The sequence below is a fragment of the Choloepus didactylus genome, chromosome 2 (assembly GCF_015220235.1).
Source record: "Choloepus didactylus isolate mChoDid1 chromosome 2, mChoDid1.pri, whole genome shotgun sequence".
NCBI lineage: Eukaryota > Metazoa > Chordata > Mammalia > Pilosa > Megalonychidae > Choloepus > Choloepus didactylus.
Genome location: NC_051308.1, coordinates 126187517 through 127270978, shown reverse-complemented (window position 1 = coordinate 127270978; position 1083462 = coordinate 126187517). Strand labels below are relative to the sequence as shown.

General features: G+C 38.2%; 11 protein-coding genes, 1 non-coding gene and 4 pseudogenes across 34 annotated transcripts; 7 read left to right on the top strand and 9 right to left on the bottom strand.

Annotated features, from left to right (window-relative positions):
- The first annotated feature begins 67549 nt into the window (after window positions 1-67549).
- Window positions 67550-125814, top strand: LRIG2 (leucine rich repeats and immunoglobulin like domains 2). Of its 4 annotated transcripts, XM_037826344.1 has the most exons (19): window positions 67953-67991; window positions 84275-84394; window positions 90774-90839; window positions 92593-92667; window positions 92829-92963; window positions 93505-93648; window positions 93769-93912; window positions 94966-95109; window positions 95293-95436; window positions 101648-101728; window positions 102545-102616; window positions 102743-102811; window positions 107882-108045; window positions 108159-108479; window positions 114011-114292; window positions 116400-116849; window positions 117456-117605; window positions 118712-119002; window positions 120427-125814. In XM_037826344.1, coding segments are annotated over exons 2-19 (2958 nt in total). In that variant the 5' UTR covers window positions 67953-67991; window positions 84275-84392; the 3' UTR covers window positions 120651-125814. The 4 variants fall into 4 exon arrangements, with proteins under 4 accessions (XP_037682271.1, XP_037682270.1, XP_037682272.1 ...); XM_037826343.1 differs by lacking the exon at window positions 84275-84394 and having other exon boundaries at window positions 67550-67991; window positions 117477-117605; XM_037826342.1 differs by lacking the exon at window positions 84275-84394 and having other exon boundaries at window positions 67550-67991.
- Window positions 125815-237216: 111402 nt separating this feature from the next.
- Window positions 237217-238227, bottom strand: LOC119518157 (heterogeneous nuclear ribonucleoproteins A2/B1-like). Its single transcript, XM_037815214.1, has one exon. It carries the CDS (start codon window positions 238225-238227, stop codon window positions 237217-237219), a length of 1011 nt encoding a protein of 336 aa, XP_037671142.1.
- A 49574-nt stretch (window positions 238228-287801) lies between these two features.
- Window positions 287802-288472, bottom strand: LOC119518148 (protein kish-A-like). Its single transcript, XM_037815204.1, has one exon. The coding sequence runs from the start codon at window positions 288402-288404 to the stop codon at window positions 288186-288188; it is 219 nt and encodes a 72-aa protein (XP_037671132.1). The 5' UTR covers window positions 288405-288472; the 3' UTR covers window positions 287802-288185.
- Window positions 288473-348955: 60483 nt separating this feature from the next.
- On the top strand, window positions 348956-642970 carry MAGI3 (membrane associated guanylate kinase, WW and PDZ domain containing 3). 4 transcript variants are annotated; one of them, XM_037826335.1, is made up of 22 exons: window positions 348956-349820; window positions 529984-530100; window positions 549013-549132; window positions 557261-557470; window positions 568751-568925; window positions 571845-571924; window positions 586612-586669; window positions 592660-592754; window positions 595124-595312; window positions 597435-598040; window positions 599254-599285; window positions 602563-602719; window positions 604424-604515; window positions 610395-610587; window positions 613972-614160; window positions 619314-619499; window positions 625872-625974; window positions 626758-626884; window positions 627444-627587; window positions 637920-638058; window positions 638943-639032; window positions 639674-639796. In XM_037826335.1, the coding sequence occupies exons 1-21, from the start codon at window positions 349505-349507 to the stop codon at window positions 638990-638992; spliced, it is 3378 nt and encodes a 1125-aa protein (XP_037682263.1). In that variant the 5' UTR covers window positions 348956-349504; the 3' UTR covers window positions 638993-639032; window positions 639674-639796. The 4 variants fall into 4 exon arrangements, with proteins under 4 accessions (XP_037682263.1, XP_037682262.1, XP_037682261.1 ...); XM_037826334.1 differs by having other exon boundaries at window positions 568748-568925; XM_037826333.1 differs by lacking the exon at window positions 638943-639032 and having other exon boundaries at window positions 639674-642970.
- PHTF1 (putative homeodomain transcription factor 1) lies at window positions 632403-774543 on the bottom strand. 7 transcript variants are annotated; one of them, XM_037826336.1, is made up of 19 exons: window positions 774053-774543; window positions 773701-773772; window positions 772900-772958; window positions 717774-717843; window positions 717113-717271; window positions 701225-701381; window positions 699795-699932; window positions 697738-697897; window positions 696531-696704; window positions 696332-696421; window positions 695096-695317; window positions 687505-687633; window positions 686846-687118; window positions 685966-686097; window positions 685363-685449; window positions 666213-666368; window positions 665122-665217; window positions 664614-664739; window positions 632403-632566 (listed from the first exon to the last, which is right to left on the bottom strand). In XM_037826336.1, exons 4-19 carry the CDS (start codon window positions 717817-717819, stop codon window positions 632504-632506), a joined length of 2208 nt encoding a protein of 735 aa, XP_037682264.1. In that variant the 5' UTR covers window positions 717820-717843; window positions 772900-772958; window positions 773701-773772; window positions 774053-774543; the 3' UTR covers window positions 632403-632503. The 7 variants fall into 7 exon arrangements, 6 of the variants coding, with proteins under 6 accessions (XP_037682264.1, XP_037682265.1, XP_037682266.1 ...); XM_037826338.1 differs by lacking the exon at window positions 632403-632566 and adding an exon at window positions 663920-664113; XM_037826337.1 differs by lacking the exons at window positions 773701-773772; window positions 774053-774543 and adding an exon at window positions 724128-724268.
- LOC119528151 lies at window positions 660281-661962 on the bottom strand (annotated as a pseudogene).
- On the top strand, window positions 722509-724342 carry LOC119513242 (annotated as a pseudogene).
- Window positions 774544-776553: 2010 nt separating the features above from the next.
- RSBN1 (round spermatid basic protein 1) lies at window positions 776554-828474 on the bottom strand. The gene is given in 11 exon segments (XM_037826331.1): window positions 776554-780724; window positions 780727-780793; window positions 780795-780866; window positions 780868-780930; window positions 780932-781132; window positions 781782-781886; window positions 782549-782720; window positions 806245-806387; window positions 806699-806836; window positions 816952-817625; window positions 827889-828474. Coding segments are annotated over 11 exon segments (2313 nt in total). The 5' UTR covers window positions 828451-828474; the 3' UTR covers window positions 776554-780608.
- A 1998-nt stretch (window positions 828475-830472) lies between these two features.
- PTPN22 (protein tyrosine phosphatase non-receptor type 22) lies at window positions 830473-902923 on the bottom strand. 5 transcript variants are annotated; one of them, XM_037826329.1, is made up of 22 exons: window positions 902404-902822; window positions 902039-902126; window positions 874906-875014; window positions 874578-874654; window positions 874357-874452; window positions 873871-873909; window positions 872612-872683; window positions 872451-872510; window positions 871754-871896; window positions 871191-871257; window positions 869645-869722; window positions 867141-867227; window positions 853810-853886; window positions 852836-853659; window positions 851247-851330; window positions 851044-851090; window positions 849843-849870; window positions 841205-841288; window positions 840845-840960; window positions 837335-837365; window positions 833395-833472; window positions 830473-830718 (listed from the first exon to the last, which is right to left on the bottom strand). In XM_037826329.1, the coding sequence occupies exons 1-22, from the start codon at window positions 902409-902411 to the stop codon at window positions 830654-830656; spliced, it is 2358 nt and encodes a 785-aa protein (XP_037682257.1). In that variant the 5' UTR covers window positions 902412-902822; the 3' UTR covers window positions 830473-830653. The 5 variants fall into 5 exon arrangements, 4 of the variants coding, with proteins under 4 accessions (XP_037682257.1, XP_037682256.1, XP_037682255.1 ...); XM_037826328.1 differs by lacking the exon at window positions 851247-851330 and having other exon boundaries at window positions 850960-851090; window positions 902404-902422; XM_037826327.1 differs by lacking the exon at window positions 902404-902822 and having other exon boundaries at window positions 850960-851090; window positions 902039-902227.
- On the top strand, window positions 842715-843811 carry LOC119526852 (annotated as a pseudogene).
- A 5205-nt stretch (window positions 902924-908128) lies between the features above and the next one.
- Window positions 908129-928532, bottom strand: BCL2L15 (BCL2 like 15). Its single transcript, XM_037826326.1, has 5 exons — window positions 928407-928532; window positions 920113-920350; window positions 919676-919797; window positions 913450-913674; window positions 908129-912816 (listed from the first exon to the last, which is right to left on the bottom strand). The coding sequence occupies exons 2-5, from the start codon at window positions 920237-920239 to the stop codon at window positions 912799-912801; spliced, it is 492 nt and encodes a 163-aa protein (XP_037682254.1). The 5' UTR covers window positions 920240-920350; window positions 928407-928532; the 3' UTR covers window positions 908129-912798.
- On the top strand, window positions 920599-920705 carry LOC119528431. Its single transcript, XR_005215728.1, has one exon. It is a non-coding gene; the product is annotated as a U6 spliceosomal RNA (small nuclear RNA).
- On the bottom strand, window positions 925218-936067 carry AP4B1 (adaptor related protein complex 4 subunit beta 1). 3 transcript variants are annotated; one of them, XM_037826322.1, is made up of 11 exons: window positions 935994-936067; window positions 935460-935649; window positions 933948-934172; window positions 933360-933490; window positions 932837-932984; window positions 931810-932306; window positions 930609-930692; window positions 929763-929866; window positions 928407-928614; window positions 927910-928191; window positions 925218-927644 (listed from the first exon to the last, which is right to left on the bottom strand). In XM_037826322.1, exons 2-11 carry the CDS (start codon window positions 935570-935572, stop codon window positions 927217-927219), a joined length of 2220 nt encoding a protein of 739 aa, XP_037682250.1. In that variant the 5' UTR covers window positions 935573-935649; window positions 935994-936067; the 3' UTR covers window positions 925218-927216. The 3 variants fall into 3 exon arrangements, with proteins under 3 accessions (XP_037682250.1, XP_037682249.1, XP_037682251.1); XM_037826321.1 differs by lacking the exon at window positions 935994-936067 and adding an exon at window positions 935803-935948; XM_037826323.1 differs by lacking the exon at window positions 935994-936067 and adding an exon at window positions 935843-935919.
- On the top strand, window positions 935832-1003785 carry DCLRE1B (DNA cross-link repair 1B). 3 transcript variants are annotated; one of them, XR_005215267.1, is made up of 5 exons: window positions 935832-936621; window positions 937301-937466; window positions 937816-937998; window positions 941393-943170; window positions 1003593-1003785. XR_005215267.1 is itself a non-coding variant. In XM_037826324.1 (4 exons), the coding sequence occupies exons 1-4, from the start codon at window positions 936433-936435 to the stop codon at window positions 942490-942492; spliced, it is 1638 nt and encodes a 545-aa protein (XP_037682252.1). In that variant the 5' UTR covers window positions 935832-936432; the 3' UTR covers window positions 942493-943997. The 3 variants fall into 3 exon arrangements, 2 of the variants coding, with proteins under 2 accessions (XP_037682252.1, XP_037682253.1); XM_037826324.1 differs by lacking the exon at window positions 1003593-1003785 and having other exon boundaries at window positions 941393-943997; XM_037826325.1 differs by lacking the exons at window positions 937301-937466; window positions 1003593-1003785 and having other exon boundaries at window positions 936519-936621; window positions 941393-943997.
- On the bottom strand, window positions 959091-963181 carry LOC119526847 (annotated as a pseudogene).
- Window positions 1003786-1008513: 4728 nt separating the features above from the next.
- Window positions 1008514-1083244, top strand: HIPK1 (homeodomain interacting protein kinase 1). 3 transcript variants are annotated; one of them, XM_037826320.1, is made up of 16 exons: window positions 1008514-1008675; window positions 1023475-1024552; window positions 1043968-1044091; window positions 1060669-1060788; window positions 1061574-1061660; window positions 1062259-1062443; window positions 1062776-1062938; window positions 1064551-1064776; window positions 1068635-1068756; window positions 1069677-1069811; window positions 1072429-1072568; window positions 1072981-1073163; window positions 1073682-1073888; window positions 1075422-1075663; window positions 1077306-1077436; window positions 1078486-1083244. In XM_037826320.1, the coding sequence occupies exons 2-16, from the start codon at window positions 1023477-1023479 to the stop codon at window positions 1078972-1078974; spliced, it is 3630 nt and encodes a 1209-aa protein (XP_037682248.1). In that variant the 5' UTR covers window positions 1008514-1008675; window positions 1023475-1023476; the 3' UTR covers window positions 1078975-1083244. The 3 variants fall into 3 exon arrangements, with proteins under 3 accessions (XP_037682248.1, XP_037682246.1, XP_037682247.1); XM_037826318.1 differs by having other exon boundaries at window positions 1008515-1008675; window positions 1072426-1072568; XM_037826319.1 differs by lacking the exon at window positions 1008514-1008675 and adding an exon at window positions 1008718-1009030 and having other exon boundaries at window positions 1072426-1072568.
- Window positions 1083245-1083462: the final 218 nt, after the last annotated feature.

Genomic DNA, 1083462 nt, shown 5'->3' with positions numbered 1-1083462 from the left:
AGATTTCTGCCTTGGGAAAGTTTCATCTCATCTCTTTACTTCTAATTCTGTATATTAAAGCCTGTACTCTTGTTGATTTTTTTTTTTTTTTTTTAAGTTTTCTAAATCTGGGAACCATGAACTGGTACCAAGCTAAAATGATACTATTCATATTGTCAGAGACTTTCTCTCTTCTTCTAGGATGTTGGGCTAGAATGTGTGATTTCTACTCATCCCCATCTTTCTGCCTGTAATATGATCTTCTTGGAACAGCCCTTTCTTCTGAAATGAAAAGACTTTGTCAAAAGCAGTGCAATTGCTACTGCCTCCTGTTCCTTCCCTCATTTTCCCTGTTCTCTCCCTACCCTCTCTCCCTTGGTGACATCATCTGTTTCCCTCTGAGAATGAATGTCATCCCATTCCAAGTCTTCAATCAATATGTTCTAAAAGGAGAGAAAGCCTAAGAGCATGAGTCAACTTTATTCCTGGTACTGAACCCTGTTTGCTCTTTTGTTAGTTGCCTTAAGGAACAGGGAAGGGAGGTGCAACTCCTGTTTCTCTTGCTATTAAAAAGAAGTGATAGCAGTCAGCCTAGTTCATTAATTTAAAAGATCCATTTAAAAGAAAGCTCCTGTTATATGCACAGGGTATTGCTTTGTAATTACTTTGTTAGTACTTAAAGTGTTACAATTGCCTTTATTCTCCTTGGTGTTGTCTCCTTATGAAAACTGAATCAGACTATTTCAGGAGATCAATTAGGAGAAAACACTCTTCTTCAACTTTTTTTTTTTTTAAATCTTCATTTTATTGAGATATATTCACATACCACACAGTCATACAAAACAAATCGTACATTTGATTGTTCACAGTACCATTACATAGTTATACATTCATCACCTAAACCAATCCCTGACACTTTCATTAGCACACAATAACAAGAATAATAATTAAAGTGAAAAAGAGCAATTAAAGTAAAAAAGAACACTTTGTCTTTTTTACTTTAAAAAAAGCCTTTGTCTGTTTGTTTGTTTGTTTCCTTCCCCTATTTTTCTACTCATCCATCCATAAACTAGACAAAGGGGAGTGTGGTCCTTATGGCTTTCCCAATCCCATTGTCACCCCTCATAAGCTACATTTTTATACAATTGTCTTCGAGATTCATGGGTTCTGGGTTGTAGTTTGATAGTTTCAGGTATCCACCACCAGCTACCCCAATTCATTAGAACCTAAAAAGGGTTGTCTAAATTGTGCGTAAGAGTGCCCACCAGAGTGACCTCTTGGCTCCTTTTGGAATCTCTCTGCCACTGAAGCTCATTTCATTTCCTTTCACATCCCCCTTTTGGTCAAGAAGATGTTCTCCATCCCACGATGCCAGGTCTACATTCCTCCCTGGGAGTCATATTCCACATTTCCAGGGAGATTCACTCCCCTGGGTGTTTGATCCCACGTAGAGGGGAGGGCAGTGATTTCACCTTTCATCTTCTTCAACTTTTCCAGGTGCAGAGAGAGTGTAATTGTGGTCTGCCCTCCTTCCATACCCACCTTGTATTACAGTGACTTATGTGTGCACCCTATTCCTCCATTGGAATGCAGATTCCTTATGGGGAGGATCCGGTCCTTATTCATCTTTGTTCCCCTTCACATCGTCAAGTGGTGTGTTGCACATGTCAATGTTCAACAAATATCTTTGAATCAATTAAGCCTTGCTGAAGTGGTAACCTGTTTTTACAGTTGGCTGGCTCTGTGGAAGACTTTCAATTCTGTGTCCCAGCTTTCTATGTCTTAAAAATGACAATACAACAACAACAACAACAACAACAATAATATTGGGTACATGTGGCAACCAGGAAAGGCAACTCCCCTGAGAGCTTATGACAGCAAGAGAAGGGGCAAGGAGCCATGTTGGGATCATAGTCATCCAGATCCTAGCTCAGACAGACCCATGGAACATCTCAGAAATTACATCCAGGACAGAGCTTCTGGGGAGCTCCCACATTCAACAACAGTATCTGCCTTTCAGCACCCAGTAGACAGCCTCAGAGAGACCTTGGTCTGTGTCTCACCCTGTTCTCATGCAGTGAGTGAGGAAGGAGAGACGCTGTTTGGCCCCAGCCTGTAACCCTGAGAGGTTGTCTGACATGAGGATTGCTGAGAGACTGAGCAGATGCAATAGGAATGCCTGTGCTCTTCCCTGACTGCCTATTTTGGCCATCTCCCTGCTTTTAGCTTCAGCATTGGTGGGGTCAGAAGCTTGAGCCAAATCAAAGATACAGGAGAAAGATCTGGAGTCTGCCTCCATGAGTAGGGCCAATTAAGACAAGAGGGGAGTGCCCAGAAAGGAATGTTCAGAAAACAAACCTCTTGCAAGAATCTGGAGTCATAAAGTAAAGGGGCCAAGCCTTCTTACCTGATTAACCCTTGAACACCAGTGGGAGCTTTACTTTAATGTGGGAGTATTGGTAGGATATGGTAAGATGGTGAAAAAGTGGTATTGGCAGTCTAGTCCCCTGGTTGGCCCCCTGTGAAGAGAATCAATAACTAGCTTCACTTCCCTGATCAGCCCTGCCTCTCTCTCCCAGAGACCTAGATATCACCTGGGAGAGTTTATGGATATAACCAAGTCTAACCAGTGTTCTTTGTCCAGGCACTGGGAGCTCTGGGTCTACCTAAGGCTCTTTCCGTCCTGCAGAAAGGAGTTGGGAAGAATAAGCCTGGAACAGCAGGGCTGCAGTTCTCATTGTGCCTTCCCAAAATGGCAGCCCAATAATGGAAAATTCTGCTCCTCCAGGACTATCCTCCTTTTCCCTGGACCTTGAAAATGTGTAAACCCATCACCTGCAGAGGGAGAGAAGTTTGTCCATGCTATTCTTTCCCTGCAATCTTCTGCGCATGGCTATCATGTAGCACATATGGGCAGTGAGGCATCCTTTCCTTTCCTTTAAGCTCTGCAATTACCCTGGGTCCAAAATTCTGGGGCAAAATGCCCTCCTTTAAGTCTTGGCTGCTCTATCTGGTAGGTCTTCCAAACTTCTCTTTCTCTAGTTCCAAGCATTCCATGTTATCAGCAGGAGATGCCCAGGTATTCTGGAAGCTCTGCATAGGAGTAGGAACTGCTGCTGCTGCTGTAGCTGCCTGGATCCACGGCAAAGGGCCAAAAAACAAAAAATTGCTTCACACTGTGTACACCAACTCTCCCAGAGCTGACATAGCCAGGGTGTCTGCAGAACCATGTAAATCTTCCTCCAAGCAGTTTGTCTCTTTGGTAGCTACAAAAACATTGTTTATTATCTTTTAGTTTTCAGCAGATGGGTGAAAATCTGATGGCCACTGTCTCTGAAACTGGAAATTCATCAGCAAAAGCTTCAGAAAGGAGAAGGCAGCTTCCGTCAGAGAGGTCCTGTCTCTTATTGCTGTTGTCAGTACTTTGGAGCCTCAATAAAAAGTCTCCCCACCATGAACCTGGAACTAAGGCTGCTCTTTTAGATTTAAACCTTAAAATCTTATATCTTAAAATCAATGCATAACAGATTATAGTTATTCAAAGTCCTAGTAAAGAGGAAGAGTGACTCTCTTGCCATCAAGATTATGCTGTAACCTGAAAAAACAATTAAATCCTAAATTAAAGAAACAACATGTCAATCAGAAGCAGAACTGGTCAGCCAGCCTCAAAAGCATAGGAAGAAGGAGAGTCTCAGAGTCAAATGCTGGTGGTGTTTATCCAAGTGTTTTTAGGTGAAAGTTTGAACTGGCCTCTCCAGTTCCAGGGGAGGTAAATTGCTGTTTTGGAGTTGAATGTGTTTGATTCTATCATGGCCTATAAACATACATGACATAAAACAGATTCCCTTGTTTCTGTTTCCACACTCTGCAAGCAACCTACTCTTAACCGTCTGACTTCCAAGTGCTGGTCACAGGACACGAAATGAAAGTTTTGGCCATTGGCTATTATATTTCTTTCTATTTCTATTCCTAATTTTCATCAGGAATAAATTGTTATTCTGGTTTTGAATACTAGTCTCTGGGAGCTTGAATCTGCTCAGGGACATGAAGCCATATTCCATGTGTTAACAGATTGAATTTCTCAGCCTATAAGGCTGAGGGCCAGAATTTAACCCTAGTGAATCTCCAAGGTAAGAACAGGCCATGGGGGACTTTTGGGGTCTCTAGAAACTCTCTGACATTGCTGGTGGTCAATATCCTTCCTACTCAGGTTTCTAAAGCTATCAGACCTGGTGAGGGTTCAGTCTGTATTAGTGAACTGGCAGGATAGAATTGTGTTTGGAGCCTGGTCTAGAGTCAGATAGACTTAGTGTATATCCTTTCTTCCATTTTTACCTGGAGAAAATTGCTTAATCCTTCTGTGCCTTGATTTATTCATCTGTAAACTGGGGATAATAAAAGTATCTATTACATAGAATTGTTAGGGAAAAATGAGACAAAGCATGTTAAGCACTTCATGTAATGGCTATCTTAAATAGGTGCTCAATAAATAGTAGTTACTTTTCCTTTTAGAGCTCTCACTAGATGCCGACCAAGTGCAAATATTTGCCCAGAATCCAACAGCTGGCAAGTGATTAAACGTGGAGTTGAACCAGGTCTCAAGCCAAAGCTGATGTATTTGACTACTAGGTTAAACTGTCTTTGATGATTTAACAAACACGGCAAAACTTGCATTTCCAAAAAAGTGTTGTCCCCTTTAAAGGAATATTTTTGGAAGACTGTGTACTTATTCCTAAGCCTATTAAGATCTCCTCTTTTGGACTTACCTGAGAAATCTGTGATATATTTTTGAACATCCTTAATGATAGGGTAAATCTTTTTTTCTTTTGAGGAGAGAAGATTGATCTTCCTTACTAGCTGAAACACACTCAATGCCAAGCCCAGTAGATAAGGTGGAGAATTGCACCGGACAATGCCATCTTTGGTTGGAAAATATGTGGCCTAGAAAGTAATTCCCTAGTCTTACAGAAATAGCAAATACTTTGTCATCACAAGGCAATTTCTATTGTTGCTGACTTCACTTTCCTATCATCGTAGCCTCATGTTGGATGAAGTAAAGAAATATGAATAGTTATTAGTAAATCATGTTAAGGAGAAACTGGTTAAATTACTGTAAATTAAAGACTAATTAGTGGATTAATATAAGCATAAGGAAAGATTATCAATGAAGGCCTTGTCCTTTTAACAATTCTATCATTGAGTTGAATGAAGACCTAGAAAGTATGTTCCTCACACCTATGAATCAAACATTGTTGGGAGTCAATGATTTTAAAAAAAGAAGAAGAATTGAAAACTAGGTTTAGCAGAGTTAAATGTAAGATTTCTAGGCACTTATAATCCTATTATATTAATGTAATTTATATAATTTATAATCATCACCATCATCCAAAAGCAACCTTAAAGCATCTGTATGTTCTGTGAAGCTGTGGGGACCAATCATCCCAATTGGCTAAGGACTGAGGGGTTTTTCAGGGAAATTGGGAATGTCCAAACAAACTGGGATAAATTAATCACTATGTGAAACCAGGGAGTTTTAAGTAAAATGAGTCCTTTAAAGCATAACTGGGACAAACATAAAAGATATGCAGACAAGCAAACCTTCATTGAACCAACACATGAATAAATGAAGGTGCTGCCTCTTCACTTCCATATGAATGAAATTTCCAGATAATCGAGGCTCACTCTTTAAATTACAATAAATGTGCACATATTAGATTTAAATATCCTAAAATATATTACATAGTTCCCTATTCCCCTTATCAGGCCATATGGAAAATAGATTTGTCTTTTTTTGATAATATATCAGGAAATAGTTGGAATTGGAATATAGGACAATAAAGCAAAATAGTTAAGACATAAGTTTAGAAATCTAATAGAGGTGGGTTTGCTAACTTCTCCAAGTTACTACATGTGTGAACTTTGGCAAGTTACTTGATCTTTCTGTGTTTCCATTTTCTCAACTGTAAATTGGGGATAATGTTTGTACTTACTCCATAGTACAGTGCCCAGTAGACCCTAGTAAGCATTCAATAAATGGTACATATTTTATCATTGTGGTTAAGGACCTCCAGAGTTACTGTCTGGGCTAAACGGCTCCAGCCTGTTGCACTGTCCTCTTCTGCATCATCTGAACAGACTACTGTCAGCCTTCATTTCTCTGTCCTACCAGCATCTCTGGTTTCATAGACCTGAATCCTTTAAGTTACACATGTCTGTCTAAATGGCTGTGTGAGGTCTCCTTAACCTCTTGAGGGGCAAAGTACATGTGCTTTATGGGAGCTATTTACTCAGTTAGATCCACATCTTGGACTGTGTTCCAAATACTTGGGAATTCTAGAAACATTACCTACATGTTGGTGTGTCATTACAAAAATCAGTCAATTTTACCATTAGTTTGAAGTTAAAGTAATCAATTTCAAACACGATTTTACAGAGACACTTCTTTTTGTTCTACCATCCATTTCATTCAAAATATTTTTCTTTTCTTATGGTCCCCAAAATACTGAAGTATTACTTGGACAAAATGTAGTTTTGTTTTCTTTATTTTCTCAGGGACGCCCAGGAGATGAATCTTCTTAGCACACAAGAAAGACACTTTTAAGACAGTACTTATTTTTCCTTTATGACCTTACCCTAGATCCCACACTGAAAAAGCAGTAAATAAACAGGCATGCAAGACCCGCGGAAGGCTCTGTGTGAATAAAGGGACAGGAAGGCACGTTTAAGACGCTGCACTGGCTTTCCCTACCAGCTCCCTCCTCCCACCTGCAGACCCAACCATCCCAACCCAAATCTGTCAGTCAGCACCCAGTCAGCTGCGCTCCTCACTCCAGGACCAGACAAAGATTTCCTATTAAACCTGTTCTCGTAAGCACATAGCTTTCTCCTGAGATGTACCCTGGGAGAGAGGAAATACTTCTGAAGATCAGATAACGTCAAGCATACAGGCATCATTCACATGTCTATTTGAAAGTTGTGTTTGTCTAAAAATCTCTTCAGTCCAAAGTTTACCTGTTTGAAACGAACCACTGTGAGTTGGCCTCCTGTCTAAGTAAACAACCTAAAAAAGAAAAACATGTTAAGACCTTGTTTTTGATCAGACTGTTCAAAGAAAGTCTTTTGTGGGTAAAAGTTCACTAGGCTAAACAATAGACACATTCGAGAGTGGAATATGGACTTCACTCTTAAAGCAAAGCGTCTTCATTCACTTTTGCTAGTCTCTTTCAGAGGAGGGAACACGGACACAACTTGGCTCACCTCTCAGAATATTTGGCAAGTTGATCTTTGATATTAGGAAAGTCAATTAGAAGATAATATGTTCAGCAATTAGGTATTTACCTAGATCTCAGAAAAGCTGGAACGAATGTCAGGAGGGCTGGTCTTCACTTGGGAAAAAAACTGAAATATCTTTAATGACTAAAAAGGAAAAGGAAAAGAGTAGCAGGAACTTTGCTCACTCCCAAGGCTCTGTATTCATCCTACTATTGATTACAATAAAACCCTTCAGAACCAAAAAAGAAAAGATAGCCAATCTGATTCATCCTCTGATTTAAACCTTACTTTTTAACCTTTACTCTAAGAGGTATAAAAATGAACTTAATTCTTCATTATTGAACCTCTAAGTTGGGAGAGGCCAAAATTAATTACTATTTCAAGAGTATAAATGTAATTAGATACCTATGAACTTGTGTATGTGTTCTGGTTATGGCAACTGAATGTTCCTAATTACCTGTAAAGATCCACATTTCACATATTTTATCTCCAAGGTGCTTTACTCTTTAGATCATGAACTTCAGAAAACTTTCAGTTTGGAAGCTATGATTACCTTAGTTATAGCCTCATAAGCTCTTAATGATAATATCAATAATCAAGTGTAAATCTGTTTCAGGATTCAGGAAAGCTGTTGAAAAGCAAATAGTCATTGTTTACCCCCTTATGACATCTTACTAACATACTAATAAAACTCGCTGACCTTCTCATTCCTGTATTGTAAGTCAGGAAAGATGAAGGAGTATTGGTTCGTGTCCTTTCTGAATTGTCCCCCTAGTAGTTGGACATTGCTGCTCTGCCCTGGTGCCCGTTGCATCATACCCTCTTCCCCAGCCATCAGCTCCATCATGGTCACCACTCAATTGCAATTACTTCCCCAAATTCCTGGTCACAGTTCTCTTGTGGGATGTTGTTCCCTGTAATGTGTGTAGGGGGGTACATTGCTCTTTACAATTCCAGTCCCTTATCCCCCACACCTCTGCCACTACCACACAAGGTATATTAGACCTAGTGAATGAATAGTTGAAATAACTAAAGGAAATCACAGGGTAGGGAGAGAAAAAGTTTACTCGTCTCACAGGGCGTTTGATAGGTAGGAGCTCTGTTTAAGCTGCCTTCTTGGAAGTTCCAATACTTCCACTTCATCTCATTAATTAAACCTTACTCTCATGACCTCATAGACCTGGTGCTTCAAGAGTGGAATCCATATTCCACTCTCAAATCTCTCTTGTCACTATTGTTTCAGCCTACTAAACTTTCACCCACAAAAGAATCCACAAGGGAGGCCAGTAAAATCAACTTCACCAACTCATCAGAGGAAGTCAGGAGTGGAGGAACAAAATGTGAAGAATTATACTAATTGAATATATATATAGAGAGAGAGGATAATTCATAATCCAAGTTTTAGTGTATCAGTGGCAGTCCTGCTACATGATTTTTCCCATTGTCCCAGGTAAGATAAGAAGATATTACACCCTTCCCAGGAGGTTGCCTTCTAGGTTACCCAGTTTATAATCTTCCTATCCCACTTTCAGGTCTGAGAGCCTTGCCTTTTCCTAACCTCTGCTGTGGGGAAAGCTCAAGTTATTACTAATGGAGTTGGTCTCATCATGTCTCTTGTTGTGCCCAACAGTTCACTCTTTGAGTCTGAGTTATTCAGTCACAAACAAACAAAGAAACAAAAATAAAACACAAAACCTCCTGCGGCTCCCACAGACCCGTCCTGGTGGCCTTTGGTGCTTCAGTCCCACAGAACAGTCCAGGTGTCCTCTAAGTGCAATCCCTGGTCAGGTGTCCTCACCACTGAGAGGCAAACGTGCCTCTCTATTAAAATTGTCCAGCCCATAACTGTTGAATACACTGACACAGATGCACACACACAAATGCCTTTCAAGGGCAAACATCAATTCACTGAAATGATATACAATCTAAATCTGGAGCCCTCAAGCTAGCTGCCTGTGAGGTGACTTCAGCTCACAGCCATGTCTGTTTGAGCTGCATGGTGTTTTCTTGCCATTGTTGCTGTTCTTAACATGTTTTAATGTCTTTATAAGGGTTACACAATTCTCATTTCCCTCCAGTCTCCACTCTCCCTGTTTGTTACATCCAACTGCTTCACCCATGTGTAGTACCAGCCTGCTCTCTAAAAGCATTTGAATCTGACATCCCTGAACTGAAACCATAAGGGGGCAAGGTACATTTTCCCAATTACCCTATAATGTGTGAACACTTTTCCTTCTTTCCCCTTCAGTTTTTAAATTTTGGCCCTGAGGCCACTCCCTTAGTAACACATAAACCACACAGAACTTTATTAAAGTGTTCAGTTAAGGGTCTAGGTAAATTCTTAGTAAGCCTTATCTTCCTCCCCAGCTTTTGAACTACTGGAGACAGGTGGGGTAGTTTGATTCTTTGGGCCACATTTTAGTAGTAATCATTTCCAAGTTCTTCCTAAGCAGTGTCACTCCCTAATACTGTTTTGAATATTGATAAGGCAATAAGTCTTTCAGGATCTAGTTAATGATTTTAATTTCTTCCTACATGTCACCAAACATTTTAATTTGTTTACCAAATATTTCTTAAGTACCTACTACGTGCCAGACATATATTCTATATACTGAGAATAGAGCAATGAACAAAACAAAGCTCTTGACTTCACGAACTTACACTCTAGTAAAGGAAAGAATTCAGCATCCACAGTAGAGAAACTGTTATCAATGTTTGTAATATTGATGATTCAATATCCTCTGGCTTTGATTCAGAAATTTCTGAGATCTTGATATCTACTCTGTAATCAGGAGATTTTATCTCAAGTAAAGTAGTTGCATATTACTAAATATCCATTCAGTAGCAAAAGGTTAAAATGTAACTAGTCTGTGATTAGTTAGCTCTATAGTGTATGGAAGGGTGATAATGACATCAAGGCCATTACGTCTTGGGCTTATTCTATGTGATTAGTTAGTACCCTTCAGTCTCATAGCCATAGTCTACTTTGCTAACACTGGCCAGTCCTCCTCCAGATGCATGCATTTGGAAACAAGAGAAGGCATCTATTAGCAGTATTGAAAAAACAACTTAAAATCCACATCCTGCTGATTGGTGTTTAAGAGGCATCCCAGACAATAGTGTCATTGTGATCAAATGTGGCTCAGGGCAATCTTCAAACTGAAAGCTCTTCAGGCTCCCTTCTGTCACTGCCAGCTAGGAGGATCATAAAGGAGTTCTTTTCCTTGGATCAGATCCTGGGGATGGGATTGCAGTACTTTTATTTCTGTGCTTCTGTGTAGAGTCCTCTGATTCCAAGCGGGTTTCTGAATTAAAAATTAATATAAATAATTTAAGAGAATAACAAGAGTAGCAGGAGTGTTTTGAGAATCCAAGCTGAAATACTCTGGGATCCTGACATACCTGGAGCAACTGCCTGCCAAGTTCCATGTATGTGAAGGAATGATTCTAGGCATAGGCCAGATTCATATCTGAATCCTAGGGAGAGGGAGCTAAAATGAAAGGCAGGAATGAACTAAAAGAGTAGTTTTTGTAACATCTGTGTGAGACATCAGGACCTTAAACAGCCCTTCCACATTTCCTGTGTCACTATGTGGAGCAAAGTTGGTAGGAAAGTGTACTTTTGTCAGTTGGAATTTCTACTGCAAGCACAACAAGCTGAAACAGCCAACACTGGGACCCCAAAGGAAGCAGGGGAGCGCCACCCCTTAGTGAGTGTGGGTGATGTAGCACAGACATCACTGGCTTCAGGGGCTTTTGGCCTTGGCATCGATGTGTGTATAAAGTTGACCTCAGGGCGACAGGAGACTGTGTGAAGTGAATCAGATAGGAAAGAAGGCATTTTTAGAGGTGGTTAAGTGTAATAGCCAAGAGCATAGTTCCACAGATTTCTCACTATTTGAAAAAGGAGCTACAGATACAGAAAGGGAAGAGGCTAGAAATGAAAACTGCTGTGCTGGATTAGAACTGGAAATATCAATATTAGCTCATGATTCTATAAGAGTGTGAGTGTGTGTATGTGAGTGTAACATAGCCTATCCTTTGAGAGAGCCTATAAGCCATGGCACTGCAGTATAGATCAGCACACCTAGAACCTAGATCTTGGTTTCTAAACACCATTCTCCACTAAAGGAACCAGAGCTTCTTAAAGAAATGACTGATTCCAGATTCATGCTGGGAAATACAAGATAAGCCTGGATTTTCTTATTGTGCCATCAGGTTAGGAAGCTCACAGAATTTGAGGAGAGGGGGGGCATGTCAAAAGGACAGTTTGAAAGAGCTCCACTGTTCAAATCAGAGACAATTTGAGGCATCATAATAAATAAAGACAATAACAGATTATGACCCATTAAATCAAACAGGCATCTATGAGTCCACACTGAAATAAATAGCCAGACAAATCTGGGAGAAGAGAAAGGTTTTTCTTACAGTAGAATGTCAATTAAAAAATGTAGAAGGAATAATGGAATTATTAAAATCACCATTTGGCAGCCATCATAGTAATAATTGACTCAGGCAAGAACCATCAATGGATGTTAAAACTTGTGGGTAAGTTTGATGGGAAGCAGGGTATTTATGTAGTCTTAAAGTATCTTTCCACAAGGTATTTCAATTATAAAGGGAAAAAATAGTAGCTTTAAAGTGGAGAACCATTACTCGAAGGCAGATACCACCTTAATCAAGTGATCAAAGTTAACTTTAACAATAAAGGAACACATCAATATTATGTGCCTCCTGATATGATGTACTGAGAAGATCACAACATCACTTCTGTGGTATTCCTGCAAAGAAAACATAATCTGAATCTAATCATGAGGAAACAACAGACAACCCAAATTAAGGCTCATGCTACGAAACAACTGGCCTATAACTCTTCAATGTGTCAAGGCCACATTTTGTCAAAGGACAAAACATAAGGAATTATTCCAGATTAAAGGAGACTAAAGATACTTGACAACTGAATGCAGTGCATAATCTAGAATTTTCTTTTACTATGAAGGACGTTATTGGGACAACTGGGCAAAATTCAAGTGAGGTCTGTAAATTAGATAGTATTATGAGAAAGAATGTCCTTGCTTTTAGGAAATACACACTGAAGTATTTAGGGGAAAGTGGTATCATACCTACAACTTAATCTCAAACAAAAAAAGGTCAGAAAAATTGTAAACAAATAAATACACACTCACATACAGAGAAAGAGAGCATGACTCTTGAATGAATGCTGTCTGTTCGAGATACCTATAGAACACTTTTCTAGCCCAAAGTCAACTCAACTCATCTTAACTTCCGTTCCACAAGCTCCTCTATCAAAAGTTATTTGAGTTTTAAACATTCATCTTGTCTTTGCAATCATAAATTGCATACAACTCTACTGCTTGAACAATAACATAATCCATTTTTGATGAACAGATTTAATCCAAATCAATTCCAAAATGTTTAATAGGGATGAAACATTTTGGACTTCAAACTCAAAGCTCCTTAAGAACCAACAGGGGCCACAGATTGAACCAAGAACAACCTCTCATAGCTCTATTATTTTTTTCTCTCCTTGCTCTATTATTCCTGTATCACTTGGCAGGAAGTAGCCATATTGAAATCCAAATTTTACTTGTTTCTTTTAAAAAAAGAAAACAAATAGATGGTTTATTCTAGGAATGTACAGGAACTTACAGGCTAAACGTCCATAAATACATATTCTAGGGGCTCTTATCACCTCTGAACCCTACTACAACTTCTCTTTAATCTTTTTAAACATCCTGTTACCTAAATTGCAGCTGCATCTATAGCAGGAAGAATAATAAGATAATTGATCAAACATCAAAAGCATCTGGGTGGGTCTTACATAGGCCTTTAGTCCCCTCTCCCACAAACACCATGTTCTTAGATTTTTTTTTCCCCAAACTACATTAACATATTGTTTGTTTATTTCTTCTTTTTCCATTCTCCCAAGTCAGTACTATGAATTTTTGCCAGGTCAGGAATTTTTCCCAGGAAGAGACTTCAAGTTATAAAAAAAAATCATACAAACAGTACCTGAGGATAAGATGTAAACTGTCTGCAGACCTGTCCCTTCCTTTCATTTCTTTCTCCGTATTGAGTGGGATTAATTGTTGGAATTGCGTATCCTATGTTTTGTGTGAGGGAGAGGTCACTTACCTGACCTACACTGAGAATTTCCTACAAACCTTCAGGGGATGAAGTTGAAACTGTCCTCACCACCCAATAGTTACTAAGAATAACACAAGCTGTCATATGTAAGCTGTGAATCTAATATATGTGTACATCCAGCACGTATTTCTTGATCATAAAATATTAGAATTAGGAGGAGTTTTAGAGGTCATTTAGCTTGGCCTTTTTTCTAACACAGGAATTTCTTCCATGAATTTTCTGACAAACAGTTGCCAGCCAAAACTCGGCTATTTGTTCAAGGAGGATCTCCCCATGGTGTCAGGCAGTCCATCCCATTACTGGACAGCTCTCATTGTAACCCTTGTTTCCTGCTGCAGTTCTTTGGAGTTTCCTGGAATGTCTACTCCTCTTTCACATAACAACTCTACACATTTAGGGGCTGCTAATTTGTTCCAACTAAACTATCACCAGGTCTCACCATGATTTTTCAGAACACATTGAGTAAATGCAGAAATACTCAAAATTTAACAGTAGTTAACTCTGAAAGGCAGGATTACAGTTATGTTTTATTTTTTTGCTTCTATATAAATTCTAATTTTCACAATAAATATTTGTTTTAATAACAATGACAACAATCATTATTTTTATTTATCTTCATCTAGGTGTCAGTTCCTGGCATGCATATCTAATTCATCCTACAATAACCTGAGGATTAGGAAATATAATTATTCCCATTGTACAGATGAAGAAACCAAGGCATAGAAGATTAAGTAACTTGCCCAAGATCATACAGCTAAGTAAGTTGGTATATTAGAATAGAAAGAGGGAAATACCTGAAATCTCTGAATTGTAATCCAGCTGCCTTGATCTCTGACAATGATTCTACAATGATATAGCTTTTATCTTGTGTTTGTGAAAACCTTGTGACTGACCCTCACGTATACCCTCTTATCCTGTTTTTCAACTTGAGAGTCTTATGATCACTAAAGACAGCCCCTAACGTTTATTAGTAAAGGGCTTTGTATCAGCCCAGAACTAGCCCACTCCCAATTCCAAGGCCATCTTGATAAATGAAGCTGGATCTAACCCAAATGGGCCCACCTAACATGCACAGTAGCTTAATCTTTACTAAGCATGTAATCAGTCTACATATGCTCAATAATTAGATCATCTCTAACCTCTTCATCTTGAGCCATTGTGCTCATTATCCTAAACCTGCTCATCTCTTGAAACTATAAAACAATCAGAATTACTGCAGTTTGGGGAGACAGATTTTTAGGCTGATAGGCTGTCTGCTCTCCCGTTTCGCACCTTTGAAACCCCAGTGTCTCAGGAATTGGTCATTTGAGCACATTGGGCCTAGAACCCACTGCTTTTGATTGGTATCAGTCCATCCCAAGCATTTTGGTCAATTGCCTTCTGAAAACAAATTTAATCTGTCTATTGTATTTTTTTTTAATCTACCTGTCTAGTAATCATTTAAGAAAAGGAAAAAAAAAAAAAAAAAGGAATGGCATTAGTAGTTATCTCAGTGGTCTTGTCCTTGCACTTTCCCTCCTGTTTACTGGTTCAGCTGCTTCAGCTTTTTCTCCTTTCCTCTAGCCTGCCAAGCTTTTTCACCAGGGGTTTTCGGATTTCTCTCTGTAGCACTCCCCACACTTTGCTTACCTAAATTCTATTCATCCCTCAGGGCTTAGCTTAAATGCTGCTTTGGAACAGATATTTTCTCTAGCACTGCCTCCTCTCCCAATGAGGCTAGTTTCTCTAACTTGCGCTCAAGTAGAGCCCTGTGTTTTCTTTCGTAGCACTTATTGCAGACTGTAATTTTGCTGTAATTTTTGTTAGTTTTTGCCTTCTTCACTAGAGTTCCACAAAGGGCAGGAACATGCCTGTCCCTTTTATTTTCTGTTTCATCCCTAATGCCTTGCACAATAATTAGAGCCCAATAAATATTTGTTGAATGAATGAACTTGTCCTTAGTGGACCCATGCTGGCTCCTAGGGTCAATTCCTTTCTTTCTAAGGGCTCATAAACCATCTTTTAATAATCCATGCCAAAAATCTTTAATGGATCATTGAAGATTTTCAGACTCTAGATTTTAGAATCTCATATTTTCCTCACAAAAATCTTTTTTGTAAAAGTTTAATTACTGTACTATATGGATATGATTTTAAAGTAGCATCAAATATTTATAATGAAAAATAAATAACCATACTCTACTCCTCAGTCTTGATCTCTAGATAGGCAACTACTCTAAACAGATTTGGTTAATTCTCTATCTTGAAAATCAAGATGTTTCACCTTTTCCCACTGGCAGTAATTTTTATAATATTTTCATTTGTGGTTTGCAACCCCATTGACAACTTCTTTCAGTATCTTTCAATATTTGAGGCTAGAAATCTTAATTTGTTAAAAGTGGCAGAATTGCTCATAGTATCTCACCTTAATGGTGTCTTAAATTTCCTATGTTTGTTCTTCCTCTTCCAGTATGAAAATTATCTTTATTATCATTGAGATATAATTCACATGCCATAAAAGTCACCCTTTAAAAAAGTTATCTTTTTTTTTTTACCTTTGCTTTTTTTTTTTTTTTTTTTTTTTTATTTTTATTGAGATTGTTCAGATACCATACAATTATCCAAAGATCCAAAGTGTATAATCACTTGCCCCTGGGTACCCTCATACAGCTGTGCATCCATCACACTTAATTTTTGTTCAATTTTTAGAAACTTTTCATTACTCCAGACAAGAAATAAAGTGAAAGATGAAAAAAGAAAAAAAGGAAACTCTAAACCTCCCCTATCCCTAACCAAACCCCCTCAATTGTTGACTCCTAGTATTGATATAGTACGTTTGTTACTGTTTATGAAAAAATGTTGAAATAGTTCTTCCCTATATGCCCCTTTATTATTAACTTCTAATTGTATTGTCGTACATTTGTTCTGGTTCATGAAGTGATTTCTAGTATTTGTTGATCATGGACATTGCCCACCATAGGATTCAGTTTTATACATTTCCATCTTTTGACCTCCAACTTTCCTTCTGGTGACATATATGACTCTGAGCTTCTCCTTTCCACCTCATTCACACACCATTCGGCACTGTTAGTTATTCTCACATCTTGCTACTAACACCCCTGTTCATTTCCAAACATTTAAGTTCATCCTAATTGAACATTCTGCTCATACTAAGCAAGAGCATCTACATTTCTTCCACAAGGCAGGAGGAAGAGTCAAAGAAGGTAGAGAGGCAAAAGAAAGAGGAAACAAAAAAATGACAGCTAGGAAGCAGCAAAAGGAAAAATAACCTTAAATCAAAGTAGAATAAAGAATCAGACAACACCACCAATGTCAAGTGTCTAACATGCCTCCCCTATCCCCCCCTCTTATCTGCATTCACCTTGGTATATCACCTTTTTTACATTAAAGGAAGCATAATACAATGATTCTATTAGTTACAGTCTCTAGTTTATGCTGATTGCATCCCTCCCCCAATGCCTCCCCATTTTTAACACCTTGCAAGGTTGACATTTGCTTGTTCTCCCTCGTAAAAGAACATATTTGTACATTTTATCACAATTGTTGAATACTCTAGATTTCACCAAGTTACACAGTCCCAGTTGTTATCTTTCCTCCTTTCTTGTGGTGTCCCACATGCTCCCCATCTTCCTCTCTCAACCGTATTCATAGTTACCTTTGTTCAGTGTACTTACATTGTTGTGCTACCATCTCCCAAAATTGTGTTCCAAACCACAGACTCCTGTCTTCTATCACTCTGTAGTGCTCCCTTTAGTATTTCCTGTAGGGCAGGTGTCTTGTTCACAAAGTCTCTCATTGTCCGTTTGTCAGAAAATATTTTGAGCTCTCCCTCATATTTGAAGGACAGCTTTGCTGGATATAGGATTCTTGGTTGGTGGTTTTTCTCTTTCAGTATCTTAAATATATCACACCACTTCCTTCTTGCCTCCATGGTTTCTGCTGAGAGATCCGCACAAAGTCTTATTAAGCTTCCTTTGTATGTAATGGATCACTTTTCTCTTGCTGCTTTCAGGATTCTCTCTTTGTCTTTGACATTTGATAATCTGATTATTAAGTGTCTTGGTGTAGGCCTATTCAGATCTCTTCTGTTTGGCGTACGCTGCGCTTCTTGGATCTGTAATTTTATGTCTTTCATAAGAGATGGGAAATTTTCATTAATTATTTCCTCTATTATTGCTTCTGCCCCCTTTCTCTTCTCTTCTCCTTCTGGGACACCAATGATACGTACATTATTGTACTTTGTTTCATCCTTGATTTCCCGGAGATGTTGCTCATATTTTTTCATTCTTTTCTCCATCTGCTCCTTTGCGTGTAGGCTTTCAGGTATTTTGTTCTCCAGTTCCTTAGTGTTTTCTTCTGCCTCTTGAGATCTGCTGTTGTATGTTTCCATTGTGTCTTTCATCTCTTGTGTTGTGCCTTTCATTTCCATAGATTCTACTAGTAGGTTTTTTGAACTTTTGATTTCTGCCGTATACATGTCCAGTGCTTCCTTTACAGCCTCTATCTCTTTTGCAATATCTTCTCTAAACTTTTTGAATTGATTTAGCATTAGTTGTTTAAATTCCTGTATCTCTGTTGAAGTGTACGTTTGTTCCTTTGACTGGGCCATAACTTTGTTTTTCTTAGTGTAGGTTGTAATTTTCTGTTGTCTAGGCATGGTTTCCTTGGTTATCCAAATCAGGTTTTCCCAGACCAGAACAGGCTCAGGTCCCAGAGGGAAGAAATATTCAGTATCTGGTTTCCCTGTGGGTGTGTCTTAGAAAATTGCTCCACCCTTTGATGCCTCGGGTCACTGTGCTTTTCTGCCCAGCAGGTGGCGCCTGTTAGCCTATAATTCTTGACTGGTGTGAGGAGGTGTGGCCGTGTTCCCCCAGGCTCTGGGGTCTGGTTCTGAATGGAAAGGGCCCCACCCCTTTCCTCCTAGAGAAGACAGACCCCTCAGGTGGAGGTCATTAGCATTTCAATGGTCTCGCTCTCTGCTTGTGGTGTCTCCACCCTTCCCAGAGTCACAGCCCTGGAAACTGAAAATGGCTGGGGCTTTCTCCACTGAGCCAAAAAAGAAACAGATAGTTCCCTTCAGACCCAGTCCAAGGCAACCCTCTGGCTCTCCCAGGTCAGTCGTCACCCAAAGCCTCTGTCTGTTATTTGGGGCTGCGTACCTGTAGTGAGCAGTTCACACTCGCTACTTAAAACCCCAGTTGGAGCTCAGCTGAGCTATATTCACTTGCTGGGAGAGAGCTTCTCTGTGGCACCACGCGGCTCTGCAGCTCGGGCTATGGGGGAGGGGGTCTCCCGACCTGGTTCCGCAGCTTTTACTTACAGATTTTATGCTGTGTTCTCGGGCATTCCTCCCAATTCAGGTTGGTGTATGATGAATGGATGGTCTCGTTTGTCCCCCCGCAGTTATTCTGGATTATTTACTAGTTGTTTCTGGTTTTTTGTAGTTGTTCCAGGAGGACTACTTAGCTTCCACTCCTCTCTATGCCGCCATCTTGCCCGAGTCTGTTCAAAAGTTATCTTTCTTGATAAAGAAGATGGAAAGAAAAACTTTACATGGATTACCAGCAGACATGATTCTGCTTTCTAGAAGCAGTGGTCTCTCACCCTTCTTGAAGGGTGGCTTGGGTTCCAAAGTCAAGATAAGGAAGGAGAGCAATCCTGAGAGCAGAGAGGCAGAGGCAGGAAAATGCAAGGGAAAGGAGTAGTGAATTCCTTTGAACAATTTCTTCTCATAACTGGTTTGTCATTACTTATTCACATCAAATGGTCTCTTTTCAAGTATCACAGTCAGAATTAGATACAAGTTTATTTTTTATATAGTCTAGAGTTTATGCTACACAGGTCCATATAAACAGCCTCTTGTGCTCTGGGCATTGTTACCTTGGCAAATCCTTTGTAATAACCTATGTACATACTAAAATATAACCACATCCCAAATCAAGTATCCTTCTTTGCTGTAAAATTTTGACAAACTTTCGTATGATTTTCTTTTGAAATTATTATTTGAACTATGAATAAATAATGTTTAATTTATTTCTCAAAATTATCATACAATCTTGAGAATTTATGTTAAGCGAAACAAAATCCAACCTTCAAATAATTTTTAAGTGTAATACAGGTAAACTTTTTTGGAATGTCAATTTCATAATTAATGAACTTCAGTTAGTACATATAGCCATTTAATTAGAAGTTTAATTTGTTCCAAAAAATCAATCATGAACAAACATAACTGTTTAAAATGTTAGCATTTTAAAATTTAAGTACTTGCAAGTGGTAAGCCAATTCAGGATAGTATAAATAGAAGAGTAAAATCCTTTTTCCCATCCCCATTTTCATTCTCTAGAGTCTAGAAACAACTACTGTTGACAGTATCTTGTGTATCCTTCCAGAAAATTTGCATACATATCCCATTTTATATATCTATAAAAATACACAAATGGTATTGCATTATGCATATTATTATGCATCTTGCTATTTTTACTTTATATTTTATCACAGGAGATTTTTTTCTTACCTATAGATTTATATCATTGTTTTCAAGTGTTGTGAAACATTCCACTGGGTGAGCTATAATGTACTTACCTAATGCCCTATAAACATAACTTTTAAAAATGTTTACCTTTTTGAGGGTAGTGGCACTGTTGGTGACTTTTTCTGCTTTTCATTTAAGAGTTATATTAATGTTGCTGTTCTGCTTGTGTATGATTAATGTATTTTTAAATTAAAACAAAAGAAAAGAATAATCACCCCTAGAGGAGTGGTTCATAGTAGCAAATTTAATAGAGAAGTCTGGGAGTCAGAAAAGATTGAGAAGGGACATTTGATTCTGGCTGTTCAGGAGTGGATAATGGCCCCTAATTACATTTTCAATAGAGACAAAAACCAAATTTTTCAAAGTTAAGAGATGAAGATAACTCTGACTGTAGATAATTTGTTAGAGACTTTTGCCAAAGAAAAGGAAGAAACAGAACAGAATCTTTAGAGAGAAGCAAAGTTGGGCAAGAGTTTTGTTCAGGGTTGGAAGTACATGGACAAAATAGGTATAGGCTCTGTCTCCTTGACTATTTCAATTGTAAAGCTAAGGAAGACCTAACAGTGGAGAGCTGGTAGAACCCTAAGAGAGCCTGGATGGAAGGGGAGGGTGAAAGTTCTCATAAGTTGTGCCCTTAAAGTATCAGTGACAGGGCATGGGGAAGGAGAGGAAGCCACTTGACTATAAATTCTTCGTGTTTACCCACAGAACAAAATCTAGTTTGTGTTGGGCTGGCTCTTCTGGAAATGTGAGGCTTGTGGGGAAAATACATCACATTTAAAATCTTGAAATCAGATCAGTCTTAGTGAGGGTCCCTTAGAAACTTTCCAGATGGATGTATGTTTTGAGAGAGAGGAGAGAATAAAAACTACCAGAGAAAATAATGATCAGGTTGATGAACAGAAATGTGCTTAGGTGAAATTACTGAGTTTGACAATTACGCTTTTCCTGTGTATTCTGGAAGTAATGTCCTCATCATTATTTAGACTTAAGGATTACCCCTCACTGGGGGAATTTCCTGTTAGGAAGAAGGAAAGGGTGGTACTGGACCAGCAGACATATATTTTGGACAAAGCATAGGATCTTTCCACATTTCTCAAATCACATCATGTAAAAAGCTGCCTCTTCTTATACCCAGAACTGTCTCTGTTAGGCAGAATCAAGGTCTCTGGAAGTACTCTACAGTAGACAGGGTGGGCAGGAGTCAGAGGAAGAGGACAGAGTGACTTTTCATGGTATATTTTTGTACCTTTTGAATTTTGTATTATGAACATGTAACATCTATTTAAAAAAAAAAAAAAGTTGTTTTAAAGACTAGATTAAGACCAAGAGTAGAAAAGTAAGATTTTACTTCTCTGGTCAACATAACTTCCTGGATTTTCTCACACCCAACTTGTTCATTTGATTTGTGATTTTATACCACGAAGTTTTAGTTAGGGACCTCTCCCTGCAAATTGCTCCCCCCAATACAAGTTATCTAATCCAATCTAAACAGATGAGTTTATGTGTGACTTCTCATTTTATTCCACTCCACTTTTTGTTTCCCACCAAGAAACAAAGCATCTTGTTAAACAGAGACTATCCAACTCAAGCTTGAGATCAGACTACACCTTTGTTATATACTAGCTACGTGACCTTCTGCAGGGAGTTGGTTTCCTCATGTAGGATTGTGGCAGGTGCTTTCATGAGAGCAGAGGTCAAAGGATGTGGATTGAACTTCAGGCTCTGCCACTTTGTTGCTGTATGATCTTGGACATGCTGCTTAGCTTGTGAGCTTTAGTTTCTGTAAACTGGGGATGATACTTCCAGGGAGGTTGTGAAAGGGAGATAAGAGATGCAAGATACCTAATATCTAAAACATGTGGACGTCCAAGCCATGTAGTGTCCTTTCCTTCCTCTTCACCTTCTTCTTCCCGTTTTTCACTTTGGAAAATGGGAATGGTGAACTTCACAAAATCTGCCTGTTTTTGAGATCCCATCCCTTTCATAGTGCTTTATAAAGTGTAAAGCTGAAAGCAGAATGTGTGATTGTTTTGGCACCAGGCAGACACACAGCCCCAGGCTATGAATATCTCTGGCCTCTCTAAATTGTGCTTGAATTCCAGAAGAGAGCTCTGTTTTTCTAGGTGGAAATTGGGCAAGCTTTCCCTGAAGCTTGGCCCAAGCAGCAGGCTGGGGGAGGGGACTTCCTTCTGAAAGACCTTCTCCTCCCTGGCTTTGGTTAGACCGAGGGACTCAACATCACGATGTCACCTGGGGAGCCAAGTTTGGCTATGGCTTTTGGAGCCACCTGGATGTTAGCTGGCTCCCTCAGGACAAGAGAAGCTGCTCAGGCCGTTTACACAACATTGAAAGCTCACTCACACTTACCCGGAAGCCAAACCTGAAGAGGATGATGATGCAACAATAAAAATAAAAATAAACCACAACTGGTGTTCACACACTGCACTCTGGGAGAGGTCAAGAGCTTCAGCCAAGCACTTACTGTAATTTTGAAAGCTTTTATTGCATTTCTATCTCCTTTGAAGTTTTGCTCCTGCAGATACATCTAGGTGTAAAACAAAAGTTCTTAACTAGCCACAGTAAGAGAAGGGGAGAGAGGAGATTTTTAACCTAAAAATTAGTAATCTTAGTCACTTTAATTACTTTAGAAATGAGCCATTGAATTTGTAGCCTTTAGTGTACAAATAACCCTCCCTGGGCCTCAGTTTCCTTGCTTTAAGATGAGGAGATTTGGTAAGATAATATCTAACAGACTTCTAGTTCTAACTTGTCAGGACCAGATGCTGACAAATTTAAATTCTGCTGCGTCAACTCTATCCCCTCTCTTGGCAAGGGGGAGGAGAGAAAGTGTATTAACTTTTATAAAGCAACTAGCATATGTCAGGCATGTGCAAGAGATGTTATATAATAATTGGGTACAGTAAAAACCTAACACAGCATTATTCTGTTAATTTGACTAGTGATCTTCAAAGGGGAGAGGAATGTACATTCACCTCAAGGGTGCCATCACTAGTTCTCTTATTTCTATTTTATCAAGAAAATAAGAAAGTAATCGATAGAAATGGATAGACAGAAGAATATATTGTAATTATATTACTATAAATGATTTATACATATATAAATTCTATGCATGATGCATAATTTTAAAAATAAGTGTTAGGGTGTGTACCGGTTTGTATATATTTTGTCCCCCAGAAAAAGCCATGTTCTTTGATGCAGTCTTGGGGGGGGCAGACATATTAGTAGGGATTAAGTTGGAACTTTGGATTAGGTTGTTTCCATGGAAATGCGCCCCACCCAATTGTGGGTGATAACTCTAATTGGATAGTTTCCATGGAGGTGTGGCCCCACCCATTCAGCATGGGCCTTGATTAGTTTACTAGAGCACTATATAAGCTCAGACAGAAGGAGCAAGCTTGATACAGCCAAGAGGGACACTTTGAGAAATGCACAAAAGCTGAGTAGCTGCAAATGAGAGGCAGTTTGAAGACGGCTGTTGAAAGCAGACTCTTGCTCCAGAGAAGCTAAGAGAGGACAAACACCCCAAGAGCAACTGAGAGTGACATTTTTGAGGAAATGCAGCCTAGAGAGGAACATCCTTGCAGAAAGCCATTTCGAAACCAGAAATTTGGAGCAGATGCCAGCCATGTGCCTTCCCAGTTAACAGAGGTTTTCTGGACACCATTGGCCATCCTCCAGTAAAGGTACCTGATTGTTGATGCGTTACCTTGGACACTTTATGGCCTTAAGACTGTAACTGTGTAACCAAATAAACCCCTTTTATAAAAGCCAATCCATGTCTGGTATTTTGCATCCTGGCAGCATTAGCAAACTAGAGCAGGGTGCATAATGAAAAAAAAGGAGAGGGGAGCTGAAGCGGTTTACTTACCAAACTCGAGTTCAGAAGGTGTGCCAGTTTGAATGTATTATGTCCCCCAAAATGCCATTATCTTTGATGTAATCTCATGTGGGCAGACTTATCAGTGCTGATTACACTATAATTCTTTGAGTGTTTTCCTGGAGATGTGCCCCACGTAACTGTGGGCAATGACTCTGATTGGATAATTTCCTTGGAGGTGTTACCCCACCCATTCAGGGTGGGTCTAAATTAAATCACTGGAGCCATATAAATGAGCTGACAAACAGAAGGAACTCAGTGCAGCTGTAAGTGACATTTTGAAGTGCATCTGAGAGTGACATTTTGAAGAGGAGCTACAGCCAAGAGGTACACTTTGAAGAATGCACAGGAGCTGAGAAGAGAGAATAGCTGCAGATGAGAGACAGTTTGAAGACAGCTGTTCAAAGCAGACTTTTGCTCCAGAGAAGCTAAGAGAGGACAAATGCCCCAAGAGCAACTAAGAGTGACATTTTTGAGGAAGTGCAGCCTAGAGAGGAACATCCTGGGAGAAAACCATTTTGAAACCAGAACTTGGAGCAGACACTGGCCACATGCCTTCCCAGCTAACAGAGGTTTTCCAGATGCCAATGGCCATCTTCCAGCAAAGGTACCCGATTGTTGATGTGTTACCTTGGACACTTTATGGCCTTAAGACTGTAACTGTGTAACCAAATAAACCCCCTTTTATAAAAGCCAGTCCATTTCTGGTGTTTTGCATTCTGGCAGCATTAGCAAACTAGAACAGAGGGGGATCCTAAAGCTGAAAGGCGTCACAGAGCATGGCATGACCAAGCAGAAGAAGAAGGACAAAGACAGTGAAATCCCTGATGTGATGAGAATGAGCAAAAAGAACAAGGGGGAGAAATGATGTGGCCTGGATAAGGCGACCCTTGTCTAGGCAGTAAATGGAAAGTAACCTGAAGAAAGCATCAAAAACCCGCAAGCAGAGAGTGGAGGACTTTAGCAGACACCTAGATTACAACTCACGGAGCATTGCAACATTCCCAGTCAGCTGGATGAAGTAGTCTCCCAGCCCTGGGTGTGGAACAGCATCAAGGGGGATGGGAAGACAAAGTTGGGGTTGTGTTGCATCCTTTTGCATTTTCTAGAAACATTATTTTACACACACCCTTGTAATTTCTGCTGAAACAGTGCTTTCTGAAGCTGTGCACCCTCCTTCCAGAACCTGATTAAAATAAGTCTGTCCTTTCACTCAGTTTTGGTTTCTCAGTAGCACAGAGAAGACAAACCTTCTTAGTGTTACTGGAAACTTTTAAAGTTTATCCAGAGGTTAAGGTTGTTTTGTGTAAGTACCTGTACCATGTAAAAATTCCTTTCTCCTGCTCCCCCCACCCCTTTCCCTTGAGTTGCATTAACCCTCTGAGGACAGCCAGCCATCTTTTTCACCTGGATAAAATTGACTCCAGAGGATAAGGAGCTAATAACAGCATGACCTGCAACATGCAGACCCCCATGGCACCCTGCATGGGCTGCCCTTTGAAGTTCCCTTTAGCTTGGGGCTTATGCTATTCCCTCCAGAATCTGGGGAATCTACTCAAAGCTTCATGGCCTTCAGACTGCCTCCTCAGCCATCTTGCCAGTGAGACAGCTACAGGCTGGGAAGCAGAGAACCACCGCCTGAGGCAAGGATGGAACGCACTGCTTTGTTCTTTTATTTATTTATTTTTTTTCTTTTTACTGATCCAGACAATTTTTTAATTCATTTTTATTGAGATATATTCACATACCATGCAGTCATACAAAGCGTACATTCAGTTGTTCACAGTACCATTATATAGTTATGAATTCATCACCAAAATTAATTTTTGAACATTTTCATTACCACACACAAAAATAAGAATAAAAATTAAAGTGGAAAAGAACAATTAAAGTAAAAAAGAACACTGGGCGTTTTTTTTGTTTTGTTTTTTTTGCCCTCATTTTTCTACTCATCCATCCATATAGTGGACAAAGGGGAGTGTGGTCCATATGGCTTTCCCAATCACATTGTCACCCCTCAAAAGCTACATTTGTATACAATCGTTTTCAAGATTCATGGGTTCTGGGTTGTAATTTGATAGTTTCAGGTATTTACTGCTAGCTATTCCAATTCATTAGATTTGTTCCTTTCTGAGACAAGCAGGCAGCCCCTCCTCCAACCAGACACTTCTAATACGTGTTGCCATGGCACCCATGGCAGACATTGCTAATCAATTTTGGGGCTCCTTGCCATGGAACCCAGACTTAGCCAGACTCTCAACCTTCAACCCAGGGCTCCTAGCAGCCCGTCATGTTTATTCAGAATTGGCACATGACATGGAGCCTGGCTGGTATTACTGGCCTAAGGATACCTCCTTAGGGTGACAAGTCTGGGCAGAGTCCCAGCTCAAACAGACAAAGGCACAGTCAAATGGGAGGGCCCAGAGACTGGAGAATGAGGAGCTTGAGGGCCTATATTTATTGGATAAGGATCAAACTGCATACATTGTTGGGGAGAAGAGTTTCTGTTGACATAGATACCGAAAGAGTAACAAAGCGAGAAAAGCCAGGTGTAAGGCTCCAGGCTGTAGTGTGTGAACTGCAGAATAAAGCAAAGACCAGTAATTAAAAAAAGTGGGAGGGGAGGTGAGACATGGTACTAGACAGCAGAAATGAGATAATCACAGTAAATCTTCCAAACATATTTCACTTGGGGTAATTGAGGGTATATAATATGTTTAAATCAAGCTTCGTGGATATGGATAATAATCATGGGTAAACTGTTTCTCAATTCATTAGTTTCTTCCTGCCTTCCTCCCGTCCTTCCATCGTTCCTTCCTTCTTTCCCTACTTAAAAAAAAAATTACATCTGTAATTCTTCAAGTCATTTTCAATGTAAAAATTTCAAAGTCTTCCTCAGTTTTTCTCCACTCTGCCCTCCTCCTAGCCCCCACCCTGCCCAGTCCCCTCACCAGAGTTAACCACAATTATTTTGATGTATCTTCCAGACCATTTTCTTTTTTTTTAATAATTCAATTTTATTGAGATATATTCACATACAATACAGTCATACAAAGCGTACAATCAATTGTTCACAATACCACCATATAGTTGTGCGTCCATCACCAAAATTAATTTTTGAACATTTTCATTACCACACACACACAAAAGTAATAAGAATAAAAATTAAAGTGAAAAAGGACAATTAAAGTAAAAAAGATCACTGGGTGCTTTTTTTTTTTTTTTGTCCCCGTTTTTCTACTCATCCATCCATACACTGGACAAAGGGGAGTGTGGTCCATATGGCTTTCGCAATCACACTGTCACCCCTCATAAGCTACACTTTTATACAATCGTCTTCAAGATTCAAAGGTTCTGGGTTGTAGTTTGATAGTTTCAGGTATTTACTGCTAGCTATTCCAATTCATTAGAATCTAAAAAGGGTTATCTATATTGTGTATAAGAGTGCCCACCAGAGTGACCTCTTGGCTCCTTTTGTAATCTGTCAGCCACTGAACCTTATTTCATTTCCTTTCACATCCCCCTTTTGGTCAAGAAGATGTTCTCCATCCCACGATCCAGCCCATTTTCAAATTAAAGTTTCATTATTGCTATTCTTAAATTACTGCCTTGAGAAAAGAGAGACTCTGGCAAGACTTTGGAGAAAGTGAGATTTAGGAACCTACCAATATTTTAAGCCAGGACACTCATCAAAATACAACAGGCAGAACTGGAAGTTAAAATGGAGGGCTGTTCTAAGCACAGGGCATCTAGCCACCTACACCATGATAAATGTTGATTGACTGGCTCTGGCTCTGCCCTGTCTGCCAGAGACAGACAGCCAAACACAGGAAACCTGCTGAATTACTAGCATCCTTTGCTTCTTTATTTTTATTCTAGGGAATCCTCAGTGTCCCTGTGTCCTGATTATGGCAGGGAATAGGAGTTTCTCTTAAACACAATAGCAGAAACACACTTTCTCTCCTTCTCTTTCCTTTCTAAAGGACAATGTCAAGGACATATCCAGTCCAGGTCAGAGAATGTTACATCAGAAATGCCGCTGCTATATTTATCACCCACTTGCCTTTCAAGCGAAGCAATTTATAAGATGAAAAACAACAGAGACAAACTGTCCTCAGTCTCTTCAGAGAAGAAAAACATTGAATTCAAAAAGTGTGCATGATTTTACCTTGCTGTAAGTTTCTCTGGGGGCTAAGTTCCCTGTTTCTTTTTCTTCTCAATTTTCTTTTAAATTCGCTCTGAGGAGATAGTTAAAGAGACATTACCCCAGCCCAGGCCAGAGAACTGCTGTGGCTATTCAGGGTAGCTCATTCCAGGCTGTCACCATAGTCTTCCAGAGGAAAGAAACTAAACAGACGCAAGAATGACAAACAGAATCTTCGCTCTATTGTGGAATTGTCTTTGCTCTGAAATTCTCCATGCTGGACTCATTCTGATTCTCCAGACCTCAGTTTCCTGCTCCTTAAAATAGAAAGAATCAATTCCGTTTCGTCTGGAGAGATATTGTTAGGAAAATAACGTGATAGATGTTGATCAAAGGCTTGGGGGAAAAAAGCTCATTCAGCTGGGATTCTATTCAACAACGTACAACCAGGCTTTGAGTACATGTCAAGTGCTGCTAGAGGTCATCATCCAGAGTAATGCCTTGTCCCTGCCCTTAAGGTAAGAGGCAAATTCAAGCCAAGAGCTAACTGTAACCCCAGACAACAAATGATAAAAGCCTGGAGATTGAGAGGTGGGGATGCTGAGGGAATTACGGGAGATTAGTGGGGAGCTTCAAAGGGACGAATGGCCTCTGAGATGGGAGAGGGTAAGAGGACATTCCAGGCAGAAAGAATAAAGAAAGGCATAGAGGAGCAGTAGCTCATGGTGTGTTCAGTGGACAACTGAGTACAGCAATCTGGCACAAGTCACGGAGCAATAAGAGATAAACTGGGTTTACGTTGGTGAGACTAAGAAATCTGTGCTTAATTCCACGGGTAATGGAGTGTCACATATTTTTACTTGAGAAGTGACATGATCAAAGCAGTGCTTTAGGGCAATTAATATGGCAGCTATTGGGGGTGTGTGTGTGTGTGTGCACGCGTGCACACACACTTCAACGAAGGCGATAGCAGAGCATCACAAAGTCTTCCTTAACCTGTCACCTGTAAGAAATCTCTGCTTCAAAGGTAGATCTTCTCTCCTAGCACTTACATATGTAATATCTATAGGCTTCTGGCTGGCACCCTATTTGAGGGTGAGCTTCCTGAGAACAGGGACTTTATCTGTCCTTTCCCTATTCCTTGAACCCTTGGTGCCAGCAGCCCAAACGCCCCACACTGGGCCCAGCTGGCAGCAGCCCTTCTCCGCAGACTGGCACACACCATGTGTTGGGCACTTGACCGTATGTTGGGCTCAGCCTGCATTTTCCCTCTGCTTTTGTGTCAGGTATTTTTCAAGATCTTCTAAAACATTCAATTAATTTACAGGGTGAAAAAATGGGATTAATTTGTTAACAGGTAGGGGAGAAGGAGATGTACCTGTGTCATAGTGAAGGAAAAACTTTGGTTACAGACCTTTAAAAAAAATTTAAGACCACATTTGTTGAGCAGTTATTATATGCCCATCACCTTGCATTTCAAGTGCATTATCTTATTGCACCCACGTAGCAGTCTTATGAGACAGTTACTATGAAACAGGTGCAGAAAAGTTCAATAATTTGCTCAGTAGCCCATAGCAAGTGAGAGTCAGGGTTTGAGCTATGTCTCTCTACTGTCAGAGTCCATTAGCTTTAACCACTGCATTCTATTGGCTCTGCATTAGAGGCCTGGATATCAGGGTCAAGGTATCTTCAACCCCTTAGTCCATGCCTTCACCTGCAACACAATGACTGTTGTTGTCTGAACGTTTACTGAAAGGGTTTATGCCTTTGGGTTTAAGACTTGACTCCCAGAAAGAAAATGCAAATCCCTAAACTTTTCACTACTAAGTAGCTCACAGGAACAGATCTCAATGTGTGGAAAGATTTTAGCCTGCCAGACAAATATCATTTTTTAATTAACAATTATTCATAAGATAATCAGTGCTACCTCACTGAGTTGATAGGACTCCAGCCAAAAGCAAAGGAATTTGAAATTACAATTCATTTGGGTAGCCTAAAAGTAATTGACAATGTCTATTAGGCTCTGTGATGGTTAGGTCATGTGTCAACTTGGCCAGGTGATGGTACCCAGGTGTCTGGTCAAGCAAGCACTGGTCTAACCATTACTGCAAGGACGTTTGTGGCTGGTTAATAAACCAGAAGGCTGGTTTAGTAAATCATCAGTCAATTGGCTGCAGCTGTGACTGATTACATCAACGAAGGGTGTGTCTTCCACAGTGAGAGAATGCAATCAGCTGGATTTGATCCAATCAGTTGAAGACTTTTAAGCGAGACAGACAGAGAATCTTCACTTCTTCGGCTGACCAGCAAAGCATTTCCTGAGGAGTTCATTGAGGTTGCCAGTTCATTGCCTGAGGAGTTCATTGTACACATTCATCGGAGTTCCCAGTTTGCTGCCTGAGGAGTTCTTCAAACATCTTCATCGGAGTTGCCAGTCTGCTGCCTGCCCTATGGAATTTGGACTTGCGCCTACCCACAGTTGCATGAGACACTTTTATAAATCTTATATTTATAGATATCTCTTGTTGATTCTGTTTCCTTAGAGGACCCTAACTAATACAGTCTCCTTTGCTCTCAGGCTTTCATTAAGACCTCCCTGGAGCTTTCAGGGTGGTGGGATGGAGGATAGGGAAGGTCCAGGACTCCAATTGGAAATCCCTGTTTGAACATTTTGTGGTTGCTTGTTAGAATGCTTGAGTGTCTGTGGTTTTCTTGAGAGCTAGATTTGATGGGAAGGAAACTCAGAAAGGAAAGGAGCAGGACACCTGAGGAACAAGGGAGAAAAGAAGGGATGGTGAGAAGGACAGAAGGAGAGAAGGAGAGAGAGGGGGAGAGAGTCCCGTTGGTAATTCCTATCTTAAGAATGATGCTGTATGTATGATACCAGAGGGAAGGATGGGCGATAAAGACTGGGACTGTATAACTTAGTGAAATCTAGAGTGGTCAGTGATGGTGACTAAATACACAAATGTAAAAATGTTTTTTTACATGTGGGAGAACAAATGAATGTTAAACTTGCAAGATGTTGAAGAAGGGAGGGTACTAGGGAAAACATATAATCAATGCCACTGGAGTCTAGGGTTAACAGTAACATTGTAATATGCTTCCATTAAATGTAACAAACGCAATATACCAAAGCTAAATGTCTGAGGGGGAGGGTGTGAGGGAGGGGTACAGGATTCTTGGTTGTGGTGGTGTTGACTGACCTTATTGCTGTATTTTATTTTATTTTAACTTTTCCTTTTATCCTTCTTATTATTCTCTTGTTTCAGTTCTTTTTTGAGTAATGAATATGTGTAAGTGCTAATTGTGGTGACAAATGCACAACTATACGATGATACTGTAAATGATTGTACACTGTGGATGATTGTATGGTATTTGAATGTATCCCTATAAAGTTGCAGGGAAAAAAATAAACAGAGGGACACAAGTGCTGGAGAGAACTTGGAGAGAGAGAGATGTGTGTATTTACTGTTGGTGGGGAAGTAGAATTGTGTAGCCTAATCTGGAAGACAGTGTGGTGGTTCCACAAGAAGCTAGGTATGTGGGGGTCACAGAGTCCTGCAACCTCATTATGGGGTATATACTTGGACAATCGGAGAGCAGAGACGTGGTACATATGGTGGCAGGATTCACAATTTGCAATGGATGGAGGTGGCCTAAGAGTACATTGACTGATGAATAGAATAGTGAACTGTGGTATATGCATACAATGGAATATTAAGCAGCTACAAGAAGGAATGAAGCTGTGAGACATGCAACTAGGTGAACAGATCTTGAGTACAGCATTTTGAGTGAAGCATGCCAGAAATGAGAGGGCAAACATTATAATGCCTCACTAGTATGGACTAACTATAATGTGTAAACTCTGAAAACTGAATCTTAGGGCACAGCTTATCAGGGGAATGCTTATTGTAATGGTCCCTTACAGCAGTCACATCTATTCCTGAGTTGTAATGATTATCTCTAAATCCTAAGATGCTGAGCAACTTGTGTACAACCTGGTCGGTCTCTGGAACTTTGGGTATCTGTGTGACACATGGGACTCGGAGCTAGAGTTTGGCAACTATGAATGTCAGTATTACTCCATACGGCAACTGATGAAAGAGCTGAAAAAGAATTCAGAATTCAATTAGAGATATGAACGAAGTAGATTTGCTTAGGACTAAGGCAAATCAGGCCCAAGGGTAAAGGATGATACTGACTGGGTTTTAAAACTACAACTTTTGTGTGCAACCAAGGGAGGAGATGCTTATCTGGTGCAGGATCTATATTTTCTGTAGCACACTAGATAATTTAACTTGTACAATCAGTTTGTTTGAACACCACAGGTGCATAGAGCTGTGAATGGGAAGTGGAATTTGGTGAGTTTGTACAGGCTGGGGTGAAATCCCGATACATCCCAGAGCAATATGGGCAGAGAGTAAAAGTGTATTTGCGGCTCTTCTCTCCCTGCTGAGGAACTGGGGAGAAATTTGGAAATGTTGGACTTCCCCACTTAGGTTATTGCTGATTTTCCCGCAAACATTGAGGACTGCCAATTTAGTGGGCCGAGCCCACGATCTGGGGGCTTTCCCCTATGAGGCTAGTTGCTGCAAGGGAGAGGCTAAGCCCACTTATATTTGTACATTTAGTCACAATTGTTGACCACTCCAGTTTTGCTAAGTTAAACAGTCCCAGTCTTTATCTTCTATCTTTAACTCAGGTGTCATACATGCCCCTAGCCCACCTCTTTCAGCTTTACTCACAGACATCTTTGTTCAGTGTGCTTACAATATTGTGCTACCATCACACAGTGTTATATTATCTATTTCTGGATCTATTTCAATCCTGCTGAACAGTCTGTAGCCTTTCAGCATCAAATGCCTGATCTTTACCCTCTTTCCATCTGCTGATAACGTGTGTTCTCAGCTTGTAACTCTCAAAGTTTGCTCATTAATGTTAGTTCATATTAGTGAGACCATATAGTATTTGTCCTTTTGTTTCTGGCTAACTTCGCTCAACGTAATATCCTCAAGATACATCCATGTTATTATATGTTCTGTGTCTTTGTTCTGTCTTACAGCTGCATAATATTCCATCGTGTGTATGTACCACAGTTTGTTTATCCACTCGTCCATTGATGGACATTTGGGCTGTTTCCATCTTTTGGCTATCATGAATAATGCTGCAATAAACATTGGTTTACAAATGTCCGTTCATGTCTTAGCTTTCAGTTCCTCTTAGTATGTACCTAGTAATGGAATAGCTGGGTCATATACAACTCTATACTTAGCTTCCTGAGGAACCACCACACTGTCTTCCACAGTGGTTGCACCATTCTACATTCTCACCAACAGTGAATAAGTGTGCCTCTTTCTCCACATCCTCTCCAGCACTTGTAATTTTTTGTTTTTTGGATAATGGCCATTCTGGTAGGTGTGAGATGATATCTTATTGTGCTTTTAGTTTGCATTTCCCTAATAGCCAGTGAAGTTGAGCATTTTTGCATATGTTTTTGAGCCATTTGTATTTCCTCTTCAGAAAACTGTCTGTCCGTGTCTTTTGCCCATTTTTAAATCGGGTTATTTGTCTTTCTGTTGTTGAGTTGTAGGATTGCTTTATATATTCAGGATAGCAAACCCTTATCTGATATGTGGTTTCCAAATATTGTCTCCCATTGCATAAGCTGCCTTTTTACCTTTCTGCCAAGGTCCTTTGATGTACAAAATGTTTAATTTTGAGGAGATCCCATTTGTCTATTTGTTCTTTGATTGCTCATGCTATGGGTGTAAGGTCTAGGAAACTACCTCCTATCACAAGAGCATTAAGATATTTCCCTACATTTTCTTCTAAGAGTCTTACGGTCTTAGCATTAATGTTTAGGTCTTTGATCCATTTTGAGTTAATTTTTGTATAAGGTGTGAGATAGGAGTCCTCTTTCATTCTTAGGAAATGGATATCTAGTTCCCAAAACACCATTTATTGTAGAGAAAGCCCATTTTTAATTCTGCCTAGGAGTACCCCTCCCCACTGAGCCTCTTTGTTGCTCAGATGTGCCCCCCCCCCTCTAAGCTCACTCAGCAGGTGAACTCGCTACCTTCCGGCCCACACGGGACATGACAACCAGGGGTGTGAATCTCCCTGGCAAAGTGAGGAAATGACTCCTGGGAATGAGCCTGGACCCAGCACTGTGGGACTGAGAGGATCTTCTTGACCAAAAGGGGGAAGAGAGATGAAATAAAATAAGGCTCCAGTGGCTGAGAGATTTCAAATGGAGTCGAGAGGTCGCTCTGGAGGGTATTCTTATGTGCTATATAGATAGCACCTTTTAGTCTTTAGTGTGTTGGAATGGCTAGAGGTAAATACCTGAAGCTGTCAAACTGCAACCCAGCGACCTTGATTCTTGAAGACGATTGTATAACTAAGTAGCTTGCACAGTGTGACTGTGTGATTGTAAAAACCTTGGGGCATGCATTCCCTTTATCCAGTGTATGGACAGATGAGTGGGAAAATGGGGACAAAAATTAGATGAAGAATAGGGTGGGATGGAAGGGATGGAAAGATTTAAGTGTTCTTTTTTTTGCTTCTATTTTTATTTTGGAGTAAGGAAAAGGTTCAAAAATTGATTCTGGTGATGAACACACAAATGTTTGATGGTGCTGTGAATAATTGACTGTACACTGTGTATGATTGCATGGTGTGTGAATATATCTCAATTAAACTGTATTTTAAAAAGTAAATGAACAATGCGGGGAAGGGATTGGGATGTTTTGGATGTTCCATTTTATTTTAATCTTTATTTTATTTTTTGGAGTAATGAAAATGTTCACAGTTTGATTGTGGTGATGAATGCACAACTATATGACTATACTGTGAACAACTGATTGTACACTTTGAATGATTGTATGTTCTGTGATTATATCTTAATAAAATTGCATTTAAAAAAAAGAATGATGCTGTAGCTTTTAACTAATTAACTAGATAAAGCCTGCTTTAGCTCATCTAAGAAGAAGGCATTATGGTAGGACAGAAAGATCATGAACTCTGCAGAGAAGCACATTTGGGTTTCAGTTCCTGCTGCTGCTTCTCTCTACCCATGTAACTTCTGAATCTCAACTTCTTACATGTACAAATGAAATAAAAGACTAATTTTTTAGGACACATAAAACTTTCCTGATAAAATAGGCATTGAATAAAGTTCACTTTTAAAGTATACAGACTGCTATTTTGTATTGATTTAAGAAGCCTCAGAATTAGAAGGCTTGCATAATTCACACTGTTCTTATGAAATTCAAACCTGTTATCTCTGAGAAGAGATGGCCCTAAATAAACCTTAAAGACCTCAGATATTTTCAGTTGATAATAGGAGTCAGCCAAACAAAAGAACATGGCCTTGATGAGTTTGCTGATCCTCAGGGAAGACAGGCTGCTGATAAAACCACCAAATTTTCTGTCAGAATTTTTCATTTGCTTTTTTTTAACACCATCTCCATCAGATTTAGACTGGGAAGTAACTATTTTCAACATAAAGATCACCAAAGATGAACTGAATGGCAATATTTCAAGCTAGATCTTGAGACATAATTTTTGTTTATTTCTTCTTTTAGACTCCTCATTCCGAGATCTGCTGGGTTGGATGCCTGATATTTCAGGGGTCCAGTTTTAGCTTCCATGCTGCTGCAGGCTTCTCCGGTTTGTTTTCTTGCCTGAGGCCATACGCTGAGCCTCAGCACTGGGGTCCCTATCTCTCCAATCTCCCCTGGCGATGTGTGGATGATTAGGAAGAAAGTGGACTAGCATTACTGTAAATGCTGCGTAAGCAAGGCCACTGGGTGGCTGGGTTTTTGTTTTGTGTTTTTTAAACCATCCCCAAGTAGCAACAGGGTTTGCACACTCAATTGGATATTCTTGCTGGTTTCTGAGTTCCTTAATTTCAAAGAGTGCAAAATAAATAGAGGGACTGTCAAGAATTGAAGAGAGAGAGATGAATTAGAATAGCACAAGGCAGGAAGAGAACCACAGAACCAGAGGGACTGAGAGAAGGGCACCAGAAGGGTAGAAAATAGAAATTGTTCAGTTTGGCCCAGCCCCACCTTCCTGGTCTTAAATCTCTGACTGGTTCTTTGCCTTATTCCTCTCAGAGTTCCAAAGAAATTGGCCTATTGGGGTTGCTGCTCCCTCTAGCTCCACCCCCACCCTTCTACTCCTCTGGCTCAATATAGCTTTTGTGCTCTTCCTGCCCCTTTGCAACTCCCATACCACCCGGAGTTGCAGGCCCTGGGCTGATTTGGTGTCTGGCCCACGCCTCTTTGGTGGTCTGTAGTACCTAACCCTCAAACTCTTGGAGTCAAGAAGTGTGTGTCTGAAATGTGGGGTCTCTAAAAGGTGGGAGGAACTGGGGCAGATTGTAGATAAAGTCTACAGCAGTGTCTCTCTGGGGAAGCCCAAATCTTCCCTGGGAGACAGATCAGAATCTCCATGAGGAGGAAAGTTTGCAAACACATATTCTAATCAGAAATCATGATTTCAAATCACTTTAAAGAAAACTATAAGGCTTTGTTATTTGTTGTTATTAATTATTATTATTATTATCATATTAAAAGGGAGCAAGAATTTTAAAAGTTTGGGAATCACTCATCGATTGAGTCATTAGTGCCTCCTGCTAACCACTCCCCTCATCCCTGCCCTAATCACTGGTCTTTGTTTCAGGCTGAGGAGGCCTTCAAGAGTTGGAAATAAGTCTCTGAACCCTGCTGCTGAATGGCTGCCACGAAGGGTTTGGGTCTCAAAGTAAGGATTTCTAAAATCCCTTCTAGTTATCAGATTCTTAAAAATTAAGATTTTAGCATTTAATGAACAAACTAGAAATGACAGGCAATTTTAGCAGGTGTCTACTCTGATCTGTTAAGGGGAAGCCCAGCTTTGGGGTAAGGAGAAGAGACCTGAATGTGTAAATCTAGGCCCCCTAGCCTGGCCATGGATGCTTCTAGACAGTGCTTAGCAGAAACCCATTAAAGAATGGACAACTCCCAAGGCCTGTGGAAGAAAAGACATAACAGGCCATCACTCCTTCTCCCCTACCAGGAAATCTAGAAGTGGATGGGCTAAATGCCAGGATTCTAGTATTTCGGTCTTTTGCAAATGACCAAATGAACTTTGACATCTGGCTTGACCTCTCTGTTTCTCATCTTCCTTTTTTGTTAAATGGATATTCAAGTAAACAACAATGGCTTCCATTGCCAGGCACTTTTTAAGGCTGTTTACATAAATTAAAAAGAAAAAGTAGTAGCAAAGGAAGTAGTAGATAGTATCAGCATTTTATAAATTAGAAAATTGAGGCACGGAAAGGTTAAGTGCCTTGCCCAAGGGTACCCAGGTATTTGCCTACGTGTCTGAGTCAGACAATTACCTGACGCTGTGTAGGTGAGTAACCTGTGCTGGTGGCTGGGAGCAGGGGCGCAAAGTGGCTGGAGAGACAGCTGAACACTGGTCGGGTCCTGCCCTGGAAGAGTTGTGGCATGATGCTAAGTGGGAAAAGCAAGTCCCGCCCTTCTTTGGGTCTTGGTTTCCACCTCAGGAAATGACAGGATTGACAAATGAACAGTGGTCTTCAAACATTTTTGCACCTGAATCTTCTAAAAGAGTTTCTGAAAACCATGTACGTCCTTGCACATTTTAAAGTTGCCATCTGACATTTTCACATTTTCACATTTCTCATCATGGGATTAAAGTGTTGTAAAACATAATTATTGGCCTCTTGTAAATGTTAACATAATAAAATTATTTAATCACTCTCAAATAAGTCCACAGGAATAGAATACCATAGTAATTTGATACCACCATCACCCATTTAGAAAATTCATGACTAGATTCTATGTTGGAAATTTTACATTGCCCTTTTTTTTCTTTTGAAATCATATTTCCATTCCATTTCTGTGTAATTTTGTCTTAATATAATTTTGTGATTGAAAGTATTTTATTGCTCAACCTGTTATTTATACATACCTTTCTGCAACAAAATTACATAAATTGAAATTCATTACTTAAAACCTTCCAATGACCCAAAGGCTCTAATTATTTAAAACACATTACTGTTAGTAGTGTTTATTAGCACAATAGACATTACAATTTTTTCCAATTAGTAAATATTAAGAAATGAAGTTTTACTGGAAATGTGTTTCTTAATGTGAGTGAAAGAGTGGGGTGGTGTTTAGGGTTCCTTGATGGAAAGAACTGTGGAGCTGTCCCTTTGGTGCTCCAGAGGTTTGTACACCCCCAGAAAATGCATCCTGTAGTAGGACTGGGGAAGGGTGAAAGGCAAACTTCTTTTGTAAAGTGGGAAGGGCGCAAGTGTGAAAAAGAGTTGAGAAAAAAGAACAGGGTTGCAGACATTCTGTGAGGGACATCTGTAGGGAAGAACTCAAATGGAAATTGAGGATCTGGACATTCATTCTTTCGAAACTACTCATGGCCCCATACCCCTTGGAAAGTACTCACGCACTCCATCCGGTGGCCCGGAAGAGTTCTAGGGTCCCTTACAGCCCTGACAGTCTCCAGACTGTTTCACATGGCCGTAACAGCCCAGGAGGAGAAACTGGGATCTTAGTAACAGTAACCAAGCAATACCCCTTGTTGCGTACCCCGCTATGTGTGCTATGTGCACACAACCTCCAGCCCCTTCAAGGACCTCCTGAGTCATTCTGGAGTTTCTGTGAGTGGCTTTTTTGTACTCACAAACTAGTCTTGGCCCCTTTGTGATTTCTGTAGCTAGGTTTCTTATGCAGCTAAGCACAACAGAGCTGCTGATCCCTTAGCCTCCATAGCCAAGTAGACAGTTTCACATGAGGAAACTAACCTTCAGACCCTTGGGGCTCTTCTGGCTCAAAATGTAACCCTCCAGAAGGAAAATGTCTCCCACCCCATGCTGTTACCTGGGATAAGGATTTAGCAAGTGGGGGGGCACCTCCTGCTGGCACTTTTTACAGCGGTTTCTGAAACAAATCTTCCCACCTGGTCTCCCTTTTCTTTAAGTGGTGAGAAACGCTCAAGTAGGCTTAAGTACCAGGTAATATGAAAGTACACGGAAGGGGCCCCTAATCCCAGGCTGCATTTTCTATTTCAGCATTACCTCAATTTTCTTCACACCAACCCAAGATTCAAATGGCTCTCTCTCTTGGGCTTGCCCTTTTGTCTCTTGGGACACTCATATTCACCCTTCAAATCTCAGTTCTTTTCAGGATATCTTCCCTGTTCCTTCCTTAGCCACAGTCTTTCTGCTATTTTCATGCTCTTACTAAATTTTGGAATTTATTTATTAGTCTCTCTCTCCAATTAGACCAAGGGCTCCATGGGGATTAATTAGGACTAGGTTCATCAGAGACTCTGCAACCTCAGGTGCCAGAACAGAGTAGCTGCCCAAAGGATGTTTTTTTATTTGAATGTCAAGTCGACTGGAGAGAGAGAGAGCAAAAAGAAAATACAATTATCCTGCTGATTCTGGTTTATGTCATAAGAGGGATGAGGAGAGGATCAGAAGTATCCATTGACACTCTTCTGTCATGTGACCTCTTGGTGCATAAACAGAAGGAATTGGCTCTTCTCTCCTGAGGACAACCAGCTCTTTCTGTTCATCAGCCTCTGCGACTCTGGAGGTTCTGGGGTCTGGAGGATGACAGGGAGGGACAGAGTCCCCTGGGCACAGTCTACTGAACACAGCAAGGTCACGAAGAATTCGTTTTTATGTAAGTAGAGTCTTAGCTCCTACCCAGAGGGAAAGGAGGGGCCTACTGGGATTCTCCTGCCAATGGGATGAAAGAAACAGTCAAGGAAGAACCAGCCTATTATCTGAACTCAGCCCCCTACAAACAATGCTCTGGTTGATAAATTCTCTGCTCTCTTTCCAAGGGGAGGGAACAGAACAGTCACGGGCTGATCTAGGAAACCCATCTTCTGGCCTGGAATTAGAGAGATTTGCACTGACTGCTCCGGGGAAGGTCATCTCATCAGGATTCTATCCAAGAGCCCCTGACACAGATCTATACAGGAATTCACTGCATTTGCTATACAGTGGTGCTACTCAAAACGTCATCCGCAGACTGAAAGCATCAGAATCGCTTGGGAGTGTTAGGAATGCAAATTATTGGGCCCCACCCCAGACCTATTAAATCAGAATTCCTGGGTGAGGCCCAGGAAACTATCTCTCCAGGTGGTTTTAATGTATGCTAAAATTTGAAAAGTACTCTCTCTCTCACACACATAAACTCACGCACACACACACAGTTGCCTACAATTCCTGCAGCTGTTAATGCCACTTGGTCATTTCCCTGTGGTGTCCCCCAGCAGGGCCCTCGGACTTGTTTTTCTCCACTGTGGACCTTGTTCATTTCCTGCTGCTTCGAAGAGGTTGGAAGAGGAAGGAGAGTAAGAACGGAGGCAGGAGGGAGGGGGAAGGGGTTAGCTAAGGCAGCGGAGCTTTCAAGAATGAAAAGGAAAATGCTTAGTGACAATGTTCTTTTGTGAAGAGTTCAGCTTTATGTTGATGGTGCAGCAAGTCATTAGCAGTCTGGGCACACGGCAGGAGTTGACCGGGTCATTCTCCGGGGTCAGATCGCCCTCTGCTGCCGATTTATAAATAACACTTTGGACTCTGGAGCTGCCAAGGAAAAGACAGAAAGAGTCTCTAGGGTCGGGGTGGGAGAGAGGACATGACTAAGGCCAAGAAGTCACAAAGTCACCACTTCACGGCTGTAGAAGAAATTAAGTTTTGTTTGCAGGGAAGGAAGAAGCAGCCAATTCAATGGGTGTTTCCAGGATTCATCCAACAAACAGCGGGCTTCTGCCGAGACCTCCACTGGCTCCCATGATTCCAAGCTTCCAGCTTGATTTGGCTCTGCTGTCCCTCTTTCCCCCCAATTGTTCTCCCTTGCACCCAAAAAAAAAGGAAGAGAGATTCAAAAAAAAAACAAAAACAAAACGACGGAAATGTTCAGTGTGGAGACATTTAGGGGCAATTAGTCAAGGCTCAGACTTTTTTTTTTTTTAATCTCATTTTCTCAGAGTCCCTTTATTTCTTTTGTCTCCATGAAAGCACCCTGTCTTTCAGTCTTTCTTTTCCTGCCAGGGGACTCTTACCCTGCAGCTGTGGAGTCAGCCTTTCTCTCCAGCTTAATTGCCCCACTTTATAGCTGTTGGGAATGACAGTTCATGTGGGTCACTGGTGGAGAGAGCAAAGATTTGTTCCCAGCGTAAAAGTTCAGGCGCAGCAGTTGCTCCTGCCAACTACAGGCAGTGGCCCATTTCTTCCAGTTTCCCGCCTTTGCCCCTTTACCCCTCCCCCCTCCCCTCCACCCTTAGGACTTATGCAGAGTGCCGGCCTCTTGCTGGGGAGACATCTTTGAAGCTGTCTCTGGAAAACTATTTGAACCGCCCTAAAGGGACTGGGGTGGATGGGGGATATGCGGGTGCTGGTGAAGAAGAGATGAAAGCAGCAGCCAAATTCTTTAAAACACAGCACTCTGCTCTCATTGTGAGTAGGGTTGCATCTCTGGAGCAATTTTGCGCCTGGAGTTGGACCAAAACTCCAAGTAGAAGTTGGACCAAAACTCCATAGAAACCTACAAATGCCAGGATCATGTTGGCTTTCTTCAAGGATTCCCACCATAACCCAAAAAACTAACAAACTAAAAAGAATAGCTTCTCATATTCCAAAGGAAGAGGACTTGGAGTCATTGAAATGTGTGTATTACAAAAAGTGTGACCTGATTCTGTAGTCTTGGGCAAATGAGGGCTTGAGACACTTTTAATTGCACAATCAGGTGTAACTGGTATGACATGCTTCATAGCTTGGGATATAAATATAGTCTCATCTCTTATTTTTCCATTAATCACTTGAGCCCCTAATTGTCCTTAGTGGCAGAAAGTCCTTTATCTTCCTGGAGAAACTTCTCACCATCCCTCTGAACTGTCCAGCAGGGGACTTCTGCATGTCTGGCAGGCCATTGTTTGGGAGGATAAGCAGCAGCTAAGGGTAGCTTGGAGAGTGGAGGAGATGTCCTGCTGTTAACTGAGGCATAGAAGGCAGCACTGCTGAAGTTCTACTTTATTTCCTTCTCTTTCAAGGCCGAATCAGTGCCGCTTTTGTAAGGTAAATGAGAACCAACTACGTCTTTCCCGACTTCTATCTAAGAATTAGGAAACCCTGATTAGTATTCAGATCCTCACTTTTCATAGACATCAAGCATTAAAATATCAAAACCTATGCCACACACTGTTAAGTAAAATAAAATGGCTTCCTGCCCTGGACGTTGCCATTGCTGGGAGGGACCGGTTTCCAAGAAAGGATATTCCAGAAGACATAAACAATTGCCCTGCAATTGCTTTCTGCAGGGGCTTTCTGAGAAAATGGAACAATGAAATACACCCTACAGAATTGCAGATAAGCAACACCTGATGAAACCAGTTTTGGTTCAGGAGAAACAGCTTTTTGGAATGGACAAGCATACCATACTAATCAATGTATATCTGCTCCCCATTTCGTAAGATGCCCCCCTCCATGTAAAATGGAAACTTAACATCAGCCAATCAGAGCATCTCCTCACTTGCTGTCACATTTACCCTGTATGAGCTTTTGCTTTTCACCCCCATCACTCTGCTCCTTTCCATGTGCAGTTTGGATGCTGCTCAATTTATGAATTGTAAACTGCTCAAATAAACCCCCATAAATAATATCTTGTCTATAAATAATATCTTTTTAACACTGATGAAATATTAAGGAAAATATATTTAAGTATAAGATATATTTTTAACATGTTTATGTTACAATAATTAGAATTGCCATTTAAGACAAAAATTGATTGTTGCTGCACTTCCTTCTAAGGGAAGTAGTAAAATGTATCTATTGGTGGGGAAATAAGTCTCTGTCTTGGTCCTTTCTCCTCCTAGAGGCGATTGGAGGAGGGGAAAGGAAAAGACAGATTCCACAGTTTTATTGCTCTTCCAACCCTGAGGGGTTAGGATCTGAAGAAAGGGCTCCGAGGTTAGCAAAGCACATATACAAGTCTTTAACTTTTCAGGTAAGGTCTGGAGCTGTGTAGGGGTGGGGAGATCAGTTTTGTCTAACAGAGCGAGAGGAATCAAGTTTCCAGGGGCCCAGAGAAGGAGGGTCTGAAAATTGGATAAGCAAATGAAACTTTGGAGAGAGAGGGTGGTCAAGCAACAAGTATGATGGCTGTACGTTTTCTGAAGGATTCAGATGTCTAAAATACAGTTTTGAATTGTTTATGTTTCTGCAGTTAATCTCCTACCCTCTCCCCAAATCTTCACTGAAGTCTGCTACACAAACAAATGCCTTGGACCAACGATTAGTAAAGCACACACTTATATAGCACTTGCTATGTGTCATCCACTATTCTAAGTACTTTACATACATGAATTTATTTAATCTTCATAATAATCTTATGGAGTTGATGCTATTATTATTCTGTTTTTATGGATGAAGAAACTGAGGCACAGAGAGGCTAAGTAATTTGCCTAAAGTCACATGTGGTTAATAAAGTTTTTGAAATCTCACCAGATACTAACATGCTCTTATTTATTTAAATGCCAATAATCCAATTGGGTTGAAAAATTATACATCAAATACCTGACAAATGAATTTAAATAATTAAAGTTAGAGTTAATGGAGAGAGAGAGCAAGGAGGAATGTGGACCAGGAGGGCTTTGTGTTTGTTTTTGCCCCCCTCTCCCCCTAAAAGAGCAGTGAGGAGAAAACTCTTCATGCTGCAGACACTCCCAGTTAGAAAGGGATCAGCAGGCAGAGGGCACAGCAAGTGTGAAGACACAAAGTGCAATGCTGAGAAGAAATTGAAATCTACGAGTAAAGAGATGGTAAATGAATTTTTTAAAAGTCCTCATTGAAATCTCTGGGCACTGAGAATTATATTCCATATTAGTGAAATAATTTGTAGATGGGGTCATGGAATTATCAGCCATTATCTTTGTGCACAAGTTATGCATATCTTAACTAAAAAATCCTTTAGACATTGTGGGAAAAGGGAAGGGTGTCAGAAGACTGGAGACAGGAAAACATCATAAACACTGTAAATGAGAAAAGGGTGGATTCCAGAATCTCACACCAGGAAGTAGGATACTGATCTCAGGAAAATCCTGGAACAGTGTATTAAATAGTTTTGTGAGCACTTTACAAGGAAAGTTGCTGACCCTTGAAATGAATATGAGTTTCCCAGGAATATTTCATGTTAAAATATCTATATTTTATTTATAATAAAGTTACTAGAGATGTAAATTAGGGCAATGAAATAGTGATGTTATACCTTGATTTTAGCAATACATTAACAAATTCTCTTGCTATCATTATGAAAATGATAAGAAAATGTGGCAGGATTCTAATATTGTTAGCTGCCTTAGTTTGAGTTAAACAATTTGTAAATGTGAACTGATTCCAGGACTTTCTTTGATCCTGCCTTGCTCAGTGTTTTTATCAAAGACTAAACAAAGCATTTTTATTAATTTGTAGATGATAAATTTGGGAGCAATGCTTAATGAAATAGATAACATAGTCAAAATTCAACAGTCTTTTTATTTTGGAATAATTTCCCCAAACCAATAAGAATATTATTGTAACAGAGAGTCCTGCAATTAAGTATAGAAACTAATGGCACAAGTATGAGTCTGTGGATGACTGATTACTATGAATTTCTGGGGGAGGAGGGTGTCATAATTGGTTTTCATATAATTGCTCCAAACAGACAAACAAAAAGTAAAAGGTAAATCTTCCCAGTGGGCCACATCAGGAGCACATATATGGTTTTCTGTGCCCTAATTTAGGACAAATCTTTAAAAACTGGAAGATAATTAATAATAGCAACTGTGTAAGGGGCTTTGTATACATCTTCTCATTTAATTCTTAAAACACTCTTGTAAGATAGCTATTACTATCCTCCTTTCACAAATGAAGAACCTGGGGCATAACAAGATTTAGTATCTGCTCCAAATCATACAGCCATGGTCAGGTTTGAACACAGAATTGGCAGACTTTCCCACTCTCATGCTTAGCCACTATGCCCACATTTTTCAGAAGAAAGACCAGGTCAATAATGGCCCTAAGTGAAAGTGTGTTTTAAGACAAATGGTTAAAGAGCTTAGTTCTATTTAACTCAAAGAAACAAAATAGTTGCAGCTCTTTTCAAGTATTTTAGAAGTTTCATGTGGTAAATGTGGCTCTAGAGGGCAAAATTAGGACATAAAGGTAGATCATTGTCTGCTCAATATAAGGAAATACTGTGTAATCATTAGAACTATCCAAAAAATGGGATGAGCTGCTTAGAAAAAGATATTTTTGTCTTTGGGCACACCACCAACCCAGGCACATAGGTGTTGGGATCCTGCAGTATGCAAAGTTCCTGCTCTCAGGAAGCTTTTTGCCAATGATTCCAAGGTGTTCAAGGAAAAGATGGCTGGAGATGTTCTGTGGATTCCTCCTAGAAGTGAAGACATTTGAGTAGGTGGGGACTTGAACTGGTGATATCTATGTTTGCAATTAATGCAATGATTCCTACTTGCAAATAACTGGATAATTGGATGTTTAAAACTTTACACAAATGTTAGCTATACATAAACTGAAAAAGAAATAGCTCACATGCTGCCACCATCACTCTGCTGATATCCCTTCCTCATTCATTCACGGCTGCTGCTGTTGTTTTATCCGTTATTTAAATAAGGCTGCTTTATGGCCATACAGAGGCTTGTACATGAACATTCAAAGTAGTTTTATTTGTAATAGACAAAAACTGGAAATGACTCAAATGTCCATTAGCAAATGAATGGATAAACTAATTGTGGATTATCCGCACAATGGAGTATTACTCAGCAATCAAATGGAATGAGCTATGAACTTTGATGTTAAGTAAAATAAGCCAGATGCAAAAGGACAAATATTGTATGATCTTACTGATATGAAATAACTAGAATATACAAATTCACAGAGTAAGAAATTAGAATATCGGTTACTGGAGTCAGGCATTGGGATAGGGCATGGGGAATTAATGCTTAATTGGTAGTGAGTTTCTGTTTGGGGTGCTGGAAAAAATTTGATGATTGTGAATGTGATTAACACCACTGAATTGTATACTTGAAAGTGGTTAAATGGGAAATTCAATGAAGTATATATGTTGGCACAATAAAAATTAACCCACCACCCCCCAAAAAAGGAACAAACTATTGATATATGTGCAACATGGATGAATCTCAAAATAATTACGTTGAATGGAAGAAGCCAGACCAAAAAAGGGTACATACTGGTTATTTCATTTACATAAAATTCTAGAATATGTAAACTAATCTATAGTGACAGAAAGCAGATCAGTGGTCTCCAGCAGACAGGGTTGGAAATGGGGTAGGGGGATGGGTTATAAAGAAATATGAAGGAAGTTTGTAGGGTGGCAGTTCGTTATCTTGATTGTGGTTATGGTATCACAGGGATATACATTTACCCAAACTCATCAAATTATACACTTTAAATATAGAAAGTTTATGTATGTCAGTTATAAATTAATAAAGCTGAAATTTTAAAAAATGTAAAAAGAAATACAGGAAAATGTAAGCAGTAATTGTCTCTGAAGTTAGGACTGGGGAAGGGATAATTTAAATTTCCCTTTTTATGCTGTTTGAATTTTTATGAAAAAAATCATAAAGAAGTAAAAAATATTTTTAAGATAAAACTATTCACTCGGAAAAAACAGCCTACTTTGAGCCAAGAAGTTAATGGAATTGGAAAACTTTTTCAAAATGGTTGCAAGTAGAACAAAAAGGGCTATCCTTAGGAGGAATGTTCAGAGGTGGCCTAATTACTGAGAACTGCAAAGACTGAGCTGTAAGTCCTCTGGAAGGTTTCCTCACGTTCCTCTTTCCTTGGAGTCAAAGTCTTTTGGACTCAGGAGTAACCAGAGAATACCAGTCTGCCTCTCTGGGATTAAAATAGAGGTCCTTAGCTTAAGAAATCTGGTCACAAGTTTTGATAATGGATGTGGTGATGGTGGTACAACATTGTGAATGTAATTAAAGTCACTGAATTGTATGTATTTGAAAGTGGTTAAAGTGGGAAAATACATTAAATATATGTTACCACAATAGAAATTAATAAAAACACACCAATAGAACTGTATATAACAAAGAGTTAACCCTAAAATAAACTGTGGACTTTAGTTCATAATATAATTCTAATAATATTGGTTCATCAATTGTAACAAATTACTACATCAATGCAAAATGTTAATAATAGTGAAAACTCTGTGCATGTATGTGGGGGGCATATGGGAATCTGTACTGTATTATGCGTAATTTTTCTGTGAAGCTGCTACAGCTCTAAAAAATAAAGCCTATTTAAAAAAAGAAATCTGATCATTGTTCACTATCAAGAACATGTACTTAGCAATTAGAACACTAAGGCACTAGGGTGGGTACAAATGGTCCTCACTGTTATCGTTGTTGTCATTGTCATCCACAATGTTGTTGTCAGTGTCCAAGTCATCATCATCATCCGCATCATAGCTAACTTGTGCAAAGCACTGTGATAGAGGACTTTAGATGCAATATCTTATTTTTTTTAGACTTTAGATGCATTATCCTAATTGTCATGATATGGTTATTATTTTAAAGCATTTATTATTGTGAACCTTAACATATATACATAACAGTGATAATTTTCAAAGTACGATTTAACAAGAAGTTAGAGAGCAAACTGTGGGTTACAGATCCACAATTTCAGTTATTTCCATTGTTGCAAAATATGTATGCAGAAAGGTGTTAACTTTCAAAGTACAGGTCAACAGGCAGTTACATAGGTAATTTCAAAAAATGTTATGGTTTACAGTTCCACAGCTTCAGTTCTTTCCTTATTGTGAAATATAGGATAAGTACAGAAAGGTGAAAACTTTAAGCACAGTTCAATGAATAGCTATAGAGTAAATTTCAAAGAATGTTATAGGTTACAGTTCCACCATTTCAGTTATTTCTTTCTAGCTATTCTAATACCCTAGCATCTACAAATATATATATGTATTTTCATAAAGTTTCATTATTTGTAATCCTTTGTTAAGTCCTGTCTTGTCTGTTGCTACCCCTTCCTCTTGTTTAATCACTTTCTCGATCTTCAGGGGGGTTTAGGCAGTGACCACCCTAACTTGTTCATATTGAAAAGGGGGTGTTGACAGTATGGGGAAGGGAGCTACATATGATTGTTGTTCTTAAAGAGGCTATTGCCTCTGGGTTTAAGGACTTGTCTGGCATAGGAACACTCTGGTGGATTTAAGTTTCTGAGAGATAAAACTTAGTGAGTGAATCTTTATAGAATCTCAGATAGGGACCTAAGTGTTTCAGGACTACTGTTGGTAAGGGCATGGCATACTGTAGCCGTTTGGGATGTCTAGCTGAAGTTTGCATAAGAGAAACCTCCAGGAGAGCTTCGATTCTATTCGAGATCTCTTAGCCACTGTAACCTTATTTCGTTACCTTTCCTTTTCCCCCTTTTGGTCAAGTAGGCATTTTCAATTCCTCACTGCCAGGGCCAGGCTCATTCCTGGGAGTTGTGTCTCACATCACCAGGAAGATTTATTCCTCTGGCAGTCATGTCCCACATGGAGGGCAAGGGGGGAGGTTAATGAATTTATTTGCCAAATTAGGCTTAGAGAGAGAAAGGCCACGTCTGAGCAAAAACAGAGGTTCTTTGGAGGAGCCTCTTAGGCATAATTATAGGAAGGCTCAGCTTCCCTTTTACAGCCCTAAGTTTCAGAAGAGCAAGCCTCAAGACTGAGGGCCTGATATATTAAGTAGTGGGTTCCTAATTTCACATAACATATATTGTGTCCCAAGATAAACAGTTTCTCACATTATCTTCACTTAGTTGTACAATCATCACTCTCAATTTTAAACAATTTTCATCACATAAAATATCTCAGAGCTCTTCTCAGTTGCTGATTATTCATCCTTAGTATTAGTGTAGTGCTGGTAAGATACTCCTATTAAATATAATCTATAATATATAATGGGAAGTTTTTCCATATACCACTCTGTTGTTAATTCTTTGTACCAGTGTCAAACCTTATAAGTATATCATGCTAAAACTTATTTAATATTTGTAGTGCTACACTTTGGGTTACGTGCCTTTAAACAACCACTTTCGAACATGGTCGCCATCAATGCAGCACTGATACTTATAATCCCATTAATGAACCATAATTACACCTGTCCATTCCCATACCATTAAGTTCACCCTCATTATCATATCTATACATATTAGATTATCTTTCCCCCTTCACTAGCTTCTGTCTATCTGTAGGTCCCCTATATTCTACATTATAAGACAATTATTTTACATTTTTCATAGAGTTCACATTAGTGGTAACATACAATATCTCTCCTTTTGTGTCTAGCTTATCTCACTCAGCATTATGTCTTCAAGGTTGTTGTCATATGTTTCAAGACCTTGTTCCTTCTTACTGCTGTGTAGTATTCCATCATATGTGTATACCACATTTTTTTAATCTACTCATCTGTTGAAGGACACTTGGACTGTTTCCATCTCTTGACAATTGTGAACAATGCCACTATGAACATCGGTGTGCAAATATCTGTTTGTGTCACTGCTTTCAGACCTTCTGGGTATATACCGAGAAGTGAAATTGCTGGATCGTAGGGTAACTTAATATCTAGTTTTCTGAGGAACTGCCAAACTGTCTTCCAGAGTGGCTGTACCATTATATAGTCCCACCAGCAACGAATAAGATTTCCAATTTCTCCACATCCTCTCCAGCATTTGTAGTTTCCTGTTTGTTTAATGGCAGCCATTCTTACTGGTGTGAGATGGTATCTCATTGTGGTCTTGATTTGCATTTCCGTAACAGCTAGTGAAAATGAACATTTTTTCTTGTGTTTTTTAGCCATTTGTATTTCCTCTTCAGAGAAATGTCTTTTCATATCTTTTGCCCATTTTATAATTGGGCTGTTTGTACTATTGTTGTTGAGTTGTAGGAGTCTTTATATATGCAAGATATCAGTCTTTTGTCAGATACATGATTTCTGAATATTTTCTCCCATTGTGTTGGCTGCCTCTTCACCTTTTCAACAAATTCCTTTGAGGTACAGAAGCTTTTGATTTTGAGGAGTTCCCATTTATCTATTTTTTCTTTTATTGTTTGTGACTTGGTGTAAGGTCTAAGAAGCTACCCCCCAATACTAGGTCTTGAAGATGTTTCCCTACATTATCTTTTAGGAGTTTTATGGTACTGTCTCTAATGTTGAGGTCTTTGACCCACTTTGAGTTAATTTTTGTATAGAGTGTGAAGTAGAGGTTGCCTTTCATCCTTTTAGGTATAGATATCTAGTTCTCCCAAGCCCCATTTGTTGAAGAGACTGTTCTGTCCTTCTTCAGTGGAATGGGACTTATCAAAAATCAGTCGACCATAGGTCTAGGGGTCTATTTCCAAACTCTCGATTCAATTCCATTCATCAATATGTCTAACTTTGTGCCAATATCATGCTGTTTTCACTGCTGTGGCTATATAGTAGGTTTCAAGGTCAGGAAATGTAAGACCTCCCACTTTGTTTTTCTTTTTAAGAATGTTTTTAGCAATTTGAGGCATCTTTCCCTTCCAAATAAATTTGATAACTAGCTTTTCCAAGGCTGCAAAGTAGGTTGTTGGAATTTTGACTGGAATTGCATTGAATCTGTAGATCAGTTTGGGCAGGACTGACATCTTAATGACATTTAGCCTTCCTATCCATGAACACAGAATATCTTTCCATCTCTTTAGGTCCCCTTTTATTTCTTTTAGTAAAGTTATGTAATTTTCTGTTTAGAGGTCTTTTAAAGTTTATTCCTAGGTACTTGATTTCTTTAGGTGCTATTCTGAATGGAATTTTTTTCTTGAGTGGCTCTTCAGTTATGTAATTTCTAGCATACAGGAACTTCCCTGACTTTTGCGCATTAATCTTGTATCCTGCCACTTTGTTGAATTTATTAGCTCAAGTAGCTTTGTTGTCGATTTCTCAGGATTTTCCAAATATGAGATCATATCATCTACAAATAATAACAGTTTTACTTCTTCTTTCCAATTTGGGTGCCTTTTATTTCTTTGTCTTCCCTGATTGCCCTGGCTAGAACTTCTAACACAATGTTGAATAACAGTGGTGACAGCGGGCATCCTTTTCTCATTCCCGATCTTAGGGGGAAGGCTTTCAGTCCCTCACCTTTGAGTACTATGCTGGCTGTGGGTTTTTCATATACTGAAGAAGTTTCCTTCAATTCTTACCTTTTGAAGTGTTTTTATCAAAAAAGGATGCTGAATTTTGTCAAATGCTTTTTCAGCATCTATTGAGATGATCATTTGATTTTCCTCTTTTGATTTGTTAATGTATTGTATTACATTGATTTTCTTATGTTGAACCACCCTTGCATGACTGGGATGAACCCCACTTCGTCATGGTATAAGATTTTTTTAATGTGTCTTTGGATTCAATTTGCAGGTATTTTGTTGAGAATTTTTGCATCTATATTCATTAGGGAGATTAGCCTGTAGTTTTCCTTTCTTATAGCATCTTTATCTGGTTTTGGTATTAAAGTGATGTCAGCTTCATAAAATGAGTTGGGTAGTGTTCCATTTCTTCAATTTTTTGAAAGATTTTGAGCAGGAATGGTGTCGGTTCTTTTTGGAAAGTTTGGTAAAATTCCCCTGTGAAGCCATCTGGCCCTGGGCTTTTGTTTGTAGGAAGCTTTTGTGATGACTGATTGGATCTCTTTACTTGTGATTGGTTTGTTGAGGTCTTCTATTTCTTCTCTGGTCAGTCTAGGCTGTTCCTGTGTTTCCAGGAAATCATCCATTTCCTCTAAATTGTCTAGTTTGTTGGCATACAATTGTTTAGAGTATCCACTTAATTTTTAAAATTTCTTTGATATCCACAATTATGTCTCCTCTTTCATTTATGATTTTGTTTATCATAAATGGTCTTCTCAAAGAAACAACTTTTGGTTTTATTTATCCTCTCTATTTTTTTTGTTCTCCATGTCATTTATTTTCACTTTAATCCTTGTTTTCTTTTCTTCTACCTGTTTTAGGGTTAGTTTTCTCCTCATTCTCTAGCTGCTTCAATTGTTCCATTAGTTCTTTGATTTTAGCTCATTCTTTCTTTTTAATGTATGCATTTAGAGCTAGTTATAAATTTCTCCTTCAGCATCACCTTTATTACATCCCATAGGTACTGATATGTTGTGTTCTTGTTTTCATTTTTCTCTAGATATTTAGCAATTTCTCTTGCAATTTCTTCTTTGACCCACTGATTGTTTAGGAGTGTGTTGTTTTACCTCCACATATTTTTGAATATTCTGGTTCTTTGATGATTATTGACTACTAATTGCATTTCACTGTGGTCAGAGAATGTGCTTTGAATAATTTCAATCTTTTTCAATTTATTGAGGCTTGTTTTATGCCCCAGCATATGCTCTATCCTAGAGAATTGCACTAGAGAAGAATGTATATCCTGGTAATTTGGGATGTAATGCTTTATATATGTCTGTTAAATCTAACTTGTTTATCGCCTTGTCCAGGTTCTCAATTTCTTTACTGGTCCTCTGCCTGGTTGTTCTATCTATAGGACAGAGTGGTATATTGAAATTTCCCACAATTATTGTAGAAACATCTATTGCTTTCTTCAGTTTTGCCAATGTTTGTTTCATGTACTTTGGAGCACCTTGATTGGGTGCATAAACATTTATGATTGTCGTTTCTTCTTGGTGAATTGTCCCTTTCATGAGTATATAGTGTCTTTCTTTGTCTCTTATGACATCTTTACATTTAAAGTCTATTTTATCTGAAATTGATATTGCTACCCCTGCTTTCTTTTGGCTGTAACTTGCATGGAATATTTTTTTCCATCCTTTCACTTTCAATCTCTTTGTGTTGCTGGGTCTAAGATGAGTCTCTTGTAAACAGCACATTGATAGTTCATATTTTTTAATTCATTCTACCAATCTATATCTTTTAATTGGGGAGTTTAATCCATTCACATTCAATGTTATTACTGTGAAGGCAGTTTTGAATCAGGTATCTTACCTTTTAGTTTTTAGTTATCAGATCTATTTTCCTTCTCTCTCTTTATTTCCTTTACTTATACTCTTCAGTTCTGTGCCCTTCTACAGCCCTCTCTCTCCTTTCTTTTTTTCTCATCTGGTAGAGCTCCCTTTAGTATTTCTTGCAGGGCAGGTCTCTTAAGAAATTCTCTTAGCATTTGTTTGTCTGTGAAAATTTTAAACTCTCTCTCAATTTTGAAGGAGAGCTTTGCTGGATAAAGAAGTCTTGACAAGCAATTTTTCTCTTCAGCATTTTAAATATGTCATAACTCTCCCTTCTCACCTCCGTGGTGGCCCGCTGAGTAGTCACTGCTTAGTCTTATGTTGTTTCCCTTGTATGTGGCAAATCGCTTCTCTCTTGCTGTTTTCACAACTTTCTCCTTCTCTTCAGCATTTCACAGTCTGATCAGAATATGTCTCAGAGTGGGTTTATTTGGATTTATTCTATTTGCAGTTCATTGGGCATCTTTGACTTGCATATTTATTTCATTTAGAATGGCTGGGAAGTTTTCTGCAATGCCTTTGAATACTCTTCTTAGCCCTTTACTATTCTCTTCACCTTCTGGAACACCAATGTTTCTCATATTTGTGTGCTTCATGTTGGCCATCATTTTCCTGAGATCCATTTCAAATTTTTCGATTTTTTTTTTTACCATATGTTCTTCAAAGCTGCTGTTGTGTGTCTCAAGTATATTTTCAATTTGATCAACAGTATCTTTTCTTTCCATAAGTTTTGCTGTTTTTTATTTGCTCTTTCAAATTCTTCTTTATGCTCTTCTAGGTTCTTCTTGATGTCCTTTATGTCCTTAGCCATCACACTGAAGTTGTTTTGGAGATTTGTGTATGCTTCTTTGATTAATTACTCCAAGTTCTGCATCTCCTCTGGCTTTTTAGTTTGGCCATTTGGGTTGTCCATATCTTCTGGTTTATTCATATGTTTTATAATTTTCTGTTGTTTTTGGCTTTGTGGCATTTGCTTATCTTGATAGGGTTATTTTAGGGTATGCAGAATTATTTGAAAATTTATCTATAATTTGGCAGAGCTACAGCTTGGTGGAGTGCAATTTCCCTGTCCTACCAGCAGATGGTGCTCTTGAGCCATCTCTTACCCTCATGACAGTTCTCCCCCAACTTTGTCTATGCACTGAGCAGAGTCCAAGCCAGGTGGAAATCCAATCAGCATATCAATTTTCTGTGTGCACTGGGGACTGCCTGCCCTGTGGGAGGGGAGCGGATCCTGCACAGTTTGACATGGAGTCTGCTCCAGGGCACAGTGGTCCAGGAGTTCCCAGGGCTATGGGTTGACTACTCTTGGGCAGTGGTGCTGCACATTTCAACTTCCAGCTCAAATGCCCCACAGTCCCTGTCCACTGTGCATCCATGAGTCCCTGGTGTTGAGGAGGGACTCCTGGCACTTCCATGTAGTGCCCTTGCCTCTTTGCCATGCACATCACAGACTTCCATAGACAAAAAGTGCTTTCGGTCACAAGACCACTGAATCCTGAGTTCCCTCATGGAGCTCTTGGCTGTGGGGCTGTGAAGGGTTGTCTCCCCAGCCAACTATTGAGATGGGTGCATGGGGCATGGAAAGCTTCCCCCTTCCATGCTCATCTGCCAGCTCTAACTGCCAGTCCAGGGGCTCTTGGCCATGGGACTATGAAGGGTTACCACCCCAGCCAACTGCTGAGAAGGGTGCATGGGGTGTAGAAGGCTGATTCTTTCTGTGCTCATCAGCCAGCTCCAACCGCCCACCCCTGGTGGTGTTCCAGGCCAAGCATTCACCCATCCTAAATGCAGTCTCTCAGCCTCTCCACCTATGTCCTCACTATGTGTTGTAGAAGTCCCTGCCTGACCAGTGGCACCCTGGAACTTTAGATTCATTTTTAATCCCCATTTTACCAATGGGGAAATTGAGGCAAAGAGAAGTCAAGTATGTTACCCAAAGTTACAGAACTAGTAAGCAGTAGAACTGGGATTTTCATCTAGGCAAACTTCCTCCAGAACCAGTTTGCTTAGCCATCACTCTATACTGCCTCTCTAGGGATTCTAAAATTAAAAAAAGATAGAAGACCTGCTCTTGAGATGCTCAGTGTCTAGTGGGAGAGACTAGCACATAAACACATTGACAGTACCATGTGTTAATCACCATAATGAATGTGTATACATAGCACCATGGAAGGGCCAAGGAAGGTCCCCCAGCCCCATTTGGGGAAAATGGAGAAAAAGACATTTGAGCTGGATCTTGAAAGATAGATGGGATTTGCCACATAGAAAGGTCATAAAGGGTATTCCAGGCAAAAGGGAGTGCATGTGCCAAAGACACTGAACAAGAAAACATGAGGGCATGTCCAATTTGGGGAAGAACAAATAGTTTGAAGAGAGAATAGAGTTACAGTGAGAGATGAGGCTGGAGTCAGATTGTGAGAGGTCCTAATGGGTGCATGGGAGCCATGGAAGGTTTGTGAGCAGAGGAGTGATGGGGTCAAAGCTACAGTTATGATGCTGGAGTGACTCCATCTCAAAAATTTAGCAGGGAGAATCTATGAATTTTTTTTAAATACAGTATCTATAGGGTTTTATTTTGGCATCTTGTGAGAACTGGAATTTTGCCTCAAGTTTGAAGAGACCCTGACCTCAAATTGGTTATTACTTTGAAAGAAAAGTAGTACTGCTTTAGCTTTACGATTGTATTTTTTTTGTTTATTTGTTGTTAATTTGTTTTTTGCATAGGGACGTCAACCTTGAGTTCTTTCTAGTAAGGGCAGGAAGAGGTTCTGGCAAATATTTGGTATTTTCCAATAAGATAGAAAGAAACACCAGGCATGACTTGCTGTCCGTTGTTCTTGGTACCAGCATAAGGGATGTTACTCTATTGAGATGCTTTCAGTAGCAACTAACAGAAAAATAGGCTCAAATAAAGAATTTATTAGCTTATGATGCTGCAAAGTCCAGAGGCAGCTAGCTTTAGATAATGTTTGACCTAGTATACACAAGCTGACTTCCTTTGGGGTTCCAAGATGGCTAAAAACAGTACCCAAGGTTACCTGCTTTCTCACTGATGCTCAGCAGGAAAGACAGCCTCTTTGCCACAGTGTCCAAAGTATAGTGCTCAGACTGCCCTGATTGCAAAAGCTTTAGGACACATGCACATCTTAAACCAATCACAGTACAGTGGATAAAATGCAATTTATCAAAGGCTTCAGGGGTCTCCTCCTTGACTTCCCCAGAGTTATATGTATCTCCAAAAGTAAAGCAAGACTATTCTGAAAGTGAAAAGGAGTCAACCCACAACCATCTTCTACAGGCATGTATCAGAGATTCAGAGGATTTGCTCAATTGAAATCCTGATTTTCACATAACCTCATTCTTTGATCCTTAGCAGTTCCCAAAACCTTATATTCATGGTAACCTCTCTTTAATCCAGTGATTCTCAGCACCTCCAGAGATTCTGATTTCATTGGCCTAGACATCTGTATTGTGTTTTCATCTCTCCAGGTGATTCTAATGAGTAGTCAGAGTTGAGAACTACTGCTTTAATCCTCCATTATTGCCACTTCCCAGTCACATGCTTAGCATTATGTACAGTTAAACTATGTTGAATTAAATGAATAAGAAGATTTAGGCAAACATAAAATAAAATAAAATAACTAACACTTATTGAGACTTACTATGTTCCAGACACATTGCAAGGTGTTCTACATGCATTATCTCATTTCATCCACTCAAGAATCTTATGAGATAGAGAATATTATCTCTGTTTCACAGAGGAGAAGACCAAAGCTCAGAGAACTGAACTTAGTTATCCAAGTTCTAGTCCAAGCACCTAGAATTTTGCTGAGACAAGACTTGAACCCTTGTGTTTTACTCCAAAGCTCCAGGCTCTTAACCTTTGTTACACATTGTTCATTAAGTTCAATGTAATTCAACATTTCCCAACCCTTTTCAGTCCCTGACACACCTGTGTATTTGTCAGGATCTGCCAGGTCACGTTCAGGTGAGGTTTGGTTTTTAAAACACGTCCTTGTCCCTCCTGCACAATCTGCCTCATTTTATTTATGTTTTCTTTTATAGACGCAGAGATTACGCCCATTTGATAGCTGTATGTATAAAATGGGTGTGATATAAATATGTGTTCACAAATTGCACATTATATACCTAGAAATTATATTTATGTATCCACACCTATACTTCATACACAAATAAAAGTTATGGATGTAATGGAGGAGAGAAAACACTGACTTAAGAGTTCCCTTTTTTTTCCTTCAAAGAATAAAACTTTTTTATTAATTTTACAGTTTTCTGTGGTAGTCTTCCCAGCCCACCAATAAAGATTTCTCAAGCCTTTTCTATTTAATATCCTCTTCTTCCACTGGCCCTATTTCTTTTTTTCAAGCAGGCTCCTTTTTTTGTTTGTTCATTTATTTACCATAGTTATATATATATATACACGTGTGTGTGTGTGTGTGTGTGTGTGTGTGTGTGTGTATAACATAATATTTGCCATTCTAACCATTTGTAAGTGTACCATTCAGTGGCTTTATTACATTTACAATGTTGTACTACCATCTCCACGTATGCTACCAAAACTTTTTCATCACCCAAGACAGAAATTCTGTGCCCATTAAAGAACAATTCCTCATTCCTCCTCCACCCAGCCCCTGATAACCTCTAATTTACTTTCTGACCCTGTGAATTAGCTTATTTTAGATATGTCATCTAAGGAGAATTATACAATATTTGTCCTTTTGTGGCTGGCTTGTTTCACTTAGCATAGTGTCTTCAGGTTTCATCCATGCCATAGCATAAATCAGAACTTCATTCCTTTTTATGGCTGAATAATAGAGTTCCACTTTTGACTACCTTTGTGACCTTAGGCAAATCATCCAAATTTGCTGAGCCTCTATTTAATCATATGCAAAAAATGGGAGACAATGCTTGCTCTTTCTAACTGTACTGTTTATTATCTGAGGATCAAATGAGATCCCATACCTAACAAGAAATGTTGCCCACACATTTTTTTTGCTAGCTGGTGAGTTGTACGTAAAAGCTCTTATAAACATATATGTTATCCTGGCCTCACCTTTTATAGAGTAATCTTGCATCTCTGTGTTATCTCCACTGATAAGCAACAAACTTCCTCTACCCTGGTTTTCTCCTTGTCATGCATTGACAAAGCTTTGAAATTCTGTGTAATGTGCATGCGTCAGAGGTTACAAACAATGCAAAGTAGGGGAAAGGACAGATGGAAATGGAAAGTATGTGAGAGGCATTTTTTCATTTACGTTTATCATTTACTAACATAGTTTTATTATAAAACTAGTCTCTGTTGTTGGCTAAGGTGAGAGGAAACGGGCATTTTCATAACACTATTGGTGGGAGCATACATTGGTTCAAAATTTTAGAGAGCCATTTGTCTAATTATCAACATATCAACATATGAATCCCAATTTTTTATTAGAGAATAAAAAATAAAAAATTTAATCTTTATACCAAGATTTACATGCAAAAAGATATGAAAAGATAGACAGCAAATTGTTAATAGGGATTATCCCTGGGGGATGGGAGTACCTGGGAGGGGGATTTCACTGTTCACTTTATATTCTTCTGTATGGTTTGAATTTGCCTATAAACATCTATTATTTTTTACAAAAATGAAATACACACATCAGCTTTGCTGCCGAGTCTTAATTTGCAGCTCCTCTCTGCAAGGCCGGCCTAGACTCCCAACTTGGAGGGCACTGACCCCTAATTGCCGGTCTTCCTCGTGCTGTTTTGCAGTCCATTATCAGCTGCTTAAGCAGCAGGTTCCCAGTGGTTGGTCAGCTGGAACTGCTTCAGCAGGACAAACAGGATGGACACAGCTGCCAGCACAGATTAGCCCATGGCGGCCTCATCAAGAGGAGAAAATCTTCAAACCTTAATATGTTGAGGAAAACATCATGCTACTAGTAACTTCCTAAACAATCCCTAAAGGGTTCCTTGCAGTTGCATGCGTTACAGCCTCCAGCCCCACATCCTGGCACCCCCCTCCACCCTCACCACCCACCCACCCCTACCATGCACACACTCACACACTTGGTTAGGGGCACAACTCCACAGGCTAAATCCCATAGCAATTCTGATCTCCTATGTCAAACTCCCTCTACTGAAAGGTAAAATGACTCCTGCGGTTAGCCTTCTCTTAAGCAAGGCATCTCCCAGATCTCAGAAGAAAGAGATTCCTGATAAGAGAGGCAATGAAATGAGTAAGAAGAACTCTGGAGACAGGAAGATGGACATCAAATCCCTCCTCTGACACTTCCTAGTGTGGTCTTAGCCAACGTACTTCACCTTCCTGAGTCTGTTTCCTCATCTGTAAAATGGGGAAATTAACATACCTGTCCCATAGGGTTGGAGGGATTAAATGTACTACTACCTATAAATAAAGGGCTTAGTAGTCTCTGCCTGACAAAGGGTAGTACTTAATAAATGCTGCATTATTCTTTGATCCTCATTACCGTATGATAAAACAATCCCACTTCTTGTTACATGCCCAAAAGAATTGAAAGCAGGGACTCAAACAGTATTTGTACACCAATGTTCATGGCCAAAATGTAGAAACACCCAAGTGTCCGTCAACAGATGAATGGACAAACAAAATGTGGTATATACACGGAATGGAATATTATTCAGTCATAAAGAGGAATGAAGCTCTGATATCTGCTACAACATGGATGAACCTTGAAGACATCATGTTGAATGAAATAGGGCAGACACAAAAAGAAAGATATTGTATGATCTCATGTATATAAAATACCAGAATAAGCAAATTCACAGAGACAGAGAGAAGATTTTAGGGTATCAGGTGTGGAGGTGGGAATAGAGAATGGGGAGCTATACTTAATGGGTACAGAGTTTCTTTTTGGGATGATGGAAAATTTTGGGTAATGGATGTTGGTGAGAGTAGCACACTATTGTGAATGTAATTAATGCCAATGAACTGTATACTTGAAAGTGGTTAAAAAGGGAAATTTTGGGTTGCATATGTTACTACAATAAAAAGTAAAAAAGAGAAAAAAAGAATATAAGGATTCCCATATAGTATGGATGTTAATGAAGATTCACTGAGATAATGCACGTGAAACAGTAAAGTGCCTCAAACACAGGCATTCAAGAAATGGGCTGTAATCATTTGCTGATTAAAAATTTAGCATCTTTCCTGTACAGAATATGAGCTTTGTAAAACCGCCTTCCAAAAGCCTCCTTGCTGGCTCCCCAAATGCTGAGAAAGTGAACTACTGGTTCCAATCTGAAAACTAGTGCTTTTTTCCTGTACTATAGGACATTCCTGTTTTTGTCTCTTTCCTTCTCATTCTTCCAACTTCTCTTTCTTTCCCTGCCTAGGCCTCTCATTAGTCCAATTAATAAGCTGTTGCCGTCATTGCAATTCAGCTCCAGAAGCAGGGTCCCTTGGGGATAGGAGCTGGGGAAGTGAGGGTGGTGACGGAGCTTCAGGGTCATGCTTATTTCCACAGAGAACTAGGGTTGGCAGCAGATAGACCTCCCTGGACCCAGTCTCCTGGGACATCATCAGGATAATCAGTGAGACCTTTATTATGCAGAGTAGGAGTCTGATTCTTTGGCAGAGCACCAAGGTCCCATTCGAGGACAGGAAGGTTCTGGCCTGGAGATAATCACCAGCCTGAGACCTCTGGACTTCTTCCGTCCACTGGCTTTCTGCTCCTGCTTGGACACGCACACAGACATGTGCATGCAGGCACACACGAACGCAAGTTCTCTGGGCTTTCAATCAGCTAAAGGATTTGTGGGTACATTCCTGGGCTCAAAGATTGGTGAACAGGGTGAACTCAGAGTGCCCAGAAATGCATGCCTGCACTGAGAGATCACCGGGAATAATCAAACCCTGAGGTTCCCAAGAGCCAGATAAACAATCACAAGTTCTTCATCCAGAGAAAGAGCTGGTTCCCTCCCAAGTTGGGAAGAATAAAGGAGCAGGCCTGTGGAGCGGCCTAGCCAGCTGAAAACAAGCAAATGGGACCTTGCTCAAGTTATCTCAGAAGCTCAAGCAGCTACTCAGGGGACAGTTTGGTTTGTTGGGTACAGGATGGAGGTCAGCACTTGCAACCCTCTCCTCCCCACGCACTGAAGGGTGAAACTAGGGAGGAGAAAGATGGGAGGGAATGGAATGGGGGCAGGGTTTGGTGGGAAGTAAGCCCAGTTACTTCCTCAACCAGATACATAGACCATACCTCTTTGGCCGTATATTTAGAGAAAAGGGGGTCCATATCACCCTAGTTCTGCAGACACCTGGCTCCTACCTGCTGCATTGTCAGCACTCTTATTTATCACCTGGAATGATGAGCTTCCATGCTGGCCTCAGCCCATGAGAATACCCACACATTTTCTTTCGCTGCTTTGTCCCTTAATTCCCTGTAACCACAGAAATACATGTTTGTGTATAATAGACTTTATTGTAGTTCTCATAGCGTGGTTTTCAGAGTGTGATGCATGGACCAACAGCATTGGTATCTCCTGGGAACTTGTTAGAAATGTAAATTCTCGGCTCCTACCCCAGACTTGCTGAATCAGAGACTCTGGGCACCAGCCCAACAGTGTGTATTGACAAAGCTCCTCGGAGACGCTGACACTCACTGAAATTTACTGTATGTATGTTTTTTTTTTTAATTAGAGAACTTGTGGGTTTATAGAATAATCATGCTTAAAATACAGGATTCCCACATACCACCCTACTATTGACAACCTGCATTGATGTGGTACATTTGTTACATTTGTTGAAAACACATTTTTATAATTGTACTATTAATATAGTCCACAGTTTAATTTAGGTTCATTCTTTGTGTCATTCAGTTCCACGGATTTTAAAAAAATGTTTTATTCTGGTATAAATAAACAACCTAACATTTCCCCTTTTAACCACATTCAAATACAAAATTCAGTGTTATTAACTACATTCACAATGTTGGGCTACCATCACCAACTTCCATTACCAAAACTTTTCCACCATCCCAAATAGAAACTGTACATTTTAAGCCTTAACTCCCTATTCATGCAGATAGTTCAAAATTCCCACATACCCGCCCCTAACCACAATTTTCCCTATTATTAACATTTTACATTAGTGTAGTACATATGTTACAATTGATGAATGATATTATTATAATTAGACTATTAACTATAGTCCATCATTTACATTAGGGTTCACTCTTTCTATTGTACAGTTCTATTCTGGTAAAATATATACAACGTAAAACTAATTATTTTAGCCACTTTCAAGAACATAATTCAGTGGTTTAAATACATTCATGATGCTGTGGTACCATCACCACCATCCATTATCAAAACTTCTCCATCACCTCAAACAATAATTCTGTAGCAATTAAGCATTAACTCCTCATTCCCTATCCCCACCCTGACCCCTGGTAACCTGTATTCTAATTTCTGACTCTATGAATCTGCTTATTCTAGTATTTCACATAAGTGAGACCATACATTATCTGTCCTTTTGTGTTTGCCTTATTTCACTCAACATGATGTTTTCAAGGTTCATCCATGTTGTAATATGTATCAGAACTTCATTCCTTTTTATTATTAAATAACATTCCATTGTGTGTATACTCCACCTCTTATTTATCCATTCATCTGTTGATGGACACTTGGGTTGCTTCTACCTTGTGGCTTTTGAGAATACTGCTGCTATGAACATCGGTGTGCAAATATTTGTTGGAGTCTTTGTTTTCAATTCTTTTGGGTGTATATGTAAAAGTGGAATTGCAGGGTCATCTCATAATTCTATATTTAATTATCTGAGGAACTGCCAAACTGTTTTCCATAACAGCCACACCATTTTACATTCCCCCCAACAATGTATGAAAGTTTGTATTTCTCCACAGTCTTGTCAGCACTTGTTATTTTCAGTTTTTTTGTTTTGTTTTGTTTTGTTTTGTTTTAAATAGTAGACATTCTAATGGTTTGAAATGGTATCTCACTGTGGGTTTGTTTGTTTTTTTCATTTTTTTTACATATTTTATTGTGAAAGATAACATATGTACAAAAAGGTGATAACTTTCGAAGTACGATTTAGCAAGTAGCTATAGAGCAAATTTCAGGGTGTTGTGGGTTACACTTCCACCATTTCAGTTATTTCCTTCTGGCCATTCTAATACCTAGAAACTAAAAAAAAAAAAAATTATATGTAGATTCAATATTCGTAATCCTTTGTCAAATCCTATCTTGCCTATTGCTACCCCTCCTTCTTGTTTGATCATTGTCTCAATCTTCAGGGGTATCTGGGCAGTGAACACCCTAAATTGTTCATATTGAAAAGTGGTGTCAACATTATGGGAAAGGGGGATGTATCTGTTTGACGTTCTTGAAGAGGCTGCTGCTTCTGGGGTTTGGGACTTATCTGGCATAGGAATATTCTGGAGATTTTAAGTTTCTGAAAAACAAACTTAGTGAGTGAAACTTTTATAGGGACCTAGGTATTTTTTAGTATTTTCAGAACTACTATTGATTTGGGCTTGGTATACTGTGGGCCTTTGGAATATCTTAGCTGAAGCTTGCATAAGAGTAACCTCCAGGATAGCCTGTCAACTCTATTTGAAATCTCTAAGCCATGCATTGTGGTTTTGATTTTCATTTTCCTAATGGCTAATGATGGTGAGCATCTTTTCCTGTGCTTATTGACCATTTTTATATCTTTTTTGGAGAACTGTCTATTCAAGTCCTTTGCCTATTTTTTTTTTTCAGAAAAGCATCTTATAAGTTTACTGTATATTGAAAAAAAATCTCATTTAAAAGTAACCCTTTTGATGAATGTACAACTATGTAATGGTACTGTAAACAATCGAAAGTACGATTTGTTTTGTATGACTGCGTGGTATGTGAATATATCTCAATAAAATGAAGATTAAAAAAATAAAAATAAATAAATAAATAAATAAAAATAAATAAATAAAAGTAACCCTTTAAGATAAATATTAAATTCACTGTTCTTTTTCTAGCTTCATGAGTTAAATTCTTAGCTTATTTACAGTCTTTCTTGTTTTCTATTGTAAATGTAAATGTTTAAAGCTCTAAATTTCCCTGTAAGTACTTCTTTTGTAAATAGTTTTATTGAGATATATTCACATACCCTACAATCATCCACAGTGTACAATCAGTTATTCACAGTACCATCATATAGTTGTGCATTCATCACCACAATCAATTTTTGAACATTTTCCTTACTTCAAAATAAATAAATAAATAAAATAAAAGTAAAAAAAAAAAAAACACCTAAAACATTCGACCCCCCTATCCAATCCTATCTTTTCTTTTAGTTTTTGTTCCCATTTTTCTATTCATCTGTCCATACACTGGATAAAGGGAGTGTGAGCCACAAGGTTTTCACAATCACACAGTCACACCATGTAAGCTCATAGTTATGCAATTGTCTTCAAGAATCAAGGCTACTGGGTTGCAGTTTGACAGTTTCAGGTATTTCCTTCTAGCTATTCCAATACACTAAAAACTAAAAAGGGATATCTATATCTCACATAAGAATGCTCTCCAGAGTGACCTCTCAACTCCATTTGAAATCTCTCAGCCACTGAAAATTTATTTTGTTTCTTTTCGCTTCCCTCTTTTGGTCAAGAAGATTTTCTCAATCCCATGATGCCAGGTCCACTTTGCCTATTTTTTAACTGGGTGATTTGTCTTTTTGTTGTTTATGTACAGGAGATCTTTATATATTCTGGATATGAAATCCTTATCAGATATATGATTTCTAAATATTTTCTTCCATTGTGTAGGTAGTCTTTTCACTTTCTTGATAATGTCCTTTGATGCACAAAAGTTTTAAATTTTGATGAAATACCATTTATCTATTTTTTTCTTTTGTTGCTTGCCCATGCATGTTTTTAAACTTTTACTTTACTTTTACATCATATATGTCCACAAACAATATATAGTATTTTTTGTGTATTTTAAGTTTTGTATATTTTGGATATATTGTACATATTTGTTGGAAGTTTGCTTTTTTCTATTTGTCATTAAGTTTTTGCAATTCATCTTGGATGCTATTACATCTATCTACTTTCTTGTTGATGGACATTTAGATTGCTTCCAATTTTCAACTATTATAAATAATGCTACATTTAACACTCTTGTATGTCCCTCTGCACCAATGTATGAGAATTTCTGTAGGAGACATACCTAGGAATGGAATTGCTGGGTCATAGGTATCAACTTTACTAGATAATGCCAAATTATTCTTCACAGTGGCTTGTTAATTCAAGCTTTCACAAAAACAGGGTACAGAGAGTTCCTATTACTAACATTTGGTAGGGTTAGATTTTAATATTTTTGCTAATTTTGCCATTTTTTTGGATTTGAATGGTCTTTTATTGTGATTTTAATTTGCATTTATGTCATTACTGTTAAATTGGAACATTTTTCAAATGTTTATTTGCCATTCTGGTTTCTTTTTCTGTGATTTCATATTTATTTCTTTTTGTCTATTTTTCTTTTGGGTTGCTTATCTTTTTATTTGAGGATACATACACACACACACTGGATGTGCATTATAAATATCTTCTTTCAGTCTGTGGCTTGTATTTTCACATTATTTACGGTGTTTTGGGGGTACATTTCAATATAGTGATAGTTGTCAACATTTTCCCTTGGAGTTTGTGCTCTTTGAAACATGGTTACAAAATATTTTTGGGTTAGTGAAGACTGATATGCTTTAACAAAGAGACCTCAAAAATGCCATGGTTTAAAGAACAGAGACATTTATTTCTCGCTCACACAATAATTCTGAGATAAGTAGTCTAAGCTACATTCAGAGATCCACGTTCATGCGATCTTTTGGTTCCACCAACCCCTTGGGCATATCATCATGCACACTCAAAGCTGGGTCACTGCTATATTCAGATTCCACCCAGCAGGAGGAGTTAAGAGCTGGGAGAGACTGGAGTGATGTGCACCACTTATTGGGGAGGACACAGGGTAGAGAGCATGGCTTTCTAATTGGCCCATTTGGCAGAGTTTCATAGGGAAGCTCTGAAATCATAATGCAGAGTTACTAAGATGCCCCATTTAGTGGGATCCTGCCAATGTCCAATTTCTTATCGGAAGTTGTTAGGAGTGCTATCTTGGTTTTAAAATTTTGGTTTGGATTGGAGCCTTAGATATAGCCTTGATTCCAAGAATTATTTCAATATTTTAAAAACAGAAAAAGGTGTTTAAAAACATAATTATGACTCCAAACCTTCCATGGGAAAGATTGATTTCTGTAGGACAACCTTATGACCTAGGCATTATCATTCTTTTTAACCTGCTCGGGTTTTTAATCTCAAAAAAGTCAGAAAACCCGTGTATGTGGATGCCGGCCTTGCCCCTGCCTCCAGGTAACTTGGTTTAACCTCTCCGGATTTGTTTCCTCATCAGCAATAACCGTCTTACCAATTTTGCAGTCATTAAGCAACCAAACAAGTTAACAAACGCAAATATTCTGAAGAGTTTTAAACTGCTACATAAAAGTGAACCATCAACATTACTCTCAAAATCTTAATCATGATCTTGAATATAATACATTTCCGAGTGAGCATACGGTGGTCGAACATCACTGTTTCTAGTAAGTTTTCTGGAGCCTCTGCTTCAAGATAAATACATTTCCTCACATCCAGCCTTCACTTTGTTGATTGCTTACACCTTTTATCTGCGTGCCCCACTTGCTCTTCTCAAAGTATGTATCTAGGACAGTGTCCTCCAAAACAGAGCAAGTTAAAAGGGGTATTTTCCTTAGAGATATGCCTGCAGGTTCGGTCCCATCCACATTTACTGAACTCCAAGATAGAATAGAAGCTGGAGATGCACAGCATTAACAGCGCCTCTGCCTTCAGGACTTTACAGGCTCATCAAGAGATAATGGTAACATGTTTTGTATTAGGAGAGTGGGAGTTGCCGCCAACCTGCAGAACTGCACCACAAGCAGTAGAGGGCAGAAGAGTCCCTAGGTCGGCTCTGGAGGCCAACCCAGCCAAAGCCAGGATGGAAGCGCCCATCGCCCCATTCGCGTCTCAGGCTTAGAAGGCAGCCCTTCTGCTATTCCCCGTTCCTGGGGCCCAGAGAAAATAAAAACTCCTTTCTTACTACTATAGTAGAGATACAAACTCGCCGTCCCAACTTGGGACTCACAGCACTTGGTCCCACCGCTCCGCCTTAAGGAGCCATTGCGCCCTCTAGCGGCAGGAAATAGGCAAAGCCCTAGAGTAGAGAGGTTACGACACGTTCCATTCCACCTCTTTAAGGAGCATTACAGTCTCCGGTCCCGCCCCCTCACGGAAACCCGCCCCTAACGCAGCTTAGTTCTTTGGCACGGATTGGCTGGCTCCTGTGCGTGAGGACGTTGCGTCGCGGGGCGGGTCGGAGGAGCGGTGTCCGTAGGGCCTTTCAGCAGTGTGTCCCTGGCCGCCGCCCCCGCTGCCTTTTGGCATCCGCCAGTCCCATTCCTTTAGAGGGTACAGGCGACAGCCGGGGCTTTGGGTAGTAACGCAGCTGGCAAACGTCTCTGCCGAGCCGTCTCTTTTAACTCGCGGCTCTTCTCGACCTGGTTCAGGTCGGGGGCGGAAAATGGCGCCAGCGCCCCAAGGCGTCCGGGAGGAGCCGCTGGTGGGGTCTGGGTGCGGACGATTTTCCCGGCTCTTCCTCTTCGCTGAGGCTGCCCTGCTCCTGTTGCCGGTCTCCTGGGCAGGCCTCTGTCCCGCGCCCTGCTCCTGCCATCTCCCTCTGCTGGACTGCAGCCGCAGGAAATTGCCCGCGCCGAGCTGGAAGGTGCTGTCGGGCCCGTTGCCCTCCTACACTTTCAACCTGTGAGTAGTTGGGCGGGGCGGGGGGGATCAAAGGAAAGGAGAGCCCACCCCCCGAAGGGGACATGAGGGAGGCAGGCCCTGATCGGAGAGGTAGTAGGGAGCCCAAGTTTTGAAGGAAACTGCCATTACGTTGTAGTGAACTTTGTTTTGGGTGGTGGGAGCTTGAAAAGGCCCTTAGCAAGGTTTCTGGAGACTTGTATGAAGAACAGGGTTAAGAGTCCATGATCCTAGGTCTGGGATGGGGATATTTTAAGGGTTCACGAGTTCTGGGTTTCGGGATTAACTCTCAGGTTGATTGTGGGGTGATGCGAACATGGAGCGAAGCTCCTCGCCCACTTTGGGCTGCATCATTTGGGGTGTACTTCAGTTTGAGTGGTCCCCAGACACATGATTTTATCACCACGATCGCCAAAGATAAATGAACTGTCTTTTATCCCTAGTTCACATTATGGCTCATTTTGTGCTGCAGTTTTGATGCTTATCAGGGCTGGTAACACCATGTATCAGGAGACCAGTACTATTTAGAACAAATATCTTTTTAATTAGCATTCTCGATCCAATTTAGGATTTCTTTAAAGAAGGGACGGTATATTCTTTCCAAAATCGTGTGATGCTTTAATCGTTTTCAGTGCATGTCCTCGTGGCAAGGAGCCTAGATATCAGAGCTCTTTGTTTATGTACGAGAAGCAAGTACAGTGGTTGGATGAATTCTTCTGGAGTCTCTGCTGCTGAATGCTCATCTTGATAGGCCTGTATTAGACAGTGGCACCTGGAGAGATCATTAGCCTGAGTCAGCCTGGTGACATTAGAACAGTAGGTATTCAATGCTGCAATTATGGGGCTCCTTAACTCAACCACTAACATACAGTTACTTCTTTACCGCTAACTGAGCTACACATTTATTAATTGACAGACTTCTGATAGAGTTGTCCTACACCAAAAAGGATAGCCTGAGGTGCAATTAAAATATGAAGGACTGTTTGGATTTTCACTGGAAATAAACCACTGCTAGGAGTAAAAGGCTTCTCTATGTTTCAGAGGGTAAGAAGTATTTATATATTCATAACAAGGTTAGGGGAAAGAAAGCTACCTTATATATTCATTGAGGAAGTTAAGGTAATTTAAATAACCAAATGTTGCATAAGTAAACATAGAACTACAATATAATAAGGTGCTTTCTGTTGTTTTATGATAGTGCACTTCTAGCTAATTCTGGTTCTGAGTCAAATTAAATTGAAAAATTCGTATCAGTGTGCAACATACTCTGGATTAAACTCAGCACAGCATCTTTGTTATGCAGTTAAGTGCCTTTTTCTGAGAAATTCTTGGAGCAGCTGCTTGATAATGACAGAAGAAATCTAGTACAGGTTTAAAAACAACACAGCTTCAGTTAGCTGTGATTGAAATAAAGGTGGCCTACCTTAAAGATCCTCCATTGGTATGTAAATGGTAATTAGAAATAGGTTTATGTAACATTTATTTTGTGTCTAGTTTGATTTTTGTTTAATCAACACAAATTGCCTAAAGCCAAATGACATTCAAAAATTTTAACTATCCTGAAATGAAATTGACATTTTTAATTGAGGTGAAATGCGTTGGAGAGCAATTCTATTGTAGAAGTGTAATTGGATGCAGTTCTTACATTAGCCGAAGAACACTTAGAATATCAAAAGATAGGACTGTGCTGTTTTAAATTGAGAAATGTAACATTCTTCAGCAGTTGCCTTCAGATATAAAACCCACACATGGGTTCTTGCGGCAGTTTTGAATTTTTAAAACACATGCAATGCTTTAAATGTATTAATGATTCAAATTTAAATGCTCAAACTTGTGGCCATCATCAGAAGGTTGTGGATAAAATTCATTTATTCTGGTTTTTGGAAAACCAAAAATGCTTCTCTGTATCAGAAACTGTCATTTTTTTAAATGCAATTTTATTGCAATATAGTCACATCAGATAATCATCCAAAGTGTACAATCAGTGGTTCACAGTTTCATTATATAGTTGTGCATTCATCACCACAATCAATTTTTGAACATTTTCAGAAACTTTTAACTTTTATGATTTTTAAATGCAGTTTTATTGAGATATATTCACACACCATGCAGTCATCCAGAGTTTGCAATCAGTTGTTCACCGTATAATCAAATAATTGTGCATTCATTACCACAATCAATTTTTGAACATTTTCATTACTCCAAAAAATAAAACAAAAAATGAGAATAAAAATAAAAGTAAAAAAGAACACCCAAAACATCTCATACTCCTTTTTCTCCCTATTATTCATTTACTTATTGTCCTCTTTTCTACTCATCTGTCCATACACTGAATAAAGGGAGCGTGGGCCACAAGGTTTTCACAATCACACAGTCACACTATATAAGCTATATAATTATACAATTGTCTTCAAGAATCAATGCTACTGGATTACAGTTCAACAGTTTCAGGTATTTCCTTCTAGCTATTCTAATATACTAAAACTAAAAAGGGTTATCTACATGATGCATAAGAATAACCTCCGAAATGACCTCTCAACTCCATTTGAAATCTCTCAAGCCACTGGAACTTTATTTTGTGTAATTTCTCTTCCCCTTTTTGGTCAGGAAGGCTTTCTCAATCCCATGATGCCAAGCCCAGGCACATCCCTGGTAGTCATGTCCCATTTTGCCAGGGAGATTTACACCCCTGGGAGTCATGTCCCATGTAGGGGGAGGGCAATGAGTTTACCTACTTGAGTGGGCTTAGAGAGAGACAGGCCATATTTGAGCAGAGGTTCTCTGGGGTTGACTCTTAGGCACAATTATAAGTAGGCTTAGCCTCTCCTTTGCAGTAACAGGCCTCATAAGGACAAGCCCCAAGATTGAGGACTTGGCCTATTACAATGGTAGTCCCCAATGCTTGCGAGAATATCAGGAATTCCCAGATGGGGAATTTTAATGTTTCCGCTTTTTTCCACAGGCCCTCAAGGGGGCTTTGCAAATACTTTTTATTCTTTGCCCAAATTACTCTTGGATGTATCGGGATTTCACATTAACCCGTACAAACCAACCAGATCTCACCCCCTATTTAAGGTTCCATGTAATTATGGTGTTTGAATAAACTGTTCAAGTTAACTTACATAGCGTGCTACAGAAAATATAGATTTTGCACCAAATAAACAACTCTTCCTTTGGTCTTGCACAGAAGTTGAGGTTTTAAAACACAGTCAATATCATCCTTTTCCCTTTAGTCTGGTTTACCTTAGTTCTAAACAAGTCTGCTTTGTTCATATTGCTAATTGAGGTCTGATCTCTTTTTCAGCTTCTTTACCATTTGCTGTATGGGGTAATGCTGACATTTATAGCTGCTGAACTCTGGTTCAGAGTCTCAGGTGTCACACAAATACCTGAAGTTCCAGGGTCCAATCAGGTTATACACAAACAACTCAGCATCTCAGAATTTAGAGACAGCCATTACAACTCATGAATAGATGTGACTGCTATAAGAGCTTACAATCAAGAAATCTTTACAATAAACCTTCCCCTGGTAACCTATGCTCTCACATTCAATTCTCAGTTTGCACATTGTAGTTAGTCCATATTGGTGAGGCGTTACAATGTTTGTCTTTTCAGTTCTGGCTTGTTTCACTCAACATACTGTCCTCAAGGTCCATTCACCTAGGTGCATACCTCACAACTTCATTTCTTCTTGCCGCTGCTCAGGATTCCCTTATAGGTATATACCATAGTTCACGATTCCGTTTATTGGTTGATGTACCCTTAGGCCACCTCCATCCATTGCAAATTGTGAATTTTGCTGCTGTAACCACCAATGTGCAATGTCCACTCGTGTCCCTGCTCTCAGTTCTTCCAAGTATATACCCAGTAATGGGGTTGCAGGACCATATGGCAACCCCATAGTTAGCTTCCTGTGGAATGACCACACTGCCCTCCAGGTGGGCTGTGCCATTCTACCTCCCTGCCAACAGGGAATAGGTGCCTTGATGTCTCCACATTTTCTCCAGCACTTGTATCCCTCTATTTTTTTAACGGTTTTATTCACACACCATACAATCCACCTTAAGTAAACAATCAGTGATTCCTAGTATAATCACAAAATTATGTGTTCACCACCACAGTCTATCTGAGGACATTTCCATTTCTTCCCCAGAGAAAGAGGAAAGGAGAAAAAAAAAATGAATAAGAATACAAAAGATGGAAGAAAAATAAAATACAATGAAAAGTTCAGACAACACCACCACCAAGAATCCCATATCACTCCTTATCTCCCCTCTTATAGACATTTAGCTTTGCTGTATTGCCTTTTTTACAATTACTGGAAGCATGTTACAATGTTACTGTTAACTATAGATTCTAGTTTGCATTGATTGTATTTTCCCCCTATATCATCCAATGTTCAACACCTTGCAATGTTAGCATTAATTTGTTCTCCCTCATTTAAAAACATTCTTATATTTGTACATTTAATCACCATCATTCACCATTCTAGGTTTTGCTAAGTAATACAGTCCCAGTCTTGTCTTCTATTATACAGTCCCAGTCTTTATCGTCTATCTTTCTTTCTGGTATCATACATGCCCATAGCCTTCCTCTTTCAACTGTACTCACACTCATGTTTGTTCAGAGTACTTACAATGTTGTATTACTATCACACAGTATTATGCTATCCATTCAATTTCTGATCTATATCTTTAATTTCTGGATCTACAGAATCAATCCTATTGAACCTTCTGTACTTCTCCAGCATCAAATGCCTGATCTCTAACCTCTTTCTGTCTTCTGATAACCTGTGTTCTCAACTCTCAAATTTTGCTCATCAGTGTTAGTCCATATTAGTGAGATCACAAGTATCCTTACTGATAGTCTTCATTTCTACACTCTTCTCCAGACCTCTCTCTCCTGTCTTTTCCTGTCTGCCTGTAGTGCTCCTGTGCCAGTTTGAATGTATTATGTCACCCTAAATGCCATTATCTTTGATGCAATCTTGTGTGGGCAGAAGTATTATTATTGATTAGATTGTAATTCTTTGAGTGTTTCCACGGAGATGTTACCCACCCAACTGTAGGTGATAACTCTGGATAATTTCCATGGAGGTGTGGCCCCGCCCATTCAGTGTGGGCCTTGATTAGTTTACTGGAGCCCTATAAAAGCTCAGACAGAAGGAGCAAGCTTGCTATAGCCAAGAGAGACACTTTGAAGAATGCACAGGAGCTGAGAGAGGAGCTGCAGAAAAGAGACAGTTTGAAAGCAACCATTAAAAGTGGACTTTTGCTCCAGAGAAGCTAAGAGAGGAAAAGCACCCCAAGAGCAACTAAGAGTGACATTTTTGAGGAACTGCAGCCTAGAGAGGAACACCCTGGGAGAAAGCCATTTTGAAATGAGAACTCTGGAGCAGACACCAGCCACGTACTTTCCCAGCTAACACAGGTTTTCCAGACACCATTGGCCATCCTCCAGTGAAGGTACCCAATTGTTGATGACTTACCTTGGACACTGTAACTTTGTAACCAAATAAACCTCCTTTATGAAAGCCTATCCATTTCTGGTGTTTTGCGAAAAGGCAGCATTAGCAAACTGGAACAGCTCCCTGTAGTATTTCTTGTGGAGCAGTTATCTTGTTCACAAACTCTCTCAGTATCTGTTTGTTTGAAAATATTTCAAACTCTCCCTCATTTTTGAAGGGCAGTTTTGCCGGATATAGAATTCTTGGTTGGCAGTTTTTTCCTCTTTCAGTATCTTAAATATATCACACCACTGCCTTCTCACCTCCATGGTTTCTACTGAGAAATCCGCACATAGCCTTATTGAGCTTTCTTTATATGTGATGGATTGCTTTTCTCTTGCTGCTTTCAGAATTCTCTTTTTGTCTTTAACATTTGATAATCTGATTATTAGGTGTTTTGAAGTCGGTCTAATCAGATCTGTTCTGTTTGGCGTATGTTGTACTTCTTGGATCTTTAATTGTATATATTTCATAAGAGATGGGAAATTTTCAGTGATGATTGCCTCCATTATTGTTTCAGCCCCTTTTGCTTTCCCTTCTCCTTCTGGGACATCCATGACACATATGTTTGTAAACTTCATGTTGTCATTCAGTTCCCTGAGATCATGCTCATATTTTTCCATTCTTTTCCCCATCTGTTCTTTTGTTGTAGTATTTCAAATGTCCTGTCCTGTAGCTCCTGAATCCTTTCTTCTCCCTCTTCAAATCTGCTGTTGTATGTCTCCATTGTGTTTTTCATCTCTTCTATTGTGCCTTTCATTTCCATAAGTTCTGCCAATTGTTTCTTTAAACTTTCACTTTCTTCCTTAGGTTTGCCAAATATCTTCTTTATATCCTTCATCTTTTTTGTCATATCTTCCCTCAATTTGTTAATTTGATTTTTGAAATGATGTAGCATATGTGTTTGAAGATATTAATTAGTTGTTTCAACTCGTGTATATCATTTGAAGTGTAAGTTTGTTCCTTTGACTGGGCGATATCTTCGTTTTTCCTAATGTGATTCATAATTTTTTGTTGCCCAGGCGTCTGGTTCTCTTGATCATCCCAGTTAGATTTTCCAAGACTAGAGGGGCCCAGGTCTCAGGAGGAGGCTGTATTCAGTATCAGGTTTCCCTGAGGGTGAGACCTAGCAGATTGTCAGGCCTCTAGACTCTGTGCTTTTCCTGTCCTGCCCAGCAGGTGACGCCTGTCACCACAGCTCCCCACCAGCGTAAAGAGGTGCAGTGCATTTAATTCTCGATGGGCCCTGTCCCAGCCAGGGACTGAGGATGTCAGAAGCCAAGCTTAAGCTGTTTCTGTGTTTTTTCCCCCCCAGGCCCTGGTCTCTAAGTTCTCTGAGGGAGGGCTGCCATTTGAGCCCCCCCCCCCCCTTTTTCTTAGGGAAGATAAGCCCTTTAGGGAATTATCTTCTACTTTTGAGTTTTTCCTTTGACTCTCTGACTGGGTTATCTCTACCTTTGTCTGGGTTGGTGCTAACAACTGAAAATGCCTGAGGCTTTCTCTAATGAGCTACTTAGAATGAGAGGAAAAAAATAGTAAAAAAGTGCTCCCCTTTTCAGAGCCAGTCCTGAGCTCTTCAGTTCACCAGGCAAGAACTGGAATTGGTATCCAGTTCTGTGTACCCCTTTTCTTGGGACACAGCCCTTTTCCAGGATCCTAAGCTCAGCAGATTCCAAAAGCCTGTTTTTATTTATTTGTGTATTTTTTTTCCCATCAGTCCCCCCACCTCTCTGCCTTAAGAAAACTCCAGGTTCCTTTTCTGCTTGCTCTGGGTTTATCTGTGCTCATAGCACGTATCCAGTAGTCCAAATTTGTTAATTAAAACCGCAGTTGGAACTTGGTTGGGCTACATTCCCTTGCTCCTGGCAGGGACTGCTTCTTTTTCTCACAGTGAAGGTTTCCAACTTAGCCTTCTCTGCTGGTTGGGGAGGGGTGCCAGCTCCACAGTTTGGGAAGCTTTACTTACAGTTCTATGCTGGGATCTCAGCCATTCCACCCATTCCAGACTGGTGTACAATGTGTGTTCAGTCACAGATGTCCCCCCATCAGTTCCAGACTATTTTCTAGTTAGTCCTGGCTATTTTCTAGTTGATCTGGGGGACTAACTAAATTCCACACCTTCCTATGTCGCCATCTTGCCCCACCTCCTCTTAACCTTTATTTTCTTATTCAAAATTTGATTGGATTTTCCATGGTTGAAGAGCTCTGTATCACATTGTTGTGGATTTCACACACATGCACATACACATACGCAAACATACACACACAATTGCAGGGCCAGGTAGTTTCATCAACTTCTTTTTTTGAGGGTAAGGATGTTAGAACCCCTTTCCCCTGACATTTATCTTGATCATTTCATGATAGCACCAACAAATTAGGGAATACTTAATTTTAGAATTAAGGACAGTTTTATAGAGTAAATAAATTCAGCTTTATAAAAGACTTGTAACCTTGTCCTTACTATTTTCATTTCATTGTGGCTGTTTAAAACTTCATCATGGATCAGTATTTGAGAACCACTGCTGTACTAGATTAATTTTATTGAATTAAATGTGTATTTAGTTACTTATAGTTCTTAGTCCCTTCTGTTTTCATTATAATAACTGTTTAAGATTTGCTTGTGTTTTATTCCTTTAGAGTAGTTGTGAATAAGTCAGTTCTTTAGTATACAAAAAGGACATTAGCTTATGTTGAATAAATCTAGGGAAGTCTTTCCAGATTTATAATCACTTGTAACTTGAGCTTCAACTGCTTTAGCTATTGCTCTGTATAAGTGACATTGATGAAGTGTTTTCACCATTAACATATGGATCCTATCTTCAAAGGTCCTGATCCTTATTACCAGTGACTTGTGTGATGTCAAGCAAAAACTGTGTCGCTTTACCTATTCTTTATATTTTCTTCTTAAAGGGGCAGATAATTTGTAGTATCCTTCCTTTCTATATTTGTAGGTACACTGTGAGGATTTAGTTACTCTTTGGAAAACATTCTTAGGTTTTAGAAGAGTGATGTGGCAGGAAAGTTGTTTGAGGGCCTTTTAAATTCATTCGTTTTTTTTTCTTTTTTTCCTGAAAATGAACTCTTTCAACTTTCTATTGCATGTAGAAGATAAAGTTTAGGAAGGAAACTCTAAGAGGCAGAAACATCTTGGATATAATGCTTGTCAGTCACATAATCTAGCTGGAATGTGGAAAGGTATAGCCACTTGAAAATGAGTCCTTTTTATATATATATAAATATGTATATAAAAAGGTACAGATTAGCTTTTCTTTCTATTAAGGTCCCTCACATTAACCTCATCTTTTACTGTCTACGTTTCTTTTCCACTTCCTCCTTCCATTTTGGGTCCATGATATTTTTCATGATGCTTGTCACAGAGAAGTGAGATTGACTATGGGGCTGAGCATATGGTGGATTTAGAAACCTGGTTTACTTACTGCAATCAATTCCAGGTGGGTCTTCCCCTCTCCTGGCCTCTAGGTTTTTATAGGCAGGAATCAAAAAGAAACACTTCTTGCTCAGGATAATATCGCCCCTTTCCAGGCTTACACTCCTGAGTGAAGAGAACTGTGCTTGTTCCTGGAAAGATTCCCCATGCTTTTCTTCTCCTCAACGCTCACAGCCTCACCACCGACCAGTATATACCTTGAAACCCTCAGGACCAATTTCATTATGCCCTTTATTCTTATTTATGTCAGTCTCCACAAGAGACCCAGGACTTTGAGGTTATCCCTCTCCCAGAGGCAAACCTCCCTCGCCACTCTACTCCCTGCCCTTGAGCCCCTTCTTGGCTTTATTTTTGTCTGTAGTAGGTGTTGTCATCTGATATGCTGCATATTTACTTTGTTTTCCTTCCAGTAGAATGTAAATGCCATGAGGGCAGGGATTTTTGTCTGTTTTGTCCATTGCTGTGGATGAGCAGTGGCCAGCAGTATGTATTAAAAAATACTTACTGAGTGAATACAGTGAATAATTGACTTAAATAAAATGTTGGTTATACCTTTTGAGGGAGATCAGGAGAAACTCTCAAGGAAATTAAAGCAATCCTTTCTCATTTGCTTCTCTAGTGTCTTAAGTATTTTAGGAAATAGTTTCTTTTCAAGGTACCACATTCTCCATAATAAACATTGTGACTGAATCGGGATTATTTTAGCCAATTGTTTGTGTTTCAAGATCATCTTAAAAAAATTTTTTTTCAAATATGGGCACATTACATTACTACTAATTCTAGGTCCTATCTCTTTCTGTGTTGGAGATGTTTTGTCTCATTGCACCAAAATTGAGAAAAACTTTCCCATTTCCCACACACAAATAGTCTTTTGTTTATTCTGATCATTTTTGTTTTTACAGGGCTTTGCAGCATCTATTAGATATTTACTAAATAATCTGTTGCAGGTAGGTTGTTATTAGAGCTTGCAGCTGTAGTTTGAAGAGTTTTTAATAATCTGTAACTCCTTCTAACCTGTATATTTCTTAGGTTGGGATTCTTCAAGGGCATAATGGATTTCTCTCACATACCCCACCTTACTAGGCACTCAACAGGAACACCAGATTTATTCTCTGAAAGAAAACAGACCTACTGTAAATCCCTAAATCATATTTTGGAGGGGGTAGGATGTTTGGATATAAGCTACTATAGTGTTCCCAGAATTCAATATACATTGTCTTTGTTTCTTACTGTTATAATGAACTGTTTCTCTTTTGGCAGTCATTTAAAAGCATATAAGATATGCTTTCTTCCACTATATTTAAAGTTTTTAACATATTTTATCTTCTTTGTCATGTTCTATCTGGGGAAGTGGTAAACGGAAGATGTAAGCCAATGAAACTGTTGTCATCTTCAAGGCATTTTTGTTAGTTCTGAATATTCCTGAACAAAAAAGCCTGCAGTAAAATGAGAGCCTTAAGAAATCTGATCTGATACAGAATTGATACATCATTTAGGGTTGGTTGTTACACAAGTCCATTCTGAATTATTTTGTGATTGTAGATTGAGCCCAGTATAATACAACAATTGAAACTCCTGCAGAACTGTGAGGGAACCATTTTATCGCACTTTCCTTAATACTGATTATCATCATTTAATTTTTTTTCAAATTTGGTAGGGAAAAATTATATCATTTTAATTGCTTTTCTTTGCACAATCTGTTTCTCTTAATGTTTGATATTAACATTGCCTCCACTGCTTCCCTGATCTAAATGACACCTAATTTTAGATGTCATTACTGTATATCTGGAAGGATTTTGACCTTCAGCTTTTGCCGTTTTTGGTACGATTTTGTTGGGCATTGGAACAATAGCTAAGGGATTAGGGAGGGCAAAAAGGCTACTCCAGGAAAGAGGTAAAGAAACCTGGGATCATTAACCTTGCTGTCTACTCCAGTACACAAACTCAAATCCTGACCCTCCTCCCCAGAGAAATACATAGCTGAGGATCTATCCAAGAATCTATAGGTATGTCTTGCTGCATTTATCTAGATTTTCTTTTCTTTCTTCCTTTCTTTTTTTTTTTAAAGCAGGAAATCTTTTTATTATATTGTACTTGACAAAAAGGTTGGTAATATCAATGGTAGAAAAATATAGAAATAAGTAAGGGTGAGAAAACAAGTTTTATTTGGAGATGCTAATGGGAGAATGAAAAGAAATCTTTGGAAATTGTCACCAGCAGATATAGCTTCACAGGGGTAGGTAACACCCATGATGAAAATTGTCTTATTTTCTAGATTCTTCTATGGTTTATCTTTCAGCTTCTTCATTACGTTTGATGCCTCACAGTGACCAGGAACTTATTTCCACCAAATATTCATTCCTTGTGAAGCTTGGTCAGTCTTCTCAAATTGTCTTCTGTTGACAACAACTATTCTGGAGGTCGTTTTTTATTCTGTCAAGCTGTTGATGATAAACTTGCTATCCGTTCCAATGATGAGTTTATCTATGTGTTGGCTTTTTGCTTGTTCAACTGCTCTGCGAGTTGCCTGCAGTTCTGCTATTTGGTTTGTCTCCTGTCCAGAAATGCTCTCATACATATTTAGAAGATCATTAGGTCTCCAGTAAACTCCAAATCCTGTTTGTGCACCATCTCCCATTATTTTTTGCAACCACCATCTACAGAAACTGTTGGAGTGTATTCTCAACCCCTGCCAGAACCCTGTCTGCATCAGTCCTGGGAGTTCCTGTCAGTCTTTTCCAATAGGATTGTTAGGCATCGTTCCAAGTATCCAGTTCGAGGGGTGAGGAGAGGGGGATGTCTTCAATCTCCTAGGAATTCATTTTTTAAATCTTTTTAAAACACATGCTTTAAAAAAATTGTGAAAGGATATATACATGCTCATTGTTTAAAAAAACAAGCAAAACAAATGTGTTAAGCAGGCATAAAAGCATTCCTTCTATCCCACCCTCTTGTGGTACAAATAGGAATTCATTTTATAGTAATTTCATCTTGATAGTAAATATCACTTGGTGACGTTCCGGGCCTCAGTGAAGACTTCATTTAAGGTGATCTTATAACCCCAAGAGGGATAAAAATGTTTATTTTGTTTACTGCTGCTTGGTGCAGTGCATGGCATAGGGTAGGGTAGGTGTGAAATCTTTGTTGACCAGACAAAGGTGAGGAAAGGAAGAATTGAAGAAATCAGAGTAGAGCATCCTCTGGCCATCATAGATCGGGCTTTGGGATAGATATTAGATTTCTGGACTAGTGTAATGGTTCTCAGCTTTAGCTGCATATTAGATTTTCACTTGGGGAGCTTTTACAAAATGTCAATGCTTGAGCCTCACTCTCTACCTCCCCCACCCCCATCCCCCCAGTGATTCTGATAGTTGGTCTGAGGTGAGACCCTAGTATTAGTGTTTTAAAATCTTCCCTGTTGGTGCTATTGTGCAGCATTGGTTAAGAACCATTGAACTATAAACAGTTTTTGCTTAGTGAATGTTAACTGAGGGAATCTGTGCTTTGCATAATTCTTTAATATTCCTTTATGCTTTTGGAGGACATATATATTTTTATAAAGATTATTCTAATAATTTTTCATTATATTTAAAAGGATTTTGCATCCTTTATATATCCTTTATATATCCATATAACATATAATCAACATATAAGTAATCAAATATATTTTTAAAATTTTATTGTGGTAAAATATATCTAACATGAAATCTGCCATTTTATCTATTGTTAAGTATATAATTCTGTTCTGGTTTGCTAATGTTGCCGGAATGCAAAACACCAGAGATGGATTGGCTTTTATAAAAGGGGGTTTATTTGGTTACACAGTTATGGCCTTAAGGCCATACAGTGTCCAAGGTAACACATCAACAATTGGGTACCTTCAATGGAGGATGGCCGATGGTATCCGGAAGACATCTGTTAGCTGCGAAGGCACTTGGCTGGAGTCTGCTTCAGAGTTCTGGTTTCAAAATGGCTTTCTCCCAGCATGTTCCTCTCTAGGCTTCAGCTTCTCTCCAAAATGTCACTCTCAGTTGCTCTTGGGGTGTTTTTCCTCTCTTAGCTTCTCTGGAACAAACGTCTGCTTTCAGTAGTCATCTTCAAGCTGTCTCTCATCTGTAGCTCCTCTTTGAACTCCTTTGTGTTCTTCAAAGTGACCATTTTGGCTGTGGCAAGCTTGCTCCTTCTGTCTGAACTTACATAGTACTCCAGTAATTTAATTCAGACCCACCCTGAATGGGCAGGGCTACACCTCCATGGAAATTATCCAGCCAAAGGTCTTGTCCACAGTTGATTGAATCACATCTCCATGGAAACACCCAAAGGATTCCAAAATCTAATCAACACTAATCTGTCTGCCCAAACAAGATTGCATCAAAGATAATGACATTTTGGGGGACATAATACATCGAAACCAGCACAAATTCATTGGCATTAATTGCATTCACATTGTTGTGCAACCATAATCACTCTCCATTTCCAAAACTTTTTCATCACCCCAAATGGAAACTCTATACTCATTAAACATAATGTCCCATTCCATCCTCTCCCCAGCCCTTGGTAACCTCTAATCTAATTTCTGTTTCTATGAATTCGCCTATTCTAGATTTTTCATATACATGGAATCATATAGTATTTGTCCTTTTGTGTCTGGCTTATTTTACTTAGAATAATGTTTTCAGAATTCATCCATGTTGTAGCATGTATCAGAACTTCATTCCTTTTTATGGCTGAATAATGTTTCACTGTATGTATATACTACATTTTGTTTATCCATTCATCTGTTGATGGACACTTGGGTTGTTTCCACCTTTGGGCTGCATGAATAATGCTGCTCTGAACATTGGTGTACAAGTATCTGATAGAGTCCCTGTTTTCAATTTTTGGGGGTGTATACCTAGGAGTGGAATTGCTGGCTCATTTGGTAATTCTGTGTTTAACTCTTTGAGAAACAGCCAAACTGTTTGCACAGGGGAAATGTGTTTTCCACATTTTACATTCTCGCCAGCAATGTACAAGGGTTCTAGGTTCTCCTCATCCTTGTCAACACTTGTTATTTTCCATCTTTTTTAATAGCTGTCCTAGTGCATATGAAGTAGTGTCTCATTGTGGTTTTGATTTGCATTTTCCTAATGGCTAATGATGTTGATCATCTTTTCATATGCCTGTTGGTCATTTACATATCTTCTTTGGAGAATGTCTTTTCAAGTCCTTTGCCTATTTTGAAAAGATGGGGTTGTTTGTCTTTTTGTTGTTGAATTATAGAAAGATTTTTTTGGGGGGTGGTGGGTTATGAAGGTAATCTCTTAGTTTGCTAGATGCTAGAAAATGTATTTCCTCCAACTTAGATTCATGGCATTTTATATGCTTATACTTTATTTTTTAATGGTCATTCAATCCTAATGGAAAACTGGTATTTAAGCAGTGGGGGAAAAATCACATCATATTAAGAGCTTAGCAGAAATGTTATAAAAATATTCTGAAGGGGTTCTTATGCCATATTTTCTTTTCTACGCCAAAGTAAATGACTCAGCTCATCATCTTATTCTGTATTATTCTAAAAATGTTAATATGTTCAGTCGATGTGAATAAAAATTAAAAGCAATTTAAGTAATTTCATCCAAATTATTCATTTCTATTTGGAACAAAAACTAGAAGAAAGGAATAGTTAATGCAAACTTGACTTTGCTATGGATCAAGTTTTTTTTTAAGTGTGTCCTTTACCTCTCCTTCCTTTGCCCTTCTTCAACCTTTCCCCCCAAAAAAGAGACTGTCATTATATTTGCAACCAGTGTAACTAGCAGAAAAACTAGTGGTGATTAGTAGTTTTAAAGTTAAACCATAAACAGTGCAGCAGTAGTGAAGTATGGTATAAATACATTTGTGTGTAAATACTTCTTAACTTTGGGTTTCTCTTACATATTTTTATTTTTTATGTATCTATTTTTAAATCAGTATGACAGTTTACTTACATACTCAAATTAAAATCTTGGCAGGTTGCAGCCGGAAAAGCATAGCCAACCCTGAGCATAAGTGTGCTTATTTGAGGAGGTATTAGAATGGGGCAGGTTAAACTATATGGACATTAAGGAATGATGGGTTTACATTAATAATGAGAAATCCAGCTAATGCTTGATTTTGATGACATCTTCTTGGTCAACAATATAAGTGATAAGACGACTTGTTTTAATATCCATTGTTTTAGTTTGCTAATGCTGTCAGAATGCAAAACAGCAGAGATGGATTGGCTTTTATAAAAGGGGGTTTATTTGGTTACACAGTTAGTCTTAAGGCCATAAAGTGTCCAAGATAAACACATCAGCAATCGGCTACTGTCACTGGAGGATGGCCAGTGGTGTCCCGAAAACCTCTGTTAGCTGGGAAGGCACGTGGCTGGCATCTGCTCTCAAGTTCTGGTTTCAAAATGGCTTTCTCCCAGGACATTCCTCTCTAGGCTGCAGTTCCTCAAAAATGTCACTCTTAGTTGCACTTGGGATATTTGTCCTCTCTTAGCTTCTCTGGAGCAAGAGTCTGCTTTCAATGACCATCTTCACAATGTCTCTTATCTGCAGCTTCTGTGCTTCCTTCAAAGTGTCCCTCTTGGCTGTAGCAGCTTCCTCCTTCTGTCTGATCTTATATAGTGCTCCAGTAATTTAATTCAGACCCACCCAATGGGCGGACCAACAGCTCCATGGAAATTATCCAATCAGAGTCATCACCCACAGCTGGGTGAGGCACATCTCCATGGAAACACTCAAAGAATTACAATCTAATTAACACTGATAGGTCCACCCACACAAAATTACATCAAAGATAACGGCGTTTGGGGGGACATAATACATTCAAATTGGTACATCCATTTACTCCTAAAAATCTACAATAACTTAATAATTACAATAAAATTGGTTTTATGCAAAGGCATGAACCTAGTTGATACCCAGAAAATGCTCACTAATAATGATGGAAAATGCCATAGCTTTCTGTATATACTCATGTATAATCAGCAGTCTTTGTTCCATTTTTGCTGAACTGTTATTTTAATCTAAATGGAAAAAAAAGATGGATATTAAAAACATGGGCGTAATATTCCATGGTTTTGTATTGCTTGCTAAAAATCCAACTCTGTTAAATGGCTTCCATTTTGAAGGCCAGATACTGGGATCTAAAATGGAATTTACTGTTTTATAGAACAGTTCATATCTAAGTCTAGTATGTTTGCATTTTTCACCATTTTTCTGAGGTACTTTGCTAATTAGGAAGATAAGAGGACATCTAGGTTTTAGGTTTTTCTTTTTCCTTTTCCAGTATTATAATTAATGTGATTTACTTTTTCAGGTCAACTTATGGCTTTATTCTGAAAACATTCTGTTGGAAGAATTCTAACCTCTTAGGAAAGTGACAGCATTAAAATCTTCTTTCCCAGTCACATTCTGGGTTAAAGATAGATGATTTTATGTGAGTTGTTTTTTTTTTTTTTTTTTTTTTTTTAATTAATACTTTCCCATGGTAAACTATTAAAACAGTACCAAAGACTATAAAGTGGTACAAGTTCCTTTATTCCACTTAAGGAGAACCCATTGTTAAGAGTTTCTTGGGTATTGGTCTAGAATTTTTATACATATATCTGTGTTTTTCCTTTTCTTTAGAAAAAGTGACAAATGAGGTCATGTGTACTTTATATAAATATCTATATTAGTCATTTTACTGGCTGCAGTAAAATGGAATCATTGTATGGAAGTAGAAGTTATTTAACTGATCCCATTTTGCTAGGCACTTAGGTTTCTTTTTATTTTATGATTTGGCTATTACAGTAACGTCCTGGTAGATATCTTTTCATAATTATGTGAGTATATTTGCAAAGTAGATTCTTAGAAGTGATGTTACTGGGTTATTCTGAAATCTCAAATCTTGTGCTACGGGTTTATGCACCCCAATAATTTGACCAAATCTTTGGTGGCTGTTTTGTCATTGGCATCTTCCTCATGAAATTGGAACTCAGAATTAATATTCAGATTACTACTTTAATAAGTTAATGTAATGTAAGTTAGTTGCAATTAATTAAGGTTTTACCTTGGGAAATGGATTATACCTGCATATCCAATAGATAAAATATAAAGAAAAGGAGATAGAGCTGAACCATCATCCTATTTCAAATCTAGTATTATATCATAACTTACTATTCACACACTAACATATGTGCTAAGCATTTTACTTTAATTATTTTAATTGTCCCAGTAATCTAATAAGGTTGATACTAGTATTCTTATTTTACTGTAGAGGAAACAACAGTTTGGAGAGGTTAAATAAGTTGCCCAAGGTCCCAAAACTGGGCATGCAAAGACTGTATTCTTAAATGTATCTGTACAATTCATATTTCCTGTTTGGTTGTTGTATTCCCCAGTGAAACAGTATTTTCAATCATTAAGAACCCAGGAGGAGATAAAGGAAGAAAATAAAACATGTCTGTATTCTTGAAATAAATGCTACCTTCCACCCACTTCCAGCTTTTTGGATCAATACAAAAAAGTCTTATACAAATAAGTAGTACAAATACAGATGCAGAAGGATAGAAAGTTTAATTGGGAATAAATAGCATTATTCTCATGATATAAAAAAATCCTGTTTATCCTGAAGATGTTTACCCAGTATCTCCTCCTATCTCCAGTTCAACCAAAAAACAAAACTGCTTCCAAGAAGCTAAAAAAAGTGGAGCTTTTTTCTTAAAGGAACCTCTTAGACTCTCATCCAGATCTCATTTAGTCTTATTTCAGACAGGTCTAACAGGTTTCCTAGCCTGTGGCAGTTGATTAGAAGCAACCAATTAGAAAAAAGTAGCAGTGTTAACAGAAGGCTGACAGTTCCAAGAAGTTACAACTTTTAGTGGTAAAAGAAAAGCAAGCCCGTAAAAGCAGACAGAATGTTGAGTTGTCTTGGAATTCCTGTGTTCAGTATACCCCAGGCATAGTAAAGTTCCCCAGCATGGTAAGTCATAGGCACTGTAGTTGATCACGATGGTAACTCTAAGTATTATTTTTAAAAGTAAATTATTTTAGACTGTAGGGAAGAGAGACGGATTTATAAACCCCCGAGCGAGGTTCTGCTTGCCCGAGGTCGCTGCTGTGCGGAGACCCCAAGGTGAAGCCACTATCACCATGTCTGACCAGGGAGAAAGGGTCCATAGCGTTCATCAGGAGAACATGATCCTTCAAAAAGATTAAGGACCATCCTTTAGAACCAGTGACAAATCTGATTCTGTGCCCTCCTTTAGTCTAATCTCATCTCGCAACAAAGCAAAACAAAGCTTAATACCAAAAGGGAGGTGAGGCCTTCAACTGAGGACTTGGGGGATAAGAAAGAAGGTGAGTACATTAAACTGAAAGTCATTGGACGGGATAGCAGTGAAATTCACTTCAAGGTGAAAAGGACAACACATCTCAAGAACTCAAAGAACCATACTGTCAGAGACAGGAAGTTCCAATGAATTCACTCAGGTTTCTCTTGGAAGGTCAGAGAATTGCTGATAATCACACTCCAAAAGAACTGGGTATAGAGGAAGAAGATGTGATTGAAGTATGTCAGGAACAGATGGGGTCATTCAACGGTTTAGATACTCTTTAAATTTTTTGCTTTTCCCTTAATCCTTTTTTATTTTTAAAAATAGTTCTTTTATAATGTGGTGTTCAAAATGGAATTGAAAACTGGCACCCTATCTCTTTAAAACATCTGCTGTTTTGAATTATAGTGCTCAGTTATCATTGTTTGTTTTCATTGTGCTAATTTTGGTGATCAAGACTCGGCCCCCTTCGTATAGCCCTCTCCTTTTAAAAAATTACTTCTGTGCACAGAGAGGTCACCTTTTCCAGGACTGCATTTTCGGGCTTGTGGTAATAAATAAGATCGACCAATGTGAGAGTGTTCATAATAACTTTCCAGTTGGCCCTGAGGTTCTAGCATGTGATTGCTTCACTCCTGGACTGTGACTTTCAGTGGGAGATGGAAGTTTTTCAGAGAACTGAACTGTGGAAAAATGACCTCTCCTTAACTTGAAGCTACTTTTAAAATCTGAGGGTCTGGACCAAAAGAAGAGGAATATCCGGTTGGTATCAAGATGACAAATATGGTGTGAGTAATGACTAACTCCAAAAATGGCTTCACTGAAGAGACAAAGCATTTTAAGAATAAAAACAATCTTGTCAGAAGATCCCTTCTAATTTTCGTTAACAGTTAATGAAGTTATTCATGCAGAAGTGTGTATGACAGAACACTGCTCTTTTTTGTTTTATTTGTACTTTTTTGGCCTGGGATATGGGTTTTAAATGGACATTGTCTGTACCAGCTTCACTAAAATAAACAAATATTTGTAAAAAAACAATAAATAAATAAATTATTTTAGATATACTGTAATTGACAAGACAGGCATTTCTGTTCACAAAAGAAAGGGCAAAGTATTCTGGATAAATGGAGCATTATCCTATTATACCCAAAATATTGGATATAATACGCTCTTTTACTTTAACTTTTGCAGAGCACCCCTTTATTAAAGGTTGCAGAAATTCAGTTTGTCCTGTTAATGCTGCAGAATACTCTAAAACAGAAAAGGTTGGTAGTGACTTGAAAGTGTACATGTGTGACTGTGTAGAACATCCCTGTATCTTCATTGCTGCAGGACTTTTTTCAGTTAGCTTCCAGGACTTGATTCTCTTCCTCACACTGTTGTGATTGTTTGGTACATCCTATAAATTATTTACACCCTGATAGTACTAAATGACTACATTAATGGCACCTCTGGCTCCACATGATATCAAGAATTTTAATAATTCATTATTTATTACAGCCATATCCCTGTAGGTTAGCATAAGTGAGAGCTGGATTTACAACATTTAGAATAAGGCCTTTTTGAGACTTTACCTTTCAGTCACCATTATCCATAAATATTCCAATATCAGTGGTGTTAGAAGATAAAGGAGAGATTATTCACTACCAAAAAACTAGACTTTGTAGGCTATATTTATCAAGTGTTGGATTACTTCAAATCCTTAAGTACCTTTTAGGGATATTTCAAGGGGAAAAACTTTGAAAAAGTTCTCTGTTTCAGGATTCTTGCTTTTTTAATAAACATTTTTAAACTGTCATTAGTTTGTGCAAACTAAATGGAGTTAATGATTGGCCATTGGGAAGAATAGTGAAAGATTTTTATTAAAAAAAAAAATTACCCAAATTCTTAATCTGATATTTGAAGTCTACAAATTTTAGTCATCTTCAGCCTTTTTGGAGTACTTTAAAAAAAGAAATAGGAAAGCCATGCTTATGGGTAACAAGAATGTGTCTGTGTACTCTCATATGCATAGTGATTTAATTCCACAGTGAAATTTAGGAGTAAAAGAAAGTTAATTTGGCCATTTCCAGGAAAGAGGAATAGTCAAGTTGATGTTGGGTTTATATTTACAGTTTTGGACCACTACAAACATTACTTTCAAAAAAGAACAAACATTACTTTCAAAAAAGAAAAAAAAGGCCTTTGTAAATCTAGCATTTATAGCACAGAGCCTGGCACATGGTTCAGTAAATATTTATTGTATGGTTACCTGATGATCATATTAATCCATATAATTCTATTTAGACACATACTATTACAGCTATACTGACATATATTAATTGCTTTTTATGATAGTACTACTTCGGGAGTGTTCACTGTGCTTTTTAAATCCAGTTCAATATGGATTTGTTGCAGAAGGGTCCATAGAGTCTCATTATATGGGTTTTTGACCTGGAAGGCTGTTTCAAAGCATGTATCTTGGAGACAACATTATCTTGTAGAGAGGTTCCAAAGTATTTCAAGTGTCCTTTGGGTTCCATTGAAAACCCTTTAGGTTCTTTAAACATAATGAGAAGATTACTCTTTTCCCAACAGAAACACTGGACAAATTTTACTTGTACTGAATATAAAGTGGCTTATATTGTGTAAATTGAGTTTAATTTTATTGCTTTAGATTTCTTTAGTAATGATTTTCTTTAAAAAAAAGAAATGATTATCTGGTCTTCATTGATATCCATGGGAGGATATAGGGGATGAGATACTTTAATCTTTACGAGTACAGTCAAGAGTTATACTGCCAGGGAGATTCAAGGTTATAAAAATGAAAGCCCTGTTCTGGGGGGAAAGAAGTTAAATGTCAGCAAGCATGAGATGTAGAATTAAATTATACTGTGCTAGCCTGCTACACGAATGATAGTAACTCTCATTTGTCAGACCAGCCACGTTGGGGTAGAATATAGAATATTTAACTTAAATTAGAATAGTTGTTTAATTTCCACTTCAGTTGAAACTCCACAGAATTAAAAGCATCTTTTTCCTTGTATGCAATTTTGCTTTTGTTGTTTAATAGCAAGTGTAAGTTGTATAAAAGTATTGAATCAGTTCATATTTTTATCTCTTACATTTCTCAACATATCTGTCAATTTATGAGCTGATACCTGGTGCCAGACATCTTGGAATAAAGGCTTTAGAACTGTTGTGGAAAAGTTATGGTTTGATGTGCTCTTACTTGTGTTGTTAATTAAGGCTTTTAATAAAGTAAAAGTGGCTAGGTTTTACAGATAGGCAAGCATGAATCTAACTGAGAACAAATTGTTCTACTGCGATGGAGGCATTGTTCAGACCTGCATATGCATCTGTCAGCTGCCTGTGTGGCACAGTGAGATAAAGTGTTCTGTAATGTTTCTCTAGTGTGTTTCTTTTGCTATCCGTATTGTAATATATAGTACATCTCTTGTGCAGATGGCTTGTGTGGGCTGGAATCCACCTTGGCCTTGTAAAGATGCCAGGAAGCATCAAGGTGAATTTTTTAAGCCTACTTAAATTTTTCAGTAGAGATTCAGTGAAATCTCTACTATAACTAATAAATTACTTACTAGAAGTGAGAAGGAATTTAGAGTTTATTTTTTATGGCTCCCCCACTTATTAGCTGCATGACCTTGGATTGACAAATTATTCATCTCTCTCTGTTTCCTTATCAGGGAAATGAGGATTGTAAAAATATTTGCTTTATAATGTTGTTATTTAGAGTTAGCAAGTTAATATGTATAAAGTGCATAGAAGAGTGCCTTAAAAAATGTTAGCCACCACCAGTATCATCATCATTAATATAACTTGGGGGTGAATTGAATTTCCCTCCCCTGAAGCTAGATTGCCCTTTTTAAGAAGACCACATCCCTATCAAGGATGTGGTCAGCCCCAACTCTAGTATAGAAGCTCACCATCTTGACTTGTAAAATCTATCTTCAGATTTATTTATGGCTAAAGTATAGTAGTCACTAAAGGGGATGAAGAAACTCTTTAGGTACTACTGTGCAAAAATCTATAAGATGTACTAAGTGAAAAAAGCAAGAGACAAAACAGTGTGTAAATTCTATTTGTATAAAAATTTGGTGGTATATGCATGAAATATCTGGAAAGCTACACAAGCAATGATACATTTTCATTTGTTGCTTTTGTGGTGGAAAATTGAGTGACCAGAGAATTGGTTGGGAGACTTTTTACTGTATACCTTTTTATATTTTTTGATGGTTGAACCATGTGAATGTATTCCGTATTTAACCTAAAAAAAAAAAAAAACTGAAAAACTAAAAACAAAAAAAAACTTAAAAGTAAAATAGCTATTTGAAATCTAGAGAAGTTTTTATTCTTCCTTTATAAATATTTCTTCTTTTTGTCTCGTTATATAATTCAAATACACATTTGACTGAACTTTTAGTATTCCTGTTTTAGATTTTTTTTTTTTCCCTTTAAGTCTACTTTCTAACACCAAACTACAAATGACATTTTGTCCTTCAGGGATTTGAGTCATAATCGGTTGTCTGACTGGAATATCAGCTTGGAATGGCAAACATTACAGGAAGTGTAAGTTATTTTTATTGTATTTAAAGTTATGTAAAGTCTTTGAGGTGATTTAATGAACTGTGAATTCGGGGCTGTTCAATCCAGAAATGCTGTCAAAAATATTGAAGAAAACTTAAATTAAAAGAAATTGTTTAAAAACATGAACAGTTGTCTTTGGCTTTGCTATTATCGTATTCTCTCTGGGCACTGTGCCATTGGGTTGGTGATTCCAGTTTGCAAGTAGTGTAGGAATATTGTACTTCCTTGGGGCCCAAAGTGGGATTTCTCCCTCTTTGGAGTAAACACCATTTGTTTGTTTGCCAAGGTTTCAGCCAGTGAAACTTCCTATTGTGTACACTTTTTTGTGTTATGACATGTCTAAGATGGAAGCATCATTAGCTTCATATGAAATACAATATTTTTGATACCATTTAGCAATGTGGTAGTCGATATAATTCAATTTCCAAGTTAACTAAAGTCTGTCCTTTGAAACTGAGATGATTTAGTTGGTACATTTAGAGGGAATTTTCCTTTAAAAAATTGTTAGTTTATCAGTTATCACAATTTATCAGTTATTGTTATGTTCCCAGGAACACAACTGTTGAAGTCTGTAGGACTGATTGCCTATTTATTAAATACCCACTGAACCCCCAGATTTATTTTTCTTTTTAATCCTTGCTGACAGGGACCAAATCTTGTATTCTTATGGTCCCCTACATTCTCTCTTCTCACCCCAAATATACAGCTTGTAATCTACTGTGGACTGAGTAAACAGTTGACAAACATATTAGCTGAAAGAATAGACCCCGAGGAAGGTCTAAAAACGCTTCATTGGAAAGAGCATAAGCTTTATGGACTTTGTAACTTGGGTTGGTTTCCAGGAGACCTTTTACTTTTGAAGGTTCTTTGTTGTATTCTAGATCGTTGAGGTTGTTCAGTGATTGAATATGTTAATGAGATGTAATTGCATTAGATTTGCTGCTGAAACATTTGAGATAATCTTTTCAAAGGGCCACTAGGATCAAATGGTAACATGTCATGTCACCTTTAAAATCATTCATAGGTTACACCTGGGTGAGCAAATTAATTTCATCTGTATCTCAAACAATAATCCCTAACTGAATAGCTTTATATATATATATATACACGAGAAGAAGATATGGATGGGTTATTTATTCCATCTTCGTTTTAGAAGAACCCAAATTAACTGTCACAAGTGTAACTATTCAAAGAACATTGCTGTAATTACAAATATTTAACATGCGAAATATTTCCTAATTGAGAGATAGAATGATACAGCAAATATGGCACAATGTTAAAATTGGTGGAACCACGTATCCGGGGAGTTTAGGAGGTATATTGGAGTTCTCTCTGTGGGGTCTGTATTATTTTTGCAACTGTCCATAAGTTTGAAATCATTTCAAAATTAAAAATTAAAAAAAAACTCCAAATTTTCCTAGCCTTTCTAAGCTTGATATCAATCATAGATCTATACCCTGAAAAAATATTTCTTATTAAAATCTAATTTCTCAGTGTAATATTTTTTTAATTCTGTTTTAGTGAGATATAGTCACATACCATACAATCATCCATGGTGTATAATCAATCCACTGTTCACATACCATCATATAATTATATTTTTATCTTATTCTAACTCATTCTTAGTCATAAGCTTTGACACCCATCCTAAAAAATATATATTAGCCAGAAACCAGAACTCAACAGGTAAACATTTCCCTCACAAAACATTTAAATCTATTTTCTCCCTGCCTAGGAAAATGAATTACAATGAACTAACAGAAATCCCTTATTTTGGAGAACCAACCTCTAATATTACTCTACTCTCATTGTAAGTAAATAATACTTCAGATCTTTTATTTAAATTGTGAATAGTGTATGGTTTTTTTTGGATTTTCTCAAGTACTCATATTATTTACCCTAATTACTTAACATCCTTATGGCCTGGGGTGGAACACTGGCAATAGCTTCAATATAATCTTTATTTTGTAGAGTACATAATATAATTCCAGAAATAAATGCAGAGGCACTCCAGTTTTACCCTGCTCTGGAGAATTTAGATCTCAGCTCAAATGTAATATCAGAAATCAAGACATCGTCATTTCCTCGAATGCAGCTTAAATACCTGTAAGTAAAATAGAATTTAAGCTAGGTTTACTGTAAAATACGTGTTTATTCATTGAGATCTGTTTCTCAGAAATTTCTGCATTTTATTGTGGTTTCCAAATATTAGGGGCAGTTTTTTGTTTTGTATTGCTTTTAACTCAAAGAAGGAAAGCACTATTGTCAGAAAATACTGGTAGGTATCCAGAGCAATTTTGGGGCTTTAATTCTGGATTATTTTTTACTAACAGTTTTCTTGAAGATAAGTAAGAAGTGGTTTGTTAAACAGTGGCTTACCTTATATAATGGTGACGATAATTAGCATGTGTACCAGTGTTTTAGATTTTACAAAACATATTCACACATACCGTTTCATAACAATCTAAATGAAGTAGATACTGTTATTTTATAGATGAGAAAACAAAGTGATTAAATAATTTATAGAGTTGTATGTATATATTTGATAAGTGGCAGAGCTGTGGCTCAATCCTAGACTTTGAGTAGCTTTCCAGTAGTAGAATTTTTATCTTACTAAATATTTTTTCTTGTTTCTTGCCCATTTTAGGAATTTAAGTAATAATAGGATAACCACCTTGGAGGCTGGTTGCTTCGATAATTTATCAAGTTCCTTATTAGTGGTAAAGTTAAACCGTAATAGAATTAGCATGATTCCACCCAAGATCTTCAAGCTGCCTCACCTCCAGTTCTTGTGAGTAACTAAATAGAAGGATTATAAGATAGTTTCTTCTTAGAGTGTCATTTTCTTTTTTATTATTGTTACAACAAATCAGCAAATCAGTTTTCTGACTGTGAACTGTTTTTGTTAAAGGGAACTTAAAAGAAACAGGATTAAAATTGTGGAAGGTCTAACATTCCAAGGGCTTGACTCCTTAAGATCTTTGAAAATGCAGCGGAATGGAATTAACAAACTTAAGGATGGAGCATTTTTTGGCTTGGATAACATGGAAGAACTGTAAGTACCAGGATCTAAAGTAAGGGATTATTAGGAGGTGTCTGACTGGGACTTTTTAGTGCCACACAGCCAGGGTAGTTGCTTTAATTGTACAAAGACACATTTGTTTATTCCCCATTCTTTGTTGTGAAATTAATGTACCCACAACCCTTTTTTTCTCTTCTAAGCTGTTTTATTGAGATATATTCACACATCATAGAGTCCATCCAAAGTATACAGTCATTGGTTCACAGTATCATCACATAATTGTGGGTTTATCACCACAATAAATTTTAGAACATTTTCATTGCAAAAAAAAAAGAAAAAAATACCTATACTCCTTATCCCCCATTATTGTTTTTGTTTTTTTTTTTTTAAAGTTTTACTCATATACCATACCGTCCATCCTAAATGTACACCAGTGGCTCCTTGTATAATCACATAGTTATGCATTCACCACAATCTGTATGAGAACATTCCCATTTCTTTCAGAGGGGGGGAAAAAAAAAAACCCCGTGCCCCTCCTTATGTCCCCCTATTATTGACATTTAGCTTTGGTATAGTGCCTTTGTTACAATTAATGAAAGAATATTACAATGTTACTGTTAACTATAGACTTTAGTTTGTGTTAATTATATTTTTTCCCATATACCACCCCATTATTAACACTTTGTAATAATGACATACATTTGTTCTAGTTTGTGTAAACTTTCTTCCATTGCACAAAAATTTTTAAGCTCTGTTAGCTAAGTGATATTTTGTCATCATGCTTAAAAGCATCTCATCTAAAAGGTTTGCATTCCCTCAGTGTTTTGTCTGATCGAAATTATCAGAATACTAGAACAGGTTTACTATACCTCTTGGCATGTTACATTTTGTTGATCTGATATTTTAGATAGTTTTATTGCCTTTTAGCAGGAAATTTTAAGTTAGGTATAAATACTTATTGAATAGAATTTGTCAGCTCACTTGGGTTGAGTGAAGCTTTATGTCTTCCTGAGCAAGATTTGATGAAGATTTAAGACTGTGCTTTTCTTTGAAACTTATTTTTCCTCATTTTCTGTAATTCTGCAGAGAACTGGAACACAATAACCTTACAGAAGTGAACAAGGGGTGGTTGTATGGCTTGCGAATGTTACAACAGCTCTATGTGAGCCAGAATGCTATTGAGAAAATCAGCCCTGATGCATGGGAGTTCTGCCAAAGACTATCTGAACTGTAAGTGTTGGATGGCTGTCAGTAGAGGCTCTGAGACTAGAGCAGGTTGGGATAAATCATGCCCATTGCCTGTAGTAATAACTTAATATCCCAATTGACTAGAAGTTTACTGAAAGCTCTTAATTTAGCATATAAACAGAGTAAGAATTTGAATTCCTTACCTTCCATGTTTCCTATTTTTAGTGATTTGTCTTATAACCAGTTGACCCGCCTGGATGAATCTGCCTTTGTGGGTTTAAGTTTACTGGAGAGATTGAATTTAGGGGACAACAGAGTCACTCACATTGCTGATGGTGTATTCAGGTTTCTTTCCAATCTTCGCACACTGTAAGTACATCCATCCTTTTTTGTTTCCCCCTGCTAATTTTTTTTAGACAGCAAAGCAAGCAATTTAAATAACTAATCCATCTGCAGATGTATGTATACTTGGTATTTTGCAATTCTTCTATGCTTGCCTTGATGCTTGCCTTTGGGCAAGACAAACGTTTATGTTTCTATGTCTATAAATATTATTTATCTCTAGCCCTTAGTAGGCAATTCAATTTGTACTTTAATTCTGAGTTAAGCAACTAAACCACAAAGCATCTTTTATTGTGACACATTTCGGGCATCAAGACTGCACATTCATTTTCTTGCTTGTCTGACTTCGACAGCACACCAGAACTACTGGTTCTTATTCAGAGGGACACAGTGCGTAGTAGGAGCAGCTCTGGTAGCAGATCTACTCACTGTTACTGGTTTGCTGCATGGCTTTGTACAGAAGAGGAAACTAACATTTATTAAGCACCTGATATGTGCCAGGTGCTTTCAGATATTTTAACATTAGGATTGTGTTGCTCTTTTCCATATTAGGAGCTGAGGTTCAGAGAGATGAAAATGGTTTGCTCGCCTTCACATAGCTTGTAAATGGTTGAGTCAGGTTAGAACCCAGATCTGTTTGATACCAAAGCTCATGTCCTTTTTACCGTACCACCAAGTGAACAAAAGGCACTTAACCTTTCCTTGGCATCATTTTCTTTGTCTTTGTCAGATGAAGGAAGGGCATAGGATTAGATGCTTGCTAAAGACTCTTCCAAATCTAAAATTCTCTGGTTCTGTAAGTGGAATGTTTTACCCTTTTGGATATAATTTTATTGAATTGGAGAGGTATTTTAATGAAGTATAGTAATTCCAAACAGAGCAGAGTAAGAAAGAACAAGGAGTAATTAGTAGATACTTAAGGTTTCTTAATAGGGGACTTGGTGATCATCAGGTTTGGACTTGTTAAATGCTCTCAGAAAAGAGGCAGGTTCCCAGTTTTGGGACCTTACCATCAGTGGGAAAGAAAAGCATGATAATTTTGTGAAGAAGTATGTATACATGCACAAGTATGTGTTTGATTTTTTTTTTTTTTTTTAACTTTATGAGGTAGTCTTTCTTCAGGTTTGACCTTTATCTTAGTTTCACAGCTACTATCACAAATACCACACAGTAGGTTGGCTTAACAATGAGAATTTATTGTCTCTTGGTTTTGGAGGCTAGAAGGCTTGCTCCACCCTCCCAGGGGAGTAGTGTTCTGGTGGGCTTGCAATCCTTGGGGTTTCTTGGCTTTCCCGTCACGTGTCAGTGTCCTCTTCTTTCTCTCCTGGGCCCCATTGTCTTCCTTCTTCCAGCTTCTCTTTCACTTGGCTTTCTCTTCATAAGGCCTCCAGCAGTAGGATTAAGGCCGAGCTTCATTCGGTTGGGCCATGCCTTAACTAAAAATAACACCTTCAAAATGTCCTATTTACAGTGGTTCATACCCACAGGAATGGATTTAGATTAAGAACATGTTTTTGTTTTTTTTCTTATATACGTAATTGAAGTCACCAAACCTTGAAAAATTAAGTGATTTTTTACTTTTTTTATATTATCAGAGATGAAATTAGATTATTGCAAAAATCAGAATTTTTATATCAGATGCAGCTGCATACTTTTGGCAACTCAAGCAATGGCAAGCAGGGGACCTAGGTAGTAGTAAACTTAGGTTCTTTTCAGTATACCACAAACTACTACTTTTGTATTAAAATTTAGGAAAATAATTGCAAAAGTAAATGATTGTCTAATGCCACAGATGCATTTCTGTTAAGACAGAATCAGGAACAGATCTTAGAAATTCTGACTTTAGCTCAGTGCTCTTACCATATGTATCTCTTACTTGGTTTGGTGAATTCTATTTATGCTGTATTATGGAGGAGGGGGATAAGTCCTGAAGAGTTGAGCCATTCCTTATTTCAGTGTATTTGTTAGTAAAATAAGGTGAGCTTAGTTAGCTTTTCACTTCAAATAAGTGGCAAGAATGATTTCCTTCTTATTGTTCATCACACAACTTTACGCATACTTTGTAAAACAAGGAGTGAGAACCTAAGATGGCAGCTAGGTGAGACAGGGCAAAAGAAACACCTACATGAAAAATACTAGATAAAGCCAGAAAGTGACCCAGAACACCAGTTCCAGCGATGCATTAGCTGGACAAGGTCTGCTAAATCCACAGCGACCATGCATTTGGTGAAACCAGGAGTCTGCATTCTGAAACGAGTGAGTAAGCCGGCTGAAAGTCCAGAGGCTGCGCTGCGGTGTGGGGAAACCGCAGGTTGGCGTTTGGAGACGGACTTGTTCTTTTTTTTTAAAAAAAAGAAACAAAAAACCCGGAAGTGGCTGCAGATATGGCAGTGAGAACCGCGCAGTGAAGCATGGCAGGAGCGGGCTGTAGCCAACACCTCGGTGTCTGGCATGGAGGATAGCCCTTCCCACACCCGCTGCTGATTGTCTTGGGTCCAGGGGGACAGAGGGGAGCCAAAAGGAGAAAGAAACCGCGCCCCTTAAAGCCATTTCCCCGGCGAGCTGGAGATACTCCTGCCCAGGGACGGAGCCATAGCCCAGAGCTGCACCAAGAGTGTTTCCCACAGCATCATGCACATGCCACAATTTCAGCAGTGAACAGTGGCCTTTAGTGCACCCACAGCTAATTGTCCCAGAGCTGTGCGAAAAGGGAGAAATTAACACGCCCCATTCAACCTTCTTTAAAGCAGGCTGGGAGCGCCCCTGCACAGCCCAGTGGCCCAGGGCTTCCCTGGAGGCCAGCACGCACTTGTGACATGGCACAGCCTTCCCTCAGCAGAAGTCCTGGAAGAACACAGCTGGGAAGGAGGACCCGCTCAGAAATCCCAGGGACCCTACACCAATACCAAGGACTTGTGGGTCAGTGGCAGAGATAATCTGTGGCAAGACTGAAATCTTGCAACAGCCTTAAATCTCTGCGAACACCTGGGAGGTTTGATTATTAAAGCTGCCCTGCCTCCCTAACCACCCAGACACATGCCCCACATTCAGGGCGGGCAGCACCAACAACACACCCAAACTTAGTGCACTAATTGAACCCCACAAGAAGCAGATCCCCACACACCACAAAGACAAAGTTGCGGAGAACTGACTTGAGGGGAATATGTGACTCGTAAACGCTATCTACTGGCCAGTTAGAGAAAGTATACTCCACCAAGCTGTAGATCTGAAAAATTAGAGATCGGTATTTTTTATATCCAGAAAGAACCCTATCAAGTAAAGCAAATGCCAAGAGGCCCAAAACAACAGAAAATCTTAAAGCATACGATAAAACTAGACGATATGGAGAACCCAAACCCAAACACCCAAATCAAAAGATCAGAAGAGACACAGTACTTGACGCAATTAATCAAAGACCTAAAATCAAACAGTGAGAGCATGGCACAGGACGTAAAGGACATGAAGAAGAGCATGGCACAGGATATAAAGGACATGAAGAAGAACATGGCACAGGATATAAAGGACATAAAGAAGACCCTAGAAGAGCATAAAGAAGAAATTGCAAGAGTAAATAAAAAAATAGAAGATCTTATGGAAATAAAAAAAAAAAAATGTTGGCCAAATTAAAAAGACTCTGGATACTCATAATACAAGATTAGAGGAAGACGAACAATGACTTGGCGTCCTCGACAACCACAGAATGGAAAATGAAAGAACAAAAGAAAGAATGGGGAAAAAGAATTGAAATGGATCTCAGGGATATGATAGATAAAATAAAACGTCCAAATATAAGACTCATTGGTGTCCCAGAAGGGGAAAAGAAGGGTAAAGGTCTAGAAAGAGTATTCAAAGAAATTGTTGGGGAAAACTTCCCAAACCTTCTACACAATATAAATACACAAAGCATAAATGCCCAGCGAGCTCCAAATAGAATAAATCCAAATAAACCCACTCCAAGACATGTTCTGATCAGACTGTCAAATACTGAAGAGAAGGAGCAAGTTCTGGAAGCAGCAAGAGAAAAGCAATTCACCACATACAAAGGAAACAACATAAGACTAAGTAGTGACTACTCAGTGGCCACCATGGAGGCGAGAAGGCAGTGGCATGACATATTTAAAATTCTGAGAGAGAAAAATTTCCAACCAAGAATACATTATCCAGCAAAACTCTCCTTCAAATTTGAGGGTGAGCTTAAATTTTTCACAAACAAATGCTGAGAGATTTTGCTAATAAAAGACCTGCCCTATTTCAGATACTAAAGGAAGCCCTACTGACATAGAAACAAAGAAAGGAGAGAGAGAGACAGAAAAATTTAACAGACATATATAGAACCTTACATCCCAAATCACCAGGACACACATTCTTCTCTAGTGATCATGGCTCTTTCTTCAGAATAGACCATATGCTGGGACATAAAACAAGCCTCAATGAATTAAAAAAAAAAAAAAATTGAATGTACTCAAAGCACATTCTCTGACCACAAAGGAATGCAAATAGAAGTCAATAATTTTTTATTTGTAGCTCCACTATTTACTTCCTACAGGATATAAAATACGTAAATTCTGATGACAAATCAGTGGTTTTGCACTCAATGTAAAATATGTAATTTTTGACAACAACTACATAAAGGTGGGGGAATGGAGGAGTATAGGAACATAGTTTACGTGTCCTATTGAAGTTAAGTTGGTATCAAAGAAAAACAAGATTGTTATAGATTTAAGAGGTTAAATTTAAGCCCTACGGTAAACACAAAGAAATTATCAGAGGATATGACCGTAGAGATGAAAAGTAGAGTATGGGTTACGAGAAGTGGGGGAAGGGGCAATGGGGAGTTAAGAAATGAGTGTAGGGTTGCTGTTTGGGGTGAAGGGAAATTTCTAGTAATGGATGGTGGGAAGGTGATAGCATTACAACATTTTAAATGTGATTAATCCCACTAATGGAATGCTGGGGAGGGGTTGGAATGGGAAGATTTAGGTTGTATATATGTTTCCACAATTGAAAAAAAAAAAAAAAGACAGTCTAAATAGGCAATGACAATTAAATGCCAACGATGATCCTGGATGGGATCTGAGGATGAAGGAGAGGGGGCTCAGTGGGACACAGTTGGGACATAAGGAAATATAGAATGTAAGCTTTGAATCAATGTTGAATTTCTTGAACTTCTTAGCTGCGCTTAATAGGATTGCATAAAAGAATGTTCTTGTTCATGGGGATTGTATATATGAATTATATTGTTTGTTCAAGGATGTGTGCAGCTTGCTCCCATATGTTCAGAAGACAGAGCAATAGATGATGGATGATAGATGAGGGAGGGAAAGAAAAAAAATGGTATGACAGCATGTTAAAGTTGGTGGATTGGGGTATGGGGGAGGGGGTCAGGGTATGCGGGAGTTCTGTGTATGGGTTTTGTGTTGTTTTTGCAACTGTTCTGTAAGTTTGAATTTATTTCAAAATAAAATTAAAAAATTAATGGACATCAGGAATCCATAAAAAATATCAAAAAAAAAAAAAAACAAAAACAAAAACAAAGAGCACTAAACTTTATTATCAGAAGGTTTAAGGAAGCAGAAGTGATTAAATATTTTAACTGGCATTTCTTCTGTCAGCACATGGTGTGGTACAATTGCATTTCTTCTGAGAGTGAAACAGTGGATTTTAAAAGATCCATACTTTCCTTTTCAAGAAAACATAGCAAGCACTCTAACACATGAGCGTATCATTCTTGCTTCCCAGGGGGCATGTTTAATTGCTGTGGAGCTGTGAAGCTCTGTATTGATACTACTCTGTCAGCCATTTTAAGTTTAAGGGCCCAGGAGATGGCTTGGGTCACCCAGAAATCCATTAGTCTGAAATCAGATTTGTAAGCCATATGCCCTGCATCTTGAAATCCTCTTGCTTTTTCAGGACTCTATCTATAATCTGTTAATATGCCAACACAATTAGGGGCTGTTAGCTAGGGAGGTTAATACTCTTAGCAGGTTGCTTAATTTATTTATCAAGGCCACCTTAATGTAATCTCTTGAGTTGATGCAAATCATTTCTTACATGTTTATCTTTTTAGGTGGGCCCAGATATTCCTTTAAAAGCAGAAATGGATCTTCATCATAAATAATTGTTAAAATAAAGATCAGAATTAGCATGTGCACCTTGACAGAGCCATATCCGATGCTGTCTAATGATGTGATGGCTGAGTTGACTAATGTAACCTTGTTTTTTCCTGACATTCTTGCAGAGACTTAAGAAACAATGAAATTTCATGGGCCATTGAAGACACTAGTGAAGCCTTTTCTGGACTCACGAGTCTCACTAAATTGTATGTATTTATAATATTTGTGTAAGTCTATAAAGGTGTTATTTTCAAGAACCAATTGTAAATGTGATTGAATTGTATCTGTTTGATATGGCCAGGAAGTCTAAGCCTTCTGTCCTGTCCACTAAAGGAAGAAGCTTTGTTGTTGTTTATTAAGTAGTGTTTTTGTTGTGTTTTTTTTTTTTTTTTTGGTGGTGGTGGTGGTGGTGGTAGGGCTTCTGTTGAAAAGCGTTCCTAAGGGCATATAAAGAGGGGTTATTTATGGAGCTAGAACTTCTACTCAAATAAAAGAGATGTACTGAGAAACCAGAGTTGAACTAGTAATTTGTTTACTCATGTTTAATTTATGGATAATTTATCTAGCAGAAGGAAAGGATTTTCTCAAGTAAGACACTTTAGATCTTCTCCCATGAGAAGAATTTCTCCACAGGTTCATACTTGTTTGACTTTCTTTGACCTGATGATCTTTTGCTAAGAAGGGAGAAATGGGGAATATAATCCAGTTTAGCACAGGAAACTCTCTTTGTATCGGTGGCCAGGTTGGTTGTTCAAAGGCACCTCATTTGGCCCCAACATCTTTTTATTTTTTTTTAATGTAATTTTATTGAGATACATTCACATAACGTACAATCCTTCAAAGTCCAACATCTAAATAGAAGCCTTCATGCTGTGTTTCAAACTGGTTAATAACAAGGATTTGATGCTTTCTTAAAAATGAATTTTAAGTATATTTGTGCCTGTTATAGGTGAATGTCTAACATAATGAAATTAATTTTATTTAGTGGAGAGCTTTATTAGAAAAATTTGTTTCTATTTCAGAATATTACAAGGAAACCAGATTAAGTCAGTTACAAAGAAAGCATTCATTGGTCTTGAATCCCTTGAGCATATGTAAGTATTTTACATACATTTTGTTCACTATATAAATAATCTTTGTTATTAGCAGAGGTTTTTGTGACCATTTAAAGTGTTTATGTAACTTAATTGTATTAATGGTAATGTTTCATTTCTCTTCAGAGATTTGAACAACAATGCTATAATATCTATCCAAGAAAATGCTTTTTCTCAGACTTGCTTGAAAGAACTGTAAGTAATTTCAGTCTTTTATTGTCACCAGTTAACTCATTATCCATGTTTGTTGTGCCTAAAGTGTGGTGAACGCAACCCAAATGTTTTCAGAAGAACACAGTTCAGGCAGGAAAAAAGTAAACATTAATCTTTTAGTGATGGATGTAATTTTAAAATAACCCAACATTGAAAAGCCGGAGTGTGAGGCCCTACTTCTGTTTTGCCTGTGCAGCTGATGTTTGTAGTTAGGAGAGTATAGCATGGTTCCTTGTACTTTATGTATACCCTGCTGTTGTTTTGTTTTGTTGTTTTTTTTTTTTTTTGACTATCAGAAACATGTGTTTCTAATTCTTATCCCTTACAATTAAGATAAATAATTTTATTCCTCAGTTTCTAAGCTCATTAGTACTTTCAGTTTAATGGTCAGAGAGGCTATCTCTAGACTGTGGTTCAAATAACTAAAATGTTTAAAAACTGTTAAATAGTTGGAAGAGAAAAGTTGTATCATTTTATACCCTTTATCCATTCATGATTTTTAAAAATTGCCCTTAGTGGTTTAGAGGTTTCTCTGGGGGAAGTGAGGTTAGGGCATTGGTATTTTTCTTTGAACTCTGATGATTCTAATATGCAGCCAGGGGTGAGAACCCCTGGACTATAACAATTTATCATGCCTTGCCTGGAAGCTACTCAAAGGACGGTCTGTGGATCAGAACCAGTCCATGACAGGATAAGAAGGGTTATTGAGAGGAAGCACTTAGAAACTTCTAGAACAATTTGATATTACTGTGAAACTTTTGTTGTAGTTTATAAAGGTATTGATCTGCCATAGATTAGAAATTATATTACTGATTCTTTACCACAGATAGTTTTTATAAAAGCACTTGGAAGTCTGTGAGTTCAAGCTGTTTAGCCTCATTCTCAGTTTCCCTTCTCAAAATGGGAGTAGTACTCTAGCACCACCTACCTTAGGGTTATGTGAGGATAAAGTGAGATAATTCATTTATTCAACAAGTATTTATTGGCCATCTACTATCTTAAAGTACTGTTCTAGATGCTGAAAACACAACAGTGAAAAAGACAAGAGTCTCTGTCCTCATAGCGTAGTACAATAACTTCTAGTAAAGAAGAGAAATAATAAACAAGTAGATATATAATATCAGTAATAAATAAGTGCTCCAAAGAAAAATAAAGCTGGGTCAAAGATATGGAGAGTGACAGGGGTTACTATTTTAGATATGGCAGTCAAAGAAGGCTTTTCTGAAGATACAGCATTTGAGCCAAGACCTTAAAGAAATGAGGAAGCAAACCATGGGAATAGTGGGTGAAGGACATTTCAGACAGATCGAAGAGCAAATGAAAAGGCCCTGAGGTGGGAGCTTGCTTGTCAGAGCTTGCCTGTTGTGCTTGAGAAATAGTGAAGACACTGGTGGAAGCAAGAGGAAGAGTGGTAGGGGATGAGGTCAGAGAGTTAAGCAGGAACCAGATCATGTAGGGCCTAAGATTTTTTTTTTTTCCTAAATGCATAAGGAAACCTTGGGAGATTTTGAGAAAATGCTTAGCACAGAGCTTGGCATATAGTAAAAATTGGTTAATATTAATAACAAAGAAAAAACTATAAAGGTTGTTACTATTTTCTGCCAGATTTTTAAAGTGGCTTTCTTTTGATCTCTTGAGATATTGTCACTTATTTCTCTTAGTTAACTTTGTAAGAGCACAGTTTACTGCAAATCATTATTACCTTTTTTTTTTCCCACTAATAATCTGAGGCCCAGCAAGAAAGTATTTTAATTATTCTATTGAGAATCCAGTTTAAACTATTCTTTAGAAAGTAGGTAAAAGCAAATAATGTTTCATTCTTCTGAGAGTTATTTAGTAATTTGGTAGTTGGTTTGAACATACTCAATGCAGGAACTCAAATTCAGTTTTTTTAGTGAAAAGTTTTTGGTTTCTTTTGGTTATACTTTAAATCTAAATCTTATTTACAATACTTTTTAATCAACATTTATTAAAATCTCTCTTTATAATTTTTGGTGTTCCTCACAGTGCTTTGCATAAATATTGGGGGCGGATGTGGAAGAGTTGCTTAAAATTTTAAAAATATTTTACATTGAAAATTATATAATCATGGTAGAAAAAACCATGGGTGCAGGGCAGGGAAGACCCCCAAATTCCCACTACTCAGTGACACCCACTGTTAACATTTTGGTCTCTATCTACCTGCATGTTTGCTGAAAGAATACATTGTACTTTGTTAGACACTTGTGAGCTGGGTTGGTTAGCATGTGAAGGATGGAAAGATACAAAAGAAATAGAAATGAAGTAACTAACATGAATTAACTGATGGCTATGGCCAGGCACTGTGCTAAATGCTTTATTTAAAATTTCTTTTGAGGTAGCCATTCTCAGTCCCATTTTCCAGGAATGGAAACAGATTTTTCATTGTCTTGCTTAAGGTAAGTAGTACAGTTAGGATATGAATCCAGGTCTCTTCCCTTAAGATTATATTAGACCAAGAAAATGTAAATCAGACCATGTCACTTCTCTCTTCTTAACTTTCTGATGGCTTCTCATTACTCTTAGGAAAAAAAAAGTCTCAAGTCCTTTGCTTAGTTTATAAGGTGCCTGCATATCTTTGTCCTTCCTTCCTAGCTCTCTGACTTCATTCCTGTCACTACCCCCACTGTGCTATAGCCTCACTGGCCTCCTTGTTTTTCCTCAAGTGTGCTAAGCATCTTTCTCAGTGCCTTTATACTGCAGTTTCCTTTGCCCGGTATGCTCTTAGCACAGGTCTTCACACGATGTGCTCTCTCACTTCTTTCAGGACTGTGCAAAGAAGAGACTTTCCCTTACCCCTTTATCTAGACTAACAGCTGCTGTCTCTCTCCGTGTCTTTGTTTAGCTTTATTTTTCTTCATAGCACTTAACCACTTTCTGACATTGTATTTTGCATTTATTTGTGTGTTGCTTGGCTCTAAATATATAAGCTCCATGAGGACTATAGCCCCACAGCCTAGAATAGTGCCTCGCATATGGTAGTCTCTCAAGTATTTCTCTGTAAGTGAATGAAAATGACATAAGAATTCTCAATTGCAAAAGGTAACTTTTCATCTGTTTAGTTAAAATTATACTATTGTATAATTTTGTATAATTACACTTTTGTAAAAATACAGCTTTTGAAAAACTTCTTAAAGACTAAGCTTCTTTGGAGTTGATCTTGGATATGTTATACCAAACTTTAAAACTTGATGGAGACTGGTGGTTTGATGGGTTGAGCCCTCTACCACAGGTTTTACCCTTGGGAAGACGGTTGCTGCAAAGGAGAGGCTAGGCCTCCCTATGGTTGTGCCTAAGAGCCTCCTTCCGAATGCCTCTTTGTTGCTCAGATGTGGCCCTGTCTCTCTAGCTAAGCCAACTTGAAAGGTGAAATCACTGCCCTCCCCCCTACGTGGGATCGGACACCCAGGGGAGTGAATCTCCCTGGCAACATGGAATATGACTCCCGGGGAGGAATGTAGACCTGGCATCGTGGGACGGAGAACATCTTCTTGACCAAAAGGGGGATGTGAAAGGAAATGAAATAAGCTTCAGTGGCAGAGAGAATCCAAAAGGAGCCGAGAGGTCACTCTGGTGGGCACTCTTACGCACACTTTAGACAACCCTTTTTAGGTTCTAAAGAATTGGGGTAGCTGGTGGTGGATACCTGAAACTATCAAACTACAACCCAGAACCCATGAATCTCGAAGACAGTTGTATAAAAATGTAGCTTATGAGGGGTGACAAGGGGATTGGGAAAGCCATAAGGACCACACTCCACTTTGTCTAGTTTATGGATGGATGAGTAGAAAAATAGGGGAAGGAAACAAACAGACAAAGGTACCCAGTGTTCTTTTTTACTTCAATTGCTCTTTTTCACTCTAATTATTATTCTTGTTATTCTTGTGTGTGTGCTAATGAAGGTGTCAGGGATTGATTTGGGTGATGAATGTACAACTATGTAATGGTACTGTGAACAATCGAAAGTACGATTTGTTTTGTATGACTGCGTGGTATATGAATATATCTCAATAAAATGAAGATTAAAAAAAAAAGACATAATGCTGAGCAAAATAAAAAAAAAAAACTTGATGGAGATTTTGATAATGTGCACAAAGCAAACTATAACATTCCTAAAATCATTTGCTTTCCCTGCTTCCAAGTGGATCAGACAGTTAAGGAGTGGTTAAGAGAAAACATAGATTTTTTTCCAAATATATTTCATAGGTCTATTATAGACCACAGATGTTTTTTCAGTGGTTCTTTAAGTTGCAGTATATACTGCCACATGGCTGAAGAGTTTTTAGTCTTGATGAAATAATCTGAACACAATTATACTCTTTCTATAACTAAGAGGTCTCAGTGTTCCAATCTCATATAGTAACCTTTTCCGTACGCTTTTCTGGGAAGAATTTTAAACCTGAAAAATTTAGAAGAAGGTACAGTGACTATCTATATACACTTTACCTAGATTCACCAATTGTTAACATTTTCCCAAAATTATTTCTCTCCCTCCCTCTCCACACCCCATATACGTATATACATACAGTGTTTTTTGCTGAGCCATTTGAAAGTAAGTTGAAAACGTCATGACACTTCACCTCTAAATATCAGCATGAATTTACTAAGAACAGTGACAGTTTCTTACATAACCACACCATTATCCCACTCAAGGAAATTAAGATCGATGAAATATTATCTAATATGCAGTCTATACTCAAATATTCCCATTGTCAAAAATGTCCTTTGTAGCTGTTGTCCCCCCACCCCCACCCCACTCACCCCCTAGTCTAGTATCCAGACAAGGATCCTGCATTGCATTTGGTTATAATGGCACTTTAGTATTCTTTAAACAGGTTCTTTGCTCTTGCCCTTAAAAAAAAAAACTTTTCACGACATTAGCATATTTGCAGAATTGAGCCTGGTAGTGTGAATTTGTTTTCTCATGATTAGAATCAGGTTAAATTCTTTTGGCAAGAAAAATTTATAGGTGTGTAGTAAGCTAATGTTGAAGAAGTAAAACAGGAGCACACTTCTTTTCCTCTGTTTCTACAGGATTCTGAACACAAGCAGTTTGCTCTGTGACTGCCATTTGAAGTGGTTATTTCAATGGCTGGTTGATAATAATTTTCAACATTCTGTGAATGTAATCTGTGCACACCCTGAATGGCTAGCAGGGCAAAGCATCCTGAATGTGGATCTGAAAGATTTTGTCTGTGGTTTGTATTTTGTTTTTTTGTTTGTTTGTTTCATTATTTGTTTTAAAATTGAGTCTATAGAAGCAAAATTAAATAACTGACTTGGTTTTTGCTGCCTTCTTTTTACCCCTTAGATGATTTTCTCAAGCCACAGATAAGGATGCATCCTGAAACCACAGTTGCTTTAAGAGGCATGAATGTGACTCTGACATGCACTGCAGTGAGCAGCAGCGATTCACCCATGTCCACTATGTGGCGCAAAGACAGTGAAATCCTGTATGATGTGGATATTGAGAATTTTGTTCGTTATCAGCAGCAAGCTGGAGAAGCCCTGGAGTATATTAGTGTCTTACATCTTTTCAATGTGAATTTCACAGATGAAGGAAAATACCAGTGTATTGCCACTAATCACTTTGGTTCCAATTATTCTCATAAAGCCAAACTGACTGTGAATGGTAAGGAATTATGCTACCTGATGTTTTTGTATTTAGAAAGATTTTTCATGTTCAATTTTTGAACCATTGTGTCAAGAAAATTTGGCTAATCCTTACATTTTCAGGGGGATCTTACTGTTTTTTCCTTAGGCCTGTTAAATAAATGATATTGCCAGGAGCCATCCTTTTCTAAGAAATGGCAAAGACTTTTCAGATGATAAAAATTGACTACAAGTATGGGACTTTATGAGAAAGCAGAACATTCCTAATAAACTTGCAATTTGAATAGTATTTAGTGATAACCTAGCCTTGTTTCAGTTGGGATAGCCTATTAGAAATGGACAGGTAGACCATACTAGCCAATGTATATCTGCTCCCTGTTTTTTAAGACCTTCCTATGTAAGGAAGAACTTAACTGTCAACAAGTCATTGTAACTTCCTACTTGGAAATTCCCTAAATGCCTTTATAAGCACCTGTGACAGGTAACTATTGAGATTTGCACTCCACTTTTGATTTGAGATCTCCCTGCTCATAAACAGTCTTTCTCTCAACAAACGCCTTAATCTATATTGTACATTGTTTTTCCTTTTAACAGTTTTTGGTGTCAGAAATGGGATCTGGGGAAGACTGCCCCCCCCCCCACCCCCACTGCTCCTGCGGCTGGTGAGTGATCAGGTGCTAATAGCCACAGGACCGATTGTGTCCGCTGCTCTCTCGCCGCCCCCTGAGCACTGGGGTAAGTTTCCCCGGATCCGAGCTCCGCTCTCTTTGTGTTTGAGCTGTTTGGGTTTATTATTAGATTTAAAACTTTCCCCTAGACAAATCTGGTTCCCATCTTGGTGAGTAAGATCCTTGCCTATCTGAGGGAGATACGTAAATTCTGGTACCTTAAGTCATCTGTTTGTTGGGACCTCTACTAGTCTTCTGGGTGAACATGGACTCCTCTCAATCTAAATTTCTCTCTTCCTCCTGCCAAAACTCCTACTGCTTGAATGTTTTCTCACTACAGGCCCAGTTCTTGGCCTGTTTCTGAACCCATGGGTAAATCTCACCAAGAATGATTTGAGTCTGTAGTGGCCACTTTGGCGGACATTTCATTTAGATAAAATCATACATCTGAGATGTGCCTTGGGAAAGAAAGGATCCAAAACTTCCCCCAAATAGTGGGGCACATTCTGTGGTATTCAGATGCTTCTAAAAGATACAATGATTCTAAAATAGGTTCTTTAAAGGATCCTTTGAAGCATGCTGAGAAAAAGAAATCTACACATCCTTTAATCAATCCTTCTGCCCTCAACATACCCAGGCTTCATCTTATTCCCCCGATCTGAATCTGGTAGTCCTGTTATTGCCTGATCCATCACCACCTATTACCCAGTTGCCCAATAAGACCATCCACTAAACCCAAAACTCCAGCAACAGCTGAATTTAAGCCCTAGACTGGCCCTAGCCAATAGGGCAAAGAAAATCTTAAAGATCTCCTCCACAAATTTGTTAGGGAAGCTTTTGCCTCCATAATCAAGCAGGTAACCATACCTTGTCCCTTCTGCCAGGAATACAGACAATGCTGATGAAAAATATAAAGTAGGACAAAGATAAAAAGCCAACTCTTTTATATAAGCCATTGAGCTTTGTATTTCTGTGTCTGTGTCTGACTCATGGCTAAAAATTTAAAAATCAAAGCAATGAACTTTCTGTTTGTGTCTGCCTATATATCTGTGTATGTATATATGTTGTTTTTCTTCTCCAGATGATATCACCAAATTAACTTATAAAATCTCTTAAAGGAGCTACTCCCCAAATCCCAGGAATCAAAGAAATATTTCCAGTGTTTTAAAAAAAGTGTTTTTTATAAAAACCCCCAAATATTTTAAAAATTCAAGTTCACATAATTTAAGTAAATCTTTGGCAAATGAAGCTATATTGTCAGTTTAATAAAAATAGCTATGTCTTCTGAGTTGTCAGTGTTAGGTACAATACAACCATACGTTTTTATTCTACTTGGATATGTTGTTCTTGGACTTAATATAGGTTTACTGGTCAAATGAGATAGCATTACATCTACTAGATGTTTAAGATTATTAAAAAAATATAAGTTTACATTTAGCCAGATTAGTCATTACTCTGAGAAAGTTGTGTTTTGTAGGATGTCATCTTAAGGATAGATTCCAAGATTTTTTGATAGTCTAAAGCCTTAGATTTATGCTAAGTCATTTATGTAAGATATGCAGGATATGTTTTTGTTAGGAAGAAAAGAGAGTAATTTTGTTCTAAAGTAAAATGACAGATTGTTGCAGAATGAAAAAGAGGGAAATAAGGACAAAACCTGAATGGATATAGAATGTTGCAGGTTTGCGGAAAAGGAATTTTTCTCATGGTCAAAGCTGAGTAAGATTTGATGGGTTTTTGGATAAGATTTTTTTTTTTTTTTAAATTCAGTTTTATTGAAATATATTCACGTACCATACAATCATCCATGGTATACAATCAGCTGTTCACAGTACGATCATGTAGTTTTGCATTCATCACCACAATCTATTTCTGAACATTTTCCTCACATCAGAAAGAATCAGAATAAGAATAAAAAATAAAAGTAAAAAAGAACACCCAAACCATCCCCCCATCCCACCCTATGTGTCATTTAGTTTTTATCCCCATTTTTCTACTCATCCATCCATACACTAGATAAAGGGAGTGTGATCCACAAGGCTTTCCAATCACACTGTCACCCCTTGTAATCTACATTATTATGTAATCGTCTTCAAGAGTCCAGAGTACTAGTGGGTTGGAGTTTGGTAGTTTCAGGTATTTACTTCTAGTTATTCCAATACATTAAAACCTAAGAGGTATTATCTATATAGTGCATAAGAATGTCCACCAGAGTGACCTCTCAACTCCATTTGAAATCTCTCAGCCACTGAAACTATTTCGGCTCATTTTGCATCCCCCTTTTGGTCAAGAAGATATTTTCAATCCCACGATGCTGGGTCCAGATTCATCCACGGGAGTCATATCCTGCATTGCCAGGGAGATTTACTCCCCTGGGAGTCGGGTCCCACGTAGGGGGGAGGGCAGTGAGTTCACCTGCCGAGGTGGCTCAGTTAGAGAGAGAGAGGGCCACATCTGAGCAACAAAGAGGTACTCGGGTTGGATAAGATTTTTAAGAGCCTCAGTATCAAATAGTATACTGATACAAAACTAGAATTTGGTTTTCTCTCTTAAAATAACAGAATTTTCTTGGATTATTGATCTACTCTTAGAGTTTGTAAGAGGTGTTTTTGTTTTTGCTTTTTACCTTTTGAATGCTCAATGGTAAAGGCAGATATCTTTTCAGAATAATTTCCTATACTTTATGACTTAATGTTGATTTTCATGGCTTTGATTATTTAAGGGAATCAAGTCTTCTCACTTTTAAAAGAACTAAGGCTTTTTAACAATCAAGTTATCTTCTATAATTACTTTTAAAATATTTTATTGTTGCCTCAGTTAAATAGAGATCCACATTTTGATTCACAATGACTTATGATCCTATTTAACCATATGTTCAAACATGATAATTTTTGACATTATGCCTTCTGAAAATTAAACCTTGAATAATATTTTTAAATTTCAGACTGTATTTGGGATTTTCTGGAGGGCCCTTGGAAGATCATAAAAGATTTGTTCTTTCACCATGTAAAAAGAAAGATGCTAGAAATAGCTAGCTTTATTTGATGTTATGAATTACATGAAAAGTGTTGTCAAATTGAAAGAAATGCCTAGCCTTTGCTGGGTAAAATTTATATCGGTAAAATGTAATTAATGTAAATATTTCAGAAATTGTATCAAGTTCGTAGGTATTTGTCCCAATGTCCTCACTGTCCATGGTATGTCCTGGTACTGCTTTCCCTGTTATTAGGCAACAACAGTATATTGTTACTGGTTTTAGTTTCATTTATTCTTAAAAATATTATATGCCACGAAAACAACCAAATTTCTGTGTTGGTTACAGTGAAGGTTCTCTAACCGTCCGGCTTATAAGCCTCCAAGTGATCACCCGGACCAAATCCAGCCAATTGCATTCTCTCACTGTGGAAGCACGCCCCTTGATGAGTCATCAGTCAGCTGCAGTCAGTTGACTGATAATCTGACAAACCAGCCCGTTGGTTTATTAACCAGCCTCAGATATCCTCACAGCAATCGTCAGGCTAGTGCCCGCTTGACCAGACAGCTAGGCCATCTAGCCAAGTTGACACATGAACCCAACCATCAGAGTTACCTTGTTTTGCTCTCGTGCTTCCCTGAAAGTGCTTACAGTTGGTTATAGGCCAGAGCTTTGTCTTCAACAAAAAAAGGGATTTTAAGTGAGAAGGAAGGAAATATATATAGATGATGTTTCATCTGCCAGTTATAACCCTGATAGAACTTTAAAGGTGGGACAGGATCAAATACCTTGACTTACAGGGCCCTTTGAACATCTTCAAATGGACTTTATACAGCTACCCCCTCTGTGGGATAAAAATATGTCCTTGTTGTCATATGTCTAGAGGCTTTTCCTTCTTATAAGTTTACTGTCCTCAGTAGCTAAAAAACTATTAGACTTTGTTTTCCCCACTCAGGGAATTCCTGCTATTCTCTAAGTGATGGAGGCACCCATTTTACTGGCTTGTGATAATGTATAGAGTGGGAGAATTTTTGGATTAGCCAGTCTGCCCACTTACTATCCGTGTTTGATTTTTGACTGAGGCATAAGGGTGAATTCTATAGCCCTGGAAATGGGCTACTTTCACTGCTATTTATACTGTGAAAAAATTCTTTTGTAATTGTCCATTTTCTTTCCAAAACCGTAAGTCTGTTCTGAAAACTATGACATTTATTCCTAGCACTGTTCACAGGGCCTTCCAATAACTGCAAGTATTCAGGACATTGTGGGAGAAATGATTATGATCATTTTCATACAAAATCATTTTTTTCTTTTTTTCAGAGTCATTTTTGAAATTAATGTTCTTCACTGTGGCTGCAAAAAAACTTCTTCCAAACAGCTCATCTCTCTTCCATTAGATTGAATAACTACAATATTTTCTAGCCCATGATGTTTTATGCAACCAAGAGATGTGCTTGTATCTTGCTTCCATGTTTTATGAGATTTTTGAAGGCATAAAATTTTTTATCAGCCTTGACAGCTGAGTAGACGTTAGTTTGGAAAGCACTCTTTGGACTCTTAAGTAACGGAATTGTAATAAATATCAGGTTCTGAAATATGGAGTTCAGTAAGGTTTGTGGCCTTCTGCTTTCCCCACTCCCATCAGGGAAATCTGGTAGGTCATGCATCCTAGAAGATGCTGTGTTGTCACTGTGCCCCAAATACTCTGAGGCTCTGAGAAAAAAGATGGCCTATAAAGCTGTATTCACTAAAAATCCAGACAGCCTATCTTCACAAGGAAATGGAGCACTAGGACTGTTGGTATTTTGCTTGCCACATTGTCTCTTGTGTTTGTGGGTGTGTATGCATACACACACACAACTTTATGTACTTTTTTCCCCTTTCTCTTGGTGATCTTTCTTGGCACAGAGATGCCATCTTTTCTGAAAACTCCAATGGATCTCACTATTCGCACTGGTGCCATGGCCAGATTAGAATGTGCTGCAGAAGGACACCCTGCACCACAGATTTCCTGGCAGAAGGATGGTGGTACTGACTTTCCTGCAGCTCGAGAAAGACGCATGCACGTCATGCCTGAGGATGATGTATTCTTCATTGCAAATGTGAAAATAGAAGACATGGGAATCTATAGCTGCATGGCACAAAATATAGCAGGAGGCCTTTCAGCAAATGCCTCACTAACAGTGTTAGGTAAGTTTGCTGCTCCATGGGTCCCTGCTTGTTTGGGGAACCTTTTGATTTGAGATCTACTCTTGGTCTTAATGGACAAAAAATCTAAGTTTGCAATTTAAGACTTTTGTTCAGGTAGAGAGGTCAAGCGATTGTGATTCTTAAATCTTTGTTACCTCTTTCTGCCATGTTATGCAGGGCTAGATCAGCCTAGGATGTTAGTGGGTTATTTAACTAAAATCTGAGGAAAAGATGAGGGCAGAGTTAGGGATCTTTGTCACATGAATTGAAAATTAAAGTCCCTTTATCTGTTTATCTTTTTATGCCATCCTCTGTAAGATTTCTACTTCATAAAAATGCTGGGTTTGGTATTCAGTGGGTTTGCATTGAGAGTTCCACTATTTTAGAAGTGTCTAAGCCTTTTGATAATTCCTCACAGAGAACTTGAGTCATATAATTGCTTTCCCCCCTTTACCTAATTTCATTTTTTAAAAAATCTAATTAAAAAAAGGACGTGTTTTCCTAGTTAGGTTTCCTGTTTTCCCTCCAGGGTGATCCTCTTAATCCTTTGCTCTGGTTCAATGTCTTTTTCCTAAAAATTTCCCCTGATTAGGCTGTTTTTTGCTTAGAGAAATACTTTTCTTCATGGAATTCAAATTCAAGAAATACTTTTCTTCATAGAACTCAAATTCAAGGCAAACTCTTATTTTCTAATTCCCTGTTCTCCTAGGTGAGGGTTTTTTTTTTTCTTTTTTAAAAAGCAATTTTATTGAGATATATTCACATACCATACATCCCATCCAAAGTGTACTATCAGTGGCTTTTAGTATAATGACTTAGTTGTGCATTCATCGTAACAGTCAATTTTAGAATATTTTCATTACTCCAAAAAAGAAAAGCTTCATATCCATTAGCAGTCACCTCTTAATCCCGCTATCCTTCTTTTAGCCCATTACATAACAACTAATCTATTTCTGTCTCTGTAGATTTATTTATAATTACATTTCATATAAATGGAATCATATAATCTTTAATACTTTGTGTTTGGTTTCTTTCACTTAGCATAATGTTTTTTTTTTAATTTTTTTTTTTTTAATTAGAGAAGTTGTAGGTTTACTGAAATGTCCTACAAAAACTACAGAGTTCCCATATATCCCTGTTGTTGACACTTTGCATTAATGTGGTACCTTTGTTACAATTGTAAAATAGTACTATTAATTCTAAATTGATGAAAGAATATTAAAATAGTACTGTTAACTCTAGTCTATAGTTTATATTAGGTGTATCCCCCCATATACCACCCTATTATTAATACCACATAACAGTGTTATAAATGTGTTGTAGTTCATGAAAGAACATTCTTATACTTGTAACCACAGTCCATCATCCACAACATTCTTCACTGTGTTAGACAGTCTCATATTTTATCTTCTAACTTTTTTCTGGTAACATACAATACCCACAACTTCCCCCTGTAAGCCACATTCACATATATAATTCAGCGCTGTTAATTACACTTGTATTAATGTGCTGCCATCACCACCATCTATTTCCAAACCTTTACAATAAACCTAAATAGAAATTCTGTACAAATTAAACATCAGCTCCCCATTCTGTTTGTTTATTATATTGTTTACTTTTATAACCAGAGAAAAATAAGTTTATCATTTTAAAAATTTAAAATATAGAGAAATACAGAAAAACAGGAAAGTCACTCAAATTGTGTTAAAAATTTTGGCATGTTCTAGGCTTTTTCTTTAGTCATTTTTATGTAGATTATGTATACCTACTTTTTTCCAAGTCTTCATAAAATATCATGTGCCTGTACTATAATTTACTTAATCATTTTCCTGTTAGATTTTTATATTTTAAAATTAGAACTAATTTTGTAATAAACATTTTTGTGTATAAATCTTTGAATTTTTTGCTTATGATAGATTGCCCAGGGTGGAATTAATATTGGGAAAAGATGTAGGTGTTTTGAGGCTTTTGCTTTCTGCGACATTAACTTCTAATGCCCCCAGTGGTATATGAAAATACTTATTTCATCATAACCTCATTAACTAATTCTGTAGGTTTTAGGGAATGAAATTACCTGACTTGATTTTTTTTGAAATCTTCCTGTTAGAGACACCCTCATTTATTAGACCCCTGGAGGACAAGACAGTAACCCGAGGTGAAACCGCAGTATTACAGTGCATAGCTGGAGGGAGTCCTACGCCTCGCCTCAACTGGACCAAAGATGATGGGCCACTGCTGGTGACAGAACGGCACTTCTTTGCTGCAGCCAATCAGCTTCTCATCATTGTAGATGCGGGGCTAGAAGATGCTGGGAAATACACCTGCATTATGTCTAACACCCTTGGGACGGAACGTGGTCACATTTACCTAAATGTCATTTCATCCCCCAATTGTGATTCTTCACAGACTAGCTTTGGGCATGAGGATGATGGCTGGACCACAGTTGGCATTGTCATCATTGTTGTGGTCTGCTGTGTTGTGGGCACCTCTTTGATCTGGGTCATTGTCATTTATCACATGCGAAGGAAAAATGAAGACTATAGTATCACGAACACAGGTGAGTGGAACCCAGATGACACCTATGGATTGTACTTCAGTCAGGAATGCAGTATAGAATTTATTGTAAAATGTAAAAAACCCAAAGAGCTTTGCTATTTTACCTGATGTATATGGTAGACAGAGAGTTCTTCTGATATCACAGAACCTCTCTGATGAATACATTTTAAGAATTTATAAACATTCTCCCCAAATTTTGCTCTTATAACCACACTACAGGTACATCTACTTTCTTTAATACTTAAGTCTCATTTCCATCCTAATTTCCCCGCAAGGAAAAATGGAGCCATCATGACCGAGATCAGTCTCTTACACATCCCACCCTGAAATCCTGGGAGAAAAGAGGTCTAGCCAAATAGATTTTGAAAGTGTGGATATGAATAAGATTTCAGCCTTTAGGTTTTGCTTCCTTTTGTAATGCTTTTAAAATGAAGCTTTGGGAAGAATTCTAGTGAGAAATAATTTTAGGGGAGTACTAAGAGCTGTCAGGATCCTAGGTAGATACCTTTTTCCTGACCAGTAGTTCAAAGTGGAACATATTTGCAAAATAGTTTAGTGTTGTACACTGCCTAACTTTATTTGAAAGTTACAGATGTCTCTTTTACAGAGGAGCTTAATCTGCCTGCAGACATTCCCAGCTACTTGTCTTCCCAAGGAACATTGTCTGAGCCACAGGAAGGCTACAGTAACTCTGAGGCAGGCAGTCACCAGCAACTTATGCCTCCTGCCAATGGATACATACACAAAGGCACTGACGGTAATAACTCTTTGTTGTTTATGGTTATAATTTCAGCCTATCCTATTGAGTTTATTCTTCTGTGTATAGTTTTCCCCATTAACTTGAAGAAACAGTTTAAAGTAAGATACTCAAGAAAAACATTTGGCCCTGTGCAAAATAGAATGAAAATTGAAGTCTTAACAGAGAAGAAAATCATCTGACAGAAAGGAGCATCTTTTAATCAAGGAATTGGAGTACACAGCGGAGGTTGCCAAACCAAAGTATTATTATAGGAAGGAGATGCTCTGGAAACTCTGTCCAGGTGTCTCTTATTCTTTTCATGCCTGGGTATTCTTCATGCCACATCCAAGGGAGATTTGTTTCTCCTCTAATAGGGTAGATATTCAAAAAAAGTTTGAGGGGCAATGATGATTTCTCTGCATATACTGGAGAATATCAGAGATGTCCCTTTCCATATCCTAACTCCCACAATGAGTAACAGACATAGGGAGAAGAATTACGGGATGGAAGAATTGGGTTTGATTTCTTGTTCTTCCTCTTTCCAGTTCTGTGAGCATGAATTTACTTAAGACCTGAGCTTAGTTTCCTCATTTTTAAAATAAACAATACTTCATAAATCACTTTCCTCCAAGATTCTCATAGGAGTCTGTCGACAAATCTGTATGGTACCACCAAGTACCATACACATGAAAGGTTTATTTCATTTCCTTATAGAGATTTTTAGATGGTCAACAGAACTTCTCTATCTAACTGATAAATTGGTTTTATTTGGCTTTTCACGGGAAAATTATCCAGGCAGAGCAGAGATAGTTTAGTGTAGTATTAAGAGAGTGCCTGGGTTCAAATTTTAGCTTTCTACTCTTGCAGTGTGACTTTTGGCAAGTTTCTCTGTGCTGTAGTTACCCAATCTGTAAAATGGGGATAATGATAGGACCTCTGAGGGATGTGTGAGGATTAAATGAGTTAATTCACAGAAAAATCTTGAAGCGTCACCTGGTTTTTAAGTAGGTGTTCAGCAAATGCTACCTGTGATGTTGACAACTGTTGAAGAAACTTGATGATTGCAAAGCTTTGCAATTCCTTCACTGGAGAATGTTTGGGTTCTTTCCCATTGTTGTCATTAGGTGGCACTGGTACCCGGGTTATCTGCTCAGATTGCTATGACAATGCCCACATCTACTCCAGGACCCGAGAATACTGTCCATATGTCTATATCGCTGAGGAGGATGTTCTGGATCAGACATTGTCCAGCCTCATGGTCCAGATGCCAAAAGAGACATATTTGGCACATCCTCCCCAAGATGCCGTTGCCGTGGAGAGTCTGATGTCATCAGCAAACAGAGAGATGTCTGCCTTTCCCACCAACCATGAAACGATAAATGAAAAGAAACTTTCTTCCATACAGATGAGCAGTGGTAAGGAGTGCAATGTTTTTTTGTTTATTTTGTTTTGTTTTCACTTTCACTTAATTGGTTTTTCCCACTGTCATAAAGATAGCACTCTTATTTGGCAAGAAGCAAAACAAGTTGATCTAATGGAGAAATTGGCAACTGTTAACTGGTAAAAAACTAGAGCCAGAGATTTTTAGATATTAGAGTTGCAAAGAAATCTGCTTTAGAAAGTTGGAAATAGCTTTTGTGGTAGTAAAATCAGAGGCCATACAGAAGAATCTTTTTAAAAGTTTCATATAGATGTTAATAGTTTTTCTCCCATGTTTACTTAAATAATGGAAATCTTAAATGATAGGAACATAATTTGGACATAATTTGGTGAAGTATTTTTCTGAAGAGATTATAAAATGTTTTATTTGGTTGCAGGTCTGTTAGGTAAATATTGAATGGTCATTGTCACTTGGGAGGTGTTTGCTTTCTCCTATGAAGTATGATCAGGGCCACGAGTGGGAAAGCAATTTTGGGACAGTGCCCTTTGTCCCACATGGTCCAGGAAAAGAAATAAATTATATTACATGAATTGTATCATACAGATTAGACATTTGATAACAGCCCAATCAGTAAAACAAAACAGAACTCTTTAGAGGCCTTGAAGAATACTACTGACCATGTCTTCCTGACCCTCCAGGCTTTTCATTAGCTGTTACCCTTCTGTCAGCCTGAAATGGAAGAACACTGGAAGTGGGGTAGGGGGTGAGAACTGCAGTTTTATAACAGAAGTCCTAGTGTATAGTGGCACTTACAGGGATGGGTCTGGCAAGTGTAAATGATCTAACATGGGACTTAAGATGTCCCTGTTCTTAATTCAAGAGACTAGTTCTAAAGATTTCCAAAGAGAATACAGGTCAGAAAAGTACTGTTGTTGAAATTAGTCTCTTATCTTTACATTCAGTGTCTGTAAAAGAAGAACCTCAACACTTAATCCATTTTCAGTAGTTACACTAATAAAAGGCTTTAAGTAGAACCAAAAATGCATTGCATCTTTTTTCTAATCCTTATTTAAATCTGTAGGTGAGGAAATCAGCAAGTGTGAGTTCTTTGGCACATTGCTCATTCCTTATCTAAGGTTTTTTGAATTTTTGTAGCCACAGAACCACTAAAATAATAGGTGAAAGTACATGACATATAGCATGACATCAGTAAGTAGTTGGATATTTGTTGAGTAGAAGGATTTGAAAGACAGTGGTTCCAGGTTTTTCTTTTTTCTTTCTTTTTTTTTTTTTAATTGTGACTAAGAAGATGGAAAGTATATGTTTGATATCAAAGTTTTTATTCAGGAATCTAGAACATGTGTTTCTTTGAGGATTTGGTTAAAAGAAAATTATGTCTTAGAAAATTAAGTTTGGAATGTTCAGTTGCCACCAATGATTCTTGTCTTTCATTCTCAGAAACACTGCAGCAGCCTCTGTGGAACATAAAGAAAGAATTCGGCCTCCCTCATCCTCCCTTTTCCCAGCAGCCAGTCCACGAGTCACCACACCTCGGAAGTGAGGGCCTGGCAGAGAGTGATCCAGACTGTTCCGCTTCCCCCATGCCCTGTCACAGGTTGCACGACCACACTTTTGATTTTAGGAGGACTCAGAACATTCAAGATGGTAGTGAGGGCACATGAAACTCACTTCAGGGTGAAATCTGGGCAGAGACTCAAATCAATTAATTTTGTATTTACTACCTCAAGAGTTCAGAAGACACCCCAAAGTTAGCATTTGCTTTGCTCTGTTTACATTATATCTCACCATACCAAGGTAGGCCAGGCATTTGTTAAGAGTTTATACCTGACAAAGAAAGGATCACAGCTGACAGAAATGGGTATATTTAACCAAAAATGTGGCACTGCAGAGGAAGATACTGGCAATCATGCTTCCTGATGGTTCCACAGGGATGTATCCAGTTGTGCGTTGCCTATCAGGAGGAGTCTCGTTGCTGCTAAACAAGCTGGATTGTCTCAGTCCTCGAAATGATTCTGAGAAAACATCACTGTTTGACTTTGCTTTCCAAGGAGTGAAAATAACTGGAGCCTTCTGGGAAGTGTGCTTGGGATTCTTCAGCGGTTTGAAGCATATAGTTGAGACGGGGGCTTTGATATTCAAGGTCTTTGGCAAGAATCCCAGGCTTGCCCAACTGGTACAGGTCATAGGGTTTTGTATTCTTGTGATTCTTTTTATTTCCCCCCTTATCACCCAGGGATCTCATTGTAAATATATTTGCATTTATAAATAAGTTTTGTATTCATTGACTGTATTTGTTGGCTGCCATGTAAATATTTTTTGATATGCCAAAATTATATATAATATATCCAGTTATGACATTGACCTGCTTCTCAGATCAGAGATTTTGTATGACTTGGTTTAGTGACATCTAAAGACTTTGTGACAAAGTACATGTATAGAGGCAGGGTACCTGGTGATTGGGTACACACAAACACGGTCTTGCTGTAATTAACGACTTTCTTCATTCTGAAAAGTTCAGACATCAAATCATTTGTCATCTGTTTACAAGTGCCAGGTGATATTACCTTCCCAGTGTACAAGACTTGCTCTTTCATAGGACTGGCAGTCCTGTCACAGCCATATGCACGTAGATATAGGAAAAATTGTTTGTGGAAAATCTTCTTTCAACAAAGTACTTAGTTGACAAGGAAACCAAAGCCTGCTTCTTTTCTGTATTTAATTTTTAATGTCTCTTTTACCAGTGCACAGTATATCTTATAGAGAGAGAGGCTGGGCAGAAATTCCTATACTACAAAGTTTTGGGGGTGGTCCTTGTTTTGTACAAGCGATTAAGCCAAAAATTTTTTCTTTGATTTCTGGTGGCAAAAAGCTTTATGTAAACAAAGGACTTAACACTAATGGATCTTAATGGACTAAAGTTCTTCTCTCTTTATGCTTTCAGATTTCCTCACACAGGCTGTCAGATTGTATCTTCTAAATCTAGTAAGTACTAGTTACTTATTAGAAACTTGAGTCACTTTAATAAAAAGTTCTGAGTTATTGTGCACTTCAAGTGTTGTAAATTCATGTGTAATTTCTTAGCTTTCTGCCAGAACGTTCAGCTGAATTTCATACTAGTTTTCAATCCTAAATTTCTCTCCAATAGGCAGCAGCACTTATTTAGCCGTTTACTACCACCACACCCTTTTCTTCTTCCTTTTCAAACTGTCAGCCCCTGTAAATTTTCACTTTGAACTTCTTTAATTTCACTTGCAGTGTCTCTTTCCTCTCTCTTCAACTGTGATCCCTCTTACTGGGTTATAATATAATCAGTACTGGACTTGCTTGGAGTAAAGAGAACTGGTTCAGTTTCTGGCTTTGCTACTTACTAGTTGTGTGGTCAAGGGAAAGTACCTTTACTTCTCTAGACCTCAATTTTCTTTATGAAATGAGAGCATTTTACTCTATGCTCTTAAAGCCCTTTGCAGCTGTGTAACATTCTGTGACTCTGTGCTCTCTCCAGGAACCAAGGAGGATTATGCTACTCTAATAAGCAGCTGCTTTCATAAAATGTTTGGTAGAGTAGAACAGTAATGATGCTGTCTGCTCTGACTAGATTTCTTTCCTTTATAGTAGGACTAATGGTGTAGGAGGAGAAAAAAAAATATTCTGCTTCTAAACAGTATCAGTAAACATAAAAGTATCTTGACTCAATTGAAAGCCACCCATTGTCCTCTAGAACAGCAGATCTGAATGCTAGGATTATAGCACACCAGTGTATCAGAATCAGTTGAGAAAGTTAATTACTATCAGAACTTTGTGTTGAACTTTGTGATTCACTTACCTTTCTCTAATACATTTAAGATTATCCCTGTGATTACAGTAATAGTACTCAAATTCTGATAGAGTTTCTTGAGTTAAAAGAGGTAGAGTTAGGGCTGGGTTTTTGCTGTCTGTGTGAGGAGACAGAAAGGCTGCAACCAGTGCTCTGGAAAATTATAATATACAAGTGCTCTGTGCTCAGCAGTGGCTCTTCTGCCAGGGCTGTCAGAGCCTGGTCTTTTGAAGGGCCAGGTTGTTTCTGGCCTGTCAACTCAAATGGTTGAGACATCCTCCTAGATATTCCCAGCTTCCCTAAAATAACTTGTCAGTTATCTGTTTAAATGTGAATAGCCTACCCCTCATCTTTAGAAAAAAATCAATTTAGTACATTCTAAGCCTGGGAGAAGGAATTGCTGAAACTTGTCATTATTGCATTTATTTTTGACCAAGCAGTGACTTAACTGTGATATAAACTGGATTAGTAATTTTTTCCTAGCAGTGTAATGTCTGTCTAATGTCAACTAGGGATGTTGCAAAAGCAAAGTAAATTGAAATGCTGAGAGAAATACCTCTTGCCGGCTACCCAATTACTAATTCATTTCAGTAGGGATACATAAATTCTCTTAATTTGTTTGTGCCTCTCTCAGACTGATCCTCCAAGTCTACCTGGAAGAAGAAATAGTATTTTCTTTGAGCTCCAAGACTTACTGGCACAGGGTCTATGCCCATGATATTGGCTTTCTGTCACTCAGCAGTTTCTAAAGTGCTTTCCCTAGTATGCAGGCTACTTTCTAGTATAAGAAATATCAAACCCAGCCCAACATGCAGTTGCCCCTAGAGTGCCACCTCAGAATGCTTTAAATGTATATTTTTCTGTAAGTTAACTTTCATGCTTAAAAGCAGTTGTCTTCTGTGAGTTGTTTTGGACATTCTGGCTACAGCTGAATGAAGTCACATGGTGTTTCCCTTTTGTTACCTCATTCTTCTGAAACATCCCCTTTCCTTCACCTAGACCCACCTTACTTGACCCTAAAAACCTTGTTATGTTGGTGATGGACAAAGGGGAGAAATTGACCGTCTATGGTTTTCTTTCACACCCTGAGTCCACAGCAGCTTCTGGCTCTCATAATTTCCACGCCTTCAAGGTTCCTCCTCAAATTTTGTATCCCATAAACTGAGTGGGGTGTTCTGAATCTTACTTTGATTGAATATCCCCATTAATAAAAGAAACAGTGTTGATTAACAACAACAACAAAAAAGCAATTGTCTTCACATTGCCCTTAGGGAAGTTATAAAAGAAACATTAAGATGTCAAGTACTTTAGGCCCCATTATCCGTTTTTCCTAAGAAAAGGAAGATATGATAGAAGTCCTTACTTAAAAGGTTGGCCCATGAAATAAGGATTAGATACACTGTTTTTATTCCAGAGGACAGGGCTCAAATCAGTGGGGTAAAAGCTGCAGGGGGACACAGTAGACACTTTCTAATCATTTTCAAGAGAAGCTTATTTAGATTTGCCTGACAGTTGAGAAATAATCTGCCTTGAAAAGGAGTGAGCTCCCCATCACAGGAAATATACATGTGGAAGCTAAATAACCATCTGTTAACAGCATTGAAGAAACTTCCACATTGAGACAAAATATGGGCAAAATGACTTTTAAGATCTCAGTGTTTTCATTAAGATCTCAGTGTTTTCATTGGAAATCCCCAGAAACAATCTGAGACTCTTAAGAACTTTGTCCTTCAAAATCCTTTTAGTCTGAATAGAGCACTTCAGAATTTTTTTTTTTTTAACTGAAGAATTTTGGTCTTTGGTTCACAAAAGGGGCCTGACCTGTGTTAATTGCCAAAAACATGAAACTAAGCTTATTCTTTCTAGGGAAATTTATAACTAGTTACCAATGCAAATGGTATTGTCATAAAAAACATTTTAAAGCCTCTATGTGTTATAACTCTCCCTTTTACTCTTTGATTAATTTTTATTCCTGTTCTTAGTGGAACCCCATTTGGAGAGGGGTAATAGTTGTAGTGTTCAGATTTATACTTAGATTTTTTTTTCCCAAGTGTGTTGTGGCTTTTCCTAATAAAAATCCACAGAAATGCCAGAAAGGTTAACGGAGAAACAGAGGTAGATTTGCTGTCATTTTATGCTACATCCTCCATTTCTTATTTTGCTTCTTGATGGCAAATTATAGAGGTAATTGTGAAGCAGTTGGACCTTAGAAGATTGAGCTGAGAGTTTTTGGCAGCTTGTAAGTAATGTTTCATTTTTCTGTTACATGTTCTCTTTCCCACTACAGTTTGGCAGATGTTTTTTACCTCCTACTACTTCTACCTTAAAACTTTCTTTTTAGTACAACCTAAACCAACATCGTTTTCTTTCTCTTTTGGATAGCTACGTGGTTTGCTGACAAAAATAACAAGTTCTGAATTAAGATACAAGCCACTCTTAACAACATCAGAAAACGCATGAACCCTCTGAAGGTTTTGTGGGTGGTAAGGTGTGTGTGCACATGCATGCATGCATTTTAAGAGTAAGATTTGGACCTGCTCCCTCAAGGTTTTGCGTTGAGTATGTCTTAGCAGTCCTAATCCCCACCAAGGGATGATGGTGAACAAACAGCCTGGCTTGTGCCTGTTTTCAGATGGAAAGAAGTGAAGTAATCTTTTACCAATTTTAACTGTCTTGAAAGAAATTTATCATCAGGTAGTGAAGTGCTCTTGGATTATTTCTTCGCTCTTTAATTTGGCCTCTTGATCCATAAGGAGATTTATTTCTGAACCTTATGCTTTTCCCCTGTTGTCTCTTCTTTTTTCCCCTATCCAAGGATGTCAGTCTGAGCAGCCCTGGTACTAGATGCACCTAAAGAGAGTTATAAGCCAAATCATTGGTCACTGTGTTCAGATACTTCCTAGTATCTGTTTATATTTTCTCAAACATAAGAATGTATATTTTATAGGCATGTGTTTGTCTATTTGATTGTCTACTGTAAATGTGTTCAATAAAGCTAAAATACATTCTGATTTTCTGGTTTTCTCTTGCCTCAAGTACAAGATTGAAATGGTGCATTTTTAAGTTTCTGGTCTTTCTGGTCCTGTTGAGGGATTCTTCAAGTAGCTGTACAGGTTAAACAGGGAGGATTTCCTCTCTCTATCAAGTTTAAGAGTCATGTATTCCTCAAGCCTGCCTCTGTCTGGACCCCACAGTGAAGTGCTCAAGGACAGAGAGTGTGTGGCTCCCTGCTTCCTCCCTTAGTGTCCACACATGCCAGTGCAGAAGGCAAAGAAAATAAGAATGCTTTCCATAGGAAAGCATTAGAAGAGTACATTGTCTAATTTGGTAAATCTTCTATTAATAGAATATTTGAGGAATATTAGTTAATATTTTCATCACTGCACCATCTTAGGGACCATTTCCTTTGAGACTGCCAGCCCTTGAAGCTGGGCTCATATTGCATTCTTCCGATGCACTTTATTGTTTATGGGGCACTTTCCACATACATTATCTCATTTGAACTCTCAACACAGGTCCTTTTAATCTGCGTTTTTTGTAGTTTAAGGAAACTGGCTCGGTGAGACCAACGTCAAAAAGCTTTTAGACAATAAAGCCAGGGTTTGAATCCAGAATTTTCTGACTCTGATTCAGGGTTTTTTCCACTCTGATACCTCCCAGTTCTGAGCAAGTATCTTGTCTGTAGTCTTTGCAAACATTTGAATAAAGCTCCCTGGGCATTGATCCCTGTCCAGTGTGGTGAAAGTCTGGATTGGAATGTACCCGGGAAGCTGATTTTTTTTTTTCTGGAAGGAAAACAGACTATCATTTTCTTATAAAGTGGAATGCAGAAAAATGCCACATTTTATTCTAATTGTTTTGCAGTTTATTGTATTTTTTGTTTGTTTTGGAGTGAGACTTGTTAGGGCTTAAGTAGCAGTATTCTGCTGAGTTATGAAAGGCAACTTGTTCATGTTCATAGATATGTAGAATCTTGTAATCCAACGCTTAAGCTATCTGTGATGCAAGATTCGTTTCCACAGACCAATGCTTTTGTAAAATACAATAAGAAATAATTTCTGGAAGAAAATAATATACACAAAATACAAGTACAAAATTTTTATAGATTCAACAGACATAAAATTACTCTATCAAACTGCTACTAAATTTCTAAATACTCCCAATTTCTGTACTTAATTGTCATGGACCAATAGCAAATAGTTTGTGGATTGGCACAGGTCTGCAGAACACTTTTGGAGTAATACTCCTGTCGTGTGTCATGACAGGGATTAGGGTTTTACTTATTTCTGGGGGTTCCTTTTTTTTTTTTTTTTATTTGCTCTATTTTAATAGTGATGAATTTTAGACTTAGGCTCCAGGCTACATTTCAGGGGTATCTGATTATTTTATTCCTAACCCTTACCCCATGGGTTTTTTGTTTTTGTTTTAATTCAGTTTTATTGAGATATAGTCACATACCATACAGTCATCCATGGTGTACAATCAGCTGTTCACAGTACCATCTTATAGTTGTGCATTCATCACCCCAATCTATTTTTGAACATTTTCCTTACACCAGAAAGAATAAGAATAAAAAATAAAAATAAAAAAAGAGCACCTAAATCACTCCCCCCTCACCCCCCCAATCCCACCCTATTTTTCATTTAGGTTTTGTCCCTATTTTTCTACTCATCCATCCATACACTGGATAAAGGGAGTGTGATCCACAAGATTTTCACAATCATGCTGCCACCCCTTATAAGCTACATGGTTACACAATCATCTTCAAGAGTCAAGGCTACTGGGTTGGAGTTTGGTAGTTTCAGGTATTTACCCCTAGCCATTCCAATGTATTAAAACCTAAAAAGTGTTATCTGTATGGTGCATAAGAATGTCCACCAGAGGGACCTCCATTTGAAATCTCTCAGACACTGAAGCTTTGTTCCATTTCATTTCTCATTGGGGGTTCCTTTTAATCTTGCTGGTATGCAATGGCGCAAACTGAGGATTGGGCTTTTGTCCAGAGGTCTCCCTGACTAGAAGCAACAATTAAAACACCTTTTTATTTCAGCCACCTCCCTGTGCCCTGCAGCTCCTCACTTGCTGGGTAGAGTCCTTTGTAGCATGTCTTTGTTTTCCAGTCTTGCTGTTCTTCTTGGGATGGGCTGCCTGGGGCTTTTGTTACAAGGGAGACCCTGTCACATGAGAGATTTTATGGCCCAGGGTAGAGGAAGTGCCTAGTTGGTCATGTTGGGTGGGAGACGGTCTGATGGTATGGGGTCTGATGTAGACTTGTGGATAATCACTAGTTAGGTTCCTTTTAGCTGTTCCATCTGCCACCTCTACTGCTATCTTTGTTCAGCCCATCAAGAAATGTTTCTTGAAATCTCTAGGATACAGTCACTTTGTTCATTTAGTTCCTAGGCCATCATCAGTTGCCAAAGCACTTTGACAAAAGAAAGTAAAGTAAATAGGAAAGTATCATTCACAAGCTGGGAAGAAATAATGCAGTAATAGCAAATATATTCTGCCTACCCCCTTCCAGATACTGTTAAGCTCTTCACATACCTAGCATTTTATCCTCACAAGATTCCCTTTCAAGGAAGATATTCTTGTCCCCATTTTACAGATGATGAAACAGGTCAAGTAATTTGCCCAAATTCACACAATTAGCGAGCAATAGAACCAGCATAATTGAGATTGTCTTTATGATTTCAAAGCACAAGTTCTTAATGTATGCCACAGAAAGGAAACAAGTGAAATTTTATTAAGCCTCTACTTTGTCATTTGGTCTTGTAAGAAAGGGATAAGTTTAGTTTTCAGATAGAGACAGCATGGAATAGGGAAAATGGAGGCAGAACCAGCTTAAACAAGCCCTGTGGTAAAGGGAAGAGAGAGAGAATCTGCGCCAGCTCCTTACATGGGAAAGTAACCACGGTTACTGGAATGTAAAGAGATATGAGGTAAAATCAGAGGCGGGAACTTTCCCAGCAGAAAATTTAAACTGAATGAACTCTCTCAGATAGGCTGATCAATTCAAAATCTCAATAATGAGCTAGTTGGCTCTCTCGGATAGGCTGTACAGATTAAAGTCTCAAAGATGGGCTAGTTAGTTCTCTTGGATAGGCTGTAACCTCTGTAGTACCCAGCCAATGGGGAAACGGGAGGGACTTGCACATTAGGAATAGGAGATTAAAAGATCGCCATTCTCTTCCTCTGGCGCGCCAGCCTACCACGTTTTTGGCTGTGTGCCCTTTCTTGCAAGATTGTAAATAAATTCTTTTCTCCTCCAGAACCGGGTGACCATTTTTTGTATAATGCTTGTTTCTAACAGTCTTCAACAACCCAGCCAAGTTGATAGAATTTTCTTCTAATTTTGAAAATAAGGAAACTGACTCAGGTTAAGTGACTTGCCTAAGGTCACATGCTCCTAAACCCTTGCTCTTTCTACTGAATCATACTGTTCTCTGACCCCTGGTGGTTCTTTATATACTGAAAAGCACTGTAGAGATATACTATTCTTATAGACACCCTGAAGAGAAATTGGAAATGGAACCAATGAACACACCGGCTGGCATGCCCCCAGCCTTACAGAAGTTCAAACAAAAGGCATCCACAGCACTAAAAGATAACTTGCCAAAAAGCAAGAAACTGACATGTCTTTCCAGCATGATTGTAAACTGTGTCTGGGAAAAAAGAAGCAAGTTATTTGGAATATTCAGGAATAAATGCTTTTAAGCTCCTATTTTATTCCCTTCCAACGAGAAACCAGGTATTTAAATCAACATGTAGAATCCCATATGTGGAATGATTGGCTGGGCTCTTGAGTTATATGCAAGATCAAGTAGTTTAATTTTGTCTGCTTTATAAAAGCTCCATCAAAGCCAATGTGAATTTCTCTGTCTGGAAAACGATAGGTATGTAGCCAAGGTCAGCAGTGATAGAGGCTAGCTTAAATTATTTATACTTTGGGGCAAGCTCCAGAGACAAGTGCACTAGTATATATTCCATGCCAGAAACAGCTAGCACAGAGAATACAATTATTGTCAATCAGTGAATTACTGATGTGGCCATGGCTTTGTTTTTTATACTTGTAACCCAGGGGTGGCTCAGGGACTACACGAATAAGCTCTTAATAAAAAAGAATCTAAGGTTAGGATTCCAGTGTGTGATGTTGAGAACTTTTGACTTTTGGAGAAGCACAAAATCATAATAAATTGCAGATTTGGGGGAAAAGCAATGCATCATGTTGGCAGGGGGTCTGCCTCCTGGGCCCTGCTGCTCCGCAAGTTCCAGCTCTCTCTCACACTTTTTCTAGCCCTCGGTCACTTGTCTTGCATCATTTCCTGAAGGTCCCTTGAGTGTGAAAGACTTAATACCCAGGGAGGTAAGAACGGTAAAAACTACCTCCATGATGTCCTCTGTTAAAGTCTCGGTAATCTTAACCTTTGGGCAGCTTTAGTTGAGAGAAGATCCTATACGAGCTGACTCTGCCTTTCACTCTTTCTTGAGCCGGATAGGGATTTTGTAAAGAGAAAACCCAATTTACAGAAATAACCAATGTATTTAGCCTGAAAATCCTTACCTGTGTCTAATTTAAGTTCCATCTGATGCAAGACTTGTTAGTGAAATGGTTACTGAGGGTGGTGGAAGAATTTAAGAAGAGCAAAGAATTTCTTCTGTGCTGTTGAGGGCAGGGTGTGGCTTTCAGAATACCTTTGGTTAAGAAAACAAACCTGTTTTTTTTGTCTCTCTACTAAGCCTCTATTCCTTAATGCTTCCTTTCTCATTGCTCTTCCTACACTCCCTCATCCCCCCAATAAAAGAGTTTGGGCAGAAGAAGCAAGGAGCTAACTTCCAAGTTTCCAATTTGCCATCCACGGCAGTAGTCCCTCTTCTGGCTGGGCAGCAGCTGCCAGTTTCCTGCGGGGACACCTGACTACGTATGTAAGGCATCCCCGTGGTCACTGTCAAAGTTTAATTTGGGTTTTCCTGAGCCATGTATTTACCATATGGTTTTAAAAAGTCGAGTGGCTCAGAGTACTGCCTTTGATGTGGGACAGAGCTGGATTCCAGTCGTCCCTCATTTGTGGGACCTGAAGCCAGTTCCTTAGGTGTTTTGTGTCTCATTTTCCTTATGGGTAAAATGTAAATAATCATGCCTCCCTGATATGAGTCTTGAGAGGATAAGCTAAGCTAAGGTACTAAGCACAGTGCTCAGCCCGGTGCTTATGAAATTTTGGCTGCTTTTAGCTGTTGCTCTGGGCACTCAGAATGGGGCTCTCCTCCTTCCCTTCCCTTCCCTATCCCAAGTGGCTCAAGGTGGAAAAAGGAGAATGTCAATGGCTTCTCCCAAGTCATTTCAGGGGTAGCCCTGCAGATTGGGGTTCCTAGCTAGATTTTATTTACAAACAAGGCACAATCTCTAGAAACTATGATTAAATGAAAAGTAGATTCAGCTAGAAGTCAATTGGACTGAGATTTCAACAAGGTTGGCCATACACTGACCTACGATCTTGGAGAGTCACTTGACTGCTGGGTCTTGGTGTCCATCTGCCAAGGGAGTATTGGGACTGTCATCAGATGCTCTTGGATACCCCTTTCAGCTCTGAAATATTATGCTTTGAAGCACAGTGGGCCATCCTCCCTACCCCATCCCACTGTGTATATATTTTTTTTCCAACTGTTGTATAGTGGTTCTTCTTAACTCTCCCAAGAGGGGACTCACTTTATCAAGGGAACAATAATTACAAACACTTGTATGGGATTTTATAGGGGACTGTCATGGCCCAAGAGGGCTTTTGTAGCCAAAGGACTAAAGAAAGCACGAGACACATTCTGAGACTTGAGCGTTTATTATAGGGCTTACCTACAGGGTGGGGAAGTCAAGTTACGTTGCCCTGAAATCAGGAGCTTCTCTGAATGGATTCAGGAGCTGCTCTGAATGGTGGCGTGTTCAGAGCACAATGTGGAAATAGTCTGCCCTTTGGGGGGCTGAATAAGCTGGTTATAAGGGCTCGACATTCCAATGGGTATGAGAGCATAAGGTGGGAAGCGGGGTCCTGCAACATAGGGAGGGGTTGATTGTAATCAACGGGGAGGAGGAGAGGATTATAGAGATAACAGTATCCCAGGGAGTCTCAGGGAGGAGGTAGTTTTGGGTATAGATTACATTTAGTACCTGATATTACAAGGAGAATAGGTCAACCCTCAGCTGTCCTAGGTCAAGCAAACTGCTGTGTACAGTTTTCAAGACACTTGGGGGCCAGGGGCTCGCACAGGGACAAAGAGCCTGTCTGGTTTAAATGAAAGGAATGAAGTAGGAAACAAAATCAGGAGGAATCTTTTTGCTTAGCTAAGAAACTTGGGGCCTCCCGGAAAGTATATTGTGTGAACTGACCTCCAATAAGCATTGTTCATGAATGAGGGTCATTCTTGGCCCACAAATTCCACCTTTTAGTGTGGTTTCAATGATTGTGTAAGAATTCATACAACAATCTGACAAACTGAATTGCGTCTCTGAATATTCTCTTCTGTATTTAATGTGTTGGCTTCATACCAAGAGGGATGGTGGCATTGGGAAAACTGAAAGTCCTCAGAAGCCAGAACACTTGAATTCAAATCTTGGGTGCTCCACTTACAGGCAAATTACTTCATTTCTTTTAGCCTCTGTTTCCTTATCTGCAAAACGGGACTGATGATAATACTCATCTCACAAGATCGCTGCCAGCACCCAATGGGATCGTTTCCACTGGGGAAAAGCAAACACTTCACACAAACCTATTTTGGTGATGAGAAAAGGAATGGCACCCTCACTTCCTCTGGTCCCTTTGGCCAGTCAGTAGACTGCACTTTATCCCTGGGGAACATCTGCAGCTTTCGCCAAAATTGGCTTTTTAACAGATTCAGACAACACTGGTTTTCCCAAGTCTCCTAAGGGTTTGCTCTAAAGAGATCCCCTTGTTTGAATTGTTGGTCTGAAGAGGGACAGTAGCTGCATGCATGCAGGGATGTATGGTACCTCATTCCAGTCCAGTGGACTGGACACTGCACACAGCTGCTGCCCCATGCACTGTGAACTGGGATGCTTTAATGAACAATGACAGCTTGAATATTTTATGTATCTTTATTTCCAGTTTTTCTTAAAAATGCAGTAATCCCAGTACTAGAAAGCTAAATCGCAAGGGATGAACAGAAAAACCTAAAGAAAAAAACTCCTTGCTCAGTTTGGGAGCCTGGCTTATTTTTCTTGATATTCTGCTACCATCTGGCTTAGATTTTCTTCAGGCTAAAATAACTTGATGCTGATTTCGAACTACAGGCTTGTCTTTGATGCTTTTGTAGACTCATCCAGCTACTTCTGAATAAATGACCCAGGATAAATGTGTGTTCATGCTCAGTGTAGGACAGCTGATTCCAGGAATGTAAGCAGAATCAGCAAACCTTGCAGTAACCACGGCAAACCGTTTTCCCCAGAGCTTTGGGAGAGGACAGCAGCAGCAGGTGGGTTGCAGTCTGAGCTTCAGGGCAAATTGGAGGGTCTTGGCATGTTTGCTCTTCGAATGGAGAATGTGTAAGAAACATTCGCACAATGGCTTCAAGCCATGGAGGAAATCGGTCCCAGTGATGGTCAGAAGCACAGACCTGGAGAAGCTGAGACCTTTTAGCCCTTGAATATCTCATCAGCACACTACAGAGGGGGTGGTGAAGGGACTGACGGGGTTCTCTCACGGGTCTTCTATTTTCTTGCCTTTTTGTCGTTTGAGCATCTCCTTTCCTTTTGTTTCCCTGTTCCGAGGCAAATTTTTAAAATCCTGCACCTTTCATTTGACCTAGAACTGGCCTCTAGATGGCGCATCGGCACAGAAAATGGCAGTTGCCGGCCTCACCTCCGGCTATTTCTCTGGGACACCATTATGTAAGGCGATTCATGCGAAATCGGGTTTCTCCGGCTGCACAATAGAGAGAAGCTCTTTGTCACTGTTCAAGCTGGGACCCTGTAGAGGTCGGGGGCGGGGCGGGGGCCGAAATCGCCAAGTACCAAGCAACATAAGGCAGGTTTAGGTCCTTTCGCGACACAGCCCAGCGTGGCTTGGCAAGGTCGGCAAGATTTGGGCTTGGCCTGGCGGGAGAGCAAGCCCAGAGCTTCGGGCTTTGTACCCTTGCGGCCGGGAGGCCTCGCCCAGGTTCACAGCCCCAGACCGAGCGAGCACCTTGCTTGGGGCTGCCCAAGGTGTCCCAGATAAGGCCGTCAGCTCCCAGGTTGTAGTCCTTCCCCCACCCCTCCCTTCTCCCCACACACCGTATTCTCACCTTCCGCTGTTTACAAAGCACTTTCCCCTGTGTGATCTCATTTGCTGCTCTCAACCCTCAGGCAGGAGGAACAGGGTGGGGCCGTCGCTCTGCTCCCGGGAGCACTGAGCAGACAGCGCTTCATAATGATCCCTTTCTGGGTCTGTCTCTACTACCAAATAGTGAGTTCTTTGGAGAAAGTATTGTATTCAGCTTGATGGTTTTAGAGCTTAGCATGTGGTGCTTGGCACTGAGGAGGTACTCAAAATTATTCACCTGATGAAAAACTATTTACAAATTAAAAGACGGAACCAAAAGACAGTAGGTAATAGAGTCCAGTCTAGAAGTCAGGGCTTTACATGGTTTTCCAGTCAAAAATACAGATTGCTACTTCATAAAGGGACCTGTGCAGATCTGTCTCCACATCCTGCATTCAAGAACTGAAAACTGTGCAATGGGTCAGGCACTGGGGCACTCTTCTCTTGTCTGTCACAGGGACCTAGGAAATGGGGGTGGTGCTGGAGGAGTGATTGGCCTTGATGGTGCCTTCCTAAAAAGTATGAGGGATGGTGGGACCCTGAGCACATCCAGCTTCTATCAAAACCGTTCTATCATTAACTGGTGTAGTCTCTGGGGTAAAACCTACATCCAGTTCTCCATTCCTCCTCACTCCCATCCATGAATCAGCACTTTTTTGTTTGTCTAAATGTACATATTTCAGGCAGTTTAGGATTAGGACTCTGAAAGGAAACCACGTAGGTTCAAATCCCAGCTCCACCACTTCATAGCTGCTGTATCCTTGGGCAAATCACTTAACCTCTTTGCACCTCTGTTTCTCATCTTTTAAATGATGATGACAAGAGTATTTTGATGATAAAAATATTTAACTCATAGCATTGTTAAGGGGATTTAGTGAGTTAATGTTTGTAAAACAATTAGAATAATAGCTAGATAAGGATTCAGCTGCCCTCTCTATGTAGTATCCTGGATTTGGAAACCTATTGTAATCCTATGGGAGATTTTGTAGACCTCATTTAAACTTTCCTGGAATTCCCTTATTTTAGCTACCAGGCTCACAACTTTCTCCCACTCAGTTACAGCTCTCTTCAGGTCTAAAGGAGAGGGGAAGAGACTTGAAATGCATTTTTCTGCTGGTGGGGGCAGTGACATTATCTTTGTTTCATATACGGCCTTTCTGGTGCTTCAGGCAGATCAAGGGCTTTCTTCTCTACAATAGTGCTTACCACATAGCACATAGTAGGTGTTTAATAAATGCTGATGTAGGTAGGGAGGAACGAAGATACTGTACAGAGGACAAGATTAGTACAGAGTAGTTTATATGGACACAGTCCCTATGGAATACACAGTTGTCCCCTAAGATCTACTGACTAAGCATGAAAATCACCAAGGAAATGTGATCAGCTTGGAGGAGAAGGAGGGGGAGGAGGAGAGAGAAGAAATGGGAGCGGCTTGTTATCTGACCAAAGATAGTCTTTCCATTACACATGGTTCCATCCACTCAGGCCAAGTTGAAAACCTTGCCACTGCTTGGGGATGTCGAAGGCATCTCCAATTGCTGTTTGCCCCAGAGATTCATCCTGCTAAGGGTAGTTTGTCATTTGTTCTGAAGCCTCTCAGTTGTTCTCCTTTTATAGCTAGAGATCAGCCAGCTCAACAGATACGTCTGCAGGTTTTGGCACAAGAAAGAGATGGGAGGTAGAGAATACTCCAGGACAGTTCTTAGTGGAAGCTTTTCTGACCTTAGCAGTCCTCTTCCAATTCTTATGTCAAATTAGACTTCTAATAGGTCCTCACCCACAACCTAGATCCTTCTTGCCTGAAAGGCTTGGAGTAGACCTAATGTAACTAGAGACTACTTTAGTTTAAGTTTCCATAAGAGGGTTGAAATTGAACCCACAGAGCTTTTCTAGTAAACACATTAGTTATTTAATCAGGTAGGTAGGTCATGGGTGGTAAATAGGACTGTCTCAACTGACATGCCAACTCTGACTGATTGATAATATCTGCCTGGGGAATTGTGTTGAGAAGGATTCTGAGTCTATGTCATCACATCTGGGGCTTAGTGGGAAGTGCTGAGATAACCAACAATGGCTATCACAGGCTTACAGACACAGGAATGGGGAATGGCCCCAGGAGAGGTAGGTGTTTGCCTGCTTGAGTTGCTAAGGAGAAGAGGAAGGGTGGTTTGTTTATTTGATGGCTGGGAGAACAAAGGTAGTTGAATGGGCAAGTAGTTAAATCAGGACAGACCTTGGGCAATTCAACTATCAAAAAAGATATGGTACTGGCTCAGGAAGGAAGGCAAAGAAAGAAAAAGCATGCGGACAGAGGAATGTTCTGATTCCCTATCTCTGTTGAGCTTTGTCAGTATTCAAGAAAAGTTAGATCCAGGGACAGTAGATATGATGACCTTAGATGGTTGTTCTGAGTTGGAGTTCAATACCTGGGCAGGCCCTAGAACACAGTCAAGCCTTTGACAACTAGATGAAAGACCATGGAGAGTAACTTGAGCAGTGTTTCCCAAACTGAGGTCCATGAATTACTAATGTTCTGGTTTGCTAGTGCTGCCATTATACAAAATACCAGAAATGGATTGACTTTTATAAAAGAGGTTTATTTGGTTACAAATTTACAGTTCTGAGGCCATAAAAAGTGTCCAGACTAAGGCATCAACACAAGGATTTTTTCACTGAAGAACAGTCAATAGCTTCCAGAATACCTCTGTTAGCTGGGAAGGCACATGACTACCATCTGCTAGAACTTTCTCCAAAATGTCTCTGGGCTTCTGTCTTTTCTCCTCTCTCTCAGCTTGTGTGTTGTTACTTCTTTCTCCCAAGGCATTTCTCTTTAAGCATCTGGGGACCCTCTCTTAGCTTCTCCGGAGCAAACTCTGGGCTTCATCTCTTAGCTTAGCATCTCCAAATGTCCTTCTGACTGCATCTCCAAGTGTCATTATCTGTGTGGGCTCTTGAGCTCTCTTAAGTACACCAGTGAACTAATCAAGACCCACCCTGAATGGGCAGGTTCACATCTCCATGGAAATAATTTAATCAAAGGTCTCACCCACATCTCCATGGAAACACTCAATCAAAAGGTTATACCCTAATCAAAAGATTAGTCTGCCCCCACAGGATTGCATTAAAGAACATGGCTTTTGTGGAGGACATAACAGATTCAAACCAGAACAACTAGCATCCATGAAATGCTATAGGCATTTTCCCCCCAGGTAGTGAGTGGTGAGGAGTGTGGGTTGGTTCCATGGTCATTCTAGTTTGGAAAGCCCTCAGTTAAAATAAATATTCAACAAGGTTAATTGTAGCTCAAGGTGGCTACTTGGTCAGAGGGAGTTAGGGAAGAGAAATGTAGTAGGCAATGAAACAATTGTAGGCTGAATCAGACTCTGAACAGCCTTGAATGACAGGCTGAGGAGCTTGGATTTGATTCTGAGGCTTCGAGGATTTGTGGGCAGGGGAAGCCATTTGTGCGATCCGAGCTGGGATTAGGAAAATAACTGCCAATGCCATGAAGAAAAGATTGAAGGGAGGAGAGACCTGAGATCTGAAGATTGGTTTAGGAAGTTGTTAATATGACCTCATCAAGTGGTATTAACAGCCTAAACTAGGGCAGTTGCCATGGGAATGGGAAGAAAGGGTCAAAGTCAAGAGACAGCTCAGAGGTAGTGTCATCAGGATTAGCGTGACTTCAAGCAGCACTCAAGTACGTGAAGGTTTGTACTGAGGAGGTGCTGACCAGCTCTTCTCCACCACCCTGAGAACAAAGGCAGCAGAGTGGGAGGCAAGTTGCAGAGATGCAGCATGTGATTAGATAGAAAGTATAGCTTCCCATCTCTAGAGATGGTTAAATCCTGGGAGAGCTACCAAGGGCACTAGCCCAGCTCTTCTCGTGGAGATCTTCCACAGACAACTGGCCATCTGCCTGGCTTGCTAAGACACATGACCACTCAAAGCCCCTTTCTGCTCTATGACTCTATAATTAGTTTATCCTGGAAGTGAAATATTGGAGAGGGCCTTACAGCTTACCTTGTCAGTGGTTTTCAGACCAGGTTGAACATCAAGATCCTCCAAAAGCTCATTAAAATGCAGATTTCCAGGTCCCATTTCCAGAAACTTAGATGCAATTGGCAGAGCCTCAGAATCTGCATTTTATAATGTCTTTGAGTGATTCTGATGTATGGTCCAATTTAGGAATCATTTTGTGTGATCACTTTATCTTCTAGGCAAGTAAACTTTGGCCCAAAGAGGAGCAGGGACTTGCCCAAAATCACAAGGACAAGGGTACCAGTTTGTGTCAGAGTCGGGACTAGAACCCCATGCTTTGGACTCCTTCAGTAGATCCTGAACTTGTGCTTGGCCCCATGGCTCGTCTCTAGGTTGTGGGTTACACCGTAATTAAAAGATTCAGAAGAACTTTTTCTATCACCCCCTGCACTGTGAGCCCATCAAGGAGATGTATTGAGTACAGGATGTCCACAGAAGAGTGCCAAGGACAAAAAGAATAGTTAATAGTTACTGTGTGCTAGGCATTGCTCTAAGCACTTTACATGTATAAACTTTTAATCCTCCCAATAACTCCATGTGATCAATATTATCCTTATTTTAGAGAAGAGAAGCTGAGGCACAGCAAGGTTAAGAGGTCAGGGAGCTGCTGCTTCTTCCAGAGGTCATGCTCTGGTGGCTGCTTTTGTTTGCCTCAGGGAAACTCTGTGTCTCCCTTCTGTAATCACTTCCTCTATTACACAACCAAGAGCCAGCCCCTTCCCCTCCCTCCTTCCCTGCAGAGCCATTCAGAACAGAGCCATGAGGGAGTGTTGGCTCCAGAGTCTCCCCCAGTGCCAAGCCCCCCTGGGGATGCCCCTTTACCGTGGGGCTGCAGCCAGAGAGTGGACCCAGCAGGATGGTGTAGCTGGTTGGCAGCGAGTGCTGGCAACCTGCTCTGCCAGGTAGCCTGGAGTGGGGCCTGCAGGTCAGCCAGGACAGTCAGAGGATGGGCTGCTTCTCCCTCCAGCCCCACCTGGCTGCTGCAGGGCAGGCCTTTTCAGGGAATTCGTTCTTGGGTGATGGTGAATGTACCCCTTCAAGGCTCATTCTGGGCTAGAGCAGAGGTGCCAGGTGGTGATTTAAAACAGCTATTAGCACAGGTGGATGTAAGTTAGACCCATATTACATCACCTTCAGAACTGTTTTTTGAAACATTGTCCATTCTGTTACTCAGGGCTTTTATATTAGGACTCACTTGACAAAGATTCCTCTTAGATTTAGTGCCACTGAAAAAAAGTTGCTCTCTCCTGGTGGTTTTGGCAGTGAGTTCTCTTAGCTGTGTTTTTATTTTTTCATTGGCTGCTAGGAAGCTCGGGATTCTGTTTGATGCTTAAGTGAATGTGTCATCTTATTTTGGATTCTTGATAAAATTAACTCCCTCTCTCCATATTTTCCTCTAAATGGTTATTAATCTTAATCAATTTTAAATTTTCCAATGCTATATGCACTTTTTATTTTAAGCTACCTCAAATAGTTTGCCAGAAATAAGCAGGGCAGAAAATGAATGAATTAAATTTCCTGTTTTTAATACTACAAAGAGTATGTATGGAGCAGTCTTTTTTACCATCAACTTTATCTGCATTTGATTTCTGTGGTAATAACAATAGCTAATATTTATTGAGTGCTTATTTTATTCTAAATACTTTACGTGTGTTAATTCATTTCACTTTCATGACAACTCTGTGAGGTGGGTCATATTATTATCTTCATTTTATAGACAAGGAAACTGAGGCACAGTTAGTTAAATAGACAGCCTGTGCGCAACAGCTAGCAAGTGGTAGAGCCAGGATTCAAACTCAGAGCCTGTACACCAGTGGTTCTGAAACTGGGGGTGAGTTTACTCCCTAGGGGGCATTTGGAAATGTCTGGAGACATTTTTGGTTACCACAACGAAGGGGAGAGCATGCTACTGGCCTTTACTGGTTTGTGGCCAGGGATGCTATTAAATATCCCACAATGCATAAGACAGACTTCCACAGCCAGCAGATATCTGGCCCAAAGTGTCAGTAGTGGTGAGGTTGAGAAACCCTGTTGTACCTCAACTATCATGTTATCTCCTTACGCTTCCTGAAAGCTCTTCAGCCTTGTTCCCCATCTTTGTTCTGCCCATAGAACTAAATGCCTCAGTCATGCCCTCAGTGGCCACTCATTGCAAAGGAGCATGGGCATTTCAGTGGACACTCCTAGTGCTTCCGTAGTCTGAAGCGCAGGACTCTAATGGGGAAAGATTGTTGAAGACAGGAAGCAAAAAGCAGAAAGCTTTCATATCCATTGCTATTGCTAGTCCAAAGAAGGGTAGGGGCTGCAGAAGGGGCTTGTGGGCCGGTTACCTCAGGTACAAGGACCCCATCTGTTCTAGTTTGCTAATGCTTCCAGAATGCAAAACACCAGAGATGGTTTGGTTTTTATAAAAGGGGGTTTATTTGGTTACACAGTTACAGTCTTAAGGCCATAAAGTGTCCAAGGTAACACATGAGCAATCGGGTACCTTCACTGGAGGATGGCCAATGGTGTCCGGAAAACTTCTGTTAGCTGGGAAGGCACGTGGCTGTGTCTTCTCCAAAGTTCTGGTTTCAAAATGGCTTTCTCTCAGGACGTTCCTCTCTGGGCTTCAGCTTCTCTCCAAAATGTCACTCTCAGTTTCTCTTGGGGCGTTTGTCCTCTCTTAGCTTCTCCAGAGCAAGAGTCTGCTTTCAATGGCTGTCTTCAAACTGTCTCTCATCTGCAGCTCCTGTGCTTTCTTCAAAGTGTCCCTCTTGGCTGTAGCTCCTCTTCAAAACATCACTCACAGCTGCACTGAGTTCCCTCTGTCCATCAGCTCATTTATATGGCTCCAGTGGCTCAAATTAGACCCACCCCGAATAGGCAGAGCAACACCTCCATGGAAATTATCCAATCAGATTCATCACCCACAGTTGGGTGGGGCGCATTCCAAAGAAACATTCAAAGAATTACAATCTAATCAACACTGATAACATCTGCCCACACAAGATTACATCAAAGATAATGGCATTTTGGGGGACATAATACATTCAAACTGGCACACCATCCGATGACAAGAACCATCCAGAAAGCCCCCAGCTTACCGAAGCCCCATATCCAGCAACTCATCTGCTCACACACTGCTCCTCCCTCCTTCTGCCCTTGGTGCCCCATTTTCCAGCCTCCCAGGCAGTTTACCCCACATCCGGCCTGCTCTATGACTCTGAGGGCACATCCCTCTTTTCCCCTGCCTCTCACCTAGAAAGACACCTAGACACAGACACCACTGGGAGCCCCCCAGGGTGGGAAGGAGTCTTGTTGCCATCATGCCTAGCACTGTGCATGCTGCAGGCCCCTATGTGTAGCCAGGCTCCTACTGCACCACTGCCAGGAGAATCCTCCTACAGCACTGCTCTGCCTGGCAGCGAGGGCATCACATTTGGAAGGCAGTGCTGTTGTAGAAAGAACACTGCACAGGGAATTGGCAGGCCTGGGCTGGTGGATCTGTGCACTTAGGAGCCTGGCATGGGGCTCACTGCAGGCCTGAGTTACATTTCTCTCCTCCACAGTGCCTGGCACAGGGCTTTGCACAGGGCTGGCTGTCAACAGTTATTTGTTGGATGGAATAAATGCTCTGGTAACCTATCTGGACAGATAGAAACCACCCCCATACCTGGACCCAGTTGACAGCAGCCTGCTCCATGGCAGAGGATGTGGGATGCATGTCCATCAGCTGGCTAAAGGGCTTACCAGTCTTTCCCACCCCTTGTAGTGGGGGTCTGTGGGCTTGTCTCAGCCTGTTCCATTGCACCCCTGTGGTCTTTTGGAGGCTGTATGTTCCTCAGAAAGGATCATGTTCTTTTACTCCATTCCTGTGGGTGCAGACCTATTGTAGGTGGGACCTTTTGATTACATTATTTCAGTTGAGGCTGCCCCGGGGTGGATCTTAATCCCTTTCCTGGAGTCCTTTAAAAGAGATGAAATTAAGAGAAGCTCATACTGAAAAGCCCCTGGAAAAGCTAAGAGTGGACCCACAGATGCTAAGAGAGGAAACTGCTGGAACCAGAAGCTGAAAGCAATGAAACCTGGGAGAGAAGGACGAGCAGATGTGAGCCGTGTGCCTTCCCTGAGACAGGGGTGTCCCAGATGCCAGCAGCCTGTCTTCAGAGCCAGGTATTGTCCTGTTGATGCCTTGAGTTTGGCATTTTCATGGCCTAAGAACTGTAAATTGTAAGTAATAAATCCTCATTGTAACAGCCAATCCATTTCTGGTATATTGCATTCTGGCGGCTTTAGCAAACCAAAACAATCCCCAACCACCCTGGATCCTGGAGGCAAGGGGCTATTAGTTAATTAAACTGAAATTCATTAGGGACATACTATATGTGACACACCAGGCTAGATGTTCCACACAGCAATTGGTAAGAAAGGCATGGTCCCTGACTAGTGTGGAATAGAGGCTTTGAACCAGTAGCTACAAGTGGGATGTGTGTAATGAAAGCGGTACAAGGGAATGTGTTACTTTTATTACTGGTTGTAATGGTTTGAAGCTGTGTGTACCACAGAAAAGATCATGTTCTTTTAATCCATTCCTGAGGGTGGAGACCTATTGTAGGTGGGGCCTCTTGATTAGGTTATTTCAATTGAGATGTGACCCACCTTGAATGACTGGTCTTACTTAATTCTCTTACTGGAGTCCCTTATAAGAGGATAAAAGACAGAAAAAACCCCAGAGAAATTTAGAGAAAAGCCCCACAAAAGGTAAGAGAAACAGAAGCTAAAAGAGGGAAACACACAGAAGCTCAGAGAGGAAGCCACTGAAATCAGAAGATGAAAGCATTGAAACCCAGGAGAGAAGGACCAGCAGACATCACCATGTCCCTGGCCATGTGACAGAGGAGCAGAGGATCTCTGGTAGCCAGTCTTTGGGGAGAAGGTATCATCCTGTTGATGTCTTAATTTGGACATCTTTCACTGCCTCAGAACTATAAACTTGCAAGTTAATAAATCCCCATTGTAAAAGCCAACTCATTTTGTTATCTTTAGCAAACCAAAACACTGGCAAAGAAATGCTAGAAATTCAATGGATACAAGTGTGCCAGTTTGAATGTATTGTGTCCCCCAAACGCCATTATCTTTGATGTAGTCTTGTGGGGCAGACGTTTTGGTGCTAGTTAGATTTGCTTGGAACGTGCCCCGCCCCAGCTGTGGGTGATGACTCTGATGAGATATTCCCATGGAGGCATGGCCCCACCCATTCAGGGTGGGCCTTGATCAGTGGAGCCATATAAATGAGCTGACTCAAAGAGAAGGAACTCAGTGCAGCTGTGAGTGACATTTTGAAGAGGAGCAAGCTTGCTAGAGAGGAACGTCCTGGGAGAAAGCCATTTTGAAACCAGAACTTTGGAGCAGACGCCAGCCACATGCCTTCCCAGCTAACAGAGGTTTTCTGGACACCACTGGCCATCCTCCAGTGAAGGTACCCGATTACTGATGTGTTACCTTGGACACTTTATGGCCTTAAGACTGTAACTGTGTAGCCAAATAACCCCCCTTTTTATAAAAGCCCATCCATCTCTGGTGTTTTGCATTCTGCAGCATTAGCAAACTAGAACAACAAGTTTCATCATAGACACCATACTTGTGTCCCATTCTTGATGCTGTTAGTACCCACTGGCAAAGGTGGCAGCTATGTGCATGGCCTGATTTGATGAAGACCACAAATACATACTCCCCCAAATGTCCAACCACATGGCCTATTATGATGTAGTTGAAAGAGCTCTAGACTTGTCAGAAGATCTGGTTTTGAATTCTGTCTGCTGCTTACTATCCGCTCCCTCTTTGGTAGGTTTTTAAATGTTTCTAAAATAATTTATGCTCTGTATAATTAGAATAATAATAACCATTACCAGCATTCCAGGAGGCAATCATCGAGTTTCTAAATTTAATTGGCCCTGTGACAACCCTCCTCTTCTACCACATGAGAAATTCTCACAACCAAAGCTGGGTTAGACCCCAAGAACCTGTAATTAAAATGTCCCTGTCAGTTGAGGGAGGAGCAATGGAGGACCCTTGTCCTCTCTCCTATAGATTGTAGGGCTAGTTTGTAGAGTGGGGCCTTGGAGACTCCCCAGCCCTGAGGTCCCAAACCGTAGAAGTAATACTTGTGACACGGGGGGTTAATGGGCATTTTTAATATTACTATCAAGTGCTGGTTTTAATATTTGTTGGGAAAATACAACCAGCACAGCAACCCATGATTTTATGGATATTTTTGTTTAGAATGATGCTAGGCTTAAAAAGAAGGGGGGGGGGGGAGTTAAAGAAAAAACCAGGTAAATAATCATTCAGTTGATACAAACATCATGTCCCAAAAATCATGAAGGTGGCTACGAATAACTGAAGTTTGGGAAACGTTGATCTAATAAACCTCCTCATGTTACAGATGAAGACACTGAGGTCCAGAAGGGTGAAGTTTAAGGTTGGCAGGTGACAGACCTGGGATTAGAACTAGGACCTCGGGAACTCCAGGTGACATTCTTCCCGGCACCCCAGGCTGCCTCCTCCGTTGAGCTCCCTGCACTGGAAGGTATGCCGATTAGGGAACATTTATTTTTATTATTATTTTTTTAATATATTTTTATTGTGAAATTTAACATATATACAGAATAGTTATAACTTTCAAAGTATGATTTAACAAGTAGTTAGTGAGCAAATTTCAAAGAATGTTATGGGTTACAGTTTCACAATTTCGGTTATTTCCTTATTGTGATATGTAATATATATATAGAAAGGCAATAACTTTCAAAGTATGATTTAACAAGTAGTTATACAGGTTATCAAAGAATGTTATGCATTACAGTTCCTTAGTTTCATTTATTTCCTTATTGTGAAATATAAGATGTATACAGAAGGGTGATAACTTTCAAAGTACAATTTAACGAGTAGCTGTAGAGTACATTTATTTTTTAATAGCAGCCTTATTGAGATATAATTGACATACCATAAAATTCACCCATTTTAAGATGTACAATTCAGTGGGTTTTTAGTACATTCACAGGATTGTGAAAACATAACCATAATCAATTTTAGAACGTTTTTATCATCCCCAAAGAAACCTCATACCCATCAGCAGTCACTCCCTCCTTGACAACCCCTGGCAGCAACTAACCTACCTTCTCCCTCTATGGATTTACTATTCTGGACATTTCATATAGATGGAATCATACAATACGTGATCTTTGTGACTGGCTTCTTTCAGTTAGCATAATGTTTTCAGGGTTCATCCATGTTGTAGCATGTGTCAGTACTCCATTCCCTTAGATGGCTGAACAGTATTCCATTATATGGATATACCATGCATTATTTATCCATTTATCAGTTGATGGGCATCAGGAGTTTCTACCTCTTGACTACAATGAAGAATGCTGGTATGAATATGCACAAGTTTCTGTGTGGACATATACTATCATTTCTCTTGGGTATATACCTAGGAGTAGAATTTCTGGGTCATGTGGTATTATTATTCTTGATGCAAGCACCAGAAACGGACTCTGGTCCTATTGAACAAAGAGGAAATTTACTGGCAGGATAATGGAGGCTTCCAGAATCCATAAGGAGAGGCTGAAAGGTTGGGCCTGCAAAATGGGGCAGGAGCTACAGGCAGGTCAGTGGCTGGGCAATGGAGTGACAGCCAGGCTCATCCTCAGAACTGTTGCTGCCTGCCCTTCTGGCTCTCACCCAAGATTCAAAGTCTAGAAGAACCTCCAACTGGCCAAGCCTGTGTATCCACTTCCTCCCTCTCAATGGCTCTGGGGCAGGGAGAAGTTTGATCTGACCACTGTGGCCCCCATAGCACAAAGAGGGTTCTACACAATGCACAATTTCCCCAAAGGGCAATTTCCTATCAAGGCACCATATGAAGTTGGAGTTGGAAGGAATGCTAGACACCCAGAAAAGGGACAAAATCTACAAAATCTACTATGGCAGGGTCAGATTGTGAGGGGAAACCAGGCCCAACAGAGTAGCAGAACCTAGCACTCCTGGGACAGGAAGGGTGGGTCAAATGAGAGGCAGAGGCAGGAGAAGGCAGAGAGAGCAGGTGAGAGCTCAGCTATAGGACAGCATCTGGCTGGGTCCCAGACTAGTTCTGAAGGAAGGTAGGAGCTTCCTGCCCCTCCACTTCTCCCCATCTACCTTTCCTCCTTTCTTTCCCTACTCCTTTTCTACTTCTTTTGGCAAGATTTGAAAGACACAGAAAAGAGATATATAGCTACACTGGAAGAATCCACTAGGATATAAGATCCATAGAACAAAGGGTCAAATCTGCCTTCCTTACCACGGTTATCCTCAGTGCCTAGAACTTTGTCTGGCATGTAGTAGAAACTCAATAAATACTTGTTACAATCATGAATGAATGTGGGCAAAAAGTAGTTGGGAAAAAAGAATCCCACATTTAGTAGATTGGATTATTGTTCCCAATGTTTACTCCCTCCCTCCGATATCCATACACTTTGCCATTGGACATTTTAGTATGTCTCATCAGAGTAGTTGAAGAATATTATCTTGTTCCATTGATGTGGGCTTGGCCATATGATTTGCTTTGGCCAATTAGTGGACATAATACAAGCAAAAGCTTCAATTCTCTTGTGTGATTTGACTTGGCTCCATCAGCTTTTGCCACTTGCCTTGAGACGAATACACCCTGGGTAGCTGCTGGTCCAAGAGAAGAGAGGGGGCTCAAGGAGCAGATGTGAACCCAACCTACAGCTGGAGCCAAGCCCAGGGATCCCTGCAGAGCCACAGCTGATCTACAGACCTGTGAATGAGAAGGATGAATGTTTGTTGTTTTAAGACAATGAGATTTTGAGGTTGTAACACAGCAAAAATTCACTATCACACCCACGTAACTCAAAGTATTAACCTAACATAAAGGCAAGGATATTAAAATGTGCATTTAGAGGAGTTTCTATATATTTTTTGCTTTTAATAAAAGAATGTATTACATAATAGAAAAGAGCTCAGACTTTGGGATTCCAGTTTATTAATTCTGTTGCTTGTTACTTAATGCCCAAGTGTCTTGCACATCTGTAAAATGGGGGTAACGCCACCCTTATAGAGTGTGAGGGTGAAAGGAAACCAAGTATATAACGTGTTAGCCACAGAAGCTCTCACACAGCAGGGCTTGGGAGACAACGGTCGCTGCCTCTGAGGCGTCCATTCTCCCTGTCTCATACAATCCCGATTTCTATATAGGTTTCCCACATGTCCCCATGTGGTTTTTGGGAAACTGACCCCACCCTGAATTTCAGAGATGGTCTTGATGGTTGAAGGGGAATCCCACATCTCTCGCCACCTTTACTGGCTGAGGAACTCAGGTCTACAGGGGTCAGCAGAAGGCATGCCTCCAGCCGCATCTCTGTGCACAGGAGCAGCCGTGTCAATCAGTCAAGGTTCTTAACTGCAATAACAGACGCTGAGTCTGGATGACTCAGCACTTCAAAAGTTTATTAGAGGACAATGAGTGGCTCCTAAGATCATCGGGAGGGCTGGAGAGCCAGGCTCCAGGCCAAGCTGGCCCAAACCATTCCCCAGGCAGGTCTGATGAGAAAACTGTGGCCACTACTAAGCACTGGATGCAGGTGCTGCAGATTGCACCCCAGCAGTTTCTGTACCAGGAGCTTGACTTTACTGCAATCATTAATGCCTTCACTGTGAGGCAAATATATATAAATATATACACATGTATATATATATGTGTGTATATATATATCTATATATGCCTACACTTATGTATATATGCCTACACACACACACATATATATGCCTACATGTATATACATATATGCCTATACATATAGATATAGAGAGAGAGGGAGAGGGAGAGAGGAAGCAAGAAGGAGAAGGGGAAAAAGGAGGTAGAAAAGGAGGGAGGGGAGGAGAAGGAAGAGGTGGAGAAGAAAAAATAGTAGCAGCATGCTCTGAGTTTTTCTTCTTGGATCACCAACTCTTGAGAACAAGTTCCACGTCTGTGTTTTGGCTGCAATGGAAGCTGGGAGAGCAAAATCTGACTTCCACTTTGGGGAGGTAGTTTTAAGGCCATGAAAATGTTCAAATTAAGGCATCAACAAGAAGATACTTTCACTGAAGAAAGGCTGATGGCATCCGGAACACCTCTGTCAGCTGGAAAGTCATGTGGTTGGCATTTGCTGGTCCTTTGTTTCCAGGTTCTGGTTTCAAAATGGCTTTCTCCAAAATGTCTCTGGGCTTCTGTTTCTCTTAGCTTCTCTCTCTCAGCTCCTGTGCATCCCAGGGCATTTCTCTCTAAGGGTCTGGGGGTCCTCTCTTAGCTTCTCCCAGGCTTCAACTCTTAAATTAGCATCTCCGAACATCTTTCTGCCTGCATCTCCAAGCGTCTGGGTCTGTGTTGGTTCTTAGCTTCTCCTGGGGGATAATTCTGGATTACATACCTTAGCTTCTCTCCAAAATGTCTCTCTCAGCTTCTCTGAGCTACTTCTCTCCGGGAGCTCCCTTAAAGGACTCCAGTAAAGTAATCCAGACCCACCCTGAATGGATGGGGTCACATCTCCATGGAAACAACCTAATCAAAAGATCCCACCCATAATAACTCTGCCCTCACAAGATTGCATTGAAGAACATAGTGTTTCCTGGGGTACATAACAGTTTCAAACTGGTACACTTCGGGATAGGGAAGAGAGCAAAACTTGTTTCTTACTGTTGGGCCTTTTCCTTTTAAAATGTTGCACTATATGCATGTATTATCTATTCAAAAAATTAAAAACAAAACTAAATGATTTTTGATGTTTATATCTTGGGTCCACTCTTTCCCAACAGTGACCTGGACAAGTCACCCATTAAATGCTTTCTCATCAGTAAAATGGAGGTGACAATGCCCGCCCCTACGGCCTGCTGAGAAGATGACAGCACATAATGCACATGAAAGGGATTGGTACTTAGCTCAATAAATAAAAGCTATTCTTCCAAACTGCAGAGTGCTAACCACTTGAAAACTACAGTCAATAAGTCATTGTAACCAGTCCTCCAGGGAATTTATACACATCATTCTGGAATATTTTAATTTTCAACCTGTACTACTTCTTGGGCCTATCATAAGTTTGGTAGGTCCACCATGAGAGTAAGCCATATTTTAGAGGAAAGAACATAGGTGGGGAGTCAGACAAATCTGGCTTCAAATCCTAAGTCTGTGCAACTGTGAGCAAGGCACTCAATCTCTCTGCGCTTCAGCTCTCTTGTAGTCCAAGTCTGATTAGATCTCCATAGGCAGTCTCTGTTCCTCGCTGCTACCCACCTCCCGAACGGATCCAACTCCATAACATATTAACTAGAAAGACTTTTTTAGGAAATGAGGAAGAAGATACACATCACATATCACACAGTAGAAACTAAATCAATCTCCAGCCACACTTCTCTTGTTTACCTCTTCCCCCAAATTCTTTCCTGTCAATCGTTTCCTCTCTCCCCATCTGTTCACCTCTACAACTTCTTAAAACTCCCTCTGTTGTCCAGAGCAGTTCACCTCTACCCTCAGTGTTAGGCCAAGAAGAAGCCGCCTTCCTGGATCCTTGAGTGTGTCTCTTTGGAGGTGGGCAGGGGGTGGCCACAACCCATCTGGCCTCATAAACTGGGGTAATAGTTCTTACCTTGCAAGGCTGTTGTGAGGATGAGCCAAGCTGGAATTCAGGTCCAAGTTTTCTGACCTCAAGTTCCATGTCTCTTCCAATATACCACAGCTACCTCAGGACAAGAGCTATTATAGAATCTTGATTACTAGCAACTCACCCTAGCCTGAATCCTCAATTTAACTGTATTTTTTGTTATACTCAACTTTTAGAGGAAAGAGACAAAGAATTAGTCAAAACTGTGACAAAAAATTTTCAATTTCCAGGGTCTGCTCTGGGGTCAGTAAAAATTCATCCCAACATCTTATTCTTTCTGTGTCTGTGATACCAGCCAGTGAGACTGGAATACAGAATGGTGACCCCTGAGCAGGGCGACATCCTCCATCATCAAAGGGTGATCTTATTATGTTCACTGACCTCTGCTTAGGCAAGAATGTGGAATGAGATGTTTCAAAAAATCATCTGCAAGACGTGAGATGTGACGAGGTCTTCTACTTAGCCTGCCTTCGCAGTTCCTAAGCCTTCTGGCAAGTTGGAGTTTCCCTGTAAATAACCTTCTAGGATGGAAAGGGAGTCAGGGTGACTGAGCCAATGAACTGGGTTGGAAAAGGAGGTTGAGCCGGCGAGGCAGTCGGCAGCAGGGCTGGGGTTGGTGTGCTCTTTCCACCTTCCAAGTTTGTCAGTAGAAGGCATCCGCTGAAATGACTTGCCAGCTAAGACACAGCTCACAGTGATTGAAGGGAGGAAGGTGGGGTGAACTTGTGGGGTGGCAACTTCCACTTTTCGAAAATGTCAACCCAATCCTTAATCTTCCCCCTTGCCACCTTGTCCCCCGCAGAGGCAGATTTTCACAACTCTCTGAAGTGCAAGATACTTTGCCAGATTTAACCTGACCCATAGCTTAGAAATCAATGCTGGGGGCCCATTCATCATTTATCAGGTGCAGTTTCACGTGGTGGTTAGTGCCCCCTTCCAAGATAGACGTGTATGTGATTCATCCCAGGATTTAAGAGATCTCCCAGAATTGTCAAATAGTCCCCCAGAATTGCTTCTGATGCTGATTCAGGCCTGGCAGGCAGAGTTTCCACAGGCACTGAGCTCTGGCATCGATCTGTGACTTACCAGCAGGAGAACCTCAGGGCTGGAAGCCCACAAGGCCTGATTGCCCTCTTGGATTAATATTTAATAGGATGACTGCCCCCACCCAGCCTGCCACCCTGGATCGGTGCCACAAGCCAAGGCTCAGCATTGCTGTGCTCAGGGGCTGCAAGGAAGACTTGGCAGAATTTTAATTAACTGAAGATAAACATGCATAGGGAGCATGGGTCCATTAATTGGCACCACCACCCAGAGAGAAAAGGCCTCACTAATCACATGTCACAGCAGGTGAAATGACCTGCAGACCGGCTGTGTCCATTTGCTTTCAAATTAAAAAAACATATTTTCAAAATAAATTTGTGTGGAGTCCCTGTTTGTCATGTTGTTTCTCCTGGAAAGCCGGAAAGCTGGGATGTTAATGAGCAACTGTTTTCAATTTTTCAGCTTAGGAAAACACAAGTACAGCAAAACAAGGCTGGAATTGCCTTTCCCTTTGAGGAGGGAGGGAAGTTGTTCAGGAAGCAAAGCAAAGGTAATCAGAAATCAAGGACCTGTTCCCAGGGAAGGATGCAGATAACACAGTCAGCCTGGGCTGGAGCAACTGAATCTAGAAGTGGGTGGAAACTCAGGTGTGGCAGAGCTATGGTGCTTGCTCAGGGTCAAGGAGTCAGCAAGGTTAGATCTTAGAATAGGTCTACAATCCAACCAACCTACATTTGGGTTGCAAGACGGCTATGTGATATAACCGGAGCTTGAATTAACAAAATTCGAGAAGGGAGATTTTATACTATTTTGGAACCTGGTCAGAAAGTAGGTACTTTGTTCATTCATTAAAATACATATTTAGCACATAAAGTTTCTGTTCTCATGAAACTTGCATTCTAGTCAGGGGAGATGGACAACAAACAGGCAAGAAAGTATCAGGTGGTGGTTTTTAAATGCAGAGACCTGACACATAGTGTTAGGTCATGCACACAGTAGTTGGGTGAATATATGGCCACAAGCAGGTTCCCAAAGGGGGTTCTTTTCATGTGGGACAGAGGGTCAGGGAAAACGGGAGACAAGGGGAGGTCTGTTGTTAAGTCTTGAGGGCACCTGTAATGGTGTGATGGGCCAGCCTCCAATATGACCTCCAATGATCTTTGCCTCCTTGTGTAGTCTCCTCTTACATTGACTTAGAGCTGGCCGTGTGTGTCCAATAGAGTAGGTAGAAGTGAAAGTGTGTGAATTTCAAGCCTAGGTAATAAAAGTCACTGCAGTATCTGGTTTGGTCTTTTGGATCTCTTACTCTGGGGGAAGCCAGCTGCCGTGCCATGAGGATGCTCAAGCAGCAACATGGAGAGGCCCACATGGAAGGGAACTGAGACCTCAGCCAACAGCCAGCAACCAACTTGCTGGTCATGCAAGTTAGCCACCTTGGAAGATCCTCCTACCCCTGTCAAACCTTCAGATGACTGTAGCTGCAAACTCATGAAAGATCCTGAGCCAGAAATGCATAATCAAGCCCTTCTCAAATTTCTCACCAACAGAAACTGTGAGAAGTAATAAATGATTTTTATTTTAAGCCATTAAATTTTGGGTGATTTGTTTTGCAGCACTAGATAGTCAGAACACATAGTATTAGATCATGCACACAGTATTGGGTGAATACATGGCCACAAGGAGGTTCCCAAAGGGGGCTCTTTTCCTGTGGGACAGAGGGTCAGGGAACACAGGATATAAGGGGAGGTCTGTTGTTAAGCCTTGAGGGCACCTGTGATGGTTTGAAGCTCTATGTACCCCAAGAAGATCATGTTCTTAAAACTAACCCATCCCTGTGGGTGTGGACCTATTGTGGGTGGGCCCTTTTGATTAGGTTATTTCAATTGAGGCATGCCCGAGGTAGGCCTTAATCCTCTTACTGGAGTCCTTTATAATAGAAAGGCACAAAGAAAATGACACAGAAGCACAGAAAGAAAGCCACAGAAGCTGAGAGAGAACATCACAGAAACAGATAAAAAGCCTCAGAAGCCAGAAGATGAAAGTAATGGAGCCCAAAAGAGAAGGGAGGGACCAGCAGATGCCGCCAGTTCCTGGCCATCTGACAGAGGGGTCCAAGTACCATCTTGTTGATGCCTTGACTTGGACATTTTCATGGCCTCAGAACTATAAGCTTGCCAGTTAATAAATCCCCATTGTATAAGCCAACCCAGTTCTGGTATATTGCATTTCAGCAGCTTTAGCAAACTAAAACAGTCAGGTCCAGGAGAAGAGACCACTGAGGAGCCTCACCTTTAAAAATAAATGTGGAAGGCAGAACTTCTCCCGTGAAGGAGGCAAAGGCCAGGAGATTCGGCCGAACTTTATTTGCAAGAATCTAGGACCCTAACTTTCCCCAATTTGTTGTTTTTATCGCTTTTGTTTAGTATTCTGGAATGAAAAGTGCTTGAATGTTTGTTTAGGGTAACAAAGAAGAGAGGGACAGGGACTGGAGGAGAAACATCGTCTAACTCCAAAGCTACTTGGGCTGACAGAATTCCAGGAGATAGTGAAGGGGGGTCAGGGGCAGGGGTTGGAAAGCAGGCTAAGGCCCTGGGATCTGCCACAGGACTCAAGTTGAAGACAGAGAGTCTGGCTGGACCTCAGTCAGGCCCCAGGGGCTTGATAGTTGAAAGTCAACTGTACATGGGTGTTGAATGAAGTGAGAATGTTCCAGTAATTTCCTGGGGCTGTATGCACAGCTGCCTTCCAAATCCATCCTCTTCCCGAGAGTCTTTTCTTCCTTTGTCAGTATTGGCCCTTCATGGGTGAAAACGTGAAGCCATGTCAATTAGCTGTATGAGAGGTATGCCCAACAAATTATTTATCCTCAAACAACCCCCTCCTGACACATTTGTCTGGCTACTTTCACCTGTAATTAATTGATATTGTTCAATTGAGGCCTGTTGAATTCTTGTTTCAGAATAATTTTTATCTGAAACGCCCATATACTAAACCAATAAAATCAGCACTGCCCAGTTTAGGTGGAAATGGAGGAGTGAACTGAGCCCTGCTTCCCCTCAGCTTCCCCTGCCCCTACCTGCCCAATGTCCCCGGGGCTTGGAAAAAGCATTGATTAAGGGTATTCTGGCATCTGATACATAGTTGTATAATGACCTGCCATTTGTGCCACTGTTTTCCTTCACTACTGCAAATAAATAGATCGATCTTCCTTGGACATTGTTTTAACCCCTCCAGTAGGATCCTGCTTCTCAGAAGATAAAGTCAGAACTTCTTTCCCCTCAACCTTGTCTCTGCTCGCCCAGACATTAACCTCCCTCTCCACTCAGTGTCCCTCCTCACTCTGCATTTCCTCCTCGTGGAGTAACCCTCTCCTCGCCCTCCCCCAACCCCCCAACCCCCCCACCTGCTCCATATTCTCTAAGGCTTAGCTTACACCCCACTTCCTGTGAGACTTCTCCCTCAGTTTCAGAGACTTTTTCTCATCAGCAGCCCCATTGACATTTCTATCTCTACCAGTCATTTGACCCTTAAAATTACTCTGTTCCCAAAGTCACAGAAACATGAGGGTTTGAGGGGACTGGGGGATGGTCTAGTTTGAGCCCTTATTTCACAGATGAGGGGACCAAAGCCTGAGAACTGAAGTGACTTGCCAAAGGTCACACAGCCAATTTGTGCCAAAGTCAAGATTAGGCTGGGTTAACTACTCTGTGAGCTTCTTGAAAGCAGAGACTGTGTTCTATATTTCTTTGAGTTCCCTACATACACTAGGTGTGGCAGTTAATATTTGCTGAGTCATTGTTTGGTGGTTGAGAACCAGTAGTAACTTCCCCTTCGCTTTTGAGGTTGATTGAAAGCTAGAACTGAGAATGAAGGCTGAGAGGCAGACGCTGTGAAAGAAAGTGTTTGTTCCCAAACTACGAGTGCCGGAGAGCTGCCACAGCCCAAATCCTGCCTCTGGAGGGCACACAGAAAAGGAGGACCAAGAAGTATCCCTCCACCCTGAAGTTGTGTTTCTGAGAGTCAGCTTGTAAAAGAATCTTTGAAAACAGGCAGGTCTGGATTTGGTATTTACAGCTGTGTGACTCTGGGCAAGTCACTTAGCCTCTCTGAGTGTTAACATTATGATCTGTCAAATCAGGAGAATACGAGGACTGGGGAAATGTTTATAAAACATCTGGCACATTCTAGGCACCCAACAAATGGTTGCTATTTTTTTTTTTAATCATATCACTCTCATTTTTTCTATCTTATTGTGAAAAATTTTAAACACACAGCAAAATAGAAAGAATTTTGTAGGGAACAGCTGTATACTAACTGCTTAGATTCTACCATTAACATTTTACTAAAATCACTTTTTCACACATCTATTCATTTTTCTACCCCTCTACCTACGAATCTCTCTTATTTTAAATGACGTATTTCAAAGTAAGTTGCAGACTTAAGTATACTTGCTCCTAAATACTTCAGCATGCATATCATTCACTGGAGCTCAATATTTGTTTTCATTTGATGTAAAACTTAGATACAATGACATGCACAAATCTTAAGCATACGTTTGCTGAGTTTTGACAAATGCAAACACCTGTGTAATCCAAACTTTCATCAAGAACATTCCATAGCAGAAAGTTCCATCATACCCCTTCCCAGTCCATCTCTGCCTCTATCCCAGTTGGCAACCACTGTTCGGTTTTTTTTTTCCACTATAGAATACCTATTACAGAACATTTCATATATGGAATCAAACAGTATGTGCTCTTTTATATGAGGCTCCCTTCATTCAGCATTGTGCTATTGAAACTCATCCATGCTGTTGCATGATCAATGGTCCATTCTTTTCATAGCTGAGTAGTAGTCCATTGTATGAATATACAACTGTTTATCTGTTATCCTCCTATTACTTTTTTTATTCATTTTATTGAGATATATTCACATACCATGCAGTCATAGAAAACAAATCGTACATTTGATTGTTCACAGTACCATTACATAGTTGTACATTCATTACCAAAATCAATCCCTGACACCCTCATTACCACAAACACAAAAATAACCAGAATAATAATTAAAGTGAAAAAGAGCAACTAAAGTAAAAAAGAACACTGGGAGCCCTTATCTGTTTGCTTGTTTGTTTCCTTCCCCCACCTTTCCACTCATCCATCCACAAACTAGACAAACAGGAGTGTGATCCCTATGCCCCCCCCCCCCAATCCCACTGTCCCCTCTCATAAGCCACATTTTTATACAACTGTCTTCAAGATTCATGGGTTCTGGGTTGTAGTTTGATAGTTTCAGGTATCCACCACCAGCTACCCCAATTCTTTAGAACCTAAAAAGGGTTGTCTATATTGTGCGTAAGAGTGCCCACCAGAGTGACCTCTCGGCTCCTTTTGGAATCTCTCTGCCACTGAGGCTTATTTCATTTCCTTTCATATCCCCCTTTTGGTCAAGAAGATGTTCTCCATCCCACGACGCTGGGTCTACATTCCTCCCCAGGAGTCATATTCCATGTTGCCAGGGAGATTCACTACCCTGGGTGTCTGATCCCACGTAGGGGGGAGAGCTACTTTTTAATAATAAATGTTAGTCCCTTTTCTCCTTTCCTTATGGTGGATTGTGCTGGTTTGAAGCTGTTATGTACCCCAGAAAAGATCACGTTCTTTTAAACCATTCTTATGGGGGCAGATCCATTGTGGGTGGGACCTTTTGGTTAGGCTATTTCAATTGAGATATGACCCAGCTCATTCAAGGTGGGTCTTAATCCTTTACTGGGGTCCTTTGTGAAGAGGATAAAAGACAGTAAAAGCCTAGAGAGCTGAGAGAGAAATCCCCCCAGAAGAAATAAGCAAGGACCCACAGGAGCTGAGAGAGAAAGCCACTGAAACAAGAACCCAGGAGAGAAGGACCAGCAGACATTGCCATGTGCCTTCCCATGTGACAGAGGAACCCCAGATGCCAGCAGCCTTTCCTCAGAGCAGGTATCTTCCTCTTGATGCCTTAATTTGGACATTTTCATGACTTAAGAACTGTAAATATGTAACCTAATAAATTCCCATCAAAAAAGCTAACCCATTACTGGTATATAGTATTCCGGAAGATTTAGCAAATCAAAACATGGATCATCATCAATAACATCAAACTCAACTAAAAGGAAATTGGAATTTCTGAGATAGGAAAAGCCCTGGGCTAGTGGGAGAAGATGTTCCTCACAGCAGGTCTTCAGCCAGCTCTTTCCTGGCTTCAACCAGTGCATAGGTATAGAATCATTTTGATAGAAGATTAGATTTTGATTTCCTCCAGGGAGATCCTTTACCCTGTCTTATTCTTATTCAGTGCACTTCCATCAGCTCCCTTCACCATGAAATGACTTGGAGCCAATTAAGAGCCTTCTGCTTCCTCATCAGTGATATTTATGACTCTGGAAATATTTATGATGCATGGAGAGGGCCGGAGTCAGAGAGGAGACTGAGCTTTTGCTGTCCTTCTAAATGGGATCTGTCTCCTGCTTGTTTTTGCCAGGGTTATAAAAAGGAAGAGTGCACATCGTATAGTTTAGGGCTGTTTTTTTTTTTTTTTTTTTTTCCTTCATCTAACCTTTGCATTCAGGCAGTGATAAGTACTCTTTTATTGCCGACCTTGGGGCTTGGAATGAAGGAGGCATTTTGGTTTTCTGGACACTTCAGTAGCGATGCCTCCTTTCTCTGAGCATGCCCTCAAATGCCCTGTCCAGGTTAGAGCCTAGGGGAAGGCATTTTTTAATCTAATGACAGAAATTTCTGCTTTCTGTAAGAGGCTCAAGAGCGACTGGAATCCACCTAAATGCCTCTGCATAAATAAGGAAGGGCCAGAGTCATTTAATATTTCTGGCAAAATTGCCAGGGAAGCAATCCTTTCCCCTCAGAATATCTGTTTTTCTTCACCCTCCCTGCATGCCTCCATTACAATCTCCAAGGAATGTCCTTCTTCCTTACCAAGTCCAAGGCTTCACCTGGACTTTGGATCCCATCCTCTCCTACCCAGACCTGGCTTGTGTCTGCCTTTAAATGCTCTACTGTAAATGGTTCTTCCTACTCTGTCCACAAACAATGCTTAGATCTCTCATAATATCCACATGTGATGTACTTACATAAACACTTGTTTTATTTCTATATAATCATTTATTAAATCTATTAAATGATTTATATTTATTAAATATATTTATTAAATATACTGACATAAGTAAATGTGTTTATTGAATACATTTAAATAAATATATTTATTTATAAAAATAGATGTATGGGTTGACAGGTTTATGTAAAGAGATATATTTATGGAACACCTCCTCTGTGCCAAGCTGCTCTTTCATCTGACTGCTCTCTTTTCCCTTCCCTTTTGAAATTCCTAAAAACTTCACTCTCTGCCTTTGTTTTCTTCCTCCTCAGCCCCTTGCAGCATTGTCCATCCTCAACCACCATACTGTGAGGGTCCTGAGGGCCACCATCTACTTCTCAGCTGACAGATGGAGCAAGCTCTCCTTATCCCGCCTCCTTCTGCAAGCAGGGAAGTCCCCACGACCAGTCCTCTCCCTGTCAACTTCTGTGACTCAGCAACATTCCCGTCACCCTTTTCCTTTGTTGGATTCTCTTTTTCCTCTCATGTCTTAAAGGAGGTCATCCCTCAAAGCTGTGTGTTTGGACCAGTGGCATACCTCCCTCTCCATAATTCTGGCTATCCCTGTGGGCAGCAGCCTCCCAAGTCTTATGTCTGACCTCCCTTGTGGTCTTTAGACCTGCATTTCCTGGACCAACCACTCTTCCTGATGACTGGCAGGCATCACAAACTTACCTCTAAAACCCACCTTGTCTTCTCCCCCGAGCAAAGAGGTATAAAACATGGTTTTCTGCCCTCTGGGAGCTTATTATTTAGTTAGAAAAACACATATGCAGATTTTGAGATGTTCTATAACAAACCCTGAGAGTTAATTAATATCAAAGGAGATGTTATTATGAGATTCATACCACATGGCAAAATTTTCAATGAGGTGTGCAAAATACCGTTGCTTGCTCAGAGCAGGGAGAAGCTGTGGGCTGTAAAGTGCAGAGATGTTGGGGAACATGGGCAGGAAGTTCAGCAGGGAGGAACAGAAAGGGAGCATCTATTCCAGCCATATGGAACAGGATAGGTAGGACATTCGAAGAACCTTCTTTCAACCTACATTTAATCACACAGGTCATGATGCTTCTTCACCTGAGAAAGTACTGCTTCCTAGGGAGATTTTGGAGGCATTTTGGTTTTGGTTGTTCAGTGACTGATTTGAGTGTGTTGTTAGTTAGCATTTGGCACTGGGAACTCAGAATTGATACATGCCCTGCAATGAGTAGGATAATCCCATGCAAAGTATTGTCCCACCAGTAGCACCTAGGTTGAAAAGCACCACGTGCAGGGACAATAGGAAATTGACTCCCTTGACACTTCCATTCCCCCAAGAACTTGAAAAAAAAAGTTCACAACCCCTCCCAATCCTGTCAAGTGAAACTAGTAAAATCCACACAAAATGAACAGAATTACCCTTACATCAAGGTAGCTAGTGCCCAGTAGGCAGACTAAGCATGAGCTTGGGACACCAGCAAAATTAGGTCACAGACACACATACAAACAGAGAGAAACAAGGACAGGTTCAGCTGTGATGAGATTATTCACAACCTTGCAGGCAGAAAGTCTAGACAACTGATTTTTTAAATTATAGCATAAACTTAAGCTTTTTGTTAGATCAAAAAATAACATTTTTTTTTTAAATTTCATGTGACATTCGTCCCTGTAAACTCATCAAATGCTTAGGGCCAATGAAGACATTAATAGGACCCTGGGAGTATCCAAAAAAATCACTATAAATGTTTGACTGAGGAGTTACTGGAAATATTTGTGATGTCTAAGAACCTCATTTGAGGGAGGCAAGAGTGAAAAGGGTTGTAATGAAGAAATCTGAAGCCTAATCAATGATGCAGCATCTTGGCTGAAGGAAGACTGTAAACAGTGGTGGAAGTCTGTTGGTCGACAAATGCGTGTCTAGTAACTACTACTTCCCATCCTCCTATATGTCCTACATGTTGGTTTATTTGATGTCTTTCTCCTCCGACCCAGATGGGAAGGGGCCAGGTCTGTTGCATCTGCCGCTGTATGGCCGTCCCTAGCTCGGGGCCCAGCACACAGTGGGCACGGAACACACAGGAGGAGAGGGGAGGGAGGCAGCAGGGTTCTTCTGTTAGACCACGACAAGGAATAGAGAACTGTCCGTTCCAGGGGCAAAGCCAGGTTTTGTGGGGCCTGAAGCTTAGATGATTTGGAGGGCCCTCTTTAAGAAAAATATAAAATTACAAAAAAAAAAAAAAAAAAAGTATGAAAGTGAACCTTTAATTAGATTGAGAAAAGAAATGTCAACAAATTGTAAAACTTTTCAAGCTGAAAAATTCCAAATATTATAAAATACAGAAACATAACAAATTTGTATTAATTAACGAACACTGCCATGCTACTTTTTTCTTTACATTTTTTGTCTGCATATTCTTTTATTGCCTCTTCATAGGACAACAATGTTGTAATATTTTCTAGACAGAGAAAGGAAAGAGAATTAAGTTTTTCTTCTGGCCTAATACAGATTATATTTATTATTGATGGTTGGGATGCATAAAACATGTGACTTCTCAACCAGACATACTTGCTATTTGTAGAACAAACACAGGAATTCTGATAAATCCTATTTGGCATAATGCCCATCAGAAAAGAAAAGAAAAGAAAAAAAGTAGTATGTTATAGAGTTGTATTGCTGCATTACTGAATATATTGCTGGTACATATGAAGAGACACTGGTGAGAACTGAATCCTGCACTTAGAATTTTTCACAGCTGATGATTGGAAGAATTGTCCACAGACTAGCTTTTAATTCTGTATAATTCAGCTCTTGTTTCTCCTCCACCACCCACATATTTCCAGTGCTGGGTTGCATAGGACACCCTCAAATCTGCTATGACCTTGGCCCTGCACCCCAGTGTCACGATGCCATGTGAGTCAGCGCCGTGGGCAGTAACAGTGTTCCTGGAAGCCATTTCTGCACTGAGATAGCTAGCAAAACCTTAATTCTACACAAAAGTGACTGCAAACCACATCAATATATCCTAAAATAACCAAACCCAAATGTATCTCCAACTCTACTTCCTCTCATCCATATCCCCAAAACGCCTGCAACGGCTTCAGTGCCACTCAACCCGAGGGAGGTGCGACAGAGGGAAAGAGACAGCAGTCTTAACTGAGTGTGATTAAAATATCTTACTTTTGCAAATTTTCCAGAAACATGCCCACATGAAGATATTGTTGGGGTCCCTCTCAGAACTTGGGCTAACAAGAGGCCTTAAAGCTTCAAGCTTCATTAGTTTCATGTTAAATTTGTCCCCTGCCTACATCTTGTTCATTATTACATGATGCCTCTGGCACCACGCCTGGCACATAGTAGGTGCTTAATAAATATATGCTCAGGGAAGGGAAGTGTTACTTGGCCTCATTACCCAGGAGATAGTCTCTTTCCCCAATTGATCTCATTGCCTTGATTTGAATGGATACTCTCAGAATAGTTGAGTAGAGTTGTTTGAGGCAATGGGAGGGGGGAAGAGGAGGATCGCCGGGCAGGGTTAGCTTTCCTGTCCCTTCATCTCTGGGCACATGTGCCAACACCAGCCTGTCAGCTGCCCTCATTAGCACCAGTGCTGCCCTAGTTGCCCTCTCCAGGTAATTTTAATTGGCTCCAATCAGGGAGAGCCAGGTCTGGGCTTTATTAACAGTGACAGCAGCTCCACTATTAGAAGAGCAGGTAGAAAGGTCACATTGGAAACATCATTTCCAAGCACGGAGTAATTACAGACAGAACTCATTCTGGCTGTCTCAGCTATGCCAAGGAATCTTTATTGATCCAGCCTGTTGCTGGTGGCCTTCTGGTTTCCCCCTTCCATTTTCTTCCTGTTGTGAGAGGAGTTGGCCCTTGTTGTGAGAGGTGCACACACATGTTTCTTGATGGCATTGGACCCAGCAAACAGAAAATGCCTGGCTTCTGAAGGGGCTATAGGGACCTCCAGTGCGGAGGAATTAGTGTCTAAAGTTGCAGGGAAAAGAGAGTGGGCAGTCTTTCTAGACAGGAGGGAGTCATTGAAGGCCAGAGGTTTAAATATCCTGGTGAATGAGAACCAAGGACACTTCAGACTTTCTTACAACCACTTAGCATGTCCAGCTCGTGTGTTGCACTCTCAGTGAAACCTTCCCTGACCCCTCAGGTAGTGACTCACTCGTCTCTTTGTGCTCCATAGCTTTTGGCTCATATCTCTATTACAGGCATATTGCACTATATTTTATTTACTTGCTTAGCCATCTGCCTTCCAAGATGCACTGTCACCTTCTTGAGGGCACTGATCAAGTCTTATTTTTATTTACATTCTCGGTTTACTCCCTAGCACAGAGTCTAGCACTTAATAAATATTTATTGACTGATTCTCCAAATGAAGGGAGTTGGGAGATATTGGTAATAAGATGAACCAATGTAGGCATAGAGTGTTACAGTAGAAATAGCATGCCAAAGTGGTTAAGTTTGGCCTTTGTATTCAAACTGGTTCAAATTCCAGCTCCACCACTATGTTAATTAGGATTAAGTTTGGCTATAAATGATAGAAAAGCCAAAACAATAGTGGCTTAAACAAGTTAGCTGTTTATTTCTCTTTCACATAAAAAATCTAAGGCTAGTCACCTCAGAACTGAGACTTGGCTCTGCTCCATGGGGTCCTTGGGGACCCAGGGGTCTTCCACCATGTGGCTTGCAGTTTGTGGCCTTTGTGATGTCATGGCTCAAAATAGCACCCCTCCAGCTCCAGCCAGTATATCCACATTCCACCAGCAGGAAGGAGGAAAGGAGAGAAGGCCTACACTTCCAGGAATTTGCACATACCATTTTGTTTATGTCCTATCACCCACAATTTAGTCCCATAGACATACTTAGCTTCAACAAAAGCTGGGAAATTTAGTCTTAATTCTAGAGGCCATGTGCTCAGCTAAAAAATGAGGGTCTATTAATATATAAGAAGAAGAAATTGGATTTTAAAAGAAAATAGTCTCTGCCATACACACTACCTACATGACTACGGGGAAGTGAATTAAACTCTCTGATTCTCAATTTCCTCATTCAAAAGCCAGAGGAATGCAAGCAAATGCCTTAGTAAAGTGCTTGGCATTTACTTAGGGTTCAACTATTATTATTACTGTGGGTGGGTCTTGGCTGACAGGAGAAGGTGTTCCTAGCAGGGAGCTTGTGCACTTGAGTCAGGCTGCCTGAATTGAGTCCTAGCTCTGCCACTTATAAGCTCTGTGACCTGGGGTTTGCTACTTGACCTATCTGAGACTTTGTTTTCTCATCTATAGAATGGAGGTAATGATAATCGTTTCTTCATAGGATTCTGGTGAGGATTATTTGAAATATTGTATGAAAAGCATTTGGCATAGTGTCTAGCAATAAATACTCAGTAAGTGTTGGCATCTTCTATTATTAACGGTCAAGACAAGGACTGAGTGACCTTGAGAGGGACCATGGAGCAGATGATGGAGAAGGTTCCATAAGATTCTGCGTGGGCGCCAGTCTCCAAGCCACAACTCATTCTAAGGGGCAGGACTGATGCAGTAACAAAGTGGCAATAAATTAATTTGGCCCACAGTGGCTGCATCACTACCTGTGAATTTTGAGTTCTCTACAAATGGAGCTGACCTTAAGTGCAACGGGAACATCTTCCACCTTCCTGCTTGATTTCACTTCCCAAAGCTGTCAGCAATTTTCATCTACAGGGTGCTTTTCCCAAAGGGATCAGGCAAGAAGCTTTCAGGACAAGGAGTCCCAAGAGCCAGCGGGAATTTCTGACCCTGGCAGGAGCTGGGGGGTTGTGCCCAGGCTGCTGTTGGGCTGGGATTGTCTGTCCCTTCAAGGCAGAAGGAGCAGGGGAGCAGAAGATATGCCAGGATCAGGTCAACCCCACTGCAGCATGATAAAAGGAGCAAAACATGCCATTTCTCATCTGCTTGGGTCTCCTGGGATTAGCAGTTGGTCCCCATAGTAGAGTCTCCCAGACATTTATTCTCAAGAGGCCAAAGGCTCTGAGGAATGTGAAGAATTGGAGGCACTTGTTATTGGTTCTCCTTTTCGTCGGAGCCAAATCGGGACCCTCTGCCAATTACGCTCAGGTGTTCACTGGCTGCTTTCCACCTCAGCGCTAGCTAAGCACCTGCCAGGGGTCCCGGAGAGACAGGAAAGCCTGGGTGGGAAAATGGATGATCGCCGCGGGGCCTACTGGGACTGAGATCCCTTTGGCTCTTGCTCGCTGGCTCCCAGGGCCCCTTCCCCACACAGCCTTTCTGCAGTGCTGACTCCTCCGTCAGTTACCGTGGCCACAGGGCAACTCCTGGCAACCCACCTGTAAACGGAGCCACTGTTTGATACCAGAAAACTCCTGGCTAAATTAAGAATCTGCTGCTTTTCAGCATCTGCAAGGGAATGTGCCACTTGAAGCAAAAAATTGGAAACAACCCAATGGCTAACGAAAGAAGAATCGTTGTGCAAATGATGTTTCATCACCTGAACTGATTTTATACAGCCATTAAAAATCATAAAGATTATGTGGTGACTTGGAAAAATGCTTATGCTCTGATGTTGAGTGAAAATTTAAAATGTCTTCTTTGCCATAAGTATAACTTGTAAAAATTATGTATACATCGGGCCAGGAAGGAACACCAAAAAACGGGGTGGTAAGATTGTGGATACAATTTCCCTTATATTCTGTTCCTGCCATTGTGCACCAAAGAAGAAAAACATTTTAAAATCCTGCTCACTACCCTATCATCCAACCCTACCCCGTCAAAAAAAGGGGAAGAACCCAAGCTACTGGAATTGGCTAGTCTGGTTTCTTTGCTTATTTTGATGTCAACTTTTCTGGCACTATTCTCAGGAAAAGACATGACTATTTTAAATTGAAAGCCAACCCCAGATGAGCTCGGTTGCCTGGTCAATTTTCCTCCCGGTAGGTGGTGACTGATGAAAGCAGCTCCTTAAGGGCCAAATCAATCCCGCCCCCTGCACATAGGTCTGTAAACAGCACAGAATCCTTCAGGTGCTCAGTGTCTGAATTCCAGGAGCACCCACAAGGCAGGCTCGCCCGAGGCAGGCATTAGAAGTGGGGCGGGTTCCCGATCCATACCAGGAACAAAGCCGCCTGAAAGCTCTTGACTCTTTTGGATTTGGCTAATGAGTGAGAGAAATATGAAATAATCACTTAACACTGACCCAGAATTTCAGGAGCCACTTTAGTACCATTCCTGCCACCAACTCATTGTGTGACCCTGAGCAAATCACTCAGCCACTCTCCAGATTAAAGACACCTGCTTCTAAATGCCTGGTGGACAGAAAAACAATGAAAACAATGGAGCTGAGCATTTTGCAATTAGGAAGCAGAGTCTATTGGAAAGAGCCTGGGATCTGGAATCAGAGTCTGGACTCAAACCAAAGCTCTGCCACTCACAGCCAGTGTGACTTTAGGCTAATAGCTTCATAGTCTCAGTTTCCTGCTCAGTGAAATGGGGATAATACTATCTATCAGCTGGATAGTTGTGTAAATTAAGTGAGCTCAGGTAGGTGAGCAAACTTTGTATATTGTAAAACACAAGATAAATATTTTTCTGGACTTATTCAGGACTGCCTGTGATGGGCATTTAGAACACAGTAGGAATCAGCCTTGCTGACAGTTTTCCGTTTCCATTATGGTAAAAGACAGCAGGGAGATAGATACCTGCCAAAACTCAGAGCTTATTGCTTGCTGCTGCAGGGCAGGAATCTGAAGCTGTGCTGCCATTTGCTGTAGCTCCATTTCTTGTTCAGCAAATAAATGAGCCATTTTCCCTTTGGGTTTGGAATGATTTGGGGGGTGGGGTGGAAGAGAGGGAGGTGTGTATGTGCTGGGCTGTGTGTGTCTATATGTCTTTGGTTACATGTGGGAATGCTTTCTTGAACACCCCATCCAGACATTATAAGGAGCTCTCACCAGCTACAGGATAAACTACCAAAAGAGGGCAGTTTATTTTTCCTCCAAGTTCTTCCCAAAGCATTTTCTTTCACCTGTTGGGAAAGGGCCTCATCAAACATTTATCAAGGATCTCCTCTATACCTGGGGCTGTGCTAAAGACTGAAAGGAATGTGCTGCTTCACGGGCCCTGTTTAGTAAACACGGATATTGCCTGATCCAGGAGAAGACGAGAGAGCCTGAGGCATCTCTCGGGAGCTGGGAATGTACTTCTGTGGAAGCTGCAGGTAGAGAGAGGAGTGCCCTCCACCATCTGGAAGTCAGGCTGCCTGTGCCTGGTATGCTCTTTTGGCTTTTTGTGGTGGTAAGGAAGAGATATGCCCAGGATACCTACAGAACTTCCCTGAGTGACACACAAGTCCATTCTCTCACCCTGCAGTTACCCTGGGGGCCGGTGCTTCTAACGTGGTAGGAGCGGGGAAGGTCTCTGCAGTCTTCATGGAAATCCGGATTACAAAAGGTTTGCCCTCTTTCCAAATATCTGGAATTCATTCTAGCAGAGAGAGGATGTGGCTGTATCAATTTGCCCTCCTCCAGATTGAAGCTCTCCAGTTGGCCAGATGTTGAGGGCATTTGTTGGTTTTGCTTGCTCTGTTTACCTCCCTGCTTCTCCAGGAAATAAAACCCCACTTGCCTTTGGGGAAGACATTCCATATGGTTACAGTGAAGCTGACTCTATTTTCCTCAGCACAGGTTGGGTACCTGTCATTAGTCTGACCAATGAGCATGCCCTCTGGTCCTTGACACCTTGATCGGCACAGAGCTGGGCACGTGCCTCCAGCAAAGCCAATTAGAATCTGCTTCGGCATTGATATGGGAGCCAGAGAAAGCAGCTCTGCCTTATTCCAAGAAAGTGAGCTTTAAGGATGATTTTGGAGCTATTTGCAGCCAACTTCTTCAGTGGTACAGAGGCACAGAGGGAGCTATCTGTGAAGCTAATGTGCAAAGAGAAGCAGAGCTGGGAGATGGAAAACTAAAGGAAGCCTTAAAGACAATGTTTGAGCCCCTGGATCCATCTCTTCACAGGAGCTAATAAATTCCCCTTTTGTGCTTAAACTGCTCTGAGCTGGGTTTCTTGCTATGTGAAGAATCTTTGTTTCAGCAGGGTTTGCACCAAACTTCCTTGTAGAGAGTGTGCCTTCCTTATACTCAGCCCACCATGTTTACCCTTGGTTGGAACCATGATTCTTGCAAAACAATTATGGGCAGAGTCTGGGGATTAAATTTACTCTCAGATCAGAACACAAGGCATTGCAACTTTGTGGAGAAATTACTGCTCAAGACTGCTTTCCTTGGAAACGAACTATAGACATGAGAGTCACTTAGCACTTGAACCCTACCCTCTGTGCCTTTGGCCTTTAAATGCTGACTTCTCTTCCTTGCTTTCTAAGTATGTATTTTCAAATCAATCCTTGGAGCCTGAAGAGTATCCCAGGCACTATACCAAAGGCGGGCAGCCAATATTTGCCCCAAAATATTTACTGTGAATTATATGGGTTCCTATGACTCTTTGAGCTGCAGAGAAGTACTGCACTGCTCTCATAGGGATGAATGGTGTGGGGAGGTAGAAAGAGGCTCTCTAGGTTCAGGGCAGTGTAACCTGTCTCCTTAACTCTGGCCATCTGGGTTCCCCTGCCTAAATTATTACCAATCTGGCCCCATCCTTCCCAATTACTCTGTGATCTGCTGGCCATTTCTTATGCATACCATTGCAGCCTCCAACACACAAGCCCTGTTTCCCTAATGTCTCCATGTCTACTTGCATCTAAACCTGAGGGAGTCTACTGGATTACCTTGCCAGTGACAGTGACAGTTTACATTTGGAATTGGAGCTCAAGATCCACTGAGGAGAATGGCTTCTCTGCCAATTTTCACTTTTGTTTAGGCTTGCAAAATGAGAGCTTATTCTGACTCCAAGGCCTTAATGAAGCTTTCCTAACTCAATTTTCAGAGGTAATAACAAAGTCACCCCCTGAACATTTGATCGGCAGTATCCTCTATCTCCTTTCACATGAAATACTTGAATTGTTTCCCCGCCGCTATGTAAGCCCTGGAGCTTGGGTTTCTCTCCCTGCTATGTGACACAGGGCGAGGGTTTGGACAGGAGCCCGGCTATTATTCTTTCTTTAATGTTTTTGTTTGTGTTGCTGTCAGATCGCGTCTTCTTAAAGGCTGCTTCCTGTCCTTTCTTAGGAACAGATTTTAAAAAAAAAAGTGACCATGTGTCTTATGCCCTATCTGTATAAAATGCTTTTCATTATTGATGAAGATATACTATTCCAGGATACTCACCTGCTTATCCAGGTCAAGAGCTGGGAACCTCTCTCCAGGCTGTGTTCAGCCTCGAGCCACACAATGATATGAATACAAAGCAGTTTTCATCACAGGTGTCATTCAGTACTGGGCCATAACCCAAGCACAGTGTGTGGCATTTAGCAAGAAGAGGTTCACTTTCTGGATGTCTTCTGGGATTCTAGCTAACCCAAAGAAGGAGCACCAAGGAGAGGGCCTAGACTAGTAACCCCTATACTATTCCCTTTTGTTTTTCCTAAGATTAATAACCACCGTAATTTATTGAGGGTTTATTAATGAGCCAGATTCTTTAAGTAAGTGCTTGACGTATGTTATCTAATCTAAACCTAAAAACAAAAACAAAAACAAAAAAAAAACAATCTTACAGGGTAGAGAGTATCCCTGTTTTATAAATGAATATACTCAGAGATGTTGAGAGAATGCCTGAAGGAAATCCAAAGACCATTCCCCTCCCGAAGCTAGAGGCGACCCTGAGCTTTTGATGGCTGGCAGGTGGTCAGCACGGAAGTGGGAGCTTCTAGGTGGCCCACAGACCCACAAAAGTTAGCAAACAGAGATACTGGTATAGGTGGGTGTAACCCTTCCTATTCCCCAAACCATACATATTACCCAGTGGGGCTAGAGTTAAGAGAATATATCACTTTCCTGAAACAGCTGCTGAATAAATGTTAGCTTTTGTAGTTTTTGCATATTACATTTGTTAATATAATTTTATGCTCATAGGATTTAGGAGATGTGGGTCTGAGGTAAAACTCACATGTGGTTTATTATAATAGTTATCCCAAGGCATTGCACATACTAAGCAAAGCAAAATATTTATAAAATTCTTAATCTGAGCCCTTTGGGCCAGTAAACAGAGATGACAATCCTTCCTTAGCCCCATTGGTAAGTTAAATTCTTAAATCATTCTGAGTTATCAACATGTCAATAAAATGTCAGCCAGCGGGGTGAGACGTATGTTGCAGTATTGACTCTTAGATCCTAAAGCAACAATCCTTTTTAACTGTTTTACAAAGTAGAGAGCAGCCAGGGAGCAGGGGCCAGGCATGGGAGGGCTAGGGAGTGCCGCTCTGCTCTTTTGTTTTTTAGCTTTGAGAGTCTTGCAGCATTACAGAATCCTTTTCCCACGTTCTCCATCCACCATGCTGCTGAATTTCATATCAGAGTCAGAAACAGGAATGTGCAAAGAGAAATATCCAAGAAAACACCATAGTTCCAGGCTTACCTGGAAGGTATGCTGGTAGAGTGGGGCCAACGCCCAGGTGCAATCGTTTGCCAGTGTAAATATATGTGAGTGACGCGGTGATGATATTTAAACATGGGAGGAGGGGTTGGCACTGCCGTTACCTCGGTAAGCATTTGCTTTATCTGATTAGACTTTCCAGTTGCAACATGGCTAGGAACGAGGCCCGTGGCAGCCAGAGTGCAACAGAGTGATCTGTTCACCTGGGTGTGGCATGTGTTCTTGAAAATCCTTTTGTCTTTCCCCATGGAGCAACATGGTTACCCTTTCTCTTTGATTTTAGCTCACAAGTGTGTCTGGGGAGTCAGGCTCTTTTTCTCCTGGGGGTCACACTTGGGCAAGGATTAGAACACACATCTGACCTTGGGGGCTTTTACATTCTAATGACCCTATTGCCCTTTGTCCTCAGCCTTGTTTTTCTCTCCTTCTTCTTTCATTATACTTTTAATTCTCATCCTGGGTTGTTGGTGCAAACTAGAAAATGAAGCCCCCTCTGGACAGGTATAGCCTGTGTTGGGCTCCATGGCTTGGTAAGCAGATAATGGGCTGAATTTTGGTCCCCATGTGCCCCTGAGTGGGTGCTCTTGTACAGTGAACACCCTGCACAACTGCATATGGTGGCCCTGCCAATGCTTGCTGTTTTCTTACATGGTATATGCTTTTGTGAGCTGCAGAAACCCTTTCCAGAGCAAGACTAACTGTAACACAAATGAATGAATGTGACATAGCCTGCACAGGCCATTCCCCTGTGCTAAGTTGAAAGGAACACGTGGTCCTGGTAAAGGAACATGTGGAGGAGGGAAGGGCGAGCAGTCATGGTGGAGGCTGCTTTAGAAATCAAACATGCTGAGCAGGGGTAGACTGAAACGCAACTGCAGGTCAGGCCACAGGAGTGAGGGTGAGCCCAGGCCTGGGCAGGAATTCAGCATGGATTTTGAGAGGCCAGGGAGGTGATGATTTTGGAGCAGGCACAGTGATGTGATTTGATGCTGCCAGATGGCAGCTGAAATAGATAGCAAAAGCTGTCATTAACTGACCACAGCCAGAGTCTTAGGAAAGGCAGGGGGAGAGGTAAGCAAAGGAAATAAGAGAGGAGAGGAGAGGAGGGGAGAGCTGAAGGAAGGTGAGGAGAGGAGAGGAAGAAGGAAAGGAGAGGAGGGAGGGAAGAAAGATAAAAGAAAGGAGAAGAGGGAGAGGAGAGAAGGAGGATAAATAAAGATACATTTCCCAAGGTCTGGGGGATTCAATTTTATCCAAGCTCATTTTATTAAAATCTGTTTCCTCCTTCATTCAGTAAACATTTATTGAGCTTCTCCCATGTGCCATGCACTATGATACAGAGGGAAGCACACAGTCCAGTGGAGGCCATGAACATGCAAAGCAACAATTACTGCTTGTTGTACTCTGATAGATGGTGTTAGGCAGCACCGAGTGGATTTGGGAAGTAATAACAAGGAAAGCTGAGGGATGGCACCATATTTCTGTTTTAAGCAAGTGCATGGATCCAAGAATGTTCTTTGCTAGGACATGGGACACCGGGGCCACAAACTGAGGTGAAGAATCAGTAGAAACAAGTTTGATCAATATGAGAACATGAGTTCAACATTGGGCATATTGCATTTGAGGTGAGACAGCAAGTGATGGGCAGTAGACACCACTAGAAGACAAGCTTCAAGACGGCAGAGCTTTCTGCCTTCTTTGCCCAACTCTGAATCCCCAGTACCTATAAGAGCACCTAGCACCTATGAGGTGCTCAGTAAATGTGAAATGGGTGTGTAACTCAGAGATGGGGGTGCCCCATGGCACGCTTGGTTGTTGCCTCACATACACCTTGACTCTCTACTTAGATACTTTATTGAACCTCCCCGCCCCAAACAGGACATTAACGAATTGTGCCTTTTACGTAGCAAGTGCTCCACAAATGTTTATTAATGCTAAATGATATTTTGGCAGAGATTTCAAGGGGAGTTGGGGAACAATAATGACATGGCCCACCCAATAGCAGAAACCTAAATATTGCTTCCCTCCTGCCAACCACCTCATCTGTCCTCTTTCTCTTTTCCCACACAACCTCTACACTCTCCCCTTAACTGAGCTGTTCATCTTTGGCTTGCAGCCTGCATACCCCACTGAGCATAACAAAAGCCTGGTAGTTCGCCCAGCATTGACAGTCTTTTTATTGGTCTTCAAGCCTTCTCTTTGTGGGGCTCAGTTCATCCTGCCATAAATGGCTCTGAAGCTCAGGCAGGATCTGGGTCAGAAATATAGATTTGGGAGTCATGGGAGTGAAGGAGAGGTAGAGAATGAGAGAAAGAGGCTGACGTAGAGACCCCGGAAATACTGAAGATTAAAGAGGAGGAGAAAGGAACCCCTGAAGAAGTCAGAGAGCTTATGTATCCAGCTTCAGTTGGCTCCCCTTTCCAGCTTCATGGACTGTGTGTGTCTGGTCCATCACTAAAGTCTCAGCTCGTAGCATAGTATCAGGAATAAAGTATGTACTCAAGAGATAATTTTTGAATGCCACTCTCACCAAAATGGACCCTCTGCTCTAGTAATTCCAAAATAACTTCAGATCCCAGAACATGCCACGTACTTCTTTATCTGTTTTCATCCATACATCCATCCACCCATTTACTCACTCAACAATATATATTAAGTAGTTTTTATATTCCAGGTCCTGGTCAAGGTCCCTGGGATATAAGAGTGAATAAAACAGAGGGTTTCTGGCCACATGGAGCATACAGACTAGTGGGGGAAACCCTAGCCAAGGGCTCCTCAGTCTCTCAGCAGTCTGTTCTTTTTGCCTTGAATATTCTTTTCTTTTGTGACCTCTTGGTGACTGATTGACTATTCGTCTTTCAAGATCCCAGCTCAACTGCCACATCTTTCTGAAAGCTCTCCCAACCCCTCTGAACTGAATTAAGCACTTCTCTCTCAGTGTTCCCATAGCCCCTGTTCTAGTTTGCTAATGCTGCCAGGATGCAAAACACCAGAGATGGATTGGCCTTTATAAAAGGGGGTTCATTTGGTTACACAGTTACAGTCTTAAGGCCATAAAGTGTCCAAGGTAACACATCAGCAATCAGGTACCTTCGCTGGAGGATGGTCAATGGTGTCCAGCAAACCTCTGTTAGCTGGGAGGGCACATGGCTGGCGTCTGCTCGAAAGTTCTGGTTTCAAAATGGCTTTCTCCCAGGACGTTCCTCTCTAGGCTGCAGTTCCTCAAAAATGTCACTGTTAGTTGCACTTGGGATATTTGTCCTCTCTTAGCTTCTCCAGAGCATGAGTCTGCTTCCAACAGCCATCTTCAAAATGTCTCTCATCTGTAGCTCCTGTGCTTTCTTCAAAGTGTCCCTCTTGGCTGTAGCTCCTCTTCAAAAGTTCACTCTCAGCTGCACTGAGGTCCCTCTGTCTGTCAGCTCATTTATATGGCTCCAGTGACTCAACTTAGACCCACCCTGAATGGGCGGAACAACACCTCCATGGAAATTATCCAATCAAAGTCATCACCCACAACCGGGTGGGCATATCTCCAAAGAAACACTCAAAGAATTACAATCTAATCAACACTGATAACATCTGCCCACACAAGATTACATCAACGAAAATGGCTTTTGGGGGACACAATATATTCAAACTGGCACAGCTCCTCACTCATTATCCTATGATACCACGTATTCACTGTGGTAATTATTTGTTGACATGGCTATACTGTGCTTTGTATCAGTTATTTATTGCTGTGTAAGAAATACACCAAACTTAGCAATTTAAAAGAACAAGATTCTGCAATGTCATTAGCTGTTAGAGGAATGCAAATCAAAACTACAATGAAATACCATTTCACATCCAGTAGAATGGCTGCTGTTAAATTAATAACAAACAGAAAATAAGTGTTGGAGAGGATGTGGTGAAATAGGAAGGCTCGTTTATTGTTGATGGGAATGTAAAATGGTACAGCTGCTGTGAAAATCAGTTTGATAGTTCCTCAGAAAGTTAGGTACAGGAATCATAAAACCTGGCAATCCCACATCTAGGGATATACACAAAATAACTGAAAGCAAGAACTTGAACAGATATTTGCACACTGATATTCATAGAGGCATAATTCACAATTGCAAAAAGTGGAAGTAACCCAAGTTTCTATTAACTGATGAATAGTTAAACAAAATGTGATATAAACATACAGTGGAATATCACTCAGCTGTAAAAAGGAATGACGTTCTTATACATGGGACAACATGGATGAACTGTGAAGATATCATGTTGAGTGAAATAAGCCAGACACAAAAGGCAAATATTGAAGGATCTCACTGATAAGTAATAATTAGAATAAGCAAATTCATAGGATCAGAAACTAGAATACAGGTTAACAGGGGTCAGGATGTGTGCTGGTTTGTATATATTACGTCCCCCAGAAAAAGTCATATCCTTTAATGCAATCTTGTAGGGGCAGACGTATTAGTGTTAAGTTGCAACCTTTGGATTAGGTTGTTTCTGTGGAGACATGACCCACCCAACTGTAGGTGATAACTCTGATTAGATAATTTCCATGGAGGTATGGCCCCACCCATTCAGCCTGGGCCTTAAAAGCTCAGACAGAGGGAGCTCATTGATAGCTGCAGCTGAGAGACACATTATAAAGATGGCTGTTGGAAGCTGACACTGACGTTTTGGAGAGATACATTTTGAAACCAGAACTCTGGAGCAGATGCCAGCCACATGCCTTCTCAGCTAACAGAGGTTTTCTGGATGCCTTTGGCCATCCTTTAGTGAAGATACCCTTTTGTTGATGACTTACCTTTGATACTTTATGGCCTTAAGAGTGTAACTTTGTAAGCAAATAAACCCCCTTTATAAAAGCCAATCCATTTCTGGTGTTTTGCATTCTGGCACATTAGCAAACTGGAACAGGGTGGGAGTAAGTAATGGGGAGTTATTACAGAATTATTTTTTGAGGTGATGGAAAAGTTTTGGTAATGGAAGGTGGTGATGGTAGCACAACATTGTGAATGTAACTAACAGCACTGAATTATGTATTTGAATGTGGTTAAAGGGGAAAATTTTAGATTATCTATATGTTATTGGAATAAACATTTTAAAAAAACATAGGACCATACAACACAGTGAACCCTAGTGTAAATTATACACTGCAGTTAGCAGTACAGTAAGGATAACATTCTTTTATTAATTGTAACACAGGTACCATACTAATGCAAAGTGTTAATGGTAGGGAAAACTGCATTTGTGTGTGTGGGAGAGGGTGGGGGGAGGGGAGGGTATATGGGGACTCTTTATTTTTTTTTTTGCATGATTTTCCTATAAACTTACAACTTCTCTAATAAAAATTACTTTAAGAAAAAGAACAAGCATTTATTATCTAACAATTTCTGAGGGTCAGGAATCCAGGAGAAGCTTCACTGTTCCTAGTCTCTCATGAGATTTCAGATAAGATGTCAGCTGGGTTGCAGACATCTGAAGGGTTGACTGCGGTTGGAGGATCCAGTTCCAAGAGGTCTCACTCAGATGGCTATTGGCAAGCGGTCCCAGTTCCTTGCTGGATGTGGGCAGGAGGTCTCAGTTCCTTTCTATGTGGTCTTCTCCATAAGGCAGCTCGAGTATCCTCACAACATGGCAGTTCTCTTCACCCAGAACTAGCGATGATTGAAGAGAGAGAATGAGGAAGCAGCAGGCCTTTAATGAACTAGCTTGGGAAGTCATACACTGTTTCTTCTAGTATATTGTATTCATTAGAAACAAGTCACCAAGTTCTGCCTACACTCAAGGGAAGAGGAATTAAACTCCATCTCTTGGAGGGAAGAGTACCAAAGAATTTGTGGACATATTTTAAAACCACCACAGTCTGCCCTCTGGTCACAAATTGTGGTCAGTCTTCCCACATGTAAAATACATGCGTTCCCTCTTAAGGACCACCCTGCCCCCCACCAATCTCATTCTATTACAGCATTATGTGCAGTTGAGGATCCTTGAGTGTAGTTCCTTAAGTACAGTTTCTCAAGTATAGTTCCTCTAAATCTGAAAATCGGTAAACTAAAAAGATGAGTTATTCCCACTCACCCCCCATCCCCTACACCCAACATGCTGCAATAAACAATCCTGTTCAAAAAAGAGGGAAATGGGAGATACACAGGGGCCCATGGTCCATAGCAGTTCTGAAATCCAGCTGGGCGAATATTGACAGTTCTTTGATTGAGACTCAGTCTTACTCATGCTGAGGAGTGATTCTCAGCTTTTGGCTCTGCCTTCTGGGTTCTTAGTTCCTCCCTCTGAGTCATCCTACTTTTCATGAAAGATAGTCCATGTTTGAAGCTGTGCAGTTTTTCAACAGCTTCCTGAAACAGTAAAATTTTGGGGGTCTGAAGTGCTCTTTTCTTTTTGTATTGTCTTGTTCCTTTCAGGCCAAGCTGGCTGTTTTTCTACCAATGTAATTCTTTAAAAACTTTGTGGGTTTCCTGAGAATCTGATAGGGGATTCACTCCACAGATAAAAGCCACACCCACAATCTGTTTGAGACAAGCCCTTTTATCCTTTGTGTTTCAGCTGAAGGATAACACCCTTAAGTTTCTTAAAAGCTCTATTGTTTCACGGAACAGTTCTCCTAAACATTGCCTTGATCTCTCTAGTATCATAACAAAGGATCTTAGTGACACATTCTCAGCTTCATCTTTATACCATGCTTTCCTGAGAGTGCCCTGCATTTGATCTTTGCCCAGAAACCATTTCTTAATTTTGGCATCATTTGCCATCTGAAGAGTCTAGGAATTTTGAAAACTAGTAAGTCCTGGCTTCTTTTTGTTGAACAGTCCCTTAGTTTCTCTCTCTCTCTTCTTGCATGTTATATAAGGGTTAAGGAGAAAACAGGTAGTGCTTTCTTCACCCTGCCTGGAATTCTCAACAACGCAAGAGGAAGCATGTAAAAGGATCCACCTTGTCAGTTGTAGGTGACAGAAAGAATCATGCAGACAGATTGCATTTTCCAAAAATGGCTTCCACACGGTCTCCTGTCTCAGTGCTTGTCTTGCAATGTGACTGACACCCATCCAAAAGGGGGATCTGTGTGTCTTCTGTCTTTGAAATTGGATGGGGCTTTTGTGACTGTTTCAAAAACTACGGTTCACAAAAGGGATGATTTGTGACTTCCAAAGCTAGGTCCGAAAAGGTGATATAGTTTCTGCTTTGTTTCCTGAAATGCTCATCTTGAAGCCGTCAGCTGCCTTGAGGCTGAAATGCCATGAGGAAGCACAAGGAAGCCCGTGTGAAGTGACCACTCAGAGAGGCCCTGACACTAGAGCAACCATCCAAATTCAACCACGTGAGGGACCTTGCAACAGAACCATCCAGCAGAGCCACACCTGAATTCTTTAATCATAGAAATTGTGAGAGATAATACAATGATTGTTTTAAAGAACTAAGTTCTGTGACTTAGAGTCCGTAACAGATAATTGAAACAGATACCAGAAAGAATCCATAGACCCACAGAACTGTAGCTTTCTAAGTGGCACTGGCCATGTCATACTCAGTGTATTAGTTTCCTAATGTATTTGTTTCCTGGCTGCTAAAACAAATACCATACAATGGGTAGGCTTAAGCAATGGGAATTTATTGGCTCATGGTTTTGAGGCTAGGAGAAGTCCAAAATCAAGGTGTCCAGCAAAAGGTGATGCTTCCTCCCTGTACACTGTGGCCTTCTGAGGCTGGCTGCCAGCTATCTTTGGTCCTTGGCTTTTCGGTCACATGGCAATGCACGTGGCGGCATCTTCTCCTTTCTCTTCCAGGTTCTACTGACTTCCAGCTTCTGGCTGCTCCCCAAGGCTCCTCCTTCTGTGTCCAAATTCCTTTGCTTATAATGACACCAGCTATATCGGATTAAGGCCCACTCTCATTCAGTTTGGGCACACCTTAACTAATGACATCTTCAAAGGTCCTATTTGCAATTGGGTTCACACCCACAGGACCAGGGGTTGGGACCTGAACATACCTTTTGTGGCAGATATGATTGAATTCCTAATACTCAGTTTCTGTTACTGGCTTCCAGCCTTGGTTTCCCTCATTTGATTTCTAGCCTTTGTTCTGAGCCATGGGGCCTGACTGTGACCAAATTCTTGCCAGCCTGCTATCCTCAGGGGCCAGTCTCTGACACCCAGAAGGCCTGGGGTGCTCCTCCACCCAGTTGAGTCTCTTGGCCCCCCCATCCACCCAGTGCAGAAAACTATTGGATTATAGCCACTGCCAGGAGAGTCCAACACCTGTGCCCTACCCACCAGACCAAATGGGCCATGGTGAAGCAACAGTCCACCCCATCCCCTCTGACACTGACCCGGGGAACGTTAGTGACCCAGCTTAGGGGACCAGCTGTTCCAGGTCCCACCACTCCTCCCACTGGCCTCTGTCTTGTTCTGAAGGCCCCACATCCTGCCCAAGACACAACCATTATAGGCCTCTGCCAGTTCATCTGATGCCCCTTTTACCCTGGTATCATGATACATCTGCAGACAACTTAATAGCCAATTCAGCAGCTAAAGAAGAGTCACCACTGAAGGGAGGCAAAGATCAGAAACAAAGAGGAAAATAACAGTTTCATGCAAACCCTGCAGGGAATTTAAAAGGACACAGGAAAGGGTTCCAGGGAAGACTGGTCCAGGGTTACAGAACCAAGTCCCAGGATTCCCATCTGGACATGGCCTTTTTAAAGGGCTCATTTCACTTTTGGCAACTATCCACCAAATGCAATTTTAGGAGCTTCACAGGGAAGGTGTCCCTTCCATTCCCCTACTTTCATATCTTACCTCAGATTACTTAACCCATCACTTCCAAAGGGTTCCACAATTAGAAATTCATTCCTTAGGCTTAAAACTCATTTGGCTTCATGAAAATATAAATATCTCTGGGAGGAGAACACTCTAGGCCTTATCAGAATCAGGGAGAATTAGCCTATAAAGTCCTCTGCTGGGGGTAGGTTTACATGAGGAAAAAAAAGGAAGCCACATGAGGGGTCTGGAGGAGAGGGTAGAAAAGAAGATACCTAGAAGAGAACAGCAGCACCAAGGAGCAGAAAGCCTGGAATTTGGGGATTTCAGAAAAGCAGATGTCTTGTCCTTCAAATTCTGTGGGATTCTGGCTGAGCCCTGCTGCCTGCTCTGGAGCTTCTTGACATTTACTTGGCCTTTTGGTGGGTTTACTATCAGCAGAGCAATGGGGTATTCCACCTACTCATTGAATGGTGGCTGGGTCATGCGGCACCAGGGCATGGACACACAGACAGACCCAGATGAAAGGGCAAACATCTGTCACTCCACAGACCCAGGTCAGGTTTGAAGTTGCCCTCCTCCTAGGCTGCCTGACAGATTGGAAAGTGCACAGGCTTTAGATGAGTTCAAATCTGGTCCTAGTCCTCACTAGCTGTGTGAGCTTGGTCAAGCTGATTACCCTCTCTGAACCATAGCATCCCCGTTTGTAAAGTGAGGCTCATCATATCTCATCCAGAGGGTAGCAGTGAGAATAAGTGAGAAAAGGGCCATAATATGTAGGGGCTGGGCCAGTTGTACTCTACCCCTTTCCCTCTTGGCTCTCTCTTCTTGGTCCCTATGGTTTTCCTAGAACAACCCTGCCAGTGAACCATTTGCTACTGAAAATCCTTAAGGAGGGGTAAAAACGTGTAATGAGGAATTTCTAAGGACATGAAAGTCCTATCACTTTTGTATGCTCATGTGTGACAATCAATCAGTTTTGGTGGAAAGCAGACTTAAATGGCTGAGCAGACACCACTGGCTTTAGTCTGCTTCTTTCAGATAGGAATTATTTTATTAAGAGCAGAACAATGAACCTGATTTTCCTCATTGGGTACTAAAGGAGACAAATTAGCCAAAAGGAAATTCTGCTAAAACTGTGTTTAGTACTTGAGGTCCAGGCCCAAAGATGGAGCCTTCTGTGTGACCTTGAGGAGCTGAGCACACACCTGACGTGATCATGGCTGTGTCAGCGGCACAGGATTCCAAAGCCAGCCTGGGGCTGGTCATCAGGGCAGTAGAGCAGCACATGCCTCCATTCCTGTGCAGCTCGTGCTGCTTGGGGACCCACTGCCACAACTGGTTATGAGGACTGTGTGAACCCAAGGTCCCCCACACTGGACAGGTTCAAGTCGACAGCCAGGCCTTGAGAGCCTACTGTGTGCTGGGCAGTGTTAGACGTGGAGAGAACACAGGAGATGGCCTGTGCGGTCTCTGTCCTCCAGAATCACAGAACATAATCAAGATCAGGGATTCGTAATCTCATCGGTGCCTTCAGAAATCAGGGGAAGTATGGGCCTCTTCTAAGGGTAGTGTTTGCAAATGTGTAAAATGAAATATCAGGGAAACCAATCAGACTGAAATGTATGGGGTATCATGCATATGTGGAGGACTGTATTATTGCTAAAACGGAGGTAAAAATGGATCATAATGGTGGCCGGGGTGTTAGGGGTGCCTGGAAACTTTGTGAAGGTGGGGTTACGGACTTCCACAGGCAGAGATGGGGAAAGGCACCCCATGCGGAGGGAACAGCATGAGTTAATGCTTGGTAACAAGGGACTGCAGGTATGTTCAGAAACTGAGTAACTGGGCAAAGCTGCAGCTTGGTGGAAAACCCTGAACTCTGAACTCCTCCCTTAGTCTCCTGACCTAGCTGGTAAAGGACGTGGGCTGAATTGCCAGTGAATGATGCATCCTTGTCTCAGTCAGGCCACTGGCAATGGGAAAGTGAGCCCTGCTGCCTTAGCAGCAATCTGCTAAGAAGTTCGGGAAAGCAGATGGGGCGAGGGAGCCAGAAGGACCCTGGGAAGAGGGTGCCTCACGGCAGCTCCGTGTCCCCCCAGGAGTTCAGCCACGCTGGAAGTTCCAACGTGCAGAGGGAGGAGCCGTCCACCATCCGGCAGCTGACAACTGCCCTGCATGCTGGTCATTTATCAGCCAGCCGTTCTATTGCTCTGTTGGAAGAAGTTTCTGGCAGAACTAACTGTCAGAAGGGAACAATTTAATTCAACACTGATTCCATGAGCATGTCAGCCCCGTGTGATTGTAGTTTTTCAGGAGAGCCAGGCCTATTGCCAGATTAGATTTGGACTTAAATTGGGGTCACTCTAGAATTGAGGTGAGCCTAGGAGGACTCCGGGGCTAGCGGGAGGGTGGGCTTGCCAGGGCTTAAGGAGCTGCCTGGGGAAAAATCTCAAAGGCAGGAGTCAAGTCCTCGAGTTTGGTTCAGACACATGGCCTCATCGTCAGCAGGAAAGGGTGACTTTGAGGTTTGCCATTAGGCAGGCCTCGGAGACTAGACTGAGGGGCTGCAATAAAAAGAGTGGGTGATGGCAATGACAACAGCTCACATTTGTAAAGCACTTATCCAGGCACTGTACGAAGCACTTTTCATGCATTCTTGCATTAAATTCAAAGCACTGTCAGGCATGCACTATTAAAAACTTCCTTTTTCAGGTGAAGAACCAGGCTGAGTTGAAGGCCAGCTTAAGTCGCTTGTGCAAGCCAGACTTCTCTGGGCATTAGACATAAATACTGGGAAATACAGCAAAAGAACCCAAATAGAAAACACAAGTACCATCGAAGCCAGTGGCTTCTAGGGGTCAGTTTCTGCAGCGGAGGCCTTCCTGGCAGTTCTGCAGTCCTGGAAGACTCCAGAGGCCTTGGCCAAGGCAGAAGATGACCACTCTGGACACGCATCAGCAGCAGTGACCAGAGACCACTCCCCAGTGAGCCTGAGCATGGAAAGTGGAAAGGATAGGTGATTCAAAGCAGCTGGGAGCAAGCCTTTGTAGTCTGCAGCCCATCTGACACCCCACTAAAGGATTCCCAGGACCAGGTAGGAAGCTTAATGCTGTACGAGTTCTCTTATATAATAGAAGATATATGTGTTGGAGAAAGATTGTGGGTGTAGGGGAAAGGTTAGGCATGAGTGCTTGAATCAGCATATCATTTGATCTCTGAGTTTGTTCTCTCACCTATAAAATGAGGAGGTTAATGCTGACCTCACCTGCTGGTTATGAGGATTAAACGAGATAACATAAATAAAACAGCCCAATACAGGACTTGACCAGCCAGAGGCGCTCCATAAATGCACATTTTTCTCCTTTCTTCTCCTTCAGAAGAGTTTTCAGAGGCCAAATAGATTTTTTGAAGCTTTATGTAAATTTATGTGAAGAGACATTCAATGAAATCCCTCATCTGTATGATCCCTTTAATTCTACCCACAGCTTCAGTAAAATTGAAATTTAAATCATACATTTTATTTAATGGAACAACTTAGATGTCAGGGAAAAAAAGGAAAGAGAAAAATGCCTGTATTAGGAAGAAAAGATCTTGACACTAAAAATAACTATTTGAAGGGTATAGAGCTTTGGTTAAATGGACTCTTATCCTTTAAAAAAAGACCAAATTTTAATCCCAAGATTTTGATTCAGGGTTTGAAAGACCAAATGACCTCAGTGTGGGTTCTGCCATTCCATACCAAAATCATTTCTCTTATGATCTTTTTCCACTATATTTTGTGTATCTTATTTTTTTCAGTTGGTCTTTTGCTTACTATAAGAATAGATTGAAAGCTATGCACAATGATAAAGATTATAAATCAGAACCTTTGGACAATCCAGGAAGAATTCATTTGGGCTTTAGATCTAAGTACTAAAAGAAAAAGTTGCCCATCTACATTTAAAAAAAAAGGGTATATCAATTTTTTTCAAACAACAATGGGTTTAATGTGTTAAAAATATTTTCTGTAAAAAAATTAAAAATTCAGAAAGCTGTAAGAGAAAAGTAAAAATTGCCCCACATCTCACCCCCCCAATGATAACTAAGTTTTATTGATTTGTAAAATTTCTTGTATATGGAGGATATTAACCTTATACAGGTTGTATTATGTTTTCATAATTTGTCCTCTATCATTCAGTCTTTAAAGGAGTATGTTTCTTTTTGGTGAGATTTTAATTTTTATATTGCTAAATCGACCAATACTTTCTATGCTGAATTTTTTAATGTTACATTTATAAAGGTCCTTCCATCTCCAAATTATGAAAAATTTCACCTTTCATAATTTTCTATTTTTATGGTTTCATTTTTATATTAACTTTTGATGATATTTCTGGATTTTATTTTAATATAAAAAAAATGAGGTTTACACCAGGCTTACTTTTTCCAAATAGCTAGCCAGTGTTTTTCAGCACCATTTATTGAATAATCTGTCTTTTCTCTATTGATTTGAAATGCTACTTTAATAAGTTCTTAATTCCCATATGTATTTGGAACTATATATGGGTTTTATAGTCTTTCTCATGATCTATCTATCTAATCTCATTGTTTAAATGACTGGAACTTTTAAAGACACTTTTGTATCTGAAAGTCAGTTTTGCATACTATTTTTTTAAAAAAACATGTAGAATCAATGTCTTCCAGGTACAAAGCACTTTACAAAACAATATTTAAAAATCAAATGCTGTGTATAAGAAGGAAGAAAGTAAGGAAGGAAAGAAGGAAGAGAGGATGAAGAGAGGGAGGAAAGAAGTGAGGGAAAAGAGAGGAAGAGAAGAAAAAGAGAGAAGAAAAAGAGTAGGAAAGGGAAAGAAAATTTTTCTATGATTATAGCAATTTGTGTTAAAAGGATTGCCTTTAGCTATTCTATATTAGAACGACTAACTGAAACTGGCTTGAAGCAAAATCAAAACAAAAATAAGGACAAATGGCCTTTAGGTTGCAATATGACATTGAAAAATTAGAACAATTCCTCCTTGGAGAAAATTGCCCCTCTGAAAATGGAGGAGCTAAGGTCTATGTAAGAGTGGAAAAAACAAAAACAAAAACAAAAACAAAAACAAACAAACCAAAGAACCCGAAGAAACAGAATTTTACCCCATAAGAGAGTCATTTAGGAGGTCAGTCTCTTCCCAGGGGCAGTGTACCTGGAAATCTCTGGAACCATTGCAGTTCCATTACTCTTCACCCAGCTTCGAGTGTTTGGATGGAAATATCCTTCTGCATGCAACTGGCCTTGCAGAGCCTCACTGCACTGCAGGGCACCTCACCTCCAGCAGACATCATGGAGATACACGCTTGCCCCAGCTCCTGGAAGCTCTGGTCTCCGTGAGCTGGGCATTGTGGGAACAATGGCCTAACAGAACTGACCTCTAAGTGTGAATAATTTACCCAGCAAACACCCTCACAAGTCACTCCCTGAACATTGTTTTATCTTCGGAAATAATGAATGACAATCCCTCCTCTTTAACTCATAAATGTCAAAACTGAACTTGGCATTTTCCCTCAGTGTAAAACAGCTTCATGGGGGAGCTGGTCCTAGTTAAGCTGTGCTTTGATGGAAAGAGCCCCCAATTTGGGGTCAAATGACCTGGGTTTGAGATTCAGCAAAGCTGCTTAACAGCTGTGACCATGGGCAAGTCCTGTATGATTTCTGAGTCTGTTGTTTTGTGAAGCAGGTATCATAGAAACTGTCCTGCCTGCTTCACAGGTCAGAGTGAGAATCATTCATTCCACAAGTTTTTATCGGTGCCAGTTGCACGCCAGGCACAGTGCTAGACCTGGGGTTACGAGAGTTAGACAGGATGGATGGGGTCTAGGGCCTCATGGAGCTTACAGTCTGGCAGGGGAGACAAAAGTAAAATCAGCAACTAGAGAGAAATTGAAAAGTACTATGGAAGTAGAGAGTGCTGTAACGTAAACAGTTTTATATAAATTGAAAGTGTGCAAAGGTTAAAGCATTGTGGAAGAATATGTATCAAACTTAACAATTTATCTACTAGTTGGGATAACAAAAGACTTTAACTTTGTAACTTATATATTTATGTAATATTTGAATGTTTTACAAAGTTATATTACTTTTGTACTTATAAAACAATAAACACTTTAAATATCAAATTGGTGAAAGAGAAAAGTACTTAAATGTTCTAAGAAGATGAAAGTACTTAATTTTGGATCTGGGCTTTTATGATGCAATTTATTTTTTGCTATGGTGACTTGGGGAAGGTAAAGAGTGAAGCATTTCAACAGAAACCAGGAAGGGCTGCCCTTGGCTTAACATCTGCTGGTATGTGACAGCAAACGTAAATGTTCCCTCGGGCAGCAAGGCTAGCCCCCAAAATTGAATGGCAGCGCTCTCTGAAAACTAAAGGCCATCTTTGCATGATAGTCCTGAACCAACATCGGTGGGGCAACAGAAATAATAACTCATTAAATGTAACTGGTAAAGGGGATGGCAAGAATGATAATGGTAGCAGAGCACAAATCAAAGGGCCGTTTTCCCTAGAACTGACATGGACCCAGAGAGGCTGGCCTGGGGCCTTCTCTGTTTGTTAAGCTTCTTGTCATTATTGGTGGCAAAGTCTGCAAGGTCACCACGCAAGAGGCAGAACTCCTCACGCCCTGTGTTTCCAGTCAGCGCTCACTGCCTGTGGTCAGCCTTTGTCAAAGGCGTGGTGTTAGCAAGCCACAGCTCTTTGTTTTAAAATGACTAAGCCAGGGCTTTCCCCTCCTTCATTTTCTTTTTCTGGCTCTGAATAGGTCTGTGCGTATACAGCAGATGGCTTTCTGAGAGGCCCAAATTCACCCAGTCTTGGGGAAAAAAACTACAGCAAGAAGGGCTGTTATTCCAGTCTGATAAGGTTTTCTATTTTCAGCTAGAAAAATGAGTGTCTGTAAGTTGAAAAGGAAAAAAAAAAAAAAACCCAAACAAAACATAATAGGAAAGTGAAAGGAACAAAACCAGTCAGCACTTCACCAGAGATGGCTCTGCGGAGTTTTCAGTTATGTAGGTGATCTCCACCTCCAGGGACCACACTCACGCTCACGCAGGGCTGAGAAGCCACCAGGAAAGACAAACAACTTCAGGACAGTGGTTACCTTTGAGGAGGTGGGAAGGGAACAGAACCGGGAAGGGTTAAAAAGGGGGCCCCAACTCTATCGATAACGAATTTTTTTCTTTTAAAAGTAGATTTTTTTTTCTTGACAAAATTAATGTAGGTAGTGGGTACTTCGGTGTTGCATTTTTGGATAGCTAAGAGCAAGGACTATAGAACCAAACTGCTAGGGTTAGGGTCCCAGCTCTGCCCCTTATAAGCCGTGTAATCTAAACGAATTACCCATTGCTCTGCATCTCAGTTTCCTTATCTTTAAAATGGGAACAATAATCTTGGATATCTTACAGGGTGGTGGTGAAGATTAAATGAGTTCACTTGTTTATTTAACAAATATATATTGAGGGCCTACTGTGTGTCAGCTACTGTTCTAGAGCTGGTGATACAGCATGGATCAAAGCACACAAAAATCTATAGCCTTAGGGAGTATACATTTTAGAGAGAGAGAAAGAAGTGAGATGAATAATGAAAAATGTAGTATGCTAGATAGAGATAAGCACTGAGGAGAAAAAATAAAGTGAAAGAGAGAGGAAGGGCCAAGGGGTTGACATTTTAAATAGGTAGGCAGGGAGGCCTCACCAAGAAGGTAGATGTGTCTATATGTGAAGTTCTTAGATGAGTGCCTGGCTCTCTGTAAATGTTAGCTATTTTAAAAATTATCTATATTTAAAATATATCTCATTTTTAATGTTAATAATAAAAAAAATTAATGGCCAAGAAGAAGGGGGCTATATGGACATATAGAAATGACTGGAATAAATAGCAGAATCTTTGTAGCATTTGGAAACTTTAGCCAAGGAATGCTTAGTTGGATCAAGAAACCTTGCCACCAGGCAATACTGATCCACAGAGAGAAAGAAAATTCAGCCAAGAGACAAGTAGTTCAAAAGCAATTTGTATTTTAAAGAGAAAGACATAAAAAGACTTCACTTATCTTCCTTAAAAATTGGGAACAGAAAACTATTAAATACATAGAAACTGGGAATGGACGACTATCCAATATACAGAGCAAAAATGTAAAATCATAGAATTCTATATTATAACGTGTTAAAGAAGAGGGAAAGATGGGTACTATAGGGTAAAATAAGGAGAGAGAAAAATGAAAAGGAGAAAGAAATAGATATGCAGAGTGAACAATAGAAATAGACCAGCTGACACACATCCAAAAATAGGTAGACAAAGAAAATAAGGAAGATAGAAATAGAAAAAGATACAGCAAGAAAAAGGCATAGAGAGAATTTTATGGAGTCTAATCACCATCTTTTGTCTTTTGTGATGTTATCATTAAAAACTGAAATTAGTGCTGTGTTTTTGTGACTTTGGGCATTGGTGGATGCAGAATTAGTGGTGCTTTTTTTATTGCAAGGATAAATGGAAGGAAAGGCCAAAGAGCCCCTGACCCTGTGGAAAACTCTTGGGCCCTTATTGAGGTCAAGAGTGTGCTAGAAATGTCCTCAGGGGCTTCTCATGCTGTCTGGACTAGCAGAAGGCAAGCCCAACCTATACTGAATAAGCCCAAAGACCTCTTCCCCATCCCCCAAATATACTCAAGCCAATAAATTTTGACAGTGAAAAATTTAGCAGCTTGAAAAATATGAGCATTTTATCCTGCAAATTTCTAATGAGAGAAAATAAATCGATAAACAGAATTTTAGTCTTTAAGCAAGTTCCCTCTTTACCTAAAGAAGATCAACAAAATTATATGCAGATTTAATCATGCAGTTGCTTAAGAGATTCTGAGATGTAAACCCATAAGACTAAGACACAAAAATTCATTCTACCAACAGATGAGCAGAGAAAATATCACAGCATAAGCTGCAAAGGTAATGAGGCTGAATGCAAAGGACCAAAATCCTGATGAAGCTTCCTATTCAGAAGAGCCAAAATGGAAATTCAGCCCAAATGCAGTGCAAAATGCAAAACATTATTGGAAGGGAGCCCTGAAATGCGTTTCAGGAGTACATTCTGATCCTGGTTAGGTGAGCTCAGAGCAAGCAGCCGATTCCCTGAGGCCCTGGGGAGCTGTGTAGGGAACAGCAGCCAAACAGTAGTAAAATCAAACAGAATTGAGGACCACTCTTCAAGGAGAGAGGATCTAAAGAGAAAGTGGAGCGGCATGGGGAGAGGAAGAGAGCACTACTGTAAACCTCGGGTGGAATATAAAATGGATGAACTTTCAAAGTGTGGAAGCACCTGAAGAACCTTTAAATTGTTCATACCCTTAGGTCCAGCAAGTCCACACTTACTTCCTTATTTCTTAAGGAAACAAATAGCATAGGTGAAAATGTACCTTTAAGGTTAAATAAATTGTGAAACAACTATATGCAAGAGTTATTATGCAGTCATTAAAAATATTTTAAGTATTTAAAACACTATGTGGGCATTCCTAGTTAAAGATGGCAAGTTGAATACCTATATTTCTCTCCATTTGGAAGAACTTACAAAATGACATTAAAAGGATCAAAAAGGCAAATACTTATAAAGCTAAAGAACAGGAGAGAAGAAAACAGGAGATTAGGTATATCAATACAACTTTAGAAACTTGAAAGCAAGCACATGAGCATCAAGTGACTTGAAAGACTGAAAAAGATGACTGTCAGGGGTGGGGTTGGGGGGGCAGTGGGGGAACTAAGAAGCAAGTCAGGTTGCTCCATAGAACCCCAGGAAGTCTCCAGAAGGTTGGGGCAGGTGTGGGTGAGGCTGAAATTTAAAAAGTGAATTGGTTTTAAAAATCGTTTAGAACTCAAAATACCTTTCCCCATCCATGGGTCCCTGAACCCCTCCTCTCTCTGGTCCTACCGAAGGGTCCTCCCTGGGGGTGCTGTGCAGAGTCTACAAAGAAGCCCATGGCTCCCCAGGTGCAGCAAAGGGTGGGAACGACTTTTGAGTTTTCCCTTTGCATTTTTCTCTATTTGACAAATTATCTAAATAAACATGCAGTACTTTTAATCTGAGGAAAAAATTTATTATAAAAGTAACATATGCTTAAGGTAAAATTTTAGTAGAACTGAAGGGAGCAAATTTTGTAAGTTCCCCTCTTGCCCACTCAGACTTCTACATTCCAGAGATAACCACTATTTACCATTATGTGGATCCTTATAGAAAAAAAAGTTCTTTTAAAAAATAAAATGAAAGCAAAACAGAAAAAGAAGAGTGACCAGAAGATATTAGTTGAAGTAAAACTCAGAAAAAGAAGCAGAGATTAACCCTTTCCTGGAGAGTCCAAGGGGGTCCTGAGCTTGGAGGAAAAGAAAGAGGGGAAAAGAGAGTGGAAACGAATTCTGCATTGTCTTTAAAGATGTTGACTAAGGTTAGAAGGCCTAAGGTCTCCTGAACTAGCAACATTGTTCCATCATTAAAGAGACAACCTCTGGCCACAAAAATAAACAAATAATGAAGAGCTCATCTCCTCCCTATGATTCATACATCATCCATAAGGCTCTGACTTCTGGAATTTTTAATAAAAATTCTGAATTGTTTTTTTCATTAACAATTTATCTATGCAAGTAGTTAAATGTTATTACAAAAAGAAGAGAGAGAGAAAAGATCCTAGTACACAGACTCTACAAATTTTTAACTTATGATTAAAAGATTTACTCTGTCTCTGTCTCTAATATTTAGATTTTGAAGTTATATGCAGCCCATTTCTGCCTCCACAGTAAAATTGCAGCTCTTCTTGCCCTCTGCAGATACATAGATCTGCTTTCATCTGTTTCTGCTGGCTATCTGCACAGGGATATCTTGCCAAGGTGTACAATTTTGATTAAATTGAGAATTTCCAAGGTCTTTTAAGCAATTAAGAAAAATATACCAGATATTAAGTGGGGATTTGATATGTCTTCTATATTGGCTACAAAGGCTATTTCTTAAATCAAATTAACAAATTCAAAACACTTTGTGCCAAGGGATTCCCAGGGACTACAGTAGTTTGAATCATGACATTTTGTTAAGAAGAATTATGGGATGAACATAGAAAAAAAAATCCTATTATATGGTGAGCTGTACTTTAGAAGATTGTTTTTCTTATAATGTTCCTGGGAAGTATTTTTAATATACTCAAAAACCTTGAGAGATTATAGAAGATAGAGAATGTGAGACTTATCTAAAAATAACATTAATGACTTTGCTCTTGAATGTAAAACAAATCCAGCCAGGGGAATTTGGGGGCCTGTTAAACAGGTTTTTCTTTTATCAGAAGGCAGCAAATCCACTCCCAAAAAATCTGCAACAGAAAATGACTGAGATTGCTCTGTGGTTTGGTGGTGTTTGCCTCAGAATTTCTGAGGTTACAAGGCTTATTTCCACTGACATGCTGAATTTCAAACTCTTTTTTTTAGGATTTGTTGCATATACACATGCTTCCAAGATTACACACACACCTACCTACATGAGTGTGCAAGGAGTGAGCAAGTATCCTCAAGGTGAAATTGGGGGGGTCACTTCATCCACTCCTCTGAACCCCAGAAAGGGTGTTTTGCAGATCACACTTTGAGACATGTGGTGCCCTGCAAAGCCCATGGTTACATGTGTGAGAGACCTCCTCCCTTTCACCCCCAAACATTTCTTTTTTCCTCCCTTTTACCCAAGTTTGGCAAAAATCTCCTTTCCTCATTTTTTTTTTTTTTTTTTTGGCACCTAAGAGAAGGTCACGTTCCATAAAATAATCCAACTCTGGGAAGGAGATAAGGCATGAGAAAAGCAGAATGAGACTAAATTTAGCAATGAGAAAGTTTTGCTCGTCTTTTAGGTACTCCTAAATCTGTTCAAGGGCTTCTCCCTAACTTTTTCCAGCTTTGGGATCTGAAGCTCCATTGCAACCCTCTCCCCATAGAGCCACAGGATTAAAACTTGCTAAAAATGACCAATAACTCGTGCTAAAGCCTGGATACAAGAGGAGACAGAGCTTCAAGGGTTGGAGAGAGAAATAAGGGGGTTAAACATGTCCAAGGAGCTTGGAGGAGGGAAATGAGAGGGTGGGAATGAGAGGAATTTGGCAGGAAGTGGGGTGGTTTCCACGAATGAAGGGTGGTCTAATGGTGCCTGTCAAGGAGAGGGTTACAATGAAGATGCAGACAAGCCACTCTTCAACCCTCCTTACCTTCCTGAAGATACTGTGTCCATTGGAGGAGTACAGTCCTGATTGAATATTCCGTGGGATTCCACAAGTGTGCTCAAGCAGTTAAAAGTAAGACTTTTTTTTCCTGGACCATAGCCCCCACCCATCCTCCCTTTTTCCATGACAAGGGATATAATGATGGCATAACACAAGTAATGCAAGTTACTTTCAGCAAAACTAGAGAATATAGGTAAATAAAAAGAAAAAATAAATTACATCTCTGAAATCTCATCACCCTGTGAAAATCACAACTGAAGACTTTGGAATGTAGACTTCCAGCTATTTTCCTGTGTAATGGGTGGAGAATCAGCCTAGAGAGCAACAAATCTGGATTGAAGCTGGGGGCAGAGCATTCCAGGAGGGATGTCATTGAGAAAAAATAGAACTAGTGTGTTTCTTAACATATTTGATCATATTGAGGTGAGGGGGGATTTTACAGTTCTGATACAGTTTGGGAAGGATTCGTACGATGCACGTAGCAAAGCCTAGTAAACAAAATGGTCAATTTTTAACTCTAGGGGAAAAAATTTCACATGAGAAAGGAAATGAAATTGTAGTACACTATGTGGCCCAGCTATGAACTATATTTAGACTTTATAATGTAAATATTAATTTTTAATTTTTATTTTGAAATAATTATAGACTAATAAGAATTTAAAAAGATAGTAGAGGGCCTGTGGACCATCACTCCATTTCCCCCAATGTTTTATATCATACAAAAATATAGTACAATATCAGCCAGGAAATTGACATTTTATCACACATTGAGATACAGAAGTTTCTACCACCACAAAGTCTCTCCTGGACCACCCGTTTATAGTCACATCCATGCCTCCCACCATCCCTAACTCCTGGCAACCACTTTTTCATTCTCCATATTTATAACTTTGCCATTTAAAGAATGTTACATAATATGTTATATAAATGGAATCATACAGTGTGGTCTTTTAAGATTGGCTTTTTGCACTCAGTGTAATGCCCTGAGGTCCATTCAAGAGTTTGTTTCTTTTTATTGCTGAGTAATATTCCAAATAAATTAATTAATAATAATTTAAAATAAAAACACTGTGATATAACACCTGGCCAGCCAGGACCAGCATCTAGTAATAACAATAATAATGATAATAGCTAACAGTCCTTGAGTCCTTAAAATTTGCCAGGCACTGTTCAGTGCTTTACCTGCATTACCTCATTGAATCCTCACGACAATCCCTTGCAGTAGGTACCTTTATTAGCACATTTAGCAGAAAAGGAAACAGGTTCAGAGAGGTAAAGTAGCTTTCTGAGGGTTAAGCAGCTGATAAGTGTTTGGTCTGACCTGGAGCCCAAGCTTTTAACCCTAGCATATACTAAGGAAACGGTACAGCACTTCATTCCCCAGCCTCAAAGGGAGAAAAGCTATAGGCTGTGCCCCTCATGAATACTGACCCTCTACAGACCTCACTAACTGCCCCAGTTCCCACCGTCCCGCCCCCCCCCCCCCAATAAAGGCTGGAAAACACAGACTTTTTATAAAAACTCAGAAACTCAACTACAAGAAGACTTGCCTTTACAACAGAACTGGATTGACTTACCAACAGCTTCTTATTTTTATAACTTCTACCCAAGACTCCAGGATCCTCCGCTAAGTGGAGACTATTCAGAGGAAGTAAGTGGCAATTTAAAGATTTAGTATCCACAGAAATACAGAAATCAAACTCAGAGTGAATTTTGAGATCAATGTCTTTAGGCCCTAAATATGCCCGAGTTATTTTTACCAATCCTGATAAAATTGTTATCATTGTAAATAAGCAATCAACTGTTCTGACAATAGGATTAAATTAATTTACTATTGTCAAAAGCAGAGGAAGAGTAAATATATATGCAGTGGGGTGGCTCTCCTCCTTGGGAACGACTCTACTGTTGGCTGCGGTAAGCTTGTGGTAAGAACAGTTGATAAAAAGCCAAAATCTTCAGAACCATTGTGAGGTGTTCTCTTGGCATTGGTTTGGGAATTTTCATCTAACAACAAAAATAAGGACAGTAGTTTGCATCCACGAAATGCTTACATGTCAGGAACATTACGTGTATAATTTCCTTTAATCTTACAACCATTCTAAGAGTTAGGCAATATGGTCATCCCTATTTTATAGATGGGAAAACAAGTTCAGAGGGATTCAATGACTTGCCCACGGTTGCATAGCTAGCAGGTAATGTTGCTGGGTTGAACAGGGTAGGCTGACTCTTATGTGAACTGTACCAAATAGCTGAAGAAAGAAGTTTCCCCTTACAGAAATGTCACAACTAGTAAATGAAAGAGGCATAATTAGAATATCACCATTTGCAACTCTTGACTGAATTAATGGAATTAATCACTAGGCAGTGATCATCAATGGTTTCTAACATTATAGAAAGACCCAACCAAACATTACATATTTCCAGCGCCACCTATAAAGTCTTGACAACAAGTGGAAACTGAATCTGATCAAACATCCAGATCTAATTACCAATTTACAGGAAATACAAGGTATGGAATAGCATGCTAAAGAATTCATAGGATGTAATATCCAGATGGCAGAAATTCTGTAGAATAAATCTAGTGTTTTCAATAGAAAAATTATAAGAAAAAGAAAAATGACTTGGAGGGAGGATCTATAAATTAAGACATTTAAGAGACATATTAGGCAATAGTAATGTATGAATCTTGTTTAGATCCTGATTTAAATAAATAAACCTTTTATTTTTTTAATAAAAGAATATGTAACAATTGGGGAAATGTGAACACTGATTAGATTTTTGATGATATTAAGAAGTTGATTTTTACAGTGTGATTGATAGAATTGAGGTTATGATTTTTTTTAAAGAGTCATTAGAGATGCACATTGAAATACAGTTGATATATGACTGGGATTGACTTCAAAATAATCTGCAGGGAACAGAAAAGTGAGTGGGGGACTAGGGCAAACAAGATAGACCACAAATTGGTCATTGTTGAAGTTTGATGACAGGCACATGGGGTTTCATTGCAGTATTCTCTCTACTTTTATACATTTTTAATATGTAAATATTAAGAGATTTATTATAGGAATTGGCTCATGCAACTGTAGGGATTGAGAAGTCCAAATTCCACAGGGTAGACCGCAACTTGGGAACTCTGATGAAGATGACGTATACCCCAGAAAAAGCTGGCTGGCTGAAGTACAGATAGAAACTCTTATTTCTGACTGCTGAAATCATCAGTTCTCCCTGTAAGGCCTTCAACTGATTGGACAAGACTTCTCTCATTGCTATTGAAGACAGTCTCCTTTGTTGATTGTAGATGTAATCAGTCATAGATGCAATCAACTGACTAATGATTTAAATCAAGAAAATACCCTCTTGGTAACCATCAGGCCAGGGTGTGCTTGACAAAACAACTGGACACCATAACTTCGATTGTCTTGGCCAATAGCAGTGTGTGAGGAAAGTCATACTTGCACACTTCATTGGCCACAGTGTTTACTACTAATGGCAGCCACCACTTGTGTAGGTCACAGCTTTCTATCAGACGGGCAAATATTTAATAAGCTGCGTGTTCTCTAGTGCCAACAAGGGTTTGAGAAAATGTGTCCTTCCACACATTGGCTGTGATATAAGCTGAACAAGCCCTTCTGGTATTCAACCAGGCTAGTCCATTTCTGGAAATTCATGCTCTCGGTGCTTTGTGGATGCCTCAGATGCCTCTGCACAGTTCCAGGGCCCCCAGGCCTCCTTCTCCTCCCTAGATCAGGCCTCCATGCTGCCACCTCAGGACTGGCTTCTGGTCTGTTGCGTGCTCCCCCGCCACAGTCCATCCATGTCCATTAAAAAAAAAGGCTCAGAGAGAGCAGCCAGGAATGAAGGCAGAGGAGAAAAAAGCAGGCAAGTGTAATACTTCGAGATCTAAGAAAAGAAATGCTCCAAGGAGGGCGAGAAGAGCTGGGACAGATGCTTCTGATGCATCTGGTGAACGAGGACTGAGGACGACCCTAGGAGTCTCTGGGAAAGGAGCCCTCACACCTCTGTCCTCTCTCACTTTGGGGTGAGTTCCCTGCCACCCAGGACACTGTCTAAGGGGCAGGAGTTGCCCTTGTTCTTCTCACTTCCAGGCCTCACCCTGTTTTATCCAGAACACTTAAGTGTCCTCCTGCAAACCAGGCTCTGAGAGTCCCTGAGGCAGGTATGTAGATTATGTAGTCTCCCTCTTCAATTTATGCCAGGCTTAAGGTTTAGTTTTAAAATATCTTGTTGGTTCAGGGTTCAGTGGGGAATTAGTGAAGCCACCATGATCAGTGCAAATTTACTCTCTTGAATCTAGACCAAAGGTTGCTGACTTTGTAATTCTGATCTTATGAAACACCCTTATTTGTTTCATGAAGATTACTCAATAATTTTCTAGTTTTGGGTAGTGATTTTGTTTTGTTATTAGAAGGACAGGAGTTTTCTGGGGGAAGATATTAGCTGCTTGGGCCACATTTTGTCAATTGTAATTGTGCTCTCTTTAATGGCCCTCTTTCCCTTTCCATCCCTCTGTCTTTTCCCATCTTTGTCTCCCCTGCCCCGTCTACCTCTTCTTTTTTTCCTTCCTCTTTTGTCTCATCTCCTCTAATTACCTTCTGTAGGCAGAGTTCATGGTGTCTGGAATTTCTCGGTTTTCAGCCCATGCCCACCCTGGCTCCTTTCGGTGAGCAAAGGTGGCAGCCTCCCAGCATTTACCTTTCTGTTTTTCAGGTACAGACCTGAAGAGTTTGACCCTGGATACCTGGCTCTTTCATGTGTGGTTCTCACCTCTCCTAGCCATCAGTCTTCCTCTTCATTTCTGCTTATCATCTTCTTCAGCTCTTCTGACTTGATTCGTTCTCTTTTTGAGTTCCCATTGATGACCTTGGCTTATTTTCAGCCTGGCTTCTGCCTTCATGTTCTAGCAACACCCTGGGATAACTGGCCATCACCTGGAGGGACAGCAGCCCCACCTGCCTCTCCCAGCCTTGTGCTCGAGACTAGGATGATCGCTGAGAAATTCCTGGAGGTCAGAGATGATGAGTGTGCCAGTTTGGATGTATTATATCCCCCAAAACGACATGATCTTTGATGCAGTCTTGTGGGGGCAGATGTATTAGTGTTGATTAGATTGGAATTTTTTGATTGAGTGTTTCCATGGAGATGTGACTCAGTCAACTGTGAGTGAAACATTTGATTGGATAATTTCCATGGAGGTGTTACTCTGCCCATTCAAGGTGGGTGTTAATTGGATCACTGGAGTTGTATAAAGGAGTTCATGGACAGAAGGACCTCAGAGCAACTGAGAGTGACATTTTGAAGAGGAGCTGCAACTGAGAGAGGACAAAATGCCTCAAGAGCAACATTTTGGAGAATGCCATTTTGAAACACAATCTAGGAGCAAGCAGATGCCAGCCACATGCCTTCCCAGCTAACAGAGATTTTCTGGATGCCATTGGCCATCCTCCAGTGAAGGTACCCTATTGTTGATGCCTTACCTTGGACACTTTATGGACTTTAGACTGTAACTTTGTAACCAGATAAACTCCTTTTATAAAAGCCAATCCATTTCTGGTGTTTTGCAAAATGGCAGCATCAGCAAACCAGAACAATGAGTAATGTGTGATGCACAGGAAAGAGTGTGACCACCCTTTTCTGACCTTACGTTGACACCCTAAAGGATAAGAACAGTGTTCAGAGAACCTCCAGTGGGCCATGTTAACAAAGCATCAATTGTGTGCTACATTCTCCAGAGCCATCAAGAATGGGTGAAAGATGAGTCTTGGCCTCTTGTTTGGCTTATTTCTGTAGCTTTCTGCTTCTAAGCTGCTTTCTGCCTGGTAGGGCTCCCATGGGAGCAACTGCCTAGCTATGCTTCTTTACACAGCTTGCTGCAGGACCTCCTGGGAATACTCACCTCCCTCCCTGAGCCCAGCGTGATGCTCCCCTTACGCACACACACATAGGTATCCAGGAGTTGTAAGCAGGTTTTAATTGCTTAATTACAAAAGAACAGTAGCAGGACTCAAGGGCTTTCTTCTGATTGTTCTACATTTTCATTGTATAGATTCTTAATCTTTGCTTCCATGTTGATGGATTGATATTCAAGCTATAATAAGATGCTGGTTCTGTGTTTTGGCATAACTGTTATCTAGTGCCTTTTTCTTCATACACGCTTGTCTTTTGTGTTAATTCTGACTTTAAGTGTCTCCATTTCAAATTCTGTTATTTCTCTTGTACAGTTAAGTTGCTTCTGTTTTTATGCTTGCACAGAGTCCAGAAAATATAAGAAGTTATCTAGCAACTTAGCTCTCAAGAAATTCATTTTTATAGTTAGCTTCTTTTGGGTGGGAGTTACAGAACCACTCAAGTTGCCTTAGGAAAATTGGTATTTGGAGTAAAGATATACGTGGACAGAATCTCACCATTCTCTCACTCAGCCTGCAGAGCCTCTCCACCTCTCTCCATGCATTGACTTCCTTCTCCTCCTTCTTCCAATGGGCTTTCTTAGTGTTTCTGCTGCTTCATCACTTCAGATGGTCCATGATACATGGTGGCTTTGTGGGCCATGATTCTAACCCATAAACTTTCTGTTTCAAATCTTGCCCCTAACCAACTTGCCTCAATTTATTTTTCCCAATTCATATTCTCCAGAGTTAGATAAGCTAAGCTCAATTTATCGTTTTATCATGATCATTGGCCAGTCTGTGGTCTGCTTGCCCATGGGTCAGATACTCCACTTATCCAATCACATGTAGTGGGTGTAATGTGGGGGAATCGTGGTTAAATAGGGCAAAACATAGCCCCTAAGAAGCAGGGGCTGAGGTAGGTGGGACAGTTTCTCTTAAAGTGGGATGTGGTCAGGTAGGTACTAGTGGATGGTGCTGGTACATTAGCTAATTATTGACCCAGAAAATTAGGAAATAAAATGGATATTATAAATCCATTCAGTAAAATCCATGTTCCCTACTGACAAGAAAGCCCCTCAGACATTCAAAGAGTATTTACTGTTGTTTCAGACAAAATATGCCTAAATATCTGGATTTCACAAACACCACAAGTTAGAAGTAGCAAACTAAGAGGATGAAGAAAGACTAATATAGAAGATGATACTAATAGCATTGAAAGTCAATAACACAAGAGCCTGACAGCATGGCATAAAATTTATGAAAAGCAGATGCAGGAACTCAAGTAGCACCATAGTCTGGGACCACTTAACACGTAGGTTAAAAACAGCCCTATGTATTGTACTTCAACCATCCCTGAGGCATTGCTGTATTACAGCCTAGTTAACTGTAGCTAATGTTCACAGTGGTGAACCTTGAGCATATAAGGAAAGGTTAAAGGCTAAATTATGTTGAGAATATCCATCTTAAGGAGGCAAGAAATTGCATAATACACTTAAGAAAAATTTCCAGGCACACTAAAAAATTGATGTTTAGACAACAAAACCTGCAACTATCCAAAGCAAATCATTTTCTAAGGGTTCCAGAAAAGCCACAGTCATAACCATGTGCTGTTTTTAATGTTGGATATCAGGAACAGGATGGTAAAATGTCCTTGCTCCTTCAAGCTGCTCATGAAACATCATCCTGTTAAATCCCTCAAAGCCAAGATGTGTAACAGGAGGCAGCTTTGCATTCAAGTCAATCTGGGTTTCAGTCCTGGGACCGTAGGAAATTCTCGTGATGTTCCTAAGCCTCCATTTCCATATCAGGAAAATGAACACAATAATATAAATCTCACAGGGTTGTGAGAATTTAATGTCCATAGACACTATTTTTTGTCTTTTTTGGAATTTACACTTTTTATATAGTCTTCTAAATAAATAAAACAATGAAATCCACTTGCTTTTCATTTATGTGGTTCTCATATATGTTTCTTCCATGGAACCATGGCTTTTAATAGGAAAACATTACAATAACTTCTCAGCTTGTAGCAGTTTATCAGATTAGCCAAGGTGTCACCTAGTTTCTCTAGTGGGCTGGGGCAGAGAATGAGAATTCCTGAAATGGACTGAGAGGAAAAGGATGGCTCCAGTATCCAAGTAGAAACATGAAGACACAGGGTTTTTGTTTGTTAGTTTTTGCTGGTGGTGGGTCTTTTCTTTTTCTTTTCTTTTTTCTTTTTTTCTTTTTGGCGGGGAAAAGGAGTAGAACAAGAGTAGTGGGTGGTGTCTGAGAGAGAAGGAGAAACAGGAAAGCAGCCAAGAGAGTCACAGAAGACAATTTTTAATTATTTCAAATATATTCCTAGGGTTATGGCTTTAGTTAAATTACGATTTTTAAAATGTTCTCAAAAGGATAATTAGAGAATTTCAGTCACTATGACTTTTACTTTCTTTTCCCACCATGAAAGAACAGATGACAGTGATGTCTCCAGCATCCTTGGAATCTTGGGTTAAAAAGTACCTCAGCCATATGGTCTGCCCGCCTGCCCAAGAATTCAATCACCTCAGTCATTTTCTTCAAATAACCATTATTGTATTTCTTTAAAAAATAAACAACTTCAGTCTTCTCAGAATCCCTCATAGATGAGAAAGAAATTTAGCTGTCAGTCCTAAGGTGAAGACATCAAATTCGCAACAGAAAATTGAAAAGCATATTCACTTCATGCTTTTCCCTAGACCTGTCATAATAATGTGCACTGAACAAACATCAAAGTAATACCTGTACCAGTGGCCCTTTTCACCATGTGCTTGTCTCATCAAACTAATATGTAAGATTCCACCTCTGAACTATTCCATAAAGTTGACAATCTTCAGTCACTGACTAGAACCATGGGTCCATCTCATCATATTAGTCTTTTTTCATTTTGGGGGGATTCTTTCACCGATTTTTTTTTCCTAAGGGGTTAAACTTTTTTCTGATATTCCAGGGATTTGGGTTTGTGTTTTTAATAAAAGTCGTTTTTAGCATCAATAGATTGCCATTGTTGTTTTATGGCCAAACTCTCAAACTCATGATAAAAAGGATGCCTACCATATTCATCAACTAAGCCAATATAACAGGAGTTTTGCAAACAGATACTGAAAAGTCTTATATCCTTTTGTGTTCACCTGACTAAACAATAGGTAAGTCCTTCTGTCTTAGGATAAACTCGTAGAAAGACTTAACTCTTACCCAGAAACTGGGGGTGGCAAGGAGGCTTCACATTGTGTGCCCGCTCTGATCCAGTTGGTTGTTGATATGCTTTGTTGAGAAGTATCTTAAAGCTGGATCCCTGCTCATCAAGAAAGAGTTCTATGATTAATAAGTGATATCTGCCTTAGGCACAAAGAGAGTGATAGCATGTTTGCCACATATTTGCCATTTTGGAAGGTTTTTACTTTTGAAAATTTAGGATTTGTGGTTTTGATCACTTACCAGCTTTCCCAACAGTGCATGATGTATAGTGATTTATACCCTTTATTGCAGGATGAAGTATATATATATATATATTTGAGTGAGAGTCACTCTTCCACTTAAATATCTTGCTGCATGATGAATTGCTCCAAAAATTTTGTGGTTTAAAGCAACAACTTTATTATGTGTGTGGATTCGGTGGGTCAGGATATCAAAATATGCATAATGAAGACAGCTTGTCACTGCACTACAAAGTCCGGCCTTTGTTGGGGAGATTCAGACTGAGAGTGACTCCATGGCTGAAAGCAGAAAACACCTAAAGTCTTTCTCACTCACATGGATGTCAGCTGGGACCTTAAATCCTCTACTGGGACTGTTGGCCCAAACACCTACAGGTAGCCTCCCCAGGTGGCTGCTTGTGCTTCCTCAAAGCCTGGGTTCCAACAGAAACAAGAGGAAGCTCTATTGCCTTTTATGACCTAGTCTCAGAAATCACATGGTGTCACTTTTGCCAAAGTCATAAGCCCCCCCAAATTCAACACGAGGGATCATAGGCCCCTACCTTTCAATGGGAGATGTGCCGAAGTCACATTGTAAAGAGCATGTGGGATGGGAGATCCGTTGCAGTCGCCTTGGGAAAATACAATCTGCCCAGTCACTTGGTGAATGAACTAGCTATATCATCTCAACACACTTTGTGGTAATTGTTCCACAATAATTGCTTGATTATAAATAATAACTGGATAATAAATCATGATTTAGTTGTGAAAATTGGTTAACAGCAAGAGATCAACCTTTAGGTAAAAGCTTAAAATTTTTAAACTTTGGTATGAAAATGTGTCCAGTTAATCAGTGATTGTATAAGGAAATAAAATTCAAAAGAAAGTCAGTCAACTTTATATACATTTTAATCTTTGCAAATAGGTTTTCTGATGGTCTCTGGATGTTTCCCTAGAGAATGTCAAGAGTCTTCACTCCCTACTTATGTCCATGACAGACCAGATATATCCATCTAACTCGGGGTTTCTCAACCTTGGCACTGTCAACATTTGGGGTCAGATAATTCTTTGTTGCAAGGATGTGTGCAGGGGTGTGTGTGGCTGTCCTGTGCTTTGAAGGTTGTTTAGCACCATGTCTGGCCTCTGTCTGCTAGGTGCCAGTAATGCAATCCCCAATCCCCAAGTCATGACAACCAAAAATGTCTCCAAACATTTGCCAAATGTCCCCTGGGGGGCAAAATTATCCCCAACCAGGAACCACTGTTCTAACTCTAATACACAAGGCTGCAAAAGATTCTCCCCAAATCCTTTCCCAGTCTACTCTTAAAAGTTTTGCATAACCTGATGCTGTAGGAACCTCTACAGTTTGCACATTCAGTTCATTCAAAATATTTAATCTCTAGTAAACAGTCTTTTCCCTGTTAATGTTTCTGAAGGGCAGAAACCCCTCATCTACCACTAAAACTAGAGGGTTTAAATCAGGTGGAATAATTTAACTGAAAGGAAGGAAGAGGATGTTAATGTATTGGCTCATCCTAGTTGAGAACAAGTAGGTGTGCGGTGAGGGAGGGGCGCTGTGAGCACAGCTGTACACGCTCTTCCCCATCACCTACCCTTCACAACCTGCCCCTCCCACTTTCCAGCAAGAGGGTGTGAGAGGAAAATGAGTCCTCAGAAACAGTGTAGTGATTGCTCTTGCATCCACATTCTCAATTTACTGGGAGCTGAGAATGTACATTGAGAAGGAGGTGTGAAAGCAAGGAATGGTTTCTGCCCCTGGGGTGTTACGGCGCCTCAGCTACAAGGTGCAGGATCGAGTACAGAATCACCACCTGCACCTTGGGTGAGGGGAGATGACGGAATAGGTGGGAACTAAACCCTTTCCCATATACTCGCCAGTATACGGACACACTTGAATTTAGGGGATAAGTGGCCATGGGGGTGACGTTCATTGTACAGGCAATTCTCCATTTACAAATAAGTTGATTCTGAAAGTAGAGGATTTGAAATATATAATACATTTCCCATAGGAAAATTCTGTTATGTATGCTGGTCAGTTGACAAAAGCCTGCTTAACTCCTTTGGTGCCATGCTGCAGCACTAAAGAATATAATCACTGTGTTTAAAGGCACTTCTGGGGGAAAGCTGCTTTCAGAATTCCAACATGGCACGCCAGAGACAAGTCTCTTATGGCAGGCCAGGCAGCAGGCTCTCCCTCCAGCTCCTCTGCAGTTCAGCAAATTTTCCCTGGGCACCCACTCTGTGCCAGGCAGGATGTAGGTGCTGGGTTCAAAGAAAATGGGGTCCCTGCTTTTGAAGAGCTTATCTTCCAGTCTGCACCACTGCAACCTACTGTACCTACCCTGTACACATCTGGAGAGCAAAGACCCCATTTCCACCTGGAGGTGACCTTCACCATGACCTGCGGTTGGGGCTCCCCTAGGAGGAGGTGGGGATGGATCTGGGGGCATCTGCTTATAGTTTCTGTCTCCCTCAGATTCTCTGACTAGGATTCCCTTCCTTTCTAATAACCAACTACTGCAGAACAGGAGGAAATTTCACAGTTTCTCCCTAGTCCTATCATCTCTGAAAAACACAGCCAAATATTTATGGAAAGTTGTTTTAAGTAGAAGACAGAAAGCCATCAATCCAGTGAAGGGTAGAAGGGTGTCGTTCCTCATTGCCTCCGTTCCCACTCCCACTGCCTACAGAGAATAGGAATGTGATGGAACCTAAGCTGCAGAAAAGTGTCCTTGAAGGCTGCTGTCAGGTCTTTGGGCCATGTCATGTAGGAAATTATCTTGATGCAATGGTGCCCACCAAATACACTGCCAGGTAAGCTATCCTAGTCACAGAAGAGGAAGGCTCACAAAGCAAATTAAGATACTCCAATAATACAGTTTATGAAATCCATTTAAAATTACAGCAATAAGCAACTCAGTCTTTTCCCTGTTAACATTTATTCTGAAGGGCAGAAACCCCTCCTTTACCACTAAAACATGCAGTAGGTTAGCACACTTAGGGTGGGAGGCAAGTAGGATGGAAGGACCAGACTACTTGGTTCCTGTGTTGTACAAAGTTAATATGCTCTGTCTTTTTGTCTGTTGCATCAGCCCTGCCTGCTGATGAGGAGGCTATGAGAACCAGAGTTGAGGTTGAACATGGGGTTCAACAGATGGAGGGGCTTGGAGCCAACACACAGATGCTCTAGGACACCTGGCCAATAGCTGTGGCTCGCTGATTAGCCCGTGGCATGACTGTGGGCTTTATCTGTGTTTCTGCAGCAGAGCACACAAGGCCAAAGTGGGACCAAAATGGAGGTCTTCCAATTGACTGATTTGGGGATGATTTAGCTGTCAGCCCAGAGGTGGCATGATTCATACCTTATGAGTTACTCCTATCTACAAGGAACACTCGTCTTCAATCCATGTCTAACAGGTTACTAGCTTATCTGTTTTTAACACATCTGAGGAGCTTTGTTCATAACTCATAAGCTATTTGCTTTCTAGCTCTACTTAAGACTTCTTGTGAAATTCATCTATCCCGTCTGTTTTTCTTATCTTCTACAGCAGAATTGAATGTTATCACATAATGCAGCAAAGTGTATTTTGACTCCTGTAGACTTAGAGGCACCTAGGAGCCAGGTTCAGGAGTGGGGACAGCACACAGCGTGGACACTGCTCAGTCTGGTAATTGCTGCATCCATTGTGGGCAGGAGTCTGGGCAGATTATGTTGCATTTAGAGCAATAGTTGTCTCCCTTAATGTGGATCTAAACTATTTCTGAAAAATACATCCACCTTCAGGGAAAGTATTGCCAGGAATTACGGTGTCCTTCTGGGGAGAGGAGGTAGGGAAAGGAGCTCCCCCAAGGGGGAGGGCTGCATATTTGCCCTTGGAGCCACTTACTGGAGGAGGAAGTCACTGAGAAGAGGAGAGCAAGAGGAGAAAGTCACAAGTCCATGTGGGGCTTCCCTAGGCAGGGCCAAACTCCTTTGATGATTTACTCTTGAATTAGAAAGGGAATTGTATGAAATGGTCAGTTTAAATTTTTTCCATCTCATGTTGCAATTCTTCCTACTTATTCCACCCTTCAGGTAAACCTGATACATCAGGGCGGGTTGTGTGGCCATGGAGGTGGCATGGGGCACTGAGGGACGGGACAGCGCAGGGAAGGGCCACCTGCCTTGCAGTTACCCCCTGGGCCTGCCCATGGGGAGGGAGGAAGGACCCATGTCCCAAAGGGGCCTCTGCCTGGGAAATCCAGAGACAGATGTCAGCAGAGGTGTGGGTGGAGGAGGAGGCATCTGTCAGGGGAATGACTCGTGGGCTCAAGGGGGACATAGGTCTTCGTTCTCAGATTCAGTGTGTCTTGATCATATTAACAACACTTTCCCAGTTTCTCCTTAGGCTGGTTCTTTTTCCCTCTGTAGTGGTTGGGAGTTGTATGTAATCCAGAATAAACTTCATCTACACTGCGGGTGTGAACCCATTGTAAGTAGGACTTTTGGACAAGGTTACTTCAGTTAAGATGTGGCCTGCCTCAATCAGGATGGTTTTAATCCTGTCACTGGAGTCCTTTATAAGTAGAATGAAATTCATACAGAGAGAGGGAAAGCCACAGAGGGGGTGGCTGGAAACTGAACACCAACGGAACCCAGAAGAGAAGGGAGAGAACAGGAGACGCCCCCATGTGCCTGTCATATGACAAGCTAAGGACCAAGGACGCCTGGCAGCCAGCCCCAGAATGACATTCTTCAGGAAGAAAGCATTGGCTTGATGACACTTTGATTTGGATTTCTGTCTTAGACTCAAAATTATGAGCTAATAAATTCCCATTGATTAAGCTATCTGTTTGCATGCTATTTACTTAAGCAATCCGGAAAACTAAAACACCTTCCACCTCCTGGAACTTAGAAGGAACAGGAAAAACAAAAATAAAAACATGTAAAAGCCAATAGTGGTTGGTTTTAGAACATAGAGAGGGCTAAAGTGAGATTCTTCTAGAGATTAAAGGAAGGCTAAACTCAGTGGAGCTACCGCCTGGGGCCTCACCTTGGTGGCCCTTCCCCTCCACTCTGCTGTCATTAGTCCCATCTCAGATGATGCAAGTCTTGTCTAGATCCCCTCCTCCTTCCTTCATTGCCCCCTGTAATTGCTGGTTACTCATCCGTCTCTCCCACTGCATTCTGGTTTACCTGAGATCAAGGGGCAGGACCTACCACCTAGCACAGGACTGAGCACATAGTCCTCAAAGAAATATTTATTGAATTAACAAATAAATGACTGTACTGGAATGAGGTAAGAAGCAGGACCTAAGGCTGGGAGCCATAGGCAGAGTGAAAATCTGCTGCAGGATAAAGAACAAAGGAAAAATATCCCTGTTGGAGATAGCTGAGACCACACGATGAGGCCAGTGAATGTAACAGGCATGTATTTTGAGTAGGGGGCTATCTCAATTAGGAAATAAAAATTTCTACCTCATCTGTGGAGAGGCAGACAATCTTACTACACAACCAAATGTCAGATCTCAAATATTTACACATTATCTTGCCAGGGAACATGTCTTTCCACCAGGGAAACCAGTGAAACGCCGTTCTACCCTGCACACCGTTGCCAGAGCAATATTCCCAAAAGCCAGAGCAATATTCCTAAAAGCCTCAAACGGTGTCTGTTTACTCTATTGTGGTCATGTTTTTGGGAATCTGATGAAAGCAATGGTCTTCTTCCCAGAAAAACATACCAGCCACTTTGCATACAGTCATGGGGTGATGGTTGTAACTCACTCTACTTTGGTGGTCTCCCAGTGTGGCTGATAAAATCCATCCCCTCAGCTGGCCTTCCAGCCCCCCACCCTCTGCCCCTCTGCCTCTCTAACATGACACAGCTCCAGTCATTCTAATCTCTTTCCCACGCCCCAAACACACCCCCTGCTTTCCCACCTTTGAACCTGGACTGAGGTCCTGAAGTTCCTTTAAGGTGCCCTGGGGACAGGAGCTGCCTCCACCCCCTCCTCGGCCCACGCATAGCAGGCCAATAAATGGTGACAGCTACAACCTGTTCTGCAGCAAAGCCTGGCCCCACCCGCCTGCGGGTGATTTCTGACCTGGCGGTGTCTCCTGGCTACCCTGACTCTGTTCTGTCCCTGTATTTGTATGTTCTGCTGCTCCTGACCCCTAATGGCTCTGACTCAGAGTGTGCTTACCCTTTTCTTCTCTACCTATTCATTGCATTAAAAAATAATAATAAATCAGCATCTACTCTGGCACCGAGTGCTTGGGTAGGCTGTACGCTAACCCAGTTCTAGCCTCTGGGAGTTCAGTTTTAGGAGGCGTCAGGCAATTGCACATGGAAATGCCTCCACAGGGGAAATCAAGGGCACCCTGGAGCCACAGAGAGAGAGAACCCACCCTGGAGTTTGTCTAGGCGTGGACCTTGAGACTGACACCTAAAGGACAAGGTGTGATGGAGAGAAAGACTTTCTCTCAGGAGAGAAAGTCTGCGCAACATTCGAGGCCAGGGAGAGCGAGCAGGGTGAGGGTCTGAGAACTGCAAGTGATTCAGGATGTCTGGACTCTGGACTCCCTGCAGGGAGTGACAAGAAATGAGACTGGAGAGATAAGGAAGGCCTGGGCAATGAAGGGCCTGCAAGCCAGGTTAAGGAGTTCCAGCTCTAGCCTATGGGCCAAAGTCACTGAAGGTTAGGAGCAGGTGGGATCCAGCAGCCTCTTCCCAGGAGCAGCCCACCTTTCCTTTGCCACAGTCGTCTTGTCCAAGGCCACCACCTCTCACTTTCTCCCTTGGGGCTTTTGGCCCTCACAGCGTTGACAAATTGGGCACAGCCCTCCCATCTCCTGGCTGCTCCTGAAGACAAACACACAAGCCTCTATTGTTTAAAGAGTTGGCATTTATTTTTTTTAACTGCTAACCCCTAAAAGGAGCTAGAGAAAGGGTAATAACCTGAGGTATGGGTGGATTTACAAAGGTTCCAGTATTTTCCACTCACAGTTCCTACCCTTATTCTTTTTTTTTTCCTTAAACCTTTTACTTTGAAACAATTTCAAACTTACAGGACAGTTACAAAACAATACAAAACCCATAGAGAGAAATCCTACATAACCACACACCCCTGATCCCCAGATCCACCAATTTTAACATTTTGCCACATTTGTAAAATCATCTATCATCTATCTATCTATCTATCTATCTATCTATCTATCTATCATCTTCTTAACATTTGAGAATAGGTTGTATATATCATCCTCCTTGAACACTTAATACTGCCGTGTGTATTTCCTAAGAACAAGAGTATCCACTTATGTAACCACCTGTTCTGGTTTGCTAATGCTGCCATTACACAAAATACCAGAAATGGATTAGCTTTTATAGAGGGGGTTTATTTGGTTACAAATTTACAGTCTGAAGGCTATGAAAATGTCCAAATTAAGGCATCAACACAAGTATAACTTCAGCTAAGGAAGGCCAATGGCATCTGGAAAAACCTCTGTTAGCTGGAGAGGCATGTGGCTGGCATCTGCTGATCCCAGGTTGTGTTCCAGCTCCTCTCTCAGCTCCTGTGCTTTCTTCAAAATGTTGCTCTTGGGGAATTTTGTCCTCTCTTTAGCTTCTTGGGAGCAAACACTGGACTAGCATCCCCAAAGTGTCAGCAAAAGTCAGCAAAAGTGTCTCCAAAATCTCTCTCTGAGCTGCTCTCCAAAATGTCACTCTCAGCTGCTCTGAGTTCCTTCTGTTTGTGAGCTCTTTTATAGGGCTCCAGTGATTAAATCAAGACCTATCCTGAATGGGCAGGATCCATATCTCCATGGAAATAATTTAATAAAATGGTTCACCCACAATTGATTGAGTCACATCTCCATGGAAACAGGATTCCAACCTAATCAACACTAATACATCTGCCCCCACAAGATTGCATCAAAGAACATGGTGTTTGGGGGGACATAATACATCCAAACCAGCACACCACCTTATGTGCAGTTATCAAGTTCAAGAAATTTAACAAGTATGTAAAGCTTACAGTCTATATTCCAATTTTTTTCATATGTCCCAAGAATGTTCTTTTGAGCCTTTTCCCCTCTCTCGTTAGATCTTGTCCAGCATTATATATTGCATTTAGTTGTCATTGTCTCTTTAGTTGCTCTTTTTTTTTTAAATTATAGAAACATATAAACAACATAAACTTTCCCATTTCAACCACTCCTAAGCATATAATTCAATGGGATTAATCACATTCACAGTGTTGCACTACCCTCACCACCATCTATTAGCAGAACTTTCCCATCACCCCAAACAGAAACCGTGTATCCATTGTGCTTAAATTTCTCATTCTCCTTCTCCCCACTCCTGATAACCTGTATTCTACTTTCTGTCTCTATGCATTTGCATAGTTTAGCTATTTCATCTAAGTAGAATCATACGATATCTGTTCCTTTGTGTCTTATTTCACTCAACATGATATCTTCAAGGTTCATCTGTGTAGTGTCATGTATCAGAATTTTCCATTGTATGTATAGACCACATTTTTTTTATCCATTCATGTGCTGATGGACATTGGGTTGCTTCCGTCTTTTGGCTTTTGTGAGTAATGCTGCTATGAACATTGTTTACAAACATCTGTCTGAGTCCCTGCTTTGAAATCTTTTAGGTATATATCTAGAAGTGGTATTGCTGGGTCATGTGGTAGTTCTATGTATAGCTTTTTGAGGAACTGCCAAACTGTTCTCCTCAGCAGCTGCATTTTACTTTCCCTCCAACCCTGCCATTATTATTGACTCCCTTGGTCAAAAAGCTATCCCTTTTATTTCATTCCTTGGTGTGAGCTTAAAGAAAACCCTTACTTCCCAACCTCACTCTCCCATACACTTTAGACTAGTGGCTGACAAATATTTTTGACCACTAACCATAGAAAGAAACACATTTTACAGCATGGCCCAGTAGACACAGCAACAACAATACACACACACACACACACACACACACACACACGTACACACAAGCAAAACAAATTTCCCAAAACTACACTACCCTTTCTACAAATGATGCCCTCTGATATTTTCTATTCTAGTTCAATCTATATCTCTTTTTAAAAATGCTGGTTAGAATCCACTAAATTGATTTCAGTATCTACTAATTGGTTGCAATGTGCAGTTTGAAAAACACTGCTTACCAGAAGGACATGCTGAGACCTTCTCTAGAAGCATCTGTTTCCAGCCAAGTCTATCCCAAAGAAGCCGAAAGTGCCCCTTGCTTAAAGGGTTCTTTTGAGTTCTGAGGACACCAGATCTGGGCCTCAGCCAGCTTAGAAATGTTCTCCTTTGGTCACTGCTTCAAACTCTATGGGATCCTAGAAAGGTGTTAGGTCTGGTGTCATTCCACCCACAATCTGCTGGTGAGTGAGAATGGCACAGGAAACATGAGCAGGCAGTATCATTAACACAAAATACAATGACAATCATAATGCCCACATCAACTGAGGTTGACCAGATATCCTCTGTGCTGGGATTTAAGTACTTTGTCTCACTCAATCCTCACCACCACCTGTGAGTTTGACATTACCCCATTGTACAGAGGGTACAAGAGAGGCACAGATGACCTGTTAAGAAGATAGTGCTGGTAAGTGGCCAAGCCTGGATTAGCCTAGGTCTGCTGGACCCCTGAGCCTGGGTTTTGACAAACCTGGGTGGGCCCACTCATCTAAAGAGGCTGGGGGTCCCATTGTTTTTAATTTTGTGTAGAGGGTGGTATATTCAACATACTGCCTTGTCTATGGGATTAGGGTCCGTTTTTGGTTCTCAGAGGGTTCACGAGGCCTTGAAGTGGTGAAACCAGATTTCCAATGTGTGCTTTTCCCACTAACTTCTGGAAGCTGCCCTTGACCCACTGGCACATCTGGCTGAGCTAAAGGATCTGAATGTAAATACATTTGCTTGGCCATGATAAATTCAAGCTTGTGCTCAGAACAATAAGGGAGATTTTTGTAGATCCCTGCAGGACAGGAAGTTCATGTGGGAAGAAGACGCAGGCAACTGAAGGGAGTGGGAGCTGGGGAAGTGCCTGCTCAGAAAAGAGGGTGGCAGCTGGGCAGAAGAGCTCCCCCATCGACCAATGAGGGATTGTGCTAGACTGGATGCCTCAGAGCCCTGCAGAGTTCTCACAGAGGCCTTGAGGCCCTTCTTCCCTCCCCAGGTCTTTAGCCAGTGCTGTTTCCTCCTTTTGTTTGGGGATAAAGGAGACCTTGCCAGCTGCTTAGAAAAAGGGGTGGGAAGGACACCAGACAAATCCCAACTGAGGGACATTTTACAAAACACCTGACTAGCACTCTTCAAAACTGTCAAGGCCATCTTAAACAAGGGAAATCTTAGAAATGGTCACAGTCTAGAGGAGCCAAAACAGACATGACAACCAAATGTAATGTGGTATCTTGGATGGGATCCTGGGATGGAGAAAGTTCTAAGGTCATGTGAAAAAAAGTAAGGACTTTGATAATAATAACATATCAATATTGGTTGATTAATTGTGACAAATATATCTTACTAATATAAGATGCTAATAAGAGGGGAAAACAGGTGTAGGGTATTTGGAAACTCTCTGTACTGCCTTTGCAACTTTTATGTAAATCTAAATCTATTCTAAAATTAAAAGTTTATTTTAAAGAGGGAGGAGGGATATTGCTGACTAGCTGATCTCTAAGATCCTTCCCAGCCCTATGATTTCTTGAGCAGTTTGTGAAATTGGCCTGGGCTGGGGGCGCCAGGGCGATGCATGAATTTGCAGAGGTTCTGAGCATGGAATCGAGGAGTATGAGCAGCTCCTGAGTGCCAAGGAGCTGCAGTGGAATATGATTTCAACTTGAACTTGGGGGCCTTCCCTTGGTATCTAACCAGGAAGGAAAGCATGCTCAATAACAGAGGCTGAGCATGACAGAGCCATAGATGTGCTACACCCTGTCATAGTTTCCTGGCTGCTATGACAAATGTCACACAGTGTTTTGACTTGATGACAGGAATTGATTGGATCACAGTTTGGGAGACTAGAAGTCCAAAATCAAGGCCTCAGTCAGGCTTGCTTTCTTCCTGAAGTCTTTAGCATTCTGGTGCTGACTTGCTGCAGTCCTTGGTTTTTTTGGCTTGCATTTCTGCCTCCTGTCACATCACAGTGTCCTTCACTCCTTGTGTCTGCTCTTCCAGTTTTCTAGGACTTCCAGCTTCTCCCTGTGGCTTCCTCTGACTTCCTGTGTCCACATTTCTTCTGTTTAGAAAAGCCTCCAGTGATACAGAATATGGCCCACCCTGATTCACTTGGGCCACACTTAAGTGGAGCTTAGAAGATCCTATTTACAAATAAGTCCACACCTTAACTGACAGTACATCTTCAAAGGGTACTATTTACAATGAGTTCACACCCACAGGAATGTGGATTAAGATTAAGGACATGCCTTTTGTTGGGGTTACAAAATTCAATCTAACACACACACTTCGAACTCTTTCTTCTCTGTTGCCACTGAACATCAACAGCACCTCAAAAACAACTTGTCCAAAACTGAGCTCAGGGCTCATCCCAGCCCCTCACCCCCATACCATGCCACTCTCTCTGTGTCCTGATAATAATAATAATCCAGACCAGAGATGATGGTAAAAGCAGAAATGGAGAAAAGTGGAAGGATAATGAATATACTTTGCAGATAGAACTGTTGGAACTCACTTCTAAGTTGGATGTAGGGAGGAGGGGAAAGGCAAGAATCAAGAATGACCATGAGGGTTTTGGCTTGAGCAACCAGCTGTCCCATTCTACTTAATGGAGAACTCAGGGAGAATCAAATCAGGGAGGGCAGGGATCAAGATACAGATTAGGGGGTCATCAGCATAGAGATGATACTTAAAGCCAGGGCCATGGACTTGGTCACCAAGGGAGAGAGTTGGAGAGAGAAGATGAGGGCCCTGGGCTAAGCTAGGGCAGGAAGGGGGTGGTGGTGGTGGGGTTTTTCAGCACTGCTGAGGCTGTGAGAAGAGCCAGCAGAGGAAACTGGAAAAAGAGGGCTGGGAAGTGGGAGGAGAAGTCCAGAGACAGGAATAGTTGAGCACGAATGGTCAACGGTGCCAATGCTCCTGAGAGGCAGAGTAAGATGAGGGCAGATAAGGTCCAGTGGTCACCAACAGGCTTAATTAAATACATATATTTCTAAATTTCATTATTTTGTGCACATAGCTATGTAAGGGAAACCCCAAGGACAATTCGCACACAGTACTGAATTGATTCAAACATGCCTTCAGCCCTTCATACGATTTTCTGTAGGCGAGAAGTGTGTTTTTCTCCTACATGCCTCCTCCTCAAAGGAAAGTCTTCTGGATTCGTCTCTAGGTCAATGGTTCACAACATATTTGTAGCTGTGACGCACTGTGTTCAGTTTGATTTTGCTATCGCCTCAGCTTGACTCACAGAGCTATAAATACAACAGTTTCCACACACATTGGACTCATTCTATGTGTAAAGCACCGTGAAGAGATATGGAGTTCACAGAGAGGAGCATTATTACCCCGTTCCTGCCCTGAAGGTTCATTTAGAAAATTAAACTGAATTTAAATTACCTTCATTTAGGCAGTTGCATGACACACCCTTTGAGATAACATTTACAAATAACATTGGGAATCCTTGCTGTGAGATGTCAAAACATTTGCTGGCAGGGGCTCAAGGTATGCACACAGGATACCAGGGCCCAGGAAAACAGCCTGGCCTGTAACTGGGTGGCATTCGAGCTTCAAGTTTCTGCCTCTGGGATTTATGTTTGGCCGAGAAAGTGGTAAGAGCCTCCTTTCAGCCAAGCTCATTTAGTCGTTGCAATTTCAACAAGCCCTCCCTTTCTTAAACAACCAAGATGATTTTCAACAAAGGTAATTTTCTGCTTCTCTGGTTCAATTCAATTCATCTTTTTAAAAGCAATTAGTATCCCTTTAGAGTTCTTTTATGCCCGACTAATTGCACCTTAGTTCAGGAGTTAAAGCTTCTCTCTATCCATTTAGGCAGCCACAGTAATATCTAATTAAAGTCCAGGACAGACAAAAATGTGCACTTTGGATAACATAGTCTCCTTAGCTTCCTAAGTATTAAAATTTCCACCAGTGGAAGAAGAGAAGGAGAATCCATTTTTATTTTAAGGCATTCTGAAGTCGGGTATATTTCCCATTAACTGAGCATGAGAGGAATTGGAAACTAGTACAGCTAGAAGACTTAAATATGCATTAAGAGAAATTCCACTACTATTTGAAACCACTTGGTAAGCCCATAAGTATCAGAAACACCACGGAGCTTGTAGTTTTCCTTTGTAAACCAATCCTGCTTGTTTACTTAAGCCCAGTAAGGCAATCTGGCTGGACCAACAGATTGACCATACAGGAGAGGTCTTTTTAACATGGCAGAGGGCTTTAGAGAAGTTCTAGGTATTATGGAAACACAGCTGGCCTTGGTGTAGCTCTTTGTTTCCAGGAGGGAGACTGGTTGAAAGAAAATCATAGAATTTAAGAGCACAAATCATCTTAGAAGAGAGTCACCCATGATTTTATAAACCAATAAGCTCACGAATGGCAAATAAAGGATTTGAAAAGTCACTAATTTTATTCCCAGTCCATAGGTCTTTCCATTCGTGCAGTGGTTCTTGATCTCGAGGTACATTGGCATTACCTGGGGAGTTTCTTTTTTTTTTCTTTTTTTTTTTAAATCTTTCCCCGGAGTTACACATTGAATTGGTCTGAAGAAAGACCTAAGTGTAGGGATTTTAAGATACTCCTTTTCCCCTCTTTGGGTAGTGGAGGGAGGGAAAAAATAACTGAGTTGCAAGGTACATACTACTTATTTGCAACATATTTATTTTAATCCATTTGATCTCACCTATCATTGGCATGAATTCCTAACTTGAAAGAGACTCTTATTGAAACTCAAGCCCCAGACTTCCTTTTTGGTTACAACATATAACATTCTTTTCTTCTTTCAGGAGAGAGGCCTGGAACAGATTTCTACTTGGCTCCCAGATCGGTGTATTCATTTGGTAAACAGAGAATAGCCTTGCAGAAATGTAGATGCTGTGGGAGCCAAAAGAATAATCTCATCTCCTAGGAAACAATTAGGATTCCTGAGTGGAAAACTCCCATTTAAAAAAAAAAGTTATGCAGCACTCTGAAGAGGCACACTCTACTTCTCAGAGTTAGCCTGGAACTTTCCACGGAACAGGTAAGGGAGGTAGACTCTGAGCCGTTTTGTCAGGAAGTTGGGCAGTAGTTTGATGCTAAGCAATGAGGATAGAAGAGGCAACCACCAAAACCCAACACCAAGATGCAACCTGCTACAGACAGACACAAAAACAAACATGATATATTGATTTTGACAATGGTTCCCCACTACTTTTAAGCCAGAAGCCAGCCAAATTGAAAAACTATTGGTGGCCTATCTCTAAAGTTGAACTGAGAGCTAGTGGCACCAGCAAGCCTCTTGCTCAATTCTGTCACCTTGTCGTCTGTTTGGGGGTCTAGCTCCTAGACAAAAAGATGGTAGAACCATAAAACCTAAGCCTAGCTTCCTCATCTTTCTCAACATTTCCAAGTAAACCACTTACCTAAAGAAGTTGAAAGTTTCCTCTGTTCAACCAAGTGGTGAAAAATAAAAAGAAACTCCATGAACCTGCTCAACTGGTTCTAAGACTTGAAACTTGTCCAGCACCACCTTTATATAATATATAATCTGGGACACAAGTTCCAGCTCCACTTGACTGTTCACAGCAACATCCCCAAATCCCACAACACATGTCATCTTCCCAGATAGACTTGCCTGTCTTTATCAAATCCTAAGAATTTTTAGCATTGCACATTTGCCTTCAGGATCTTTAGGGAAGCAAATAATTTTAAGAGAAGGATTTTATAGTAACAAAGAATAGGGAAGAGTGCCTAAATGAATGACAATCACAGAAACAGCCAATTAACTGGTAAATCCCTGTTGTCTGCAAGTTGAACCAGGAAAAAGTATGGATGGAGGAAAAGCAGCTGCAGCCCAATTAAACTCAGTAGCACAGGTGCCCCGGGAGGATTCTCACTTCTGGTTTACCTGAACAGAAATGTTTTCCTGGAGATCTTTGGGGACTTCTATACAGAAGCATAGGCTTTGATGATTTTCTACTTTATTACCACTGGCAACTGAGCTAAAATATGGATATATGCAAACTGAGAGGATGGAAGGGCCACAAGCTTCAGAAAATATGCTTTACTTGGCACCTGGGTAGAAGAGAAAAGGAGACAGCCTGACCCTGCAACAAACAAGACTAAAGAAACTATGTACTTGCATAGGCTGGCAGCTCGAAGAAAGAAAATTAAAGAATTGGCACCCACTTAGGAAGCCTTTGAGAATCCAAAGGATACTTCAGTTAATGAGTTTGGAGAATCCAGAATACCCTGTTAAGAAATGAGCTCTAACAGAAATGACATTATGCAACCCTAGGAGCTGGGCATGCTGGTCAGACCCATAAAATACATCTCTTTTCCTATTCTGATCACACTTGCTCTTTCCCATATAGAAAGAATTTGCCAAATTCAATTCCTGATTGATATACAGTCTCCATTTTAAGTCAACAAATACATATTAAGGGCTTGCTCCCTACTTAGAGAGCAGATTCTCTTCATCTATGGTCCTCGACTATCTGAGTCAGAATCACCAGGGCTGGTTGCTTGTTTAGAAGGTCTCTTTCACCCTCATCCCCAATCCAGAATCAAAATCTCCATGGTGCTCAAAAAACTTTATATATATTTCTTTTATCATAAATACACTTAAACAAGCACAGCATTGGAAAGAATATTGTAATAGATCTCCAGGTACCCACCCATCATTCAGCTTTAGTAACTATCAATATTGTTATTCTTGTTATTCTTGTTTCAATTCTCCCCATTTACACCACTTTTTTGAAGAAGGGTAGGCTAGAATATTTTAAAGTGAACCCCAGACATCTTATCCTTGCACCCATTGGTTCTTTAGTATGTTTCTATAACAGATAAGGATTTTTAAAAGTTTTTTTAAAACATAACTATAATCTCATAGTCATATCCAACAACTTTAACAATAGCTTCTTAATATTATTGAATTCTCAGTCCACATACAATTCTCCATAGTAGTCTCTTTTTGCATTTGGTTTGTTCAAATCAGGATCCAAAAAGATCCTCACATTGTACTTGGTTGGTGTATTAGTTAGGGTTCTCTAGGGAAACAGAATCAACAAGAGATATCTAAATAAAAGATTTTATAAAAGTGTTTCACGCAACTGTGGGGATGCACTAGGCCAAATTCTGTAGGGCAGACAGCAAACTGGCAATTCCAATGGTGGTGTTCGATGAACTCCTCAGGAAACGCTTTGCTGGCTAGCAGAAGAAGTGAAGGTCCTCTATCTGTCTCACTTAAAAGTCCTCAACTGATTGGATTAAATCCAGCTGATTGTATTCTCTCATTGTGGAAGACACGCCCTTTGTTGATGTAATCAGTCACAGCTGCAGTCAATTGACTGATTATTTAATAAACCAGCCTTCTGGTTTATTAACCAGCCACAACTGTCCTTGCAGTAACGGTTAGGCCAGTGCTTGCTTAACCAGATACCTGGGTACCATCACCTGGCCAAGTTAACACATGAACCTAACCATCACAGTTGGTATGTATCTTTTTTTTTTTAAATTCAGTTTTACTGAGATATATTCACATACCGTATAATCATCCATGGTGTACAATCAACTGTTCACAGTACCATCATATAGTTGTGCATTCATCACCCCAATCTATTTTTGAACATTTTCCTTATACCAGAAAGAAACACCGAAATCACCCCCCCATCCCACCCTATTTTTCATTTAGGTTTTGTCCCCATTTTTCTACTCATCCATTCATACATTGGATAAAGGTAGTGCAATCCACAAGGTTTTCACAGTTGTACTGTCACCCCTTTTAAGCTACATTGTTTTACAGTTGTCTTCAGGAGTCAAGGCTACTGGGTTGGAGTTTGGTAGTTTCAAGTATTTACTTCTAGCTGTTCCACTATATTAAAACCTAAAAAGTGTTATCTATATGGTGCGTAAGAATGTCCACCAGAGTGACCTCTAGACTCCATTTGAAATCTCTCAGCCACTGAAGTTTTGTTTCATTTCATTTCACATCCCCTTTTGGTCAAGAAGATGTTCTCAATCCCGGTATGTGTCTTTTAATTGATGATTGTCTCACTCTGTTATTGTAATGCTATTTATTTGCTGAGGAAACTGTATCATTTGTCCTATAGAAATTCCTGCATTCTGGATTTGATGATTGTGTCCTGATTGCTTTGGTTTCTTAAAGCTGCTGGAATGCAATAAACTCAAAATGGGTTGGCTTTTTGAATGGGGTTATATTAGGTTGCAAATTTACAATTCTAAGGTCATGAAAATGTCCAAATTGAGGCATCAAGAGGAAGACACCTTCTCTGAAGAAAGGCTGCTGGCATCCGGGGTTCCTCCGTCACATGGGAAGGCACATGGCGATGTCTGCTGGTCCTTCTCTCCTGGCTTCTGGTTTCAATGGCTGTCTCCAAATGTCTCTGGGCATTTCTCATCTCTCCGCTTTCTGGGCTTCCACTGTCTTTTATCCTCTTCACAAAGGACTCCAGCAGAGGATTAAGACCCAGCTGGAATGGGCTGGGTCATATCTCAATTGAAATAGCCTAACCAAAAGGTCCCACTCACAACAAATAGGTCTGCACCCAGAAGAATGGATTAGAAGGACATGGCGTTTTCTGGGGTACAGAACAGCTTCAGACCACTACACTCACAGTGCTAATTAACATGTTCCTTTATTCCTCTTATTTTCTGTAAGCTGATAGAAGCTTGATTAGTTTCAGATCCAATATTTTTTTGGCAAGAATATTCCATAGGTGGAGGAACATTATGTCTGGCTGTTCCAGTTTTAGTTAAGATTGAGCAGTGGGTTCAACCATTGTCACCCTGATCCATCCTTTAAAAAGTTCTCCATCAACATTTTATTTAATGGTTTTAGCAGCCAATTATGAACATTGCTCAGGTTCTACTCTTTCATTAGGGGTTACAAAATGACAGTTTTCAGGTTCTGTCTTTCCTCCTGTATTTAATAGCTGTGGTTCTTCTGTATAGAAGAAATTTCCTTCATAACTGGTTGTTTACCAATAAATGCTGTCTGAACAGGAAAGGGAAAATAAAATCTTTATTCTTTACCTTTATTTATCATTTTTATATTTATCAGAATGATTGATAACCTAGTATCCCCTAAAGGTGACCAGTGAAGTTTTCTCTTTTTGGATGAAAGGGAAATTATGGGTTCATGGATTTCTATATATTTGCTGTGTTTTAATCCATTGCAGTTGTCACTTTTTCACATTCAAATTATCCCATCTTTGACCAATGGACACCCCTTCAATTTGGCTACTGTGTCCTTTCAACATAAACCCCAGTACTCTCATTATCATTTCCATGCTTTCTGGCATGACAAGATGTTCCAAGCTTATTTACCCCAGACCTATAATTAGACACTGCTCCAGAGAACCTTCATTCCTTTTATAGGAGATGGTAATTAGAGATTAAAATCTGGGCTCTAGAGGTACTCATTACTACTAGGTATCATCGATTTGGACAGTTTCAGTGGACAGAGCTAGGAAATGGGTGCTTTTTTAGAAAGAGAAAAAGTAAATTAGGAGTTTATACTGATATTCCAATTCAAATAAAAATTATAGTTTTTAATTTAATTTCCTTGGTTTTATATTTGGATCTCATTTCTCCTGTGCTGAAAAGTGTGTTTTCTAATAACATTAATATAATCATGAATTTGTTCTTTCTCTCTTGAGATATATATATATACCCAATACCAAATTATATCTAGCAATAATACTATTGAAGGCAATTTAAGATTTCTTTGTGTATGTATGGTTGTCTTCAGGAAATGTCCTAAAGTCACTTAAAATAATTATAGAATAAACTTGATATGCAGTTTGGTTGGTATGTTTTAGTATTTTTTAAATAAACTTTTTATTTTAAAATAGTGTTAGATTTATAGAAAAATTGTGATGATAGTGCAAAGAGTACCCATAGACCCCACACCCAGTATCCCTTATTATTAACATCTTACATTAGCACAATACATTTGTCACAATTGATGAACCAATATTTACACCATATTATGAACTAAAGTCCATGCTTTATTCATATTTCCTTAGTTTTTTTCCTACTGTCCTTTTGTGTTCCAGGATTCTGTCCACGTTTCCACATTTCATTTAGATATCATGTCTCCTTAGACTCTTCTTGTCTGTGACAGTTTTTCAGACTTCCCTAGTTTTTAATGACCTTAACAGTTTTTTGTATTACCGGTAGATATTTTGTAGAATGGGTTTTGTCCGATGTTTTTCTGTTTCTCATGATTAGACCAGGCTTATTTGTTTTGGGGACAAAGACCACAGAGGTAAAGTGCCATTGTCATTGTATCATATCCATGGTACATACCATCAACATGAGATCATTGTTGATCACTGGATCATTTGGCTGAAGTTGTATTTGTCAGGTTTCTCAACTGTAATGTTACTCTTTTATCTCCCTTCCCATATTGTACTCTTTGGAAGGAAGTCACTATGTGCAGCCCACACTTAAAGAGTGGGGAGTTATGCCCCTCCTCCTCGAGGGTGGAGTACCAATATAAATCATTCAGAGTTGTTTTGCTTTGGAGATTTGTCTGTTCTCCTCATTTATTTACTTAATAATCAATTTTTTACCAGTATGGACTCAAGGAAATTTATTTTATGCTTTGGATTATAATCCAATTCTACTTTATTTTGTTGCTCAAGATTGTTCCATCTTTGGCCATTGGGAGGTCTTCAATTGGCCCCTATGTCCCTTTGATATACACACACCCATTTCCCCACCCCCGTCTTTGGAGTACTTTCTGAATTTCTGAGCTCCAGGCTCATCTTGTATATTTCCTGCCCAGTCCCAGAATCAGTCATTTTTGAAAGGATCTCTGGATCCTTTTGTTGGAGAATGGTATTAAAAACCAAGATCTGTGTGCTAGGTGTGCTCCTTGCTACTGGGGTCTCATTGCTTCTAGGCCCTCTCAGCTGACAGAGCAAGAAAATATATGTATGTATACTAACCCACATATGTATACTTATCTGTAAATATTTCTACATGTAACCATCTGTATCTATATTAAGCTAAACAAGAACTTATACTTATGTCTACACCTTTAATCTATTACTACATGGATCATTCTGGCCTCCTCCCCTTGCTTATCTGTAACCTCTCTTTCTAACAGCGAGAAGTTTTTTAAAAAACCTTTTTTTTTTTTGATTAAAGAAGTTGTAGGCTTACAGAAAAATCATGCAGAAAATCCAGTGTGAGAAGCCCTTTATTTAACTGTTCAATTCCACATTCACATACAGCTGTTTTAGTTTGCTTTTAATATTTTCTTTTGGTTTAATTTTGTTTTGAACTCTATAAAATACAGGTTCCAAAGTTAAAACTAAAAAGAAAACATTCAGGGAGGTCTATCTTCATGCCAGTTTCCTCTCTCCATTGTTTTCTCCCTTCCCCTATAGATACTCATTTTTATTAGTTTGTTCTTCCATTGTTTTCTTTTGAAAACCTAAACAAATATGTATAAATAGTTATTCCACCCCCCTTTCTTGCGTAAATGGTAGCATACCATACACATTCCTCTTCACCTTGCTTTGTTCACTTAATAATAGATCCTGGAGATCATCCAAAGAAGTCAGCAGTGATCTTTCCTCCTTCCTGCACAGTACTCTTTTATGTGGATATCCCATAATTATTCAACCAGGCCTCTATCGACTGATATTGGTTTTTTTTTTTTTTTTTCAATCTCTTGCTTTTACAAATGGTGCTGCCAAGAATAACTTTGAACATTTGGCATTGGATTTTTGCCAGTGTATCTTTGGGATAGATTCCTGGAAGTGAGATTACTGGGTCAAAAGGAATGTACATGTAATATTGCTAGGCACTGCCAAATTCCCTTCTATAAGAGTTGCATTATTTTGTATTCCCACCAGCAAATCATGAGGGGGCCTCTTTACAGACTTATCGTTAGAATGTGTTGTCAAATTTTTGAATTTTTGCCTATCTGACAGGTGATGTAATTTTACTTCATATTTCTCTTATTATAGTGAGATCCAACATCTTTCCACATGCTTACACATTATTTACATTTCTTATTCTATGAACTGTCTATGTCTTTCCGCACTAAAGTTTGAGAGCCACTGCCAGGGAGAATTCAAAAAGAGCATTGGACGCGGCCCTTGTCCACAAAGGAACTTGCAGGAGCTTACCCAAATGGCATGCCCAAAATGACAGTAGAGAACCAAACAGCACAAGGGCAAGTTTTAAAGTCCTTGGCATGGATGAAATGCTTTTGGAGTTCAGATAACAGAGATAGTGTGAAGTAGTTAGGAAAAGGCTTCGCAGAGCAGGAGGAGTTTGAGCTGAGATTTGAGGGATTTCTGGAATGACATAAGTAAAAGAGAGGAGGGCAGGGGATATGCCAAAAGTAGGTGAACGCAAAGAACATGTGATGTAGAGAGAGGATGTTTAGCTGTTAGGATTGTGGGCTCTGGAGTCAGACTGCCTGGGGAACAGCCACAGTGTCACCATGTATTACATGGTTTCAGATTCCTCATCTGTAACATGGGAGTGATATAATACCTAACTCAAAAGGTTGCTGTGAGATTAAATGATATAAATGACCAATAAGTATTAGCTGTTATTACAGCGCACAGAGGACCACCTGATGAAGTCAAATGTTCTATTTGGAATAGTGGGAGGCCCTGTTGAAAAATATAGATAAGAGCAGGAATAGAAGAAATCCAACTCTGTACTAGGAGGTTTGATATAATCTAAAAAGCTAAAGAGAGGCATCGAAAGGAGCTCTCAAAGCAAGAGCATGACAAAGTGAAAATTGCTTTCGTCTGTATACAACAAGAATGTTGAACAAACAGGACTCTTGGGATATAATCAGAAAGAGACTTTATTTTGGTCTTCTACTGGTTTGGTTTCCTAACTGCTAAAACAAATACCATGCAGTGGGTTGGCTTAAACAATGGGAATTTATTGGCTCATGGTTTTGAGGCTAAAAGAAATCCCAAATAGAGGTGCTGGCAAGGCAATGCTTTCTCCCCCCAAACTGTGGTGTTCTGAAGCTGACTGCTGGTGACCGTGGTCCTTGGTTTTTCTATCACATGGCAATGCTCAGGGTGGGGTCTTCTCCTTTCTCTTCCAGGTTCCATTGAATTCCAGCTTCTGCCTTGTCCCCACAGCTTCTCATTCCAGGTCTATTTCCTTTGCTTATGGAGACTTCAGCCATATTGGATTAAGGCCCATCTCATTCAGTTTGGACACACCTGAACTAATAACATCTCCAAAGTCCTATTTACAAATGAGTTTACATGCCCAGAACCAGGATTTGGGACTTGAACATACGTTTGGTGGAGGGCAAGATTTAATCCCCAATATCCACTATCCCTTCAAAATTGGGCAAGTTCTTCCCCTGCTCATTCCTAGTGTCTCTTTAAGTCTTAATCACCGTTTTAATTCAATGACCATTATTACATAGGATCATGTAATAATCATAATTTTAAAGTTAAAACCTTATTCCTTTATTCCAACTAGGTCCTTCTGCAGCTGGGAAGGAGGAGGGGTGTGGTTTCTCTTCAGCTCACCTACTGCTTCCACCTCTTTTCGCCCATCTAGCTAATGGTGATTTCTGGCCTCTTTATGGTTGAAGGGTCATGGGGGATGAGAGACAAAGGAAGGAGGGAAGTTCTTACTTAATTAGCACTATCGTAAGATGATTTCATGCTTTGGAGACCTGTTTTAAAGCTGACTTTACCCCGAGATTTTTTTTGGTGAGTTCTTGGGAGGCTCTTTAGGGAACATTCAATAGCATTTCCTGTGATACAGGTGATGCAATTCCCTCTTAATGACTCCCTATTTAGCCCCAGTTTCTAGCAGCCCCACCACACAGAGCTCCAGGGGGTTCTCTTGGGTAGAACTTAAAATGGCTCCAAGCCAGCCCTCACCATAGCATGACCCATACTACTTCCATGAGAAATACCCCCATATTCTCTGCTCCCACAAACTTTGTGTGTGCAGGCTGCCCAAGGCAGCCGCTGCTCCTTCAGTCGGGCCATTAGAACAACTAGCCAGTCCTTCTATGCCTTTTAGATATTCCAGGCAGGAGTCAGACATTAGTCTGTGAAACCCTCCTAACTGATGCAAGCCGTTCAAATGATCCCGCTTGTCTTGATGTGAAGGGGCAAGTGCCCTTACCTTTCCCCCTCGGAAGAAATGGGGTTCACAGCCAGGTCACACATAGCACAAATCTCTCCATCTCGGTTCTCAGCTCTTTTTTATTATAGAGGTGAATGCAAGGTTTAAGGATCTTCTTGGCTGCTGACTTGGAAATTTTTGCATGGTAGTGTTTTTTTAAATGTGGCACCTGTTATCTTTTTGTTTTAGCAAAAAAGAAAGAAGAATCTAACTTCAGCACCCTATTACATAATATTTCCCTTGCACGGTGTCTACTCCCTGGTGATTAACGATTGTTCTATTAAGAAGATTGATCTAGCTGAAATCTACATGATGGACTGGTATGTGGGTGAGAGGTTGGAGGCAGGCAGACCAGATTGGAGTCTGTGTGGTACTATGGAAATAAGAAAAAACTTGAGTAAATTAGGGATATTTAGCTCAAAGAAGAGAAAACTTCAAGGGACATAATAATTCTCCTCAACATAGTTAAAGATAAGGACTATCAGTAGGAAAGAGGACAGACATAGTTCATTTCATTTAAAGGGAAGAACCAGCATGAATTGGTAAAAGTTGCAGAGAAACAGATTTGAACTCAATACAAAACTTTTCTAATATCAGCAGCATGACAGCCTCTCCTTATAATGAGTGCCCTGTCATTATGACTGTGTAAGCAGATTTGATTTTCTCTACCCCCAACCAATCCCCAACCCCTCACTTCCATACCTCAGGAAATAACATTATTGTCTACCTATTGCTCAAGTCAAAACTGAGGATTCATTCTTGGTTCCTTCTTTTCCTTTATTCCCATATCCCATTCATCAACAAATCCTATAATTTCCACTCCCAAAACTGTTTTAACATATGTCTGTCCACTTGTCACCATCTACACTGCACTCACTCACCCCAAGCCATCATCATCTCTCAGCCAGACTATGCCAACCACCTCATAATTTCTCTCCTTGCATCTATTCTTGAAACTCTCAATCTATTCTCCATACACTAGCTAGAGTGATCTTATAAAAATGCAAAACAAATCACATCACTGCTCTGTTTAAAACCTTCCTGTGTAGCACAATACTGTTAGTACACAGAACAAAGATGAGTGTGAGCACTGTTGAAAGAGGAACGCTAGAGGCATATATGACACCAGAAGGAAAGAAAGAAGATAAAGACTGGGACTGTATAACTTTGCAAAACCTAGAGCAGTCAGTGATGGTGATTAAATGTACAAATATAAGAATGTTTTTACATAAGAGAGAACAAATGAACGTCAACATTGCAAGGTGTTGAAAATGAGATGGAATAGGGGAAAAAATACAATCAAGGCAAACTAGAGTCTATAGTTAACAATAACGTTGTAAGATGCTTCCATTAATTGTAACAAAGGCAATATAGCAAAGCTAAATGTCAATAAGAAGGGGCTATAAGGGAGGTGTATGGGACTCTTGGTGTTGTCATTGTTGTCTGACTTTTTTATTGTATTTTATTTTTATTTTTTATTTAAAAAATTTTTTTATTTTTCATTTATTTTTCTCCTCTTCTTTCTTTGCAGAAGAAATGGAAATGTCCTCTTATAGATTATGGTGATGAATGCATAATTATTTGATTATACTGGGAACCATTGATTGTTTAATTACAATGGATTGTATGGTGTGTGAATAAAACCGTTTAAAAAATAAACCAAGGGATACAAGTACTGGAGAAAATGTGGAGAGAGGGATGTACCTATTCACTGTTGGTGGGGAAGCAGAATGGTGCAACCCATCTGGGAGGCAGTGTGGTGGATCCACAGGAAGCGAAGTATGGGGTTGCCATGTGGTCCTGCAACCCCATTGCTGGGTATATACTTCGAAGAACTGAAAAGAGGGACACAAATGGACATTTGCCCACTGGTGTTTATGGCAACAGTATTCATGAGTTGCAATGGATGGAGGTGGCCTAAGGGTAATCGATTGTTGAATTGAAGACCAAACTGTGGTGTATGCATACAATGGGATAATGAGCAGCTGCAAGAAGGAATGAAGTTGTGAGGCACAGCAACTAGGTGAATGGACCCTGAGGACAGTATGTTGAGACAAATAAGCCAGAAATGAAAAGACAAACATTATAAGAACTTACTGTGGACAAACTATAATATGCAAACTCTGAGAATTGAATCTGAAAGCATAGGTTATCTTGGGAAGGCTTATTGTAAATTTTCCTAAATTGTAAGCTCTTGTATACAGCAGTCACATCTATTCCTGAGTTGTAATGGTTATTTCTAAATTCTGAGATGCTGAGTTGTTTGTGTATAACCAGGTTGGTCCCTGAAACTTCAGGTGCCTGTGTGGCATCTGAGATTCAGAGCCAGAGTCCGGCAGCTATGAGTGTCAGCATTACCCCATACAGCAGCTGTTAAAGAGGCTGAAAAAGAGATCAGACTTCAATTAGAGAGACAAATGAAATGGACTTGGTTAGGACTAAAGTAAGTCAGACTAAAGGGTAAAGGATGATATTGTTTGTGTTTTAAAACCTCAACTTCTGTGTGGGACCAAAGGAAGAGATGTTTATTTGGTGCAAATTCTATGTTTTCTGTAGCATGCTATATAATTTAACTTGTATGGTCAGTTTATTCAAACACCATAATTACATGGAACCTAGAATAGGGAGTGAGATCTGGTTGGTTTGTACAGGTTAGTGTGAAGCCCCTACACATCTCACAGTAATTTGGGCAGAGAATAAAGAAAGTATTTGCAACGCACCCTTGACGGGCTAGGGAAAAATGTAGAAATAGTAAATTTCTCCACCTGGGGATTCCTGATATTCTCGCAAGCTCTGAGGACTACCAATTTAGAAGGCTGAGCTCTTGATCTTGGAGTTTTCCCTTCTGAAGCTTGTTACTGCAAAGGAGAGGCTAAGCCTACTTATAATTGTGCCTAAGAGTCACCCCCAGAGAACCTCTTTTGTTGCTCAGATGTGGCCTCTCTCTAAGCCAATTAAGCAGGTAAACTCACTGCCCTCCCCCCTACGTGGGAAATGACTCCCAGGGGTGTAAGCTCCCTGGCAACATGGAACATGACGCCTGGGGATGAGCCTGGACCTGGAATTGTGGGATTGAGGAAGGCTTCTTGACCAAAAAGGGGAAAAGAAATGAAAGAAAATAAAGTTTCAGTGGCTGAGAGGTTTCAAATGGAGTTGAGAGGTCATTTCTGGAGGTTATTCTTATGCATTATAAAGATATCTCTTTTTGGTTTTTAATATATTGTAATAGCTAAAAGGAAATACCTGAAGCTATTGAACTGCAACCAAGTAACCTTGATTCTTCAAGACAATCATATAACTATATAGATTATATGGCGTGAGTGTGTGATTGTGAAAACCTTGTGGCTCATACTCCTTTATCCAGTGTTGGATAGATGAGTAGAAAAATGGGAACCTAAAAAGTAAATGAATAATGGGGGGGGGGATGGGGAATATGGGATGTTTTGGGTGTTCTTTTTTACTTTTGTTTTTATTCTTATTCTTATTTTTATTTTTTTGGAGTAAATAAATTGTTCAAAAATTGATTGTGGTGATATATGCACAAGTATATGATGATACTGTGAACAATTGATTGTGCACTTTGGATAATTATATGGTATGTGAATATATCTCAATAAAATTGCATTAAAAAACAAACAAACAAACAAAAAAACACCTTCCAATGCCTTCTTCTTGAGCTTAGACTGAAGCTCCAACTCTTCATCTAGCCTAAAAAGCCCCATATGGTCTGGCCATGACTGCTTCTCCAAACTAATTTTTTTATGGTTTTTCTCAGTTCACTGCATTCAAGCCACACCAGTGTTTTTTGGTTTCCCAAACAAACCAGGTTCATTCCCACATAAAGGTCTTTGCACCAGCTCTCCTCTTCCTGGATTGCCCACTGAGAGCAGCATGACTTCCGGTCTTCAAGTTTGAATTGAAATGTCACTTTCTCAGAAAGTTCTCCTCTGACCGCTCAGTTTAAAGAATTCCATCCTACACCTTCCACCATCACTTTCTACTACATTACTGTGTGTTGTGATTGAATGATCTTGGCTGGGGATGTCTCAGGAAGAAGGTGAGGTAAGACCTCTGAGGTCACTTCAAAGTCTGAGTCTTAGGTGGATGTGTCAATAGAAACGAAGAAGTCATCTTAGACATGTTTGGATGGCAAAATTAACAAGACACATAATGTGCGGTGGATGAGGGTAGGGACAGTGAAAACCATCTCCACAGCTGGGAGCATCATGGTCTCAAGAATGGAAATTACCATTAGAAGTTTGGGAACTGAAAAGGGATTTTTGCAGAAAAATTTTTGAGCTTATTTCTGGACATGTTGATTTTAGGTTGGAAGTATGATGAGCGTGAGAGAAAATGTGGCCTACCCATATGATGTGGGAATCATAAACTGAGAGCTATTATCAAGCTGGAGACAACATTAACATTAGGGCACATTACTTTGATGGCAGGAAAGTAGATAAGTTCCCTGAGGATTGTGACAACTTGAGCCCCAGTCAGTATCCATGATGAGGGACCAAGAGAAGTAGAAAGAGCTAGAGCTGAAGACAAAATGATCAAAGAGATAGAAAAAGAATGATGGGCAAATTAAGAACAAGAGTTTCACATGAGAGGTAAAGGCAAAATAAGGACAAAATAAGAAAGATTGCACACCCACAATCTTCAGCAACACAGATAGGGCAGAAATCATGGGTGAACTTTAAAGGAAATTTCAATAACATGAGGGAATAAAGAACATATGGCAAGAGAGTAAGAAAGGAATAAATAGTGAGAATATGGAACAGTAAGAAAGCCACACATTTGCATATAGGAGGAGAAGAGATGTGGGAAAACCGACTGCAACAGCTGCATCGCAGGGCATTTTGTGGTTTAAGGACAGTAGGAAGGAAAGTGGTTTCAGTATGAGAGATTCTTTAGGAAATGGTAGTGGATGAGGTCCAGAACTTAGGTGAGGAAGTTACTTTCAGAAAAAAGGAGAAGGGTTTCCCACCAGAACCCATCCATTTGTCCTGCCAAAATCCTTCTCTGTTCTTGTCTTAAGGCAGCTGTCTTTCCTGTTCCACTGAAAGATATTCCAAACCTTCCCTTTTCTCCTCAGATACCCTTCCCCAGCCACCTCTCATTGGCAGCAGATGGCTTAGCATCGCACTTCATGGAGGGAAATGAAAGCCATGGGCTTCCCCGTAATTCACTCCCTCCCAGCTCCACACACACCCGGGCTCACCCCTCACATCACTTGAGCTCACATCACTCCTGACTCTTCCCCTTTTTCAGGACTGATGCTCATGACTCTGTCACTGCCTTCATTTGGGGCCACCTATCCCCCTTAGCAACAAGATGGTAAATGAATGAGTTAGTACATAAATAAGATAGAAATAAGACAAATCTCACCACCCCCCCCCCAAAAAAATACTAAGCCTTAAAAAAATATAAATCAGATCATATCATTCTGCTACAGCTTCCATCTAGGCTGGGAGCTGGCCTCTTTATCACGACCTAGAAAGCCCTGCTCAATCTGGCCCCTGGCTACATCTCCAGCCTCATCTCCCACTGGTCTCCCCACACTCCAGCCACACCAGCCTTCCTGCTGTTCTGCCAACATGTCAAGCTTGTTCCAGCCTGAGGGCCTTAGCACACAATGTTTCCTCTGCTTCGTGTGCTGACACCCACATCTTCCCTCTATTCAGGTCTCTGCTCAAATATCACCTCCTCAGAGGGGGCAGGGCCAGCTACATAATTTGCAGGATGCAGTGCAAAATGAAAATGTAAGGACCCTTTTTCAAAAAGCAGGGGGGACAAAAGACATTTTTCTTTCTTCAACTCCCATGAAGCCAGCCCTGCAAAGGGGACTTTCTTGATCACTGTCTCCAAAAAGCTTCTTCTGTCTTTCTCTATTACTTAATCCCCTTTGTTTTCTCATAACACTTACCAGTACCTAAAATTATATGTTTATTATCTGTCTCTTCCACTAGAAGCCAAACTTCATGAGAACAGGGACCTTGTCCACCCTCCTCACTGCTGTATGGCTGGCATGTAGTAGATGCTCAATAAATATTTGCTGAACGAATGAATGAAAAATACACACACTTGATATGCACCTTTGACCTACTTTCAGTCACTTGTCATGTCACCTCATAAAACCATCATGCTTTTTTTATAACATTCTCCATGCCATATTTTGCTGCATTTGAGCCAAAGGAAGGAAATTTTTACATTTTCAGATCTAAAATACGTTGCATCTTTGCCAATTCCTCATTTTCATCTTTCAAAAGATAGATTAAAAACTGAAATACTTATCCAAGTGAGGAAGGAATAACAAGGATGATCATATTATTTTCTGTTTATTGAACATCAACAATATTTCAGCAGACAAGCCAAGACGAACAATTCTCCTTCTTGTTCTTGCTCTGTGGTGTCAGCTTGCTTGATTTTGCTGGTTCCCACACTGTGTCCAGGGGTTTAGGGTCAGGCTCATGAAGGCTCACTCTGCTGGATCCTGCTCATAATCCGGAGCACACTGCACCTCCGTTATAGCACTTACCAGTCTATCTAGGACCAGTACTACTTATTCATGTTTCTGGCTCCCAGCTGTAGCCACCTCACACCCTCATCCCGCCTGCTCCTCACCCTTCCCTCACTTAGTTAACTTCTATTTATCCTTTGGTTTTGGGTTTAAACATCACTTCCTCAGGGAAGCCTTTCCCAAATGCCCAGACCAGACCATTGTCATACATTCTCACAGCACCCGTGCATCTCCAACAACTTCCACAATTTCAGTGAATTACTTAATTGTGTAATTATTTGTTTAATGACTGTCTCCCCCACCAGGCTGTAAGTGCTATGAAGGAAGGGATTTGTCAGACTCATCGCTGTATCCCCAGAACCTAGTCTATGCCTGACAAAGGGCTGATGCTCATAAATATTTGATAAATGGACATGTATCCCCCAGGGCCTGGTGGTGGTGTTTGATAGAAATGCAATGAATGTTTGCTGAATTATTTCACCAGTCATGAGTTGGTTTTCCTTGTTACAAAAATAAAAGACAGTTTTGGATAATTAAGCCACTTCCCAAAGACTGGTCTTTCTAACTGGAAGGCCAAGTTGTTATACCATCTGGAGGTAATAAACGAGCAACTCCTTGGAAACACACAAAGCTCAAGAGCTAGTTCAGTGAGGACGTTTCACCTTCTGTTATTTGTACCGTCATAGACCCTGCTTTCTCTGTTTCCTGGCGCAACTGATTGTGCACTGTTTTCAAACCTGTTACCTAAGGCCAAGCTTTGAATCCCTTAAAATCATTATGTACCAGCTTTAAGAGCCATTGATACTAGAAGTAATTATAGGCAGAGTTTGGAGACAAAAATCTAATTCCTTTATGGTTTCTCCTATCAGAATAAAGACTCTAGAGGTAAGGATTCAAATGAGGCTGAGGCTTGCAAATTGTATTGTGAGGGAGGATAAATCATTCTCTGTTAGGGCAGTGGAGCTCTTCCTCTCTCACAGGCAAAAATCAATAGTAACAAATGGCAAGGCCGGAAACAAATACTTCGCTCCAGTGGCCAGGTTTGTGGTAACTCTGAACGGAAGATTTACCTTTATTTGGTGATTGTTATTTCTGCAGGGCTTCAATGTTTTAATCTATCTACTTGCTGTTTAGTAATAACAGAACACAGCACTGATAAATAATATATGTCAACAAGAATATCAAGGAGAGAGGTTAATGCTTTCCTGAAGGGTAGGGTGGTTTAAAAAATAAGCCACACAGGTGTTGTCCACCAGTTATGAAGTCTGAGGGCCCTGGACACTCAGGCGAGCACCGGGGAAGCTGCTTTTGTCACATTCCTGCACCCTGTATGCTGTCCCCCTTTCCTTGTCCTCACCTTCGTCATGCCTTCCCTGATGTGACATTAATCGTAGCACATCTTGCCAAGTGGCTCTGTAGAGAAACCACAGTCTATGAAATGTAATTTACAGCCTAAATACCGTCCACTGCAATGCAACCTTTACATTATAACAACTGATTAGGCAGTGGTCATAATGCAATTATATATATAAAAATACGTTTTTAAGAATAGGACAACTTATTCTATTTGGCTTCCCACTTTATTGAAGTAAAATGAATCACCACCCTCATCAAATGCAGTCTTTTTTCTAAGACACAGAACCGAGTTTACTTCCCTCTACAAGGTCCCTTTAATAGTTTTCCTCTGACTCAGTATCTGGATATGGGAGTCAGAGCTGAAAGGTTCAAGGACCTTGGAGGGGGTGGTTGGTGATGAGAGAGATGGACTCTGAGCTCAAATCATCCTGTTATGAGAACCGAAAGACTTCAGTAAACATCATTAGCCTGGTTTCGGCTGCTCCCTGAAGGTGACAGCAGAGTCGGTTGACAATGACAATGTAATACAATTTGGGCTGGAACAGGATCCTAAATGAAAAGCCCAGTTGTGAAAACAGGTGATGCTAAGTCCTTTTTAGGAATGAAGTTCAGGCTTAAAGAACTCTCCTCCCCATTCTATCAGATTTAGGCTGCAGCATGTGCTGGAAGACCCAGCCCAGACCCCACTTCAGTGGTGCAGAGAACAGTTGGAGCCTCCGATATTATACAGCCCTTTATTAGTACTTACCATCTAAAGATGTACTTTTTTATTTTTACAATCTCTGTGCCCCCACTAGCCTTCAAACTCTGCGATGGCACTCAGAAGGGTGTACTTTAGTGACGTGTTGAAAAGCACTCAGAAGGGTCTACTTTTTTATTTTTACAATCTCTGTGCCCCCACTAGCCTTCAAACTCTGCGATGGCACAGCCTCTGTGTGACGGTATTTTGAAAGCCTAGCACAGGGCCTGGTACACAAAGGCTTAGACATAAGCCACACATTTTAGTGACGTGTTGATAAGCACTCAGAAGGGTTTCTGGGAGATCCAGCCTTCCTTTTTATTTTGTTCTCTTTTTAAAAAAAAACTTTTCATTGAAGAGAATTTTGAAAATACAGAAAAATAGATAGAATATCACAATGAACACCAATTTACAGAACCCCCTTGGCTAAGCCCCTTCCTCTATCGTTTTGAAACAACACAGATTCCATAGAACTTCAACTTTAGATACATGCTTTGAATATCTAAATGCTTGTCTCATCAATGGGATTGGGAAAGCCATAAGGACCACACTCCACTTTGTCTAGTTTATGGATGGATGAGTAGAAAAATAGGGGAAGGAAACAAACAGACAAAGGTACCCAGTGTTCTTTTTTACTTCAATTGCTCTTTTTCACTCTAATTATTATTCTTGTTATTTTTGTGTGTGTGCTAATGAAGGTGTCAGGGATTGATTTGGGTGATGAATGTACCACTATGTAATGGTACTGTAAACAATCGAAAGTACGATTTGTTTTGTATGACTGCGTGGTATGTGAATATATCTCAAAAAAATGAAGATTAAAAAAAAAAAAAGCTTGTCTCATTTTTAAAAAACAGAACCACAATAACCATTATGATATCTAAAAAAATTAACAATAATTCCTTCACATCCCCAACTCTCCAGCCAGTGTTCACATATCTAGTATCTTACAAATGTCAATTTTTTTAATAGCTTGAAACTTGAGCCAAATAAGACTCACACATTTGCAATTAGTAGATAATTGTCTTGAGTCTCTTTTAATCTATAGGTTTCTGTCGATCTCTTTTTTTTTTTATTTTTTAACTTTTTATTTTGAAATAATTGTAGATTTAAATGCAGTTGTAAAAAATAACATGGAGAGATCCCTATAAGCCTTCACTGTTTTTCCCAATGGTAACATTTTGCACAACTATAATACAGTGTCACAGCCAGGAAATTGACATAGGTACAATCCACCAACCTTATTCAGTTTTCACTAGATTTACATGTACTCATGTATGTTTATTTAGTTCTATGGATTTTTATCACATGTGTAGATTCAGGTGATCATTGTAACAGTCAAGATACAGAGTAGATCCATCACAAGATTCCTGGTGACCCTTTTACAGACACAGTCACCTCCCTCTCTCCTCCCTTCCCTAATCCATGGCAACCACTAATCTCTTCTCCATCACTATAATTTTGTCTTTTTAATAATGTTCTATACATGGAATCATACAGTATGTAACTTTTGAGATTGGCTTTTTTCACTTAGCAAATTTCCCTTGAGATCAGTCCAAACTGTTGCATATATCAAAAGTTCGTTCCCTTTTATTGCTAAGTAGTGTTCTGTGGAATGTATGCACCACATTTTATTTGACCATTCACCCACTGAAAGACATCTGGGTTGTTTCCAGGTTGGAGTTATTATGAATAAACCTGATGTGATCATTTGTGCACAGGTTTTTGCATGAATATAGGTTATCATTCCTTTGTGGAGTAAATGCCCAAGAGGGCAGTTGCTGGGTCATATGATCAGTGAATGTTTTGTAAGAAACTGCCATGCTCTTTTTTCAGAATTGCTGTACCATTTTACATTCCCACCAGCAATATATGAATGATCAGTTTTCCTGAATACTTGCCAGGGTTTGATATTACCACTTTTTAAAAATTTTAGCCATTTTGATAGGTGTATAGTGATATCTCATTGTGGTTCTTTAGAAATGTTTACTCCTAGTATAAAAACTTGGTTATTGTCCTAGTATAGAAGCTCAATATGAAAAACAAGGAAAACACAAATGGTTACAAAATAATAAAAAGGAAAATAAAAATCACCCATTATCTCTCTATTCAGATATAACCACTGTTAACATGTTTATATACATATCCTTCTAGTATTTTACCTTTATAAGTATCTGTCTATATATCTCTATTTTACAAAGTTGGAAATATATGACTGATACAATTTTGCATCCTACTCTTTCTTATAACGGTATATTAGAAATATTTTCCTAAGTAATATATGAAATATTCTTTATGGCTGTAAGATATTCCATTAAATGGAGTTAATTTTTAACTATCATTTTTGACATGTTATTCCCAGTTTCTTTATATTATAAATATTTGAATGTCATCCTTATACATACATTTTTAGTACAATTCTAGTTATTTCTTTATGAAAGATTCCTAGAACTTGGATTACTATAAATACTTTTAAGATTTTTAGTACATACATACATATATACAAAGTGATTTCCAGAAAGACTATATTTTTTTACTCACCAGAGTGCCTATTTCACCAGACCCTCAATGACACTGAACAGTATGTTTTTATCTTTGCCAAATTGCCAGGGAAAAACATGTTATCTCATTGTTTTAATTTGCAACCCTTTGATAATAAACAAGGTTGAAATACGTTCCCAAGTTTTATTAGCTATTTGTATTTCTTCTTTAATTAATTGTCAATGTTTGCCCTTTGCTTGCTCTCCTATTGGCATGTTCATATTTTTCTTACTGATTTGAAAAATGCCTTTATACAAAATGGATAGTGTGCCAGTTTGGATATATTATGTCCCCCCCAAAGAGCCATGATCTTTTAACCCAATCTTGTTGGGTGGAAACTTTTGATTGGGTTTTTCCTTGGAGATGTAGCTCACCCAACTGTTGGTAATATCTTTGATTAGATTATTTCCATGGAGGTGTTACCTCACCCATTCAGTGTGGGTCTTAATTAAATCCCTGGAGCCCTATAAGAGCTCACAGGCAGAAGGAGCTCAGTGCTGCAGCTGAGAGAGACTTTTGGAGAGACTCTTGGGAGCTGACTGCTTTGGAGATGCTTGGAGACATTTGCAGATGCTTAGCTAAGAGATGCTAGCCCAGTTTGCTCTAGAGAAGCTAAGAGAGACAAGCCCAGAGACATTTTGAAGAAGCCCATTTTGAAACCAGAACCCTGGAGCAGACGCCAGCCATGTGCCTTTCCAGCTAACTGAGGTTTTCCAGATGCCATCGGTCATTCATCAGTGAAGGTATCAGAAGATGCCTTAATTTGGACACTTTTATGACCTTAGAACTGTAAATTTGTAACCTAATAAACTCCCTTTATAAAAGCCAATCCATTTCTGGTGTTTTGCATAATGGCAGCATTAGCAAACTGGAACAGATAGTAATCATTTCTTTCTTGTATTTGTTGAAAATAGTTTTCTCAAATTCTCAGTTCCCTTTTCATTTTGGCTATGGGATTTTTCATTCATTTCTTCATTCTGTAAATATTTATGGGATATATTTTATATTCTGGAGTGTGTGCTAGTAATGGGAAGTTTTTTTTAAAAATTGAATACCAAAGTCCACATCTTCAGAGAATACGGAATTTAGTGGGAAACACACATGTAAACATTTGTCCTATGCCAGTACATTAAGGATATAGTTGAGGACAAGAGTGTACCTAAAGGCACAGAATCATGGCAATGCACTGTGTTTGCAGAGTGTCATGGTGGGACAGTGTCACTAGAGCACAGACGGGAAGTGAGATGATGAAAAACTCACCTTGTTTCTGAAAATACAGAAGCTAAGGAAATTAGGAAAACACAATAAATATATAGTTAGGGTCTGTGTTTTTCAGCTTTCATGTAACAAGTCCAAGGGGGACATCATCTGAGAACAACCTCACTCCTGCACTTACCCCCATACTCCACCTTGGCCAAGGAGGATTGAAAACTGAAGGGCCCCAGGAGATCATGCTAAAATCACAGCAATGGGCTCAGCTGCATAGCTTTCTGTCTCTCTTACATGGTCGAGGGATTAGGGGCAGCCTGGAAGATGGAGAGTGGGAAAGTGAAAAGGAATCTGGCTATGGGTCTTTTTTCTCTAATGTCCCTACTCTTGGCTATGGACTTGCATTTAAGTAAGGCCGAGGAACCCAAGAGACCACTGATCTTCACAGAAGCAATGACTGGTAGGCATCCCCTTTCCCTGGTGACAGGGAGGTGACAAGGAACTGAGCTGTCTTGACCCTCATTCCATGGAAAAGCATTCTGGGAAAGGATAGGGCATTTGAAGTGTGTGGTATTGTAGAACCTCTCTTGCTTGCTTGTCATCTCTCTCCTGCTTGAGCCTTGTAGCTCAAACAGGTAGCCTGGTACTGAGCACATTGGTATTCCCTCTTCACTCTAAAATTAATTCCTTTACAAGTCAAACTGTAGCAGATTCACAATTGTTTTTGTTTTTTGTTTTAAAGTCCCAAACGTTGTTATTCTTTATGGCCAAATACTAAGGGTATATTCAAAGTATAAAATGTATACAGTATTTATCTCACATCTTTGTCCTCTGTACTCAGAGATACTATTGCTGATGGCATGGCCTCTAATATGAATAAAGAGAGCCCAGAGGAAGAGGGGAGACCAGTAGTTCCACACTGATTCCTTATGAGCAACTCTCAACAATCCAGGGATTGCAGACTATAATCCTTCCCTGGCACACCTTGTTCCCGTCCATCCTTTTTGAACCTCCAGGATTCACCCAAGTCACTCTCCCCAGTTTGAAGCTTAATTTTTTTCCCTTTAGAATTATTTTATTAAATCATAAATGTACAACAGTTTCCTAACTCTACACAAGCACTTACATTTTTTCTAAGGAAAACATTATGTCTTATTACAGCATGTTCCTGGCTAATAGCTTTTCAAAACTTTGAGAAAAATCTTTAAAAAGTTTCACATGTCACCTGAAACTTACAAATTTAACATTATCAAAGAAGGAATGCTTCTATACTCTTACAAAGACCACTAGAAAGAAACAACAATTAAAAAGCTAAGAAACTGTCTCAAAGGCATTTTTTTTACAATCCTTCCTCCACAGTAAGGTAATAATCCAATCCATTCACAAAATGGCTCTCTGCATCTGCTCTGGTGTCTTCTGCCATATCACTGTATACTTATGCATGACTGAGATAAGAGTTTCCTTAACAGTGTTATTTCAATAACCTGAAGCTCTTCTGTTGCTTCTGGGCACTCATCCTTTCCTATTTATACAGTGAAACCCATGGCAAGCAGGAAGAAGCTCAATATTGGCTCCTCCCTCCATAACCCCCACTTCCTCCATTGCCTTCTGGACCATGGTTTACTCCACCATATGGTCCCCCCATGTTCCTGCTACCACCAAAGTTTCCACTCTTCATTGGACCATAGTTAGAAGGTTGCTGGTTATAATTTCCAAAATCATTGCAATTTCCACTTCCATAATTTCCTCCTCCATAGTTGTCATAACCATCTCCATAGCCCTCCACATCCAGTCCTCCACCACCATATCCTCCTCTTCCTCCTCCAAAACCACTACCTCCAAAATTGCCACCTCCAGGTCCTCCTCCATACCCGTTATAACCATATCCAAATCCAGGGCCACTTCCATATCCATCAGAACCTCCTCTAAAGTTACTTCCTGGTCCTGGTCCAAAATTTCCACTGCCACCAGGTGAATCTCCAAATCCAAAGTTCCCTCCTCTTCCACTCCTAGAACTTTGGACTTCCTGCATTTCTTGTTGAGACAAAGCCTTTCTCACTTCAGCTTTATGACCATTGATGGTATGATACTTCCATAATACAATTTTATCAACAGGATCGTGGTCATCAAAAGTAACAAAGTCAAAGCCTCTTTTCTTTCCAGACTGCCTGTCAGTAAGTATCTCAATGGTATCAATTTTTCCATATTCCTCAAAGAAATCTTTCAGGTGAAGTTCCTCAGTATTTTCTTTAATTCCACCAACAAACAACTTCTTCGCGGTTACATGAGCCCCGGGTTTTCCACAGTCCTCTCTTGCTACAGCACGTTTTGGCTCAACCACTCTCCCATCAATTGATTGAGGTCTTGCAGCCACTGCAGCATCAACCTGAGCCATAGATGAAAAAGTTACAAAACCAAATCCTCTTGATCTTTTACTTGCAGGATCTCTCATCACCACACAGTCTGTAAGTTCTCCCCATTGCTCATAGTAGTTCCTCAAACTTCCTTCTGTTGTTTCAAAACTTAGGCTACCAATAAAGAGTTTACGGAATTGTTCCTTTTCTCTCTGCATGGCGGACTCAGTCGCTTCAACCCGATTTCCCGCAGCCGAGCAAGATGAGGGAGATCTCCGCGGACTCTTCCTGGCGCTGTAGTTAGAACTGTCGCTGCTCAGGAAACAGCGCCGCTAGGAAGACCTCCGCACGGGCCCCAGCGCTGCTGCTACTAATGAAGCTTAATTTTTAAAGTTACTCTTCACGTTGCTTTTTGTACATCCCGGTAGCTGTCACTGTACATCCTGGTAATTTTTTCTATAGCCGTGGTCACATGTTGATAGATTGGCTCATGAATGGGTAGAGAGGAGAGTGATAATAACCCGCCCAGTGGATGATTCTGACGTATTTTGTATGTAGATCTCTTGGGAGCCTGAAACTCAGTTTCCCCATAGTGAAATGGGGGATGGGGGTGGAGGAGGACAATTTCATGATCTCTAACCACCCCCCACCCTCATGCCCAGCTCTAACCATCCTAGGAATCTGTGGATCTCAGTGGGGACATTTGGTTGGAATTTGTTGGGAACATGATGTTATCTCACAAACTACCCTCCCCCACCCACTCCCCAGGGAGGCTATTTGGGCTCCTTTACTTCAAATGGGACCGAGAATGCCTTGGTCATTTTGATAATAGACACATATGAAAGCACACGCCCTGCAGTCCCAGGCTATTTCCTTTATAGTGGGCTTTGTTTTCAGAGAGCTTTCATTCTCAGGAATTCAATATCAGAAAGTCAGTGGCAAGAAGAGAGACGTAGCTATGTTAAAATCTGGGATTTGAAAAAGAATCTGGGGTCTTGTTATGTGTGTGTGACTTGAGTTTCCCCCTTAAGCAACCTTGGCTGAAAACAGAGCCTCTGCCCCTGAAATGCTGTTTCATATTGGGAATGGACATTTATGATTCTCCAGTGAAAACTTGGGAAACAGATGGGACAGCTCCAACAGCCTGTTATTGAAAACAATGATCCATTGCATTTGTATTTCAGAAGCTTCAGAGAAAAAAAAATCTGGTCTAAAAGAAGAAGAAAAATGGAATGAAAATAATTGTAAAATGTAGGGGAGAGACTACATGTCAGGCACGTCACACCAATTTTTTCAGTTTCTCTCAGCAAGCTAGGAGGCAGGGATTGTCCCCATTTCACAGAGGAAGAAACCAAGGTTCCAGGAGGTTAAATAACTTACTCAGCGTGACACAGCTAGAAAGTCTGGAACCAAATCAAACTAACACCCACAGCCTCCTTCCCCTGCTGTCCATAATCTGTTTAACACCACCACACACAAATCTCCGATTTGAGAAAAATTTTAGGTACATATGGCTGGGAAAGGTCCAGCTCCTCTCTCTCTAGCCTTACTTTGAGTTCATAGCCAAATTATCCTGCAGGGTGTGTAAATGGGGGGAGGGTGGGTTCTATAAATGCCTGATTCTGTTTTCATTACTCTTTAGATTTCCTGATTTTCTTATTCTGAAGGAGACAAACTATTTCCTCTCTGTTCCTCTTAACAATATCCCTAAAGAGCTCAAGAAAAGAGCCCTGTCATTTCCCCTCCAATTGCAATATCCTAGGTAAAGCTATCTGTCAAAGCTAAGCCAACTTCATTTGCCCCAAGGTATTTTGGGAACAATGTGATTTGTTGAACCTTAATTTCAACCTGTATTTCTTAAAAGAGGTCTTAACTGTGTATACTTATAATCTTCTTTTCATCTTCAAAGCCCTTTACAGTATTAACTAACTAAACCTCAGCAACACCTTGATTAACTCCTGTTTATAGATGTGGGAGAAGAGGCAAGGAAATAATTTTTTTCATGGCTGAGGGAAGCAGCATTCCAAAATAGGATTAGAATTCAAAATTTCCTGTCTCTGCCTTTTATGATAAAACCAGCAGACCAGTCTCCTGCCTTGATGTCTTGGTGGAAGGATATGCTGTGTCCATCTCATTCCTTACTTTCTTTTAATAGTACAGCTTTCTCAAAAGTGCCTATAATCTATTCATTCTGTACAACATTATGCTATAACTTTATTGAATTCTCAAATCAAAGGAATTATCAGAAAAAGCGAACAAAATGTTTAATACTTTTGGTTCCATTTGACTCTCTTGCATTTCCCCTTGGAGTCTATTCTTAGACATACCCTCTGTTCAGGAATCCAAGGTAAGCCAGCCTTATCTGGCAATGTCCCCAAAGATTCTTCTTTCCATCTGTCCAGACAGAAAGCTAAGCAGTAATTCAAAGACAGAAAGGGGTCAGCAATAACCATTTTCACAGCTATCAGGCAGAAACTCATTGTCAATTTCATCTTCAATACAATTTCCCAATCTTTTTAGTGTTGGAGGAATACTTCAAATGTGAGATTTATGGGCAGCTGTTCCAGCAGGGTGAGAGTCTTGCTGACAGACATCAGACTGTTATTAGCATCCTGTGTTCTAAATTAGAGGTGAAGACCTATCTCTAAATGCCTTCCTGGGTCTTGGGAGGCTGACAAAGTGAGAGGCGAGGGGAGTAGGGAGGAGTATATCATTGGTGTGCCTAAGCTGAAGAAACACTTGGCAGAGACTAAATAACCTTTAAGGACCCCCTTCTCTAAGAATTCATTGTTCTTTGGGGGCTTGATAGCTTTGGTATATTTCAAGTAGAATTTGGTGGTGCTCAGAGGTTGCATGACTTACCCCTGTCCTATACCCCCATCCCCACCCCAACATACACAGAGCTAATCCTCTGCCTCCACCTGTCTTCCAAACCCAGAGTCAGCAGATTTGGTAGTATAGCATAGAATTTGTCATAGAAAACCTGGGTTTGAGTTTTGGCTCTGTTACCTACTGGTCATGTGATCAATTAACCTTGCTGAGGGTGTGGTTTTCTCATTCCAGAATGGGATGATAATAATACCTGCCTTACATAATTGTTGGGAGAATAAAATGAAATTATTTTCTGTATTTTAAAGAATCTCACTAATTTTAGTTATTAATGATAATGGCCAATGTTTATTGAGCCCTTACCATGTGCTAAACACTGTATGTGTGTATATGTGTAGGGGTTGCTTTGATGTACAGTATCTCATTAACTTCCCAATAACCCTATGAGATAAGTTCTATTATTATGTCCCTCTTACAATGAGGAAATTGAGGCCAAAAGTCATCTAGCTAGTAATTGGTGCAATGAGGATGCAGACCCAGTTTGGTTAAACATGTCCTCGACCACCAAAATACTGCCTTTCATCCCCAATTGCCTGACGGACATTTCCTTTCAGATACCCCAAAATGTAACAAATCTCAAAAACAAAATTCATTATCTACCCTCAAATTATAGTCTTGCCATTAACTTTCCTATTTTTTCTCCCTGGCTTGAAATCTCTGGTTCACCTGTGACTCTCCCTTTTTAGCTGAGGAGTCACCCTGACCATTCAATTCCATCCTCAAGATAGCTCTCCACCCTTTCCTTCTAATTCCCTTTTTCACTAATGTGGATGAGACCCTTGTCCCCTCACACCTGGATTGTGCAATAGCTTCCTAACTGGTTTTCCTAACTTTAGTCTATCCTGCATACCACCTCCAAACTATAATTTTCAAAAGTTTCTCCCTTAGTCAAAAACGTTCAGTGGTCTTCAGTACCTATGGGAGAGAGTTCAAGCTCTTGAGCTTGGAGTCCCAGCCCTCCATAGTCTGCCTGACTCCACCTTCCAGAGTTATCACCTCTCCAGCCTTGAATATGCCCTGTACTTTCTCACTTTCTACTTTAGCTCACAATGCTTCTCTTTCCCATTATGTTCTTCCTCTTTCTCCCATCTACTGAACTACAACTCTCCAAAACCCAAATCAAATACTTCCTTGATGTCACCAGCCCCAAAAAACATACCTCTCTTCTCAGATCAGTCAGATTATACCCTTCACTGGTCTCTGCTTACTATCACACATTGCTAATTATTTTTTTCACAAATAATGTGCATATCTTATCTCACCTTTTTGACCAGAGGTGGGGAGAGAGGAGCAGGTGGATGCGAAAGAAACGTGCCTTATGTTTCTCTGCCTCTCCCACTACACTGTGTACCTACAGTAAGCCACGCACTGTGCTGCACACTGGGAACACTGAGATGAACAAACTACATTAAAGAGCTCATGGCTGGTGGTGGAGATCAACATGTAAAAAATCAACACACTCTGGTATAAAGACAGTTAGAGTCAAATATGCTCTAAGGATTCTGGGAGTCTTGCAAAGAGAACTATTAGCTCTCTGGAGAAATCAGGGAAGGCCCCACCAAGGAAGTGACCTTTGAGCAACCTCTTGAAGGATGAAATACAAGCTCTCTAAGCAGAGAAATTAGAGAAGGGCTTTTGAGGAACAGAAAATAGCATGTTCAAAGGCCCAGAGGCATGCATGGTATGTGTGAGGCAAGGTGAGGTAAGAGAGCAAAATATGTGCAGAGAGGAACACCAGGAAAGAAGGCTGGAAAAGCAGGCAGCATCCATATTACAAGATCCTGCAAAGAAGACTTGGTCCTACAAGGTAGGTGGGAATCCATGGGAGGTCTGTAACTGGGGAAGTGACGTGTTCAGATTGCTATTTCAGATAATTAACTGTTTAGTTGTGACTGAATAAATTGTAGTTGGGACACACTTGAAGGAGAGATAGCAAAAGATTTTGGGTGCCTGAACAAAGGCTAGGATAATGGGGGAAAAGAGAGGTCTGTTGATTTGAGGTATGTTAAGGAGGAAAATACATAGCCCTGGGTGGAACATTGGATGTGGTGAGTGAGGGAGGCAATGAGGAACTAAGGATAACTGAGGGGTTTACCTTGAGCAAGTAGAGTAAAGGTGACCCTATTTAGCAACATAGAGAATACAGAGGTGAAAAAGAAAGTTGTTTTTGGGCATTGCTGCTGCTGCTGTCATTTCTGTTGTTTGGACAGGGTTAGTTAATGAGATTAGCAGCAGACGTTTTAAGTTAAAGGCACTTGTAGGACATCAATGAGATGTTGTGTAGCAGGTAAAAAACAACAACAACAACAACAACAACAACAACAAAATATATATATATATATAGAGAGAGAGAGAGAGAGAGTAGCAGCCATGCCATTTTTGAATGGGCTAAATCCCCAAGTAAAACCTTGCTCTTATTTCCAGTAATGAAGAATACCACATATACTGTTGCTTTTAGTGATGAGAAATTGCACAAGAGACAACTGAGGGTCCTGGAGTCATTTGGTGCAGTGGTGTGGTTGGCATGGGCACTCCCCCTTCTCTGACGGGCATCTCCTGGGAGACAGCATGGACGGGGAGCCTCAGTGCAGTTCTCTGATGTGACACTGATGTATGACCTGCACAGACATTGCATGTGGCTTGTACAGTTTCCCTCAAAGACACTGAAAACCAGGGATTTCAAGGCCAATAAATGTTGACTTTACATGAATATTTCAAATGAGACACAGGTATTTGGTGCATTTGGTTCTTTTACCTAAGAAATATGAAATACATCATGACAAATCATAACCTATTCCATATGTATAAACTTTTCCTGATCTCTTGTAAATAACATTCTCAATCCCAGGAAGCTGGGGATAAGGTAGGGAAAAGGGATGAGGGAGGGAGAAAAGTGAAAGAGAGAGAGACAAAAGCCCAACAGAGAGACTTGATAAGTGGGCTGAGCCAACAAGCACGTCAAGGCCTCTCAGCTAAAGTCAGCAAAAATGGGTGATGCTATGGGACATGGAATTTTTTTTCTTTTATTTTTTTATGCAATTTTATTGAGATATATTCACATACCAGATAATCATCCAAAGTGTACAATCAGTAGTTCACGTATCATCATATAGTTTTACATTCATCACCACAATCAATTTTTGAACATTTTCATTACTCCAAAAAGTAAAAACTAAAAATAAGAGTAAAAACAAAAAAGAACATCCAAAACATCCTATGCCCCTTACCCCCTTCCTCTATTATTTATTTATTTTTGTCTTTATTTTCTTACTCATCTGTCCATACACTAGATAAAGGGAAGTGTCAGTCGCAAAGTTTTCACAAAGTGGGACATGGAATTTCAAATACTGGGGGACATATTTCAGTAGTACAGCACAAAGGCCATTAATTTCTTGGCATTTTTGGCACTTTGTTGCTGTTAAGCATTCCCAGAATGTTCAAGTTAATAGAAAATTTGCAAGCCAAGGATATTTTATGCCTGCATAACTCTAGTTAAAAACACAATATTAGGCAATATTATAGAAGGTTTAGACTCCATTCACACAGGTACAAATGCTATTTAAGATTTTTCTCACCTTAATTTTTTTTTTCTGCTACTAGATTCTAATCACTCTAGCAATAGCATGCTCAAGGCCATTCTTCTATCCATGATGTAAATGGTGTTCAACATGATTACATACATTTTCTTTCCATGCAGAAAGGAAGAAATAACACGTGCTTAAAGCACGGTGAGCACTCAATAAATCTTGTTGAACTGATTATAAGCCTAGAAGGCAGTTTATCTGGAAATATCTGTTTTGCTTCAGTATATAAGGCTCCTCCTCCCCCATTTTTTTAAAAACAATTATAGTGGGCAGATCGATGTTACTTATCTACTGGCATAATTCCCTCATTTTATCCGCGAGAAATCCGATAAGGGATGCAGCTTTATTACTCTCTTGGTAGGAAGTGACAGAAAACCTAATATAAATCAACGTCATCAAAAATGTAATGCATTGGCTTATGCAACTGAAACGTCCAAGGGACCGGCGTCGTTTCAGATGTTGCTGGATTCCGAGCTCAGACCATGTTTCACCATGGGTTTTTCTGGTTTCCATACCACGTTCTATGTGCGCATGGCCGCAAAATGGCAGATGCAGCCCTAAGCTTTCAGGCAAGCAGGAAAAGTGCCTGCCTCAATCCAGAAGCCTCATGGCATTTCATTGGCTCCGGTAGGGTCACATGTCCATCCTAGAGCCAATCACTGTGGCCAAGTAGCTAAAAGGTCTCCTCGGTTTAGAGCTAGTTCACCGTGAGTGGGTGGGTCGGAGAACCCGGATGGTCAAGGCAAGGTAAGGCGGGTCAGCACAGGAGCCAGCGGTAAGGTCACTTTCACTTAAAGCCCATGAGTTGTGGAGAGGAGTAGCTACGTCAAGTCACTGCGGAATTGAGGTACGCAGCCATAAAAAGGTAGAGTGAATCCTGGGGTGGGGGTGGGGGTGGGGTGGGGGGAATAGCAAATGGCCTTGCTACCTTATGTAGTATTCAAATTCGAATTAAATGTTTAAAAAACAGTCTTTAGACTTCCCCCACCCACCCCCCCACCCACAGTAAAATCTTTGCTCTGCTCGAGGAGTCCTCAATAGGAAAAAAAAAATTATACTTTGCGATCGCTTGAGGAAAGCTGAGTGAAGCCTGTGTGTTTTCCTCATTTGTTTCTCGTGCTCCTGCCTTCCATTCCCCTTTGTTACCTTCAGCATCAACTCCAATCCCCCCAGTCTCTTCTCCTACAGAGCAAAAATTTAACAGATATTTCTTTCCAATTCCCGTGAGGATGTTAATAGAATCTCAGAGCCCCCGGTGAATTTTGTTTACACCTCCCATTTGCCCACCCCCACCCCCACCCCAATCCTGACAATTTTGGTGTCTCTTTAATCTAAGGAACACAACCTCTCCGTGTCTGCTTGCCTTTTTGTCCCGCCCCCGTCTCCTTCTCTCTCTCTCTCTGTCTCTCTCTGTCTCTGTCTCTGTCTCTGGCGCTCTCTCTCTCTCTCCCTCTCTCTCTCTCTCTGTGTGTGTGTGTGTGTGTGTGTGTGTGTGTGTGTGTGTGTGTGTGCGCGCGCCCGCGCGCCCGCAAGCAGGGGGTCACTTTTGAGGATTTTGGCGTTTGTTTATTTTTATCATGGAAGCTGGACCAGAACAACATGGAAGTCAGATGCTTTAGCTGATCTCTCTGCTCTGAATACATCCGTTCTTTTGTTTCTCCTCATTATTTTGAGTGCTTCAGACTTTTTCAGAGGAATTCCCCTTCACCTCCTTGTCATAAATATAGTTTATGTGGCCATATTCTTCAGCTGTGTCCCCCAGATTGTACTTGACCACTTGGCTGCCTCCATTTGCCAGATGAAAATCTATGTTCTTCAAAAACTGCTGAAAATGCCTGTGTAATCATGCATGCTAATTGTCCAGAGGAAGAAATGGTGCTGCAACACACAATGTGATGTCAGGAAGTTATTCCCAGGAGTACAATATGTCCTTGCTGCCAGCAAATCTCTCTCCTGCCATTCAGAAATTCTCATTTTGTTAAGGTGAGGATTCTGGTTGCCACACTTTTTGAAAAACGCACAGACTCCACTTCTATTCTTAATAATCTGAAATAGCCAATATGAATAAATGGACTTTTTGGATTTGCCAGTAATGATCCACTCTCCCTTTTCATGTAGTAAAATGCATTATGCTGTCTTGCCTCTGCTGAAACCCAGAAAAGAGGACAAAAATGTCTACCACTATATGTATAAATTTTAATTATCAGTTATCTGTTGCTGTAACGAACTACCCCAGCACTTAGTGGTTTAAAACAACCACCATTTTATTTGTTCATTATTCCATGGGTGTGCCATTAGGGATGGGCTCAGCTGTCTCTGCTGGGTCTCTCCTGGGGCTGGTTTCACCTGGGGCCATTCATGTGACTGCAGTCATCTGACAACTCAGAGGGTTCAGGTGGTCTAAGATGGCCTGACTTACATGTGTGGGGTTGGTGCTGGCTGTGGACTAAGTCTTTGTTTCCGGCAGGTTGGCTTGGGTTTCTTCACATAGTGGCATAGAGTTCCCAGCAGTGAGAGAGCGCTCAAGCCCCAGTGTGCAATCATGTTTCAAGCCTCTGCTTGTGTCAAATTTGCTAATGTGTCATTGGCCAAAGAAAGTGACTTGGTGAAGGTCAACATGGGAGGGTACCACACAAAACCGAGAACGCAGGAGGCAGAATACATTAAAGGCCATTGCTGAAAGGTCTGCCACATGAGTTAAAAGTCTGCATTGTTTCCTTGACTGGAAAATGAGACTTGCCTGGGAAGGTGTCAGAGCAAAACCATTACCAGGAAGAATATCATGTGAGACATTTATAGATACAGAGCAGAGACATAAACCATTTGTAGATCTGTTAGCACAAAGGAGCACAAAGGCCTATGAATGGAGGCATTATCCCAAATATAAAACCAAACCCACTTCAAAAATGGGAGGCTCGTCCTATACATGGCCCTGCCTCTCTCTCTCTCTCTCTCTCTCTCTCTCTCTCTCTCTCATCTCTCTCTCTCTCTCTCATCTCTCTCTCTCTTTCTATATATATATAATTTAATTGGCATGTTCTCTTTAGCCTCTTTTATTATTTTTTTTATTGTGAACTTTAACATATATGCATAGCAGTGATAACATTCAATTTATGATTTCACAAGTAGCTACAGACCTGCCTAGGTATTTAATATACAACTGAACCTATGGCTCTTCCATAGGGGCTCTATATAGGGAAAAATGAGGCATTTATTGGGTTAAATAAAAAGTTAGCCACCCCAGTCCTGGTAAGTAGGGAGAGAAGACAGCTTTGACAGTAACTAGCATTTCTTGAGTGCTTATTCTCAGGTACTGTGCATGGCTTATTTCCTTTAAGCCTTGTGCAACTCTGGGAGGTGTATACTGATATGATCTCCACTTTACAAATGAGGAAACTGAGGTTTTGAAAGGTTAACTTACCCAAACTCACATGCTGAAATAGAAAGGCTGGGACTTGACTGCTGTCTTCCTCTCCATCCTCAGTTCTTACCCACTACGTCACGCTGTTGATGCCATCACATGGGATAAATGGATGGGGTTCATGACATGATGTTTCTCCCAGGCTCAGCACTTCAAAGGTACAGTCCTGTCACATGTTGCTCCTGCTGGTGTGATCCCCGACTTCAAAGCCATAAGCAGTTACTCCAAGAGGGCCCGTGGCAGGGGTCTGTCGTCCATAGTTCTTACAGCATGAGAAGTGTTGATGATGGGGTTGACTGCTTCCTAATTGAGGTCTGGGACCCTTTCCCAGTTAAATTACTCCTGCCAAACACGTTCAGATGGCTGCAACTATTTGCATGAGAGAAGTCAAACCTATTTCTGCCTTCATCCAGCTCTAAGGCAGTGTCCCTTCTGTTTCTCGGCAGGGTAGCTGCTGAGCCCAGCATATCTGGGCTTAAGTGTAAATAATCCTCTGTTTATGCCAGCACCTTCCCATCACAGCATAGTTGAAGCTAAGAGATTTAGAATGACTGCCTTCCACCACATCTTAACAATATCAGTAGGACAGATGATTATTAGAATGTGATAAGGGATAAGAAATGCTATTTGGTAATTAAAAATCTATTTCTCCCATAAACATTAAAGTTAAAAAACAAAGTCTCAGCAATATAAATAAATTTAGTCCCTCTACTTCTGTGTTTTATTTTCAAGCCCTCCATTCTTTAATCTTTTCTTCCACACATCTTGGGCATCAGCTAGATGTTAAATTAGGTTTTTTATGAAATGAGACCCCACAAATTTTTTGCCGTTGTGCAGTCATACACTTTTTTCCCCCAAAGAGTTGCTAATAAGCACATCAGTTGTTTTTATACTTGACTTTGCAGGGGCATTGATTCAGCAGAAGGCAACATTCAGCTAATTTTGAAGAAAGATAAATGAATTAGATGGTATTCAGTGAGTTGTATAGCATATAAATTATATAGAGTTGTAATGCAGAGAACTCGGAGTTTTCTAGTGGTGAATGGGTCAAATTTATAGCTATTTCTAGAGAATAAAACATTCTGAAACAATAACTAGATGGTTTACCTTCCATCTGATAATTTGTAGAAAGCACAAAATAGCCTCCCCCCCCCTTTTAAAGTAATCCTCTTGACTAATAAATTGTGATTTAAAACACAATGCATTTTTTTGGTAAATTCTGCACTGAAGATGTATGCATATCATCTGCCTCAATTTCTAAGTTCATATTTATGTATTTATAAAATTTGCTGTCCTCCAAAGTGTAAGATATCCTAGAAAAATTAGTTATTAAGTGACTTTCAGTATTTAGATTTGTGGTTGTTTGCTTAAAAACAGGATATAAATTTGAAGGCACATTTAGAATTTAACCATAGCTTTATACAAATTGGTGTCACATGGACAGTATGCAGTCAGATGAAAAAGGGATGAAAACAATGTCTTAAAAGAAGATAGGACAGAGAATATGTTTTACCATGAAGCTTGTTGTTTTGACTCAGTGACATAATGAAGGGACACAGCAGGAAGAAGGCCTAGATTCTAAACTCAAGACCAGCCTTTTAAGGGCCCCTTGAAAGAAGAAGTGGGGAAGAGGGTATCAACTAGAATGGATATCAAATATGTACATCCATATGGGCATCAAATATGTACAAGATACTCTCAGAATATGTAGATGAAACAGACACAGAACTTGGCCTGAAGAAATGAACCTTCTAGTTTGGTAGATAAACATGCGCTCAGCTCATCAAAATACGAGGCAAAAAGTTTGGAACTTGATAAAAGTGGTGGTTGCACAACATTGTGAATGTACTAAATGCCACTAAATTGTACACTTAAAATGGTTAATTTTATGTTACATGAATTTCACCTCAGGTTAAAAAAAAAGTGCTACGAGAGGTACAAGGGGAGAAAAGAGGAACCCCATCTTCTTGGGAATCTTTGCCCAACATCTCTGAAGGAAAAAAGGCTAACTCGTGGGAAAGAAGGGGCATTCGGAGGCTTGAAGTACCTGAGTGAGTGTCTCAGTTTCCCTTTTGTACTCTGGAAAAATATTTGCCTGCCTGGTGAGTGTGGGGCCTACAAAAGACTTGCCTGACCAAAATACCAGTGTAGGAGGGATGGGAAAGAACATTGAATTAAATAACCAGCTCTGCCCCTACACCTGTATGGCCTTGGCAGTTAATTAACCTCCCTGAAATTCTCTTTCCTCACTCGCAAATTGGGGGGTCATAAAAAACTCCCTCACATGGTTTTGGAGAAGATTAATACCCATATGCAAAGTGTCTGGGACAGAGGAGACAATAAATGTTAACAGCCTCCCCTCCTTTCCCATCTCCCAGCCCCCTTACCTCACCCCTCTGACTTGACCAGAAGTTCTCATCATAGAAGTCATTTCCTCTGGGGCAGCAACAAAGTTGGCCTGAGAAATTATCTTCATTAGGTTACAGTTATAATGGCATATTACTCCAGAGGGAAATGGAAGTCTGGGCACCTGTGGGCAGAAAGCAGTGAAGAGAACCTCCTACTCTAGACCTCTTTCCTTAACATTTTGAGGATTCTGGGAGCATGATCACAGAATCAAAAACTGTCCAAATTGGCTCTTAAAGAACATTTAATCCTACCCCCTCAGTTTTATAAATGTGGGAACTGAGGCTCTGAGAAGAAAGGCTAGTACTGTTAATCATACCTCTTTATCATTCCTCTGGTTGGTTCCTGTTAGGAAATGTGTTGGATGTTCTCCATTGGCCTTATTAGATATACTCTCAGTCCTTTTCCACCCTCCTCCCTGGCCTGGGAGGCTGACCTATATGGATTACATCAAAGGCTTTCTTGCTGTCTGGTTTCTAGTTGGGTTTGGCTATTGGAAGCACCAGCAACAGATCGACAGGCAGAAGTGGTATGAGGTGAGATATTTATCTCCTGGGCTCCCTCCCTGCCAAGTCACCTCAGGTCATCTGTGTCCCTCTTCCAAATGGCCATAGCTTCTGATGGGTAGCCCTCTCCAGTACAGCTCTTCTCTTTGGGTTCTGGTACATGCTCCCTCCCCTTGTCGCTTCTCCATGCCTAGGGTTGGAAATGTTGCCACCTATGGGATACTGCACCATCTCTTGTAAGTTTCCTATACCCTGACCATACCTTTGTAAACAATCCCAATTTAAAGTTTTCCTCAGGTATACAGTTTGAATATGTCATCTGCTGAAACCCTGACTAATAAAGACGAATTCCCTTCTCCTGTCTTCATCTTTTTTTTTTTTTTTTTTTTGGAAGGGCTTCACCAGAGCAGGGGCTGGCAAACTGCAACCCCCAGGCCAAATCCAACCCACTACCTTTTTTTGTATAGCCAGGGAGCTAAGAATAGTTTTTATGTTTTTTAAATGGCTGAAAATAAAACAAAAGAAGAAGATTTTGTGACACGTGAAAATTCAAATTGTATTGTCCATAAGTGAAGTTGTATTGAAACACAGCCACATCCATTTGTTTATGTATTGACTGTGACTGCTTTTGCACTACAACAGCCGAATATAGTAGTTGCAGCAAAGACTGTGGCCCACCCAGCCTAAACTGTGGCCCTTGGCAGAAAAAGTTTGTGACTCTTGCACTAGAGTAACATTCCTGGCCTTTTCCTCCACCCTTAACTCACTCTTTGTTGGTAGCGGCATTTCTTGATCCATATAGCTTGATGGATGGAGCCAATCTGTTGAAGACTATAAGTACTGGGTTTTTATCCCCTTTTCTTTTGTCTCTGTCCTAGTGAAGCAGTGACCTTAAGTGACCATATGAGTAACCTCTGTGGACCCCGACTTGCCCTCAGAGGGGTTGTCCCAAGGCCTGGACTCAGGGTGGGGGAATAGAAGGGTACAAAGAGTTTGAGAAACTTCTCCTGGAAACAGATTGAAATCCACATTCTCTGATTGGCTCTGTATATTTATTCCATGTATCCATCTGTCAAATGGTTCTGAACTCAGGAGAGAAGAGGATATGATTTACTGACTCTGTAGAACTCCAGCAATCTTTCTCCCCAGTCCTAGTCCTTTGACTGATCCCTCATCGTCTCTCAGTTGGATCATGAAAACAGCCTCCTACCTGGCCTCCCTGCTTTCAGCATGATCTCCCTCCAATCCAGAGTGGCCAATGTGATCTTTCTAAATCACAATTCGACCTTGTTTCTTCTCTACTGTGAGGAATGACTGCATTAATGGCCCAATCTTTCATACCTTTCTGTACCCACATCCCTGAGTAGTGCCCTCCCATATTGATTCTGGGCTTGGGCATGTGATTTGCTTTTGGCCGGTGTGATAATAGCAAACTTGACATAAGCAGAGGTGTCAACAAGCACTTGCATGTTTCCTCCCCTCTTGGCCTCAAGAGAGTGCCTAGGCTAGCCTGCTAAAGGGACATGAGAGCCATGTGGAAGACAACCATGTTGTCCCTGTCAGGGCCATCCTAGATGAGCCAGTCCCCAGCCAACCCACCAACTGCTTGCAAATGAACGAGTGAGCCCAACCCAGATCAGCTTACCCAACCGATAGACTTGTGAGAAAAAATGAAGGGTTGTCTTAAGTCACTAAGGTTTGGAGTTTTGTTAAGCAGCAATAGCTAACGGATACATCCACTTAAAACTCTTCAGTGGCTCCCGATTACCTCTGCAACAAAATTCAAACTCCTTAATAATATATAAGGTCCTTCATCATCTTTCTGTGCTCTGTAGCTTTAGCCTAACCAGCTCACTCTGGTGATATGCAGCTATGACTGTAAAAACAGTTTCCAAAAACCTTGCCTGTTTCGCTGACTATATCCTAAACTTTGTGCCTTGCTGTGATGGTTAGGTTCATGTGTCGGCTTGGCCAGGTGATAATGCCCAGCTGTCTGGTCAAGCAAACACTGGCCTAACAATTGCTGTGAGGACATTTGAGGCTGGTTAATAAACCAACAGGCTGGTTTATTAAATCATCAGTCAATTGACTGCAGCTGTGACTGATGACTCACCAAAGGGCGTGTCTTCCACAGTGAGAGAATGCAATTGGCTGGATTTAATCCAGTTAATCAGCTGAAGACTTATAAGCGAGACAGATAGAGGACCTTCATTTCTTCTTTGGCTGCCCAGTGAAGTGTCAAAGTTGCCGGTTCATTTCCTAAGGAGTTCATTGGACATCTTCCTTGGAGTTGACAGTTTACTGATTGCTCTACAGAATTTGGACTTGTGCATACCCACGGTTGTGTGAGTCACTTTTACAAATTTGATTCAGAGACACCTCTCGTTGATTCTGTTTCCCTAGAGAACCCTAACTAATACGCTTGCTCTCTCTTTTCTGATCAGTTCTTGGTTTCCTCTGCTCTTCATTCTGTTCTGTCAAACTGAGTTGACCCTGGCTTTCTACTTTAACTGTAATTTTTACTCACCTTTTAGATCAGTGCCTCCCCCTGCTCCCTGCCCCAAATTCCATCTCCATTTACACGTCATAGTTTACAATATGTCAAAGCTTAAGAGCATTCTTTTTAAAACTTAATTTCTATTTCCCATGTTTTCACTAGAGAATCGTGTGTTCCTACATGCTCCCATATTCCCTTTGCATGTAGCTGTCATAACCTTTAGCAAGAACTGAATTATAATTTGTTGAATTTGTGTGTATATTTTCCATATCAGTTGGGAGCTCCCTGAAGTTAAGGACTGGGTCCTGTTTACCTAGATCAATACATGCATTTCAGATCAAGTTGAAATTGTCACCTTGCATATTTTGGAAAGCACAGATGACCTATGGCAATGAGATACAGGGCCATTTGGTCTCAGTGGGAAGATGATGGCCTGAGAAAAACGGATTGAAGAGAGCAAGCTCCAGTGCTGGAGCTCATTCAGAGGAAAAGGGTGAGACAGCAGCACAGGCCCACTTAGCCTCTTAGTCATTTGACCAGCCATGTTCCTGAGCTCTTGAAAAACAGAGTGAAACAGAGAAGCCCAAACTTACACAATGTAAAGAAGCAGGCAGACCCTACACAGCCTCTTCCTGAGGGTTTTTATGTGCTGCAACACAGGAGATGAATAAAGGAGCTCAAAAAAAGTAATCAAAAAGGCACAGAAACCTCAGAGCTCAGAAAGGGTGGGACCATTTACAGACTGCAAAGAGGTAGAAAGAAGGTAAGAGCGAAAGCTGAGACTGACATGGAGATTGGTGCGAGGAGCCCTGACAAATCAGAACAACATTTCTCGTAGATTATATAAAGGAACCAGAAGTGAACAGGGAAATAAGGAGCTCCAGAGAGACCAGGGGGGATAATTTACTTGCACAAAAAGTACACTCTATGGAGAACTCAAATGAATTCTTCTCTCCACGCTGCTCTCACACAGCTACTGTTGTGGGAGTTTTCCATGCACCGCTTGTCCCAGAAACCAGGTTTCCAATAAAGGGCTCTGTTGTAGCCATCATTAATTAATTAAAGTTACAATTAATGGTTGCTGAGTACAAAATTGAGAAAGTTAGTATGGGAGACTTTGAAGATTTGACCCTAAGTTATACAGGTCACAAAAGGGGAATTAATTTACCCTTGGGTATTTATAAACAATTCTAGTACCTAGTACAGTGCCTGGCCCTGGAAGGAGGGAACAGCTGATGAGGAGTCAGTGAATCATTTTATAGTTCTTTTCCCCTTTCTAAAACAACCTAACTATTTTTGCTCCGAAAAAATACTAGTTCCCAAAATCTCCACAATGTCTTTAGAAGGCTCTACTTAAATATAACAACAAGGGGCAGAGGATGGAAAGTGGGGAGGGAAAGGAAGAAAGAAGGGAGAGAAGGAGAAAAACTTCATTTCACTTTCAGGCCATATAAGCTAATTTCAAGGAGAAAAGTTCCCATATGAAGGTATAACACAACCAACTCACACAATCAGAGTCAAAGGAAAATAAAGGAGGCAGGTGAAACCCAGAGCCAGGAAGAGTGGAAGTGATTTTAGACTTAGAGTTTGTGAGAGCAGTCAAAAAGAACATGAAATCGCTGTCAGTTTCTTGTGGCAGAGCCAAATTCCAGCTTTTTAAAATGATTTGTACCATCATCTTGTGAAGTGCGAGGATTTGAACCAGTTGATCAATCAATTCCCTCAATAGGATAAAATGCCTTAATTCCACAAATGTATTAGGAAGTAGGAATGACAACAAGATGTTGTCAGGTGTCTTCCACAAAGTAGTTTGGGCAAACCCCATGGTCTGGTCTCCTAGACAGGGTCCAGGCCTACAAGCTATTTCTGCCCCCCACCCCAGCCAGTAGTTTGTCCTGCAGGTTGCTGTGCTGGTCACAGGGTGGAAACACTATTTCACCCAGGAATAAACTAAGCAGCTAAGAATAAGAAAAGAGATAGTGGGAAGAAGAGTGAAAGAAGGAAAGGAAGGGAGTCACTCAGGTAAGCAGAGGTTAGACAAGGCAACCCAGAATATAAAAGGAAGGAAGGAACAGAACTAAGAAATTTGATTATAGATAATTGAGGCTTCTACCTAGATGGACTGCAGGAAAAAAAAATTCATCTTACTTGAGTCATAATTATTGACTGTTGCCTTCAAAAGTGGTTCATACTATCCCCAGTCAACCCCTAGAAATAAAGCTCTCAAGCAATTCAAGCATCTAAAAAAAAGAACGCAAATACTGCAGGACAATAATTTTTAAATTAAAAAGCATCAACACAGAAAGAAGAGATCTTTAGATTCTGAGTCAGAATGTTTGTACATTTAACACAGCTTGATGTATAAAAATAATATACTGAAATTACATACGTATGTATGGTATATACAAGGCATTCTGCAGGCCCTGCCCTGGTTCCTAACTCTGCTGCCTAGATTTGTGCAGAGACAGGCCATTTAGATCCCTAACTACCAGTAAGTTCTCACTTTCATTGCCATGACCAGTCCTGACCTCAGACAGGAAGGATTTTGGGAGCCACAACCCAGCCCTCTGGAGCTAACCATCAGGTCACTCAACTATAAGTTCAGTCCTGGCTTGTGCTCCCACTGGATAACTGGCTTTCTGTATTATTTACAACACTGTGTCATCTTACTGTTCCCCAGGATGGCTGATGAGTTTTGTTCTAGCTTGCTAATGCTGCCAGAATGCAAAACACCAGAGATGGATAGGCTTTTATAAAGGGGGTTTATTTGGTTACACAGTTATAGTCTTAAGGCCATAAAGTGTCCAAGGTAACACATCAGCAATTGGGTACCTTCCCTGGAGAATGGCCAATGGTGTCCGGAAAACCTCTGTTAGCTGGGAAGGCATGTGGCTGGCGTCTGCTCCAAAGTTCTGGTTTCAAAATGGCTTTCTCTCAGGACATTCCTCTCTAGGCTGTAGTTCCTCAAAAATGTCACTCTTAGTTGCACTTGGGATATTTGTCCTCTCTCAGCTTCTCTGGAGCAAGAGTCTGCTTTCAACAGTCGTCTTCGAACTCTCTCATCTGCAGCTCCCGTGCTTTCTTCAAAGTGTCCCTCTTGACTGTAGCTTCTCTTCAAAATGTCACTCTCAGCTGCACTGAGTTCCTTCTGTCTCAGCTTATATACTGCTCTAGCAATCAAGGCCCACACTGAATGGGTGGGGCCACACCTCCATGGAAATCATCTCTCATCACCTACAGTTGGGTGGGGCACATCTCCATGGAAACACTCAAAGAATTCCAATCCAATCACCACTAAAATGTCTGCCCCACAAGATTACATCAAAGAATATGGCTTTTTCTGGGAAACAATACTTTCAAACCGGCACAGGTTTCTACCTCAGGGACCCTCTGCCTGAGATCTTTAGATAACCTGCCTACTACTCCAACTTTTCTAGGACTTGGGTCTAACAAGCCCCACTCACTCCATTCTATCCAAACCCCAAACAGGCATGGAATGCAACACATTATGGTCCTGAGCAACAAGGGACAGAACCAGTAGGGAAGAAGGGCCAAGAAACAGTTACCAGATGCTCCCTTCCCTGGGTGAGAAGGGGCTGGGAAAGAAAGCAAGGGATGAGTCTGTAGAGGGAAACAGAGTGGCCAAACAGAATGTCTCAGGTCACATTCCAGAAGTCACAAGGGAAAGTAAAAGGGCAACTTACAGATGCAGAAAATAGTTTTGCAAACCACATATCAGACAAGGGTTTAATATCCAGAATAAATTTTAAAAAACCTTTACAGTGCAACAACAAAAAGACAAAAAAATTTTTCAACAGGCCAAAGGACTTGAATAGAAATTTCTCCAAAAAAAAAACATAAAAACGGCTAATAAACACATGAAAAGATGTTCAACATTATTAGCCATTAGGGAAATGTAAATCAAATCCACAATGAGATACTACTTCACACCCCCAAGGATGGCTATTATGTAAAAAATGGACAATACCAAGTTTTGAAGAGGATGTAGAGAAATTGAAACTCTAGTGTATTGTTAGTGGGGATGTAAAATGGTGCCAGTACTGTAGAAAGCAATATGGGGGTTCCTCAGAAGTTAACTGGAAGTGACCTGACAAAAGCTGTGTTTCAGAAAATCAGATCTGAATATGCAGCGCAGGTTTGACTGGAAAAGGGAAAGATTGGGGTCAGGGAAAAGTCTGAGGCTATTGTCCCTTACCTGACCTTAAAGTTCTAGTTAATGTCTGTCTTCTCTGTGAGACATTTCCTGATCTTACAGATCTTAGTGCTTAGTTGCCTTGCCCAAGATTTTAGCTCCTCTTCCTAGGACAAGAACCTCATTGTCGACACTTTATATAGCTTCTGCCAGACACATTTCTCTGGGAGTGGATCCTGCCTCTGAGACTCCAGCCCACTAGAGCATGTGAATAAATCTTCCAAGAATGGCTACCCCTCTACTCTTCTCCCTTCTATTTCTCTCCCACCTGCATTCCCTGTGACTTTCTCTTCCTTCCTCCCTCCCCCCTTTCCTCCTTCCTTCCTTCCTTCCTTCCTTCTCTTCCTTTACTTCCAGCCTTCCTTCCTCCCTCCCTCTCTTCCTTCCTTCCCTCCTTCCTTCCAATTTTGGCAAATACTTAATTTTTGTATTGTCAACTAACAACAAAATTCAGGGCAGTAACATTATTTTTGTTTGCCATGTACAATATATATTGCCATTCTTAAAAATGTTTTTATTGAGTATCTTGTTTTTAAATTTTAATTTTCCTAATGACTGATGATGTTCTGTATCATTTTATGTACTTCTTTCCATCTGTTTACCTTTTTGGTGAAGTGCCAATTCAAATATTTTGCTCCTGTTTTTAAATTGAGTTATTTTCTTCTTATTGATTTTTGAGTTATTTATACTTATGTATTCTGGATAAAAGGCCTTTGTCAGATATGAATATTGGTCAAATTCTTGCTGAAAAGCAGATTTTTGTGTCTTCAGCAAACCTACCTGGTAGCCAACACAATCGTCCTGGACAGGAGAGTGTTGTGTTTTTGAGGCCAAGGACAGGAGATATACTGTAGAGAGGTTTAAGAATTGAGAATTAAAAATAAGTTTTTGGATTTTGTGCCTGGGAGGCTGTTGGAGGTTTTTAAGTGGGGCGTTTTTATTGTAGTTTTGAGAGTGAATCACAGATTATGAGGCATTTATGGAAAGAAGGTAATAGGAACTGGGTTTTTCATCAGCTGAAGTAAAAAAAAAATCTAATGCTTAGTGCTTGGTAAAGTTACATGTGATTAATGTGTTTTTTTCCACACCCTCATTTCTCTGCCCAATATTCATTCATTCATTCCACACATATTTGTTGAGAACCTACGAGATGCTGGGCACTGTACTAGGTAGAGAGGATACAATGGTGAACAAGATACACCTGGCTCTGCCTTCAGGCAATTACAAAAGAATGATGAGTGTGATGAGAGGGGAAGTATCAGCATATTACAGAAACTCACAGGAAGGACATAAAACCTTGACTTCGGGATCCCCCTAGGTCTCAACTGTTAATATTCTCTCTAGCCTGGTTGGTTTCCTCCCATTCCCCTGCATATGACTTGTGTATTCCTGACTTTGGGTCTAGGATTGCATTTTTGCCCTGCATAGTAGGACATACTAATTTTTAAAGCGTATCTCAAGTCCCATATTCCTAATGAAGAGACTTCTAATGATGATGGCATTGGAAATTCACACTTTCAGGTCCACCCCTGTTCCTGGGTTCCAAACACATAATAATGGTTTCTTTAAAGTTTTTTTAAAGTTTTTAAAAAGAAATCTATTCATCAAAATTAAAACCTTTTGTGCATCAAAGGATTTCATTATGAAAGTAAAAAGACAGCCTACAGAATGGGGGAAAATATTTGGAAACCACATATCTGATAAGGTTTAATATCCAGAATTTATAAAGAAATCCTACAACTCAACAACAAAAAGACAAACAACCTAATAAAAAACTGGGCAAAAGACTGGAATAGACATTTCTCCAAAGAAGGTATACAAATGGTTGGAGAGCCCATGAAAAGATGCTCAACATCATTATCTATTAGGGAAATGAAAACAAAAACCACAATAAGATACCACTAACACACCCACTGGAATTGCTACTATTTAAAAAATGGAAAATAACAACTGTTGGAGAGAATGTGAAGAAACAGGAAGACTTATTCATTCTGCAGATGCTATGGGAAACAGTTTGGCAGTTCCTCAGAAAGTTAAGTATAGAATTACCATATGACCTGGCAATCCCACATCTAGGTATATATGCAAAAGAAGTGCAAGCAAGGACTTAAATAAATGCCCGTACACTAAAGTTATAGCAGCTTTATTCACAATGGCCAAAACCTGGAAGCAACCCACACAACCTTCAATAGATGAATGGATAAGCAAAATGTGTCAAATATATACAATGGAATATTCTTCAGCCATGAAAAGGAACGAAGTTCTGATACATGTGATGACATGGATGAACCTTGAAGACATCATGTTGAGTGCAATAAGCCAGTCACAAAAGGACAAATATCATGTGATTTCATTGATAGGAAATAATTAAAATAAGCAAATTCATAGAGTCAGAAACTAGAATACAGGTTACCAGTGGCTGAGGTAGAGGTAGGGAATGGGGAGTTAATGCTTAATTGGTACAGAGTCTCCTTTGGGGTGATAGAAAAGTTTTGGTAATGGATGGTGGTGATGGTAACACAATACTGTGAATGTGATTAACACCACTGAAGTATATATCTGAGTGTTAATTAAAGTGGAAATTTTAGATCAAAAAGAATATGTTACTACACTTATTTTTAGATTACTAGAATACTTCTAGATATTTAGGTTACTGGAATATGTATTTTTAGGTTACTAGAATAAAAATTATTTAAAAAAAAAACAACCATAGGACTCTATAACACAAACAGCAAACCCTAATGTAATCTCTAGATATGGTTAATAGTATTATTATAATAATATTCTTTTATCATTTGTAACAAAGGTACCACAATAATTCAAAAGGTTAATAATGGGGGCAGGTATATGAGAACTCTGTATTTTCTGCATGATTTTTCTGTAAACCTACAACTTCTCTAATAATAATACTAATAAAGAAATCTAAACACAAATAGCCGTGCTCAAAAATAATATAGATCTCCTTAAGAACCAGTAACAAAACAAAAGCCCAATACCATAAGCGAGTCTGAAAGCAGGCACAGGCTGTGAGATGTTAATATACTGTGTGGTAACAGTGACCAAACTTGTCCTACAGGAGGCAGGGGACAGAGAGCCTGTTTCACTGAGTGAAACCAGTACTGCTTCATGCTCCCTCATCCATGAAAATGATGAAAATGGTTGTGGTGGACCTATGCCTGGGGCGTGGGAGTACGTTAAGCTGAGTACCTTAAAAGGAGGGACGTAATGGATCTCACCTTGAAGCATGAACTTGGGTCAAACAGCCCACTGGGTTGGTAACTGGATCAAACCAAAATTACAAAAGAATTTGGAAGAACACTAAGTTAGACAAAAGATATACATATAAAATTAGGAGATAGATTTACTCCAGATAGAATGAAAAGAATAAATTATATGAAAATGTCTTTAAAATAGGCATGATTAGGATCCTCACAGAGATAAAGGACAGAAAAGCACTCATACTCATACTCAATAACACTTATAAAAAAAAGAAGAAATTCTGAAATAAAGTAGATGAAACAAGACAGGTGGCTGTAAAGAACAGCTAATTAGAAGTCCTGAGAGTTAAAAAATACAATCATCAAAACAAAAATCATAATAAATGGGATATACTCTAGGCTAGACATATTTGAACAGATAATTAAATAATTGGAAAATGTTACTGAGAAGCTCACCTAGAATGCAGCACAGAATGATAAAGAGATTACAACTATGAAATGTCGGTCAGGAAACATGGACAGTAGATCAAATGACTCCAGCATAGTTCTTTTTTTTTTTTTTAATTTTTATTTTGAAATAAATTCAAAGTTATAGGAACAGTTGCAAAAACAATACTAATCCCATACACAGAATTCCATCATACCCTGACCCCCCTTCCCGGATAGCCCAATCCACCAACCTTAACATGCTGTCACATCACTATTTCTTTCCCTCCCTCCCTATCTATCATCCATCATCTATTGCTCTGTCTTCTGAACATGAGAGCTAGCTGCACACATCCTTGAACATATGCTATAATTCACATATACACTTCCCATGAACAAGAACATTCTTTTATGCAATCCCATTAAGCGCAGCTAAGAAGTACAGGAGATTCAACAATGATACAAAGCTTACATTCTATATTTCCTTTTCCTTATGTCTCAACTGTGTCCCTTTGAGCCTCCTGTCCTCCATCCTCCAATCCCATCCAAGTTCATCCTTGGCATTCAATTGTCATCTATTTAGACTGTCTTTTTTTTTTTTTTTTCAGTTGTGGAAACATATATACAGCCTAAATCTTCCCATTCCACCCCCTCCCTATCCTTCCATTAGTGGGATTAATCACATTTAGAATGTTGTAATGCTCTTCGCCACTATCCATTACTAGAAATTTCCCTTCACCTCAAACAGCAACCCTACACTCATTTCTTAACTCCCCATTGCCCCTTCCCCCATTTCTCTTAACCGATACTCTTCTTTTCATCTCTATGGTTATATTCTCTGATAATTTCTTTGTGTTTACTGTGGGGCTTAAAATTAACCTCTTAAATCCATAACAATCTTGTTTGATACCACCTCCACTTCAATAGGACACATAAACTATGTTCCTATACTCCTCCATTCCCCGACCTTTATATAGTTGTCTAAAATTACATATTTTACATTGAGTTCAAAACCACTGATTTGTCATTAGAGTTTGTGTATTTTATATTGTGTAGGAAGTAAATAGTGGAGTTACAGTTCAAAAATTACTGACTTCTATTTGTAATCCATTGCAGTTGGAGAATGTGCTTTGAGTATATTCAATTTTTTTTTTTTTTTAATTTATTGAGGCTTGTTTATGTCCCAGCTTATGGTCCCTTTTGGAGAAAGATCCGTGATCACTAGAGAAAAATGAGTGTCCTGGTGATTTGGGATGTAAGGTACTATATATGTCTGTTAAAATTCTCTATATCTCTTTCTCCTTTCTTTGTTTCTCTGTTGGTAGGGCTCCCTTTAGAATCTGAAGTAGGGCAGGTCTTTTATTGGCAAACTCTCTCAGCATTTGTTTGTCTATTAAAAATTTAAGCTCTCCCTCAAATTTGAAGGAGAGTTTTGCTGGATAAAGTATTTTGGGTTGGAAATTTTTCTCTCTCAGAATTTTAAATATGTCATGCCAGTGCCTTCTCATCTCCATGGTGGCCGCTGAGTAGTCACAACTTAGTCTTGTGTTGTTTCCTTTGTATGTGGTGAATTGCCTTTCTCTTGCTGCTTTCAGAACTTGCTCCTTCTCTTCAGTATGTGAGAGTCTGATCAGAATATGTCTCGGAGTGGGTTTATTTGGATTTATTCTATTTGGAGTTCACTGGGCATTTATGCTTTGTGTATTTATGTTGTGTATAAGGTTGGGGAATTTTTCCCCAACAATTTCTTTGAATACTCTTTCTAGACCTTTACCCTTCTCTTCCTCTTCTGGGACACCAATGAGTCTTAAGTTTGGATGTTTTATTTTATCTATCGTATCCCTGAGATCCATTTCGATTTTTTCGATTTTTTTCTCCATTCTTTTTTTTGTTCTTTCATTTTCTCTTCTGTGGACTTCTAGGACACTGCGACTTTGTTCAGCTTCCTCTAATCTTGTATTGTGAATATCCAGAGTCTTTTTAATTTGGCCAACAGTTTCTTTTATTTCCATAAGATCTTCTATTTTTTTATTTACTCTTGCAATGTCTTCTTTATGCTCTTCTAGGGTCTTCTTTATGTCGCTTATATCCTGGGCCATGGTCTTCTTGATGTCCTTTAAATCCTTTGCCATGTTTTCGTTCCTTGATTGTAGTTCTTTGATTAATTGTGGCAGGTACTGTGTCTTTTCTGATATCTTGATTTGTGTGTTTGGAGTTGGATTCTCCATATCGTCTGGTTTTATCATATGCATTAAGATTTTCTGTTGTTTTTGGCCTCTTGGCATTTGCTTTGCTTGATAGGGTTCTTTCAAGTTGTAAAAAAAAAAAAGATACCAATCTAATTTTTCAGAAACACAGGTTGGTGGCGTACACTTTCTCTAACTAACCAGCAGATGGCATCTGTGAGTCACCTATACCCCTCAGGTCAGTTCTCCACCTTGTCCCTGTGGTGTGTGGGGAAATGATTCTTGTGGGGTTCAGTTGGAGAACTCAGTTTGGGTGTGTTGCTGGAGCCGTCCGCCCTGACAGTGGGGCATGTGTACGGGTGGCCAGGGAGGAAGGGCAGCTTTAATATTGAAATCCCCCAGGTTCCCAGCGATTCAAGGCCGCTGCAAGAGTCTAAGCCTTCATTTCATTTCAGCTCCAGACCCTCTCTCTCGTTGTCCCACAAACCACCGGACTTGGCATAGTGTCCCTGGGTTCTCCAAGCGGGTCCCCCTGCCCAGCCGCAATCCTCCAGGACCTCTGCCAAGAGAATGCTGTGCTACGTCACCAGTGTGCGCCTTCCCTTAAGGGAAGCCCCAGGCCACCGGGCCATGCAGGGGTGCTCTCAGCCTGATTCAAAGATGGCTGAATGGGGCGTCTCAACCCCCCCACACACACACGGTTCCTCCTTCCCAGCTCTGAGACAACTGGCAGGGCTCTGGGCTGTGGGCACGGCCCCGGGCAGGAGTTTATCCAGCCCTCCGGGGAGCCAGCTGCTAGCCGTGGGGTTTCTTTCTGCTTCTGGCTCTCCCCTCCATTCCCCGGCCCCGAGGGTCTCTGCAGCGGGCTATCTTCCAGGCCAGAAACTGAAAGGCTGGCCCAGCCGCCTCTTGCTGTGTTTTACTGCGTGGTTCCCACTATCGCTACTACAGCCGCTCCTGGGTTTTTCCCTTTTTTTTTTTTTTTTTTTAAAAGAGCCAGCCGGTCTCCAAACACCAACCCCTGGCTTCCCCAGACCGCCGTGTGGCTGCGGGTCTTCCAGCCAGCTTACTCACTCATTTCAGAATGCAGACTCCCGGTTTCACCAAGTATATGGCCCCTGTGGAACTAGCAGACCTCATCCAGCTGGCGCATCACTGTAACCGGTATTCTGGGTCACTTTCTCGTTTTTATCTAGTGTTTTTCATGGAGGTGTTTTTTTGCCCTGTCTCACCTAGCTGCCATCTTAGTTTCTTCTCTAGCATGGTTCTAGTAGGAATTCCTGAAAAAGAGAATAGAGAGAATGGCAGATAAGACATATTTGTAGAGTTGATGGCTGAGAATGTTCTGGACTTGAAGACAGATAAAAGTGCACAACTAATGCTGAACAAAATGAGTAAAGATAAACGTTCTGTATGTCCTGTCTCCTTCCTGCTTCCCTGATTTCATCTCTTATTGCTTTTTTCCCTCACTCACTGCTTAATCTTTGCTGATCTTTAAACAAAATAAGCCCGGTCTTACCTCAGGGCCTTTGTACTTGCTGTTCCTCTGTTTAAAACGGTTTTCCCCAAAATAATCTGTGTGGCTATATAATACATTACACTTTCTTTAGGTTTCTCCTCTAATACTGCCTTACTAGTGAAACCTTACCTGGCCACCAATTGTACCCCACAGCACTCCCTAAAAGAGAGTCTACTAACTGTCCCCCAGTGTTTATTCCTCCTTCTTTCTTTCCTACTCCCTTCTATTCCACCCTCAAAATTTAGTTAACCATGTGTTCCCAGTTACAGACTATATTTTCCAGCCTCCCTTGAAGATAGGTATAGCCATGTGACTAAGTTAGGGATGTGAATGGCAGCAATCTGTGGGTCATCTCCTTAAAGACACCTACCTTGCATTCTCTTTATCCTACTTCTCTCAGGCTGGTAAATGATGATACCTTCAGCAGCCACCATAGTCCCAGAGTTGGAAGCCATGCATTGAAGAAGGCAGAACCAACCCACCAGCCTAAGTTCCCGGAGGACTTTGTGGGGCAGAGTTGTCTACCCATCTAGACTGCATGTCATCCTTTGGATTATTATGTCCACTGTATTTTGTGATCTCTTTGCTAGAGAAACTTATGCCCTAATGTATACTCTGTCTATCCTTCCTGCCACATTTATTTATATATGTTTTTCAATAATTGACTTATTATATATTTTACTAGTTTATTTATCTAGAATGTAGTTCCCTAAGTGCCAGAGGGTTTCATTGTTCTGCTACTGCTATATCCTCAAAACTAAATCAGTGCTTGTTACATGGTAGGCCAACTAAATATTTGTTGAATGAATGAATGAATGAATGCACATCTAGACACATTGTAGTGAAACTGCAGACTATCAGGGACAAAGAAATCGTTTTAAAAGCCAGGTAGGAATTACTATTACACTAAGAGCAAACTCAGATGATAAAGTACTGTTTAAAAGTTTGGAGGAAAAAACAACAATCAATTTAGTATTCTATACTTAGCTAATCTATTCAAGTTTGAAGGTGAAATAAAGATATTTTATGACAAACACTAACAAAATTTATCACTCATAGACTCTTACTGAAAGAACTACCAAAGGATGTATTTAGACAAGAAGAAAGGTAAACATAGAAGGAAGAAGTAGGATATAAGAATTAATTGTAAGTAAAGAAACTGCTAAAAATATGTCAGTATAGTGCAAAACTATTGAATGGGAAAAAAACTCATGTATTAAAAAGTAGAAATAAAATTCTACCCAAAAATAATAAGGAAATTCAGGAGAGGTTGGTTTTTCAGTGAGTAGTTAAAACATTACTAAATTCATTATCTTATTCAAGAAGAGGAAAAGATAAGTGTACTGAATAATTTTGTACTATGTTAAAATTTTGTAAGTAAGTGTGTATATTAAGATGTTAAGGATAATAAATGAGAGACTAAAAATAAAATCTCTAATTTTCAAATGAGCAGAAGATTAAAAAGGAAATAATAAAAACTTTATCAATGCAAAAGAAGTAGAAAAGGAGAAAAAAGTAAATAGAAAATGCAAAATAGTACGGTCAAAATAAGCCCAAATATGTCGTTAAAACAACAAATATAAAACAATTAAATTTGTTCATTAAAACACAAAGAATATCAATTCATATGTATATAAAGGTACACACACAAACAGGCAGTAATTTGCTTATGAGACATACCTAAAACAAAATGAAATGCCACTAAATTAGAAAATTAAAAAGAAAAAAAAAAAACTAAGGACATATTAAGCAAAAGAAAGTTAATGTAGCTGTATTCAAAGCAAACAAAATAGAATATAATTACAAAGTTTTAACAAGGATAAAGAAAGTGATAAATGCAACAATCCACCAAAAAGATATAACACATGATCTCATGCAATATGTTTAACAAAACTGACAGACTTACAAAGAAGACATGAACAAATACGTAATTCGAAATGTGAATGCACTTCCATTAAAACTCAGATCGATCAGACATAAAATTTAGAAATATAGATTTGAACAACCCCAATCAGTAAGTTTGATCTAATTGATATCAAATCCTTAACCCCACAAATAAAGAATATAATTCTTCTCAAGTGCACATATGACATTTGTAAAAACTGGCACTAGATCACCAAAGAATTCTCAAAAATTGCAGCAAAAAAAACCCCCACAAAATCCCACATCATTATAGACCCTGTTCTAGACCACAAAACAGTTTAATTTAAAATCAACAACAAAGAAGATAGCCAGTTTCCCCCATAAAATCTTCTTTAATAATTTCAGCTACCGTTGATCTATTCCGTTTGTTAATCTATAGACACACCGTACCCTTGTAAAGGTACTTCATTTAAAATTATTTAGCACTTTACCACTTGCTCCATTGTGTTGTTTTATTATTTGTTCCAGATATGAACAAGCATCATCTCAGAAATGTAAATTCCTTGAGGGTATGAACCTCTGTGCTTCCAAGGACTGTATGTATACTTTTACCATAATACTCCCAACACGGCACTTAAATTGGTCTGCTTGTCTGTCTGTCCCACTAGAATAGCAATAACTGACGTCTATACAGCGCTTTTATGTACCAGACATTGTTCAAAGCACGTTGAAAGCACTCTACATATATCAACTCCTTTTAATTTAAAGGATGAAGCACCCATTGTGTGGAGGAGTCACTGAGAAGTTAAATTGCTTACCCAAGGTCACACAGCTGTTAAGTCTGGGCCCAGCCTGAAGAAGTCTGGATTCAGAGTCTGTGTTATGAACCACTACACTTCCTGCTCTAAGGGTCGGGTCAGGTGTCTGTGTATCCACAGCCCCTAACACAGAACCTGGCACAGGAGTGGAGCTCAATAAATGTTAGCTTAGGAAATGAATGCTTGAATGGGTGGATGGATGAATGCTATCCTTTCTCCATTTTTCTCTCTTCCCCACCTGTACATACATGGTACCTAGTACAGGATTGGGAACATGCATAAATGTCCAATTTAGCTTAATAAATCCATGGAAATCCCTGTATATGCCTAAGAGCTGCAAACATTATGTGTGCATATGAATTAATATTTGCTGGCAGATGTGCTCAATCTATTTTCCCTAAAAGTATATCACTCTTTATAATAGAATGATTAAATCATGCATTATAAAGTTAAAAGTGAAAAGTTAAAATCATTCAATTCAACCCCCATATTTTACATTTGAAAAAACGGAAGCCAAGAGAGGTGAGGTGGACATAGCCAGGGTGTTTATAAGATCCAGGACTAGAAATAAGTGTCTTGTCTCTGAGTGCAGTGTTCTTTTTACCATACTATCTATTGTCTTTATCCTGCTGGTGCTCAGAGAAATCAGTTCATAAATAATTCTTTTCCCCCAGTGAAAACCTTCTTAACCTATATACATGTGTATTGTTTCTAGGTAACAATAGATTACCCCTACTTGCTTTTTAGAAACTGGGGCTTCCAGGTCCCTCTGCATTAAAAATGGAATTTTAACGTGTTTTTATTTCCATGGCTTCTTGTCATTAAGAGCCTATAATTAAAATAATTAGAAGAAGAATCTTGCCTGTTAATCAGTCTACATTTCAATAAAACATTTTAAAATTCACAGTCCAAAGCTGTTACCTTATTATTTAAGCATGAGTTCTATTATATAAATTGACACCACAGCACTGCCAACTGTTATTTATAGAAAAAAATCTGTTAGCTTTTCCTTGGTAAACCAATGTCACTCCATTCTGAGGTTATTGAAGAAATTACAGGGAGATGGAAGATGGGTGGATTTATATCCACTCAGTGTAACTGGACTCTGGAAGACTGCCAAAGCCTCTTTTGGATGCAGTGTACATCAAGAAGCTTGAGAAGGAACACAGTTTGGCAGCAGCAGTGAGAACTCATGGTGCTAAATTTTGGATGTCATACATGCATATATATATATACACACACAGACATATGTATGTGGTAATGGTGATGAAAAGATTTTTTAAGCTGCTATAATTCAGGCAGGCTATATTCCAATGGTACAAGAGAGTTTGAGGCACTAAAAAGCAATGAAAATTATAACCCCTGTGACTGATCTCTCATTGCACATATGCTGTTCTTCATTTGCTGTAAGCCTGCATCTTTGGTTCTCCAAAAACCTTGTACTAGACCGCCTCTGTAGAATTTCTCGGTTTGCATTTCTCACAGAGATTGTTTCTGAGTGACCCAGGAGAGTCTGGGCTCGAAGACTGCTAGAGCTCATTCACAGGGTTATAATGATGCCCTGTATTTATTCATGATCTTGCTAACCCCTCTAAATGCACACTTCCCTGGGGTCCTGTAAGCAATGAGCTTACTTCCAGGAGCAAGGTGATGATACAACTAACAAGCAGTAATGCTTAAGCCTTAAGAAACAATAAATTACAATATTTTAGAAAAACTAGTTGGGATTTAAAACAACAACAATAAAATTAGAAACCTTTCTCTGGTCCTGGACAATGAACTTTATAACAAAGTTTGTAGAGCTGGTAGAAATATAAAAGAAAAACATGAAACACATAAGTCCTTGTGGCAGATAGAGTCTAAGATGGCCCCCCAATTTCACACCTTTTATTACCACATCCTTATGTAATCCCCTCCCTTCCAGTGTAGGCAAGACCTGTGACTTGCTTCTAAGGAATAGGATACTTCAAAAGTGGTGGAATGTCACCATTGTAACGACATACAATTGTTAGCAAACTCTCTCTGTTGAGCCTCTCCCTTGCTGACTTTGATAAAGTAACGCACCATATGGAGAGGCCCACATAGCAAGGAACTGAGGGAGGCTTTCTGGCTGTCAGTCAGCTGGGAGCTGAGGTCCTCAATCCGACAACCCACAGGACCTGAAAGCTGCCTACGATATGTGAACTCGGAAGCAGATCCCTCCCCAGTCAAGCCTCAGATGAGACGCAGCCCTGGCTGACAGCTTGATTGTAACCTGTGAGAGACCCTGAAGCAGGTGACCTGGCTAAGCTGTTCCCAGACTCCTGATCTGTAGAGTCTGAGAGGAGATAAATATGTGCAGTTTTAAACTGCTAGGTTTGTGATCATTCATTATGTAGGCAGCTAATACACTTCTCAGTTATATAAGTGGAGTTATGTTCTAAACAAAGAAGGAGAGGTTGTAGGAAATTGAAAAAAGCATGGGCTTAGATACCAGAGAGCCTGGGTCTGGGTCCCCACTATGCCATTTAGTATCTGTGTGACCTGGGGCTCGTTCCATACTTTCTTCAAACCTGTTTCCTCATATCTAATATAAAGATAATATTTTCTATCTCATGGTGCTGTTTGGAAGAGTAAATGAGATGCAGTGTTTAGCCGCATGTGTGGCAGATATGAAGCATTTAATAAATGGTGTTCATTGTTGTTATATTGCATAGACTCCACCTACTGGAGCAGTTATGACTCCCACTCAGGGGCGTTTTAGTGTGATACAGCTAGCCAGGTTGGTTTTACTAGGTTTTTTTTATTCCCTCCGGTCAGGATGTTATGTTTCAGGGAGACTGAGTGACCTTCCATTCAGTCCTGTAAAGATTTTACTTTCATAGGTATTATAAAGGTTCTTTTCTTGGTATGTGACAAGATTATCTAGTTCTTTTTGTCTGAAGCAAAAGTAGGGAATTGTGGGAGTGATGAGTTATTAGAAATCCTTTTTCAAATAAGGGAACAGATGAAATTCCCTCAGTGACAAGAATCTATGACCTGAGCCTTGGTACATGAGGTGGCTCTGCATGTAGGAGAGACTTCATTCCCTGGCTGAGGAGAACACTGAGCTGTCGGTCACAAATTCCCGGTAGCCTTTTGTGTTCTTTGTTGAAATTAATGCACTGGAAATCGTGAAATTTTTAATCCTCCACTCAGATGGTGTGAGTAAAGGCAGTAGTAAAACACTTCAGTCTATGATACAAAGGTATCTTAGACTCCAGTCAGGCTACACCTACAGTTTTAAAAAAGTCTATAATTTTGTTTTGAGTGCTCTGCCTTTACGATTCAAAAGCAGGGGAACTCTATATTTAAAAGTAGTCAAGTTTGGAAACTCAGGGAAAAGGGGATCTGTTTTGTGGTCATGTGATGAGTATCTGCAGGACAGGAGGGCTAGGTTGACCTTTTCTTAAAGGAGAGCCCATCCTTTTCCTTCATGGATAATTACAAGAAGGTTCCCTTTTCCATTTCTCCTCTCCTCTACTCCAAGTTGACTTAACATTTCTTCAAAAAACAAAACAAAGTCATATTCTTGCCATCACTTTGGCAGTCAAAAACCTGGGTTCAAATTTTGGCTCTGCTGCTTAGTGTCTTGGCACTCTTCGGCAAATCACTTTACCTCTCAGGGTCTGGTTCCTCATCTCTAAAATAATGAGAATAATAACAACTTCAAAGGGTAGGTATTAAGATGCAATTAGTTATGTGAAAAGGCCAAACTCAGTAATTTTATTCTCCATACATATATTAAGATATAGAATAAATTTCAGGAAAAAAAGTTTAATGCTTCTGTTTTTCTATATATGCTAAATGTTTCTCATGTCTGAGTGATTAACTAGTACACTGTTCAGAGATGTCTATTCTGTCTTTTTTTTTTTTTAATTTTATTGAGATTGTTCAGATACCGTACAATTATCCAAAGATCCAAAGTGTATAATCAGTTGCCCCCGGTACCCTCATACAGCTGTACATCCATCACTACAATTAATTTTTGTTCAATTTTTAGAACATTTTCATTACTCCAAGAAATATAGGCAAAGAAGAGGAGAAAAAAAAAAGAAAAGGAAACTCAAATCCTCCCATATCCCTAACCACCCCCCCTCCATTGTTGACTCATAGTATTGGTATAGTACATTTGTTACTGTTTATGAAAGAACGTTGAAATACTACTAACTGTAGTATATAGTTTGCAATAGGTATATATTTTCTCCCTATATGCCCCTCTATTATTAACTTCTAGTTGTAGTGTCATACATTTGTTCTGGTTCATGAAAGAGATTTCTAATATTTGTACAGTTAATCACAGACATTGCCCACCATGGATTCAGTTTTATACATTCCCATCTTTTGACCTCCAACTTTCCTTCTGGTGACATACATGACTCTGAGCTTCCCCTTTCCACCACATTCACACACCATTCAGCAATGTTCATTATTCTCACAACGTGCTACCATCACCTCTGTTCATTTCCAGACATTTAAGTTCATCCTATTTGAACATTCTGCTCATGCTGAACAACTGCTCCCCATTCTTTAACCTTATTCTATATCTTGGTAACTTATATTTCATGTCTATGAATTTACATAGTATAATTGGTTCCTATCAGTGAGACCCTGCAATATTTGTCCTTATGTGTTTGGCTTGTTTCACTCGGTATATTTCCCTCAAGGTTTGGTCATCAACCCATTTTTATTTTGAGATGGTTTTGTTCACATGCCATACATTCCATCCTAAGTAAACAATTGAGGGTTCCCTGTATATTCACATATTTATGTGTTCACCACCCTCACCATTATCTATATAAGGACATCTGCATTTCTTCCACAAAGCAGGAGGAAGAGTCAAAGAAGGTAGAGAGGCAAAAGAAAAAGAAAAAAAAAAAAAGAGGAAAAAAACAAAACATGGCAGCTAGGAAGCAACAAAAGGAAAGATAACCTTAAATCAAAGTAGCGTGAAGAGTCAGACACCACCACCAATGCCAAGTGTCTCACACCCCTTCCCTATTCCCCCCTCTTATCTGCATTTACCTTGGTATATTACCTTTGTTACTTTAAAGGAAGAATAATACAATGATTCTGTTAATTATAGTCTCTAGTTTACGTTGATTGTATTTTTCCCCCAGTGCTTCCCTATTTTTCACACCTTGCAAGGTTGACATTCGTTTGTTCTCCCTCATGAAAAAACTTATTTGTACGTTTTATCACAACTTTTGAACACTCTAGGTTTCACTGAGTTACACAGTCCCAGTCTTTATCTTTCCTCTTTTCTTCTGGTGTCCCACATGCTCCTAACCTTCCTCTTTCAACAATATTCATAGTTATCTTTGTTCAGTGTACTTGCATTGCTGTGCTACTGTTCTAGTTTGCTAATGCTGCAGAATGCAAAACACCAGAGATGGATAGGCTTTTATAAAATGGGGGTTTATTTCACTACACAGTTACAGTCTTAAGGCCACAAAACGTCCAAGGTAACACATCAGTAATCGGGTACCTTCACTGGAGATGGCCAATGGCATCCGGAAAACCTCTGTTAGCTGGGAAGGCACATGGCTGGCGTCTGCTCCAAGTTCTGGTTTCAAAATGGCTTTCTCCCGGGATGTTCCTCTCTAGCAAGCTTGCTCCTCTTAAAAATGTCACTCATAGCTGCACTCCGTTCAGTCTCTTTGAGTCAGCACATTTATATGGCTCCACTGATCAAGACCCACCCCGAATGGGCGGGGCCACACCTCCGTGGAAATATCCCATCAGTTATCATCTACAGTTGGGTGGGGCGTATCTCCGAATCCAAATATTCCAACTTAATCCCCACTATTACGTCTGCCCCACAAGATTGCATCAAAGAATATGGCTTTTTCTGGGGGACATAATACATTCAAACCGGCACAGCTACCATCACCCAACATTGTGTTTCATACCTCTCACTCCTATCTTCTATCAGTCTGTAGTGCTCCCTTTAGTATTTCCTGTAGGGCAGGAGTCTTGTTCACAAAATCTCTCATTGTCTGTTTGTCAGAGAATATTTTGAACTCTCCCTCATATTTGAAGGACAGTTTTTCTGGATATAGGATTCTTGGTTGGTGGTTTTTCTCTTTCAGTATCTTAAATATATCACACCACTTCTACTTGCCTCCATGGTTTCTGCTGAGAGATCCACACATAGTCTTATTAAGCTTCCTTTGTATGTGATGGATCACTTTTCTCTTGCTGCTTTCAGGATTCTCTTTGTCTTTGACGTTTAATAATCTGATCATTAAGTTTCTTGGTGTAGGCCTATTCAGATCTATTCTGTTTGGAGTATGCTGCACTTTGTGAATGTGTAATTTTATGTCTTTCATAAGAGATGGGAAATTTTCATTGATTATTTCCTCTATTATTGCTTCTGCCCCTTTTCCCTTCTCTTTTCTTTCTGGGACACCAATGATATTTAACATTCTTGTATTTTGTTTTGTCTTTAAGTTCCCGGAGATGTTGCCCATATTTTCCCTTTTTTTCTCTAGCTGTTCTTTTGTGTTTAGGCTTTCAGGTGTTTTGTGCTCCAGTTCCTAGTGTTTTCTTCTGCCTCTTGAGATCTGCTGTTGTATGTTTCCATTGTATCTTTTGTCTCTTGTGTTGTGCCTTTCATTTCCACAGATTCTGCCAGTTGTTTTTTTGAACTTGGGATTTCTGCCTGATGTATGCCCAGTGTTTTCTTTATAGCCTTTATCTCTTTTGCCATATCTTCTCTAAATTTTTAAAATTGATTTAGCATTAGTTGTTTCAGTTTCTGTATCTCAGGTGAAGTGTAAGTTTGTTCCTTTGACTGGGCCATAATTTCATTTTTCTTAGTGTAGGTTGTAGTTTTCTGTAGTCTAAGCATCTTCTACTCTGTCTTAAGGTATATTTTGAGTAAAAAAAATTTGCTTATGATTCTTTTTAATGGAAATATCTAGCATTTTTTTTTGAGCAAGTGCTTCACATTCACTCATTTAATCCTCATAGCAGCTCCATGAATACATTGAGGCACAGAGAGTTAAATAGTCTGCTAAGGGCATGCAGCCTGATGGAGTTAGGAATTGAACCCAGTTAACTGAATTCAGAGCCCATACTACAGCTGCCCTTGAAACACCATCATGCCCCCGATGCAAGTGTTCCTTTCTTGGAAACTAAACCTTTGAACCAGCAGAACCAAGGAAATGGGAAGCAAAAATTTTGCAGGTTGGTCATTAGATGTAACTGTGGAAGGTGCTGCCAACACTTCCACACTTTGGTTCCCGGAGACAAATATGCTGGCTTTGGAAGAAAGAGCCCCGTGCATGGTCCCTGGTTAACACATACAGCAAGATGGCACTTGCAGGAAACATAATAGTGAGCTCTTTGATTTTGCAGACTAACTGAACCCTTCAGAGATGAGTGGGTTGTTAGTAGAAAGGGATAACTTTAACTACTGCTTATTATAAACATATTCTTATAAGAAAAATAATTATCAATTCTAAAAGAAACTGTTTAAATGGAATTGCCACTGAATAGTTTTACCTCCACCGGCCACTGACAAATCACATAACCCATTTGAGCAGCACTATAAATAAACAGCTTCATCTACTTTTGTTATTTTTATTTTCCTTTAGGATCACTGTGATCCATGAGCCTTTCAAAGCCTATCCTATCCAAAGCATCAGTAATAAAACATAAATATTTATAGCATTTAATCATGAGACAGCCAAAGGACTAAAGAAGTGTTATATTATTCAGCAACTCATTAAGCACCCAGCATGCCTATAATCCAATGGTGAGGTCTGTGAATGGTTTCTTCTGTCTTCCCCCTATTCTATAGGGGGAAAAATGCATTAATGTTTGCATATGCTTAAGTTGTAGCAGATGTGGACCAAAATCAATTAGACAACACCATCCCTGAAGTCCTAGAAATTTATAATTTAATAGAACAACAAAATGTGTCATCCTTTGCCATCCCATTACAGAGGAAAGAAGGGAAAGATGGAAGTGGTAGGGGCAGGGAGTGGGGGAGAGGGAGAGAGACAATTACTGAGCCCTCCTGTGAACTAGGCAATAAGAGTTGAACATCCCATTTACATTATTAATGACTGTATTTTGTTTCCATTCCAGTATTCCCTTTGTCTTATTATTTCTGAAAGGAAAATATCAGATATGTTGCTCAGTATACAGGAAGAACTGACAATAAGATCCATTAAAACATGAAATGGGGGCTCCCTTAAGAGGTAAGAGTCTTACCACTGGCAGTGCTCAAGCAGAGGTGAGAAGCCCCTTTTTATTGGGTCTGAAGAGAGAATTTCCAATTGGAAAAGAAAACCAGGATCACTTCTTTAGCAGACAGACACAAACCTCCTTTTCCTTCTTTACACTATGGATTTAAAGGCTAAAATACCCACCTTCCCAGAGGCAGTTGCCAATGAGATCTTAGCAGAAGTCTTTGGGGAGAGTGTGGTGGAGGCTTTTGAGATAATATTTTAAAAGAAACAGACTCATTGGAACTCTCATATACTGCTGATGGGAATGTGAAATAGCGTGGCACTTTGGAAACAATTTGGCATTTCCTCAAAAAGTTAAAAAATGAAGTTACCATATGACCCAGCAATTCCACTCTTAGGTATATACCCCAGACAATTGAAAACATTTGTTCACATAAAAACTCATACCTGAATGTTGATAGCAGCATTATTCATAATGACCCTAAAGTGGAAACATCCCAAATGTCCATCAACTGATGAAGGGCTTCAACAAAATATTGTATATCCATACAATGGAATATTATTCAACCATAAAAAGGAATGAAGTACTGATAATGCTACAGCGTGGATGAGACTTGAAAACAGTTTGCTAATTGAAAGAAGCCAGACACAAAAGGCCACATAGTATATGGTTCCATTTATATGAAATGTTCAGAATAGGCAAATCCATAGATTGAGAAGGTAGATTAGTGGTTGCCAGAGAATGGGGGTGGGGGGAATGGGGAGTGACTGCTAATGGGTACAGGATTTCTTATTGGGGTGATGAAAATGTTCTGGAATTAGACAGTGGTGGTGGTTGCCCAACTCTGTGAATATACTAAAACTCACTGAGTTGTATACTTTAAAGGGGTGAATTTTATGGTATGTGAATTACATCTCAAGAAACAAATCAGACTCAGTTGGCCTGCCATTAGGGCTTCTTGGCCCTCACCATCCACCTATCCCTTCTCTATCTTCCTGGGAATGCGGATGGGAGATCTGAAGTGCAGAAGTTGTGTTGTGGTCATGAAGACAAAGGCCATGGCTAAGGAGGATGAACAGAAGTTGTTGGGACCTGGTTTGCCTCTTAACTTGTTTAAGCGGCTATTTGTCAAGTTTTCTGCAGCTCTTGGCTGAATGCAATCCTAACTAAAATGCCTTCCTACTTTTAAGAAAAGCCAATTACTGTTAACATGGAAAAGAACGAGTTATGAAATGTGATACCTAGAGAGGTGTAGGAAAAATAGTTCTCCAGAAAGTACAATTTAAAGAGGATTTCTCATTTTATAGAGATATTTAGGAGTTTGCCATAAAAAGGAGTGATTTGATTTTTAAGTTTATGATGCATTGTGCTGCATTATAGCACAGAGTAATGAAATGGGAAATAGGTATTTTAAGGCATCATTAAGGAAAATTCAATAAATATGAATAATTACCATTATAACTATTCCATCAAGTCATGCTATGCAGTCAAAAATGAAGTCTATTTTTGGATTGTCTCCAAAATGCTTGAAAGGAAAACTGGTAATGGCAGAGCCTGGTAACATCTCTAGATAAGAGCTGAAGTCATTTAAAAATTACAATTTGTTAAGTAATAAATAGCCATAATTTGAATATAAAGGGAGCCATTATAAGTGAAGACAGTATGAAATATGCTGACATTTATAGTCTTCTCTGAGATATTAGCATGTTTCAGTGCCATTTTTAACCAAACTTTCTGAAATCTATACTCATAAATTCTCCATCTAGTGTCACATGTTTTTATTTAATGGATAGCTATTGTAACATCCTTCCATTACTAATTTTCTTCCTACCCCAATGTTATAAATTCTAGGATTTTGAATTTTAAAATTGTTGGCCAAATGAATGTATGGTGGTTAGATTTAACTAGGTTGGCTCTATCTAGCAAGTTGAAATAAAGTTTGATTCCTGTACGTGCTCATTCTCAGAAATAATTCATGTGAAGGGAGGGGTGGTCCCAATATCTTTCATCATCAGGCATTTTAAACTACCAAAGCTTTTCAGTTCAAAGACTGAAAAATCAAATTAACTACATATGTGAGCAGATGTGAATAAATGACAATTTTATGATGATTCAAACAGTGCAGATGAATTAAACAACATAAATTCAAATAACCCAGACAGGCCAACGCATCCTTTTTTTCCTTAATAAAATTATTATGAAGAGATAGAGAGAATATGAAAATATGGTTAATTTTCACAAAATCTCTTCTTCGTTTTGCTCTGGAAGACCTGATTTTACAGTTTTTATTGTAGTGCAGAAGACTCACAATTTGGAAAACTGGGCTTCTTCATAAGTTTCATGTTGGGCAATATGCTTTCCAGTGATTTCCACTTGGTTTTGAATTCACTTGGTGTATCACCCTCAGTTCCACAAGGAGCAAACAAGAATGTATGTGTGAAAGCCCTTTGAAAAGAATAGAGATTGTAGGAATTTAAAGATTTATTATTATTAACGTTAAAAATGATATTTTATATCTAATTTCATGCTGTTAATCTTTCATTCTTCCTACACTGTGGGTGTGTGAGCTCCAGCAATCACTCTCTTTTGTAGCTGTTTTGGACAAATGCTTAGTAAATGGGCCACATTTGATATAAAATTGTAAAACTGTAGATGTTAACTTTTCAGGGGCTAAAGATATATTTTTTAAAAACTGAAAGTTTCTGCACTTCCTTCTACTGAAATGAAGTGTCAGCTCATTACATTAAACTCTATCTTAATGGTCATAGGCTGTGTACACAGTCAAATGACTTTGAGGACAGTGGTCCTTTAAAGGTCTGGTGAGGATATTGTCAGTTCAGGTACTGACTGTTTTCATTAAGTTCCAACTGGCTTTCTAGAGCAGATAGTGGGAAGAAAGGTGGTTCACCATTTATGGAACCATAAGAGAGCACATTTCCTAAGTATAGGTAGAAGACATATGGAATTCCTGCAAGGATTGAAATAGTCTTTAGGGAAGAAAAGAGAAAATAAATAAGTTCAGCTCTAAAGGAGCTGCTGATGATGAAAATAATGACAATAATTAGTCATTGCATCAAAAATGTTTTGTTGCGAGTTGCTCAGCTGGAACAATTACGATTTTCCACCCTATCGACCTTTAAAGAAACTTCCATTTTGTAGTTAAATTCTATGTTCATCCCCCATGCCATCACCTCAACCGCTTTCAAGGGATCAGTTGTGACACATGTTTCTTTGCTGTGATAAGATTATAAATACACACAGATGTGATAACAGGAAAGTCATTAGTTTCCCATCCACAGGCTGTAGCTACCTTAAAATAGCCATGCGTTTCTATCACCTACTCTTTGATGAGTGTGATGGACTTTTATTTATTTATTTTCCTTTTGGGCATAGTTTGCTTTTAGCTTTTCTAAGAAGCATGGATGCCGTGAAGAATGCTTCTGCAGGCCCACAGTATGTATGCTGCATCAGCATCTGGAAAGCCAATAACTCCCGGTGCATCATGGGAGCTGGGATCTGATGCCTGGGCAATATGAGAGCAGAACACTGTCTTCTCACCTTTGTGTCCTTCAGGCCTAACTCAGCTTAATCACCGAGTCAACCTGAATGATCCCAAAAAGGAAGTAAAAGACAGACTGCGCCTACCAAGGACTTCATGTTCCTCAGACTTAAAGGTCACTAAAGTAATAGTAACAAAATCAAGGGTGATAATGGCTGCTTTAATGACAAGTGGGATTTTAATATTTTAAATAAATTACCCTAATATTAAGATTAGTAAAATGTCAGTTCACAGTAAGGGAACAAAACTGTGTTATGAACTTCTAAGGGGAACTGAATCTTTAGAAAAAAGATCACCTTTGGCAAATGCCATGTGACTTCCATGTTCTTTTTTTATTGGTTATGGGATATTATTATTAATGTGTTCATCATGAAAAAAATTATTTTTCTTCCTCTTTGTTAAATACTAAAGAATTAGTGAACTCTTCCACCATCACAGAGCTGTTAGGAAACATCTAAAGCCTACAGTGGTGTGACTGGGAAAGTGATTTTCTGATATGCTAACTTCAAAGGAACTTTGAAATCTCAAAATGTCAGATCCAGCCTGTTGTTAATCTACCAAAGCACCACTCAGTGGCCTGTTTGGGTTTTGTTTTGATAGGCCTTTAATAAGAAGTTAAGTGCCAAAGGTAGCATCCTGAGAAACACATTCCTCTATGCTATCGCTCTAATCTCTCTCTCTATGAAGTTGTCATGTTTTATAACACCAGGATCCCAGTGAACCTACTATTTTCATCTATACTGCCAGCATATTTTAGTTCACTTTGCTCCTACTTTAGGATCACAGCATGGAGATTCAGATCTTTCCCGCAGGCCCAGAAGTACTCAACTCCTGAACCTTGCCTGGTGAAAGAGATACTGTGAGCACCTTTCTCCCCTACGGTTTATTCTTCCTTACTCCTGGATGGAAGAAAGAATGGAAGAACAGGCAGCAAAATGAAACAGCTGCTACAACTCCTGCTTTCAATGTGTAGGCTGCTGGGACAGAAAGCATGGTTATGCCAGCTTCAGAGAGAGTACACCTTTTATTACCACGCCAGAGAGCCCCAAGTAATGACGGAATCGTGGTTTCTCTACGGCCTACAAACCCATCTGATCTACACACCCTTTGGAGGTGTGAGTGCATGGATAAGTACATAGGTACATGCATGAGTATGGGTGTAAGAGAGAAAAAGATTCCAATTCTGCCTGGAAGAGTATTGCTCTAACATTTCAGCTCTCCAACATATGTAAAGTCTCCTGACTGGAATATATCATCAATCAAAGTGCTCAAGGTCTTTTATACAAAGACTTCTGTGACAAGTTATTTCAGATCTCAGAGTCAGAAAAGGTTTGTCTCTCCCGAATAATTGTCTCCTTGCTTCTACTGGAAAAAAATTTACGTTATGTAAATCATATTTTCCTTTTTGCCTTGGTTACTAGGAAGCCCAATTTTGCATGCAAGAACTATAACTTTATTCCTTCATGTTTGCCTAAAACTTAATTTTCACCTCTCTGTCCCCTCCCCTCTTTTACTCCTACTAAATCTGATATGCCTGGATGTTATAAAAAACAAAATTTGCAAAGTTTATGACAAATCAGCCCAGAATAACAGTAACCATTCACATGACATGTCGTGTAACATTTAATCTGTATAGTTTGCAGTACAGATTTCTTATCCTTTCCATAATTCTTGCCCTGTTTTCACCCACCTCCCACTTCAGCCCACTTTTTAAAACTACAGCAAACCAGACGGGGAAGAAATGCCTCCATTGGACCATGGATTTAGCAGTGTTCTTGGAAGGAAATTCTGAGACCCACTTGATAAGAGGGTGTTTGCTATACTCCCTCTTCTTCTCATTTTAACTTACTAGATAGCATGCCAATTTGCCTCATTCAAATTTATGTGTTTTCACTAATAACCAAGTTACAGATCTTTTTTCTGCATTTGAAGTTGAAATCTACTTCTCAAATTTGGGCATTTGTGGGCCATCAGAAGTATTGTGTCCATAAATCCTCAATTATTTTGGACTTTCTAGGTTTCAAATATTCTGATTTTTTTTCCATAACAAAATGTCCCAGAAATTCTAATAATTTAGTGTTCACAATATATTTCACAAATGGTCTCTTACATTTGATCACAGGACAAAACTCCCAAGTCTTTCCTGGTTTAGGGTTTAGAAAATGTGGCCACCAGAACCTCAACTTAATTTTAAAAGGGACAATAAATAGCAGAGTTCAGAGAATGTAAACTGTTGTTATGACCTGCTGCAGGGTCTCCTATATTAGTAGTAGAATTTTGGTATTCATAATTATTTACTTCTAATATTTTCAGACCAAGATCATTACTGAGTAATAAGCACATTCTTCCCTAGACAAAGAATTGTTCTAAGGAAAGCTGGGATCCAATGTAAGGTAAGGTATTCTATAATGATAATAATCCTCTTTGTGCTTTCCATTCATAATCAATCAATTCACAATCATGATCTCAAAATAATTTGATCTAATAGCCAACACATGCACACACACATACACAGACACACATGTCAGCTTTTGAAGAGAGTACACCTTTTATCAGCATGTTGAAGAGCCATGAGTAATGATGTAATTACTGTGGAATTGTTTTGAAAAATGGACTATGCCTGTTTTGTAGATGGAAGAGTGGAAGCTCAGAAATGTCCAGGGGCATGCCCCAGATCATTTGGTGAAGAGTTACAACACCTTTTGCCGGCACTCTGTCTCACTTGCTATGCAGCCTGTGAAGGTTAGAGAGAGTAATCTGCCTTAAGTGATTCAGAAGTACTGAGTAAACACGGGTGTGTATACATAAATGAACAGTTACATACGAAGGAGCCATTAGCCTAGATATGTTTGAAGAAGGGTACCCTTGGAAGAATTTTAAAAGCTAGGCTCCAGAAGTAAAGGTTTTTATGCAACAGCCCTATTAATATTCTGCCAAACTGTTTAAAATTGATTCAGTCTCTATAACATATCATTGAAAATATAGAGGGAAATACAGGCGATTTTGTAGTGATTGCTACTGCCCAGCTGAAGGGCCCAGGCCACTTTGAGGCAACAGTGAACCATTTTAGGATTTCCATATATTCACTAATAACATCTACACAAAGAATGCAAAATAGAAAGGAGATAAATTGTTTGGTAGATATGATGGTTAGGGAAAATAAAGACCTTCATAAGTAACAAGTTTAAATAGTCTGAATAATTGTCTCTAAGATACTTTTTTGTATGTCTATAAGATAGACGGAAAGTTGAAAAATGATTTAGAGAATTTGAATTTCTAAAAAAAAATCCATTCCTCATAATTGGTCATAATAATATCATTTTGCAAAATAGAAGTCCATCTGATATGTTTGTTAGTAGAAGCAAAGGAGAGGGGAAAACCCACTTTCTGGAAAGACAGCAGCATCAGCATTAGCTTACCATAAGTTTCAGTGATGTGTACTGACCACTCCTGGTCCCCTTTTCTCTGCTCTCACCATTTTCAGGATCTTGAATCTATTTTACCACACACACTCCCACACCATCCCCATTTTTGTTTTCTAGTCGCCAAAACAAATGGTATGCAGTGGGTTGACTTAAACAATGAAAATTTATCGTTTCATGGTTTTGAGGCTAGGCGAAGTCCAAAATCAAGGCATTATCAAGGCAGTTTTCTCCTAGAAGACTGAGTCATTCTGAAATCGGCTGCCGGTGATCCTTGGTCCTTGGCTTTTCTGTCACATGGCAGTGTACACGGCAGCCTCTCCTGGTTCCTTCTTTTTCTTCCAGTTCTGTTGACTTTCAGCTTCTGGCTGCTTTTTCTGACCCCCCCCCCCCCAATTCTGACTTTCACTCTGCTTATAAAAGACTCCAGTAATCTAGATTAAAATCGAACCTGATTCATATGGGCCACACGTTAACTGAAGTTACATCTTGAAGAGATTTTATTTACAATGGGTCCACCCTCACAAGAATGGATTAAAGTTTAAGTACATGCTTTTCTGGGGTACATAGCTCCAAGCCACCAAATCCCCTGTTTTACCTGTTTTAGTTTTCTAGGCTGCTCAAGCAAATATCATGCAATAAACTGGCTTAAACAATGGGAATCTAATGGCTCATGGTTTTGAGGTTAGGAAAAAGATCAAATCCAGGCATTATCATGGCAATGCTTTCTCCTTGAAGACTGTTGTATTCTGGGGCTAGCTGCTAGCTATCCTTGGACCTTAGCTTGTCACATGGTAAGGCAAATGGCAGTGTCTTCTGGTCTCTGTCTTCTCTTGTGGATTCCATTGATGTTTAGTTTGTTGCTACTCCCTCTATGCTTTCTCTTGCTCTGTTGGAATTTAATTCTGCTTATAAAGGACTCTAGTAATAAGATTAAAAGCTATCCTAATTGAGTTGGGCCACACCTTATCTGAAGTAACCTCATCAAAAGGTCCTATTTACAATGGATTCACACCCACAGAAATGGATTAAGTTTAAGAACATGTTTTTCTGGAGTGCATAGTTCCAAGCCACCACACCCCCTTTCTTGGGGTTCCCGTGAAGAACATCTGCTTTTGCTCAGCCCCTTTGGTTCTTTCAATGCTATATTCTTCATATGAGAAAATGAGAAAATGAGGATTGTTTGCATTTTGAAGATGAATTTCTGGCTGGCTTTTTCTGAATAATTAAGATTGGTTTAGATTTTGTACAAACATTCTTCTTCTTCATTACAAAAAAAATAATTAGCTGTTTAGGCATGGAATTCCTTCTGTTCTCCAATGTATGACCCATTTGCATTTATGGAAGACATCAGAGAGCTGGATCTGCCTCTGGCTGATATGGTACTGGTTTCCATTACCCTTGGCCTAGGTATATTGCCAGGATCAAGTGCTTCATCTTTAGACTTCAAACATTTGATCCTTAATCGTACATATCATTTCTAAAAATTATTGATATGACTTCACTAAGCAACCACTGAGCTACATCATGGATATTGTCAATGGCATAGACTTTGTCTAGAGGAAAATGTTTGCTAGTAGTACACTTGGGACTTGGAAAATCTTTTTTATTCCACAAAGTGAGGATGACTGCTATACTTCACCTCCCAAAGAAGAGTATATTTTAACGAAACTGCTGGGAGTTTGTAATTAGGCACTAAAAAGAGGTATTTGAGAAGTAGAAGACAAGTTTAGACCCATGAGGAGTTTATTAACTAGAAGGGACAAAGACAACATTAAAATCACATGAACAATTACATGGAATTATAGATAGATACTCTGTAATGTAGGAGGGAACTGTGGAGTCCTTTGGCTAGGGATCAACAAACTTTTTTTGTAAAAGGTCAGACAATAAATATTTTAGGCTCTGTAGATCATATACTCTTTGTTGCAGCTACTCAGCTCTGCCTTTGTAAAGAAGAGCAGTCACAGACAAATTGGAAGTAAATGAGCGTGGTTGTGTTCCAATAAAACTTTATTTGTAAAAAGAGACAATCAGAGATTTGGACTGTGGGCCGTAATTTCCTAGACCTATTCTAAACCAAATTTCCTCCAATGCAGAAACCTCTCCTGTAGCACTCAGACCATTCTGTACATGCACAGCTACAATGCCTGGAGATTTTCTTTAGATGAAGCCACAACTTGTCTGAAACTTACCTGTTACCACCATCTCCAACCTGGACCATGACAGTGTCCTCCTAAATGGTCTCCCTTGCTCTACCTTTGCCCTCCCTGCAATTTGTCCTCCACACAGCCATAAGATAAATAATTCTTATAAAATGTAAGCCAGTCATTTCACTCTCCTGCTCAAGGTCCTGTTACAGTTTCCAAAACATTTAGAATAAATCAAAATGTTTTACCAAGGCTATAAGGTCCTAACGATCTGATTCATGACTGCATATCCAACTTCATTTCTTATTACTCACTGCTCTCTGACAACACTGGCATCTTGGTGTTTGTGCTGGTTTGAATCTATTATGTCCTCCACAAAAGTCATGTTTTTTAATGCAATCTTGTGGGGGCAGACTTATTAGTCTTTTGATTAGGGTGGGACATTTGATTATGCTGTTTCCATGGAGATGTGACCCACCTAACTATAGGTGAAACCATTTATTTAGATCATTTCCATGGAGGTGTGACCCTGCCCATTCTGGGTGGGTCTTAATTAGATCACTGGACTCCTTTAAAGAGAGATCACACAGAGAGCAGAGAAGTCAAAATGCCCCAAGAGATGCTGAGAGAGACATTTTAGAGAGAACCTAAGATATGTAATCTAGAGTTTGCCCTGGGAGAACAAGCAAAGATGCATAAGAGCTAAGAGATGAAGCCCAGAGTTTGCTCCAGAGAAGCTAACAAAGGACTCCCCAGATGCTTAAATTGGAATATAGTCTCTAAGCTTTATATCAGTGTTAAATTGCTTGAACTTGATAATTTCACTTAAGGTGGTCACGTAAGTGAATATCCTTGTAATTAGGAAATGTACATGGGGATATTAAGTGTTCAAGGGGCATGATGTATATAATGTACACTCAACTGTTCGGAAGAGGGATCCACAAATAGACATACAACAGACAGATAGATGGATGGGTAGATATATAGAAAGAATGTTATATGTGGCAAAAAGTCAAAATTGGTGGATCTGGGTATCTAGGGGTAGGGGTGGTGGGTAGGGGTATACTGGAGTTTTCTGTGTGGGGTTTGTTTTATTTTTGTAACTATCCTGTAAGTTTGAACATATTTTAAGATCAAAAGGAAGAAAAAAAGAAAACATTTTAAAAATGTTATTAACTGATAGCAGAACTTATTCCTACCCTATTTTTTTACTTTTTCCAAATTTTCAATAACATGCAGTTATTATTTAATAATGGAAAAATAACTTCTGTAAAGAAGGAAATTAGGCAGATTTGGTAGTTTTTTCAGAGTCATCCTTTTCACACTCTTAAGTTGATCTACCGCTTCAATGTCTAATGCTCACTCACCATTTCAGATAATTTGCTACAGCATTTTGCCAACGATTAATCATCAAATTTGTCAGTTTTTATTATCCAACAACACTAAGTACTGTCATCATCAAGTGCCACCAATTTTGCCTTCTAAATATCTGTTGATACTAACCCCTCCTTTCCACCTTCAATATTGACCCTGGTAAAGGCCTTTATCCTGATCATGCTCTCAGTATCTATTCTTGTTTCTCTCCATTTCATCTTTTTACTCAGATCTACCACATTGTTTATTTGTGTACAGCCCTCCATGGCTCCTAGGCTCCAGAGTACAGTTCAAGCTCCTTGTTGAGCCTACAAGGGCCTCTTGAGCTGATCCCTGTCTGCACCTCCAGCCATGTCACTCCCCACCTCACTTTCTTCTTTTAGAATACAGAAGGGCTTCTAGTTCTCTGAGCTCACCCTGCCACTTCTCCTCCTTGACTTTGCTCATGCCATTCCTTCAGCCAGGAACCTTGTTCACCTGCTAACTCTGCCTTCCTCAGGACTCAGCTCCAGCATTAGCTCCTCTGGGGAGACTTCTATGACCCACCAGTTGGAGTGAGGCTCCTCTGGGTAACTATATTTCACTAACATCACTAGACAGTTTCAAATTTCTTCCCCCAAAGTGAAAAAATTAATGCCATTTGTCACATTTTCAAAGTGGTTCTTACATAATGGCACATCTGTCCTCATTATAATCCTGTAAATAGGCAAGAAAGACTAATTTTTCACTATATGGACAAGGAATACAAGGTTCAAAGACAATACACTTGAATGCAGTCACGTGGCTCATCATAATGGAGCTGGCACTGGTACCTGGGTGTTCTGACCACAGGGCAATGCTTTTTCTTCTTCCACTATTGCTTCCTGTGAGCAGAACCTGGAAAGGTTGGCAAATTGGTAGGGAGAAGGGGAGTCTAGTTGATGGGTGTGCCAGTTTGAATGTATTATGTCCCCCAAATGCCATTACCTTTGATGTAGTCTTGTGTGGGCAGATGTTATCAGTGTTGATTAAACTAGATTTAAAGTTCTGTATTAAAAAAAACAAAACAAAAGTACAGTTTGCATTATGGGGCAATTAAAATAACTGTTCCATTTTTGAAGACCTGACATTAAAAATAATGAAAACTATGTAAGAGATTATTCTGTAATTGTTCTGTTTTGCTCTTCTCATTCTAAGAATGTAGTATTTTTCAGAGACAAACAGCAAGCTAGTCAAGTTTATGCTTAAGACATTTACCTATACTTGGCCAGAAGTTTCAGAGGCTTCTTTCGGTGTAAACTCTCATGTTAAATATGAACATTTTCCCAATAATACTCTTAAGTCGCATCTCACTTATCTCCCTTAAGAACTGCACAGGCTTATTTTATATACTTAGAAAATCTGTAGTAAACTACAGAGTTTACTAAGAGTAGAGTTACTCTGGTTAATGTTCAAAATGGTGTGGCCAGAGGAAAAGCAAGCAATATTAAAGAAGAACGCAATCCTTACCAACACAAATTGAAACCCCCTTTTCCCCAATAAAAAAGATAGCCCCCAAAAAGATCTCATTCTATAAAGATTTATCATTTCCAAATCACAGTGTAAGGAACTTGAGTAATTTACCAATTTTGTTTTCTACTCTGTGCCTTAGAAATACCTCACTAAAAACTGGTATCTGACACAACAGAAGACATTTGCAGACTATAATATTGTAGTGACAGTACTGAGGTTGATTGTTTGGTTACATCTTAATTATTTATATAGAACATTGGTCCAATAACTTAAAAATAAAGAACAGCAGCTGGAAATTTATCTCAGTCAATGTTCAGAGATAAAAGGGGTAACCACTCTTTCCATTATTTTCTGCATATAAGTCCTTTTTCATTTTGAAATCTGATGGCAATTAAATTCTGGCATTGTTCCAAGCTATTGCATGAACAGGATACTGAAGGCCATCACTATACAGCACACTACAACATAAGGACTCTTTCGTTCACCAATTCTGGCACACTTCCAAAATATGCCCAACAATCCAGTTTTATTTCTGTCCAGGAGGCTGGGTGCCAAGGATCGGATATAAGCACAGGTACATATAAGCAGCAAGATTACAGTCAACAAACTCTGAAAATTGAAAATGGCAGACATAGTGAGGCCCGCGAAGCCCCAGCCACATCACCCTTCCGGGCCCAGAGCGGAAGAGGCGTGCTCACTCCTCCTGCCCTTCTTGAGCTCTCTCATCAGTGTTGATTAGATTGTAATTCTTTGAGGGTTTCTTTGGAATGCACCCCACCCAACTGTAGGTGACGACTCTGATTAGATATTTCCATGGAGGCATGGCCCCACCCATTCAGGGTGGGCCTTGATCAGTGGAGCTATATAAATGAGCTGACAGGCAGAGGGAACTCAGTGCAGCTGTGAGCGACGTTTTGAAGAGGAGCTACAGCCAACAGGGACACTTTGAAGAAAGCACAGGAGCTGCAGATGAAAGACATTTTGAAGATGGCCATTGAAAGCAGACTCTTGCTCTGGAGAAGCTAAGAGAGGACAAATACCCCAAGTGCAACTTAGAGTGACATTTTTGAGGAACTGCAGCCTAGAGAGGAATGTCCTGGGAGAAAGCCATTTTGAAACCAGAACTTTGGAGCAGACACCAGCCACGTGCCTTCCCAGCTAACGGAGGTTTTCCAGACACCATTGGCCATCCTCCAGTGAAGGTACTCAATTGCTATGTGTTACCTTGGACACTTTATGGCCTTAAGACTGTAACTGTGTAACCAAATAAACCCCTTTTTATCAAAGCCAATCCATCTCTGGTGTTTTGCATTCTGGCAGCATTAGCAAACTAGAACAATGGGGAATCATGAGATCTAGTCTATGGAGTTATTTTGGCTATTTAACCACCATTTATTGTGTGCCCAGTGTGTTTCAGATTGGTGCTAGACACTTACTGAAAATTACCTTGCATAGTAATAAAGAGCCAGACTCTAGAGCCAGATGCCTGGTTTGAATCTCAGCTCTACTATTCAATGTGAGCCTTCGGGCAACCCCTCCATGTTGCAGTTTCTTGTCCAGAAAATGAAAATAATAAGGCATCTCCTTCGTGAGGTGGTGGTTGATACTCAGGCAGCCTAGAATAGTGTCTGGCACCTAGTACAAACTCAATCCATGTTAAATATTTTTATCATTATTACATCACTCAAGCCTCACAACATTCACATTTTACATATGAAAAAACCAAGGCTCATAGAGGTTCAGTTTTGCCCAAGGTCACTGTGTCAATTTGAAGCTGTTATGGACCCCAGAAGAGCCATGTTCTTTAATGCAATCTTGTGGGGGCAGACTTATTAGTCTTTTGAGTAGGATGGAAAATTTGATTGGGTTGTTTCCATGGAGATGTGACCCAGGCAACTGTAGATGAGACCTTTTGATAAGATCATTTGCATAGAGGTGTGACCGCACCCATTCCAGCTGGGTCATTATTAGATCACTGGAGTCGTTTAAGAGAGCTCATGGAGAGAAGGCGCTCAGAGAAGCTGTGAGAGACATTTGGAGAGAAGCTAAAATATGTAATCCAGAGTTTGCCCCTGGAAGAAAGTAGGAGCCGACACAGAACCAAATGCTTGGAGATGCTGGGAGATGCAGACAGGAAGATGTCTGGAGATGCAAAGCTAAGAGATGAAGCCCAGTTTGCCCTAGAGAAGCTAAGAGAGGACCCCCGGATGATTAGAGAGTAACATCCTAGGGAAACAAGCAAGGCTACACAGGAGCTGAGAGAGAGAAACTAAGGCAGAAGCGCAGAGACAGTTTGGAGAAAGTCATTTTGAAAAAAGAACCCAGAAGCAGAGGACCAGCAGACACCAGCCACATTCCTTGCTAGCTGACAGAGGTGTTCCAGACACCATTGGTCTTCTTCAGTGAAGGTATTCTCTTGTTGATGCCTTAGTTTAGACACTGTTATGGTTTCAGAACTGTATATATATAACCTAATAAATCCCCTTTATGAAAGCCAATCCATTTCTGATATTTTGCATAACGGCAGCTTTAGCAAACCACAACAGCCACTTAAGTAGTAAGTAACAGAGACAGTTCAAGCCCCAGCCTGTCTGATGCTGAAGCCTGTGCTCTTTCTGCTCTGCAGAAATGCCCAAGGATTATGAGGGGAGGTTGGGCTTTGGCAACATAAAGTCATTTTGCAACACTTTCTGGTAGTGAGATCTCGAGCAGGTTGCGTCACCTCCTCAGTCATTGTTTCTGCATCGCAAAATGATAGAACCAACCTACCTCCTACCACTGTTGTGCAGATAAAGAGGTACCATACCTGGCACATAGGAAGCAGCCACATATGGTGATTACTTTTATTATGCCATTGACTTGCTGAAGCTTTGAATAATGTAATGAAAAGGGTGTTTGTGAAAGATTTTTGGGCAGTTATGTGGAAGATGACTTGGGGTGTTGCAGGGAAGAAGCTGTTGCAATAACCTAGATGTTGAAAATAATACAAACCCCAAGCGGAGAACTCCAACATACCCCTACTCCCCCTGCCCCTACCCCCATCTCCTCCAGATACCTGGCCTGGGATGCTCACTGCAGCAAGAATGCAGGGAGAGAAGAAAAACTGTGAACTCACAGAAGAATGGGTAGAAATTAAGAATGTGGCTGCTAGAAGCTTTAGAGTTATGTATATTCTATGTCATATATTATATGGCATAATATATTTTATCAATTATATATTTCTTTAGAGTTACATATATTTCATCAAGCACTTTAGCACTGTAATTTTAAAATATAATTCTGTAAATGTCAATAATGACAGTAAGTTTTACTAATTATATTTCATGTTCCAGGCCTTTAAGTTTTAATCCATGTTACTGATGAAATCAGTGTGATTGGTGGATATTTTCTAACTTCAGTGGAGAAGACAGGATCTCTTACTAATTCAGTTAAGACTTTAAAACACATCAAATACCATTATAACAACCATCAACCAGAAATCCATGTTGTGTCAAGTGGAATCATGGTGTAATCAAAACTCTTTTGGACACGACATTCTTAGTCTACAAGACCCAAGCATGGGAAAAATGATATCCCATTATTTGTTAAGAACTGATGGCTAAAAAGCATTATATCCCAAATATACCCTGGTCTCCACCAGCTTTCCTCCTTGAAGGTCAGTAATCATTTCAAAAAAGTTTAGATGAAACTGCAGTTTAGATGTTTTCATTGAAGGGGAATGAGAACTGCTAAGGGCTTGTCTTAAATCAAATTGTTTTCCTCTCCTAAAATGCAAACTCTCAAATGAATCGGCTAATAAGACCTCTTCGATGAGACTATGTAAGCAGAACATTATCTGGTACATTTAGTATGAAAATTGATGGTTATGTAGACTGGGAGGGAAGAAAATATTTTATGTAGGGATTGTTTGAAATAGAGAATTTGTTGTAATCAAATCAACAAAGCCCTGTTATTTTGGGGAATCTTGAGAACATGAAATAATGGCAAGACTGGATTTTAGTAGTATCAGCATAGAATACTTTACTTTTGATACTAGTTGCAATTGTGGATTATATAAGCAAAGCTACAGTCTATGTCCAAATGACTGTTAGCATGGAGCAGCGCAAGTACAGGGAAGGTGTAAACAAGGAAGGTAGAATTTGGATAAAAAGTAGCCACATGGGAAGAGGTATTAGATATAGGATTTCTCTTTTTCCCTTGGGAGCAAGTTGCATATGCATTAATATTTGTTATGAAAGGGACATTATCATTGAAATGTTTCCTGCTTTTCATCCTTCCTCTACCTCTTTTGGGTCCTGGTGCTGCCTTCCTTTCTCTAGCCAGCTTGATATGAGCCTACTGCTTAGGGCAAAGCAAACCTGTTTTTCTTCATATACTTCACTAGGCAGTGGGACTGGCTACATGATTTGTGGGACCCAGTGCAAAATGAAAATGCAGAGCCTCTTGTTAAAAAAATTATTAGGAACATCTTGACAGTGACAGCAAAACATTACAACAAGCGCCAGGCCTTCTGAGTGCAGGGCTCCAGGTGACCACACAGGTAGCACAGCCTTGAAGCCAGTCTGCCAGGCCAAAAGGTAAACACGTTTTAGGAAACATCTCTCCACTTCCTTTGTTTCATTTTCTTTTTACTTTGCTAAGGGGATAATCAGCGCTTCCCCCCACCCCCAAATTTTTTTTCTATCCTTTTCATAAAAGTAAAACAAAAAGATGATGAGCAGAATTTTTTCCTGAACTTTCTTCCCCAGTTGTGCCCAGTTTGTAATTTGGAGGAGGAAATATTCTGCCTCTACACTCTCTCTGGTCTTCACCAACTGTACTTTATCAACTCGGAGACCTGAGATGCTAAAAACTAAGCACCTGGGACCATCCAATAGGCTTTTCCAGGAGGCTGGAAGTCTGCGTAAAAGCAAGGCTAATGTGTTTTTGGAAAGAACAGAAATCTGTCAGTGAAAGATGAAAATTAAATACTGGAAATTTGTAAACTGGGTTAAATGAATCATTAGTTAGTCTGTTATTTGCTAAAAGATAATAAAAATACACATTGAATAGCAAGTGGCCATGAATATTTAACCGCCACAGATTCCTTTTTATGTACAGTGTTTTGCAGCTGTTTTAACGTACAACAAAGAAGGAACAGCGGGAAAGCACTGCAGGCGAAAGGGGATTCTTTTTCTCTTTTTATTGTAAAGAGTCAGCTGCTTTTTAATTAGAAAAAAATGAACCTTTTTTTGTCCTGTGGCTTCAAAATACCAATCTTCAGCAAGATGATATCTGTAAACATTATGAGACTACAAAAATCCATTATTCATCCTCTTTTAGAAAATTATTAGCATAAAGTTTAGGGTAGATAATATAGAAGACCTGAAATGTTTTTAGAATAGGATTTATAACTAGGACTATATTCTATAAAACTGCACTGAAAATTACATAACATAAAACTTGAGCATCCTTAAACTCCAACATGAATTTTTTTTTAGCATCACAAACCTTGGAATTCATGAAGCTGTGAACTTCTAAAGAAGTTAGGATACTTTAGTACTTATTTTACCTTTGTTTTGGATCTCAGACAATGACAGACTAATGTCAGGTCTGGCTACATCTTCATTCAGTTGCATACTCATGCAGTCATTCCTTCAGTCACCTGCTAGGACCGTTCAATCCAGTGTGCACGCCACTTTCATCAATCAAGTTCCCTGTAATTTCCTTCCCCCTTTCCTCTACCTTCATGCTTTAGAAACACTTATCTACCAAAACCCATACTAAGTATAGTCTTAAAAATAGGAAACTATTGTTTCCATTAGATTTTATGAAATCATTAAAATAATCATAAATTTTCTTCACAATAATAATATTGAAGATGAACAACAAAAACAACTAAGATTTATGGTGACAGGCACTGTTTTAATCACATTGTACGTATCATCTCCTCTTAGACCTCATAATAAGCCTATGAGCCCCACGTTTGCCGATGAGGAAACTGAGCTTTAGAGGGGGTGAGTAACCTGCTCAAGGTCACACAGCTCTTACCCATTTGACCCTGCATAAACTAGTTGGTGCCAAGCCAGGACTGGAACACACATCTGGATTCCAGTTCTGTGGTGTTTCCTGCCCAGATATTTATCAAGTATAACTATGTGCAAGACCTTGTGCTGGATTCCCAGGGAACACAAAGGCCTTCCTTACAATGATTTCCAAAACAATTCTCACTTGGTCCTCCTATCCATACTGCACACTGACACACCATGAAAATAATTTTCTTAAGGTATATTTTGACTCAAAGTATTTTCAGTTGTTCTTCATTTCCTAGAACCAACTTCAAGTCCATCTGCAAGGCATTTTATGTAATGTGGTATGGTGGAAAGAGCAAGGATGTGCAGACAGACATGGATTTGAATCCTGGCACTGTTACCAACTAGCCTTATGACCTTGGGCAAATTACATAACTTGTCTGAGACTTACTTTCTCATCTGTAGAGCTGGGAAGTAATAAGGTTGTTGTATTGATTCGATAAGGTAAATAAAGGGCCTGGCAGTTAGAGGGTGCCGATAAATGTCAGTTGCCTTCACTGTCCCTCTCCATCCCCAAATCTAATTCCAATCTAATTTTCCATGACATGGACCCTCTGCTTTAGCCAGGTTGTCTGCTTATTCACCATATCCTAAACAGTGTTATGCAATCCTGCCTTTTCTTAAATGTTTTCCTCAGTCTGCAGTGCCCTCCTTGGCCCTCTCCATCTAGTTAAATAAATCCTACTCTTCCTGAAGACCCATCTCAAGCCTCCCTGCTTGTATACAGCCCCCCCAAGACTCCTTGCATTCCTGAGGCACTATTGTGGTCTTATGGATTCAGTAATCCAGGTATTAAACTTTTCATGCTTATCTCCCCAAAGGTGCTATATACTGCTCAGGGGCAAGGATGGGGCCTTCTTTTCCTTCATATTCCCCACAGAGATGATTGCAGTATGATACTCATGACAAGTGCTCAAAAATTACATGCTGAATGAATGAATGAGGGCTGCATCATATTGCATTTTTTAAAATTATAGGTATACACCTGGAGGCTGAAATGTGAGAAAATGACACTGCTATTTCTCCTCCTGATGCAGATTGCTTTTTAAAATATTATCTGTCCAACCTTTTTTTTTTGCATATGGTATTTCTTCTCCATTATTTCAATACACCGCTTATGATCTGACCTGAAAAAAAAAAGTTAAAGCATGCATGTGTTTCAAATGGAAAACAAAAAAAAAAGCTGCTATGAGTAATGTCTTCAATTTATAGTATATCCAATTTGGAGAAGACCATGCTTTTTCATAAGGTTGCATAACTGCTAACAAAAACATTTTCTGCCACAGGATCTGTTTAGGAGAATTTAGCCCTTCATTAGACTAGGAAAAATGTAAAAACCAAAGGCACAGATTTCCTTGATACACATCTTACCCTACATAGGGAATGCACTCAAATATTTATCATATTGTGAGTAGAAAAATGGGGACACAAACTAAATGAAAAATAGGGTGGGAAGGAGGGGGAATGGAATGTTTTAGGTGTTCTTTTTTACTTTATTTATTTATTTATTTTTGGGGTAAGAAAAAAATGTTCAGAAGTTCATTCTGGTGATGAATGCCCAACTATGTGATGGTACTATGAATAGTTGATTGTACACTGTGGATGATTATAGGGTATGTGAATATATCTCAGTAAAACTGCATTAAAAAATTTAAATGGGATGATTAAAAAAAAAAATGAGGCAAGCGCTTAACATTTTACCTCCATCTTAACTTCACAGTAATTGTCCCAACATGGTAGCAGAGCAGTATCAATGTACAGTGTGATAAAGATCCTCATTTTTTCACTTTCAAATGGAAAAGGTCCCGGCTGATTCAAATGGATTTGGCTTTAGATCTGAAAACAACTGTTTCCTTTGCAGACGACCAAACAGATATGTGTCTACTTTACTGGAAGTGCTACCTAGCCCAGGAAAACACTATTCCATCACATCTAGTTCTAAACTGCCAAACTAGTGAATTCTATCGTTGATATGGATTTTAATATGGGTTTTTATGCACTTACATATTTAGCTAATTCATGCAGATTTAGGATTAGATTTATTTTCTGCATGCTGAAACCTCTGTATTATCTGTAGATAATCCTAAAAGGAGAAACATTTGAACTTTGCCAATATCTGGACTTGTAACATTTTTTTTTTTTTGTCTTCTTAATATATGATAAGCATGCATTTTGGGTTAATGCAGTACTCTGATAGATAATACTGTTACGTAGCATATGCAAGTATTATTGAATTCTGAATAATTAGAATGTGATTAACTGTACTCACAGAAAAAATATTTATCATATTGAATGTTCTCTCCTCACAGAATGTGTGATGGTGGGCAGAAAGTAGACTGGTGCATTCTCCATAAAAATGGCTCACTCTAATACTAGGTACTGTGTCCCTGTGTCACTGTGTAGGTATTGCCAACTATTGGGTATCAGCATCAACAATGCTTAAGGGGAATGAGTGGGAGATGATGTGAATTTCTATGGCTACATGTTCTGGATTAAATAATCAGAGAGGCCTGCATATGTCCCATTTCCTCATACTTGTTGCAACCCTTCAGAGACAGAATAATTGTGAATAATCTTCCTAATGAACCATGAATACTAGAACTCCAGTTAACAGCTTGACTGCAGGCTTGCTAGGAAGAAAGACTCAAAGATGAATAATGTTACACTGAGGAATACCTGAAGTTTACACTGTCTTTTCTATTCTCTTGTATCAGAGTGTAAAGTCTGGGCTAGAACCTAGATGTTCTGTGAGTCTGACTTAAGAATGAACTGACTTGGAGAAATGGCTGATTCTAGGACTGGAGCAAAAAATACAAAAGATGGGCCTGGAGCATCTTTGTAGTGCCGTAAAGTAAGGAAGTGCTGAAAAAAAAAACCAAAAATCTGAATAACGACACAAAAAATGGGAGTTATGTCAAAGGGGCACACAGTGGCCACCTGAAAGCACTCCCAATGGCCAAAGCTGGAACAATTTGAGCAATAAATTAAATAAAGTAGTATTGGATTATAACCCAAAATATACAATAAATATCCATGTGTCCCTACTAGTATAAATAAATGACTAAATATGTCAATAAATGGGGGAGAAGAGAAAAATCTCCTGTGCAGATGAATTTCAAATAATTTATGTAGATACCCTCAAGTAGTTGGAGTATAACCCCCTACTCCTTAAGTATCAGCTACACATAGTGACATCCTCCAAAAAAAGTGAATTGAACACAATCTCCTTAAAATATATGTACAAAAATTCAAGAACTATAAGTTACCAATAGTTCAATCAACAAGTTTGAAATCTTAGTTGCTCAACAATTCAAATTGTTATTTTTAAGTGTGCCAAAAAAAAAAAAAAAAATTAAAGCGACATCTGACTCTGTTGTTTCCATGAAGCTCAAAGGAACAGATTTTAAATTCCAAACCCTTGTTTTGTTCCTTACCTTGAGGATTTGTTTTTGCAGCTGAAGTAGAAGATGTGATGGTTAAGATCTATATAACAGAGTTTGATATCAATCATCAGAAGCAAAAATTGTTTTCAAAGATATGAGTGAATTCTGACATTTTAATTACAAGCTCAGTGGAAAGTTTGGTAGTGGAATATGAGCTCAGAAAATTATTATTATATTGTCATTATGAATTAATGGTATAAAAGAAATCAGTTTTGAGTGGTAACGGTAAATTATAAAGAAAAACTTATGGAACTCCTTTCTATTTCCTGATATATCAAGAGTATTGATCATAATTTATTTGATTTAAAAATCCCAAGAAGTAGAAAAATAGAGACAAAGATTTTTTACTGGTATTATATAAATACAAGCCATTTTTTTGCTAGCAATTCAGAAGGTTTTCATGATAACACCATTTGTAATAGCAAAAACTAGAAGTACTCTAAAAGTTCAACAATACAGAAATAAATCAGTAAATTATAGTACATTCAATTGGTGGGTTGCACAATTATTAAAAATTATAAAGAATTATAAATATAAGGATTATGTCATAAATTGAAAAACATAAATGAAGTTTTAAATTTTATATATGCATACATTTATGCATTATGTTTACTACAACCATGTAAACGTATGTGAAGAGAAAGTAATGGAATGGAATGTCCAAAAATGATTACAGAATTTATATTTATGTGTTGAAATTATGAATCTTTTTCTTTTCTTTCCAAAGCTCATGTAATTTTTTAAATTCTATTTATAATTGAAAAAAATAATGTCTATTTTTAAAGACCTATCATTTGTTGGGTTATATTCATTAGTTTAAACTGTATGAAATTGCCAATTTTCAATTATTTTTGATCTACAAAAATTGCAAAACTTATGGTTCAACCTAATACTGTAGCATTGCTATTGTCCATGTAACCAAAAGAATAGTTTTTGGAATAAAAGTTATGAGCTCTTATTCTAGAATGTTCTTTAAGCTTAAAAATGTGTCTATCATTTTGAAATTTATCAGTGAGATAAATTACTTGAAAATCACATTTGAAAACTGTAACTCAAAAATAATCGAGACCCAATGGTGGCTTTTGATTTTTGAGAAAATGAACTCAGTTTAAACTGTTACTGAGTTGATGCAAAGCTACTGATATTCCTTCTTTTTAATTCATTTTTGAAATTATCATGTTCATTTTTAATTATCCGATGGCCAGTATAAAGTAAAACATTCATAATTTAATAAGTAAATTTGCTTCTGACCTGTGCTGGGGATGACATTTAAATTGCATTGTACTCTCTGATTACTCAGGGATAATTAGTCCTCTAAATATTACTGTAATGAAAACCATGGGTTTAATGAATCATACAAATGCAAACCAAACAGAATTTTTACTGGATATTTAAGTTCAGCATAAAAATCGCTTAATGATTGGTTAGAAGTTGAAAAAATTGTTTAGGGCAAGTCAGGTCATAAAACTGTGAAATGAAATTAAATGTATTCATAAGAATTTTGTAATAGCAGTCCTAGGGAAAAGAAGCTGATCAGACTGGGTTTGAAACAAAATATACTTCACCTTTGTTAAACAATTTCTATTGTAATTATTTGACATTAAGGATTGGTGTTTCTGGATTTCAGTTAAGCCTTTTACATCTTTTATGATGTATTTGTTAATAAAGTACAGAAATATGGACTTCTGAAAGGAAGAGACAGTAGAGTATGTGTGTGTGTTCATTTTTCTATCACCAGCACCAAGCACCAAACACAAGGCCTGGCACCTGGGAGATAACCCAAAAAAAACTTAATGAAGAACACCTGGGTTGGTTGATGATGTATTAAAAACAAAAGGACAGATAAAAGCTTGAGAAGAAGTCATTGTGGACTTCAACCTTGGTTAAGTCCTGTTTTCAGTGACTTAGAGATATGTAAGACATATTTAACAAATATTTCAGGTAATACAAAGTTGGCGGGACTAGTCAATGACAACAAGATGCTAAGTCATATTAAACTTGGAACAATGAGTTGAAGCCTGGATGATGAAATTCTACAGCAATAAACACAAAGTCCTCCATTTAAGGTTTTTTAAAAACTCATTTTCACAGGTAAAGGATGGCAGAGACTGGACTTGGTGGTATTTGTCCTAAAGAAGGAACTAATACAATTGCTGGTCTGCTTACCAAATCGGGCATTAGTTAGAGTTATTACAGAAAATCCAAAATAAGAAATGCCACTCCTTTTTTCCCTGGGACATTTTTAGAAAGTAGACCAAAATTCTGAGTTGTTCAAAATTCCTATGAAGCAGTGGTGTTTTTCTGTATGTAACTGTCTAGAGAACAAACCAGAGGAGCAGCAGCTTGGTATTTTATCAAATTTAACACTGAAGGAAACCTAAGTTAGTTATGTCCTATTAGGAATTGGGAACCTTAAAAGGCAGTTCAAAGTCAGGGTTGTTTTTATCTACTCCTATGTACCCTGCTTTGTACCAACAGTTACTGGTAAATTATTTTCGGGGGGGTTATGCTTGGCAATGTATGCTTAAAGATCCTCTTCATTTATTAGTTCTAGTAGCCTTCTTGTAAATTCTTTGGGATTTTCTATAAATAGGATCATGTCATCTGCAAATAGAGATAGTTTTCTGTCTTCCTTTCCAATGTGGATGCTTTTGTTTCTTTATCTTGCTTAATTACTCTGGCCAGAGCTTCCTGTCAATGCTGAATAGCAGTAGTGAAAGCAGATATCCTTCTCTTATGCCTGTTCTTAAGGGGAAAGCTTTTAGTCTTTCACCACTGAGTCTGATGTTAGCTGTGGGTTTTTCATAAATGTCCTTTGTTTAGAGAAGTTCCCTTTTATTCCTAGTTTTCTGAGTGTTTTTTATCAAGAAAGTGTTCTGGATTTTGTCAAATTCCTTTCCTGCATCAATTAAGATGATCATGTGGGTTTTTTCCTTCATTGTATCAATGCAGTGTATTACATTGATTGATTTTCTTATGTTGAACCAACCTTGCATTCCTGGGATAAATCCTACTTAGTCATGGTGTTTAATCAATGTGTTGCTGGTTTCAGTTTGCTAATATATTGTTGAGGATTTTTGCATCTATATTCATAATAGATATTGGTCTATAATTTGCTTTTCTTGAGATATCTTTATCTGGCTTTGGTTTTCTAACTCATAGAATAAGTTAGAAAATGGTTTTCAGAAGAATTTCAGAAGGATTGGTGTTAATTCCTCTTTGTATATTTGATAAAATTCACTATTGAAGCCATTTGGTTCTGGACTTTTCTTGTTAGGAGGTTTTTGATTACTGATTGAAAGCCTTTCCTTTTTATCAGTCTGTTGAAATCTTCTGTTTTTTTCTTGAGACAGTTTAGGTACTTTGTGTATTTCTAGGAATTTTACCGTTTCATCTAGATTAACTAATTTGTTGGTATACAATTGTTCATAGTATCATCCCTTTGATTTGTATGAGATCAGTAGTAATGCTCCCCATTTCATTTCTGATTTTTATGATTTTTATTCTCTCTGTTTTTTCCTTTGTTAGTCTAGCTAAAAGTTTCTCAATTTTACTGATCTTTTCAAAGAACCAACTTTGGTTTCATTGCTTCTCTCTGTTGTTTTCCTATTCTCTATTTCATTTATCTTCACTCTAACATTTTTATTTCCTTCCTTCTTCTCACTTTGGATTTAGTTTGCTCTTCTTTTTCTAGTTCCTTCAGGTGTGAGGTTAGGTTACTGATTTGAGATCATTCTTCTTCTTTAATGTAAGAATTTATAGCTCTAGATTTCCCTCTGAACACTGCCTTTGCTGCATCCCAAAAGTTCTGGTATGTTGTGTTTTCATTTTCATTTGTCTCAAGATATTTCCTGATTTCCCTTGTGATTTCTTCTTTGACCCATGGGTTGTTTAAGAATGTATTGTTTAATTTCCATATGTTTGTAAATTTTCCATTTATCCTTATTGATTTCTAATTTCATTCCCTTGTACTTTGTATGATTCAATCTTTTAAAATTTGTTGAGACTTGCTTGTGATCTAACATACAGTCTATTCTAGAGAATGATCCATGTGCACATGAGATGAATGTGTATTCTGCTTCTGTTGTAGGAAGTGTATTTCTATGCATGTCTATTAGACCTCGTTGGTTTATAGTATTTTTCAAGTTCTTTATTTCCTTCTTGACCTTCTGCTTAAATGTTATCCAAGGCCTTTATGGAAATGTTCATAACAGCATTATTCACAATTGTCAAAAAGTAGAAATAATATGTCATCAATTGGTGAATGAATTTTTAAAATGTGATATAACCATACAATGGAATACTTTTTGCCAATAAAAAGGAACAAAGTAGTGATATGTGCTCCAATATGGATGAACCTTACAACATGGATATATCTCAAAAACATCATGTTCAATGAAAGAAACCAGACACAAAAGAACACACATTGTAGGATTCTGTTTATATGATGTATTCCAGTAAAGCAAATCTGTAGAAACAGAAAGTAGTTTAGTGGTTGCCTAGGGCTGAGGGTATGAATGGGAAGTGGCTGTAAATGGTCAGGAGATTTCTTTTGGGGGTGATGGAAATGATCTAAAATTAGACTGTGGTGATTGTTGCGCAACTATGTAAAAATGACTAAAAGTCATTTAATTGTAAATTTAAAATGGGAGAATTTTACGGTATGTAAATTATACCTCAGTAAAGCTGCTAATAAGAATAATAATTTTTAAAAGCTGGTTGGAAATGGAAAGGACCTAAAGAACACCTACTCTGCCACCCTCAGTTTATAGTGAAGTAAATGAGGTGCAAATAGCTGTGGTGCCACACCTGAAGTCATCAAGCCAGTAGTATTGGCCAAGAAGGATCTAGAACCTGGGCCTTTGGACATTAGCATATTCACCAAGTCTCTTTCTTGGGTATGCATTCCTTGACCACCCCAACCTGGGAAGGGTCTCCTTTTGGGATGTTCTCACAGTGCTGAATACATTTCTTTCATGGCCTTTAATATAGATTATCATTGCCCTTTGTCTCTGACTAGACAGCTGGCTCTAGAGGATGGTGGTCCTTATCCATTTTTGCTCACCATTGTATCCTTAGTGCCTGGCACAGAGTGGGTGCTCAATAAATATTTGATAAATGAATAAATAAATGAACGTGCAGACTGACTTGAAGCCCACATGTCCCCAATAGTCACTGTGAAGAAATGCCCCAAGTAGAATCTTCCCCTGGCAAAGACTGGGTAGCACCCTGCATAGAGGTCTTAAGAGATGCCCATTACCCATTTTTAGCAAGGGGAACGTGAATATTTTACTGGATTTTATAAAAAGAATGAATAGCATCTTGAGATTGGAAGGAGGGCTTATCACAGCAGAAAAGGCCCACTTGGCTTTGGCTTTACACTAAGGAAAGAAGACAAGAACTTCTGGTAAGGCTCTCCCCTAAGAAAACAAGTCTATCAAAAGCTATAGATGAAGTACAGCTAACTTAAGAACTTCATAGGCCTTGCAACTACCCAGTGTTGGTTACTTTTGTTCCCTCTGAATGTGTGCTTGGGGATGGAATATTAGAGTATGGGGAAGCCAGGGGGCAGAGGTGGGGGGAATTTATTAGGCAGTTTCCCAAGGGTCAAACACTTTTAAATGTTTTTTTAATTGCCCCAACATTTTTAAGTAGCATGAAGATGACCTAAAAAATGGGTGAACATAGGAATTCCTATTACAAGTATAAGATCATGACTGATTTCTGTTCCTAACAAAATAACTTTTTGTTATTTTGGTCACTGTATTGGAAAAATGTTGTTAGTGTGGCCACAATTCCTGTTCCCAGAGAGTATATGACATTATGGGAAGAAAGACAAGTAAACTGTGAATTACGGTACAGAATGACTAGTGCTGAATCCATTCAGTTTCTCAGGGTGCAAGCAACAGTTGCTAATCTGCTGTCTCAGGCAAAAAAAAAAAAAAATTGTGGAAGGATATGAGGCAGCTCACAAAATTGAAGGAAAAGATAAAGAACCAGGCCCTCAAAACAACAGGAACTTGAGTAGCTCTGAGAATCTAGAGAATAGAAAAGAATAAAGAGCCTGTTCAAGGTTCCACAAGCTGCCTTGGACTAAGGCAGCTCCATCATTTCTCAACATTGTGTTACTCTCATGCAATTCAAATTCCCAGAAGAATCTGACTGGTTGTGCTTGTTTGAATCTGTTATGCACCACATAAAAGACTATGTTCTTTAATCCAATCTTGTGGGGGCAGACCTATTGTGGGTGGGACCTTTTGATTAGATTATTTCCATGGAGATGTGACCCCACCCATTCAAGGTGAGTGTTAATTAGTTTATTGGCATCCTCTATGAGAGGATAAAATACAGAGACATTTTGAAGAGAGCTCAGAGACACTTAGAGAGAAAACACCCAGAGACATTTTGGAGACAGCCATTGGAACCAGAACCAGGAGAGAAGCTAAGAGATGAAATCCAGAGGTTTCCCTGAAGAAGCTAAGAGAGGACCCCCAGACACTTAGAGAGAAATGTCCTAGGAAAACAAAGCAAGGACACACAGGAGCTAAGAGAGGGAAACTAAAACAGAAGCCCAGAGACACTTTGGAGAAAGCAACAGAAACCAGAAGCTAACCCCAGGGGAAGCCCAGCAGACTCCAGCCATGTGCCTTTCCATGTGACAGGGGAACCCCAGATGCCATTGGCCTTTTTCAGAGAAGGTGTCATCCTATTGATGCCTCACTTGGGACATTTTCATGGCCTTAGAACTGTAAATTTGTGAACTAATAAACCCACATTTTAAAAGCCAATCCATTTCTGGTATTTTGCATTCTGGCAGCTTTAGCAAACTGGAATACTGTCAAGGTGGGTCACATGCCCATCCCTCGGCCAGGTAGTGCAGGGCAGCTTCATAGAGATGGGGGAATGTGCAACGAGGAGGGGTCATTCCCCAGAGGAAAAGTGAATTCTTATTATCAGAATAAGTGCAGGCAAAAGCTACAGACACCCTCATGAGTATTAAACAGAGGATCTGTGCAGCCCAGGCATTATGAGAGCATGGCCCTAAACTAGTGGTGGAGAGTTTAAGTTTCTAGGGAAAGTAGCATTTAAATAGTTATTCCATGAGAGATTTTTGCAGAATTCTTCCTATCCCATCTAGAAACAAGCGTAATTAGCTTATCAATTTCTGAAGGTTCAACTTTTGTTCTCTTAAATAAATTCTAAATCTTGGGGTGGTCAGGGAAGAGAACAGAAATTCTTAAATAAATAAATATTTGATAATAATAACAATAGCCAGGCTACCTTTTATTATGTGCTATTTTGCACAAGACACCATGCTTATAGAATTTCATTTTGACAAGAATGGTGAGGCTATGCTAGACCCTATCACGAAGAAGCTCCAGTTTCTCTTACAAATTAGAAAGTGTAGGCTTGGAGTGGTCAAGAAACTTGCTACAATGCCCTCAGTAGGTGGTATGTCAGGATTTAAGCGCAGGCTGGTCTGACCCCAAAGGCAATGTTATAACAAATATGCACTAACCCTGCTAACATTTTTGCTCTAAAAAATCAATGATAACATTCTTTTGTTAGTTTTGGTGGTGGTGGTCTAAGTTCAAACTGGTTTAAGTTGGCTTATTTCAATTTCAATGGTAATATTGTAAAGGCTATAAAAAAGATTTAAAGTAAAAAATTCCAGACTTAAAAATCAATCTTCGGCCATTTTATTTTCCAAGAAGCATACATTTTCAAATGTTATTATCAAAGAAACCAATGCATCATCATAGATTACTCCCTTGGTATTGCCTCAAGGTGAAATGAATAACAGAAATAAAAGTTATATGATGTGTGACACTTGAAGCTTTGGGGAGAATTGTGTACCAGGTCTGAAATGACCTACTTAGAAGGAGCGGTCATGCATAGTCAGTACCATATTAGTGAATAGAACAACCAACTTTAGAATGGTCAAATATTATGATTTTATCTGAAATGTATCTGAACGCACAGTTGCAATTTGCTTTCCTTTTTAGGTACAGGTATAATAAAAATGTCTCTTTAGTTTCAACTGAGAGTTCAGAGATTTTTTTTCTCTACATCCTTAAAGAATACCATTTTAGATACTAGGGTATTCTTTTTTAAGAAGCTTAAAACTTCACAAAGCTTGAAAGAGGAACTTCTTCACTGTTTGGTAACTACACTTCAGCATTTGAATCATTTGCAGCTCTCTTTACCTCAGTTTAATTGCAAACACCTTCAACAGAGTGCTAGCAAACTAATTAGCAATTCCTTTTCCTTAAAAAAAAATACTCCTAATCAAGGAAGATAATCATTTTTGATTAAACAACAACCAGAGTTATCAAATGTAAATTTACAATTGATTACAGAAAAAGTATAGTGTGTGCTTTCCTTCTTAATAACAGTAAGCATTATTTCTTTTCCACTCAGTTATATTTAGTTTCTCAGATTAATTTAGGCTGATCCATCTTTTTGATGGTGTATCACTAGGAATGCTTGTATTATTTCCCAGAAGAATAATTTCTGTGCAAATGAAAAATCAAGATGCAAAGTATGCATATGGTAAATGAAATCTGGCAGTTACCCAAATTTGGGTGCTTTTAAACTACTGGAATTCAGTCTTTTAAATCCTTCAAGGAATACCAAAGTCATGGGGAATAATATTTAGATTTAAAACATACAAAGCTGACTATCTATAATGAGTGTCTCATCTTAGAAAAGAGTTCATTCTTTCATCCATGTATTCATTTATCCATTAAAAATGTAATAAGCATTTACTGTTTTCCAAATACTATCCAAGTTCATGAGAATCTAACAGTGGACAAGACATAGTTCAATCCTTGCCTTCAGGGAGTTTACAGGCTGAATGAGAAGACAGGTAAGTTAACAAGCAATTGCAAATCAGTAAGACATGTGCTACCAAACAGAAAAATGCAGAGTAGACATAAAAGGGCCCTGACATTGTTTGGGGGAGTTAGGGAGCCAAAAAGGGGGTGCCAACTGCGTTTAGCCCTGAAGGACCAGTAGGCGTTAGGCAGGTAAAGGAAATGAGGATCAGCAAGTGTAGAGTCTCAGTGGAGAGAAAGAGCATGTCTTTTGAGAAAACCTATTGTTCTAGTTTGCTAGTGCTGCCTGTGCCGGTTTGAATGTATTGTGTCCCCCAAATGCCATTATTTTTGTGGTCTTGTTGGGCAGACGTTTTTGGTGCTGGTTAGATTTGCTTGGAATGTGCCCCACTCAGCTGTGGGTAATAATTTTGATGAGCTGCTCCCATGGAGGTGTGGCCCCGCCCATTCGGGGTGGGCCTTGATCGGTGGAGCCATATAAATGAACTGACTGAGAGAGCGAGAACTCAGTGAGTGCAGCTGGGAGTGATGTTTTGAAGAGGAGCAAGCTTGCTAGAGAGGAGCGTCCTGGGAGAAAGTCGTTTTGAGGCTGGAGCTTTGGAGCAGACGCCGGCTGCCTTCCCAGCTAGCAGAGATTTTCCGGACGCCATTGGCCATTCTCCGGTGAAGGTGCCCGGTTGCTGATGTGTTGCCTTGGATGCTTTGTGGCCTTAAGACTGTAACTGTGTAGTGAAATAAACCCCCGTTTTATAAAAGCCTATCCATCTCTGGTGTTTTGCATTCTGCAGCATTAGCAAACTAGAACACTGCCTGAATGCAAAACACCAGAGATGTATTGGCTTTTATAAAAGGGGGCTTATTTGGTTACACAGTTACAGTCTTAAGGCCATAAAGTATCCAAGGTAACACATCAGCAATCGGGTACCTTCACTGGAGGGTGGCCAATGGTATCCAGAAAACCTGTTAGCTGGGAAGGCACGTGGCTGGTGTCTGCTCCAAAGTTCTGGTTTCAAAATGGCTTTCTCCCAGGATGTTCCTCTCTAGGCTGTAGTTCCTCTAAAATGTCACTCTCAGTTGCTCTTGGGGTGTTTGTCCTCTCTTAGCTTCTCTGGAGCAAAGTCTGCTTTCAATGGCCACCTTCAAACAGTCTCTCATCTGCAGCTACTCTCTCAGCTTCTGTGCATTCTTCAGTGTCCCTCTTGGCTGTAGCTCCTCTTCAAAATGTCATTCTCAGTTTGCACTGAGTTCCTTCTGTTTGTCAGCCCATTTATATGGCTCCAGTGATTTAATTCATACCCACCCTAAGTGGGTGGGTAACACCTCCATGGAAATTATCCAATCAGAGTCATCACCCACAGTTGGGTGAGTCGAATCTCCACGGAAACACTCAAAGAATTACAATCTAATCAACATTGATATGTCTGCCCACACAAGATTACATCAAAGATAATGGCATTTTGGGGGACATAATACATTCAAACCGGCACACCTATAAGAAGCTCAGCATATCTGGAATAGAAATGAGATGGAGAAATAATGAGAAAAGAGGCTGGTGTGGTAAAGACCATTTTATGAAGAACTGCAGGAACCTTTTAAAGAAATGTGAATGCTATTTTGAAAGCAGTGGAAAGCTACTGAAAGATCTTTTCTAATAGATTTCTTATCAGACATACAGATTAAATTTGTCCTTTCCCTCCCATATTCCCTATATTGAATGGCAAACCAGATCCATCTCTGCTTCAGAGCAAAGAGGGGACATTCAGGCAGTTAAATATTATTCTTCATCCTCTAAATTACATTTAACTTCGGTATTGAATAGAAGATACAAGAGTGATGACAGCAAGGTAACCCCAGACTGGAAGTTGTCTTCTTGAAGATGTAATAGGAGAAGCTGACAAATAATATCAGCTGCTTGTATTAACCCTTAACAGGTAGAATCTAACTCATAGTTAAGAGAGATTCCTCTTTGACAAATAGTCACATCAAAAACCAAACAAGGAAAAGAACAAAGAGCCCCCATCATAAATTTCCAGAGGGGCACTAAACTGTTTTAGGAAAACACAAATTCTAATCCTAGTGGACAGAGCTTATTGTCAAAACAGCATGACTGTATTTGTAGTCAACATAATAGCTCTACATTTATTTATTTATTTATTTATTTAAGATACAGTGTAGCAGACTGGTTAAGAACTATGTCGTTTGCATCAAACACACCAAGATTTAAATCCTGTTTCTGCCTCTTACTGTCCCTCTCACCTTTCATTTCTTTTCCTGATTTTCCCCCAGTGCTCTTGAGTAAGAAACAACTGCCTTCACAACAGATTTTAGAAGCAGTGGAACTTAAAAAAAAAAAAGCAGCTGAGGACATGAATCCTTAGATTATACATACATAAACTGTTTATTGTTCTAGTTAGACAAAAAATTCATTAGTATAGAGCATCTTTTTACACAAACAACCATAAAAATGAGGTTCCAATAACTCAATAACAAGACAAACAACCCAGTTATAAAATAGGCCAAGCCTCTCTCTCTAGCTAAGCCAACTGGGCAGGTGAAATCTCTGCCCTCCCCCGTACGTGGGACCAGACACCCAGGGGAGTGAATCTCCCTGGCAACGTGGAATATGACTCCCAGGGAGGAATGTAGACCCGGCATCGTGGGATGGAGAACATCTTCTTGACCAAAAGGGGGATGTGAAAGGAAATGAAATAAGCTTCAGTGGCAGAGAGATTCTAAAAGGAGCCAAGAGGTCACTCTGGTGGGCACTCTTATGCACAATATAGACAACCCTTTTTAGGTTCTAAAGAATTGGGGTAGCTGGTGGTGGATACCTGAAACTATCAAACTACAACCCAGAACCCATGAATCTCAAAGACAATTGTATTAAAATGTAGCTTATGAGGGGTGACAGTGGGATTGGGAAAGCCATAAGGACCACACTCCACTTTGTCTAGTTTATGGATGGATGAGTAGAAAAATAGGGGAAGGAAACAAACAAACAAACAGACAAAGGTACCCAGTGTTCTTTTTCACTTCAATTGCTCTTTTTCACTTTAATTATTATTATTGTTATTTTTGTGTGTGTGCTAATGAAGGTGTCAGGGATTGATTTAGGTGATGAATGTACTACTATGTAATGGTACTGTGAACAATCGAATGTACGATTTGTTTTGTATGACTGCGTGGTATGTGAATATATCTCAATAAAATGAAGATTTATTTAAAAAAAAGTTGCTAAATTAACATTGACTGAAAAAATTATTAAATGCATTGAGAGAATAAAAAAAATAATAAAAATAAAAATTAAATAAATAAATAAAATAGGCCAAGGACTCAAATAGACGTTATTCCAAAGAAAATATACAAATGACCGATAAGCACATGAAACGATGCTCAACATCATTAGCCAGTAAGGAAATGCAAATCAAAACCAAAATGAGAAAGGCATATATCCCACAGATCAGCACTACAAATGTAGATAGGTGCTTGCATGATATACTTCTAAGGTATGACACTGGTACCGAGAGTTGACAACTGAAGGATAAATGGAAATAATCTACCTATAGCATAGTGGGGATCACAATTAATAGGAATACCATAGTAGTACCACACAAATACCAGGGAAAAATAATTAAGGGCTGAAAAGAGCCATGAGGTGTTTTGGGTCATGAGAATTGTTTAGAATGGAGAGTGATGAGGATTGTACAACTAAGTGATGATAATGGGATGAATTGGGTGTTCTTTTTAACTTTTATTTTTTATTATTTTTATTCTTTCTGGTTTAAGGAAAATATTCAAAAAATTGATTGTGATAAATGCACAATTATATGATGATACAGTGAAAAATTGTACACTTTGGATGATTGTATCGTATGTGAATATATGTCAACAAGCTCACATTTAAAAAAAAGTAGGGGAAGGAGAGACTGTCATCAGGATGACTAGTTGGAATGCCAAAGAAAAAAAAAAAACAGTTTGGGCAAAGGTAAAGGGTCTTTGGGTGTTTGCGGCAGCAGTGGGAAAGGACTGAGAGGGTGGATATGAGATATAGAGGTATAATCCATAACTCAACAGAGAAAAGGAGTTGCTTTCGAATCCTTGAAATATTGAGCATGGTGGGGCCATTAATGGAAGTTTGGAGGCACAAGTCAGAGGTGCACTGGTCTAGGAAGTGCTGTGGAGAGTAGAGAACACTGATCCCCTCTTCTCAGCCCAGCGAGTCAGCAGGAGCTGGAAAGGGAGCATATCCACCAAAGAGAATTACAAGAGAGGCCCTATAATATAAGGTCAAGTAGATTTTTCCACAAAATAATGTTGGTTGCAAACAAAACAAAACAAAAAATAGTGAAAGGTAATGGGGGCAAGGGTAAGGTGAGGTAGGTTGGGGTGGGGTGGGGGGTAAGGGGATACTGGACAGGGACAGTGCTGAACTGGAAATGGATGAAGTGGGAGGAGTTAACAGCAGGGAGGGTTATGCTCCTAAAGCATAAACATCAAAATGGAGAAGATTATTGAAGGTATAAGTTAGAACTAGGCAAAGGGTACAGTTAATGTATTGGAATTTGGCCAATGGAGAAATTTGTGACTAACCAGTTTTAAGGTTCCAGCCACCATCTTTGTATCTATAAAAGTCCTTCCTCTGGAGATGGATGCTGGACATGACTTGATGGTTGATTCTCAATTTAAGCTAATTGGGATCCTACATTTGCTGAATCTCTTTGCTAGTTTCCACTAGTCTCTTCCTTTCAACTCTCTAAAAACTGCTATCGGTTTTCTAAGTTGTTCTACTTCTGTAAATGAGGTCAGATATAGAAGCAACTAAACACCTCAACAACATGAGAAGATAGAAAAGAAGTAGCTCCCAGAAAAATGGGTCAGTGGATAACAGACACCAAGAGGTAATAGATATTTGCTGTAGAATCAGGTCATTTGCGAGAACTCATGTCAAGCCAACAGAAAAAAAAAAGAAACTCAAGAAGTTTCCTCAGAAAGCCCCAGAACATACTAATGATGCAATAAACTGACACCGCAGAATTTTCCAAAATGTGTACCCTGCATTTCAGTGCATACTGTAGGGAAACACATCAGTAAAAAGAAAAGGAGAAGAAAATAATTTTTCTACAATTTAATTAACAGGAAATGAAACTGTAATGTTATATGTCCAGCACTGTGCTATGCTCTGGAGATACAAATACCAATAAGTAAGAAGTCCCCATTCTTAGTACCTTCCATTCTGGTGGGCTTTCTTGGCAAACGCTTATTCAGGGCAGAAAAAAAGCAGCAGAATCAAGTATAGGCAAAGTTACCTATAAAAGCAAGAGAAAGAAGACTACTGAAAAATACCAAACTCATGAGCATCCAGTTGTTGCATCAAATACTGATCAAGCAATACTTAATTCATAGTGAAGCAAAGCTGCCTTCTTAGAAGCAGAGATGTTTTTAATGTAAGGGAAGCTATCCACATAGAAAGCTGCTTTTTAAGTGACACAAATGTTTTTAAATGTAGGGAAAATCATGCACATTTTGTTGGAGACAGCAGCTATTTGGAATTTCAGGAACTGGAACATTGGACAGTATGAAGTTCTTTCCTTTCATACTGCAACAATGCAAATATTGCAATTCCCTGTATTAAATACGGTGGGTGTTCTAGTGTTAGTCCCAAAGAGCAGAGCATCAATACCAATGAGTTCGTTTCTTTGGGGTAAACCTGGTGCAGCTCTGGCCTTATTCCAGGTGGTAGGAGAGATGGGGAGGAAAATGTAAGAAGGATGAGCCACCTTCCTCTCATCCTGTTCTTCAGAAATTGTCTTTCCCTTCTGCTGAGACATCATTATGTTTGTGAACCCAGGAAGCTGTCTGGGTAGAAAGGCTTGGGAAATCAAATACAGCCGCGGTCTTTCTGTACCATCCCCTCATCCAGGTTCAGGCTCCATCAAATCCTGACATTATGACAGTTTGTACTCCTTTCTCATTGTTGCTGTTCTTCCTGTTCCAAGGGTTGACTTAGCTTCATTCTGTCTCTACACTTAATCGCGTAACATTTGCTACAGGAATCTGCAGGAAAATAAGTTTTGCTATGCAACATTTTACCTAATTGCAAATTCTACTAGAACACAAGAGTTTTCAAATTACACAGTGATGAAGGAATCTTTCATAATGGATTTGATACAAAGAAATTCATCTAGACACACAAGCAGAAAATGAAGCAGTTATTGAAATTTTCCCTTTGGAAGGAAAATACAGGTTAATCATCGATGTTGGTGTTTGTCATGTGTGACAAGGGTTGAAATCTATTAAGGGTAGTGGTAAAAGGTAAGCTGGTAAAACTGAGAAAATCTTGCTTATAGGATTCAGATTAATCAAAAAGAAATTTTACAGTGAATATGAACTAGCTTCCCAAAGGCAGTAATAAAATCATGTTATTGTAAATATTCACGAATAGCTAGACATAGTCATGGTGAATATTCAGCAGGGGGAATCTGCCACTGAGGAGCTTGCTGTGACCTGGTCCCCTTGTCCTCAGTTTTAGGTTTATATCAATTTTTAAATGCCATCTCCCTTTGTTCATATTTAAAAGTTGTCAGAAGCCAAATTCTCCTTTTTTGAAAGAACTTGGAATGTTCAGATATTCTCCCAGAGGGTGCACATAGGCTGCAACCTCATTACACACAATCCAACAAGACATAGCTCTCCCCAGAGGGTAATAGCAGCTTAGAACTCTACGCTGCGATAACAGAAGGACAGTGCCTTGCCTGAGAAAAGCATAAACAGAGAGATTAATTGCATTTGAATGGACTCATAATACAGTGGAAGTGAATTTCTATTTCCTTGGCTCTTTTATGGCTGTCTATGAAAAATAAGATACGTTCTTAGAAAAGAATTTAATATTATACTTTGTCTCCAAAGCTCTTGGTTTTCTTTAAGCATTCCCATGTCCTCTCTTTAAACTGCTTTCTCCTATACATGTTCTGGTCCATTTCACTGAATGGACCAGTGCCCTTGGAATGACAATATAGATTTAGATGGCAGTGGCATACAGTGTGCATGTCAGAGAGAGAAAAATGAAGGTTTTTCCCTGTTAAGTAAAGTTTTTATTTTGTAATAATTTTAGATTGATAGCAAAGTTGCAGAGATACTACGGAGAGTTCCCCTACACCTATTGTAAATATCTTACATTATTTTGGTACCTTTTTTTTCAAACCAAGAACCCAACATTGGCACATTATTATTAACCAAACTCCAGACTTTATTTGGATTTCACCAATTTTTCCATTAATGCCCTCATTCTGACTCAGGATCCCATCCAGGATGTCCCATTGCCTTGAGTTATCATGACTCTGTAGTCTCTTCTAGTCTGAGACAGTTTCCCAGACTTCACTTGTTATATAACCTTGACAGTTTTGAGGACTGGTTAGATATTTTGCAGAACAGTCCTCAAATACCCCAGTTTGGGTGTGTCTGATGTTTTTCTCACGATTAGACTGGGTTTTTGAAAAGAATCCTGCAGAGGTGAAGTGCCCTTCTCAGCACATCGAATCAGGATGTATGTGAAAGCCACATAGCATCACTGGTGATGCTAATCTTCATCACTTGGCTAACGTGCTGATTGCCAGGTTTCTTCACTGTTGAGTTACTATTTTTCCCTTTCCATAACTCTATTCTTTGGAAGCAAGCCACTAAGTCTAGCTCACAGGGAAAGGGAGGAGGAAGGTGGTTTGTTTTTTTCAATACTGTCAATGGAAAAATTTGAGCATACTGTATATAATAAAGCTCCTATATTTCATTCAAATTCAGTTGAATAGACTTTTAGGATAGCATGAAGAGAAATATTTTGGAAATTTATGCAGTAACAATTGTAATCCCTAGAAGTAGCTATGTATGGATTTACCATTGTATGGAAAAACACAAACCTTAATCCTCGTAATGATTATAGAAAGTTAGAGTTGGTTATCTTTACCTTACCTGGGTTGTTATTAAAATGATTGCTTATTTTTCTAAACTCTTTTTAAAGTCTGATGCCCTGGCAACGTAGAATATGACTCCCGGGGAGGAATGTAGACCCGGCATCGTGGGACGGAGAACATCTTCTTGACCAAAAGGGGGATGTGAAAGGAAATGAAATAAGCTTCAGTGGCAGAGAGATTCCAAAACGAGCCGAGAGGTCACTCTGGTGGGCACTCTTACGCACACTTTAGACAACCCTTTTTAGGTTCTAAAGAATTGGGGTAACTGGTGGTGGATACCTGAAACTATCAAACTACAACCCAGAACCCATGAATCTCGAAGACAGTTGTATAAAAATGTAGCTTATGAGGGGTGACAAGGGGATTGGGAAAGCCATAAGGACCACACTCCACTTTGTCTAGTTTATGGATGGATGAGTAGAAAAATAGGGGAAGGAAACAAACAGACAAAGGTACCCAGTGTTCTTTTTTACTTCAATTGCTCTTTTTCACTCTAATTATTATTCTTGTTATTCTTGTGTGTGTGCTAATGAAGGTGTCAGGGATTGATTTGGGTGATGAATGTACAACTATGTAATGGTACTGTGAACAATTGAAAGTACGATTTGTTTTGTATGACTGCGTGGTATATGAATATATCTCAATAAAATGAAGATTAAAAAAAAAAAAAAAAAAAAGACATAATGCTGAGCAAAATAAGCCAGGCACAAAAAGAGAGATATTGTATGTTACCACTAATGTGAATTCTGTGAAAAATGTACAATGTTTTATACTGTAGAATGCAGGGGACCTAGAGATACCAATTAGTGGAGGGGGAATGATAATCTAATAAGAACAGATAAACTATGGAGGGTAATCTCAATGTTATGGGAATGCTCAGGAATGATTATGGTTTGTAAACTTTCTTGGATATAGTAAGATCATGTTGGAAGCAATAGAGTTATTTTAGGTTTTTTTTTTCTCTTATTCCTTTGTTTTCTTAGGGGTTGTTAATTTTCTTGGGGTATGGTAGGAACATGTTGGAAGCAATGTAGTTATTTTAGATTATTTGTTTTTCTTACTCCTCTGTTTGGACATGGTTTATCAATTTTCTTGGGGTATGGTAGGAACATATTGGAAGCAAAGTAGTTATTTTAGGTTATTTGTTTTCCTTAATCCATTGCTTTGTTTGAAATGTTGTGGGGTTTTTTTGGTTGTTGTTTGCCTGTTTGTTTTTAATTTTTTGATAAACAAAGTTAAAAAATTGAAAAAAAATCAGTAGAAAAATGGGAGTAAAAACTAAATGACAAATAGGGTGGGATAGGGGGATGGTTTGGGTATTCTCTTTTCACTTTTATTTTTTATTCTTATTCTGATTCTTTCTGATGTAAGGAAAATGTTCAGAAATAGATTGTGGTGATGAACGCATAACTATATGATCATACTGTGAACAGTTGATTGTATACCATGGATGACTGTATGGTTTGTGAATATATTTCAATAAAACTGAATTAAAAAAAAAAATGTAGCTTATGAGGGGTGACAATGGGATTGGGAAAGCCATAAGGATCACACTCCACTTTGTCTAGTTTATGGATGGATGAGTAGAAAAATAGGGGAAGGAAACAAACAGACAAAGGTACCCAGTGTTCTTTTTTACTTCAATTGCTCTTTTTCACTCTAATTATTATTCTTGTTATTTTTGTGTGTGTGCTAATGAAGGTGTCAGGGATTGATTTAGGTGATAATGTACAACTATGTAATGGTACTGTAAACAATCGAAAGTACGATTTGTTTTGTATGACTGCGTGGTATGTGAATATATCTCAATAAAATGATGATAAAAAAAAAAAAAAAGTCTGATGAAATCCCTGGATGATTTTCCTCTGAGTCTCCACATGCTACAATGCAAATTTTACACAAGCTAAAAATTCATCTTCATATAATTGTACTCTGGGGTAACACAACATTTAAATGCACATTGCCAAGAATGCTGTTTGTCTGCAGAATCATAAATGCACAAATGAATTACTCTTTCAGTGGTCATGTATTTATAAATTTTTTCAAGGGCATCCAGCTTACTAAATACTTTGCTACCTTACAAGTAAAGCATTCCAGTTTGTCATGTTCATTAGAATCTGTAGTGCCATGGTATCTCTTAATGTTTTTATTTTCAATTACTGTTTTTTTTCCCCATTCTACTAGCTTTCATTAACCTTTTATTGATATTTTAGTTGACACAACTTACATAGCCATAAGCATGAAAATGTGTTCTTTTCAATCTAAAGGAATTATCTTGACTATCTTAGAAATCTATAATTAAATCCCAAGTGAGTTACATTTTACTAATTTGGTGATCTCTCTTTGTCCTGATCAAATTATGTCATCCTAAAGTTCGTTGTAGTTAGAAATGCATATCACCAAGGACAGTATTTTCTTCTAAGGTTTCTAATGTGTTATGCATTCTCTGTTTGCATAGTCATTTACTTATTTATTTCTTCTTTCAACATGTATTGATACCTTAATTCAATGTGTTAGATGCTGTGGGGGAAACAATACAAAGAGCTTACTTTCTAGTAGAGAAGCTCAAACATGTAGAAAATGTATACAAAAAAAGCTCAAATGTATACAAATTTCATCATAATATAAGGTAGAAAGCATTAAGTGGCATAAAAGAGGTACAAATGAAACATACAACATGTCTGGAGATGTACTTTTAGAAAACTTAATTCAGTAGCACTGAACTGAATGAATTATGCTAGTAGAAAAGAAAGGAAGGAGGATGGAGGCCAGAAAGACTAGGGGCAAGGAAATGAATAGGAAACTATAGCATTAAAGAGGTCATGTAAACTAGAGTATTGGCAGTAGAATAGTGGAAGATTTGGATTCAAGAAATACTGCAAAGGTGGAACCAATAGGTCATGGCTACTAATTGAATATGGGGAATGAGGGATGTAAAAGTATCAAATAAAACTTTGATTCCTCAAGAAAGGAATACAATAAAAATAAAATGTAGGAGGAGTATTTTTAATTTTTGTGTATTTACATTTCCCTGCAACATTTTTTTACAATGTATTCTATATGCACTGAAAGCTAGGCCACTACATTAGATTTTGTTATCATTGTGTTTCTCTTATGATTCACTCATTGTAGAAGCTCCTATTCCTTTCTTGAATAAGTTGCAGTATAAATAATTGAATATGCATTCATTAGGCTTGATTATGTAATTGTACTTCCAGCTCAGCAAATGTCTTAAGTTAGTAATGTATTGGCTTCTGTTCATAACTAAAAGTCTAGGGACTTTTTTTAAAGGGATATTTTTGAGCTATATTGTGTGTATCATACATTTCATAACATCTACAATATTTCTTAGCAATAAATAAAGCATTCTACAGGAAGGACCTTTCTCATTTTAACTTTCGATAAGGTAAATTAATAACTATTTCAGTTTCTCTTAAATAGGCATTAATGACATTTCAGTAACCAAATTGTTGTTAATACTTATCTCTTAAGATTCAAATTGCTTCTTGTTTTGTGTAAATATTATAAGACCTTTTCAATAATAATTATAAAAGCAAAGCAACCACAACTAATACTTCCTGAGCATTAATTATGTTCAAAGCATCACACTAAGTACCCTGTTGGGGATTGAATCATGTCCCCCACAAAAAAGCATGTTCCCAACCCGGGCTCCTCTGAGTGTGGACCCAGTGTAAATAAGATCTCTTCAAGATGTGACTTCAGTTAAGGTGTAGCCCAACTGAGTCAGGATGGGCTTTAATCTAGATTACTGGAGTCCTTTATAAGCAGAACCAAAGTCAGGCAGAGAGAGAAGCCATGGGGAGCGGTCAGAAGCTGTAAGTCAATGGAACCTTGAAGAGAAAGGAGAAGACAGCACCATGTGTACATTGCCATGTGATGGAAAAAGCAAGGAGCACTGAAGAATGCCAGCCACTCAGGAGATACTGACTCAGGGAGGAAGCAAGCCTTCTAGCCTCTGAAACAGTGAGCCAATAAATTCCTGTTGTTAAACCAACTCAGTGTATGATATTTGTTTTCGCAGAAAGGAAACTAAAACACCTACATACAATTCTCAGAATAATCCTTAGAAGTAGGTACTTTACGAATCCTATTGTGCAGAAGAGACTCAGATAAGTTAAGTAATTTGCAGAAGATCAAATAGCTAGTAAGTGTAGGAACTAGATTTGAACCCAGTTAGATTGCTCCAGAGTCCAAGTACTTGATAGATGTGCCCTCCATGTGTAAGATGGTCAAGTTAGTCTAGTCTTATACTTACTGTGGCACATCTCTCTATCACATACTCTATCTCGAATTTTCCTGAGGTTGGGTCTATTTTAATAAATATAGAGAAAACAAAACAATCCTGCAATGCCCAGTGGCATTCTCAGAAGTTTTAAGCATCAAGAATCTGCAAAAACGTAATTCCCTATACATCAAGACATTTCTTTTGGTAATTTTAAAATACTCATTTCTTGTGGATAACTGCAGGAAAGAAGAGTTCTTTATTTGTATTTAAACTGAAAGTAGTAAAGAGAGGGAGGGAAAATACATAAAGTTGAATTGATTTTCCGTCAATGAAGCATGTTCAAGAATTAGAAAGGCAAATCAGAGGTCTGAGTTTGATGACAATAGTGAAGTAGAATTCAGGAATGATATCAGTCCATCTCTTGGAATAAGGAACTGGAGAGCTGAAGAAGATTTGTGGGAGAAATTGATCTTAGTAAGGTTTTTCAAGATGAAATGTTGACAGCTCTCCTCATGGATGCCTGTAAGAAACATAGATCTTTTATTTAATTCAAAAGTATGAAAGGATTGAATTATTTCTGAAGATACTGTAGTCTAGAAGTACATTTCATCAGGAACTCATTCACCAAATGCCTTTATGGAAAATATCTTCATAGATCATATACACTGAAAAGATTACCTAACATATCTCAAATATTCATCAAGTAAATGGGCCCCAAATCATGACATTTTCATCCTTCATGCTATTTGCTTACTTTGCATGCTTTGCTGTTTGGACAGTAAAATCAAGCAAGTCTAACATACACATGCACACACACATACATACACAAATACACACACACTGCAGAGTTCATCTTTTTGTTTCTTGGGCAGTATTAGGGAACCTAAAGACAAGATGATTTTCCCAGAGGAGCAGTACCAGATTAAGATTTTTAAATCCTATTTTTTTAAATTTCATTTTAACAAATCCCTCCATAATAAATGTGATATGTCTGGTACTTTTTCCTCCAAGGCTCATCAAAACTGAAGTATGATGGCTAACATACTATACAACTTCAGTGCAAATTATATTTTATTGTATACATTTATACACTCATACACACGCCCTTATAATTGAACAAAAATGAGTTGCTCACATTTCATAAATGTCGTCACAATTTTTGCTGAGGGAATTAAGTGCATCTACTGTGACTCCACTGGGACTCCTGGAAGCTTGAACCTGGTTTCCCTATATTTTGCCCAATGTACCTTTTCCCTTTGCTGACTTTGCTTTGTATCCTTTCACTGTAATAACCATAGCCAAGAGTATAAATATTTAAAAAAATTTCCCCACCTTTTAAATCTTAAAGCAGCATGGGCAAAAAAAAAAAAAAAAGTGAAATATTGCTTTTGCTATATCTCATGTATGATCAGTACTACTTGAAAACTTCTAATATTTTGGAGTTTTGTGCAAAAGTTGCATTATTTTGAAAGAAAGAGATTCTCTGTCTAAAGCTACTGAAGTCATAGAAGGATTTTACCTCAAGATGAGTTTTCTCCAGGTCCACAAATCTGCTATTTTCTGCAATTCTCAAAGAGGGGGCTTTGGAGGGATGGCAGAATAGAAGCATGTATTTTTTGGAAATTGCCTCAAAAGTGGTGAAATCAAGAAGAATTAAATTAAATAACCAGTAAAGTGTTCCAGAGTCTTGTCCTAAGGCAATCAGTGGATTTCAAAAGCTGGTTCCTGCATCACCAGAGAGCTCATTAGAAATGAAAATTCTTGGACCTCATCCTAGACCTGAATCAGAAACTCTAGGGGTGGAGCCCAACAGTCTGTGGCTTATCAACCCCTCCATGTGATTCTGATGCATGCTTAAGGTTTAGAACCATGGGCTGGAATCACCTATACCAGGATCACCTGGGGTGCTTGTTAAAAAATTCAGATTAATGGGACCTATCCCACTCCAAAATCTCTAAGACAAGACCCAGGAATCTACAATTTCAACAAGGTTTTCAGGTGATTCTTGTACACACTCAAGTTTGAAGGTCACTGGACCAGTGGATGAATCAATTGATCAATTTATGATGGAAAAAACAGTCTCACACAGCTTTCTCTGGGGGCAGCTTCAATCGGCAGGAAGAGCACGGACTTCAACATCATTCTGGCCTGGTCTGAATTCCAGCTGTGATCTTTAATCAGGTTGCAAAGGCTCCTAGCTTCGGCTTTCTTATCTATAAAATGGGCATAATATTATCTACCTTACTCCATCTGGAGAGGATTAAATAAGATTATACCTATGTTCTACATAGTGCCTACTTCACTTTCTTTTCTATGCATTCCTCCTTTGAAGATGTTTTTGCCCATTCTTGTCACAGTGCCTAGCACCTTACTCGGTAAGTATTTGCCAAATAAACACAGGCTCCAAAGCAGAATTTGGTGCTTAGAGACCTAGTTCCATCATTTAGTAGCTAGGAGACCATGAGTGAGTTATTTGGCTCTTCCGGGCTTCAGTTTCATCATCGTTAAAACATTTACTTCATGGGGTTATAATGAGGATTAACTAAGTTAATACATGTAAGGCACTTAAAAACAGTATCTGGAGCATTACAATCCTCAATAAACGTTACTGAAGGAGAAAAATATCCTCACAAAGGTGCTTCTAAACTTCAGAAGATTTTAAGTCTCAAAGAAATACACGCAACTTATTCATTATTTCTTCTACAAATATTTGTTGATTGTTTGTGGTGGTGCAGGCTCTGTGTGAGGCCTTGAGTCTGCAGAGTCCCTGTTCTCATGAAGCACATAGCCTAGTGGGAGAGGTAGACATTAATCACATGAGTATGTCATGACAAAAATGAGAAACGGGAACTGAGGGAAAGGATAGCCTGTGTGGCAGGAGCTCAGAGAGCAAAGGGCAGAGAGGTGAAGTGAGGTAAGACATGGTGCGAGAGAGGTGGCAGGAGGCCAGACCAAGCCCTCGTGCATTTTGGTCTGCTTCCCAAGAGCAATGCAAAGCCTTTGAAGAGTTTAAGCCAGAAGGTGATATGTTCAGATTTGGGGTTCAGAAAGGTCCTTGTGGTGGCATCATGGAGACAAGATTGGAGAAAGCCCAGATTAGATACAGGGAAGACCTGTTAGGAGACTCTTACAGGAGTCAAGGGGGGAGATCAAAGTTGCCATGACTAGAGTTGAGGCGATGGAAATGGAACTATTTAGAATCTGAGAGAAATAGGTAGGATTCAGTGATGAATTGGTAAAGGGATGCAAGGAAATGGAGGTATCCAGAATGGCTACTCTGATTCTGATGGGTTCAACTGGAGCAACAGAACTGGATTGAGGGGAGAAGATTGTGCATGTGTGTTCTGGTTTGTTAAAGCTTCCAAAAATGCAATATACCAGAAATGGATTGGCTTTTACAATGGGGGTTTATTAGTTCACAAATTTACCGTTCTAAGGCTGTGAAAATATCCAAATTAAGGCATCAAGAGGTAGATTTTGATGGTGTCTGGAACACCTCTGTCAGCTGGGAAGACACATGACTGGTGACTGCCAGTCATTTGCTCCTGGGTTGCATTGCTTTCAGCTCCTGATTCCAGTGGCTTTCTCTTTAAGCGGCCGTGAGTTCTCACTTAGCTTCTCTGGGGCAAACTCCAGGCTTCATCTCTTAGCTTAGCATCTCCAAACGTCTTTCTGTCTGTATCTTGAAGCATCTAGGTCTGTGTCGGCTCTTAGCTCTCTTTCTCTCCCTGAGCTCTCTTAAGGACTCCAGTAAACTAATTAAGACCCACTTTGAATGGGCGGAGTCATGTCTCCATGGAAACAACCTGATCAAAAGATCCCAGTCACAATAAGTCTGCACCCACAAGATTAGATTAAAAGAATATGGCTTTTCTGGGGTACATATTCAAACCAGCACAGTGTGGCATTGGGTATATTAGTATGATGTCGCTGAGAGATGTCCCAATGGAGGTATTGAACAGTTGCACATATTGCTGTGAGGATCAGTCTAGAGGTTGGAATAGGGATGCAATTCTGGGAGTCATAGATTTATGGATGGTAATTATAGCTGACGGAGTGAATAAGATCGCCTGAGCAAAAAAGTGGAGGAGGCCCTGGAACCCAGCCTTGGGATGATCAGGGGGAGGAAGATGAGTCTACAAAAGAAGGTGACATGGCAAGGTACTCTATTGAAATACTATTTTTGTTTTCTTTCATTCTTATTTTCCCCTTTCCTCCCATTTTAAGCTGATGGCCTGGACTTACTATTCCTGGCTTCAGGGATCTTGGCAGGGTCTAAAGTAAAAGGGTCCTGAAGTTAAAGCCTCTTGCAATTTTTGGTAAAACTCCAAAAGACAACACGAAGCTATGAGGCAGTGGGAGAAAGGCCAGGAGGGTTTTCAACTGCCCACACAGGCTCATGCTCCCAACCTGAGCAAAGATTGTAGGGCCTTTTAAGACCTTGGATGCAGCAGAACTGCTGGGCTTGAAGGCCCCAGGTAGACTTGGGCACTGTGTGTCCCAGCAGTACTGAGAATGGATGACCAAGACCAGAGGATTCTCCCCAGGGGCCTGGTAATATCCACAGCTCCCAGATCTTTGCCCGAGTTGAGGATGGGAAGCACCAAACATGTCTGAGGTTAAATTTCTTACGAGGCTGGTGGAATGGTAGCAAAAAGTTGGAACTTTGGTTTCAAAAATAGAATACAATGTGATATCGCTTGAAAGTTCCATGATGTGCAATACTGGAGCCTGAGGCAAAAGGAAACATGTACTCTTAGCTTTAATGGAAACAAACTAATCAATAATATTTTCAAAATCTACTTCTTTCTTTATGCCATTTTTGATGGAGAGAATCACCATGCTTTAAAATTTCTCTTATGATTATCTTAATATAATGATATCTTTATAATTTTTAATTAACTTAAATTAGTAGTAAAATCATAATAAATTGTGTTTTGATATAAATAAAATATAATTGAACTTAAAATAATATGTTAATACACCTACTTTTCAATTTTTCAATTTTTTTTTTTGAGCTACTTTAATGTTCAGGAAACAAATTAACTATTTAAAATGCATAAAAAGATGTATATAGAAGCATATATTTTTCCTTTTACCTCAGGCTCCAATGTGAATCAGCATGACACTGGTGTTCATTTTAAATTTTGCTATTTTGTTCAACATGATTTTTTTTTGCATTAATTGAAGTTTTTAAGAATGTTGCATTAAAATATTTATCTTGATTACTGAGTGCTTTAGCACTCCCTTAAATTTTGCACCCAAGACAAGTGCCTCAATCATGTCTTTTTTCTTTCTTTTCTTTATTATTATTATTATTATTATTATTTACTATTTAGGATTTTCATGTAAAAATACAGAGTTCACCCACAGTCTTACCTATTATTAACCCTTGACATTAGTGTGGTACCTTTGTTACAATTGATGAAACAATATTATTGTACTTATATTATTAACTATAGTCTGTATTTTACATTAGGGACACAGTTTACATATGCTGTTTGTGTCATATAGTCCAATGTCTTTTTAAAATTTTTATTCTGATAACATATATACCACCTAAAATTTTCCATTTTAACAACACTTTCAGATATTCAATTCAGTGATGTTAATTACATTCACAGTGTGCTACCATCACCACCAACCACTGCCAACTTTTCCAACATCCCAAACAAAACCTCTGTCCCAATTAAGCATTTACTTCCCATTCTCCACCACCACTCTGGCTCCTGGTAACCTATATTCTAGTTCCTGACTCTATGAATTTGCTTATCCTAACTATTTCATATCAGCGAGATCATACAATGTTTGTCCTTTTGTGATTGACTTATTATGCTCAATGTAATGTCTTCAGAGTTCATGCTTATTGTCGTACCTATCAGAACTTGATTCCTGTTTACAGCTGAAGAATATTCTGTTGTATGTATTTACCAAATTTTGATTATTCATTCATCTGTTGATGGACACTTGGATTGCTTCCAACTTTTGGCAATTGTGAATAATGCTGCTATGAACATCAATGTACAAATATTTGTTCAAGTCTTTGCTTTCAGTTCTTTTGGGTACATACCTACAAGTGGAATTTCTGAATCATATGGTAAGTCTATATTTAACTTTCTGAGGAATTGCTAGTTTTCCACAGTGGCTATACAATTTTACATTATCACCAACAATGAACAAGTTTTCCTCTCTCCACATCCTCTCCAGCACTTGTTATTTTCCCTTTTTTTTTTTTTAAATAGCCACCATTCTAGTGGGTGTGTAATGGTATCTCATTGTGTTTTTTATTTAACATTTCCCTAATGGCTAATGGCTAATGATGTTCAGCATCTTTTCATGTGATTTCTGGCCATTTGTATATCTTCTTTGGAGAGAGGTCTATTCAAGTCCTTAGCCCATTTTTAAATTGGCTAAAGTTGAGTTGTAAGATTTCTTTATATATTCTAGATGTTAAACTCTTATCAGATTATATATAATTTCCAAATATTTTCTCCCATTTTGTAGGTTGTCTTTTTACTTTCATAATGAAGTCCTTTGATGCACAAAATTAAAATTTTTTTAAATCCCATTTTTCTATTTTTCAGGCCCTGTTTCTTAAACACCTCACTGTGGACTAAGAATCATTCCGACTGTATGGAGAAGATGTAGAGATACAAGAGGAAATCTAGGAGACTCCAGTGTCATCAAATAGAGCATTTTCAAAAGGGAGAAATGGTAAACTGCTTCTGAGAAGTCAATTGACTAAGACTGAATGGGCATTTGTTCAGTGACCTGTAGGTCATTGGCAACTTAGTGTGAAAAGCCTGGGTGGAGTCATGGGTGTGGAATTGGTCTGAAATGGATTGAGGATTGGGCAGCAAGCAAGGAAGTCAAAACTTTGACTGTGAATAACTCCTCCAAGACATTTGGCTCTGAAGAAGATAAGTACAATATGAGAGTAGTTGGAGACAGAGAAGAATCAAGGAGGATTGTTGTATATTTATATGATCTAGTTGTGAGAGAAAAGTTTAATCTACAAGAGAGGAACTAGGGCCAATAATAGTGTAGGGTCCTGAGAAGGCTGAAAGAAGATGAAAACGTTCTGATTTGCCAGAGCTGCTATGACAAATATCACATAACGGGTGTTCCAGTTTGCTGATGCTGCCTTTTCGCAAAACACCAGAAATGGATCGGCTTTTAAAAAGAGCATTTATTTAGTTACAAAGTCACAGTCTTAAGGCCATAAAGTGTCCAAGGTAATGCATCGACAATTGGGTACCTTCACTGGAGGATGGCCAATGCTGTCTGGAAAACCTCTTTTAGCTGGGACGTGGCTGGTGTCTGCTTGCTCCCAGGTCGCATTTCAAAATGGCGTTCTCCAAAATGTCTGCATCAGCTTCCAACGGCAGTCTTCAAAATGTCCGTCTCAGATTTCAAATGGAGTCGAGAGGTCACTCTGGTGGGCATTCTTATGCACTATATAGATAACACCTCTTAGGTTTTAATGTATTGGAATAGCTAGAAGTAAATACCTGAAACTACCAAACTCCAACCCAGCAGTCTGGACTCCTGAAGACAATTATATAATAATGTAGATTACAAGGGGTGACAGTGAGATTGTGAAGACCTTGTGGATCACACCCCCTTTATCTAGTGTATGGATGAGTAGAAAAATGGGGATAAAAACTAAAGGACGAATGGGGTGGGATGGGGGGATGATTTGGGTGTTCTTTTTTCACTTTTATTTTTTATTCTTGTTCTGGTTCTTTCTGATGTAAGGAAAATGTTCAGAGATAGATTGTGGTGATGAACGCATAACTATGTTATCAAACTGTGGATAGTGGATTGTATACCATGGATTATTGTATGGCGTGTGAATGTATTTCAATAAAACTGAATTATAAAAAAAAAAAAATGTCCGTCTCAGCTCCAGCTCGCTGTAAGCTCATTCTCTCTGAGCTTTTATAGAGCTTCAGTGAACCAATCAAGGCCCATGCTGAATGGGCAGGGCCACATCTCCATGAAAAGTATCTAATCAGAGTTAACACCTACAGTTGTGTTGGTCACATCTCCATGGACACAACCTAATCCACACTAATACATCTGCCCCTACAAGAATGTATTAGAGAATATAGCTTTTTCTGGGGGACGTATTATATACAAACCAGCACAATGGGTTTAAACAATAAGAATTAATTGACTCACAGTTTGGAAGCTAGAAGTCCAAAATCAAGATGTCAGCCAGGCCATGGTTTTTCCTGAACTTGGTAGCATTTTGATGATGGCAGTCCTCCATCAAATGGCAATGTCCTTCGTTTCTTCCCGTGGCTTTCTCTGGCTTCTGGCTTCTCTGAAGGCATCCACATTTCCTCTCTTTATAAGACACCAGTAATACAGATTAAGGCCCATTCCTAAATAGGTTTCGCCAAGCCTGAATAGGATCTTGGAAAATCTACAAATGAGTCTACAGCCCTACTCACCTTATTCAAAGATACTATTTACAAATGGGTTCAGACCTAAAGGAATGCAGATTAAGACTTGAACATATCTTTTATTAGGTACATGATTCAACCCCAACAGGAGCCAAACCAGAGATGAAAAGATTGACAGACAGGAAGAGAAAAGTCTCCTGTTTTGCAGCCTGAGGGAAGAAGACAGGAGGTGCAGATGAAGGTGGGTTTTCATATTTGATAGCAGGAAGTTGAGGAGAACTCCTTCTGAAGCCTTCATTTTTCTCTGTGAAGAGGAAGACAGGCCCTCCACTGAAGAAAAGTGCATGGTAATGTGGCACTGGACGTTTGCAGAGAGGGTGAAAAGTTTGAGAACTGTAATTAGGCACCCGTAGTTGGTAGACAACGTTCATCAAAGCTCCTCTACTGTTTGTTTAAGTAAACAATGTTTCCTTCCCTCCGTGGAATTCTATGTGGTTGTAAAAAAAAATGAGGAAATGCTTTAGATAGGATGATGCAGTAATTTCTAGGATATACTGTTAAGTGGAAAAACAAAACAAGGTACCGGATATCTGCACCTTTTGTGCAGAAAAGGGTTAATTCAGGTCTGGATTGCTCAAATCCTGCATATTCCCAAGAAAGCCCTTTGTTTAGACTGGTCCTTGGCTGGCTGCTGGGAGGGGAGCTCTCAGCCATTGAAATATTCTGACCGATTAGATTACTTTTTATGCCTGGGGCCTTGGACCATGAAGTGCCAGTTTGATCAGTTTATACTAATGATGTCATTTGTGGTGAATGCCTGTTTTTTCTCTAGAGGGCTAGGGTCTGAGTAACTGAGGTCGGTTATGTGGTTGTTTCATGCCTACCTGACTGACCCCCCAAAAAACCCTGCACACCAAGTCTCAGATGATCTTCCCTGGTTAACAACATGTGCATGTATTGTTACACACTGTTGCTGAGAGAGTTAAGTATGCCTGTGCAACTCCACTGGGAGAAGATATTTGGAAGCTTGCACCTGGTTTCTCCTGGATGTTGCCCCATGAGACTTTTCCTTTTGCTAATTTTAATCTCCATCCCTTTGCTGTAATAAACCATAAACATGAGTATAAGAGCTTATCATAGTCTCAGGACCTGGACACACATTTTGTGTAAAAATGAGGGAAAATAAAAATATATAGTCATATTAGCTTGTAGTTTCATAAAGAATCAAGGAAAGAATAGACAGGCCATTAATAAAAGTGGTATTGTAGAAAGCAGGGTACAGGTAACAAAGTGAATGGGGAGAAATGTAGGAGAAAGACTCTCAATGTATCCCTTTTAAATATTTTTATATTTTAAGATTTTTAAATCATGTGAATGTATTCCCTATTAAAAATTAAAATTACAAAATTTGAAAGGTGAAGTTGTTATGCCAATAGGTGTGCATTATGAACTCAGACTCCCTTTAGAAGCCAAGTCCAAGTTGTTACTCACTCTGATGATATTTTTAAAATTACTGCCCTGTCAATAGGAAAATTACACTTCCACATGTTTCTGGAAGGATGTTGTTAAAAAAGCATCAGGGTCACAAGAAAAAAGAGACCCTACAATTATTGTACTTTAACTCTCCGAAGTGGTACTCATTCTCTCACTGCCTGCAGTACGTTGAGGTCCCCTGAGGTTCTGTCCTTGATACTCTTTTTCTCACCTACTCCCCCTCTGTCAGCAACCTGACGAACCGGCATCTATAATTTATAATCTGGGTTCTATAATGTACATCTCCAACCCTAATCTCTCTTCCAAATTCTAGACCAGAAGTCCCAATGACCAGATCATCAACATGGTGCATCATTGCCCTGGAGTGAACAACAGGAAACAGATGGCACATTTAAATTAGGATAATTCCTGGAGGGTTTATATACAAAGAGACTATTTATAAAGGTTTGGGTGTAGGGCACCCACCAGGGACTGTGCAGTACCCTGGGGCTAGTGGGAGATGGGCTGTTACCACCCTAAAACCAAAGGGATGAGGGAAGGGAGAGGTTACCAGAACCGAGGAGAGAGTTGTGGAGAGCAAGGTGCCTTGAGACGAGTGTGATCTTCTATGAAAGAACAAAGCCAGCCTGGGAGGAAGACAGGGAAATAAATACCCCATTCTCACTCTCCTCCTTCTTTCCTATCTCCTGCTGGGCCCCCCATTGACCAAACAGAAGCAGAGGATACAGGAGTAGGTGGATGTAGTCCTTCAGATCAGTAGTCCCTGGAGCCCAGGGCAGAGTGGATAAGGATGGAGAGCAGATCTAGAGGGGCAAGCTGAAGATATGTGGCAAGTATGGTTCCACTGATGTACTGCTGGCACCTCAAACTCAACATTTCTCAGACCAACCACATCGTCCTTCCTTTGTTAGCCCCCTGGGTTCCTTGGTTGATGGTACCACCATCCTTCAGTGCCATCCTCCGCTCCACCAACCCTGACCTGCTTGTGACCTCAGGCACATACATACCATGAGTGCTTTTCTTCCACTAGATTGTGGACTTGATTGTGCGCTTGTTGTAGAGAGGCACTGACCAGATCAGAGAATGAGTATTCAGAACAAATGGTATAAGATTGGGGAGGATGGGGGGAGGATGGACCTAGATTTTGGAGAGTCTTAAAATTGTTGGAGCTGTTGGGCCTCCCCATAGAAGAAAATGAAAGTGATGTTTCAGGAAGATTAATTTACCTTTTATGAAGTTATGTAGGATGGATTGAAAGTGGAGGATCATGTGCTGCTGGAAGAGCCAGTTGGAAAGTTGCTTTAATGGTCCACAAATGAATAAGTAAAGTCTGAACTAGAGTGAGGCAATGACAATGAGGAACTGACGTTGGACACAAGAAACATTTCAAAGCAAAAAAAGTCCACAGCACCTGGGGAGTGATTACTATGCGAATGAAAGAGGCCTGGACTTCCATCAAAATGACTTCAGTTTCTACCTTTGCCAGGGGTCTTGTCACTGACCAGGAATATGGAGTTGCAAAGGAGAGAAAGGAGAAGATAAGGTCAGCTTCAGATATATTGAGTTTGATATGAGGGCCAAATTAACCTCTTAGTCACTCCCAATCTTGCCAATTTAGAGATCTAGTCTTGCTATACTAAAACAGGCAAGAATTATGGGTCATATATTGTGCCAGTTTGGATGTTTTATGCCCCAAAAATGCCATGTTCTTTGATGCAATCTTGTGGGGACAGATGTATTAGTGTTGATTAGGTTGGAACCTATAGATTGTTTCCATGGAGATGTGACTAAATCAACTGTGGGCAAGACCTTTGATTGGATAATTTCCATGGAGGTGTTACCCCACCCATTCAGGGTGGGTCTAAATTAAATCACTGGAGCCAGACATAAGAGCTGACAAACAGAAGGAACTCAGAGCAGCTAAGAGTAACATTTTGGAGAGCAACTGAGAGTGACATTTTGGAGCTGCAGCACAGAGAGGAACATCGTGGGAGAAAGCCATTTTGAAACCAGAACACTGGAGCAGATGCCAGCCAGGTACCTTTTGAGCTAACAGAGGTTTTCCAGATCCCATTGGCCATCCTCCAGTGAAGGTACCCAATTGTTGATGCCTTACCTTGGACACTTTATGACCTTAAAACTGTAACTTTGTAACCAAATAAACCCCCTTTTATAAAAGCCAATCCATTTCTGGTGTTTTGCATTCTGGCAGCATTAGCAAACTGGAATGTATATTAACCTTTTATTTCTGTTATAGTTTTCCAGATTTTTATTTTATGTGAAACTTTTGTTTTCTTAACTTTTTGCCTTTTCCATTTTTCTCTCTAATAATTCTCAGGACACATCTATCCTCCATACACTTCCATTCCTGCTGTGATGTGTGTGCTGGGGCGGGGAGCTGGGCGAGCTTCGGGTATCATAACACACCAGGGTATTGAAGCCCTGTGATTCAGGACGAACATACTGCGGCTCTAATTGATAATATTTTCTGCTTCACAGTAGCTGAGCTGAATTGCACAGACTTGGAGGAGTAAATGAAACAAGTGTTTTATGGAACAACAGGCAAACCATTTAAATCTATAACCACTATGCTTATGTTTCCTGCTTCCTTGTCTACAAAGGAACGTAAGTGGTGTCTGTGAGCCACACACAGTCGTTTCCTTTTATTTTTGCAAATAACACTGCAAATGATATTCTATCCTTGATCTAGCTCATAGGAGACTTCAGAGGCTGAGTTGGCAAAACAGAAAAGCTAAAACATTTGTAAGGATGGAAACAAGCAGATTTTCACCCATACCACTATCCCCTAAATGCTAGAATATGAGAGGAGTTCATAGAAATAATAAATGCTGATCTTCTGGTCAACAGAAGCAAAGATTGAAAGATCAAACACTTTTTATTTCAATAGAAAGAAAACATACATTTCTGAATTGCCTACCAAGTTTTACCACCCCTAAATATGTATGTTATCCCAAAGTTTGAGAAAAACTTAAAAATTGAAATAAAGTACGAACATGTTCTTAGAGTTTGACTGAAAATAACACATTGTTATTATGAAATATAAGATATATGGCATAGAATTTATAGTTTATTTTAAAATTTCAACGGAGAACGAAGACTAAATGTATAGGCAGGTATCTGCAGACATTTATGTTGTTTAGAATAGAACGGCAGCATAAATAAAGGCCTTCAAAGGAAACGTTTCACTAATGGAACTTAAAACAGGTAAAGAGGAAGTCGCTGCAGGTCTGCCTGACCAATTTATACATATAAAATAACATTTATTCCTCTAAAATATAGTACGGTAACACCTTCATAAATTACCTTGCCTTGGGACTCAGTTGTTTTGGTTAGTTGTGGTTTAGGCAGTAAAACTGCTCAAGTAAGAAGGGTTTGTTGTTCTGGAATATTTAGTAATTAATGCCCTTTTCACTTAAAAAATGTCCTGATTTAGACAAAGTATTATGACCTGTAGATAGGTATAGTGGTGTAATATGTATTTAAAAAAAAAACAAAAAACCAACCCAGAGCTCTTTTTCAACTTTAGTTCATTCAAAAAATATTTGTTATGTAATATTTACCTCTTATGTGCCAGGAATGAATTGTTTGAGATACAAAAATGACGATACTGTTCCTGCTCCTATGATGCTTACATAATACAATGTGTTATGTGCCCCATAATGATGGATAAAGGTGCAATAAAGACATTTTTTATTCTTTCCCAAGTAATAACTATAGAATTGTCAACTGAGCATGTTATTATTGGGTCAGCCAGAACAATGAAATGGAGATAGTGGGCATCTTGCTTTCTTGCCTTTTTAAAGGGAAGGACTCTACTATTTCACCATTAAACTGAGTAATTTATCCCCAGCTGTGGTTTTGTGATTTGGGAGTTATTTTTTTTTATTTTTGTTTATTTTGGCGAGGGTGTGTGGATAGTGGAACCCTGAGTGTATCTGTTGCCAGATTGCCTGAGTGGTTTGGGGCTCTTATTCCCCTTTATTCCTTGGTTTTCTCATCTATAAAAAGGCAGGCAATCAGTGCCTACTTCAAAGGGTTGTTGACAGGATTAAGAGACTTAATGCCTGTAAAGAATTGAGAATGGTGCCTGGCACATGGTAAACATTCCTTACGTTCAGCTATTATTATTTAAATATATATATATATATATATATGTATTTTTAATGTGTGTTCAGTTCGGGTCCCTTAAATGGGTGTTTCTTAACTGAGAGACCTACGGGTACTCTCCCTCTCCCCAATATTAGTATCTCTGGGACTGAGTTTTCAAACTGTGGACACCTCCTTCCTCATTCTGATTTTCCCCTAACAGAGCATGCACTACACTTTTTCTCCATGTTCTGAAAATCCTGTAGTTGAAAATCACTGTAACCCATGGGCTTCTAGGATTCCTTACTTGTGAGGAGAAAAAAGGTAAGAATCACTGCCATAAAGATTTAAAGAAACTTTGCTCCACAGTTGTTGATGGAGCAGGGGGATGTTATCTGTTTTGCCTAGAAAAGAGAATCAAAACCCCCTAAAGCAGAAACAAGAAGGCGTTAAGATGTTACTTAACATTTTCCTAAGATTTATGAAAATGAAATGAGGATGCTAATGTAAAAGATGCTAAATTCTATCTAGTAAGAGCTGGCTTGGAAACTTTATTTATAAGATCACAAAGAAGTTGAATATTGCCTCAACTGAAAAAGGCAACTCAGGAGAAGGGTTACCTACTGGAGCTAATTTTTAATATTGACAAATCTGTTTTGATTTGAAAGCAGATTCATTTTAGAACATTTACTTATTGTTGTTTATCTAATGGTATTTTTATTATTGTCTCCATAACTCTCAGGACGGTAACACCGACAATTGTCCAGGGATCACTACTGTATAAAACTGCTGTTAGTTTTTGCCTTTGTTTCATAAAACAATTTTTAACCTATTGAAAGGAAACAGTGAACCTTGAAGAACTGCTGGTATTAGGCCTGGGGCAGAAACTGAAGAGGAGTCTGGGACATCTTGCTGTGCTGGAATGCAAGAAAGCTATGGAGAAGCTATCAAGGTCATGCCAGAAGGACATGGATCAATAAGAAGGGCAAGGCATTAGTAAAGGAGTGAAAAGAAAGAGAGAAAAAAGGGAGAGATGGAGAAAATATGGCAAAATCTTGATAGCTGTTTAATCTGGATGATGGATGTATGGGGGTCCATTTTACTATTCTACTTTTCTATTTGTTTGCATTTTTCATTACAAAATAAACATTTGCCTAATTTAGACGTTCTTATTGCAAAGCAGCACATATGCATTCTCAATAAAATTAGACAACACAGATGGAAAACAAGAACACCGATAATCCTATCACTCAGAGATAATCACCGAACTACTGTTAACTTGTTCTGCTTTCCTGGCATTCTTCTCTACATATGCAAATTTTAAAAAACGAATTTCTTCTTCAATTTCTCATATTCTCCATCATCTAAAAGCACACCTCTGATTATGTTATTACCCTGTTTTATAATCCACCAGGGCTTTCCATACTCACCAAATATAGTCTGGGCTCCTTGACATTCAAGGTCTTCTAACATCCTTTCCAGAATTCTCTCTACTACCTTCCATTCTCCACATACCCCTATGCTCCACTGAGTCAATCCAGATGGATTTCTGTATATGTGTCAATTTAAACTCTGAATGAACATTTAAGACCTTTAAAATTATAATTTTAGGATTTCAAAGATTAGGACTCTTGATGCCACTAGCAACTTGGCCCAGCACAGAGCCTAATTTTTATGAAAAGGCCAGGTTCTTACATAGGCATTTTGCCACAATCCATGAAAAGAAATCAAGAGAATGCATTTAAGCCTGTAAGGGATAGCTTGAAACCAGAAAAAAAGGTGGGAGACTCTGCCTCCACAGGTCACAATGATTCTGCAATATTTGTTTCTGCTCTCGGGGTGAAGGAAGCAGCTCTACCATGCTTCTTGTTTCACAGAGTTCCGGGAACACGAGCTTCCCCAAAGCTCCTAGGCATCACACGCTACCAGGACTGGGCACAGCAGTACATCTTTTGGCCCCTCGGAAAAACTTGTCCCTTGTTCAATCATGGTGCATTCATGACACTCCATTTCTGCAACTATGAAAGATTGTAATTTTGGTTATAAAAATATATCTCCATTGTTGTTTCTACACTTCAACGACTGTATGTCAATCATTTTGATAATCAGATATTTCTACAACTAGAAAGAATCTTACTCATCATAAGTGAGGCTTGGCCTGGTTTTTTTTTTTTTTTTTAACCAAATCTCTAAACATTGGCCAATTTGATACGAATACATTCAAAACTGAATTTGTGAGAATTTTCCAAGTTTTACTGCCTGTTTACTTTAGCTTTTGCTTTATTAATAGTCCATAAAACCTTGTTTAAATTGACTTTAAAATACCTTCCTTTAGGTACAGATTAACCTCTTAAATCAAAACAAACATGGGCTAGAACTTTCTGCAAGCCACCCAAAATGAATAAGTCACCTGGAACCAAAATCTCTCCAAAAATTAACATAAATGAAATTTCTGCTAACTGGTCTTGTCTTGGTAATTTCTAGCACATTCATCTTTAGCTTTAGACAGGTAACATGCTAGTTTGGTGGAGTAGTGTTTTTCCAAAATGTTGATTTACCCTTCCAGGTCTAAAAGATAGTAAGCATTAGGTTAACTTAATTTACATACTAACATAGACTGCTCCAAGAACTAGAAAATTCCCTGGCCTGAGCATCTCAGGCCCCAAGTTGTCTGGTTTAATATGGATAATCCAAGTTGTAACTGGTGCTTGTATGAAATTCAGGGCTGGGAGAGTAGATTTGGGAGTTTTATGTTGAATACTCTCTGTAAAATCCTGGGCTAGGCAATGTGGGTATGCAGAAGTGAAGGTCATGATTATATTTCTTTCTCCTCCTTCAACTAGTATTTTAATTTTTATCATTTTTAAATTAATAAATATACTTGGTAAAAAATAATTCACAGTGCAAAAGCGTATTTAGTGAAAAACATTTCTCCCTTCCAGTTACATTGCCCAGAAACAACTATAGCCATCTGTTTCTAGTATATCCTTCCAGAGGTATACAAGCATAACTGTGTGTATGGAAATATCCATCATCCTCCTTTTTAAATCCAAATAGGAGCAAACTGTTCTGTACTTTTAAAAATTTATCCTGGGTATCTCTCTACTTCATTTTGTATGGCATTCTACTAAATGTATATATCATAATTCATTCAACCAGTCTCTGTTTTAGACATTTTCTATTACATGCAATACTGCAATGCACTAGCTAGTACATAAGTCTTTGCAAATTCCTAGCAGTGAAACTGCATCAAAATTTTTAAAAGTTTGATGCTTGGCATGTTGACTGCCAAAGAAGTATACCGATTAATAGTTCCACCCAAAGCATGTCAACTTATACTCCAATCCAAACTTTTTGATCCTTGCCAATCTTAGGTGAAAGATGAAGTTTTATTGTTTGAAAAAATGAAATTTTATCTTACTATGTTTAAAGTCAGCTTATGCTTTTTTTTTTTTTTTACCATCTTTTCTTCTAGTATTCTTATGGATTTTATCCATTTAACTATTTGATGATCTGAAATTTGTTTTCATGTAAGGAATGTGGTAGGGATAAAAACTTACTTATTTTTTAGAGGGCCAGTCGGTTGCTCTGTAACTATTTATTGAATAATCCATTGTTTCTTTATTGATAAAAATAAATTTCATTGGTATATAACGTACATAGTAAAGTGTATTAATCTTACATGTACAGCTAGATTAATTTTTACACATATTTATACCTTCTAAAGCCTTACTCAGGTCAAGACCTAGAACACTGCCAGCACCCCAAAGGCCCATCAGGCCCCCTTCAGTCAATACCCTCTAAACAGAAATCACTACTCTGACCTATCCCCATATATTAGTTTTGCCTGTTTTTGAAATTCCTATCAATGGGTTCACATGTGTTATTATATCTGTCTTTTTTTTGCATAATATTATGGATGTGAATTTCATCTATTATGTTGTATAAGGTTAATTTGTTTCCATTTTTCATTGTTATGTGGTATTCTATTTTAAGACTATCAAAATATATTTTACCTTTCTAAACTTAATGGACAGTTAGGGTTGTTTCCAGTTTGGGGCTATTCTGAATAATTATTTCTCTTGGGTATACTACCAGAAGTAAAATTGACAGATCATAGGGAATACATATGCTACCTTTAGTAGAAACTGCCGGTGTGCCAAAATGGTTGAACCAATTTACATTCCCATTAGCAGTGTATAAGAGTTCCCATATTCCATGTTTTTTGATAACACTTAATAGGGTCAGTTCTGTTTTTAACCATTCTGATGGGTTGTCTTGGTTACTATTTCTTAATCTGAATATTTTCTTCCGTTCTGAAACTGTCTTAGAATGACCATTATATCATAGGAAAAGAGGCTACAGTTGGAGAAAAGATCTGAATTCAAGTTTTGCCTGACACTCAATGTTGAGAAACTCATGGGTGACTACTCTAACTTTTCTGACCTGCTAACAAGGAGGAATAATGATGACAGCCACCTCACAGGATTTTTATAAAGATTAAAATTATTTTAAAAACATTATGATGATTAAATTACCTAATATAGCTAATATGTTTGAAAGAACTTTTAAGGGAAAGCACTTGAGCAAACAATAAATCAGTGAATGAAACAAAGATTCCTGGCCTCTTGGAACTTACCTACTAGGGTAGAGATAGATGAAAAGAAATACACATAGTAAGTAACTTGTATGGAATATTAGAAAGTGATGAATTCCATGGACAAACAAAAGAAAAGGCAGAGCAGGGTAAACAGGGTTAGGAGTTGGGAGGATGATGCATTTTTAAATAGGACCGCCAGAGTAGAGCCCTCTGAGAAGTGGCATTTGAGCAAAGACTTTAAGCAAGGGAATGAGCTATGCAGATATCTGGGGAAAAGCACTCCAAAGAGAGGGTAGAGCTTAGGCAAAGAGTATGTCTGGCATGTTGGAAAAATTGCAAGGAGGCTGGTATAGTTGGAATGGAGTCTAGTGTGTGCGAGAGACAGTAACAAACGAGGTCAGAGACGTCACTGAGTGGTGGTGGTCGGAGGTGAGGACCGTTCATATCACGTCGGGTTACTGGCCTTTACAGGAACGATGGCTTTTTCTCCGGGTGACATAAGGAGACAATGCAGAATGTTGAGCAAGGACATGGTCTCACTGATTTTTTAGAAGGATCGCTCTGACTGCTTGCAACTTGAAATTTTCAATTTCTTAAACATTCTCGAATGCACAACAAGGCTGACAAGATAAACTTGAAAATTTGTAAACTAAACAGGTGGTGTTTGTATTAATGATTCTGAAGACCTGCTCTTGATATATTTAGTTGCTCCCTTTGTCCTAGTGGTGACTATCAAATTGCGAGTTATTATGTATTTAAATGGGCCAAGATTAATTTACAGTTCTAAGGACAGAAGTACCTCCTGAGAACCCAGATTACATAGAATGTTGCCCTGCCTGTGGACTGAAAGTCAGTTCCTTTCCTCCCTCACCCCAAATCCAAAAAATCGCTCTCCATATTAGAATGAAGAAAAATATAGACGTTGCTTTGATAACTTTGAAAGCATAAGAAAGGCCACGGTACACATCTTTGAATGAGGTGTTTACTTAGTTAAGCGCATGTGGTGTGTTTCCAATCATTTTTATTGTGAAATTTGGGGGTGTGTTTTGGAAACACTTCACCTAAGCTTGGCCAAGTAAATGAGAATTTTCCTTCTGTTGAAGAAAGGAAACTTTACATTGTGTTTTACATTGGAATCTCCTGTAAGGCACGGTTTATTTCCAATCTGCAGTGAGAAAACAAAGCTCATAGGTCTGAAGTTTTCTAACTAGCCAAAGAGCCCAGAATAGTGGTACAGCTCTTTTTAAACAAGGCTTGTGATTCCTTTATAATATAGGAAATAAATTCCACTACTTGCAACAACACATTCCATAGATTGAAAGAATATATGTTGTTTCACAAACTTTAAGTTCACTATATGCTTTGATATTGGATGTTACTTTCCTAAGAGATTAAACAAAAACCTTGGAATTAACATTACCTATCTTTGGAAGCTCCTTTTCAATAAACATAATAAAAGAAGGAACCTGTTTAAATTTAAATTTAATTAAGAACTTTGCTCCACTCTTTGTTTTCCAACCTCCTCCTCCTTATTTTACTGTGAAGGGACATTTCAACAAGGCAATTATATTCCACGAAGCTTCTTATTAAATACAATTGTAACTTATGTTTCTATAAATATGATCAGTCCAGGAAATTAAAACTATAATTTCTGATTTCTACAGTGCATTCAACAAATTTTATCTCCATTGCTTCTACTCTGGCCTATGCCACTGTTATCTCTCACTGGATTCTTGTACTAGGTTTTTTTTACCTGGTTTCCCTGCTCCTTTCTACTCTTGTGCCTTTCTTCAATACAGCAATCAGAAAGATCAACCTAAAATGTAATTCACATTATGCCACTCTTCTCAGTAAAACTCATTGTACTCCAAATAAAATCCAAATCCTTTGATCTAAAAGGCTACAGTGATCTGGCTTCCTGCTCACTTCTCTGACTTCATTTCCTACCACTTTCCCCTTCATAACCATACTCCAGCCACAGGGGCAGTCTTTACGTCCCTGGAATTTGCAGAGACACACGCCTACCTAAGTTACCCAAGTTGGTCTGGACTACTCTGGTCTTGGGCCTTCCCATAGTTTGCTCTTCCTTGTCAGTCAGGTCTCAGCTCATATGTCACATTCTCAAAGAGGCACTCTAAGCCCTCCATCTAACGTAGCCCGTCCCTGGCTAATCACCCCATCGCTTCATTCTGTTTCATCTTGTATTTTATTTTAGTATTTATTACTACTGAGATATTTTGATCATTTACTTGTTTCAGGTTTACTGTCTTCTCCCTCATGAAAGGAGGTACTTTGTAGGTCTGTTCACTGCTGTAAATCAGCACTTAAAACAATGCCTGTTCATAACAGGTTTTCTCTCTGTATTTGTTCAATGAATGAAGGAATGGATGAATGGATGAATGAATGAACGAATGCTTATTTGTACCAAAGACGTAGCACCCAGCCCTATGGGGGATACACAAATAAATCGGAAAGGGACTCTGCCCTCAAGAATCATGGGGTCTACTGGAAAAGATAAAACATACATAGACAACATGCTATTGATTCTTCAGAAGGAAGAGATGATATCTAGCTGTAGGAAATCAAGGCTGGCCTTGAGTAAGGGGTTGGAATTAGCTGAAAGATGAAAGATGGAGATTTTGGTACTTTCTGTTTCATTAATGTTTCTTTGTCCTGCTTTGTTAGATGAACTTGACAAGTGACTGCTGAACTAACCCCCTTTCCAAATGGTTGGCACTGCAGTTGGTTTCGAATGTTCTTATTATTCTGTGAATCTGGGTTGGATTCATTTGGTCATTTGCAGGTAAGTGCACCTATGGGTAAAAATGCATGTTTATGGATGAAACATAGTGATACATATTTTAAACAATAAATAAGTTTGTTTAACTGAAATAAAAATTTTCATGTTACTGCATATTGTAATTGAGCATTCTTTAGAATTCACATACAAATTAGCCCATAGGTCTAGGCAAATAAAAATGCTAATAAAATGTAAAGATACAATAGAACATTAATACTGAATTTGGTTAGGCTATTGATGTTGTACTACATTACATACATCATTTCCAAGATACAGATAAATATGAACATATTCTAAGCCAGTGAAAGATTTTGTGAATCAGAATTTTAAAAATTCAAGCCAATTTTATAATAATCCATGGAAATAAAAACAGGAAAAATTTCTTGTATTCTGTATAGTAGGCAAGTATTTGTCCTATCCATTCACTTCTCAATGCTTGAGAATTACTTCAGCTAAATAAGGATGGTTTGATTTACTGTTACTAGAGATTCAGGTTTCCATGAAAGAAACCATTGAGACTATAAAAATAAATGAAATCTAACAACTCCCCCTACACTTGCCTTGCTTTGGCACAGGGCCACCTTGTCTGGCTATGCAGGTTGTATACTATACAACTCCACAGGCACCCCTCACATAAAGTCCAATGTGATTGATGCCCTCAGAATTGACTAGTGCACAAATTGCACCACCACACAAGGCATCCATGATTGTACGAGGACCAGAAGTAACTAAGCATGGGTCATTTCAGAAAAACTGGAAATTTATACTTTCTATTCTGAAGTTTTCTACTGGGGGTAGGTGGGTTTATTTAGCTCTCATTAGGAACACTTGACACAATATTGTAAAAATAAAACAAACTTCCCACTCTGCAAAAAAAAAAAAAAATTAGAAGCAAATCAATACAGTGAATTTGTGGCAGACACTGTGGGTTGCTTATCCAAAAGCCAACCTCCCCTGTTTGTATTTATTGAGACCCCCATTTTTTTTTTTATTAAATTCAGTTTTATTGAAATACATTCACACACCATAAAATCTTCTATGGTATACAATCCACTCTCCACAGTATGATAACATAGTTATGTGTTCATCACCACAATCTATCTCTGAACATTTTCTTTACATCAGAAAGAACCAGAACAAGAATAAAAAATAAAAGTGAAAAAAGAACACCCAAATCATCCCCCCATCTCACCCCCATTTGTCCTTTAGTTTTTATCCCCATTTTTCTACTCATCCATACACTAGATAAAGGGGGTGTGATCCACAAGGTCTTCACAATCACACTGTCACCCCTTGTAATCTACATTATTATATAATTGTCTTCAGGAGTCCAGACTGCTGGGTTGGAGTTTGGTAGTTTCAGGTATTTACTTCTAGCTATTCCAATACATTAAAACCTAAGAGGTGTTATCTATATAGTGCATAAGAATGTCCACCAGAGTGACCTCTCGACTCCATTTGAAATCTCTCAGCCACTGAAACTATTTCGTCTCATTTTGCATCCCCCTTTTGGTCAAGAAGATACTCTCAGTCCCATGATGCCGGGTCCACATTCATCCCCGGGAGTCATATTCTGCATTGCCAGGGAGATTTACACCCCTGGGAGTCGGGTCCCATGTAGGGGGGAGGGCAGCGAGTTCACCTATCGAGATAGCTCAGTTAGAGAGAGAGAGGGCCACATCTGAGCAACAAAGAGGTACTAAGGAGGAGACTCTTGGGTACAATTACATGCAAGTTTAGACTCTCCTTTGCAGTAACAAGCTTCATAAGGGCAAGTCCCATGATCGAGGGCTCAGCACATCAAACCGCCAGTCCCAATGTTTGTGACAACCTCAATACCAGCCCAGGTGAGGATGTCCAACACATCTGCACCTTCCCCCAGATCCTCGGGGCTGGGGAGGGGGAGGCTGTAAATATATTTTTTATTATCTGCCCAAATTACTCTGGGATGTGTCACTATTTCACTCCAGCCTATACTAACTACCGTATCTCATTTCCTATTCAAAGTTCCATGCCATTGTGGTGTTTGAACAAATCGACTGTAGAGTTGTACCATTTAGAAAATTTAGATCCTGTACCAAATAGATATCTCTTCCCTTGGTCTCATATGGAAGTTGAAGTTTTAAAACACAGTCAGTTTCAACCTTTACCCTTTGGCCTGGCTTGCCCTGGTCTTAACCAGACCTGCTTCATTCATATCACTAATTGAAGTCTGGGCTCTTTTTCAGCTTTTTTTTTTTTGACAGTGGCTGTATGCACTAATACTGACATTCATATCTGCTGAGATCTAGCTCTGAGTTTCAGGTGAAGAGACCCCTATTTTTTTTTTTTTTTTTAATCTTCATTTTATTGAGATATATTCATATACCACGCAGTCATACAAAACAAATCGTACTTTCGATTGTTTACAGTACCATTACATAGTTGTACATTCATCACCTAAATCAATCCCTGACACCTTCATTAGCACACACACAAAAATAACAAGAATAATAATTAGAGTGAAAAAGAGCAATTGAAGTAAAAAAGAACACTGGGTACCTTTGTCTGTTTGTTTCCTTCCCCTATTTTTCTACTCATCCATCCATAAACTAGACAAAGTGGAGTGTGGTCCTTATGGCTTTCCCAATCCCCTTGTCACCCCTCATAAGCTACATTTTTATACAACTGTCTTCGAGATTCATGGGTTCTGGGTTGTAGTTTGATAGTTTCAGTTATCCACCACCAGTTACCCCAATTCTTTAGAACTTAAAAAGGGTTGTCTAAAGTGTGCGTAAGAGTGCCCACCAGAGTGACCTCTCGGCTCCTTTTGGATTCTCTCTGCCACTGAAGCTTATTTCATTTCCTTTCACATCCCCCTTTTGGTCAAGATGTTCTCTGTCCCACGATGCCAGGTCTACATTCCTCCCCGGGAGTCGTATTCCACATTGCCAGGGAGATTCACTCCCCTGGGTGTCTGATCCCACGTAGGGGGGAGGGCAGTGATTTCACCTTTCAAGTTGGCTAAGCTAGAGAGACAGGGCCACATCTGAGCAACAAAGAGGCATTCGGGAGGAGGCTCTTAGGCACAACCATAGGGAGGCCTAGCCTCTCCTTTGCAGCAACCGTCTTCCCAAGGGTAAAACCTGTGGTAGAGGACTCAACCCATCAAACCACCAGTCCCCTATGTCTGTGGTCATGTTAGCAACCATGGAGGTGGGGTAGGTGAATACCCCTGCATTCTCCACAGGCTCCTCAAGGGGGCACTACATCTTTTTTTTTCCTTGTTTTTTTTTTTTAACTTTCCCTTCTTTTTTAAATCAACTGTATGAAAAAAAAGTTAAAAAGAAAACAAACATACAATAAAAGAACATTTCAAAGAGACCATAACAAGGGAGTAAGAAAAAGACAACTAACCTAAGATAACTGCTTAACTTCCAACATGTTCCTACTTTACCCCAAGAAAGTTACCTAATAAAGCAACATTTCTGTGAACTTGCTCCTACTATATCCATCAGAAACTAACAGACCATAGTCATTCCTGGGCATCCCCAGAACGTTAAATAGCTTATCTGTTCTTCTTGGATTATTGTTCCCCCTTCCTTAATTGCTCTCTATTGCTAGTTCCCCTACATTCTACATTATAAACCATTTGTTTTACATTTTTCAAAGTTCACATTAGTGGTAGCATATAATATTTCTCTTTTTGTGCCTGGCTTATTTCGCTTAGCATTATGTCCTCAAGGTTCATCCATGTTGTCATATGTTTCACGAGATCGTTCCTTCTTACTGCCGCGTAGTATTCCATCGTGTGTATATACCACATTTTATTTATCCACTCATCTGTTGAAGGACATTTGGGTTGTTTCCATCTTTTGGCAATTGTGAATAATTCTGCTATGAACATTGGCGTGCAGATATCTGTTCGTGTCACTGCTTTCCGATCTTCCGGGTATATACCGAGAAGTGCAATCAGTGGATCGAATGGTAACTCTATATCTAGTTTTCTAAGGAACTGCCAGACTGACTTCCAGAGTGGCTGTACCATTATACAGTCCCACCAACAGTGAATAAGAGTTCCAATTTCTCCACATCCCCTCCAGCATTTGTAGTTTCCTGTTTGTTTAATGGCAGCCATTCTAACCGGTGTTAGATGGTATCTCATTGTGGAGACCCCTATTTTTAAAAAATTCAGTTTTATTGAGATATACTCACATATCATACAGTCATCTGTGGTGTACAATCAACTGTTCACAGTACCATCATATAGTTGTGCATTCATTATCCCAATCTATTTTTTGAACATTTTCCTTACACCAGAAAAAGTAAAAACAAGAATAAAAAATAAAAGGAAAAAAAGAACACCCAAATCATCCCCCCCATCCCACCCTATTTTTCATTTTGTTTTTGTTCCCATATTTCTACTCATCCATCCATACACTGGCTAAAGGGAGCGTGATCCACAAGGCTTTCACAATCACACTGTCACCCCTTGTAAGCTACATTGTTATACAAGCATCTTCAAGAGTCAAGGCTACTGGGTTGCAGTTTGATAGTTTCAGGTATTTACTTCTAGCTATTCCAATGCATTAAAACCTAAAAAGGATTATCTATATAGTGCATAAGAATGTCCACCAGAGTGACCTCTTGACTCCATTTGGAATCTCTCAGCCACTGAAACTTGATTTTGTTTCATTTCACATTCCCCTTCTGGTCAAGAAGATGTTCTGAATCCCATGATGTCAGGTCCAGATTCATCCTCGGGAGTCATATCCTGTGTTGCCAGGGAGATTTACATCTCTGGGGGTCAGGTCCCATGTAGGGGGGAGGGCAGTGAGTTCACCCGCCAAGTTGGGTTAGCTAGAGAGAGAGAAGGCCACATCTGAGCAACAAAGAGGCACTCACGGGGAGACTCTTAGGCACAATTTAAGCAGGTTTAGCCTCTCCTTTGCAGTAATGAGTTCCATAAGGGCAAGTGCCAAGATAGAAGGCTCAGCACACCAAACTGCCAGTCCTCAATGTTCGTGAGAAAATCAGCAACAATCCAGGTGAGGAAGCCCAACACTTTCACATTTTCCCACGGCTCCTCAGGGGGCTCCTGCATATATATTTTTATTCTCTGTCCAAATTACTTTGGGATGTGTTGCTATATCACACTGACCTGTACAAACCTACCAGGTCTCACTTCCTATTCAAAGTGCCATGTAATTATGGTATTTGAACAAACTGTACAAGTTAAATTGTTTAGGAAATACAGATCCTGCACCAAATAAACATCTCTTCCCTTGGTCTCACATGGAAGTTGAAGTTTTAAAACACAGTCAGTATTGTCCTTTACCCTTTGGCCTGATTTGCCCTAGTCTTAACTAGATCTTCTTCATTCATATCTCTAATTGAAGTCTGGACTCTTTTTCAGCCTTTTTAACAGTTGCTGTATGCGCTATCACTGACATTCATATCTGCCGAGCAGTGGCTCTGAGTTTCAGGTGTCACACAGATACCCAAAGTTCCAGGGATCGATCAGGTCATACACAAAGGGATCAGCATCTGAGAATCTGGAGATAGCCGTTACAATTCAGGAATAGATGTGACTGCTGTAAGAGCTTAAAATCTAGGGACCATTACAATAAGCATTCCCCTGATAAGCTGTGCTTTAAGATTCAATTATGAGTTTACACATGGTAGTTAGTCCATATTGGTGAGGCATTATAGTGTCTGCCTTTGTTTCTGGTGTAGTGGCCCGCCTTTTGAGCCTGTAAAGTGCATCTGAATTAGCAACTGTGATATTTCATTAGCCTTAGCAAAGATTGGTTTAGGAAAGGGCATTTGGACAATTCTGGCCAATGAGCTGGAGGGTAAGTCTTACTGGGAGCTGATGGGGAAAGGTTTCCTTGATCTATAAAAAGGAAAGGAGGAAAGGAGACACCCTTTTTTCTTCTTCCAGTCTTTTAACATATTTGCCTGAGGATGTGATACTTGGAGCCACTGCAGCCATCTTGGGACCTAACTTTGGTGATAATCATACTGGAATATATCTATCCCTATGTCCATAGTTTATCATGTTTAACTGTCTCATTTATTTTTCTTAAACCAGGTTGTACATTGTTTGGCTTATTAATATCCCACAACAGAAATCAACAGCTATTTAGTCAAGTATTAGGTTTGGAAAGTAGTGATAAACATGGATACAATCTGATTGTTTGATTAAGGTGCTATTTTTTGAGCCAGAAGCTTATAATGTGACCCCTTTAACTATGCAGTAATTTCCAGAATAGTATCATACCAGAATTAATTTATTGGGGTGAGCAGTTTGTTTCTAGAATATTGTTTTTAACTGAACCTAAGATTACTAAAATGGATGAATTTAATATTTAGAGAATTGTAAAGATGATTAGCAGTGCTTTTAGCCGTATCAGAAATATAACTATTTCATTAGCACAAACTAAAAATAATAATTTACCAAGTATTTGCTGTTTGCCAGGCCTTATGTTAAGTGCTTGACCCAAATAACTTCATTCAGTTCTCACAACGCAGTTAGGTAAGCACAGTTATCACACCCATTTTGTGGAAATTGAGATTAGGTGAGTTTAAATAGCTTGTCCAAGGTCACAGAGCTAATAAATAGAAAGTCTGGAATTTGCAGTCTAACTCCAGAGCTCAAGTTTTTAATCAGTACAGTTTTCTGCCCAAGAGTCAACATAACTTAATAATTCTTGTTGGAGCACGTGACAGACCTTTTGGATGTCTACTCAACAACTATTCACCCTTCCTCTTATATTTTGTTTGGGAGTGGCTCATGATCAATTTAATAAATGGTGGCAATCCCATTTCCTTTTGCCAGTGACTGGTCTGCAGTGAGCATGTGAACAGTTTCTGGCCAATAAGATTCTACTGGGAGGCAGTTATGAGCAAGATTCCTCTCCTTCATAAAATGGGAGCAGCAACTCCTTTTCTCCTTCCCTTCTATTATTGGACAATGACTTGAGGATGTGATACCTGGAGCTGTGGCAGCCATATTGCAGTTAAGAGGTGAAAAACTGGGAGACAAAAGCCAACATGTATATGATGGTAAAGGGCAAACACAAAAAGAGCTGGGGTCCTGATGACATGATTGTGCTGCTGAACTAACTCTGAGACTATCTATATCTGAACTTTATGTTAAAGCTGTTATAAATGTCCTTATGCTTTAAGCTACTGCTATATTCTGTTCCTTGTAGCAAAGGCATTTTAATGGAATCAGTCTAGGCAGGGAAATATGTTTTTCCAGAGTTGCAGCAAAGAAGATTATGTGCAGGTTATTGAGATTTCATCCAGGAATCTGATTGTGTAGATAGTAGTTGAGAAAAACAAAATACTCCAACTTTGTCTCTGATCTGGATAAATCTGAATAATCCACATGATGTCTGGGCTGGATATTTTCCCTTTGTTCCTCCAGATGCTCTGTTTCCTCTTCTCCATGAAACTGATACGGCCTGCATTAAAGGGCTCCCTTGCTCTCTGGCATCTGATTGGATTTGGTCATTAGGATGCACCAGCAAGAGTGCAAGAGACTGAAGAAGGGAGGTAAGTGAACTATAAATCCTCCAACTTCCTCCTTGGATGATTACTTAGGCTGACTACATTTCTTGACTGAAGGTCATAGGCTCCTGCGAGACAGCTCTCTCTGTATCTGAGTTTTGGTGACTGTTCCCTCCCCTTGACTCTACAGGTCTAGGAGCTTGTAGTCCCAGGTTCCGCACTTCCCTTGTGGTTTCCCACACCCTGCCCACAACTTTGTAAGGTGCCATTTGTTTCCTGCTACTACCCGACTGATGCAATGTTGTGAATGAAATCACTGCAGCTGCTGAAGTGTGGTCCAGTCTGAGATAGGGTGAGATTTTTGTAAAGTTATTAGTAGTTTAAATATGAGCTTGTCCCTACTATTAAAGGGAAGCAGGAGACTACATAAATAAGAGGCATGCTTCAACGTGAAACAAAGTATTATAGCTTAGAGAAAACACTTTCCACTTCAGGACAAGAAATCAGAGAAGGCTACATGAAAGAGATGGCATTTGAGAAGAGGATGGGATAGGATTTTTAAATGAGATGGGGGAAGTTGTTCCAGAGCCAAGGAAGAGTGTGAGTAAAGCCAGGAAGGAGAGAAAGTTCAAGTGGAGTTTCTGAAAAATTAGTGCTGGAAGGGACTTAAGACATTCTTTATTCAATGTTAGTCCTTCCTCTGTCTCCTACCCCCAACTCCACCTCAGGCAGTCTGCTCGTCAGTCTCTCCTGCTAGACTATAATCTCCTTGAGAAAAAAGCCCCTGTTTTGTTCATCCTTGTACCCTGGTACCTAGCACAATTTCTATCTACCCAAAGTCGTTGCCATCGTCGTCATCATCCTCTTAGCTACCAAATTGCTAGAAGCATCCACCTTATGACAGGCAGTATGCAGATTTTTTTTATGTATATCATGAAATAATCTTCACAACAATTTGGAGGGATAGGTATCATTATCTCCACTTTTCAATCAAGGATGCTTCAGCTCAGAGAAGTTGCCTAACTTGCCCCAGGTCACACAGCAGTTAAGTGCAGGATTGTATTTTACTTTCCATCAACCAGACTCCGAGTCTGTGCCTCTTTGGGTGTTCAATAACATTTGTTGAATGAATGAACGCACAAGAAACATCAACTCAATCTAAGTGATCGGCTGTAACAAGTCATTCTGGAGGCCCAGTCACCCCGTCACAGACACTGCACGTCGGCTACCCAACACAGTACGCTAGGCTCCTCTCTGCGCCCCAGGAAGGCTCCGAGGCTCCGCCTCCGACTTGGTCCATCTCGTCAGCCACGCCTCTACTTCGAGGAGTTTGGTCGCCCTTGGTATCCGATTTTCCTTTTGCTCCAGCCACCGCGCGGAGGGCCTCTCCCGGCCCTGCGACCTGAAACCCACTCCACTCCCCTGCCCCTCCTTTACGCCCTCCTTTACTCCGCAAACTTCTTTTTTCCACCCTCTCTAAACTTCAGTCATTCTAGTGCCCGCCTCCTCCACTCCCACCGACCAACCGGCGGTCTTCATTTTCACTGAGGGTCCGCCTCCTGCCCACCGGAGGCCAATCCCCGGCGTGAAAGCCGAGAGCCGGGGCTCGCCCCCAAGCGCCTGGCCGGTGACGGCAGCGCGCTGGGCGCCGCGCGGCGGGAGGGGGCGGGGCTCTGGGTGAGCGATGGGCGAGGGCGGGGGGAGGGACGAGGGAGGAGGAGAAGGTTGCGGCGGGTTTGAAAGCGGCAGTTTCCTGGCAGCTTGGGCAGGCGTTGGTCTTCGCGCTCCAGCTCCGCAGCGGCCACGATCGATTCAGCGACGGGTGTACGCGCGCTTCTGCGCGCCCCCGACGGATTTTTCACGTTCCGGCTCTTCTCCTCTCACCTCCCCGCCCCCCGCCTCAGCCTTCCCGCCGCTCGGGCGGGGAGCCCGGGGGCCAGCCGTCGGCAGTGACCCCGCCCGAAACCCCTTCTGGAGCCGCCCGGGGACAATTCTCTTCTCCTTTCTTCAGCCTAATCCGGGGTGGCCCTTGCGGAGCCGGGTCAGCCCCGGGGAGCGCAGCCGGGAGAGGCGTCCGAGGGGCGTCTCGGGGCTTGGAGCGGCCGGGCCCCCAGCGGGCTGTGGTCACGGGTGGCCGGAGCGGCGAGGCCCCCCCCCCTCGCCGGGCTACGCGGGCCGCCCGGGGCCCCCAGGCTGAGAGGGGCCCGGAGCGGCGCCCTAGCCGCCCGCGCGGAGTCTCCCCTATGGTGCAGCGGGGTTCGGGATGTCGAAGACGCTGAAGAAGAAGAAGCACTGGCTCAGCAAGGTGCAGGAGTGCGCCGTGTCCTGGGCCGGGCCTCCGGGCGAGTTCGGCGCCGAGATCCGGGGCGGTGCGGAGCGCGGCGAGTTCCCCTACCTGGGGCGGCTCCGCGAGGAGCCCAGCGGGGGCACCTGCTGCGTCGTCTCGGGCAAGGCTCCCAGTCCCGGGGATGTGCTGCTGGAGGTGAACGGGACGCCTGTCAGCGGGCTCACCAACCGGGACACCCTGGCTGTCATCCGCCACTTCCGCGAGCCCATCCGTCTCAAAACTGTGAAGCCAGGTACACCTGCCCTGCCTTTCTGTCGCGGGGAGGGGGTGCGGCTGCGGGGTGGGCGTCCGGGGAGCGGCGCACCGCCCCACTGCTTTCTTGTCTCTTGTAATCTTAGACCTTTTGGGTGTGCCTGACTCTCTGACTAGGGGGCTGGGTAGTGGTGGTGGTGATTCCCATTTTGCCGGTAGGAAAACTGAGCTCTGACTTGGCAGAGCTGCTCCTCAGGCTGTCACAAGAATTGCGACCAGAAGCTAGGTTTTCTAAATGTTTAGCTCCGTCTCCCCACCTCAGAGTTTTTGACTAGAGAAAGCCAGTCCTTTTCTGCTCTCCTTTGTGGAAAAGGTTCTCATGATTGTAGCATTTTCTTTGGAAGTCTTAGGAATCTTCTAACAGGGAACAAGGTTCTTAGTATTGAGGCACTTGCTTCCAAGGTTACCACCTAGTGTACTTGCGAGGGCTTTGCTGCTTCAGTGTTTCTTGTAGCATCTCGGAGCTAGACATCTCTGAGCTCAGGTGTGTGGGTACCGATGAATGTACAGTACGTGATGTGTGACGGAGAGATGTGTTCTTGCAGGAAGCTGTTGAATAGAGTCTGGGTTTTGAAGGAAGACATAGATGCCTAGCTGAGTAGAAGCCTTTGTAAATCTGTTGATTTTACTGAATTTTGTTGAAAGGGAGGGTTAAAAGAGCCTATTTTGCCTTTACCTCTTTTATGCTAGTAAAATCTGCTGCAAAGCCGATTACGTTTATGGCATACTTGCCAATTTCAGAGCATTGATCAGATTGCGTACAGTGATTGATATCTGATAGTATGTAGTAGTCTTATGTGTTTTGTTATTGACAACATTGTTGTCATTTCTTCACTGGTAGAATGAGGTGTTTGTAGGAGAGACAATTATGATTACAGCGTTATTACAAAGTATTTTTTTTTGCTGAATGTGCTCTACTGAATATACATATGGTGTATCAAAATAGAAGAGGCTGCTTAATTGTGACGTGCTAGAAATCAATCCATCCCTTCACCACATAATGCTAGAAAAATTTAATATGTTATCTCCCTATTTTTTTTTTTTTTCTTCTTTCTCAGCAGCCCACTCTGGAAATATTTGATAGTCCTTAGGCTTATTTGGAACTGATGGTTTGTGGTACAATAATTCATCTGTGTGTGTGTTGTGGGTATACACACACACACACACACACACACACACACACTTAGCCCTATAATCTTACACTAATATTTTCCTAATATAATCTATTCCATCATATTCATTTTAAGTTTATAGTAGGTTTATGTGAGATTTAAAAAAATTGTTAATTTTTAAAACTATGGCAGATTTTAGGCATCCTTTTTTGTATTGTTTTGTGAATTCCAAAATTATTTTTTTAACTTGAACTTTATAGAACCTTATGTAAAGGGTAGAGGAAAGTCTTTGGAGGCTATAATTTAACCGATCAGGCATTCTCTGTAAAATAAAAAATACTATATATATATATCATTTACTAGTGTAGATGCCATTTAGTTCAAATCCCATGAGTAAGGGAATAATGAGAATATCTGCATCACATCACTGCTTTGTGTTTTGTTTTGATTAGTTGGAGGCATAGATAAGGGTATAACAGTTATTTTCAAAAATAATTTTAAAGTTGATAGATTGATGAGGAAGCTGATGTGTTCTCAAATTACTGATTCCTTTAGAATACTGGGGAGATGTATCTTTAACAGTCTGGTCTGTATGTTAAAAAATTTTTCCAACCTTTATATCAAATTTAAGAAAATAATTCAGGGTGTAGAGTGTGTTTAGTAATATTAATTAATTGTGATGAATAAACATCTGATGCCCTAGCATGTAGTTGACATTTTTATAATACAATTTTGCCCTCTTGATAACCACAGATACTATTTTAACTGTTTAACCAAAATAAAGGGAATAGTTTATATTAATGGGTACATCACATTTTGTTATCATTAATGATAAAAGTTCTGAGCACTACACTTATTTTTTAAAGGATAAATTCTGCTTCAATAATTTCAAAAGGATGCCACTATGTCTGTGTCATCCGAGATTAATACTCTTGTTTCTAGGCAAGTTGTAATTTAAAGATTTCTATCTCTTTTTAAAAGTCTTCTTAGTTTCTTAATAGCATCATGTTAGGCATTACTTTAAATGGCTTTGCTTAGAGGCAGCATTTATTATAGAATAGCAACTTTTTTGCATATTAAACATAACTCTTTATTTGTAGAACTTTGGGAGTGACTAAAAACAGCATAAATATTATCTCTACGGGAGACAAAGATATTCTATACTGTTGTGATTGATTTTGAAAATGATGAAAATACAGAGTAAGGGAATTTAAAAGGGAACTTGCCTTGCACGTTGTTTTTTCCTTTTGTATAAAATTTGAGATAAATGGATTTTTCAATTTAATAAAGTATTGTAAAGTATACTTAGCACTGTTTCTTTTCTTGACTAGTAACTGGAACTATATTCATAACATATAATTTAAAGACTAGCACAGTACAAGAGTAAAATTTAACCATTCTGTGAGATGTAGTATTAGTGGGGAATGATCTCATATTGTCTTCTGACAAAGTCCATGGTGGAAGGATGAGCTGGATTGTAGGATATGGCTGCTGCAGACCTGATCCTTCGTAGCTTTCTCCTTTTCAACTAGTAGATGCTAAGAGAAGCCTAGACAAAGCCAGCACCAGTGACTAGATGACTTAATGAAGGTTCTTTCTGGCAGTGTCTGTCTTTAGCTTAATTGAAAGTAATGCTTTAAAATAAGTTTCCTAATCCTAGGCTTTTCCTGAGAGAGTTATGGTATTTCTTATTGCTGTGGTGTTAATGTAACACTTAGCAGTCAGTACTTTTCCTGTTTCTAGGAGCATCTTAGGTTCTACCCATTGCTTGGCCCAACTTATCAGCTGCTTCTTAATTATCACATTGTCATTTATTTTTCTGCATAGGGAAGGGTTGTCACTTGAATTCCCAGGAATGAAGAAAGTTGAACTTTGGACCTTTGGTGAAATTGTTTCATAATATAGTCCTGCCACCAGGATTGGTTTCTTTGATGTTAGTTACTTCAAAGTGTATTCTTAAACAATTTCTATTCTAATGAATGATACAAGTGGTTAATTTTGTTCTAAAATTCCCCAAACTATGAATGTGTAGGATCTTATGGAGGGATATAAACATTCACTTCTTCATGTGCCTTTAAACACATATTTCAGTGGTGGTCAATTAAGTGGATTTTATTCCAGAGATTGTTAAATACTGATACAATGTATGTGAAATCATTGTCCACTGCATTATTATGCACATAGTTGTATTCAGCTACCCTAGGTCTAGGGATGAAAAACATAAACAACAGTGTTACAGTTTGCTTAAAAAAAAAACTAACTTGAAGCTGATTTTATGTAATAACTAATTAAATGTAGGGAAAAGTCTTCATCACAGACTCTTTGGGACATCAGTTTGTAGGGGAATCTTGTTAAAACCAGTACATTCTTAGAAATACATTCCCTGTTTGTAATGAAACATTGCTGGATGCTTTAAGTAAGGAGCCTTTATGTTATGCAAATAATGAATAACTGCACCTTTCTACTCTCAACTCTTGGATTTTTTTTGTTGTTTTGGTTTAGTGGGTAATTTGGGACTTTCGGTGAGTTTTGTTTAGGTGGTTTTAATATTTTAAGAAGGGAAGGATGGGGGGAAATTAGAGTGAATTGCTAGCTTCCTAGGTTTGTAGTGCAATAAATTCCTCCTTACCTTTTTTTTAAACAAGAGGAACTAGAGATTTGGTGAGGCAGCCTCCTTGTTAAGGAAAATAGCATCAAATTGTGGTAAACTTTAAATTGGAAACTTTCTTGCTTTTTCAAATTTTGGTATCATTTTTCTTGTTCTAAAGTTCTTTTCTCAAGAGTTCAGTTCCTGCACTCGACTCGTTAACACCTTTCTTTCATGTGAATAATAGGCTTATACCTCCAATTTCCTTAGATTTGGTGACACCTACTATGTCATTTACAGCATTTTATTCCCCCCATCCATCATTTTGTAGGAGTACTATATCCAAACACTTCAGAGATGTTTAATTTTGTTCACCTTTCTAGGATATCACTCTGGTTGCTTTCTTGATCCTGCCTTTACCATTTCTTGAAGTTTATAATTTATTCTGTAAAATTTAATTTCTTAGGTTGAGGTTTTTAAAAAATCACTTTATTTCTTGTTATTTTAGTGGTCAAACACACACTTAACATTTGGTCTTTTCAATTTCAGATCAACTTTTATTTTATTCAGTTTATTGCCAGAACTGATTTTCATGAGCATATGCTGTATTCCTAAGGAATATAAATTTTTTTTCCTCTAGGATCCTGGGGTGGGTTATACTCTATAAAACCTCTTGTTATGAGAGGCAAATTTCAGGGTTTTTTTCCTGGTTTTTAATTTATCTAAATTGATGGTAAAACAAATCTCCTAAATTTGTTCAAGTATGTGACTTATCAAACCATTGCATAATTTTTTCAGGTGATTTGTTTCATATAGTTTCTTTACCATATAACTGCTAAGGACTTTGTAAATTTTGTGGGCACGTAGTGTTTGGGAGTGTGTTGTAGGAGAATTAACATCTTTATGAACCACTTCAATTTTATGTACCAATTTCATACTCTACCAATTTCAAGTCAATTTTTGGTTGTGATTTGACAAAGGTCAAGCATTTTGGTAATGGAGAATATAATTGTGTCATCTTTAATTAATTGTTTTTTGTTTCTTTTCTGAAACTTTGAGAAATAATTTCCTTGAAATACCACATTTTGGTAGAAAGAATGAATGCCCTTAATTAAACTGTTGCAAAGGGTTTAAAGGTTGCAAAGTAGTTTGGAATGGTGGTGTTGTGAGAGACTTATTTGTGGGGGAAGAGATGCTCTTCTCATTGGATGGAGAACAAACATTATTCAGAATGTTTTCCAAGAAAAGGTGATTTTACTTTATAAAGAGAAAATTAAAAAGTTCTATTACTCATACTTTAGCTGGCACACATTCATTGCCTCAACACACATTTAATGGTGCACTCACCATTGCCAGCCCTGAGCTAGCATTTTGAGATACAAAAATGAGTTAGAAATGGTGTCTGCCTTCAAGAAGCTCACAGTTCAGTGGGAGCTTAGTGATTCCTTGGTAAGCATTTCCTGGTACAAGGGTTTTACCTTTTTCACTTTTCTCCAAATATCTAAAACTGTTTAGGTAAGTTTGAGTATGAATTTTGGTGAAAACTAGACTAATTAATTGGTTACATGGCATGCTGTTCTAAAAAGTGATTGTGGAGTTGTATAGGAGCGATTTAGGTTCTCAAAGTCAGTACAAAAAGGGGAAAATCAAATATAAACAAAAATATCTTTTAAAAAGCTCTTATCTTGCCCATAAAATATGGTATTATACCATTTTTAAGATAAGTCCCATGTGCCACTTTTCCATCCATGTTGGAACCAATTGCTGTTGTTTGGTTTAACCCCAGTTGAAGTAGCTTGCTTGTATTAAAGAGTATGTTTTGCAAAAAAAGACATATCTTTTAATTCTAAGACATTATCTTCATCTGGATGTGCATAGTGAATTGGCAGAAATTAAATGTGTGCATGAGATGAAAGAAAAGTTTTTTTGTTTTTTTTTTTTATGTCTCGCTAGGGCCCTCGCCACTTGCCCTTATTTTCTCGCTTGGTTAGTTAGGGAGGGAATTGTGAAGAATTTTGAACTTTAGTCCGGTTTTGAAAGATCGACAGATTTTTGTTGAGTAGTAGGCAAGATTTTGTTTCAGTAGTAGGCAAGAAGTATAGGAGGAGAAAAACAAAGGGCAAGAGTGTTCAATACAGAAAGGTTCTAGAGTGTAGTTCAGCTCAATGTTTTTTCTCCCCCCCCCTTTTTTTGGTATAAATACTATATATTGTATAAAAGCATGAAATCCATAGTACTACAGAATAATTGGAAAATGGAGGGAAAATCTTATCAATTGTTTAAATATTTAGGTAGTTCCATTATGAATTGTTTCCTATAATTTTTTTTTTAATTGGAGCTTGAAATGTATTTTCTCCTAAAAATGATGCTGTTAAAGTGCTTAGATGCTGTTTCTGCCTTCAGCCTTATTCAATTCATAATGTAATTCAATGAGTATTTTTATTTAGCCCATAATGTAGCTGAAATATTGCCATTAATTCTGTGTTTTATGGGCTTTCTTCAGTTGCTTGGAAGTCTACCCAATTTTATGGGAAAATGGAACCCTGGCTCTTCATTTGTTATAGTGGCAGCTGATTGGCTTTCAGTGAAAAGGGATGAGATGACACCATTCTAGCTCCATTTTTCCTGTAACTCCAGCAATTAGATTCTGATGGAACTGCATCACAGAGGTTCTGAGGAGCAATTTCCACCCCTCTATTTCATCATCTTAGCATGGCTGGTGATGCATGGGCTTTGAAGATCATAGTTAGATCTGTGGCATATCTAAATATCTTCCGAGAGAGGACAGACTGTGCTTATAGATTTTAGGGTACTTTGTTTTATTAACACTTATACTAGAGATGTTGTTTTAGAGACTCATAAGGGATATAAAGGGTTAAACTTTCTGCCATAATTTATTTGAGTTTTGGGTTTTTTATATTATGGAATGGGAATAGGAAAGAAATTTTGCTTCAAATTTATTAATAATTAGGATCTTTTCTATTTAGAATCTTCCTTTATCATCTTAGATATGTAATATGAACTGTTACTGACTACTTAATGAAAGCTTTCTGGCATCTAAGCCTCTCTGCTATTTCTTGCAGAGAACTTTAAACATCCATAAGTATTTTTCTTGTTTCAGAGAAGTTTGTGAGAGGCTACCTTGTATCTCATTGTTGTTCTGATTGGGAGTTGTGTATGACTGTGAAAATGGGATTTTACTATGTATGATGACATTTAACAGAAGCAGTTTTATGAAATGAAAATACCAAAAAGGGAGAAAAACTTTAATACTTTATTTTTGGAACTAAATCAAATAGAATTAAAATAAATTGACTTTGTTCACCTGTGCCCCCCCCCAATAAAATAACTTATAAAAATCCACTTTAATAGAATGGTGCTAGAAAACTATTATTCTTTGAATATGTTATCCAGTTTGCAACAGATATTTTGTGATGTACAACCTAGATCTCAGCAGGAAAGAAAAAGAAATCCTGATTCACCTGTCAGATTCTGCATTTATAAGGATACTTTCTGTAGCAAGTGACAGATACTTTACGGAGATTTCGTTTTGACTAAGAAGAAATTTATTGGTTTATATGCATGAAACTCCAGGCATGGGTCAGCTTAATTCACATTCTTCAGTGATGGTCATTGGGACTATTGGCTGGATTTTCCTCCTGGTTGGCTTCCTTCTTAGCTAGGCTCTCTCACTGTAGCAGAAAGGGTGGCTCTGTTCCTCCCTTTGCCCCCTCAAATCATAGAGCCCTAAGGTTTCTCATCTGTTTCCTGGAGTCCAGTATCAAATATCATGCAAGGACTTTGGCCCTGTGTCTTTATCTTGAACCACTTACTGTGGGGAGAGGACAGTGGGGTACCATGATTGGCCAGGCCTGGATGAAATGTCTACTTGTGTGATTAATAAATGTGTCAGAAGTATCAGAACTCCAGGAGATAAGGGCGGGGCAGTTCCTCAAAGGATGGGATGCTGGGGATACAACACTATAGGAAATGTTCTCTTTTAAAACATTTAATCTCTATTGCTTTGAAGCCCAAAGCAGTACACAATTGTCATAAAACTATTTTTTTTTGTAGCCCCAAACTGAATAATTTTCTTCAATTTTTTTGAAATTTTTACATCAAATAAAATTCTTTGAATCACTGCTGCTTGTTCTCAGGGAGATGGAATACTTTGTAGAATCATTTAATTATCTTTATCATTAAGAAAATGATTATTAGTCTAGTTAAACAGTGTACTTTTTAAGGCTTAATATTATTTTACCATTTTGAAAATGAAATTCTATACTAATTGCTTTCCAAGGTTTGTTTTTAAATCAATGGTCCTTAAACATAAATTGAGTTAGCATCATTACTGTATTATTTCTAAGGACTCCCTAATAATACCTTTTAACTATGATCTCTTAGAATTTATGCATAAAGGAATTATTTCTCTCTTTAACTTTGAAACACTACTTAAGTGTGTAACATGGTATCTTTTTTATCACCAAAATAATTATTTGGCAGACATTGTAAAATAAAATCTGACCACCTTTGTTAAGTTTTTTGCTGCCTCCAGTGGGGGAACAGAGGGATTTGCAGTACACGTGGACAGTTGAAAGAGAGGGGAGGGTGCTCTGAATATCATTTCACACTATTTTTATATTCTGATCATTGTATTGATGTTTTTAGCTTTATTGCCATAAAAAACAATAATTTCAATATCAACCTTCACTTTATGTATGACATTCAATAAAGTTTTACAGTTTTGCCAAGTGTTGTCTGGTAGTTGGATCTTTAGTGACTTAAGTGTTGGTTGGCTATTGGTAAATGCACCTACTTCATATAAAAATGAATATACTTGGAATTGGGTATGATTTGCCATTAAGAATCACAGCAAGGACTTTTTATTTTTGGATTAGTTTATGCTTCCTTGGGAGGTCTTTAGACTATAGTTGGAAAATTGCTCCTTCCAGAAGCCTGGAATTCTCCAATATTAATTCAATATATTGAATAATTCAGCCATTAAATATATTAAAATAATATAGTCTTCCTTACCTCTGCTTACAGAACTATGTCTTAACTCATGTGAGTAGCTTTTGACAGAAGAACACTTGGTCAAAATATTATTAGTTTTAGCTAATGATTTTATTCAGTAACTTCAGTGTTTAATTTAAGTTGGAGTGCGCATGCTAATGAAAAATTTAATTTCCTTTGAATAGTGTTAGATTTGCTAACTAGAGCTCCATCACAGTGTAATTCTGATGAGTGAAATGACACTTCAGCCTCCCTTTGGTGGCAATCTTAAATTGCAACAGCCTTGCTCTAAGTCTAATAGGAATATTGCTGGTTTGGGGACTTGTCGTGATAGTACTAGCTGACATTTACTGAGTAACAGCGGGTGCCAGGGCACTGTACACCCATCTCATTTGGTTTATAATGATATGTGCCTATATGTTGGCATAAATATCTTCCTGTAAAGAAATCTACATATTGTTTTTAGTCAGGTATTATTATCTTCCTTTTACACATGGGAATACAGAGGTTCAGAGAGAAGAACATGTTGAAGGACACATAAACTCACAGGGCTATGAACCAACTTTGAGTTCCCCTTTACTGTCTAGGTAGAATATTAATTCATATATCTAAAATTTATCTGTCTTAATTCTTTCTCTATTAAGAGGAAAAACCTCATAATTCTGAATTGAGTGAGTGTTAAATGCAATAAAGAATTGGGCAAATACTTAAAAGCTTCATTGCTTGCTTCTGTTTTCAAACAAAATTCGTGGCAGTGCAGTTAAGAATTACTAATCATATAGAAAGTCAGCTTTAATTCTTGCTCCATTTGTAGGATATTTTTAGCAGTTATGTATAGACTATTTTTAGCAGTTATGTATATGAATACACTTGTGAAAATTGTATGTTACATACTAGAAATACCTTGTGTTTCCTATCCGCTTGCTCTATAATTCACTCACCAGGAAGGTATTTGTAATCTGTGTTAACATAATTTATCTTAAGACAGGTAGCTGAAAAAATTTTTTGGTGAAAATAGAAATGGATGTATTTTTTTTTTTTTTTTATTAAATTCAGTTTTATTGAAATACATTCACACACCATACAATCATCCATGATATACAATCCACTGTCTACAGTATGATAACATAGTTATGTGTTCATCACCACAGTCTTATCTCTGAACATTTTCCTTACATCAGAAAGAACCAGAACAAGAATAAAAAATAAAAGTGAAAAAAGACACCCAAATCATCCCCCCATCCCACCCCATTTGTCCTTTAGTTTTTATCCCCATTCTTCCACTCATCCATACACTAGATAAAGGGGGTGTGATCCACAAGGTCTTCACAATCACACTGTCACCCCTTGTAATCTACATTATTATATAATTGTCTTCAGGAGTCCAGACTGCTGGGTTGGATTTTGGTAGTTTCAGGTCTTTACTTCTAGCTATTCCAATACATTAAAGCCTAAGAGGTGTTATCTATATAGTGCATAAGAATGTCCACCAGAGTGACCTCTCGACTCCATTTGGAATCTCTCAGCCACTGAAACTATTTCGTCTCATTTTGCATCCCCCTTTTGGTCAAGAAGATACTCTCAGTCCCACGATGCCGGGTCCACATTCATCCCCGGGAGTCATACTCTGCGTTGCCAGGGAGATTTACAACCCTGGGAGTTGGGTCCCACGTAGGGGAGAGGGCAGCGAGTTCACCTGTCGAGATGGCTCAGTTAGAGAGAGAGAGGGCCACATCTGAGCAACAAAGAGGTACTCAGGGGGAGACTCTTAGGCACCATTACATACAACTTTAGACTTTCCTTTGTGGTAATGAGCTTCATAAGGGCAAGTCCCATGCTTGAGGGCTCAGCACATCAAACTGCCAGTCCCAATGTTTGTGACAACATACGCTAGGGGATCCGCATCTTAAAGTTTAGAGACAGGCCTTACAATTCAGGGATAGAGTTAACTGCTGTAAGAGCTTACAATCTAGGTACTATTACAATTATTGTGTCCACGTTAGGCTATGTTCTAAGATTCAATTCTGAGTTTACACATTGTAGTTAGTCCATATTAGTGAGGCATCATCCCTCTCACCATGTTTTCTCCAACACTTTTACTCCTATATATATATTTTCCTACAATTTTATAGAGTTATATTCACATACCATACATTTATCCACAGTATACAATCAGTTGTTCATGGTATCATCATAAAGTTGTACATTTATCACCACAATCAGCATTTGAACATACTGATTGCTACAAGAAAAATTGTTTTTTTTTTTTTTTTAGCAATAAGAAAAAATGATAAAAAGAAAAATAACATGTCATACAATACAATATACTACTAAGGACAGCAAATAACACCACTACCAAGAATCCCATATTACTCCCCTGTATCCCCTTCTCATATACATTTAGCATTGGCGTATTGCCTTTGTTACATTTAATGGAGGTATATTACAATGTTACTGTTGACCATAGACTCCAGTTTGCTTTGATTATGTTTTTTCCTGAATACCATCCCTTTTTCAAATTTCTACATGGTTGACATTCATTTGCTTTCCCACATGCAAAAACATTTTTATATTTGTATATTTAGTAACAGTCATTGGCCACTCCAGTTTTTGCCACGTTATACAGTCCCAGTCTTTATCATCTATCTTTACCTTTGGTGTCATACATTCTCCTATCCCACCTCTTTCAGCTTTACTCACAGACATCTTTGTTCAGTGTACTTACAATACTGTGCTACCATCACACAGTATTATGCTATCTATTTCTGGATGTATGCAATCAATCCTAAACATTCTGTAGTCCTTCAGCATCAAATGGCTGATCTCCGCCCTCTTTCTATCTCCTGGTCGCCTGTGTTGTCAGCTTTTAACTCCCAAAGTTTGTTCATTAATGTCTGTTCATATTAGTGAGACCATACAGAATCTGTCCTTTTGTTTCTGGCTAACTTCACTCAACATAATGTCCTCAAGGTTCATCCACATTATTGCATGATCCATGTCTTTGTTCTGTCTTACAGCTGCATAATAATCCATCATGTGTATATACCACAGTTTGTTTATCCACTCGTCCTTTGATGGACATTTGGGCTGTTTCCATCTCTTGGCAATTGTGAATAATGCTGCAATAAACATTGGTTTATGAATGTCTGTTTGTGTCTTAAGTTTCAGTTCCTCTGAGTATATACCCAGCAATGGAATAGCTGGGTCATATGGCAAATCTATATTTAGCTTCCTGAGGAACCTCCATACTGTCTTCCAGAGTGGTTGCACCATTCTACATTCCCACCAACAATGAATAAATGTGCCTCTTTCTCCACATCCTCTCCAGCACTTGTCATTTTCTGTTTTTTGGATAATGGCCATTCTGGTAGGTGTGAGATGATATCTCATTGTGGTTTTGATTTGCATTTCCTTAATAGCCAGTGAAGTTGAGCATTTTTTCATATGCTTTTGAGCCATTTGTATTTCCTCTTCAGAAAAATGTCTGTTCATGTCCTTTGCCCATTTTTTAATTGGATTGTTTGTCTTTCTGTTATTGAGATGCAGGATTCCTTTATATATTCGGGATATTAAACCCTTATCTGATATGTGGTTTCCAAATATCATCTCCCATTGTGTAGGTTGCCTTTTGACTTTTCTGACAAAGTCCTTGGATGTACAAAAATGTTTAATTTTGAGGAGATCCCATTTGTCTATTTGTTCTTTGGTTGCTCATGCCTTGGGTGTGAGGTCTAAGAAACCACCACCTTTCACAAGATCTTTAAGATATTGCCCTACATTTTCTTCTAAGAGTTTTATGGTCTTGGTGCTAATGTTTAGGTCTTTGATCCATTTTGAGTTAATTTTGGTATAAGGTGTGAGATGGACATCCTCTTTCATTCTTTTGGAAATGGATATCCAGTTCTCCAAACACCATTTATTGAACAGGCTGCTCTTTCCCAGTTGCTTCGGCTTCACTGCCTTATCAAAGATCAGTTGTCCATAGATGTGAGGGTCTACTTCTGAACACTCAATTCGATTCCATTGATCAGTATATCTGTCCTTATGCCAGTACCATGCTGTTTTGAGCACTGTAGCTTTGTAATATGCTTCAAAGTCAGGTAGTGTGAGACCTCCCACTTCACTCCTCTTTCTCAAGACATTTTTGGCTATTCGGGGCATCTTACCCTTCCAAATAAATTTAGTTATTGGTTTTTCTATTTCTGTAAAGTAAGTTATTGGGATTTGAATTGGTATTGCATTGAATCTGTACATCAGTTTAGGTAAAATTGCCATCTTAACTATATTTAGTCTTCCAATCCATGAACATGGTATGTTCTTCCATTTTTTCAGGTCTTGTTCAATTTCTTTTAGCAGTTTCTTATAGTTTTCTATGTAAAGGTCTTTTGTGTCCTTGGTTAAGTTTATTCCTAAATACTTGATTCTTTTGGTTGCTATTGTAAATGGGATTTTTTTCTTGATTTCCTCCTCTTGTTGCACATTACTTGTGTATAGGAACACTACAGATTTTTGCGTGTTGATCTTGTAGCCTGCTACTTTGCTGTATTCATTGACTAGTTCTAGTAGCTTTGCTGTAGATTTTTCTGGATTTCCTACATATAGAATCATGTCATCTGCAAATAGTGAAAGTTTTACTTCTTCCTCTCCAATTTGGATGCCTTTTATTTCTTTTTCTTGCCTAATTGCTCTAGCTAGAACTTCCAGCACAATGTTGAATAGCAATGGTGATAGTGGGCATCCCTGTCTTGTTCCTGATCTTAGAGGAAAAGCTTTCAGTCTCTCCCCATTGAGTGTGATGTTAGCTGTGGGTTTTTCATATATTGCCTTTATCATATTGAAAAAGTTCCCTTCTATTCCTATCCTTTGAAGTGTTTTCATCAGGAAAGGATGTTGAATTTTGTCAAATGCCTTTCTGCATCAATCGAGATGATCATGTGGTTCTTCTGCTTTGATTTATTGATGTGGTGTATTACATTAATTGATTTTCTTGTGTTGAACCAGCCTTGCATACCTGGAATAAATCCCACCTGGTTGTGGTGTATAATTCTTTTAATGTGCTGCTGGATTCGATTTGCGAGTATTTTGTTGAGGATTTTTGCATCTATATTCATTAAAGAAATTGGTCTATAATTTTCTTTTTTTGTAGTATCTTTGCCTGGTTTTGGTATTAGGGTGATGATGGCTTCATAGAAAGAGTTAGGTAGCTTTCCCTCTTCTTCAATTTTTTTGAAGAGATTGAGCAGGATTGGTACTAATTCGTTCTTGAATGCTTGGTAGAATTCACATGTGAAACCATCTGGTCCTGGGCTTTTCCTTTTTGGGAGCTTTTTGATGACTGACTCAGTCTCTTTACTTGTGATTGGTTTGTTGAGGTCATCTATTTCTTCTTGAGTTAATGTTGGTTGTTTATGCTTTTCTAGGAAGTTGTCCATTTCATCTAAGTTGTCTAGTTTATTAGCATATAGTTGCTCATAGTATCTTCTCATTATCTCCTTAATTTCTGCAGGGTCGGTAGTTATATTTCCTTTCCCATTTCTGATTGCATTTATTTGCATCTGCTTTCTCTTTTTTTTTGTTAGCCTAGCCAGTGGTCCATCGATTTTATTGATTTTCTCAAAGAACCAACTTCTGGTTTTGTTGATTCTCTCTATTGTTTTCCTGTTCTCAGTTGCATTTATTTCTGCTCTTATCTTTGTTATTTCTTCCCTTCTGCTTGCTTTGGGGTTAGTTTGCTGTTCTTTCTCTAATTCCTCCAGGTGAGCAGTTAACTCTTCAATTTCTGCTCTCTCTTCTCTTTTAATATAGGCATTTAGGGCAATAAATTTCCCTCTCAGCACCGCCTTTGCTGCATCCCATAAGTTTTGATAAGTTGTGTTTTCATTGTCATTTGCCTCGAGGTATTTACTAATTTCTCTTGTAATTTCTTCCTTTACCCACTGGTTTTCTAAGAGGATGTTGTTTAGCCTCCATATGTTTGTGAATTTTATGACCTTCTGCCTTTTATTTATTTCCAACTTCATTCCATTGTGGTCTGAGAAAGTGTTTTGTATAATATCAATATTTTTAAATTTGTTGAGACTTGCTTTGTGACCCAACATGTGGTCTATCCTAGAGAATGTTCCATGAGCACTTGAGAAAAAAGTGTATCCTGCTGTTGTTGGATGTAGTGTTCTATAAATGTCTGTCAAGTCTAGTTCATTTATCATACAATTCAACATCTCTGTTTCTTTAGTGATCCTCTGTCTAGGTGTTCTGTCCATTGATGAGAGTGGTGTATTGAAGTCTCCAACTATTATTGTAGAGGTATCTATTTCTCCTTTCAGTGATCGCAGTGTTTGCCTCATGAATTTTGGGGCATTCTGGTTTGGTGCATAAATATTTATGACTGTTATGTTTTCTTGATGAATTGACCCTTTTATTAATATATGGTGTCCTTCTTTGTCTCTTTTAATTGTTTTGCTTTTGAAGTCTAACTTGTCTGATATTAATATAGCTACTCCCGCTTTTTTCTGGTTGTTGTTTGCATGAAATATCTTTTTCCAACCTTTCACTTTCAGTCTATGTTTGTCCTTGTGTCTAAAGTGAGTTTCTTGTAGACAGCATATAGATGGGTCCTGTTTTTTAATCCATTCTGCCAGTCTGTGTCTTTTTATTGGGGAGTTTAATCCATTTACATTTAGTGTTATTACTGTAAGGGCAGTACTTTCTACTACCATTTTGTTTTTTGGAATTTATATGTCATATCTTATTTTTTCCTCTCCTTTTACCTTTCCTGATAATCTTCATTTCTGCACTCTTCTCCAACTCTCTCTCTCCTGTCTTTTCCTATCAGCCTGTAGCACTCCCTTTAGTATTTCTTGTAGTGCCGGTCTCTTATTCACAAACTCTCTCAGTGTCTGTTTGTCTGAAAATGTTTTAATCTCTCCCTCATTTTTGAAGGAAAGTTTTGCTGGATATAGAATTCTTGGTTGGCAGTTTTTCTCTTTCAGTATCTTAAATATATCATGCCACTGTCTTCTTGCCTCCATGGTTTCTGCAGAGAAATCTGCACATAGGCTTATTGACTTTCCCTTGTACGTGATGGATTGCTTTTCTCTTGCTGCTTTCAGAATCCTCTCTTTGTCTTTGACATTGGACAATCTGACCAGTAAGTGTCTTGGAGTAGGTCTGTTGGGATCTATTCTATTTGGGGTACGTTGTACTTCTTGAATCTCTAATTTTCTGTCTTTTATAAGAGTTGGGAAATTTTCAGTGAATATGTCTTCTGTTACTCTTTCTGCCCGTTTTCCCCTCTCTTCTCCTTCTGGGATACCCATAACACGTATATTTGTGCGTTTCATGTTGTCACTCAGCTCCCTAAGACCCTGCTCATATTTTTCCATTTTTTTCACCATGTGTTCTTTTGTGTGTATGAATTCGAATGACCTGTCTTCCAGTTCACTGATCCTTTCTTCTGCCTGTTCAAATCTACTGTTGTGTCCCTCCATTGTGTTTTTCATCTCCTCCATTGTGGCCTTCATTCCCATGAGTTCTGCCATTTTTTTTTTAAGTTTATGAATTATTCTTTATGATCGGCCAGTGTCTTCTCTATACCCTTCAGCTCTTTTGCTATATCTTCCTTCATTTCATCAAATTTATTTAGCATTAGTTGCCTCCACTCCTGTGTCTCAGCTGAGCTATTAGTTTGTTCCTTTGGCTGGTCCATGTTTTCGTGTTTCCTGGTATGGCTTGTTATCTTAAGTTGTCTAGGCATCTGATTCTCTTGTTTAGTTTATTTTGGAGCTTGTTTTCTGTCTTTTACTTAGTGGTTTTCTTGTTGGTTGGCTTTGTTTTCTGGCCTCTGTTATTCAGTTCAACTTATTCTAGACCTCTAACTTAGGTTCTATTTAGTTGATCACAATTTTTCCCCTCTTGTTTTTTCTGTTTCTTGCTCTGCCTCTATGTAACCTTTTTGTGAGTGGGTCTCCTCAGATATGGTCGACCCTAGTCAGATTTTCCCAGTCTAGTGAGGCCCAGGTCTCATTGGGAGGGTATAGAGTTTTCCTGAGAATGAGACCCTCCTATGAGGCCTTTAGAATTGGTGCTTTTCCTCTCCTGTGCAGCAGGTGGCATTGGCCAGCCCGCAGCTCCCCCACCAGTGTAAGGAGGTATGGAGCCTTTAGTTCTCCTGGTGACTCTGATCCTGTCAGGGGCGTGGCTGACTGAAGCTGGAATCTGAATTCCAGCCCCTGGGGTCTGAATTCCCAGAAGGAGGACTGCCAGTTGAGCTGGGCCTCCCTCCACTCTCCCAATCCTCAGAATTCCAGTTGTCTCTCAGGGGCACTATTCCCTTCTCTCTCCTCTTTGGGGCCTCTCCAGGTAGATTCCTTGGTCAGCCTGAGTTGCCAATTAAAGACGGGGGTGGAGGCCTTCAGTAGTGAATACAGAACTCAAAGACACTGTGGGTACTCTGTCTCCCCCAAGCCCAGCCTAGTCCCTCAACCTGGGCTTTCCGATAGAAAATAACCACATATATTACTCTTAGATTTAAAAAAAAAAAAAAAAAAAAAAAAAAAAGTCTCTTTTAAACGTTTTTCCCCAGCCTGGAAGTTTTGTCAGTGTCAGAATAGAGCATTTAAAGATATGCTTTGGGCTATTGTCTGATAATTACTGTCCAACCGCTTCAGTTCCATCCCTGCCGGGGGTTATTGAAATGCAAAAAGATAAGGGATCAGCGAGAAGCCAGAAGGGACAAAATGTAAGGGAAAAAAAAAATGGCTTTTTTGGAGTCTGGGAATGGGTGCCCGCTTTTACGTGCCCCCACTTCTTGGAGCCCAGCCCTTCTTTAGCACCCCAGCTCCCAAAGTTAGTTAATTAATTTGTTAATTAATTCTGCAGTTGAGGCTGGTTTGAGCCTCCCTTCTTGCCCTCAGCAGATTGCTGTTTTTTGGTCCCTCCCCCCCCCCCCTTTCGGGGAGCCGGCAGCAAGACTGTCTGTGAGGTCTGGGTGGGGAGGGGCACCAGACCCCTGGTCCGGGAAACTTACAATGTTCGCTGCGATCTCAGCTTTTCCTCCAATTCCAAACTTGTGTCCAATGTGTGACTGGTTACTGGAGACCCCGAAAACACTGTTTCATCTAAATGGATATATTTTGCAGTTAGGGGTATTTTATAAGTATGCAGACTTTTTTCAAAGTCTACTTCGTTTAAATAAAATTTATCCAAGCTAGATAGAAGAATAACTGTTTTCAAGTAGGCTTCTCTTCTTCTAGGCTTCGAGTACTGCACAGTAAGGTGGCTCCTTTGCAGAGGAAGTTAAAGCAAGTTGTAGGGTATTGGTGCCACTTAATTATTCTTTAAGGGTTTTTGCTGTTACATTTTCTATTTGAGCTTAGAATCTGTCACTCACCTGAGTGGGACAATAGCAATCCAACCAATCCCTTTAGTCTACAGGTAAGTCGAGGTTTTGCAAGGGCAGGAGACATAGCAGGAACATGGCAGAGCTGGGACTGCAATCTGGGTCATCTAGTTCTTTTTATTGTTTTGGTTTCTGGCATAAAAATTTATGTAGAAAACTAACGAAAAAAAGAATTAACCTGTTAAATGTATTCTGTCTCTATGAAATCTGCATTCTTTTGGAATTAAGGGTAATGTGCTGGACTCAGTTTGTTAGGCTGTTGGCAGGCATGAATGTGGTTAGAGGTAGCTGTAACCCAGAAGTTGGAGCACAAGAATGCATTTTAATATTATATGCCACAGATTTTCAGGGTGCTTTTAGCCTTACATAATGGTGGAGCTAATGGTTAAGATTTAAATAGCCATAGAATTGTTAGCCAGTATAACATTTGGATATTTAAATATCTGTTCTTATTCCTTGTTTGACTTTGAAAAATTATTTTTCCTATCAAAAAAACTTCTTCACAATTTTTATTTCAGTAAAATCCTTCTGAAGAGTTGCTGCTATGTGGTAGACTGTGACTGCTGTTTCTTGTCCCTCTCTGTGTGGGTGATGCTATGGGTTTGAATTAGAGCCAGCTATTCTTTTAATATTTTTCCCTCCTGACTGACTAGGGGACTCAATGGGGCAAGATTAGTTTTAGAACTAGGGAAGGTCAGGGGTGTGGTAGATGAACTGTCAAGGGCACTTTTGATTTGAGGGTTCCTGAGCTTGTCTGGTTAAATGAGTGTTGACAAAACTGACATAAGTGAAAAGCAGGTATATGTCTCTGGCAGAGACCACCTGGAGCTGGCTGCAGCAGAGAAGGTTTTGTCTGGGTGAAACAAAACTAAGAAAGGGGATTGAAGGGTAGTTTCTAGGGGACTGTATATTGATTAGGTAAGACTAATGGGTATGGTGGGGGCCTCGCTTGGGTTCTTTGTGTGTCTGTGAAAGAACAGCATGACTGCAGACATGAAAAATCTTTCTACAATCAATCTTTCTTGTACTCCTTTGCAGTATCAGCCAGGGTTCAGTGCAGGAAACAGGCAAGAGATACAATATGGGGAATTCGTTGCTTAGGGAACCTTTGGTAGGGCTGGAGGATGGGCTTGAGGTTGGGCTCCAGGCTGAGCCTCTGCAGTGATTTCTGGAACACCTTGGAACAACCTGCCCTGGGAGCTGCCACCTCTGCCACAGTCAGGAAGTGGGAATCAGAAGCATGCCATTGAAACCATGGAGTTCGAGAAAGTACCACTGTAGTCGTGATCATGGGGGCCAAAGGGAACACAACAGCCACTGTTGTTGCCACTGTAACTGCTTGCAGTCTGAAGTGTGGCATCTGGCCACTGCTGTGACACCTTATCCTTGATGCCCATGAGTTAGTGACTAGACCCTGGTATGCTGAATTTGGCCACTGATGTTCCTGCTGTTGTCTTTCAACATCCTTGAAGCCAGAGGCTGGACACTGATATGTCCATAAACTTGTTTGCTAGCTGGGCACAGCTAAATGCTGTAGGCCAGTGGGGCTCTGTTTCACTTCTGCCTTCCAGATTTTGTGCTCTGTATCTTCACAGTAGAGCCAAATTTTCATCCAGAATACTAGCTGTAAGGGATTCTGGAAAATAAACTTTTTTGTTTTCCAGTCTCTGCATGTCAGGGAGGCATTATACACGGAGGTGGATGCCGAGTGCCAGCTGACCCTTTCCTGCGTTTACATCTTCTTGAGTATAGTATTCTAAATACAATTTAACCCATTCTTGATAACTTATTGTCATTAGGGTAAGGGTCTCCTTTTGTAAAGGCCTGTAGCTGGAATGATCATAGGGCTGATGGATTTTAACTTCTGCGGTGACTTTGTACTAGGTTAGCTTGGGTGTCTGTTGCTTACGGCTTGTGCTGCCAAGGCATGGATGTTTTATCATTTCATCTCACCCACCCCTATAAGCCACAGGCATCCAGGGCAGGGAGGGTATCTCAACCAAAGGAACCCATTCATAGGCTGGTCAGCCACCTATGATTTCTGTGACTCAGAAAGAAGAGTGGAGCCAAAGGGGTCTTTCCTTAGGATTTGAATTAAGAAAAAAAGGAAAGAATTTCCAATTAGGGGTCAGAGCTTCAGCTGAAAGGATTTGCAGCAATGCACTGGAGCTAGATTGTATTCATTTGCAGGACAGATTAAGTATTCAGGAATTTTGCAAGTCAGTTGTTAAACACAGCCATTATTGAAAACTAAGTTGCATAAAATTATAATTAAATTATATTAAAAGCAAAGATAATAAGTTCTCAAAATTAATCACTTAATTCATTTTCTAAATTTTGCTACTATCTGTGCTACTGAATTTCCTTATGTCTAATATATATGTATGGTGGAAATATCATATAATGGTGTGTTTACTGCACATCTCTTCCTGTGATATCGGTGATATGGGCGGCTCCAGTGGGAGTTGTTACCGCTTACCAGCTGGCTGTGGGGGTGGGGAGGGAGTCAAGCTTGGAGAGGTTGTGATACGCCACGTGCAAACTAAAATTGTGGGAGAAGAAACTATGAGTAAGTAGGAAAAACCAACTCATGATGTAGAGCTGAGGGTTGTTAATAGAGCACAGGGGGGAAGGGTCATAGACTTCTCTTCGAAGATCCAAGAGAACGGTCTTGAGTCAGTCTATAATCATCCTACAGCTTTAGTCTCCAAGAGGTTCAGTCCTATTGTATCCCTGGTTTTTGGAAGTATGTGAAATTGTAAGGTTCTTTGTGTTATCAGCCTTAATAGAACACTGAAATTCTTCCCTCCCTCCCTGAGTTTTTGTGTCATGAAGAGGAGGCAGTATGGTCAGGAGTTAAAATTTGGGTTTAGACTTTCTCTGTTAGAGATGGGAATAAAGAAGGTAAAGAAGGGAGGGAGAAGTGTGATTGATATATGAGAATTTCTGGGGATGGTGGTGGGGATTGGTAGTTTGTAGTCTGTGGTACACATCTACTCTCTCCAACACACTGTATATTAGAATAGAATTGAAATCTCTTTTGAAGAATACCTCTATAAATATATTTTTTTTATTCTGTGGTATTTTTCATGTATAAATATTGCATGTGCTGATTGTACATAGGGTAGTTTGTTACTGTACAAATGCCCTAAGCTTCATGGCCAATATTGGAGCGTAGGTGATGCCTGTCTCTTTACTGTAGCTCCTGCCTCTGACTTTGGGAACTGTTAGGGTGCAGACTGTAGGGCTGGACTGTCTATAGCTTGCAGCCTCAGTCTCCTCTGCTGCCTTTGATCAGCTGTTCTCTGTCTGCTCATCTCTCTAGTTCTGTTTTCTCTTTATTCTGATTGTTTCTCCCACGCTTCTCTGTTTTCCAAAGAAAAAACCAACCTTGAATAGTTCCTGCCAGCCAATTGCAGTGCTCCTCAACCTCTCCATTGTGGATTGTCCAATCTCAGGGGGTCTGGTGTAGTATTAGGGGGATACTATTCTCTTTTCAGTTGTTTGTCCTTGCTTAGATACCCAGGCGCTGCTCTTTACCCCCAGAACATGTGCGTGTATGTTTTTTCTATTTCTGTATTTGGAAATATTCCAGAAGCCTGGTCTCAAGATAAACAGTGTTTTACTGTTTATTAGGTATCTTTGTTTCAGAGGGCCAAACTGGATTGCATTTAGTTAACCATCTCTATCTTTTTAAAAGTCATGTTAAAAATAAATCATGATTGGCAATGGATCAACACTCTCTTAGGATAATTTCTTAATAAATGAAATAATTTAAAAAAATTTCATATATATTTAGGCATATTAATTTACTGTAAAAAGTGTTAAAATGCAGATGAGAATTTCATCAGGACTTTTAATGTTTTGAGGAACCACTTATTTTAAGTAAGCAATATAGAAATATTTTATCATTATAAATGATAAATGGAAATAGGTACAATTGTCTTATCAGCTGCAATAATAAACTTTTCACCTCCTAAGATACTGTTTTTCTCTTTTACTAGCAGTGGTGGTGATTGAAAAAGGATCTATGCAAACTATTAAAAGCTCACAGCTCTTCTGTAGTCATTTTCCAACTCTTGAGACCTGACTAGGTGAGGGGAAATAATCTGAATTTCTTTGTGCTTTTGTGGAGTCTCCTCTCTTTAAGTGTTGGTATAACCTCACTGAGCTATTCATAAGTTTACCACTACAAACCATAATTCCCAAAAAGACCATTTGTGCTAGGGTACTATAGTGCTCACGTATCATTTGGCCAAGTCCCTTTCTTGCCTAGGGGTCCCTTGGCTGCCCAAAGCTTTTACCTCAAGTTGTTGTAGGAGTCTTTGTTCTGGAGGGAGAAAGGGGAGAGAGGAAACCTCTTTTTTTTTTTTTTTTTTTTTTTTTTAAATAATGTAACTTAATGGAAACACAGGATTTGATACATGTAATATATCTTGTATATCACATTCTAGAACTAATTCTCTTTTTTATGTGAATAGAGTTAAATTGATCACCTTCAACCTGTCTTTGCCCACTTAAAAAATAGATTTTGTTTAGTAAAGTTTAATGGAGTTTTACATAAGGATGGCATAGCTGTGTGACTTAAAATGTGGACTTTGGATTCAGACCAATCTGTGGTGTAATCTCAGTTCTGCCACTTGTTATCTCTGTGACCTTGGACAAATTGCTTAATCTTGCTAAGCCTCATATTCCTCATCTATAAAGTGAGTATAATTCTGCATATTTCATAGGGTTGCTGAGATAAATTTTGTCAGATGGAGTTAGGTGGAGTGTTTTTTCCCAGTGCTTTGAAATGGGCCCAAGAAATCATCATTTTATTGCGTGAAACTTGTTTACAACAGGCTTAAAATATTTATTGCTTTAGATCACTGGTCTAATAATACTTCTCATAGTTACAAAGCTGCTAATTCACCCTTAGAGATTAACACAGGCCTAGAGAACTGGGACTAATAATGAGCAAGGCCTCCTTATTTAAGTATCATGTTAGAAGTGAACCTTAAAGATTAGAAGAATTTGGAGGAGTTGAAAACTTATAACTTCAGGTAATAATGCAATATATAACTAGGTATATATTTTACAATAATAAATATATCCATGTTGTTTACTTACTTAAGAAATACCCCAGTACATTCAAATTATCACTTACTTTATAAAATATTAAATTAGATTAATATTCTATAGATAGTTATACTTTTTTATTCTTTCAACAATTAATGTGATGGATGACAAAATCTTATTACCATATAAATTCTGTAAGCCTCAAGGAACATTATAGTGGCCTCCCCTCCCCCATCACTCCAATTTAACTTGTGCCTTTAGTGCAGGGGATTGTGTGACCTTATTCAGACTGAAGAGGTAGGTATGTTAAAGGTAGTGGATTTGTCATTCCTTAAACCAGCCCTTCTTGAATCATCTCTTTTAATTCTTGCTAAATATTCTAGGAAAGATATGTGATGTATATAGATGATATACTTTTAGTATGAATTGAGCAAGTGAGAGCTAAACCTATTTCTTAATGCTTTAGCTAAGGTAGAAAAGGAAGGGAGGCAGATTTGTTTTGAACCCCACTCTATTATTTTTAAACCATTACTGGTTATTTTTTCAAATGAGAGCATTTTAAAAAATCGTGAATTTAGAAATTAATGTAATCTTTAAGAGGTGTATTTATTTGCTTCCTCACTTAATTTCTTTTAAATAACTACTGAAACTTAAGCAGGAAAGAAGACTACATTGTAGTGTGTGGTCAGATTGGGTGGTCAGGAGTGCCTCTCTGAGAGGTGGCATGTAAACTGCAAGTTGAATGACTAGAGGGAAGAAGCCTGCCGTTTGAAAAATTTGAGCTAAAACATTCTAGACAAAGGGAATTTTAAGATATCAAGGCCAGCGAATGCCTACTGAATGGGGGGGGACAGCGTCATAGGCATGAGATCGAAGAAGTAGATGTGTCGAAGGTTCTGCAAGCCATGGTTAGAGGTGGGATTCTTTTTGCTCTGAGTGCCACTGGAAAGTGGAAAGTGGGGGAATGATTGTCTGATAATACCTTTCAAACAGTCATTGTGGTTTGGGAGGGGAGCAAGAGCAGAAGAAGGGAAATCCTTTAGTCCAGGTGAAGGTTAATGATGGCTTGGATTAGTATAGGAGTAGTGATGCAAGAATGAAGTGGATAGGTTGAAATATATGTTTTGAAAGAGATACTAATAGGACTTGCTGACTGTGGGTGAAGGACAGAGAGGAATCCAGGATAACTTCTGGTGGGGGGTGGGGGGTTCTCTATTAGTCAGGGTTCTCCAGAGAAAGTGAACTGAAATATATAAAGATATGTTAAATATTAAGAGATGTCTTATAGGAATTGGCTCACACAATCATGGGGATTGGCAAATCTGAATTAAGTTGAGCAGGCTGCAGTTTGGGAGCTCTGATGAGGGTTTTGATGACTTCCCCAGAAGAAACTGACTGGCTGGGGTAGAGAGAGAAATTTTTTATTTCTGACTGCTGAAATCATCAGTTCTCCCTTTATGGCCTTGTACTGATTGGATGAGATTTCTCTCATTGCTGAAGGCAGTCTACTTTGTTGATTGTATTTGTAATCAGCCATAGATGCAATCGACAGACTGATGATTTAAGTCAATGAAATACCTCACAGTAACAATCAGGCCAGTGCTTGCTAGACCAAACAAGTGGGCACTATAACGTAGCCAAGTTGACACATGAAGTTAATTGTCACGGTCCATACCTTATCAACTGGGCACCCATTCGTATCTCCTTAAACCTTACCTAATCTCTAAATAAAAACAATAACAGTCATACTTTCACCTGTCATAATTCAACTGTCCTGTGTACAACTGTAAACACTAATTCTTTTCCTAGAGGAAGATGCAAGTCCTTGGGTAATATTCAGTCTTAAAACCTCTAACTTATATATCTTAAACTTTATATCCTGTAACTTTAATCTATGACATAAATTAATTAACTTATGTATAGATAAGGGGATATGAAGGGAAGAAAACAGAAGTATTTGCTTTATGTGTACATACAAACATATTCATAATAAAACTAGGAAGAAATACTCAAAACCATTACAGTCCTCATTTCTGTAACTGGTCATGTTTAACTGATATTTAAACTCCTTTTTCTACTACCCATTCCATATTCCTTTACCCTTAGTAAGTACCTCAGCAGATTGTGATTCTTTGCCTGGGAGGGGTGACACAAACTTTCATTCTGAAGGTTCTGGGTCATTAGATGTCCTATTGACCCTTGATAATCAGAATCAGTCACCTTAGTTAATATAGTAACTCCTTCCTTTGCCTGTTGATTCAAAGGCATGAGGAGCCCAAAGTCGCAGGGTGGCAATCTTAACTTCCAGTTCAACAGAATCATTCTTGTGCCTGCTGGTGGAAGCCCACCTCCTTTTGGAAGTAAGAGCTGTAAACAGTAGAGTATACAGTCACAGAGACAGGAAGTAAAAATTTCTCTGATGGATCACTAGGGATTATAGTGTGTGGTACCACTTCCATTTCCATTCCTTGATTCCTGGACCCATGGATCCGTGAATCCCGGCTATAGGAATGACAGCACCATAGATTGCCTGCTGATTCAGAGCATATGCAGCCTCCTGGAGAAAATTGTCCCAGCCTTACAAGGTTTTGCCACCTAGTTGGCACTGTAATTGAGCCTTCAAAAGGCTATTCCACCATTATATCAATCCAGCTGCTTCAGGAAGATGGAGAAGGTACTAAGACCAATGAATGAGCATGTACTCATTCCTTGAGCAGGTGCCCATTCCTGCACTTCATTTGCTGTGAAGTGGGTTCCTTGAGCAAAAGCAATGCTGTGTTGAATACTGTGCCGGTTTGAGTGTATTGTGTCCCCTAAATGCCATTATCTTTGTAGTCTTGTGTGGGGCAGAAGTTTTGGTGCTGGTTAGATTTGCTTGGAGTGTGCCCCACCCAGCTGTGGGAGATAATTTTGATGAGATGTTCCCATGGAGGTGTGGCCCCACCCATTCGGGGTGGGCCTTGATCAGTGGAGCTATATAAATGAGCTGACTCAAAGAGAGAAAAGAGAATGCAGCTGGGAGTGATGTTTTGAAGAGAAGCAAGCTTGCTAGAAAGGAACGTCCTGGGAGAAAGCCGTTTTGAGGCCGGAGCTTTGGAGCAGATGCCAGCTGCCTTCCTAGCTAACAGAGGTTTTCCGGAGGCCATTGGCCATCCTCCGGTGAAGGTGCCCGGTTGCTGATGTGTTGCCTTGGACGCTTTGTGGCCTTAAGACTGTAACTGTGTAGCGAAATAAACCCCCATTTTATAAAAGCCTATCCATCTCTGGTGTTTTGCATTCTGCAGCATTAGCAAACTAGAACAAATACCATGGTGGTAGAAAAGATATTTTCGAAGTCCACTGATGGTAGTTTTGGCAAAAGCATTGTGTGCAGGGAAGGCAAATCTGTATCCAAAGTATGTATCTATTCCAGTAAGAATAAAATGCTGCTCCTTATATAATGGAAGTGGTCCAATATAATCAACCTGTCACCAGGTAGCAGGCTGATCATCATGGAGAATGGTACCTTATTGGGGACTGCCCATTAGTTTCTGCTGCTGGCATGCTAGGCACTCAGCAGTGGCTATAGCCAGGTCGGCCTTGGTGAGTGGAAGTCCATGTTGCGGAGTCCATGCATAACCTGCTTCCCTACCACCATGGCCACTTTGTTCATGAGCTCATTGGACAATGACAGGACAGGAGTGGCTGGGGAAAGAGACTAGTATTCACAGAATAGGTTTTTCTATCACTTGAATATTAAAATCCTCTTCTGCTTAAGTTACCTTCCGGTGAAGGTACAAATATCTTCGTGTTTTTCACCCATTCAGAAAGGTCTATCCACATACCTCACATACTTCTCTCCCAGACCTCTTTGTCACTAATTTCCCAATCATGTTCCTTACAAGTCCCTGACTATCCAGCCAAACCATTGATGACAGACCATGAATCAGTATACAGATACTTCCCTGGCCATTTCTCCTTCCAAGCGAAATGAACAACCAGCTTCACTGCTCAAAGTTCTGCACACTGGGTGGATTTCCCTTCATTACTGTTCTTTGTGAATGTCCCAGAAAGGGGTTGTAGTATTGTAGCTGTCCCCTTTAGGGTGGTGTCTGTGTACTGTACAGAACCCTCTACACCAGGCCCAAGTTTTCTCTTCCTCAGTCAGTTAATTCTAGGGGACTTCACAAGGGGCCATAGCTGTGGGGTGGGGAAGAGAAAGTATTGTGGCAGGAGTGGGGGCCATGGGCATTTGGGCCACTTTCTTATGTAACTTACTTGTACCTTCAGGGCCTGCTTGAGCCCAAATACCACTTCCATTTGATGTACACACCCAACTTTATGGCTTGGTGGGTCAGACAACACCCAGTTCATGATGGGTAACTCCAGTCAGAATCAACATCTGAGTCTGGGGCTTTAATTTGAATATATTTTAACTTACAAGTGAGAATTTTGGAAACTGTGCAAGTTTTGCTGGTAACTGGCTCATGTGCTAAAATTTGGACCCAAATTTTAAAGGCAGAAACACAAAAGCTATAGTACTACTGCTGCATTTGATTGGATTACAAAGTCAACATGGTGCTTGGGATTTGTTATTGGAAAGTGTATTAGGATTGAGAACATTTTCAGGTATTTGATTAGGAATGTAGGTTGGGATTCTCCTAAGCATTAGTCCTCTTTCAATTTGTTAGTAAAGCCTTTGCATTTAATCAGCAAATGTTCCTTGCGTGGCTTCTATGCCCTCAGCCTCATGATGGCTCAGAGATACAAAGGGGAAAGATTCATGCTTCTTATGTTCAAGGAATTCAGCCTTTGACTTTTGTTTCAATTTTTAAAAATCTCTCTCCATCTTTTGCTGTATGTTTGTTTAAGTACATAATAAAACCTGAAGTTAAAAAAAATGGAAAAGTTTATTCACACTAGGTAAAACTCCAGCCTCTGTAGCAAAGTTATAGGCATATGGGTATGGGTAAAAATTGAGTAGGCACAAGAGAACATAAATACAGTTTGGAAAAAGTAAATTAGGCAAAATTTTAAAAATTTGAGTTATCTTTACAAATATTTTTTGAAGGTAGTAATCATGAAGCAAGCATCTGAAGTAACATAGTTTAATCAAGATTAATTAGGCAAATTTTTATGTGGTGAATTTGAGTGGTAACTGTGTGATGGCTCTTAAAGCTACTGTTCTATCGAGACGTTGGCAACTGTAATACATTTCTTTGGCTAAAGCAAGTCACATGGCCATACGTTATGCAGTGGGCAGGTGCAGTGGTAAAGTATACTTTACCACATGGAGATATTGCAGATCACTTGACAACAGGCAGGGATACATTATCCTCTTGTAGGATTTAAGTTGCATGGAAATATAAAGCCTATTTATATCTTTTAAAGTCAATCTAGTTTTTTTATATTAATGTTATTTTTTATGCTTTCTTATTAGATAAATATTTTCACTATTTATTGACTTTTGATAATTTGGATTTTAAGGACTTTAACCCAATAGAACATTGTGTTCTTTCCTTCCTGTGGTTATTCTTTGTTCCGACTAACATTAAATATCTACTAACACCTCTCTCAACTATCTTCCCAAACTCATTTATCATATGATAAATATGGGTACTTTATTATAGCCAAACGATTTTTCAAAACCCAGCCCTATACTTATTTTTTTCAGAGAACTTTCCAAGATTAATCTATTAAAAATTTTATTTCTACACTTTGTAACCACAGGACATGTAAATATTTCTGCCCTTTGCCATTATACATTACATACATGTGGATGAAAAAAGGGATCTTCTTTTTTTCAATTCCCTCTCTCATATTTGATGAGGAAAAAGAGAAATGAGTGGAATTTAGTTCCTGTTAGGAGGAATTGAAAAAGTTTGGAGGGGAAGGAGCTAATGATATATATGTTTTAACTAGGAATTGACTTTTAAAAATGTTATCTTTTTAATTCATTAATTAATTTTATTGGAGAAGTAGGTTTACAGAAAAGTCATGGATGAAATACCTTTTTATGAATACCTTGCATTAGTATGGTATGTTTGTTACATTTCATGAAAGAACATTTTTATAATTGTACTATTAACTATAGTCTGTGGTTTCCACTAGAGTTTGCTGTTTGTGTTGTACAGACCTTTTTTTTGCGGGGGAGGAGGTTGTGAGAGCAAGATATTTCTCATTTACAGTTTTTATTTAAGCCTGTATATGTTAATACTCGCAAATCTGCTCACCTTGAATCGTGTCCCTTATAAAAAACCAGACTGATTTTTAAAAAAAATTTTTAGTCTAGTAACATATATATAACCTAAATTTTCCCCTTTTAACCACATTCAGTATATAATTCAGTGTTGTTAATTACATTCACAATGTTGTGCTACCATCACCACACCCATTTCCAAAACTTTGCAATCAACCTAAATAGAAATTCTGTGCTAATTAAACATTAGCTTCCCATTCTTTACCCCTAACCCTGGTAGCCTGTACTCCAGATTCTGACTGTATGAGTTTGCTTATTCTAATTATTTCATATCATTGAGATCATACAATATTTGCATCTGGCTTATTTCATTCAATGTGATGTCTTCAAGGTTCATCCATGTTGTCATGTGTTAATCAAAACTTCATCTCTTTTAATGGAATAATATTCCATTGTATGTATATACTACATATTATTTATCCATTCATTGGTTGACAGATAATTGGGTTGCCTCCATCTTTTGATAATTACGAATAATGCTGCTATGAACGTCGGTTTGCAAATATGAGTCCTCCTTTCACTTCTTTTGGGTATATAGCTAGAAGTGAGATTGCTGGGTCATACAGTATTTAATACTTAACTTTCTGAGGGAGTGCCACTTTATACATTTCTTTGTACATTCTGGATATTAAAACCTTATTGGATATGTGGCTTCCACTGTGGCTGCACCATTTTATATTCCCACCAGCAATAATGAGTGTTCCTGTCTTTCTATGTCCTCTCCATCCATCACTTGTAATTTTCTGTTGTTTTTTTTTTTAATAGTAGCCATTCTAGTGGGTGTGAAATGGTATCTCAATGTGGTTTTGATTTGCATTTTCCTTATAGGTTTTCATGTTCTTTTTGGCAATTTGTTTATCTTCTTTGGAGAAATGTCTATTGAAGTTTTTTGCCTACTTGGGTTGTTTCTCTTTTTTTGGTTGAGTTGTAGGATTTCTTTATACATTCTGGATATTACACCCTTATTGGATGTGTGGCTTCCAAATATTTTCTCCCATTGTGTAAGTTGTCATTTTACTTTCATAATAAAGTCCTTTAATGCACCAAAGTTTTTAATTTTGATGAGATCCCATTTATCTATTTTTTTCTTTTGTTGTTTGTGCTTTTGGTGTAAAGTCTAAGAAACCATTGCCTAACACAAGATCCTGCAGATGCTTCCCTACATTTTCTTCTAGAGGCTTTATAGTCCTAGATCTTATATTTAGATCTTTGATCCATTTTGAGTTAATTTTTGTATATGGTGTGAGGGTCCCTTTCATTCTTTTGCATATGGATATCCAGTTCTCCCAGCAGCATTTGTTGAAGAGAATATTATTCTTAATTGAGTGGACTTGTCAACCTTGTCAAAAATCAATTGACCATAGATGTGAGGGTCTATTTCTGAACTCTCAATTTGATTCCATTGGTCTGTATATCTGTCCTTGTGCCAGTACCATGCTGTTTTGACCACAGTGGCTTTGTAATATGTTTTATTTAATTTTTTAATTAAAAATTTTTTTATTTATTGAAATTGTTCACATACCATACAATTATCCAGAGATCCAAAGTATACAATCAAACAGTCAGTTGCCCCCGGTACCATCATACAGCTGTGCATCCATCACCACAATTAATTTTTTTTTCAATTTTTAGAACATTTTCATTATTCCAGAAAAGAAATACAGACAAAAAAAAAAAAAAAGAAAACTCAAATCCTCTCGTACCCCTAACTACCCCCCCTCCATTGTAGACTCATAGTATTGATATAGTACATTTGTTACTGTTGATGAAAGAATGTTAAAATACTACTAACTGTAATTAGCTTGCAATAGGTATAGTTTTCCCTATATGCCCCTCTATTAATTTTTTTTAAAGTTTCAGAATAGTATTTAATTTTCAGATATTTATAGTCATCTTATTTGATATCACAAAATAGTGGCCGTGTTATAAATTTTACAGATGGGGATATTGTTGCAGTATTCTCACCATACATAGGTTGCAGAGTAAATCTGAATACAGATCAATACTTCCCCTTCTTCCTCCTTTGTACATTTACAAACATGCCTATGCATATCCCTGGCTATTCAGATTATTTTTATCTGAACCAAGGAACTAAATTCTTTGAGATAATTTTGTTTTGTATAGGAATTCTCACTGTAAACTATACAAGCTTAGGGATCAGAGAGTAAATAGATTTTTTTTTTTTTTTTTTTTTGCCAAACCCTCTATCTGAACTCAAAAGCTAAAATGATTCAGTATTTTCCATTAACTATGCAATAAATAGCAAATCTTGGGTCCACAATTAATGTTGTTTTGTTTCAGTGTATGAAATAGAAGTTAATAATTGCCACTTAAATTTAGTGGTTCAGTGACTACTGTAACAGGTATCTCTCCACATATGAATAGACATTTTCACCAACATGCTCCCTATATGCCTTTGCTCTATATATCCCATGCCTATCTCCAGACAATGGCATCTAATCTACACCAACCAATAAAACATAATTGAGAATACACATTTTTCAATGCTCTCAAAAAATATGAGTATTCCTTTTGATTTTTAAAAGAAGTCTGTATTTTCAGACTTAAATTTAATGGTTTTTAATTATTTTTAGTCTAATTCCTGTTATATCAATTAGGAAGCTAAGAGTCATCTTGTAAGTTAAGTGAGATGACCACATTTACAATCAGCAAGTCAGAAAAGGGAGGCAAGTATCTTCATCTTCTGACTTCTAGTGTTTCAGAAAGAATGTCTTTATATCCTGTGCCATGCTCTTCTTCATGTCCTTTATGTCCTGTGCCATGGTCTCGTTGTTTGTCTTTAGTTCTTTGATTAATTGCTTCAAGTACTGATCTTTAGATTTGGGTGTTTGGGTTTGGGTTATCCATATCCATTTGAAATAGAGTGAAAGAAATGGTAGCATGGAATAGGATGTGATACCAAGTATGTTTTCTCCTTCATAATGTCACCATTCTGCAATGTCTGTTTATTCCTCTCTGAAATACAGAATTAAAAATAATTTAATATAGGGTTGTGTCTTATGATGACTATGATGATAATAAAGCCAAACTTATATTCAGTGGTCATTATATGGCTTAAAAAATGCATCTTCATCTAATATTACGGAACCTTTCTCCATATCTCTCCTGTCTTTGTTTCTCTGTTGGTAGGGCTCTTTTTAGTATCTCAAGTAGGGCAGGTCTTTTATTAGCAAAATCTCTCAGCATTTGTTTGTCTGTGAAAAATTTAAGCTCTCCCTCAGATTTGAAGGAGAGCTTTGCTGGATAAAGAATTCTTGGTTGGCAATTTTTCTCTCTCAGAATTTTAAATATGTCATGCCACTGCCTTCTCGCCTCCATGGTGGCTGCAGAGTAGTCACTAGTTAGTTTTATGGTTTTTCCTTTGTATGTGGTGAATTGCTTTTCTCTTGCTGCTTTCAGAACTTGCTCCTTCTCTTCAGTATTTGACAATCTGATCAGAATGTGTCTCGAAGTGGGTTTATTTGGATTTATTTTATTTGGAGTTTGCTGGGCATTTATGCTTTGTGTATTTATGTTGTGTAGAAGGTTTGGGAAATTTTCCCCAACAATTTCTTTGAATACTCTTTCTAGACTTTTACCCTTCTCTTCCCCTTCTGGGATGCCAATGAGTCTTATATTTGGATGTTTTATTTTATCTATCATATCCCTGAGATCCATTTCAATTTTTTCAATTTTTTTTCCCCATTCTTTCTTTGTTCTTTCATTTTCCTTTTTGTCATACTCCAGGTTGCTGATTCATTGTTTAGCTTCCTCTCATCTTGTACTTGTACCAGAATCTTTTTAATTTGTTCAACAGTTTCTTTTATTTCCGTAAGATCATCTGTTTTTTTTTATTTACTCTTGCAATTTCTGCATTATGCTCTTCTGGGCTCTTCTTCTTGTCTTTTATATCCTGTGCCATCCTCTTCTTCATGTCCTTTATATCCTGTGCCATGGTCTTGTTGTTTGTCTTTAGTTCTTTGATTAATTGCTCCAAGTACTGCATCACCTCTAATTTTTTGATTTGGGTGTTTGGGTTTTTGGGTTATCCATATCATCTGGTTTTTTCATATGCTTTAAAATTTTCTGTTGTTTTTGGCCTCTTGGCATTTGCTTAACTTGATAGGGTTCTTTTAGGATATGTATGCTAATTCAAAGACTTCTCTCCAATTTGTCAGATCTACAGCTTGGTGGCATATACTTTCTCTAACTAACCAGCAGGTGGCATCGTGAGTCCCCTATTCCCTTCAAGCCAGTTCTCCCCAACTTTGTCTTTTTGCTGTGTGGGGGTCTGATTCTTGTGGGGTCCAATTGGTGCACCAGTTTTGTGTGTGTAGTTGGTGCTGTCCGCCCTGAATATGGGGTGTGTGTCTGAGCGGTTAGGGAGCGAGGGTGGCTTTAACAATCAAACCTCCCAGGTGTTCCTGGAGATTTAAAGCTGTTCCAAGAGTCTAAACCTTCAATTCGGTCTCGCCACAGATTGTCTCTGCCACTGACCCACAAGTCCTTGGTTTTGGCGTGTGGTCCCTGGGATTTCCGATTGGGTCCCTCTTCCAAGCTGTGCCCTTCTAGGGCCTCTGCTGAGTGAAGGCTGTGCTACATCACAAGTGCGTGCCGACCTTCAAGGGAAGTTCTGGGCTGCCAGGCCGTGTAGGGGTGTTCCCAGCCTGCTGAAGGGATGGCTGAACGGGGCGTGTTAATTTCCACCTTTTCGCACCACTCTGCCTTCCTAGCTCCGGGACTATTATCTGTAGGTTCACGAAAGGCTATTGTCCACGCCAGATATTGTAGCATGTGTGCACATTGCTGGAAACACTTCCCGTCACACTGGGTTTTTTGGTGCAGCTCTGGGCTGTGGCACCAGTGCCAGGCAGGAGCGTTCCTAGCCCGCTGGGAAGGTGGCTATAAGGGGCGTGGTTTTTTCCCCTTTTGGCAACCCTCTGCCTGCCTCGCTGCGAGACAATTAGCAGTGGGTGTGCAAAAGGCTATCGTCCACGCCATATACTGAGGCGTACTCGCAGGTTGTGAAGACGCCGTTCCTGCTGCACTTCCCTGTGAGGTTCTTGCTGCCGTATCTGCAGCTGCTTTTGGGTTTTTAAAAAAGAACTAGTCCAACTGCAAACGCCAACCCACGGTTTCCCCACACTGCAGCATGGCTGCCGGACATTCGGCCAGCTTACTCACTTGCTTCAGAACGCAGACTCCCGGTTTCACCAAGTGCACGGTCCATGTGGATTTCGCAGACCTTGTCCAGCTGGTGCATCGCTGGAATTGGTGTTCTGGGTCACTTTCTGGCTTTTATCTAGTATTTTTCAAGGCAGTGTTTTTTTGCCCTGTCTCTCCTAACTGCCATCTTCTGGAGGTCTGGATCCACAGTTTTTACTTACAGATTCTATGCTGTGATCTCGGGCATTCCTCCCAATTCAGGTTGGTGTATGATGAGTGGACGGTCACGTTTGTCCCCCCGCAGTTATTCTGGCTTATTTACTAGTTGTTTCTGTTTTTTTTTTTTTTTTTAGTTGTTCCAGCAAGACTACTTGGCTTCCACAACTCTTTATGCCATCATCTTAGATCCTCCTCCTGTAATATGTTTTAAAGTTAGAAAGTGTGAATCCTCCAACTGTGTTCTTCTTTTTCAAGATGGTTTTGGCTATTTGGGGCCCCTTACACTTCCAAATAAATATGATGATTGGCTTTTCCATTTCAGCAAAGAAGGCTGTTGGAATTTTGATTGGGATTGCATTGAATCCGTAAATTATTTTGGGTAGAGTTGACATATTAACAATATTTAGTCTTCTAATCCATGAGCATGGAATGTCCTTCCATTTATTTAGTTCTTTCATTTCTTTTAGCAAAATAAAAGTCTTATCTTTTTAAAAACATAACACAAATAGAAAATGACTTTACTTAGTTGAAATAAGCAACACTTCTGGTACTTTTTAAAACTTCAGCTTTTGAAACAAAGTCCAGGAAGGGAGAGAAAAGTGACATTGTTTTTTATGTAGTTCCCCATAATGTGGACATGTATGTAGTTTTATAGAGCATAAAATTATCATATATTAATTTTTTCTTTGACAGCCTTGACATCTGTGTGAATATCCCTGAAATTTTTACACTCAACACAGGGAGGCTGGCTTGTTTGGTTAGAATCAGTACTATTTTGGTTGGAATTAAGTAGCATGTCTGGGGTAAAACTTAAATGATAGCATCATTGACATTAGGGAAGGTTAGGACTTGGGGTAGACAGGTAAAATAGTAAAGTGAAATTAGTATTTGAGACTTCCCTGCTTTCTTTTCTCCTATCCTGTCCTCATTTTCTAGTCTCAAAACCCTCACCCTCATTGGCACTCCCCACCACTTGGCATTTCCCATCATATGATATGGAGGTATCAGGAAAGGAATCTGATGATCCCATTCTGTACCGAGTTATACTAAACTGATGTGCAAAAATATCACTGCTAACTAAGCCTACTCGGGGATATTTTCCTTTTAACCTCTGATATGACTCAAAAGGATGGAATTTCATGCAATGCTTTAAGAATTTTTTATCAAATCACACCACTGAATCTCTTCTGCCTACTATAACTGATATTGGAAGGTATAAAAGAAAGGTATCTGAGGTTCCTAGTCCCGCTTTTATCATCATTTTTCTTTAGGCAACTCCACTTCTTTTCCTGAGGGTTACCTGTGTCTCTTTGTCTTCCTACCAGATTCCTTTCTTTAACAGTATTTTGTGGTTCGAAATAAATGAATTAAGGGTAGGCCCTGTATTTTGAGATTTTTTGTAAGGACTGAAATATGTCAGCTTCATCTTTTCTGAATAATAATTCTTTTGGGGGGTGGGGAAGTCTCTCCTTATATTATAAGGAGGTCTAGAGCCCGGATTTTAGTTATTCATCTTGAATCTGAATCCTAGCCCTGCCACAATTCTTTATTCACTTTTTAAAAAATTTTTTTCTATTGTCAGAATACAAGCCCTGAAGTTCTGTAGAGTATAAAGAATCAGGACAAAAAAATGACTACTAATCATTTATCACCCAGAAGGAATCATAACAATTACTATTTTTCTTTTAATTTAAAAAATTATTTTGACTCTCATATTCCTGGGCATGGGATGACTTGACTAAAATATATGAACATTTTGGGTGATCTTTCTGTTATTTGCATCTTTTTGGCTCTGAAGATCACACTTATTGTCTCACATCTTTGGGGCTTTATTCTTCTTCTTATGTTTAAACAATGTCAGATCTTTTACTCCAAAAAAGATTCTTTCTCTTTTTGGTTCCAAAGGCCATCCCTTTATTTTGAATTATTGCTAAATTGTTAACTATTCAGCAAACTTCTGGCCCTCGCCTCACTGCAATAACTGCTGTCATGCTGATAAATGACTGTGATGTCCCAGGTTGTTAACCCTGCCTATGTGATTAAGTAGCATAGTAAGGATGCCTGGTACCCATTGTTGATTGGCTGTATTCTGTCTGTACATCTGAAATTTTGCCATGGGTAACTGCTTTGATCAAGACAGGATTTGGCCCTTTTATTCTATATGTAGACATCTTCTCTGATTTGGATCTCTGAAACTTAACTCCTTATTTCCCATTGTCTGCCCTTCTTTAGACAGCCAACTGGATCTTGTATAAAAGCAGAAATGATCTTCGGTATACAACCACAGCCAACCACAGCTGTGGATTTTTCTGTTTTTAAAAATTGTATCCATCTTAAGTTTGGGTCAGTAAGTCAAATTCAAATTAAAAACCTAGACCAAACCCTAACCTGGGGTAAATTACCAATAAATTGTCAGTCTTTTAAAACATGAACTCGACAAATGTAAAACACTAACATATAACTTATTCTCCTAATAGCCTCTTTGTTGAGTGGCAATTGTTCAATATTAAAGCTGAGCTGTTTGGACACATTGATCTCAATCCAGTGGAAAGGACTAGGCTTTTAAATTGGCACGTGCAGAAACTCCATTTTAATATCCATAAAGTGTCTTATTTTTTCCTATTGTTTTAAAACATAATGTTTTTGCTACCTACTTCTGATAGTATAATTACGCATTACTATTGTATCTTTTGTCAGAAGGCTGATTTATAAATTAAGGCAAGTTTTCATGTGTATCGTGATACACTGGAAATTGCTGCCTTTGATTACCTTCCAGATAATCCACTCCAACATCAAATAAGAATATGAAAGTGGTATGCTTTAACTCACAATGATTTTTAAGAAATTGCTGAATTAAATGAACTATAAATTTGTTATGAATTAAAGAAAATTGGCTTCTTTGAAGAGACTTGATTTATTACTTGATTTCCTTTCTTAATCTTGAGTAGAAATTAATTCAAGAATGAAGTTGAATTTCTTATTCTATTTAATATCTGTATAAAAATAAAAGATTGTATTTGCCATGTAGTGATAGACACAATTCTAGGAATTAATTTATTTCAATCCAAGTTAACATGTATTACTAAAGCAGATTTAAGTAAAGTAAAAACATGACACTTTGTGTAAGAGACTGCTAGGTTATAATTAAGATCTAAGAGTTTCTTTCATACTTGTACCACTGATTGCAATTGTTATGTGAAATTTGGTATATTACTTTCTTAATGAAATGACAGTATTATTATTAATGTTTCACAATATTTATTTAAAAGTTTGAACTAATTTATGGTTTATCTAAAAGTAATATATGGATTCTTGGATTAATGCATATGACATACCAGGTAGTGAAGGCAGGCTTTGGTGTAACATTTTGAAAAACATATACTGAAGATTGTTATCTAATAAGTGAAGCAAATAATTGTCCATTTCTGGATGCAAATGATATGTGTTGTATTATATTGCTTCTAGGTTTAAGTACATTGAGAGAGATACGTGTGTGTGTGTGTGTGTGTGTGTGTGTGTGTGTGTGTGTATGAAATATTTAGCTGGCAACTTTTGGTATGAGTAACAACTGTAGAATAGAAACCCAATACATACAATAAAGACATAACTTCATGGTAGTAGTAACTGTAGACCTAATGATTTTTACCATGATTTTCCTTTTTTATTTGTGAGTATAACTTCAGAACTTACCACAGGGTCTAGCCCAAAGGAGATATTTAGGAAACATTCAATTTATAGGGATTATGTAGTGCTTTATAATTTGCAAAAATGATTTTATTTACAATTTAATTTGAGTCTTATGTCAGGGTACGTTTGCAGGACTAGTTCTCTTAGACCCATTTTCACATGAAGAAGCTGAGGTTCAGAAAGGGTAAATGAATTGCTTTGTTAGTGTTTGAGTAGCATTTGCTCCTTATAGTTTTCTGTTCAGTTTTTTTTAATTTACAAGACTTGACCAAGATTTATTTTCTGTGAAGTGTTAATTTTGAGGCAAACTGCAAAATGCCCCATTATTCCCTGCCATGTCCCATGCAGTTATCCTTAGGTTTTTAAACTGAACTAAAAACACAGAAATAGATATTTAACATTACTTTGTGGATTCGTGTTTTTTTTTTTTTTTTTTGTCAGTCATTAGGATTACAGATTGGTACAAACAAAACAAAACAAAACAAAAAACAGCACATCTAGGGATCCCTGGGTGAGCCAAGATGCAGAGAAAGGCCTTGCCTTGTATAAATGTATTACTAGGCCCAATGATGAAAATCTGAAGCAAATCTTTGCATTTTCAGATATTAGAACAGTGGATTTTTAATACCAGATCCTTCTCCCCATCATGTTTTTGGCCTCTTTCATCTAATGCAAGCTAGTAGTCACTTCAGGACACAAGTAATGCGAATTACCACAGTAAGCAATTATAATTCAAGGAGTCTTTCTACCAAAAGTTCATTAAAATTTAAATGAAATTATTCAAGTACTGTGTGGGTGAGTTTTTTAACCACTCCTGACTCCCTGTTCCACACCCCCCCCCCCCCACACCTGATCAGACACCGAACACTGTCTGATTGGTTATTTTGGGGGGTTTTTATACCCCAGCAATTGCTGACAATGAATGGTTTCTCTTTGTTTTCTAGTTTTCCGATTTTTTTTATTGCCCATTCAGATCCTTATCACTTTATGTCTTGACTATTTACAATGGCTGTGACCACCCCCACCCCCACTTCTATTTCCTGTTTTGCCCCTCCACCAGTACATCCTATACTCCAATTCCAGGATAATTTTTCTTGAGCATGGTTTTTGTTATATCATTCCTATGTTTAAAGAATCCATGATGATATCTCCTGTTGCCTACTAAAATCCTCACTTTGCATGCAGGTTTTATAAGTGTGGACCCAGCCTACTTTTCCAGCCTTACCTCTCATTAGTCCCTCCTGTACCAATGAAATTGCTCTATTCCTTATTCCAGAATACGTCTTGTACTTTTTTAAACTTTTAGTATTTTATCTCCTTACCCGCTTCCCTATGTCTTCCCCTTCTATTGTTTTTAAGTCAATTCATTTCATTTGTCTAAAATTGTGTATATAGGATTAGGTCACGTTATGGAGGATTTGAAAGCTTAGCCAGAGAAGTCTACATTTTATCCTAAGACCAGTGAGAACAGCAAAATGTTTTTGAGCAGGGGTATATATGATTAGTAAGAGGACATATGATTTATCGGGCTCTGGTATGTAGAATAGATTAGAGGGGGTAGAGATAAGCATGGAAACCTTTAAAGGAAGAGGCAGATTTCCCAGGTTAGGTAGAATTGATATGAAGGGTGAGGAAGACAGCAGGTGCCAACGATAACAAATCTTGAGATACAGAGGATGACAGAAAGAAGATTACAAAGGAGAGATGGTTGAAGGAAGAATATGATTTAGATTTTAATGGGCTGATGTAGGATAATGATAGGATATGAATTGGGACCTCAGGAGAAACACTGAGTCTGATCATTAAGACTTGCTTCTTGAATTTAGGATGAATGCTAAAAGTTTCATTCAAATAAAAATTATGAGATGGCATATATTATTAAGAAAGTTTATGTTATTGGTGATGTGGTTATAAATGGAGTACTTTAAATAGATACTAAAGGTGATATTGGCATATCCTTTGTTGGATAGCAATTAGTAAGTCATTGGTGAACTTTCTGTTTTAATGTCTATTTTATTAAGGTATAATTTACATACAGTAAAATTCACCCTGTTTAGGTATACAGTTCTGTGGATTTTGATCAGTGTGTAGAGTCATGTAATCACAACCAAGATATAGAATGTTTCCATCACCCACAAAGTGCCTTGGTGCCCCTTTGGTGACTGGTGATCTTTTAAGTGCAATTTCACCTAGTAATATAGGTCATCAAAATAAAAGTTTTGGGTTACAAACAATGAAATTATTATAGAATTGAGTTAATAGCTGGGTGTTAAGTTGGGGACCATATTTATTGATTTCTGATAGCTTAACTTGAATCCCTTATATTTAACTAATTTAAGAAAGGGACTTTGTATGTGTACTATCACTTTTCTACTTCCTGTTCCTTCCTCCCCTATTTCCCATTCAATTTCTGTCCTAAAATCAGTTTCCCCTCCTGATTTCAATTCTGGGTTGCTCTTCCTATTATGCCTTACTTTTATTTTTCATGGTGTTTATTAGCTGTTAAAACTGGTATTTACTTGTCCATGTCCTGTTAGTCTGTAAGCCTCTCTGAGGTAGTTCATCATCTTGGTCATTATCTTATTCTACCACCTAACTCAGTGACTGGGATAATAGGCACTCAATAAATATTTTCTGAATGAGATTCCCTTGTCACCCAGACTTTAAAATAATATTGGACTTTTTAAACCTCTCTCCTGTATGAAAGAAAAACCACCATTTACCAGGTTTTGTCAGTTCTTTGTTTGTAATATATCTTATATCTTCATCCATTCATTTTCATCTTCTTACCCACTTCTTAGTTTGGGCTCCCACCTCAGTCCTTTGTTTTTGTCTTTTATCTTAAATTCTACTGCCATTTCCATTTTATGTAAGTCATTGTCTTTTTCAGAAACCTGAGTGGTTTCATCTTGTTTACCTGAGGAAGTATAAGCCTTTTTGTCTAGCATTCAAGTTCTTTATTTACAGTTTGTTTAACAAGTTTGAGTGTCTGATGCTCATAAAACCCTATGGTGGGTGATTTGTTAGGCTCTGCGATTTGTTCTAACTCCCTTTTCTTTTCTTTTTTTTTTTTTTAATTTTTTTTTATTAAATTCAGTTTTATTGAAATACATTCACACACCGTACAATCATCCATGATATACAATCCACTGTCCACAGTATGATAACATAGTTATGCGTTCATCACCACAATCTATCTCTGAACATTTTCCTTACATCAGAAAGAACCAGAACAAGAATAAAAAATATAAGTGAAAAAAGGACACCCAAATCATCCCCCCATCCCACCCCATTTGTCCTTTAGTTTTTATCCCCATTCCTCCACTCATCCATACACTAGATAAAGGGGGTGTGATCCACAAGGTCTTCACAATCACACTGACACCCCTTGTAATCTACATTATTATATAATTGTCTTCAGGAGTCCAGACTGCTGGGTTGGAGTTTGGTAGTTTCAGGTATTTACTTCTAGCTATTCCAATACATTAAAGCCTAAGAGGTGTTATCTATATAGTGCATAAGAATGTCCACCAGAGTGACCTCTCGACTCCATTTGGAATCTCTCAGCCACTGAAACTATTTTGTCTCATTTTGCATCCCCCTTTTGGTCAAGAAGATACTCTCAGTCCCATGATGCCGGGTCCACATTCATCCCCGGGAGTCATACTCTGCGTTGCCAGGGAGATTTACACCCCTGGGAGTCGGGTCCCACGTAGAGGGGAGGGCAGCGTAACTCCCTTTTCTTGACATCTTTTTCTACTTCCTTATATAAGACTCTCCACAACGTTTAATTTTTTTGCTTAACTGTTCTCCAAATATGCCTTTTGTTTTCCTGCTTTACTTGTGCTATTTTAATAGTCTGGTATGCCCTTCTTTTCTATTTCTTTCTGAGACCTACCCAGGTCAAGTCCCACCTTCACCCCCTTTAACCTTCCTATTTCATGGAGCCCCCTCTTTTTTAAACTCTTTTACAGATCTTAACTGTCTGTGTTACTCATTTGTTATATTGTCTTGGCTTCTTCCTCTTCTTATTTATAAATATATCATCTCCTACAAAAATGAAGGCAAGTGAGGTTGGTGACTGTGTCTTATATGCACTTGAATTTCCCACTTTCATGTAGGCCTTGTGCTTAGTAGTCCTCAGTTAATATATATTTGGTTAGAATATGTAGATGCCTGCTTGCTCTAGTGCATAGAAGCTCATAGAGAGAGTATTATAGTGAATCTTTTTATATCTAATAAAATTATAAAATCTTATGATCGGTGCACAAAACAGAAGTGAGTATGAAACCTTTAAGATTTTAAAATGAATTGTACTACAGATAGGATGTATACTACTATTGTATATAATATGTATGTTGTATATGGCAATTGTACTAATCACTAAATCCAGTGCATTTGTCAAACACTGTTCTTTTTTTTTTTCCTTCACCACCTTTTGGCTGGAAGAAATTAATGTTGGCAGATAATGCTAAGATATAACCATTTAAAATGTTTTGTAAAAACCTTTCTTTGGTTTAATTAATGCTGTACTTTGTTGAATTGATTTTTTAACAAATTCTCCACTTTGTATGATAATTAAGAATTGATGTAGAATTTTGGGGACCCAGTATTAGGAAATGTAAATCGTATATACAATATAGGGAGCTTTTACTTTTATCTTCAGTTTCCACAGTGGCTTCATTAATCAAGGAATCATAGGACTGAAAGTCTCAATTGAGAAGTCATCTATCTAGTCTTCATTCTGGACCTTAAATCATTATAAATGGGGTGAAACTTGAGGACCCTAAAGGCAAAATTAGATTATTACTGTTCAGCTTGGAAGGAGAGGAAGAATAAGGCCTTTTAATCCTTTAGAAAATCACAACTGTTCAGGGTTCTGAATAGTTGTTTCATTTCGACTTAATATTTATTTATTGAGCAGTTACTACTCTGAAAATGTGTTTAGTATGTATAAGGCTTTAGACATCATTGCTGGAGAGAAAGTCTACGAAGCCATTTTGAGACAGAAAAGTAGGGTGCAGGGCTAGGAGGAAGGGAAGATCTGGGATTTGGAGTAAAGGAAGATTGGAAATATCCTAAGGGTGAGACTTGAATCTGTGTGTGTCGGCTATCAGAAAACCTCTATCAGTTCAACTGCACAGCTCTGACACCAGCTGTTACCAGTATCAGAAACTTCAATCAGTAACTGCACATAGCTGTCGAATCAGTCAATCCAATTCAGTTCTGACTATCCAGAGTTAGGCCATACTCCACAGGGTAAGGGCAATTCTCTACAAAATTGTCCCTCAGGCTCTAGTTGCAAGTTTGGGGGCCCAGGCTGCCCGCACTGCTGACCAACTGGCTACAAATTTGTGGGTTCCCATCACCCCCTTGAGTTTTTTTTTTTTAAATTCAGTTTTACTGAAATATATTCACATACCATACAGTCATCCATGATATACAATCACCCGTTCACAGTACGATCATATAGTTATGCATTCATCACCACAATCTATTTCTGAACATTTTCCTTACATCAGAAAGAATCAGAATAAAAATAAAAAATAAAAGTAAAAAAAGAACACCCAAGCCATCCCTACCGTCCCACCCTATTTGTCATTTAGTTTTTAATCCCCATTTTTCTACTCATCCATCCATACGCTAGATAAAGAGAGTGTGTTCCACAAGGTTTTCACAATCACACTGTCACTCCTTGTAAGCTACATTATTATATAATCGTCTTCAGGAGTCCAGACTGCTGGGTTGGAGTTTGGTAGTTTCAGGTATTTACTTCTAGCTATTCCAATACATTAAAACCTAAGACGTGTTATCTATATAGTGCATAAGAATGTCCACCAGAGTGACTCCATTTGAAATCTCTCAGCCACTGAAAGTATTTTGTCTCATTTTGCATCCCCCTTTTGGTCAAGAAGATATTCTCAATCCCACGATGCCGGGTCCAGATTCATCCCCGGGAGTCATACCCTGCGTTGCCAGGGAGATTTACACCCCTGGGAGTCGGGTCCCACGTAGAGGGGAGAGCAGTGAGTTCACATGTCGAGATGGCTCAGTTAGAGAGAGAGAGGGCCACATCTGAGCAACAAAGAGGTACTAAGGGGGAGACTCCTAGGCACAATTATATGCAAGTTTAGCCTCTCCTTTGCAGTAACGAGCTTCATAAGGGCAAGTCTCACGATCGAGGGCTCATCACCCCCTTGAGTTTGATAATTTGCTGGAACAGCTCACGGGACTCACTGAAAGTGCTATACTTAGGATTATAGTTTTGTTATAGCAAAAAGATACAATTAAGAAGAAGCTAAAAGAAGAGTCTCATAGGGCGAGATCTGGAAGGGTCTCAAACTTAATCTTCCTTGTCCTCTCCAGGTGGAGTTAGAATGTATCACCTTCTGGCACAGCAGCGATGTGTTTTCTCTCATGGAAGTTCATAGAGCTTCAAGTGTCCTGAGTTTATATAGGGTCTGATAAGTAGGCATAATGGATAGAATCACTGCCCACGTGGTGAGCTCAATCTGTAAACCTCTTCCCCTCCCAGAGTTCGGAGAGGTGGGGCTGATATGATGAGCTCTAAGCAGCAACCCCCTAATCACATGGTTGGTCTCTCTGGAGGGCCAGTTGCCACCCTAAGACTGCAGGTATGGTTGGGCCCTCCCTGTCTTCTCTTTAGCATGCCATTCAAATATGGTCCTGGGCCCACCATGAAATTCCAGAGATTCAGAGGTTGCTTCCCCAGAAACTGAGAGCAAAAACAAGTCAAGTTTTTCAGTATACTGCACTGTGACATTTGAAGAATGGTTGGAGAAATCTTTTAGTTCAGAAAGAGTTGGAAAGAGAGCACTTGCTTAGTTTCTTATGGCTTAAACCTATTCCTATTTCTAAAATTAGCAGCTTAAAACAATGCAGATTTACTGTCTAATTGTTCTGGAGATCAGAAGTTGAAATGGCTCTGCAGGACTTTGTCCCGTCTGGAGGCTCCAGGGAAGAGTTTGTTTTTTAGCTTCTAGAGGCAGCCTGCACTCCTTGGCTCCTGGCCCCTTTCTCCATCTTTGAAGTGCATCACTTCGACCTCTGCTTATAACACCTCCTTCTCTAACTTTTACTCTCCTAACGCCTCCTTCTCTAACTTTTACTCTCCTATGCCCTCTTATAAGGACTCTGCGATTTCACTGGGCCCATCAGGATAATCCAAACTAATTTAATCATCTCAAGACCCTTAATATAATCACAGTTGCAAAGTCTCTTGCCATGTAAGGTAATATATGCACAGGTTCCTGGGATTAGGATGTGGACATCTTTGGCAGGGGGTGGAGGGGCCTTATTCACCCCATTACAAGGCTCATGGAAGACTTGATAGTTATCTTAAACTATTTGAGGGGCTGACATGTGGAAGTCAGAAAAGGATTAGACTTTTTCTGTGTGGTCCTAAGGGATAGAATTAGAACCTGTGGGTGGAAATTATAGAGACAGATTTGTACTCCTCTAAAGGAGAACTTTGTAACAGGCTGCCTGAGGATGGAGTGGGCAGTCTCAGAAAGCAGCAGCATGTCCCAGACACTAGCTCTGTTGAACAGAGGATGAAAGACCTTTTAATGCAGTTGTCAAAGATGGGATCTAAATGTTGACTGGGTGTAGATGAGCCTTAGACCCTTGCGAATCCTGACATCAAGTGGTTCTCTATGGACAGATCATTGCTGAGAGTGTTTCGGAGGGAAACACAGCCCTTGCCTTAAGGAATTCGGCTTTGACTCCTTTCATTGCTCTACTGCATTATTGTTTGCCCCTCAACACTTAAGCAAACGTAAAGCCTAAAAGAGACTAAAAACAAGGGCTGCAGATTTAAGAGCTCAGTGATAAGAGAATGACCCAGTTCTGCTTTGTACAGTTCTTATGGGATAAATAATTTTCACTTATTACTAGTTTTCTGCTTAACAAAATATGATTTTTATTTTCTCATGTAATTAGACTTTTTTTTTTTTTAAATTAGAGAAATTATAGGTTTACAGAAAAAGCATGTAAAAAAATACAGCTTTCTCATATACTCCCTATTGTTAACTTTGCATGAGTGTGGTACCTTTGTTACAATTGGTGAAAGAATATTAAAATTGTATTATGAAGTATAATCCATAATTTACATTAGGGTGTATTTTCCCCCACATACCAGCCTGTTATTAACAGCTTGCTTTAGTGTGGTACATTTGTTAGAACTCATGAAAGAACATTTTTATAGTTGTACTATTAACTGTATATAGTCCATGGTTTACATTAGGGTTCACTATGTTGTATAGTCCTATGTTTTATCATTTATTTTTATTCTAGTAACATATATACAACCTAAATCTTCCCTGTTTAACCACATTCACATATATAATTCAGTGCTGTTAATTACATTCACAGTGTTGTGCTTTCATCACCAACATCCATTTCCAAAACTTTGCAATCAACCTAAATAAAATTCTGCACAAATTAAGCATTAGCTCCCCGTTCCTTACCCCCAACCCAGTCCCTGGTAACCTATATTCTAGATTCTAACTCTTATGAGTTTGCTTATTCTAATTATTTCATATCAGTGAGATCATGCAATATTTGTCCTTTTGTGTCTGGCTTATTTCACTCAATATAATGTCCTTGAGGTTTATCCATGTTGTCATGTATATCAGGACTTCATTCCTTTATATGGCTGAATAATATTCTGTTTTATATATCACATTTTGTGTGTGCATTTATCGGTTGATGGACACTTGGGTTGCTTCCATCTTTTGGCAATTGGAATAATGCTGCTATGAATCAGTGTGAAAATATCTGTTTGAGTCCCTGCTTTGAATTCTGTTGGCTATATACCTAGTAGAGGGATTGCTGGGTCATATGGTAACTTTATACTTGGCTTTCTGAGGAACTGCCCCAAAGTGTCTTCCACAGTGGCTGCACCATTTTACATTCCCACCAGCAATGAGTGAGTGTTCCTGTTTCTCCACATCTTCTCTACTTGTACTTTAATGTTTTGTTTGTTTGTTTTTTAATAGTAGCCTAGTGGGTGTGAAATTGTTTTCACTTATTTTAATGACTCAAATTCTTTCACTGAGGTGGAAAAAAATCAGTTTCCCTTCCCTTTTACAGAATAGATGGCATTCCTAAAAAGTTCTGTGGAAAGGAATTTGAATATTAATCCTATAGTTTTTCAAATACATAAATTTCTCTGGAATTCAGTCAGCGGGATGTGTAGACTTTAGTGAAGGATGAAGTCAGAGTCTCAGTTCATCTACAGGCATACCTTGCTTTATTGCACTCTGCAGATATTGCGTTTTTTACAATTGAAGGTTTGTGGCAACCCTGTGTCAAGCAAGTCTGTTTGCACCATTTTTCCAACAGCATCTGCTCATTTCATGTCTCCGTGTCATGTTTTGGAAATTCTCACAATATTTCAGATTTTTTCATTATTGTATGCATTATGGGGACCTGTGATCTTTGATATTACTATTGTAATTGTTTTGGGTTGCCAAAAACCATGCCCATATAAGATGGCAAAGTTAATAAATGTTGGGCATGGTTCTGGCTGCTCCACTGACTGCCATTCTCTCATCTCTCTCTTTCTCTCTGGCCTCCCTATTCCTTGAGATACAACAATATTGAAATTAGGCAATTAATAACCTTACAATGACCTTTAAGTGTATAAGTGAAGGAGGAGTTACATGTCTCTCATTTTAAATCAAAAACTAGAAACGATTAAGCTTAGTGAGGAAGGCATGTCAAAAGCCGAGACAGGCAGAAAGCTAGGCCTCTTGTGCCAAACAGTCAAGTTGTGAATGCAAAGGAAAGGTTCTTGAAGGAAATTAAAAGTCCTACTCCAGTGGACATATGAATGATAAGAAAGTGAAACAGCCTTATTGCTGATATGGAGAAAGTTTTAGGTGGTCTGGATAGAAGATCAACCAGCCCCAACATTCCTTTAAGCCAAAACCTAATCTAGAGCAAAGCTCCAAATCTCTTCAATTCTTTGAAGGCTGAGAGAAGTGAGAAGCTAGCAGAGATTGGTTCATGAGGCTTAAGGAAAGAAGCTGTCTCCATAACATAAAAGTGCAAGGTGAAGCAGCAAGTGCTGATGTAGAAGCTGCAGCAAGTTATCCAGAAGATCTAGGTAAGATAATTGATGAAGGGGGCTACACTAAACAGCAGATTTCCAGTATAAATGAAATAGCTTTATACTGGAAGAAGATGCTATCTAGGACTTTTCTAGGTAGAGAAGAGAAGTCAATAACTGGCTTCGAACTTCAAAGGACAGGGTGACTCACTTGTTAGGGACTAATGCATTTTCATGACTTTAAGTTGAAGCCAGTGCTCATTTATCATTCTGAAAATCCTAGGTCCCTTAAGAATTATGCTAAATCTTCTCTGCTTGTGCTCTGTAAATGGAAGAACAAAGCCTGGATGAAAGTACTTTTCTTTACAACATGGTTTACTGAATATTTTTAGCCCACTGTTGAGACCTTCTACTCAGAAAAAAAGATTCCTTTCAAAATATTACTCATTGAGAATGCATCCAGAGTGCTGATGGAGACATATGACAAGATTCATATTGTTTTCATGCTTGCTAACACAATGTCCATTCTGCAGCCCATGGATCAAGGAGTAATTTTGACTTTCAAGTCTCATTATTGAAAAAATACATTTTGTAAAGCTATAGCTGCCATAGATAGTGATTTCTCTGATGGATCTGGGCCAAGTAAATTAAAAACCTTCTGGAAAGGAGTCACCATTCTAGATGCCATTAAGAACATTCATGGGTTGGTTCCAACCCTCATGGATGACTTTGAGGGGTTCAAGACTTAAGTGGAGGAATAAAATGCAGATGTGGTGGAAATAGCAAGAGGTCTAGAATTAGAAGTAGAGCCTGAAGATGTGACTGAACTGGTAAAATGTCATGATAAAACTTGAATAGATGAGGAGTTGCTTCTTATGGATGAGCAAAGAAAGTGGTTTCTTGAGATGGAATCTATGCCTGATGTTCTGGTTTGCTGATGCTGCCATTTTGCAAAACACCAGAAATGGATTGGCTTTTATAAAGGGGATTTATTTGGTTACAAAGTTATGGTCTTAAGGCCATAAAGTGTCCAAGATAAGGCGTCAACTATAGGGTACCTTCATTGGAGAAAGGCCCTTGGCATCTGGAAAACCTCTGTTAGCTGGGAAGGCACCTGCTTGCTCCCAGGTTGTGTTTCAAAACGGCTTCTTCAAAATGTCAGCGTCAGAGAGATGGAAGAAGATGGCGGCATAGAGAGGAGTGGAAGCTAGTCAGTCCCCCTGGAACAACTAATAAACAACCAGGAACAAACAGTAAATAATCTGGAATAATTGCAGGGGGACAAACATGACTGTCCACTCATCATACACCAGCCTGAATTGGGAGGAATGCCTGAGATCACAGCATAAAATCTGTAAGTAAAAACTGCAGATCCAAGCCGGGAGCCCCTCCCCCAGTGGTCCAAACTGCAAAGCCTCTCAGTGCTAGAGAACAGCACTCTCCCAAACTGCAGAGCCTCACTGTGCTAGAGAGCAGCACTCTCCGAGCAAGTGAATATAGCTCAGCTGAGCTCCAACTGGGGTTTTAATTAGCAAACAGGGACTGTTCAATACAAGCTACGAATCCCCAACAAGCCGACAGAGGCTTTTGGTGATGACTGACCTTGAGAGCCAGAGGACCTCTGGGAGGGAGGGGGAGCCCAGAGGACTGGGTGCCGTCTCTGTCCGATGGGTAAAACTGAGGGGGGCCTCAGACTGACCCTGAAGGGGGTCTTTCTTTCCCTTTTTTGGCTCAGTGGAGAAAGCCTTAGCCTTTTTCAATTTCTAGTGCTCAGACCCAGAAAAGGGTGGAGATAGCAGAGTCAGAGACTATTCAGATGTAAATGACCTCTCCCCAGGGGGTATATCTTCCCTAAGAAGAAAGAAGTGGTGCCAAGCTCTACTACCCACCTTCCATTCAGAACCAGACCCCAGAGCCTGGGGGAAAACAGCCATGGCCTACACCTCCTTACACCAGTCTGGAGCTACAGGCTGACAGGCGCCACCTACTGGGCAGAAAAACACAGTGACTTGAGGCCTCACAGGGTGTACCAGTCTTCTAAAACACAACCTCAGGGAGACATGAAACTATTGCCCCCTTCCAAGACCTGAAACCATTTTGGTCTAGGAAAACCTGATTGGAGTAACCAGGGAAATCAGATGCCTAGACAACAGAAAACTGCAACCTACACTAGGAGGGGCGAAGTTATGGCCCATTCAAAGGAACAAACTTACACTTCAGCTGAGATACAGGAATTTAATCAACTAGTCCTGGATTAATTCAGAAAGTTTTGGGAAGATATGGCAAGAGAAGCGTATAATGAAAACATTGGGCATACATAAGGTAGAAATTGAAAGTTCGAAAAAACTGACAGTCTATGGAAATGAAAGGCACAACACACGAGATGAAGGAGGACACAATGGAGACATACAACAGCACATCTCAAGAGGCAGAGGAAAACACTCAGGAACTGGATAACAAGGCACCTGAAAGCCTACACACACAAGAACAGATAGAGAAAAGAATGGAAAAATATGAGCAATGTCTCTGGGAACTTAAGGACAAAACAAAATGCAGGAATTTATGTCATTGGTGTCCCAAAAGGAAAAGAGAAGGGGAAAGGGGCAGAAGCAATAATAGAGGAAATAATCAATGAAAATTTCCCATCTCTTACAAAAGACATAAAATTATGGATCTAAGAAGCGCAGCATACCCCACAGAATAGATCTGAATAGGCATACGCCAAGATACTTAATAATCAGATTATCAAACATCAAAGATAAAAAGAGAATCCTGAAAGCAGCAAGAGAAAAGTGATTCATCACATACAAAGGAAGCTTGATAAGACTATATGCGGATTTCTCAATAGAAACCATGGAGGCAAGAAGGAAGTGGGGTGATATATTTAAGATGCTGAAAGAGAAAAACCACCAACCAAGAATCCTATATCCAGCAAAACTGTCCTTCAAATATAAGGGATAGCTTAAAATATTTTCTGACAAACATACAATGACAGAGTTTGTGAATAAGATACCTGCTCTACAGGAAACACTAGAGGGAGCTCTATAGACAGAAAGGGAAAGACAAGAGTGAGAGGTTTGCAACACAATTTTGGAAGATAGTAGCACAGCAATGTAAGTACACTGAACAAAGATGACTGTGAGTATGGTTGAAAGAAGGTTAGGAGTATGTGGGACACCAAAAGGAAAGAGGAAAGATAAAGATTGGGACTCTCTAACTCAGTGAAACCTAGGTGCTCAATGATTGCGATAAAAGGTACAAATATGTTTTCACGTGAGATAAAACAAATGAATATCAACATTGCAAGGTGTTAAAAATTGGGTGGGATTGGGGGGAAATACAATCAATGCAAACTAGAGACTATAGTTAACAGAAACATTGTATTATGCTTCCTTTAATGTAACATAGGCAATATAGCAAAGCTGAATGCATATGGGGGGAACATAGGGGAAGGGTTTGGGACTCTTAGCATTGGTGATGTTGTCTGACTCTTTATTCTACTGTAGTTTAATTCTGTCTTTCCTTTTGTTGCTTCCTAGCTGTCATGTTTTTTGTTTTTTTTTGTTTAATCTCTTTTCTTTTTTTCTTTTTCTCCTGTCTCTCTACCTTCTTTGACTCTTCCTCCTCCTTGGTGGAAGAAATGGAGATGTCCTTATACAGATAGTGGTGATGGTGGTGAATACATAAATACGTGACTCTACAGGGAACCATCAATTGTTTACTTAGGACGGAATGTATGGTGTGTGAACAAAATCATCTTAAAAAAAATGGGTTGATGGAGAAACCTTGAGGGCACTATATTGAGTGAAATAAGACACATAAGGACAAATATTGCAGGGTCTCACTGATATGAACTAATTATAATATGGAAACTCATAGACATGAAATGTAAGTTATCAGGATATAGAATGAGGCTAAAGAATGGGGAGCGGTTGCTTAGTATTAGCAGAATGTTCAACTAGGTTGAACTTAAACATTTGGAAATGGGCAGAGATGATGGTAGCACACTGTGAGAATAACTAACAGTGCTGAATGGTGTGTGAAGGTGGTGGAAAGGGTAAGCTCAGAGTCACATATGTCACCAGAAGGAAAGTTGGAGGTTAAAAGATGGGAATGTATAAAACAGTGAATCTTATGGTAGACAATGTCCATGATTAACCGTACAAATATTAGAAATCTCTCTTATGAACTAGAACAAATATATGACACTAAAACTAGAAGTTAATAATAGAGGGGAATATGGGAAAAAATATATACCTATTGCAAACTGTATACTACAGTTAGTAGTATTTTAACATTCTTTTGTCAAAAGCAGTAAATGTACTATACCAATACTATGAATCAGTAATGGAGGGGGCTGTATTTAGGGGTATGGGAGGATTTGAGTTTCATTTTTTGCATGTGTCTTTATTTCTTTTCTGGAGTAATGAAAATGTTTTAAAAATTGAAAAAAAATTTGTCGTGATGGATGCACAGCTGTATGATGGTACCATGGGCAATTGATTTGGTATGTGAATAATCTCAGTAAAACAAAATAAATAAGCTAAGCATAATTGGCAAAAAAAAAACAAAAAAAAAAGGCAGCGTCAGCTTTCAATGGTCGTGTTCAAAATGTCTCTCTAAATTGCAGCTAACATCAGGGGGCTGCAACTCCAAACATGTCTAAGCATCAGTGTCAGCAAGCATCTGGGCCTGTGTGGCTCTCTTTTAAAGTACTCCAGTAATTAAATCAAGACCCACGTTGAATGGGTGGGGCCACACCTCCATGGAAATAATCTAATCAAAGGTATTACCCACAGTTGGGTGGGTCACATCTCCATGGAAACAACCTAATCCAAAGATTTTAACCTAATCAATACCAATACACCTGCCCCCACAAGACTGCATTAAAGAACATGGCATTTTGGGGGACATTATACATCCAAACCATGGTGAAGATTCCATGAACATTGTTGAAATGACAACAAAGGATTCAGAATAGTACATCAACTTAGTTGATAAATCAATGTCAGGGTTTGGAGAGGATTGACTCCAATTGTGAAAGAAGTTCTACTGTAGGTAAAATGCTATCAAACAGCATCACACACTACAGAGAAATCTTTCATGAAAGGAAGAGTCAGTCCATGTGGCAAACTTCATTGTTGGCTTATTTTAAGAAATTGCCATGCCAAACTTCAGCAGCCACCACCCGATCAGTTAGCAGCCATCAACATTCAGGCAAGACCCCACCAGCACAAAGGTTATGACTCATGGAAGGCTCAGATGATGGTTAGCATTTTTTAGCAGTAAAGTATTTTTAAATTAAGCTATTATTTATATTGCTTTTTAGACATAATGCTATTTCACACTTAACAGACTACAATATAGTGTAAACATAAGTTTTAGAAGTACCGGGAAACCAAAAAATTCACCAGACTCACTTTATTGCGGTGGACTGGAACCAAACCTGCAATATCTCTGAGATATGCCTGTATGTATGCCATATTTAATGGTTTTAATCATAATATCTAGTCCCTAGTAGTAGTTCATTTTCAGACATGTCCTGAGAACGATCTTGCTCTCAGGAAGGCTAAGACAAGTCTGTACAGTATGCATTTGTACTGGTAGTCAATGAAGATTGTGTTGGGAGATCTGAAAAAACCTCTCATTAATATATTGTGTATTATATTTGTTTCCTCCATATATTTGTGATTAGTTTTTATAGATTAAAACTTTTTTTTTGTTTGTTTGTGGAGAAGGCTGTTTTGAGAAGTATTTTTCTGAAGTGGAGCTTAATCACTAAATTGAGCATACTTTTTAACCCGCCTGGCATAGTGCAGCATCATGGTATTTACCTTTTTTTCCTGAGGCAATATTTTGTACTTAATGATCTGTGCCATTAAATTTAAATTTGACAGTGAAAGAGAGCTATGTAGTTCCCTCAAAGGGTTTCATCAGGACGTAAATCATTAAATAGCAGCATTTGAAAGAACATTGAGAAATTTTATCTACTTCTCACATGCTGTCTTAATAAATTTTCTACCTTTTTTACTCTAAAAGAACATGGGAAAAGAGGAGAATAAACACTTCATCCCCCCCGCCCCCCAAAATGTAACCAACCTTAAAACAGATAGGGAACTGTATTACTATGTATTATAATAATGGATGGCACTAATTATTGTTGTAGTTATATCTCAGAGCAATGTGATTATTTTAGGAAGACTCTCAGAGGTGGACTATATCTAAATGTCATAGCCAGCTATAAGGGGCTACGGCTCTGTAATTACTTCTGTATTTGTTTTGAGGTGTAATCCTGGGCTATTCCTTTCTTAGTTTCTTATTATACTCTATTGCTTTATTTATTTACTTTTAACCTATGTGTGTTTAATTTGGTTTTGCTTACTGATTGTCTGACATAGAGTTTGGTGACCTGGATGCTGAATTGCCTGCTTTCTTAGATTTCATGTTGTTTTTGGAATTTCCCCTCTCATCATTAGTGTAAACTGACTTTACAGCTGTAGTTATGAAGTGCTCACTTTACTGAGTCTCTCTCTACCCTTTTTACTGGTGAGCTTAGATAGCATTTGTGTTTCTTTTTAATTGAAAATGTGATAACTGTGGATTCACATGTGGTTGTAGGAAATAATGTGGAGAAATCCACTGACCCTTTCACCACTTTCCCCCAACGGTATCATCTTGCAAAACTATAGTACAATATAGTGCAGTAATCACAATCAGGATACTGACATTGATACAATCACCAGTCTTACAGATTTCCCTAGTTTTACTTGTACTCATTTGTTCATGTGTATATTTAATTTTATAGTATGTATAGGTTTATCTAGCAGCACAGACAAGGTGCAGAACAATTCCATCACCAAAAGTATCCCTCATGTTGACCTACCTCCTTCCCATCCCTCTCTCTTCCTACTACTCCTGGCAATCACTAATGTGTTCTCCATTTCTAAAATTTTGTCATTTCAGAAATGTTATACAAATGAGTTCATACAAGATGTAACCTTTTGGGATTGGCTTTTTTTCACTCAGTATAATTTCTTGGAGATTCTTCCAAGTTGTATGTATCAATAATGGCTTTATTGTTTTGACTTTCCATTTAGGTATACAGTATATCTGTAATTTATTTTTTTTTTATTATTTTTATTTTTTTTTTAATTCAGTTTTATTGAAATATATTCACAAACCATACAGTCATCCATGGTATACAATCAACTGTTCACAGTATGATCATATAGTTATGCGTTCATCACCACAATCTATTTCTGAACATTTTCCTTACATCAGAAAGAATCAGAATAAGAATAAAAAATAAAAGTGAAAAGAGAATACCCAAACCATCCCCCCATCCCACCCTATTTGTCATTTAGTTTTTACTCCCATTTTTCTACTGATTTTTTTTCAATTTTTTAACTTTGTTTATCAAAAAATTAAAAACAAACAGGCAAACAACAACCAAAAAAACCCCACAACATTTCAAACAAAGCAATAGATTAAGGAAAACAAATAACCTAAAATAACTACTTTGCTTCCAATATGTTCCTACCATACCCCAAGAAAATTGATAAACCATGTCCAAACAGAGGAGTAAGAAAAACAAATAATCTAAAATAACTACATTGCTTCCAACATGTTCCTACCATACCCCAAGAAAATTAACAACCCCTAAGAAAACAAAGGAATAAGAGAAAAAAAAAACTAAAATAACTCTATTGCTTCCAACATGATCTTACTATATCCAAGAAAGTTTAAAAACCATAATCATTCCTGAGCATTCCCATAACATTGAGATTACCCTCCGTAGTTTATCTGTTCTTATTAGATTATCATTCCCCCTCCACTAATTGGTATCTCTAGGTCCCCTACATTCTACAGTATAAAACATTGTACATTTTTCACAGAATTCACATTAGTGGTAACATACAATATCTCTCTTTTGTGCCTGGCTTATTTTGCTCAGCATTATGTCTTTTTTTTTTTTTTTTTTTTTTTTAATCTTCATTTTATTGAGATATATTCATATACCACGCAGTCATACAAAACAAATCGTACTTTCAGTCGTTCACAGTACCATTACATAGTTGTACATTCATCACCCAAATCAATCCCTGACACCTTCATTAGCACACACACAAGAATAACAAGAATAATAATTAGAGTGAAAAAGAGCAATTGAAGTAAAAAAGAACACTGGGTACCTTTGTCTGTTTGTTTCCTTCCCCTATTTTTCTACTCATCCATCCATAAACTAGACAAAGTGGAGTGTGGTCCTTATGGCTTTCCCAATCCCCTTGTCACCCCTCATAAGCTACATTTTTATACAACTGTCTTCGAGATTCATGGGTTCTGGGTTGTAGTTTGATAGTTTCAGGTATCCACCACCAGCTACCCCGATTCTTTAGAACCTAAAAAGGGTTATCTAAAGTGTGCGTAAGAGTGCCCACCAGAGTGACCTCTCGGCTCCTTTTGGATTCTCTCTGCCACTGGAGCTTATTTCATTTCCTTTCACATCCCCCTTTTGGTCAAGAAGATGTTCTCCGTCCCACGATGCCAGGTCTACATTCCTCCCCGGGAGTCATATTCCACGTTGCCAGGGAGATTCACTCCCCTGGGTGTCTGATCCCACGTAGGGGGGAGAGCAGTGATTTCACCTTTCAAGTTGGCTTAGCTAGAGAGACAGGGCCACATCTGAGCAACAAAGAGGCATTCGGGAGGAGGCTCTTAGGCACAACCATAGGGAGGCCTAGCCTCTCCTTTGCAGCAACCGTCTTCCCAAGGGTAAAACCTGTGGTAGAGGGCTCAACCCATCAAACCACCAGTCCCCTATGTCTGTGGTCATGTTAGCAACCATGGAGGTGGGGTAGGCGAATACCCCTGCATTCTCCACAGGCTCCTCAAGGGGGCACTACATCGTTTTTTTTTCCTTGTTTTTTTTTTTTTTTTTAACTTTCCCTTCTTTTTTAAATCAACTGTATGAAAAAAAAGTTAAAAAGAAAACAAACATACAATAAAAGAACATTTCAAAGAGACCATAACAAGGGAGTAAGAAAAAGACAACTAACCTAAGATAACTGCTTAACTTCCAACATGTTCCTACTTTATCCCAAGAAAGGTACCTAATATAGCAACATTTCTGTGAACTTGCTCCTACTATATCCATCAGAAATTAACAGACCATAGTCATTCCTGGGCATCCCCAGAACGTTAAATAGCTTATCTGTTCTTCTTGGATTATTGTTCCCCCTTCCTTAATTGCTCTCTATTGCTAGTTCCCCTACATTCTACATTATAAACCATTTGTTTTACATTTTTCAAAGTTCACATTAGTGGTAGCATATAATATTTCTCTTTTTGTGCCTGGCTTATTTCGCTTAGCATTATGTCTTCAAGGTTCATCCATGTTGTCATATGTTTCACGAGATCGTTCCTTCTTACTGCCGTGTAGTATTCCATTGTGTGTATATACCACATTTTATTTATCCACTCATCTGTTGAAGGACATTTGGGTTGTTTCCATCTTTTGGCAATTGTGAATAATGCTGCTATGAACATTGGCGTGCAGATATCTGTTGGTGTCACTGCTTTCCGATCTTCCGGGTATATACCGAGAAGTACAATCGCTGGATCGAATGGTAACTCTATATCTAGTTTTCTAAGGAACTGCCAGACTGACTTCCAGAGTGGCTGAACCATTATACAGTCCCACCAACAGTGAATAAGAGTCCCAATTTCTCCACATCCCCTCCAGCATTTGTAGTTTCCTGTTTGATTAATGGCAGCCATTCTAACCGGTGTTAGATGGTATCTCATTGTGGTCTTAATTTGCATCTCTCTAATAGCTAGTGAAGCTGAACATTTTTTCATGTGTTTCTTGGCCATTTGTATTTCCTCTTCAGAGAACTGTCTTTTCATATCTTTTGCCCATTTTATACTTGGGCCGACTGTACTATTGTCATTGAGTTGTAGGATTTCTTTATATATGCAAGATATCAGTCTTTTGTCAGATACATGGTTTCCAAAAATTTTTTCCCATTGAGTTGGCTGCCTCTTTACCTTTTTGAGAAATTCCTTTGAGGTGCAGAAACTTCTAAGCTTGAGGAGTTCCCATTTATCTATTTTCTCTTTTGTTGCTTGTGCTTTGGGTGTAAAGTCTAGGAAGTGGCCGCCTAATACAAGGTCTTGAAGATGTTTTCCTACATTATCTTCTAGGAGTTTTATGGTACTTTCTTTTATATTGAGATCTTTGGTCCATTTTGAGTTAATTTTTGTGTAGTGGGTGAGGTAGGGGTCCTCTTTCATTCTTTTGGATATGGATATCCAACTCTCCCAGCCCCATTTGTTGAAAAGACCATTATGGCTCAGTTCGGTGACTTTGGGGGCCTTATCAAAGATCAGTCGGCCATAGATCTGAGGGTCTATCTCCGAATTCTCAATTCGATTCCATTGATCTATATGTCTATCTTTGTGCCAGTACCATGCTGTTTTGGCAACTGTGGCTTTATAATAAGTTTCAAAGTCAGGGAGTGTAAGTCCTCCCACTTCGTTTTTCTTTTTTTGGAGTGTCTTTAGCAATTCGAGGCATCTTCCCTTTCCAGATAAATTTGATAACTAGCTTTTCCAAGTCTGCAGAGTAGGTTGTTGGAATTTTGATTGGGATTGCATTGAATCTGTAGATGAGTTTGGGTAGAATTGACATCTTAATGACATTTAGCCTTCCTATCCATGAACATGGAATATTTTTTCCATCTTTTAAGGTCCCCTTCTATTTCTTTTAGTAGAGTTATGTAGTTTTCTTTGTATAGGTCTTTTCCATCTTTGGTTAAGTTTATTCCTAGGTACTTGATTTTTTTAGTTGCTAGTGAAAATGGTATCTTTTTCTTGAGTGTCTCTTCAGTTTGTTCATTTCTAGCATATAGAAACATTACTGACTTATGTGCATTAACCTTGTATCCCGCTACTTTGCTAAATTTATTAGCTCTAGTAGCTGTTTCGTCGATTTCTCAGGGTTTTCTAGATATAAGATCATATCATCTGCAAACAATGACAGTTTTACTTCTTCTTTTCCAATTTGGATGCCTTTTATTTCTTTGTCTTGCCGGATTGCCCTGGCTAGCACTTCCAGCACAATGTTGAATAGCAGTGGTGACAGCGGGCATCCTTGTCTTGTTCCTGATCTTAGAGGGAAGGCTTTCAGTCTCTCACCATTGAGTACTATGCTGGCTGTGGGTTTTTCATATATGCTCTTTATCATGTTGAGGAAGTTTCCTTCAATTCCTACCTTTTGAAGTGTTTTTATCAAAAAGGGATGTTGGATTTTGTCAAATGCTTTTTCAACATCTATTGAGATGATCAATTGATTTTTCCCTTTTGACTTGTTAATGTGTTGTAATACATTGATTGATTTTCTTATGTTGAACCATCCTTGCATGCCTGGAATGAACCCCACTTGGTCATGGTGTATGATTTTTTTAATGTGTCTTTGGATTCGATTTGCAAGTATTTTGTTGAGGATTTTTGCATCTATATTCATTAGGGAGATTGGCCGGTAGTTTTCCTTTTTTGTAACATCTTTGCCTGGTTTTGGTATTAGATTGATGTTAGCTTCATAGAATGAGTTAGGTTGTGTTCCATTTTCTTCAATGTTTTGAAAGAGTTTGAGTAAGATTGGTGTCAGTTCTTTCTGGAAAGTTTGGTAGAATTCCCCTGTGAAGCCATCTGGCCCTGGGCATTTATTTGTGGGAAGATTTTTGATGACTGATTGGATCTCTTTGCTTGTGATGGGTTGGTTGAGGTCTTCTATTTCTTCTCTGGTCAGTCTAGGTTGTTCATATGTTTCCAGGAAATTGTCCATTTCCTCTACATTCTCCAGTTTGTTGCCATACAGTTGTTCATAATATCCTCTTATAATTTTTTTAATTTCTTCAGGATCTGCAGTTATGTCACCTTTTTCATTCATTATTTTGTTTATATGGGTCTTCTCTCTTTTTGATTTTGTCAGTCTAGCTAGGGGCTTGTCAATCTTGTTGATCTTCTCAAAGAACCAACTTTTGGTGATATTTATCCTCTCTATTGTTTTTTTGTTCTCTGTGTCATTTATTTCTGCTTTAATCCTTGTTATTTCTTTTCTTGTACTTGGTTTAGGATTGGTTTGCTGTTCATTTTCTAGCTTCTTCAGTTGATCCGTTAGTACTTTGATTTTGGCTCTTTCTTCCTTTTTAATATATGCGTTTAGTGCTATAAATTTCCCCCTTAGCACTGCTTTTGCTGCATCCCATAGGTTTTGGTATGTTGTGTTGTCATTTTCATTCGTCTCTATATATTTAGCAATTTCTCTTGCTATTTCTTCTTTAACCCACTGATTGTTTAGGAGTGTGTTGTTTAACCTCCAGGTATTTGTGAATTTTCTAAGTCTCTGATGGTTATTGACTTCTAATTGTATTCCATTGTGGTCAGAGAATGTGCTTTGAATAATTTCAATCTTTTTAAATTTATTGAGGCTTGTTTTATGTCCCAGCATATGATCTATTCTGGAGAAAGTTCCATGAGCACTAGAAAAGTATGTGTATCCTGGTGATCTGGGATGTAATGTCCTGTATATGTCTGTTAAATCTAACTCATTTATCAGATTGTTTAGGTTTTCAATTTCCTTATTGGTCTTCTGTCTGGTTGATCTATCTATAGGAGAGAGTGATGTGTTGAAGTCTCCCACAATTATTGTGGAAACATCAATTGCTTCCTTTAGTTTTGCCAGTGTTTCTCTCATGTATTTTGTGGCACCTTGGTTGGGTGCATAGACATTTACGATTGTTATTTCTTCTTGCTGAATTGCCCCTTTTATTAGTATGTAGTGGCCTTCTTTGTCTCTCAAAACATCCCTGCATTTGAAGTCTATTTTATCTGAGATTAATATTGCTACACCTGCTTTCTTTTGGCTGTAGCTTGCATGAAATATTTTTTTCCATCCTTTCACTTTCAGTTTCTTTGTGTCCCTGTGTCTAAGATGGGTCTCTTGTATGCAACATATTGATGGTTCATTTTTTTTGATCCATTCTGCGAATCTATATCTTTTAATTGGGGAGTTTAATCCATTTACATTCAACGTTATAACCGTGAAGGCATTTCTTGAATCAGCCATCTTATCCTTTGGTTTATGTTTGTCATATTTTTCCTCTCTGTCTATTAATATCCTTTATTGTACCCATACTGAATCTCTTTAGTACTGAACCTTTCTCCAAGTCTCTCTGTCCTTTGTTTGTTTCTCTGTCTGTAGGGCTCCCTTGAGTATCTCCAGTAGGGCAGGTCTCTTGTTAGCAAATTCTCTCAGCATTTGTTTGTCTGCGAAAAATTTAAGCTCTCCCTCAAATTTGAAGGAGAGCTTTGCTGGATAAAGTATTCTTGGCTGGAAATTTTTCTCACTCAGAATTTTAAATATATCGTGCCACTGCCTTCTTGCCTACATGGTGGCTGCTGAGTAGTCACTACTTAGTCTTATGCTGTTTCCTCTGTATGTGGTGAATTGCTTTTCTCTTGCTGCTTTCAGAACTTGCTCCTTCTCTTCTGTGTTTGATAGTGTGATCACTATATGTCTCGGAGTGGGTTTATTTGGATTTATTCTATTTGGAGTTCGCTGAGCATTTATGATTTGTGTATTTATTTGTTTAGAAGATTTTGGAAGTTTTCCCCAAGAATTTCTTTGAATACTCTTCCTAGACCTTTACCCTTTTCTTCCCCTTCTGGGACACCAATGAGTCTTACATTTGGACGTTTCATATTATCTATCATATCCCTGAGGTCCATTTCGATTTTTTCAATTTTTTTCCCCATTCTTTCTTTTATGCTTTCATTTTCCATTCTGTCATCTTCGAGGTCACTGATTCGTTGTTCAACTTCCTCCAGTCTTGTACTATGAGTGTCCAGAATCTTTTTAATTTGGTCAACAGTTTCTTTAATTTCCATAAGATCATCCATTTTTTTATTTAGTGTTGCAGTGTCTTCTTTATGCTCTTCTAGGGTCGTCTTGATTTCCTTTATCTCCCGTACTGTGGTCTCATTGTTCATCTTTAGTTCTTTGAGTAGCTGCTCTAGGTGCTGTGTCTCTTCTGTTCTTTTGATTTGGGTGCTTGGGCTTGGGTTATCCATATCGTCTGTTTTTTTCATATGCTTTATAATTTTCTGTTGTTTTTGGCTTCGTGGCATTTGCTGAACTTGATAGGGTTCTTTTAGGATTTGTAGACCGATTGAAGTCCTTATCTCTAATTTATCAGATCTACAGCTTCGTGGAGTACACTTTCTCTAACTAACCAGCAGGTGGCGTCCACGAGCCACCTGTTCTCCACAAGCCAGTTCTCCCCTGCTTAGCCTTTTTGGTGAGTGGGGGAGTGAGTCTTGTGGGGTCCAATTGGTGTACCAAGCTTGCGTGTGTAGTTGGTGTTGCCTGCCCTGTATATGGGGCGTGTTTCTGGGCAGTCAGGGAGGGAGGGTGTGGCTCTAACAATCAAATCTCCCTGGTGATCCTAGAGTTTTAAAGCTGCTGCAATAGTCTAATCCTTCAGTTCAGTCCTGCCACAGTTTGTCTCTGCCACTGACCCACAAGTCCTTGGTATTGGCGTATGGCTCCTGAGACTTGCAAGTGGGTCCCTCTTCCAGGCCGTGCACCCCAGGTCCTCTGTTGAGGGATGACTGTGCTATGTCACAGGTGAGTGCCATCCTCCCAGGGCAGTTCTGGGCTGCTGGGCTGTGTAGGGAGGCTCCCAGTCTGAGATTTCGCTGATCTCAGCAGTTCCACGTTTTCATGAGTGTTGTATGAAGTATGCCCAAAGTCAGATTGCTCTGTGGTGTCCAGTCCACGCAGTTCCTGGCTTTCTACCTACTTTCCTGGAGGAGTAAGTAAAACATACAGCTCACCAGTCTGCCATCTTTGTAATTTATTTTTATGTAGCATTTAAGGGCTTAAGATTCGTTTTTTTTCCCCACCCCCCCATATGCATATTAAATTCATTCAGGTCCATTCATTGAAAAGGCCATCCTTTCCCTAGCATACTTGCAGTTTGTTATAAATCAGGTATATATGTGTGAGTCTGTTTCTAGGCTGATTATACCAGCACCGTCAGATAGAAATATAATGCAGGCCACAAATGTGAGCCATATGTGTAACTTGGAATCTTCCAGTAGCCACATTAAAAAAGTGAAATAAATGTGAAATCAATTTTAATAATATATTTTATTCAACTCAGTATATAAAACGTATTACCTTAACATGCATTCAGTATAAAATTATGAATGAGATCTTTTACATTTTTTTGTACTAAGTCTTAGGAAATGTGTGTGTAATTTACATTTTTAGCACATCTCCTTTTCAATGCAAAATTTTCATCATAAATACTTGATCTGTATTTAGACTCCATTAAATTTACTGCTGAAAAGTAGATTCATATTCCTGAGTTTCTCCGAACATACTTAAAAGTTTTCTAATAACTGAATGGATCACTTCTTAAATTAAATTAATTAAAATAAAATAAAAAATTCATTTCCTAAGTTGTACTAGGCACATTTCAGGTGCTCAGTAGTCACACGTGGCTAGGGGCTTTTGTATTGGACAGCATAGCTCTATTCTGTTGTATTGGTCTATTTGTCTATTCTTGATCCATTAACAAACTGTCTTAATGATCATAGCTTTATAATAATACTGATATTACTGATGTTTGGTCATATAAGTCCTCAAACTTTCTTCTTGGCTGTTATTGATCCCTTAAATTTCCCAAATAAATTAGAATCACTTGGACAACTTCCACTAGCATTTTTTCCTCACAGTTTACTTATGTTTACAATGTTAGCTGTATATGACAAGGAGAAAAACAGATATATTTAGGTATGGAGGTTGGCTATTTGGCTTGGTCCTTTTCCTCACTAAGCAAATGGTTCTGAAACACCAACGTCATAGTTTCTGCCATTCGTTATTTTCACCACTGCAAAATTATAAAATATACACATTAGCATAGAGTATTTTGAGTCACTATGAATATCAATAACTCAGGTTACAGATGTAGACCACAGAACAGACAGGATTTTAAAAATATAATATAGTAGTAGGAAAAGAAGTGAATCAAAACATTTCCTTATCTCCTCTTTTTTTTTTTTTTTTTTTTTTTAATCAGAATGCTAAGCCTAGAAAGATGTTAGGATCAGAGAAGAGGCTATAGTAGTACAACTTTTCTGTACTATTTCTAGTAGTTAGTAGTGAGTCTGGCACATAGTAGACATTCAAATATTTGAGTAAATAAATGGAGGTAATATACTTAGCAGAGCTGTTTACTCCGATGTGGAGCCATTGTACTTTTTTGCTAAAATGGCTGAGTAATATGCAAAGTAATATATGGCATTTTGACTTTGTGACATTTCTTTAAAATATGAAAAGAGGTGTTTGGGGACATAATTACAACAGAATTGCTATGTAATTTGGTATAACTCACAATGCATGGTATATGACTAAAAGCGAATTGTCTTAGTTGACCAGAATGCTATTAATGTGAATCATCTCATGTTTTTAAAATAGTCCCAAATTGTATTCGCAGTAGATTAGATCCGGTTAATTGTTCTAATATAAACATTGCTACATTTAAATAGCGTTGATTCCATCACCGCCCAAATGAATTGACTTATTAAATTCTTTTTCTAAAGTAATTTTCCTATTAAAATAGACTTATCTTAAAGTAACTGCTGCACAGTTCTTCTAAGCTAGAAAAAGTTCTAAAAATAGATATGGTTTATGGCATTAGGTTGAGCTGTCAAAAAAAGCATTCATTAGATTTTTTTGTCAATATGGCTGCCTAATCTTTCAGTTATGAAACATTCGAAATATGCTTAATTAAAAACTAAAAGAAGCATAACAAGAAAAGTTCATTTTGAACGAACAGGTGAATCTTCAAAAAAGAACAAACAGGACACCAGGGAAGTGAAATAATTTTGAAGGGACTGTATACCCTGGGGACATATTTAGATCTAGGTGGTCTGTAACTTGGGAACATAGAGGGGCTGGGGACCAAGATGTGGGCTTTCCCAGGTTGGGGAGCCAGAATGGAGACTATTTAAGGAAAGTGTACAAGGTGAACAAAACAAAACACTTACCTTACAGAAGCAGGCAAAGAAAATTTTCTCTAGCCTTGGCACTGGATAGAAAAAACATTCTCCCATGCATTTGGGACTTAAATTAATACTGTTTGCATGATCTGAAAAAGCCTAAGCAAAGAGTTAGAATTTAACATGGACTGGATCTTTAGTCGCCTGGTGCCTGCCAGAACCAAATTCAAATTCTTCCTGGAGGAAAACATCTTCAACCAGGCTGCAGAGAATTGCCACAGAATTACATAAAATAGGAGCACACAACCCCAAGCTACAAAACTGTGATAATGAGCCACCATGAGTGAGAGCAATTAGGAGCAGCATACTAAAGAATCCAACCCAAAAGACTTCAGTTATTGGAATATAGATGCAGATTATGAAATGAATGTGTTTAATATGGTCAAAGGAATAAAAGAAGAAATTAAAACATGAGTAAGGAGCAAGTGATTATGAAATTGACCAGACAGTTTTGAAAACTAACCAAATAGAAATCATAGAATTGCAAAACAAAAAAAATTCAAAAAGTTAATGGAAAGGTTAAATAGCAGATTAGACACAGCAGAGTAGAAAAACAACTGGAAGTTAGATCTGAAGATACTACACAGAAGGCAGCACAGAGGCAAAGGGGTAGAAATTATGATCAGAAGGATAAGAGAGGTCGGGAATACATTTCAGAAGATGATAAATGGAGAATGAGGAGGACACAATATTCAAAGTAATGATGGTTGAAATTTTCTAGAAGAAAGATCAGAATTTTAAATTTTGGAAGCTCAACAAATAAATAAAAAGAAATCCATATCTAGACACGTGAACTCATTGTAGTAAAATGCAGAACAGCAAAGGCAGAGATCTTAAAAGATAAACCTGAAGGCGGTGGAATAATCAAAGTACTAAGAGGAAATACTGTCAAGCTTGAATTGTACTCTCATTGAAATGGTCTTTCAAACATGAAGGCAAAATAAAGGTATTTTCAGAAACAGGGGGTTTACCACTGTAAGACTCCTCCTTCCTCCAAATAACTTTAATATCATAGGAGGAAGGTTTGGATGTAAGAAGGAACATAACTAAAGAACATGGTAAATATAGGGGTAAATCTAAACAAATACTGATCATGTAAAACAAAAACAATGCTGAATTTGTGGAGTTAGGACAGCAACCACCACCCAGTTTCTTCAGGATAGTGCTAAAATACTGTAAGTAGGATATGATGTAAGCAGGATGGAGATAAATTGATTTAAAGTCTTTTAAGGCCCTTGTATTATTTGGGAAGAAGCTAAAAAAAATTGGATTTTAGTAAATATAAATATAAAAAATTGAAGTTCAAGAGGAGCGGCAAGATGGCAGCAGAGAGAGGTGTGCCATTGAACAACTAGTAAATAATCTGGAACAACTGCTGGGGGAAAACTGCGTCTATCCACACATCGTACACCAGCCTGGTATGGGTGGAATGGCTAAAATCACAGCATAAAAGCTGTAAGTAAAAACTGTGGAATGGCACCAGGAGCACCCTCCCCCCATAGCAGGCTGAGCTGTAAGACCTCGCTGTAGAAGAAAACAGCAGTCCCTGAGCAAGCGACTATAGCATGACCTAGCTCCATCTGTGGTTTTAATTAACAACCATGGACTGCTGAATACAAACTACGAGCATAGACAAACCACTAACAAGCAGCAAAGTACCCTGAGGTCTCTCCCAGTGGAGAGGAGGTGGGGCTGATGGAAAAAATTAATGAAAAAAAAGAAGAAGGAAAAATACAGAGGCTTTTGAAGATGACTGACCTTAGAGAGCCATAAAATGCCTATGCCCTGGGAAAGGGAGCCCAGAAGACCAGGTACTCTCTCTGACTGACGGGTGAAACTGGGGGGCTGTGGACTGGCTCTGAAAGGGGGCTTTCTTTCCCTTTTTCTCTCTCTCAACCTGAGTGGCTCAGTGGAGAGAGCCCCAGATATTTTCAGTTCACAGTACTCTGACCCAGACAGGGGTGGAGTTAACAGAGTCAGAGAGACAAAGGTATAATTCAAATGCAGAAGATAGATCCCAGGGGGTGTATCTTCCCTAAGAGGAAGGAGGTGGGGCCCAGCTCTAGGGCTGGCCCCCCTTCAGAACTCAGACCCCAGGGCCAGGGGGAAAACAGTCAAAACAGAAACAACCTAAGCGGAGAATTAAAGGGGCCACGCTTCTTAACACCAGTCGGGAGCAACAGGCTGACAGGTGCCAACTGCTGGGCGGGTTAGGAAAAGCAAAGCTGCTAGAGACTCCTCAGGGAAACTTGACACTGAATATAGCCCCATTCTGAGACCTGAATCTGTTCTGGTATGGGAAAATCTGATCGGGGTAACCAAGGAAACCAGATGCCTAGACAACAGAAAACTACAAATTACACTAGGAAAAACGAAGGTATGGCCCAGTCAGAGGAACAAACTTACACCTCAGTTAAGATACAGTTGAGATATTGTTTCACTTTAATGAAATAATCAATTAAAGATTTTAAAAGAAATATGCTAAATCAATTAGAAAACTAAGACAATGAGTTCAGGGAAGATATGACAAAAGAAATGCATTTTAAAATGTTTTCTAACTTACAGGACAATTACAAAAATAATATGGAGAACTCCAACCTTCTTCAACTTTTCTCCAATATACAGATCCACCAGTTTTAACATTTTTCCACATTTGCCATATTATTCTTGCTATCTATCTGTCTATCTATCTATCTATCTATCTGCTTTCTGAACACTTGAATGTAGGTTGTATGCCTCATGCTCCTTGCACACTTTGATATTGCCATGTACATTTCCTAAGAACAAGGATATTCAACTTATGTGAACACCTTAAGTGCAGTTATCAACTTTAAGAAATTTAACATTGATATAAAGCTTATAGTTTACATTCCAATTTTTTCATGTGTCCCTTTGAGCCTCTTCTCCCTTTTCAGTCCCATCCAGTATCATGCATTGTAATTTATAGTCATTGTCTTGTTAGCTCCTTTCTCTCCCTCTTTTTTTAAATTGTGGGAACATATATACAACATAAACTTTCCCATCTGAACAACTCCCAAGCATACCATTTGTTCCAGTTTTGTAATGCTGCCATTATGCAAAACACCAGAAATGGATTGGCTTTTATAAAAGGGGGTTTATTTGGTTACACAGTTACAATCTTAAGGCCATAAAGTATCCAAGGTAAGAGCGTCAACAATCGGGTACCTTCACTGGAGGATGGCCAATGGCATCCGGAAAACCTCTGTTAGCTGGGAAGGCACGTGGCTGGCATCTGCTCCAGAGTTCTGGTTTTAAAATGGGTTTCTCCCAGGACTTTCCTCTCTAGGCTGCAGCTTCTCTCTAAAATGTCACTCTCAGTTGCTCTTGGGATGTTTGTCCTTTCTTAGCTTCTCTGGAGGAAAAGTCTGCTTTCAAAGGCCATCTCCAAAATGTCTCTGTTAACTGCAGCTCCTCTCTCAGCTCCTGTGCTTTCCTCAAAGTGTCCCTCTTGGCTGTGGCAAGCTCGCTCCTTCTGTCTGAGCTTATATAGGGCTCTAGTAAACTAATCAGGGCACACACTGAATGGCAGGGGCACACCTCCATGGAAATTATCTAATCAGAGTTATCACCTACAGTTGGGTGGGTCACATCTCCGTGGAAGCAATCAAAGACTTACAATCTAATCAACACTAATATGTCTGCCCACACAAGACTGCATCCAAGATAATGGCATTTTGGGGGACATAATACATCCAAACCGGCACACCATTGAATGGGATTAATCACATTCACAATATTGTGGTACTGTCACTAACTTCCATTTCTAAAATTTTCCTATCTTTCCAAACAGAAACTATGCCAGTTGATTAGATTGTAATTCTTTAAGTATTTCCATGTAGATGCGACCCACACAACTGTGATAACTCTGATTAGATAATTTCCATGGAGGTGTGCCCTGGCCCATTCAGTGTGGGTCTTGATTAGTTTACTAGAGCACTATATAAACTCAGACAGAAGGAGTGAGCTTGCTACAGCCAAGAGGGACACTTTGAAGAATGCACAGGAGCTAAGAGAGAAGCTGCAGCTTACAGAGGCATTTTGGAGATGGCCTTTGTAAGCAGACTTTTGCTCTGGAGAAGCTAAGAGAGGACAAACACCCCAAGAGCAACTGAGAGTGACATTTTTGAGGAGCTGCAGCCTAGAGAGGAACATTCTGGGAGAAAGCCATTTTGAAACCAGAACTCCGGAGCAGATGCCTGCCATGTGCCTTCCCAGCTAATAGAGGTTTTCCGGATGCCATTGGCCATCCTCCAGTGAAGGTACCTAATTGTTGATGCCTTGTGTTGGACATTAATGGCCTTAAGACTGTAACTGTGTAACCAAGTAACCCCCTTTTATAAAAGCAAATCCATTTCTGGTGTTTTGCCTAATGGCAGCATTAGCAAACTGGAACAGAAGCCCTATACTCATTATGTATTGTCTCCCCATTTGAATCTCCTACCCCGTACCGCTGGAAACCTGTATTCTTACTTCTGTCTCTGTGAGCTTGCATATTTTCTGATATTTTCTTTATAGTTACTATGGGGCTTACATTTAGCATCCTAAATCTGTAAAAATCTCATTTGCTTTGATACCAACTTAACTTGAATAGTATACAGAAACCATGTTCTTATACCCTTCTGTCCCCCCACTTTTATGTAATTCTTGGCACCAGTTACATATTTATGCATTATGAGTCAAAAACCACTGATTTATCATTACATTTTTTGCATTTGCCTTGTAGCTCCTGTAGGAAGTAAAAAGTGGAGTTCCAAACTAAAGATACAGTACTGACATTTTTATTCACCCATCATTACCCTCGTTGGCAATCTTTATTTCTACTATCTGTTGTCTATTTTTCTTCCCTTTCAATGTGCAGAACTCTCCTTAGCATTTTTTAATAGGGCTGTCTAGTGGTGACAAGCTCCCTCATCTTTTTTTTTTTTTTTTTTAAATCTGTGATTGTCTTAATCTCTCATTTTTGAAAGGCAGTTTTTCTGGATATAGAATTCTTGGTTAGCAGCTTTTTGCTTTTAGCACTTTAAATATGTCATGGCTGTACCTCCTTGCCTCCATGGTTTCTGATAAGAAATCAGCACTTAATCTTATTGAGGTTCCCTTGTATGTGACACATTGCTTCTCTCTTGTGGCTTCCAGAATTCTCTCTTTATCTTTGACATTGGGCAGTTTGATTATGGTATGCTATGGTTTAGTTCTATTTGGGTTTATACTATTTGGAGTTCATGGAGCATCTTAGATGTGTATATTCATGTCTTTCATTAAATTTTGGAGGTTTTCAGACATTTGTTTCATTGAATATTCTCTTTGGCCCTTTCTCTCTTCTCCTTCTGGGACCTCCACAATGCATATATTGATAAGCTTGTTGGTGTCGCACAGGTTCCTCAGGCTCTGTTCACTTTTCTTCATTCTTTCTTATTTTTGCTCCTCAGATTGAATGATTTCAATTGTCTTTTTTTTTTCAGGTTCACTGATTCTTTATTCTTTCAGGTCCAATCTGCTGTTGAACCCCCTCTAGGGAAATTTTAATTTCTGATACTCTGGTCTTCAATTCTGTTTGGTTCTTTCTAATAATTTCCATCTCTCTATTGATATTCTCTTTGTATTCATCTCTTACTTTCATCATTTCATTTAATTCTTTGTCCATGTTTACCTTTGGCCCTTTTGAGCATATTTTGAACCATTTAAAAAAAAAATCTTTACTGTGTCCCAGGTCTGGTCCTCCTTATGGATGGTCTTTAATGCTTTAATCTTCTCCTTTGCCTGGGCCATTGCTTCCCATTTCTTTGTATGTTTTGTAGTATTTTGTTGAAATCTGGGCATTCTGATATTTTAATGTCTTTTTGCTGGAATTGCAACTCTGAGATGATGTTTCTTAAGCTTGTGTCCAGCTAGTATAATAACACAGCTTTCCTTGGATGCCAGAAACTGCCCCCCACCCCCCAAAAAAAAACAGAAGGAAAAGAAGAAAACACCTTCCCAGTTTTTGCAGATTTACAGATGCAAGCATGTTCCTTCATGACTTATCCATACAATGAGTTTAGAGAATAGCTCCAGGCCAAAGTGTAGGGAGCCTCCCTGATCCTATCTGCACAAGCATCTTGTCTTGGCATGCAGTTGTGGCCCAGTTATGAATGTCCCCTCTTCCCTAGGAAATAGTTTCCTCATGGTCCTAGTCATTGCACTGTATGACTTATAGCCAGTAGTTCCTTGCCCCAGGCAGGATGTCTTGACTGCTCTTTGACAGTTTTATTCTGTAGGAGAGTTCTGTGACCTGCATCTACATGCAGGGTAAGTTTTGGGATAGTGAATTCCTCAGGCGACCACCAAAAAGATTGGGCAAGGCATACATACCCTAAGTTTGTGTGTGAGGGTTACTCTGCTCTCTCCAGAACTGGGACTAGGGATCTGTACTGGGAGCACGGTCTGGCTCCCTACTGAGCGGGTGAGGGCTGGTGAAGGAACCGTCTAGTGTGCCAGGAGATCCTACTGCTTTTAAGAAGTCTCCTTTTGATTTGGTGATTGCCCTGTTACTGCAGTCCTTTAACCATTTTCTGGAGCTTTGGGAGATATTTTAGCTAGTTCTTGCTGGTTGTTCAAAGCTTCTTGTGGTAGGATGAAACCCTGAAGCATCTCACTCTGCCATCTTGATCGGGGTGCATCACTGCTTCTATTTATATTGGAAATATAAATAACTTATAAATATATAATTAGTTACAAATGATACATTATTGAAAACATATTTTCAATTGGAAATTCTAGCCAGCCTGATGAGGCAAACAAAGTTGTGAAAAGTATAAGAACTGGAAAGGAGGAAACAAAATGGTCATTGTTTGTAAATAGCCTTGTCTACTTAGAAAATGCCAAAGAATCTACAGAAAGATTATTCATTTAGTGTAGCAGCTGGATGTAAGATAATGACTAAGAATGAGTAGCATTTAAATAAACCAGAAAGCAAAAAATTTAAAGATAACACTTATAATTCCACAAAATATAATTAGATGTAAGTGTAAGCAGAAATATAAAGCCTTGATAGAGAAGATTATGAGTTTATTAAAAGAAAATAAAAATTCTGAAACAGAAATAATGACCATGTTCATGGATAGGGAGACTGAATCTCATAAATACGTCAGTTCCTTACAAATTGATTTGTAAACACATGCAGTTTCATTCAAAATTTCAAAAGCTTTTAAAGATGCAATTTGAAAACCTAATCAAAAAATTTCAAAGGGCAGGTTATCCTGGAAACTTGAGCAAGAACAAGTTGGTGGGGGGCTTGCTCTATCCTAAATGCTATAATAATTATAGTGATGAATATGATGTAAGTATGGTAGCACAGAGATACATAAATTAGAGCAATAAAGCAGTATAGAGGCACATAAACAGAGCTTTATGGAAACTTAATGTATGTTGGAGTGACACTGTACTTTTGTGGGAAAAGGATAAACTATTCCCTCCATATTGCTGGGACAATTAGTTATCTGTTTGGAAAAAAATGAAATGGGATCTCTATGTTACATCCTACACAAAAGTCCATTTCAGGCACCTTGAAGACTTAATAAAAACAGCTAACACTTAAGTAGTCCTTATTATATACTTGGCATTATTCTAGCCCTTTACATGAATTTATTCCTTTAATCATTGCAATGAACTTTAATGGTAGGAATGATTATGTTCTCCTTTTTCAGATGAGGAAACTGATGCAGGCACAGAGACTCATGTAATTTGTTTTGCCCCGGGTAGGTAATTTGGCTCCAGTATCTGTGTACTTAATGATTGTGCTCTACAGCTCCTTCACTTAAAGGGACATCTCTTCCTGGTTCTGGCGTGTTTTCCTCTAAAACAGAACTGTAAATTTTTAAAAGACTCTAGAGGGGTATCTGTTTATGACCTGAATAGGAAATATATACATATATAATTATTATAACATAATATATCCCAGAGCTGTTATCAGCTGCTAATTATTCATCCCTAGTATTAGTGTAGTGTTGATAAGATATTCTTATTAAATATAGTCTTTAATATGTAATGGGTAGTTTTTCCATATATCACTCTGTTGTTAACCCTTTGCAGCAGTGTCATATCTTACATCATGCTAACACTTATTTGGGTTTGTTGTGCTACTCTGTGGGTTGCATGCCTTTAAGCAACCATTTATGAACATGTTCACCTTCAGTGCATCACTGATACTTATAATCCCATTAATGAACCATAGTCACACCTGAGCATTCCCATACCATTAAGTTCACCCTCATTATCATTTCTGTTCATATTAGATTATCAGTCCTACTTCACTACCTGCTGTCTATCTCTAGGTCCCCTATATTCTACCTTATGAGACACTTGTTTTACATTTTTCACAGAGTTCACATTAGTGGTTATGTACCATATCTCTCCTTTTGTGACTGGCTTATTTCACTCAGCAGTATGTCTTCAGGGTTCATCCATGTCACTGTATGTTTCACGACCTTGTGCCTTCTTACTGCTGCATAGTATTCCATTGTTTGTATATACCACATTTTGTTTATCCACTCATCTGTTGAAGGACATGTGGATTGTTTCCATCTCTTGGCAATTGTGAACAATGCCGCTTTGAACATTGGTGTGCAAATATCTGTTCGTGTCACTGCTTTCAGATCTTCTGGGTATATACCAAGAAGTAAAATTGCTGGATTGTAGGATAACTTGATATCTAGTTGTTCCGGTTTGTTAATGCTGTCAGAATGCAAAATACCAGAAATAGATTGGCTTTTATAAAAGGGGCATTTTTTGGTTATATAGTTACAGTCTTAAGGCCATAAAGTGTCCAAGGTAACACATTAACAATCGAGTACCTTCACTGGAGGATGGCCAATGGTGTCCAGAAAACCTCTGCTGGGAAGACACGTGGCTGGCATCTGCTTCAGAGTTCTGATTTCAACACAGCTTTCTCCCAGGATGTTCCTCTCTAGGCTTCAGCTCCCCAAAAATGTCACTCTTAGTTGCGCTTGGGGGCGTTTGTCCTCTCCTAGCTTCTCCAGAGCAAAAGTCTGCTTTCAAAGGCTGTCTCCAAAATGTCTCTGTAAACTGAAGCTCCTCTCTCGACTCCTGTGGGTTCTTGGCTGTAGCAAGATCGCGCCTTCTGTCTGAGCTTTTATAGGGCTCCAGTGAACTAATCAAGGCCCATGCTGAATGGGTAGGGTCACACCTCCATGGAAATTATCAGAGTTATCACCTACAGTTGGGTGGGTCACATCTCCATGGAAACATCCAATCAAAAGGTCACACCCTAATCAAAAAGATTAATCCATCTGCCCCACAAGATTGCATCAAAATAGTGGTGTTTGGGGGGACATAATACATCCAAACTGGCACACTAGTTTTCTGAGGAACCACCAAACTGTCCTCCAGAGTGGCTATACCATTATACAGTTCTACCAGCAATGAATAAGAGTTCTAATTTCTCCACATCCTCTCCAGTTTTTGTAGTTTTTTGTTTGATGGCAGCCATTCTTATTGGTGTGAGATGATATCTGATTGTGGTCTTGATTGTCATCTCCCTAATAGCTAGTGAAGATGAACATTTTTTTCACTTGTTTTTTCACCATTTGTATTTCCTCCTCAGAGAAATGTGTTTTCATATATTTTGCCCATGTTATAATTGGGCTGTTTGTACTATTGTCGTTGAGTTGTAGGATTTCTTTATATATGCAAGATATCAGTCTCTTATCAGATACATTTTTTACAAATATTTTCTCCCAGTGAATGTCTCATGTACTTTTGGAACACCTTGATTGGGTGCATGTAAATTTATTTCTTCTTGGTGGATTGTCCCTTTTATTAGTATGTAGTGTCCTTCTTTGTCTCTTATGACGTCCTTGCATTTAAAGTCTATTTTATCTGAAATTAGTATTGCTACCACTGCTTTCTTTTGGCTTTGGCTTGCATGGAATATTTTTTTCCATCTTTTCACTTGCAATCATTTTGTGTCGCTGGGTCTGAGATGAGTCTCTTGTAAACAGCATGTTGATGGTTCATATTCTTTAATCCATTCTGCCAATCTGTACTTTTAATTAGGGAGTTTAATCCATTCACATTCAATTTTATTACTGTGAAGGCAGTTCTTGAATCAGTCATCTTATCCTTTGGTTTTTATTTGTCAGATCTATTTTTTCCGTCTGTCTTTTTTGTTTCCTGTAAGTTACCCTTACTAATATTCTTCAGTTCTGTGACCTTCTCCAGGCCTCTATCTCCTGTCTTTTTTTCTCAGCCAGTAGAACTCCCTTTAGTATTTCATGTAGGGGAGGTCTCTTGTTAACAGATTGTTTCAGCATTTGTTTGTCTGTGAAAATTTTAAGCTCTCCCTCAATTTTGAAGAAGAGCTTTGCTGGATAAATAATTCTTGGCTTGCAGTTTTTCTCTTTCAGAATTTTAAATATATCCTACTACTGCCTTCTCGCCTCCATGGTGCCTGCTGAGTAATCACCACTTAGTCTTATGTTGTTTCCCTTGTATGTGGTGAATCCTTCTCTCTTGCTGCTTTCAGAACTTTCTCCTTCTCTTCAGCATTTGACAATCTGATCAGAATATGTCTCAGAGTGGGTTTATTTTATTTGGAATTTGTTGGGCATATTTGATTTGCATATTTATGTTTAGAAGGGTTGGGAAGTTTTCCCCAACAATGTCTTCGAATACTCTTCTTAGCCCTTTACTATTCTCTTCACCTTCTTGAACACAAATGATTCTTTTATTTGTGTGCCTCATGTTGTCCATCATTTCCCTGTGTTCCATTTCAAATTTTTCAGTTTTTTTCACCACTCATTCTTTTGTGCTTTCACAGTCCATCATCCTGTCCTTGAGTTTGCTAGTTTGTTTGTCTGCCTCTTTAAATCTTCTGTTATGTGTCTCCAGAATATTTTAAATTTGATCAACAGTATCTTTTATTTCCATAAGATCTGCTGTTTTTTCTTATTTGCTTTTGCAAATTCTTCTTTATGCTCTTCTAGGGTCTTCTTCATGTCCTTTCTGTCCTGAGTCTGACATTGATGTTTGTGTACTTCTTTGATTAATTGCTCCAAGTTCTGTGTCTCTTCTGGTTTTTTAATTTGGACATTTGGGTTATCTGTATCTTCTGGTTTCTTCATATGCTTTGTAATTTTCTGTTGTTTTTGGCCTCTAGGCATTTGCTTATCTTGATAGAGTTCTTTTAGGATATGCAGGCTTATTTGAACATTTATTATAATTTTACAGAGCTATAGCTTGATGGAGTTCACTTTCTCTGACCTACCAGCAGATGGCATTCTTGAGCCACCTGTTACCCTCAAGCCAGTTCTCCCCGTAACTTCGTCTGTGCACTGAGTGGGGTCCAAACCATGTGGAAGTCCAATCAGTGCACCAATTTTCCATGTGCACTGGAGACTGCCAGTCCTATGGGTGGGGAGCATGCCCTGCACAATTTGTTAGAGAGTCCGCTCCAGGATACGGTGGTCCTGGCTGTTCCTGAAGCTGTAGGTGGAGTACTCTGGGGCTGCAGAGCTGCACATCTCATGTTCCTACTCAGATGCCCCACAGTACTTGTCTGCCATGTGCCTGCGAGTCTCTGGGATTGGGGGAAGGCTCCTGGCACTTCCCTGTAGTGTCCTTGCCTCTAGGCTGTGCACACCGTGGCCTTCCATGGAGGAAGAGTGGATGCCATTACAAGCCTACCAAATCCCGAATTCCCTCAAGGAAAGGTCATCTCCCAAGCAAGCTGCAAAGATGTCTTCATGGGGCATGGAAAGCTGCCTCCTTCCATGCTTGTTTGCCTGCTCCAACCATGAGTCCCTGGCACAGGGGCTCTTGGCAGCAGGTCTGCAAAGGGTTTTCACCTGAGCCAGCTGCTGAAGTCGGTGCCTGATGCATGGAAGGCTGCTCCTTTCTGTCCTCGTCAGCCAGCTCCAACCACCCATTCCCCTGCCATGTACGAGGCCAAACACTCACTGGTCTTAAATGCAGTCTCTCAGCTTCTCCACATACACACTCTCTATGGGTATAGAAGTCCCTGCCCAGCTGGTGGATCCCTGGAACTGCTGTTTTGGAGTGCTTTCTGTCCTTTATCTAGTGTTTTTCACATGCATTTTGCTATTTCTCTCCTAATCTGCTGTCTTACCAGAAGCCTATGCACATTTATTTGACATCTTCACCCAGATCTCTAATAATATCTCAAACTCAATATGCCCCTAAATGAATTTCTGATCTCTGTTGCCCCTTCTCCCTACCTTCTTAATTGTAGCCTTTGCATTTCATTTGATGTCAGTTACTGTAGGCTAAAAACTTTAGTCAAGTCTGACTTACTTGTTTCTCTCAACCCTTACATAAATCCATCAGGAAGTCCTGTTGGCTCTACCTGTATGATTTATTCAGAATCTGACCTTTTCTCACTATCTCCACGGTTGTCATCATTATCTCTTGCCCGGTTTACTGCAAGGAGCCTCCTAACTGTTCTCCCAGCTTATACTCGTGTGCCTACAATCTTCTTCCTGATTACAGTGGCCTGAGTGACCCTTTTTTGTCAGTTAGAGAAATCATTCTTTCCTTGGGAGCCCCAGAGTGACTCCTGCATGTCTTCAAGGTTCATCCATGTTGTAGCATGCATCAGAACTTCCTTTTTACAACTGAATTATATTCTATTGTATGCAAATAGCATATTTTGTTTATCCATTTATCTGTTGATGACACTTGTGTTGCTGCCACCTTTTGGTACTTATAAATAATGCTACTGTGAACATTGGTGTGCAAGTATCTATTTGAAGCCCTGCTTTCACTTCTTTTGGGTATATACGCAGAAGTGGGATTGCTGGGTCAATAGTAATTCTATACTTAACTTTCTGAGGAATGGCCAAACTCTTTTCCACAGTGGCTGTGCCATTTTATATTCCCACCAACAATGAACAAGTGATCCTATTTCTCCATATCATTTCCAACACTTGTTATTTTCCATTTTTTTTAATAGTAGCCATTATAGTGGATGTGTAATGGTATCTCATTGTGGTTTTGATTTGCATTTCCCTAATGGCTAATAATGTTGAGCATCTCTTCATGTGCTTTTTGACCATTTGCACATCTTCTTGTAGAAATGTCTGCTCAAGAGTTTTGCCCATTTTTTAATGAGGTTGTCTTTTTGTTGAGTTGTAGAAGTTCTTTCTATATTCTGGATATTAAACCCTTATAACATGCACATTTTCCAAATATTTCCTCCCATTCTGTAGGTTGTCTTTTTGCTTTCTTGATAATGTCCTTTGATACATGAAAGCTTTTAATTTTGATGAGGTCCTGTTTATCTGTTTTTTTTTTTTTTTTGCTTTTTTTGCTCATGCTTTTGGTGTAAAGCCTAACACAAGGTCCTGAAAAAGTTCCCCTGTTTTCTTCTAGGAGTTTTATAGTTTTCTTTCCTATATTTAGCATCTTTGATACATTATGAGTTAAGTTTTTGTATATAGTGCAAGGTAGTGGTCTATTTTCATTCTTAGGCATATGGATATGCAGTTTTCTCAGCACCATTTGTTGAAGAAACTGTTCTTTCCCCATTGTGTGTACTCAGCACCCTTGTTAAAAATCGATTGGCCATCGACATGAAGGTTTGTTTCTGAACTCTAAATTCAATTCCACTGGTGTATATTTTTGTCCTTGTGCCAATACCACACTGTTTTGATTAATGTAGCTTTTTCATAAGTTCTAAAATCAGGAAGTGTGAGTCCTCTAACTTTGTTCTTTTTCAAGATGGTTTTGGCTATTTTGGGCCCCTTACCCTTCAAAGTAAATTTGATGATTGGCTTTTCCATTTCTGCAAAGAAGGCTGGTGGAATTTTGATTGGGTAGAATTGACATCTTAACAATATTTAGTCTGCCAAATTCTTAACAGAGAATGTCTTTCCATTTCATTTAGGTCTCTTTTAATTTCTTTCAAGAGTGTTTGTAGTTTCCATGTACAAATCCTTGACATCTTGATTAAATTTATCCCTAGATATTCGATTCTTTTAGTTGCCATTGCAAATGGAATTGTTTTCTTGATTTCCTTTTTATATTGTTCACTGTTGGTATATAGAAACAGCATTGATTTTTGCATGTTATCATGTACCCCTGTACTGTACTGAATATGTTTATTGTCATCTTTGGATTTTTTGTGGATTTTTCAGGATTTTCTACATGTAGGATCATGTCATCTGCAAATAGGAAAAGTTTTACTTATTCCTTTCCAATTCATATGCCTTTTATTTCTTTTTCTTGCCTAATTGCTCTGGCTAGAACTTCTAGTGCAATATTGAATAGCAGTGGCAACAGTGCCTTTGCCCATTTTTTTTTTAAATTAAATTCAGTTTTATTGAGATACATTCACATACCATACACCATCCATGGTGTACGATCAACTGTTCACAATACCATCATATAGTTATGCATTCATCACCCCGATCTATTTTTGAACATTGTGCTCACACCTGAAAGAATCAGAATAAGAATAAAAAATAAAAGTAAAAAGAACACCCAAATCATCCCTCCCCATCCCACTCTATTTTTCATTTAGTTTTTGTCCCCATTTTTCTACTCACCCATCCATACATTGTATAAAGGGAGTGCAATACACAAGGTTTTTACAGTCACACAGTCACCCTTTGTAAGCTACATTGTTACACACTCATCTTCAAGAGTGAAGTACTGGGTTGGAGTTTGATAGTTTCAGGTATTTACTTCTAGCTATTCCAATAAATTAAAACCTAAAGAGGGTCATCTATATAGTGCATAAGAATGTCCACCAGAGTGACCTCTTGACTCCATTTGAAATCTCGCAGCCACTGAAGCTTCATTTCATTGCATCTTGCATCTCCCTTTTGGTCAAGAAGGTGTTCTCAATCCCATGATGCCAGGATCAGACTTATCCCCAAGAGTCATATCCTGTGTTGTCAGGGAGATTTCCACCCCTGGGAGTCAGGTCCCACACCGGGGAGAGATTTGCCTGTTTTTTTAATTAAGTTATTTGCCTTTTTATTATTGTAATAATAATAAGTTGTAAGAGTTTTCTATATATTCTGGATATAGTCTCTTATAAGATACATGATTTGTGAATATTTTCTCTTAGATTGAGAGTTCATTTTTCATTTTCTTTCTTTTATGGTATGATTTATATAACAGAATTTTCTCCTTTAAGGTGCTCAATATAGTGGTTTTTTGTTTTTTTTTTCTGTGTAGTCACAAAGTTTGCAGTCATCACTACTATGCAATTCTCTAACATTTCGTCACCCCGTAATGCAATCCCATTCCCATTAGCAGGCCGTCCACATTCTCCTCTCTCCCTGTACCTACTTTCTATCTCCAAGGATTTGCTTATTCTCCCTTTACACTTTCTTCATGGTGTCTTTTGAAGTACAAAAGTTTTGAATTTTGATTAAATCCAGTTTATCAGTTTTTTTCTTTTATGGCTTGTACTTTTGGGAAAATGGTTGCCTAACGCAAGATCATAAAGATTTGCTCCCATATTTTCTTTCATTTTTATAATTTTAGCTCTTACATTTTAGTTTTATAATTTTAGCTCTTACATTTAAGTCTATGATCATTTTGAATTAACTTTTGTGTGGTGTGAGATAGGGATATAAATTCATCTTTTTGTATGTGAATATCCAATTGTCCCAGCACCATTTATTGAAAAGTATTTTATATGACTATAAAGTGTGTCACTTATAGACAGAATATGGTTGGATCCTGAATTTTTATCCAGTTTGACAATCCCTGCATAAATCCTGCTGATTCTGTCTTAGATACTGTAGTTTTGTTCTTTGTTTTCTGTTCGTGCTCCCACTGCCTTTGTCCTTGCTTGGATATTCAGTGACTGATCAGGTATTTTCCTAGTCTCCTGGTGTGGACCCCCTTCTACAGTTTCCAAATTTATTCTCTGTCCTTCCCATTTCAGTCAATTAAATTTTCCTGGCCCCTGTGTACCTTGGAGTTTGCAAACCCTGGCATAAAATGCCATGTCCAGGCTTCTGTGATTCTTCCTACTCATTGTTTTATTCAATAAATATTTAGTGAGTGCATACTAAGTACCAGGCACTGTTGTAGGCATTGGAGATAGTGTATCAGGAGGTTTTTTTTTTAATTCAATTTTATTGAGATATATTCACATACCATGTAATCATCCAAAGTGTACAATCAGTTGTTCACAGTACCATCATATAGTTGTGCATTCATCACCCCAATCTATTTTTTGAATGTTTTCCTTTTACAGAAAAAGTGAAAATAAGAATAAAAAATAAAAGTAAAAAAGAACACCCAAATCATCCCCCATCCCACCCTATTTTCATTTAGTTTTTGTCCCCATTTTTCTACTCATCCATCCATACACTGGATAAAGGGAGTGCAATCCACAAGGCTTTCACAATCACACTGTTAACCACTTGTAAGCTACATTACTATACAATCGTCTTCAAGGGTCAAAGCTACTGGGTTGCAGTTTGATAGTTTCAGGTATTTGCTTCTAGCTATTTCAATGCATTAAAACCTAAAAAGGGTATATAGTGCGTAAGAATGCCCACCAGAGTGACCTCTCAACTCTATTTGGAATCTCTCAGCCACTGAAACTTTATTTTGTTTCATTCTGCTTCCCCCTTTTGGTCAAGAAGATGTTCTCAGTCCCATGATGTCAGGTCCAGATTCATCTCCAAGAGTCATGTCCCACGTTGCCAGGGAGATTTATACCCCTGGGAGTCAGATCCCACATAGGGGAGGAAGGCAGTGAGTTGGCTTAGCTAGAGAGAAAGGCCACATCTGAGCAACGAAGAGGTACTCAGGGAGAGATTCTTAGGCACAATTATAAGCAGGTTTAGTCTCTCCTTTCCAGTAATGAACTTCATAAGGGCAAGTCCTGTGATAGAGGGCTCGGCACATCAAACCACCAGTCCTCAATGTTTGTGAGAACATCAGCAACAATCCAGGCAAGGAAGCCCAACACTTCTGCATTTTCCCCCAGCTCCTCAGGGGGGCCCTGCATATATATTTTTATTTTCTGTACAAATTACTTTGGGATGTGTCACTATTTCACACCAACCTATGCAAACTTACCAGGTCTCACTTCCTATTAAAAGTTCCATGTAATTATGGTATTTGAACAAACTGTATGAGTTAAGTTGTTTAGGAAATATAGATCTTGCACGAGCTAAACATTTCTTCCCTTGATCTCACATGGAATTGAAGTTTTAATATGCAGTCAGTATTGTCCTTTACCCTTTCACCCGACTTGCCCTAGTCCTAACCACATCTGCTTCATTTATATCTCTAATTGAAATCTGGACTCTTTCAGCTTTTTTTAACAGTTGCCGTATGTGCTAATACTGACATTCATATCTGCCAAGTTCTAGCTCTGAGTTTCAGATGTCACACAGATACCCAAAGTTCCAGGGGTCGATTAGGTTATACACAAAGGGATCAGCATTTTGGAATCTGGAGATAGCCGTTACAATTCAGGAATAGATGTGGCTGCTGTAAGAGCTTAGAATCTAGGGACTGTTAGAATAAGCATTCCTCTGATAAGCTGTCCTCTAAGGTTCAGTTCTGAGTTTACACATTGTAGTTAGTCCCTGTTGGTGAGGGTTTGTAGTGTTTGCCTTTGTTGCTGGCATAGTTCACTCAAAATGCTGTCTACAGGTTCCGTTCACCTCGTTGTGTGTCTCACAGCTTCACTCCTTGCGGTTGCTCAGTATTCCATTATATGCACATACAACAGTTCACCATTCTATTCCTCAGTCGATGTACTCTTAGGCCATCTCAACCTATTGCAAATCATGCATACTGTCTCCATAAACACCAGTGTGCAAATGCCATTCATGTCCCTTTTCTCAGATCCTCCAAGTAAGTGCCCCCTGATGAGGTTGCAGGACCTTATGGCCCCCACATACTTAGCTTCCTGTGGAACCACCCCACTGTCCTCCAGAAAGGCTATACCATTCTGCCTCCTAACCAGCAGTAAATACATACCTCCCTCTCTATGTTTTCTCCAGCACTTTTATCCCTATTTACATTTTTCATACAGTTTTATAGAGCTATTTTCATATACCATATAATTATCCACAGTGTACAATCACTTGTTCATGGTATCATCATACAGTTGTGCAATTATCACCACAGTCAGCACTTGAACATATTGATTACTATGAAAAAAAATTTGTTTTTTTAACGAATAATAAAAAAGATAATAAGAAAAATAAAATATACAAAAAAATATAATAGTAGGGTCAGACAACACCACCACTACCAGGAATCCCATATCCCTCCCTTATATCCCCCTCTCATAGTGTATCAGAAATGTTTTGATGATTAACTCACCACCCGAAAATGTAGTGGCTAAAAACATCCACCATTTATTCAGTTCATGATTCTGCAGGTTGACCTTTTGGATCAGGTTCAGTGGGAAGTTCTTCTGGTCTTTGCGGGGCTCATTTATGCATTTACAGTCAGCTGCCTTTCTGCTAGGGAGTTTTGCTTCCAGGGTGTTGGTTGGCCATTGTCTAGGGCAGGGGTTGGCAAACTGTGGCCTCTGTGTTTGTACAGTCCCCAAGGTAAAAATGCTGTTTTGTTTTTAAAGAATTTAAAAAAAACAAACGGGTATGTAGGCGATCACATATGGCTCTCAAAACCTAAAATTTTTTCTGCCTGGCCCTTTACAGAAAAAATTTGCTGATTCTTAGTCTAGGGTGATGGGAGTTGACTGGGCTGCATGTCTTTCACATCCAATGGCTAGAATGGGCTTGCTCACATGGCAGAAGCAGGTTTCTGAGGGAGAATGAAATCATGCAAGACCTTTGAGGCTCAGATTTGGAACTGGCACAGTGTTGTTTCTGCTGGTGTTCTGTTGGGAAAGCAAGCCACAAGGCCAGCCGAAATTCAAGACTCCGTTTCTTAGTGGGCGAAGCTATAAAATCACATTTCAATGGGCGTGGATACGGGGAAGGGACAAATTGTCATTTTTGCAGTCTACCACAAGTAGTAGAAAATAGACACACAAAAAGCCTGCTATTGTTGAGTTTACATGCTGGTGATAACAATAAATTCTCATGTTTAATTTTACCCCAAAATATGCCCTTTAATTCAGCTGCACTTCTCTACTTGAATGTCCCTGAATAGTGCTCTGATTTTTGATTTCCCTGTACTTTTAGTCATGCTCTATAAATTTTTGAGTAAATGAATGATATGACTTTCTTTCCTCATTTGCTTGGATAACTGTATTCTCTTTCAAGTCATTGCACACCTTTTGGGGCATTTCTGGGCATTCTCCTCTGTACTTTGTACTTCTTTGAACTCTGTAAAATAACTTTGTTATAGCACTGATTAATGCTGAATCATGGTTAGTAATTTCTTATATCTTAGTAAGGTGTTTGAAGGCAAGGGCCTGTATCTTATTCTTCTATTTCCATTTCCATTCAACAAATATTTATTGTATATACCTATTGTGTGCCAGGCACTATGCTGAGTGTTAGAAGTGAAAAAAAAGCAATGTTTTTTTTTTTTTTTTTAACCTTTGGACTTTTTTTAAATGCAATTTTATTGAGATATATTGACATACCAGATAATCATCCAAAGTACACAATCCATGGTTCATGGTATCATCATATAGTTGTGCATTCATCATCACAATAATTTTTGAACATTTTCATTACTCCAAAAGAGCAATAAGAATAAAAATAAAAAAGAACACCCCAAACATCCCATAACCTTTTCCCTCCTATTATTTATTTACTTTTTGTCTTTATTTTCTTACTCATCTGACCATACACTGGATAAGAGATTTTTAATACTTTTTGGCAAGATTAGTGTATTAGGTTTTGATTTTTCATTATGGACTTAAACTTTTTTTCATCTGTGTATCTTCTCTTTTAATGTTCTATTCTTGTGACGTTTTATCTTTGTGCATTTTCTATATGACTTTTGAATTTTATAGTTACATCTTTGGTTATGCAACAGGCGTGTTTGGAAAACTAAGTATACTAAGTCTTTATTGAAATTAATATACCTATTTTGCTTAGTAGTTAACTCTTTTCTTGGTTACTCACTTTTATTTTCTTGGTACTCAGTCTCCAGTAACAGTGTGTCTTATGCATTTTAGAACACAAGTTCTAAATTATTATTCCTCAAGGAAAATTAGATTTTAATGGTTAGTATAGTGCCAAATACATAGTGGGTACTTAGTAAGCATTTGTTCATAGTATTAGCCCCTTTGGTTTTCTGTTTCATTGCACTTCACTCGAGATGATTACTTGACTGACTGTTAAATGGCTAAATGAGTTCATGACCCTAAGTATAATAATTTTGATTAATTTTTTTTCATTATGAACCCCAAAGATACCTGCTTTCTCTCTCCCTGCTCTATTTTACTCTTAAAACTTTTAGCATGTAAATTTGGAAATGGCTTTATTTCACAATTGCTAACTTACTTAAAGCATTTTGAAAATGTGCACATGAATTTTATAAATTGGCACCTGCAAAAATGAAATTAAGGACAATTTAGAGAAGTGATTTATTACTTTAGAAGAGTTAATAGTGTGGTTCTCCTTAACATGTTATTAGATAGTCACACTGTTTATTTACTCATTCATTCTTTCTTGGCTCAGTCATTTAGTAAATGTTTTTTGAGTGCTTACTATGTATATGTCAGTCACTGTGTAAGGTACTGGTGTTTCAAAGAGGAATTAAACATGGTTAATGTGTGAGGGAGGTCTTTATTTTAGATTTAAATATCTGTGTAAGTTATAAAATATTACAGAAGCTAGAATATAAACACTCATCAGCTGAAAAAAGGGAGAGCAAAGAAGAACTGCATGGCATTTTAACCCTTGCTAGTATTCCACTTGAAAGTTCTGTAAATTTGTAGCAAATGGCATTCTGATATTTTGTATTGAAGGCAAGAGGCTCTAGATCTTTCATGATTGAAGGATTTTTGGAAGTGCTGGTGGTATCTGGTTATTACTAAAGGTAAATCATTGTGTCACATTTGCTGCAGAGTTTGAGTATTGGATTCAGTGTTTGGAAAATGGTTGTCGAAAAACTTATACAAGCATATGTGCATCTTATGAAATCCAATGTCAGATGAATTATTTCATTATCTCTGAGCAATTAAAAATGATAAATAATTATTAGAATTCTTGTAGAATAATATAAATTATTTTGATTGTCGTCTAGGGAAATTATGGTTCTATAACAGGAAAGGGGTAAATCAAATCATTCTCCCCTCTCACTAACTTCTTTACAATTCTAATGAGTTGCATTAGAATTATAATTTTATATAAGTGAAAGCATGTAATTGTCTTGTATATTACATTTTAATGTGTAGAAGGCCAGATTAAGTATGAAAACATTAATGAGTTAAAAAGAGAAGATTTCTCTGTTGGTCAGTTAAACTTGATTTGTAAGGATCATGAAGAGCTACCCAGTAGCTCGTATGTGTACAAGCCTAAGTGATTTTTATTGTGATGTTCTTATTTAAGCATGGCTAATAAAATAATCTGTAGGTCACAAAGGAGGTTTAAAGTATTCAAGAATTAAAAGCTGGGTCATTTGAGGGGATTTAATTTTTTTCAGTTCCTTAAAATGGAAAGGATATTATTTAACCATTGAGCTGGGTAATGTTAGTGGTTCATGGGGGCTGTGAAATGGTACTTTTTTTTTTCACCCTATGGTGCTCCTTTACTTAATAAATAAACATACCACTTTTTGTCTTGTTGAAACACTTTGGGGAATGAAATTGTAGCTGCGCAAGTCATATTAACATTAAAATTATGATATTTTAAAAAAGCCATATTAACAAAGTCATTTAAAAGTTTCATCTCCATTTTGCACTTCAGGCATTCTTAGACTCAGAACTCTTTGTTGGAAAGAAAATAATTATGTATTATTCTGTTTATTTACTTTGACTAGATGAATTAGATATGATTCAGTCTGTACTCCAAGGGTTAAATGCCTTATATATGCATATCTGCATGGTTCCTCTTTTAACCCCCTAAGCATTTGAACTTTTATAAAGATGCACATTCATCTAGAGAGTTATTGGAATATAACATTACAGAGAAGATGTCAAATAAGAATAAAATCCAATGTACCACATACTTAAAGTCCTTTATAAAATGAGGTAATGGAAAGTAACAATCTTAGAAAAGATTTTTTTTGTCTTCCTTTATTCCTTTATCTTTCTCCCTCCCATGCTTAGCCTATTTTTTTTTATCTTCGATTTATTGAGATATATTCACATACCATGCAGTCATACAAAACAAATCGTACATTCGATTGTTCACAGTACCATTACATAGTTGTACATTCATCACCTAAATCAATCCCTGACACCTTTATTAGCGCACACACAAAAATAACAAGAATAGTAATTAAAGTGAAAAAGAACAATTGAAGTAAAAAAGAACACTGGGTATCTTTGTCTGTTTCCTTCCTTCCCCTATTTTTCTACTCATCCATCCATAAACTAGACAAAGTGGAGTGTGGTCCTTATGGCTTTCCCAATCCCATTGTCACCCCTCATAAGCTACATTTTTATACATCTGTCTTCGAGATTCATGGGTTCTGGGTTATAGTTTGATAGTTTCAGGTATCCACCACCAGCTACCCCAATTCTTTAGAACCTAAAAAGGGTTGTCTAAAGTGTGCGTAAGAGTGCCCACCAGAGTGACCTCTCGGCTCCTTTTGGAATCTCTCTGCCACTGAAGCTTATTTCATTTCCTTATTTTTTTTTGCATAAAAATTGTTTAACATTAATTTTGTTTAAATTTCAATGTTCCTTTTTAGTCTTTTCCTCTTGCACCCCTTACTCCAAACAGGTTTGGAACCAAACTGGTCCTTACCTATCAATGTTTAATGAGAATAATAAAATTAGTGTTTTAGTTTCCTCACTGCCAAAACAAATATCATGTGATAGGTTGGCTTAAACAATAGGAATTTATTGGCTCACAGTTTTCAGGCTAGGAGAAGTCCAAAATCAAGGCATCAGCAAGGCAGTAATTCTCCCTGAAGGTGGTGGCGTTCCTCGACTGGCTACTGGTGATCCTTAGTCCTTGGCTTTTTGTCACATGGCAATGCACATGACAACATCTTTTCACTTTTATTTCCTATCTTAGTGAATGGCACCAAAGTACATTCAGTGGCTTTGGCGGAAATCTGGGGAGTCACCCTAAACTCCTCCTTCTCTCACACCATCCGTATTGTATTCATCTCTAAGTCCTATAATTCTACCCTATAAATATCTCTTGAATTATTCTCTCCTTATTCCTACCACCTAAGTTTAGACTGTTAGCTTTTGCATTAGTGTAATAGCTTAACCGGTCTTCTTGCCACAGTCTTGCCATTATCCAAGCTTTCATCCTCCAAACGGCCCTGGATGAATTTTTTTTTTTTTTTTAAAATAAAGAAAAAAGTGTGATCATGTTACTGTTTGTTTACGATCCTTTTCCAACTTACCCCCTCATCCCCACTAGGAATCACGTATTTTACATAAGGATTTTTATAATCTATTCTTTGTCTGAATCTTCAGCCCCTTCTCTTTCCAGTTATTTCCAGGAGTCGGCTCTTGGCACCTCCTCCTCTTCTGTACTCTCACAGCCTCTAAGATGGCCATATTGTATTTTGTTTGTCACCTGACTTGTCTCTGAGTTCTGTGAGAAACTAATGGAATCTTTGATTGTTCTTGCTTTCTTTGTGCTTTGCTTAGAACATGAAGTGTTAGAATGGAAGAGGAAAGGAAACTAAAGTTTGAGTATCTCTTACATGCCATAAAATATGCTTCAATATCTTAGACACAATTGAATGAATTAAATTGTGACAGTGATTTTGCAAGAACATATTATTATCCCCATTTTTTAGTTCAGAAAACTGAAGTTAAGTAACTTGCCCAGTGATACAGTTATTAGATAGTGAGCCAGCACTTGAACCCAGACCTGATTTGACTCCAAAGTCTCTTTTTCATATTACCATGATGCTTTCCCAACCATACATGTGTAATGAATGATGATGGGAGATAGTATAACATAGTGTAAAGAACATGGACTTGGACAATTGGACAGATTTGAATTCTAGTTTGCCATTTAACTAACTGTTAGCAAGTTCCTGAACCTTTATGTATCTGGTTTTTTTTTTTTTTTCATTTTTAAAGTGTCTTTAATAGCATTGTCTACATCAAAGAATTCTTGGAGAATTAAATGAATAATGTATGTAGAAGGTTTTGTGCCATGCTAGGCACATGCTATATGCTTTATAGATCTAGTTTATTACATAAGAATATATATGGCTACAAGTAACAGAAAAACTAACAGGGCTTTAAGCAAAAAAAAGAAAAAAAAAAGATTTATAATGACTTAATAAAAAGTCTGGAGGTAGTCTGTAATGACTCAGATGATCTCAGGTTACCTGCTGAAGTTACAGGTGTCATATCCAAAGCTGGAAGAAGTGAGAAGGAAGAGATGGTATCAGCCATGTCCATATCTTCTATTAGAAAAGCAAAAGCCTTTCCGTCTCTCTGACTGGAACTGGTTACGTGGACTACTGTAATTGCTTAACGGCCCTCCTTACATGATCTTGCTATAAGAAAGACTGGGAAAATGAATTACAGGATTGTTATGAGTAGAACAACAATCATTCTTCACCTAGGGATGAGCATATGGTTGCCTTATTTAAAATTAGGGAAGAAGTGTCTTCCACAGTGGTGGAGGTGGTGGTGAGGACAAGGATGATACGTGATGAACTAGCACTGAGTACTTTCATAAGGTATGCTTATCGCTTCATCAGTCTGAAGCAGTTAACAAGTAAGCATTGTGTATTGTTTAATCTCTATCAAATAAAAGCCATGTTCTTATATGATAGTTTAGGTGCTAACACTTTGCAAAATTGGTGTTTCAAGCATTTCCCTGTTACGTTGACTTGAGAATGCTAAAAAATAAAACTGCTGATGCTCCTTTTGACTCCTGTCTCTTCACATCAAACAACAACAACCAGAAAGACAGCAACAACTACCAAATAGACAACAACAAAACCATTTTTTGTTTGTTTGTTTGTTTGTTTTTTACTTTAGATCTACAACTTCAGCTTCAGTTACCCAGATGATGATGTTCTTAAAACCACTAATTCTTCCCTAATATCTCTTCCCCTGCCAACCTCATCAGACTTGAAAACAGTTTTGGCTGGATCATCCATAGTTTTACCCCCCACCACTAATTTTCAGTTGTGGAACCTTCCACAATTATTAGACCTCCTTCTGCTTCCTCATTCTGTTGACTTTTGGCTGATTAAGAGGGAAATGACAAACTGAACTGTGGAGCTCTTGCTTCTTTGCCTGTAATTACAATGGTGTTACTCAAATGCTCATTCAGATCTTGGAATGAACTTTGCCATAGAAACAATGGTATAAAGGATGTTGGGGTTGTGTACTATTAGTAGTTCTCTAGTTCAGCTACATTTTGACTATCGAGGACTAGCTTGAGATCTAATCTTACACATTATTCTTATAGGGTAATACTTTATGACTTCCAACCAACCAATTTGAAAACAAACATTCATTTGTTTTGAACATGAGTTGAATGCCCTGTGTTTGGGTTTCACCTTCTGTACCTTGGTAGTGTGCTGGACTAACATTTAATCATCCAAAGTTAAAAATCAGAAGGAGAAGCTAAGGACAAGGCTTATTCATGGACTGGATAATTAGTCCCTATGTAATAAAACATTAAGTACACAGAAAATCTGTGTCTTGGCTCAGTATGTATGGGTACTTTATACATTTTTCTCTTTTTAATATTCACATTTTGAAGTTTCAATTATTTTTATTAGGTCTTCACTTAGAGAAGTTAGAGATATCTGTATAAAGAATAACATCTGAATATTACATGACTGTTACTGAGTTTCATCCTTTGATTCAACTATTTGTTTTATAAGTTGATGTTAATGCCAGGTTTTCTAGATCCTTAGATTTACTAGATGGTTGTTTTTAGTCATTCAGAAACCACTAACAATTTAGTACAGTAATAGTGAACATAGCAATCATTTTCAAGATCAGCTTCCAAATATCGAGAGGGAGCATATATGCTTATTGGGACAACTTTTAGAAACTGTTTTGAGATAGATGAAATAAAGACAGAAGATATGTTGAGAAGCAGATGTTGTATGACTAAAGTACCCAGCTGTGTACTAACAAAATGAATCTCATACCGATCAGTTAACAATTCTTTGGCAGTCAGAGACATATGTAAAGCAACAAACATAGCATGGGGAAACAAAAAAAAATTAAAAGCATTTTCCAAGCTTAAAGCATTGGCAGCGTCTAGTCTACCATCTGTGTTATTGAAAAGTTGATTTTGTTGTGGGTAAGTCATACCAAAGACACCTCCAAAAAAAAAAATTTGGTTAACCATTAGAGTCTTGATTCTCAAATATTAGTACCATACATACTCCTGGCACCCTGATTTACTGCAAAATGTTATCTCAGTAAAATAAATTCTACTTGGTATATATAAATCTAAATATTTTTATATTAGCACTTTAAATAAAAGTGGGATATGATTTTGTTTGTTTTGTTCAAGCCTCCTTTGAAGTCTTTCAGGTCAAATCTACCAATTATTTTAAAAATTTCTATTGAAATGATTCTTTTCCAGATATAGATGTATGGCCATTTAACTACAAAGTATAATGCTCTTGATCCTTATTGTTTTGGTCTTCTGTCACATGGGGCAAGGCCTCCTCATCCTAAAATCTTTCCTTCTTTGATTGAATAGATAGTAAAGCCTCAATGGAAAGCCTACCTAGACTAAAAGTTTACTCTGAAGTCCTTAAGATAAACTTTCATCTCACCTTGCCTTATAGGATGAAAATTGAAAAGTGTATTATCAATAGATTAGTTTCTATATACTACGTCAACTCTTTGCAGTTAATTTCTTTTGGTTAAGCAGTTTTTTACTCAGTATTTGGAGATATTGCAAACCACAACCTGGGATTTTTTAGAGATATAATGAAATACCTCAAAACTTTATAGAAATCAAGACTAATATAATTTGTTAGAAAATGAAAACTGAAAGTATAGGTAAGCATTTATTAATGTGTGGAAGTGATTAAGTTGGGCTGCATAAAAACTGATAAGCTTCAGTGTTCATTACTCCTGTAATAATTTGCAATAAATAGAAAACATGCTTTTACTTTGATTCAACTGCTAAAGATAGATGTTCTTACAGTACTATGGATCAGGAAAGAGATTTCTTTCATAAGAGCATTCAAATTTCTTTATACATAACTTGTATTTCTGAGGGCTTTGGCAACCCACCTAGTTTATATTATCATTCTGGTTATGATGTTTGCAAAATTTTTGGCTCATTAGCTGGTCTTGTTTTTGCTTGTATAGCTTTTCTTCTGATTTGAGCTGAAAATATTTCATGCACAGATTATAGGAATGTCTGCCTTGTTGAGGACTGGGAGAGAAACTTTCAGCTAAGCACCAGTCTGATAACACCTTGTGAATCTTAAATAGGAAATGGACAGAGAGAACTGCATGCAGTGAAATGAATGAATTAGGAAAAGAAAAAGGAAAAAGTGAGAGGAAAAGTAGGAAAAAGTGAAAGGTAAAGTTTTTTTTCATTTAGAGACTTACTACAGGGCCTTCTAGATAACTCCATTAATCCATGCATTATTTTTGTGAACTATGGTCTTACAGAGGCTTATAAAGAAGAAGCTTTGCATATTTATTGTTCCTGTGATTATATTCATTTCCCACATTAGGAAAAAACAAATGTTAATTGAATTTCTGTAACAAAATGGTTCAGGAAATGAATTTACTTGATTAAAAACATAATAATTAAAAAATTACCATTAAAGACAATTTTTCGTGTTTAAAATCTATCATATCAGTAGAAGAGGCAACTCTAGCACATGGAGGCACTTGTTTTCATAAATTCTATAGTTTACTTTTCAAAGAAAAGTTTTAATAATATTTGTTGAAAACCCATATTCCAACTTTCACCACTAGATTGCATCAAATCCTCACAATTTTATCCCAGTAATTTAAAATTTGCCGTTGTCTTAAGGATGAAGGTAGAAGGAAGTTAACTTAGGGGTTTGTTAAGCAAATGAATACGAATAATATTTAACTTATTAATGAGCTCATACTATTGTATAATAACCCTGTGTAATGTGACTTTTGAGATGTCTCTTCATTCTGTGGTTCTTAGTTTCCTCATCTAGGAAACAGTTACAATATAATAGATGAGCTCTAAACTCAGTTTTTAGGAGGCTGTATGTTTGTTTATTAGTACAAATCTTATGATATTCAATGCCCACAAATTTTTAAAATTTATTTCTTATGCAATTTCACGTTATTGTGCTCTTCATCATTCTCCAAATTTACAATTCTGTCTATAGACCTCAAGTGGAAGTACTTAGCTAATATCTTACCCTTCTCTGCAATTCCTCCTGAATTTCTTATCATGGTCAGTGGTACACTTGTCATCCTATCCAAAAAAATGGGAATTATCCTAGATTTTTTTTCATGTTCTCCAACCTTCACTCATATAGTAATAATATTGAAAATGAAAGTGACAGTAATAGTAGCTACCGTTTATTGTGTTTACTATGTATCAAGCATTATGTTCTTCACATGCATGCTACTCTAATTCAGTTTTCTTAACAATACTATGAAATGTAGGCACTACTGTTACCCCCATTTTACAGAGGAAATGGAAACCTAGAGAGATGAAGTCATTGCCTAACATACGCAACTGACATGAATCACAACCAAACTGCTAAGCCAGGATGTTTGTTTTCAAAGCCCATGCAAACCTTAATCATTAGGTGATAGTGCTTCCTCTATATGCAGTCACTAAGTCCTGTTGATTCTGCTTTCTAAGTAAATCTTTAAAGTCATCCCTCATTAAACCTTCCCCTGCTATTATCTTAGTGTAATTCTTCATCATCCCTTATACAGACTATTGTGTTAGTTTCCCAGCTGGTCTCCCTGTGTTCAGTTTTGTCTTGACACAGGAGGTGGTTCAGATCCTTTAATGATTCCCTCATTGCCTGTATAGTTAAATGTAACATCCTCACCATTTATGATCTGTCCCTAGTCTACATTACCTGCTCACTTCCATCCTGTATTATACTGTTACTTGAGTATGGGAGCCATATCTTTGTTTTCCTCACAGTGTTGTGGACATAGTAACTACTCAGCAAATAGTTTTTGATTTAATGAAGTAGACCTGAGCAGTTTCTTGGCTTGGCAATTCAGTATAATTTGCTAGAATTAAAATGAATTACTCAGTGTAACAGGAATAATAAAATTATTCTAATGTATTAATAACTGACACATTATTATTTTAATATAGTAATTCATATGGTCTTATGTTTCTATTAATTTGAATTAATAAGATTGTATGCTATTACATGCAGTTGTTCCGCTTTCTGGGGGAATTGCTTTCTTTCCAGAAGGGAATTAATAGGATTGAGACATAGCAACAGCACAAACACTATTTTTTTTTTTATGTAAAATAGCATTAATTTTTTTTTGAGCCCCTACCAAAAAATATCTTTTCTAATCTTCCCAATTTTGGAAACACAGTTTTATTGAGATATATTCATATACCCTACAGTCATCCACAGTGTACAGTTGTTTACAGTACCATCATATAGTTGTGTATTTATCACCTGAATCAATTTTTGAACATTTTCCTTACTCCAACATAAATAAATAAATAAAAGTAAAAAAGAACATCTAAAACGTTCCATCTCTCCATCTTCCCCTATTTTTCATTTAATTTTTGTTCCCTTTTTCTACTCATCTGTCCATACACTGAATATAGGGAGTGTGAGCCACAAGGTTTTCACAATCACACAGTCACACCAGAAATACCAGGTTTTGAACATTTATTGTCGCAAAAAGTAAAAATTAGTAGTCACTGACTCCTTGTCTAAAGTTTATAATCTTTACCTTGTGTAAATAAGTCTATAATCAGGATTGTTTATGATGCTTAAAATGTACCAGTGATTCATGACCTACCCTAAGGGAAGTGGGTGAATACCGGTATAATCCTATACTTGGGTTTGTTTTAATTTGAAACTTTTCTTTTCTTGTGTATGGGCAAGTGATCATTTCACTTCATTATACATTCCATTCTCAGTTAGTCTCTAAAGTTCCCATGGAACACAATTTTGATTTTTAATCACCCTGCCCAGTAATTGCATGAAGTGGGCATTTATGAATGGCATTTATGAACAAAAGGACTCTGCTTTACATTAAACCATGATTATATGAGATAGTGAATTATTTATAATAGTGTTGTCTTGATGCATGAAACTAACTCTTACTTCCTTAGTTACCATTACTCGATACCATATTTTTTATTTATTCTCAGATTTTTTTTCATCAGTTGTGCCTATTAAAAAAACCTTATATCTTGCTGTTCTCTCATTTGGTTTGGCATGTTTACGTATATATTTTAGTAGAGAAGTTGTCGATTTACAGAAAAATCATGCATAAAATATACAGATCCCATATATCACCCCAATATTAACACCTTGCATTAGTGTGGTGCCTTTGTTACAATTCATGAAAGAACATTTTTGTGATTGTACTGTTAACTATAGTCCATCATTTACAATAGGATTCACTGTTTGTGTTGTACAATTCTATTTGTTGTAATTTTCTTTTAGTAAAATATATACAACCTAAAATTTCCTGCTTTAACCACATTCAAATACATAATTCAGTGTTGTTAATTATGATCATAATATTGTGCCACATCACCACTATCCATTGCCAAAACTTTTCTATTAACCCAAGTTGAAACTTTGTACAATTTAAGCATTAGTTCCCTGTTCCCTACTCTCATGCTGGCCCCTGGTAACCAATATATTAGTTTCTGAATCTATGAATTTGCTTATTCTAATTATTTCGTATCAGTGAGATCGTACAGTATTTGTCCTCTTCTATTGGGCTTACTGCAATCAATATGATATCTTCAAGGTTTATCCATGTTGTCACGTATCAGAACTTCATTCCTTTTTACGACTGGATAACATTCTACTGTCTGTGGAATATTATTATATATATATAATATAATATATATACACACATATACACGCATATATATACACATACAGTGGAATGTTATGTATTATAACACACACCACATTTTGATTACATTGAAAGTTGGTAAAAGTTATTAGTTACAAGTTGTGATATATTTTAATAAAAATGCGTACATCATAAAAACAAGTTTCTTAAAAGATGTTTAGATGGATAAGGTTTCATGATAAATGAACTGTTAAAATAATCTTCATTTCATGTCTTAGTGAGTTTTACTAACTGCATTTTTTGTGCATTTATCCATTCATTTATTCAAATTGAGATATAATTCACGTACATTAAAATATACCCTTTTTAAAGTGTACAATTTGATGGCTTTTAGTATATTCACAGAATTGTGTAAGCAATACCACTGTCTAATTCTAAAACATTGCTACCCCAAAAAGAAACCTGACTATTAGCATTCACATCCCTTCCCCTTGCTTCTTCCAATCCCTGGTAGCCATTAATCTGCTTTCTGTCTCTGGATTTGGCTATTCTGGACATTTCCTATAAACAGTCATACAATATGTGGCCTTTTGCATCTGGCTTCTTTCAGTTAGCATAATGTTTTCAAGGTTCATCCATGTTGTAGAATGTATCAGTATTTCTTTCATTTTTGTAGAGGAGTAATATTCCATTGTACCAGTGTGTTCATCCACTCATCAGTCGGTGGGTTGTTTTCTACTTTTTGGCTGTTGTGATAATGCTACTGTGCACATTTCTCCTTCTCCTCCTCCTTCCTCCTCCTCCTCCTCCTCTTTTGTTATAAAAAAAGGAATTTACTAGAAATATATTGGGTAGCTCAGGGATTTTCCAGAGATTTGGAGACCAGAACCAGTGCCCAAAACTTTGCCGCAGTACTGGTCTGGTAAGGAATCCTGTTCTAGTTTGCTAATGCTGCCAGAATGCAGAACACAGAGATGGATTGGCTTTTATAAAAGGGTTTATTTGGTTACACAGTTACAGTCTTAAGACCATAAAGTGTCAGCAATTGGGTACCTTCACTGGAAGATGGCCAATGGTGTCTGGAAAACCTCTGTTAGCTGGGAAGGCATGTGGCTGGCGTCTGCTCCAAAGTTCTGGTTTCAAAATGGCTTTCTCCCAGAACGTTCCTCTCTAGGCTGCTCTTCCTCAAAAATGTCACTCTTAGTTCCTCTTAGGGTGTTTGTCCTCTCTTAGCTTCTCTGGAACAAGAGTCTGCTTTCAGTGGCCGTCTTCAAGCTACTCTCTCAGCTTCTGTGCATTCTTCAAAGTGTCCCTCTTGGCTGTAGCTCCTCTTCAAAATGTCACTCTCAGCTGCACTGAGTTCCTTCTGTTTGTCAGCTCGTTTATATGGCTCCAGTGATTTAATTTAGACCCACCCTGAATGGGTGGGGTAACACCTCCATAGAAATTATCCAATCAGAGTCATCACCCACAGTTGGGTGGGGAGCATCTCCTTGGAAACACTCAAAGAATTACAATCTAATCAACACTGAAACGTCTGCCCACACAAGATTACATCAAAGATGATGGCATTTTGGGGGACATAATACATTCAAACCAGCGCAAAGCCCCTGTAGTTACTGTTGCCTCCAGTGGACTTGAGGTGTGGGAGCCCCCACTGCTGCCACCACTTTCTCTGGATGTGGGGTTCTGCTGGTAACCTCTTGCCCTGGAACTTGATCGTGCTGTTCAGAGTGGTTGCTTCTGATTGTGCTATGCACATTTGTATACAAGTTTTTATTTGAACATGTTTTTACTATGTATGTTTTCACTTCACTTGTGTATATGTATATATTGAAGAGTGGAATTGCTAGGTAATATGGTAACTCTATGTTTAACCATTTTAGGAATTGCTGACTGTTTTCTGAAGTGACTGCACCATTTTACATTTCCACCAGCAGTGTTTGAGGGGTACGGTTTATCCACACCCTTACCAACACTTGTTATTGTCTGTTTTTTTTTTGTTGTTGTTGTTGTTGTTTACTATAGCCAGTCTAGTGGGTGAGAAATTGTCCCTAAGATAAATGAGTTTCTTTGTAACATAGTATTCATTTGGATAAGTTAATAATTATTTTCCAGTTTGCAGAAAAGTAAATTAAGTTTTTCTTCCATAACTATTATTAAGTTATAGAAACCTAATGTTACTTACTTGTAATAGCTCTAGCTACATTAAATTTTATATTTAGTTCTCTCTACACATATAAATGTTTCATAATTGTTTTTGGTACTCTCCATCATCTAGATAAATTTGAGAACTACTATTTTTATATATTTGAGGCATAAGTCGTCCTTATACTTTTCAAACATTGGTTTTTCTTTTACTGTCTGTGTTGATTATGAGAGAATAATTCTCTAGTCTGTATATTCACATTGATTCTAATAGGGTTATGACTGTAGTTTAAGCAGTATTTTTAATCTTTCCTTTTAAAAATGGACAAATGTTGCATTTTAATAGGATCATATAAATAGATGGTGGAAGTTTGAATGACTAAAAATGAAAACTGAAGCTATAATGGAAATGTCTTTTTCTAATTTGGTACTAGTCATTGTATTTAAGTAGATAGGTACTGTAGAATGAGCAAATAATGGTTTTAATAATTTTCTTCATTTGGATTAAGTTAGCACCAAAAACTACTTTCAAGGCAGTAGTGCATAGAGAAGGATACTCGAGTTCCTTGAATGACTCTAGGCTGAAAGCCACACCTGTTTTTTTGTTTGTTTTTGTTGTTGTTATTGTTGATTTTCTATGAGCATATACAGTTAATTTGACAAATTTTCTCAAATATTTCTTGAGGGTGTTATTAGAATGAGGATTAAGTTTTAATATTAGAATAGACCTTCCCTTGTGTGTAGGATAATGGAATTACCCTAGTAAAGGTCCTTTGTTTACTCAACCTACTCCTTGGGAGTTGAAGTAACTGGGAGATGGCAGCCTAGTCTCCTTTAACATTATTTATCACTGGTGTTCATGAGGCTGTGTATGAGCACAGTTGTTAAATATTTTTTTATATAATGGGTAGAGAAAGCTGTTTTGATTGATAAATAATTCAGGAATTGGCAATGCATCTATATTCTTTGCTTGTCTGTCACTAGGCACAATGTCCTGTGAACTAATCATAGCCCTTTGGTTCCTGTGAGTAGGAGAAATTCCTGCTCAGAATAATAGTGATGTTTCTTTATATAGGAAACCCTGATTCTTTAAAAAGAAATGATTTGTGGTATTATGATTTCACTTTTTTTTATGTTACATCATTTGCTTAAAAGAAAAACCTTTTGCAACAATGATGTGTGATATACTGGATGGTGAAGGATCAGTGATGACATAGATACCCAGTTAGGACAAAATGGATAGGAAGGTGCTGATTATAATTGATGATGAGTGTGACATCACAGTGGCATGCAGATAATACATGAGTCATGAATTCCCTCATTCAGTCTTATTTCGGGGCAGGAAATAAATCCTTAGTATTGTATTACATTTGTTGGGTGTGTGTGTGTGTGTGTGTGTGTGTGTGTGGTGTTCTAGTTTGCTAATGCTGCTGGAATGCAAAACACCAGAAATGGACTGGCTTTTATAAAAGGAGGTTTATTTGATTACACAGTTAGAGTCAAGACCATAAAGTGTCCAAGGTAAGGCATCAACAATTGGGTACTTTCACTGGAGGATGGCCAATGGAGTCCAGAAAACCTCTGTTAGCTGGGAAGGCATGTGGCTGGCATCTGCTCCAGAGTTCTGGTTTCAAAATGGCTTTCTCCCAGGACGTTCCTCTCTAGGCTGCAGTTCCTCAAAAATGTCACTCTCAGTTGCTCTTGGGGTGTTTGTCCTCTCTTAGCTTCTCCTGAGCAAGAAGCTGCTTTCAACGGCCGTCTTCAAACTGTCTCTCATCTGCAGCGACTCTCTTGGCTTCTGTGCGCTCTTCAGAGCATCCCTCTTGGCTGTAGCTCCTCTTCAAAATGTCACTCTCAGTTGCTCTTCAAATGTCACTCACAGCTGCACTGAGTTCCTTCTGTTTGTCAGTTCATTTAGATGGCTCCAGTGATTTAATTTAGACCCACCCTGAATGGGTGGGGTAACACCTCCATGGAAATTATCCAATCAGAGTCATTACTCACAGTTGGGTGGGGAGCATCTCCTTGGAAACACTCAAAGAATTACAATCTAATCAACACTGAAATGTCTGCCCACACAAGATTACATCAAAGATAATGGCATTTTGGGGGACATAATTCATTCAAACTGGCACATGTGTTGTTAGGTTCCAGTCCTTAAGTCATATAAAGGTTAAGAAAAAACAAGATAACTCACCTCGAAGATTTGGGGGCTGGATATCTCTCTCTCTCTCTCTCTCTCTCTTTTTTTCTTCTCTATCTTTGTAACATTTTGTAGTTGTAATTTCTAAACAATTGGTAATGATGTCCATTGAGAACAGAGTAAATCCTGGAAATTCTAATAAACTACCTGCAATTGTATTATTATTTTCAATAGATCTATTTCAATATCAGCATTCAATTTGCTGACTTTTTAAAATAAAATTTGAAATGTATCTGCATAAATGAAATTGGTTTCACATTTACGTGAGGGGAGGCTATCCTTACGCAATTTCATCAGGATAATGTTAGCCTTGTAGAATAAGCTGATAAATGTTTCATAAGGATTATATGTTATTTTAGGCTTTAATTTCTAAAAATAATCTTGGTTTTAGTGACAGTGAAAGTATATGGATAATTGACTAATTATCAAACTTCAATTTTGAGGTTTTTTAAAGATATTTTTCATTTTCATGGATTATTTTTGGTAATTTATATTTTTCTGGAAAATAATTAAATCTCTGGAGGTTTTTAATTCTTTAACATATATTGTACATGTATTAAATAGTTTTTAAAAATCTCCTCCACATGTGTAGTTATATCACCCTTCTCATTATGATGCTCCAGAAGGCTCACTTTTTTAATGCAATTTTATTGAGATATATTCACATACCATGCAGTCATCTGAAGTGTACAATCAGTTGTTCACAATATTATCATATCATTGTGCATTTATCACCGCAATAAATTTTTCAACATTTTCATTGCTCTAAAAAATAAAAATAAAGGTAATAAAAAAAAAAGTAAAAAAAAGAACACTCAAAACATCTCATACTTCCCCTCCCCCCTATTACTCATTTACTTTTTGTCCCTATTTTTCTATTCATCTGTCCTTACACTGGATAAAGGGAGTGTGAGCCACTAGATTTTCGCAATCACATGGTCATATGTGTAAGCTCTATAGTTATATGATCATCTTCAAGAATCGAGGATACTGGGTTACAGTTCAACAGTTTCAGGTATGGAAATTTCTAGCTATTATAATACACTAAAAACTAAAAATGGATATCTGTATAATGCATAAGAATAACCTTCAGAATGACCTCTTGACTCCATTTGAATCAGCCACTGAAACTTTATTTTGTTTCATTTGTCTTCCCCTTGGTCCAAGAAGGCTTTCTCAATCCCATGATGCCAGGGCCAGGCTTATCCCCAGGAGTCATGTCCCACATTGCCAGGGAGATTTACACCCCTGAGAATCATGTCCCACATAGAGGCGGGGGGAGTGAATTTACCTGCAGAGTTAGCTTAGAGAGAGAGGCCACATCTGAGCAACAAAAGAGGTTCTCTGGGGGTGACTCTTAGACGCAGTTATAAGTAGGCTTAGCCTCTCCTTTGCAGTAAAAAGCTTCATGAGGGCAAACCCCAAGATCAAGGGCTCAGCCTACTAAACTGATAGTCCCCACTGCTTGAGAGAATACCATGAATTCCCCAGGTGAGGATGTTTAATATTTCCACATTTTCCCCCAGTCCCTCAAAGGGGGCTTTGCAAATATTTATTTATTCTCTGCCCAAATTACTCTGGGATGTATTGGGGCATCAGACTAACCTGTACAAACCAACCAGAACTCACCGCCTATTCAAGGTTCCATGTAATTATGGTGTTTGAATATAGTGACCATACAAGTTAAATTATATATTGTGCTACAGAAAATACAGACTTTTTCCCCAAATAAACACCTCTTCCTTCGGTCTCACATAGAAGTTGAAGTTTTATAACACAGTCAATATCATTCTTTACCCTTTAGTGTGATTTACCTTAGTCCTAACCAATTCCATTTTGTTCATATCTCTAACTGAAGCCTGATCTCTTTTTCAGGTTCTTTAACAATTATTGTATGGGATAATGCTGACAGTCATAGCACTGAACTCTGACTCTGAGTCTCAGGTGTCATACAGATACCCGAAGTTCCAGGGACTGACCAGGTTATACACAAACAGCTCAACATCTCATAATTTAGAGAGGTCAATCCTCAAAACAAATTTCAGATTAAAATTTAGCAAATAAAAATAAAGATAAGAAAAAAAATAAAAGTGAAGAAAGAACACTCAAAACATCTCATACCGTTCTCACACTTCCAGACACCGTGCACATGAATAGATTTGACAGCTGGTAAGAGCTTACAATCTAGAAAACTTTACAATAAGCCTTCCCCTGATAACCTATGCTCTCAGGTTTGATTCTCAGAGTTTGCACATTATAGTTAGTTCATATTAGTGAGACGTTATAATGTTTATTTTCGATTCTGGGTTATTGCACTCAACATACTGTCCTCAACGTCCATTCACCTAGTTGCATACCTCACAACTTCATTCCTTCTTGCAAGGTTCACTTTTTAATATCAGACATTTCTGAAGATGTCATAATGAAGGAGATCACTGCCAAGAACCCCTTGTAATAGTTAAGATTTTGGTTCCTCAAAAAGAAATGGACATTAATTAAAGAGGCTTTTTTGGAGATGGAGGTTGGGAATATGGTCAGGCAGATATATTCCCTTGGGGTATATTGGCATGACCAGTAGAAAACAATCCCAAATTCTAATTGCTCTTTCCTCCTTATGGTGAGGTTGCAGGTGGCTTTTATTCCCTAGCATTTTCTTCTATTTTTGTACATGTTTTTTACAGAGAAAATAAATGTGCCATGGAAATAAACCTGATCTTAATTGCCATGGTAGTTATGTCTGTACACATTAGATTTTTTTCTCTGCCCACTCACCTCCTATTGCCAATCCCCCAACTGGTTAGGCATAATGAGGCTGATGGATAATAAATGTTTCCTCATGATTACTTCCTTAGCTCTCAACAGGAGTTCTGAACTATTCATTATAAGAATTAGCCAGTTACAGACATGCTTAAATGACTGTTGTTTGCTCTTGAGGGGTAGTCTTTGCTTATAAAGAAAAGAAAGAGATCACAGCAACAGAAGTATACACTTGTTGATTCCTCTTTTTCCTGAAAAGATGGCACCTCTTTACTTCCTCCAGCTTCTTTCAGGAACGGGAAGAAATGAGAGATAACAGAAAGTGAATAGAGTATAGTTAATACTAAAGGCAGTATTTCCACCCTGAAGATCTAGTATAGTTTTAAGAAAGGATTTCTACTTGAGAATTAAGGTGGCGAAAGCCATTCAGCATTAATTCATTTATTGGAGCTTTCAGAGTGTGATGCCTAGTTGCTAAATTTTAATCTGAAATTTGTGTTGAAGATTGACCTTTCTAAAGGATATCTCTGTAACTGTTCCATTAGGACATCAGCCTTAAGCAAGGATCGTTGTGTTGATTCTATTGGATTAGTGTCTGTGTGTGTACAATGAAATCTTATTGTTTTCTGAAAGTTTTATTTTTTAATTATTTGACCTTTTTTCATAAACTATTAAGGAAAGTAATGATGAAAATGCAATTCTGTTGGCTAGGACTGACTTTACAAAGGTATCTCCCTGCCCCCCCCCCCCACCTCCCCTCTTTGAGATTATACCAAAGACTTAACCCTAACCCTATGCAGTGACTTGGGATTCAGGACAGTCCCTTAGAAGGAACTACTGTAATAATATTTTATAGCAAGAAAAGAATAGTCACAACAGTAGTTGTTTTGTTTATTTTTCTCTGTTGATTTGAGTAGAAACACTATAGAGTGATCTGCCTATTCAGCAAAAACGGCAAAGAGAAAAAGTAAGGAGGTTGAAGTAAGATGAGGGAGAAACAAGAGAAACAGGCAAAGGAACACACAAGATTAGGTATGCAAGATTCAGTGAAGAAATTTTACTCGAGAAAATAAAGAAAACAGGTTTTATTCCTTACTCCCCCCACACCCCCACAAAAATGGCAGAACTCTGCTTTGATTTGATTACATTATCAAGCAGGTGAAAGTGAAATCAGTAGATAGTTGCTAATTGGTACATTTTGCCTTTAGTGCAAAGATCAGGGCCTTATGTAGTCAGTTGAATGTTATACATTATAAGTATGTGTAAATTATAAATTCCTTATGGGGAGGCAGCCCAGCCAAACCTAGTCTCTCCTATATGTATAGGTTATGAGTGGAGCTGACAGTTGATTGATTAATTGAAAATTTTAGTTAAGGTGGGAAATTTCCTAAAAGTTGCTAAATACATTCTATAAATATTTGATTTTAATTTAAAGCATATATTATACATTGATTAGAAAGCTTTTGATGCAGAGACCAGTTCTTTTTATTGAGAGTGGGTCCATTGACTGGACTGCCATCATCTTTCTTGCATAAACTACTTGTATTGCTTATCTACTGTTTCCAATTCCAGTGTCTGTAAAGTAGAACAAGAACTTGGACATTTGCAAAGCAAAAGAAGTATGGAATTCTACTTAATTTTTATGTTTTTATAGTAATTTCTCATATCTAATTTTTAAGGGATTTACCTTTCCAAAGCTTTCAGTGTTTTCCCAAAACATTTATCTTAGTTGTCATAGAAACACCTGTTTTTGTACTCACATTTCATAATATTTAATTAAATATTAAGTTATGTTATCATCAACTGACATAAAAGGAATGAAAATGAACATAACCATATATTTTAACTTGGGAAAACACGATGTGAAGGCATACTGCTGATAGAGTGGCCTTTTTGACTCAAGCACTTAGCATACAGTTGAATGGTTTAAGGGCATATAGAGCTGGCCCATAGAGACAGTGGAGACCAGACCATTTGGGGAGTTTCTGCTGCATTTAATTTAGCCAATGCCTGTATTCTTCTTTAGTGACAATTAAGTATGATAGGCCCTGTGGTTTAGACCTTTCAAAGTAATGTTTGGTGAGATAAGGTGTTAAAGAGCTGAATATACACACATTAGTATGAGAAGAAAGTAACAGGGAATCTGATTTAAGATCTTGTGTTCTTAACCACTTGTGTTCTACAGCTTCCACTTTTGGGAAGTGTTGGCATGCCGCTCCATGTCCATGATACAGGAAGTAGATAAGAAAGAATTGATGCATAGAAAGCAATATGATGCTGACTTAGTCTCTGTATTAAATGTACTCCAAAAACAGAGACTTTACCTTCTTTTCAAATATTTCTAGAACAATTCTCAAAACTGAGCTTCTATTGGGATACTAGTATGTAAATAAATTAGAACAGAAATTATGTAAATCACATGTGCAGACAAAAATCCAGGTAGAATTAGAAATTAATAACAAAACTAAGAAAAAAAATACCACTCGAGTGATAATTGTTATTTGGGAGGCTTATTTTGCTTTTTAAAAAATTAGGCATCACAGTCTTCCTCATGGGAGCAGGTCAGCGCAGCCTTTAGCCTGACTCAGTACCTTAAGAAAAGGGGGGTGGGTGACTTTTATCCAGGAGCAGTACAGCTTAGGCTCTAAAGGCTGATGAACAAGTCCAGCCCACATGCTTGTATTTTACTTAGTAGCTGTGTGACTTCAGGCAAGTTACCTACCCTCTCTTGTCTTGGTTACCTATTTATAAAATAAGGATTACAGTAGTATCTGTCTCAGAATTTATATGAGGATAAAATAAGTTAATTCCTATTAAGTTCTTGGAATAGTACCTGGCATATATATAGTAATTACTCAACAAATGTTAGCCATCACCATCATCAGTTTTCAAAAAGAGGAATAGTGAGGTTGTTGTTGAAAATGTGTCCATAGAGATGAACCTGAGGTATGCAATATTGGAGATTAGGTACAGAAATAAAGAAGGAGTAGAAGAACCAGGAAAAGCACAAGTAAGAATTAATATGTGATCCAAAGTAGTCATCATTAAAAGATAAATACAGGTCAAGGTGGAAATAAAAAATAAGCTGAAGAAAGGAAATAAAAACAAAACAGAAATTTATAATTTAGAGAGCAGAAATACAATGGGAGATGAAAAATGAACTTTTTGAAAAGTTCCAGTAGAGAAACCTGTAGCAAATCTAATCAAGAAGAAGAGAAAGGAAGAAAATGAGTTTAAAAGCTAAAGATATATCTTACAAATTGGGAAGATACATTAAAAATTATTACAGGAAACTGCTTTGCAGGATTTTCTGGTAATATATTTGGAAGTCTTGATGAAATGTAAAATTTCCTAGCAAATATCAATTATAAAAATCAACTAGAGAAGAATCATCTGATTATGCCACTCCTCTGTTTGAAATACCCTTAAATAGCTTCCCATTGTTATTAGGATAAAGATTAAAAACTTCCAATTTGCTTCAAATCCTGTGTGACCCGAATCTCTACCTACCTCTCCAGCTTTGTGTTCTTTTCCCTTTGGCTCCTGCATTCCAGCTATACTCATCTTCTGTCTGTCTAACAGTCACTGCTCTCTTTCACAGCTCGACCTTTGCACATCCTGTTTGTTTTGCCTGGAATACTGTTATCCCTGCTTTGAATAGCTAATTTCTGTTTATCCTTAGATTTCAACTCAAGTTTCATGTCCATGAGGAAACTGTCCCTTAAATTTCACAGATTAGGGGACATTATCTGTGCCGTATGTTCTCTCTATACCTTCTTATTTAACACATTAACAATTATTTCTCATTATTTATCACCCACCCCCCAACTAGACTTTAGTCTATTTGAGGGTAGCATTGATGGCTAAATGAATAAATACTTGCATGGTCAAATAACTTCTTCTCTTTCTTCTTTAATTCTGAGACTTAGAAAGCCATTAACTTTCTCTCTTCCTCCACCCCAAAAAAAGACCTAAATGGTTTTATGGACACATTCTTTCAAACTTTCTTAGCTACAATTTTCTATATTAAACTGTTTCATAGCATAAACTTATATACATATGGAAAGCTATTGAGCATTTGGTCTCAATCTCAGATTTGACAAAGCACCAAAAAGTGGTATTATAGACATAATTCAGTCATGAATGTGGATGGGAAAAGCCAGTATAAAATTCTAGCAAATTCAGATTCAACAGTATATTAAAAGAACAATATGTCATAAGCAATAAAATTTATCCATTGAATTTTAAAAATGTATGGCTATTAGGTCAAATGTGAAAAATCACATGGTGATCTCAACTGATGGCAGAAAAGAATTTGGTAAAATTCATTGCTCTTTCTCTATTAAGCCTTAACTAGTTAGGATGAAGACTACTTTCATTAAAAAGGTAGAAAAGAAAAAGAAAGAAAGCAAGAAAAAGAATTTCATCTCATCCAATAGCCAATATCATGCTATATGATGAAATGCTAGAGACATCTCTGTGAAAATAGAATAAAACAAAAGGCTTACTAATGTGACCGTTAATTCTGCATAGCACAGTAAACATAATGAAAATTAGAAACAAGACTTTTGTGAAGAGATACCATTCCCATTATTTGAAGGCAGAATGGTTATGCCTAGAAACCAAAGAGAAAATGAAAAACTATTAGAATTAATTAGAAAAGTATGAATTAATACAGATGTTAAGAGGTTGAATAAAAGATAAAGTTAGACTTTTCTATAACAATAAATTAGAAAATGTGGGAAAATGTACCATTATACTATGTCATTTATTATACCACTAAGGAACACCTTAAAGAAAAAAATGATGGCAACTAAATGAAGAAAATTATAAAATTCTACCGAGAGATATAAAGGAAACTTTAAATGAAATGTCATACTATGTTCCTGGATGGGCTGATTGAATAAAGGTGTGAGTTCTTCCAAAACTGGTTAATAGTTTCACTGTGCCAAAGTCCCAAAATGTTTCTTTTGAAATTTGACCAGAAATTTTAAGATTATTTGGAAGAATAAATGAAGGACAAAAAGTAAGACAAACTTTTCAGTGAAAGGTAATTAGGAGGAAAAGCCATGATGTGTAAAACAATAATTTAAACAGTATGATGCTCGTTAGAAAATAGACAAACACAGCAGAATAAGCTCATGTGATAAATTTAATTCATGCTAAAAAGAAACTTAAAAATCAGGCTGTTAGCTTCACAAACCAAAATAGATATGAATGGCCGATAAGCACATGAAATGATGATCAGTATAATTAGTTATCAGGGAAATGCAAATTAAAATGACGATGAGATATATTACTGTCCATATACCCATTAGAATGGCTACAGTTGAAAAGCCTGACCATACCAAATGATTGCAAGGGTGTGGAACCCTCATACACTGCTGATGGGAATGTAATATGTTACAACCACTTTGGCAATTTCTTTTAAAAAATTAAAAGAACATAAATCTGCCATATACTCTAGCCATTCCATTCCAAGGTATTTACCCAAGAGAAATAAAAACATAGATTACTCAAAGTCTTGTCCAAAAATGTACCCAAATGTCCATCAGGTGAATGGATAAAAAAGTGGTGTATCTGTAGAAGGGAATAATGTTTAGCAACAGGCGGGAATGATCTACTGATACATGTAACAAACTGAATGAATCTCAAAATCATTATGTTGAATGAAAGATGCCAGGCACAAAAGACGTCATACTGTAAGATTCCATTTATATAAAACTCCAGAAACTGCAAACTATCTAGAGTGAGAGTTGGCAGCAGATCAGTACTTAGCTGGGGCCTTAAAAGGGGTATGAGAGGTCTTTTTGGGGTGCAGTGTGAAGGAACTTTTCTGGGTCTCGATTGTGGCTGGGGCTCTCTACCTCATGTTCTCCGACTGCATTCTCTTCCTTGCTTTCTTGAACGTGCCAGGCAGGCCCGTATGTCAGGGCCTTTGACCTCACTCTTGCCTTTCTCTGGAATATTTTTCCTTCAGATATCCACATGGCTTGTTCCCTTTTCTCCCTCACATCTTTACTTACCTGTTACTTTCTCAGAGGGTCCTTCCCTGACTACCATATTTAAAATTACCACCCAGCCCCATCCTTCCCTGGCTTATTTTTCTCCATAGCACTCACTCACTACCAGCTAGCATACTGTGTTTTACTTATTTCCTTATTTCGTTTTTTAGTATGTTAAGTTCAGTGAGGGCAGAGAATTTTGTATGTCCTCTCCACCCCAGCTGGTTTCACACTGCCTGGCACATAATAGGTACTCAACATATATTTGTGGAATGAATGAAATGCTTTGACTTGTGCTGCATGTAAATCAAGCTCACTGAATATGTGGAGACTGTGATAAGTTTCTGAAAATAGGTCATTCTGTTCTTTGTGTGGTAGTGAGTATTTTTCATCTAAAATAAGGAATGTTAAGGAATTGATAAATTAGGGAATTAATTTGGTATGTAATATTTTCTGTTAAAGGTAAGTAAACTGAATGATCCCTAAAGTTCCTTTTTATTTTCACAGTCTTTAACCCCTTTGAACCTGACCTCTTCTGCTTTTGAGATCTGAGAAGCTTTCCTTTCGTTTCCCTAATAAATAGAACTATTAATGCCTTTATTTCCTTTGGTCCTCATTCCTTTTCTAGAAATCCCTATAATACTGGAACCTAGAGATTGGCAAGAAAGAGGTTAATAAAAGGAAAAGAGGTAGTAATTCCAGGGTCCAGGTAATCACAGCAGCTGGGTTGGGAGGGGAAAACAGTTTCACATGACTAAGAATGGCCAGGATGTAACCTGAGTGTGGAATTCTGGACATACTTTTCTTTTGTCCACTAGTGGAGGGACTTTAATGAAGGTCATGCCCCAGAAATTGGTTTCAAATTGTGAATGTTAGGAGAGAAAGTTGAATTTGTATACTATGTTTTGTAGCTAGCAATGACTTTGTTCAGTATATAGATATATAGATGGATTAAAAAAAATTTAATGGGATTAAAAAACGAGATGCAGGTGATGCAGCTTTTGTATCTTTGGGCCCCATCATACTTAGAAAAAGTCTGCTTTTACTGAAAAGTGAGGAGGAGAGGTAAATTGTTTTCATCATTATCTGAAATGCAGTTTTCTTTTTTATGGCTAAATTTCAAAGTAGTATGGATAGTTGTGTTAGAGATGTTAAGTTTCACCTACCTTTGCTTTTAAAGATGTAACTGCTTTTATTTGCTTGTACTTAAATCAGTTCTTGTTTCACTGCTTTTGGAAAATGTAAAATTCTGGTGTCATTGATAGCTTTTGCTTAACTATCACTTTTTTTTTTGTTATGCATTGTAGGATTATTGTTTAGCCTTGCTTTTCTAAAAAGGATTCAAAAGAAGAAATGTCTTGAATATTTTCAGTATACTGTACTAATTTTTGTTAAAGTGCCTAGTATTTTTAATAGCTAATATAGTTGAAAATTTAAAGACTAAAAATGACAGAATCACTTATTTACAGTCAGTGGAGCATATATACTAGGTTGTATTTCCAGTAATACAGATGTTTTTGAGCGGAATCATCCAGTCTTTTCTAAGCCCCATTGCATTTATCGGGTTGTATTTGCTGGAAGTTGGCTGGGTGGTATGCATTCATGGGTCAGAGGAAAAAAAGACCCTGAGTAGCCCCTTCATTGTTTTTAGCCATATTTCTTCTTTTCAATGGAACTAACCCAACATGAATGTTGAAAGAAATTAAACTTTGGCAGCTTTTAATTTGCTTGATATTTGTAAACAGGGTTTTCTTCAGGATAAGGAATTTGGAGGAGGGTAGAGGTGTCACTCTTTTTTTTAAACATCTGCAATTTCCCTTTTGACTCTTACATATTAAACATATTAATATTGATAGTCTATTTGAGTCTGAGACTACCTGAGAAAAATGGATTGATACACAAACACTTCTATTCCTTACTCAGTAAGGAATACTGAGTAAGTATGTGGGACTGGAGATCATGTGCTGTCTATTTTGTCCTAATACAAGGAGTGTATAATAAATTTCACGGATTCCATATTGTCAGTTAAATAACCAATATTTATTGGGTTCCTATTAAGTGCTAGGCCCTGTTCTTGGTGGTAAGAATGCAGTGGTAAACAAGATAGTTTCTACCATTAAAAATATTGCATTGTAGAGGGGATCGGTAGGTAATAAATATGCACACAAAATAAGATAATTTTAATTACTAATTAAGTGCTATGGAGAAGATAAAATAGATATTGGTAGATTGTAAAGGGTATGGAGTGTGGTGAGAGTTATTTAGTTAGGGTCCGAGGACGCTCCGATGAAGAGGTGATATTTGAATTGAGATTTGAAGGAGGAGGAGAGGAAACTTACACGGGACTTGTAAGAGCATTCCCAATAGAAAGAACTGCAAGGTGGCAATAAGCTTGGGGTGTTCAAGGGCTGAAAGGAGGCCAGTGAGGCTTGCACAACAGTGAGTAAAGAGGAGAGTGATTAGCAAAGAAGTTGGAGAAGTAGCCAGAGGCCAAATCACATAGCCACTTGTGGGCCATGCGAAGGAGTTTGGGTTCTTAAGAATGAGATGGAAAACCTTTGGAGGGATTTTGGGAGTAAGAGGTTTATTATCTGATTTAGCCTAGCGACTGGGTGGAAGACAGACAACGTGGAAGCAGGAAGACCCAGTAGGACATGGATGCTGTAATTCAGGGGAGGAGTGATGGTGGATCAATTCAAAGTGGTGGCACTGGAGGTTCAGGGTGTATTTTCCTGGTGAAGCTGATAGAACCTGACTAATAGATTGTAGTGGTATGAAAGAAAGAGAGGAGGCAAGGATGATCCTAAGCTTTTTGGCCTGAATAATTAATTGCATAATGATACCATTTGCTGAAATGAACAAGTCTTGAACTTTGGAGGTGGAGGTGTGGGTTGAGAATCAATTATTCTGTTTTGGCCATATTAACAGTATAATAAGAAAATAGTTGTCATCATTTACCATCTGGATCCATTGTACCCCTTTTAATTTTTATATTTTTAAGTTATCTTATAAATAATTTATAGAAGCAAATATATAAGGATAGTGAAACAGACTTTATTAGAAATTTTAATAAGAATTTAAACTAGCAAACCCAAATTTTATTCTTTATCTTCCTGGTTTTGAATATATGTGTATATATATGTATATATATATTTAAAATGGGATGCAGCACTCTAAGCTTTGGAAGTCTGGTGAAGGGAAAAGACACTGAAAAAGTGCAACTAAAGAGGTGTAGGTATCTGTGATGTCACTTAAATAAAGAAGAATATTTTAAGGAGGGAGTAGTCACTTGGGTCATATGATGCTGAGAGATTTTTTTTAGAAAGCAGTAATGTCAGTGAGTTTTGACTATTGGCTTTTTAAAAAATGGAGATCATTGATGATTCTGAGAAAAACTGTTTCATTGAAGTGGTGGAGCCAAAGCCTGTTTGCAGTGGGCTGAAGTGAAGAAGTAGCAAAAACCAATAGAGGCAACGTTTTAAAGGGATTTTGCTTAGGAAGGGGCGTAGAGAAATGGTGGTTGGTAGTGGTTTCTTTTTTTTTTTTTAATGCAATTTTATTGAGATATAGTCACATGCTAGATAATAATCCAAAGTGTACAATAGGTGGTTCACAGTGTCATCATATATTTGGGCATTCATCACCACATTCTATTTTTTACCATTTTCATTACTCCAAAAAAAAAAAAAGAATAAAAATAAAAAAGAACACCCAAAACATCCCGTACCCCTTATCATCCCCTATTATTTATTTATTTATTGTCTTTATTTTCTTATGCACCTGTCCACACACTGGATAAAGGGAGTGTTACACAGTCACACTGTAAAAGCTATATAGTTTCACAATCATCTTAAAGAATCAGTGCTAGTGGATTACAGTTCAACAGTTTCAGGTATTTCCTTCTAGCTATTCTAATACACCAAAAACTGAAAAGGGATATCTATATAACGTACAAGAATAACCTCCAGAATGACCTCTCAACTCTATTTGAAATCTCTTAGGCACTGAAACTTTATTTTGCTTCATTTCTTTTCCCCCTCTTTATCCAAGAAGGTTTTCTCAATCCCAGGATGCTAGGGCCAGGCTCCTCCTTGGGAGTCAGGTCCCATATTGCCAAGGAGATTTACACCCCTGGGAGTCATGTCCCATGTAGGCGGGAGGGCAGTGAGTTTACCTGCAAGAGTCAGCTTAGAGAGAGTGGGGTGGCGGTTTCTTTTATTTCACTTTAAGGGATTGAAAGGAATTGGTAGGGTACCTGGAATTGGAGGTGTCAGCCAGGGAGATAGTGGTACCTTAAATTAACATAATAAAGCTGTTTACTCTCTGGGAAGAAAACAGCAGCCCCTGCTCAATCCCTTCCTCCCTGCCTCCTGCCCTTCCCCTCTCTCTTTCTCTCCCTCCCTCCCTCCTTCCCTCCCTCCCTCCCTTCCTTCCTTCCAACTTTATGTTAAAAAAATTCTGCTAGGATTTTTACTTGCTTTCTGCCTGAGTCATAAAACACTGAGTACTGAACTGTCCATCTGATTTTATGATGAAAGTCAGTGGGGAAAAAATGAAGTCTTTGTTAAGCAGATCCAAATTTTGTGGGATGCATTTAATCCTTTAAGTGAACTAGACCTGCTAGCTAGATTTCTTTAGCCTTACAGGGCTTCATTGTATAAATTGTAATAATGATTGACATCTAAATGATAAGATGAATTAAAATAGCATTTAATTTAGACAAGTCTAAATTTTTACTTTAGCATATTGTTTTCTCATGTGAATGTTGTTTATGATTATGAAGAACAAAGGTTCTGAAGGATATTTTATATATGTTGAGATATAAATAATTAAAATGGAGGAAAAGTCTTGAGAATCTTTACTGTAGAAATTAATTTACCAGACATCAATTCAGTAGGCCAGTTTGAAGCAGTCAGAACTTGATTGTACATAAAACACTATTTTGGGTACTATTCTTTGTTTCCTTAAAAAAAGAGTATGTTTCTCCAGAGAGTTTAAGGGTTATTGCCAGTGAGGTTCACTCTGATCACTTCTGAAGGTTTTCATATTTATCTACTTTAGGTTTAGAATATCATTTTTAAAAAATATTTCATTGTTTGGGATATGTAGTTGTGCCATTAATTTCTTCATTATTTTATGATTTAAGGGAACTGAAATATTTTCTTTAGACCTTTTCATCTTTATTCTTTGTTTTACTTATTTTGCGTTAAGCTCTTTATACTTCTGCTTAGACAGTAAGACTTTCTGAAACAATTCTACGTTATATTCCCAGAACTTTATGGCAGCTAAACAATACAGACACCTTTTGGCTCTGACATTTTCATGGTTGGTTTTCATGAAATGAAAAGTTGGAAATTATTTTGCATCATTGTCCAGAGTCCCTCCAGACTAATTTCTGAATCAAGTTTCTAAAACTCTCCAGAGAAACAAGATCTCAAATTTCCTTAAAGTTGGCTATTAAAAATAAAAGTTCTTTGTTGTTGACGTTGGCAAATAGTTAAACTTATCTGAAGTAAAGTTTGGCAGACTATTATTTTACGTATCTGTGCTCATATATTTTGTATTTGAAATTTTATTTAGCCTCTTGGACTGAAGATATAGCTTGTTTGATTTTCCACACATCCTCTACTTCAACATTTACTTCTTCCTCCCTTAGTTTTGCTACAAGTTTAGGGAGAATAAGGCTTCTTCAATAAATCTCTAGTATCCTGAAATAGTATATCATGGGCTATAAAACTTTTTAGGATTTGATCCCTGCCCAAGACCTGGCCAGCTTCATGTCTCTAGTAATCCTGAGCTTTTTATAGCTTTCCTAATAAATCTACTGATGCTCCCAGGACTTTTCTCATGGTTTTGTTCCTTTTACTTGTGACACTGCCTTCCAAGTTGTCTCCCGGGCAAATTCCCTCTTGTTTAAATTTCTGCTGAAAGATCACTTCCTTTGTATAGGTTTCCCTGAGGTGGACTTTGGTGCTACATTATTCATGTTGTTGCTATACTTTACAGGTAGTTCCATTACAGAAATTGTGTAAATGTAGTTGTTGTATATTTGTCTTCTCTTTAGACCTGCACTGTCCAATATGGTAGCCACTAGCCACAAATCACTGTTGAGCACTGAAAATGTGGCTAGTGTGACAGAGGAACTGAAATTTAAATTTTATTTAATATAAATTAATATAAATATAAGTAGCCACATGTGGCTGGTGGACATCATGTTGGACAGTGCAGTTCTCAGCTTTTGTAGTGTCCAGTAGGTGAGGAAGGGAAGAAATGGTTAAAGATCAGTATTTCAGATGAAAATTTAGCATCTGAATTGAATGTGCTGTATGTGCAAAATACATATTTAATTTTGAAGACTCAGTACAAAAAAAAAGTAAACTTGTCATTAATATTTTTTTATCATTTTTAATTGTAGAATATAACATATACAAAGAAGTGACAACCTTCCAAGTGCAATTTAATAAATAGTTAGAGAGCAAATTTCAAAGAATGCTATGGGTTACAGCTCCACAGCTTCACTTATTTTTCTATTGTGAAATATAACATATTTGCTTATGTTACAAAAAGGTAATATCTTTCAAAGTACAATTCAACAAGCAGTTATATAGAAAATCTCCAAAAATGTTGTGAGTTACAGCACCAAAGCTCAATTTTTTCCCCATTGTGAAATAAAACATACAGACACAAAAAGGGACAACTTTCAAAATACAGTCCAACAAGCAGCTATAGAACAAACTTCAAAGGGTGCCATGGGTTACAGCTCCACATTTCATTCCTCTCCCTCTAGCTATTCTAATACCCCAGCAACCAAGAAAAAGAAAATTATATAGAGATTCCATATTCATAATCCTTTTAATGTTGATAACTTGTTGAAATGATAATAATTTGGACAGATTTGGTTAAATAAAATATATTTTTATTAAAAATAATTTCACCTGTTTCTTTTTACTTTTTTATGTAGTCACTAGAAAATTTAAAGTTGTACATATGGCTCACATTGAGGCTTACATTGTATTTTATTGGACAGAGCTGCTTTAGACCACAAGCTCCTTGTGGACAAAGACTTTATCTTTTCATTTTGATATCGCAAATATTATTGTGTTTTCCACATAGTAGGTACTTAGTAACCAGTTGTCGAATGAGTGAAATAAGTAGTCTCTAGAAAATGTAACCACAAGCCTTTTGAATAATTGGGGCTTTAAATTAAAGCAAGTGACTTTGCAGGACTTCAGGTGTGTCTTTATTTCATTGTGTATTTCAATATATGACTGATAATACATAAATAAATATCCATATCTACACATAGAGGAAAAACCTAAAAGACCTGGGAAGACAAAAATAATAGCACTTGTTTTAAGCACATATAATTGATTCATTAAGTCCTCATAACAGCCTCTATTAATAATTACCATTTTATGGATGAAAAAATTAAGGCAGAGAGATAAAGTAACTTGCCTTAAGACACAAAAATGTTAAGTGGTGATTTGAATTCAGGCAGCCGGACTTTATGGTTCATACTTTTAACCACAGTGCTAAGGAGATATAAATTAATATAATTTTGCTCATCCATAATTATTTAATTACCCACAAGGTGTGAAAGAATTTGTATGAATGAATCTTGGACAACATTGGACTTAGAGGACTTTATGGTGTTTAGCCTCCTTTGCTTCCCTGTGATGAAGAAAGTTTTCTTAGGACTTGTGTAGTATCATGAAAATCTTGGCCGGTCTTTGCCCCAGTTCCTGGGGAAGCAAACTGAATCTTTGGAATGTCTTAGGATAGGAATATCTTTTGTTTTTCATGGTGTGCCCAGAAACATGCATAATAGTTCAGGGGCAGGGGCAGTCACACCTGCAGCCTTAGGGTGGGAGCCTGCCCCACCAGAAAGACCAACCAAGTGATTAGAGGTTTGGGGCTTTGAGCCATGTCTTGTCAGCACACACCCCTGACCTTTGGGAGGGAGGTGGGAGTTGCAGATTGGATTCAACCACATTGGCATTGATTCCTGAAAGTATACCTAGGTGATAAACCTGAAAACACTTGAAGCCATGGATTGACAGGATCCACCTCTGTGCAGAGGTTGACACAGTCTAACTCCACCTAGAGCAGAAACAGAAGCTTGAGTTTGAGACCCTCCCACACTTGGCCTATCCATCTCTTCTTTTGGCTTTTTATTTGTATAATAAAGTTATAATCATAAAAATAGCTCTTTCAGTGAGTTCTGTGAGTTGTTCTAGTGAATTATTAAATCCACAGGGGTGGTGGGAACCCCCGAGTTTGTAGCCAGCAAGTGGCCTGGGCCACTGAATTTGAGACTGGTGCTTAAAATGCAATCTTGTAGAGAAGTGCCCTTAACCTGTGGAGTCCGGCCCAACTCTGGGTAGAGTTGTAATTGAATTGGATTATGTTACTGCAGTATTTGCAATTGGTGTCGAAGCTGGAGTTGTAAAAATTTTTGATAACCTGAACAACTTGCAATCTGTTTTTAATTGCTTTTGGATTTATTTAAAGTTCAGGAAAGTTGTGGGAAATTGAATTATGTACCCTAGTTTAGACACGTTTTTAATCTTAATCCACATACTCTTGGATATGAACCCATTGTAAATAGGGCCTTTTTAAGGTGTTATTTTCAGTTAAGGGGTGGTGAATTAAACCAGGGTGGGGCTTAATCCCAATTACCAGGGGCCTTGTGAAGATAAACTAGAAAGGAGAGGTATTGCTGTGTGACCAGAGGCAGAATTACAAGCTAAGGAACCCCAAGAATTGCTGGCAGCCAGCATGAGAAGGCTACAGATTTTGAGGAGAAAGCCAGCCTTGCTGATATCTTGAGTTTGGCCTACTTCTAGCCTCAAAATCATGAGCCAATAAATTCCTGTTGTTTAAGCCTGCTGATTGTGTGGTATTTGTCATAGCAGCCTGGCAAACTAAGACAAAAGTTCTTGTTTTGGTCCATTCACTATAAGCTTTTATGCTATTAGTAACATTTTTTTCCAGCTCACTAAACAGTGTTTCACTTGTAGGGTATAAGTGGAGATTATCAGTTTGCTTCTGGGAAAACAGGAAGATGAAGTGGTTGCTTATACACTGGTCCCAGGAATAAACTTCCCTCTTGTGCTAATATGGGAGATTTCTGCTTAGTGACAGACATTCAATACTTTATTTTGGGGGGTGAAGCAGAAGGCAAAAATACAATATTTTCCCTCAGCCTTTCTGTTAATGTTTCCCACTGAAAGTTGTAGTTCATATTTAATTGAAAATTCAGTATGCTGTTACTCTGAATAAGTCTTATCAAATGAATAGTCAGGAAGCAACAGGGTAATGTTCAAGGGAAAAGATAATCTTTTTTCAATTTTAACATGCTGCCACAAATTCCCATATATGCCAAGTTTATTTTTTTCTGTTCATATGATTCTTTTCAGTAGTGACATACCTTTTGAGAATTCCTACATTATAAGGCTATTCTGGAAGACTAGCTTGAAAAATGTGCCTTAAAATGGTACAGATGGATTATAGGTAGTGAAATGAAATTACTTGTAAGTAACAAATGGATAAGTTTCACAAATTACTTAATTCAATTTTGTTAGCAATTAAGTTCACTTTATATAACTTGTATTTTGACCTGATGAGGATTGTATTTTTTAGCTTTAGGTTTTGAAAAAGAGAAACAAACTTCAGTCTTATCTTTAATTATTTAATTTAGTGCAATTGAAGCTGGCAGCATGCATTTTGTTATTGTTTGTTATTGTTTGTTTTCATTTCCTAGCTGCCAGGCCAAATACCATTCAATAGGTTGGCTTAAACAATGGGAATTTATTGGCTCATGGTTTGAGGCTGGGAGAAGTCCAAAATCAAGGTGTCATCAAGGTGATGTTTTTTCCCAGAAGACTGGCATTCTGGGAGTGGCTGGCGGTGATCCTTTTTCCTTGGCTTTTCTGTCACCTGCCAATGCACATGGTGACTTCTTTCTTCTCTTTCAGGTTCCGTTGATGTTCAGTTTGTGGCTGCTCCTTCTGGCTTTTCTCTTTCTCTCTGTGGCCTTCCCTATAAGGCTTTCAGTAATAGGATTAAGACCCATCCATCCTGAGTCAGTTGGACCACACCCTAACTGAAGTAACCCCATCAGAAGGTCCTATTTACAATGGGTTCACACCCACAGGAATGGATTAAGTTTAAGAACATGTTTTTCTGGGGTACTATAGCTCTAAGTCACCACATTGTTGATATTGGCAAATTCCTTAATCTTATGCTATAACCCAAATCCTTCATGCCTGTTTTTTTTCTTTTTCCTGAGTAAACCCAATATTTACGACAGAATCTTGTTAATGACCTGTACAATAAACATAATTCTGTATTTGTATTAGTTTTCAATCATTGCTGTAACAAATTATCAAAAATTTAGCGTCTTAATGCAAATTTATCCTCTCACAGTTCTGTAGATGAGAAGTCTGAGAAGGATCTCACGGGCTGAAATTAAGGTGTCATCATGGCTGCGTTACTCTCTGGAGGCTGTAGTGGAGAATCCATTTCTTTGCTCATTTTTGTTGTTGGCAAAATTCATTTCCTTGAGGTTGTGGACTGAGATCCCGTTTTCTTACTGGATGCCAGCTGCAGGGCGTTCCCAGCTTCTAGAGGCCATGTATATTCCCTGGCTCATGGCCCCCATTAGGTCAGATCCCTTAACACTTTGAATCCTTCCTTCTTCAGTCTCTTCTCTCTGTGACCCTGCTGGGAAAGGTTCTCTGTTTTTATGGACTCACTGGGTAATCTAGAGTTATCTCACTATCTCAAGGTTCATACCTTTAATCAGATCTGTAAAATCCCTTTTGTTCTGTAAAGTAACATTTTCACAGGTTTGGGGATTGGGACATGGACCTTTTGCGGTGGGAGCATTGTTCTGCTTACCACAGTATTTTTATTATTTTTGTATTTCTAAATAGAAGAGAAAGTACAATTTTGGGTTAAACAACAACAAAGAATTTAGAAAAGATCTCATTCCTCTCTCTCTCTCTCTCTCTATTGCTTTTCTCATCTCTTTCAATATGCCTGCAGTCTCATGAAACTTAGTTTAGAATTTGGAAAGAGACAAAGTTAATCTAGTGTGACAGTGACTAATATAACTAGTTTAATCCAAGTCACAATATTCCAGATCTTTATTTATTTATTTAATTTTGATGCTGAGGAGACAGCAGAGAAAGGCTATATTAATGGTGACTAGCTATATGATCTTAAACCTTTGAGAAATCTGTTTCCTTTTCATCCACATGAAAGCTCTTTTTTAGTCTTTTGAAAATTATTAAGTTTGAGAGCTTCACATTTCATTCAACCCATTTTTTTTAACTACAACTAAAGATCTATTTTCTGACTGAATCTTATAATTTATATGGGAAAGAAAACACATTTGTGAATTGACTAGCATGTTCTAGTAGATTGAACTGTGTACCCCATTTTGGACATGTTCTTGGTCTTGGTCCTCATTTTAGCAGGTGTGGACTCATTATAAATAAGATCTTCTCAAGATGTTTCTTGGTTAGGGCATAGCTCAACTAATCAGGCTTTAATCTGGATTACTGGAGTCCTTTATACATAGAGTGAAAGTCAGATGTAGTGAGAATCCAGAGGGAGAAGTCAGAAGCTGGAAGTCAATGGAGCCTGGAGAGACAGGAGGAGACATTACCATGTACATTGGCATGAGACAGAAAAGCCAAGGAACCCTAAAGATGGCAGCCAGAAGACTCCAGGAGTAAGCTAGACTTCTAGCCTCTGAAACTCTGAGCCAGTGAATTCCTGTTGTTAAGGTAACTCATATGGTATTTGTTTTAGCATCAAGGACACATGGTGATAACCTTGAAGCCCTTTCTGAACTGCTTTGTCAGTATCAGAAACAAGAATATCTAGGTTCTTCTTCTAATACTTTCCTTACCTTTTAAAAGATTATTGGAAAATTAAAATGTGCCTCATATATTGCCATGTTGATATGAAAGTAAGCTGGCATTAATATTTGCATATGTGCTCTAACCCTGGTAACTGACTTCTGATGCTATTTCTTCTCAAGGATATTTAGATAAATTGTATTATGTCACTAAATAAAAGTACTGATGCCTCAAAGCTCTGTTATTTGAAGAATATGTAAGGCATGAAATGTAAATTGATGGGGAGGAGATTGAATTTATTTATTTTCCCCCAGCTTTTTACTTTGAAATCTTTCAAGTCTTCAGAATAGTTGCAAGAATGGTACGGTAAACACCCATATACCCTTCACCTAGATTGACTGATAATTAATATTTTGCTACATTTGCTTTGTCTCTCTCTCTCTCTCTAATGCATGAAAATGTGTTTGTGTATGTGTGTGTGTATATATATGTGTGTGTGTATATATGTATATATGTGCATGTGTGTGTTTGTATACACACTTTTTTTTTATCCTTTTGAGATCTTGTTGCAGACATTTCATCTCCAAATATTTCAGCATGTATCCCACTCAGGAAACTTAACATTGATGCTATTATGTATTATGTAGTCCACATTCAAATTTTCCCAGTTGTTTGAATATTGTCCTTTATAAATACATATTTTCTAATCCAAGATCGAATCAGAAATCATGCTTTGCATTTAATTGCCAGTATTTTAGTGTCTTTTAGTCTTTTTAGTTTCCTTTGATGTAGTCAGCTCCCTTGCTTTTTTTTTTTCTTGTCTTTCATGCAATGATATTTTTGAAGTGTCAGACCCATTGTTTGGCAGAATGCCCCTCAAGTTTTGCATTTGTTTGCTTCTTCCCTTATTATTAAATTTAGATTGAATGTTTTTGCCAAGAATATTACATAGGTGATGTTGCATCTTCGGTGAATCTTCTCAGTAGGCACACAATAATCAATTTGTTCTATTATTGGAGATTTTAAATTTGATAATTTGGCTAATGGTGTCCGCCATGGTTCTCTGTTGAAATTAATAAGTCTTCTGTGGAGTGATACTTTGAGACTGTGTTAATATCGTGTTACCAGTAATTTTTCACTAGGGTTTGAATTGAAAACAATAGTATTTGAAACCTTTTTCTTCCCCTTTGGTGGTAAAAGAACATTTCTATTTAATTATTTTGATTATATGTTTTTCTAGGTTGTGGTTTAAGTTTCAGAATATTGAGGAAAGTACTATTAATAATAGTTCTGTGCTGTTATATTGATGGATTTAGTTTTCAGATTTGGAAATAAGAAGGGATTTTAAAAGGCCATATATTTCTTTGAAAATTTGAAAATTTTTGAAAATTGCTTTGAAAATTGCTTTGAAAAATCTGTGATTTTAAAGATTTATCATGTGAGAAACCGTGACAAATTCTAAATGAATGCCCTGAAGTACATTTCTATGCTGGAAAGAATTCCAGCTGTACATTTTCAGTATAATTTGGGCATCAAAACTATCTGTAAATGGTGTGAGATCCTAAACTCTTCATACTATTGGTGTTTTCTTTTAATTTACATACTTCCTTGTGAAAATAAAAACAGGGGGTCTCAAATCTTGAGATAGGAGTTAGGAGATGATTTCCTGTCAAGATCTCTCTCCCTCTCTCTCTCTCTCTCTCTCTCTTCTTTAACTTTTTATTCTGAAATGATGTAAAAAATAATACAAACCCCATACAGAGAAGTCCAACATATTTCCACCCAGATACCTAGATCCACCAACTTTTAAGGTTTTGTCACACTTGCCCTATGTATCCATCTCTCTCTCTATTTATTATTTTTTTAAACATTTAAGAGTAGGTTGTATTATCCTGCCCCTTAGACACTTACTACTTCCATGTATATTTCCTAAGAACAAGGATATTCATCTATGTAACCACCTTAAGAAATTTAATGTTGGTACAAAGCTTACAGTCTATACTCCAAATTTTTCATATGACCCAATAATGTTCTTTTGGAGATTCTTTCCTCCATTGTTAGATCCAGTCTGGTATCATGTATTGCCTTTAGTTGCTACTGTCTCTTTAATATCTCTCTCTCTCTCTCTCTCAATCTCTCTCTTTCTCTCTTTTAAAATTGTGGCAACATATTACAACATGATCAAGTTCTCTTTTAACTTTAAATTTCTATGGTTTTCAATAATTTAACAGATATTTACTATCTTTTAAATATAGCATGCTGGGTGCTCTAGGAAATGTGAAGATAATCCTTGATCTCTAAGAATTCAGGGGAAGTAAGAAGTACATAAATAAATGAATGGAAATATACTTTATATGAAGAACTGTAATAAATTCATTAAAGTGCAATGAAAATTGAAAGTAGAAACTAGCTGGTTGGTAAGAGGGGAACAGATAGGCTTCATTGTTATAAATATTTAGTAATAGAAATCAAAGTCTCTATTATAATTTTCCTGTTTATGTAAGAATTTTCACTGGAATTAGCTGTGTGTAAGCACCAGGCATATGTAACTCATTTAGATTAACTGATCTAAAATAGGAGGAAACTTATGTAAGTAATATATTGCAAACAAAAATAACCATTACAATTTTAATGAAAAGAATAATTTATAATAAATTTGTTGTGTCAAAAAATAGAAATTAAAAAATAAAATATCATCTGTAACCACCTCATTGAAAAGATAATACCTGTTGACATTTCAGTGTATTTTCTTTCCATCCTTTTTTCTATCTTTTCTGTGTGTTTGTATTTGATCTTGGCAAATATAAATCATTATATTCTGCTTTGTGTTATAAAGTGATTTTTTTTTTCATTTTAATACCACGTATTTGTAAATGTTTTTAATGGCTATGTAGTATTATTACATTGAGGGGTTGTGGCTAATTTACTAAAACATTCTCCTATTGTTGAATAAAATAATAAAGATATGATTAAGAGAAAACATTCTTTTTTCCTTGAAAGGATGGATGTGTCTTAATTTTTTCAGCCCTCTCAAAGATTTTATTAAATTGTTTTTGTCTTCCACTTTCTGTTGAGAAGTGGGAGCCAAATTTGCTTCTTTGAAGATAATATTCTGCTTCTTTTAAGAGTTTCTTCTTGTCTTGTTTAGCAGTCTTACTATGATGTTTTTGGTATTTTTTAATCCTTCTTGGCATCCATTTTGCTTCTTCATCTGTGGCTTGATGTCTAAGATCAGTTTTGGGAAATTCTTGGCCATTGTATCTTCATATAATGCTTCTTCTCCAACCTCTCTCTTCTTCTTCTGAGCTTCCAGTGACATCCATGTTAAGACCATTTCACCATGTCTCATATGCTCATAGTTCATTATCATATTTTCTAACCTTTTTTCTCTCTCTGTTTTAGTCTGGATATTTTTTTCTGACATTTTCCAGTTCACTAATTTTCTCCCCTGTTCTGTCCATTCTGCTGGTGAACCCAATCCATTAAGTTATTAATTTTAGTTATTGTTACAGTTTGCTATGACAGATACCACACAGTGGGTTGACTGAACAACAGGAATTTATTGCTTCACAGTCTGGAGGGCTAGAAGTCCAAAATCAGGGTGTTAGCAGGGCTCACTTTCTCCCCAAAGTCTGTAGTGTTTTGTTCTGGCATGCTGTAATCCTTGGTGTTCCTTGGCTTGCATCTCTGCCTCCTGTCTCTTCCTCCAGTTTCTACTGACTTATGGCCTCTCGCTGTGGCCTCCTTTGATTGGGTCAGAATTTCTTCTGCTTATAAAGTTCTCCATTAAAATGGATTAAGGTCCACCTGATTCAGTTTGGCCATACCTTAACTGAAAATAACATCTTCAAAAGGTCCTATTTATAAATGGGTACCCACCCACAGGAACACAGATTAAGAGTAAAAACATGTATTTTGAGGGGATATAAAGTTCAATTTACCACATTGTCTTTCTCCATTCTAGAATTTTCATTATTGGCCCCCCGAGTTTTTATTGTGAAAACTTTTCAAATTTCCAATTGTAAAGACGAGAACAGTGAACTCTGGTGTGATGGTTTGAATCTGTATTTACCCAAGAAAGGTATGTTCTTAAAGTTAATCCATTCCTGTGGGTGTGGATCCATTGTAAGTTGGAACTGTTGGTGAGTAGGATCTTAAGTTTAGATGTGACCCACCTCATTCAGGGTGAGTCTTAATGCTCTTACTGGAGTTCTTTATAAGAGGGTGAAATTCAGACAAAGAGAGAGAAAGCCATGGAAGCAAGAAGCTGGAAGCAGTGAGGCAGAGGAGAAGGGAGACACCAGCATACCTCAGTGTGTGCCTTGTCATGTAATAGAGGAGTCCAGGATCACCAGCAGCCAGTCTTCAGGAAGAAGGTATCATCTTGATGATGCCTTGATTTGGATATTTTCATGGCTTCAGAACTGTACGCTTGTGAGCTAATATATTCCCATTACTAAAGGCCAGCCCATTTTATGGTAACTGCTTTTGGCTGCCTGGCAAACTAGAACAACTGGTATACCTAGATTTACCAGTTGAATACTCTTTGCCCCATTGCTTTATCTCTCTGTATAAAAATTCTTATTTTCCTGATCATTTGAGAATAAATTACAGACATTGTGGCTCTTCTTTCCTATATACTTCATGACTCTTATTCCCTAAATACTGTATCATGTATTTCCCAAGATCAAGGACTTCTGCTATGTAAACATAATTGTCAGACTCAAGAATTTAATATTATTTATTTTATTAAAAATTTTTAAATTTTTTAATAAAGTTTAAAGGAAAATGGCAGAAAATATAGTTTATGTATCACCCCACACCCCCCATTATTAACATCTTGCATTAGTGTGGTACATTTCTTACAACTGATGAAAGAATATTATTATAATTGTATTGTTAGCTATAGTTAATATTTTAAATGTAATTTTAATTAGCTTAAATTTAAATAGCCATGTGTGACTAATGGCATGGCTACTGTATTTTACAGCATAGTTTTAGAATATACTAAGAAGTAAACACTGATGTAGTAAAAATGATTATATCTAATATAAGAAACAGTATACAGGAAGGGACAAAAGATTTATTCTTATCCTTAATTCTATTCAGTAATTTCCAAGTTTTAAAATCATTTGCATGTATTTTTTTTGTTGCAGTAGTATTTTACAAATCAAGCATATAGGTATTAAGCATCTCCCAGACTAGGAACTTTTCACATTTTATCTTCTTGATCATGAAAGTGATATGTACTATTTTATTGTTACTCCCATTTAATACAGAAATAGTCCCAGAGTGCTTAATACTTTCAGTTTCAGGAAGGCTCTAGATAGTGAAATACCTGGCATATTTGAAATTATTTGAAAAATGAACATGAGTGAATGAATGATGTGTGGATATAAAGAAGTTTGCATTTTGGTGGTAAAATTATGTAAATTTGCATTACAGTCTATAAATATACCTTCATCTCCTTTTGAAAATATGTAACATGCTTTTTCTTTTATTAATTCGTCTCCTCCTATAGTGAAAAAAAAATCAGGTGCCCATTCTTGGGGCAAGATAATTAGCCCCTTTTACACACATTCTCCTTGATTGTAAAATGGAGATGGGATTATAAAATTGCAAGTTTGAGATGAGGAGGAGACGTAAATTGAAAGAGCCTCAAATGATACCTATGGCATAGGGGCGGCACAGTGAATTGCAATAGCTGGCATTATTATTTTTCCTTCCATTAATTCAGGATTTGAAATACTGTTAACTGTCATTTGGAGCATGGATATTTCCTGGGAAGGTGCCTTTGCATCAGGGGAAGAAAAGGAATTTAGTATAATATAACACTTTATCTCATTTAAAGTCCTTACTCAGATTTTCCCAAATGTACCAATAAAATCTTTCATAGCTGATCCACCCCTGATCAAGGATCACACGTTGCTTCTAGTTGTCATTTCTCTTTGGTCTCCTTTAAACTGGAATAGTTTCCCAGCCTTTTTTGGGAGGTTGGGTGGGGGGAGGGGGGTCCTTGGCATTGACATTTTTAGATTCTAGGCCACTTGTTTTGCAGAACGTTCCTCAATTTGGATTCGTCTAATAATTTCTTCATGATTAGTTTTGGTTTAAACATCTTTGGGAAGAATATATCAAGAAGTCGTGTAGTCAGTTTGTCTCATTATTGATGATGTTAAGTTTGATTATTTGATGATGGTGAAAATGGCCATAAAAATTGCAATCTCTAAATTAGTAATTGTTCATACATGTTAAATGATGTGTCAGTGTATCTCTTTCTTTAAAATATAAAACTATGCAGAAACTCAAATCATTTTCTGGTATTAGAGTATTTCAAAGGGAAGGTTTCATAAGTCCTCTTCACATTTTATCAGTGGGTTGCTGACAACTCAGTTAACGTGTCCACAAACAATTCTGTTTTAATTAGAGGACTTTTTCCTTTTGAATTTTGATTGTCCAGGCAGAAGTTTGTTAGTCAGAGCCAGTGTGAGTACTTTTATATACTTAATTGCCCATCACAACACTTGACACACAGCAGATATTCAGTAAACGTTTACTGAATGACTTGTTGGAGAGACCAGGTTCTCTTTGTAACATGGTCTTGTTTTCATGTACTCAAGAAGGGTTTGCTCTATAGGACAGGGGAAAATGGCTGCTGTCTGTCCCAGTTTAGCCACCCCCAGTGGAAAGAGAGCCTCTATCTCCTAGTAATCACATATCAGCCTCAGAGAAGAACTAAGGCACTTTTAGGGTCATATGTCCACCATTTGGACTAGTCATTACTGCCAGAGGATAAGATATTATCACTGGCCACTCTTGGGTCAAGTTTCTCCTTCTAAAGGCCAAGGAGGCAGATTGCATTACTAGGAGGAAAAGTATGGGGCACTTGAGCAAACATAAATGGCAGCCACAGTTGCCCACCACCCAAATTAATTGGAATATAGATTTCCAGACAAGTTTCTCTTTTAACCCGTGCTAAAGTATGAAAAAGTACAAGTTCTAAAGGAAAGAAATATGGATTGTAGACATGGGAAATGTTCATCTTAGTATTTTTGTTAAGGGGAAAGAGACAGAAACTCTCTGAAACTTCTGAAAGATGGAAATCTTAAGGGTAAGCACCTCTCTTTTCAAATTTCCATATAGGGCTCTTAATCTCTCTGGTTATAGGGCTGGAATCCAGATTGTTTCTGCAGGTGGGGCTTATTTTTCCACTCTTGTTACAGTTTGAAGATCCATTGAAGTGGTAAATAAATACACATTAAAGCTATCACAGTGTACCTTGTTAAGCTGAAATTGCTTAAGGGTGGTTACCAGAGTTTTCTAGTTAGCCAAGTTTGTTTCTGATAAGTATGGGGAGGTGTGAGAAAGACAGAAAGGAATTGGATAGAGAACCATTTGGGAAATTGGAAAGGTTTGAGTGCTGATATGCTTTTCCCTCCCTTCATCATTCTTTGTCCCTTTAAATGTACCTATATCACATTTTGTTGTATGCAGAAAGTATTCCCTAATGGAAGAATGGAGTCAGAGCAAAAGGAAACATCTAAGCTTTATTGATCTCTCCTTATCCTACATCACCCCTCCCTGTTGTGAAAATGATTGATGTTTTAAATAACCTTCAGTAGCTTTTGTTGGATGTTGTGATTGCTGTTTCGAAATAGTAAAATAATTATGCTTAAATTGTGTACGGAAAATATTTTTCTTGAGTTTTTTCCTTACAAAAATGAGTGGGAGGAAATTACACAAAGTGATAAATTATGGTATTATTTAGAAACACTTCCATTTTCACTTAGGCCAACCCTAGGATTAAGCAAGAGGGTCTTTGTAAGGGATTTGTTGTTATGTTGTTTGCATATTCACTGAAACACCTTTGATATAAGGCATTTTTTGTTCATAAATTACCATTTTGAGATCTAGACATTTTTTCCCAAGCCAAAACAACAAAACCATAGGCACATTAAAAAAAAGAAAAAACTCAAACACTAATATTTAAAAAGAAAATACTGTTTCTCAACCCTAAAGTGATGATTCTGTAGTTATTTTTACCTTATTATTATGAATTCCCTTAGTTGAAGTTAGGATAAAGGTTCAACTTAAGCCATCACTAATGAATGCTACTCAGTTATTTTTTCATATGAATTATGTCGCTGTTGCACACATGCAATTTCTGTGGCATGAGAATGAGTGTGCCACCATAAAAATAATTCTTTAAGATTATCTGTGAATAGTATATTCTATAACAGAATTATAATCACTGTTTTTTCTCAATATGAGAAAAACGCAATTACCCAGGTTTTTTTAACCAAACATCCATAAATCATAGCCCTCTGCAAATTGTTCATATTGTGTCTGCTATTTAGGTGGCAGATACTTAATAAACATTTGATATAAGATGCTTTTAAACATCATACATCAGAACAATAAGCTTCTAGGATAAATGGATGAAAAATAAACTTAATCCTTGGCCTTGACTAAATTGTTTTCTTTTACATTTAGGATAATAGTATCTGTGTCTATGAAGTCTCAAGTGGCTTTATTTTTGTAAATATGTACATAATTCAAATCACCAAATATCCATTTTGCCTTTTCAGTACTTCTTGAATCTATGTCTTCTGCCAATCACTTCATCTTTCATTAGGACTAAACATAAACGTTTAATTGGGATCCCTCCCTGAAATTTTTCATACTTAGACTCTTTCCCTTTCACAGTTATAATTTACCTGATTAAAAAAATATTTAATACTGAGTTCAATAAATATTTCTGCAAGAGTGATCTTATGGTAACATAGTCGGGAAAGAATGAAGGGGTAGTCATTTTTTAATAGTGCTGACTCTTAAATTATAACAGAAGCTGTTTGTCTAAGTTATTTATCTGTTTTTTTTCCTTAAATAAAAGTACTTGTCAATTCAGAGTACCAAGTGTGGGTTACTTGGCAGTTTGTCAGTCAAAGCAGCTGAATTGAGTATGTCCATATTTAAAGTGAAAAAAATCAAGTTTTACTCTATCATTTAGTTCATTGTTTTCCTTCTTTCAGTCAGCACTGAAGTATACACATCAGTTTCAAATTTAAACACAACTATGACTGAACTCGAGTATTTGCTATGTAAAAGTATAGGTGTGTACTTTTCATTTTATGTCTCTAGGTGATTAGTTTAGAAGATTTTGATTCATCAAAGAGCAGGTGCTTCTCTGCCTCCACAAGGCAATTACAGGTTGATTTCAATTTTTATGTTCTGCTAGCTGTATAAAAATAGTTTGGTATCCATAAATGGTGGCATATCACTACATGAATAAATGCATTCATTCATGGGGCAAATACTGCTTCTAACCATCTACCTCTCCACAAAAAAGGCCAAAACCTCTTCAGATAGATATAATCAAGTTAAATTGAATGAACAGTCGTGAACAGTCATGAACAATCATGAGGAATAAAGAAGTCACCACAGCATGCGACCTGAAGGGTTTTTGTTAGAGCTGGGACGGATAGCTCTGCCTTTTACCATGGCAATGAGAGCTAGTTGTCTAGCTATCACAGGGCCTGGCAAAGATTAGGCACTCAATATCTGTTCAAATAAATGGATGAGTGAGAGTTTAGATTATTTAAGTAACAGCAGAGGTGCTACCATTCCCACTTACCATATGCCTAGTTTATGCTAAACTATAGGGATATTCTCTTACCTAAAGTCAAGTTAGGGTAGTTGTTTTGGTTTGTTGTTTGTGCTAAATATTTTCTTTTTAGTTTTTGGCCTCTATTATTAGAAGTTATAATTGTAATAGGTAGTGAGGGAAATGGAATGAGAATGATTTTGTAAGAAAATAATATATTTACTCTCTAGGCAGTCTCAGTTTCTTTGTGCAAGTAGAGGATTGAACTATATAAACTGAAATGTTTCTTTTCAGATATTTATCAGTGGCTAGGAAGATAGTAGTTTTATAAAATTTAATTTATAAGAAAAGATATTCAATGAAAAATATACTGGGTGTATTTGTTTTTTAGGGCTGCTGTAACAAACTGCCACGGATCGGCTGACTTAAAACAACAGGATTTTTTCTTTCGCAGTTCTGGAGGCTAGAAGTCAGAAATGTGTTGGCAGGGCCATGCCCTTTCCAAAGGCTTTAAGGAGGAACCCTTCTTGCCTCTTCCAGTTTTTGGCGGCCCGAGGCATTTCTTGGCTTGTGGCAGCATGACGGCAGTCTCTGCTTTTGTCTGCACATAGCTGTTGTCCCTCTGTGTCTGTGCCTCCTCTCTTCTTATAAGGATACAGTTGTATTGTATTGGTGCCCACCCTAATTCAGTATGACTTTATAGTAAATTGATTACATCTGCAAAGACATTATTTCCAAACAAGGTCACATTAAAGAGTACCAGTGGTTAGGAGTTTGCCATATCTTTTTAGAGGACACAGTTCAACCCATAATACTGGACTGTAACATAAATGGTTTTGATTCAATGGAAATTGAATAAACTGAGGAAAAAGTCAGCCTTTCAGGAACATCGGTCTAGGAGGCAGCAAATTGGAGCTGTAAAAGTAACAAGATCATAGTGAAGCATAAACTAATGAATATGGAAGAAGATTTAATTAGTTGAAATGTATTGAAGGAGTTAAGATATATGGGGAAAATATGACTTTAAAATTATAGTGCATCATTGCAGTTATCATCTGCTTTATACCATCCTCCAATTCCCTCTTATAATCTTAGGAGAGGCTGAATTTTCTGGCTCAAGTTTCCTGGTCTTGTTTTGTATGGGTGATAAATTTAAATTAATATTTCAAACTTTCTCCTTTAGATTTCCTTATTTCTCTTTAAATTTGGAGGTCATTTAGTACTTTAAGGGGGGAACGACATTTAGTAACTTTAATTTGAAAGCACTAAGGCGGCCAAAAAAAAAAAATCCCACATTTAAATTCAATAAAATATTCTTAGGATGAGGCAGAAAGGGTAAAAATGATTTGTATACATGGCGGACTAAGGGAGTCATCATAAAGAAAATGTGTTCCTATATATCAAGTACTAGATTTTTAAATCAAAGTCATACTTTGTAGATGTTTAAGCATATGAATCTTCTATTCTGAAAAGTAACTAAAAGGCTTAAAAATGAAATAAGATCTCCTTTTTCTCAAGTTGGCTTTAATTGTAAATTGCAGGCCTTGAAAAAAGCATAATTAACTTTATTACCGCAGTAAACACTTAAAGATCTGAATAATTTTGAATGCTCTATTTGAAAATTAAGGAGAGAACTACTCTCTGAAGCTATCCAGACCTCTGTGTTCTCTTTTTTATTTTGTCTTCTCAGAAAATTATGTTTGTTACATTTGTAAAGAAGAGGAATGAAAATGTGCTTTTGGGGGTATAATCTTTAAGATTTTTAAAGCCTGTTCTTTTCATTCTGTCCTCTTCAGAGTGGTCTGCTTAATGGTGATGTGAAACACTTGCAGTATTGTAGTTTTCTTAGACCAGAAATTCAAACTCCAAACGTAAAATATACCTCCAGGGCATGAAAGATGGTAAAGAATAATGCTAAAATGTAAAATTTGGAGTACAAGAAAGTATTAGAAGAATATTTATACTTAATAAATTCTGACATCTAGTAGTAATTCTGAGTCAGTGTCCTAATTGCCAACTTTTGATATTTTAGAACATATATTATGCATCTTTATATGCAAATTTGATATGGATACAAGATAGCTTTTCAGATAGACTTTGATTTTGGACTCTGACTAAAAATTTCTCTTCTGTAGAACTTCACAGTGCCAAAATTAAGACAGGGGAAGGAGAAAACGATATCTTGTGTAAAAATGGCAAAAAAAATTGTGATCTTATTGCAAAAAACTCCTAAGAGCCATTGATTTTGTTGTGATAATTGACTGATAGAAGGGTAATGTTTGGGATTATTCAGTTTTTATTTGATATGGTTACATTTGTTGTAATAGAATCTGAACTGTAAAGTAGTGAGGCATGGCTTGATATAGAGTTTTGATTAAAAAGAATAAGAGAAATGAAGACCAGGAAATGAATATTTTCTATCTCTTCTCAAATTTATTTGTCTAAAATTAGTCAAGAACTGTATAACATTAAAAACAATTAAATTTTGCAGCTAATCAAGTTGGTTTTTATTTATATATTATCTCCAAAATTGGTCTGCATTGTTCTGAAGGCTTACTCTATGCCAGTCACTGTGCCAAACTTTTACATGATTATTTCATTCTCTCATTTAATTCTTAAACACCCTATGGAATAAATAGTATATTCATTTACAGAGAAGGAGAGTTAGGTACAAAGAGTTAAGTAAGTTGCTCAAGACCACTTACCTAAATTGATTGTGGTGATGAATAACAACTATGTGATGATACTGTAAACAGATTGTACAGTTTGGATGATTGTATGGTATGTAAACTATATCTCAATAAACTTGAAGAGGGGAAAGAAAAAGACCACTCACTTAGCTAGTAAATAAGTGACATAGGCAGGTTTCAAAATCAAACAGTTTTTAAGGGAGAGAAATTTGTAAGGTTCAAGTCATCAATTTTTTTAGTTAAAAAGACAATATAAAAATAAAAATAAAGAAAATTTAAATCACTTATAATTCTCTACTCCTAACATCACCACTTTCAGTTTTTTGTATTCTCTTCCATATATTTGTTTATATTTTATGAAATTGCAATATTATATATGCCACTTTTTATTCTTCCAGTTTAACTTATAATAAACATCTCCACTATGTTTATATCCAATTTTCATATATGTAGTGATTATATGATAATGTAGCATGATGATCTGTGGTACTGATTATTTAAATCATTCCAAAGAGGTGGATGTGTGTGGGTTGTTTATGAGTTGCGCTATTATAGGTAAGGTAATTATTTCCCAAACTTGGCCCTACTGACATTTTCGACTGGATAAATTATTTGTTGCGGAGGAGTGACCTGTGCAATGTAGGATTTTACCATCCTCCCTGGCCTTAACCCACTAGATGCCAATAGCAATCTCCAGTTGTGACAATGAAAAGTATTTTAACATCAGTATGAACCCTTGTTTAGCTTAATATAGATCCAGATGGTTACATATAAACATATTTATAGTTATGTGCTATATATACTGGCTAGTGTATATACACATATATCTCCTTGCTCTATCAGCTGGGAGGGCCTAGATGCAGAGACACCCCAGTAGCAGCAAGTACACCTAGCTCCAGGTCTTGGTTTCTAATACCATTCTCCAACAGAAGGAACCATGGTTCCTTGGAGAAATGGCTCACTAGGGCAGGAAAAATACACGATGAGCCTGGAGCATTTTGTAGTGCCAGTAAGTAAGGAAATAGTAAAAAATAAAAGAAAAACCCACAATGACGAGTTTTACCAAAGGGACAGAGGAGCTAACTGAAGAGCTTCCAGTGGCCAAAGTTGAAAAAATTTGAGCAACGAAATAAAGATAGTAGTATTTTATACCCAAAGTATAAGATAAATATCCATGAGTCTATTCTGATATAAATAAATGATTGATTAACTAGACAAATATCTTTTGCAGAAGAATTCCCAATAATTTGTGTAGCTGCTCACTCTGGAAGAGGTGTGGGGCATGACTGCCCCTCAAGTGTGGGCTGCACATAGCGACTTCCTTCCAGGGGTGCAGTACAGAAAGGGGGTTTAGAGTGGAGAAACCTGACACACACTGCCTCAGCCAGTTAATCAGGGTCAGCATCAACAGTGGTAAGTCATATTGATAGTATGTGTCCTTTATATGAAATGATGAGAAGGCACTTTACCTCAGTAGTTTTCCTCCCCCAAAATGCATAACCTCTAGTCCTATCATGAGGAAAAAGCATCAGGCAAATCCCAATTGAGGAACGTTATACAAAATACCTGACCAGTACTCCTCAAAAAATTCAAGGTCATCAATAATAAGAGACAGCTAAGAAACTGTCACAGCTAAGAGCAGCTTAAGGAGACAGGACAACAGAATGTAATGTGGTATCCTAGATGGAATCCTGGAACAGAAGAAAGACATGAAGTAAAAACTAAGGAAATCTGAAAAAGTTTGGACTTTAATAATAATGTACCAATATTAGTTCATTAATTGTGATAAATGTACCACAGCAACTTAAGATGTTAACAATAGAGGGAGTTGGGTGTGGTGTATGGGAACTCTGTATTATCGTTGCAGTTTCTCTGTAAATCTAAAATTATTTTTTTGACTTTATTTTTAAAAAATGTCTTCAAATATTGCCAAATATCTCCTGGAGGCAAAATTGCCCCCAGTTGAGAACCACTGTTATAGATAATACCACAGAGGAAAAAAAAATTGTGTATTTCTTTTTCCATCTCTTATATGTCCCTAGTGAAGAAATAACTTCAATGGAAATGCCAAAGTCACCTAGCTGGTGCAAAGTAAATGTTTGCTTACCTCTTCTAATCTCTCCTTCTTCCCTCCTTAAAATTTTGGCATTCATTAGGGTCTATTCTTTTCACTTTTCCTCTCATTCCATTAACTGTCCCTGAATTACCTCACCCATGCCTACAGCTTCTATCATGTGTATGTTGACACTACCAATTCAGAATCTTTAGGCTGCTCTTGGTGAGCATGAGGCATATATGTCTGGCTGCAGAGTGTGCATCTGTACCTGTGTGTCCTATGGCATATCGAGCTCACCAAGTGTTAAACCGTTCAGTGGTGAAATCTAATCTTCCCTATGTTCTCTGTCTTGTTCCCCCCAGCTGATCTGTGGGGGTCATCCTAGATTCTTTCTACCATATAGCCTGGTTTATTGCACCCCCCCCCAGCCCCCACCGACCCGTTCCGGTTTGCTAATTCTGCCGTTATGCAAAATACCAGAAATGGATTGGCTTTTATAGAGGGGGTTTATTTAGTTACAGAGTTACAGTTTGAAGGCCATGAAAATGTCCAAATGAAGGCGTCAACACAAGTATACTGGCACCGAAGGACGGCCAGTGGCATCTGGAAAACCTCTTTTAGGTGGGAAGGCATGATGTGGCTGGTGTCTGCTGATCCCAGGTTGTGTTCCAGCTCCACTCTCAGCTCCTGTACGTTCTTCAAAGTGTCTCTCTTGGCTGCAGCCAGTGTCAGGGGTCCACAACTCCAAGCATCTCTGAGCTAAGCCAGCTAGTGTCTGGGTCTGCACCAGCGTTTTTAAAGGACTCCAGTGATTAAATCAAGACCCACACTGAATGGATGGGCCACACCTCCATGGAAATAATTCAGTCAGAGTTGTCACTTACAGTTGACTGGGTCATATCTCCATGGAAACAACTTAATCCAAAGATTCCAACCTAATCAACACTAATACTTCTGCCCACACAAGATTGCATCAAAGAATATGGTGTTTTGTGGGACATAATACATTCAAACCAGCCACCCCCTTCTTCCTGGTGTATCTTATACATTACTGCCAAGGCTGGGTCTAAAACAGAAATTTGATCCTCTAACACCCTTTATTTTAACCCTTTAATGGTTCTTCATTGCCTGCAAGGAAAATTTTCTCCTACTGTCATATCCTTCAGTTTCTCTAAAATTGACCATTTCTTCTACATATCCCTAAATCTTACTGGCTGCTGTAATAACACCAATAACCTACCACAACATTGCTGATCTGTCTCCCCTACTGTGATGGTTAGGTTTTGGTATCAGCTTGGCCCAGTGATGTTGTCCAGGTGTCTGATCAAGGAAGCACTGTCTTAACAATTACTGCAAGGACATTTGTGGCTGGTTAATAAACCAGAAGGCTTGTTTATTAAATCATCAGTCAGTTGACTGAACCTGTGACTGATTACATAAATGAAGGGTGTGTTTTCCACAATGAGAGAATTGAGTCAGCTGGATTTAATCCTATCAGTTGAAGACTTTTAAGGAAGAGAGAGAGAGGACCTTCACTACTTCTTCGGCTAGACAGTGAAGGGTTTCCTGAGGAGTTCATCGAAACTGCTTCATCAGAGTTGCCAGTTCACTGCCTGAGTCATTCATCGAACACCTTCATTGGAGTTGCCAGTTTGCTGCCTGCTGTACGGAATTTGGACTTGTGCTTACCTACAGTTGCGTGATTCACTTTTATAAAATCTTATATTTACAGATATCTCTTGTTGATTCTGTTTCCCTAGAGAACCCTAACTAATACACCTACTATTCTACTGTAAGCTCCTAGCGTACAAAGACCGTATCTTTCTATCTTTGAGAGTTCGTTCATGTTGACTGAATAAGTGAGTGAATGAAGTTTTAGATTTAAGCCTTTTAGTTTTTATTCACTGTATTCAATTTGACTGGCTTCCTGTGTTTTGATATTTCTTAGTGTATGGCTTTTTTAATTCAATAGTAGTAACCAGATATTTTTTATGTATATGAGCAGTGGGTTTCCATTGAACATTATAATTGGCCTCAGATTTAATTCTGGTTTAGTAGTTGGGAAAAGCATAGTAGTTAAAAATCATATCTCAAAGAAGTTTTGCTATGTTTTTTCTTATATGTCCATATATAGTACAATAAAAGTGCAATTATTGTATCCTAAAACTTGTTTGTTTAATTAGATATTGAAGTGTTTCTGCTATAATTAGAATAGTAAATCTCCTATCCTCATCCCCTTCTCATTTATTAGTTGCCTAGTTTCATATTGTGGCTTAAAGTTTTTGCAATGCACTGAATCTTTCCGTAGCTAGCAGAATTGTTCCAAAGTAAAATTGCTATGAAGCTTGTTAGGTTTGATACATTTTCCAGTGATGGATACAAATATGTACTGTATATTGTCTATAAAGGGATCTGAAAACTAACAAGCTTAATAAAAAGTAGCTGTATTTATTTAGAATGTTTATTTAATATTTTGGTATAAAGTGTGCTTATTTGAAGAGAATGGATGTCTAAGAATTCTTGTAGTGCTTATTTATAAATAGAAATATGTAATTCAGGAAGCAGCTAAGCAGTTTTTGGATATATACTGTCTCCACGTTTTATTTCTTTGGAGGAATGAATAACAATTTGTTTCCTCCATTACCATCAGCTACACATCATTTTAGGAACAAAAAATGGGCATTGATGCTTTCTGACATTAGCCTAATCTTTTCTATGCAGATGGAAACAAAAGCCTCAGGAATTTTGGTTTTCAAAATATAATCTTTGAGTTCTGAAAACCTCTTCTAGAGGTATGTCTCTTGGGGTTTATATGAACTCTTTTGGAGAGGGAAGGAGATAAGAGTTCTTACGAATAATCCCATTGCTTTGGAGGCTGAGACTTGGTTCAGAGCTTAAAAAGTATGATTGAATTTCTCATAATTATCTTTTTGCTTCCTTATCCCATGAGAGAAGCCTGTGTTAACTGTTGGATAGAAGTAATTATTGTAAAACACAGTCCAAAGTAAAAAATCTTAATGGCTCCTATTAAATTGCTTTTTGACCTGACTCTTTGTGGAAATGTGTTAAATGTTTGATAATTTTCATTATGCTAAGACAGTGGGACTGTTATCTGATAGAGCATTGTTGTCTTGGCAGTCCCCAAGCCCACTTCCAGTTCTCTGACCATTTGCTAGGAAGAGTCACAGGACTCAGTATGTATTTGTACTCATGATTATGATTTATTACAGTGAAAGGATATAAAGTAAAATCAGCAAGGGAAAGGATGCATGGGGCAAACCAGGCCCTAGCTCCAAATAGAGTCACACAGGACACCCTTAACCCCTGCAGCAGTGAGTTGTGACACCACCTGTGAAATGTTGTCTAGGATGGAAGCTCATTAGAGACTCAGTGTCCAGGGTTTTTATGGGAAGTGGTTACATAGACACCCTTTGCCCAGCTCGAACCAAGAGCCTCAGGGGGAAAGCAGGTTATTAGCATAAACCAAATTGTTTGCGCCAATAGTTTAGGCACAGTGAACCATTCTTATCAGGGAATGGTGGGAATCCTCCCAAAATCCAGGTTTCCAGGTGCCAGTCAAGGGCTGACCTTGCAAGCAGGCCTTTCTAAGGATTTTAGTCTCAGCTCTGCTGTGCTAACTCTTTTCTGCACACTTGGAATATTACTTGAATGATTATGGATGAAGTTTGTATATTGTAAAATACAGTAGCTTTGGAAGATGTTAATGAATTCACGCTTATTTTATGATGGCTAATGTCTATGGTTTGAAATAAATATAACTGTATTTAAAAATGTTAACTTTTGGAACTGATGCTTTTACAGAAATAAAAAAATCACAAATTACAAGATGATTACAATAGGAATGAATATATTAAGGGTTTAGTTTCCTAAGTTCTTTACATGTTAGTTCAACAAAGATGTATAAGTTCAGCAAACATTTGAGTGTGTACTGTATACCTGTCTCTGTATTAGATTCTAAGGATATAGAAATGAACCAGGTATGGTTCCTGCCCTGAAGAAGCCCATATTTTAGCAAAAGTGATAAAAATGTAAACAAATAAATGTTGATAAATTAACAAAGAGAACATTATTCTGTTTATCAAATTGTATTTTATGAGGTCTTAAAATACATCTCCTTATGTTACTGTTTATGTGTCTGTGTGTACTCTGTGGATACTATTATGTAATCTTAAGGCTTTTGCTTCTTTGAATTCCTTTTATATTGTGTTTTCTTCAGATTTCAGGCTTTTTGTCCTAGAGAAGGAAGAGTGTGTTTAGTTAAATCTTGACTGCAGTAAACCATGTACTGGAACCTATTCATCCTTTAGCCAGCTTTAACCTGCTTACATCCATCACAAACATTTTAGTAATTGGCTTACATTTCTTGAGTATGAAAATTATCTAATATACAGATTATGTATTAGTACATAGTCTAATTATCTAATATATAGACTAGTACCTAAATAAGAATTATATTTGCTTTTCGTAGTCCAGGTTCTTCATTCTCTTTTAATTTAGACCAGTTTTCCTGTTTTTTTCTTTTTATGACATGGATATTTTTTGAGTCTAAGGCAGTGTTTTTTTTAAACTGCATGTAGAGATTAAAAGATAGCATACTTTTATTTCCTGTCTATGGTCTTCACTTAACTATTAAAATTCAAAGTTTAGGAAGGTAAATGAATAATAAAGATAATTTGGGTAATGTGGAAGATCGTTAAAAACAAAATAAACCTTTTGAGTAGAATACTCTAGAAGCTAAGATTTATTAGAGTTTCAAAGAAGGGGTGTGTGTGTGCGCGCGTGTGTGTGCTGTGTGCTTAGACCAAGAAGGTTGCTTAATTTGACCAAGGCTTTAAGTTTTTCTGTTGCATTTTATTAGTTCTTCAATATTTATTGAGCTTTTGCTTAGTTACAGACAAGTAACTAAGGAGTTATATAGTGCAGGGTGATAAGACAGGTGAGTATATGTGATAAGAGGATTACAGGGTGCTTGAGGGGGGCAAATAAGAGGAGCAGCCAACTTAAAATTGGGAGATCAGGGAGGTTTCCTCAAAGAAATGACATCCATGAATGGACCTGAAGGTTGTATAAGATATAGCCAAACCAGGGGATGGAGGTAGAGTGTTCCAGAGAGAAGTGCCTTCACGTTCAAAGCCGTAGGACCAAGACAAAGCCTAACGCTTAAGAAATGTGAGAATTACAGTGGGTATGGAGTATAAGAGGGAACTACAGAGTGGCAGGAGATGAGGCGGAAGAGGAGAGCTTTTAAATCACATTAAGGGGTTTGAACGCTATTCTGAGTTCAACAGGAAGCCATTGGAAGGTTTTCCAAAAGCAGAGGTACGATGTGATTTGTTCTTTAGGAAATCACCCTAGCTACATTAGAGAACAAGGCTGGTGGAAAACATGCCAGTTAGGAAGCTGTTGGCGTAATCAGACAGAAGGTGATAGTAACCTGAATTAAGGTAGTGGCAGTTGAAATAGAGAAAAGTGAATGAGTTTGAGAAATATTTAGGAGATAAAAATCAACAGTACTTGGTGATTGAGGAGGAGAAATAATATAGTAGTTAAAGAAAACAGACTCTGTAGCCAAAACAGCTGGATTCAAATCCTAACTTTGCCACTTAGTTTGCTTTGTGAACTCTGGCAAATTACTGAACCTTGCTATGCCTCGTTTTCCTCATCTGTAAAATGGAGAGAGAACAGTTCTTGTCTCATAGGATTGTTGTGAGGATTAAATGAATTAATATATACTTAGAGTTTAGGAGACTGCAAGGTATGTATTACCATATGTGTTAGCTATGATAATTATTATTGGAATTTATTGGTATTATTTTTGACTTGATTTGTCAATGAGGGAGATAGAAGAGCCAAGGTTGACTCCTAGGCTTCTGCTTTGGGCAGCTGAGGCAAACTGTGGTTCCATGCGCTGAGGGACAGAACAATGATGGAAAAACGGATTTTTTTTTTTTTTTTTTTTTGTTTTGTTGTGGGAGAGGAGGAGGGGTGATGAAGTCACATTTGGACTCGTTAAGTTTGGTGGAAACACTCAGTAGGTAGAAGAGTTTGGAGGTAGGGAGAATGATACAAGTTGAGGATAACGTTTTGGGAATTATTAGAATATAGATAATAGTTAAAGTTATGAGAGTAGATATCATCCAAATGAAGAATGAAGGGCATGTAAAATGTGATAAAGGGAGCCTAGATCACCAGAGCCACGTCCCACCCCATATTCTCTCTTTATCATACAACTGATCACATTTATTGTCATTACTTATTTACTGTTTGTCTTTCTGCTAGACTGTAAACTTTGGTAATGCACACGCCATGGCTACTTTGTTCATCATTCTCTCTCAAGCACTTTTTACACTATGGGGACTAATAAGTATTTGATGGATGCATGAATGAATGATGGACGAATGAACTAATTAATGAATTAATGAGACAGGTAGACAAAAAAGATACTGAGAAATGAATTACTACTTACTCCGATTAGTGACAGAAATTGAACATTTTGTGGTTGATAAAATTTATGCTAATAAATAAAAAGCCCATTTATTAGCATGCATGTGACTGGGAATATATTGACTCCCTTATCATGGGAAAATTTATAAGAAATAGATGATTTAGCCTGGCACAAATACTGTATTTATGGAGAAGTTGCTTTGATTTTTGTGTTAAAGGCAGTTACTATTTAAAAATTTTTTATCTTAGTAGTGTGTGTGTGTGTGTGTGTGTGTGTATAACTCAGAATTTCCCATTTTAACTACTTTCAAGTGTCCAATTCAGTAGCATTAATTACATTCACAATATTGTGCTATCACCATCTGTTACCCCAAGTTTTTCATTACTTCGAACAGAAACTCCACATCCATTAAATAATGATACATAGCCCATCCCCATTCCTGTAATGTATCTGAGTAAGAAATTTGCTTATTCTTGATGTTTCAGATAAGTGATATCATATAATACTTGTCTTTTTGTGTCTGGCTTATTTCACTTAACATAATGTCTTCAAGTTTCATCTGTGTTGAAGCACGTTTCAAAACTTCATTCCTTTTATGACTGAATAATATTCCATTGTGTGTATATACCACATTTTATTTATCTATTCATTGATGGACACTTGGGTTGCTTCCATCTTTCGGTATTGTGAGTAATGCTGATATGAGCATAAGTGTGCAAATAACTGTTAGAGTCCCTGCTTGCAATTCTTTTGGGTATATACATAGAGTGGGATTGCCGGGTCATATAGTAATTCTGTACTTAAGTTTCTGAGGAACCAGAAGGCAGTTATTTTTTGTTTGTCTGTTTGTTTTAAAATGCTGTTAAATAGGGAAGGAGGGGTATAAAAGTTGTGTTGCCTTTAAAATGTGTTGTTCAGTTCAAAAGTCAAGGTATAAAACTTGGTGCTAAGTGGAAAGTTTAGAAGACTTTCAGCATTCAGTACAATTAATTTACATTAGCATGGGCTTCTGAGTAGCTTAGGTAAAGTGGGTAATCAGGTGGAAGAAAATTGTTCTTTTAATTAGGAAAGCTAGAAATGCAGAGCAGTCACCTTGCTACTATAGGGAAGATGTTGCTGACAACTTTCCCCTGTTTTGATTCTGACTGAGGGAAATAATAGATGTAGGATTGATACCTAATTGGCAGAATGGCAATGAGTATAGAATGAGTTGAGTTCTTAAGTCTTTTGGTAAATTATGTATCCTATTTAAGTACATATTATTAGGATTAGTTAATAGGGCATTTCTAAAGAATTCTATGTTTTTTCCACTTATTATGAAAACTTTCAAACATACAGAAAACTTGAAAGGACAGTGAATATGCATAAAATCACCACCTAGATTCCACACTTACATGTGAGTGTATGTGTGTGTGTGTGTATAGTCAACCCATTTCAAGGTAAATTGCAAATTTCATGTGACTTCATCCCTAAATATTTTACCACGTATTTCCTGTTATTCCTTAGAATAAATTTATCACACCTAAGAAATTTAGCAACATTTCTTAATATCATCTATCCAGTCCACATTCAGATTTCCCCAGTTATCTCAAAAATGTGTCTTAAAGATTTTTTCTTCCTAAACAGGACCCAACCAAGGTTCAAATTTTGCCTTTGGGTATACCTCTTTAGTCTCTTTTATTCTGGAACATCTTCACACCATTGGGGAGTGGGGTGGGCATTAACCTTTTAAGAGATGTGAATGTGCTAAATTTGTCTGTTTCCTCATGGTATCATTTATTTTGTTCCTTCATCCCTTGTAGTTCCAGTAAACTGGAACATAAATCTGAAGACTTGATTCTATTGGATTAAACGTTTTTGGCAAGATTACTTCATAGGTGATATTATGTACTTCATAATGTATCACATCAGGAGGTTGTACAGTTGTCCCAGTATTAGTAATACTAACTTTGATCTTTTCTGTGCAATAACATACTTTTCCCCTTTGAAATTAGCAAGTAATCTGTGGGGTAATAATTTGGTACCTGGGAATATGCTGTTCCCCATCCAATTTTCACCAAATGGTTTAGCATCCATTGATGATTCTTGCCTGAATTGATTATTTATTGGGGATAGTTAGTTCAATCATTTCTTCCACATTTGTTAGCTGGCTTTCTTAGGTACAGAACTTTTCTTCTTCAGCTGGAGATGAACAACAGTTCTTTCCCCAAAAGGCAGGGTAAATACCTAATTCTTTTCCTTTAATTAGAAATTTTGAGAACAGGGAGTTTGGTGTTATAGTCACCTTCAGTAGTTCACCTTACACTTTTACTGCCCCAGACCTGGAATTAGTAATTTCTCCAAAGAGTCCTGGTTCCTTTTAGTGGCGAAGGATATTTTAGAAAGCAATATCTGGGCATTAAGGGCTCACTGCTACTGAGGTATATAATTAGTATGTGTAAACTAGGTTCAAAAATACAAAAACCAATACTGATAACACAACTATTATGTGAAGTTTAAGATATCTTTTCAGTTTTTGTTGTGCTTAGAATATGTCCTAATAAGAATAGAGGTCAGAGTGCTGTGTTCAAAAGTCACTTGAAATATTTTTTATCTTCATGTGATTACATTCCAATTTGATATGCAATTAATTTCATTTATTTATGGTTGTTTTTGGTGTTAAGACTTGCTTATATAGTTTTGTTATTTAATTTTATTCTCTTGAATATATAAACCATTTGTGTGGTTCAGAAGTCAAACTATATAAAAATGTATACTTAGAGAAGTTTTGTTTCTGTTTTCTATCTCTACACTCTGCCTCATTCCTTTGTTACCACCATCACTATCTCACCCCTACCTGCCATAGGTAACCATTTTTGTTAATGTCTAATTTATCCTTCCACTATTTCTGTTTGTTATTAACTCTTCTTATTTTTCTAACTTTAACTCTTCTTATTTTTCTTCTATACTGGTTTATTATTTTGTACTTCCCAGTGACATAACTAGTGTATATGATGCCTGGAACAGATAATTTTGTAATATATCTGTTTTCTATTTATTTTCAGTAATAATTACTAAATAGGAAATTTAGCAATAGGTAGAAAATAAATGTAAACATGAAATGTTTTCTTTTACTGGATTTTGAATATATAATCATGACAGTAAAAATAAACTTAAAAATTAAATATATAAAGCAAAAAATATGAATTAATATACTTTAAAATTATATAATTTCATTTCTGAAAAAAGGAGAAACTCCTATACCTACATATTGATCTGTTGCTGTTAATAATAATAATATACTATCTCTTTTTGAGCTATAAGTTTTGTAATTTTGTCAATGACTTCATCAGAATTTCCTTATGGAGATTGTTCAGTTGACTGTATAGCTAGAGTTATTCCATCTTCCCTTGTAGTTGATTAAAGGATACTTTTTATTCATTTTAATTTCAAAAACTTTTTTTCACATGGAGCAACAGATAGACAAATAGGAATTAGAACAAGTCTTAAATATGGATAAATTTGGCAGAGATTATAAAAATCCTAATTTATAATTAATTACAGAAGTTGCAATATTGTCAATGTCTTTGTTTCTTCAGGATCAATTCTAGAGGCTTTAAAATGTGTCTGCAATCAGAAAATTTTCACTAAAATATCATCACCAGAAAATTCATCTTAAGTTTCTATTATATTTTGTTTTTAAAAATTCTGAAGTTTTTCTTCATCTTCAAAATCCAGAGTAAATGGCTGCATAATAGTGAATATTGATGTTATTTGCTCCACTAGTTTATAACTGTGCATTTAAATAAACATTGCCCTTTTGGTTTCTTCTGGCAATGTAAGAAAAGCATCTTTTGTTGTCTCTCCCGACATTCTTCAAAATTTGATTATTTTTTCTATGAAAATGTCCATTTCCTTAGATTTTATTGTTGTATAGTTAATGACCTTAAGTATAGTTTCCATGCATAGTTCTTTAATCATTTTAAAGTTTTGTGTTTTACTGTTCATTGTTTAAGGCTAATTCCGGCTGTCTGCGAATATTTTTGTGTCTGATAACCTTATCTATAATTTCCTACCAGGAAAAAAAATTTCAGAAAAGAGAAATGGCATATGGCTGTCATTGCTTGTTTTGAATCTATTGTTTAAATGCCGGAATGCGTAGTATCACAGGGCTGAGAAACACAAATTGAGCTTGAATGATTTCAAAATATTACAAACTTAACTGCTGAAGTAAATGTGTGTGGCTGAGTCCATGTGTATCAGCAGCCAAACTGGGAGTTCTCCAAGTAAACATCCATATGGAAATAGTGTTTATTAAGAAATAAGTAATGAAAATGTGCTGATTTGAAGGTTACATATATGTTATTAAAACTCAACAGTAAACCACAACAATTTTTTAGAATTTGGACAAAATTGGGAAGATTTTATCGCTGGCATTGTTTAGAATTGCTGGGACAGGATGATAAAAAGCAGATCAACTTTTAGTCAGTTTTATTATGGTTCCTATTTTAAATTCTCTATGGGCAAAGCACCCCCTTATCGAGGGCACCAAAGGTTTGCTGCTGCTGCTTCCCACCCTTGGCACATCACTGTACCCAACAGCAGTGTATAGAAGTATCTGTTTCTCACAGCCTCACCGACAGTGTTGTTTAGTGTTTGGATGTTTGTCAATCTGATGAATGTGAAGTGATGTCTCAGTGTTGTTTCAGTTAGCATTCATCTTATAAGAAACGTGGAGTATCTTAAGTTTAAAGGTCATTGCTTTTCTTTTTCTGTGAACTGTATTCATTTCTTTTGTCTTTTTTTTTTTCTAGTGGCCTTTTCCCTTTTCTTTTTGATTATAAAAGAAGAGATCTGTATTTAAAAAGAAGTTCCATGGCTTATGGGAAGCCTTTACACACTCATGGTATTAACAGAAATCATTCTTTCCCCCTTTAAGGCAAGTTAAGCATATTGCAGTCATACTGAAGAAACAAAACAACCTCATGTGTATTAGATTAGCCTGGTAAACCCATAACTGATTAAGCAGTGATTTTCAAATTGGACTCTAGTTTTATCTATATTTGTACACTGGAATTCCTCATAAAATTTCTTTGAAGATGTAATTCTGTTACTGATTTTTTTAAAAAAATCACTGCTAAAAACTGAGAGGAAACAGTGGTGCTCTGGTTTGCTAATGCTGCTGCTATGCAAAATACCAGAAATGGATTGGCTTTTATAAAGGGGGTTTATTTGGTTCCAAAGTTACAATCTGAAGGCCATGAAAGTGTCCAAGGTAAGGCATCAACAATAGAGTACCTTCACTGGAGAAAGGCCGTTGGCGTCTGGAAAACCTCTTTTAGCTGTGGAGGCATGTGGCTAGCATCTGCTTGCTCCCAGGTTGCGTTTCAAAATGGAGTTCTCCAAAGCATCAGCTTCAATGGCCATCTTCAAAGTGCCTCTCTTGGTTGCAGCAGCTCTCAGTTCCTTCTGTCTGAGCTCTTCTAGGGCTCGGGTAAACAAATCCAGACCCACACTGAATGGGCAGGGCCACACCTCCATGGAAATCATCCAATCAAAGGTCTCTCCCACAGTTGATTGAGTCACATTTCCATGGAAACACTCAAAGGATTCCAACCTAATCAACACTAATACGTCAGCCCCCACAAGATTGCATCAAAGAACATGGCATTTTGGGGGACATAATAAATCCAAACCAGCACAAGTGGTTATTTTTAATTTTGTAATATGCTGTTGTATAATAACAGATACATAATAATGACCAAAACAATTAGAAAGCATTAACATAACCAATCAAATCAGTTAATTTGGTTTCTTCACTGAATTGACTAGGTAATTTAATTAATGCAGCATTACATAAATTCAGCTTTATGCTTAAAGATAATTCATACTTAGATAAGTAAAAGGGCATAATATTTTTATATCCCTGACTTTCATTGAATTTTTATATTACAAATGTAAGCAGTTTCAAGAAACAGAACTGAGCAGAATTGGCAGATGTCTGCCAATCCCCTCACAGTTAGCATTAATGTATATGGCTTTGTCTTTAGAGTCATCAGTAAATAAAGTATATCTACATGTTTGTGTTTGGGCTTTATCTAGTTCTTTTTTTTTTTTTTAATTGCAAAAATAGTAACAATATTTAAAACAAAAACTTAAAGACAAGGCACAGTCACCCATAACCTTATCACCACCAACTATTTAATTTTTTGTCAATTTGTAGTATTTTTAAGGTCTTTTAAAAATCATCACATCTGACTAAAAATTCTTGATAACTAAGAATAATTGTGTCTTTAGAGGTGATTTTTGTCTGCTAGTCCCTCTTTTAAATAACAGTATTCTTCCAAGGCAACAAAAGTGGACTTGGTTTTAATTTTTGATTTAAAATGAAAGTACTTCAAGTTTACTGATGGTAAGGTACAAATGAATCATATTTCTTGGAGAGTTCAGAAACATGAATTCCAACACTGTGTATTGTAAAATTTTCTCATAATGTCAATAACAAGGTGATAGAACATACAATATGTGAAAGTATATGTTTTTGAGGAATTACAAAGAAGAATTGATGTTAGTTTTTACTGGAACTTACCAAAGACTTTTCCTAATCTAATTATGATCAATTTATGTCTTTCTGTAAAGCAGTAACTTTTGACTTCCTACCATGTAAACTAAGGTGGTTTGTGGATTCTGCCTATTCCCTTTATGTACCGGTCTTGTTACCCTGCCTCTGTCTCTTGTTTTTTTCTCATATCACCTGTTTGTTTTTTCATCAAGGAAGCAATATAACATAGCATTTGCTTACAGCTGCTCTAAATTGTAGGGTTTCTATTCAGGCGTAAAATTTTGGATTACTCCTTTGTTCTGTGAAGAAAAGGTATTAGATAAAAAAAAGTTTACCACCTCAACTCTGGAAACCATTTGTTGCCAAGCAAATGTAATACAGATAATATATCATGTCTTTCATTATGGAATTGTCATTTTAATTTCTCCTGATTTTGACTCTTTAAATAATACCTATTCTTTCTCTTGGGAAGCTTAGAGATTCACCACCACCTCCCTCCCTCCAAAACTAATGAATTTAAATTTGAGTCTTTATGATGCTGCTGTTATTTTCCCTTTACTTAGGACACAGTGAGCCTTTCCATTTCCAGGCTCATTCTTTTAAATTTTTCTAAGTTTTCTTCAGCTATACTGCTTGGTTATTAATTGTTTAGTTTGTCCTCTTTTCATCTTCAGGGTCACCTGTAATTTGGAGTTTGAATCATAGTATTCCCTCTACAAATTTTTGAGCACTCATTTCATGTCTCGGTTAATTTCTTATGTTCCGTGTATGCTTCTTGAATCTGCCTCCTATTCACCAATCCAATTTTCTGCTGCAGTGATTCTTCTATTACTGCTTCTACTCCCAGTTTTAATTGGTTTGTAGCTAAATTTATCCTGGGCTGGTCTTAGCGCCCTCCAACTGTTCTTCTTATCTCCATAGTCCACATTGTTGCCAGAATGAGTCATCTAAGACACAAGTCTGGTTATGCTATTCTCCTGATGTAATCTTCAGTGACTTCTTTACTTCAGAGTGTTGTTCTAACCCATTAGAGTCATGTGCAAAGCCTTCTGTGATCTGAGTTTCCTGCCTCTTACTCTACTCTTACAACCTCTTGCCACTCTGATTTTTACCCCCAAACATTTGGATTTCACTCCCCACCTAGAATGCCCACTGTATTTCCTACCCTCTACCTCCCCATCCACACTCCCCACCTAGATTAACTGGCTTTTCCCACAGACACAGTTATTTATTCTCTTTTGGGTATATACTTACGTGCACCTCATACTTGCTTTTAACTGGGTTTTGTAGTTATTTGTTTACACCTGGCTATGCCATCATAAACTTCCCAAGGGCAGGTACTACTTTTAAGATTTTTGTATCTCCAACACCTAGCACATATTTGGTATTTTGTTTCATTAACTTTTTTTGCGGAGTGGGGGTGGTGGTGCTCATTTACTTTAAGGGAGAGGTTGACCTCTCATATGGCCTGTTCTGATTTGCTAATGCTGCCATTATGCAAAATATCAGAAATGAATTGGCTTTTATAAAGGGGGTTTATTAGTTTACAAATTTTTACTTCAGAAGGCCATAGAAGTATCCAAACCAAGGCATCAACAATAGGATACCTTCACCGAAGGAAAGCTGATGGCATCTGAAACACCTCTGTCAGCTGGAAAGGCACATATGTGGCTGGTGTCTGCTGGTCCTTTGCTCCTGGGTTGTGTTTCAAAATGGTGTTCTCCAAACATCCTTCTCTCCGCAACTCCAAGCATCTCTTAAGTGTCAGCAAGCATCTGAGTCTGTGTCAGCTCTTTTTAAAGGACTCCAGCAAACTAATCAAGACCCACCCTGAATGGGCGGGGCCCCATCTCCATGGAAATAAAGTATCCCCTACAGTTAGGTGAGTCACATCTCCATGGAAACAACCTAATCCAAATTGGATAAAACATGGGGGAACATAATATATCCAAAATGCCACATGGTCTTTCTATTTTCCTTTTTTTTTAATGGGAAATATTTGTATCAGAGTCAGGTTATTTAATTGTTTTTCTCCTGTGTTTTCTTATGCATAATTGGCTAATTCTTGTGATCTGGTCTTGCAGTAACTTGTCCTAAATCACAATGTAGTACTTGTTTTAGTTTCTTGCCTGCTAAAACAAAAACCATACAATGGGTTTGCTTAACAACAGGGATTTATTGGCTCACGGTTTCAGAGGGTAGAAGGCTTGCTACCTCTTGGCATTGGTAAGTGTATTCTCCCTTCTTTTATGGCTTCCAGTTTCTGGCTGCTCCCTGTGGCTTCTCTCTTGGTGGCCTTCCCTTTAAAGCCCCCAGTAATAGGATTAAGAACCCATCCTGATTCAGTTGAGCCACACTTTAACTGAAATGTTCCTCTCCAAAAGGTCCTATTTACAGTGGTTTCACACTCACAGGAATAGATTAAAATTAAGAACATATTTTTCCGGGGTACATAACTCCAAGCCACCACAGTACTCAATCTGTGGGTCAGGGTTCCGGAGCCAATTCTGTTAGTGACTTGTTAAATGCTCAGTCACTAGTCATTTTGTTAATCAAATTACATGCTTAGGTCAACCATTGCTGACTTCTCTAACCTAATTATTTGGTCTCAAGCATAGGGTGATTGGTGCTCAGCTTTGACAATGTATTCCCAGTTATGCAATTATGAGATTTGAAAGCTAGTTTAACTCATCCAGGGTGGTCTTTCCTCTTTTTATTGCTTACCTTTAGATTAAATTGTGCTCTAATTCTTAAACTCTTAAGAAAAGGGAAAAAAAAAAAGCTTAATAAATTTCTAAAAAAAAAAAGTATGCTTTTTTTTTAAAAAAAGAACTGAACAATAAAGAAAACTACAAAGATGAAAGTCATCTTGCAACTCAGATAACCACATTTTAGAATAGATTTTTGCATAAATATGCTTAAGAAACGTGTACCCATTTCATAAATGGCATTGTGCAATAAATGCTGTTTTGCAGCTCATTCTTTTTAACTTAACAATGTGTTTTAGATGCCATTATGCATCAGTAATTGAAGGTGTTTCATCATTTTAATGGCTGTGTTTCATTGTATATACTTATAATTTACTTACTAGTTCTCTATAGGTTGGACATTTAAATTCCTTATAAATAGTGCTGTGATGAACATTCATTTTTTTTATATCTTTTTACATTTGCATGTAAATATTACCTTAGTGGAGCTTTTCTATCTGAAGATTTGATGGTTATTTGATAGATAGTGTCAGAATGCCTTTCAGAAAGGTTTGTTCCATTTTACACCCTTGTCAACAGTGCATGAAAGTATCCATTGCCCCACATCTCTACCAAAGCTGGGTTTTTGTCAGTTACTCCCTATGAGTTAACGATTCCCAATTTTCAATTCTAAATTCAGATCTTTTCTCTGAATTCCAGGGACTTTTATCCAACCACCTTACTTCATATTTTCACATGGTATCTGTTTCACTGGCATCTCATACAACATGCCCCAAACTATAGCCTGATTTGCTGCCTCAATTCCCAAACTTGTTTCTTCCCCTTTATATTTCTTTTCTTTAAATTTATATTCACCTTTGTGGTAGTCTGTAGCTGCTTTGTACCCCAGAAAAGGCCATGATCTTTCAGTCTTTTCTTGTGGATGCAGACCTATTGCAGGTATGACCTTTTGATTAGATTATTTCAATTGAGATGTGACCCACCTAATTCAAGGTGAGTCTTAATCCTCTTACTAGAGTTCTATATAAGAGGTTAAACCCATCCAGAAGCTCAAAGATGAAATTAAAAGAAGCTCACAGCAAAAGCCCCCTGAAAAAGCTAAGAGAGGACCCACAGAAAACAGAGAGGAAGCCACTGAAGCCAGAAGCTGAAAGCAATGCAACCCGAAAGAGAAGGACCAGCAGATGCTGGCCATGTGCCATCCCATGTGACGGAAGTGTCCTGGATGCCAGCAGCCTGTCTTCAGAGTCCAGGTATCATCCTGTTGATGCCTCAAGTTGGACAATTTCACAGCCTAAGAACTGTAAACTGTAAGTTAATAAATCCCTATTGTAAAATCCAACCCATCTCTGGTGTATTGGATTCCCACAGCTTTAGCAAACTAAAACAACCCTCTTTCCCTGTATATTTTCCATACATATTTACCTTTTTAATAGGCCAGTTTAATCTTGTCACTTCTTTGTTTAAATGTGGGTTCTCATCAACCTAAATGGTGGCATAAGACACTTGGGTGCTGTTCTCCCAGAGAGTGTTTGAACAACCAGCAGAAACTGCCAGAGCCATCTTCCTCAAAACTCTGGAAAACAGCTAAAGGGTTTGCAGTAACTGGCCTAGTGCCAAATCAAGAAAACACAGTAGGAGAAGCTTGTGGTGCCCTTGCTGGCCCTCCATCATCCTCTCCACAGTGGAGTGTGGCGTTAACATGCACCCCCATTGCAGGTCCCTGGCCCTGTTCTGGAGGGCGCAGGGTAACCCCGATGTGCACACTAGAGTACCTATATGTCAGAGCCAGTCTAGTGTCAGGGGCTGGGAGAGAGAGCAGCCTGAAAGACTGAACCATGAAACTTTTTTCTAGCTTGCCCTCTTCTTACTTGCCCTATAGCAGAAACAGCTTGCAGCCAGCTAAAGCAGTGTAAGAAATAATCACATCAAGTGGCCTGGGACAAAGAATTACCTACTTTATGTCATACAGTAAAACACTGGGAGGGGGAGAAAGTTTATTTCATAGGGAGATTGAGGGGCATTCAAATTCCTGTGAATGGGGGAATTCATAAGTTCATATGGCCATAAGTGAGCACAAGCTCAGGAAAAGAAGCAGGCCCAGAAAAGATGGAAAGCATCCTGCACTTTACTTTTGTCTCAGACTGATCTTCATAGGAGTGGTAAATTCTGAAGGAGAGCACCAGCCAATGCAGAACCAATTAGCAAACATAGTGAAAGGTGTTTTCTACCTTGGTTTGTTTGTTTTGTAGCTCCTGGCACTCAAGTAAATGCCTGATATATCATGAATTGGATACAAACTTGAAAAGCAGTGAGCTAAATCCCAGAGTTAACACTTAAAATATTTAAATGTACAGATTGCAACAAAAGATTTTAGGACAGACAGAAAAACAGGAAATGATGGCCCATTCAAGAGAACAAGGTAAAAATCCAGAAACTATCAATGAAGAAGACCAGACTTTGGACATACCAGAAAAGACTTCTAAAAAATGATCCTCAATATGCTCAAGGAGAGAAAAGAAAACACAGAGAAATAACTAAAGAATGTCAAGAAAATGATGAATGAACAGTATGAGAATCTCAATAAAGGGTAGAAATTTTTAAGAGGAACCAAAAAGAACTGCTGGAGTTGAAGACCACAATAACTGAAATGAACAATTCCCTAGAGGTTTTCAAATGATTAAGGCTGAGGAGCAGAAAGAAAAAAGAATGAAAAAAGTGAACAAAGCCTGAGAGACTTGTAGGACACCATGTGGTGTCCTATGTATTATGGAAGCTGCAGAAGGAGAAAAAGGAGAGTAAGGGGCAGGAGAAATATTCAAAGGAATAATGGCAGAAAATTTCCCAAATTTAATGAAAGATATGAATATACACATTTGAGAAGCCCAGCGAACCCTAAACAGGATAGACTAAAGGCTTTAGAAATACCTTTTTTTTTAAAAAAAGTACTAAATCTACATAATCTCATCACATAAAAGCCTTGGAAAGCAAAGGACCTACTTTTGATTGTTTATTTTTTTTTTCTTCCCACTCTGGTCTGCTAGCAAGGGTCCATCTTACTTTGGTCTTCCTGTTATGTGACCTTTTAAGGGAAAATTATCATTTTGTTGAATCTTTTTCTAGAGTGATGATTTTTACCTTGTTTTTCAAATACAGATTTTAGTTCTATAGCTTGTTTATCAATTGACTGAATGCTTCAGTTAAAAGCAAGATGGGTGCAATTTAACCTAGAAATGGTGAAAATAATACTTATTTTGAAGACAAATGATTAAAGGAAAGCCTACACGAATATTCTTAGCTATTTTATGCAAGTTTTTAGTCATAATTATGTCCACAAGCTCAGGCTTCCTTTTCTGCTAATTACCTTTGAAGGGAGGGCACTGGTTTTCGAAAAATATGGCTTCCTTTTAGTTTGTAAAAGCTTTTTTCTCATTATAGTAATAGATTTTCACTGTAGAAAATTTGAAACTACAAAAACTATGAAGAAAAAGGTTTATAAAGAAAAACATTTCTAAAATTATGTGATAATTATACACTGTAATAATACTTTTAAGTATTACTAAGTATTCAAATATGTCTTACGTATATCTTTTACATTTTAAAAATTTGCATGTCCTTATTTATGTTTCAGAGTGGAGTCACACTGGATATTTTGTTGTGTTGCCTGCTGTTTTTTTTTTTTTTCACTTAAAATATGTCATGAGCATTCGACCACATCATGATATATCAGAACATAACTTTTAATGGTGCTGCTTAATGAGTAGATTTCTCTGTCTTTGAGGACTTCATTATAATTATTTTTCAAGATGAATTCAATTAAAAACTCTATCAGGGAGACTGTTGCTGCACGGGAGAGGCTAGGACTGCTTATAATTGTGCCTAAGTGTCTCCCCCTGAATGCCTCTTTGTTGCTCAGATGTGGTGCTTTCTCTCTAGCTAAGCCAACTTGGCAGACGAAATAACTGCCCTCCTGCCTACGTGGGATCTGACACCCAGGGGTGTAAATACCCCTAGCAATGAGGAATATGGCTCCTGGGGAGGAAACTGGACCCGGCATCGTGGGGCGGAGAACATCTTCTTGACCAAAAGGGCGATGTGAAATGAAATGAAATAAGTTTCAGTGGCTGAGAGATTCCAAAAGGAGCCGAGAGGTCACTCTGGTGGGCACTCTTATGCATAATATAGATAACGCTTTTTTGGTTCTAATGAATTGGAATATCTAGCAGTAAATACCTGAAACTATCAAACTACAACCCAGAGCCCTTAAATCTTGAAGATGATTGTATAGCAATGTAGCTTATGAGGGTTGACAAAGTGATTGGGAAAGTCATATGGACCACACTCCCCTTTGTCCAGTGTATGGATGGATGAGTAGAAAAATGGGGGGTGGGGGGGGTGGGGGGTGGAAGCACCCAGTGATCTTTTTTACTTTAATTGTTCTTTTTCACTTTATTTTTTATTCTTATTACTTTTGTGTGTGTGGTAATTAAAATGTTCAAAAATTAATTTTTGTGATGGACACACAACTATATGGTAGTACTGTGAACAATTCATTGTACGCTTTGTATGACTGTATGGTATGTGAATATATCTCAATAAAAAAAAAAAGAAATGAGGAGGGGACAGATAAATGGGAGAAGACCAGCGCAGCAGAAATACAAATTCAAAAATCTTAATTTATTGTAGACTCCTCTCACTTGTGCTGTCAGTCCAGTGTTTCGAGCATTAATACATATTCATTTGTTAAAAAAAAAAGAAAAAAAAAAAAAAGAGACAAACCTCCAGGATAGCCTCTCCACTGTGTTTGGGATCTTTTAGCCACTGTGACCTCAGCTTGTTACCTTTCTTTTTTCCCCCTTTTGGTTAAATAGGCATTTTGAATCCTTCGCTGCCAGGGCCAGGCTCACTCCTGGGACTCATGTCCCACATTGCAAGGGAGATTCATTTCCCTGGGAGTCATGTCCCTCGTGGTGGGGAGAGGTTAACGAATTTATTTGCCGAGTTGGCAAGCCCACTTTTAATAGTCTCTGCCTTGGAAAGGGAAGTGGGATACATGGGGCGTAAATCTGCTACTCCTACAGGAGTATGATATATACTCCTATACATGTGATATATCATACCTTTCTTATATTTCAAGAATTCTGTCTGTGGCTATTCTTTACTGTTCTGTGAAGGATTCCACTCAGGCTGTATTAGACATGTGGGTGAAGCTCCTTTGTACCTGATTTTAGGACAAACCTGAAGATAGAATCAGTACTCAGATCAGAATCCTCAGCATGCAGGCTTTGAGCTCTAATCTGTACTTTATCTGGAAACTGGGAGTGGTACCGAGTGCTGTTATTCTCATACCGATCTTAGGGATAAAAAAGTATGATCAAACTATATGCTGTCTACAATAGACTCAGTTTAGACCTAAAGACACAAATAGGTTGAAAGTGAAAAGTTGAAAAAGATATTCCATGCAAACGGTAAGCAAAAAAGAGCTGGGATAGCTACACTAATACCAGACAAAATAGCAAAAGTGTTATAAGAGACAAAAAGGGACACTATATATTAATAAAATGGGCAATCCACCAAGAAGAAATAACAATCATAAATATTTATGCACCTAGCCATGGTGCTCCAAAATGCATGAAGCAAACACTGGCAAAACTGAAGGGAGAAATAGACGCCTCTACGATAATAGTTGGAGACTTCAATAGACCAGACCACTCTCATCAATAGATAGAACATCTAGACAGAAGATCAGTACGGAAACAGAGAACTTGAATAATGTGATAAATGAACTAGACCTAACAGACATACACAGAGCATTGCACCCAAAAACAGCAGGATATACATTATTCTCAAGTGCACGTGGATCGTTCTCCAGGATAGGACACATGTTAAGTCACAAAACAAGTTTCAATAAACTTAAAAAGATTGAAATTATACAAAGTATTTTCTCTGACCATAGTGGAATTAACCTGGAAATCAATAACAGCCAGAAAATTGGAAAATTCACAAATAGGTGGATGTTAAAGAGCACACTCTTAAACAATCATTGGGTCAAAGAAGAAACTGCAAGAAAAATCAGTAAATATCTCAAGACAATTCAAAATGAGAACACAACAAATCAAAATGTATGGGATACAGTGAAGGCAGTGCTGAGAGGGAAATTTATAGACCTAAATGCATACCTGGAAAAACTAGAGAAAGAACAGCAAACTAACCCCAAAGCAAGTAGAAGGAAAGATATAACAAAGATTAGAGCAGATATAAATGAAATTGAGAATAAAAAACAATAAGAAGAATTAACAGAAACAAAGTTGGTTTGTTGAGAAGATCAATAAAATTGACAAACCCTAAGCTAGACTGACAAAGAAAAAAGAGAGAAGATGAAAATAATAAAATCAGAAATGAAGGTAGGACATTGCTACTGACTCCACAGAAATAAAAATGATCTTAAGAACCACTATATGTCAACAAATTAGACAATTTAGATGAAATGGACAAATTCCTAGAAACACACAAAAAATCTACACTGACTCTAGAAGAAATAGAAGACCTCGACAGACCGACTACAAGTAAAGAGATTGAATCAGTATTCTGGTTTGCTAGAGCTGCCAGGATGCAAAATACCAGAAATGGATTGGCTTTTAAAGTGGGGTTTATTAGTTCACAAATTTACAGTTCTAAGGCCGTGAAAATGTCCCAATTAAGGAATCAATTGGACGATGCCTTCTCTGAAGAAAGGCCGATGGCCTCTGGGGTTCCTCTTCACATGGGAAGGCACATGGCCTGAGTCTGCTAGGCTTTTCCCAGGGTTAGCTTCTGGTTTCTGTTGCATTCTACAGAATGTCTGTGGGCTTCTGTCTTAGCTTCTTTCTCTCAGCTTGTTTCTCCCAGGGTGTTTCTCTCTAAGCATCTGGGGGTGCTCTCTTAGGTTCTCTGGGGCAAACTTTGGATTTCATCACTTAGCTTCTCTCTTGGCTCTGGTTTCAACGTTTGTCTCCAAAATGTCTGGGCACTTTCTCTCTAAGCATCTCTGAACTCTCTTCAAAATGTCTCTGCCTTTTATCCTCTCATAGAGGATGCCAGTAAGCAAATTAAGACATACCTTGAATGGGTGGGGTTACATCTCCATGGAAATAATCTAATCAAAAGGCTCCACCTATAATAGGTCTGCCCCCATGAGATTGGATTAAAAGAACATAGTCTTTCCTGGGATACATCAAAGATTCAAACCAGCACTATCAGTCATCAAAAATGTCCCATCAGAAAAAGCCCAGGACCAGATGGCTTCACAGTTGAATTCTACCAATCATTCCAAGAATAATTAACAGCAATCCTGCTCACCTCTTCCAAAAAATTGAAGAGGCAGGAACACTACCTGTTCTGGTTTGCTAATGCTGCCATTATACAAAATATCAGAAGTGGATTGGCTTTTATGAAGGGGGTTTATTTGGTTACAAATTTACAGTCTGAAGGCCATGAAAATGTCCAAATTAAGACATCAACACGAGTATACCTTCACTGAAGGAAGGCCAGTGGTGTCCGGAAAACCTCTGTAGCTGGCATCTGCTGATCCCGGGTTGTGTTCCAGCTCCTCTCTCAGCTCCTGTGCTTTCTTCAAAATGTTGCTCTTGGGGCGTTTTGTCCTCTCTTAGCTTCTTGGGAGCAACACTGGGCTAGCATCCCCAAAAGTGTCAGCAAAAGTCTGCTTTCAGCGGCTATCTCCAAAATGTCTTTCTGAGTGCTCTGCTCTGAGGTCTTTCTGTTTGTGAGCTCTTTTATAGGACTCCAGTGATTAAATCAAGACCCACCCTGAATGGATGGGTTCCATATCTCCATGGAAATAATTTAATCAAACGTGTCACCCACAGTTGATTGAGTCACATCTCCTTGGAAATAATCAAAGGCTTCCAACCTAGTCAACACTAATACAGCTGCCCCCATGAGATTGCATCAAAGAACGTGGCATTTTGGGGGACATAGTACATCCAAACCAGCACACTACCTAACTCATTCTGTGATGCCAACATCACTCTAATACCAAAGCTTATGAAGATACTACAAGAAAGAAAATTACAGATCAATTTCTCTAATGAATATAGATGCAGAAATTCTCAAGAAATTACTTGCAAGTCGAATCCAACAGAATATTAAAAGAACCATAATCAAGTGGGTTTTATTGTAGGTAGGCAAGGATGGCTCAACACAAGAAAACCAATGTCATACACCACATGAACAAATGGAAGAAAAAAAAAACCACATGGTCATCTCAATTGATGCAAAAAAGTCATTTGATAAAATCCAGCATCCTTTCTTGATAAAAGCACTTCGATAGATAGGAATAGAATAAACTCCCTCAACGTGATAAAGATCATGTAAGGAAAATCCAGAGCCACCATTGTACTCAACGTTGAAAGACTGAAAGCTTTCCCTCTAAGTTATGGAACAAGACAAGGGTGCCCAGTGTCACTGTAGTTATTCAACATTCTGCTAGAAATTCTAGCCAAGCTAGAACTAATTATGGAAGAAAAAGAAATAAAAGGCATCTGAATTGGAAAGGAAGAAGTAAAATTTTCATGATTTTCAGGTTGCATGATCCTATATATAGAAATCCTGAAAAATCTTCAACAAAGCTACTAGAGCTGATAAACAAGTTCAGCAAAGGGACTGAATCAACATGCAAAAATCGGTAGTGTTCTATACACTGGTAATGAGCAATATGAAGAGGAAAGCAAGAAAAAAAATCATTTACAATAGCAACTAAAGAATCAAGTATCTAGGAATAACTTAACCAAGGATGTAAAGAACTTGTACACAGAAAACTACAAAACGTTGCTGAAAGAAATCAAAGAAAAACCTAAATAAATGGAAAGACATTCTGTGTTCATGGATTGGAAGACTAAATGTCATTCAAATGTCAGTTCTACCCAAATTGATCTACAGATTCAATACAATACCAATCAAAATTCCAACAGACTACTCTGCAGAAATGGGAAAGCTAACTATCAATTTTATTTTGAAGGGTAAGAGGCCTCAAATAGCCAAAACCATCTTGATAAAGAAAAATGAAATGGGAGGACTCCCACTTCCTGACTTTAACGCATATTACAAAGCTACAGTGGTCAAAACAGTGTGACATTGGTTCAAGATAAATACATTGAACAGTGGAATCAAATTGAGAGTTCAGAAATATACCCTCACATCTATGATCAATAGATTTTTGATAAGGTTCCCAAGCCCACTCAGCTGGGACAGAATAGTCTCTTCAAAAAATGGTGTTGGGAGAACTGGATATCCATAACCAAAGGAATGAAAGAGGACCCCTATCTCACAACCTATACAAAAGTTAACTCAAAATTGATCAAAGACTTAAATATAAGAACCAGTACCATGAAACTCCTAGAAGAAAATGTAAGGAATCATCTCCAAGGTCTAGTGATAGGTAGTAGTTTCTTAGACTTTACACCCAAAGTACAAGCAATGAAAGAAAAAATAAATTGGAACTCCTCAAAACTGAATACTTCAGTATTTCAAAGGACTTGTGGAAACGTGACAAACTCAATGGGAGAAAATATTTAGAAATCACATATCTGATAAGGGTCGGATGTCCAGCATATATAAAGAAATCCTGCAGTTCAACAATAAAAAGACAAACTAATTTAAAAATGGGCAAAAGACATGAATAGACATTTTTCCAAAGAAGAAATAGATTTTCCAAAAAAAGCACATTGAAAGATGCTCAGCTTCACTAGCTATTAGGGAAATGCAAATCAAAACCTCAATGAGATACCATCTCACACCTACCAGAATGGCTGCTATCAAGCAAACAGGAAACTACAAGTGTAGGAGAAGATGTGGAGAAATTGGAACACTTATTCACTGCTGGTGGGAATGTAAAATGGTACATCTGCTGTGGAGGATGGTTTGGTAGTTCCTCAGGAAGCTAAGTGTAGAGATGGTTTATGACCTGGCAATCCCCTGCTACTTGGGATACGCCAGAAGATTGGAAAGCAGGGACGTGAACAGGCATTTGCACATCAATGTTCATAGTGGCATTATTCACAATTGCCAAAAGATGAATGGATAAACAAAATGTGGTATATACATACAATGGAATGTTATTCAGCAGTAAGAAGCAATGAAGTCCTGAAGCATGCAACTACATGGCTGAACCTTGAGGACATTAGGTTAAATGAAATAAGTCAGACACAAAGGGACAAATATTGTATGAGCTCACTAATATGAGCTAATTATAATATGTAAACTAAACTCAGACATGAAATATAGAGTATAGGTTACCAGGATATAGAATGAGGCTAAAGAATGAGGAACACTTGCTTAATATGTGGAGAATGTTTAATTAGGTTGAACTTAAATATTTGGAAAGGGACAGAGTTGATTTTAGCATATTATTGTGAGAATAATTAACAGTGCTGAATGGTGTGTAAATGTGGTAGAAGGGGGAAGTTTAGAGTCATGTATGTCACCGGAAGGAAAGTTGAAGATTGAAACATGGGAATGAATTACACAGTGAATCTACTGGTGGACAATGTAGTGATTAACTGTACAAATATAAAAAAGTTCTTTCATGAATTAGAGCAAATGTATGACACTATTACAAGAAGTTAATAACGGAGGGGTATATGGGGGAAAATGTACCTATTGCAAGCTATGGACTATAGTTAAACAGTAATATTTTAATACTCTTTCATCAACAGCAATAAATGTACCACACCAATACTGTGGATGAATAATGGAGGGGGGAGGGTAGTGATAAAGGGCATTGGAGGATTTTTTTTTTTTTTTCTTTTCTGGAGTAATGAAAATGTTTTAAATTTGATCATTTGAATGTATACACAACTATGTGATGACATGTGAGACAAGGAGTAATCTTAACACTTAAAGACTGGTTAGATAAGAATGCTAACATTATGAAGAATCTTTACTCTTGTTTAAGAACAACTATATTATCCTCAGGTATATGTTTTTCATACCTTTGAAATGTCAACTTCTTATGACACTATCCCTAAACAAAGGCATAAGTTTATATACAACTTGATAATACAGGTATACTTAGCATTGTCTTTTTTTAAAATTAATTTTTATTTACAAATATTCTGTACCCACTGTTCTCATTTGCTAATGCTGCTGTTATGCAAAATACCAGAAATGGATTGGCTTTTATAAAAGGGGATTTAGTAGGTTACAGATTTAGAGGTCTAAGGCCATAAAGGTGTCCAAACTAAGGCATCAACAAGAGGATACCTTCACTGAAGAAAGAAAGGCTGACGGCATCTGGAACACCTCTGTCAGCTGGGAAGGCAAATGGCTGGTGTCTGCTGGTCCCAGGTTGCATTTCACCTCCTCTTTCTCAGCTCCCTCCTGTGCATCATTGCTTCTTTCTCCAAGGGTGTTTCTCTCTAAGCATCTGGGGGTCCTCTCTTAGCTTCTCCAGGGCAAACTCTGGGCTTCATCTCTTAGCTTAGCATCTCCAGGCATCCCTAAGCATCTCCAAGTGTCTGCAAGCATCAAGATCTGCGTTGATTCTTAGCTTCTCTCTTAAATACTCCAGTGAACTAATCAAAACCCACCCTGAATGGGTGGGGCCACACCTCCATGGAAATAATCTGATCAAAAGTATCACCCACAGTTGGGTGGGTCACATGTCTGTGGAAATACTCAATTGAAAGTTTCCACCCTAATAAAAAAGACTAGTAAATCTGCCCCCACTAGATTGCATTAAAGAACATGGCTTTTTGCCAGGCATAAGATATCCAAACTGGTACACCCTCCAATCAAAAACTCCCCTTTCGGGGCAAGATGGCGGAGTGGTGAGGAGCAGAATTTCGTCTCTCCCCTAGAGCAGCTGGCAGTTACCCAAGAACTATATTAAACAGTGTTTTCGGGGTCTCCAGTGACCAGTCGCACATTGGACTCAAGTTTGGAATTGGAGGAAAAGCTGAGATCGCAGCGAACATTGTAAGTTCCCCGGACCAGGGGTCTGGCGCCCCTCCCCACCCAGACCTCACAGACTGTCTTGCTGCTGGCTCCCTGAAAGGGGGGGAAAAAAAAACAAAAAACAGCAATCTGCTGAGGGCAAGAAGGGAGGCTCAACCCAGCCTCAACTGCAGAACTAATTAACAAATTAATTAACTAACTTTGGGAGCTGGGGTGCTAAATAAGGGCTGGGCTCCGAGAAGTGGGGGCACGTAAAAGCTTGCACCCATTCCCAGACTCCAAAAAAGCCATTTTTTTTTCCCTTACATTTTGTCCCTTCTGGCTTCTCACTGATCCCTTATCTTTTTACATTTCAATAGCCCCCAGCAAGGGTGGAACTGAAGCAGTTGGAGAGTAATTATCAGACAATAGCCCAAAGCATATCTTTAAATGCTCTATTCTGACATTGACAAAACTTCCAGGCTCGGGAAAGACATTTAAAAGAGACTTTTTTTTTTTTTTTCCTTTTTTCTTTTTCTTGATTTCTTTTCTATTTTTTTTTTTTTTTAATCTAAAAGTAATATATGTGGTTATTTTCTTTTGGAAAGCCCAGGTTGAGGGACTAGGCTGGGCTTGGGGGAGACAGAGTACCCACAGAGTCTTTGAATTCCGTATTCACTACTGAAGGCCTCCAGCCCCGTCTTTAATTGGCAACTCAGGCTGACCAAGGAATCTACCTGGAGAGGCCCCAAAGAGGAGAGAGGAGAAGGGAATAGTGCCCCTGAGAGACAACTGGAGGTCTGAGGATTGGGAGAGTGGAGGGAGGCCCAGCTCAACTGGCAGTCCTCCTTCTGGGAATTCAAACCCCAGGGGCTGGAATTCAGATTCCAGCTTCAGTCAGCCACGCCCCCGACAGGATCAGAGTCACCAGGAGAACTAAAGTCTCCACACCTCCTTACACTGGTGGGGGAGCTGCGGGCTGGCCAGCGCCACCTGCTGGACAGGAGAGGAAAAGCACCAATTCTAAATGCCTCATAGGAGGCTCTCATTCTCAGGAAAACTCAATACCCTCCCAATGAGACCTGGGCTTCACTAGACTGGGAAAATCTGACTAGGGTCGACCATATCTGAGGAGACCCACTCACAAAAAGGTTACATAGAGGCAGAGCAAGAAACAGAAAAAAAAACAAGAGGGGAACAATTCTGATCAACTAAATAGAACCTAAATTAGAGGTCTAGAATAAGTTGAACTGAATAACAGAGACCAGAAAACAAAGCCAACCAACAAGAAAACCACTAGGTAAAAGACAGAAAACAAGCTCCAAAATAAACTAATCAAGACAATCAGATGCCTAGACAACTTAAGATAACAAGCCATACCAGGAAACATGAAAACATGGACCAGCCAAAGGAACAAACTAATAGCTCAGCTGAGACACAGGAGTGGAGGCAACTAATGCTAAATAAATTTGATGAAATGAAGGAAGATATAGCAAAAGAGCTGAAGGATATAAAGAAGACACTGGCTGACCATAAAGAAGAATTCATAAACTTAAAAAAACAAATGGCAGAACTCATGGGAATGAAGGCCACAATGGAGGAGATGAAAAACACAATGGAGGAACACAACAGTAGATTTGAACAGGCAGAAGAAAGGATCAGTGAACTGGAAGACAGGTCATTCGAATTCATACACACAAAAGAACAGATGGTGAAAAAAATGGAAAAATATGAGCAGGGTCTTAGGGAGCTGAGTGACAACATGAAACACACAAATATACGTGTTATGGGTATCCCAGAAGGAGAAGAGAAGGGAAAAGGGGCAGAAAGAGTAATAGAAGATATATTCACTGAAAATTTCCCAACTCTTATAAAAGACAGAAAATTAGAGATTCAAGAAGTACAACGTACCCCAAATAGAATAGATCCCAATAGACCTACTCCAAGACACTTACTGGTCAGATTGTCCAATGTCAAAGACAAAGAGAGGATTCTGAAAGCAGCAAGAGAAAAGCAATCCATCACATACAAGGGAAAGTCAATAAGACTATGTACAGATTTCTCTGCAGAAACCATGTAGGCAAGAAGACAGTGGCATGATATATTTAAGATACTGAAAGAGAATAACTGCCAACCAAGAATTCTAAATCCAGCAAAACTTTCCTTCAAAAATGAGGGAGAGATTAAAACATTTTCAGACAAACAGACACTGAGAGAGTTTGTGAATAAGAGACCGGCACTAGAAGAAATACTAAAGGGAGTGCTACAGGCTGATAGGAAAAGACAGGAGAGAGAGAGTTGGAGAAGAGTGCAGAAATGAAGATTATCAGGAAAGGTAAAAGGAGAGGGAAAAAATAAGATATGACATATAAATTCCAAAAAACAAAATGGTAGTAGAAAGTACTGCCTTTACAGTAATAACACTAAATGTAAATGGATTAAACTCCCCAATAAAAAGACACAGACTGGCAGAATGGATTAAAAAACAGGATCCATCTATATGCTGTCTACAAGAAACTCACTTTAGACACAAGGACAAACATAGACTGAAAGTGAAAGGTTGGAAAAAGATATTTCATGGAAACAACAACCAGAAAAAAGCGGGAGTAGCTATATTAATATCAGACAAGTTAGACTTCAAAAGGGAAACAATTAAAAGAGACAAAGAAGGACATTATATATTAATAAAAGGGTCAATTCATCAAGAAAACATAACAGTCATAAATATTTATGCACCAAACCAGAATGCCCCAAAATTCATGAGGCAAACACTGCGATCACTGAAAGGAGAAATAGATACCTCTACAATAATAGTTGGAGACTTCAATACACCACTCTCATCAATGGATAGAACATCTAGACAGAGGATCACTAAAGAAACAGAGATGTTGAATTGTATGATAAATGAACTAGACTTGACAGACATTTATAGAATACTACATCCAACAACAGCAGGATACACTTTTTTCTCAAGTGCTCATGGAACATTCTCTAGGATAGACCACATGTTGGGTCACAAAGCAAGTCTCAACAAATTTAAAAATATTGATATTATACAAAACACTTTCTCAGACCACAATGGAATGAAGTTGGAAATAAATAAAAGGCAGAAGGTCATAAAATTCACAAGCATATGGAGGCTAAACAACATCCTCTTAGAAAACCAGTGGGTAAAGGAAGAAATTACAAGAGAAATTAGTAAATACCTCGAGGCAAATGACAATGAAAACACAACTTATCAAAACTTATGGGATGCAGCAAAGGCGGTGCTGAGAGGGAAATTTATTGCCCTAAATGCCCATATTAAAAGAGAAGAGAGGGCAAAAATTGAAGAGTTAACTGCTCACCTGGAGGAATTAGAGAAAGAACAGCAAACTAACCCCAAAGCAAGCAGAAGGGAAGAAATAACAAAGATTAGAGCAGAAATAAATGCAATTGAGAACAGGAAAACAATAGAGAGAATCAACAAAACCAGAAGTTGGTTCTTTGAGAAAATCAATAAAATCGATGGACCACTGGCTAGGCTAACAAAAAAAAAGGGAAAGCAGATGCAAATAAATGCAATCAGAAATGGGAAAGGAAATATAACTACCGACCCTGCAGAAATTAAGGAGATAATGAGAAGATACTATGAGCAACTATATGCTAATAAACTAGACAACTTAGATGAAATGGACAACTTCCTAGAAAAGCATAAACAACCAACATTAACTCAAGAAGAAATAGATGACCTCAACAAACCAATCACAAGTAAAGAGATTGAGTCAGTCATCAAAAAGTTCCCAAAAAGGAAAAGCCCAGGACCAGATGGTTTCACATGTGAATTCTACCAAGCATTCAAGAACGAATTAGCACCAATCCTGCTCAATCTCTTCAAAAAAATTGAAGAAGAGGGAAAGCTACCTAACTCTTTCTATGAAGCCAACATCACCCTAATACCAAAACCAGGCAAAGATACTACAAAAAAAGAAAATTATAGACCAATTTCTTTAATGAATATAGACGCAAAAATCCTCAACAAAATACTCGCAAATCGAATCCAGCAGCACATTAAAAGAATTATACACCACAACCAGGTGGGATTTATTCCAGGTATGCAAGGCTGGTTCAACACAAGAAAATCAATTAATGTAATACACCACATCAATAAATCAAAGCAGAAGAACCACATGATCATCTCGATTGATGCAGAAAAGGCATTTGACAAAATTCAACATCCTTTCCTGATGAAAACACTTCAAAGGATAGAAATAGAAGGGAACTTTTTCAATATGATAAAGGCAATATATGAAAAACCCACAGCTAACATCACACTCAATGGGGAGAGACTGAAAGCTTTTCCTCTAAGATCAGGAACAAGACAGGGATGCCCACTATCACCATTGCTATTCAACATTGTGCTGGAAGTTCTAGCTAGAGCAATTAGGCAAGAAAAAGAAATAAAAGGCATCCAAATTGGAGAGGAAGAAGTAAAACTTTCACTATTTGCAGATGACATGATTCTATATGTAGGAAATCCAGACAAATCTACAGCAAAGCTACTAGAACTAGTCAGTGAATACAGCAAAGTAGCAGGCTACGAGATCAACACGCAAAAATCTGTAGTGTTCCTATACACAAGTAATGTGCAACAAGAGGAGGAAATCAAGAAAAAAATCCCATTTACAATAGCAACCAAAAGAATCAAGTATTTAGGAATAAACTTAACCAAGGACACAAAAGACCTTTATATAGAAAACTATAAGAAACTGCTAAAAGAAATTGAACAAGACCTGAAAAAATGGAAGAACATACCATGTTCATGGATTGGAAGGCTAAATATAGTTAAGATGGCAATTTTACCTAAACTGATTTACAGATTCAATGCAATACCAATTCAAATCCCAACAACTTACTATACAGAAATAGAAAAACCAATAACTAAATTTATTTGAAAGGGTAAGTTGCCCCGAATAGCCAAAAATGTCTTGAGAAAGAGGAGTGAAGTGGGAGGTCTCACACTACCTGACTTTGAAGCATATTACAAAGCTACAGTGCTCAAAACAGCATGGTACTGGCATAAGGACAGATATACGGATCAATGGAATCGAATTGAGTGTTCAGAAGTAGACCCTCACATCTATGGACAACTGATCTTTGATAAGGCAGTGAAGCTGAAGCAACTGGGAAAGAGCAGCCTGTTCAATAAATGGTGTTTGGAGAACTGGATATCCATTTCCAAAAGAACGAAAGAGGATGTCCATCTCACACCTTATTCCAAAATTAACTGAAAGTGGATCAAAGACCTAAACATTAGCACCAAGACCATAAAACTCTTAGAAGAAAATGTAGGGCAGTATCTTAGAGATCTTGTGAAAGGAGGTGGTTTCTTAGACCTCACACCCAAGGCACGAGCAACCAAAGAACAAATAGACAAATGGGGTCTCCTCAAAATTAAACACGTTTGTACATCAAAGGACTTTGTCAGAAAAGTCAAAAGGCAACCTACACAATGGGAGATGATATTTGGAAACCACATATCAGATTAGGGTTTAATATCCCGAATATATAAAGCAATCCTGCATCTCAATAACAGAAAGACAAACAATCCAATTAAAAAATGGGCAAAACACATGAACAGACATTTTTCTGAAGAGGAAATACAAATGGCTCAAAAGCATATGAAAAAATGCTCAACTTCACTGGCTATTAAGGAAATGCAAATCAAAACCACAATGAGATACCATCTCACACCTACCAGAATGGCCATTATCCAAAAAACATAAAATGACAAGTGCTGGAGAGGATGTGGAGAAAGAGGCACGCTTATTCATTGTTGGTGGGAATGTAGAATGGTGCAACCACTCTGGAAGACAGTATGGAGGTTCCTCAGGAAGCTAAATATAGATTTGCCATATGACCCAGCTATTCCATTGCTGGGTATATACTCAGAGGAACTGAAACTTAAGACACAAACAGACATTTGTAAACCAATGTTTATTGCAGCATTATTCACAATCGCCAAGAGATGGAAACAGCCCAAATGTCCATCAAAGGACGAGTGGATAAACAAACTGTGGTATATACACATGATGGAATGTTATGCAGCTGTAAGACAGAACAAAGACATGGATCATGTAATAATGTGGATGAACCTTGAGGACATTATGTTGAGTGAAGTTAGCCAGAAACAAAAGGACAGATTCTGTATGGTCTCACTAATATGAACAGACATTAATGAACAAACTTTGGGAGTTAAAAGCTGACAAACAGGCGACCAGGAGATAGAAAGAGGGCAGAGATCAGCCATTTGATGCTGAAGGACTACAGAATGTTTAGGATTGACTGCATAGATCCAGAAATAGATAGCATAATACTGTGTGATGGTAGCACGGTATTGTAAGTACACTGAACAAAGATGTCTGTGAGTAAAGCTGAAAGAGGTGGGATAGGAGAATGTATGACACCAGAGGTAAAGATAGATGATAAAGACTGGGACTGTATAACGTGGCAAAAACTGGAGTGGCCAATGACTGTTACTAAATATACAAATATAAAAATGTTTTTGCATGTGGGAAAGCAAATGAATGTCAACCATGTAGAAATTTGAATAAGGGATGGTATTCAGGAAAAAACATAATCAAAGCAAACTGGAGTCTATGGTCAACAGTAACATTGTAATATACCTCCATTAAATGTAACAAAGGCAATACGCCAATGCTAAATGTATATGAGAGGGGGATATAGGGGAGTAATGTGGGATTCTTGGTAGTGGTGTTGTTTTCTGTCCTTGATAGTGTATTGTATTGTATGACATGTTGTTTTTCTTTTTAACATTTTTTCTTATTGCTGAAAAGAAAGAAAACAATTTTTCTTGTAGTAATCAGTACATTCGGATGCTGATTGTGGTGATAAATGTACAACTTTATGATGATACCATGAACAACTGATTGTACACTATGGATAAATGTATGGTATGTGAATATAACTCTATAAAATTGTAGGAAAAAATATATATAGGAGTAAAAGTGTTGGAGAAAGCATGGTGAGAAGGATGATGCCTCACCAATATGGACTAACTACAATGTGTAAACTCAGAATTGAATCTTAGAACGTAGCCTAACGTGGACACAATAATTGTAATAGTCCCTAGATTGTAAGCTCTTACAGCAGTTAACTCTATCCCTGAATTGTAAGGCCTATCTCTAAACTTTGAGATGCTGATCCCCTAGCATATGTTGTTAGAAACATTGGGACTGGTGGTTTGATGTGCTGAGCCCTTGAGTATGGGACTTGCCCTTATGAAGCTCACTACCACAAAGGAGAGTCTAAAGTTGTATGTAATGGTGCCTAAGAGTCTCCCCCTGAGTACCTCTTTGTTGCTCAGATGTGGCCCTCTCTCTCTCTAACTGAGCCATCTCGACAGGTGAACTCGCTGCCCTCCCCCCTACGTGGGACCCGACTCCCAGGGGTGTAAATCTCCCTGGCAACGCAGATTATGACTCCCGGTGATGAATGTGGACCCGGCATCGTGGGACTGAGAGTATCTTCTTGACCAAAAGGGGGATGCAAAATGAGACGAAATAGTTTCAGTGGCTGAGAGATTCCAAATGGAGTCGAGAGGTCACTCTGGTGGACATTCTTATGCACTATATAGATAACACCTCTTAGGCTTTAATGTATTGGAATAGCCAGAAGTAAATACCTGAAGCTACCGAACTCCAACCCAGCAGTCTGGACTCCTGAAGACAATTATATAATAATGTAGAGTACAAGGGGTGACAGTGTGATTGTGAAGACCTTGTGGATCACACCCCCTTTATCTAGTGTATGGATGAGTGGAGGAATGGGGACAAAAACTAAAGGACAAATGGGGTGGGATGGGGGGATGATTTGGGTGTTTTTTTTTCACTTTTATTTTTTATTCTTGTTGTGGTTCTTTCTGATGTAAGGAAAATGTTCAGAGATAGATTGTGGTGATGAACGCATAACTATGTTATCATACTGTGGACAGTGGATTGTATATCATGGATGATTGTATGGTGTGTCAATGTATTTCAATAAAACTGAAGTTAATTAAAAAAAAAAAAAAAAAACTCCCCTTTCACTCCTCCTCCCCTCCCCTTGTAATCTGTAATCTACTTTCTGTTCTGCAAATTTGCTATTCATAGTGTGAGAAACAAGCACTATTCCTAAATGGAATAAATGCTTACCCAATTGTGGAGAAGAAAAGAATTTATTCACGATCTTGCAAGAACGGGTACCCAACCAAAATGTGAGGGGTGGCGCGCAGGACAATAGACCCAGCAGTATTTATTTCCTACATCTAACCGCAAGTCCCTCTCCTGTCTCTCCATTGGCTGGATACTTTAGAGGTTACATTTTATTCGACAAGCCTAACTAACCTGCCCAAATTTGAAACATGCAGCCCGCCCAAATTGGAAACATTTGAAAAAAAGTCTCCTGTGCAAACTTGGAACGTTTGAAAGAAGTCTCCACCCCTCTTTCCTTTGTTCTTGAGCTGCAGAGCCAGTCTGAGCTCGTTTGGTAACAACTTATGAAGCTGTTTAAGGAAACTCTACCCCGAGTCTCCACCTTGCAAGGACAGTAGATAGTGGGCGGATAAGCAGGGGGACTGACTGTGGATTACAGTTTGTCTTCTCCCACCCTGTGTGAAAGCTAAACTTAATCTAATTCTCACAATAGATATCTCATATAAGTGACATGATACAGTATTTGTCCTTGATTATTTCATTGAGTATAATGCTTTCAAGATTCATCCAAATTGCACTATGTCTCTAGGACTTTATTCCTTCTTATGGCCAATTATTATTACATTGTGTATATGTATCACATTTTGTTTACCATTCATTTGTTGATGTGTTCTTTCTGCCTTTTGGCTATTGTGAATAATGCTGCTATGAACATTGGTTTAAAAGTATCTAAAACAATGTTTTCACCTTCTTTGGCTATATATCTAGTAGTGAAGTTGCTGGATCTTATGGTAATTTTATGTTTACATTTTTGAGGAACCACCATATTGCTTTCTATGGCGGTTGCACCATTATACATTTCTACCAACAATTTCTCTACATCCTCTCTGACACTTGTTATTTTCTATTTTGTTTTTTAATAATAGCCAGCATTATGGGTGTAAAGTGTTATCTCATGATTTTGGTTTGCATTTTTCTAATGGCTAATGATGTTGAGCATCTTTTCGTATGTTTATTGGTCATTTGTATATCTTCTTTGGAAAACATTAAGTCCTTATCATATGTATTTGCAACTATTTTCTCTCATTCTGTAGGTTGTCTTTTCATTTTCTTGATAATTTCCTTTGCATAAAAAGTTTTAAATTTTGATGAAATTGAATTTATTATTTCCTTTGTTCCCTGTGCTGTTGGTGTCATATTTCAGAATCCATTCTGAATCCTAGGTCATTAATATTTGTTCCTATGTTATCTTGTAGGAATCCTGTGGTTTTAGTTCTTACATTTAGGTCCTTAATCCATTTTGAGTTAATTTTTGTACTTGTTTTGAGGTAGGGGTCCAACTTCATTCTTTCATGTGTGGGTATCTAGTTTTCCCAACACCTTTTATGGAAGAGACTATTTCTTTCCCATTGTATGTACCTGGCACCCTTGTTGAAAATCAGTTGGCCATGAATCTGTAGATTAATTTGGGTAGTATTGACATCTTAACAATATTAACTCTTGCAATCCATAAACATGGGATGTCTTGCCATTTATTTAGGCCTTTCTTTAATTTCTTACAACAGTGTTTTGTAGTTTTCAGTGTACAGGTCTTAACACATCTTTAAGTTAAATTTATTCCTAGTTATTTTACTCTTTTAGATGCAGTTGTAAGTGGGATTGTTTTCTTAGTTTCCTCATCAAATTGTTCTTCATTGCTAGTGTGTAGAAACACTACTGATTTTTACGTGTTGATGTTGTTCCCTGCCACTTTGCTGAATTCATTTTATTAGCTCCAGTAGTTTTCTTGTGGATTCCTTTGGATTTTCTAAATATAAGGTCATGTTATCTGCAAAGAAGATAGTTTTACTTTTTCCTTTACAATTTGGCTGCCTTTTATTTCTTTTTCTTGGCTCATTGCTCTGGCTAGAACTTCACTACAGTATTAAATAGCAATGTTGAAAGTGGGACTCCTTGTCTTGTTCCTGATCTTAGGTGGAAAGCTATTAGTCTTTGAGTCTGATGTTAGCTGTGGGTTTTTCATATATGCCCTTTATTGTATTAAAGAAGTTCCATTCTATTCCTAGTGTTTAAGTGTTTTTATCAAATAAGGATGCTAAATTTTGTTAATGCCTTTTCTGCACCTATTGAGATAGTCATATTTTTTTTTCCCTTTGTTCTATTTATGTGGTATATTACATTGCTTGATTTTCTTATGTTGAATCACCCTTGAATTCTGGGATTAATCACACTTGGTCATGGTTTTTAATCTTTTAAATATGTTGTTGGATTTGTTTTGCTAGTATTTGTTGAAGATATTTGCATTTATATTCCTAAGGTATACTGGTATGTAATTTGCTTTTCTTGTGATTTGTTTGTAGGATTTGGTATCAGGGTGATGCTGAAGATGAATTAGGGAGTGTTCCCTCCACTTGAGAGGGAGACTTTTGGAAAAGTTTGAGAAGGATTGGTGTTCTTTTTAAAATATTTGTTAGAATTCACCAGTGATGCTATTTGGTTCTGGACTTTTCTTTGGTGGGAGTTTTTTCATTATTGATTTAATCTTAGTACATGTTATAGGTTGATGTTTTCTCTTTCTTCCTGAGTCAGTTTAGATAATTTGTGTGTTTTTAGGAATTTTTTCTATTTCATTTAGATTATCTAAAATTTGTTGGCATATAATTGTTCATGACATTCTATTATAGTCCTTTTTACTTCTGTAATGCTGTAGTGAGGTCACCATTTTCATTTTGGATTTTGGTTACTTGTGTCTTTTTTTTTCTTTGTCCATCTTGCTAAAGGTTTGCCAATTTTATTGATTTTTTCAAAGAACCATCTTTGTTGATTCTCTCATTTGTTTCTGAACTCTTTATTTCACTTATCTTCACTCTAATCTTCTTTCCTTCTGCTAAATTTTTACTTTGCTCTTCTTTTTCTAGTTCCTCAAGGTAAGTTATTGATTTGAAATCTTTCTTCTTTTTTAATACAAGTATTCAATAGCTATACATTCTTCTCTACTAAGAATTCATCTCTAATTTCCCTTGTGATTTCTTCTTTAGCCCTTTGATAGTTTAAGGGTATGTTTTTAAATTTCCACATATTTGTAAATTTTCCAGTTTTTTTTCTGTTATTGATTTCTAGCTTCATTGCTTTGTGGTCTGAGAAGTTACTTTATATGATTTCAATATTTTAAAATTTATTGAGACTTATGCTCTAATATATGGTTTATCCTCGAAAATTATCCATGTACACTCGAAAAGAATGTACATTCTTCTGTTGCTGGGTAAAGTGTTCTGTATATGTCTTTTAGATCTAGTGCTTTATAGTGTTGTTCGAGTCCTCTGTTTCCTTACTGATCTTCTGTTTAGATATTCTGTCCGATGTTGAAAATGAAAATGAAAGTGGAGTGGTGTCTTGAACTCTCCAGTTATTACTGTAGAACTCTTTTTCCATTCAATTCAGTGTTTGCTTCATATCTTTTGGGGGCCCTGTTGTGCATATATGTTTATAATTGTTATGTCTTCTTGTTGAATTGACTCTTTTATCAATATAAATATCCTTTTCTGTCTCTTGTAATAGTTTTTGACTTAAAGTCTGTTTTGTCTAATATTAATATAGCCACTCCAGCTCTCTTTTGGTTGCTATTTTCTTGTAATAATTTTTCCATCCTTTCACTTTCAGTCTATTTGTGTCTTTGAATTAAAGATGTTTCTCTTGAAAACAGCCTGTGGTTGGTTCATGCTTCTTTATCTATTCTGCCAATCTCTGCCTTTTGTGGAGAGTTTAAGCCATTTGTATTTAAGGTGGTTACTGATAAGGAAAGACTTACTGTGCCGTTCTACTAATTGTTTTTTGTGTATCTTATACTTTCTTTGGCACTCCTTTCCTCTATTACTGTCTTCCTTTATGTTTATATGATCTATTATAATGAGTTGTTTTGTATCCCTTCTCAATTCTTTTTGTGTATATTTTTTAGATTGAATTTTTAGTTATTGTATTTTTCAACTCCAGAATTTCTGTTTGGTTCCTCTTTATAATTTCTATCTCATTATTGAAATTTTTGTTTTGTACATATATGGATTTCCTAATTTCCTTTCCTTCTTTGTCTATGTTTTTTTTAGTTTCATTGATCTTATTTCAGAGAGTTAATCTAAGATTTCTTATCAGTAATTCCAGCAATTGGGCTTCCTCCAGGATAGTGTCTGTTGAATTCTTTTTTTCCTGTGACTGGGTCATATTTTCCTATCTCCTTGTATATTTTGTAATTTTTTGTTGAGAATTGGGCATTGTGAGTACTATGTTGTGGTCCCTCAGTCCATCGGACCAAAGAGGTGAGGGTAGAAAAAGACAAGACAAGAAAAAAGTCTACCAAACAAACAGCCCCGTTCCCCCCCAAAAAGGTGCAGTGTCTCTGCAAGTCTCTTGATAGGTGTCAGTGGGAAGCTGAAAGCTGTTGTTGTCAAGGCTGAAACCGAGGCCAGCACTGGCTCTCATATCTCAGGTATCTGTCAGACCAAGAAGGACACACACACACAGAAAAGAAAAACAAAACTAAAGAAAACTAACCCAAACGTCTTGGTAGATACTGATAGGAGGCCAGAACCCTTGGGTAGATGCTGATGGAATGGCGGGCCCTTGGGTAGATGATGGTGGGAGGCGGGAGCCATTGCTGCTGAGAGGGCTGAAACTGAGGCTAACATCTGTACTGGTCCCTCAAGGAACACCAGGTCAAAAAACACAAGAAAGAAAAAGAAAGAAAATCAACCAGAAAAAAATAGTGCACTGACTTTTTATGTCCCAGTAAATGCTTATGTGAGGCCAGAAACAGCTGCTTTGTCTAGAGGACTGATACTGGGGCTGGAATCCTTACTGTATTCTCAAGGATCCCCCAGACGTAGAAACACCCTACATGAAGCAAACCAACAACAAAAAAGGTGCACTGTCTCTGGACCTCCTGGTGGATGCCGGTGGGACGATAGAAGCTGCTGTTGCAGGGAGCAGAAACTGAGCTAGAATCTACGCTGGTCCCACCCCGTACCCCCCACACTGACCTCAACTTCCAGCCCAACATTGAGAGATGAGGGTTCCTTGTCTGACTTGGCCCCAGCCAACCACTCCCAGAATACTGGCCTCCCTTCTGCAGCTGCTGTTGTTTCCATGGCCAGGGCTTCAGGCTGAAGAATGGGTCCTGATTACTGGTTAGTGCTCACCTTCACTTACAAGAGCTGAAATCTCAGCAGCTTCTCCCTTCGTCTGGTTCTTCTGTGGTGGTTGTAAATGTCCAATCTAATTCCAAGGTTACCACTTAGTTAATTCAATCTCTTTTGCCAGCTCACTCATTTTTCTGGTGGAGGGAGCAATCTGTAAAACTTACTATCCTGCCAATTTGCATCTGTTATACTCCCAGCAGAATCTTTTTTCAGTTAATGTTTTTGTTGGCCTTCTAATAATCCCACAAATCAGCTACCTGTTCAGGATATTTGTACTTTTTTTTTTTTTAAACAAATTCCCTAGAATTTTATCTCTGAGGGAACCATAATACTATGTTTCTTTAAGAAAGTTTTTTGGTTTCTTAAAACAAGGAAGTGTACGCTATAACTACTATATCTGCTATATTTTATTATTAATTGTATATCTTGAAGAATGCCAACCCATATAGTTAATTTATTAAATTTTCATAATTAATATTTCATTGATGAAAAGTATGATAACTTTTTTGAATAGTTTCACATTTTAAAATAAAATGTCGTATTTATGAAATTGTCTCTCACTGTTCATCTCATTATTACATCCAGAATCTCAATAGAAAGTGAGGGTGAAAATGGAGTGCAATTCTAGCCCTGATAATTATAGATAGTATTCTTTAAATCTACCTCTTTCTGCTTTAACTGTCCTTTCAGTCTCAAGAGCTCCTGGAATCTTAAAATAGGAATTGAATTGTTTTAATTCCATTTCCCCTTAAGAGACATCTCATGATGTAATTTGTGATCCATGATTTTATTTAGCTTTGTCCTTTAATTACATCTGATTTAATGGTTCTGTTATTTTGTAGATTAAAATCCAATCTGGGTTCCTAACATTTTCCAGTTATCTCTCTGTTATACCATATCTTATAGTAAAGATTCAAATTAAAAAAAAAGAAAGAAAGAAAGAAATCTTGAGTTAAAAAAAAAGTATTGATTCAGATGGGCTTTTTAAATTATAAGGGTATTATTATTTATCTAAATTAAATCTTGAAAACATGTTAGCAGATTTTTAGATACTGGAGAAGGTGTTACATGGGAAAAAACTGTTGAATTCCCATTCAAAACCCTAACCAAATTTTTTCAAATATCACTAAAATACTTTTAAACACCTATATAACAATCCATCATGGCTTTTGTATAATATTTATTAGAATGCATTCAAAACAACTATTACCTAATTTTAAAAATACTTAATAAATTGATTATTGAGTATGTTTTTATTCAATAAACAATGTGACAGTCCAGTATTGATTAAGAATTAGTTTTTTCTTCTACCCAGCAATGAGCAAGTACTGTATTATAAATTTAAAAATGAAATAATATGATTTCATCTAAACTGGACTAATATGTAGGGCCTCTAAATGCCTGGCAGAAGCAACCTCTGGGACTAGGGCTTTTTTTTTATGTTCATCCCTGCAAATATATTTTAGTTTTGCTTCTTTCAATCACAAAGGTTGCCTCATTTCTTCAGCATCTATTTTTGGCAAAGCCAAATAGGAACTTTTTTTGGTTTATGTTTATTAGTTTAGGATCTGAATGTTATCTCTGAGCTTAAGAAACACCCTGAATTTCCTGCTTATATTAACACCCTTTCATATAGGCTATGTTTATTTATATATGTAAGAAAAGACCAAAAGTGGGAGTTACTAATGTAGTATTATGGAATAATAGTTAAAAGAATGAACTGATCCATTGTACTTTTCAATTTATCCAACCATGTTGTCATAACTCTTCTTTCCTAAATAAAATAGAGGATATTTTAAGCAACTAGCCATTTCTTATTCAATAAGGTAATTTACTTTGCGTTAGCAGTCGTCTTTCCTAATTATTTGAAGATAATGTTTGAACTGCTTTTACTTTCATTTTAAGTCCAACTCTTACTATCAGATTTCTGTAGTCCTCTACCTTTCTGCTTAATATTTCTTTGAGACCTCCAGTATTCCTCAATTTATCTTCTACTTTCCCCACAAACAGGAGAAAATCTTTCCTGCTCTTATTTATTTGCATTGGATCTAGGAGTCAAGCAAGTGGACAGAAAATGCCTACTCAACCTAGAGACAGGCAGAGGGCCTGAGATATGGCCCAGTTTGGATTTTCCAGGGATAACCAGAAAGATGACCAGCATGGATGGATTATGGTTTGAGAGGGGGAAAAGTGAACAAGTTTGGGACAGAAATGTCCAGAGCCAGAATATGTAGGACCTTCTAGGCCTTGTTCAGGAATTTGGATTTTATTTCAAGTGCAATGAGAAGTCACTGGGCAGGTCTAAATGGATTGATGTTTTTTTAAATCTCTTTCTGCTGTGTAAAGGTTGGGGATGGGAGAAGCAAGAATAGATGTAGGGACACCAATCAGAAGGAGATTGAAAGATTCCTGATGAGAAATGATGGTGGCTTAGTTCAGGGTGGTGGCAATGGTGGACAGTACGGGATATGCTTTGGAGGTATAGTTGACAGAAACTGCTAACAGGTTGAATCTGAGGGATAGAATAAAAAGGATAAATCAAGGATGACCTCTAGGTTTGGGTAGATGATGTTATTATTTACCAAAATGGGGAAAATTGGGGGAGAGGAAAACATTGGGGAATGTGGAATTAAGAGTTGTTTTGAGGTGTTTATTTGATTTCCAAATATATCTTGAATATATATGAATGAATTCAATGAGTTTGGAGCTGGTAGAGAGAGGTCAGGGATGGAGACATGATACGAATTTGGAAATGAGCAGTATATAGGTAGTATTTAAAGCCATAGTACTAAATGAAATTACCTCTTATATCTGTCATATTCTCTGTCCTATCTCTTCTCCCTCCCCTTCTATGTAAAAATATGCGCTTGTTATATTACAGGTACATATTTTAGTTATGTACCTATACTCAGCATCAATTACCTCCTTTTTACTTAAATATTATGATTTCTTTTTCCTGATAACAGCTAAATGGTTCAATCACTAGCTTCTGTATTTAGCTGGAGATCTAACAGTTCCATATTTTTTTTGTTTTTATTTTGTAGGCAAAGTCATTAATAAAGATTTGCGACACTACCTGAGTCTTCAGTTCCAGAAAGGATCAATCGACCACAAATTGCAACAAGTGATCAGAGATAATCTCTACTTGAGAACGATTCCATGTAAGTATGTGATGGAATAAAACAAACAAAGCAGAAATATCCTTGATTAATTAATCAAACATCTAGAAATAATTCAGTAGAGTATGTATCTCATATGAAATTATAAAGACTAATTTGGGACAAAAGATTGAATAAAATTTGGATAAGGAGAGAAATTTTCAGAGAACGTTAGATTTCTTTTTTTTTTTTTACAATTAGAAAAACTAGAAGATTTTATATTGTAACTAAAAATGATTGCTAGAATTTTAAAATGTGTTTACATGTTGCTAACTAGACTTTATTCCTGTAAATCAATTTCTAAAAACTATGCAGTAAGAAGACTTTTTTACTTTCAATGCCTTATACACTAAGAAAAAATACTTCTCTATGAATTATTAGGATATTACTAGTCTTAAAATCTGCCCTCTCCCCAAAGAATAAAGGAAGAAAAGGAAGATGTATGCAGTGCCTTTTTTGTGGTAATCCATCTTAAATTTTTATCTGTATTGGTGGATCTTTTCCAGTCTAGGACCTGGTTGTTTTGTAATGGTGTTTTTTTTTGTTTGTTTTTGTTTTAAACACATAATAATAAATCACATATGCTTAGGTTTTGATTTTACTTAGTGCAAGTTCAGGGAAGAATAAAAATTAATAACCAATATATTTGTAACTCCTTGGGGATATTGGCTTTTATAATGATTCCAGGTGTCTTGATTCCCTTTTGTTGTTTAATCTACACAATGTCCAGTCTCTCACTAAGCCTTCCTAATTTTGCTTTAAGTATCTATCCCTCAGCCACTGCCTTAAAAAAACAAACAAACAAAAAACAACAAACAGTATTATGTAGTGGAAAAGAACGGGGTAATACTGAGTTCAAAATCCTGATACTAGCATCTTACCAGCTGTTTCACTTGGGCAAGAGGCTTAATTTTCCTGAGCTTCAAACACCTGCCACATATAAGATGAGAATAATAAAATATACCTAATAAAGTTAGTAGGATTAAAATGAGAGCATGTATGTAAACCACTTGGCCTAGAGTAGATACTCAACCGATGTTTTTCTCTTACCCCTATTTTAACTGGATCCCTTGCCTCCCATTTATTTGGGTTGTCTTGAATTTCTTTTAGCAATGTTTTGTAGGTTTTTGTGTACAAAGTCCTTTACATCCCTGGTTAAATTTATTCCTAGATATTTGATTATTTCAGTTGCTATTGTAAATGGATTTCCTCCTCAGATTGCTCCTAGAAACACTACTGATTTTTGCATGTTGAACTTGTATCTCACCACTTTGCTGAATGTGTTTATTAGCTCTGGTAGCTTTGTTGTAGATTTTTCTGAACTTTCTATATATAGAATAATATAATCCACAAATAGTGAAAGTTTTATTTCTTCATTTCCAATTTAGATGCCTTTTGAATTTCTTTTTCTTGCCTAACCATTCTGGCAAGAACTTCCAGTACAATGTTTAATAACAATGATGACAGTGGGCATCCTTGTCTTGTTCTAGATCTCAGAGGGAAAGCTTTCAGTCTTTCACCACTGAGTATGATGTTAGCTGTGGGGTTTTCATATATGTTCTTTATCATGTTGAGGAAGTTTCCTTTTATTCCTGTTTTTCTTCTAAGCGTTTCAAGAAAGAGTGTTGGATTTTGTCAAATCCCTTTTCTGCGTCATTAGAGATGATCATGTAGTTTTTTCCCTTTGTTTTGTTAATGTGGTGTATTTACATCATTTATTCTTTATTCTATGGATAAATACATATTTAATTTAAGCCACCGATTCTTTTTTTATTTTTTCCCCTTAATAATTGTGGTTGTCTAAAGCTTTTTCTTTGCTAGATTCCCCAGGAAGGACTCATGGGATCGCCTTAGCAGTTTGTCTGTGGCTTCAATACTTTAAAGTTTGTTTGGATGGATATAAAATATTTGATTCATGTTTTCTTTCCTTGATTATCTTAAATATATTAGTCAGTTGTTTTCTGGCATGAAGCATTGGCTCTTAAAAGTTTGATAACAATCTAATGTTTATTCCCTTATAAGTAATTTGGTATTCTGCCTGCATGGGGAGTCTCAGGATAGCATTTTTAGTTTCATGACTCTAGAGCCCCCTCTTCCTTTTTGTATACAAAGTAATAAGAAGGTGTACTTGTACTTTCTAAGACCTGCCCCATTGCTACCCTTTGCCATATTTACTTGGATCTTCTTTTAATCTGTTTCTACTGACACAGATCTTCAGTTTCTCCTGTGTAGGGTTTAGTCTTAGAAAGGAGCTGCGTTTTGTATAGTTTCAGTTTATAAGATCCAAATAGCCTTAGCCCTTTGAGGTCATAATAGGACCTCTTACTCAGTCACAAACTGAAATATCCAGGAACCTAGAAGCAATGACATGTCAGTAGCAGTTAGCACACCTAGGGGTAATATCTGGTCTCTATCATTCTTCACTAAAGGACACCTTGCCTCCTTGGAGAAAATTCTGATTCCAGTTGTGAGGCAGGGAAAGTACAAGATGAACCTGGAACATCTAATGGCACTAGAAAGTATGCAAATGCTTTAAAAATTATGAGACTATATTAAAAAGACTCAAGAGCCCACTGACAAAATATGAGACAATTTGAGCAGCAAAACTAAATAAGAAGAGAGATACTTCATCTGCCATGAAGAACTAACTGATACTGGATACTATCACAAATAGCTAGAAATTGAACAAAATATCTGAAACAACTGTTTTCAGGCACTGGACTACAGGAACAACAGGACAATGGTCCCTGAGAGAAGCAGAAAAGAGACTAGAAATGAAGGAACTCTGTGATTTCCTTAACATTCTTCCTGGAGGCACTTTCTGGATCAAGCACAGGGAAGGGGAGCCAAGGTAGAGTACAGCGGTCTCTGAGTTCCAAAGACAAAAATCTGACTTCAAGAAGTCTGACGTTTCTGGAGTTTGCAGGACAGCATATCAGAGAAGAGGGAGTGATGAAGAAAAAAGAGCTTAAATAATCTATACAGGGGTCTCCTTGAGTCTACTGCTAAATACTAAGCTGAAAACATGTAGGATAAAACTCCCATGAAGTCCATCAGAGAGCTGTCTGAGAGCTGTAAGGTTAGCAATTCCCAGAGCTTACACAGGGCTTGAGAGACATTTGAATTCTAATCAACCTGAGAGGAAAGACCCTGTGGAATACCCTGGGATTCAGTAGTGACCCTGTCTTAGTTTGCTAATGCTGGAGAATGCAAAACACCAGAGATGGATAGGCTTTTATAAAACGGGGGTTTATTTCACTACACAGTTACAGTCTTAAGGCCACAAAGCGTCCAAGGTAACACATCAGCAATCGGGTACCCTCACCGGAGGATGGCCAATGGCCTCCGGAAAACCTCTGTTAGCTAGGAAGGCAGCTGGCGTCTGCTCCAAAGCTCCGGCCTCAAAACGGCTTTCTCCCAGGACATTCCTTTCTAGCAAGCTTGCTTCTCTTCAAAACATCACTCCCAGCTGCACTCTCTTTCCTCTTTGAGTCAGCTCATTTATATAGCTCCACCGATCAAGGCCCACCCCGAATGGGTGGGGCCACGCCTCCATGGGAACATCTCATCAAAATTATCACCGACAGCTGGGTGGGGCACACTCCAAGCAAATCCAACCAGCACCAAAACTTCTGCCCCACACACGACTACAAAGATAATGGCATTTGGGGGACACAATACACTCAAACTGGCACATTCCACCCTGTGGAATACCCTGGGATTCAGTAGTGACCCCATCAGTGCCACGCCTTAGTGTAGTCTAAAATAGCCATAGATTTAAGGCTCCTTTAGACCCATTTTAACAAAGCTTAATTAAGCAAGCCCCAAAAGGATCAAGGTGATACACTTGTGACTTAAGTGCTAGTGACAACAAAAATCAACACTCTTTAAAGGAAGACAACAAAATCCACATACTGAATATTCAGTATGTCCAGCATCTAATAAAAAATTACTTGATGTTCAAAAAAGCAGTAAAAATGTTAATCATAGCCAGAAGAAGTGTCAGCTATTAGGGAAAATTAAAAACAAAACAAAACAAAACAAAAAAAACCCACCACAGGTGATGGTATTACCACACCAGGAATTTAAGTTATTTATAATATGCTCAAGGACTTAAAGGAAAAATTGAACATAATGAAGAGAATATTGAATGTATTAAATAATTGATCTTCAAATATTCACTGGATGAGCTTAACAGCAGATTAGGAACTGCAGAAGAAAAGATCAGTAAACTTCAAGACAGCAATATAAAGTAAGTAAACCGTGGCCTGTAGAAGAAAAGACTGAGAAAAAAAACCTCTTTTTTTTTTTGAACAATAGCAAAACAACAGAGAGACTTCTGCTGCTGCTGTGAAGAACTAATTGTTAATGGATTTTCTCACCTATCGTAACAATTAGAAGTTGGACAAGATATTTGAAACAACTGTTTCAGACTTTGGACCATTAGCAGAACAAGACCATTTTCTGTTCATATTGACCCATGGGGAAATATCAAGCCAAAATGGGGAAAGCAGAAAAAGTATGTGAAGAAATAGTGGCTGACATTTTTACAAATTTAGTGAAAACTATAAACCAACAGATATAAAATGCTCTACAAACTCAAGCAAAACAAACATAAAGTAAACCACACCAAACACATCATAGTCTAAATGCTGAAAGTACATGATAAAGAAGAAAAATATGAAAGACAGCCAAAGGAAAAAAAAATACATTACATGGAAGGGAACAAAGAATGCAGATTAATCAACAGAAGCAGTAAAAGCCAGAAAACAATCAAATGATGTCTTTAACATGCTGAAAGAAAAAAGTGCCTATCTGGATTTCTACATAGAGCAAGATTATCCTACAAAAATAAAAGAGTAATAGAGGACTCTTCAGACGAAAAAGGTGAGGGCATTTTTCACCAGCAGACCTGCACTGTAAGAAATATTAAAGGAAATTCTTCAGGTGGAAGGGAAATGATACCAGATGAAAATTTGGAACTGCACAAAGAAATAAAAGAATGTAAAATATGGTAAATTGGTGAGGAAAGATAGAAGATGTTTTTCACTCATTAAAAATTTTTTCTTTTTAAATAATTGTTTAAAATAAAAGATAAAAATGTATTTGGGAGGACATCATCAACATGATAATGTAAGACAACTTTTGAAAACCTCTCCCCAGAGATTCAGCAAAAAAAGGGAAAAATCTCACTTGTCCGGAACTCTGGAGGAAGGTAAAGACTGGAGCGGGATCCCACAGAGACTGAATTGAAAAAAGAGAAAAATATCAGGTAGGAAACTTCTGTCCTGGACTGGCCGGTCCTCTCCCCTCTCCCTCACTCAGTCCCATACAGCTGGAGAAATGCCCAGAGGCAGCAGCTGGGATCCCTTCTACCTCCCACTGCAGACACAGACTTATAAAGTCTCTCAGAGCAGTGAGACAGATCCCCACCTATGTCCAGACACAAAGACCCAAGTCCCCAGCGACCCACGGCAGGACTTAAGTCACTGGGGAGGGCAGAATACAAAAGGGCAGCAAGGAAGAGCTTCCAAGAGGATCAAGGAGGGAGCCACCAAATGTAGTTCTTTCCCCAAAGCAGCAAGTAGCCAAGTAGAAACTGTCCAAATCAACTGTTTGGGGACCCAGCGGACAGGGTAGTACATTCCAAGGCCCAAGTCAGTGAGGGACAAAGAGTCTGAGAAAACGTGAACAGTGACTGTAATTCCAGCCATGGGTCTTGGTGCCCATCCCCTACCTTTGAGAAAAAGAGCAGCGGGTGGGCTGATTCTTGCCTGGGGGATGGCTGTGGACTGGGGCAGCTCAGGGAGTCCTCCGCACAAGTATAGAGGGGACACAGCCCAACACTGTGCCAGATTTGGGCTATGTGAAGTGAGGGCACAGGAACCCTGCAGTTTTAGCCCTGCCCAGGCAGATGATGTGTGGCTCCAGGAGGTAAGCAGCTTCTGAGGACGATTAAGTCTCTGAACAGCACCATCTGCTGGACAGGCAGGAAAGTACAGGGGAAAACACCAGGGCTTTTCAGAGCCTCTCCAGACCCTATCCCAAGCACATCAGAGCTGTTCTATACCCCATGCATGGGTACCCGGCCCTGTTTTGGCTAAGAAATACTAAAAACCCAAATGTCAAAGCAGTGCTCTAATACAAAGCCAGGCAACAACTAAATCCTAGACAAGAGAGAGAAACCAGCAGCAGAATAGACACATAAAGATAATCAGATGACTAGGTATTAGCAAAAAATCACAAGGCACACTAAAATTCAAGAAGTGATGGTATAGTCAGAGGAACAAATCAGAAAGTCAGAGGAGACCCAGAATCTGCAACAACTAATCAAAGATGTTCAAACAAATATTCTGAATCATTTCAAGGAAATGAAGGAAAATGTGTACCAAGAGATAAAGGATATTAGGAAGACACCAGAAGAACATGAAGAAGAATTTGAAAGAATACATAGAAAAATAACAGACATTATGGAAATAAAAGACACTGTTGATGGAATTAAAAATATGCTGGAGACACACAACAGCAGATTTGAACAGGCAGAAGAAAGAATCAGCAAGCTAGAAGACAGATCAAGCAAATTCAAACAGACAAAAGAACAAATGGAGAAAAAAAATGGGGGGCTGTTACTTAATATGTGTAGAATGTTTACCTAGGTTGAACATAAGCGTTTGGAAAAGGACAGAGGTGATGGTAGCATGTTATTGTGAGAATAACTAACAGTGCTGGATGGTGTGTGAGTGGGATGGAAAGGGAAAGTTTAGGATTACATATGTCACCAGAAGGAAAGTTGGAGATTAAAACATGGGAATGTATCACACAGTGAATCTTATGGTGGACAATGTCCATGATTAATTATACAAATAACAAAAAAGTTCTTTCATGAACTAGAACGAATGTATGACACTATAACAAGGAGTTAATAATAGAGGGATATCTGGGAAAAAATGTACCTATTGAAAAGTATGGACTATAGTTAACGGTAATATTTTAATCATCTTTCATCAGCAGTAACAAATTTACACCAATACCGTGGATCGATAATGGGGGGTGTTCTAGTTTGCTAATGCTGCTGGAATGCAAAACACCGGAAATGGATTGGCTTTTATAAAGGGGGTTTATTTGGTTATAAAGTTACAGTCTTAAGGCCACAAAGTGTCCATCAACAAAGGGTACCTTCACTGGAGGACAGCCAATGGTGTCTGGAAAATCTCTGTTAGCTGTAAGGCACCTGGCTGGTGTCTGCTCCGAAGTTCTGGTTTCAAAATGGCTTTCTCCCAGGATGTTCCTCTCTAGGCTGCATTTCCTCAAAAATATCACTCTCAGTTGTTCTTGGGGTGTTTTGTCCTCTCTTAGCTTCTCCAGAATAAGAGTCTGCTTTCAACGGCTGTCTTCAAACAGTCTCTTATCTGCAGCTACTCTCTCAGCTTCTGTGCATTCTTCAAAGTGTCCCTTTTGGCTGTACTGCCTCTTCAAAATGTCACTCTCAGCTGCACTTCAAAATGTCACTCACAGCTGCACTGAGTTCCTTCTGTTTGTCAGCTCATTTATATGGCTCCAGTGATTTAATTTAGACCCACCCTGAACAGGTGGGGTAACACCTCCATGGAAATTAATCCAATCAGAGTCATCACCCACAGTTGGGCGGGGCGAATCTCCATGGAAACAAAGAATTACAATCTAATTAACACTGATACATCTGCCCACACAAGATTACATCAAAGAACATGGCTTTTTCTGGGAGACATAGGAAATACAAACTGGTATGGGGGAGTAAGGGGTATGGGAGTGTTTGGGTTTTTTTAAAAATTCTTTATTTCTTTTCTGGAGATATGAAAATGTTCTAAAATTGATCATGGGGTTTTATGCACAACTATGTGATGATACTGTGAGACACTGTATACTTCAGATAGTTTGTGTGGTGTATGAATATATCTCAGTAAAACTGCATTAAGAGAAAAAAACACAGCATGGTACTGGCATAAGGACAGACATATAGACCAATGTAATTGAGTTGAGAGCTCAGAAATCAGTCCTCCCATTATGGCCAACAGATTTTTGACAAGGTGCAAAGTCCACTCAACTGGGAAAGATCAGTTTCTTCAAAAGAAGGTGCTGGGAAAACTTGATCTGCATTTGGTAAAAAAAAAAAGGAGGACCCCTACTTTACACATACACAAAAATCAACTAAAAATGGATCAAAGACCCAAACATATGATCTAGAACTATCAAACTGCTAGAAAAAAATTGTAGGAAACATCTTCAGGACCTTGTGTTAGGCAATGGTTTCTTAGACTTTACACCAAAAGCATAAGCAACAACAACAAAAATAGATAAATGGGACCTCATCAAAATTAAAAACTTTTGCACCTCAAAGGTCTTTCTCATGAAAGTAAAATGACAACCTCCACAACGGGAGAAAATACTTTGAAACCACATATCCAGAATATATAAAGAAATCCTTTACCTTAACAACAAAAACACAACTATCCCAATTTAAAAATGGACTAAAGACTTTAGTAGACCTCTCTCCAAAGAAGATATACAAATGGCCAAAAAGCCCATGAAAAGATGCCGAACATCATTAGCCATTAGGGAATTGCAAATCAAAACCATAACAAGATACCATTTTACACCCATTAGAATGGCTGCTATTAAAAAATATGGAAAATAACAAATGTTAGAGAGGGTACAGAGAAATAGGAGCACTCATTCATTACTGGTGGGAATATAAAATGGTGCAGCCACTGTGGAAGACATTTTGTTCCTTGGAAAGCTAAGGATAGGACTACCATGTGACCCTGCAATCCCACTCCTTGGTATATGCCCCAAAGAATTGAAAGCAGGGACTCAGATATTTGCATACTGATGTTCATAGCAGCATCTTTCACAATTGCCAAAAAGTAGAAGCAACCCAAGTTTACATCAACTGATGAATATATGGACAAAATGTGGTATACATTTTGAATATGTTGGAGTTTTTTTCAGCTGTAAAATGATTTAAGTAATGATGCATGCTACAACGTGGATGAACCTTGAAGACATCCTATTGTGTGAAATAAGCCAGACACAAAAACACAGATATTGTATGATCTCACTTATATGAAATAATTAGAATATGCAAACTCATACAGGCAGAAATAAGAATACAGGTTATAAGAGGTGAGGGTGGTGAGAGGGTTGTTAATGCTTAATTAGTACAGAGTTTCGGTGGTGGAAAAATTTTGGTAATGGATGGTAGTGTTGTAGTACAACATTGTGAATTTAATTAATACCACTGAATTGTATACTTGAAAGTGATAAAATGGGAAATTTTAGGTTGTGTATATGTTTTCAGAAACAAAATAAAACAACAACAACCATTGAACCCTAATCTAAACTATGGACTTTTGTTAATAAATTATAAATAATTTTAAAAACATTGGTTCATCTATTGTAACAAAGGTACCATATTAATACAAAATGTTAATATCAGGGAAAAGTATTTGTGGGGGAATGGTGATTTGGGAATTCTGTACTTTCTCTATGATTTTTCTGTAAATCTATAACCTCTAATTTACAAAGAAAAAATGATCAACCAAAAAAAAAAAAATTAGACCCAAATCTTTCATGAACCTATACTCAAAAATCCTGAAAAACATTTTAGTAAATGGATATTTAGCAATATTTTAAAAGAATAATGCATTATTGTTAAGTGGAGTTTGTTCCAGGAATGCAATATTGGTGTAACAATAAAAAAATTAATATAAAAACAGACTAGAAAAGAACAACATATCTCAGTAGATGCGGAAAGAATGTTTGACTGAATTCAACTCCCATTTATGATAGAATCTCTCACAAAATGAGTCTGCCGGTTATTACTTTCTTGCCTCTCAATTTCAGAACCCTTTCGTAAGATCTGGAACGCTTCTCTGTTGCCTGACTGGCATAATATTAAGCCTTGTCAGTAGAGGGCACAGGAAGGACACTAGAGAATGAAGTGGCTTCTCTTCGTAGTCCCAGTGTACCTTTTTTTGATGCTCCTACCATGTAAAAAGACTTCAAACAAGTTTCAACAGTACCCTAGCAGACAGCTTCCCAGCAGCAAGTTTAGCAGTGCCCTTGCAGTGCTTTTTCTAATTCCACCAGTGCACCAGCTGGCTTCCCAGCAGGGGGTTCAGTGGCAAGTCTCTGTGCTGCTTCTAGACAAGATCCTCAGTTGCCTCAGTTGACTTCCTCTTGGTTTCCTGGTGAGTTTTATGGGCACCCCAGCCAACTCCAGATTTCAGCAACATCCTTTGCAAGCCATTTCCTAGTGGCATTCCACTGAGTCCAGCCAGTTTCCCAACTAGTTTTCTAGTAAATTCAAAGCAACCCCACACCCTCACAATGGGCAAATTTCATAGGTATCCCAGCCGACAGTTCCTTGTCTGCTGGTGAACCCAAGGCTGTGAGCCTGCTGTGTCCCCAGGCAACCCAGCAAATTTCACTCCCACACCCTATCCAATGAGGTCTGAATCCTAGACATTGGGAGAGTCTCTCCCTTCCAAGTTTGTTCCTTACTTGGGTGTTCTCTCTCAATATACTAGGGTGGTATTCTTTCGAGTTCTCTCTTATTCACTCAGTTAATTCCATGTAAATAATTAATAATTCTTTGTACTAAACCTTCCCTGTTCAATTTACTAAAAAATTGGTACTGGGAGTAGTCCCAGGAGACAAACCTTGAAAGGAAGGATTTGAGGATTAGTTTTGGTTGTGTTCTTGGGTTGTGTGCAGTCCTGAGTGCCAGTGGAACATACGTTGCTGGTAATTCATGACAAGCAGTGGCATCACAATTTAATCACAATACCTCTGAGAGATTGTGATGAGGTGTCAACTGAAGTTAAGTACCTTGGGAGTCCAAATGACTGATGCATTTGATTGTTGTTCCAGCCTTAATGATGGCTATAAGCATTATGATGTGAGATGGATTCTCCTAAGTGCTACAGATAGAAAATGGCAACATATAATTAAATGGTTTATTATTATTATTATTTTTAAGAACCAATATATTTAAATGATCTCTACCTGATACATACATTTGATAATTAAAAAAAAAATCAAAAGAAGGGGATTTAATACAAAATAAATGCCAAATAAAAATCATTTAAGAATTTGAAGGATTATACCACACATATTTAATATTTGAGATTGCCTTTCCTAAAAGGAAATTTTAAAGCACACAAAGCATCAATTGCATAGTCTTGATCTTTGGTGACAAATATTTCAGACATTGAAAAATTTCTTTCATTTTGCATTGACATTCATCAGATTGTTAAAGAGTATATCCAAATATTCTTCACATTCGGCATTAGGATATATGTTGCTTTTATAAGTTTGTTTCCTTTTTTAATGATGAAAATGTTTTGTCTCCTTGCCCTGATTTTGGTTTTGCCATTTAAATTATATTGCTTTTACTTCATATTTTAAATCAGTTTCTAATTTCATGTTGGAGTGTTCCACCACCATTCATTTCTTTTCTTTGCATTTCTCCTGCTACAGTATTTACAAAGCACTGAAGCTTGTAGCAGATACTCAAACAGTAGAATATGCCAACAAACATTATTGGGTATTATTCAACTACTGTAACATTCACATCTCCCAGCAAAGTTAACAGCATTACACAGAATCACTTGTCTAAGTTGCCAATTTAAGGATTTATTTAGCCTCCAAAACATGTTATTTCTTGAAACACCATTCACAGGATTTATATAAAGTATAATATGCATATAATCTCATTAATATTTTATTTGCAAGAAAGACTCAATTTTGGCAGCAGACAGCTACGAGCAAGCAAGACTGTCTGCTTAGATTGCGGCTTCTGCTTTCCCACGTGCTTCTGTCCTGATTCCCAGAAATGTCAACTTGAACATTTGACTCTCCTTTTCAGTGTTTCCTGCTCTTGTTTTCAATTGATATCAGTCAGTTCCTTTGAACCAGTAACATCTCTGTGTTGATTTGTTAAGCTTTAATTATCACAGGAACATTATCCTTTTTTCAGGTTTTCCCAGTCTATCAACTGATTTTTCCTGAAATTTAGAAAAATTAAATTTTTGAGAAACTCCAGGAAAAAATTCCTGCATGGAAACACTAATGTAGGTCAGTTGTGGCTCTCATTTATTGCTAGTGAAATGCAAAGTATATCTGCTTGGGAAAATAATTTGACAGTTTCATGTAAAGTGAAGCATAACTTACCACATGGCCCAGTGATTCCGTTTCTAGGTATTAACTCAACAGGAATTTAAATATAGTCTATACAAAGATTTGTAAGTTCATAGCAGCTTCATTATATAATAAGCCAAAATCTGGAAACAATTTAAATGTCCATCAGTGGTGAATAGATAATCAAATTTTAGTAAATCCATCCAATGGAATACCACTCAGTAATACAAGGAATTTAACAGCACATGAATGAATCGCACAAGTGTTATGCTAAGTGAAAGAAGCCAGACACAAACCACTACTGGAACCACAGGGTGAGACTGCCAAGGGGCACAAGGGAACTTTTAGGGGTTATGGTTGCCAAAACTCACAGAATTGTATGTTTAGAATTATTGAGCTTTATTGTAGGTAAATTACACCCCAATAAAGTGACCAAAAAAACAAAAACAAAACCCTCAAAACCCACAGTTGTATTCCTTTATAAAAAGAAATAAAAATTTATAAGAAGATATTTATAATAGTATTAAAAATATGAAATATCCAAAATTAATCTTAAAGGAAGTGCAAGACCTCTATAGGATACAATTAAGGGACACTAAAGAAGATCTAAATGTATCAACAGAGATTTCTTGTTCATGGATTAAAGACTCAATACTGTGAAGATAACAGTTCTAAGATTGATTAAAAGATTCAATCTAATCCCATAAAAATACCAGCATTTTTAGCCTGTTAATCTGGTTTCAGAATATATGTGGAAAGGCTAAGAATAAAGACTCTCTTGTAGAACAAGATAGGTAGACTTGCTCTGTAAAAGTCAATATTTATTATGAAAATAAAATAATTACATCTCTGTGATAATGGTTTAGAATGGTCAGTAAAAAAATGGAATGTAATAGAAAGGACACTAACAAACACGCAGTCTTATATAGATGTTTCTGTGACATAAATGCCATGATGGCTCTGAGGGAAAAATAATGGAATTTTCCATAAGTTGTATTGAGTAGCCCTTTGTGGTAGGGGTGGGGGATTGGATTTCTACTTCCCAACTGAAAGAAAAAAAGTCTTTTTACCAATGGATAAAAGTCCTAGGTGTGAAAGGCAAAGCTGTCGTGCTTTTTAAAAAGAATATAGAATATCTCCATGACCTTGGGAAGGATTTCTTCAAGACACAAAAAGCATTAGCTATAAAGGAAAGCACAGACACATTTGACTATATTAAAATAAAAAATTTCTGTCATCAAAAGATCATTAAAAAAAAGTGAAAAGAAAATCACAGAATGGGAGCAGGCACCACCTGTTTTGCTACATTTGCTTCCGTGATGCAAGAGTTCAGTAGGTAGGAGAATGATATCAATTTAATATTGAAGTTTTGTTGGTTCTTATGCCGTTTTTCTCAGCAAGCTAATGTTTTGTGTCATTGAGTAGCAGCAAGTAAATACAAAATATACCAACACAGCTGAATGTTGCAGTTAAGGAAGAATATGGTGTAATATACATGATACCCATTTACCTCAATCTGGCTTCTTTTCTCAGTTTGACTGTGTGCCTTGTCTTGTTTTTTGCACATTTTTCCCGTCTCCATTATTCGGTAACCTGAACCCTTCCTTATATCCCTTTCTGTTAAGCTGTCTTCTTCATTTTTTTTTGTTTTTTAAGACAAAGTGCTTTATTGACTCTAGTATTTTCTATTAGGAATTTAACATGTCTTTTTAATTGTGCTAATATTTTAAGTTAGGATTGTTATTGATTTTGTTGGTATCCTGGTTACAAAGTTGCAATAGGTTATTTTTTAGTACAGGATTTTCTGGAAGCACAGCTTTTTGAGAAAATGTTATTTCACATATTAGCAGAAATATCCTATTTGCAACTACATTCAGTATTTCATCAATACTATTCATAATTATTTCATACTTTAACATCTCTATAATTGGGATGTATCATATCTTACAATACATGTAATCTTTCACTTAAAATTCTCAGTTTTTTTTTTTTTTTTTCCCCTTTTTGGGGATAAAATAATGGTACATTTTGGAAGTAGTTGGTTACTTATATTTGATTAAGTACTGTAGTATCCAGGATATAAAGAAATAGAAATCAATTTTCAACAGACAGCCCAGTGGAGAAATGGCAAAAGACTTGAACCACAACAGAGGAAATATATATGGCCAGTAAATATATGAAAAAGAATGTTTAATAATAAGGTAGTTATGCATTAAATACACAGTGAGATGTCTTTACACATTTGGCATATTGGCAAACATTTTAAACCCTGATAACAAGTATTGGTGTGGACACAGAAGTGTGTGTATGCTATGATTCCATTCATTTGAAGTTAAAAATGGGCAAAACTAAGCTATGTTGCTTAGGAATGCATACTTAGGTTGTAAAACCATAAAGAAAAGAAAGGAAATAATCATCAAATGTCAAGAAGTGGGTTACCTCTGGAGGTGGAGGGAAGGTAAAGTTTATGATCAGAAATGCCCAAAGGGTTTGGAGATCTGGTAATACTCTGTTTCTTGACCCAGATGGATTTGCTTTATTACTTATTAAACTTTACATATGTGTTTTATGTGCTTTTCTGTATGTATGTCATAATTCAGAATAAACCAAAAAAGGGGGAAATGACCAGTTAGGCTAAATGCTATTGGTAGGTCAAGTAATATGAGGATGGAGACTTGACCATTGGGTTAAGCAGAGTGGAGACTACTGGTCAATACAGCCAAATGTCTCAGGAGAGTAGTTGGGACAACAGTCTGGTTGGAATAGGTTCAAGGAAGAATGGGAGGAGAGGAGTTGTAGACAGTAAGTACACAGAACTCTGAAGGAATAGAAACATTTTTGTAAAAAGGAGAAAGGGGGTAGCAACTGGAGGAGATTATAGAAAGCTTTGCATAAAATAATGTAGTTTCAGGAGAATATAAAGAAATTTTCTGCAATGCTGAAGGCAATAAGGTAGTGGAAGGAAGAGAACATTTTATATGTGCAGGTATGACTTTTTGGGGGAAGGAAGTAAAAAATTACAATACATTTGTAAAAAGAATTAAAATTAAAGCTATTTAGTCTTAGAAATGTGTTAGAATCACACATAATATTTCATATTTATTAATGAAAAGAATTGTGGACACTGTCTTGTCCAATACCACTTTGCTGAAGGAGAACGAACCCCAGAGAGGATAAGTGCTTGCTCAAAATTGCCCCACTAATAATAATCTGAAACTAAAACATAGATTTCCTCCTGCCCCTTGGATTAGAACTCTTCTCGTAGTACCGTCTACAATATGGTTTGCTCTTAAATTGGGTATTATAAATGCATCATATTTTGTAGAATGTATTTGGATAATATTTCAGTTAGCCTTTGCTGTGTAATAAACTACCCAAAGGTTAGTGGCTTAAAACAATCATGTTTTATTTCTCTTGATTCTGTGAGTTGCCTGGCCTCAGCAGGGGCCGCTCAAGCAGCGGTAGTCATTGGTGGCTCCACTAGGGCTGGTTGGTCTCAGTCATGGATCTGGGTGGGGGGCGTTGGTGCTGTTTGCTGACAGGGCTTTCTGTTGATGGTTTTATTCATTAGTCTAGCCTGGGCTTCCTTACATGGTGGTGGGGGCATTCCAAGAGGATGAAGGTAGAAGTCTAGACTCCTGAACTTGCATAACATATACTTCTTCCACATTCAGCTGATCAAAGCCAAGTCATAAGGCCAGCTCAGATTCAAGAGGTGGGGCAATAGGCACCACGCAAAATATTGTGGCCATGTTTTCCACAGGTAATTATAAATTACAAATGTAGTAATTGAATTTACGTTCTAATGTTACTTTTTATTTCATATGGACTAAAAGCTGTTAATTTGGGGAAATCTAGCAATGTAATTTTGTCAGTGTATAAGAAGCATATAAAATTTGACAGTGAAAAAATGTATTATTTTAAGAAAAAAAGGAAATTATGTTTTCCATATTTTGTATTTTCTGTTATGTAAAACAGAAAGAACTGCTAGTTTTTAGAAAAAGTTGGATAAAAAATGAGGGTGAAATTCATTGAATACAGTCTTTGCTGCTTAGGATGTTGGCTTATCATTATTTTCTGAGATCATTACCATTAATGTTTTATCACTATCTTTCTGGATTCTTTTTCACATGCTGCGGAATGTAATAGAACACAATGCAACTAAAAAGTAGAAGTAATTAAGAGTTGCCTGTGAATTAATTTATAATAATAGTATATTGCCAGGTACTGTACTGATAATGCTTGTATATTATTTTGTTTAATTTAGCAAACAGTTGTCTATTTTAAGTCTCTACTGTGATCCTTGCACTGTGCCAAAACTTGGGAATATTTCTGTGAACCTGAAAGACATCATCCAGCATAAAGCCATATCCTAGGTGGAAATCAGGGAAGCATCTCTAAAAAAACTTTGTAAGCCAGAACTTGAAGGATGAGTAGAAGCTAGCTGAGAGAAGAGTGGGAAACAGAGTAGGAAGTTTTCCATGGAAAGGAAATGGCTTGGTCAAAGATCTTGTAAGCAGTGTAAGGAACATTCAAAGAATTGGAAAAAAAAATCTACTTTGAAGCCTAGAATGTGAAAAGAGTACAAGGCAAGATTAAAGGTGGAGAGGTAGCTAGGGGCCAGATTGTGACCAGCCTTGTAAACTCTTGTTGTTATAGGTTCTGGATTTTATCCTGAGGGTGATGGGTTTAGAGAGGTTTTGTTTCTGTTTTTGTTTTTTTTTAACTCAGATTGTTCTTTTAGAAAAGTCACTGGCTACAGTTTGGTTGGGGGAGGAGCAGAAGAGAGTTAAGGGTTACCCAGAGGAGACCAACAATACAGGCCCTAGAGAATGACCTGAAGTAGGTGAGTGTGAGAATGTAGAGAAGTATGTAAATTTTTTAGGCACTGTAAGAGTCTCCCCCCGAGTACCTCTTTGTTGCTCAGATGTGGCCCTCTCTCTCTCTCTCTCTAACTGAGCCACCTTGGCAGGTGAACTCGCTGCCCTCCCCCCTACGTGGCACCTTACTCCCAGGGGTGTAAATCTCCCTGGCAATGCAGGATATGACTCTCGGGGATGAATCTGGACCTGGCATTGTGGGATTGAGAACATCTTCTTGACCAAAAGGGGGATGCAAAATGAGACGAAATAGTTTCAGTGGCTGAGAGATTTCAAATGGAGTCGAGAGGTCACTCTGGTGAACATTCTTATGTACTATATAGATAACACCTCTTAGGTTTTAATGTATTGAAATAGCTAGAAGTAAATACCTGAAACTATCAAACTCCAACCTAGTAGTCTGGACTCCTGAAGACGATTGTATAATAATGTAGATTACCAGGTGTGACAGTGTGATTGTGAAAGCCTTGTGGATCACACTCCCTTTATCCATTGTATGGATGGATGAGTAGAAAAATGAGGACAAAAACTAAATGACAAATAGGGTGGGATGAGGGGGATGGTTTGGGTGTTCTTTTTTACTTTTATTTTTTATTCTTATTCTGATTCTTTCTGATGTAAGGAAAATGTTCAGAAATAGATTGTGGTGATGAATGCATAACTATATGATCGTACTGTCAACAGTTGATTGTATACCATGGATGATTATATGGTATATAAATATATTTCAATAAAACTCAATTTCATTTTAAAAAAAATTCTTTAGCACCTAGGAAATGGAATCAACTGGACTAGGTGACTAGATATGGAGTAGAGGAAGGAGCTCAAGAGGACTGACTCAGGTTTCTGGCTTGGAGTGCCATTACTAAATAGGGAACAGAAGTGGAGGAACAGGTTTGGGAGGGCATCCTTGCACAGGGCTTGCTACCGTATTTTTATAGGGATATGCACCACTGATTCCCAGACCAAACTCCTGTATCTTTTTTGTACACTGCAGTATGTAAAATGATATTTTTAATATCACTTCATGAAAGTGATTGATCCTTGTTTAGTAAATTCAGTCAAATCAGGTTATGCTGCCATAACCTGAATTTATGACTTGCATCTGAAAGATTATAATTTAGCATGAATTCCTTAATATAGAAAAATTTAGTGATCTTTTGCTACAGTTAACTTTATAAAACAGTCTACTTACTGCTTAATTTTTTGAAATTATTTGTATAATGGCTAAGAAACAATATGTAAATACCTATCTTAGATCTTTTATTCATTAGTCTAAAAATAATTTCATAATCAATATATGACCAAGTTTCTAAAAATAAAGTTCACTAAAAGAACTTTTTTTGGGTATGTGCAAAATAAGTATAAGGAAGGATGAAAAAAAGCCACAAAATAAAGTCAACTAGTAGGTACAGAAAAGAGAGGAGAAGAAAAGAATATATAGGATAGTTACGTAAAAATGAAGTCTGACATTGGTGGATTTATTTCTCCTTCCTGCTGTTAAGTGATAATGATAAGAGAAGAATTAGCTGTTGTTATCTCTTGGGGAGTTAAACCTCCTTTTGCACTAAAGTTCTTTCAGAGCCTTTGTAGTTTTGAATACATAAATTCATGGCTGTCTCTAGATTTTATTAAGGTATATTTACTTATCCTGCATTATTTATTGTCATTCTTCACCTAGTATTGTTTACATGCTTAAAATTATCTGATCCTTATTCTAGCAGGTACATTATATTCAATAGTCTTTTTCTCCCTTGTGTTCTATATAGACTGAATTTTCTATTACTCTGAGTATTTGTAAGTTTAAAAGTACTTTACAACCTATTTTTTTTCTTTTTTTTTTTTTTTTCCTTAGGCACTACAAGGGCTCCCAGGGATGGGGAAGTACCAGGGGTGGACTATAATTTCATTTCTGTTGAACAATTCAAAGCACTGGAAGAGAGTGGAGCATTGTTAGAAAGTGGAACATATGATGGTATGTCCCCAAATATCGCCGACAAAACAAAACAAAACAAAAACCAAAAAACCCAGAAAACTATCTGAATGACTGGAATTATTTCAGAGAAGATTTGATCAGTAAAGTACCATGGTTTTTATTATTTTTTTAAATGTTTTTTTCTGTCAGCCTTTGGGAAAATTTTCTTTTGATTAGGAGATTCATAATTTTCTAATGTAAGAGGGGTTTAGACAATAAGCAAAAGCATTCCATTATATAATAAAGTTAATTTTAAACAATCTACTAAAAATTCAAGCTGATGAGTTTGCATATTTATAGTAATTAACATTCGTCATATGAACTCAGCAAGTATTTGTTGGCAGCTTCTGTTTGTTCAGCAGTGTGATGGGCCCCTGTAAGATAAAAAAGCAGTTTACTTCTCTTACCAGTAAAATATCATTTCTGTATATGTGTGTGTTTTTAAAGTGAGGTGGACAGGACATGTTTTCTATTGGCAACAGTTAATAACTTACTTTCCTGAATCTCAATCTCAGTTTGGTCATAAAATGTGAGACTACTAAAAGGGATTAGAAATATTGTTTTAAAAAAACTGAATTTCCTGGAATTGCTAGTTATTGTTGCATTCTAAAGATTATGGTCATTCTGAAATGGAGCCATAGTTGCTCTGTAGATTGGGAAACAATGAAGACATTTTAATGCAGTTGGGAATCCAAAATTTGTATACTTTAAAAAAATCTATATGTACCTTGACTGTTTTGACAAAAAGATAATTTAGATGGGGGGGGCAACAAAATAAAAAAAAAAATAGAATATTTGGTTTTCTTTTCATATTTATGATTCATCTACCTACTTGATTTCAGGAAATAAAGATTTGGAATCAACTTCAATTTTTAAATGATTCTATGTCAAATTCTTTTTTTTTTCTTATCTCATATACTCCACTGGCAAGTTCGTCAACTCCTATAGCATCCTATACTTCTTCATCATTGCCTTATCATAGTATTATAATTGCCTGATTATAGGTTCTGTGAAGGCAGTGATCATGTCATTCTTTTTTTTTCTTTTTTTTCATTTTTATTGAGATTGTTCAGATACCATACAATTATCCAAAGATCCAAAGTGTACAATCACTTGCCCCTGGGTACCCTCATACAGCTGTGCATCCATCACACTTAATTTTTGTTCAATTTTTAAAAACTTTTCATTACTCCAGACAAGAAATAAAGTGAAAGATGAAAAAAAGGAAAGGAAACTAATCCTCCCCTATCCCTAACCAACCCCCCTCAATTGTTGACTCGTAGTGTTGGTATAGTACATTTGTTACTGTTTATGAAAAAATGTTGAAATACTACTAACTGTAGTATATAGTTTGTAATAGGTATATAGTTCTTCCCTATATGCCCCTCTATTATTAACTTCTAATTGTATTGTCATACATTTGTTCTGGTTCATGGAAGCGATTTCTAGTATTTGTACAGCTAACTATGGACATTGCTCACCATAGGATTCAGTTTTATACATCCCCGTCTTTTGACCTCCAACTTTCCTTCTGGTGACATATATGACTCTGAGCTTCCCCTTTCCACCTCATTCACACACCATTCGGCGCTGTTAGTTATTCTCACATCTTGCTACCAACACCCCTGTTCATTTCTAAACATTTAAGTTCATCCTAATTGAACATTCTGCTCATACTAAGCAACCACTCCCCATTCTTAAGCCTCGTCCTGTATCTTGGTACCTTATATTTCATGTCTATGAGTTTACATATTATAATTAGTTCTATCAGTGAGACCCTGCAATAATTGTCCTTATGTGTCTGGCTTATTTCACTCAGTATATTGCCCTCAAGGTTTTGTCATCAACCCATTTTTTTTTAAATATGGTTTTGTTCACTCACCATACATTCCATCCCAAGTAAATAATCGATGGTTCTCTGCATGGTCATACATTTATGTGTTCACCACCTTCACCACTATCTATATAAGGGCATCTACATTTCTTCCACAAGGCAGGAGGGAGAGTCAAAGAAGGTAGAGAGGCAAAAGAAAGAGGAAAAAAAAATGACAGCTAGGAAGCAGCAAAAGGAAAAATAACCTTAAATCAAAGTAGAATAAAGAATCAGACAATACCACCAATGTCAAGTGTCTAACATGTCTCCCCTATCCCCCCCTCTTATCTGCATTTACCTTGGTATATCACCTTTGTTACATTAAAGGAAGCATAATACAATGATTCTATTAGTTACAGTCTCCAGTTTATGCTGATTGCATCCCTCCCCCAATGCCTCCCCATTTTTAACACCTTGCAAGGTTGACGTTTGCTTGTTCTCCCTCGTAAAAGAACATATTTGTACATTTCATCACAATTGTTGAATACTCTAGATTTCACCAAGTTACACAGTCCCAGTCTTTATCTTTCCTCCTTTCTTGTGGTGTCTCACATGCTCCCCACCTTCCTCTCTCAACCGTATTCATAGTTACCTTTGTTCAGTGTACTTACATTGTTGTGCTACCATCTCCCAAAATTGTGTTCCAAACCACGCACTCCTGTCTTCTGTCACCCTGTAGTGCTCCCTTTAGTATTTCCTGTAGGGCAGGTGTCTTGTTCACAAAGTCTCTCATTGTCTGTCTGTCAGAAAATATTTTGAGCTCTCCCTCATATTTGAAGGACAGCTTTGCTGGATATAGGATTCTTGGTTGGCGGTTTTTCTCTTTCAGTATCTTAAATATATCACACCACTTCCTTCTTGCCTCCATGGTTTCTGCTGAGAGACCTGCACATAGTCTTATTAAGCTTCCTTTGTATGTAATGGATCGCTTTTCTCTTGCTGCTTTCAGGATTCTCTCTTTGTCTTTGACATTTGATAATCTGATTATTAAGTGTCTTGGCGTATGCCTATTCATATCTCTTCTGTTTGGAGTACGCTGCGCTTCTTGGATCTGTGATTTTATGTCTTTCATAAGAGATGGGAAATTTTCATTAATTATTTCCTGTATTATTGCTTCTGCCCCCTTTCCCTTCTCTTCTCCTTCTGGGACACCAATGATACATACATTATTGTACTTTGTTTCATCCTTGAGTTCCCGGAGACGTTGCTCATATTTTTTCATTTTTTTCTCCCTCTGCTCCTTTGCGTGTAGGCTTTCAGGTGTTTTGTTCTCCAGTTCCTGAGTGTTTTCTTCTGCCTCTTGAGATCTGCTGTTGTATGTTTCCATTGTGTCTTTCATCTCTTGTGTTGTGCCTTTCATTTCTATAGATTTTACTAGTTGTTTTTTTGAACTTTTGATTTCTGCTGTATATATGCCCAGTGTTTCCTTTACAGCCTCTGTCTCTTTTGCTATATCTTCTCTAAACTTTTTGAATTGATTTAGCATTAGTTGTTTAAATTCCTGTATCTCAGTTGAAGTGTAAGTTTGTTCCTTTGACTGGGCCATGCCTTTGTTTTTCTTAGTGTAGGTTGTAATTTTCTGTTGTCTAGGCATGGTTTCCTTGGTTATCCAAATCAGGTTGTCCCAGACCAGAACAGGCTCAGGTCCCAGAGGGAAGAAATATTCAGTATCTGGTTTCCCTGCCGGTGTCATGTCATTCTTCTTTGATATTATCTTTAGTGCCTGGGTTTTAGTAAATATTTAACTTTGTTTTAGCATATCCAGATACTTATTTGTGTCCTATCCAAAGAGTAATTCTGTATCTTTTCTCTCTTTAGTGGCACCACGAGCTCAAAAAAGTCATTTACTTCCTCTTTTTTCTCACGGTCCCATTCAGCTACCATGTCTAGTCATTTCTTCTTTTGTAGGAGCTTTCACAATGCCCTTCTTTGCACTTTTGCCACCTCACTGTAGGCCCCCTGCACAAGCTCTTGCAGTTGATTTCATTTGTTCTAATTTCTTCCCTCCATCCAATCCACCCTGCCCATTGCTACCATGTTAGTGTTTTTCAAGTGCAGCTCTGAACATCTGATCATGTCCCTCTCCTATTCAGAATCTTAAGTGATTTCCTTTTTCCTACAGACTTTGACTGAACTACCCTTTTTGGGCTTAGCTCCCACTACTCATTAATTAATTAATTAATTAATTTGATCCTTTTTTCATTCATTCAACAACCATTTATTAAGTACCTGCTATGCTCAAGTCAGTAAAAGAGAAACTAAGGAGACTGTGATGAGAAAGATTGATATGATCCTGCCTTCATAACTCTAACATTTTAATGGTGGAGACAGTAAACAAACAAACAAAACTACAAATAGAGATAAATGTTATGAAAGAAACAAAACCAAGGAATTTAAAGAAAATAGTAGGAAGATCTTCTTTCGATATGATAGCCACTGAAGACTTCTCAAAGAATAGTTGACAAGAAATGATAGCTACTTGTATTTGATTTTATGTTTATGCAAAAACCTACTCTCATTCACCTCCTTGCATAGGCAACCATTCTGATGTATTCAATGTGTATCTTTTTGTTTGTATGTGTTCTTATAAAATGAGTATTGTGTATTGTGTTGCCGATGTTTATTTGCATTTTTACTGTGTTCTATATGTCATTCGGTTTTTTACTGTTTTCATTTGTTCATCCATGTTACTGTATTGTATTTACATGTATTGTGTTTAATTGCTGCTCAGTACTCCATGTGGTGAATCCACTACATTTTCCTTATCCATCTTTCTGGGGATGGACACCTAGACTATCTCCAATTCCCCAACACTACTGATAAAGCTGCAACAAACATTTTTGTGTATGTTGTCTTATAGACCTATGTGAGAATTTCCATGGAAAATATATTCAACAGCAGAACTGTTCGGTCTTAGGGTATACATGTCCTTAATCTGCTGAAGCAGTGTTAGATAGCTCTTCATTCTACATTCCCACCAGCAGTGCATGAGGGTTTCTGTAGTGGCTATAATATGGCCCCATATCCTCATCAACACTTTTCATTATCTGGCATTATAATTTTGCCAATATAATAGTTGTAGAAGTGTTATCTCATTTTAATTTTAGTTTCTCTGATTGCCAGAGAATTTGAGTATCTTTTTCTATGTTTGTTAGTCTTTTGGACTTATACAAATTCTCTATCCATATCCTTCACCTTTTTAAAAATAGGATTTCTGTCTATTCTGGTTTGCAAATGTTCCATAGATACTTAGGTATTTATTAAGATATTAATCCCTTATTAGATGTAAACTTTTCAGATATTTTCTCCCATTCTACCACCTAATAACCTTGCTCTGTGTTTCTTCATTGAACAGAAAACCTTAACTTTTTATTTATCAAATTTCTCACTATTTTCCTTAAGATTTGTGCTTTTGAAGTTTTGTTTAAGAAGTCCTTCTCTGCCCTTAGATCACTAAGATATTCCCCTACATTTTCTCCTAATAAGTATAAGAGCTTGGTATATGACAAAGTGGCATATTGCATATATGAATTACTGTGTGTTAAACTTCAGTCATTATCATGGAAATATAAATTAAAACAGCAATAATATACCATTTCACATCCATCAGATTGACAAGAATTTAAAAGTCTCGTAATTGTGTGAAATGGAAACTCCCATATGCTTCTGGTGAGAGTTAAAAATGATACAACCCCTTTGGAGAGCATTTTTGCATTAACTAGTAAACTTGCAGGTGCACATAACTCTCTGACCCAGCAGTTCCCTCTCTAACTATTTACTCTAGAGAAACCCTTGCCCATGTGCATTTGTGGACATGTACAGAATATTCATTACAGTGCTGTTTGAGACAGTAAGAGAATGGAAATAACTCTCCTTTAGTAGAGGAATGAATAAAATACATTTTGATTTGTTCATTAAAAACGGACTATTATATAGCAGTTGAATGAACTAGATCTACATGTTTCAAAATGAATAAGACATAAATATAATTATGTAAAATGCAAGTTGCAAAAGGATATGTACAGGATGATACTGTTTATGAAAGATATATGAAATGTTATGAAGTCACTTTATGAAGCCTTTATGAAAACAATGGTGCAATATGTTATGGATGCATATAGATGTTTACAACGTACAGGAGAATGACCACCACCTTCAGGGTAGTGGTCATTTCAGGGAGGGAGTGGGAAGGATAGGGATGAGGAGATAGGCTTTAATTTTGTATGTGAACATATATGTATGTCCTTTTTAAAAAAAAAAAAATAAGATCTGAAAGAAATCTGGCAAAAGTTAGTATCTTAAGGATTTGTATATAAATCAATATTTCTAATATTATCGCCTGTAAATTTGTATATGTTTAAAATATTTAATAATTGGTAGTTCTGTGAAAATTAAAAAGCCTTCAGAAAAGAAAAAATCTCCAAAATAGTTCCAAATAGATGAAAAATGTTTTTTTTTATTTGTTTTTGTTTTTTGTTTGTTTTTTATTTTTTTATAATAAGTGTAGTCAAGGTTTATAAACCTTGGAATATTGTACCTTGCTGTATCTGAGAGCTTGACATTTATCAACAACTCAAGAAAAGTAGATCTAATTTATTTATAGAGAATGCTTCTTTTCTTTCTTAATATAAGCCCAATTTTTTTTTCATAAAATTTAAAATTTTGCCAGAATTTATTAGGAAGTCCTAAAATCTTATTGATGGTTATAGATGATTAAGAATTCCCATAAATTATATTTCTAGTGTATCTAGTAATACTATTACCTGTCTCTTAAAAGTGGACCTTTAATTACTATCATGGTAAACCAGATTCTTTTGATTGTGTGATTATTGGGCATAATGTATAAAAAATTGAGATCCTAGAACATCCTGTTCACCAACCAAACCTCTATTTGAAGTATTTTTGTGCCCTCTGCCCCAGAGAAGTAACTGAGTTTTTCATTGGTTCCTTTTTTTTCTTACATACCAGAAAGTTTGCAGAGATTCTCTTAGTCTGTTTTAATAAGAATTTTGCATCCATTTGAAAGGAATAACTCCATTTCAAACATGGCTTTGGAAGCAAGGGAGAAGTTGAGTTGGGAAAGGCAGAATGTAGTTATAAACATTGTCTTGTCTTAATAGTTTAATGACAATTACTGCTGAAAGTCAAATTTCTAAATAATAATATTAACCTTAATGCTTTCTCCTCAAAGCATGCATAGTTATTTCTAGATTTGCCTCAGAGTTATGATGAACAACTTTTTATCACCTAGGAAAAAAATCTGTTATCAACCTCAATAATTTACCTTATGTGAATGAGCATCCTAATCTCTTTTTAGTAATTTGATTTGAAGATATGATTTTTAAAAAATAGATCATGATTATTTTACTCCTGAACCATATTTATCTTTCTGTAACATTAGAGTAATGATTGATACAAGATCAAAACTAGCCGGAGCTACCAGTGGTTAATATCGCTAGATATGTTGAGCATTTTTCCATTGTATTTGGCTGCCTAATATGACCTATTAGACAAATTGAAATATTCATTTTTGTTCTTTTTTGGATCATTTATTTTTACTGCAAAAACTACTGATTCTCAAGACTTAATATATTAAAATATTTCTTGTTTACTTGACAGTAAACAAATATTGAATTATGCTAGTAATGGCTGTTTAATAAATTGTCAGATCAAATAATATAATGGGAATGTGCAGAAAAAACTTTTCAAAATCACTTTTACAATAAACAGCCTATATTTCAGCACAGACTAGTTAGTTCTTAGCTTTATCCTGCCTGCATATTTCCTCATTTTACCAAAATAGTTCATGATGCTACACTTTAGAAAAAATTAAGTTAATTTTCTCCTTTACTCCCACCTTTTATGCCAGTTAGTCTTACTTGAGAGCATTGATGCATTTAAATTCCCATAAAGGAAACAAATTAGGCCTTGGTTCAGATGTAAAGTAAGCTGTGTAGGAATAAATAGTCTGCATACATTTGGTCAACTTCCTGATTTTAGTACAAATAGTATTAAGATGTTAGATAATGTTGGATAATGTATGGGGACGGGCACTTGAATAATTAGTTCTTGCCTCTTTTTCTGCTTCCCACCCTGCCTTCCTTTAAGAAGTAATGTTTCCTTTTGGCCAGTCATGGATGTTCAACAACTTCAGTGTAAGAAATCAGGGTGAGGAGATATGCTTGGTAAAGGGAATGTTGCTTTGACCCAACTCCTCCTTAGTTCTTTCAGCTGCTGCTATTTTATCCACTTCAGGAAACTTCTATGGAACTCCCAAGCCTCCAGCAGAACCCAGCCCTTTCCAGCCAGATCCTGTTGATCAAGTCCTCTTTGATAATGAGTTTGACACAGAATCCCAAAGAAAACGAACTACGTCTGTCAGCAAGATGGAAAGAATGGACAGTTCTCTTCCCGAAGAGGAAGAAGAGGAGGACAAGGAAGCTGTCAATGGCAGTGGAAATGCAGGTTTGTAAATAAATGAACGACTTCTAATTGATATTTTTCTAGGTTGACTTTACCATGATATTGAATTAGAAGTAGTAAATTTTTTCATAAGGCATGTAAAGAGCAAGTGATGGGATTCTAATTTTGTCAGAGAGTTGTAAGTGGAACAAAGACCATCCTATTAGCTAAAGTGAGTTGCCCAAATTGGCAATTTTGATAAATAAGTAACTAGCTACTATTAGTAATAACATAATATGTCATTACCTTGCTGCCTGAAAGATATTTGAGATTCGTTTCTGATCCTGAGCTATGAGAATCTTGTTAGCCCAACTCCTACCTTACAGGATATGAGGAAAGTTTGAATGTTTTAGGATATAGCCTTCAACCAAAACAAAGCACAGAGGGTTTAGAAAAATGCCAGTAAAAATTATCTGAGAGCTTTGTTGAAAATATTTTGAATTTAAATTCTGAGTCCACTCAAAGAAAATTTCCAAATTTGAGCCCTGTATTTTTCACTAAATGTAAAACGAACTGAATTTTGGTGTTGGAGAATCTTTTGCTTTTGAGTACCCCTAAATAATGTGATTCCTTAGGAGATTCTTACACATGTAACTGAGAATATAAGTATAAGAAACCTTAGAATCACAGCAGAACTAATTTCAGTGCCTTTTATTGTTATAATTCCATTCAAAACACTAGAATGTAAGCTTCATAAGGGCTGCACTTTTGCTAGTTTTTTTCATTGCTGTATCCCTAGCACCAAAAAGAGTGCCTGACACATGGTAGGAACTAAAAAATTATTTTGTTGGTGTCCAATAAATGAATTCAATCATATCCCCAAATTTGCAGAATCTGTTACCTTATAATTTTCCCAAAGCACCCTTCTCTTTTCTTTCATCAGTTATTAAAATATGTTACATGTATTTTATTTGTTGGTTTATTGTTTGTGACCCTTCTCCAGACTTTGAGTTCTATTTTATAATCTTCACACTTCGCATAGTCTTGCCACATAGTGTGTTAAACATAATTTAAATGAATTACCCTAATATGTTTGAATGTAAAGATTGAAAATAGGTTTTAAAAGGGTTTGATTAACTCACAGCTTGTTCTTTAGGGATTATTAAGGGAAATCATGTCTTGAAGCCTTTTGATGCTAATGACAGCTTTGCTGTTAAGTCTGTTAACATTTTAAAATGCAGAAAACTGGGATTAGAGATCATGAATCTTTCTTAATATGGGAGTTTATATTGTCTTAATTTGAAGGAAAAGAAAATGTTCTTTTTAAATTTTCTAATGCAAAGTCTTTCAATGGTCACTGTTCCCTTAGAGATAAACCTGCCTGTAATCCTTATATTTTATGTTTGTGATGTAAGCCAGTTGCTCAACCAAAAGTATTCCACACTTTTTTTTTTTTTAATACACAGTAGTGGTTTTATTGATAAGGGAAAACATGAAGAACAGGAAGTTACTTTACTCACTGTTAAGTGACTAAGACTTTCATAAATTTTGATAACCATTTTGGTGGAATATTTGTATATTCACCTATCAAACACCTTAAGCAAACTGTTAGCATTTTGACAAGTCCAATTCTAAGAAGCTCTTCTTAAAAAATCAAACATGAATGCAAAGATTTGTCTATGAGAATATGTGGCATAAAATTGTCTATGGAATCAGAAAAAATAGGAAAAAAGTTTTATGTCTAATAATGGGTGATTAGTTCAATAAATAGTAGGTCACACATTCAACAGAATATAATGTGAGTATTAAAGTAATGCTATAAAACTAATATTTAACAACATAAGGAGAGGCTCATTATATGCTGTTAGAAAAACCAAGTTATGAAATAATGTAAGAATAAAATCCCACTTTGAATATTTATCTCTGAAGGATATTCACCAATAAAAGGTATTTGGTAGTAAAGGCTATATACCAATGTGGCAACAATAGATATTTCTAAGTGTATCAAATAGCTCTTTTTTACTCTTCACTTATCTATAGTTTCTACTTTTTCTTGAAAGAAAAAAATCTTGCTTTTGTTTGTTTATTTTTTAAATGCAATTTTGTTGAGATATATTCATCTACCAGATCATCATTCAAAGTGTACAATCAGGAGTTCACAGTATCATCATATAGTTTTGCATTTATCACCACAGTCAATTTTTGAACATTTTCGTTACTCCAAAAAATAAAAATAAAAAGGAACACCCAAAACATCCCATACACCTTATCTCTCCCTATTATTTATTTATTTTTTGTCTTTATTTTCTTACTCATTTGTTCATACACTGGATAAAGGGAGTGTCAGCCACAAGGTTTTTATAATTACAGAGTCACACTGTAAAAACAATACAGTTATACAATCATCTTCAAGAATCAGGGCTACTGGATTACAGTTCAACAGTTTCGGATACTTTCTTCTAGCTATTCTAATACACTAAAAACTAAAAAGAGATATCTATATAGCATAAGAATAACCTCCAGAATGACCTCTTATCTCTATTTGAAATCTCTCAGCCACTGAAACTTTATTTTGTTAATTTCCCTTCCCCCTTTTGGTCCAAGAAAGCTTTCTCAACCCCATGATGCCAGGGTCAGACTCATCCCCTGGAGTCACGTCCCATGTTGCCAGGGAGATTTATACCCCTGGGAGTCATGGCCCATGTAGTGGGGAGGGCAATGACTTGGGAATAAGTGATGTTTATATTCCACATATCACTGCAGAATTGGCTTAGAGAGAGAGGCCACATCTGAGTGACAAAAGAGATTCTCTGGGGATGACTCTTAGGCATAATTACAAGTAGGCTTAGCTTCTCCTTTTCAGGAATAAGTTTCATAAGGGCAAGCCCCAAGATTGAGGGCTTGGCCTATTAAATTGGTAGTCCCCAATGCTTGCAAGAATATCAGGAATTCCCCAGGTAGGGAAGTTTAATATTTCCATATTTTCCCCCAGTTCCTCAAGGGGGCTTTGCAAATACTTATTTATTCTCTGCCCACATCACTCTGGGATGTATTGGGGCATCACACTAACCTGTACAAACCAACCAGAACTCACTCCCTATTCAAGGTTCCATGTAATAATGTTGTTTGAATAAACTGATGATACAAGTTAAATTAGATAATGTGCTACAGAAAATATAAATTTTGCATCAAGTATCATCTCTTCCTTTGGTTTCACACAGAAGTTGAAATTTTAAAACACCGTCAATATCATCCTTTACCCTTTAATCTGATCTGCCTTAGTCCTAACCATGTCAGCTTCATTTATATCTCTAATTGGAGCCTGGTCTCTTTTTCAGCTTTTTAAACAGTTGCTCTATGGGGTAATGCTGACTTTCATAGCTACAGAACTCTAGCTCTGAGTTTCAGGTGTCACACAGATACCTGAAGTTCCAGGGAATGACCAGGTTGTACACAAAGAGCTCAGCTTTTCAGAATTTAGGAATAGCCATAACAACTCAGGAATAGATGTAACTGCTGTATTTTTTCCAAGAGATGATGGTATATAAACACTACTTATTCCCAAGTCATTGGCCATTAAGCAATGGCTCTTTTTCTCCATTACTTGCAACAATATAAGAAAAATGTTATTGCTTTTCCCCTACATACGTATTTCCCAAGAAGGTAACTCCCTTCCAGATTGACTTGCACTTTGGGTGCCTTTTCACTTCTTTTATTTTTTCTGTATAGAAATATATTTTATTGATTGAGTTCATTTAATTATGTTTATTCTTTAACTTCAGAAAGTTATTTCTCTACATTTATTTGAGAAAAAGTAAGAATAGAAAGATGTTGAATGTTTTTCTTCATCGTTATCCAAAGAAATATGAAAAGCTCCCTTATTCCCCATCCCTGTTCTACTTTCCATATTTTTTCCTCTAACTTTACCTAGTTGCCTGAGTTTGGCAGCAATCTTTTACATGAGTGTTGGCATTGATGCTACTGCATCTTATCTGTGGAACACAAAATAGTGGTGTAGAAATGGAACCATCTGTCTATAAAGTATTCCAGAGAAACAAAGTCACTATTCACCTCATGGCAAAGCAGGTATGCAGAAAGTTATTCTACCATTGTTATGATGCAGGTTCTATGTGAGTAAGGAATAAGCTCATTCTCCATTATGCGAGTGAGGAAAAATTGAGTTCAGTAAACCAAATTGGAATAGTAATTAATGAATTTATATTTTTGGTGAATAATACCATAAGGTATTATTATACAAGGAAGGGTGCTAATTCATTACTCTTTTCCTCAAATTTATTCTATCCTAGCCTATCTTATTCATTGCCTACCTATAATATATAGTAAATTCCTTCAAACCTTTCATCTCTCAACATAAAACTGATATATGTTAAATGCATGGAAAACTCAGAAGAGAAAAGAAAAAAAGACATCCATAATCTTACCACTCAGATATAATGACTTGGCTGTCTTGTCTTATATTTAAGGTAATATGTGGTCTAATCTTTTCTTAATTCTGATTATGAAAAAGAATACATGTTCAATGTAAAATATATAGAAAAGTCAGGAAGGCACCTGTGCCTGTTTGAATGTATTATGTCCCCCAGAAAAAGCCATGTTCTTTGATGCAATCTTGTGGGGCAGACATAATAGTGTCCTAAGGGCCTTTCTGGCAGCCCTTTCCTCTGCTTTTGCTGCTGAGTTTGCAAATACCAAACATGTTGGAACGGCTTTTTAAATGGATAAGGGGAAGATTCTGGAAGAATTGTGAGGAGCTTGATAGAAAAGGCCAAAACTGCTTTAAAGAGACTCTTTATGGAAATATGGACTCTAAAGATACTTCTGATGAGGACTTGAGCAGAAATGATGAATGTGTCGTTGCAAACTGGAAGAAAGGCGACCTTGTTTTAAAGTGGCAGAGAATTTGGCAAAATTGAATACTCGTGTCAGATGGAAGGAAGAATTTGAAAGTGACAACCTGGAATACTTAGCTGAGGAGATCTCCAGACTGCATGTGGAGGAGGTACCCTGGCTTCTTCTTTGCAGCTTATAGTAAAATGCGAGCAGAGAGAGAGAAACTTAGAACTGAACTCTTGGGTTCAAAGAAACCAGAAGCTGATGGCTTGGAAAATTATGAGCTTCCAGGGGGTGGAATCCCAGAAGCTACAGCCCAATGTGAGGATATAACCAAACATGGAACCCAGCCGCCATTTCACTACAAGCCAAGATTGGACATGGAATTATCCCGAAAGGATTTGTGGAAAGTCGTATTGTCTGATGGCTTTGACCCCTGCATCCTTCATGCGAAGCCAACAGAATTTTTGTGAGATCTTTACAGACAGAGCCGTTGCCATTCTGGACTGGAGGAGACAGACAAGGAACAAACTGAAGGAAAAATTTCTTCAAAGACAGAGCCATGGAGGTTGAGGTCTGGAGTCAAGAGGTCTCGGGCTGGGAGAGCAGAGCAGCCCACACACATGGAAAGGGTGAGTCTGCCCTGGAGGTCGAGGGCGGGCCTTCCACCTCGATGCTCTGGAAAAGTTTTGCCACCTCAGGTCCCAAAGAGAGTGGAGCACATTTCCAGGGAATTGGGGAGAGCCTGGCTGCCACCACACTGTTCTGAAGGGGTTGAGCATGTGTCCCGGAGATGGAAAGGAATCCGGGAGCTGCCCCGATGTTTGAGGAGGGTGGGGCCGAGAAGGTGGTCTCCCCATTGTGTGGATATGTTGGAGCATTCACCTAAGCATTTGGAGAGGAAAGGGCTGCCAGAAAGGCCCTCAGGAAGGGTTAGACTCCCATTCTCTCAAGCCCCAAGGTTGTTCTGTAAATGACTCTCAGACTTTGAAATCTAATGGAGTTTGTCCTGCAGGTTTTAGGAACTGTTTTGGTCCTGTTAACCCTGTTTTCCTTACTGTTTCTCCTTATGGCAGTGGGAATGTTTATCCTATGAATGTCTCTCCTTTGTATATTGGGAGCACATAATTTGTTCTAAGTTCACAGATCTACAGCTAAAGGAAAATTATGCCTTAGGACTGGCCACGCCTATATTTGATTTTGATGGGATCTTGTACTTAACTATTGTTACTGAAATGATTTAAGTTTTTGTGATATTGTGATGGAATGAATGTATTTTGTATTTGGAAAGAATATGTTTTTCTCGGGTCCAGGGGGTGGAATGTGCCGGTTTGAATGTATTATGTCCCCCAGAAAAAGCCATATTCTTTGATGCAATCTTGTGGGGCAGACATAATAGTGGGGATTAAGTTGGAACGTTTGGATTAGGTTGTTTGCATGGAGATGCGCCCCACCCAACTGTAGATGATAACTGATGGGATATTTCCATGGAGGCGTGGCCCCACCCATTCAGGGTGGGCCTTGATCAGTGGAGCCATATAAATGAGCTGACTCAAAGAGAAGGAACTCAGTGCAGCTGTGAGTGACATTTTTGAAGAGGAGCAAGCTTGCTAGAGAGGAATGTCCTGGGAGAAAGCCATTTTGAAACCAGAACTTTGGAGCAGACGCCAGCCACATGCCTTCCCAGCTAAAAGAGGTTTTCCGGACGCCATTGGCCATCCTCCAGTGAAGGTACCTGATTACTGATGTGTTACCTTGGACACTTTATGGCCTTAAGACTGTAACTGTGTAGCCAAATAACCCCCCTTTTTATAAAAGCCAATCCATCTCTGGTGTTTTGCATTCTGCGGCATTAGCAAACTAGAACAGCACCCAACACCTTCAGCTAGTCAATATCTTGGCCCAGTGTACAGAAATGTGTATGTTGATACAAACTAAACATAGGTAAAGATGTTACATAAATTTTGAAACCTGTTTTTTCCCTATTGCCCATTATCAAATTTTTTTCTATGTTATTTCTAATGATTACATGGTATTCTCCCATATTGTTTTGACAAGATTTATTTAACCATTCCTTGATCATTGGCTGTTTAGACTACTTAGGATGCTGCCTTTTTTTTTTTGACTATCATGAACAACTCTCCAATATCCTTGTAAATAATTCATCAGTATTTCCTTGGGAAATTATAAATTCATTTACAAATTCCCAAAAGTAGAATGACTGGTCAAAGGTATTTACATTTTAGGGCTTTTGATAAGCTTTTCTTCAAAAAGGTTATACAAATTATGGCTTCTATTTATAATCATCTGAAGGATTATGAATGTATCTGAGGTAAATATTTTTCTTACGTTTTTACTCAAAGATCAGGCCTTTTTGAACAGTCTTAACTCTTTTGTGCATGTATTTATTTCTTTTCTTTTTATTATGGAAAATTTCAAGCACATACTAAAGAAGAGAAAATAGTAGAATGAACCTTCATGTAGCATCATATAAGTTTAATAACCATTGGTTACCTGCCATTCTTGTTTTTACTATTGTCTTACAGGCAATCCTTTTTTTTTTTTTTTTAATTAATGAAGTTGTGGATTTACAGAACCATCATGCATTAAATACAGGATTCCCATATACTACCCTATTAGTAACACCTTGCATTGGTGTGGAATATTTGTTACAATTGATGAAAGCAAATTTTTATAATTCTATTAATTATAGTCCATGGTTTAACATGGTTCACTGTTCGTATTGTGCAGTTCTATGGATTTTTTCTTTTTAATTTTTACTCTATTACCAGATATACAACCTAACATTTTCCTATTTAATGACATTCAGATATATATTTCAGTGCTGTTAATTATACTCATAATGTTGTGCTAACAACCCTTCTTTTTTTTGTGGAGTTTTAAAAACAAATTCCAGACATCATCATACCATTTACATATGTCTCTAAAATTCTTCAAAATTGTTAGAATCTTCATTGTGTACTTATGGCTCAATAGAACATAGACCATTTTAAGTTATTTATTTAATTACTTTTCTGCTTAGAGAAAGTAAGAGTTAGTATTTATAAGTATTTACCAAAAGAGTCTGAGAGACAGTGTGGTGAAGAACTGAAAAGTCTGAGCAGGTAGATTAATAGGGAAGAAGTATACATTTCTATATGTTTCTATCACAATAATAACTTGAGTATTTGTTGAATAAATGAATAAATTTGGAGTGCTATTTGTGAAGCCCTAGAATATTAAATATAACTGTATGTAAATGCAAGTACAATAACATTCCAAATAAAAATACCGTTTTTGAGTTATTCCTTCCCATTAGCCATTTGGATTACTGCTTTCCATTAACAAAGGTAATCTAGTATTGATTATATTTGAAATTATTTTAAAAATTCAAGTATTTCATTCATTTATTCATTCAAGAGATATTTATTCAGCACTTGCTAAACTTCTTAGGACTAGGAATTGTTCCAGGTGCTGGGAATACAGCAGTGAACAAAGCAAACAAAAAACCCTGTCCTTATGGAACTTGCCTTCTAGTGGGAGAAATAGAAACTATCTATATAAGTAAATAATATATATGTTATTTATTTGTATGTTAAATGGTGCTAAAGAGAAAAATAAAGCAGAAGAGGAGAATAAGAAGTGGTGATGGCCAAGGCAGTTGGGTGGTTTGCATTTTAGATAGAGTGACAGAGAAGTCCTCACTGAGAAGATGTCTCTGAAAGAAGTTAGGGAGTAAATCCATAATATCTGGGGAAAGACATTCCTGCCAGTGGGAACTATAAAAACAAATAAATGCCTTGATGTGGGAGCATGCCTGGAATATTAAAAACAAAAAAACAAAAACAAACAAAACACACAAATAAACAAAAAACAGCTAGGAAACCAGAATGGTTGGTGCAGAGTGATGGAAGGGGATTGCAATATTAACTAATGAGGTCAGTCAGATAATGATGGATGTGTATGTATTATATAGGCTCTTAAAGGTTATTGAAGAATTTTGGTTTTTATTCTGAGATGGGAAGCCATATAAGGTTTTGTGTAGAAGAATAACATGATATGACATGTTTTGATAGGCTCATTCTGGCTACTGTATAAAGGCTAGACAGTAGGAGTGTATAGGCATAAACAGGGATACCAGTTAGGAAGCTGTCCCGATAATTTAACTGAGAAATGATGGTTTGGACCAGATGGGGAGGGGAGGTAGTAATAAGTGGCCTGAGCCAATAATGTTTGCTGACTGATTGGATATAAGGTGTAAGAGAGCAGAATCAAAGATGTCTCCACGGGTTTTGACTCGAGTAAATGGAAGAAGGGCTTGTATTTACTGAGATAAGAAAGAATGCTAGAGAAGAGTTGAGTTGGGAGGAGGAAGGATATTAGGAACTCACCTTGGGACTTTTAAGTTTGAGATGCCTATTAGCCATCCAAATTAAAATTTTGTGTTTGAAGTTGGCTTTAAAAGTCAAAGTTCTGGTCTGAAGATACATATTTGGACATTGTCAGCCTATAGCTTATATAGCAATGAGTCTGGATGGGATCACCATGAGACTGAGTACAGAAAGAGAAGAGAAAAGGTCCAAGACTGAACCCCAAGAAGGCATGTGATATGGGAGAGTGTAGTGTTCTGGAAACCAGGGGAAGAATTTCAAGGAAGAGAGTGATTAACTATGTCAAAAGCTGCTGATAGCTCAAGTAAGATGGAGTCTGAGAATTAATCATTGAATTTAGCAGTGTGGAAGTCATTGATGACCTTGATAAGAACTGTTTTATTGATGGGAAGCTAAAAGCCTTATTGGAGTAGGTTCCAGAGAGAATTGAAAGAGTGGAAGGTAGAAGCAGAGGTGGCAAGAATAGGCTCCTTCAAGGAGGTTTTGGTGTAAAAAGCAGAAGGATCGGGTGGCTGCTAGAGGGAAAAGAGAATTATTTGGTTTCTTTTTAAGAAACAGAGAAGTAACATATTTGAATGTGAAAATACATGGAAATAATCTAGATAGGGAAGATTGGTGATGCAGGAGAGAGAGTGGGAGAATTGCTGTACGCCAGAGGGAATGAGATATAATTTATAATTTTATAAATTATAAAATATATAATTTATAATGGGGTTGGCCTTAGCTAGGAGCACAGTTCTTCCACAGTAACAGAAAGTGAAGAGAGTGGGCACAGTCGCTGTGTAGATGCAATAGTGGGAGCTCGTGGATATTCCCTTCTGCTTGCTCTGTCTTCCCAGGGAAATTGGAAACAAGGTTATCAAATGAGAATGGGTATAAAGAAGTAGTAGTAGTAGATATGAGGAGAAGGAGGGTGTGAAATAGTTTATCTAGGAGAGTGTGAGCGTGAATGGACTAAAGAAATGCATTATTTACCATATATCATTAAATGCTCTCTTGAGGTTACTGATCATAAATTTGAAGTGAGACCAGTTAGTGTTGTTCATGTTCAGCTGCTTGGGTGCTAGTATGGAGTAGGTGGAGGGTGGGATCTAAGCAGACTAGTGTGATGAAGTGAGGGTGGGTCAAGGGAATCAAGGATTCTTGCCTGGGAGTGATTATAATGGTTGATCATGGAACTTAAGTTGGGTAAGCAAGGTAATGAGGATATGGCTAGGGGATGACAGAGGGGAAACAGTGAAAGGTAGAAAGTAGTAGTACTAATGGATTTTAAGACTTGGTTGGGCAAAGGATAGTTGGAGTTGAAGTACTACACATAATGAAATCTAATGATATCTAGGATCTCTTCTAAGATTCTCTGATTATGAGGCATTGCCTGCAGTTTGGAGTTGTTATAACGAAATAATGTAGCAACTGTCAGGTTCTAGAAATAGTTTCAAGTGCACAGATTGGGAACTCCTTATACAGTAGCCAAATTTTAGTGTTCTTACCTACATTATGGGCTTTGGGAATCTAAAAGGACTTTTAACAGCACCAAAAAGAGATATTAGTTATGTTTAACTACAGGAAGTCTATTAAATATATGTTTTTAAAATTATTATTCTTTAAAGGCCTGTGTAAGTGTGTATAAGGAAGCTTGGTATAGCAGAGCACTTAGAATTCTGGCATTGCTGTTCATTAGCTGTATAACCTTGGATAAGTTAATTTAACCCCTCTATTCCTTAGTTTCCTCATCTATAAAGTAGGGATGATAATAATATATACTCAAGGAGTTGTTGTGAGGATTATATGAGATTATGTAAGTGAAACGCTTAAAATAGAGCCACATAGATAAAAAAAACTATGTAAATACTGCTATTGCTGCTGTTAGTAGTATGTTTTGAATTGGTTCTTGAGCCTTTTTTCCCTTTCACTTAACAAATTAAGAAAATCAGTTATGTTTATTTTGTATTTCAAAGATTATAGCAGAATATGGACATAACAGGCAAGGAAGTTTGCAATAAGTATTTGTCACTTTGTTTAAAATAAAGGCAAGGGGACTGGTTGAAGAAGATAGTAACTTTATGCACTTTTCATGCTGTTTTGTTTTGAACAATAGCAGAAAACAGAGAGAGGCATTCTGAATCATCTGACTGGATGAAGACTGTTCCAAGTTACAGCCAAACAAATAGTTCCATGGACTTTAGAAATTATATGATGAGAGATGAGAATCTGGAACCACTGCCCCAAAACTGGGAAATGGCCTATACTGACACGGGGATGATCTACTTCATTGAGTAAGCAAATGTCTGTGTCTCTTCTAATGTGCCCTGACACCAGGAGGTTTGTCTTTTTTGTTGTGTTGTTAACCTTTTTTTGGGACTATGCCTATTTTGCACGGCTTCCATTTCTTTTCTTTCCTTAAAAATATTTTTTCATACAAATTACAGTTGATTCTTAATGATTATTTTCTTGCATGCCATTTTATTATTATTTGACTTAGATAAAGGAATAGTGTATTTGGCCTCTGATTTTATAAAAGCAGGAAGATTAAAAACAAGTTTATCACTATAATGAAAAATGTAAGGAATAAAGGATGTTTTGCTTTGCCTTTTTTTTTTTTTTTTTTTTAACTTTTTTGGTAGATTGTCCAGTTTAATGAACATGTTCAAGATTACGGTTGTTTGGGAGAGGCATATATTTATTATCTGAACTAAATTTTTTTCAATCCTAAAGTTTGTGTTTGATGTATTGAATCAATATAGTTAATAATACATGAGGAATATCTTTGATACTTAGAGTGATTGGTGTGATAAAAATTCACATACACATACACACACAAAACTATTTTTATGGAAGAGCACTATTAATACAAGATTTATAGAGATACTGATTACCACATGTGTTAGATGAGCGTAAAATTGTGTGTTGTTTGCACCAAAGAATAATATTATATAAATAATTTATTGGAAGTTTCAGTTTGAAGAATTTGTGTATTCTTATGTAGCCGTTATTCTCATCTTAAAATAATTTTCTCAGAGGTAGAATATTAATATAATCAAGTTACAGAATATAGCAATAATTAATCATTAAAATAGAATTGGGCACTACACTCAAAGAACATGGACTCAGAAATGAGTTAGGAGATTTAAATCTGTTACCTCAATTGGTCCTAATTCCATGTTTCTCATAGAGTGAGCATCTTACTGTACCAAGTGGGAACCTAGTGTTTAAAAGACATAGATAGTCATGTATATGATATTCTTTTTATCATATATGGTCATTATTCATTGCATTGTACATTTCCATAAACAGTAATGACCAGACCATATACAACAGACAAAACCAGGTATTTTCTTCTTTGTGCACAATTTGAGGAATTTTTCAAGGGTAATTTTGATATAAAACTTCACTTTCATGCTGACTTTAGAACTGAATCCCTAAGTAAGTTGTAGAGTCACTAGAAGTGACTAGAATATCTTTAAAAATGGCCTTATGAGACACTGAATCTGACAGCACTTTACCTTGCAAAAAGGAAAAGTTAGTCAATTATAGGGGGATAAAGGATTTACAAAAGAGCTGTCATTATAGTTGAATATTATTTGCTGCTAGATAAAGCTTTTGTGTTTGCTATAGCTAAACATGATTGCTCTGTGTTTCTGCTGCTTTTAAAACATGCAGTTGTAAGGATAGAATATTAATATAGTTCAATAGTCTTTAGCTATTATGTTTTGCATATAGCCCCTATGGATTTCTTTACCTTGAGAAATATTGAGTAAAATCTCAGAGGATTGTCCGCATCTGCTAATTTAGGAATAAAATTTTGGATCATTGAAATCAAAGTTAATCTTTCCTCAAGTTGGAATTTTGAGTTTCATTTAGCAAAATATTTCCATGATTTTGTTTTACTGACAATCTAATTGCTCCTAGGCATCTTTGGAGTCCTGATCCTTTTCATTTTGTTAAAATTGATATAACTGGTGTTAGCTTGGAGAGTTTAAATGCAGACTTTCTGGAAACAATTTTAATTTCTCCTACAGTGATTAGCCATTAGCGTACAAAAAAGTATTTCTACCATTGTATCTGGCAATGTGTAAGAAGTGATTGTGTAGCTGTATAAGTAGCTCAGGGGTTAGAAAAAGCATAGAAGATATGTTTAATTCTCTGAAGCCATTAACTTCATTACCTAGAGTAGTCAAGGTAGAGATTAGTAAATTCATCTCAAATTAAAGGCAGCAAGGAAACTTAACTTGTTCACATTGTTTTTCTCACACTACATGGATAATAACTTTATTTTTTGTTGCCTTCCTGTATATGTTCTTTCATGTTGTTTTCTTTAATACCCTCATATTTTCAACTAACACTGTCTAGTCAACAGTGTGACAGTTTTGTTTTAACATTGTATCTATTTCATGATGACCTGGTCTGAAGTTAGCTGACCATGACCTGTAATTAATTAAACAGACATTGCTTTCTGAAAGCATCTTTGGCTTACTTCATAAAAAACGGGGTGTGGAGGTAGAGGATGTTTAATTCTCTTTGTTCTACTGGTTTGTTTTTTTTTTTCCTATAAAATATATGGTCCATGCTGATGAGACCTTAGTGTTGTAGAGTCAAAGTTAATTATACCCATCATTTTTGTTTGCATGTTGCAGAAACAGCCACTTTAAAACTTTTTGTTTTATCCTATTTTATTTTGAAGTGATTTCTTTAAAATAATGTTCTGTGAGGGCGGGGGCTCTATCTAATTTTTCATGTCTCTATCACTGGCCCTCACCAGAGTGCCTGTACATTAAAGTCACTCGAAAACTACAGTATCTTTTGAAAAGAGAGAGGAAGGAATCCAGCAAGCAAAGCAAGCAAGGTTTTCAATGCAGCTTTTTCAGCTGGTTAGTACACAGTGTGTGGTTATGTGCCTACCCTTTGAAACATTTTGACTGCTTAAATAAGTGTCTGTTATTCTGTACTTGGCATTTTATCCCTTCTTTAGAGCCTTCATTTCAAATTAGTGCCTCTAGCGTTACCTTTCCTTTATGGCAGTTTTGAAGTAACAGAACTGAGAACAATAGGATTATTGAATCTGAGGTACACAAATGGAGCCTGTAGAAGATGAATGTTCAAACATGTATACCTTCTAGTCACTTGTAATCTTTGCTTTTGAAATACTTTTCTCCCTCTTTATTTTGCCGTTTCTAATTGATATCTTTATTCTACAGTCATAATACCAAGACAACCACCTGGTTGGATCCTCGTCTTTGTAAGAAAGCCAAAGCTCCCGAAGACTGTGAAGACGGAGGTGGGAATTCAGGACCCTTTTATACCATACTTATTCTCTTAATTCCTTCTTACTCTTCATGCTTAGATAACAAGTTTTCCAAACCCCAAATAAGCCATAACATACATTAGCACATAAGCAGTGGGTGATTATCATTATCAACTGACTATGGCAATTATATCTTTGCATCTAATTGTGTAAGACAGATTTCATTGCTCTCCTTTTATAGATTATACAATTAAATTCAACTTTTTAAAAAGCCATCTTAATAAAAATAAATGTGCCCATTCTTTGACATATGTTCTAAAAACAAATTTTTAGAATTCTAAATAAATGTTTTAATAAATTGGGCACATTTTCAATCACAGGATAGCTCTTTAAATCTTTTGAACCTTCAAAAATATATTTAATTCAGTATACATTAGGATAGGTATGCTGGTATCTATAATCAATCCTTAACTATTTGGCACTACAGCAGAAATTAAGTGAAAGTCTGTAACATAACCCCACACAAAATTTTTGCTTGGTGGAAAAATGATTTCTTTAAGGATTGTCAGTTAATAAGCTTGTCTGTCTTATATACTACAGGTTCTTCTTAATATTATATCTTGCAAATAAGTATAGAATTTACTTCACCCCAAACACTTTGTTGTGCCTTCTTGAACATGGGGTACTGGTGAATAAAATTTGCATGTATTTTGATTCACCTGTCAAAAACTGTTTACTTCGGTTTAAAAAAAAAAAAAAAGAGTGGCTTAGAGTGAGGTTCAAGATACTCCTTCTTGTAATGAATTCCAGTTTATTAGTAAAAGTTAAGCAGTATTAAGACAAACAGCCCAATTTAAAAATGGGTATACGACTTGGATAGACATTTCTCCAAAGAAGATATGCAGGTGGCCAATAAAGTGCACGTAAAGATGCCTAACATCATTAGCCACTAGGGAAATGCAAATCAAAACCACAATGAGATACTATTACACATCCACTGGAATGGTTTCTATTAAAAAAAAAAACAAACGGGAACTAATGTTGACAAGGATGTGAAGAAATAACACTCGTTTGTTGTTAGTGGGAATGCAAAATGGTGCAGCTGCTGCGGAAACAGTTTGGCAGTTCCTCAGAAAGTTGAATATAGAATTATATGACCCAGTGTCACAGCCTGAGGGGGCTTTGCCAGTCAAAAGACCAAGAAGACGCCGAGCATTTTCTGAAACATGAACTTTATTTGGGGCTTACTCACAGGGAGGCAGAAATCAAACAGCTTTTTTCTCACCAGGCGGGTACCACTTTCTCAGGGAAGTTGGCTGTGCGATTGAAAGAGGACAGCAACCAGTTGTAAGGGTTTAAGACAAAGACATTCCTAAGGGTAGAAGAGCATCCTGTGACATGGGGGTGGTGCGGGAAGGAAAGAATTATAGGATGGGGCTTTGTAAATAACTGGAAGAGTGATAATGCTTGGGGACCCGGAAGCAGGTAGACTGCTTCTTGCTCTTTCATGAGACCAAGAGTTTCTCACTTCCTGCTTACTTCCCTTTTAAAATTATTTACAATTTACCCTTTCTCTCTTAACTGGCTTATAAAGATGGTAGGTTAAACATTAGCTGCCTAGGTCACGCAGACTGCTGGGCACCAAGGTCCGCAGGCCTGTTTTGTTCAGGCTGGGGCCTGCCACACCCAGAAATTCCACTTCTAGGAATAAACCCAAAAGAATTGAAAGCAGGGACTTGAACAGGTATTTGCACACTGATGTTCATTACGGCATTATTTACAATTGCCAAAAGGTGGAAGCAACCCAAGTGTCCATCGACAAATGAATGGATAAACAAAATGTGGTATGTATACATACAATGGAATATTATTCTGTCATAAAAAGGAATCAAGTTTTGGCACATGCTACATAAGTGAATCTTGAAGACATCTTGTTGCATGGAATAAGCCAGATACAAAAGGACAATATTGTATAATCTCACTGATATGAAATAATTAGAATATGCTAATTAATAGAGTCAGAATCGAGTACAGCTTACCAGGGACTGGGTTGCGGGTAGGAAATAGGGAGTTAATACTTAATTGGTACAGAGTTTCTGTTTGGGGTGATGAAAAAGTTTTAGTAATGGATGGTGGTGATGGTAGCACAACATTGTGAATGTAATTAATAACACTGAATTATGTATTTAAAAATGGTTAAAAGCGGGAAATTGCAGGCTGTATACATGTTACTAGAATAAAAATTTTTAAAAATACATAGGACTATACAACACAAACAGTGGACTCTAATGTAAACTATAGACTTGTTAATCATTTAATTATAATAATATTGTTTCATCATTTGTAACGAAGGTAACACTAATGCAAACTTTCAATAATAGGGCAAATTGTGTGTGAGAAGCAAGGTATATGGGAACTCTGTTTTCTGCATGATTTTTCTATAAACCTATAACTTCTTTAATAAAAAATAACAGGATTTTTGTGTGTGTATATATAATCAGCATGATCATAATAGTAAGACTTTTTCTAGCAAGAAAAAATAGGAAAATGGAAATTTTTTTAACTAGTAACTTTTATTTTTAGAGCAGTGTTAGGTTTAAAGAAAATTGCAGATACCACAGAGTTCCCAGATAACCCTTGGATTCATGTGGTATCTCTGTTGTAATTGATGAACCAATGTTACTGCATTATTATTAACTAAAATCCGTAGTTTACATTAGGGTTTACTCTGTATCCTGTAGTTCTGTGGGTTTTGACAAGTGCGTCATGTCATGTATCCACTGTTACAGTATCATACAGATAGTTTCACTGCCCTAAAATTTCCCTGTGTCCACCTATTCATCCCTTCTCCTCTCCTCCAAACCCCTGATCTGATCTTTTCACTTTCTCTCCAGTTTTGCCTTTTCCAGAATGTCTTATAGTTGGAATCATACAGTATGTAGCTTTTACAGACTGGCTTCTTTCACTAAGCAATATGCATTTAATGTTTCTTTGTGTCTTTTCATGGCTTGAAGCTCATTTCTTTTTATCATTGAATAATATTCCATTGCATGGAGGTAACAGTTTATCTGTATACTTACTGCAGTGCATCTTGGTTGATTCTGGGTGTTGGCAATTAGGAATAAAGCTGCTACTAACATTCATGTGTAGGTTTTTGTGTAGACATAGTTTTCAACTCATTTGGGTAAATAAATACCTAGGAGCAAATTGCTGGGTCACATGATAAGATTATGTTTAGCTTTGTAAGGAACTGCTAAAGTGCCTGTACCATTTTGCAGTCCCACCAGCAATGAATGAGGATTCCTGTTTCCCATCTTCACCAGCATTTTTTTGTTTTTGTTTTTGTTGTTTTTTTTTTTTTTTAACTTTAGCCATTGTAATAGGTGTGTAGTGGCATCTCATTGTTGTTTTAATTTGCAATTCCCTAATAGCATGTGATGTCATATGAAAGCATCTTTTCATATACACTTATTTGCCATCTATGTATCTTCTTCAGTGAGGTGTCTGTTCGGGTCTTTTGCCCATGTTTTCATTGCATTGTTTGTTTTATCGTTGAATTTTAAGAGTTCTTTTTTTATTTTGTATCTTAAGTCCTTTATGTTTCTTCCAATCTGTGGCTTGTCTTTTCATCCTTTTAAAAGTATCTTTTGGAGGACAGAAGTTTTAAATTTTAATGAAATTCAAGTTTTATGGTTTTGCATTTTACTATTAGGTCTGTGATCCATGTTCAGTTAATTTTTGTGGAAGGTTAGAATTTATATTTTTGTGTGTGGCTGTTCATTTGTTTTAGCACCATTTGTTGAAAAGGCTGTCCTTCCTCTGTTTAATTGCCTTTGTGCCTTTGTCAGAGATCAGTTGCCTATATTTATTTGGGTCTGTTTTTGGCACCCTACTCTGTTCCAGTGATCTATTTGTATATTCTTTAGCCAATACCACTGTCTTGATTATTTTGGCTTTATAGTAAGTCTTGAAGTCTGGTAGTGTCAGTCCCCTGACTTTGTTCTTCTTCAGTTTTGTGTTGGCTATTCTGGATTTTTTGCCTTTCCATATAGAATTTAGAATCAGTTTTCAATATCCATAGTTTGGCAGATTCTTAAAAAGTTAAATGTACATTTACCATATGAAATAGCAATTCCACCCCTAGGTATCTGCCCAAGAAGAATGAAGACATATATCCACACAAAGACTGGCATGCAAATATTCATAGCAGCACTATTCATAATAGCCCAAAGTGGAAACAACCCAGATGTTCATCAATAAATTGTGATAATTGAAATCTGGCAACCATACAATAGAATATTATTCAGCAATAAAAAGGAATGAAATCATGATACATGCTATAATACACTTGAACCTCAAAAATATGCTAAATGAGAGAAGCCAGACACAAAAGACTAGACATTATAGGCAAATCTATAAAGACAGAAAGTGAATTAGAGTGGGAACAGGTATTAATTGTAAGCATCACTAGGGACCTTATTTGGGCAATGGAAATTTTCTAAAGCTGTATTACGGTGATGGTTGCACAGCTCAGTGAATTACTAAAAATCGTTAAACTGTACAGTTAAAACAGTTGAATTTTATGGTATATAAATTATACCTCAATAAAGTTGTTTTACAAAAATGGCCAACAGAATTGAACAGCACTCCACAAAAGCAGATGAAAGAATAGCCAATAAAAACATGAAAAGTGCTTGTCATTATTTGTTGTTAGAGAAATTACTTGATACAGTGAGATGCCATCCACATCCACTGGAAGGGCTAAAATCAAATACACTGACAATACCAAAGACTGATGAGATTGTAGAGCAACTGGAACTGTTATTTATTGCTAATGGGATGTAAAATTATATGAATATTTTGGAAAACTTTTGGAAGGTTCTTACAAAGTATTGACTCAAGAATAATGAAGACATGTGTCCCCTCTTGTACACATGTCTAATGAAGACTTGTACAAGATGTCCAAGGCAACCTTATTCATAAAGCTCAAGCCTGGAAACATCCCAAAGATCCATCAACAGGAAAATAGATAAACGATTTGTGGTACAGTCATGCAATGAAGTACTACTCAGTAATAAAAAGAAAAAACTGTTGATAACACATGACATGGATGAATCTCAGAAACATGTTGAGTAAAAGAAGTCAGACACAAAAGAATATATGCTCTATTTTTCTACTATTTAAAGCCCCCCAAAAAGCAAAACTCATCTATGGTGAAAGAAATGAGAAAATGAGATGCGGGTAGGGAGGGCCTGAGAAGGAAAGGGAGCTAATGGAAAAGAATCACAGGCTAATTCTCTGGAATGATGGATGTATTCTCCATCTTGTCTGTGGTGGGGCTCATGGGGGTATGTGCAATTGCCAAAAGTCATTGAAAGGAGCACTTAAAGTTGTGCATTTTATTGTATGTAAACTATACCTCAAGAAATGATTCTTGAAATATTTTTATAGCATACTTCCCTTGTCTTTAAGGATGCAGCACAAGTTCCTCCTTATGGTGAAATCAGCCATTGTGAAGGCAAATTAGAATATATAATTCTACAGTATTTGACTTTCTCAAAGGTTGTGAATATAGTATTAATTTTCTTGGGTGTGTCTCTTGCTAGTCTCTACTACTTTCTCTGCCCTCTAATTGTTTGGATTGGATCCTTTGCCTTTTCCTGTTTTCCCCTGTACATGTGTTTTTTTTTCTCATAGCTTCAACTATCATTTTACTGCCTCTGGCTCCTTATCTATATCTCTAGTATTGTTCTTTGTTCTGAATTCTATTTCTCTGTTTCCTACTGCATTCAGGCATTTCCTACTAGTACTACAAATAAACATTTATAGCTAAAGTTAACATCCATCTCTTAAAGCCACCCCTTTTCCTCCTTCTGTTCTAAGTACCGTCCTCCCAATCATCTGGGCCCCAAATCCTTAAAATCATGTTTGCCTCTTCCTCTCTTGCTCTATTTCTTATATAGTTTCCAAGCCCTGTTGCCTTTTCTTTTTTCTATTTTTGCTGCTATCTTATTATGAAAATTTTCAGAAATTTAGAAAAATGGCAAGAATTCTACAGTGAATAACCATATGCCCACCACCAAGATACTATATTAATTGTAATTTGCTCTATTTGCTTCTTCACATAGCTATCTGTCCCTCTATTTTCTATCTATCCCTGCTTTTTCTTTTATTTTGTATCTTCTGCTCCATTCCTCTTAATTACCATGTGCCTGAATTTTTCTTGATCTTTCCCCTTCCAGTTACTTCCCCCCTTCTAATATATCCTTTAGGCCAATGATCTTCAAAATGGGGTGCTCAAACTGTATGTTGCCATATAGGGAGAAAATATTAGAACTTACTTTTCATAATGTTATTATTGAAAAAATAGATAAATTAATCTTCACTGCTATTTTATAGACTGGCACTGGCATTCTTTTTGTTCATTCCACAGGTCATATTATCACATACACAAGCCAGTGTGGCACAGGAAGAATGAGTATGGCAACATTACTCTTTTGTCAAGAACACTGTAAAATTTGCAGTTTATTTGCATCCTGTTAAGTGGATATATAGACCATTTTATGTCATTTCTAAACTAACTCACGTAAAATGTAAATGTGATTTAAACAGATCTCTACAAAGATACTGACAATTGAAAAAAACACAAATATGAACTCACAAGCTAATGAATGGTGAGAAAATGGCAGAGTTTGACACTTTTCATATACCTCATATGAACTTTTTCAACCATGTTTAGGTAAAACAGTGATAATTGTTTAGTCTTTATCATCTCCTTTTAAAATTTCTATTTTTGTGTACTCTCTATTACATACATAATATATTAGTAGAGTAGTACATACATATTTAAAAATAAATATATCTATCTTGGGGGTACATGTTCAAAGTTTTTTATTAATAAAGCTACATGATCAAAAAAAATTTTGGAGACATTGCCCAATACCCCTAAATTAATCTTGCCTAACTCTCCCTTTCTCAGATATCTCTATTAGTTCCCTCCTGTCAGCAGAATAAAATCCAGACTCCTTGGTGAGGTAGTGAAGATTTGTATTAATTTAACCATACTCTATTTCTTTTTCAAATATTCTCATTTCTCTAAATTGGACTCATTTTCTCCCGCCTTTGCCTTATGCCCATGTCTTCTGACAGGAACCTGCCTCTTCCCTGTGACCACGTGGCTTATGCCTACTTATCCTTCTAAGTTCACATCTGAAGTATAATTTCTAATGGACTCTTCTGTACTCTTCTCTAGTTCAGAATTAGGAACTCTCTCCTCTGTGCTCCGTAGCCAACAGCAAATCTCCACTGTATCCCTTACTATGTTGCATTACAACTAGACACCTTACTCCTTTAGAGCAATGATTTTGCTTGTTCATCTGTATATGCCTTCAGGGGAGACTTAAATGTTTTAAAGATGAGTGAATGACTGATTAGAGGCTGCTTTATTCCCCAGTTTATTTTGGTCACCCTTATTGGATGTAGTTTTAATCTATATGAGGTTTGTTGGGGGGGGGGTATGTTAAATAATAAGACTGTCTTCATTCACTAGTTTGGAGTGAATAGAGAAATAAGACACAAGAGGCAGACACATGAGTTCACAATGCCAGCTGATGAGTGACCATGCCTTGAGCTCTGCCTCTGTACGTGCTTGCTGATATTTTACCCCTACAGAGGACAGATTGAAGCACTCAGTCTCTAACTGCCTTTCCACACAAGGCAGGCATGGTGGAGAACAGACCAGGATGCATCTTCTCTGCAGGTAGGTTGGCAGATCCAAAACAGAGAGAGAATCCAAGAGTCCCTGAGCCAAGCCTATCGAGTTCATTATCTAAACTCACCAGTCAGAAAACATTCTGTCTCCTTCCAGGAAGAAACCAAGGGGACTCAGAGGAGCTGGAAATGTTTCTCCCATTCTTTCTCCTTTATGGAAACTTGAGAAATGGGAAATGGTGTGTCTCTCTTATGTGCTTTACATTAAGGGTGACAATATGTCTTGGTTTGCCTGGTATTCCTGTTATCCCAGCATAATTATTAATAGTGTCCTTTTTTACTCTTAAAAGTAGGCAATACATTATATAGTCATCCTAATTATATCTTTCTTAAAATAGAGTGAGCAAAATTGCATTCAGTGTTCTAAGAATGTTCACAGTCTTTTTATCTAAGGGCTACTCTTCTGTCCCCACAATTGGGTTGGTCTTTTTAACATTGTCTGTACTTATGTGGTGGGGAGACCACAATTTAAAACCTTAACCTATTTGTTTTATGCTCAGCTGATCTTTACCACTTTCACTGTACATTTTTTGTCCTCCTCCCTACTACCCTCAACCAGGATGCTTTCAGGAGAGTTATGTCCAACACATACAGGTACTCTCCACAGTGTTTTGCACAGAGTGATGTTCAAAAGGAGCTAACAATATATTTTAAAAAATTTTTAGTGCTGTTGTAGGTTTACAGAAAAATGATGCAGAAAGTACAGAGTTCCCAACCCCTCCCCTCCCACACACAACACATAGTTTTCCCTATTATTAACATTTTATATTAGTATGGTACCTTAGTTAGAATTGATGAAACAATATTTTAATAATTATATTATTAACTAGTCTACAGTTTACATTAGAGTTCACTTTTTGTTCTGTATAGTTCTAGAATTTTAAAAAAATTTTTATTCTGGTAACATAAATATAACCTAAAATTAATCATTTTAGCCACTTTCAAGTATACACTTTAGTGGGGTTAGATACATTCACAATGTTGTGCTGTCATCACCACCATCTATTACCAAAATGTTTCCATCGTCCAAAGGGAAACTCTGAACTAGTTAAACATTAACTCCCATTTCCCACTCCTACCCCAGCCCCTGGTAATTTGTATTCTAGTTTCTGGCTCTATGAATTTGCATATTCTAATTATTTCATATCAGTGAGATCATATAGTATTTGTGCTTTTGTGTCTGGCTTATTTCACTCAACAGGATTTTGTCAAGATTCATTCATGTAGATGTGTCAAAACTTGATTCCTTTTTTATGACACCATAATATTCCATTATGTGTATATATGACATTTTGTTCATCCATTCATCAGCTGATGGACACTTGGGTTGCTTTCACCTTTTGGCAATTGTGAAAATACCTCAATGAACATGGGTGTGCAAATTTCTGTTCAAGTCCCTGCTTTCAGTTCTTTTGGGTGTATACCTAGAAGTGGGATTGCTGGACCATATGGCAATTTTATACTTAACTTTCTGTGGAAAACAGTGGCTGCATCACTTTGCATTCCCACCAACAATGTACGAGGGTTCCTGTTTCTCCACATCTTCGCCAACACTTATTTTCCATTTTTCTGAGCACATTCACTCATTGTGGTTTTGATTTGCATTTCTCTAATGTCTAATGATGTTGAGCATCTTTTCATGTGCTTCTTGGTCATTTGTATATCTTCTTTGGAGATATGTGTTTTCAGCCCTTGGCCCATTTTTTAAATTGGGTTTCTTGCCTTTTTGTTGTTGAGTTGTAGGATTTCTTTATATGTTCTGGATATTAAACCCTCATCAGATATATGGTTTCCAAATAAATTCTCTCATTCTGTAGTTGCCTTTTAATAATATTTTTAAAGGTTTTTATAGGTGAGAATATTATTTGCATTATGTTGCATCTTTAAGCTCTTCTAGATTGGCCTTAAAATTTCTAAAACTTGCCCTTTCCTCCCCAATGTTCTGATACGGAGAACTCAGCTGTGTCTCTACACTGTATCTGATGGCTTAATTAATGTACTTATCTTCCATTCAAATAAAATAGTGTTTTCATTAAATAGTTACCTTAAAATATGACATCAGAAATCCATTTTACTGAAAGAAAGATTAAATTTTTACTAAAGGCAGCTTAAAATGTATTGAATGTTGATGTCATTTGGAACTTAGAGAATGATAAAAGAAAATTATCAACTGAATAGAGCGCCGCAATAAGAAAGCAATTGTAATTCATCCATGTAAATAAGAAAAATCTCATTTTGGGAAAAGGAAAGAAAGAAGGATAAATTCAAGGATTTTAGAACTAACTAGCTGCTTGAATATGCCAGAAATAGTTTTGCCTTTGAATCACCTTTTTAGAGGAGTGCTTTGGCTGCTAACAAAAGAAAAGATGGTTAAGTCTTTTCTGTCTTAACAGTAAATAAACAAATATTTTTTGCATTTTCCCATAATGCTCACTCTATTTCACAGCCATGTTTTAAAAAAATAGTCATCCCTTCTTAAGGACTCTAGTTCTTCACCCGCTAATTTCTTCCTTTCTAGTGAAACTGCTTTTCTTAATGTCACCAACGACCTCCTGTTTGCCACAGCCAGTGGACTCCTTTTAGCCCTTACTTTTAATTCTGACTGCCTTGAGCACCTGATAGTGCTTTCCTCTTTTGTCTCCTTTGACGCCATTTCCCCGACTGTTCACACTTTCTCCACCTGCTCCTTAAATGTTAGTGCTCCTAGGATTCTCCTCTCTACCTTCTATTCACAATTTATCTAGGTGATCTTGTCCACTGCCATGGCTTTAACTACAACCTTGTGTTAATGTCTCCCATATCTTTATCATCTTCACACATTTCTCTGTTGAGTACCAAATCCTTATTTGTAAGAGCTTATTAGATATCTCTACCAGGTTGTTCCACAGGACCCTCAACTGTAACACTTCCCAAACTTCACTAAGTCTTGTCTGCTTGCCTTTCCTGCTTTTAACAATTGCATTGCATCCTCCCAGTTGCTTGAGCCAAACACTGGTTATCATCCTCAGCTTTTTCCTCACGCTCACCTCTTAATTGCAGTTAACTGCCAAGTTCTATCAATTAAAAATTTTTAAAACCTACCATTGATACTAGGCACTATACTAAGTACTCTGCACATAGAGTCTGTCTCCTAAATTCTTCTAAAGCCAGATTAATTCCTCCTTTCTGTTTCCACTGCAATTTTCATAATAAGTATTCAGTAAATGTTTGATAATATATTCTTTTTATGCTAGAAGAGCCAGAAACCTGGGAATTGTCTTAGTCTCCTCCTCTCCTTTCCCCCTTCAATACACGTTAATCATTAAGTCCTATTACTTTACTTTCTTGTCTATATTTTCCACCTTTTCTCTCCATTTCCACTACCACTGCCTTAGTTCCGGTCTTCATATTCTTACCTAGTTTCTTCACATGTTTTTCATATTTGTGTGCCTTTATTATCACTCCATCTATTTCGTTCTCTGTTACTGTTGCGTATAATTTTTCTCAAGTATAAATTTAATCGTGTAGCAACCCCACTTAATTAGTCCCATCATCATCAAAATAAAAGGTCAAACTCCTTAACATTGCCCTCCAGACATGTGATTTGGTGTGTGGAATTTTTACTTACAAAGTTGATATATCATAACATACTAAATTAGTGTCCTTTCATATTTTCTAAGCCTATTTGCTGTACATACTTCATTTGTGTTTATGTCTGCTTGTGCATTTCAACCTAGCAGAAAAACACTGTCTAAAAGAAATTGAAAATGAGAATGTGGACCATGATAGTATACAATTGTGGATTTTTAAAAATTATTTCTTGCTGGGCTTGTATTAACAACCAGAAGCATTAGAATCACTTACTAGAAAACATTCCTGCCAACTTAATTCATGTCTCACTAATAAGATGGTTCTTCAGGAATCTTAACTTTACAAGAAAAGCAGACAAAAAGGGAGGGAAAGAGGATTCTTTCTTGGCAGGATCTGCTTATGTGAGAAAGAGTAGCTTTTTTTTTTCTTTTAAAAACCATCAGAAATTCAACTACCTTCAGTTTTTCTGGGTTTATTTTACTGGTCAGTTACTTGGAATAAACAATATTAAATAATGCTACTTAAGACATTTCTTTGCTACTGTCTACAAATACAGATTTATACATGGCACTGTGGTAGTTGAGTAAATTTCCCTTCAGATTCTCAGATCAAGTTTCTTAGGTTTTAAGCAAATCTAAATTGCCCACTTGGAATGACAAAAATCTGAGGCTGGACTTTCCTTTGGGGAGAAGTGGTTCAGAGTGTAATAACAGAAATAGTTGACAAGTCTTTTGTATAATAGTGAAAAAATTAACAAGAGTTTCTTCTGGTATTTGACTGAAGGGGAAGTTTGCCTCATTTCAACTTTATCATGTGAGAATTAGATTAAGTTTAGCTTTCACACATGGTAGGGGCAGCTCAGGGGAATGGCAGAGTGTCAAGAAGCCAAGGTGTAATCAGTGGCCGGTCCTCCTGTTTATCCGCCCACTATCCTTGCAAGGTGGAGACTCAAGGGTAGAGGTTCCTAAAATAGCTTCGTAAATTGTTACCAAACTAGCTGAGATGGCTCTGCAGTTAAAGAACAAAGGAAAGAGGGGTGGAGACTTGTTTCAAATGTTCCTTGTTTCAAATGCTTCAAGTTAGCATGGGAGACTTTTTTCAAATGTTTCCAATTTGCAGGGGCTAGTTAGGCCTGTGAAATAGAATGTAACCTCTGAAGTATTCAGCCACTGGAGAAACAGGGGAGGGACTTGCGAGTTAGGCATAGGAAATAAATAGTGCTGGGTCTATTGTTCTGGGCACCACCCCCCACATCATGATTGTGTGCCCATTCTTGCAAGATCATGAATAAATTCTTTTCTTCTCCACAATCGGGTGGGTGTTTATTCCTTTTTAGGAATAGTTCTTGTTTCTCACAATTTCTTGGTGGCTCGTCCAGGACCTGAAGCATCAAGGGGTCCCCCGGGGTGGAAGAAGGGAAGGCGCACCCCGCCGTTTGAGCAGTCTTGGACTGTGTCATTGGGGGCCCGCCTCTGACTGCTGGTGAGACCCATGATCAGACACTTAGGTCTGCTGATTGTGGATAGGAAAGGGGGGAGGAAAAATGCACCTCACAGCAACCAGGTAACTCTATGCATAAACCAAGGTAAGGAAAAAAAAAAGGAATATTAAGTAGTACCTTGGTGGTTGCAACATTCTGATGATTCTGAGGTTAATCCTAAGGGAAAAACGCCCAGACAAGACTCAGAATGGGGACATTCTGATGAGTCTGAAGCTGATCCTAAGGGAAAGACGCCCAGGCAAGATTCAGAATGGGGAATAGAGGCAGTCAGCCGGCTGGGAATAAAGGGAAGGGGGGTACCTTTAAGGTCCCCCAGGAACATTCCTCTAAATAGTCCATTGGGAACATGTTGAAACATTGGGCCAAAAGTGATCGGACCAAGGGAAAGGCTAAAAAGAAAATGATTAAATATTGTTGTTACTTTTGGACAAAGAAAGCATTTTGCCTCCTGATGTATTCTGGCCAAAATACAGGGCAGATGAGGAATGGCTTTGTGCCAACCTCATGCATTATGTTAATAAAAAGAAACCTTTTTCCAAGGAGGAATCTGACTACGCCATGCACTGGCTGCAGGGAAAAGAGACCAGTTGTTATCCCATGAAAGTTAAGAACCCAGATTCAGAGACTGAATGTTTAGAAACTAAAACCTGGGATCCTTTGTTAAGTATTTCCCTGCCTTATGTTTCCCCTCCCCCAGTGGGGCAGGAACTGTTGAACCAGAGATTCAATGGAACCAGTCCATGCCCCTGGCCAGTCGGAGGGGCAATTAGTGCCAACTCCTCCACCGGTTACAACCCACTCACGGGGTGGTTGGAAAATTGGTTCGGGAAGTGGAAAGGAATTGCAATGTCTGTTTTAACTTCCCTTATCATTTCAGCCAGACTGTTCACAGTGGCTGGGTGTTACATCATCCTGTGTGCCCAGGGGTCAGCTCAGAGACTCAATGAAACTGCCCTAATCAAGAATATCAGCAGAACAATCTATACCCCCCTTAAGGAGGAGGATCCCTATGATGAGGAATGTGAAAAACCTCTTAGCAAATTTGAGAAACTAAAATATGAAAACTAAAAAGGTTTAAAAAAAGAAAGAGGAGGGAATCTGTAAGAAAGGGCTAAGTTTAGCTTTCACATAAAGACCACATGGAATAGAGAAAATGCAGATTGGATGAAAGAGCTGGCTTAAACTAGCCCCATGGTGAGGGGAAGGAAAAAGAGAGAAAATGCCATGAGGTAAGTCTAGAATCAGCTCCAGTTCCTTATGTGGGAAAGATAACCAGGGTTACTGGAATGTAAAAGAATGTGGGGGTATGGTCAAAGGCAGGAACTCTCAGCGGGAAATTTAAACTGGATGAGCTCTCTCGGATAGGCTGTAACCTCTGGAGTACCCAGCCAGTGGGGAAACAGAGGAGGGACATGCGTATAAGGAATAGGATGTAACTATCACCATGTTCTTTTTTTGGTGTGTCTGCCATGTTTCTGGTTGTGCATCCGTTCTTGCAAGATCGTGAATAAATTCTTTTCTCCTCCACAACTGGGTGAGCATTTTTAAGGTATAATGCTTGTTTCTAACAATCAGACTTTTTAAATGAAAGAAATATACCAGATGATTTTTTATATATTAGCATTTTTATGGCTTGTGATTCAGATAAAGACCTTTGCGTTTAATGTCATCTTTTGTTCTTATTACTTGTTGTGACACTTACTGGCTATTGAATAAGCCATTCAGACTTAAACTGTATTTGTTCTCTGAAAATGAGCTCTCATCTATCTCCCAAGTATTGGTATAATGAAATCAAAACTACTTCAGTTCAACCGATGATAAATTCTTTTCTGTCTGTTTTGAATCTGGCATTTCACTCAATCTTTTTCTTTATTTACAGAACTTCCTTATGGCTGGGAGAAAATAGAGGACCCTCAGTATGGGACATATTATGTTGAGTAAGTTTGTTACCTCCCAAATGTTTCCTTTCAGCTTGCAGTTTTAGGGAGTACTGGGTAAAGGATTTGCTGCTTCTGCAGTCTAGCTTTCAAGTGTTTCAACTGGGGGAATGAGAAGGTAGGGGCAGTGACCATTTGCTTCACAAACCCTGGTTTCCCAGAGTTGCCTTTGATATAAATACAGAGAGTTAGAGGGAAGTTGCCCAGAGGAAGGTAGAGATGGAGACTGTAATGAGGGCACTGGACTAGATGAACTAGTAAGGTACACTGCCTACACTACAACTCCTTGGTTCTGAAAGCAGTAAAAAGACTATAAGGGCATTGTACCATAGTGATCCAAAGTTTTGAAGTATATGATTAAATGTGTTCTCTCTTTTAAGGAGTGAATCAGAGAAAACTTAGGGTTCCTTTGGGGAATGAAAGTTGCTTATCTAACTTACAGTTAAATTTAAACACAAATATATGTCAAAGTGGACCACCAAACATTAGAGATATAGCTTCATCACAAGTAGTTTTCAAACAGAGAAATTAGGCTAATATCAACATCTAGTTTTTCTTTCACTTTTCTTCATTTATCTAATTGCTACATCTTTATGACTATTGGGATTACTTTCTTTCCAGATGCTACAGATAGAATTTTGACCTCAGGCTGTAGGTCTCAGGTGCCTACTACCAGGCAAATAACTGCATCAGAAACATTACCATTTACCTGTAAGCTAGGGGTCTGAAGCTACTTCTAGGTAGCAAAGGCAAATGATGTTATTACCTAGAAAAAAAATAGCGGGCACATGAGAATCTTGTAGTTCTATGATTAATTTTTGATCACTTATTGGCATAAACCAAGGTCATTTCCTAATAATTATCCCTAATATAAGTATCTCAGACTCCTGTAACTCTAATCTTGATTCTAATATGTAGGTTGTTACTTGAGTCACTGTGGTTAGAGAGATTTTTGGAATGACTTCTAAAAATCTGACTCGTACTCTTAAGCATATAACTTCACAGTTGCAATATTTTGGGTCCTTTGAAAGGCTATGCTAATGTTTATTTCCTTTGTATTATTTAATACCATCCTGATACTGTGACATGAAAGTGTATGGCAGCTCTTTTTGTTTTGTTTTGTTTTCCTAAAGCAAAGTTTAGTGAAAATAAAGTAAGAAACAGCCATTTTTCAAGTCAAAGGAATATTTGAAGTCCAACTGAAAAGGTTTTGTGGGTTGTTGTATTCTTTCCTTTGCTACTAGTTTAGCCTATTTAAATCGGGCTTCAATCACCTATTATTTGCCAGTGACCCTGCTGAACATTTCTGAGATAATGATTCTCATTCTTTTATTATCCATTCCAAGAGAATTTGAATACATGGTCAAGAGGTGAAAGTCATTTGCCTTTTATAAGATCATGGGCTGAATGATCTAGTTCCCATTAAGCAAGGATATAATATTGAAGCAAGTTTAGGGCAAATCCTGAAGTGACCCGCTCCCAGTTGTCAAAGAAGTGCATGACACAGCCTGAATTAGAAGCAGCAACTGCAGCAGTAACATGATTTTGTATGATTGTTCCCAGAAAGAGCTCATTTTACAGAAGGGTAATTTATTAGATTAAGAAAGAGCGGGCTGTACTCAAGGTGCACATTAGCATGGAGTCAGCTGAGCTACAGAATGTGGCTTGATTCCCAGATTAGTAAGGTTTTGAGTCGCAACCACAATTATCTGCAGTGAGTTTATTGATGGAGATAAAAAGCTATTCCTTGAATTGGCTACTCTTTGGAGCTCTTAATTTGTCAAACCAGATGGCACAATGATTGCTCTTGGCAGGAGCTTTGTAGTAGTAACACCAACTGCAATGGCAGTTTTTATTTGTATTTTTCTCAGAACATGAGATTCTGAAACAGATAAACTTATTTTTGAAAATAAAATTATTCAAAAAGTTATGTTAGGCCTTTCATAAAAATGCTTGTATGTTGGGAAATGTTTTCTTCATTGTATTGCATCAGCTGCCTTGATACACTTAGGTGAAGAAGTCTCAGTACGTATTTGCGTTAATATCTCAAACTCGTCATGACAGAATAATTATGTTATTTGTTGAGGCAAATTTTTAAAATCCAGATATTATACGCAAAATTTTAATAAAGATGACATTCCAAATTATGTATTATGTTTGCATGAATTTCTAAAATTCATGCGTATTTGCTACTCCTGTTTAATTTTTCTCATAGGTAATTCATAGTATTCTTTTCTACTGGCTATGTTCCCATAGCTAGTTATATCTAAGACAAAATCTGTTATACCCTTAGTAACATTGTGGGTATAAGTAATTAAAGGAAAAGGAGAGTGTCTACTTCTTTGGTATTTTGGGGGCTGGTAAGGGGTGACCTTTGAATCTAGGTAATCTAAGGTAACAGATTCAATTACTGTCTTCACTAAAAACTTGTATTCTTTCACCAAAGAATTTTCAGAAAAGGGATTACTCATTTTCATATTTCTATTCTCTTCTCCCACACATTACAAAGCGTATAAATACAAATTACTACTTTTTGTGTTCTAATGTCTGGGTGGTAAAGTGAGTCATTCTAGCTGGTGATGTCACAGTGAGCCAATGTTCTTTCTAAATATGTTTATTCTTTTCTGAGTTTCAAGTTCCTAGTTCCTTTTTTTTTAAGAATAATGTAATGACAGTATCTAGTAAATTTTTAAAAGTGGTACCTAATTTAGCACTGAAGCTTTTCATTTTCACAGAGGGTTATATAGTTAACTCAGTGGATAAGGGGCTCCCTTATAGTAAGAAACAGAAATGTATTTGAGTTCTAGTGAAACCAGAACCCAAAGAATGTCAAATAGAACTTCCGTATTTGGAGCTCTGAAACCAAATAACCACATCTGTTGTAGAATTAATATGCACTAGAAACATAAACAACAAAGAAAGTGAACATTCCTTCTTGTGAGGGTTTGTTGTTGTTTTTGGTCCCTGCTGCCCCTCCTCCACTACCACCTTTAATGTTCACGAACTGAAAAGTTAATATCTGAATTGTATGACTATTTTGTGCAGATTTTGGTAATATTCAGCCTAGTGAAAGACAGTCCTATTCTGAAATTCTCATGATTTGATGTTTAATTGTTGGTATTCATTTGTATCACTTCTCGTTAAAATGGATTTCACTGGAAATCACATCTCATTTAGCTGAAATACATTTGTTCAATGGAAGTGCTAGAATATGGTTCCCATTGCTTCTGCATTAGGTCTGTCCATGGTCTTAAGCGTCTTCTGTATAACAGTTCATTCTTATCTAGCTTCCACTCAGCTGGCAAGCTGGAGTAACCAACGCTGTGTTCCCCTGTAGAATGTACAACTGCCCGTAGCATGCTGAGTGTTGTTGGCTGGTCAGCGGCCCCTGGTTTCCCCACGCGTTTCTGCCTCTCCTCACAGAGATGCATGTTTTCCAATCGTCAGTTGTGATTGTTCCCAAATCATAAATGCCAGTTGAGCTTATGTTGTAATTACATAATTTATTTGTTATGTAATTATGAATAAATTTGAGTGTAAAAGAGTTGTTCTGTGATACAATTGATAAAAGCAGGTCACTCAGCCCAATTATAAAATGGGCAAAAGATATGAAAAGACAGTTCTCTAAGGAGGAAATACAAATGGCCAAGAAACACAAGAAAAAAATATTCAGCTTCACTAGATGCAAATTAAGACCACAATGAGATACCATCTAACACCAGTTAGAATGGCTGCCATTAAACAAACAAGAAACTACAAATGCTAGAGAGGATGTGGAGAAATTGGAACTCTTATTCATTGTTGGTGGGACTGTATAATGGTTCAGACACTCTGGAAGTCAGTCTGGCACTTCCTTAGAAAACTAGAAATAGAGTTACCCTTCCATCCAGCGATTGCACTTCTTGGTATATACCCAGAAGATCTGAAAGCAGTTACACGAACAGATATCTGCATGCCAGTGTTCATAGCAGCATTATTCACAATTGCCAAGAGATAGAAACAACCCAAATGTCCTTCAACAGATGAGTGGATAAATGAAATGTGGAACACTACGTGGCTGTCAGAAGGAACGGTGTCGTGAAACGTATGACAACATGGATGAATCTTCAGGACATAATGCTGAGCAAAATAAACCAGGCACAGAAAGAGAAATATAGGCTACCACTAATGTGAACATTGAAAAATGTAAAACAAATGGTTTATAATGTAGAATGTAGGGGAACTAGCAATAGAGAGCAATTAAGGAAGGGGGAATGATAACCCAGTAAGAACAGATAAGCTATCGTGGGTAAATTTAACATTCTGGGAATGCCCAGGAATGACTAAGGTCTGTTAATTTCTGATGGGTATAGTAGGAACAAGTTCACAGAAATGTTGCTATATTAGGTTATTTTCTTGGGGGAGAGTAGGAACATGTTGGAAGTAAAGTAGTTATCTTAGATTAGTTGTCTTTTTCTTACTCCCTTGTTATGGTTTGTTTGAAATGTTTTTTTTTATTGTATGTTTTTTTAAATTTTTTTTTCATATAGTCGATATAAAAAAGAGTTAATTAAAAAAAAAACAACAATGAAAAAAATATGCAGAGCCCCCTTGAGGAGCTGGTGGAGAATGCAGGGGTGTTGGGCTTCCCCACCTCGATGGTTGCTGATGTGCTCACAGACATAGGGGACTGGTGGTTTGATGGTCTGAGCCCTCTACCACAGGACTTGCCCTTGGGAAGACTGTTGCTGCAAAAGAGAGGCTAGGCCTCCCTATAATTGTGCCTAAGAGCCTCCTCCCAAATGCCTTTTTGTTGCTCAGATGTGGCCCCCTCTCTCTAGCTAAGCCAACTTGGCAGGTGAAATCACTGCCCTCTCCTCTACGTGGGATCTGATACCCAGGGGAGTGAATCTCCCTGGCAACGTGGAATATGACTTCCGGGGAGGAATCTAGACCTGGCATCATGGGATGGAGAACAACTTGACCAAAAGGGGGATGTGAAAGGAAATGAAATAAGCTTCAGTGGCAGAGAGATTCCAAAAGGAGCTGAGAGGTCACTCTGGTGGGCACTCTTACGCACAATATAGACAAACCTTTTTAGGTTCTAATGAATTGGAGTAGCTAGCAGTAAATACCTGAAACTATCAAACTACAACCCAGAACCCCTGAATCTTGAAAATGATTGTATAAAAATATAGCTTTTGAGGGGTGACAGTGTGATTGGGAAAGCCATGTGGACCACCCTCCCCTTTGTCCAGTGTATGGATGGATGAGTAGAAAAATGGGGGCAAAAAAAAAAAAGCACCCAGTGTTCTTTTTTACTTTAATTGTTCTTTTTCACTTTAATTTTTATTCTTATTATTTTTGTATGTGTGGTAATGAAAATGTCAAAAATTAATTTTGGTGATGAATGCACAACTATATAATGGTATGGTAAACAATTGAATGTACGCTTTGTTTTGTATGACTGCATGGTATGGGAAAATATCTCAATAAAAATGAATTATAAAAAAAAAAGGTCACTAAAAAAGTTCTGCTGAATTGGTGTATCAGTCAGAAAACAATAGAGAAATTCTAGAAGGGTTCTGTACTTAAAAGTATCTTTACAGTCTTGCCTCATTTTGGAGAAATTTAAATTAAAAATTTCCCATTTTTAACTGACTTTTTAAAAAACTGGCTGACCAATTATCACCAGTTCTGATTGCATCATATAAAAGGGCTTCTACTATAGTTTTGAAAACTGTTATTGGCTCTAATGAGTAGGTTTACAATGAAGAAATAGTAAATATAATACCATAAGCTTCAGCACATTTTACTTTTAGGCATCTTCTGTGGGTTTTTGACAAAAAACTCATGGAAGTTCCATTATGACCCGTCAGGTTCTCTGTATTTCATAGCCTAAAGATACATAATTGTTCTTTATTGTGGTGATGGAATGGTGTGGTCATACATTTTTTAAAGTATGATTCTTTCATCTTAAATTGAAATGCATATTTTTCTACATTTTGCAGTCACCTTAATCAGAAAACTCAATTTGAGAATCCTGTGGAGGAAGCCAAAAGGAAAAAGCAGTTAGGACAGGCTGATACTGGGTCTTCAAAACCAGGTAGAACTTTTTCTCAATCTTTTCTTCTACAAATAACTTGTGAAATTTATATGCTAAAATCATAAAAGTGAGTTTGATTGGATTTTTATTGTTGGGGCTTTGAAATTCAACAATGAATGCCTGATATTTTGTCACTGTAAAGATACAAATAATCTTGATAAAACATCTGAACATTTTGAGCATACTGAGATTTTTCTCATGCTGCTTATATAGAAAATATGAAATTGTTAGAAGAAGGGATTGGGTAGCTTTTTTATGGGGTTGAAGAAGTTATTTTGGTTGTGAAGACTGGATTATTTCCACATATTTAAGGACAGGCCAGTATTAGATCTCTAATTCATTATGCACTTCTCCTAAGTTAATTGCTTATATCTAATGTCTGTATATGAGGGGTTCTTTTTTGGGGGAAGAAAATGGTATAAAATTAGATAGTGGTAGTGGTTGTACAATTCTGTGAGTATACGAAGAAATACATAATTGTACACTTTAAATGGTATGTGAATTGTATCTCAATAAAGCTGTTAAAATAGATTTGACTTATATACAAAAAGATGATAACTTTCAAATTACAATTTAACAAGTAGCTGTATAGCAAATTTCAAACAATGTTATGGATTACATTTCTACCATTTCAGTTCTTTCCTTCTCGCTATTCTAATACCCTAGCAACTAAGAAAAAGAAAATTAAATAGGGATTCAGTATTCATAATCCCTTGTTAAATTCTATCTTGTCTGTTGCTATCCCTTCCTCTAGTTTAATCACTTTCCTGATCTTCAGGGATGTCTAGGCAGTGACCACCCTAACTTGTTCATGTTGCAAAGGGGTATCGACATTATGGGAAAAGGGGACGCAAATGGTTAACTGAAACTATGGCACTGTAACTCATAACATTTTTGGAAATTTCCTATATAACTACTTGTTAAATTGTACTTTGAAAGTTATCACCTTTTTGCATATATGTTACATTTCACAATAAGGAAATAACTGAAACTCTGGGGACTGTAACCCATAATGTTCTTTGAAATTTGCTGTCTAACTACTTATTCAGTTGTATTTGGAAGTTTATCACTTCTATGTAAATATGTTATATTCCAAAATTTAAAAAATAGATTTGACAGAAAATTTTAAACCATCTAAAAACATTATGTTAAACAGTGTTTTATAAATTTTAACTCTATAGAATTTGATCCTCTCATATTTTCCATAATTGCCCTAATGGTAGCCATGGTGGGAGAGGGGAGGAGAAAAGTTTTGGGGAAGGAAAGAGAATTGTTATTTGCAAATATGGATCACTTTTAATTCTAAGATCATCCATGGGACCTTTAGAGGCTTTTCAAAGGAATTATGTTTTTTTCTTCCTGAAGTATTCACTAACCATGAGTGAAAGGGAAGGAAACTTGAAGCTATGTACTGATAGGACAAGGACTCACTCTTTCCATCAGATGTAAATTAAAGGCTGCGAAAAGCCTGAGTTGCGAATTATAAAAAGTTCTCAATATACTCTCTTTCCTAAGTTGGTGACAGTTGCCTTAATGTTCCTAGTATGGTGCTTTCCACATAGAAAGAGCTCAGTGGATGCTTATTCCAATGAAAGCTGTAGCTGAATGACTGTCCAAGACTTTCAGGAATGTAGTAATAAAGGTTCTCCCTCAGATACCTCATTTAAAAATTTTTTTCTTTTAAAAGGAGTTGTAGATTTTCAGAAAAATCACACAGAAAATGCAGAGTTCCTATATAACCCTCGCCAGACACACACACACACACACACAGTTTTCCATATTTACTAACATTTTGTATTAATGTGGTACCTTTGTTACAATTGATGAAACAATATTACTATAATTATATTATTAACTATGGTCCATGGTTTACATTAGGGTTCATGCTGTGTTGTATAGTTCTATGGTTTTTATTTTTATTTTTATTTTTATTCTGGTAACATCTATACAACCTAGAATTTCCCATTTTTAACCACTTAAAAATATACAATTCGGGGGTGTCAAATACATTTACAATGTTGTGCTACCATCACCCAAGTGCATCATTTTTTACTTCTTAAAAGGACTCTGGGGGATGAGGAAAAGTAAGCATAAAAAAAGCAATGAGGAGATGAAGTAGGTGCTCTTATCTTTCACATTACGCAGTTGAGTCTTATAAAGGAGAAATAATTCATTAGCTAAGATTTTTTTTCTTCAGTGATTTCACTACAAGTTTACATTCTAACTTCTAAATGTTAGATTCTCTCTAATTTTCTTTTCTTTATAGTTTATTAAATTTAAGTTTTGTAGACTATCTTGAAGATTGCCTTTGAGGGCTATATTCATTTTAATAATTTTTGTTCTCAAACCCCTTTATCATTTTGGCACAGATGTGGAAAAATCACAGTTTACTCGTGATCCATCCCAGCTTAAAGGTGTCCTTGTTCGAGCAGCGCTGAAAAAAAGCACCATGGGATTTGGCTTCACCATTATTGGTGGAGATAGGCCTGATGAGTTCCTGCAAGTGAAAAATGTGCTGAATGATGGTCCTGCAGCTCAGGGTGGGAAAATTGCACCAGGTAACACGTTTTTCAGAATTACTGGTAGTGTATGATACTATGATAAAGATTATAGTGAAGAAGTTTATACACACAGACACACAGTAAAAACACGTGTGTGCGCACGCGCGCGCGCACACACACACACACACACACACACACACACACATTAAATTATATAACTGGAGAGGGAGATTCCCATGTTAAAATGGTTTACTCTCTAAATTAAGTGCAAACTAGTTTTGAGAGAGCACCATTTTTACAAATAATTGGAAACTGTTAGAGGAAACATTAAATTTGTCAATTTTTTTAATAGTTTGCATAATTTTGAGATAATCCTTTGGCTGTACTAAATTAATGATTTTATTAACCATCCTAGAACATTATTTGTTTTATTTTCTTCCAGTATCTAGGATACTTTTGGAGCGATCTAACATGATCTATTGAAAAATGTTATCAAATTAAGTTGCTGCATCCAGTGGTTTTTCCCCCAGATTTTTTTGCTTCTTTCGTCTTACTGGTTGTTAGTAAAATTGAACTTCTGTGTTAAGAATTACACATATAAGTATTACCGTTTTTCCAGAGCTGTGTAAACTTGTTTTTATATCATGTTCCCAAAGTCTCTACTTGGTAATTGTTATATATTTTACTATGGTTGACAGTGCTTGTGGCTGAGGAAGTTGGAGGAGGGTCAAGATTAGTTACTAATTGTGGGGGAGGTTTAAGCACTTTTCTCCCAGAAGATTTTTAGTATTGCACTGAGGTTGGGTTGTTTCTTACAGCGTTTGCCAGACTTTTCTAATCCTCTGTTATTTCACATACTCTGTAAATATGGCACCACATTCAGATGCTTCAGTTGTCATATTACTTTTTTATGACAGATATCAAGTTTTTTTCCCTTGGGATGTGGGAATCTATTATGTTATACTTTTCCACTGAGCGGATATAAACTTAAAACCAGAAAATTTTAAATAATTGAAAGTTATATTTATGAACAAAATTATTTTTTAGCTCATCTTTATTACTTTATAAAGTTCACAAACTCTGGATATTAATATTAATAGTAAGATTTTTAAAGTTCTCAATCTTGTCTTTTTCCACATTTTGCCTGTGGAACACATCTCTTAGTTGTTCTCTCTCCTTTCAGGATTTCATTTCACAATATTGATTCAGATTTGTCTAAAACTGTTATAATGTAAATTGCATAGTAATATAATACTTCCATGAAATTTCTGGGAGCTTTTGCCAGGGGAGAAAAAGTCAGAACTTTGTTTTTAATTAGTCTAATTTTATGTATTTTCTCAGCTCATGAAACAAATTTCCACAGACTAACATTTGTTTTTAACACAATTTGTGTTGATTTTTCAAAGCCTACATGTAATCAGAACAAATTAAAGCATCTTTATTTGGAAGTAACCTTTTAAGTAATTATATTCAAATAAAAGTAGCAAATGGATGAGACAACAGAGGACAAATTTTAAAAGTCAAGGCTGCATTAAAAAAATACCCAACTAATGACTGTCAAGTGGTAATGATTCTGCAACCACAGTGGTCTTAATAACATAAAATCAGGAAAGCAAAATCAACTTTTATAAGGATTAATTTAGCTGACTTTTCAGTGTCTTAAATAATATGCATTCACTTTGTTTCTGTTTTTTTTTTTCTTATTTCTCTTTTTGAAATCTGGTTTACATTAATTTGAAATGTCTACAAAAGGAAGGAGACTAAAATATATTCATAAGTTAATATTATTCTAATCCTCAGCTCTTCATTTCTCAAACAAGAATGAATTTTAAGTACGTTTTAATCTATGGCTTTTTAAAATCAAGAAATAGGTGATATCTAAAGATAGCCAATGGAATCATTGGCATAGTATGATCCTCTTCTGCATATTGAATAACTGCTATAATGTGCCTAGCTTTGTATGTCCACTTAGGAATGACTCAGAGGAAGGATATTCTAACAATGGCAATGTGAATTACACTTATTTTTTTTTAATGATTAACTTGAGCTTGAGATCACTCTTTTCTAAGATAATGAAGATTTTAGACATTTATATATGCTTTTAAAAGAGGAGCCATAAAAGGGAGAAGGGCATGTCTATGTTGGAAATCTGTTTTTCAACATGATTATGTTTTACCAGGTGATGTTATTGTAGACATCAATGGGAGCTGTGTCCTTGGTCACACCCATGCAGATGTTGTTCAGATGTTTCAGTTGGTACCTGTCAGTCAGTATGTAAACCTCACACTGTGTCGTGGTTACCCACTGCCTGATGACAATGAAGATCCCATCATGGACATTGTTGCTGCTACGCCTATTGTCAATGGACAGTCATTAACCAAGGGAGAGACTTGCATGAATACTCAGGATTTTAAGCCAGGAGCAATGGTTCTGGACCAGAATGGAAAATCAGGACATACCCTGGCCAGCGATCGTCTCAATGGACTGTCAGATCCAAGCGAGCAGAGAGCATCCATGGCATCATCAGGCAGCTCCCAGCCAGAACTAGTGACTATCCCTCTGATCAAGGGCCCTAAAGGCTTTGGGTTTGCAATTGCTGACAGCCCAACTGGACAGAAGGTGAAAATGATATTGGATAGCCAGTGGTGTCAAGGCCTTCAGAAAGGCGATATAATTAAGGAAATTTACCATCAAAATGTACAGAATTTAACACATCTCCAAGTAGTGGAGGTGCTAAAGCAATTTCCAGTAGGTGCAGATGTACCACTGCTTATTTTAAGAGGAGGTGAGTAAAATCACAAGGAAAAAAATCTTCAGTGTTCATATATTTATGTCTATTAATTGTCCTTCCTTTAAGGTCAATTTAAGTTTTCCCAGCAGACTTAACTGGTTCTGTCTGTAAGCTTCCAGAAGCATGGCTCTTTTCAGCAGTTTATGGTTTTTGTTATTGTTCTTAGTGATTTCATCTGTATTCACTTTGCATTTCTTTCCCTCTATATTCTTTTTAAAATCTGATTTAATAATTAGAGAAACAGCATTGCACTACTTCAAATGAAATATATCCTCTTTAATATCATTTTCTCTGTTGATGACAATAACAGAAATTGACTATTTCAGCCAGTGGTGCTTCATTTGGACCTCTGTCATTCACCAAAAGTGTTTTTAAAGAGCAAACATCTCTGCAGATAAGTAAAATGTTGGATGGCATGTTAATCTCTTCTGCAGGAGCAATCATGATAGCTTGTGATTATAAAGCTTTTATCTTAAGCTCTAGTATCTGCCTGTAAATGTTAATTAAGCCCCATAGTGTTCATGTGAGAGAAATATGATTCTTATTTTCCAAGGTCATCAGCTGACATGAACTACTCCCAGACATTGTAAATCCAGTCCTAAGGACTAATCACGAAGTTTCATTTTAATGGATGTTCTTAAATCCTCACCTATAGATGACTAATATTTTAAAGAATAAAATTAACCATTCACTCTTTAACTCTCTGGCTTTTATTTTTTATTTTTGAGACAAACAAGCATTTGGCTTCAGTGGGGAGTTTTTCCTTAGTCTCTTTTCTGTGAACCTTGGGTTTCTTCTCTGGGTGACGTCACAGAATATGCTCAGAATATGGTCAAAACCTCTTTGTGAATGCTGTAAAGTGATCCAGGGTTCCAACAAATAATAACAGAGGCCAGGGTTTGATGGCAGACAGGTTTAATGTCAAGTTCCTGCCTTGCTCCTAACTCTATCGTGTAGGTGAGTATGTTGATCAATTTGTGCCTGAATTTTACCTTTTCTATAAGATGGTTAACATTTATGCCTCAGGATGGTCATAAGTATTAAAGGAGATAAATGTATTTTGTCTGGCACATAGGAGGCCTTGGACTAGAATTTACTAGTGTACTGAAAGTTAAAGCTAGTTTTGTCATAAACAGTAAATAGTATTTGTGATCTAGGAATGCTTCCTTTGTTTCTAAAATTTGACTCTTTTTTTTATTTTTTTAAGGTCCTTCTTCACCAACTAAAACTGCCAAAATGGTGAGTATATGTGGTCTTCTTCACAGACCTGGACATGCCACCTTCCACTCAGTTAGAGCAGCTCACTGTGGTGGTGATTATTGACTGGGAGAAATTGGGAGCTGTGCTGCCCTGGGCTTGTATCAGAAACTCTAGGGAAGAGAGTGAGTTAGAAAAAGGAAAGAGCCCCCTAGTTAGGAGGCGTGCTCTCCTGGTTAATTATTTCTTTTGGAGAATTACCAGAGCAGAAATCTTATCCCCTCAGTGGTGAAATGTGGATGTGTTGAAGAGCCTACTCAGGACTCTTTTTACTCTTTGTGTTTCAGAGGTGCAAGGGTAAGACATAGCTAGAGGAATGCCCCTCCAGAAACCCCTTCAAATATTAGAGTAAATGATAAACTGCTACCTCTTTTATTTGATACCCAGAGAAAAGATGTGATTGTTTTACATAGTTTCAAGGGAACTATAAATAATCCACATTTAGATAATCTTCTTACATTTAGGACTAAAGGGACTGTGTAGAGTAATTGTGGCCTTCTGTACTCAATTCGCTTGTTATCGAAGTGGTGGGCTGTCAGACCTGAGGCAGTATCTTTGGCATTCTTCTGACTTAAGGGCCTATATAGAGAATAAGAACTGAAAAATGGCACAAAACAGTGCTCTGGTGAAGGAAACTGTGCTAGGAGCACATGTGTGACCACTTAAGCTCCACAATTGTATGAATATAGAACATAAAGACAATTATATGTAAAATCCTCATTTAGTTCTGGTTTCCTTGCTTTGGAGTCTTTCACCTCAATCGAAAGATGGTCTCCTGTAAACATAAACCATAAACTATTTAAGGAAAAGACCAGCAGATGTTAAATCAATTATTTTTAGCTAATTAAGTAGGAATACTCTACACATTTGCTGTTTTAGGGATCAAAGGGAAAGAACTAGACATTTGGCTACTGCCCTTTTATAGATTTAGTTGTACCACTTAGGTTCAGTGTGAACAGAAATTCTTTTTCCCCCATTCAGTTACAGTTGCACTGGATTTTTCTACATTTCTCTCTTCCCCTAGTAATAACTTTTTAAGTCCTGTGCCACCATATCTGTTTCATAATGGATGGTAGTGTAGCCATGGTGACCCAATGCTTTATAATTAATGGATGGCTCAGTTAACCTCTAACTGCTTCTGCCAAATCCTAGGGAAAAGGAAAGGAGGCTACTCTTACTTTCTCTGCCACCTGACAGGGTTTGGGGAAGAGAAGGGTCACTTGGCACAATGCTTTATAGTGACTGACTCCTCGCTGCTCTCTGACAAGCTGCTGCTTCCACCTTCTAGTCCGTGTTAATTATTTTATCACAAATGGCTGTCATCTCCCTTTCTTAACAGTAATTGGGGATGATAAGCTGTTCTCAAAAATATATTTTGAGAAAGGAAGAGGAGAGGCCAAGTTACCATGATTTATTTTCTTAGGGCTAATTATTGAATTTATTTATTTTTAATGCATTTTTTTATTGTGACCTTTATCATATATACATAACAACGATAACTTTCAAAGTATGATTTAACAAGTAATTACCAGATTTCAAAGAATGTTATGGCTTACAGTTCCACCATTTCAGTTATTTTCGTTATTGTGAAATATCTTCAGAAAGGTGTTAACTTTCAAAGTACAGCTCAACAAGAAGTTATATAGGTAATTTCAAAAAATATTATGGGTTACAGTTCCACAGTTTCAGTTCTTTCCTTACTGTGAAATATAGGATATATACAGAAAGGTGCTAACTTTCAAAGCACAATTCAGCAAATAGCTATAGAGCAAATTTCAAAGAATGTTATAGTTTACTGTTCCATCATTTCAGTTATTTCCTTTTAGCTGTTCTAATACCCTAGCATCTAAAAAAAAGGTATCTTTATATAACATTTCATATTCATAATCCTTTGTTAAATCCTATCTTGTCTGTTGCTACTACCCCTTCCTCTCATTTAATCGTTTTCTCGATCTTCGGGTATCTAGGCAGTGACCACCCTAACTTGTTCATATTGAAAGAGGGTATATTAGTTAGGGTTCTCTAGGGAAACAGAATCAACAAGAGATATCTATAAATACAAGATTTATAAAAGTGTTTCACGCAACTGTGGGTAGGCACGAGTCCAAATTCCATACGGCAGGCAGCAAATTGGCAACTCCGACGAAGATGTTCGAAGAACTCCTCAGGCAGCAAACTGGGAACTCCGATGAATGTGTACAGTGAACTCCTCAGGCAATGAACTGACAACTTCAATGAACTCCTCAGGAAACGCTTTGCTAGTCAGCCGAAGAAGTGAAGATTCTCTGTCTGTCTGGCTTAAAAGTCTTCAACTGATTGGATCAAATCCAGCTGATTGCATTCTTTCATTGTGGAAGACACGCCCTTCGTTGATGTCATCAGTCACAGCTGCAGCCAATTGACTGATGATTTACTAAACCAGCCTTCTGGTTTATTAACCAGCCACAAATGTCCTCGCAGTAATGGTTAGACCAGTGCTTGCTTGACCAGACACCTGGGTACCATCACCTGGCCAAGTTGACACATGAACCTAACCATCACAGTGGGTGTCGACAGTGTGGGGAAAGTGGCCACATCTGATTGTTGTTCTTGAATTTATTTTATTTTTAAATTTTTATTAAAGGGTTATTTTATTAAGCTGCTATCTTGGGAAATTTATGAGGTGAATAAGAAAAATCGCAAAATATGCTATGCTGCTTTCTCTTATCTGATTGCCTAGCATTTTCCCTTAAAAGATTTTAATTGGCCAAGCAAGATTTTCACAGTATCATCTTTATCAACTAAATTAGAGTTAACACTTCCTATTCCGTTTTCTTAGAATGAATATTATTTTAAATGTCTTCACTGGAAGTTAAATCCAGCATGTAGGGAGGTGGGGCTTATTGAGAATTTTATGAAGGTATTATCTCCTCTCAGTCTTCCTCTTGCATTTCTTAGAAGTGCTGGCTTGTGTTGCATCCCTATTAATCTCACAGTCAATTTGTGTCTTGGTGTTGGAGAAAAAGATAAGATTGTTTAAATACTGGACTAATTAATGGTCCCTTCAATTGACATCATTATGAACTTTTTTTCTAATTTAAGTTAAATATTTCAACCAAATACACGTGGGTATGGAAATGAATTCCTACAAGATTGCAAATTGCTGTGGCTTTACCCTGCCACCTATACAACTGTAATAGGTTGACATACCTGGTTCAGACAACAGTTTTTAATCAACCATCCAATTTTTTAAAAATACTAAGGCCCTTTTCCCTTTCAGAAAACAGATAAAAAGGAAAATTCAGGAAGTTTGGAGGCCATAAATGAGCCCATTCCCCAGCCTATGCCTTTTCCACCCAGCATTATCAGGTCAGGATCCCCAAAATTGGATCCTTCTGAGGTCTACCTGAAATCTAAGACTTTATATGAAGATAAACGTAAGTAGTTGTGGACTATTTTAGGAGAGCATGCAACAAGATAAATTTGTTTTTTGTTTTTTGTTGTTTTTAACTGGGATCTTCCCATCTTTCAAAACAGAAGGAACAGCATTTGCACATTGGCCTTGCATGGCATGGGTTCTGCAAGTAGTTCAGTTTGGCTGGGTATGATTGGAACAGAAAGCCAGAAGGGGAGCAGGAGTAGATAATAATCAGTGGAGGGTTGATAATGCCAGTCCATGGAAGTTGGAGTTGGTCATATAAATGATGGTGAGCCACTGAATGGTTTCATCTGTAGGGAAAATATTACTGGACTTGGGTTTTAGAAAGATTTTCCTAGCAGCAGTAGGGAGGATGAATCAGAGGGATGTGCAGTTTTATGCAAGGAGACCAAAGGATGGACTCTAGAGAAATCCAGCTGAGAGAAGATGAGAAGAGAGCATACATAAGGCAGAAATGCATTTTCTTACTAATTTACTTACTAATGATACATCTCTTCCAAAATAAAATTGCAGATTTAAGTAGGTTTGATTGTTTTTTATTACTAATTATTTGTGTTAAAGAGATAGATCTAAATCTACCTTGGAAAAGATGTATACAGGTGGAAATATTATATATAATCAACTTCATGCTTATTTAACCTGATGTTCCCAGACCATATTTAGAAAGGTGGAAATCAGGTGTAAGCATAGCAAAGCAGTAATTTAAATTAGTATAACCTATGGAGAATCCTTTTCTTCAAACTTCCATTCTTAGCCTGATGCATTCTTAGTATTAGCATTGGTATAGACTGTGTAATCCCTTTGGGCCTCACCCATAAAATAAGTGAGTTGGACTCTTGAGTCCTTTCATTGCTAAAATTCTGTGATTCTAATTGGAAGCATATATCAAAAGAGATTCCTGATAAAGAACATTATCAGGAATTTACCGTGTTTGTAAACTTTTAACTTAATCACTTTGTTTTTATATAGTTCCCTGATATTTCTCCCTTTTCTCTTTCTAGCTAAATACTTCTTACTTGTAATTAACATTAATATTTTCCCAGAGATAAAATTTTTGTCATGAGGTTTAATTTCTGCTTTACTATTCTGATGACTGCAACTTGCCCTTTAGGGACAGGATAGTGTGGGTTAAAACCCTGGCCCCTGGAAGTCAAGCTGGGATTAATCTCAGCTCCTCCACTAACTTGTAGTGTGACACTGGGCAAGTTAATTAAACTCTCAGTTTTCTCAGCTGGCAAATAGGGCTAATAATAGCTGTTAGCTATTTTGAGGCAAAGATATTAGTGTGAGATTAGAATTAAGGATTTAAAATACCTTGCCCAATTGTTAACTTAGATAACTGTGTCTATCAGTTATCAAACTTAAATCGGGTAATTCTGAAGTTATTAATATTGTAATATTCATTTGAAAGCATTTGAAGATAATGGCATAGTAATACTGACTGCATGGAAATGGCAGTAAATGTTCCTAAGTAGTCTTTGTAGAAAGTTTTGTTTAGAGCTCAAAACAAAGATTGACAGTTTCTTTTATGATTTTGTAGTGTTTTGCTTTAGTATAAACTTTATCATATCAACAAAGTTTTGATACTATAATTTATTGAATTAGTCTATAATATTATCCAACTAAATATTGAACTTCATTTTATTTTAATCCTCTTAAAATAAATCTAAATGTTTGTTTTATATTTTCTGGTTTTACTTAGCACCAAACACCAAAGATTTGGATGTTTTTCTGCGGAAACAGGAATCAGGGTTTGGCTTCAGGGTCCTAGGAGGAGATGGACCTGATCAGTCTGTAAGTACATACTTTGGAATTTGGCTGTTCCTGTTAATACTTTTGAGTGGTGATTTGGTGGGATATGGTGGGGTTTTATTTTTGTTTTCTTTTTTTGAGATTATCTTTTTCTATAACAATCTCATCAATATGAGGAAGAATTATACTTCTGTTAGTATCATTGTCCCTCATTTGACTTGGGGTAGGTAAAAGCTAAATATTTCAGCTGTATGTTGGACAGTGATCAATTTCTTTTGTTCTCTGTGTGCCAGAATCTTATTTTAAGTTCTTTATTTCCTTTTGCCCTCATTGAAAAGATTCTAAGGCATTTCCTTCTCTAAGGTTTCTTAGATAATCTGAAGTCCTGTTTACCACAATTACTCTGTCTTCTCAGTGGTCCATAAACAGTTGGCATGAGCCTGTGCATACTGTCACCAAATCTTATTAATGGGCTGGCATTTTCATGTCCAGTACTTAGCATGTCATTTATCTGTTATCTGTGAAACTGGAGGAATATAAATAATTATTTCTGTCCAGAAAGCAATAAGGATTATGTTTTCAAAGCATATAAAATCTAGAATTTTGTTTATACATGACTCACACATACTTAGGTTAGAGAACAAATGTAAGTTGGCTTTGTTTTTAAAATTGTGACCTTAGTTTGAAGGACAAAGAAGTAATGTATTTTTAGAATTTCAGAACATACTTACATTTTCTTTTGTATATTATCAAAAACAGTACAGCAGAGAACCTAAGATGGCGGCTAGGTGAGACAGGGCAAAAAAACACCTCTGTGAAAAATACTAGATAAAAACCAGAAAGCGACCCAGAACACCACTTCCAGCAATGCACCAGCTGGACAAGGTCTGCTAAATCCACAGGGAATGTGCATTTGGTGAAACCGGGAGTCTGCATTCTGAAACGAGTGAGTAAGCTGGCTGAAAGTCCTGCAGCCGTGCTGTGGTGTGAGGAAACTGTGGGTTGGCGTTTGGAGACAGACAAGTTCTTTAAAAAAAAAAAAACCTGGGAGCGGCTGCAGATACGGCAGTGAGAACCGCGCGGTGAGGAACAGGTTATTCATTGAAAAGGACACTTAGGAGTAATTAGGGAAATTAAAACATGCACACTTATCAGGTATGGACAGAATCGTCTCTCCTGCTCTGAAAGCTCCAAGCCCAGGATTCTCCCCACACCCAGGCCCTTCCTCTGAGCGCCAGGCACCTCCAGGACTGGACTCAGCGGCCACCTGCCAAATCGGGAATGACCACAGGCAGGAGCCTGCAACGATAGAATTACCAAGCTACTTGGCAAATCCATTCTACATATATACCCCAAACAATTCAAAGCAGGGATTCAAATAGATATTTGCACACCAAAGTTCACAGAAGCATTGTTTACAATAGCCAAACATTATTGTAAAAGCAACCTAGGAGGTGGGGCAAGATGGCAGCATAGGGAGGAGTGAAAATTAATTAGTCCACTGGGACAACTAGCACATATCCAGGAACAACTAGTAAATAGTCTGGAACAACATTTGGGGGACATCTGTGATCAGACAAACATTGAACACCAGTCTGGAATAGGTGGGAAGGCTGAGATCACAGCATAGGAAGTCTGGGGAAGAGGTATGTGGATAGACCTTTCTAAGTGGGCCAAAAACATGAAAATATTTGTGTCCCATGTGAATGCTCACCAGAGGGTGACCTCAGAACTGCAGGAGCGGGCTGTAGCCAACGCCTTGGTGTCTGCCATGGAGGATAGCCCTTCCCACACCCGCTGCTGATTGTCCTGGGGCCAGAGGGACAGAGGGGAGAGCCAAAAGGAGAAAGAAGCCACACCCCTTGCAGCCAGCTTCCCGGCGTGCTGGCGACACTCCTGCCTGGGCCGGACCCACAGCCCAGAGCCGCGCCAGGAAACCCAGCCAGACAGGGAGTGTATCCCATGGCACCACGCACATGCCCCAATATCGGCCGTGGACAGTGGCCTTGGGTGCACCCACAGCTAGTTGCCCCGGAGCTGGGAAGGCGGAGCTGTGCGAAAAGTGGGGGGGTTGAGATGCCCCATTCAGCCATTTTTGCATCAGGCTGGGAGCGCCCCTGCACGGTCCGGCGACCCGGGGCTTCCCTTGAGGGACGGCGCGCACTTGTGACGTAGCACAGCCTTCCCTCAGCAGACATCCTAGAAGATTGCAGCTATCAAGCAAAGCAAATGCCAAGAGGCCAAAAACAACAGAAAATCTTAAAGCATTTGATAAAACCAGACAATATGGAGAACCCAATCCCAAACACCCAAATCAAACAATCGGAAGAGACACAGTACTTGGCGCAATTAATCAAAGGACTACAGTCACAGAATGAGAGCATGGCACAGGATATAAAGGACATGAAGAAGAACATGGCACAGGATATAAAGGACATAAAGAAGACCCTAGAAGAGCATAAAGAAGAAATTACAAGAGTAAATAAAAAAATAGAAGATCTTACGTGTGATGGTTAGGTTCATGTGTCAACTTGGCCAGGTGACCCAGCTATCTGGTCAAGCAAACATTGGCCTAACAATTGCTGTGAGGACGTTTGAGGCTGCTTAATAAACCAACAGGCTGGTTTATTAAATCATCAATCAGTTGACTGCACCTGTGACTGATGACTCACCAAAGGGCGTGCCTTCCACAATAAGAGAATGCAATTAGCTGGATTTAATCCAATTAATCAGTTGAAGACTTATAAGCAAGACAGATAGAGGACCTTCACTTCTTCGTCTGCCCAGTGAAGCATTTCCTGAGGAGTTTGTCGAAGTTGCTGGTTCATTTCCTGAGGAGTTCATCGAACACGTTCGTCAAAGATCCCAGTTCATTTCCTGAGGAGTCTGTCGAAGTTGCCGGTTCATTTCCTGAGGAGTTCATTGGACATCTTCCTTGGAGTTGACAGTTTGTTGATGGCGCTACAGAATTTGGACTCGTGCATACCCACAGTTGCGTGAGTCACTTTTACAATTTGATAATCAGAGACACCTCTCATTGATTCTATTTCCCTAGAGAACCCTAACTAATACATTATGGAAATAAAAGAAACTGTTGGCCAAATTAAAAAGATGCTGGATACTCATAATACAAGATTAGAGGAAGTTGAACAGTGACTCAGTGTCCTAGATGACCACAGAACAGAAAATGAAAGAACAAAAGAAAGAATGGAGAAAAAAATCGAAAAAATTGAAATGGATCTCAAGGATATGATAGATAAAATAAAACGTCCAAATTTAAGACTCATTGGTGTCCCAGAAGGGGAAGAGAAGGGTAAAGGTCTAGAAAGAGTATTCAAAGAAATTGTTGGGGAAAACTTCTCCAACCTTCTACACAATATAAATACACAAAGCATAAATGCCCAGCAAACTCCAAATAGAATAAATCCAAATAAACCCACTCCGAGACATATTCTGATCACACTGTCAAATACTGAAGAGACGGAGCAAGTTCTGAAAGCAGCAAGAGAAAAGCAATTCACCACATACAAAGGAAACAACACAAGACTAAGTTGTGACTACTCAGCGGCCACCATGGAGGCGAGAAGGCATATTTAAAACCCTGAGAGAGAAAAATTTCCAACCAAGAATACTTTATACAGCAAAACTCTCCTTCAGATTTGAGGGAGAGCTTAAATTTTTCACAAACAAATGCTGAGAGATTTTGCCAATAAAAGACCTGCCCTACTTCAGATACTAAAGGGAGCCCTACTGACAGAGAAACAAAGAAAGGAGAGAGAGATATAGAGAATTTTAACAGACATATGTAGAACCTTACATCCCAAATCACCAGGACACACATTTTTCTCTAGTGATCACGGATCTTTCTCCAGAATAGACCATATGGTGGGACATAAAACAAGCCTCAATAAATTAAAAAAAAAAAAAAAATTGGATATATTCAAAGCACATTCTCCGACCACAATGGAATACAAATAGAAGTCAATAATTTTTGAATTGTAACTCCACTATTTACTTCCTACAGGATATAAAATACATAAACTCTAATGACAAACCTGTGGTTTTGGACTCAGTGTAAAATATGTAATTTTTGACAAGAACTATATAAAGGCGGGGGAATGGAAGAATATAGGAACATAGTTTATGTGTCCTATTGGAGTTAAGTTGGTATGAAAGAAAACCAAGATTGTTATGGATTTAAGATGTTAAATTTAAGCCCCACAGTAAACACAAAGAAATTATCAGAGAATATGACCACAGAGATGAAAAGTAGAGTATGGGTTATGAGAAGTGGGGGAAGGGGCAATGGGGAGTTAAGAAATGAGTGTAGGGTTGCTGTTTGAGGTGAAGGGAAATTTCTAGTAATGGATGGTGGGAAGGTGATAGCATTACAACATTCTAAATGTGATTAATCCCACTAATGGGAGGCTAGGGAGGGGGTGGAATGGGAAGATTTAGGCTGTATATATGTTTCCACAATTGAAAAAAAAAAAAAAGACAGTCTAAATAGATGACAATTGAATGCCAAGGATGATCCTGGATGGGATCTGAGGATGGAGGACAGGAGGCTCAAAGGGACACAGTTGGGACATAAGAAAAAAAAAAAAGGAAGTATAGAATGTAAGCTTTGTATCAATGTTGAATTTCTGGAACTTCTTAGCTGTGCTTAGTGGGATTGCATAAAAGAATGTTCTTGTTCATGGGAATTGTATATATGAATTATAGTGTTTGTTCAAGGATGTGTGCAGCTAGCTCTCATATGTTCAGAGGACAGAGCAATAGATGATGGATGATAGGGAGGGAGGGAGGGAGGGAAAGAAATGGTGGTGTGACAGCATGTTCAAGTTGGTGGATCGGGGTATCGGGGGAGGGGGGCCAGGGTATGCTGTGTATGGGGTTTGTATTGTTTTTGCAACAGTTCCTGTAACTTTGAATTTATTTCAAAATAAAATTAAAAAAAAAATAAAAAGCAACAAACATAGAAACCACTACAGTATTATCATGCTTGGAAAATGAGGTGAATAACAATATTCTTTAAAAAGTGGCAGGCTTCTTTTTATTCCTGAATAGAACATTTGATTTGTATAAGATAGATGTGGTCTAGTTAGTCATATTGGTTATAATTACAACAATCATCCAAGACAAATAAAGCTTAAGGCAGGTTGCCTCTGTGTAGGGCAACTATAAGACATGTTGATTGTTCTTGGTGATGTATCTATTTTTATTTTATTGCCTCCTATTCAGTTGATATTAGTGTTCACTTAGACAATTTAAGAATTTTTTCTCTAGCAGCTCTGAAACTAGTCCAAACATTCAGGATTGCCTGATTATAGGATTCTAATTGCTGGTATACAGAATGTAATTAGATCTGGGCACCTAGATGCACTGGACCCTAGGCCACTCTGTTCCCTTAAAATATTTACTGCTTTGAGATTTAGGTATAAGAAATGTTTCTCACCATTGTATATACTGAACTTGCAATGATAGCCATATGTGAGGGGAGGTTCATAGGAATTATCCCAGCTGCGGTGAACAGTGCGGGGAACATTTTTCCCAATAACATGGAACAGACTTCTCATTTTTATTATCTATTCCACAGAATTGCATTTTTCTGCATTTAATGTTTTTGTTTTGTCATGGTGGAGTACGTGATGGTGGTGCTTTTTATGTGATTGAACAACTGTATTTTTTGTCTTCTTGCTACTCAATCCATCCTGAAGGGATGTCATAGAATGGTGTCATTATTTGAAATGCCATTTTGGAGAATGGTCACTTTCTATAATATCACTTTCTAAAATATGCCTTTTTCGTAGTTGAACTACAAAAAGCTGCTGGTGTGCGCAGCAGAGTCAGAAAGTCCTTAACTCTCAGCAGATCTTAGTAGACTATGCAGATCAATCTACACTTTGTTATCTTATCAGATATATATTGGGGCCATCATTCCTCTGGGTGCAGCTGAGAAAGATGGCCGGCTCCGTGCTGCAGACGAACTGATGTGCATTGATGGAATTCCTGTTAAAGGGAAATCACACAAACAAGTCTTGGACCTAATGACAACTGCTGCTCGAAATGGCCATGTGTTATTAACAGTCCGAAGAAAGATCTTCTATGGTGGTATGTGAACCTGTTCCTTCTTCAACAAATTAAAAAAGCAACAAAGACACTTAGTTCACTTTCTTTGCAGTTTTGCAGGTTATTTTATTTTGCTTAGTGGTGTTTGAGATAACCCATTTGGTGTGATCCAGGCCTCCTTGTGGAAGGTCAAAAGGATCCAGAAATGATAGTACTACCAAAAAAGAGAAATGAATTTTAGGCCTGTATTCTAAAATTATATTGATATATGTATAAATTTTCCAATGTGGTGTTGTAAATGAGGGTATTGGGTTAAGTCTAATTTTTTAAAATGACAAATACAATTATTCAGTCGCACCAAGATATCTCCCAAATAGTTTGGATCCCGGTGAAATCCCAGATCTTCAAAGAAAATGGAATGTTTCCACTTGAGAAGTTTTAGTATAATGTAACATTTATTGAGTGCTCTATATGTCCAAGACACATGGATTACTTCATTCAGTCTTCACAACACTACAATGTAAATACTTTCATTATCTAGTTTTACAGTTACTTACAGAAAGGTTGAGGGACATACCCGGTAAGCAGTAGGGCTGGGATAAAAACTGTGGCAGTTTAATTACAGAGCCCAAGCTCTAGCCATTACACTATGATATGAATATCTCTTGCAGTTTTCTCTTCAATAGCATTGTGAATATTAAATAGTAATCTTTACAGGTAAATTCTTGCCACTTTAAAATTGAAAAAAGACTCCCCTGTAGTACTAGAATGTAAGCTTCATGAAGGCAAGGATGTTAATCTTTTAGTTCCCCAGCACAGAGTGGGCATCAATACACGTTTGTTGACTTGATGAGTATTTGCATCACTCTTAAAAGGGAGGCACTGTGTTTTTTGTGTTTTTCTGTTATTTTTTTTTAAATTCAGTTTTACTGAGATATATTCACCTACCATACAGTCATCCATAGTGTACAGTCAACTGTTCACAGTACCATCATAGTGTTGTGCATTCATCACCACAATAGATTTTTGAACATTTTCCTTACACCAAAAAGAATAAAAATAAAAATAAAAAATAAAGGTAAAAAAGAACACCCAAATCATCCCTCCCAATCCCACCCTATTTTTCATTGAGTTTTTGTCCTCATTTTTCTACTCAGCCATCCATACACTGGTAAAGGGAGTGTGATACACAAGGTTTTTACCATCAGACTGTCACCCCTTGTAAGCTACATAATTATACAGTCGTCTTCAAGAGTCAGGGCCACTGGGTTGGAGTTTGATAGTTTCAGGTGTTTACTTCTAGCTATTCCAATTCACTAAAACCTAAAAAGGGTTATCTATATAGTACATAAGAATGTCCACCAGAGTGACCTCTCAACTCCATTTGAAATCTCTCAGCCATTGGAACTTTATTTTGTTTCATTCTGCTTCCCCCTTTTGGTCAAGAAAATGTTCTCAATCCCACGATGCCAGAGAGATTTACACCCCTGGGAGTCATATCTCACGTAAGGGGGAGGGCAGTGAGTTCACCTGGGGGGCACTGTGTTTTTGTTTGTTTTGTTTGGTTTGTTTTGTTTTAGTTTCATCAGCAATATTTGTTGCTTACAAATATGCAAGTACTAATCTATGGACTTAATTTCACTTCATATTATTTCTTTCAAAATTCATCATTCAGTTTAATACCAATGATACTTCATAGTTGTACACTTTATCCTGTGTAATTTCAGTAGTAATTCTTGTTCAAAATTCTTGACTCCTTGCTGAATTGAGTGCTAAAGGGTCCATATAAAGTATTTTATGTAACACTATGAATTTTCTAATGTGAAATCCAGCCGAAGATTTTCCTAAATTGTCTTTAGGATTATTATTATTTTTTTGCATAAGAATATTAATGCTAAGGAATTAGTGATCACTGATACATTCCTTCATTCATGACACCAATAAAGAGTTTTATACAGATTCACACTTGCCCTACAGGTGTTGCTATATGAATAAATGATTTTGTGTAATTTTTCATAACATCTCCAGCATGCATTAATCTGGTACTCTCTCAGGGGCTTCATCCTCTTGTAAAGACTTGCCTCTCTCTCAAGTAGAGGGGTGGATGTAGACTCTTCCACTTTCATTACATGTATATTTTGAATTCTCCCATGTTGTATATCTCAGACCATGCATTAAAGGCTTTTTGAAGCACTGTTTTTTATAACAACATCCAAAGTAAAGACATGTTTCTTAGTAAACACCAGGCATTTAAGATGCATACAGATGCTAATGTGGTGTTGTCTCAGTTTTATTGTGCTGGAGTTAGAACATGACTAACTCATGTATGTGTATATATATATATATATATATATATAGTATATAGTAAAAATGGATAAGCCTACTTGTTGCTTGTCCCCTGGGAAGCATCATGAAGTTTCACAGCAGTTTCATATTACTGGAGGCATTCTAGCTAATTCATTCTAACAATGTATGAGAAATCCTTCATTTTCCATTAATGATTGGATGTTGCTGTCATTTTGTTTAGATCTTAAAATATCTTCTTATATAAAAAAATCTTCTTAGGATCATATAAATTTTGATCTAGAAGAGACCTTACAAATTCATATTCCTCAACTTCAGTATGTTGTGGTTGTTGTTAATGATGGGTTATTCCAAATTAAGGCAAAAATATGCCTTTTCTTACTTTTTTATCAATGTAACTGTGTCATTCTTTCTTAAATTCTGATGTCACTCTTGAAGAGAGACAAAGGTGTAGGTTAACTGCATACTTGCTGGGGATTCTGTATGACCCAGGAGAGTTGACTGCTTATGTGGACAACTTACGTGCCCCACCAGGGGGAACAAAAAAAAAAGCCAAGAACTGCTAATAATCAGCTCATCCGTTATCTTCAATTAGGAAACTGCAGTGGTAAAACACATCATATAAGACAAATCCTTTGCAGGTGGCACATTGTTCCCAACCTATATAATGGAGAGATCTCTGCCCTGATGCAGTGACTTCTTGGATACCAGTGAATGTCAGTGACTGCAATAAATCACATTCACCGTGTTGTTCCTCATTACCTACTTTTGTAAAAATTACTGGTTTAAGGTTAAAAACCTTGATGGAACTAAATAATTTCAAGAAGAATTTTTTACTATCAAACCTCATAGAAGCTTTGAAAAACTTCTCTTAAAGTGGGATAACATTAGATTATATGTATTGTTCCAATAATAGACTAAGAGTTGTGAGGAAGTCAGAGGGACAGCTGGTCTCCACATCTGTCCTCAGATGGCATCCGGAAGTCACAAGGCAGGGACTGCTTTTCTATTCTTTATGTTATTAGAAACTAAAATTTCTTGTGAGAGGTTTAACACAAAAGCACTGTAGCTACCAAAACCTATGGTGTTTTAGAAATAACAAACTGACCACGTTTATTGTAGAGAAACAACCTGAGGACGTCAGCTCTCCAGCCTTCATTTCAGCACAGAATGGCTCGCCCCGCCTGAACCGAGGTGAAGTCCCAGTCAGGCCTGCTCCCCAGGAGCCCTATGATGTTGTCTTGCAACGAAAAGAAAATGAGGGATTTGGGTTTGTCATACTCACATCTAAAAATAAACCACCTCCAGGAGGTAAGGCGGCTGTATCCTGTTGTTTCTCCGTGCAAGTCGTTTTCTAAGCCTCCCACCAGGGCTTATGAAACTAATTAGGAATTATGTGTAAATTGCCTTGGGGACTTACCTTTTTAAGAATGGTGAATATTTTTCTTATTTTTGAAATTACATAATCTGAACCAAACCTTTCCAGGCTTTAGGGTCATCTGTCATCTCATATTTCATAAAATAAGTCTCAGTAACTGAGTGTCAAGATTATACTGTAGCAGTACTGTGTTTATCAGGGAAGTGACATAATAGATTTAGTAGAAGGTACAAGTCTGAATTTTCTTAAAGATGGGAACATGGTTGTTTTTTTTTAATTAGGAGAAATTGTGTATGGATAAATGAATTAAATGTTAGAATCAATTGAGAGAGTAATAGATTCAATAAGAATTGAATAAGAAACATTCCTACCTTTCATATATGCTTCATTCAAAGGTAAAAAAAATTTCAAAACCTTTGAAAATTAATCTAAATATACTGAACTGAGTTTAACAAAATGTCCTCATCTAGAAAAGATGAATGTGTAGATTAATTCCCCCAACAGAGGAGGAATTACCTCTGCTATGTTCAGGGCAGATTCAACAAATTAAATATCTGTCTTGTCTTGATGTTTCTAAGAAATCTTTAAAAATAATTTTAAAATCCAAAGGAATACATAATGAGAACCATCAAACTGATATTTATGTATTATGCTTGTCTGGTAACATTTTTTCCCCAAAATCAAATGATAAAAAATCTTTGACAACATGAAAGTGTGTTGTTGCCTCTGCCAATGGATTTGATTCTCTCTTGGGTAATGAGATCCTTTTAGATTGGATGGTCTAAAACCACAGTAAAAAAAAGAAAACACTTTCAGGAAAGTGTGAGCCAAAACAATTTGCAAAGAATCTTGCTAAAATTAATGCAAGTGTGTAAAGGAAGAAGATTCTATGACATGGATGAATTATTACTATAGTATCAGGTCACTGCTCACTGATACTGGTTTCCATTTTCCAAAAGCAGTTGCTATGGTAACACTTGGAACTGGAACTGTCACTGATGCTGTGAGGATGATTATGTGGCCTATGTCAGAAAAATGGAAAAAAAAAAAAAAAAAGCAGCTTTTGGATGGTTTCATGTTGTATCATTGAAGATCAGTATTTCCAAAGAAAAATAATCATTTCGGATAACCTTATTGTCATTCTCATACTATACTATAATCCCAGGCTTTCAGATTAACAAAAATGAAAGATTGTAAGTGTGAAAGATGCTGTCTTTGCTAACATTTAAAAAAATAGGGGAGAGTCTGGTGTTCACCGTAAAACTAAGCAATATAGAAGAATTCAGTAAAATAATTAAGTAATTTACATTACTTGAATATGTTTCAATAGTTTTTATATTTATTTATTTAGATAGTTTCTATTTGATGGTTTACCTACTATTCTGGTTTGCTAATGCTGCTGTTTTGCAAAACACCAGAAATGTATTGGCTTTTATAAAGGGGGTTTATTTGGTTACACAGCTACAGTCTTAAGACCTAAAGTGTCCAAGATAAGGCATCAACAATCAGGGACCTTCACTGGAGGATGGCTGATGGTGTCCAGAAAACCTCTGTTAGCTTGGAAGGCATGTGGCTGGCGTCTGATTGCTCCTAGGTTGCGTTTCAGCTCCTCTCTCAGCTCCTGTGCATTCTTCAAAGGGTCCCTTGTGGCTGCAGCATCTCTTCAAAATGTCACTCTCAGTTGCTCTGCATCTGGGCCTGTGTGACTCTTTTATGTGTCTCCAGTGATTTAATTCAGACCCACCCTGAATGTTTGGGGTAACACCTCCATGGAAATTATCCAGTCAAAGTCATCACCCAGTTGGGTGGGTCATATCTCCATGGAAACATCCAATCAAAAGCTTCCAACCCAATCAACACTAATACATTGGCCCCCACAAGATTACATCAAAGATAATGGCATTTTGAGGAACATAACATCCAAACTGGCACACCTACCATGAAATAGGATTAGATACAGTACTATTTTAATACTGCAGATACTACTTGATCTCTGTATAAGCGAGTGTCATGAAGTGTTGAGCTTTGTAATCAGACAAACTTGGATTCAAGCCCCAAATATGTCTTTAATAGCTCTCTGATCTTGTGCAAATCATTAACCCTCCAGAAGCTCCAGTTTCCTCTGTAAAATGGGGACACTAATAACAGTCCTTGTCTCATAGGAAGATTGTAAGAAATGATGCATGTGAAGCCCCTAGCCCGGATCTTCAATAAATGTTAGCTGCCATTGCTTGCTGTAGCTGCTGCAGCCATTGTTATCATCATCATTATTTAGAAAATTGTTTGCCACTGTCTTTTGACTTTTTTTGTCTTAAGAAACTTTTAGAAATTTATCAATACTTGAGAAATGAGATGGGAAAGAAAGCCCATTCAAAATGTAAGATTGAGTCAGCAGCTAATGTTTGGCAGGAAATCAGTGTTTGCAGCTCATTAATTATCAGCCTGAATGGTAAATTAGAAGAATTTTATATAAAGTACTTGAGATTTTCAGTCACAGCACAAAACCAGAATTGATAATTTCACTGAAGTGCTAGTCAATAATCTCACTAAATGCTAAGCCCTGCAAACATTCTTCTTGGAACTCCACCCCTCTCATAGTTAGAAGAATCCTGGAGTGAGCTTGGACGAGCAACTTTCACTCACAAAGACTGAGCAATATGCTGCAAACTGCAAAACAGAGGTTTAGTTTGGAAAAGAGTTAACACAAGCAAAAAAGGCAGGAAACTTGTCAGACAGAAAAGATCATTCTTTATGGATCTTGTCTGTGAACTCTGCTCAGTATTGTTTTTTTTTTCTTCTGTTTAAATTGTATTTCCCAGTAATATCTGTCATAAGGAGAGTTCCCGGTAGCATCTCTGGTACCAGTTACAACATTCTGAGAGGCTCTACTGTTGACTTTTGCAAAGACCAGGGATCCAGGTCCAACATCCTCACTCCCTGGACCCAGTATGCCTGAGTGCTGAATGAATGGAGTTCTTTAAGACGAAAAAGACTCGACTAGTGTTTGCTTTGCCAGTACTTCAGAGCTTTTAGTTTCGCTCTTTCTTATCATATACTTTTCAGTTCTGGTTGCAACAGGATTTCTTTGAGAAGAGGACATTTCCAGTTACTGTATTCTTTTTCCCCCCCTGAAAAGAAGTGCTCTAAGAGCACTAAAGTGATCTCAGCAGCTGTATAAGCCAGGCCGTGAGGCAGATTTAGGCCAAAGGTGAATGAAGATGAGTAAGTTGTCTTTATGGCAAATGGCTATTGACTTTTGTACCAACAAAATAAAGCAGGACTTCAGTTTTTCCTTAGGTATATGTATTCCATGGGTTACCTAGTTCATTCAGAACATGTTCATAAGTCCTATTTTAAACTAATTTGGTGGTACTCCTATGAAGCCAAGACAGTAGCAATCTGACTACCTTTACCTGCCCTCACCCAGCTTCAGGAAGTTCTTTACCAAGATTTGCCAGTCTGATGTGATTTGCTGATGTGATGAGAAAAAGGGACCATTAAGACTTCAGGATTACTTCTGTTTGATGCTTTCCCAAGTCTGAATAAAGCCCTTTGAGTGTGCCAACAAGCGGAATAATTTTCTTCTCAAGGGATGTAGAATGAACATTACATTTGAGTAAAAATTTTCTAAGGAGAATAACAAAGATACTGATTTACAAGGTCACCACGGGGCCACCATGTGATTCACCATGTGCCACCCACTGGACTATCAATGAATCAACTTGTAATACCTGGCACAGGACACAGTCCATACTGCACTGGCATTTTCCTAATTACTTTGTTTTAAGGAAAATGGTATAATAACTGCTTGATATAATTCAGAGTTAAATGGCACTCATTTCCAACACTGACTTCTATAATTTAAGATATAATTTCCCACTGCATAATCCCAAAAGAGCCAAGGAATGGCACTGTCTATAGACACTTAAATCATGACAAGAGTAACTTTGCCAAATGAAGGCTTATTAAAATGTCCCTAACATACACCTAGAAATGATTCAGAAATTCTGGTAAGGAGCCCATCTTACTTTGGAAATTAAACACCTTTCACAGTGCCACTAAAAAAAATATGGATTATCCCTATTCATAACAGTCAGCAGTCAGCTGGAGCCATGTGCCTGATCTAGGCTGGCCGATTCTCAGAGGAGATGGGAGGAACATTTGTTTTTTAATACAGATGCCCCTTGTGGCATGGTAGAAGATATTTTGATAAGATATCCTGAAAATCCGAGAAGAAATTTTAAACAATAGTAAAAGCAAAGTGTCTTAATCAGTTGTCTGGGGAAGCCTTAGCATTATGAGCTAGAGATACACTAGTACTGCACCAAGTGACTTCAAATGTGTTAGACTCCGCTTTGTGCATTCAGGGTAGGATTTTATCCATGAGCCAAAGAGTTTAATGTTAAACATTCAACATTCCAATTCCACTTGCTTTCCTAATTAAAAAATATCAAAATGCTTAAATAAAATAGGAACTAATTTTTATGTAGAACTAAGTATTCATTTTAATGGTCAGTCATTTCACTGTATATGGACTTCAGTAACTGAGGAGTTGTAAACTTGAGTTTGAACTGCATTTATTTACAAGGTTCCTTGTGGGAGTAAGTGCCCCTTCAAAAGTCAAGCAGGCATTTATACTGAGGAAATAATTTAATAGAACCAGAGATGTCTCACTGTAGCAATTTCTAAAATAGCTAAAAACTTAATGCAACCTAAATGGTCAAAAAATAAATAATGATACATCAGATCAGTGAGATATTATCAGTATCAGTGAGATCAAGTAGCCCTTAAAAGGATAATTAGGATGACAGTATAAAAATTGGAAATTGAGACGTGAAAAACCACAAAGTATGTATGTTATGATTGTAATTATGTAAAGAGAATATATGCAAGTAGACAGAAGTGCAAAGTAATATGAAAATAGTTGCATTCAGATAGAATGATCACATTTGGAGCTTTTTTGGGTGTATTTTTAAAGCATTTTCTTTGATGTTATTATGTTGAAGTTTTAAACAAGGATGATGATGATAAATCCAACACTAGCAGATATCGTAAATAATTGAAAAAACCTGGGTTTTTCCCATAGTTATTCCTCATAAAATTGGCCGAATCATAGAAGGAAGTCCAGCTGATCACTGTGGAAAACTGAAAATTGGAGATCATATCTCAGCGGTGAATGGGCAGTCCATAATTGAGCTCTCTCATGATAACATTGTCCAGCTGATTAAAGATGCCGGTGTCACCGTCACATTGACCGTCGTTGCTGAAGAAGGTAGGAACTGGTAGACTGGCCTTCCCCAAGTTGATCCAAGAGGCACAGAGTGTACAGAAGGTAGTGACTTCCTCCAAGAATCACTGCTGTGATTGAACTGTTTATAAACCATAGAATCTCCTTCTTTGCCTTCTCCATTTAATGAAGTTAAAGAACAGTTTATTATAAAGTTGTCAGCAGCTCAAGAAAAATAATCCAGCTGGTGAGTGGTGGCCGTTTGTTTATGTGCTGGAGTTTAGAAGCAGACACCCAGAAGTGAAAGAGATTGGCAATAATTTTCAGGTCTTATTTTCTTAAAATAATGTCTTAAGTCTCTGCTTGAGTGAGAGAAAATCCCCTAAACAGTTCAAAGGAAGTCACTATTGATATCAAGCCTTTCATGTCAGGCTCATGCCATAGTGTGCCTTTCCTTGGGGGCCGGGCTTTGTTCTGGACAGCTGCTTTATCAATAAAGAGTATATACAAATCGCCAGCAAATAGGGCATAAAACCCATCCTGGCAGCTTTGGAGTTTTGCAAACGAGTTTAGTGTCTTGCCTTGCTTTCAGGCTGCCTTTCATTAAGAATTTCTAATTAGGAACCATTTTGAATAGCATCAGTCCATGGTCTTTGTTTATGAATTACAAGGCAATGTTTACATAATGCTCATCTCATTTTTCCTTATTTTGCAAAACTAATGAGGAGAAGCGAAAAATGGCAGACTGATGAAGGGTCAGTCTTTGGTGATACAATTCCTGGTATATAATGTCATTCTATGTCCCATTTTCCCCCATGACCCTCTAATCTAGCCAGTTTCTAGGTCTTTTATACTTCCTCTTTTTTCTTCCTTTCTTTTCTGTTCCTCCTGTGCTATGCTCATAAATTTATATCTAAAAATTTTTAAAAAATTGCAGTAATCTCCTTTCTGTCCAGTAGCGGGTATTTCTGCATGACCTGGAGTTAACCTTTCTCCCAGGCCATTTTGGTTCTCACTAGGACCTGGTGATGCCGTGGTATCTCTGCCCCTGTGTTCTCTGTTCTCCAGTCTGTCCTAGACTCAGTCCCAGACTCGGCTGACTCTTCTTTCTAAAATCCTCGGATATGTTTCTCTATATAGGCCTCCAATGCTTCCTTACTCTCTGCCAGAGTGTTTTGAGATTTTTCACCCCCCTATTAAATGTACCTCCCTATGTTCTCTGTAAACCCTCTGCTTGAGCTAGGTTTGTTTCCTCATTGGTCTCTGAGCACACAGGCTTCCTCTCTTAACTCCCATAGCACCTCCTGTCTCTGCAGTTCACTTAGCTGTATTCTTGTATAATTATCTTCCCATCTAAATGGTTTGCTCTTTTAAGACAAAGATTGTCCTCATATCCTCACATACTTTATACTTTAGTAGAGACTTAAAAAATATCCATTGCCTGCCTGTGATGATACTTAGTAGGTGCTCAGGAAATATATATTTTGAATAAAGGAATGAGTAAATGAATGAATGAACAAACAAATGAAGTACAAGTAAGGATATTTTCGTTCTGAGAACTTCTGTGCCATTATCTACCAGAGGCAAGATAAGCCCAATAGAGGAAGTAAGTCTTTTGAGAGACAGACAAGGGTTCAAATCCTGATACCAACACCTCTTAGGTAGCTGTATTACCTTAAACAAGCTATGTAACCTTTGTAAGCCTCAGTTTTGTTTTGTTTTTTTTTTTACCTGTTTCAGGGTCACTGTGAAGAATAAGGTGAAAATGTAAATAATCTGCATAAATATCCTAAGGTGCTCATCTAATGATGGCTGTCATTATTTTCCCACATTTTTGCTTGGTTGGCTCTCTCATTCAAGTCTGCTTAAGTCTCACCTCCTAAGGAAATTACAATACTTAGTAAGCACTTACTAAGTGGCAGGCACTATCCGAAGTACTTTATGTATATTAACTAATTTAATACTTAACATAATGTTATGGGATATGCACTATTCTTTTCCCATTCTATAGATAAGAAAACTGAGAATGTTGGTTAAATCTACTCATGGTCATAAAGTTAGTAAGTGGCAAACCAGGATTTGAATTAGGCAGTCTGGCTCTGGCCTGTGCTTTTAGGTGCTATGCCTTCCCTCACCCATAGAATCTAAAATAAACCTCCCCCTGCTTGCACCATTCCTCATTTAATCCCTCTCCCTGCTTTGCTTTTCTTCATTGCACTTAGCTCTGTCTGAAATTATTTTAATTACTTGCTTACTTGTTTATTGCCCATCTTTCTCACTAGAATGTAAGGTCATAAGATCCATGAAGTTAGAAATTTTGTCATGTTCAATGCTAAATCCCAAGTGCCCATATACTTGGACTGATGTCAAATATATATATTTTGTGGTATGTTCTAATATTTTGTGGTATGTCCTAATATTTGCTAGGAAAGTCTTTTTCTTTCTCTTGCTCTTTTTTCAAATCAACTAAATATTCATGGAACTTTTCCATATAAAATTTTAGAGAAGCTTATTAAGCTCTTCAAAAAAAAATCCAACTGGAATTATAAAAATTAGAATATATTGAATGTATATTTACTTTGGGAGGATTTGTATCTTTATTTTCATCCCATCTAAGAGCATGGAATATCTCTCTAATTATTCAGATCATCTTTTATGTTTTTTGGTTTAGAGTTTTAGAAAGTTCTCTCATAGGGTTCTTATTTGTTCTTGGTAAAGATGATTCCCAATACATTATAATGTTTGTTATTATAGTTTAGTGGGATTTTGTGTTTTTATTCTAATAGACTCTTTAATAGTACGTACACACAGAAACTAGTAAAAACTTTCTTAGTGAAGGAGAGCTATAAGTAGCCCATTACTTCCCTATTTGAGGAATTTTCAGTTAAAATTCAGAGAAGACATAAGCTTGTTTGATGTCATAAATATTTAACTTTATAACAGTTTATAAAGCTTGTAGCAGTTTATAACACAGAAATAAATTGGAGAAGCCATGTAGCATGGGTTGGAGAACTAAAAATGAAAAGAATACCAATGATAGAAAGTTTTACTCAACCTTAAACAGGACAATGAAAAGACACATACCTAAAAAGGCCGCACCAATTTGTAGTGCATGTTGCCTAGCAGTGACATCTCTCATCATGAGAAGTAGAGGTGAACTTGAAATTGATCACTTATTTATACTCTTCTACTCTCATGTTATACACCCATTGCTCTAGCCAAGCTACTAAAGCCAAAAAAATGATTTAAATTGGCCACATAAAAGGTATAAGTGACTCCCAGTCATCTTAATTGATCCCATTTTTTCACATTAGTTTCCATTCCCTTAATAGTAGTCATGAGTTTACAATGACAAAAGAGAATTCAGCTCCATAAGGGGTGCTCAAATTTGGAGACAGGTAACTTGAAATTGGCAAACCCAGTAAGCAAAGGTGGAAGGACTTGTGGGCATTTCCGGTGAGTATGGGGAATATAAAGAGAAATGAGGTTCCCAGTGCCCTAGTGTGTACGTACCCTTATATGGGTATCCTAGAGTATACGTATATGTGTGCTTCTCTGTTCAAACTCTGATCGATAGGAATAAATGAATGAATGAATGAATGAATGAATAAGGGAGAAGGGAAATCTTTACTTTTAGTAAAAATATCAATGCATTTTCCCACAAACTACTTCATTGTTTATTAACTAATGAGCCTAAAATCCATATTTAATTAACTTTACAGTGAAGAAGACTGGCAGAGACCATATTAACCAAATAATAAAATATATAAAATTTAACACTGTCACTAATGGGACAAATCAGCATTGTCTACCTTGTGATATGACAGAATGAGAAAAGTATAGTATCACTTTTGAGGTAATCCTACTGAAATGGATGGGGAAGAAAAAAAGAGAGAGAAAAATGAGGTATGATTCCTGTAATCAAGGAGTTCACAGTCTAGCAGGAGAACAGGTATTCAGCTGACCCGAAGTGATAAATGCCATGAAAATGTGATCGTGGTGTCCTTAAAGAGCCAGGTAAGATTTCACTGAGTAAGTGACATTCTGAGAACAGAGGGTAAAGTGGGCAGGCAGGTATGCCCAGATGAGAAGTTTGGATAGTATCCTGTGAGCATCAGTCACCATAGAATTTTAATCTGGGCAGTGGCATGTTTCAATCTACATTAGAACCAGAATCCTGGAAGCAGAATGAAGGAGAGATTGTGGCAAGGAGACCAGTTAGGAGGCCAACATAGGTAATTTGTAAAGCTAATTAGGAAAATAAAATTCATAATAGCAATATAAAAGAGCAGCACATATCTAGATTACCAAAAAAAAGAAAAAAAAAAAAAAGAATTCATGCCCCACCCCAGCCTCCCTTTTTTTTTTTTATTAAATTCAGTTTTATTGAAATACATTCACACACCATACAATCATCCATGATATACAATCCACTGTCCACAGTATGATAACAGTTATGCGTTCATCACCACAATCTATCTCTGAACATTTTCCTTACATCAGAAAGAACCAGAACAAGAATAAAAAATAAAAGTGAAAAAAGAACACCCAAATCATCCCCCCATCCCACCCCATTTGTCCTTTAGTTTTTATCCCCATTCCTCCACTCATCCATACACTAGATAAAGGGGGTGTGATCCACAAGGTCTTCATAATCACACTGTCACCCCTTGTAATCCACATTATTATATAATTGTCTTCAGGAGTCCAGACTGCCCAGCCTCCCTTTTAGAAGACTTAATTTTAATTTTAAAGAGGAAATACAACCCTCTAGATAAGTCCTGAAAAAGTTGGCCCCACATCTCTCTGTTTGGTACACACCGTTCAAATCCACATAGACACACAAACCCAGCAACCAGAATCAGCTCTGGAGATGCCCTGGGGGCCACCACGGCTTGGCTGTAGACTATCACTCTTACTTCATGGCACTTTTTACCAACTATTGCCTGTGTTTCCAAGGCATTCTCTAGCTTCCATTTGCAAGAAATTCTTAAATAAAAATAAGAATTTATCTGTGTCTTTAGTTCCAAAGAACTTTCAAGAGGAGCAATTTAATCTAAGCCATAAAATAATGATGCATAGAGTATAGCCTGCAGTTTAGCTTTCTCAATAGAAATTGCTTCTTAAACTTGTTGTGTGTCTCTTATCTTTTACATCACTCTTTCTCTGTTCCCATTATATTCCAAGAGTCATTTTATATCAGTTTTCACATGTTGTCTAACCTAAAAATGGCATCTACATTGAATGTTTTTGCTAAACGAGGTAAATATTTTAGATTACAGACATTAAGAGAAATGCAACCACTAATAAGAGATACCATTTTGATGATGATGACAACAATGATAGTAATTATAATAGCAGATATTTGTATAGTGAATTTTATGTGCCAAGCACTGTTCTGAGCATATACATTTATAACTTATTTAATAAAATAACCCCATAAGTTTAAATGTGTTTCCCATTTTATAGATGAGGAAACTAGACACACGGAGAATTTAAGTAAGTTGCTCAGCTAATGATGATGGAGTCAGGCTTTAAACTCCATCAGTCTTGTTCCAGAGGTCATGTTGTTAATCACTAAGCTATGCTCCCTCTCTTTGATATTTTAAATATCCCATGCTTTGGTTTTTAGACAGATTAAAATATTCAAACTTTTCAGCTTCTAAAATATGAATTCTGGCAGACTTAAGTACCTCTTTTAACTATCGTCTCCCTCAACTAGTTCTAGATGCAGGCAGTTACTATCCTTAGCTATGACATCTGCCTTCAAGGACAAGCAGGAGATCCAGAGCTGTTGGCAATGATACAGAAACAATGTTACTTTTTTCACCTATATTTATGTTCTTAGGATATAGAAGCAATAAAATCTTTATAAACCTTTGTCAACACTCAAGATGATTTTATACATTTGTCTTTCGTACTCAGTGTCAGGCAAAATAACTACTCCAGTATTAAAGATGCAAGTTCAGAGATATGTATGTACTTTGCAGACTAGCCTCTGTGTTCCACTATTTCCCAAGACCTATCTTTGTTGCCTGGAGTGGTTTACCAATTATGAGGAATGTGTTCTGTAAACCTATAGAGCAGGTTATAAGATAGTTCCTGGAGCTCTGTCTCCTAGGAAAACATTATCAAGTATGATCATCTCTGATTATCATGTTGTATAGTGATCAAAACAAAGATGGAGAGGAAATGTGTGCAGTAGGAATCTGACTCCTCTTGAAACATAAACATTAATCAAAAGCCAAAAGATGTTAATGTTCTGATTCCAAAGTGCTGACAACAGTGATGTTCATGCCAAAGTTGCTAAGTTGGTAAAGTAGTAACCATTTGTTATCGTCTCCCTTTCATAGATCCACTTGGCCTTCATACTTCTATGTACAGATCCTTATTTCTGTTGTTTTCTCATTTAAACAGAGCATCATGGTCCACCATCAGGAACAAACTCAGCCAGGCAAAGCCCAGCCCTGCAGCACAGGCCCATGGGACACTCACAGACCAACCACATACCTGGGGACAGGTGGGGCTGTTCTTCTTAGGTTTTGTTTTTCATCTTCCCTCATCTCCCCGCCCTCCATCCCCACCCCTTCACCCCCTCACCCCCAAGCAGTTATGCAGAAGCCAGCCGGTGAGGTCAAAATGAGAAATCTTGCATATTCCACCCTCAAATTCCTTCCCTGTTTCCCTGCAATTCCTTCACTCTCCTTCCCAGCTCCTGCCCTGGGGCACAATATAATTATCTAGTCATGCATGACAAGTGGGGATTAGAGAGAAGTGACAGTAGCATCTGGCTCTGCCACTCAGACTCCTCTTAGCTTTAGTAGAAAAGCCTCAAACCCACATGGATTTCCGTCTTCTCAGACTACCTGAAAAGGGCATAATAGTATGTGTACATGTCTCTTTTCTGTTTTGTTGAAGATATTAGCCATGAAACATAAAATAGATTTCCAGAAATTCAGCATCTTCCCGTGTATTGGTGCTGTGTGAGAGCCATTTTTCACTTTTGACAATGTCAACTTATCTGTCCTCTGATTCAGTTACTTGAGTGCGGTTTTCTTTGATGTAAACTGCCCTAAGACGTCCTTAAAAAAACCATGGAGATGTTGACTCTAAGTGGTGCTAGAGTTAATGCCCAAGGTTTTGCCTAGCATTTCTCTGGTTCTACAAATGTTCTGTCATTTTTGCACTTGGTCAGAGGGAGAATGGTGAGGTTCAGTTTTTATAATAAAACAGGGTTAATCTGGCTTTACTTGTAGACTCATTTGCTCATTGCAGAGAGTAACTTGATTTCTTTCTCTTGTAGAAGTGTCCTAGAAGGTGAAATTGGAAAAGATGTCTCCACTTCTTACAGACATTCGTGGTCTGACCACAAGCACCTGGCACAGCCTGACACTGCAGTGATTTCAGTTGTAGGTGGTCGGCACAACCAGGTAAACAAAAATCCCCCCAGATATGGACTGATATTTGGAGTCACAGAACCACTGACATTGGTAACTATTTATTCCTAATACAGTTCAGGTAGATTTATTTCCAAAATTAATAATTCTTGAGAAATTATGTTCAGCATTCTATTAATTTTCATGAAGAAATGTAGAGTAAAAGAAATGCTTACCCTATAGTTGGAGAAATTTGAGCCTTTACTAGCAGTGTTTTAGGTAATCAAAGTAGAGTTTTGATTATTTTTCCCCAGGGAAAGGAGTCACAATCTACTCAAAGGAAGCACTTTCCAAAAATCTGTTCTCTGATTGTTCCATTGTACATTGACCAACTAGTAGAGAAGACATGTAATCTTCGGGTTAATTTAGGCTGCATCTTTAAAAATTAAGGAGCCCTTCAACAAAAAACTTATATTCCTTCCTTATGATACAGACCTACCTAGAAACATATATTGAGAGTATAAATCATTTCTTCTGGCTATAAAAGTAGTCTTTCTTCAAAACATAAATAAAGCAATCTGTGAAGACTTGTTTTTCTTCTCTCTCTCTCTAGAGCTTTGGTTGTTATCCAGTGGAGCTGGAGAGGGGCCCCCGGGGCTTTGGATTCAGCCTCCGAGGGGGAAAGGAGTACAACATGGGGCTGTTCATCCTCCGTCTTGCTGAGGATGGTCCTGCCATTAAAGATGGCAGAATTCACGTGAGTTGACTACTGTCTGCAGCCTTGGGTTCTGTCTCCAAAAAGGAAACTTCTGAAAATAGTAGATTCAAGGGAATGCAGAAACTCCCTGAATCTAAGAAGCAGGATTTCCTATCACCAGAACCGGAAAGGCAAATGCTCGTAGTTTTGCTTTTTCAAATCCCCTGTGTGTTATACTATATTGCAATTATGCTACTTTTGCCTTTTTGACCTTGGTCAAAAGACATATCATTTTTTTACTTTCATAGTCAACATTTGAGGGCAAATAGATTAAATAAAACATACTCAACTTATGAAAATTCTTGGAAAAGCCAAGATAAAACAGAATCTTCAGCTTCTTCCAAGAAACTATAGGCTCAGGATTTTTTTTTCCATTTTGTTCACCAGAGGTTAAAGGGACTCACGAAACCTTTATTATGATTTGAAGGACTAGAATTCACATCACTAGTGTTCCATCATAGGTATTCTCAATTCTGGAACACTGTACCTTTGTACATGGCATTGAAGACCAGGTTGTTTATGAACCTGCATAAGATTATTTTCCCTCCTTCTCTGACATTACTGAAAGAAGAATCTTATATAAAAGACATTGGCTGTCTTCAATTTTTAAAAGAGTTCATTTGTTGGTATTCAGTTAGGTTATTCACTAAAATTAAAAAAAAATTTTTTTTTTTGTACTTTTGACTAAGTGAACTAAGTAGAAAGGAAAATGATGTTTACAAATTTTTAGATGGTATGATCTAAGAATGATTAGAAAAGGCTTTTCTGAGTGAATGCAGTTATGAATTTTCCACATTACTACTTCACTCCCATTACTAGACAGTGGGAAGCCATAGAAGGCTTTTGAGCCAGGAGTTACCCCTCAGAGCAGTACAATGATAAAATCAGTCTATTAGTGGTGTGCAGGATGGAAGAGGGAATAGAGGCAGCTATACTACCTATAGCTATAATTTAGGCATAAAATGGTAGTCTAGGTGGGAGTGTAATTTGAGTGGTAATACTTTGGATAGATGATAAAAGATATATGAGATCAACTGTTAATGAATGAAGGACCTATCTAGATGACTGATAAGTATTTGTTAAATGAGTGAGGGATGAAGGAAACGTAAGAGTAAAGGATGACTCAGAGGCTTTGCCCTGCCTGGACTACAACAAAACATTAGGGAGGTCAAGAAAGGATTAGACAAAGACTGATGATATAGTAAGTTTTAATCATGTTGAGAGAGAGGCACCAGCTGGCTGATCAGGTGTAAATGTTTAGCAGGCAATTAGAACTATTACAGAGCCCCAGATTGTGACATTACCCAGATAAAGGTAAAGGTGATGATGAAATCACTAGAGCAGAAGATTTAGAGAGTAGTGGGCCAAGGACAGAACTCCCAGTAAAACCGGTTAATTAGCATGCCAGAGAAGGTAGAGAAAATGGGACCGGGGTTGGGGGTTGAGGAAGGGGATGCAGAGCCACAGAATCGGAACTCAAGAGTGTTTATGACGAGGAGAGGGACTAATGGCCAAATGCCTTTGGTACAGCTAATCAAGAGCTGCTAATCATGTTCTTGTAGAGACAGTTTAATAGAATGGAAAGAACATGGGTTGAAAATCAGCCAGAACAAGGATCAAAACTCAGTTCTGCCACCTTATAGCTATGTACCCTCAAGTAACTTCTCTGAACCTCAGTTTCCTCATGTGCAAATGCAGATACTATATGTAAACTTCATGGTCCAGAATAGTCACTGAATAATGACTTCTCTTTCTTTTCAGCCAAGTAAAGTTTTAATAAGAGCAATTTGAGGCACTGTTTATAGGGCATGGCATATTTACTCCCAGTCTTCTTAAGCCTTTTCCTTTTTTTTTTTTTTTTAATATGTTTGGATATTTTAAATCAGTTTTTTAAAAAATCTCCCATTGAATAGAGTGTCACAAAAATCCAATTAAACCAAAAACTAGGACATAACTGTAAAATAAGTATTGGTTCCAAACAAATAAAAGGCAAACAGACCTTAGAGCAGACAAAGAACACTTTTAAAATGTGACATTCTTTATAAATGAGCAGAAAATTTACAATCCCATGATTAAATAAACTTTTATTTTTAAAATAAATTGAAGTTTGAAAAAAAAGCAAATAAACTGTTACTGCTATATGCAGGTCTACTCTAAACTGTAGGAAAAATAAACCAGCTTTTCAGAGAAAAGTGATTTTCCAGCTACTAAATTATCAAAATCTTTGGCTTGGCAAGGATCATGGGAGCTTTAGGTATAAGTGGTGCTCAATAAAAATTTGTTGTGACAGCCTACTCTGGTGGCCACGGCCCAAATGGTAAGAGTAGTTTATCTCCAGCTAACGCTTGCACCATTGCAGCCACCTGAGCACCTCTATCTGCCTCCCCCTCTGGCCTGTCCTGTCCTCTCTTGCTTTCTCTGTTAGTCAACAGCTGTATTTTGGGTCCTATTATTTCAGTATCTTCAGCACCAATATAGTTCTTTGAACATTCATAGTAGGTGCTCCATTGTCAAAAGAGTAGAATTGGTAGATAATACTTCTTGATACTGAGAGAATTTTTTTTTAAATATGTGACATTAGCTCACCACACTTTAACATTGGGGAGACAGGATTTGGGACATATGCAGTCTTTAGCAAGCAATAGAATAGTGTAATTCAGTAAAACAAGAAAATGTTAACCTGTAATATAAATGGAAAGGTGTTGAGAGGCATTGAGAGGACCTATAAATTTGGTGAGTCTTGGGCCAGTCCTTAAATCTGGTTAAGATTTAGAGTATCAAAGAGGAGAAAATAAGGTGTTCTAGGCAAGAGAAATCAGCTGAATGGAAAGCCTTGTATTAGGGAATAGTGTCGATTTACAAAATACTAAGAATCTGCTGTCTGCCCTGCAACAGGTGTTTTCACTTATAGTAGTTTTAGTGTGACAAAAACTTTGTGAGACAGGCAACAATATCCCCCTTACAGAGTCAAGACTGAGCCTCTGGGAGGCTAAGTAACTTGTCAGGGTCACCCAGCCGGTGACGGCCATATCGTGTCCCAGGTGTGTCATCCTCCAAGTCCTGGCCCTGTGTTTTCTACTACACAGGCCACGGTTTGTGTCAGTTTGGATTTGATTCCATTGGGAGGCAAATAGATTCTGAAAAGGCTATAAGATAATGGTAGCAATGTGTTAGAAATATTCATTTGTAATAGTCATACATTTTTACTGGGTTTTTTTTTTTAATAGAAGACTGGTTAAAAAGAATAGTGACTTAAAAAAAACAAGAACAATTTTTCTCTATCCTTTCTTCCTACTTCTTTTGGTTCTCTTATTCTCATTTTTTCTCCCTTCCATTTTTCCCTTCTTTTCTCTCTGCTCTCCTTTGCCCCATAATTTTTTCTTTAATACAAAGCTGAACTTGAATTGTATTTGTCGTATTCATCACAAGAAGTATTCCCCTTTATTCTTAATCACATTTTTAATTTTTAAAGTAACTTAAAATTTTAGAAGAATGTTTACATTTCCCTCTTAAAGTTGCCAATTTTTTAAGTCTTGTTTTGTGTAGTCCAGTATAGAATGTTTCTCTCCTTATGAGGGCTGTCTACCAAAAATCTAAAAGCTGCTGTTCCCTTCCCCCAAATTAAAAGTTAAATGAAAGTGACACCTGGTGGCAAATATGTTCAATTACAAGTTTTATTGACAGTTACTTGTTTACTAAAAGAATAAAAAATGTGCAGGTTTGGACAGTGGATTTAGATTTAGACCAAAACGTGTGATTGAAATTAACTATAACCTTAATTATGTTTTACAAGATATACCCAATGCATGCTCCAAATACTATCTACTTTTTCATTTGTCTAATTATCAGCAGGATTGTTTGTGCTAATTTAGCCTAGTTCCTCATAAAAATGATTCTTCAATCACTTATCAAGGAAAATCTGGTATTGACTTTTGTTTCACCTTTATATTTTAGACAGTAAGTTTTTTTATTATGTTTTCCCCTTCTCCTTTTTTTTTTAACATTTTATGTCATTTTCTATATTACACCTACCTTTTTTCTGATCTTCCATTTCTTCAAAACCAAGACCTATATTTTTTCTTTTATAAATATGCAGAGCTAACATTTGTTCATACTTGGTTCATACTCACAGTTTTATCTCATTAAATCCAACAACCTTCTCTAAAGTAGGTACTAACATTATCCTCATTTAACAAATGAGGAAGATGAGGCCACTTGGCTTGGAAGAGGTGGAGCCAGCATGTGAACCACTCTATTATCACTGCAAGCCCAGCTTCCTAACCACTGTGCTGTGCTGCATCTACAGATAGAGTTGTCCAACCAACCTTTGTTGAATAAAGTTGAGTCTCCTTCTGTTGTGTTACTTCTGGACTGTTTTAATAAGCTCATAAATATTTGAATTGCTTTGGGGAATTTCCATAGTATTCTATTGTTCATTTTTTCCAGTTTTTTTAATCCAACACCCTTCAGTTGCTTGTCACCTTAAAATATATTTTAAAATCTGGAAGGATGTCACTACTGTTATTATCATTTATCAGGTCCTTTGCAAAAGTTATACTTTGCCTTTTCATATTTTTCCTTTTTTCTTTTAGAATAACTACAGACAACATTTCTAGTAAGCAATAATGTTACTGAGGCATATTATTCTGATTCCTAGTGTTATTTGTTTGTTTTTTAAGGAAATGATTTCACACTAAAATCATTATATAAAGCCAGTTTTAAATATTCATATTTTTAAATGAAGCTTGAATATATTCTCTAAGCTTCATTTGTTAGTTTTAATCTATAAATATTTAATTTTATCTAATGCCTTGTAGAAGTTAGCTTAGACTAAGTTATATAACACAAGATCTGCAAATCTTGGTTTACAATAACAAACATTTATTTCTCACTTCCGTTTTGACTGCAGATCAACTTCATCTCTTCTCCAAGTTTCCTTCATTCTGGGCCCTGGCTGAAGGAGTAGCTCTTATCTCAGTCTGCAGGCAGAGAGAAAAGAGCAATGGTGGCACTCAAAGCTCAGAAGTGATATCTATCACTTGTGCTCACATTTCATTAGACAAAGTAGCTCTCTTGGCTGACCCTGAAGTCAGTAAGGTTGGAAGGTTAATCCTATCTCTTCTCTCCGGTAAATCTACCCTGTGTGGAAACAAACCTCAAGTTTCCCTAAAGAACATCATCACATCCCCACATTGTTCTCTAGAACTAAAGATGCTATACAGCTGTACCTGAATCTGCCCCTTGTTATCTCCTATTATTTCCTCCACCTCAACCATAGGAGAGAACTGGCTCCAATAGTGGTTTCTGTTCAGTTTCACTTACTAAGTCTCATGTTACCTTGATTTCTTTGATTTTCCCCCGACCCTGCATAGGATGGTCCTGTTTACATGTTCTCTTGTCCCTCCTAGAGGAAACACAATAGGACTGCTCTTCACAAAGGAAAGTTGTCAGTCAGTGCATACAGCCATCTGAAGCTGAGCCTAAATGTAGAAGAAATGTCCATTTTGAGGTCCTGTTTCCCAGACTTATTCAGACATCCGTGAGGATGTGCTATAACTGACAGAGCCATGACTCTCATCTCCTTACCCTTGATCCTGGAAAGGCCTCACCTTATTCATGTCATGTGCCCACAGCCTCTGGCTATCAAATATTAGCATTTATGCTACAGGCTGGCAATTTGCAGAAATACTTTGTTCGCCCAGTGCCATGTTATAAACATTTTTTAATTTGAATGACTTCAAGTTACAAATGCTGTATTGTGTTAGTAGCCTTGAATTTATAGGCGTGTGACTTTGGACTCCTGCCCTAGAGATATACATTTTCCTCTTAGTACTTTTTGGCAGCATCAGCTTTGATACATTGTAGATACATTTTCATTGTTTTAAAAACATCATTATTGTGTGTTGGACTTCCCTGTGTTGGAGGTGATAACTCACTTCCTTTTACTTTGTTATTTCTTATTGTATTGCCTGTGAATGTGATGTGCAGAATTTGTGCTTTTTCATATTTCTTAAACATCCATTCATAAAAATTATATTGTGAAAGACTTCAGTACACTTTAGTAGGAAATGCATTCCCTCTTTTATTTAATGTTATAATTGATTAGTTTGGACTGTCATTCATCTCTAAATGTTGTCATTATTCTCTTTTTGTTTACATGGCTTTTTAATAATACATTAAACTCTTATTTCCTTTTAAATTAAACTGGAAGATAATTGTAACTAATAATTTTTTGTAATTGTTACTATCAATTTCTACAACTAATCATGAAAACCTTGAACCTTCTTTGATGGCAATGGCATGAGAAGTACAGGGAATTTGCTTCTTGGGCTTTATTGTCCTCATCCATTTGGCCTTTATCATGCCATAGAAGTCTGCAACAATATTGGAAATTGGTGATTTCATTCTTACTTTATTAATGTTTAAGAATATCTTTTCTTTCAATCTACTATAATCTCTTCCAGATTTTTAAACTTTGAAGTCTCTCTTAAAAATCCTAAATTGGGATATATGAAATTGCCATTTTTTGTAGGTCAAAAAAAATTGACTATTAGCAATATTGTATGGGTCAACTCAAATAAAAATCAGTTTGGTCAAGTCCCAAGTGATAGTGGTAACTCCTTTTTGAGAATTCCCAAAATCCTACCCAAACCTTTCAGTCCTAGCCAAAGAATAAAATCAAATAATATAACTGATTTTAAAGCCTTTTCTTCAAGCTCTTAATAGTTTTGGAAGTTCTTTTTACATAAAGCTTCACTACTAACAAGTGTGCATGTAGGTATTTTAGGGATATCTCTTTGGTGAATACTTGAAAGTAAGACTCTGATTTTCCATTCCAAGGCTATTTTTCATTGAAGTTTATTTACCTGTTCATGGCTTCAATGGTTGAGGCTTTTTTTTTTTTTTTTTTTTTGCCTCTTTTGAAACTCAAATTCGTAGCAATCTGGTTCTTTGTTTTCTACACCTTTCAGTGTTTCTTGAATTTTCATCATTGTAGTGGTTTAAGGTACACCAGAAAAATGTGTTCTTAAACCGAATCAATTCCTGTGGATGTGAACCCATCCTAAGTAGGACCTCTTGATGAGGTCACTTCAGTTAAGGTGTGGTCCACCTCAATCAGGATGGGTCTTAATCCTATTACTGAAGTTCTTTATGAGCAGAATGAAACTCAGACACATAGAGAGACAGCCAGAGGGAGCAGCCGGAAGCTGAACATTAACAGAACCTGGAAGAAAAGGGAGAGGCCAGGAGACACCACTGTGTGCCTTGCTACATGACAAGAAGCCAGTCCCAGAACACCACAGTCTTTGGGAAGAAAGCATCATCTTGATGACAAGTGAATTTGGACTTGTTCCCAGCTACAAACTGTGAGCAAATAAACTCCCATTATTTAAGCCAAACCATTTTTTGGCATTTGCTTGAGCAGCCAAGGAAACTAAAACAGATTTTGGTACCACGAGACTGGCGTGCTGCTATTGCAAATACCAAAAAAAACAAAAAAAAAAAAAGTGGCAACAGCTTTGGAATTGGGTAATGGGTGGAGGCTGGAAAAATTGTGCAGTGCTTGATAGAAAAGCCTATATTGCTTTGGAAACTGTTGGTAGAAATATGGATGCTAAAGGTACTTCCAATGAGGCCTCAGAAAGAAATGATGAATGTGTTCTTGGAAACTGGAGGAAAGATGATCCTTGTTTTACAGTGGCAGAAAACTTTGCAAAATTTAGTTCAGATATCAGATGGAAGACAGAACTCGAAAGTGATGAACTTGAATATTTAGCTAACAAGATTTTGAAACTAAGTGTGGAAACTGCAACCTAATTTCTCCTTGCAGGTTATACTGAAATAAGAAAGGAAAGGGATAAGCTGAGAACTGAACACCAGGGTACAAAGAAACCAAAAATTGATGGTTTAGAAAATTCTGAACTTCCAGAAATTGAGTCCCAGAGAATAGTGCTCCATGTGAGGATTTAACTGAACATGGAACCAGTCAGCCATTTCAGTGGAAGTCAGGATTAGAAATGCAGTTATGCAGGAAAGATCTGTGGAAGTTTCTATTTATTGTCTGATGGTTTGGACCCCTGTGAACTACACACAAAACCAAGAAGATTTTTGTGAAATTTGTGTAAACGGAACCACTGCCAGCCTGGCCTGAAAGAGACAGAGAAAGGACAGATTGAAGGAAGAATGACTTTCAGGGCAGAACCATAGAAGGTGAGATCTAGGCTGAAGACATCTCCTCAGGCCAAGAGAGCAGGTTCACCCAGGTGTGTGGAAAGGGCTGGTCTGCCCCTGTGCTTTGAAGGGGAAGGCCTTCTGCCTTGTTGTTCAGGGAGAGTGCTGCCATCTCAGTGCTCAGTGTGGGCAGGGCCCTTGCCCTGGGGTTTGAGGAAAGTCTGGCCACCATTCTGATGCCTGGAGAGGGTGGAGCCTTCATTCCAGCATTTGGGGAAAGCATGGCAACTGCACAAGCACTCAGAAGGGGTGGGGCTACCACTCCATGAGGCCCAGAGAACAAGACGTGCAGCTATAGATAACTCGCAGACCTTGAAATCTAATGGAGCTTGCCCTGCTGGGTTTCAGAATTGTTTGGGACCTGTGACACATTTTCCTTCCAGTTTCTCCCTTCTGGAATGGAAATGTTTATTCTATGCCTGTCCCTGCATTGTATATTGGAAACAGATAACTTGTTCTCTAGATTTCACAGACCACCACCGATAGAGGGGAATTGTCCTCCAGTACAGACCACACCCATAACCGATTGTGACTGATTGTTGCATTGTAACTGAAATGATTTAAGGCTTTTGGAATATTATGATGGAATGAATATATTTTGCATGTGGTAAGAATATGTCTTTTTGTGGTCCAGAAGGTGGAATGTGGTGTTTTGAGGTGTATGTACACCAGAAAAACATGTTCTTAAACCTAATCCATTCCTGTGGGTGTGAACTCATTGTGATGAGGCCACTTCAGTTAAGGTGTGACCCACCTCAATCAGGATGGGTTTAATTCTATTACTGCCAGAGGGAGCAGCCAGAAGCTGAACATTAAGGGAACCGGAAGAGAAGGGAGAGACCAGGAGACACCACCATGTGCCTTGCCATGTGACAAGCTAAGGAATAAGGACCACCAGCAGCCAACCCCAGAACACCAGTCTTTGGGAGGAAAGCATGCCCCTGATTTGGACTTTTTCCCCAGCCCCAAACCGTGAACCAATACATCCCCACTATTTAAGCTGAACCACTTTTGGCATTTGCTTGAGCAGCCAAGGAAACTAAAAATCATCTATTATTAAACAATTTTTTTTGTTTTGTTTTGCTTTTGGTAAGAATATCTTCAGCATCCTCTATTCTGTAATCTAATTAAGCCGTTCTGCATTTTGCACCACTATATATATTTCTAGTTCCTCACAATTTTTTCAGAATTTCTTTTTCATATTAGCTCATTTAGTCCCTTAGACTTCTTCAGTTCATGTTACTTCTTTTGCCTCCAGACATCTTTTCCACATTCCTTTAGACTTACTCTCCTTGTTATTATTTTGAATAAAAGCTAACTTGTTAAAGATTTTTAGATCTGCCCACTGAATGTTGATGTTTTCTTCATGTTTTTGCTTTTATTTTAAAGAGGATAAATTTTTTTAAATGAGGTTAACATAGAGGAGGTACCTTGTACTGATACTTCACTTTTCTGCTACTCCCCTTATGATAAAAATAAGAATGTATAAATAAGTTCGTTTCATTCCCTATAATTATCGGATTATTGACCCCAAATCCTGTTTTCCTGTTTCAAAAATTATTAAGAGGCAGGTTTGTAGTGTTTGCAGATTTTAATCATGTGGCAGCACAAAGGCAGGAGTGGGCAGTTCTCCCTGGGAAGGCCAGCAAGGCTTCACGGCTGAGGAGCCACTTGCCCAGGTTTGGGGAAGTAAGTTCAAGATTCAGCTCAAATTTGAAAGTACCCTTTGTTCAGATGCTCTGTGGTATCATTTGGATTGTTGCAGAGACTTCACCTTTTCACTTCACCTCTTCCCACTGCTTAATCTTTAGTGAAAAACTTAGAATTTGATTCTCAATTTCAAGTTGCCCAGATCCTGGTAGACTACTCAAGTAAAACTTTCCCATTTAGGATTTGAATAGAGTAAATAAAACCATCTCTTCCTATTGCTATCATCTGTCTACTCCACATCAACTCTAGCATGACAGGAACACATACAAATTAAATATTTTACAAATGAGAGTCATTTAGCAGGTCTGAGTGGCTCTAGAGTTGACAGAAGCAGAACTGAAGAAGGATGTATGAAGTTTCATGTTGTTTCTGTGGCTGTTCCCTATCTAGGTTGGTGACCAGATTGTTGAAATCAATGGGGAACCTACACAAGGCATCACACATACTCGAGCAATTGAGCTCATTCAGGCTGGTGGAAATAAAGTTCTTCTTCTTTTGAGGCCAGGAACTGGCTTGATACCTGACCATGGTAAGTAAAGTAGCCAACTGGTAGCTGAAAAGTTGTAAAAAGGTGTGAGTGTGTTAGAGGAGGGGGGCAGCAGATGGAGGAGGAGTGTCAATTTAGAGGAGATATTTTACTAACTCAAAGGTGAACACCAGAGCCCATGGAAGGGTAGTTACATAGCTTAGTTATTATAGTGTTATAAAACAAGTGATTTCAGGCAGGGCTTTTGTTGGAGTGGAATATATTTCAAAGTGATTTCAATAGAACATATACAATTGCCTTTAAAGAGAAATGTACCTTATAAAACAAGGATATTAAAGACAAATGATCTAAATATCATGGAAAACATTTTAAATGTCTTAAGAACATCCCAGCTTTCTCTCCCACTTGGCTAATTACACATGACCAACAAACGTTATTTATTTTTTACAGTAAGATAAAAAGTATCTCTTAAAGAGTAGCAAGAACTTTATGCATTTCCAGCCATTTGTTAAAAACAAGTCACTGTAGTTCTGCCTGGAGAAAAGGAGTTGGACGTGGGACCATGTCTGTACTCCTGTACTGATTTTATACTTCCTTGTTTTCATTGTATGTTTTTGAAATATCATATTTGAAAATCACTAATTTTTAAAATTGAGTGCATTATTCTAGAATAAAGGTAGTTCCAAATCCACTTAGTACTTTGCCCCTTCTAATTCTCTCCCTCCCATGGAACTTTTGAGGGATAGGTGTAGACATGACCTCCTACCATCCCCTTCCAGTCTATGATTCTCTGACTGTATTATCTTCCACCATCTGCTTATAAATCATATGTTCCCCATGACATCTTTGCTAACTGCCTGTGATTTTCTTTTTTTTTTTTTTTTTTTTTTTTACATAGTCCTAGGCTTTTTCTCTTCCTTCTTCAGGTTTGGCTCCTTCCGGTCTGTGCTCCTACGTGAAACCTGAGCAACATTAAGGCTTTCAGGGCTTTTCTTGGTCTTTCCTTAAAAGACTTGGTAAATTTGCATGTCTTGTAAATCACTTCCTTCCATTTTTTTTTTTTTACCCCCAATTAAAAATGATGCTATTAAATACATCTATTCCCATTCTTCTGCACTTTCCAGTTTCCTTTTGACATTAAATTTGACAGCTTTAATGCAAGAAAATTATTTGTAAATGCCTATGAACCTCATTCTGGTTACCAGAGTTTGGTCTCCTTTATTAATAAGTGGTTTTGGCATATCCTTAAGCAATATCCACTGATTAAAGCTTAATTAGTAAGCTTCTTGGACCAGGTAATTTGGTCCGGTTTTATTATTTATTTCTTATAAGTTTCATATTGGGTTTTACTACTTATAAAGAATAGACACTTTATATATGATCTCAGTAATTAAATACATAATTGGAAAAATTAATACTGTTGTTTTGTGTATATAAATAGCCTACCTTCATGTGCAAATACAGATGTCTGTACACATCTGCCTATAGATATATTTAGATAGAGATAAAAACATATATAACCCTTATTTATAAAATGCCCATAGTCAGGCTGTTTACATAGTTAGTACTATTCAAATGGCTGTCAAAGTTCAAAACTTATTGTCCCTATTTATAATTCTAAAATTTAATAATGTTCCACTCAAATTGCTTTTTTTAGGTGATTGGGATAGTAATAATCCTTCATCTTCAAATGTGATTTATGATGAACAGTCACCATTTCCCCCACATTCACATTCTGCTTCCACATTTGAAATGTCTCATGTACCAGTAATTGAAGAACCTTTAATGAGTGTTCAGATACGTGAGAAGGAAGAAGAATTAAAGAACATTGTGCCTGAAAAGAAAAGCACTTTAAATGAAAATCAGTCTCTTTTTGTCCAGAAAAATGTGAATAAGAAGGATCCACCCAGTAGTCATGGGCACAGTGAGAAAAAAAAACTATTAAAGGTTGAAAATGATGTCACACGAAGAGGTAGATCTGCTAGCCCCAAAAAGCCAGCCAATCGATTTTCAGAGGAACGTGTGGAAAAGACTTCCAGTCTTCTGAAAAATGACCCCAAAAGAAAACCCAGAGATCGATCGCTCAGTCCCAGGAAAGGGGAGAATAAAAGTTGTCAGGTCAGCACTAGGGGTGGTTCTGGCCAAGATCACTGCAGGAAAAGCAGAGGACGATCTTCTAGCCCAAAGAAGCTGCAAAAAATTGAAGGAAGCAAAGACCAACCAAATACTGAAGCCAAATTATTAGCGGGTGAGCGTCGAAGAGCAGGGGGTCACACTAGTGACAATGCTGAGCAGATCCTAGATGGGAAAGAAAAATCCAGTGTCATCAAGAAAGATACAAAGCCGAGTCAGTCTGGAAAAAACAGAACAAGATCTCCAGAGAAAAAAAACAAGAGAATGGATGAAAAGTCTCTTCTATCCAAAAAGGCTAATAACACTGCCAGTAGAGTACTATCTGAAAATGACAAAGGAAAGAAAGCAACCTTAGGAGAAATAAGTCCTGCTAAAGATAAAATAGGAGAAAATGTCAAAATATCAGAAAAGAAGCTGAAGCAGGAATCTGAAGATAGAATGATTTTAAACAAAACAGAAGATCACAGGGGGAAAGAACTGGAGACAGCTGACAAAAACAAAGAGAGTGGAGCGTTCAAACCTGAAAGTAGCCCACCAGTTAAGAAAACACCAATAACTCCAGGGCCCTGGAAGGTGCCAAGTGCAAATAAAGTCACAGGCCCTACTGGTGTGGCTGAGAAACGGCAGTGACCTTTAGAATAGAACAAAGGAACACAAATTCTAATCTTTTCTAACTAAAAAGCAGCATTTAAAAAACAAAAAAGGTAATCCCCCTCCCGCCTCTGAAATTTTGAACCATACATGAGTACATTTTAATTTGAGCATCAAGTTACCTAGGCTGCATGAAGGGCCTTTTGGATTGCTAAGAACCAACTGTCCCCTGGCTGGCTGCCCTCCCTTGTGTTAAAGAAGGAGCTGCATCCGTGCTCATCTTGACGTGCCCTGCTCAGGCTGCCCAACCTGTCGTCCTGAGTGTCGGAACCAATGACATGTTGATATTGACAATATGATCACCACTCACTTTGTAGTCGTGCCAAGTTATCTACTGTATCATGTCTGCTTTATCCTCACTCAGATATTTTCCATAGAAAAAGCTAGGTTTGACTTGGAAGTTGTTCTCAATAGCATGTTGCATGTTTACAGAGAGAAATTAAGTCCTTGCAAGAGAGATTAACTCATCATTTAAAGATGGTAGTTACTTCTTACAGCAACTGATGATGTCCTAGTTTAAAAGTAAAACCCCCAAACGTAAGTACTCTAAAGAAAAAAAAATATAGTCAAGCATTGGCACTTTCTTTTGACTTTTTATTTTAATTTGGCTGGATAAGGTTGTTTCAAATAACTGAGAAAGTTATTACTTAAAACTGAATGTTCAAAATGAGGAAGTACTTCAGCAACAAAGAGTTCACCTCCTGTTGCATTATCAAGCCTGATGTAGTTACAGCATCTCAAATCACCCTTTCTATTGCAGTTTTCATTATAAAACCACAAAAAAGCATGTGCAAATACTGCGTATTGCTCTTAGGAAGAAGGTACCAAATTTCTATTTCTGACTCCCTTGGTTCTAGCGCCTACTAAATGCATTAGTCTTTAACACATGATATATATTTGAAGAGTAAAAATATTATATAGTTTGTGAGGGACTTAACCATGAAACCAGTTTCAGAGCCTGCTGCCAGATAAATTATCCACTCATCTGGCAGCAGCTGTACAAAGTTCAGGTGTTCAGAAGCAGAACCTTTGTAAGGCCTGCCCAGCAAGGACAAAAATACTGATAGATAGTACTTGCTGGATCTTACTTACTTTTGATTTCCAGCTACATTAACTTTCTTGTTTAAAAACAAGAAGGGGAAACTAAACATCTGCTAAGCTTGTACACATTTTCAGAGTTCTTTTTTTAAATCTAATTAAAGATGATTGTTGGAAATTGGAGACAAGTTTTTAACTCCATAAAAAAGATTCAGGTTTCTCAATACCCTAAAGTAGCATTCAGTGGCATCTATAAATAAAGGAGCATTCTCAGAACAAATCCATTTTATGGAGTATTTGAATACACTTGTTCTGTCACCCTGGGTTCATCTTGTTGGTGTGAAACACATTATGTCTAGGTTCTTCTCTCTCAGAGTCTGACTGTAAACGCTTTAATATAACAACTGAATCAGCCCCTGTAGATATGACATGCTTCCCAGAGTGAGATTTTTGAAATCCCTTTTCATCCAGAACTGTATTCAACAACCTACCATAACTACTTGAATAGAACAAAATTAGGAGGCTTGGTAAAAATGCTAAGAATTTAGTACCAAGGAAGTGATTTATTTTCCCTAGAGTCTACAATTAGGGATAAAAATCCTAAGAATTTAGTACCAAGGAAGTGATTTATTTTCCCTAGAGTCTACAATTAGGGATACAAATCCTATTTTTATTGTTAACTGTGACATAACTTTGATGTCATGTTGTCAGTCTAATGTGGCTCTTCCTTTCTAAATAACCTGTCACTGTACTGATTATATACTGACTTAGCCATGTGGCCTTGGAATGCTAAGCAAATTATGGATGTACTGGTTGTAAATTATATAATGTACAGTATCTTTATATATACACTTGAGGTTCTGATTAGAGAAAGAGATCTGTAAATGGCTTGTTATTTTTTATATAGATATTAAAAAACAAATACAAAAAAAAATTCATAGCATTCATTTCTTTCACCGTCAGATTCTTTAATGTTGCTTCCTATTTGTGGGGCCAGTTCCCATCATAGCCTGAGTCCTCAAATAGATTTTGTCCCTCCAAGTAACAAACATCCAAAGACCTACAACAAGGACAACTCTTAGGTTGATGAATTTATTTGTAAAGCTACACTTTTTATCTGTTTGTAAAGCGCAAAATGGGTTTGAGTTATATATCATTATACCTATTTTACATTTTTCATCATAAAATAAATAGCTTTGCATTTAAAAATAATTTGCTACAAAAAATCCTTCTTTACATCATTGTCAGGGAGAGAAGAGAGCTTGTTTTATTGGAAATTCAGTTACTGGACATTTATAATGGATGGCATGTTGTTCAGTTACCACAAGGTAACAAAATTGTATTTCATCAGACTATGGCAATTCACATTAATTTTAAAGGTCATTTTATTTACTGTTTCTTTTAGAATGAAGTGTTTTTGCTTGATTTCATTTAATTCTTGGTATGAGTAATACATACAACCTATTTTAAGGCCATGGTTAATTTAAATATTTTTAAGGTGAAAAATAAATCCCAACGTAACATTGCATGAACTCAGACTAAAAATAAAACTGAAATCCCATGCTCCAAGGCCCCTCAGTTGGATTGTGTTGCATAGCAAAGGCTGCAGAGAGTGGCAGCAAAATAGTTTCCTTGTTCTAGTGGGTATATTTTCTTACTGGTCTTAATAGAAGAAAAGTTCTGGGGTGCTATTATATTGTTTCACTACAGAGATTAGGAGGCTAAGATCCTCTTTTATTGTCTTCGTCTAACCCAGTTACAGCAAACGTAATGTCCAGGTAGCTTCTGAACATGGTCAACTCCTATTTCATAAAAGTCTGGAACACAGAAAAGCATTTGACTTTTTATTTCTACACGAGAATCTCAGTTATTTCCTTTTTTTTAATAGTAAAATTTTACACCTGGATACCCAGCTTACTAAACATGTGTCCAAATGAAGAATTTTATGTTTAGTATGTACAACATTCAAAGAGTGGACTTCAAGAAAGCAAGGAGTATTCAAATTAGTTAAACTACATGACAGTCTGAGTAATGACTCCTACAAAGATGTGTTTGATTTAAGTTGACGCTTAGTCAATAGTATACTTCTGGAACAAAGCAGCACTGGTATAAACATAGACATTAGTCAAAATGTGACATTTTGGTCTGAAATTAGGACTATAGCAGGAGCAACTTTTTATATAGTTATGGCAAGTTCTAATGCGTAAGAACTATCTGTGCTTTTTAAGCAATAACAGATTTACTTATTTTGGCAGCCCTTTCATGGTTATGTTATTAAAATTTATCAACAATATAATGACTTGTTTAAAGCACACCATAATTGTTACATGAAATCTATAATCTTTGCTTTAGTTAGCTGTATTAGTTTAAGATGTCCATTAACTTGGATCTGTTTTCACTGTAGCTATGCAAGTAGAACTTCAACAAATATAAAAAGGATGTATGAAAGCTTATGAAGAGTTAGAATTCTAATAGAGAACTCCTGAATCTTTCTCACATACTAATATTAAAACAAGAAAACAGAACCAAGAGCTTTAATTTAGACTAAACCTATATTTTGACAAAGAATTCTGGGGGTATGTGTCTGTTTTACAAGGTTCACACTAAAGTCAAAGAAACTGGTAGCAAATTCACAAATTGAGGCATATTTTATCTTTAATAAAGGACAACCGAGGCGGGGCAAGATGGCAGACTGGTGAGCTGTATGTTTTAGTTACTCCTCCAGGAAAGTAGGTAAAAAGCCAGGAACTGCGTGGACTGGACACCACAGAGCAATCTGTCTTTGGGCATACTTCATACAACACTCATGAAAACGTGGAACTGCTGAGATCAGCGAAATCTGTAAGTTTTTGCGTCCAGGGGACCCGCGCCCCTCCCTGCCAGGCTCAGTCCCGGGGGAGGAGGGGCTGTCAGCTCCAGGAAGGAGAAGGGAGAATTGCAGTGGCTGCTCTTACCGGAAACTCATTCTACTGATTCAAACTCCAACCATAGATAGACTGAGGCCAGACACCAGAGACTCTGAGAGCAGCCAGCCCAGCAGAGAGGAGACAGGCATAGAAAAAAAACAACACGAAAAACTCCAAAATAAAAGCAGAGGATTTTTGGAGTTCTGGTGAACACAGAAAGGGGAAGGGCGGAGATCAGGCCTTGAGGCGCATATGCAAATCCCGAAGCAAGGCTGATCTCTCTGCCCTGGGCACTTTTCCTTAATGGCCCTGGTTGCTTTGTCTATTAGCATTTCAATAACCCATTAGATCTCTGAGGAGGGCCGGTTTTTTTTTTTTTTTTTTTTTTTTTTAAATCCTTTTTGCTTTTTCTAAAACAATTACTCTAAGAAGCTCAATACAGAAAGCTTCAAAGAATTGAAATTTGGGCACGTCAAGTCAAGAGCAGAACTAAGAGAGCTCTGAGACAAAAGGCAATAATCCAGTGGCTGAGAAAATTCACTAAACAACACAACTTCCCAAGAAAAGGGGGGTGTCCGCTCACAGCCACCATCCTGGTGGACAGGAAACACTCCTGCCCATCGCCAGCCCCATAGCCCAGAGCTGCCCCAGACAACCCAGTGTGACGGAAGTGCTTCAAATAACAGGCACACACCACAAAACTGGGCGTGGACATTAGCCTTCCCTGCAACCTCAGCTGAATGTCCCAGAGCTGGGAAGGGGGAGCAGTGTGAATTAACAGAGCCCCATTCAGCCATCATTTGAGCAGACTGGGAGCCTCCCAACACAGCCCAGCAGCCCAGAACTGCCCTGGGGGGACGGCACTCACCTGTGACATAGCACAGTCATCCCTCAACAGAGGACCCGGGGTGCACAGCCTGGAAGAGGGGCCCACTTGCAAGTCTCAGGAGCCATACGCCAATACCAAAGACTTGTGGGTCAGTGGCAGAGACAAACTGTGGCAGGACTGAACTGAAGGATTAGACTATTGCAGTAGCTTTAAAACTCTAGGATCATCAGGGAGATTTGATTGTTAGGGCCACCCCCCCTCCCCGACTGCCCAGAAACACGCCCCACATACAGGGCAGGCAACACCAACTACACACGCAAGCTTGGGACACCAATTGGGCCCCACAAGACTCACTCCCCCACTCACCAAAAAGGCTAAGCAGGGGAGATCTGGCTTGTGGAGAACAGGTGGCTCGTGGACGCCACCTGCTGGTTAGTTAGAGAAAGTGTACTCCACGAAGCTGTAGATCTGATAAATTAGAGATAAGGACTTCAACTGGTCTACAAACCCTAAAAGAACCCTATCAAGGTCAGCAAATGCCACGAGGCCAAAAACAACAGAAAATTATAAAGCATATGAAAAAACCAGACGATATGGATAACCCAAGCCCAAGCACCCAAATCAAAAGACCAGAAGAGACACACCTAGAGCAGCTACTCAAAGAACTAAAGATGAACAATGAGACCCTAGTACGGGATATGAAGGAAATCAAGAAGACCCTAGAAGAGCATAAAGAAGACATTGCAAGACTAAATAAAAAAATGGATGATCTTATGGAAATTAAAGAAACTGTTGACCAAATTAAAAAGATTCTGGACACTCATAGTACAAGACTAGAGGAAGTTGAACAACGAATCAGTGACCTGGAAGATGACAGAATGGAAAATGAAAACATAAAAGAAAGAATGGGGAAAAAAATTGAAAAACTCGAAATGGACCTCAGGGATATGATAGATAATATGAAACGTCCGAATATAAGACTCATTGGTGTCCCAGAAGGGGAAGAAAAGGGTAAAGGTCTAGGAAGAGTATTCAAAGAAATTGTTGGGGAAAACTTCCCAAATCTTCTAAACAACATAAATACACAAATCATAAATGCTCAGCGAACTCCAAATAGAATAAATCCAAAAAAACCCACTCCGAGACATATACTGATCACACTGTCAAACATAGAAGAGAAGGAGCAAGTTCTGAAAGCAGCAAGAGAAAAGCAATTCACCACATACAAAGGAAACAGCATAAGACTAAGTAGTGACTACTCAGCAGCCACCATGGAGGCGAGAAGGCAGTGGCACGATATATTTAAAATTCTGAGTGAGAGGAATTTCCAGCCAAGAATACTTTATCCAGCAAAGCTCTCCTTCAAATTTGAGGGAGAGCTTAAATTTTTCACAGACAAAGAAATGCTGAGAGAATTTGCTAACAAGAGACCTGCCCTACTGGAGATACTAAAGGGAGCCCTACACACAGAGAAACAAAGACAGGACAGAGAGACTTGGAGAAAGGTTCAGTACTAAAGAGATTCGGTATGGGTACAATAAAGGATATTAATAGAGAGAGGGAAAAATATGGCAAACATAATCCAAAGGATAAGATGGCCGATTCAAGAAATGCCTTCACGGTTTTAACGTTGAATGTAAATGGATTAAACTCCCCAATTAAAAGATACAGATTCGCAGAATGGATCAAAAAAAATGAACCATCAATATGTTGCATACAAGAGACTCATCTTAGACACAGGGACACAAAGAAACTGAAAGTGAAAGGATGGAAAAAAGGACAACCATTTGTTAACTTGAATAACACCTTATTACAGTTTACAGGCTCAAGACTGCAGGAAAGGTATAGATTTACTGCACAAATGTGAAATCCAAACTTCATCATTCAAGATAGATATCAATAACTGCAAGCAGCAAAGGATTACTTAAAATGAAAAAAAAAAATGACTATATTAGTCAATGCATGTATAGATTAAATTAAGATTAATGAATTTACTCCTTGATATTCCCAAATCACAAATATATTTAGGAGTAGGACCCATCTGATTTTTAAAATTTCAGAAAAGAATTTACTTTGAAAGAGGGCTGTTTTTATAGTGCAAGGGTTGGGCTATCTCCAAATACAATTGAACCAAAATTAAAAACACAGACCTATAAACTTTTACTTTGTGAAACATCCTGGTATTCAGAATTATATTAGTTTGTAAGATTATCCTCCATAGCAATTTTATGAGGAATGTTTCCAGTACAACAATAACAGGGATTTTTCTTATCCTTCTTACAGTTATTACTGTTACAATTAAATGGCCTAAGCTGGTTCATTTTTATATCTTAGAATTTACACCTTAACAGAAACAGTAAAAATTATAAAAGTACACTATACCTCAATCCTTTTTTGGAATCCAAACAAAAGCCCAAGTTCCTAGAAATTATTACACAAGGATTAAATGAAACATTGAGGGAGAAAACATGAAATTACTCCTCTCCATCCTAACAGAAAAATTCTGTATGAATGGTAAATTGCTTGAGGTTTTTTTTTTTTTTTTTTTTTCCATCCAACACATTTTTATCGAGCCCTTTCTGTCATTCAGGCACTGTTTCCTGCATTCTGGGGATCTAGGAGTGAACAAGAAAAAGCCCCTGCCTTCAGGAGGCTAACATCCTAGTGGGAAAGGAGACAACAAGTAGGCCAAAAAATAATAGATTGTGATCGGTATCATGAAGGACATTAACAAGGAGATATGACTGATAACAGATAAAATAGGGAACTACTTCAACTAGGGTCAATAGAAAAGGCCCCTCTGAGGAACTGACATCTAATTTGAGAACTGAAAGATGAGAGGAAACCAGCTAGGGAAGAAGCTAAGAAGAAAAAGTATTCCAGGTGAGGGAAACAAGCTTGCACAAAGGCCTGGTATAAGAAAGAACTTGGTGTAATGAAGGAAAAAGGCGGCCAGTATCGTCAGAAGATATTGAGAAAAAGTTGGAAAGAGACGCAGGCCTGATAATGCAGCACCTTGGAGACCACTGTAGGGAGGCCAGAAAGGGTTTTAGTAGGGGAGGAATGATGTTAAGTCTAGTTTTCATATTTTTAAGCTCATTCAGTTAGCTGTGGAGAACCAACTGTAGAAGTAAGACTGGAAACAGACCAGGGGGTCAGCACTGTAGCCCAAGCAAGAGTGAAAAAGGTTTCACCTAGAGTGGTAGCAGTGGAAATGTAGAACTGACATGACTTGGTGGATTAGATATGGAGGAAAAAGAGAAGAACTAAGTATAAACCCTAAGCCTTTGGCTTGAGCAACTAGGTAAACTTTGTTCCATTTACTCGTCTTACCTTAAGCAAAAAAAAAAATATATATATATATATATAAAATGGCTTTTAGACATTGCACAATAGGCAGAATAGGATAGTGGAACTAAACAATGTAAATCCTATGCTTGCCCCAGCTTACTGTCTGGAGGTAGTTTCCAGTCTGAATTAAGGAAACAGAGTTGAAGATGTGGGGAGGCCTCTGCATCTAGAATTGGCAGCACAGAGTGCCAGAGAGAAGACAGCTGTATAAGAGGAGAGAGCTCCCAAGATGTGCAGAGGGTTCCACTTAAGTCTTCAGCTGAGCAACGATCAGCACAAGCAGGTGAAAAAACTACCAACAACAGGGAAAGAACCCCCCCCCCCCAAAAAAAAAGCAGGCAGAAAATTGTCTGAAACTCACACAGGGCTGAGAATAGTTCATGTTCCCACAGCCAAAGTGGAAAAACCATATAATCAGGTAGGGTACTGCTTCAGCAGTTAAAAAATGAGCCCTAGACCAAAGGCTGCTCTGGCTCACCTAACAAAGCTTAAAAGCAAGCCTTGAAATGATCAAACTGTTTCCAGGTAACTTACGTGAGTTCCAAACCAAAGCTCAAGAATATTAAAAAAGATTAAAAAACATGAACATACATGCAAAAATCAAATGCCCAACAATGTAAAATTAATATCCAATAAAAAATTAACCAGGGTCACTACTTTTCACTCATGAGACTGACAAAAACTTCAGAACAACACTTGACTGCTGTTAGCAAGAATGAAGAGAAATGGGTAGTCTCATACAATGGTAGAAATTTTTAGAAAGTTATCTAATCACAATTATTAAAAATAAACACAGGGACAGAGAGAGGGTAGGGCAAGATGGCAGAGTAGTGAGGTATGTGTTTTAGGGGCAGTTGGTAGAAAGCTAGGAACTGCGTGGACCAGACACCGCAGAGCAACTGGACTTTGGGCATACTTCATACAACACCCACAAATGCGTGGAACAGCTGAGAACAGTGAAATCTGTAAGTTCTCATAGCCAGGGGACCCGCGCCCCTCCCTGCCAGGCACAGTCCCATGGGCGGAGGGGCCATCGGTGCTAGGAACCAGGAGGGAGAACTACAGTTGCAACTCTGATTGAAAACTCAGACTGATCAAAAACTCCAAACATAGATAGACTGAGACCAGACACCAGAGAATGTGGGAGCAGTCAGCCTGGTGGAGAGGAGACAGGGCTAGCAAAAACAGCCAAAAAAAATAATAATAAAATAAAAATTAAAAATAAAAAATAAAAAGAAAATTTTGGAGTTTGGATGAACATAATATAGAGAAGGGCAGGGCTCAAACAGAATCAGGCGCATTTGCAAATCCAGAGGGAGAGGACCCTTGTCTGAAGAGTCAGTTTCTCTGCTTTCTTGATTGTTCCTTAAGGGCCCTCAATGTCTTGTCTCTTAGCATTTCAATAGCCCATTAGATCTGCAAGGACTGTAAACAGTTCATACCGGGCCCTTCTTTTTTCTTTTTCTTTTTGCTTTTCTTTGCTTTTCTTTTCTTTTCTTTTTTTTTTTTTTTCTCTTTTTCTAAAACAATTATTCTAAGAAGCCCATTACAGAAAGCCTCAAAGACTTACAATTTGGGCCCTGGCAAGAGCAGAGCTAAGATAGCTCTAAGAGACAAAGCAGTAAGTCTAGTGGGGGAGAAAATTCACTAAATACCATAACTTCCTAAGAAAAGGGGGGTGTGACCCAGCTCCAGTGGCAGCCCTCCTCCTGGGAACTCAGACCCCAGGGGCTGGAATTCAGAAACCAGCTTCAGTCAGTCACACACCTGACAGGGTCAGGGTCACCAGGAGAACTAAAGGCTCCACACCTCCTTAAACTGGTGGGGTAACTGCGGGCTGCCACCAGCTGGACAGCGTAGGAGAAGCACAGACTCTAAAGGCCTCACAGGAGTGTCTCATTCTCAAGGAAACTCCATACCCTCCTCCTGAGACCTGGGTCTCTCTGGACTGGGAAAACCTGACTGGGGTTGACTGTATCTGAGGAGACTATCACAAAAGAAGGCTACATAGAGGCAGGGCAAGAAACAGAAAAAGAAGAGGTGAAAAACTCTGATCTACTAAACAGAATCTAACTTAAAGGTCTAGAATAGGCTGAACTGAACACCAAGGATTAGAGAACAAAGCCAACCAACAAGAAAACCCTAGGTAAAAGAGTGAAAACAAGCTCCAGAATAAACTAATCAAGAAAGTCAGACGCTTAGACAGCTTAAGATAACAAGCCACATGAGGAAACATGAAAATATGGACCAGCCAAAGGAACAAACTAATAGTTCAACTGAGGCACAGGAGCTGAAGCAATTATTGCTAAATCAATTCAGTGAACTGAAGGAAGAACTAACTGCAGATGTTCAAATAAAGCTAAATCAATTCAAAACTCAAATCAATGAACTGAGGGAAGATATAGCAAAATACATGAAGGATATAAGGTGGACCATAAGGAAGAATTCATAAACTTGAACAAGCAAATGGCAGAACTTAGGGGAATGAAGGGCATAATGGAGAAGATGAAAAAGACAATGGAGGGATACAACAGTAGATCTGAACAGTCAGAAGAAAGGATCAGTGAATTGGAAGACCAGAGATCTAAATTTGCACACACGAAAGAACAGATGGTGAAAAGAGCAGGTCTTAGGGAGCTGCATGGCAACATGAAAGCACAAATATACGTATTATGGGTGTCCCAAAGGGAGAAGAGAGGGGAAAAGGGGCAGAAGGAATAATAGAAGAAATAATCACTGAAAATTTCCCAACTCTTATGAAAGACAGAAAATTAGAGATTCAAGAAGTACAGCACACCCCAAACAGAACAGACCCCAATAGACCTACTCCAAGACACTTACTGATCAGATTGTCCAATGTCAAAGACAAAGAGAGAAATCTGAAAGCAGCAGGAGAAAAGCAATCCATCACATACAAGGGAAGCTCAATAAGACTATGTACAGATTTCTCCACAGAAACCATGAAGGCAAGAAGACAGTAGTATGATATATTTAAGATACTGAAAGAGAAGGAACTGCCAGCCATGAATTCTATACCTGGAAAAACTGTCCTTCTAAAATGAGGGAGAGATTAAAATAATTCCAGACAAACAGACACTGAGAGAGTTTGTGAATAAGAGACTGGTGCTACAAGTAATACTAAAGGGAGTGCTACAGGCTGATAGGAAAAGACAGGAGAGAGAGGTTTGGAGAAGAGTGTAGAAATGAAGATTATCGGAAAGGGTAAAAAGAGAGGAAAAAATAAGACATGACATATAAAATCCAAAAGACAACATGATAGAAGAAAATACTGCCCTTACAGTAATAACACTAAATGTTAATGGATTAAACTCCCCAGTAAAAAGACACAGACTGGCAGAATGGATTAAAAAACGACCCATCTATATGCTGTCTACAAGAAACTCACTTTAGACACAAGGACAAAAATAGGCTGAAAGTGAAAGGTTGGAAAAAGACATTTCATGCAAACAGCAACCAGAAAAAAGTGGGAGTAGCTATATTAATATCAGACAAAGTAGACTTCAAAAGTAAAACAATTAAAAGAGACAAAAAAGGACACTATATATTAATAAAAGGGTCAATTCATCAAGAAAACATATCATAAATATTTAGGCACCAAACCAGAGTGCCCCAAAATTCATGAGGCAAACACTGAGAACACTGAAAAGATAAATAGATAACTCCACAATAATAGTTGGAGACTTCAATACACCACTCTCATCAATGGATATAACATCTAGACAGAGGATCAACAAGGAAACGGAGACACTGAATTGTATGATAAATGAACTAGACTTGACAGACATTTATAGAACACTACACCCCACAACAGCAGTATACACGTTTTTCTCAAGTGCTCATGGAACATTCTCTAGGATAGACCACATGCTGGATCACAAAGCAGTCTCAACAAATTTAAAAATATCGATATTATAAGAAACACTATCTCAGATCACAATGGAAATGAATTTGGAAATAAATAACAGGCAGAAGATTGTAAAATTCACAGATACATGGAGACTAAACAACACACTCTTAGAAAACCAGTGGGTAAAGGAAGAAATTACAAGAGAAATTAGTAAACACCTTGAGGCAAATGACAATGAAAAAACAACATATCAAAACATATGGGATGCAGTAAAGGCAGTGTTGAAAGGGAAATTTATTGCCCTAAATGCCTATATTAAAAGAGAAGAGAGAGCAAAACTTGAGGAATTAACTGTCCACCTGGAGGAACCAGAGAAAGAACAGCAAATAAACCCCAAAGCAAACAGAAGGAAAGAAATAACAAAGATTAGAGCAGACATAAATGAAATTGAGAACAAGAAAACAATAGAGAGAATCAACAAAATTGATGGACCCCTGGTTAGGCTAACCAAAAAAAAAAAAAAAAAAAAAAGAGAGAGAGAGTAAGTGAGAGAGAGAATGCAGATGCAAATAAATGCAATCAGAAATGGGAAAGGAAACATAACTACTGACCCTGCAGAAATAAAGGAGATAATGAGAAGATACTATGAGCAACTATATGCTAATAAACTGGACAACTTACATGAAATGGACAACTTCGCAGAAATGCATAAACAACCAACATTGACCTGAGAAGAAACAGACAACCCCAACAAACCAATCACAAGTAAAGGGACTGAGTCAGTCATCAAAAGACACCCCCAAAAAGAAAGACCAGGACCAGATGCCTTCACATGTGAATTCCACCAAGCATTCAAGAAAGAATTAACACCAATCCTGCTCAAACTCTTCAAAAAAACTGAAGAGAAGGGAAAGCTACCCAACTAATTCTATGAAGCCAACATCACCCTGATACCAATATCAGACACAAATACTACAAAAAAAGAAAATTACAGACCAATCTCTTTAATGAATATAGATGCAAAAATCCTCAACAAAATACTTGCAAATAGAATACAGCAGCATATTAAAAGAATTATACACTACGGCCATGTAGGGTTTATTCCAGGTATGCAAGGCTGGTTCAACACAAGAAAATCAATTAATGTAATATACCACATCAATCAATCAAAGCAAAAGAACCATATGATCATCTCAATAGATGCAGAAAAGGCATTTGACAAAATTCAACATCCTTTCTTGATGAAAACACTTCAAAGGATAGGAATAGAAGGGAACTTTCTCAATATGATAAAGGCAATATATGAAAAACCCACAGCTAACACTGTCAATGGGGAGAGATTGACAGCTTTCCCTCTAAGATCAGGAACAAGACAGGGATGCCCACTGTCACCACTTATTCAACATTGTGCTGGAAGTTCTAGCTAGAGCAATTAGGCAAGAGAAAGAAATGAAAGGCACCAAACTGGAGAGGAAGAAGTAAAACTTTCACTGTTTGCAGATGACATGATTCTATATATAGACAATCCAGAAAAATCGACAGCAAAGCTATTAGAGTTAATCAACGAATGCAGCAAAGTGGCAGGCTACAAGATCAACACACAAAAATCTGTAATGTTCTTATGCAAAATAATGTGCAACAAGAGGAAGAAATAAAAAAAAAATTCCATTTACAATAGCAACAAAAAGAATCAAGTATTTAGGAATAAACTTAACGAAGGCCACAAAAGACCTATACAAAGAAAACTACGGGAAACTGCTAAAAGAAATAGAACAGGACCTAAAAAAAATGGAAGAACATACCATGTTCATGGATGGGAAGACTAAATATAATTAAGATGTCAACTCTACCTAAACTGATTTATAGACTCAATGCAATACCAATTAAAATCGCAACAACTTACTTTGCAGAAATAGAAAACCAAAAACCAAATTTATTTGGAAGGGCAAGGTGCCCTGAATAGCCAAAAATATCTTGAGAAAGAGGAACGAAGTGGGAGGTCTCACACTACCTGACTTTGAAGCATATTACAAAGCTACAGTACTCAAAACATAGTACTGGCATAAGGATAGACACACTGACCAATGGAATCAAATTGAGTGTTCAGAAATAGATTCTGGCATCTACGAACAATTGATGTTTGATAAGGCAGTCAAGCCAAACCAACTGGGACAGAGCAGCCTCTTCAACAAATGGTGTTCAGAGAACTGGATATCCATTTCCAAAAGAATGAAAGAGGACTCCTACCTCACACCTTATAAAAAAAATTAACTCCAAGTGGATCAAAGACCTAAACATTAGCGCTAATCATATGACTCTTAGAAGAAAACATAGGTCAATATCTTAAAGATCTTGTGATAGCAGGTGGTTTCCTAGACCTTACACCCAAAGCGCAAGCAACCAAAGAACAAATAGACAAATGGGATCTCCTCAAAATCAAACAGTTTTGTACATCAAAGGACTTTGTTAAAAAAGTAAAACGGCAGCCTACAAAATGGGAGACAATATTTGGAAACCACATATCAGATAAGGGTTTAATATCCCGAATATATAAAACAATCCTACAACTCAACAACAGAAAGACAAACAACCCAATTAAAAAATGGGCAAAAGACATGGACAGACACTTTTCTGTAGAGGAAATACAAATGGCCCAAAAACATATGAGAAAATGCTTAACTTCACTGGCTATTAGGAAAATGCAAATCAAAACCACAATGAGATATCATTTCACACCTACCAGAATGGCCACCATCCAAAAAAACAGAAAATTACAAGTGCTGGAGAGGATGTGGAGAAAGAGGCACACTTATTCATTGCTGGTGGGAATACAGAATGGTGCAATCACTCTGGAAGACAGTGGGGAGGTTCCTCGGGAAGCTAAGTTTAGATCTGCCATATGACCCAGCTATTCCATTGCTAGGTATATACTCAAAGGAATTGAAAGTTAAGACATAAACGGACATTTGTAAACCAATGTTTACTGCGGCATTATTCACGATTCCCAAGAGATGGAAGTACCCCAAATGTCCATCAATGAACGAGTGGATAAACAAACTGTGGTATATAAACATGGTGGAATAGTATGCAGCTGTAAGACAGAACAAAGACATGGAACATATAATAACATGGGTGAACCTTGAAGACATTATGTTGAGTGACGTTAGTGAGAAACAAAACGACAAATACTGTATGGTCTCTCTAATATGAACTAATATTAGTTAGCAAACTTTGAGAGTTAAAAGCTGATAACATGGGCTACCAGGAGACAGAAAGAGGGTAGAGATCAGGCATTTGATGAAGGACTACAGAATGTTCAGCAGGATTGATTGTATAGATCCAGAAACAGCATAATACTGTGTGATGGCCATACAATATTGTAAGTACACTGAACAAAGATGTCTGCAAGTAAGGCTGAAAGAGGTGGGATAGGGGAATATATGACACCAGAGGTAAAGACAGATGATGAAGACTGGGACTGTATAACTTGACAAAGGCTGTAGTGACCAATGACTGTTTCTAAATGTACAAATATAAAAATGTTCTCACATGTGGGAGAACAAATGAATGTCAACCATGGAGAGTGTTGAAAAAGGGATGGCATTTGGGAAAAAAACATAATCAAAGCAATGGAGACTATGGTCAACAGTAACAGTATAATATGCTTCCATTAAATGTAACAAAGGCAATATACCAAAGATAAATGTGTATGAGAGAGGTATATAAGAGAGGGATATGGGATTCTTGGTACTGGTGTTGACTTCTGTCTTTGCTAATATATTGTATGACACTTTATTTTTCATTATTATCTTTTTTATTATTCACCAAAAAAAGAAACTTTTTCATGGTAATCAATATGTTCAAGTGCTGACTGTGGTGATAAATGTACGACTATACGATGATACTGTGCAAAACTGTACACTGTGGATAATTGTATGTTATATGAATATATCTCTATAAAATAGTAGGAAAAAATATAAATAGGGGTCAAAGTCCTGGAGAAAACATGGAGAAAGGGATGTACCTATTTACTGTTGATGAGGAGGCAGAATGGTATAGCCTTTCTGGAGGTCACTGTGGTGGTTCCACAAGAAGCTAAGTATGTGGGGGCCATAAGGTCCTGCAGCCTCATTACAGGGTATGTACTTGGAAGATCTGAGAGCAGAGACATGAATGGACATTGGCACATTGGTGTTTATGGAGGCAGTATTCATGATTTGCAGTGGGTGGAGGTGGGCTAAGGGTACACTGACTGAGGAACAGAATGGTGAACTGTGGTGTATGCATGCAATGGAATACTGAGCAACTACAAGGAGTGAAGTTGTGAGACATGCAACAAGGTGAATGGATCCTGTAGACAGCATTTTGAGTGAAATATGCCAGAAACAAAGGGAAACACTAAAATGCCTCACCGATATGGACTAACTACAATGTGTAAACTCAGAATTGAATCTTAGAGCACAGCCTAACAGGGAAATGATTACTGTAAGGGTCCCTAGATTGTAAGTTCTTACAGCAGTCAAATCTATTCCTGAATTGTAATGGCTATCTCCAAACACTGAAATGTTGATCCCTTGGTGTAGAACCTGATTAGTCTCTGGAACATTGGGTACCTGTGTTACACCTGAAACTCAGAGCTAGAGCTTGGCAGAAATGAATGTCAGTATTAATACATACAGCAACTGTTAAAAAAAGAAAAAAAAGAAAAAAAAAAAAAACTGAAAAAGAGCCCAGACTTCAATTAGAGATACGAATGAAGCAGATCTGGTTAAGACTAGGGCAAATCAGGTCAAAGGGTAAAGGTTGAAACTGTGTGTTGAAACTTCAACTTCCATGTGAGACCAAGAGAAGAAATGTTTATTTCGTGTAGGATCTATATTTTCTGAAGAATATAACTTCTACAGTTTGTTCAAACACCACAATGGCATGGAACTTTGAATAGGACATGAGATATGGCAGGTTTTGTAAACGTTAGAGTGAAATACCAAAGTAATTAGGGCAGCGAATAAAAATATATATTCAGGGTCCCCTGAGGAGCTGGGGGAGGATGCAGAGGTGTTGGCCTTCCTCACCTGGATTGTTGCTGATGTTCTCACAAACACTGGAGATTGACGGCTTGACATGCTGAGCCCTCTGTCTTGGGGCTTGACCCTATGAAGCTTGTTACTGCAAAGGAGAGGCTAAACCTGCTTATAATTGTGCCTAAGAGTCTCCCTGAGTGCCTCTTTGTTGCTCAGATGTGGCCTTCTCTCTCTAAGCCACTGTGGCAGGTGATCTCACTGCCCTCCCCTCTATGTGGTATCTGACTCCCAGGGGTGTAAATCTCCCTGGCAACGCAGGATATGACTCCTGGGGATGAATCTGGCCCCAGTATCATGGGGTTGAGAACACCTTCTTGACCAAAAGGGGGATGTGAAATGAAATGAAATAAAGCTTCAGTGGCTGAGAGATTTCAAATGAAATCGAGAGGTCACTCTGGTAGACATTCTTATGCACTATGTAGATAACAATTTTAGGTTTTATTGTAGTGGAATAGCTAGAAGCAAACACCTGAAACTACCAAACTCCAAGCCAGTAGCCTTGACTCTTGAAGACGCTTGTATAACAATGTAGATTACAAGGGGTGACTGTGATTGTGAAAACCTTGTGGATTGCACTCCCTTTATCCAGTGTATGGATGGATGAGTAGATAAATGGGGACAAAAACTAGATGAAAAATAGGGTGGGATGGGGGGGGATGATTTGGGTGTTCTTTTTTATTTTTTATGCTTATTCTGATTCTTTCTGGTGTAATAAAAATGTAAAAAAATAGATTGGGGTGATGAATGTGCAACTGTATGATGGTACTGTGAACGGTTGATTGTACACCATGGATGACTGTATGGTATGTGAATATATCTCAGTAAAACTGAATTAAAAAAAAAACAACACATATTCTCTTAAAAAAAAAAAATTACCAGGTGTTCAGTTTGCTAAAGCTGGCAGAAAGCAAAATACCAGAAATGGAATGGCTTTTCCAATCAAGGTTATTAGTTCACAAATTTACAGTTTCTAAGGCCATGAAAATGTCCAGTTAAGACATCAATAAGACACTATCTTCTCTGAAGAAAGGCCAATGGCATCTAGGGTTCCTCTATCACATGGGAAGGCACGTGACCAGAGTCGGCTGGACCTCTCTTGGGGTTAGCTTCTGGTTTCCGTTGCTTTCTCAAAAACGTCTCCGGGCTTCTCTCTCAGCAACTATGCATCCTTGCTTGTTACTCCCAGGGTGTTTCTCTCTAAGCATCTCTCTTACCATCTATGTCAGATCTGAGCTCTCTCCCCCTCAGCTTCTTAAAGACTCCAGGAAACTAATTAAGACTCACCTTGAACGGGTGTGGTCACATCTCCATGGAAAGAATCTATCAAAAGATCCCACCCACAAGATTGGATTAAAAGAACAAGGCTTTTGTGGGGTTCATAACAGATTCAATCTAGCATACCAGGCATGCAGAGAAGCAAAAAATATAACCCAAAATGAGGGGAAAACTCAACCAATAGAAACAAACCCAGAAATGACAGAGATGATGGCTGGTTTAAAGCCCTTATTTACTAACTGTATTATGAATATATTGATTATGTTAAAGAAGATAGAGAAAATAATAAACCTATTAAGGAGAGACATGGAATATATTTAAAAAGAGCAAAATTGAACTTCTAGAGGTAAAAAATTCTTTGGATGGGATTAACATTAAATAGTGTAATGAATAGATAGTGAACTTTAAGACATAGAAATAGAAACTATACAATGTCAAAGAAAAAGACTGAAAAAATGTATAGAGCCTCATTGCACTGTGGGACAACTTCAAGCACTCTAATAAACATGTGAATAGGAGTCACAAGAGGAAGTGGATGAGAATGGGATACAGAAAAGTTATTTTAAGAAATAATGGCTGATATTTTCCAAATTTTATGAAAACTATAAATTCAAAGATCCAAGAATTTCAACCAACCCAGAAGAAACATGGAGAAAACTACACTGAGGTATATCACGATCAAATTGCTCAAATCAAATGATAAAGATAAAACCATACAAGCAACATTTCAAAGATAGGAGTGACAGTAGACTTCTTGTCAGAAACAATACTACCTAGGAGGCAGTGAAGCAACATTTTTAAACCTAGAATTTTATACCCCACAAAAGTATCTTTCCAATGTGAAGGCAAAATAAAGACTTTTTCTATAAGATGCGTCTATGTGCCTTGCTAAAAGGATTTTGGATTTTTAACTTCAAAGTGATATTAAACCGTTAATGGATTCTAATTGATGAGACTTGCATATCAGAAAGGACACAGTACTCTTTTTTTTTTTTTTTTTAAATAAATATGGCAATTGTTTCAAGCCTATTATACTACAACCTCAAACAGATGTAAGGAATGCCACATGGTACTGTAAGTAATATGCTGCTGGTGGTAGAAATGTTATTAAAGACACAGGTATTCTTCAAAATTTACAAAATAAACTGTTTATATTTCTGTTTTAGTTCTTGCCCAAAATATAGCATTTACAGATATGATGCCCCTTGCAAATGAATTTTTGAAGCTTTTGCTGATAATAATGTTGTTTGTAATCGATAGTAATAACATCCCAAGTGTTGTTTCCATTTTGGCACTGGTATGCTTTAGTAATGTCATATAGTTATGTTTGCTTTGAATGATGTGACATTCTTAACATGAGATTTATCTAGCAGCATTCATCATCAAAGCTGGGATTAGTTTCTGACCAAATGTGAATAAGGGGGCACTTTCTGCTCCCCAGTCATGGGCCGAAGAGTGACCATCATTCTTTCAGATAAATAAATAATCTACTTAATTTCCATGCTAACAGCAACATAAAATTATTCCACCATTTGCAATACGGTGGGGGGAGTCACTCATGTAAAGGCAAATTCTTGTGATGTTTAGTCTTCTGCATGTGTACCCTCTAGGCAGCTTCGCCCCACCCATAACAAGTTCTGTCCATGAGATAAGTGGTTTATGGAGGAAGCAGATATGTAGAGCTAGAGAAGTTTGCAAGAGGTACCTGATGATTTCCACTATGACTATCCAATTACTAATTAATGGGGGGAGAGGGTTGGGATCAATAAATGAAAGGGACATGACAATACTTCAGAAAATACTGAACACATGACAAACACTTCTCATGAGGCAGTCTTTGAATAATTAGAATAAGCAGTCAGAAGAATATGTTGCTGAAAACATAGGTATACATTATGCTCATCCAACTTAAGATTAGTTCATTAAAAAGTTAAAAAACTCTTTTATGTTTCCATTTCAGCTGCACTTGATTGAAGTGTTGCTTGCAGAGGTTTGTGTTGTTATAAATTAAACATGCTGCTGCCTCAGCAGCCAAAGGTGCCAGGGAGTGTGTCCATGACCACAGAATAAATAACTCAAGTGGAACAGTTATCTCACACCAATCCGGGAGCTCATCCACTCGAGAGCTTGGCATGACCCCTCTCCCATCAGGGCACAGCAGGACTGGATGTGCCAGGGGTGGTCCTTGATGGAGCTAAGGGTGAGGTATTTAGAGATTTCAGCTGCTGTCATACAGCTTTTCATATCCTGTTTATTTGCAAAGATAAGGACTGCATCCTTCTGTAAATCCTCATGAGCCAGCATTCTGTGTAATTCTTTCATAATAGCTAGTAGCTCTCTGTCAATGCTGTCAACAAGAATGATGAACTCCATGCTGGAGTAGTAGATGTTCCACGAGGCTCGCAAGGACTTCTGGCCCCGTTGTCCCACATGAGGAAATGCGTGCTCTTCACCACGATTTCCTCCACATTGTTTCCTATGGTGGGAGAGGTGTGAACCACTTCTTTCATCAGGAACTGATAAAGAATGGTGGTTTTCCCTCCATTATCCAGTCCCTCTATGATTACTTTGTGTTCTTGGTTACAGAAGAGGCTCCAGAGCTTCGCGAAGAAGAGCCCTATCACGAGCCCGCGCCAGCCGCGGGCCTCTGGCAGCAGGTGCCGCGGGGACCGAGGCGAGCCCTAGAGCCCCATGGGCCGGCAGCCCGGACCCAGGTGCAGCGACGGCCCCGAGCCGACCCATAGCCGCCACTCGGCCGGAGCCCACCTACCCCGGGTCCCTCACCCCGGCCCTGCCCGCTGCCAGGACCTGCATCGCCCAAAGCACACATTCCTCTCTAAAGAATGAACTGGGCTTGGGAGAGGAGAGTGTTATGCTACTTAAGAGCAGAAACTTGTTCAAAAACAAAGGATACTGCCTTAGACTACACGGTGGCAGTGGAGATGGAGAGGAATGGACTCATTAGAAAGACATCTAGAAAATAATTATTAAAAAAGACTTGAACGATTGATTGGATTGAAGTATAAGGAAGGGGTCAGGAATGATTCTCAAATTTCTGACACAAGCAACCATACTTGCGTAAAACTTTACCTACCGAAAAATAATTTAAACCAATTACACACCATCAAAACTAACTGAAGCAACCGACAAGAGTACAACAATATATTGTGAATACTGAATTTAAGCTAGAGAATTTACCGTGCAAAAACTGCAAATAAAAAGAGAAGTGTCTTTGTAAGAGAAAAAAATTTAAAACATTAGCTTTCTTCATCTAAAATCTGCACAGAGCTCAATCTTGTGCTTTAGGATTTGAGACAGTTGCTGTTGTTTCTTATGGAAAATAGAAAATGGTAAAAGTATGATTTTTATGAGCCATTTCTTGAGACATGGAAGTGTCTCTATAGAACAGTTCCTTGAAAAGATAAATTACTGAAATGGGATTTTACCCTAAAAAAACTTACAACTCTCATGTAGCATTTAGAATGGCTGCATATTTTTAGTAATCTACTTCTAGAGCAGCAACCTTGCTTCATATTTTTAATATGTTCACAGTTAGGAATCTATCAGAGATTTTTAAAAGGGCTTTAAGTAGTAATAACAAATGCATACTGTGGATTTACTAAGTGCCTGGCACTGTGCTAAGTACTTTACATGATAATCTCATTTAACTTTAACAACTCTATGAGGTGATCATCCCCACTTACCAGGTGAGGAAATTGAGACTCAAAGAGGTTTAAGAAACTTACCTCAGATTATGAAGCTATTAAGTGGGAGGACCATGGATCTATGAACTCTTGAGAAATGTGTCTTTAAACTTCACAAATATTTCTGCATATTAGGATATGTATAATTGATACACTAATTTTGAATCAGTAAATGCTTTAAACATACTAGCTACATTTCTAAATTATTTCCATTTAAAAATTCACAAACTCATATTGTTACGTTTCAGCCTTTCAATTTGCTTCCACCTGATTCTTCAAAGCAGGTAATTGAATGAGCCAGAGGTTTCATTAACATATGTGTATGCATATGTAATAGGGATACACACAAGAGAAACTATATCATCAAAGGCATAGCTTGGCTGATTATAGACACTGAGAACCTGAAATTGTATGGAGGTGAAGCTACATTAAGTTGCACAACCAATGAACTATCAAAGCTTCACTTGGCACTTGATAGGACGCCCCACTCTGATGATCTGCAAGGAAGCCATGTTGTCTGATGAACATGGATGAGTGTGCATATACTTACATTTTTCACACTAAATTACATGGCACATTGTATGTATGACTCTTGCACCAACAACTATTCAGTAATTAGGATTAAGTTCAAAATTATAAACTAAAAATTTCTCCATAGTTTACAGAAACACAGAGTTTAAAAGGTTACTTTTTCCTTCAACAACAACAAAAAGCCTAGAAACTGAAAATATCCAGTAGTCCTTTTATTTGGATTCAACCTAAAATAGTTTAAATTTGATCTCTCTTAGAGAAATGAAATCTCCAATTCCATAAACTGTAATAAAAAAGTACTGAATTTTCATATTTCTAGTAAAGGATATTTGCTTCATGCTTTGGGCATCTACCATTGTTCCCCAAAAGACTAATTCCATGTAAATATATTGTCACAGCATTAAAGAACCCAGGATGAATTTCCTAGCTTAGAAAATCGTCCTTGTGTTACCGTAACACACTGAGAGTCTTTAGTCTTCCGACTATTCATATTATTTCAAAACCATGAAAATTTAGGTTTTTAGAACACACACCCAGTCAGAAAAGGATTTATTCCTCTGAAAACACCATTAATGAGATCTGGCAGAGCTGAGGGCACCTCTGCATGTGAACAAGCAGATGGATATCTCACTAGTTTCTGCAGTCACCTCTTTCCTTAATGGGGAAGTATTGATGTCAGCATGGAGAGAGAGTCCAGGCACGACTCAGCTTATGATTTAATTTTCCACAGCTAAGAAAAGAAACATCACCAAAATTAGTTTAAAGACAAACAGGTGGGGGTTACAGGTACACTTACATGATTATGAACCAAGAACCCTTTATAAAAGAAGAAAAAGTGTTAACTATGGCAACAGCAACCATGAGATATCATAGTGAAAGAAAAAAAAACATTAAAAACTTCCAAGATAAAATATAATTACCCAAAAGACTGTGGTTTGTTGTATTTTTAGTTTCATTCGTCCTGCCTCTGTACATTTCCCTAGGTTAGAGGAAAAAGCTTCACCAGCCCATGCTATTAAATTGACATGAGATTTAAACTTGATTTTTTGTTCCATTCAAGAGCGTAGTCTACTCTATACTTGTATAAAATGAGAAAAACTAAGTTGAGAAGCCTGTGAACCACCATCCAAAATACCTATTTCTTTACCTCAAGAGTCTTTTCCATGCCAGTCACAAAGAGTGTGAAGAATAAAAATTATTATATATAGCATTAGTGGTAGTCATACTTACTCTTATATTAAACCCTAGAAGATCACTTATAACCCCTGAGACAGCAGAAAGGATGACTACTCGTGTGATATTGTAGATTAAGGGATTCATTGTCAGTCCATAGAGTCTAAATGGTGTGTCCAGCTCCTACAAAAACATGAAAGAACTGAAATGAGCCATTGGGATAACTATTCAAGGTTGCTCTCAGACATTTCCTTAATATTCAAGAGCCACCTTGAAAAAACCCCTAATGTAGTCCCACCTACATTTCCAAAGCCTTTTAAGGTGAATTCTAGCATTATTTCATTTGTGGTAGAAAAAGGTAATTTTTAAAGTCTAACAGAAATTAGCAATCATCAGAACCTGAGTAACAAGATGGAAAATTTTTTTCTTACACAGTCATTAACACAAAAATCAGGTCTGCGTTTAGAATCTACACAGTCTGGCACCTGTTATTAGGGTCTTTTCCAAGAAGTAAAGCACTGATTTAATTTAAATGGTAGTAAATGTACTATAGGATATTACTTACTTTCAACAACTTGGTGGACAGCTTTAACACATTGTTTACTAGAGAGAGCTGTTCTTTCTTATTTGGCTTTTTTTCCATCTTAAGATATAAGTTAATCTAAGGGAAGGAATAGGGATTAAAGTAAATTTCATAGAAAAAAGATGTATGCATAAATATCTGGCATATTTGAGGGTCATCTTTCCAAATAAAATAAGTTTTTAAAATCCTGTTTATACAGAACACATATGTCATGTACCCTAGCTCCCTTCCTTAATCACTTTCATCTTTGGCAAAGAAAACTACTCAATGAAGAAAAAGAATGAATGATAAAGCAATTTAAAGATCAAAACAATGAAAAATTCTAATTTTAACTACAATACATAACATAAAATACGTTAGCATGTAAACTCCTTGAGTTCAAAACTGTATCTTATTTAACTCAGTATCTCCAATAACATAACATCCTCATTAAACATCTGTGGAATGCAGACGATAAGCTGCCTTTTAACTTACTAATACCTTATTTTTCCCCTTTATAGGAAGCATTCTTCACTAAAATATAAGGCAAAAAAGAAAACAAAAAACAATTTAATGATATTAAATGTTTTAATAAAGTTTATAGCCAAACTTGAATTCAAAACAAATTTTTAAAACTTTGTACTACTTTGTACTTATAAGAAACATTTCTCATCTTACTATCTATTCACGTAATTAATAGCAAGTATTTCCAAATGCTAAAAAATGTATTCCATACCTGATACAGAAGAAATTCAAGAAGCTTATTCAACATATTTAAATTATAACTACAGATCTAATACTTGATACAGATTATGAGATTAAAAGCATGCTCTATTACCACCAATAAATATACCTTCAGTGTGTACAAAGTACTTCCAATCCATTAAAGCATAATATTCATAATCCTGGGAACAGGAGAGGAAGAGATTACCTCCATTTTATAAGGAGGAAAAATTACAGAGCAGCAAAGTGCCTTGTGAGATCAGATAGGTAAAAAGTGATAGAACCTAGACTCAACCGTGAATCCGCAGCATAAATCTTACAGCATATGCCTCCTCTAACCTGTGAACCAAACTAACAGGGACAGTCATTACCTGTTCAGTAAGCAATATCGAAACATTGCTGTATTTCTTATTGGTTTCAGACCCCAGTGAGGCCAGACGCAGTAAGAAAAGCAGTAAAGCTATTTCCCAGATCAAAAACTCCCAGTTATAAGCATCATTAAGGAAAGTTTTATGTCCTTGGAGAACCTACAGAAAGGATCAAAAAAGGCTTTTTGCTTAAAATCATTTAATTATTTTTTTCCTCTAACAATTAAAAAAAACGTTTGCAAGAAACAAAGTATTTTAAAACTCAAAGCAGAAGAGTTGTACTACTCATAAAGTTGTATCTAATCATTATGCATTTCACCAAGTGCCCTAGATTTTCTCTTTTTCATGCAAGTCAACAAGGGTCTGGAAATACAAAGGTGGAAAACATAATTAAGTAAGTAAAATAACACAAATACATTCCCAGCTCCTCTGACCACCAGTGTGTTTCTCTAAAGATGTACCAACACTCACAATTATAGTGAACATTATTAAAAGTATTAAATTTGTATTATGTCCAGCAGATCTTCATAAAACATGAGACCCATCCATCCCATTGGTATGACTAGAAATCCCAAGGATTAGTTCCTTACTCCATTTTAGGATATGAACAACAACAATAGCAGCTACTACTTATTGAGTGCCTAATGTACATTAAGTTTTCTGGTAAAAGATGTTTGGTTTTCCTTATTTATTTGCTTGCTGATTGGAAGATAAAAGAAATTCACTCAAATAAGTCTAAAGTAAGATAGAATTTATTAGAAAAAAAATACACAAAACTCTCAAAAAACTAAATGCAGGCCTTTTGAAAAATAGGTAGTCGCCAAGCAGCTGTCCTCTCCATCTCCCTACTGCTAGGGCCATTTTGGTCTTGCATCCACTGCTCTGAGCTAATTCCACTGTTTTGTAAGACCCCTGTTTTCTGCTCCCTCCTAACTTTGACTTGTACCAGCTTTGGTCTGCCATGACAAACTACTTTCCTCATGATCTCCACTGTCCTATCTTCTCCAAAATCTAACAATTGATATCTCTAGTTCTTAGTTATAATTTACAGAAAAGGGAAAACATTTACTTTACTTGGGTTCACTGTTCACCCCTATCCAATGAGTTGTAACTAGGGGAAGGAAAGTAATTCCTGGTAGCAACTTACACCTACCTCTTCAGCAAGAGCAAATACAATTTACAGCATAGCAACAGATAACATTCGCAAATCACAGTCAAACTGCAAAAACAAACAAGCAAACAAACAAACAAAAAAAAAACACAAACACACAAAGAAAAAAATCTTAAAAGAAGCCAGAGAAAAAAATACATTACATGTAAAGAAACAACAACAAGACTAACAGCTAATTTCTCAATAGAAATAATAGAAATTGCATGATAACAGAATTACATCCTAAAAGTGCTGAAAGAAAATAACTGGTGACATTATCAGCACAGTGGCATAAACAGCTACTGAAAACTTCTCTCCAGAGATTCAATGAAAAAAAAAGAATAATTCTGAATTGTTTGAAACTCTGGAGGAGGATACAGACTGGAGAAGGACCCTGAAGATGCCGAACTAAAGAAAGAGAAGAAATACCAGATAAGAATCTTCCATCCCAGACCAGGCAGTCCTCTCCCCTCCCTGTCACTCAGGCTCAGTGTGGGAAAGGCACAGAATGAGCAGATGGGACCCCCTCCCACCAGGGACACAGATTTTAAAATCTCTCACAGCAGTGAGACATACCCCAACTGTTTGAAGACCTGGGGGACAGGAGAGGATATTTCAAGGCCCAGGTCAGTGAGGGACAAAGAGACCAAGAAAACATGGACAGAGACTGTTTTCAGCCCTGGGTCTGAAAACCCTTCCCCACCCTTGAGGGAAGCAGCAACTGGTGGCCTTTTCCCTGTCTTGGGGATGGCTGGAGTAGTGGGTCTGCTGTTGGAGTCCTCTGCCACAGGTATAGCCCTGCATCACACCAGATTTTGGATGGTGAAGTGAGGGCACAGGAAACCCACAGTTTCAGCTCACCTGTGTAGACAGAGCCTGTGCTTGGAGGCAAAGCAGCCCCTGAGGATGATTAATTTACCAAACAGCACCATCTGCTGGACAGTCCGGAAAGTGCAAAGGAATAGAAACATCTTTAAAAAGATGCTCCAGACCTTTTATTAGGACAACAGGATGTGGTCTACACACCCTGCACAGAAACCCAGCACGATTTTGGCTGAGAAATACGGACAACCCAACTGTCAAAGCAGGGCTCTAAAACAAGCCCAGGTCTTGCTGACCTCTTTTGTTGCTTAGATGTGGCCTCTCTAAGCCAACTCTGCAGGTAAACTCATTGCCCTTCCCTATAGGTAGGACATGACTCCCAGGGGTGTATATCTCTCTAGAAACATGGGACATGACTCTCAGGGATGAGCTTGGCCCTGGCACTGTGGATTGAGAGAGCCTTCTTGGACCAAAAGGGGGAAGAGAAATGACACAAAACAAAGTTTCAGTGGCTGAGAGACTTCAAATAGAATTGAGGGGTCATTCTGGAGGTTATTCTTATGCATTATACAGATACCCCTTCTTAGTTTTTACTGTATTGGAATAGCTAGAAGGAAATACCTGAAACTGTTGAACTGCAACCCAGTAGCCTTGATTCTTGAAGATGATTGTATAACTATATAGCTTACACTGGGTGACCATGTGATTATGAAAACCTTGTGGATCCCACTCCCTTTATCCAGTGTATGGACAAATGAGTAGAAAAATGAGGACAAAATGTAAATGAATAATAGGGAGGAATGGTGGGTATGGGATGTTTTGGGTGTTATTTTTTTACTTTAATTTTTATTCTTATTCTTTTTTTGTGGTAATGAAAATGTTCAAAAATTGATCATGGTGATGAATGCACAACTATATAATAGTACTGTGAACAACTGATTTTACACTATGGATGACTGTATCATTTGTGAATACATCTCAATAAAATTGGATTAAAAAAAAGAAAAGAACTGGCAATCTACGATTCCATACACAGTGAAAATATCCTTCAAAAATGATAGTGATAGTTTCCTCAAAAAAGCTAAACATAGAATTTCTCTATGACTCGGGAATTCTACGCTAAGTACATATGCAAAAGAATTTAAAATAGAGACTCAAACAGTTACTTGTACACCCATGTTCATAGCAGCATTAGTTACAATAGCCAAAAGACAGAAAGCAACCCAAGTTTTCATCGGCAGATGAATGGATAAACAAAATATCTTATATACATACAAAGGAATATTATTGAGCCATTAAAAGGAATGAAGTGGAGGTGACATCAGCAAGATACTGGAGTGAGATGTTCCAGGGTTCAGTCTCCTCACAGAATTTTTGAATTCCAGGCAAACACTGGCCAAACCATCTTTCTCAGAGCTCCAGAAAACAGTCAAAGTGTTGTATTAACTGGGTGAGCACAAATCTAGAAAAAGGCAACATAAAAATGGTAGGAAAAATCTCACAGTGCCTTTACTGGTGTGCATGTGTGTACCAATCCACTGGCAGCCTGAAGAACTGAACCAGGACATGTGTCTCTGTATTCCAGTCCTATAACTTCCTATGGACATAAAAGTTCACAGGGCAACTAAAATGTTGTTTAAAAAAAAAAATAATAATCAAACCGCAGCTCCCAGGGGCAATGGTTACTGCCCTTAAGACATACAATGTAGCACTAGTTCCAGGAGGATAGACTACACATTTCCAGGGGAAACTGGGGCACTTAAAAGATTCATATACTGAGGGAGTTCATAAAGCCATGAACACATCTCTAAGACAAGACAGTGCTCAGAAAAGACTGCAGAGGACCCTATGCTTTCCACTTGGAATGTTCTTGAGGCTAACTGTAAAGCTGGAAAAGATGTTTTCTTTCATTTTGTTTTTGTTAGCTCTTGGTATTCAAGGAAATCTCTGTCATCACTAACTGGATACAAGTTTAAGGACCACACATTTCAGCGACTAAATTCCAAATTTAAAAGATGAAAATATTCAAATTTCCAGTTTGCAGAAAACATAACAAAACTTATAAATAAAACAGGAGATAGTGTCCCATTCAAAGAACAAAATAAAGCAACAGAAATGATTAATGAGGACACCCAGAATTTTGACATATCAAAAACTTAAAAAAAAATGGTCTTAAAAATGCACAAAGAGCTAAAGGAAAATGAAAACAAAGAACTACAGAAAATCAGGAAAAAACATATGAACAAAAGGAGAATTTCAATACAGAGAAAAAAATCATAAAAGGGAGCTCAAAGAGAAACACTGGAACTGAAGACCACAATAATGGAATTTAAAAAAATTCCCTCAAGGAGTTCAGCAGCAGATTGGAGTGGGCAGAAGAAATAATCAGCAAATGTGAAGATAGGACAACTGAAGTTACCCAGTTTGAGTAGCAAAAAGAAAAAATAATGAAGAAAAGTGAACAGAACCTAAGAGAACTCTGGGGTACCATCAAGCATATCAATGTATTTATACGGGAATCCCAGAAGGAGAAGAAAGAAAGAAAGGTACAGAATATTTGAAGAAACAATGGCTAAAAATTTCCCAAATTTAACAAAAGACATGAATATATATATCCAAAAAGCTCAATAAACTCCAAGTAGGATAAACTCAAAGAGATTGAACCCAAGACATATTATAATCAAACTGTCAAATCCCAGAAATGAGAATCATAAAGTAGTAAGAGAGAAGCAACTCATCGTGTACAAGGGATCTTTAATAAGATGACATGCCATTTCTCAACAGAGACAATGGAGGCAAGAAAGCTGTTGGATAATATATTTAAAGTGCTGAAAGAAAAAAACTGGCAACAAGAATTCTATTTGCAGCAAAACTATCTTTCAAAAAGGAAGGAAAGATTAAGACATTCTCAGATAACCAAAAGCTAAGGGGGTTCATCAACACTAGACTGGCCTTACAAGAAATGCAAAAGGGAGTTCTCAAGGTAGAAAGGACACTAAACAGTTGCTTGATGCCCTACGAAAAAATAATGATCTCTGGTAAAAGTAACTATATGGGTAAATATAAATGCCAGTACTAAATGTTTCATTTGTAACTCCACTTTTTACTTCCTCCATAATCTAAAATTCGATTGCATTAAAAATAAATGATGAATCTATGGTTTTTAACACACAATGTATAAAGAAGTAATCTGTAACAGAAACAACGTAAAGAGGGGGATAAAAGGGTATAAGAAAAAAGTTTGTGTATGTTATTGAAGTTAAGCTGGCATCAAATCAAACAAGACTGTTAAAGATTTGGGTGTTAAAGTAAAGCCCCATGTTAAACACAAAGAAAATATCTGAAAAATATACACAGAAGGAAATGAGGAGGGATTTGAAATGGTTCACCACAAAAAATCAACTAAATACAAAACTAGGCAATAAGCGAAGAAATAAGGGACAAAAACAGTATAAGTGCTCACAAGAAACAAACAGCAAAATGGCAGAAGTAAGGTCTACATTATCAGTAGTTACTTTAAGTGGACTAAACTCTCCAGTCAAAAGGGAGAGACTGGCAGAATGGATTAAAAAAAGCACGACCCAACTACATGCTGTTTACAGAAGACTCACCTTAGACACAAAGACATAAATAAGTTGAGGGTGAGAGGATGAAAAAAAAATATTATATGCAAATAGTAACTAAAAGAAAGCTGGGGTGGCTATAGTAACATCAGACAAAACAGACTTTAGGTAAAAAACTGTTAAAAGGGACAAACAAGGGCACTAATATTGAGAAAAGGGTCAGTTCAACAAGAAGACATAACAATTATAAATATATATATACACCTAATGGCAGAGCCCCCAAATATATGAAGAAAATATTGACTGATTTGAAGGGAAAAACAGACTGTTCTACATTAATGGTAGGAGAATTCAATACACCAGTTTCAATAATGGATGGAAATCTAGACAAAAGATCAGTTAGGAAATATAGTACTTAAATAATACTTTAAATCAACTAGATCTAACAAGTACTTCACCGAACAATAGCAGAATCATTCTCCAGTATAGACCCATAAGTTAGGTCACAAAACAAGTTGCAATAAATTTAAAATATTGAAATCACACAAAGTATCTTCTGTGACCACAGTGGAATGAAACTAGAAATCAGTAACATAGGGAGAACTGGAACTTTTACAAATATGTGGAAATTAGCCAAAATGCTTACATAACCAATGAGTCAAAGGAAAAATCATTACAAGGGAAATTAGGAAATACCTTGAGGAAGATGAAATTGATAATACAACATACCAGAACTTATGGTATGCAGCAAAGGCAGTGCTCAGAGGGAAAGGTATGGCTGTAGATTTTTACATTAAAAAAGAAAAAAGATCTCAAATAACAAGCTAACCTCACACTGGAAGAACTAGGAAAAGAGGAATAAACTAAACCCAAAGTGAGCAAAAGGAAGGAAACAGTAAGGATTAGAGTGGAGATAAATAGAAAATAGAAAAAAATATGCAAAACCAGTAAAATCAAAAGTCAGTTCTTTGAGAAGAAAATTGACAAACCTTTAGCTAGAATGACAAAGTAAAAAAGAGAATGGACACAATAGCTAACATCAGAAATGATGGGGAGGGGAGGAGCTAAGGTGGTGGCATAGAGAGGAGTGGAAGCTAGTTAGTACCCCTGGAACAACTAATAAACAACAGGAACAACAAGTAAATAACCCGGAATAACTGCGGGGAGACAAACGTGACCATCCACTCATCATACACCAACCTGAAATGGGAGGAATGCCCGAGATTGCAGCATAAAATCTGTAAGTAAAAACTGCAGACCCGAGCCGAGAGCCCCTCCCTCATGGAAGCCTGGCGGTGCTAGAGAGCAGCACTGTCTAAACAAGTGAATATACCTCAGCCCAGCTCCAACTGGGGTTTTAATGTTAACTGCTCAGTACAGACTGCGAATCCCCAACAAGCAGACAAAGGCTTTTGGAGATGACTGACCTTGGAGAGTCAGGGGATGTATCTGTCTTGGGACGGGGATCCCAAAGGATCAGGTGCTATCTCTGGCCGATGGGTGAATCTGGGGACCAAAGATTGACCCTGAAAAGGGGCTTCCTGTCTCTTTCTCTGTCTGTCAACCTGGGCGGCTCAGCGGAGAAAGCCTAAACCGTTTTCAGATCGCAGTGCTCTGCAGTAGAGAAAGCCTCAGCCACTTGAAACTCACAGCACTCTGACCCAGACAAGGGTAGAGATAGCAGAGTAAGAGAAACAAAGAATCTTATTATATGCAAATGACCTCTCTCTAGGGGGCATAGCTTCCCAAGAGAAAAGAGGTGTGGCCCAGCTCCACTACCCGCCTTCCATTCAGAACCAGACCCCAGAGTCTGGGGGAATACAGCCCCTGGCCACATCTCTTACACCAGCCCAGAGTGACACGCTGACAGTCGCACCTGCTGGGCAGAAAAGCACAGGGTGTGTCAATCCTCTAAGACACACCATCCGGGAAACCAGATACTGAATATTTCCTCCTGGGACCTGAGCCTGCTTTCGTCTGGGAAAACCTGACTGGGGTGACCAAGGAGCTCAGATGCCTAGGCAACAGAAAACTACAATCTACACTAAGAAAAATGAAGTTATGGCTCAGTCAAAGGAACAAACTTACACTTCAACTGAGATACAGGAATTGAAACAATTAATGCTAAATCAATTAAAAAGGTTTCAAGAAGATATGGCAAAAGAGATAAAGGCTATAAAGAAAATACTAGGTGTACATAAGGCAGAAATTGACAGTTTAAAAAAACTGGCAGAATCTATGGAAATGAAAGGCACAACACAAGAGACCAAAGACACAATGGAAACACACAACAGCATATCTCAAGAGGCAGAAGAAAACACACAGGAACTGGAGAACAAGGCACCAGAAAGCCTACACACAAAAGAACAGATAGAGAAAAGAATGGAAAACTACGAGCAACGTCTCCGGGAACTTAAGGACAAAATGAAATACAAGAATGTATGTGTCACTGGTGTCCCATAAGGAGAAGAGAAGGGATAAGGGGCAGAAGCAATAATAGAGGAAATAATCAATGAAAATTTCCCATCTCTTAAGAAAGACAGATTCAAGAAATGCAGTGAACCCCATACAGAAGAGATCTGAATAGGTTTATGCCAAGACACTTAATAATCAGATTATCAAGCATCAAAGACAAAAAGAGAATCCTGAAAGCAGCAAGAGAAAAGCGATCCATCACATACAAAGGAAGCTCAGTAAGACTGTGCAGATTTCTCAGCAGAAACCATGGAGGCAAGAAGGAAGTGGTGTGATATATTTAAAATACTGAAAGAGAAAAACCACCAGCCAAGAATCCTATATCCAGCAAAACTGTCCTTCAAATATGCAGGAGAGTTCAAAATGTTCTCTGACAGACAATGAGAGGAAATACTAAAGGGAGCACTACAGACTGGTAGAAAAAGACAGGAGTGAGAGGTCTGGAATGCAATTTTGGGTGATGGTAGCACAGCAATGTAAGTACACTGAACAAAGGTAACTATGAATATGGTTGAAAGAGGAAGGTTAGGAGCATGTGGGACACCAGAAGAAAACAGGAAAGATAAAGACTGGGACTGTATAACTCAGTGAAACCTAGAGTCTTCAACAACTGTGATAAAAATGTACAAATATGATTTTTCAAGAGGAAGAACAAATGAATTTCAACCTTGCAAGGTGTTAAAAACAGGAAGGTGGGGGAAAAATACAATCAACGTAAACTAGAGACTATAATTAACAGAATCATTGTATTATGCTTCCTTTAATATAACAAAGGCAATATACCAAGGTAAATGCAGATAATAGGGGGGCATAGTGGAAGGGTATGAGGCTCTTGCCATTGGTGGTGTTGTCTGACTCTTTATTCTACTTTGATCTAAGGTTATCTTTCTGTGCTGGTTTGAATGTATCATGTCCCCCAGAAAAAGCCATATTCTTTGATGCAATCTTGTGGGGCAGACATATTAGTGGGGATTAGGTTGGAACGTATGGATTAGGTTGTTTGCATGGAAATGTGCCCCACCCAACTGTAGGTGATAACTCTGATGAGACATTTCCATGGAGGCATTGCCCCACCCATTTAGGGTGGGCCTTGATGAGTGCTGCTATATAAATGAGCTGACAAACAGAAGGAACTCAGTGCAGCTGAGAGTCACATTTTGAACAGGAGCTACAACCAAGAGGGACACTTTGAAGAATGCACAGAAGCTGAGAGAGTAGCTGCAGTTGAGAGACAGTTTGAAAATGGCCGTTGAAAGCAGACTCTTGCTCCAGAGAAGCTAAGAGAAGATAAATACCCCAAGTGCAACTACGAGTGACATTTTTGAGGAACTGCAGCCTAGAGAGGAACGTTCTGGGAGAAAGCCATTTTGAAACCAGAACTTGCAAGCAGACACCAGCCACGTGCCTTCCCAGCTAACAGAGGTTTTCCAGACACCATTAGCCATCCTGCAGCAAAGGTACCTGAATGTTAATGTGTTACTCTGGACACTTTATGGCCTTAAGACTGTAACCGTGCAACCAAATAAACCCCTTTTATAAAAGCCAGTCCATTTCTGGTGTTTTGCATTCCGGCAGCATTAGCAAACTAGAACACTTTCCCTTTGCTGCTTCCTAGCTGTCATGTGTTTTGTGTTTGTTTGTTTGTTTTCTCTCTTTCTTTTGCCTCTCCACCTTCTTTGACTCTTCCTCCTGCTTTGTGGAAGAAATGTAGATGTCCTTATGTAGACAGCAGTGAGGGTGGTGAACACATAAATACGTGACTATACAGGGAACCATCGATTGTTCACTTAGGATGCAATGTATGGTGTGTGAATAAAACCATCTTAAAAAAAATGGGTTGATGATGAAACCTTGAGGGCAATATACTGAGTGAAATAAGCCAGACACATAAGGACAAATATTGCAGGGTCCAACTGATAGGAACTAATTATAATATGTAAACTCATAGACAAGAAATATAAGTTACCAAGATATAAAACGAGGCTAAAGACTGGGGAGTGGTTGTTTAGTATGAGCAGAACATTAACTAAGATGAACTTAAATATTTGGAAATGAACAGAGGTGACAGACAGTAGCATGTTGTGAGAATAACTAAGTGCTGAATGGTGCGTGAATGCGGTGGAAAGGGGAAGCTCAGAGTCACGCATGTCACCAGAAGGAAAGTTGGAGGTTAAAAGATGGGAACATATAAAACAGTAAACCTTGTGGTGGGCAATGTCCAAGATTAACTATACAAATATTAGAAATCTCTTTCATGAACCAGAACAAATGTATGACACTACAACTAGAAGTTATTAATAGAGGGGTATACAGGAAAAAATATATATACCTATTGCAAACTATATACTACAGTTAGTAGTATTTCAACGTTCTTTCATAAACAGTAACAAATGTACTATATCAATACTACGAGTCAACACTGGAGGGGGATTGGTTAGGGATATGGGAGGAATTGAATTTCCTTTTTTTTGTCTTTATTTCTTTTCTGGAGTAATGAAAATGTTCTAAAAATTGAACAAAAATTAATTGTGGTGATGGATGCAAAGCTATATGATGGTACTTGGGGCAAGTGATTGTATACTTTGGATCTTTGGATAACTGTATGGTATATGAACAATCTCAATTAAAAAAAAAAAAAAACTGAGGGGGAAGGCATTACTACCGACCCTACAGAAGTAAAATGGATGTTAAGAGGATACTAATATCCTTTTTATACACTAACAGATGAGATAATCTGTATGAAATGGACAAATTCCTACATTTACACATGAAAATTACCTAAACTGACTCATGAAATAGAAGATCTCAAGGAAACAGTAACAAGTAAAGAGATTGAATCAGGAATCAAAAACATCTCATTAAAGAAGTGTCTAGGACCAGATAGTTGCATCTAGTGAATTTTACCAAGCATTCAAAGAAGAATTTACACTAATTTTTCTCAATCTTTTTTAAAAAAATATTGAAGAGTAGAGAATACCATCGAACTCATTCTATGAAGCTGATATCACCCTAATATCAAAGCCAGACAAAGATATCACAAAAAGAGAAAATTATAAACCAAAATCTCTTATGAAAATAAATGCAAAAATCCTCAAAATAGCAGAAAACTGAAACCAATGGCACATTAAAAGGATTATGCACCACGACCCAAGTGGGATTTATCCCAGGAATGGAAGGATAGTTCAACATTAAAAAAAAAAAACAAAAAAAACAATTAATGTAATACATCACACTAATATAATGAAGGAAAAATAGCACGATTATCTCAATTTACACAAAGTAGGCATTTGAAGAAATCCATCACCCTTTCTTGATTAGAAAAAAAAAAAAACTCAGAAAACTAGGAACAGAAGGAAACTTCCTCAACATGATTAAGGGTATTTATTAAAAAACAAAACAAAACAAAAAAAAACCCACAGCTAACATCAGCCTCAATGGTAGAAGACTGAAAACATTCCCCTAAGATCAAGCACAAGACAAGGATGCCTGGCTTTCATCACTGCTAGTCAACATTGTATTGCAAGTTCTAGCCAGAGTAATTAGTCAAATAAAATATACAAAAGGCATCTAAATTGGAAACGAAGGAGCAAAAGTATCTCCATTTGCAGATGACATGATCCTATATATAGAAAATCCCAAAAATTCCACAAGAAAGCTACTTGAGCAAATAATGAATTCAGCAAAGTGGTGGGTATATCACACATAAATATCAGTTGTGTTTCTACACACCAGCAATGAACATTCAGAAAAAAGAAATCAAGAAAACAATTCCATTCACAACAGCAACTAAAAGAATAAAATATCTAGGAATAAATTTAATCAAGGATGTAAAAGACTTCAGCAATGATTTATAGAAGATTATAAATCATTGCTGAAAAAAATTAAAGAAGATCTAAATAAATGTAAAGATTTCCTGTGTTCATGGATTGGAAGACTTAACACTCTTAAGATGTCAATACTACCCAAAGTGAATTACAGATTCAATGCAGAATTCCAACAGCCTTCTTTACAGAAATGGAAAAGGCTATCAAATTCATATTAAAAGGCCAGGGGTCTGAATAGCCAAATCTTTCTTGCAAAATAAGAGCATAGTTGGAGGACTCACATTTCCTGATTTCAAAACTTATGAAAAAGCTACAGTAACCAAAACAGTGTGGTACTGGCACAAGGACAGACATATAGATCCAATGGAATAGAACTGAGAGTTCAGAAATAAGCCCACAAACCTGTGGACAATTGATTTTGACAAAAGTGGCAAATCCACTCAATGTGGAAAAAATAGTCTCTTCAACAGATGGTACCAAGAAAACTGGATAGCCACATGCTAAAGAATAAAAGGGACCCATTTGTCCCACCATTTGTAAAAAGTTAATTCAAAATGGATCAATGATCTCAATATATGAACAAAAACTATAAAAGCCTTAGAAGAAAATACAGGAGAATATCTTCAGGGCTTTTTAACTAGACAGTCAATTCCTTTTTTACACCAAAAGCATGAGCAACAGGAGAAAAAACAGATAAATTGGATTTCATCAAAATCAAAACGACACTGAAGCATTTAGGAATAAAAGCGTATGATGTCTGCAACGGTTCAGAAAAAAATATGTTTACTTAAATAGAGACACAGACAAAGAGACAGAACACATAAAAAAGCACTGCACAAGAGCTTATGGGAGCTTAAATGATAGAGCAAATAGAAGTAGAAACAATTCGTAAAGCTGGGTAAAATATATACCTTCTACTATTCTTGCAACTTTTCTATAAGTTTGATATACTATCAAAATTAAAAGTTACCCAAAAAAACTTTATCAAAGTTAAAAACCTCAATGGCAACTAAAGAACCAAATACCTAGGAATAAACTTAGCCAAAGATGTAAAGGACCAATATACAGAAAACTACAAAACATTGCTAAAAGAAATCAAAGACCTAAATAAATGGAAAGACATTCCATGTTCAAGGACTACAAGGCTAAATATGGTTAAGATACCAATTCTGCCCAAATTGATCATTAGAGTCAATGCAATACCAATCAAAATTTCAACAGCCTACTTTGCTGAAATGGGAAAGCTAATTATCAAATTTATTTTGAAGGGCAAGGGGCCTTGAATAGCCAAAAACACCTGGAACAAGAAAAATTAAATGGCAGGACTCACATCTCCTGACTTTAAAGTATATCCAAAAGCCATAGTGGTCAAAACATCATGGTATTGGCATATAGGTTTACATATTGACCAAACTGTCAAACTGATGAAATCCAATTGAGAGTTAAGAAACAGACCCTCACATCTATGGTCAACTGATTTTGACAAGGCTCCCAAGTCCACTCAACTGGGACTGAACAGTCTCGTCAATAAATGGTGCTAGGAGAACTGGATATCCATATTCAGAAGAATGAAAGAAGACCCCAATTTCACTCCCTATACAAAAATTAACTCAAAGTGGATCAAAGACCTAAATATAAGAGACAGTACCATAAAACTCCTGGAAGAAAATGTTGGGAAACACAGTCAAGATCTAGTGATAGGCAGTTGTTTCCTAGATTTTACACCCAAAGTGCAAGATACAAAATTAAAAATAGATAAATGGTACCTCCACAAAATTGAATACTTCTGTGCTTCAAAGAACTTTGCCAAAAGTGTAAAAAGGCAGCCAATTCAATGGAAGAAACTATTTGGAAACTACACATCTGACCAGGGTTTGATATCCAGAAAATACAAAGAAATCTTACAATTCAACAATAAAAAGATGACTCAATTATAAAGGATGATACTGACTGTGTTTTAAAACTTCAACTTCCATGTGAGACCAACGGAAGAAGGTTATCTGGAGCAGGATTTACATTTTCAGTAATACACTAAACAGTTTAACTTGTACAGTCAGCTTGTTCAAACACTACGATTACATGGAACCTTGAACAGGAAGTGAGATCTGGTACGTTTGCACAAGTTAGTGTGAAACAGTGGCACATCCCAGAGTAATTTGGGCAGAGAATAAAAACATATATGCAGGGACCCCTGAGGAGCTGGGGGAAAATGCAGAAGTGTTAGACTTTGTTCTAGTTTGCTAATGCAAACAGAAATAAAAAAGATTAAAAGAATATCACAACTTTATGCCAATAAATTTGAAAATTTAGATAAGGAGAAACTCTTTTTAAAAAATCAAAACTGATAGAAGAAATAGAAACTCTGAATAGTCTCAGATGTATTAAAGAAATTAAATCTTCCCACAAAGAAAATTACAGGCCCAGATGGCTTCACAATTGAATTCCTATAAGCATGTAAGGAAGAAATTCATTATATCACAAATTTTACACAAACTCTTGCAGAGAATTAAAGAGGAAATATTTCCCAACTCATTATATGAGGTCACATGATCTTGACACCAAAACCTGAGGATATTACAGGAAAAGAAAATCACAGACCAATCTCTCATGAACCCAGAAAAATATTGAAAGCTTTCTGAGATCAGACTCAAGATAAGGATATCCTTGTACTATTCAATATTGTATTGGAGGTCCCAAGCAATATAATAAGGCCAGAAAAAGAAATAAAGGTAAAGACTGCAAAGGAAGAAACACAAAACTGTCATTATTTTTATATGATATAGTGTGTTTATAGAAAATCCAAAAAATCTAGAGATAATTATTAAACTGATAAGTGAAAGTCATTGGATACAAGGTCGATGTACAAATATTGAAAATACTATTTAAAATAACATCAAAAAAAACCACCAAATACAAAGGGATATATCCAAACATGTACAAAACTTCTACATCATTGAAAGAAATTAAAGAATACCTATATAAATGGAAAGATAAACCATACTTATATATTTGAAGACTCAACATTGTAAATATGTCAACTCTCCTCAAATTGATCTGTAGATTCAATGAAATCCCAATTATAATCCAGCAGACAGTTTTTGTAGAAATTGATCAGAAGATTATAAAATTTATTTAGAAATGCAAAGGCCAAGAACAGCCATAGAAAGAACAACAAAGCTGAGGGACTTAAATTTCCAGTTATCCAAGTAATAAAGCTATAGTAATTAAAACTGTGTGGTAATGCATAAAAATAGACAAAAATGGATCAGTAGAACAGAAGAGAGAGTTCAAAAACAGACCCACACATATATTATCAATTGATTTACGACAAAGATGACTGTAGTGCAGCATGGAAAGGATAGCCTTTTCAATAAATGGAAAAAAAAGAATCTTGACTCCTATTTTATGTCATATACAGAAATCAATTCCAGATGGAAAGGGAAAGATTTTGTAAAACAATAAAGCTTAGGAAGATATCTTTGTGACCTTTGGATAGGAAAATATTTCTTAAGCAAGGGCACTATATCCAATAATGATTTTTATCCAATAATGATTTTTATAGAGAAAAGATATCAACTACAAATCTGTAAGGAAGAGGCAGATAACCCGAAAGATACATGGGGCGGGGGAACTTAAGCAGACACATTACAAAAAGAACATCCAAAAAGCCAAAAAGTATTCAGTGTCATTACTTATCAGGAAAATTCAAAGTGAAACAACAACATATCCATCAGGAGGGCTAAAATATAAAAGGCTGACAATACCAAGTGTTGGCTAAATACTAATAACTAAAAACTGGAAATAAGTCAAATGACCATGAACAGTAAAATAGAAAAATAAATTGTGGTGTCTTCATTCAATGGAATTGGATAAAGCAAAGAATTGCTGCTGAACAAATGTTGAATGAAAGAAGCTAGACAAAGAAGCATACATACTTCTCTGATTGTGGTCTTATCAAGTCCAAAAGCTGGCAAAAGTTATCTATGATAATGACAGAAGTCAGAATATAGGTTACCCTTAGGGAGGCTGAAGAGGGAGGGCCAGGAAGAAGGCTTCTGGAGGACTGGTAATGTTCTATTTCTTTATGTGGATGCTGGTTTCATTAAATAAGCACTTCGTCAAAATTCATTGAGCTGTACATTCAGGATGCGTACAATCTTCTGTATGTGCTGTATTTCATTAAAAAGTAAAACAAAGAAAAAATCAATAAGAAGGGCCTTCTCTATGAAATCAGGTACTTTGGGTCCACAGGTAACCTATGTTTGTATTGGCATCTTGGGAAGAGAAATCATAGAAAAATCTGGCATCAGTATGTAGGACATTCAAGGAATTTTTACCTCATTAAACTGCTCCTGAGACTAATCTGGGAACTAAGGACCTAAAGTAGTAAGAACTTATGAGCCCAAGGGTCAATGCAGAATTTTCAAGTGAAGCTTGAACAAGTAAACAACTTTCTTTAAGAGATCCTATGGCTTTGAAAGCAAACGTAAAACATGTTGAAAAATGGTCTGTTATCTAGATAGCTCGTTAACATACTATTCTGCAAATTCCATCACTGGAAAATACATTTGTGGGCTTTTAAGAGAAGCCTTAAAAGTGAAGCCTGAACCTTTAGAGGATCTTTTAGGAAAAGCCAATTATCTATGATAAGGCAAAACATGGAGAAAACAGCAATGAAGTCAGACCAAAAAATCCACAGGCAATATTAAAAACAAAGATAAAGGTTATGAAAGGAAGGGAGGGAGAGAAGGAAAGAGAAAGGAAGACAGAAAGGGAGTAGAGATGAGGGAGAGAGAGAGAAAAGAAAAGTAACCCAAGAGATTATCCAAGTGTGTGACCAAGGAGATTCAAGAACACTAAAGTTCAGTGAAGGTGCCCGTGATCCTAAGATCATTATAACTAAATAAATATAAATCAAGTTAGTTTCATAGTAATCTAGCTGAACAGGGTTTCTGTGTGGAGTCTAGAAAAGATAATTCCAAAGAATAACTTATTAGTGCCTTTAGTAGTGCCCATGAGAGATGTCAAGGAGAATATTCAAATATCCTTTTTCCAGGAATTATCTTTACCATGAGTACAGACACTTATGCATACTCTAATAACTTCAAGTTTCTAAACCAACAGAGCTTTCTATAGTTTGGCAATACAAATATTCAATTCTCAAACTCACCACACTCTTAAAAAACCCCACAAAACTGCATATGTGGTACCCTCTTGCCTGCAATTCTTCTTCCCTAAACCTATTCCTTGATGCCCACTCCCCTTCATTTCATCATCTCCTATTCATCCTTCTGGTCTCTTATTAAATATCATTTGCTCAGGAAAGTTTCCTTACCCTCAAATTTGGTTAGGTTACACCTTCTATGTAATCTGATAGTACCCATAGCATTCTCAATTATCAAATAGTATACTAATTGCTTGATCAATATCTATCTTCCATGCTGAACTGTAAGCTCAGTGAGGGTAGAAAATGATGCCTATCTCATTCATTATATTCCAAAAGCTCAATTCAGTGTTCTCAATCATTCAGTCATTCATTCACTCACTTAACTTTCAACAAATATTTATTGAGCTCTGAATAAATTCCTACTAAATAAATACTTGCAACAGGAAACAAACTATAGGGCTTGTGCCTTTATATGAAACTTAAAAAAAGGGCCCAAAGTGTCTAAGCTCTTCCTTTCCTTCCAAGTTAAATTTCATCTAAAGGACAGCAATCAAAAAACACAAAAATGTCACCGCCTTTTATAGCATTTACCACTTTAAGTACAGATCTGCCCAATTCCACAAAGGGAAATGACTCCTAAGAAAAATCAGAGTTAGGAGGCAGACGATAAATAAAGAATCAAGAATGTCCTCAAGGAAGAACACCCAACTCATGCTCCATGGGGTAGGAGGCAGGTGATCTGAAAACAGTATGAAAAGAAAAAAAGGCACAGTTGAAGGGAGAGAAGGAGGTGGGGGAAAGAGTACCTTTTCACTCAGACTCTCAAGACGGATAATATGCTCCCTTGATGTAACAGAGGATGGTGGTAGAATCAAAGGACCTGATTAAGAAAGTGTAATGATTCATAGGGAGCAATTAAAAAAAAAAAAAACAACAGCCCAAAGATTCCTTACCGAAGGGACTGGTTCTTACTCAAGCTAACAGAGAAATAGCTGTGTCCCCCTTTGGCTTTTCTTTGGAAAGCTGGAGTGCAAATTGCCAGGTACTGCCTTACCTAGCAGTCTTGAGAATAAGAAAGTTTAAAAAAAGGAAAGAGAGAGAAAGTTTGAGACTCAAACTAGTCATTGCAATCCCTTGCTAAAACAGTACCATGTTCCTCCATAAAGCAGCAGTGCTCAGTTCAGGACAGGTAGGAAAAGTATTTCTTTTTCCTCTGTCCCCTTCTCCCCTTCAAAAGCAAAGTGTGGAACTTTCCAGTGGATAAGGAAACTGTAGAACTGGTCCACACGAAGGAAACCCGTGCCTCTGTAATTGTGCTACCAATAGAAATATAATGTGAGCCACATACATAATTTTAAATTTTCTAGTAGTCACATTAAAAAAGTAAAAAGACACAAAAAATTATTTTAATAATATTTTTGCTTAATATATCCAAAATTTTATCATTTCAACATGTAACCAATATAAAAACTAATTAATGAGATATTTTACTTTCATTGTTTTGTACTAATTTTGAAATTCGATATTCTATACTTACAACACCTCTCACTTGAAACTAGCAATATTTCAAGTGTGCCTCATGTGACTAGTCACACTAATGACTACTGTATTGAAAAGCACAGCTCTACACTATTGTTCAAACTACACTCAAAAGAATTTCTAAAAAATAAACATACAAGTAACAATCAAATCTATTTTCAAGGAAAGACATAGCACAACAGATAAAAATACCAATAACAATAAGTAAACCCCTGAAACATATGCAATTCTAATCGTAAGTAAATAACCCCAGGCTCCTTTCAGCTTATATCTCACAACTGATATAAAAATAGTGGATTTCATGCTAAATCTTCAACTCAAATAATAATGGGCAAAAGCTTTATCATCAGTCAAAAAGCATCATCTAAAATTAAATTAGAGTAATCTTATAGAGTCTCACTTCGAAATACCTTTATTCCCATTTCCAGAAGTTAGAGGAATTAACAAGAATTCAAATCAGCGAAGGAAATATAACACATTAACTACACACACACACACACACACACACAGGCACATGTATAGACACTTAAAAAACACAGTGACTTGGTCTAAAGCAGAAAGTCAACCCTATAACAAAATTTCTGTTTTTCATTAAAAGATCTGAAATTTTTACCTGGGCACAACAAATGAAAGCAATCGAAAGTGTCAGTAGGAAGACCGAAGACACGACCACATCAACTGAACGCTGTGGACCCCTTCTCTGTGGAGGGAGACGCACATGTGAATGGCATAGGTCACCAGGCAGGGAATGCAATGACAGTGCCATCATTCACACTGTCAATTTTACTGAATTAACCTATAAACAAAAGTTTATAGATATAAGAAGTTTCTGACAATAGGATTTTTAACTATTTTGGACATTTTCAACTTTAAGCACTGAAGTCCATGCCTTTCCAAATTAAGAGGATGACTGACTGAATGACATTTTCAGCTGCATTATTTACCAAAAAGTCAGAAAAAGATATGATACTTAGTTTATCACTCTGCTCTAGGAAATTTAAATTTTCTTTTCTCTTTCTAAGCTCTTATTTACTTACCCATATCAGCTTTGTGGGGACATCACTTCTAACTGGATGCCCAGCAAGACTGTCAGCCACTGACATAATTCATACAACATCCAGAACTACACTGCCTACTGAGAAACTGCTGTCAGAAACTTCAATGAGTACGTTCTCTGTATATTCATATATTCCACTGTTAATCAAATAAAACTCACCTTTAGATAGGAACGCAGTGATAACCATATCTTAATGTTCTCCACCTTTTTAAGTCTGAAATGAGGTATTTCATATTTCCTAGCTTTCCTGGCAGAAGTAATATGGCTGAAAAGTTTTGCAAATAGAAATCTCTAAAGAAAGTTAAAAAAAATCACAAAGTGAAATGTATATTATGTACCTATGTGTATTTACATAATTGAAAACAACATTACCAGCATATAAAAATATAAAAAAGGATGAAATTCTAAACAGTGATCACTAAGACAGGTGGGGAAAAAAACACTTTAATAGCTCATTTTTACCCTGTTGCTTCTAAAGCCCATTACAGAGTACAAGATGGTACACTCCTAAGATTTGTAAGAACATGCTTCAGAGACCTTTGCAAATCGCCTACTTCACAAACACAAATGTTTATACAGGCTTCTGGCTTACTCTCAGATTACACTTCTATTAAAAATCAGGTTTCTTGTGTACATCTTCAATATATTAAGTCCTCAGTTCTTAACTCTCATAAAATTTCAATAAATTTATTTTTCACTTGGCCATTTTTCACAAAAACATTATCCCTTTGAGAACTTCTACATATGCTCCGGATAAAGAATAGCAAAGGCACACCGAAGTGCAGATGATAGGCCTTCCTTGAACTCATTCAGCAGCTAAGCCACTTATTCCTACACACGGGTTCAGCAAAATTTCAGATTACAGCATGTCATTTGTGAACAGTCAATATCACACATGTAAAATTCACAAATACCAACGTCCACTTACCAATCCTTCATTGTCCTCATGAACTTTTGGAGGGAGAACAGAAACACCGCAATGGATTAACAAAACAAAAAAAAATAAGAGGTATAAAATTTTACTTATTTTTCTACTTACCTGTTTATATGTTCTCTCTGCCACACACATCATAAAAAAAAACATCCAAGTAAGACACAATCGTTCAAGAAAATTAATTATAGACAAAATAATGACCGGTGTAACAGGTGGTGCCCCACAAAAAAGAGTCAAGATCTCCTCAGCTGAAATGGACTTTAGTTGATCAAGGTTCTTCTCACGGAAAAGTCGATATAAAAAGGGAAAAAATGCTAATCCAATGGTGACGACATTTCCCAGCATCTGATAACCTACTCCTTGCTCATATGCATTAACCTGGGAATTAATTTAAAATTTCCATCATTATTGAATAGTCAAATTGAGTTATGAAGCAATATTTATCAAATACTAGATCATTAAAAGTATATAAATAGAAGTAAAATTTAAAATGATATACAGATTTACCGCTCCTAGATCTTATTAAAAATTAAGCTTAAATGAGTTAAGGAATATTTGTAGAGTATAACTAGCAACTATTGGTGCTAATAGAGACCATGTATAACAAACAAAAAAGAGTGACTACAAAATTTTTAAAATAGATATTTTTTTCCAAAATGAGGTCATATTTGTTTCGATCACTAAGGAGACACTTTGAAATAGCTACTGATCACTATGTAGATTATCTGAAAACCTGAAAACTTATTAAACTTATTAAACCGTACCCTACTCATGATGATGCCACTTATTTCCAATACTGACATATCCATCTTTTTGCATTCATTCCCTTCCCAGATTATTGCACTAACTCGATCCGAGGCAGGACTTGAGTTCTGAAGCCAGAATAAATGGTTCTGAAGACAAATATAAAGAAGAAATATATTTTTAAAATATAGAAATATATAATACATTAAAAATGTGGAGAAGAAAAACATAAAACTATTTCCATTCACTCCTTTCTTTCTTCCATTAGTTTGTTTTTTTCCTTCATCCAGCTCCCAAGCTACATTCACCAATGTTCAGTTTCATCATTCTATTCTTTCCCTCATGGACCTCATCACTCCAATTATCCATCACCTCCATGATGCTGATTTCTGGTGCTTTTTTTAAGTTAAATTTTTTTTTTCCTTACCTGAACAGAGGCTAAATTTCTCCTATAAGGGAGGTAGGATTCCATGATCTGCAAATTGCCTCTCTCTTTCAAGATATGGAAGTGAGGATTAATTTTGGGATGTTACAGAAGCAAGTATTTCTTGAGCAATGACAAAACACTGGGAGTAGTAGGAAGTTAGGTAGGAAAGATATTAAGAGAACTTAGATGTCATATCATGAATGACTGAGGAGTTAACTTACTCTGGTCTAATCAGGACATAGAAAAGTATAGAAGGCTCAAGAGGAAAAGGTCACCATAAAAACAGCCCCCAGCCTTCCTATGCCATATCATGCCTTATTCTTTAAGTACCAGCTCAAGTCCCATTTCTCTAACATGATCTTCTCTGACCCTACAAGCCTCACTAATTTTGCCCTTCTCTGAAATGTAAAGCCCTTATAGTCTATATCAGAAAAATTAACATTTAATTATATGCTGCTTTTATAGTGTGTTGATTTGAATCTATCATGAACCCCATAAAAACCCATGATCTTTTATTCCAATCTTGTTGGGTGGACCTTTTGATTAGGTTGTTTCCATGGAGATGTGGCCCACCCAATTGAGGGCGGAGCTTTTTGATTAGATTTCCATAGAGATGTGGCCCCACCCACTCAGGTGGGTCTTGATTAGTTTACAGGAGTCTTTACGACAGCTAAGAGCTGACACAGACCCAGATGCCTGAGATGCAGAAAGAAAGATGTATGGAGATGCTAAGCCAAGAGATAAAGCCCAGAGTTTGCCCCGGAGAAGTTAAGTGAGAACCCACAGACACTTAAAGAGAAAGCCACTGGAATCAGAAGCCAAAAGCATCACAACCTGGGAACAAAACCATGCGCCTTCCCAGCTGACAGGGATGTTCGGACGCCACTGGCCTTTTCCTCAGAGAAGGTATCTACCTCTTGATGCTGTAATTTGGACATTTTCATGGCCTTAGAATTATAAATTTGTGAACTAATAAACCACCATTGCAAAAACCAATCCATTTCTGGTATATTGCATTTCTAGCAGCTTTAGCAAACCAGAACATACAGTGCCCTTTACTTATTTCCCATATGATCATCTTATTCACAAACTAAAATAAAAGTGTATGAAAAAGGACCATATGGTAAATTTCTTCTCTTTCTACCATAATGCCTAACATAATACTGAGCATGGATTGTTTTAATATTGATTCATTGACTGTTCCAACAAATATTTATTAAGCACCTATTATGCAACATGCACTATGGATACAGTGGAGAGGAGAACAAGAGAACTGTGGTCCTTGTCATCAAGAAGCTTAAAAACTTCCGAAGGAGGCATGATTGAATAAACACATGGTGAGGGAAGGAAAGAGCTCTTTAGGAATATGTAGAAAAGACTTCCAGAAAGACGTATCACTCAAGCCCAGACATGAAGAATAAAAAAGAATGCGCCAAAGGAATGAGCGTTAGAAGAAAGTGTGTTCCAGGCAAAGGAACCAGTATGTGTAAAGGCCCTGAAGCAGGTGAGAGCTGATACCTTTCAGAAAGGCAAAGTGCAGCTGAGTTCAAGTTATGCCATGTTAGGAGCAGGGAGGTAATGGCCAGAGATGAGACTATAGAAAAAATAACAATAAAGGATAAGAAGCAAATAACCCAGAAGAAAAAAAATAAAGCAAGTAAGAGATAAGAAGGGGAGTGGCATTTTGAGATTTATATCCTAGAAGCATCACTGACTGCAGTGTGGAAAATGAAACAAAGGAGGGTGTTCTAGTTTGCTAATGCTGTAGAATGCAAAACACCAGAGATGGACTGGCTTTTATAAAAAGGGGGTTTATTTGGCTACACAGTTACAGTCTTAAGGCCATAAAGCGCCCAAGGTAACACATCAGTAATCGGGTACCTTCACTGGAGGATGGCCAATGGCGTCCAGAAAACCTCTGTTAGCTGGGAAGGCATGTGGCTGGCGTCTGCTCCAAAGTTCAAAATGGCTTTCTCCCAGGATGTTCCTCTCTAGCAAGCTTGCTGCTCTTCAAAATGTCACTCACAGCTGCACTGAGTTCCTTCTCTTTGAGTCAGCTCATTTATATGGCTCCACTGATCAAGGCCCACCCTGAATGGGTGAGGCCATGCCTCCATGGGAATATTGCATCAGAGTCATCACCCACAGCTTGGTGGGGCACATTCCAAGCAAATCTAATCAGCACCAAAACGTCTGCCCCACAAGACTACATCAAAGATAATGGCGTTTGGGGGACACAATACATTCAAACTGGCACAGAAGGCAAGCCTGGAGAAGCAGTTGTAACATTTTAGATGAGAAATGTTGATGGCCTGCACCAAGCAGGGTGGAGGCAAGTGGCCAGATTCAGATATTTAAACAGTAGACTCAAGAGAGTGTGATGACTGATTAGAAAGATGGAGGAGAGTGTAGATGCAAGAATAACTCCAAGGTTTCTGCCTTCAGTGATTAGTGGTAGGATTCAGAAGTAAGGGGAATAAAAGAAAAAGAATAGGTGTGGGAGGGTTTGAAGAATGATGATATGAGTTCATCTTACCAAATTATTCTTAGATATGCCTTAAAAGTATACCGTAAATCCCTAAAATGCTAAAAAGGTCAAGATCATCACGATACTATGTACAACTACTGAGGGCTAATGTAATTTAGATTAACCTTTGGGCTGACTGTAAAGAATATTTAGCTTCAAACTTTGCAAAATTGGAGAAAATAGCATATAACTTTAATGAGAAAATGTATGATGTTTCTAGTTAGTTTTTAAAAATGATATATATTTTAAGAAGTGGTAATTTTTTTCATAAAAATGAGTAACCTAAATCATCAGTGTCTTAGAATCAAAACACTTAAACGGTCTCTTAGAATCAAGAAAATTCAATAATTAAACAAACGGATATACATCATCCACTATTTGTAAGGACTGTGAAAATACTGAGCCAAAAGAAATAAAAAACTAAGGAGCAGAGGATCTAAGATGGCAACATAGAGAGGAGTGGAAGCTAAGTAGTCCCCTGGAACAACTTAAAAAAAAAAAAGAACAGAAACAACTAGTAAATAATCTAGAATAACTGTTGGGGGACAAACATGACCATCCACTCATCATACACCAACCTGAATTGGGAGGAATGCCCAAGATCAAAGCATAAAATCTGTAAGTAAAAACTGCAGATCCAGGCCAGGAGACCCCTACCTCCACAGCCCGAGCTGCAAAGCCTCGTGATGCCAGAGAGAAGCTCTCGCTCAGCAAGCAAATATAGCTCAGCTGAGCTCCAACTGGGGTTTTAATTAGCGAATGTGAACTGCTCACTATGGGCCACAAATCCCCAACAAGCAGAGGCTTTGGGTGATGACCTCTAAGAGCCGGAGGGTCACCGTGGGCTAGCCCTGAAGGGGACTTTCTGTTCCTTTTTCGGCTCAGTAGAGAAAGCCTCAGCCATTTTCAGTTCCCAGTGCTCTGACCCAGACAAGGGTGGAGACAGCACAGGCAGAGAGAGACCACTGAAATGCTAATGACCTCCACCTAGGGCATCTATCTTCTCTAAGAGGAAAGGGGTGGGGCCCAGCTCTACTACCTGCCTTCCATTCAAAACCAGACCCCAGAGCCTGGGGGAAAACAGCCATGGGCCACACCACCTTACATCAGTCTAGAATTATAGGCTGATAGGCACCACCTGCTGGGCAGAAAAGCACCGTGACCTGAGGCATCAGAGGGTGTACCAATTTTCTAAGACACACCCTCAGGGAAACTGGATACTGAATATTTCTTCCTTCTGGGACCTGAGCCTGTTCTGGTCTGGGAAAACCTGCTTGGGGTAACCAAGGAAACCATGCCTAGACAACAGAAAACTACAACCTACACCAAGAAAAATGAAGTTATGGCCCAATCAAAGGAACAAACTTACACTTCAACTGAGATATAGGAATTGAAACAACTAATAATAAGTCAATTCAAAAAGTTTTGGGATGATATAGCAAAAGAGCTGAACTGTATAATAAAAACACTGGACATACGTAAGGTAGAAATTGAAAGTTTGAAAAAACAACTGGCAGAATCTATGGAAATGAAAGGCACAATACAAGAGATGAAAGACACAATGGAAACACAGAACAGCAGATCTCAAAAGGCAGAAGAAAACACACAGGAACTGGAGAACAAGGCACCTGAAAGCCTCACACAAAAGAACAGATAGAGAAAAGAATGGAAAAATACGAGCAATGTCTCCAGGAACTTAAGGACAAAACAAAAAGCAAGACTTTAGGTGTCATTGGTGTCCCAGAAGGAGAAGAGAAGGAAAAAGCAGCAGAAGCAATAATAGAGGAAATAATCAATGAAAATTTCCCATCTCTTATGAAAGACATAAAATTATGGATCCAAGAAGCGCAGCGTACCCCAAAGAGAATAGATCTGAATAGGCCTATGCTAAGACACTTAATAATCAGATTATCAAATGTCAAAGATAAAGAGAGAATTCTGAAAGCAGCAAGAGAAAAGCAATCCATCACATACAAAGGAAGCTTGATAAGACTATGTGCAGATTTCTCAATAGAAACCATGGAGGCAAGAAGGAAGTGACATGATATATTTAAGATATTGAAAGAGAAAAATCACCAACCAAGAATCCTATATCCGGCAAAACCATCCTTCAGATATGAGGGAGAGCTTAAAATATTCTCTGACAAATAGACAATGACAGAGTTTGTGAACAAAATACCTGCTCTACAGGAAGCATTAAAGGAAGCACTGCAGACAGAAAGGAAAAGACAGGAGTGAGAGGTTTGGAAAACAATTTTGGGAGATAGTAGCACAGCAATGTAAGTACACTGAACAAAGATGACTGTGAATATGGTTGAAAAAGGAAGGCTGGGACCATGTGGGACACTAGAACAAAAGATTAATGATAAAGACTGGGACTGTGTAACTCAGGGAAACCTAGGGTGCTCAACGATTGTAATAAAAGGTACAAATGTTTTTACATGAGGTAGAACAAATGAATGTCAACATTGCAAGGTGTTAAAAATAGGGTGGGATTGGGGGGAAAATACAATCAATGCAAACTAGAGGCTATAATTAACAGAAACATTGTATTATGCTTCATTTAATACAAACAAAGGCAATATACCAAAGCTAAATGCATATGTGGGGGTGGGGAATAGGTGAAGGGTATGGGACTCCTGGCATTGGTGATGCTGTCTGACTCTTTATTCTACTTTAGCTTAATGCTATCTTTCCTTTTGTCGCTTTCTAGCTATCAAGTTTTGTTTTTTTTTTTTTGTTTGTTTGCTTGTTTGTTTGTCTGTCTCTCTTTCTCTTTTTGTTTTGCCTCTCTGTCTTCTTTGACTCTTCCTCTGCCTTTGTGGAAGAAATGGAGATGTCCTTATACAGAGAGTGGCAATGGCACTCAATACACAAATATTTGACTATATAGGGAACCAACGACTGTTTATTTAGGTGGAATGTATGGTGTTGAACAAAACCATCTTAAAAGAAATGGGTTGATGAAGAAACCTTGAGGGCACTATATTGAGTGAAATAAGACAGATACATAAAGGCAAATATTGCAGGGTCTCACTGATATGAACTAATTATAATATGTAAACTCATAGACATGAAATATAAGTTACCAGGATATAGAAATGAGGCCAAAGAATGGGGAGCAGTTGCTTATTATGAGCAGAATGTTCAACTAGGGTGAACTTATATGTTTGGAAATGGACAGGGGTGATGGTAGCATGTTGTGAGAATAACTAACAGTGCTGAAAGGGGTGTGAAAGTGGTGGGAAGGGTAAGCTCAGAGTCACGCATGTCACCAGAAGGAAAGTTGGAGGTTAAAAGATGGGAATGTATAAAACAGTGAATCTTGTGGTGGACAAGGTCCATGATTAACTATACAAATGTTAGAAATCTCTCTCACAAACTAGAACAAATGTATGTCACTATAACTAGAAGTTAATAATAGGGAGGCATATAGGGAAAAATATATACCTATTGCAAACTGTATACTATAGTTAGTAGTATTTTAACATTCTTTCATCAACAGTAACAAATGTACTATACAAAAACTATGAATCAATAATGGAGGTGGGCATGATTAGGAGTATGGGAGGATCTGAGTTTCCTTTTTTTGGTCTTTCTTTCTTTTCCGGAGTAGTGAAAATGTTCTAAAAATTGAAAAAAAATTGGGTTGTTTGGATGCACAGCTGTATGGTGGTGCCGTGGGCAACTGATTGTACATGTTGGATCTTTGGATAATTGTATGGTATCTGAACAATCTCAATTAAGAAAAAAAAAAACTAAGGAGCCTCATGATCACTGTCATTAAATATCCGAAAGGCTGATATGTAGAAGCACAGGCAGAAATATTTTCTTTGCCCTGGGGACACTAATAGAATTTACAGGTAGAAATAACAGAGAGACAGATTCCAGCTAAATAATGAGAACCATTTTTTAATCATTCAATCTCTCCAGCTGTGGAACAAACAGTCTCATGAAATAACAAGCACTCCATCTCCAGAAGTATTTAAGTAGGGGCCAACTGATCATCTTGATGGGCATATTAATAATGATGAAATTTTATAATAATACTCCTTCCCAGGCATTGTGATAAACACTTGATATTATCTCACTTGATATTTCACAACATTTCTAAGAAGTAGGAACTATTATTACCACATACAGATGGGGAAAGAATTTCTATATATGTTGAAAGAATTCCTATATTGGTTGGAAGGCTAAAATATCTTCTAAGGCATCTCCAATTCTAGGCTATCTGATTTTATGATATTAATATAAAACCTTAAATTAAAAGCATCACTTGATTTACACATTATTAGAGAAGCAAAGTCATTTCCTACTAATTCACATACAACACTGTGATGTTTGTAAAAATATAGTATAAGGTAGACCTACCATTCAAACAACCCTGCTCATATAAAATGAGCATCAAGGATCATTCTAAGGAGAATAATGAGAAAAAGTATTGAGAAAAATTTAGGTTAGGGCAACTCTAGAGTCCTTCCCTTGCTTTCTAATCCCAGTATCTTCACTTACAAGTTGTGCTCAATTTCCTCATCTCTTAATTGGGGGAAATAATAGTATCTACCTTTTAGGTTTATTGTGACGTTGAATGATCTAATACTTACTTAATGTAAGTATACAATAAATATTAGCTACTATTATCACCTTTACGGACCTGCTGAAAAACATCCTCTTTGGGGTCACGTTTGGTCCCTGAGCGAAGGGTATTCACATGGCCCCCCTCACTGTCACTGGTGACAGACGACCGGCACTCAGGGCCATGCAGTAGATCATCCCATAACATATCCTCAGTCTCTGAGTCATGGCGGGTGCTTTCTGAGTCTCTTCTTGCCATGTTGAGGTTTCGAGAGTCACCACTCATGCCTGATCTACAACCCTTTAAAAGAAAAAAAATATGTATTTTTTTCATTCATTTTTTAAGACAATTATATGTCTGAAATAAAATTAAAATGAGTTATCTATGGCAGTGGCTAGCAAGCTATCATAAGTCGACCCTCATGAATTCATTTGTTCACAAGGCTTCACATACCTATAATGCATTTTAAAATTTAAATGTTAAACTCCGATGACTCTCTAACAAGCAGTGCTTTAAAAGAACTCCCTCTAAGAAGTTATTGCCAACTCATAGGAATGTTCAGCTAAGTTGTCCTGGGATGGGAGGTGATTCCTGCAAGCACACCCAGGGAACCTATCCAAGTAGCCTGACCAAACCTATTAACATAGGTGTCCACCACTCTAAATATTACGAGCTTGACTGTAAACCTAGTCATGCTCAGGGATCCAGCTCCAGCATAGAAAAGGATAATCAGGAAGAGGAAAGAGATAAACAACACCGCTCTTCTGCAGTAGAAATGTAAACATGAAAGTTTTTACATGACCCCAACTGCCTTGTCAATCAAAACCAAACCAAAACTATACCACCACCATCTATTCTGCTCACTTAACTACAATATTCCAGATATTACAATATGCCCACTAGTTTCCATGACAACATTCACTGCTCCAATCTTTCAGTGGTCTTTTCTCAAAAATCTGTCCTCATCAGTGTCAATCTCACTTATATAGAAATTATGCTTAAGAATAAACTCCATATTCTGAATAAATATTAAGTAACCTTCTCCTTATTTAGGGACTGAATACTCTCTTTTTGAGGATCAACTATGATACATTTAGGATTAGAATAAAAGTGTAAACTTTAAAAGTCCATTCTTTTTCTGAGGGTGAGCAGAGATCTAAAAGCTGCTATGGACAGATTGGTTAGCTGGAGGCAGGGATGGGAGACAAGGAAACATAACCACTACTTTAGGGCAACAAATTAAAAAAAGAAAGAATAAAGTTATTACACTCAAGAATACTCCTTGAACACTGACCTCTCAAAAGGATACTTTACCTGGCTGAAGGCTGCTGATTCAAATTCTGATTCAGCCAGACTATCTGAATCCCGCATAGTATGACACCACTTTGGAGTGTTTTTCTTTACCTGCCAAAAATTAAGCCAACAAACCACAGGAAAACATGTTTAATCCCTTGCTACTATTCAATGAATTAGGAATAACTCCTATACTTTTATAAACTAAAATAAAAATTACCTGAGAGTTTGGGTGCCTTGAAAGTATTGATTTTCTATTCTTAACTTCACAACCATTGTCACTTGAGGCCCCTTCCACACTCCTACGTAATAATATCATCTGCGTCCGTGCTTCACCATCCTCCTCACTTGACAGATCATCTGAAATCCCATTACCCAAATGCCTAAAAGCCTCCTACAAAGAGAACAGCAATACCTTCACAAGGAACAGTACAAACTACTCTAGTGAGCTGCATATGTAAAAACGAAAAAGCATGTGAAAACTAAAAAGCAGTAAAAATAGACTAAACCCAAACCAAACAAAACTATATATTACTTGATCTCAAAAAAATAATAATAATAAAATAAATAAACAAAGAACTTGAAACTCAGTAGCCTAAATGATGAGGCAGTGTTATTTGATGGTTGGAAACACAGGTCAATGTAGTACTGTACAACACAAACAGTGAACCCTAATATAAACTATGGACTAGAGGTAATAGTACAATTTTAATAATATTCTTTTATCAACTGTAACAAAGGTACCACACTAATGCAAAGTGGTAATCATACAGGGGGTATATGGGAACTCTGAATTTTCAGCATGATTTCTCCATAAACAAACAATGTCTCTAACAAAAAAAATTTTTTTTAAATGGCTGAGTCAACTCTAAGTCTGAATCATGGTTCTTCTACTTACTAGCTGGGTAACTTACTAGCTACTAAACCTCTCTGGGGCTCAGATAATATTAATTTTAAAAGCACCCATTGCACAGAGCTGTTGGAAAAAAATGAAATGGGTTCATATGCATAAAGCACTTAGTTAGTGCCTGGTTGTAGTAATGATTCAATATTAGCTATTTTTATAATTATAAATATGTGACAGGTTAACAAATGGGAAAATATTTAGAGACTATAAAGAAAAAGTGTAGTAAGTTTTAGACATAGAACAGACCAAGTCTACCTGGAAACAGTTCCAAACCCTTACTCTATAATCACTGCCTTTCTGGAATGTGACATAGCAGACTCTACACAAATCTGTGTATTAAATCTATCAGCCTACTGCTAAGGCTATATCAGTGCAGACTGAATAACCAGTTCTAGAAATTATAAGCATAGGCTACAGTCTTCATATGATATTTTCCTTTTCATGTCTTGTGGCTCTTACTTTCACTTATTTGTTAAGAAAAATTATACAAATCTTTTAGATCTATTCATCTAAATCTTACCCTACGGCACTTTTCTCCATCTGAAAATTTTGCTTTCTCTCTTGTTTGCCACATTTTGATCTCTGGTCGACACTGTCTCTTCTTAATGATAGGATGCAGACAACTTGAGTCATTTTCAATTTCAGTCCCTTTGTCAGATATTACTTTTATTCTTTTAGTCCTATTTTTAAAAGGGAAAAAGATCACTAACTAGTTTTCTAAAAGTGGCATCTTTCAACTTTCTTCTCAGTACACCACATTATTCTGAAATCAAGAAAATTTAGAAAAGAATACTTTTCAGGCTTCTAGCTTGCTAATGGAGTAGACGGAACATACTGATCTCTATTCTCCAAAGACTCATATCAATTGAGAGGAAGCCCATACTTTTCACTATTGCAAGAAAGTAGGTTCACAGTCTTCTCTACTTTCCCTCTCAAACACCATGCCAGCACCTACCTTGTATTGGCTGTAATGTCTTCTCTCTCCTTTCCATCTATGTAAATACTACCCATCTTTGAAAACCCAGCAACTCTCAATTCCTTCATGACTCCTTTTGACTGCTTTACCCCAGAATAATCACATTTGCTGAACTAGTATATTATATATGTATTAGTATATGAACTAGTATAGTACATGAACTGTATCACTCCATTTGCTGAACATGGCCTTTTGTCAGCACGTAATCCATTATGACAGTTTTATATCACTGTGAGTGCATCATACTTGTTATCTTCCTAACTAGACAATAAAATCATTGAGAACAGGGATACACAGTACCCAGCACAATGCTCAGCATAAAAAAAATTCAAACACTTACACTGACTAAAGAGTGTAAACATATTTTTGGAAAGGTGTGTGACTATACTTCATCTTCAGAATGAAAGTAATAGTGGGAGGGACATCATGTCGAGTGAAATAAGCCAGACACAAAAGGACAAATGTCATATGATCTTACTGATAAGAAATACTTAGAATATGCAAATTCATAAAGTCAGAAACTAGAATACAGGTTACCAGGGGCCACAGTGAGGGTAGGGAATGGGGAGTTAATGCTTAATTGATATAGAATTTCTGTTTTGGGTGATAAGTTCTGGTAATGGACAGTGGTGATGGTAGGACAACATTGTTAAAGTAATGAATACCACTGAATTGTAGATTTGAAAGTGGCTAAAATGGGAAATTTTATGCTGTTACATGATACTAAAATAAAAATTTTTAAAAACCATAGAACTGTACAACACAAAGAGTGAATGGTTAATAGATTACGTATAATAACATTGTTTCATTAATTGTAACAAAGGTATGACACTAATGCAAACTGTTAATAATAGGGAAAACTGTGGGAGTGGGGAGTATATAGGAAATCTGTACCTTCTGCATGATTTTTCTCTAAACTTCCAACTTCTCTAATAAATAAAAAAGCAACTGTAAAAGACCTTTATTTTTAAGTCACAATAATTAATATATGACAAAATAAGTACTTCTTTGAATCCTACTAGTGATGCTGCAACTGGCAAAATCATGAACTAGGTAAAATTTGTCTTTGATCCATTTTTCTTTCTGTTCTATAGCCCGTCAACACTAAACTCCTGTCTTGCATCCCATTTCTAAAAAGGTATCAGTTTTCATATTGAAAAATATCTGATCTTTCTAAATCCTTCTTTCATGATGTTGGTTGATATGGCTTAAAATATTTCACTCTTTCAGAGTATTTATATATTTGTTACCTTGAAGTCTAAAAAGTCATTGATGATCAGACAGAATGAATCTTTCAGAGTAGAATACTGGAATTATAGGCAATATGACAAGTAATGGAGATGTCATTTTGAGTAAGCAAATCATTCTAGACTCTTAAAAATCACACCATAATGATAATATGCCTACACTACTTACTTATATGGCCTGATCATACCGTATACTATGTAAACACTAACATGAATACAAAATCATGTAAAAATTCCAATGTAAGACTTCCCACCTGTTGCCAAAGACAGTCCCTTTGTCAGGGATTGTGTAAGGGATGTAAACACTAACATGAATACAAAATCATGTAAAAATTCCAATGTAAGACTTCCCACCTGTTGCCAAAGACAGTCCCCCAAAAACCACCAATAAAGGGTGTGGATTCCAAAGTTTCTACTCCTCTAACTTTATCATAGGAGTTATTATTTCCATTTTCTCGGGTCCCATCACCATTTACAGTTTTTCGTAATTTTCTACAAAAAAAAAATTTCAACAACTTCAAATTTTTCAAGACCTTTTCTATTTCTGTACCAAACATCCCTTCAAAAATTTATACCAACAGATCACTACCTGAAAATCAAGTATAGTGAACTTCATATAATAAGGATAAATCATGCAAGAATATTTATTATTTAAGGGAAAAGACAGGTTATGTGGCAGAGAAAGCAACTGGCAGTATGTAAAATTAGTATGAATTAACAAAGGTGATCAATTCCAAACCAAAGTCCTATGCTATCATTTTGTTCAGTCATTAAAGAAATAGAACTGCCATTCAGAAACATTACTAGAGAGAAACTTTTTACTTGTGTAAACACAAGTCTTTTCAGGTACAGTCACCACCACTAGCAGAAGGAGCAATCTCTTTAAATGATGGACATTAGAAATCTACTTATTTGGCACATTTAATCACAGAACACAAAGCAGTAACAGATCATTTTTATTGATATAATATATACCTAAAAGACATATCCTATAAACATCAATGAGACACAGCACAGCACTTGACATTCTTAGAAAATAGTAAATCAATTTAACTGAATCTACAAAAAATCTTTTTTGGAGAAAACAAAATTTCAAAATAACATTCAAAAGTAAGAATAAATATGTTGAAGTTCATAACACCAAATGGAAAAAAAATTATACTTAATTGCTTAAATGAGCAAAAATCTACAGATACTCTAATGAAAAAAAAATTAACTTTTGGAAGATAACACACATCCCTAAGAAACCTTCCAGCATCTCCAAAACCCAGACATATCATATAATCAATAAAAGCATGACATAAATTCAATGTGTAAAAAAGTCAAATCAATCTTTATTGAAAGTTTAGGCCACTTTAAAAATCCATTCTTACTATATACTTTTGAAAAAAGGTAAAATTTTTGGTAGATCTAACCCAATGTACTAAGAGCCTTGTTTACAATGCATTTTCATCAAATTTTGATTGAACTTCCAAAAAGAATGGTTTTTCAGAACCATTATATAAAATTTTAGTAAAGAAGAATATACTATAGGAATTTTTCTTTCAAACAACTATACGGAATGACAAAATCCCACTTGGAAATATGTTAAAAGTTCATAAGAAGGTTTCTTAGCATCAGGGAGAAAAGCAAAAAGTAAAGCATTCATTTTACTTAAGCCAAAAACTAATTTAAAATATACACAAAAGAGGAAGATTTTTAAGCAATTTCATCAAAGATTTTGTAAATCTCTACAATATTTCTCCCAGAAAATACAAAACTACAAGTGTAATTTCCTCTCTCACCTTCTTCTCCGATTTCCATTGTTTCCTGATGGTTTTGTTATCTGAGTAGACACAATTTGACAGTGAACAGTTCCCATAAGTAGCATAAGGCACAAGGGTCCAAGCACTTCACTTATGTTTATAATAGGCATCATAAAGTATAACACGATTGCTACAACTGAAATGGAGAGGTTTGAAGATGTAAAACCATACAGCTCATCTTTAAAACAGATTTTAGTAACTACACAAACTACTTCTACAAAAATCTACCATTTAAAAAAGTACACAAGTAAAATTACATTAATTTTCTATGATACCATCCACTTATACATTAGCAGAGCAAAGATCTGAACCCTTGTATCACAAAGCAAGTAAAGAATGATTTGTTAAAAGGCTTTGCCTCTCTGACATTATGATAACCTAGATATTTCAAAAAGTCTCCCACCATAAAACAACTAAGTGCTACATAAAACATACTTTGAAGTGTTGTTCTGCTCAGAGAAAGAGTATTTTCCATGGTCCAAAGTTATACAGGCAAGAAGTGGCAAAGCTGGGATTTGAACCTAGGCAGTCAGGCTCCAGAGTCCTCATTCTTAACTACTACGCTATATTGCCTCTTTGTATATGTTATCAAATGGTTAAAGAAATAAATGATCAAAGAAATAAGGAAAAAACATCAAAAATTATCTTCAAAAATCTCCAGATACAATTTTATTGGTAATTTATTTCAGATTTTAATATAAAGGTAACTCTTGTGCTATATAAACTATCTTTTACTGAGAAAAAGATAGGAAGCTACCAAATTCATTTTATGTACTAACATAACCCTGTTGGCCAAACATAACTATAGCACCAAAACAATAAGCTACAGACCTTGCCTGCTTACAAATATGGATATAAATTTACCACAAAAAAAGTAAGTGCCGTGAAGGCAGAGAATTTTTTCTGTTTTGTTCACTGTCATATACAGATCAGTATCTGGCATAGAGTAGGCACTCAGTATTTTTTGAATGAATTATTGAAGTACTACCAAATTTAATGTGACAATACAGCAAAAGAGCAATCAGTAGGGTTTGTGCTGGAAATACAAGGATAGTTTAAGTGTAAGAAATCTATCTCAGAGCCTAGAAAAGTACTTGGCACAGACTACTCAAAGGAGAGAGGGTGTGACTATCCTAACATCAAACAAAATGGACTTAAGTTAAAAACTGCTAAAGGGGACAAAAAGGGGCAATATATACTGATAAAAGGGTCAATTCATCAAGAAGATAAAATGATTATAAATGTAAATGTACCTAACAATAGAGCCCCAAAAGATACTAACCAAACATCGACAGATTTGGAGGAAGAAAAAGACAGTTCTAATTCAATAGTAGGATACTTCGATACACCATTTTCAACAATGGAATGACATCTAGCCATAAGATCAGTAAGGAAATAGAGAACTTGAACACAATACTATAAAACAACTAGACCTAGTAGTTATATATAGAATGCTTCATCCATCTACAGTAACATACACATTCTTCTCAAGTGCACATGGATCATTCTCTAGAATAGAACATACGTTAGATCACAAACAAGACTCAATAAATTTTAAAAGATTGAAATCATACACTGTATCTTCTCCAACCACAGCAGAATGAAGCTAGAAATTGGTGACAGAGGTAGAACTGGGAAATTTACAAATATGTGGCAATTAAATAATACACTCTTTATAAGTCAAAGAAGAAATCACACGGGGAATTAGGAAATACCTTGAGGTAAGTAACAACAAGAAAACAACATGCCAAAACTTACGGGCTACATCAAAGAAAAGTGCTCAGAGGGAAATGTATAACTATAAATGCTAATATTGAAAAAGAAAGATCTCAAATAAATTATCCTTACACCTGGAAGAACTAGAAAAAGAAACCAAACTAAACCCAAAGAAGGAAGGAAACAATATAAAATTAGACTAGAGAAAAATGAAATTTAGAAAATTAATGAAATTTGGTTGTTGGAAAAGATCAAAAAAATGACAAACCTTTAGCTAGACCGACAAAGAAAAAAAGAGGACACGAATAACAAAAGTAGAAATGAATGGGGTGACATTACTACCAATCTTACAAAATAAAAAAGTTTTATAAGAAGATATCATGAAAAACTGTACTCCAACAAATTAGACAGCATAGATAAAATGGACAAATTCCTAGAAAGTTACAAACTACCTACCACTGACTCAAGAAGAAACAGAAGATCTCAACAGACCAAATACAAGTAAAGAGACTGAATCAGTAATCAAAAGCCTCCTAAAAAAGAAAAGTCCAGAACTAGATGGCATCACTGGTGAATTTTACCAAACACTCAAAGAAGAACTAATGCCAAATCTTCACAAACTCTTCCAAAAAAAGGAACTAGAGGGAAAACTTCCTAATTCAATGAAGCCACCATCACCCTAATAACAAAATCTAGTCACAAGAAAAGAAAATTACTGACCATTAACCCTTATGAATATAAATGCAAAAATCCTCAACAAAATACCAGCAACCGAATCCAATGGAACTTCAAAAGGATTAAACACAATGATCAAGTGGAATTCATGCCAAGAATGCAAGGGTGGTTCAACATCACTCTGCTGCCCAGATCTGTGCAGAGACAGCCACCAGGCACTCCCTTCCCAGGGTGAGAAGGGACTGGCAGAGCAAGCAAGGGATGAGTCTGTACAGGGAAACAGGGTGGCCAATCAAGAGTGTCTTAGGCCACATTCCAGAAGTCACAGTGGAAAGTAAAAAGAAAACCTAGAGAAAAACAGAAAATAGTTTCAAACTATATTTTGAGTAAGGGTTTACTATCCAGAAAATATAAAGAACTTTACACTGCAACAACAAAAAGACAAAAAAAAAAATTTTTTTTTAAATGGGGGGAGGATCCAAGACAGCAGATTAGGAGAGACAGAGCAAAATTCTTCTCTGTGAAAAACACTTAATAAAAGATAGAAAGTGCTCTGGAATAGCAGTTCCAGGGTTCCACCAGCTGGGCAGGGACTTCTACACCCATAGTGAGTTGAACTTGGAGAAAGAGAGAGGCTGCATTTAAGATGGGTGTGTTCGGCCACAATGGTGCAGGGGAATGAGCAGCTGGAGCTGGCTGATGGCACAGAAAGGAGTAGCCTTTCATGCCTTAGGCACCCTCCTCAGTACCTGGTATGGGTGATAACCCTTCATAGACCCAAGGACAAGAGCCCCAGTGCCAGGGATTGGCCACTGGAGAAGGCAGATGATTGCAGTAGGGGGTAGCTTTCCATGCCCTGTGCATTGCAGATGGCTGGGAAACAACCCTTCAGAGCCCTGGAGCCAAGAGCTTCCTGAGGGAATTAGGAATCCGGCAGACTTGTGATGGCATTCACTCTTCCTCCACTGAAGTCCGCGGAGTGCAAAGTCTAGAGGTCGGGGTGCTGAAAGGAAGTGCCAGGAGCCTTCTGCTAATTCTAGAGACTCGTGGGCAGATGGCAGAGAGGGACTGTGGGACATGTGAGCTGGAAGGTAAGAAGTGCAGCTCTGCAGCACCAGAGTCCTCCACCCACAGCCCCAGGAATGGCTGGGACCACCGTGTCCTGCAGTGGACTCCATGCCAAAGTGCCCCAGGGCTGGCAGTCCCCAGGTACATGGAAAATTGGTGCATTGATTGGACCTCCACATGGTTTGGACCCCCACTCAGTGCATAGATGAAGTTGAGGAGAAATGGCTTGAGGGTAAGAGGTGGTTCAGGAATGCCATCTGCTGGTAGGTCAGGAAAAGCACACTCCACAAGCTGTAGCTCTGTCACATTATAGATAAATGTTCAAATAGTCCTGCATATTCTAAAAGAACCCTATCAAGATAAGCAAATGCCAAGAGACCACACACACACACACACACACAAAAAAAAACAGATAAAGAAGACATGGATTAACCAAAGTGTTAAAGTTAAAAAGCCAGAGGAGACAGAACTTGGAGCAATTAATCAAAGAAGTACACAACACCATCAGTATCATGGTTCAGGATATAAAGCACATGAAGAAGACACAGAAGAGCATAAAGAAGAATTTACCAGAGTAAATAAAAAAATAGATCTTATGTAAATAAAAGATACTGTTGATCAATTAAAAAGATTCTTAGACACATAACACCAGATTTGAAGAGGCAGAGGTATGAATTGGCAAATTCGAGGATAGAGAGATGGAACGTGAAAGCACAAAAGAATGAATGCTGTAAAAAAAATTTGAAATGAATTTCAGGGAAATGATGGATAACATGAAACGAAGATGATACAGGAGAATTTACAAGAGTAAATTTTAAAAATAGCAGATTTATGGAAATAAGAGACATTGTTAATCAAATTAAAAAGACTCCTGAGACACATAACATGAGATCTGAAGAGGTAGAGGAACGAATTAGTGAACCTGAAGATAATATGACGAAAAGTGAAAGCACAAAAGAACAAATGGTGAAAAAAATCAAAAAATTTGAAATGGATCTCAAAGAAATGATGGATAACATGAAGTGCAAAAATATAAGAATCACTGGTGTTCCAGAAGGGGAAGAGAAGAGTAAAGGGCTAGGAAGCGTATTCGAAGACATTGTTGGGGAAGACTTCCCAACCCTTCTAAATGACATAAATATGCAAATCAAAGATGCCCAAAGAACTCCAAATAGAATAAATCCAAATAAACCCACTCCGAGACATATTCTGATCAGACTATCAAATGCTGAAGAGGAGAAACTTCTGAAAGCAGCAAAGAGAGAAGCAATTCACAACATACAAGAGAAACAACATAAGAGTAAGTACTCTATATTCAGGGGGAACATGGAGGCAAGAAGGCAATGGTATGACTCACTAAAAATTCCAAAAGAGAAAAATTGCCAGCCAAGAATTCTTTATCCAGCAAAGCTCTCCTTCAAAACTGAGGGAGTGCTTAAAATTTTCACAGACAAACAAATGCTGAGAGAATTGATAACAAAGAGATCTGCCCTTCAAGAAATACTAAAGAGAGCTCTACCTGCTGAGAGAAAAAGAAAGAAGAAAGCGGTCTGGAGAAGAGCACAGAACTGAAGAGTTTTAGTAAGGGTATCATAAAGGAAATAACCAGAGAGAGGGGGAAAAGAACACATCTCACGAAGGATAAAACGGCTGTTCTAGTTTGCTAATGCTGCCGGAATGCAAAACACCACAGATGGATTGGCTCTTACAAAAGGGGTTTATTTGGTTACACAGCTACAGTCTTAAGGCCATAAAGTGCCCAAGGTAAACACATCAGCAATTGGGTACCTTCACTGCAGGATGGCCAATGGTGTCCGGAAAACCTCTGTTAACTGGGAAGGCACATGGCTGGCGTCTGCTCCAAAGTTCTGGTTTTGAAACAGCTTTTTCCCAGGACATTCCTTTCTTGGCTGCAGTTCCTCAAAAATGTCATTCTTAGTTGCTCTTGGGGTGTTTGTCCTCTCTTAACTTCTCTGGAACAAGAGTCTGCTTTCAACAGCTGTCTTCAAACTGTCTCTCATCTGCAGCTATTCTCTCAGCTTCTGTGCATTCTTCAAAGTGTCCCTCTTGGCTGCAGCTCCTCTTCAAAATATCACTCTCAGCTGCACTGAGTTCCTTCTCTTTGTCAGCTCATTTATATGGCTCCAGTGATTTAATTTAGACCCACCCTGAATGGGTGGGGTAATACCTCCATGGAAATTATCCAATCAGAGTCATCACCTACAGTTGGGTGGGGCACATCTCCATGGAAATACTCAAAGAATTACAATCTAATCAACACTGATACATCTACCCACAAAAGATTACATCAAAGATAATGGCATTTTCGGGGACATAATACATTCAAACCAGCACAACGGCTAATTCAAGAACTGCCTTCACAGTAATAACATTGAATGTGAATGGATTAAACTACCCAGTTGAAAGATACAGATTGGCAGAATAGATTAAAAAATACAAACCATCAATATGTTGTTTACAAGAGACTCATCTTAGACCCAGAGACACAAAGAGATAGAAAGTAAAAGGATGGAAAAAATATTTCACACAAGCTACAGCCAAAAGAAAGCAGGGTTAGCAATACTAATTTCAGATATAATAGACTTTAAATGCAAGGATGTCATAAGAGACAAAGAAAGACACTATATACTAACAAAAGGGACAATTCACTCAGAAAAAATAACAATAATAAATGTTTTTGCACCCAATCAAGGTACTCCAAAGTACATGAGACAAACACTGGCAAAACTGAAGGAAGCAATAGATGTTTCCACAATAACTGTAGGAGACTTAAATACATCACTCTCTCCTGTAAGACAGATAAATCAGAAAGAAGACCAATAAGGAAACTAAGAACTTAAACAATGTGAAAAACAAATCAGACTTAACAGACATATAAAGAGCAATACATCCCAAATAACCAGGATACACAATCTTCTCTAGTGCTCATGGAACTTTCTCCAAGACAGATCATATGCTGGGGCATAAAACAAACCTCAATAAATTTAAAAATACTGAAATTATTCAAAGCACATTCTCTGACCACAGTGGAGTGCAACTAGAAGTCAATAACTATCAAAGACCTAGAATATTCACAAATATCTGGAGGTTAAACAACACACTCCTAAACAATCAGTGGGTCAAAGAAGAAATTGCTAAATATCTATAGACGAATGAAAATGAGAACACAACTTATCAAAACTTATGGGATACAGCAATGGTAGTATGGAGGGGGAAATTTATTGCTCTAAATACATACATTAAAAAGGAAGAAAGAGCTAAAATCAAAGAACTAATGGAACAACAGAAGAAGCTAGAGAATGATCAGCAAACTAATCCCACAGCAAGTAGAAGAAAAGAATAAGGATTAAAGCATAAATAAATGATATGGAGAAAAAAAAATAGAAGAAATAAAACCAAAAGTTTGTTCTTTGAGAAGCTCAACAAGATTGACAAACCCTTAGCTAGACTAACAAAGTCAGAAAGAGAGAAGACCCAAATAAACAAAATAATAAATGAGAGAGGCAACATTACTGTGGACCCTGAATAAATTTCAAAAATAGTAAGAGGGGCAGACGGAAGAAGATGGTGGCATAGAGAGAACAGGAAGTTAGTTAGCCCTCCTGGAGCAACTAATAAACAATCAGGAACAACTAGTAAATGATCTAGAATAACTGTTGGGGGTTAACTGTGACTGTCCACACATCATGCACCAATCTGCACTGGGAGGACTGCCTGAGATCACAGCATGGAATCTGTGAATAGAAACTGTGGACCTGAGCTGGGCGCCCCCAACCCCCATCGCAGCCCAAACTACAAAGCCTGGCTGTGATAGAGAGCATCACTCTCTGAACAAGTGAATATACCTCAGTCCAGCTTCAACGGGGTTTTAATTAACAAATGTGGACTGCCCAATACAAGCTACAAATCCCCAACAAGCAGACAGAGGTTTTTAGAGATGACTGACCTTAAAGAGACAGAAGAGTTTTCTGTCCTGGGAGGGGGAGCCCAGAGGACCAAGTGCTATCTCTGGCTAACAAGTGAAACTGGGTGGGACATGGGCTGGCCCTGAAATGGGGCTTTCTGTCCCTTTCTCTCTCTCTCAACCTGAGCAGCTCAGTGGAGAAAACCTCAGCCATTTTCAATTCACAGCGCTCTGACCCAGACAAGGGTGGAGATAACAGAGCCAGAGAGACAATTCAAATGCAGATAAAAACTCCCTAAGGGGTGTATCATTCCTAAGAGGAAGGAGGTGGGGCCCAGCTCTACTACTGGCTTTCCATTCAGAACCAGACCCCAGAGCCTGGGGGAAAACAGCCAAAACATAAACTAAGCAGGCCACACCTCCTTATACCAGTCAGAAGAGACAGGCTGACAAGTACCACCAGCTGAGCAGGTAAGGAAAAGCACAGCAGCTTGAGGCCTCACAGTGTGTATCAATCTTCTAAGACACACCCTCAGGAAAACCTGCTACTGAACATTGCTCCCTTCTGGGACCTGAGCCTGTTCCACTCTGGGAAAACCTGACTGGGGTAACCAAGGAAACCAGATGCCTGGACAATAGAAAACTACAACCTACACTAAGAAAAACAAAGTTATGGCCCAGTCAAAGGAACAAACTTACACTTAACTGAGATACAGGAATTGAAACAACTAATGCTAAATCAATTCAGAAGGTTTAGGAAAGATATGGCAAAGAGATGAAACTTATAATGAAAACACTGGGCATACATAAGGTAGAAATCGAAAGTTCGAAAAAACAACTGGCAGAATCTATGGAAATGAAAGGCACAACATAAGAGATGAAAGACACAATGGAGACATACAACAGTAGATTTCAAGAGGCAGAAGAAAACACTCAGGAACTGGAAAACAAGACACCTGAAATCCTATACACAAAAGAACAGACACGGAAAAGAATGGAAAAATATGAATAATATCTCAGGGAATTGAATGACAACATGAAATGCACGAATATATGTGTCATGGGTGTTCCAGAAGGAGAAGAGAAGGGAAAAGTGGCAGAAGCAATAATACAGGAAATAATCAATGAAAATTTCCCATCTCTTATGAAAGACATAAAATTACAGATCCAAGAAGCGCAGCATACCCCAAACAGAAAAGATCTGAATAGGCCCACAGCAAGACACTTAATAATCAGATTATCAAACATCAAAGACAAAGAGAGAATCCTGAAAGCAGCAAGAGAAAAGTGAGCCATCACATATAAAGAAAGCTTGATAAGACTAGGTACGGATTTCTCAGTAGAAACCATGGAGGCAAGAAGGAAGTGGGGTGATATATTCAAGATACTGAAAGAGATAAACCACGAACCAAGAATCCTATATCCAGCAAAACTGTCCTTCAAATATGAGGGAGAGTTTAAAATATTCTCCGACAAACAGACAATGAGAGAGTTTGTGAACAAGATACCTGCTCTCCAGGAAATACAAAAGGGAGGACTACAGACAAATAGGAAAAGACAGGAGTGAGAGATTTGGAGCACAATTTTGGGTGATGGTAGCATAGCAATGTAAGTACACTGAACATAGATGACTGTGAGTATGGTTGAAAGAGGAAGGTTAGGAGAGCGTGGGACACCAGAAGGAAAGAGGAAAAGATAAAGACTGGAACTGTATAACTCAATGAAACCTAGAGTGCTCAACAATTGTGATAAAATGTACAAATACGTTTTTACAAGAGAGAGAACAAGGTGTTAAAAATAGGGAGGTATTGGGGAATTTTTCAATCAATGCAATTTTTTAGTCAATGCAAACTAGAGACTATAATTAACAGAAACATTATATTATGCTTCCTTTAAGGTAACAAAGGCAATATACTAAAGCTAAACGCATATAAGAGGGAGACATAACAGAGGAGTATGGGACTCTTGGCATTGGTGATGCTATCTGATTTTATTCTATTTTAGTTTAATGCTATCTTTCCTTTTGTTGCTTCTTAGTGGTCATTTTATTTTCCTTGTTTTTGTTTTTTCTCTTTATTTTTTCTTTTACTTTTGTCTCTTTATTTTCTTTGACTCTTCCTCCTTTGTGGGAGAAATGGAAACGTTCTTATAGAGATAGTGGTGATGGTGGTGAATACATAAAAACGTGACTATACAGGGAACCATCGATTGTTTACTTAGGATGGAATGCATGGTATGTGAACAAAACTGTCTTAAAAAAATGAGTTGATGAAGAAATCTTGAGAGCACTATATTGAGTGAAGTAAGTCAGACACATAAGGACAAATATTGCAGCGTCTCACTGATATGAACTAGTTATAATATTATGTCAACACACAGACATGAAATAAAAGTTACCAGGATATAGTACAAGGCTAAATGAGGAGCAGATAATTATTATGAGCAGAATGTTCAATTAGGGTGAACTTAAATGTTTGGAAATGGACAGAGATGACGGTAGCATGTTCTGAGAATAACTGACAGTGCTGAATGGTGCATGAATGTGGTGGAAAGGGGAGCAAGGAGTCACGTATGTCACCAGAAGTAAAGTTGGAGGTTAAAAGATGGGAATGTATAAAACAGTGAATCTTGTGGTGGGCAATGTCCGTGATTAACTGTAGGTAAGAAATCTCTTTCATGAACCAGAATAAATGTATGACACTAGAACTAGAAGTTAACAATAGAGGGGCATATAGTGAAAAAAATATACCTATTGCAAACTATATACTACAGTCAGTAGTATTTTAACATTCTTTCATCAACAGTAACAAATGTACTATACCAACACTATGAGTCAATAATGGAGGGGGGTGGTGGTTAGGAGTATGGGAGGAATTGAGTTTCCTTTTTTTTTTCTTTATTTCTTTTCTAGAGTAATGAAAATCTTCTAAAAATTGAGAAAAAATTAATTGTGGTGATGGATGCAGAGCTGTATGATGGTACTAGGGTCAACTGATTGCAGACTTTGGATCTTTGGATAATTGTATGGTATGTGAGCAATTGCAGTAAAAAAAAATCATAAGAGGCTATGATGAACAACTGTATGCCAACAAACCAGATAATTCAGAGGAAATGGATAATCTGGAAACACATGAATAACCTAGATGGACCAGAAAAGAAATAGAAGACCTTAACAAACCAATCAAAGAGATCCAATCAGTCATCAAAGAACTACCTCCAAGCCCAGGGCCATATGGCTTCACAGGGGAATTCTACAAAACTTTCCAAAAAGAACTGACACCAATCCTACTTAAACTCTTTCAAAAAATTGAAAAAAATGGAACACTACCTAACTCATTTTATGAAGCCAGCATTACTCTAATACCAAACCAGATAAAGATGCTACAAGAAAGGAAAACCATAGGCCAATCTCCCTAATGAATATAGATGCAAAAATTCTCAACAAAATACTTGCAAATCAAATCCAAAGACACATTAAAAAAATCATACACCATGACCAAGTGGGGTTGATTCCAGGGATGCAAGAGTGGCTCAACAGAAGAAAATCAATCAATGTAATAGAACACATCAAAAAAACAAAAGGGAAAAATCAAATGATCATTTCAATAGATGCTGAAAAAGCATTTGACAAACTTCTGCATCCCTTTTTTGATAAAACCACTTCAAAAAGTAGGAATTGAAGGAAACTTCCTCAATATGATAAAGGTCATATATGAAAAACTCACAGCCAGCATAGGACTCAATGGCAAGAGACTGAAATCCTTCCCTCTAAGATCAGGAATGAGACAAGGATGTCCGCTGTCGCCACTATTAGTCAACATTTTGCTAGAAGTTCTAGCCAGAGCAATCCGGTAAGACAAAGAAATTACAGGCATCCAAATTGGAAAGGAAGAACTAAAACTGTCATTATTTGCAGATGACATGATCTTATATTTGGAAAACACTGAGAGATTGACGACACAGCTACTAGAGCTAATAAACAAATCCAACAAAGTGGCAGGATACAATAATGCACATAAGTTAGTAATGTTCCTATACACTAGAAATCATCTAACTAAAGAGACACTCAAGAAAAAAATTCCATTCTCAATAGCAATGAAAAAAATCAAGTACCTAGGAATAAATGTAACCAAGGATGTAAAAGACCTCTACACAGAAAATTACATAACTTTACTAAAAGAGAAAAAAGGATACCTAAAGAGATGGAAAGATATTCCATGTTCATGGTTAGGAAGGCTAAACGTTGTTAAGATGTCAATCCTACCAAAACTGAGATACAGATTTAATGCAATTCCAATCAAAATTCCAAGAACCTACTCTGCAGACTGAGAAAAGCTAGATATAAAATTTATTTGGAAGGGAAAGATGCCTCAAATTGCTAAAAACATTCTAAAAAAGAAAAATGAAATAGGAGGACTTACACTTCTTGACTTTGAAGCCTACTACAAAGCCACACTAGTCAAAACAGGATGGCATTGGCACAAAGACAGATCTATTGATCAATGGAATTGAATTGAGAATTTAGAAATAGACCCCCAGATCTACGGTCAACTGATTTTTGTTAAGGCCCCCAAATCAACTAATTGGGACATAACAGTCTCTTCAACAAATGGGGCTAGGAGAACTGGACATCCATATCCAGAAGATTGAAAGAGGACTCCTACCTCACACCCTATACAAATATTAACTCAAAGTGGATCAAAGACCTCAATGTAAGAGACAATACCATAAAACTCCTAGAAGATAATGTATGAAAACATCTTCAAGACCTAATATTAGTAGGTTGCTTCTTAGACCTTACACCCAAGGAACAAGCAAAGAGAGAAAAAATAGATAAATGGGAACTTCTCAAACTTAAAAGCTTCTGTACCTCAAAGGAATTTGTCAAAAAGGTAAAAAGGCAGTCAACTCAATGGGAGAAAATATTTGGAAACCATGTATCTGATAAGAGACGGATATCTCACATATGTAAAGAAATCCTACAACTCAACAATAGTACAAACAGCCTAACTATAAAATGGGCAAAAGATATGAAAAGACATTTCTCTGAAGAGGAAATACAAATGGCTAAAACACACATGAAAAAAAATGTTAATCTTCACTAGCTATTAGGGAGATGCAAATAGAGACCACAATAAGATATCATCTCACATCAATCAGAATGCCTGCCACTGAACAAACAGGAAACGATAAATGCTGGAGAGGATGTGGAGAAATTACAATTCTTATTTATTGCTGGTAGGACTGTAAAATGGTACAGCCACTCTGGAAGACAGTTTGGCAGTTCCTCAGAAAACTAGATATCAAGTTACCCTATGATCCAGCAATTTCACTTCTCAGTGTATACCCAGAAGATCTGAAAGCAGTGACACGAACAGATATTTGCACACCAATGTTCACAGCAGCATTGTTCACAATTGTCAAGAGATGGAAACAATCCAAATGTCCTTCAATAGATGAGTGGATAAACAAAATGTAGTACATACACACAATGGAGTATTATGCAGCAGTAAGAAGCAATGAGGTCATGAAACATATGACAACATGGATGAACCCTAAAGACATAATGCTGAAATAAACCAGACACAAAAGGAGAGATATTGTATGTTACCACTAATATGAACTCTGTGAAAAATGTAAATTAAGTGTCTTATAAGGTAGACCTTATAAGTGTCTTATAAGGGAACTAGAGATAGTCAGAAGCTAGTGAAGGGGGAATGATAATCTACTATGTACAGATATGATAATGAAGGTGATCCTAATGGTATGGGAATGCTCAGGAGTGACTAAGGTTCATTAATGGGATTATAAGTATCACTGATGCATTGAAGGTGAACATGTTTATAAATGGTTGTTTAAAGGCATGTAACCCACAGATGAGCACCACAAACATAAATAATTGTTAGCATGATATACTTAGAAGGTATGACACTGGTGCAGAGGGTTAACAGAGTGGTATGGAAAAACTACCTATTATGTATTAAACACTATATTTAATAAGAATATCTTATCAACTCAACACTAATATCAGAGATGAATAATTAGCAGCTGATAAGAACTCTGGATGTAATATGTTAAGATAATTGTTTAAAGTTGAGAGTGATGATGATTGTATAACTAAGTGAAGATAATGTAAGAAACAGGCCATTTATCCTGGGATAGAATATATATTAAGGGAAGTTAGGAACCCACTTCACTTGAGGCTTACTCTTGTGAAATTTAGGGTTGTAAATAGGAGGCTGAGCCCTCCTATAATTATGCTTAAGAGGCACCTCCAAGAACCTCTTTTGTTGCTCAGATGTGGGCTTTCCTTCTCTAAGCCCAACTCGGCAAATGAATTCTTTAACTCCCTCACTACAAGAGACATGACTTCCAGGGGAATGAACCTCTCTGGTGATGTGGGACATGACACCTAGGAATGAACCTGGCCCTGGCAGCGAGGGATTGAAAATGCCTACTTGACCAAAAGGCAGAAAAAAGAAAGGTAACAAGCTGAGGTCACAGTGGCTGAGAGATCCCAAATAAAGTCAAGAGGCTATCCTGGAGGTTTCTCTTATGCAAGCTCCAGCTAGATATCCCAAATGGCCACAGTACACCATGCCCTTACCAAAAGTAGTCCCAAAATACCTAGGTCCTTATCTGAGATTCTATAAAAGATTCACTCACTAAGTTTTATCTTTCAGAACCTTACATCCACCAGAGTGTTCCTATACCAGACAAGTCCTAAAACCCAGAGGCAACAGTCTCTTTAAGAACAACAGTTAGATGCAGTCCCCTTCCCCATACTGTCAACACTCCCTTTTCAATATGAACAAGTTAGGTTGGTCACTGCCTAGACACCCCTGAAGACAGAGAAAGAGATTAAACGAGAGGAAGGGGTAGCAACAGACAAGATAGGATCTAACAAAGGATTATGAATACTGAAACTTTTTATATATATGGTGATGCTAGGGTGTTAGAATGCTAGAAGGAAATATCTGAAATGATTGAACTGTAACCGATAACATTCTTTGAAATTTGCTCTATAGCTATTCATTGAATTGTGCTTTGAAAGTTTTCACCTTTCTGTATATACCCTATATTTCACAATAAGGAAAGAACTGAAACTGTGGGGCTAAAATCGTAACAATTTTCGAAATTGCCTATGTAACTGCCTGTTGAACTGTACATCGAAAGTTAACACTTTTCTGTATACATGTTATATTTTAAAATAATGGAAATAACTGAAATTGTGGAACTGTAACCCAAAACATTCTTTAAAATTTGCTCTCTAACTTCTTGTTAAATTGTGCTTTTAAAGTTATCACTGTTACATACATATATTAACGTTCACAATAAAAACAAACGCATAAAAAAGATTTTTAAAAAATAGAACCATGAGATATTCACTGGGGGTGGTAGGATTATCTAGAAAGTATAGCTAGGGACAGCCTCTCTATGAAACTTACATCTGAGCAGGGATCTTAAAGATGATGAAAAAGATAGCCAAGTGAAAAGCCTTAAGGATGTTCCAAGTAGAAAGAAAAGCTCTGTGTGAGACAAAAAAGGCCATTATGTCTAGAGAGAAAAAATAGGTTCATAAGAGCTTAAGTCTGAGAGGTAAGCAGCAAATAGATATGTATGGGCACTGTAGGCTATGGAAAGGAGTTTGGTATTTTATTCTAAGGTTCGGTGGGAAGTCATTAAAGGGTTTTAAGCAGAAGAATGACTTGACATAGTTTCCATTTTTTTTTTAATTCCTCTAGCCAAAAAGATGCTGATGGTTTGGGTTATGACGGTGGCAGGAGAAACTGAGAAAAATAGAGTCAAGACATATTTTGGAAGCAAAACTGGCAGACTTGGTGACAGACTGGATGTACAGCCAATGGTAGTTTGACTTAATTTTTCACTTGAAAACTGGATGATTGTTGGAGTCATTTAATAAAATGGGGAAGACCCAAAGAGGAACAAGTACATGCAAAAAAAATACCAAGAGTTCCATTCTGGGCATAATTTAAGTTCAAGATACCTATTATATCTCCACATAGAAATGCCAAGCAAGCAGTTAGATTTAAAGTCTGACATTAAGAAGAGAGATCTGGCCTGAAGATACAAATTTGGGAATCACCAGTTTATCAATGATATTTAAAGCAACAGGGCTTTTGATGAGATTACCTATGGTAGAGAAGAGGACCCAGGATTGAACCTCAAGGTAACCCAATATTTAAAGGTCAGACAGAAGAAAAGACTGAGAAGGCTTGGCCAGTGAAACAGGTGGAAAGAAATTCAAGAGAGGCAAGGAAGTAGACAAGTGTGTTGAACAATGCTAAACTCTCTGAGCCAAATAATTTAAGATGAACTCCAAGTAAGGTATACCCCTTTATTTCTTTGTACTTTATAAACCATCCAATGAAAGGGTAAATGTAAGAACAGGAAGGTCTTCATTAACAGCAAAAGGAGGAAAAAGAAACACTGTTACAGATGATTTTAACTCCTCCAATTACCTTGCATGAGGTAAAGCAGGAGCAGCCAAACAAAGATTCTTTGAGAGGTAACCTGAATCCACCATTTGCTGAACAATGGAAAAAATACAACTCGAACAAGCCCCTTTCGAGTCAGAGATGTCCATGGAATTTCAGGTTTGGCTTTGGCAAACGTTGAGCCTTTAAACACAATAAAATAAAACATCAAACATTTATGTTCACTATACTGATGTCTATTTGTAGTACTATATTCAAAACAGTTGAGAGAAGAAATCAGCACATAACCTGTTTAATTAAAAAAAATCCTCTTAGATATTCATCAAGTATAATAACTTCTTGCCTCAACCACTAAGACAGGAACTCAAAATAAGTCAGGCTCACTTGAATGTTATACAATATATTTTTCTTAAATACACTACAGCAGGTCTCCAAGTTCATCCCTCTTTCACCCTTATAAAAACCATCTAACTTATATAGCCACACAATACTAATAAGGCAAAGAGGGAAAAATGTTAAAGCCTGAATGATGAGACTGTGAAATGACTATCAGAAAGAAAAGGGAAAAACATTACTTTTGGAAATTAAAGTACAGCATCTAGGGAATATATCTAACAATAATCTTTGGTACCAGTATGAAATAATGTAGTAATACACATAAGAAACAACTAATTTTAGAACTTACCTCTGATTAAGTCAACATCAATTAAGTCTGGCTTTATGTGACCCATCTTTTTTGGTTTGTTTTTGAAGCCCTAAGATAAAACAAAAAGAGCAAAAAACAAAAACAAATAAACCAAGGGGGAAAAAAAGCCCTCTAAATCCAAAGATAAATTTATGATTCTTTTTCTCCATAACTTGAATCCCTTTTACTGGAGATACTTTAATCCTAATGTTCCTAAAGGGATCTGTCAGTATTATTTATTCTGTTTTAATTTTTAGTTTTATTAAGTTATGTGTGCATATACTTTTTTAAATTCCATTTTATTGAGATATATTCACATACATACAATCATCCCAAGTGTACAATCAGTTGTTCACATTAGCATCACATAGTTTTTCACTATACTTTTTAAAATAATCAAACAATGCCAAAAGATCAATAAATGAAAAATAGTAGTCCCCTGTCCCAACCCCTCCTTCCCCCCCAGTTTCACTTCTCTAAAACAAATCACTTTCATCTTTCTTCTGCTGTTTCTCTTGGTATTTGTTCCCATACTTTTAAATAATATGCTTAGATTGCTAATTCTTAACTTATTGATTTTAGAAACCATCTATCAGATCCTAATACAGTGTTAGAGACTATTGCTCTTACATCACTAATCTCCCACATCCCAACTTCCATCCCCAAATCATATATCCTTGCAACATAGTGATAATTTTTTGATAAATAATAAGTATTTACAGTACAATCACTATGAAATATTGTTCACTGTGAAATACTGTTCCCTATAAATTACATTTATATTCTTCCATTTACTCCATGAGATCAGAAATATTTATCACTTTCCAAATATTCAAGTGCCAGAAAAGTAAAGGCTTTTTTTAAAAAACTTCCTGGAAATTCCCTTTCCACAACCCTCTGTCTTCCTGTTCTAATTGAACTAAGTTGCTTTCTGGGCCTGTTGCACAGCTGTAATCCCACGACTTCTCTTTACTATCATCTTGAGAATTTGTTTCAACTCTTTCTGTGATAAATCCCTATATCCTTTATCCCACGTCTTCTTAGAGCATATCCTTTGGCAGCTTCCTGAGATAGTGATCAAGGAAGATAATATTTTGAATACTTGCAAGTCTGAAAACGTTTTCATTCTTCTCTCATACCTGATTGAAAGTTATCCTAGGTATAGAATTCTAAGTTGTAAATCATTTTCCCTACAGAATGAAGACATTGTTCCATTGTTTTCTAGCTTCAAATGTCACTGCTGTGAAGTCCAATGCATTCTGAGTTTTGATCGTTGTATGTGAATTGTTTGTTTCCTCTGAAGCCTCTATTTATCATGGTTTTCAAAAATTTCATAATGATGTGCCTAGACTTTTATCACCTATTGTGCTAGATCCTCAAGGAATTCCTTCTACATGGAAATTTGTGTCTTTAAGTTTAAAGAAATTTTCTTACAATTTTTACATTTCTTCCCTTCCAAGACTTAAAACTTTTCTCTCCTGTCTTCTGTCTTTTTGTTCTTTCTGCAAATTTCCTCCCATCTTTCAAATTTTTCTTTTGATTCATCAGGTTCTTTTCTTCCTATCCTCTTTCATTTTGGAGGATTCCCTCAAATGTCTAGTAGTTGCTGGCTGTCCATTTATATGCCAGAATCTGATGGACTCAGCATTCTACCCCTAGATATATATACTCAAGAGAAATGCATACATACTTCACCAAGTAATGTGAACAAAATGTTCATAGAAGCATTATTTACAAGAGCCAAAAACTGGAAACTACCCACCAACAACAACTGGAAATCACCCATTGTCTTAGTTTGCCAAGACTCTTACAAAATACCAGAAACTGGTTGGCTTAAACAATAGGAATTTAACTTATTTATTAAATATGTTTTATACTGCGACAAAAAGTTAAAAAAATGTATTGGAAGTTCTATATATGTAAGTGTAGCTTATAGACCTGGGCTTTGCTGGAGGGTAATCAGGCAGCAAGTGGACCATTTCATTAATGGAATCACCAATGTCAACATATGGAGACACTTTTTCCAGGGGCCATTCAGTCTCCTCAAATCCAGTATTCTCTTGGTAGGGGATGGGGATGTAGGCTTCTGGCATAGAAGTTTTAAGAGTAGAATAAGTGGCTCACAATTTTGTCTTCAGCATCATGACTCTTGTCTGCCCTTCACTATCCCCAGAGCTTCTCTAATTCATTCTCTACAAAAAATATCACCAGTTTCCCCTGCTAAGGGCATTGTTGCCTGCCTTTAAGTGGCTGAAGAGCAGACCAGGAAATTAAACTGCTCTGTTTCAAACTTCACCCAATCCCCCTATTTTTTACTCCATAAATCATCTTTGTCTCACATAGTACCTGGTGCTTTCAAGTCCTATGCCTCTCTGGGGAGCACTCAGAGGGCAAACTGACTTACTTATTAACTGCATTCTCCTCTGCAGTCCATTATAACTTGATCTGCTTTTCTAACACTCCTCTATCCATTTTTCATCTTCCAAAAATGTTGCTTTCTGATCTGCTGAAGTCTCCTTCCTCTCTCTTATTCCTTGACTTTGTGGATATATTCATTTTATGAATCCATTTTATGTAATGTTAGTGGTGACTCAGAAGTGAGTGATTATAAATGTGTGTGGCCAATCCACCACATTTAACCAGAAATCTAGTCATAAACTTTTTTCCCAAAAGATGAAGAAAGGATTCTATCCAATGCCTTTATCTTCTACCATTTCGAATTAAAGGAGCTCAATCTGTGCTATTTTACACTATATGCATTTCTCTTAAAAGACATATGCATGGACTTCTAAAGGCTGCATGTTACATTCCCCAAGTTTCTCATGGCTCTTAATTAAACATTACTGTCCAAAAGGGGTGGCATTTACTCAATTTTATTAACATATAGACAATGGTTTGTAAAGGAAAACTCAATATTTGAAAGTCATAACAACTTTGCTGCCGATTATGAATTGAAAGTAAATTTGTGAATGATCTTTTGTTTGTGTGTTTCTAAGCATTTTATTAAATTACTATTAATAAGTAGAAGTATTTTAAAGATGAATTTTAATTTCATGGTCAATCAATTCTTTTATATACTAATTCCTGATCAAGTATAAATATAAATATTTAATCATTAAAATTAACATAAAAGGTTACAGTAATTTGCTATTTCCCTATTCTAGACATTCAGCTAGTATTCATCTTTAGCTCTGATTAACTAAATAGATGCAGTCTTAATAATTAAATCCTATGTTTCTACTCAACTCAACTACAAACTGTAGATATGTTTTATAGGATATTGTTTTAAAACCCTAAGGGTAATAAAATTAAATCTAAGAAGGAATCAAATTTTGAAAATTAGGTATTTTAAGAAAAAATAAACCTTCGAAGAAACATGAACAGCAATTGTTGAAAATATGTATTATTGTTCACGGAAATAACAATAATTTTGTGCTATATTCAAAATCAGAAATTAAAATTTAAAAAGTAAAAATATTACTGAATTATACTATATCAAATGTGTTAGGTCATTTGCATCAGTACTATTCCAGACAAAGAAGCTTCAAGCTCTTAATTTTAGAGCCATAGTAATTTTTCTAGTTTCTTTGCTTTCTAAACTTTTCATGTACAATGTTATGGAACTCGAGTTAGTATTAACTGAAGGTAAATACCAAACTATGCAAACCTGCCTTAGCACACATTCATTCACTCAGTCAATAAATATTCAGTGTGTGTTTCTATATGCCAGATATTCTACTTGAACTATGTATACATCAATAGATAAGTGGTAACATGGCCCTACCTTTAAAGAGTGTATAGAATAGAAGGGAAGACAGACAATAAAGCCAAATGGATCAGGCTTCCTCAGGAAAGGTTGCTGAATCTCCCTCACCACTTTTACTTTGCTAAGGGAACAGAGGTCATTAATTTATGACCACTGTTCTAAAGTGAGATGAGAAAAATCACTATACACTTTTGTATATGTTTGTACTAAGGGAGAATTAAACAAACAAACATGCCATGCTTTCATTTTTGAATCCTTCTACTTTACATGTTCAATAGTATACATAAGAAGAGCAAACATGCATCAAGCATTAGTCTATAATATACTTACATAAACTTGTTTAACTCATTTAGTCCTCACAACTGTCCCGTGAAGTTGGTACCACTATTATTCTTACTTTACAGATGAGGAAATCAAGGCACAGAGATCCTAACCCAGTCATTCCCACACCAAAGTCTGCGCTCTTAAACTTTACACTATTCTGCATCTCACTAAATGGCAAAAATACATTCCTCATCAAAGTAGGGAGCAGTTGGTTCCTTTGTTTCAGGTCAAACAAGATTGCTTGACTTTGAAAGGTTTAATGGGATTAAAGATGGGGAGCTGCTAGTGGATTTCACCATTAACTACAACCTCTGCCCTAGCAGTCAAGGAAAAGTCTGTAGAAGAGAATCAGGATACCCCTGCACTAACTGTCTCAGTAGTGGCTGGAAATTATCTGCCAAGACCTGGTTGCCCCCAACATAACTTTATAACACCATCACATGCTCAAACCACTAAGAAAAATAAAGTTCCTGCTTTTAGGAAGAAAGAAAAGTTGGAACTATGGCTGCATGATCAATGGACTCTGCATTTAACAGGGAAAAAAGACAGGTTAACACCCTGTAACACAGCTCTATCTCTTAGTGGGCTGAAATTTCCATTATATTGCAATCAAAAGAATCAATCTGCAAGGAGCACCTGGCTAGGATGAGGAGAGGTCACCTGTTTCTGAGGTGCAGGTATTCAACTTAGAAGATAGTAGCTTTTCAAGGGAAAAGGAAGCAACGTTCTTTGAACTATGACAGTCGATTAGCAGACATTCCATCAAAGAAATTAATATTGGACTTTACAGAAAATTTACTTCCATCACCTAATAAAAAGGAGTATCCAAACCAGTGGTAAAAATGAAGAAGAGGTGTATCATTTTCAACAAGGCCATTTCATTTCAATTGGACTAATACACCATCGTTTGCAACAACTAAAAAAACAGATTGCCATCTGCAAATCAAAGTTCACCATTTAAATCTGCTGTGTCCTCTCTATCCTTTTATAACAAAGATAAGTGGTACCTCAATCCATTAGAGAGAAAGCTAGTAAAAGTAGATCCACTTGTCTAAAGCCTAATAATGAAGATAAATCTTCTCCCAGTGTGATGAAAAAAATACAGGGAAAAGCTGTCCACTCCAAGAAGATGAATAAAAAAATTACAGAAGACTTTGACTGCTAAGTATCATCCAAGTTATAAGTGCATCAAGCCTTCTAAAAATTCCATGCAAAATAGAGTGGCTATAAGCCAGCTGTGGAGAAAGAGAGTAATTGTTATTCACCAAAAATAATCTGAATGCTCCTTGTGTTCTAAAATAAAAAATAAAACCACAAGTTACACTCCAGGTTGGAGCAGCATTTTTTGTTAGTAGAAAAAAATCTTCTCTTAAAAAACTGTCTCTGGAAAACAAACCATTACTGGAACTCACCCAAAAGAATAAATCAGAAGTGATTGAAGTTTCTGATGTAGGGACTGTTAATGGAAGAAAAAGGTTTGTGACAAGGCAAGTACCAAGGTGCCTGTTACTGGAAAAGGAACTGAACACTGAGCTACTGTGTTCAAGAAGTACAAATGAAGAAAAATTAACAAAGGATTCATCAGGTGGAGTAGTTTCTTCAAGAAAATGTAAACTTGATGAAGTATTCATTTTTATTCAGAAGATTCTCTCAAGAAAGCAGTTTTTCACAAGTCTATTATCTATCCCCAAAAGATTTCTAGCTGAAAAACAGTCTTCTATGGGATCCATAATACCTACTAACTTCTTGAAACAGACTAATACACAGAAAAATACTAATACCAAAGACACAAATAAAGATATTAAAGACCAGTCCATCATTGATGCGGGCCAGAAATACTTGCGGACTACTACGTGTAAGTCTTGTGGCACGATCTGTACTGCTTCCAATCCTGAAGATAAACTAACCATGTTGTGCATCACCAGAGATTTCTGGAGGGAATCACATATGCAGTTTGGAAGAAAGAGTAGCAGAGTTTTGGGATGGGAAAATCGTGCTGGTCCTGCCACATGATCCAAATTAGGCTATCAGAAAGGTAGAAGATGTCCAAGAACTTGTTGATAATGAATTAGGATTCCAGCAAGTTGTTCCCAGGTATCTAAACAAAACTAAAATGTTTCTCTTTATATCTGATGAAAAGAGAGTCGTTGGGTGTTTAATTGCGGAGCCCATCAAACAGGCCTTCCGTGTTTTATCTGAAACAGTTGGCTCAGAACCCCCAAGCTCTAAAGAATGTCATAGGGCTTGGTATTGTTCAAACTTACCAGAACCTGCAGAGTGCGGGATGAGTAGAATCTGGGTCTTCAGATTGAAGAGAAGAAAGCACATTGCAAGAAGACTGGTAGATACTCTCAGGAATTGCTTCATGTTTGGATATTTTCTCAGCACTGATGAAATAGCTTTTTCTGACCCAACACCAAATGGCAAATTATTTGCAACCAAGTACTGCAATTTCCTAGTATATAATTTTAATAATTAAAGCCAGTTTCAACTATAAAACAGTGATTGGATGGATAAGTACAGACAGCTCTTTATCACACAATAAGAACTATTTAAACAAAACAAAAATAAAAAATACTAAGACAGCTCATTCCACCCACCCCTCCTTCAACCCCCACCCCATCCCTAGTTTTGTATTTATGGATTGAAAAGTCAGGGCTAAATTTGTCAAAATTATCCGGTGATTCAAAGAAAGGAAAAATCTTGGGGTGGCATATACTAAATAGCACTCTGAATCCTTAATTATGAAACTTTGTGGCTGTACCTGTAGAAATTACATGCCTCATATGAGAACACTGACAAAGCAAGGTTGTTTCCACATGTGACCATTTTTTTTTTTATAAAGCACACTTTTGAACCAGGATTATACTCTGCCGCATCAGAAGCAATCAGGCAAATTTCAACACATGCAAATTTACAGGCCCAATTCTTAAAGGTAATTCCTGAATTCTGTATACAAAGTTCTCACATCATAGGCACTTTGCTGAAGCAACTCAACTGGACTATATTTAGAAAGTGTTTTGAATTTCTATTCTGTAACAAGAAAAGGGGGGAAGGAATGAGTAACATATGCATAGCCTTTTATATAGAATTCTAGAGTTTAATATTTTAGTCTTAAAAACCGAATTAATCAAATGCACACCTGTCATCAGATTTAATTAAAATTAACCTTAGTAAGTGTGCTATTGTCACTTCATTAATTTTTGTTGTATGAAAATCCTAGTGCTACTTATCTTTAGTGAATTTGTTACTGGTAATCGATGTCATTAACAAAATGCCAAGTTGGATTACATGATTCATTTGATTTCTTTTTAATTTTTTGCTTGTTTAAAATCCACCTTACTTGTTAAATTCCTGACAAAAAGTATAATAACAGATCCAAGGTTAGTAAATAGGTCTAGGCAGTGAACAGATAACATTATGTAAATAAACCCCAATACGCACATATTTTCCTAGTATACTTCTTGGATAGTAACTTTGAAAAGCAAAGAATTATTCAGATTGTTTTGATTCAAAAAAAATCACATAACTGCTCCCTGGAAATAAGACTCTAAGGAAGGAGTTTTCAATTTTGTTTTCAAGATTGTAACTACGTAGAATATGTTCATCTGTAATCTTCTTTATTTGCTTTGAGCTTACTTAGGTCCAAAATTTAAAAGCCTAGGTTCCAAAAGGAATAGAGAAGTATTAAAATGTGTGTACTTAATCAAATGTTTTAATGGTATTTTCTGCACTGTTGGGTTTTTTTTTTAAGAAATTGTTTAAAATATCTTATTTTAAAAGTTTTTAACATTGTTTGCTTAATGGTTTTGTAATGAAACGATTAAAGTTCTCTTCAATAATCAAAAAAAAAAAAAGAATCAGTCTGGCATAGTCTACACAGTCTGGCACAATGAAGGAAACCACCCTTGATTTAGTGCAGATGATGAAACAGTCAATAATTACAAAGCAAGTTTAGCACTATAGGACGATGTGTAAAAGTACCTACACCTCCGGTAGAGAAGTCAAAGAAAAATTTCCAAAGGAAAATTGTATTTAATGTGAGACCTGGAGGATATGTAAGAATTTTCAAAGTTGGGCATGGGTATAGCAACAGAAGGAATCAAGAAAAGAATATGAGAAGACCCAAAATAAGAGACAGCATGAAAAAACGAAAGAAATTTCAAGAAGGCCTAAAGCACACTGGAAGTAAAAGGGGTCTAGGTTACTAGGTTATAAGGGAGAGAAGTAAACTGGAGAGGGAAACAGAAGCCAGACTGTGAAGATTACAATCATGCTAGGAGTCTATGTCTATTATAAGGACTTTAGGAAGTTACTGAACAGTTTCAAATATAAGAAAAACGATCAGATTTGTGTTGAAACAAAAACAAGACTTCCAGTCAACCAAATTGTGTCATAGATGCTCCAGGGTTCCAATTCTCCAAAGAATCTTTGAACAACTAACAAACTAGCAGAACTATCTTCCTCAAAACTCAGGAAAACAATTAAAGGGTTGCAGTAACTGGGCAAGTGCTGAATCAAGAAAATGTAGCTTTAAAAATGGTAAGAGATGCTAATGGAGCCCTTGCAGGCCCCATCCCCACTCCCTTGCCTACAAAGTATGGAACAGGCCTGTGCTCTGATTGTGGGACCCTGGCCCTGTTTGAGGGGGAGCAGAGTAATGCCTATAGGCATAATGGGGTGCCTGTATGTCAATGCCAATCTACTGGGTGGCGAGCTGAAAGAATGAACCAGAAGTGTGACTCCGGCTGCCCTCAAACAAATTGCCCTGCAGGCAGAAAGAGCTTTCAGAAAGCTAAAGCAGTGTAAGAAACAATTAAGTGAAAATGTCCTGGGGCATAGCATTACCTACTTTAAGATATACAATAGAGCATCCAGAAGGGGGAGAATATCTATTCATAGGGAGTAGAGGGGACATTCTGATTCTTATAAACAGGGAATTCATAAGGACACCAGCAAGTACAAACCCAAAACAAAACACAGGCTCAAAAAAGATAGAGTGAACTCTGCACTTGACTTTCCCCTTGAGCTGATCATCTTAATAGAAGGGCTAAACTCTGAAGGAAAACACCAGCCAATGCAGAACCAATTTGCAAAGAAAGGGAAAGCTATTTTTTACATTGGTTTGTTGGGTTTTGTTAGCTCCTGGCACTCAAGGAAATTTCTGTCATATCATTAGCTGGATAAAAAAATAAGAGGAGGCGGAGCAAGATGGCAGAGTGGTGAGGTGTGGGTTTTAGTTACTCCTCTGGGGCAGCTGGTAGATAGCTAGGAACTGCGCGGACCAGACACCTCAGGGGAATCTAAGTTTGGACATACTTCATACAAAATTCATGAACCCGTGGAACAGCTGAGATCAGTGAAGTCTGTAAGTTCTCACAGCCAGGGACACTGTGCCCCACGCTGCCAGGCACAATCCCGAGGGAGGAGGGGCCGTCAGTGCTGGGAACCAGGAAGGAGAACTGCAGTTGCAGCACTGATTAACTCAGACTGCTGAACACAAATTCCAACCATAGATACACCAAGACCAGATACCGGAGAATCTCGGAGCAGTCAGCCTAGTGGAGAGGAGATAAGGCTAACAAAAAACAACAAAATAAATAAATAAATAAATAACAAAACCAGAAACTTTTGGAGTTGGGGGTGGACATAACATGGAGAAGTGCCCGGCTCAAACAGAATCAGGCACATATGCAAACATAGGGGGTCCGGGCCCTTCTCTGAAAAGCTGGTTTTTCTGGTTTCTTGATTGTTCTTTAATGGCCTTCAACTCCTTGTCTTTTTGCAATTAATAGCACACTGGAACTACAAAGACCGAATTAAAGGGCTTTTCTTTAGTCTATACTGGACTCTTTCTTTTTTCTTTTTTTTATCTTTTACTCTTTTTTTTTTTTTTTTAAATAACTATTCTAAAAAGCACATCACAGAAAGCCTCAAAGACTTGAAATCTGGGCCCAGGCAAGAGTAAATCTAAGATAGCTCTGAGAGACAAAGCAATAAGACTAGTGGAAGAGAAAAATCACTAAAGACCATAAGTTCCCAAGAAAAGGGGGGCATGGCCAAGCTCCAGTGGCCGCCCTACTTTGGGGAACACAGACCCCAGGAGCTGGAATTCAGAAACCAGCTTCAGTCAGCCACACATCCGACAGGGGCAGGGTCACCGGGAGAACTAAAGGCACTGTACCTCCTCACACTGGTGGGGGAGCTGCAGGCTGGCAAGTGTGACCTGCTGGACAGCATAAGACAAGCACAGAGTCTAAAGGCTTTACAGGAGGGTCTCATTCTCAAGGACACTGCATACCCTCCTCCTGAGACCTAGGCCTCTCTGGACGTGGAAAACCTGACTGGGGTTGACCATATCTGAAGAGACCCTCACACAAAAAGGCAACATAGAGGCAGGGCAAGAAACAGAAAAATTAGAGGTGAAAAACCCCGATCAACTAAATAGAACCTAAGTTAGAAGCCTAGAATAAGCTGAACTAAAAACCAAAGGTTAGAGAACAAAGCCAACCAACAAGAAAACCCTAAGTAAAATAGTGAAAATGAGCTCCAGAATAAACTAATCAAGAAATTCAGATGCCTAGACAGCTCAAGATAATGAGCCATACTAGGAAACACAAAAATATGGACCAGCCAAAGGAACAAATCAATAGTTCAACCAAGATACAGGAGTTTAGGCAACTACTGCTAAATTAACTCAATGACCTGAAGGAAGAACAAATTAAAAATGTTCAAACAAATCTCCTAAATCAATAAAAAAAATCAAGTCAATTAACTGAGGGAAGATATAGCAAAATACATGAAGGATATAAGGAAGACAGTGGATGACTATAAGAAGTAGTCATAAACTTGAGAAAGCAAATGGCAGAATTTATGGGAATGAAAGGCATAATGGAGGAGATGAAAAAGACAATGGAGGGATACAACAGAACATTTGAACAGGCAGAAGAAAGGATCAGTGAATTGGAAGACAAGACATTTTAATTCATACACACCTAAAAACAGATGGTGAAAAGAATGGAAAAATATGAGCAGGGTCTTAGAGAGCTGAGTGACAACATGAAGCACACAAATATACGTGTTATGGGTGCCCCAGAGGGAGAAGAGGGGGCAGAAGGGGCAGAAAGAATAATGGAAGAAATAATCACTGAAAATTTCCCAACTCTGATGAAAGAGAGAAAAATACAGATTCAAGAAGTACAGCGCATGCCCAACAGAATAGACCCTAATAGACCTACTCCAAGACATTTACTGATCAGATTGCCCAATGTCAAAGACAAACAGAGAATTCTAAAAGCATCAAGAGAAAAGCAATCCACCATATACAAGGGAAGCTCAATAAGACTGCGCCAGTTTGAATGTATTATGTCCCCCAAAACACCATTATCTTTGATGTAATCTTATGTGGGCAGATGTATCACTGTTGATTAGATTGTAATTCTTTGAGTGTTTCCATGGAGATGTGCCCCACCCATTTGGTGTAGGTCTAAATTAAATCACTGGAGCCATATAAATGAGATGGCAAACAGAAGGAACTCAGTGCAGCTGAGACTGACATTCTGAAGAGGAGCTACAGCCAAGAGGGACACTTTAAAGAATGCACAGAAGCTGAGAGAGTAGCTGCAGATGAGAGACAGTTTGAAGACAGCTGTTGAAAGCAGACTCTTGCTCCAGAGAAGCTAAGAGAGGAAAAACAACCAAAGAGCAACTAAGAGTGACATTTTTGAGAAACTGCAGCCTAGAGAGGCACGTCCTGGGAAAAAGCCATTTGGAAACCAGAACTTTGGAGCAGACGCCAGCCACATGCCTTCCCAGCTAACAGAGGTTTTCTGGACACCACTGGCCATCCTCCACTGAAGGCACCCAATTGCTGATGTGCTTACCTTGGACACTTTATGGCCTTAAGACTATAACTGTGTAACCAAATAAACCTCCTTTTATAAAAGCCAGTCCATTTCAGGTGTTTTGCTTTCTGGCAGCATTAGCAAACTAGAACAAAGACTAAGTACAGATTTCTCTGCAGAAACCATGGAGGCAAGAAGACAGTGATATGATATATTTAAGATACTGCAAGAGAAGAACTGCCAACCAAGAACTCTATATCTGGCAAAACTGTCCTTCAAAAATGAGGGAGATTTAAAATATTTCCAGACAAACAGACACTGTGAGAGTTTGTGAATAAGAAACCGGCACTACAAGAAATACTGAAGGGAGTGCTACAGGCTGATAGGAAAAGACAGGAGAGAGAGGTTTGGAGAAGAGTGAAGAAATGAAGATTATCAGGAAGGGTAAAAGGAGAGAGAGGAAAAATAAGACATGACATATAAAATCCAGAAGACAAAATGGTGGAAGAAAGTACACCCCTTACAGTAATAAGACTAAATGCTAATGGATTAAACTCCGCAATAAAAAGACACAGACTGGCAGAATGTATTAAAAAACAGGACTTATCTATATGCTGTCTAAAAGAAACTAACTTTAGACACAAGGACAAAAATAGGCTGAAAGTGAAAGGTTGGAAAAAGGTATTTCATGCAAACAGCAACCAGAAAAAAGCGGGAGTAGCTATATTAACACCAGACAAAATAGACTTCAAAAGTAAAACTATTAAAAGAGACAAAGAAGGACACTATATATTAATAAAAGGTTAATTCATCAAGATAACATAACAATCATAAATATTTATGCACCAAGCCAGAGTGCCCCAAAATTCATGAGGCAAACACTGAGAACACTGAAAGGACAAGTAGATATCTCTACATTAATAGTTGGAGACTTCAGTACAACACTTTTAACAATGCATGGAACATATAGACAGAGGTACAATAAGGAAATAGAGATGTTAAATTGTACGATAAATGAAATAGACCTGACAGACATTTATAGAACACTACACTCCATAGCAGCAGGATACACATTTTTCTCAAGTGCTCATGGAACATTCTCTAGGATAGACCACATGTTGGGTCACAAAGCAAGTCTCAGCAAATTTAAAAATATTGGTATTATAAAAACACTTTCTCGGATCGTAACAGAATGAAGTTGGAAATAAATAACAGGCAGAAGACTGTAAAATTCACAAACATGAAGACAAAACAACACACTCTTAGAAAACCAGTGGGTAAAGGAAGAAATTACAAGAGAAATTTGTAAATACCTTGAAGAAAATGACAATGAAAACACAACATATCAAAACTTATGGGAGGCAGCAAAGGCGGTACTGAGAGGGAAGTTTATTGCCCTAAATACCCAGATTAAAGGAGAAGACAGAGCAAAAATTGAAGAATTAACTGTCCACCTGGAGGAACTAGAGAAAGAACAGCAAACTAATCCCAAAGCAAACAGGAGGGAAGAAATAACAAAAATTAGAGCAGAAATAAATGAAACTGAGAACCGGAAAACAATAGAGCCAACAAAACCAGAAGTTGGTTCTTCTAGAAAATCAACAAAATTGATGGACCCCTAGCTAGGATAACAAAAACGAGAGAGAGAAAGAGAGAGAGAGAGAGAGAGAGAGAGAGAGAGAGAGAGAGAGAGAGAGAGAGAGAGAGAGAGAGGATGCAAATAAATGCAATCAGAAACAAGAAAGGAAACATAACTAGTGACCCTGCAGAAACAAAGGAAATAATGAGAATATACTATGAGCAACTGTATGCTAATAAACAAGGCAACTTACATAAAATTGACAACTTCCTACAAAAGCATAAACAACCAACATTGACCTAAGAAGAAATAGACAACGTCAACAAACCAATCACAAGTAAAGAGATTGAGTCAGTGATCAAAAAGATCCCAAAAAAGAAAAGCCCAGGACCCGATGGCTTCACATATGAATTCTACCAAGCATTCAAGAATTAATACCAATCCTGCTAAAACTCTTCAAAAAAACTGAAGAGGGAAAGCTACCCAACTCATTCTATGAAGCCAACATTACCCTAATACCAAAATCAGACAAAGATACTACAAAAAAGAAAATTATAGACCAATCTCTTTAATGACTATAAATGCAAAAATTCTCAACAAAATACTCACAAATCGAATCCAGCAACACATTAAAAGAAGTATACACCACGACCAAGTGGGGTTTATTCCAGGCATGCAAGGCTGGCTCAACACAAGAAAATCAATTAATTTAATACAACACATTAATAAATCAAAGAAGAAGAACCACATGATCATCTTGATCAATGCAGAAAAGGCATATGACAAAATTCAACCTCTTTCTTGAAGAAAATACTTCAAAGGATAGGAATAGAAGGGAATTTTCTCAATGTGATAAAGTCAATATATTAAAAGCCCACAGCTAACATAGTACTCAATGGGGAGAGATTGAAAGCTTTCCCTCTAAGATCAGGAAAAAGACAGTGATGCCCATTGTCACCATAGTTATTCAACTTTGTGCTGGAAGTTCTAGGTAGAGCAGTTAGGCAAGAAAAATAAATAAAAGGCATCCAGATTGGAGAGTAAGAAGTAGAACTTCCACTGTTTGCAGATGACATGATTCTATATGTAGAAAATCCAGAAAAATCTACAGCAAAGCAATTAGAACTAATCAATGAATACAGCAAAGTGGCAGGCTACAAGACCAACACGCCAAAATCTGTAGTGTTCTTATACACAAGTAATGTGGAACAAGATGAAGAAATTTTTAAAAATTCCATTTACAATAGCAACCAAAAGAATCAAGTATTTAGGAATAAACTTAACAAAGGCCACAAAAAATTTATACAAAGAAAACTACAAGAAACTCCTAAAAGAAATCGAACAGGACCTTAAAAAAATGGAAGAACATACCATTTTCATAGATTGGAAGACTAAGTATAATTAAGACGTCAACTTGACCTAAACTGATTTATAGTTTCAATGCAGTACCAATTAAAATCCCAACAACTTACTTTGCAGAAATAGCAAAACCAATAACCAAATTTATTTGGAAGGGCAAGATGCCCTGAATAGCAAAAAATATCTTGGCAAAGAGGAACGAAGTGGGAGGTCTCACAATACCTGATTTTGAAGCATATTACAAAGCTACAGTGCTCAAAACAGAATGGTACTGGCAAAGGATAGATATACTGACCAACGGAACCGAATTGAGGTTCAGAAATAGACTCTCGCATCTACGGACAACTGATCTTTGATAAGGCAACTGGGACAGAGCAGCCTGTTCAATAAATGGTGTTTGGAGAACTAGATATCCATTTCCAAAAGAATGAAAGAGGACCCCTATCTCACACCTTATACAAACATTAACTCCAAATGGATCAAAAACCTAAACATTAGTGCTAAGATAATAAGACTCTGAGAAGAAAATGTAGGGCAATTTCTTAAAGATGTTGTGATAGAAGGCAGTTTCCTAGAACTTACACCCAAAGCGCGAGTAACCAAAGAACAAATAGACAAATAGGATCTCCTCAAAATCAAACACTTTTGTACATCAAAGGACTTTGTTAGAAAAGTAAAAAGGCAGCCTACACAATCGGAGATAATATTTAGAAACCACATATCAGATAAGGGTTTAATATCCCAAATATGTAAAGCAATCCTACAACTCAACAACAGAAAGACAAACAATCCAATTAAAAAATGGGCAAAAGACATGGAGAGACACTTTTCTGAAGAGGAAATACAAATGGCTTAAAAATACATGAAAAAATGCTCAATTTCACCGGCTATCGGGGAAATGCAAATCAAAACCACAATGAGATATCATCTCACACCTACCAGAATGGCCATTATCCATAAAACAGAAAATTGTAAGTGCTGGAGAGGATATGGAGAAAGAGGCACACTTATTCATTGTTGGTGGGAATGCAGAATGGTGCAACCACTCTGGAGGGCAGTGTGGTAGTTCCTCAGGAAACTAAGTATAGATTTGCCATATGACCCAGCTATTCCATTACCAGGTATATACTCAGAGTAACTGAAAGTTAAGACACGAAAGGACATTTGTAAATCAATGTTTATCGCAGCATTATTCACAATAGCCAAGAGATGGAAACATCCCAAACGTCCATCAACAGATGAGTGAATAAACAAACTGTGGTACATACACATGATGGAGTACTACGCAGCTGTAAGACACAACAAAGACACAGAACATATAAGTGGATGAATCATGAGGACATTATGTTAAGCGAAGTAAGCCAGAAACAAAATGACAAATACTGTATGGTCTTACTACTATGAACTAACATTAATGAGCAAACTTTGGGAGTTAAAAGCTGATAACACAGGCTATCAGGAGATAAAAAGAGGGTAGAGATCAGACATTTGATCTCAGCATGTTCAGCAGGCTTGATTATATAGACTATAGATTATTATATACTGTGTGATGGTAGCACAATATTGTAACTACACTGAACAAAGATGTCCATGACTAAGGCTGAAAGAGGAGGGCTAAGAGCATGTATGACACCTGAGATAAAGATAGAAGATAAAGACTGGGACTGTTTAACTTAGCAAAAACTGGAGTGGTCAATGATTGTGACTAAATGTACAAATATAAAATTGTTCTTGCACGTCAGAGAACAAATGAATGTCAACCATGCACAGTGCTGGAAAGGGAATAGCAGTGGGAAAAATATAATCAAAGCAAACTGGAGTCCACAGTCAACAATAACACTGTAATATGCCTCCATTAAATGTAACAAAGGCAATACACTAAAGGTAAATAAGTATGAGAGGGGGATATAAGGGAGGGATATGGGATTCTTGGTAGTGGTGGTGTTGTCTGACCCTACTATTTTATTGCTTTGTATAATACTTTATTTTTCTTTTTATTATCTTATTTATTATTCATTTAAAAAAACACTTTTTTTTCCATAATATGTTCAAGTGCTGACTGTGGTGATAAATGCATACTGTATGATGATATCGTTAACTGATTGTATATTGTGGATAATTATATGGTATGTGAATACAGCTCTATAAAATTACATGGAAAAATATAAACAAGGATAAAAGTGCTGGAGAAAACCTGGAGAGAGGGATGTACATATTTACTGTTGGTTAGGAGGCAGAATTGTATAGCCTTTCTAGAAGACAGTGGGGTGGTTCCACAAGAAGCTAAGTATGTGGGGGCCATAAGGTCCTGCAATGTCATTATAATTACTTGGAGATCTGAGAGCAGGGACACAAATGGACATCTGCAAACCAGGGTTTACAAAGAGAGTATACATGATTTGCAATGGGTGGAGGTGGCCTAAGGGTACATCGACGGAGGAACAGAATGGTGAACTGTGGTGTATACATACAATGAAATATTGAGCTATTGCAAGAAGGAGTGAATCTGTGAGGTACACAACGAGGTGAATGGAACCTGTAGACAGTATTTTGAAGGAACTACACCAGAAATAAAGGCAAACACTACAATGCCTCACCAATATGGACTAACTACAATGTGTAAACTCAGAATTGAACCTTAGAGCAAAGCTTATAGAGGAACGCTTATTGTAACGGTCCCTAGACTGTAAGCTCTTACAACAGTCACATCTATTCCTTAATTGTAATGGCTATCTCCAGATTCTGAAATGTTGTTCCCTTTATGTATGAACTGATTGATCCCTGGAACTTTGGCTATCTGTGTGACACTTGAAACTCAGAGCTAGAACTCAGCAGATATAACTGTCAGTATCAGAAAATATAGCAACTGTTAAAAAAGCTGAAAAAGGAATCCAGATTTCAACTAGAGATAGAATGAAGCAGATGTGGTTAGGACTAGGGCAAATCAGGCCAAAGGGTAAAGGACAATAATGACTGCGGGGTTTTTTTGTTTGTTTGTTTTTGTTTGTTTGTTTGTTTGTTTGTTTTTGTCATTAGAGTGTGTATATTTTATGTCATGTAGGAAGTAAACAGTAGAATTATAGTTCAAAAATTATTGACTTCTATTTGTATTTCATTGTGGTTGGAAAATGTGCTTTGAGTATATTCAATTTTTTTTTTTTTTTTTAATTTCTTGAGGCTTGCTTTATGTCCCAGCTTATGGTCCCTTCTGGAGAAAGATCCGTGATCACTAGAGAAAAATGAGAGTCCTGGTGATCTGGGATGTAAGGTACTAAATATGTCTGTTAAAATTCTCTCTATCTCTTTCTCCTTTCTTTGTGTCTCTGTCGGCAGGGCTCCCTTTAGAATCTGAAGTAGGGCAGGTCTTTTATTGGCAAAGTCTCTCAGCATTTGTTTCTCTGTGAAAAATTTAAGTTCTCCCTCAAATTTGAAGGAGAGTTTTGCTGGATAAAGTATTCTCAGTTGGAAATTTTTCTCTCACAGAATTTTAAATATGTCATCTCACTGCCTTCTTGACTCCATGGTGGCCACTGAGTAGTCACAACTTAGTCCTATGTAGTTTCCTTTGTATGTGGTGAATTGCTTTTCTCTTGCTGCTTTCAGAACTTGCTCCTTCTCTTCAGTATTTGACAGTCTGATCAGAATATGTCTCAGAGTGGGTTTATTTGGATTTATTCTATTTGGAGTTCGCTGGGCATTTATGCTTTGTGTGTTTATATTGTGTAGAAGGTTGGGGAAGTTTTCCCCAACAATTTCTCTGAATACTCTTTCTAGACCTTTACCCTTCTCTTCCCCTTCTGGGACACCAACGAGTCTTAAGTTTGGACGTTTTATTTTATCTATCATATCCCTGAGATCCATTTCGATTTTTTTTATTTTTTTCTCCATTCTTTCTTTTGTTCTTTCATTTTCTGTTCTGTGGACTTCTAGGAAACTGAGATGTTGGTCAGCTTCCTCTAGTCTTGTATTGTGAACATCCAGAGTCTTTTTAATTTGGCCAACAGTTTCTTTTATTTCCATAAGATCTTCTATTTTTTTTATTTACTTTTGCAATGTCTTCTTTATGCTCTTCTAGGGTCTTCCTTATGTCACTTATATCCTGGCCCATGGTCTTCTTGATGTCCTTTAAATCCTTTGCCATGTTTTCATTCTTCGATTGTAGTTCTTTGATTAATTGTGAGAGGTACTGTGTTTCTTCCGTGTCTTGATTTGTGTGTTTGGAGTTGGATTCCCCATATCGTATGGTTTTAACATATGCATTCAGATTTTCTGTTGTTTTTGGCCTCTTGGCATTTGTTTTGCTTGATAGGGTTCTTTCAAGTTGTAAAAAAAAAAAAAAAAGGATATTGATCTAATTTTTCAGAAACACAGTTTGGTGACATACATTTTCTCTAACTAACCAGCAGATGGAGTCTGTGAGTCATCTATACTCCTCAAGTCAGTTCTCAATCTTGTTCCCACGGTGTGCAGGGAAATGATTCTTGTGGGGTTCAGTTGGAGAACTCAGTTTGGGTGTGTGCTGGAGCCGTCCACCCTGAATGTGGGGAGCATGTACAGGTGGCCAGGGAGGAAGGGCAGTTTTAATAATCAACTCCCCCAGGTTCCCGGAGATTCAAGGCCACCGCAAGAGTCTAAGCCTTCATTTCATTTCAGCCCCAGCCCCTCCCTCTCGCTGTCTCACAAACCACCGGACTTGGTGTAGCGTTCCTGGGTTCTCCAAGCGGGTCCCCCCTCCCAGCCGCGATCCTCCAGGAGCTCAGGCGAGGGAATGCCGTGCTACGTCACCAGTGCGCGCCATCCCTCAAGGGAAGCGCCGGGCTGCTGGGCCATGCAGCAGTGCACTCTCAGCCTGAAGCAAAAATGGCCGAATGGGGTGTCTCAACCCCCTCCTCCTCGCACAGTTCCCCCTTCCCAGCTCTGGGACAACTGGTGGGGCTCTGGGCTGTGGGCACGGCCCCGGGCAGGAGTTCATCCAGCCCTCCGGGGAGCCAGCTGTTAGCCGCGGGGTTTCTTTCTGCTTCCGGCTCTCCCCTCCGTTCCCCCGGCCCAGAGGGTATCTGCAGCGGGCTATCTTTCTGGCCAGACACCAAGAGGCCGGCCCAGCCCCCTCTTGCTGTGTTTTACTGCGTGATTCCCACTATTACAGCTGCAGCCACTCCTGGGTTTTCCTTTTTTTTTTTTTTAAAAGAGCCAACTGGTCTCCAAACGCTGAACCCTGGCTTCCCCAGACCGCTGCGCGGCTGCAGGTCTTCCAGCCAGCTTACTCACTCGTTTCAGAATGCAGACTCCCAGTTTCACCAAGTATATGGGCCCTCTGGAACTAGGAGACCTCGTCCAGCTGGCACATCGCTGTAACCGGTATTCTGGGTCACTTTCTGGTTTTTATCTAGTGTTTTTCATGGAGGTGTTTTTCGCCCTGTCTCACCTAGCCACCATCTTAGTTTCTCCCCAATGACGGCGTTTTAAAACTTCAAATTTCACGTGAGACCAAGGGAAGAGATGTTTAGTTGGTGCAAGATCTATATTTCCTAAACATTTTAAATTGCAGTTTGTTCAAATACCATAATTACATAGAACTTTTAATAGGAAGTAAGATCTGGTAGGTTTGAATAGGTTAGTGTGAAACAGTGACACATTCCAAAGCAATCTGGACAGAGAATAAAAATATATAAACAGGGCCTCCCTGAGGAGCTGGGGGAAAATGCAGAGGTGTTGGGCTTCCTCACCTGGATTGTTGCTGATATTCTCACAAACATTGATGACTGGCAGTTTGATGTGCCAAGCCCTCTGTCAAGGACTTGCCCTTGTGAAGCTCATCACTGCAAAGGAGAGGCTAAACCTGCTTATAACTGTGCCTAAGAATCTCCCCCTGAGTACCTCTTTGTTGCTCAGATGTGGTCCTCTCTCTCTAGCTAAGCCAACTCTGCAGGTGAACTCACCGCCCTCCCCACTATGTAGGACCTGACTCCCAGGGGTGTAAATCTCCCTGGCAAATGTGAGATATGACTCCAGGGGATTAATCTGGACCCAACATCATGTGATTGAGAACACCTTCTTGATCAAAAGGGGAATGTGAAATGAAAGAAAATAAAGTTTCAGTGGCTGAGAGATTCCAAATGGAGTTGAGAGGTCACTCTGGTAGACATTCTTAAGCACAACAGAGATAACCATTTTTAGGTTTTAATGCATTGGAATAGCTAGAAGTAAATACCTGAAATTATCAAACTGCCACTCAGTAGCCTTGACTTTTGAAGACAATTGTATAGCAATGTAGCTTACAAGAGGTAACAGTGTGATTGTGAAAGCCTTATGGATCACACTCCCTTTATTCGGTGTATGGATGGATGAGTAGAAAAATGGGGACAAAAAACAAAATGAAAAATAGAATGGGAGGGGGGTGTTTTGGGTGTTCTTTTTTACTTTTTTTATTCTTCTTTTCACTTTTTCTGGTACAAGGAAAATATTCAAAAAATAGACTGGGCTGATGAATGCAAAACTATATGATGGTACTGACTGTACATTTTGGATGACTGTATGGTATATATATCTTGATAAAATTGAATTCAAAAAAAATTAAGAAACAAAGAGCTCAGGGAATAAATCCCAGAGTTATCACTTTAAAATATTAAAATGCAAAGTATACAACAAAACATTACAAGACATAGAAAGAAACAGGAAACAATGGCCAATCCAAAGGCAAAAGATGACTGATAAACCATCAATGAAGAAGACAGGATTTGGGACATACAGGACAAAGGCTTTAAAAAAATTATTTTCAATATGCTCAAGGAGATAAAGAAAAACATGGAGCTAGAACTAAATGATATCAGGAAAATGACAAATGAACAATGAGGATCTCAATAAAGAAAAAGAAATTTTAAAAAAGAACCAAACAAATCATAGAGCTCACAATCACAATAACGGAAGTGAAAAATTCACTAGATGGTTTCAACAGCACACTGGAGCAGGCAGAAGAAAGAATCAGTGAATTCAAAGAAAATGTTATTGATTTGAGTCAGCCTCAGGAGTAGAAAAAAAAAAGAATTTCAAAAAGTAAACAGGAGGCGGGGCAAGATGGCGGACTGCTGAGCTGTATGTTTTAGTTACTACTCCAGGAAAGTAGGTAGAAAGCCAGGAACTGCGTGGGCTGGACACCACAGAGCAATCTGACTTTGGGCATACTTCATACAACACTCATGAAAACGTGGAACTGCTGAGATCAGTGAAATCTGCAAGTTTTTGTGGCCAGGGGACCCGCACCACTCCCTGCCAGGCTCAGTCCCGTGGGAGGAGGGGCTGACAGCTCCGGGAAGGAGAAGGGAGAACTGCAGTGGCAGCCCTTACCAGAAACTCATTCTACTGATCCAAACTCCAACCATAGACAGACTGAGACCAGACACCAGAGAATCTGAGAGCAGCCAGCCCAGTAGAGAGGAGACAGGCATAGAAAAAAACAACACAAAAAACTCCAAAATAAAAGCGGAGGATTTTTGGAGTTCTGGTGAACATAGAAAGGGGAAGGGCAGAGCTCAGGCCCTGAGGCTCATATGCAAATCCCGAAGAAAAGCTGCTCTCTCTGCCCTGTGGACCTTTCCTTAATGGCCCTAATTGCTTTGTCTCTTAGCATTTCAATAACCCATTAGATCTCTGAGGAGGGCCCTTTTTTTTAATCCTTTTTTCTTTTTCTAAAACAATTACTCTAAGAAGTCCAATACAGAAAGCTTCAAACACTTGCAATTTGGGCAGGTCAAGACAAGAGCAGAACTAAGAGAGCTCTGAGACAAAAGGCAATAACCCAGTAGCTGAGAAAATTCACTAAACACCACAACTTCCCAAGAAAACGGGGGTGTCCGCTCACAGCCATCATCCTGGTGGACAGGAAACACACCTGCCCATCGCCAGGCCCATAGCCCAGAGCTGCCCCAGACAACCCAGTGTGACGGAAGCGCTTCAAATAACAGGCACACACCACAAAACTGGGCGTGGACATTAGCCTTCCCTGCAACCTCAGCTGATTGTCCCAGAGTTGGGAAGGTGGAGCAGTGTGAATTAACAAAGCCCCATTCAGTGATCATTTCAGCAGACTGGGAGCCTCCCTACACAGCCCAGCAGCCCAGAACTGCCCTGGGGGGACGGCACTCACCTGTGACATAGCATAGTCATCCCTCAACAGAGGACCCGGGGTACACAGCCTGGAAGAGGAGCCCACTTGCAAGTCTCAGGAGCCATACGCCAATACCAAGGACTTGTGGGTCAGTGGCAGAGACAAACTGTGGCAGGACTGAACTGAAGGATTAGACTATTGCAGCAGCTTTAAAACTCTAGGATCACCAGGGAGATTTGATTGTTAGAGCCACCCCCCCTCCCTGACTGCCCAGAAACACGCCCCATATACAGGGCAGGCAACACCAACTACACACTCAAGCTTGGTACACCAATTGGACCCCACAAGACTCACTCCCCCACTCACCAAAAAGGCTAAGCAGGGGAGAACTGGCTTGTGGAGAACAGGTGGCTCGTGGACGCCACCTGCTGGTTAGTTTGAAAAAGTGTACTCCACGAAGCTGTAGTTCTGATAAATTAGAGATAAGGACTTCAATTGGTCTACAAATCCTAAAAGAACCCTATCAAGTTCAGCAAATGCCAACAGGCCAAAAACAACAGAAAATTATAAAGCATATGAAAAAACCAGACGATATGGATAACCCAAGCCCAAGCACCCAAATCAAAAGATCAGAAGAGACACAGCACCTAGAGGAGCTACTCAAAGAACTAAAGATGAACAACGAGACCATAGTAAGGGATACAAAGGATATCAAGAAGATCCTAGAAGAGCATAAAGAAGACATTGCAAGACTAAATAAAAAAATGGATGAACTTATGGAAATTAAAGAAACTGTTGACCAAATTAAAAAGATTCTGGACACTCATAGTACAAGACTAGAGGAAGTTGAACCATGAATCAGTGACCTGGAAGATGACAGAATGGAAAATGAAAGCATAAAAGAAAGAATGGGGAAAAAAATTGAAAAAATTGAAATGGACCTCAGGGATATGATAGATAATATGAAACGTCCCAATATAAGACTCATTGCTGTTCCAGAAGGGGAACAAAAGGGTAAAGGTCTAGGAAGAGTATTCAAAGAAATTGTTGGGGAAAACTTCCCAAATCTTCTAAACAACATAAATACACAAATCATAAATGCTCAGCGAAGTCCAAATAGAATAAATCCAAATAAACCCACTCCGAGACATATTCTGATCACACTGTCAAACACAGAAGAGAAGGAGCAAGTTCTGAAAGCAGCAAGAGAAAAGCATTCACCACATACAAAGGAAACAGCATAAGACTAAATAGTGACTACTCAACAGCCACCATGGAGGCAAGAAGGCAGTGGCACGATATATTTAAAATTCTGAGTGAGAAAAATTTCCAGCCAAGAATACTTTATCCAGCAAAGCTCTCCTTCAAATTTGAGGGAGAGCTTAAATTTTTCACAGACAAACAAATGCTGAGAGATTTTGCTAACAAGAGACCTGCCCTACTGGAGATACTAAAGGGAGCCCTACAGACAGAGAAACAAACAAAGGACAGAGAGACTTGGAGAAAGGTTCAGTACTAAAGAGATTCAGTATGGGTACAATAAAGGATATTAATAGAGAGAGGGGAAAAATATGGCAAACATAAACCAAAGGATAAGATGGCCGATTCAAGAAATACCTTCACGGTTTTAACGTTGAATGTAAATGGATTAAACTCCCCAATTAAAAGATATAGATTCGCAGAATGGATCAAAAAAAATGAACCATCAATATGTTGCATACAAGAGACTCATCTTAGACACAGGGACACAAAGAAACTGAAAGTGAAAGGATGGAAAAAAATATTTCATGCAAGCTACAGCCAAAAGAAAGCAGGTGTAGCAATATTAATCTCAGATAAAATAGACTTCAAATGCAGGGATGTTTTGAGAGACAAAGAAGGCCACTACATACTAATAAAAGGGGCAATTCAGCAAGAAGAAATAACAATCGTAAATGTCTATGCACCCAATCAAGGTGCCACAAAATACATGAGAGAAACACTGGCAAAACTAAAGGAAGCAATTGATGTTTCCACAATAATTGTGGGAGACTTCAACACATCACTCTCTCCTATAGATAGATCAACCAGACAGAAGACCAATAAGGAAATTGAAAACCTAAACAATCTGATAAATGAATTAGATTTAACAGACATATACAGGACATTACATCCCAAATCACCAGGATACACATACTTTTCTAGTGCTCATGGAACTTTCTCCAGAATAGATCATATGCTGGGACATAAAACAAGCCTCAATAAATTTAAAAGATTGAAATTATTCAAAGCACATTCTCTGACCACAATGGAATACAATTAGAAGTCAATAACCATCAGAGACTTAGAAAATTCACAAATACCTGGAGGTTAAACAACACACTCCTAAACAATCAGTGGGTTAAAGAAGAAATAGCAAGAGAAATTGCTAAATATAGAGAGACGAATGAAAATGAGAACACAACATACCAAAACCTATGGGATGCAGCAAAAGCAGTGCTAAGGGGGAAATTTATAGCACTAAACGCATATATTAAAAAGGAAGAAAGAGCCAAAATCAAAGAACTAATGGATCAACTGAAGAAGCTAGAAAATGAACAGCAAACCAATCCTAAACCAAGTAGAAGAAAAGAAATCACAAGGATTAAAGCAGAAATAAATGACATAGAGAACAAAAAAACAATAGAGAGGATAAATATCACCAAAAGTTGGTTCTTTGAGAAGATCAACAAGATTGACAAGCCCCTAGCTAGACTGACAAAATCAAAAAGAGAGAAGACCCATATAAACAAAATAATGAATGAAAAAGGTGACATAACTGCAGATCCTGAAGAAATTAAAAAAATTATAAGAGGATACTATGAACAACTGTATGGCAACAAACTGGAGAATGTGGAGGAAATGGACAATTTCCTGGAAACATATGAACAACCTAGACTGACCAGAGAAGAAATAGAAGACCTCAACCAACCCATCACAAGCAAAGAGATCCAATCAGTCATCAAAAATCTTCCCACAAATAAATGCCCAGGGCCAGATGGCTTCACAGGGGAATTCTACCAAACTTTCCAGAAAGAACTGACACCAATCTTACTCAAACTCTTTCAAAACATTGAAGAAAATGGAACACTACCTAACTCATTTTATGACGCTAACATCAATCTAATACCAAAACCAGGCAAAGATGCTACAAAAAAGGAAAACTACCGGCCAATCTCCCTAATGAATATAGATGCAAAAATCCTCAACAAAATACTTGCAAATCGAATCCAAAGACACATTAAAAAAATCATACACCATGACCAAGTGGGGTTCATTCCAGGCATGCAAGGATGGTTCAACATAAGAAAAACAATCAATGTATTACAACACATTAAAAACTAGAAAGGGAAAAATCAGTTGATCATCTCAATAGATGCTGAAAAAGCATTTGACAAAATCCAACATCCCTTTTTGATAAAAACACTTCAAAAGGTAGGAATTGAAGGAAACTTCCTCAACATGATAAAGAGCATATATGAAAAACCCACAGCCAGCATAGTACTCAATGGTGAGAGACTGAAAGCCTTCCCTCTAAGATCAGGAAGAAGACAAGGATGCCCGCTGTCACCACTGTTATTCAACATTGTGCTGGAAGTGCTAGCCAGGGCAATCCAGCAAGACAAAGAAATAAAAGGCATCCAAATTGGAAAAGAAGAAGTAAAACTGTCATTGTTTGCAGATGATATGATCTTATATCTAGAAAACCCTGAGAAATCGACGATACAGCTACTAGAGCTAATAAACAAATTTAGCAAAGTAGCGGGATACAAGGTTAATGCACATAAGTCAGTAATGTTTCTATATGCTAGAAATGAACAAACTGAAGAGACACTCAAGAAAAAGATACCATTTTCAATAGCAACTAAAAAAATCAAGTACCTAGGAATAAACCTAACCAAAGATGTAAAAGACCTATACAAAGAAAACTACATAACTCTACTAAAAGAAATAGAAGGGGACATTAAAAGATGGAAAAATATTCCATGTTCATCGATAGGAAGGCTAAATGTCATTAAGATGTCAATTCTACCCAAACTCATCTACAGATTCAATGCAATCCCAATCAAAATTCCAACAACCTACTTTGCAGACTTGGAAAAGCTAGTTATCAAATTTATTTGGAAAGGGAAGATGCCTCGAATTGCTAAAGACACTCTAAAAAAGAAAAACAAAGTGGGAGGACTTACACTCCCTGACTTTGAAGCTTATTATAAACCACAGTTGCCAAAACAGCATGGTACTGGCACAAAGATAGACATATAGATCAATGGAATCGAATTGAGAATTCAGAGATAGACCCTCAGATCTATGGCCGACTGATCTTTGATAAGGCCCCCAAAGTCACTGAACTGAGCCATAATGGTCTTTTCAACAAATGGGGCTGGGAGAGTTGGATATCCATATCCAAAAGAATGAAAGAGGACCCCTACCTCACCCCCTACACAAAAATTAACTCAAAATGGACCAAAGATCTCAATATAAAAGAAAGTACCATAAAACTCCTAGAAGATAATGTAGGAAAACATCTTCAAGACCTTGTATTAGGCGGCCACTTCCTAGACTTTACACCCAAAGCACAAGCAACAAAAGAGAAAATAGATAAATGGGAACTCCTCAAGCTTAGAAGTTTCTGCACCTCAAAGGAATTTCTCAAAAAGGTAAAGAGGCAGCCAACTCAATGGGAAAAAATTTTTGGAAACCATATATCTGACAAAAGACTGATATCTTGCATATACAAAGAAATCCTACAACTCAATGACAATAGTACAGACAGCCCAATTATAAAATGGGCAAAAGATATGAAAAGACAGTTCTCTGAAGAGGAAATACAAATGGCCAAGAAACACATGAAAAAATGTTCAGCTTCACTAGCTATTAGATGCAAATTAAGACCACAATGAGATACCATCTAACACCGGTTAGAATGGCTGCCATTAAACAAACAGGAAACTACAAATGCTGGAGGGGATGTGGAGAAATTGGAACTCTTATTCATTGTTGGTGGGACTGTATAATGGTTCAGCCACTCTGGAAGTCAGTCTGGCAGTTCCTTAGAAAACTAGAGATAGAGCTACCATTCGATCCAGCGATTGCACTCCTCGGTATTTACCCGGAAGATCGGAAAGCAGTGACACGAACAGATATCTGCACGCCAATGTTCATAGCAGCATTATTCACAATTGCCAAGAGATGGAAACAACCCAAATGTCCTTCAACAGATGAGTGGATAAATAAAATGTGGTATATACACACGATGGAATACTACGCGGCAGTAAGAAGGAACGATCTCGTGAAACATATGACAACATGGATGAACCTTGAAGACATAATGCTGAGCGAAATAAGCCAGGCACAAAAAGAGAAATATTATATGCTACCACTAATGTGAACTTTGAAAAATGTAAAACAAATGGTTTATAATGTAAAATGTAGGGGAACTAGCAGTAGAGAGCAATTAAGGAAGGGGGAACAATAATCCAAGAAGAACAGATAAGCTATTTAACGTTCTGGGGATGCCCAGAAATGACTATGGTCTGTTAATTTCTGATGGATATAGTAGGAACAAGTTCACAGAAATGTTGCTATATTATGTAACTTTCTTGGGGTAAAGTAGGAACATGTTGGAAGTTAAGCAGTTATCTTAGGTTAGTTGTCTTTTTCTTACCCCCTTGTTACGGTCTCTTTGAAATGTTCTTTTATTGTATGTTTGTTTTCTTTTTAAATTTTTTTTTTCATACAGTTGATTTAAAAAAGAAGGGAAAGTTAAAAAAAAAAAGAAAAGAAAAAGAAGGAAAAAAAAAAAAGATGTAGTGCCCCCTTGAGGAGCCTGTGGAGAATGCAGGGGTATTCGCCTACCCCACCTCCATGGTTGCTAACATGACCACAGACATAGGGGACTGGTGGTTTGATGGGTTGAGCCCTCTACCATAAGTTTTACCCTTGGGAAGACGGTTGCTGCAAAGGAGAGGCTAGGCCTCCCTATATTTGTGCCTAAGAGTCTCCTCCTGAATGCCTCTTTGTTGCTCAGATGTGGCCATCTCTCTCTGGCTAAGCCAACTTGAAAGGTGAAATCACTGCCCTCCCCCCTACGTGGGATCAGACACCCAGGGGAGTGAATCTCCCTGGCAACGTGGAATATGACTCCCGGGGAGGAATGTAGACCCGGCATCGTGGGACGGAGAACATCTTCTTGACCAAAAGGGGGATGTGAAAGGAAATGAAATAAGCTTCAGTGGCAGAGAGATTCCAAAACGAGCCGAGAGATCACTCTGGTGGGCACTCTTACGCACACTTTAGACAACCCTTTTTATGTTCTAAAGAATTGGGGTAGCTGGTGGTGGATACCTGGAACTATCAAACTACAACCCAGAACCCATGAATCTCGAAGACAGTTGTATAAAAATGTAGCTTATGAGGGGTGACAATGGGATTGGGAAAGCCATAAGGACCAAACTCCACTTTGTCTAGTTTATGGATGGATGTGTAGAAAAGTAGGGGAAGGAAACAAACAGACAAAGGTACCCAGTGTTCTTTTTTACTTCAATTGCTCTTTTTCACTCTAATTATTATTCTTGTTATTCTTGTGTGTGTGCTAATGAAGGTGTCAGGGATTGATTTAGGTGATGAATGTACAACTATGTAATGGTACTGTAAACAATCAAAAGTACGATTTGTTTTGTATGACTGCGTGGTATGTGAATATATCTCAATAAAATGATGATTAAAAAAAAAAAATGAATGAGGCCTGCTTATACTTCATGATGGATAAATCCCAAAAAGTGACAAAGCAAGATGCAAAAGTATATAAGCTATGATGACACTTACATAAAGTTTGGAAGTAATACTATGAATGGAGATATATATATATATATATATATATAAACAAAAAAGGGCTACATACAAACTGCAGGATATTAGTCCCCCCTAGGAAAGGAGCAAAGGAAAAGGACATTGGGAGGAGGCTTTATGTGTATCTGTAACCTTCTATTTCCTTCAAGAGATATGTAAAACAAATAAAGCAGAATGCTAGCATCTGTAAAAAAAAAAAAAAAAAAAAAATCCAGAGGACAAAATAGCTGAAGAAATTACTGCCTTTACATTAGTAACAATGAATGTTAACGGAGTACACTCCACAATTGAAAGACATAGATGGGCAGAATGGATTAAAAAAAAAAAAAAAGCATCAATCTATATGCTGTCTACAAGAGACTCACTTTAGAACCAAGATCAAAAACAGTCTGAAAGTGTGAAGCTGGAAAAAGATATTCCATGCATATAGCAACTAGAAAAAGAGCAGAAGTAGCTATACTAGTATCAGACAAATTAGACTTTAAATGCAAAACAGCTAGGGACAAAGACAGACACTACATATAAATAAAAGGGGCAATTTATCAAGAAGAAACATCATAAAATTTATGCACCTAGCCAGAGTGCCTCAAAATATATGAAGCAAACACTGGCAACACTGAAGGTACAAATAAGCACCTCTACTTCGAGACTTCAATACACCATTCTCAGCAATGGACAGAACATCTAGACAGAGGTTCAATAAGGAAACAGAGATCTTTAATAATAGGTTAAATGCTCTAGCCTTAACAGACATTTACAGAACAATGCATCCCAAAAGAGCAGGTTATACATTCTTCTCAAATGCCCATGGATCATTCGCCAGAATAAACCATTTTCTGGGTCACAAAGCAGGTGTCAATAAATTTAAAATGACTGAAATCATACATAACACTTTCTCATATGATAATGGAATGAAGCTGAAAATCAATAATAGGTGGACAGCTGGAAAATTCACCAAAAAACTCAACACACTGTTAAACAACCAGTGGGTCAAGGAAGAAGCTACAAGAGAAATCAATAAATATCTCAAGGCAAATGAAAATGAGAAGACAGCATATCAAAACTTATGTGAGCCAGTTTAATGTATTATGTCCCCCAAAACACTATTATCTTTGATGTAATCTTGTGTGGGCAGACATATTAGTGTTGATTAGATTTTGGAATTCTTTGAGTGTTTCCATGGAGATGTGCCCCACCCAACCGTGGGTGATGACTCTGATTGGATAATTTCCATGGAGGTGTTACCCCACCCATTCAGGGTGGGTCTAAATTAAATCACTGGAGCCACATAAATGAGCTAAAAAACAGAAGGAACTCAGTGCAGCTGTGAGTGACATTTTGAAGAGCAACTGAGAGTGACATTTTGAAGAGGAGCTACAGCCAAGAGGGACACTTAGAAGAATGCACTGGAATTGAGAGAATAGCTGCAGATGAGACAGTTTGAAGATAGCCATTGAAAGCAGACTTTTGCTCCAGAGAAGTTAAGAGACAAAAAATGCCCCAAGAGCAACTGAGAGTGACGTTTTTGAGGAACTGCAGCCTAGAGAGAAACATGCTGGAAGAAAGCCATTTTGAAACCAGAACTTTAGAGCACATGCCAGCCTGCCTTCCCAGCTAACAGAAGTTTTCCGGACACCATTGGCCATCCTCCAGTGAAGGTAACCGATTGTTGATACATTACCTTGGACATTTTATGGCCTTCAGACTGTAACTGTGTAACCAAAGAAATCCCCTTTATAAAAGCCAATCCATCTCTGGTGTTTTGAATTCCAGCAGCATTAGCAAACTAAAACATCATGGGATGCAGCAAAGGCAGTGCTGAGAGGGAAATTTATTGCCCTAAATGCCTATGTTAAAAAGGAAGAAGGAGCAAAACTCAAGGACCTAACTTCCTTCCTGGAGGAACTAGAAAAAGAACAGCAAACTAACTCCCCAAAAAACAGAAGGAAGGAAATAACAAAGATTAGAACAGAAATAAATGAAATTAGAACATGAAAACAATAGAGAGAATAAAACCAGAAGTTGGTTCTTTGAGAAAATCAATAAAATCAATGGACCCTTAGCTAGGCTGAGAAAGAAAAAAAGATAGAGGATGCAAATAAACAAAATCAGAAATGGGAGGGGGGACATTACTACTGACCCTGCAGAAATAAAAGAGATGAAGCAAAGTTACTATAAACAACTGTATGCTAGCAAACTAGACAACTTAGATGAAACTGACAACTTCTTAGAAACATATGAACAACCAACACTGACTTGAGAAGAAATAGAAGACCTCAACAAACTACAATCACAAGTAAAAAGATTAAATCAGTCATCAAAAATCTCCCAAGAAAGAAAAGCCCAGGACCAGATGGCTTACCTGTGAATTCTACCAAGCATTCAAGAAAGAATTAGTACCAATCCTGCTCAAACTCTTCAAAAAAAATTGAAGAGGAGGGAAAGCTAACTCATTCTATGAAGCCAATATTACCCTAACACCAAAGCCAGACAAAGATAATATAAGAAAACAAAACTACAGACTGCTCTCTCTAACGAACATAGATGCAGAAATCCTCAAGAAAATACTTGCAAATTGAATCCAGAAGCACAATAAAAGAACTAGATATACACCATGACGAGGTGGGTTTTATTCCCGGTATGCAAGGATGGTTCGACTTAAGAAAATCAGTTAACGTAATACACCAAATCAATAAATCACAAGGGGAAAACAAAATTCAGCATTCTTTCTCAATGAAAACACTTCAAAGGAGAGGAATAGAAGGAAACTTCCTCAACATGAGAAAGGGAATATATGAAAAGCCTGTGGCTAACTTCACACTCAATGGAGAAAGACTGAAAGCTTTCCCGCTAAGATGTGGAACAAGACAAGGAAGTCCACTGTCACCACTGTATTCAACATTGTACTGGAAGTTCTAGCTAGAGCAATTCGGTAAGCAAAAGAAATAAAAAGGCATCCAAACTGGAAAGGAAAAAGTAAAATTTTCACTGTTTGCAGATGACATGATCCTATATGTAGAAGATTCTGAAAAATCTACCGCAAAGCTATTTGAGCTAATAAATGAGTTCAGCAAAGTGGACAGCTATAAGATCAACATGCAAAAATCAGTAATGTTTATATACACTAGTAATGAGTAATATAAGGAGGAAATCAAGAAAAAATCCCATTTACAATAGCAACCAAAAGAATCAAATATTTAGGAATAAATTTAACCAAGGACATAAAAGACCTAGACACAGAAAACTGCAAAGCATTGCTAAAAGAAATCAAGGAAGACCTAAATAAATGCAAAGACATAACTGTGTTCATGGACTGCTGACTAAATTCAGAAGACTGAATATAGTTAAGATGTCACTTCTACCCAAAATGATTTATAGATTCAACGCAATACCAATCAAAATACCAACAACTTACTTCGTAGAAATAGAAAAACCAACAATCAAATTTATTTAGAAGAGCAAGGCAAGGTGCCTCAAATAGCTAAAAACAACTTGAGAAAGAAAAAGGAAGTTGGAGGTTTCACGCAATCTGACTTTAAAACATATTACAAAGTTACAGTGGTCAAAACAACACAGTACCGGAATAAAGATAGATATAATGACTAATGGAATCAAATTGAGAATTCAGAAACAGACCTTCTCTTCTACAGACAACTGATTTTTGACAAGGCATTCAAGTCCACTCAACTGGGAAAGAACAGCCTCTTCAACAAATGGTGCTTGGAGAACTGGATATCCATATTCAAAAGAATGAAAGACAACCCCTTTACCTTACACCCTATATAAAAATTAACTCAAAATGGATCAAAGACCTAAACATTAGATCTAAGACCATAAAAGTCTTATGTAGGGAAGAAAATTTAAGGAAATATCTTAAAGATCATGTGGTAGGAGGTTTCCTAGACCTTACACCCAAAGCACAAGCAATGAAAGAAGAAATACATAAATGGGATCTCCTCAAAACTGAAAAGTATCCATCAGCAAAGGGTACCTTCACTGGAGAAAGGACACTGGCATCTGGAAAGCCTGTTAGCTGGGAAGGCATGTGGCTGGCATCTGCTTGCTCCCAGGTTGCGTTTCAAAATGGCGTTCTCCAAAATGTCTGTATCAGCTTCCAACGGCCATCTTCAAAATGTCTCTCATATGCAGCTCCTCTCTCAGCTCCTGTACACTCTTCAAAGTGTCCCTCTTGGCTGTAGCAAGCTCGCTCCTTCTGCCTGAGCTTATATAGTGCTCTAGTAAACTAATCAAGGCCCATGCTGAATGGGCAGGGCCACACCTCCATGGAAAGTATCTAATCAGAGTTATCACTGACAGTTGAGTGGGTCACATCTCCATGGAAACACTCAAAGAATTATAATCTAATCAACACTAATATGTCTGCCCATACAAGACTGCATCAAAAATAATGGCATTTGGGGGGACATAATACATCCAAACTGGCACAGTCAGGAAAGTAAAAGGCAGCCTACTCAACCAGAGACAATATTTGGAAGTGACATATTTGATAAGGGTTTAATATCCAGAATATATGAAGAGCTCCTACAACTCAACAACAAAAGGACACACAACTCAATTTAAAAATGGGCATGGATAGACACTTTTCCAAAGAGGAAATACAAATGGCTCAAAAGCATATGAAGAGATGCTCAGCTTCACTAGCTATTAGGGAAATGCAAATCAAAACCACAATGAGATATACCAGTTCACACATACTAGAATGGCCATTACAAAAAAAAAAAAAAACCAAACTACAAGTGCTGGAAAGGATGTGGAGGAATATATACACTTATCCACTGTTGGTAGGAATGTAGAATGGTGCAGCCACTCTGGAAGGCAGTTTGGTGGTTCCTCAGGAAGCTAAGTATAGAATTGCCATATGATCCAGCAATCCCATTACTAGGTACATACTCAGAAGAACTGAAAGCAGGGACATGAACAGACATCTACACACTGATGTTTACAGTGACATTTTTCACTATTGTCAACAGATGGAAAAGCCCAAATGTCTATCACCTTCAAGTGGCTAAAAAAACTGTGATATATATATATATATATATATATGATGGGATATTATGCAGCTGTAAGACAGAATAAAGTCATGATGCATGCAACAACATGGATGAACCTTGAGGATTATGCAGAGTGAAATAAGTCAGAAACAAAAGGACAAATACTGTATGGTCTCACTAATATGAACTAACTGTGCTAGTTTGTATGTATGTCCTCCAAAATGCCATGTTCTTTAATGCAACCTTGAGGGGACAGATGTATTGGTGTTGATTAGGTTGGAATCTTTGGATTAGGTTGTTTTCATGGAGATGTGACCCATCCAACTGTGGGTAATACCTTTAGTTAGATTATTTCCATGGAGGTGTGTCCCCACCCATTCAGTGTAGGTCTTGATTAGTTTACTAGAGCCCTATAAGAGCTCAGACAGAAGCTCAGTGCTGCAGCTGAGAGACATTTTGGAGACAGTCATTGAAAGCAGACTTTTGCTAGTCCAGAGTTTACCTGGGAGAAATTAAGAGAACACCCCCAGACTCCTAGAGAGAAACGTCCTGGGAGGAAGCTATTTTGAAACCAGAACCCGGGATCAGCAGACGCCAGCCACGTGCCTTCCCAGCTAACAGAGGCTTTCCAGATGCCATTGGCCTTTCTCCAGTGAAGGTATATTCATGTTTGTGCTTTGGTTTGGACACTTTTATGGCTGTAGAACTGTAAATCTGTAACCAAATAAACCTCCTTTATAAAAGCCAATCCATTTCTGATATTTTGCGTAACGGCAACATTAGCAAACTAGGACAGATTTTGGTACCAGAAGAGTGGGGTGCTGCTGAGTTTGCAGATTCCAAACATGCTGGAACAGCTTTTTAAATGGATAAGGGGAAGATTCTGGAAGAACTGTGAGGAGCTTGATAGAAAAGGCCTAAACTGCTTTGAATATGGACTCTAAAGATACTTTTGATGAGGGCTTGAGCAGAAATGATGAATGTGATGTTGTGAACTGGAAGAAAGGCAATCCTTGTTTTAAAGTGGCAGATAATTTGGCAAAATTGAGCCCTGGAGTCAGATGGAGGGCAGAATTTGAAAGCGATGAGCTGGGATACTTAGCTGAAGAGATTTTGACACTAAACATCAAAAGTGTGGCCTGGCTTCTCCTTGCAGCTTAGAGTAAAATGGGACAGAACAGAGATAAACTGAGAAATGAACTCTTGGGTACAAAGAAACCAGAAACTGATAGTCTGGAAAAATCTGGGTTTCCAGAAAGTGAATCTCCAAAGGTTACAGCCCCAGGTGAGGATTTAATAAAACTTGGAACCCACCAGTCATTTCAGTACAAGCCAGGTTTAGAGACATTGTTTCCCAGAAAGGATCTGTGGAAAGTCCTATTGTCTGATGGTTTTTACCCCCATAAACTAAATGCCAAGACTACAAAAAATGTAAAAAAAAAAAAAAAATAGAACTGTATAACACAGAGTGAACCCTTCTATAAACTATGGACTATACAGTTAATAGTATAATTAAAATAATTTTGTTTCATTAATTGTAACAAAGGTACCTGTGCTGGTTTGGATATATTATGTCCCCCAAAATGCCATTATCTTTGATGCAGTCTTGTGTGGGCAGGAAACATATTGGTGTTGATTGGGTTGGAAACTTTTGACTGGATGTTTCCATGGAGGTGTGATCACTCAACTGTGGGTGAGATCTTTCATTGGATAATTTCCATGGAGGTGTGGCCCTACCCATTCAGCATGGGCCTTGATTAGTTTATTTGAGCACTATATAAGCTCAGACAGAAGGAGCAAGCTTGCTACAGCCAAGAGGGACACTTTGAATGCACAGGAGCTGAGAGAGGAACTGCAGTTAACAGAGACATTTTGGAGACGGCCTTTAAAAGCAGACATTTGCTCTGGAGAAGCTAAGAGAGGACAAACACCCTAAGAGCAACTGAGAGTGACATTTTGGAAAAAAGCTGAAGCCTAGAGAGGAATGTCCTGGGAGAAAGCCATTTTGAAACCAGAACTTTTGGAGCAGATGCCAGCCATGTGCCTTCCCAGATAACAGAGGTTTTCCGGACACTGGAGGCCATCCTCCAGTGAAGGTACCCAATTGTTGATGTGTTACCTTGGACATTTTATGGCCTTAAGACTGTGTCTGTCTGAAATATTTTAAACTCTCCCTCATTTCTGAAGGATAGTTTTGCTGGATATAGGATTCTTGGTTGGCAATTTTTCTCTTTCAGTATCGTAAACATATCATGCCTTCTTGCCTCCATGGTTTCTACTAAGAAATCTGCACATAGCCTTATCGAACTTTCTTTGTATGTAATGGATCACTTTTGATAAGACATTTGATAATCTGAATTCTCTTTGTCTTTGATATTTGATAATCTGATTATTAAATGTCTTGGTGTAGGTCTATCTGGATCTATTCTATTTGGCATATGCTGTGCTTCTAGGATCTGCAATTTTTTATGTCTTTCATAAGATATGGGAAATTTTCAGTGATTATTTCCTCCATTGCTGTTCCTGCCCCTTTTCCCTCTCTTCTCCTCTGGGACACCTATAACATGTATATTCTTATGCTTCATGCTGTTGTTCAGTTCCCTGAGCCCTTGTTCATATTTTTCCATTCTTTTCCCTATCTGTTCTTTTGTGTGTAGGATTTCAGATATCTTGTCCTCTAGTTCCTGAATCCTTTCTTCTGCCTCTTCAAATCTGCTGCTGTATGTCTCCATTGTGTTTTTCATCTCTTCTATTGTGCCTTTCATTACCTTAAGTTCTGCCAATTGTTTTTTCAAACTTTCAAGTTCTTCCTTATGTTTGCCCAATGTCTCCTTAATGTCCATCATCTCTTTTGCCATATCTTCCCTCAACTTGATTTGATTTTTGAATTGATTTAGCATATTTGTTTTGAAGTTCTTTAATTAGATGTCTCAACTCCTGTATCTCATTTGAAGTGTAAGTTCGTTCCTTTGGGCCATATCTTCATTTTTTCTAGTGTGATTCATAATTTTTTGTTGTCTAGGCATCTGGTTTCCTTGATTAACCCAATCAGATTTTCCCAGACCAGATAGGCCCTTGTCTCATGAGGCTGCAGTCTGTATCAGATTTACCTGAGGATGAGACCCAGCAGGTTGTCAGACTTTCCTGTGAGGCCTCTAGAGGCTGTGATTTTCTTATCCTGCCCAGCAAGTGGCACTTGACAGCCCACAGCTCCCCAATTAAAGCTGTTGTCTTTAATTCTCAGTAGACTCTGTCCCTGCCAGGAGCTGAGAATTTCAGAAGCCAAGCTTAAGCTGTTTCTGTTTTTTATTTTCTCCCAAGCCCTAGGGTCTGAGTTCTCTGAGGGAGGGCAGCCATTTGAGCTGGGCCCTGCCTTCCCCTTTTCTTATGATAGATAACCCCTTTAGGGATTTATCTCTTACATTTGACTTTTTCCTTGTCTAACTATCTTAACTACACTTGCCTGAGTCAATGCTGACAATTGAAACTGCCTGAGGTTTTCTCTAACAAGCTACTCAGAATGAGAGGGGAAAAAAAGGAAAAAAGAACAAATCCCCTTTTCAGAGCCAGTCGCCAGCCCCTCAATTTTCAGTCAAGAACCAGAGTTGTGCCCTAGATCCATGTGACCCTTTTCTTGGCATACAGCCCTTTTTTAGTATTCTAAGCTCAGCCAACTCCAAAAGCCTCTGTTTTTATTTATTTATGTATTTTTTGTCAGTCCCACCTCCTCATTGGCAGGAGAAACCTCAGGTTCCTTTCCTGCTTGCTAAGGGTTTATCTGTACTCATAGTTTCAATTCAGTAGCCAAATTCATTAACTAAAACCGCAGCTGGAGCTTGGTGAGCTACCTTCCCTTCCTCCTAGTAAATTTTTTTCCCACAGGGAAGTATTTCAGTTCAGCCTGCCATGCCGATGGGGGAGGGGCACCAACTCCAAAATTTGGGGAGCTTTACTTACATCTCTTATGCTGCAATCTCAGCCATTCCACACATTCCAGACTGGTGTACGATGTGTGGCCAGTCACAGATGTCCCCCAAAAGTTGTTCCAGACTATTTACCAGTTGTTCCCAGTGATATGTTAGTTTTTCCAGAGGACTAACTAAATTCCATAACTCCCTAAGCCGCCATCTTGTCCTGCCTCCTAATTACTCATTTTTGAAGGCAATTTTGATAGATACAGAATTCTTGGTTGAGTTTTATTTCAGCATTGTAAATGTTAGCTCACTGCCTTCTGGCCGCCATGGTTTCTGATGAAAAGACTGGCCAATAATTTTACTGAGGATTCACTGTATATGATGTGTTGCTTCTCTGGCTGCTTTCAAGACCTTCTCTTTCAAAAGTTTAATTATAGTGTCTTGGCATGAATCTCTCTGAGTTTATCCTGCTTGGAATTCATTGAGTTTCTTGGATATGTAGGTTCATGTCTTTCATCAAATTTGGGAAGTTTTCAGCCACTGTGTTTTACAATATTCTTTCTCCCTCTTTCTCCTTCTGGGACTTCTACAATGCATATACTGGTCCACTTGATGATGTCCCACATGTACCTTAAGTTTTATTCACTTCTCTTCACTCTTTTTTTCTTTCTACTCCTTCCACAGACTAGCCACTTTCAATTTTCCTATCTTCAAGTTTGAAGATTTTTTCTTCTACGTGCTCAAATCTGCTGTTGAACCCTCTAGTGAGCTTTTCACTTCAGTTATTGTTCTTCTCAGTTCCAGAATTTCTGCTTATTTCCTTTTTATAATTTTTATTTCTCTATTAACTCTGATTTTGCTCATACATTATTTTCCTGATTTCCTTTAACTCTTTGAGCATATTTAAGACAGCTGTTTGAAAGTTTTTGTCTAGCACATGCAATGTTTGGGCTTCCTCAGGGATGGTTGCTGTCCATTTATTTTCTTCCTTTGAATGGGCCATATTTTCCTGTTTCTTTTTATACCTTGTTAATTTTTGTGGTTGAAAACTAGACATGATAATATTATAATGTGGTTTACTCTGGAAATCAGATTCTCCTCCTTCCTCAGTTTGCTGCATTGGTTTTTGTTTTGTTTTGTTTTGTTAATTGTCAAAGGATGCGGTAGTCTATTTGATTATTTACTTTTCCACACTATTTTTGCAACTACTGCATTCATTGTCACATTTGGTCACAGAAATCTCTGTTCCTTTAGCTTATGTTCAGCTAGGGTTTTCACAGATTTCACTGAATGCCAGGAGCACAAATTAAAAATAAAAACAACCATTCTCAGTATTTACAGACTGGCTCTGTGCTGGCACAGTCCTTTAGCACCCAGCTAGCCTTGCACCAAGTCTAGAGAACACCACAAGATGAAAGTGTAGCTCTTCTCAGGTCTTTTCTGAGCATACATCTTACCCTGGGTAGGCATGTAGCTTTCTAATTCTCCATTATACGTAGGTGCTTTTGAATGTCCTTACTTCACAAAGAAACTCTTTCCAGCTTTTACTTGTGGGCTTCAGGTGATCTACTATATGTCTCAACCAAACCTTCTGCCCCAGGTAGCTGTTTGTTTCCCTTATAGTGTTTCTAAACAATGCCTGCCACTTTTCCACCCTGAGTGAGCTCTGAGATAGGTGAGATGTAGATGAGCACATTGCAAAAGTCCTTTAGGTAGAAATCAGACAGGTTAGAACAGACACTTACAATAATGTCTGTTCTTCTCCCTCCAGAAAAAGAAACCAGGGTCCCACAATGTGAATCCAGGCTTAACATCTTCAAGATTGCCACTGATCTGGGGAAGGAAAGAAGTAGGACAAAGGCAAGTAAAAATGCCACAAAGCTTTCCTACCTTCTTTAATTAGCCTTTTTATTGATTCAGTGTCCACTTGTTTGATGTAAATCTTTGACTGTTTTCCAAAGCTCTGACAAAGTTGGTTCTGATCATTTCTGCTTGTTTTTTTGTTTGTTTGTTTTTTATGTGTCTATGGGAGACAAGAGCTTGAAGCTGCCTAAATCGCTATCTTGCTCATATCACTCAAGAAATGTTTAAAGACAATCTTAATTGGGAATATGCATAATTTTTTGAACTACATTATAATTTTTCCTACCCTTTTCTACTGATGACAGGTTTAAAAAACAGCTTTATTGTAGAATAATCTATATTCCATAAAATTCACCCATTATACATATACAATTCAATGATTTTTAGTAAATTTATAGAGTTTTGCAACCATCATCACAATCAAGTTTTATAACATCTTCATTATGCCAAAAAATCCTTTGTGCCTGTCTGCAGTGAATCCCTATTCCAACCATCTGCCACAATCAACCACTGATCTGCTTTCCATCTCTGTAGATTTATCTTTTGTAGAAGTTTAATATAAACAGAATCACACAATATGTAGTCTTTCATATCTGGCTCTTTCACTTAGCATAACATTTTTGAGGTTCATCCACTTAATAGCATGTGGTAATAGTTTTTAGCCAAGCTATAGATATAACACATTTTGTTATCTTTACCAGTTGATGGACATTTGGATTTCTCCCATTTTTTGTCTATTATGAATAGTGCTATTAAAAGTATTTGGATGTCTTTGTTGCTCAGATGTGGCCCTCTCTCTCTCTAACTGAGCCATCTCGACAGGTGAACTCGCTGCCCTCCCCCCTACGTGGGACCCGACTCCCAGAGGTGTAAATCTCCCTGGCAATGCAGAGTATGACTCCCGGGGGTGAATGTGGACCCGGCATCGTGGGACTGAGAGTATCTTCTTGACCAAAAGGGGGATGCAAAATGAGACGAAATAGTTTCAGTGGCTGAGAGATTCCAAATGGAGTCGAGAGGTCACTCTGGTGGGCATTCTTATGCACTATATAGATAACACCTCTAAGGTTTTAATGTACTGGAATAGCTAGAAGTAAATACCTGAAACTACCAAACTCCAACCCAGCAGTCTGGACTCCTGAAGACAATTATAGAATAATGTAGATTACAAGGGGTGACAGTGTAATTGTGAAGACCTTGTGGATCACACCCCCTTTATCTAGTGTATGGATGAGTGGAGGAATGGGGATAAAAACTAAAGGACAAACGGGGTGGGATGGGGGGATGATTTGGGTGTTCTTTTTTCACTTTTATTTTTTATTCTTGTTCTGGTTCTTTCTGATGTAAGGAAAATGTTCAGAGATAGATTGTGGTGATGAACACATAACTATTTTATCATACTGTGGATAGTGGATTGTATATCATGGATGATTGTATGGTGTGTGAATGTATTTCAATAAAACTGAATTTAATAAAAAAAAAGTATTTGGATGTGTTCACAGGTTTTTACTTCTTTTGGGTAGACATTTATAGGAATGGAAAATGCTGGGCCATGTGGGAGGTATAGAGTTAACATTTTAAGAAACCTTTTCATGTGCTTATTGTCCATTCATTTACCTTCTTTGGTGAAAGGTCTATTCAAATCTTTTTCCCATTTCTAAACCATGCAATTGAGTTGTATGAGTTCTTTATATATTCTGGATACAAAAACCTCATTAGATATACAATTTGAAAGTATTTTCTCCCAGTCTGTATCTTGTCTTTTCATTTTTTAATGAAATATTTTGAAGATGAAACATTTTAAATTTTGATGGAGTCAAATTTATCAATTTTTTATTGTATAGTTTTTCTAAGAAATCTTTACCTAAAGTCACAAAGATTTTCTCTATGTTTTCTTCTAGAAAATAATAGTTTCTGTTCTTACATTTAAGTCTATGATCTTTTTAAGTGATTTTTGCATATGGTGTAAATTGAGGATCAATGTTCATTTTTAAACATGGATATCCAATAGCCCAGCACCATTTGTTAAAAGGACTTATTTTTCTCATTGATTTGCTTTGGCACCTGTTGGGAATTGAATCATATCCCCCCAAAAGACATATTCAAGTCCTAAATCCCAGTCCTGTGGGTGTGAACCTATGTGTAAGTAGTATCTTTGAATATGCTGAGGTGAGTCTGGGTGGATGTGAATCCATTTGTGGACAGTATCTTCAAAGATCCTAGTTAGATGAGGCCAAATTCAATCAGGTGGGCCTTAAATCATAGAACTAGAGCCTTTGGAAGGAGAGGAAATATAGATAGTGACACAAATGACTGAGCAAGAAAGGTAGAAGCCAAGAGTCATAAGAAACCAGAGAATGAGGTAGATCACCATGTGACAGTGATAGAGAGGTAAGTCTGCACAAAAACACTATAGACTCAGGAAGAAAACATGGCCTATTGAGACCCTGATTTTGGACCATGGCACAATAAATTCCTGTTGTTTAAGCCAACCCATTTGTAATATTTCTCACAGAAGCCCTGGCAAACTAAGACAATAAGCACCTTTGTCAAAAATCAATTCATCAAAAATTTAAGGATTTATTTTTAGACTTCTTATTCTGTTCCATTAATCTGTATGTCTAGTCTCATGCAAATACCACACTATCTCAATTACTGTGATTTTATATTAAATATTGAAATACGGTAATGTAAGTCTTCCATCTCTGTTCTTTAAAAATTTATTGTGGATATTGTAGGTTGTTCCAGTTTGCTAATGCTGCTGGAATGCAAAACACCAGAGAAGGATTGGCTTTTATAAAAGGGGTTTATTTGGTTACACAGTTACAGTCTTAAGGCCATGAAGTGTCCAAGGTAAGGCATCAACAATCAGGTACCTTCACTGTGAAGGATGGCCAATGGCGTCCAGAAAACTTCTGTTAACTGGGAAGTCATGTGGCCGGTGTCTGCTCCGAAGTTCTGGTTTCAAAATGACCTTCTCCCAGGACATTCCTCTCTAGGCTGTGGTTCCTCAAAAATGTCACTTTTAGTTGCACTTGGGGTATTTGTCCTCTCTTAGCTTCTCCAGAGCAAGAGTCTGCTTTCAACGGCCGTCTTCAACCTGTCTCTTATCTGCAGCTACTGTGCTTTCTTCAAAGTGTCCCTCTTGGCTATAGCAGCTTGCTCCTTCTGTCTGATCTTATACAGTGCTCCAGCAATCCAATTCAGACCCACCGAATGGGCTGGCCAACACCTCCATGGAAATTATTCAGAGTCATCACCCACAGCTGAGTGGGGCACATCCCCACAGAAACATTCAAAGAATTTCAATCTAATCAACACTGATAGGTCTGCCCACACAAGACTACATCAAAGATAATGGCATTTGGGGGACATAATACATTCAAACTGGCACATAAGTTCTTTGCATCCATATAAATTTTAGGATTAGCTTATCAATTTCTAAAAAAAAAACCCTGCTGGAATTTGAAGGGATTATGTTGAGTCTATAAGATACATTTGGACTGTTCCAAGTTTTCCAAATCATGAACATGGAATATCCTTCCATTCATTTAGATTTTAATTTCTCTCAACAATATTTAGTTTTCTGTCTTGCACTTTTTATGTTAATCTTGTTCCTAACTATTTTATTCTTTTTGATGCTCTTGTAAATGGAATTGTTTCCTTTATTTCATTTTGGATTGCTCATTGCTTATATATAGAAATATAATTGATTTTTGTATATTGATCTTATTTCCATAAATCTTGCTAAACTCGTTTATTAGTGTTAATAAATTTTGTACTTTTTTAAGGATTTTCTAAGTATGGGATCATTTCATCATGAATAAAAGTATTTTTCATTTTCCTTTCCATTTCAATGCCTTTTATGTCTTTTTCTTGCCTTACTGCACTGACTAGATCCCCCAGGACAATGTTAAATAAAAGTGGTGAGAGCAGACATTCTTGCCTTACTCCCAATCTTATGGGAATTTATCCATTAAGTATGATATTAGCAAAAAGTTTTTTTTTGGTAGATACCCTTTATCAGGTTGAGGAAGCTACCTTCTATTCCTAGTTTGTTGATAGTTTTTATCATTAATGAGTAGTAGATTTGTCAAATTTTTTCTGTGCCTACTGAGAAGATCATATGGTTTTTGCCTTTTATTCTATTAATATAGAATGTTACATTAATTTATTTTCAAATTTTAAACCAATGCTATGTTTCTGGGATAAATCCCACTTGGTCACAATATATAATCCATTTCATATGTTGTTAAATTTGATTTGCTAATATTTTGTTAAGGATTTTCATGTACCTATATTCATGAGGAATTTTCTTTTCTTGTGACATCTTTATCTGCCTTTGGTATCTGGGCAATATGTGTCTCACAGAATGAGTTGGGAAATGTATTTCCTCCTCTATGTTCTAAAAAAGATTGCATAGTGTTCTAATTTGCTAATGCTGCAGAACGCAAAACACCAGAGATGGATAGGCTTTTATAAAACGGGGGTTTATTCGGCTACACAGTTACAGTCTTAGGCCACAAAGCGTCCAAGGTAACACCTCAGCAATCGGGTACCTTCACCAGAGGATGGCCAATGGCGTCCGGAAAACCTCTGCTAGGTAGGAAGGCAGCCGGCGTCTGCTCCAAAGCTCCGGCCTCAAAACGGCTTTCTCCCAGGACGCTCCTCTCTAGCAAGCTTGCTCCTCTTCAAAACATCACTCCCAGCTGCACTCCCTTTCCTCTCTTTGAGTCAGCTCATTTATATAGCTCCACTGATCAAGGCCCACCCTGAATGGGCGGGGCCACGCCTCCATGGGAACATCTCATCAAAATCATCACCCACAGCTGAGTGGGGCACATTCCAAGCAAATCTAACCAGTACCAAAACTTCTGCCCCCACAAGACTACAAAGATAATGGCATTTGGGGGACACAATACATTCAAACTGGCACACATAGGATTAGAATATTTCCTCTTCACCTAATTAACTGCTACTCATCCTTCAGATCCCATTTTCTTAAGCATATCACTAAATGCTTATTTCAGCAATAGACAATCATTATTTTTTTTTAATAAATTTTTAGTTTCCTCTTTCTTTTAACGAAATAAAAAAAAAAAAAAAAGAGTATATGCCAGCTGCCAGACTGGTTAGCTTTTATCAGTACACATCTCTCTTCCATTAGGAACATATGAGGGGGTGACATCATCAACATAGCATGTAAACAGCTACTGAAAACTTCTCTCCAGAGATTCAAAGAAAAAAAGGACAATTCCAAATTGTTTGAAACTCTGGAGGAGGATACAGACTGTAGTACAACCCTGCAAATGCCAAACTGAAGAAAGAGAAGAAATATCAGGTAGGAATCTTCCATCCCAGACCAGCCGATCCTCTCCCTTCCCCCTCACTTGGTCTCTGTGTGGAAAAAGCACAAAATCAGCAGACAGGACCCGTTCTACCAGGGACACAGAATATAAGATCTCTCACACCAGTGAGAAATACCCCACAATTTGAAGACCCAGGGGACAGGATAGGACATTTCAAGGCCCAGGTCAGTGAGGGATAAAGAGACTGAGAAAACATGTACAGAAACTGTTTTCAGCCCTGGGTCTGGAAGTCCTTCCACCACCCTTGAGGGAAGTAGGAGCCGGAGGCCATTTCCTTGCCTGGGGGATGGCTGGAGTACTGGGTCAACTGAGGGAGTACTTTACCACAGTTGGAGCCCTACATCAAGCCAGATTTCGGCTGGCAAAGTGAGGGCATAGGAATACTGTAGTTTCAGATCACCTGTGTAGATGTAGCCTGTGCTTGGAGGAAAAGCAGCTTCTGAGGATGATTAAGTTACCAAACAGTGCCATCTGCTGGACAGTCTGGAAGGTGCAGGGGAATTGAAACATTTTTAAAAAGATGCTTTAGACCCTTTCTTAGGACCACAGGAGCTGTTTCACATGCTGTGTACCTAGCCCTGTTTTGGCTGAGAAATATAGAAAACTGAACTGTTAAAGCAGAGATCTAAAACAAACCCAAGTCTTGCTGACTGGTGGAAAACAGAGAACCACTGGAAACCAGCAGATTTGTATTACCACACACAGTGAACTTGCTGGGGTGCCCAGTGCCTGTGGCTTGGCCCATCCCTGAGGCAGGCCACAACGGGTACCAGATTTTGGAGGGAACATTAGGGGGCAGAGCCAATCTGACAACTGGCCAGCAACAGAAACAAAGAAAACACAGAGATTAAAGACGACCAACAAGAAAACCCAAGGCAAAAGAGAGAAAACAACATCCAGAATGAACTAATCAAGAAAATCAGATGCCTACACAGCAAAAAAATCATGAACCACACCAGAAAACACAAAGATATGGCCCAGGGAACACACTAACACTTCAACTGAGATTCAGGAGTTGAAACAACTAATTATAGATGTTCAAACAAAGCTTCTAAATCCAGTCAACGAGTTGAAAGAAAATGCAACAAAAGAGATGAAGGATATAAAGAAGACACTGGATGACCATAAGGAAGAATTTGTAAGCTTGAAAAAACAAATGGCAGAACTTATGGGAATGAAAGGCAAAAGAGAAGACATGAAAAATGCAATGGAAACATACAACAGCAGAGTTGGAGAAGCAAAAGAAAGGATTAATGAACTAGAGGACAGAACATCAGAAATATTACACACAAAAGAACAGATAAGGAAAAGCATGGAAAAATATGAGCAGGGGCTCAGGGAACTGAATGACAACATGAAGCTCAGGCATATACATGTCACAGGTGGCCCAAATGGAGAAGAGAAGGGAAGAGGGGCAGAAAAAATAATAGAGGAAATAATCAATGAAAACTTCCAAACTCTTACGAAAGACAAAATCATAGGTCCAGGAAGCACAGAGTACCCCAAACAGAAATGATCCAAATAGACCTATTCCAAGACATTTACTAATCAGATTGTCAAATGTCAAAGACAAAGAGAAAATTCTGAAAGCAGCAAGAGAAAAGCCATCCATGACATAGAAGGAAAGCTCAATAAGACTAAGTGTGAATCTCTTAGCAGAAACCATGGAGTCAAGAAGGCAGTGGTATGATATATTCAAGATAGCAAAAGAGAAAAACTGCCAACCAAGAATCCTATAACTGGCAAAACTGTCTGTGCTGGTTTGGATATATTATGTCCCCCAAAATGCCATGTTCTTTAATGCAATCTTATGGGGGCAGATGTATGAATGTTGATTAGGTTGGAATCTTTGGATTAGATTGTTTCCATGGAGATGTGACCCACCCAGCTGTGGATAATACCTTTGATTCGATTATTTCCATGGAAGTATGGCCTCGCCCATTCAGCATGGGTCTTGATTTAATCATTGGAGTCCTATATAAGGAGCTCAGACAGAAGAAACTCACTGCTGCAGCTTAGAGATACATTTTGAAGACAGCCATTGAAGGTTGACACTGACATTTTGGAGAACACCATTTTGAAACACAACCTGGGAGTAAGCAGATGCCAGCTAAGTGCCTTCCCAGCTAACAGAGGATTTCCAGATGCCAAAGGTCTTTCTCCAGTGAAGGTACTCTTTTGTTTATGTCTTACATTGGAAACTTTATGGCCTTAAGACTGTGACTTTGTAACCAAATAAACGCCCTTGATAAAAGCCAATTCATTTCTGGTGTTTTGCAAAATGGCAGCATTAACAAACCAGAACACAGTCCTTCAAAAATGAGGGAACATTTTAAATATCTACAGACACTGAGAGAGTTCGTGAACAGGAGACCTCCTCTACAACAAATACTAAAGGGAGTGCTACAGACAGATAAGAAGACTGGAGAGAGGGGTTTGGAGAAGAGTGTAGAAATGAAGATATCAGGAGATAGAAAGAGGATAGAGATTGGGCATTTCATGCTGAAGGAATACAGAATGTTCAACAGGATTGATTGTATATATCCAGAAATGGATAGCACAATACTGGGTGATGGTAGCACAATACTGTAAGTACACTGAACAAAGATGACTAAGACTACAGTTGAAAGAGGAAGGTGAGGGGTATGTATGACACCAGAAGGAAAGATAAAAGACAAAGACTGAGACTGTATAACTTAATGAAACCTAGAGTGGTTAATTATTGTGATTAAATGTACAAATATGAGAACGTTTTTACAAGAGGGAGGACAAATGAATGTCAACTTTGCAAGGTGTTGAAAATGGGATGGTATTGGGGAAAAAATACAGTCAATGCAAACTAAAGTCTATAGTTAACAGTAACATTGTAATATGCTTCCATTGATTATAACAAAGGCAATATACCAAAGCTAAATGTCTATCAGAAGGGGATATAAGGGAGGGGTATGGGATTCTTGGTGTTGGTGTTCTTGTCTGACCTTTTAATTGTATTTGTGGTTGCCAGGGTTTTGGGGTTTTTTTCCTTTTCCTTGTTTTCTCCTCTTCCTCTTTCTTAGTGGAAAAATGGATATGTCCTCATACTGACTGTGGTGGTGAATGCATAACTATGTAATTATACCGGGAATCTTTGATTGTCTACTTAGGAGGGAATGTATGGTGTGTGAATAAAACTTTAAAAATTTTTTTAAAAAGAAGATATGAAAAGCTTATATACCAATTAACAAAATCAACAGGGTTAGTTCTGATCTTTATACTTAATTCATTTTTCACAATATTATTCACATACCATACAGTCTACCTGTTCCAGTTTGCTAATGCTGCCATTTTGCAAAACACCAGAAATGGACTGGCTTTTATCAAGGGTGTTTATTTGGTTACAAAGTCACAGCCTTAAGGCCATAAAGTGTCCAAGGTAAGGCATAACCTACAGGATACCTTCACTGGAGAAAGGCCTTTGGCATCTGGAAATCCTCTGTTAGCTCGGAAGGCACATGGCTGGGGTCTGCTTGCTCCCAGGTTGCATTTCAAAATGGCATTCTCCAAAATGTCAACGTCAGCTTTCAACAGCCATCTTCAAAATGTCTATCTCAGCTGCAGCTCTCAGTTCCTTCTGCTTGTCAGTTCTTTTATATGGCTCCAGAGATTTAATTAAGACCCACCCTGAATGGGTACAGTAATACCTCCATGGAAATTATCCAATCAAAGGTGTTGCCCACAGTTGACTGAGTCACATCTCCATGGAAACATTCACTCAAAAGGTTCGAACCTAATCAAAACTAATATGTCTGCCCCCAAAAGATTTCATTAAAGAACATGCTCATTTGGGGGGACATAATACATCCAAACTGGCACACCATCCAAAGTGTACAATCAATGGTTCTCAGTATAATCACAGGGCTGTGCTTACATCACCACAATCAATTTTAGAACATTTTCATAGCTCCAAAAAGAAAAATCTCATGCCCCTTATATCCCCTTAATGATACTTAGTTTTGGTGTGGTACCTTTGTTGCAGTTGATGGAAGAACATTAAGATAATACTGTTAACTATAGTCTATAGTTTGCATTAAGTGCATTTTTCCCATATAACACCCTATTTTAACACCATGTAGTTGTGACATATATTTGTTCTAATCCATGGAAGAACATTCCCATATTTGCACTATCAACCACCTTCATCATCCATAATAGGGTTCACTATGTTATACAGTCTCATTTCATCCTCTAGCTTTCCTTCTAGTGATATACACAACCTTAAACTTCCACTTTCAACCACTATCCACACACAATTCAGCACTGTTATCTGTTCACATGATACTGTCCTAACATCACCTTTATCCATTTCCAAACATTTACAATTGCCCTTATTTTATAATTCTGCACAAATTAAGCATCAGTTCCCCATTCTCTATCCTTGTTCCATCTTCTGGTAACCTATATTCTAGATATTAACTCCATGAGTTTGTTCATTATATTTAGTTCATATTAGTGAGATCATATCATATTTGACCTTTTGTGTCTGGCTTATTTCACTCAACATAATATCCTACTCAAGGTTCATCCATATTGTTGCATACATCAGGTCTTCATTCCTTCTTACAGCTGAATGATATTCCATTGTATGTATATACCACATTTTGTTTATCCATTCAACAACTGATGGACACAGGTTGCTTCCATCTTCTGGCAACTGAATAATACCGCTATGAACATCAGGTGAAAATGTCTGTTCATGTCCCTGCTTTCAGTTCTTATGTGTATATACTTGGTAACAGGATTGCCAGATCATATGGCAGTTCTATATTTAGCTTCCTGAGGAACTGCCAAACCATCTTCCACAGTGCTGTACCATTTTACATTCCAACCAGCAGTGAATAAGTGTTCCTATTTCTCCACATCCTCTCCAACACTTGTAATGTAATGTTCTGTTTTGTTTTGTTTTTTTAATAGTAGCCATTCTAGTCAGTGTGAAATGGTATCTCATTGTGGTTTTGATTTGCATTTCCCTAATGGCTAATAATGTTGAGTGTCTTTTCATGTGCTTTTTGGCCATTTGTATTTCCTCTTTGGAAAAATGTCTATCCATGTCTTCTTCCCATTTATTAATTGGGTTGCTTGTCTTTTCTTTTTTTTGTGTGTGTGTGGAGTAATAAATTTCTTTAAATATTCTGGATATCAAACCCTTATCCAATATGTGGTTTCCAAATATTTTCTTCCATTAAGTAAGCTGCCTTTTCACCCTCTTGACAAAGTCCTTTGAAGTACAAAAGTATTCAATTTTGTGGAGGTCCCATTTATCAATTTTTTTTTCTTTGCTTCTGTTTTGAGTGTAAGGTCTAGGAAATGACCATGTACCAATGGATCCTGAAGATGCTTCTCTACATTTTCTTATAGGAGTTTTATGGTAGTGGCTCTCATATTTAGGTCTCTGATCAATTTTAGTTAATTTTTGTATAGGGTGAGAGATAGGGGTCCTTTTTCATTCTTTGGATATGAATATCCAGTTCTCCCAGCACTATTTATTGAAGACACCATTCTGTCCCAGTTGAATGGATTTGGGAGCTTTGTCAAAATCACTGACCATAGATGTGGGGGTCTATTCCTGAACCCTCAATTCATTGATCAATATGCTTATCTGTATGCCAGTACCATGCTGTTTTGACCACTGTAGCTTTAATACACTTTAAAGTCAGAAAGCATGAGTCCTCCAACTTCATTCTTCTTTTTGGATTCCATAGGGACAGTTTCTCTGACCTACTAGGTCGATTTGCCTTATTATTAAATGTAATAGCTTGTAAATAATAGCTGCTCTTCTTGGCATTTATACAAAATAAGTTTTATTCATTATTCTCTCCTACTTTACTGTAAGCTCCATGAGGAAAAAAATGTTGAGTGTTTTTGCTCACTATTATGTAGACATGGTGTCCTACTGCCTAATACATGATAGTTAGGGGCTCAACAAATATTTGCTAAATGAAGAACTCATAATGACTGTTTTAGGGCTTTTTCTTTTGATATTTCTTTATTTGCTTTACTTTAACATATTAATGTTTTCTTTCTCTACAGTCTTCGTATACTAACTTGATTCACTGTTACTCTTTCTTCCTAGTTAATCTAAATTTTTTTTTTAAATACAGGCATTTAGAGTGATACAATTTCATCAAATACTGTTTCCAAAAGATGCTGTTTTAGATTTCCTGGCTGCTCAAGCAAATACCATACAATGGGTTGGCTTAAACAATGGGAATTTATTAGCTCACAGTTTTGAAGCTAAAAGAAAAGTCCAAATCAAGGCATCATAAAGGTGATGCTTTTTTTCCAAAGACTGGCATTCTGGGGCTGGTTGCTGGCAATCCTTGGTCCTAGGCTTTTTTGTGCCATAACAATGCACATGGGCCTCTTCTGGCCTCTTTCTTCTCTTCTGTGTTCCATTGACCTTCAGCTTCTTACTTCCTGTGACTTTCTCTCTTTCTGCCTGAGTTTCATTCTGCTTATAAAGGATGACAGTTACAGGATAAAGACCCACACCTTAACTGAAGTAATCTCATCAAAAGGTCCTAGTTTAAATGGGTAAGTTTAAGAACATGTTTTTCTGGGGTACATACAGCTCCAAACCAATAAACATGCCATAGATTTTGTTATAATGTCTATTATTTTTATTTCCATCCTGCAAAAACACAGTCATGATGTAGTCTCTCTACTCAAAAACCATAAAAGCTTGTCATTTCTTTAGAAAACAGAACAGCAAACCAAATTTCTTAGAGAAGCAATGAGGTCAGCTATAAATTGATTTAATGGACCTACCCTACCACCCCATCCACCTACATTATAATCCAATCATATCAGGCAACTTACTCTTCTCTTAAGCAAGTCATACTTCTCTTTGTTAGTACTTTTCCTCCTGCCTGCAGCAGTCAGAAAAATGTCTTGAACATGGTAACTTAATAAATGTTTGTGGAAGAGTTCATATCATTTTTCATGATCCAAGTTAAGATTTTTAAAATTGACATCTTTTATAATTTTGAATTATACTTTTATCACATAATTTCTAATTTTATTGTACTGTAATCTGACATTACTTTTCTGTTTATTTTTGCTTTAAAATTTATTTTTTTATTTTTTGTTTTCTTTCTCTTTTTAATTTTTTGTTTTCAAAAAATTTTGTATTTGTGCTAATCTATTTTTAAATTGCAATAAATACTTTTTTGTATCTGATATTTCAATTTTTATCTAAGACCTAAACATATATGAAAATTGTATTATATTTCTTGGCTTTTCTCTCACCATCATCAAACTGAAATCCATGAAGGCAGGAACCATGCTTGTTTCTTATTCACTTATTCTTAACACCTGGTACATGTATGTTACATTAATAGATGCTCAGTAATTTTTATACAGTTGTCTTCAATTTTATTCTCCCCAGTGCTGCTAAACTAAATGTACCTTTAAAGAGTTGTTAGATAGACTGCCATATAAAGAAATGAATATAAAAATATACATAATGCATGGGTTTCAATTAAATACAGCAACAGATATTGAGCTCCTAGTATTAATCAGATATTCTAAGAGTGGGATACGAACACAATTCCTGCCCTTGAATTCTATGAAGACACACAGGTTAACAAATAACTGATATGGTGTATTAAAAGGAAGGTATGCATAAAATGGCGTGGAAATAAGAGGTGAGGAAATCTTTAAATTGACTACGGGAAGGAAGTAAGGAAGGAAACTCTGTAGCAGGAGTAAAATTTCTTTATAGATAAGGAAACCAAAATCCAGGCAAACTATAGTAATGTGGCTAGCGATAAAATCAAACATGACTACTCTCTCAGTTCTGTTCTCTTTCCATTATATCATACCTGCTACCAATCAGCAGCTCACAAAAGAAAAACAGGACCAGATTTAGAGAGTTCCAAAATAAAACTGGGAGTTTAGTCACCGTAACCCATCTCCCACCAATATAAATAATTAAGGTTTGCACAAAATTTATGAAAAAGTTAGCCAGGTACCCTGTAAATTGAAATAGGTTTCTAACTGATTGGCCTATAAAAAGGAATGCGACCATATGAATGGTGGTTAAATGCATTTCACCAAAGAGATCTAAATGTTCAAGTTCAATCAATCTGATTTAGAAATCAGGAAAACAAATAGAACAATTAAGTTGTACTGCCACCATCAGAAAAAAGAATTAATGCAAGGTCTGCAGCAAATCTTAAAAGAAGAGAGGTACAAAGTGCAACAATCTGACAGCATTTATTCAGCACTTTTCAAGGAAGTAAGAACCTGAATAGGTAGATTCAAGTATCAAAGTCAATACAGAGATACCTTCTTTTGAGGGGTAGGGATGGTTCTTTAGTTTTTTCCACATCTTACAAGGTTATCCAATTACATTTGTTTACCAAGCAATCTTTCCATGGCTAATTTGCTCTCCCATACATTTTGACCCATAACCCTGACTTTGGAATACTACAAAATTATTTAACCCCTTCCCTCCCCTATTATAAAGTAATAAATTAGCATTCTGAATTATACATTAATTTTTGTCACTTGGTTAGCATGAAAAAAAATCCCAAAGAATCTACTCAGTTCTAAGAACAGTGTAAAAAAATGTTTATGAATCTAAAAAACTTAAGACCATATGCTAAATCAGTGACTGAAAAAAATGGGAGCCCACAGAGTAGATTCAGGTCACAAATGGATTTTATTTGGCTTGCACAGTTAAAAAAAACAACAACCACCCTTTTAAAAATTTCAATATTTTACATAAAAAAGCATGTTTTCAGCTTCTCTTGAAAAAACCAAAACTCTGGCAAATATTGGGTCCTGCATTATCACATGGCAAAAATGGGCCACAGTTAAGTAGCCAAAGCCCCATTTATACGGGACATTTGCTCTCCAATTCCTTATGGTCCCAACCATTCCTTTATCTCCTTGATGCTGAGACCAAATGCCAATTGCCATGTATCATTGTGTTTATACTTGTTTTCTTACACATTTCATAGAATAAATAACGCTATTCTTGCTGGATAAGAACTGCAAGTTCAGATAAAGAAAAATTAAGTACCCTCCACTCCTCACGTTAATGCAGTAAAACAAAGCTAGGATCAAAGATATCAATTTACCTTAATCTGAGTCTGTTCGATTGACTTTTCCCATATCTGCTGATCATACGCTCCAATCTGAAACAGGGAGCAAGCTATTTAAAATGTAAAAGAAATCTTTATATTTAATTCAATCCTTGCAAAGGTAACAAAACTAATATCAGTACAATACATGGAAAATGTTTATCTTTCTCAGTTTTAGAATACATTAATATTTCCAAGAACTGTTTCCTTCAAAACTCTAAAATAACTGGATCTAAACATAAGTTTAAAAGCAAGGCTCAAAGTATTTCAAATTAAATATTACCTTAAAAGATATTTCCACTTCTTAAGGAAAATATCAAAAGAAAAACTAGAGAGGAATAAAAGACAACAACACAAACCTAGAACATAGGTTTCGAGGGGACAGATTAGGGGTAGGGAAAAGGGAGTTATGGCTTAAAATGTACAGAGTTTCTATTTGGGACGATGGAAAAGTTTGGAGAAAAAAAAGGCAACGACAGCTCAATAAGATTGTTGACAGTACCAATCTGGACTGTCCTTTAAAAAAAACAGCAGTTTGATCAGAAGCAAACTTAAAAGCATATGCTTTGGCGTTGTGTATCCAACTCAGAGAAGGGAGGTGACCTGAAAATCTTATTTTGGGGACCTGGAACTTGGTTATAAAGACATAATGACCTGGCTGTGGGTTTTTTTTCCCCCATCTGTATTGAGATAATAATAATATCTGGCACTATCAAACTCAGAGAAACATAACATGGTATTCTTTGCGGAGCCTTTTGCAGGAACTAAGCTTCACAAATAAAAAATACTGACATTACCTCTTTGGTACCACGATATAGCATCTCTCTCATTTGAGGCCATCTGTGTCTCCAGCCAGAGAATGGGATTTCACTGAAATGAAGGAAAACCAGTCGTGAGTCAGGTTTGCTAAGTGGCATCTCCCCAGGTTAGATAGGTCGAAAGAAAACCGCTTCTCCCAGCCGCTCCAATGAAAAAACTGTGTCTGTCTCTGGATGTTTGCCAGAAAACAAAAAAACACCTGGTGCAGTGGAGACAGGAAAAACCTCTGCGATATTTTGCGGTTTGGGATGCAGGAAGAGGGGGAGGGGAGGAGAGGTCGCTAGAGCTAACTTGCACCCTCCCTTCCCCGTCCCCAGCGCCCGGTTCTCACCTGGCGCCCGCAGCCCCTCAGTCCGCCGGCCAAGGACCTCCTCAGTGCCTCGGCCTAGTCGTGGGGTCCGGGGCGAGGCGGCGGACCTGCCAGCCCGCATCTTCCTTGGGAGCAGAGGACGCCGGTGGGTCCGTTACCATGGAAACCGCGGAGGGCGCCCAGCTCCCACGGTGCCACAGTAACCGCGCCCTCCAAGCCGGACCTATAATGTCACCGGACTGACTAAAAAATAAGCAAAAAATGAAGTGGAGAAAGAGAGGTCTAAAAAGTGAAAAGGCTCTTAGCTAGGCCGCTAGTTCCTTCGGCAATTGCAAAAGAGTCCGTGCCGGGCAGGATAAGGCAGGTGCAAAGGCGTCGGGGTCCGGGAGATAGCTGCGGCGGGACAGCGGAGCAGCGGGGTAGGCGGGAGCTTGACCTCGCCAGGCCAGCCAGGGCCGGGCTGTGACTCAGCGGGCTGAGCCGGGTGGGAGCAGCGTGGCAGACCATCACGGAGCCCCGCCACGGCTTCCGCTTTCCGGGTTTCCCTTCGAAGATGGCTCCGCCCCTGGACTGGGCCTGCCAGCCGACCCTCGGTGCAATCCTGGTATGGGGCGGCTGGGAGACCACTCTACAATCCATGGCCATATCCCTCTTCGGGTCCCAGATTAAAAGTCATTTCCTCAGAAATGACTTTACCATCCATCGATCTAACGGAGGTCTATCCTAATACTCCAATATTTCCCGTTCACTTCTTTGTGGTACTAATCAGTTTATAGGTTTCTTTGTGTCCAGTTACTTAATATCGGATCTTCTTCACTGGGCTGTGGGATCCATGAGGTTAGAGACTCGGGCCTGGCACGAACTTGGCACATAGGTTTTCAGTATTTGTTGAACAAATGTTTGCCTGAATTTACCCTGTCCTGGAACAAAGGGCCTGGCGTTCTGTGGATTAATGACTCCCTCTCCTGCCTCTCCTCAGCTCTGGGATTTAAGCCTTCTGGTTAAGGCCTGGGGTAGTCACAGGGGCCTTTTTCCAAATGAAAGTAAGGGAAGGTGACGGCAGTGAAGTCTTAGGTTAACTTAAAAGTAGGTTAAGGCTGCAAGCAAGCTGATGGAGGCCAGGAGAAAAGAAGGGTTGCACCCTAAACTATTTAAGAATTAATAGTTTTTAAACCACGTTCATCCTCCCCTCAAAACTTTGCCGCTAACGGAGCACTGACCCCTAGTGGCCATTTTCCTCACTTCACTTAAGGCAGTGTTCCTGCTTGCCCAAGATATATGTGGCATTTGGTTCCAAGCACTGATGATTAGAATAGCTACCACTTGAGAAACCTGAGGTGTGATGCTAAATGTTTTACAGATAATATTTCTTAGAAAATATAAAATCGGCATAAAGATGGAAGTTATCCTCATAACTGATTAAGAAGATAAAGTAACTCACACAGGACTAATTTTTAATCTCATTATTTCACAGACTTAATTTTTTATATTGCCCACTTGGCAGTAGTTTCCTTTCTGCTTTTGCTCTTGACAACTTTTCCCTTCCTTAGAGATAAACATTACAAATCTGTTGGGTTTCAAAAAATGTCTAACATTAAAAAAAAAAAAAAAAAAAAAAACCTGGATAAAATGACAAATTAAAAAGTCATTTTTTTGTAAATATTTGCTTTAAGACTTATTCTAATAACAAAAGCATTATACTTCATTCTTTGATGGAAAATGAGGCTTTTTGTCCTGTGTATGGAGGAACCAAATCAGTTAAGTCATAGTAAATCCTAAACCATTTTTCAAGAGCCCTGTTAAAAACTCAGGGCATCTTGAAGCTGCCACTGAACCAAAGCATGGACTTTGACCCAGAACTGCATTCAAATCCCTGCTCCCGTTAATGAGCCATGTGATCTTAGGCAAGTTCTTCAACCAAACAAGCCTATTTTTTCACCTGTTTTGTGGAGCTATACCATTTAATCTGCAAGGATTAAATGAGATACCCTCATATAAAGTACCTGGCTCACAGCAGTTACTAATCAGAATGAGAGTTGTCAGTGTGTAGAACAGACACCCTCAATTAAAGAGATTCACAGAAACAAAAACTGATGAAAAAAATCCATTATGTTGTGTCACTAAACACATCAGTGACATCTGAAAAGTCTATACACTACCTTCAGTAACTAATACTGCATGCACTTTCAGAAATACCTACATCACCAGAATAAAAATTTAAGATTGACCTCTCACAAGTAGATATAAACTAATTTAAGCGACAGCAGGCATAACTGCCACGAATGCCCAATGTAATTTTTCTTCCTGAATGCTTGTGCATCTAATATGGATAGAATTTTCTCCCAGACATTTGTGACCTTTCCTTTAGGAAATATTAGGGGACCTAAAGGGGCTGGAAAGTAATACCCTAAAAACAGGTTCCAGGTATCTAGAATTCACGTACAGGTGTGCTATTCATTTTGTAGTAAAACATCAGTAAAGGACAAATCAGACTTTGTTTATTAAAAAAATACTTTACAGGAAAAAAAAAAACCTCTATGCATTCCATTGTCCTATTTTACAAAGAAATAGCTTAACAATATAACACACTTAGACAGCTACAAAAAAAAGCACTGTGTTAAAAGATTATTCACACAAATTTAGATTTGACTATTCATTAGAAACCTTTTTAAAACACCTGTTAATGTCAATAAACAAACTAAGGCCACACAACGCAAATAGTCCGCCAGGCAAATTATACATTTCATCTATATGCAAAGACCTCTTAGATAAATTAAAGCCACAGGAAAAAAAGTCTTAGCTGCCAGTCAAAATGGAGTTTAGTCACAGAAAACACTATTACATGAAAATTTACAAGTGATAGAAGTATTATGTATTTCTTTAGAGAGAATTGAAAAGTGCTATATTAAGAGACAGTGGTCTCCTTAACTACATGCACAAGTGGATCCTAAACAATGTATGAAGAAAATGAAAGGTCATAATATCTATGGAGAGATACTTGCTTTTAAAGCAACAAACTTTCAGAATGAGGATAGGTTCGTTCCTTAGGTGCTAAAGAAAAACATTTGTCCTGTGCATTTCCTCTATCTACCTCATAACCAATAAATTCAGCTACAATCTGTTTGAAAAAAAAAAAAAATACCAGAATTGTCAACTTCTGACATATGCTAGTGAAAAGTTCTTTTTTTTTAACTGATAGCATGTGACAAAATAGATTTATTAGAAAGACAAGGACTCAATTATCCTAAAGGTTTAAATGCAAATAAATTTTAATGGCAAATATAGATTAAGATATAATGGGCTAATATGAATGATCAAGAATATATTCATTAAAGATTTTCTTGGATTTTAGAGTCTTGTTCCTATATTAGCTTGCATTCTTGACAGTTTATGTAGGGAAAGGAAATAAGCAAAAGTTTCCCCAGTCATTGTTAAGTGTGAACTTTATGCCTATTCAGACTGATGCAAGACATCTTTTCCTAAGGTTTAGTAAAGAATTTTATCTAATAAGCTCCTTTTTCCCCCTACAAGAGCTTGTAATATTAGTCAACTGATGTTTCAAATGTCCTCTCAGGGGAAAGGGAACTTTTCAAATATCTTTAATTAAAAATAAAGTAACAGCTGAATAAATTCTAAGTATTGAATAAGCAAATTAAAAGTACAATCAAGCCTAGGAGTTCATTTTTAAAGACTTAAAACTTTGGAGGGGAGAACTAATAGATAGGTTTATATTATTATTGCTTTATGAATTTGGGATATCTTTTTGAATCATAATCCTACTCCTAGAATATCTTGGTAATTGCAGAATGACTTCTGGGGTAGAGGGAAGGCATTTTTTATTTTTAATGGATACCATAAAATCATTCTAGTCACTAAGTTAGGAATATTCATTTATTGGGTCCCTTCCATAAGCAAATTTTAAAAATATCCCTCTGCTAATACTAAAACTCAAAGCCACATTTTGCAAGCAATCTCAGAATTGGCACAATAGATGACATACCAAAAAGGAAGATCAGATTAAATTTCAGTTATAGTTTCACTGCCATCACTAATTTAACAAATCAGAGGACGCCAGATTGCTCTATGCCTCACTCCACCAGACCAAATAATTTAATGATTTAGAAAGGTTGCAATCATTTGTATCACTAAACTAGGATACTGCATTGAAAGCAGTAAGAAACTCAAAACTGCCGTTTTTATATTCATCAGTGTTTAAAGCATGCTATTAAAATCTAATACTCACAAAGGACATTCAGAGTTTCCAAATACATTACTAGCTAAATGTTTCTCTCCATTCTAATTGCAGTTCTAACATACAATGAATTTATTAGTACTGATTTAATACTGTATACTCCTTAATGTGTTTATATTGGAGGTGAGGGTAGAATGCTTTATAAAAGGAAAATGGGGATTTGCTTGTGATTGTAAGGTCTTTGCAGATCCGCTGGTTCCTGAGTGATTAAACACAGTGCTGGCTGTCAGGAGACAGTCTCCTCATTTATTAGCAATGACCAGCTTAGATGACAGATGGCATCTGCTGGATGGCAAGTGGGAAATGGGGAAATCGGATCTTGGAAGACAAGAAAAATTAAAATAAAGAATTTTTTGCTTTAACAACTTTTGCTCTTCATTATATTTTAAAAAGCAAATGTTGCCTGAGAAGAATTTTACTTTGCACAGCCTGTAAAGCTCTATGAAATTCTTCTACACAGAAGAACAAAAACAAGAAAAAACCCAAACCCATACATTTTGTAATTAATCCCCCTCCTCCCAAAAACAACAAATCAAAAAACACTCTCAAAGGCAGGTCCCTTAAACATTAGTCTTGATAAACTAGAATTTACCCTAGAATTATATCCAAGATTTAAAAACACCCCTGCAATAATCACATTACCTTTCATACCATTCTAATTACCTTATTTACAAAGATAACTAAAACCAACATCACTTCAATTCATAAATGGTTTACATGAAATGTTTCTCTATTTGTCTTCATCCTTGTAACAAAGAATACATACATATACATATATATAAGGAATAATACAGATTCTAACTAATCACTGCAGTAATTTGCTGATGGTTACTTTTTCTATCGGTTTACACAGTGACCTCTATACTTTGCTAATATGCATTTAACTACACAACAATATTGCCACAAGTAATATTTATATAAGATTTAACCTATTTCAGAATCTTTTAGAGAAAATTCATATTTGAATATTTCAAAAGATGCAGCTAATTTTTACGGTGAAAGACATCATAAAGCAGCATCTTATTTGCCTATGTTAATGTAAATGTTCCAAAATCTCACCCTCCAGGAAAAGAAATCTCCAAATTGCACAATAACCAAGTAGATAACTAGAATCTGGTTCTTAGGGTGTGGGGAATACTCTTCCTTTATTAAACAAAAGGCTTATTGTATTATAACTAAGAGAAAGTAAAATGTGTATCACATTTAACATTCTAAAATAACAGAAAGACCACACTAACTACATAATAGTGCCTGTTTTAAAAAAAAGATTTTTTTAAGAATTGGGCATTAAGCATTAGGCTACCTAAAACTCTGGGATGAAGGCTTGTGCCACATTCCTTACCAGAAAGTAGCAACACAGCGATAATGAATAAACCCAGTATTCACCAGTTAAAAACTGTGAATTGAAGTGTATCAATATATCTTTTTTCATGAAGAGGTTGATGTTAGGTAACAAAAATAGTTTTTCCTCAGCTTATGTTCAGAATATGGCAGCCTCATCAGAAATAGCAATATTATTCTTTAAGTTTGATACTCGTGATCAGTTTAGGAAGCAAAAGTATCCACACAAAATGTGAGGATGCTAGGAAGCAGAGTGATAGAGTATCATGTCAGCATTATCTCTTTTACCCAAAATATCTTCTCTTGTTACCACATATTGTAGAAGAGATTAATGAACCATGAATAATGAATGACCAAGGACTAATCATCTTTAGTTTTTTTTTTTTTAATTGAAATATCCACTAGGCTTTAAATAACAGATACAAAAAAGACAGTTCGGATCAGAAAGTGCTGTGCTGTCCCTTGTGTTAAGAAACCAGAGAATCACTGAATTTTTCTTAGAAACTATTTGTTCTTTGTGTTTGGAACTAATAACTTACTTGCCCATGAACAGATGCAGGAGCTCTTTCCTGCAACCTTATGCCATTTTTTACTGTAGAAATTGAACTGGGCCATAAAGACACAAGTACAAAGTCATAAATCTGATGGTTTCAGAATAAAAGCAGGCAAATATGGCAAGAAACAAGGCAAAACAAAATTAAAAGAAGTGGACAATTTTACCAAATAAGAATCTGGTTATTCCAGATACTTCTCATTTTGATTTAAAGAAGAGATGAATTGTTACCTCACACCTTAAAACAGAAAGTAGCGCAGACCCACTATTACATACTGTACTAACAGGATAAGAATCAACTCTAACTTTGCATAATCTGTGTAAAAAGATATGCTTGACATTTGTGGAATGTCATTTCTCTTTATAGAATTATAGGCAAGATTTCTCCGATAAAACTTAACTTAAGCCAGTTATAAAACTATAACTTCACATCAAAATTTAAAAGTTAAAAAAATGTGTTTGAATATGTACACATCACACAGGAGTGTTGAATGTTCCTGCAGATTATGCTGCTGGTCAGATTCCAGTCTATTTTCCACCTTAAATCTGGAGTAGGCTGAGTTATCTGATGCTGCTGAAGGTTAAGTTCTAATGAAGGTGAGAAGGACGATGAGGTCAGTTGTCAAAAGCTGCATCTCTGTGCATGTTTCTTCAGATTCATTTTTTATTCTCACACACTGGGAGTCAACCTTCTAATTCTCTTCGTCGCTTTCCAGTTAAACCACAGTCCATGTTAGAATTGCTTTCTGTGTTTTTGAGTGGCTTCCACAATAGGGTGGTACTGTTTAAGCCTTATATGCCAGGCTAAACTGCACACTGCTGACACTGTTTTGAACTGATGGATGACATTTCTAGGGATGAAGTAGATATCATTGTCGCATAGCTGAATTCTGGCATAACGAATGCCTTCCCGCCGCATTTGGTTTAGTTTAGCTTCATCCACCCACTGTACACACTGAAGAGAGGAAAAAAGTTGCATGCGACTTAAAATATGTAATAATTTAGTCAAATAAAATATTATAATTAGCACAGGAAAACAGTGGGGCCAATGTATTTTACAATGACCATCAAATTAAAGGCAAGTAATACTAAATGGAATTCAACTTCTAAAATTTCCTGTAATACATGGGAAACCTTTTTCCTCATATTTTACTCCCTCTCTAGTAACAAAATGCAAGCTAAAAAAATAACCTACAGAATCATTTAAATAAGGATATCAAAGCACACCTAAATATCAATATTCTTTGCCACAATGAGAGCAACATTTTATCTTCTGCCTCAATGCCCATCAACCTTTTGCAAGTGAGGTATATGATGCAATGCTATTACAGGTGAGACTGATCATGGCCAGAAACTGACCAGCTTAGGCCCTTTGACCATCCCAGGCCCCACACGTTATCCCAAAGATTAATGATATCTCAAGCATTCTGCTTGGAAAGCTCTGCTTTAAATTATTTTTGACACCCCATAACACAGCCTTTATTAGTAATAAAATTAAATTCATTATCTCAGTATTCAACTGTAAAAGAATGCAAAATAAAATGGGTACAGATACTTATTTCCAATATCTCATTCAAATGAGAATAAAAAGTAAAAGTTGTTACCTGGGAAACTGGAGGTTCATGAAGGTCTAACTGAAGTCTCTGTACAACATCAGTAAAATCTTCAGCATGAAAACAAATCACGTCTTTGGTTATGCGAGGTTGTCACTCCTAAGATTAACAAAGTTTCAGGAACAAACATCTCACAATGGAAAATGATGACAAATTTCAATTTTCCTGTTCCTAGAAATGGCTACTACTAGTATAGAATAGATGCATAGCTCCGAAGGACTAAACATACATTTGCTTCTTTAGCCAACTCTTTAAAAAGTAAACACGAATAAAGCTGATAGAAGGGGGAAAAAAAATTATGAAAATCAGATTAACTGTAGCAAAATTAAACAACAATGGCTAAAAACAAATAGTTTTTGTTCAAAAACTAGTTGCATTTGCAGTCCCTCCACCCCTTTGCCCCACTACCTTCACACCACCCTGTCATGTCATCATCAGGATAGAATGCAGTGGAGGGAACATATCTCAGCAACATAAATATCACATCTTACAGTTTTAAAAGTAGAGGGAAAGAAAACAAATTATCTTAAATATCCTATCAAGTTGTGATTGAACTATACTTCTAAAAAAGGTCAGTTCAAATTCTTTTGTAATATAGAAGGCCCCTGAAGTCATAAATATATGAAAAACAAGGCAAAATAGAGTTTTTAAGTAACCAACCTCTATATTCTGAGCTATATTAAAATTAGGCCCCAATTTTTAAGAGTCCACATTTTCTTAGACAACATTAACTAACCATGAAGTTCAGTTCCATTAACTTACCATTCACCAAACTGTACAGCTTTCAAAACCCCAACAGCAGCTGTACTCTGCCAGTCAAACCCCTGACCTACATGATCAGCATGAGCTCTTGTCCTATCTTCAAAGAGGACTTCACGTGGTTCACTGGTCCGAGGTAGGTACTGGAGATTTTTAATTTCATTCATTGATCTAGAGATGATTTGGTTATGAAACAAAAGGAAAGCAAAGAAGATGCCAAATATATATATATATTTGGTCTAATATATATATATATATAAATAGCACTAAAGTGAAAAATTCTGCTAAAATACTACATTTAAATGAGTTCTAAAAAGGATTCACTGATTTTGATCATTAGCATTTAATACACTATACTATAACTCTTAATGTGATTACCAACCTCTTCCTATAGGCCATGATAAAGTAGAAGCTATGTCTCTGATAAGACTCAAATGTAGTATTTGAATATATAAAATTTAGTTGTCTAGCAACAGAAAATACAATTCAAAGCTTAAGGCTATATGTTTCCTTACCCTCAGTCATCCTCATCTTTAACTCTCAAAACATCCTATTAGACTACTCATTCAAAATGGCAAACTGAGCATCCACATGATCTCCTTCCACATTAAAACGTAAGTAAAGGCTTTGAACTAAAATGCTGGGTGGAAGGGTAAAGGGTAGAGATGAATTGACTGTGAACTAATAACTGTTGATATTGGGTGATGAGTACATGGGGGTTAATTATAGTATTCTGTCTTCTTTTTTATATGCTAAAAAAAATTTCCAAATGAAACAATTTAAATGTGATAGTAAAGGAATGAATAAGAGGCAACAAAAGTAACAGGAAATGAAACAATGAATGAGCAATATCAACAAATTTCTGGAAGCTAGAAAATGATTAAAAGTGTCTTAGACTAAAAAAAATTGAGCACAGAAAGCTAGAAGTCTAAAGTATAAAGAAGGAAACTACAGCCAAAAAGGCTGCAGGCCTGCCTAACAGACCTCGGAGAAACCTAAAGACTCAAAATGCCAGGTGTGTGATGAGGATAACAGACAGAAACGAAGTGAGACTGAACAAAGGGGACTTAAAGTGAAGTTCTGCACATGAGCCAGTGACCTCTGGTAGACTACAAGTAGAAAAGTGGACAATCAGGTATTTATCTCCATGGAGTGGACTATAGGTTGCCCACCTAGCATCCAGTCCCCCTGTTTATCTCCCTGACAGAACCCTGATTTTGATTAGGTATCTGTTCCTACCCCTTATGTGACCTCGTTCACAAGCTCCAGAAGCTGACTGAACTGGGCAAATTGTAGTTAAACTCACTCCTCTTGCCTGTCAGGGACTGATTTAGGAATGGGCATGACCTAATTCTGGCTAATAATATGAGAGGAATCTGCTAAGGAGACTTTGGGAAAGTTTCCTGGCTCCTAAGAAAGAAATATAAGATAGTCTCTTCTACTAGATATAACCAGATCCAGATGTGATGCCTAGAACTGCTTTAGCTATCCAGCAACCACAGAGGGAGGCAGTGTGAGGACAAAGCCCAGGCAAAGAGAATGACAGAGCACAGAGAAGCATAGGACCTAGTTCCTGGATGGCATCACTGAGCCACTGTCTTGTAGAGTACCTGGTGCCAAACTACTCTGGATTTCTTGATATATAGGATAATAAACATTTTACTGCATGAACCAATCTGAGTCAAGATATTTTTGCTTATGGCGCAAAGCATCCTGATAAATTTCAGCCAAAAGAACTGAATGTTCTTCTCTGAATAAATTGAAAACTTGCCATTTGAACAGAATTAGCATAATCCTCTGGCATCTTGGCATGTCCCTTAATGTCTAGCTCTATGCCTGTTCACAATGAGGTAAGACTTGCCTGTTAGCAAGCCCCATCAACATAAAAGCAGAACTCCCAGAACACCCAATGCTTTATTCCCTAAATATGAACAGGATACCCAAGAATCACCACAGATTTAAAGAAAGCATGTGGCAGCCTGACAAAGAACAAAGCAAACATTGCTGAAATTTAAAATTTCAGAAGATTAGGAGACAAAAGTCAAATTCCAAGAATCAAAAGAAAAAAGGTAAGTAACAGGAAATATGAGGAAAATCAAACTGGGAGAGATCTACTGTCCATCTAATAGATTCATCAAAGGACTTAAACAAGAAAAATTCCCATAAATGAAAGGAAACATGACTCTTCAAGGGCCTAGCAAACATCAAACAGGATGATTTAAAAAATAAGAACAAATATCCAAGCCTAAACACATCATATAAAACTTCAGAATACTGAGGATAAATAAATATTATAAGCTTTTGGGAAAATAATAGGTCACGAACAAAAGAACAAAAATTACACTGGCATTAAGATTTCTCATAAACAATATTAGACACCAGAAGACAATGAGCAATACCAAAAATTCTGTGGGAAAATACAACCTCTGGACTCCAGCTAAACTACCAATCATATATGACAGAAAAAGAAATTTTCAGATATATGACTCAGATTACTTGAGCATGTATTTAAGCAAAAGAAGGAAATAAACCTGGGAAATCGAAAACTGCAAGGAAATGCAGAAAAACAGTAAATCAAAGTCCTGGGTTAGTAAGTATGAAAAATGTCATCCACACTGACTCAAGAGAACACAAAGCTCCAAAAGATCTTCAGGTAAAAATGTGATTTGATAGAGCAGACAGTAAGATTAAAACTTCAGAAAAACTTGAAAATATGACAAAAGCATAGAATGAAAGAGGAAAAGGTAATAAATACCAACACCCTCAAAACAAAAAGAGGCCAAATAAGAGAGCCACTGTCAAATAGATGATGAAGTCAGTGTCGTTCCAGAAAAAAGGAATGTATTAATAAGATACAAGAATGAGTGAGAGGATGGAAGATATTAGGGATATGGTCAAGAAAAAAGTGTATCCACTCCCAAAAAAGGGTAATCAGAAGCTATGGCGAATACAGAACACTATTTTTAAAGTATGACCCAAATATGAAACAAACTAAAATGTGGCATGATTTTGATTATGTGGCATTATGCTGGTGAAATAAAAGAAAGATTCTTTTGTATATTATTTCTTTGTGTGGCAACATAACATTGGAATGTTAGAATAGTAATTTTAGCTTATTATTTGGGTCTGCAATAAACTCACCTGGCCATAATATTATAAATGCCATTTATTTGCTTTCAAATTTTAGAATCCACTTATTAACAAAGCATGTTAAGATCTAATTATGATTTTAAAACAGAATATGAATTAACCTCAACACTGTAAAAGAAGAGCTGACAAAAGGTGGAAGGCAAGAGAAAGTAAAGTAGAGGTGCCATTTCTTTATCTTACAAACTGGGGAGTCAAAAAGTACTCTCCATAGTTAATAAAACAAGAAAGATTTAAGTTATATTACCTAATGTTACTAAGGTAACAAAAAACTAAAAGGAATTAACTATTATGGGAATAGGTGAGGGGAAACAATCCTTATACTAAGAAATCACTATCAAAACTTTAAAAAAATGCATTGAAGTAAAAAAATGGGCAGGATTTCTCATTATAAGACCTACCATACTATTTGAATTTTTAAAAATCCTTACACATTTATAACTTGAACTTAAAACATCAGAGGGTACATAAATCCAAAGATCATCTTAATTAGCAGCATCCTTGATAAAGGACAGCTTCTCACATTGATTCTACCATTTTCAGCAAAAAGAAGTACTCACAAAAAAAGATAAGAGTAGTGTTTAAGTTCTGATTCCTTCAAAAAAACCCTATTGAAAAGATTTCACTCTCATTCAAAAGTACTTTTGAAGGCCTCAATTAAGAATATTTATACCACTCAAAAGACCATTCAGGGAATCCAAGATGGCAGATTAGGAGAGAGCAAAATTCTCCTCCATGAAAAACACTAGGTAACAGCAGAAAGTGCTCAAGAACAGCAGTTCCAGGGTTCTACTGGCTAGACAGGGACTTCTACACCCATAGAAACTGTTTGGAGAAACTGAGAGGCTGCATTTGGAGACAGGTGAGTGTGCAGCCTGGAGCGCAGCCAGGGAACAGGCAGCTGGAACCACAGATGAGCGGGGGTGGGGAGTAGCCTTCCACGCACCGGGGCACCCTCCTTAGTACCTGGCATGGGTGATAACCCTTCACAGACCTGTAGCCAAGAGCACCCGTGCCAGGGACTGGCCACTGAAGCAGGCAGACGATAGCGGAAGCCAGTAGCTTTCCAGGCCCCAAGGAGCCATCTTTGCAGCTGGCTGGGAGACACCCCTTCACAGCACCACGGCTGAGAGCTTCCTTGAGGAATTCAGGATTCAGCAGGTTTCTGACGGTGCCCACTCTTCCTCCAAGGAAGCCCACGATGTGCACAGCATAGAGGCAGGGGTATCGTGCAAAAGTGCCAGGAGCCCTCCCCCAATCCCAGCGACTCGTGGGCCAACAGCAGAGAGCAACTGTGGGGTTTTTGAGCTGGAGGATGAGACATGCAGGTCTGCAGCACCAGGGTACTACACCCACAGCCCCAAAATAGCCGGAACCACTGTATCCTGGAGCAAACTCCTTGCCAAATTGCACAGGGCATGCCTCATACCCACAGGGCTGGTGGTCCCCACTGCAAACGGAAAACTGGTGCACTGATTGCATCCTCTACATGGTTTTGGGACCCACTCAGTGCACAGACAAAGTTGGGGAGAACTGGCTTGAGGATAAGAGATGGCTAGGGTACACCATCTGCTGATAGGTCAGGGAAAGAACACTCCACCAAGCTGCAGCTCTGTCAAATTACAGATAAATGTTCAAATAAGTCTGCACGTCCAAAAAGAACCCTATCAACATAAGCAAATGCCAAGAGGCCAAAAACAATAGAAAATTAGAAAGCATATGAAGAAACCAGAAGATATAGATAACCCAAAGCCCAAATTAAAAAGCCAGAGGAGACACAGAACTTGGAGCAATTAATCAAAGAAGTACTCGCAAACATCAATATCGTGGCTCAGGATGTAAAGAACATGAAGAAGACCCTAGAAGAGCATAAAAAATAATTTGCAAGAGATAATTTAAAAATAGTGGATTTATGGAAATAAAAGATACTATTGATCAAATAAAAAGATTCTTGAAACACGTAACACTAGATTTGAAGAAAATAAAGTAAACAAATTAGCAAACTCGAAGATAGCGTGATGGAAAGTGAAAGCAAAAAGAATGGTTGAAAAAAAAATCAAAAAATTTGAAATGAATCTCAGGGAAATGATGGACAACATGAAGTGCACAAAAATAAGAATCACTGGTGTTCCAGAAGGGGAAGAGAAGGGTAAAGGACCAGGAGGAGAAGTCAAAGAAATTGTTGGGGAAAACTTCCAAACCCTGCTAAATGATATAGATATGCAAATCAAAGATGCCCAAAGAACCCCCAAATAGAATAAATCCAAATAAACCCACTTTGAGACATTCTGATCAGACTGTCATATGCTGAAGAGAAGGAGAAAACTTTTGAAAGCAGCAAGAGAGAGAAGCAACTCACCACATACAAGGGAACAATATAAGAGTAAGTAGTGACTACACAGCGGGCACCATGGAGGCGAGATGGCAATGGTATGACATATTTAAAATTCAGAAAGAGAAAAACTGCCAGCCAAGAATTCTTTATTCACTAAAGTTCTCCATTAAAATAAGGGAGAGAGAGAACCTAAGACGGCGGCTAGATGAGAGAGGGAAAAAAACAACTCCATGAAAAACACTAGATAAAAACCAGAAAGTGACCCAGAATACCGGTTACAGCGATGCACCAGCTGGACGAGGTCTGCTAGTACCACAGGGGCCGTATACTTGGTGAAACCAGGAGTCTGCATTCTGAAACGAGTGAGTAAGCTGGCTGGAAGACCCGCAGCCGCGCAGCGGTCTGGGGAAGGCAGGGCTTGGTGTTTGGAGACCGACTGGTTCTTTAAAAAAAAAAAAAAAAAAAAAAAAAAAAGGAAAAACCCAGGAGCGGCTGCAGTTGTGACAGTGGGAACCACGCAGTAAAACACAGCAGGAGGGGGCTGAGCTGGGCTCTCGGTATCTGGCCTGGAGGATAGCCCGCTGCAGATACCCTCAGGAACAGGGGAGTGGAGGGGAGAGCCAGAAGCAGAAAGAAACCCCACGGCTCGCAGCTGGCTACCTGGAGGGCTGGATGAACACCTGCCCGGGGCCGTGCCACAGCCCAAGAGCCCTGCCAGATGTCCCGTAGCTGGGAAGGAGGAACTGTGAGAGGAGAGGGGGATTGAGATGCCCCGTTGGCCATCTTGCATCAGGCTGAGAGCGCCCCTGCACGGCCCAGTGGCCCGGGGCTTCCCTTGAGGGATGGTGTGCACTGGTGACGTAGCACAGCATTCCTTCAGCAGAGGTCCTGGAAGATCACAGCTGAGAAAGGAGGCCCGCTCGGAAAACCCAGGGACACTACACCAAGTCCGGTGGTTTGTGGGTCAGCGAGAGAGAGGGTCGGGGCTGAACTGAAATGAAGGCTTAGACTCTTGAGGCGGCCTTGAATCTCCAGGAACCTGGGGGGTTTGAACATTAAAGCTGCCCCTCCTCCCTGACCACCCATATACATGCCCCACATTCAGGGCGGACGGCTCCAGCAACACACCCAAACTGAATTCACCAACTGACATTCACAAGAATCATTTCCCCACACACCACGGGGACAAGGTTGAGAACTGCATTGAAGTAAAAAAATGGGCAGGATTTCTCATTATAAGATGACTCGCAGACGCCATCTGCTGGTTAGTTAGAGAAAGTGTACGCCACCAACTTGGGTTTCTGAAAAATTAGCTTGGTATCTTTTTTTATAACTTGAAAGAACCCTATCAAGCAAAGCAAATGCCATGAGACCAAAAACAACAGAAAATCTCAATGCATATGATAAAACCAGACAATATGGAGAACCCAATTCCAAACTCCCAAATCAAAATATCAGAAGAGACACAGTACTTGGCACAATTAATCAAAGAATTACACTCGAGGAACGAAAACATGGCAGAGGATTTAAAGGACATCAAGAAGACCATGGCCCAGGATATAAGTGACATAAAGAAGACCCTAAAAGAGCATAAAGAAGACATTGTAAGAGTTAATAAAAAAAAAAAAAAAAAAAAAAAAAGATCTTATGGAAATAAAAAAAACTGCTGGCCAAATCAAAAAGACTCTGGATACTCACAATACAAGATTAGAGGGAAACTGAACAACATCTCAGTGTTCTAGAAGTCCACAGAACAGAAAATGAAAGAACAAAAGAAAGAATGGAGAAAAAAATAAAAAAAAACCGAAACAGATTCAGGGATACGATAGATAAAATAAAACATCCAAACTTAAGACTCACTGGTGTCCCAGAAGGGGAAGAGAAGGGTAAAGGTCTAGAAAGAGTATTCAAAGAAATTGTTGGGGAAAACTTCCCCAACCTTCTACACAATATAAACACACAAAGCATAAATGCCCAGCAAACTCCAAATAGAATAAATCCAAATAAACCCACTCTGAGACATATTCTGATCAGACTCTCAAATACTGAAGAGAAGGAGCAAGTTCTGAAAGCAGCAAGAGAAAAGCAATTCACCACATACAAAGGAAACAACATAAGACTAAGTTGTAACTACTCAGCGGCCACCATGGAGGCGAGAAGGCAGTGGCATGACATATTTAAAATTCTGAGAGAAAAAAATTTCCAAACAAGAATACTTTATCCATCAAAACTCTCCTTCAAATTTGAGGGAGAGCTTAAATTTTTCACAGACAAACAAATGCCGAGAGACTTTGCCAATAAAAGACCTGCCCTACTTCAGATACTAAAGGGAGCCCTACCGACAGAGAAACAAAGAAAGGAGAAAGAGATATAGAGAATTTTAACAGACATATATAGTCCCTTACATTCCAAATCACCAGGACACTCATTTTTCTCCAGTGATCACGGCTCTTTCTCCAGAAGGGACCATAAGCTGGGACACAGAACAAGCCTCAAGAAATTTAAAAAAAAAAAAATTTGAATATACTCAAAGCACATTCTCCAACCACAATGGAATACAAATAGAAGACAATAATTTTTTAACTGTAACTCCACTATTTACTTCCTACATGATATAAAATACACAAACTCTAATGACAAATCAGTGGTTTTGAACTCAACGTAAAATATGTAATTTTAGACAAATATATAAAGGTGGAGGAATGAAGGAGTATAGGAACATAGTTCATGTGTCCTATTGAAGTGAAGGTGGTATCAAAGAAAAACAAGATTGATATGGATTTAAAAGGTTAATTTTAAGCCCCACAGTAAACACAAAGAAATTATCAGAGAATATAACCATAGAGATGAAAAGAAGAGTATCCATTAAGAGAAATGGGGGAAGGGGCAATGGGGAGTTAAGAAATGAGTGTAGGGTTGCTGTTTGAGGTGAAGGGAAATTTCTAGTAATGGATGGTGGGAAAGAGCATTACAAAATTCTAAATGTGATTAATCCCACTAATGGAATGCTACAGAGGGGGTGGAATGGGACGATTTAGGCTGTATATATGTTTCCACAATTGAAAAAAAAAAAAGACAGTCTAAATAGACAACAATTGAATGCCAAGGATGAGCCTGGATGGGATTGGAGGATGGAGGACAGGAGGCTCAAAGGGACACAGTTGAGACATAAGGAAAAGGAAATATAGAATGTAAGCTTTATATCATTGTTGAATTTCTTGTACTTCCTAGCTGCGCTTAATGGGATTGCATAAAAGAATGCTCTTCTTCATGGGAAGTGTATATGTGAATTATAGTGTTTGTTCAAGGATATGTGCAGCTAGCTCTCATATGTTCAGAAGACAGAGCAATAGATGATGGATGATAGATAGGGAGGGAAAGAAATAGCAATGTGACAGCATGTTAAAGTTGGTGGATTGGGCTATCGGGGGAGGGGGGTCAGGGTATGATGGAGTTCTGTGTATAGGGTTAGTATTGTTTTTGCAACTGTACCTATAACTTTGAATTTATTTCAAAATAAAAAAAAATTGAGGGAGAACTTACAATTTTCACAAACAGACAAATGCTGAGAGAATTTGCTAACAAGAGACTTATCCTATAAGAAATACTAAAGGGAGCTCTACCAGCTGAGAAAAACAGAAAGGAGAGAGAGGTCTGGAAAAGGGTACCTTAAAGGAAATAAAGACGGGGGGGGGGGATATATCTGACAAATAAAAACCAAAGAATAAGACAGCTGATTCAAGAATTTAAGAACTGCCTTCAGAGTAATAACACTGAATGTGAATGGATTAAATGCCACAATTAAAAGATATACACTGGCAGAATGGATTAAAAAATATGAACAATCAATATGTTGCTTACAAGAGACTCACCTTAGACCCAGTGACAGAAAGAGATTGAAAGTGAAAGGATGGGAAAAAATATTCCATGCAAGCTACAGCCAGAAGAAAGCAGGGGTTGCAATACTAATTTCAGAGGGAATAGACTTTAAATGCATTGATGTCATAAGAGACAAAGAAGGACATTATACACTAATCAAAGGGACAATTCACCAAGAAGAAATAACAATCATAAACGTTTATGCACCCAATCAAGGTACTACAAACTACATGAGACCAACATTGGCAAAACTTAAGGAAGTAGTTTGGGAGAGAACTGTGGGAGACTTCAATACATCACTCTCTCCTATACATAGATCAACCAGAGAGAGGACCAAAAAGGAGACTAAGAACATAAACAATGTGATAAATGAATTAGACTTAACAGACATATCTGTTAAGGATAGATCATATGCTGGGGCATAAAACAAGCCTCAATAGATTTAAAAAGACTGAAATTATTCAAAGCACCTTCTCTGATCACAGTGGAATACAAGTAGAAGTCAATAACCATCAAAGATCTGGAACACTAACAAACATCTGGAGGTTAAACAACACACTTCTAAACATCAGTGAATCAAAGATGAAATTGCAAGAGAAATTACTAAATATCTAGAGACGAATAAAAATGAGAACACAACATATCAGACCTTATGGGGTGCATCAAAGGCAGTATTGGGAGGGAAATTTATAGCTCTACATGCATACATTAAAAAGCAAAAAAGAGCTAAAATCAAAGAACTAATGGAAAAATTGAAGAGAGAAAATGAACAGCAAACTAAAGCAAGCAGAAGAAAATAGGATTAAAGGAGAAATAAATGATATGGAGAACAAAAAAACAAACCAAAGAGAATAAATAAAAACAAAAGTTCGTTCCTTGGAAAGACCAACAAGATTAACAAGCTCTTAACTAGACTGACAAAGTCAAAAAGAGAGAAGACTCAAATAAACAAAATAATGAGAGGGGACATTACTGTGAATCCCGAAGAAATGTAAATCATAAGAGGATACTATGAGCAACTATATGACAACAAAGTAGATAATTCAGAGGAAATGGATAATTTCTTGGAAACACATGAACAATCTAGACTAACCAGAAGAAAAAGAACACCTCAACAAACCAATCACAAGCAAAGAGAGCCAATCCGTCATCAAAAAGAAGCCCAGGGCCAGATGGTTTCATGGGGGAATTCTACCAAACTTTCCAAAAAGGACTGACACGAACCTTACTTCAACTCTTTCAAAAAATTGAAGAAAATGGAACACTACCTAACTCACTTTATGAAGCCAACACCACTCTAATACCAAAACCAGATAAAGATGCTACAAGAAAGGAAAACTACAGGCCAATCTCCCGAATGAATATAGATACAAAAATTCTCAACAAAATACTTGCAAATCAAATCCAAAGACACATTAAAAAAATCACACACCATAACCAAGTGGGGTTCCTTCCAGGCATGCAAGGGTGGTTCAACATAAGAAAATCAATCAATGTAATACAATGTATTAACAAATCAAAAGGGAAAAATCAAATGATCATCTCAATGAGGCTGATGAATGAAGCATTCAACAGAATTCAGCATCCTTTTTTGACAAAAACACTTCAAAGGGAGGAATTGAAGGAAACTTCCTCAATACGATAAAGGGCATATATGAAAAATGCACAGCCAGCATAGTACTCAATGGTGAAAAACTGAAAGCCTTCCCTCTAAGGTCAGGAGTGAGACATGAATGCCTGCTGTCAACACTATTATTCAACATTGTGCTAGAAGTTCGGCCAGAGCAATCCGGCAAGACAAAGAAGTAAAAGGCATCCAAACTGGAAAGGAAGAAGTAAAACTGTCTTTATTTGCAGATGTTATGATCTTTTATTTGGAAAACCCGGAGAAATTGACAACACAGCTACTTGAGCTAATAAACAAATTTAGCAAGTGGCAGGATGCAAGATTAATGCACATTAAGTCAGTAATGTGCCTATACACTAGAAATGACCTAACTGAAGAGTCACTCAAGGAAAAGATTCCATTCTCAATAGCACCTAAAAAAATCAACTACCTAGGAATAAACTTAACTAAGGATGTAAAAGACCTCTACAAAGAAAATTACATAACTTTACCAAAAGAAATAGAAAGGGACCTAAAGAGATGGAAAAATATTCCGTGTTCATGGATAGGAAGGTTAAACATTATTAAGATGTCAATCCTACCCAAACTGATCTACAGATTCAATGCAATTCCAATCAAATTACTAAAGGGGGTGGTACAAGATGACAGGAAAAGACAGGGGAAAGAGGATTGGAGAATAGTTTAGAAGTGAAGATTATCAGGAAGGATAAAATAACACTGAATGTTAATGGATTAAACTCCCCAATAAAAAGACACAGACTGACAGAATGGATTAAAAAACAGGACGCATCTATACGCTGTCTACAAGAAACTCACCTTAGACACAAGGACAAAAATAGGTTGAAAATGAAAGGTTGGAAAAAGATATTTCATGCAAACAGCAACCAGAAAAAAGCGGGAGTAGCTATATTAATATCAGACAAAGTAGACTTCAAAAGTAAAAGGAAAGAGACAAAGAAGGACACCATATATTAATAAAAGGGTCAATTCATCAAGATAACATAACAATCATAAATACTTATGCACCAAGCCAGAGTGCCCCAAAATTCATGATGCAAACATTGAGAACACTGAAAGGAGTAGATAACTCTACAGTAATAGGTGGAGACTTCAATACACTGCTCTGATCATCTAGACAGAGGATCCACAAGGAAATGGAGATGTTGAATTGTATGAAAAATAAACTAGACTTGACAGGCATTTACAGAACATTGCACCCCACAACAGCAGTACATACGTTTTTCTTAAGTGCTCATGGAACATTCTCTAGGATAGACCACATGCTGCATCACAAAGCAAGTCTCAACAAATTTACAAATATTGATATTATAAAAAACACTATCTCAGATCATAATGGAATGAAGTTGGAAATTAATAACAGGCAGAAGACTGTAAAATTCACAGATATATGGAGACTAAACAACACAACTCTTAGAAAACCAGTGGGTATAGGAAGAAATTACAAGAGAAATTAGTAAACACCTCGAGGCAAGTGACAATGAAAACACAACATATCAAAACTTACGGGATGCAGCAAAGGCAGTGCTGAGAGGGAAATTCATTACCCTAAATGCCAATATTAAAAGAAAAGAAAGAGCAAAAATTGAAGAATTAAATGTCCACCTGGAGGAACTAGAGAAAGAACAGGAAATAAACCCAAAAGCAAACAGAAGGAAAGAAATAACAAAGATTAGAGCAGAAATAAATGAAACTGAGAACAGGGAAAAACTAGAACCAACAAAACCAGAAGCTGGTTCTTCAAGAAAATCAACAAAATTGATGGACCTCTAGCTAGGCTAACAAAAAAAAAAAAAGAAAAAAAAAAAAGAAAAGAAAGAGCAGATGTAAATAAATGCAATCAGAAATGGGAAAGGAAACATAACTATTGACCCTGCAGAAATAAAGGAGATAATATGAAGATACTATGAGCAACTATATGCTAATAAACTGGACAACTTACACAAAATGAACAACTTCCCAGAAAAGCATAAACTACCAACATTGACTTGAGAAGAAATAGATAACCTGAACAAACCAATCACAAGCAAAGAGACTGAGTCAGTATCAAAAAACTCCCCAAAAAGAAAAGCCCAGGACCAGATTCCTTCACATGTGAATTCTACCAAGCATTCAGGAAAGAATACCAATCCTACTCAAACTTTTCAAAAAAAATTGAAAAAGAGGGAAAGCTACCCGACTCATTCTATGAAGCTAACATCACCCTAATACCAAAATCAGACAAAGACACTACAAAAGAAAATTACAGACCAATCTCTTTAATGAATATAGATGCAAAAATCCTCAACAAAATACTCACAAATAGAATACAGCAACATATTAAAAGAATTATACACCACGACCAAGTAGGGTTTATTCCAGGTATGCAAGGCTGGTTCAACACAAGAAAATCAATTAATTTAATACACCACATCAATCAATCAAAGCAAAAGAACCACATGATCATCTCGATCGATGCAGAAAAGGCATTTGACAAAATTCAACACCCTTTCTTGATGAAAAGACTTCAAAGGATAAGAATAAAAGGGAACTTTCTCCATATGATAAAGGCAACATATGAAAAACCCACAGCTAACATCGTACTCAATGGGGAGAGACTGAAAGCTTTCCCTCTAAGATCAGGAACAAGACAGGGATGCCCACTGTCACCATTGTTATTGAACACTGTGCTCGAAGTTCTAGCTAGAGCAGTCAGGCAAGAACAAGAAATAAAAGGCATCCAAATTGGAGAGGAAGAAGTAAAACTTTCACTGTTTGCAGACGACATGATTCTATATGTAGAAAATCCAAAAAAATCTATAGCCAAGCTATTAGAACTAATCAATGAATACAGCAAAGTGGCAGGCTACAAGAACAATACACAAAAATCTGCAGTGTTCTTATACACAAGTAATGTGCAACATGAGGAAGAAATCAAGGAAAAAAATCCATTTGCAATAGCAACCAAAAGAATCAAGTATTTAGGAAGAAACTTAACGAAGGACACAAAAGACCTATACAAAGAAAACTAAGAAACTGCTAAAAGAAATCAAACAGGACCTAAAAAATGGAAGACTGTACTGTGTTCAGGGATTGGAAGACTGAATATAATTAAGACATCAACTCTACCTAAAGTGAATTATAGATTCAATGCAGCTGTATCGTTGATTCCTCAGGGTTTCCCAGATGTAAGATCATGTCGTCTGCAAATAATGACAGTTTTACTTCATCCTTTCCAATATGGATGCCTTATATTTCTTTGTCTTGCCAGACTGCCCTGGCTAGCACTTCTAGCACAATGTTGAATAACAGTGATGACAGCAGGCATCCTTGTCTTGTTCCTGATCTCAGAGGGAAGGCTTTCAGTCTCTCACCATTGAGAACTATGCTGGCTGTGGGTTTTTCATATATGCTTTTTCTCATATTGAGGAAGTTTCCTTCAATTCCTACCTTCTGAAGCGTTGTTATCAAAAAGGGATGTTGGATTTTCTGAAATGCTTTTTTAGCATCTATTGAGATGATCATATAATTTTTCTCTCTTGATTTGTTAATGTGCTGTAATATACTGATTGATTTTCTTATGTTGAACCATCCTTGCATGCCTGGAATAAACCCCACTTGGTCATGGTGTATTTTTTTAATGTGTCTTTGGATTCGATTTGCAAGTATTTTGTTGAGAATTTTTACACCTATATTCATTAGGGAGACTGGCCTGTAGCTTTCCTTTTTTGCAGCATCTCTGCCTGGTTTTGGTATTAGATTGATGTTAGCTTCACAAAATGTGTTAGGTAGTTTTCCATTTTCTTCGATGTTTTGAAAGAGTTTAGGTAAGACTGGTATCAGTTCTTTTTGGAAAGTTTGGTAGAATTCCCCTGTGAAGCCATCTGGCCCTGGGCATTTATTTGTGGGAAGATTTTTGATGACTGATTGGATCTCTTTGCTTGCGACTGGTTGGTTGAGGTCTTCTATTTCTTCTCTGGTCAGTCTAGGTTGTTCATATGTTTCCAGGAAACTGTCCATTTCCTCTACATTATCAAGTTTGTTGGCACACAGTTGTTCATAGTATCCTCTTATAATTTTTTTTAATTTCTTTGGGAGCCACAGTAATGTTACCTTTCTCATTCATTATTTTGTTTATATGGGTCTTCTCTCTTTTTGATTTTGTCAGTCTAGCTAGGGGCTTGTCAATCTTGTTGATCTTCTTAAAGAACAAACTTTTGGTGTTATTTATTCTCTCTATTGTTTTTTGGTTCTCTATGTCATTTACTCCTGCTTTAATCCTTGTTATTTCTTTTCTTCTACTTGGTTTAGGACTGGTTTGCTGTTCATTTTCTAGCTTCTTCAGTTGCTCCATTAGTTCTTGGATTTTAGCTCTTTCTTCCTTTTTAATGTATGTATTTAGTGCTATAAATTTCCCCCTCAATATTGCTCTTGCTGCATCCATAGGTTTTGATACGTTGTGTTCTCATTTTCATTCCTGTCTATATATTTAGCAATTTCTCTTAGTATTTCTTGTTTAACCAACTGATTGTTTAGAAGTGTCTTGTTTACCTCCAGGTATTTGTGAACTTTCTAAGTCTCTGATGGTTATTAACTTCTAATTGTATTCCATTGTGGTCAGAGAATGTGCTTTGAATAATTTCAATTTTTTTAAATTTATTGAGGCTTGCTTTATGTCCCAGCATATGATCTATCTGGGAGAAAGTTCCGTGAACACTAGAGAAGAATGTGCATCCTGGTGATTTGGGATGTAATGTTCTATATATGTCTGTTAAATTGAATTCATTTATCAGATTGTTTAGGTTTTCAATTTCCTTATTGGTCTTCTGTCTGGCTGATCTATCTATAGGAGAGAGTGATGTGTTGAACTCTCCCACAATTATTGTGGAAACATCAATTGCTTCCTTTACTTTTGCCAGTGTTTGTCTCATGTATTTTGTGGCACCCTGATTGGGTGCATAAACATTCATGATTGTTATTTCTTCTTGGTGAATTGCCCCTTTTATTAGTATGTAGTGGCCTTCTTTGTCTCTGATAACATCTTTGCATTTAAAGTCTATTTTTCCTGAGATTAATGTTGCTACTCCTGCTTTCTTTTGGCTGTAGCTTGCATGAAATATTTTTTTCCATCCTTTCACTCTCAATTTGTGTCCCCGTGTATAAGATGAGTCTCTTGAATGCAACATATTGATGGTTCATTTTTTTTTAATCCATTCTGCCAATCTATGTCTTTTAATTGGGGAGTTTAATCCATTTGCATTGTGTTATTACTGTGAAGGCATTTCTTGAATCAGCCATCCTATCCTTTGGTTTATGTTTGTCAGATGTATATTTTTCCCTTTCTTTCTTAACGTCCTTTAACGTAACCATACTGACTCTCTTTAGTACTGAACCTTTCTCCATATCTCTCTCTCCTTTCTTTGTTTCTCTGTCAGTAGGGCTCCCTTTAGTATCTCAAGTAGGGCAGGTCTCTTATTAGTAAATTCTCTCAGCATTTGTTTGTGAAAAATTAAAGCTCTCCATCAAATTTGAAGGAGAGCTTTGCTGGATAAAGAATTCCTGGTTGGAAATTTTTCTCTCTCAGAATTTTAAATATGTCATGCTACTGCCTTCTTGCCTCCATGGTGGCTGCTGAGGAGTCACTACTTAGTCTTATGTTGTTTCCTTTGGAAGTGGTGAATTTCTTTTCTCTTGCTGCTTTCAGAACTTGCTCCTTCTCTTCACTATTTGACAATCTGATCAGAATATGTCTCAGAGTGGGTTTATTTGGATTTATTCTACTTGGAGTTCACTGGCATCTATGATTTGTGTATTTATGGTGTTTAGAAGATTTGGGAAGTTTTTCCCAACAATTTGTTTGAATACTCTTCCTAGACGTTTATCCTTCTCTTCCCCTTTTGGAAAACAAATGAGTCTTATCTTTGGACATTTTAAATTATCTATCATAACCCTGAGGTCCATTTTGATTTTTTGATTTTTTTCCCCATTCTTTCTTTTGTTCTTTCACTTTCCATTCTGTAGTCCTCGAGGTCACTGATTCGCATCCAGCTTCCTCTAGTCTTGTACTATGAGTATCCAGAAACTTTTTAATTTGATCGACAGTTTCTTTCACCTCCATAAGATTGTCTATTTTTTTTATTTACTCTTGAGATTTCTTCTTTATGCTCTTCTAGGGTCTTCTTCATGTCCTTTATATCCTGTGTCATGCTCTCATTGTTTGTCTTTAGTTCTTTGATTAACTGCTCCAAGTACCGTGTCTCCTCTAATCTTCTGATTTGGGTGTTTGGGTTTGGGTTATCCATATCGTTTGGTTTTCTCATATGCTTTAAAATTTTCTGTTGTTTATTAGCTACTAGAGCTAATAAACAAATTTAGCAAAGTAGCGGGATATAAGATTAATGCACATAAGTCAGGAATGTTTCTATATGCTAGAAATGAACAAAGTGAAGAGACACTCAAGAAAAAGATACCATTTCCAATAGCAACTAAAAAAATCAAGTACCTAGGAATAAACTTAAGCAAATGTGCAAAAGACCTATACAAAGGAAACTACATAATTCTACTAAAAGAAATAGAAAGGGACCTTAAAAGACGGAGAAACATTCCATGTTCAAGGATAGGAAGGCTAAATGTCATTAGGATGTAAAGTCTACCCAAACTCATCTACAGAGTCAATGCAATCTCAGTCAAAATTCCAACAACCTACTTTGCAGACTTGGAAAAGCCAGTTATCAAATTTATTTGGAAAGGGAAGATGCCTTGAATTACTAAAAACACTCTAAAAATAAAAACGAAGTGGAAGGACTTACACTCCCTGACTCTGAAGCTTATTATAAAGCCACAGTAGTCAAAACAGCATGGTACTGGCACAAAGATAGACATATTGATCAATGGAATCGAATTGAGAATTCGGAGATAGACCCCCAGATATATGGCTGACTGATCTTTGATAAGACCCTCAAAGCCACTGAACTGGGACATAACAGTCTTTTCAAAAAATGGAGCTGGGAGAGATGGATATCCATATCCAAAAGAATGAAAGAGGATCCCGACCTCACATCCTACACAAAAATTAACTCAAAGTGGATCAAAGATCTCACTATAAGACAGTACCATAAAACTCCTAGAAGAGAATGTAGGGAATCATATTCAAGACCTTGTATTAGGCGGCCACTTCCTAGACTTTACACCCAAAGCACAAGCAACAAAAGAAAAAATAGTTAAATGGGAACTCCTCAAGCTTAGAAGTTTCTGTACCTCAAGGGAATCTGTCAAGAGGGTGACGAGGCAGCCAACTCAGTGGGAAAAATTTTTGGAAACCATGTATCTGACAAAAGACAGATATTCTGCATGTATAAAGAAATCCTACAACTCAATGACAATAGTACAGACAGCCCAATTATAAAACGGGCAAAAGATATGAAAAGACAGTTCTCTGAAGAGGAAATACATATGGCCAAGAATCACATGAAAAAATGTCCAGCTTCACTAGCTATTAAGAGAGATTCAAATTAAGACCACAACAAGATACCATCTCACACCAATTAGAATGGCTGTCATTAAACAAACAGGAAACTACAAATGCTGGAGAGGATGTGGAGAAATTGGAACTCTTATTCATTGTTGGTGGTACTGTATAATGGTACAGCCACTCTGGAAGTCAGTCTGGCAGTTCCTTAGAAAACTAGATATTGAGTTATTCTTCAATCCAGCAATTGCACTTCTCGGTATATACCCAGAATATCTGAAAGCAGTGACACAAACAGATATCTGCATGTCAATGTTCACAGCAGCATTATTCACAATTGCCAAGAGATGGAAACAATCCAAATGTCCTTCAACAGATGAGTGGATAAATAAAATGTGGTACATACACATGATGGAATACTACGCAGCAGTAAAAAGGAACAATGGCATGAAACATATGACAACATGGATGAACCTTGAAGACATAATGCTAAGTGAAATAAGCCAGGCACAAAAAGATAAATATTATAAGCTACCACTAATGTGAACATTGACAAATGTAAAATAAATGGTTTATAATGTAGATTCAATGCAATACCAATTAAAATCCCAACAACTTACTTCGCAGAAATAGAAAAACCAATAACCAAATTTATTTTGAAGGGCAAGGTGCCTCGAATAGCCAAAAAACCTTGAGAAAGAGGAATGAAGTGGGAGGTCTCACACCACCTGACTTTGAAGCATATTACAAAGTTACAGTTCTCAAAACAGCATGGTACTGGCGTAAGGACAGAGATACCAACGAGTGGAATCGAATTGAGTGATCAGAAATAGGCTATGGCATCTACAGACAACTGATCTTTGATAAAGCAGTCAAGCCAAAGCAATTGGGACAGAGGAGCCTCATCAATAAATGGTGTTTGGAGAACTGGATATCCATTTCCAAAAGAATGAAAGAGGACTCCTACCTCACACCTTATACAAAGATTAACTCCAAGTGGATCAAAGACCTAAGCATAAGTGCTAAGACCATAAAACTGTTAGAAGAAAACATAGGGTAATATCTTCAAGATCTTGTGATAGGAAGTCATTTCCTAGAGCTTACACCCAAAGCGCAAGCAACCAAAGAACAAATAGACAAATGGAATCTCCTCAAAATCAAACAGTTTTGTACATCAAAGGACTTTGTTAAAAAAAGTAAAAAGGCAGCCTACAAAATGGGAGACAATATTTGGAAACCACATATCAGATAAGGGTTTAATATCCCTAATATATAAAGCAATCCTACAACTCAACAACAGAAAGACAAATATCCCAATTCAAAAATGGGCAAAAGACATGAACAGACACTCTTCTGAAGAGGAAATACAAATGGCTCAAAAACATATGAAAAAATGTTCAACTTCACTGGCTATTAGGGAAATGCAAATCAAAACCACAATGAGATATCATCTCACACCTACCAGAATGGCCATTATCCAAAAAACAGAAAATTACAAGTGCTGGAGAGTGGAGAAAGAGGCACACTTATCCACTGCTGGTGGGAATGTAGAATGGTGCAACCACTCTGGAACACAGTGTGGAGGTTCCTCGTGAAGCTAAGTATAGATCTGCCATATGACACAGCTATTCCATTGCTAGGTATATATCAAAGGACTGAAAGTTAAGACACAAATGGACATCTGTAAACCAATGTTTACTGAGGCATTATTCATGATTCCCAAGAGTTGGAAGTAGCCCAAATGTCCATCAATGGACGAGTGGATAAACAAACTGTGGTATATACGGAATAGTATGCAGCTGTAAGACAGAACAAAGACGTGGAACATATAATAACATGGATGAACCTTGAGGACATTATGTTGAGTGAAGTTAGCCAGAAACAAAAGGACAAATACTGTATGGTCTCTCTAATATGAAATAACATTAACGAGCAAACTTTGAGAGTTAAAAGCTGATAACAAAGGCTACCAGGAGATAGAAAGAGGGTAGAGATCAGGCATTTGATGCTGAAGGATTATAGAATGTTCAGCGGGATTGATTGTATAGATCCAGAAATAGATAGCATAATACTGTGTGATGGTAGCACAATATTGTAAGTGCAGTGAACAAACATGTCTGTGAGTAAGGCTGAAAGAGGAGGGATAGGGGCATGTATGACACCAGAGGTAATGATAGATGATGAAGACTAGCACTGTATAACCTGGCAAAGGCTGGAGTGGCCAATGACTGGTACTAAATGTACAAATATAAAAATGTTCTCACATATGGGAGAACAAATGAATGTCAACCATGCAAAGTGTTGAAAAGGGGATAGTATTTGGGAAAAAAACATAATCAAAGCAAACTGGAGTCTATAGTCAACAGTAACATTGTAATATGCTTCCATTAAATGTAAGAAAGGCAATATATCAAAGTTAAACGTGTATGAGAGGGGGATATAATGGAGGGATATGGGATTCTTGGTAGTAGTGCTGTTTTCTGTCCTTATTAATATACTGTATTATATGACACTTTATTCTTCTTTTTATTATTATCTTTATTATTCACCCAAAAAAAAAAAAAACTTTTTCATAGTAATCAATATGTTCAAGTGCTGACTGTGGTGATACATGTACAACTATATGATGATACTGTGAACAACCAATTGTACACTGTGGATAATTGTATGTTATGTGAATATATCTCTATAAAATTGTAGGAAAAAATGTAAATAGGGGTAAAAGTGCTGGAAAAAACATGGAGAGAGGGATGTAACTATTTACTGTTGATGAGGAGGCAGAATGGTATAGCTTTTCTGGAGGTCACTGCAGTGGTTCCACAAGAAGCTAAGTATGTAGGAGCCATAAGGTCCTGCAACCTCATTATGGGATATGTACTTGGAAGTTCTGAGAGCAGAGAAATGAAGGGACATTTGCACATTGGTGTTTATGGAGGCAGTATTCATGATTTACAGTGGGTGGAGGTGGCCTAAGGGAACACTGACTGAGGAACAGAATGGTGAACTGTAGTGTATGCATACAATGGAATACTGAGCAACTACAAGAAGGAGTGTAATTGCGAGACACCCAAGGAGGTGAATGGATCCTGTACACAGCATTTTGAGTGAAGTACGCCAGAAACAAAGGCAAACACTATAATGCCTCACCAATATGGACTAACTACAATGCATCAACTCAGAATTGAATATTAGAGCACAGCCTAACAGGGAAATGATTACTGTAATGGTCCCTAGCTTATAAGATCTTACAGCAGTCAAATCTATTCCTGAATTGTAATGGCTATCTCCAAACTCTGAGATGTTGATCCCTTGGTGAATAACCTGATTGGTCTCTGGAACACTGGATATCTCTGTGACACCTGAAACTCAAGAGCAGAGCTCAGCAGATATGAATGTCAGTATTAATGCATACAGCAACTGGTAAAAAAAAAAAAAAAAGCTGAAAAATAGTCCAGGCTTCAATTAGAGATATGAATGAAGTAGATCTGGTTAAGAGGAGGGCAAATCAGGCCAAAGGGTTAAGGTTGAAACTGACTGTGTTAAAACTTCAACTTCCACATGAGACCAAGGGAAGAAATGTTTATTTGGTGTAGGATCTATACTTTATAAACAATATAACTACTACAGTCAGTCTGTTCAAACACCACAATTACATGGAACTTCGAATAGGAAATGAGATATGGTAGGTATGTATAGGTTAGAGTGAAATAGCAACACATCCCAAAGTAATTTGGGTGGAGAATAAAAATATATATTCGGGGACCTCCGGGGGGGATGCAGGAGGATATGGAGGCGTTGGACTTCCTCACCTGGATTACTGCTGCTGTTCTCACAAACACTGGGGAATGATGGCTTGACATGATGAGTCCTCTGTCTTGGGGCTTGCCCCTATGAAGCTTGTTACTGCAAAGGAGAGGCTAAACCTGCTTATAATTGTGCCTAAGAGTCTCCCCCTGAGTGCCTCTTTGTTGCTCAGATGTGGCCCTCTCTCTCTAACTAAGCCACCGTGGCAGGTGATCTCACTGCCCTCCCCCCTACATGAGACCTGACTCCCAGTGGTGTAAATCTCCCTGGCAAAGCAGGATATGACTCCTGGGGATGAATCTGGGCCTGGCATCGTGAGATTGAGAACACCTTTTTGACCAAAAGGGGGATGCAAAATGAAACAAAATTAAGTTTCAGTGGCTGAGAGATTTCAAATGGAGTCGAGAGGTCACTCTGGTGGACACTGTTACGTACTGTACAGATAATACTTTTAAAGTTTTAATGTATTGGAATAGCTAGAAGTAAATACCTGAAACTACCAAATCCAACCCAGTAGCCTTGACTCTTGAAGACGATTATATAACAATGTAGATTACAAGGGGTGATAGTGTGATTGTGTAAACCTTGTGGATCACACTCCCTTTATCCAGTGTATGGATGGATGGGGACAAAAACTCAATGCAAAATAGGGTGGAATGGGGGGGATGGTGTGGGTGTTCTTTTTTATTTTTACTTTTTATTCTTATTCTGATTCTTTCTGGTGTAAGGAAAATGTTCAATAATAGATTGGGGTGATGAATGCACAACTATATGATGGTACTGTGAGCAGTTGATTGTACACTATGGATGATTATATGGTATGTGAATATATTTCAAAACTGAATTTTTAAAAAAAAGGCAAAAAAAAATCTAGTAGAAAATAAAAACACATAAACAGATCACGAATGAACAGAATGTTGTGGAAGCAGAGAGAAGGGAAAAATTAACTAAGAAAACAAAGATAGAGTTCACTAAGGAGGTGACATCCAAGTTAAACTTTGAAAATTGATTGAGTTTGCTAGGCAGAGAGGAAGATGGGAGAGGGGATGCCATTCCAACAGAAAGGAACAATGCAAAAGCACAGGACTGAGTAAGACCACAGTTTGGAAACTGAATTCTGGGTGACTGGAGGGGACTAAAAGTTGATACATCTAGAAGAGTTACTGTTGAGCCCAGATTATGAAAGATCTTTGTACACCACACTAAGGAATTTGGTCTTTTATCTTGCAGGCAGTCAAGACTCAGATTTTAAGAAGTAAAACCTTAAACATTTTTTAAGAGGATGACTGAGGACCATGTAAGGAACTAGAAGACTTATTTAACGGAGCTTTTCAAATAATCTAGACAAATGATTTTCAAACTGTGATCGGGTTGCAACAATTTTATAAACAACCAATAAAAAAGTGCTTTTGCTTATTTAAAAAGAATAAATGTTTACCGTCGTCTTTTGAAGGGTGACTTTGGCATATCTGCTGTAGGGATCATCTGCTCTCCTGGCCTTACCCACATTATAGGCCCATCATCACTCTGGGACCTACACTGGAGTCGGAGGCTGGAAAGTGTACCCCAGGGCAAAGTCATCTAGAAATCAGATGAATGAGTCACATTTAAAAAAAAAATTTTTTTCTAAATATTTACAAAAGTTACCCTGTGTCCCCCATCCCACCCCCCAAAAAAAGTTCTAGGAAGCTTTGTGTATGTATAAAGAAATACATGCTCTATTACACAGTGATTTATTGAGTTTAAATGCTTCCTATCAATAATTTTCTACACATTTCTATTCAAAGCGCCAGATAAAACCTTAATAGGCAAGGTTAATTTTAACATTCTTTAATGGAAACTTGTCCTCATAAGTAATGATCAGAACTTAAATAATCTGAATTGATACCTACTTTCAGAAATGGTGATTCCTCTAACATATCAAGGAACTCTGGGAAATAATCACCAACTTCTTCATCTACAGCTCCAACAAGACTTATCTGCCGCATAGGACCTGCTCGGTAGGTGCCACAACAGTATGTCCTGTTGACCTAAAAAAAACCAAAGAGGAGGCGAAAAAGGACTGAAGTACAATATAATATAATTAAAGAGTTAAAATAGGGTATTATTACCAATGCTGCTATTTCTTCTACATACTAAGACCTCAACCATGAGCACCTTGGATAAAGTCAATGGTTACAGCAAGGATCCCAAGCATACTGACAAATACATTGATACAACATGTGCCACAAACAGAAATTTCAAAAAGTAACTTAGCCTATAGTCCTACACCTCAAATAAATACTGAAGACATTAAGATAAACTTAAATTTCTGACGGTTTTTAAACTTTGTAAATACTCTAAAGTGATCTTTATTTAGGAAAAAAAGTCTGACTAAACAGTTAAATTGGCAGGGCAGAGAAAAAAAACAAGATCACGGTCAGATTACTCTTCCATATTCATTTTGTCACTCAAGCTTGAAAACCTTCACATCAGGCCAGATACCAGGCTGAAATATTTAAAGGCCATCAATCAACTGGCCCCACAATCAAACCCAATCTTCTATTAGTTCCATGTAATATTAGTTTCATGTAATATCTTCCACCCTAGACAGGCTAATCTTCTTCTCTCTGCCCAACTTATGCCAAAGTTACTTCTACCTCTAATGATTTTTCTCTTGAAGCTACCCTACCTGGAATATTCCCTTTTCTGTCAATCTGTATCTTATCCATCTTTCAAAGATCAATTCAAGACTTCTTTTCTTCTAGAAGCCTTCCATGAGCTTTCCCTTTTCTGATGTCTAATGTTACCTGACAGCACACATTTATCTATGAATTTAGGGTACAGCCTATACAAATTTGCAGCCCATCTTATCTAGTATTCAAATGGAATCTACCAATTGATTCCATACAATCTGATATATTATTTCTCTAGTCATTTCATTTATGTTATTATTTTATACTCCTACCTCCATTTTAGAATGAGTATTTCTCAAGGGTAGAATTTACAATTTACTTGGCCTGCTAATTTTGAAATTATGCAACTCTTAGTGCATCATTAATTTGAAGAAATTCATATTGCTTTACATTCTGCACACAAAGTGGGAATGAATTAATATTTCTTATATTACATTACTCCCAGTTTACCTAATTCAAATATCATTAAATTCAATGGCACTGAACTTAAAGACAACTTAAAATGCAAATACCAAAAGCTGGAGTGACGGATGTTGGTGATAATAGCGTAATATTGTAAATGTAATTAATACTACTGAATTGAATACTTGAAAGGGGTTATAATAGGAAATTTAGAGTTGTATGTAAGTTACTATAATAAAAAGTCAATAAAAATGCAAGTACCTAGAATAATTAATATGTGACATGAATAAGTATAAAACATCCTCTCCTATTTGGAAAGAGAAATAAAAGGGAGAGGGAGACAATAAGAGTAGGGAAAAAAGAGGGTGAGCTATGACAATGAAAGATAAACTTGGATGACCTCATGTTTTAGTTTCCTAACTGCTAAAAGAAATACCATACAATGAGATGGTTTAAACAATGGGAATTTATTGGCTCATGTTTCCAGAGGCCAGACGACTTGCTTGCTCCTAGGGTAGATATCTTCTGGCTGGCAATCTTTGGGGTTCCCTGGCTTTTCCGTCACATGGCAATGCACAAGGAAGCATCTTCTCCATTCTCTTCTGGGTTCCACTGACTTGCGGTTTCTTGCTCTTCCCATGGCTTCTCTCTCTGTCTGACTTTTATTCAGCTTACAAAGGACTCCAGTAATCTGGATTAAAGCCCCACCTGATTCAGATGGGCCACACGTTAACTGAAGTAACATCCTGAAGACACCTTATTTACAGTAGGGCCACAGCTACCAGAATGCAGACCAAGACCAAGAACATGTCCAAACTGGGGTACACAATTCAACCCACCACAGTCTGCCTTCTGGACCCCAAAAAGACATGTTCTTCCCAAATGCAAAATACACTTGACTCCATTACAACATCCCTAAAGGTTTTAGCCATTTTAGAACAACACTAAGTACTAAGTCTCATCAAAATCAGTTATGGATGTGGTCCGTCCAAGGTCAAAATTCTTCTGTCTGATAAATCCGTGAAATTTAGAAAACAAGTTATCTGCTTCCAATACACAATGGAGGGACAGGCATAGGATAAAACATTACCATTCCAGAAAAGATAAATTGGAAGGAAAACAGTTCTCAAACAACCCCAAAACCCAGCAGGGCAAACTTCATTAGATTCAAGGTCTGAGAGTCAAATATGGATCAATGTTTATCCTCTGGGCCAGATGGAGCAGCTGCACCACCCTCTCCAAGCTCTTGGCCTGAGGTCAGACTCTTGGTGAATGCTAAGGCACAGATCCCACCATATCTGAGAACTGGGGTGACAGCACTCTTCCTGAACAACACGGCACAAGGCCCACCTCCAAGTGCAGGGGCACATCCTTTCCACACACATGGGTAGGCCCACTCTCTTGGCCCAAGGAAATCTTTTTTATTCAGACTTTGTTTCCATGGTTCTTCTCTTGAACTCATTCCTCCTTCAATTTGTCCCTTCTCTGTCCCATTCAGAACAGGCTGGCAATGGTTCTGCTCAATTTGTGCAAAAATCTTGTTGGTTTTACAGGCAGTTCAAACAAGTCCAAACCATCAGACAATAGAACTTTTCACAAATCCTTCCTGGAAAACTGCAATTCAGATCTTGACTTCCACTGAAATGGCTGACTGAATCCATGTCCACCCTCAAATTCTTTAGCAAAGTATTGTTTGGTAACCTTTACATGGAGTCCTGTTTCCTGGGACTCACTCCCCAAAAACTCAAGGAGGTCCCTGATAGAGCTGCTTCTGGCCTTAGTCTTAAAGCATGCTACCTGGAAAGGCAGGGAATTATCCAAACCATCAATTTCTGGTTTCTTTGTGCTTAAGAGTTCAGTTCTTAGCTTACCCCTTTCCTCGTAAATTTTACTATAAGCTGCAAGGAGAAGCCAGGCTGCACCTTTCACACTTAGACATCTCTCCAGCTAACTATCCTCAGCTAAATATTCAAGTTCATCGCTTGCAAGTTCCGTCTTCCATCCGGCATCTGAACTCAATTGCGCCAAGTCCTCTGCAACTTTATAACAAGGATCGGCTTTCTTCCAATTTCCAATGACACACTCATCATTTCCTTCTAAGACCTCATTAACTTATCATCCATATTTCTACCAATGGTCTCTTGAAAGCAACCTAGGTTTTTTTCTGTCAAGCACCTCACAATTCTTCCAGCCTCTACCCATTACCCATTTTCACATTTTTCGGTTATTTGTAATGGCAGCACCCCGCTCTCCAGTAGCAAAAACTGTCTTAGTTTCCCAGCTGCTAAAACAAATACCATACAATTCCTGGCTTAAACAACAGGAATTTATTGGCTCGCAGTTTCAGAGCTTCCTAGGGTTGGAACCTTCTGGCTCACCGGCATTCATTGAGGTTCCCTGGCTTTTCTGTCACATGGCAATAAACATGAAAAGTGTCTTCCTCTTTCTCTGCTGGGTTCCACTAGTTTCCAGTTTCTTGCTCTTCCAGGGGCTTCTCCCTCCATCTGACTTTCACTCTGCTTATAAAGGACTCCAGTAATCTATATGAAAGCCCCATCTGATTCAAATGGGCTACACCTTGAAGAGATCTTATTTACAGTGGGTCTACTCCTCCCAGAATGCAGACCAAGACAAAGAACAAGTCCAAACTGGGGTACACAATTCAATCCAACATACCTCATAATTTTGTTAAGTCAATATGTTTATTTTCATCTATACATAAAGAAAAGCATGTGCAAAGATATTTCTCATCCTGAGGCTCTTCAGGTTCACATCTTTGTGGGAATTAAAACGTGTACCAAATTGTATCCATATAAGCACTAAAGAATTAACAATGTTCATTTTGGGTAACAGAAAAGCCATCAAATAAATAAATATACTACAAAGTACCAGGACCAGATTTTGCAAATTGCATCCTACAATGCCTATTTTGAAAACTAAACAAATGAGCCTAGTTGGAGGGACATCTTATTAGAAAACTGCAACCTCCCTGTTTTCATTCCTTTACTTAGACTAAACAGACCTCTTACTTTCCTTTACCCATATTTTTATTTCAATATCAACCCTCTCCTGCTTTCACTTCCTTCCATATCCTCATGGTTTATTCTTCTCTTATAAACACTCTCTAACCTCCCCATCCTATTCTTTCTACAGCCCTGCCTGCAAACCCCAAGTCTGAAAATTCTAACCATCAGTTATACTACTTCTTAAACCTAGACTGCTACACACTGCTGGGGAGAGGGGAGGGGCAAGAAATAAACACCTAAGTTGTTTTCCAGTGCCACTAGGAATTTATTATTTCCAACCCCTACTGTTTTTTTCATTGCCACTTGGCAATCTCCTGCATATGTCAAGTCAGTTTGCTTTCCAATAACCCAAAGCCACTCTCTTCAAATTTTCTGCTCAATCTCCTTTACATTTACCATATAGCTTCTATTTTCTTTAACAAAAATGAAGCGAATCAGGTCAGAGTTCCCTCAATATTCTACCTTTCTGTCTCCCAGCCCCTGTGAACATCTATCTAGCTAGCTACATCTTTCCCTCACATTTCAGAGAAAGCAGAAATTTCCTCTAGTCCAAGGTTAATTCTTCTCCCTGGGCTTTAGTTACCACATCATCCTATCTAGTCTCAGACCCTGATATATCAATTATCACATCTCCTAACTTTCTAACTCTTCCTATCTACTAGTTATTTTCCTTCAGCACATTAAAGTTTGCTGTGCCCTAACCTAGCATTTAATACCATTCAGAGGCCAAAGAAAAAGCAATTCCTCTTTGGAGATCTGCCACTATTCAACCTTGGGGAAGGTCACAACCAAAGTGTGACCTTCCTCATTTATAAAACAAGGGCTTAGAAATGGCTCTAAAATCCTGTTAGTCCATAAACTGATTAGAAGAATATGCGAATTTTTAATCAGTATCTGCTGCCATAGGATTTTTATAAGGTAGGGGGAGCCAAGTATTGCTTACTTATTGCAGAGTTATCACAATTCAAAGTTTAAATCCATTCAAAAGTTTTCAAGTAGCCAATAATGACAAGATATAACACCTAAACAAAAAATCATAAATTATATTTACTCCTAAAATGTATGTATATGTATGTGTGTATATATAATAATATATTTAAGAGAAATACATTTTTAAATGAATGCTGTAATTTTTCTCCATTAACTGGCCTCAGGATTCCATAAAAAACAAACTTTTTGGTCAAAACTGTTATTTAGTCAATGACTAAAATTGAATCGGACCTATATAGAAATATAAAGATACATTCCAGCATACTGTAGAATGCAAATATTCTAACACCAAAAGAGGTAAATTAATAATACCAATTGAAGCATCAAGCTGCTCCTTAAGTTTGATTGTTTTCCTACTTATAATAGAGACAGGAAGCAATACTCACAACAGATACATTTTCTAAATTGATATTTCAACAACTGGAAGCTGCTAATTGTCCCTTAAGCAGCATGATAAACACACAGTATTTCAGAAGGTCCATAAACAAAACAACATGGTTTTTAGACCTAAATGTTGGGAACATTCTCCTTTGAGATATAAAAATATAACTATCCTACAGGAGGTGACATTCTTGAATTGAAAGAGCTATGTTCCTAAGAGAAAAAAAAAAAAGCCTTTTTGTAGTTCCTAGCTTTAATCACAATAAAGATAAAAAAAACAACAGAAACTATCTTTTTTCTTGCACAAAGAGAAACATTTTATTTCCTCCTGCTAAAGAAGATGAGTTCTAAAGCTTCTCAAACCTTAATGTGCATATCAATCATCTGAGGATTTGTTAAAATGCAGATTCTGATTCAAGAGGTCTGCGATGGGGCCTGAGAGTGTGCAGTACTAGCAAATTCCCTAATGATGCCAAATTCACCCATAGAGCACACTGAGCAGCAAAGTTCTAAAGAAAAAACATAATTTACCATATTTGGATATCCATGGTTTGTAAAGCACTGGTCTTGATAAGTTTTCCAATTAAATCCCTAATTGATCAATCCAACACCTTTCCATCCTCATCTTACTTGATCCCTCACATGGGTGTGATAATCACTCCATCATTCTTAAAACCTAGAAAACGTGGCTCCTGTTCTTTCTTCTATGTCTTTCCTCTCGATCTCCTCCCATATTTCTCATACTCACATGCAGGTGTATCACAAGATTCCATTGTTAGCTTCATCTCTTCTCCATTCTATATGCTGTTCCTGGATCATCTATATGCTAATGGATCCAGCTTCTGCATCATCAACCTAGACATGTCTCCTGATCTTAGATACATATATATTCAACTACCTAATAAACATTTCTAATCGTAAGTCCCCACAGGTACTTCCAATTCAAAACCGAACTTATCAACACCTTCTAGCCTTGTCAACCCTATAACGACTTTGTGACCAACACTACCATCCATCCATTTGTCCATTTAACCCCATTTTCTAATTATTTCTGAAATCCTATGCCCTCCTTTTTAGTGTCATTACCACAGTTGGGACTTAGATCATTTCTGGTCTGGTTACCATAGTAATATAATCAGTCTTCTTGCATCCTATTTCATTTTCCACTCAAATCTACTGTTGGGGACTGTCATGTCCCCCACAGAAGACATGTTCAAGTTCTAACCTCGGCTCCTACAGATGTGAGCCATTTATAAATAGGACATCTGAAGATGTCATTATTATTTAAGATTGGCCAAATTGAATGAGGGTGGGCCTTAATCCAATTCAGCTGAAGCCCTCGTAAGGAAAGGAAATCGGACACAAAAGTAGAAGCCAGAGACAGCTCATAACATGACAGAGGATTGCTATCACCAAACTGCTACAGACTTTAGAGAAATCATGGCCTTACTGGCATCTTAATTTTGGACTTCTAGCCTCCAAAACTTTGAGCCAATAAATTCCTGTTGTTTAAGCCAACCAGTCTATGGTACTTGTCATAGAAGCCCTGGCAAACTAAGAATACTGTGTAATCTTTCCAAAACAAAAACGTGTTATGATTCCCCTCAATAAAATTCACCAACTTCCCCATTACCTTTAGGAAAAAGTTCTAACTTTTTAGTATATCATATAAAGCTCTTCACAATCTTGATTTTGGCTCTCTCTCTCTCTCTCTGATCTCAGTTCTTATCACCTCTTAACAGTCAGCAAGTAGTCTTGCCATGTCATGCTATTTGGAGCTCCCTGAGAGCATTACATTTTCTAATTCCTCTGTGTCTTTGCATAGGCTATTATTCCCTTTGCTAAGAATGTTCTTTCACTGCCTCTTTTCTTACTAAGTACTAATATTTTTTCAAGACTCTACTCAAGCATCACTTCCTTTAACACATCTTTTCTAATCACCTCAAGTCAGAGTTAGATACCCCTACAAACTGTACTCTATTATAGGGTCCTCCCCATGCATACCTCTATTCTCATATTTATCAAATTGCATTCTAGTTGCTGGTTTACTCAACTCTTCCACTAGACTGTGAGTTACCTGAGATTATCAATTAGTCCTTTTATGAACAGAGTGCCCAGTATATGGTAAGTTCTGAATAAATGACTGCTGGAAAAACTATTCTGAAATATGGCCATGAATAATTATTAGTTACATATTTAAACCATAAATAGCTCCCAATAACTATATTTCTAAGGTAATTAAAAATTTACCTGACTTTATTTATAGGGTTAATAGAAATTCCTAAAAGTTTACACAATGCAGAAGTCCAAGACACTTAGGTATTCACTTAATTCCCAGCAATCTAAAGACATTTGTTAAAATTATTAGAAACAAAACCTTCTGAATATTGTTTTAAACAGATATTTTAATTTCACTGATTGCACTGGCAGACAAATAAAAGTACTAGTCTCTTCTCCTATGGCTGAAGTAAGGAAAGATTAGAGTGGTGTGAACATTTTTCAGGTAGCTAGGTTTGCATCCCGGCTCTTCAACTTACTGGCTATATGACTTTGGGTAACAATGAACCTCTCCAAACCTCAGTTTGTTCATTGGAAAACAGAGATAAAATTGATTACCTAACCCACAGGTTGCTTCAAATATTAGACATGAGTATGAATGCATTTCTATAAACCATGAAAGTGCAAATAAACTTGAACTATTGTGTTAGCTTCCATCCCAACATTTGCCAAAGATTTTATAGGTGCATATTTAAAATTCTGTGTGCTAATTCAACCTCTCATATCCATTCCATACTTCTTTGCAATGTCTGAAAATTCATGAATGAAATTAAGTTCAGGACCACCAGAGCACAAAACTCATTTAACAGTCCTCAATATTCTTATGTGATTAAAGTGTTTAATGAGAAATACATCTAATTTAATAATAATCTGATATGTTCTTAAAAAGCTATTTTATAAATCTCAAAATAAATCTCAAGGTAAGTTGTTGGTACAGTCATTTAAATTTCAGCTCCATTTAAAAAAATAAATTGGAGGACAAAAATCAGCAGGGAATATTTAAAGATACCTTCTCTTAATAACCATTTAGACTAGATACTGTCTGTTGACATACAAACTTGACCCACTGTAGACTAACTAACATGAAAGTTAAAAAGTCACCCTTACAAAACCAGGACTTTTTCCCCAAAATTTATGGCTTATTTCTCAGATATGTTTGCTGGTCTATCAATCAGAAGAGAAAATTTGCTGCATTTTTCTAAACTAAAAAAGTGATAGAATATATTAACTGTGCTCTCAGCAATAAACTTTCCTTGTAAATAGGGACTTATGGGGACTATGGACTACATTAGGAAAACTGTTTTCAGTCTCTTCTGCAATATTTATAAAAATAAGATTCTTCAACTTTGAAAGGGCAAAACTTTAAAAAAAAAAAAAGAAAAGAAAAAGAAAAAACAAAATCTACTACAAAAGTCAGCACTTCGGTACCTGATTGTGGTAACAAGGCCAAAATCCAAGATGAAGCCCTTTATTGCACATCGTGTTCCAACGTCTTGGGCAGCCCATCTTGCGACCTCTCCAGATTGGCTGTTCCTGCTCTCTCTACTGCAGAGAGAACTTCAATTAGAGAAATTCTGAAGCTCATAAATCTAAACTGGATACTTCCCTCACTGGAGGCAAGGATGGTAAGAATCACTAAAAAAGGTCATGTTAAAGGAGGTTTTAACTAAACCTAAGTGGCTTGAAACCACTGTAATACAGGCAGCTGAGAGTCTTATTATGCAAGTCTGCTTTACCTAAAAAAAAAAAAAAATCTTGAGGGAAAAGAATGGCAGCAAATTATTAGATAACCTGAAAAAAAAGGCTATAATAACCATAAATCTCTAAAAAGTTAAATACTCTCCACTAAACTCATGTAGAATTTACAATATTATAATACAAACTCTTATAACTGACCATTCATAATTCTTGAGAAAAGCAAGCAAGAAAAATCTAGGAGACATTATTAATTTTTTAATGCCCTAAAATAAGAACTTCATTGAAAAAAGAGTCTGGCTAAAAACCATTGGTTAGGAAGGGAGGCTTCCCTGCTGACTTAAGCCTAGCTGCCCAAGCAAGGCTTCAAAAAGTGTCTTCACCCACAACAGAGTGTAGGCAGAAGGAGCAGAGGCTACGGCGATCTTCCTAGTCACACTTCTAAGTCACATAAAAGAGGTATGTTTCTGGAATAGACTGCCAACAAGTTACTGAAAGAAAGAAACAAAAACAGCAAAAACCTGGCAGATCAACAGACCAATGCCCTCATGTGTTTTATTATGACATATAATGTAAAGTTATTTTGAGGCTACCAAATCTAAATCACATTCTCCACACTAACATTACATAACTTGTGAAAGACCAGACTAGTTTTCTTCAAGCTGGTTTTCCAAAAACACTTGCAATAATACATAACACGTATAAAGCATTTCTTAGACCAAGCAAGAAACAAGTTCCAAAGAATTTAAACAATTAAGATTTTTTCAATTAGAAGAATTAACAAACAACTCAAACCACCTTTCCTAACATGAATGTTCATCATAAGTGTGCTGGATATGTGCTATCAACAGAATCAGATTAATACTTGAGATAATATCACAGTATTTACTAAATAATTTAACAATGCTTTTACCTTACCTGAGTATGAAAATTTGAAATGGTTGTTGTTTCGATATCTTTCTTGCCCAGAATTTCCATTTTCACTGGAGTGTTGGGGAAATTAAAAGCAAAGTAGTCCAAGAAGTCTGGGAGATAAGCAGCTGCTCCGTGCACTATTGCTAAAGCATAGTAAGCAGCATTTTTCTCATTTTCACTGAATGTCAAAGCAAGAAACTCCTCAGAAAATCTCTCCATCTCCATTGGAGACAAAAATGAGAGTTCATCCATGTAAGCATGAAGGACAAGAGCACCACCATTGGACTGGTGTTCCTCGTGAATAAAGTTGCTAAATTTCGTACCTGTTTTTAAGAAATTTCTACGAATAGAATGCTCCTGGTGAGTCATAAAAGGTGTTTGTACTCCCTGGGGTACTCGGTATTCTTGCATGCCCAAATTTAATCGGCACAGCTGCTCATCTTTCAGATACCTGAAGGATTCCTTATTAACTTCTGAAGTGCTATTTATTTGTCCTTGGGTGAGGATTTCCTTACTGACGCGAGTCAGGCCAGCACAGATGGTTTGTACTTCCTTATTGTACATTTTAAGGCGTCTTCCTCGCATATCTTCTCGGTGTTTCTTTTTCTTTTTCTTCTTTATTTTCTTCAAGACAAAATCATCAGCTCTCTGGGTTTTACCATTTTCATCTGGTGTTTCTGGCCACAATAATTAAAAAGAAGTTAGTTGCTAGGCCTAGTGTCAACATACAAGCTTCTTAAGGTATTTGATCTCTCATTAAATAGCCTACACTCAATTTCTCTAAATTTGCCATTACAAATTATATGTTTAGAAAATGAACAAGATAAAAATCTTAAAACATGATAATATACTGGGTTGAAGATTGTGCTAATAAGTGGATAATGCAAAGAGGTAAGCATATAATACGTATGACTTGCAAACAAAACTAAAGGAAGCATCCAAGCAATTCCACATGTGCCATATTGTATGGAATATTTGTTCAGTAACCATTGTATAATCTAAATTTAAGTTCATCATATTTTGCTGTCAGTCTACAAATTATTATGGTACATACAGGTAAACCAAAGGCAAATTAAGCCATAAGACACCATTTTTGCCTATCAAATTGGCAAAACTTTTTTTTTTTGCATTCTCATATACTGCTGCTGGGAGTATAAACTGGACAACTTTCATGGAGGACAATTTGGTGCTATTATCAAAAGCCTTAAAAATATTTATAATCAGCTGACCTAGAAATTCCACTTCCAAGTAAAACTTACCCTAAGAAAATAATTAAAGACATATAAAGATGTCCGAGAGTGTTATTTAAAACAACAGCAACAAAAAATGGAATTCCCTAACTGTCTAATAATAGGGGATTAATTAAACTCTGGGACTTACATTCCATAAACTATCCAGTCAGTTGTAAATTATATTTTAGACAAAAAGAATTGAAAAATTGAGATGTTACAATGTGAGTCTTCCAGAAAGCCTTTTCTAACAACTGTTCCCCACCTGATTTGGATAGCTGCTCCTGTTAAGTGCTTAGCACTATATATCCCGTCACAGCACTTATCACATGGTTTTATTACGTATTTAATTTTGCATCTCTTCTCTAGACTGTAAGCAACTTAAAGTAAGGGACTGTGTGTTTTACCTGTCTTTCTTTCCAGAGCACCTAAGATATGCACAGTCTGATCCTATTTTTATAATACTACACATTCGTTCAAACATTTATTATGCATTTACTATATACCACTGTCACTCTTCTGGGTACTGGGGACATGGTGTTGAATAAGACAGACAAGATCCCTACTCTCTTGGAGTGTACAATCTAGTTTGACAAGAAAAAGAAAGTATCACATAGTGATAAGTGAAGAGTAGACTACCTTAGATGTGGGGAAGCTCCCTTTGGGAGATGACTTTTAGGCTAAGTCCTAAATAATAGATGAGACACACATGTGAAGAATTGGGGCACCTATTCCAGGGAGAGGGAAAAGCTAGCAAAAAACCAGAGAGGAAAAAGTCTGGCTGATCCATCTATATATGTTCTGGATGTATACAAGACAGAAAAAGATCTGGAGAAACATACACCAAGGTATTAATGGTGGTTATCTAGGGGCAGTAAGATTACAAATATCTAGCTTTCTTCTTTTTACTTGTCTGTATTTTCTAATTTTCTCCAATAAACACGTATTACTTTAATAATTTAAAATTTTATTTTTAAAGGATTACCATGGACTGACAAACCCAAGTTAGAATGGCATCTTTTATTTACCAGTTGGAAAACACACTATCAAAAAATCTCTAGGATTAAATACCAGGTATAATCCTGACCAATCTTCAAGTTTGATCTGATATTTACTGTACAGAATTTATCTATCCAACAATATTTCTGATATGATTCAAGTAATTCAGTGGTAAGAAAGATACTTCATTTAATCCTATTATCACATCCGAGAAGCAACAAATTCAATACCTTTTACTTCTGTAAAGATTTTATTTCATATAATATGTACATATGTAGTTGCAGTACTCTATGCAGAATCATCCCAAGTCACTAGATATTTTAATAGTTATGAAACTTTCTAAAGAGAATATTTAAAAGTGCAAGTCAAAGAGTTTAAAATGTATGAATACTGAATGACTTTCATTCTATTTAACATTTGGTTTTGAGAACAATAAAAAGAAAACCCTTCATTTGCAAACATCACTTGTAATCAAACTGAGACACTAACCTATACATGTAATCAAATTGCTTAAATTGGCAAGAGAAAAGGCAGTCAATCCTTTATTCCATATACAATTAAACCTTTGAGAAATAGTTAAAACACTTACTAACAATCACTTATATTTCTCACCAAATAAAATTAATCTAAATACACTTTGCCATATATCAAATCAGTAATTTAGGCACTTCTCCCAAGCAACTAAATGTTAATGCCATTAAATATAAAGGTTAGACCAATTTAAAATGAGTCATCTAATTACTCTCTGCTAAATGCTTTAGCAATTTCACAGGAAAAACAGAAAAGAAAATCTCTCTGAATAGATCCAGTTATTTCAAGTTTTCAGAAGTTATTGGTATGCAGAAGAATAATTGTGACCTAGATCTGCCACTGAAATTAACACCAAGAAGGAGCTGCCTTAATTGTAACACATTTTCTATATTACTATCAGCTTACCCCTGGTATTTCTAACATGGCCTAATCTCTGTGGGTTTTATTGAAAAACTCACTTATGAGAAACACTCAATTAGTCCAACATGCCCCACTTCAAACACTCAAAATACAACACTTTACAAGGAAATGAAAAGGACCTTAAATTGGCTATAATCTCATATATCAATATGATAAAAGTTTAAAATATAAAATAAACATCAATCTATTTCCTCACTAATCCTGTTTTCTAAATTTTGACTCAGGCTGAGACTTAGAAAGCTCACCTTATTTATAAAGAAATTTGAGACGACCTGTGTCACACTAACTAACGAATTTCTATGAAGAAACTAAATATATTCTTAAATTCTGTGGCAGGAACTAATTGAGAATAACAGATATATAAGTTTTTAAAAAGTTATTACAGTAAATCTGCCATCGTCGCTTTATGAGAAAGATACCGACATTGCCTTGCCTTGAACCAGAAATGTTATTTAGAAGTCAGTGTCTAAAGTCCACAATCTTTCTATTCCTGGTAGGGTGATTTCAGCAGTCCAATAAAGAACGTATTCAGGCAGTCACATTTGGGGTAATTTCCCATAGCTCACAAGCTAAAATTTGACATTAATTCCTCACAAGAAAAAAGACAGCTATACTATACCTGTGGTTAAGAACTATATCTAGAAAGTTTCCACATATCAAACTGTGAGACAAATATAAAGAGAAATAGTATGTAATTGTGCTGAAGAAAATAACAAACATTCATCTGAGAAACAAACTGCTGGCAGTCTTGAAGTTCATTGTAACTATAGCTGGATTAATACATGACACTATCTATAAAATCCACATATGTGCTAATATTATCAACATTATAGATTATCAAATAGCATCATCTAGTTAACATCATACCATTGAAAGTTTACATTAACACAAAAAATTGAATTATGAAACAAATTTATAAAACCATTCTTAAACTATAGCTTAAAACTGAAAGAAAAAAAATGTAATACCCCCAATTTCTAAAACTTAAGGTGGATAAACCAAAGCAAAATAATTATAATGGTTTGCATTTTATTAATCATGCTACAGAAGAAGGTTAAAGTTATTTTCTGAAAATACTTTTAGGTCTTACGAGTTGTTTCAGTTCTACCAAAAAAAAAAAAAAAAAAAAAAAAACTGACTAAAAGGGAAAAGTAAAACACTGCTCTTTTTGAAGGCCAATTTTAATGAATCATTGTGTGTTTATAACACTTCCTTTACTTTACCAACCCCCCACCCCCATCCTCTATATTATGGTGTTCAAGAGTGGACCGCTGAACTTGTCTCCCTGTTCCACCACTTCCTAGCAGTATAACCTTGCACAAGTTTCCATTGGCAAAATGGGGGAGAGTAACTGTACTTCCTCATAAAATCACTGTGCAGATTAAATGAAATAATGTAGGTAAAATACTTAGAATAGTCCTAGAACATAACAAATAACTACTTTACCAAAATTAGTTGAATTCTAGAGGTAGTATAGGGTGCTAATTAGGAGCATGTGCTTCACAGTTAGGCAGACCTAGGTTAATATCCCAGCTCCACTGCTTGCTAAGTCTCTGGCAAGCTCTTATAAATCTCCTTAAACCTCAATTTTCTCATCTTAAAATGTTATTAAAACTAGTATCTACTTCAAAGGGTTATTATGAGAATTAAATGAGACAATGAACAGAAGGCACTCATCACAGTATTTGACACATCTTAATGATCATAAACAAAGTTAACAGTATCTGATAATTAATATTCCTTGAAATAACTGGCAACACCACCGGGATATCAAAACTTAGAGCTGGTTTTATATTATACATACATTAAAACAATTTTTAAAATTGCACAAAAAATATACAGCTGGAAATTACTAACCTAGAGTACAGTGTAGAGAATCACATAAAAAGGGGGAAAAAATCTTAAGAGGGAAGAAAACTATTATTCACTGAGTGTTTGCTAGGGACACTCATATGTGATCTCATTTTAATCCTCAAACAAGCGAGTGAAATAAATATATAAATACTTTTTACAGAGAAGGAAACAAGAGCAGGAAACAAGATGTGTAACTTAACATCACAAAGCTAGTAGGTGACAACTAAGATGCAAACTATCACCTGTCTGACTCCAAAACTCACCAATCTTCCACTACCAATGTACACTATTCTACACTCTCTTTATTTCTGTCTTCAACTTCAAACCTTCCCAGGGACATTCCCTTAATGATTTAGATGATCTACTTACAATTAATGGACTTGAGGTGCCTTATAAGAACTTCCAATAAAGGAAGCATTACTTCATTCAACAAATACTTAACTTGAGTGCCCAGTACCTGATCATTCCCTATGACCACAAAAGATTGAACTCACAAGTGAACAGACAGTATTATTTGTTACACAAAATGCAAAACTTTCCAAGTTCTTAAAGGTTTTTATTGCCTCCCCCTGGGTTGCTAAGGATAAACATCAGTCCCTGAAGTTGTTTCTCTGCTAAATGAGATTATCTAGTTATTTCAGTTCTCCATATAATCCCAATATGATTCCCCACCCCATCACAGAAACAATCAAGTGTTTCTGGATTTTAAATTCCTGCCAATAGCTTATGACATCACAGAAATTTCCATTATTTGTCTGACTTAGGGACACTTTCCATGTGATAGCAGTTGGGCAGTTGATAAAAGATGAAAAAACATAAGAAAGAAAGCTTAAATCAACTGAGCATAATAAGAGCAGGCCTATCATTTAGTAATATTGGGGAAGAGAGCTATGAGAATGACATCCCTTTTCTTAAAAAAAAAAAAGAAAAAACTAAAATACTAAAACAGTAAATTTATTAACCAAGAGTAATGAAAAAGAAGCATTACTTCTTTTAATATATTTTTCAAGAAGTATGCTTTTTCTATGCTTTTATGAGTCATAAGAGGCAGAGGAAAAAAAATTTCAAAAGACACCAGTAACTGTCATTTTGGTTAAGACTCAAGCCTCTTGCTTACAAGAAATTAAAAAAAAAAAATTTATTATCTCTTTATTAAGTTATCAATCCAAATGTGCTTGGCGGAAAAAGAAAAGACAACTGAACTATGAGTAAAAAGAAATGGGTTTAGATTCAGTTCTATCACTGAACAACCAGAAAATTTTAAGCATGTCAGTGAACCTCTTTGAAAATCACTTTACTTCCTATTTTACAGATAAAGCAAGTTGACCTTAGCATTTAAAGACTAAATTTTTGTTTTGGCTATTCAAAAACAACTCCAAATGTCTAGTAATTTGTGATTAGCTTTTGCATGTATTTGGATGGAGTACTGTTGGGCTGGTGTACAGGAACATGTCTCTTAACTGAATGACCTATCTCAGGGATCGTCAAACTTTTTTCTGTGAAGAGTCAGATAGCAAGTTTTGCAAGCTAGATGGTCTCAGTCTCAACTACTCTACTCTGCCCTTGTAGAACAAAAACTGCCACAGACAATACATTTTATTACTCTGTTCCAATAAAACTTTATTTCTGGTCACTGAAATTTTAATTTCATTTAATTTTCAAATGTCATGTTTCTCCCCCTACCATTTGAAATGTAAAAGCCATTCTTAGCTCACTGGCAGTACAAAAACAGGCAGTGGAACTGATTTTTAACAAAGTGCAAAAGCAATTCAATGGAGGAAGAACAAGTGGTGCTGAAGCAACTGGACATCCAAAGGCAAAAAAAGAAAAAAAAAAAAAAAATCTCGACCTAAACCTCACATCTTATACAAAATGAACTCAAAATGGATCAGAGATTCAAATGCAAAAGGTAAAACTATCAAAACTTATAGGTAAAAAAAATAGGAGTAAAACATTGGGACCTAGGACCTGGGCCTTAGACCCCAAAAGCATAATCCTTTTAAAAAAAAAAAATCAGTAATTTTTTGCAGCGCGAAAGACCCTTTTAAAAGGATGGGAATACAAGCTACAGACCAGGAGAAAATATTTGTAAACCACATATCTGACAGAGAATTCTGAGAAACACAACAGTAAAAAAACAAACAACATAATTAGAAAATGGGCAAAAGACCAAAAGAGACTGAGGAGGATATATGGACAACAAATGATCACATGAAAAAATGTCCAATACCACTGGCTATTAGGGAAATGCACATTAAGACCATGAGATGAGATATCACTACACACCTATTAAAACAGCTAAAATTAAAATGATAATACCAAATATTGGCAAGGATACAGAGAAACAATCTTTCCTACATTGCTGATGGGAATATAAAATGGTACAGACACTCTGGATAATGGTTTGGCAATTTCTTCTTTAAAAAAACTAAATATGCATTTACCATATGACCCAGCAATTGTATTCTCAGAGAAATGAAAATTTCATCCACACAAAAACCCGAACATAAAATGTTCATAGTGGCTTATACATTACTGTTAAAAACTGGAAACAACCAAAATGTCCTTCAATTGGTGAATGTTTAAATTGTAGTCCACCAATACTATGGATTACTAAGTAAATAAAAAGGAAGTATTGACAGACACAACAATTTGGAGTGATCTTGAGGGCATTACGCTGAGTGAAAAGAGCCAATCTCAAAAGATCACAATCCGTATGGTTCCATTTATACAACATTTTTTAAATGACAAAATTATAGACGGTGGTTCCCAAGGGTTCGGGATTGGGTCAGGGAGAGAGTCTGTGCCTATGACTATAAAGGGATGAAGCACAAGGGAGATCTTTGTGGTGACAATAGTTCTGTATTTTGATTAGAGTGGTAGTTACACTAATCTGTGATAAAATGACATAGAACTATACACACTTTGTACCTATGTCAATTTCCTGGTGTTGGTATTGCACAATAATTATGTAAGATGTATGGGGGGGGCTGGTAAATGGTATGGACGTCTCTGTATTATTTTTGCAACTTCCTATGAATCTATAATTATCTCAAAATAAAAAGTTAACAAAACGCAGCAGGTTTTGCCAATTTCTGACCTATCAGACTGCCCAACATCCGGAATGGGATGGGGTCACATAATTTTTTCAATTTCAGATGACTGTATTTTGTGAAGAAAATTATAACAATTTTTGAAAATCTAAGGATAAGTAAAGCTAGGACAACTCTGTAAATAACAAGGGTCTACCTACTTTCTTTATTAATGTTAGAGTTGCTTCAAGGACCAAGTATGACAAAATATTAAAAGTCAGTATTAACTGAGCACTTACTATGATCTGGGCAGTTTTAAATGCTTTCCACATATTGCCCCATTTAATCCACATAATAACCTGATTACTTAATACAACCCTATTTTACAGACAGGAAAACTGAGGCAGAGAAAGGTTCAAGTAATTTGCCCATGATCAAACAACAAGCAGTAGAGCCAAGATTTAAACTCAGATTGACTCCAGTGGAATGCCTCCTGCAAACCACTGTAACAAGTATAAAAACATTCGAAGAAAAAAAAGGTACATGGTCAAACTTTGGAAAAGCCTGAATCAAACAAGGTTAAATCAGTTTATTTTCTGTAGGGTTCTCAGAACTTTTAAAATGCTTGTGTGTGCCATGTATCTGGAAGGCTACAGTATGCAGTTTTTCCTGAACATATTTGACCAGGGTACCCTTTTTCCCTAGAATATAATTTGGGTACATAATTAAAAGTCTGTCAGCCAAAATTAAAATATTCATATGGCCTGATCTTAACACACTTCTCTTCTTCACATATTGGCAAACTACATTTGGTTCAAGCTGCACTGTCCAATGTGGTAGCCACTAGCCACGTGACTATTTAATTTATAAGTTAAATAAAGTTAAATAAAATAAAAATTTAGTTTCTCAGTCACATTAGCAACATTTCAAGTCTTTCAGACTTGTTTCAAGAGCCACATGTAGCAAGTGGCTACCGTATTAGATAGCACAAATAGAGAACATTTCCCTCATCAGAGAAGTTCTGTTGAACAGCACTGAGACAGAAGTTCGTTTTTTAAAGAACATGAGACCTGCACAATCCTAGAAAAGTACATTGTGAATTATTATATATGTCATTGCCACTATCCCCTCATAAAAGGAGGCTAAATCAGAGATCACTGATGACCTAAAGTTTCCTGCTGCCACTGTGATACCAAGGCACAGGGAAAAGATAAGCAAAGGAGCAGAAAAAATGAATAGCAAAAAGAAAAGGCAACATCATGTAACTGAGGGATGGATCTTAAACTGGGATCCAGGAGATATGGGTTCTACTCCTTATTTTGCCAATGATTCACTGAAAAAAAGAAAACATTTTTAAAATTTTTGTACTTGTTACTAATTAACTGTATTAACTCTCACTTGATCAGACAAGTCTTTTCACTACTTTGGGCTTCAGTTTCCTCTCCTACAATACGAATTTAAAGTGGATGATCTCTAAGATTCCCTTTAGCTCTTCTGTCTCTCTCTCTCTCTCTCTCTCTCTCTCTCTCTCTCACACACACACACACACACACACACACACACAGAGTAGAAATGAGGAAGTGAGAAGGTAGAGAATAAAGGTAAAAGTTCTTAATAGCAAGATCACTGCATAATGATAGTGGAAACTAGCACTCCTGTCAAGTACTATTCCTGAATATGGGATTTGGATGCCATCAAAGAAAGAGAGATCTCATTCAATTCAATAAACACTTGTTGAGCAATTATTTGCAACAAAACTGCAGTATTTAAAAAAACAAAACAAAACAAAACAAAAAACGATTAGCCCTAAGTTAAGATGAAATATGTGTAAAGACTGCAATGCTCACAAAACTTTAGACTGAAAGACTGGTTCATTAACATGTAATAATCTAACTGGCCCAGTACTAAGAAACACAGAAGTATCTTAAAACCTTCTTGAGGAGATACAATTAACAAATTATATAAAATCATATACAAAGTTCAAACACATGGCATAGTCAAAATTCATACCCCAATTCTTCCACAAAAAATAAAAGCTACAGGTATTTGGGGATAGAAAGACACCAGTTTTGGCCAATCTAATTTCTCAAGAATCCACACTTAATTAGCTAGTCCTACATTTTCTGAATTAAATATTCTTGACTTTAGGGGTTGTTACTAAAATTAAATAGAGCCTCAAATTGTTCTACTAGAAGAAAAAATGCACCTGGAATCCGTGCCTTTACTATGACACACTTCCCACTTTCAAGAGGCATTACTAGTCCAATTTCCTAGGATCAAAAAGAATACTTTTATTCTAAGAATACTTTTATTCTAAGAATTAATATATCCAATATGAAAAACTAACTTTTACGTCAAGATAAAAAGGAACCCAAATAAACTGTTTTTGAGATACCACCTTTCAGAAACGAAGGCAACCTCTATAAGAATTCAAATTCAATAAAGCCCTGAATCATACCTTTGAATATATGGGGGCGGGGGTGTGGTGGATGAATAGTAAAGCTTTTCAGCAAGGAAAACAGAAAGGATTTTAGCGACAAATCTTTACTTTAGAAAGGCAATTTTTAATACCCCACCTACTAATCCGATGCCAGGGACCGGGAGGCGCGGAAACCCTAAAGAATTTGAAAACAAACGGTGGAGGATCCGGGAGACTGTTATGGGGGTTTGTAACTGACAGCTCGGCCTCGGAGCGAGAAGCGCCAAGTAGGTCAGACTGTGTCAACGGTCTGAAATAGAGTCCACCCAGTGTGCTCTGGGGAGTAGAGCAGCAGAAGGTAGGCAGGGAGTGGACGTCTTTCAGTCCTAAAGGGAGGGAATATCGGAACCGAGAGAGACCCAGAACACAAGCCCGGGGAAGTTCGCCTGCTCTCACCTCTGTTGGGGGCCTTGACCAGAGGCACCCCACCAGTCCTCTCGCCGTTTTCCTGCTTGTCCTTGTGCTTGAGATCGACCGGAACGCATAAACTAGTATCACCATCGGAGCCGCGGTGGTGATGGTGCTTGTGCCGTTCCTTGTGGCCCTTATGCTTGGGCCCGGCCGCGCTCACCGTCAGGGGAGAGAAGGTGAAGAGGGCCGAGGTGCCCGGGGCCGGGAGTGGGGCGGCAACAGCGGGCCCAGTGGGTGCCAACGAAGGTGGCGGCGGAGGCGGCAGAAGCAGAGGCTCAACAGGGCCTGGGACGGTTGGGGCTGCATTCGTTGAATGCAGCGGCCCGGGATGTTGGCGGCTTCGACGCCGCCGGTGAGGGGGAGCGAGAGGGGGTTCCTGGCTTGGCCGCCCCCGCTTCTCCTGAGACCCCCCACTACTCGCCCTGCGTTGCCGCTTCACGCCCCGGGGCGAGGCCCCAGTGTGGGGTTTCTCCTTTCCCTCTTTGTCCGGCTCCTCCGGCGCCGCCACCGCCCGTACTACGCGCACCGCTCCGACCTGCGCAGCCATTTCACCCACAAACACACATTTAAATGGCCCGACCACCCCCCCGTCCACGGATCGCGCAAGCGCCGTCCGCGCAAGGCCCGCTGGGCTTTGGAGTCTCTCCCCCGCCCTCTTTTTTTTTTTTTGCCGTTCTTGGTCTGCAGCGGAACATGCCGGAAGCGGCTGTTCCCGGCGCTGCTCCTCAGGCCTCTCCAACCGAGCTTCTATTGTAAGGCACCCTGGGCCGCGCGGAACCTCATGGGAGCTGTAGTTCTGCCGAGTCCCGGGCTCGGTGAGTAGAAGATCGCAGTGGGAGCGTGCGCCCAGTCACGCTTCGGGCTGCGACACAACCGCCACTGGGCGGCGAGTTGCCTCCAATCGACTTAACGGCCTAGACAATGTTAATAGCTTTCTGAGTCTGTAGGCGCGTTCCCATTATCTTCTTTCTGTGCCCCTTCGTCATTTTACACGGAGTTGGTGGTCTCCATAGTTATTCTTAAATTTCATGTTCCTCTCATAACCTTGGTGAGGTAAAAGAATCTCCAGCCTTTACCTTCGACTAGCGACGAGATAAAGGGAAATTAAGTAATATACAAAATGTGGGCGATTCTGCTTTAAAATATAATCGCGTCATAATTCAGTAATTTTCTGACGCATCTACATAGACATCGCCATAGTAACAACTACAGGTGTAATAAGGCAGGTGCTAGAACTGCCTGGGAGCCTGGTGAGTGCAGCCCCACCTCGCCATCGTGTCACATTTCTTCTGTAATGCCTGGAAAGGTAGAGTCCATTATTTATTTTGAATACATCCCCACATTTGCGAAAAATTCTAGATGGAAATCATGTTTAAAAAAATTTAACAAGATTTTTCAAATCTTGAGTATAAGTCTGCATAGCTTTAAAAAAAAAAAAATTATCCACCGGAGAACTCTCCAGAAATCACCACAAGATAATTGCAGTTCAGAAGATTGTCAATTCAGACTTATTATTCTTTTAATACTTAGTCCTTGATAAAGATCTTTGGAAGTACTTGATCTATGATAAAGTACTCAGCAGATAAAATTACTGTGATTTGATGCTACTAGTGCCTGGAGAAGTATTATTACTTCAGCTAAGTGATCGCTTTTCCAGTGAAGTTAGTTTGAAAACAAAGTATACTGTTCACCTATTGTATACTACAATAGATACGTGAAAGTATTTCAATTTGCCATATCAATTAGGCTTCCTAATGAAAAATAGAATAGAGCTAATGATGTTTAAATAATACATGTTTCTAAAGTTATAAATTAACATTTTTTAAATAAAAAATATATTAAATCATTAGGGAAAGTCAAGTGAATCCTTTGAAGCAATAATTACCCACTAACTTATCTGCTATGTAAAATTAGATTTGAAGTATCAGAGTTTTTAAAATAAGGCAGATTCATATTCATATAGAAATTTTTTTTCATTGGCAGTTTCTGTGTTTGGTTGGATATAAATTGTGTATGTTTTTGTAGGACTTTTAAAATGAAGAAATGCTAACAGAAGATAAATATTTCATTGTTTACTCTTCTAGAGTTGGTAATTGATAACTTTGGTTAAACCTTATCAGGAATGTAGCTTAAGAACCTTTTATGGGTGGTATATCCAAATAAAAAAATGATTACTGTCATGTTTGCCTATTTTATTCTCTTAAATATAACTTCTTTTATTTTCGTTTACCACAACATTTGGGGGAAAAAATGCACAAGATGTACTCTGTTTAAGCAAAAATAACTCCCAGGAAATAGTCATTGTCACAAGCAGCAAGGTAAGATTTTTTAAAATACTTTTTGGAATAAATTCTAGCAATGTAGAAACTTAATACTTGAGATCCAGTTTTTAACAAAACTTTTAAATGTTATGCTTATGTAGAAAAGTGAAATAGAATAAAAATAACTTTTTTCCAAAAATGAAAAATAAATCTATTCTAAAACAGTATTGTGTTTCTCATAAAGCATTCTCTACATAAGCCCAAATGGCAAATTTTTATTTGCTGTATCTAACCCAGCACAAATCAGATGAAAATGCAAAACTTCTGGCATTTATTTGCATATTGCTCTTTTAAAAGCTATTCAACACATTAGTATATTTTCATTGTTGATATTATGAATATAGCATACACTTATTTTAGCTAGCAGTATTCTAGTAGTTTTATTTGCAGATAACTCGCAGCCTATATTCTTGTAAATCCAAAATTGTACTAAATATTCCAAGTTGGTGGTGGGTTCCTGGGTCCTTTGGGTTTTGAAAACCGATTTGCAAAACCTGGAAATGAAAATAAAATTGAATGAAAAGAGAAAGACTTTTTATATAGAAATGAGTATTAGAATATTAGCACATATTATAGTATAGGCAAACCCATGGAGTTTTCAAAAGATTAGGAAGCATCTTTAATAAATGTAATAGATTGGAAAGGCATTATATTAATTAATTTAAAGGTTAAATGATAAACAATAGAACATTAATAAACATTTTAAATTTGTAGAGCACTTCCAAATTTAATAATGGTAAAAATTAGATGAAGAAACCTGGTTATAATAGCCTTTGATAATTCAGTGTATAATATCTTCATCTATGTCTTTTCACCCCCCACCCACCCATCAAAAAAACAGAACCAGGAAATATCAATTTCAGGAAAATAAGCAGCATTATTTCATAAAATTATGTATTAAATACAGCTATCCCTCGAGTTTGGCCCAGAAACCCCTTAATTTACCAAGAATTTATGTTTGAAAAACATAGAAAAAATAAAGTAATAAACAATACTATAAAACTAGTTAATCATTTTTACGTACCTCACCTTCAATTTTTTATTTCCCCATCCTCTGTCCCCAAAGAAGGAAGATAAGGAAATTTTTCACAACTTATGAAGGCTGTTTCTGGGTCTTTTAAAAGATTTTCAGATTGGTGATGCTGTTTTTTAATCACTTCAGCAATATAAGACCTTTTTGTGAAGGAAGTATATTTTCAAGGTACTCTTACAATTAGCAACTTTAGGGTTTCAAATTGAGCAAATGTGAAACACAACGGGAGAACAGAGAATGGAAAACACAAAGATAATTCCTAAGCCTTTAATTTCATCACATTACAAAATGTCGGTGTAATGTAACATACAGAACTGATGTAAGGATCAAATGAGCATCCAGCACAATGTCTGGCACATAGTTACTACTCAGTTGTTTAAATCTGAACCTACAAAAAACGATACCAGAACCAGAAGACAAGGAAAGTAGGGAAGGGAAAAAGAAAAGAAGATAAAGAAACTAAAATCAAGTTTATTAATGATGGTAGTAAATGATTTAGGGTGGGGGCACAGCCTGGTTCACATAAGAAAGACTATAGAAGGAAAAATACCTCAGGTTAAGTAGGTTACACAATGGTTATAAAATCATCCCATCTGTCTGGATAGCTTGATTATACCCAAAGTGAGCTGGGAATAGAAATAAGGACTTATACAAATACTGAGTATGTAAAATTTTAGGAATGCTTACTTTGAGGTCCTTTCACCTCAATTCTCAATAGTTTAGAATAGCAATAAGCTACCTTTTTTTGCATGTGCGCTAATTCAGGGAAAATTAAAATGTTTGTTAACCACAAATTTTTTTCATTCAAAATTAAAATATTTGTTGAGTAACATATCCTTACAATTTATATTGCTTCCTTTATAAAAAAGAGGCAATGAAAAAAAAAATTTTTGCTGCTCTTTAAGTTAGTAAAATGTTCAAATCTAGACATACCTGAAAAGAAGCAACATAGAAGCAGCTCTCTTAATATTTTATTCTAATATTAGGTCCCAGAATCTGTTTTAAAGTTATGTAGGCCATGTGTTACTCAAGTGGTATTACTGATTTATAGAAAAGGAGGAAGCAGGGAACACTTCTGTTCCAGGCAAAGTTGGGTGTTCTTCTTAGGTTATACAATATTATTTATGAATTTTATGAGCTAAAGGATTTCATAATAATTATAACTTTCTTTTTAAATTTATAACATTTTAAAGCTTAGCAGTAATAGAATCAAAACAAAATTTTACAGCTGAAGAAACTGAGATCCAGGTATTTTTAGTTAAATATTTTGCCCAAGTGAGATAAGAGATCATAACTCAGAAGTAGCAGAGACTATTTCCAGTCTGCCAAAATCTTTCCTTGCTTGCCTCCTGAGGAACAGAACTGTAACTGGGCAACTGGCTGTCCAACAATATTACATTTCCCAGTCTCCCTTGCAAATTAGATATAGCCATGTGTCTGTTCTTTTCAAGGGAACATGAGCAGACGTGATATTGGCTCTTCCAGGCCAAATCCTTAAGAACAGAAGAGGAATAAAAAGAGGCCGTATCTCCTCCATGGTTTTCTTTTATCTTCCTGCCAGGTGCAATCTGGATGTGGCAGCAACCCAGTTTTGACCATACAAATAAGGATATCCCAGCAATCCCCAAGGTATGGTCCACACCTTTTAGGGTATCTGCTTTTTGGTTAATAACAATTAGTAGTACTAATATCTTAGATTTATTGCTACACTTCTTAAAACTAATTTATAGTATATAGTAGAATCTTAAACTATATACTGTGACTATATATCTGATAGAATAATAGAATGCTTAAAATAATATAAAAGCATTATTTTAAGTTTATAGCTTATACTTGGGAATAATTGGGTAGCAGTTCCTTTAAACTGTCAGAATTGTGCTTCATCTTCTACTGCTGAGTTACACAAGATATGGAGGCCTAGATTTATTTTCCACATACATGAAGTAATTCAGTCCTCATGAGACGTTAAGAGATAGCTGAGGTCAAAGGTATAAAGATAAATTGCATGGAAAGAATATAAACATAAGGACCTATACATGTGATTTTAAATCACATTTAAAGTTGTATCTCTTATACCATAAATGAATAATTTATACAAACTTTTTTTTTAATCTGTGCTGTAAAATTACACACATACCAAAATTCAGAAAGGAGCTGGAGTTATTTGACTGAATGGATTCTGCAGGTTTGCTTGGTGGGGAAGAATTACAGATACCTGGAATCAAAAGACAAGACTTCAGGGAAAGAATGAAGACAGATTCAGATTACTGTTTATCACATCACATAATTATTGAGATTAAACATTTCCTCCAGAGTGACTAATACTCCCAAATTACATATCATTATCAAATATAACAAAATATAGGTGCTTACAAATGGATTGAAACTTTATAATCTTCTCATTTATGTGTGTGTTTTAATGGTTTCTTTTCTTTGCAAACACATTGTAAAGCCCAGCACTAAAGAGAATTGCCAAAAGATTCACGAAGAAGACCTGTTATATCATGAATCAGTTTATTTTGGGATTCACATTTTGGCTTTGGATTTCATCATATTTTTCACTCTGACAACTCTTAATACTCTTAAACCTTTTTTTCTCCACATTAGTTCATCCACAGGTAGCCTATGATTTTTCTTACACTATCCTTTACTCCTGGAATATTTTTCTTTGCTCCACTTTCAAGCCTATACTTTTCCCATTACAGATGATTCCAAACTCCCCAAAGCATTGTTCTGTTGCTTTGTTTTGCCATTTTAGCAACATATAGGTAAGTATAAAAATATATTTCTCTTCCCAATACCTTAATGTACTCATGTGTCAGTTTCTGCCCCGTTTTGAAAACAATCCTGTGAAAACTTAGTCCACATTTTGCACATGCACTATCTAGCAGTGGAAAAAAAAAGATAATTTCAGGTTTGTATAAACCTTCTAATAAACAGCATATAAATGGGAAGAAATTATTATTATTATTAGATTTTCAGTGTTTTCAGAATGAAGTATGAGGGCTGCATATATGTGTTTATGTGTGATGCGTGTGTGTGTCTGTGTGTTGTACACATAACCACATACACCCAAAATGGTAGCATTCTAGAAATTCACTCTTCTCTCTTCCTGGAGGTAATTGAGTAATGAATTAATAGAGTACATAGAGAATTTCAATCAGATTCAATTTAAAAATATATTTATTGAATACTTGCTTTGTGCCAAACATAGGGTTAGGCACTGAGGATAGAGACATGAATAAAAAGTGGGTAAAGGTGAGAAAATTCAGGAGATAGCTATCGTTTCTATACTGCAGAGAGTTGTATATATCCCTTAGAAAGAAAACAATTGTCCAAAAATGGAATATTGCATTTGTACAAAAGGAGGCAAAGATTTTTCACATATATGTCAGGGGAACTTCTATTTTGTATATTGGTTTGTCATATTTTTATGCTGCTTGCCCAGCTTCCATTCCACCATCTTTTGATAATAGAACTTGAATTTTCCTCTAGGAAACCACCCCTCCCCATTTCTCAGTTTCCATGCTTCCAGTAGAGCTGATTCCATTCTTAGATCAAAGAACTGATATATGATTTGGGCTGATTTTCAGTTGGTACATTGGCATGGTCATATCAGCTGTTATGGGCTGACCTCATTCCTGATTGGTTGATGTCCACGTGTAATAATTGTTAAATATTAGGTATGACACCGGTCCTGCCTTAATCGGAGCATTGAATATACTAGCAATAATTGATTCAGGGATGGGCAAATGAACCAAGCTAAGACAATTAGGCCCAGTCAATATTAGTCATAGGACTTTTGATTGAGCAACCAGGAAAGAGCTATTTTTTCCCATTATAAGCCTGAAATTTGATAAAACCCTGCCTATGAATAAGCTAACACAGAGTATAGCAAAGCCAAGAGATAGGGAATGAGAGATTAGATCCTGATTACATAGTTTGAGCCCTTAGTTATAAGGCAATAAATTCTCTTTTCTACTTAAACCAGAGCTTAAAGTGAGGTTTTTGTCACTTGCAACTAAAGGAGTTCTGAGCAACTTCCAAAAGTTGGCCTCAGGCATCATGGCTGCCAGCTCTTATCACCCTGTAATTCATTCTCCACATAACAGCCAAAACAGTCTTTTTAAGAAACATGTGACTGTAAGGATCTAACTCTTCTTCCTTGCTCTTTGCAGCCTGCAGATATGTTGGCTTCCTCTGAGATCCTACAACATACCAAACTTTCACACCTCAGAGCTTTTGTATGTGTTTTTGGCTGTATCTGGAGTGCTCTTCTCCCCATTTGTCACCTGCCTGGCTGCTCCTTTGTCCTGGGTTTAATTGCCACTTCCTTAAAGAAGGCTTCCTGGACCACTCATTCTAAAGTGGGTCTTCTTTGTTATTCTCTCTAATAATTACCCTCTTATTTTACTTCATAGCATTTATCACAACATGTTGTGTATATATTTGTGGATTTACTTGTTTAAGGTCTAAATTCCTCACGAGACTTAAGGTCCATAGTGGCGGGGCCCATATCTGTTCAGTTCACCGACATATACCCAGTGCCTTGTAGAATGTTTGGTGCAAAGAAGGCAATCAATGAATATGGAATGAAAAATGAATGGATGGATGAATGAAAGACAGACACTAAATTTAGATCCTAGTTTAAAACAACAGATGAAGTATCTTGACTTCATTAAAAGTAGGACCATCTTAACGACAGACCAAGCTTAGGGGATCCAGGCTAAAGGGAGAATAACAGAATTATAGAGTCACAAACCTTCTAGAAGGGGAAGAGGACACATATACACAAGTACAGGCAGATAAGTCTAACGTCCTAAGATCAGTTTGGGGGCCCAGATATTGTTCTTCATTTAAGGACAAAAGATCAGCGAATCGAGGCAGCTGAGAAATAGAGAAAGAACACAGCCTAGATCCAGAGAATAACCTGGGCTTTTACCTAGAGATAAGACTGGGAGTCTCTGAAAGTCTGACCATATTCTAAAGCTATGATAACCCAAATCTACTTGGATTTGTGGGTTGTTTTGTTTTTTGTCCCCCTCCATATCCCCAAGACAGGGTTATAGCCACAGAAAGAAAGCTGGGTGTTTAATAAGCTAAACTGGTCAAACCAATCTTTGGCTGACTGTTCAAGTCACTCATTTCTTTGCCTTTGGCTGTTTTATTTACCCTGTTTCCTACTATAATTTCCTTTTGAAATTTTAAAATTCTCTCGACTGACCTTAGGGGAAAACAGTACATTTTCCAACCGTACTTCAGCCATCATAGTGAGGAATCATTTCAGAGATCTCATGTGATAGCAGTGATAGTAGAGTAGCCCAAGAATCTGGAGTTTATGGATAAATAGAATGAAAACCCCAGAGAAAAGAGTAAAATTCAGCTATAAATCTTGTTACTTAGACTATATCCTAAATCTAGTTTTTTCAGTGCTCTTTGTCCTTCCCTGTAATACCAGTCCAATACCAAGTACCTCATGGGTCCTTCATGATTAACCAAATGGATCAAATTTGTGAAAACTATATCTCCATGTTTTATATACTTTGTAGTTGTAAATAGTTATTTCTAAGGTAATCGGTTTCCCACAGTTCAGAAGTCTGTGGGTTTTGTTTTCATTACAATATAGCAAAAATAGTAAGCAACAGATTTTTATTGTTAATAATACTCGGTAAAAATTGAAACATATCAATGCTTTGCTTATTTCATAAAATCAACACATTTGTTTCACAATATGCTTTGCTGTAACTTTTCAAAGAAAATACATCTGAAGTTAGACTGCTGGGAATTATAAATACCACACTTGTACCACAGTATCTTAGGATGTGTAGAAAGTGCCACACATCATACTAATTATTATTATACCTGTCTACTAAATGTAAAACTTTCCCTCCCCTTCCTTCCTACCCAATATTAGCATCATAGAAACTAGCAAAGTACAAGACTTGAGTATGATTGTTCTGATTCATAGGACCCTAGGAATAACACTGTTGACTTTTCACAGGGTGGTTATATAAGAAAAAATTACATAACTGTGAAACTGGTATATATATTCTAAAAATAAGTATAAAGAAACTTACTCTTTTTCATACTTCGTAAAATTTTCAAACTCTACAAAAATGAAGAAAAGGAATATGTTAACTTTTTCTTGTGAAATCCAAAATACTTAAATCAAGTAGGAATATAGACTTTAGCCAAAAGGGTTAACTTCCAAAAAAGTGGCCATAAAAATGCACAAATGTCACTCGAAAAGATGCTCAACGTAATTAGCCTTTAGGGAAATGCAAATCAAAACCACAGTGAGATACCATTTCATACAGACTAGAGTGGCTATTATTTAAAAAAAAAAAAAAGGAAAATAACAAGCATTGGAGAGGATGTGAAGAAATAGGAACACTTGTTCATTATTGGTGGAAATGTAAAATAGTGCATCTCCTATGTAAAACAGTTTGGCAGTTCCTCAGAAACTTAAGTATAGAATTACTATATGACCCAGCAATCCCACTTCTAGGTATATATCCAAAAGAATTGAAAGCAGGGACTCCAATAGATATTTGCACACTGATGTTCATAACAGCATTATTCACAATTCCTAAAAGATGGAAGCAACCCAAGTGTCCATCATCTGATGAATGGATAAACAAAATGTGGTCTATACACACAATGGAATATTATTCAACCCCCAAAAGTAATGACATGCTGATACATGTGACATTGTGGATGAAACTTGAAGTCAAATTGAGTGAAATTAGTCAGACACAAATGGACAAATGTTGTATGATCTCACTGATATGAAATAATTATAATAAGCAACTTGAGAGTCAGAAACCAGAATACAGGTTATCAAAGGCCAGGGTGGGGGTAGGGAATGGAATGTTAATGTCTAATTGGTACAGAGTTTCTCTTTGAGGTGTTGGAAGAGTTTTAGTAATGGATGTGGTGATGGTAGCACAGCATTGTGAATGTAATTAACACCACCAAATTATATATTTGGATGTGATTAAAAGGGGAAATTTTAGGTTGTATGTATGTTACTAGAATAAAAATTTTTAAAAGAACAACAAAAACATAGGACTGTACAACACAGTGAACTCTAATGAAAACTATGATTATAGTTAATAGTATAATTATAATTCTTTCATCATTTTACAAAGGTAGCACACTAATGCACTGGTAATAATAGGGAAAATTTAGGTGAGGTGGGTAATATGGGAACTCTCTTTTCTGCATGAGTTTTTTTTTATACCTACAACTTCTCTAATTAAAAAGAAAAAAAGAAAATGCTTAAAAGTTATTTTTCCATTTTACCATTTTTAATTCAGTGAAAAATCTTACCTTGATTTTATCTTGCTATTTTACTCCACCCATTTAAGAATTACACTAAATATTTAGAAATAGTGCTATTAGAGTATCAATGGGGAAAATGAAGTTCCTACTTTTCTTTATTTTATCAGAACCATTCCATAACCAATAAAGGCTTCTGAAGATAGCTGGGATACAGATCCATTCACATTCTAGCAAATAATTTTTGCCAATCCTACTCTGTACTATGGCCCACTTCTATACTATTACTTCCTTCTCTCTCCTTTCAGAAAACCCATGTCCTCTGCCTCCTTTATGGTAGAGTCTCAAACTTACTCTTCCAGGAACCGACCCAAATTTCTTCTTACTCCACATTTCCTCATTATGTATGTTTTTAATCTGTTCCATGGTGTTTTATTATTCTTGATAATTCTCAAGTTTTTTCTCATATAAGTAGGTATTCTGTTCCATCAGATTAACTGTAGTCTTTTTAATAACAGGTACATGTCCTTTATGACATTTCTATTTTCTTAACACCTAACATAGATGTTTTCTTCTTTTTAAAAATTTATTTAGATTTTTAAAAATAGATAATTATTTACAGTACAAAAAATCAGAAAATCTAGAAGGGAATATAGTAAAAATTCTCTTATTTTTTTTCCTTATCTTCCCAGTTTCTGACCTTCCCCTGTAGATAACCACTATTGTTACTTTCTTACATATCCTTCCAGAGTTACTTATAAATATATAATTAAATACAAATATATATCATATTCTCCCTCTTAATAGTAAAAGTTAAATGATATATGAATACCATAAAGAGAATTCTCATTTTTTCACTTGCACAGTGTTCTATTGTATGAATGTGCACGATTTATGATTAATGTTTCCTTAATGAATTAATTGGTTAACACTTGTTTTTCTTCCAGTTGTCTTCTCTTACAAATAACGCTGCAGTGAATAACCTGGTATACATGTCATTTCATGTATGTGCAAGTATATAGGTAGGATAAATTCCTACAAGTGGAATTGCTGGGTCTAAGGATATAAGCATGTCATTTTAATACATACTGCTAAACTGCCCTCCATAGAAGTTATATTCCTTGACATTCCCAAAATGGAGGAGTATGCTTGTTTCCCCATCGTTTCTCTAACAGAGTGTATAATCAAACTTTTGCAGTTTGCAGATCTGAAATTGAAAAATAGTATGTGGTTTTAATTGTATTTCTCTTATTATGAGTGAGGTTGAATATATCAACTGCTTAGAAGCCAAACCATGTGCATTTATTTTTCTTCAAACCATCTATGCCCATTTTTTAGGGTTATTTTCTATGAATTTCTGGGAGCTCTTTATATATTAGAAAAATAATATCTTTGTGTTGCCAGTTGTAAATATTTCTCCCATTTGTTGTCTTTTTTTCTTTTTCTCCAATTTGTTCTTTGTCTTTTGATTTTTAAGATTTTTTTTTAACCATAGGGAAAATTTGTTTTATTTAGTAATTCAAATAAATTCATATACTTTTTTTCTCTTATGACTTCTGCATTTTTGAGTCATAGTTAACTAGGTCATACCCACTCCCAGGTTATAAAGATTCTTTCCAAGTTCTTTTTTTTACTTTGGTTTTATGTGTGTTTTTTAACATTTAAATCTTTTATCCATCTAGAATTTATCCTGGTGTATGTGTAAGGTATTGGCTCCCATCTTGCTTTTTTTGTCCCCAGCTGGTTATCCAGTTGATCCAACACAAATTATTAAAATACCCATCTTTATGCCACTAATTTGAGATGCCACTTTCATCATATACTAAATTTCTATGTGTATTTGGATTTTTTAGACTTTTTGTTCTGTTGGTATGCATTTCTTTTCATGTACCACTATCATACCATTTTTTAATTGTTGAGCGTTTACAATGTTTTAATATCTAGTAAGGCTGCCTTCCTTTCATTGCTCCTTTTTTTTTCCTGACAGTTTTCTAGCTGTTTTTCTCTTTTTTACCCATGTGGAACTTTGGAATCAGTTTTTCTAGTTCCAGGGAAAAATAAACTTGGCAATTTTTTTATTGGACATGTTTTAAATTTGTGAGTTAACCTTAGGGAGAAATAAATCCTTAGCTAAGTTGTGTTTTTTCTTCTTTTTGGTTTCCTTCTATTAATTTTGATTGTCAAGAGACCAACAATCAATTTCAGTGAAGATATTTAACCTAATTTTCCGTCATAGTGATAGGAGAGGAAAACTTGTAGTAATTGAAAGCCTCTGCCTTGTTTCCTAAAACACCAATCTTCTTTACCTTACTCCTTGTGAAACTTTTTCCAGGAGTCTTCATTGTTTGTTTTGAAGATGTTGAATTTTCCATCAAGTCAGGATAGCTAGTAGAATATGTTTCTACAGATTGGGCTTGCATACCTAAAAAACAAACAGGAAATAAAAGTATTTTGTTGCATAGCTTATTAAGTTTTCAGATTATGTATAGGTATATATTTAGTAATTCTTAGCCTTTTTAGACACTCTTTGACTCTACATTATTTTTAATACATATTTATATCATATTTAGTCATTGTAACTTTTCCATTTAAGTCCTGTATTATTAACCTTTAAACATTATGATTTTTTTATTCTTTTATTTTTGAGAAGAAGTACTGCCACTTACAATCTTCATCAGCAAGAAAGAAGGACTCGAGGGTTCTTTCTGGGAGTGGAGGTGGTGGGGATGAAGAGCGATCAGGATGTAGATCTATGAAGAAGAGTATAGAGCAAAACAAAGAAATCCATCAATTAAAAATCGTAAGTCAAGACCCCTTTACCACCAAATAAAAAATTATCTGAACAATAACTGAAGCTCCAAGAGATTTGTTCTTCTAGTTCTTCAGACAGTGAGACTTGGATTCATCAAAAACTTGTAGCTCAATAACAAAAGATTCTTCCAAAGATACTGTAACTGAACTAAAGCAAGCATCTAGATCTAACTACCTTTTTACATGAAATTCTGGAGATAGAGGTACATGTTAAATAAAACCACAAGGATACAATCAATCAAATCCAGAATGTTAGCAGTCTTTAGGTCAAATGACCCACTGTCTTCAAAAAATAAATGGCATGAGAAAATGTAACAAGGATGGAAAACAATTGCAGATTGAGACTGAAGAAGCATATAAGCCAAATGCAATGTGGAGACTGTGAACCCAGATTCAAAAAACATACTGTAAAAGACATTTTTAAATAATTGGGGAAATTGAACACAGTTTAGATATTAACTAATATTAAAGAATTATTATTAATTTTGTTGCTGTGATAATGCCATTATGGTAGATTTTAAATGTGTGTTTGAAATTTTCCATAATAAAGGATTTTAAATAATGGAGCTATTTACCCACCTTGTAAGCTCCTAAAGATACAGATGTTCTATTAGGTGTTTTATTGACATGGGCTTCTCATTATAGAGGGCTGAGTAAAATTGTATACTTTATTAATCCCTTTTGAAAATGAAAATGCAGTTAAGTGCCAGAGTTTCAACTGTCATTGGCCATTGGATTCTGGACCATAGGATTTGTCTGTAAAGAAAGTTTTCTTGTTTATTCCTTATGTGCTGATTAATATACAAAAGGAATGTACAACACTTATGTATTAGTTTCCCAGCTGCTAAAACAAATACCATACAATGGGTTAGCTTAAACAATGGGAAGTGATTCGCTCATGGTTTTGAGGCTAGGAGACTAGGAGAAGTCCCAAACCAAGGCATCAGCAAGGCGATGCTTTCTCGCCAAATACTGTAGCATTCTGGGGCTGGGTGCCAGCAATCCTTGGTCCTTGGCTTTTCTGGCACATGGCAGTGCACGTGGCAATGTCTTCTCCTTTGTCCTCTGGGTTCCATTGACTTGTTGCTTCTGTGTCTTTTTCTCTGTGGCTTTCTTTATAAAAGTCTCCAGTAATAAGATCAAGACCCATCCGATTCAGTTGTCCATACCTTAACTAAAAATAATCTCATCAAAAGGTCCTATTTACAATGAGTTCATACCCACAGGAATGGATTAAGATTAAGAACATGTGTTTCTTGGGTACATAATTCAGTCTGCCACAGTGTGCCCTTTGGACCCCAAAAAGATATGTTCTTCCTACAGGCAAAAGAAATTCACTCCAGCTTTTTCGTTTCAGCCGCTGACATGCCTTCCTGATTGAGAAAGACCCAGAAATTCTGGGGCCACGTGAGCCACGGCCACAGCCACGGCCGTATCGGCAAACACCGGAAGCATCCAGGAGGCTGGGGTAATGCTGGTGGCATGCATCACCACAGGATCAACTTCGAAAAATACCACCCAGGTTACTTTGGGAAGGTTGGTATGAGACATTATCACTTGAAGAGGAACCAGAGCTTCTGTCCAACTGTCAACATTGATAAATTGTGGACCTTAGTTAGTGAGCAGACACGGGTAAATGCTGCACGGGTAAATGATGGGAGTTGCTCCCATCATTGATGTGATGTCATCGGGCTACTAGAAAGTTCTGGGGAAGGGAAAGCTCCCAAAGCAGCCTGTCATCGTGAAGGCCAAATTCTTGAGGAGAAGAGCTGAGGAGAAGATCAAGGGTGTGGGGGGAGCCTGTGTCCTCGTGGCTTGAAGCCATGTAGAGGGGAATTCATTAAATGCTAACAAATGCTTTTCCCTTGTGGTCTGAGTGTAGACTCAGCATAGTCAGCATCAGGAACCCACCTTAACCAGGTTCTAAAAGAAATGTGGAGGCCTTAGCTAATTAGCAAACTTGAACCTTACTTTCATTTATAAAATGAGAATACCTGTTCATAAAACCTTAGTTGAAGACCCTTCGCATTATTTACAGTGGGTGGGAGAATGTACCCTCATCTGTTCCATGGGGATAATGAGACAGTTTTGATGGGTCACATTCTGCAGAAGGGCAGGGTGATGGGTTTGAGGCAGTTCTATAGAGCTAAATTCCTGATCCTAAGGGTTGCCTCCTGGGTCCCTTACCTTGGACTGAACCATTCTAGTTATAACTAGAATCTAGAGTTAATAGTATTTCTTACAGTCAAAATGTATCTGATAGAGAAAATCGGGAAATCCTAAAGGCCAGAGACCAAGTCAGGTTTTCTAGGGTTTATATCTTCCTGTTGAAGCCAAACTGTGATAATGACCAATGTTCCTGTGCAGTAAAACCTATAGAGATCTCATTGTAAAAAAAAAAAAAAAAGAACATTCCATCACAACATCCCCAAAGCCTTAAGTCATTTCAGTAACAATGCTAAATACAGTCTCATCAAAATCAGTTATGGGTGCAGTCTTTTCTGGGGCAAAATTCCTCTGCCTGATGGACCTGTGAAACCTAGAAAACAAGTTATCTATTTTCAATATACGTGGGTGGACAGGCATGTCCCATTCCAGAAGGGAGAAACTGGACGGAAAACAGGGTTCACAGGTCCCAAACAAGTCCAAAACCCAAGAGGAAAAATTCCATTAGATTTCAAAGTCTGAAAGCCATCTGTGGTTTGATGCTTTATGCTCTGGGCCTGATGGAGCAGCAGCCCCACCCCTTCCAAGTTCTTATGCAGTGCCCATATTCTCCCTTAACACTAGGGTGTAGGCCCTACCCTCTCCAGCTAGGCTCTCCTCAAATGCCAGGGTACAGACCTCACCCTCTCTAAGCACTAGACTGGTGGCCAGGCTCTCTGTGATTGCTGGGGCACAGGCCCCACCATCTCCAAGCAGTGGGATGGCAGCACTCTCCCTTAACACTGGGGTGCAAGCACAGGGGCAGACCCAAACCTTGACATATGTAGGTGGGCCTGCTCTCATTGGCCTGAGGGAGATCTTTGCAGTCCAAACTTTTGTTTCCCATTTCCATCCTTGCTTCTCCTTTTTGCCCTATTTTCTCCTTTCCACCTCCTCAGTAGAGCTCCCTTCTACTTTCTGAGGAGGATGCTACCAAATTCATGAATTACTCAAAGCTGTGAGATCTAAATTGCATGAAAAAAAAACTTCTTTTATTACTTCTCTATCCTTTTCAATCCAGGATGGCAGTGCTTCAGCTCCTAAAAATTTTATGAAAACCTTGTTGACTTTGTGGGCAGTTCAAGAAAGTCCAAACCATCAGACAATAGAACTTTCCACACATCCTTCCTGGTTAACTGGATTTCCCAAGCTGAATTCCACTGAAGGAGCTATCTGGATCCATGTTCAGCCACACCCTCTTTAGCTAACATGGAGCCCTGTACTCTAGGAACTCACTTCCCAAAAGCTCAGGGAGGTCCCTAATAGAGTTGTTTTTTGGCTGTAGTCTCAGAGTATTCTATCTGAATAGGCAGAGAATTTTCCGAATTACTGATTGCTGGTTTCCTTGTGCTTAACAGTTCAATCCTCAGTTTATCTCTTTCCTCATTTCACTATAAGCTGCAAGGAGAAACCGAGCTGCTCGTACCACATTTAGTTTGGAAATCTCAGCAAAATATCCAAATTCATTACTTGTAAATTCTGCCTTCCATTGGACACCAGAACTCAATTTCACCAAGTTTTCTACACTTTATAATAAGAATTGCCTTTCTTCCAATTTCTAATGACACATTCATCATTTCTTCTAAGGCTTTGCTAGAAGTACCATTAAGGTCCATATATCTTCCAACATTCTATCCATGATAAATAATATATTCCCTAAGATGATACAAACTCTCTCTACAGCTCTCATCTACGCATTACCCAATTCCAAAGCCATTTCCATATGGTATTTGTAACAGCAGCACCCTTCTTTCCAGTACAAAAAAAAAAAGAAAAAAAAGTTTCCCAGCTGCTAAAACAAATACCATACAATGGGTTGGCTTAAACAATGGGAATTTATTTGGTCATAGTCTTGAGGCTAAGATACTAGGAGAAGCCCAAAATCAAGGCTGTAGCATTCTGGGGCAGGCTGTTGCCATTTCTCAGTCCTTGGCTTTTCTGTCACATGGCAATACTCATGGTGATGTCTTCTTTCTCCTCTGGTTTCTGTTGACTTCTAGCTTTTTCTATGACTCTCTCTCTGTGGTCTTCTCTATAAGGCCTCCAGTAATAGGATCAAGATCCATCCTGATTCAGTTGTCCACACTTTAACTAAAAATAACTTCATCAAAAGGTCCTATTTACAATGAGTTCATACTCTGAGGTATGGATTAAGATCAAAAACATGTTTTACTGGAGTACATAATGCAATCTGCCATAATTTATTTCTAGCACCTAATGAAATAAAAATTTACCATTAGTGACCTTAATAAACCCACAGTTTTGGGCAGCTATCACTCTATCTAGTCCCAGAACATTTTCATCACTTCCAAAAGGAAACACCATACCCAGTTGCTCTTCACACCTCTTTCCCCCAGCCCCTGGCAACCACTAATCAACTTTCTGCCTATTGTGGACATTTAATCTGCCTTGCTTTTTTTTTTTTTTTTTTTTTTTTTTAATTTTGAAATAAATTCAAAGTTATATGAACAGTTGCAAAAACAATACTAGCCCCATACACAGAATTCCATCATACCCTGACCCCCCCTCCCCCGGTAGCTCAATCCACCAACTTTAACTTGCTGTCACAATGCTGTTTCTTTCCCTCCCTCCCTCCCTATCATCCATCTATTGCTCTGTTGTCTGAACATATGAGAGTTAGCTGCACACATCGTTGAGCATTCACTATAATTCACGTATACACTTCCCATGAACAAGAACATTCTTTCATACAATCCCATTAAGCGCAGCTAAGAAGTACAATAGATTCAACAATTATAAAAAGCTTACATTCTACATTTCCTTTTCCTTGTGTCTCAACTGTGTCCCTTTGAGCCACCTGTCCTCTATCCTCCTGTCCCATTCAAGTTCATCCTTAGTATTCAATTGTCATCTAGTTAGACTGACTTTTTTTTTTCAGTTGTGGAAACATATATACAGCCTAAATCTTCCCATTCCACTCCCTCCCTAGCCTTTCATTAGCGGGATTAATCACGTTTAGAATGTTGTAATGCTCTTTCCCACCATCCCATTACTAGAAATTTCCCTTCACCTCAAACAGCAACCCTACACTCATTTCTTAACTCCCCATTGCCCCTTCCCCCATTTCTCTTAACCCAAACTCTACTTTTCATCTCTATGGTTATATTCTCTGATAATTTCTTTGTGTTTACTGTGGGGCTTAAAATTAACCTCTTAAATCCATATCAATCTTGTTTTTCTTTGATACCACCTTCACTTCAATAGGACCCATAAACTATGTTCCTATACTCCTTCATTCCCCCACCTTTATATAGTTGTCTAAAATTACATATTTTACATTGAGTTCAAAACCACTGATTTGTCCTTAGAGTTTGTGTATTATATATCATGTAGGAAGTGACTAGTGGAATTACAGTTCAAAAATTATTGACTTCTATTTGTATTCCATTGTGTTGGAGAATGTGCTTTGAGTATATTCAATGTTTTGTTTTTTTTTTAATTTATTGAGGCTTGTTTTATGTCCAAGCTTATGGTCCCTTCTCGAGAAAGATCTGTGATCACTAGAGAAAAGTGAGTGTCCTGGTGATTTGGGATGTAAGGTACTATATACGTCTGTTAAAATTCTCTCTATCTCTTTCTCCTTTCCCTGTCTCTCCTCCAGCAGGGCTCCCCTCAGAATCTGAAGTAGGGCAGTTCTTTCATTGGCAAAGTCTCTCAGAATTTGTTTGTCTGTGAAAAATTTAAGCTCTCCCTCAAATTTGAAGGAGAGTTTTGCTGGATAAAGTATTCTTGGTTGGAAATTTTTCTCTCTCAGAGTTTTAAATATGTCATGCCACTGCCTTCTCGCCCCTATGGTTGCTGCTGAGTAGTCACTACTTAATCTTATGTTGTTTCCTTTGTATGTGGTGAATTGCTTTTCTCTTGCTGCTTTCAGAACTTGCTCCTTCTCTTCAGTATTTGACAGTGTGATCAGAATATGTCTTGGAGTGGGTTTATTTGGATTTATTCTATTTGGAGTTCGCTGGGCATTTATGCTTTGTGTATTTATATTGTGTAGAAGGTTGGGGAAGTTTTCCCCAACAATTTCTTTGAATACTTTTTCTAGACCTTTACCCTTTTCTTCCCCTTCTGGGACACCAATGAGTCTTAAGTTTGGACATTTTATTTTATCTATTGTATCCCTGAGATTCATTTCGATTTTTTTTATTTTTTTCTCCATTCTTTCTTTTGTTCTTTCATTTTCTATTCTGTGGGCTTCTAGGACACTGAGATGTTGTTCATCTTCCTCTAGTCTTGTATTGTGACTATCCAGAGTCTTTTTAATTTGGCCAACAGTTTCTTTTATTTCCATAAGATCTTCTATTTTTTTTATTTACTCTTGCTGTGTCTTCTTTATGCTCTTCTAGGGTCTTCTTTATGTTGCTTATATCCTGGGCCATGGTCTTCTTGATGTCCTTTAAATCTTTTGCCATGTTTTCATTCCTCGATTGTAGATCTTTGATTAATTTTGCGAGGTATACTGTATCTTCCAATAGTTTGGTTTGTGTGTTTGGAGTTGGATTCTCCATATCATCTGGTTTTATCATATGCATTAAGATTTTCTGTTGTTTTTGGCCTCTAGGCATTTGTTTTGCTTGATAGGGCTCTTTCAAGTTGTAAAGAAAAAGAGATATCGATCTAATTTTTCAGGAACACAGTTTGGTGACATACACTTTCTCTAACTAACCAGCAGATGGCGTTTGTGAGTCACCTATATCCCTCGAGTCAGTTCTCAACCTTTTTTCCGCTTTGTGTGGGGAAATGATTCTTGGGGGGTTCAGTTGGAGAACTCAGTTTGGGTGTGTTGCTGGAGCTGTCCGCCCTGAATGTGGGGCATGTGTACGAGTAGCCAGGGAGGAAGGGGAGTTCCAATGTTCAAATACCCCAAGATCCCAGAGATTCAAGGCCACTGCAAAAGTCTAAGCCTTCATTTCAGTTCAGCCCCAGCCTCTCTCTCTCGCTGATCCATAAACCACTGGACTTGGCGTAGCATCCCTGGGTTCTCCGAGTGGATCCCCCCTCCCAGCCACTCTCCTCCAGTAGCTCAGCCAAGGGAAGGCCGTGCTACATCATCATTGCATGCTGTCCCACAAGGGAAGCCCCGGGCTGCCGGGCCGTGCGGTGGCACACTCCAGCCCGAAGCAAAAATGGCCAAGCGGGGCGTCTCAGCCCCCTCCTCCTCGCACCGTTCCTCCTTCCCAGCTCCGGGACAACTGGCGGGGCTTTGGGCTGTGGGCACGGCCCCGGACAGGAGTTTATCCAGCCCTCCAGGGGCTAGCTGCTAGCTGTGGGGTTTCTTTCTGCTTCCGGCTCTCCCCTCCGTTCCCCCGAACCCAATGGTATCTGCTGCGGGCTATCTTCCCGGCCAGACAGCAAGAGGTCAGCCCAGCCCCCTCTTGCTGTGTTTTACTGTGTGGTTCCCACAATTGCTACTGAAGCCGCTCCATACGCTGAACCCTGGCTTCCCTAGCCTGCCGCGTGGCTGCGGGTCTTCCAGCCAGCTTACTCACTCGTTTCAGAATGCCGACTCCCAGTTTCACCAAGTATACGGCCCCTCTGGAGCTAGGAGCCCTCATCCAGTTGGTGCATCGCTGTAACCGGTATTCTAGGTCACTTTCTGGTTTTGAGCTAGTGTTTTTCACGGAGGCGTTTTTTTGCCCTGTCTCAGCTAGCTGCCATCTTAGTTCCCCCTCTGCCTTGCTTTTAACAATGGATTTTAACAATAATTGATAGGCTGGGGGGTTGAATTCAGGTCTATCTGACTCCAAAACCCAAGCTAAGCTCTCTGTTGTATTATGTGTTTGAATAATATGCCTACATATGCTAAGGTTATATAACTACATGTTTTAATATATGTAAAGGACCTATAAGTGCCCAATAAATGTTCATTGTTACTCAATGTACAAAACAAGCAAAGCTCAGGAAACTACTAGAGAAGCAACCTTAAGTTAAAGATCTAAGTGGCCAGAAATAATTTTTTTAGAATAACATTGTTGACAGTGATATAATCTATATAATGGAAATGCTACAAAACTTTTAAATAGATTCTTTATGGAATATTTTTAAAGGGCAGTATATCAAGGAGCAGAATTCTAAAGTCCTGTCTTTACCCGGCCCTTGATAAAACAAAACTCTTAGTTTGGGATAACCAGAAATAAAGTAATGAATTGTAGACGCTATTATGGGAACCATGATATGGGAACTCATTCACCATGTTAATGAGCCATTTTTACAGTACAAATTCATGGGGTTAAATGTCATCTAAAACCAAAGGAAATTGTTTTTTACCTGATTTTGGACTTCGGATTTTTACACTCTAAAACAAAGAAAGAAAGAAAAATGAAAGAAGACTATGTACAAAAAATCTATATATATTCAAAACAATCAATAGCACATTTGAAAATATATTTCATAGATACATGAAATGTAGACCCTATTTTTCTTAATTCATAGGTGTGCTGAATTATGAAAAGACCTTTTTACCTCTTAAAATGATTTTTATCTCATGCTAATTAGTTGTAAGTTAATTCCTTTTGAGTTATTTATTTCCTTCCTACTTAGAACATTTCCCTGAAAATTTAATTGGAGGTAATTTATTGAAAGTGACTAGTTAACTTCATGACTTTGAAAAGGGCATTATTGTCTATAAAGGTTATTAAGATAAAGACCATTATATGTGTGTATCACTAACAATAACAATTACACATACATTAAAATCATAATTAAAAAGGTAGAGAATATTTGCCTACCATGCATTGAAATTGTAAGTATTATAAAATGTTTGTTTAATTACCTTTCTGACCTCTGAAATTTTAAGATAGTTCATTCATAGAATATATAGAAATGCAAAACAGAATGTTATAAGCACAGATTTTTATTCCAGAATATTATTCTAAAAGGTTGATCTTAAATAATATGCACATCTGTCATTCAAAAAATTACTCACTACAATGTATTATCAAAGCTAATATGATACAGCCTACCAAATGACTAATGTGAACAAGCTATCTACTTAAGTAGAACTTCTTATTTTTGCCTTAACCATCCTTCAAGATTCAGTTCAAATGTTTCCTCTTTGACTAAGCCCTCGATCACTTCCATCCTGAGGGTATCTCCCACACTTCCAAATCTCTTTTTACCTTTCATATGACAAAGATATTTGCCTTGTTATAACATAGACAAAATTAAAGAGTTGTGTATGTATCCTGTATCATCGCTACTACTAGAAGTTCTTCAAAGGCAAGAATTGTGTCTTATATGTATTTTATCTCCCATAGCCTCTAGCACATTGTCTTATAAGGAGTATCAGCTTAATATTTATTGAATGATTGGTGTTAAAATTGCAAGGAGTAGGACTATAGTCTCTTGAATTCAAATGAGTAAAGTCGGAAAAAAAGTTATTGACCTTGCTTGGTCTAAGTCTAACAGAGTCATCAAATAGCTTTGATTCAGCTGTTCCACTCCATTCCAGTGATGTTCCAATTTTTACCTTTACAGCTGAAGATAAGGGTTTAGGTGCACTGAGTGGAAATTCTCCTGGAAGAAAATAAATATGGTTCAGTTTCTAGGAGCCTTGTTAACTCTTTTAGAGAGCAAATGTTACTCAGCAATAGCACAGAGAACATTGAAAGGACCTGAGAGGTAACCTTAGTTAATCCATACTTTATTTTACACTTACTGAACTGCACTCACCGACTTCCTCTACCACAATAAAAGACTCAGGTGTCCGTTCAGGCAGTGGTGGGGGGATTTCATCATCTATCCTTGGAGAAGTTGCTATCCAAAATATCAGAGATATACCCACAATTTTTCATTAGAACAAGCCAAAGAAAATTCTTATTTTCTAATCTTGATCTAAATTCCTTAAAACACAACTAGCAATATTTAAACTGGTACTGTTCACTCAAAGAAAAAGCAAATTAAATTCTCTCATATTAAGTTGCAAACCCAGGAGATTTTTAACCTATTCTTCAAAATTTATTACTTCTTTTAAAAATCCAAAATTATTTTGATTGAGTTACTGATGATCAGTTAATTTAATATAAAGCATTATACAATAAAAGATTACAAAGCACCGTCAATTACCAAAGATTCAGTTACACAGCAGGTAAAATAATAAAGATTTTAGTAGCTCTCCTTCATTCTACAGAAAACAATAGTAAACAAGGCTTTCTATATTTCTGTAGAAATGTTCATAATTTTTACAGAAAATGTTTTTTACTATGCTATTTTAAGAAATTGCCACTAGATGGCATACATGTCAATGTTGCTACAATCCCTGAAAATAAAATTTTGTTTTTTAACAGTGTTGTTGCTGAGAGGTCTAAGGTATTATTGGCATCTAGTAAAAGAAAATATCTTTAAATTCTAAAACAAGATCAAAATATATAAAGTTATCTAATCAAAGAAAGAACTTCCTAGATCCAGATGAAATAGTTTTGCTACAAATGATCTGCACATCTATCTATTAAGAAACTCTGTACAATAAATGATGTTATAGAACAAAAGCTTTTCCTACTTCCCATCCAGGTAGAATGTTCTTTATAAATTTATCTGCTGACATGCCTAAGAAACTTAAACTTGCTCTTTGCTTTCCCTCACCTTCTTCCATGTCAAACTATTATAATCATCTCTAATGAGAAAGTCACTTCTACTTCCAAACCACCCAGTAAACCAAACCATATGCATAATGTGCAAAAATCCAGAATTATAAATGAAATAATAAAGGTAAATATAAGGTAAAAATTCTACACAGAATACTGAACACATTCTCATTGACTAAGTTGCTACAAAAGGGCAGGAAATCAGATCTTCCTCTTCCAGCTCATGCAGGAATTTCCTTTTTTGAGCAGTATGTTCAACTCCTTATAACCACATGATTGTACAACAAAAATTCTGGGTGACCTGTGTGGTGCTGTTGATCAAATCTTTTCTGCTATTCTTTTAAAAGCTGCTACTATATGTTAAGAGTAAACTGTGGGCCTTTGAGATACAATTCTAGGAATGAGGATTGCCTTCTTTAGAAGCTCATCTGTTGATGTAGATCTTATACCTGATCTGGTTGTCCAAAGCTGCCTGTTTCATGGAATATTACATGTTTGAGATTGCTATTCTCAACATACCGCATCACTAAAACATTCCTGAATTTATTTCTTGGAGGAAGAGGAGGATAAAGAAAAAGCAGGGTGAGGAAGATAAGGGGGAAAGGAAGGAGAAACCAAATCTTCTATAGAAACAAAGTGAAATCTAAAATGGCCTACAAACTTTTAAAAATAACTCACCCACTACTGCTGTCTCTTGGTTCAATGGGAGTTCAAAATTGGTTGGAGGATTCATTGCTAAAGGATCATGTGAATTGTAATCACAGAAGGTTGTAGGGGATGTTGGCAACAAAGAACAAAGAAAAACAGATCCATCTTGCTTCTCAGATAAATCAAGAGACATCTTAGAACCAGCACTACTTGGAGGCAATGGTGGGAAATAAGAATCTTTTACCAAAGACATGTAAGAATCTACACTAAAAGTTCTGGAGTCATGCTGCTTTACACTGGGGGCATTACATATCTGGTGCTTACAGTCATGTGGCAATGAATAACTCAGTTCTGCTGAAGGAACATTTGTTACTTTTTGAGGCTGAAGCTCCATAAAACAAGAATTGTATGGTTGAGATTCCAAATAAGAAAAATTTTCCTTCCTATCCAACTCCTTGGTTTCTCTCTTCTGTAACAATTCAAAGGGAGTTGATTTGGTCCGTATTATAGGCCCCTTCAAATTAAAATATCTTCCTGCTGCATTTACAGGTTTCGAATTAGGACATGCCCCAAACACAATGGAACTCAAGTCCAAACTTTGATGCTTCTGAAGAGGCTCTCCAGCCGTTGGAAATGCTTTTGTCTCCCATGTCTTGGTTCTGTCAGCGTTTTTGTTACAACCACAATTTAGCTCCAAAAACTCTAAAGAAGTGCTCTGTTTAGCAGGATGCAAACCTAATCTTTCCCCTTCATGTATTTCAGAAGTCTTGAAGTCAAAGGAAGAACCCTCTGCTCTTACCACCTTTGTATTTTGTTTGCTTTGTTGATTCATCATCTTTGTTTCTTTTAATGAACTGCAACAAAAAGAAAGACTAATGATACTATTCCTCCAAAGAGGCCTCTTTGAGTATCCTCTTCTCAGCATCACAATGAGTTATAAGCATGAGATTCACCTCCCAGACACAATTAGACAATATTTAGATAGTGTGTAGAATTTTACCCACCTTTTTGGTAAACTAAGAGAATAGAAGTCTGCTTCTAAAGTGAGATTTTGCTCTGGAACTGAATGCCTTGCTTGAATCTTCAAGAGAAATAAATGAGAGATTGTTTTTTAGTGAAGCAATGTCAAGGAGGTGTTTGGGAAGACAAGGAAAAGTTTAACAAAGTAAAATTTTTCTGATACATTTTCTTATCTACCTGCTCTCATTACTGCTATTCAGATGTTTGAGAAATAGCTTTTCAGAAAATATAAAATATTTTAAGTAATTCACAAAAGGGTTAGATGAACTTCCAAAATATTGAACCCAGCAATAATTTATTCACATACTGAGATCAAAAGGATCAGAATGAAGGACTATTAATGCCATAGAAACTAAAAAGGATTTGTTTATAGCATGATCTTTTCATGTTCTTGGTGATAACTTGATTCTGAAGAACACTCAAATTTCAGAAATGTCATCATCTCAACTCTTAAAGTTAATATGTGCCTATTACATCCTCTACCTATCTCTCTTACCTTGTTTCATTCTTTTCCTCCTCACCATGCTTCAGCTACACTGGTTATCTTGCCATTCCTCAAACATGCTAAATTTGTTTCCAGTTTAAGACTTAGACTTACCGTTCCCTCTGATTGAAATACTCTTGCTCCAGATTTTGCATGGCTGGCTCCTTCTTAGTAATTCGTTCTCTGCTCAAGTGTTGTCTACATAATGAAACTTTCCCTGACCACCCAATCTAAAATCACATTCCCACATACCTGCCTTGCCAGTCTCAGTCATATACTGCTTTATTTCCTTCGTAACAATTATCACTTTATGAAATTTGTTACTGTGGTTCATGGAATCTAAGATACAATTGATTGTAAAATATATCTTGATTTCAGAGATATTAAAATGTAAAAAAAAATACAAAAAAAGTCATTGGGAATTGTAAGATGTCACCAATTATAAGATACATACTGATTTTAGAGGTGCTAAACTGTGGGGAAATATGTCCTAAAAATGATAAAATACAGTATTTCTTATTCTGTTTATTTATGGTCTATCTTCCTCTACAAAAAATGTAAGCTCTATGAGGGAAAGATCTTGTCTTGTTTGCCATTGTATCTTCAGGACTTAAAACAGTGACTGGCACATAAATATGAATCTAATAAATATTTGTTGAATGAATGAATGATTGAACCAATCAATCAAGATCTAATTTTACTACCTGGCTTTTAAATCTCTCCATAATCTAACCTTTATTTTCCTAACTTAACCTTTATTTTCCTACCTAAACTTTATTTTCCACCATTCCTCCTGGTATATTGTAGATGCTTAATAATAAATTTAGTTATTATTAAATTTGATGAATTTATAAATTTAGTGCTTAATATTCTTGACTAATGAGATAGTTTAGTGTTAGGAGAATGAACTTTGTAATCAAATAGAAGTGGATTTAACGTTCTAGCTTTTCGTCTTACTAACTCTGAGACTTAAAGCAAACTAACCACTTGAAGTCTCAGTTTACTTATCTATAGAAGGAGGATAAAAGTAGTGCATGTTTATGCATTTAGAACTGCCAATTTAGTGAGCCGAGCCCTCAATCTGGGGGCTTTCCCCTATGAGGCTAGTTGCTGCAAGCAAGAGGCTAAGTCCGCTTATAATTGGGCCTAGGAGTCTCCCCCAGAGAGCCTCTTTGTTGCTCAGTTGTGGCCCCCTCTGTCTCTCTAAGCCCACTCGGCAGGTGAACTCACTGCCCTCTCCCCTACATGGGACATGACTCCCAGGAGTGTGAATCCCCCTGGCAATGCAGGAAATGACTCCTGGAGATGAGCCTGGACCCAGCACTGTGGGATTGAGAGGATCTTCTTGATCAAAAGGAGGAAGAGTGATGAAACAAAATAAGGTTTCAGTGACAGAGATTTCAAATGGAGTCGAGAGGTCACTCTGGAGGGTATTGTTGTGCACTATATAGATATCACCTTTTAGTCTTTAGTGTATTGAAATGGCTAGAGGTATATACCTGAAGCTGTCAAACTGCAACCCAGTGCTCTTGATTCTTGAAGAAGACTGTATAACAATGTAGATTGCATAGTGTGACTGTGCGACTGTGAAAACCCTGTGGCTAACACTCCCTTTATCCAGTGTGTGGACAGATGAGTGGAAAAATAGGGACAAAAATTAGATGAAGAATAGGGTGGAATAGAGGGGATGGAAAAACTTAGATGTTCTTTTTTGCTTTTATTTTTATTTTGGAGTAAGGAAAAGGTTCAAAATTGATTCTGGTGATGAACGCACAATTGTATGATGGTGCTGTGAATAACTGATTGTACACTGTGGATGACTGTAGAGTGTATGAATATATCTCAATTAAACTGTATTTAAAAAATAAATGAACAATGGGGGGAAGAGTGAATGGGATGTTTTGGATGTTCTTTTTTAATTTTAATTTTATTTTTATTTTTTGGAGTAATGAAGGTGTTCAAAGTTTGATAGTGGTGATGAAAGCACAACTATATAACGACACTGAACAACTGATTGTACACTTTGAATGATTATATGTTATGTGATTGTAGCTCAATAAAATTGCATTAAAAATAAAATATTTTGAAAATTTTAAAAATGAAGAAAAAAGTAATGCATGTTTTTAATATAATACCTTTACTGAGATATAATTCATATTCACCCATTTTAAGTATAAAATCAGTGGTTTTTAGTATTTCACAGTTAACCATCACCACTCTCACTTCTAGAATGTTTTCATCACCCCCCAAAAAGAAAACTGTATCCATCAGAAGTCATTCCCCATTTCCCCTGAATTTCCATGCAACCCTAGCCTAAGCAACCATGAATCTATGTTCTCTCTCAATGGATTTGTCTATTTTTGTCATTTAAATATGTGGTCTTTTTGAATGCCTTTCACTTAGCATAATGTTTTCAAGTTCATCGATACATGTAGCGTGTATCAGCACTTCATTCCTTTTTATTGCCAAATAGTATTCCACTGTATGACTATACCATTTTCTATTTATGCATTCATCAGCTGATGGATATTTAGGTAACAGTATATATTTTATAGAGTTTTGGGTGAATTTCATGAGAATGCTTAGCACAGTGCTTAGAATATGGTAATCATTCAATAAATACAAATTTTCATTTTGTATGATACTATTTATAGCTACAATTTTATTGGGTTTGGAGTACTTACCAGTTTAAATTTCTTTAAAAAATCTTTAAACCATTTAACAATTTAAATGTGAGGTATCATTTGCTAACCTTATATGAAGAGAAATTAATATATAATAGTATATGAAAATGATTGTACCTTTGATTACATGTCTGAGCATCTGCTACTTTAAACCTTTTTCAAATACACAGTTTTTGTAGAAATTATATTTATACAAGTACTAACTAACTTGAATATCTAAATTTTTATTGTGCTTTGCACAACCTGAAGGAAAAGATTTTTGGAAGGATACTTGTTGCCTCTAGGAGTAGGACCTGTATGAAGTGGGAAGAAATACGTTATGTTACCTTTATTTTACACTGTGGAGTTTTTTTTTTAAATCATTTTTATTGAGATATATTCACATACCATGTAGTCATACAAAGTGTATGTTCAGTTGTTCACAGTACCATTATATAGTTGTGCATTCCTCACCAAAATTAATTTTTGAACATTTTCATTACCACACACACAAAAATAATAAGAGTAAAAATTAAAGTGAAAAAGAACAGTTAAAGTAAAAAAGAACACTGGGTGTTTGTTTTTGTTGGTGGTGGTGGTGGTTTTTTGTTTTTTGCCCCCATTTTTCTACTCATCCATCCATACACTGGACAAAGGGGAGTGTGGTCCATATGGCTTTCCCAATCACATTGTCACCCCTCATATGTTACATTTTTATACAATCGTCTTCAAGATTCATGGGTTCTGAGTTGTAGTTTGATAGTTTCAGGTATTTACTGCTAGCTATTCCAATTTATTAGAACCTAAAAAGGGTTGTCTAAATTGTGTGTAAGAGTGTCCACCAGAGTCATCTCTTGGCTCCTTTTGGAATCTCTCTGCCACTGAAGCTTATTTCATTTCCTTTCACATCCCCCTTTGGGCAAGAAGATGGTCTCCATCCCAATGCCGGGTCTAGATTCCACCCCAGGAGTCATATTCCTAAACTGTGGAATTTTAATGTCATGTGCTTGTCTTTACTTGAAAAATATATTAGAATTGATTTAAAAAACAAATCTACCTCATTGTTAAGAATTTAAATATTTTAATATCCAAATAAATTTAAGAAAACTTAATTGCAGTGTTCTGAGTCATGAATGTGGAGTTAATTAATCCTTTATTATTTTTTGGCCTGATAGCTCCTAATATAATTAAGAAAAAGCGAAAGATTTTCTTAAAATGTTCTTTGGTTTTCAGTATAAGGCATAACATATTCAATTGATATTATACTATATAATTTACATTAGTCTGAATTATTGATAATGTAGACAATGTAATTTACTTTCTTACTATCACTCCATAGTTTGTTTTATAAAAAGGGCTTTCCATGGCAAAATATCTAAAAGGGATTTAATATTTACCTAGTTTTATAAATGAGGAAAAAGAGGCAAAGAGGGGTAAATGGATTTCAAAAAGGCCCCAGAAATATTAGATGACACATCAGATTAGTACATGATCTCAATGTGGCATCTTTTTTTTAAAATTCAACTTATTTTAAGATAATTGTAGATTCTCATGGAGTTGTAAAAATTAATACTGAGAGTTCCTAGGTACCCTTCACCCAGTTTCCCCTTTTGTAACTTTTTGCAAAACTATAGTACCATAACACAACCACTTACTGACATTGATAGAGTCAATATACAGAACATTTCCATCACCATAAGAATCCCTCATGTGGCCATTTTATAGCCACCCCACTTCCTTCCCATCCCTAACCCTTCCTTAACCCTCAGCCACTAATCTGTTCTCCATTTATATAATTTTTTGTCATTTCAAGGATGTTACATTAAACGGGATTGGCTTTTTTTACTCAGCATAATTCTCAGTAGATTCATCAAGGTTGCTGTATGTATCAGTAGTTTGTTCCTTCCTGTTGCTGAGTAGTATTCCATGGTATGACTGTATCAGAACATGTTTGACCACCTTTTGAAGGACATCTGGGTTGTGTCCAGTTTTGGGGTATTACTAATAGAGCTGCTGTAAACTTTCATGTACAAGTTTTCATGTGAGCAAAAGTCTTCATTTCTCTGGGACAGACAGATGCCCAGGAATGCAATTGCCATGTCATGTGGTGTCTTTTTTAAGAAACTGCCAAACTGTTTTCCAGAGGGCTATAACATTTTACATTACCACCAGGAATATATGAGTGATCCTGTTTCTCTGCATCATCACCAGCATTTGATGTTATCACAATTTTTATTTTAACATTCTGATAGATGTATAATGATATCTCATTTTGGTTTTAATTTGAATTTTCCTAATGGCTACTGACATTGAACATCGTTTTATGCACTTATTTGCTATTTGTATATCCTCTTTGGTGAAATCTCTTCATGTCGTTCGCCCATTTTCTAATTGGATGTTTTATTAGCATTCAGTTTTGAGAGTTATTTGTATATTCTAAATCCCAGTCCTTTCTTGGATAGCTTGTCTTTTCATTCTCTTAACATGGTCTTTCACAGAGAAACTGTTTTTAATTTTGATCAAGTTTAATTTATCAGTTTTTCCTTACAGGGAAAGTGTTTTTAGTTCCAAGTCTAAGAACTCTTTGCCTAGCCCTAGATCCCAAAGATTTTCTCCTATGCTTTTTTCTGAAAGTTTTGTCTTACATTAAATCTATAATCCATTTTGAATTAATTTTTATGTAAGGTGTGAGACTTAGATCAAGGTTTTGGTTTTTTGTTTTTGATTTTTTGTTTGTTTTTTTTTGCCCATAGATGTTCAATTGCTCTGGCACTATTTATTGAAGAAGCTATCTTTTCTCCATTGAATTGCTTTTGCACCTTCATCAAAAAAATCATTTGGGCCTATTCATGTGGGTCCTTTTCTGTCCTCTGTTCTATTTCATTGATCTATGTGGGTCCTTTTCTGTTCTCTGTTCTATTTCATTGATCTATGTGTTACAATTTCAATTACTGTAATTATATAAGCCTTAAAATCGAGTAGACTGATTGCTCCCACTTTAGTTTTTTTTGTTCAAAATTGTTTTAGCTATTCTAGGTCTTTTGCCTTTATATATAAATTTAAAAGTAATTTTGTCTATATCTACAAAAATCTTCCAGGATTGTAATAGGAATTGCACTAAACCTGATATTGATCTGGGGAAAACTGACATCTTTACTATGCTGAGTCTTCTAATCCATGAAAATGGTATGTCTCTCAATTTCTTTAGATTTTCTTTGATTTCTTTCATCAGGCTTGTGTAGTTTTCATCATACAGGTCCTGTACATGTTTTGTTAGATTTTGTCTACATATTCATTGCTGGTATATAGAAGCACAATTCAATTCTGTATATTTTTCTTGTATCTTGCAATCTTCCCAAACTTACTTATTATATGTTTTTGTTTGTTTGTTTGTTTTTGTAGATTCCTTAGAATTTTGTACTCGGTCATGTCATCTACAAAAAGGGACAATTTCTCCTCTTTTCCTTTTTTTTTTTCCTTCTGTCATTATGCTGGCTAGAACTTTTCAGCTTCATAATGAATAAGAGTGGTAAGAGTGGACCTGCTTGCCTTATTCCTGATCTTAGTGGGAAAATATGCAGTCTCTTGCCATTAAGTATAATGTTAACTGTAGGTAGACTCCCTTTACAAAGTTGAAAAAGTTCCACTGGATTCCTATTTTTCTGATAGTTTTATCATGAATGGGTGTCGAGTTGCTTTTTGTTAATCCATTGACATGATCAAGTATTCTTTTTTCCTCAGTCTCTTAACCTGGTGGATTATTTTGATTTTCAAATATTGAGCCAGCCTTGCATCCCCAGAATAAAGCCCACTGTGTCATGATATGTAACTATACAGTGCTGAATTCTATTTGCTAATATTTTATTATATATTCAAAAGGGATATTGGCCTGTAATTTTCTGTGTCCCGGTATTTGGTAATCTTAGTTTCATAAACTGAAAAGGGAAGTGTCCCTTTTCTATCTTCTGAAAGAAATTGTGTAGAATTAGTGTTGATTTTTCCTTAAATATTTGGTAGAATTTTTTAGTGAAACCATCCAGGCATAGAGGTTTCTTTAGGGAGAGTTTTAAAGTTACAAATTCATTTTCCTTAATAGTTATTCAAATTATCTATTCAAATTATCTATCTCATATTGAGTGAGTTGTGGTACTTTGTTCTTTTCAAAGAAGTGGTTCATTTTGTCTAAGTTGTCCATTTATGTGTGTAGGGTTGTTCAGAGGATTCCATTTTTATCCTTTCAGTGTCTGCAGGGCCTGTAATGCAACTGATGTTGATAATTTTTATCTTCTCTTTTTCATTGTCAATATTTCTAGGATTTGTTGATTTCATTGATCTTTTCAAGGAACTAGCTTTTTATTTCTCTTATTTGCTCTATTTTTTATTTTCAGTTTACTTGATTTCTATTCTTTTTTTTTTATTTCCTTCTTTCTGCTTTCTTTGGGGTTGTTTTTCTTTCCTTTTTCTAGATTCTTAAGGTGGGAACTTTGATTGTTGATCATTGATTTGAGGCTTCTCCTCTTTTCTAAAGCATGCATTTAGTACTAATTTTCCTCTCAGCACTGCTGTAGCTGTGTCCCACAAATTTTAGTGGGCTGCATTTTCATTTTATTCAGTTCAATGAGTTTTTTAATTCACTTTGCTAATCTTTTAATTGGTACGTCAAGACCATTTACATTCAATGTAATTAAAGGTATGTTAGGGCTTAAGCCTGCCATTTTATTTTTTGTTTTCTGTCTCATTTCTGTCTTATTTTCCTTCCTTTTTCTCTTTCTAGCATTTTTTAGAATTTCATTTTGATTTGCCTCGAGTGTTTTTGAGTGAATCTCTTTGTATAGCTTTTTAAATGGTGGCTCTAGGTAGCAATTACATCGTATATGCACATAACTTACCAGAGTCTACTGGTGTCATCATTTTACCAGTTCAAGTAAAGTATAGAAACCTTACCACCCTTTATGTCCCTTACCGTTCCCTGTTTATAATATAATTGTCTTAAATATTTCCCCTATATACATTCAGAAACACATCTGACAGTGTTATAATTTTTGCTTCAATTGTCAAACTTAAATTAGAAAACTCAAGAGAAGAGGAAAGCCTATTGTATTTACTCATGTTTTTCTAACCATGTTCTTTCTTTCTTCCCAGTGTTCCAAGTTCCCTTTCATCATTTCCTTTCTGTTTAGAAAACTTCCTTTGCCATTCTTTTAGGGTAGATCAGCTGGTGACAAATTCAATTAGTTTCCTTCATCTGAGAATGTCTAGCCTTTTCCTTCATTCCAGAAGGATACTGTCACTGAGTATAGGATTTTTCACTTGAAAAATGTTGGGCCATTTCCTTCTGGCTCCATGGTTTCTGATGAGAAATCCCTGTTCACTCTAATTGTTTTTCCCCTATAGCTTTGTGTCATTTTTCTCTGACTGTTTTCTAGAATTTTTCTCCATCTTTAGTTTTCAGAAGTTTAACTATGATACATATTTCAGTACTTTCTCAAGCCTACCATCTCTCTCCTCTCCTTCTGGAACTCTGGTGACATGCATGTCAGATATTTTGAAATATTCCCATAGTTCCTTGAGGGTCTGTTTTATTTTTACCAGTCTATGTTTTCTCTGTTATTCAGATTGCGTAATTTCTATTGTTCTAATTCCAGTTGACTGATTCTTTCCTCTTTATTCTGCTGTAGAGTCAATCCATTGAGCTTTTTTATTTAAGTTATTGTATTTTTCAGTTCTAAAATTTCCATTTAGTTCTTTTTATCTTCTGTTTATTTGCTGAGACATTATATTTCTTTGCTGATGCTTACTGTTTTCTAATTTATTTTAAGCATGTTTTTACCATGACTGCTTTAAAATTTCTGTCAGATAATTCTAACATCTTTGTTAGAATTCTAACAATCTATTGATTATCTTTTTTCATTCAGTTTGAGATCTTCCTGGTTTTTGTTACAAAGTGCTCCTTTCAGTTGAAACGTGGACATTTTCATATTGTGTTATAAGACTCTGGATCTTATTTAATACTTCTGTTTTAGCTGGATTTTTTTTTTCAACATCATTATGACGGGGAAAGGAAGGGCACTGCTTCATTACTGCCAGCTAGGCTCTATCTGCACCATGTTCCTCACTTAGCCTCTGTTGACACAGGAGGGGAAGGCTCCGCATGTGATCTCCACTGACACAGTTGTAGGGTGATCTCATTACCACTGGATGATGGTTAATGTCCTGATTCTCACTGGCCCCTTCTCTGAGAGTTCTCCAACAGGGAGTCATATGGCACCATGTTACTGCCTGGTGGAAGTCCAAGCTCCCCATGTGGTCTCTACTGATACTGCAATGGGTGGGGAGAGCTTGGTACATGCCAGTGGGGATGTGCCAGCTCTCTACTTGACCTTTTCGGACACCACCCCAGGAAGTGTGTGGGTCATCTTGTTACAGTCTTGCAAGGGTGGAAGTCTAGATTCCCCATTTAGCCTTTGCTGTATTGACAAGTCAAAGGAGAAAATCCATGTGATTATCCGATTGTTCCAGTTTGCTAATGCTGCCTTTTTGCAAAATACCAGAAATGGATTGGCTTTTATAAAGGGGACTTATTTAGTTATGAAGTTACAGTCTTAAAGCCATAAAGTGTCCAAGGTAAGGCATCATTGTGAGGGTACCTTCACTGGAGAAAGGCCATTGGCATCCAGAAAACCTCTGTTAGCTGGGAAGGCACATGGCTGGCATCTGCTTGCTCCCAGGTTGTGTTTCAAAATGGCACTCTCCAAAGTGTCAGCTTTCAATGGCCATCTTCAAAATGTCTCTGTAAGCTGCAGCTCCTCCAAAATGTCACTCTCAGTTGCTCTGAGCTCCTTCTGTCTGTGAACTCTTCATATGGCTCCAGTGATTTAATTCAGACCCACCCTGAATGGGTGGGGTAACACCTCCATGGAAATTATCCAATCAAAGGTCTTGCCCACAGTTGACTAAGTCACATCTCCATGGAAACAATCAATAGGTTCCAACCTAATCAACACTAATATGTCTGCCTCCACAAGATTGCATTAAAGAATATGACTTTTTCTGGGGGACATAATATATACAAACCTGCACACCCATAGATGCAAAAATATGCAACTGACAAAATTCAATATACGTTCTGAAAAAATGTCTTAATAAAATAGGAATCAATGAATACTTTTTTCATACAAATAAAAAAAGAAACTTCTCCAATCAAAAGTTAGCATAATTCCTATTAAAGTCTCAATGTCCGTATCACTTTTGTTACTTAATATTATTCTGAGAATACCAGTCAATGAAATAGGCATGAATAGGAAATCAGTAACAGTTCTTGCCATGTATACCCTTATTTCCATGTCCCCCTACTAGGATGTGCCTCCTTAGAGTTGACTAGATGTTAATTATAGGATTGCTTAGTTCCCTAGCCCCAGTTCAGTTTTTCTGACTTTTTCCCCTTCCCCTCCCATGTACCTTGCTGAGTCTTAGCATGCTTCATCATTCAACAGGCAGGAATTATGATAAGGACCCTGTCTTACATACTTTGTATTCCTGATGCTGGGGAAAAAGTAGGTCCTCAGGGTATATTTTCAGATTAATAATTCAAGTGATATTAAAAAGTAAAATGTATATGCTACATTTTAAATGTAGTTTTACCTTAAGGCTTGTTCAAAATCTAATATTTTGTAATTGCACACTATTTAACCTACCAATTTTTGTGATGAGATAAAGACAGCATATCTAGAACTCTCAGCACTTTTTAAATTGGCATTTGGCAAAATCATAATGGTTTTTTATGTAAGAACTTCAACTAAAAATCCATTGGATATGTCAAAATATTCTCAAAACTCAATGAGATATTTGCAATCAAAATGAAGCTAGAGTTCAGAAATAAACTCACACATCTATGGCCAGCTGATTCTTTACTATGGTGCCAAGTTCACTCAATGAGGAGAGAATAGCCTCATCAACAAATGATGCTGGGAAAACTGGATATCCAAATGCAAAAGAGTGAAATTAGATCCTTACCTCATACTATAAACAAAAATTAACTCAAAATGGAATAATGACTTAAATATAAGAGCTAAAACTCTTAGAAGAAAACATAGGAGAAAATTTTCAGGACCTTGTATTAGTCTATGGTTAGACATGACATCAAAAGCACTAGCAACAAAAAGGAAAAAAAAAGATAAATTGGACTTCATCAAGATTAAAAACTTATGGGCAACAAAGGACATTATCAAGAAAGAGAAAAATCAATCTACAGAATAGGAGAAAATATTTGGAAATCTGCTATCTGATAAAGGTTTAATAGCCAGAATATATAAAGAACTCCTACAACTCAACAACAAAAAGACAAACAACCCAAATGAGAAAAATGGGATTATGACTCTTTTTTGGAGAAATAAACATTTCTCCAAAGAAGATATACAAATCATCAATAAGCACATGAAAAGATGCTCAACATCCTTAGCAATCAGAGAAATTCAAATCAAAACTCCAGTGAGATACCACTTCACACCCGCTAGCATGGCTATTATTTAAAAACAGAAAATAACAAGTGTTACTGAGGATGCAGAGAAATAGAAACCATGGTGAATTTTTGGAGGAAAGGTAAAATGATACAGTTGCTGTAGAAACAGTTTGGTGGTTCCTTAGAAAGTTAAACATAGAATTCCCATGTGACCCAGCAATTCCACTTCTAAATGTATGCCCCAAAGAATTTTAAACAGAGACTCAAACAAATGTTTGTACAGCAGTGTTCACAGCAGCATTATTCACAGTAGCCAAAAGGTAGAAACAACCCATGTGTCCATCAGCAGATAAATGGATAGACAAATGTGGTATATACATATAAGGGAATATTATTGTGCCAGTTTGAATGTATTATGTCCCCCAGAAAAAGCCATATTCTTTGATGTAATCTTGTGGGGCAGACATAATAGTGGGGATTAAGTTGGAACGTTTGGATTAGGTTGTTTGCATGGAGATGCGCCCCACCCAACTGTAGATGATAACTGATGGGATATTTCCATGGAGGTGTGGCCCCACGCATTCAGGGTAGGCCTTGATCAGTGGAGCCATATAAATGAGCTGACTCAAAGAAAAGGAACTCAGTGCAGCTGTGAGTGACATTTTGAAGAGGAGCAAGCTTGCTAGAGAGGAATGTCCTGGGAGAAAGCCATTTTGAAACCAGAACTTTAGAGCAGACGCCAGCCACGTGCCTTCCCAGCTAACAGAAGTTTTCTGGACGACATTGGCCATCCTCCAGTGAAGGTACCCAATTACTGATGTGTTACCTTGGACACTTTATGGCCTTAAGACTGTAACTGTGTAGCCAAAAAAACCCCCTTTTTATAAAAGCCAATCCATCTCTGGTGTTTTGCATTCTGCAGCATTAGCAAACCAAAACAATTATTCAGCTGTAAAAAGGAATGAAGTTTAGATACATGCTAAGACATGGATAAAACGTGAAGACATGTTGATGTAATAAGCCAAATACAGAATGACAAACATTGTATAGTTTGTACATGAAGTACCTAGACCATGCAAATATATAGAAACAGAGAGTGGATTACAGGTTACCAGGGGTGGGGGTAGGAATGAAGAGTTATTTCTTGATGGATATAGAGTTTCTATTTGAGGTGATGAAAAAGTTTTGGTAATAGATGGTAGTGCTAGCACAGTATTGTGAATGTAATTAATGTAACTGAATTGAACACATGAATGTTGTTAAAATGGGAAATCAGAGTTGTATACATGTGACCATAATAAAAATTAAAAATAATAATTATAACAAAAAATAAGGGTAGAGTAACCTGAAAAAAATCACATTAGGACTCACGTATAACTTCACTTTATAATTATCACTCTCACTATTAACTCAGCCACAACTGTCAAAAACATGGGAACAGAATATACACTTCCACTTTTAGTCACTCCTGTTGTTTCTAAATTTAGCTGAAAATTGTATACAGTAGGTTACACAAGGAATTTTCTAAGTTAAAAGTACCTCAATTTATTTGTTCTTCTCCACAAGAGATTTGCTGTGTAGCCCCATGCACATTTGACACACCCAGTTAGACTTGACAGTAGGTAATTAAGTCTTACAACTAATCTGAGATCCCTTGACTAAAAACAAATATGGAAAAAAAATTGTCAAAATATCAAGTTTAAACTTTACCTCTGTTTCAGAGCATTTATCCTTGAAAACATCCATCTGTCTCTTAAATAGTTCCAATACAGCACTGTAGACTAGCTCATACTGTTCCTGAAGAGCATCATGAACCAGAACAAATGAAAACAAACAAAAAACTTGGTGAACTACAGAACCAGATTTCAGGAATATGAATGTCATTCAAATGTTAGTACAGCAGACCTGAAAAGAACATCAACATTACTTTAGTAAACAGTGTCTTACGTTAGCCCATTTCAGATTTTGAAGTGCATTTTAAAAACAGCCAACATTTAATCTGCCTCTAGCTAATAGAGAGGCATTTATGTCATGATTTTTTATGTTCTAACCTCACTTTCTGACTTATCTTTCTCTCTACCATCATTCCTCTTTTCTGTTTTCGTTGTTTATATTTAAATACTTTTATTCCATACTGCATGTCTTTTTTGTTTGTTTGTTTGTTTTTTGTAATCTACCACTGTCTTTTCTGGGAAAAGGTAGATAAGTTGGTGGTGGTGGGTAGATGATAGATAGCCTCAATATCTATTATTTAGCTTGACCCTCACAATTGCTCTGTGAAATAATGGAGCTATTATCCCTATTTATAGTCAATTATTCCAAAGTCATTCAGAAGTAATATTCCATACCTGGGTTAGAATCTGAATCTTCTGACCCTTAGTTTACTGCACTTAAACTGCTGAAATTTTGTAGTAGCAAAGATACCAAAGAAAAGTAGATCATTGCATAGGCTTGGGAAATTTGTGGCTATACATGAAACTTCTCCATAAGAAATGAGACTTTACCTGTTATAAGGTATATGAGTTTTTAGTGCTCTGTTTTTGCTTCTGTACCTGCTCAAGTACTTGATTTTGGATCTACTTTTCATCTGAATGGGCCTATTCAGGGTTTTCCCTGACACTTTACACAATCTTATACAAATAGAAAACAACTTATTCCAAAGACAATTGTAGCAAGAAAACAATACAAAGTCTATATCAATCAACACAGTCATGTGGATACACTCTTTAATTTTTCCAAGAAGAAAGTAAAAAAAAGACAGGAAGCACTCATCTTTTTACAGTGCCATTCCTGGCTTGAGTAGTATCAGAAAAGGCAGCTACAACTGTTAAGATATTTGTTCAGCTGGTCTTAATGCCAAAATGTGAAATCAAATTTTAAACTTTTCCAGCTGTCTTCCAATTTTTAAAAGTAGACCTGAAATGGAATTTTTTTGAAATGGAATATGGTTTTATTTATTAATTTCATATTACATTTTTAAAAGTATACAATTGGTTTGCTTACTTCCTGATGCCGTTTTGCACTTACATGGATCAGCCTTCTTTCAAGTCTGACGGCTCTAAACCAGCAAATGCTTTCATTTCACATAAACTTTCCCCCTTACAGGGTTGAATATAGAAAACACTTACAGTCAACATTTGAAAAAAAAAATTTCCACTAGCTATTACTGGAAAACCTGTATGGGCCGAACATACACATTTATATTACAATAGCTCTTCATTTTTTCCCTTCAATTCACAACTTTTAGATTAAAGTACTTGAACTGCCATTGTCAATTGTTTTATCCCTTAACCTAGGTGAAAGTTCATTTATAAGTGCTTTAAACACTTAAGGCTAACTATTTAAGCAGTAAAAAGTAGTTCAAAAATTATCCAAAAGTACCTATTATATAATAAACACCAATAAATGTCTGATGGATGAATGTATGCTAAATTCTATCTTACAAACAGAGACAACTTAGAAAGGCAAATAAAATTAGTGGTGTAGAAATATGGGAGAAATTAATAGTGTTGACAGTGAGAGATTTAGACCAGGAATATTTCACGTAGGAACTTGAGCTTGAGTTAATGAGGAAATGAAGAACCCTCATAGGGTGAACAAACATGGGCAATCTGGAGTAGATTAAAAGATTGTGAACTGGAAATACATATACATTTATATTTATGGTGTGTGTGTGTGTGTGATTTGAAGCATATATTTTTTTAAAGTATACATACAATAATGACCAAGAGAAACTATAGAAAATTAGTAACAGTGGCTAGCTTTAGGTGATAGGATTACAGTTTTCATTTTTATTTTTCAGTATTTCCTAAAATGAGCTTTAGATTGTATTTTTCAGATTGTGTTACCACCTTGTGAAGTAGAAATCACAAATCTCTGATTTTCTCTGGTTTTAGAGATGGATTTACTACCACAAAATTTCAAGTAACCTGACCCAGCTGTTAATTTCTAAGTCAAACAGCTTGTTGAATTTTTTCAACATTCTTTATAAGAAATATTATTCTGATTTCCTGATATTTTCTAAATGGACAGTAAAATATAAGGAATGAAAGAAATTTGACCCAAGGCAGGAGGACACAGGGAAAATATTGGGGCACTCAAAGGAAATGTGAACAGACTAAAGTACTTAATAGTAAATTCGTGTTACAGCTGAGGGGTCAGCTGCTTTTGGATGCCTTACCATCATGTTCTGATCCATTCACCATAGCCCATACCTGAGTCTGAACTAATGAAGGCCTCTGTGTTCGCATTTCCTGGATCAAACTAAAAATACTGAAGTTCTCAGGAATTATCTACCAAATAAAAGGAAAAAATATTATTTCTAAAATATTATTAGGAAATGAGATATGGTAGGTTTGTACAGGTTAGTGAGAAATACTGATACACCCCAAAGTACTTTGGGCAGAGAATAAAAATATATTTGCAGGGCCCCCCTGAGGAACTGGGGGAAAATGCGAAAATGTTGGACATCTCCACTTGGGTATTACTGATCTTCTCACAAACATTGAGGACTAACAATTTAGTAGGCTGAGCCCTCGATCTTGGGGCTTGCTCTTAGGAAGTGTGTTAATGCAAAGGAGAGGCTAAGCCTACTTATAATTGTGCACAAGAGTCTCCCCCAGAGAACCTCTTTGTTGCTCAGATGTGGCCCTCTCTCTCTAAGCCCACCTAGCAGGTGAACTCACTGCCCTCCCCCTTACGTGAGACATGTCTCCCAGGGGTGTAAATCTCCCTGGCAACGCAGGACGTGACTCCTGGGAATGAGCCTGGACCCAGCATCATGGGATTGAGAAAATCCTCTTGATCAAAAGGGGGAAGTGAAATGAAACAAAATAAAGTTTCAGTGGCTGAGAGATCTCAAATGGAGTCGAGAAGTCACTCTGGAGGGCATTCTTATGCACTGTATAGATATCCCTTTTTAGGTGTTAGTGTATTGGAATAGCTAGAAGGAAATATCTGAAACTGTCTAACTGCAACCCAGTAGCCATGATGCTTGAAGACAATTATATAACTAGGTGGCTTACACAGTGTAACGACGTGATTGTGAACCTTGAGGCTCACACTCCCTTTATCCAGTGTATGGATGGATGAGTAGAAAAATGAGGACAAAAAACTAAATGAAAAATAGGGTGGGTTGGGGGGGGTGGAATGATTTGGATGATCCTTTTTACTTTTATTATTTATTCTTATTATCATTGTTTTTGGAGTAATAAAAATGTTCAAAAATTGATTGTGGTGATGAATGCACAACTATATGATGGAACTGTGAACAGTTGATTGTACACCATGGATGATTGTATGATATGTGAATATATCTCAAAACTGAATTTAAAAAAAAACATGATTTATACATTAGAACACAAAGTTTGATTTCCATAAAATTGAGTTTGATTTCTGTAAAATTGTAAAAGGATAACAATATAATTTAGAGCAGTTGTTCTCAAATTGTAGCATGCATTTATCACCTGTAGGGCCTGTGGGCCCTACCCCCAGAGTTTCTGATTTACTGGGTGTAGGGTGGGGCCCAAGAATTTGCATTTCTAACAAGTTTCCAGGTGATGCTGATGATGGTGGTGTGGGAACCACTCTTTGAGCACCACACAAATAGCTAATTTAATCATCGACTGACAAGTCTGGTCTGTCAGTGAATATTTTAGTAAAGACAAATCATGGAGAGAGATGTTTTGAAGAATCAAACAGTTCCTAAGTGTGAAAGCAACAGTGTAAGAAAATGGGAAGTGCCTGCTGAGGGAAACTCACCCCATCTTTTAGCAACATCCATGTATAATCAATAGCACAAATAACACCAGTCCTTCCACAGCCAGCACTGAAATGAAAGATTACCGTAGCATGTATAGTTGCAGAGATAGATCATTAACAACATCTGGAAAATTTCACCCATAGATTTGAAGAGAAAAAAGTCTGAAGGCAATGAAATTTTCCAAACCCAATCATTTCCCAGAGCCTATTTATCAATTGCCACATGCCATAATGAACCTGAGGACAGATCCTAGGCAATTTCCCACAGTAAGTCATTGGAGCTGTACTATTCACAAGTAACTTAGAAAAATATGAATTTAATGCTCTTATTGAACTTATAGTTTGTTTTTGCTATTGACCTATTCCTTTCAATCACTCTCATTTCTAACTTCATTCCTTTCTGATCAACTGAAATAAGTGAGGGTAGGGTCAGGAGCCTGCATCCAATAGCTCATGTCACCATAAATTTCAACAGTCAGTCTTCCTTCAGCTACCACAAAATTCCTGGCCAGACTCTGACACTGGGTATGTTCTGCATAGAAGGTTCATACACAGCATCATACCTGCAGTGAATGCATATGGGAATACTATCATCCTCTTGATAACAACGCACATCCCAGATGAGCTCAAGAATAGGGTCTGTAGATAAAGGCACATCATGGTCTGGCCAATTCTTGTAATGAAATTGGTAGATAGTTCGAGTTTCCTAGAAAAGATAGCCAGAATAGAAAGAGAGGTCAAGGTTAGGACTCCACCTTATTTTGCCACAAGATTACTCGCCTTAGTAGTAGCGTCTATATCCTTTTTGCAATTTATGCTGCTTTATTTCCTATAGACCTCAGGTGAACAGGTGCCTTCTGAGAACAATTGAAAATGATTTCAGGTCACTTACTATTGACCTATTCCCTCTGACACACTCAACAAAAGTGTGTCCAAACCAGAACTTCTACTCTTGGCTATCCCTTGGCCTCAGAGAAGATGGGCAGAGCCTAAGGAGCCTGAGCCCTTAAGTTGGTCCCCAGTCTCTATTCACTGTACAACTTCTATATTCACCCCACAGATTTTTTCATCTTCTATGTATGCCATGGTATGAAAAAGGTTGGGGGGCACATGTCCACACCAAAGGTCTCTTTTCAATATGAAGACTTACCCAGAACATCAAAGGTCCCACAACTGCCCATTGCCTTATACCCAGTCTGAGTCACACACTATGTATATTTACCTGCCTGATCCCTGTAAGCATTTGACTTATATACTTACACTATTGAACTTGGCTTTTAGCGTCCTGATTGTGTAATCAGATTTTATTTTTTCAGCTTCCTAATAAGTAGAAGAAGAAAATATTAGTTTAAAACAAGCTCTCTATAAAGTAGATCCTGGAGCCTTTGCTCACCCCTAATGGGAACAGGCACCATACTCACACAAGTTATGGAGAAAGGGCCAAATTGCAGTTGTTTCTCTCCTGGCTCAGCCCAGTACCGCTCACACTTTTTCTGTTGCACAAAGCAGAATGTAGTGATTTCCCTCCACACATTCTAGTCTTCTGGATAACAAAACCCACTCCCTCATTCAGAAGCAAATTCAGCTCTATATCCTTCACCTCAGGTAACTTCTAAGCCCCTTAAGCTTCAACCACAACATCATGGTCTGCAATCTCCGATGATGGGAAAACAAACATTAAAGAAGGATACATACATTACAGACTTTCTAGAAGCCTAAAAAGGTAGAAATAAGGATCTTTGATCTATTTTCAGTATTGTAGCAGGACTAACAGAAACCATATGTCTACTAAAAGAAAGCTGCACAAGCTATCTGAAACACCAAGTTTCTTTGGTTTCAATTATATCAACTCAGAATAGCAAGAGTATTATCCATGTAGATTAGAACAGCATTGTCCAATAGAAATGTAATGAGACACAGATGTAATTTTAAATTTTCTAATAGCTACATTCAAAAATGAAAAAAAGTGAAATTAATTTTAAATTTTAATTATATCCTAACCCAATATATCAAAAACTTTTTCAACATGCAATCAATATTTAAGTTATTACATATTTTGCATTCTTTTTTTTACTAAGTCTTTAAAATCCAGTATATATTTTATATTTAAAGCACATCTTAATTAGGATGCTAAATTTTCATTGGAAATATTTTATTTGGATTTAGATTTCATAAAACTTACAGTTGAAAGACAGATTCACACATTCAAGTTGTTCCAAACATACTTAAAAGTTTTCTAATAACTGAATTGAATATGTTTTTTAGTTTAAATTAATTAAAATCAATTAAAAATTTAAATTCAGTTTCTCAATCACACTAATCATATTTCAAGTGCTCAATAGCTACATGAGGCTAATGGATGCCATTTTGGACAACATAGTGTTAGAAACTCTGACTGGCAGTTGAAAAAATGCCTGATTAGTAAAAATGGGAGAATGAATTATTACTTTAAAAATCATACCTTGGTTCTACATTAAACTTGGAATCTACTGAGAAAATTGACAAAAAGTGTTTCTTCGGAAGGAAAAAATAAAAAGCCCAGAGAGTCATGTGGCATCCCCAAACTGAAAGCCAGGAAGATCTGCATAATTTTTACCTTAAGGAATGTTCTTTTACAAGTTTTCCTTCCTTTTCTTCTCTCCCTTACCTTTAGGAAAGCTGGTACTAAAAAGCAACTCACCTTTCCCATTTCAAACTCCATGCATGCCATAACGATGATCTGGTGGGGTGGGGTGAGGGGGAATAGATAGAAATTTAAATGTCTATGTGGTTAGGAAGAAGAGTTACTGCATGGATCCCATGGCCAGAAGGTATTAACCATTCTTTTTATGTTTTGTTTTGTTTGTGTTTTAAACAAAAAAGAAATCCGAATAAATTATAAAATAGTTTGCTCCTACCCTCTCTTCTTTCTGCCCCCACTTCCCTCTTCTCTATTCAAAGGAATAAATTAACTTTTTGTTACCAAATGAGCCTGTTAAGGTGAGAACTTTCATTTCCTTGAAAATGAGTGACATTGGGATTTTGACTAAAATAGATGCCTGAACACTGAAATCCCATTGACCAACCATGGTTTTAAAAGACAGGAAACCTCAATCTCAAACCCTGACACCCTATGCCCTCCAACTCTAAAAACTAGAGAATAAAGCAAAAGCAACACTGCACTTACCAGGACACTGTATTCCCAAATCATCCTCCAAAAGTCCAGGAGAGTTGTAGACAAAGGACCCTGAGTGGCAATATAAGCCTTAGGTCCATAAACTCCCTAAAGGGGAACAGAAATTACATAGGTGACTATAATTAATAGCTTTTTCATCTCACCTAGTGCTTTCCTCCTATTTTTTAGGTACCTAGAGAAATATAGAGTGCTCTTATTTCATTTCAGTGTACCTTAATGAAGTTAGCATTGATGTAGCTGGAATCCTCATCAGAGATTATCAGAGACAGTTCCACCCGGCTGTGATCATCTGTCATATAAAAGAAAGATGTAGTTAAGAGGTCTTAGGGGTTTACTATAAGTGGACCAACACTGTGATTGGTGGATGCTAGTAAGTGTTTGATGAGTAACTGAGTGAACGAATGAGTACTCTTTGCAGTCATAAAAAGCAGAAACTAATATGTCAATGCCACATTCCAGGATTAGGCAATGGGTAAAAAGAGGACAGGAATGATTTAACCTGGGATACGGTTCAGGTTTATAGGGAGAAATAGAACTTACAGGGCAAGATATCCTTATATCTGTTTTTCTTGATATTCTTAGACCTCTCAGCCACAGTTGTTGGAAAGGTTTTATCTGCCTTGTACATGGTAGATTGCCTTTTCAGCTTCTGTAATAAAATTCCAAGAATAATTAAATCTTCCTAGAGAAAGTAGATAAGAAGCTATCTCTAGAGACCTTTCCTTCTCCAGTGCCTCAACATTCTACTTCAGCCCTTTTAGCATTCTCTCTGGGCTGACTCCATTCAGGACAGAGCCCCGGGGCATAAGCATATCAAACTTCAGTGACATTTTGAAGAAGTGAAAAGGCTACACTTGCTGCAGCTGTGCCACAAATAGCTAAAATTTAGACGTGAAACTGGTGAATATTTTAAAAACCAAATACATTCGGAAAACAAGCCATACACTCCACCCAAAGGGTCAGATATTAAAATTTTAAATTACTTTCTTTACAGCTGCTATTTAGTTCAGTGGTCAACAGAAAAACAAAGTTCCATTAGTCTTTTCGCTTTAGATCACATTTGTTTTTAAAGTAGAAATGGAGGTTTAGCTGAATAAAATCTTTCTATATCCAGCAAAATTTCAAAGATTTCAGTCCCAAAAGAAGTTACTTTTTTTATGTGACCCAAACTTCCAATCCATCCCTTAAACAAGCAGTAATCTTTAAATAGCATATGATCTGGGCCAGGCAGGGACTAGCTTAATGTGGTTGAACAAGATTCCTCAAGATACTGAAGTAACTCCTTAAAATCATTCCCATTTTTCAATATGATACTATAAAACAAAACTTCAGGTCAGAGAAAATGATAGTTTCTCTTTGGTTCCTTCTTAGGAATCAGTGTTACCCCAGATTTTATCTCTCTTATCATTTAAAGAAACGGTTTCAAATAGATAGGACTAGGATGAACCCATACTTGATTTGAGAAAGATGGTGGTGGTGGTGGGACCTCTATAATAGCCAATAAATAATTATTATTTGAACTAAAGAAAATGATTTCCATTATTTGGCTATTATTTAGTGGTGAGTTCGTCACGACTTTATTAATACATTAATTACTTCCTGTGTGCTAGATCCCTCAACATCTATTCAGTCTTCATCCTCTTTAATTTCCTTCTGAAAATTTCCTCCTCCCTTGGCCCTTATTAGTCTGTATTATCTGGGTTCTCCTCTTTTTGCTCTGACTCCTCCTTCTCATTTTTCTTACAGGCTCTCTGCCCTTTTCTGTCTTCTAACTGAGAATTACCAAAAGTTCCAAAATTAAGTCCTCAATTTTCTGCCCTTATTATAAACATTAGCTCAGAGATATCATATACTCTTGTAGAAAGCATACAACAACTGCTTGCTGACTTATTTAATGGATTCAAATTGAATTATAATTTCAATCTCTATTGGGTAACTCTCAAGTTTCTATATTGGTCTTCAATTTTTAAGTTCAGTCCTGAATTACAACTATGTACTAGACATTTCCACTGGGGTATCTTAACCACAGCCTCAAAGTAAGCACATTTAAAACAAAAATCATCATTGCCCCCAGTTAATGCCAATGGCACTGTTTCTCCCAGACAGCCATACTTTTAAACCGAGAGTTACCTTTGGTTACCTCCGTCCCACAATTCACAGCTCTAATTCAGTCGGCAAGTCCTACCGATTCCTCCCATGTAATATTTTGCTTGCATCAACCCTCCTTCCCATGCCCACTTCAGATATCTTAGTTCAGGCCCTTTCCCTTAAAGCTTGAAATATCACAATTGTTTCTTAACTCACCTTCACACTTCTCTGTCTTTCCCCATTCAGATCCACTGGGAATAATTACACTAAATTAATCTTCCAAAAATACTTCTTTAGTTATCTCTCCCCTGCCCAAAACAACTTCCATGAAAACCCCTTGCTACTAGGAAGAAGTCCAAACTCCTACTTAGGACTCACCTTAATTGGGCCCCAAGCTAACTTTCCCAAATTTCCCACTGTCCTCCAATCTAAAGATGACTTCTGGGTTTTTTATACAAAAGATTACAAATTGATGGCACTGATGGTATGCGCAATATTACTTCTTTAAAACATGGCTTTCCTTTCCCTTCTCATGAATGTATCCCTCCCTGGTACTGCTTTTGCATTTTGCAGCCATGACTATCATCTATTTTGTTCCACAGGGTGAACTAATAAAGGGAAATAAGGAAATAAAGAACTTTTCTCTAGTGACTAGCATCAAGGAAAAATAAAAAAAAGAGACTGTTAGTACTCTTTCTTAGTTGCCTATATTTCAAGTAGTTATTTCAATAGGATGTTGTTCTAGTTTGCTGATGTTGCTGGAACGCAAAACACCAGAAATGGATTGGTTTTTATAAAAGGAGATTTATTTGGTTACATAGTTACAGTCTTAAGGCCATAAAGTGTCCCACGTAAGGCATCAACGATCAGGTACCTTCACTGGAGGATAGCCAATGGCATCCAGAAAACCTCTGTTAGCTGGGAAGGTATGTGGCTGCTGTCTGCTCCAAGTTCTGGTCTCAAAATGGTTTTCTCCCAGGATGTTCCTCTCTAGGCTTCAGCTTCTCTCCAAAATGTCACTCTCAGTTGCTCTTGGGGTGTTTGTCCTCTCTTAGCTTCTCTGAAGCAAAAGTCTGCTTTCAAAGGCCATCTCCAAACTGTCTCTGTAAACTGCAGTTCCTCTCTCAGCTCCTGTGCATTCTTCAAAGTGTCCCTCTTGGTTGTGTCAAGCTCGCTCCTTCTGTCTGAGCTTACATAGTGCTCCAGCAAACTAATCAAGGCCCATGCTGGATGGGTGGGGCCAGACCCCATGGAAATTATCCAATCAGAGTTACCACCCACAGTTGGGCGGGTCACATCTCCATGGAAACACTCAAAGAATTACAATCTAATCAATACTAATACATCAGCACACACAAGATTACATCAAAGATAATGTCATTTTGGGGGACATAATACATTCAAACCAGCACAGATGTACAGATATCTTAGTTAAGGATATCCTTAACTAAATGGTGAAAAAAAAGGTGAGGAAAGGGGAGTCTAAAATATAGGTATGATGACACTTATTGACAGAGAAAGAAAAAAAACAAGACTTAGTAAAGAGTAGAAATTCAATCCAACAAACAAGCAAAATTCATCGTTTCAAAATTGGTTCAGGATAACTTGGCAACTATCTAAGAGAAAATTCAAGGAGAGAGAAAAATAGTTGGGGTTACAATATTGTGTTAGCTAGGATTTCCTGACAGAGAATTACCAAATATTTAGGATCCAATTAAATTTACACTTCCCAAATAATAAATAGAGGATTAAATTCATATAACTACTCCAGTGCTTACAGAGGGCGGAGACTTCATCCCAGCATTTAGGGAAAACATGGCCACTACTCAAGCACTTGGAAAGGGTGGGGCTGCTGCTCCATCAGACCCAGAGGACAAAGCATCAAGCATCAATCTATAGATGGCTCTTAGACCTTGAAATCTAATGGAGTTAGCCCTGCTGGGTTTCAGAATTATTTGGGACACATGACCTCTGTTTTCCTTCTGATTTCTCCCTTCTGGAATGGAACTGTCTATCCTATGCCTGTCCCTCCATTGTATATATATATATATTGTTTTGCAGCCTATAAAACTTTTATTGTTAAGTAATCAAGTCTGTTCCCATGAAAATGAATGTAGCAAGTGATGAGTTATCTTCTCTGGCGAAGTGACATTTTTGAACACTTGTAGCTAATGCAGCTCTCAGCGCCCTAGTTTGTAGCTTGGTGGTGTGAAACGTTAACTGACCAACAAAGAAATCACTATCATCATCAAATGTAATGAAATAAAACAGAATTTATTCAGCCTCTATGAGCTAGGGGCTGTGCTATGTGCTTTCACATTTTTTTTTAATTCAGTTTTATTGAGATATAGTCACATATCATACAGTCATCCATGGTGTACAATCAGCTGCTCACAGTACCATCATATATTTGTACATTCATCACCCATCTATTTTTTTGAACATTTCCTTATACCAGAAAAAGTAAAAAGAATAAAAAATAAAAGTAAAAAAGAGCACCCAAATCAACCCCCCCACACACACTCTACTTTTCATTTAGTTTTTGTCCCCATTTTTTTACTTATCCATCCAAACACTGCCCTCCATTGTATTTTGGAAGCAAATGACTCATTCTTTAGGTTTCTCAGGTCCACAGACATGGAAATTATGCCACAGGACAGAACATACACATAACTCATTTTGATGAGACTTGTACTAAGCCTTGTTTCTGAAATGACTAAGGGCTTTCGAGATATTATGATTCAATGAATGTATTTTACATGTAGAAAGAACATATCTTTTGGAGGTCCAGAGGGTGGAGTGTGGTGGTTTGAAGCTGAATGTATCCCAGAAAAACATGTTTTTAAATGTAATCCATTCCTGTGGATATGAACCCATTGTAAGTAGGTCCTTTTGATGAGGTTACTTCAGTTAAGGTGTGGTTCAACCCATTCAGGATGGATCTTAATCTTATTACTAGAGTCCTTCACAAGCAGATTGAAATTCAGACACAGAGAGAGAAAAACCATAGGAAGCAAGAAGCTGAAATTCATCGGAATCTGGAACAGAGCAGAGAGGTCAGGAGAGGCCACCAAGTGTATTGCCAGGTGGCAGGGTAGCTAAGGACCATGGATTGTCAGCAGCCAGCCCCAAAACACCACAGTCTTCAGGAAGAAAGTACCACCTTGTTGACACCTTGATTTGGACTTTTTCCCAGCCTCCACCTGTGAGTGAATAAATTCCATTGTTTAACCTGACCCATTTCATGATATTTGCTTAAGCAGCCAAGGAAACTAAATCAGTGTAGGAATGTAAACTTTTTCCAACTAAGGATGACAAATGGAACAATCAGCCACTGCTTGCTTATTAACTGTACTACAATTGCCAGCATGTATTATTCTAATGACCTTTTTTTTCCTTCTATTTTTAGAGTCAGATCAAACACAGGCCACCCATTGAAAGCCAGGTGTACAGTTTTAGTTCTTAAGTTCTAGTTTCTTATCATAGTTTGAATTCTTCTAGATTTTCAGAATTGGACTTGGGGGGAAAGATGAATTGATAACTCTATAGCATATTTTTACATGCAAAAAATGGATACAAATAGACTAGGATAGGAAAGTAATAAGGCATGTTACATGGCACAGACACAAGGGAAACTATAAAATATTGCTACTCAGATCTGGTTAAGACTAGGGCAAATTGGGCCAAAGGGTAAAGGTTGAAACTGACTGTGTGTTAAAACTTCAACTTCCATGAGACCAAGGGAAGAAATGTTTATTTGGTGTAAGATCTATATTTTCTAAACAATATAACTTCTACAGTCAGTTTGTTCAAACACCACAATTACATGGAACTTGGAACAGGAAGTGAGATACGGCAGGTCTGAATAGGTTAGAGTGAAATAGCAACACATCCCAAAGTAATTTGGGTGGAGAATAAAAATATATATTCGAGGCCCCACTGAAGAGCTGGGGGAGAATGCGGAGGTATTGCACTTCCTCACCTGGATTATTGCTGATGTTCTCCAAACACTGGGGACTGACAGCTTGACATGCTGAGCCCTCTGTCTTGGGGCTTGCCCCTATGAAGCTTGTTACTGCAAAGGAGAGGCTAAACCTTCTTATAATTGTGCCTAAGAGTATCCCCCTGAGTGCCTCTTTGTTGCTTAGATGTGGCCTTCTCTCTCTAAGCCACCTTGGCAGGTGATCTCACTGCCCTCCCCCCTACATGGGACCTGACTCCCAGGGCTGGAAATCTCCCTGGCAACGCAGGATATGACTCCGGGGGATGAATCTGGACCCGGCATCATGGGATTGAGAACATCATCTTCACCAAAAGGGGAATGCGAAATGAAATGAAATAAAGCCTCAGCGGCTGAGAGATTTCAAATGGAGTTGAGAGGTCACTCTGGTGGACATTCTTATGCACTATATAGATAACCCTTTTTAGGTTTTAATGTATTGGAATAGCTAGAAGTAAATACCTGAAACTACCAAACTCCAACCCAGTAGCCTTGACTCTTGAAGGCAATTGTATAACAATGTAGATTACAAAGGGTGACAGTGTGATTGTGAAAACCATGTGGATCACACTCCCTTTATCCAGTGTATGGATGGATGAGTAGAAAAATGGGGACAAAAACTAAATGAAAAATAGGGCAGGATGGGGGGGGTGATTTGGGTGTTCTTTTTTGCTTTTATTTTTAATTTTTATTCTGATACTTTCTGATGTAAGAAAAATGTTCAAAAATAGATTGGGTTGATGAATGCACAACCATATGATGGTACTGTGAACAGTTGATTGTACACCATGGATGATTGTATGGGATGTGAATATATCTCAATAAAACTGAATTTTAAAAAAATGAAAAAAAATTGCTACCGAAGTTTTACCAAATTCTTCAGTTCTCTGCTCTTACGTACAACCAGAATGATGATTTTCAGGTTGCTATGGATCCCAGGGCTGCTGAAAAGATTCCAAGTCCCAGAACTTTTCCTTCTAGAAATCTCCAGAACTGAGCCCAATGCATATTCCTTGTTACATTGTTTTTACGTGTTTGTTTTTTTTTTTTTTTTGCTTGCTCTGCTTGTAGAATGCTTTCCAGGGAGAATGCTATGTGCTTTTTATAAAATACTCCTCAGTTTGATAAACTGTCACAGATAAACTATGTATGTGTGTAACCTATTCTTGTTTAGCCACCTTCAACAATGGGGCAGGATGCCTTTTTCCCTTACTTCCTCCTCCTGTCAGGCATCTGGAAATGCCTATAGAATTGTTATTTTGTAAAGTGTGAAAGATTTTATTTTATTTTTTTTCCCCTATAGCATGCTGTGTGGTCAGACCACTGTGAAAGACTTTTTTGTTACCCTTCTCTCCCCTCCTGACCTTCAGGCTCCTACACCCCAACAGAGAATAAAAAAGGGCAGAAGAACTGACAGACGAAACCAGAAGGGGGAAACTCTGAGAATGGAAAGCAAAATAGGATAAAAGACAAAGCAGGATCATGAGGGTGGCTTGAGGTGGCAGAAGGAAAGATAGGAGGTCAAAGGTGAAAGAATTTCTCTGCCAACCACAAGATTATGGGCTTGGGTGCTGTGGTGGTTTGAAGCTGCATGTACCCCAGAAAAACATGTTCTTAAATATAATCCATCCCTGTGGGTGTAAATCCATTTTAAGTAGGACCTTTCGATGAAGTTACTTCAGTTAAGGTGTGACCCACCTCTTTCAGGAAAAGACTCAATCCTATTACTGGAATCCTTTGTAAAGGGAATGAATAAGAGAGAGAAAGCCATGGAAGTAAGAAGCTCAAAGCAACGAAACCCAGAAGAGAAGAGAGAAACCAGAAGACACCACATGTGCATTGCCGTATGACAGAGGAGCCAAGGATCACCAGCAGCTGGTCTTCTGGAGGAAAGTGCTGCCTCAGTGGTGCCTTAATTTGGACATTTTCTCACCCTCAAAATTTTAAGCTAATAAATTCCCATTATTTAAGCTAACCCATTTCATGGTATTTGCTTTAAGCAGCCTAAGAAACCAAAACAGGTGCCAAGAGGTGGCACCAGTGATAGAAATTATGTGTTGAAGAGCTGCTGAGAGAATAAAGTAAAAGGGCCAGCTCCGCTCATGGGCCCTGAAATAGATTGGAATGTACGACAAATCAGATTCTGTGTATGGTTGATAAGCTAATAGAAAAATCATATGGTTTATGGACTATACTACCATTTTCCTTTCAAGTAGGACAGCAGAACTGGGTCTCACCATGACTCTAGAAATCAGGACTGAGTCTTTTCCATATCCTTATCACTGATTAGAAAATGAGTTACTAGTAAATGAACTAAGATAACTCCTAAAAGAGAACGGAAAGAAAAAAAACACAAATCCACAATATCATTGCCTTGAAGTACCACAGTTATTGTATAGAAGATATAAGTTATGTTTTTGGAAAGGGAAAATCAAACTTGGCCCTCCTGTGCTAGGTGCAAATGAAGAGTCAAAGTTGGGCTGTCACACTACATAATTTAAATTGCATGGTCAGTTTATTCAAACACCATAATTACATGGAACCTTGAATAGGGAGTGAGATCTGGTTGGTTTGTACAAGTTACCGTGAAACCCCGATACATCCCAGAGTAATTTGGGCAGAAAATAAAAAGTATTTGTAAAGCCCCCTTGAGGGATTGCAGGAAAATGTAGAAATATTTAACTTCCTCACCTGGGGAATTCCTGATATTCTCACAAGCACTGGGGACTACCAGTTGAGTAGGCCGAGCCCTCAATCCTGGGGCTTGCCCTTATGAAGCTTGTTACTGTAAGTGAGAGGCTAAGCCTACTTATAATTGTGGCTAAGAGTCACCCCCAGAGAACCTCTTTTGTTGCTCAGATGTGGCCTGTCTCTCTAAGCCAAGTTGGCAGGTGGACTTGCTGCCTTCCCCCCTAGGTGGGACATTACTCCCAGGAGTGTAAGTCTCCCTGGCAACATGGGACATGACTCCCAGGAATGAGCCTGGACCCAGAATGGTAGGATTAGAAAGCCTTCTGGACCAAAAGGGGGAAGAGAAATATAACATAGTTTCAGTGGCCGAGAGATTTCAAATGGAGTCAAGAGGTCACTCTGGAGGTTACCGTTATACATTATATAGATATCCCTTTTTGGTTTTTAATGTATTAGAATAGCTAGAAAGAAATACCTGAAACCATTGATCTGCAATCCAGTACCCTTGATTCTTGAAGATGATTGTATAACTATGTAACTTACACAGTGCGACTGTGTGATTATGAAAACCTTGTGGCTTACACTCCCTTTATTAAGTGTATGGACAGATGAGTAGAAAAATGGGGACAAAAAGTAAATGCATAATAGAGGGAGAGGAGGGGTATGAAATGTTTTGGGTGTTATTTTTTACTTTTATTTTTATTCTTTTTATTTTTGATTTTTTGGAGTTATGAAAATGTTCAAAATTAATTGTGGTGATGAATGCACAACTATATGATGAAACTGTGAACAACTGATTGTACACTTTGGATGACTGTATACTATGTGAATATATCTCAATAAAATTGAATTAAAAAAAAAAAAAGTTGGGCTGTCTCCAGAGCTCCTCAAGGTTGTTCCTCAATGCTTTACAACTACTGGTCAGCATTATCCATTCCAAGTCTCCAACAAGATAGAAAGTATTAGTTCTAAGGAATAGAATTAGGAACTCAGGCCTCTAAATCCAGCAAACAAAAGTACTACTGTAGGAATGGAAGATGTGACTGAACTGGCCCTGAGTGAGCACACAGCCATGTCCAATTAAAGACAAGCGAGGAGGCGGGGCAAGATGGCAGACTGGTGAGCTGTATGTTTTAGTTACTCCTCCAGGAAAGTAGGTAAAAAGCCAGGAACTGCGTGGACTGGACACCACAGAGCAATCTGTCTTTGGGCATACTTCATACAACACTCATGAAAACGTGGAACTGCTGAGATCAGCGAAATCTGTAAGTTTTTGCGGCCAGGGGACCCGCGCCCCTCCCTGCCAGGCTCAGTCCCGGGGGAGGAGGGGCTGTCAGCTCCAGGAAGGAGAAGGGAGAATTGCAGTGGCTGCTCTTACCGGAAACTCATTCTACTGATTCAAACTCCAACCATAGATAGACTGAGGCCAGACACCAGAGACTCTGAGAGCAGCCAGCCCAGCAGAGAGGAGACAGGCATAGAAAAAAAACAACACCAGAACTCCAAAATAAAAGCAGAGGATTTTTGGAGTTCTGGTGAACACAGAAAGGGGAAGGGCGGAGATCAGGCCTTGAGGCGCATATGCAAATCCCGAAGCAAGGCTGATCTCTCTGCCCTGGGCACCTTTCCTTAATGGCCCTGGTTGCTTTGTCTATTAGCATTTCAATAACCCATTAGATCTCTGAGGAGGGCCGTTTTTTTTTTTTTTTTTTTTTTTTTTGTTTTTTTTTTTTAAATCCTTTTTGCTTTTTCTAAAACAATTACTCTAAGAAGCTCAATACAGAAAGCTTCAAAGAATTGAAATTTGGGCACGTCAAGTCAAGAGCAGAACTAAGAGAACTCTGAGACAAAAGGCAATAATCCAGTGGCTGAGAAAATTCACTAAACAACACAACTTCCCAAGAAAAGGGGGGTGTCCGCTCACAGCCACCATCCTGGTGGACAGGAAACACTCCTGCCCATCGCCAGCCCCATAGCCCAGAGCTGCCCCAGACAACCCAGTGTGACGGAAGTGCTTCAAATAACAGGCACACACCACAAAACTGGGCGTGGACATTAGCCTTCCCTGCAACCTCAGCTGAATGTCCCAGAGCTGGGAAGGGGGAGCAGTGTGAATTAACAGAGCCCCATTCAGCCATCATTTGAGCAGACTGGGAGCCTCCCAACACAGCCCAGCAGCCCAGAACTGCCCTGGGGGGACGGCACTCACCTGCGACATAGCACAGTCATCCCTCAACAGAGGACCCGGGGTGCACAGCCTGGAAGAGGGGCACACTTGCAAGTCTCAGGAGCCATACGCCAATACCAAAGACTTGTGGGTCAGTGGCAGAGACAAACTGTGGCAGGACTGAACTGAAGGATTAGACTATTGCAGTAGCTTTAAAACTCTAGGATCATCAGGGAGATTTGATTGTTAGGGCCACCCCCCCTCCCCGACTGCCCTGAAACACGCCCCACATACAGGGCAGGCAACACCAACTACACACGCAAGCTTGGGACACCAATTGGGCCCCACAAGACTCACTCCCCCACTCACCAAAAAGGCTAAGCAGGGGAGATCTGGCTTGTGGAGAACAGGTGGCTCGTGGACGCCACCTGCTGGTTAGTTAGAGAAAGTGTACTCCACGAAGCTGTAGATCTGATAAATTAGAGATAAGGACTTCAACTGGTCTACAAACCCTAAAAGAACCCTATCAAGGTCAGCAAATGCCACAAGGCCAAAAACAACAGAAAATTATAAAGCATATGAAAAAACCAAACGATATGGATAACCCAAGCCCAAGCACCCAAATCAAAAGACCAGAAGAGACACACCTAGAGCAGCTACTCAAAGAACTAAAGATGAACAATGAGACCCTAGTACGGGATATGAAGGAAATCAAGAAGACCCTAGAAGAGCATAAAGAAGACATTGCAAGACTAAATAAAAAAATGGATGATCTTATGGAAATTAAAGAAACTGTTGACCAAATTAAAAAGATTCTGGACACTCATAGTACAAGACTAGAGGAAGTTGAACAACGAATCAGTGACCTGGAAGATGACAGAATGGAAAATGAAAACATAAAAGAAAGAATGGGGAAAAAAATTGAAAAACTCGAAATGGACCTCAGGGATATGATAGATAATATGAAACGTCCGAATATAAGACTCATTGGTGTCCCAGAAGGGGAAGAAAAGGGTAAAGGTCTAGGAAGAGTATTCAAAGAAATTGTTGGGGAAAACTTCCCAAATCTTCTAAACAACATAAATACACAAATCATAAATGCTCAGCGAACTCCAAATAGAATAAATCCAAAAAAACCCACTCCGAGACATATACTGATCACACTGTCAAACATAGAAGAGAAGGAGCAAGTTCTGAAAGCAGCAAGAGAAAAGCAATTCACCACATACAAAGGAAACAGCATAAGACTAAGTAGTGACTACTCAGCAGCCACCATGGAGGCGAGAAGGCAGTGGCACGATATATTTAAAATTCTGAGTGAGAGGAATTTCCAGCCAAGAATACTTTATCCAGCAAAGCTCTCCTTCAAATTTGAGGGAGAGCTTAAATTTTTCACAGACAAAGAAATGCTGAGAGAATTTGCTAACAAGAGACCTGCCCTACTGGAGATACTAAAGGGAGCCCTACAGACAGAGAAACAAAGACAGGACAGAGAGACTTGGAGAAAGGTTCAGTACTAAAGAGATTCGGTATGGGTACAATAAAGGATATTAATAGAGAGAGGGAAAAATATGGCAAACATAATCCAAAGGATAAGATGGCCGATTCAAGAATTGCCTTCACGGTTTTAACGTTGAATGTAAATGGATTAAACTCCCCAATTAAAAGATATAGATTCGCAGAATGGATCAAAAAAAATGAACCATCAATATGTTGCATACAAGAGACTCATCTTAGACACAGGGACACAAAGAAACTGAAAGTGAAAGGATGGAAAAAAATATTTCATGCAAGCTACAGCCAAAAGAAAGCAGGTGTAGCAATATTAATCTCAGATAAAATAGACTTCAAATGCAGGGATGTTTTGAGAGACAAAGAAGGCCACTACATACTAATAAAAGGGGCAATTCAGCAAGAAGAAATAACAATCGTAAATGTCTATGCACCCAATCAAGGTGCCACAAAATACATGAGAGAAACATTGGCAAAACTAAAGGAAGCAATTGATGTTTCCACAATAATTGTGGGAGACTTCAACACATCACTCTCTCCTATAGATAGATCAACCAGACAGAAGACCAATAAGGAAATTGAAAACCTAAACAATCTGATAAATGAATTAGATTCAACAGACATCTACAGGACATTACATCCCAAATCAACAGGATACACATACTTTTCTAGTGCTCACGGAACTTTCTCCAGAATAGATCATATGCTGGGACATAAAACAAGCCTCAATAAATTTAAAAAGATTGAAATTATTCAAAGCACATTCTCTGACCACAATGGAATACAATTAGAAGTCAATAACCATCAGAGACTTAGAAAATTCACAAATACCTGGAGGTTAAACAACACACTCCTAAACAATCAGTGGGTTAAAGAAGAAATAGCAAGAGAAATTGCTAAATATATAGAGACGAATGAAAATGAGAACACAACATACCAAAACCTATGGGATGCAGCAAAAGCAGTGCTAAGGGGGAAATTTATAGCACTAAACGCATATATTAAAAAGGAAGAAAGAGCCAAAATCAAAGAACTAATGGATCAACTGAAGAAGCTAGAAAATGAACAGCAAACCAATCCTAAACCAAGTAGAAGAAAAGAAATAACAAGGATTAAAGCAGAAATAAATGACATAGAGAACAAAAAAACAATAGAAAGGATAAATATCACCAAAAGTTGGTTCTTTGAGAAGATCAACAAGATTGACAAGCCCCTAGCTAGACTGACAAAATCAAAAAGAGAGAAGACCTATATAAACAAAATAATGAATGAAAAAGGTGACATAACTGCAGATCCTGAAGAAATTAAAAAAATTATAAGAGGATATTATGAACAACTGTATGGCAACAAACTGGATAATGTAGAAGAAATGGACAATTTCCTGGAAACATATGAACAACCTAGACTGACCAGAGAAGAAATAGAAGACCTCAACCACCCCATCACAAGCAAAGAGATCCAATCAGTCATCAAAAATCTTCCCACAAATAAATGCCCAGGGCCAGATGGCTTCACAGGGGAATTCTACCAAACTTTCCAGAAAGAACTGACACCAATCTTACTCAAACTCTTTCAAAACATTGAAAAAAATGGAACACTACCTAACTCATTTTATGAAGCTAACATCAATCTAATACCAAAACCAGGCAAAGATGCTACAAAAAAGGAAAACTACCGGCCAATCTCCCTAATGAATATAGATGCAAAAATCCTCAACAAAATACTTGCAAATCGAATCCAAAGACACATTAAAAAAATCATACACCATGACCAAGTGGGGTTCATTCCAGGCATGCAAGGATGGTTCAACATAAGAAAAACAATCAATGTATTACAACACATTAAAAACTCGAAAGGGAAAAATCAATTGATCATCTCAATAGATGCTGAAAAAGCATTTGACAAAATCCAACATCCGTTTTTGATAAAAACACTTCAAAAGGTAGGAATTGAAGGAAACTTCCTCAACATGATAAAGAGCATATATGAAAAACCCACAGCCAGCATAGTACTCAATGGTGAGAGACTGAAAGCCTTCCCTCTAAGATCAGGAACAAGACAAGGATGCCCGCTGTCACCACTGTTATTCAACATTGTGCTGGAAGTGCTAGCCAGGGCAATCCGGCAAGACAAAGAAATAAAAGGCATCCAAATTGGAAAAGAAGAAGTAAAACTGTCATTGTTTGCAGATGATATGATCTTATATCTAGAAAACCCTGAGAAATCAACGATACACCTACTAGAGCTAATAAACAAATTTAGCAAAGTAGCGGGATACAAGATTAATGCACATAAGTCAGTAATGTTTCTATATGCTAGAAATGAACAAACTGAAGAGACGCTCAAGAAAAAGATACCATTTTCAATAGCAACTAAAAAAATCAAGTACCTAGGAATAAACTTAACCAAAGATGTAAAAGACCTATACAAAGAAAACTACATAACTCTACTAAAAGAAATAGAAGGGGACCTTAAAAGATGGAAAAATATTCCATGTTCATGGATAGGAAGGCTAAATGTCATTAAGATGTCAATTCTACCCAAACTCATCTACAGATTCAATGCAATCCCAATCAAAATTCCAACAACCTACTTTGCAGACTTGGAAAAGCTAGTTATCAAATTTATTTGGAAAGGGAAGATGCCTCGAATTGCTAAAGACACTTTAAAAAAGAAAAACGAAGTGGGAGGACTTATACTCCCTGACTTTGAAGCTTATTATAAAGCCACAGTTGCCAAAACAGCATGGTACTGGCACAAAGATAGACATATAGATCAATGGAATCGAATTGAGAATTCAGAGATAGACCCTCAGATCTATGGCCGACTGATCTTTGATAAGGCCCCCAAAGTCACCGAACTGAGCCATAATGGTCTTTTCAACAAATGGGGCTGGGAGAGTTGGATATCCATATCCAAAAGAATGAAAGAGGACCCCTACCTCACCCCCTACACAAAAATTAACTCAAAATGGACCAAAGATCTCAATATAAAAGAAAGTACCATTAAACTCCTAGAAGATAATGTAGGAAAACATCTTCAAGACCTTGTATTAGGAGGCCACTTTCTAGACTTTACACCCAAAGCACAAGCAACAAAAGAGAAAATAGATAAATGGGAACTCCTCAAGCTTAGAAGTTTCTGCACCTCAAAGGAATTTCTCAAAAAGGTAAAGAGGCAGCCAACTCAATGGGAAAAAAATTTTGGAAACCATGTATCTGACAAAAGACTGATATCTTGCATATACAAAGAAATCCTACAACTCAATGACAATAGTACAGACAGCCCAATTATAAAATGGGCAAAAGATATGAAAAGACAGTTCTCTGAAGAGGAAATACAAATGGCCAAGAAACACATGAAAAAATGTTCAGCTTCACTAGCTATTAGAGAGATGCAAATTAAGACCACAATGAGATACCATCTAACACTGGTTAGAATGGCTGCCATTAAACAAACAGGAAACTACAAATGCTGGAGGGGATGTGGAGAAATTGGAACTCTTATTCATTGTTGGTGGGACTGTATAATGGTTCAGCCACTCTGGAAGTCAGTCTGGCAGTTCCTTAGAAAACTAGAGATAGAGCTACCATTCGATCCAGCGATTGCACTTCTCGGGATATACCCGGAAGATCGGAAAGCAGTGACACGAACAGATATCTGCACGCCAATGTTCATAGCAGCATTATTCACAATTGCCAAGAGATGGAAACAACCCAAATGTCCATCAACAGATGAGTGGATAAATAAAATGTGGTATATACACACGATGGAATACTACGCGGCAGTAAGAAGGAACGATCTGGTGAAACATATGACAACATGGATGAACCTTGAAGACATAATGCTGAGCGAAATAAGCCAGGCACAAAAAGAGAAATATTATATGCTACCACTAATGTGAACTTTGAAAAATGTAAAACAAATGGTTTATAATGTAGAATGTAGGGGAACTAGCAGTAGAGAGCAATTAAGGAAGGGGGGAACAATAATCCAAGAAGAACAGATAAGCTATTTAACGTTCTGGGGATGCCCAGAAATGACTATGGTCTGTTAATTTCTGATGGATGTAGTAGGAACAAGTTCACTGAAATGTTGCTATAGTATGTAACTTTCTTGGGGTAAAGTAGGAACATGTTGGAAGTTAAGCAGTTATCTTAGGTTAGTTGTCTTTTTCTTACTCCCTTGCTATGGTCTCTTTGAAATGTTCTTTTATTGTATGTTTGTTTTCTTTTTAACTTTTTTTTTCATACAGTTGATTTGAAAAAAAGAAGGGAAAGTTAAAAAAAAAAAAAAAAGAAAAAAGACAAACAAGGAAAAAAAAAACAAAAAAAAAAAACGATGTAGTGCCCCCTTGAGGAGCCTGTGGAGAATGCAGGGGTATTCGCCTACCCCACCTCCATGGTTGCTAACATGACCACAGACATAGGGGACTGGTGGTTTGATGGGTTGAGCCCTCTACCATAAGTTTTACCCTTGGGAAGACGGTTGCTGCAAAGGAGAGGCTAGGCCTCCCTGTATTTGTGCCTAAGAGTCTCCTCCTGAATGCCTCTTTGTTGCTCAGATGTGGCCCTCTCTCTCTGGCTAAGCCAACTTGAAAGGTGAAATCACTGCCCTCCCCCCTACATGGGATCAGACACCCAGGGAAGTGAATCTCCCTGGCAACGTGGAATATGACTCCCGGGGAGGAATGTAGACCCGGCATCGTGGGATGGAGAACATCTTCTTGACCAAAAGGGGGATGTGAAAGGAAATGAAATAAGCTTCAGTGGCAGAGAGATTCCAAAACGAGCCGAGAGATCACTCTGGTGGGCACTCTTACGCACACTTTAGACAACCTTTTTTAGGTTCTAAAGAATTGGGGTAGCTGGTGGTGGATACCTGAAACTATTAAACTACAACCCAGAACCCATGAATCTCGAAGACAGTTGTATAAAAATGTAGCTTATGAGGGGTGACAGTGGGATTGGGAATGCCATAAGGACCAAACTCCACTTTGTCTAGTTTATGGATGGATGTGTAGAAAAGTAGGGGAAGCAAACAAACAGACAAAGGTACCTAGTGTTCTTTTTTACTTCAATTGCTCTTTTTCACTCTAATTATTATTCTTGTTATTTTTGTGTGTGTGCTAATGAAGGTGTCAGGGATTGATTTAGGTGATGAATGTACAACTATGTAATGGTACTGTAAACAATCGAAAGTACAATTTGTTTTGTATGACTGCGTGGTATGTGAATATATCTCAATAAAATGATGATTAAAAAAAAAAAAAAAAAAAAAAAATAAAGACAAGCAATCTCATGAGGGTTGGCTGCCAGTCCAGGAGTGTGGTAAGTGAGTAGGTGGGTAGGCAATAGCTAAACCAAGAGGTTCAACTTGAGATACATATAATATGAGGAAGTGGCAAGAATTGTGTTCAAATGCCCTGTGAGCAACTGAAAATTTGGGATTGGATAGTCCCTAGTGAAAGGCTGGAAATGGGTTTGGGAAAAATCAGCTTAAGAGATGATCTGGGTGAGAAACTAAGATGGTGGCTAGGTGAGACAGGGCAAAAAAACACCTCCGTGAAAAACACTAGATAAAAACCAGAAAGTGACCCAGAATACCAGTTACAGTGATGCGCCAGCTGGATGAGGTCTGCTAGTATCTCAGGGGCCGTATACTTGGTGAAACTGAGAGTCTGCATTCTGAAATGAGTGAGTAAGCTGGCTGGAGGACCTGCAGCCGCGCAGCAGTGAGGGGAAGCCAGGGCTTGGCGTTTGGAAACCGACTGGCTCTTTTAGGAAAAAAAAAACAAAGGGAAAAGCCCAGGAGTGGCTGCAGTTGTGGGAGTGGGAACCACGCAGTAAAACACAGCAAGAGGGGACTGGGCCAGCCTCTCGGTGTCTGGCCTGGAGGATAGTCCACTGCAGGTACCCTCGGGGCCAGGGGAATGGAGGGGAGAGCCGGAAGCTGAAAGAAACCCCACGGCTCGCAGCTGGCTCCCCGGAGGGCTGAATAAACTCCTGCCTGGGGCTGTTTCCACAGCCCAGAGCCCCGCCAGTTGTCCCAGAGCTGGAAGGAGGAACTGTGTGAGGAGGGGGGGTTGAGACGCCCCGTTCGGCCATCTTTGCATCAGGCAGAGAGTGCTGCTGCACAGCCCAGCGGCCTGGGGCTTCCCTTGAGGGACGGTGCGCACTTGTGACGTAGCACAGCATTCCCTCAGCAGAGCTCCTGGAGGATTGCGGCTGGGAGGGGGGACCCGCTTGGAGAACCCAGGGACACTATGCCAAGTCCAGTGGTTTGTGGGACAGTGAGAGAGAGGGTCTGGGGCTGAAATGAAATGAAGGCTTAGACTCTTGCGGTGGCCTTGAATCGCTGGGAACCTGGGGGATTTGAATATTAAAGCTGCTCTTCCTCCCTGGCCACCTGTACACACGCCCCACATTCAGGGCGGACGGCTCCAGCAACACACCCAATCTGAGTTCTCCAGCTGAACCCCACAAGAATCATTTCCCCACACACTGTGGGGACAAGGTTGAGAACTGACTTGAGGGGTATAGGTGACTCACAGATGCCATCAGCTGGTTAGTTAGAGAAAGTATATGTCACCAAACTGTGTTTCTGAAAAATTAGATTGGTATCTTCTTTTTTACAACCTGAAAGAACCCTATCAAGCAAAGCAAATGCCAAGAGGCCAAAAACAACAGAAAATCTTAACGCATATGATAAAAACAGACAATATGGAGAATCCAACTCCAAACGCACAAATCAAGATACAGAAGAGACTCAGTACTTGGCAGAATTAATCAAAGAACTGCAATCAAGGAATGAAAACATGGCAAAGGATTTAAAGGACATCAAGAAGACCATGGGCCAGGATATAAGTGACATAAAGAAGACATTGCAAGAGTAAATAAAAAAATAGAAGATCTTATGGAAATAAAAGAAACTGTTGGCCAAATTAAAAAGACTCTGGATATTCACAATACAAGATTAGAGGAAGTTGAACAATATCTCAGTGTCCTAAAAGTCCACAGAACAGAAAATGAAAGAACAAAAGAAAGAATGGAGAAAAAAATTAAAAAAATCAAAATGGATCTCAGGGATACGACAGATAAAATAAAATGTCCAAACTTAAGACTCATTGGTGTCCCAGAAGGGGAAGAGAAGGGTAAAGGTCTAGAAAGAGTATTCAAAGAAATTGTTGGGGAAAACTTCCCCAACCTTCTACACAATATAAATACACAAATCATAGATGCCAGTGAACTCCAAGTAGAATAAATCCAATTAAACCCACTCTGAGACATATTCTGATCAGATTGTCAACTACTGAAGAGAAGGAAGAAGTTCTGAAAGCAGCAACAGAAAAACAATTCACCACATACAAAGGAAACAACGTAAGACTAAGTTGTGACTACTTAGCGGCCACCATGGAGGTGAGAAGGCACTGGCATGACATATTTAAAATTCTGAGAGAGAAAAATTTCCAACCAAGAACACTTTATCCAGCAAAACTCTCCTTCAAATTTGAGGGAGAGCTTAAATTTTTCACAGACAAACAAATGCTGAGAGACTTTGCCAATAAAAGACCTGCCCTACTTCAGATACTAAAGGGAGCCCTACCAACAGAGAAACAAAGAAAGGAGAAAGAGATACAGAGAATTTTAACAGACACATATAGTACCTTACATCCCAATCACCAGGACACTCATTTTTCTCTAGTGATTATGGATCTTTCTCCAGAAGGGACCATAAGCTTGGACATAAAACAAGCCTCAATAAATTAAAAAAAAAAAAAACATTGAATATACTCAAAGCACATTCTCCAACCACAATGGAATACAAATAGAAGTCAATAATTTTTTAACTGTAACTCCACTATTTACTTCCTACACGATGTAAAATACACAAACTCTAATGACAAATCAGTGGTTTTGAACTCGACATAAAATATGTAATTTTAGACAACTATGTAAAGGTGGGGGAATGGAGGAGTATAGGAATACAGTTTATGTGTCCTAGTGAAATGAAGGTGGTATCAAAGAAAAACAAGATTGTTATGGATTTAAGAGGTTAATTTTAAGCCCCACAGTAAACACAAAAGAAATTATCAGAGAATATGACCATAGAGATGAAAAGTAGAGTATGGGTTAAGAGAAATGGGGGAAGGGGCAATGGGGAGTTAAGAAATGAGTGCAGGGTTGCTGTTTGAGGTGAAGGGAAATTTCTAGTAATGGATGGTGGGAAAGAGCATTACAACATTCTAAATGTGATTAATCCCACTAATGGAAGGCTAGGGAGCGGGTGGAATGGGAAGATTTAGGCTGTATATATGTTTCCACAATTGAAAAAAAAAAAGACAGTCTAAATAGACAACAATTGAATGCCAAGGATGAGCCTGGATGGGATTGGAGGATGGAGGACAGGAGGCTCAAAGGGACACAGTTGAGACATAAGGAAAAGGAAATATAGAATGTAAGCTTTATATCATTGTTGAATCTCTTGTACTTCTTAGCTGCGCTTAATGGGATTGCATAAAAAATGTTCTTCTTCATGGGAAGTATATATGTGAATTAAAGTGTTTGTTCAAGGGTGTGTGCAGCTAGCTCTCATATGTTCAGAAGACAGAGCAATAGATGATGGATGATAGGGAGGGAGGGAGGGAGGGAGGGAAAGAAACAGCGATGTGTCAGCATGTTAAAGTTGGTGGATTGGGCTATTGGGGGAGGGGGGTCAGGGTATGATGGAATTCTGTGTATGGGGTTAGTATTGTTTTTGCAACTGTTCCCATAACTTTGAATTTATTTCAAAATAAAAAAAATTTTTAAAATAAAAAAAGAGATGATCTGATACATTTATTCTGGTGGTAGGAGCAAAAATAAGATGCTAAAAAGCACCTTGTTTACCATTCTTAATATTTTATAATATTACCTTCCAAACTTTTATTTATACGTATGTAATTAAAATGGGATCACACGGTATATAGGGTTTTGTAACTTGCTCTGTTCATTTATCCATTTGTGTTCTTCTACATTTTTTTTAATGGTGGCAGAGTATCCCACTGTATGTGGTACAACATAAGACACTTAACCTGTTCCTTTATATTGTGAGACTTTTAAGTTGCTTCCAATCTTTTGTTATTCTAAACAATACTGTGCATTGTGTAGTCAAAATCTTCAGATGAATTCCTAAAAATGGTCAAAGAATTTTCTCATTTTAAAGGATTTTGATATATATTACCAAATATATATCAGAAACAGTATACAAATTTTGCCTGCAGAAAGGTTATATATGACATGGCATGTTTCTGAAACTCTAAGTAATATTAGGATTTTAATGTTTTAAATAGAGGTCCATTTAATATGTCAAGTGATATTAGTGGCATTTTGTTATTTGTATTTCTGTTATTTGTACTTCTTTTTGTAATTTTTCCACTTCAAAATACTTTTTAAGAGAAAGAAGATACACCATAATGAAACTACCTATCTACATGAAACTTCTGTATTGCTTTGCAGTCTTTGTACAAATACATATAGACATCCAATGAGCTCATATTTGCATATTTTGTAGCACAGTACTTGACATTTGCTAAGCACTCACTTTTTATACACTATTCACACTTTTACACATGCTTTCTAATGAAGATGCTTCAACTGCTTCCAATACAGAAAAGAAAAAGTACGTCTATGTAGCTTTAAACATAAACGTGTGGCAAATTGACCACAATAAAACATTCAGCCAAGCCTAAACTAAATATGATAAAATGACTGAAATGTGTCAGCTGCAGTAACTGGCTAAAGTGGATACCTATTCCTTTGTAAACTGTCATCTGTCTGATAAAGGAAGCACTAATGGAAAAGGATAGTCCTCATTAAGCTTAGAAGAAGGAAAATAAGATAGAAAGCATTTGTCACAGTCTCCCTAGTGTTGTCCAGAAGAGAACCTGAGGGTTCAAACAAGGAGATGGAGACATCATACTATCATAGTTGGGGCCACTAAAATCACCATTCTAATCAAGTAACTTTTGATTATAGTTGGCTTCTCATATAAGTGTTTTTCCAAAGTAGAGAATATGTTGGCCAGCCAATGCAAATTTCTACTCTGTTTGACAGTTATTTTTCTCCCTGAAAATGTAATTATTTGGCATGCTGATTTCTGGTGAATTTTTTATGCAGCCAGTTGCCTACCCTGTCCCACTCTGAGCACACTGAAAAACTTGAATTTCTAGGCTAGCAAAGCTAAAGTACAGACACTGCACTGTGGTGATCCCAAATGGATAATGGTACCCTAAGTGACTAGTTGATCTCTCTCCATGCACTCTATTATCACAACAGTATGTTGTATGTATCGAGCATTAACAGAATTTACAAAAATGATTAGAAATTCAACCAAGTAGATGAATTTTACAAATGTAATGTAGAGTGAAAGAAGCAAGTCATAAAAAACTAGAATTTCATTTATATAAAGTTCAGAAATACTTAGTCTCTTTTGTTTAGTGATGCATATATAGGTATTAAAGCTATTCAGAAAAACAGAGGAATTATTACTAAAATATTACAATAGTGTTTACCTCTAGACTGGGGCAGGGTGTGATCAGAAAGGGCATCCAAGGGGTTTCTGGGATGTGGGCAGTATTTTATTTCTTTATCTGAGTGGTGCTTAAATGGATAATGGGTGCCTGCTTTATTACTGATTGTTCAATTTTGTATGTATATATGTGTGTGTATGTATATACATACACATTTAAAGCATTTTTATGTATATATGTTTCACAATTTTTCAAGTTTAAAAAATTAAGGCCACTGGATAAATTGTAGGCAATAGAGAGAGAAGGGGATTACTAAGAGTACAGGCTCCAAAGTTAGGTAGCTTTATTTCAAATCCCAGTTCTATCACTTATGAACTATGTGGCCTTAGGGAAGTTACTTAACTTCTCTGTACCTCAGTGTCTTCTCCATGCCAAATACTGCGCTACCATGATAAGCAGAACTAAATAGGAACCTTGCCTTTGTGGAACTTCAGTCCAATGGGTGAGCAGACAACCAAATAATCACACAAATAAATGTTAAGTACTGTGAAAAATGACAAGTGCTACTAATGAGAACTTATAAGAGATTTGATCTATTCAAGGAGGTCAAGGGAGGCTTCTCTGAGGAAGGGATCACCTCATCAAATTAGTGTTAACTAAGTAAAGAGAACTGAGGGGAACATGCAAAGGCCCTGTGGCAGAGAGCAAGGACAAGGAACTAACCTACTGTAAGAAGCTGGAGAGGCACAGGAGGGCTGGGTTATGCAGGATTTTATTAATCATTTTAAGTGGTTCACTTCAGGAAGTAAATGAGGTTCCGTTTGTAAAGCACTGTTAGCACAGAGACTGGAGCAGAGTTCCAAGGCTTAGCTATTGTGGCTATAGAAAGCAAATGATAAGAAAATTTACATAAGAAGAAATGCAGATTGAAATAATCACCGAAAATTTTCAGGCTTTTTTTAAGTCAAAGAAATCACAAATGTAACAATGTACTATTTTATACCAATGAAATTAGGACACCAAAAAAGCATATTATGCTTTTACCTAATACTGTGTAAGTATAGAAATTCAGAGGCTTTGGGATCAAACAGACCAGAGTTTCAAATCCTGGCTTTGCCATTTTGTGGGTAAAACGAAGGTAATCCTTCCTTTTCAGGGTTGTAGTGATTAACTAAGATCATATATGTAAAGCATTTAGCAGACTGCCTTGCACATAACAAGCAGTCATTAAATTTTATCTTTCACAGTTACTAAGACTGGCAAGGTGAAAGAGAAGATAATAAATTCTGATATTACAAATTAGAAAAACTCTTTGGAAATAAATTTGGCAATACTTAACCATTTAGATGTTAATACTCTTTGATCCAGTAATAATACTTTTAGAGAGCAACTCAGGATATAATCAAGAAGGGAAAAATCACATGGTCAACATATTCATTGCAGTGTTATCAATAATCATGAAAAATTAGAAAAAGTCTAAACGTCCCAAAACAGAGAAATAATTAAATAATTTGGGTGCCTACTATGTGTCAGGCATTTTCTATACTTATTCCATTATCTTCACAGCAGTTCTGCAAAGTAAATGTTATTTGTTCCCCCTTTGTAATGATTTATTGAAGGACACACAGCTAATAATAAGCAGAACCTAATTGCAAACCCAGAGTTATGTGACTTCAAAGTTGTAATGAAAATATATGGTAAAGCCAGACTACCTGAATTCAAAACCCAGTTCCACCACTTACTAGCTGTGTGACCCTGAGCAAGTCAATTACCCTCTCTATGTCTCATTTCCTTATCTCTAACTCTCAATGGATTAAATGTGTTGATATGTAAAAGTACTAAGAACAGTGCCTAGTACATAGTAAAGGCTGTAGAAGTGTTAGCTATTATTATTATTCCACTATCTTATGCTGCATTATAAGCCATTAAAAATTATAAAGATTTTTTAACCAATGTGATAAATTTGGTAAAATTAAGTGAAAATATGATAATACAAAATTGTATCTATGCTATAATTAAATAATATAGAAAGCATTATATAAATGGACAAGAAGATCCACCAAAACAATTTGCTTGTTGGAATCCTGGCACTATGGTGAATTTTATTTCTTTTAATTTGCAATAATATTGTTTTATAAGAATAACAACAATAAGGGCTTTTTAAAAAATACCGTTAAGAAATTTTCAATAGTGTGGTTGATGGTGCTGTTTCTACTACATAGAAATTATACTAACTGGAGACTTACTCTCAGGCTATGCTTTTGGAGGGACTCGGTGTTACTGGCTGAAGCAAGGCACTATTGCATAAAGATTAATTTCACAGGCTCTGGGTTAAAATTCCATGTCTACAGCTTAACAGCCACAAACCATGGGCTGGGGGGTGGGGTGGGGGGAAGCAAAGAGAGGGCACCCACATGGAAGTAAGGCACCTTTTGGCAATTTGCATAAAGCCACCACCATTTTGCCTAGCAAAGGGCCTGTGTCACAGAATCAGTTCTCAAACCCAGAAGCATCAAATCCTGGGAGAACACATTAAGGGGTTAATTAAGGTTGGATATGAGATATGACCAGGTGGAAAGCCCTCCAATTTAATTGCAATATTTACCTTACCTATGCAAGCAACCTCGCCTCAATCACCTTCCTCTACTCCCTCAAAGCTGCACCTTCTGGTATCTCAGCTGAACTTTTAGGTGGAGCTGAAAGCAGACTTGAGTTTTTCCATTGGAGGACATGAGTCAGTGAACAGTGAGGTTCCACTTAATCACCACCCAAAAACAACGTCTTAAAATTAGTAGCTAAAAAAGCAAGGAAGTGATTACACTTTGGGCAGGGCAGGGTGAGGGTGAGGGTGAGGATGAGGGGCCTGGAGGGGAAGGGATACACAGGAGTCTTCTGGAGTCTGGCAATGTTCTATTTCTTGACCTAGGTGGTGGTTGCTCTGGGGTTTGCTTTATAATTAGTCAATAAACTTTAAACATTTTATGTACTTTCAAAAATGTGTATTGTATTTCACAGTTTTAAACAGAAAAAAAAAAAAAAACTAAAGAAGGTTTTTACACAGGGAAAGAAGATCACTTGGGTGTTGAATGGAAAATTGGTTAAAGGCAGGGCAAGGAAGAGAAACCAGTTAAGAGGTGACTGCAGTAACTTGGGTGAGAGATTGTAATGACCCGAGCTAAGAACAGATAAAATATTAGGGATATGATCTACATTATTAAAAAAAAAAAAACTCAGCCAAAATGAAACAGTGGCTGACACTGCCCCTAAGCTCAACTTTACCCCTATGCCATGGATGAATTTGGCTCAGGAGTTATAGGCTAGGGGCAGGAGCATGTCTAAAGAGACACATGGGCCAGGACATCCCCCATACCTCCCTCCTTGATAACTCTACCAGAGGGGCTCAGACTGCCTGGCCAGTGGCAATTCGAGTATTTTTCATGACATCACCATATTATCTGAGTTGATTTGACATAGGGGACTCGATCACAATATCTAACCACTCAAGATTATACAGAGTATTTTTACATCTACTGTCCTATATCAGAATGTTAACTCTGTAAGACAAATATTTTTTTGTTTGTTTTATTGACTGCTGTATCCGCACTGCCTAGAACTGTGCTTGGTTCTAGGTGCTCAATAAATATTGCTGACCGAATGATCACATTTTATTATTATTATTATTATTGATATTTAATCATCATAACAATGCTGTGAGGATAGTAGAACATAAATTATTGTCCCCATTTTATAAATTAGAAAACAGACACTTGGGGAGACTAAGGAACATGTCAAATAACAGAGAATTTAGTTGACAAGAGAATTGTGATTTAATTCCAGGTTGTCCTTGTACTTCAATTCTCACTTCTCCACAGCTGAAGAGCTAAAGTTTGAAGTTCTTCCAGCTTTGAAATACCAGCACGACAGGACCTCTGAGACATCCTGTGTTTGTTATCTGATGTGCTAGGTGATAGAGTGGATAAGGCCTACCCAGCTGGTCACTGCATCAGTTACCACAGTTCCCTCAGAGAAGATGCAGTGGTCCTCTGGTTAATCAAATTCAGCTAATCCTAGGCTACCTCATATTCCAGTTCTCTCCATGTCCCTTATTTGTCCCTACTCCCCATCCTAGCTTCCACCTCTCCTATTAAAAGAAGGTTAAGGAACCCTGCTATTACAAAAACATGTTCTAATGTTTTTTCTATACAAAAGAAAAAGAAAAAGAAAGAGGTGACAGAAGGTAATTTTGGTGCTCTTCAAGAACCTATGTCATCCAAATGGAATCCCAAGCAGAGGCCAAAAAGTAATGTTCACTGAGCCATGAAAAGTTGGTCTTGATTCCTTTCTGCTTAATATCAGTTAGAATTAGCAATGTAAAGCATAAACTACAACTCAAATACCTGGGAACTTTGGATGTTTAATTACTGTTAGTATTTAAACGATTTTAAGTGTTCTGGAGGATTCCTAGTTAAACTCTAAGAAATAGCAAACAAAATATCAAAATCAGTATTTTGAAGAAAACACCTGAAATACATACATACCACTCAGGGAAGTCAAACTTTTAGGTTACATTTCATCCCTCCCCTCCTCTCTCTCTAAGGTCTGATATTCACTTTATCCCAAGAGCAATTTAGTCTAGAAGATTTGGACCATCATGGTCAGTTAAATAGTCTATTACAACCCTGAAAGTGTCACACACAGGACTCACCAGAAATTCATTGGCAAGCTCCTCTTTGTTACTTTTCTTGTTTTGGGCCTCATCCAGGAACTTCTGTACAATTTCTCTTTGGTCCATGCTGCAGAGCAAGAGAGACAATCTATGAGTGGGTTGAAGGAGGACATGTCAATTGTGTGTCATGGCCGAGACACCACCAAGAAGCCACTGCTGCAGCCTGAGCAGAACATGCCGAAGGCTGCGGTTTACTGACTTCATCAAAAGCCCTAGAGGAAATTAGTGCGTAACCAGCCTCTGTGGTCACACAACAAAGCCATCTCACTCCTGGGCCCTAGCGCCTTCCTTCTCAACAAAGCAACCTGGTTATAATTCAAGTTTTTAACAAACAGGAGACTAACCAGAACATAACGTGTGGTCTGCTTAGCTCTGAGACTGTTCCACTCTCCCCTTCAGCAAAATTCACTTCTCTTCTTGCTTCCCAGAGAAAAGGCAGAATTACAGGCCTTGCGGATGGGTTCTGTCTTTCCCCATTTCCCCAGTGAACAAAAGGTCCTGTTGACACTCTCTGTTTCCTCAGGTTCCAAATGAACTCTGCACAGTTCAGTAGGGCCCAGAAAGGAGGACAACACTGGAGTTATACATCTTCTACTAGGGCTGTTCTTCCAAAGGTTTCTTGCCAGTGTGAACAGTGGCACACTTCTGTTCAGCAAAGAAAGCATTTTTATCAGAGCTTTTACTCTTAAGTCACCATATAGACCCAAAACTCTCTTTGGGATGAAGCATAGTCAGCTGTTTCTGACAGCCTGTATCTCTCCCAGGGCTGGGGATGTGCTGATCTCCATTAAGGGAAGTGTTATTGATTTCAGAACCTTCCCATCCCCCAGCAGCTTTTTGAACTTCACTTGGGTCCTGGATATAAAGACAATATTGGTCTATGTGTAGTCTCAGTAGCACAGGGGCCTCAGCAGGAGCACGGTGACCTGGCAATGGGTACACTATGCCCCATTTGTAAGGCTGGCAAACCATGAGGGACCAGAAAGAAAGTAAACAATCACTTTGCTGGCAGCAGAATAACTTTCAGGGTAGGTTCTGGTTCTACAGAAGACATTTCTAATCTGCAACCAATGTCTTGGAAAAAGCCATTGTTTCAGGAAATCATGCTGGGCATATGGCATTTTGGACCTGTTGAAGGCAAGCTGTTACAGAAAAAGCTACATCTCAACTCTTATAAGCTCTCTCAGTGGGTACAAATCTTCCCGAGTGTCTAATTCAGGGTGAGAACATCCAGAAATCAGCATATCATCTCTGTTTGAGGGCAGAAATGCAATAAAATGTTAACAAATTTAGTCTGAAATAATCCTGAAGAAAACTGGGAAATGTGTTGTTAGGACTTCCTCTATTTAAGATATTAGCAATCCTTTCTGCTTTGCAACCTTATTCAGACACCCTTTAGGAAATCATGATTCTGGACACTATTAGGCTGCTTCCACTTTATTGAGCCCTACAACAGGAAAAGGAAAGGTCACTGAGCCATCTTAATTATAGACAATTTGATGTCAATATTCCAAATAAAGAGTTTCAACCTCAATCCACATAAATTAAAATGGACCATAATTCCTTAGCAATATTTGTTGGTAATACAACAATATTTCTCAAATTAACCCCATGTAGCATTTAAAGAAAATTTCTTGTTGCTCTAAGCAATGCATTTACATAGTTAAAGCCTAAAAGATGCCAAAAAGCATCAATGCCTGATTATGCTGGGACTAAGGATGATTTTTAAAAATTGTTTCTTTTAATATTATGCCACTTTTTAAAATTAAAAAAAAAAAAAAACACAAGCAAAAATCCATTAATTTTTTCAGTAAATTTATTGAGTACCTACTAAATGTTAAGCACAATATTAAGGGCTGGGTATATAGACCTTATGGTGAACAAACACTGTAAAGTTAATAAGCATCTCAGAACTAAAGGAACAGACTTAATTACTGATAAAAATAAAAACAATCCAAACTGACTTTCTTATTTGTGGAATAACAAAGCATAACACAAAAAGGAAAATAGTTCTCTATATATGGATAAATAGGAGATACATGGTTTTATAATCTCTGTCCCCTTAAAATGTCCTCACTTCCATCAAAAATCAGAACTTCATCAATTCATAAAAGATACCTAATAAACTAAAATATAAATCTATTTCATCAAAGCCCATATTTCAGAACAATCTCTCACTAACTTTATTGTGTTCTCTTAGGAAAGGAAGAGGTGGAGTAAATATGAGATAAGAAAGAAAAAAAAATTGCTTAGATAACCTCCCTAGTCCTTTTATCCAAAATATAAGGATTTGAAAAAAGCTTTTTTTTAAAGCAAGTAGAAATTCTTAAGCTCTGTTCTACTCTACAACCAAAATGTATAGAAACCTTGCGAAATAACCAAACCTCAAAAACCCACTTAGCTACAAAGCCATTTCCTGAGAAGACCACTGAAGAGAGCAAACAACAAACTGAAGAAGACAAAATCTTCATTTTTATTTTTAACAAATCTTTCACACTTCCTTCTGCAGATACTGAAGGGTAATAGGAATATAATACTTTTTGGTGAAGACTGATTGTCTTGACTCATTTTTATCTTGTGGGAAGATCAAATGTGGGGGAGGGAACAAGTCATGCAACAAAGGTTGGCAATTAGTTAAAAGAATAAAGAATTTACAATGAAACATTTAAACCAGTCTGGCATAAACCCTAAGTGAACACTACAATTCCATGCAATAAAGGATGCAAACGCTTCACCCAATGAGCTCTAGCAGGAAGTAAAATTTTGAATGAGCACCTGAAGAGCAGTGAGTAAGGAATGAGCCCCCTCGCTGCTGCCTCATGTGGCTCTGGTGTTTGGCCAGAAGGAAGATGAAAAAAGAGAACACTGATCATATGTCACCTGCTCCAACCAGAGGGAAATGTGCCAATTTAAGGAGAAATATCAGTGTCATGGAGATCAGGAATTAGATGACAAAACTATTTTAATCAAAGAGACCACTGGGGGAGATTATTAGGGCAAGATAAGCTGGTCAATTAGGAAACACTCAGATTTCTTAGAACATCCTTCTCTCTCTATAAGTAGGCATGTGTTATCCTGGGGAAGCCACTTACTCTTCCTTTAGTTTCAGCATTCCTGACTTTCCCTACACCCCAGGATCATTTATTTGAAATGAGCTGGGTGTGCTACCTGTGAAACCCCCGAACTTTGTAAGAATTTTCTTGGTCACCAAGGCCTGTTGGTCCTTTCTCCTTATGTCTTTTTAGGTTCAACCTGTCTTCCATTCTTCTGCTCTCATGTTAACCACCATTTTCACATCTGGATTTCTGCAGCAAGTTCTTAGTTGATCTCCCTATCTATATCTCTCCCATTCTAGCATCTCCCAGTAACCAAGGCTGGATGAAAGTACTTAAAACTCCACTTTAATGCTAAAGAATCAAAATACCTACTCATGGTCTACGGGAACAAGTCCAGATTCCTCAGCTTGTCACCAAGCCCCTCTCCATCAACTGTCCCCAATCAACCTTTCCAACCACATTATCACCCACAGACCTTGTTCCTTCTACTGCCTCTTTTTTGCTACTTCTCACCTTTTACCCTAATTTTCACCAAGCTGATTAACCTTCTTCCATGAAGTTACTCTTTTCTTCAAAAATCCTGCCACTAATTCCATCTCACCATGACTTTTTCTTAGTCTGAATCCTTTCAATGTACATCCATATTCAACTATGGAAGTTTGCATTTTTTTCAACTTGTTCTGTGTCTCCTGTGAATTTGCTTATAAAACACATCATGCATTTGTAGAAGGGGCACTTCCCAAATCTGGGTTTGTCACTCAATGAGGCCAATAAAAGTCACACCAAACCGGGCCAGGGAGGAAAAGAGGGTTTATTTAAGCCAATGGGAGGACAGGGGAAGATTTCCCAAATCAGCCTCCAAGAAGTGATTTTTCAATTGGCGTTTATACCCATCAAAGACAGAGAGAGAGTATCATCGTAGTTAATAGATAACAGAGGTCTGGAGAATTTCAGTAGTTTATCCTATTTCCTTCATGATTTACATCCTGTGACAACTGGGAAAGGTTCCTCCCAGTCTAGGGAGATAGGTGAAAGGCTTATTCATATCTGGGAGGTTTGGGGCAATAGATTAAAGCTATTCAGGTCTGGGTGCAGACTGTACATTTACATACTCCTGCAGACTTTATATTTACATATTGCTCCTTTGTGAGACTAAGAGCTCTCATTATAGCCTGTTTCCAGCTTTGAAGGTTGCATTTTGAAGCTACTTCACAATTTCCAGCTTGCTTACAGCTTTAAGATATTTTAGAAGTTACTGTTACACATTCACAATAGGACACATAATATGCTCCCTGTAGTTTTACGCTTATCAATGCAGTTATACTGCCTTGTATGCATTTGCATAACCCCCAGTGCTTAACATGGTCTTAGCACCCCTAAAATATTTAGAAAAAATCTGTTGTGACAAGATATACTCTATAACATGGTAAGGCTTTTATGAAAGATCCACTCTGATTTGGTTACTCACAATTCCCCAAGTCTCTTGCCTGGCATAATCTATGCAACTTGTTTCTGGCCAGGTACTTTCACTATGCCAGGAGCAGATGGGCCTTCCCTACAGGGAGACCCAGGAAGCTGGCAAACAGTTCCCCCCTGAATGCTTCTGCTCTAGCAACAGGGCTATTGTTATGAAAGGAGTAAACCAAGGTATGGTGTACCCACTGAGGTTCAGCGTCCAAACCCGAAGGGCTGCAATGACCACTGAAAAATAACCTCCTTTATTTCCAGAATAGCCATGTTTCTCCTTGAATAAACTAACCCAGAAGGGGCTTACAAAATACCTCTTATGAAATTTGATTTGCTCAAGTTTTCACAAGATTGTCCACAACAGAAAAGTCCCCTACGCATTCTTCCAATCTGCTTGTCACTACAGCATTCTAAGACCTTATCAAGCTCTTCAATTCACCTACTACAGGCTACACGACTGCTTCTCCCACGCCATGCAGGGAATCATACTCTACCTTTGGTTTCAGAAACACAATCCTCAAGGAACAACGGTCAAATGACAACTTGAACTGAAGCTAGTTATTTATTTTTAAATTTAAATAAGGAGGTGAGGACTTCTCTTGGTGAGGTTTGGCATCTGTATTAGTTTCTTAGGGCTGCCGTAGCACATTACAAAATAAATGCATTCCCTCATAGTTCAGGAAGCCAGAAGTCCAAAATCAAGATGACAGCAGGGTTGGCACCTTCTGGAAGCTCTGAGGGAGAATCTGTTCCATGCCTCTTTCCTAGCTTCTGGTGGTTGCTGGCAATACTTGCACTTGTTGGCTTGTAGACTCATCATTCCAATCTCTGCCTCTGTTGTCACCTGGCACTCTCTTTATGTCCTTGCCTCTTCTTATAAGGACACCAGTCACTAGTTTTAGGGCCCAACTTAAATTCAGGATGATTTCATCTCCAGATCCTTAACCAATTACATCTGCAAAGATCCTCTTTCCAAATAAGGTCACAATTTGAGGTTCCAGCTGGAGAAGGATTTGGGGGGGGGGGGGGCGTTTTTCAACCCACTACAGCATCTTGTTCAAAATATCAAAACTGGAGTCTCATTTTTCATTTGATTGTTCATTCAATATTGAGTCATTCATTTATTCATTCATTTAATGAATATTTATGAGAGTAAGATAATAGGGTGCTACAGAAATGTACAACAAATTGTCTTCATTCAAGGGTCCTTTATTCTGGTCAGAAAGATAAGTACACAGATAATTACAGGTTTTTTAATAAGAACCATTAAAATGGTGCAAACAAAATTTTGAAAAGGCAAAGGTCAGTTCTTATTAGGATTATCTAGATAATTTTCATGGAGGAAGTGGGTCTTGAAGATGTCTGTAAGTACAGCCTGGAAGAAAGCAATAAGAAGCACAGAGAATAATAGGAGAAGCGTGGCTCACTTTGCAGCATTGGAAATGTAAAAGAGAGTCATGATTGATAAGGCAAGAAAGGGTATTGGGGCCAGACCTGGGAGGAACTTAAATGTCAGGCAGGAGTCAGGCTTTATTTATGGGCATTGGGGAACCCTGAAGGTTGGTTTTTTTTTTTGTTTTTTTTTTTTTCTATTTTTAACAGCTTTATTGAGAAAGTTTTGGCATATGATAACCTACACATTTCAAAGTGTACAATTTATTAAGTTTTCGCATGTGTATACATCCATGAAACCATTGCTACAATCAAGGTAATGAACATATCCAGTCATCTTCAAAAATGAAAGATTTTAAGAAAAAGACAGACAAAGCAATATTTTAGGAAAGTGTTGATCTAAAACAATGTCCCCTTCTGATAATTTTTTTAAAAGTCTCGTGATCTCCTTCATGGTATGTAAAATGTCAAAATGAATTATGCCATCTCTAAAAATAAATCAAAGTGATGGACAAAGACAACACAGCTTTGGTCCTTAAAATAGGAAGATCAGTCTGGTGGCAGTACATAGGACAGGCTAGATTAGGGTGAGCCTGAAATAGGATGACCAATTAGATAGAATAGGATGACTAGTTAGAATGCTTTAGCAAAAGGCCAAGTAGTAGTAATAAATACTACAGGCAGGTAATAACAAACTCTGGTAGAGAGAATCAGGACAAAAAGGACGGAGTAAATGAGAAAGACTAATCAGGTGTACAAGACTGGAGAGAGGGAGAAGGTAAAAAATGACTAAGGTTTTGAACTAGTTGGATGGCAATCTGGGTGAGTATGGGGATAAGAAAGGCATACAGAAATATGGAATTGGAGTTTGGGAACATGGATTTAGGAAGAAGGGAAATAGATGAGATCTAGGAATCATCCTGAAAATGACTTGAACAACATCCAAAACCAGCTTCTACAGAATTCTGACACTTAATTACCCAGAGTTAGGCCAGACTCCACAGATGGCCCTTCAGACACCAGCTGCAAGTTCAGGGGCCCAGGCTGCCTGCACTCTGACCAACTGGCTACAAATTTGGGGATTGCCACCACCCCCTCAGTTTTGAAAATTCACTAGAATGACTCACAAAACTCAGGAAAGCACTGTACTTAAACTACAGTTTTATTATAGCCAAATGGATGGAAATAAGGACACATGGGGTAAGGTTTGGGAGTGTCTCAAGTGCAAGCTTTCATGTGCTTTCCACATGGAGTCAGAATGTGTCACCCTCCCAGCACACAGAAGCCAATCATTGAAGCTTGCTGAGCTTCAGTGTTCAGAGCTTATACTGGGGTTTCATTACACAGGCACTATTGATTGAATCAAAGCCCACATGGTTGAACTTAATCTCCAGTCCCTCTTCCCTCCCCAGAGGCAGGAAGCTAGAGCAGATATGACCCAGCTCAAAGTCTCAATCCCCTAACCACATGGTTGGTCTTTCCAGTATAGCCAGGCCACCCTCCCCTCTGATGACCCTGAGCCATCGCATTAGGATAAACTATCAGGAGTGGTCTGGGGCCCACCTTGAATAACAAAAGACACACAAGAAATTCTAAGAATGTAGAGCTTACCTCTGAAGACCATAGATACAGACCAACCAAGTTCTTTATTATACTGTATACATATATTATACTATATGGAGATGAAAGGTAAAGCTATGAGTTGCTTGCATCTGTGAGACTAAGTAGAAAGGAAAATGTCAAACTAGAATGTTGTGAAATACAAATCATAGGGGCTCCAAATTGCTAATGGCACAGTTTTTAAAATGTGCCAGGCACTTGGCTAAGCCTTTTACAAAATGCATTATTTCATTTCTCTCTCATCACAATCCTATGAAATAGTTACCAAATCATCTCTATTTTACAGATAAAGAAACTAAGGCACAATTATGCCACTTTCCTAATATCACAATAGCTTATGATAGAACTGAGTTGTAAAATCAGACCACCTGAATTATGGGCTACAGTGTCTTCTTCCTGCATCCCTGTCACTTCAACTCTCCTAGGATAGGGTAGCATAGCAACAAACATAATACCCCAGGCCAGATCCGCTTTACCCATTTGCCTGGTGTAATCACAAGGGTGCCATATCCTCCATCTCAAGATACTGCACTGTACATGGAACTAGATTCAGTCTTGTAACAGAGTTAAGAATTAACAAATATTATGATTTTTGAATTCTTATACAGATGCTTTTATTACTTTCTAGTATATTATAAAATAGCCAAAAGGAAATACCTGAAATTACTGAACTGTAATCCAGCTGCCTTGATCTTTGATGATTGTATAATGTTAAACCTTTATCTTGTGACTGTAAAAACCTTGTGACTGGCCCTGCTTGTACCCCCTTATCCTATTTTACAACTTTAGAGTCTTATGATCACAAAAACAGCCCCTAATGTTTATTAATGAACTAGAGTCAGACCAGAACCCTCCCCAATTCCTAAACTATCTTACTAGACAAAACTAGGTCTAACCAAAATTAGCACACCTGACATGTGCAGTAACTTATACTTTAACCTATAAGTTATAAACTTTAACCTATACCTCATTCTGCCATTTTCTTACATATATTCTGTGACTAAGCATGTAACCAATCTGCACATGCTCAATACTTAGATCATCTCTAAATTTGTCTTCTCGAGCCATTATCCTCATTATCCTAAAACCTGCCTATCTTTTAATAGTATAAAACTATCAGGGTTACTGCAGTTCAGGGAAACAGATTTTAGGCCAATAGGCCATCTGATCTCCTTGTTTTGCATGGCAAGAAACTCTTTCTCTCTTTAAAACCTCGGTGTTATAGATTGGCTATTATGTTTGTCGGGCAGAGAACCCTGCGTTTGATTGGTGTCTGTCTGTTTTATGGGCAACACAGGATAAAACAGGGAGCTGATAGGAGGGGAAAGAAAAGAGAAAGAGGGGGCTGCTGGCCTCTGACATTTATTATTCAACTTAGATCACACTTGCTGAGACTTAGTTCGATTGGGTAGACAGAAGAATTTTGTCTCGTAAGTAGAGAGGTCAAATACTACAAAACTCACCAGGTTGAGTTTACAGTAATGCCAAAGACAGATGGATGCATCAGGTCTCTTAATTGGTAGGGAAAAAGCTAATTTCTACTAAAGAGAAACCTGAAATCTCATTTCTGCTTTACTAACCTATTTTGATTTATCCAGGAATGGATGAAATAATAACCAGGAAAAGTCAAAATATATTAGCAGCACTACAGGCTTACTTCTCTGTATTTAGAAGAGCTGGATGGTTGGCTGGCTGGAGGGAGGGGAAGTGGTTAGCTTTGACTTTAGCCAAAGTCGTTGAAGTCTCTCTTCAAAAATAGATACAGCAATGGTTTTCAGCTTAGCATTAGGGTAAATAGCCTGATTTTTGGATTTATGGATGAAGGAGTCTCTCCTTGATGGATGCCTACTAATCTATTAGATTAGGGAATATGTTGCGATAGACAAATCATAAAAGCCATATGCTTTGCTTCTAATCACCTCAGTTGTGGTAGGGGCAGGGAAATATGTATCCTCTATTGACTATCAGGAGACAAAGACCTCTCTGATTTGCCAAGGGCCCTGGAGAAAGTGTTGACTATGCCAGAACTAACACTCTCAGACTGGGTTCTGAAAAAAAGTGTTAAGTATCTTTGAGTTTAAACATTATTTACAACCGTGTCTGGCAGGAATTATCAGGACTGCAGTAGAGTTTAAAGGAAAAACTTTTATTTAGCTTTAGAGAAGAGGTCGGCAAACTTTTTCTGTAAAGAGCCAGATAATAATTTTAGGTTTTATGCCATAACTACTCAGCTCTGTCATTGTAGTGTGAAAGCAGTACAGACACTATGTAAATGAGTGTGAGTGTGGCTTTGTTCCAATGAAACTTAATTTACAAAAACAGGCAGCAGGCCAGATTTGGCCCATGGGCCATCATTTGCCAACCCCTGCTCTAGAGAGATGATTCTCAGACTCTAGTGTGCGTCAGAATCACCTGGGAAACTAGTTCAAAAGGTATGAGAGAGAATCATAATCTCTAGGGATGGGGGCTGGGAATCAGCAATTTAACAGGGTCTATAAGTGGTCTGTGAATCACACCTGAAAAACACTGCGGTGTGCAGCTAGCTTCATTTAAGCTGGGGTGGCCCTACTGTCCTAGATGTGGGCCAGCACTTCCGTGGTAGTAAAAATGCAGTAACTGTTTTTTCTTTCTTTGACCTTTATAGTAGACAGACAAATGAACAACTGCTATTTTTTGCTTCCAAACTTTAAAATGCATAAAATAATTCTGCTCAGATGAAATGAACATGAAATTTAGCTATGGATTTGAAAGAAAATCCTCAACTTAAAATAAGATTTTTCACACCAAAAATTTCCCTGAAATCCTTTAGGTTGCAAAATTAGTAGATAAGATCTTTCCTAAAGGACAGAGCTAAAACTGAAGGAACAGTTTCTTGTGTACTCTTTTCCCCCAAAATATCTCCAGCAAGGACCTGCCCTATTGCCTGGAATTCCATCACTCACAAGTCATTACTTTGTGTCTCGAGGTCTTGGCTTCAACAGGCTCTCATTAAAACTCATATAAAAACAGAAAGTGTAAAGTCTCAGTAGGCCTCTAAGAGCTACTCCAAACATTAACAATCAGTAGAAAAGAAATTATTCAGCTAAATTCAGTTCTGTCCAAATGAAGTGGGTTTTAATTTGTTTGTTTTAATTGCCAGAAATCAGTTACTCAATCAGTCAAAGAGGGAGTGATGTTCAGCCTCAGGAATGATTCCACCTCTTCTTAGCTCTCCAGATTTTCCTAGAAAGGATGGTAAAAATCCTACAGTCAAACGGATGGTCATCAGGAACTTCCTAAAGAAATCAGGGAATGATCTGCAGATACCTCCAGGGAAATGCAGTCCTTACTAAGTCTTCAGCTAATGCTGGAAATGGATGGGTGTACTCCTGCCAAAGGTCTACGACAGTGGATGTTCTAATGATATTAATAGGGCTCAGAATGACTCCTGTAGTTGGTGATACAGCAGATGAGAACCAATTGTTTGTTAGATAATATTAAGATGATTCTGAATTTCCTCAACACACACATACCTAAAGATGTTAGCAAAAGCAGACCCAGAAATTTACTTAGGCCAAGATTAGAAATCCACCACCAATACACTTTATAGATCATTACGTTTAGAAGGTGGAGATTAGCTTTACAAAGTCAACAGTCAGTATTTTAGGCAGCATGACTCTGGAGTCCAACCCCCACAGGCTGAGCTTCTGACTGTTCCCCTTTTCCATGGCAAGAAAATCCTGGCATTTTCAGCAAAGTAAGGCCTATTTCCCTGTTAGTTTCAGGCTTACAAAAAGGGTCATAAATTGGAATCCCAGATATTGATACAAAAACAATTTAAATGTCTAGCAAAGTCATGGATGCCAACTTACTTACCCAACCTCCCTGACCCTGGATGAACTCCCGGATGGCACTGTTCGCATTGATCATATCTGTCACAGGGATTGCCACCTGCCTTGCCATGTCAGGAGCCATGCGGGCCACACACTCAAGAAGCTTCACAGACACTGCCAGAAATGCTCTCTCATAAGCTAAGCTGGAATCCTGAGCACACCAGGCACTGCTGAGAGCTTTCACTGTATCCTGGAGTATGGCTCCTGCCTGGGGAGAGACACAGCATATGTCAGTGGGGTATCACAAGAAGTGCAGGATGCTGCAGGTGCAGGAATCCAGTAAGACAAATATTCCCCCAAAGAGTGGCAAATGCGTCAGTGGTGATATCTGAGGAAATCTTGGGGGTGGGGGTGGGGGTAGATGGGTAAACTTTTCTCATTTTAATATTCTGTGACTTATTTTAACGTGTAGTAGAAAAATGTATAAGTAGTCCATCAAATCCATGATTTCAAATATCATTGCTTAGGATGAACAATATGATTGAAAGAAAAACTAGGAAGAAAAATATTAAGTACATGATAGTATAGCTAGTCAAATTATGACGGTATTGTTTGAACAACTGAAGTCTGGGGAACTCAAAATTAAAAAAAAATCAATCAGCCTTTCCTCTTCCTCTTCCTTTCCCAAACAATTCAGACCAAAATCCATCAGGTAGGGCTGAGCAAGGTCTAAAGGGGTGCCAGTGGTGGTGAGAGCTAGGTGTTGGTGCCTAAGCAAGCTGAGAAGGCCTTCCTTGTGGTAAAACACTTAGGTCTCGGTTTTTAAACACATTCTCCATGAAAAACAAAAACAAAAACAGAGTTCCCTGGAGAAATGGCTGTCTCCATGTTTGGGGCATAGCAAGTATAAGTCTAGTGTCAGAAAGCAAGGAAGTACTCAAATAATGATAAGGAATGTCTAAAAGAGAATCCAGACTGAAGGGACTCCCACTGGCCAAATCTGGGAGAATTTGAGTACTGAAATAAATATAGTAACAGATTTTTAATTCATTGAATAAAGTAAGAATTTCTGAGTCTGAACTGACATAAAAATAAATGAATAAACTGAAAGTTTGATGAGTTAAGGGATATTTACAAAGTTTCAAGGTCCCTCCCTACAAAGGAGAAAAAGTAACAACAATGGAGAAGCCTGGCAGACAGCATGCCACTTGTTACAATGCAATGAGAAAAACACAGTAATGCTTCTGTGAAATTCGTACCAGAAGAGCATATCTGGAAGCTATTCGTGAGGAAACGTCACACAACCCAAGTTAAAGAACATTCTACAAAATAACTAACCCAGGACAAGTGTCCAGCTCATGAAAATCAAGGAAGACTGAAGAATTATTACAGATTGAAGGAGACTAAAGAGACATGACAACTAAATGCAATGCCTGATTCTGGCCTGGATCTTTTGGCTATAAATGTCATTATAGCAAAACTTGAATGGGATCTGAGGATTAGATCATGATAATGTATCAACGTTAACTTCCTGGTTTTGATGGTTAGATTGCGATTATATAACAGAGTATCCTTGTTTGATGGAAACATACATTAAAGTATTAGGGACTGATGGAACATTGTCAGCTACTTACTCTGAAATTATTCAGGAGGGAAAATTCTTTGTATTATAGTTGCACTTTTTCTACGAGTTTCAGATTGTTTAAAATTTTTAAAAATGAGGGAAAAAGTAGATTCAGCTAGACTACCTAGGACAGCCTAATGACAAGCAATTGGGAATAACAAGTCCAGTTCTGCCAGGATGTACAGTAGGCACACCACCCAAGCTGTATTCAGGATTAGTAAAGTATAATGTTTAAGAGTGTGGTTCTGGAATCAGTCTGAGTTCAAATTCTAACTTCAAACACTGTGACCTAGTTACTTGTTTGCCTATACTTCCATTTTCTTATCTGCTTAAATGGATATCAAGTCAGGAAATACTCATGGAGGGCCTATCATGTGCCAGACACTGTTCTAAGCTGTGTGAACACAGCAGTGAACAAAACAGGTGAGATGTTTGCTGTCATAGTGTTATATACAGATGGAGAGAGGATGCTCTAGGGATAATAGTTTTTATGACACCTCATAGCATGTTGTCAAGATTAAAGGAGAGGTGGAGAGGAGCAAGATGGCAGCATGGAGAGGTGTGGAATTTAGTTAGTCCTCTAGAGCAACTAGTAAATAGCCAAGAACAACTAGTAAATAGTCTGGAACAACTGCTGGGGGACAATTGTGACTGTCCAAACACTGAACACCAGTGTGTGGACAGTGTGGAATGGGTGGAATGGCTGAGATCGCAGCATAAAAGCTGTAGGTAAAAAATGGTGGACCCGCGCTGGGAGCCCCTCTCCCCATGGCAGGCTGAGCTGCAAAACCTCGCTGTGGGAGAAAGCAGCAGTCCCAGTCGGGAACAAGTGAATACAGCTCAACCTAGCCCTAACAGGGGTTTTAATTAACAAATGTGGACTGCTGAACACAAGCTACAAACACAGACAAACCCCTAACAAGCAGCAAAGTTCCCTGAGGTTGCTCCCAGTGGAGAGGAGGTGTGGCTGACAGAAAAAAAAATAGAGGCATTTGGAGAAGACTATGCTTAGAATACTCCAAAAAGTGTGTACTCCAAGAAAATGAGCACAGAAGACTGGGCACTATCTGACAAACACGCAAAACTGGGAGTCTGGAGACTGGCTCTTTCTGAAAAGGAGCTTTCTTTCCCCTTTTTTTTCCTCTCTCAATCTCAGTGACTCAGTGGAGAAAAGCCTCAGGCATTTTCAGTGCTCAGCACACTGACCCAGGCAGGGGTGGAGTTAACAGAGTCAGAGAAACAAGGGAGTAATTCAAATGCAGAGGATAACTCCCTAGGGGGTGTATCTTCCCTAAAAGGAGGTAGGTGGGGTCCATCTCAAGTGCTAGCCCTCCATTCAGAACTCAGACCCCAGGGCCTGAGGGAAAGCAGTCAAAACAGAAACAACCTAAGCTGAGAACTAAAGGTACCACACCTCTTCACACTAGTTGGGAGCGACAGGCTTACAGGTGCCACCTACTGGGCAGGTTAGGAAAAGCACAGCAGCTAGAGGCCTCACAGGAAAGTCTGTCAATTTTTGAAGACACACCCTCAGGGACACCTGATACTGAATATTTCCCCCTTCTGAGACCAGAGCCTGTTCTGGCCTGGGAAAATCGGATTGGGGTAATTGAAGGAATCCGGATCCCCAGACAACAGAAAACCACAAATCACATAGGAAAAATGAAGATATGGCCCAAAGGAACCAACTTAAACTTCAACCAAGATACAGGAATTGAAACAACTAATTATTAATCAAACAAATCTCTTAAAAAACATTCCAAAAATCCAATCAATGAGTTGAGGGAAGATATGGCAAAAGAGATGAAGGATATAAAGAAAACATTGGGTGAATATAAGGAAGAACTTGAAAATATGAAAAAACAACTGGCAGAACCTATGGAAATGAAAGGCACAACACAAGAGATGAAAAACACAATGGAGACATACAACAGCAGAGTTCAAGAGACAGAAGAAAACATTCAGGAATTGGAGAACAAGACACCTGAAATCCTACACACAAAAGAACAGATAGGGAAAAGAATGGAAAAACATGAGCAACGTCTCAGGGAACTGAACGACAACATGCAGCACATGAAAGTACATGTCATGGGTGTCCCAGAAGGAGAAGAAAAGGGAAAAGGGGCAGAAGCAATAATGGAGGACACAATCACTGAAAATTTCCCATCTCTTTTGAAAGACACAAAATTACAGATCCAAGAAGTGCAGCGTACCCCAAACAGAATAAATCTGAATAGACCTATGCCAAGACACTTAATAATCAGATTATCAAAAGTCAAAGACAAAGAGAGAACCCTGAAAGCAGTAAGAGAAAAACGATCCATCACATACAAGGGAAGCTTGATAAGACTATGTGCAAATTTCTCAATAGAAACCATGGAGGCAATAAGGAAGTGGTGTGATATAGTTAAGATACTGAAAGAGAAAAACCACCAACTAAGAATTTTATATCTGGCAAAACAGTCCTTCTAATTATGAGGGATAGTTTAAAATATTCTCTGACAGACAATGAGAGAGCTTGCGAACAAGATACCTGCTATACAGGAAATACTAAAGGGAGCACTACAGACAGATAGGAAAAGACAGGAATGAGAGGTTTGGAACACAATTTTGGATGACAGTAGCACAACAATGTGGGTACACTTAACAAAGATGACTGTGAGTATGGTTGAAAGAGGAAGGTTAGGGGCAAGTGGGACACCAGAAGGAAAGAGGGAAGGTGAAACCTAGAGTGGTAAATGATTATGATAAAATGTACAAATGTTTCTATATGAGGGAGAACAAATGAATGTCAACTTTGCAAGGTGTTGAAAAGGGGCTGATGGGGAAAAAATACAATCAAAGCAAACTAGAGTCTATAGTTAACAGAAACATTGTATTATGCTTCCTTTAATGTAACAAAGGCAATATAGCAAAGCTGAGTGCCTATAAGAGGGGGATATAAAGGAGGGGTATGGGATTCTTGGCATTGGTGATGTTGTCTGACTCTTTCATTGTACTTTATTTTTTTAATCTTTTGTTGCTTTTTAGCTGTCATTTTTTTATTTCTTTTGTCTCTCTACCTTCTTTGACTCTTCCTCTTTCTTTGTGGAAGAAATGGAAATGTCTTTATATAAATAGTGGTGGTGGTGGTGAATGCATAATCACATGATTAAACAGGGAACCATCAATTGTTTATTTAGGATGGAATGTATGACACATGATTAAAACCATCTTATAAAAAAAAGGGTTGATGGATGAACCTTGAGGACATTACATTCAGTGAAATAAGTCAGAAGTCAGACACAAAAGGACAAATAGTGTATGATCTCACTGATAGGAATTAATTATAATACGTAAACTTGTAGACATGAAATATAGGTTACCAGGATATAGAATTAGGCTAAAGAATGGGGAGCGGTTGCTTAATATGATCAGAAAGTTTAACTAGGTTGAACTTAAGCATTTGGAAATGGACAGAGGTGACAGTAGCAGGTTATTGTGAGAATAACTAACAGTGCTGAATGGTGTGTGAATGTGGAGGAAAGGGGAAGTTTAAAGGCACATATGTCACCAGAAGAAAAGTTGGAGGTTAAAACATGGGAATGTATAACATGGTGAATCTTGTGGTAGACAATGTCTGTGATAAACTGTACAAATATTAGAAATTTCTTTCATGAACTAGAACAAATGTATGACACTATAACTAGAAGTTAATAACAGAGGGTTATATAGAGGGAAAATGTACCTATTGCAAACTATGTACTATAGTTAGTAATATTTTAACATTCTTTCATCAACAGTAACAAATACCAATACTATGAGTCAATTATGGAAGGGGGAAGTCAGGGGTAAGGAAGGATTTGAGTTTTCCTTTTTATTTTTCTTTCTTTTCTGAAGTAATGAAAATGTTATAAAATTAAAAAAAATTATTTGTGGTGATGAATGCATAACTATATAATGGTACCATGAACAACTGATTGTATACTTTGGATGACTGTATGGTATGTGAATAATCTCAATAAAATTGAATTAAAAAAAACAGAAAAGTTTAAAGGAGATAATAATGGTAAGGCATTTTGAATCAAGCTTGATACATTGCAAGTGATGAGTTAATACTAGCTATCATTATTGATATTAATCAACACATCTCCTAGAACAGTCTTATGGTCTTCATTCCTAATACAGAACCCAAGGGGCTGAAACCACTAGTTAGCATTCTGATGGGCTTATCCCTCATTGCATCAGACTTGTCAACTGCCTATCCTTCCTGTATACAATTTCACGGCTGGACCCTAGGGGGAAAAAAGATGCCCACTCCCAATAAACTGAGCTCCTGTGCAGAATAAGTGCTAAAACAGGTGCTGCTTGTCAAGAATAAAATGCTAAGATATACTCTATGTCACTAAGCACAGATCTGATGAAAACTGATGGAGATGATCCGAAGACAGCCTATGCCAAGAGCTTTCTACCTCAGTCCCACTTAGGTTTTGATTAACTACTGAAGTACTGGCAATACGTAAATTCTAGCTGTATCTCCCTGGATAAATATAAGCCTCCAAGTCTTTCACAGAACATTTCTAGTCACAGTAGTACAGGAGTGGTAGGAAAAGGGACTGTAAAACAGAAAAAAGCAGTAAACAATAGAAAGAAACAGAAACGTGACCTGTCCCCGAATAGTTTCTCCAATGACGTTTTTGGCAGAAGCCTCCAATTCTCCGTTGAACTGGTCACCCAATGCCCGAAGGCGCGCAGCAATGACGACCACATCAAAAGAGCAAGGATCTCCTGGGACAAAAGGAACACAGTCACACCTGTCAAAATGCTTGAAGGGATGTCTAGTGCCAGCAACCTGGACATTGAGGAAAGTTCTCTAGAAGTTTAAACAATTTTGACATCATTCTTTCCCAAGAACAACTTAAATGTTCTGTTGACACCAGGTCAGAAAATCTCCCTTCTCTGAGAATCTTGCTCACTTCCCTGAGGAATTTAGGTGTTGCTGAAAGCTTGGACTTTGTCTTTTTAAACTTAAGACGACATAAAGAAAGCATACTCAGACTCTCTTATTGCCCTGCAGTCACTACCTCAGGCCAGGAGACTTACCTGAATCTGGTTCATCTATACAACAGAGGTCCCGGTTAGCAAACTGCAATGTTGTGTCCAAGAAGTCTGTGAGCAGGCAGTCCATGATACATTTAGTTTGCTCCTCGAAAGTTTGGGGGCTCCTCATTTTAGATGTTTGTTGCTGTGTTTTGCTTTTCCAGGAAACACACAGTTGTCAGTTCAGCAGAGTCAGAAACACTGGTAAGCCAGCAGATGTGTTTTCTTCTTGTAAAGTTTCCTAATGGGACATACAGTATACCAGCTTTCTTCAAAAATACTGCTTAGAGAAAGATTTCTATGGAGAGCTCACCTACACCCAGAACAGGGGAAGACTTTGTTATAGACTTTCTTAGTTCCTTATCTCAGAAACACACCCTAGCCAGTACATAAGATTAATGAATACCTTTTATAGGAAGTTAACCAACCTAGAGCTGAAAGACAGTTGAGGAAGAACCTCTTGGGTAGTTTTATTAAGAAATAGTTCCGGTGCTTGGTTCTGCAGCACTTATACTAAAATTGGAATGATACAGAGAAGAGTAGCATGGCCCTTGCACAAGGATGACATGCAAATTCAGGAAGTGTTCCATATTTTAAAATAAATAAATAAATAAATAAATAGTTCCTACAGAACGGTATATGGGAAAAATCTACCTATAGCATACTAGGGACCATAATTAATAGGAATACCATACTAGTATTACACACATAATAGAGACAAATAATTAAGGGCTGAAAAGAGCTACAAGGTGTTTGGGGTCCTGAGAATTGTTTAAAATGGAGAGTGATGAGGAGTGTACAACTAAGCAATGATAATATGAAATATGGACGGATTATCGTGGACATAACATATGCTATGTGAATTTAGGAACCCCCTACTTTATAAATCAAACCCTCAATCATGAGGCTTGCTCTGGTGAAACTTATGTTGTAAAGGGGAGGCTAAGCCCACCTATAATTATGCCTAGGAGTCACCTCCAGAGAACCTCTTTCGTTGCTCAGATGTGGACTTTCTCTCTCTAAGCCTAACTCTGCAAATAAATTCCTCACCCTCCCCCCAACGTGGGACAAGACCCCCCCAGGTGAGTGACTCTCCCTGGCGACGTGGGACATGGATTCTGGAATGAGCCTGACCCTGGCATCAAGGGATTGGGAATGCTTTTTTGACCAAAAGGGGGAAAAGAAAGGCAACAAAATAAGGTTTTAGTGGCTCAGAGAATTCAAATAAAGCCAAGAGGCTGTCCCGGAGGTTACTCCTATACAAGCTTCACCAAGATATGCCAAATGACCACAGTACAATAAGCCCAAGTCAACAGTAGTCCTGGAAACCTTAAAGAATACCCCAGATCCCTATCTGAGACTCTATAAAAGTTTCACTCACTAAATTTATTCTTCAGAAACTTAAATTCTTCGGAGAACTGAAATGACAGCTAAGTCCCAAAACCCAGAGGCAACAGCCTCTTCAAGAACATCAACCAGATGTGTCCCCTTGTCTCATAAATCTTTGCAACATGAACAAGTTAGAGTGGTCACTGCCTAAACATCCCTTAATCAGGAAAGTGATTAAGCTAGAGGATGGGGCAGCAATAGATAAGATGGAATTTAACAAAGGATTATGAATACTGAATCTCTATATAATTTTCTTTTTCTTAGTTGATAGGGTATTAGAATAGCTAGAAGGAAAGAATTGAAATGGTGGAAATGTAACCCATAGCATCCTTTGAAATTTGTTCTATAGCAACTTGTTAAATTGTAATTTGAAAGTTATTACCTTTTTGTATATATGTATATAAATATATATACATATATTTGCATATATGTTATTGTTGCGGTTTGCTAATGATGCTGCTTTGCGAAACACCGGAAATGGATTGGCTTTTATAAAGGGGGTTTATTTGATTACAAAGTTACAGTCTTAAGGCCATAAGTGTCCAAGGTAAGGTATCAACCACAGGGTACCTTCCCTGAAGGATGGCCATTGATGTCCTGAAAACCTCTGTTAGCTCAGAAGGCACATGGCTTGCTCCCAGGTTGTGTTTCAAAATGGCGTTCTCCAAAATGTTGCTCTTGGGGCATTTTGTCCTCTTAGCTGTAGCTCCTCTTCAAAATGTCACTCTGCTCTTTCTGTTTGTCAGCTCATTTATATGGCTCCAGTGATTTAATTCAGACCCACCCTGAATGGTTGGGGTGACACCTCCATGGAAATTATCCAATCAAAGTCATCACCCAGTTGGGTGGGTCATATCTCCATGGAAACATCTAATCAAAAGGTTCCAACCCAATCAACACTAATACATTGGCTCCCACAAGATTGCATCAAAGAATATGGCTTTTCCTGGGGACATAATATATACAAACTGGTACAGTTATATTTCACAATAAGGAAATAACTGAAACTATGGTGCTGGGACTCATAACATTTTTGGAAATTTCCTATATAACTACTTGTTAAATCATATTTTGAAAGATATTATCTTTTTGTATACATATTTCACAATAAGGAAATAACTGAAATCATGGAACTATAATCCATACATTCTTTGAAATTTGCTAACTACTTGTTAAATTGCCCTTGGAAAGTTATCATTTCTATGTATATATGTTATACTCTACAATAAAAAATATGATTTAAAAAAAACTTCCTGTTAGGTTCTGAGTATGGTATAATCTAAAGAAGGAAGGTTTTGATGTTATGATTGTGGTCTATTCATTCAGGTTTTTTGCCATGATCGTACATGATCATACACTGATTATTTAATGAGCACCTATATGCAAGGCACTATACTAGGCACTACAAATAACACAGAAACATAACACAGTTCCTGTCCTCATGGAGCTTAATTTTAGCAGGAAGGACATATTACATAACTAATCATATAATTTCTTGTGCTGTTGAAATATAGAATGCTGTAGAATGTAATAGAGAAAAAAACCCCAGGGAGTTGGGAAGGGTTTTTTAAAGTAACGTAAGAAGAGCTCTGAAGGATAAACAGGGATTCATTAGGCAAAGAGGAGGAATAAAACTGTTCCAAGGAATAGTATACGTAAAGGCTAGGACAGTGACAAACAACTTGAGCATTTAAGGAATTGTAAATGGGAATAATATGAAGTATTTGACAAGGAAAAGTTGAGGATTAAGTAAGAAGATGTTACATGGAATGACCTAGAAGTGTCTGGCATTCAGTAACTGTTAAATGTCTTCTTTTTGGTCTGAAGCCAAATAGCCAGGAGGAAAGGGATCTGAGATTCACTCTCTAACAAAAGGATTTTCCTAACAGGGTTGGACTCCTTAGAAATCAGCCTGTCATTGTTTTAGGAGACTTCAGGTTCAGACACTTAACCTGTTAAGTGCTGTCCCCTTGAAGTAGCTGAACCGAGTTTTGAGGTTTGGGTCTCAGAAGCAAGAATCAAACCTGTCAGCCCTTCCAAGGTATTATGACCTGGTGAAGTTATTCTTAACAGCCCTAATAAGAGATCTAAACATTAACAGTAAACAAGTTGTTCAGAATGGAACTGCGACCTTGCAAAATTGGATCAGAGCCAATCTTCTATTTTTTGTTCCATTCTAAACAAACAAACAAAAAACCAAATTGTTATAAGTTGCTTTTGGACTTGGAGCAGGAATATGTAGCTAAAGGGTCATTTGCATTTGTCATTAGAGCACTCATTCTCTCTAGAGACGAAGGGCTAAAATTGCTACTAATTAGGCTTCAGAACTCTAATGTCAGATGGGTCTTTAAAGATCATTCTAGGCCAAACTCCTCTCACACTAGAGCTAGCCATTGACAATTTGAGTCTAACAAATACATTTACAACATACACTCCAAAAAATATTTACACATAAACACACACAAAAAAGTCTGTGAGACCATCGAAATGATGTTTAAATAGCTTGCCTAAGGTCAGAAATCAGTAAGTGGCAGTACAGAAATTTAAGTCGAGGTCTGTCTTACCTCAAAACTCATGCTTTTCCCACAATAAATCACCTTCCTCCTTTCACTAATATACTGATGGAAAAACGCCATATTTGGAATCTAATCTTGATTTCTTTGCATTATTTTACATAACCAATACTGTAAAGTTATATAAACAAACTACACTCTCTCACGGACAATGTGGGATTAATTTTCCTCCTTTGTTTACTTCTCTTTGGATCCTCGATGTAATACCCTCCCATACCACCCCTTTCCCCAAAACCACATACGTTCACCCTTGCAGTTCTAATATTGTGCTCCTTATTATTACTGAAAAATGAGTTAGTATTTTTTCACTATCACTTGCTTCTATTGCTGCCCTCTGGCCACAAGAATTTACATCCCTCCCCCAAAAGCCCAGTTTCCTTATATCACTGGCTCAAAGTTCAGGATCTCAACATCTGCAACAGGTTTGCCTGGGGGTGAGGAGCCTCAGGTGCAGCTCCTCAATATGGAGACTGTAACTTTGAAAATGATTTGTCTCCCCTCCCCCAAATGCCCAATATTCAATAATGAGAAAAGGGACAGAATAATTGTAACAGAACTCCCATTGAAGGAGGGTGTGGTAAGAGGGGTAGAAGGAGATGGGAGGCATATAATAGTCAGGGGTCCATGCCAATAAAATTAAGGTTAGGAACCTTGAAAATTATTAACTCTGCAACGTTCCAAAGTACCACTGTCACTTATGGGCACTCATTACATGTGTTACATGCTGCTGACCAACTCAGATGGACATTAGAAGGCCACTGTTTAAGAGCACAGGATCAACTACCTTCATTTATTTTAAAAGCTAAGCATCCACTTATCAAATTGTGTCTGCAGATGAGGTTCCTAGAGAGGGAGGAATATTAAAGAATTAACTTCATGGTATACTTAAGCTTTGGTCATTTTGCTGATAAGTTAGTGAAGCCAGGCTAACATTAAGAGAAAACAATTCTTCTTTGGGATCATTTTAAAATTACACTTTCCAAAAGCAACAATTTCATATTCTGCTTTTACATTATAGAAATGTAACCAAGTAGAACTTAATCTTCTAAAAAAAGATCCAATAGTTGGGATCACCTTTAGTAACATGATTTATTCAATTGCTGAGCCATACTTAATTTTCTTCAGGTTGACATTTCACTTATAGTCTTTAACTTTAAAAAATCAATTTATTAAATTTCTACCACATGCATTCTGTTCCCTTATAACACTTTAAATTGGCAGCACTTCACACTTCAATTTTTTTCTCTTAGTACCTAATTAAACATTCATGGTTTAACTGAACAAGTCAAAATATGAGAAAAGCAATTCTGAAGCTGTTCTTTCCCTTCCTCCTGAATCCCTGGGGATCCATGGTCTAGACCAGTGTTTCTCAATTGGGGGTGATTTTGTCCCCCAGGGAACCCTTGACAATGTCTGGAGACATTTTTAATTGTCACAACTGGGGCTTCTACTGGCATCATGGGTAGAGGCCAGGGATGCTTCTAATAATCATCCTACAGTGAAAAGGAAGGTGCACCCACAATGAAGAGTTATCTGGCCCCAAATGCCAATAGCTGAGAAACCCTGGGCTAGATGGAATTTCATTATATTCTGCATTAATTGATACACTATAACAAAATATACTTCAAACACCAACTGCAAAACACCTTCAAAATCATTCAATGACTATTTATCGTGTAATTACTATGTGTCAGGCACTGTGGAGATAGAAGGAAAGGACAATCACTGTCCTTAGAAACTGTCTAATGGGGAAGACCCTTCAACAAACAACTCATAAAAACCAGGTTTTTACCAGAAAATTCAGTACTGTGTTATTTACTCCTATTAAGAACCTAGTTGAGAGATGTTTTGGGTGAAAAATTATCCAAAGGATATGCAGTCCATCTACATATCTAGGTAGTAGAAGTGCTTGAATTAAACTGGACAATGAAGGGTACACTTGGATCATGTTATTTAAGTCCTTGAAGGAATGTCTTCACTGAGCTTCATGTTAAAGCTATGCTCTCTGCTTTCATTGAAGAACACTGTAAAAAATTCATGTGAAACCCTTTACTGGCTTCCCATAGGAATCCTGTACCACCTTTGTGAAACTACATGGAAACTAATTTTAGAAATTAGAATTGGAATGTTTCCTCCTCTCTGATAATTTATATAACTGACTGTTTCTCTTCACTCTGCCAAATCACTTACAGAGCCAAATGTGAGGCTCAATTATACCAAATTGTGTAGGCCCCTACAGCCTGAACATTTGTGTACTTACCCATCCCCGCCCTAGCTGGTCTTAATTGGTGTTTTCATTTTCCCTATTCTGGATTCTCTTCTTATTTATATTTTACTATGATTTCATTACATCTGTTCTTGCCATAAGTAGTCTCAATTAATGTGTAAAATATGGTTAGGTATAAATAAAAGTGAAGAGGAGCAACAAGAAAATAATGACAAGTACTGTTAGAATTACGCACTGGCTACTTTGACAGCTTGAAGGAGACCCCTAATGAAGGCAGTGAGGGCCACAGAAAACTTCTTGAAAGAGTTCATTACTGAGCTGAACACTTAAAGACAGACTGAGATTTACTTAAAAAAGATATGGGGGTGAGGAAATGTTCTAGACAAGAAATAGAAGCAGGTGCCAAGGAGCAGAGGTGAGAGAGCCTGATACATTCAGGGAACTACAAGTATGCTTTTGCTAGAAAAGAGGGTGTTTTGGGGAGTGGTAAGACATGACACTGAGAAGTAAGTAGACTACAGATCATAAAGGACGTTGGACTCTGGCCTCAGAAGCATGATCGGAAATATGAGAACAGTCAGGAGTTCACTGACATAATCCAGGGAAGGAAAGATGACCCCCACGTATGGGATTCAGTTTCCTGAGATGTCAGACATAACCTAGAATTGATTAAAAAATAATCCAAATCCCACCCTCATCCCGTCCCCAAACCACATATCCCTTCATTAAAATTAACCTTTATACTATCACCATGGAAAAGTCAGTGGTCTTTGGGAAAAAATGTAAGAATCCTGATTCCTAGATGTCCCATTCTGTTTTGCATCTGATATTGTCTGGACTTATAAGCAGTGCTAATAAGAAAAAATTAAGGAACTCTAATAGCTCTTCATCTCACTCAGCATAAGTAGCCAGAATCTGTTATGATTTTATGTCTCCAATTGTTGCAATCACAGTTTCTAATACAGAAATAAAATTGTTCAGTGCCTCAGTCCTCGTCTCACTTTGTTTCACCGAGATCTGCATTTCTGAGTTCTCAGGCTCCAACAGCAGTTCGGTTAAGAACAGACAGCCAGTATCTTCCTGAGCACTGAGGAACGCTTTCCAAGACTGAGCTCCAGGCCTGCTCATTGCAATAGTCTGGATGTTCACGACCTGTAGGGCCATCTGGAGGGTGTCAGGATGGACTGCTCCCTGCCAAGGCAACACTTGCCGATGAGCAACTTTTAGGCTAAGCCAAGTTTTCTCAAAATACTCAGCAGTAAGCTGGCGATTAGGGACTAGTACGAAGGCTTCAGAATCCGAGAGTTTTTGTACCCTCTCCTTTTTCTCTTCGGGAATCAGGGGTCCTGAAAGAGTCAGAAAGCTTGAGTAAGAGATGCTCTTAATCTAGAGGAGCTGGATTTTTAAAATCTAAATCCTCAAAAGTATGGGATGTAATTTTTATCTTTAGATAAGTGACTTACATAACCAATGATAAACTACTTTCTTGCTCACAAAGGCTTCAAAATTCAGGCAATAGTCTGAGATTTAGCTAGGGCACTCTACTTTCACCAGCCATTACAGAAGATGAAAATGTAGCATGACAAGATGTAAAGTAAGGGCTATTTTTACCTGATGTAGCAAAGGATGTGGTGTTAGGAAGCTCAGGGCCACGACAGTCTGCTGCCTGTAATTTAGAAATGGTTGCCCACTGGGCTTTGCCATACACTGCTACCAGTGTATTGAAGTCTGATGCCCAGTTATTCACAGGTCTTTCTGCCTGATCCTCCAAAAGTCCAAGAGATGGGTCAGACTTAGGGCTACACAGGATCTGCTTAACTTCATCAATGCCAGCTAAGAGGAGGCGATAATAGAAGAGACCTCGGTCCCGTACTGCCATATCCTTTTCTTCTTCTGAGGTAAGACAACAGAATTGATTAAAAACAGAAACACTCTCCTACTACCCCTGTGCCAACTGTAATAGGAGGAAAAAAATGAGAGAGAGAGAAAATCCTAGAAAACATCAACATTTTCTTCTCAGGTTATAGACATGACTCACCAAACAATAATAGCTGCCAGAATTTCCACTATGGGTCAGAGCAAGTACTATTTCCTTCTGAAAAACCTACCTATACAGTAATATAACAAACGCCCCAGCATGTCCTGGCACTCAGCAGGTCGTAAGAGGAAAAGGCGCAGCAGGGCAGTGAGTAGCTCCATCTTAACAGCTGGAAATGTCTCTGACTTCACATTCTCTACAAAGTCCTCCAACACATAAGGAGCACTGGTAATTCTTTCTCCGTGGACCCCAAGTAGCCAAATAAGTGCCTGCTTCCCCTGGAGAGTGAAGGAGTAAGAACAGGTGCTCAACACTTGGCTGTCCAGAGCACAGGAGGTAGAAGACAATCACTAGTTTTGCTTTTTCCCTACTGCCAGCAGAAAAGGTATAACAGTTTTTAAATTTAAATTTGCACTGAATTGATTCCCCCCACTAGGCCCTCTACAACAAAGAGGAATGGAATTCCAACACACAAAAGGGGAATGAAACTAGAGAGAGTCTCAAGACTCTTACAACCTCTGTTAAAAGATAAGGCTTCCTCACCTTTGAGACCTCTGCCCCAATTTCGGGTTTAAAGTTTCAATGAAAGCTACTGAAAGAATTTCTCTAAATTACTTCATGAAAATGGTTATTAACTTAGAGCACACATCAGAGTCATCTGTGAAGCTTCTGTGTCTAGGTCCCTGACCCCTGAAGATTTAAGTCAGTAGACCTGGGGTGAAGCCCAAATCTTCTAAGAATTCCACAGATGATTCTGATTCTCATTCTAGCAGAAAACTCCGTGGTCTAAACCTCTGATGCAAAACTGTTCAAAAGAACAATGGTACCAAAGTATAATTAAAAACCATAAATAAATCCTAATGTTTTTACAAATTATACCCCATCTACATCAAAAAAGAATCTGAGGTGAAGAATAGGGTAGGATGGAGAGGATGAAAAGATTTAGATGTTCTTTTTTGCCTTTATTTTTATTTGGGGTAAATAAAAGGTTCAAAAATTGATTCTGGTGATGAATGCACAACTGTATGATGGTGCTGTGAATAACTGATTATACACTGTGGATAACTGTAGCGTATGTGAACATATCTCAATTAAACTGTATTTTAAAAAAGTAAATTAACAATATTTTAATTTTAATTTTAATTTTTTGGAGTAATGAAAATGTTCAAAGTTTGTGGTGATGAAAGCACAACTATATGACGATACTGTGAACAACCGTACACTTTGAATGACTGTACGTTATGTGATTACATCTCAATAAAACTGCATAAACAACAACAACAACAACAAAAAGAATCTGATGTGGCAATCAATTTTGAATTCCCACTTCTGACACTGGATAGAAAGCATAACGAGATTCTATTTCAGAGGGCAGGGTCCCAAGCATTCTTCCTATGCCTAGAAGTAAAGAAGGATAATAGTCTACCTCACTGTCTTGAATGTTGTCCTCACAGCCGGGCAGGGCCTGACACACAGCTTCAGTACACTGAGGACACAACCAAACCAGGTCACGGAAAGTCTGCACCACCACTACAACACAGACCAGGACACAGAGCACAAGGTTAAAGCCTCCATGCAGAAAGGATTCTTAAGAACAGTCATGTACTAAGATCAGAGTTCTGGGTGAATTTGTGTAAAATAGGTGCTGGAGGAATAGTCAATGATTATCTGGGAAATGTGGGACGTGGGCAATAACTGCTTAACCGAATGTTTCTCTTAACGGATTGCTGTGAAGATAAATGAGCTAATGTACGGGAAAGGACTTTAGAAATTGTAAAGCTGTGTGCAAACATGGGGTAGTGCTGTTGTTGTTGAATGATATTCTGAAGACAGTATAAATGGAGCCATCAGGGTCAGGATCAGCGAGGTGCCTAGGGTTCAAAATTTAAAGACACATTCAGGGTTGGCACTTGCATGAACCTGAGTGAGTGCCTTCTTAAATTCTGCATCCTAGGCACCTTGCTTGCCACACCCTAGTCCCAGCCCTGGAAAACACTGCCTATAGTAAACTGCCGTAAAGCAAAAAGAGGGGGTAAACACAGGGAAATAACAAGCAATGTCATCCTAGTACCATTAATTATCTATAGTATAGCCTCTGTAGATTTATGGGAGTCTGAAGATTCTCTATGCTAGATCTTTCTTCTTTGACAGGAACAGAGGATGAGCAAGGAAGTTTTAAAAATCCACATTATTTATTCAACGGTAAATATTTTTTGAGCAACTGCTACAGGTCTGGAACTTGACAAGAAAATCCTACAAAGGGAGTCATTACCTGTGGTGATGTGCCCTTGTCGAAGCCCCAGCAACTCTGTTAGAATCTGCACACATTTATCTGTGTAGGTTCTGGCAATGCCACCTACAGAGGAAGAGAAAGCAGAGAAAGGTGACAAGTTAACTTATAGTGCCTCATTTTAGAATCATATCCTACCAAAGACAAAGAGGACCAGAAATACCTTTAAAAAGCACCCCTTATGTGATGACATAAGAAGAACCTAAGTTTGCTACAAGGGGAATTTTGGTGAAAATGAATCCATTTTTTAAACTGACCACTAGAAAATTGGAAGTTCATGGAAAAAGAAGGTCCCAATTGAACAGGGTTGAAAGCTTTCAATAAGAAAAGTATTTACAAGCAGCCAGCTAAGAGGCATACAATGTGTTACAGCATATCCACATGGGAATATTCTGACTGGGAACAACTGACAATAGTCCCTGGACTGCAGGATTACTGTTCTCCTTCTAGCTCCCTCTTCTCTGCCCCTACAAGTAACCATACTTTACATACTTTATTCCAAATGTGAGGTTTCATCCCTTGCTTCTCCTCACTTGGAGCCTTCCAAAACTTAATGCCCCAACTGCTTCTTTTATGAGTCACTTCGACCTTAAATTCTACAGAATAGTATGAAAAAAATCTATAGATTGAGGATTTATTCTGAGTTAGTCTGTATTCAGCACAATACATAGCCCATAGTAGAAGCTCAATGTATGACAGAATGAATTGACAAAACTTTTGAGTTAGGAGAGCTGGGTTGTAGTCCCAGTTCAGGAACTAAATGGCCTTTTGGCAATTTGATAACTCTTTTGTGCCTAGCTTTCTTCATGCTTAAAATGAAGTTAATAACACAAGTCCACTTGCCCTGACTGCCTCATAGAACCATGGTAAGATGAAGAACAGAAAACATTTTGATAGTGGACAATAAAAAGCAATATAAATTCTAAGTGTCGTAGATTGGGTTAAATGAAGATACCTGTGTTCTCTACCCTTGGAGATATGACAAGCCCAGTGTGGGTTTAAAAAACAAAACAAAACAAAACCTCCTTCCCTCCTTGTTTGTAGTCACTGACCCAATTCTTTGGTGCAGGGCACTTTGTCTCTGAAGCAAGTGCATTCCTTTTTGCTCTCTAGAATTCTTCTGACCACAGATTTCTAGCTGCCTGGTCTAAGCTCTCAAGAAGAAAAAGCAGCTGACACCTACCTATGGCAAAAATAGCAGCCTGTGCAAAGTCAGCAGACACATCAGTGCAGTATCCTCGGAGCTCCTCTAGTACTTGCTGCACGTTCTCATCATTCACCAGCTCACACAGCACCTCCACCTTTTGCAGCTTGATGTAGTGGGGCTCCGAGTAGGAGCAAAAAAACTTTTTGTAGTGGCTGCTAAAGTGACCTGGCAAACTATGCAAGATCTGGCGCACGTGGCAGAGGGCAGCAAAACAGAGCTCACGGCTCTCTGAAGAACAGGCAGCCAGCAAAGTTCCCTTGACTCGTACAAGCACATCAGTTTGTACATGGGGAAAGTTTTTGGCCAAGATCAGAAAAAGTTTGGTGGCCCCCATTACCACACCTGGGCTACTGCTCTTGAGAAAGCTGTCCAACAGATTGAGGATGTCAAACAGCTCCTCCTCACTTCGGGGTTGGTAACGTAGCAGAAAGTTCAAAACTTCAGCCTGGCCCCATTGGTCCAGTTTTGGCATCCTGTCCAAAAAAGAAAACAGAAGCACTATTTTAAGAACAAAATAAGAATTCTTCATGCTATTGCCATTCAACAGTTGGCTGCTCAACATAACAAAGGGAAAATTCTTAAAAATAGACTCTGCCATAAATGAATCATTTGTCTTATGCACTATTTAATGTTTACACAAAATAGGCTTTAAATTCCAAGATGAGCTCATAGTACAAATGTACATTCATCTAAGACCAAAGATCAGTATAGCCTGGATCCAGATTCTCTACTTTGTAAGACAGCATAAATGGCTTAGGTTGGAGGATATAGGGCTGTAGAGGAAGTTAAACCCTATGACCATCTCTCTATGTAGTCAAGAAAAACTAAGGCAAATAGAAGAAATTCTCTCCACTTAATGAAATGTGAGGAAGTTAATTGTCATGGTTCACTTTCTTTTCTATCCTGTAGAAGTTGCTCAAGATCTCCCCTTAATTCAAAATATCAACAAGATCCCCCCAGGATGGGGATTCAGTAATAAAAAGAGCCCTGAGGCCATCCAAACCGATTTAAGAGGTGGTGTGCGATGGGCTTATTGATGACAACACCTCCTTCCTGCTTCAGAATTTCTTCTAGAGACCTCAGGCAGTTCACAACCACGATAGGATCCTGGTCACGCAGCAAACTATATAACTCATTTACCAGGGCACCATCTATAAAAGAGAACAAAGATCTCAGGGAAAGAAGAAACACTCCAAAGTGACAGAGACAGAGCTAGAGTGCTAGCTCCAAGCAGGCAAAGCTGAGCTTCTCTGCTACAAAAATGACAGAGGCAATAACAAAGTACAAGGCAACAAATTCTCATCTCCAGCCTCATCTAATTGGCTAATGTAAAGGATCTTACTTGAGCTCAGAAGGATGGACTTCTCTAATCTCAAGAAATACCAAGCCCTGCATCCTACTTAAAAGGACATGTACAGAAGTGGGACCACATTATTACATTCTACCACGTCAAATATTTTTACCAAGTCATATGCATACTGCAAGCTCAATCAATAAACAAAAACGATGGATAATCTCAAACTTACCCACTTCAGAGTCTCCATGAAGATTATGCATCTTGGCACAGCCCAGGACTGCCACCCTTCTGACATATGAGGCCTTATCCCGTAAACCATTGAGAATAGGCTGTTGAATATATTCTTGCACACCAGGCATCCTAAGCAACACATCCTAGAGTCAGTCAGATCCTGAAATACTACTTTTGACATAATCCAGTACCTATTACTAACAGAGTTTAGTAGCTGTTTATATGTGCATCTATCAGATCATGAAGAATTAGAGAAATCCTCTCCCAAACTTGAGCCATAATATGACCTTTCATTAGGAATAATGTAGCAGAGACAGCAAAAAAGATATGTACACAATTGCATTTAGAAATTTATAACCAAAATCAAGGACTAATTCACCAAGATTGAGAAGGGAAAACTCCCTTTAATGAAATCATATGATATAATTTATTAAGCTAAAGCAATGGCTAAAAATCTGAATCAGGGTACAACAGTGCTTTCCCCAATATTAAGAAGCTAAAAAAAAAAAATTGGCTTATTAAAAATCTGTCCCATGACCTCCTGGATGCATCAGCCACTGAGAACAGGCAAAGGAAGAGTGCTCACCTGAGGCTGCACATGCTCCGTAGTGCCAGCCCTCGCACCATTGGGTTGGGGTCTGAGCAGTCTTTGCACAGTGTATTGATGGCAAGGAGAGCCAGGTCTGGTTTCAGGGGGGCATATGTGCACATGTATAGATAAACCAACTTCTTCTGAACAATATCTACAGTGGCACTGGCCTTCACCATTTCCATGAAAACACCAGACATATCCAAGCCCTGAGTCATGTGCCTGAAACACATGGTGAGAAGTAAAATTAAACCTACAACAAACTGAGTTTTACTTATGCATGCTGGGTAATAATAAACACTTACTGAATCCTTAGTACAGTCCAGTGAAATTCAGCTTTTACATTCCAGGGATATGCTCTGAGCACATAATCTAGAAGAAGGCATGCCCTCAGGCCTCTAGGAATTCATATTTAGTAAGGAGGCAGACAAGAACACCACTAATTACAGTACAACATGGTAAGCATTATACTAGAAGTAATGTACAAGGCACAGTGGGAATCCAGTGGTCTGATAACTGCCAGCAAGTCAGAAACAGCTTTCTTCATGGAGGAAGTAATACTTTGAATGAGAACGCACCAGGCAGATGTGGTAGAAAGGTAATGATACATGCTAAGAGTCACGTAGACATGGGAAGAATGGCATATTTTTTTTGCGAGTCTGCAGATAGCTGAGATGGCATACAAAGGGGAGATCCTCGGACTTTATTCTGTAGATTACTGCTTCTCAAACTATGATCTCCTAGCAGAATCAGCTAGGATGTTTGTTAAAAATGCAGATTCCTGGATTCTACCCTGCCCTGCTAAGATCAGATTCTCTGGAGATCTTTGGAGTGGATGAAAAAATTTACATTTTTAAAAAAGCAATCCAAGTAACTTTTGTCCATACTAAAGTCTGAGAACTCTGTAGGCAATGTGTTCAGATTTGCATATTGGAAAAAAATCATTGACTGAAATGAGGAGGCAAGGTGGTCGACTAGTGAGCTACTGCAATTGCCTTGGAAATGAAGGCCTGAGCGCCAATAAAAAAGGGTGAATGGATATTTGGAACTATGAATCCCTATCAATTTACATGAGAAATGAAGGACCAGGTGCCATCAAGATTGACAGCCATTTTTTTATGGCTTGATTGACTGGGTGGTGACATTCTTCAACACAAATAAAAGTGGAAGAGCAGGCTGAGAGAAGGGAAAAGGATGTAAGTGCTATTTGGGGCATGCTTTTAACACCTAGGTGGAGATGTCCAGCAGCAGCAGGACATGTGGGTCTGAAGCTAAGAAAGGCAGTCTGGATCACATATACTACAGATCCGGGAATCATCAGCCTAAATGTAATTGTTGAAGCCGGTGACGGGGATGAGACCACCCAGCCGAGTAAAAGTCTGGATGAGGACCAAATATTATAGTTGCCATATATGAAAGTTCATTTACGCTTTCCAGTGGCCGGGATTAGCGAACCCCGATGGAAATTGCAGTGGGGGGAGTTAGGACTCTAAGGGACTTGGGTGATACCTAATGACTCGTTGGATGACATTCCGGTAGCGCAGCCTATCGGTCTGAACGTGAGGGTTACTCAGAGCCTTCTTCAGCTCCTTCACCACGTCCTCCGAGCCAAGGTACGGCATCCTTCTGGAAGCGTCACGGGGCAGTTCTCACAGATCCCACCCAGGTAACTCGTGCTTCTAGCTCCTGATGTGGAAACCTGAGTAAAGGAAACGTCAGTTAGTGAAACGACTGAAGGCGTGACCCCGCCCCAGCCTTGGCTTGCCAGGGCCGGAAACCCGGCCTTCGGACACTCAAACATTGACCCTTTCCGGAGAACCCCATCATAGGACCTTCAGGCCCTTCCCCCGACCTCCTAGTTTGCTCCGCCCATAAAGCTCTCCAGCTACCACCGTCTCTAGGCCCTCCGCCCGATTTCCAATCCCGCCAACGCCAGCATTTCTTGCGTCTCCGCGCGATTGCAGTCACGCATAAACCCAATCATGCTTTCTCCGGAAGGCCCGCCCCCTCGTCGAGAGCCCAAGCAAAGCAGCTGCCACTCACCCTCTCCCAGCGAGCGTCGAGCGGAGCCAGGACCGTAGGACGCCCTTCCCCCAACCTCTCGCATAAAGGCGCAAACGCGCTCCTCTCTCTGGTGGAGCGGCAGCGTCAATCGGAAATCGGCTACTTGGGCCTGTCTCCTCCCAGCAGCGCGCGCTTTGAGTGCCGAGGCTTAGCCCGGGTTCCCGCGCGCGGGTGGCAGTGAAACTGTACGGAGTGTCTTCCGCTATTTGGGATCCCACTCGCAGCCTTCCACGATAACGTTCACTTCCTTCTTTGTACCCACTCTCGTAACTTGTTTCTCTTCTGGACTGGATTTCCCTAAGGATTCCTGCCCTGTTCTTACCCCAACATGACTCTTTTCTGGGCGCGGTTGTGGAAGCCTCACTCAGACGCCCAGTCCCCGCGAAGATCCCACTGGTGATTCTCCAGCCCCGCGACCATGAACGGGGTCCTGATCCCCCATACGCCCATTGCTGTGGACTTTTGGAGCCTGCGCCGGGCTGGTTCCGCGCGGCTCTTCTTCTTGTCCCACATGCACTCGGACCACACTGTGGGCCTGTCCAGCACCTGGGCCCGACCCCTCTACTGCTCCCCAATCACTGCCTACCTCTTGCATCGTCATCTACAGGTATGGGGCTGGCGGCGGGGGGCCTGGAGTCGGCCTCCAGAGAGCTGAGTTAAGCAATTGAGTGGGGACTCCAAGCTCAAGGGCAGAGGCTGTGGGGGAGAGGATCTGTCACAGCCTTGGAGTCTAAGAGATTGTGATTTCCAAATTTGTTTGAACCCAGAAATGAATCTTTAGCCCAGGATAGGAGTGTGGATTCCAACTGGCCAACTTGGAATGTTCAATTATAAGCTGGGGAGAGCTTTTAGTTCAGCTGAGAAAATGGGGTACACTTCCTTATCTTTTCACATAAACCAGGCTGTTTCCCAAACTTGTCTCCTTATAAGAATCCACCTATCGTGGTGGTTTAATATACAAATTCTCCAGCTCCCTCTTTCACCCACCTGAATCAATAGATATGGCTGGTGGAAATTTGGCTGGAACTTTTTTTTCACAAGTGCCCCAAGGGATTATTATGCTAAGGAAAGTTTGAGAATCACCAAATAGACTTTGCTGAATAATGAGTGGAGTGTGGAGAGGGAGGGGCAAGGGTGGATTGTTTGGGACTCCCCATTATAGCTTCTGCTCCAGGTTGGCTCAGAGTGTGATCAGCTTTCTAATTTGGGAAAGTGATAGTCCCTGATAAGGGTTGGTATCAGGGAGGGGATTCTGTTGTCACTGGAATGACCAGCTGTTTTCTCAGGTATCTAAGTTGTGGATCCGAGCCCTGGAGATTGGTGAGAGCCACATACTACCTCTAGATGAAATTGGAAGAGAAACCATGACAGTAACCCTCATTGATGCCAATCACTGCCCTGGCTCTGTCATGTTTCTCTTTGAAGGATACTTTGGAACCATCCTCTACACAGGTGGGCTTTCTGAGGGGTCCCTTCCACCATCGCAGACTAGACACTACCACTCTTCAGCAACCTTAACTCCTAATAGAAGTCTAGTGGCCTTAATTTCATTCCATATAAGCACAATGACCCTTTCAACCAATTTCCCAATCTTTAAGAGTCCCAACCTTGCGTAGAGTAACTGAAAAATAGGAGCAATATAGGGACATTTCCACAAAGAAGCTTTGCTACATTAATCCAACGCCAGACCCTATGATAGCTTTTTCATGGGCCAGTTAGCAAATGCCCATCTATTGTTGGAGGTAAGGGAGGCTTCTAATCTTTTGCCTCTGAAACTCTGCCCCCTCTTATATTTTTCTAGGTGATTTTCGATATACACCATCCATGCTGAAGGAGCCAGCTCTACAATTGGGGAAGCAGATCCATACCTTATACCTAGACAACACCAACTGCAATCCAGCCCTGGTTCTTCCTTCCCAGCAAGAAGCTGTCCGCCAGATTGTCAATCTCATTCGAAAGCACCCAGAGCATAATATAAAGATAGGTGAGTAGTTTCCTTTCCTTTTTCTCACCCATAGCTAGTGAATACAGGTTCTTTGAGAGTTCTCACAACTGTCAAATCTTTACGCAGATCTCACCTTCTCCTTGAAACCTGCTCTGACCACCTAATTTAAAATTGCAACATGGGCCACTACCACCACCTCCATTTTCCCAACTCCTGATCGCCCATACCAATTCTACTTTCTCTTTTTTTCATGCTCATCACCCTCCAATGTACTCCCTGCATTTTAAATATGTTATTGTCTGTTTCCCGCTCCACTTGTCACACACACACAAGTGTAAACTCCTAGAGTATTGATGAAAGTGGGATGGAGCTTTGTTTATGTTTGTGGACTAGAGAAGCAGCAGCCACTGTGACAGGAGCACAAGGGGTGAAGGTCTGCATATGAATGAGTGATGGGAGAGGAGGCAGGAGAGGCAGGTGGGGCTGAACCAAAGAGTGCTTGTGAGCCATCTAGAACTTGATCCTAAATGCAACCATTGCTCTTAGTATGAAGAGCTGTTAAAGGGTTTTAAGCAGGAGAAGGACAAGATTGTGCTAGTCATCTTACAATGTATTACATAATTTACTTATTCATCGTGTTAGAATATAAACCCCTCAATAGTAGGGCTCTTTGTTTTACTTCTGGACAGAGGCATTCAGTAAATATTTGCATATGAATGAGTGAAATGTGTCTGAACATAAAATTCAAATGAATGCTGTGCTTTAAATTAGATTTTTAAAAAATTCTTGAAAAAGCAGTTTTATGCCTGTACTAGTGATTCCACAATGGTACAAAACATTTTTTGGGACTCTTCTTTTGGAGTTGTCTTTTGAGATAGTTTATGAAAATGAATATTTGTTTAAAAATGTAATTAGTTTAGTTCTAAATGCCTTTTTTTGGTTGTTTCCAAAATTATAATAAATCCACAAAAGGAAAAAGATTTAACACCATTATGAATATTTTAAAAAGATATGACTCAACTCAGAAAGGAGTTTCAAAGTGGGTTGAACGAAGATACGGAAAAAATTGTAGTTTTTACATGATTTTTCTGTAAACCTACAATTACTCTAATAATAATAATAATAATAATAATAATAATCATGGGATGTATTTCACAGGCCTGTGTATTGGATGATTTAAATGAGGTAATCCATGTAAATTCCCTCACATAGTACCTACAACATAGAATCTCTCAATAAATGCTGGGTGCTGCTGTTTAAAAAAAAGTACAATTATAAAAAAAAGTGTTATCATCAATTTAACAAATGTTCCACACCAAAGCAAGATGTTGGTGGCAGGGTGGTGTATGGCAATCCTGTATCTTATGCATGAAAACCCACAAGTTCTCTAACAAAAAAAATTTTTTAGTAAGAAAAATTGTATACCTTCCAGGATGACTACCAAATTAATTGAGAAATTTCCCTACTCTCAGAATTGCTTGACTGCGCATGAAGAAATATCAGTCCTAACCATTCTTTAGGTTTTTCAATGCAGAATTTACTCAGAAGCTGCTATGGTACGGCGGGATTAATTTTCAAATACTTAGTAAGCCCCTACTATATGCCAAGTATCCTGATAAGCACTGGGGATAGAAAAATGAATCAAATAAGGTCTCTAACCTTGAGGGCTTACAGTCTAGTAGGGTAAGGACCTAGAAAGGAAAAGGGAGAATAGGGAGAGAAAGAAGAAAATCAGCTAAATTTATGCCCAAGTGAAGTTTTGAGCCACAATCAGGAATAAAGTAGATATAAGAGAAATATACGTTCTTGTAAGTTTATAATTTGGTTGTGGACTTGAAAAAGATCTTTAGGAAAAGTCTGAGAACAACTATTAAACAATATCTCGCATATCTGTTCTTTTCACTTTTACTACAATAACCATTACCCAAAGTCAGATCTTCCTCCCTCCTTCCTTTCTTCCTTCTTCCCTCCCTCCTGTCCTACCTTCCTTCCTTTTCCCATTTCTTTTGGTATAAGTACTGGTTTGGGGTTCTAATTGGAGTGTTTGCTTTCAGCGTCTCATCATCAGGCCATTGACTAACACTGCTGCTACATTATGTTTTTTTTTCTAAAACCCTGCTCTGACCACATTATTTCTATGATTAGAAGTCTTCCATTTTCTCTCATATTTACAGTCTTTTTATTCAGACTTCCAGTAGCCTCCCTTATTTGTCCCAAGCTATAGTTTTTGGCCTAGTATTTCATCTCTCTTTATACACTCCATGATCCAGCCCAAATGGAATAATCACCCTTTCACAAACACACCCAGATCTTCCTTACCACTGTAATTTTGTTCATACTGGGCCTCTCCATCACATTTGTCAGCTGTTTATACCTTGAACTTCAAACTGGTTTGTCTAGCTGCCCACTTGAAATGTACTCCAGATATGCCACAGATACCTCAAACATAACACTTCTAAAAGTGAACTCATCATTCTATCCTTCATCCTATTCTTTGTCCTGAATTCTGAGTGTCCATCAATGACACTCTGCACCCTCATCAGCCCAGTCTTCCCAGCTAGAGATCTGGAAGTCATTCTGCAGTTGTCCCTTTCCCTCTTATCTGCTTAATCACTCAATCCTGCCTATTTTGCCCAAATATTTCTTGAATCCATTACCTTCTTTCAATCCCTAGTATTACCTCCTTAATTCAGTCTTCATCCTCTTGGTATGATACAGTTCAGATTGGTCTTTCTGCCTCTAGCTGTGTTCTCTTTACTCAGTCTTCCACAGAGTCATTGAATGATTAATCTGAAATGTATATCTGATCAGGCCATTTTCTGCTTCAGAGCCTTCAATGGCTCTGCTTCACTTATGGAATTAAGTCCAAGCTCCTTAGCAGGGTATACAAGGTCCTGTATTATATGATCCTTGCTTAACCTCTTTAGAGTCACTTCTCACAATTCCTTTTAGTAATTCCAAACTGACCTCTCTTAAAATGTTCTCCACCATCCCCTTTGCTTGCCAGGTCAGTTAACCTTAATTGTTTCAACTTAATTGTCATTTTCAGGAAACTCTCCCTAACTGGTAAATACGCTTTCTGTGCCTTCATAATACTGTCTCTAATACTGTGTGCTTATCTCTAATATTGCCCTTAACCATATCGTTTCTGGGTCCTTCCACTCCTTGAGGACTGAGTCTTTTTTTTTTCACAATGCCTAACACTTGATAGATACTTTCCTTTGTTGGAATGAATGAATGAGTAGATTCTGCATGTCCTCTTACCCACCATTCTTCATATTCACAACTCAAATGCCATCTTCTTGATATACTGCCTGCTTGCCCCATGATTTTTGTGCATTTTTGTTAAACATTTGATTGAATTATTAGGATTCCCCAATAGTTTCATTGTCTTCCTCCTCTAACTTTCCTCAATCTCTTTGACATAACTCAGGACTCTACAATCTGGGAAAGGAGTCACTGCTGGAGCAGCTGGCCCTAGAGTTTCGAACCTGGGTGGTATTGAGTCCTCGGCGCTTTGAGTTGGTGCAGCTGTTGGGTCTGGCAGACGTGTTCACATTGGAGGAGAAGGCTGGCCGCATTCATGCTGTGGACCGTATGGAGATCTGCCATTCCACCATGCTGCATTGGAACCAGACCCATCCTACCATTGCTATCCTTCCCACAAGTCGCGAAATCCACAGATCCCATCCCGATATCCACGTCGTCCCTTACTCTGACCATTCCTCCTACTCGGAACTTCGTGCCTTTGTGGCAGCACTGAAGCCTTGCCAGGTGATGCCCATTGTTAGCGGTCAGCCTTGGAGGGACTACTTTCAGGACCTCCTAAGCCCCAATTTCTCTCTACCCGTGATTCCAAATTCTATGCAGCAATACATGAGTTCCTCCTCTAGAAAACAGAGCTTTCTCTGGCTGCTAGAAAGGAAGCTAAAGAGGCCAAGAACCCAGGGTGTTGTGTTTGAATCCCTTGAGGAAAATGCTCATCAGTTTGAAGCTGACAGGGACTCAAAGAAAGCCAAGAAAGAAAACCTTTCTCCCTGGCCTGGGGACCTTGAGAAGCAGCCTTCCCTCCATACTTTGCAGACCAAGAAGCAGTTATTCCCAGACCTCTGCAGCAAAGAAGGGGATGGGCCAGTCCCTTTCTCTGAGTCTCATGAGATGGTGACTTTGTTGCCTGCCCCCTTGGGGTTTTCAGTGCAGTTAAGGTCTACAGATGAGAAGTTTGTCTCTTCAGAAACTGGGAAGGAAATAGGTTTAGGGCCCTGCTTGTTACCCAGGGGAGACAATGATGGTTCAGCAACTACAGGGTACCAAAGTGCCTGGGTGGACCAGGATTGTCCCCTATCTCACAGCAGCAAAGTTGCCCCTCTTCTGGCTACTGAATTCAGGGGCCTGGCACTGAAATACCTCCTGACTCCAGTGAACTTTTTCCAGGCAGAGTTCTCTTCCAAGAGCTTTGACCACCAAGTGGAAAAATACCATAGAACCCTTGCTGATGTAAAGAGGAGAGTACAGAATGAAAACCTTGTTTGATCCAACACTGCAGGTTTGAATATAGTGGGTCATGGCAAGCGGGGAGAGATTGGATCCCTATGAGCTCACCCTGCAACAGCACTTTTCAAAGTATATTCATTGGAATCCTTAGTTTTTTAGTTGAATATGTTTGAGAAACGCTTTTCATTATAATCCCTTCACAGTATACATGAGCACATGAAGGCCACTGAGAAGTCCTGTAGTAACTTAATCTGTTTAACTTTGTTTAATCCTGTATTTCTCAAACTATTTTGAATATGCAACACTCTTATGTGGGTATGGAACAGAGAAAGAGTCTGAATCAAAAAAATCAGATATTCGCCCATTGTTATGTTATGTTTCATTTCCCATTCCCGTATCCCCTTCTCTCTCCTCCTAGATAAAAGTCCCTAGGTAGTTCCCTTTCTAAATTATGAACTGTGGTGCTGGAGGGTCAGTATGGTTTGGTAGAGTGGTAGTGCAGACAGCATGTTCCAATCCTGAATGTCACTGACTTGCTGTGACCCCATCCAAGTGACTTCCTGTCTCTGCCTCTGGGAAGGAACAGGAAGCAATGAAGAACCCTTGGATCAGTGGTGAAAAATTCCACCTCTGCCTCCTTCATGAGGGATTATAGTTAATGTCACTGGGGGTCCATCTGGAACAGAGCCAGCTGGGAGTTTGGGCACCCTCACCAAGGTAGGACCTGAAACCCAGCTGAATATTACGACTTAGGATATAAGGCTGCCTGGGGGCCCTGACTATTTGTCTGAAATGATTAAAAAAGATCAAATGTGCTGCCAGATATTCCTTTGATTGTTCACACAGTTGGGATATTTGCTGCTCCCCCTCTCTTGGGTTGAATAGGGAGCCAGAAAACACAGCCTGTTTGTTTTAGTATCCAGGGAAGAGCTTAAGGAGCCAGCTGGCTGGAAGGGGTGGGGGTGTGTAGTTCTGCCCTGTCCTGCTCATAACATGACAAAATGCCAAACCAATAAGCAGGACAGCAGATACCATGGACATGAGGGAATAGGCTCCGAGAGAGGGCGCATGCTTGTGGAGCTGGACACATGGATGAAAATGCTTCAGAATGGAGCCTCAAATCTTAGGAACCAAGAAGGCTCTGTTTCTGGTCCAGGAAAAACAAAAAAGTTTTCTGCTTTTGGAAGCCGTGAAGCATGTAGAGAGCAAAAAAAGGCCTTGCTTCTTGGACAAGCTGTGCATAACTCTGTTTTGTTAGTGACTGCCATAGGCCTCCTGAGGGCCTGTTAGGAGACACAGCAGGTGCAGCCTGCAGGGCAGCAGGAAAAATTAGCCCTGGTCCTGGGCACCCTGGACAAATGGCTTAAAGAGTGGAGCCTCAGATCCTCATCTGCAAGGACTAAAGATACCTACCTTTCATGGTTGTTTGTCGGTGCCTAGCACATGATATGTATTTCAAATGACGGTTCTTTTTAGAAAAATTTACTCTATATAAAATAAGAAATTTTGGAAATAATATAAAACAATAAGAAAGAAATTATAATTCTTCCATGTAGATCAATTGATGTTTTCTTTTTCTATACATATAAATGTATTAAATAAATATATATTTTCAAAATTGGAATAATGCTGAGTATAGGTTTATATCTTGCAGTTTACTTCCATAATATCTTAAGCATTTCACTGTGTCATTAAATAGTTTTCAAAAATGTCATTTTTAATAGTTGTGTAATATTCTATGATATGGGTATAACTTAAACCATTCCCATATTGTTCAAATTTTTGTGTGCTAATTTTTTTAACATTATACATACTACCATGAAACATCCTTGTGCAAGTATCTTGGCACTTTTGTTTACTTCCTTAGAGTAAATTACTGAAAGTGGGATTACATTTGTAAGCTCTTCTTGCAAATTGTGTCAAACTGCCCTCCAGAAAGTTTTCCTTATGGTCCTTTCTGCAGATGGTAATTAAGGCAGTAAAATACCTGAAAACTAAATAAATTCAAATGATATCATTAAAATGGTGCATGTTGACAGTGGAAAATCATCTGCTGTGTTAAGTCAGTAAATATTTACTAAGCTATAGGCTAGTCTTAGCTTGACTTCCTCTGGAGCCTCTAGCTGCTTGCCTCTTGAGCGACCAAGGTGGCTGGGAGAGATAAAGTAGTCCTCAGTACAAAGACCCCATGTCGGTGTTATCTCCTAGTAGCAAGGAGAGCCTGTCTACTCTTGGTCCATGTTGTGTCATGCACGTTCCTTCAAGTAGGATCTATATGAATTTGGATGGGGGAGGTAGAAGCAAAGGGCTTCAGAATTTAGTTATTGGTGTGTTTTGTGTTTTAATAATGGTAAATTTCCATATTATTCTAAAGTAAATTTGTCTGGTTTCTTAACAATAGAAATTGGCAATTGCCTTATTTGATTTCTCAGCACTCATATCAAAACCCTGCATCACATACATCTTTAAATATCCAGTTAAAATTAATTTTATTTTTGGAATCCAAAGACGACCCTATAGATGTATGAAGATCTTGCAAATTAGGCTTGAAAGTACTGGGACAAAGGTGTTCCCTAGAGATCAATTAGTTGTTTGTTTCCTGATTTGTGGGAAAACTTGTACTTTTCCACAAGCAGACTGACAGTGGCTTAAGTCCCATTACAGAAAAAAAAAATCTACCTGGCTGGCTTTGAGGGACCATCGCTCACTCCTGATACAGATTATCCTTTAATAGGAAATGGATGAATGAGTTTGCTGTTATTTTCTCAATAAAAGGGAGTTAGACCTGGATTTTCTATTTCAAGACCACTCCCAGTGAAACAGCTCTCTCTGCATTCTTACAGTAATTTTAAAGCAGGAGAAATTCCTATTTGGGGATGCGTGTACACATATTCTTGATGCTACTGCTAGAGAGTAGCTGTCAGTCTGTTAGATGTCTCCCACCCTCCACCCTCCCTAACTGTTTTGTCTTAAGTTCATATTGGTTTCCCCATTCTCTTCTTCAGGACATCCCACCCATGCCAGTACAGGAAGATTCTGAGTCTACAATTGCCTGTGGAGATTCTCAGAAACTTAAGCTTGTCTTTATTTTGACCACAATGCTTTCATTCAGCTATACCCTTCCACCTTGACTATCTCATTCCTGGGTAACTTTCTTTTCTTTGAACATATCCTGGACTCACCAGATCACAGAAAGCTCCCAGAACCTTGGGCTTGGTTCATCTCCTGGACAGATGGCTTACTGAATCATCTTTCAATCACACAAAATTTCTAGACTAGTCTTGGGTTAATCTTTCCATTACAATATTTATGTATTTAAAACACTTTTATCAGAGTAGTTCATCATGGTTATCTAAACCAGTCCTGGCTTCTTATCTATTTTCAGCAACTTTGGAGGATGCAGAAATTGTGCTGCTCTTGGTGCAACAATCCCATCCTCTAAGTGCTTACTGAAAGATATACTTTTGAGGAATCAAGGAATTTCAGTCAACCTCACTCGTCATATTACTCAGGCTCTGCAGAGACAAAGGATCAGGATGGAAGCAGACTCCTGGTGCTTAGAGAGCCAGGGATATGAAGTTTGGGGAAAACATCCCTTCAGAAGGGAAAAAAATTTTCATTAGCTCAATTCCTTAAAATTCCCACTCAGCTTTTAAGCTTATACAATCTGCTGTCTAACTCTCCTCTCAATGGTGAGATTAGAATCTCTCTTTAATTTTCTCTTACTAAAAAGTTATTTCCTTTACTCATAAACCTTCAGGAACCCAAACTGTTTAGTGTGACATTTTAGGTCCACATGATGCAAGGTCCAGCCTATCCTTCTGCACTGATCTCCCCAGATTCTTCTATTGGCAAAACTGTGTGTTGTAGAGGGAAAGGCATGTGCATTGGAATTAAATGAGTTGGGTTGGGAATAAGCTGTATTCTCGAGGAAGGTGGTTAGTTTTTTGGCACCTCAATTTTCTCATCTGTAGAGTCAGAATAATAATGTCTATCTCAGTGTTTGGAGGAGAATTTCATGAGATAAAGCAAGGAAAGAACGTCACAAATATATTCTATATATTTAAAAATATATGTTCTTTCCTCATTTTTCCTGCCATACCTTAAATTCTTGTTACAGTGGGCTGGTTGACATTCCCAGTGCGTGCTCTGCATGGGCATAGTATCATTGGCTAATACTACTTTTCAGGCCTGGAAAAATCTACTGAATTATCCCTGCTGATGAAGTTACTTCCAGGCAGGAAGTTCCCTGGAGTTAGGTCTAGTCAGAAGGGCCATTACCTGAAGCAACCAAAAATTCATTTGTCCACATAGAAAAATTTGGTTAGGGTCAAATCATGGTAAGTTCACAATGCTATGCTGAGCAGATTTAACCATAAAATCCTAAGGTCAAGGTTAAAGCACAACAGAACAACAGCTAAATCAGAGGTCTAGATATTTGAAAAGGTGTGGTGAGCAGAGCAGGCAAGAAGTATTTCAGAACATTCTGGGTAAACAAAGGACCAGACACTATGCTAGATCTGGTTCTAGGTTCTTCTGCCACACCAACCCTATAAATCATGAGCCTTGGATCAGTCCTGGAATTCTTCTTTTCAACTCCTACACAAGGAAGGTGGGAATCACTGGGGGAAAGCATCACACACTGGCATCACTACTAATTCAGCCTCTGGTATCTTCAAAGCTGCTTCTCATTTATTTTACTTGTGCTTGATCTGTTCCTCTCTCATGCACCTCAGTGGTTATTCCAAATCTTTATGGCTCTCAAACTTTTATGATACATAAAGCCTTAGGAAGACAGCTTTGAACATCGAGGTACATTAGTTTCCTAGGGCTGCCATAACAGAACCACAAAGTGAGTAGCTTAAAACAATAAAAATTTATTTTCTCACAATTCTGGAGTCCAGAAGTCTGAAATCAAGGTGTCAGCAGGGCCATATTTCCTCTGAAGGTTCTAGGAAAGAATCATTTCTTGCCTCTTCCTAGCTTCTGGTGTTTCCCACTAACAATCCTTGGAATTCCTTGGCCTTTAGGTGCATCACTCCAATTTCCTCTTCCATCATTACATGGCATTCTCCCTGTGTGTCTGTGTCTGTGTCCAAATTTCCTCTTCTTGTAAAGACACGAGTCATATCGGATTTAAGGCCCACCCTAAGCCTGCATGACCTTATCTTAAATAATTACATCTGCAAAGACCCTATTTCCATATAAGGTCATATTACCAGGTTCTGGATGGACATGAACTTCAGGGGGACAAGGAGTCATACTCTGAGGCAGCTTCCCTGGATCTTAGGAACAGGTCTGGTGGCCCACCCTTATCCCAGAGATAGCAGTTCTAACCCTTTATACTTCACAGCCCTGTTTAAACCTCAGTCACTGTCAGGAGTCCAAGAGTTTAACTCTAATCCCCCGCTCCTCTCTAGCCTCCCACATCCTTTCACTAAGCTCTCAGATCTCCTGCTCTGTGATCAGCAAACACCCCTTTGTTCTCAACACCTTTTCTGAACATCTCCTTCACTATCCTTACCTAAATTGAAGACTGGCTTTCCTTTGAGCACACTGCTTTCTGGCCAGTCCTCTCAAGTAGAGGCTGTTTTTCTCTCTCCCACTTCAGGGTGGGGGGGTTGAGTTGATGTCCTCCTTGCTCTCCTTGCTGCCTCCTGACTGTTATTCTCATTCCTTCCCATGAAAATCTCTCCTTCTTTAAAGTGCAATCCATCTGGCTCTCCTATCCTCTCCCCCTCCTCATTCATCATTTGAGTTACTGGCTCACAGTCGCCTTCCCCGTCACAGCTCTGTCATCATTCTGAATGACATCAACACTCTACCCTCTCAGTTTCCTTGATGTCTTCATCTCCAAAGACCTTATTGTCTACCTCACCACCCTGTCATTTCCAGGAATTGCACGACATCTGAAATCTCAATCTTAAACCTTCTTTTCTCCTGGCTCCTTTGCTCAAGAGCTTTCATTGCCAATGTTTTACTATTCATAAATCCTCTCCTAATTCTACTTCCTATTCTTGACCTGACTGTATCCCATGATCCATCAATATAATATCACTCCCTTGCTCCTTCTCACTCAAATACACTTGCCTTGAAAAACTCCAATTCTGAAGACATCATACTAGCTATCTACTGGAGCAGCCAGATGTTGCTGGAGAAACCACTTGACCAGGCTGACTGGTTTCCTTTTAAATTCATGATCTCATTCATCAAAAGGGACTTCCATACTACAGAGAAATTCTGTTTCTCTAGTAACTCAGTCTCCTAGTCTCCCTTTCTCTCCTTTTAGTTTCAAGTTTTTACACTAATAGTTTTAATTAGTGAGGTATTTTCTTTACCAAATACTTTTTAAAAATTCTTGTATTTTTCTCCCTTTCCTTGATAATTAATATTGTTAATTTTTTCCTTCTTCTTGATGTTCCTTGTCTCCCTTGATTAAATTTTTTTTTTATTAGAGAATTCCTGGGTTTACAGAACAATCATGCAAAAAATACAGGATTCCCGTATACCAACACCTTGCATTGGTGTAGAATATTTGTTACAATTGATGATAGCGTTTTTAAATAATTGTACTTTTTTAACTTTTTTTAATTTTTAAGGCTTTTTTTATTGTTAACTTTAACTATATACATAACAGTGATAACTTTGAAAGTACTATTTAACAAGCAGTTAGAGAGCAAATTTCAAAGAAAGTCATGGTTCACAGTTCCACAACTTCAGCTATTTCCATTGTTGTAAAATGTAACATATATACAGAAAGGTGTTAATTTTCAATGTATAGCTCAACAAACAGTTATATAGGTAATTTCAAAAATTGTTATGGGTTACAGTTCCACAGTTTCACTTCTTTCCTTATTATGCAATATAGGGTTTATACAGAAATGTGAAGACTTTCAAAGCACAATTCAATGAGTAGCTATAGAACAAAATTTTAAAGGATGTTATAGGTTACAGTTCCACCATGTCATTTACCTCCCTCCAGCTATTCTAACACCCCAGCATCTAAATATATATATAAAGTTTCATTATTCATAAACCTTTGTTAAATCTTATCTTGTTTGTTGCTACCCCTTCCTCTCATTTAATGCCTTTCTCCATCTTCAGGGGTGTCTAGGCAGTGAGCACCCTAACTTGTTCATATTGAAAGGGGGTGTCAACAGCATGGGGAAGGGGGCTGCCTCTGATTGTTGTTCTTAAAGAGGCTGTTGCCTCTGTGTTTTAGGACTTGTCGGGCTTAGGAACACTCTGGTGGATTTAAGTTTCTGAGAGATAAAACTTAGTAAATGAATCTTTTATAGAATCTCAGGTAGGGACCTACATATTTGGGGACTACTTTTGGCAAGGACATGGGCATACTGTGGCCATTTGGGATGTCTAGCTGGAGCTTGCATAAGAGAAACCTCTAGGATAACCTCTTGACTCCATTTGGGATCTCTCAGCCACTGTGACCTCAGCTTGTTACCTTTCTTTTTTCCCCTTTTGGTTAAGTAGGCATTTTCAATCCCTCACTGCCAGGGCCAGGTTCATTCCTGGGAGTCATGTCCCATGTTGCCAGGGAGATTCATTCCCCTAGGAGTCATGTCCCTCACGGGGAGAAGGTTAATGAGTTTATTTGCCAAGTTGGGCTTAGGCAAAGAAAGGCCACATCTGAGCAACAAAAGAGGTTCTCTGGAGGTGCCTCTTAGGCATAATTATAGGAGGGCTCAGCCTCCCATTTACAACACCAAGTTGTTGTGCTACTCTGCGGATTACATGCCTTTAAACAACCATTTACGATCATGCTTGCCTTCAATGCATCAATGATACTTATAATCCCATTAGCAAAACATAGTCACACCTGACCATTCCTGTTCTATTTTGCTAATGCTGCCAAAATGCAAAACACCAGAGATGGCTTGGCTTTTGTAAAAGGGGGTTTATTTGGTTACACAGTTACAGTCTTAAGGCCATAAAGTATCCAAGGTGACACATCAGCAATCAGGTACCTTCACTAGGAGGATGGCCAATGGTGTCCGGAAAACCTCTGTTAGCTGGGAAGGCACATGGCTTGTGTCTGCTTCAAAGTTCTGGTTTCAAAATGGCTTTCTCCCAGGATGTTCCTCTCTAGGCTGCAGTTCCTCAAAAATGTCACTCTTAGTTGCTCTTGGAGTGTTTTTCCTCCCTTAGCTTCTCTGGAGCAAAAGTCTGCTTTCAACGGCCGTCCTCAAACTGTCTCTCATCTGCAGCTCCTGTGCATTCTTCAGAGTCTCTTTTGGATGTAGCTCCTCTTCAAAAGTTCACTCTCAGCTGCACTGAGTTCCCTCTGTCAGCTCATTTATATGGCTCCACTGATCAACTTAGACCAACCCTGAATCGGTGGAGCAACACCTACATGGAAATTATCCAATCAGAGTCATCACCCACAGCTGGGTGGGGCGCATCCAAAGAAACACTCAAAGAATTACAATCTAATTAACACTGATAACGTCTGCCTGCACCAGATTACATCAAAGATAATGGCATTTGGGGAACACAATATATTCAAACTGGCACAATTCCCATACCAGTAAGTTCACTCTCATTATCATATCTGTATGTTAGATTATCATTCCCCCTTCACTAGCTTCTGTCTATTTCTAGGTCCCCTTTATTCTATATTATAAAAAACTTATTTTACATTTTTCACACAGTTCACATTAGTGGTAACATACAATATCTCTCCTTTCATGTCTGGCTTATTTCACTCAGTATTATGTCTTAAGGTTTATCCATGTTGTCATATGTTTCACGACCTTGTTCCTTCTTACTACTGCATAGTATTCTATCATATGTGTATACCACATTTTGTTTTTGTTTATCCATTTATCTGTTGAAGGACATTTGGATTGTTTCCATCTCTTGGCAATTGTGAACAATGCCACTATGAACATCAGTGTGCAAATATCTGTTCATGTCACTGCTTTCAGATTTTCTGGGTATATACTGAGAAGTGAAATTGCCGGATTATAGGGTAAGTCAATATCTAGTTTTCTGAGGAACTGCCAAACTGTCTTCCAGAGTGGCTTTATCATTATACAGTCCCACCAGCAATGAATAAGAGTTCCAATTCCTCCTCATCCTCTCCAGCATTTGTAGTTTCATGTTTGCTTAATGGCAACCATTCTTATTGGTGTGAGATGATATGTTGTTGTGGTCTTTATAGCTAGTGAAGATGAACATTTTGTCCTGTATTTTTTAGCCATTTGTATTTCCTCTTCAGAGAAATGTCTTTTCATATCTTTTGCCCATTTTATAATTGGGCTGTTTGTACCATTGTCATTGTGTTGTAGGATTTCTTTAAATATGCAAGATATCAGTCTATTAGATACATGGTTTCTAAATATTTTTTCCCATTGTGTTGTCTGCCTCTTCACCTTTTTGACAAATTTGTACGAGGCACAGAAGATTTTGATTTTGAGGAGTTTCCATTTATCTATTTTTTCTTTTGTTACATGTGTTTTGACTATCAGGTCTAAGAAGTGACTACCTAATACTAGGTCTTGAAGATGTTTCCCTATGTTATCTTCTAGGAGTTTTACGGTACTGTCTCTTATATTGAGGTCTTTGATCCACTTTGAGTTAATTTTTGTATAGGGAGTGAGGTAGGGATCCTCTTTCATTCTTTTGGATATGGATATCCAGTTCTCCCAGCCCCATTTGTTGAAGAGACTGTTCTGTCCCAGTTTAGTGGATTTGGGGGCCTTATCAAAAATCAGTTGACCATAGATCTGGGGGTTTATTTCTGAATTTTCAATTTGATTCCATTGATCAATATGCCTATCTTTGTGCCAGTACCATGCTGTTTTGATTACTGTGGCTTTATAGTAGGCTTCAAAGTCAAGAAGTGTAAGTTCTCCCACTTTTTTTTTTCTTTCTTAGAATGTTTTTAGCAATTCGAGGCATCTTTGCCTTCCAAATAAATTTGATAACTAGTTTTTCCAGGTCTGTGAAATAGGTTGTTGGATTTTGATTGGAATTGCATTGAATCTGCAGATCAGTTTGGGTAGGATTGACATCTTAACAACATTTAGCCTTCCTATCCATGAACATGGAAAGTCTTTCCATCTCTTTAAGTCTCCTTTTATTTCTTATAGTAAAGTTATGTAATTTTATGTGTAGAGGTCTTTTACATCCTTGGTTAAGTTTTTCCCGGGTACTTGATTTTTTTTTAGTTGCTATTGTGAATGGAATCTTTTTCTTGAGTGTCTCTTCAGTTAGGTCATTCCTAGTGTATAGAAACATTACTGACTTATGTGCATTAATCTTGTATCCTGCCACTTTGCTGAATTTGTTCATTGGCTCAAGTAGTTGTGTTGTTGGTTTCTCAGGGTTTTCCAAATATAAGATCATATCATTTGCAAATAATGACAGTTTTATTTCTTCTTTTCCAATCTGGATGCCTTTTATCTGTCTTGCTGGATTGCTCTGGCTAGAACTTCTAGCACAATGTTGAATAACAGTGGTGAAAGCAGGTATCCTTGTCTCGTTTCTGATCTTAGGGGGAAGGCTTTCAGTCTCTCACCACTGAGTACTATGCTGGCCATGAGTTTTTCATATATGTCCTTTATAATATTGAGGAATTTTCCTTCAATCCCTACCTTTTGAAGTGTTTTTATCAAAAAAGGATGCTGAATTTTGTTGAATGCTTTTTCAGCATCTATTGAGATGATCATTTGATTTTTCCCTTTTGATTTGTTAATTTGGTGTATTACATTGATTTACTTTCTTATGTTGGACCACCCTTGCATACCTGGGATGAACCCCACTTGGTCATGCTGTGTGATTCTTCTAATGTGTCTTTGGATTCAATTTGCAAGTATTTTGTTGAGAATTTTATTAGAGAGATTGGGCTGTTGTTTTCCTTTCTTGTAGCATTTTTATCTGGTTTTGGTATTAGAGTGATGTTGGCTTCATAAAATGAGTTAAATAGTGTTCCATTTTCTTCAATTATTTGAAAGAGTTTAAGTGAGATTGCTGTCAGCTCTTTTTGCAAAGTTTGGTAGAATTCTCCTGTGAAGCCATCTGGCCCTGGGCATTTATTTGTGGGAAGCTTTTTGATGACTGATAGGATCTCTTTACTTGTGATTGGTTTGTTGAGGTCTTCTATTTCTTCTGTGGTCAGTATAGGTTGTTCATGTGTTTCCAGGAAATTATCCATTTCTTCTAAATTGTCTAGCTTGTTGGCATATGGTTGTTCATAGTATCCTCTTACGATTTTTAAAATTTCTTCAGGTTCCGCAGTAATGTCCCTCCTCTCGTTTATTATTTTGTTTATTTGGGTCTTCTCTCTTTTTCACTTTGTCTGTCTAGCTAATGGTTTGTCAATCGTGTTGATCTTCTCACAGAACCAGCATTTGGTTTTATTTACTCTCTGTATTGTTATATCATTTATTTCTGCTTTAATCCTTGTTATTTCTTTTCTTCAACTTTCTTTAGGATTAGTTTGCTGATCATTTTGTAGGTTGTTCAGTTACCCCATTAGTTCTTTGATTTTAGCTCTTTCTTCCTTTTTAATGTATGCAGTTAGAGCTATAAATTTCCCCCTCAATACCCCCTCAACTGTATTCATAAGTTTTTATATGTTGTGTTCTCATTTTCATTTGTCTCTAGATATTTAGAAATTTCTTTTGCAATTTCTTCTTTGACCCCCTGGTTGTTTAGGAGTGTGTTGCTTAACCTCCAGATATTTGTGAGTGATCTAGATCTTTGATGGTTTATTGACTTGTGGTTGCATTCCATTGTGGTCAGAGATTGTACTTTGAATAATTTCAATCTTTTAAAGTTTATTGAGGCTTGTTTTATGCCCCAGCATATGATTTATCCTGGAGAATGTTCCATGAGAAGTAGAGAAAAATGTATATCCTGGTAATTTGGGATGTAATGCTCTATATATGTCTATTAAGTCTAATTCACTTATCACGTTGTTTAGGTTCTCAGTTTCCTTATTGGTCATCTGTCTGGTTGATCTATCTACAGGAGAGAGTGGTGTATTAAAGTCTCCCATGATTATTGTGGAAACATCTATTGCTTCCTTCAGTTTTGCCAATGTTTGTCTCATGTACTTTGGAGCACCTTGATTGGGTGCCTAAACATTTATGATTGTTATTTCTTCTTGGTGAATTGTTCCTTTTATTAGTATATAGTGTCCTTCTTTGTCTCTTATGACACCCTTGCATTTAAAGTCTATTTTATCTGAAATTAGTATTGCTACCCCTGCTTTCTTTGGCTGTGGCTTGCATGGAATATTTTTTTCCATCCTTTCACTTTCAATCTCTTTGTGTCACTGGGTCTAAGATGAGTCTCTTGTAAATAGCATATTGATGGTTCATATTTTCTAATCCATTTTGCCAATTTATATCTTTTTTATATCTTTTAATTGTGGAGTTTAATCCATTCACATTCAGTGTTATTACTGGGAAGGCAGTTCTTTAATCAGCTATCTTATCCTTTGGTTTTTTGTCAGGACTAATTTTTCCCACTCTCTCTTTATTTCCTTTAAGTTATCCTTACTAAAACTCTTCAGTTCTGTGCTCTTCCCCATGCCTCTCTCTTCTGTCTTTTTTCTCAGCCAGTAGAGCTCCCTTTAGTATTTCTTGTAGGGCAAGTCTCTTGTGAACAAATTCTCTCAGTATTTGTCTGAAAATTTAAACTCTCCCTCAATTTTGAAGGAGAGCTTTGCGGGATAAAGAATTCTTGGCTGGCAATTTTTCTCTTTCAGAATTCTAAATATGTCAAATGACTGCATTCTCACCTCCATGCTGGCAACTGAATAGTCAGTACTTAGTCTTATGTTGTTTCCCTTGCATTTGGTGAGTTGCTTCTCTCTTGCTGCGTTCAGAACTTTCTTCTTCTCTTCAGCATTTGACAGTCTCATGAGTATATGTCTCCGAGTGGGTTTATTTGGATTTATTCTATTTGGAGTTCATTGATCATCTTTGATTTGCATATTTATGCTGTTTAGAACAGTTGGGATGTTTTCTCCAACAATTTCTTTGAAAACTTTTCCTAGCCCTTTACTCTTCTATTCACATCTGGAACACCAATGATTCTTATATTTGTGTGCTTCATGTTGTCCATCATTTCCCTGAGTTCCATTTCAAATTTTTTGATTTTTTTCACCATTCATTCTTTTGTGCTTTCACAATCCATCTTACTGTCCTCAAGTTCACTAATTTGTTCTTCTAGCTCTTCAAATCTGCTGTTATGTGTCTGAAGAATATTTTTAATTTGATCAACAGTATATTTTATTTCCATAAGATCCACTATTTTTTAAATTTACTCTTGCAAATCCTTTTTAATGCTCTTCTAGGGTCTTCCTCATGTCCTTTGTATCTGAGCCATGACACTGATATTTGTGTGTACTTCTTTGATTTATTGCTCCAAGTTCTGTGTCTCCTCTGGCTTTTTAATTTGGATGTTTGGCTTATCTATATCTTCTGGTTTCTTCATATGCTTTATAATTTTCTGTTGTTTTTGGTGTCTTCACATTTGCTTATCTTGAAAGGGTTTTCTAAAAAATATGCAGCATTATTCGAACATTTATCTATAATTTGGCAGAGCTACAGCTTGGTGGAGTGCACTTTCCCTCACATACCAGCAGAAGGTGCTGTTGAGCCACCTCTTACTCTCAAGCCAGTTCTCCCCAACTTTGTGCACTGAGTGTGGGTCCAAACCCTGTGAAAGTCAATTCAATGCACCAATTTTCCATGTGCACTGGGGACTGCCAGCCCTCTGGGTGGGGAGCATGCCTTGCACAGTTTGGCAGGGAGTCTGCTCTAGGACACAGTGGTGCCAGCCATTCCCAGGGCTGTGGGTGGAGTACTCTGGGACTGCAGAGCTGTGCATCTACCTTCCAGCTCAAATACTCTACATTCCCTGTCTTCTGTGTGCCTGTGAGTCCCTGGGATTTGGGGAGGGCCCCTGGCACTTCTATGCTGTGCCCTTGTGTTCTAGTTTGCTAATGCTGCAGAATGCAAAACACCAGAGATGGATTGGCTTTTATAAAAAGGGGGTTTATTTGGCTACACAGTTATAGTCTTAAGGCCATAAAGTGTCCAAGGTAACAAATCAGTAATCGGGTACCTTCACTGGAGGATGGCCAATGGCATCCGGAAAACCTCTGTTAACTGGGAAGGCATGTGGCTGGCATCTGCTCCAAGTTCTGGTTTCAAAATGGCTTTCTCCCAGGATGTTCCTCTCTAGGCTGCAGTTCCTCAAAAATGTCACTCTTAGTTGCACTTGAGGTATTTGTCCTCTCTCAGCTTCTCCAGAGCAAGAGTGCTTTCAATGGCAGTCTTCAAACTTTCTCTCATCTGCAGCTCCTGTGCTTTCTTCAAAGTGTCCCTCTTGTCTGTAGCTCCTCTTGAAAACATCACTCACAGCTGCACTGAGTTCCTTCTCTTTGAGTCAGCTCATTTATATGGCTCCACTGATCAAGGCCCACCCTGAATGGGCAGGGCCACGCCTCCATGGGAGTATCCCACCAGAGTCACCACCCACAGCTGGGTGGGGCATATTCCAAGCAAATCTAATCAGCACCAAAACATCTGCCCCACAAGACTACATCAAAGATAATGGCGTTTGGGGGACAATACATTCAAACCGGCACACCTTGCCTCTAGCCTTTGTAAACCATGGGCTTCTGTGGAGGAAGAGTGGACACCATCACAAACCCACTGAATCCTGTATTCCCTCAAGGAAGCTCTTGGCTGCAGTTCTGTGAAGGGTCATCTCCCCCCAGCCAACTGCAAAATGGCTACATGGGGCATTGAAAGCTACCCCCTTTCACACTCTTATACCTGCTTCAACTGCCAATTCCTGGCACAGGGGCTTTTGGCTGCACGTCTGCAAAGGGTTTTCACCTGAGCCGTGTGCTGAGGAGGATGCCCAGGGCATTGAAGGCTGTTCCCCTCCATACTTGTTGGCCAGCTCCAACTACCCACTCACCAGGGTGTTCTGGCCCAAACACTCATTGGTCTTAAATGCAGTTTCTCAGCTTCTCCAAGTACACACTCACTGTGGGTGTAGAAGTCCCTGCCCAGCAAGTGGAACCCTGGAATTGCTGCTCTGGAGTGGTTTCTGTCTTTTATCTAGTGTTTTTCATGGAGGAGAATTTTGCTCTGTCTCTCCTAATCAACCATCTTCCCAAAAGTCCTGTACTATTTTTTTAACAGTGGTTACCTTTGTTAAAATTGATGAATGATTATTAAAATAGTACTATCATCCATAGTTTACATTAAGTGTATTTTTTCCTGTATACCACCCTATTATTAATGCCTTGTATTATTGTTATATATTTGTTATCATTTATGAAAGAACATTTATACTGTGCTATTAACTATAGTCCACTGTCTACAACAGGTTCCAATATGTTATTCAGTCCTATTTTTTATCTTTTAATTTTTATTCTATTAACATATATGACCTAAAGTTTCCCCTTTTAACCACTTTCACCTATATATTACAGTGCTGTTAATTACATGCACAATAATGTGCTACCATCACCACCTTTTCCAAACCTTTATAATCAACCTAAACTGAAATTCTGTACAAATTAAGCATCAACTCCCCATTCTCTAGCCCCAATCTATCCCCTGGTTACCTATATTTTAGATTCTAACCCTGTGAGTTTCCTTATTATAATTATTTCATGTCAGTGAGATCATACAATGTTTGTCCTTTTGTATCTGGCTTATTTCACTCAGCGTAGTGTCCTCAAGCTTCATCCTTGTTGCATGCACTGGAACTTCATAGCTTTTTAGTAGCTGAATAACATTCCATTGTATATATATATACACCACCTTTTGTTTATTCATCTGTTGATGGATACTTGGGTTGCTTTCATCTTTTGCCAATTGTGAATAATGCCACTATGAACATTGGTGTGCAAATATCTGTTCAAGTCCCTACTTTCAATTCTTCTGAATATGTACCTAGTATTGGGATTACTAGGTCATATGGTAATTCTATATTAGTTTCCTGAGGACCTTCAAAACTGTCTTCCTCAGCAGCTGCATCATTTTACATTTCCATCAGCAATGAATTAAGGTTCCTATTTCTCCACATCCTCTCCAACATTTGTAGTGTTCTGTTTTCTTTAACAGTAGCTGTTCTTGTGGGTGTGAAATCATATCTCATCATGGTTTGGGTTTGCAATTCCCTAATAGCTAGTGATGCTGAGCATTTTTTCATGTACTTTTTAGCCATTTGTATATCCTCTTTGGAGAAATGTCTATTCAAGTCTTTTAATCAGTTTTTAATTGGGTTGTTAGTCTTCTTATTGTTGAGTTGTAGTATTTCTTTACATATTCTGGACATTAGACCCTTAATCATTTGTGGTTTCCAAATATTTTCTCCCACTGAGTTGGCTGCCTTTTCACCCTTTTGACAAAGGCCTTTGAGGCCCAAAAGTTTTAAATTTTTTTCTTGTTTATATATAATAATTTAATCAGTTGTATACATTTGATAACTAAAAAATTTAATTCATGATCAAAGTTCTTCATGCATTTTATGAGGAAGTTCTGTATTAAAATGGTGTTCAACCAGGTGTACTTTTGCCTGGGAAGACAGTGACAATTTCTATTGTGGAGTTATCAATGCCTATAGTTCATACTTCCTTATTAAATTTTCAGTTTCTCTGTGGTCTCAATTCTTTTTTTCAGCAGCTCTCCAATTTCCAGAAGTAATCAGATAATTGTTCTGCACCTTCCCTTGCAAAGTCTTTTAAATTTTTCTCTCTTCTAGTGAGAAATAAGTGTCTTCTAAAATAAATTCTTCAAGTTTGAGTGCAATTAGATGTGTTTCAAGCCCTTTAATATGATCCACAACATTGGAAATTAAAGTCTGAAGCCTAGTAACCTAGTCTTGGGAACTGGTAAAGACAGGTGGCATGATGATGCTGGTTTCTTGTTTCTTCTTTTTTTTTCTGTAAATTTAATTTGTATAGTTGCAGAACACTCTCACAGTAACTGCATACCCAAAGGATAATAAGAATAGTTTCAACAAAGAAAAGAAGATTTTCTAAAAGAATAGGATGTGTTTCTAAGTTACCCTCTGTTACACTTTGCTAAAGATGCCACTACGCAAAATACCAGAAATGGATTGGCTTTTATAAAGGGGATTTATTAGGTCACAAATTTATAGTTCTAAGGTCATAAAAATGTCCAAATTAAAGCATCAGCAAGAGGAACCTTCACTGAAGAATGGCTGATGACATCTGAAACACCTCTGTTAGCTGGGAAGGCAAGTGGTTACATCTGCTGGTCCTTTGCTCCCAGGTTGTGTTTCAAAATGGATTTCTCCAAAATGTCTCTGGGCATCTGTCTTAGCTCCTCTCTCTCAGCTCCTGTGCATCCTTGCTTCTTTCTCCCAGGACATTTCTCTCTAAGCATTTGGGCATCCTCTCTTAGCTTCTCCAGGGCAAACTCTGGGCTTCATCTCTTAGTTTAACATCTCCAAATGTCCTTCTGTCCACATCTCCAAGCATCTCTAAGCATCTCTGTCGACTCCCAGCTCTTATCTCTCTTCCTGAGCCTCTTAAAGGACCCCAGGAATCTAATTAAGGCCTACCCAGAATGGGCAGGGATACACGTCCATGAAAATGATCTAATCAAAATGTGTCACCTACAGTTGAGTGAGTCACGTCTCATGAAAACAACGTAATCAAAAAGTCAATCCCTAATCAAAAAGATTAATAAGTCTGCCCCCACAAGGTTGCATTAAAAAACATGGCTTTTCTGGGGGACAAAATAGATCCAAACTGGCACACCATCTTTAACTTCTAAGAGGTCCCCTTTACATTTAATGAAGACATCTTTTAATTGTTGTGGTAAATACTTAAGACTATTGTATATTCACTCTTCAGTCTCCATTGTAGCCTTTAAACCATTGGTATCCAGCTTACAAATATCACTAACAAGATAAAAAGAGCAGGTCTGGCATCGAGAACAGCCAGAATTAAAGAATCCAGCCATTCTGGTAGGTACAGACAAAGGAAAGTCTACTGAATTTCCTTCTCAATAAATTGCTTTCGTACTATCAGGGGCACTTCTAGCTGTTGAAGAATGTCACTCCAGGAGGATATACCATTCTCACTGTTCTTCTCTGAGGTCTTTGGCTCCACAGTATGGCTACAACTTGAAAGTCCACTGATCAGCCTCCATGTTAGGGAACAGATTCTTAACCACCTGGTCTCCTCCTCTAAGGAAAGTTTCTTATATTCTTCAGAAACATTCCTGTCTTTTGGATCCAAACTGAAGGAAACATTTAAGTCTCTATTGTCTTGCAAGTCTTCCCATGGAATGTTGTCTTCTTTAGGCCTATGATTCATTGACTTTATATCTTCTGTTAAGCTGGCTGATATATTTGCTTCAAGTAGAAGATCTAACAACATCCATTCAATACAGGCTTACGCAAAATGAAGAGAATTATTCAACATGATCCTAAAAGCTATAAGCTCTTGGATCTTCTCAAATGCACCATATTTGTAAGCTTGAATAATAAATTCTGAAGTATCTTTCTGACTGGAGTGGAAAAACCTGAGTGTGAAGTTACAGGATTGGGATTTAGCATATCAGGTCAAAAGATAGCCAATAGTGTCATGCTATGTGTGCTTAGCATCAAGGCTGGAGTTAAGATCCATCACCAGTTTAAATGCACCCTTCATACAGTAGATTTGAACAAGCAGCAATTTGAATTGAGCAATAGAAGGGCTGTGGATTAATCACTTTTCCAACAAAGTCAGCATCTACTACACAGTGGTCTTATCACCTGCTTCTCTCCATATAGCAGTAAGTACCTGGAGAGCAAGGAGAGAGTAGTAGTCTGAAAATAGCAATTCTATTTTCAAACAGGACTTTCCAAATTCTAGTCCATGCTGGTACCTTAGCATCAATTCTCTGACTATATGCAAATTCTGATTTTTATCTATGGTGTGGTGCAAGCCAAGTAACTTCATCAGCTATGGAGATTTGATGTCACAGGTGGTGCCAGCTTATCCTCTTTTGGCTTAGACAAAGGAACAACTTGAAGTAACTGATCAATAAACTTTGTATGCTGTGTAGAGGGCAAGAGGTCAGCAAACACCTTGAGGTCTGTAAAACAACAAGATTTATCTCCAAACTTTAAAAAATATTGGAACATTAATTCTTCTGCATCACCTAGTTTGTATTCATTGTCACAACCTTGATGTCCTAAATGTCTAATCAGTTCCAGTTTAGATAGATATGGTCCTTGAAGATGGCTAGAATCTTTAGATTCTTCTGATACCTGATTGTTCCAGTTTGTTGAAGCTGCCATTATGCAAAATACCAGAAATGGATTGGCTTTTATAAAGGGGATTTATTAGGTTACAAATTTACCATTCTAAGGCCATAAACGTTTCCTAACTAAGGCATCAACAAGAGGATACCTTCTCTGAAGGAAGGCCAATGTCATCCGGAACACCTCTGTCAGCTGCAAAGGTATGTGGCTGGCATCTGCTGGTCCTTTGCTCCTGGGTTGCATTTCTCTCTGAGCAACTGGGAGATCTTCTCTTAGCTTCTCCAGGGCAAACTCTGGGCTTCATCTCTTAGCTTAGCATCTCCAAACATCTTGCTGTCTGCATCTCCAAGCATCTCCAAGCATCAGCATCTGTGTCAGCTCTTGAGCTCTCAAGTACTCCAGTGAACTAATCAAGACCCACCCTGAATGGATGGGGCCACACATCCATGGAAAGCATACTGAATCTAATCAAAAGGTCTCAACCACATTTGGGTGAGTCACATCTCTATGGAAACACTCAATCAAAAGGATCCACCCAACAAGACTGGATTAAAAGATCATGGCTTTTCTGGGGTCCATAACAGATTCAAACTGGAATGCCAATCTTCTATAAACTTCACAGCTTCTCTGTAGAATAATGTACTTCTCCTTCTAAAGAGTGTTCACCTTCAGCAGGGGAAGTCCAAGCATCTTCAATCAATTTAAAGACAGAACAGAAATAATTCAACTAGAACTGCTGGTCATCTGAGTTTTTCAGTAAGAGGCACTAGGAAAGGGCATTGCACTCTGGCCATCTGTTCAGTTTCTTGTACATAGCCATGCATTTATTTACCCAACTCTGAATTTCACTTGTCAGCTTCTCTCCTAATTTCTCTCTGATGATACCCAAGGCTTCCTGGTACTTTCCCAAATGTTCCAGGATCATATAATAAAGTTCACCTTCTGCCTTACCGTCTATCTTGTCCTCTTTCACTATTTTTCCTATTATTCATTCTCTCAGCAAGGGGCAGAAACATTGTTTTGAGAGGTTTACATCCTGTGCTGATATAGATTGCATAATTAAGCTCATCACAGACCAAAAGTAGTAAGTGTTTTTTTGGGGGGATAATCTTATATAGAGCTATGCCAACCTGTTACATTTTCTTGTATTCGCCCACTCTGGCACTGGCCATGAAGAGATGAAAGTGGTACTCCTCACTGTCAGGAACTTTCTTCACAATTCCTTCAGAAAGTTTTACAAATAACTTTAATCAATGCATCTCCAAGTAAAGAATAGTCAGTGCTTACAGAGTTGTCGTCTGTCAGTCCAAGGACTGCCACCTCCTGTGCCAAGGTGAATCCTTCCTCCTGATTTCCAGTTCTTTATAAACCAATTGCTTTTAAAACCTTAGCACAGTGAAGATCCTTATGTTTCTTCAACAATTTATTGCTTCCAAATTGCCATTTTATCATTACCAAGATAATTTAGCTGAACGTTTTCAACATTCATCCATGTTGTAGCATGTATCAGAACTTCAGCTAATGTCTGTTTTTTAAATTGTAACTGATCTGGTCTCAGATCTTCACAAGTATCAGAATATAGTTAAGACTTTAGTAGCATTGTTCTGTTTTCATTGAACTTATTTTTTATGGTTTATTCTCTTAGGATAAGTAATACAGATTTTCCATTAATGATATTTGTGATGGTTAGGTTCATGTGTCAACTTGGCCGGGTGATAGTACCCAGCTGTCTGGTCAAGCAAGCACTGGCCTAACATTTGCTGCAAGGATGTTTGTGACTGGTTGATAAACCAACAGGCTGGTTTATTAAATCATCAGTCAATTGACTGCAGCTGTGACTGATGACTCACCAAAGGGCATGGCTTCCACAATGAGAGAATGCAATTGGCTGGATTTAATCCAATTAATCAGTGAAGACCTATAAGCGAGACAGATAGAGGACCTTCACTTCTTCTTTGACTGCCCAGAGAAGCATCTCCTGAGGAGTTCGTCAAAGTTGCGGGTTCGTTTCCTGAGGAGTTCATCAAACACATTCATGGAAGATCCCAGTTCATTTCCTGAGAAGTTGGTCGAAGGTGCCGGTTCATTTCCTGAGGAGTTCATTGGACATCTTCCTTAGAGTAGACAGTTTGCTGACTGCTCTACAGAATTTGGACTCATGCATACCCACAGTTGCGTGACTCACTTTTATAAATTTTATAGTCATAGATACCTCTCATTGATTCTGTTTCCCTAGAGAACCCTAACTAATACAACTTGGTACCAGGAATGGTTCTTGAGAAACAGTATCTTAAAATGGGCTTTTACGATTTCTTTTCTACTGTGATTAGATTCAAACACACTAATGACTCTATTTCCAATAATCAAGAGGGCACTGACAGTTCATGGCATGAGATGGCAAAGGAGATATGCAAAATAGCACCATCTGATTCTCCTAATCATACTCTAGTATGAAGCAAGGCTCTGGGTGACAGTGTTTTCGACACCTTCACAGAGTTTTGCAGAATTACGAGGTATAATGATGTTGGCTGGCTGCTCTTAGATACTTTGCATAAAGTTGTAAGAGAAAGGGATGAGCTAAAGGCTTCAAATTCAAAACTTAAATGCCATATGACAGATGTAAAGCTTTCTATGTGTGCCCTGAAAGAAAATCTTATTTCCTGTGGCCACAGACATGAGGTTTCTGAAAACCAGATGCAGACTCTATTGTGCGAGTAGCAGATTTACAACATGAACTAAAATCTCAACCTCTCAAGGTGTCTGCTCTTAAAGTAAAGACATTGACTGGAAAAAAATGGGATCCTGAAACTTGGGATGGGGACATATGGATTGATAATAATGGCAGTGAGGATATTGGAACCCTGGATTCTGCTGAGTCATTGTTAGATTTACCTGTAGAGGGCTGTCCTGAGGAAACAGCTTCCCTACCTCCAGTCTGCCCTAGGGAGCCTGCCATCCAACCCCCACCTAAAGAGATTAACCCTTCAGTGCCTGCTAATCCTGTAATCACCTCCCTTGAGGAAGCAGCCCTCACTCCTCTGTCTGGAGAGATTAATCCTCTTTTAAGAGATGAAAATGCAACAGAATATCCTGAGGTAAATGGTTTGAGGTATACTTCTAATTCTTTTTATGGCCCACACCCACCACCAGTCTTTGCTTCGAGACATACAACTAGACTAAAGTCCCAACAGGCCCCGAAGGGTGAGGTACAAAGTGTAACCCATGAGGAAGTACACTATATTCCAAAAGAACTGTATGAGTTTTCCAGTGTATACGAGCAGAAACCAGGGGAATATGCGTGGGAATGGATATTAAGGGTGTGGGATAATGGTGGAAGGAATGTAAGGTTGGATCAGGCTGAATTTGCTGATACGGGCCCACTAAGCAGAGATTCTGCATTCAGTGTTGTAGCTCAAGGGGTTAGAAAGGATGTTAACAGTCTGTTTGGGTGGTTGGCTGAAACATGGATCAAAAGGTGGCCGGCATTACCAGAGGTTGAGATGCCAGAACTGCCCTGGTACAATGTGGAAGAGGGGATTCAAAGGCTTAGAGAGATTAGAATGTTAGAGTGGATTTATCATGGAAGATCTGCTCACACACCCCTGGAAAGTTCAGAGGACACATCTTTTACCAGGACTGTAAGGAGTAATTTGTGAGACTAGCTCCATCATCCCTGAAGAGCTCTGTAATTGCCCTTCTCTGTAGGTCAGATATTACTGTAGAAACTTCTGTCACTGAGCTGGAATCCTTAAACACAATGGGGATAATCAGATCCCGAGTCAGCAGAAGGCAAGTGCCTGCAGTTAATTGCCACAGACAGGGGGGACATGGCTACCATAATGTAAAACAGGCTCAAAGCAGCAATCAAAATAATATGACTCGCAGAGACTTATGGCGTTGACTAGTGGATCATGGAGTACCAAGTAGTAAAATAGATGGGCAATTGACTAAATTCTTGTTTGAACTATATAGGCAGAAGAATTCTAGGTAACATGAACAAAAGTCTCCCTTGAATTACAAAAACAGAGAGTAACGGCACCTTAATCAACTCCCAGGCTTGAGACAGTTTACAGATCCAGAGCCTCTTGACCGAAGGGAAGGCCGGGTACACTTGGGGAAGGACACTGTTACACTGCCAAAAATTTATACTGTTAATCTTCCTCCCAGCCTTCCCCACGGGGACCTACAGCCTTTTGCCAGGGTAACTGTGCATTGGGGAAAAGGAAATGATCAGATATTTAAGGGATTATTAGACACTGGTTCAGAAGTGACATTAATTCCTGGAGACCCAAAACATCACTCTGGTCCACCAGTCAGAGTTGGGGCTTATGGAGGTCAGGTGATCGATGGACTTTTAGCTCAGGTCCATCTCACAGTGGGTCCAGTGGGTCCCCAGACCCATTCTGTGGTTATTTCCCCAGTGCCAGAATGCATAATTGGAATAGACATACTCAGCAACTGGCAGAACCCTCCCATTGGTTCCCTGACTCCTGGAGTGAGGCTATTATGGTGGGAAAGGCCAAGTGGAAACCACTAGAACTACCCCTGCCTAGCAACATAGTAAACCAGAAGCAATACCAGATTCCTGGAGGGATTGCAGAGATTAATGCCACTCTTAAGGACTTGAAGGATGCAGGGGTGGGGATTCCCACCACATCCCCATTCAACTCTCCTATTTGGCCTATGCAGAGAACAGACGGGTCTTGGAGGGTGACAGTGGATTATCGTAAGCTTAACCAGGTGGTGACTTCAATTGCAGCTACTGTTCCAGATGTGGTATCATTGCTTGAGCAAATCAACACATCCCCTGGTAGCTGGTATGCAGCTATTCATCTGGCAAATGCTTTTTTCTCAATTGCAATTAGTAAGGACCACCAGAAACAGTTTGCATTCACTGTGCTACCTCAGGGTCATATCAACTCTCCAGCCATATGTCATAATATTGTCTGCAGGGATCTTGATCATTTCTCCCTCCCACAAGACATCACACTGGTCTATTATATTGATGATATCATGTTGATTGGACTAGTGAGCAAGAAGTAGCAACTACTCTAGATTTGTTGGTAAGGTATCTGTGTAGCAGAGGATGGGAGATAAATCCAACAAAAATACAGGGGCCTTCCACATCAGTAAAATTTCTAGGTGTCCAGTGGTGTGGGGCCTGTCAAGATATCCCTTCTAAGGTGAAGGATAAGCTGTTGCATCTGGCCCCTCCTATGACCAAAAAAGAAACACAATGCTTAGTTGGCCTCTTTGGATTTTGGAGACAACATATTCCTCATTTAGGTGTGCTACTCCAGCCCATTTACCTAGTGACCAGAAAAGCTTCTAGTATTGAGTGGGGACCGGAACAAGATGAGGCTCTGCAACAGGTCCAGGCTGCTGTGCAAGCTGCTCTGCCACTTGGACCATATGATCTAGCTGACCCAATGGTGCTGGAAGTGTCAGTGGCAAATAGAGATGCTGTTTGGAGCCTTTGGCAGGCTCTATAAGAGAATCACAATGCAGTCCCTTAGGATTTTGGAGTAAAGTTTTATCATCCTCTGCAGATAACTACTCTCCATTTGAGAAACAGCTGTTGGCCTGCTACTGGGCTTTAGTAGAGACAGAATGCTTAACCATGGGCCACCAAGTTACCATGAGACCTGAGTTACCTCTCATGAGCTGGGTATTGTCTGACCCACCAAGCCATAAAGTTGGGCTTGCACAGCAGCACTCCATCATAAAATGGAAATGGTATATACGAGATAGAGCTCGAGCAGGTCCTGAAGGTACAAGTAAGTTACATGAGGAAGTGGCCCAAATGCCCATGGCCTCCACTCCTTCCACCTTACTTCTCTTTCCCAGCCCACAGCTATGGCATCTTGGGGAGTTCCTTACAATCAGTTGACTGAGGAAGAGAAAACTCGGGCCTAGTTTACAGATGGTTCTGCACGATATGCAGGCACCACCCAAAAGTGGACAGCTGCAGCACTGCAGCCCCTTTCTGGGATGTCCCTGAAGGACAGTGGTGAGGGGAAATCCTCCCAGTGGGCAGAACTTCAAGCAGTGCACCTGGTTGTTCACTTTGCTTGGAAGGAGAACTGGCCAGAGGTGTGTTTGTATACTGATTCCTGGGCTGTTGCTAAGGGTTTTGCTGGATGGTCTGGGACTTGGAAGGAACATGATTGGAAGATTGGTGACAAAGAAGTCTGGGGAAGGGGTATGTGGATAGACCTTTCTGAGTGGGCAAAAAACATGAAGATATTTGTGTCCCATGTGAATGCTCACCAGAGGGTGACTTCAGCAGATTTTAATAACCAAGTGGATAAAATGACCCGTTTGGTGGCTACCAATCAGCCTCTTTCCCCAGCAACTCCTGTCATTGCCCAATGGGCTCATGAACAAAGTGGGCACCATGGTAGGGATGGAGGTTATGCATGGGCTCAGCAACATGGACTTCCACTTACCAAGGCTGACCTAGCCACAGCCACTGCTGAGTGCCCAATCTGCCAGCAGCAGAGACCCACACTCAGTTCCTGACATGGCACCATTTCCCAAGGTGATCAGCCTGCTATCTGGTGGCAGGTTGATTACATTGGACCACTTCCATCATGGAAGGGGAAGCAATTTATTCCTACTGGAATAGAAACATACTCTGGATATGGGTTTGCCTTGCCTGCATGAAATGCTTCTGCCAAAACTACCATCCGTGGACTTACAGAATGCCTTATCCACCGTCATGGTATTCCACACAACATTGCTTCGGACCAAGGACCCACTTCACAGCAAATGAAGTGAGGGAATGGGCAAATGCTCATGGAATTCTCTGGTCTTACCATGTTCCCCATTATCCAGAGACAGCTGGGTTGATAGAATGGTGGAATGGCCTGTTGAAGACTCAGTCACAGCGCCAACTAGGTGGCAATACCTTGCATGGCTGGGGCAGTGTTCTCCAGGAGGCTGTGTATGCTCTGCATCAGCATCCACTCTATGGTGCTGTTCTCCCATAGCCAGGATTCATGGGTCCAGGAATCAAGGGATGGAAACAGGAGTGACACTGCTCACTATCACTCCTAGTGATCCACTAGGTAAAATTGTGCTTCCTGTCCCTGCAAGCTTAAGCTATGGTGGTCAAGTCTTTGTTCAAAAAGAAAGAGTGCTTCCACCAGGAAACACAACAATAATCCTTTGAACTGAAGGTTAAGGCTGCCACCTGGCCACTTTGGGCTTCTCATGCCTCTGAATCAAAAGGCAAGGAAGGGGATTACTGTACTGACTGGGGTCATTGATCCTGACTATCAAGGGGAATTAGCAATGCAACTACACAATGGAGGTAAAGAAGAATTTTCCTGGAATACAGGAGATCCCCTAGGGCGTCTCTTAGTACTACCATGCCCTGTGATTAAAGTCAATGGAAAACTGCAACAACCCAATCCAGGCAGGACTACCAATGGCCAAGAAACTTCAGGAATGAAGGTTTGGGTCACCCCACCGGGCAAAGAACCACAGCCAGCTGAAGTGCTTCCTGAGGGTAAAGGGAACATGGAATGGGTAGTGGAAGAAGGTAGTAATAAATATGAACTACAGCCATGTGACCAGTTACAGAAATGAGGACTGTGATGGCATGAATATTTCCTCCTTGTTTTGTTATGATTATGTTTGCATTTGGCTGTAAAGCAAATATCTTTGCTTTCTTCTCTGTCTTATCCCCTTATCATATGGCATAACCTGTACTGTTCATTTTGCTGTATTTAAGCTAAAGGACATCAATTTTAAGAGCTAACGTCGCCCAAGGACTTGCACCGTATTCTGGAGAGATTTAGTGTGTTTCCAGTCATACACTTCACAGCAGAGTATTGTTAGGCCAAATATATGTCTGTTATTGTTATCTACTTAGAGATAAATTATGGTTTTAGGTGATGCGTATAACTGCCAGGTTGACAAGGGGTGGACTGTGATGGTTAGGTTCATGTGTCAACTTGGCCAGGTGATGGTACCCAGTTGTCTGGTCAAGCAAGCGCTGGACTAACAATTGCTGCAAGGATGTTTGTGGCTGGTTGATAAACCAACAGGCTGGTTTATTAAATCATCAGTCAATTGACTGTACCTGTGACTGATGACTCACCAAAGGGCGTGTCTTCCACAATGAGAGAATGCAATTGGCTGGATTTAATCCAATTAATCAGCTGAAGACTTATAAACGAGACAGATAGAGGACCTTCACTTCTTCTTCAGCTGCCCAGTGAAGCATTTCCTGAGGAGTTCGTCAAAGTTGCCAGTTCGTTTCCTGAGGAGTTCATCGAACACGTTCATTGACGTTGCCAGTTCATTTCCTGAGGAGTTGATTGAACATCTGCATTGGAGTTGCCAGTTTGCTGCCTGCCCTACAGCATTTGGACTCATGCATAGCCACAGTTGCGTGAGATGCTTTTTATAAATTTTATGTTTATAGATATCTCTCATTGATTCTGTTTCCCTAGAGAACTCTAATACACTACACTTCTTGGATCTGTAATTTTCTGTCTTTCGTAAGAGTTGGGACATTTTCAGTGATTATTTCCTCTATTATTTTTTCTCCCCCTTTTCACTTCTCTTCTCCTTCTGTGACACCTATAACATATATATTCATGTGCTTTATGTTGTCATTCAGTTCCCTGAGCCACTGCGCACATTTTCCCATTCTTTTCCCTGTCTGTTCCTTTGTGTGCAGAATTTCACATGTCCTGTCCTCCATCTCACTGATCCTTTCTTCTACCTCTCCAAGTGTGCTGTTGCATGTATCCATTGTGTTTTTCATCTCTTCTGTTGTGCCTTTCATTCCCATAAATTCTGCCATTTGTTTTTTCAAGCTTGTGAATCCTTCCTTATGGTCACCCATTGTCTTCTTTATATCCTTCAACTCTTTTTTCACATTTTCTTTCAACTCATTGATTTGATTTAGAAGATTTGTTTGAACATCTTTAATTAGTTTTCAACTCTTGAATCTCAGTTAAGGTGTTAGTTTGTTGCTTTGACTGGGCCATATCTTTAAGTTTCCTGGCATGGCTCATGACTTTTTGCTTTCTAGGCATCTGATTTTCTTGATTAAGTTATTCTGGAGGTTGTTTTCTCTTTTAGCCTTAAGTTTTCTTGTTGGTTTTCTTTGATCTCTATAATTCTTTATTTCTCTCACTGGCCATTTGTCAGATTTGCTCTGCATCCCAGTCTTCCCAGAAATCAGGCACCCACTGTGGCCTGCCACATCATATGGGAGGTAGGCACTGGGTACCCCAGCAAGTTCACTGTGTGTGGTAATATAAATCTGCTGGCTTCCAGTAGTGCTCTGTTTTCCACTGGTCAGCAAGTCCTGTGTTTATTTTAGAGCCCTGCTTTGACAGTTGGGTTGTCCATATTTCTCAGCCAAAACTGGGCTGGGTTTCTGTGCAGGGCATGTAGACCAGTTCCTGTTGTCCTAATAATGTGTCTAAAGCATCTTTTTAAAAGAGCTTCTATTCCCTTGCACTTTCTGGACTGCCCAGTAAATGGTGTTGTTCAGTAACTTAATCATCCACAGACCCTGCTTTGCCTCTGAGCACAGGTGAGCTGAAATTGCAGGATTCCTTTGCCCTCATTTTGCTGGCCAAAATCTGGCTCAATGTGGGGCTACACCTGTGGCCAAGTTCCTCCTCAGCTGACCCAGTACTCCAGCCATCCCCAAGGCAAGGAAATGTCCACTGCCTGCTACTTCCCTCAAGGATGGGGGAAAGGTTTTCAGACCCAAGGCTGGAAATGCAGTCTCTGTCCATGTTTTCTCAGTCTCTTTGTCCTTCATTGACCTGAGCCTTGATTTGTCCTTCCCTCTCCTCTGGGTCTTCAAACAGTGGGAGTATATCTCACTGCTGTGGGAGATTTTTAAACCTGTGTCCCTGGTGGGAGGGTTCCTGTCTGCTGATTCCATGCCTTTTCCACATGGGGACCAAGTGAGCTGGAGGGGAGAGGATCAGCTGGTCTGAGACAGAAGATTCCTATCTAATATTTTTTCTGTTTCTTCAATTTGGCATCTGCAGGGTCATTCTCCAGTCTGTATCCTCCTCCAGAGTTTCAAACAATTCAGAATTGTCCTATTTTTCATTCACTCTCTGCAGAGGAGTTTTCAGTAGCTGTTTATGTTGCCACACTGATGATGTCACCTCATGACTCAGCCAGTACCCTTTCTTGATATCTTTTGAAAGATAGGAATAGAAGGAATCTTCCTCAACATGATTAATGGCATAGATGAAAAACCCACAGATAACATCATACTCAATGTTGAAAGACCAAAAGCTTTCCCTCTCAGATCTGGAACATGACAAGAATGCCCACGGTCACCACTGTTATTCAACACTGTGCTAGAAGTACTAGCCCAAGCAGTTAGGCAGGAAAAAGAAATAAAAGGCATCCAAATGGGAAAGGAAGAAGTAAAATTTTCACTATTTGCAGATGACATTATCCTATGTATAGAAAGTCCCAAAAAATCTACAACAAGCCTACTAGATACAAAAAAAATTAATTCAGCAAAGTGACAGGGTACAAGATCAACACACAAAAATCAGTAGTGTTTCTATACACTAGTAATGAGCAATCTGATGAAGAAATCAAGAAAAAAAATTGCATTTACAATCACAACTATAAGAACCAAATATCTGGAAATAAATTTAAACATGGATTTGAAGGGTTTATACAAACAACACTACACAACACTGATAACAGAAATCAAAGAATATCTAAATAAATGCAAGTACATTCCATGTTCATGGATTGGAAGACAAAATGTCATTCAGATGTCAATTCTACCCAAAATGATTTACAGATTCAACAGAATCCCAAACAAAATTTCAAGCCTTCTTTACAGAAATGTAAAAGCCAATTATCAAATTTATTGGCAAGGGTAAGGGCCCCTGAATAGTCAAAAACATCTTGAGAAATAAGAATGAATTTGGAAGACTCAGACTTCCTGACTTGAAAGCACATTACAAAGCTACATGGATCAAAACAGCGTGGTACTAGCACAGGATAGAGAAAGTGTTTTGTATAATATCAATATTTTTAAATTTGTTGAGGCTTGCTTTGTGACCCAACATGTGGTCTATCCTAGAGAATGTTCCATGAGCACTTGAGAAAAAAGTGTATCCTGCTTTTGTTGGATGTAGTGTTCTATAAATGTCTGTCAAGTCTAGTTCATTTATCATACAATTCAACATCTCTGTTTCTTTAGTGATCCTCTGTCTAGATGTTCTGTCCATTGATGAGAGTGGTGTATTGAAGTCTCCAACTATTATTGTAGAGGTATCTATTTCTCCTTTCAGTGATCGCAGTGTTTGCCTCATGAATTTTGGGACATTCTGGTTTGGTGCATAAATATTTATGACTGTTATGTTTTCTTGATGAATTGACCCTTTTATTAATATATAGTGTCTTTCTTTGTCTCTTTTAATTGTTTTGCTTTTGAAGTCTAACTTGTCTGATATTAATATAGCTACTCCCGCTTTTTTCTGGTTGTTGTTTGCATGAAATATCTTTTTCCAACCTTGCACTTTCAGTCTATGTTTGTCCTTGTGTCTAAAGTGAGTTTCTTGTAGACAGCATATAGATGGGTCCTGTTTTTTAATCCATTTTGCCAGTCTGTGTCTTTTTATTGGGGAGTTTAATCCATTTACATTTAGTGTTATTACTGTAAGGGCAGTACTTTCTACTACCATTTTTTTTTTTTTTGGAATTTATATGTCATATCTTATTTTTTCCTCTCCTTTTACCTTTCCCTGATAATCTTCATTTCTGCACTCTTCTCCAACTCTCTCTCTCCTGTCTTTTCCTATCAGCCTGTAGCACTCCCTTTAGTATTTCTTGTAGTGCCGGTCTCTTATTCACAAACTCTCTCAGTGTCTGTTTGTCTGAAAATGTTTTAATCTCTCCCTCATTTTTGAAGGAAAGTTTTGCTGGATATAGAATTCTTGGTTGGCAGTTTTTCTCTTTCAGTATCTTAAATATATCATGCCACTGTCTTCTTGCCTCCATGGTTTCTGTAGAGAAATCTGTACATAGTCTTATTGACTTTCCTTTGTATGTGATGGATTGCTTTTCTCTTGCTGCTTTCAGAATCCTCTCTTTGTCTTTGACATTGGACAATCTGACCAGTAAGTGTCTTGGAGTAGGTCTATTGGGATCTATTCTATTTGGGGTACGTTGTACTTCTTGAATCTCTAATTTTCTGTCTTTTATAAGAGTTGGGAAATTTTCAGTGAATATGTCTTCTATTACTCTTTCTGCCCCTTTTCCCCTCTCTTCTCCTTCTGGGATACCCATAACACGTATATTTGTGCGTTTCATGTTGTCACTCAGCTCCCTAAGACCCTGCTCATATTTTTCCACTTTTTTCACCATCTGTTCTTTTGTGTGTATGAATTCGAATGACCTGTCTTCCAGTTCACTGATCCTTTCTTCTGCCTGTTCAAATCTACTGTTGTGTCCCTCCATTGTGTTTTTCATCTCCTCCATTGTGGCCTTCATTCCCATGAGTTCTACCATTTGTTTTTTTAAGTTTATGAATTCTTCTTTATGGTCAGCCAGTGTCTTCTTTATATCCTTCAGCTCTTTTGCTATATCTTCCTTCATTTCATCAAATTTATTTAGCATTAGTTGCCTCCACTCCTGTGTCTCAGCTGAGCTATTAGTTTGTTCCTTTGGCTGGTCCATGTTTTCGTGTTTCCTGGTATGGCTTGTTATCTTAAGTTGTCTAGGCATCTGATTCTCTTGATTAGTTTATTTTGGAGCTTGTTTTCTGTCTTTTACCTAGTGGTTTTCTTCTTGGTTGGCTTTGTTTCCTGGCCTCTGTTATTCAGTTCAACTTATTCTAGACCTCTAACTTAGGTTCTATTTAGTTGATCAGAATTTTTCCCCTCTTGATTTTTCTGTTTCTTGCTCTGCCTCTATGTAACCTTTTTATGAGTGGGTCTCCTCAGATATGGTCGACCCTAGTCAGATTTTCCCAGTCTAGTGAGGCCCAGGTCTCATTGAGAGGGTATGGAGTTTTCCTGAGAATGAGACCCTCCTATGAGGCCTTTAGAATTGGTGCTTTTCCTCTCCTGTCCAGCAGGTGGCGCTGGCCAGCCCGCAGCTCCCCCACCAGTGTAAGGAGGTATGGAGCCTTTACTTCTCCTGGTGACTCTGATCCTGTCAGGGACGTGGCTGACTGAAGCCGGAATCTGAATTCCAGCCCCTGGGGTCTGAATTCCCAGAAGGAGGACTGCCAGTTGAGCTGGGCCTCCCTCCACTCTCCCAATCCTCAGAACTCCAGTTGTGTCTCAGGGGCACTATTCCCTTCTCCTCTCTCCTCTTTGAGGCCTCTTCAGGTAGATTCCTTGGTCAGCCTGAGTTGCCAATTAAAGACGGGGGTGGAGGCCTTCAGTAGTGAAAACGGAATTCAAAGACACTGTGGGTACTCTGTCTCCTCTCAAGCCCAGCCTAGTCCCTCAACCTGGGCTTTCCGATAGAAAATAACCACATATATTACTTTTAGATTAAAAAAAAAAAAAAAAAAAAGTAGAAAAGAAATCAAGAAAAAGAAAAAAGGAAAAAAAAAAAGAAAAAAGAGTCTCTTTTAAACGCCTTTCCCAGCCTGGAAGTTTTGTCAGTGTCAGAATAGAGAATTTAAAGGTATGCTTTGGGCTATTGTCTGATAATTACTCTCCAACCGCTTCAGTTCCACCCCTGCCAGGGGCTATTGAAATGCAAAAAGATAAGGGATCAGTGAGAAGCCAGAAGGGAGGAAATGTAAGGGGGAAAAAAAAACGGCTTTTTTGGAGTCTGGGAATGGGTGCCTGCTTTTACGTGCCCCCACTTCTTGGATCCCAGCCCTTCTTTAGCACCCCAGCTCCCAAAGTTAGTCAATTAATTTGTTAATTAATTCTGCAGTTGAGGCTGGGTTGAGCCTCCCTTCTTGCCCTCAGCAGATTGCTGTTTTTTGGTTTTTTTTTTCCCCTCCTTTCAGGGAGCCGACAGCAAGACAGTCTGTGAGGTCTGGGTGGGGAGGGGCACCAGACCCCTGGTCCGGGGAACTTACAGTGTTCGCTGCGATCTCAGCTTTTCTTCCAATTCCAAACTTGTGTCCAATGTGTGACTGGTTACTGGAGACCCCGAAAACACTGTTTCATATAGTTCTTGGGTAATTGCCAGCTGCTCTAGGGGAGAGACGAAATTCTGCTCCTCACCACTCCGCCATCTTGCCCCGCCTCCATCGCACAGGATAGATATATTGACCACTGGAATCAAATTGAGAGTTCAGAAATAGACGCTTAAATCCATGCCTGATTTTTCTCAAGGCTGCCAAGTCCACTCAATTGGAAAAGAGCAGTCTCTTCAATAAATGGTGCTGGGAATACTGGATATCCATATGAAATAGAATGTAAAAGGACCCCTATCTCACACCATATACAAAAATTAACTCAAAATGGATCAAGCCCTAAATATAAGGGCCAGGACTATAAAACTCCTAGAAGAAAATATAGGGAAACATCTTCAGAATCTTGTGTTAGATGATGGTTTCTTAGACTTTACACCCAAGGCAGAAGCAATGAAAGGAAAAATAGGTAAATGAGACCTCTTCAAAATTAACAACTTGACAATGAGTGAGTGCCTAGGGCTAGCCAGGCTGCCACCCTGGTGTTCTGAGGGATGCCAAGGCAAGGGCAAAGGCCCGGAAGGAGTGTCCATGTAACTGAGAAATTAAGAGTTAACAAATCATAATGATGTCTGAATCATTACATAGATGCCTTTTTCTTACTTTCTCATTTATTGTAGAATAGCTGAAAGGAAATACCTGAAGTTTCTGAAACCCACTGAACTGTAACCCAGATGCCTTTATTTTGATGATTGTATAACTATATAACCTTTATCTTATAATCGTAAAAACCTCATGACTGACCCCATTTGTACTCTTTTATCTTGTTTTACAACTTTAGAGTCTTATAATCCCAAAGACAACCCCTTAATATTTATTAATGAAGGAACTTTAGTCATTGTAGAACTAAACCACCCCAATTTCTATACTATCTTTCCAGACAAAGCTAGATCTAACAAAAATTGGCCTGTCTGACATGCACAGTAGCTTAAAATGTATCCTACAGGTGACCCATACCTCATTATAATACTAAAAATCACACCCATCATCATATTAAGGCTGCCATTTTCTTACAAATATTCTGTAACTAAGCATGTACTCAATCTGTGCATGTTCAAAATAATTAGATCATCTCTAACTTTGTCATCTCCAACCATTATACACATTATTCTAAAACCTGCCCATCTTTTCATGCTATAAAACTATCAGAGTTACTGCAGTTTGGGGAGACATATTTTAGGTTGTTAGGCCATCTGTTCTTCTTGCATAGCAATAAACTTTTTCTCCTTTTTGAAACCCCACTGCCAAAGATTGGCTGTTATGCCCATTTTTTCAGAGAATCTGTGTTTCATTGGAATCACCTGGGGTTCAGGTGTAGAACCTGCCAGTGTGGGGGCTGGCCAGTCTCCCTGAGCTCTAAAATGCCAGGCAACACAATAGGGACAGAAGTGGGGTGGCCTAACTGGCCTGACAGGCAGACCCCATGGGATGCTTCTTCCTTCAGAGAGCTGCACTATCCACAGGTTGCATTGTTACGGCCACTCCAAGAGAGACCAGGGACTCCCTTGCAGGGGCAAGACAGCTGGGTGTGAGAATGGGACACTTGACCTGAATTTTCAGTGGAAAATTCCCCACTGAAGATTCTCTATTTGTGTAACAGAGTCTAGTGGGTTGTTGGACTTGCTGGGCTTCAGTGCACATGGAAAAACCAAGGGGCAGAGAGGGGAAGGGGCTGACACAAGGTCATCCAGATTGAGTCAGGAGTAGGCCTGGAATTTGAGGCTCCAAATCCAGAGCTCTTTGGTAGAGAAATAGCTGCTCTGGGTTCATGTGGGAGGCAGGGTTGGTGGGGAGGGTCTTGGGCCCAAAACAGCAGTGAAAAAACCATGGTAGTGCAAGGCAAAGGGGCATTCAGGGCTGCAGCAGGGCTTTTGCTTTCTGCAGCTTTTGTGTTTTTTTTCTGCAGCTTCCCTTCTGCATGCTAAGTGGGTCCTCCTCCACAACACTTACCTCAATCTGCAAGCTTTAAGACCTTGATGTCATCCTGCTACCCTGGTTGTGAAATATTGCAGATTTGAGTCTGGGAGAAATACCTTTTCAATAACTGAGATGTTCTGTAATTGGACAGTGGTCCCTTTTAAATTTCTTTTCTTTTAGATGGTTGTAGGGTCTTGGTCTATCTCAGTTAATGTTGAAGAAGTTTCAAGGAACCACCTCACTTGGCTCTGAAGACACTGACAAACCTAAGGTCACAAAGATGGTGAATGGTTTAGATTGGATCTGACTTCCCTTTCTGTGAGAGTGCATAATTTCATGGCCCCAAGTACATTTTTTTAGAGGGCAGAGATGATATATACAAGGATAATTTATATCGATACTGTATTAGTTAGGGTTCTCTAGGGAAACAGAATCAATGAGAGGTATCTATGACTATAAAATTTATAAAAGTGACTCACGTAACTGTGGGTATGCACAAGTCCAAATTCTGTAGAGCAGTCAGCAAACTGTCAACTCCAAGGAAGATGTCTGATGAACTCCTCAGGAAATGAACCGGCACGTTTGACCAACTTCTCAGGAAATGAACTGGGATCTTCAACGAACGTGTTCGATGAACTCCTCAGGAAACAAACAGGCAACTTTGACGAACTCCTCAGGAAATGCTTCACTGGGCAGCTGAAGAAGAAGTGAAGGTCCTCTATCTGTCTCGTTTATAAGTCTTCAGCTGATTAATTGGATTAAATCCAGCCAATTGCATTCTCTCATTGTGGAAGACACGCCCTTTGGTGAGTCATCAGTCACAGGTACAGTCAATTGACTGATGATTTAATAAACCAGCCTGTTGGTTTATCAACCAGCCACAAACATCCTTGCAGCAATTGTTAGTCCAGCGCTTGCTTGACCAGACAACTGGGTACCATCACCTGGCCAAGTTGACACATGAACCTAACCATCACAGTCCACCCCTTGTCAACCTGGCAGTTATACGCATCACCTAAAACCATAATTTATCTCTAAGTAGATAACAATAACAGACATATATTTGGCCTAACAATACTCTGCTGTGAAGTGTATGACTGGAAACACACTAAATCTCTCCAGAATACGGTGCAAGTCCTTGGGCGACGTTAGCTCTTAAAATTGATGTCCTTTAGCTTAAATACAGCAAAATGAACAGTACAGGTTATGCCATATGATAAGGGGATAAGACAGAGAAGAAAGCAAAGATATTTGCTTTACAGCCAAATGCAAACATAATCATAACAAAACAAGGAGGAAATATTCATGCCATCACAGTCCTCATTTCTGTAACTGGTCACATGGCTGTAGTTCATATTTATTACTACCTTCTTCCACTACCCATTCCATGTTCCCTTTACCCTCAGGAAGCACTTCAGCTGGCTGTGGTTCTTTGCCCGGTGGGGTGACCCAAACCTTCATTCCTGAAGTTTCTTGGCCATTGGTAGTCCTGCCTGGATTGGGTTGTTGCAGTTTTCCATTGACTTTAATCACAGGGCATGGTAGTACTAAGAGACGCCCTAGGGGATCTCCTGTATTCCAGGAAAATTCTTCTTTACCTCCATTGTGTAGTTGCAGTGCTAAGTCCCCTTGATAGTCAGGATCAATCACCCAGCCAGTACAGTGATCCCCTTCCTTGCCTGTTGATTCAGAGGCATAAGAAGACCAAAGTGGCCAGGTGGCAGTCTTAACTTCCACTTCAATGGGATTTTTGTTTTGTTTCCTGGTGGAAGCACTCCTCCTTTTGGAACAAAGACTTGTAGACCAGCAGAGCTTAAGCTTGCAGGGACAGGAAGCAAAAATTTACCTAGTGGATCACTAGGAGTGATAGTGAGTGGTGCCACTCCTGTTTCCATCCCTTGATTCCTGGACCCATGAATCCTGGCTATGGGAGAACAGCACCATAGAGTGGATGCTGATGCAGAGCATACACAGCCTCCTGGAGAACACTGCCCCAGCCATGCAAGGTATTGCCACCTAGTTGGCGCTGTGACTGAGTCTTCAACAGGCCATTCCACCATTCTATCAACCCAGCTGTCTCTGGATAATGGGGAACATGGTAAGACCAGAGAATTCCATGAGCATTTGCCCATTCCCTCACTTCATTTGCTGTGAAGTGGGTCCTTGGTCCGAAGCAATGTTGTGTGGAATACCATGACGGTGGATAAGGCATTCTGTAAGTCCACGGATGGTAGTTTTGGCAGAAGCATTTCATGCAGGCAAGGCAAACCCATATCCAGAGTATGTTTCTATTCCAGTAGGAATAAATTGCTTCCCCTTCCATGATGGAAGTGGTCCAATGTAATCAACCTGCCACCAGATAGCAGGCTGATCACCTTGGGAAATGGTGCCATGTCAGGAACTGAGTGTGGGTCTCTGCTGCTGGCAGATTGGGCACTCAGCAGTGGCTGTGGCTAGGTCAGCCTTGGTAAGTGGAAGTCCATGTTGCTGAGCCCATGCATAACCTCCATCCCTACCATGGTGCCCACTTTGTTCATGAGCCCATTGGGCAATGACAGGAGTTGCTGGGGAAAGAGGCTGATTGGTAGCCACCAAACGGGTCATTTTATCCACTTGGTTATTAAAATCTGCTGAAGTCACCCTCTGGTGAGCATTCACATGGGACACAAATATCTTCATGTTTTTTGCCCACTCAGAAAGGTCTATCCACATACCCCTTCCCCAGACTTCTTTGTCACCAATCTTCCAATCATGTTCCTTCCAAGTCCCAGACCATCCAGCAAAACCCTTAGCAACAGCCCAGGAATCAGTATACAAACACACCTCTGGCCAGTTCTCCTTCCAAGCAAAGTGAACAACCAGGTGCACTGCTTGAAGTTCTGCCCACTGGGAGGATTTCCCCTCACCACTGTCCTTCAGGGATATCCCAGAAAGGGGCTGCAGTGCTGCAGCTGTCCACTTTTGGGTGGTGCCTGCATATCGTGCAGAACCATCTGTAAACTAGGCCCGAGTTTTCTCTTCCTCAGTCAACTGATTGTAAGGAACTCCCCAAGATGCCATAGCTGTGGGCTGGGAAAGAGAAGTAAGGTGGAAGGAGTGGAGGCCATGGGCATTTGGGCCACTTCCTCATGTAACTTACTTGTACCTTCAGGACCTGCTCGAGCTCTATCTCGTATATACCATTTCCATTTTATGATGGAGTGCTGCTGTGCAAGCCCAACTTTATGGCTTGGTGGGTCAGACAATACCCAGCTCATGAGAGGTAACTCAGGTCTCATGGTAACTTGGTGGCCCATGGTTAAGCATTCTGTCTCTACTAAAGCCCAGTAGCAGGCCAACAGCTGTTTCTCAAATGGAGAGTAGTTATCTGCAGAGGATGATAAAGCTTTACTCCAAAATCCTAAGGGACTGCATTGTGATTCTCTTATAGAGCCTGCCAAAGGCTCCAAACAGCGTCTCTATTTGCCACTGACACTTCCAGCACCATTGGGTCAGCTAGATCATATGGTCCAAGTGGCAGAGCAGCTTGCACAGCAGCCTGGACCTGTTGCAGAGCCTCATCTTGTTCCGGTCCCCACTCAAAACTAGAAGCTTTTCTGGTCACTAGGTAAATGGGCTGGAGTAGCACACCTAAATGAGGAATATGTTGTCTCCAAAATCCAAAGAGGCCAACTAAGCATTGTGTTTCTTTTTTGGTCATAGGAGGGGCCAGATGCAACAGCTTATCCTTCACCTTAGAAGGGATATCTTGACAGGCCCCACACCACTGGACACCTAGAAATTTTACTGATGTGGAAGGCCCCTGTATTTTTGTTGGATTTATCTCCCATCCTCTGCTACACAGATACCTTACCAACAAATCTAGAGTAGTTGCTACTTCTTGCTCACTAGTCCAATCAACATGATATCATCAATATAATAGACCAGTGTGATGTCTTGTGGGAGGGAGAAATGATCAAGATCCCTGCAGACAATATTATGACATATGGCTGGAGAGTTGATATGACCCTGAGGTAGCACAGTGAATGCAAACTGTTTCTGGTGGTCCTTACTAATTGCAATTGAGAAAAAAGCATTTGCCAGATGAATAGCTGCATACCAGTTACCAGGGGATGTGTTGATTTGCTCAAGCAATGATACCACATCTGGAACAGTAGCTGCAATTGAAGTCACCACCTGGTTAAGCTTACGATAATCCACTGTCACCCTCCAAGACCCGTCTGTTCTCTGCATAGGCCAAATAGGAGAGTTGAATGGGGATGTGGTGGGAATCCCCACCCCTGCATCCTTCAAGTCCTTAAGAGTGGCATTAATCTCTGCAATCCCTCCAGGAATCTGGTATTGCTTCTGGTTTACTATGTTGCTAGGCAGGGGTAGTTCTAGTGGTTTCCACTTGGCCTTTCCCACCATAATAGCCTCACTCCAGGAGTCAGGGAACCAATGGGAGGGTTCTGCCAGTTGCTGAGTATGTCTATTCCAATTATGCATTCTGGCACTGGGGAAATAACCACAGAATGGGTCCGGGGACCCACTGGACCCACTGTGAGATGGACCTGAGCTAAAAGTCCATCGATCACCTGACCTCCATAAGCCCCAACTCTGACTGGTGGACCAGAGTGATGTTTTGGGTCTCCAGGAATTAATGTCACTTCTGAACCAGTGTCTAATAATCCCTTAAATATCTGATCATTTCCTTTTCCCCAATGCACAGTTACCCTGGCAAAAGGCTGTAGGTCCCCGTGGGGAAGGCTGGGAGGAAGATTAACAGTATAAATTTTTGGCAGTGTAACAGTGTCCTTCCCCAAGTGTACCCGGCCTTCCCTTCGGTCAAGAGGCTCTGGATCTGTAAACTGTCTCAAGCCTGGGAGTTGATTAAGGTGCCGTTACTCTCTGTTTTTGTAATTCAAGGGAGACTTTTGTTCATGTTACCTAGAATTCTTCTGCCTATATAGTTCAAACAAGAATTTAGTCAATTGCCCATCTATTTTACTACTTGGTACTCCATGATCCACTAGTCAACGCCATAAGTCTCTGCGAGTCATATTATTTTGATTGCTGCTTTGAGCCTGTTTTACATTATGGTAGCCATGTCCCCCCTGTCTGTGGCAATTAACTGCAGGCACTTGCCTTCTGCTGACTCGGGATCTGATTATCCCCATTGTGTTTAAGGATTCCAGCTCAGTGACAGAAGTTTCTACAGTAATATCTGACCTACAGAGAAGGGCAATTACAGAGCTCTTCAGGGATGATGGAGCTAGTCTCACAAATTACTCCTTACAGTCCTGGTAAAAGATGTGTCCTCTGAACTTTCCAGGGGTGTGTGAGCAGATCTTCCATGATAAATCCACTCTAACATTCTAATCTCTCTAAGCCTTTGAATCCCCTCTTCCACATTGTACCAGGGCAGTTCTGGCATCTCAACCTCTGGTAATGCCGGCCACCTTTTGATCCATGTTTCAGCCAACCACCCAAACAGACTGTTAACATCCTTTCTAACCCCTTGAGCTACAACACTGAATGCAGAATCTCTGCTTAGTGGGCCCGTATCAGCAAATTCAGCCTGATCCAACCTTACATTCCTTCCACCATTATCCCACACCCTTAATATCCATTCCCACGCATATTCCCCTGGTTTCTGCTCGTATACACTGGAAAACTCATACAGTTCTTTTGGAATATAGTGTACTTCCTCATGGGTTACACTTTGTACCTCACCCTTCGGGGCCTGTTGGGACTTTAGTCTAGTTGTATGTCTCGAAGCAAAGACTGGTGGTGGGTGTGGGCCATAAAAAGAATTAGAAGTATACCTCAAACCATTTACCTCAGGACATTCTGTTGCATTTTCATGTCATAAAACAGGATTAATCTCTCCAGAGGAGTGAGGGCTGTTTCCTCAGGGGAGGTAATTACAGGATTAGCAGGCACTGAAGGGTTAATCTCTTTAGGTGGGGTTTCAATGGCAGGCTCCTTAGGGCAGACTGGAGGTGGGGAAGCTGTTTCCTCAGGACAGCCCTCTACAGGTAAATCTAACAATGACTCAGCAGAATCCAGGGTTCCAATGTCCTCACTGCCATTATTATCAATCCATTTGTCCCCATCCCAAGTTTCAGGATCCCATTCTTTTCCAATCAATGTCTTTACTTTAAGAGAGGACACCCTGAGAGGTTGAGATTTTAGTTTATGTTGGAAATCTCCTACTACACAATGAGAGTCTGCATCTGGTTTTCAGGAACCTCAAGTCTGTGGCCATAAGAAATAAGATTTTCTCTCAGGGCACACATAGAAAGCTTTACATCTGTCATACAGCATTTAAGTTTTGAATTTGAAGCCTTTAGCTCATCCCTTTCTCTTACAACTTTATCCAAAGTATCTAAGAGCAGCCGGCCAACATCGTTATACCTCTTAATTCTGCAAAACTCTGTGAAGGTGTCAAAAACACTGTCACCCAGAGCCTTGGTTTGTACTAGAGTATGATTAGGAGAATCAAATGGTGCTATTTTGCATATCTCTATTGCCAAGTCATGTCATGGACTTTCAGTGCCCTCTTGATTATTGGAAATGGAGCCATTAGTGTGTTTGAATCTAATCAGAGTAGAAAACAAATTATATAAGCCCATTTTAAGATTATGCTTCTCAAGAACCACTCCTGGTATCAAGTTGTATTAGTTTGGGTTCTCTAGGGAAACAGAATCAATGAGAAATATCTATAAATATAAGGTTTATAAAAGTGTCTCATGCAACTGTGGGTATGCATAAGTTCAAATTCTGTAGGGCAGGCAGCAAACTCGCAAGTCCAATGAAGATGTTCAATCAACTCCTCAGGAAACATACCGGCAACTGCAGCAAATGTGTTCAATGAACTCCTCAGAAATGAACTGGCAACTTTGACGATTTCCTCAGGAGACACTGCACTGGTAAGCTGAAGAAGTGAAAGTCCTCTCTCTGTCTCACTTAAAAGCCTTCAACTGATTGGATTAAATCCAGCTGACTGCATTCTCTCATTGTGGAAGACATGCCCTTCATTGACATCATCAGTCACAGCTGCAGGTAATTGACTGATGATTTAATAAACCATCCTGTTGGTTTATTAACCAGCCAGAAACATCCTCACAGCAACAGTTAGGCCAGTGCTTGCTTGACCAGACAGCTGTATACCATCACCTGACCAAGTTGACACATGATCCTGACCATCACACGCAGCATACCCCAAACAGAATTGATCCAAATAGACCTACTCCAAGACACATACTAATCAGATTGTCAATGTCAAAGACAAAGAGGGTATTCTGAAAGCAGCAAGAGAAAAAGTGATCCATCACATACAAAGGAGCTCAATAAGACTAAGAGCAGATTTCTCAGTAGAATCCATGGAGGTAAGAAGGCAGTGGTATGATATATTCAAGATACTGAAAGAGAAAAACTGCCAACCAAGAATCCTATACCTGGCAAAACTGTTCTTCAAAAAATGAGGGAGAGCTTAAAATATTTACACATAAACAGACACAGAGAGTTCATGAACAGGACACCTCCTCTAGAAGAAATACTGAAGGGAATGCTACAGACAGATAGGAAAAGACAGGAGAGAGAGAGGTTTGGAGAAGAGTGTAGAAATGAAGATACTAGGAGATAGAAAGAAGTTAAAGATAGGGCATTTGATGCTAAAGGAGTATAGAATGTTAAACAGGATTGATTGTATAGATCCAGAAATGGATAGCACAATTGTGAGTGATGGTAGTACAATTTTGTAAGTGCACTGAACAAAGATGACCATGAGTATGGTTGAAAGGGGAGGGTTAGGGGCATGCAGGACACCAGAAGGAAAGACAGAAGATAAAGACTGGGACTGTATAACTTAGTGAAACCTAGAGTGGTCAATGATTTTGATTAAATGTACAAATATAAGAATGTTTTTACATGGGGGAGAACAAATGAATGTCAACTTTGCAAGGTGTTAAAAATGTAGTGGTATTGGGGGAAAACACAATTAATGTAAAATAGAGTCTACTGTTAACAGTAACATTATAATATGCTTCCATTAATTGTAACAAAGGCAATATAACAAAGCTAAATTTCTATATGAGGGGGATATAAGGAAGGGATATGGGATTCTTGGCACTGGTGTTGTTTTTTATTTTATTTTATTTTAATTTTATTTTGTTGATTTTTTGCTGTCTTTCTTTCTTTCTTTCTTTCTTTCTTTCTTTATTTCCTTCTTTCTTTCTTTCACCTCTTCCTCTTTGTGGAAGAAAAGGAAATGTCCTCATATAGGTAGTGGTGGTGAATACATAACTAGGACTAAGGTAGATAAGATTAAAGAGTAAAGGATGACATTGACGGTGTTTTAAAACTTCAATTTCTGTGCATATCCATAGGAAGAGATGTTTATTAGGTGCAAAATCTATAATTTTTATAGTACACTGTATAATTTAACTTGTATGGTCAGTTTATTCAAACAATATAATTCCATGGAAAGTTGAATAAGGGGTGAAATCTGGTTGGTTTGCACAGGTTAGTATGAAGCCCTTATACATCCCAGAGTATTTTGGGCAGAAAATAAAAAATGTATTTGCAAAGCCCCCTTTGGGGACTGGGAGAAAATGTGGAAAATATTAAATTTCCTCACTGGGGAGTTAATGATACTCTCACAAGCATTAGGGGCTGCCAATTTAGAAGGCTGAGCCCTCGATCTTGGGACTTGCCTTCATGATGTTTGTTACTGCAAAGGAGGGGTTAAGCCTACGAAAATTGCGCCTAAAAGTCACCCCAGAGAACCTCTTTGTTACAGATGTGGCCTCTCTGCTTGTTTAAGAGTGTGTTACTTAACTTCCATATATTTATGGATTTTCCAGTTCTCTGCCTGTTTTGATTTCCAGCTTCATTTTCTTATGGTCAGACAACATGCTTTGTATAAATTCAATATTTTTAAATCATTTGAGACTTGTTTTGTGACTTAACATGTGATCCAACATTCTAGAGAGTGATTCCTTTGCACTTGAGGAGAATTACATCTTGGTGTTTTTGGTATGCAGTGCTCTGTTTATGTCTGTTAGGTCTAGTTCATTTATCGTATTATTCATATTCTCTATTTGTTTATTGATCTTCTGTATAGATGGTCTATCTATTGATGACAGTGGTGTATTGAAGTCTCCAACTATTAGTGTAGAGGTGTCTGTATCTATTTTCCCTTTCAGTTTTCCAGTATTTGCCTCATATATTTTAGGGCCCCATGGTTAGATGCATAAATATTTGTGATTGTTGTTTCTTCTTGGTGGGTTTCTCCTTTTAGTAGTATGTAGTGTCCTTCTTTGTCTCTTATAACAGCTTTTGACTTAAAGTCTATTTTGTCTGATTTAGTATAGCTACCCCAGCTCTTTTTATTTACTGTTTGGATGGAATATCATTTTCCAATCTTTCACTTTCAGACTATTTGTGTCCTTGGGATTAAGGTGGATATCTTGTAGGTAGCATATAGACAAATCATACTTTTTTGATTGGGGACTTTAATCCATTAACATTTAGTGTTATTACTATAAAGGCAGCATTTACTTCAGCCATGTTGTCCTTTGGTGTTTATATGTTGTTCTGGTTTGCTAATTCTGTCATTTTGCAAAAACACCAGAAATGGATTGGCTTTTATAAAGAGGGTTTATTTGGTTACAAGGTTACAGTCTTAAGGCCATAAAGTGTCCAAGGTAAGACATCAACAATAGGGTACCTTTAATGGAGAAAGACCATTGGTATCTGGAAAACCTCTGTTAGCTGGGAAGGCACATGGCTGTGTTAGCTTGCACCCAGGTTTTATTTCAAATTGGCATTCTCCAAAATGCCTCTGTGTCAGCTTCTCAGGAAAGCTCTGGGCTAATACCTCCAAAGCATCAGCAAAACTCTGCTTTCAACAGCCATCTTCAAAATGTCCCTGTAAGTTGCGGCAGCAAGCTCCTTCTGTCTGAGCTCTTGTATAGTGCTCTAGTAAACTAATCAAGGCCCATGCTGAATGGGCAGGGTCACACCTCCATGGAAATTATCTAATCAGTTACCACCTACAGTTGGGTGGGTCACATCTCCATGGAAACAACCTAATCCAAAGGTTCCAACTTAATCAACACTAAAAAGTTGCCCCCAAAAGATTGCATCAAAGAACATGTTTTTTTTTTTTTTTCCTGGGGACATAATATATACAAACCAGTACATATGTCATAACTTTTTTTTTTTTTTGCTTCTCTTTTCCTTTATTACAACCACCTTTTCTGTATAGTCAATCATTTGTGATGTATCTGATTGATCCCTTTCTCATTTGTGTTTTTATATATATTTTAAGTACTTTCTTTGTGGTTACCCTGGGATTTATACTACATAATGTTCATCAATAACCCACTTAATGCCAACTTAGCTTCAATAGCATACATGTTCTCTGCTCCCATATACCTCTTTTCCACTCTTTATGTTGCTTTTGTCCCACTTCAGCACTTTCTATTTTGCATGTCCATTATCAAAATGGCCCACTTCAGCATTTTGTATTTTGCGTGTCCATTATGCCATTTTCTTGTTTAATTGTATTCTGACTCTTACAGGAATTAAAGAGTAGAGTTGTATATTGAGATATGTTACTATTGGGTTTTGCATTTACCCTTTTAGTTACTCTTAATGATAATCTTTATTTATTCACATCACTCCAAGCCACTCTCTTCTGCCTTTTCCTTTCAACCTGCAGAACTCCCTTTAGTAATTTTTGTAGGGCATGTCTTTTTTTTTTTTTGGCATTTATAAAGAGGGTTTATTTGGTCACAAAGTTATAGTCTTAAGGCCATTAGGTGTCCAAGGTAAGGCATCGACAATAGGGTAACTTCAGCAAAGGAAGGCCAATGGCATCCAAAAAAAACCTCTGTAAGCTGGGAAGGCACATGACTAGCATCTACTGATCCTGGGTTGAGTTCCAGCTCCTCTCTCAGTTCCTGTGCATTCTTCAAAATGTCAGTGTCAGCTTCCAATGGCCATCTTCAGTGTCTCTCTCAGCTGCAGCTCCAAGGTCCTTCTATTTGTGAGCTTTTATAAGACTCCAGTGAACTAATTTAGGCCCATGCTGAATGGGCAGGGCCACACCTCCATGGAAATTATCTAATCAGAGTTATCACCTACAGTTGGGTGGGTCACATCTCCGTGGAAACAAGCTAATGCAAAGGTTCCAACCTAATCAACACTAATACATCTGCCTCCACAAGATTGCATCAAAGATAATGGCATTTTGTGGGGACGTAATACATCCAAACGAGCACACCATGGAACTGCACAGCACAGTAAATTCTAAGTTAAACCATAGACTACAGTTAATGGTATTAAATATGATTTCCTCAATTGTCACAAATGTACCACACCAATGCAAGGTTTTAATAATAGGGTGGTATATGGGAATTCTGTATTTTATGTATGATTGCACTGAAAACACACTTCTCTAATAAAAAACAATTGATGAGTAATTAGTAATTGTCCACCATTTGCCCAATACTTTGCTAGATGATGATTCCAGGCAAGGTTTTAATGAATCTGTGTAAATGTATAGAACATAAATTGAATGTATGCAGCAGTTGAGGGTGTAAGGCATAACAATTCCAAGTTTCTCTGAAAATATGAGATGGGAACAGATTTGGAAGAAACATTCCAAATTCCTGGGAGATGGCATTTAACTTTCTTACAATCTAGAATTAGAAATTATTGTTCTGGTACCAAATGAATTATGTGTGACCATATTCCTTCACAATTATTATGTTTGAGCCTATAGCTTATATGTATTAAGTAAGAACATTAATGTATCTAAAGAGTTATTCTTTTTTTTTCTAATGGTTTCATTTTTTTTTTAAATTCAGTTTTATTGAGATATATTCACATACCATACAATCATCCATGGTGTACAATCAACTGTTCACAGTACCATCATATAGTTGTGCATTCATCACCCCAATCTATTTTTGAACATTTTCCTTTCACCAGAAAGAATCAGAATAAGAATAAAAAATAAAAATAAAAAAGAACACCCAAATCATCCTCCACATCCTGCCCTATTTTTCATTTAGTTTTTGTCCCCATTTTCTACTCATCCATCCATACACTGGATAAAGGGAGTGTGATCCACAAGGTTTTCACAATCACACTGTCACCCTTTGTAATCTACATTGTTATAGAATCATCTTCAGGAGTCCAGACTACTGGGTTGGAGTTTGAAAGTTTCAAGTATTTACTTCTAGCTATTCCAATACATTAAAACCAAAGAGGTGTTATGTATATAGTGCATAAGAATGTCCACCAGAATGACCTCTCAACTCCATTTGAAATCTCTCAGCCACTGAAACTTTATTTCATTTCGTTTTGCATTGTAGGGCATGTCTTTTGTTGACAAACTCTCAGTTTCTGTTGAATATTTTAAACTTACCCTCATTTTTGAAGGACAGTTTTGCCAAATAAAGAATTTGGGGATGGTAGTTTTTCTCTTCAAGTACATTAAATATATCACACCATTGCCTTCTTGCCTCTGTGGTTTCTAATGAGAAATCAGCACATAGTATTTGCTGTTCCCTTGAATATGATGAATCACTTTTCTCTTGCTGCTTTCAGGAGTCTCTATTTTTGGCATTTGACATTCTGTTTAGTATGTGTCTTGGAGTAGGTCTGTTGGTATTTATTCTGTTTGGAGTACATTGTTGTACTTGGGCATGTAAATTTATGCCTTTCATAAGAGTTGGGAAATTTTTGACCATTATTTCCTCAGATATCCTTTCTGCCCTTTTCCCCTTCTCTTCTCCTTCTGGGACCCCCATGATGCATTTGTTTGTGTTGCTCTTGTAGCCTGCCACTTTGCTGTATTCATTGATTAGTTCCAATAGCTTTGCTGTAGATTTCTCTAGATTTTATGCATATAGAATCATGTCATCTGCAAACAGTGAAAGTTTACTTCCTCCTCTCCAATTTGGATGCATTTTATTCTTTTCTTGCCTAATTGCTCTAGCTAGAACTTGCAGCACAATGTTGAATAACAATGGTGACAGTGGGCATCCCTGTCTTGTTCCTGATCTTAGAGGGAAAGCTTTGAGTATGATGTTAGCTGTGGATTTTTCATATATTGCCTTTATTATACTGAGAAAGTTTCCTTCCATTCCTATCCTTTGAAGTGTTTTCACAAAGAAAGGATGTTGAATTTTGTTAAATGCCTTTTATGTATCAATTGAGATGATCTTGTGGTTCTTCTGCTTTGATTACATTAATTGCTTTTCTTGTGTTGAACCAGCCTTGCATACCTGGAATAAACCCCACCTGGTCGTGGTGTATAATTCTTTTAATGTGCTGCTGGATTTGATTTGAGTATTTTTTTTGAGGATTTTTGCATCTGTATTCATTAAAGAGATTGGTCTATAATTTTCTTTTGTTTGTAGTATCTTTGTCTGATTTTGGTATTAGGGTGATGTTGGCTTCATAGAACAAGTTGGGTAGCTGAGCAGGATTGGTACTAATTCTTTCTTGAATGCTTGGTAGAATTCACCTGTGAAGCCATCTGGTCCCGGGCTTTTCTTTTTTGGGGAGCTTTTTGATGACTGACTTAATCTCTTTCCTTGTGACTGGTTTGTTGAGGTTGTCTATTTCTTCTCAGGTCAATGTTGGTAGTTTATGCTTTTCTAGGAAGTTGTTCATTTCATGTAAGTTGTCCAGTTTATTAGCATATAGTTGCTCATAGTATCTTTTCATTATCTCCTTTAATTCTGCAGGGTCAATAGTTATGTCTCCTTTCCCATTTCTGATTTCATTTATTTGCATCTGCTCTCTCTCTCTCTTGCTCTCCTTTTTTTTTCTTTTTTCTTTTTTCTTTTTTTTGTTAGCCTAGCTAGGGGTCCATCAACTTTGTTGATTTTCTCAAAGAACCAACTTCCGGTTTTGTTGATTCTCTCTATTGTTTTCCTGTTCTCATTTACTTCTGCTCTAATCTTTGTTATTTCTTTCCTTCTGTTTGCTTTGGGATAATTTGCTGTTCTTTCTCTAGTTCATCCAGGTGAGCAGTTAATTCCTCAAATTTTGCTCTTTCTTCTCTTTTAATATAGGCATTTAGGGCAATAAATTTCCCTCTCAGCACCACCCTTGCTGCATCCCATAAGTTTTGATATGTTGTGTTTTCATTGTCATTTGTCTCAAGGTATTTACTAATTTCTCTTGTAATTTCTTCCTTTACCCACTGGTTTTCTAAGAGTGTGTTGTTTAGTCTCCATATATTTGTGAATTTTACAATCTTCTGCCTGTTATTTATTTCCAACTTCATTCCATTATGATCTGAGAAAGTGTTTTGGTGCATAAATATTTATGTTTGGTATGTTTTCTTGATGAATTGACCCTGTTATTAATATATAGTGAACTTCTTTGTCTCTTTTAATTGTTTTACTCTTTTTAAAAAAATTTTTTTATTTTGAAATAAATTCAAAGTTATAGGAACAGTTGCAAAAACAATACTAACCCCATACACAGAATTCCATCATACCCTGACCTCCCTCCCCCGATAGCTCAATCCACCAACTTTAACATGCTGTCACATCGCTTTTTCTTTCCCTCCCTCCCTCCCTATCTATCATCCATCATCTATTGCTCTGTCTTCTGAACATATGAGAGCTAGTTGCACACATCCTTGAACATACACTATAATTCACGTATACGCTTCCCATGAACAAGAACATTCTTTTATGCAATCCCATTAAGCGCAGCTAAGAAGTACAAGAGATTCAACAATGATACAAAGCTTACATTCTATATTTCCTTTTCCTTTATGTTTCAACTGTGTCCTTTTGAGCCACCTGTCCTCTATCCTCCAATCCCATCCAAGTTCATCATTGGCATTCAATTGTCATCTATTTAGACTGTCTTTTTTTTTTTTTTTCAATTGTGGAAACATATATACAGCCTAAATCTTCCCATTCCACCCGCTCCCTAGCCTTCCATTAGTGGGATTAATCACATTTAGAATGTTGTAATGCTCTTTCCCACCATCCATTATTAGAAATTTCCCTTCACCTCAGTTGTTTTACTCTTGAAGTCTAATTTATTTGATATGAAAATTGCTCCTCCTGCTTTTTTCTGGTTGCTATTTGCATGAAATATCTTTTTCCAACCTTTCACTTTCAGCTGATTTTTGTCCTTGTGTCTAAAGTGAGTTTCTTGTAGACAGCATATAGATGGGTCCTGTCTTTTAATCCATGCTGCCAGTTTGTGTCTTTTTACTGGGGAGTTCAATCCATTAACATTTCGTGTTATTACAGTAAGGGCAGTAGTTTCTTCTACCATTTTGTCTTTTGGATTTTATATGTCATGTCTTATTTTTTTCACTCTCTCCTTTTACCCTTCCTGATAATCTTCATTTCTACACTCTTCTCCAAACCTCTCTCCTGTTTTCTCCTATCAGCCTGTAGCACTCCCTTTAGTATTTGTTATAGCACCAGTCTCTTATTCACAAACTCTCTCAGTGTCTGTTTATCTGAAAATATTTTAATCTTGCCCTCATTTTTGAAGGACAGTTTTGCCAGATATAGAATTCTTGGTTGGCAGTTCTTATCTTTCAGTATCTTAAATATATCATGCCATTGTCTTCTCACCTCCATGGTTTCTGAGGAGAAATCTTTACACAGTCTTGTCAAGCTGCCCTTGTATATGATGGATTGCTTTTCTCTTGCTGCTTTCTGAATTCTCTCTTTGTCTTTGGCATTGGACAATCCGATTATTAAGTGTCTTATAGTAGGTCTATTGGGATGTATTCTGTTTGGGGTATGCTGTACTTCTTTTTTTTTTTTTTATTAAATTCAGTTTTATTGAAATACATTCACACACCATACAATCATCCATGATATACAATCCACTGTCCACAGTATGATAGCATAGTTATGCGTTCATCACCACAATCTATCTCTGAACATTTTCCTTACATCAGAAAGAACCAGAACAAGAATAAAAAATAAAAGTGAAAAAAAAAACACCCAAATCATCCCCCCATCCCACCCCATTTGTCCTTTAGTTTTTATCCCCATTCCTCCACTCATCCATACACTAGATAAAGGGGGTGTGATCCACAAGGTCTTCAAAATCACACTGTCACCCCTTGTAATCTACATTATTATATAATTGTCTTCAGGAGTCCAGACTGCTGGGTTGGAGTTTGGTAGTTTCAGGTATTTACTTCTAGCTATTCCAATACATTAAAGCCTAAGAGGTGTTATCTATATAGTGCATAAGAATGTCCACCAGAGTGACCTCTCGACTCCATTTGGAATCTCTCAGCCACTGAAACTATTTTGTCTCATTTTGCATCCCCCTTTTGGTCAAGAAGACACTCTCAGTCCCACGATGCCGGGTCCACATTCATCCCCGGGAGTCATACTCTGTGTTGCCAGGGAAATTTACACCCCTGGGAGTTGGGTCCCACGTAGGGGGGAGGGCAGCAAGTTCACCTGTTGAGATGGCTCAGTTAGAGAGAGAGAGGGCCACATCTGAGCAACAAAGAAGTACTCAGGGGGAGACTCTTAGGCACCATTACATACAACTTTAGACTCTCCTTTGTGGTAATGAGCTTCAGAAGGGCAAGTCCCATGCTCAAGGGCTCAGCACATCAAACCACCAGTCCCAATGTTTGTGACAACATACGCTAGGGGATCAGCATCTCAAAGTTTAGAGATAGGCCTTACAATTCAGGGATAGAGTTAACTGCTGTAAGAGCTTACAATCTAGGGACTACTACAATTATTGTGTCCACATTAGGCTATGTTCTAAGATTCAATTTTGAGTTTACACATTGTAGTTAGTCCATATTGGTGAGGCATCATCCCTCTCACCATGTTTTCTCCAACACTTTTACTCCTATATATATATTTTTCCTACAATTTTATAGAGTTATATTCCCATACCATACATTTATCCACAGTGTACAATCAGTTGTTCATGGTATCATCATAAAGTTGTACATTTATCACCACAATCATATGCTGTACTTCTTAAATCTATAATTTTATGTCTCTCATAAGAGTTGGGAAATTTACAGTGAATATTTCTTCTATTACTCTTTCTGCCCCCTTTCCCTTCTCTTCTCCTTCTGGGACACCCATATACATATATTCATGCACTTCGTGTTGTCACTCAGCTCCCTAAGACCCTGCTCATATTTTTCCATTCTTTTCACCATCTATTCTTTTGTGTGTATGAATTAAAATGTCTTGTCTTCCAATTCACTGATCCTTTCTTCTGCCTGTTCAAATCTACTGTTGTTTCCCTCCATTGTATTTTCATCTCCTCCATTATGCCCTTCATTCTCATATGTACTGCCATTTGTTTTTTCAAGTTTTATGAATTCTTCTTTATGGTCATCCAGTTCTTCCTTATATCCTTCATCTCTTTTGCCATATCTTCCCTCAGTTCATTCCATTGAGTTTTGAATTGATTTAGGCAATTTGTTTGAACATCTTTAATTAGTTCTTCCCTCAGTTCATTGAACTGATTAGTTGTCTCAACTCCTGTTTCTCAGTTGAACTATTAGTTTGTTCCTTTGGCTTGTCCATATTTTTGTGTTTCCTAGTATGGCTCATTATCTTAAGCTGTCTAGGCATCTGACTTTTTTGATTTGTTTATTCTGGATCTTGCTTTCACTCTTTTACCTAGGATTTTCTTGTTGGTTGGCTTTGTTCTCTAACCTTTGGTGTTCAGTTCAGCTTATTCTAGGCCTTTAACTTAGGTTCTATTTAGTTGATCAGAGTTTTTCACCCCTTGTTTTTCTGTTTCTTGCCCTTCCTCTATGTAGCCTTTTTTTGAGAGGGTCTCCTCAGATATGTTCAACTCCAGTCAGGTTTTCCCAGTCCAGAGGGGCCCAGGTCTTAGGAAGAGGATATGGAGTTTCCCCAAGAATGAGACCCTCCTGTGAAGCCTTTAGACTCTGTGCTTTTCCTATCCTGTCCAGCAGGTGGCACTTGCCAGCCCACAGCTCCTCTACCAGTGTAAGAAAGTGTGGAGCCTTTAGTTCTCCAGGTGACTCTGACCCTGTCAGGGGTGTGGGTGGCTCCCTTTAGTGTATTTTTTGATTCTTTGTTTGTTTTCACCTCAAAAAATTTTTATTTCCTTACCTGTGGGATGTCTACTCCAACAGTGTTATTAGATTTCACTGATAAAATTTGTATAAAGCCCTTATAATAAAATCTGGTACTTAATAAGTGCTCAATAGATGCTCCTTAATATATATTTTAGTTTTTAGAATGGCTGAAATTTTAATTTAACAAGAACACCCTGACAATGACAGGTGCTGGAAAGGACCTGAACATTCATGAATTACTGATGAGAATTTAAAACAGCACAGCCACTCTGGAAAACAGTTGGGCTGTTTCCCACAAAGTTAAACATACACTGAACATACCACTCAGAAATCCCACTCCTAAGTATTTACTGAAGAGAAACAAAAGCCTATGTTTACCTAAACCTGTATGTAATGTTTATAGTGGCTTTATTCATAATTGCCAAAAGAGAAACAACCCAGATTCTCCTCTTCTTGGGAATGGTAAACAAACTGTGGCACCTTGATACCATGGAATACTACTCAATGATAAAAAAGGAACAAACTGCTGGTATACACAACAACAAGGATGGATCTCTGATGCAATTATGCTAATGAAGGGAGCCAGTATCAAAAGGCTACATACATACTGTATGAGTCCATTTACATGACATTCTGGAAAAGACAAAATGATAAAAGTTTAGTGGTTGTCAGGAAAAAATTGGCTATAAAGGGGCAAAAAAATTTGGGGGGTGATGTAACTCCTATATCTTGACTGTGGCAGTGGTTACTTGATAGTAGGCATTTGTCAAAACTCATAGAACTGTACTCTAAAAAGTGTGAATAATCCTGTATGAAGTGATCTTAGTAAACATGACTAAAAACAAAACAGTCTTAAAAAAACCCTCAAAACCTTCCAATCACTTCCAGTTGTAGTTGGAATGAGACTCAGATCCCTTAGCCAGGTCTTCTGCTCTCCAACCTCTCTGATCATTTCTCCCCTTGCTTCCTTTACTCCATCCACCCAGACAGCTTTCCACTAAAATCGCCAGCTTGTTTCTGCCTTGGGGTCTTTGCGCTTGCAATCCCTTCTAGAGCTGGGGCAAACTGGGGTGCCAAAGTGCCCAGCACTGGCCTTTAAGTGAAGCAGTCAGCTGTGTGACCTTGGACAAGTTACTTTACTTCTCGGTGTCTTAGATTCTTCAGGTTGTAGTATGTATTGTGGATAGGATATCCATTGTATAGACAATAACACAGTTTAAATCATCACCTGTTGATGGACATATCCAGTTTGGGGCTATTACAAATAAAGCTGCTATGAATATTCATGTAAAAGTCTTTGTATGGATATATGCTTTCTTTTCTATTGAGTAAATACCCAGGAAAAAACGTCTGAGTCATATGATAGGTGAATGTCTTCTTCTAAGAAACTGTCAAACTGCTTCTCAAGTGACTGTACTAGTCCACATTCCCCCCAGCACTGTCTGAGTTCCAGTTCTTCCACATCCTTGACAACACTTAGTATGAGCAAGTCTTTAATTTTAGCCATTCTGGTAGGTCTGTAGTAGTATCTCATTGTGGTTCTAATTTGCATCATTTCCCTAACAACCAATGATAAATATCTTTTTATGTTCTTATTTGTCATCTGCATGTCTTCTTTGGTGAAGTGTTCAAATCTTTTGCTTTTGTGTGTGTGTGTGTGTGGTTTGTTTTCTTATTGAATTGTAGAGTTCTTTATGTATTCTGGATACTAGTCCTTTCATTCCTACAATTTTTATTATGTTTATTTTTATAGTTTCAAATTCTTCTTTATACTCATCCATTGTCTTCTTAATATTCTTTAACTCATTATCCATATTTTCCTTCATCTCCTTGAATTGATTCAGGATTTTTTCTTTAACCTTCTTTGATTCATTGTTCCAAATTCTGTGTCTCCTCTGAAGTTTTTGCATGTTTTTGTGTAATTGTTTCACCTCCATGTTAATACTTCCTTTCCTCTGTTCTTTCTCTGGAAATCTTGATCTGTTTGTTCTTGTGCAGAATTTTCTCCCTAGCTCCTAAGACTTAAGTTCTCTACCTCACTCAGGGTCCTTTTATCCTTACACTTTGCAGTTCTGGTACCCTCCTGTCTTATAGCAGCTCAGGTTAACCCCTGCCCCTTTTAGTTTTGTCTATGTGAGACTTTTATGCCCCCCTCCCAATTTCTTCCCTATTAGAAATTGACCCCAGGGAGCCAGATGGGGTCAATCAAGAAAGGTGGGTCCTTCCAGAAATGTCTGTTTTGCATTTAGGTGGTCCAGCTGACAGAAACTGGAATTACTGCCAGAATTTCTACCACAGTCTCCCCCCACCCCTACCCCAGGGGCCCTTTTGTATGCAGCATTCCTCAGAGGCTTGTGTTCCACACTGGGTCTCTGTGGACTTGGGTCTCTGTGACTGATATGTGTATGTGTGGGGTTCTATCTCATTGCTGCCAGTGGCTCTATAGTTTCTGTCTGCAGTGGGAGGGAACCAAAGTTGACTCTGAGAGACTCTCAAGGTGGGTGGGACCAAGTGATGGGGAGGGGAACAGGAGCAGATCAGTGGGTCTGGGCTGGTAATTTACTACTTCATGTTTTTTTTTTTTCGTTGATTCAGTGTTTGTGGAGTCCTTCTCCAGTCTCTACTGTCCTCCAGAATTCTAAGCAAGTAGGATTTGTCCTTTTATTCACTGAATCTCTGTGGAGGTTTTATCAGGGGATGTCTTATATCACTATGTTGATGATGTCACTCCTCCCTTTCTCTTTTATCATCTCCCACCCATACTACTATCTGTCAGCAAATTCTGTTCTATTCTGCAGGTTGTCTTTTTACTTTCTTGGTAATGTCCTTTATGCACAAACATTTTTAATTTTGATGAAGTCCATTTTATCTATTTTTGTTGTTGTTGTTGCTCATGCTTTGGTATAAAATCTAAAAATCCATCACCTACTACAAGATCCTGAAGATATTTTCCTATGTTTTCTTTTAAGAGTTTTATAATATTAGTGCTTATATTCAGGTCATTGATCCATTTTGAATTAATTTTTATATATGGTGAGAGGTAGGGGTCCACATTCATCCTTTTGCACGTGGATTTCCAGTTTTTATGCAAACACCATTTGTTGAGGAGACTGTTCTTTTCCCATTGAATAGACTTGGTACTGTTGTCAAAAATCAACTGACCATCGATATGTGGATTTATCTTTGGACTCTCAATTCTATTTCATTGGTCTATATGTTTATCCTTGCCAGTACCATGCAGTTTTAATTACTGTAGCTTTGTAGTAAGTTTTGAAGCAGGAAGTGTTCGTCCTCCAATGTTGTTCTTCAAAATTGTTTTGGCTGATAGGGGCTCCTTACAATTCCATGTGAATTTGAGGATCAGCCTTTCCTTTTCTGCAAAAAAGCCTGCTGGAATTTTGATAGGGATTGCATTGAATTTGTAGGTCTGTTTAGTAAGTACTGACATCTTGACAATATTAAGTCTTCCAATCAGTGAACATGAGACATCTTTCCATTTAGTTAGGTCTTTCAAGAGACTGAAAACTAAAATGGTTTGTAGTTTTCAGTGGACAAGTCTTTCACCTCCTTCGTTTATTCCTATGTATTTTTTTCTTTTAGATGCCATTTTCAATGGAATTGTTTTCTTAATTTCCTTTTCAAATTGTTCATTACTGGTCTGTAGAAAGCTGACTTCTGCATCTTTATGTTAAACCCTGCAACATTGCTGAATTTGTTTCTTAGTTCTAGTATCATTTTTGCGGATTCTTTGGGATTTTCTATATATGGGATCATGTCATCTTTGAATGGGGATAATTTAATTTCTTCCTTTCTAATTTGTATGGCTATTATTTCTTTCTCTTGTCTGATTGCTCTGGTGAGTAGTTACATTATAATGTTGAATAACAGTGGTGACTGTCTTCATCCTTGTCTTGTTCCTGATCTTAGGGGGAAAGCTTTCAGTCTTCCACTATTGAGTCTGATATTTGTTGTGGGTTTTTTATAAATGCCTTTTATCGTGTTGAAAAAGTTCCCTTCCATTCCTATATTTAAGTGTTTTTATCATGAAAGAATTTTGTATTTTGTCAAATGCCTTTTTAGCATCAATTGAGATGAACATTTGTGTTCTCTTTTCCTTCATTCTATTAATGTGGTGTATTACATGGGTTAATTTTCTTATGTTGAACCATCTGTGCATTCCTGGTAGAAATCTCACTTGTCATAGTGTATAATCCCTTTAAATACTGTTGTGTTTGGTTTGACAGTATTTTATTTAGGATTTTTGCATCTACATTCATAAAAGATATTGGTTCGTAATTTTCTTTTCTTGTAATATCTTTATCTGGCTTTAGTATTAGGGTAATTCTGGACTCATAAAATGAGTTAGGGAGTAATCCCTCATATTCTTTTTTTTTTTCCCAACAGTTTGAGACGGATTGCTGTTATATCTACTTTAAATATTTTGTAGAATTCAGCAGTGACACCATCTGGTCCTGGACTTTTCTTTGTTGGAAGAGTTTTAATTACAGATTCAGTCTTGCTCGTTACGTATCTGTTGAGATTTTGTTTCTTTGTATAATAGATTAGGTAATTTGCATGTTTCTAGGAATTTGTCCTTTTCATCTAGGTGTTCTAATTTGTTGCATATAATTGTTCATAGTACCCTCTTTTAAAAAAAAAACTTTATTTATCAAAAAGTTAAAAAAACATTTCAAACAAAACAAAGAAATAAGAAAAATATCCTAAAATAACTACATTGCTTCCAATATGCTCCTACCATACCCCAAGAAAATTAATGAACTATAGTCACTCCTGAGCATTCCTATATAATTAAGATTACCCTCAGTATGTTATCTGTTCTTATTAGATTATTGTTCCCCCTTCACTAGTTGCTGTCTATCTCTAGGTCCCTATATTCTACAATATAAGACACTTGTTTTACATTTTTCACAAAGTTCACATTTGTGTTATCATACAATACCTCTCCTTTTTATCTGACTTATTTCACTAAACAGTATGTCCTCAAGGTTCATCCATGTTGTCATATGCTTCACGACCTCGTTCTTTCTCACTGCTGCATAGTATTCCATTGGATGTATGTACCACAGTTTATTTATCCACTTATCTGATGTAGGACATTTAGGTTGTTTCCATATCTTGGCAATTGTGAACAATGCTGCTATGAACATCGGTGTGCTTTCAGGTCCTCTGGGTAAATACCAAGAAGTGAAATTGCTGGATCGTAGGGTAACTCAATACCTAGTTTTCTGATGAACTGCCAAACTGTCTTCCAGAGTGGCTGTACCATTATACAGTCCCACCAGCAATAAATAAGAGTTCCAATTTCTCCACATCCTCTCCAGCATTTGTAGTTTCATGTTTGCTTAATGGCAGCCATTCTCATTGGTGTGAGAAGATACCTCATTTTGGTCTTGATTTGCATCTCCTTAATAATTAGCGAAGATGAACATTTTTTTTTCATGTGTTTTTTAGCCATTTGTATTTCCTCTTCAGAGAAACGTATTTTCATATCTTTTGTCCATTTTATAATTGGGCTATTTGTACTGATGTCATTGAGTTGTAAGATTTCTTTATGTTTACAAGATATCAGACTCATCAGCAGATAGTTTCCAAGTATTTTCTCCCATTGAATTCGCTGTCTCTATCTTTTTGGCAAATTCCTTTGAGATACAGAGGCTTTTAATTCTGAGGAGTTCCCATTTATCAATTTTTTCTTTCATTGCTTGTGCTTTGGGTATAAGGTCTAAGAAGCAACCTCTTAATACTAGGTCTTGAAGATATTTCCCTACATTATCTTCTAAGAGTTTTATGGTGGAGTCTCTGTGTGCCCTACCAGACATTTGTTTTGGCTTTTGATTTTGTTTGGAATTGATGATTGAGAAAGACATGTGGAATGCAGTTACTAAAAGCTGTATACAAAGGGAGAAGGGCAACTGTTTGATTGTAAAAATAAAACTAAAAAGTAAATAAATAAAAGCTTTTGTGATAGTTGGTCAAAGAAAAGTGAGAAGCTATGGAAGTGAGGAGTCAAGATAATGAGGAATGATGATGACCCAGGGAAAGGGAGAGAAAAGCACTATTCCTTGGTTTTGCTGAATAAAGGATTGGTATATGAAGAAAGTAAGAGATAGAAGATGGTCATGCATAGATAAAAAAGGAAATAGAAATGAATATGGGGGTAGAGGGTAGCAGGAAGGAGTAAATCTTGGTTGTATGAGAATTCGAGGCAGTTGTTCTTCCTCTAGAATAGTCTCTGGGTTGATCCTTGAAAATTAGGAAAATTTTATCTTTAAATCCTTCACATTATTCTCCCCTTTCTTTTGTTTGTATCTGACTCTTCCTCTTCAATCACAGACATGCCCTTAATCCAAACTCATAATCCATGAAGCCATCATTTCCACTGGGATCCAATCCCCAAACTTTCCTGTTCTAACCCTCTTCTTGAAACCAGTTAAAGGTCCAGAATGACTTTTCCTATCTTATTCCTGTGAGAGGAGAATTGAATGGAGAAAACACTCAACATGATTCAGTTTATGATTTCCCAGATATAGCTGAAGTGAAGAACACAGACCCATGCAGCTTCCTTGGATACTGAGAGCTGAATATGGTTATTAACCAGAATAGATTCTTTCACCCAATTGGACCAAACCATCCTTTTCAGGTTACTTTTCAGGCACCACTTATACTATGAATAATCCTATGTAGGAACCACATTGCTTTTGCCCCCATTATGCCACTAAAATTGCTCTTACCAAGATCAACAGTGATCTTCCAATTGCCAGATCCGCTGGACACTCTCCAGTCTTCATATTCTTTTATCTCTCAGAACCTCTGGATACCACAAATCAGCTCCTTTTTCTTGAAGATCTCTCCTAGCTCACTCTTATATCAGTCAAGAACGATTTTGGCTGTAGGTAGTAGAAAACTTGTTTAACAGTGGCTTAAAACAAAAGGACAGTTGTTTAATTAAAAAGAAGTCCAGAAGTGGGAAATTTCATGTTGATTCAAAAGCTCAAGCATGTCATCAAGGACCCCATCTGTTTCCTCTGTTATCCTTAGCATGTTGACTTTTTGTCTTCATTGCTCTTTGTTGTCACATTTGTGGTCACTTGATGGCCACAGCAGCTTCAGGACTCATATCTTCATGGCTTTGTAGCAAAAGACTTTTTTCTCTCAAGGTTCTGTCTTTTTAATCCGAAAAGAAAAAACTTCCCACGAGAATCCCAGCAGACTTCCTTTCTTATTTCATTGGCCACAACTGAGTTCCATGCTCACCCCTAGAAGCATCACTGGCAAAGAGAAATGGAATTACCAGGATTTGTTTAGATCAACTGTGATTTGCCCCTTATTTTGGGGGAAGGAATTTACCTTCCTTGAAATCAAAGTATCTGAGCAAAACTGGGTAGAAGTAACATAAAGAATAGCTTTTGGGTAAGTGTGGCAGAGACTGGCTTCTTTTTTTGCTAACTTTTGTCTCTTTTACTCTTGGATGCACACCTAGATTGTACTTCCTAGCCTCTTTTTGTAGTTAGGAGCATCCAGTGTAATGGGTTCAGAAGAGATGTACAGATTTGCTACCTCCAGGCCTGTCATATAAAGTCTTCCCACACAATCCTCCATACCTTCATATTATTTTCTCTTTCTCCTTCCTTTTTTTTTTTTTTTTTTGATATCCAGATGCATAGAATCGAGTGGAAAAATCCAAGGCTCCAGGGAATCGTGAAACCACAAGACTCTAGATGGAAGGTACCTGAATCCCTGAATGACTTCATGGAGCAGAGCAACCCTCTCACCTCTGGCACTTTGTCTTAGACACCCTTAATAGACTGATGATGTAAGCAAGCAATAAAACTTAATGTTAAGCCATTGAGTTATGTATTATTATTATTATTGCTACAGCAGTTAGATAACCCTAACTATTCATTGAATAGCCAATGAACAATGTCTGCCACATTTTCTTACCACAGCTGTCTCTGCTAAGGATACCCTGAGGAGTCTTAGAAAGAAAAAACCTGAGGATACCTCAGTCTTGCAACCCTGAGGGAAGTGATGAGTAGGGAAACTGTCTGTTCAGGATTGATATTCACACCCAAGGCTACAAGCATCCTATATTAAAAAAATCACAATGGACGTAGTGCCCAGATCTTGTTTTCTAATATAATTCACCACTAACAGGAATGAGAGATCCTTAGAGAAATAGCTGATTATGGAGCTGGTGCAGAGAAAATATAAGATGATTCTGAAACATACTATGGCAGAAAGAAATGAAGTGCTGAAAAAAAAATGAAGGGGACATGCCAAAAAGACACAGAAGCTAGCTTGAAAGAGGACCTACTGGCAAAATCTGGAAAATTTCAGCACAAAAATAATTAAGGACATTAATGAATTATAAACCACTGAAAAAACATAGGAATCCATGAATCTATACCATTAATAAATAGACAACTGAATGAATAAATAAATAAGGGATAAGGGAGGATTTGTACAGGTAAGAATCATCCATAAAAGTTAAATCATGTTTAATGAGGACCAGGAGATTTGCATGGTCTTAAAGTGTCTCCCCACAGATCACTTATTAGTTTCAAGAAAAAAAAAATAGCAAGTGTGCTGTGGAGAAATCAGATACCTTGATGAGGTGTTCAAAGTAACATCACCAATAAGAAATAGATACACATCATGTGCCTCTGGTGTGATATCCTGAGAATACAACATCTTTTATATAGGATTCTGGTCAGGAATGTATGACCTGAATCTAATCATGAGAAAACATCAGACAAAATATAAATGACAAACCCAAAATGAGAAACACTGTATTACAAAAAAAAAGGGGGGGCCTGTATTCTTCAAAAATATCAGTCATAAAACCCTAAAAGACAAGGAAAAGCTGAAAAACAGCTGTTCCAGATTAAAGGATACTACAGAGATATGACAATTAAATGCAATATTAATCCTAAACTAGATCTTGTACTGGAAGGAAAACAAATGCTAAGAAGGACATTATTGGATCAATTGACAAAAACTGGAATATGGAAGGTAGATCAGATAAATTATATGAATATTGTTTCCTGGAGTTGATAACTATGTATAGTAGTTATATAAGAGAATGTACTTCTTCTTAGAACATTTAAGTATTAAGGGGGTAAAAGGGCATGTATGCAACTTACTTTCAAATAGTCAGAAAAAAATATGTATGTGAGTGTATATGTATATATATGTATATATAGAAAGAGAGATGGAGAGTATGCACAAAAGGGGCACAAAAATTAACATTTATTTATGTTAATAAATAAATCTGGGTGTTCTTTTTATTATTTTTGTTATGCTTTTTTACGTTTGAAATTATTAAAAAAAAATTAAAAAAAAATCACTGCAGCTTTCCTCTTGACTTAAGGGATTTTTTCAGGTTCTGCATCTTATCCATCTGGTTTTCCTAGTTTTACATCCTGTTGGCTTATACTTAAATTCTCTTTTTTTTCCTAGCTCTTTGGATTCGCTATGTATTTGGACAGTTTGCCTCACTTTTTTTTTCCCCCTCCTATGCTCTGTTTTTTCCAGTTAGCAAAATATCCTGGGAATATTTCCCTGTTGGTACATAAAGAGAGTCCTCAGTCTTTTTTATGGCTTCACAGTATTTCATTGTATGGCTAAGCCCTAACATATTTAATGGATGGACATTTAGGTTGTTTCCAAGGTTTCACAATATAAATGATGTTGTTATGAGTGACCTTACTCCCTATGTTATCAGTGTCGTAAATGAGTGTTATCTGGAGGATGAATTTCCACAAGAACTGCTAGATCAAAGAATATGTACACTTAAAAATTTTTTAAATTAAGTATTTATTTATTTTATTATTTTAAAAATTATTCTTCAATGCAATTTTATTGAGATATAGTCACACTACTTAGCTTTTTGATTTAGTTCTTCCTCCCAAGATACAACCTTTTCAGTCAACTTCTCCTACTTGACCTTCAGCACTGCAGCTCCTGAGCAAATGGCCTCTTGCCTGCAACACTGACTCTAGGTTCTAGGCCCTGGAGGGAGATCCCACCCTGGACCAGACTTCAGTGCTTCCAACTGCCAATAGTCTCATTTTTCTCTCCAGCTGTTCTGAAAATTGACCACCAAATCCTATAATTCCACCTCCTAAATATTTCATATATCTGCCTCCTTCTCTCCATATTTCCTGCTACTGTCTTGGTCAAGCTCTCATCATAATTTTCTAATAGGTTCTCTTTCTTCAGTCTTTACCCATTACAGTCAACTAACCTTTTCACTGCCACCAGGCATTTCTTCAAAGCAGACAGATTCCTTCATATTACTTGTCTTATTAAACTTCTAAGGGCTCTCCATTGTCTTTCAAAATCTTACTCAACTTACCTTTCTAACTCAATATCCTGCCATTTCTCTGCAGAAATGAAGGCTCCTTCAGGACATGGACCTTGCTTTTTCTTTTATGTCCAACATAGTGCTTGCACACAGAAGACACTCAACAAATATCTGTCGAATGGATAAATGACCTCTAGCTTCACTAAACTTTGAAACTATTTTGACCATAGCATGATCAAATACCACCTCCTCTGAAGGCCTTCCCTTACGCCTTCATTCAGGTCTTTTCATTACATTTTATTATAAAAATTTTAACTGCCTGCTAATTTTTCGTCACTAGTCTATCAGCTCCCTGTGTAAGGAGACAGACTGAGAAAATGACTTAGGACAGTGAAAATATTGATCAAGAAGTATAAATAAGTAAGGTACAAATAAGTAAATTATCTAAGTAGTCACATGATGGCACAGAACTGAACAACTGGAGTGAAATGTGTGTGGAGAGAGGGATAATTAGGAAAGATTCACAAAAGGTGAATTTTGGAAGTGTCTGAAAATAGTAATGGGACCTAATTAGGGAGAGTAGGAAATTAGGAGCATGTCATAGAGTTGAGGTGAACAGAGACATGCAGACTAGTACGTATGCAGCATGCTTTTTGAGCACAATCTGCTCTGCTCTGGAGCTCAGGTTTCTGTCTTCTTCCTGGATCACCAAGCAGACATACTCACCCATTCTCTCTCAGTGTCTTGGTGTTTCCCGGGTCAGCCCAATGTGAAGGACTAATTACTCTCTTCATAATCCCAGGAGTGACCTAGACTGGAACATTGTGTCCCTTCTGACTTTATGTTCTTTAAATATTAAGAAGGAATTTTTTGTGAAAATAAGAAAACAAAACTTCCCTGTGGGACTAAACACTTTTGCTAACCCTGGTCCTCTAGGGAAATAAATTTTCCTGTTTCCAATAAAATGGAACAGCTCCCAGTTTTGTTGAGTCAGGGGAGAAACCCAAATGATGTCCCTTAAAAGGTTATATAATCACTTTAGTACAGCACAAACATTTTGGCTTTTTTTTGGTGTGTGAGGAGATGGGAATTCAAGGAGGTCAAGGATGGGTAATGAGTGAGATCTGAGGAGTACAGCTTGATAGCAAAATCCTTTTAGCCACATCTGTCACCCTCCTCAAAGAGGATAAGCAAATATCCATGGTGCTGGACAGTCAGTTTCCAGGGCTCAGATCATTGCTGCTTTCATCACTTGTAAGATGCACATATTATACTACAGTCTACTTAAAAATGTCCTCCACTTTAGGAATGAGAATATTTTACACAGCAGGAGTATATCTTAAGTACTACATAATCTCTTGGCACCAGGAGATAGCAATTGTCTTTCTCTTAGGATAGTGATTATCTTTCTCTCACTCAGGGTCTATTTTCTCAGAATTTTATGCCCAACAAGTGCGGTTTCCTGAATGCCCAGTTTAGCTATCTCCGGGTAGAGGCAAGATAATTCTGATGTTAGCATTCGCTCACTGCATGTTTTAAGGGGATGGATTCAGAGCACGGCTATTCTTTCTCACCTCCCAGTGCGAACATAGGCCCCAAGCGAAACGGGAAAGACCGTCCACCTCACCTCCCTAAGTGTCACGTGGAGGCTTACAGATTCCGCACACGGGTGTCACACTGCTAGGTGTTGTCTCTAGGTGGCAACAATACATTAAAGCCTAAACTGAGGTAATTTCTCAAAAGCGGGGAGGCTTCCCGGGTAGATGCTGCCTCCTCGTGCGCTGCTCAATCTCTGGGGGTGTCACACTAGGTTGTGGTGATGTCACATTGGCTGGGATGATATTTTACAGCTGGACCCCCTACCGCCACCAAGCACCTTTAAATCATCGCGGAGTCTGCCGTGCGGAGGGGACCAAGAAATCGGCCCCCGCATTCAATCACGCTGGCTCCCCACGGAGGCCCACCGACTCCCACTGCCATCAGTACTATGCAGTCGTTCTAGTCTGCTCTCTCTTCGACACTTCCGCCTCAGTAGGTGTCATGGCGCCGGGCGGATGAATAGTTCCGGCGAGACGGGGCAAGCCGATGGGGGCGGGCACTCGGCGCTCAGCTAATCGGGTCTGGTGACAACGGCGGCTGCGGAGTGAGGGGCCCGGTGGTGGCCCCGGACGGCAGCGGGAGGCCGAGGCGGGAGCGCGCTGGGCTGAGGCGGCGGCGGCGGCGGGAAGGGGCCGGGGTGGTGGAGCGGTTGGAAGGCAGAGGAGGCTCCCCGCCGCGGGACGGGCGAGGGGGCGGCTGCGGGGGCCAGGGGCCGGGGCTTGGGCCGGCTCGCGCGGTGGTATGATGATCCGGTGGCGGGGCCCGGGATCTCGTCTCCTCCGCCGCCTTCTCACGGCAGCCCCAGCTCGCGGCTGAGAACCAGACACACCGGCGGTGAGTCAGGGCGGGCGAGCTGGAGGGCAGGCGGGGGCCTCTGCCGGGAGCAACCTTCCATCCGCTCCCCGAGGCGGGGCCGGACCGGCTGCGGGCTCTCCGTGGGCGCCCTTCCTCGGGAGGTGCTCCCCTCACCGGGACCCCGCCCGGGACCCGGCGCCGCGTCCTGCGGCCCCGGTGGCTCACGGTGGCGGGAGAGGATTGCGTTCCCAGGAAAGTGGGGTGGCTCCGGGCTTCTTTTCAGGGCAACTCCTCCTGCGTCCTGCTACTTCTCTCCTGGGCGTGTTGTTGTCCTCAAATGACAGGGGGCCGCCTTGCGTCTCCTTACCCGGCCGGTTTTTTCCTGACTGTCGTGGTAGGTTTCTAGTGTGTGGCTTGTGCGTGTGTATTTCATGGCCCTGCGTATCACCATGGTTTTTAGTTATTTATGCAATTTGGGACCAGGAAGCGGTCCTGAAAGGATGGTGGTGGTGGGGTGGGTGTGGAATCTTTCCTATCCTCTCCGCTAATGTTCTGTAATCGTTAGGTTTGTAATTTGTAATGATGGTGGAGACTATGTGGGACCAGCCCACCTAATGTATATCTGTGCAAGGCAGATCTAGAGGTCTGGCTCAAAGGGAAACTTTTGCGCTTGTCGCCATTTTCAAAGTTTTCGTTTAAAAAAAAAAAAAAAAACAGGTGGGGAAACAACCAAAACTCCTTGGGTAAGGCCCGCACTGGTCACGGGGAGGAGGAGGCCCTTTTTGTGCCTAGCAACCAAGACCTGGGGCTTGGTCTCCAGGAGAGCTGGTCCAACCTCCAGTTTGTTGTGGTGATGACAAACCGTGAGCAATGGCCTGTGTTTATGCTGGGCGCGCTTTCTTTCCTGTTTAGTTTGGGGGTGGGGGTGGTGGGGATGGTGGCGAGGAGGTGACTAGGGAAGGGGAAAAAAACAACCACCCCAAGCTCTAGTGTATCTTTTTCTCCACTTTAACTCACTTATAGCTAGACTCATCTTGAGGAAGTCCTAGATGCTGTTTCTTGACTCATAGGGAATTCTCAGTAATCATCTCAAAATATTCATTTTAACTGTAGACTCTTCTGCTCCAGTCTATCCTTTATCTTACTTGTTTCCTCATAACTGATGAAAACAGCAGTGTGGCTTCGTGCTCCTGATCAAGTGGGGTTAAATTAAGCGGCTGAGGCCCTCAGTAAAACCTACAATTTTGCTCTTGTTTGTAAAGCTATTTTTGATTCCTCGTCTGTGGTTGTTGCCCTCTCCCCCAAGATTATAGAGAACACCAGCCTTTACCGCCACCACCCCCATATGGAAAGCTTGAAGCCTTTTGTAAAACATTAAAAAATCTACTAACAAGTCATTTATCTAATAGTTGTTATACACCTGGTGATTTTGGATCATTACTTGTAATTGTCTCCGAGTTCTCTGTGTTATAGTACTGGTATGATGGTATAATGAAGGATACCATTGGCTAAATCTGAGATACTCTTCCTGGCTTGAAGGAGAGTTGGATAAAGTACTTGTGATTGGAACTGGAGACAGCCAAGATAGTTAAGCATCTGACTAGTAAAATGGTGAATGAGATCTTATAAATATCCTGGCTCGTTTTGGCAAGTAGGACTTCTCATGGTGATATTTTCATGAATTTATTCTATCTCTGGACACATTGTAGTTTTATGGGTTTTAGAGCAAGTTCATTCGTAACTTGATATTTAAAACTAAACCGGGATTCTCTCCTAAAAAAAAAACAGATACTCTCAAAGTTTGCAGTTCTCTGGAATATAGAATTCTTTCATTCTGTGGTTTTGTTTTGATAAGCACAGCTCAGTTAGTAAGCGGCGTGTTGGTAGAAATTAGTGACTCAAACCTGCCTTGTAAACTTCTTATACTTGGAATTCATGCAACTGTTATACATTGTAACTGGTCTTTTTAAAATTTGTAGTAATTTTGTAAACATGACCTGCTTGATCTGCCTTTTTAATTTTCATTTTCTTGACTGTGAAAAGTAATCTATATGTTTTTCATGGTTTTAAAAATTTATTGTTATTAATTCCTCCCTAGTTTCTTCCCTTACAGTTCATGTCATTCTGAACACAAGTCTTCAAGATCATCTTTCTTTCAAGTACCCCTCCAACAATCACTGATTTGCTTTTGAGTTCCTTATTGTTGTTTATTTGGTTCCTAATCTCCCTGGTAGTTGTTGAACCCAGCTCCTAAATGACTACTGTATTTTTGTAGAGCATAATCTGGCACTTTTTTAAAAAGCAACATTTTACATCCTGTTTTTGTATTTTTCTCTAACTTTTTATGTTATGTCACCTCAGCAACATTCTAAGTTCTTTGAAAATATGTTTTGTATTTATTTAGGATTCTTTATGGGCCCCTGGTACAGTGCTTTCCCAGAGTACTTAATGAAGAAGAATCAGAAGACCTGAATTCTTTGCCATCATTGCTGTTCATTAACTCTGTGTAAAACTTGCTTGGCCTTTTTTGGGTCTCATTTTTCTCATCTTGAAATTAGAGGGTTTTAGTAAGACTCTTTTATCTGTAAGTTTCAGTACTTTTTTGCCCATTCCTTCTGCTCCAATCAAATAAATGTCTTTATTCCAAACTATTTCTCGTTTTTCCATATCCCCTAACATACTTGCAAAAGTTATCTCTTTCTTCCCAAATTGTTTCTTCCTTCTTCTGTCTGCCAAGCTGTTGTTACTTTACTTAAAGCCCTGTTTTCCTTGGGCCTCTGCTGGCTGAATAGGGTCCTCTCTTAGTGTTGTTTATGTTTCATATTGATCTGTGCTTTGTTAATTTGACTTTTTCTTCGACTGGAAACTCCTTGAGGCATAGTTTTCTTTGTTCTAATGAACTATAGACCTTGTAGACTGTCCTGTACACATACTAAAGTAGTACCTTTTTACCAAACACAAAGCACCTACTTTTCTTTTGTTCTGTTGCACTAGATTCATCATATCATATAAATCTGAGAGCTATTGAGATTCAGGAAAAAAAATATCTCCCCTAAAAGGAAAGTACCTCTCAGCCAATTTACCAAAATATTCGAAAATTATTTTTGAAAGGCTGGGAATTACATAGAATTATGCAGTTACTCCACGGGTAGCTACCACCACTATTCCACACCCTATTTTTGCATCCAGTTGGGGAACTGGCTTGTTTCACATGGTTCCATATGAAGGAAGTGCTACAGAAAAGGGGGTGGAGAACTTTGATTCATATAGTGTCCTTAGGGTTTTAAGTTTATTATTTTTTTTCTGTTACTAAACTTGGAACACTAATATATAATCTCTGTGGAGTGAATTGCTACATGATATGGTACTTCGTGGGAACACAGGCTCAGGCATAACAAACTTTTAGCAAATGACTGCTTTATTACTTATACAGCACAAAGGGTCCATGAGAACAGGGGCCGGTCTCCTGGGGAGGCCAGACTGCTCAGGTTAAGGTTGGTGGATGGCGAATCTGCATACCCCACTTCACTTCAGTGGGGAGAGACCCTGTGCTGTTTGAGTATGAAGTATTTATTCACCCCACATGGAAGGGCGCCTTGCCCCTGAGAATTCCTGCCCTGATAAGCATCTGGAGGTGCTTGTTACTTGATTCTGGGTTTAAGGTTTGTTCTGGCCTTTTCATTAGACCTAATATTTCCCCTGGATTGTGAAACATCATCACACAACAGAAGAGGGGTTGGGAGGGGATAGGTAGGTGAGTGCTGGGAGATGGCTGCTGAGCGTGTGTCTATGACTTCCCCGACAGTCCACCCCTCGGCCTCTCAACCAGGCCTAGCCTCGTCCTCCACTTTATCTTCCACAACATAAGCCTACTTCCCACTTTGTACATGAAGGTGGACTTGGGTTGGGCTTTCTGGCTTATGGCTCTCAACACTGTTGACGTGAAGGTTTGGAAACACCAGCAGCTGTAGCATATTAGGAGGGCTTCACCTATTTGTCCCATTACTCCAAGCAGGGTGATTAGACCTGTCTGAAATAATGGTTGCATCTCTGCCCTCCCACAGCTGAAGGTCCCAGAGACAATTTGTTTGTATACATTGCAGCCAGTGGGCTTGCCATTGGATTTTCATCACCTCCTGTTCCACCTCCCCTGAGGTAGTAACCCATGTATAGCAGAAGGTGTTAGCAATAGCACATATGCCTCCTGCTTGAGCTAGGAGGACATCTAAAGCAATGTGATTATCAAACACTATGTTGCAAATTAGTTATGAATTTTCAAGGGGACAGTCAGAAAACCTGAGGGTCCATTGTTCCATCACTGTCCAGTGAACTATGCAGAAAACCCTGGTGGGGCACTGTCCACTCCTAGAGAATCAGGGGTTATCTTGGGGATGCTAGTGGGATGACGACTGAGCCATTTGCCAGTTTCATTATATTGGGAGTTGATGCATCCTGATAGATTTTCCAAGGGTGTGGAGAAGAAGAGTATACAGCCAATAGCTGTGCTGTTATCTTTCTCACAGGTGTAAATGAAGGGTTTCCTGGTGTTAGTTGAAACAGTGAGTCAAGGAAAATCAGCTCCTTGTGTGTCAATCCAGATTCAGCAAAGACGGAGGAGAGAGCAGGGGATCAGGTGGCAGATCCAGCAGTCAGTCAGGTTCTCTGCCACCATGATAGGATCGGGTCAGCTGGATGAAGGTGTTTTCCTTCCGGGTTGTTGCCAGGTCAAATTTGTAGAAAACGAGAGAGGCGCAGTAACTAGGGTGATTGTTCAACCACTTCCTGTGGGAGACTTTTTTTCTTGGCCTATTTGCAGTAACTTATGTTTTCCCTTTAAGGCCATCCAGCCTGTCCGTCCTTTTCCTTGAGTTATAACCTCACCTCTTTCCCATTGGTCTGAGTGCCTTACTCATATTTTCTGGCCCACTTTCACCTCTTCCTGATTGATGAGAGTTGTCAGGACTCCTCAAAGATATCTCATAACCATTCCCAAGGGGGCTGGTGTCCCAACCAGGGGTAGGCTTCATCCACAACCTTCAGTATGTCAGTGTCAGGTCTCACAGATCCCGCCCACTGGATTGTCACCGCATGTGTGTTAAGCACTTCTAGGCCTGCTTCTGTCATCCTACCCTTCTGCCTGATTTCCCTAGCTACCCATCATCTTTGGATTTGTGTGGAGGGGGTAATGGGATTATCCCCTTACAGTAGCTGAAAAGGAGAGTCCCAAGTGGCTCCCCTTTCAGGGCTAATCCTCATCTTGATGGGTATAAGCGCAGATGCATAGCAAAGCCTGGATTCTTCCCCTGCCTTCTCCCCTCCCTGTGATAGGAAGCAAGATTAGGCCATGTTTCCCTTCCAGGGAACTGCTGAGTTCAGCTTCCAGAGGGCCTGGGTAAGGTGGACAGTCCATCTAGTAAGAGAGTCATCAGGGTATAAATGTCAAAACTCCTTTTTTAGGCAACCATTCAAGTTTTTCACAACGCTGACTACCTATGAGTGATAGGTGATGTGGTAGGTCTGTCTAATTCTGTGAGTGTGGGACCTTCACTGAGTCGATTGTGCAGTAAAGTGGGGTCCTTGGTCAGAGGCAATGTCATCTGGGTTCCTGAAGGGCTGGCAAAGCTGCTTTTCCAGGGTATTCCATGTAGGTACTGTGTGCATGATGAACTGGAAAAGGCAACACCATAGCCTGAATAGGTGTCTACTGTGACCAAGATGTGGGACATACCTTGGGATGACAGGAGAGAACTGATATAGTCCACTTGCCATGAGTGGCCTGGTATAGCCCCTCTAGGAATAGCTCTTCAAATGCCCTTTTTGAGCTCTGGCTTGTAGTTGACATTTCTGACATTGGTAAATGGCAGATTGGGCCTCTTTTAATGAAAAAGGTACTCTGTGTTCCTGGGCCCATAATTTCATGGTGTTGGAATTTCCATGTCCAGATTGGTAGTGAATCCATGGGTGGAAGCATCCATGGCAAATTCAGTTATTTCACGGATGTTACTGGATAGTAAGTTCATTGTCCTTATCCCCTGGGCAGGGCTCATCATCTGTCTTTCTCCCAGGAGGATCTCCAGCCTTGTCAGGGATGAAAAACAGCTTGGTACATTCTTTATCAGCTAAGTCATTCCAATGATGATCATTGTGATATGGGCCCTTGCCATGTCTATCAGTGTGGCTGACATAGATGATGTGTTTCCATGCCACCAAGTGTTTCCAAAGGTCCCTTCCCCACATTGGGGAACTTTTGATTCTTCAGTTGTGTTCCCACCATGAACCTGACCAGGCTCCTAAACCATAGGCAATGGTCCATGAGTCAGTAAACAGATAACACAGAGTTGCTTGGGTCTGAGTGTTCCAGGGCTAAGAGGACCACTTGCAGTTCAGCCCATTGGGCACTTTTTCCAATGCCAGAGGTAGAATATAATCTGCCTGGGGCAAGAAGAACAGTGGCTACTGCCCAATGGATGGCATGTGGCTTTGACTTAGGTCATCCATCAGTGAACCAGTGCTGAGCATCTGGTGGGGCATCCTTAAGTCGGGTCCCCAAGATGCCAGTGCAAGGAGGGAAGGGACCTCATTTGATGTCGCAACAGGATCATTATTGAGGGGGTCCTCTGCCACCCACTCATGCAAGCATGTCACTCCCAGGAGGCCCAAGTGAGCACAATCCTGAATATACCGATTCCATTTGATGATGCTTTATTGTTGGGCACTGCCTGGGTGAGTGTTATGACTACACGATGGGGATTTCTGGCCTAAGGAGGACCTGAGATCATTTCTGTTTCCATCAAGGCCTGATAGCATACCAGAAGTAGCCTCTCAAAGGGGGAGTAGTGCTGGGCTGCATCTGGGAACTTTTTGGTCCTTAAAACCTGGGGGTCTGTGGATTCCTCTTGCTCCCTCCTTCTGCTATAGGGATCAGTTGGCATGGGTCCAGGTGGCAGAAACTTGTAGCTGGAATGGAGATCCTGGCTCCAAAGCTTCCAGAAGCAGGCGTCTGAAATAGCTGCCTCTATCTCCTGCAGGGCCTGCTCCTCCTCTGTTTCCCAGTGGAAAGCACCTGCCTTTCATTTAATCAGATATAGGGGAGCCAGGATACTGAGATGAGAACTGTGCTGGCACCCATATGCAAGTAGCATAATGTGTGGGACTGTGGGCGCCAAAGGGGGTGCTTCTGCATTCAAGCCCCGCTGGTCTGTAGTCAGCAACCGTGCTCTGCTCTCCTTTTTCGTTGGCCACAATGGGCTATTAGAGACAGAGAGTGGAGTGGAAGACACCTTCAGATAGAAGGTCCTTTTTGAGTTTAGTAATGTCCTTTTCCCCACCAGGAGGCAATATTGCCACTGCTGGACAATGCAGGGAGGAGATGGGAGCACTCAGGGAGCACAGCTTGTCACTTGTCCAACCGGGATGACCAGAATTTGCTGGAGTGGGCGAGCACATCCCCACAGTCATTCCTGGGAGGTACAGTGATACAGGACATAAACTCCTATGATGTGTTTCTCAAGGGGAAGCATGGCTACAGGGATGGCCAAAAGGCTATGGGGACCAAGTCACAGGGGGGCAGTAACCTCCTGTCCCCATTCCTGTGTGCCCACACTATTCACTGTTTCCTGGGACAATAGTGACCTGTGATCTGGGCACCTCTATTCAAAAGAGCCATGAAGGTTTGTTCAGTGCCCCCAAACTGTACATGCACAGGGGCCTGTGGTCTTCAGTCCTAGGGGAGTAGGCAGGGCTGTTGGCCTCAACTCTAGGACACTTTTAATTTAGTCAAGTCTGGTAGAGAGGTCCCTCTCCAAGCAGGACTCCTCAGTTGGGCTGAAGGGAGAGGTGGGAGATCCACAGAATCCTCTTCTTCCTCTGCTGCCCCCATCCAGGAATTGTGGGGAGGGGACTGGGCAGGGGCAGACTGTCCCCTCTGAGCACGTGGCCCTCCTCTTAGCACATATTTCTCCTGAAGTTTTCCATTGGAGACCCTGCCCGTGATGTTTGCTGGGACTCTTGCTCCAGCAGCCACAAGAACACAGCTTGGGGAGTGGGTCTGTGAGAGGAGGGGGCAGCTGCTGACCTATCTCACAGGTCCTAGGACCCACCAGATTAAGAGGCATGCCTCCTGCTGGTCTAGCTCCCCTGTCAGTCGCTACAGCAGGCACTCCTCTAGCATGGGAACCCCTGCCCCAAGCAGAGACAGTAAGATAAACCTGCTCAATCATGTCTTCCGGGAGAAGCCCTGGGGTAAGAAGCGGAGTGAGCTAGTCACTGCACTCAATGGAGCCCTTTCGAATCAAATCATCAGTGTTTCACCGCAAAATGGTAGTCTGGTGGGGGTGGAACATCCAGTGTTGCAGCATGACAATGGCTTCCTCATTACTCCAAGACTTGGTTGGAATTTGAGGGAGGTCACCCAGGGTGGGATATGTTCATCTGATCCCCCGAAGGACCCAGTCAAACAGAGGTTGCTGTTGTGCCTCGCCTGATGTGCTGGCCTGACTGTGGTGTTCCTGGCTGTGGTGGGCCTGTGGTGGCTGCATAGTCAGCCATCACTTCCCCAGTTCTGCATCATCCTCTCTTAACTCCAGTTGACTAAGTGTCTGTTGGAGGACAGGATTGGATGGGAGGTTGCCAAGACTCTTCCACAGCCTGGTTGATCAGGGTGGAAGCTGCACCCTCATTATAAAGTTGGAACAGCCATGAGAAGAGATCCTCTCCCAGCGTCTACCCCTATTTGTCTTCCATGTCCCAGTTCACCTTCTCTGTAGAAGCTTGCCCTTTCGTTTTCGCCTCCCGTTTGCCTTCTTCTGTTCTAATCGTCTCCTGAATAATGTCTGGCCTCATACTAACCTCATGATCAGTCTGGGTGGCCTGAGTGCTGGTATTCCTGGTTCCAGAATGATAGCAGATATAGAAGCTGCGAGCCAGGGGAGTATATGCTGAGCAGTGGAAGCTCCAACCTCATTTATCTCAGCATGAAACCAGCAAACCAACTCCCTAGCATTCATAGGGGGATTGTCATATCACTGCTTTCCCCCTGGAGGATGGAAACGGCGTGCCCTAGGTTCCCCAGTTGTGGGTTGGTACTTCTGTCCAGGATGATAAGTCAGGGGCGACTCCTCAGTTTAGCTCATAAAGCTATGAGTCTGTGTTGCCCAGGATGCTCCTGTACAAAAGGAATGCAAGAGCAATGGAAAGAACAGACAGAAAATCAACCCACTCCATACTTCCTGCGCACCTTGCTCTCTGTGCCAAAATCTGTGGAGCAAGTTGCTGCATGGTACATCGTGGGAACACAGGCTCAGGCATAACAGAAACTTGCAACAAATGACTGCTTTTATTACCTACACAGCACAAAGGATCCAAAAGAGCAGCGTAAGAGATACCATTGTGGCCAAATTGCTTGGGTGAAGGTCAGTGGATGGGCAGCTCTGCACCACACGACCCACTGCTTGGGAGGGAGAGACCTTGTGTTGTTTGTGAAGTATTTATTCAACCCTGTGGGGGTGGGATGGGGCCCTGTCACTGAGAACTCCTGCCCTGATATGTGTCTGGGTCTGCTTGTTTCTGGTTTTGCGGGTTTAAGGTCTGATCAGCCCTTTTCATTAGACCTGACATATACCCCCACCACTTTGTTGAATGGAAACAGACTAAAACTTCTTTGCACAATAGGAGGAGGAGGTGGGAGGTAAGCTGGGAGGTGGCCACTGAGCATGTGTCTGTGACTTCCCCAGCCATCTCTTACAGACACGATACTATAATATCTATCTCATTATGTGAGTATTTCTCTAATTTAGTCAGAACAACCGAAATCCACTAATATTTATATATGGAGAGGTAATGTTCTCTCTTCATAGTCTTTCATTTCTAGCAAATATTTGGCATATCTACATGTATGCCAGCTGCTGTGATAGATGCTAGTGATACAATACATACATACATACATATATCTATCTACACACACCCACATACAATATCCACTCTGCTGTTGAGGATTGTACAGCATTCTTCCCTCCTGGAACTCTCAGTGTAGGAGACAAGTCAGGTTTTAAATGAATAATTACAAATAGTTGTACTTAGAATAAAATTCATAGTGGTCAAAAAGTCAGTACATGACCTGGCCCCTGCCTGCCTTTTGGATCTACTTCTAGTACTTTCTCCCTATTCTACCACATCCACACTGGTCTCTTCTTCAAATAGGCCAACAGTGTTCCTGTCTTTACACTAATTGTTCTGTTTATGTGTGTGTCTCCCCATTAGAATATAAGTCCCGTGAGATAAAGGAACTTGTCCACCTTGAACACTACTGTATTCTTAGTGTCTAAAACAGTGCCTTATAGGCACATAGTAGGTGTTCAGTTTATATTTGTTAAGTGATAAGTAAAGTAAATAAGTACAGTGTGGTAAGTGCTAAGACATAATAGGAAGATGCAATAGGAGCCTTTACCAGGGAATCTAACCTTGTATAGCATGGTCAGGGGAAGGCTTTACTGAGTGTCTTTGATAGCATAAGGCTGATGCAATAATAATCTAGCTGAAGGAAAATGGTTTTTTCATGTAATAGTCTGAAGTAAATATTCCAGCTTGAAGTGAACATTTTGTATTGGCAGGTGGCTCTACTCTTTATGGTTATTCGTGGACCCAGTTTCCATTCATCTTGTAGCTCTGCCATCTCTTGGGTGTTATCTCATGGTGGAAGTTGGGTCCCCTTGGATTACTGATGCAGGAAAGGGAAAAGAACATGTAACATTCCATTGGTGATGAAACCAGTAAATATAGATTAGCCATGTGCCTGGGATGGAGGAGATAGTAGATTTTGATCCAAACATACAGCCTCTGCCACACTGATGAATATCTGTCTACCTGTCTATATCTGATGCATACATATATATCAGAGTGTGTGCTGGAGAATATGTACATCTGTATACAAGTCAGCTGAGGACAAGTGCTACAGGAAGAAATCAATATCCAGTACTTACTTTAGGTTATTTAGGGTCATCAATTGTTAGATCATATCAAAGAGGCAAAGATAACGTTAACTGAAACCAGCAGGAATTTATTGTTGTTGTGTATGGGAGGATGAAAGTTACTGAGTACTAAAGACAAGATGCTGAAAAAAAAGATTGCCTTTGTTGTCATACCCAGCTGTACCATCCAGAAACAACTGTTCCATTCCATTCAGAATATTTGAATTCTTTGTAGTAAGAATATCTACCTATAGTGCCTATAGTGTGGGGCACACAATAAATGTTAAATAGATGTGGCCTTGACAGGGAGTTGGGTTGCTGTTAATTTGGATTATCTTTGATAGCCTTGGGTTCTAGTAGGACTCAATTCTGTCTTTTTGGCTGTAAGCACAAGTACCAATAAATTTTTGCCTATGTTCTAGTTTGTGATTAATGCAATGGGCAAATTTATCATTGTATTTGGATGATTAAGTCCTTGGTAAGTCAGGTTTGAAATGAAAAGACTTCATCATTGTTGGAGTCAAGAGGTGCAACGTATCAGGAAATCAGAAATAGCTTTAATTTATTGGGAGCTGTTCCCGTGTGCATTGAAAATATTTGTAATTTGTTTAACAGAGCCTGATACATAGTAAGTTTTCCATGGATGCTAATTCAGTTCCATATTTTTGTTTGGGAGGTCTCTTTATTCGGCCTGCTTAGAGAGTTGCCTCCCCATTTGTAGAGGCTTTGTAATCGTTTTTGTGGAACGTAGTATTTTTTCCTACACCAAGAAATTGTTTTTAGTTGAATTTTAGAGTTGTATATAAGTAAGAGTATTGATTTTTCTAGGCAATTTTGATTCTACATTTCCTTTTCAGCTTGTGCTAGTTCTGGTCAGGTTGAATATTAGCCACTTTGTTAGAGTCCTAGTGGTCTGATAATGATTAAGTGCAATATACTCTTCCTGTGGGGAAGGCCAGTGAATTTCTGGGTGGTTCTTACACCTTAGGTGAACTTCAGTTTGTGTTACTAGTAGGAATTATATTCATTTATATACTTAAACCTTCTGAAAGATTTTCTAGAACTTCAGCTTTTTGCCATGCCTGGTATGAATATTTGAAACCGTCAGTATCTATTGTTTTGTTTGTTGGGTGAAAAGTTGTCAGTAACATTACTCTGATAAATGCAGTATTTTTAGAGTGTCTAATTATGAACATACTTTTTAAAATTTGGTATTACATTTCAGGACTTCTTTTCAGTGTCAGTATTTTGTGTCCCCATATTTTGAAACATAGCTACAAACTGCAAATTTTGTATTCAAATTATTTTATAATTATTGTATAAAATGTACATGAAGTTTATGTTGTGTTTTTCATTTGATGGATTATTAAAATTTTTAGCTAAATAGATACAGTGGAAAACATCTTGAAATTTTGTTACCTTTCATTGTTCAACAGTTTAGTTCAATTTTATGATGACAAGACATCCTTTTGCATATATTTAATAGATTAATTTTGTAAAGGAGTTGCTTGGTTTCAGATTTTTCTTTTGTTATATATGGTATTGTGTCATTAATATAGGTAGAACAAGATGATTTATAAATTAGTAATTATGTTAAATTGTACTGACTTTAGCTTTTAATTTATACTTTTTTTCTCAAGATTCCCATAAATTATGGAAACTCTTGCTTAAAATAAATCCAAACTATCTTAGAAATCTAAAAATCCATTTCAGAAATTGAAAGCTGAGGATTTGTTCTTCATTCCAGCTTCTAGTCCAGAGCAGATGGTTAGCTGCATTCAGGCACAAAGAAATGTACACAGTTGCTTTTTTATGTTTTGTAACATCCTTTGTCACACTTCCTTCCTTTCTAGTTATGTTTATTCTCTTATGACTAGTAAAATTATACTATGTGGATTGGAGTGGAGACTTCCCCCATATCTGAAGCACTGTAGAGATAAAAGGGGTGGACAGCAAAACAAAACCAAACAGAAAACAAGCATTTGGAAGTACTGTAGTTTAATATGAGTGATGGGGTAGTTGTAGATACAAGATTGGTAGGTAGGGGTCAAATCATTCATCTAGAAAATATTTTGATGCTCCATATTACAAAGTCTATGGTAGGCTCAGGTGATACATTCAAAGAACAAGACAGACATGATATCTGCCTTCATGGAACTTATGCTAGGAATGTAGCATTTAATGAAGTATTACAAGTTATAAGGGAAGAAAAGGATGTGTAGTACATGTAGTGGTGGAGATGATTGTGGTTGTGTGTGTTGCAGGGTGGGTGTCAGGGAACAGTTTTGCTACCAGTCATCAATATATTACAGGACAGAGGTGAAAGAATTTGGAATAGCTGTCCAAGAACTACAAAAAGAGCAGTATGACTAGAGTGGAAGAATCAAGTTGGGGAGATGTTGGAAGGCTTTTTAGAGCCTTTTGGAGAGTTTTAAGGCAGGTTGGGGATTATGGGTTTTATCCCCAAAACATTGGAAACCCTGAGAGAGGGGAGAGGGAGGTGTTTAAGAAAGAGAGCAGTCATCCAATTTGTATTTAAAAGATCCCCTGAGTGGATTCAAGGACATTAGTGTGGCAGCTGCTGGCAGTTTGAACTAGAATGGTACCAATATGGATATAGAATAATGGCTAATTTGAAATATACTTAAGAGGTTGTATGGGTAAGATTTGTTTAGATTAGATATGGAGAAATAAGTCAGGATAATAATATTAAGTGTATGCCAGGCACCACACACTTTATGTGAATTAAGTCATTTAATGCTCAGAACAACACCTTGGAGGTAGTTATTTCTATTACCATTTTATAGATGAGGAAACTGAGGCTCTTTGCTCCCTGATTTTTGGCTTGAGATATTGGGTGTATGGAGGCGTCTCATAATTGAGATAGAAAACTGGGGTGGGTTAGGTTGGAGGATCAAAAGTTTAGATTTATACATGTTGAATTTGAGGTGTCTTTAAGATATCCGAGAGGCATTATTGAGTAGGCATTTTGGATATAAGGGTTTGGAGTTCAAGAGAGAGAAGTCTGTGATAAAGAAACAGATTTGAGAATTTTTTGCAGATGTCTAATCCTTGGGAGTAATTATTGAAAAGAGGGAAAGTGTGGCACAAAAGAAGAGGGAATAGGGTCAGATGGCTGAGAAAGGGAGAAGGTAAATATGAAATGACTCGTAAGCTATATCAAATGTTTGCGCTTTATTCTGAAAGTAATAATTTGGGGTTTATTCTTGGGCTTATTGAATTTGAGATGTCTATGAGACATTCAGGAACAGCAAGCTGGGCTGTTTTTATCCCCTTCTTCCATATTTTTCTAAGATAACTTCCTGCATTTCCTCAGAAGATACCTTCTAGATTGGACACTATTTCTGTGAATGTAGTTTAAGATAGAATTAGCTTTTGAGAGGAGGGGAACATCATTACATTATGTTTTTCTTATCAACCTAAAGTGTTGATATGTTGCTGCTGAGCCTTGCATCTCTTATACTTGTGCTTTCCTCTATTCATAGATTTTGGACCTAAGTGTAGGAATTTATATTTGTATTAAATTTATCTGCTAGAGTTGCCTTATAGTTTTTACCCTATCGTGATCTTTTTGGACCTGTTTTAGTTAGCAGTGTTAAGTTATCCTGCCCAACTTTAGTTTGTTTGTGAATTTTATAAGCATGCCATCTAAACATTATTATTTTATAGACTGTCATAGATATTCATAATCTTTAACAGTATTGTCTAATTGTTGATTCTCAAGGAGTGATTAAGGATGTGTAATTAGGCCAAAAGGTTTATCCTTCTGTAGCAGGAAACACATTTTGGAAAAGTTTTCTTATATACTAAAAGTATAAAATTGAGATTATCTCATTCTTCTCTCTCATTGTAGGTATGGCATCACAGCTGCAGGTGTTTTCCCCCCCATCAGTGTCGTCGAGTGCCTTCTGCAGTGCAAAGAAACTGAAAATTGAGCCCTCTAGCTGGGATGTTTCAGGACAGAGCAGCAACGACAAATATTATACCCACAGCAAAACCCTCCCAGCTACACAAGGGCAAGCCAACTCCTCTCACCAGGTAGCAAATTTCAACATCCCTGCCTACGACCAGGGCCTTCTCCTCCCAGCTCCCGCAGTGGAGCATATTGTTGTAACAGCCGCTGATAGCTCGGGCAGTGCTGCTACATCAACCTTCCAAAGCAGCCAGACCCTGACTCACAGAAGCAACGTTTCTTTGCTTGAGCCATATCAAAAATGTGGTTTGAAAAGAAAAAGTGAAGAAGTTGATAGCAACGGTAGCGTGCAGATCATAGAAGAACATCCCCCTCTCATGCTGCAAAACAGGACTGTGGTGGGTGCTGCTGCCACGACCACCACTGTGACCACAAAGAGTAGCAGTTCCAGTGGAGAAGGGGATTACCAGCTGGTCCAGCATGAGATCCTTTGCTCTATGACCAACAGCTATGAAGTCTTGGAGTTCCTAGGCCGGGGGACATTTGGACAGGTGGCTAAATGCTGGAAGCGGAGCACCAAGGAAATTGTGGCTATTAAAATCTTGAAGAACCACCCCTCCTATGCCAGACAAGGACAGATTGAAGTGAGCATCCTTTCTCGCCTAAGCAGTGAAAATGCTGATGAATATAATTTTGTCCGTTCTTATGAGTGCTTTCAGCATAAAAATCATACCTGCCTTGTGTTTGAGATGCTGGAGCAGAACTTATATGATTTTCTAAAGCAGAACAAGTTTAGCCCACTGCCACTCAAGTACATCAGGCCAATCTTACAGCAGGTAGCCACAGCCCTGATGAAACTCAAGAGCCTTGGTCTGATTCACGCTGACCTTAAGCCTGAAAACATAATGCTGGTGGATCCAGTGCGCCAGCCCTATCGAGTGAAGGTCATTGACTTTGGTTCTGCTAGCCATGTTTCCAAAGCTGTGTGCTCAACCTACTTGCAGTCACGTTATTACAGGCAAGTGGCAAATGCTGAAGAGCATGTCTTAGACTACAGATCTGTCCTTATGTTTAATCTTTATTACATAGGGCTACATATAACAATGAATTTATTTACAGTTCTAAGATAAAAATAGGATAATATGCTTTAGCTCATTCCATGTGTATGTAACCTTAACTTCTGAAATTTTATTTAGCGGTAGAAAAATTAACTGTCTGATTCTGAAGTTTGTTGCTCATTGAATTACACTAGCATCTGGTTCTTTCTTTAGTATCATTACACCTAATTTTCCCATTTTAAAGAATCCTTAAATATATGAAGTGTTTATTTCATTTGTAATGAATTTGGGCATATGCTGATATTTTTTTCCAAGCTTATATTTTGGCAGATGAAATGCCTTGGGGACAAATCTAGGTTTAACTCTAGCTGCATTTTATTCTTTTACATTTTCTTTCTTGTGTAATAGTAAGATTTGGGCTAAATAACTTCTATGGTTTTAAAATTATCCATAACATTTTGCACTTACTTGGCTATCCTAGAATGGTCTTTACCTATGTACCTTATATTGTAGTGATTTATATTTCTAGATTGATAATTCTAATCTGGCTACCTTTCTAATGTATAATAATTATTGGAACAGTATTTAAATGTTGTTATATATAATTTTGTCTGTACCATAACCAAGAAACATTATGGAAAGAAGAGGGGAAAAAGCTTTTTAAATGAGCTTTTATTTCTCAGCACATACCTCATTCATTTTTGTCTTTTTTTTTTTTCTTTATGACATTTTTCACTTGAGTGAGGTGGAGAAGAGTAATTCTTTAGAGCCTTTAGTTTCTGGTTTCATGCCCTAAGCAACCTTGGCTAATTTTGAGAATTTCACCTCCATTTATTTATTCATGACTTGGAGGATTTAGGTTCTGATTACATTTGCCTCTTAATATTCTTCTTTCTTTGAGTGTCCCCCCACCACCACCACCCACATCCACACATGCGTACATAACAAACACCCTCTACAGATCCACGGAAGAGTTCAGCTTTGTACCCCATTCGGAGCACTGGCGAGATGAGGAAAATAGCAGTTGAGGAATAGGGCTTGGTCAGTTCTTACCTTTCTATTCAGTGCCTGCAGGTTTTCTTAAACTATTTGTTCTGTCAAAGACAAAATGTATTCACATATGGTAACAGAAGCAATTGTGTTTTTTGTTTGTTTGTTTGTTTAGAAGCAGTTTTAAAATTGAAAAAAGAAGGGCAATAGAAAATAAGAGTTATTTCATGAAATCATTTTTGATAAATTTTTCTCTTGGAAGGAAAGAGTTTGAGGGATAAATAGTTCTGGCTGTTTAATTTCTTTCATGCGTAATTCATTTGAGTAATTTTCAGTGTTAATTTGCTGGTCTTTACCACACACTTTATCCTTTTACTTTAATTTAAGCTGTCATTTGAGTAATTTTGGTTTGGTTTTGTTTTTTATAGAAAATGTTAAGAATTTCATTTTTTTTTAGACCACTGTTAATTACTCTTCAATAAAGCATCCTATAAATCCATAGCATTTTAATGGTTAACTATAGGTATAATTTTAAGTAGAGCTCAGTTTACCCCTTAAAAATGTTAGTTCATTCTGTGTACTACTGGAGTTCAGTATCCAGGGCTTGACTATGTGTAGGATTTAATGAGTGTTCTGTTCTGTCACATAATACTTCATAATGAGCCTAAGGCAGGTGGAATATCAGGTCGGGCATTCCTTCTTTATCACTAGTTTTATCCCCAGTGGTCCTCTTATGCTTCTTTTGTGTTGCTTTGTTGCCTTATTAGAGTCCATTAAGTACCACCTTCTTGCCTTTCAGAAAACCTCTCTGAAATCCTTTTGGCTGGTGAAGCATCCTGGCTCCTTCCTCTTACCCTACTTTTGTTTTACGTTACTTCGTCTTGCTGATAACATTACCAAAACATCAGTTCATAAAAATTACTGCTACCCTGCTGTCCTCGTTGACCATGGGCATGGCTAAATGACTCAAACAATAGAAATAATACACTCTATTCCCTGGCCAACTATAAATGTAGCCGATTCCAGAAAAGTTGCTATCTTTGGGGCTTGAGTTTTAGATACAATGGTTTGTCATGCTTACAAGCTCAGTGCCTTTCTATTCTGAACAAACTAGCTGGACTTTATTTCAAGCTTAAATCATTTTATTTGTTTTGTATGGAAGGACAAGGTCTCGAGAAGGAAAGCATGTTTTCGTTTTAGACAAACAACCCAATTTCATCTGACAGTGAAACTAGAGTTCACCTAAGCCACAGATGCAGGAAGTTAGACTTTATATAACATGTCTGCTCTGGCAAGTAGGTTTGATGTCTCTGAAATGGGAAAGAAGAAACAAGAATATTCATGAAGATGACCAAAGAATTGTTTTTGTTCTAAGTAATCCTAACCTCAGCTTGCTCTGGACCCCAGTGAAATAAAGCTTTATGGCCTTGGAGACATTTTTCAATTTCAAGAAGTTTGAAGTTGGGAAATCAAAAGGGGAGGCATTGCTGTTTCTACCATCTAGTACCATAATTAGTATTTGTTCTTTAAGGATGGGTTGTATCTTAGTATTTGTTCTTTAAGGATGGGTTGTATCTTCAAAGGGGAGACCCACTATGTCCAAAGTACAATTAATGCCATTTCCTACTGAAGCGAATACTGTTGGTTTATGTGTTTTTCTCTTCCCTCTGCTCCAATAGGTAATCTTTTTTCTAGCCCACTTGTTGTTACTATGACAGAGCTGGACAGGGACCTAGAATAGTGGTCTAAAGGAGGCTCCTTATTATACAGATGAAGTAGAATCAGAGTTTCAACATTTTAAATGTTTGAAATTGAGGGATTGAGAAATAATGGAAGCCAAGAAGAAAGATGATACAGTAATGAAAATATTTCCAAGAACTGTCTAAATTCAGAGTTTAAAACATTCAGTCCTTAGACACAAATCTGCTCTAAAGATGCCTTATTATTCAGTAAAAGAGAAAATAACTTCAAGTCTTCTTGCTTTCTAGGGGGCAAGTCTAACATTTCTAGACTCTAATGTCAGTGAAAAGCCCTTAATGGACTGTGTAACATTTTTTTTAAGTGCCTTTTTTTTTTTTTTTTTTTTTAATTTGATGCTTCCCTTTTTGCTTTTTGTATGATAGATGTAGGGTTGCTGTTGCTGTTTTCAGTGAACTTTTTTTGGAGATCCCTGGCTGCTGTTGTCATTTCTGAAGCAGGATGAGACCAAATGGAAAAAGCAGATTCTTCTCCATCTAATCTTCAGTTTGTTTTCTAATGAGGCTTCGGGGCTATAATTAGTGTTTTTCTTAATGTCTTTGAAACTTCAAGCTTTTAGAAGCCTGGTAGTTACCACATTAGTACTACTTTTTTTAAGAAGCAAGTTGTTAGGTGGCCTGGCCACTCCCTGTTACCTGCCTTTAAAATGTCCTCCTGGTATGGTGAGAGTGGCAAACTCAAATCTGTTGCTTTCCAGTTGATGCTCAGGAATGTTCTAGTTTTTATTTTTAAAAATGTCCCAGTTTTTATTTTGGCACAAAGCCATTTGCATTCTCCCTGCCAGCTATTTTTGGCACTGTCATGAACTTGGAAATGAATGATTCTGCTCACTGAGACTAGAAAATTTGTGCTTTTTCAATTTTAGAAATGCTTTAATGTTGTTTCTGGGTACTCTTGCTCTCTAGATTATTAATGCTCCTGCCACACTTGTGCTGTTTTTAAAACATACCACAGCAGTTGGATTTAATTGAAATTCCATCGTTAATATGTGGTTCTTCCCAGCTGCAGCAGGAATCACTTTTGAAGGTTGTTTCTTTGGCTAATAAAACCACAGTTCACACCAAGTATTACAAAAGCAGGAGATATCATTGGTTCCATGGCTGTCAAATAGAGTGTCTGAACAAGCGTGGATCTTCTGGTATTTTTTTTTTTTTAATGCAGTAGTTTTATTGAAATATATTCACATATCATACAGTCATCCAAAGTGTACCATCAGTTCACAGTATTGTCACATAGTTGTGCATTCATCACCACAATCAATTTTTTGGACATTTTCATTACTCCAAAAAATAAGAAACAGAATAAAAATAAAAGTAAAAAAGAACACCCAAAACATTTGATACTCCTTTTTCTCCCCTGTTATAAAGTTACTTGTTGTCCCCCTTTTTCCTACTCATTTGTCTGTACACCCGATAAAGGGAGTGTGAGCCACAAGGTTTCCACAATCACACAGTCACACTCTATAAGCTATATAGTTACATGACCTTCTTCAGGAATCAAGGATATTGGATTGCAGTTCAACAGTTTCAGGTATTTCCTTCTAGCTGTTCTGGTACACTAAAAAATAAAAAGGATTGTCTATATAATGCATAAGAATAACCTCCAGAATGGCCTTCAGTTCCGTTTGAGATTTTTCAGCCACTGAAACTTTATTTTGTTTAATTTCTCTTCTCCCTTTTGGTCAGGAAGGTTTTCTCAGTCCCACAATGCTAGGTCCAGGCTCATACTCAGGAGTCATGTTCCACGATGCCGGGGAGATTTACACCCCTAGGAGTCATATCCCACAAAAGGGGGAGGGCAGTGAATTTACCAGCCGAGTTGGCTTAGAGAGAGACAGGCAAGAGACAGGCCATATCTGAACAACAAAAGAGGTTCTCTAGGGGTGACTTTTAGGTACCATTATAAGTAGGCTTAGCTTCTCCTTTGTAGTAACAAGCTTCATAGAAGCAAGCCCCAAGATCGAAGACTTGGCCTACAATGGTAGTCCCCAGTGCTTATGAGAATATCAGGAATTCCCCAGGTGGAGAAGTTTAATGTTTCCACATTTTTCCCCAGGCCCTCAAGGGGGCTTTGCAAATACTTTTTATTCTCTGCTCAAATTACTCTGGGATATATCAGGGTTTTACTTTTTATTCTCTGCCTAAATTACTCTGGGGCGTATCGGGGTTTCACGCTAACCTGTACAAACCTACCAGATCTCACCCCCTATTCATGGTTCCATGTAATTATGGTGTTTGAATAAATTGACCATACAAGTTAAATTGTATAGCGTGCTATAGAAAGTATAGATTTTGCACCAAATAAACATCTTTTCCTTTGGTCACACAGAAGTTGAGGTTTTTTTTTTTTTTTTAATCTTCATTTTATTGAGATATATTCACATACCACGCAGTCATACAAAACAAATCGTATTTTCGATTGTTCACAGTACCATTACATAGTTGTACATTCATCACCTAAATCAATCCCTGACACCTTCATTAGCACACACACAAAAATAACAAGAATAATAATTAGAGTGAAAAAGAGCAATTGAAGTAAAAAAGAACACTGGGTACCTTTGTCTGTTTGTTTCCTTCCCCTATTTTTCTACTCATCCATCCATAAACTAGACAAAGTGGAGTGTGGTCCTTATGGCTTTCCCAATCCCATTGTCACCCCTCATAAGCTACATTTTTATACAACTGTCTTCAAGATTCATGGGTTCTGGGTTGTAGTTTGATAGTTTCAGGTATCCACCACCAGCTACCCCAATTCTTTGGAACCTAAAAAGGGTTGTCTAAAGTGTGCGTAAGAGTGCCCACCAGAGTGACCTCTCGTCTCCTTTTGGAATCTCTCTGCCACTGAAGCTTATTTCATTTCCTTTCACATCCCCCTTTTGGTCAAGAAGATGTTCTCCGTCCCACGATGCTGGGTCTACATTCCTCCCTGGGAGTCATATTCCACGTTGCCAGGGAGATTCACTCCCCTGGGTGTCTGATCCCATGTAGGGGGGAGGGCAGTGATTTCACCTTTCAAGTTGGCTTAGCCAGAGAGAGAGGGCCACATCTGAGCAACAAAGAGGCATTCGGGAGGAGGCTCTTAGGCACAATCATAGGGAGGCCTAGCCTCTCCTTTGCAGCAATCGTCTTCCCAAGGGTAAAACTTATGGTAGAGGACTCAACCCATCAAACCACCAGTCCCCTATGTCTGTGGTCATGTTAGCAACCATCGAGGTGGGGTAGGCCAATACCCCTGCATTCTCCACAGTCTCCTCAAGGGGGCACTACATCTTTTTTTTTTTTCCTTGTTTTTTTTTTTTTTAACTTTCCCTTCTTTTTTAAATCAACTGTATGAAAAAAAAGTTAAAAAGAAAACAAACATACAATAAAAGAACATTTCAAAGAGACCATAACAAGGGAGTAAGAAAAAGACAACTAACCTAAGATAACTGCTTAACTTCCAACATGTTCCTACTTTACCCCAAGAAAGTTACATAATATAGCAACATTTCTGTGAACTTGTTCCTACTATATCCATCAGAAATTAACAGACCATAGTCATTCCTGGGCATCCCCAGAATGTTAAATAGCTTATCTGTTCTTCTTGGATTATTGTTCCCCCTTCCTTAATTGCTCTCTATTGCTAGTTCCCCTACATTCTACATTATAAACCATTTGTTTTACATTTTTCAAAGTTCACATTAGTGGTAGCATATAATATTTCTCTTTTTGTGCCTGGCTTATTTCGCTCAGCATTATGTCTTCAAGGTTCATCCATGTTGTCATATGTTTCACGAGATCGTTCCTTCTTACTGCCGCGTAGTATTCCATCGTGTGTATATACCACATTTTATTTATCCACTCATCTGTTGAAGGACATTTGGGTTGTTTCCATCTCTTGGCAATTGTGAATAATGCTGCTATGAACATTGGCGTGCAGATATCTGTTCATGTCACAGCTTTCTGACCTTCCGGGTATATACCGAGAAGTGCAATCGCTGGATCGAATGGTAACTCTATATCTAGTTTTCTAAGGAACTGCCAGACTGACTTCCAGAGTGGCTGAACCATTATACAGTCCCACCAACAATGAATAAGAGTTCCAATTTCTCCACATCCCCTCCAGCATTTGTAGTTTCCTGTTTGTTTAATGGCAGCCATTCTAACCGGTGTTAGATGGTATCTCATTGTGGTCTTAATTTGCATCTCTCTAATAGCTAGTGAAGCTGAACATTTTTTCATGTGTTTCTTGGCCATTTGTATTTCCTCTTCAGAGAACTGTCTTTTCATATCTTTTGCCCATTTTATAATTGGGCTGTCTGTACTATTGTCATTGAGTTGTAGGATTTCTTTGTATATGCAAGATATCAGTCTTTTGTCAGACACATGGTTTCCAAAAATTTTTTCCCATTGAGTTGGCTGCCTCTTTACCTTTTTGAGAAATTCCTTTGAGGTGCAGAAACTTCTAAGCTTGAGGAGTTCCCATTTATCTATTTTCTCTTTTGTTGCTTGTGCTTTGGGTGTAAAGTCTAGGAAGTGGCCGCCTAATACAAGGTCTTGAAGATGTTTTCCTACATTATCTTCTAGGAGTTTTATGGTACTTTCTTTTATATTGAGATCTTTGGTCCATTTTGAGTTAATTTTTGTGTAGGGGGTGAGGTAGGGGTCCTCTTTCATTCTTTTGGATATGGATATCCAACTCTCCCAGCCCCATTTGTTGAAAAGACCATTATGACTCAGTTCAGTGACTTTGGGGGCCTTATCAAAGATCAGTCGGCCATAGATCTGAGGGTCTATCTTTGAATTCTCAATTCGATTCCATTGATCTATATGTCTATCTTTGTGCCAGTACCATGCTGTTTTGGCAACTGTGGCTTTATAATAAGCTTCAAATTCAGGGAGTGTAAGTCCTCCCACTTCGTTTTTCTTTTTTAGAGTGTCTTTAGCAATTCGAGGCATCTTCCCTTTCCAAATAAATTTGATAACTAGCTTTTCCAAGTCTGCAAAGTAGGTTGTTGGAATTTTGATTGGGATTGCATTGAATCTGTAGATGAGTTTGGGTAGAATTGACATCTTAATGACATTTAGCCTTCCTATCCATGACCATGGAATATTTTTCCATCTTTTAAGGTCCCCTTCTATTTCTTTTAGTAAAGTTATGTAGTTTTCTTTGTATAGGTCTTTTACATCTTTGGTTAAGTTTATTCCTAGGTACTTGATTTTTTTAGTTGCTATTGAAAATGGTATCTTTTTCTTGAGTGTCTCTTCAGTTTGTTCATTTCTAGCATATAGAAACATTACTGACTTATGTGCATTAACCTTGTATCCCGCTACTTTGCTAAATTTGTTTATTAGCTCTAGTAGCTGTATTGTCGATTTCTCAGGGTTTTCTAGATATAAGATCATATCATCTGCAAACAATGACAGTTTTACTTCTTCTTTTCCAATTTGGATGCCTTTTATTTCTTTGTCTTGCCGGATTGCCCTGGCTAGCACTTCCAGCACAATGTTGAATAACAGTGGTGACAGCGGGCATCCTTGTCTTGTTCCTGATCTTAGAGGGAAGGCTTTCAGTCTCTCACCATTGAGTACTATGCTGGCTGTGGGTTTTTCATATATGCTCTTTATCATGTTGAGGAAGTTTCCTTCAATTCCTACCTTTTGAAATGTTTTTATCAAAAAGGGATGTTGGATTTTGTCAAATGCTTTTTCAGCATCTATTGAGATGATCAATTGGTTTTTCCCTTTTGACTTGTTAATGTGTTGTAATACGTTGATTGATTTTCTTATATTGAACCATCCTTGCATGCCTGGAATGAACCCCACTTGATCATGGTGTATGAGTTTTTTAATGTGTCTTTGGATTCGATTTGCAAGTATTTTGTTGAGGATTTTTGCATCTATATTCATTAGGGAGATTGGCCGGTAGTTTTCCTTTTTTGTAGCATCTTTGCCTTGTTTTGGTATTAGATTGATGTTAGCTTCATAAAATGAGTTAGGTAGTGTTCCATTTTCTTCAATGTTTTGAAAGAGTTTGAGTAAGATTGGTGTCAGTTCTTTCTGGAAAGTTTGGTAGAATTCCCCTGTGAAGCCATCTGGCCCTGGGCATTTATTTGTGTGAAGATTTTTGATGACTGATTGGAGCTCTTTGCTTGTGATGGGTTGATTGAGGTCTTCTATTTCTTCTCTGGTCAGTCTAGGTTGTTCATATGTTTCCAGGAAATTGTCCATTTCCTCTACATTATCCAGTTTGTTGCCATACAGTTGTTCATAGTATCCTCTTATAATTTTTTTGATTTCTTCAGGATCTGCAGTTATGTCACCTTTTTCATTCATTATTTTGTTTATATGGGTCTTCTCTCTTTTTGATTTTGTCAGTCTAGCTAGGGGCTTGTCAATCTTGTTGATCTTCTCAAAGAACCAACTTTTGGTGATATTTATCCTCTCTATTGTTTTTTTGTTCTCTATGTCATTTATTTCTGCTTTAATCCTTGTGATTTCTTTTCTTCTACTTGGTTTAGGATTGGTTTGCTGTTCATTTTCTAGCTTCTTCAGTTGATCCATTAGTTCTTTGATTTTGGCTCTTTCTTCCTTTTTAATATATGCGTTTAGTGCTATAAATTTCCCCCTCAGCACTGCTTTTGCTGCATCCCATAGGTTTTGGTATGTTGTGTTGTCATTTTCATTCGTCTCTATATATTTAGCAATTTCTCTTGCTATTTCTTCTTTAACCCACTGATTGTTTAGGAGTGTGTTGTTTAACCTCCAGGTATTTGTAAATTTTCTAAGGCTCTGATGGTTATTGACTTCTAATTGTATTCCACTGTGGTCAGAGAATGTGCTTTGAATAATTTCAATCTTTTTAAATTTATTGAGGCTTGTTTTATGTCCCAGCATATGATCTATTCTGGAGAAAGTTCCGTGAGCACTAGAAAAGTATGTGTATCCTGGTGATTTGGGATGTAATGTCCTGTATATGTTTGTTAAATCTAATTCATTTATCAGATTGTTTAGGTTTTCTGTTTCCTTATTGGTCTTCTGTCTGGTTGATCTATCTATAGGAGAGAGTGATGTTTTGAAGTCTCCCACAATTATTGTGGAAACATCAATTGCTTCCTTTAGTTTTGCCAGTGTTTCTCTCATGTATTTTGTGGCACCTTGATTGGGTGCATAGACATTTACGATTGTTATTTCTTCTTGCTGAATTGCCCCTTTTATTAGTATGTAGTAGCCTTCTTTGTCTCTCAAATCATCCCTGCATATGAAGTCTATTTTATCTGAGATTAATATTGCTACACCTGCTTTCTTTTGGCTGTAGCTTGCATGAAATATTTTTTTCCATCCTTTCACTTTCAGTTTCTTTGTGTCCCTGTGTCTAAGATGAGTCTCTTGTATGCAACATATTGATGGTTCATTTTTTTTGATCCATTCTGCGAATCTATATCTTTTAATTGGGGAGTTTAATCCATTTACATTCAACGTTAAAACCGTGAAGGCATTTCTTGAATCGGCCATCTTATCCTTTGGTTTATGTTTGCCATATTTTTCCCCTCTCTCTATTAATATCCTTTATTGTACCCATACCGAATCTCTTTAGTACTGAACCTTTCTCCAAGTCTCTCTGTCCTGTCTTTGTTTCTCTGTCTGTAGGGCTCCCTTTAGTATCTCCAGTAGGGCAGGTCTCTTGTTAGCAAATTCTCTCAGCATTTGTTTGTCTGTGAAAAATTTAAGCTCTCCCTCAAATTTGAAGGAGAGCTTTGCTGGATAAAGTATTCTTGGCTGGAAATTTTTCTCACTCAGAATTTTAAATACATCGTGCCACTGCCTTCTTGCCTCCATGGTGGCTGCTGAGTAGTCACTACTTAGTCTTATGCTGTTTCCTTTGTATGTGGTGAATTGCTTTTCTCTTGCTGCTTTCAGAACTTGCTCCTTCTCTTCTGTGTTTGACAGTGTGATCAGTATATGTCTCGGAGTGGGTTTATTTGGATTTATTCTATTTGGAGTTCACTGAGCATTTATGATTTGTGGATTTTTTGTTGTTTAGAAGATTTGGGAAGTTTTCCCCAACGATTTCTTTGAATACTCTTCCTAGACCTTTACCCTTTTCTTCCCCTTCTGGGACACCAGTGAGTCTTATATTCGGACGTTTCATATTATCTATCATATCCCTGAGGTCCATTTCGATTTTTTCAATTTTTTTCCCCATTCTTTCTTTTATGCTTTCATTTTCCATTCTGTCATCTTCCAGGTCACTGATTCGTTGTTCAACTTCCTCTAGTCTTGTACTATGAGTGTCCAGAATCTTTTTAATTTGGTCAACAGTTTCTTTAATTTCCATAAGATCATCCATTTTTTTATTTAGTCTTGCAATGTCTTCTTTATGCTCTTCTAGGGTCTTCTTGATTTCCTTTGTATCCCGTACTATGGTCTCATTGTTCATCTTTAGTTCTTTGAGTAGCTGCTCTAGGTGCTGTGTCTCTTCTGGTCTTTTGATTTGGGTGCTTGGGCTTGGGTTATCCATATCGTCTGTTTTTTTCATATGCTTTATAATTTTCTGTTGTTTTTGGCCTCGTGGCATTTGCTGAACTTGATACGGTTCTTTTAGGATTTGTAGACCAATTGAAGTCCTTATCTCTAATTTATCAGATCTACAGCTTCGTGGAGTACACTTTCTCTAACTAACCAGCAGGTGGCGTCCACGAGCCACCTGTTCTCCACAAGCCAGTTCTCCCCTGCTTAGCCTTTTTGGTGAGTGGGGGAGTGAGTCTTGTGGGGCCCAATTGGTGTACCAAGCTTGCGTGTGTAGTTCGTGTTGCCTGCCCTGTATATGGGGCGTGTTTCTGGGCAGTCAGGGATGGGGGGTGGCCCTAACAATCACATCTCCCTGGTGATCCTAGAGTTTTAAAGCTGCTGCAATAGTCTAATCCTTCAGTTCAGTCCTGCCACAGTTTGTCTCTGCCACTGACCCACAAGTCCTTGGTATTGGCGTATGGCTCCTGAGACTTGCAAGTGGGCCCCTCTTCCAGGCTGTGCACCCCGGGTCCTCTGTTGAGGGATGACTGTGCTATGTCACAGGTGAGTGCCGTCACCCCAGGGCAGTTCTGGGCTGCTGGGCTGTGTAGGGAGGCTCCCAGTCTGCTGAAATGATGGCTGAATGGGGCTTTGTTAATTCACACTGCTCCACCTTCCCAACTCTGGGACAATCAGCTGAGGTTGCAGGGAAGGCTAATGTCCACGCCCAGTTTTGTGGTGTGTGCCTGTTATTTGAAGCACTTCCGTCACACTGGGTTGTGTGGGGCAGCTCTGGGCTATGGGGCTGGCGATGGGCAGGAGTGTTTCCTGTCCACCAGGATGATGGCTGTGAGTGGACACCCCCGTTTTCTTGGGAAGTTGTGGTGTTTAGTGAATTTTCTCAGCCACTGGATTATTGCCTTTTGTGTCAGAGCTCTCTTAGTTCTGCTCTTGACTTGACCTGCCCAAATTGCAAGTCTTTGAAGCTTTCTGCATTGGGCTTCTTAGAGTAATTGTTTTAGAAAAAGAAAAAAGGATTAAAAAAAAAAAACGGCCCTCCTCAGAGATCTAATGGGTTATTGAAATGCTAAGAGACAAAGCAACCAGGGCCATTAAGGAAAGGTCCACAGGGCAGAGAGATCAGCTTTTCTTCAGGATTTGCATATGCGCCTCAGGGCCTGAGCTCTGCCCTTCCCCTTTCTATGTTCACCAGAACTCCAAAAATCCTCCGCTTTTATTTTGGAGTTTTTCGTGTTGTTTTTTTTCTATACCTGTCTCCTCTCTGCTGGGCTGGCTGCTCTCAGATTCTCTGGTGTCTGGTCTCAGTCTGTCTATGGTTGGAGTTTGGATCAGTAGAATGAGTTTCCAATAAGGGCTGCCACTGCAGTTCTCCCTTCTCCTTCCCGGAGCTGACAGCCCCTCCTCCCACGGGACTGTGCCTGGTAGGGAGGGGTGCGGGTCCCCTGGCCGCAAAAACTTACAGATTTCGCTGATCTCAGCAGTTCCACGTTTTCATGAGTGTTGTATGAAGTATGCCGAAAGTCAGATTGCTCTGTAGTGTCCAGTCCACACAGTTCCTGGCTTTCTACCTACTTTCCTGGAGGAGTAACTGAAACATACAGCTCACCAGTCTGCCATTTTGCCCCGCCTCCCCAGAAGTTGAGGTTTTAAAACACGGTCAATATCATCCTTTTCTCTTTAGTCTGGTTTACCTTAGTTCTAATCTAGTCCATTTTGTTCGTATCTCTAATTGTAGTCTGATCTCCTTTTCAGCTTTTTTAACATTTGCTGTATGGGGTAATGCTGACATTCATAGCTGCTGAACTCTCACTCTGAGTCTCAGGTGTCATGCAGATATCTGAAGTTACAGGGACCAACCAGCTCAGCATCTCAGAATTTAGAGATAACCATTACAACTCATGAATAGATGTAACTGCTGTAAGAGCTTAGAATCTAGGAACCTTTCCTATAAGCTTGTGCCTGATAACTTATGCTCTCAGATTCAGTTCTCAGAGTTTATACGTTATAGTTAGTCCATACTACTGAGGCGTTTTAATGTTTGTCTTTTTGATTCTGTTTGATTTCACTCAACGTAATTCTCCTCAAGGTCTATTCACCTAGGTGTATACCTCACAACTTCATTTCTTCTTACTAACACTCAGTATTCCATTGTATGTATACACCACAGTTCACCATTCCTTTTATCATTTGATGTACCCTTAGGCCACAGGCATCCATTGAGAATCGTGAATATGGCTACTGTAAACACCAGTGTGCAATGTCCACTCATGTCCCTGCTCTCAGTTCTTCCAAGTATATACCCAATAACGGGGTTACCGGACCATATGATAACCCCATAGTTATCTTCCTGTGGAATCACCACACTGCCCATTCTACTTCCCTACCAACAGGGAATAGGTACGTCCCTCTCTCCACATTTTCACCAGCACTTGTATCCCTCTGTTTATTTTTTAACAGTTTTATTCACACACAATATAGTCCACCCTAAGTAAACAGTGATTCCCAGTATAATCACATAATTATGCATTTACCACCAGAATGTATATGAGGACATTTCCATCTCTTTCCCAAAGAAAGAGGAAAAGGAGAAAAAAAAATGATAGAAGAAAAATAAAAATAAAATACAAGGAAAAAGTCAGGCAACACCACCACCATGAAGAATCCCGTATCACTCCCTTATATCCCCCTCATGTAGACGTTTAGCTTTGGTATATTGCCTTTGTTACAATTAATGGAAGCATCTTACAATGTTACCATTAACTATAGACTCTAGTTTGTATTGATTGTATTTTTCCCCTGTACTGTCCAATTTTCAACACCTTGCAATGTTGCCATTCATTTGTTCCTCTTCATTTAAAACATTCTTATACTTGTACATTTAATCACCACCATTGACTACTCAAGATTTGCTAAGTTATATAGTCCCAGTCTTTAGCTTCTGTCTTTCCATCTGGTGTCATACCTGCCTTTAGCCTTCCTCTTTCCACCATACTACCACTCATCTTTGTTCAGAGTACTTACAGTATTGTGTTATCATCACACACTATTATGCTATCCATTCCATTTCTGGATCTATACAATCAATTCTGTTGATCCTTGTACTCCTTCAGCATCAAATACCCAATCTCTAACCTTTCTATCTCCTGATAACCTGTGTTCTCAACTCTCAAATTTAGCTCATCAGTGTTTGTCCATATTAGTGAGACCATGTAGTATCTGTCCTTTTGTTTCTGGCTAATTTCACTCAACATCTTGTCTATTGTCTATCATTTTGTCTTTTGGATTTTATATGTCATACGTTGTTTTTATTTTTTCCCTCTCTCTCTGTTTACTCTTACTGATAGTCTTCATTTCTACACTCTTCTCCAAACCTCTTGCTCCTGTCTTTTCCTATCTGCCTGTAGTGCTCCCTTCAGTATTTCCTGTAGAGTAAATATCTTGTTCACAATTCAGTGTCTGTTTGTCTGAAAATATTTTAAACTCTCTCTCATTTTTGAAAGACAGCCTTGTGGATATAGAATTCTTGGTTAGCAGTTTTTCTCTTTCTGTATCTTAAATATATCATATCATTGCCTTCTCACCTCTGTGATTTCTACTGAGAAATCCACATGTAGTCTTATCAAGCTTCCTTTGTATGTGATGGATCACTTTTCTCTTGCTGCTTTCAGAATTCTCTCTTTATCTTTTACATTTGATAATCTGCTTTTTAAGTGTCTTGGAGTCAGTCTACTCGGATCTGTTCTGTTTGGGGTACGCTGTAATTCTTAGATCTGTAATTTTATGTCTTTTATAACAGATGGGAAATTTTCGGTGATTATTTCTTCCATTATTCTTTCTGCCTCTTTTTCCTTCTCTTCTCCTTCTGGGACACCTGTGACATGTATATTCATGTGCTTCATGTTGTCATTCAAGTCTCTGAGACGCTGTTCATATTTTTCCATTCTTTTCCCTGTCTCTTCTTTTGTGTGTAGGATTTCAGATGTCCTGTCCTCCAGTTCATGAATCCTTTCTTCTACCTCTTCAGATCTGCTGTTGTGTGTCTCCATTGTGTTTTTCATCTCTTCTATTGTGCCTTTCATTCTCATATGTTCTACCAATTGTTTTTTCAAACTTTCAAGTTCTTCCTTATGTTTGCCCAATGTCTTCTTTATATCCTTCATCTTTTTTTGCCATATCTTCCCTGAACTTGTTGATTTGATTTTTGAATTGATTTAGGAGATTTGTTTGATTAATAATTAGCTGTTTCAATTCTAATATCTCGGTTAAAGTGTAAGTTTTTTTCTCTGGGCCATATCCTCATTTCTCCTAATGTGATTTGTAAATTTTTTTTGTCTAGGCATTTAGTTTCCTTGATTACCCCATTCAGATTTTCCCAGACCAGATGGGCCCAGGTATCAGGAGGAGGCTGTATTCAGTATCAGGTTTCCCTGCGGGTGAGACCCAGCAGATTGTCAGACTTTCCTGTGAGGCCTCTAGATTTTGTGCTTTTCTCATCCTGCCCAGCAGGTGGTGCTTATCAGCCTGCAGCTCCCCACCAGCGTAAAGAGGTGCAGTGTATTTAATTTTCAGTGGATCCTGTCCCAGTCAGGGACCAAGGGTGTCAGAAGCCAAGCTTAGGCCCTGGGGTCTGAGTTCTCTGAGGGAGGGCCACCACTTGAGCTGCCCCCCACCCCCTTACTTAGGGAAGATAAGCCCTTTAAGGAATTTTTTCTTACACTTTTTTCCTTTGACTGTCTGACTATATTAACTCCACCCTTGCCTGGGTTGGTGCTGACAATGGAAACTTCTTGAGGCTTTCTCTGATTAGCTACTTAGAATGAGTGAAAAAAAAAAAAAAAGGAAAGGAAAAAAGCAAGAAGTCCCCTTTCAGAGCCAGTTCCCAGCCTTCCACTTCACCAGGCAAGAACTGGAGTTGGTATCCAGTTCTGTGTGCCCCTTTTCTTGGGACACAGCCCTTTTCCAGTATTCTGAGCTAAGGAGACACCAAAAACCTCTTTTTATTTATTTATGCATATAAATATATAAATATATATATATATATATTTTTTTTCCGTCAGCCCTGCCTCCTCTCTTTCAGGTTAAATCTCTGGGTTCCTTTCCTTCTTGCTCTGGGTTTATCTGTGCTTCTAGCACGTATTCAGTAGTCCAAATTTGTTAATTAACACCACAGTTGGCGCTTGATTGAGCTAGATTCCCTTGCTCCTGGCAGAGACTGCTTCTTTTCCCACAGCAAAATTTTGCAACTCAGCCTGCCGTGCCAGTGAGGGAGGGTCATCAGCTCCGCAGTTTGGGGAGCTTTACTTAACAGCTCTATGCTGTGATCTCGGCTTTTCCACCCATTCCTGTCTGGTGTATGACATTGTCTGGTCATGGATGTCCTCCCATCAGTTGTTCCAGACTATTTTCTAGTTGTTCCTGGCTATTTACTAGTTGTTGTAGGGGACTAACTAAATTCCACACCTCCCTATGCTGCCATCTTGCTTTTCTGCTATTCTTATACAAGGATAAGGAAAGCTTCCAGACATTGTGAACTCCCAATTTATATCCTTTTTCCTAAGGATTAATATTCATACTTAATTACTTGGGAGGGTGCAGATGATTTCAATACATTTTGTCATTAACTGTAATACAATTCTGACTCTTAACTCCCAGAGTTAGGCCAGACTCCATGGATTAAGAGCAATCCACTACAAGATTGCCTTTCAGACACTGCTTGCAAGTTAAGAGGATTACCAGGCTACCCTAATTTCTGCTCATTTCTGGCTACAAATTTGTGGGTTCCTATCACCCCCTCAGGTTCATTAATTTGCTAGAATGGCAAAAAGGCTACAAAAAAGAGATGCAAAGGCAAGGTCTGGGAGTGTTTCAAATGCAAGCTTCCCTGTCTTCTCTACATGGAGTCGGAATATACCACCCTCCCAACACATAGATGTCATTATCAATGATGGATGCTTGCTGGAGCTTCAGCACTCTATGGAGTTTTTATTGGGGTTTTGTTGTGTGGGCATAATTGATGACATCAGTGCTCAGGTGGCTGAACTCAATCTCCAACCCTCCTCAAAGCCCCAACCCTGAGTTATCCATTTGAGTGTACTCTGAGGTCCACCATGAATAACAAAAGACACTCCTATCCCTGGAAATTCCAAAGATTTAGAGGGTGTCTTCCAGGAACCAGCATCAAAGACCAGCCAATTTCTTTATTATTCTTGGGGATATTCTTATTTAGAGAAGTAGGTTTGCTTTATACCCTCTCCTTCTCAACCTTGCCCCCAACCTCCTCCAAAAAAAAAACAACAATAAGCACATATTACTTGAAAATAAAGTTTGGGAAACCTAGGCACCTCATGAGTTGACACTGCGGTTAGATGGCTCTTCATGGAGAGATCTGCTTTTCCATATAGTGCCTATTAAATGAGGGATCTGTGTTATATGATCTTGGAGTTTCCTTACAGATCCAAATTCTATAATTTGTAAGAAGGAAAGGAGATTATTGAGAAGATGATAAAGTGTGCTCAGATCCTGAAGCCAGACTGTCAAGGCCCCATCATATTGTGTGGTCTTGGGCAAGTTACTTAAACTCTCAGTGCCCAGTTTATCTGTAAAATGGAGATAATACTTTGTTACATAGACTCTAAGATGTCGTTGATTATAAGGCAACATTCCACTAAAAAAGTGAAAACACTGCCATTAAATTAAAATATGCCATCATTTTAAAGAATCATCTTGATTTCAGAGATCTTAAAATGAAAAAGAGTATGCATTTTAGAATTGATGGCATACAGTAGTATTCCTGTGTCATAGGATCATTGTAAGGATTAAATGACTTGACATTTCTAAAGAACTTAAAACAGTGTGTGGCACATAGTAAGCATTATTAAATATCCTCTCTTATATCGATATTAATTCCTATTATTATTATCACCCTGTATTTGAACTCATTTATCACTTAGTTTGAGTCACAATTTGAAAAATGCCCTTGTATAATACCATGCCAAGTAGATTTATATAGATGAGTATGTACTAGCTTTTACTTATTTTAAAACAGCATAATACACTCAACTCCTGGGCCAGACTAAGAGGTTTCAGATCCTAGCTCTGTCACCAGATTTGTGATTTGGGACAAATTACTTATTCACTCGTTGCCTCAGTTTCCTCCTCTATAAATGGGGATAATATTAGTACTTTAGATGTGTTTATATATATATATAAAGTTCTTAGTTTACTGTTTATCCTAGTCTTCTCTTTAAGGTACCCTAGGGTTATGGTTTTCACCTGAAGCATTAATGGAAGTGAACATTAGCAAAAACACACAGAGAAGTTTTGAAATGATAATAGCATTGTTATAGTTGACACTTACATAGGGCTTAACTATGTGCCAGGCACTTTTCTAAGAGCTTTAATATGTTAAACTTCACAACAACCCTCTTAGGTAGATTCTCTTATCTCCATTTTATGGATAAGGAGCCTGAGGCATAGAGAGCTTAAGTAACTTGCCCACAGTTATTAAATGATGAAGTGGGATTTGAACCCTGACAGACTGGCTTGAGAGTCCTTGCTGTCAACTACTGGGTGACTTTAGATGACATTTTTGTCAGGAAGGGGTATTTCTTGGCCATTGAATTTTATTTTTTCATAATGAAAAGATGCTAAGAATTTAAGATACAGTCTATGATCTCTTAGCCATGATTCCAAAATTCAGAAAGCTTTCAGAACTGAAAGCTTTTCATGAGTTTGGTATAAAATCGTTTATTGGCAAGACCTGACCTGAACCAATGTAAGGCTATTTAAAGTCTTTATTTAGGTGGCTTAGTGTGACTGTTCATGTGTTTTGTTGCAGAAATATTAATGTTTCATTGTAGGTTGCTACCCCAAACTCCATTGGAATTATGCAGTATGCAGTTCATATACTGTATTACCTTTCTGAAATTCAAAAAATTCTGAATTCCACAACACATCTGGCCTTAATAGTTTCAGGTGGCAGATTGTATACCAAAGGCCATTTTCAGTTTCATAAATAAATGTACCTTTAAGTAGTACCGAAACAGGATTTAGTCAACATGGTTAATTTTCCAAAATAATGTTTACTTTTTATCTGAAATTTTTTATTTTGCTAGAGCTCCTGAAATTATTCTTGGATTACCATTTTGTGAAGCTATTGATATGTGGTCACTGGGCTGTGTGATAGCTGAACTATTCCTGGGATGGCCTCTTTATCCTGGTGCTTCAGAATATGATCAGGTAAGAGTGTTTATTTAGATGGAAATAGTAATTAAGTAGATTCTAGAGGAAGAGAAGTATTAGTGAAGTAGATTTCAGGGAAAGAGTAGTCCAATTACAAAGAATTTTTAAAAGAATAATAGAATATTCTCTACCTGCTTTTTAGTCTGAAGTGAATGTTTGTAATTCTGCAATAAAAAATGGATTTTATTTTATATTATTTCAGATTTGTAGATTTAACTTCTGTTAACTAATGTATTTTGTGAGTTAAGATATGAAAGTAAAGTAGGGATGAGGAATTTGAATTTTAACAGTGAACTTTGGCTCATTCCGAGCTATTGTTATTTTTTCTGTTATATGTGACACCATTGAAGTACTCTCTTCAAACTGAAACACCTTAGTTCAGAAACTGTGATGTATATTGGATGTCTGTAAAATAGGATTTAGAAGAGAAATCATCTTAGCGGAAAGGTATTTCCATAAATGATCTCTAAAGAGAAAAGCTTTAGGAGAAAATAAGCTGCAATTTCCTAAAGAATTGGTCCATTCAGGGAGAAAGTTTCACCATGGAAGTACTTTGTGAATTCTCATTTCTTATTCCTTTTTAAAAATGATTCTGCCTAATAGGCTATAAGCTCATTGAAGGCAGGGACTTTTTTTCCAGCAGTGAATCCTCCTGACACTGTGTCTGGCGCATAGTAGGTATACAAGTTTGTTTATTTTGTTTCCTGAGAAATAATGATTAATTATCTGGCACGATTAAAAGGGAAGAAGAGCAAAACAGTTTTTTTCCCTGGTCAGTCTAAATTTTGATTACGCTATCCATTTTAGAGTAGATGTAGCATTTACCAGGTTTCCAAAATTTGACTTTCTGGACGTGGCTTTGAGTGAAATATAGAAAATGAGTTGCCTACATGATAGTAAGCATTCACATGGTTCTTTGCAAGTCTTTAGCCTTTCTTTCCTCTACTTTGTGAGAAACAAGCCAGCTCCTTTATTTTCCTTAAACAAAAAACCCCATTAACTGATTTAAAAACCACGGTCTTGGTTGAACCAAGCAATGGATTCTTACTCCATTTTGAACTTAGACCCCTTTTTTTTTTTTAAATTCAATTTTATTGAGATATAGTCACACACCATGCAGTCCATACAATGCGTATATTCAGTTTGTTCACAGTACCATTATATAGTGCGTTCATCACCAAAATTAATTTTTGAACATGTTCTTTACCACACACACACAAATAATAAGAATAAAAATTAAAGTGAAAAAGAACAATTAAAGTAAAAAAGAATACTCACTGGGTGCCTTTTTTTTTTTTTTTTTTTTTTTTTTGCCCGCATTTTTCTACTCATCCATCCATACACTGGACAAAGGGGAGTGTGGTCCATATGGCTTTCCCAATCACATTGTCACCCCTCATAAGCTACATTTTTATACAATCGTCTTCAAGATTGAAGGGTTCTGGGTTGTAGTTTGATAGTTTCAGGTATTTACTGCTAGCTATTCCAATTCATTAGAACCTAAAAAGGGTTGTCTATATTGTGTGTTAAGAGTGCCCACTAGAGTGGCCTCTCAGCTCCTTTTGGAATCTCTGTGCCACTGAAGCTTATTTCATTTCCTTTCACATCCCCCTTTTGGTCAAGAAGATGTTGTCCATCCCATGATGTCAGGTCTAGATTCCTCCCCAGGAGTCATATCCCAGGTTGCCAGGGAGATTTACACCCCTGGGTGTCAGATCCCACGTAGGGGGGTGGGGAGAGATTTCACCTGCCAAGTTGGCTTGGCTAGAGAGAGAGGGCCACATCTGAGCAACAAAGAGGCACCTGGGAGGAGGCTCTTAGGCACAATTACAGGGAGGCCTAGCCTTTCCTTTGCAGCAACAGTCCTCCCAAGGGCAAGCCCTGTGATAGAGGGCTAAGCCCATCAAACCACCAGTCCCCTATGTCTGTGAGCACATCAGCAGCCATCAAGATGGGGAACCCAACACCCCTGCATTCTCCACCAGCTCCTCAAGGGGGCTCTGCATATTTTTTTGGTTGATTTTTTTTTTATTAACTCTTTTTTTTTAAATCAACTATATAAAAAAAAAAAAAAAAACATACAATAAAAAAAAAATTCAAACAAACCATAACAAGGGAGTAAGAAAAAGACAACTAATGTAGGATAACTACTTTACCTCCAATGTGTTCCTACTCTACCCCAAGAAAATAACCTAATATAGCAACATTTCTGTGAACTTGTTCCTACCATACCCATCAGAAATTAACAGACCATAGTCATTCCTGGGCATTCCCAGAACGTTAAAATTTACCCATGATAGCTTATCTGTTCTTTCTGGGTTATCATTCCCCCTTCCTTAATTGCTCTCTATCACTAGTTCCCTTACATTCTACATTATAAACCATTTGTTTTACATTTTTGAATGTTCACATTAGTGGTAGCATATAATATTTCTCTTTTTGTGCCTGGCTTATTTCGCTCAGCATTATGTCTTCAAGGTTCATCCATGTTGTCATGTTTCACGACATCGTTCCTTCTTAAAGCCGCATAGTATTCCATTGTGTGTATATACCACATTTTATTTATCCACTCATCTTTTGAAGGACATTTGGGTTGTTCCATCTCTTGGCAATTGTGAATAATGCTGCTATGAACATTGGCATGCGGATATCTGTTAGTGTCACTGCTTTCACATCTTCTGGGTATATTCCGAGAAGTGCAGTCGCTGGATCGAAGGGTAACTCTGTATCTAGTTTTCTAAGGAAGATGCACAATGTTTTGTGATAACATTTGGGTTGTTCCCTTTTTGACTGTTATACAATTTTAGGGAATTCATGGGCTCCTGATTAAGAAACCTTACTCTGAGCAATTATAGCTCTAAGAGTGCCATTCTTAGGCCAAGTGTTTTGGGGACATCTCTTCGACCTTAGTAAACAGATTGTTATTTTAGTTTTTCTTAGAAAGTGTAATCAAATACAATTAGATTTAGAAGCTAAGATACAACTGGGGCTTTCCTTCTAAAGAAATGACGTGATAGTTCTGAGAATTTTTGTGTGTGGTGTAGATGTGAAAACTGAATAGTAGGAGGAAGTAGTTTTTCCTGTGCTAAATAAATAGGATGCTGATGTTGCAGAGCAGCACTGGGGACAATTTATCTTGGTGCACAAAAATTTGTATGGTAGGATCCTTGTTCTTATAGCTGAGTTTTTTTCCAACAACTTTATTGAGGTATTATTCACACCCCATACAATTCACTCATTTAAAGTGTACGATTAAATGGTTTTTAGCATGTTCACCACACTCAATTTTAGAACATTTTCATTACTCCAAAAAAAGAAACCTTGAACTCATTAGCAGTCAATCCCCATTCTGCTACCCCACCCCACCCCCTCCCTGCCAGGCAACCACTAATCTACTTTTTCTCTATAGATTTGCATATTCTGAACATAGCATATTCATTACATAAAAATATATGTTCTTTTTGTGACTGGCTTCTTTTACCTAGCATAATGTTTTCAAGTCTTGAGCCTTACTGTAACATGTATCCATGTTGGAACCTATATCACTAATTCATTCCTTTTATTGCTGAATAATATTCAATTGTATGGCTATACCACATTTTATTTGTATTTTCATCTGTTGATAACATTAGGATTATTTCCATTTTTTTTTACTATTAAGAATAATGCTTCTGTGAAAATCCATGTACAAGTTTTTGTGTAGATGTATGTTTTCATTTCTCTTGAGTATGTATCTAGAAGTGGAATTGCTGGGTCATATGGTAACTCTTTGTAACTTTTTGAGGAACATCTAAACTGTTTTACAAAGTGTCTATTTCATTTTATGTTTCCACCAAATTTTATGAGGGTTCCAAATTTTCTACATCCTTGTCAACACTTCTTATTTGTCTTTTTGATTATAGCCATCTTAGTGGTTTGACATGGTATTTCATTGTGTTTTGATTTTCATTTCTCTAATAGCTAATGAGGTTGAGCCTCTTTTCCTTTGGCTGTTGACTCTTTATATATCATTAGAGAAATGTCTAAAATAAAAATTGCCTATTTTATTTATTTATTTATTAAATGTAATTTTATTGAAGTATATTCATATAGGCATCCAAAGTGCACAACAGTTGTTCAGCTTTCATCATACAGTTGTGCATTCAACACCACAGTTTTTGAACATTTTCATCACTCCAAAAAATAAAAATGAAAATAAGAATAAAAATGAAAGTAAAAGAGAACACTCAAAGCATCCCATACTCCTCCTCCCCACTCATCTACTTTTTTTTAATTGAAATATATTCACATACTGTACAGTCATCCAAAGTGTCAAACAGTTGTTCACAGTATCATAATATAGTTGTGTATTCATCACCACAGTCAATTTTTGAGCATTTTCATTACTCCAAAAAATAAAAAGGAAAGTAAAAAGAATACTTAAAACATCCCATATCCCCCTCCTTCATATTATTCATTTACTTTCTGTCCCCATTTTTTCTACTCATTTGTCCATACATTGGGTAAAGGGAGTGTGAGACATAAGGTTTTCACAATCACATGGTCACACCATGTAAGCTATATAGTTATACAGTCACTGAATTGCATTTCAACAATTTCAGATATTTCCTTCTAACTATTCTAATAAACTAAAAACTGAAAAGGGGTATCTATATAATGCAAAAGAATTACCCCCAGAATGACCTCTTGACTCCATTTGAAATCTCTTAGCCATTGAAACTTTATTTTGTTTCAATTCTCTTCCCACTTTTGCTCCAAAAAGCTTTCTTAATCACATAATGTAGGGTTCAGGCTCATTCCCGGGAGTCATGTCCCACATTGCCAGGAAGATTTATACCCCTGGGAGTCGTGTCCCATGTAGGGGAGAGGGCGGTGAGTTTACCTGCTGAGTTGGCTTAGGGAGAGAGTAACAAAAGAGGTCCTCTGGGGGTGAGTCCTAAGCACCATTATGAGTAGGATTAGCCTCTCCTTTGTAGTATCAAGCTTTGTAAGGGCAAGCCCCAAGATCGAGGTTTCGGCCTACTAAGTTGGTGGTCCCCAGTGCTTGTGGGAATATCAGGAATTCCCCAGCTGGGGAAGTTTAATATTTCCACATTTTTCCACAGTCCCTCAGTGGGGCTTTGTAAATACTTTTTATTCTCTGCCCAAATTACTCTGGGTTGTATTGGGGCTTCTTGCTAACCTGTACAAACAACAAGGTCTCACTCCTTAGTCAAGGTTCCATGTTATTATGGCATTTGAGTAAACTGACCATATAAGTTAGATTGTATAGTGTGCTATAGAAAATATAGATTTTGTGCCATATATCTATCTCTTCCTTTGGTCCCACACAGAAATCAAAGTTTTAAAACATGGTTAGTATCATCCTGTACCCTTTAGTTGGATCTACCCCAATCTCAACTAAGTCCATTTCATTTATATCTCCAGTCAAAGTCTGATCTCCTTTTCAGCCTCTTTAGCAGTTGATTCATGGGGCATTGCTGACAGTCACAACTGCCAAACTCTGGCTCTGAGTCCTAGGTGCCACACAGACACCCAAAGCTCAGGAACCAACCACGTCACACACAAACAGCTTAGAATCTCAAAATTTAGAAATAACTGTTACAACTCATGAATAAATGTGACCACTGTAAGAGCTTACAATCTAGGAACCTTGATATAAGCCTTCCCCTTACAGTCCGTGTTCCCAGATTCAATTCTCAGAGTTTATACATTGTTAATAGTCTCTATTAGTGAGGCGTTATAATGTTTTTCTTTTCATTTCTGGTTTATTTCACTCAACCTACTGTCCTCACAGTCTATCATGCTTCATAACTTCATTCTTTCTTGCTGCTCCCTCATGCAAAAACTTTCTTATATTTGTACATTTAATCACACACGTTAGTGAAACTTAGTTTCACTAAGTTATACATTCCCAGTCTTTGTCTTCTGTCTTTCCTTCTGGTGTCATACAGACCCCTAACCTTCCTTTTTCAACCATATTCACGGTCATCTTTTTTCAGTGTACTTACAATAATGTGCTACCATCACATAGTATTGTGCTATCCATCTCCAGATCGACACAATCAATCCTCTAGAACATTCTGAACATTCTATACTCCTTCAACATCAAATGTCCAATCTCTACCCTCTTTCTATCTCCTAATATCTTCATTTCTGCACTCTTCTCCAACCTCTCTCTCCTGTCTTTTCCTATCTGTCTGTAGCACTCCTTTTAGTATTTCCTGTAGAGGAGATTTCCTGTTCATGAACTCTCTGTGTCTGTTTACCTGTAAATATTTTAAACTCTCCCTCATTTTTGAAGGACAGTTTTGCCAGATATAGGATTCTTGGTTGTCAGTTTTTCTCTTTCAGTATCTTGAATATATCATACCACCGCCTTCATGCCTCCATGATTTCTGCTGAGAGAGCCATACTTAGTCTTATCAAGCTTCCCTTGTAGGTGATGGATTGCTTTTCTCTTGCTGCTTTCAGAGTTCTCTTTGTCTTTGACATTTGACAATCTGATTAGTGTCTTGTAGTAGGTCTATTTGGATCAGTTCTGTTTGGGGTACACTGTGCTTCTTGGATCTGTAATTTTATGTCTTTCATAACAGTTGGGAAATTTTCCTCTATTATGCCTTCTGCCGCTTTTCCCTCCTCTTCTCCTTCTGGGACACCTATAACATGCATATTCAGGTGCTTCATGTTGTCCTTCAGTTCCCTGAGACCCTGCTCGTATTTTTCATTCTTTTCCCTATCTGTTCCTTTGTGTGCAAGATTTCAGATGTCCTATTCTCCATCTCACTGATCCTTTCTTCTGCCTCTCCAAGTCTGTTGTTGTTTGTCATCATTTTTTTTTCATCTCCTGTCTGTGCCTTTCATTCCCATAAGTTCTGCCATTTGTTTTTTCAAGCTTATGAATTCTTCCTTATGATCACGTAATGTCTTCTTTATATCCGTTATCTCTTTTGTCACATTCTCTGTCACCTCATTGATTGGATTTAAAAGATTTGTTTGAATATCTGTAATTAGTTGTTTCAACTCCTAAATCTCAGTTGAAATGTTAGTTTCCTCCTTTGACTGGGTCATATCTCCCCTTTTCCTGATATGGCTCATGATTTTCTGCTGCATTGGCATGTAGTTTTCTTGATTGGTTTATTCTGGAGGTTGTTTTCTCTCTCTTGCATAAGGTTTTCTTGTTGGTTGACTTTGATCTCTTATCTTTCCTTTGTTTCTCTCCCTGGCTGGTTGTCAGATTGGCTTAGCACCGCCCCCCCCCCTCCATTCTTGCCCTCAAAATCAGGTGCCCACCATGGCCTGCCATAGGGATGGGAGGTAGGCACTGGGCACCCCAGCAGGTCCACTGTGTGTGGTAATACAGCTCTGCTGGCTTCCAGTGGTGCTCTGCTTTCTGCCAGCTAGCAAGATCTGGGTTTGTTTGGGTCCCTGCTTTGACAGTTGGATCTTCCCTATTTCTCAGCCCAAATAGGGCTGGGTTTCTGTACAGGGCATATAGATCATCAACTCCTATGTTCCTAAGAAAGTGTCTCTGCACTTTCCAAACTGTCCAGCAGATGGCACTGTTCTTGGTAACTTAATCATATCAGAGGCTACTCTGCCTGGGAGCTAGCCACTGGCTGCTGCTTCCTTCATGAGTGGGGAAAGGGCTTTCAGACCCAGGGCAGGAAATGCATCTCTTTCTGTTTTCTCAGTCTCTTTGTCCCTCACTGATCGAGCCTTGAAATGTCCTCCCCTGTCCACTGGGTCTTCAAACAGTGAGGGTATTTTTCACTGCTGTGAGATTTTAAAATCTGTGTTCCCAGTGGGAGGGGTCCTGTCTGCTGTTTCTGTGCCTTTCTCACATGGATACTGAATGAGGGGGAGGGGAGAGGACCGACTGGTCTGGGACCAAAAATTCCTACCTGATATTTCTTCTTTTTCTTCAATTCAGCATTTGTAGGGTCTTACTCCAGTCTATGTGTTCCTCCCGGGTTTCAAACAATTCAGAATTGTCCTTTTTTTCGTTGAATCTCCAGAGAAGTTTTCAATGGTTGTTTATGTCGCCATGTTGATGACATCCCTCAAAATTGCCTATTTAAAAATTGACTATTTTTAAATTTAAAAATGCCTGTTTTAAATTTTATCTTTTTATTATTGATTGAAGTAGTTCTTTATATATTCTGGGTAAAATTCCCTTATCAGATATGTGATTTTCAAATATTTTCTCCCATTCTTTGGGTTTCTTTTCACTTTGTGTCCTTTGATACATGAAAGCTTTTAGTTTTGATCAAGTTCAGCTTATCTGTTTTTTCTTTTGTTGTTCATGCTTTTGATGTCATATCTTAGAATCCTTTGCTAAACCCAAGATCACAAAGATTTACCCTGAAGTTTTCTTCTGTATAGTTTTAACTTGTTTATTTAGGATGTTGCTCCATTTTTTTTTTTTTGTAATTTAAAAAAATTCGCTTTTATTGAGATATATTCACATACCATACAGTCATCCACAGTGTACAATCAGTTGTTCACAGTACCATCATATTGTTTTGCATTCATCACCACAATCAATTTTTGAACATTTTCCTTACTGCAAAAAATAATAAAAATAAGAATAAAAATAAAACTAAAAAAGAACACCAGAAACATTCCATTCCCCCATCCCATCCTGTTTTTCATTTATTTTTTGTCCCCATTTTTCTACTCATCTGTCCATACACTGGATAAAGGGAGTGAGAACCATAAGGTTTTCACAATCACACAGTCACGCTGCGTAAACAACATACTTATGCAGTTGTCTTCAAAAATCAAGGCTACAGGGTTGCAGTTCGACAGTTTCAAGTATTTCCTTCTAGCTATTCTAGTACACTAAAAACTAAAAAAGAATGTCTATATAGTACATAAGAATATCCTCCAGAATGACCTCTTGACTCCGTTTGAAATCTCTCAGCCACTGAAATTTTATTTTGTTTAATTTGTCTTCCTCTGTTTGGTCAAGAAGACTTTCTCAACCCCATGATGCCAGGAGTCATGTCCTGCATTGTCAGGGAGATTTACTGTCCTGGGAGTCATGTCCCAAATAGGGGAGAGGGCAATGAGTTTACTAGCTGAGTGGGCTTAGAGAGAGAGAGGCCCCATCTGTGTTGCTCCATTTTGAGTTAATTTTTGTGAATGGTGTAAAGAAGGGATCCAACTTCATTCTTTTGCTTTTGGATGTCCAGTTCCAGCACCATTTGTTGAAAAGACTGTTCATTTCCCATTGAATTGTTTTGGTATCCTTGTCAAAAATCAATTGACCAAAAATATGAGTGTCTGTTTCTGAGCTCTCAATTCTGTTGCATTGTTCTATATATCTGTCCTTATGCCAGAACTACACTTTCTTGATTATTGTAGCTTTGTAGTAAGTTTAGTCAAGAATATGAGGTCTTCAACTTTTTTTTGCATTTTCAAGATTGTTTTGGCTCTTCCAGTCCCCTTGGATTTCCATATGAACATTAGAATCAACTTGTTAATTTCTTTAGAAAAGCCAAGTGGAATTTTGAAAGGAATTGAATTGAATCTGATGGTCAATTTGGAAAATATTGAACAATGCAAGGCTGCTGAACCATGAATATTTCTCAACGTTTCGTTGTTTTCAGAGTACGTTGAGTACATTAATTTCTAGGTATTTTATTTTTTCTCGTGCTATTGTGAATTGTTTTCTTAGTATCATTTTCAGATTGTTCATTGCTTGTGTATAGAAATAAATTGATTTTTGCATATGATCTTGTATCCTGCAACCTTGTTGAACTCATTTATTAGTTCTAATGGATTTTTAGTGGATTCCTTATGACTTCCTAGATAGATCATGTCAGCTGCATAAAAAGATAATTTTATTTCTTCCTTTCCAATCTGGATGCCGGTTGTTTTTTTTGTTTGTTTTTTATTTTTTGTTTTTTGTTTTTGTTTTAGTTTTAGCCCCAGATAGAACTTCTGGTATAATGTTGAATAGAAGTAGTAAGAGTAAATAATCTTTGTCTTGTTCCTGATCTAAGGAGAGAAGCATATTCAGTCTTTCACTAGGTATAATATTAGTTGCGGATATTTTGTAGATGCTGTAAGCTGAAATTTTATGGCAGATATTTGTCAGTGTTAGAGTCAAATATGTGTACCCTCCATTGATATTATTTACAGACTCAAATTTGTTGGAAACATTTTAATTTTTGTTTAAAATAACGAATGACAATAATTCTCTTTGCATAAATGTGGGGTTTTTGTTGTCGATTTATTTTAAGCCATGTGAAAGCAACATCTGGGTGATCACTTTCCATTTGAACTTCACAAATGTAACTCTTTCTTTCTGTAATATAAAAATTTAAAAATTTTAAATTCCATAAGTACATGATTATAGGAAAATTAGCAAATATGCAATAAGCTGAGACAGAAATTTAAACTCCTAGTAGTTTTAACACTCAGAGGTAATCTTTGTTATATTTTGGTATATTTTGTATTTATTTATGTATGTTTTGAAATTTTCATCATATATATAAATAGCACACTTCATGCCAGGTACTATGGCACAAATTACTTTGCCCTCATGGAGGCTATACTTTGGTGATGGGAAATAGACATTAAGTAAATAATCATACAAATAATTATATAATATAACTGAGGTAAATTCTAGGAAGGAAAAAACATAGTTTCTCTATGTGTATGCATGAATCTCCTGACAGTTTATGTCCTGTATACCTACATATCATACTCATTTTTTTCCATTACTACTACTTAGTTCAGCCTATCTTGATAAATCACTTACATGGGCTAGTAGACAGTCTCCTTTTTATACTCTTGCCTCTCTTCGATCTTTTTTCCAGGATGTTCTTTTCAAAACACAAATTTGAACATGCCCCTCCACTGGTTTTCAGTGCTTTCCCATCATTTTTAGAATATAGGACCAAATCTATTAACATGGTCTCCAAACCCCTACATGGTCTATTCCTCCTCTCTCTTACACAATCCTCCCTTGCTTTTCTATGCTCCGGCCCTATTGGCATCATTTCAGCACTGGTTAAAGATATGATTCCTTCTAGCAGAGGGCCTTGCACATACTGTTTCCACAGTTTTGAATACTTCACACCACCTATTCCTTTCATTTAGTCAGTGCCTACTGAAGGCCTATCAGCTCAAGAATCACTTCTTCAAGGAGCTTTTCCTCATCAGCCACAAGTCTAGATCAGGTTCCTTTGTTATATGTTTTTATAGAAGTCTATTTATTTTCATCAGAATGCCAGCTCAATTTGAATTGAAAGAATGACTGAATATATGTTACATATAGTTATGTTCCAGATACAAGTTTATATAATGTATTTAGGAGCATATATACTGTATTTCATCAAATCTAGCAACCATTGATTAAGAGATGCATTATTTTATTGTATTTCCAAGAATGAGTACTGTTGATTAAACTATGATAGCTATGAATTGTAAAACATCCTGATTTCAAAGATGTTAACGTGAAAAAAGTAATAATTTAAAAAATATAAGTAAGATTGTATTTAATTTGAAATCTGCTTTTCCTACTTAATATGATTTGAAATATCTTTACAAGTCAATAAATATACCTCTACCCTATCATTTTAAATGTCTGCATAGATTTTATCCTGGATTTTAAAAATATTTTACCTTTTCATATGTCAAAGTTCATGTTTGGATAGGCAAATAGACCAAAAGAAGTTGAATTGAGAGTTCTGAAATAAATCCCCAAATCTATGGCCATTTTATTTTCAACAAGGATTGCAACTACACTCAATGGGGAAAGAACAGTCTTCAATAAATGGTGCTAGGAAAACTGGATAGCCACATGCAAAAGAATGAAATTTGAACCCATACTTTATACCATGTACAAAAACTAACTCAAAATGGACCAGTGATCTAAATATAAGAGCTAAAACTTCTGTTTTTAGTGTCAAAGGACCTTATCAAGAAAGTGAAAAGACAACCTAGAGAATAGGATGAAGTATTTGGAAATCATACATTTGATAATATCCTACTTAATAGTGAAAGAATGAAAGCTTTCCTTCTAAGAACAGGAACAAGACAAGACTGCCAATTGTAAGCACTGTTATTAAACATTGTATTGGAACTTTTTGCCAGAGAAATTAGGCAAGAAAAAGAAATAAAAGTCATCCAAGTTGGAAAGGAAGAAATAAAACTTTCTCTATTTGCAAATGATATGATCCTATATACAGAAAATCCTGAAATATCCACCACAAAGCTTCTAGAGGTAATAAATGAATTCAACAAAGTGGTTGGGTATAAGATCCACACCCACAATCAGTAGTTTTTCTATACACTAAAAGAATCAAATATCTAGGAATAAATCTAACCAAGGATGTAAAGGACTTGTATGCAGGAAACTATAAAACATTGCTAAAATAAATCAAAGAAGACTTAAATAGATTAAAGGGCATTCCATGTTCATGGATTGGAAGACTAAATATCATTAAGCTGTTAATATTACCCAAAGCAACTTACAGAGTCAATGCAATCCCAATCAAAATCCGAACAACCTTATTTGCAGAAATGAAAAAGCCAATCATCAAATATATATGGAAGGGTAAGGGGCCCCGAATAGGTTAAACCATTTTGATAAAGCAGAACCAGGTTGGGGGACTCACACTTTCCAGTCTTAAAACTTATTACAAATCCACAGTAATCAAAACAGGGACAGACATATAGACCAATAAACATCCTCACATTTATGACCAACTGAGTGGCAAAGACCACCATAGGTGGCAACGACCACTCAATTTGGATAAGAGTAGTCTTTCAACAAATGGTTATGGGAAAACTGGATCTCCATTTGTAAAACAAAGGAGTACACCTACCTCACACCGTATACAAAAAATCAACTCAAAGTGAATCGAAGACCTAAATATAAGAGCTAGAATTAGCAAACTCCTAGAGGGAAACTAGGGAAGCCTCATCCAGACCTTGGCTAGGCAGTGGTTTCTTAGACTTTATACCCAAAGCACAAGCAACAAAAGAAAAAATAGATAAATGGGACTTCATCAAAATTAAGTACTTTTGAGCCTCAATGAACTTTATTATGAAAGTAAAGTGACAGCTTACACATTGGGAGAAAATATTTGGAAACTACATATCTGATAAAGGTTTACTATCCAGAATATATAAACAAATCCTTCAACTTAACAACAAAACACAAACATCCCAAGGCAAAAGACTTAAATAGTCATCTCTCCAAAGAAGGTGTACAAATGGCCTGAAAGCACATGAAAAGAGATGCTCAATTTTATTAGTCCTCAGGGAAATGCAAATTAAAACCACAATGAAATACAATTTTATACCCATTAGAATGGCTGCTATTTAAAAAAAATGGAAAATAACAGGTGTTGGAGAGGATGTGGAGAAATAGGAATGCTCATTCATTGCTTGTGACAATGTAAAATGGTGCAGCCACTGTGGAAGATTTTTGGCAGTTCCTCGAAAAGCCAAGTATAGAGCTACCATATGACTAAGCAATCCCACTACTAGGTATATACCCCAAAGAACTGAAAGCAGGGTGTGAATATATATTTTGCACACCAATGTTCATAGCAGCATTGTTCACTATTCCGAAAAAAAGATGGGTGTGGATTTTATACCTCTCCACTTTGTTGAATTCATGGTATATACATACAATGAATATTGTTCAGCAGTAAAATGGAATGAAGTCCTGATACATGTGACAACATGGATGAACCTGGAAGACATCGTGTTGAATGAAATAAGTCCTACACCAAAGGACAAATATTGTACAATCTCACGGATTTGAAACAATTAGAATAAGCAAACTCGGAGGGTCAGAATCTAGAATATAGGTTACCAGGGGACAGGGTGGAAATAGGAAATGGGAAGTTAAGGCTTTAAATGTATAGGGTCCTGTTTGGAATGAAGAAAATGTTTTGGTAATGAATGGGGGCATTGATAGCACAACATTTGAATGCAGTTAACAGCACTGAAATATATATCTAACTGTGATTGAAAGGGGAAATGTTAGATTGTATATATGGTAACAATAAAAAAAAATCATGGAACTGCATTACAAAAATGGTGACCTCTAACTTAAGCCGTGGACTTTAATTAGTAGTACAATTATAAAAAGGTTTGTAAGTAATGTTCCATACCAATGCAAGACCTTGGTGGTGGGGTGGTGTATGAGAATCCTGTATTTTATGCATGATTTGTAAACCTGCATCTTCTCTAATAGAGAAAAAAAATGATAAGAAAAAAATGGGAAATAAATCTTGGTGAGGATGTGAAAAAATAGGAATCCTTATACATTGTTGGTAGGAATGTAAAATGGTGCAACCGCTGTCAGTTTGGCAGTTCCTCAGAAAGTTAAAGGAAGAATTGCCATATGATCCAGCAATTCCACTTCTAGGACTATATCCCTAAAATTTGAAAGCAGGACGCCACTGATAACTTGTACACCAATGTTTATGGCAGCATTGTTTACAATGGCCAAAAGGTAGAAACACCTCAAGTGTCCATCAACAGATGAATGGATAAACAAATGTGGTATATCCATACAATGGAATATTATTCAGCCATACAAAGAAATGAAGTGTTGGTACATCTCTATCATTGAACCTTAAAGATATCATGTTGAGTGAAATAAGCCAGACACAAAAAGACAAATATTCTGTGATTTCTCTTTTATGAAATGCCTAGAAGAAGCAAATTCATAGATAGAGAAAACAGAATAGTGGTTACCAGTATTGTGGGGGGGGGGAGGTTATGGAGAGTTATTACTAAATAAGTATGATTTTTGGTTTGGGATGATGAAAATAGTCTGGAAACAAATAGGGGTGAAAGCTACATAGTATTGTCAGTGTAGTTAATGTCAAAGAATTGTCCCCACTTAAAATGGTTAAAATGTTTTTTATGTTATGTATATCTTACCACAATTAAAAATAAATATTTCCTTAAAAAAAATGAAGTGCTGACATTTATAGCGTGGATGTACCTTGAAGACGTGTTGAGTGAAATAAATCAGACACAAAAGAGCCAATATTGTATGATTTCCTTTATACAAAATACCTCAAATATGGAAATTAATTGAGACAGTAGAGTACAGGTTATCGGGAGTTAAGCTGGGGTAGGGTGAGGATGGGGTTATTGTTTAATGGGTAGAGTTTGTGTTGGGGTGATGGAACAATTTTGGTAATGGTTGGTGGCAATAGTAGCACAATATTGTGAAAATAAGTAATATCAATGAATTTCACGTCTAAGTGGTAAAATGGGAAAATTTCATTTTTATTTGTTACCACAATAAAAATGTAAAAATAAGAATAAATTAACATTTAAAATGTTCTCATCCACATTAAAATTTTTTTTCCTATTTTGCTGTTGCTGTATTTTGGTTTTCAGTTATGTAACTCCCACAGATTTGGAGTAATATGCTGCTGTTATCTAAAGTTGTCTCGTGGTGGCAGGCCAGATTTGCCTTGCAGGCCACAGTTGCTAACCTTTGCTTTATACTGTACTCTAAATTAAAAGTATTAAGGATCCCAAGGAGCTCTGTTTATGTGGTTCATAACTATCAATAAATACTGAATTGGAAATTCAGATTTTGGGGGGAAGGAGTTTGAAAGTAAGATTTATTTACTTGCTTACAAGTTTTTTTCTCCTTTCTAAAATTGGTAAAAAATTGCCTCTTCTTTTGCTCTCCTGGATGGGGAGAATTGCAGAAGCAAAAAGAAGTAGGAGTAAAACTGAGAAACTTTTAAAATGCGGGAATACACAAGGTAGATTTCCTTAGTCGTTAGAGCAACAGCATCATTACACATTACCTCTGGTCTGGAAATCTCTGCTGTACACTCATGAAAGGGAAAAAGGCAAAGAAGTCTTAGTATTATTATGAAAACAATTTTGACTTTCTAGATCCCCCTGAAAGGGTCTTTGTGACCTCCAGGGATCCTCAGACCATACTTTGAGAAACTACCGCCCCCAGTACATAGTAGGTGTTCAATAAAAGTTGAATGAATGAACACGGTTCATAATGTCTACTGATATTGGTATAGGGAAGGTAGACAACATAAATTAAGTGCTCAGTTTATGTTATGAGAGGTAAATGCTGTAGCAATTTAGAGAAAGGGCAGTTGACAAGAGCTCAGATAGCTGTGAAAGAAATAACTTTAAGAAAGATTTTTTTCCTAACCTTTCCAACTTAAAACAAAACAGACGAGAATAACCTTGATAATCCATGAAAAAGATTTTGTTGGAAACTATTCTTTTCTGTCCTAGAAATCTCCTTAAGTTTTCTGAACTTTGTATCAGAAGTCTATTTAAAAAGCACAAAAGAGTACACTCAGAATTTTCAAAACTGGGTTTTCCCTGTGAAAAACAGATACAGTAACAAGGAAGTTACTCAATTAAGTATTGGGGAATTACCTATGGGCATACATATGTATTTGCAGATGAATTTCTGTTGTATTGATGAAAGAGTTAAATTTCTTTATGATACTGTCCTCTTTTGGCTAGAGCTAATAATGTTTTAATGTAGAAGTCTTTAATGATTTCCCTTTTCACTCCAAATGAATGTTTTGATGTTTCAGATTCGTTACATTTCACAAACACAAGGCCTGCCAGCTGAATATCTTCTCAGTGCCGGGACAAAAACAACCAGGTTTTTCAACAGAGATCCTAATTTGGGGTACCCACTGTGGAGGCTTAAGGTCTGTCTTTCCTCCTTTGCTACCTGTTCCTGTACTTTTCCCCACAGCTTTGGATTCAGAGTTCGGTTATTAAATTCTCGAGGGTGGGGTAGGGCAGAGGAGAGGGTGAAGTATGTTTTCAGGAGGAAATACTTTGAAAAATTATTTTATTGTACCCATTTGGCCTTATCTAAACATATTAAGTGTCAAACAAAATATTAAGTGTCAGTTCAGTTGGCTGAACTGAGAGGGAGTGTGGACATTAGTGTTTGTCATTAGTGATGTGAAGACTAATGACTGATTTTTAGAGAATTGTCAATAAGCATGATAACACTCAACATTATTTTTCTAACTGCCCATACTTAAGCCTTATATATTTTCTCAAAATGAATATCTTCTTTTTACTTCTGAATCTGCTCCTTTAACTTGAGAAATCTCTGAATAATTTGATTCACCCTGTGGCTCTGTGCCTTCTTAGGCTGTTGAACACTAGCATTTGTAATATAAATTCATTTGAAATTAGCTTTAAGAGAAAAATGATCATTTTACTTTTTTCCTGTTAATATTCTTGAGGAACTGTGCTTCATCATTGCATTGCATATTTGTTTATCACTTTTGAAAGGGTGGCCAGATATCAAGGCCACATCTCTCCACCAGAGGATTTTATGGTTGTAAATTACTTTCATGTTTGCTGTCTATTGTTGGCAAGTTGATGATATTCGTTTCTTTGTGTTCTGGTTTTAATTCAAAATAAAATGTGAAAGTAACACACAAATAAGAATTTTTTAAAAAATCATATTTTATAGACACCTGAAGAACATGAATTGGAGACTGGAATAAAATCAAAAGAAGCTCGGAAGTACATTTTTAACTGTTTAGATGACATGGCTCAGGTGAGCATGGGAAGTTTCAGAAATCTAGACATTTATGTATGTCTTTAATCTGAGACATACTTCCTTTGGTAATACTAAAGACAAATTTAATGGTATCTTTCTAGTATACATTCTCAGTTTTATAGAAAAATTACATTTCTGCCATATATTAAAAGAACATTTTAATCCTGAGAAAAATACTTTGGAATTATATATTTCTCCCCTGCTTTTTTTAAAACTGATTTTGTTCCAAGTCAGTATTTTGAAATGTCGTTTATGAAAGTTTACTTATCTCTACTAAATACTTAAGTGCTAACATTTATTGAGTGCTTATCCAAACTGTTAAAATTCTTTACACTTTTCATTTAATCTTTTCAACAATAGAAACTTTTTATATTTAAGTAGTAACAATCACTTTTGCTTAACTTGTTTGCTTCCGAATTTTGAATAAAAATAACTTATTTGGCTTTATTCTACCAACAAATTTAGGTGAAGATTTTAAATATGCCGCATAAAAAGAGTTTCTTCCTATGAAAATGATTATACTAATAATTTTTATTAGTGTCAGCATTAAAGTTTAAGTGATGAAGTATAATATTTTAAAATTTTGCTTGGAAAGGTGAATATGTCCACGGACTTAGAGGGAACAGACATGTTGGCAGAGAAGGCAGATCGAAGAGAATACATTGATCTGTTAAAAAAAATGCTAACAATTGATACAGATAAGAGAATTACTCCTTTGAAAACACTTAACCATCAATTTGTGACAATGACTCACCTTCTGGATTTTCCACATAGCAATCAGTGAGTATGGTATAGTTTGGGGCATTTTGCTATGATATGGTTCTCATTTGGGATACTCTGTTTCATTACCAACTTATAGTTAAATGGAACTATCCAGTGAGCAGGAAATTGAGTGCTTGTGTATTTGGCTCACGGATGCTTTTCCTTCTCATTGAAAATTCATGAGATTAAAAATTGAATGTTTTTCCCTCTTTATAGTTATATAAAAATTATTGATTATTTTATGTGGGAGTATTTGGGAAAAAACTTTGATCCGAGTTCATCTTAAGTTATTTGCTATATGTTTAAATCTCAGCACTCGTTTATTTCAGTGAATCTAATCTCTTTTTCAGCGTTAAGTCTTGTTTTCAGAACATGGAGATCTGCAAGCGGAGGGTTCACATGTATGATACAGTGAGTCAGATCAAGAGTCCCTTCACTACGCATGTTGCTCCAAATACAAGCACAAATCTAACCATGAGCTTCAGCAACCAGCTCAATACAGTACACAATCAGGTATTCAGTAAACAATTTTGAAATTCAAGCTTAAGTGGGATAGCATAAAATAGTAAGAGTACAGGACAAGTAAAGAAACCAGTTTTTGCTTTGATGGTCTTATTACTTCCTAAGAATTAGCTGTTTGACAAAAGTGTTGGAAGATTGGGTTGCTGATAAATAGTATCACAAAATCATTATTAATGCTTACCAGTCACATGCTGACAGAAATTAAGTTCAAAGGCCAAATCCATGGCCCAATAGTCTTAGCACAATCGAATAAATAGTACCTGATTTCTGTTAGTTGTACTGACATTAGCCACATTTCTCTTATGTGTTGAAGGATATCAGTTTCTTTAATGAATTTGGCTTCATATCCTTTTCTTTCCAAATGTCCCAGAAGGCTACCTTTTGCGTAGTGCTTGAATAAAATTTCCCCAATTGTATTAGCCAAGTGATCAGGTATCTTAGGACAGGTAGTGTTGTTAAGAACACAGCGTTGCCAAGCTCCTGTATCTTTTATCTCTCTGGTACAATCTTTTTTTTTTTTTTTTTTTTTTTTTTTAATTAAATTCAGCTTTATTGAGATATATTCACATACCATACAGTCATCCATGGTGTACAATGAACTGTTCATAGTACCATCATAAAGTTGTGCATTCATCACCCAATCTATTTTTGAACATTTTCCTTACACCAGAAAGAATCAGAATAAAAATAAAAAGTAAAAGAAAAAGGAACACCCAAATCGTCCCCCGCATCCCACCCTATTTTTCATTTAGTTTTTGTTCTACTCATCCATCCATACACTGGATAAAGGGAGTGCAATCCACAAGGTTTTCTCAATCACAGTGTTACCCCTTGTAAGCTACATTGTTATACAGTTGTCTTCAAGAGTCGAGGCTACTGGGTTAGAGTTTGATAGTTTCAGGTATTTACTTCTAGCTATTCCAATACATTAAAACCTAAAAAGGGTTATCTGTATAGTGCGTAAGAAAGAATGTCCACCAGAGTGACCTCTCAACTCCGTTTGAAATCTGTCAGCCAGTGAAACTTTATTTTATTTCATTTCACATCCCCCTTTTGGTCAAGAAGATGTTCTCAATCCCATGATGCCGGGTCCAGATTCATCCCTGGGAGTCATATCACACATTTCCAGGGAGATTTACCCCCCTGAATGTCAGGTCTCACGTAGGCGGGAGGGCAGTGAGAAGAGGTGGATTTGCATTTGCTTGCTAACCAGGGATATTTACATTTAAGTTTGTTACTGAAAATGTAAGCTTCCAAATTTCTTAGCTAGATCTACTTCTTAAATGAAGAGCTTTGAGATTTGTTGGTAATCTCACATCCAACAACGTTTTGCACAGAAAGAAGAGATTAGGGTTTATATGGCCCCAACCAGTACAGGATCATTTTTTTTTTTTGTTCTTGGTTTGCTTATTTGACCTTATAATATCTATTAAATTTAGGAATTGGGAAATCTTAATTTCTTAAGCAGAGAGTTATTTCAAAGACAGTCAACATTACATTTTTAAACTTTGTTCTTTGTTTTTCTAGATAGAGTCTATGTGTATAACAATATTGTTATCACTGCTGTATACCAATATACAACTCTAATCCTTTTGTTTTTTAGGCCAGTGTTCTAGCTTCCAGTTCTACTGCAGCAGCTGCTACTCTTTCTCTGGCTAATTCAGATGTCTCACTGCTAAACTACCAGTCTGCTTTGTACCCATCATCTGCAGCACCAGTTCCAGGAGTTGCTCAGCAGGGTGTTTCTTTGCAGCCTGGAACCACCCAGATTTGCACTCAGACAGATCCATTCCAACAAACATTTATAGTATGTCCCCCTGCTTTTCAAAGTAAGTGGGGAAACTCCTAAATTATATGGTATTATATCAGACCTAGCTGCTTTAGGCAGATCCTTACTAGGCATCTAGTTGTTTTGTTCTTATCTTTGATAAGTTTAAACTCTGTCTCTGATAATGAAGGTAACTGAAATTAGGTGATATCACAAAATGGATTTTCCCTTTTTACATTGCTTATTTATCTAATTATGATATTACCTGACAGATTATAATGTTTCCATAATTGAACTGCCTGATACCAGTTTTTTCCCATTGAGGCCTTGTACCAGTGTCAAATATCTTCTGTGTAAGTGTGTATCTCTCAATATGCAGAATATGTAGATCTTGAAAAATTGGTTGTAAATGAAATTGCCATATATTGAATCTTACTTCCCCTATTCCATTATAAAATAAGAATTAGTTTTCCAAGTAAAAGACAATTTTATTCTAAAATGTAGAAATTTTATTGTAAAATGTAAAGATCATTTTTTATTGAACTGAAAAATTCTATAAGCTTGAGGTGCTTGTGTGGGTAAAGCGTTAGGATTATCCACTTCAGCTTATGAATCGTATCGTTCCTGCAAACTCCTATCAGCAGAGGAACAAAATAGCTGAAGTGTGTTGCAATACCATTTTAATTTTCATATGCCCGTTCTTCCTCATTTTCTCATTATTGTACTGTAATCCAGTTCATCTGGTTCCTTTTTTCTGAAATGTGGGAAATGTGTGTTTTTTGGTTGCTGAACCATTTAAAAGGTTAAATTATTTTAAGAAAATATTTCTGACTACACACTTGACTTCCTCAATAAAAAGTCAATGTCAGTACCCTGTTGGGAATTCAGGCTTCTCAGGACTTTATGTAGAAGCAGGTAGCATTTTTATCTTTTTACTTTGGCTACTTATTGATTGTGACTTTTTTGTTTGTTTGGTTTCTGACAGAGTCGGAGCAAGCAGAAGGCAAAGAGGGGCTAGGGAAAACTGAGAGATTACCGGGAGGACAGGAGAGCAATAGCCATGTAAACCAGGGAGAGACGACAGGGAGAGCAGAGGAGCAGATTCGAAGCCCGTAAATGCAAATTTAGCCTAATTTAGCAAATTATTTTCTGCGTATACTTCACAATAGTAAATACTATTCTTTGGGTTGTCATATGTTGAGTAATTCTTCTACTGAACTTAGCAAACTAGCCCCCACCTTTGCCAAAATGAGTTTCATTGGGAAAATTTTCACATGGGACTCTGAAGTTCTCTTCTTCTCAGATGATACTTAAGGGGTAGGGCAGAAGAACTTTTGAGTTACTTAACAAAACAAAATGTAAACTGAAGAAGTTGAGGGCAAAAGTAAGATAACCCCTTTTGGTATAATTAGATAAATATAAGCTTTGGGAATTGTTTTCCCTATCTAGGAAGTGTAAATAACCTGAGGAACTAGGTAAAGCAAAATTTAAAATTTCCAAATGAAAGGGACTTTTGAATTTAAGATGAAGAAGATGATGATGATACCTGATATGTTCTACTGTATGCCAGATATTGTTTTAAGTGCTAGTACATGTATTAACTCATCCTCATAACAAACCTAGGAGGTTGCTATCTGGTTCTCTGGTATCCCCAACCAGAAAAAACTAAGCACTATTCTGTCAACTGCTCAAAGTCTTATAACTAGTTTGGTAAAACCACAATTTGAACCCAAGCAGTGGGTTCATTGCTTATGCATTTTTAGATATTATTCTATCCTGCCTCTCAGTATTTAATCTCAAATACCTGTAAAGAGTTTTCAGTTGCCTTGCCGGCCACAACCATATGCTGGTTTCTGCCCAGCAGTCCCTTATTCCAGGTTGCCCACTGTTCTCTCACCATCTGCTATTTTACAAGAGGTCTATACATAGAGGAGGATAGACTCTCATCAATTAAGCAGTTTTACTTTTCTTTCCATACTTCCATGGTTCTTTATTTAATAATGAACTTTGTCCCTACAAAACACACACCCCCTCTCTAATCCTTGATTCAGGGTAGGGGGAGAAGCTTCCAAAAGTGTTACCTTTGGCTAATTCTTTTTTTCCATTTGTGGTTTCCTGAAGGAGCTAGTCTTAAACCAACTTGACTGTCGTGGCTTACTTAGCCTAAGTTACTGTAGCAATCTGATTTTTCTTTAGAGTCACATTTTTGTAGGTCAATTCTATAAATACTAGTTTCCATACTATTCCAGTTGATCAAACTGATGTACATTTTTCTCAGTGGTAACTATTGTTTTGTAATTTCATCCCATTTTACTTCATCACTATGGAATCCATAGATGGGCTTCTTTAGTGAACATTATCTTTTGAAAGTTTGCCTCCTCAGTTCCTACCAATTTGTAGAAGACTATTACAATAATTATGTCTTGTAGTTAGCTATGTGTCCCAGGAATACAGACAATAATTTTGATGTTGCTTAGTTTTCTTATTATATAGAATAGTGTAAGGGAGCACGAAGGGCAGTTTTTTAATCTTGATATATGGATTTGTTACTTAAATATATATATATATGTAGCATTTTAAAAAAGTTGCTTTTAGAGTATTTTAATTGAGATTTTACTCTTCCCTCTTATTTTGTACATTTCTGAATTGTATTTTCCTTTATGCCAATCTTTTAGCACAGTGCTAGTAAAAATTACTGAAAATTGGAAGACTGATTTACTGAAAATAACAGTATAAGGGTTTATGAGTTATGCTCATTTGATACCTATATACTAGTAGTAAGAGAAATTAGTTGGTGATAGCTTAAAAAATGTCACCAAAAGAGTCTTCTAATGAAAATAGATGTATCCTTACTTAATAACTGTTGATGAATTGGAGACATAATAGTAACTTCAGTTGTCTGCATTGAAAGTTTTGATAGGTAGGTTTAGGAGAGAGCTTTCCAATCTCTCTTCGTAAGTGTTGTCAAAAGGGAGAACATCTTGAGCTCCTTTTTTCCCCAGGATAAGATATTGTAAGAAACATTTATTTAGCATCTGTGCTCAATGCATAATGAATAAAAAGATGAATGAGACATAGTCACTGTTCTAAAGTTTGTCATGGTGAAGCCGAAATTACAGGCCTTTCCTGAAAACATTTTGTTAAAAAGATTAATAAAAGCAGCAAAGAATTCTCAATTTCCCACACAAAAGAGCCTTATTAGAAGGCTGTCAATGACAAGGAGCAGATTTCCTAAAATAAGTAGAAGAAAGTGTATCTGTAAACCAAAATGTCTATATTTTTAATACTTTTGTTCTAAGTTTGAGTTCTTCAGTTAGTGCTGGTTAAAGATAAAATATATGACTAAATTGGGAACTGGGTCATATTTCTTAAGGAATGGAGAAAACATCCCCTTGAAACATTCTAAACACAAGGATAACTTAGATTATAAATCACTGAGGTTTTCGTAATTTTTCTTATCTAATTTATCAGAAGTAATAATTATATTTAAATATTTGCTTTTAATTGATTACAATTGAATAAACACTTAAGGTTTTTTCCCCTTAGTGGATTAAAAGGTGAATGTAACTTAGTGAAGGGTGGTGGTGGTTGTTTTTGTTGTTTTGCCTATGTTGTTAATGGGGATGAGTGTTGTGTTTTTAAATTTTGTTGGATAAAGAAAGAATTTAGAATTCCCTTAAACCATCCCTCCCTGTATCAAATATTTTCCCATTAATCCACCCTGAAGGGAACCAATTCTCCCTTTTTTTAAAACTCCCAAGACTTTGATGAAACTCCTTTCTAGGACTAACGTCTGAGTAGTAAATTATTTGAACAGAAATACTAAAACAAGAAACAAACAGCAACAACAACAAAAAACTAAAGAAACAGAATCCACAGACCTAGCAAAGCAATTTAACTGTGATGTTATTTTCAACAGCTGGACTACAAGCAACAACAAAACATTCTGGATTCCCTGTGAGGATGGATAATGCTGTGCCAATTGTACCCCAGGCGCCAGCTGCTCAGCCACTGCAGATTCAGTCCGGAGTTCTTACACAGGTAAAAACCATAGCAACTTGGATACTTAATATTGCTGAAGCACTATTGAGAATCAGATATTTTGTCCTAGATAATGGTATTTGCTATGACTATAAAATCTTTCTTGGTCATGATTCAGTGGATTTAAAAAGAAACTTCTATATGGAATGATACCCATATTCCTAACATTATTGCAACTCGACCAGTGTCTTCCTTAGACTTGGATAAATATCCAGACATTGAGAAATTGTCTTTTGAGTAAGTTTGCTCTCATTTGGGGAGATGAAGTTAACTTTTTATTATGTTGGATATCTTGAAGGTTTAGTACATGTGACATTTTGACTCTAAAGTATAAGTTTCCTCCTTTGTTCCTTAGTGTCCCTTGTGCTTAATCTTTCAGAATTTCTTCATGGTTGAGAGGCTGGATTACATGAGGATGCCTCTTCACGTATTACATTCCTCCTTGTGTTTAACCAGGCTGTAGAAAGCTTTAAAACATTATATTTGCCATGGAATATGCAACGAAGACAATCAGAAACCTTATGAAGTATTTATATAAGCAGCAAATATATTTTAAATTCTGTAGGTAAATGTTTGTGGACCCTGACACATAGGGAATTCTGAAATCCAGAAACCCTTTTTTGTGAATAGGAGGAGGAATTCTTAACAGATGCCTTTATTAACTGAATTTTATAGAAATGATCCTCTGAATCTGGCCCTGGAAAGGTTCCCATACTTTTTTGCTTTAGGCCATTGACATCTGACTTAGTTTACGAATGCTGGGCAGAGTTGGAGGGTAAGGTTATGTTTGGTACATGAATTTAGGTGATGTGAGATTACTATTTATTTTTGGTAATAACTTGGGGGGAATGAAAACCCTTCTGAATCCAGATAACCTGCCTCCGTGTTTGTTTCACTCACCTGCCTAATCTACGTTTCAGGGAAGCTGTACACCACTAATGGTAGCAACTCTCCACCCTCAAGTAGCCACCATCACACCGCAGTATGCGGTGCCCTTTACTCTGAGCTGCGCAGCTGGCCGGCCGGCGCTGGTTGAACAGACTGCTGCTGTACTGGTAATTCCCCTCACTTGATTGTGTTACTAACAGAGCTTCTTTGGTTTCTTTCTTTTTTTATTTTTTTTCCTGTTGGTTTTTATTGTGTTTCCTTCTGGTTTTCTCATTTTTCAAAAAAAATTTTTTAACTTAGACTTTGCAGAGGGCATGGAAGCATGTGCCATCTTGTGGCTGTGTTCTTGCTACATCATTAATGTCTCATTGTTTTCCTTCCCAACATTTGCTGAAGCACTGTTTGACTCTGATGTTCAGTGTGACCTGTAAAGAGCCAGATCTCTTGATTCTTCTTTGCCAGCCTAGTGTGATAAAAGCTCTTGATGTAGCCTCAGGAGAGCTTCAACAGTGTTATCTGTTTTCTGCTCTATGTTTTACCCTCTGATCCTTGAGGATGAAGGAAATAGCCTTTAGTTTGGCTCTACTACAGGTACCCCTATGACCAAAATTTGAACTCCTTGGCAAGTTAGCTTCCTTGATAATTTTGCTTTTATAAGCTTCTAAAACTTCTTTGCATGTAGAACTGCTTAAGATGCTCTTAATTTATTGCTTTATCAGTTGATTCTAACTTACCTTCTATGAAAACATGAAAATAGCTCTTTTTGCCACTCATAACCAGTGGAGCTTATGTCATTTATTTAAAGATGTTGTTCCCTTTAAAATACTTTTAAAGGTGAGCTAATTTTTAGGAGTTTTATTGGGAAATACTTTGTTTTACAAATAGGTCTTTATACAAAGGTGAAAATATGGCTGACAAATTTTATGCAAATACAGTATCTTTGTTACCTAGTCGTGGGGAAAAGTTATTGATTACAGCAGCATATGTAGTAAAATTGGGCTTAGACATAGGGAAAACAAACACACAGGGCTTTAAGGTATGTTTTAGGATTTGACACTGTAAGATTGATTTTTTTTTTTTTTAACCTGCTTTGGTGTATTTGGGAAGAGTTAGAATTGCTTATTGGCTATCCAGCATTTCATTATTTGAAACTTCATAATTAGGTAAGCATTGAAAACCAACTGATGCTTTTGAATCCTGATATTTCTACATCTTTCAAAGTGACTTTAAATTCGTCTTTTGTTGTTTCTCAAATACTCATGTGAATGAAAATACTTGCAAACGTACTCTGGTGGTTGGAATTTGTTCCATTTTCAGTTTAAAAGTCTTTGTCACCTCCAAATGAATTATCTCATAAGCTTAAAACTTGAGTGCAAGGGAGTCAGATGTATTTCCAAACTTGATTGATCCAAGCCACTGGTTTTAACTTGCTCACTTATAGTTTTGAGGTTGGGAATGGTAGTTGATGCTTCTCCTTTGCTGCTTCTAAGTTTGCACTAGCCATTTGTTATAAGCTTTGCATATTTTTGTCCTTCCTCTGTCAAAACAGTTCGTCGCTTGGAACACCAGATTTCTGCCTCACATTGGAATGTTATTTCTTGCTCTGTATTAAACTACATGCTTTGTCTTGTGCAGGTGTTGGCTTATGGAAAGACGCATGGTGTGATTTAACATACTTCTTTTATTTTTTGTTTTGTTTTGTTTTGTTTAATAAATTCTGCTTATGGTAGCAGACGTGCTTGCAGTTTCCCTGCTCTTTGAAGGCTTCTTGTTTGGAACCAGTGTTTGTAACAAGTGGGTCTGTTACTTGCAGAAATTTTTTTAAAACAGTGTGTTTTGATGGTCTTGCAGTTCGAAATTCAAGAAACAGAAACATATGTACCCAAGCATTGTAGGTGATTGTACTGCAGATTTCAAGTTTAAAAAGGAAACTTCCAAATCTGTTCCCATTTTTTCAGAAAATGCCAGAATTTCTGGAAGAAGTACAGAAAACATTTGTTGCTCAGTTACTGCAAGTGACATGGTTTGTTAAAAGCTAGAAATGATGTGCTTTCTTATAGCAATTAGTTTTTATGTTGAAGTATTGTTCTATAAATGATGCTTAAATGTATTAAAAAGCAAATATGTTTTCTGCATCTATTTCTTAAATATTTTACTTATTTCCTTATTTTTCAATTCTATCATATTGTTATAAATGATGAAGTTAGCTTTCTCTTAATAGCATAAGCTTGTTTGTCAAAGGATTTTGGCCTTTGGTCATCCACATCAGGCTCTATTTTCTAAGTGCTACTACCCTTTTAAAAAAGGGTATGATTCTGCCCTTTGTTCTGTGGTCGAGTTGACCTGTTACCTTATCTGAGTGACACTCAAATTTTAAAATTCTTACTTTCAATCTCAAGACAGTCCTCTTAACTCTTTCTAGGGATATATTTCAGTATCTTTGCAAAAGTGATACTCTAGCATTTAACCAGAACCTACTTCTGAACTTTCAGACTCCTTTTTTCTATAGTACAATAGAAACTCTTACCACAGGGAATCTTCTTTTCTTTAATCCCCTGGTGGTCACATTATGGGAGGTGGCCAAGAGGAAGCAGTGTGTTCTCTTCCCCTGTTGGTAAAATTTGTAACTTTGAGCCCCTCTGACCTTTCTTTATTAATCTCTGCAAGTTAACAATCTATAAGCAACTTCTTTTGAGATACGAATTTTTCTTTCATCTATAAAACAAAAGAAAAAGCCGAAAATGAGTCATGTGTGGGTATTTTTTGTGTGTTTCCTTACAGCAGGCATGGCCTGGAGGAACCCAACAAATTCTCCTGCCTTCGACTTGGCAACAGTTGCCTGGGGTAGCTCTACACAACTCTGTCCAGCCAACAGCAGTGATTCCAGAGGCCATGGGGAGTGGCCAGCAGCTAGCAGATTGGAGGCAAGTGCTCTGTGTTAGTCTCTGGAGAATTTTTAAGGGCAGATCCCTTAGGGCAAGAGTGCTTGATGATCTGGAGAGGCTGGGAAGAAAATAAAGGAGAGACTTAATCTCTGAAATCCCTGAAGAAATTTAAATTTACCCATATTGGCAAGGAGATAGAGTCATAAAAGAAAAAACTTTGAATGCATCTAACTAAGAGGTTCTATGATCTGGAATCATTTACTTCAGATTTAAAGAAAGTCTTAAACAGAAACAATACAGTGAGAACCTAAAGCCTTGTAATTCACATGCCCAACTTTAAAAATAAAACAAAGCCGTATTTGGTTGTTTTAATTGCTTTTAATTCCATTTTGATCCTAATTCACTAGTGTTTTTGGTATTCACTCTTCTCTGTTTTTCTCTATTGACACAGGAATGCCCACTCGCATGGCAACCAGTACAGCACTATCATGCAGCAGCCATCCTTGCTGACTAACCATGTGACTTTGGCCACTGCTCAGCCCCTGAACGTTGGTGTTGCCCATGTTGTCAGACAACAACAGTCCAGTTCCCTCCCTTCAAAGAAGAATAAACAGTCTGCTCCAGTCTCTTCCAAGTAAGCGTCTTTTGGAGGTGATAGTTAACACCATGCTAGTTTGAAGGATCTTTTGCTTGGCCTTTGGAGTGTTGTGGTATAATCGTTTGGTATAAAACAGCATATACCTGCCAAGTTGAGGAGAGAACCATTTCATCTGGGCTTGCAAACCAGGTGTGTCCTGGTTATAATCATTCTTTCTCTCTGCTGCTGTTTTGAATCCAGGATTTCTTTATGATGATGCTTTTATGTTTCTGCCCACTTTACAGAATGAAATTTGATCCTGGGGTAAAGGGCATCCAAAAGTAAAATTTCTTTTGTATTTTGATGTTCTTATGCCTGGAAACGCTGGTCAGAGTGGTTAGCTTATTTTTCATTGCAGTTATACACTTAGCTTAATAGTTAATACACTTTATAGTTAATACACTTAGCTTAATGGTAAGGTAAAAAGGAATCAAAGAGCAAACTGGAAGGAGTTCTGGGGCAGAGACTTACAATTTGGGAGGGCCAAGAACTTTCATTGTGACCTTTTCCTACAGGTCTTCTCTGGATGTTCTGCCTTCCCAAGTCTATTCTCTGGTTGGGAACAGTCCCCTTCGCACCACATCTTCTTATAATTCCCTAGTCCCTGTTCAAGATCAGCATCAGCCAATCATCATTCCAGACACTCCCAGCCCTCCTGTGAGTGTCATCACTATTCGCAGTGACACTGATGAGGAAGAGGACAACAAATACAAGCCCAGTAGGTAAGACAGGTGAATGGTGCCTGGCTCTGTGACTCCTACACGCTTGGTCTTAGACTGTTGGTGTCAGACAAGTGGCCCGGTTTTGGCTACAAAAGGAAGGACTAAAAAGAGATTTTGGAAGTGTGACCATGGATATATGCATCAAAACACTCAAGTTTCTATAACTGAACATTGTAAAGTTTTTTTAATATTATAAATGTTCATCAGTTAAATGGGTCTTGCATAATACATTAAATAGCATGTTTGTATTATGTTTACAGGTTACTTTTGCTTGGAATGCTATGCTGTGTTATAGTATACTGTATATACTATAGCCATGATCCCTGCCTTCAGGGAACTTTATAGTCTGAAAACAGATAACACATCAGAAGCTTATAAAAAACAGTTCATTGGAATGAGAAGGTAGACAATGAGATTATTTGAAACTTCCGAGTTTCAGAATGCAGTTGCATAATTGGAAAAGGCCTCTTTGGAAGAAACTTAAGTACAGCTACCTTCTTTTTGTCCCACTGCTATATGGTCTGAAATGCTTAAGAATTAAAATACTAGATTATTTCCTTTTATTCCAGACCCTTAGTCCAAGTCTTAATTGGAGAATTAACTAGGAGAGTGGTAGGTTTAGGAATTGTCATGCACACTTCTCTCTTACAGTGTGAGCATAGTCAATTGATTGTTCTGTATTGTATCCTTCCTTGGGTCATTGGTGCTAGACATACAGAGGAAGGCATAACCCTACTTCTACCTGAGGAGGTAGGATTCACACATGATAGTAACTTAGGGGACTTTAATATATAAATAAAGTTTAAATGAACTTGAAAGAGTATATTTAGAATGAAGTGGTTCAAAAGGTTTATTTGTAAGATGGTAAACTTGAATCCAAGTTTTGAAAGTGGCTATTGTACTGATTTGGGGAAGAGAAAAAGAGAAAACGTTCCAGTGAGAAAAAGGGCCCAAGTAATGGCAAGTAGCATATGAAATACAACCAGCAGGAATTGCTTTTACTGAAGCCAAGTATATTAGGAAAGAAGTAAAAACTAAATTTCATAAGGTGGGAATCAATTAGTGAAGGAACTTTAAAAAAAAGGTATGGTGAGAAATGTGATATAGTAAAGAACCATTTATAATCCAGTGGGGTGAGAATAAAAAAAAAGAAAAAGTGGTATTTGAAGAATATTACTGAAATAACTGTGTATGGGAATGGCTTAAGAGGCAGCATGGAGTAATTAGAGGCATGAACTCATAAGTCCTGGGTGGGTCTGGATCCTGTCTTCACTGCTAGGTTTCTTAGCCTCCCTATGCCTCAATTTTCTCATCTTCAAAATGGGGATAATAGTACCTACTTCATAGGATTGCTGTGAAGATTCAATGAGATGTATGTTGAGTATAAGAATAGTGCATTATACACAATAAGCACTCGGGAGCTGCTGCTGTTATAATTGTCATTGTCATTATTATTGTTATTATGAGAAGACCAGAGACCATCTGAAAACATTGCCAAAAGAGCAGTTGAATTTTCGTGTATTTTTTTCTCAGCTCTGGCCTGAAGCCAAGGTCCAATGTCATCAGTTATGTCACTGTCAATGATTCTCCAGACTCTGACTCTTCCTTGAGCAGCCCATATTCCACTGATACCCTGAATGCTCTTCGAGGCAATAGTGGACCCCTTCTGGAGGGGCCTGGCAGAGTTGTGGCAGCTGGTCCTGGCACCCGCACCATCATTGTGCCTCCATTGAAAACTCAGCTTGGTGACTGCACTGTAGCAACCCAGGCCTCAGGTGAGTGTACCTTCACAGCTAGAGTTGAATTCTCCTTTGATGTGTATATGCTTAATATTATGTTCAAATCTCCTCCAAATTGTTTATTCCAGTGGTGGAGACCAATAAAAAGTTCTTAATTCAGAAATCATTTCTCTGCAATATGAAATTATTTTTTGTTATAAGCATATCTTCCTATTTTTATTTTGCTTGTATTAATATAAAATTTGAGTTTGCAGTCTCAGAAACAGTTTCACTGTTGGTGGGAGAAGATGGACATGACACATGTATGGCAGGGAGAATTAGTAGGCAATTAGATTTGCCACAGGTGATTAGAATTTGACAATCCAGAAGCCAATAGGAATTGGTAATATTAAAAATGACTGCAAACATTTTCTGGAAAACAATATGTCTTTTAAATCTTTTTTCACCCAGTGTGATAGCAGTGATGTTTTTGTTGGTTTTTATCGTCAACCTAATTACCTCCATTTTGCTGTGGCATAGGCTCCCAGGTTCAGTTACTGTTTTAGTTGAGTAATGCTAGCTTCAGTAACAAACCCCAAATTTCTGTGGCTTAACATATGAGAAGCTTACTTCTTACTCACATAACTTCCCATTAAGTGTTCCAGGTTGGTAGGCCTGTAGTGATAAGGAACAGAGCTTTGGAATCCTCTACATCCAATCAAAAGAAGAAAGGTTGGAGACAAACACACTTCTTAACCTCTTTAGTCTGGAAAACCAATCACATGGTCCCACCTAGATGCAAGGGGACCCAGGAAATATAGTTCTTATCTAGGCAGTTGCTTCCCAGTGGCAGCCATACACCAAGGAAGGGGAATTTGTAGTGTAAGCATAGTCATCTCTGCTGTATTTACATAAGTAGTGTTTTACTATGAGCTGTATTATTGTCATAGGCACAAAAAGGGTTTTAATTTGAGGGTATTATGTTAAGCCTCAGTATGGTTCTCCTTCTCAGAAGTACACAACTGCCCATTGCAGACAAGGCAGCACTTCCTGATTCCAAGCTCCTAACAGAATTATCCAGGGGCTCTGTTCACTGTTGAGTTCAAAGAATACAGGCTACCCAACAGGTCAACGAATAAATGCCAGAGTTTCCCCTGTGGGAACACAGAGGAAAGCAAAATTTTGAAAAATGATTTTACTTGTTTTCAATTGCTCTGCAGTTTCTCTGAATTTGAAAGCAGTAAGTGCCCAACAAGATATAATTTTGCTTTCCTTTAAACGCTTGACACTTAAATGTCGTAGGAATTACCAGTATTTTACTCAGCTTTATATTGTAATTTTTATGCTTGTTTAATCCCTTTCTACATAAAACTGTAGGCTCCTTGTGGGTAGGGACGGTGTCTTACTTGTGTTTGTATTTCCAGCAGTACTTTTGCACATAACAGGAGATTAGATAATATTTATTCAAGTGAACCTTTTGAGGATCCTGTATGGAGCTTTGAGGTAACATAGGAAAGAAATGGATAACAGTCTCTATTATTCCAGCGTAAATGTGATCGAGGAAATAAGATACAGGAGACCTTAACTCTTGCAAACCACATACACATGTAGACAAATTAGTGTTATGCCATCTGAGGTTTAGCCCAGTGATATTGAAATATATCTATTCATGACTAGCTAAGCCCTGGCCCTTTTTTAGGTCTCTTGAGCAGTAAGACCAAGCCCGTGGCCTCGGTCAGTGGGCAGTCAACTGGATGCTGTATCACCCCCACAGGGTACCGGGTGCAACGCGGGGGGACCAGTGCAGCACAGCCACTCAACCTTAGCCAGGTAAGCGCTAGGGACTGCTGCCTTCTGTTTGGGCCCCCCCCATTGTTACTTTCTGGAGAATCCTGGTTCTGCCTGGACTTCTGAATAAAGTCAAATGAAGCCCCTTTTGTGTCAAACAATTTGGTGTTCTGTGGCCTGCGTCGTATTTGCATGTGCTGTGTCTCTTTGTCCCCTATGTAATTGTGCTGGGGATGTGCACTGCACGTTTTCCATCAGACCTCTCTCATCTATCCTGGAAGATTACAGAAATGTCTGAAATTTAGAAATTGCCTGGGATGCTCTCAGTGCCTGTACCACCACATGCTTTGCCACATCCAGACGAGATTCTCTTCCTTTTTCTCCCAGGCCATAAATAACTTAAGCTTCACACTGTTTACTTGAGTCAAGAGACAGTGAAAAACTTTCTGGCCACTTAATCAACTGGCCTTAGTACTATCCACTGCTAGAGGCTGAAATTTGGGATTGGTCCTCCCCATCTGATCCTTTGATGGGGTATGGTAAGGGTCAGTTCATTCTATTTGTATTCACTCTTCCCTCCTCTAAAATTCCAGTGGTATTATATATCTACCAGTAATGAGAACATGTAAATATGTGTGTGTGTGCATGTGTGCGAGAGAGGGAGCACGTGCAAGTGCAAACGTAAGCTAGAGTTAGCACATGTGTTTTAGGCTCCGCATTTCAAGAGGGATGTGAAGACCTTAGAGGAGACCAAAAGAAAACAATGGCAAGAAAGAAAGGTTAGGAAAAATTCAAATTCACTGACGCCAGAATAGGGTGAGTTGAGTCAACAGTTGTTAATTTGCAGGAGTGGGTAACCCTATGAACCCTGGATTCTCACTTTCCTCTGACATACTTAAGAGCAAGCTGCTGCCGTCTGGGCTGAGTTAGGATCTGTTCTGTCAAGAGGGGATAGATAGCTGACTTCTGCCAGTATGGGAGATTCTGTGGCATGGAAACATTACAAGTCAGAAACTCAACTCTCAGCTTGGCCTTTGGTGCCTGAACCAGTGTGACCTCAAGATTCCTCACTCCCTTCTTCCTCCTTCCAGAACCAGCAGTCTTCATCAGCTCCATCCTCGCAGGAGAGAAGCAACAACCCTGCCCCCCGCAGGCAGCAGGCGTTTGTGGCCCCGCTCTCCCAAGCCCCCTACGCCTTCCAGCATGGCAGCCCGCTACACTCGACGGGGCACCCACACCTGGCCCCAGCCCCTGCTCACCTGCCAAGCCAGCCTCACCTGTATACGTATGCTGCCCCCACCTCTGCTGCTGCATTGGGCTCCACCAGCTCCATTGCTCATCTTTTCTCCCCACAGGGCTCCTCAAGGCATGCTGCAGCCTATACCACCCACCCTAGCACTCTGGTGCACCAGGTTCCTGTCAGTGTGGGGCCCAGCCTCCTCACTTCTGCCAGTGTGGCCCCTGCTCAGTACCAACACCAGTTTGCCACGCAGTCCTATATCGGGTCTTCCCGAGGCTCAGCAATTTACACTGGATACCCGCTGAGTCCTACCAAGATCAGCCAGTATTCCTACTTGTAGTTGGTGAACATGAGGGGAGGGGTTATGGCTGCTTCTTCCCAGCCCTGAGTTTTTAATAATGGGCTATGATGAGCTCCTCTCTTACCCTCTCTTGAAAAACTCCTTAGCCAGCAACTTGTTCTGCAGGGGCCCACTGAAGCAGAAGGTTTTTCTCGGGGAACCTGTCTCAGTATTGACTGCATTGTTGTAGTCTCCCAAAGTCTGCCCTATTTTTTAATTCTTTATTTTTGTGACAGCATTTTTGGTATTTGGAAAAGTTCAAATGCCCATCTTCAGCAGAGTTATCAAGGAAGAGAGATCATTCTGAGGTTACCCCTTGAAAAATATTTTGTCTCTCTGACTTGATTTCTATAAATGCTTTTAAAAACAAGTGAAGCCCCTCCCTATTTAACTTTGTTTTATTGTAATTGCTGATCAGAGGAAAGATGCTGATAAAAGGACTTGAAGTCTGGTAACAAGTGAGAAAAGAAAAACATTTCTTGTTTGTTAAAAAGCTGAGACTTATTTGCCTATTTTATTTTAAAAGCAAGCTTGCACAGTATATATTTTACCATCAGGCATTTCTCCTCAAAATTTTACCTTTGTTTATGGAACATTTAAACTCAGAATGTTTTAGTTTTGGTTTTATGTCTCATTATACTTAATGGTTTTTTTGCAAAACTGGTTATATATTACTTTGTGTTACTATTGGGATTCTGTCAGTTGCTCCTGTTTGGGTTAGAATGCTGTTAGTTTAAAAGGCAGCTCACCATTTACTGGCAACTTAGTGTGAGGAAGTCCATACCTACAGTGAAAGCACCATGCATTCTTTTAAAATTATTTTTTAAAAGTCCTTCTCTCTCTGACTCAGCTTAAATTTTATTAATGGAAAAGCCATTAAATTAAGGTGGTTATTGTATGGTTGTCATCGTTTTTACGATATGCAAAATCTCGTATTAAGAGATACTGGCATTGATGAGCTTTGCCTAAAGATTAGTATAAATTTTCAGTAATACACATCTCTCTTTTTGCCTCATCTCTCCCTTCTGTTTTATGTGATTTATTTGGGGAGAAGCTAAAGAATCTGAAACCAGATAAGAGCATTGTTGTGTATAGCTTTTATATTTTAAAGTAGCTTCCTTTGTATGCCAGCAGCAAATTGAATGCTCTCTTATTAAGACTTATACAATAAGTGCATGTAGGAATTGCAAAAAATATTTTAGAAATTTATTACTGAATTTAAAAATATTTTAGAAGTTTTGTAATGGTGGTGTTTTAATATTTTGCATAATTAAATATGTACATATTGATTAGAAAAATATAACAAGCAATTTTTCCTGCTAACCCAAAATGTTATTTGTAATCAAAATGTGTAGTGATTACACTTGAATTGTGTATTTAGTGTGTATCTGATCCTCCAGTGTTACCCCGGAGATGGAACTGATGTCTCCATTGTATTTAAACCAAAATGAACTGATACTTGTTGGAATGTATGTGAACTAATTGCAATTATATTAGAGCATATTACTGTAGTGCTGAATGAGCAGGGGCATTGCCTGCAAGGAGAGGAGACCCTTGGAATTGTTTTGCACAGGTGTGTCTGGTGAGGAGTTGTTAAGTGTGTGTCTCTTCCTTCCCTTTCTCCCTCCTTCCCTTATTGTAGTGCCTTATATGATAATGTAGTGGTTAATAGAGTTTACAATGAGCTTGCCTTAGGATGGACCAGCAAGCCCCCGTGGACCCTAAATTCACTGGGATTTATCAGAACAGGATTAGTAGCTGTGTTTGTGTAAATGCATTGTTCTCAGTTTCCCTGCTGACATTGAAAAATAAAAACAGCGCTTTTCTCTTTACTACTACTTCTACCCCTTTTTTTGAATCTCAGCTGAGTTCTCCCAGAAGCCCTCATATTGCTCTCTCACTGTGTATTGCTACCTTGCTTCTGTGAGAATTCAGGAAGCAGGTGAGAGAAGTCAAGCCAATATTAAATATGTATTTTTTTTCTTTTCTCTTTTTTTTTAGTATGTGCAATCACATGTAGAGTGTTTTTTTTTTCTTTTCCCATGTGATAGTACTTCCTGCAAATAGTTGACATTCCTAGTAAAATATTTGCTTGTTGAAAAAACATGTAACAGATGTGTTTTATACCAAAGAGCCTGTTGTATTGCTTACCATGTCCCCATACTATGAGGAGGAGTTTGTGATGCCGCTGGTGCAGGGAACTCACAGATAGGTTTTTAGTGGGTGAAGAATATGAAGAAACCAAAGTCTGTTGAGTCATTGGGGCTTTTGAGGTTTCTTTTTAACAACTTGTATATTCTTGGGGCCCTTCAAGCTGTGAAATTGTCCTTGTACTCTCAGTTCCTGCATGGATCTGGGTCAAGTAGAGGGTACTGGGAATGGGAACATTCCTGCGCATAAAGGATTTGGGGGAAGAAGGCTAACCCTAAGATACAGATGTGTTCCATCTGAATTGAAAATGATATATTTGAGGGATACTTCTAGGGCTGGTACTGTATAGAGATGGTTTCAAGGAGGTGCAGGATGGAGATGGGAGATTTCATGGAGCCTGGTCAGCAATCTCTGTACCAGGTCAAACACCGAGGAGATGTCAAGGTATTTGGTGTTTCTTCATTGTAGGGAGTAAGGGCTTCCAAGATGGGGCAGGTAGACATTACAGTCTACCAGGAATATGTTGATGTTGGAGTTTTCTGTATTTTTTAGTCATACTGAGTTGTGTTTGCAGCACTATATTGGTCATGACAGCCAAGCAGTTTGTATAGTTTTTGTCACTAGTGTTATGATCCATGTGTGTGATCGTTGTGTCTCCTTTTTTGCCAAGCACATTCTTGCTCAAATGCAGGTCTGGTTTCTAATGGAAACATTTTTGTTCTTTATCTTTCCTCTACAGGGGGCAAGATTTATTGTTTTAGTAAGAATTGAGATGGGGGGGGACACCTCTCCCCTTCTCTTAGTCCAATAGGTAGATATGATTTAAAATAGGAGTCTTAATTCCACAGAAAAAGATATTACCAAGAACTTATATTGTTATTGTAATCACATTACTAGTAATGTGTGGCTGTAAGAATTTTAGAGATTTTCAGTATTAGTCTACAAATCGACAGTTCTGATACATCAAGGTAAAAATCTACCTGTGTTTGCTGAATATGCGTGTACTCCGATGTGGCGTTAGATTCTTCACATTGCCAGCCCTGACAGGATGGGGGAAGCCAGGTGAACTAGTGAACCAGCTGGCCAGGGTCACAGTGGTCTGACCTCAAACCAGCTTAAGGCTCTTTAGGCCTTCTCTCAGAACTTGCATTTCCCGCTTCTTCCTTTCAGGGTGGGAGAGGGAAAGTCAGGAAGGGTTAAATGCAAACATTGTAGGCTCACCAGGCACGTAATCACTCCAGAGTTTTTATTAGCTCCCAGGAGGTGATCCCACTATCTGTGCTCCAGCAATCCCAGGAATTAAGACCAACCCCAGGAATAAAAACTCCATTTCAAACAATTCTGGCCACTCTGAGTCTGCTTTTGCGATTGATTGCTCATCCATTCCACTAGAGGGGCTAAGTTTGACTGCCCTTAGCCAGGCAAGCACAGTAATGTGTGTTTTATTCAGCATTATTATGCAAAAATCCACTGGTTGGGATGGTTTGTTTTAGGATAGGAAATGAAATTGCCTCTCAGTGACAGGAATGGCCCAAGCCTGCTTCCTATTTTGAATTTTTTTTTAAACCTGATGGATGGTGCAGCATGTCTACATGGTTGTTCGTTGCTAAACTTTATATAATGTGTGGTTTCAATCAGCTTGAAAAATAATCTCACTACATGTAGCAGTACATTATATGTACATTATATGTAATGTTAGCATTTCTGCTTTGAATCCTTGATATTGCAATGGAATTCCTACTTTATTAATGTATTTGATATGCTAGTTATTGTGTGCGATTTAAACTTTTTTTGCTCTCTCCCTTTTCTGGTTGTGCGCTTCCTTTTACAACAAGCCTCTAGAAACAGATAGTTTCTGAGAATTACTGAGCTATGTTTGTAATGCAGATGTACTTAGGGAGTATGTAAAATAATCATTTTAACAAAAGAAATAGATATTTAAAATTTAATACTAACTCTATGGGAAAAGGGTCCATTGTGTAAAACATAGTTTATCTTTGGATTCAATGTTTGTCTTTGGTTTTACAAAGTAGCTTGTATTTTCAGTATTTTCTACATAATATGGTAAAATGTAGAGCAGTTGTAATGCATCAATAAAATGGGTAAATTTTCTGATTCACCTGGCTGTTTCTGACTTCTGTTATGGGAGAAAAAGGGAATCAACAAATGGCATCTTGCAAGTAACTAAATACATTGCATCTGAACATCAGTAGAGTATTAGAGACAAATTCATTCTTCCTACAAATCTCTGCAACGGAAGTAAACAGGGATTGGTAGGGAACACATCCCAAGAATGAAGTTTCCAGGGCCCTCACTTAACTTCATCTGGACCTGACC

Coding starts and splice junctions, on each gene's coding strand:
- LRIG2 (XM_037826342.1), top strand. CDS start 67,753: ATGGCGCCAGCGCCCCAAGGCGTCCGGGAGGAGCCGCTGGTGGGGTCT. Junction 102,617..102,742: donor CTTGAATCCCTTGAGCATAT/GTAAGTATTTTA, acceptor ATTTCTCTTCAG/AGATTTGAACAACAATGCTA. Junction 102,812..107,881: donor CAGACTTGCTTGAAAGAACT/GTAAGTAATTTC, acceptor CTGTTTCTACAG/GATTCTGAACACAAGCAGTT.
- LOC119518157 (XM_037815214.1), bottom strand. CDS start 238,227: ATGCAGAGAGAAAAGGAACAATTCCGTAAACTCTTTATTGGTAGCCTA.
- LOC119518148 (XM_037815204.1), bottom strand. CDS start 288,404: ATGTCTGCCATTTTCAATTTTCAGAGTTTGTTGACTGTAATCTTGCTG.
- MAGI3 (XM_037826332.1), top strand. CDS start 349,505: ATGTCGAAGACGCTGAAGAAGAAGAAGCACTGGCTCAGCAAGGTGCAG. Junction 349,821..529,983: donor TCTCAAAACTGTGAAGCCAG/GTACACCTGCCC, acceptor TTTATTTTGTAG/GCAAAGTCATTAATAAAGAT. Junction 619,500..625,871: donor GACCGTCGTTGCTGAAGAAG/GTAGGAACTGGT, acceptor TCATTTAAACAG/AGCATCATGGTCCACCATCA.
- PHTF1 (XM_037826336.1), bottom strand. CDS start 717,819: ATGGGTCACATAAAGCCAGACTTAATTGATGTTGACTTAATCAGAG. Junction 696,705..697,737: donor ATGGAGAAAAGTGCCGTAGG/GTAAGATTTAGA, acceptor TTCTCTTTGTAG/GAGGCTTTTAGGCATTTGGG. Junction 695,318..696,331: donor AATCAGCAGCCTTCAGCCAG/GTAAAGTATCCT, acceptor TTTCTTTTAAAG/GGTTGTAGATCAGGCATGAG.
- PTPN22 (XM_037826327.1), bottom strand. CDS start 902,125: ATGGACCAAAGAGAAATTGTACAGAAGTTCCTGGATGAGGCCCAAAAC. Junction 867,228..869,644: donor CTTCATTAGTTCAGACTCAG/GTATGGGCTATG, acceptor GATGCTCTTCAG/GAACAGTATGAGCTAGTCTA. Junction 853,887..867,140: donor ATAAATGCTCTGAAACAGAG/GTAAAGTTTAAA, acceptor TTTCTCTTGAAG/ATTCAAGCAAGGCATTCAGT.
- BCL2L15 (XM_037826326.1), bottom strand. CDS start 920,239: ATGAGGAGCCCCCAAACTTTCGAGGAGCAAACTAAATGTATCATGGAC. Junction 919,798..920,112: donor TATAGATGAACCAGATTCAG/GTAAGTCTCCTG, acceptor CTTTTGTCCCAG/GAGATCCTTGCTCTTTTGAT. Junction 913,675..919,675: donor GAGAAACTATTCGGGGACAG/GTCACGTTTCTG, acceptor GTCTCTCCCCAG/GCAGGAGCCATACTCCAGGA.
- AP4B1 (XM_037826322.1), bottom strand. CDS start 935,572: ATGCCGTACCTTGGCTCGGAGGACGTGGTGAAGGAGCTGAAGAAGGCT. Junction 932,307..932,836: donor GCACACCACCTCTTAAATCG/GTTTGGATGGCC, acceptor TTTTTTGGACAG/GATGCCAAAACTGGACCAAT. Junction 930,693..931,809: donor GGCTGCTATTTTTGCCATAG/GTAGGTGTCAGC, acceptor CTTCCTCTGTAG/GTGGCATTGCCAGAACCTAC.
- DCLRE1B (XM_037826324.1), top strand. CDS start 936,433: ATGAACGGGGTCCTGATCCCCCATACGCCCATTGCTGTGGACTTTTGG. Junction 936,622..937,300: donor TCTTGCATCGTCATCTACAG/GTATGGGGCTGG, acceptor CTGTTTTCTCAG/GTATCTAAGTTGTGGATCCG. Junction 937,999..941,392: donor AGAGCATAATATAAAGATAG/GTGAGTAGTTTC, acceptor GACATAACTCAG/GACTCTACAATCTGGGAAAG.
- HIPK1 (XM_037826318.1), top strand. CDS start 1,023,477: ATGGCATCACAGCTGCAGGTGTTTTCCCCCCCATCAGTGTCGTCGAGT. Junction 1,064,777..1,068,634: donor ATGTCCCCCTGCTTTTCAAA/GTAAGTGGGGAA, acceptor TATTTTCAACAG/CTGGACTACAAGCAACAACA. Junction 1,068,757..1,069,676: donor AGTCCGGAGTTCTTACACAG/GTAAAAACCATA, acceptor TCTACGTTTCAG/GGAAGCTGTACACCACTAAT.